This window comes from Typopeltis vanoorti, chromosome 10 (genome assembly GCF_054136105.1).
Source record: "Typopeltis vanoorti isolate ZY-2024b chromosome 10, IOZ_Tvanoo_1.0, whole genome shotgun sequence".
Classification (NCBI taxonomy): Eukaryota; Metazoa; Arthropoda; class Arachnida; order Uropygi; family Thelyphonidae; genus Typopeltis; species Typopeltis vanoorti.
The window spans coordinates 96,921,716-98,075,148 of NC_143558.1; the positions used below are offsets into that span (position 1 = coordinate 96,921,716).

The 1,153,433-nt window shown below is 35.5% G+C and overlaps 7 protein-coding genes and 1 non-coding gene across 13 annotated transcripts; 3 read left to right on the plus strand and 5 right to left on the minus strand.

Annotated features, from left to right (window-relative positions):
* Positions 1 to 5,238: 5,238 nt before the first annotated feature.
* Psn (presenilin) lies at positions 5,239 to 185,324 on the minus strand. Of its 2 annotated transcripts, none has more exons than XM_090398665.1 (10): positions 184,904 to 185,324; positions 161,119 to 161,375; positions 136,562 to 136,703; positions 124,366 to 124,433; positions 102,019 to 102,239; positions 77,743 to 77,841; positions 64,341 to 64,445; positions 39,090 to 39,281; positions 26,884 to 26,996; positions 5,239 to 5,534 (listed from the first exon to the last, which is right to left on the minus strand). In XM_090398665.1, exons 1-10 carry the CDS (start codon positions 185,045 to 185,047, stop codon positions 5,379 to 5,381), a joined length of 1,497 nt encoding a protein of 498 aa, XP_090254791.1. In that variant the 5' UTR covers positions 185,048 to 185,324; the 3' UTR covers positions 5,239 to 5,378. The 2 variants fall into 2 exon arrangements, with proteins under 2 accessions (XP_090254791.1, XP_090254790.1); XM_090398664.1 differs by having other exon boundaries at positions 161,119 to 161,381; positions 184,904 to 185,316.
* A 20,557-nt stretch (positions 185,325 to 205,881) lies between these two features.
* On the plus strand, positions 205,882 to 366,205 carry Polr3F (RNA polymerase III subunit F). Of its 4 annotated transcripts, none has more exons than XM_090398683.1 (11): positions 205,883 to 206,397; positions 224,875 to 224,944; positions 229,922 to 230,039; positions 238,278 to 238,342; positions 258,755 to 258,822; positions 316,056 to 316,168; positions 318,987 to 319,130; positions 326,254 to 326,361; positions 332,192 to 332,377; positions 341,941 to 342,005; positions 366,119 to 366,198. In XM_090398683.1, the coding sequence occupies exons 2-11, from the start codon at positions 224,883 to 224,885 to the stop codon at positions 366,156 to 366,158; spliced, it is 969 nt and encodes a 322-aa protein (XP_090254809.1). In that variant the 5' UTR covers positions 205,883 to 206,397; positions 224,875 to 224,882; the 3' UTR covers positions 366,159 to 366,198. The 4 variants fall into 4 exon arrangements, with proteins under 4 accessions (XP_090254812.1, XP_090254809.1, XP_090254811.1 ...); XM_090398684.1 differs by lacking the exon at positions 366,119 to 366,198 and adding an exon at positions 344,359 to 344,780 and having other exon boundaries at positions 205,884 to 206,397; XM_090398686.1 differs by lacking the exon at positions 326,254 to 326,361 and having other exon boundaries at positions 205,882 to 206,397; positions 366,119 to 366,205.
* Positions 218,900 to 220,991, minus strand: LOC150102615 (histone-lysine N-methyltransferase SETMAR-like). Its single transcript, XM_090398712.1, has 2 exons — positions 220,652 to 220,991; positions 218,900 to 218,979 (listed from the first exon to the last, which is right to left on the minus strand). The coding sequence occupies exons 1-2, from the start codon at positions 220,989 to 220,991 to the stop codon at positions 218,900 to 218,902; spliced, it is 420 nt and encodes a 139-aa protein (XP_090254838.1).
* On the minus strand, positions 354,417 to 589,139 carry LOC150102616 (uncharacterized). Its single transcript, XM_090398679.1, has 17 exons — positions 588,799 to 589,139; positions 565,527 to 565,696; positions 562,598 to 562,668; positions 541,001 to 541,167; positions 525,106 to 525,200; positions 506,805 to 506,914; positions 497,689 to 497,791; positions 479,365 to 479,451; positions 467,557 to 467,647; positions 465,857 to 465,908; positions 444,843 to 444,952; positions 430,827 to 430,996; positions 409,954 to 410,051; positions 391,180 to 391,321; positions 380,891 to 380,974; positions 369,417 to 369,526; positions 354,417 to 354,846 (listed from the first exon to the last, which is right to left on the minus strand). Exons 1-17 carry the CDS (start codon positions 589,124 to 589,126, stop codon positions 354,801 to 354,803), a joined length of 2,034 nt encoding a protein of 677 aa, XP_090254805.1. The 5' UTR covers positions 589,127 to 589,139; the 3' UTR covers positions 354,417 to 354,800.
* Positions 589,140 to 589,368: 229 nt separating this feature from the next.
* LOC150102617 (serine/threonine-protein kinase VRK1-like) lies at positions 589,369 to 844,157 on the plus strand. Of its 2 annotated transcripts, none has more exons than XM_090398681.1 (13): positions 589,369 to 589,505; positions 673,040 to 673,161; positions 690,602 to 690,745; positions 710,403 to 710,458; positions 728,121 to 728,190; positions 739,628 to 739,824; positions 749,398 to 749,496; positions 764,220 to 764,349; positions 784,068 to 784,188; positions 794,032 to 794,090; positions 794,183 to 794,364; positions 807,216 to 807,603; positions 843,336 to 844,157. In XM_090398681.1, exons 2-13 carry the CDS (start codon positions 673,104 to 673,106, stop codon positions 843,422 to 843,424), a joined length of 1,593 nt encoding a protein of 530 aa, XP_090254807.1. In that variant the 5' UTR covers positions 589,369 to 589,505; positions 673,040 to 673,103; the 3' UTR covers positions 843,425 to 844,157. The 2 variants fall into 2 exon arrangements, with proteins under 2 accessions (XP_090254807.1, XP_090254808.1); XM_090398682.1 differs by lacking the exon at positions 843,336 to 844,157 and adding an exon at positions 827,032 to 827,170.
* Positions 844,158 to 907,925: 63,768 nt separating this feature from the next.
* Positions 907,926 to 908,465, minus strand: LOC150102618 (zinc finger BED domain-containing protein 5-like). The gene has a single exon (XM_090398713.1). It carries the CDS (start codon positions 908,463 to 908,465, stop codon positions 907,926 to 907,928), a length of 540 nt encoding a protein of 179 aa, XP_090254839.1.
* Positions 908,466 to 922,439: 13,974 nt separating this feature from the next.
* On the minus strand, positions 922,440 to 1,131,149 carry Ccdc85 (coiled-coil domain-containing protein 85). The gene is made up of 9 exons (XM_090398714.1): positions 1,130,997 to 1,131,149; positions 1,113,255 to 1,113,506; positions 1,107,545 to 1,107,767; positions 1,075,394 to 1,075,461; positions 1,047,089 to 1,047,184; positions 1,022,728 to 1,022,787; positions 993,600 to 993,788; positions 975,572 to 975,673; positions 922,440 to 922,487 (listed from the first exon to the last, which is right to left on the minus strand). Exons 1-9 carry the CDS (start codon positions 1,131,147 to 1,131,149, stop codon positions 922,440 to 922,442), a joined length of 1,191 nt encoding a protein of 396 aa, XP_090254840.1.
* Positions 1,033,242 to 1,033,525, plus strand: LOC150102620 (signal recognition particle RNA). The gene has a single exon (XR_016548968.1).
* Positions 1,131,150 to 1,153,433: the final 22,284 nt, after the last annotated feature.

The window sequence follows — 1,153,433 nt, forward strand, 5'->3', positions numbered from 1 at the left end:
TCATATTATTATCGAACGTTAGCAAATGGAGAAAAACTTTTACGAAGTTATTTAGTTTATTCAGAATCGCGAAATTCGGTTTTCTGTTATTATTGCAAAACATTTGGTAGTCAAAATTCCCAACTTACTAACGAATACGGTTGTACCGATTGACAACATTTGAGTCATACTAAAAATACACGAGACAAGTTACTCTACATAATACAATTTTTATCAAGCCAGTGTATAGCTTTCAGAGGTTCTTCACAAAAACATTTTGAAAATGATAACGGCAGAACACTTGCATCGCATCCAAACATCATAAAATAGAAACATTGCCCATTATTTAGGGGATAAAATACAAAATGAAATCATCCGTATAATTTCTGAAGATATAAAACAAAAAATTTTAGAAATAGTTAGAGGCGAAATATTATTCATCAATTCTTGACACTACTCCGGATATAAGCCACAGAGAACAATTATCTATTATTAGATTTGCTAATCAAAATAAAGATACAAATATAGCAGAAATTCATTAACATTTTTCGGGTTTTCAATCTGTAGAAGATACCACTCGGCAAGGACTATTTCAATTTATAAAAAATTATTTAAAATGATTGAATATTAACATTTCGGATTTACGCAGCCAAGCTTATGATAACGGTTCAAATATGCGAAGCAAACATAATGGACTACAGAAAAAAATCCTTGAAATAAATTCAATGTCTTTTTTTTATTCCGTGTGCTGCTATTTATTAAATTTGGTAGTTAATGATGCAGCTAAGATAGCCTGTAAAACTGTAAATTTTGGGGGGTAATACAGGAATTATATAATTATTTTTCAATATCTGAAGCGTTGGGCTATATTAAAAAAACATTCGTGTTTTAAATTTGAAACCACTTTCTGCTACTAGGTGGGAAAGTAGAGTAGAAACAATAAAGCCACTTAAAAATAATATCAAGGAAATTCACCAGGCTCTTTTTGATATTACGGAAGATGAAACTAAAGATATCGATTCTAGAGTTCAGGCAGACAACTTAATTTCAAAGATTTTTTCGTTTAAGTTTATTTGCTCTGTTCATGTTTGGTACGAAATCTTAAGTCTCGTAAATGTTGCAAGCAAAATAATGCAGAATCCGACATTTGATATACGAAAAATTACAGAAAATCTTGATTATGTTATACAAGAATTAAATACTCGCCGAACAGACCAATATTGTGAAAATATTATTAGAACTGAAAAAGATCTTAATATTGATCCTATTTTTCCAGACATTCGCAAAAGAACATAAACGTTTGGTTACGAAGCATCAGATGAGACAACGCATGATCCTAAACAAAATTTAAAAAATTTTTTTTTCGCGATTTTAGACACAATAACTTCAGTCACGGAAAGATTCATACTCTTAAAACAACATAGCGAGGACTTTAAAGTTATGAGACATTAGCAAATTAAAAGATTGGAGCAATGCAGATTTAATGAAACATTGTAAAGATTTGCACTTAAAACTAAGCGACAATCAAGATTCCGACAATCGCGATATTGATGGCATGACTTGGAGGAATTAAAAACTTTGCAATGTTTTATTAAAAAAGAGTCGGCTCCTCAGGATGTTTTAAATTATATATATATATATATATATATATATATATATATATATATACAGGGTGTTCGGGATAAATTTGACATATTTATAATTAATTATATTTTTCCGTAAGTTACATGTATTAACACACACTTCTCTTCATTTAAAAGTTTGGACCCTTCTTCATTCATATACAAGATGTCAGAAAGGATGGATAGCTGGAACCCACCTGAATCATGGAAGAGAATAACTTGTATCATGATGATTCGTGCCCGCCATCAAAATAAGGATATTACGACTGCTGCCCAATGCTCCCTGAATACAGTAAAAACAATCAGGCATGAACTAGAGACTTGCAATGGTGACTACGAGGATGTAGCAAGAAGAAAGATGCCTAGCAGACGATCTGATTGCGTTCGTACAGCAGAATTCCTCGCAAATCTGCAGGAACAGGTGTTGAAGAACCCTGGCATTGGAATTCGGGCTTTGTTCGTGGAGTTGCTAACTGTAGTCAAGCCCTGGATAACAAGGGTAGCCAATGGTAGGCCGTATGTATGGCAGCAGGATTCGGCCCCTTGCCACACCTCTGGGAAAAGTCAAAAATGGTTGTCTGAAATTTTCTACGACTTCACCAGTCCAAATGTTTGGCCTCCAAACTCCCCAGACCTTAACCCCATGGATTATTTTGTATGGGGCGCAGTTGAAAAAGACACCAATCGCACTTCCAGTAATACAAAAGCCCAGTTAATGGATAAAATTAAAACAGTTTTTGCGGCCCTTCCCAGGGAGACTGTAGCATCAGCTTGTTCGAGGTTCCGAAGCAGAATTGAAGCTGTGATCGATGCTAATGGTGGTTATTTTGAGTAAATCTTGTCGATAGTATTGTAATTAACTCTGCCTGTAATGTTTTTTTGTCAATTCATTAAATTTAATAGATACAAAGAAGATTTTCTTTTTCCTTACGAAACTGTCAAATTTATCCCGAACACCCTGTATATACACGAAAATAAATTAGCCGACACGTTTCCGATTACTGCGATTGTGATGCGTATTTATTTATCATTACCAATATCCGTAGCATCAGGGGAAAGAGGTTTTTCAAAACTTAAACTAATAAAAAATTATTTGCGGTCAACAATGTCTGGAGAGCGTCTAATGGATTTATCAATTATATCAATTGAAAATAATACAGTATTATGGATTCATTAGACATTAAAGATATTATTAAAATTTTGTGGTGGCTTAAGCAAGACGGATAAATATGTAAAATAAATCTACATTTATCTTAATTGTTATATAGTTGAAAGCATATCTCCAAATTATCTTTATGTAATATTTCTTTTTATATTAAAATAAAAGTAATTTTTGTTTATATATATATATATATATATATATATATATATATTCTGTTGTGTTTATCTTTTAACGAATAAACATTTTTGAAATTTTTTATTATTAAAAATTCCTTATTAATGAATTTCAGTGATTACAATGTTCTACTACCGTTAAATAAAATTTATTTTTATGTATGCATATAAACTGTTTTGTACTTTTAACAAAGTAAAATTTTTCGCAAAAATTTTTCATGGGGGCGCTGAAAAAAGTTTTGCACAAGTGCGCCTCCTACCCACGGCGTGGCACTGGACACGGCCATGCACCTATACCAGAGGCGTAGCTAGAGGGGGATAGCACTTTGAACCTTTTTCAACTTTTGTAGTTAATTCTAAAATACAATCTCGAGAACTCATTTCCAAATATTGTAATACTACTGCGAATTTTCCTCATAAATGCTGTAAACGTTGCTAGTTGTGAGAGGAGGTTTTCTAAATAAAATTGATTAAGAATTACCTACATTACTATGAAATTGACTTCGGCAATGTCATCGACGATTTTGCTACCAGAAAAGCAAGAAAAATAACATTTTAGAATGTTGAAATTAAACTTTTACTTCAAAAATAAACAGTGTTTTATTTCCCTACGCGTCGTTTTGACTTTTTGTAGTATTTCTGATGTGTATTGAGAGGGCAGTAAACTCGGGGACCGCCCCGGGCGGAAAACGCTCTAGCTACACCACTGACCTATACATTTTGTATAGTTCAGTGGTAGTGCACCTATATATACAAAAAGTGGTCATGTGCACCTATATACACAAAATATATAGGTGCACATGGCACTTAAAAACATCAGTGTTTTGAGTGCCATACATTTCTTATTCACACATATCACCTTTATGCTAGTAAATATCGGCAAAGGTTGGTCGATTGGTAGAGCCTCTGCTGCTAATGGCTCGTTAAGTAAGTTTGAGCGCAGTTAGTAGTTGGAAGAGAATCAATCGTTCGATGCTGTTGGCACACTCTCCCTCGATGAGTCTTTGCGACTCCCTGGAGGTGTCATATAATAATAATAATACTGGTACATATTTGTTTATATTCAAATACAATGGCTTAACAAAAACACCTTCAAAGATGAAATATGTCAAATCTTGTTATAGATGAGCCTTATCTGATTGAGAACTTGCAATCAATTCTGAAAATTTGAAACACTAACTTTTAACCTTAAGCATCATTGTGTCTCATAAAAATAATAAAAAAAAAAAAAAATCCCATACTTCTCATTAATTTCCCAAAAATCAATTTGTACACAATTATATTCTTATATTTTGTGGAATACAAAATTTATATATTTTTTCTTTATTATTATCTCATAGATAAATACATGATATCCTCATACTCAACAAATTTGTTACACACAGATCATGTTAAATTTCGGATATACAGTTTTTCTACCATTCTAAAGGATGGTAGAGGACTGCTCCTTACCTAGTTGTGTCCAAATTGTAGCAAAAGCCCTTTTGAAACCTTGAGCTATTGAGTCAACACAGATACCGAATAATTAGTCTGACTTTGTATGTGCGTACATTACACAAAGATGATTGCATCTCAATTTTCTATATTACTGTTGCTCAAATATATCACCTCTGATGATGTCTATCTCACACTTGGATGAAGTTGAAAAACGCATCATGGAAAGCCCATACTCATATCTTTCCTCAAACTCATTAAATGATAAAGCACTCTCTCTCTCTCTCTCTCTCGCTTTTGTTTTAAAGTGTCCTTAATAACCACACTTTTACTTAATTTCTTACACTCTTGCATAACTCTTACCTTTACAATTCCCCTGACTTGCTAAGGACACCTCTAAATCCATATTCTACACTGGTAAAAGATTATTATGGAATGAATTAATGCATTCCAATATGATTCTAAATAGTTGTTTCTAACATAATACATGCATAAGTCATATGATACCCACTAACATTACTGAGTATCACATGTTCTAGTCATTCCTTAGCAAGATGAATATAAACTTGGAAAATTACTGAAAAGTGAAATTTATAAAATAGAGTGAACAGACTAAAATTTAGTGACACTATGTTAATACCTCTGCTCCTCTCACTTGTTGCTTCCTGTTTTCTTTTAATTAACTAATGTATTTAAACACTTGGTTTGTAAGTTTTTCACATTTTGTTTCGTGTGGACTAATCAAAAAAGTCCACAAATGTTTTCTCAAACATTTTTGTAACTATATTTTGACTATCTCTATCTGAATTTCATTTTCCTCTGAAATAATGACTTATATACAAAATGCTTGTTTTCATGTTAAGTAAACTGAGAGATTAGGATAATTTATTTTTTTTAAATATACTTTTTTTAAAATACAGCTCTTTGGAAAATACAATAAAATACAAATTACTATCAAGATATTCTTTTGTTCACAAATTTTCCAAATTGTTTGACATTGTTTATAAATTAAATATACACTTGTTCACTAGCTAAGCTGTCTGAAAAAGGCTGAACTAAGGAACTTGTAGTAAAATAGAATATTAAGCCAAAAGTAATTGAGATGGGAAGTGCTGGCAAAGCTTTCTTGAAGATAGCAAGAAGAAGCAGAGTTAAACAAAGTCCCTGTTAATTATATAAAACAAAATATATTGTATAATAAACATTTTTATAAGATATGTGATTATAAAGAACATTTTTAAGTATATGCTTTGAGATCCCAATATTTAAATTAGAAATATTAAGCAAAACTTACCATTTTAGCTGATTAAATTATGGGCAAGCACAAAAGCAATTTGGCACTTCCTGATGCTTGTGATTGATTAACAAACGCTAAGTTAACTTGCATGATATAAATATGACAAAGTACACAAATAACAAAAAAAAAAAGGTATGTTTAATACTTAATTGCTCAGTTTCTGTGAGGCCTTCGAATTCTGAAATAAGCTATGTTATTAGATTATTCTATAGAAGCATGCATTTTATTATAAATATTTACTTGTAGTACTTACTTGTAGAAGCAAGTAATATTAATGTAAGTAACTATGATTAATGAGGATAAAACATCAAGTGAAAAGATTTTCTCTTAAGAAATATGAAGGATGATAGCACACCCATTTCAATGAATGTTGCCAATTAAAAAATGCTAGTTCAGTCTACCATTAAGTAGGTAGTTTCTTTTAAGGAGGAGGAGGCGGTTGCACCTTAAGATTAACATTCATATATTAATAATAAATGACATTAATATACAGGGTGTTTCAAAAAGAATCTATTTCAGATAATTATATTTAATAATGAAAATTACAAAATAAATTTGTAACTGTACCACACTTGTACGTGTGAACTGCCTTGGCTGTTCACATGGTACAAGTAACATTCATTTGTTTCGTGGTTGTAGAAATATACAATTTTCAAATCGGAACATTCTGTTTGAAACATCCTGTATAACAATACAGTATTTTTTTGGAAGGCATATATTCATTTTCCCTTAGCCAAGTCTTCTGTTGGCTATTTAAAATGTTAAATAAAATATTTAATAGCATTTCAAATCAGTTATGCAGTTGATCACGGTTATATTCAAATTTTGTGCAATGTTTTTCAGGTAAATTTTCTGACATTTTTTATACGGAAAACATGTTTGATAATAAGTTATACAGGCTACTGTGTTTCTATAAAGCATTCTGTTCAACTTAAATTTCCAAATAAGCCTACATCTTTTTGTGATAGCTAAAGTAACTTTCACTGATTCCTGCAATTAATTCAACTGATGCAAAAAAGGCCATCACCAGTTGAACACTTCCTTTTGTTGTAAGTTTATTTCTGTCAGTAATTAAATCAAATTAGTTTTTTTTTTTTAAATTACCCACAAAAAAAAAACTTAAAAAAAAATACATATATAACACACACAACCTCAGAAAACAACATAACGATGTTAAAAAAAAAAAAAAAAAAAAAAACAGCACTTTCACATAGGATTTAAAAACATGACATTCAGTGAGTCATCAGTAAACATCAAAAATGTGCAACACAAGCTTTTCTAAGGTTGATATCCTATATCAAAGGTTATCAGACTTAAAGCTTTATACAATTTGCTTTGGCCCAAGATTTCCTTATCTTTATGCTGTCTTCATTTGCTACTCTCCTAATTCTGAGGAATATATAGTAATATACCACCCTTATGATGATCCACTTGTACGATGTTGTTCAATTAAGTCCAATGTATGTTTATATGACACTGCATTCACTCATCATATGACAGTTTTAGTGACATGACTTGAATCAACCGACATGCAGTTTTTGTAAAAATCACTTGTTTATAATATCATTGCATCTTTCTGTATTTTGATGTTTTGTTGTGGCATATAAACTGTTTATTATTGTTGAACTTTGAATGGTCTTGTTACTTCGTTTCAGCAAATCATTCAGATTTCAACAAGCACAACTCAGCAACTGAATATTTAATAGTAGAAAGTGCTTGCATTTAGTCAAAATCAAATAATATTGTGTCAAAGGTGTGAAATTATAAGATAATGAAATATAACACTAAGAATGTATCAGTTTATAAAATTGTAAAGAAGTATAACAGATTGGAATTATATTGTGTTATTTAGATTTTTTTAAATGAATTATAAATCAAAATTTAGTATTATACAGTGCAGCTGAAATTAATTTGAATATTCCACTGAACAAAGTATAAGAGTGGGTCCAAAGGTTTGGTATGCATTAGTGTAAGCACCTGAGGCTGCGTAATACTAGGAACAGGTATGTGTAATAACAGTTCTGTGATTTCTACCACAGAAAAAGTGCTGACGTCATCGGAAATCGAGAATAGCATAGCACCACACAGGAGTCAGGAGGAGATAGGAGGCGCTATGTGATGAATAATATAAGTGATTGCAGGAGGAGGAAGGCTTTTTTTTTTCTGGGATTCGAGGTCGTGAGGAGGTCCAATCGAGGTAGCAGGTTCCAGGCAGAACAGCGAGCAAGGATGCGTGGCAGCGGGAAGTTTGAATCAGGCAGTCCATGAAACTACGAATGGAATTCCAGCACGATGCAGCTAACGTTTTCATTACAAGCGGGTGCTATGTCGTAGATGTTCCCGTAAAGTCCTCAGATGACAAAGGTAGCCATTGAGCGGATAAAGGATAGCCACTTAGCAGGAATTTAACACCGCGCGATCCAAACAAGGAATCGAACCTCGGGTACTTCCACAACAGTATTAACCAGCAGACCCATTCCGTAACCGAGTGAAAATAATGTAAACGTTTGTTATTTATGTTTTGGGAGCCTGTTTACATGAAGAAATTTAGATGCAAGAAGTATGAAATGTCAGGACAATATTAACTAGTGAACTCTTAAGTGATTGTTCCAGTAGGCTATAACCAGATATCGAGATTGTGTAAATGAGTTTAACAGAATTGTAGAGAGAGGAATTATGAGCCATAAATTAATGATAATTTAACTTAGTGTCCCCAGATTTATAGAGGGAATTGATAGATGAGTGATTTGTGTTAATGAAGATTAAGTTTAGCAATTTACTAGATATCAAATTTTGCATGCATTAGGCAGCCTTTGAAAGAATCAAGTTTCCTAACTTGGCTTTTATGTATGATTGTAATCTTAGCAAGAGTGAACTTATATAATTGTATAGTGTATTTAAAGTTGTAAAATAAACATGTATTTTTACCCCAAACTGAGTCTTGCCTGACAAAGAGCATCAACTCACCACTCTAAAATTACGAACTTGTCGCAGGAGGGTAAAGTTAAGTTGAGAGATTTTGCCACGACTGTCTGAAGGAGTTAGCAGGTAGTTATATATTTGGGTTATTGGAATTGTCTCCCTGAATAGTGCATTTTATTATTATAGGGCATAGACTGGTGCAATCATTAAAAAATATAAATGTGTTTATGCCTAAAAAGGAGATAGGACCAAAAATCCAGGCCAGTACTTAGAACAACCGAATACTACGTTTGATAGATACGATTTAAGTGAATTTGCATAAATAACGACACGACATTATAACAACAATAAAATTTTATTTTATTGTTGTTAAAAATGGCATATAAAATTCAAAGTGCTATTATGTTAGTTCCAGTGAAAAGATGTGCAAACCAATTACATTATAAGCTAAGATTAAAATTATTAAATTTTGTGATGGTGTATTGAACACAGAGAAAAGCCAGTTTTAACTTTAGAAGTAATTCTCTTCTAAGTAAGGCATGGAGGATATTTGACAATTTACCTTGTGATGTTCTTTGAGAATGTGCACTTCAATCCACTTTTTTTTCTTCCCTTTTGTTTGCAAAATTGCTTATATGTTCTTTGTTATGGATATCGAAACTTCCCTCAGTTTGAAATACATACATCTTTCCACAAGAACATGAAATCTTGTATATTCCAGGATGTTTATAAAAAACAGAACTGTCTTTAGGGAAACAAAGAAACTTTGTATGGTGTTAACCCATTTGAAGGTTATTCTGATATTGATTAATTTTAATATTTGGCTAAAAATAGCCCTCAAATCTCTCTAATCACTTGCCCATACATGACTCTGTCATGTTATAGGTATTGAGATCTATCATGTGGGGGACTGATATAAAAATTAATATGATGCTTTACTTATCAACAGGAGGATTCTTCTACTTGACTAACTTAAATCACAAACTGCAGGCACTAATTTTTTGCATATCCTATTTACAAACTGGAAAGGCATTAACAGTAAGCCAACAAAATGTCCTCCCTCTCATTCTCTTCATCCATTACCAATAGAACACACTTGTGATTACTTCTCATTCTGACCCTTTAAAGAATCATTCTGTAACTGAAAGAAATTAACTGAGTATGGAATGAGCTTAAGAACATTAAAATTACGTGCCAAAATGCCACACACCAAGATTTGAAGAGTAAAAATTTCAGCAACAGATATTTTGCAATATGATATAAATCATATTGCAGAATATCTGAAAATTTTCTTTTTAATTCAATAATTCTCATTTTCTTGTTGTTTTTGTGTTAAACAATGAAGAGAGTCTCAAAACTGTTTTTTTTACCTCTTGAAAAAAAGCTTCACAAGAAAGTATTAGAGAAGTATAGTTTCAAGAAAACAAAGCTGTGATAAAGGAAAATTATTTGAATACACACATCAAAGCTTATGTAACAAGGCACATTTAAAAATAAGTAACAATTGCTTCTGTGCCTTCAATGTAAGTCATAGTAGTAGATGCATGTGACCTCATAAATAAAAAACAACAGGATCATTAACATCAGTTCTACCAACATGGAAAATAAAGCTTTCCCCTCTTTGGCAATCAATAAAAACAATGTGCAGTGCATATTCTTTCACACCAAGATAATAATTATAGGTCAGAAATGAATTAGGAACAGAGCAAATTATTTATATGGAGAAATCCATGGAAGGTAGTAACATTAGGCAAAACAAATCTCTAAAAGCAATTTCAATAAAACAATTAGCGGTTTTACTGAAAGAAGTAGCAGCACATATTACAAAATATACAAGTAAAGCATTCTTTTAATACAATTTTAGGTTCTAAAAATAAATACTAATTCTGTATGTACACTTAAAAAAAAATAATAAATCAAAATAAAACTAAGATACAAGGAAAGAGAGAACATAAAATTTACTTAGTTTTTCAAAATATCACTATTTGATGAATTGCACAAGGTTTCTCCCAGAAATCAGAATTTCTTACAAATGAACTGTAACTAATATTGGCCACTTGTAGTTGAATGGCATCAATTGCAATCTATACTTTTCTTCAGTTTTTTTTATCTTGCAAGTTGAACAGTCATGATTATAAAAAGAAACAGGACCTGTCCTTGCATAAGATATCCAAAAATGATCAGATTTCCCTTCTTGGACTGACCTAAACCTCTGATCTTTCATGGCACAAACACATTTGAACTATAGCTTCTGCAGCAGCCAAAATACTTGGTGTACTTTTTCACATAAGACACTACTACTTCACACCTACTAACTATACAAATCCCAAATTCACCCAGCCATACAATACTGCTCCCATATTTGGGGTGGTGAATCAAAATCCTCTCTAAGATATTGCTCAATTCTATCCAGAATCGAGAAATTCAGATAATTAATGATTCCTCTCTTTCACATATCCACTTTAATACCTCTCTCAGAGACATTCAGTTTCTGTCTTGTGCCTCCTCTACACATACTTTTATAGACAGTGTTCTGCTGAATTGTGCATATCTTTCATTCAAAATCATAAGAACAAGAGCAATTGCTAACCAACACCCCATTTACAGTCCATCTTGAAACAAAACATCATTGCCCCCCCCTACCTTTCCCAAAGAATACAACCTTCAGATGTAAAAAAAAAAAAAAAAAAAAAAAAAAAAAAAAAAAAAAACTGAACAGATTCCTCCTTTCTTCTTGCCCACACATGGCACTAATAGGTCTAGTGGCCTTTCGTGTGGGGATCAGATATATATATATATATATATATAAAAAAATAAACTAAAATAAGCAAAATTAAAAGATTTTAAGTAATGCAGTACTTCTGCATTACTTCAACACTGGTATCACCTCTGGGTCTGGTTCTCACTGACAAGACCTGAATACAGGTCGAAACCGATCTGGGTAGTGACCCTTCCATTATTGCATAACATTATACATGTCTGCAAGGAGATGTGCTTTGCATTATGGGATACTAAGGTAAGAGATGTGAAGTCATACCACCTTTACGAGTTGCCCCAGTCTTGAAAATACTTCAGGTGCAAACTTTGTTTACTTACACTTGGATAAAGGATTAAACCAAGTATATAATTTCTTGCTGTCTTTAATTTATAAAAGATTTGAACTACTGCAAGTGAAATTTCCTTAAGCAGTTCAGTTGTAATTACCACTCATATACAAATTTAAATAGGATAATCACTACAATGTCATTAGTAAGGTTTTATTATAAAAACTGGCCAATGGTTTATATTGGTCAGTTTCAGAAAGATATTGTACAGAAGTTTTTTCCTTCTGGAAACTCAGGTTTTTCGTCTGGCCCTATCATTCAGATAGGGCCAGACACATGCACTTATAAAATCTAGATAGCAGATAACTCTCAATTGATTCTTGTTAATCAAGACATTAGCTTCTGCACAATCAATAAAGATCTATATTTAGTCTTTCAATTTTTCCAACATAATTTTGTCTATTTCTTCATTCTTATCTATTCTTGGACTGCTAACCTTTAATTACCTCTACATTAGTTTGTGCAGTAGAAGCAGTGCTTTTTTTCTGGCAGTACTGGCACCATTTTTAAGTTTTTAAAAATTTGCGATTTATTGCAGCAAAATGTATTATAAATATTCCGGTAGATGGTACTGTGTTCACGAGTTGAATTTTTAGTTTTGATTACTCATAAGTTGGTACCCTGCTTTCCTGTTTCATAGGTTGGTACGCAACTGGAAACAGGAAGTTGTGTTCACTTCCGATTGCTTCCAATATCAGTTTATCAGTTCTATATTCACTCTGCTATAGGCAGGTGTTCATGTGAATTTTGAATTAATCTAAGTTAATCAGTGCAATCATTGTTCAAAATGAGTAAAATAAAAAGTAGTTACTTTATGCCAATGAGTAAAAAAAAGAAGGCTGAAGAAGCAGAAATTGTTGAATCTACTTGTGATGAATCGACAACTGTAACACAACAACATTGATTGTTATTGTTTGTGTAGTTTTTCCTGAACTTTCGGCTTCTGTGAGTCTTTTCCTAGATTTGATCGAATTATCAGATGTAACTGCTAGAGGAGTTCTAAACTCTTTAATTAATCATCTTGAGTGTTTAGGATTATACTGAAGATTACTTAAAGGAGTATTTATTGTGTGTAACTTGTGACCATGTTGTTTGGTGTGAAAAATGGTGTAAGGAGGCTAATGTAAGAGAAGTTTCCTAGTGTTATTTCTGGCATTGTGCTAGCCATCACCTTGAATTGTCTGTTAGTGACACAGTGAACAATATGGCATGAGTAAATCACTTTAAGAGTTTCATTGACAAACTTTATGTGACTTATCATGCTTCACCTAAGAAGGCTAGGGAACTAAAGGAATGTGCAATGATGCTAGAACTTCAACTTCTTAAAATTGGCAGAATTTTAAGCACTCGCTGGGTTGCATCTAGCTTTTGCACTGTTTCTATAGTGTTGCAAGACTTTGAAGCTCTCATCCATTGCTTTCTGGAGGCAAAAGAAGACAGCAGAAGAAGCAAAACAGATCGCTTTCTTTATGAGAGCCTTTTAAGAAAAATAACTTCATGCGAGTTTATTCTTGATTTGGGTCTTATGTGTGATGCTCTCCAAGAACTTAGTGAAATAAGTCTAGATTTACAAGAGAGAAATATCGACTTGTACAAAGCAGACAGGAAGATAAAGAATACAGTTCACTTTTTTGAAGAAAGAAAACTGAAAATCCTGCGCTACAGTATTTCTCTTCAAAGTCTGAAAAACATGAAGTTTAAAGGGATTGAGCTCCACAAAAATGAAAGACACAGTCCTGCAATAAGTTCATCTGCTTTCTATAAAAGTCTGAAAGAAGCTGTTGGAAAGCATCTGCTTGAAGGAGATGATGCTGATTTGCCTTAATGTGCTAAGATTTTAGATTAAAAGTATTGGCCAGAAAATCCTGGGAAGCATCTGACATTTGGTGAAGCTGAAATTAAAAAGTTAGCATGCAAATTTCACTTAAATGAAAGAGAAGCAGTTCGTGGTTTCTGTGAATATCTTCAAGAAAATAAAGTCGCAGGCATACTACTTCCTCTAAAGCACACTTTGAGCACAATTGCAATATCTTTCAGTGAATGTGAAAGGGGTTTCTCTCAGATGAATCTTATAGTAACTTCATCTAGGTCAGCTCTGCTTGTACAGACAACTTCTGCGCTTATGTTCATCAGGATAGTAGAACCTCCTCTCACTCAATTCAACCTAGCAAATATGTGGACTCATGGCTGCTCCGAGGTGATCATTCTGCAGTTGATACCAAAAGCAAGAAGCGATCTAGAGACGACGAGGGTATATATCAGAGGATATGTTAAAAGTGTGGAATTTGCTGTAATAACATCTTCGTGGTGAGCACCACCACCACCTTCTTTTCCAGAAAAAAGCACTGAGTAGGAGGTATCATCAGGTTATATTCTATCATCAAATGTAAATAAGGCCAGATTGCAATTATGTTTGAAACATTTTATAATTCAAGTAATTCTTGTCTTTGATGGGCATATTTCCTCAAAAGCTTCCAAATTATTACAAATCTAACTTTTCAACTGCAAGAAAAATTTGGATCCACACATGCTCTAAGATAGATGTGCCCTCCAGAAATTTGGTACGAAATTCACAAAATGTTTCTTTCTTTCTTACTATTCCACAGTGACTGTACAGAACCCTGGGGTATTAGCATTGATAAAGAAATCTGATGAAAGATACACCATGATACGCAGTGCACGACTAGAGAGAAAGCATTACAATGAGTAGTATGGAGATCATAAGATAGTAATAATTATCGTTTTTCAGAAAATAATAATGTATACAAAAATATTAATTATAATAACTTTAATACTTTCTTATATTTTAGCAACATTACATTGCCATCATCATGGATCACAAAAACAATGATATATGCATGCAGGCAGTCAGTGGTGCACCTGGTGAGGTGGGGGGCCTTGACCCTGCCCCTCCCCCCCCAAAAAAAGGAAAAGGAAAAACACTATTAAAATTGTCCAAAAATCTTTTCCTAATTAAAATTCATTTTTTTTAAATTTATGTTGTGCCTTTATTTCTATACTATTACTTATGAATTAATGATCATTGCAGATCCTCAGTCATAGGTCCTATGTGATGCATAGTGTGTATTCTCAAATCGCCTACTCAACTCCCCCCCCCCACACACACACACCAAGATTAAATCCTGAGTGCACTACTGCAGGCAGTACACTGTGTTAGCACTTTGATCTAATTTGTATGTGGGTGAATCAATGCCATCCACAATGGGATGTAATGGCACATTTTGTTTACGGATTTTTGGTAGTCTATATATCTGGGAGGGTCTAGAGTTGTATGGTTTTAGTTTGTGACTTCCACAGGACAAGAGGTAACTTGTTTTAGGAGCTTATGGAGTGATCTGATGTGTTTATTGTGGGATCATAGTCTATGTAGGAAGGTATGTAGTGCAAGCTAGAATGTGGAATTCACAATCAAATTAAAACCGTATAACTCTAGTCCCTCCGAGATATATGGACTACCAAAAATCCGCAAACAAAATTTGCCATTACGTCCCATTTTTTCACCTACATACAAATAGCCAGTGTTCACACAATATACTAGCAATACACCTTCACACATAAAATACGCAGCCCACTTTCAAGTCATTATAGAAAACCTCACACTCCAATGACATAATGGTCAGTTTTGACGAGATTCACTCATGTCCCACTCAAATACACTTTAGACCTCATCCAAGTCATATTTTTTTTTCAGATATCTGCCCTGTTTCGGTTCACCATGAACTCAGGCTATTTCGTTTGACAAAGAAAATTCTACAAGCAGATAGAGGGGACATCCATGGGTTTCCCACTTTCTCCATCCCTAGCCAACTTCTTCATGGGGACCTTTGAAGAAAAAGCTTAAACTCTCCCCTACATAAACCCACTGTCTGGCTATGCAATTTAGATGATGTGTTATCCATTTGGTCACATGGCCTGGATATGCTCCTCATTTTCTTAACACAAACAATCAACACTCCAAGATCCAATTTACCTTAGAAAAGGAAAATAACAACACTCTCCCATTCCTAGATGTTCTGATTACACACCAGCTTGATGGATTCCTGGTATTCTCCATCTACAGAAAACCTATGCATACAGATAGATGCATTCACCAGCAGTCACACCAGCACCCCCACCCCTCCCAAGAATATGAGATTATAAAAACTCTATACAACAGAGCAAAATTAATCAGTTCCAATAACTGTGTCCTAACTACTTGACCATATTCTCAACACTTTCTTGGTCAATGGCTACAATTTCCAAAAAATATTAAAACCCTGTAACTGCAACATCCCCTCCCCTCTTCAGAGCAGAGATTACTCAAGATCTATCACCATCCCATATATCTGGGACACATCCAAAAATTAAAAAAAAATCCTAAGAAAATACAACCACTTACAGACCATATAAAAAAATTGGCACCCCTTATCCACTCCACAAAAGACCAGTCACATTCCCTACACCTAGCCAGTTCCTTGCAGTTGCACACTGTCCTACTACAGCCAATGTCAGAATTTCTGAAAACAAGGACTCCATCCCATATCACATGATACATTGGAAGAAGGTTATCTATTACACTGCAGCAAATATAAATATGAGAAGCTATTCATATTAATTTCTTAACACATATAAACAATCAACACTCCAAGATCCAATTTACCTAAGAAAAGGAAAAATAACAGTCTCCCATTCCTAGATGTTCTGATTACACACCAGCTTGATGGATTCCTGGTATTCTCCATCTACAGAAAACCTATGCATACAGATAGATGCATTCACCAGCAGTCACAGCACCCCCTCCCCTTTCCCAACAATATGACATTATAAAAACTCTATACAATAGGGCAAAATTAATCAGTTCCGAAAACTGTGTTCTAACTACTGAACTTGCCTTAAGTTTGAATCAAACCTGAAAAACTTTCCAAACCTCAACAAATTTAGGTGCATGGGACTGCCAAATTTGGGAAGCACTCATCCTCAGATCTTTAGCTCAATGGCCATGGCCACGACCACCCAATCTAGCCCACTAGCATTTAGGACTCTAGGCCCAACTTTGGTTGCCTTTCTTCATCCTCATTTCCTCAGTGTTAGTGCCTACGTACATATATCATTGTTTTTGTAATCCTGATGATGGCAATGCAACGTTGCCAAAACATAAGTATTAATTAAAGTTATTATAATTAATATTTTAGTATACATTATTTCCTGAAAAACAATAGTTATGAGTAATCAACGTACATGCCTATCTAGCAGAATTATATAAGACAGTAACTGAGAAGGCCTCAATGCTAGACGTGATCAAATGCCTTGAGAAATATCAAGAGCAACAAAATGTGTTTCTCCAAATCTTTTCATGGATTGCATCCAAAGGTGGGCAAGGTTAGCTCTTTTGATGAAAGAATACTTATAACCATTAGATAAAAAAAAAGTGGAAATAATATGTTGCAATTCTTTCTGTAATAGCTCAGGAAGGGGCCTAATGAACCAGTGTTTTAATAGTTCCAGCCTTCTGACTGGGATGGTGATGAGATTCAGCATGGATATAATGGCCTGTATGAGTCTTCTTCCTAAAAACTAAGAAATACAGGTTAACATCTGGTTATAATAAATTCAGTTTAATCCTTTATTATTATTATTATTGTTCCGGGCAACTCCAAGGAGTCGACAGACTCATCGAGGGAGGCCCTAACATCATGTCAAGAACAACTATTCGACATACACACAGTATTTATCATACCTTGCCTTGAACTCATTCACGGTCGTAGTACCCACAACAGACTCTGGAAGCTTATTCCACTCATTCACTACTCTCCAAGTAAAAAACCTAGCTCTAACACCCTTGTCAACCACACTCTCGCCAAGCTTCCATTCATGGCCCCTAGTCCTCCCACCACCACCAGTCATATTTTCAAAAATATCTTCTGGATTAATCTTATAGAAACCCTTCAGTAATTTGAATGTCTCAATCATATCACCCCTCCTTCGCCTATCGACCAATTTCTGCAATCCACAAATCTTCAACCTATTCTCATAAGGTTCATTCCACAGACCTGCTATCATCTTGGTCACTCGTCTCTGGATCCTCTCCACTTCTTCCCCATCACGAAGAAACCCTGGTGCCCATAACTGGGTACAGTAGTCCAGATGGAGTCTTATCAAGGCTCGATACAGAGGAACAACAACTTGTTTGTCTCTGCATGTTAAAGTATTTTTCAGAAGCCAAGTGATTTGGTGAGCTGTTTTAGTCACTTTTCCAATGTGCCCCCTAAACTTCAATTCCCTATCCACCAACATTCCCAAATCCCTGGCCTCATCAATCTCCTGGAGTATAGTTCCACCAATGCGATATACTGCTGCTATTCTTTTCACCCCAAAGTGCATAACCTTACACTTTGGCACATTAAATTGACATCCATTTTTCCTAGCCCAGTCCTCCAAACTATCCAAATCATCCTGTAAAATTTTGACATCCTGTGCACTCATAATTGCTCTACCCAACTTTGCATCATCAGCAAACAAGTGAACACTTCCTCTCAAATCCTTTCCTATATCATTGATGAACAAATTGAAAAGCAGTGGTCCAAGAACAGAGCCCTGTGGCACTCCACTAGTCACAAGCCGTCTTTTAGACTCCACTCCTGAATAAACCACTCTCTGGTATCTCTCCTTCAACCACCCTCCTATCCATCTCACCAACCCTATATCTATCCCCATCTGCTCCAGTTTACTGATTAGGGTTCTATGTGGTATCCTATCAAAAGCCTTGGCAAGGTCCAGTAGTATTACTGTAAACCCATTACCCCTATCCAGTTCAGCCGTCACTGTGTTATAAAACGTGAGCAAGTTACTGAGGCATGATCTATCCTTCACAAAACCATGTTGTCCCCCATACAATATCCCATTTTCATCTATCCAATCCTGTATTCTTTTCTTGACTAATTTCTCTAAGACCTTGACAATGATTCCTGATATGCTAATCGGTCGATAATTTACAACAGCAGTCTTGGAACCACCTTTATGCAGCGGAACTATTTTCCCCTCTTTCCACCCCCTCGGGACTAACCCAGACCCGAGACTCAAATTAAACAAAATGGTCAAAGGTACTGACAATTCTTTAGCTGCTTCTCGTACAACACGAGCTGGTATACCATCCAATCCCACAGATGTATTGACATTGAGGTTATGTAATAGACTACTCACCTCTACTTCATTCACCACAATTCCCGTATAATCTACTGGTACATTCATTTCTGCAATGTCACCACCTGGATGATATATTCTTGCAAAGTGCTCACTCAGTAACTCAGTTGATATAATTGAGTTACTGAGTTGCTCACTCAGTAACTCAAATATATCAACTGATTCAGTTACCTCCCTACCATCGGCATTCTTTAAAATCATTCTGCCATGTACATTTTTCCTTTTACTTGCTACATATCTAAAAAACTGTTTAGGATTCTCTTTAGCTTGCATGGCCAATGTTCTTTCGTAATCCTTTTTTGCTTTTCTTACCACACTCGTTACCCTTCTGGCCTGCGCTTTATACCGTTCATGTGCCTGCAGGTCACCTTTCTCCTTAAATTCCCTCCATAGTTGTTTCTTTTTTTGCAGCTCAAGCTTAATGGTGTTATTCATCCATTTAACCCCTAGTTGATTTATTATTCGGACTCTAGGTATGCAGTCAGCCATTGTTTCATGCAAACACTTCTTAACTACCTCCCATGCACTATCGACTTCTAGTTCTTGCAGTTGTACATGCCATGGCACTGAACCAATCAAACTCCTAAGCTTGTCATACTTTCCAGCCTGACAATTCCACATATACCCTGTCTGAATTAAAAATTCTACACCTTTAGCTACCTCCCAAGTCAAGACTCTATGATCACTCTCACCGATTGGTGGCAATGTGGTCATATTTGTTACAGCCAAATCCTCAGATGTAATTACTAGGTCAAGCACTCTCTGACCCCTAGTATTTTCCATTACATGCTGTCGCAGATAGTTATCCCTTAATAACCGCATAAAATCCAATTCCTTCCTCCCGTGTGTCCTCTCCTCACTCCAATCAATGCGACCATAGTTGAAATCTCCCATAATAATCACCCTCCTTCCACTCATTTCTTCTATTTGCTTGTGCATACTGTCACCATCTTTTTCATCACCTGGTCTATAGCAGTACCCAATTGTATGTTTAGTTCTGCTAGCCACAATCCCACACCAAATGGCCTCAAATGTGCTCTTTTCTCTATCCTGCAATTCAACTTCTATTCTCCTTGGCTGCAGCTCATCAGCTATCATCAACAATACTCCTCCCCCCATTTTATTCTCCCTGTCATTCCTGAACACACTATACCCATCACATTCAATCTCACTAGCTATATCATCTACAGTCAGCCATGTTTCACTAATACCAATAACCTGTAGTCTGGAAGTGCCAACCATGGCCAAAAACTCTTCCCTTCTTGTTCCTAATACTCCTAGCATTAGTGTACATGAATTTAAGACCCCCATTAGCCCCAACCATACCTTGATGCCTTATATTAACTATCCCACTCTGATTTGCTGTCCTTATTTGCTCGGGCATATTATATTCATTCTTACATTCAACTGTCTCCCTAAGGACTATATATCTACTCCCCCCCCCTTAATAAATCTAGTTTCCCTGAATTTGCACATCCACCACATTAGCAACACTTTCTCAAGTCTTCTTACACCGTAGCCATTCAAATGCAAGCCATCCATCTTATATAGATCCTTTCGTCCATCAAACTCACTCCACACGTCCACAAATTCCACACCACTCGTCATACATAACCCACGCATAAAGTCATTCGCAATTATGGCCCTCCTTTTAAACATTTCACTGTCATACCGTGGCAAAAGACTAATCATTCTAACTCTCTCACTCTTTTCTTTTGCTACCTCAAACAATTCATTCAGGTCTTCTATCATTTCCATTTTGTCTCCTTTCAAATCATTTGTACCTGCCACAACAATCATTTCTTTCATCCTTTCCTTTTGCTCTCTATGTGTAAGCAAACAAAGTTTGCACCTGAAGTATCTTCAGGACTGAGGCAACTCGTGGTGAAGGTGGACCAAGCTCTCATCACTCCTTGTCTTAGTATCTTCCATAATGCAAAGCACATCTCCTTGCAGACATGTATAATGCTATGTATTAAGGAAAGGGCCCACTACCTAGACCAGTTTCGACCTTTATAGAGGTCTCGTCAGTGGGAGCCAGCAAAGTTAGAAGCAATGGAGAAGTCATATTTACCTATACGAGTCACCAAAAGGTGTCTCACCTTATTATTCAATTACTCTGGATTTAGAGAAAGATGCTGGAAATTTTGTCCCGCTTTGTTAGACTATAATAAATTTAGTTTAATCCTTTATCCAAGTGTAAGCAAACAAAGTTTGCACCTGAAGTATCTTCAGAACTGAGGCAACTCGTGGTAAAGGTGGACCAAGCTAAGGATTAAACTAAATCTATTATAGTCTAACCAAGTGGGAAAAAACTTTCAACATCTTTCTCTAAATCCAGAGTAATTTAATAATAAGGTGAGACACCTTTTGGCAACTCGTATACATACATAACCCACGTATATATGACTTCTCCATTACTTCTACCTTAGTATCACTACCTCTGGGTCTGGCTCCCACTGATGAGACCTCGATAAAGGTCGGAACTGGTCTGGGTAGTGGCCCTTCCCTTAATGCATAGCATTATACATGTCTGCAAGGAGATGTGCTTTGCATTATGGGAGATACTAAGACAAGGAGTGATGAGAGCTTGGTCCACCTTTACCACAAGTTGCCTCAGTCCTGAAGATACTTCAGATGCAAACTTTGTTTTCTTACACTTGGATAAAGGATTAAACTAAATTTATTATAGTCTAACCAAGTGGGAAAAAACTTCTACCATCTGGTTACCGAAGAATTAAAAGATCTAAAAAGGCTAACTGCTTATTTACTTCTTCTAGGGTGAATTGGATCCTTGGATGAAGTGCATTTAATTTAGAGAAAAACTGTTGTAATTCATAAGAAGAGCCATTCCAGATAGCAACAATGTCATCTATATATCTGAACCAATGAGTAGGTCTAGGTGAAATCTCAAAAATACGTTGTTCAAAGTGCTCCATAAAGAAATTGGTGATAGCAGGAGAAATAGAATTGCCCATTGCTTTTTCTTCGATTTGTTGATATAACTTGTTTTTAAAGGAAAAATAACCAGAATGTTATAAAAGCTGAAGAGAAAAAAATTATTAACTACTGAAATGGGTTGGCTAAGAAGAAACTGACTTGGAGTATCTCTGCTGGATAGACTAAGAAATGAAGACATAAGGAAATGACTAAAACAAGAAATAACAATAACAGACAAAATCCAAGAAAGAAGACAGTGATGGTTTGGCCATGTGACCAGAATGGGAACAGGAAGATTACCATCTAAAGCTCTGTATACAACGATGGAAGATAAAAGATCCAAAGGGCGACCAAGAATTAGATGGATAGACAAAATAAAAGGGGATCTGAAAACCAAATCACAAGTGATACCAAACTGGACAGAATTGTTTGGACTCTCCAGGGACAGACAGAGGTGGAAAGAGTTCATTCAGCCTCATTATTATCCATATAGATGATGGAAGAGAAAAGAAGAACCAGAATGTATTACAAAATCAAATATTTTAACGTCTGAAGGAAATTCTTGTTGTTGTAATTCAATGCTGTCAGACAAAGGAACATTAGTAAATAATGAAACATCTAAACTAATCATAATATCCGAAGTGTTCAAATGAAGATCCGAAATTTTATTTCTGAAATCCGAAGTATTTTTTTTTTATACAAGTAGCAGTTCTTCCAGTTGAAGAAGTGAGAAAATTTGATAAAAATTTTGAAATTTCATAAGTGGGACAACCTGGTCTTCATGGAATATCTGATTTATGAACTTAATCTGACAGCACAGAATTACTACAACAAGAATTTCCTTCAGACATTGTTAAAATATTTGATTTTGTAATACATTCTGGTTATTTTTCCTTTAAAAACAAGTTATATCAACAAATCAAAGGAAAAGCAATGGGCAATCGTATTTCTCCTTCTATCGCCAACTTTTTTATAGAGCACTTTGAACAATGTATTTTTGACAACACCTCACCTAGACCTGCTCATTGATTCAGATATGCAGATGATATAGTTGCTATCTGGAATGACTCTCATGAATTACAACAGTTTCATTCTAAGTTAAATGCACTTCATCCAAGGATCTAATTGTGCAAGAGTGGGAAGAGTGAGTTGGTAAGAGATGGATCATTAATCAGTCTGATTGCTCTCCTCTGCATTGAATCAAGCATTTTGAGGGAACTTTTGGGAGCCCACCCCATATGTGAAAGCAGTATTCAATGGCTGGGCAGATTTGTGATTTGTATAAGGTTAACAGTTGTTCAGGGGTGAAGTAACGTCTTGAGCAAAAGAGAAATCCTAGTTTTTTAGAAGCTGAGGATGCAATGGTTGTGATGTGTTTATGCCAGGAGAGACTTGATGTCAGGGTTATTCCAAGAAGAGAAATTTCAAATTGTCTGGAAATTTGGGTGTTGTCAAAAATAATACTGGGAGAAAATGGTTCTTTTTTATCAGAAATAAGACAGTACTGGGTTTTATTAGCATTGAAACTGACTAGGTTATCTGAACCCCATTGGAGGATGGCTTGGAGATCAGACCTGAGGGCAGTGGTGATTGATGTTCTGTAGGTTGAGGTGAGTTGTGTAGAGTTAGGTTTATCAAAAGAAAGGGAGGAGTGCAATGTGTTGTCATCTGCAAAACTGTGTATTGGATTGGAGGTCAGCTGAAGTAAGTCATTGATATATAGCAGGAAGAGGGTTGGTGAGAGGATAGAACCTTTGTGGGAACCCCAGCATTAGTTGAATGGTGAGAGGATAAGGAACCATCCACCACCATACATAGTGTGCATCCAGACAGAAAGCTGGCGATCCAACTACAGAATTCTTGAGACAGACCAAACAATGGCGGCCCTTGTGCCAGACCCGGTCAAACACCTTGGAGATATCGAGTGCAACTGCTTGAGATTAACCAAACTTCTTCATGACATGTGTCCAGAGATGGGTGACATATGTGAGCAGATCTCCTGTTGATCGGCAGCGATGGAATCCATACTGTAGGTCGTTTATCAGGCGGGTGCCTTCAAGGTAGTGTAGGAGTTGGGAATTGATGATTTTTTTCTATTACTTTAGACAGGACTGAGGTGAGTGAGATGGGAAATAGTTGGACAGCAGTGACTTGTCGGCCTTCTTAGGAATGGGTTGAATATAGGTCAATTTCCAGGCTGTGGGATAGATACCAGTGGAATAAGACGGCATATACAGGACTCAGTTCTGGTGCACGAACCTTCAGGACAATTTGAGGAATGCCATCAGGGCCAGGAGACTTTTTTGTGTCTAATTTGAACAGTATTTTACTGATCTCTTTCTGGCAAAAAGGACAGAGTGGGCATTGTATATTGGACATCTGGAATGGTTGGGGGACATTTACCATTGTTCACTATGCATGCATTGGAAGCAAAGCGTGAGGCCAGGAGATTGGCCTCTGTCCAAATGGCAGAGCAATCTGCCGTTTGGACAGGCTGCTAATTTTCTACTTTTTGCTCTTTCAAACTCTGTTTTGGAAGCATTTATTTCGGGCTTGAGCCAGTTATGGTATGTTTAGTTTTTCATTTGAATAGCCTTGGCACATCTTTTGGAAAACCAGGGTTTAGGTAGGAAATGGCAGGTCAGAGTACTGTGAGGAATGCATGTTTCATGCCAGTGAGGATTACTTCAGTTATAAGTTCGGTGCATGTGTTTGGGTTGGAAGGCTGGAAGAAAGAGTCCAACCAAGGGAATGAGGCATACAAGTTGCAGAGGCTGTCCCACTTGGCATTGTTATGATGCCAAACTACTTTTGTATGTGAGTGGCTGTGTAAGCATTATTGTGAGGGGGAGGAGATGAACACTAGATTGTGGTCAGAATTGCCTAGGGGGGCCACTACATTCACTGTGTATTTGGAAAGGTGAGGAAGAGATCTAGGGTGTTTGGCGAGTGGTTCAGGTTACCAGGTATTCTAGTAGGCATCTGAACAAGTTGTAAGGTCATTAGTGATGGCAAATGTTTCAGCATCTGTGCCTTCAAGATCTGTACAGCTGGAGGAGGAAAGCCAGTTAGTATTGTGGACATTAAAATCTCCTAGGAGGATGATTTTGCTGTTGGGAAAGTGAGACTGGAGAAAAATCAATTTTTAAGGAGAGGAAATTAAAGAGATCAGAGTGACTGGTTACATTAGGGGAGCGATAGAAACAGCTATGAATTTGACCAAGTTGGGAAGGGATATTTTCAACCAAAGGTCAAAGTTGGGTGCTATGAGGCAAGGTATGTCAGAGTGAATGTATGCATAGACGCCACTCTTGGGTCAAAAGGAGTTAAAGAGTGTAGTTTGGAAGGTTGAGATGAATAGTGCTGGGAATGGGGGGGGGGGGATGAGATTTGAGTTTCTGCCAGAAAGTGTATGTGGGGTTTGGTAGACTGGTGGTGGACACTAAGGTTGGAGTTTAGTCCACAGATGCTGGTGAAGTGGATATGTAGGGTTTTGTGAGTCATATGCTTGACCGCAAGGGTCTTGCACATTTCCTATGCAGTACCTGCACACTAGTCTCCACGGTGGCTGCTAGTGGCATCACTTGATTTTTGCACCAATTTAACTTTTCTGTAGTCAATGATCCAACTGTTGTCACCATTTTGATGTTTTTTTTTCAAGTTGTCTTTGAAGATGGCATCCTTGTTCCCTTTATGCAAATGTTAGGTCTGGTTGAGCAGGTATGATCGATTGAGGACGTGTCTTTGAACTTGTTGTTGATTGCTGTTATTAGTTTTGATGTGCTTGCTGACGTGTCACTAGTCGTTTTTACGAGGTGTGGAAAGTTCGTTTCGTCCTTTCTTTTATTTATGGGCCCGAAACGATGCCACCTGACAATATTTTTAAAATTGATGTTGCATCTTCGCAAACTTTGTTTGCTCACACTTGGATAATAGGATTAAACTAAATTTATTATTGTTAGGATAAGAATGAAAAGCCACTATTTACATGTACAAGTTTTGCAACTGTGGTAATGTGTTAATTTATCATTACTGGGAACTCACAGGTCCTGTACACACTAGTAAAAACTAATCTAACTATCTGGCTGGCTTGGCCAGCTTAGTGGGAAGATCATCACTCTCTGTGTTCCAATCCCACAGTGAGAGAATTGTTTATGAATGGCTTTAGGTGGTAGGCAACTTCTGTCTTCTGATGTGTGAGACCACCAACAACTTCTTTAATGGAGTCTTGAGGTAGCTTGGAGAAGCACTGTATTTAGTCTCTAGAGCAGAGAACCAGATTATGTTACCTTAGCTACATCCATGGTACTAAACATATGACAGGTTTTCAATTTTTTTGGTGGGAATCATATAAAAACATTTATAGTACAGCTTCAAACGTAACAAATTAACTTTTCATCCTCCTCCTCTTTCACTCTCTGAACAGAGAATGACAGAATGAAAGTTTGATCTGCCTCGCACTATTTCCCCCAGGGACTACAACCTCCAGTTGTTCAAAAAACAGTAACAGGTTCCCTTCCCTCTTTCTTCTTAACCACACATGCCATTGATCTGCTACAGGCTTACCTGCTTGTTAAAAATAGAGTGTTACCATGGTGCAAATTTCCTGTGACGTTTTCTGGTAAGTTTTTAAGTTATCTACTATAAGCTGAAGTTCTCAGTTTGTAACAGTTATTTACAAACTGAAGTATCTTTTCAAAGAGAAAACCAATCAACCACTGTATCACATAGAGTAACCAAAAATGATATATGCAGAAGGTTATAACATTCCATTAGTTCACCTCTGATTGCATCAGAAAAAATACCTAACTATAACACTTAGTTCTAATCGCTAATAATAGACTTACATACAGATATATACGTGAAGGGGTAATTCTTCCAAATTGCAGGATTTAACAGCTATTTGAAACAAACAGAATTAAAATATATAAAGATGATTAAGTTATACCACAATTCATATAATGAAAAATATATAAAGATGATTAAGTTATACCACAATTCATATAATGAACAAAATGTTTAATAAAAAAATTAAATGCAATATACTTACAATAAGAATTGCAACAAAGCAGGCAATTGTTGTATTCCAGTCACCATATGAAGAAGCTTTACCAACAAGTACACTATAGAAGATGAAGTCACCCAGGCCAAGTTTAACTCCTCCTAAAATAAATAAATTTTATTCATTCAAACTTTACTTGACCAAATGATGTCTGAAATACTTGAAACAGTATTACTTCCACATATATTTTCACTTTACAACTTTCTTAAATTTCCCATTTATGTAAAGAAAGTTCAGAGTGAAAGAAATGCCCCCCCCCCCCCAAAAAAAAAAAAAACTTGCTACTACTTGGCAGAAATCTAACTAGTTACTCTAGTTAGATTCTCAAAGTATGGAATCTAACTAGAGTAAGGATTTAGCGAATGAGGCAATCCATTTCAACTCATATACTAATGTGACAATAATCATAGTTTCATTTTAGCTGACAAGAGTGCAACCTTGTAAGGTCATCTGCTGACTCTCCATTCTTCATGAGAGAATAAACCACACTGTGCATAATGATAGGCTCTTTCATACCACTACTGTAATGCACTGGCAACAGACAAATTGTAGCTTATCTGTTAAACTACCCAATTCTTGTATCATTCTGAGTCTCTCATATCAAACTAGCTTTGACTGGTTGTCAAAGCTAGTTTGATATGAAATTTGATAGTTTGACACTCACTGGTTGTTCTAAGACAATGCTGGTACACTTTACCAAACAATGGACCATCATACACTCTTGTGCATGAATCTCCCAGCAGAGTATTTCCATGATACTTGCACAAACAAGACAGCCTTGTACTAGTTATCATAATTATGCTTGATCAATAAAATTATTGCATTAAACTGAATGATGTGTACATTTTAACACTATCCATCAGTATCAGCTTATATGACTTGGAACAGAGATGTGCACACACATGGACCCTGCAGCTTCATATAAAGCAGACTATATATATATAACAAGAATGTGCCTAAGACTGGCCATTCAGTACATATGTCTAATGCTTCATAATAAGAAAAAAGCAGCTATATCGCAGCTGCTTTGTCCTCTTATACAACTTTCATGTAATAAATTAATGAAATTAAACCTTATCTAGTAATTAAAACTACGTTCTTTATGAGCATACTGTAGAGTATCTAATGACTTTTCATATACACATTTTTTTAAATAAAAAAAGTTTTTAATATTAAGCAATCTAAAAAAAAAAAAAGAGTTGGGAAAATTAAATGTATATTTCTTTCCCTATGCTTTAATACTGTCTCCACAAAGAGAATAAAGAATTGTGTTAATAAATCATTCGATACAATGTTCTGACAGTTCTATCACTTTAGTTTATGTTGTAAAGCGCAAAACTTCGACAACAATTTGTAATGGTGATGGAGACAATGATTTTCATAATTCAAGAACTGCACTACATATTGGCCAACAGATAAAGAAACTATCATTATTTTACTTTTAATAGAGTAAAGTTGTGTAATGAAACTGTTCTTATAACTTGAAAGTTTATGTTACGTGTTTCATCTTACTATTAAAGGAGAATAGCATTGAGTCATACTTCCAGTTTGAAGCCAGCAAGCACAAGCACACACAATGAAGCATCGGCACAGCTAACAACTATATGTTTATGTTGCTGGGAAGATTGGAATGAGAATATGGGTTCAGTTTAAAGAGGGGAGATAGAGTTATAGGAAGGGATCTGAATACCTAATAGATTTATCTGAAAGAATTTATTCTTTCAAATGGTATATGACCATCAGAAGATAAAAATCTAGAAGAAGGCCTCTGTTGTTCTTGTTTTAAAAGAATAAGCAGAAGCTCAAGTTTAGAAAGAACAAATTCCAATAGTACTAGTTTTGGTCTAGTATTTGTTTATTTAACTCAATGTTTGTTCCTGTCAACAAATGAAAGTGAAGACAGAAGAACATTTTATTTCAAGCACAGTTGTGTTTTTCTTCTAAATGGTGTTCTTCATGATGATGATGTGTATTACATAATACTGAAGGCAAGAAGAAAACTATTATTCAGACCAAGGAAATGAATTCATGTAATGAAGATTTTTTTAGAGAAGTGCAAATGGTTTACTCTAAATATTTTCTCATCATGGATAACTTTCTGGAGTGGGGTAATTTTGCTGTTAGCAAAGGTCCAACACTCACATCCACAAGTCATTATACTACCTATAATCACCCAATGCAGAATTTTGTTATTTTTTTCTTGGGACCTTATGACTTCATAAAATACCATTCATGGTTCTAATAGTTTCTTGTGCTCTTTGAAAACAGTTAACAGAAAGAAAATTTGGCATGGCAGGGATCTGAATAAATTTATATGTAATAAGAAAAATTAGCTAAAACACTAAATTAAAAGTATATAAGATAGTGTTCACACCAATTTTAATTTATTGATCTGAGCTGAGTGAAAAATATATCAGCTGATCAAAGACTAGAGACCAGAAAAAAAATGAAAATTTTTCCAAAATATGAATCAAGGGAGTGCAGAGGTGGAATCAAGCAGTATCATATTAAAAATATAGATATTAGGGAGGAATTTGACACTGTTAACATTCTTGAATTTAAACTAAACCTACTATTCAAAAAATATATTTCGGTGATTACACCACATTTTTTATTATTCAGTTATACAAAATACTGAAATAATAGTTCCTGACAAGTTTCGTAAATCGTAGGATTTACATCTTCAGGGGGTAAATAGTATAACTTAAAGTTTAAACAAGAGAATTAATAAATACAAATCATAACCATCTGGCTATTCATAAACTCAAATAACAGAATGCAGATATAAAACGTTATTGACGTTGAACAATACTGGATGATGTCATGTGTTCTTGTTCTCGTTCATACAGTCCGAGCTCAGATTGAGGTAGATTTTTTATTAGAGCTGACCACACTTGATGGAGAATTAAAGCTTGATTTTTATTGCATTGGGTTGGGCTTTTTAGCATATTAGCAGCTTCTTTAAATTTTCTTATATAATTGTTGTTTTCTATGTATGACATCGTCGTTTTTTGCCAGAGTACATCATGTCCAGTGGAAGTGGTATGGAAAGCAAGACCCGTTTTTTGTTCTCTTTTATATCGTACGTCTTTTTGGTGTTCAGCCATGTGTATTACTCCAGATCTTCCTGTCTGTCCTACGTAGCAAATCCCGCAAGAGCAATGGATTTTGTAGACTCCTGGTTTTTTAAAAGGATGATGATGAGGTGGTTTTGGTGGATGTAGGAATCTTGAGATTTTTTCCATAGGAAGGAAGGCTACTTTTATGTTGTGTTTGTTCATTAATCTGGCTAGCTTATCTGTAACATTTTTGATATAAGGAAGCGAGATTGCGTTTTTGTAATCCTGTTTTATTGTGTTGTTAGTTGGAGGCATTTTAAGAATTCTCTCGATGGTTTTTGTTTCATATCCATTCTGTTGGAGGATTTGTGTTAAGTATTTTAGTTCTTCATTACATCTTTCTTGTGTGCTGGAGATATTGTATGCTCTATCTCAAAAAGTTTTAATTAAGCTTCTTTTCTGTGAATGATGGTGGTGTGAGGTTGCATTTAGAAATCTTCCAGTATTTTGTCGGCTTCCTATATACTGAGAAGGAGTTTACTTTCTTCATTAACTTCTAATAGAATATCCAGAAAAGGAAGTTTTTTATTTTCTTCTTGTTCTAAAGTGAATTTTATGGTGTTGTGCAAATTGTTGAGATAATCTTTGAAATTGATAAGTTCATCTGTTGTTCCATTGAATATGATGAAAATATCATCCACATAGTGTAGCCATATTTTTGATTTTTTATGGTAATTCTTAAGCGCATTGTTTTCAAATTTTTCCATAAATAGGTTTAATAATACTGGTGATAATGATGAACCCATGGCCAAACCTTCTTTTTGTTCCCAGATTCTGTCTTGATAGGCGAAAAAAGTATTGTTTATACAATGTTTAAAAAGATTTAAGATGTCTGGAGGGAAGAGGTCTTCTAGGAGATTCAAAATTTCTTGTCTCGGGACGTTTGTAAACAAGCTGATAATGTCTAGACTTGCTAAGATGTCTGTTGGACCAATATATATATCTTTCACTTTTTCTATGAAATGTTTACAATTTTTTATGAACGAAGATGTTTTTCCTATATGTTGTGAGATCATGTTGGTGAGGTATTTCGTCAAGTTGGAAGTCAGTGAATCTCTTCCATCTACTATTGGTCTTAAAGGTATATCTGTCTTATGGATCTTTGGAACACCATATATTCTTGATATCAAAGGATGTTTTGATTGTAAATATTTTTTAAGTTCTTCCGTCCAGAGAGGCACTTTTTTATTAGATCATTATACCTACTATTTTTCAGATCTCTTTTCTTGCAATTATAAAAGATACATCAAATTCCTGATATATATCCTCAAGGATATGATAGTACAACATGAAAAATTTACATCATTACTAACTTCCTATCTACAATTTTCCCCCAAATCAGTTTGTTACAACACAAGACTCCAACATTATCAGATCTTATATTTCTATCTTCTAAGGCACTATTTACTGTATCAATCCACCTATATCTTGGTCTTCCTCTGAGTCTTTTTTCTGCCAACCTGAGAGAGAACACGTTTTGCTAATCTTTCCTCTGACATTCTGTTTAAGTGACCATACCACCTGAGATTACCTCTGCTAACACATTCCTGGATGCTGACAATGTCAAGTTCTTTCCTAATATCCTTGATTTTAATATATTGCCATTGATGCCATCTGTTCATGTCCCTAATCTTTCTCAGGACTCTCATATCTGCAGTGTCTAGTCTTTGGTCAAGTGTTTTACTTCTAACCCAATTCACAGATATAAGTTAAAACTGGCATGAATACAATCTTGTATACAGCAAATTTAGTGTTTTGGCTAATTTCTCTCTTATTCCACATAAATTAATTCAGTTGACTGCCTACCATACCAGCTTTGTTGATTCTGTTATCTATTTCCATACTTAGTTTACCATCTTCACTAAAAATCAGGCCTAAGTAGCTGAAATTTTTACTTGTTCTATAGGTTCTCCATTCACAATGCAGTTGATATTTTCATTGCTTCTGCCTATTTTCATTGTCTGTCTTGTTATTGCTGATCTTCATACCATATCTATTACAACAGTTATTCACTTTAGTCAGGGAATCTTGCAGACTTGTAGCAGATTTATTTAGAAGTATAACATCATTTGCATAAAGCAAAGAGCGTTGAGATTAACATCTCTAATTTTGATATCAGGTTTAATACCACTTTCCTTCATAATGTGATCCATATAGATACAGTCAACCCTCCTATAACGCGATTAATTCGTACTGCGTAATATGAAAACCGTGTTATAAGAAACTAAGATTTAACGTGCAAACCAGGTTAATTCGTGCCACGTTATATGGAAACCGCGCTATAAGAAACTCAGAATTAGTACGAATCAGATTGATTTGTACCGCGTTATATGGGAACCGCGTTGAGTGAAACTCGGAAGTAAGTAAAATCACTTGTCAATCAGTCTGATTCGTTCTGCGTTGTATGAAAATTGCATTCTCAGAGCATCAAGTTACGGTGCGTACGGTTGTGGAAAAAATTTTACAAACACAAAAGGCAAGATAATATGTTAAGTACAATAAAATTATCTTTATTGAATCGAAGAGTTCATACAAGGAAATGATAAAAAAAATCAAACTAAACTAAACTAAACTAAAAAACTGTTTTCCAACAAAACCAAGAAAATTATGTAAAATTGCGTAACATAATTTCATGTGTATTGAATGCTTTTAACACTCATCCTCGCTTTCAAATATGAGTGGCCTAACTCTTCGTCTTTTAATGCGCCAAATGTCTTCCTTACTTGACAAATCTTGATGTTGATTTTCAATCGTAGCTTTTTTTTCTAACTGTACTAAAACCTCTCTATACGGAGCTAAGCAGTTTCTAAACTCTCTTTTAAACTTTGCGTGGTGCACCATTGAATGATCAGTTTGAGCGAAATGAAGTTCTAATTCTTTAGCCAAATTTAGCCCTTTTTTTCACATCATATAAATTGAGATTTGGCACCCATTCGTTTTTCATATTTTCGTCTACCAATGCATTTGAGGTAGATGCATCAACTAATTCCATCAATTCTTCCTCATCTAAGGTTTCTTCCTGAAGTAGTTCTTCTACATCTTGATGGTTTAATGCAAATCCTTCGCCGCTTAAACGAGAAGCAATGTTTACTATTTCTGTAACTGGGAGTGAAATATCATTTCTTGCTTGAACCATTTCAGGCAAAAGAGGTTTCCAACATGTATTAAGTGTTGATGGTTTAATTTCCGCGCAAGCTGATGACACGGTTCTAATACAATCTAAAATAGAGAATTCCTTCCACGCTTGAATAAGAGTTTTATTTTCATCATTTTCTAATCTGTCGAAAATGGGGTTGTAGGAGGGTTGACTGTAATGAATAACAGAGGGGATAATGTACATCCTTGTCTGACACCAGATTTAACGTTAAAACATTTTCCTGTACTTCCTTCAATTCTAACTGCTGACTTACAACGCAAGTGAAGACTAAGTATTGCTTGATATAATGCCTCATTGACATCATATAATTGTAGCATTATGAATAGCTTCTCCCTTGGCACCTTGTCATATGCCTTTTTCAGATCTACAAAACCTAAATACAGATCTCTGTTATATTCCCATGATTTCTCAACTATATGTCATAAAGTGAAAATCTGATCCTGACAGCCTCTGTTTGGCCTGAATTCCGTTTGTTCTTCACCAAGCTTCTCTTCCACAATCCTTCTCAACTGTTTCTCAAGTAGTATGTTTCTCATATATCTTACCAGTAACACTCAGTAGAGAAATACATCTGTAATTCTCACATTCACTTTTATTTTCCTTTTTATATATGGGTACTATGAGAGCTCTACTCCAATCCTCTGAAATTCATCCCTCTGTCCAGGCTTTCTCAACTATGTAAGTGCAGCCACTGTAAGACTTTTATACCTCCATACTTAAACATCTCTGCTCGAATATCATCTACTCCTGCTACCTTTCCACATTTCAGGCTTTTGATGGCTTTTTTTACTTCCAGTATGGATATGTATTCTTGACTGCATTCCTGGTCAGTGTTTTTTTTTACCAATGTGCTGTCATCACTGCTTGTTTCATTTAGCAATTTTTCAAAGTGATTACTCCATAAGCCAAGAATATCTTTTTCTCCTGTTTTTATGTCACCTTCATCATCTCTAATTCCTTTTACAGACTCTTTCCTCCATTTCTAAGCTTCTTCAACAACTTCCAGAATATTTTGCCACCTTCTTGATATTTATTTTCTATGTTCTTACCAAAGTCCTCCCATGACTTTTGTTTAGCTAGTTTTACATACTGTTTAGCTTTCTTACATTTGTCTCTGTATTCTCTAAGAGCAGAAGCTGACTTATTTGCCAGGAACTTTTGATATGCTTTCTTCTTTTCTTTCACTGCCTCTTTAATTTCCTGTGTCCACCATGGAGTTCTGATTTTTCTATCCTTGCACATAACCTCACCACATGCCTCTCTGTCTGAATCATTCAGGGTTTTCTTCAAAGTCTGCCACTGAATCTCCAAGGTTTGGTTCCCGTTCTCAAACTCTTTCATTTTTTCTTCATTCATGTTTGTGTATTTTAGTCTACAGTTCACATCTGAGAGCTGCTCAACTTTTATTTGCTTTAAAACTTTCTTACATGTTCTTCTTTTCAATATGAAATTCAATTTTATCCTCCTGAAGACTAAATAATGATCACTTCCAATTTCAAATCCTCTGTACACTCTAGTGTCATGCACAAGGGAGAAAACATCATTATCAACAATAACATAGTCAATGAGACTTTTCTTATTCCTTGCCACTTCTCTCCATGTGAATTTGTGCACATTTTTATGTTGGAACATTGTGTTAGTAATAACCAATTACTAACACAATCAGTCCATGTCCTGAGCAGAAATCCAACAAGTATTTGCCATTATTATTAGCTTTGCTCTTTTCTCCAAATTTTCCCAATATATTTCTGTATGTCTGACAATCATTTCCTACTCTGCTATTTAGATCCCCAACAAGGACCAACTTTTCCTTCTTAATTGTGTCAGTTGCTTTCTCTAAAGCCTAAAAAAATTCCTCCACTTCTACCTTAGAATTATTAGTATTTCTGGTGCGGTAGTGAAGATTTTAGAGAGTAAGAAACTAGTATTGTCTACCCATACAAAATGGGTAGACAATCATTCTATACTCTGCAAGGAACAGCATGGGCTTACTAAAGGAAGGTCATGTTTTAGCAATTTGCTCATATTTTATAACAATGTTACAGCTGAGTTGGATAAAGGAAATGGATACACTATGATAATATTGGATTTTTCTAAGGCATTTGATAAAATACCACTTGATAAGCTGTTGCGTAATGGGATTGGAACATAATCTATTGACCTCGATCAGGGGATGGTTAACAGACAAATATCAAAAAGTGGTATACAGTGGGTATGAATCTGCCAGATTTAAGGTAACCAGTGGTGTACATCAGGGTTCAGTCCATGGGGGGGGGGGGGGGGGGGTAGGTACTGCTGATGATAGCAGATTAAATAAGATTATGATTCAGTCAGGCAGATGGCAGTTCTTTAGTCAATCTGGTGTGAGATTAAGGCCAATAGGACAAAAATATATAACTCGTTGCTGTTATAGGCCATGGGGTATGAAGGATGATATGGAAGACATGCATCAGCAGATTAGTACAACGAGTGCAAGTCGAGGTAATTATTATGGGGGGATTTCAACTTTGGAGACACAGACTGGAAGGATGAATAAACATCAAATTACACGATAACCACAGTAATTAACTTTAATGAAATGAAAGTACACATATTTCTGTACTGAAAATAACAGTACATCATCAGTGCATAGAAACAAGCAAATCAAAGAAACAGGAATACAGGGTACATACAACAACTGGTTTACCAATTAAAAATGGTTGCCACATTCTAGAAATTAATATACTAATAAATAATATTAAAACTATTTTTGATGTTTATATAAAATGAAAATCTCCCATACTTTTGGAGGAGGGGGAGAGAGAGAGAGAGAGAGAGAGAGAGAGAGAGAGACAATCATTCTGATTTAGGTTTGGCCAATGCAAATTGTAAATTAAATTTGGCCAATTTAAATGCCAACAAAAGTTGGTCGATTGGTAGAGCCTCTGCTACTAATGGCTCACACAAAAAGTTAAACAAGTTTGAGCGCGGTTAGTAGTTGGAAGGGGTTCAATCGTTTGATGCTGTTGATGCACTGCTCCCTCAATGAGTCTTTGGGCTCCCTGGAGGTGTTACATAATAATAATAATAATAATAATAAAAAATGGGCTTTGAAACTTTCTTTAAAAAGGCATTCATATTTAAAACTGCTTCTATGGAGAAGATGAGCTTCATCCTACCAGAAACTGTGTTTAGTGTCAATATTATGTTGTTCCAGACCACACTTTTAAAGTTTCATGTATTCAATATAATATTGATGTTCTTCTTTTCTCCACAGAATGACCTATCTGTACAAAGTATTCAAATTACATTCACAAGGTATCTGGTAAACACCAGCCAATGATAGAGTTGATGTAGAAGTTTGGGAGATTCTCATTTTATGTAAACATCAAGAATAGTTTTAATATTATTTATTAATATATTAACTTCTAGCTTGTGTCACACATTTTTACTTGGTAAATTGATTGTTGTATTTACCTTGTATTCCGGTTTCTTTAATTTGCTTCTTTCTATGCACTAATGATGTACTGCTATTTTTAGTACGAAATAATTGTACTTTCATTCCATTAAAGTGAATTACTGTGGTTAGCGTATAATTTGTTGTTTATAGTTATGCCACAGGTACTTTTAAAGATTGGAAGGAGGAATTATCATATGGCAGGAAGGAAATGGAACTTATACACTTACTGAGATATAATTACTGGAAGCAGAATGTGATGGAATGAACTTGGGATATAAGCATGTTGAATCTTGTTATAGGATCAGAAGTGTCAAACTATAGTTTGCCCACAGTTGAGAGAACTGAAGCTGGCAAAGGTGCCAAGAAGCGTCAATTCATGTTGAATGGGGTGGTGAAAAGAATAAGGGATATACGAATTCATCACCAACACATAAAATCACATACTTTATACATGAAATTTTCCAACTGTTATACAAGCAAAATAGTTACCACTTTAAAAACTAGAATGTTTATAAAAGAAAAGCTAATTTTCCAAAATATAATAATAAACACTCATCCCACAAAATGGAGTGATTACCCTATTATCAGAATGGAATTGCCTTCTACCATGTGGTTTTCGACAGAGAACCCTTGACACGCAGAAGTGTTGACGGTTCTCTGTGGTCAAACTACAAAGTGGCATTGCCTCCAATTGGGGAAAGTGATCATGTGGTCTTGACTGAGAAGGTAGCAAAATGGGGAAATTCCAGTTAAGAAGAGGTACATGGAAAGTAATTATGATACACTTATAAGGCAGCTCAAAACAGTACCATGGCATAAAGATTTGCAAGGGAAGGATGTTCACAGTGCATGGGGGATAGTCAAGGGATATGTAAAGGAAGTAATATCACCTATACAATCTAGGTCAGGAGGGTAAATCAAATATGAGTTAGATGGATGAGTAGTATCATTAAGCATGAGCTGCAAAAAAAGAGGAAATGTTGTGGAAGGCTTATAAGGAAAAAGGTATCCAGCTAACTCATGAACAGTATAAGGATCAGGCAAGAAAGGTGATCAGCATGGTAAGGAACTCAAAATAAGATTACAAGAATCTAGCTGAGCAGGCCAAAGGAAATCCCCAAGAGTTCTTTCATTACATGGCAAGTAAGAGGAAGAATAACTATGGAAGGATAACTTTAAGGAGTGGTGATGCCTTTAACTAGGCTGTTTAAGTCTCAGCTCTGGCAAAGTCCCAAGAGAGTGGAAGGAGGGCAAAATAATTTCTTTGCATAAAGTTGGATCTAAATCTGTGATAGCAAATTACATACCAACCAGTATTTCAGGAGAGGAGGTAAAAGTACTGAAAAAGTCATTCAAGAATGAGGGAGAAGAATATGATACTCTATAAGGGACAGCATGGCTTTGTGCCGTGGTAATCTAACTTTTTATAATAATGTGACAGCCGAGTTGGATAAAGGGAATGGCTACACAATGATACTGCTGGATTTTGCAAAATTGTTTGAGGGAATACCACATGGAACTCTATTATGCAAACTGCAACAAATGGGAAAGGATATGGCTCATGGACAGATACCAAAAAAAGTACTATATGGAGGAGCAGAATCCAGGAGAGAAGGCAAGTGACTAGTGGTCTGCTGCAGGACTCTGTGCTTGGACCAATGCTGTTTAATTTGTACATAAATGATACAGGAAATAATTTGAAGGGAGATATTCAGTTGTTTGCTGATGATGCAGAGTTAGGTAGGGTAATAGTTAATCAAGATGATGTAGAAAGTTGCAAGATGAGGGAGCTGCACTTCAGGAAGTTGATTACTATCTACTAACTACTACCCCCCCATGGATTTGGGGTGGGATAGTAATTAGTGGATAGAGTTGCAGTTTAGAGAGCACATTGCTAAAGTAACCAGGCTGGCTTCAGAGAATTACTTGGCTATTGAAAAATACACTACAAACAGAGATAAGGGAGCTATAATTCTTCTGACATGACCACATCTAGATTACTGTGCTCAGGTCTGGTCAGCTGGATTTCTTGGGGATGAGGAAGTGGTGGAGGGGATCTAGAATTGATTAACTAACATGGTATGTTCCCTATGAGAATAGATCAAGATTTTGTTATTGCAAAAGTTGGTTGATAGGTAAAAAAAAAAAAGACAGGATATTATAGAAATATTTAAGTTACTTAAAGGATTTTATAGGATTAATGGAGGGGGAAATGTTTCAACAATTGGCTAGAGAGGACAGAACAAGAGGTCATCCCTGGAAATTGGGTAAGAGTGTGGTTAGTAAGGGCATGAGAACTAGATTTTTTGCTGAGGTGGTGAATGAATGGAATAGGTTGCCTGAGTCAGTTGTAAGTGCTTGTGTGTTAATGATTTCAAAGAAAGGTACAAATAGATAATGCATTGATAGTTTGGGTCATCCACGATGAATCTTAGGACTTATGGAGGTGCCATGCCATAATAATACTAGCACAACTTACTTTCTTCTTCTTCTCCATGTGTATCTGTCTGTGGTGGAGGGGTACGATTTTCACCAATCCTTCTTGTACTGCTCCGCTGCCTACAACTGTGAGAGCCAACTCTTGGATGTCTAGTCTGAATGGTATCACCCTTTCCTAGTCTATCTGGTTCATGTGCTTCGGGTTCGTTTTCTGCATTATTGTAACATGTATCTATGAAAACAATATCTTTTATTTAGTTTATGCTCTTTCTTAAGTCAGAATTTGAAACAATGATGAACTAAGAAGAGTCAAAAAACAACTGTTACAAAATTTTCATTTTTTCCCCCCTCAATGCATTAGAACTCATTGAAATTGAGCAGTAAACAGCACTCATAATAAATTTATGAAATCCACTATTATTCGAGATAAAAAAACAACAACTTAACTTTGAAATTCTACATTTTGACTATTACATTAAGATCATCTTCAGGAATACAGACATGTATATACGCTAGCACTATTGAATGTAATATAATTAGTTTAATCCTTTATCCAAGTGTGAGCAAACAAAGTTTGCACCTGAAAGTATCTTCAGGACTGGGGTAAGGTGGTACAACACCAGGACAACTCGTTGCAAAGGTGGAGCAAGCTACTAACACTCCTATCTCAGTATCTCCTATAATGCAAAACACATCTCCTTGCGGATATGTCTAATGTTATGATACTTTCATATAATGTTTTGATACCTGAAGATACTTTCAGGCGCAAACTTTGTTTGCTCACACTTGGATAAAGGATTAAACTAATTATATTATACTCTAACCAAGTGAAAAATAAACTTTCAACATCTTTCTCTAAATCCAGAGTAATTTATTAAAAAAGGGTGGCACACCATCTGGCAACTCCTATAGGTAGAGATGACCTGCTAATGCTTCTGCCTGGTATCTCCACTCGGGCCTGGCTCCCACTGAAGAGACCTCAATAAAGGTCGAAACTAGTCTGGGTAGTGGCCCTTCCCTTAATGCATAACATTAGACATATCCGCAAGGAGATGTGTTTTGCATTATAGGAGATACTGAGATAGGAGTGTTGTTAGCTTGCTCCACCTTTGCAACGAGTTGCACCACCGTACCCCAGTCCTGAAGATACTTTCAGGCGCAAACTTTGTTTGCTCACACTTGGATAAAGGATTAAACTAATTATATTATACTCTAACCGAGTGAAAAATAAACTTTCAACACTATTGAATGGTGCTAGTTACAGCATTAATCATAACAGATTTATAAACTCAATAGTGGTTGAGTCCATAAATCTAATATAATTACCGCTGTTCACCATTAAATTTTAAAAAAAAAATATTTGAGATAAAAAATTACCTTAAAAAAAAACACATGATTAAAAAAAAAAGAAAAAGAACACTAACATTAGAATTTTATGTTTTGATCATTACATTAAGTTCATCTTCAGAAAATATATACACCACATAAAAGCAACTAACACGGTGCATTGCAATTCAGATAATAAGTGAAACTAACTACGTTACAGCCTTATGTGCCAGTAGGCATGGAAAGATTTGATGATGAACTGGTACATCTAGCCTAGCTTGTGGTAAAAAAAAGTATAAGAGAGGATATGAAAGACTTGATGGAAGAAGTGAGAAAGGATGATGAGAAAGTAAAAATGGTTAGTTTATTGCTGAGATGTGACAGTAATGAATTAAGGAGGGAAATGATAGCAAACAATTTAATACACAGGCTATGTAGGAAAAACAGGTGTGAGTTTTTGAATGTGTGAGACAGGCATTAGAAACAAAGTGGTTGAGGTTGTTGCTTTGATGAATACATTGTGGTCTAAAATTGCTGGCATCAGTGAAACCTGGCACTCAAGTTCGGATGTTGTAACTGGAATCAAGTGCAAAGGATGTAGTATTTATAGAAATAACACAAAAGAAATATGGGAGGACGGGGAGTACTACTAATGATATCAGATGACATGAGTCCAGTGCTTAAGGGTCAAAGCTGTATAACTGAGAGGAGACCTCCACATAGCCTTTAAAGGAATGCGGAGAACCGACTAGGGCTTCTGACCTAATGTCCAATCCTCACCTTCTCGTGGTGCACCCTGTTGGTTATCTACCTGGATACTGAAAGAAATAGGATGGGCTGGCAATTTGGGATTTAGCCAACCAAACTGTATTCTTATTGGCTTAAACTAAAATACAAAATGATGGTACAACATGACAAAATTTCATGCCGCCTGGGGCATTGCCCTTAAACAAGGCCTCCATTGTTTTCACTAGGAAACTAGGGCAAACAATGAAAAGTCAACTACTGGAGCAAATCTGAAAACACACCCCAACTCAATATCACCAGAGTAGAAGATCGGTACTATCAACATAAGAAGCTGAATGGCAAAAAAATGGAGCTAGCTGAGGAATTAGATAAGTACCAGATCGATATAATAGGGGTGACTGCAACAAAAAAGACAAAAACTGGTGAGACCTTTCTGAGCAATAAATACAAAATGTTATATTCAGGCAATGACAATCAAGGAAAAGAAGGAGTAGTCATAGTATTCAACATTAAATACGAGGCTAATCTTCTTGAATGGCAGGCAGTCTCAAGTAGAGTGATATGGGCAAATATCAGAATAGGGAACTGAACAATGAGATTTATTTGTGCCTATGGTCCCACAGAAGGCTCTACTAAGGTAGAAGTAGAGGAATTTTTTGAGGCTCTAGAGAAAGTTACTGACACAATGAAAAAGGAAAAGTTGGTCCTTGTTAGGGATCTAAATAGCAGAGTAGGAAGTGATTGTCAGACATACAAAAATATTTTGGGAAAATTTGGAGAAAAGAGCAAAGCTAATAATAATGGCAAATACCTGTTGGATTTCTGCTCAGGACATGGACTGGTTATTACTAACACAATGTTCCAACATAAAAATGTGCACAAATTCACATGGAGAGAAGAGGCAAGGAATAAGAAAAGTCTCATTGACTATGTTATTGTTGATAGTGATGTTTTCTCCCTGGTGCTGGACACCAGAGTGTACAGAGGATTTGAAATTGGAAGTGATCACTATTTGGTCTTGAGCAGGATAAAAGTGAATTTTATATTGAAAAGAAGAACATGTAAGAAAGTTTAAAAGCAAATAAAAGTTGAGCAGCTCTCAGATGTGATCTGTAGACTAAAATACACCAACATGATTGAAGAAAAAATGAAAGAGTTTGAGAACAGGAACCAAACTTTGGAGATTCAGTGGCAAATCTTTGAAGAAAACCCTGAATGATTCAGACTGAGAGGCATGTGGTGAGGTTGTGTGCAAGGATAGAAAAATCAGAACTCCATGGTGGACACAGGAAATTAAAGAGGCAGTGAAAGAAAAGAAGAAAGCATATCAAAAGTTCCTGGCAAATAAGTCAGCTTGTGCTCTTAGAGAATACAGAGAAAAATGTAAGAAAGCTAAACAGTATGTAAAACTAGCTAAACAAAAGTTATGGGAGGACTTTGGTAAGAACATAGAAAATAAATATCAAGAAGGTGGCAAAATATTCTGGAAGTTGTTGAAGAAGCTTAGAAATGGAGGAAAGAGTCTGTAAAAGGAATCAGAGATGATAAAGGTGGCATGAAAACAGGAGAAAAAGATATCCTTGAAGTATAGAGTAATTACTTCAAAAAATTGCTAAATGAAACAAGCAGTGATAGCACAGTGGTAAAAAAAAATCAACAGGCATACAGTCAGGAAAACATATCCATACTTGAAGTACAAAAAGCCATCAAAGGCTTGAAATGTGGAAAGGCAGCAGGAGTAGATGATATTCAACCAGAAATGCTGAAGTATGGTGGTATAAAAGTCTTACAGTGGCTGCACTGCTTAGTTCAGAAGGCGTGGACAGAGGGATGAATTTCTGATGATTGGAGTAGAGCTCTCATAGTACCCATATATAAAAAGGGAAATAAAGCTGAATGTGAGAATTACAGGGGTATTTCCCTACTGAATGTTCCTAGTAAGATTTATGCTAATACACTTGAGAAACGGTTGACAAGAATTGTGGAAGAAAAGCTTGGTGAAGAACAAGCTGGATTCAGGCCAAATAGAGGGCTGTCAGGATCAGATCTTCACTTTACGACAAACAGTCAAGAAATCATGGGAATATAACAAAGATCTGTATTTGAGTTTTGTCGATCTGGAAAAGGCATATGACAAGGTGCCAAGAGAGAAGCTATTCAATACACTGCAGTTATATGGTGTCAATGGGGCATTATATCAAGCAATACTTAGTCTTTATTTGAGTTGTAAATCAGCAGTAAGAATTGAAGGAAGCACAGGAAGATGGTTTAATGTTAAATCTGGTGTGAGACAAGGATGTACATTATCCCCTCTTTTATTCATTATCTATATGGATCATATTATGAAGGAAAGTGGTATTAAATCTGATATCAAAATTGGAGATGTTAATATCAGCTCTTTGCTTTATGGAGACGATGTTATACTTCTAAATAAATCTGCAACAAGTCTGCAAGATTCCCAGACTAAATTGAATAACTCTTGTAATAGATATGGTATGAAGGTCAGCAATAAAAAGACAAAGACGATGAAAATAGGCAGAATCGTTGTAAATGTCAACTGAGTTGTGAACAGAGAACTTGTATAACAAGTAAAACATTTCAGCTACTTAGGCACGATTTTCACTGAAGATGGTAAATTAAATATGGAAATAGACAACAGAATCAATAAAGCTGGTATGGTAGGAAGTCAACTGAATAAATTCATATTGAATAAGAGAGAAATTAGTTGGAACACTAAATTAGCTGTATACAAGACAGTGATCAAACCAGTTTTAACTTATGGATCTGAGAGCTGGGTCAGAAGTAAAACACTTGACCAAAGACTAGACACTGCAGATATGAGAGTCCAGAGAAAGATTATAGGCGTGAACAGATGGCATCAATGGCAATATTATATTAAAAATGATGATATTAGGAAAGAACTTGACATTGTCAGCATCCAGGAATGCGTTAGCAGAGATAATCTCAGGTGGTATGGTCACTTAAACAGAATGGGTGATGAAAGATTAGCAAAACAAGTGTTCTCTGCCAGGTTGGCAACAAAACGATCCAGAGGAAGACCAAGATATAGGTGGATTGATATGGTACAAAGTGCCTTAGATGACAGAAATATAAGATCTGATAATGTTGGAGTCTTGACAAGTAACAGACTGATTTGGAGGAAAGTTGTAGATAGGGAGTTAGTAATGATGCAAATTTTTCATGTAGTAATATCATATCCTGTACACCCGTAGAGGGTACTTGGCAGGAATTTGATGATGAGGTAAAAAAACATATGAAATAAATAATGATAATAATTTACTATGAACCATTGAGTATATACAAAGTGAATGCTAACCAGATAAAATATATTGCGGGGTGTTGTTATAAACCTGGTGGTTCATTTGCTTAGGATGAAGAAATGCATTATTAAATTACCTAGAATGTTGAAGGAGAATTTACTGAGCTGTTGTACGACAACTTTCTTAAGCAGCAACTCGAGAACAAAGAGGGATAGATTTAATCATAGCCTCAGAAGGTATTTTAGTTAAGGATGCGACTATTTATGGTGCCAGTGATCATGCTTACTAAATGAGAAGTGGCCAAACATACAGATGTTCCAATCAGAGGGCAAGTTATATGCTAAACTACAAATCTGGAAATTATAGTAAAAAAGTTCAGAGAATACTATGTTTGATTCCATGGTATTAGTTGTTGACGGAAAGGATATCCATGAAAAGATACTTAAATGATGCAGTATTGGAATGTGTCCCCAGAGTTCGAAGAACAAACAGAATGGGAGTGAAATGGATATGCAATCTTATTAAAGAAGAGATTCATAAGAAGAAGATGATGTGGAAGGAATATCCTTAGAGGAGTTATGAAATATACAAAGCTTAACCCAGAGCTTTTGTATGGAAAGCTAAGATAGCGTATAAAAAGCAATTGGCTGCACAGGCTAAAGGCAACCCAAAAGAATTTTATCTTTATGCTGCAAGTAGGAAAAACTGAAGGAATAACTTTATTGAATGCAGATAGCCCTAGTATCAGAAGCAGATGAGGTAGTTCAAATAACCATGCTCACTTCACCAAGACCTATCCACTTAGTGTATGTAACATAGTGCACAGTGACACTACACTGTGCACTATGTTACATACTTCCTCCTTCTGCTGGATAAAAATTTGGCAACTGAAACAGATGAGATAACACATGATGGGATAAACCATGGGATATCAGCACAAGTGCTAAAGGAATGTTTCGCCAAACTGGGTAGGCCCTTGATGTGTTTGTATTAGTCTTACCTCAGGAAAGATCCCATAGGAATGGAAATTATGTATGATAATCCCAATGCACAAGGGTGGTGCAAAAGACTGATGTGTCTACCTGCCAACCTATCAGTGTCTATGGAGTAGTAATTGTAAAGATTTTTGAGAAAATGATTAAGAACTCATATACAGAACTGGGTGGAAAAACAAAATATACTTTATAAATAACAGCATGGGTTTACTAAAGAGACGTCATGTCTAAACAATTTGCTCATATTTTATAAATAATGTTATGGATGAGTTGGATAAAAGAAATCAATACACTATGATACTGTTGGACTCTGCTAAGGCATCTGATAGGATACCACATGAAAGGCTATTGCAGAAACTAGAGAATATTTGATGGGAATATAAACCATTAGTGGGTGGCTGACAGACAGGGATCAGAAAGTGGTATATGGAGGATGTGAATCTGCCAGATTTAAGATGTTCCCCAGGGATCAGTCCTTGGACCATTGTTGTTTAATCTATACATTAATGATACTGGAAAGCAGCTGACAGGAGATCATCAGTTGTTTACTGATGATGCAAAGATAGGGAGGGCAATCTTTGCATCATCAATCTTTACCTTAGAGCCTCACCGATAACGTAATCATGTTCACTACACCACTAGGAAATTGCTTGATAATCTCTTGAATAAGGGATAAATTCGGTTTGCAGATAATTTTTGAGTCTGACATTTGCTGAGAAACTTTTCTCTAAAAGAGCATTTTTTTTTTTTTTTTTTTTCCTGTGGGGAAATCAGAAAAAAACAGAGTTGGACTTCCAGCAGAAGTTATGACGAAGAAAAAGAAATTGGGAGAAATCAGCCATGGAGAATAAAAAAGCATTAAAATACTGAAATGAACTGCTAAAAGATTAGTAACTATGCTGATGGCTTAGAGATCATCACTGTGTTACTGGAGAGTGCTCATAGGAATAGGGCAGGACAATGACTACAAAAAGTGGATGCGGTGCTTACTATATTGCAGCTAAGAAAGGTGCTAAATCTCTCAGACCAGATGACATGTTATTATTCCACTCTCAGAAAACCTTCCAGTGGTAATAAAAGACACCACAGAATTACTCTTCATAATATCTCTCGTGAATGTATCGATTATTCCCAAAAAATTCAGCTCCAAATGAAATCTTTCCATTCTATAATTCAGTAAGACAATCATTAAAGAATTTTTGTATATAGTGGAAACTATACTTAAAGAGGTTACAGCAAGAAGGCCCAAAATTCATCAATTGAGAAAAATGGAAGGTCTATCAATGCAACATCAGTAAGCACTATAGAGAATGTTGTTAAAAATTTTCAGAAATTGGTGGAAAAAACTTTTCAGACTAAAATCCAAGAAAGTAACAACATACCGCACAAACTGTAATGGGCCATCTTCCATATGGTTAATGTATTTTAATGTCACTCATACATATGAATAATTTACTACTTGCAACATAATGTAATGTACTGATATTCATAAATTATATTTTTTTGTGCATACAGATATTGTGAATATTTAAAATAAAATATCTGTACAAAGAATGAAATTTAAGTATATATTACTATGTTAAAAAAAAAATATATATATATACACACTGATCATTAGTAAATTTAAAAAAATTCTTAGAAAACGAAGTCAAATGTAAATTAATAGTAGAAATACACAAAGAAAGTACAACAAATTGTACAAGATGATCTGCTACTCAATCAACCTACACATATTCCTGCCACACCTACATGAATCACCTAATCAACATTATCATTAGATAAGTCCCTCCCTAAAGTTATTTAACTAGGCTACCAATGTATAAATAAAACTGGTTATTGGTTAGTTATTTTCATTTCACAAACAATCCCTCAACTCATAAGGTTTATTTTTTTTTTAAATTATGCCCATCAAAAATTTAAGCATGCATGTCTAGAGTTTATAGGATCATGTAATTTGCTCTATCGCAACTTATTGGACACATAGACAATGTTATATCACAACTGTAAATGAATAAATCATATGCCAGTAATGAAAGTATTTCTATTAATGACTTTTCTTTCTTGCCCTTAGATCTGCCATTCTCGCATGGCTCATTAATGTTGATTCCAATATTTATATTACCTTTTAGTAATTCAAATATACGAACAAAATATAGCATTCTCCTTTTTTTTTAATGTCACTCATACATATGAATAATTTACTACTTGCAACATAATGTAATGTACTGATATTCATAAATTATATTTTTTTGTGCATACAGATATTGTGAATATTTAAAATAAAATATCTGTACAAAGAACGAAATTTAAGTACATATTACTATGTTAAAAAAAAAATATATATATATATACTTTTTTTTTAAATATATCCTGAGACAAGCATAACCCTCGATTACTCTCATCTTACCACAAGGTCACCATGAGAGTTTTCACACCCCCACATAACCATGTTAAATTAAATTAGCTTTAAAATTTAGGTTTTTAAATTAAAATCTAGGTCAAACTCAAATTTAGAATTTATACTTACAAATAGAAAATCAGCTGCTATTCAAAACAAATTTCACAACTTTTATTTAAACTTCAAATTAAAGAAATAAAGTACATTGTGTGATATTTATTTGCTTTTTGGTTCTAAGACAACAGTACCAATTTATGTCAGCTGTGAATTGTTGGGTTTGTCCAATCAGGAAGGATACATTCACACCAGCTGTGTATCACTTTTGCCCCATCCCCCAGAGGATGACTACTGTTCATCACTTCTGTTCCCTTTCTCTTTATAATAGGAGCTGACCAAGTTGACTGACTGACTACTGAAGTTTGATTATTTTTGATTTTAATGAAAAAGACTGCACATATTTAGTTTAATATAAAGATTTCAGGTAAGCTGTAGTCTCATTCAGCTGATTCACCCAAACCAGTTGTTAAATTTTGTCAGATTCGTTGAACTGCTTATTGTGGAGACAGAAAATGAAAAAATTAGTTAACTTGTGAACTTGCTAAATGTTTCACAGCATAAGTGAAATAAAAACAATAATAAATTATTATAGGAGTTATGAGCATAATTCAATGAAGGTCAAAAGTAAGAATTTGAAAGTAGTTAGTTGCAACAGAAACCATGATTCCTTTGTCTCAAAACTTTATGCAAAAATGTTATAACAATGAACATTTTATTTTAATATTCTACTGAATTTGAGTAAATTTCATATTTTAATATGAAATTTACACTTTCTTGATGCACATTATACCTGAAATCATATTATGCAAAACCTTTGCTACAAATTTAACATTTTCCCAACAACGAGTTTGCATACATTATTTGATCATCACTAATTGAAATAGTTGAGTGAATCACAGTGATTTTCTTTACGGCATCTTTCTAATTCTCATTTGAGAAGGCCATTTTGGTTTTAGCTGTTTTTGTCAGAAGTATAATAATGAACTGTCAAAGTAGAATATTAAATTTTTTCTTTAATAGTGTTGATCCATCTAAGAGGATTAAAGTTCACTGTGAAACCAATGTTTCTGTTCACCTCTGTTAACAGAAACATTGGTCTCACAGTAAACTTTTAATTCAAATGAGTTTGACTTACTTCCCAGTAACAATGCAGGCGCATCATGAGAAAACTCAAATAATAATTTATTATTATTTAACTCTACTGCTGACCATCGGGTCAGCAGTAGAGTTAAAGAAGAAAGGGAACCCTGCATACTTAAAGCACCAACTAATCTTGTGGTTTGTTCTTTGTCTGTCAACAATTGGTGAGTTTTGACAATGTAAAACAAAAAAAAAAAATTTAATGTTGCATGAATTACTATTATTATTGTGATAATCATTACATGTTGTAAGGGAAATGATGAAAATATAACAATTTACTAGCATGAACACAAGTTAGCAAAAAAATAGAGATAACCAGTTGTTAAATACTTTGAATGCTACTACTGCAAGTGACATTAATTCATGCTAAAACATATAGAAATTTTTGAAATAAATTTATATTTTTTATTTATTAGTGAAATATTTTGAATGATACCAATGCAAGTAAGTGACATTAATTCAAACTAACACAGTTTGAATTAATGTCGCTTGGAATGAAAATCCAGAATTAGAGTTTACACTAATTCTGCATTTTCATTTTAATAATTTAACACACTAGTTCTTATGTCTCTCATTATTGTTAATTTGTGTGCGTTATGTTTCTGCCAATCCTTTATGTTCTGTCATTGATGTATGATCTCTGGCCATTTCTTTTCTTCCATTTCCTATGATTTCTTATGGTCTATTTCTCAATACAGGAAAATCTCGCTTAACGCGATTAATTAATCCACCAATTAATGCGTGATAAGTGAAATCGCGTTAAATGAATACAATAAACAATAGGAATAATTACGAGGTTGGTCTGAAAAGTTCTCGGAATCGACCATGGATGGAAACACTATCAGCAAGATTTTTTTTTCCTAAGTTGGTAGATCTGTCATAAGCATCCATGTGAAATTGCAAGTCATTCTATCAAGTAGTTTGTTTTATACAGCTGTCTGAAGCAAAACTGTTGTATGTATCCCTTGAAATTGATTATCGTGCGATTATAAAATTCTTTGTACCACCAAAAGAAATTCATTCGAAGTTCATAAAAGTTTATGGGCACTGTTCTCCTTCATTTTTGATAATTAAGAAATGGGTTGCAGAGTTTAAACATGGCCATACCAGCCTTGAAGATGATCCACGTGAAGGACATCTAAAAAGTGTAACAACACCAGAAATCATTGATCAAGTGCGCAATATGGTATTGGATGACCTGCGAGTCAAAGTGCATAAAATTGCTAAGACTATAGGCATTTCAAAAGAACGTGTAGGATATTATTTTGCATGAAGAACTGCAAATGAAAAGGGTTGCACAAGATGGGTGCTGTGCTTGCTCACAGCAAATCAAAAATGTACTTGCATGAAAATCTCTGAACAGTGCTTGGAGCATTTTAACAAGAATAAAACTGATTTTGTGCATCAATTTATTACTATGGATGAGACTTGAATTCACCATTACACACCAGAATCCAAAAAGCAGGTTGTTCAGCTCCAAAGAAGACAAAGTCGATTCCATCAGCAGGAAAGGCCATGGCATAGGTGTTTTGGGATGCTTATTTGGGATTGTTTATTAATTATCTTGAAAAGGGCAAAACAATTACCGGAGAATATTATTCTGATCTTTTAACCAGACTAGACGAACAAATTCTTGAGAAAAGACCCAGTTTGCAGAAGATAAAAATCAACTTTCATCAGGACAATACACCTGCCCACAAAGGTGTTTTGGCAATGGGAAAATCAAGAGATCTGCACTATGAATTGTTGGAACATTCAACCTATTTCCCAGATTTGGATTCCTCTGACTTCCATCTATTCCCAAAACTAAAACTCTTCTTCGATGATCAGCATTTTTCTTCAAATCAAGAGGTGATTGCAGCTGTAGAGGGAAATTTTGCAGATCTTACTGAGAACCACTACAGGAACAGGATAATGGCGCTGGAGCATCGCGGAATAAATGTGTTGGTCTTAAAGGAGATTATGTTGAAAAATAATTTTGAAATTATCATCGTCATCATCAAATTCCTGACATGTACCCTCAAGAGGTGTACAGGATATGATAGTACTACATGAAAAATTTACATCATTACTAACTTCTTATCTACAATTTTCCTCTAAATCAGTCTGTTACTTGTCAAGAATCCAACATTATCAGATCTTATATTTCTATCATCTAAGGCACTTTGTACCATATCAATCCACCTATATCTTGGTCTTCCTCTGGGTCGTTTTTCTGCCAACCTGAAAACACTTGTTTTGCTAATCATTCCTCTCCTATTCTGTTTAAGTGACCATACCACTTAAGATTAGCTCTGCTAACACATTACTGGATGCTGACAATGTCAAGTTCTATGTCTAATATCCTCGTTTTAATATGGTATTGCCATTGATGCCATCTGTTCACACCTCTAATCTTTCTCAGGACTCTCATATCTGCGGTCTCTAGTCTTTGGTCAAGTGTTTTACTTCTGACCCAGCTCTCAGATCCATAAGTTAAAACTGGTTTGAACCCTGTCTTGTTTACAGCTAATTTAGTGTTCCAACTAATTTCTCTCTTATTCCACATGAATTTATTCAGTTGACTTCCTACCATACCAGCTTTATTGATTCTGTTGTCTATGTCCATATTTAATTTACCATCTTCACTAAAAATCGTACCTAAGCAGCTGAAATGTTTTAATTGTTCCACAGGTTTTGCGTTCACAGTTGACACATTTTAAACGATTCTACCTATTTTCATTGTCTTTGTCTTTTTATTGCTAACCTTCATACAATATCTATTACAACAGTTATTCAATTTAGTCAGGGAATCTTGCAAACTTGTAGCAGATTTATCGATAAGTATGACATCGTCCGCATAAAGCAAATAGCTGACATTAACATCTCCAGTTTTGATATCATGTCTAATACCACTTTCCTTCATAATGTGATCCATATAGATAATGAATAACAGAGGGGATAATGTACATCCTTGTCTCACACCAGATTTAACATTAAACCATCTTCCTGTACTTCCTTCAATTCTAACTGCTGACTTGACTCGAATAAAGAGTTGCAAGTCATTATATAAAGTATTGCTTGATATAATCCACATTGACACCATATAACTATAGCATATGAATAGCTTCTCTCTTGGCACCTTCTCTTATGCCTTTTCCAGATTGACAAAACTTAAATACAAATCTTTGTTATATTCATATGCTTTCTTAACTATTTGTCGTAAAGTGAAGATCTGATCCCGACAGCCTCTATTTGGCCTGAATCCAGCTTGTTCTTCACCAAGCTTTTCTTCCACAATTCTTCTCAACCGTTTCTCAAGTATACTGGCATAAATCTTGCCTAGAACACTCAATAGGGATATAGCTCTGTAATTCTCACATTCAGTTTTATTTCCCTTCTTACATATGGGTACTATTAGAGCTCTACACCAATCATCAGGAATTCATCCCTCTGTCCAGGCCTTCTGAACTATGCAGTGCAGCCACTGGAAGACTTTTATACCACCATACTTCAGCATTTCTGGTCGAATATCATCTACTCCTGCTGCCTTTCCACATTTCAAGCCTTTGATGGCTTTTTGTACTTCAAGTATGGATATGTATTCCTGACTGTATACCTGATGAGTGTTTTTTACCACTGTGCTATCACTGCTTGTTTCATTTAGCAATTTTTTGAAGTAATTACTCCATATTTCAAGGATATCTTTTTCTCCAGTTTTCATGGCACCTTTATTATCTCTAACTCCTTTTACAACATTTTTTCCTCCATTCCTCAGCTTCTTCAACAACTTCCAGAATATTTTGCCACCTTCTTGATATTTATTTTCTATATTCTTGCCAAAGTCCTCCCATGACTTTTGTTTAGCTAGTTTTACACACTGTTTAGCTTTCTTACATTTGTCTCTGTATTCTCCAAGAGCACAAGCTGACTTATTTGCCAGGAACTTTTGGTATGCTTTCTTCTTTTCCTTCTCTGCGTTTTTAACTTTCTGTGTCCACCATGGAGTTCTGATTTTTCTATTCTTGCAGACAACCTCAACAAATGCCTCTTTGGCTGAATCGATCAGGATTTTCTTCAAAGTTTGCTACAATCTCCAAGGTTTGGTTTCTGTTCTCAAACTCTTTCATTTTTTCTTCAATAATCTTTGTGTATTTTAGTCTACAGCTCACACCTGAGAGCTGCTCAACTTTTATTCGCTTTAAAACTTTTTTACATGTTGTTCTTTTCAATATAAAATTCACTTTTATCCTGCTCAAGACTAAATAGTGATCACTTCCAATTTCAAATCCTCTGTACACTCTGGTGTCCAGCACCAGGGAGAAAACATCACTATCAACAATAACATAGTCAATGAGACTTTTCTTATTCCTTGCCTCTTCTCTCCATGTGAATTTGTGCACATTTTTATGTTGGAACATTGTGTTAGTAATAACCAGTCCATATCCTGACCAGAAATCCAACAGGTATTTGCATTATTATTAGCTATGCTCTTTTCTCCAAATTTTCCCAATATATTTTTGTATGTCTGACAATCACTTCCTATTCTGCTATTTAGATTCCCAATAGGACCAATTTTTCCTTTTTCATTGTGTCAGTAACTTTCTCTAGAGCTTCAAAAAATTCCTCTACTTCTACCTTAGTAGAGCCTTCTATGGGACCATAGGCACAAATAAATCTCATTGTTCAGTTCCCTATTCTGATATTTGCCCATATCACTCTACTTGAGACTGCCTGCCATTCAAGAAGATTAGCCTCGTATTTAATGTTGAATACTATGGTTACTCCTTTTTTTCCTTGATTATCATTGCCTGAATATAACATTTTGTATTTATTGCTCAGAAAGATCTAACCAGTTTTTGTCTTTTTTGTTTCAGTCACCCCATATTATGTCGATCTGGTACTTATCTAATTCCTTTGCTAGTTCCATTTCTTTGTCATTCAAGCTTCATATGTTGATAGTACTGATTTTTAACTCTGGTGATGTTGAGTTGGGGTGAGCTTTCAGATTTGTTCCAGTAGCCTGACTTTTCGTTGTTTGCCCTGGTTCCCTGACGAAAACAATGGGAAATTGTTTAACCGGGCAATGCCCCAGCCGGCATGAAATTTTGTCATGCTGTACCATCATTCTGTATATTGGTTTAAGCCAATAGGAATACAATTTGGTCGGCTAAATCAGAAATGGCCAGCCCATCCTCTTTCGTTCAGTATCCAGGTAGACACCCAACAGGGTGCACCAAGAGAAGGTGAGATTGGACATTAGGTCAGAAACCCTGGTCAGTTCTCCGCATTCCTTTAAAGACTATATGGAGGTCTCCTCTCAGTTATACAGCATTATAAATTCGATTTTTCATTGTTAGGCTGAGAACTTTACAGGCCACCCTCGTATAATTCATCCATTAGTTATTGTAAATTTGATAAAAAAAAGTACAGTATAAGCTATATTAGAGGATAAAATCAAAGTTAATAAAAATCAATTGTTTAAATATTTATTTAATGTCTAAACATTTGATTGAGCTACTTTTAGTAAAAAATTAAGTAAAGATGTTTGAATCGTGCTCGACTTTTTCATCTTGTCATGCAACTTCATGTTGAAGGCTTAATGGATTTTTTACAACACTCAAAAAGAATTAAAATAGAATTTAATGCTTCCTATATTTCGTCCTAGTCACTAGAACATCTACGGGGTTACAAAAACAATTAATGTAACACATACACAAATAACAAACAATACTAAGCCCAACCACGTGGGTGACACTAAAGTCCTATCTAGGTAGAGCGCCCTCTAAGGGCAGTAGTAGGTGGCCTGGAATGTAAGGTGGGAGCTCTGGTGATGAGTGTTTCCCAAATCTTCGGAAGCTTAATGCAACCGTATTTATTGAGATTTGGTTGGTTTTTGAGAGCTGCTGCTGCTTCTAAGAAAAGTCTCTCTTTCTTGAATTTGCTGTGGTGGAGCATGGTGGTTTTCTTCCATGATATCCTGTGGGTGGTGTCCAAAACATGGTCAGCCAAGCCCGAATGGCCATAGTTGTGTTTGAAGATGTAAGACTTGTGTTCCTCTAGATGGATGGATGCTGATCTGCCTGTCTGTCCAAAGTACGCCAGCTTACAGGAACAGGGTACTTTGTAAACTCCAGGCAGAGAGAGAGGAGGGAGCTGATCTTTCGTAGAACGGACAAGGGTAGCAAGTTTGCGGTGGGGCTTATATGCTGTGTGTAGGTTGTACTGTTTTAGTGTCTTGGCTATTTTTTTTTTGGATGTGCTTCAGATGTAGGGTATGGTGATGGCATTTTTAAAATCTTGTTGACGGGGAATGGGGGAGGAGTTGATTATTTTTTTGATACTGTGATCGCTGTAGCCATTGGAGAGGAAAGTGCTGTGTATGTGGTTAAGCTCAGTAGTGAGGGCGGTTCCACTGGAACAAAGATTGTGGGCTCTCTTGGTAAGAGTTTTAATAATGCCACATTGTTGAGAGGGGTGGTGGTGGGAGAGTTTGTGAATGTATCTGCCTGTGTGTGTGGGTTTTCTGTATACGGTGAAAGTGGCAGGCGTGTGGTATCATTAGGCAGGCGTGTGACTAAGGTGTCTAGGAAGGGTAAACAATTGTTCTTTTCCTTTTTCATAGTGAACTGGATTCTTGGATGTAGACTATTGAGATGACTGAGGAAGGAGTCTAACGTGTCTGGGCCATGAGGCCAAATAGAGAACACATCATCTACATATCTTAGCCAGATAGAAGGTTTGAGTGGGGCTGAGTCTATGGCTCGTTTTTCGAAATCTTCCATATAGAAATTGGCAGGGGGGGTGAGAGGGGGGAACCCATGGCAGTTCCCTCTATCTGCTTGTAGATTTTGTAGTTCCAAGAGAAATACCCAGAGTTAATTGCAAAGGAAAAGAGATCTAAGATGTCAGAGGGAAAAACGTTTTCTAAGAGAGATAAGGTGTCAATTAAGGGAATATTGGTAAACAAAGAGGAGATATTAAAGCTTACCGATATGTCTGTCTTATTCAAGGTTAAATTTTCTGTGAGGGCTTTAAAGTGGGTCGAGTTTTTTATATAGGAAGGGGACCTTCCGGTGAGGGGGATCAGAGAGTTGGCCAGCTGTTTAGATAGTCTATAGCAAGGTGCATTGGTGGCATCTACTATAGGCCTGAGTGGGGAATTGGGTTTGTGGATTTTTGGTAAACCGTATATTTGGGGGGGACGGGAGCGGAAAGGTTTAAGTTTTTTTGTGACGTCAGGTGGTCAGGAAGATACTTTTTTGAGTAAGATTTTTAGTTTCTTAACTTGTGTTTTTGTGGGGCAGTGTTCTAGCAGGATGTAGGTAGCGCGATCGCGGAGGATAATGTTCATTTAAGATTGTGTTCACTGGTATTAAGAACGGCTGTGGCATTACCCTTATCCGCTCTGGTGATGACGATACTTTTTTCTTTACGTAGTTTCAGGAGAGCCGTGCGTTGGGCAGCCGTGCATATGATAAATTACTTTTTGGCGGCAAAGAATCGGCGGCTTCTAATCATCCATGGAGAAGAATTAGCATGCAAATCCAAGCAATATGGTAAGTCAAATCTACGACCATCTAGGCAACTAGATAGTCGTAGTTTTGGCGGCGAAGAATGCGTGAGGATGTTGGCTACGTCAAGTCTGATGTTGTTAGCTATCTCTGACGGTAAGCGATCGATTCCCCGTTCGATGTTCACCATTACGTCAAGCACCGGCACTCCATTCGGAGCGACGGCAAAATTACGGCCGAGGCAAAGGGCGCTGATGGCATCGTCGTTGAGCCTTTTGGAAGAGGTTTATTACTGTCTGGAGCGGTTGAATTTGTGGTTTGTTTTTCACAAGGTTGCTATATTTCTTGATGTGTTTATTTTTTATTTTTTGGAATTCTCTCTGTGCGGAAGTTTCCGAAATGCCAGAGAGAATCGACCAAAGTTCAGGGTTAAGAACGGTGGAGAGCTCTGAATGTAAGGAGCCAATGGTGGCGTTCGTCACTGCGAGGGTAGCACATGTAGAGGCGATTTGCTTGCAGAGTAATGCCCGGCTGGCACAGTTATATATATATGAAGTGCTTTTTTGGAATGGAAATTGATCTTCATTTTAAGGCAGTTTGGTATCACTCTTGTATCCCGACATCGTTTTAAAAAGGCCAGACTATTTAGTTGCCTAGATAGTCGTAGTTTTGACTTACCATATTGCTTGGATTTGCGTGCTAATTCTTCTCCATAGATGATTAGAAGCCACCGATTCTTCGCCGCCAAAAAGTAATTTATCATATGCCCAACGCACGGCTCTCCTGAAACTACGTAAAGAAAAAAGTATCGTCATCACCAGAGCGGATAAGGGTAATGCCACAGCCGTTCTTAATACCAGTGAATACAATCTTAAATGAACACTATCCTCCGCGATCGCGCTACCTACATCCCGCTAGAACACGACCCCACAAAAACACAAGTTAAGAAACTAAAAATCTTACTCAAAAAAGTATCTTCCTGGCCACCTGACGTCACGAAAAAACTTAAACCTTTCCGCTCCCGTCCCCCCCAAATATACGGTTTACCAAAAATCCACAAACCCAATTCCCCACTCAGGCCTATAGTAGATGCCACCAATGCACCTTGCTATAGACTATCTAAACAGCTGGCCAACTCTCTGATCCCCCTCACCGGAAGGTCCCCTTCCTATATAAAAAACTCGATCCACTTTAAAGCCCTCACAGAAAATTTAACCTTGAATAAGACAGACATATTGGTAAGCTTTGATATCTCCTCTCTGTTTACCGATATTCCCTTAATTGACACCTTATCTCTCTTAGAAAACGTTTTTCCCTCTGACATCTTAGATCTCTTTTCCTTTGCCATTAACTCTGGGTATTTCTCTTGGAACAACAAAATCTACAAGCAGATAGAGGGAACTGCCATGGGTTCCCCCCTCTCACCCCCCCCCCCCCTTGCCAATTTCTATATGGAAGATTTCGAAAAACGAGCCATAGACTCAGCCCCACTCAAACCTTCTATCTGGCTAAGATATGTAGATGATGTGTTCTCTATTTGGCCTCATGGCCCAGACACGTTAGACTCCTTCCTCAGTCATCTCAATAGTCTACATCCAAGAATCCAGTTCACTATGGAAAAGGAAAAGAACAATTGTTTACCCTTCCTAGACACCTTAGTCACACGCCTGCCTAATGATACACTTTCACCGTATACAGAAAACCCACACACACAGGCAGATACATTCACAAACTCTCCCACCACCACCCCTCTCAACAATATGGCATTATTAAAACTCTTGCCAAGAGAGCCCACAATCTTTGTTCCAGTGGAACCGCCCTCACTACTGAGCTTAACCACATACACAGCACTTTCCTCTCCAATGGCTACAGTGATCACAGTATCAAAAAAATAATCAACTCCTCCCCCATTCCCCGTCAACAAGATTTTAAAAATGCCATCACCATACCCTACATCTGAGGCACATCCAAAAAAAAAATAGCCAAGATACTAAAACAGTACAACCTACACACAGCATATAAGCCCCACCGCAAACTTGCTACCCTTATCCGTTCTACGAAAGATCAGCTCCCTCCTCTCTCTCTGCCTGGAGTTTACAAAGTACCCTGTTCCTGTAAGCTGGCGTACTTTAGACAGACAGGCAGATCAGCATCCATCCGTCTAGAGGAACACAAGTCTTACATCTTCAAACACAACTATGGCCATTCGGGCTTGGCTGACCATGTTTTGGACACCACCCACAGGATATCATGGAAGAAAACCACCATGCTCCACCACAGCAAATTCAAGAAAGAGAGACTTTTCTTAGAAGCAGCAGCAGCTCTCAAAAACCAACCAAATCTCAATAAATACGGTTGCATTAATCTTCCGAAGATTTGGGAAACACTCATCACCAGAACTCCCACCTTACATTCCAGGCCACCTACTACTGCCCTTAGAGGGCGCTCTACCTAGATAGGACTTTAGTGTCACCCACGTGGTTGGGCTTAGTATTGTTTGTTATTTGTGTATGTGTTACATTAATTGTTTTTGTAATCCCCGTAGATGTCCTAGTGACTAGGACGAAATATAGGAAGCATTAAATTCTATTTCAATTCTTTTTGAGTGTTGTAAAAAATCCATTAAGCCTTCAACATGATGTCCTCACAGCACTTAAGCCTCTACACACGTGTCATGCAACTTGTGATAGCTGGCGATCACTTTATCAAGATTTTGGCAGACTTCGAAGTTTCGTTCCATATCAGGATTAGCATCAAACAAAATTTTCTTGGCATACTCAAACCTGATTGAAAACAAGCTCAAGTTCTTTCGCAGTTAGCTTCTTAGTCGTAACATTCTCTTGTTTTTGCACTCCATATCTTCTTCTTCATATGTACGATCTTCTTCTAGTTGAAGGAAATCATTCTCGCTCAACTCTTCTGAATGGGAATCAAGCAAGTTTCTCACATCTTCATTTTCCGGTTCATTAAATCCAAGTTCTTTTCCAATTGTGCTGATTTCTTCAATAATGTTAGATCTTGGATTTTGTGCATGATAAACTAGGATAGGTTTGAATTTAAAGTCGCCTTCTGCATTGCCTCCTAATAAATGCATAAGACAATCTTTAGATACTTTGTATCCTGGTTGAGATGCTTCAGTTTTAGCTATGAAAGTTTTTGTTGGCATACGCTTCCAAAAGAGACCAATTCTGTCGACGGTGAATTTTTGTCAATTATCATAATCACCGTCATAAACAAACACTAAACTTGGCCACAGAATCTTTGTCAGCAGTAGCAGATTCCCTAGTTATTCTTACTCTATGCAGTCCAGTTCGATTTTTAAAATGGTCAAACCATCCAAAACTCGCAGTAAAGCATTCACATACCTCTTGAAATTTGGTCTCTTTCAATGAGTTAAAAACATTGAGAGCTTTTGCCTGAATGTTCCCTGTACTTCTTCTTTGGTTATAATCCTTAATCCAGGGTGATAGAAGATGCTCCAATTTGATCATTAAATGGCTTCTATTTTGGGTGATCTGCACGCTTAAAGAAGCAGTAACAACTTTTCCTTGTTCTTTGTATTTATTCTTTGCTCTTATTTAATATAGTCCAAACTGTAGACTCGCTGTATCCCAGGTCTCGCACCAACATTGTATTACTAGCGCAACTTTCATGTATCTTAATGACTTCTAGCTTGCTTTTCTGCTCACTGCAGATTGGTGACAAAAAATTTCGCATAATGTAAAAAAATTGCATTAACTGATTAATCACTCGCTTAAAGCAGGAAATAGTATCATTTCACTCAATTGCGCTAACTGATTATCACGCATATCGAATTTGCGTTAAGCAAGGTTTTCCTGCATTTTCAATGATTAAATGCTTTCTTTGGGGTTTGTCACTGAAGGTTCAAGGTTTGGTTCTAGTTCACAAACACTTTTTTTTTTCTTGAATAATGTTTTTGTATTTTAGTCTATAGCTTACATCTGAAAGTTGCTCAATTTTGATTCATTTTAGATGTTTCTCATACGCTCTTCTCTTCAATATGAAATTTAATTTTATCTTGCTCAAAACTAAATGATCACTTCCAATTTCAAATCCCATTTCTACTTTTGAGCCCTGAAGCAGTGGGAAAACTTTGCTATTAACAATATAGTCAACGAGACTTATTTTGTGCATCATCTCTATTGGGAGCTCTTAGAGAATACATAGATAAATGTCAGAAAGCAAAGCACCATGTGCTTTGCTTTCTGACATTTCTATACAAAAGTCCTGGGAAGGCTTTGGTAAGAACAGAGAAAATAAATATCAGGAAGGTGGGAAAATATTCTGGAGGCTATTAAAATGCTTAGAAATGGAGAAAAGTACTGCAAAAGGAATCAGAGATGATAAAGGTGACATGAAAACTGAAGATAACAATATTCTAGGTGTCTGGAGTAATTACTTTGAAAGATTGCTAAATGAAAAGAAGTGTCAGCATCGTGTGGTAAAAAACTCAACAGGAATGTAGTCATGAATACATACAATATTTGAGGTAGAGAACGCCATCAAAAACCTGAAATTTGGAAGGTAGACTTGAGTAAATGATATTTGACAAGACATGCTAAAATATGGAGGTATTGAAGTTTTACAACTGCTGCACTGCATAATTCAGAAGGCCTAAAAGATAGTTGAATTCCAGATGACTGGAGTAGAGCTCTCATAGCACTCATCTTTTAAAAGGGAAAGAAAATTAATGTGAGAATTACAGATGTATTTCCTGCTGAATGTTCCTGGTAAGATTTATGCACATACACTTGAGAAATGGCTAAAAATTTGGCTAAATTGTAAAAGAGAAGCTTGGTGAAGACAATCTGAATTCAGGACAAATAGAGGTTGTCAGGATCAGATTTTCACTGTGAGACAGATAGTTGAGAAATCATAGGAATATAACAATGATCTGTATGTTTAATAAAATAAATTAAAGATGCCAAGAAATTATATTCTTGGTTTAATCCTTTATCCAAGTGTAAGCAAACAAAGTTTGCACCTGAAGTAACTTCAGGACTAGGCAACTCATATATAGAAGCTAATGACCACACATCGCTTGCCTTAGTATCCTATAATGCAAAGCATGTTATCTTTACAGACATGTATAATGCTATGCATTATGGAAAGGGCCACTACCCAGACCAATTCGATCTTTATTGAGGTCTCATCAGTGGGAGCCAGTCCCAGAAGTGATACCAAGGTTGAAGTAATACAGAGGGTTATTACACTTATTCTAGGTGTCTGAGTACTTATTTAAGATACTAAAGCAACTGATATGAAGTCATTAGCTTCTATATACAAGTTGTCCAGTCCTGAAGTGACTTCAGGTGCAAACTTCATTTGCATACACTTGGATAAAGGATTAAACTAAGAATATAATTTCTTGGCATCTTTAATTTATAGTTATAACCAAATGGAAAAACTTCCAACAAAGATCTGTATTTAAGTTTTGTTGATCTTTAAAATCTTGTCACATCTTGTGACAAGAGGAAAGCTGTTCAAGAACACTATAATTATATAGTGTAAATGTGACATTATATCAAACAGTACTTAGTCTGTACCTGGGTTGTTAAGTCAACATTAAAAATTGGAGGAATTACAGGAAGATAGTTTGATATGAAATCAGGTGTTAGACAAGGTTATACATCATCTATATGGGTCACATTATGAAGGAATATAGTATTAAACATGATATCAAAAATTCGATATGCTATTCTCAGCTCTTTACTTTATGCAGATGATGCTACATTTCTAAATAAATCTAGTGCAAGTCTCTTCAAGATTTCCTGACCTGGCCAATAATACTGGCAAAGTGACTAAACTGTTGCGATAAATTTGGTATGAAAATCAGGAATAAAAAGAAAGATAATGAAAATAATAAGAAACATTGAACATTAACTAAATTTTGAATGGAGAACCTACAGAAAAAGTAAAACATTTCAGCTATTCAAGCACAATTTTTAGTGAAAATGGCAAATTAAACACACAGAAATAGACACAGAATTAGTACAGCCGGTATGGTAGGAAGTCAACTGAAATAAATTTATATGGAATAAGAGAGAAATTAGACAAAACACTAAACTAGCTGTATACAAGAAAGAGAGAGTGTTCAAATCAATTTTAAATTATCAATCTGAGAGATGAGTTAGAAATAAAACACTTCAAAGACTGGAGATCACATATATAAGCGGTCCGAGAAAGATTAAGGGTGTGAATAGATGGCATGAATGGCAGTATGATATTAAAAAAATGAGGTTATTAGGAAACAACCTGCTATTGTCAGCATCCAGGAATGTGTTAACACACCAATCTCAGGTGTGGTATGGTCACTTAATAGAATGGAAGAGGAATGATTAGCAAAACAAGTTTTCTTAGCAAAGTTGGCAGGTAAAAGATCTAGAGGAAGACAAGATCTAGGTAGGTTGATATAGTAAAAAGTGCCTTAGAAAACAAAAATATAAGAACTGATAATACTGAATATATTACAGAATAATTTAGAGGAAAATTATTGATTAGGAGGTAGAAATTATGCACTTGTACATTTAGTACTCATAATATCCTACGCATCCACTGAGGGTACACAAGGAATCTGATAATGATGACGTGCAGCTCATCATATTCATTATACTCTGCAATCAGCAGCTTATAGAGTGATATTATAAGAATTATCTGTATAGCCTATTGTCTATCCATGGACCATTATCTATATTTCAAAAAAATCTATAGTTATTAATGAAACTTATTAAAGATGTAAACTTGTTGAAACAGAAGCTTAAAGAATAAGTTTAAGGATTTAATCTTTACTCATACAGATAAGCATCCACTTCCTAAGTCTACTAGAAGTTTTCGGTGCTTATTAACAGTTAACTAACTGCCATAATAAATTAGGCTTGGAATCTTATCAATAGTTGGTCACAATGAGAGTTGATTAGACCTGGTCAAAGTTCCATAGCCTGAATGCTTTTCTAAATGGAATTCACTATAGCATAATTTTTACTGTAAATACTTCTATATTTCTTTTGTTCCAGTAAATAAATTCACTCTAGTGAGAATTGACTGTATAGCATGGATTACAAATTACAACTATTTAAGATTTTTTTTAAGTTCAAAGTTAAACGTGATAATTAAATAACTGCTGTGACAAAATCCAATATTGAACTAACAAGTTTATTTTCATAAAGTAAATTTTATTATTTTGTTTGGCCACATGTACTTTGACAGAAGAATCTGACAAAAAATATGATTTTGTGAAGTGCCACTAACACAAATAATACCTCAAAAACAGCACCATTCTTGTTTCAGATTCCACAGTACTTACAGTGATACAAAAAAGATCAGTAATACACTTGCAACTTAAAATAAATCTACAATGTTAAACAGGTCGCTCATTTAAACTACTGAAGGAAAACTGCAAAGCAAAGATTTAAGGAACTGTCTCAAACAATGGGGGTAGCAAGCAGAGGAGGGAGAGAACTTGATTTATGTGTCTACAGTTCTATATGAATCATTTATAAGAGCTCCACAAAAGTTGAACTCTGTGACAACCTTTTTTCAGCATAAAACTATTTCTTACATTTGTAACCAAAGACTTGGATTTGAATGCCACCTAAGATGTGAGGGACCTTTATAAAGGCTTTTTAATTGTAGGTAAGCTAGATGGTTTCATTTAGACATAGAAGTTTTTCTTTCCACAAAACAGGAAAAGTCCAGAATACGTGCAATTAACAGAAATAATACAGTGGCCTCATGGCCTTAGTTGCTTCAGCCGTAATTTGGAATAACCCAACCTTTAAATTTGTAAGTAAGAGGCATTTTCTATATAATCTAAACTCTAATGTGAGATCTTACCTTGAGCAGTGTTATTATCAAAAAATGTATCAAATGGTCTGTTTCCATCAGCTGGCTGAGTAATGTCTTCAGAGTCAGTCATTGTAATGCACCATGTCATAGCAGCTGAAAAGAAAGAAAATAAAGTTGGATTAAAAGCATATAATACTGATTATGAATTTATTAAGATTCACTAATGCTGAACAACAGTTGGGTATGTAGCAAGGCATAAATGTTAACTAATATTCATGCTGTTATGAGTCACACTAATGACTCACAACATACATCACATAAAAACAAAATAAACATGAAATATTAAGCTGCTGATATTTTGCTAAATTTCATGCTAGCATTCTTGAATCACACTCTGTAATTATCAGAGAAAAGAGAAGACAAGGTATTATAATCAATTTTATGAACACTTCAAATTATAATTGGGGGGGGAGAACTAAGGCTGGATGGAAGCTCATGGAGTGAAGGTGGTTGTAAAAAGAGTATCTCCATTTGGGAAAGCTTAATGTAACCATTCTTGTTGAAGTTTGAGGAATTTGTTACTGGTGGTTATGACTTCAAAAAGGTCTCTCACACTTGTAATGGCTTCTGTAGCAAAGTCGTTTTTGTCCATTCAATTCTGTGCGAAAGGTGTGCAACATATGGATTAACTAGTTATGGCTTGCCATGATGATGGTAGCATAGGCATTTATTAGTTCTTCAAGGTAGATAACAGTTCTCTTTAGGTTCATCTAGGTAGATGTTACAAAACAGCTATGAGTTACTATGAATTTGATGTGTAGTTTAAAAATACTGTTGAGATTAATGTTTATGTAGCAGACGCATGCACACACACACATAGATATGAAGGATGGGACTGCTTTGCTATGATCTTGTGCATGGGAGATGTATGATGTTGCGCATAGTATTTTATCTGTTTAATAGTGGTTATAGTCACTCTCTAAAATGGCGTGGCATAGATAGAGTTCTATGACAAATATTGTATTACTAAAAGAAATAATCTTGGCACCATATGTCAGTATTTTGAAGATACTGTATTATTGGGCTGGGCAATAGTGTGATTTTCATATAACTGCTTTCAGGTGTGCACTGGCATTCTATAAACATAAAGTGATAGTGAACCATTTGAAAGATATAATGAATGTGTCTAAGAAAGGCAGACAAAGCAACGATGGTTTTGTTTTGTCTGCAAAAAATAAAAAAATGTGCATGCAAAATATAGGTACCAATGATTTAACTAGCAAGAAATTCAGTATAAGAAAGGCCATGAAAAGGCTGTTGGAAGAAACAAGAGTGAAGAGCGAGAAAGTAAAAATCATTAGTATATTATCTCGGTATGATGGAAATGAATTAAGAAGGACTGTGATGGCAAATGATCCGATGCGTAGGCCGTGTAGAAGGAATGGATGCGAGTTTTAAGATGTGTTGAGTGAGTTATATAAGACCTGAAACAGAGTCAGGAAAATTGAATACTGATGGAGGAATCATGGGAAGCTGTATGTAAGAGCAACAACGTTAGATAACCGTGTTAATAATGGGCATGGTTATTATTACAGAAATTTTTATGAAGAGAGAATGATTCTGTGTTCGTCCAGTTTGGACCTATTAAGCATGTATAATGATGTCTGCATAAGTAAGGAACTAGATAAGAACAGAGATTTGCAAGTTGCCCAACTGTACCATGCAGACCACGGACAAGTGTATATATACAAAAGAGCATACAGGTAATTTATTATGTTTGTACACAAATGCTAGGAGTATCAGAAACAAAAGTTGGGCCTCATATTGTAAAAATAAGAAAGACCTGCCTATCAGAAGCAGCTGCACTAACTGGTATCAAGTACAAAGGTTACAGTATTTTTAGATAGGATAGACAGGATAGGAGAAGAGGGGGACATGCTGCTAATGATATCAGATGACTCGAATCCATTTAGACTTGAGAACTATGAGTGCAATACTAGAACTAATTTTTCATGTGGCAATGAGTTTGAAGCCATATGGCATAAGGTGGAGTCTAATAAGATCAAATACATAGTGGGGTGTTGTTACAGACCTGGTGGATCAGTTACTAGTGACAAAGAAACACATCACCAAATAAATATAATGGGTGCAAAAAAAAGTAACCATAATGGGGAACTTCAATAATCCAAACATTGATAGGATAGCTGTGTAATTGCATGAGAAGAATGAAACTGAATTTATTGAAGTGTTGTGAGACAACTTCCTCAAGTGCCATGTGACAAAAGGAACTCATGGTCAAGGAATGTTAGATCTGATTATAGCATCAGAGGAGGTTTCAGTTACAGGCATAACTATTCTGCCTCTGGTTGGTAACAGTGATCATGCGTTACTCACTTGGGAAGTGGCTAAGTTTATGAATATTCGATTCAGAAAAGCTTACATGTAGCAATGCTGAACTAAAAAGCAGGAAATTATGACCATCTGAGGATTATGCTGGATTCTGTACCATGGTATCAGTTATTGGATGAGAAGGATATCGACAGCGCGTGGAAAGTGTTTAAAAAATACTTAAATGATGCGATATCAGAATGTGTCCCTAGAGTTCACAGAATAAGTAGAGTAAGAATCAAATGGATGTGTAATTAATCTAATTAAATAAGAGTTTCATAAGAAAAAGATGATGTGGAAGAAACATCTTGTACATAAAGATGATGTCAGTTATGATTATTATAACTGGGGTGATCAGGAATGCTGATATGTTGCACTCCTGATCACCCTACCTATCTTTGCATCATCAGCAAATAGTTGTATGCCACATATCAAATCATTCCCAATGTAATTAATGTACAGGTTGAATAACAATGGACCAAGGACTGATCCTTGAGGCACACCACTGGTTACCACGAATCTTGCAGATTCATTACTCCGTATACGACTTTTTTGATATCTGTCAGCCATCCTCTTATCCATATCAATAGTTTATCATCCAATTAATAAATGTAGTCATACACTTTGGTGTGATTAGATATCTAATGTCGTATTATATTGGTGGGATTATGCTTGAAGAAACTGATGAGGATAAGGATCTTGGAATTTTAGTAGACAGGAAGTTGAAAGTTCAAGAGTCATATAGCAAAAATTGTAAATACAACTCAGAGAATAACGGCAATGCTGAAACAAACATTAACTTATAAGTAAGATAAGTTGCTTTGCCTCTTTAGAAGGCCTTCATAAGACCTTCCTTGGGCTGTTGTGCATGGGTCTGGCTCCATGGTGATTCTGATACAGTGGAGAGTGAAAAGGAGAGTATCAAAGATGATATCAGGATTGTGGAATACTAATTATGAAGACAGATTGAGACTTTGTAGGCTGCAAACACTAACAAACAGGAAAAAGAGGAGTGATATGACTGAGACTTACGAAGTTCTGAAAGGGTTATACAGAATTTCAGTAGATGGAATTTTTCATTTTATGGAGGGTGGGGAAAGGATGCAAGCTCACATTTACACAGCATTCTCAGCTTCATGTTCTGAAGCTGAGAATGCTGTCAAGAAGGGGGATTAGGGCTAGAATTTTCTCTCAAAGTAGTGCACAATTGGAATGGATTGCCTTTGGATGTGGTGTGTGCAAGTAGCATGAATGAATTCAACAGGTATGACAGCTGGTGAGAATAGTATGGCCTCTCTCCATGAGTTCCTGACTCCTGGAGGGAGACTCTTAATAATATATCTTCAGACCACTTTCAATCCATGCATCAAATAGGCAAATCCACATCTGTTCTCCTAAGGACAAACTATCCTTTAACACATACAAGAGTGTATAAAGGTCCATCTGTCTGAAAATCAGACTATTTTGGACAGACAGTACTATTATCATCGGCCTGGAGGAACATAAAGATACTCCTTTCCACAGCATTAAATGGAAAATAACTACACTACAAAGCCATTATAAGTTTGAGACATTCTCCATGTCAAGAAGGGGGATTAGGGCTAGAATTTACTAACCTTGAAGCTTTATTTTGTTAAATATGTAGACTTAACGAAAGTGCGTAATGGTCACTAACTGATACTTGCTTGAATTTATTGCATTTTTCTGAATTTCTTTAAACCCCCAATTAAATTATTATTTATTTTCCAATATTTGGACATAAAGATAATGCTATGAAGGAAATAGATAATATAAAAAAGTTTTAATGATGTGACTGAAAATTTAACTGAAACTCAGATTGTTACATATAAATTCTTGTTTTATTATAATAGCAAGACATCTGCTACTTACATAATATGATAGCCATTCAAAAAGATTTTTTTATAAATCTCCAAATTATTTTTCTGCTTTAATATTGGTACATAAATTGACATACTTTGAAAAATTAAACACTGAAATGAAAAATGTTTCGTTTCAGTGTTTAATTTTTCAAATTCTTATTCCATATGTAATTCAATGTCATATTACTTGACCAGAAAATTTCAAGTAAATGTTTCTGTATAATTAATCTGTTCTGTGATCAAGTTTGTTTATTGGGAGGAGGGGGGGGGGAGTGAGAAGGAAGAAAATTTGAGTGCAGTTTTACATTTGTTTACAACTTAATTATTCATTCTCCTTAATCTGATTCGCTGAGAGGCTTCCCAGTAGGTGTATAATTTACTTGAGTTTTTCAAATTAAAATGATTTAAAAGAGCACTGCTATTTTGGATTATAAAACTCATGGAATAGAAACATGATCTAACTAGAGTATTAGCTTATTTTAAGATTTTTGGTGGAGTGTAAAAAGGCTTGTCCATTGATCTGCTTTCCATTATCCACTCAACATTGATTCCTGAAGAGGAAAAGAAGAGAAAGTGAAATTCTTTTCACCTTGCAAAAAGGACATGGTTTTCTGTGCTGCTGTGAGGAATTTAGAATTATTTTTAAGGGGAATATTGAACAACTATAGGCTGATTTTGCAATAGCCTGTTTGTATTTTAGCGATTAATTTTTTTTTTTTATTTGAAAGTGAAATGCACTCAGGTATTATCTTTGTCACCCAAGACCAAAAATCACATGAAGCTGCAGCAGTAGACCTAAAAAAAACTTGCAAAACTTGTATATGACTCCAAATTTTCCAGCTTTGCATCTTTCTTGAGATAGAGCAACTGATAGTAATGGCAATGGAACTGATACCATTCTGTGTCTCTCAATGATGAGTTGCAGCATGATCATTCATAAGACATAAGCAGTTAAAACAGTACAAGAGGAAACAGCTGCAACAATAGTCTGACTCAAGATAATGGCGGCACACAATATACTGTTTAACTAGTGCACGTAATGTGCAGTAGTCAAATATCACCAGCCAAATATACATTAATGAATGGTCCTTTGTGATCCATAAGTTTATATCAGCCATCTTTGCTAAAACGCTGGGGTGGCACCAGTGCGATCATTGTGTCCATTTAGCAAAAACCTATACTTTTTTTCCTTCTTGGAAACAGACATTTCAGGCAGGCACCTTAAATAACTGCACACACACTACAATATTTATTGAATTTTCCTTTCGTGTACATCCCTTCACCCTTCGAGGCATGATTCTCTAGTAGTGTTACAATAATCAGATATTTTTAATATATTCTTCCTTCAACAGGATCACAGTCCATTTACAGTTGAACATATTGGTATGGCCAGCACTTGACATTTCAGTTCATCCCAAAGAATCAGGATTCTGTAGGCACAGTGTTTTTTCACGTTATTTTACTCAACCCATGTTTCATTACTGTGTAAAAAGAGACATGGTTCCGTTCTGCAAAACTGCAAATGCAGGAAGCACTGCATTATTCTGAAATTACATTCATCCCTCCAGGTACTACAACCAAAGGTTGGGTCTATGCCAAGAGGAACACGCCTTACAACTTTGCTATCAAACTTCATAGTTGGGTAGATGTACATGGCAAGTATATAGTGTGCTTCCAGATAGCTATCATCTAATAAGAAAGGCTGTAGCTAAATCCACTGCTCCAAATTCATGATTTTTTTTAATTCACTCTGAATCAGTCATGTTCTTTACACCACTGTAGCTTGCATGGTTGATTTTTGGTTAATGTATAACTACTCTTCCACAGATCTCAAAACTGCAAAACTCGTTTCATAGGGTTCTACCTGAAATTCCTCAAGATTTCTTGAACTCCTTGTTAATCATTTCCTCATTGGCTTGCTGAGATTTCCATAATACTCTTCCAAGCATTTATTGGTCCCTTGGGGATAGTTACCTGAGCTTTTTGGGTGCTGGCACATGTCACATTTCTGACTAATAATATTATCTACAATAACTGATAAGACATCCTAATGGTAATCCAAAAAAAATTCATTCGTATTTTAGAAGTATAAAAATGTATAACTGATCCTAGGAATTCACAACTTATTTTAATGGTATCACAATACCAAACCAACTAAATTATAAAAAAGATGTTTATTAATTGGATTATATTTCACTGGATTTCAAACAGTATCTTCAGAGCATGCTACATGTTAATATGCAACAATAAGTAAGTGAAACAATTCAAACTGTAATGAACAAAAGATCTAAAGTCCTAATTTGGTGCCCTCTAATGTTATAAAAAAAGAAGCATTGTAGCTATGTAGGAGTTGATCTTAAGAAAACTCTTCTAAATCTTTGGCAAATTAATGCAACCAAATTTGTTCAGGTTAGGAGAATGCTTCATAGTCAGGGTTGACTCTAAAACTAATCCTTCTGGCCTGTAATGACTTCTATAAAACACACTGGTTTTCTTCCATCTAATCCTGTCGTTTATTTTTTAACTGTATATATTAGAACACAGAAAAATAAGTAAATAATTAATTTATTAACTTATTGTTGATATTTTGCTGGTGTTATAACCAGCATCTTCAGAGCACAAAAACACAGTTTGTCACAATACACGAGACTATAACAACATGGTGTAATCAACGGACTAGTTAAACAAAATTGTAGCAGCAACACAAAGACTAGAGTCTATTTGGTCACATGGCCCAGAGACATTGGAAACATTCTTAGTGCATTTAAATAGCCAACATCCAAAAATCCACTTTACAATGGAACTGGAAGCTAATAACTGTCTGCCCTTCCTGGATACACTTATCACACATCTTCCAGATGGTTCCTTATCATTTTCAGTTTTTAGAAAACCCACACATACAGGGAGATATTTACACAAATAATCACACCATTACCCTTCTCAACAATATGGCATTTTAAAAACGCTAACCCACAGAGCGAGAGCAATCTGTTCCAATGACAATGCTCTTGCTGCTGAACTGGCTCACTTACGCCACACCTTCTTGGCCAATGGCTATAATCCCCATAAGATAAACAAAATACTAAACGCTCCTAAGAAACCCCTCCCACTATCCACCACAGAGAACTACAACAAAACAGTCACCATCCCATACATTAAAGGCACATCCGAAAAGATTTCTAGAATTCTTAATAAACATGAATTACGCACCACATTCAGACTGTGTAGCAAATTAGCAACCCTTATCCGCTCAACCAAGACAGCATTTCCCCTTTATCACATCCTGGGGGTCTACGAAATACCCTGCTCATGTAATCAAGCCTACTACGGTCAAACAAGAAGAACTGTGAACATCCGCATCAGCGAACACAAAAGATACATCCGGCATTATCACTATGGCAAGTCGGGCCTAGCAGACCATGCTCCTTTTATATATTCCCATCACTAAAAGGTTTCCTACGTTTAGCAATTACATTTCAGGCAAAAAAATTAGTAACAGTTATATTTGAACGACTGACGATAAATTTCATTAGGGTTGTTGACTGGATATTCCTATTTTTAATTGCCTGAGCAATAAATTCTTTCTGTTCGTCCTTGCTTTTCTCTAGGAGCGATTTATGATTTGCCTCATAATGCCGTTTTACTGATGACGTTCTGCACACAACTGTCCCGGAACATACAACACATATTGCTTTATTGTCTTTGTTAATCATACCATACTCTTCAGTCCACCAGCTTTAGAACTCTCTGCTGCTTGACTGTGATAATTTTCGTTTTCTATTTTCGCCAGCCATGTTCAGTAGAACTGTAACAAAATAATTCAAAACTTAAATCAAATGCATTTTTTATAGTTTCCAAAAAATCAGCATTTTATTATATGCCTAAATTAAATTATCTTTATAATTCCCATTTACAGTAGCAAAAACAAAACAGTCCACATACGCAACAATAATGCACTTGCCGCTGCTTATTTCTGCCTACTGGCGGATGCTCAGTGCGAAATGCATAATGAACGCATGTGCGATTAGAAAAGGGAAAAGTCAGGGAATCCTAAGGACCAGTCGTTCTCAAAATCTTTTTCTATACAACTGTATTTTTACTGTATTTATATTTATTCTTACTGTATTAGAGGGCCTAGTCCCAACAAACTTACTCATAAATACTGTTTCCATTTTTTTAAGTTCATACATTAAACAAACATTTAATGTTGGATTTAATATCCACTTAATTTATACAATTCTGTATCGCCAATGTGAAGCCTTTTGGCTATTTATCTTAGTAGATAAGTATTAACTGGTAATTAGCTTACGGAATCAACAACGCATATAAAAGATATTAATTAAAGGCAACTTTAATGAATAACTTCAATATTTCGGCAACGTGACGTTGCCGAAATATTGAATGTCTCTTCAGGAACATAAAAATGTTATGTGCACACAGCCACTAACAAAAGCAAATGAGGAAGAAGGCAAGAAACTAATATTGTTCCTAAAGTCCTGATGGTGCCCTCTGGGGCTAATTTAGTTGTCTTGGCCATTCGGCTGAAGTTCTCATAATGTAAGCCTCCCAAATTTGGGGTAGTTTCATGCACCCAAATTTGTTGAGGTTAGGAACGTTTTTTAGAGCTGATGATGATTCCTTGAATAATCTTTCGTATATAAACTTGCTGCGGTGTATTATTTTTGTTTTCTTCCAACGAATTCTATGGTGGGTATCTAAGGCATGGTCTGCCAGCCCAGAGTGGCTGTACTGGTGAAACATCAGAGTGGCTGTACTGGCAATGTAACATTGCCAAAATATTGAAGTTATTGATTAAAGTTGCCATTAATTAATATCCTTTATATGCATTGTTGATTCCGTAAGCTAATTACCAGTTATGTATGACCAACGTATAAGCCTTGCTACTAGAATTAAATAAGTATTAATAATTAATTATGGAATAATCATAAAGAGTATTAGTACACTTATGTATACGGTGTAGCATGTTGAGAAATATAAAAGTACACATTTAAATTAGTTATCAATCACAGGACTAATGCTACAATATTGTAGTTTCCTCAGGCCAACATCATTAAATTAACTTGTGATAAGTTTCATTGACATATCCCATTCTGATCACCAAAAATTTATAATATTATTCAATATAAAATTGATTATTGTATTATTATTAAATTGTTTTTAATGATGTTGGTTTGAAAAAAAAAAAAAAAAAGGGTAGTGAGAAAAATATTTATGCATCGTAACTCACCATAGAAGTCAGCGGAGTAGGGGAAGCAGCCGAAGGACGTAGACTTGTCAGCGAATGCTTACCATCGAATATAACTCGCATATATCTGGCACCCCTGATTTCACTTTACGAAAAAAGACATTAAAACGTTTTGCATATATACCTCCCACACAAAAACAACACGCCTTCCCCAACAGCCATTATATACTGTAGACGCAAGAAAAAAAAAAATAGTTTTATTGTATCCCTGAATAAGGTACAGAGGCTAACAGATAAGCTTAGGTGTTGATGGTTATTCATGACTTATTTTTCACGGTATTAACAACACCACAAACACTTTTTTCAACAAAGATGTTTTATTAACGCTTATATTTCGCTGATTTTCAACTCAGCATCATCAGAGCACAACACACAAGTAAACGCGACAGTGAGTGAGTGAAACAATATAATTGCAAAAGACAAAAGATCTAAAGTCCTATTTTTGGCGCCCTCTAACGAAAAAAAAAAAAAAAAAAAAAAAAAAAAAAAAAAAGCAGTTACCCAGGAGTTTTTCTTAGGATAACCGTCTCCCAAATTTTTGGCAAATTAATGCAACCATATTTGTTAAGGTTGGGAGAATTCTTCAAAGCCATTGCTGACTCAAAAAATAATCTTTCAGATCAATAACGACTCCTAAATAGCACATTCGTTTTCCTCCATCTAATCCTGTGTGAAGGAGTGTCCAAAGCGTGGTCTGCCAGTCCCGACTTGCCATAGTAATAGTAGCGAATGTATCTTTCATGTTCTTCCAGGCGGATGTTCACTGATCTTCCTGTTTGCCCATAATAGGCCAAGTCACAGTCACATGGAACTTCATAAACTCATTGGTGTGCTAAAGGGTGAAGTTTATCCTTAGGCAAGCGGATCAGAGTTGCCAGCTTGACATGAGGTTTGAAGGGGGTGCGAAGGCCATGTTTCAACAATACTTTGGCTATCTTTTCCGATGTACCTCTGATATAGGGAATAGAAATGGTCGCTGGAACAAGCTTCAACTCAACACCTACAAGATGAAGAATAAACCCAACATCAGAAGAACTGAATATAGGAACCATCAATATAAAGAGTATTAATGGAAAGGAAAACAACTTACAGAAGAATTGGAAAAGTACCATATGGACATAATTGGCATTACTGAGACAAAGAAGACAAAAACAGGTGAGATCTTACTAAAAAAATAAGTTACAGATATTATTTTCAGGCAATAATGATCAAGGAAAGGAAAGAGTAGCGATAGCATTCAATGCCAAACATTAAGATAAACTTCTTGAATGGAAGGCAGTTTCAAATAGAGTTATGTGGACAAACTTTAATATGGACAATGAAACTTGCTTGTGCCTATGGTCTCACAGAAGGTTCTTCCAAGGAAGAAGTGGAGGAATTTTTTTGAGTCATTAGAACAGGCAGCTTGCATGAAAAAAAGGGAAAAAGTGGTCCTTGTTGGAGATCTGAACAGCAGATTACGAAATGAATCCCATCACATTCGCTACTATTACTATGGGAAGTCGGGACTGGCAGACCATGCTTTGGACACGCCTTCAACACAGGATTAGATGGAGGAAAATGAATGTGCTATTTAGGAGTCGTTATAGATCTGAAAGATTATTTTTTGAGTCAGCAATGGCTTTGAAGAATTCTCCCAACCTTAACAAATATGGTTGCATTAATTTGCCAAAAATTTGGGAGACGGTTATCCTAAGAAAAACTCCTGGATAACTGCTGGGTTTTTTTTTCGTTAGAGGGCGCCAAAAATAGGACTTTAGATCTTTTGTCTTTTGCAATTATATTGTTTCACTCACTCACTGTCGCGTTTACTTGTGTATTGTGCTCTGATGATGCCGAGTTGAAAATCAGCGAAATATAAGCGTTAATAAAACATCTTTGTTGAAAAAAAGTGTTTGTGGTGTTGTTAATACCGTGAAAAATAAGTCATGAAGGTACAGAGGCTTTTGCAGTCTGTGTAATATATTTCTCAACAAATAGTGCAATCAGAGACAGCTGGAATAAAAACGGTGCTAACTAATGAATCACATGTACCCCTCTGACAGAAACTACACTGTATAGATGCAAGCAAAACCATATATTGCACCAGAAACACGGTATCTAACTAAAACTCTTGTCTAATTTTTCAATTAGATGAAATAAGTGTTTGTTTGATTACATTTGAAATTCTCGATGTCATTATGACAGATCACAAACGCTTACTTCAAAATAAAATTCTACCACGAATTGAAACATGCCATATAATGCTTGTGTGAGTTCCCCTTCCAAATGCAAACAAGGCAATAAAAATCAACCAAGGATTGAAACTTTGTGTGAGTAGAACCCGCCGGTAACGAGTTCAGTCAGAACGATAAATGATACCCTGTCGTGAATGTCTTAAAACTAAGAAATATATAGTGAATGTTGTTATGACAGATGCTATGGAATTCGGTTGAAGAGAATTAGCATTTCAACTCAAAAATTGTCGGTTCTATTTGTCTTTAAAGGGTCGCGTGATCTTTTGTTAATACCACACCAATAGAATTCATGTCTTCATAGCTGCTCTCTCCTGTAAAACAAAATTTAACTTGTACATATTGTAACAATTAAAAAAAAAAAGGTTGAATAATTATAAGTGTATAAAAGGATACCATATGTACATCGTTGACGTGCCAGCAAAATTCTTGGGCGTGCCATAGGTTCGCCACCCGTGTGCTAGGGGATGCAATTTATACTTAGGAGAGCAGATCAGAGTTGCTAATTTACATGTGGTTTGAAGTTATATTTTATTAGTATTTTGGTTATCTTTTCAGATGTACCACAGAAATAAAGATTAGGAATAGTGGTGTTCTGTTCTGTGTTTGAAGAGGGGAAAGTAAGAGGACCATGTAGTATTTTATCTATTTTGTAGGAGCCGTAGCCATTAGCCAGGAAAGTATGACGAAGATATTTAAATTTGATGGAAAGAGCTGCTTAAGTAGAACAAATAGTTCTATATCTGTGTGCATGTGTTTTTAGAATACCATACTGTTTGACTAGATGATGATGATGTGATTGTTTATGTAGATATTCCCCTCCCCACCCTCTCTCTCTCTGTGTGTGTGTGTGTGTGTGTGCTTTCCCTAAACAGAAAAAGATAGTGAACTATTTGAAAGCCAGATGACTAATGTGTCAAGAAAAAGAAAGAAAAGGAAAACAGTTATTAGATTCTTTTTCTACTGTGAGTGAATTCTGGGGTGTTGGTTGTTTAGGTAAGTAAGTAAAGAATCCAAAGTGCCTTGTCCATGGGGCCAAATGGCAAATCAACAAAACATATGTAGGAGCTTGTATGTAGCTATGTTAAGTATTTTGTTTTTGAAGTGTCAATGCAAAAGTTAGCTGGGGGGGGGGGAGAACTCATAGCAGTACCATTAGTCTGTTTGTAGTTTTCCTTGCCATGTAAAGCAACCTGCATGCATAGTAATTCTGAATAATTCAAAGATATTGGGGGGGGGGGGGATTAGGCTTTATTAAATCAAGAGCATCTATCAGTGGTACATCAATAAATAGACATGACATCGAAACTAACCATTATGTCTGTATTTTTTTAAGGATGTCATTTTTAAATGGACAGAATTTTTTTTATAAAAGTAGAGGAGTTGCTAGTAAGGAGACAGCAGGTCTATTAGATTGATGAACTTGAAATATCTAATATCACACCTGCTATCACAAATTGCCTATACTTGTGAAATATCACAAGTAGAGACAACTTGTGATAGCAGGTGATCCACAAGTTTATTCTGAAACAGGAGTATCCCAATATTCATTTCAATAGTGTATGCATAATAAATTAAATTAATAAAATCAAATATGCTTATATAATTGAAAATTGTTTAAATTTTTTTATGAAATCAAATACAAATTAATAAAATACTTTCACAATTTATATGATACATACATGAATATATAAGAGCTGGAAATATAGGTTCATTTCTTTCTTGTGCTGTCTCAACTAAAATTCTTAATGGACCTTTTGGACATAGCACAGCTATTAAATCTGCAATGTATAAAACAAATGTTTCAAATATCACTGAATAGTAACAAAAGAAACAGTTAAGAATTATATATATCAAGCAGAACAATATTATTATCACACCTCCTAGGAGTTAAGGGCTCATCGAAGGATACCATGCATCACCCATAAAAAATGTCATACCATCTCTAAAACTCATTCACACTAGATGTACTCCCTACTTCAACAAGCAAACTGTTCAACTTCCTCATATTTCTGTGAGAAAAAAAATATAGCTCTTCAAAAATCTAACCTTACCCTCATGTCTTCTCCCTACTTTCCATACAATAAAAAATTTCAACTAATATCCTATAATGCCCTATTAGAAGTTTATAGACTTCTATCATATCACCCCCTCTTTCTCCTGTCTACCATTGTTTGCAGTCCACATATCTCAATCTATCCTCATAATCTACATCCCGATATCATACTTATAACTCTTAATTGCAGAATTTCCACAACTTCTTTATCCTTTCAGAACCCAGAAGACCAAATCTGTGAACAGAAGCACAGATGTGGTCATATCAAGGCCTTGTAAAGAGGCAAAATGACCTCCATATCCTCACATGGCAATGTTCACTTTAACATTGCAATTATCCTCTGCATTGCTATTTTTTTTTACTTTGTAACCTTGAACTTCAACATCCTATCCACCATAACTCCAAAAACTCTAGCCTCATCAATTCTTCAAGCATAATCCCAACAATATAATAAACCATCGAATCTCATTAGTACATAACAGTACACTTACTGACATCAAAATAACAGTCATTGTTTGCTCACACTTTCACCTATTCAAATCACTGCAAATGCTGTATAAGTAGCATCGCTTTTAACCCTGCCTAATCACCCTCAAACAACTGAAGATCTCCTGTCAGGTCCTTCCCAATATCATTAATTTATTTTATTTATTCATATGGAGTTTCCTCCCTATTTCTCCCCCGTCCCTACTAGGGCAAGTTGAGTCCCCCTCATGGGGGTTAAGTATTTATGACTGTAGATCCATGTGTGTTCACGGGGCCGGTTTGCCTGCTTGCAGGATGAAAAACCCCAGATAAAATGGTGGAAAAAACCCTGTTGTCCATGCCCAAGACCGGCTAACTTGGCTATGGCTGAGGAAGATCCTTAAGCTCCTCACATCGTCGACAGGAATCGAACCTAGGACACTCCTTCCCTAGGCATATGGTTGCGAAGTGCATAGCCACTAGGCTAACCGTGTGGACAATATCATTAATATATAGATTAAACAACAATGGTCCAAAGACTGAACAATGGGACACACCACTGATTACCTTAAATCTGGTAGATTTATCCATCCCCCCACCCCCATATATACCACTTTATAATACCACTTTACCAGCGATCCACATATCCAAGTCAACAGCTTATATTCCAATCCCATACTCTCCAGTTTATGCAAGAACCTTTCATATAGAAGCCTATTAAATGCCTTATTTATTTCGTGTGCAAACTACAGAAAACATAATCCTTTCTTTTAGTGTTACACGGTGATCAGCATTCATTTTTGAAATTATGGATTCTACAACCGTGTTAAAATAACTTTTTTTATTATCCAGACATTTCGATCTTCATATCAAGATCATCATCTGGAGCATACATAAATATACAAGACAAGCTGCGTTACATTTCAAACCGTAAGCTAGAGAAACAATGATTTGATCATATGCTACTCACTGGCATGACCTCTAGTGAAATAAATAAATAAAATAAAATACATCAGGCTAGATTTAATTTAAGATTACATGACTAAACATTCTTGCTTACAGATGGTTTTCCTTCCAGTAACAGTGGTGTCCTATTTCTATTATTACAATTGTTATTTTAAAAAATAAAAAAATTATTTATAAATTACAACATGAATAAACATTCTTTTTTATAAATTTTTTCTTTAACAGTGATGTCCTATTTTTTAGTATTAAAGTTATTTTAGATTTAGGATCCTGGATTTTCTACAGTCCTGTTTATAGTTGTTCTTAGAGAGGAAGGATTCATGGAACGAATATATGCCTTCCATATGTATGGAATTTTTAGACTATCATTATTGTTTAGATTGGGGTGGTTGATAATGATCTCACAAGCTTCCTTAAATTTGCGTTCATACCATGTTTTGGTGTGATGAAGACAACTAGTGCTTTTCCAGTCAATTTTATGTAAGGTGTTCAGGACATGATCAGAAAGGCCAGCTTCACCATAATTATTATATTTGATGTGTCGTTTATGTTCTTTTTGTCTGATCGGAATTGGGTGTCCTGTTTCTCTTATGTATGGCATGTTGCAGGTGCAGTAAATACGGTATACTCCAGGGTGGGCCAGAAGAGGGAGTGGGTCTTTGGATGAGTTGAGTAAGCTTTTTAATTTTACAGGAGGTTTAAAGGTGGTTTTGTATTTTTGTAGTACTCTGTTTATTTTGTCTGATGTCCCTTTAATGTAGGGAATGGTTATAGTTTTACTGTAGTCTGGTTTGTCTATGTTTTTTATTGAGGTCTTGTAGAGAATTTTGTTAATAGTATTTTGGCTGTATCAATTTTTTTGAAAAGTATTGCTGATCACTTTAAATTTGTTTTTCAGTGCCTGTTCACTGGAGCAGATCTTCAGAGCCCTGTTTTTAGGGTATTGATGACACCTAGTTTTTGTGTTGGGTGGTGGTAGGAGTTTATGTGTATATATTGGCCAGTATGTGTCAGTTTGCGGTAAACAGTGAAGGAAAGATTGCCCGAGGGAAGACGTGTGACAAATGTATCTAGAAACGGCAATGTGTTATGTTTTTCAATCTCAATTGTGAACTGTATAAGTTTGTGTTGCTTGTTTAGGTGGCTAAGGAATGTGTCTAATGTCTGGCGACCATGAGACCAGATCGCGAAAACATCATCAACGTATCTAAGACAGACTTTGGGTTTTAAAGAGGAGGAACCTAAAGCAAGTTGTTCAAAATGTTCCATATAAAAGTTAGCAATCGGGGGGGGTGATAATGGCGAGCCCATCGCAAAATATGGCAAAACGCTTTCTACCTACAAAAAGAAGGCCCCCAATCTAAACAATAATGATGGTCTAAAAATCCCATACATATGGAAGGCATATACTCGTCCCACGAATCCTTCCTCTCTAAGAACAACTATAAACAGGACTGTAGAAAATCCAGGATCCTAAATCTAAAATATCTTTAATATTAAAAAATAGGACATCACTGTTAAAGAAAAAATCTATAAGAAAGAATGTTTATTCATGTTGTAATTTGTAAATAATTTTTTTTTTTTAAATAACAATTGTAATAATAGAAATAGGACACCACTGTTACTGGAAGGAAAACCATCTGTAAGAAAAAACATTTATTCATGTAATCATAAATTAAATCTAGCCTGATGTAATTTTTTTTTTTTTTTTTTTTTTTTTTCACTAGAGGTCATGCCAGTGAGTAGCATGTGATCAAATCATTGTTTCTCTAGCTTATGGTTTGAAATGTAATACAGCTTGTCTCGTATATTTATGTATGCTCCAGATGATGATCTGGATATGAAGATTGAAACATCAGGATAATAAAAAGAGTTATTTTAACACGGTTGTAAAATCCATAATTTCAAAAATGAATGCTGATCACCGTGTAACACTAAAAGAAAGGATTATGTTTTCTGTAGTTTGCACATGAAATAAATAAGGCATTTTATAGGCTTCTATATGAAAGGTTTTTGCATAAACTGGAGAGTATGGGATTGGAATCCATAATTTCAAAAATGAATACAGAAAACATAAGAGCATACATATAAATGATTAAAAGTATACATTAAAAGACAAAAATGCCACTTGCATAAAATATTAGGCAAAAAACATATGTCAGATTTCACTCTTCCAATGATTAATATACTTGAAAGCTGTTTCATTACACTGCATTAAATCTTCTCAGGTACATAGATATTATTAATGTCTATTGTCCATGCAGTTAGCCTAGTGGCTATGTGCTTCACAACCATATGCCTGGGGAAGGAGTGTCCTAGGTTCGATTCCCATCGACAACGTGAGGAGCTTAAGGATCTTCCTCAGCCATAGCCAAGTTAGCCGGTCTTGGGTTTTTTCCCACCAGTTTATCGGGGGTTTTTCATTCTGTAAGCAGGCAAACTGGCCCTGTTAACACACACGGATCTACAGTCATAAATACTTAACCCCCATGAGGGGCTCAAAATGCCCCAGTAGAGACAGGGGAGAAATAGGGAGGAAACTCCATATGAATGAATAAATAAATAAATGTCTATTGAGCAGCACTGCAGATGATCTATGGTTTGTGTTTCACTACATGAGCAGCTGTCATTGTCTGTGTAGTCCCATCTGGCCATATTCTGCTTTGATCTGCCCATTTCGGAATGAAGTCTATTCAATGTCTTCGTTCTTTGCCAGTCTACCATATTTACTCGAATATAACTTGCCCTCATGTATAACTCGCACCCCCTGATTTTACTTTACAGAAAAAGAAATTAAAAAGTTTCGTACGTCGCACACAAAAAAAAGTTTAAACACTTTGCGTCAGGGTGATAATAACCCGCTCCCCACAGTAAACAACACGCCTTCCCCAGCAGCCACCAAATAGTGCAATTAGAGACAACTGGGATAAAAATGGCACTAACTAATGAAGCACATGTTCCATCCCACATAAATTATGTTGTATAGACACAAGTAGAACCATATGTTACACTGACAAACACAGTATCTAACTAAAAACTATTGTCTCATTTTCGATGTCATTAAGACATCACAAAAAACAGAAGCAGAATGCAAACCACCAGCAATAAAATTCAACCGGGGGGGGGGGGGGGGTTGAAACTTTGTGTGAGTTAGCCCAGTAATGAGAAGTTCTGTTGGAATGATAAATGGGCAAAAAACACCACCCCATCGTGAATGTGTTAAAACTAAGAAATATATAGTAAATGTTGTTATGGTAGTTTCAGATATTATAGAATTCAGTTGATGAGAATTAGCATTTCAACTCAACAGCTGTCAGCTTGCTTTTGTCGTTTGGTAGCACAATCTTTTTTTAATACTGCACCAATCATATGCACGTCTTCATAAGCTGCTCTATCACTACTGGCCATCTCTACTTGTGCAGACCACAGACAAGTGTATATATACAAAAGAGCATACAGGTAATTTATTATGGAAGAGGAAAGATTAGCAAAACATGTTTTCTTAGCAAAGTTGGCAGGTAAAAGATCTAGAGGAAGACAAGATCTAGGTAGGTTGATATAGTAAAAAGTGCCTTAGAAAACAAAAATATAAGAACTGATAATACTGAATATATTACAGAATAATTTAGAGGAAAATTATTTATTAGGAGTTAGAAATTATGCACTTTTACATTTAGTACTCATAATATCCTACGCATCCACTGAGGGTACACAAGGAATCTGATAATGATGACGTGCAGCTCATCATATTCATTATATTCTGCAATCAGCAGCTTATAGAGTGATATTGCAAGAATTATCTGTATAGCCTATTGTCTATCCATGGACCATTATCTATATTTCAAAAAAAATCTATAGTTATTAATGAAACTTATTCAAGATGTAAACTTGTTGAAACAGAAGCTTAAAGAATAAGTTTAAGGATTTAATCTTTACTCATACAGATAAGCATCCACTTCCTAAGTCTACTAGAAGTTTTCAGTGCTTATTAACAGTTAACTAACTGCCATAATAAATTAGGCTTGGAATCTTATCAATAATTGGTCACAATGAGAGTTGATTAGACCTGGTCAAAGTTCCATACCCTGAATGCTTTTCTATATGGAATTCACTATAGCATAATTTTTACTGTAAATACTTCTATATTTCTTTTGTTCCAGTAAATAAATTCACTCTAGTGAGAATTGACTGTATAGCATGGATTACAAATTACAACTATTTAAGATTTTTTTTTAAGTTCAAGGTCAAACGTGATAATTAAATAACTGCTGTGACAAAATCCAATATTGAACTAACAAGTTTATTTTCTTAAAGTAAATTTTATTATTTTGTTTGGCCACATGTGCTTTGTCAGAAGAATCTGACAAAAAATATGATTTTGTGAAGTGCCACTAACACAAATAATACCTCAAAAACAGCACCACTCTTGTTTCAGATTCCACAGTACTTACAGTGATACAAAAAAAGATCAGTAATACCATTGCTGTGTTTCACACTCTGCTTTCAGTTCTCATTAGTCATTCATGAAGAATTGTTCATTACATATCTCAAGTCTTGTAAATTACTGCGAATTTCTGCTAGAAATAATGGGAAAGAACATGATACTATTTGGATAGATGACTTTGACGATGCATACAAGGAAACTGCTCTCAAGGCCGGAAGTAGTTATAGTGAATAAAAGATTCTTGGTAAGTCATACCCATTTTCAGTTTTTTCCTGAAAACTTTAGTTTCCAGAAAATTTCCGTATATATCTCGCATGACAATTTTTTAGCTTTAATTTTGGGGAAAAAATTGTGAGTTAATTTCGATTAAATACAATAGATGTAAGCTGGAAGAAAGAGATTCATTTAAGTTTAGAGCCTCTGGAGACTGTTCTTGCCACATTGTTGCCCTTGTAGCTTTTATGGAATCAACCAACAGTTCCACCGAGTGAATAAAACTTTTCCTTGATCTTAGCCTCCTATGTACTGCAACATGTCCATACAAAGGATGCCATTCATTATTTAGTAGTTGTTTCCGCTCATATCTATTCTGTGTAGTCCTTCTGATGTGAGGAGGTGCAATATCAGACAATTAGTATAAATGGTCAATTAATGTATGCTTAAAGCAGCCAGTAATATACTGATATGTTTCATTAAGAACCTTGTCAATAATTTTGACGTGATGTTCATTCCCAAACAGGGCTAGCATACTCGGCTGCCAAAAAGCAAAGTGTCAGTGCAGAGATGCGCAGTACTTGTGGACTTGCACCCCACCAAGATGAGTTAACTGGTGCAGAATATTATTACTTATTTGAGTTTTAGCTGCTGTCTTCTCTATGGGTCACTTATAATTTAAGGTCTTATCTAGTGTAACAGCTAGGTAAGTTGGATTTGAATAATTGACCAATTTCACACCATTCCATTCTATATTCAGCTCTCTCCTTGCCTCCCTATTATTGAGATGGAAAAAACACATTTGGGTTTTACTGGGATTTGGTTTCAGTTGGTTTTCCTTATAGTAAACTGTAAGGTTTCTAGTTTTTGTGTGAGCTGCTTCTCAATGTTATCCAAGCATTTTGCTTGATAAGCTATTGCCTAGTGATCTGCATATAAGAATGTTCTTGACCATGTGTTGAAGAATGGAAAAAAAAAAAAATATATATATATATATATATATTGAAGAGGAGGGGAGAGAGCACACTTCCTTGAGGTAGACTATTTTTCTGGATATGCCATCTGCTCTTTTTTTCCCTTGAAAATCAACAAAGAATCTCCTGCTAAACAGCACTGACCTAAATACCTGTACTAACTGATAGCTGTTTGTCATGTTATAAATTTTGACTATAAGCTTTCTAAGATTTAGTGTGTGTCATATGCTGCTGTCAAATCTATAAATATGGCTCCTGTTGCTAACCCCCTTTCAAAGCAGTCCTCAATAAACTGTGTTAAGTTTAATACTTGTCCAGTGATCTTCCTAGTCTAAATCCTACCTTCTTTTATCAGCACTTTCTTTTATCTCCTAAGCACAACTTCAGCATTGTGCATAGGAGAGCTATAGGCTTGTAGCTCTTTAGATCCTCAGTAGGTTTCAGGATAGGTATTACTTTCGTTTGCCTCCATATGCTGGGTATTTTAGCAAATTTCCAGCAAAAGTTGAAAAATTCTAATTTCAAATTCCTTAGTATCTCGTTTCTGATATAATCTATACTGGCAGCTTTTCCTGGTTTTAATGGTTTTAGGACATTTTCCTTTTTAGTAAATGGTGCTTCACAAATGAAATTCCAATTACTTAATATTTCACTAATTCATTTAATATGTCAATCAGACACACACACACAACTGTAGGATAAAAGAGATATGGGTAACTGCCACAATTTCTTCATGATGCCACTAGTTAGGACAACGTACTTGCCAATTCATTGATATACAACCTCAAAGAATATTTCAAACAGAACTTTCAATTATATAAAATCTATACCAAAGATTTTACATGCACACATTACTTTCAGCAAAAGAAAGACTTGAAGAGGGAGGGGGGGGGAGGAATACAAAAATTGTATCCACTTTAGTAGACAAACAGTAAAGACTAACAAAGATGATAACCACTATGTAGTTATAGAAGAGACTAATGACGTTTTTTTAAAATATTTCTAATTGTGTGTATCCCACTGTTCAGCATATTGTGCATGTTTGTGCATTCATGTACATATGTTTGGCTAATGATGACTAGGATGTATTCAGACAAGTAGTTGATTCTTGAGTTTATTATTATTATTATCATCATCCTCCTCCTCCTCCTAAAGATCCCGTGAAGTCAAAAACTCATCTATAAGGTCCCTTCGTCATATACATAGCTCATCATACCTTGCCTTAAACACATTCAAATTCTCTGCAGACACAATACATATATGGGCTACTAAGGGGGCTGTTGATGCACAATATATAGCTTCTCACAGTCAAGTCATCCCCACCAGTGGTATAGCCTGTTTCCACAAACGGGGCTCTGGCAACCTGGCGAACATTGCCATCAAAAAAGTATATCTTTCCTAGTTGGAGGAAATGGCAACTAGACGTCTAGGTGGTAATGTCTTTCATCACTCAGTGAAATACCACCATCTTGCTTATCAGAGAATCTGAAGTGGCTGTAGCCATGTTAGGTCACTAGAGCAAAGGTTCTGATTTCTGCCCCCCCCCCCCAACATTCATCCACATGCAGTGAGTGACCCTCAATGACATACAAACTCACTGTATGGGGTCCCAACCCCTCCCCTCCATTTGAGGGTAGAGTACTAAAATGGTTCCATAGGACAGTTGCTGGATAGTACACAGGACCGAACCAGTTACTAACGAATCTAGAGGCTTCCCCGATCAGTGAGTGTCAAATCCTGCAGACACGTATTTTGCTAGTGCAAAATACATGTCTGCTGGAAGAAAACTGGAAGAAAACCAAATATTGTGGCTGCAGGGAGAACTGTTGAGGCCATGTATGGGAAAAAAAAAAAAAAAAAAAATTCCACATCCACTCTGCCAACATCCATGGTCTAAACAGCAATATAAATGATGTGGACCACCATCTACAGTCTAAACCAGAAATACTACAGTATTTACTCAAATATAACTATCCATCATACATATCTCGCACCCCTGATTTTAAATTATGAAAACAGAAATTAAATTGTTTCGCATATACCTCACACAAGAAAAAAGTTTAAAACTTTAAGCAACAGTGAACGTTGTTGTGGCAGTAATAGTAAAAAATCTTTCGGATGTGAAGACCAATATGACCATTATTCCTGGTCTCACACCAAGTCTACAGCCCTTGGTTGTATCAGTCAACAAACCATTCAAGGACTACATATGAAAATTCTACACAGAGTGAATGGCAGCCAGCAGCTATGACCTGACTCTGGGGAAGATTAACAGACCATTAGAACAGTTGTGGAACTGAATTTTGATAGCGTGGGACATGATTTTTGTCGAAATCATGTGCATTTCCAATCTATCTTCTCGTGGAAAGGCTTAGACGTTGGTTATGCATTTTTAACTAAGTAATTTAAGGAAATTACAACATCACTAGGATATACATTAAAATAAATTTTAATATACTTCAATATTTGGGCAACGTCACGTTGCCATTTTCAAGAAACTTAAGAATAAGACACGCGCACGCAGGCACAACAAACAGTAAATGAGGAAGAAGCAGGAAGCTATTATTTCTCCTAAAGTCTTGATGGTGCCCCCTAGCGGGCAATGTTGGTATTGTTGGGCGATTGGGCTGAAGGTCTTCTGATGTAGCTTTCCCAAATTTGAGGCAGTCTCATGCAGCCAAATTTGTTGAGGTTCGGATTGTTTCTTAGGGCTGAAGCTGATTCCATGAAAAGCCTTACATACTTGTATTTACTACGGTGTACTATCGTGACTTTCTTCCACCGTATTCTATGGCAGGTATCCAGATCATGATCATGGTCAGCAAGACCTGAGTGGCTGTACTGGTGAAACCGGATGTAGTCCTTGTGTTCTGAAATTCTGATATTGGCTGTCCTGCCTGTTTGGCCAAAGTAGGACAGCTTACAGCTGCAAGTGACCTGGTATACACCAGGTAGGTCTAGGGAGGGGGGGGGGGGAGGTTGGTCTTTAGTTGAGCGGATAAGGGTTGCCAATTTTTTATATGGTCTGTAACAAGAATTTAAGTCATGTTTTTTTAGGATTTTTGTAATTTTTTCTGAGTTGCTTCGGATATAGGGTATGGTGATAGATTTAGAGTAATCCTTGTTGTGAGGGGAGGGGGGGGGGGGGTGTGTGTGGCTTACTGGTTTCAATATTTTTTGGATTTTTTGGGTGGGGGGAGAGGGGTAGCCATTGGCTGAGAAAGTGTTGAATGTGGTTTAGTTCTGTGGTTAGGGGATTGTCATTTGAACAGATAAGTTTAGCCCTGTTGTGTAGTGTCTTAATGACTCCATATTGTTGCGAGGAGGGGTAGTGGGATTGTTGGTGAATGTATCTGCCTGTATGGGTGGGTTTTCTATAGACTGAGAAAACCAAGGTTCCATCAGGCTTGGTGGGAGACTAGTGTGTCTAAGAAAGGAAGGCAGCTTGTTTTTTTCTTCTTCCAGGGTGAATTTGATTCTGGAGTGTGGTTGTTTATATGTGTTAGGGAGGAGAGGGTGCATCGGAGCCATGTGGTCAAATAGCGAACACATCAACATAGCAAAGCCAAATGATTGGTTTTTGTGGGGCAGAATTTAAGGCTTTCTCTTCAAAAGTCTCCATATAAAAGTTGGCCAAGGGTGGGGAGAATGGAGAACCCAGGCTGTCCCCTCTATTTGTTTGTAGAATTTTCCTCCAAGCAAAATAGCCTGAGTTCATTGTGAACTGAAAAAGGGCTATGATATCAGGAGGAAATTTAGCTTGGGATTAGCTCTAAGGATTCTTTGAGTGGGACATTTTGTGAATAAGGAGGAGACATACAAAACTGACCATTATGTCAGTGTGTTTGAGTGTAAGGTTTTCTATGCTGGCTTTGAAGTGGACTGAGTTTTTTATGTGTGAAGGTGTGTTGCCAGTATAGTGTGAGAGAGCTTTGGCCAAATGTTAAGCTAGTTTGTGTGTGGGGGAATCAATGCCATCCACTATGGGACGTAATGGCATATTTTCCTTATGTATTTTTGGAAGTCCATAAATATGGGGGGGTATGGAGTTAAATGGTTTTAATTTATTAGTGATTTCTACAGGCCAAGAAGTGACCTTCTTAAGGAGCCTGTGGAGTTTTCTATGTGTCAGTTGGTGGGATTGTACTCGATCAGGAGGTAAGTAGCCCGATCTAACAATAAGCTTTCCAGCTTACCTGTGTAATCCTTTTGGTTAAGCAATACTGTGGCGTTCCCTTTATCAGCTTAGGTGATTATTATTTTCTTGTTTTTCTTTAATTCCAGTAGAGATTTAATTTCCTTACTGGGCATGTTGGCTTTTAGTGGTTTAGCTTTGGTCAGAACACAAGCTACATCCAGTTTAATATCGTTGGCGACGTGGTTTGGAAGGTGTCGTATCCGCGTTCAATTCTTATCATAATATCTTCCGTATATTAAAATTTATTTTAATGTATATCCTAGTGACGTTGTAATTTCCTTAAATTACTTAGTTAAAAATGCATAACGACGTCTAAGCTTTTCCACGACAATTATAATAATCTACGGAGATTATATCGCACGTAAAGCACGCCATTATGGTAAAATGAAGTTAAAACTATCAAGACAACTGAATCGTCTTGCCTTCCTGAAACGCTGCCGGGATAACCAGGTAATTCCTAACTGTGTGAAATTCAAGCACCGTTTCTCTTCGCAAAAGGCACTTCGTATTTATAGCCTTGCCAGCCAAGCCTTACTCAGAGAACAAATTGCCATGACTTGCCGTTTCCTGAGTGAAGCTAACTCAGCTATACAGGCACTCGAAGATGACCTTTCAAGCACCTTAAGCCACGAAATTTGGTCTATTTTATACGACATCTCGTGCGCTGAAGCAGAGAAAGAATTTAAAAAAGTATGAGATCAACACATCAAAAAATTTGAAAATTTAAAAAACAACTCTATCTCGAAACCACAACTTCCTACCAAAACGGTAGTCAACCTTTCGTCAATTAATGTAAAACTTGAAGCACTCGACACCCTCACACGTGGCCACAACTTTGCCATTGCGCCCAGAAGAATACCTGCGAAAGATATTATGATAAGAATTGAACACGGGATACGACACCTTCCAAACACGTCGCCAACGATATTAGGCTGGATGTAGCTTGTGTTCTGACCAAAGCTAAACCACCAAAAGCCAACATGCCCAGTAAGGAAATTAAATCTCTACTGGAATTAAAGAAAAACAAGAAAATAATAATCACCAAAGCTGATAAAGGGAACGCCACAGTATTGCTTAACCAAAAGGATTACACAGGTAAGCTGAAAGCTTTATTGTTAGATCGGGCTACTTACCTCCCGATCAAGTACAATCCCCCCAACTCACACATTAGAAAACTCCACAGGCTCCTTAGGAAGGTCACTTCTTGGCCTGTGGAAATCACTAATAAATTATAACCATTTAACTCCATACCCCCCCCCCCCCGTATTTATGGACTCCCAAAAATACATAAGGAAAATATGCCATTATGTCCCATAGTGGATGGCATTGATACCCTCACATACAAACTAGCTTAACATTTGGCTAAAGCTCTCTCACACTATACTGGCAACACACCTTCACACATAAAAAAACTCAACCCACTTCAAAGCCAGCATAGAAAACCTTACACTCAAACACACTGACATAATTGGTCAGTTTTGATGTCTCCTCCTTATTCACAAATGTCCCACTCAAAGAATCCTTAGAGCTAATCCAAGCTAAATTTCCTTCCGATATCACAGCCCTTTATCAGTTCACAATGAACTCAGGCTATTTTGTTTGGCAAGGAAAATTCTACAAACAAATAGAGGAGACAGCCTGGGTTCTCCACTCTCCCCACCCTTGACCAACTTTTATATGAAGACTTTTGAAGAGAAAGCCTTAAATTCTGCCCAACAAAAACCAACCATTTGGCTTTGCTATGTTGATGATGTGTTCGCTATTTGGCCACATGGCTCCGATGCACTCCTCTCTTTCCTAACACATATTAACAACCAATACCCTAGAATCAAATTCACCCTGAAATAAGAAAAAAAAAACAACCGTCTTCCTTTCTTAGACACACTAGTCTCCCGCCAGCCTGATGGAACCTTGGTTTTCTCAGTCTATAGAAAACCCACCCATACAGGCAGATACATTCACCAACAATCCCACCACCCCTCCTCGTAACAATATGGAGTCATTAAGACACTACACAACAGGGCTAAACTTATCTGTTCAAATGACAATGCCCTAACCACAGAACTAAACATATTCTCAACACTTTCTGAGCCAATGGCTACCCCTCCCCCCCCCCAAAAAAATCCAAAAAATATTGAAACCAGTAAGCCACAACCCCCCCCCCCTCCCCTCACAACAAGGATTACTCTAAATCTATCACCATACCCTATATCCGAGGCAACTCAGAAAAAATTACAAAAATCCTAAAAAAACATGACAACTTCTTGTTGCAGACCATATAAAAAATTGGCATCCCTTATCTGCTCTACTAAAGACCCCCCCCCCCCGCCAGACCTACCTGGTGTATACCAGGTCCCTTGCAGCTGTAAGCTGTCCTACTTTGGCCAAACAGGCAGGACAGCCAATATCAGAATTTCAGAACACAAGGACTACATCCGGTTTCACCAGTATACAGCCACTCGGGTCTTGCTGACCATGCGCTCGATACCTGCCATAGAATACAGTGGAAGAAAGCTACGATAGTACACCGTAGTAAATACAAGTATGAAAGGCTTTTCATGGAATCAGCTTCAGCCTTAAGAAACAATCCGAACCTCAACAAATTTGGCTGCATGAGACTGCCTCAAATTTGGTAAACCTATATCAGAAGACCTTCAGCCCAATCACCCAAGAATACCAACATTGCCTGCTGGGGGCACCATCAGGACTTTAGGAGAAATAATAGCTTCCTGCTTCTTCCTCATTTACTGTTTGTTGTGCCTGCCTGCACGTGTCTTGTTCTTAAGTTTCTTGAAAATGGCAACGTGACGTTGCTGAAATATTGAAGTATATTACAATTTATATTAATGTATATCTTAGTGGCGTTGTAATTTCCTTAAATTACTTAGTTAAAAATTCCAATCTATCCAAATAGCATCATCTTTTTCCCAGCCAGGGTATTAGAAATGTTTTTTTTTTTTTTAAACCGACATTTCTAATGCCCTGGATAGGAACAAAGATGATGCTATTTGGATAGACTGAAAATGTACACAGGGAAACTGCTCTCGAGACCAGAAGTAACGATAACAAATTGGTGATTCTTGGTAAGTCATACCCAATTTCAGTTTATTTAAATCATGGTGATCTTATGATTCTGGAATGATAAAAGGACAAGCAATAATGAAACTTTGTTTTCATTTAATTACAGAAGCATTGTTGCTAAAGATTCAAATATATTGTGTGATGGAGAGTGGCTGATTGCATAAATACAGTTCATAATTAAAATTTAAATGCATTATTTATAAAATGAATTTTATAAATAATGCGAGGGATTTTCCCTTCCTCTCCGGTCCGTTAGGATGAATTGAGCCCACTTAATGGGGCATTATGTATATGTATTTTATGACTGTAAATTCATGTCTGTTCATTGGGCCAGTTTTCCTGTTCTAAGGGACGAAACACCTGAGTTTCCAGGTGGGAAACCCTCTATCTACGTATGAGACCAGCTAACTCACCTTTAGTTGAGAGAGACCAGATAAAGGTTCCTCACATTTTGGACAGGAATCAAGTCCAAGTCTTTTCAAAGAAACAGCTTTGACTATACTGACTGACCTGTGGAGGCTCTATGTGAGCAATTAAAATTATAATGAATACTGAGAATTTAATTATAAACGTCGATTTAGATTTTTTTTGAAAAACTTTAGTTTCTGAAAATCCCTGCATATATCTCGCACTAAGATTTTTTAACTTTAATTTTGGGAAAAAAGTTCAAGTCATATTCAAGTAAATATGGTATTCCTATCAGAACCCCAACTGGCAACCTCAAGAAGTCCAGAAGCCCAAACTACACAGCTCTTTCTGCTAGAAGGACATCACTTGTGCTTTCATCAGAACTGACATACTATGTCAGACACTGCACATCCTTGAATCCCCAGTTAGATCTGCTTTACCTCAAAATAGCTCTATCAAATTAATCTGCCATTTTTGTATGCTCTGTTGTTGAAGGTCATAGTGGTTGAAGAGGTCAACCACTATGACCTCTTCAACTCTCTCTCTCTAAAGCTAGACTTTCTGCAGATGAAATACTCCAACAGTGAGGTCATTCTTCTTAGGGACTTCAGTGTCAACAATTCACATTGACTCCCCTTCTCCAGTTTCACTGACCAAACAGACAGGATGCTGAGGTGTTTGCCATCAGCAATGACCTATTTCAGATCATCAATCGCCCTACCAGAATACCTAACAACCCCCCCCCTCTCTAATTTGCCAATACACTTGACCTCTTCATAACAAACACCCCTTCCAGGTGTACTGTGGTTGCTGGTTCTCCTCTTGGTAACTCAGATCACAACCTCATACAAGTCTCTTTTGCCACAGAACCACCTTCATCTGCCAGCTAACAGTTGTGTCCTTTGGCACCACAAGGGTGCCAACTGGAAGGCCCTCCATGACTTCTATTCCTCTTTCCCATTGTCCAACTGCTGCTTCAGTTCTTCTGATCCAAACACCTGCTCAGACAGAATAACAGAAATCATACCCACAGGAATGAATGGCTCAATCCTCAATAACCATTCTTTGTATTCAGGTTATTGAGGATTCTTTTTTGGATTTCTTTTTGTCAGAAGACTATAGGTAATATGAAGGGTCGTGCTAGGTAGTGTGGAGGGAATTTTGCCCAGTGAATTTGAAGAGAAAATGTAATGCCAGTAATTTGGCCTTGTCTTTGGATGAGGTAACTACAATACAATCTGGATGTGAGAGTAGTGGAAACCTGAGTGGGCAGAAGTTGTGCCTAATGGCCTTGGCAAGGGACCAACCAGAAGGAATGCTGCCCGATAGTATCCCACCTATTGGGTTAAAAAATTGTGCCCTGGAATGCCTATCCTGTATCGCCTCTTCAAGTCTTCTTGTAAGGCCACAATGTCTGCTCTACTCCTCATAATTCATCCCAACTTTGCATCATCTGCAAACAACTGAATATTCCCATCCAAATCTTTCCCAATATCATTTACATACAGGTTAAACATCAATGGCCCTAAAATTGACAACTGAGGGACCCTAGTAATGACTCTCTTCCAGGATATTGCTCCCCCATACACAACTTGCTGATGCTCATCACATAGTCAATCTCCAATCCAATGAACTTGTCTAATATCCAACCCCATCTACTCTATTTTGACTATCAACTTATCATGCGGTAATCTATGAAAAGTCTTTGCAAAATCTAAATATACTACTGCGTATCAATTGCCTTTGTCTAATGAGGCCTTCATCTTATTGAAATAAAGATAATACCACCGTTGTCAACCCAATTCTGAATAATGTTCTCAACAGCCTCTCCAACACTTTAACAACAACTGACACATACATAGGCCTATAATTTGAAGCTTGAGTTCTGTCATCTCCTTATGAAGCAGCATAATCTTGCCTTCCTTCCACTCCTTTGGAACTTGACCCAATGTAACACTCATATTATTAAACAACTATGTCAAGGCAGATGTCAACTCTCTGGCACATTCCTTCAAAATACTTGATGATATATCATGAAGTCCCACATCCTTATTAACATCAAGTTTGCTCAATTCCCCATATGCCTCTTGTTCACATAGTCAGTCTCTCCTCTTCATCATCATCTACTGTTCTCAAACTCTCCATGATGTCCTCCACAGCAGTTGTTATCATACCATTGTCGGTGCGGTTAGCCTAGTGGCTTTGCGCTTCACAACCACATGCCTGGGGAAGGAGTGTCCTAGGTTCGATTCCCGTCAACGGCGTGAGGAGCTCAAGGATCTTCCTCAGCCATAGCCAAGTTAGCCGGTCTTGGGCATAGACAGCAGGGTTTTTTTCCGCCAGTTTATCTGGTGTTTTTCATCCCACAAGCAGGCAAACCGGTCTGAGGACACACACGGATTACAGTCAGGAATACTGACCCAGCCATAGGTCTGATTCGTCAGCCTATGCCGGTTCCCGGATAAAATTTGTGGGGTGGGGGACTAGATGGTACCGTGAGCTCCCATAAAAAGAAGGAAGGCTGTATCATCACACGGAATTTATTTATCATACCATTTTCTCCAATCAAAGTCATTCCTGTCATTCTTCCATAATCCTTTTTTTTTTTTTTTTTGATGGCTGCATATCGAAAGAACTCCCTAGGATTTTTTTTTCCTTCATTAGCTAACTGCCGCTCATACTGCACTTTTGCTACCCTTATCAAACGAGTCGACCTTCTTGCTTGTTCATTGTATTCCTTGTGGAAATGATAATTACCATTCATCTTATGCTGCCTCTATAATGCCTTTTTCCTCTGTATCGTATTGCTGTTCATTCATCCATTTCAACATTTCTGATCACTGGAACAACATTTAGACAATGGTTCTACTAGATAGCTTGAATATCAAAGCAGAATTGATCTTCTTTCCACCCAACTCCTCATTCCATGCTACAACTGCATGGAATGAGGAGTTGGAATGCAGTGTTGCTCCTCAGCTTCTAATAATAACCAGCCTTGTAGTTCCATATATACCCTTTCCTCACACTGCTCTGCTGGCAACCATCCCTATAATCACTTCGTGGTCACTCTCACCAACTGGAGGATGATTTGACACTTCATTTATAATAACATCCTCTGATAAGATGATCAAATCCAAGACCTTGAATATTCATGTGCCCTCTGTTACATATTGCCTGAAATAGTTGTCCTCAGAAACTGGAGAAACACATTTTCTTTACTTCCGGCTGCCATCTCATCATCCTACTCTATATTGCCACAATTGAAATCACCCATAATGATCATCCTTTTCTGATCTGTTTGGCTAATTTGATTATATATTTCATGGTTATTACCATGTCTATAGCAACATTCAACTAAGTATTTTATTCTATTCATATTCTATTCCATATTGCCTCAAAAACCAGTGCCACTATTTCCCTCTTACATCTGTACCTTGTATGAACATGACTCTTTTTCTAGCATCAATAGCTAGAAATTTTATCTTTTCTATCATGACAAAATACATCATAATACATTATCAAATCATACCCTTGCATCTATTCCTGTCATGATGTCATTCTCATCCAACCATATATCACTTATTCCAACAATCTTTGGACAAACAAACTCAATCAATGCAACCATTTCATTTGCCTTGTTTCTTATAATTCTAGCATTTGTATACAAATATAACAGCTCATTCCTGGATCTATAACAAGTTTCGCTGATACCACTTATTAGATGCGACTTCTTCTTACTTTCCTTGAGCAATTTTGTTTTCTTCTTATTCATCCCTGAACCTTCTTCAAATCCAACTGTTTCCTAGATTCCAGGTCATTCCCTCCCTTTTGTCTACATAAGCATTCACATCCTCTTGGAACATTAGCCTTTCTAATGTTGTATTCTCCTCTCTGCCCTCTCTCTCTCTATTTCCCTGTTTTCTTTGCACAGAGAAAAATGGGGAGACTCACTTCACTCTTCCTTACTTTCACACTCTTTCACATTTCTTACTTGATCAGATAAGCAGTATCACTGTCTTAGCTGCGGCAACACACTGACATTGCTTATTAGATGCGACTTTTCCATACTTTCCTTGAGCCCTTTCTTTTTCTTTTTATTCATCTCAGAACCTTCTTCAAATCTAACTACCTTTCCTATCACATTATTATCTTTTATCCTTCTCAACAACCTCCTGATATCGAATCTTACATTTTCCTTGTTCCCAGTCAAGTCATTTGTCCCTATTACCACTACTAACTATTTTGTTGCTTACTCCTCATATGCAATGCCTCACTCCATTCATCTTATCTCCAGGAAAACAACCTGTGCATCTTCTCATTTACCACACCTATAATAATCAAATCCCCATACAACAGCACTCGGTCTTTTACCTCTTTCATACTGACATCATTCATTTTCGTCTTCTTCACTCTTCCACACATATCTACAATTCTGTTCATTTTGCTGTGCATCCATCTCATGCCTTATCTTCATCAACTAATCTTTCAAATCAAACTATTGATTGTTTCATTCCACAGATCACTCATTTGCTTTTTTTGAAACTTTTTTACTGCTTTTACAGTGTCCCTTTTTGATATCAGATGAGCACTCATCCTACTTGTGGCATTCTTGTTACTATCACCTTTGGTTACCGATATGTCACCACCCATGAAGTCTGCAATCAGATTACACTTTGCACACACACACTCTCCTTAAACATCCATAATTTATCAACATAATCTAATGAATACATATAGCACGCCTCACATTTCACAAAATTATTAAAATCAAAATCTTATAAGGCAAAGACGTCATCTTTCTTTTGCCAATTACTATACTCTGCTCGAAGTTTAACAATTTTGTAAACAAACTTACACAACCCCACACACTGCAAATGTACAACTTCTATGTCAACTCTTACCCATAAACACAACTTATTTACAATTAATTAGTCAAAAAACTTTATCTGAACTAGGACCCTTCTTTACACAAACCTTCAAGCAAAACATCACGTGTTTAGGATCTAATGCCATTTCCAAAGATCCCCAAATTTTTCTCTCGGTTATGTCATAGCAACAGTATAATAGTTCTGATTTATCACATAACACTTGATGTCTCATTGCCAAAGTGTCTTATGGGTCAACTGAGGAGAGCACATGTGATGACAAAGCTGGGGCCTCACTCCTACAATATTCAATATCTCAGAGACGTTCTTTAATATGTTGCTCAATCAATATTTCTTTCTATCCACAGCAAGATGACCAGCAATCTTACCATAGCCAATAGACACCCAAATATTTAAGTGGGCTCAGTTGAGATTTTGTGGATCGGAGTAGTGATCTCATCTTGATAAAGGGAGTAAATATCGCTTTGATTTTGTTATTTTTTGCCAGCTTTATGGAAATAGAGCTAATATTTTAATTAAAATAATTGTTACCATCTTATTCCAATTGTCTGCCTTATCAACCCCTACTTATATATTCATCAACAGGCAAAATCTACATGCTTATTTTGGCCTATAACTCTCTAAAAAACACATGCTGAAAAAAAAAAAAAACAATATATATATATATATATATATATATGTTAAAGATGCCAAGCTATTTTAAACCTGGTTTTACTCCATTTCCCAAGTAAGCATACAGAAAAATAAGTCAAGTTTGTGCCTGCACTTATTGCAAGTCTAGGTGACCCGCAAAGTAGTGCAAGTCTAGGCAACTTGTGGTAAAGGTGGAATAAGCTCTGATCACTATTCTTAATATTTACCTTAATGCAAAGCCCATCTCCTTGAAGAGATGTATGATGCTATGCATTAAAGGCATAGCTTGGCATCTTTAACATATATTATACCCAAGGTAAAAAACTTTCTACATATATATAGTATTACTTCAAGTATGCAATCTTTTTTTGAACATGTGCATGCAATGTATTTCTAAGAGCTTTTTTCTTTCATATTTAATATTTCTTTCATACTCCTGAAGTAATTATCAGTTTCCATTATCTGATATCCCTTTCCTACACAAATCTTCATACTGGTCATTAGCTGAAGAATTCAGACTGAGGAATTCTCTAATAAGGATCAATGTGCCCTGACACATTAATGATTTGAGAAAGACTTACATAAAGTGAATGTTTTTTGGTGGGGGGGGGGGAGGAAGTGTTAGTGAAATAGACTAGTAATTATAGGTATTATTTCTGGGAAAATTCTCATATTACTCTTCTAAGAAAATATTATTTTTATGCCTATTTAGCCTATTTTTCTTTAGGAGTGCCCCTTGCCCCTTTTATGATAACATTGGCTTTTTACTCAAATTTTAGGGCTTTACCGATGTTTTATATAGGCAGCTATATCATCATCATCAAATTCCTGACATGTATCCTCAAGGGGTGTACAGGATATGATAGTACTAGATGAAAAATTTACATCATTACTAACTTCCTATCTATAATTTTCCTCCAAATCAGTCTGTTACTTGAAAAGACTCCAATATTATCAGATCTTATATTTCTATCGTCTAAGGCACTTTGTTCTGTATCAATCTACCTATATCTCGGTCTTCCTCTGGGTCATTTTCCTGCCAACCTGGCAGAGAATACTTGTTTGGCTAATCTTTCCTCTCCCATTCTGTTTAAGTGACCATACTACGTTAGATTAGCTCTGCTAACGCATTCCTGGATGTGACGATGTTAAGTTCTTTCCTAATATCCTCGTTTTTAATATGATATTGCCATTGATGCCATCTGTTCACGCCACTAATCTTTCTCAGGACTCTCATATCTGCGGTCTCTAGTCTTTGGTCAAGTGTTTTACTTCTGACCCAGCTCTCAGATCCATAAGTTAAAACTGGTTTGAACACTGTCTTGTATACAGCTAATTTAGTGTTCTGACTAAATTTCTCTCTTATTCCATATGAATTTATTCAATTGACTGCCTACCATACTAGCTTTGTTGATTCTGCTGTCTATTTCCATATTTAATTTACTATCTTCACTAAAAATCGTGCCTAAGTAGCTGAAATGTTTTACTTGTTCCACAGATTCTCCGTTCAAAACATAGTTGACATTTTCAACGATTCTACCTATTTTCATTGTCTTTTTTTGCTGACCTTCATACCACTTCTATTACAACAGTTATTCAATTTAGTCACGGAATCTTGCAAACTTGTAGCAGATTTATTTAGATGTATAACATCGTCCGCATAAAGCAAAGAGCTGCATTAACATCTCCAATTCTGATAGTAGGTTTAATACCACTTTCCTTCATAATGTGATCCATATAGATAATGAATAACAGAGGGGATAATGTACATCCTTGTCTCACACCAGATTTAACATTAAACCATCTTCCTGTACTTCCTTCAATTCTAACTGCTGACTTACAACTCAAATAAAGACTAAGTATTGCTTGGTATAATTCCCCATTGACACCATGAATAATATATAGGAGGAATAATTCAGACATACCTTTGTAGGATGTTGCTGGTTGTCTTCTAATTCAGCGGCATCCTAGCGTGTGGTGATATACATCCATCTGCTGTTAAAGGAAGGAAGTATGATTGAAATGAAGGGTTGGAAAATGTGGGGGTAGAGAGATGTGGGAGAATTATTGGTGAGGTAAGGGGTAAGGGAACTTTTTGAAAAACCCTTTTTTTTTCTTTTTTTTTTAATTATTATATTATTAAAGGTGAGCAGAGAATACTTTGGAAGGGTGGGTAAAAATAGAAATTTTTAGGGAAGGATAAGGATATGATGGAATAAAATCAGGGCTGGGAGTAAAGGCGTGTGAGCCGTTTCGACAGTGTGTCATCTTCGGAGCCTGTGGTATCTGTGTTGTTGATACACCAAAGACAAACACCAAGCCAGCATGACAAAGCCTCCACTTCTCCCATGAAACTCCGAAGATAATGCACTGTCAAAAACAGCTCACATTTCCATTACTCCCACCACTGATCTTATCCCATCATATCCTTACCCTTCCCCAAAAATTTCTACAATATTTCACCCCCCCCCCAAAGAATTCTCTGCCCACCTTTAATAATAATAATAAAAAACCCTGGTTTTTCAATAATTCCCTCATGTCTCTCTACCCCTCACATTTTCCAAACCTACCAACTTTCAATAATACTTCCTTCCTTTAAAGCAGATGAATGTATATCGCCACATGCCGAGATGATGCCGAATAAGAAGACAGTCAGCAACATCCTACAAAGGTATGTATGAATTATTCCTCCTATATATTCTTCATATAGCTATCTATATAAAATATCAATAATGCCCTAAAATTTGAGTAAAAAGCCAATGTCATTATAAAAGGGGCATTCCTAAACAAAAATAGACTAAATAGCCATAAAAATAGACTAGTAAGGTTGCTATCCAAATTTAATTTCAATGTTAGTAAAATGAACTATTTTCTTTATATATACAGAAAGTCCTCAACTTCCATAAGTTAATTTGTTCTGAAGATTTCTGTTGAAAGATGAAAATCCACTTAAGTCGAATCTTTCTCAAATATGATGCATTTTTGGCATATGTTGTTTCAAAGGATAATTAAAGCTATAAAAGCCATAAAACTATAATTGTGAGAAAACTAATACAAACAGTATTGCATATTTGTTATGAATATGTAATACCATATGTATTAGTTTAAATGGAAGATATTATGGATCCAGCCACATTTTATAGCCAAATGTAGAAAGAAATTTAAGTTTTTTGTTTGTTTGTTTTTTCAAACCAGAGCGCTTATGAGAATATAACTTTTGGAGTTACCGTGTACATGTCAAGTAGGTTCAAAACAAGGTAACTCCAATGCTGAAAGGTAACTTTCTACATTTGACTATAAATATGGCTAGATCCATAATATCCTCCATTTTAATATTTTACTTATGCCACGGTGAAGCCTTTAGACTCTATGTTTTCGCTATCTATTATGCTCGCAAAGTTGGGCCTGATAGATTGTATTGCTAATCATAAATTAAAGTACCACAACTGCATATCTACGAATCCACGTAACTCAAAGACTTACAGTACTTTGTAATCTGAAAGTGCTAATAATTTTCATGTTATTCTTTTATAAACATTTTTTCAACTTGCTTGAGTTGGTTTTTTAAAAGCCTGTAAAAAATACATACACACACTGTAAGCATCAAAAGAAAAGAAATATACCATTCACATACCCCAAACAGAAATGACTCCAAGAACTACCCACGTTGTCCAATCTGGCAGATATTTGATAAATACAAGTGCCATAAGAGCAGAAACCAATATCAAATATGCTTGTTGAAGAAATAAAGGTCCTTTCCAGTGAATACTGATCATTCCAACTACACCAAAGTTCCACATTATTATGGCTACAGTTATATAATCCATTGGGATATTATATGCACGAAGAACTTCCCTAAAAAAAAATTATAAAAAAATAAAAAACCCTGAATGCCTAGATAATAACTATGTTATATCAAATTCTTTTTTATTAAGGTTACACAGAAGTCAGCATTCAGTGAAGAATTTATGGAGACACAAATACATGGGTTGGAGTAATTACTTTACTTATAATTAAGAAAATAACACTTGACATTTCGACCTCTCTATCGAGGTCAGGAAAATATACATATGCACAGTGCACAAGCTACATGACACTACACAAAAGTAAGATAAATCTACATCTTTGTTTTTCTCCCTAGCCTGACCTCTGGTGGAAAAAAAAAAATTATAATTAAAAAAATAATAATAGATAAAATATATACAAAAAGATAAATTAACAAAATAAAATAAATTTATATACATATCAGTATACCAATATACAGATAATGGGAGGGGAAAGGAAGGGATCCCTCTAAATAAAGTTTTATAGCGGAACTACATTAAACACACCTCTACAGTCCTCTGATACTACGGTTTTCTTCTGCTGGGGTTCTGCCATCATGTTTTGGATGATACATATTGCAGATGGATCCTCCAGATTCTTGGAATTATTAATCTATCATTTCCGTTTAGATTTGGATGATGTTTCAGCATCTCACAAGCTTCCTTGAACTTTCTTTCAAACCAGGTTTTGGTGTGGTGCAGGGAAACTGGAAAAGTACCAAGTCCCTACCCCGCACTAAAACCTGGTTTTGAAAGAAAATTCAAGGAAGCTTGTGAGATGCTGAAACACCATTCGAATCTGAACAAAAAATGATCGATTAATAATTCCAAGAATCTGGAGGACCCATCTGCAATCTATATAGAATCCAGAACAAGATTGCAGAACTCCAAACACAAGAAAACTGTAATATAAGAGGACTGTAGAGATGTGTTTAATGTAATTCCACTATAAAACTATTTTTTATTTATTTAGAGGTTGCTCCCCCCCCTTCTCTATTATCTGTATATTAGTATACTGATATGTATGAACATTTATTTTTTGTTAATTTATATTTTTGTATATATTTTATTATTTATTGATTATTTTTTTTAATTATAATTTTATTTCCACCGGAGGTCAGGTAAATGATTAACAGAGCATTTAGATTTATCTTACATTTGTGTAGCATCATGTAGTTTGTGTTCCGTGCAATGTTTTCTTGACCTCAATGTAGAGGTGGAAACGTCGACTTATTTTCTTAATTATAAGTAATTACTCCAACATGTGTTTATGTCTCCATAAATTCTTCAGTATGTATGTTATATCAAAATTCATAATAAAATAAACTATAAGGCAGACTGTTTAATAAATATGTATACAATGCTATTACAGAGGAAACAAAATACAAACACAAATCAGTATCAAAGTATATATTACAAGAAAAATGTTCACTGCATTTAGAAGATAACAAAGAAAAGTAGTTTTATTAATCACCCAAGAAACACCATGTAGTTCATTTTCACATGACAGTCCAATAATCCAGCATTTATTCAGTCTGAATTTAGGGTTTTCCTGTCTGGTGAGAGTATACCAGAAAAACCACAAATATTTAAAAAAAAAGTGATGTTATCCTAAATAAATGGGACAACAGAGTAAAAAAAAACAAACCATTATAATAAGCCTGATTAAAAAAAACAGTAGGGTTCAAATGACAAAAATGGATACTTCATACTGCTGTGAACAAGATTAGATGTCTGTCTATGGCTAATTCATATGTATCCATATGACAGAGCCCATCAAGCTGGTTAAGCCTCCATAGCGTAATTGGAAGAATAGTGGAACATTGCACCCTTCGATTAGAGAAGACCCGAGTTCAATTCTAGTCATGATGAAAAAATCTTTATATGGACTTTTTCAACTGAAGATGAGTCAGTTGATCTCATACAGAAGTAGCAGGGTTTTTCTCCCTGAAACTTGGGTTTTTTCATCCCATGTACAGACAAATCGGCCATGAGAACACACAATTTACAGACAAAAAAATAGTGGTGGTAATGAGCAGTAATTGGCGTTGATGGTAGTAATAGTGTCGTTGTGTGTATTTGGAGGATTAAGTAATAAAGGAAACGATGAGATATGTGTAATGGGTAGAGTGATCACCACTGATGAGTCCTTAGAGGTATCATGTAATAATAATAATTAAGGGATTTTACCAGATAATAGCAGGATTTAAAAAATAATGGAGGGTAAGATGGGAAGAGCATGAAGCCATCACAGGAGCTGCATAAAAATGTGGTAAAGAAGGATGTGAGAAGTAGATTTTTGTGCATTGTGAATGCAGAGAGTGCAAATGATTTCAAGGTTAAATATGATAGACTTGCTGGTTGAGTAGACCTCCTACAATGAGTCTACTGACTCCATGGAGGCTACTACAATAATAAATAGAAAGGTGATCAGTAGGTTAAGGACCAGTACAAAACACAACTAAGAATGGTGAAGAAGTGAAATCAGATTGAGTTGTTGGCATTGGACAGGTTGACTTGGCAAAAAATTATTTTCATCAGTAAGACAAGGTTGACAGAAAATTATATAGTTACAGGGATAGAATGTAAATGCATTATATTTTCAGGAAGGAAAATACAAGAATAGGATAGCAGGTGGGATATTGCTGATTATAGCTGAAGAACTTCAAAATTATATGTTAAGGAAGATTTTAGGTTTAGAAGAGATGATTCATTTGAGGCTAACTGCTGCAAGATTGATGCCAACAGGACAAACTATACTGTTGGTTGCTGCTATAGACAAGAGTGTCCACAGCAAGATGTGGATCCCATGTAATGGCAGATTAGCACAATGAGTAAAGACCGAGCAATTATCATGGGAGACTTCAACTATGAGAATAGACTGGAGGGAAAGAAAGGGGACATGGCAAGATGGAAGTGGTATTTATACAGTTGTTAAGGGATAACATGTCAAGGAGGGGTTGAGGGGCTTGAGAGTGCTGGATCTGATAACAGCAGCTGAAGATCTACTCATGACAAAGGTAAGCACTCTGCCGCCAATCAGGGAAAGTAACCATGCAGTCTTGATCTACGAGGTTGCTAAATACATGAAACTGTGTCTCAAGAAAGGATTTATGTTCGACAATAAAGCTGGCAATTATGAAAGAATCAGAAGGAATCTTGGAGAAGTGCTATGGCTTGAGAAGATACTAACATTCTTTCCTTGGTGGGGGATTGTTTGAGAGGAGTATCAGGCTACATACCCACAGTCAGGAGGATAAATCAAGTAGGAATTAAGTGGATGCATAGATATAAAGCAAGAAATGGAAAAAAAAAAAAAACTATAGAAGGAACAAAGATAAAGGTGATATGAGCAGTACAAAGTGCAGACAAGAAAGGTAACTAATTAATATGGCATGAAAGGGTAAATCAAATTATGGAAGAACATAAGCTAATCAGTTCAATGTAAGTCCAAAATAATTTTTCCATTATGTAGCAAATAACAAGAAGAACGACTACATCAATGCTGATGGTAGGAGAGTGACAGAGGCGTCAAAGGTGTATGAACCAGGTGAAGATTTTGCAGTTACTGATATGAGAGAGATCAACATCAGAATTAAGGTAGATAAACGGGAGGTGCTCAGCATATTGAAAAATATCAGTGTAAATACAGCAGTAGGACCAGATAGCATGTTAGCCTGTGTGCTAAGTGAATGTGCAAGAGAACTGGCAGTGTCTCTGAAGTCATTCAATCAAGAGAGTTTAAATTACAAGCTAGGAAAGAGGGTAAGATAATCCCATTACATAAAAGTGGCTAAAAGACAGAAGTAGCAAATTACACACTAATTAACATATCTCAGGAGCAGTGGTTAAAGTGTTAGAAAAGCTGGTTAAATGTAAAATTCAGCAGTGGGGTGGATAAGAATATTATACTTCATGGTTAGCAGCATGGCTTTGTAAAAGGCAGGTCCTGCCTTAGTAATTTACTCACATTTTATAATAGTCACAGCAGAAAGATAAAAGAAATTGGCCATACCATGACCATTTGCAAAAGTATCGCGACAGAACACTGCATGAAAACTATTACAAAAGTTGATACAAATGAGAACGAATGTGAAACTGGTAGCATGGATAGGGGATGGCTAACAGACACTCGAGAATGGTATATGGTGGAGTGGAATCTAGGAAAATTAGGGTAAGTAATGGAGTGCCTCAGGATTCCATACTAGGACCACTACTACTCTTTAATTAGTATATTAATGATACAAAACTGGGTAGGGCAATACTATGATAAAGTTGATAAAGATGATGTAAATATCCTGTAGGATGAATAAAATAAATTTGCGTTGTGGGTGAAGGATGATGATTTCCAGTTTAATGTTGCAAAATGTAAGGTTATATGCTTTTAGTTGAAAAGGGTACATAGTGTGTATCATAATGATGATAATGGATTGCTGGAAATGGATTAGGCTAGGGACTTAGGTTAATGAGTTGACATTCAGAGGGCATATTGCAAAAGCTGGTAAAATAGCTCAAATGATTACTTGGATGTTGAGATGTTGAAAAATATACACTAAGAAGTAAAGATAGGGAGGTTATTGTCCCTCTTTATAAAGTTATGATTCACCACATTTTGACTACTCTGCACAGATTTGGTCACCTGGTTTTTTTGGGGGAACAGAACGTGGAGAGGATTCAGAAACAAGTGGCGCGGTTAGCTTAGTGGCTATGCGCTTCGCAACCATATGCCTGGGGAAGGAGTGTCTTAGGGTCGATTCCCGTCGGTGACGTGAGGAGCTGAAGGATCTTCCTCAGCCATAGCCAAGTTAGCCAGTCTTGGGCGTGGACAGCAGGGTTTTTTCCCCAGTTTATTCTGGGGTTTTTCATCCCGCAAAGCAGGCAAACTGGCCTTGAGAACTTAACACTACAGGCCATAGGATACACTGGGGCATAGGGCTGACCACCTTATCCTGTAAACGGAGTGAGGTCCGATGATCAATGGACCCTCGACACCACAAGGTAAAAGAGGGTATAAAGAAGATGAGATGAGATGAGGTGAGGTGGCAAAGCCTGTGACAAGTTTACGTATGTGTTTAAGGTGTATGAGTTACAAAGTTTAGCTGATAGGTGGAAAAGAGGGAACATGACAGAAACTTGTAAACTATTAAAGGGGTTCTATAAGTGATGCAAAAGAAATTTTTCAATACATAATGAACAGAGAGAGAGAACTAGAGGTATTTCCTAAAGTTTTGTAACAGTATGGTTAGTATGGGTGTGTGGACTAATACTGCTTAGAGACTGGTGAATGAGTAGAATGGATTGCCAGAATTAGTTGCGAGTGCCCTGACAGCAAATGAGTTTAAGGAGAAGTGAAATTATACAGAGGATGTGAAATTGAAAGTGATCACCACTTGGTTTTAAGTAGGATAAAAATGAATATTACACTGAAGAGAACTGTAGACCAGTGGTTTTCAAATTTTATCAGACTGAGTCACACTTAGCAATGCAAATTTCTATTGCAGCAAAACTGTGTTCTTAAAGAGAGTGCTGTGAGAGTAATAAAGATAGAGAGAAATGAAAAAATTTTGGAACAAGTTGGTGAAAGTTGCATTAGTTTTTCATAAAGAAAGAAGTTTAAATGTTTTAGATGTTATGTTATGAACTTAACTAGATCAATTGTGAAAGAAATTAAAACAATGCTGGGGAGAGATAAAACTCTCATCATGACCTTGATCTTCTGGCAGGCAGAGAAAATCCTGGCACCCTAATGTCTTATTCAAGTATTAGTAGAGGCATTATACATCACTATATATCTTTCTTAAGTTGTAATCAAATCAGAATTGGAGTGGGGAATAAATTGGAGTGTTTCTTTCAGAATATATTAGAAAACAATAATTAAGGAGAATGCTATATTTGTTTAGCATATTTGAATCACAAAGGTTAAATATGTGAACCAACATTAATGAGCCATGTAAGAATGGCAAATATAAGGGCAAGAGAGAAAGTGTGAATAGAAATACTTTCACTATTGGCAAACAAATTATTAATAAAACAAAATCACTGAATTCTGAGTCAGCTCTTCTGAGTTGATGATTAGTCTTGATGCTGTTTTCTTGAGTACATACATTTGGTAGAAATGATGGAACATCTCAGAGAAGATTTTCCTTTTGCTATAACTGATTTTTTAATTAATCCTGGCTACTGCACTTAACCAATTCTACTAGTAAATAAAAAGCATTTCTATAGGAAGTACTTTTCCACTCGCACTGGTTAATTATGTCATGAAACATTTTGAACAATATCTTCTCCACAACATTAATCCTAGGCCATCAGTGTGATGCAAATATCTCTGCTATATAGAACATTTCAATATCTGAATGTCCAGAATTTATTACTAAGATTAATGTTTGTGGAGAAGATATTGTTCAAAATGTTTCATGACATAATTAACCTGTATAGAACTCATGAAAAGAACTCAATGGAGTGAAAACATACATGAAAAGAATTAAACTGTTTAATGCTTCCAATATGTCATCTCAGGCAAAGAGAGAGAGAGAGAGATCATCATCATTATCGAATTCCTGACATGGTACTCTCAATGGGGTGTACAGGATATTATGATACATGAAAAGATTACATAATTTCCAACTTCAATTCGATAATTTTCCTCCAAATTAATCTGCTATCTGTTGAGACTCCAATATTATCAGATCTTATATTTTTTTCTTCTAAGGCACCTTTTACTGCATCAATCCACTTACATCTTGGTCATCCTCTGTTTTCCTATCATTCTAGCATCAAACACTTGCTTTGTTAATTTTTTCGTCTCCTTTTCTGTTTTTTTTTTTTTAATGACAATACCTCATCATATTCTGAATGACAATACTAAGTTTCTTCCTAATATCTTCATTTTTAATATTCAGGAGTGGCTCATGCATAGGCACTGCAGAACTGCAGCACCCCAATTTTTCTCGATATATAAATATATTTCTTAATTTATTTATATTTGCTTGTAATATTTAATTTTATCATCAACATCCTATACATTTCTCTTATTTGTAAAACAAATAATAAAAATCCAAATTGTAGCACTTAGGAGGGCGAAGGACGCTAATGGCATTGTGTTTTCCACAGTGTCATATTGCTACACACGCAAACATATGCACATCATAGTGAGATGCGAGCTATTAGCATAATGCAGCACTGTCCGTTGCACAGTTCCACTGTTGTTTATATGCAGTTTGCGCCAGTAGTAGAGTGTTCGTAGTGCTTATCATGTTTACTCCATCTATTTAAATATTTGGACATTACAATTAAAGACATAACATTTGTTATAGTAATTTTTTAAGTAATTTTGAATTATACCAAACTGTATAATTTTATTGATAATAAACAATATTTTTTCATGTTTAATTTTATTTTTAATTTTTACCATAATTTTGATATTTTATCCAAACACGTATACACTTATAGTGTGTATGTATATTTCGAAAGTTGCAGCACCTACACGATTTCAAGCCACGAGCCAACACTGTTAATATTCTCATTGATGCCATCTGTTTACTTACCTAATTTTTCTAGGAACCCTCATATCTGCTACTTCCAGTCTTTGATCAACAGCTTTAGTTCTAATCCAGCTCTCAGATCCATAAGTTAAAACTGCTTTGAATGGCGCCCTGTGTGTGCATGCGTGCGCATGTATATATGTATGTACAATTCACCCTTGAAAAATGTGGGGGTTAGGGGCACTAACCCCCTGTGCAGCAAAAATCCACATAACTTTTGACTCCCCCAAAAACTTAACTACTAATAGACTACTGTTGAGTGTAAGCCTAATCTATAACATAAACAGTCAATTTACACATATTTTTTATGATATGCATGTATTATATACTATACTCATACAATCAAGTAAGTTAGAGAAAAGAAAATCATAAAGTGAAAATACATTTATAGTACTCTAACGTATTTATCGATACCGTAAGTTTATGTTGTCTGTTTACAAGATGTTTGTCTGTCAGTACCTACATCAATATTGTCTTATATGATACAAAGCACTGTACATGTTATACATATTACTAACACAAGACATGAAAAATGAAAAGATAATGTGAAAAACAAATTCATATTTATTTACAGGTATAATGATTCATCTGAGCAATAAATACAAAATGTTACATTCGGGAAATGACAATCAAGGAAAAGAAGGAGTAGCCATAGTATTCAACACAAAATACAAGGCTAATCTTCTTGAATGGCAGTCAGTCTCAAGTAGAGTGATGTGGGCAAATATCAGAATGGGGAATTGAACAGTGACTCTTATTTGTGCCTATGGTCCCACACAAGGTTCTACTATGGTAGAAATGGAGGAATTTTTTGATGCTTTAGAAAAAGCAACTGACACAATGAAAAAGGAAAAGTTGGTCCTTGTTAGGGATCTAAATAGCAGAGTAGGAAATGACTGTCAGACATACAAAATATTTTGGGAAAATTTGGAGAAAAGAGCAAAGCTAATAATAATGCAAATACCTGTTGGATTTCTGGTCAGGATATGGACTGGTTATTACTAACACAATGTTCCAACATAAAAATGTGCACAAATTCACATGGAGAGAAGAGGCAAGGAATAAGAAAAGTCTCATTGACTATGTTATTGTTGATAGTGATGTTTTCTCCCTGGTGCTGGACACCAGAGTGTACAGAGGATTTGAAATTGGAAGTGATCACTATTTGGTCTTGAGCAGGATAAAAGTGAATTTTATATTGAAAAGAACAACATGTAAGAAAGTTTTAAAGCGAATAAAAGTTGAGCAGCTCTCAGGTGTGAGCTGTAGACTAAAACACACAAAGATTATTGAAGAAAAAATGAAAGAGTTTGAGAACAGGAACCAAACCTTGGAGACTCAGTGGCAAGCCTTGAAGAAAACTGTGATTGATTCAGCCAGAGAGGCATGTGGTGAGGTTGTCTACAAGGATAGAAAAATCAGAACTCCATGGTGGACACAGGAAATTAAAGAGGCAGTGAAGGAAAAGAAGAAAGCATATCAAAAGTTCCTGGCAAATAAGTCAGCTTCTGCTCTTAGAGAATACAGAGACAAATGTAAGAAAGCGAAACACTGTGTAAAACTAGCTAAACAAAAGTCATGAGAGGACTTTGGCTAGAACATAGAAAATAAATATCAAGAAGGTGGTAAGATATTCTGGAGGTTGTTGAAGAGGATTAGAAATGGAGGAAAGAGTGCTCTAAAAGGACATGAAAACAGGAGAAAAAGATATCCTTGAAGTATGGAGTAATTACTTCGAAAAATTGCTAAATGAAACAAGCAGTGAGAGCACAGTGGTAAAAAACACTCAACAGGCATACAGTCAGGAATACATATCCATACTTGAAGCAAAAATAGCCATCAAAGGCTTGAAATGTGGAAAGGCAGCAGGAGTAGATGATATTTGACCAGAAATGCTGAAGTATGGTGGTATAAAAGTCTTCCAGTGGCTGCACTGCATAGTTCAGAAAGCCTGGACAGAGGGACGAATTTCCGATGATTGGAGTAGAGGTCTAATAGTACCCATATATAAAAAGGGAAATAAAATCGAATGCGAGAATTACAGAGGTATTTCCCTACTGAGTGTTCCTGGCAAGATGTATGCAAGTATACTTGAGAAACGGTTGAGAAGAATTGTGGAAGAAAAGCTTGGTGAAGGACAAGCTGGATTCAAGCCAAATAGAGGCTGTCAGGATCAGATCTTCACTTTACGACAAACAGTTGAGAAAGCAGGGAATATAACAAAGATCTGTATTTAAGTTTTGTCGATTTGGAAAATGCATATGACAAGGTGCCAAGAGAGAGAAGCTATTCAATACACTACAGTTATATGGTGTCAATGGGGAATTATACCAAGCAATACTTAGTCTTTATTTGAGTTGTAAGTCAGCAGTTAGAATTGAAGGAAGTACAGGAAGATGGTTTAATGTTAAATCTGGTGTGAGACAAGGATGTACATTATCCCCTCTGTTAGTCATTATCTATATGGATTACATTATGAAGGAAAGTGGTATTAAACCTACTATCAGAATTGGAGATGTTAATGTCTGCTCTTTGCTTTATGCGGACGATGTTATACTTCTAAATAAATCCACTACAAGTTTCCAAGATTCCCTAACTAAATTGAATAACTGTTGTAATAGATATGGTATGAAGGTCAGCATTAAAAAAACAAAGACAATGAAAATAGGTAGAATTGTTGAAAATGTCAACTGTGTTATGAATGGGGAAACTGTGGAACAAGTAAAACATTTCAGCTACTAAGGCACGATTTTTACTGACGATGGTAAATTAAATATGGAAATAGACAGCAGAATCAACAAAGCTAGTATGGTAGGCAGTCAATTGAATAAATTCATATGGAATAAGAGAGAAATGAATCGGAACACTAAATTAGCTGTATACAAGACAGTGTTCAAACCAGTTTTAACTTATGAATCTGAGAGCTGGGTCAGAAGTAAAACACTTGACCAAAGACTAGAAACCGCAGATATGAGAGTCCTGAGAAAGATTAGAGGCATGAACAGATGGCATCAATGGCAATATCATATTAAAAATGAGGTTATTAGGAAAGAACTTGACATTGTCAGCATTCAGGAATGCCTTAGCAGAGATAATCTCAGGTGGTATGGTCACTTAAACAGAATGGGTGAGGAAAAATTAGCCAAACAAGTATTCTCTGCCAAGTTGACAGGAAAACGACCCAGAGGAAGACCAAGATATAGGTGGATTGATACGGTACAAAGTGCCTTAGACGACAGAAATATAAGATCTGATAATGTTGGAGTCTTGACAAGTAAGAGACTGATTTGGAGGAAAATTGTAGATAGGAAGTTAGTAATGATGTAAATTTTTCATGTAGTACTGATTAATTATATTTAACTAATTACTTAATAAATAAAAGTTATTTTAATGCGGTTATGACTTAATTCTGCATCTTTAAGCTTTCATTTACATTTCTCCCGACTGCGAATGGTACCATGTATGCTGTAAATGTTTATATGCATAAGTTTTGATACATTTTAATATTTTATAATGGATTTGTGTTTATTTTGTGGTATTAATGATTAAATAGACTAGTATCTACATATATTTTATGCATTCATGACGTACCAAACTTTTTAATTTTTTCAATATTTCTAAGCTGTACTTCGTCTACGAGTTTTATCAAATTGTCGCAAATCTCCAAAAAATTTTTCTAATATAGTTATTGAAAAAAAAATCCATGTATAAGTGGACTTGCGCAGTTCAAACTCATGTTGTTCGAGGGTCAACTGTGTGTGTACACATCTAAGTAAGTGTAAAACACCATGAAACAGACCACCCCTATTTCCATAGGGATTGTCTACTTCCATATTTAATTTGACATCTTCGCTAAAAAATTGTGCCTAAAAGATTGAATTATTTTTCTTTGTTCACAGAGGATGAATGCTAATATTTTTAATATTCTTATTTTCACAGTCTGCTTTTTTATTGCTGCTTTTCATGTGAAGTTTGTTACAGCAGTTATTCACTTTCGCTGAAAAATGCTGCAGATTTGTACTGGATTTATTTAAGAATATAACATCATCTGATATATATAATAAAAAGCTAAGATTAGCATCTCCAAATTTGATGTCAGGTTTAACGCCAGTTCCTTTCATAATGTGATTCACATAGATGATAAATAAAAGTGGAGATGTGCACTCATGTCTCACATCTGATTTTACATTAAATCACTCTTTCTGTATCTCCTTCCATTCTAAATGCTCACTTAAAACTTAATGGACTATAATGATCCACTTATCCTACAAAACTCTAGAGTTTTGAACATCTTTTCTCTTGACACCTTGTTACATACCTTATCCAGATCTACAAACACATATCCTTGTTGCATTCCTATGGTTTCTGAACAATTTGTTTTAAAGTGAAGAGGTGATCCTGACAGCCTCCATATGACAACCTCTTCACCAAGTTTCCATTCCATAATTTTTTCCAAGTTTCTTCTCAAGTATTCTTGCAAAAATCTTACCTGGAATACCCATAGAGAAATTCTTCTATTGTTTGATTTTGCTTTTACTGATGGATACTATGACAGCTCTGATCCAATCATCTAGAATTCAATCTTCTAAATTATGCAGTGCAGTTACTGTAAAACATTTCTACCTGCATATCTGGGCATTTTTGGTCAAACATGAACTAATGTATGCTGCTGCATTTCCACGTTTAAGGTTTTGACAACTTTTTTTTGTACATCAAGCATCAATATGTGTTTCTGATTGCATTCTTCTTGAATATTTATTGCTTGTTTTATTTAATAATCTTTCAAAAGTAATTACAGGTATCTAAAATATCTATCTTTAATTTTCATATCACCTTTATTATCCGATTCCTTTTACAATACTCTTTTCTCCATTTCTAATCTTTTCAATAGCCCACAGAACATTTTGCTACCTTCCAGATATTTATCTTTCAAAGTCTTATCAAAATCTTCCCATGACTTATTTAGCTACTTTTACACACCACTTCACTTTCTTATATTTTTCTCTATATTCTCTCATAGCACATGATGTGATTTATTTGATAGTAATTATTACTATTATTACGGGCAACTCCAGGGAGTCATTAGACTCATCGAGGGAGGCCCCAAATCATATTCATCACAACTATTTGACATTCATACAGTATCTATCATACCTCGCCTTAAACTCATTCACTGTCACAGCATCCACCACAGACTCAGGGAGCGCATTCCACTCATTCACTACTCTAAAAGTAAAGAACCCAGCTCTAACACCTTTACTAACCACACTTTTGCCCAGTTTCCATGGATGTCCCCTAGTCCTCCCACAACCAGCCCTGTTCTCAAAAATATCTTCTGAATTAATTTTATAGAAACCCTTCAGTAATTTGAATGTCTCAATCATATCTCCCCTCCTCTGCCTATCAACCAATTTTTGCAACCCACAAATCCTCAACCTGTTCTCATACGGTTCATTCCACAGACCTGCTATCATCTTGGTCACTCGCCTCTGGATCCTCTCCACCTCCTCCCCATCAAGAAGAAACCTAGGTGACCAAATCTGAGCACAGTAGTCTAGATGGGGTCTTATCAAGGCTCGATAGAGAGGAACAATAACCTGCTTGTCTCTGCTTGTCAACGTATTCTTCAGCAACCAAGTGATCTGATGAGCTGTTTTGGTCACTTTTGCAATGTGTCCCCTAAATTTCAATTCCTTATCTACCAACACTCCCAAATCTCGTGCCTCATCAATTTCCTGGAGCAGGGTTCCACCAATGCAGTAAACTGCCGCCAATCTTTTCACCCCAAAATGCATAACCTTACATTTTGCCACATTAAACTGACATCCATTCTCCTTAGCCCAGACCTCCAATCTATCCAAATCATCCTGCAAAATTTTGACGTCATCTGCATTCACTATTGCCCTACCCAAATTCGCATCATCCGCAAACAAATGAACTGTTCCTCTCAGATCATTTCCTATATCATTTATGAACAAATTAAACAGCAGTGGTCCAAGAACAGATCCTTGTGGCACACCACTAGTCACAGGCCGTCTTGTGGACTCTACTCCCGAGTAAACCACTCTCTGATATCTCTCCGTCAACCACCCTCCTATCCATCTCACCAACCCTATGTCCATTCCCATATGCTGCAATTTACTGATTAGAATTCCATGTGGAATCCTGTCAAAGGCCTTGGCAAGGTCCAGTAGAATCACCGTAAACCCATTACCCTTATCCAGTTCAGCCGTCACTGTGTTATAATACGTGAGCAAGTTACTGAGGCATGACCTACCCTTCACAAAACCATGCTGTCCCCGATACAGTATCCCATTTTCTTCTATCCAATCTTGTATTTTCCTCTTGACTATTTTCTCTAAGACCTTGACAATGATTCCTGATATGCTAATCGGTCAGTAATTTACAACAGCAGTCTTGGAACCACCTTTATGCAGTGGAACTATTTTCCCCTCTTTCCACCCGCTCGGGACTAACCCAGACCCGAGACTCAAATTAAACAAAATGGTCAAGGGTACTGACAATTCTTTAGCTGCTTCTCGTACAACATGAGCTGGTATACCATCCAATCCCACAGATGTATTGACATTGAGGTTATGCAATAGACCACTCACCTCCACTTCATTAACCACAATTCCCGTATAATCTACTGGTTTATTCGTTTCTGCAATGTCACCACCTGGATGATATACTTTTGCAAAGTGCTCACTCAGTAACTCAACTATCTCAACTGATTCAGTTACCTCCCTACCATCGGCATTCTTTAAAATCAATCTGCCATGTACATTTTTCCTTTTACTTGCTACATATCTAAAAAACTGTTTAGGATTCTCTTTAGCCTGCATGGCCAATGTTCTTTCGTAATCCTTTTTTGCTTTTCTTACCACACTCGTCACCCTTCTGGCCTGCGCTTTATACCGTTCATGTGCCTGCCGGTCACCCTTCTCCTTAAATTCCCTCCATAGTTGTTTCTTTTTTTGCAACTCAAGCTTAATGGTGTTATTCATCCATTTAACCCCTACTTGATTTATTATTTGGACTCTAGGTATACAGTCAGCCATTGCTTCATGCAAGCACTTCTTAACTACCTCCCATGCACTATCAACTTCTAGTCCTTGCAGTTGTACATGCCATGGCACTGAACCAATCAAACTCCTAAGCTTGTCATACTTTCCAGCCCGATAATTCCACATGTACCCTGTCTTAATTGAAAATTCTACACCTTTAGCCACCTCCCAAGTTAAGACCCTATGATCCTTTTTTTTCCCCTGGACAGCCCATCTGACCAAGTCTGCCATGGAGAGATGACTTTTTTTTTGGTCCTTTCAGGCAATTTCACCATGACTCTCTTACACTGAATCAATGTTTTCTTTAAGGTCTGCCACTAAGTCTCCAAGGTTCGCTTTTTATCTTTAAACTATTTCATCTTTTTTTTATAAATATTTGAGTGTGGAGTTTGCCTCTGAGAGCCTCTTGATTACTTTATAAAACTTTTGTATATATTTTTCTTTTCAGTAAGTCATTTTTATATGGCTCAAAACTAAATAGTGATCACTTCCTATTTCAAATTACCTGTAGAGTCTTGTCCTGAACCAGCATGATGATATCACTATCAACAATAATATAGTCATTAAGACTGTCTTATTTCTTGTCTTCTCTCCATGTGAATATGTGCATATTTTTATGTACATAAAAATATGTGCATATCGTGTCCTGAACAGAAATTCAGCAGGTACTTCAAAATTATTATAAATTAAAAACGAATACCAGATATAGAGAAATGTTTCTCCAAAATTTTGCTCTATGTCTGGTATTCATTTTCCAAATCTTCAACAAAGGGCCAACTTTTCCTTTATATCAGCTTTAATGGCTCAAAAAAAATTGCTCTGCTTCTTCCTTAGTAGCACCTCCTTTTGTTGGACAATAGGCAGAAATAAGTCACACTGTCTGATTCCCCATTCTGATGTTTGCCCACATCACTACTTGATAATGCCTGCCATTCAAGTAGATTATCCTCATGTTTCGTATTGAGTACTGTTGCTACTATTTCCTTTCCCTGATTATTATTTCCTAAATATAACTGTAAATCTCTCATAAGTAACTCATCATGTTCGTTTTTACATGTTTTTCTAAGGAGATTGCACTTAGAGAAACTTCAATTTTGTCTGTAATAATCTTTATTTAGTTATTATATATATTATTAATAATCTTGTATTTGTAATAACTTAACCATGAGCCTTTGTTAAAATAATGTGGTGTATGACATTATGTAATGCTGTTAACCCATGTCCATATGTGGCAATTTCAAAAGATGCGCGAAGGATGTCATGTTTGGATGTCAATACATGACCATATATGGAAGTTTCAAGAGACATGCACATGTGTAAAACGGAAGTCTGGGCCTTTATAAACCGAATCATCGTGAAGGATTTTGTCTTAGGTTTCTCAATCTTCTCTTACCTGGGTCTGCCACCATATGAGGTCCATTGTCAGTAATCAAAACAGAAGCATCGTAAGTCGTAGGTTTCTCAATCTTCTCTTACTTGGGTCTGCTGCCAAGTGAGATCCACTGTCGGTAATCGAAAGAGAAGCATCATAGGTCTGAGAGTTCTCAATCGTCTCCTACCTGGTCGCCACCATGATAAGTATTGTGTCGATCATCGGAACATCTCACTAGGAAAGAGCTGCACATTGCCGCCATGTTAAGGATCCAAAAGGGCATAGAATAATCAATGACTCAGACAAAGAAGAAATTTGGTGGGAGATCAAGAACGAGCCAGCAGAAGGAAAGAAAGACAAAAAGGAGCAATTTGTGTGAACAAAAGATTCATGAAAAAGGCAGTTCTGAACAAGAATTGTAAGTACATACATACTTACAATTCTTGTAATATGTACTATTTCCAGACAAGAATGTACGTCAAGTGTGTCTGCTTACGGGTACAATAAGATTGTGTAAGTTAAGAACTGAAATAAGCTCAATCAAGGTGAGTCAATCACAACTGTGTATAATTAATTCTTGTAAGAGCAAGAAGAGTATTGTACTAGATAATGTATTAATATTGATTTATTATTAAATCACTTAAGGAATTGAACAACGTAGATACGAATATAAATTAAATTACACTTTAATAAATATTTCTGATATTTCGGCAGCGTCACGTTGCCATCTTCAAAAGGAACTTACAAAAAAAGGCACGTGCACGTAGGCACTACAACACAGTAACTGAGAATGAAGCTATTGTTCTCCTAAAATTCCTGATGGTGCACTCTAGTGGGCTAGGTAGGTGTTCTTGGCCGTTAAGCTGAAGGTCTGTTGATGTAAGCCTCCAAAATTTGGGGCAGTCGCATACAACAAAATTTGTTGAGGTTTGGAGAGTTTCTCAGGGCTGAGTCTGATTCCATAAATAGTCTTTCGAATTTGTATTTGTTACGGAGTATTACTGTAGCTTTCTTCCCGTATTCTGTGGCATGTATCCAGAGCATGGTCTGCAAGACCAGAATGGCTGTACTTGTGAAAACGGATGTAGTCCTTGTGTTCAGAAATTCTGATATTCGCTGTCCTGCCTGTTTGGCCAAAGTAAGACAGTTTACAAGCAAGGAAGGAACCTGCTGCAAGGAACCTGGTATACACCAGGTTGGTCTAGGGGAAGTGGTTGGTCTTTAGTGGAGGGGATAAGGGATGCCAATTTTCTATATGGCCTGTAACAGGAGGTCAGGTCATGTTTTTTTAAGATTTTGGTAATTTTTTGATGATGTGTTCACTATTTGACCACACAGCTCTGAAACACTCCTCACCTTCTTAACACACTTAAACAACCAACACCCCTGAATCAACTTCACCCTGGAAAAAGAGGAAAACAACAGCCTCCCTTTCCTAGACACACTAGTCACCCGCCAGCTGATGGAACCTTGGTTTTCTCAGTTTATAGAAAACCCACCCATACAGGCAGATACATTCACCAACAACCCCCCCCCCTCACAACAATATGGTGTGGTGAAAACACTATACAACAGGGCTAAACTAATCTGTTCTAACGACATGGCCCTAAACACTGAACTAAATCACATCCTCAACACTTTCTCAGCCAATGGCTCCCCCCCAAAAAAATCCAAATATTAAAACCTACAAACCACAGCCCTCCTCCCCCCCCCCCCACCTCCACAACAAGGATTACTCTAAATCCATCACCATTCCCTACATCCGAGGCACCTTGGAAAAAATTACTAAAATCTTAAAAAAACATGACCTGACATCCTCTTACAGGCCATACAGAAAATTGGCATCCCTTATCTGCTCCACTAAAGACCAACCACTTCCCCTAGACCTACCTCGTGTATACCAGGTCCCTTGCAGCTGTAAACTGTCTTACTTTGGCCAAACAGGCAGGACAGCAAATATCAGAATTTCTGAACACAAGGACTACATCCGTTTTCACAAGTACAGCCATTCTGGTCTTGCAGACCATGCTCTGGATACATGCCACAGAATATGGTGGAAGAAAGCTACAGTAATACTCCGTAACAAATACAAATTCGAAAGACTATTTATGGAATCAGCCTCAGCCCTAAGACTCTTTAAACCTCAACAAATTTGGTTGTATGCAACTGCCCCAAATTTTGGAGGCTTACATCAGTAGACCTTCAGCCCCAACAGCCAAGAACACCTACCTAGCCCGCTAGAGGGCACCATCGGGACTTTTAGGAGAACAATAGCTTCATCTCTTCATTCTCAGTTACTGTGTTGTAGTGCCTATGTGCATGTGCCTTTTTTTGTAAGTTCCTTTTGAAGATGGCAACGTGACGTTGCCGAAATATTGGAAATATTTATTAAAGTGTAATTTAATTTATATTCGTAGCTACGTTGTTCAATTCCTTAAGTGATTTAATAATGCATAACCAACGTATAAGCCTGTCTACAAGAATTAACATCATCCACGGAGATGCTATCGCACGGAAGGCTCGCCAATACGGTAAAATGAAGTTGAAGTTCTCTAGACAATTAAATCGTCTCACTTTCCTAAAACGCTGTCGGGATAATCAGGTAATCCCAATCTGTGTAAAATTCAAGCACCATTTTGTTTCACAAAAAGCTCTCCATATATATATAACCGTGCCAGTTTCACGAACAAATCACCGCCACGCGGTTTCTCTCAGCGGACATTAACGAAGCTATTCTTGCCTTCGAAGAAGAGCTTTCGTGCACTTTAAATCACAGGCTTTGGTCAATTTTACATGACGTCTCGTGTACCACTGCAGACAAAGAATTTATAAAAGTACGAGACCGACAGATGAAAAAATTCGAAAAATTAAAACAGAATTCTACCGTCAATCCAAAACTTCCTACCAACACCATAAGCAACCTTTCTTCAGTTACCCTGAAGCACTCAACGCGCTTTCACATGACCATCGCCATTGCTCCTAGAAATATAACTGGTGAGGATATTATGATCCAGATCGAACGCAGAATCCGCCACCTTCCACATCAAATCGCCAACAGTGTAAGACTGGATGTAGCTTGTGTCCTCTCCAAAGCAAGACCACCAAACACCAACATAATCAACAAGGAATATAAAGCTCTGCAGGAAATGAGGAATAATAAAGAATTAGTTATCACCAAAGCGGATAAGGGAAATGCAACTGTAGTACTTAACCAAAAGGACTACACAGGTAAGCTTAATGCTCTTCTATTAGAGCAGGCTACTTACCTCCCTATCGAATACAATCCCACCAACTCACAAATTAGGAAACTTCACAGGCTCCTTAAGAAAGTCACTTCTTGGTCTGTAGAAGTTACCAACAGATTAAAGCCGTTTAACTCTATACCCCCCCCCCATATTTATGGACTCCCAAAAATACATAAAGAAAATGTGACATTACGTCCCATAGTAGACGCATTGATTCCCCCACATACAAATTAGCTAAACATTTGGCCAAAGCTCTCTCATACTATACTGGCAACACACCATCACACATAAAAAACTCAACCTACTTCAAAGCCAGCAGAAAAACCTTACATTCCAACATACTGACATAATGGTCAGCTTTGACGTCTCCTCCTTATTCACAAATGCGCCACTCAAGGAAACTTTAGAGCTAATCCAAGCTAAATTTTCTCCTGATATCTCAGCCCTATTTCAGTTCACAATGAACTCAGGCTATTTCATATGGCAGGGAAAATTCTACAAACAAATAGAGGGGAGAGCCATGGGTTCACCACTTTCCCTACCCTTGGCCAATTTCTTTATGGAGACCTTTGAAGAAAAAGCCTTAGCCTCTGCCCCACAAAAACCAACCATATGGCTTCACTACGCTATTTGGCCACATGGCTCTAAAACACTCCTCTCCTTCTTAACACACTTAAACAACCAACACCCCAGAATCAAGTTCACCCTGGAAAAAGAGGAAAACAACAGCCTCCCTTTCCTAGACACACTAGTCACCCGCCAGCCTGATGGAACCTTGGATTTCTCAGTTTATAGAAAACCGACCCATATAGGCACATACATTCACCAACAATTCCCCCCCCCCTCACAACAATATGGAGGGGTGAAAACACTATACAACAGGGCTAAACTAATCTGTTCTAACGACATGGCCCTAAACACTGAACTAAATCACATCCTCAACACTTTCTCAGCCAATGGCTACCCCCCCCCCAAAAAAAAATATTAAAACCTACAAACCACATCCCCCCCCCTTCACAACAAGGATTACTCTAAATCCATCATCATTCCCTAAATCCGAGGCACCTCGGAAAAAATTACCAAAATCTTAAAAAAACATGACCTGACCTCCTGTTACAGGCTATACAGAAAATTGGCATCCCTTATCTGCTCCACTAAAGACCAACCACTTCCCCTAGACCTATCTGGTGTATACCAGGTCCCTTGCAGCTTAAACTGTCTTAGTTTGGCCAATCAGGCAGGACAGCGAATATCAGAATTTCTGAACACAAAGACTACATCCGTTTTCACAAGTACAGCCATTCCGGTCTTGCAGACCATGCTCTGGATACACGCCACAGAATACAGTGTAAGAAAGCTACAGTAACACACCGTAGCAAATACAAATTCGAAAGACTATTTATGGAATCAGCCTCAGACCTAAGAAATTCTCCAAACCTCAACAAATTTGGTTGTATGCGAATGCCCCAAATTTGGGAGGCTTACATCAGCAGACCTTCAGCCCAACGGCCAAGAACACCTACTTAGCCCACTAGAGGGCACCATCAGGACTTTTAGGAGAACAATAGCTTCATCTCTTTATTCTCAGTTACTGTGTTGTAGTGCCTACGTGCACATACCTTTTTTTGTAAGTTCCTTTTGAAGATGGCAACGGCACGTTGCCAAAATATCGGAAATATTCATTAAAGTGTAATTTAATTTATATTCGTATCTACGTTGTTCAATTCCTTAAGTGATTTAATAATGCATATCCAACATATAAGCCTGTCTATGAGAATTAATATTGATTTAAGTTTACTCAAGGTATGCATTATTTACAGTTTGTGTATGCATGACTAGTAGGATATTCTAGATTGTGATTTAACTTTAAGGAAAGAAACATAGAACTAAGTCTGAATCAGGAAGAACTGAAATTGACAAAGACTTAACGTAGATCACACTGCCTAAATATTCCTTTTCGATTTAATTTGTGAACACCATTTTGGACTGATTCTGTCAATGCACTATCCTGAAAATTTCGAACCTGTATAAGTTTAAGTGATCAATAATCAAGCCACGACTAATTAAAAGGTAAAGATTAACATAAGTGGGAAATGCTAACAATATCTGCTTTGCCTTTAGTTTAAAATCTTATAATCTCACACTCAATACATAGTCTAAGTGGCAAAGTCATAAACAAATCTGATAGACTATAAAGTGTGAGAACATAAGATCTAGTAGAAATAAATAAATGGCAACAGTCGATAGTTAAGGCAGTCGACCATTCACGAAGTTTAAGTAAAGAATTAAAGGACAAAACAAGGATAGAGAAATACCGCAGTAACGGAAAAATAACATTCTCATGGTGTTATTTAGAAGAATCTCACCTGTTTTTGTCTTCTTTGTTTCAGTAATATATTCTCAATGTAGTACTTTTCTAATTCTTCAGCTGATTGCACTTCTTTCCCACTGATACTTCTTATGTTGATGGTACTTATCTTCAATTTTGTTGATACTGAGTTTGTTCCAGTAGCTGAATCACTGTTCATTCTAGTTCTGTGATGATCTCAACAAAAGACTTGTTTATCTGCATGATGACCTAGCTGACATGAAATTTCTTTATATTGTACCCATTATTTTTTGTGATTTAACTTGCAAAATATAAATAGGTTGGTTGAATTCTAAACTGTCATCCTATCCCTGTTCATTCAGTATCTAGCCAGATAACTACTAATGGTGGATATTATGTCAGAAGCCCTGGTCAGTTCTCTGCAACCTTTAATAATTGTTATTCCTATAATAAATTATTCCCTACAGGTTCACCATAATAAAAGTTGACTAATAAGAAATTAATTTCAAAAAAAATAATTGCAAACAATAACTCAGCTCTATATAATTAGGGATAACTGAATGCAAAAATTAAGAGAAAAGTACTTCAGAGTTTACTTACCCAAGATAGATATAGGAAAAGAAAAATAACAGCATCAATGAAGATACAATCAGCCATCCATGAATAACCTATTAAAGATAAGTTTTTTTTTTTTCTGCAACTGATGATTACTATTTTAACTTAAATTCTTATAGAATTTATTAATTCTTTCCTGGAAAGAAAACATTTGTATGAAACCAATAACAAAGGAAAATTCTAACTAATTGCTTAACTACAATTGACTTGCACTACACTGAGAAACAAAGTTGTAAGGACAGGAACAATTTATTACAGTGAATTTCCTTCAGAATGGCATTGTGCCACAAATCTTTGTTTGGGAATTTTGGATAGTCTGTTATAACAGTATTTGCTATACTGAGAGTTAAGTGTAAGCAGTCACAAGGAAACACTCATAAATTTCATCTAAAATATTTTCTATTTCACAGTATAAGAATGAGACAATTTTCTATTATGTCTAAAATTTAAAAACAGTGAACACTGTAGCAACAGTCCAATTCAAGAAAGGATGAAAGCATGACTATTTGTGAATATATTAGCACCATGGGTACTCAGGTTGAAGCTTAATAAAAAGGAGAAAATTATTGATATTTTTGTTAAATAGTGTAGTCTTAGGGTGACAACAAATGAAGGCACCTGTTCTCTAAAAATCAGAAGCATGGATAAGTAAAAGGAGTAATTATTAATCTGATGATGTTGATCAGAGAACTGACAATGATTGCTACTCAAGTGTTCTAAGGTTTTGAAATGGTAGCATTGAAGATGCAAATTTAATTTAGATCAGGGGGTCGCCAAACTTCTTTGACCATCGACCCCCTTCAAGAGTTTCTTGACTTTTTATCGACCCCCTCTATTTTACTATTACGTAATTATAATAGGACAAGCAAAAAAAAAAAAGACGCATATGCGAGTTTTTAGATTGTTTATTTTATAGTTACAGTGTTTCTTGTATGTATAATATAGTATATATTATTATATTGGCTTAACATCAAAGGGATACGTTTTTGACGTCCTTATCAACATTGCATATTTGATAGGAAAGATAAATAATATATAAAATATAAAATTTAATTTAGATAACAAAATAACAATAAGACAATCTTCCTATAGGTATATATAAGATGTACAAAACTATCAGCCCTGCTCAACTCTTCAACATATTGAAGTTTAGTTCGTGAATGAATAACGATTGAATTATAATATTTATGTTGATGAATTTTAGAACATTAATGCTCACTTGTATGTCGATGCGCAAAAATGAGACTGGGATCGAATACGTGTAAGTATAAGTATATAAGCAACCACGCACGTTTTGCAATCTCGCTTCCGCTGTGGCGCCGTGCGGGAACCACCGACATCCGTTTATTGATAAATACGTCATTTTGGTCTACATGACTGGCCTCCATAACTATTTTCATGACCTTGCTCCATCTTACATGTCCTATTCATGTCACTGTATTATTTTTGTTTTCTTCCAACGAATTCTATGGTGGGTATCTAAGGCATGGTCTGCCAGCCCAGAGCGGCTGTATTGGTGAAACCGGATGTAGTCTTTGTGTTCTGAAATCCTGATATTTGCTGTTCTGCCTGTTCGGCCAAAGTAGGACAAAGTAGGAAAATGACCACTGTGGTGCTCAATCAAAAGGACTACGAAGGTAAGCTTAATACTTTAGTACTAGACTGTACTACTTACCTCCCTATTGAATATAATCCTACCAGCTCTCAGATTAGAACTCTCCACAGACTCCTTAAGAAAGTCACTTCTTGGCCTGTGGAAGTCACTAACAAACTAAAACCTTATAACTCTAGACCCCCCCACCCCCAATTATATGGACTCCCAAAAATACATAAACAAAATGTGCCATTACGTACCATAGTGGATGGCATTGATTCCCCCACATATAAATTAGCCAAACATTTAGCCAAAACGCTCACACCCTATACTGGCAACACACCATCACACATAAAAAACTCAGCCCACTTTAAAGCCAGTATAGAAAACCTCTGACTCCAACACACTGACATAATGGTCAGTTTTGACGTCTCCTCCTTATTCACTAATGTCCTACTCAAAGAAACTCTAGAGCTTATCCAAGCAAAGTTTTCTCCCGATATCTCAGCCCTATTTCAGTTCACAATGAACTCAGGCTATTTCATTTGGCAAGGAAAGTTCTACAAACAGATAGAGGGGACAGCCATGGATTCACCACTTTCCCCATCCTTGGCCAATTTCTTTATGGAGACCTTTGAAGAGAAAGCCTTAAACTCCGCCCCACAAAAACCCACTATTTGGCTTCATTACGTGGATGATGTGTTTGCTATTTGGCCACATGGCTCAGACACACTCCACTCCTTCCTAACACACTTAAACAACCAACACCCCAGAGTCCAGTTCACCTTAGAAAAAGAGGAAAACAACACCCTCCATAGACACTTTAATCACTCACCAGCTTGATGGTTCTTTGGTTTTCTCTGTTTACAGAAAACCCACCCATACTGGCAGATACATTCACCAGCAATCCCACCACTCCCCCTCACAACAATATGGGGTTATAAAAACACTATATAACAGGGCAAAATTAATCTGCTCAGATGACAAGGCCCTAACTACTGAACTAAACCACATCCTCAACACTTTCTTAGCCAATGGCTGTAACCCCCAAAAAATACTAAAACCAGTAAACCACAACCCCCCCCCTCCACAATAATCCCCTACATCCAGGGCATCTCTGAGAAAATAACCAATATCCTCAAAAAATATGACCTTACTTCTTGTTACAGACCATATAAAAAGTTGGCATCCCTTATCCACTCTACCAAAGACCAACCACTTCCCCTAGACCTACCTGGTGTATACCAGGTCCCTTGCAGCTGCAAATTGTCCTACTTTGGCCAAACAGGCAGAACAGCAAATATCAGGATTTCAGAACACAAAGACTACATCCGGTTTCACCAGTACAGCCGCTCTGGGCTGGCAGACCATGCCTTAGATACCCACCATAGAATTCGTTGGAAGAAAACAAAAATAATACACCGCAGCAAGTTTAAACATGAAATATTATTCAAGGAATCATCAGCAGCTCTAAAAAACTAAAAACTGTTCCTAACCTCAACAAATTTGGGTGCATGAAACTACCCCAAATTTGGGAGACATACATTATGAGAACTTCAGCCTAACTGCCAAGACAACCAAATTAGCCTGCCAGAGGGCACCATTAGGACTTTAGGAACAATATTAGTTTCTTGCTTTCTTCCTCATTTGCTTTTGTTAGTGCCTGCGTGCACATACCATATCTTTATGTTCCTGAAGATGGCAATGTGACATTGCCGAAATATAGAAGTTATTCATCAAAGTTACCTTTATATGCGTTGTTAATTCCGTACTTTATATACTTTATATGCGTTGTTAATTCCGTAAACTAATTACCAGTTATGTATGACCAACGTATAAGCCTTGCTACTAGAACCCTAACAATGTTATATCGACCCCTGGGGGTCAATATCAACCACTGATTTAGATGAATAAATAATGCCTGGAAACAAAATCAATTTAGCAACAAATACTATTTTTCAAAATTAAAATTTATTTTATTAAATTAACATGTAAGCAATTTTTTTTTTTTTTAAATAAATGTTATTGTACTTCCTGGCAGGCTGAGTGAATAGCATAATTGCTCTTCAATTAACAGGCTGTATGTTTTAATTTCACTGACAATATGACTATTTATGAGAGTCTAAGTGGCTGCTGTGTTTCAATGCTTAATGTGAGACACCACTTGGCTTACCAGGGGCCTGAAGTAGTGTAAGAGTTAAATGCTTGGTGTCTAGAACAGCATTTCCTGAATCATCTAGCTATGTCCAACCATGAGTACTAAATGATCTATAGTTCTGCAACATTTTGTGGGTGGGATTTGCACTAAAACTCCTTACCCATTTAAGGATGAAAATGAAAACAAGAAATTATTTTCTTGTTTTCATCAAGAAAATAAGTTTTCACATGAAATATCTTCATAACCAGGATACTTGTTATATTACGTTTGATGCCATATCATTACTTCTACCACTAATCTCCATGGATCTAGCTTCCACTCCACTAAATGAGACCTAAATAAAGGTCAAAACCAGTTTCTGTATTAAGTCACCATAATGCATGACATTATACATTTGAAAATGGGAATATCCTCTGCACTGTGGGATACAGAAAACGTTATGTGAAACAAATTGCTCAGACATCATACATCTGATAAAGGAAGTATGCTTTGTGGGATACAGAAAAAGCTTTGTGAAATGAACTGCTCTGTATACAATCAGCACCATAACTGGGGCTGATTCATGAAGATATTTCTCATGAAGTTTTGTTTATAATTGGGTAAACTGAATATGGAAACAAGAATATAATTCCCCATTCAGCAAAAAATAAATTTCTTACAATTGGTAAAGGACAGTATTGGGATATGCACATGCAGAAAATGCTGATGGCCTATTGTTATGTTCAGAAAATTTACACCCATCACTGAAAAACTAGAACTACAAATCAACTAGAATCAAACTGAATAAAAGTATACAAACTTAACAACCAAGATGAAAATGATCAATTTATTACTGATAAACAGAAATTGAAAAATGCTAATTATTTTAACTATGTAGAAGCACTTTAATTATTATAGATAATACACTTTATATTGCCTCTGAACTTATAGTTCACCTTGCTCCTTTTTATAATCTTTGATATAGAGATAAGCAAAGCTTTTATGTTATGGAGCATCCTAAATTAGATTGTGCATTTTGACTACAATTCTATTTTTTAATTGAACATAAAATAAAAATTTAATGAAGTGATCATATATGTTACTACCTTTGTTATACTTTTAACAGTAATGATCTTTGAAATTTGGAATGGAGACTGCAGATGGTGATGAATGAATATATTAGTGACAGGTAAAATAGTAAGATGGGGGAGCTCCATTGAGTTTTAAATTTTAAATTTCAAGATGTCTTTGCAGTTTGGAGTCACACAGAACCAGAACTCCACTCATTTCTACAAAAAATCACAACTACATCCTCATATTAAGTTCACATTTGAAAAAGAATCATAAAAAAGTAGTTCCTTTCTAGATGTATACATCCAGTGTAAGTAAGATGGATCAATTTCCACTTCTGTCTACCGAAAACCAACTTGTTCAGGTCATTATATCCACAATACATCGTCCACCATCTATCTCAAATATGTGGCATCATAAAATCCAGAGTACACAAGATTTGTTCTTCTGAAGAATCTCTCAACCAAGAACTGAAAATTATAAAAATAAAAAAATAAAAAAAAACTTACTAAATGGATATAATCAAAGAATAATCCAAAAAATAATTAGCCACTCTCCTATATAGCAACAAAGACAACAAGAAGCCCACAGGATTCCTATGTCATATATTAAAAGCATCTCTGAACATGCGGCAGATATTATGAAAACATAGCAACTCATTGTTACCTGTAAACTCATGAACCAAATTCATAATCTGCTACCTTCTCCAAAAGAAACTCTCACCAATGATGCTACCTGGAGTATACCAAGTGTCATGTTCTTACAACTTGTCTTACTATGGACAAATAGGAAGATCTCTGAAAATGACGACCACATCCAGCTTGTCAAACCTCACAAATCTGACCTGGCACAACATGGGATTGAAAACACTAACCACAGGATCCAATGTGGAAAACACCAAGCTGCTACATAGATACATATATAAACATGATATACAAGTGCTGAAGAACTACTTCATAAACCTAGCCTCAATCGTATCATGATCATCCACAGTGATGGCACCAACCTTGCTCCAACATATTTTATTCATGAAGCTGTCCTAAACAATTTCAATGCTGTTCCAGCATTCTGTGAATTTCATTGCCTGAAGAAATGATGACAAGGTTGATATCTCTATGTGCTCTGCGACGAATGATTAGTTGTTTTGGGGAAACAGGATTATCAGGAGTTAGACTTGGCAGATGTTGCAAACCAATCAGTTCACAACAAGTGAATGAAGTTGATACTGCTGTTGTTGAGCAGGCCATGAATAACAGCATTGGTTCCTGCAGTACACATGCTATATCAAGACATATGAATGTGCCCTACACAACTGTCAGGAAAATTCTACAGAAGATTCTGCATTTCTACTCATTCAAGATAAAGATAACCCTGACACAGGAGTTGCACCCACAGGACTTTGAAAGTTGACTGATATTCACTTTAACATTCCTTGCTTGAGTGGAGTCAGACATTGCATGGACATGGATGATTTTGTAGGGAGATGAGGCTCAATGGAGCTGTGAATATCCACAATTGCCAATATGGACTACACACAACCTGCATGCAATCAATAACTTGAATGCAATTCCTTTGCATTCAAGTTATTGTCCAGTGTGGGTTTACAGCTTTGTTTATCACTGGACCATTCTTCTTTGATAGTATTGCGACATGATATACAATTTTGTTGTGCTACAGCAGCAGCAGTGCATGTATTCAATCATTTTCATGCAGGATGGGCCCTCCTCCACAAAATCAGTCGATCCGTAGAGGAGGTTTGTTGATCACAGAAGTCACAGTGATCAGCCATGCATTTCTCACTGCATGGACACTTCGTTCACCTGATCAGACTCCAAGCGACTTCTGGTCTGGGGATTTCTCAAAGACAGGGTTTATCGGGATCATCCTGATAACTTGTCAGTGCTGAAAGACAGCATAACACAGAATGTGCACAACATCAGTCCCCACCAGCTGTGTTCTGCCGTTGAACACACTGTGCAAAGAATGCAGTTTGTGGCATACCAGGAAGGGCAGCATGCTGAACAGAACAGCCTGTGAATGCATAATGGAAATGAATAAAAATATGTTATTTATGCTTGTATCACTTTTCTTCTTACACTCAGAGAAAAATTACTAGATCTACATTTGGTACATCATACAATGGTAAATTTTGGAACTTTCCTTTTTTTTTCTCTATCTCTCAGATATCACTTCCACATGATGCATAATGTATTCCTACAAAGTTTCGCACATTTGGATCACTGGGTGGCACTCCACAAAGGCTTAAATAGGGATACTTTAATTTTGATCAGCCCGCATTTTATGTTTAACTAATTTTAATTATTTTCAGCCCAGTAGTTTTATTCCATGAACACACAACTGTACACAAAGGGATTCCAATTTAACGAATGAGCTCTGTTTCTTTATTCAATTCCGTATTTTTGCTCGCTGTTTGTACTGATGATGTTTTATGATACACAAGACAAAATATTTACATAATAAATTTATTTTTACTGTGGTGTTATTGTATGGTTATGGAAACTCCACAGGTGTCATTATACAAGAAATTCCATAAAAATGTTGGCAATAGTTGGAGAATATGAAATTCTTGTAGCTGTCCCTTCAATCTGTTTTGAAAAGGGAACTATCCCAGATTGAATAACAAAGTCAAAAAGTTTGACTTGGTTATGTTATATGGGATGAATATCCTCCAAAATTATATGATGTGCCTAAGATTTACAAATCTGGTGTGGCTTGTTGTTGATTGCATCTGATGTCCAACTAATAAATTATCAAAATAAGCGTCCACTTTAATGGCTACTTCTGCAGGAAGATCTTCAACTTATACTATAAACACTCTGAGTTTTGAAAACAAGACCTATGATCTTCATCTAAGCCCTTCTGATGTTATGATTAGTTTGAATATTGTGTCATTGTTTAATAACATTCCTTTATCAGATACCATCAAATTACTCCTGTAAGAATTTCCATCTGATATTGCCAAATTTTTTTGACTTTGTTATTCACTCTGGATATTTCAACATTCAAAACATATTTTACTAATAGATCAGAGAGTCAGCTACAAGAAATCCTCTTTCTTCAACTATTGCCAACTTTTTTATCGAATGCTTTAAAATACATCAGCTCTACAATATTTCAACAAGACCTACACATTGGTATAGATATGGTAATGATGGTTTTGCAATTTGGAATGGCTCTTCTTCTCATTAATAGTAATTTCTATTCAAAATAAATGCAGTTCATTCAGAATCCAGTACACCTTAGAAAAAGACAATCAAATAGCATTTTTTGGATCTGTTAAATTTTTTACCAAGTGGACAGCATCTTGCATTTTCAGAAGAAAACTCAGACCACTCCACATGATTCTACATAGAGCAGACCCAGTCAAAAAAATTGGGACTGTGACCTACTCTTTATGTTCTTCAGATGAACTTCTGCAGAAAGAATTGAGAAGAGTTAGGTCAATTTTCTTATCAAATGGTTCCAGTGATGTTTTCATTAATAAGGAATTTAGCAGCTATAGCATTCCTGTCTCTTTTGCTCAAAAGAATATCACTCATTCCTTTCCATTATGTGCAAAGAATCTCAGAACATATTACAAAAATTTTAAAATATCTAAACATTTTCGTGGCTTCTCATCCTGCTGGAAAAATCTCCACCCTTCATCTTGTTAAGGACCAGCTCCTACTCTTGGATTTCCTGGTGTCTACCATGTTCCATGCTCCTGTGGCTTATTTTATTATGGATAAGCTGAAAGATCTGCTTTTATTATTATTATTATTCCTGACACCTCCAAGGAGTCCGAAGACTCATCGCAGGAGGACACCTATGACTGTCTCAACCACTACACCAAACCTCTACTAACAATCAATGCCATCTACCGCCCACCTCCACCACAACTAGTATTCTATGTCTGTAAATTGTGTGTTCTGAAGGGCTGATTTGTCTGTATGCGGGATGAAAAACCTGACTTTCTGGGAGGAAAAACCCTGCTACTTCCGTATGAGATTGGCTAACTCACTTTCGATTAAAAAACGTCCAGATAAAGATTCCTCCCATTGCGACGAGAATCGAACTTAGGCCTATTCCAATCGAAGGGCGCAACGTACCGCCGTTCTTCCAATTGTGCTATGGAGGCGCTATTTTAGTGGTCATGAAGAACATAAATCTTGAATCAAGTCCCATGAGCCTGAACAGTTGGGGCTTGCAAAACATGCCATCTCTAACAGGCAATCCTTCATAAGTGCTGATTTCTTATGGAATTCCTTCTTAAAGAAACTTGTGAAACTATGCAAATTTTAATTTTACACACTGCTTGAAAAGAAGTCAATGGACATCATAGTGTGAGGAACAAAGAACCATGGCACCCACCTTAACAAGATTTAGGAACTCCTTTTGCTGCAATGACAGCAGAAATTCTATGGGGACATACCTTCCACAAGCGTAGAATAGCAATCAATGGGAAGTTTGGACCATTCTTCCTGTAGGCAAGTAAAACTACAAAGAATTCTATGTTCATTCTTTGAGCTCATATTTATATAAATTCCAGAATGTGCATATATCTTATGTATTTAAATAAGAATTTAAAATAAGAAATTGATTTACTAATTGTAATTCTACAGAAAATATGAATGCTAGATTTCCTCAGAGAGAGAGAGATTAACTTAATATATACTGCATTGTATCTGCTGTATACACAGCCATGTCATCCACCTTAATAAGATGTAGGACCATCTTTTGCTGCAATGACTGCAGCAATCCTATGGAGCACACTTTCCACAAGCATACAATAGCAATCAATGGGAATTTAGGACCATTCTTCCTGTAGGCATGTAATGAGGTCCCGGACTGTTGTGGGGCAGACATCGCTTGACCTCATCTAAATGATCCAGTTTATCCCACAGATGTTCAGTAGGGTTGAGATAAGGGCTCTGTGGAGGCCAGTCAAGTGTTGCGACATTCATGTCCACAAACCATTCAGTTACAGCAACAACCTTATGACAGTGCACTGTCTTGCTGAAAGAGACGATGGTCAGTTCCATAGAAATACAAAGCATTGCATTGTCCAGAATGTTCAGATACCTCACAGAGTTATGTTCATGGCACCACAAATGAAGCCAACCAGGAAAAACAGAACTATACCATCACACCATCTCAAATTTCGTAGTTGGGGTTATGCATTCTGCTAAGAGACAATCACCAGACATCTGCCACATCCACATACACACCCATCTATCTGCTCATTAGAGGGTGCAGAATGATTCATCACTCAATAATACAGCTTTCCAAGCTTCCATGTCTCACTGTACATGCTCTTTGCACCACGGAAGACGATGCTACACGTAGATTCAGGTAATGTGGGGTTTACATATTGTGGTCCTACCATGGAAATCCATGTGGGTGATAGGTCATCCACTGTGTTTAGCACTTACAGTTGACTCCCTGTACTTCCATCTCAGTATAGTATCACTGATTGATGACCTGGGATGGTCCAATTTGTAAACAATTTGCAGATCAGATAGGCCTGAAACATGGCATCCTATCACAACATTTCTTTCAAACTCCATCAGTTCCCTTCTCATAGCCATTTGATCTGGACACAGTTGCACTGATTGAGAGGCATCATATGCCTCCAATTTATACAAACGACTCATTACATGGCATGATGCACTTTACCCATTAGGGTATCCATTGACTTCTTTCTAAGCAGTGTGGGTGGGAGTATTCCCCTTCCCCCCAAATAGTTAGGAAAAAATGTTGTCCTTTTTTTAAACTTAGGTTAACATTATATAGTGGCACTTTTTCTGTTAATTGCAATGCTGTTTCATCTCTGTTCTGAAGATGCCTGTGAAGCATAGCCAAATATTTTATGGTATGGTGAAAAAAAAAAAAAGAGTACTGAATTTTGACATCCCCTTTGAGTATACAGACGATGTGATATCTTGTTCGACTGCATGCACATTAACAGAAGAGCTCATGTAGAGTCTATGCGATTACATTTAGTTGTGGCAATGGTGTTGACACTGGAAGTAAAGGCATTTATTGTTGAGCATTATTTTTGTTCATACAGAGTTGGTAGAGCAAGTGGGCCAAACCTACAACATGTCTGCAAAAAAACATTCCATTTTATGCACAGGTATTCCAACAGGATGGAGCAACCTGTCACACATCCCATGGTTCTAGAGCCTATTTATCAGAACAATTCCCTGGGAGGCTCATATTAAGGCTCACAGAATTCCCATACCCTTAACGTTCTCCTGATCTCACATCACTTGATGCCTTTGTTTGGGGTATGTTGAAGGAATGTATATTCCACCATGACTTGCCTTCAAATCTTGGGATAATATTACATGATATATCCAGCATATGTCCCAACTCTTGTTCTCCACCAATATGATAGAGAACCTTAACATGTGCTATGAAAACTGTCTTGAAAGATAAGGTGTCCATTTTGGGCACATAATCTACTATCGCTAATGTTTTATTCAACCAAGATTCTGCCAACAGTTGTGGATGTACATGTCATCACGTGTAAACATATATTCCTTTGTTAATAAACCGGTTTACTCCATAATATATATCGTTGTAGTTATACAATATCTTTTTTTTGTGCGATATTGTACAAAAAATGATAACGATGTTGCACATGAATTTTCAATCATGTATTATTCTTATTAGTATTCCAATTTTAAAATAATCCTTCGTTTTGCAAGACCTTATTATGGATGTAGAATGCCATTCATAATAAATAAATACTTGTGACATCTTGAAACAGGTGCACATATTCTTCAAATTCAACAAAATTAACAGTCAAATATAAATGACATCTCTGATTTCAATTGTAAATAAGAAAATCTTTATTTCCATCCTTTATTTTTCTTTGAAAAATAAACACCAGTCAAAGAACTATGTAATCTGTTGTCATTTAAAGATTCTGAGAACATTCAAAACCAAATATTTAATATGGATATTTCATACAGGACCTTTAAATATTTTCTTTCTTATCAGTATTTTAAACAGATATTGGAAACTTTAGTAAAAAAACTAGAAACATGTACTGAAGAGAGGGAAAAAAGAATAAAACATTTTTAAATCAGCTTTTAATGTTTTTTGCAGTTTTCACTGAGAATATTTTTTTAATATCACATACTAATGCAGTAAAACATTCAGTACATATCATTGCTTAATATCCCATGTGTTAGAAGGAAGGAAAAATATCCTATAACACATTTCCTAAGATTTAAGTTTTTCACTTTTGTGGCTGTACTGTTGAGTAAGCATTTTCTCAGAAATAATATATATATATATATATATATATACACAATAGCCATATTAGAGCAAATAATTATGATCTATGAATAACAGCATATATTACTTACTTTGTAACATCTAAATTTGTAGAGTACGATAAGAAGGATTGTCATACAAACTATAACCCCCATTAAAATGAAAGCATTAGCAAAAGACTGCCATACTTTTGTAGGTGTATCAACTGTCTGATCCGTAAATGGTGTGTAGACTCTGGAAAAGAAAAGAATAATATGTGGATTCTAATCTTAACCTTCATGAGAAATTTATTACCATAGCAAAACTCTTCAGCAGTGCTAAAGAATACTTATGTAGCAGCAATCACTAACAGGCAACACAGCTCTGCAGTTAAATACCTTTTAAATCCTTTTGTTAATTACAACACAACACTAATCTTGTTTCCAGAGAGGAAGTGGCCCAATTCTGAATTTTGTTGTAATTTGTGACTATCCTATAAATTTAAATCATCCTACAAGGGTATCTACATTATAGGATGATTTAAATAAATTGGCATTGTAGGCAAGAGATAATGGTTGTAGCCGAATGTTGCAAAATGTAAGGCTATGCATTTCAGGCTGAAAAGATTGCATGATGTGTATCACATTCATGGTATTGGATTGCAGGAAATTGATTAGGCCAGGGACTTATGAATAAAGATGGACAGAGAGTGGAAGTTAAGAGAGCATACTGCAAAAAGTTGACAAAATAGTTCGAAGAATTACTTATATGTAGATAAACACCCAAGGTGTTTTCCATAAGGCTGAATAATAAACCTATGATTTGGCCACATCTTGACAACTGCACACGTTTGGTCACCTGGGTTTCTTGGGGATAAGGAGATAGAGAGGATTAAGAGATTAGCGACCAAGCTGGTGACAGGTTAATAGGTTGAAGAATGGGTTGCAAAATTTAGTTGACAGGTGGAAAATAAGAGATATAATAGAAATGTATAAGTTAAATGGGTTCTATAACACTGACACAAAAGAAATTTTCCAATACACAATGAACAAAGAGAACTAGACGTTATCCCTGGAGGTTGTGTAAGAATGTGGACTAGATTTTTTGCTTAGAGAGTTGAATGAGTGGAATAAGTTGCCAAATTTGTGAGTGCCCTGACAGTGAATGAGTTTAAAGACAGGTTTGATAACTATTGTGTGCATAAAGGTTACTGTGGATCTCCAGTAATGAGTCATCTGACTCCATGGAGATACCACAACAACAACAACAATAATAATGCACATAGATAAAGCATTTGCATTTATCCCTTTAATCCAATCCATTGTGTATTTCTTGGGCATATATTCAAGTAAAATACAGATCACTAACTATTCATAAATTATATTTTATTGCAATATATATATATATATATATATATGTAGAAGGTATTTTACCTTGGGTATAGTAAATGTTAAAAATACCAAGCAATTTTAAACCTGGTTTTACTCCATTTCCCAAGTAAGCAAACAGACAAACAAGTCAAGTTTGCGCCTGCAAGTGATGCAAGTCTAGCTGATCCTACAGGTAGTGCAAGACCAAGGCAACTCGTGGTAAAGGTGGCATATTGTGTAATGTAAATTGTACATGTAATGTATATCATATTTGAAATATTGATGATATGAAAGATACTAAGAGCTGATGTAATTATTTTTCATGTGATTGTGACTGATGTTAGCACCTACCACTGTTTACACTGTAGCACAAAAATTCCAAAACAAAGTCAATTCTTTCCTTCATAGAACAGATTTGGAACAGGGCAGAAGAAAATATCAAAGTTAAAAGTATAATATTTTAGTGAAGTGATAAGTTATTTACCCCCAAACATTTACTTACTTTGAATGTTTACTAAGCTTTCAGTACCCATGTATCCTTTAAAAAATTTTCTGAATGCTGCTGTATTCCTCCCCCCCCCACCCACAAAGGTAATCTGGGAGAAGTTATATTTCATGCAAACAAAATTATGAAGTTTAAGTGTTTTTAAATAATAAGAAATGGTTTAATGAGATGAAAGTTTCTGTTGAGAAGAAGTTGGTTTGATGAAAGCTAGTTCAATATTTGTTATTTTTCAGCAGTAGATGGGACTCTACACAAAAAAACTTTTTTTTAGGTCCACAAATTTAAACCTTTAATGGAAATAGTTGGAACAATGTGGCTGGCATGCAATCATGCCACCAACAAATATTATCCTAATCAGGGTCGGCGGAAGCGGGCAAGGTTCATAAGTTCATTTTTAAGAAACAAAATTTTTATCATAAAAACAAAAAATTCTTAGAATGATCAATATTAAAATAAATAAGGCAGGATAAACCAAATAATTTTAAAAAATTGTATATTGCCGCCTCTTTGATCAGCAGGCTATTTACAATTTTGCAGCAAGAGCAGGCTAAATGCTCGCCTGCAGAATATCTACCAGTCATATGGTACGCATCTCAGTAGGCTACTGACAGTAGTGCAGTGCAGACTATTATTTTGTCTCTGTGTCGTGTTGTGTAATAATTTCTTGTGGGTATAAAATAGAAATGGAATCAAAAATTTTAAAAAAAATTATCCAGTGCACAAAATCGTAAGCGTCATGCTGCAAAAGAAGCAGATATTAAAAAACAAACTGGGGCTCTTAATAAATTTGTTAAAATATTCTGATGCAGATTTTAACCAACTCGATACATCAGAAATCAGAGTTGAAGAACCGTACACATCATCCAGTTTGCACGAAAGTACTATTGCAACTATTGCACAAGATAACAAGATGTATGATTTAAGTGAAAAACAGTTAGGAGAAGATTTAGTTGTAGTTGACTACGAAACTAACACATTGCTAGTCTCTGTAAATTTAGAAGATCCAGGTGAATGGGGAAATATTGATGAAAAATTACGAGTTGTTTTAATTGAAATGGGGCCTGTTCAAAAGAAAAATATAATATATCCCAGAGATACATATGGTCGTAAATTTGGCGACACGTATTATAATAGAACAATGGAAAACGGGCAGCTCATGCCAAGAACATGGCTCATTTATTCCAAAACTTTAAATTCTGTTTTTTGGTTTTGTTGCAAACTTTTCACATCTACTTAATCAAGTAGTCTTGTAGAAGGTTATAACAATTGGAGAAATGTAAGTACAACTTTGTATAGACATGACACTAGTTTAACTCACATGAAAAATTTCTTAAAATGGAAGGAACTTGATAAAAATTTAATAAACAAAACTACTATTGATTGCCAGACTCAAAGAATGTATGAAATGGAAAAGAAACATTGGACAAGTGTTTTAGAACGCTTGATTAAAATTATAAAATTCCTTGGTAGCCAAAATTTAGCTTTTCATGGATGATCTAATAAATTACATGAAAGGAATAATGGCAATTTTTTAAAATTAGTAGAACTGTTTGCGAAGTTTGATCCCATTATGGAAAAATCATGTTGAAAGGGCCCTACAACGAAACAATAGAGTACACTATTTGAGTAAAGACAGTCAAAATGAAATATTGGAAACTTTAAGTAACGCAATCAGGGATACAATTTTATTATCAATTCGAAAATCTAAATATTATTCCATAATTTTAGACTGCACACCAGATGGAAGTAAAACAGAACAAATTACCATTATTATTCGCTTTGTTTCCTGCGACAATGGAATTATTACTATTATTACGGGCAACTCCAGGGAGTCATTAGACTCATTGAGGGAGGCCCCAAATCATATTCATCACAACTATTCAACATTCATACAGTATCTATCATACCTTGCCTTAAACTCATTCACTGTCACAGCATCCACCACAGGCTCAGGGAGCGCATTCCACTCATTCACTACTCTAAAAGTAAAGAACCCAGCTCTAACATCTTTACTAACCACACTTTTGCCCAGTTTCCATGGATGTCCCCTAGTCCTCCCACAACCAGCCCTGTTCTCAAAAATATCTTCTGAATTAATTTTATAGAAACCCTTCAGTAATTTGAATGTCTCAATCATATCTCCCCTCCTCCACCTATCAACCAATTTTTGCAACCCACAAATCCTCAACCTGTTCTCATGAGGTTCATTCCACAGACCTGCTATCATCTTGGTCACTCGCCTCTGGATCCTCTCCACCTCCTCCCCATCAAGAAGAAACCTAGGTGACCAAATCTGGGCACAGTAGTCGAGATGGGGTCTTATCAAGGCTAGATACAGAGGAACAATAACCTGCTTGTCTCTGCTTGTCAACGTATTCTTCAGTAACCAAGTGATTTGATGAGCTGATTTAGCCACTTTTGCAATGTGTCCCCTAAATTTCAATTCCTTATCCTCCAACACTCCTAAATCTCGTGCCTTATCAATTTCTTGGAGCACAGTTCCACCAATGCAGTAAACTGCCGCCAATCTTTTCACCCCAAAATGCATAACCTTACATTTTGCCACATTAAATTGACATCCATTCTCCTTAGCCCAGACCTCCAACCTATCCAAATCATCCTGCAAAATTTTGACATCATCTGCATTCACTATTGCCCTACCCAACTTTGCATCATCCGTAAACAAATGAACTGTTCCTCTCAGATCCTTTCCTCTATCATTAATGAACAAATTAAACAGCAGTGGTCCAAGAACAGATCTTGTGGCACACCACTAGTCACAGGCCGTCTTGTGGACTCTACTCCTGGGTAAACCACTCTCTGATATCTCTCCGTCAACCACCCTCCTATCCATCTCACCAACCCTATGTCCATCCCCATATGCTGCAATTTACTGATTAGAATTCCATGTGGTATCCTGTCAAAGGCCTAACCAGGTCCAGTAGAATCACTGTAAACCCATTACCCTTATCCAGTTCAGCCGTCACTGTGTTATAATACGTGAGCAAGTTACTGAGGCATGACCTACCCTTCACAAAATCATGCTGTCCCCGATACAGTATCCCATTTTCTTCTATCCAATCTTGTATTTTCCTCTTGACTATTTTCTCTAAGAAATATTTCTGATAATGATTCCTGTTATGCTGATTGGCCGGTAATTTTCAACAGCAGCCTTGGAACCACCTTTGTGCAGCGGAACTATTTTCCTCTCTTTCCACCCCCCCCCTTGGGACTGACCCAGACCCGAGGTTCAAATTAAACAAAATGGTCAGGGGCACTGATAATTCTTTAGCCGCTTCATGTATGACATGAGCTAGTATACCATCCAATCCCACAGATGTATTGACATTGAGGTTCTGTAATAGACTAGTTACCTCTACTTCATTCATCACAATTCCAGTATAAGCTGTTGGTTCTTCCATTCCTGCAAAGTCACCACCTGGATGATATATTCTTGCAAAGTGCTCGCTCAGTAATTCCACAATATCGACTGATTCGGTTACCTCCCTACACTCAGCATTTTTTAAGATCATTCTACCATGAGCATTTTCCTTTTACTTGCAACATATTGAAAAAAACTGTTCGGGATTCTCTTTAGCCTGCATGGCCAATTATCTTTCGTAATCTGCTTTTGCTTTTCTTACCACCCTTGTTACCATCCTGGCCTGAGCTTTATACTGTTCCTGCGCCTGATGGTCACCTTTCTCCTTAAATTCCCTCCATAATTGTTTCTTTTTCTGCAGCTCAAGCTTAATAGTGTTATTCATCCATTTAACCCCTACTTGATTTATTATTCGGACTCTTGGTATACAGTCAACCATTATCTCCTGCAAACAGTTCTTAACCACCTCCCATGCACTATCAACATCCAGCCCTTGCAGTTTTACATGACATGGCACTGAGCCAAGCACACACCTAAGCTTGTCATACTTACCAGCCCGGTAATTCCACATGTACCCTGTCTTAATTGTAAACTCCACTCCTTTAGCCACCTCCCAAGTCATGACCTTATGGTCACTCTCACCAATTGGTGGCAACATGGTCATGTTTGTTACAGCCACATTCTCAGTTGCAATTACCAGGTCCAGCACTCTCTGTCCCCTGGTATTTTCCACTACATGTTGCCGTAGATAGTTGTCCCTTAATAACCGCATAAAATCCAATTCCTTCCTCCCATGTGCCCTCTCCTCTTTCCAGTCAATGTTACCATAATTGAAATCACCCATAATAATTACCCTCCTTCCACTCATTTCTTCTATTTGCCTATGCATACTATCCCCACCATCTATTCCATCACCTGGTCTATAGCAGCACCCAATTGTATATTTTGTTCTGCTAGATTCTATCTTACACCAAACAGCCTCAAATGTGCTCTTTTCTCTATCCTGCAGTTCAACTTCTATACTCCTTGGCTGCAGCTCATCAGCTATCATCAATAACACTCCTTCCCCCTTTTTATTCACCCTGTCACTCCTGAACATGCTATACCTGTCGCATTCAATCCCACTAGTGTTATCCTCTTCTGCCAGCCATGTTTCACTAATACCAACAACCTGTGGCCTGGAAGTGCCAACCATGGCCAAAAACTCTTCCTTCTTGTTCCTAATACTCCTGGCATTAGTGTACATGAATTGCAGAAGCCCATTTGTCCTATCCCTACTTTGATGCCTTATACTAACTATCCCATTCTGATTTGTTGTCCTTCGTACTCGCTCAGGCATAATATACTCATTCATACACTCAACTGCCTCCCTAAAGTCTGCATATCTACCCCCCCCTCTTAATAAATCTAGTTTCCCTGAGTCTGTACATCCACTTCCACATCATTCATCAACACTTTTTCAAGTCTCCGTACACCAACTCCATTCAAATGTAATCCATACATCTTATATAAGTCCTTTCGCCCATCGAACTCATTCCACACATCCACAAATTCCACACCACTCTCCATGCATAACCCACGCATAAAGTCATTGGCAATTATGGCCCTCCTTCTAAACACTTCGCTGTCATACCGCGGTAAGATACTCGCCATCCTAGCTCTCTCACTCTTCTCTTTTGCTACCTCAAATAATTTCCTCACATCCTCTATCATTTCCATTTTGTCCACTATCATTTCCATTTTGTCCTCTTTCAAATCATTTGTTCCTGCCACGATTATCATCTCTTTCATCCTCTGTTTTTGCAGTCGAATAGATTCGCTGACGTCCTTTATGTTCGCACCTGGCTGGTACGACTTCGTTAAACTCTCAACTATTACACCTCTTAATAGCGAATCCGCATACAGCACTCGTTCCTTCATTTTATTGACGTTTACGAACATTCTATTATTTGCCATCACAGACGTTCGCCGGTACGTTCAGCACACATTTTTCCATACACTCCAGTTGCCTTTTAGCTCTGTGTATCGCACCGTTCAAACAGGCAATTTCGCTACTCGCATTTATCTCACCATTTTTATTATCAATCAAATCATCCATTCGTTCTGTATTTCTACCTTCATTTACACTTTCAACGATGCTCTCACACCTATCTGGCACTACCACGCAATTCTCTAGCACACCGCCATTTTCTACATTCCGACTATCGTTAACGATATCACTCTCGCCACACAAAACACGCTCGAAATCCTCATTCTCTTTACACTTTCTGCACATATTAACGCCACTATCAGTTTCTAACCAGACTCCCACCGCTCTTCGCAAGGTATACATCTCAGAGACAGCACATTGCATAAATTCGTTTACATCAAAACTCTTAAACAAACATGGCGACCTGGCCGCCATTTTTTTCTTTATCAGTGCCATATGTACGCTATCTTATCTTAAAATTAATAATTAAAATAACAGAAAACATGCAAAAATTGCACAGACACACCAAGAAACAAAAAACAAACAATACTACTTAAAATTCTAGTAACATTTCTAATGTTAACACAAAATACTACTAATCTTTTCAGGAGCTCTCGACAAGCCGACGATCTAATCAGTGCGACACCAGAATTGTCAAGGTCAGGGAAAACTTTTTAGGTTTTGTAGATATATCAGATTCCACAGGACGTGGTTTATGTGCAACAATAATGGAACAACCGGAAAAATGGAACATTCCCATTGAAGACATGCAAGGTCAAGGGTATGACGATGGGGCAAATATGAAAGGGAAAATATGGGCTCCAAAATTTCCTTTTGAACAAAAATCCTCGAGCTTTTTGCGTGCCATGTGCTGCTCATACTCTAAATTTAATCATTAATAATGCAGCCAAAGTGAATGCAGATACAAATAGTTTCTTTGCAATTATTCAAGAAATATACAATTTCTTTTCATTCTATTACAAATATTGGGCAATTCTTTTGAAGTTCATAAAAAATTTAACATTGAAACAGCCATCAAAAACGCGATGGGAAAGTAAAATTAATGCAATCTGTCTACGATATCAGTTAGGAGAAATTTATGATGCACTTTTTGAAATTTTAAATAATGAAAATTTTAATAAAGAAACTCAGCATGAAGCACAAATTATGTGCTAAAATGAAGGACTACAAATTTATTTGCTCTCTTATAACTTGGCATGATTTACTTAACAGAATAAACCCTGCGAGTAAAATGCTTCAAGACAAAAATATGAACATTACACTTGCTTTAGAATCTATCGAAAACTTAAAAATATTCTTACAAGAGTATCGATCAGATACTCTTGTAAGAATTTTAAAGAAGTCTAAAAAACAGCAAAAGATACTGAGTGAAGAGGTGGATGGAGAACAAGAATTTAAAACTGGTACAGAAGTTCAACGACGAAAGAACACACAACAATTTGACTACGAGCATCACGACGAAATGCCACAATCACCAGAAAATGAATTTAGAGTGAATGTGTTTTATACACTTCTAGACGTCGCAATGTGTTCGTTAATAGAACGTTTTGAACAACTAAAAACATGTTATGATAATTTCAATTTCTTGTATAGATTACTACAAATTAATAAAGAAGATTTACGAATAAATTGTGAAGATTTAGAGATTCTCTTGAAGGATGCCAACAAGACGTAAATGCAATAGAACTATATGACGAGTTATGTGCTTTCCAGGATATTTTTCGGAAGGATAATATAAATATTCAAAACCCTTTCAATATTCTTAATTTTATTGTGTCCAATAATTTATCTTTCCCTAACTTTTCAATTGCTTTAAGAATACTATTAACCTTACCTGTTAGTGTAGCGAGCAGTGAACGTTCCTTTTTCCAAGTTTGAATTGATTAAAACCTACTTAAGAACAAGTATGTCACAAAAAAGGCTGTTAGTTTGCTGTTAATAACTATTGAAAATGATACATGTGCGGAATTAGAGGTTAAGACCATTATTTCTAATTTTGTGAATATGAAATCAAAAACTCTAAAATTTTAATAAAAAAAATTCAAGTATATTTATGTAATTTAATTTATTTTCTGTAATTCTGCAAAGATGTTATTTTTTGAATACTTATATTAAATGTTCTAATTATTTCTGAATTGTTTTCTTGTTTTCTCATCTATCTTGAGTTTCTTTTATTTTCCTCAAAGATACTTCAATTTATAAAAATTATTAAAAAATTTTTATAAGTTACTAAGAATTTAGTAACTTGTAAAATGCAAGAATTTTTTAAACTTTAGTTCAAATAAATATTAACTTTAATTAAAATTCATTTTAATTTTGTTAGCGATTCGGGTCGGTGAGAAGGTTATAATCCCTGTATCATTATATTAAACGATTAAAGTGAATTTTTTGAATATTCGGGTTTTTAACGATTATCCTGCCTAGTCAACACCCCTGGTTCGTTACATTTAGCGAACCCACGTGTGGCTGTTCTGTCAAAATTTATTTAAGAAATTTCAAATAATTTAAATTGTTATTATCGTAAAAGAACCACACACGCCTGGATCGTTACAGGGGAGCTTAGATAGAAATTGCATTAGGGCGGCAAAGACCCTAGCGCTAGTTCTGATCCTAATTGAGATCAACTAACAAACAAATTTGTCTAAAACTTCTTTTAGATTTTTAGTTATTGAAAAATTAATTATAGAATAGATCTGCTTTACTGTGACAATATGGCAACAAAAATCTAAAAGTAAAAAAATAATAATAAAATTTTTTAAAAAAAGTCCCTCGTACTCTAAAGTTTCTTTCCGTATACCCCCAGGGATATGCATACCGCACTTTGGGAAACACTGCTGTAAACAAAGGCAGAGTTTACAGCAGCATCAGCAAGCACAGGAGAGGAATTTCAACAGACAACAGGAGAATGCTAGAAAATATCAGCTAGGCAGCAGATAGAAGTGCAAAAAAAATTCAAAGTTATGAATTTTTAATTTATAATATGGACTGAGACTTTCAATAAAATTAAGGAACAAAACTGAAGTTTTATTAAAAAGTACTTTTAATAAAACTTCAGTTAAAGTACTTAAAGTACTTCTTACTGGATTTTTAGTTTAATTGAAGAAGCAAAGTAACTGTTGATAATTCATCTCAATAGTGACTGGAAGAGAAGAAACAATTTTTAATAGATGTGCCTCTGTTATGCTATAGACCAGGAGTGGCCACAACGTGATTCACGAGTAGCATGTGGCTCGCGTCCACCCGTCAAGCAGCTCTTCACGATCTACCAAGAAAAAATAAACAAAAAGAGAAGAGGAGACAACAAAAAAGAGGAACAAAATAAAAGAGAGAGATAGAGAGAGTTAATAAAAATTACTGCAATAAAAAAGTTTAATTCAAAACACATTAAATGAAGTTTACTTTGAGCAATTAGAATAATTTTAAAGTAGTCGAAACACAATAATTTTAATTACTTATTTACTAGTAGAGGCCTTTCTTGTATCCCTTTTCTTAGTAAGATCCTCAAAATTAGGTATGTAATTAGTCAAAGCTCGTTACAACCTCGCCATGCACACACTCACCGACTCCCATACCATTGCATCGTTTAAAGGTTGCAGCTCTTCTAAGTCTTACCGGAATTATCTTGGCTCCACAAGGATGCATAGTTGGCCACCCCTGCTATAGATTAACGGCCATTTCTTTAATACTGCAAGGAACAATCAACTGTTGAATATGCTCTTCTGGAAGAAAATTGTTCTGGAAGGCAGAACAATTTTCTTCTGTTAAATTCTCTGTTGTTGAAAAAGGAATGGATGACTGGAAAAACTGATAATTCAGTACAACAACTGATAAAATTTATCAGCTCTGCTTAGTTCACTCACATAGAACAAACAATGTTGAAAATGTATTTGAAGTTCTGCTTGAAGTGCAGTTTGATGGATTACAGTGATGTTATTTCTTGACCTCTATGCCTAAATTAGGGTTCGGTTACATTTAACTGAACCCAGTGCAAATCCATCATTTATTGAACGGTTTAACTTGAAAGTGTGAGAATGAATTAATTATCACTTCCATCTGATGACTTCTGTATATATTTACTGAATGGATTTGTATATATATAATATTTATATGTATATAATATTTGACTGATTAAATTTATTATTTGGATATGCCTGACTATTGGATATTTCTGACTTCAGCTTTAGATAAGGTTTCCTTTTATCAAGTTGAACACCTGAGTGAGATGAACAATAGAATTTCCTAAGGATGAATATGGTTAGTGTTTTGGAATTTAAAATAGAAGGGGGAAAATCATTACGCATAAAATGGATACAAAACATCTGTCACAACTAAATAAAGTAAATTTACTTTATTTAGTTATTATAAGTAATTATTTACTTTGTTAAAAACAAATAATTTATTAACTTTGTTTTTAACAAAGTTAATAAATTATTTACTTCATATAAAATGTATTATATTAATGTTAAAATATTTGTGACAGATTTTAATCAATTGGAAGATGAAAGTACTATAACAATGATGTTTTACTTTTCTAATTTTACTGAACTTCAACACATAGTAAAGTTAAGACAGCTGATGACAATGTTTAAATTATACAGAATAGATCTAGTTATCTTTAACACGTGCCTTTAAAAATGTTGATGTCAAATTTGAACACCTTTCTGAATGATATGACACTGAAGTTATACATGATACCATTCTGGTAGAGGATAGAAATTGAACAAATTGTAGTTGAAGATAAATGAATAATGAACAGACAAAATAAATAACTAAATATATATATATATTTTTTTAACATAACATTGCAAATTTTGATGTATCTACTATTTTGGAAAGAAATAAGATCTGAAATTTCCCTGATACCAAGGGCAAAATATATAACACAATTAAAACATACAATAATTACACAGTAATACAAAGTGTAATAAGTTCATTATTTAGCTCATGCATAATGATCAGATAATTATCAGAAACATTACAAATTTGTAATGTGAAGTTATGTTACTATGGCTATGATGAGAGTATTAAATGTTAATTATGTGTGTTCTGGCTAGTCTACCAATTTATGGGATGAAGAAATCTATGGGAGGGTACACACTACTATCCCCATGTGAAACTGGCTAACTTACTAAAAGTTGAAAAGTCATTATAAATATTCCATGCGTTTTGGATGAAATCATGTCTCCAAAAAGAGCATCATTGATATCAACTGAACCTTAGAGTGAATTCAAAGACAAGGTATACACAATGAAGAGAATACCAATTCTCTCCACCCACAAGGAAAAAGAAAAACTCTTTCATCTCCTGACCTTCTGTATATACTTCATTTGTATTGATTATAATAAATTTATGGACAATTACCACTTTGAGCTAAATAACTAATTAATATTAAACTACATTTTCACCTTTATATCAAGGTCTTCATCAGGAATACAAGCATATAAAAAAAAAACATTATTTCTAAAATTTGTATTTAGGAAGATTCTAATTTCTATTAGTCAGTATATTAGAAAAGTTTAATTTTTTTAGAAGCATCTTTTTTTTTTGGGGGGGGGGGGGATGTTAATGATCAAAGCATCCTCCCAATATATAACTGGGAGGAGACCTCCATTATACATGACCTTGCGGACGTATAATGCTATACATGTCTGCAAGGAGATGTATTTACCTAAACGATTTGCTTTTGGCAATTTGTATAGGTAAATATGATTTCTCCATTGCTTTCACCTTGGTATCACCACCTCTGGGTCTGGCTCCCACTGACGAGACCTCAATAAAGGTCGAAATCGGCGTGGGTAGTGGCCCTACCCTTAATGCATAGCATTATACATGTCCTCAAGGAGATGTGCTTTGCATTATGAGAGATACTAAGACAAGGAGTGATGAGAGCTTGGTCCACCTTCACCATGAGTTGCCTCAGTCCTGAAGATACTTCGGGCACAAACTTTGTTTGCTTACACTTGGATAAAGGATTAAACTATATTTATTATAGTCTATATCTTTATTGGAAAAAAACTTCCAATAAAGATAATGATGTTATAGATGTCTGGGGTAATTACTCTGAAAGACTGCTAAATTAAACATGCAGTGTCAGCATGGTGGTAGAAAACTCCCAACAGGAATGCAATCAGGAATACATATCCATACTTGAAGTAGAAAAAGATCATCAAAAACTCGAAATGTAGAAAGGCAGCTGAAATAGATGAAATTCAGCCAGTAATGATCAAATGAGGGTATAAAAGTTTTACAATGGCTGCATTGCATAATTTAAAAGGCCTGGTCAGAAGGTCGAATTCCCGATGATTGGAGCAGAGTTCTCATGGTACCCATCAATAAAAAGGGAAATAAAACTGAATATGAGAAGTATAGAGGTATTTCCCTACTGATTGTTCCTGATAAGACCTTATTCAAGTATACTTGAGAAACAGTTAAGAAAAATTATTGAAGAGAAGCTTGGTGAAGAACAATCTGGATTCAGGCAAATAGAGGTTGTCAGGATTAGATTTTCACTTTTAAGAAAAACAGTTAAGAAACCTTAGGAATATAAGAAGGATTTGTATTTAAGTTTCATTGATCTGGAAAAGTCATATGACAAGGTGCCAAGAAGAAAGCTGTTCAAAATGCTCCAATTATAGTGTAAATAGGACATTATATTAAGCAATACACAGTCTCTATTTGAGTTGTAAATCATCAGTTAGAATTGAAAGAGATACAGGAAGATGGTTTGAGTAAAATCAGGTGTGCGACGAGGGTGCACATTATGTCCACTGTCATTCATTCTTTATCTATATGGATCACATTATGAAGGAAAGTGGTATTAAATCTGATATCAAAATTGGTGATGTTAATCTTAGCTCTTTACTTTATGCACATGATGTTATATTTCTGAATAAATCCAGTACAAGTCAGCAAGATTCTCTGATTAACAAAAGATTCTCTGGTTAATAATGTTGAATTGAATAACTGTTGTAATAAATTTGGTATAAAAATTGCCAATAAAAATGCAAAGACAATGAAAATAAGTAGAAATATTGAAAATATCAACTGTATCCTAGACAATGAAAATAAGTAGAAATATTGAAAATATCAACTGTATCCTGAATGATGAACATATAAAACGAGTAAAACATGCAAGCTATTTAGGCACAATTTTTAGTGACAATGACAGATTAAATATGGAAATAAACAACAGAATTAGTAAAGCTGGTATGGTAGGAAGTCAGCTGAATAAATTTATATGAAATAAGAAAGAAATTAGTCAAAACACTAAATTAGTTGTATACAAGATTGAGTTCAAAACTTATGGATCTGAGAGCTGTGTTAGAAATAAAGCACTTGATCCAAGACTGGAGACCTTTGATATGAGAGTTCTGAGAGAGATTAGTGGGGTGAACAGATGGCATAAATGGCAGTATCATTAAAAATGAAGATATTAGGAAAGAACTTGCCATTGTTAGCATTCAGAAATGTGTTAGAAAAGCTAATCTCAGATGATATGGTCAACACTTAAACAGAATTGGAGAGGAAAGATTAGCAAAACAAGTGTTCTTTGTAAGGTTTGCAGGGAAAAGACCCAGAGGAAGACCAAGATGTAGATGGATTGATACAGTAAAAAGCACTTTGAAAGACAGAAATATAGGATCTGATAATACTGGAATCTTGATAAATAACAGATTAATTTGGAGGAAAATTGTTTATCAGAAGTTAGTAATGCTGCAAATTTTTCACGTAATGCCATCATAATTATCCTGTATACCCCCTGATGGTACATATCAGAAATTTGATGATGAATTGTATTCTTACTGGCTTAATGATGATGCAAAATGTTACAAAATGACAGAATTTCATGCTGGCTTATGGCCCTCACAAGGCCCTCTTTCCTTTTGTCAGGAAACAAGAGCAAATAGCACAAAGTCATTCTACTGTAAAAAATCCTAGAACATATCCCAACTCAACACTAGCAGTATTCAAGGTTCAATATATATATAAAAAGAAGAACTGGATAAGTACCAGGTTAAGAAAATAGATGCGACTGACATAAGACAAAAACAGGTGAGATCTTTCTAAGTAAGAAATACAAAATGTTATATTCAGACAATAACAATCAGGGAAAAGAAGGAATAGCAATAGCATTCTACACTAAATACGAAGATAATTTTTATGAATGGCAGACAATATCGAGTAAAGTGATGTGAGCAATGGGAAACAGCACAATGAGACGTATTTGTGCGTATGGCCCCACTGAAGGAAGAAGAGGAGGAATTTTTCAAGCTATTAGAGAAGGCTGCTAACACACCAAAACTAAAAAAAAAAAAAAAGAGAGAAGTTAGTTCTTCTTGAAGATCTACAGAGAAGAGTAGGAAATGATTACCAGACATACTGAAATGTTTTGGGAAAAATACTTTTGGTTTTATATTGAGAGTGGTCATGTAATTTAGTGCTCTTGCAAAATTAGCAATTTTTATCTGTTTTGTTGCGATTTTTCATCGGAAAATTAGAGTATTATAGTGTATTAGTGTAAATTTTCATGTTTTCAGAGTATTAGCATATTTATAACATTTTTGTAATATTTATTGCGATATTGTTGGCATGGCACCAACACAACGAACAATGGTGGCAAAGACCACGTTGTCCGGCGATTTGAATTTGCAGGATATTATTCAGTGCAGTATTTTCCAAAATGTATGCGTCGAGAAAATTAAAGAATATGTGGAAAGAAATTGAAACAGGAGGGAGAGTATGTATTAAATGTTTTGAAAGTGAGTGTCTGTTAAGTGATGAGAATGCAACAAATACAGATGATAAAACTGAAAAAGATGTTAATAATGTTGAACGTGCAGCTGTGGAAATAGAGAAGAACAATATGGACATTAATAAAAAAATAGTGTGTTTAAATGTTATCCTTTATAGGACAAAGCACGAAATGGAAAAACTGCAGAAGTGGCAAGAGTTAAACAGGGCTAAAAAAAGAAAGAAGCAGGTAATCTGAAAGAATAATAAAGATCGACCGAACAAATAAGAAAAACAAGCTAAGGATAAAATTGCTATGGATTAAAGAAATGGCTACACAATGATTTAGCTGGATTTTGCAAAGGCATTTGCAAAATCCAGCAAATGGGGATGAATATGACACTGGTAAAGTGGCTAAGAGGGGTGGCTGCTGGACAGATATCAAAAACTGGGTTATATGTAGGGGCAGAATAGAGGCGAAAACAGGTGACTAGTGGTGCGCCACAAGGTTCAGTGCTGGAACCATTGCCGTTTAATTTGTACATAAATGATATAGAAAATAACCTGAAAGGAAATATTCAGTTGTTTGCTGATGATGTAAAATTAGGTAAAGTAATAGTTAATCAAGACTATGTGGAGAGGCTTGCAGGAAGATTTAAATAGGCTGTCAGTATGGGCAAAAGTTAATAGGTGTCAGCTTAATGTCGAGAAATGTAAAGTTATGCATTTTGGGATAAATAGATTACAAGCTGTGTATATCACTGATGGCACTGTACTCCAGGAAATAGATGAAGCTAGAGATTTAGGGATGGTGGTAGACAGAGAGTTAAGGTTTAGAGAACATACTGCTAAGGTTGCTAAATTAGCCCATAAGATTACTTGGCTAGTGAAGAACACATTAACAAGTAGAAATAAGGAAGTTGTAATTCCTCTTTATAAGACCTTGATACACCCACATCTGGATTACTGTGCTCAAGTCTGGTGCACTGGGGTTCTCAGGGATGAGGAAACAGTGGACAGGATTCAGAGGCAAGTGACCAAGATGGTAAGTGGCCTGTGGATGGTGAGGATAGATTGATGGCATGGGGATTGCAGAAGTTGGCTGATAGGAGAAAAAGAGAGGATATGACAGAAACATTTAAGTTGCTTAAAGGATTTTATAGGACAGATGCAAGCAAAATGTTTCAGCACTTGGCTAGAGAGACCAGAACAAGGGGTCATCCCTGGAAGTTGAATAAAGGTGGGGTCAACAGGGGTGCGAGGACTAGAATTTTTGCTTGGAGAGTGGTGAATGAGTGGAATGGATTGTGAGTGCTTCGTCTGTTAATGGATTCAAGGAGAGGTACAATAGATTGTCTGGATGGATTGGGTCTCCTGCGATGAGTCTTCAGACTCCATGGAGGTGACTGTATAATAATAATAATAACAAAATTTGGAGAAACGTGTGCAAAGCTAATAATAATGGATTTCTGTTCAGGCCATGGATTAGTTATTACTAACACCATGTCCCAACATAAAAATTTGCACAAAGTCACAAGGATAGAAGATGCAAGAAATAAGAAAAAGTCTCATTGACTATGTTATTGTTGATAGTGATGTTTTCCCACGGGTTGAGAACACATGAGTGTACAGGGAATTTGAAATTTATCATCTTTTAGTTTTGAGTAGGACAAAACTGAATTTCATCCTGAAAAGAATTATGTAAGAAAGTTTTGAAACTAATCAAAGTGAGTAGCAGTTAGAGGTGAATTGTAGACTAAAATGCACAACATTATCCAAGAAAAAATGGAAGCGTTTGAAAACAGGAACCAAACCTTGGAGATTTGGCAGCAAACCTCGAAAAAAACATTAATTCAGTACCAATGCCATTGTTAGCATTCAGGGATGTATTAGCAGAGTTAATCTCACATAGTATGGTCACTTAAACAGAATGGGAGAGGAAAGGTTAGCAAATAAAGTGTCCTTTGCCAGGTTGGCAGGAAAAACATCAACACGTAGATAGATTGATACAGTAAAAAGCACCTTAAAAGACAAACATAATATCTGTTTGTCTTCTGATGACATTGGAATCTTGACAGATAAGATTAATTTAGAGGAAAATTGTTGACCAGAAGTTAGTAATTGTGTAACTTTTTCATCATATACTACTACAATAATATCCTGTATCCCCCATCCCAAGAGTAAGTACATATCAGGAATTGGGTAATGATGCTTCTCTTTTTGTTAAACTGGTTGGCTTTAACTCTGTGGCTTAGTGATTAAGACAAATATTTGAGATTTTTGGAATTACTTTACATCCATCTGATTATTGTTACATTTTATTCACTAAGCTACAGGGTTTTGCATCCAATGAATTCAACAAAATAGGATGCTCAAAATTAAGTTTGTATATAAGCGCGCGCACGCACACACACACACACGGGTACCCAAACATAATCGGAATCTGAACTTGGCGCATGCGCTTTTTCTACTTACTAGTCTGGTAAGTAATGTCATCCCTTGTGAACCAGTTTGTTGTTCTGGCTGCTTTTTTTTATTAATGCTTACAAGCAAGTTTGGGGATTTTGTGATAGCTGACCACAAGGAACAGAGAACGTGCATGATATTTTGTTTTCTTTTGGGTAAAACTGCAGCTGAAACTATTATTATGCTTTGGCAAGCCTTAACGGATGATGCTTTAGGTAAAAACAGAAGTGTATGAGTGGCTTTCCCATTTCAAAAATGGTGACATATCAGGTGAAGACCAACCATGATCTGGCTGACCTTCAACAAGCAGAAATGAGGAAACATTGAAAAGGTTTGCCAGGTAATCAATTAAAATCGTCAAAAGACCTGTGAGCAAGTTTCTCCAGGAAAAAAAAAATCATGTGAATGTTTGCCGCGATTTGAGGGAGCAAGTTCTTAATGACTAGAACTTTCTTTCAAAAGTTGGTCCCAGGATGAGTTTTGATGCTGTGGTAAGGATCCAAAAATAAAACAAGCATCAAGCCAATGGGAACATGCAAATTCACCTAGAAGGCACTTCAAGTTTGATCAAGCATCAAGACAAAGTTGATTTGGGTTTTTTTTTATGTGAATGAAATTGTACACAAAGAATTTTTTCTTCCTGAAGAGACAGTGAACCAACATTTTTATCTGAATATTTTGAGAAGACTGCATAATAGTGTACGACAAAAATGGCCAGAAATGTGAAGTAGCAAAGATTGGTTGCTGCACCACAATGCTCTAGCCCACATGGCTTTATCTGTCCAGCAGTTCTTCATGAAAAACAACATGGTGGTTGTTTCCCCATCCTCCCTACTCACTTGATCTCTCTCTCTCTCTCTCCATGTGACTTTTTATTCCAACAGATAAAGAAAACCAAGAAACGGCAGTGATTCGTTGATGTGGACAAAGTGAAAGAAAAGTCGCTGGAGGCCATAAACAGCATTCCAGATGAACAGTTCCAGAACTGTTTCCAGCATGAAAAAAACATTCGGACAAGTGCATTGACTTACATGGAGAGTAGACTATGGTATTATAAACTTTAATAAAATTTAAAATGTGGGCATGAATATTTGTAAATGTCCTTAGCTAGGAGATGAATTTCAACACTTAGCGTGAGATTACTGCACTGCTTACTGGAGACGTGAAGTGGCTTGAAAAAAAATTCATATTCTAATGTAAGCAATCAGTTAATAATCTAGAACTTTGTTGAAGTACGAAATTAATGTTTTTTTATGTATCTGTTTTTTCTTCTATGCATTTTTATGCACCCAATGAAGTCTTCTAGAAACATGAAACTAGTAGGGCCTTTAAAAATAAATTAGTTATTTTCTATTTTAACATTAGGCTAATATAGTCATATAAGTGATTTTCCTTAAAACATGTACAATAGCCGTGAACATAGATTATATGAAATATCTCTGTATATAAAGCAAAGTCTGTTTTCACTTATAACTTGAGAACGAATTGACCGATTTTGATGATGTCTTCACCAATAGATAGTAGATGTTCCAAATACGGTTTATGTGCATTTTCATTGATGTACACCTCCAGATTATGGAGCAGTGAATAATTTTTTTTTATCTCCCTCCACAGCCCATATTGCACTTTAACAAAATCTGGCCACTATTTTGTGGCCAGATATTGTTAAATTTTTTTAAATATTGTTAAATTCTATTGTTATATATTGTGATATTAAGCTCTTTTGTTATTACCATTAATTATGTTGGTTCATTGCAACATGACTGATCCTCTCTAGCTATGGTCAACTTACAAAAATCATTTTTCGGAAGATATCTTACACCAAGAATGTTCTACTCATTCTTAGGCTCAGTTTAATGAAGCAATAAATAATGAGGCATTACTGAGACTTGAATCAATTGTCAAGTCAATAAGTGATAAAAGCGTTAAAAGATTTTGGTCTTCCGATACCAAACAATCTCTTGCACCCAGATACAGATTTAATCCGGGAAATCTCATAGAATTTCAATGAACTTCAGGATTTGTTAAGTCAACATGAACAATTGCTAACTTCAGATCCAGCTGAAGTTTTTTTCACAATGTTTTAACAAGATGTGAAAATCAATCACGAAAACTGTTTTTCTTCGATGCTCCAGGTGGTACTGGGAAAACATTTTTACTAAATTTGTTATTAGCTAAGTTGAGAAGCCAAGGTAAAATCACTCTGGCTGTGACATCCTCAGGTATAGCATCTACTCTATTGCAAGGTGGTTGAATTGCTCATTCTACTTTTAAAGTACCACTTACAAATGTGACTAATGATACACCTATGTGGAATACATCAAAACAAAGTAATTTGTCAAAATTATTAAAAAAGGTTTCTTTGATTGTTTGGGATGAATGTACAATGTCCAATAAAACATCTGCTGAAACAGTCAACAAAACATTGAGGGATATCAAATGATTGAAGAATGGGTGAAATAAGTGTTTTATTTGCCAGTGATTTTTGACAAACACTGCCTATCATATCCTGTGGAACCAGGGCAGACGAACTGAATACCTGTCTTAAGAAATCGTCACTTATGGCATGATAGAGAAGTTTTCTCTCAAAACTAATATGCGTAATCACCTATATGGAGATTAATGCACATTCCTGCTACTTGAAAATGTTAAAAATTGGCGATGGTGAGGTACAGCAAAGAGACGAAAAAATTATATTAACACACCTAAATATTGGGAAAGTTGTCCAAACTGCAGCCGAACTGTTGTACAGTGTCTAACTATCTATTGAGAACATAACAGATAGGTCACCTCCTTGATTTCAGGGAAAGAGCTATTCCTGCACCTCGAAATGATGCATGTCAATAACGAACGAGTTGGTTCTTAATAGGGTTAATGAATCTGTTAGTGTTTACAAATCAGTAGCTACTCCTGTGGATGTAGATGACACAGTTCATTTTCCCATGGAATTTTTAAATTCGCTTAATCCACCTGGATTGCCTGGTCATGAAATTAAATTGAAAACAGGTGTTCCTATTTTCAATTTACTTGAAAATAGGAACACCTGAAATCTGAAATAGGAACACCTGTGGGGCTCTGAAATCTGCACCCCCCCCCCCCAATTTTTACGATGGAACTAGGCTTCAAGTAAAATCACTGAAACCGAATATGACAGAAGCTGTGATATTTACAGGTCCTGGTATCGAAGAAATTGTTTTCATTCCTCAGATATCCCTCATACCTTCAGACTATCCATTTGCATTCAAACGATTATAATTTCCAATAGGAGTTTGCTTTTGCAATGACAATTAATAAAGCCCAAGGATATGTAGGTTTAAATTTAAGAGGTAAATGTATCAAACATTGGCAGTTATATGTAGCAAGTTCTTGAGTAAGCAGTCCTGAGAATTTAATTATTTTTGTCGAGGATGATGAAACTTCTGTTGTTTACAAAGAAGTGTTATAATGCTCACAATTCTACACCATGATGAAAGCACCAGCACCAAATACATGAGTAAATATCCTGAAGTGAACCGATGGCAGCATAAGTTCACCACAGTGCTGCTCACTATTTAGCCAAATAAGGTCCTTGAAAGTGACTCTAAGCATTTCAAAGGTTTGCATGATTCGTAAAAAATACCATGTACTGTACAGTTATAAAACATAAGTACTTGGATATGAAATCAATCTGAAGTATCTATCCTAAACTGTGAACCTGATTTCAGTTTGTAATTTTTATTATTTATTTATTTTTTTTTAAATAATGAATCAGATTTTTGAAATTAACTTGGGGAAAAAAAAATAAAAATAAAAAAAAAATATATATATATATAAAATATGAGGGGAAGCAGGAAAGAAATCTGTTTTCTTTTTTTAATTCAAGCTTTATACATCACTGAGGAGACAAGCATCTCTAGCTCCACCACAGTAAGCAGCAATGCAATCAATCAAATGAGCACAGTACACAATAAATTCAAAATGTCAGCTACTGCATAAGTGAAGCAGAGAGTGGTGACAGAAGATATGAATTAGGTGAAAATTCATATCCATCTGAAACTTATATGCAGATGATACTGCTGAAGTCAGCAAGCCAGATGCTTTTATAGTGAAACTAAGTTCAGGGACAAGCCTCGAAGCAGCTGGACAGCTATGACAAGTGACAACAAGTAAGTCGCACTGATTTGCTGATCAAGCAGAATCTTCACATCACAACTTGCAAAAACTTTTGGTATTGAAAAACCAAGAGTGATGACCTCGATTACAAGCTTTGCAAACAGTGAGCCTTGAAAATGCCAGGCAACAAACACAAAAAAACCTGGAAAATCATTTGCACAGAACTTCTCTAGCAAAAGAAAATGAAAAGGCTTTCCTGTCATACATAGTCTCAGGTGAAAAATTGGTTCACAATTACCCTGAAACAAACACTATTAACAGAATGGCATTATCTGAATTCACTATGCAAGAAGAAATTCAGAAGACAGCCTTCTGTGGACAGTCAAAGCAGCTATGTTCTGAGACTAAGATTTAGTCTTGCTTGTAAAATTTTTTTGGAGAGAAGCAGCACTACAATCAATTGAAAACAGTATAATCTCTATGATAACACCTGAGCTCACACCAGTTTGTCACAAGCCATGCAATCACATTGGCTGGACTGATATTCCCTACCCAGAGTTCTATAATAAAGTTTAGATCTAGCATCGAAAACTTTACTATAGTTTGTATATTTTATAGATGCTAGATCTAAACTATGTTGTAATTTAGATCTACCATCTAAACTACAACCTACTTCGTCCTCCAAGGATGTATCCTGAGGATGCTAAGAAGTTGCAAAGAGGCCAAATCTGGTGAATATGGAGGATGGTTAAATTTTATGATTGATTTTTAGCCAAGAACTCATGGAAAGCTATAGCAGCATGTTCAGGGGCATTGTCATGATGGATCCAGAAATATAAAAAGATTATAAAAAATATAAAAAGAGTAGAAAGTGAGATGGGGAAAACCAGAGGTCATCCTTGGAAGTTATGTAAGAGTGTGGGAAGAGGACTGTGACGAGTAGATTTTTTGCATGGAGAATTGTCAGTGAATGGAACACATTACCAGAATGTGTTGTTAATGTAAGGAGTATTAAGGAATTTAAGATTCAATATGATAATATGTTGTCAGTTGAATGAACCTCCCATGATGAGTCTGCAACTCCATGGAGGGTAATAATAATATGGGATAATTACAGATGGAGTTATTATCCCATGGTTAATAGCATATATTTTCACAGGCACTTAGATTTCGTGTGTTGTTCTAATTTGTTCATCTCTTTTCATCTGTGTGCATTGATAATGGCTATGAAACTTAGCTGAACATTTCGTAAAAAAGAAATATTTTCCTCATGTAAGTGTTATTATTCCCTAACTATTTTTATCATTATATCATCTGCTTACACCTCTATATTTCATTCCACTTAAGCTTTTGCCTAACTTTGTGCAGAATTTAATGTTAAAACTTGATGCACTGTTCTGGATTTCATTCATAATTTTCCTGCCAAAAGCAACAAACACACACATGCAAACTCTACCATAGTATGTCAACTATTTGCTTGTTTTGATACAACAAAAGGCAATTACATTGACATGCATATCCAAACATGCACAGTTACATGGTTCTTCCTAACTCACCATACATGTGATAGTATGAAGACATTCTGGAATTTTAATTATCACACCTTGTATATTCAAGTTAGCCAGTCCAATACAGAGTCCTTCCCCATCCTCACACCTTGAAAACTCAAGATTTTCATCCCAAAAAGATAGATAAATCATTCAGAAACCACATATGATTAACAGACAAAAATAATGATTGGTATATGATGTGGTGCAGAAGAGAAGTTGTGCACAACAGATCACATAGTGTTGTCGAATGTAGAATAGCGTCCTGTAACAAGTCCTCAAATTCCATGAAAGTTATGTGAATACTAATATGTTTATTTTGGTTACAATGGGTTAATGTTATCCATCCATTATAAAAAATGTTACTGCTAACCTATATTTCCATAGATGAATTCCATACGGATTAAAGTAAGGAGTTAATAAAAATTTTATAATATTAATATTATGAATATAGATGGTTACATATAAATCATTCTCTGTTATAATGAATTTTTCTTTACATTTGTTCTTTAATTAATATACAATATAAATTTAAATAAATTCTGTTGTGTTTTACTAACAGTGATTAAAAAAAAAAAAAGCACTCACAGATAGCTTGTGGTACGGGTATAAAATGTAATAGAGCTTATAGTTGCAACAACCACAAGCATACACAGGGATACTGGAATAAACAACTTAATCACATGCTTTGCTCCATATTTCAACTCTTCTTCTTCTTCCTCATCCCACACTTGCCCTCCTCCTCCTCCTCCTCTGCTTGGCAAATTATCACCTGATTCTCCCTCGGGTGTGGTGTCACTGAGATGACCATCCCTGAACATGACTTCTTGATCCACTGGACCATTCTGTTGCTGTCAAGAAATAAAAAAACACAAGTGTAATACTGTACAGAATTATAGATCACATATTATTTTTATTATTATTATTATTCGTGACACCTCCAAGGAGTCAGAAGACTCATCGCGGGAGGACACCTACTATACAACACTCCGTCTCCACTACTGCATCGACCCTCTACTACTAATCACCTACATCAACGCCATCTACTGCCCACAACCACCACCACCGCTAGTATTTTTGTCTGTAAATTGCGTGTGTTCTAAAGGGCCGATTTGTCTGTATGCAGGATGAAAAACCCGAGTTTCCAGGAGGGAAAAACCCTGCTACCTCCATATGAGATCGGCTAACTCACCTTCAATTGAAAAAGTCCATATAAAGATTCCTCCCGTCATGATGAGAATCGAACTTAGGCCTTTTCTAATCGAAGGGCGCAACGTACTGTGGTTCTTCCAATTGCACTTTATTAAACGAATAAAATTTATGGACCTTAACAAGGAGCCAAATATTCAATTATCTGATTTTAATATTTACTTGCTAATTTAAATTCTAATTACGCATAAACATCCTGTTGACTCATCTATATAACACTGCAGTGGGAGAGGGGCGAGAACTTAAGGAACTCCAACGAAGGCTCTGTCAGACAAAAGCCTGTTGCTGTGGAGAATCAAATATTTTTATTACACCACTAATCCTAAGCTTCTTTCAAATCAAATATGCTAATATTCTCATATCAGTTCCTTAAAACATCACTAGGCATGCTCAGGTGTTCAGATAAGAACAAGAGCATTAGACCAATCTTTTACTCTTTGACTAGGAATGCATTTCACTATTGCTTTTAATGCATTTCAGTGGTCTTTTTCTCACTATCTTAAAGGTCTCCAGTAATGAAGTCCATCTCTGGCAATTATCCCTTGAATGTGTCCTGTCTATTATGGAATTTTGCATATCATTATTATTTAGGACATTCATGGAATCCCGACTCATTAAAGGAAGGTCCTTTGACAATGTGAAATATATCATACCACTTGTTAAACTCATTCACTGTCTGCAGTCTCATCACCCTCTTAGGGAATGTATTCCATGCTCCAACCATTCTATGCCAAATACCTTACTTTTCACTCTACTTGCTACTGCCTTACATATCTTCAAAGGATGGACATTTTGTCTGTGTCACTTCTTGTTCTCTCTCTCACACACACACACACCAACTGAAAAATATCTTCATCTGATAAACACCTCTTAACAGCTTAAATGTCTATATTATCCCTTTGTCTTCTACCCACCAACTTTGCAGAATACATGTCCCTAATCCATCTTTACAACCAACATTCCACTGTCCTGATATTGTTATCCACCTTTGTACACTTGAGACTGTTTTCTTATCTACTTCGAATCTTGATGACTAAACCAGATATGGTCTGATCAGGGCCTTGTTCAATGTCCTCATATTGCAGCAACATTCTGGGTTATCTTTTCTGGCTTTGCAATATTATCCATGAACTTCAAATTTCAATCCACCATCCCTTGCTTCCACCACTCATCTGTGGATAACAAATTCCAAACCTCATACTTGTCTGCATAAAACTGCCATTCCAATTCATTTACACATTTTCTGATTATTCAAGTTTTCCTGAAAAACCACAACATTGACATCAATACTGACAAAACTCTCCCTACTACTATCTTCCTACAACTGCAAATCTACTTAAAATCAAGTAATAATATCAGTGACATAAAGAGTGAACAGTAATGGTTTCTGTATGTGATATTTGTTACATACTCTGTATTATAACATTATATACTCTGTATAATAAACTAGCATTAACTAAGTTATGTGGTGTTCTGCAGGTGTCCATATTACTTACAACACATATCTATACAGTCAGTGGTGAGCTATAATGGGCTGGGGCAAGCCCTTTGTTAAATTTTTCTCAAATTTGAGAGTCCCTTGTTCTTCTTCTTTACTTTTTATTTTTTAAAAAAAAACAATTTTTTGAAATATATTAAGCCACAAACTCGTTCAGTAACCTAACAAAAATTAGTCTATTCGGCAATGTATAGATTATTTGGAATTATTGTTTCAACCCTCTATATGCAATCGTATGATAAAACCACTAGACAATCAGATGTTCGTAAAACTGTCATCAGCGGGTTGTTCCACTGGACATTAGTTCTGTGTTCATCAGTACACTGATGTATAACAGTTGTTTGTGCTTAAAATTTAAAAATAATAATAAATTTAAAAACTGTAGATTCAGCAAATTTTATTTTTATAATTGTAAAAGTATTTTTACCCGTGAAACATGAAAAGACAGTGAAATTGATTATATTAAATTTGTTTGGGAAAAAAAAATGAAAAGTGATTCTGCTGATTCTACTGCTGTTGAAAATGAAGTCAAAGATGAAGTTTGAAGATAATATGCACACTGATTTAATGAATATGCAACAAGTTGGAGGAGAAAAAGAAAATAATTTACCTGATTGCTGGAACGAGAAGTAAGCATCGCATTTCAAAACGCAGTATGTATAAGTGGTTAGAAGTTAAAAATGGTAAATTAGGATGTAGTATTTGCTCAAAATATAAAAATTTAAGTTGAAGGAGAAAAAAGTTGTTTGTCATCAAATGAATGGGTAGAAATGAAAATGGAACTGAATGGAAAGATTACAGACTCAAGAACCGCATCTTTGCGTAAAATGTTATCCAAACATAATGAATCATTTGCTCATAATAAAATCATAAAAATAAATGAAGAATGTTGCAAATCTATAACCAAATTTAATTTACAAACTAAATGAAAAAGAAATTTTGATAACGTCAAAAATGTTTAATTCTGTTTATAGTTTGGTGAAGAGAAATCGACCAATGTCTGATTTGCCAGATTTAATCGAGCTCCAAATTAAAAATGATATTGTTCTAAGATTATCATTGCATTCTAGATTCTCATGAATTAGAATAGTTGAACATATTTCTAAACGAATAAAATTAGAAATATTCTCAAAAATAAATGAAAAAAAATGCGAAATTTCTATAATAGCAGACGAATCGATAATTGTCAATTTGTCTGCTATTATAGAAAAAAAGTGTTTTAGTTATTCACATAAAAGTTGAGCTCACTGAACCATGTATGATTTTTGTAGATCTTGCAGAACTAGAAAATGCCACGGCAGAATGTATACATGCTACTTTAAATTCATATGGATTTTCTGATTTTCCTGTTATCATAAGGTTCATTCCATAGACCTGCTATCATCTTGGTCACTCGCCTCTGGATCCTCTCCACCTCCTCCCCATCAAGAAGAAACCTAGGTGACCAAATCTGGGCACATTAGTCAAGATGAGGTCTTATCAAGGCTCAGTACAGAGGTACAATAACTTACTTGTCTCTGCTCGTCAAAGTATTTTTCAACAACCAAGTGAGTTGATGAGCTGATTTAGCCAGTTTTGCAATGTGCCCCCTAAACTTCATCTCCCTATCCACCAACACTCCCAAGTCCCTGGCCTCATCAATCTCCTGGAGTACAGTTCCACCAATGTGGTGTACTGCTGCTAATCTTTTCACCCCAAAATGCATAACCTTACATGTTATCACATTAAACTGACATCCATTCTCCTCAGCCCACAACTCCAATCTATCCAAGTAGTCCTGCAAGATTTTGACATCTTCTACATTCACTATTGCCCTACCCAACTTTGCATCATCAGCGAACAAATGAACTGTTCCTCTTAGATCCTTCCCTATATCGTTAATGAACAAATTAAACAGCAGTGGTCCAAGAACAGAACCCTGCAGCACACCACTAATCACAGGCCATCTTTTGGACTCTACTCCTGAATGAACTACTCTCTGATATCTCTTCATCAACCACCCACCTATCCATCTCAACAACCCTATATCCATTCCCATATGTTGAAGTTTTCTGATTAGAATTCCACGTGGTATCCTGTCAAATGCCTTAGCCAGGTCCAGCAGTATCACTGTAAACCCATTACCCTTATCCAGTTCAGCCGTCACTGTCTTATAAAACTTGAGCAAGTTACTGAGGCATGATCTACCCTTCACAAAGCCATGCTGTCTCCCCGTACAGTATCTCATTTTCATCAATCCATTCCTGTATTTTTCCCTTGACTACTTTCTCCAAGACCTTGACAATGACTCCTGATCGGTCGGTAATTTGCAACAGTAGTCTTGGATCCACCTTTATGCAGTGGAACTATTTTCCCCTCTTTCCACACCTTCGGGACTAAACCAGACCCAAGACTCAGATTAAACAACATGGTCAAGGGCACTGATAATTCTTTAGCCGCTTCACGTAAGACCTGTGCCAGAATACCATCCAATCCCACAGATGTATTCACATTAAGGTTCTGCAATAGACTATTCACCTCCACTTCATTCATCACAATTCCCAAATAACTAATGGTTCTTTCATTTTTTCAATGTCACCACCTGGATGATATACTCTTGCAAAGTGCTCGCTCAGTAATTCCACTATATCAACTGATTCAGTGACCTCCTTTCCATCGGCATTCCTTACAATCGTTCTGCCGTTTACAGTTTTTTTTTTTTGCTTGCAGCATATTGAAAGAAATTTGGGATTCTCTTTAGCTTGCATAGCTAGTTTCCTTTCATAATCCACTTTTGCTTTTTTTACCACACTCATTACCCTTCTGGCCTGTGCTTTATACCGTTCGTGTGCCTACAGGTCACCTTTCTCTTTAAATTCCCTCCACAGTTGTTTCTTTTGTTGCAGCTCAAGCTTAATAGTGTTATTCATCTATTTAACCCTTACTTGTTTTACTATTCGGACCCTAGGTATACAATCAGCCATAACCTCCTGTAAATGCTCCTTGACCACTTCCCATGCTCTATCGACATCCAGCCCTTGCAGTTTTACATGCCATGGCACTGATCCAAGCAATCTCCTAAGCTTGTCATACTTGCCAGCAAGGTAATTCCACATATACCCTGTCTTAATCGAAAATTTCACACCATTAGCCACCTCCCAGGTCAAGACCTTATGATCACTCTCACCAATAGGTGGCAACATGGTCATATTCATTACAGTCAAATTCTCAGATGCTATTACCAGGTCAAGCACTCTCAAACCCCTAGTATTTTCAATTACATGCTGCCTCAGATAGTTATCCCTTAATAATTGAATAAAATCAATTTCCTTCCTCACGTGTCCTCTCCTCCTTGCAATCAATGTTACCATAATTGAAATCACCCATAATAATTACCCTCCTTCAACTCATTTCATCAATTTGTTTATGCATACTATCTCCACCATCTATTCCATCACCTGGTCTATAGCACCCAACTGTATATTTTGTTCTGCCAGTCCCAATCTCACAACAAAGCCTCAAAATGAGCTCTTTTCACTATCCTGCAATACAACTTCAATTCTCCTTGGCTGTAGTTCATCAGCTATCATCAATAACACTCCTCCCCCCATTTTATTCTCTCTGTCCCTCCTAAACACACTATAACCTACACATTCTATCCCCCTAACTATATCATCTTCTGTCAGCCATGTTTCACTAATGCCAATAACCTGTGGCCAGGAAGAGCCAATCAAGGCCAAAAATTCTTCCTTCTTGTTCCTAATACTCCTGGCATTAGTATACATGAAATGCAGAGGTCCCTTTGTTCCATCCCTATCTTGATGCGTTATTCTAACTATCCCATTCCGATTTCTTGTCCTTAGTACTGGCTCGGGTAGATTATATACATTCTTACACTCAACTGTCTCACTGATGTCTGCATATCCACTTCTCCCCCTCCTTGGTAGTTCTAGTTTCCCTGGTTCTGCACATCCATTTTCACTTCATTCAGCAACACTTTTTCCAGTCTCCGCACACCAAATCCATTCAAATGCAGGCCTTGTATAAATCTTGTATAAATCCTTTCGCCCATCAAACTCATTCCAATTTATTTTGATAAAGGAATATAATTTCTTGGCATCTTTAACTTATAGTATAACCATGTGAAAAACTTTCAACAACTAGCCCTAATCCAGAGTATTTTACTAATAAGGTGCGACACTTTTTGACCACTTGTATATGGGAATTATATGACTTCTGCATTACTTCAAGCTTGGTATCTCTTCTGGGTCGCTCCCACTGATGAGACCTCAAATTTCAAAACCAATCTGGGTTTTGAAATTTGAAAAAAAAGGACCACTGATTGAAATTTGAATCAGTGGCCCTTGGCCATTACCTTATATCCTTATCCACCATCACCTGGGGTGATGGTGGATAAGGATCTGAAATTTAGAGGACATATTGAAGACAACACAATGAATTCTGGCAATGATTAGGAGGGCACTTGTAGAAGTAAGGAGATTCTGGTTTCATTGTAGCCAGATATGGACTAGTGTGCACAGATATAGTCACCTGGTTTTCAAAATGATGAAGAGATGTTGAAGAGGGTCCAGAGGCGATTGACCAAAATAGCTTCTGATGCCTGGAATGTTGAATATGAAGAAATCTGAGACAATGCAGTCTAGTGGATAGGAAGAAGAGGGGTGTTATGATAAGGATGTGCAAGTTAGCAAGGGGTTGTTATAAGATTAGTGTTGGTTTTCCATAAAATTGTGGAAGATTGGGGGAGAACAAGAGGTCCTCCTTGGAAGCTGTATAAGGAGGTCATGAGAAGCAGATTTTTTTGCATGGAAAGTTGTGAATGATTGGAATGCATTGCCTGAGAGCATGGTGTCTGCAGAGAATTTAATGTGTTTAAGGCATGGCATGATGAGCTGTGTGTGTATGAGAAAAGGGATCTCTAAGATGAGTCTGTGACTCCATGAGGTCATAGGATGATAATTATAATAGGTCAATGACACTAAGTTACTTAGCACATTTAAAATATTTTGAAAAGTTTCATCCAGTCTCACCTTACTGATATCTTGAATACTTGGTATTCAAAAATGTTCTCTATATTCACTTATGATCTTCACTCTCTTCCTATTCCTCCAGCAATAAAACCTATTTACCAGGATGAAATACAATAATAAAGTTATCAATAAACAGCTCTAGGTCACACTGATCATTTCTTCCCCCAGTCACATGATGAAAGAACTCTGATTCAGATTAAAGGTCTTTGCAATAGCACTCATTCATATAATGAGATGAGATGAGATGAGAATGGTATTACTCACTTTCCTGGCTTGAGCCTTGTATTCCTCATACTACTGCTCCTGCTACCTCTCTTTTTTGCCTTTTTTCCCATACTATTTTTCATATGCAATTTCAGTTGGACTTCCCTAGTCATCCATTTCACTCAAAATCTCTATTTTTTTCACTCATTTATCAATGCTGCTTAACAAATGTCTTAACTAGCTGCCACAAATTACTCATTTTTCTTCCATCTAAGGTAATAAAATCAACGTAGTTTCTAAAACAATTATAATCATAAGTTTTATAATTCCACAAATTCTTTTTCCTTTATACTTTCACCCCTAAATGGGAAAAAAAAACTTGGGTATCCTTTTTTCAATCAGAAACATTAGTTTCATCTATTGACAATGTACAAATACCAAATCTGCCCAACCTTAGAATACCATACTCAATATTTGGAGTGGTATACTTAAAACATCGCTGAAAATTCTTGAGGCTGTTTGGAAGAAGACAGTTTGGATAATCAATTTCTCTTTCTTTGACACTCTCTCTCTCTCTCTCTCTCTCTCTCTCACTCCAGTCACTGTTTCATAAACAGTCAACTTCTACAGATATTTCCATGGGTGATGTTCAGCAAAACCAACATCCATTATGACCCCATTTCTGCTAAAACTACAATAAAATGAGCAACAGCTGCCCAACATCCTTTTACAGTTGAACTGCTAACACAAAGAACCACAATTCATTTTTTTCAATATCGGTTTTGTTTCTGTGGAACAGCTTTCCCCCCATAACGTATTCTCCAAAAACAACCTCCAACTCATCAAGAACATTGACAGATTACTTTTCTCTTAATCTCTCTCCACACACATGGCATTTATTTGTTACAGGCTTTGCAGCCTCATGTAGGAGTAATACAAAAAAACAAAAGGCATCTCAAGGGGAAGAGAGGGTCCTCAACAGGTTACATAATGCCTACACACCTGTCATACACTTCTCCTTGAAAGCATTCAATGAAAACACACACTATACCTACTGGCAGCTTATACCATTCACTAACCCCATGCCATGTGAAGAACATGTAATCAAATGCTTTCTGATCATATCTTTAGTCAGCTTCCTCAGATGATCTTTGGTTTTCCCTCCCATGATGCAATGCACATATCCTTATGGATATATAATGCTATGCATTATATATCCATGTCCGTAAGGTAGTGGCCCTTCACATAATGCATAGCATTATACATGTCCGTAAGGATATGTGCATTGCATTATGAGATACTAAGGCAATTGATGTAAAGTCATCAGCCTCTACATACAAGTAATCCAGTCATGAAGTTATTTCATGTGCAAACTTTGCTTACACTTGGATAAAGGATGAAACCAAGAATATAATTTCTTGGCATCTTTAATTTATCCCTATGAGGATAGACTAAAGGTTTATAGGTTACAAAAGCCAGCTGATAGGAGGGAAAAGGGAGATAATGGTAGAAATGAAGAAGTTAGTGAGGTAGTAGTTGTATAGGATTCACACTGAAGACTTTTTGATACATGACAGAAAATGACAAAACACAGGTTCATATCTGGAAATTGCATAACAGCAGTTAACAAGGGTGTGAAGACTGGAATCTTTGCTTGGTGGGGAGAGAATGGTCTTTATCAGTAAATGATGTTTGTGATGAGAATAAACACAACAAATAGGTCTTTGAGTCCACAGAGATGTGTAAAAAAAAAAAAAAAAAATCATGCTGACATATATAGAATCTTATATTGATTGAGGTAAGGGACTTTGGGGTAATTGTGGACAGGAAGTTGAAGTTCAGAAGGCATATCACAAAGGCAGCCAAAATAGTACATCAGATTATGTGGTTGTTGAAGAACACACCGACAAGAACAGATAAGGAGGTTATTGTTTCTCTTCATAAGGGTTTATTAAAAAGGTCACATTTGGACTACTGCATGCAGATCAACTCACCTGGATTCCATGGGAATGAAGAAGTGGTGAGAGGATCCAGAGCTAGTGACAAAGGTTATGGCAGGTCTAGGGAATGCTTCCTGTAAGAATAGATTAAAGGTCTGTAGGCTTCAAATACTAGCTGATAGGGAAACAAGAGGAGACATTATAGAAGCATACACAAGTTATTAAAGAGGTTTTGCAGGATTGACACTAGACTTTTTTCAGTACATGACAAGAAGAGAGAGAACCAGGAGTTACCCATTAAACTTACATAAGAGTGGTGGTTAGCAAGGGTGTTAGGACTAGATTTTTTGTTTGGAGGGTGGCGAATGGCAGAATTGGTTGCCAGAGGTGGTTATGAGTGCTTCATCAGCGAATGAAATTAAAGAAAGGTATAAAAAGGTACTGTGTGAATAATTTGTCTTCTGCAATGAGTCTTCTGACTCCATGGAGACACCCATATAATAATAATAATATTTACCAAATTGTGAATTCTATTCCTAAACCAATCTCTTCAATTCTTAAACCATAACTGCAGATTTAGTGCTTGGTCCATAACTGAAAACATCACAGCCTCTTTTGAGTAGTGGCATTGTTTTGCCTCTTCTGGACTGACTTAGGCAATGGACATTTTCATTATGCTTTAATGGCATTACATAATACCAAAACAACTGATAATAAAGATATTTATTAGCTAACTAACATTGATATCTTCGGAGAATGACTACTTATCACTATAAAAAAGCAATGAGTGGAGGAAACTGATACTGTGATGGACAAAAGGCAATGTCCTAAGTTGGTGCCTTCTAAAATTAATTGTATACACAGAAGTTATAATAGTTGTTAGGTTGTAGTTCATCTAAATCGAACATTCCCAAATTTTAGGCAAATTAATGCAACTAAATCTGTTGAGATTAAGAAAACATTTCATTACCATTGCTGACCCTAAAGTCTCTCAAATACATTATACAAGGGTGGTCTGAAAATTTCTTCGCCTCAACCATAGATGGCAACACCATCAGCAAGATTTTTTTTTCTTAGTTGGTACATCTGTCATAAGCATCAATGTGAAATTGCAAGTCGTTCCATCAAGTAGTTTGGTTAATACAACTGTCTAAAGCAAAAGTGTTTGTTGTCTGTATCCCTTGAAATGGATAAAATTGAGTATCGTGCGGTTATAAAATTCTTTCTAAAAGAAGGTTTAATGGCAAAAGAAATTCATTCAAAGTTCATAAAAGTTTATGGGCACTCATCTCCTTCATTTTTGACAATTAAGAAATGAGCTGCCAAGTTTAAACGTGGCCGTACCAGCCTTGAAGATCATCCACTATTTACCAGCTGTGAGATTGGATGGCATACCAGCTTGAGTTTTATGTGAAGCGGCGAGGGAACTGTCAGTGCCCTTAATCATAATGTTTAATCTAAATCTCAGCTCTAGGTTAGTCCCAAGGAAGTGGAAAGAAGGGAAAATAGTTCTATTGCATAAAGGAGGTACCAAGACTGATATAGTAAATTACCTACTGATCAGCATATCAGGAGTTATTGTTCAAAGAATGAAAACAGAAACGTTCAAAGAATGAAAACAGAAAGATTACCAAAACAAGCCTTAAAGTACAAGCCATTAGGAAAAAGAAAACCAGGACGTCCTCTTAAACGATGACTTCTAAGGCCGGAACAGGCCATACTAGACCTAAATCCTCGATACGTATGATGATGATGATGATGCATAGCAAAAGTGGCTAAAACAGCTCATCAGATCACTTGGCTAGTGAAGAATACTTTGACAAGCAGAGATAAGCAGGTTATTGTTCCTCATTATAGAGCCTTGATAAGACCCCATCCTTACTACCGCACGCAAATCTGGGCACCAGGGTTTCTTGGTTGATGAGGAGGAGAGCATCCAGAGGCGAGTGACCAAGATGATCACTTGCCTCTGGATGATAGGCATCAAAGAGCAAATATTATTATTGAGACAAATTACTGAGAGAGTTTTTATAAGATTAATTCAGAGGAAATTTTTCAGAAGGTCTGGTGGTGAGAGAACTAGGGGCCATCCATGAAAACTAAGTAAGAGTGTAGTTAGCAAGGGCGTTAGAACTAGATTTTTTGCTTGGATAGTGGTGAATAAGTGGAATAGGTTGCCAGAGTCTGTTGTGGGTGCCATGTCTGTGAATGGGTTCAAAGCAAAGTATGATAGATACTGCACAAATGTTGGATAGTTCTAGTTATGATGTTTAGGGCCTCCCTCAATGAGTTGAAGGACCCCTTGGAGTTGCTTATAATAATAATAATATTGTTATGCCAGATAACAGTGGTGTGTGTGTTCATTTATGCAAATATCTTCCAGTGTGTGTAGTGGCTTTTTATAAATGGAAAAGTATAGTGAACCATTTGAAAGATATGCGACTAGTATATTAAAAAAAGGGCAGTAGTAATTTGATTTTTTTAATGTGAAGTGTGTTGTTGAGTGATTGATGTTTATATAAGTTAATTGTGGCAACTCTTGTGGTTGCCATTTGGTCACATGGACATTCATCCCCAGCAGCCAGAACACAGATTTGAGAGTAGCTGCATTAAGTGCTTTATTTCAAAATGATCCATAAAATTTTTCCAAAGGAGAGAGAAGGTATTACTGCACTTCCAATAATTTGTAAGAATGGAAAGGGGCAAATCTATATATAAAATACTGAAATGCCCACTTTCCCCTCAATTAATACAAAAGACCAAACTATTATTCCCATTCCATATATTTGAGTACATCTGAAAAATACTAATACTAAATAAATATAACCTTCCCACTGTGTTCACAAACTGCCAACCATAATCTAATCACCAAGGAGAAAACTCATCGCTAACAGCAGTGTATGAAGTACTCTATGATGTCTGTAACTTGGCCAATTAAAGACAGAAAGATATTAACATCTGCCTTAGTCAACATAAGAAATACATTTACTGCTATCATTATGGTATAACAAGACTGGATGACCATGTTTTGGATCACTTCACAAAGAATTAGACAGAAGAAAACTGATATCTGTATATAGGATATTACAAATCAGAATGACTATTTTAAAAGTCAGAAACATTAATGAACACTCTCCTAACCTCAAGAAGATTATCTAAAATTTGAGTGAATTATTTTTTGATGAATGATAGGAACTTCTACTTATACAATTAGAGGTATAATTCTTATATAAATTGGAGCAAAGTGAGATGGGCATGAAGCTGGTGTTACAGATAAAGAAGATGGTATGATCATAACATGCAGAAATGAATCCAAGAGAAAGCAAGTGACTAGTATAGTACCACAGGGATTTGCACTTTTCCCATTTGCACTGGATATTCTTTCTCAAATCATGACTGGTGTTATTAAGGCACATATTAAATATCAGCAGTCATGATTTGAGAAAGAATATCCAGTTGTTTACTCAAGATGCAAAATTAGGTACAGTAATGATTAATAAAGATGTAGACATCCTGTAGGCTGATTTAAAACATACTGATATAATAATGATTGCTTGTTAGTTTAATGGATGCAGTGAAGTGTAAAAGTTATACACTTAGGGATGAAAATACTTATATGCATATTATATTGATGGAAAGAGATTAATAAGGCTAGGGATATGAAGTTCAAGAGCCTATTATAAAAGTCTACTAAACGACATATAGGATCACTTGGACATCAAAGTGTCTCCGTAGTACAACTGGAAGAACAAAGGAATTATTGCACCTGGGTCTTTTTTTTTTCATTCAAAGGGTGCAATAATTCCTTTGTTCTTCCAGTTGTACTACAGAGGCACTTTGATGTCCAAGTGATCCTATGAGTTGTTTTGTTGACTTTTATAACAGGCTCTTGAACTTCATATCCCTAGCCTCACCAATCTCTTTCCATCAATATAATATGCATAAGTATTTTTATATGCATATTATACAAGAGGAATTTTTATATGGGCTTTTTCAAATGAAGGTGAGTTAGCCGATCTCATATGAAGGTAGTAGGGTTTTTCTCTCGCATGCAATTTTACAGACTAAAAATACTATTTTTGGTGGTGGTAGGCAGTAGATAGTTAAGCGTGCAGCTGGAGAATTTAGTGGAAATGCTGAGATGTGTGTAGTGTAGAAGAATAGAATACCTTCCCACAATGAGTCCTTTGACTCCTTGGGAGGTGTCATGTAATAATAAATAATAATAATACATGCTGACAAGAAGAGATAAGCTTATTATTCCTCTTTATAAGGCTTTGATAGCCACATATGGACTACTGTGCACAGATTCAGATGCTGAAGTTTGTTGAGTTTCCTTGGGAAGTGGAAGTATTTTGGAAAGGGCAAAGAGATGAGTTACCAAACCAGTGATTGGATGGTTGAGTGCTTGCTATGAAAAACAGATAGAAGGTTTATGGTTATAAGTTCAATTGATAAGCAGAAAAGAAAGATATAAAAAGATGCTGAAGGTTTTTTTTTTTCATACACAACAGGACAAGAGAACATGGAATCATCCCTGGAGGGTGTTCAAGAGTGTGGTTAATGAGGATCTGAGGAGTTTTTGCATGAAGAATGATTGCCAGAGTTGGTCAAGAATGTTTTATTAGTGATTGCGTTTAAAGAGAGAGATAGTTATTGTGTGAAAGATAGAACTTCCGTGATAGTCTAGTAGGAAACTCTATGGAGGTTTCCATCTAATAACATAATGGTGAAGTGATACATGAGTAGTATAAGAGTGCAAACCAAAAAATTGACAAGCATGGTATAAAAAGAAAACTGGATTATGGAAAAAAAATTAACTAAGTAGAATGGAAAATCCCACAAAACGTTTCCATTACATATCAAGTAAAACACAAAAAAGTTTACTGAACAAAAAACTTTGCAAATGCAGACAGTATGAAGGCAATGCTGGCAAAAGCAATACTTGAATAACTGAACTCTTCTACACAAAGAAATGATATAATATCCAATAAAATCTCTGTGCAAACATGACAGTGAAACTGAATGGAATATGCATATGCAAAGGCAGCTGTTATACATCTGACATAGTTCTTTATTCTGAGTGAAACTTGGGCACAGTGCCAATGGAAGAAGGAAAGAGTCCGAGTTCTACTGCATGAAGATAAAACCATAATTATAAGACATGTAATTTGTTTTGGAACAAATAAGTAACATACCAGTTAATATTCCTGTAGACTTTGCTAAAATCACAGAAAAGTTACAGTCCCAGAATTCAGGAGTAGATGATTAAAGATATGAAACTTGTATACACAGAACACATAGCCTTGATACGGAAGAGTTTATCTTAGTAAGTCGCATATATTTTACAATATGATATTTGTGAGGTTCAAGTATGACAACTGTGTCATACTGAACTTGGAAAATATCTTGAGGCTGTTATAATGTGGGTTAATATAATATAAAAGGTGTTTCAGAATACCATCTGATTATATAAACTAAAAAAAACTCAAAACATACCATGCTAGACCTCCCAGAATTATTATTATTATTATTATTATTACGGGTATCTCCATGGAGTCAGTAGACTCATCGCGGGAGACCCAAACTAGCAAAACAATATCTGTCATATCTCTTCTTGAATTCATTTACAGACGAAGAGCTCACAACTAAGTCAGGCAATGAATTCCACTCATTCACCACCCTCCAGGCAAAAAACCTTGTTCTGACACCTTTGTTAACCACACTCTTCTTTAATTTCCAGAGATGACCTCTTGTTCTTCCATCACTTTCACACAGCTGAAACATTTCCCCTGCATCAATCCTATAAAAACCTTTTAGTAATTTGAATGTTTCTATCATATCCCCTCTTCTTCGCCTATCAACCAATCTCTGCAATCCACAAGCTCTCAATCTATCAATGTAGGGAGCATTTTTTATATCACTCACCAACTTGGTCACTCTTCTCTGAACCCTCTCCACAGCCTCCTCATCTCCAAGGAATCCAGGTGACCAGACCTGAGCACAGTAATCCAAATGTGGAAGTATCAATGCTTTATAAAGGGGAATAATAACCTCTTTATCTCTGGATGTCAGTGTGTTCCTCAACAACCAAGTAATCCTATGTGCAATCTTGGACACCTTAGCAATGTGTCCTCTGAACTTCATCTCCCTATCTACCAATACCCCTAAGTCCCTAGCCTCATCAACCTCTTGGAGTACCTTTCCATCGATGTAGTACACAGCTGGTAATCTTTTAATCCCAAAATGCATGACTTTACACTTTTCCACATTGAACTGACATCCATTTTCTTTTGCCCATTTTACCAGCTTATTTAAATCCTCCTGCAAACTTTCAACATCAGCTTGATTTTTTATTGCACTACACAACTTTGCATCATCAGCAAACAACTGAATATCTCCCTTTAAGCCGTTTCCTATATCATTTATATACAAATTAAACAACATTGGCCCAAGCACAGAGCCTTGAGGCACACCACTGGTCACCTGCCTCATTCTGGACTCGGCTCCTCCATACACCACCTTATGGTATCTCTCCCTGAGCTATTCTCCTATCCATATCACCAATTTAATATCCATTCCCATCTGCTCCAATTTGCGTAACAGTTTACCCAAGTTTACCCAAGAATATACGGTTTACCCAAGCTTCACAAGAACGACGCCCCACTCAGACCTGTCGTTGATTCAATTAGCAGCCCTAAAAGTTATCAAAATTCTTATCCAACCTTCTCCGTCCCCACATAGGCCATTCAACCTCTTCAATAAAAAATTCCACAGAATTTCACGCTAAAATAAAAGCCTTTCAGCTGCTGAAAACTGACGCACTAATCAGCTTCGACATTGTCTCTCTCTTCACCAATATTCCCCATAATGAAACTGTAGACCTGTTAAATCAAAAATTTCCGTCAGATATTGTTGAACTTTTCAAATTTGTTATCACTTCTGGTTACTTCACATAGAAAGGAAAAATCTACAAGCAAGAGGAGGGAACAGCAACGGGGATCCCCCTTGTCACCCAACTTGGTAGACCTGTTTATAGAACATCTTGAAGAAAAAATTCTCACGTTTAAACCCAAACCAAAACTCTGGCTTCGATATGTCGATGATATCTTCGATATTAATATATCGATATCTTGATAACTTGTATACACAGAATGAACACAGAAGTCTGGAGTCATTCTGAACAAGAGCTAATTCAGTGTATAACTGAGAGGAGACCTCCACATAGACTATAAAGGAATGCGGAGAACCGACCAGGGCTTCTGACCTAATGTCCAATCCTCATCTTCTCGTGGTGCACCCTGTTGAGTATCTACTTTGATACTGAACGAATGAGGATGGGCTGGCAATTTGGGATTTAGCCGACCAAATTGTATTCTTATTGGTTAAAAGAAAATAAAAAATGACGGTACAACATGACAAAATTTCATGCCGGCTGGGGCGTCGCCCTGTTAAACAAGGCCCCTGTTGTTTTCGCCAGGGAACCAGGGCAAACAGCGAAAAGTCAGCTACTGGAACAAATCTGAAAACAAACCCCAACTCAACATCACCAGAGTTAAAGATCAGTACTATCAACGTAAGAAGCCTGAATGGCAAAGAAATGGAGCTAGCTGAGGAATTAGATAAGTACCAGATCGACATAATAGGAGTGACTGAAACAAAAAAGACAAAAACTGGTAAGATCTTTCTGAGCAATAAATACAAAATGTTATATTCAGGCAATGACAATCAAGAAAAAGAAGGAGTAGCCATAGTATTCAACACAAAATACAAGGCTAATCTTCTTGAATGGCAGTCAGTCTCAAGTAGAGTAATGTGGGCAAATATGAAAATGGGGAACTGGACAATGAGACTTATTTGTGCCTATGGTCCCACAGAAGGTTCTACTAAGGTAGAAGTGGAGGAATTTTTTGAGGCTTTAGAAAAAGCAACTGACACAATGAAAAACGAAAAGTTGGTCCTTGTTGGGGATCTAAATAGCAGAGTAGGAAATGATTGTGAGACATACAAAAATATTTTGGAAAAATTTGGAGAAAAGAGCAAAGCTAATAATAATGGCAAATATCTGTTGGATTTCTGCTCAGGACATAGACTGGTTATTACTAACACCATGTTCCAACATAAAAATGTGCACAAATTCACATGGAGAGAAGAGGCTAGGAATAAGAAAAGTCTCATTGACTATGTTATTGTTGATGGTGATGTTTTCTCCCTAGTGCAGGACACCAGAGTGTACAGAGGATTTGAAATTCGAAGTGATCACTATTTAGTCTTGAGCAGGATAAAATTGAATTTCAAATCGAAAAAATAACATGTAAGAAAGTTTTAAAGCGAATAAAAGTTGAGCAGTTCTCAGATGTGAACTGTAGACTAAAATACAGAAAGATTATTGAAAAGAAAATGAAAGAGTTTGAGAACAGGAATCAAACCTTGGAGATTCAGTGGCAAACTCTGAAGAAAACATTGATTGATTCTGCCAGAGAGGCATATGGTGAGGTTGTGTATAAGGATAAAAAAATCAGAACTCCCTGGTGGACACAGGAAGTTAAAGAGGCAGTGAAGGAAAAGAAGAAAGCATATCAAAAGTTCCAGGCAAATAAGTCAGCTTTTACTCTTACAGAATACAGAGACAAATGTAAGAAAGCTAAACACTGTGCAAAACTAGCTAAACAAAAGTCATGGGAGGACTTTGGCAAGAATATAGAAAATAAATATCAAGAAGGTGGCAAAATATTCTGGAGGTTGTTGAAGAAGCTTAGGAATGGAGGAAAGAGTGCTGTAAAAAGGAGTTAGAGATGATAAAGGTGACATGAAAACAGGAGAAAAAGACATCCTTTAAGTATGGAGTAATTACTTTGAAAAACTGCTAAATGAAACAAGCAGTAATGACAGCACAGTGATAAAAAACACTGACCAGGCATGCAGTCAGGAATACATATCCATACTTGAAGTAGAAAAAGCCATCAAAGGCTTGAAATGTGGAAAGGCAGCAGGAGTAGATGATATTCGACCAGAAATGCTGAAGTATGGTGGTATAAAAGTCTTCCAGTGGCTGCACTGCATAGTTCAGAAGGCCTGGACAGAGGGATGAATTCCTGATGATTGGAGTAGAGCTCTAATAGTACCCATATATAAGAAGGGAAATAAAACTGAATGTGAGAATTACAGAGCTATATCCCTACTGAAGTGTTCTAGGCAAGATTTATGCCAGTATACTTGAGAAACGGTTGAGAAGAATTGTGGAAGAAAAGCTTGGTGAAGAACAAGCTGGATTCAGGCCAAATACAGGCTGTCAGAATCAGATCTTCACTTTATAACAAATAGTCGAGAAAGCATGGGAATATAACAAAGATCTGTATTTAAATTTTGTCGATTTGGAAAAGGCATATGACAAGGTGCCAAGAGAGAAGCTATTCAATACACTGCAGTTATATGGTGTCAATGGGGCATTATATCAAGCAATACTTAGTCTTTATTTAAGTTGTAAGTCAGCAGTTAGAATTGAAGGAAGTACAGGAAGATGGTTTAATGTTAAATCTGGTGTGAGACAAGGATGTACATTATCCTCTCTGTTATTCATTATCTATATGGATCACATTATGAAGGAAAGTGGTATTAAACCTGATATCAAAATTGGACATGTTAATGTCAGCTCTTTGCTTTATGGGGATGATGTTATACTTCTAAATAAATCCGCTACAAGTCTGCAAGATTCTCTGACTAAATTGAATAGCTGTTGTAATAGATATGGTATGAAGCTCAGCAATAAAAAGACAAAGACAATGAAAATAGGCAGAATCATTGAAAATGTCAATTGTGTTGTGAATGGAGAACCTGTGGAACAAGTAAAACATTTCAGCTACTTAGGCATGATTTTTACTGAAGATGGTAAATTAAATATAGAAATAGACAACAGAATCAGCAAAGCTGGTATGGTAGGAAGTCAACTGAATAAATTCATATTGAATAAGAGAGAAATTAGTTGGAACACTAAATTAGCTGTATACAAGACAGTGATCAAACCAGTTTTAACTTATGGATCTGAGAGCTGGGTCAGAAGTAAAACACTTGACCAAAGACGAGCGACCGCAGATATGAGAGTCCTGAGAAAGATTAGAGGCATGAATAGATGGCATCAATGGCAATATCATATTAAAAATGAGGATATTAGGAAAGAACTTGACATTGTCAGCATCCAGGAATGCGTTAGCAGAGCTAATCTCAGGTGGTATGGTCACTTAAATAGAATGGGAGAGGAAAGATTAGCAAAACAAGTATTCTCTGCCAGGTTGGCAGGAAAACGACCCAGAGGAAGACCAAGATATAGGTGGATTGATACGGTACAAAGTGCCTTAGACGATAGAAATATAAGATCTGATAATGTTGAAGTCTTGACAAGAAACAGACTGATTTGGAGGAAAATTGTAGATAGGAAGTTAGTAATGATGTAATTTTTTCATGTAGTACTGTCATATCCTGTACACCCCTTGAGGGTACATGGCAGGAATTTGATGATGATGATGATAAAATCAACCTTCTTCATCCACACATTCAAATTTACATTAGAAAAAGAATCCCCACAGGGCATCCCCTTTCTAGATTTACATATCCAAAGAAAAGAAGACGGTTCCATCTCCACCTCTGTCTATCGCAAGCTGACATTTTCAGGTCGCTACATTCACCATACTTCTGCTCATCATCTGTCTCAAAAATTTGGCATCATCGTTAAATCATTGGTAACCAGAGCACACATATTTTGCTCCTCCGAGGATTCTCTAAAACAAGAATTGGAAATAATCAAAAACACAGCCACTCTAAATGGATACAATCTCAAAACAACTCAAAAAATCATCAGCAACTTCTCCACGCATCAACCTAGACAAGAACAAGCCCATAGGATTCCCATACCTTATATCAAAGGCATCTCTGAACGGCTCTCGAAAATTATATAGAAATACAATCTTGCTGCCACCTACAAACCCATCAACCAGATCCACAACTTGTTGCCTTCGCCTAAAGACAAACTTTCACCTATTTGGTGTATACGAGGTTTCATGCTCCTGTAAACTCTCTTATTATGGACAGACAGGCAGATCAGTTTTTAAACACATTTCAGAACATCAAGACCATGTCTGCCTCATCAAACCCAAAAATCAAGCCTCACTCAACACAGAGTTAAAAAACCCAAACCACAAGATCCACTGGGAAAAGACAAAACTCCTACACAGATCTTCATATGAATACGAACGCTTATATAAAGAAAGTGCTGAAGCCCTACTTCATAGTCCAAATCTAAACCGCAATGATGTTCTTGCTATCCCTAAAGTATGGGAAATTGTCATACAAAATTGTGTAAAAATAACTTAATCATAATTTAATTTTAATTTAATTTAATTAATTTAATTCAATTTAATTTAATTTAATTTAATTTAATTTAATTAATTTAATTCAATTTAATTTAAGTTCAGGCCGCAAGGCGCCACTGCATACAATTTGGATTCCATTGTACGTACGCACCCTATCCTTGGTGTCATTCCCAGTATTGTTCTACTGTACTGATGATGTCCTAAGATACCTAGGACGAAATATTTACGTAATAAAAAACCTACTACTGTGGTTCATGTGTGTTAAATTTAGTCAGAATACCCATTATGGGGGGGTATGGGGGGGGGGGGGTTAAGGGTAGATCAGGTTTTGATTAGCAACCCATGTCACCAAACATGCAGTCACAATGGTACAGGTTGAAAACATTTCTGGGTCTGTGCTGACATGAGCTCAGCCACTGGTATTGATCAGAACATTAACATCAGCAGGTGGTTTGTGGTGACTAGGGAAAGGATGTTTATGTAATTTTATCATGAATTCAACCACAACAAACTTGACTCATTTTGGCAGCATCCCTCACAATCAACAGTTTGGACACACCCTTAGGTTGAGTTCATCTTGAAACCATAAAAATCCTCTCCCTAGTGATGATTATGCAGTGTCACACTGATGCACATCATATTAATACAAAATGGCAAATTACACGAATGCTGAATATGCCAACACGATGTTAATGTTTGGTGAAGCTCAATGTAAGGGGAGGGCTGTCTGCTCATTGAACACACAGTTTCCCACATTGTCCAACTACATCAAACAGTGGTAGCAGAAAACAGGTTCCTTCAACGCCGACAGGCACTGTGGAGCTCCAAGTACTCGGCATACTTCATATTTTGAGGAGGAACTGCTTTGTTGGGTTGAGGAGAACCTTTCTGTGAATACGCATGGCATTGCACACACCATGGGTGTCCCTCACTCCAGCACCTGGGGGAGTGTGCATGCCAATCAGCTTCACCCGTTCTGGCATCAGAAGGTTCACACACTGGGTTCAACTGATTTTGAACCATAGATTGGGTTCTGTAGGTAGTTCAGCAAACGTGTAGAAAATCCTCAATTTAGAAAACTGGTACTCTTCACCAGTGAAGCTGTATTCACTAGGAAAGGCATGTGGAACTGTGAAAATAATCTCATTTGGTACAGGAACAACCCTCACATCACTCACTGCCATGGATTCCAGATAAGTTTACCATCAATATCTGGCAGGCATCACTGGTGACGACTGGATCAGACCATATCTTCTTCCACCCCCACATGAACACATGAATGGCCCATGTACCTGATGTTCCTGCAAGAGACACAGCCACAGTTGTTGGAAGATGTGCTGTTGCACATTAGGCAACACATGCAGTTTCAACATGATGGTGTGCTACCACACTTTTCACGTGGTCTGATATTAACTCAAACATTTGGTGAGCGATGGATTGCCAGAGGTGGCCGAACAGCATGGCCAGCACATTCACTGGACTTAACTTCATTGAATTATTTTTTGTCTGGGGCCAAATGATGTCGCATGTACCAATCCTATGTGGAGTCAGTAGAAGATTTGTTGGCAAGGATACTGACTACATCAGTTGAGATCCAAATCATACCAGGCATTTTTGAAAGAAGTGCCTCCGTAGAGCAATTCGAAGAACGACGGTACATTGCGCCCTTCGATTGGAATAGGCCTAAGTTCGATTCTCATCACGCTTTTTCAATCGAAGGTGAGTTAGCCGATCTCATATGGAGGTAGCAGGGTTTTTTCTCCCGGAAACTAGGGGTTTTTCATCCTGCATACAGACAAATCGGCCCTTCAGAACACACGCAATTTACAGAGAAAAAATACTAGTTGTGGTGATGGGAGGTAGATGGCATTGATGGAGATGATTGGTAGGAGAGGTTCGGTGTAGTGATGGAGACAGTTGTATAGGTGTCCTCCCGCGATGAGTCTTTGGACTCCTTGGAGGTGTCACGAATAATAATAATAATGAGTGCACCAGAACTTGCTATGCAGATGTAATGTATGATGTGACTTGGTGGTCGCAACTTCAAGCATCTTTTGTAGATGTTTATGAAATTAAAATGTAATTTATCCTGTGTCTGATGTTTATGTTCTTTTGTTTGATGTATACACAAAAGAACATTTTCAACCTGTACCATTGCAATGCTGATCCTGATCCCTACATACCTTAGAAGTATGTAATGGGTATTTTGAAACACCCTGTATAACTTCATGTGGTTTGGAATGGGTAATAAACATGTCACACTGATTCTTATTAATAGCGATTGTGACATACAACACAGAAAAAATAAAGTTGAAACTTGGAGGCTATACAAGGATGTATCACCTCACACCTCCATCCTTTTTGTTGCAATCACCTGGGATACTACTATTTCATTTGTATATTAAGAACACTACCATTAGGGATGATTTAATGGGGAATATACAGATGTTTACTGATTATGCACAGTTAGTATAAGCAATAAAAAATGGCTATGACATAGTATCAGTTCAGGAATGATGAGTAGGAATAAGTGGTGTATATGGTCTTGATCAAAGTGCACTTGAACTACTGTGCAAATGATTGGGCCACATGGGTTTCAGAAACACGCAAAGAAAGACAAATAAGCATTAAATTTTGAATTTAATTTTGGCTAAAGCACATAAGGTTATGAAACTATTGTAGTCTTTGAATTATATATATTCTGCAACTGGTTTGCCTGTTTTGCAAAGTGAAAAATTGTGGCCCCTCCAATGTGATAGGCTCATATCAGGACTACCAAATACTGAACACGCAGATACATTATGATTATTATATGATAGGGAGCATGGTTTGCGATTTGGAAAAAGAGTTGAGAAGTAGTATACTACCATTGAGACTGGTTGAAGGGATTTTACAACATAAATCGAGCCTAGCTCAATGCATAGTATGAAGAGAAAGAACAAGGATACAACTAAAAATTGAGTCAAGCCGTGGTTAAGGAAAGAAAGGAGCATATTTTTTCTGGCATGTTGTCTTATGATTTATTTGACGATGACTGAAGTATGACTGCTACTGGGCTGGGGCATATGTTATGTCAAAGAAGTCCACTGCCGTGCCTGATTAATAATAAATAAATGAAAATCATACCGTAGCCAGATCATGACCTGAATGGCGTATTCTTCTGCAAACTGCAGTCACCACCTGCCTTGGAGGATTGTTACGCGATTCTTCGCAATGCGTGGACATTAGCTTAGTACACTCTGTAGCAGATTCCCCGTCACTTTCATTCATAGAATCAGATGTCACACTAAAGTAACTGTACAGATGAATGTGCTTGCCCAAAAGGCAGTAAAATTTTATCTCAAAACAGAGATAGAGGCCACTCCGATGACTTTTCTTTTATATTACAATCTACATCATACCGCTCGCGGCGCGACTTGACTTAACGCATTCCTTATCCTTTCGAGCAATGCTTATATCTTATTATTATTAAGCCAGCATAACAACACACACACACACAAAAAAACCTTCACACTCTTCTCAAATACTCTACCGAGCAACTTTGAAAATACGACATACCAAAGGTTTCTAGAGTAAAGCTGTCACACGCAACAAAAATATCAAATTAAAATTCAAACTGCTCTTTCCAATTCCAGATGACAGACTCAACCAATAAATGCTACAATAAACTTTCCTACTCAAGATTATAGGTAGACATCTACATTCCTAAAATGGTCTTATAATGTTTCACGTAATCGTACTGTGGAAATGTTTTTATTGATGTTTTTAATTTGTAATTTCTCTGCGAACAGTATTTTTAAAATAAAAGTGTTTTAACAGCATTCGCGCTAACATTAGTAACCCATTGGAAAGGACAAGGTGATATGATGGCTTGATTTGACAAAGCATAAGTTAAGATTTCATCATGACGTGAGGAATATACATAACAGCTTTGGTGAATTATTCGTCCTCGTGGAATCATGGCGTGGTTTTCTACTCTCGTGAAGCAGGGAGAAAGAGAGATTTAAGAAACAAGTTCAATTAACAGACAAAATACATTTGATGTGTGGAAACCCAAGATGATTTGTGGAAAGATATGCATATACCCCCATAATTATAATTGTCCTTTTTAATGTGCATATAATAATCATCTGTAGCGATATATGATTCAATAGTCAAGTGACGCTTCCAGTAAAAGATTATTAATCAATAATCGCACCCAGTGAGCATATTATTACAGCCATATTATAAGAATATTAGCAGTAATATTATTTTGCAGACTTACATGAAGTGACAAGATTCACTGTGAGAAGCCAAATTTCCTACAGACCACAAAGTATATCATCATCAGCAGCTCGTTCAGCATCTGCTTAACGAGGCTCCCTCAACTCCAAATTCTTCCATTTATTCTTATCTTCAGCCTTTCTATGACCTATATTCCGGCCATCTCTTTGATCTCATCCTGTTAACATCTCTTTGGTCTTCCTGTAGCTCTCTTTCCATCTCTGTGATACCATTCTGATATCAGCTTTGTCGATTTTTGAGTGTTACTTCTTGCAATAGGACTTGCCATTCCTTTTGCTATTTGAATCTTTTAATAGCTGCTATATCTCACATCCTAATCTGAGCTCTGATTCAAGTATTGCGCTTTCTATCTGGAACGGTAAGGATCGAGTAATAATCTTTTCAGATATATCTGAAAAGAATCTTTTCAGGTCAATTTTTTAGTCACCATCCAGGTTTCACATCCACATGTCGTGACCACGAGTATCGTTGTCGTCCGGTAGTATCGAATAGTAAGAGGATTAAAGCAGATGAGCAGCTCTTCACCATTTCTCTTTGTCTGTCGCTTCCATCATTCTTAAACCAGTCCATTCCACAATGTCATTAAACCAATCTCTAGTTGGTCTTCCACGTCTTCTCTTCCCCTCAACTTTCCCTTGTAATATAGTTCTTTTCAGATGTTCCAAAGAACCTCTCAGAAGATGTCCTGCAAATCTGGTCTTTCTTTGCATAATATTCTTTAGCAGTGTTCTTTCCATCCCAACTCGTCTTAAAACGTCTTGATTTGATATTCTTTCTGTATAGCTAATCTTTTCCATCTTTCTATAACACCACATTTCCAATGCATTGATTCTTTCCATATCTCACTTTCTGAGTGTCCATGACTCACTTCCATAACTTGCAATACTCCAAACTGTTGCTTTAACTATTCCAATTCTAACGCCGATTTCAGTGTTCTTGTTTATTAAAATTCTCTTCATTTCCATAAATGCCGATTTAGCTTCCTATTCTATTTCTAATGTCCAACTCTGAAGTTCCTTTCTCGGAGATCCAGCTACTTAAATATTGAAATCTTTCCACTTCTAAAATCTTTCCTCCACATCTTATGTTTACATTATCTCCTATTTTTCTATCCATTATCATTATCTTGGTCTTTTTTGTGTTAATTCTTAGTCCATAGTCTTTACAAGAGTTTTCAATTCTTTGAATAATGTGATTGTAATCCATTTTCACTTTCTGCTATCACCACTACATCATCCGCATATCTTAAGTTATTAATGATTCTTCCGTTTATTTTTATTCCTTCTTCTACATCCTCAAGTGCCTCTCTAAACATTTGTTCACTATAAAAGTTAAACAATAATGGCGATAACTTGCATCCTTGTCTGACTCCTCTCTCCACTGGGAATTCTCCTGTTTCCTCTCCATTTACACATACTGACACTATTTGTGACCAATATAATCTCTTTAAAATTTCCAAGTCATAAGAGTCAATATCAGTATTTTCTAGAATGTCAAAAAGCCTTTCATGTTTCACTGTATCAAATGCCTTTTCAAAATCTAGAAATCCCAAAAACAATTTTCCACCATGGTTTAGTGTTTTCTCCCCAGTAAATCGTAGACAAGTTATAGCCTGTCTAGTTCCTCTGTTGGTTCTGAATCCAAACTGTTCCTCATTCATTTCTTTTTCTATTTTATTCCTATTTCTCTCTAAAATTATTTGCACCAGAATATTTGCTGTGTGAGTTATAAGACTTATTGTTCTAAAATTGTTACAGTCTAAAACTCCCATCTTTTTTTTTTTTTTGGAATGGTGATAAAAATTGATCTTCTAAACTCCTCTGGTAATTCTTGTCCTTCATAAATTCCGTTAATAATTTGCCATAACACTTCCAAACCTTTATCACCTATATTCCTTATAAGTTTTATCTGCATACCATCTATTCCAGGCGATTTTCCTTCTTTCAACTTTTGAATTGCTAGATTCAATTTCTCCCTCATGTTGCACAATCTCTGCCCACTATGTTCCACAAGTATACAACTATCAAATATTTTTATTTTCAGGCAGACTGGGATAGGATGTTTCCTTTGAGCGCTTGATGATGTTTTCTAAAGGCTATCCAACCAAGTTGAGTTCCATGTGTAATTTCTTCTTTACAATTACCCTCTACTGTGATCTTTTGTCCTAAGAAAACATAGGAGGTTACCATATCAATTTTCTCGTGTTCTATTTGTAGAGGCTTTTGGTAATGTATTTATCACACATTATTATTGTTTTGTCATTATTTATATTTAATCTTTTCTTTTACCTTTATGAATTCAATTCTGTGTAGCTCAGTGGATGTGTCGTTTGCACACCATGGCGCTTGACGCACAAAAGAAGACTTTGTTTGGAATCTAGTCGTCGAAAAGAGGAAATTTTTCTAAGCTTTTTTCGACAGGTTCCCGAGTTAGTCGATCTCTGGCATGGGCAAGCTTTTTTTTCTCCCGGAAACTCTGGTTTTTCGTCCCGTAAACTCAAAAAATCGACCGTAGAACCCACATCATTTCAGACATTAAATATATTGTGTTAGGGTCAGGAACCACGAAATGGCAGCACTTGTTGAGCCATCTCTCTTCACTGCGTGGCACTTAATTAGTGATAGCCTTGGGCCAGCTATCTCTGATTCGCTGCCAGTGGCGATTGAACTGCCCACTCAGTCTCCAAAATTTAGATAGGGCTAAACAGCCTCGCCTACTCACTATACGGGAATAAAAAGGCGTTAGCTGATTTTTTTTCAGTGATCATTTGTTGCAGTTCTTTTGAAGAGTTCCTTAATATCGTAATTTATTTCTTTCCTATTTATTACAATCCTTGTATTTTTCCAATCCAGGTTTTTAAAAATTTGTTCTAGGGCTGCTACAAATAATTTAGGTGAAATGGCATCTCCCTCTCTAACTTCTTTTTTATAGGAAATTTCATATCTGTTCCTGATTTTAAAGATGCAGTTGAATTTTTAGTGTGTCTACTGCCAACACGGAAACGTTGGCTGTGCACAACGCAACTAAAGGAACTGGGCACGTGCCATTTTGTGGGAAGTGTGCGGTAGTTGTATCAGTATTTGCTGTAAGACTGTGTACTTTCAAGAACGGGAGAGGAGAGACCGTTAACTTCCAATTCCTTGGGAATTGGGGTGTTCATTGTTCAGATGGTTCAGGAACTTCTTTAAAGAATCTGGTTCATGATTCAAAATAAAGAAAACGTCATCAGTATACTATTTCCATAACCTTGGTTTTAATGGTTAAATATAATTTTTTTAGTATAGGCAGAATTCGTAATTCTTTCACAAGAATTCAGAATACTTGGTTTCTGTTCTTAAAGACATTCGCTTTCAAAAATATCTAATTATGGCAAGTTCGATGTTATTTTCCTTTTTAGTAATGTGCCTACAAAAGAGATTTAATAATTTTTTGAAATAAGTTATCAAAAAAGTTATTTAACTCCTGACACCAATTATGTAAAAATTATGGTTAGTTTCTTTTTATAAATAACTATTTACAAACAGAATTGGCTTGGCCATAGGCATCCCATTATCACCTATAGTAGTAAATTATTTTGACAAATCCATGCTACACACAATTTGAAAGCCTTTCATTCTCATCATGTCACTTTAGTGTTCTATCTCCAAGCAGTTTCCCAATATATTTACCACCACTCGATGTAAAGAACTGCTGTGCACTTCGCCACCACTCAGTCGGATGTTTCCACATGCGGTAGCGCTATTTTTTTCCAATCTTGCCATTCAATGTTCTTCGTGCAGTAATGATATCAAGATTATATAAAATTCCTAATACTTCACTTTCATGAAATGTCTATTTCTGGACTTTCTTCCCAATTGTATCCAATGGTTTTCTCACCTACTAAAATGAAATATCCTAAAATAATAACGGGACATTTGGCAGATTTATTCTCCACATACACAGTTGTTGAGTACTTCTCCCACAATTTTTAGTTTCTCCATATAACTCCTACAAAACTGAATACTTCAGACATTCATATTTATTTACTAATTCATCTTTCAGGATAGAGTTCGAGACTGCCATCTGCAAGTGATCTCGAACCAAGTCACAGACCCTGCTAAATTCCCACTTCGCTAAAATGATATTGTCGGAAAAATCATCAATCTCTACTTGTCTATGAGTACCTAATCGTCTCCCTTTCCTTAGCTTAAGTATGTATCTGTATAGAAACCTGCTACGTTAAAACTACATGAATACTCTCACTAACAACAAGTATCATGAGGAGTTCTTTTTTCTATCAGTACAGCACGACTCATTATGGTATGTAAAAATAATGCTTTTCATTTTGCTTTTCAAATAATGTTAGCGAGGAAAGTAACGTGAGCGATATTTATATTCCCATTCCAAAAAAACGGGAGTTTTAGACTGTAACAATTTTAGAACGATAAGTCTTATAACTCACACAGCAAATATTCTGGTGCAAATAATTTTAGAGAGAATTAGGAATAAAATAGAAAAAGAAATGAATGAGGAACAGTTTGGATTCAGAACCAACAGAGAAACTAGACAGGCTATAACTTGTCTACGAATTATTGGGGAGAAAACACTAAACCATGGTGGAAAATTGTTTTGGGGATTTCTAGATTTTGAAAAGGCATTTGATACAGTGAAACATGAAAGGCTTTTTGACATTCTAGAAAATACTGATATTGACTCTTATGACTTGGAAATTTTAAAGAGATTATATTGGTCACAAATAGTATCCGTATGTGTAAATGGAGAGGAAACAGGAGAATTCCCGGTGGAGAGAGGAGTCAGACAAGGATGCAAGTTATCACCATTATTGTTTAACTTTTATAGTGAACAAATGTTTAGAGAGGCACTTGAGGATGTAAAAGAAGGAATAAAAATAAACGGAAGAATCATTAATAACTTAAGATATGCGGATGATGTAGTGGTGATAGCAGAAAGTGAAAATGGATTACAATCACATTATTCAAAGAATTGAAAACTCTTGTAAAGACTATGGACTAAGAATTAACACAAAAAAGACCAAGATAATGATAATGGATAGAAAAATAGGAGATAATGTAAACATAAGATGTGGAGGAAAGATTTTAGAAGTGGAAAGATTTCAATATTTAAGTAGCTGGATCTCCGAGAAAGGAACTTCAGAGTTGGACATTAGAAATAGAATAGGAAGCTAAATCGGCATTTATGGAAATGAAGAGAATTTTAATAAACAAGAACACTAAAATAGGCGTTAGAATTGGAATAGTTAAAGCAACAGTTTGGAGTATTGCAAGTTATGGAAGTGAGTCATGGACACTCAGAAAGAGAGATATGGAAAGAATTAATGCATTGGAAATGTGGTGTTATAGAAAGATGGAAAAGATTAGCTATACAGAAAGAATATCAAATCAAGACGTTTTAAGACGAGTTGGGATGGAAAGAACACTGCTAAAGAATATTATGCAAAGAAAGACCAGATTTGCAGGACATCTTCTGAGAGGTTCTTTGGGACACCTGAAAAGAACTATATTACAAGGGAAAGTTGAGGGGAAGAGAAGACGTGGAAGACCAACTAGAGATTGGTTTAATGACATTGTGGAATGGACTGGTTTAAGAATGATGGAAGCAACAGACAGAGAGAAATGGAGAAGAGCTGCTCATCTGATGTAACCCCCTTTCTAGAGGATGCTACCGGACGACGATGAATAACAAAGGTGAAATCTCCAAGAAACTAATTCTGCTAACTAACACATTATTATTATTATTATTATTATTATTATTATTATTATTATTATTATTATAATTATTATTATTGTTATTATAAATGATACACAATCAAAACAATATTTAAAGAACATTATTTAATTTAAAAAAAAAATATTTAAACAACAATTTGGCTGGTCATACAGAACAATTCAGGTTCTACCCAACTACCCAAGAATCTAAAAATAGTCTGTCAGGTAGCGTCTTAAAATATGGACTGTTCCACGTAATGCTGTTTTATTATTATTATTATTATTATTATTATTATTATTATTATTATTATTATTATTATTATTATTATTATTATTATTATTATTATTATTATTATTATTATCGAAGAATAAAGGACGTCGCCATTTTAAAAGTCGCACTATAGTCAGTAACAGGAAGAAAAGCTAAATGTCACCAAGATAGCTAAGGTCAAGCACAATGACCTGTAACAAGTGCAATAAGCCATTAAGCGATGAAGGACACGGGTCGCATTGTTCCGGATGTAACAAAAAACAAATGTTCGGGATCTCAGAAAGCACGTGGAAAGCAAAAGGAGAGCCGCGAAACGGGCCGAATGGCGATGTCAACAGTGCCGTGAGAAAATGAAGAACAAAGACCAGACACCAAAGAAAACTAACGACGTACATCAAGGTAAGCCGCTTCCTGATCCTAAAATTACAGATTACTTTGATTCATTTAAGCTCATGGTGGAAGACTTGCTAAATACACAAATAGAATAAATGAACAAAAAATTTGAGGAGTATGAACGTTACATACAGTTCAATAACGAGGGCTCTGAAGAAATGTTATTAACCGTGAGAGAAATAAAGACAAAATTAACGGCAGCGATAGAAACGCAAGAAACACGCCAGCGCGAAAATCAAGAATTGCGGAAAGAAGTAAACACACTCAAGTGTCAAATTCCTTCAAATTGAGGGAATAACTAAAGAAAATACAGAAGACTTAAGCAACATAATGAAACTGATCGGAAGCAAAATTGGAATTCAAATCGCAACCACAGATATCACCTCTATTAACCAAGGCCGAGAAATAAACAAAGAGAGTCCGCCACCAATCATCGCTCATTTTAACCAACAGAAGTATGAGAGACTCCATTCTTGCAGCAAGCAAGAAAACAAGGCCCACAACAACGATTCTAACTGATAAGAAACTGAAAAGGAATTACTTCAACATCACCTTTCGAAACAAACACTCCCTTCAACAATTCATACGGTTCTTTTGTGAGATCACATCAGATACCCACGCAACTCAACAACCTACCAAGAAATTTAAAACACATAGATAACTACAGAACATTAAAACACGAACTCTGGAAAATATACCAACAAAGTTAATATACCATTAACACTAATATACACATCACAAATCACCAGCATCCAATGCCAACATCGCATACGTAAACAGTAGCAACAACATAATTAGTGAAGCCTAAATCCCACTCTTTTCACAAAAGCTAACCCAAGCTTCGAAGTAGGTGGGATTATCTCACCTCACTCAACCACACGTAATCCTTATAACCAAAGAAGCACATTATGTAATAAAATAGTTAGTAAAGTATACAACAGTAATGAAGATACTGAATAATATGTGATAATATCATTAATAGAATATTAATATGTAACATGAAAAAATAATGTATTAAATTTATTCTTGTAATCATAAAATTATATAAACAAAAAAAATATTATACAAAAATTCTGAATAATCTTCATTGTTAACGTTAGAAGAACATGTGTTGTAAATACATAATATAGAGGCAAAAAATACTAAAAATACTTAAAAATTTTAGTTGAAATCAATATATAAAATGCAGCACTTACAGCTGAATTTTGTAAAATTATAATTTGCAATGTCACTCAAGATGTCTATCGCATGTGTAAATATTTTAGCAATCAATAAATTACTATTACTATTAAAATTTATTATTATGATTATTCTGTATATTCTATATTCAAAAAGGCTGTGTAATCTTTATTGTTAATATTAGAAGAACATGTGTTGTAAATACATAATATATAGGCAAAAAAGTATTATTAAAAATTTTAATTGCAATCCAATGTAGAAAATGCAGCACTTAGCTGAATTCTGTATAATTATAGGTTGCAATGTCACTCAAGCTGTTTATTGTATGTATAAATATTATAGCAATCAATAAAATAATTTACAAATTACAAAAATTATTATTATTATTCTGTATATTCTGTATTCAGACACTGAGAAGTTCAAGTGGGTGTCACTAAGGAAGACACCTGAATGGAGAGAAAGACGTTAACGAGGAACAAAACCTGAACGAGGAACACACCACACGCACAGAAACAGAAGAAACTCATGTATTAGATCAGTGGATCCTCATAATATCTATAATTTTAAGCCAGTTAGATATATGGAATAAAGAAAACATTCCTGCATCTTATAGATGGGTACAGATTTTTTCTGAAATGAGCGAAAATCGCCTAGACTTTCAAGACTTTTGTAATATTGTAGAGTTTATTTTTTGTCTTCCAGGAAGTACAGCACCTGTTGAGAGAATATTTTCTTTTATGAACAGTATGCTGTCAAAAGAGAAATCTAGATTAAGTGTTGAGACAATGAGGGCTATGTTAGTCGTAAGGCAAAATTGTGTAATGCGAGTGAGAAGTTTTATAATAAGGTGTTGAAAGACCGAAATTTGCTGTGCAAGATCACTTCATCGGAGATATATTCATTGTAGGATCATGGTGCAATAGTCTCCCTCTATGTCTACCTAAATTTTTGTATGGGTTCTGTCACTGAAGAATAATGGTAAGCTCAATATGTTTATCAAATACAACTTTTTTATCGTCTTACTTTTTCATAAATACAGAAAATTATATAATCCCCATTCCGTTTTTGCATCCCAGTGTCCCATTTTTGTCTCAAGGAAATATGGTGAGCTTACCAAGAAACCCACATGACTAGTTCAGAGCACACTAATTCAGAAGTGGTCGTTTCAAGACAATAAAGAGGAATGATAACTTCCTTATCTCTGCTTGTTAATGTTCTTTAATAATCAAGTAGTCCTCTGAAGTATCCTGGTTGCTTTCTCAATACGCCCTCTAAACTTCAACTCTCTATCGACTAGCGTCCACAAATCCCTGGATTCAACTATCTCCTGGAGTACAGTCCATCATTGTATTACACACCTTATAATTTTTGTATCCCAAAATGCAAAACATCGATCATGTTTTGCCCACACTGTCAGTCTATTTTAATTATCCACTGAGCTCTCTATATCAGCTTTGTCAATTATTAACCTATCTAAATTTGCATTATTAACAAACAACTGAATATTTCTCTTCACATTATTTCCTATATAATTTTTGTATAAATTAAACTGCAGTGGTCCAAGTACAGAATCCTGCAGCAAGCTAGTTTTAAGAATTTGGTGTCATAATATGATTTTGCCTTCCTTACCATGTTGGTTACCTTTCTTACCTTTCTTCTGGCTCCTACTCCTGCATATACTGCTTTTATTGGTATCTCTCCATCAGTCACTCTTTTGACCCTATCACCAATTTCATGTCTTTCTTATTTGTATTCAGTTTATGTAACGAAGTTCCATGTGGTATCCTGCCAAAGACCTTTGTAAAATCCAGCAGTTTCATCGTGTAGCCATTCTCTTTCTGCAACTCACCTAGCACTTTATTATACAAACCTTAGTAGTTTACCTAGGCATGAGGGGCCCTTTAAACCAATGCTTCCCCCTCACAGAGTTTCATAGGCTTATCCACCCATCCCTCAATTTTCTTTTTTGACCAACTTTCCAGTACTCTTACCTTCATTTCCTCCAGATACTGATTGGTGAATAATTTGCTACCACAGACTTATATCAACCTCTAAGCAAAAGAAGTATATCAATCTCCTTCCATTCTCTTGAGACTACTTAATGAGCCTAGTCAAAGGTATCTCCATTTCCCTTGCACACACTCTTAAATGCAAGCGGATATCCATTCCAATCGGACAACTGTATTTGCATTCAGATTCTGCCATATACTGAGTACACATATCGGTCCCTGAATTAAAAACTTCGCAAAAATCAGTAGTTATCGTATAGAGTACCAATAACGACCTTCTTCAGTTTAATGCACATAGTTGGGTGAAATATTTCGGTCGGGAACATCCGTTATTAAATGCTTTCGGACAACTGCTGCATATAAGAAGATGTATTTGTATGTACAATTCTTCTCAAACGACTGCGATCTCGTTCCTGACAATGTGTTGGGACCACAGTTACACCTCTTAGACAAGCAATGTGGTTTATTTTTACCATTGATTAAATACCCAAGATATCTAACATTTTGAGAAGAAAGTCGGTTCTGCTGTTCTTAAAATCGTGACTCCAGACAGACGGGCACAAACAATAAACACTTTATCGAACTCCGAAGGTCCTTTGTTTTTTCCCATTGTTATCAACACTACTGCGAATATTGTCAAGCATCAAGTTTAAAGAGTGTCATGTGAAGACCCAAGTTTAAAGAGTGTCATGTGAAGACCCAAGTATAAAAACTTATATTTTGCATAGACGCTATGTAACTGTCGTTTACATACATCTGCATAAAGGTTTCTAATTTAATGGTCGGTATTATCTTGCTCCATCATTGTAGTACACACATTATAATCTTTGTATCAAAACGCAAAACATAATGGATGTTTTGCGTTTTGAGATACAATATCTTCACTTTGAAGATATATCCTTATAAAATGGTCACAGTGTTTCAACAATTTCTTCTGCCAGTGATACATCTCTAAGATCTGCATACATTAAAGTTATCCTTCCATAGCAATTATTCCTTCTACTTAGAACATAACTCTTTGTGGAAAGAAAATCCCCAAACGCTTTGGGATTTCCTTTCGACTGTTCTGCTAATTTGGTCTCATAATATGATTTTGCCTTCCTTACCATGTTGGTTACCTTTCTTACCTGATCATTGTACTATTCATGAGTTAAGCGGTTACCTTTCTCTTTATATATTCCTCTTCGCAGCATTTTCTTCGTTTGCTTCTCACGTTTAATCATACTACTGATCTACCTAACTTCTATTCGATTTACCTCCTTGAACTTTTGTATACAGTTTGATATTGCTTAGTCCAGATAGTCCTTGACTATCCTCCATGCAATATAAATATCCTTCCCTTGCATATCTGCATGCCATGGTACTGCTTCAAGTTGCTGTCTAAGTACATCATAATCACGTAATACATACATACATACATAAACAGTATGTATAAGATGGCACGACGACGACTCACAGATACTCCCGACTGCATCCCAACTCCTATTCGATTACCTCTCCTTAATCCGTGGTAAACAAGGTGGAGTAGGCTTTATCGTTAAATCCACGCTCCCCTAGTTGATCCTTTCTTGCAACATTATATCTGAAGGAACAGACATGTTACTAATAGGATTGGAGAACAAATAACAGGCATTAAATTACAAGTCAACCTACACATTCATTGGTGGGGACTTTAATGCCAAAATGAAATGTGGAAAACAAAACGAAACGTTTATAGGCCCAAATGCTGGGAGAGTGAAATAGAACAGGTTAGAGACTAGTTCATATATATTCATAATGCTGATCCATTTAACTCCTACTGGATTTATTTCCTTGAACTTTGGTATGGAGTTTGATATTCCTTCCTCCAGATAGTTCTTGACTATCCTCAATGCAAGAGAACAACTCTTTCTTACGAATGCTTTTTTCAGCAAACGCCAAGGAAGAGATTAATTTGGCAATTGGCGAATTGAGACACAAAAATGAAATAGACTACATCTTAACAGACTGTAGAAGACTTGATGTTGGTACAATAGACGAAACATATTTCAACACAGATTCTGACCAGAGACTTCTCACAGCCATTATAAGAATAGACACCACAAAAGAGAAGAACATCACAAAAAAAAAACAAAAAAAAAACAGCCTAAACAAATAGTTCCGGACGTACATGGAAGAGACCAAATGGACTATTAAGAACCGCCACAAAGATGATGACTATACTGAATTTATTAATAAATTCAATGAGTACAAAAAAGGCAGAAATTCCTGTGAAATAAACGAAAGCGAACGACTTACACCTCAAACCATAGAAGTAATGAAAAAGAGAAAAGACTAAAGAAATCGCAAGGAAATCTTTTAGAATACAAAATTATTTGTAAGTTACTAAGGAAAAGAAATCCAGAATATTTCAAAGCTTTCAGAATACAAAATTAACAGAATGTGCAGAGGCAAAAACCTGCCTGGAAAAAAAATGCAGAAAGACTTAAATTTAAATAATCAATTCCATCTGTTCTACAGGATCAAAATGAAGAAAGATTGAAATTGTAAAGAATCAGTTCCATCTAATCTACAGGATCAACATGGAGAAAACATGTTAAAAAATAATAATGAATAAGAATTTATCTGAAGAACTGCTGAAACGAAAGAAAGCAGCAAAGAGATCATTCAACAGACTAAAAGACACATTTACTGATCCAAATCTTGACATCTCTTCAGAGCCAAATGCTGAGCAGGGCCGCTCATATTTCATCTGACGGGTAACAGCAACAACCATGCCTCAGTTAGCTTCATGGGCTACAGCATTGCCATTAATCACCCCCTCCCACCTGGGTAGCAACAACAACAACAACAACAGTGCCTCAGTAAATTTCACTGGCTACAGCATTGCTACCCAGCGTCCAACCGGTTTCGACCTACAGGTCACGTCAGTGGAAGCTTGACCCAGAGATGGTGATACCAAGGTTGAAGTAATGCAGAACTTATATTTACCTATACGAGTTGTCACAAGGTGCTTTGAGAGTACCCCCCCCACACACACACCACCACCTGGGTAGCAACAACAACTGTGCCTCAGTAAACCTCATTGGCTACAGCATTGTTATCCAGCGCCCAACCGTCTTCGACCTACAGGTCTCGTCAGTGAAAGCCTGACCCAGAGGTGGTGATACTAAGGTTGAAGGAATGTAGAACTTATATTTACCTATACGAGTTGTTACAAGGTGCTTTGACCTTATTAAATAAAAATCTCAGGATGAGAGAAAGATGTAGAAAGTTTTGTATACCTTTGGTGTACTATACTTTAAAGATAGCAAGAAATTTTATAAACTTAGTTTTAACCACCTAACCGGCCAAGACGTATATATACGTCCAGGTTAACATGTATGTGAAGTGCATATTAAAATTGTGAAATATATGATGGGTACAAAGTGTAGAGGAGTGGTGTAATTTATCCATATTGATGGTGACGTGGTTAATCCTTTTTTACCCAAGTAAGCAAACAAGTAAGCCAAGTTTATATCATCATTATCATTATCATCAGCCATTGTCGATCCACTGCTGGATGAAGGCCTTTCCAAGATTACTCCAAAACTGTCTGTCCATGGCTCTCCTTTTCCATGCCACATAATATCATTAATCCACCGTGATTTAGGTCGGCGGCGTGGACATTTTTCCTCTCGTAGAATCTAATCCAGTATCTAGTGAAACTTAGTGTAGATTTCAATCTCTACCTGTAGCCAATCAGAGATAGCTGTTCCCTGTCTATCACTAATGATAGGCCACCACCAATGAAGAGACCGGCAAACAGATGCTGACAACTCTTGGTAGCTAACTCCAACAGCATGTTACTGTCTGAAAAACGTGGGTTCTAGGGTCGATTTTCTTGAGTTTAAGGGAAGAAAACGCGATTTTCGGGGAGAGATAACCCTCTCGCCGGTGTCAGAGATCGAATAATCCAGCAACTGGTGGAAAAGGGAATGCTTCTGTCATCTTAAATAGATCGGATTACCATAACAAAATTTTGGAACTACTAAACACTGACACTTACTCTGAACTAAATAGTGATCCTACAAAAGAACTACCCAATAGGACAAACAATTTACTGAAAACCACCTCAGAGGTACCAAGAAATATCCGTCTTTCCCTTAGATCAATTCATACTCTAATCCCTAGGTTATATGGACTCCCTAAGATCCATAAATTAAACTCTCCACTAAGACCAATCGTTGAGGGCATAAACTCCTCTACTTACAACCTTTCAAAATACCTCGCATCTTTTTTAAAAAAACCTTTGTGGTACTTCCTTTTTTCATGTAAAAAATTCAGCTGATTTTGTCTCTAAAATAAATGACATCAAACTCAACAGATCAGATTTAATGGCAAGTTTCGATATTCTTTCCCTCTTCACGAATGTACCTACTCAAGAAGTTCTACACCTTCTCCAGAAGAAACTATCCAAAAAAAAAATTTTCTTACTTTCTCACTGTGTGAACTCAGGATACTTCAAACACGATAATAAGATTTATAAACAAAACTCAGGTTTTAGCTATGGGCAGTCCACTCTCTCTGATTCTTGCTGACATATTTCTTAAGGAATTTGAAGGAAAAGCAATTAATTCCTCGACTCTTAAACCTAAAGTATGGTATCGCTATATTGACGATGTATTTCTTCTGGGAACATGGTATCAACAACCTCAACTGTTTTCTTAACCACCTCAACAAGTTTCATCAGAATATCAATTTCACCTGTGAACCGGAATCCGACGACTGCCTTCCCTTTCTGGACTTAAAACTTACGAGATGCGCTGAAAATATCAAAATCTCCATTTTTAGAAAACCCACTCGCACAGACAGATACCTTCATGCTTCTTTCCATCACTACCCTCCACAAACGTTTGGTATTATTTCAACCCTGGCACATCGAGCCAGATCTTTATTAACAGATGAAAACAGAAATTGAATATGATCTCAAATTTCTTAAAAGATCTTTTGTTAAAAATGGATTCTTTCTTAAAAAGATTAAAATTTCTCTCTGCCCACCGCTCAACTGCTTTTGAAGAAATATTCTCCACCAAGAGCTTTTATTTCGTTACCATACATCAGCTCTCTCTCCCCAAAGTAGCCAAAATGCTTCAGAATTTCAACATTAGAACTTGCTTCACTACGTTTCCTAAACTTCGCTCCATACTAAGTAGACCTAAAATGAAACATCTTCCTACTCAATATCCAGGAGTCTACAAGATTTTGTGTGATTGTGGCAAATAATACTATGGCCAGGCAGCTAAATCCATCCTTTTACGAATGGATGAACACCAAAGAGACATTTCCTAAAAGAGAACCAGGGACAGTGCTCTCTCTAGCCACGTTCTCTTCAACGTCAACGCGGATGAACGCTGCGAACAACTCGTAGACTGGCCACAAACTTCTAATATCCATGTGTGCTATAACGAACTTAAAAGAAGAAGAAGAATTGAATCTAGAGAAATATCGCTTCTTTCATTTCATATTAATAACAGCCTTAGCTACAATATTTCTGATTCACATATTGGCACTTTCCAATACTTGCGCACACGTGTCAGCTCACGCACGTAGTCAACTTCAGTTGGAACTCAAGCACGCATTCCTGTTTTTAAATGTACTTGTGTGTTTTACACTATATCTGTTAATGTATTTTATCATGTCTCTGTTTTTTTTTATTTAATCCTTTGCCTATGACACCTGAAGAAGTTGAATTTCAACGAAACTACTCGTATCTTAACATTAAACATTTCTTTCTTGGTATAGAGTCATTTAAATTCATTTTTATATACATTATCTACCGAGTAAATTATGATCAATAATATATATATATATATATATATATTTCAAAAAATAGATTTAATGACTCCAAGACCGAGATAACATATAAAGATTTTAATGATAAATACTACTAGTTTCGGCATATAGCAGCCTTCTTCAGGTATTTATAAAGGAAAGGAATACTAATAAACATTGAATTATTTAAATAAACAAACTGGAAATTACAGGTACAAATTGCCTCACATAATCGATACATAAAAACGTTGTATTTTTCAAGTTGTTCCAACTGGCGTGCCATTGTTTGTTGCAATTGTGCGTGCAAGTTCACGTGAACGCCAATATTGAATAACTGCAGCATGGCTATCTGGGATGTTATAACTTAAATTATTATTTAAGTGGACCGGGTTCAGTAGGATTTCCCGTGATTCTACGATTTTTCTTTCAAACTCATCTTCACAGCGAAAAATATTTTCTGATCTATTCCAGCATACAGAGTGGCTTTGTTGGTCATCATTAGGATTATTTGAAAAAAGAACATGACTGGATAAAGCAGTTGCATGAGATCTTTTGTATGAGATGTCTCTCTTATGCTCTTCTATGCGTTGTTCAATAGATTTGTTAGTTTGACCAAAGTATGGGATATTGCAATCACACCACAATTTATATACTCCAGGGTACTTAAGGTTGTGATGAGTAGGTTTTGGATGGCTGATTAGAGAGCGGATTTTTGGAAGTGTGGTGAAGAAGGTCCTGATATTATATTTTTTAAGGACTTTAGCTATTTTCTTAGAGACTGTGCTAATGTATGGAATAGAGATGCTACCTTTAAAATTAATAGTCTCTGTTGTGCACTGCTTAGGAGGGTTCAGAAGAAATTTCTTAATTGCACGAACTTAAATGCACGAACGCGCGCACGCACGCACACACACACACACACACACACACACACACACACACACACACACACACACACACACACACACACACACACACACACACACACACACACACACACACACACACACACACACACACACACACACACACACACACACACACACACACACACACACACACACACACACACAATGTCTCCGGGAATTAGAAATCCATACTTCTCAAGAAAAGATAGCAACAATATTTTGCCTGTTTACAAGGCCTTGTTAAGCCCTAACTTGGATTATTGTGCACAGGACTGGTCTCCTGGTTTCTGTTGTGATTCTGATTCTGTGGAGAGAGAGAGAGTGCAAAGGAGAATGTTAAAAATGATATTAGAATTGTGGAATACTGATTATGAAGATAGATTGAGAATTTTTAGACTGCAGACACTAGCAAACAGAAGAAAGAGGGGGTGAGGTGATATGATTGAGACTGACAAACTTCTGAAAAGATCATACAGGATCTCAATTGATGGAATTTTTGAATTTATGGAGGGTGAGGAGAGAACAAGAGGACACATCCTTGGAAGCCGAGAATGAATGCCACTAAGAAGGGTGTGAGGGCTAGATTTTTCCCTCATAGGATGGTGCGTTATTAGAATGGATTGCAATTGGATGTTGTGAGTGCAAGCAATGTAATGAATTCAAGCATGAGCATGATAGCTGGTGCATGTAGTATGTGGCCTCCTTTGATGAGTCCCTGATTCACTGGAGGTCTCTAATAATAATAATAATAGTAGTAGTAGTAGTAGTAGTAGTAGTAGTAGTAGTAGTAGTAGTAATAATAACAATAATAATAATAATAATAATAATAATAATAATAATATTCCTGCAGGCTTGTGGAAATGGGGGTATTTTCCATCGCGCTAGCCTGACGATCTGTGGAACTGGCAAGCGAATTTTATCTCCCGAAAATTTCCCGTAAACTCAAGAAAACTGACCATAGAACCTGCACTATTTCAGACAGTAACACTATATAACTTTAGCGTTTCGGATCATGAGATTGTTGCATTCATCTGCCATGCTCCCTTCATCAGATGTCATTTAAAACTAATGATATTCTTGCACCAGGTATATCTTATTGGCTAACGTTGGAGATTATTATTATTATTTGACACTTCTAGGGAGTCCCAAGAGTCATCAAGGGAGGGCACCTACTGTGGAACTCTCCGTGTCCACCACTCAACACAAACCACTCCATCCACACCAACGCCATCTACTGTCCACCATCACCACTATTATTTTTACAGACAATCACAAATATCCATGCCCACGGCGGGATTCGAACCCGCAGCGTTTGGCTGGAGAGCGGACACGCTAACCACTGGCCAACCAGGATGGCTATGACTCCCTCTGAGTCTCCAAAAGTTAGATAGGTCTAAGCTTCGCCTAATTGCTATGTGGTATAAAAGGCGTTATTAGGTTTATTTTGTTTTTTATTTCTATAACAGCGAGTTTGGAAAAAAAAATAAAAAACAAAACAAATCCGATTTCTTTCTCCTTCAATTCTTTCTTTCTTCTTGATAGGTAGAGGAGTAATATCACTAAAGGTGAAGTTTACAGGAGTGTTTCTCTTTTATCCACATCTTGTTTCACCAATTTTCGCATACAGCATAGGTTTTTCAATATCCGTTCATGTGTATGATGAAAACTATAAAAGCACCTGGCATTGATCAAACACATGCAGGATTCTTAAAAGCAGCAAAGGAACAACTTTTAGAACCATTAAAAACATTATTTGAAAGGATCTACAAGAACAAAGCAGTGTCTACTGATTGGACCAAATCAGTCATAATTCCTATATACAAAAAAGGAGATAAAACAGAATGCAATAATTACAGAGGCATTAGCCTCCTCAGTATTCCAACTAAGGTTTTTATGAAAGTACTCCAAAAACAAATGAAGCCATCTATAGAACTGGCACTAGGAGAAGAACAAGCCGGTTTCAGACCAGGGTGAAGCACAATTGATCAACTATTCACCTTAAGACAGCTAATAGAAAAGACACTAGAGTACAACCAAAGTTGCTACATAAATTTCATAGAGTTTCGTCAGGCATTTGATTCAATTCGTAGAAGAGAACTATGGAAAACTATGGAAGAATTTGGAATTCCCAACAAAACCATAAAAATAATAAAGAATCTGTATGAGAAATCTGAAAGTGCTGTACGAATGGAGGACACCTTAACTAACTGGTTCCACACACAGAGAGAGCAGAGTAGACAGGGATGCAATCATGACCAGATCTGTTCAATCTTACACTAGAAGAAGCAACCAATAAAGCCTTAAACAATGAAGACTCTGGAATCAAAATACATGAGAAAAATGTAACACATTTAAAATTTGCAGACGACATTGCATTACTTGCAAGCACAGAAGAAAATCTATGGCGAATTTCTGATAAAATAAAGGAGGAGTGTATAAAATCTGGATTAAACATAAATATAGACAAAACAGAAATTATGCAAATAGGAAAAAAAAGCACCAATCTGAAAATTAAAATTGATAGTAAGATTCTAGAGCAGGTAGAAAACTTCACCTACCTTGGACGAGTTATTGAGTACAATGGTGAAATTATAAAAGATATAAACGGACGAATTAGTCAAGCATCCCAAACTTTTGGACGGCTTAATAAAATATGGAAGTCAAGAGACATCAAAGAAGTAACAAAAGTAAGAATCTATGAAACAATGGTCCTTCCAATACTCCTCTATGGAAGTGAATGTGGAATCTGAAAAAGGCTGAAGAGAAAAAATTATTAGTTACTGAAATGGGTTGGCTAAGAAGATTACTTGGAGTATCTCTGCTGAATCGACTAAGAAACGAAGACACAAGGAAACGACTAAAAGAAGAAATAACAATAATAGACAAAATCCAAGAAAGAAGACTGCAATGGTTTTGCCATGTGACCAGAATGGGAAAAGAAAGACTACCATCTAAAGCCCTGAATACAACGATGGAATGGAAAAGATCCAAAGGACATCCCAGAATTAGACGGATAGACAAAATAAAAGAGGACCTGAAAACCAAATCACAACAAGCGACACCAAACTGGACAGAATTGTTCGGACTCTCCCGGGACAAACAGAAGTGGAAAGAGCTCATTCGGCCTCTTCATCATCTCCATAGATGATGGAAGAGAGAAGAAGAAGAAGAAGAAGTATGATGATATGTATAAAATAATATAATGTGGAGGTTGAAGTTAAAAAAAAAAATAGTGCTCTTAAATATTTTTCTGCCTGTAAATTTTTCCAGGCATCTTTTAAATCGTTGTGGTCGTTAACGTTCTAAAACTCCGCCATTTCATTTGACAAATCTTATAATGCACAGACCTTAAATTCTGATCTTCAGAATATTCACTAGTGGGGTTTGGATAACCTTGTGAACGTCAATGCTCATAAAACACAACTCTGCTTTATATCCCACAAAATATATACTTCGTGTGCCATCTATTCAAATATTTGCGCAGCGTAATTTTTTTGTGTTATCCTGTGAGTGATGTTGAGAGTTGTAAAATCAATTTCAGCCTTTTGACAAGTTATTCGTTTGTTGTTTTTTTTCCCTTCCGTTTTGTTAAACTTGTTTAACATGTTTATATTGTTTATTTGTAAACAATAAAAAAACTATAAATCCATTTATTACGAATTACTGTGCACTTAGCAAAGTATTGGGATATAATCAAGAACCATTATTATCCCCTCCTCTACCCTTTTTTTATTACATAGATGCTTGCTGCTAGCTATTTTATAGTGGTGAACATGGTATGCTCCAATTTTTGGTTTTGGCCATAATCACGATGAGCAGGTTTTGAGGCTGATCACAATATCGTGGCCGCATCCCTGAATTTCATAGGCTGTTGGTTACTATATGTGACACAATCAATTCGGGACGTGTAATATAAGATATGTGCAGCATACCAAGTTGTAAAATTATTACTAGCTTCTGATCAAGGGTTTTCTTCCAAACGAGTCAGGTGTTTGTCAGATCTTAAACTAAGCAAAGGAATTCACTTACAAAAAAAAAAAAAAAAAAAAAAAAGTCGGTATGTATTGGTTTTTAATTCCCCCGGAAAATTGCATTCCAGACAATATCTAACCTTTTCTATGTTACAGCGCAACTAACTGGAATTGGGGATAATCCTTAGTTTTTGAATTAATGATTACAGATTTTTTGGTCAAGTTTCTCTACCATTTTCAGTGCAACAGAATTTAGAGAAAATAATAGTTGAATAATTTTGTTTACAAGAGATCAGTCACATTTAAGTTTTCAAACAACAACAACAAAAAAAAAAATTGAGATCAAGCAGATAGTAAAAAAAGTACCTGATATCAAATTTTCAAAAAAATTAACGGTGATTGATCTATTGTAAAGTTATATGAGTGGGTTAGTGAGTGAAATGCATAGCCCGAGCGTATTTTCAATGTGAACACATTGAATCAGTTTAAGGCACGGTTGGATGAATGTTGCGTGCGATAGTATCTACCTCCTACAATGAGTCCCTGACTTCATGGAGGTCTGATAATAATATCTTACAAAATAAGTGCATGTTGGATTATGCAGTATTACAAGTACAAGGGGAACTTCATCAGTAATGACATTAGAGGTTAATAATAAAAGCAAAGTTCAGACTTTTGTAACAAATCAATAAACTCCTCAGGAAGCATCATTTCTATGCATCCTGAAGAATTACCTTTCTTTATTTCCCATCCTGGATTCCCTGTGGATTGGGTCTTGCTGTTCACACCATTTTTTCCATACACAGTGTTCATTGGGTGATGTGTTATATCAAAGCTGATTTTTAATGGAATTATATAAAATATGATTTTTTTTATTTGTTAGCGAAATTTAAGTGGAGTATTTGAATTTTGGAAAGTTATGCCAGTTAATACTCCTCAATATGCTTTGGATTAATGCTATTGTAGAGATTGAGCTTTGTAGTTTTTATTCTATACGCTAACTACTCTTGCATTGAAAATGATCAGGAAACTGAACATTTTGTAGACACACACACACACACACTCTCTCTCTCTTTAACTACTCTTGCATTGAAAATGATTAAAAAAATAAATAAAATCTGTTTGCTATATAAAGTTAAAAAGTTGAATCCATTATCCTTTATCCAAGTGTACAATGTTTGTATGTGAATTATCTTCACAACTGGTTTACTTGTATATGTATGCTAATGACTTCACATTAGTTGTCTTAGTACCCCATAATGCAAAGCAGACACCCATTCAGATGGTGTATAATGCAATACATTATAGGAAGTACCACTACCCAGACTGGTTTCGACCTTTGAGATCTCATTAGTGGTAGTCAATGGTTATATGCTTTATATTATGGAATGCTAGGCCAGTTGATGCAAAGCAGACACCCTTTCAGGTGTGTGTGTAATGCAGTACATTATAGGAAGTGTCGCTACCCAGACCAGTTTCTACCATTGAGGTCTCATCAGTGGGAGCCAATGGTATATGCTTTATATTATGGTATACTAGGCCAGTTGATGTGAATCATTAGCCATTATATACAAGTAGCCTAGTCATGAAGATACTTCATGCTCAAACATTGTTTGCTTACACTTAGATAAAGGATTAAACCAAGAATATTTCTTGGCATCTTTAATTTATAGTATAACCGAGGGGGAAAACTTTCAGCATCAATCTCTAATCCACAGTATTTTAATAAGTTGTGACACTTTTTGACTACTTATACAGGTAATATATGACTTCTGCATTATTTCATCCATAGTATCTCCTTGATCTAGCTCACACTAAGAGCCAGGCCTTGGTCTGGCTCCCCACTGGTGGTAACTTGCTTCCTGGAGAGTTGAGAGGTTCTGCCCAGTGGCTGGTCTTTGCCTGTCACTGAGTTTCTTCTCCTGGAGCAATTCGATTCATGCCAGGAGTGATGAGTTCAATAGGAATCCTTTAGGGTCACTGAGTGAGATTTAGAGTGATCTTGTACATCACTCAGAGTTTTTGGAGACATATCCCTGCACTTTAACATACCTCAGTAAGGGTTGAAATCAGTCTGGGTAGTGGCCTTCCCATAATGCATTGCATTACACTCATATGAAAGGGTGTGTGTACTTTGCATTATGGGGTACTAAGACAGTTGATGTGAAATCATTAACCTCTATGTACAAGTAGCCCAGTCATGAAGATACTTCATGCACAAACATTGTTTGCTTACATTTGAATAAAAGATTAAACCAATAATGTAATTTCTTGGCATCTTTAATTTGTAGTATAATCAAGTGAAAAAACTTTCAACATCTTAAAGTGTTATGAACACTGTCTTTTAAATTTCTTATTTAGTATTTTGGTCATTTCTCTTATTCAAATGTATAAGATTAAACTGACTTCCCATACCAGCTTTGTTATCTATTGCTATATTTAATTTGCCAACTTTACTAAAAATTGTTCATACATAACTGAAATGTTTCACTTTTTATAAGTCAGGTCTTCTTTTTTAAAGAGATCTGATGACTTATGGTGGTGTTAAGACTCCACTACCCCAAGTCTTTATTAATATAAATTTATGTTTCTTATTTTTTTTTCTTCTCTCCATGTGAATTTATGCACATCTTTATGTTGGAACAGTTTATGAATAATTACTTGTCCATATTATGAACATAAATCAAGTAGGTACACTATTATTATTGACTTTGTATTTCCTGTTGTGCTGCGTAAGTCTTCAAAAAAGAGTCAAGATTTCCATTAGCATGTCAATGTCATCTGTAGGCAAGAGGTTAAGTAGTAAATAAGTATCTTGATGCTTTCCTTGATAGTGTGAAGGAGATATTCCAAGGTGGACAGAATGAAAGTGGAGGAAGTTCAGTATATTTGAATCTGGACAGTAAATGGATGTTGACCAGAAACCAACTACTATTCCTCCATTTTCTTCTGCAGCACAACATTGCCCCTGAAAATACCTCTAGAAGAGATATAAAGCAGATATAGAATGTCTGTTAAAGAAAAGTATTGGATGAATGTGTATAAAGGCAAGGTTATAAATTAACTGGATTCTCCTCTTCTTCAGCTCTTTATTATTCATATCATCCTTTTCTATACATGAAAAAGAGGGATCACATGAATTTCTCTAATCTTATGATAAGTAGAATATTTTTCATGGATTGCTTAACCGACATTTTGGTAAACCATGATTGGGATAGAAATTGAGGGATATTGAGTGGAATGGGAGATGGAGGCCTTTATGAGTTAGAATTATTTTTTTAATAGGATCTCAACATGTGTTTGAATTGAATTGTTAGAACAGAAACAGTACCACCAGGAAAGTGAAAAAAATATCAATTACAGAGGCTATTCCATTTGGTGCTATTATAATGCCAAAGGACAAGACTGAGACTGGTTGGACGAAGAATGCCCTATGTTAAAAGAAACTTGAATGACATTTTGGTCTAAGTCAGAGAAGAGACTTAACTGCTACCATATATTTAGAGGGAAAAAGAAAATAATATGTATCTAAAACTGAGAACTTTTATTGTTAAAAGACCATAAGATTTAATGATTACAAATACAAAGAGCCAACAAGTTTCACTAGCCACTGTCTAGCATTTTCAAGGCTGTACTGGTGTGAAAACAAATGCATCAAGTTACATGAAAACATACACTTTAGTAACTGTTAGGCCATTACATTTGATAATTCGTGTTTGCTGGCATGCATGCGTTCGAATGCTTCAGTCAGAATTAGGTACATGACCACGTGTTGTGTAGTTTTTCGCATATTGTAGTTCTGTTGAGCTGAGAGAACTGATGAGATATTTCCATATGTCTTTAAGAATAGCACTTTGATTTCTATTTAAATTATTGCCTGTGCGTAGCACCACTGTTGCTTCTTTGAAAGTTCTGTGTCTGTAGTCATTCTCGATGTCAGGCATAGAACTGTTTTTCCAATTTATAACGTGATTTGATGTTGAGAAATGATGAGCTAAACCAGATGTGATGATTCTATTGTAATTGACATCCCCCACATGTTCCTTCTGTGTTATTTCAAAACTTCTAGAGGTCTGTCCAATGTAAGAAAGGCCACATGTGCATGGAATTTCATATACTCTAGGAAATTTGAGGAAAGGTACCTCATCTTTGGGAGATCTTAAGACTTGCCTGATCGTTGTAGTTGGTTTAAAAACCACTCTGATGTTATGAGTTTTTAACATTCTTGCCAATTTTGTGGAAACTGAATTAATATATGGAATGACAGCTGTGGACACATATTGGGACTCTGTTCCACATTGTCGGGGGTTGTCTTTAAAAAGCAATTTTTTTAAAATGTTAGAAGAGTATCCTTTCAGAGATAGAATGCTAGCTATTTGTGACAGTTCTCTCTGTACATCTTCTTTCGAAATAGACCTTAAGGACCTTAATGTGTCCACAGCTGTCATTCCATATAAGACAGAGGGACCACGTGGGGGATGTCAATCACAATAGAATCATCACATGTGGTTTAGCTCATCATTTCTCAACATCAAATGACGTTATAGATTGGAAAAACAGTTCTATGCCTTACATCGAGAATGACTACAGACACAACTTTCACAGAAACAGCAGTGGTGCTTGCACAGGCAATTTAAATAGAATCAATTCTTATCAATTCTCTCAGCTCAACAGAACTACAATATGCGAAAAACTACACAACACGTGGTCATGTACCTGAAAGAGAGTGGATCTTCCTCAAAGTAGAAGAAGAGAATAGATAAAGCTAGGAGTTCATGAGAGTGCCACTCCCATTACACTCAAAATGATTGCTCCTTATGGTCCACGAGTCCTTACAGTATATTCGGACCACCCAGCCATAAGTACATATATACACACACTCATACATGGTGGGTTCCCCTATCCACCACCCATGGGAGGCACTCTCTAGGGGTTACAGGCCCCCTCCCCGATACACACATATAACATAACCGAATATAAGGATCATCTACTGTCAGCTACCTGTTACTATGAATATTTAACCAATGTCCTTCACACTTTTACTTTATCGAAGGCATGCACGCCATCAAACACGAATTATCAAATGTAACGGCCTAACAGTTACTAAAGTGTATGTTTTCATGTAACTTGATGCATTTGTTTTCTACACTAGTACAGCCTTGAAAATGCTAGACAGTGGCTAGCGAAACTTGTTGGCTCTTTGTATTTGTAATCATTAAATCTTATGGTCTTTTAACAATAAAAGTTCTCAGTTTTAACAGCTTAGACCAAAAATGAACAGTTTATAATATTTATCTCTTAGGGGTACTGAAGGGATTGTGTAAAAATATTTATGTAGCTCCAAAAAGTCTAAATATTTTTACATAAATTTTACCAAGTTCAAGCCCAGTAAGAATTGTAACTTGTATATAGATGTTTGTTTAAATGTAAATAATCCCAATGGGAATTGTATATGCTCTCTGCCAAATAAGGGAATATTCTAGAAGGTGTAGTATTAAGGCAATACCTCGCCACTAGTAAACAGTATATTTTTAGCTCTTTGTAAAGACGTAAAATTTTGTGTGTGTGTTCTACATGGAAACGCTCAAGGTCAGTGCTAGGTGGACTGACAAAAGCTTCAAACGAATGTCCGCTGCCAGAACGAATAGGATTTAGGGAGTGTTGGAGAAAAACAAAGGAAATGTCACTCTGAGAAAAGGATCAAGGGATTTCACCGAAATGTTTGGGGGGTCACATATCTCCGTGCCAGGATTTGCATGTGACCGAATAAAAGGCGTCGGCGAAAAGATCGCAACATCGGTTCCAGAAATTTTCATCAGCGATCCACAGGTCGTCAGTCAGTCGTCAAGAAGTCGTCGGCAGTTATCCGACAGATGTACGTCATTGGGAACGTGACTACAGGAGAAATCATGCCAGTGATCTAAAAGAAAGATGACAAGGAGCCGATCCGCCAGGCAAAGCAGATATTTGATGACGAATTGATGAGTCTTTGCCAGGAGCTGTTAACCAGAGGGAAGAAATTGCTCCGTTAGTCCAACGCACATGCAAGCATTCCACAAGGCCAATAATCTTCGTCCGAAGTGCGGCGAGTACAGCGTCCCAGAAGCATCAGTAAATCTATCACCAGTGTAAAGAGGGAGAGAAAAACCTGACACGGAAGAAAAGGGAATAGAAGTCCAGTTCGAAGCCAAATGCACAGTGGGTAGCAGCTATAAAGTGAGTTGACCCGTTTGTTCAATTTTCTTGAGCTTTTAAGAGAACTTATTAGTGGACTGTAAAATAGAGGCTGATCTAAATAGGCATATTTAACAGTTGAAGATTATAAAGTAATTAATTGTCAGGAATTTGTAGTTGAATTAAGTCATAGTGTAACTGTTTGCTGAATTGGTGAAACTTACCTATAGAATTTTCCCAGCATAGAAAGGAAGGAGCAATTGTGTGTAAAAAATATTGTTTGTGTTCGATAAATGAGAGTTGACAATTAAGTAATAAGTACCATTGCTCAGCATAAATGATTTATGTTGTCCTAAGAAAATTAGTTAAATATGTGAGTAAAATGCAGGAACTTAACTAATTTATTTATACAGATTTGAATTCAGATGTTTTTTTTCTATTACTGAAAATGCAGTGTAAATTTGTCTCATGTGAATTAAATTTTGTTGTTTAAATATTAAATAAGTGTCGCCTGATTCTTAATTATTTGATGCACTGTTCCGAAAAAATATTAGAGCCTATTAGCGGGAACCCAAGAGAAAGGATAGTAAAGAATAGATAGTAGACCACGACTGCAGATACTAATTAAATTAGGATTATTCTGAGGGTAAATGGAAAACTACTGGACGCATTTTACACTTCTTGTTAATAGAAAATGAACATCAGTGGCGCAGCTTTTAATCAAATAAATTTTCTGGTGTTCGAAGAATAAGAAGGCAAGTGCAGAAGGCAGTTTAGCGTATGGAGATATTAAAGATATACCAGAGAGTGATAAGGAAGAATAGTTAGAAGTACATAACAAAAGTTGCATTAAACATATAAATATATACGAGATTAAAGAGAAATAAGGGAAGCGAATTAATGTATAAGAAAAAAGAGAGATATATAAAAGATATATATACTGTAATAAGAACCATACAGAGATATAAAGAGATAAGATAGAGACATAGGATAAGAGAATAATTAAGTATAAGATAATAAAAGAAAGATATATAAATAAGATATAAATATATAATTAAAGATACAATAAGAAAAAATAAAGCCAGGTAGGATAATAAAGTATATTACCAAAATAAAATAAAATAGCCCCTCCCCCCCGTTTACAATGGCGCAGTTCTGACAGGAATAAACCCTCCTTTTTTATTACAATTGTATTATTTGGTATTCTGGTGGATAAATGAACAGTTTTTGTAAGGTACTTGCTAATAGTATCTATTTTAACATCATTTTCAGGTCGATCATTAGTATTGGAGAAAGGAAGTTAGTTTGAATTGTGAACATTAAGTTCCAAAGAAAATGTCATCACTTTTTCAGAATTGGAATTGCAGAAAACTCAAGCAAAAGGATGCTATAAATATCAGTAAGGAAATTTTGAGGCCTGAAGTGGTGAATGCCATGTTTGGCCTCCAGAGCAGAGGTTCCATTTTCTTCCTCCTCTCTTCTTTATGCAGTGTGAGACATATCCTTCAAGAACATGCCAAACATACTTAGTTTCAAAGCCTCCATTTCAAGGGTATATCAGTAAAAATGGGCTGTGCCATAAGCAAGCCACTACTTGGTATATGGACACAAACCTGGTCGGGAAAAAAACAAATTAAGTCACCCTTCTTGGAAACGTCAATGTTTACAGTACCAGCTGGCCCTCCTCTTTCAACTGCACAGGTCAAGCTAGTAGAGAGGCTGAGACATTTGCAATCACCAGCAATTTGACACAAATTGTTCACATTCCCACCAGAATACCATACAACTCTGACCACTCTCATAACACTCTGAACCTTTTCCTTACTAATGACCCATCTAAGTATGCAGTGAATGTAGTCTGTCCTGTAGACAGCTCAGACAATCTAGTTCAGATCTCTTCCACATACACATCCATGCATTGCATGGCATTACATAAAAGCCAAGCAGAACGGTCTTTGCAATTTTATTCATTTCCTTGGTCAAATTACTGTTTCTGGCCATCCAATCCTAATCTGTGTGCATGCGCTGAATGAATCACTGAAATAATTCTTATTGGCAAGGAAACATTTATTCCCACTCTGCCCTAAATTCCTGCCCACTCTCTAAGCCCTGGTTCTCCCACAGGTGTGTTACGGTGGTGCAAGAGAAGTCAAGCATACCGTAAGTGGCTTATATCCAAAAATCCATTGTCCTATAAATGCAATAAGACCATAACTGAAAAAAAAAAAAAAAAAAAAAGGGAGGGCTATCAACACACAGAAAAGAAAACTAAAAACAGGAAACTTGCATCCTTCCCCAAATGGAAGCTATGCCTTCCGGTCTCTGGCCAAAACTGTTGGCTGAACTGCCCAATGCTATTCCCACTGTTGTTACATCCAGATGATACCCAGGGCATCATCACCCACAGAATAAGTCAATATCCTTAGTTCCCACTTCTCCATTTCATGCATGGCTGATCATGGCAAATGTCCTCCATTCGTTTGAATGCCTTATTTGACGTTCCACCAGAAAGAGATGAGAAAAATCTCATCTGAATTGGATACCAAAGTCTCCTGGTCCTAATAGCATTCCTCCAGTTCTAAAGATCTGTGCTCCATAGTTGATTCCCATCTGTTGTCTTTTTACACTCTTATTCCACTGGTATTTATCCTGCACTCTGGAAATTAGCCCATATGCATCCTATTCCTAAGAAGGGTGACAATTCTTTAACTTCAGTAGTCTGAAGGTAAAGAATTGTCACCCTTCAATATTTACAGTCTCAAATTTCCCTCGCCTCAGTTCATTCTGAAATAGTGGAAAGAAGCATCAACACCCAACTTTTACATTATGTTGAAGGCTCTCAACTAATCAAATGACTAATAGTATGGATTCCGTCATTGCCAATCAACTGGAGATCTTTCCTATGTTACCCATTTCTGAACGAACACACCACGAAAAAATTAGATAAATCTTAAGTGATTACTCGGTATGGTAAAACGTCTATTAAGTAAACTCGCATCTTTTGATCTGCCCCCCCTGACTTCTGCAGTTAAATTGCCATATTTTAGGTGGACAGACACTCACTTTAAGTGTTGGTGCATGGCTCCTTATCTTCAAACTATACAATGCCACAAGGCTGTGTCTTTCAACCAATCTCTTTTGTTTGTAAATAAGTGATCTACCCCTGACAGCCAATCCAGTACACAGTTTTGCTGACAACTTCACATTACACTCCTCCATTTCACTTGACAAACCTTGTAATGCACAGACTGTAAATTCTGATCTTCAGAACATTCACCAGTGGAGTTTGGATAACCTTGTGAACGTCAATGCTCATAAAACACAACTCTGCTTTATTTCCCACATAAAAAATAACAGAAAAAAAAACAACATTTTCTTCAGTCTTACCTTTGGCAATATCCAAATCCTCTATTCAAGATGAGATTAACTTTCTTGAGATAACTCCCTTGCCTACATCTCTCCTGGCACAAACACATTACAAATATTGCCTCCTCTGCATCCAAAAAAAAATTAGCATTTCTCTTTCACTCAAGGCATTTAACTCAAAACATCTCCTGACCTATACAAATCGCAAATTGTCCTAACATTGAATATTGTTCTCTTATCTGGGGTGGTGTCCCTAAAAATACTGGATTCCAGACAGAAAAGAGTAGTTAGATTGATTAATGAGGCCTTCTTACTAATACACTCCATTCACTTTCGTGCAGGCATTCAGTTTCTGCTGCTTGCATCTTCTGTAAATATTTTAATGGCTACAGGTCATCAGAATTAGCATTAATAATTCCCCTTCTTTCTGTCAAACATGTTCAAATGTGTAGTAGTCAATCAACATGTTCTTACAGTTCAACTCCAAACCTATAAAAAGTTTTTTCTTCCTCTTCATTTATCCCTTCCACTACTTCCTTCTGGAACAGTCTCCTGCCATATATTTTCCAGAGTATAATCCACAGCTGTTCAGGTCAGATGTGAACAAGTTCCTTCTTGCTCATCTACGATACTAGTGTACTACAGGTTGAACAGTCTTTCGTGGATGGGTTCTCTGTTAAGAAAAGAAATGTCAGGAAGCTTTCTGGTCAACTGGTATGAAATCCTACTGTAATAACATAATCTGCTAAGTTATGCTTGGAGCTCCCTGTGTGGATGTTATGCCTATAATCTTTTTTCTCTCTTGTCTCCCTGTATGTACTGTCAGTTTACTTTTATCTAACTCTGAACCAAAAATGAAATGTTCAAATAAACAGTGACATAGACTGAAATAAATTGTCCTTAAAAATAATCTGAACAAAAGCCGAATTAAGCGCAATATACAAAACATGCCAGAATCCTTACTTCGTACATCACTTATGTACAGTCATCCAGACCAGACTGCTTACTCCTGACAGAAACTCAAATTGCAGCTATATCAACCATAGTCCAGTCAGTGTCCAAATTGCACACTTCATGATACCTTTTGCCACAAGGGTAGCACAATTGATTTTTGAGAACCAACATTATTAGCCAGAGAATGTCTAATTTAGAATCGCCTGCTTTTCACCTCCTCTGACTCAAAATCTCCTTGCTGCATTATATCTAACAGTCATCTGCTGTCTATTCTGACCTCTTCACTTTGTTATTCATGAAGCTCAACCTGCAATTCGGTTATCTAAATAGTGAACCCATCTTTCTAGGTAATTTGCATCTACAACTCCAACTGGCTCTCCCTTTTTCAACAATATGGGCAAAGCTAGATGAAATACAGGAGTTTTTGCTATAAGCACTGATACTGATCTGATGCAAATTGTGCATCTGCCTATTTGAATTCCTGATATTTCCTTCTATGCCCCCATTCTTCTTCTTTTTTAACTGGTTCTCTTTCCACATACAGTGTAGAGGTGACCTCTCCCCCCTTAGTAATTCACATCACAATCTTGTGCACATTTCCTCTCACATAGAATGCTCTCCTTCCAACCATTCTCAATTATGTGTCTTCTGGCACTACAAAGATACCAAGTGGAACGACCTCCAGAATATTTACTCTTCTATTTCCATTGTCTGAATATTGCTTTCACTCTTCTGACCCAAACATCCACACTGAACAAGCCACAGAAATTATCCTCCCTGACTTGAAGGCTTTCATTCTACCTTAAATCCTCTCAGCCACTTTTCCAGCCCTTGCTCAACAGAAAGTGTACCAAAATAGTTGGAGAAAACTCAGCTTGCCTTCAATGTCATGGCTTGCAAGAACTCCAGTTTCCTACTCAGCCTATGCTGAAGCATGGGGAAAAAAAAAAAAAAAAAACAGCCATCAGTAGAGACAAATCTGACTTCATAAAGGCCAACAGTAGAAAACTTGCCTACTTTCCAAATGGAATTCATGCCTTCTGGTTTCTTGCAAAAGACATCAGACAAAACTTTTGCTCACCACTTCCACCTCTCAGTGGTGCCAGCTGGAAGAAATTCCAGATGGTACCACTGTTACAGCACCTAAAAATAAATCTTACCTCCTAGCATCACTTTTCCTCCAACTCCTGAATAGATGAGACAAAGACAAATTGCCTCTTAATAATCAGAAACTGAGCACCCACTGCATGCCATGTGGTTTTCTTGCAAAAACACATCAGAAGAATACTAAACAACTTGAACACTAAAAGATCTTGTGGTTCTGATGCCATCTTTCCAATTATGCTCAAGAGTTAATACCTGTTCTGTATTGTCTGTACAATCATCTGTACTTAGCTGGCACTTAACCTTATGTACGGAAGCAAGCATATATCCAGTTTATTTCCAAAAAATGAAGATACAGATCTATAATCAAACCACTGGCCAATTGCTCTCACCTCAGCCTTCTCCAGAATAACGGAGAAAGTCATCATCTACTGCTGGACACATTCATGGAAAGGTTTGGAGAAATGTGATGTTATTCTTCATATATCCAGAGTTTTTGATCATGCCTGGCATTGAGGTCTGCTAAGCAAATCACCATTTTTTGATGTGCCTGCTTCCCTCCATAACTGGATAATTAGTTTGCTGTCTTGTCATTTACTGTGTCATGGTGGATGGTTCCCTCTTGGAGAGCCCTGAGGCACTCCAAGGCAGGAGTGCCTCAGGGCTCTGTTCTATTCCTAGGCCTCTTCCTGTGCATACACACTTGCTCTTGTCTTGTACTAATCCTATTCACAGCCTTGCTGATGACATCACACTCCATTCATCCAACTCATATGACAAACCATGCCGTGCCATGCTTAGACATTGCAAGCTTCAGGATCATCTTCAATCAGTGCCTTAAAAACATTGATCTCCATACAATCCTTAGTGGGCTAAGAACAACCCTGTCACCTTCAGTGCCATCAAAATGCAGTCTTGTCTTTTCTCTCACAAATGGGATCTCTCTTTATGTACTGTTGCTCTCAGTAATGCATAGGTCAACAGACAGAATCAGCTTTCTCTTCTTGGACTGATGTTTACTTCTTGCCTCTTTTGACATAAATACATCACATCTGTAGCTTCTTCTACCTCTAAAAATAAATATAAATTATAAAAATAAATATAAATAAAAAAATACTAGGTATACTCTGCTTAAGATGCTTGTTTTTAACCATTCATTTACTGTGTACAAATCTATTCATCTTTAGAATGCTGCTCACATTTTTTTTTATAATGACCACAACTCATGAAAGATCACAAGGTCTATAACACAATTGCCTTGTGGATTTTGGGGGTAGTAGACCTAAAGCCTCTCTAAAAATTCTGAATGTTGTCCAGAGGATGGCATTTGTTTAATGATTTAATGATTCCTATCTTCCTATCATTTGTTTAATGATTCCTATCTCACAGTTGCTCTGTTTTGGCTCTGTGTCTATTCTGCAGGTTCTTCTATGGTTATTACTGCTCCACCAAATTGTAGTCATCATTCCTCCACTTTCTCATGGGCCTGTTAATACAAGAGCAGCAGCTGTCCAGCATCCTATATTTTTGGTACATTGTAAACACACTTAACCTACTTCTCCTCCTCCCTCTTTTACTGCATCTACCTATGTCCTCTGAAAATGTTAGTACACTTCTTCCTTCCACGTGTGAAATACATCACCTGTATTTCACACGTGGCTGATGCGCTTATATGTTCTTCCTCTAATGAGCAGCATTTTTCTTGTGGTTAGAAGTTTCTCTTCTAAACCTTTCTTTGTACAAACATCACATTTCTAACCATTTTTAAAAAAAAAACGCTGTCTTCTTCTATCAGGTCATCCCAAGTAATGTTTTTAGCATCAAGTTTTGAAAGAATATAAAAGATAAACCACTTGCTAATTTAATCAAGTATATTATTATTATGTGACACCTCCAAGGAGTCCAAAGACTCATTGAGGGAGGGCTCCCACTCCACAACTCTCCCTCTCCACCACTCAATCTGCTAACTACAACTAACTGCAACTTTCATAGACAATCACAAACACCCATGCCTATGGGGGGATTCGAACCTGTAGCCTTTTGGCTGGAGAGTGGATATGCTAACCACTCAGCCAACCGGGCTGGCTGATTGATTCTCCATTTGAATCAGTGACGCTCTTCCACTGTTGTGAAAGCTTCATAATGTCATTTCTATAGAATTCAAGAGATTTGGAACGGATTTCAGTGCCTGTAATGTATTGTATTGTTTTTCATTAATGAAATGTTGCAAACTTCGAAATAAGTGGTAATCTGAAGGTGCAAGATCAGGAGAATATGGAGGATGTGGAAGCTTTTCCCAGCTGAGTTCCTCAGTAATGGTACAGGTGATTCTTGCGCCATGAGGCCTTGCACTATCATGGTGAAAAACAACACCCTTTCGATTGACCAGAGAATATCTCTTTTCTTTCGGTTTTCATTCAGTTGATTGATTTGTTCACAGTATACTTTGACTGTAATTGTTTGTGGTTTGGTTTTGTGGCAAGAGTTCAAAGTGTACAATACCAGCCATATTCTGCTAAATGTTTAACAAGATCTTCTGAGGATGAAGGTCTTGTTAACCTTCAACCCTTGAACAAACGCACTGCCTTCAATACTTAACATTCTTGTAAAGTATCCACTTTTCATCAGTGGTGACTACACGACTCAAAAATGGAGATTGAACCTCTCATGAAAGAAGAGCAGTGTAGATGTTGATACACTATCTTTGATTGTTGTTCATCAGTTTGTGAGGAACCCACTTGCCTAGCTTAGACACTATTCCAAGTTCTTGCAAATGACGATGGATGGTCGGTGATGATGAATTAAGATATTTTGCTAAATCTTCAACACTTACATTGCCATTTCTTGCAATAGCGGCTTCCAGCATATCATTATTGAGAGAGACAGGTTCCCCAGAGCGAGGGGAATCTTTCAAGCCCAAAGTCCTTTGTTGAAATTTTTCAAACCATCGCTGGCACTTTTGCACATTCAAAATATTATTGCTATACACCTCTTGCACGTTTTTTACAGTGTTAATAGCATTATTGCATTTTTTGAACTCATTAAGCATGATGTGCCTAATGTGCTCTTCAGCGATCTCCATATTAATAAAGGGCTATTTAAGCAATAACTTAAGTATGATGTTCTTGCAAGTTGGAATTCCTTAGATAAGGCCACTTCAGCTTAGCAGTACTTATAAAGCTTTAAAAATTCATGTTTAGACAAGCTCAGACATGTTTGAACAAGTACAGTATAAAAAAACATTACTTTTGGGATGACTGATACTCAAGAAACTACTGCTCATCTTGAAACAATTCCTAACAAATCTGCCTATCTTTACTGTTCTCACATTTTGGGTGGTACTCTAGAGGCCTCTCTTGAAATGCTTGATGCTGTCCAGAAGAAAAATATGTTTAATTTATGATCCATATCTCAACAGATTCATTCCAGTCACTTTCACATACCCACTTTAATTTATGCTTTGTTTCTACCTTTTGCCTTTTCTTTATCTTTAGGTATTTTCATGGGTTTTTGCTTCACTGCACTGGTCACCACTGTTCCCCCTACTGTTCTTTAAATGTGTAAAAACATGAGTAACTACTGAACATTCATACACATTTCATTTCCAAACTTGTTAAATCTTATTTGTTTTCATTCTGTCCTGTCTACCACAGTACTTTGGAACAAACACCCTTCTCCATACATCATTTTCCATAAGGACAGTGATCTGTAGTTGTTCAAGAAACACATTAATAGATTCCTTCCTTCTCTCTAACTACTTGTCTGCATATTACATGCGTTTTATGCATCTTGCAATCTCTTGTGTGTATAAAAGACATTTTAAATGCATTGATTGAACTGCCTTTGGACTACTGTGCACATATTTCGTTGTCTGGATTTATTTTTCAAAAAAAAAACAGTGAATGTTTAAAAGATGAATAACTAAGATGATTTGAACACTGAATTGTTAACTGTGAGGATAAATTGAGAGTGGAAGGGGGTACTCTGGATTGTAGAGGTTGTCAGATATGCAGAAAAAGCTATAAGATAGACATATTGTTAGTGTAAAGGTTTATAGGAGAGATATAGAGAAATGTTTCAGTACATAGTGACAGCAGAAGGAAGATTATTCCTGGAATTGTAATCAGGTGCTTTGACTTAGGTGGTGGTTAGAATTCATGTTTTATGTTTAATGAAATTAAAACAGCACAAGGAATGAATTTATACAAACAGTTTAATGTTTGTGATATCTGTCATAGTCATCTTAAGGGGGGGGGGGATGTAGCATAAATTGCATTCCATACACATGCACACACAAGCAATACACAGAATAAAGTGAAACTTGTTAGATTAAAGTCTGAGATTCCTAGCTAGAAAATGATGTAACTTGAAATATTTAAGAATTACTGTTTCCCATATATTTTGATGAAATTAGTGAAATACAGAATTCAGGACTAGCTGGTTAGGAATATGATACTCTATAAGGTACAGCATAGTTTTGTAAAGGGAAACCCTTGCCTTAGTAATTTGCTTACTTTTTATAATAAAGGCAGTGCTGTGTCACAAAGCTCAGTACTTAGTCCTCTGTTGTTTAATTTGTACATTAGTGATACAGGAATGATTTGACAGAAAATAGTTGGTTGCTGATGATGCTAAACTAGGAAGAGCGACAGTAAATGAAGGTGATGTAGACATCCTGCAGGATGACTTAAATAAACCAGCAGTATGGGGAAAGCTAAATGGCTGCCAGTTTAATGTGGCCAAGCATGATGTGATGCACTTTGGGAAGAGGAAATCACAAGCTGTGTATTATATTGATGGAACTTAGCTGTAGGAAACTGATGAGGCTGCAGACTTGGGGGAAATTGTGAACAGAGAATGGAAGTTTAGAGGAGATATTTCAAAGGTAGCCAAAACAGCACATCAGATTACGTGGCTGCTGAAGAGCATGTACTAACAAGCAGGGGTAGAGAAGTTATTGTTCCCTCTCTATAAGGTCACATCTAAACTATTGTATGCATATCAGGATAGCCAGATTCTGTGGGAATGAAGTGGTGGAGAGAATCCAGAGGCAAGTGACAAAGATTGTGGCAGGGCTATGGTATGCTCCTTATGAAAATAGATTGAAGGTGTATGGGCTTCAAAAAATAGCTGATAGTGAAAAAGAGGAGACATAATAGAAGCATATAAGTTATTAAAAGGGTTCTATAGGATTGACACAAGAGGTTTTTTAAGTACATGGCAGAAGGGAGAGAATGAGGGCGCACTCATGGAAAATGTATGAGATTGGTTAGTAAGGGTGTTAGGACTAGATTTTTTTTTTGCTTGGAGGGTGGTGAATAGGTTGCCAGAGGTGGTTGTGAGAGCTTCATCATCGAATGAATTTAAGGAAATGTATGACATAATGTGTTAATAACGGATTCCCACAATGAGACTTCTGACTCAATGGATAATAATATATATTTGGGAAGTTTAATCCAGAATACTTATTTAAATTGTAAGTTTTTTTTTTTAATGCTAATGGCTGTAGTAAAGCAGTTTTTCTTCCCATTTGAGTTTATGTTAGGTGTGTAATTGCATGGTCTGTTTGTAGTCATGATTACAGATGTATGTTTTATGTTCTTCCAAGCAGTTTGACTGTTATTCCAGTCTGCCCATGATAAGCCAGCTTACAGGAACTAGGACTGCTGTACATATAGGGATGGAGTTGGTTCTTAGGAGAATGGGTGAGGGTAGTCAGTTTTAAGTAGGGCCAGAAGACAGTGTAGAGAGTGTATTATTTTAAAATTTCTGTAATTTTTACAGAAATAAGGAATGGTGATAACATTACTGTAATCTGTGTGTAGAGAATTTTCTTTTAAAAAGATGCCTGTGAGCTTTCGGGTTTATACAAAACATTATTATTGTTATATGACACCTCCAAGGAGTCCAAGGGCTCATTGTAAGGGCACACTCTCACAACCACCTTTTCCACTGCTTAGTCCTCCATCTACCAAAAGTATATTTTATCTGTGAATTGTGTGTAGTCTCTTAATTGATTTGCATTTAAGTAGGATGAAAAACATGAATTTCTGAGAGTCAATGCCCTTATAACTTCTTATGAGATCAAATAACTAATCTTCCATTAAAGAAGTCCACTTGAAGATTCTCCCATTTGAATGTTGTAATGTCCCATTGTTCTTCTGTGCTATGGAGGTACGATGCAGCTGTTATTTATTAATCTCAAATATTTCACTTTATGTATCATAAAACTTCATCAGTGTGACTTGAAGAAGAATAATAGAAATTTAAATACAAAAGAACAGAAAAGTGTGTGCATTACAATAGGATTATAGTGGATAGGAAGAAAAAGAGTTCATGTGGTTGACATATGCAAGTTAGTATGGAGATTTTACATAATTAATATGAAAGGGATTGCAAAGGTTGGTTGATTGGTAGAGCCTCTGCTACTAATGGCTCACGCAAAAATGTAAGCAAGTTTGAGCGTGATTAATAGTTGGAAGGAGTTCGGTTGTTCGATGCTTTTGGCACACTCTCCCTCGATGAGTCTTTGGACTCCCTGGAGGTGTCAAATAATAACAATAATATACATTGAGTCGAGGGTGAAAGAGAGGATAACAAGAGGCCATCCTTGGAAGTTGAGAAAAGAAGGGAATTAAGAGTAGTTTTTTTATATAGGGGTTCATTGGAATGTGCTTTAGTGTATTGTGATTGAGTTTAGGTTTCAGTATGATTGAGATGTTGCTGGTTGTGTGAGACTTCCTGTGATAAGTCTATTGATACCATGGAGGTTTGATATGAATAATAATAATTAATCCCTCTACTGATAAAATTCCTCCTGAAAATGTCATGCTGGAAATTTTTGCATATTATACAATTATCACTTGTGTAAATCCCAATTCTTGTTTATTTTATTTTTCTTAATTTTATTTTTCATTTCATTTCTTTTATTTTTCTAAATACTAATTTTTTTTGAAATATTTTAGGAAGAAACATGACCAGTGAATCTGTAAAAGTTAGATGTGAGACAGTGGATGCTTTAGATCTTGAGAATAAGTAAGTTATATTACTGTACTTTTTTTAATCTGTTATTTCTGTTTGATAGAATTTCTGTGTGTATTTGTGCATGTACTGTTTTATTTGTGCCATAGTGAGTAATTTAATTCTTCAGAAAATACAAAATCCATGAAATGTACCTTGGGATTTATTTGTGCTTCCATTGAGAAAAGAGACCTGAAACTCCATAACTAATATTCTTTCTTTTAAGGTTACATGGTGGTCAGCATTCATAGTGAAGAATTTATGGAGACACAACACGTGTTAGAATAATTACTTCACTTAACATTAAGCAAGCAACATTCAACGTTTCAACTTCTGTATCGAGATCATCATCGGGAAAACATACATATGTGCAATATACAAGCTACATGTAGCTGCACTATACAAAAGTAAAATGAATCTAAATGTTTGTTAATCATTTATCCTAGCCTGACTATGGTGAGAAGAAAAAAAATGGAACTACATTAAACAATTTCTACAGTCCTTTCTTATTGAGATTTTCTTCTGTCTGGGGTTGTTCTCTTTGCTGTATGGGTTGAAGATAGGTCCTCCACATTCTTGTTAATTAATACATCATTTTTGTTCAGATTTGGATGATGTTTCAGCATTTCACAAGCTTCTTTGAATTTTCTTTTAAACCAGGTTTTAGTGCGGTATAGGAACTTAGTGCATTTTCAGTCAATTCTGTGGCATGTTTGGAGTGCATGATCTGATAGGCCTGTTTTACCATAGTGGAGGTATTTAATGTGGCATTTCTATTTTTTCTGAAATGCCCCTAATGTAGGATTCTTGTAATCTTTTTTGCATTTAATGGCATTTTTATGGAGGATCTTGTGAACTGTTTTTTTTTTTATTGTAGCCATTTTTTTACAAATGTTTGGTTAATGATTTCAAATTCTTGGTTCAGAGCTTGTTCATTGGAGCAAATTGTTAGGGCTCTGTGTTTGAGGATGCTGATGACTCCTAGTTTTTGTGTTGGATGGTGGTATGAATTTTTATATATGTATTGGCTGTGAACACACACTGATTACAGTCATGAATACATCAAGCCATATGCTGGTCCCAAGCCCAGATAAAATGGGAGGGGGGGGGTGCAATGGTGAACTACCCTGTAAAAATCTCATTAGGAATACTTTGTGGGCAATGTCCACAAAGTCACCTATGATCGGAAATAACTGAAAGGGAAAATCAGATCAGATTGACCTTTATGTGTAGATTTGCAGTAGACAGTGAAGGAGATGCTACCTGAGGGAGAATGTGTGACGAGTGTGTCTAGAAAAGAAAGAGAGTTGTTGTTTTTGATTTCGATATTGAATTGGATACATTTGTGTTGTTTGTTCAGGTGGCTTAGCACCTGAACAAACAACACAAATAGCACATAGAGCCCTAATTATTTACTGCAGTGAACAAGCTCTGAACCAAGATTTTGATATCATTAACCAAACATTTGTAAAAAAAATGGCTACAATAAAAAAATAATAATAAAAAAAAACAGTTCATAAGAACCTCCATTAAAATGCCATTAAAAGCAAAAAAGATTACAAGAATCCATAACCATACCCTACATTAGGGGTATTTCAGAAAAAATAGATAGCAGAACACTACTTAAATACAACATCAAGACAACTTTCAAATCCCATGGGAAAATTACAAAATTTACCTAGCTTCTCCGAAGATCCTCTTTCATACCTTACTCATCCAGGGGGTTTCAAAATTCAATGTACCCGTAATGTACCTTACATAGGGAAAACAGGATGCACCATCTCAAATTAACTATTATGTATAAAAAAAGCTATCGTACTTCTCTTTCAACTCATTCACTGTCATTCATCACTCCCAATGTAAAAATAGAGTCTGCACATCCTTATTAACAACACTCTTAGACAACTTTCATGGATGACTCCCAGTTCTCTGTTTGTCAGAATTATTTTATTGAAAAAAATGTTTTTGAAAAATTGAAAAAAAAAAGATCGAAAAACTTTCTTTGCATCAATTTTATAAAACACCTTTAATATCTTGTAAGTTTCTGTCATGTCTCCTTCTTTTCAACCTATCAACTAAACTTTGTAACCAATACTCCTTCAACCTATTCTCATACAGGGCATTTTACATGCCTTTCACCAATAGTCACTTGTCTCTGAATCCTCTCTACCAACTGATTCCCAAGAAACCCATGTGGCCAAATCTGTGCACAGTAGTCAAGATGCAGCCGAATCATAGCTTTATAAAGAGGGATAATAATTTCCATATCTTGAGTTGTTATCATGTTTGTCAACTTCCGAATCATCCTTTGAGCTATTTTACCAACTTTTGCAATATTCCCTCTAATCTTCAACTCTGTCCATTATTATCTCCAAGTCACTAGCCTCATCAATTTCCTTCAATCCAGTAACATCAGTAAACACCATAATCAACCTTTTCAACCTGAGGTTCATAATGCATAACCTTACATTTTGCAACATTAAATTGACAGTCATTATCCTTTGCAAACAATGCTAATTTATTATTCAAATCATCCTGAAGGATATCTACGTCACCTTTATCAACTATTGCTCTCCCCAATTTCGGATCATCAGCAAACAACTGAATACCCCTAACACAACACAACACACACAATTAAATCTTTCTCTATATCATTAATATACAAATTGAAGAGTAATAGTCCTAGTACAGAACACTGAGGTACTCCACTAGTCACCCTCATTCTCCTAGATTCTATTCCACCATATTCATCTTTCTGGCATCTGTCTTTCAACCACTCCTGTCCATGCTGCTGCTACTACTATACCATACTACTTCATGCCATACTCATTTGCTCCAACTTTTGTAATAGTTTTCCATGTGGTATTCTGTCAAATGCCTTTGCAAAGTCCAGCAATATTGTGGTATAGCCTTTTCCTTTATCCAACTTCACTGTCGCTTTATTATAAAATGTGAATAAATTACTCAGACAGGACATACTCTTTACAATGCCATGCTGTCTACCATAGAGTATCCATCCCTATTCACCCACTGTTGAATTTTAACTTTAACCAACTTTTCCAATACTTTAAAAACCACTCCTGATATCTTAATTGGTCTGGAGTGCTTTCTGCTCCTTAGCCTTCCCCCACCCTAATGAGTGTCCCACCTATGAATGGCTGTTAAACTATAGTTCACCAGTACTGTGGGATTTTTGTTATTTTTTATTTATTTATTTTTTGTTTATTTTTTAACATGCATTCATTGCCCATAGTTTCACATGATCTACTTGTACCCTCTTTATTTGGACTTTAATCTGGCCCTTGATAGTAGGCCAAAAATTTTGCTTTCAATAAATATAAGTTGCTTATCTATCTCAGTTTATTCAGTATACTGTAGCAATGAAAACTTGCATGTGGCAATAGAAATGCCATTTCAACACCACATAACACATAAATATGTTATGTGGTGTGGAAATGGCATTCATATACCATCATATCACTGGTTCCATTCCCTCTTAACCCAGTGTTAGTAAGGTGGGGTGTCACAGACCCCAAAGATTTTAAATTGACTATAACTTTTTAACAAAGTGTGTCAGTGAGTCATGCCTCAGTATAGCTTCCTCTCCCATAACCCGCTACTCGACGCCATAGATGACAGGCTATTGCATGCATCAAGTTTAGTGTGCAGATGTGTAAAGCATGCTGGGGTCCACCAGATCCCACCTTACCAAAAGTGTGACTATATTTACTTCCAAAACTTAAGTTGTTTTCATGTATACTCTACTAAAATATTATCGTTGCCACTGTGTCTTCTATATTTTTACATACCAACTATAAGCAAATACGTTTTCGTAAATATTTAGAAGGTATTTTGAGAATAATATCTTTTTTTTTACCAGATGAGTTACGAGCAGGAAGAACAGAGGTTACGTCAACTTATAGATGATGCTTTGACAGACGAGGAGCCATTTAGTGGAGATGATGATGATGATAGTGAAATTGATTTAGAATTAGTCAGTAATCATGAGTCTGATACAGAACAAGACTGAGAGGAAGAATCCACAGAGAATCCATTAATATTGATTAAAAATATATGGATTTCTATAATACACTACATTATTTGGGTAGGTCTGTGGGACCCCACCTCACCATCACTTGGTTAAAGAACATTATTGGCACACTTTTTCTGAAAATGTTGCATAATGTTTCGTTTCAAAAGCTGAACTTTATAGCTTCATTATTCAATGGTGCAGTGTATAATCACATTCTAGCAATATTGTATATACTGCTCTAGGAGTCTGCATTTCTAATTGGACATTCACAAGGATAGGCCTGATTGCTTGACTTCTGAAAGGTTTGACTTAATTCTAACCTACTTTTTGCTTTGGGTGTATAAAAGGCAGAGAAGAAATGGTCAGTGTCAAGCCCTTGCAATGAAGGATCACAAAAAAAATTAGTATGCTATATCTCTTGCATGCCGCACAGAGTGTCAAATGAATTTTAAACACGTGTGCAGCTGTTGGTAGGATTATATCATTTGCATTAAATGGCAGTAAAACTTAAGAGATTCCTTAGTTAATTTTGAAAAACAAACCATTGTAACCTAATGCAGTTAATAATCTTTATCATCATCAAATTCTCAATGTGTAACTTCATTTCATTGCTTGGTTATTTTGGATTTCCAGCGAAAGCAAGTAAAGCTATGAGGCCAGCGTATTATTTCCATAAATTGCATGTTCTTCTGGCCAGTTAGCCTGTTTGGTAAAAGATGACAAAAAACCATTCATTAGATATATAGGTATATGGAATGAAAAATCCTTTAAGTGGGTTTACAGATGAAAACTCTTCATTGGGTATACAAGATACTATGATAGTACTACATAATAAGTTTACATTTTTACATAAATATGCACATCACCTAAAAATTATTTCAATACAATTAGTCAATTTGTTTTGTAAAACAAAATACCATCTTAAACATGATTTAAATACACTTTTTCTCCCCCTCCAGGATTGTAAAGCTTTGTCAGGAAAATTCATCAGGTGTTACAGAAAAAATATTATATGCCGAAATACCTTCATTTGATGCTAAACAGATGGTCACAGCATTAAACAGGCTTTTATCCCAGGTATTTTATCAGTGGAATGTTCATAATCTGTCATTCTTTCTGTTGCAGAATGTGTTGACCATTTATTTTATGTTCCTATTCACTCCCTTCTGTTTTTTTATTTTTAATATATATATATATGTTTTAAACAAGTATCATTCCATATTAGTATTATTTTATTTATTAGTTTTACCCATGTCAACAGGCTTATATTATTACAGTGACATTCTGTGTTGCTGCACACACACAAATCATCTGATTTCATATGTCATTTGAAATACAGTTGATGACAAAAAAATGGAAAATGAAATTTTAGATAGATAGATGGAAACTGGCATGGTGTGTGTTCTATAAATGAACAAAATGTGCAACTTATTATAGTGAATGCTTGTTAACTCATTACTGACAAGTAGTATTTAGTATTTTGCTCTAGTGTTGGTATGGTGTCTGGGGTAGCCTGCCTTCCCACTTCTGTTCACATTTATTGCTTGTTTTGTAGTGGATAATCTACACAAACAGCTCTGTGGTGGTTGGGATAATTCATTATCTCATAAGTGATGTTTCCTCGCATATCATAACAAGGTGTCAGCCATGTTAGGATCTAATGAAAGAGCGGATGATAATAAGAGTAAAAAAAATTTGATCTATTTCCAGACACATTATCATACCTAATCAACAAGCAAATATCATTAGAAAAAATGTTATCCTTCTTTAATAACAACAGCTATATCATGTAGGGATGGTATATTTTGCTAATTATTAATCCATTCTTGTGTTTATTATGTCAAAATCTTCAGCATACAGATACTTTAGTTATCCAGTATGATTTTGTATTCCAAATTGATTGAGAACTTTCATATGCCAGTAAATATGGACATTTGTGAACTGTCTGTTGTGGCTTTGACTTCTATACCTGATGTGGCAGTAATGAGCATGAAAAGAAAGAAAGATTGCACTATAAAAAAATTAAAATGAATAACCTGTTGAGGGAGAACAGTTATTCCCAGTGTGGAGTATCCAATGAGTTTCATTCAGATATACCAAATCTTTATTTATTCATTTTTTTTATTAGATGACATGTATTAAGCAGGCCTAATAAAAGAATTGGAAAGAGATAGGGTTAATTAAACATAATATCCCCCTCCCCTCTTTATCATAATGTAATAGTTTATTTTGGTACTCCATCATGAAATTTACTTTAGCATTATAATTAAATTCACAATTAAATGCCTTTATCTCCACAAAGAGAATAACGAATGTTAATAAATCATTTGTAAAAGGATATAGTGGAATTATTCAATGAGCACTTTATCAGCATATATCACACTGGTGTAAATGATGCTATGCAATATATAGAAGAGAGGCAAGTATTAGGAGAATTGGAAGTGAAAGAATCAGAGGTGTATCAGACGTTGGTTGGGTTAGATATTAATAAGGCTGTGAGACTGGATGACATCTACGTATTCTTAAGGAATGTGCACCTCAGTAGGCAGTGCTATTGACCTGGTTATTTGTTGAAGGTCATGCAGTGGGTAGGGTTCTTAAGGAGTGGAAAGAAGGCAAAATAGTTACACTCCACAAGCATGGTTCTAAGACAGGACCATGTGGAGTGAAGTCTCCAACTATAGGCCAGTCTGTATAACTGCAGTTGTGGTCAAGGTGTTGTATTTCTATGGATTTGTATAGGCATGCATTTGTAAAGGTAAATCATATCCTGTTTTAGTAATTTACTTGCCTTTTATGATAAGGTAACAAGCATGTTATATAAGGGAGAATAGTGATATTCTTGGACTTTGCAAAAGCATTTGATAGATTACTACATGATAAGTTGGCATACAAGCTGGATGGGAATAGATAGTATATTGGTTAGATGGATCAGAGGTTGGCTCTCTAAACAATACCAGCAGGTTGTGTATGATGGAGCAGTGTCTCAAAAAAGGAGGGTAACCAGTAGCATGCCCTAGGGCTCTGTTCTTGAGCCCCTGCTGTTTAACTTGTTTGTAAACAACATATCATGTGGACAGACTGGTGATCTTCAGTTGTTTGTTGATGATGCAAAGTTGGGAAGAATTATAAGTAGCACTGCTGATATTAATTCCAGGAAGATTTGAATAGACTTTTTACTTGGACAAAGGAGTGAGGTTGTAGTTTTAATATCAATAATTGCAAGGTGTTGCATTTTGGAATGCACAAATGTAAGGTTGTGTACTATGTCGATGGTGCCGTACTACAGGAAGTGGATGAGATTAGAGATTTGGGAGTGATGGACAGTATACTGAAGTTTAGAGGGCATATTGCCAGTGTTGCAAAGGGCTGCACATTGTAGTGCTGCTATGATAAGAAGTACTCTAACATGTAAGGATAAGGAAGTGGTTGTGCCACTGTATATGGCACTGGTCAGACTACACTTGGACTATTGTGCTCAGATCTGGTCACCTGGTTTTCAATGTGATGTGGAAACATTTAAGAGGATCCAGAAATGAATGACTAAGACAATGTCAGGACTTTAGAGTGCTGGCTATGGAGAGAGAGAGAGAGAGAGGTTGAAGAAATGTGGATTGCAGAGTTTGATTGATAGGAGGAAAAGAGGTGATATGATAGAGACATTTAAGTTATTAAGAGAATTTTATCTGATTAATCCAGATGAAATTATGAAAAGAGTAGAAGGTGACAGGGAAGAACCAGAGGTCATCCTTGGAAGTTATATAAAAATGGTGAAGAGGGGTGGGAGGAGTAGATTTTTTACATAGAGAATTGTCAGTGAATGGAACGCATACCAGAATGTGTTGTTAATGCAAGGAGTGCTCAGGATTTTAAGATTCTATATGATAAATATGTTGTCAGTTGAATGAACCTCCCACAATGAGTCTGCTGACTTCATAGAGGGTATAATAATAAAATATTTCTCTCCTGCCATGATAAAATAATGGCAGGAGAGACAGACATGTGGAATTGACAATGTTTATAGTTCAAGTGCTGCACTGTATTTTGTTTAATAATGGCAGTTTGGAGTTAGTACACAAATGTATAGATTGAAGAGCAGTGTACAGAGTGAAGAAATATGCCTCAAATATTGTTTTGTTGTAATGGAATATACAATAGTTCAGGATTGGAATGAGTAAGTTCTAGTACTAGTTTTTTCTTACTGTTTGTTTATTTAACCCTGTGTTTGTTGTTTTCAGTGGATGAAATAAAGACAGAACATTTTATCTCATGCAGAAAGTTGAATGTTTCTTCTAAATGGTGTTCTTATAGTGTGTATATTATAAAATACTGAAGATAAAAGAAAACTTTTATTCAGACAAGGACAGGAACTGAATACACATAATGAAGATTTGTTTAGAGAACTGTTAAACAACAATTAGCTCTTTGTAATTTATCTTCATGCTTAACTTTCTGGAGTAAGATCATTTTCCTGAAAATTATTTGTACTCAAAGCTACAGAGGCAGAATGATATTTTTATTTGGAAAGAGTGTTAACTTTGAGTCAGAGTGAAAAGATTCCTTATTGAAACTGATTGTATTAAAATGCAATAGTTGTTAAATCCTGCAGAGATTTACTAAAGAAGTTTGTTTCTTTTGTTTGTTGTTGGATATATATATATAATATTAATTCCTGAATTTAAATTTAAGTGGGTGACTGCAACAGAGAAAGTGTATCTCTTATAATTTTCTTAATGTAAATATTATGCTTGTATAGTATTTAATTTAACATTGTTTTGTTTATATTACAGTTTCTCTTATCTTATTTAAGAGATAAAAATAAGTGAATGTAGTCATCATCATCTGCCATTGTTGATCCACTGCTGGATGAAGGCGTTTCCAAGATTACTCCAAAACTATCTGTCCATGGCTCTCCTTTCCCATGTTACTCTTGCAAATCTGATGATATCATCAATCCACCATGATTTAGGTCAGTGTCGTGGTCGTTTTTCCTCTCGTGGAATCCAATCCAATACTTCTTTTGTCCGTTGTTGATCTTGTAAAGTGAATGTAATATATGAGTTTTAATAGTTTTGAGAAAAATAGAATTGTTTTCAAGGTAGATGAATACATTGGAAAGAAACCAGAAATACTTAAATGATACTCGTGACATGAACCTGACCTATAACCTATTTTATTTATTTTTTTTTAAGTACGGGAAACATATACACACATACATAATATATGTTCACATTTCTCTTCATTTACACCAATCACCTCAAAGGTAGAATGATGAAAAAGAGATGGAGCAGAATATCTCACATTAGGTAGTGAAGAGGCAGTTTACCACAGTAACATTCATGACTGCTATGATCTCATCTCCTGTATGTTTCACTATTATAAATTAGTTCACTTAACTGTTATGGTTCAGTCCGGAAACAGCACCAAAAATGATCCCACTACATGAAAATCCATTAATTAAGAAGAAAATAATGGAAAAAGCATGGCATAATGAGAAGCCTCCAGACAACTTTTCAATAAAAAAACATTTTAGTATCTGCAGGAATCCAAACATGTGTCACATGTTGCAGATACAGTTCACTTTGATAATGTCTTGGATGTTTTTCAGAGGAGGAAAATATGGACATTGTCAATTCACACTTACTTCAAACAGAAAAATCCAAGATTAAAAAAAAAAAGCATGCTTTTACAAAGCCAGACAGATCTTCCAAACAAAAGTAACGTATAAATGGGGTCATTTAGCCTAATAGAAAGATTTTTAGTACCTTGGTTCCCACATCGATACTCTAACTGACATAGTGAAAAGAAAACCCAAAGCTCGTAATTTTTATTAAAGCTTAACTTATATCCGTAAATTCATTCACATCACTATACCAAAATTCATCTTTACAAAGTCACCAGTCAAGTCATATTTACATATGGTTCTCAGCCATGGAACATCATGAGCAGTAAATAGCTTTGGGACAACATGCCTACCTATCAAATTACTTAGTGGTTTCTAGATAAATTTCTGGGGCATTTCCTACCAATGTGTCCTTCTTTTAAACATCTCTAACACTTATATTTTTCCCTTTCATCTAAATTTTGATCTAGAAAATTACCCTTAACCTTTAAAACTTTATTAGATGCTTGATGAACTGAGATTGAATATTCAAAATAGAATTTAAATTTTCATCTTGTGTTTTAGTAACAGTTAAAATTTTATTATCTATTCTTTTTTTAAAATATTTCTAAGCTCTTCAATCTCTTCAGTAAAATGCTTTCTCCATGAAACGTTATTATCTAAACTATCCTGAGAAAGCCTTTTTTGATGTAGTTAATTTTCTTTTATTAGGTTCAAGATTATTCATGTCACCTATGCCTTGAATAGACCTTGGTAAATGAGTATTCAGACCCTGAATTAATGATTCTTCCATGTGAGCATCTGGCAGTACTTTTTCAATACTAGTAACACCAGGTTTATAAACAGCCCTTTTTAGTTTCTTAACCATTCCTAAACTTAAAGAAAAGAGTTTTCTCTCAACATATTCAGAATCAGATTCATCAGTCCTAAAACTGTATAAGAGATTTGTCAATTTATTATAAAATTGATGAACAGAGTCTCTATTGGTTTGAACAGAAGAATGAATTTTCCAAAGACTTAATTCTTTCTTTTTAGAAAATCCATTAAATAAAATAAAATTCTACATAATTAGTTGCTTTTCTGAGTCTCCTAGAGTTTTGAGAAAAATGTTTAGCTTATCCCTTTAGTTTTTGATAAAACTAAGAGTAACTATCTTTTGGACCACCTACCAATCATCTTAACATTTTCAGCAGCCTCAAGAAGAGCTTCTATAGTGTCACTTGAATTAACAGCTGCAAAATTAGTTATAACATGACTTTAAATTTTACATACTTGGAAATTTTTCATCTTCTAAGTTTGAGTGTCCAGTAGCATTAAAAGACTTACGAGTCATTATGTTATTTCTAAAAACTAAGATACATCTAATGACTAAATTTTTATAATTATTACTTTAATTATCTTAGCAATTTTACTCTAATCCTGTCATCGACTGTGACCTTTGCAGAGAGTTAAGTTTCTAGATTTTATCTATTAAATCCTGTCATCGATTGCACCAGTTGTAACAACAGGCATCAGATATACTGAAATCTAAGTGCACTAGTAAGATCCTAGATATGTGTATTGCTATGATAATTCTCTCTCTCTCTCTCTCCCCTGTTCTTAAATATCAATCTTAACTTCCTCAATAATTAAGTAAATTGTGTCATCACGCATATACAGAAATGAAAGCAGTTTAATAATACTAAGAGACATTAAAATAAATATACAATATTCTGAACTTTAACCACAATAGAAACTTATCTGAAACAATCACATCTTACCTAGGTCCAAAATTACTTCAACTAAGAAGAGCATTAAATTTCTTAACTACATCTGGATTTAAGAAAAAAACTTATCTCTTTAGTGAAAATGGTTCCTTATCCTGAAAACCGTTATTCTCTTATAAAAGTCTTGAAAATAACTGTAGATTTCCTGTTCATAGTAAGAGATGCAAAGAAAGTTCAGACTTCAACAATAAAATTCTCAATTTTGAACACTAGTTTCTCCTTTAATGCTTTCTAGGAAAATTACAAAAATCAAACTTTCCAAGAAATTATATTCTTGTTCAATTCTTTATCCAAGTGTATGCAAACAAAGTTTGTGTGTGAAGTATCTTCATGACTAGGCTGCTTGTATATAGAGGCTAATGACTTCACATCAATTGCCTTAGTATCCCATAATTCAAAGCACATTTCCTTTTGGACATGTATAATGCTATAAATTATGGGAAAAGAGTCACTAACCAGACTGGTTTCAACTTTTATTGAGGTCTCATTCATGGGAGCCAGACCCAGAAAAGATATCCTTTCTCTTTTTCTTCTTATAGTAGTTAATCAATCAAAATTAAGTAATTACTTCATACTTATTTGTTTTTTTCATATTACTTATAAGAACAAAACATCATTAAATGATCCTTGAAGGCTTCATACATATGTAGAAATTTAATTTGGAAATGGTAATTTCTTGTAACATTTTGACAGACATATAGTTACTTATCAAAATCTTTTATAATTATTTCATACAGAGCTCTAGGGTGAAGCAGAGTCTCATTGTTTGCATAGAATAATGGACAAATCTTTTAAGCATAAAGGATTGTCCACTTTTCTATTAAAACATAATAACAAGGAGTAGAAACTTTGTACACACATTCTAAAGAAAACTGTACTTTACTCAGGTCATCTCATCTTACTGTATCCTTTCCCCTTTAATGTTTATTGCTCTTTTTAATCTTCATTCAAACACAGTTTTCAATGGTTAACAAAGAATTTATACCGGTTTACCAGTAAACATGCTATAAGTTTGTGCAATTGTATGTCTTATACATTCATTTTATTCCTGAAGGTGGTCAATACAAAGGCTGAAATTCAGAGTGTACTTAATTTTAATAAATTTACATTCTCTCAGATGGTATTCACATCCGTGAAATACTACAGTGAAGTTGAAATCAAAGTTATGTTATAAATAGATATGGCTGATCCTAAATTTCTGATTGCCTATACAGTTAAAGAGCTTCTAGGTGTATTAACGCCTTTTCTGTGACACAGATCCACTTTGATAGCATAAAGCTATGTTTGAATTTCACATGGCTGCAGACATTTTGTGCAATTCTTTTTTGCCTTAGAAGTGGAAGTTTACCTGGATAGTCTGAAAAAATACTAGATGATTATCATTTCATGCTTAATGGGAAGCCTGAAGTGGTATGAAATTGTTTTTGTCCTGAGGCTGCTTTTACAGCTTGTTCTATTCATAATGCCCAATTATAAGTTTTTAATATGTTATATTAGCACATACAGAATGGGTGAGGAAAGATTAGCAAAACAAGTGTTCTCTACCAGGTTGGCAGCAAAACGACCTAGAGGAAGACCAAGATATAGGTGGATTGATATGGTACAAAGTGCCTTAGACGATAGAAATATAAGATCTGATAATGTTGGAGTCTTGACAAGTAACAGACTGATTTGGAGGAAAATTGTAGATAGGAAATCAATAATGATGTAAATTTTTCATGTAGTACTATCATATCCTGTACACCCCTTGAGGGTACATAGCAGGAATTTGATGATGATGATGATGATTAATATTATTTTTATATTTTAAAAAAGTATGAGTATTTTTTTTATATAAAACTACAAAGTATTTCTTACATATTTGTGAGTAATAGCACATTCACAGAAGTTAAGAAATGAATAATCTTTCCTGCTCATCTATTTTAGGGAAAGTTAGAAGTTCTGAAAGGAAAGCAGCTTTTGTATCGATTAAAAGATCCTGAAATAGCAAAGTAAGTAATTGAGATTTTCTATTATGTACTGCCTCTAAGGATACATATGAGGGGGAAGGCTGGAAAGTTCTGATAAACACCTAGAACAAAAATGATGTTAAAGTAACTGATATAATCACAAGAAAGAATATACTGGTAGTAGAGTTATGAAGGTAACTTATGTTCTTATATCCTTGTATGTTCTTTCTTGTGATTATTTCATTTTTGTTCTAAGTATTTATCAGAACTTTCTACTTAGGTTTTCACAGCACTGAAGGGTACTTTGTCCACAAATTGTGGCAGCACAACTTTTAAACAGGAACATCTTGTCTATTCCAAAAATCTTTTAAAATTTTGCTTACTGCTTTTTTATATGTTATGTAAAGCTGATAAAATCATGTATTTCCAATAGGACTTCATGAAAGTATGTAGGACTGAAACCTTTCTTCCTCCTTTGAGAAAGGAAGAAGAAAAGTTTGAATTTCTCACCTCACACAAACACACACAAAAAAAAAAATGCTGAATCTTAATTTAGTGGTTTTTTAAAAAAATAATATTTTGCACTTGTGCATTTCTAATCTTATATATGATCTGTTCAAAAAGTATGAAAGATTTTTGCGGTTGCACAAAAGAACAAGAATTACAGGGTTTATGGAGTTTAATCTCCTTTGAATAGCAAGCCCTTTCAATAGCAGTGTGCTATAGAACTGATGTTAGAAGTGCACTGATGAGAAAAGCTCTTATTAGGGAAACAAGTCAATACAGAATAGATATTTTAGAACTGTAGATGGATGGCAAAACTACTATATTCAAGATCTGATGGAAGAGGAGTGGCACTTATGTTGAGCAAAAAGAGACAAGTAAAAGTTTGTTAAGGTCCTAATTGAATTAATATTGTCTAGATTGTATTCAAGATGTATTAAGTTGACCATCATAGATATATTTTTGCATTAACAAACAATAAGCATCTTGAAAAAAAGAATATATTTAATGATAAAGATATGCACACACACTTCTATAACTTATCAAAAGGTAAGTTATAAAACTGTATAGAAAAAATACAAAAGCATGACATGACATTACCGGTAGCATTTTGTGAAATGAATAATCTTGTAATAGGAGGAAGTTTAAACATAAAGACATACATAAAATGACTCGGATATCAGCAGCTAGTTAAAAACCAAAGCCAAATTAATCATGTCACAATCAAGGGTAACTTTAAGAGCTCACTCTTAGATGTACACATACTGATCACTGAATTAGAAATTATTTAATACCTTGTTGGACCTTCTTTAGTGACTGCCAATACTGATCCTCTTCAATTCCCTGCACATAGTTCAGTGAAATATGGGTTGAGAACGGCCTTCATTAAATGCTTCAGTCAATTGCTACACAGGAAGTTCTGTTTGTCCATACAAGCCTTCTGAGATGATGGCAATCTCGTTCCTGATTGTCCTAAGACAGTCAGGAACGAGATTGCCATCTAAGACAAGCAACATAAGACAAGCAACATAGGTTATTTTTCCACTGATTAAATACCCTGGATATCTCACCTTTTGAGAAACCAGTCAGCTCTGCTGTTTTCAGAATCGTGGCTCCAGCCAGACAGGCACCCACAATAAACCGTTTATTAAACTCTGAAAGATCCTTTGCTTTTTCCATTGTGATCAATACTATTAATGATTACTGACCAACATCATTCTTAAACATTGCCTAGAACACATGGTGATGCATGTAACCAAGTATTTTGCATATGTATACTGTGCGAGTGATGTTTGTGTACATCTTCTACATCTTCATAAAGGTTTCTAATTCAGTGGCCAGTATGTGTATGATCTGATCACTACTTAGTGACAGTCATACTTAAATTAAAGTGGCATAGGAGTAAGAAATTTAAAACTCAATATGGAGAGAGGGTAAGATACATCTAAATTTGAATAAAATAAGCAACATCTTTTCTGTTATGATAAAGAATAGATTTTCAATTTTGGAGAATGAGAAGCTAGAAAGTGAGAAAGATGAAACCCCAGAAGAAAGAAATGATGGGGGGGGGGGATTATGATAGTATGTAATAAAGTGGCAAGAGTCTGTATGGGTACTAAAAAAGGGAAAAACCAACAAATATTGGTTATCAGATGAGAGCTGGAAATTCATAAAAGAAAGGCATAAAATTAAAATGCTTGGGCTCAGAATTAAAGAAATTTATTTGATCAATTATAGGGAGAGACAAAGTAGTTAAAAGATCAGCAAGAAAAGATAAGAGTAATTACTTGGATAGCTTGGTCAGAAAAGAGCAGAAGGCTGCAGCCTTCTGCTCTTTTCTGACCAGGATGCATTGGAAAATTGTATGAGATGACAAGGACAGTATGCTCTAGGAAGCAAGTAAATGCTATAAGGGATAAAAAATAGGTGCTGCTAACTGAAGAGGATAAGATTTTGAACAATGGAGATAAAGAGAGAGAGAGAGAGAGTGTACACTTTGAGATTTTAAATGTAGAAAACAATATGACTAATGTAATAAGTTCAGTAATGAAATAATCTTTTAAGGATTCTAATGTATTATTTAAGGATTTAAATATTACATTAGACCCATTATCTAAAAATGAAATAATGAAAATTCATGTTGGTGAATAACGAAACATGGTTTCATTATTCACCAATGTACCTGTTGAAGAAGTTATCAAGATCATAGAAAATCTCTATCCACATGACACAGCTCAGCTTTTTTGCCATTGCCTCAAATTGAATTATTTCAAAGTGAATAATACAATTTATGAGCAACTTGATGGCTTAACCATGGACAGTCCTATATCACCTCCCTGTGCTGATCTGTTCATGGAAAACCTAGAAGCTGACATCCTTTCCAAAGTAAATTAGTAAATTCAAAGCTGTCGGTTTGGTGGAGATATATAGATGATGTTTTCATAATTTGGAATGGCACAGAAACTACCTTATTTGATTTCCTTACAAAAATAAATTCCTTCCACCAAAAAATAAAGTTCACATTAGAGCTTGAAAAGAATAACCAATTGTCTTTTCTAGATACACTAATAAAGAAACAAGAGAATGGACAAATTCAGCTCACAATCTATCAAAAACCAACAGACACTGGACGTTACCTGCATTTTAGATCGTCTCACCTTATTGCGCAAAATCTCAGCATAATACATATGCTTAAAAATAGAGCGATCAATATTATCTCAGAAGAAAAAGATCTCCTTGATGAACTCACTCTCATATTTCAACACTAGTAAACAACGGTTACCCAAAAATATAATCAAAAAGATTCTTCATAGAAACCCTCCACATCGACAACCTCCTGTCACGCAATATACATCGTCATTCCTTATGCAGTCTCAGTTTCAACAAACATAGCCAAACACCTGAAGTCTTTCAACGTCAGAGTTGCTTTCAAACCTGTCAAAACTATATGCCACATTTTAAGATCTCCTAAGGACATTAATGCCTTCTTCAAATACGCAGGTGTATACAATGTCCCATGTTCCCGTGGATTAAAATACATTGGACAAACATCAAGAAGCCTGGAAATTCGAAAAAAAAACATAGGGGATGTGAACAAAAACAACAGAACAGATACTTCAGGATTAGCCATCACTTCTCGACCTCTAACCACACCATCGATTGAGATAACAGCTCCATGCCTTATATAGAAGATTTTCGATGTAGAAACTTCAAAGAAGCCACAGTTGTACTCCATTCAGGAGAAAATCTAAACAGAAATCAAGGAATGATTCTGAAAGACATCTGGAAAAGCCTAATAAATTCACTCAGCTTACCAGAATTTCATTTCACTAAAAACTATATGATGCGCCCAATAAACAATGACTGAGACACCACACTCCATGCTTATGATGTTACGCGTCAGTTTTAATTTATTTGACTGTGTTACTCCATTCTTCTTTTTTACTAGCAAACGTTAGTGTGTACCATTATACTTGTCCTGAAGAAGCCAGACAGAATAGCTGGTGAAACCTGTTGATAATTTGTGTATATCATTTATTAATATCTGGTCAACGAATAAAACCAAGAAAAAACTCAAGTTTTAATGTTTAAGTGACCAAATACAAAACAAAAATGTACATCCTTGCCTGACACCAGATTTAACATAAAACCATCTTCCTGTATATCCTTCAATTCTAACTGCTGATTTACAACTCAAATAAAGACTAACTTATTAAGTATTGCTTAATATAATGCTCCACTGACACCATACACAACTGTAGCGTTTTGAATAGCTTTTCTCTTGGTATCTTGTCATGTGCCTTTTCCAGATTTACAAAACTTAAATACAGATCTTTGTTATATTCCCATGATTTCTCAACTTTTTGTCGTAATGTGATAATATGATCCTGACAGCCTCTATTTGGCCTGAATCCAGTTTGTTCTTCACCAAGCTTTTCTTCCACAGTCCTTCTCAACCATTTCTCAAGTATACTTGCATAAATCTTACCAGGAACACTCGGTAGGGAAATACTTCTGTAATTCTCACATTCAGTTTTTTATTTTCCTTTTTATATATGGGTACTATAAGAGATCTATTCCAATCATCAGGAATTCGTCCTTCTGTCCAGGCTTTCTGAACTATGCAAGTGCAGCCACTGCAAGACTTTTATACCTCCATACTTGAGCTTTTCTGGCCGAATATCATTTATTCCCGCTCCCTTTTCATATTTCAGGCTTTTGATGGCTTTTTCTACTTCAAATATTTATGTATTCCTGATTGCATACCTGTTGAGTGTTTTTTTACTACTGTGCTGTCACTGATTGTTCATCATCATCAAATTCCTGCCATGTACCCTCAAGGGGTGTACAGGATATGACAGTACTACATGAAAAATTTACATCATTACTAACTTCATATCTACAATTTTCCTCAAATCAGTCTGTTACTTGTCAAGACTCAAACATTATAAGATCTTATATTTCTATCGTCTAAGGCACTTTGTACCGTATCACTCCACCTATATCTTGGTCTTCCTCTGGGTTGTTTTCCCGCCAGCCTGGCAGAGAACACTTGTTTTGTTCTCTGCCAGGCTGGCGGCAAGTAATTCTATTTAAGTGACCATACCACCTGAGATTAGCTCTGCTAATGCATTCCTGGATGCTGAAAATGTCAAGTTCTTTCCTAATATCCTCATTTTTAATATGATATTGCCATTGATGCCATCTGTTCACGCCTCTAATCTTTCTCAGGACTCTCATATCTGCGGTCTCTAGTCTTTGGTCAAGTGTTTTACTTCTGACCCAGCTCTCAGATCCATAAGTTAAAACTGGTTTGAACACTGTCTTGTATACAGCTAATTTAGTGTTCCGACTAATTTCTCTCTGATTCCATATGAATTTATTCAATTGACTTCCCACCATACCAGCTTTGCGGATTCTGTTGTCTATTTCTATATTTAATTTACCATCTTCAGTAAAAATCGTGCCTAAGTAACTGAAATGTTTTACTTGTTCCACAGGTTCTCCATTCACAACACAGTTGACATTTTCAATGATTCTGCCTATTTTCATTGTCTTTGTCTTTTTATTGCTGACCTTCATACCATATCTATTACAAGAGCTATTCAATTTAGTCAGAGAATCTTGCAGACTTGTAGCGGATTTATTTAGAAGTATAACATCATCCGCATAAAGCAAAGAGCTGACATTAACATCTCCAATTTTGATATCAGGTTTAATACCACTTTCCTTCATAATGTGATCCATATAGATAATGAATAACAGAGGGGATAACGTACATTCTTGTCTCACACCAGATTTAACATTAAACCATCTTCCTGTACTTCAATTCTAACTGCTGACTTACAACTCAAATAAAGACTAAGTATTGCTTGATTTAATGCCCCATTGACACCATATAACTGCAGCGTATTGAATAGCTTCTCTCTTGGCACCTTGTCATATGCCTTTTCCAGATCGACAAAACTTAAATACAGCATCTTTGTTATATTCCCATGCTTTCTCGACTATTTGTTGTAAAGTGAAGATCTGATCCTGACAGCCTCTATTTGGCCTGAATCCAGCTTGTTCTTCACCAAGCTTTTCTTCCACAATTCTTCTCAACCGTTTCTCAAGTATACTTGCATAGATCTTGCCAGGAACAGTCAGTAGGGAAATACCTCTGTAATTCTCACATTCAGTTTTATTTCCCTTTTTATATATGGGTACTATGAGAGCTCTACTCCAATCATCGGGAATTCGTCCCTCAGTCCAGGCTTTCTGAACTATGCAGTGCAGCCACTGTAAGACTTTTATACCACCATACTTCAGCATTTCTGGTCGAATATCACCTACTCCTGCTGCCTTTCCACATTTCAAGCCTTTGATGGCTTTTTCTACTTCAAGTATGGATATGTATTCCTGACTGCATGCCTGGTCAGTGTTTTTTATCACTGTGCTGTCGTCACTGCTTGTTTCATTTAGCAGTTTTTCAAAGTAATTGCTCCATACTTCAAGGATATCTTTTTCTCCTGTTTTCATGTCACCTTTATCATCTCTAACTCCTTTTACAGCACTCTTTCCTCCATTCCTAAGCTTCTTCAACAACCTCCAGAATATTTTGCCACCTTCTTGATATTTATTTTCTATATTCTTGCCAAAGTCCTCCCATGACTTTTGTTTAGCTAGTTTTACACACTGTTTAGCTTTCTTACATTTGTCTCTGTATTCTGTAAGAATAAAAGTTGACTTATTTGCCAGGAACTTTTGATATGCTTTCTTCTTTTCCTTCACTGCCTCTTTAACTTCCTGTGTCCACCAGGGAGTTCTGATTTTTTTATCCTTGCACACAACCTCACCACATGCCTCTCTGGCAGAATCAATCAATGTTTTCTTCAGAGTTTGCCACTGAATCTCCAAGGTTTGATTCCTGTTCTCAAACTCTTTCATTTTCTTTTCAATAATCTTTCTGTAGTTCAGTCTACAGTTCACATCTGAGAGCTGCTCAACTTTTATTCGCTTTAAAACTTTCTTACATGTTATTCTTTTCAATATGAAATTCAATTTTATCCTGCTCAAGACTAAATAGTGATCACTTCCAATTTCAAATCCTCTGTACACTCTGGTGTCCTGCACCAGGGAGAAAACATCACTATCAACAATAACATAGTCAATGAGACTTTTCTTATTCCTAGCCTCTTCTCTCCATGTGAATTTGGGCACATTTTTATGTTGGAACATTGTGTTAGTAATAACCAGTCCATGTCCTGAACAGAAATCCAACAGATATTTGCCATTATTATTAGCTTTGCTCTTTTCTCCAAATTTTCCCAAAATATTTTTATATGTCTCACAATCATTTCCTACTCTGTTATTTAGATCCCCAACAAGGACCAACTTTTCCTTTTTCATTGTGTCAGTTGCTTTTTCTAAAGCATCAAAAAATTCTTCCACTTCTACCTTACTAGAACCTTCTGTGGGACCATAGGCACAAATTAGTCTCATTGTCCAGTTCCCCATTCTCATATTTGCCCACATTACTCTACTTGAGACTGACTGCCATTCAAGAAGATTAGCCTCATATTTTGTGTTGTATACTATGGCTACTCCTTCTTTTCCTTGATTGTCATTGCCTGAATATAACATTTTGTATTTATTGCTCAGAAAGATCTCACCAGTTTTGGTCTTTTGTTTCAGTCACCCCTATTATGTCGATCTGGTACTTATCTAATTCCTCAGCTAGCTCCATTTCTTTGCCATTCAGGCTTCTTACGTTGATAGTACCGATCTTTAACTCTGGTGATGTTGAGTTGGGGTGTGTTTTCAGATTTGTTCCAGCGGCTGACTTTTTGTTGTTCGCCCTAGTTCCCTGGCGAAAACAACAGGGGCCCTTGTTTAACTGGGCGACGCCCCAGCCGGCATGAAATTTTGTCATGTTGTACCATCATTTTTTATTTTGGTTTAACCAATAAGAATACAATTTGGTCGGCTAAATCCCAAATTGCCAGCCCATCCTTGTTCGTTCAGTATCAAAGTAGATACCCAACAGGGTGCACCACAAGAAGGTGAGGATTGGACATTAGGTCAGAAGCCCTGGTCGGTTCTCCGCATTCCTTTAAAGGCTATGTGGAGGTCTCCTCTCAGTTATACAGCTTTGACCCTTAAGCACCCCTTATGATACTCAAATGCTGTAATTACAATGACTGATATAGCCATTAATCTGAAAGGCAGCCTTGCCCATGAATATTGTCCATTTTAAGTAAATTTCACTCTTAACATGAAACTGGTGACTTGACTTGTTTTAGACAATAAGTAAGTTAATTTCATTTCTCATTTTGTCATTAGGTGCTTCTGTCCTGCACATACATTAAAATGGCATTGTGCAGCTATAACACACCTGAATTCACCATATCAAAACATACTTTGCCCTCTGGTAAATAATATATAACACTAACCATGTGCTTTCACTGACAGGTGTCTTCAACACTATGCCAAAGTTATGTAGGGGGGGATAAAATTTAGAAAGCTATCAACAAACGCTATTTTGTCTTGATAAAATGCTGGAGGTCTTTGTCAACATCTTTATATACAGCATATACGTATAGACTAACCAAGGTATATAAACAGCTTGCTTGGAAAATGTTTTCTATAACAAAACAGTTAAACAGAATACTATAAACAAAAAGAATTAAGTACAAGAGTAATTACCATTAATCAAGAAAATCTCGCCATTTGCAGAAATGACAAGAGAGAGCAATGGAATAAATCTACATGGTTAAGAACATCTTATCAGTGGCATAATTTAATAACTTTCATAACTAAGTTATAATATGTGACTAGAAACTATCATCAAAGATTGACACGAAATCACTTTTCATATAAATTCTTGCATGGCATATGTTTATTGCAGAGATATGAAATATTGATATAGTTATAAAATTGGGCATAATGAAAACTTCAACTATTTTCACTACCAACTACAACAATCCATCTCTGCTATCCAACTGCTAGCTCTGACACTGGGGTGAATCCAGACCTTATATTTTATAGGTGCTGCAAAAATGAACAAGGTTGCCCCCATGCTGCAAAATATTAAGAAAGCTAAAATTTCAGAAACTGAATTATCAATATAAAAAAAACTCTTACAAATGGAAATCATACTCTGCACCCAGAAAATAATTCTCCCTGCATACAAATTAACAGCCAGTTAGCTTGTTTTCAGGAAAGAAGAAAATCATTACTCCATATGAAACAATAGTATCAATATTATGCTGATCTATAAAACAAGTCTCCACGGTTGGAACTATCTTAGTAGGCATCCTGGATTTGTCAAGGCCTTATTAACCACCCAAAATGGCTAATGCAGTGAGAATTTTCTATAATTAAATTGATTTTTTTATCATTAACATAAAAGTCCATTTCATGGGGGGTAACAATGGCATTTTAGAGAACAAGAGTGCCTACTAATTGAAGAAGGTAAAGATTCTGGCATACATTTAAATGCAAAAAAGACTAAATTTATGAGAATCTCAAAAGAAAATAGATCCGAGCCAGAAATATTCACAAACAATATAAAAATTAAGCATACAACAGAATACAAATATTTAGGAACCTACTTTACTGCAGATAGAAAACAAGATAAAGAAATAAAAAATAAGATATAGATAAAGATGCTTTCTGGAAAAATAAAGATCTGCTCAGAAGGTCTATGGGTTTTCACATATGGAAGTGAGACCTAGGTATTCAAGAGAGTAAGACAACAGATAGTGGCTTTTGAAATGTGGAAGTACAGAAGAGCCCTGAAAATCTCATGGACAGAGCATGTGACAAATGCAGAGGTACTACAGAGAATGAAAACACAGAAATCTTTATTGTAAGAAATGATCTACCATATTTCCCCGAAAATAAGACCTAGCAAGGTTTTTCAGGATGCTCGTAACATAAGCCCTATCCCCAAAATAAGCATCAGTTCAGATCATCAGCCAGATGGACGCATTTCTGATTGTTTTGTTTAGCAATTTTTCAAAGTAATTACTCCATACATCACGGATATCTTTTTCACCAGTTTTCGTGTCACCTTTGTCATCTCTAATTCCTTTTCCAGCACTTTTTTATTCGCTTTAAAACTTTCTTACATGTTCTTCTTTTCAATATTAAATTCAGTTTTATCCAACTCAAGACTAAATGGTGATCACTTGCAATTTCAAATCCTCTGTACACTCTAGTGTCCTGCACCTCTAGTGAGAAAACATCACTATCATCAATAACATAGTCAATGAGACTTTTCTTATTCCTTGCCTTTTCTCTCCATGTGAATTTGTGCTCATTTTTATGTTGGAACATTGTGTTAATAGTAACCAGTCCATGTCCTGAGCAGAAATCCATCAGATATTTGCCATTATTATTAGCTTTGCTTTTTTTCTCCAATTTTTCCCCAAATATTTTTGTATGTCTGACAATCACTCACTGCTATTTAGATCCCCAACAAGGACCAACTTTTCCTTTTTCATTGTGTCAGTTGCTTTCTCTATAGCCTCAAAAAATTCCTCCACATCTACCTTAGTAGAACCTTTTGTGGGACCATAGGCACAAATAAGTCTCATTGTCCAGTTCCCCATTGTGATATCTGCCCACATCACCCTACTTGTTATTGCTTGCCATTCAAGAAGATTAGACTCTTACTTCGTATTTAGTACTATAGCTACACCTTCTTTTCGCTGATTGTCTTGCCTGAACATAACATTTTGTATTTAGTACTCAGAAAAATCTCACCATATTTTGTCTTTTTTGTTTCAGTCACTCCCATTATGTCGATCTGGTACTTATCCAGTTGTTCCTCAGCTAACTCCATTTCTTTGCCATTCAGGCTTCTTATGTTGATAGTACCATCTTGAACTCTGGTGATGTTGAGTTGGGGTGTATTTCAGGATTTGTTTTAGTAGCTGACTTTTCACTGTTCACCCTGGTTCTTTGGCAAAAAGAATGGGGCCTTGTTTAACTGGGTGACTCCTCATCTGGCATGAAATTCTGTCATGTTGTACCATCATTTTATATTTTGGTTTAAGCCAATAAGAATACAGTTTGGTCTGCTAAATCCCAAATTGTCAGCCTATCCTCATTCATTCAGTATCCAGGTAGATACCTAACAGGGTGTACCACGAGAAGGTGACGATTGGGCATTAGGTCAGAAGTCCTGGTCAGTTCTCTGCATTCCTTAAGGGCTATGTGGAGGTCTTTTCTTATTTATACAGCTTTGACCCTTAAGCACTCCTTAAATTAACAGCAAGTTCTATTAAATAACCTACTAAAAACCTTAACTATTTTATCACTTCAGAACAAATTTCCTACTGTATGAAAGTTTCTGAAGACATGTTCAAAACATGTCAGCAACATCGAATTGTCTTTAATACTAAGAATCCTAAATAAATTAAAAAAAAAACATCACTGGGTCTATTTCTATATGAACTGGCAGCAATTAACATTTCATTGAGTTTCAACTGAATTAAACATATACAGATTGACTACTAAAAATTTCACCTATCTCTCTTGGTCTTCCATTTCAATATCCTCATCAATTGAAGACAGAAATTCCACAATTCTTCTCCTGCTGTGTTACTTTCCAACTTTCTGACAGCTGAAGGAACACTTGTGAATGTTTGTTAACATTCTTTTTACTTCTACACATGCTCAGAAATGCAACTGAGCAACTTCTGTTTCACTCCATCATTATTCACTGCCATTACTGCTTTCGATGCTGTTTTTGAAACAATAAAGTTCTTTTAACGGAAAGTTAATTATAATTTCATTATGAAATAAGCAGAATTTATAACAGTTATTCATTTTGAGTTTTCCCTGCGTAGTGTGCACTTGCATTTTATCTCAGTTCTGGAGAAGTTTTTGAATGTTTTTTCTCATTTCTTCAAAAAAATTTGTTTAAACCTCAACAGCAGTTATTCATTCTTAATTCTTTCTTCATAGTCTCTACCGTAGGCAATTCCTAGATTATGTATAATCAGATTAAAGAAATATTCTTGCTTCACTTCAGAATTTTATTGCTGCCTCTAGAATTTCATGTATTAAGAATGATTATTGATATACCTCTGGATAGGTGTTTGATGGAAGGACATTTGCAACTTCCACAGCTGAATGGAGGAGATGGGCTTTAATGCTGCACCATTCAGTTAGCAGAGCTGCATTAAAGGATCTAAGCACATTTCTACCCAACATCACTGGATACGGGATGGGACTTGCCTCCTTCCTGTATTCGAATATATAGATTTAATAAAACAAGAATCATTGATCTGCTAATTTGAGCTCCTACAGCTTGTGGAAGAAGTAATAGCGAGAACTAAAAAGCAGGCTGTCAGAGTATAGAAAATTTGGCTCATATTGTGCAGTGTATTATTATACGCTCATGGAGTACATGTTGGAAGATGAATGCAGTAGTGAGAGTTGTAGAGCAGAGTTTTCCAAACTTTCTCAGTTCACAGTGCCCTTAGTATCTCAGTAATTTTTTATGGTGCCCCAAGGCCAAAAGAAATAACTAACAGTTCTGTTTATTAAATAATTAGGTCCAAACTACTTACTAAGTATTTGTGTCCTAAATAATGTTCATCGCTACATATGGTGAATTTTGGTGCTGAAAGATAAGTTCTTTATTGAAAGTATTTAACAATAATTAACTTGTTTGTTTTGCATAATTATATTTGAGTGTTTAATCTAAGGGTAGTGTGCTTAATTTTGTGATTTTCAAAGCTTTCATTTTTGTGTGTCATGGAACTATGTGTAAAACAATGTTGGGTGATTTCAATGTGATTTTGTTCACTGCAGCATGTGTGAAATGTATGCATTTTGTAGAACAATTGATTTATGGAAGAAGAACGAAACTGGAGAGCAGGTTTGTTGTGTTTTGAGATGAATACCAGAAGTGTGAAGAGAGTAAGAAAAACGGTAGCATTGAGTTGAAAGATTAAATGTGTAAAAATGCAACTGGTGAGGTCGATGTTACAAGTGGTATGAGTGCCTGCAAAAATGAAAGGGTGGGAAATGAAGAGAATGACTAGATGGTAATGGAAAAGATAGCACACTTACGTGGAGTTCTCCACAGAAAAAAACATGAGATTAAGTAGTTGGACAAATGCCTGGCAGATGGTATGATACAGAAGCAAAAGAAGAGGGAGATGCAAGAGGAGAGAAAGCAGAGTTTGAAAGAGCAAAAGCATAAGAATAAGGATCGAATTTTGTATGGTGATTCATTGATAAGAGGAGTACTTGAGGATTTGTTTTCCTGTGTATGTAAGTGTGTATGCAAGAAGATATGAAAGAATTGCTAATACACATAAAAAAGAAGAGTGAGAAATTAAAAGTTGCACGTCTGTTGCTATGGCGTGATAGAACCAACTGAATGAGCTGAGATGGAGAGCTATGATTGCTAATGAGTCAGTGTGCAAACTGTGCAGGACAAATTGTGTGGAGTGAGTTTGATGGATGGATGAAGGAAGGATCTGTATAAGGTGGAAGGGTTGCATTTGAATGAATTTGGGGTCAGGAATCTGAGAAAGTGTTGTCCAGTAAAAGCTTGGAAGTACAGAGTCAGGGAAACTAGAATGTTTGGGAGGCGGGGAGAATGCAGACAAGCATGGGTCTCAGGCAACCTAGAGGCTAGTAAGTGGGAGAGTAATCATGTGATGCTAAATGTAGCACCCCAGGTTCTTAACTTCAGTAGAATAAGCAACACGAGGTATAAGGGAGGTTGTGGAATGAAGGGAGTATTGCAGTTTATGTATACTGCCAGAGATATTTGGAATAAGGGTGAGGAGTTTTTGGCATTGGATAGTTCAACTTGACTAAAAGTTATAGGCACTAGCAAGACTAGGTTGACCATGGATGATATAGTTCTTCATAGAGAACAGGATGGCAAGAGGAGGTTTTGCTAAATAATTGGTTGCTGCTATAATCAGGGGATATAGATGCATATATTGGTAAATTAGCATGATGAGTATAATAAATTTAGTTTAATCCTTTATCCAAGTGTGAGCCAACAAAGTTTGCGCCTGAAAGTATCTTCAGGACTGGGTTAAGGTGGTACACACCAGGGCAACTCGTTGCAAAGGTGGAGCAAGCTACACCTGGTGTGTACCACCTTAACCCAGTCCTGAAGATACTTTCAGGCGCAAACTTTGTTTGCTCACACTTGGATAAAGGATTAAACTAAATTTATTATACTCTAACCAAGTGAAAAATAAACTTTCAATAGCATGATGAGTGTGAAGTAATTATTATGGGGGATTTCAGCTATGGGGATATAAATAGGGAGGAGGAATGGTCAAGCTCAGGAAGGAAATGGAAGTTAATAGGAAGAAAATAATTACCTGAAGTAGCACATAATGGAGGGGACATGAGGTTCGAGAGTGCTGGATCTTGTCATGCCCTCAGAGAACTTAACAGTAACCAATCTAGCTACACTGCCTCTGCTTGAGGAAAGTTATCATGTAGTCTTGAATTGGGAGATTGCCAGACATGCAGAATTTTCTGTTAAGAATGGATATACGTAGAATTACAAAGTAGGTTATTATGACAAGCTGAGGAGTCCGATTTCAGCAGTGCCATGGTATAAGAATTTGGAGGGGAGAGTTGTTAGTGATGCATGGGAAGTGGTTAAGGGAGTCTGAAGAAAGCAGTATCAGAATGTATACCCAGAGACAGAAGAATCAATCAGGTAGGAGTTAAATAGATGAATAGCATCATTAAGCAGGAGTTGCAGACAAAGAAAAAGTTGTGGAGGAATTATATGGAAAAAGGTGATCAGCATGTAGATGAGCAGCACAAGGCAGGCACAGGCAAGAAGGATAACTGATATGGTAAGGAAGGCCAAAGCTAATTATGAGAGAAAGCTAGCTGTTGAGGCCAAAAGAAATCCTAAAGAGTTATTTCACTGTGTGACAAGTAAAAGGAGGAATAACTATGGAAGGATGATTAAAAAAAAAGAAAAAAGCTGATGGTGCAGAGTTAACAGAAATTAACCAAATAGTTGAATTACTAAGTGAGCATTTTGCAAGTGTGTACCATTTAGATGGTGATGTTGCAATGCTGGATGTGACATTGACTGATGGGAGAATAGAGGTTAAAGAAATAGAGATACTTAAAATATTGCAGAACCTCAATGCAAACACAACCATATGATTATATTGCAAGAATCTGCAAGGGAATTATCAGCTCCTCTGATCAAGCTGTTTAATTTAAGCTTCAGTACTAGGAAGGTGCTAATAAAATTGAAAGGGGAAAGATAGTTCCACTGCATAAAGGAGGTTCCAAGATAGAAGTAGCAAATTATAGGCCAGTCAGCATCTCAGGAGTGGTGGTTAAGGTTTGGAGGAATTAGTGAAAAATGGAATTCAGCACTTGGTGGATAAACCAGATAAGAGATCTGGAGGTAAGAAAGCGAGCCAGAGGAGGAGAGATACCTTGATGTATAGGAAGGTTCACATTATTTCTGATTTTATTTATCTCTTTAATGGTAACTTCTTCTCTTCTGTGATGGGGAAAGAACAAGCAACCATGGTAGAGTTGCAGGTCTTAAGCTACCAGAGCCAGGGCTGCTATTCTAAGGGTCGAGACATTACAATCCCAAGTTGTGCCCATGAGTTTGTTTACAATGTTGTTCCTGGAAGATATCTTTTACTTAGTTTTTTCCAAATGTTTTTGGTATGTAAGACTGGTGAAGTGTGCAACCACGGTAGCAAGGGTTATTTTCATGGATTGAAGTACTGTTGCAGAAGTTTATTTTTAGTTTTCTATGAGCCTCATAGTTATTTAGGTGGAAAGCTGAAATGACAGTTTTGCTGGGGTTAGGAAATAGCCCCAGCTTTCAAAGTAGTTTTGCAGTGAGCTGATATCTGTGCTCAGTGTTTTCTCAAGGCCTTGGAGGGTACTGTCTTGGTATGTCATCAGCACGGATAACCTTTCGACTAGCTTTTGGAAGGATGTCAGTTGTGTACAGGTTGAACAGAGTTGGGTAAGGACAGATCCTTGCAGTAATCCATCCTGCAGGATAAATATTCTGCTTTTTTTTTGTGAATTCAGGTGAATCTTCATTTTTTTATTGGAGAGCATTTGTTTTTGTAATTTTAGTTTTTTGGCAGTTGATAGGAATATGATACTTTATAAAGGACAACATGGTTTGTGTGTAGAGTAGGTCTTGCCTTAATTTGCTTACTGTTTTTTTTTAACCAAGTGACAATGGAGCTGGATTGAGGGAAATGTCTACTCAGTGATACTGCTGGACTTTGCAAGGGCAGTTGACAGAATTCCACATAGAACTCTGTTTGATAAATTGGAGCAAATGGAGATGGATATGAATCTGATGATTTGGATTAGAGAGTAGCTGATGGACAGATATCAAAGAGTGGTTTATGGAGGAGTTGAGTCCATGAGAAGGTAAAGGTAGTATACCACAGGTCTCATTACTTTGTCCTCTGTTGTTTAATTTATATATCAGTGCTATAGGCAATGATTTGACAGGAAATATTTAGTTGGTTGCTGATGATGATGCTAAACTGGGAAGAGCAATAGTAAATGAAGGTGATGTAGAGATCCTTATTTAATATAGTCTATTTAAGTCATCCTGCAGGATGCAGGATGACTTAAATAGACTATTAGTATTGGGAAACTTTAATGTGGCCAAGCATAAGGTGATGCACTTTGGAAAGAGAAGATCACAAGCTGTGTACTATATGATGAAACTGAACTGCAGGAATGATTGTGAACAGGAAGTTGAAGTTTGGAGGGCATATTGCAAAGGTAGACAAAACAGCATGTCAGATTACATAGTTGTGGAAGAACATGCTAATGAGCAGGGATAGAAAAATGATTGTTCCTCTTTATAAGACCACATCTGTACTATTGCAATCAGATCTGGACACGCAGATTCCTTGGGATGAAGATCCCCACAGAAGATGTTGGAGAGGATACAGAGATGAGTGACAAAGATTGTGTCAGGGATATGGCATTCTTCTTATGATTATAGATTGAAGGTGTTTGGGCTTCATAAAATATCTGATAGTGAAAAGAGAAGACGTGATAGAAGCATATAAGTTATTAAAAGGATTTTATAGGATTGACACTGAAGATTTTTTTCAGTGCATGGCAGGAAGGGAGAGAATGAGAGGGGACACCCATGGAAATTATGTAAGAGTTTGGTTAGCAAGGTGTTAGGGCTAGATTTTTTGCTTGGAGGGTGGCAAATGAATGGAATGGGCTACCAGAGATGGTTGTGAGTGTTTTGTTATTAAATGAATTTTAGGAGAATAGGTATTGTGTGAGTATTGGATAATAACAGGACTAAATAACAATAATAATCAGGACTCTACAAATATACTTGCTCACTCACCTGCAGCAAATAGGATTTGCTAGCAGGCAAGTAGTTGCACACTGAATAAAATAGAATATTTTTTCTTTAATAAAACAAAAATAACTTCTTCAACCACCATATAGCACTACTAAACATTTTGTTGAATTCCTGTTGACTCAGTGAGACATGACATTAATAAAAGTGGAGCAGTGTGAGATTTTTGGTAAATAAATTTTTTACAAGATTAGTAGATTTTTGCATAGTTTGTCACACTCTGATAATAATAACAATAATAATAATAATACTACTTTGCTGCTGGACTGAGGAACACTGCAGTGCACAGTTAGAAAACCACTGGCTGTAGAGAATAGGTTAAAGAATGAAGGTTGGATAACTGCAGTAGAATGCCACTATCAGACTGAAATAGGATTGAGGAAGCCCGACCTTGTAGTAAAGAGAGAGAGAGAGAGAGAGATGAATTAGTAATTATTGATGTACAGGTTGGAAGTGGCCATTCATTACTTGTCATGATGAGTAAGTTGCCTGTTATGCAAAAAACCAAGACTTAGTATGTCTTCTTCAAGAAGAATACTGCATTGTACCAAACTTTAATAACTCCACATTTCAGCATAATTATGTGTAGTTATTAAGTTTTGTGCTTTCTCCTGCTGACTTTATTTGCATGTCTTACAGTATACTCACTGGTAGCATAGCTAACTTTTTGTGGTTCCTACTCATGAAAGGTTTATTTGTGAACCTATAGTACATTTGTTTTGTGGGTGGGTTAAGGATTTTTTCCCCTATTTTTCTTGATTTTATATATATATATATTTTTTGTACTTCTATTTATTTTTTACATAATCCAGAAGTCTAGAGACCAAACATGGAACATTTTCAAGCCACTTCCGGTAGGCAGCATGGTAATCTCACACAGGATGATGAAATCCGCCTCCCATCTAAAGACATTCACAAACATCCATGTCTATGTTGGGATTCAAATTCACAACCTGTTGGTTGGAGAGCAAATATGCTAACCACTTGGCCAACCAGGCTTGCAAACTTACTAGAGAATGACCTTCTCAATTCCCCAGGTTTAGAGTTGGATAGCACAGGATATTGTTGTTGAGGCTTATGCCTCTTCTTGGATTATCTGTGGGGCCATAGTATGTAGTACTGATTTCAGTATGAAGGTTCCTGATTTACGCTCACACATAGACCCACACTTTAGGTGGGTCTATGTGTGAGCATTCGAAACCGAAAATGCCACAGAATAGGTCCATCAATCCTTATTCTAGGGGTGTCCTGTGTCTGTAGATGCGTGTGTTCACAGGGCCGGTTTGCCTGGTCTGAGAGATGAAAAACCCAAGTTTCTGGGTGAAAAAACCCTCTGCCTTCATATGAGACCAGCTAACTCACCTTTAGTCAAAAGAGACTAGATAAAGGTTTCCCACGTCATGGACAGGAATCGAACCCAGGTCTTTTTGATCAAAGGGCTTTGTCTATACTGACTGTGCTATGGAAGCTCTAGTGTGAAGGTAGAGGGGGGGGGGGGGGGAATTCACACCCCTTCCCAGGTGGGATTTGCATAAAAAACATGCAAAATTGCAAAATGAATCCATTTATTATAATATGTTATAATTTTTTTTGGCAAAGAAGAATGACAATATACAATAACCTTTCTATATAAACAGCACAAAATATAAAAATATTTTTGAGTTGTGGGTTTTAAGAGCCTCAGATCCTCTCATGATGATGAATCATTCCTGATATATGAAAGGTGATGTTATCAGAAGTGGTATTATTCAAAGTTTTTTGTAATAATGTTTCAAAATGCAAAGATCATTAATAATAACTGAATATGTGGAATATGTAATTTGACATACAACTTTTCAAAAAAAAAAAAATCCTTTTCTGTCTGTGGGAACTTAGCTATATAGGCACCATGCCTCTTTATGGTACATCAGGGCAGACTCAGCATAATCTTCTTTATTAATTCACAAGTAAAGTGTATTTAAATAATGGTTGTGTTGGTGCTGATTAATTTATTTTGTAGTTGGTCATTGGTTGAGCAGATAGCATTTTTGCTTTCCAACCAACAGGCTGTGGTATGGATGTTTGTGAATGGTGGCAGACAATTTTCATCTCATGGGCTTGAAAAAAAGATACTGTGTTTGATCTCCAAAGCAGGGGTTTCAGATTATCTAATTTTACTGTCTAAATAGTATTCGGATAGTAAAAAAAAAAAAAAAAAAAAAAGAGAGAGAGAGAGCATTCAACTGTTTCAGCTTTATCAAACTGTCATCAAAGTAGAAAGCTAAGGAAAATTTTTATCTTGCTGAAGGATTTGACTGTCTCCAAAGGCTAAATCTTATTAGCTATAAGGAGCGATCTGAATTGCAGTGAACATGCATAATTATTCACAATATGATCAAATTGATGCAATGTACTAGTAGCCTGATATTAATTTATCTTACCACATGCGAAGATAAATTAATATTGGATGCTTTAGATGTCAAAGTTCTTAAATCTACTGTTATTTATGCTTAAATGTTGAGTATAACAATTTTAGGAATATAAGATTGGTTGCTGTTGTTAGGGAGTGTGATGTATCCGTGAAGCTACTGGAGGAAATCAACAGGATTACTGATTGTTAGCTAGTAGCATTGTAGCTAATATTAAAACTTGAATTATAGGAAACAAATAGATAAACATAATGTGATCTTCTAAAGGAAAGATTCATTATGAAATAAATAGTGATTTCTTGTTACAAAGAATTGAGCTGGCTTAAATTAAGTAATTAAAACATAAAATTAACTTTTCCTTCCAGAATGGGGGAAAAAAAAAATTTAAAATTCTTTTCAGGACACAAATGAAAATTTCATATTTTTAATTTTGATCTAATAAATGATCTCTGCATTAAAATAATTTTTTAAGGATAAAAAAATAATTTTGGGCCATAATGATATTTCTAAGCAGACTCTTTGTAATTATAATGTTTCTGGTTATGATTAATTTTTATATGCAATTTATATGCATTTGGTGACCTCGAGGGGAGGAAAACAGTAATCTGTATGTGAATAAAAACATGTGATTTATACTATATATTCTTTTTCTAAAATTAGAAAGGTGAAAGGTGCTGCTAATGAAGAGAAGCTTGTTTATCAGATCATTGAGGAGGCAGGAAATAAAGGTACATATCAGCATATATATATATACATACACACATACGAGGTGTGACAATTTAATTTCTGGAATGCACCTGTAAAAAACCTACATCAGAACTGTACATTAGTGGCTACTTTTGCCTTTGAAATATTCTCATGTGCATTTATACAATGGTTTAGACAGTGTTCCCATTTTTGGAAACAGGACTGGAACTCTTTTTCTGGAATATTCTTGAGTTCCTTTATCACATTATGCTAGATATCAGTGATGTCAACAAATCTTCTTCCTTTTAGCACAGTCTATAATTTTGGAAACAGTCAGAATCACAGGGAGCTAAGTTGGGTGAATAAGCTGGATGACCTCATTTGGTAATCGATTTTTTTTGGCCAGAAACTCTCTCATTGTGAGAGAGTTTCTGGCCAAAATGACAATGAGAGAGCACTATGGCTTGGTGCATTGTCATGATGGATGATCCACTTGTCAGGGCACAATCAGGTCTTTTTCTCTGAACAGAATCTTGTAATTTCTTCAGCACCTCTAAATAGCATTGCTGGTTGACAGTTTGTCCCTGTTCAATGAATTCATAGTGGACTATCCCCTTGAGATCAAAGAAATACACTAGCATGGTCTTGAACTGCAAACGTGACATGCTTGCTTTTTTTCAGACGTGGCAAACTTGGGGTTTTCCACGGCATGCTCTGGGTGTTTTGCTTCGTGATTGAACTGGAAGCACCAGGTTTTGTCACCTGTAATTACTCTCAAAAACATGTGCTTATTTGCAGAAAGATCAATCGCAACTTAAATCCGCCACTATTTCTGTTCGTCCATCAAGATCCGAGGCACAAACTTTGCAGAAATCTTTTGCATACTCAGTTCTTCAATTAAAATTACCTTGACTGTTTCTCAATTCATTTGCAATTCATCAGCCATTAATTGTACACTTAATTGTCTGTCAGGCTGTACCAAATCTCGCACTCTGTTCACATTTCCGTCATTTTTGTTTTTGGCTGTCCACTTCTGGGATCGTCGTTAACATCTTCTTGCTTGCCTTTGAATATCTTATGCCACTGAAAGACACTTTTTCAGAGCACCACACCATATACCACTTTCCACAGCTCCAAGGTTTCAGTAGCAGTTTTGCTGATTTTCATACAAAATTTGATATTAACATGCTGCTCCAATTTCAGTCACATATTTTTATGCCAAACTTTACTCTCAGATCTCTATTGTTTATGCAATAGTCAACTAGCAAATGGCTCTATAGGCTTGAGGTTTATGCACACATTAGTTAAAACATGTACAAAGACTATTACTCATGTGACTCCAACCAAATCACCACATGGGCAGCACACGGGAATTAAATTGTCACACCTCATATATATATATATGTGTGTGTTTGTATATTAGCATAAATTTCTTTTGAGGTGTCACAGAAGTTTTAACTTTTATTATTTGTAAAAAAGTGTAATTTATTATTATTTATTAAATCCTAGTCATTCGATCACACCAATTGTAAAAGTATCAGCTTTCTATACTGAAATCTAAGCACACAAGTAAGATCCTAGATATATGTATTTTGCTAGGATAATTCTCACTTATTCTCAAAAATCAATCTTAACTTCCTCAATAATTAAGTAAATTGAGTCTTCACATCTCTATTTACAAAAACACAGTTTAATAATACTAAAATACATTAAAAGAAATTTACAATATTCTGAACTTTAACATAGTAGCTCACCTTAAAATCTAAAAAAGATTAATAAATAAATCATATTTTTCTGAACCCATAATATGGGCCCAGAAAGATGTGATTTCTGGACTAGCTTAAAAGAATATGTGATTTTTCTCAAAATCAGATCCACTTCCAATAAAAGTTGAACAAAACAGTTTCTTTATTTCTTCAGTGGAAACAATTTGTGTTCTTGAAAACCACTTTTCTTTTAATCTCGAAAATAACTGCAGATTTCCTATTTGTGGTCAAAGATACAAAAGTTCACACTTGGATAATAAAATCCTCAACTTTGAACACTCTTCAGCATTCCTCCATAAAATGCCTTCCTTCTTCTTAAATCACTTAATAAAATCAACTTGTATCTATTCTCTATAACAGCCATTACATCATTACTATATTAATGGCACCTTTAATATCCAATAGCAGTCTTTCTTTCTGAAAGATTGCTATTAACAGAACTTTTTCTCACCGGTCATTTTAGTAAAATTATGGAGACTACAACTGTGTTAGGAATAATTACTTTAATTTCTGACGTTTCACTGGTTCCAAAAATTCATCCCTATCTCAACATATCTATTTCTCTCTCTCTTTTCACTTGCATATGCTCCAGCATACACAACATTTCTGGTTCTGTTTCAGTTACGAAGTGGGAGAAATTACCATCGTTACATGTTATCTTCATGTCACTTTGCTTTCAATTGCTAAAAACTCACATTTTCATTCAACTAAGTATGTCTTTTTAACTTACATATTTTAAACATAGCTAAACATTAAATTATTATACTTACTTTGGATACATAAAACTACAAGCAAATCTTCTGCTATTTTCACTTCATAAAATGTTAATGCTACACGTAAATGTAATAATGTAAACAATACAACTATGTATGTACATATAAAAACATAAAAACAAGCCATTAATCAGTTCTCACAATATAAATGGTAATTTGAAACAGAATATTAAGTTTTCATTAATTTACATAAAATTCTTTATGCATATGGTGATAGTTTACAATCATATATATATATATATATTTATTTATTATTCAGGCTTCCATGGAGTCAAAAGACTCATCGTGGGAGGTCCTTCCTATAAAACACAAAGTCTATCATACTATTCATTGACCATTCTTGCTCTCACCACTCTATCAGCCAGTGCATTCCTTGGTTCAACCACCCTCTATGCAAAGAAACTACTTCTCACCCTCTTGCTCACAGCTTCCTTTTGCAACTTCCAGGTATGGTCCCCTTGTCATTGCTCCTTCCCACTGTTCCATCAAGCAAAAGAATTCCCCAGTGTCAACCTTGTAACTACCTCTCAACAGTTTAAAAGTCTCAATCATATCACCTCTCCTTCTTTTATCTACCAAACTCTGCAGTCCACATTCCCTCAGCCAATCCTCATAACTAACATTGTCCTGAAACCATATTTATCTGCCTCTGTATTCTTTCCACAGTTTGATCCCCTTCAAAACCTGGGGACCAAATTTGATGACAAGAGTCTAAGTGTGGTGTTATCAGGGTCTTATGTAATGGAACGATAACGCTTTCATCTCTACAGGTCAGTGTCCTTCTCAGTATTGCAGCAATCCTCTGGGTTACCTTCAACACCTTTGCAGTATGTTCCCTGAATTTCAGTTATCTATCAGTCATCACCCCCAGATCTCTTGTCTCCCCTACTTCCTCCAGTACAGCACCTCCAATTGAGTATGCAGCCTCCCATCATGTATCCCAAACTTCAAGACTTTACATTTTGCTGCATTAAACTGACACCTTCATTTGCCCATCTGTCTAACTTATTCAAATCCTCTTGCAGGGCTGCTGCATCTGCACTATTACTTATAACCTTTCCCAGCTTCACATCATCTGCAAACAACTGAATATCCCCCTGCAATATATATATATATATTAAAGATACCAAGAAATTTTATAAACTTGGTTTTAATCCTATTTTCCCAAGTAAGCAAACAAGTAAGTAAGCTAAGTTTGCACATGAAGTATTTTCAGGTCTGAGGCAACTCGTGGTAAAGGTGGACTAAGCTCTGATCACTTGCCTTAGTATCTCCCATAATGCAAAGCACATCTCCTTGCAAGCATGTATGATGCTGTGCATTAAGGGAAGGGCCACTATCCAGACCAGTTTCGACCTTTATTGAGGTGAAAAAGTAAAGGGTTGCTCATCATAGGCCTAGAGTAGTTAGTATAGGGGTGCAAGAGAGCCTGATAGTATTAGGAGAAAAAAAGACATATAGATAGCATGAGAGAGAGAGAGAGAGAGAAAAGGACTCGGCTCTTTTCTATCATATAGCCAAAGGCTATCAGTTTTCCTTTTTTCACCAATCTCATGTAGATGAACAACCAAAAAACCAGTTGCTACTAAAGCGCAAAGATGACAGGTAGTTAGCCCCATCTGTGTTAACTGCCTTGAGTTGGCCTTCTCTGTCTGGGATTGCTCTCCAGTCATTCCTGCAATTGACTATAAGACTACATTGAATTAAGAGGATGGAACTATTTAAAAAACCTCTCACAGCAAGAATACACAGAATTTTTATCTCCCCCTGGTGAATATTGCATAATGTGGGTGGTCTATACCATCTAGTGATAAATTTGATATCTCCTAGAACAGCGCTTCCCAAACTGTGGGCCGTAGGTTTTGTTGAGGGGGGGGGGCGTGAAATAATGAAAACAAATTTAAAATGTTTTAAGACTAAGTAGATTTTTTTTATTTTAAAAGAAACTTATTTAACTTCTATTATTTATTATTTCTTTTTTTGTTATTTTTGATATTTTAATGGAAAAATTCACACATTGGTGTTGGTTCACAAACTTTGCTTCCTGTGTATTTCGGCGCTTAATGAATATTAGTAAATATTGCTTATTCATATGTTTCATTTCAAAGCAGTGGTTAATTGTATTTACTTCGAATGCTCTCCAGGGAAGCTCCAAATCTTCCTGTCCCTTTCATCACGCGTTCGTAATCAGGGACTGTTGATATTGACTTTATACATATCAAAACTCGTTTTATATTATCACTGTCATCCAAGCTAGTTTTCTGTTATCAATAAAAGTTTCGCATATACTTCACAACTGAAAAAAAGCTTAAACAAGCTCATGTGGGGAGATAGTAACTCGCTTGCAGTGGTAAACAACACACCCTCCATAACAGCCACTATACTGCAGAGGCAATAAAAACAAGTACTTTTATTATGCCAGTGAATAAGGTATGAGGAGTCTGTAATATATTTCTCAACAAATAGTGCAATTAGATACAACTGGGATAAAAACACACTAATTAATGAATCACATGTCCCCTCATACAGAAACTATGCTGTATAGACTGAAATAAAACCATATGTTGCATGGGCAAACACAGTATCTAACTAAAAATTATTGTTATTAATTAGATGTGTGTGAGTTCGATTTCCCAAGGCAGCAATAAAATTCAACCGAACGTGTTAAAATTCGTAAAAGTGTTAAAACTAAGTAATATATATATATATATATATAACAAATGTTATGGCAGTTTCACATATGGAATTCGGTTGAAGAGAGTTAGCATTTCAACTCAATTGTCAGCTATGCTTTTATCTTTTGGTTGCGCGATCTTTTGTTAATACCGCACCAATCATATGCACGTTTTAATAACCTGCCTTTGCTGTCTGTTTCGCGTTAGGCTTAATTACCGTAAAGGGAGAAAAGTCACAAAAGAGAAAAATGTTCCTGGTCCGGGGATTCCCTTATTCAGGTAATATTCACTAATTTCATGTTATCAGTCTGTGGTATGCCAGTATCGGTAAGTGGCGATATTATGTGATCTATTCTACGTTAAAAAAATTTAACCCTGAGATGGATAAGTGGCTGATAAAAAAAAATTAAAAAAAAAATCCTGCAAACAATCAGAAGAAGCAGAAACAGACTCAAACAAAAGGACAGTATTTCATATTTTACCAGAACAGCCTGCATCGTCTTCAGAACCAAGCGGTAAGAGGCAAAAAATGTAATATATGCATTCGATTTTTGCAATATTCGCTGTGTATGTTTTGTATTGAATATAAATACAATAAATGTTATAATAATATATCTCTCTATTACGATTTTTTTTCGAGGGGGGGGGGCGTGAAATATTTTAATTTTTGCAAAGGGGGGGGGGGCCCTGACATCCAGAAGTTTGGGAAGCACTGTCCTAGAATGCTTCTTTCTAAATACAAAAAATGTCTGACTGAACAATAAAATTTCCACAGTACAATATTATAAAACATTTGGATGTCATATTGCTGGTTTTCAAATCCACGTTTTTTTTCTAACCTTCCATAAATGGTATGGAAGGTTAGAAAAAATGAATGGTATTCATTAATTATAAAAATCAAAATTCTCTTCCCATTCTGGTCAGGTGGTGAGTATTGTAAAAAAAAATAACCTGTTCTGTTGTAAATAGAGCCATGCCCAACACATTACATAATCTGTTCCAAATACACAGAGCAAGAAGGCAGCTGTGGAATTCATCTTCTACTGTTTTCAATTGGTAACAGATGTCACAGGTTGGATCTCCAGTGTTCAAGTACCTCCATTTGATGGCGTTGACTGGAAGACGACCATATGCAATTCTCCAAGCAAGATCCTTCCTGTTAGGGTACCCTTGGAACTTCATCAAGTTATGAAACAAAATATTGTTGTCAGTACTCAACTGTGGAACTTCGCAGTGAAAGAGATGGAAAGAATGTCAATTCCGGAGTGTTTAGCAGTTTTAGAGTTTAGCGGGAATTGTAAGACAAGAACTACTAAGGTAGTGTATGGAGATAATATCCCAAACCCTCCGGGGAAGATATTCTCAGATGTCCCTTGTCTGAAAACCAGGAGCAATCTCTTGAAAATGGTAACATGGAACGTCAGAACACTCTACGAGGCAGGCAAATTAGACAACCTATTCCAGGAATTAGAAGTGATGAAGGCTGATATTGTAGGTATCAGTGAAGTGAGGTGGACAGATACTGGCATAATAAGAAGAAATAATAGCACTATAATCTGACAGTGACTTACACCTTAACGGAATAGCGCTGTCCTAAGTAATAGAATTGCAAATCTCTACATGGATATTGGCCCATAAATGACAGAATCATACCAGCCAAAATAACTGCACAGCCATTCAATCTGTATATTATCCAAGCATATGCACCAACCCAAGGCCACCCAGATGAAGAGTTGGAACAATTTTATGAAGACATCCAAACTGCAATCTCCAGTGCTAAGTCAGATGATATTATAATGATGGGTGACCTAAATGCAAAAATGGGCTCAGAAAAAATCTCATTTTGCTTGGGAAATCAATTCTGTGAAACCAATGACCTAATAATTGTCAACATACTGTTTAAACATCCTCCCAGAAGACTATATACATGGAAAATCCCTGGGCACATCTATAGAAACCAAATTGACTATATAATAATAAGCAAAAGATTCCAAAATGCAATAACACAAACAAAAACATATCCTGGAGCAGACATAGGATCAGACAACAACCCACTGATTGCAAAAATCATAAGAGAAACTTATAACTCAGACTCACTTAACAACCAAGAAGTTAAAGACTGCTTTATAAAAGAATTCACAAAATCCCTTAACAAGCCTGACACCACAACTCACACAAAAAATAGAACACCAATTGATGAAATTAACATGAACTGGTAAAATTCAAGAATAGCATCAACGAAGCAGCCAAAAATACACTCCCACAATTAAAAAAGAAAAGGAATAAACCTTGGATAAATGAAAAATATATTAATGTTGATGGAAAAAAGTTAGAACAAACCTGAATATAAAAGCATGAATAAAGAAATAAAAAAGAATGCAAGAAAGCCAAAGAGGAATGGATTAAGAATAAATGTATAGATATAGAAAACACAGAAGTAGAGAACTGTATGAAAAGATCAGAGAAATGACAAGCAGAACAAATACAGTAAATCATGCAAGTGTCATTAGAGACTCAAGAGACCATATCCTAATGGATACAAAAGAAATCATGGAAAGATGGATTGAATACACAAGGAAATTATACGAACAACAAAGAAATGATATTCCTGAACAGACTGATTTAGAAGGACCATCCATTTTATTCTGTGAAGTTGAAAATGCCGTCAGAAAACTAAAACCACATAAAGCTGTAGGAATAGATAATATTCTGGCAGAATGGTTGAGGGCTCTCGATGGAGGAGGACTGAAATTTCTAACAAAATTATGCAATAAAATATACGAGACTGGATTTCTACCCAAAGATATTAATTACTCAATTTTCGTTTCAATTCATCCCCCCCCCAAAAAAAAGCTACAAGATGTGAAGAGTTCAGGACAATTAACGTCAGCAGTCAAGTATCAAAAGTCCTCCTGTACGTTATTCTTGAAAGAAATAAAAGAAAAATAAACATTGTTGAAATAAATGATACACAAAGTGGCTTCAAGGAAAATGTAGGTACAAAAGAAGGTATTTTCAATGTCTAGAAAGATATCTAGAAAAACAAAAAAATGTGTACCTCTGCTTCATAGATTACAAAAAAGGCATTCGACAATGTTCAACATTTACAATTAATTGAAATCCTTTCATCAATTTTCAAGTTTCAAAAATAGGCATGGATGGAAAAGACATTAGGCTGACAACTAATCTTTATATATAGAGAGAATTCCCAGTTCAGAAAGGTGTGAGACAAGGCTGTGTCTTTTCTCCAATTCTCCAATTAACCTGTACACAGAAGAAATATTTAATAAAATTAGTAACCTCAAAGGAATCACTCTAGGAGGCAGAAATATTAATAACCTAAGATATGCAGATTGACACAGTTCTCGCTGAAAACAAATGTGACCTCAAGACTTATAGACGAAATCCTCAAGTACAGCGAACAGTATGGCCTCAGTTTCAACTCTAAAAAGACAAAAATCATGATAATTTCAGGAGAAAAGGAAACACCAAAAATATGCATCAATATAAAAGGAAATAAATTAGACATGTACAAACATTCACATACCTTGGACACTTGATCGCAGAGAATGGCAGGACAGAAGATGAAATTAGAAAAAGGATTGAAATTGCAAGGTCAACTTTCAACAATATGAAAAATCTACTGGCATCTAGAGAATTAAATCTGAAAACAAGACTAAGAATCTCCAAATACTACATATGGTCCACATTATTATACAGAGTAGAGAAATGTGGACACTGTGAAGAATTATAAGGATATCATGGAAAGACAAATGAAGAGGTATTAGAGATGGTAGGTGTAAACAGAAGCCTGATGAAAGAAATTAAAAAGAGAAAAGTCAGCTATTTTGGACATATTCTGAGACATAACTGCCTACAAAGGACACTTCTCAAAGGAACTGTTGAGGGAAAGAGAAGGAGAGGAAGACAAAGACGAGTGGATGAAAAATATAGAAGACTGGACCTACCTCTCATATGAGGAATGCAGCAGAGAGGCGCAAATTGACTACCATGGTGGAGGCACATAGTAGTCAATCTCCTGGAGGGAGAAGACATCTACCAGGACAGAGTTTGTAGTATTCAGGTAAAATCTCAGCTTTTGTACCTTTATAATCATTAACTCCAGACAGGGGAAGATGAAAATCCAAGTAGTACCGGAGAAGGTCTGTACATGTGTGATTAGTTTGCAATATTTTATGGATTTTTGAAGCTGTATTGCTTAAATAGCAGAATTTTAAGACTGGAAGTCCAAATCCTCCATGCTTCATTGATAGTTGAAGAAATTCCTTTTTAACTTCTTGGTATCAGCTAGACCAAAAAAATTGCAGAGGTTTACTATATAAATTGCTTTACTTCAGCTTCTGTGATGTCTGTAATATTTATTATGTACAAATGAACAAGAAAGATTATGGTTTTGAGTACTATGTCTTTAGAAGAAAAGGAAAGTGGCCCTATTTTCCAGTCTAATAAACATTTCCAAGTTCTTGTATATAAGTTCTTGGACTGGTAATATTGGATAAGTGGAGAAGGGAATGCCAAGTGTAATGAGGAGGTTCTTTCTTTGGGGTTAGTCCAAAAGCAATGTCTCCAAGATCCCACTTTTCATAAACTTTTAATTTTGTCTTGTCTGCATTAATAAAAAATCCATGGCTTTTGCTGAATTTTTCCAAAATACCAAAAAATAAATATATGGAATTGAAGGTGCTTAAGGGTCAAAGCTATATAACTGAGAGGAGACCTCCACATAGCCTTCAAAGGAATGTGGAGAACTGACCAGGGCTTCTGACTAATGTCCAATCCTCACCTTCTCGTGGTGCACCCTGTTAGGTATCTATCTAGATACTGAACGGATGAGGATGGGCTGGCAATTTGGGATTTAGCCGACCAAATTGTATTCTTTTCTAAATCACTTAGGGAATTGAACAACGTAGATCCGAATATAAATTAAATTATACGTTAATAAATATTTCCGATATTTCGGCAACATCACGTTGTCATTTTCAAAAGGAACTTACAAAAAGGCACGTGCACGCAGGCACTACAACACAGTAACTGAGAATGAAGATATGAAGCTATTGTATTCTAGAAGTCCTGATGATGCCCTCTAATGGGCTAAGTAGGTGTTCTTGGCCGTTGGGCTGAAAGTCTGCTGATGTATGCCTCCCAAATTTGGGGCAGTCACATACACCCAAATTTGTTGAGGTTTGGAGAGTTCCTTAGGGCTGAGAAACTCTCCAAACCTCAACAAATTTGGGTATATGCGACTGCCCCAAATTTGGGAGGCATACATCAGCAGAGACCTTCAGCCCAACGGCCAAGAACACCTACTTAGCCCATTAGAGGGCACCATCAGGACTTCTAGAATACGATAGTTTCATATCTTCATTCTCAGTTACTGTGTTGTAGTGCCTGCGTGCACGTGCCTTTTTGTAAGTTCCTTTTGAAAATGGCAACGTGACGTTGCCAAAATATTGGAAATATTTATTAAAGTATAATTTAATTTATATTTGGATCTACGTTGTTCAATTCCCTAAGTGATTTAGAAATGCATAACCAATGTATAAGCCTGTCTACGAGAATAAAATTGTATTCTTATTGGCTTAAACCAAAATTTCAAATGATGGTACAACATAACAGAATTTCATGCTGGCTGGGGCGTTGCATGGTTAAACAAGGCTCCCATTGTTTTTGCCAGGGAACCAGGACAAACAGCGAAAAGTCAGCTATTGGAACAAATCTGAAATCACACCCCAACTCAACATCACCAGGGTTAAAGATCAGTACTATCAACATAAGAAGCCTGAATGGCAAAGAAATGGAGCTAGCTGAGGAATTAGATAAGTACCAGATCATCATAATAGGGGTGACTGAAAAAAAAGACAACAACCGGCGAGATCTTTTTGAGCAATAAATACAAAATGTTATATTCAGGCAATGACAATCAAAGAAAAGAAGGAGTAGCCATAGTATTCAACACTAAATACAAGACTAATCTTGAATGGTAGGCATTCTCAAGTAGAGTGATGTGGGCAAATATTAGAATGGGGAACTGGACAACGAGACTTATTTGTGCCTATGGTCCCACAGAAGGTTCTACTAAGGTAGAAGTGGAGGAATTTTTTCAGGCTTTAGAGAAAGCAACTGACACAATGAAAAAGGAAAAGTTGGTCCTTGTTGGGGATCTAAATAGCAGAGTAGGAAATGATTGTCAGACATACAAAAATATTTTGGGAAAATTTGGAGAAAAGAGCAAAGCTAAAAATAATGGCAAATACCTGTTGGATTTCTGCTCAGGACATGGACTGGTTATTACTAACACCATGTTCCAACATAAAAATGTGCACAAATTCACATGGAGAGAAGAGGCAAGGAATAAGAAAGGTCTCATTGACTATGTCATTGTTGATAGTGATGTTTTCCCACTGGTGCAGGACACCAGAGTGTACAGAAGATATGAATTGGAAGTGATCACCTTTCTTTTACTGTTGTTAGTGTAGTTTAGGAAGTGATCATCATTTAGTCTTGAGCAGGATAAGATTGAATTTTATATTGAAAAGAAGAACATGTAAGAAAGTTTTAAAGAGAATAAAAGTTGAGCAGCTGTCAGATGTGAACTGTAAACTAAAATACACAAACATTTTTGAAGAAAAAATGAAAGAGCTTGAGAGCAGGAACCAAACCATGGAGATTCAGTGGCAAGCCCTGAAGAAAACACTGATTGATTCAGCCAGAGAGATGTGTGGTGAGATTGTGTGCAGGATAGAAAAATCAGAACTCCATGGTGGACACAGGAAGTTAAAGAGGCAGTGAAGGAAAAGAAGAAAACATATCAGAGGTTACTGGCAAACAAGTCATTCTTGTGCTCTTAGAGAATACAGAGACAAATGTAAGAAAGCTAAACACTGTGTAAAACTGTTGTTTATTTTTTAACGGTATATATTAGAACACAGAAAAATAAGTAAATAATTAATTTATTATTTATTAACTTATAAGTCAAGCCTCCCAAAAATAATATCCCGCATAAGGAAATCATTGCTGGAAAAGAGCTACAGAATAATAGCCAGATTATCATAACAAAAGCAGACAAAGGAAATGCAACCATGGTGATGGACACAAAAGAATATGAAAACGAAATGCACACACTGTTACAAGATCAATCAACACACAAAATTATAGATCGCAATCCCACCTATACACAAAAGAATAAGGCACGTAAATTATTGAAAAAAGTCACTTCCTTACCCAAAGACACAGTAAACAAACTCAAGCCCTTACGCCCAATTGTGGACAGTATAAATAGTCCCACATACCAACTGGCTAGACATTTAGCTAAGCTACTAGCCACCCTCACAAACAATTCTCCTTCCTTTGTCAAAAATTCAGTCCATCTAAAAAGCATCTTACAACACCATACATTAAAAAGCTCAGACTTAATGGTAAGCTTTGATATCACCTCACTATTCACAAATGTACCACTAATAGAAACTCAATCTACTGAAGTCACACTTCCCTCCTGATATATTTGAATTATTCAAATTCACAATACATGCAGGATATTTCATATGGAAAGGGAAAATATTCAAACAAAAAGCCAACTTTTACATAGAAAACCTGTAAAAACTAGCAATCAATACAGCCACTCTCAAACCAACACTTTGGCTATGCTATGTTGACGATATGCTTGCAATTTGGCCACATGGCCCAGAGACATTGAAAACATTCTTCATCATCAAATTCCTGCCATGTACCCTCAAGGGGTGTACAGGATATGATAGTACTACATGAAAAAAATTACATCATTACTACTTTCCTATCTACAATTTTCCTCCAAATCAGTCTGTTACTTGTCAAGACTCCAAAGTTATCAGATCTTATATTTCAATCGTCTAAGGCACTTTGTACGGTATCAATCCACCTATATCTTGGTCTTCCTCTGGATCGTTTTTGCTGCCAACCTGGCAGAGAAAACTTGTTTTGCCAATCTTTCTTCGCCCATTCTGTTTAAGTGACCATACCACCTGAGATTAGCTCTGCTAACGCATTCCTGGATGCTGACAATGTCAAGTTCTTTCCTAATATCCTCGTTTTTAATATGATATTGTCATTGATGCTATTTGTTCATGCCTATAATCTTTCTCAGGACTCTAATATCTGCGGTCTCTAGTCTTTGGTCAAGTGTTTTACTTCTGACCCAGCTCTCAGATCCATAAGTTAAAACTGGTTTGAACACTGTCTTGTATACAGCTAATTTAGTGTTCTGACTAATTTCTCTCTCATTCCATATAAATTTATTCAGTTGAATTCCCACCATACCAGCTTTATTGATTCTGTTGTCTATTTCTATATTTAATTTACCATCTTCACTAATTCAGTGATTCTGCCTATTTTCATTGTCTTTGTCTTTTTAATGCTGACCTTCATACCATATCTATTACAACAGTTATTCAATTTAGTCAGAGCATCTTGCAGACTTGTAGCGGATTTATTTAGAAGTATAACATCATCAGCATAAAGCAAATAGCTGACATTAACATCTCCAATTTTGATATCATATTTAATACCATTTTCCTTCTTAATGTGATCCATATAGATAATGAATAACAGAGGGAATAATGTACATCCTTGTCTCACACCAGATTTAACATTAAACCATCTTTCTGCAGTTCCTTCAATTCTAACTGCTGACTTCCAACTTAAATAAAGACTAAGTATTGCTTGATATAATGTCCCATTGACACCATATAACTGTAGCGTATCGAATAGCTTCTCTCTTAGCACCTTGTCGTGTGCCTTTTCCAAATCGACAAAACTTAAATACAGATCTTTGTTATATTCCCATGCTTTCTCGACTATTTGTCATAAAGTGAAGATCTGATTCTGACAGCCTCTATTTGGCATGAATCCAGCTTGTTCTTCACCAAGCTTTTCTTCAACAATTTTTCTCAACTGTTTCTCAAGTATACTTGCATAGATCTTGCCAGGAACACTCAGTAGGGAAATACCTCTGTAATTCTCACATTCAGTTTTATTTCCCTTTTTATATATGGGTACTATGAGAGTTCCACTCCAATCATCGGGAATTCGTCTCTCTATCCAGGTTTTCTGAACTATGCAGTGCAGCCACTGTAAGACTTTTATACCACCATACATCAGCATTTCTGGTGGAATATCATCTACTCCTGCTCCCTCTCCACATTTCAGGCTTTTTCTACTTCAAGTGTGGATATGTATTCCTGACTGCATGCCTGGTCAGTGTTTTTTACCACTGTGCTGTCATCACTGCTTGTTTCATTTAGCAATTTTTCAAAGTAATTACTCCATACTTCAAGGATATCTTTTTCTCCCATTTTCATGTCACCTTTATCATCTCTAACTCCTTTTACAGCACTCTTTCCTCCATTCTTAAGCTTCTTCAACAACCTCCAGAATATTTTGCCACCTTCTTGATATTTATTTTCTATATTCCTGCCAAAGTACTCCAATGACTTTTCTTTAGCTACAAATGTAAGAAAGCTAAACAGTGTTTAGCTTTCTTACATTTGTCTCTGTATTCTCTAAGAGCACAAGCTGACTTATTTGCCAGGAACTTTTGATATGCTTTCTTCTTTTCCTTCTCTGCATTTTTAACTTCCTGTGTCCACCATGGAGTTCTGATTTTTCTATCCTTGGAGACAACCTCACCACATGCCTCTCTGGCTGAATCAATCAGTGTTTTCTTCAAGGCTTGCCACTGAATCTCCAAGGTTTGATTCCTGTTCTCAAACTCTTTCATTTTTTCTTCAATAATCTTTGTGTATTTTAGTCTACAGTTCACATCTGAGAGCTGCTCAACTTTTATTCGCTTTAAAACTTTCTTACATGTTATTCCTTTCAATATGAAATTCAATTTTATCCTGCTCAAGACTAAATAGTGATCACTTCCAAATTCAAATCTTCTGTACACTCTGGTGTCCTACACCAGGGAGAAAACATCACTATCAACAATAACATAGTCAATGAGACTTTACTTATTCCTTGCCTCTTCTCTCCATGTGAATTTGTGCACATTTTTATGTTGGAACATGGTGTTAGTAATAACCAGTCCATGTCCTGAGCAGAAATCCAATAGGTATTTGCCATTATTATTTGCTTTGCTCTTTTCTCCAAATTTTCCCAAAATATTTTTGTATGTCTGACAATCACTTCCTACTCTGCTATTTGGATCCCCAACAAGGACCAACTTTTCCTTTTTCATTGTGTCAGTTGCTTTCTCTAAAGCCTGAAAAAATTCCTCCACTTCTACCTTAGTAGAACCTTCTGTGGGACCATAAGCACAAATAAGTCTCATTGTCCAGTTCCCCATTCTCATATTTGCCCACATTACTCTACTTGAGACCGCCTGCCATTCAAGAAGATTAGCCTCGTATTTAGTGTTGAATACTATGGCTACTCCTTCTTTTCTTTGATTGTCATTGCCTGAATATAACATTTCCTATTTATTGCTCAGAAAGATCACACTAGTTTTTGTCTTTTTTGTTTCAGTCACCCCCTATTATGTCAATCAGGTACTTATCCAATTCCTCAGCCAGCTCCATTTCTTTGCATTCAGGCTTCTTATGTTGATAGTACCGATCTTTAACTCTAGTAATGTCGAGTTGGGTTAAGTTTTAGGATTTGTTCCAGTAGCTGACTTTTCGCTGTTCGCCCTGGTTCCCTGGCGAAAACAACGGGGGCCTTGTTTAACCGGGTGACGTCCCAGCCGGCATGAAATTTTTTCATGTTGTACCGTCATGTTTTATTTTGGTTTAACCAATAAGAATATAATTTGGTCGGCTAAATCCCAAATTGCCAGCCCATCCTTGTTCGTTCAGTATCCAAGTAGATACCCAACAGGTTGCTGCACCACGAGAAGGTGAGGATTGGGCATTAGGTCAGAAGACCTGGTTGGTTCTACACATTCCTTTAAAGGCTATGTGGAGGTGTCCTCTCAGTTATACAGCTTTGACCCTTAAGCACCCCTTGCACTAATAATGAAAACATTCTTAGCGCATTTAAATAGCCAACATCCAAAAATCCACTTTACAATGAACTGGAAGCTAATAACTGTCTGCCCTTCTTGGATACACTTATCACACGTCTTCCAGATGGTTCCTTATCATTTTCAGTTTTTAGAAAACCCACACATACAGTGAGATATTTACACAAACAATCAAACCCTCACCCTTCTCAAGAATATAGCATTTTAAAAACGTTAACCCACAGAGCGAGAGCAATCTGTTCTAATGACAATATTCTTGCTGCTGAACTGGCTCACTTACACCACACCTTCTTGGCCAATGGCTATAATTCCCTTAAGATAAACCAAATACTAAATGCTCCTATTATAGCAGCAACACAAAGACTAGAGTCCTGATTTTGGCGCCCCGTATCTGGAAAAAAAAACAGTAAAACCCCCGTGAAGGATAAGAATTTGTTGTTTTAAGGATACTTGCGACATAAGACTGAATGATATAATCACGTAATCACAAGAAAGATATTTATTTAACCAAATATTTCGGTCTGGAAATAGCAGACCATCGTCGGTGGTATTACAAGAACAGTTTAAAAAAAAATATACAAGCTAGAATACTAACAATAGATCGTTGAAATTAGAACATGTCGCGTGATGTTATATCACTAAGTATGAAACGAAATATTTTGAAGTAGAAACATGATTGAATTTGCTATAAAAAAAAAAAAAAAAAAAAAAAAAAAAAAAAAAAAAAAAATTAATGAGTAATCTTGATTAGGCTTTCCCAGATTTTTGATATAGATATGCAGTCATTACGATTCAGGTTGGGATGATGGAGCAAGGCCTCCACGCTTTCCTTGAACAAACGTTCGAACCTATAACGGGATCTATGTAAGAGGCGAGTTTTGGACCAAAGGATGCTGTGGTCAGTTTCAATCCCGTGTTGAGCCAAACCAGACTTTTCAGGTTTATTGTGAAGAATGGATGATTGATGTTCTTGGATTCTTTTTTCAAGAGAACGTCCAGTCTGTCCAAAGTAAGAGAGATCACAGTTGCAAGGAATTTGATAAACTCCAGGAAGAGATAAAGTTGAGCGTTTGTCTTTAGGAGAAGGAAAATGAGAAGACAATTTGTTAATAGGAGAATACGTAGCTGTTAAATCATATTTCTTCAAAATTCTTGCGATAGGTTCTGAAATACCGGAGATATAAGGAATAGGTACTCGACGTATTGAATCTTTGTTGTTTTGTGGAGGATTATAAGATGTAAGAAGACGTTGAATACTTTTTTCAGAAAAGCCATTGAGTTTCATGTGTTGCTGGATAGTAGAAAGTTCTTTCTGTAGATAATCAAAAGTAGAACAATTAGTTTTGGCTCTTTTGATGAGACATTTTATAATTCCTGTTTTTTGACATGGATGATGGGCTGATTCTTTCAGAATATAACGACCTGTGAATGTTGGTTTCCTGTATACTGTAGTTGTAAGAATATTTGAAGATGATCGGATGAGGAGAACGTCTAAAAAAGAGGCGAGTTTTGGACCAAAGGATGCTGTGGTCAGTTTCAATCCCGTGTTGAGCCAAACCAGACTTTTCAGGTTTATTCTAATTTCAACGATCTATTGTTAGTATTCTAGCTTGTATATATTTTTTTAAACTGTTCTTGTAATACCACCGACGATGGTCTGCTATTTCCAGACCGAAATATTTGGTTAAATAAATATCTTTCTTGTGATTACGTGATTATATCATTCAGTCTTATGTCGCAAGTATCCTTAAAACAACAAATTCTTATCCTTCACGGGGAAAATGCTACCAAAATAACTGGTAAATTAGGAAAACTTTCAGTTATACAAGGTAGGTTACGAGCAAAGATTAATTTCTTAAAAAAGTGCCGCGACAACAAGATTATTCCCAATTTCGCTAAGATTAAAGAAACAATAAAATCTCCTGGAGCTCATAATATTTACCGGAACACAAGTTTATCTCTAATCCGTAATCAACTTAAAGCTGCTAAACGTGATCTTGCTATTCACAGTCATCAGACTTCTGATTTACGCACCTATATATCCACAAATTTGGATCCACATCTTTCTCACATAGTTCTAAATGTAGCTAAACGTTCTACTCAACGTGCTTATAATAAACTAAGTCAACATCTTAACCGTAAATATGAGGCTCTTTCGTCTAAACAATCCAAGCCATTCATAACTCCAGATAATTGGATTGTAAATATATCCGGACGTCCTTTGACTAAAAGCGAAACCCTCATCCTTTCAAAAGGACATGATTTTTCTATTGTTCCAAATAAAATACCATATCTAGATTTCCTAGTTAACATTGAAAGGAATCTTAATCATCTAACCAGCGATAAAGCTAATGCTCTTCGCCTAGAAGTCGCTTCTTCTCTACTTAAGGCTAAACTTCCTCCTTCTAACATATCTCCTTCTGAAATGAAATCTTTACAGTCCTTGAGAAAAAATAATCACCTCATTATCACTAAAGCTGACAAGGGAAAAGCAACAGTAGTTATGGACTCAGTAAATTACAGAAGAAAACTTTCTCTTTTGCTTCGAGATCGCTCCACATATCAAGAAATTGATTATAATCCAACCAACAGACAACTAAAGAAATTAAATTCTCTCCTTGATGAAGTCATCAGTTTGGATAAAGACACAATTGAAAGACTTAAAACTCATTTTGCAAGACCTCCTAGATTTTATGGCCTTCCAAAAATCCATAAGATTGACTATCCTCTTCGTCCAATAGTAGATTGCATTGATTCTCCTACTTACCGTATAGCCAAATATCTAGCTAAATTACTGAAATCTTACATTGGCAACTCGAGTTCTTTTTTAAAAAACTCCTCAGATTTCTTAGAAAAATTAAAAGATGTCTCCTTACAACCTACAGATCTTATGGTTAGTTTTGATATAGAATCTTTATACACCAATGTACCTCTTAAGGAAACTTTAAAACTACTTGCTGACATCTTTCCTCAAGATATTATAAAACTATTCGATTTCGTTATACATTCTGGTTATTTCATATGTCAAAACAAATTTTATAGCCAAGTAGAAGGAACAGCCATGGGAAGTCCTCTTTCTCCAGCTTTAGCCAACTTTTATTTAGAACATTTAGAAAAAGTCCTCTTCACATCTAGTTTCCCTCTACCATCTTTTTGGGTAAGATATATAGATGACATATTTGCTATTTGGCCTCACAGTAAAAACACTTTATCTTCCTTTTTAAACAGTATTAATTCCTTACATCATCGCATAAAGTTTACTATGGAATTAGAAGAAAACAACCAGTTATCTTTTTTAGACGTTCTCCTCATCCGATCATCTTCAAATATTCTTACAACTACAGTATACAGGAAACCAACATTCACAGGTCGTTATATTCTGAAAGAATCAGCCCATCATCCATGTCAAAAAACAGGAATTATAAAATGTCTCATCAAAAGAGCCAAAACTAATTGTTCTACTTTTGATTATCTACAGAAAGAACTTTCTACTATCCAGCAACACATGAAACTCAATGGCTTTTCTGAAAAAAGTATTCAACGTCTTCTTACATCTTATAATCCTCCACAAAACAACAAAGATTCAATACGTCGAGTACCTATTCCTTATATCTCCGGTATTTCAGAACCTATCGCAAGAATTTTGAAGAAATATGATTTAACAGCTACGTATTCTCCTATTAACAAATTGTCTTCTCATTTTCCTTCTCCTAAAGACAAACGCTCAACTTTATCTCTTCCTGGAGTTTATCAAATTCCTTGCAACTGTGATCTCTCTTACTTTGGACAGACTGGACGTTCTCTTGAAAAAAGAATCCAAGAACATCAATCATCCATTCTTCACAATAAACCTGAAAAGTCTGGTTTGGCTCAACACGGGATTGAAACTGACCACAGCATCCTTTGGTCCAAAACTCGCCTCTTACATAGATCCCGTTATAGGTTCGAACGTTTGTTCAAGGAAAGCGTGGAGGCCTTGCTCCATCATCCCAACCTGAATCGTAATGACTGCATATCTATATCAAAAATCTGGGAAAGCCTAATCAAGATTACTCATTAATTTTTTTTTTTTTTTTTTTTTTTTTTTTATAGCAAATTCAATCATGTTTCTACTTCAAAATATTTCGTTTCATACTTAGTGATATAACATCACGCGACATGTTCTAATTTCAACGATCTATTGTTAGTATTCTAGCTTGTATATTTTTTTTAAACTGTTCTTGTAATACCACCGACGATGGTCTGCTATTTCCAGACCGAAATATTTGGTTAAATAAATATCTTTCTTGTGATTACGTGATTATATCATTCAGTAAAACCCCCTTTTTACACTTTTCAGGGGACTGATGGAAAAAAGGGAAATAGCAGAAAAGTGTAAATAGCAGGAAATGTAAAAAAACATTTAAAAAAGGCTAAAAGATGGCTTACTGCTAGTATGAGTCTACATACTAGATTACAAAATTTAATAAATGAAAATAAATGAATTTACAATGTACTTTCATTTATCTATTTAAAAAAATCTTTAATTGTTGATTTTTTTTTTTTTTTGACTTAGAGCCAGATTGCTTTGCATTGAGTTCAATGCTTGACCTGTTTTTTTTATGCTATCATGTTCAAAGTGGACATGGAGAGTCCAAGATCTTATGCTAAATGCACACGTTCCGGCATGCCAATTTACAGGTCACAGAATTGCCATCTTTTCTTCTACCGAAATACATTTTCTGACTTTTTTCTCCATGTTACTAACATGGATAATCCACCACCGCAACTTTCACACGCTAAATTACCTAGCAGAAATTCTGCAAAATCAATTCGTACTCTGATTGAAAAATCACGGTATCGCTCATTACTACAGTACTGCTACATGCACGCAAGTCACCGTGATGGCGGAAATGAAACTACAGCTGAAAGCATTGCCACCTGAGAACAGAAATGCGTAGATTTCTGCTGAAATCGATTCGAAAATGGGTATTGCCACCGAGAAAAAAAAAACGGAAATCACGGGAAATAATGTCCACGTCAAGTTGTTAATGGCGGGAAAACAATACATCGTGAGAATAGGCCTTAAGACGGGACTAACAGAAAACGACGTAAATTGCGGGAACGTCAAAACGGGGTTTTACTGTATATAGCTATTACATAAGACTAGAGTCCTAAACAGAGAAAAAAACCGGTACTAGTTTTTTCTTAAGATGACTGTCTCCCAGATCCCATACATTAAAGGCACATCTGAAAAGATTTCAAGAATTCTTAATAAACATGAATTACTCACCACATTCAGACCATGGAGCAAATTAGCAACCCTTATCCGCTCACCCAAGGACAGCATTCCCCTTTATCACATCCAGGAGTCTACGAAGTACCCTGCTCATTAATCAAGCCTACTAAGTCAAACAGGAAGACCTGTGAACATCCGCATCAACGAACACAAAAGATACATCCGTCATTATCACTATGGCAAGTTGGGCCTAGCAGACCATATTCTGAATACCCCTGCACACAGGATCAACTGGAGCTCTTACAAGTCGGAGAGATTGTTTTTAGAGGCAACAGAAGCCCCGAAACACACTCCAAATCCCAACAAATATGGCTGTATAAATTTGCCTAAAATCTGGGAGACAGTCATCTTAAGAAAAACTAGTACTGGTTTTTTTCTCTGTTTAGGACTCTAGTCTTATGTGATAGCTGCATTTTTTTTTTTTTTTCAGATAGAGGGCACGAAAATCAGGACTCTAGTCTTTGTGTTGCTGCTACAATTTTGTTTAACTAGTCCGTTGATTATACCATGTTGTTATAGTCTCGCGTATTGTGACGAACTGCGTGTTTGTGCTCTGAAGATGCTGGTTGTAACACCAGGGAAATATCAGCAATAAGTTAATAAATTATTGACTTATATATACCGTTAAAAAATAAACAACATGTACGACGAACACATAAGTCTGTCCACACTGTTTAAAACTGGCTAAACAAAAGTCATGGGAGGACTTTGGTAAGAACAAAAAAAAAATATCAAGAAGGTGGCAAGATATTCTGGAGGTTGTTGAAGAAGCTCAGAAATGGAAGAAAGAGTGCTGTAAAAGGAATTGGAGATGATAAAGGTGACATGAAAACAGGAGAAAAGGATATCCCTGAAGTATGGAGTAATTACTTTGAAAAACTGCTAAATGAAACAAGTAGTGATGACAGCACTGTGGTAAAAAACACTGACCAGGCATGTAGTCAGGAATACATATCCATACTTGAAGTAGAAAAAGCTGAAATGTGGAGAGGCAGCAGGAGTAGATGATATTCGACCAGAAATGCTAAAATATGGTGGTATAAAAGTCTTACAGTGGCTGCACTGCATAGTTGAGAAAGCCTGGATAGAGGGACGAATTCCCGATGATTGGAGTGGATCTCTCATAGTACCCATATATAAAAAGGGAAATAAAACTGAATGTGAGAATTACAGAGGTATTTCCCTACTGAGTGTTCCTGGCAAGATCTATGCAAGTATACTTGAGAAACGTTATGATTAGGAATTATAGACACGTTAACACAAGAATATTTTAATATTTGTCAAATATTTCAGTCTGAAATTAACAGACTATCTTCAGTGGCTACATAGGAACATTTTTAACAAGGTGGAATACCAACAATTGATCATTCAAAATTAGAATGAGTTGCTTGATGTTACATTGCTAAGCAATAAAGAGAGGAAAAATTTCATCAGAGTGATGATTAAATTATAGATATTGATTCACAATTTCATATAAAGTCTCAATTAAAAAAAATTTTAATGTGTTATCCTGATTAAACTTTCCCATATTTTTGATAAGGATATACAGTCATTTCGATTCATGTAAGGCTGTTGAAGTAAGGTCTCAGCACCCTCTTTGAATAGGCATTCAAATATATAGCGACATCTGTGTAGAAGGCGAGTCTTGGACCAGAGGATGTTGTGGTTTGTCTCTATCCCGTGCTGAGCCAATCCAGACTTATCCAGACATCCTCTGGTCCAAGATTTGCCTTCTACACAGATGTTGCTATAAATTTGAACGCCTATTCAAAGAGAGTGCTGAGGCCTTACTTCAACGTCCTAACTTGAATCGAAATGACTGTATATCCTTATCAAAAATATGGGAAAGTTTAATCAGGCTAAAATAAATTTTTTTTTTTTTAAATTGAGACTTTTAATTCCTACATTAGTTTAATGTTGTTTATAAATTAAGATTATTATATGAAATTGTGAATTAATATCTATAATTTAATCATCACTCTGATGAAATTTTTCCTCTCTTTAATGCTTAGCAATGTAACATCACGCGGCTCGTTCTACTTTTGAATAATCATTTGTTGGTATTCCACCTTGTTAAAAACTGTTCCTATGTAGCCACTGAAGATAGTCTGTTAATTTCAGACTGAAATATTTGGCAAATATTAAAATATTCTTGTGTTAACGTGTCTATAATTCCTAATCATAATGTCTCAAGTGTCTCTCAAGAGTAAAATTCTATACATACTTGAGAAACAGTTGACAAGGATTCTGGAAGAGAGGCTTGGTGAAGAACAAGCTGGATTCAGGCCAAATAGAGACTGTCAGGATCAGATTTTCACTTTATGACAGATAGTTGAGAAATCATGGGAATATAACAAAGATCTGTATTTAAGTTTTGTAGATGTGGAAAAGGCATATGACAAGGTGCCAAGAGAGAACCTATTCCAAACGCTACAGTTATGATGTTAATAGGGCATTATATCAAGCAATACTTAGTCTTTATTTGAGTTGTAAATCAGCTGTTAGAATTGAAGGAAGTACAGGAAGATGGTTTAATGTTAAATCTGGTGTGAGACAAGGATCTACATTATCCCCTCTGTTATTCATTATCTATATGGATCACATTATGAAGGAAAGTGGTATTAAACATGATATCAAAATTGGAGGTGTTAATATCAGCTCTTTGCTTTATGTGGATGATGTTATACTTCTTAATAAATCCGCTACATGTCTGCAAGATTCCCTGACTAAATTAAATAACTGTTGTAATAGATATATTATGAAGGTCAGCATTAAAACGACAAAGACAATGAAAACAGGCAGAAGCAATGAAAATATCAACTGCATTGAGAATGGAGAACTTATAGAACAAGTAAAACATTTCAGCTACTTAGGCATGATTTTTAGTGAAGATGGTAAGTTAAATATGGAAATAGACAACAGAATCAACAAAGCTGGTGGCAGGAAGTCAACTGAATAAATTTATATGGAATAAGAGAGAAATTAACCAAAACACTAAATTAGCTGTATACAAGACAGTGTTTAAACCAGTTTAACTTATGGATCCGAGAGCTGGGTTAAGAAGTAAAACACTTGACCAAAGATTAGAGACTGCAGATAGTTCTGAGAAAGATTAGGGGCATGAACAGATGGCTTCAATGGCAATATCATATTAAAAACGAGGATATTGGAAAGAACTTGATATTTTCAGCATCTAGGAATGCATTAGCAGAGCTGATCTCAGGTGGTATGGTCACTTAAGCAGAATGGGAGAGGAAAGATTAGCAAAACAGTGTTCTCTGCCAGTTTGCCAGGAAAAAGACCCAGAGGAAGACCAAGATATAGGTGGATTGTTACAGTAAAAAGTGCCTTAGAAGACAGAAATATAAGACCTGATAATATTGGAGTCTTGACAGTTAACAGACTTATTTTAGAGGAAAATTGTAGATAGAAGTTAGTAATGATGTAAATTTTTTTATGTAGTACTATCATATCGTGTACACCCCTTGAGGTTATATATCAGGAATTTGATGTTGTTGTTGATGATGATATATATGGAATCATCCTTCAAAGTTCTGACTACATCATCTGCATATGCTAATACCTTATTTTCCTTTTTAGTTGAAGTAACTGTTATTCCTCGCACAGCATGTGTATTGACATTGTAAGAAAAGTTCAAGAACAGATGCAACGAGCAGTGGTCTGAGAGGGCAACCTTGCTTGAATCCTTTTTGAATTTTTACTGGGTCTGACAGGAACCCATTAACTAGGAGGCCAGTGGTTGAATTGGCATAGGCTCCTTTGATAACAGATAGCAGTTTTTTACCTACACCAATTTGCTATAGGATGTGGAATAGAAAGGGATGCTGGACATTATCGAATGCTTGAGTAAGGTCTACTGATAGCACTGCCATCGAATACTTTTTCGTGTTAACTAAGCGAATTAGATCACATAGCAGAAATAGATTAAATTCTACTGCTCGACTTGGTACTCCATACACCTGTGTTGGTTTTTAATTATATATTTCATTCCCATTTTGAGCCTGTTATTGATAAATTGGAAAAATATCTTGGAATCAGTATTAGAAATAAGTCTCCAGCTGCTGGTTAAGGTGTGATCTCTATTAGGTTTAGGATTAAGGACAGTATGGCTTTCTATAAAATCACTTGGTATGTGTTCTGACGAGAGAAAGGAATTAAATAGTGTAACTAGAATGGGAAGAATAAAATCCCAGGCCTCACGATAAAGTTCTATCCTTAGACCATCAAGCCTTGGGATTTTCTTGCCTGGCATTCTTTATAGGCTGTGGTATCTTCAGAATGGGGCTGTCAAGCCCATCTTGGATATGAACAGGAAAACCATTAATGTTCCAAGAGTTATAATTTCCAACAGTACTATTGTCTTCAAACAGATTTTTGTAGTGTTTTTGAAAGGAGTCAAGGATGTCTTTAGTGGTGGACATGTCTTCTCCATCAACACAGATTTGAGTGATAGTCCTCTCTTTGCAAAATTTTGTAAATTGTCTATTGAAGAATGCGGCTGAAGGGCTATCTGCTAAGTGCTATTGTATTCTTATCTTAAAATTTCTTTCTTCTACTTGTTTCTGCCTTTCCAGTTCTATCTCTGTGTTAATGTTTCTAATGATGTTGCTGTGTTCTATACCACTGCATTGGTTTGTTACAAACCAGCTTCTCTATACAGATCTTTCAACTTTTTCCTTTTGAGGAAAGCCTGTTCCTTTCCCCATTCCATCATATTCTGCATTACTGCTTGTTTGAATTTTATCCACATATCCCAATTCCAGGTAACATTCCAATTCAAACAGAGGGTCTGGATTTTATTTCCGTTGAAAAGATCAACGGAAAATTTGGTGGAAGTCTCCATGGTCCAGAAGGGATCTCTACTTTTTCCATGCAGTGGAACTTAATTATAACTGGATTATGATCTGACATGTTGATGTCAAGATGTTTTATCTGAATTATCCTATTTATAAGGGAAGAAGAGATATAAAAAAATCGATCAATACGAGTATCAATATCTTGATTCACATAGGTGTATGCCTGGAGATTAGGATTGCAAATCCTCCATATGTCTACTAGTCGAGCATTGTCAAGACATGTTTTTAACTGTGCATATCCCCCTTTTCCACTCCTGGGGTGTCCTCCTATTTTGCCTAATGTGGGGTTTTCAATACAATTCCAGTCTCCAACTGCTATGATGTAGTGGGCACCATATAAATATGGCTCCAATCCTGTTCCATTAGATGGAGCATAAACATTTATAAACCTTATTACACATCTACAGTATTTCCAATCTATTGTCAAGATTCTCCCTTCTGCATCCCTTTGGATATTACAGAATGACCCAAGGGGGGGGGGGAGAATAAGAACTCCTACTCCAGCCCTGTTAAATCTTCCAAAGCTGCAATAAGAAAGAAGTGGATATTTATCTGTTAAACTTTTTATATCTTTATATCTGCAGAAGTATGTTTCTTGGAGAAACAAAAACCTGATTTTATGACGTAGCATAAGTTTCCATATAGTTTCTTGTTTAATTTGCCTATGGAATCCTCATACATTTAATGAGGAAATGCAAAAAAGGAGATGCTATGATTATTGAAGTGTCACTGGTAAGTCTTTAACTTCTAAATTTTGGATGAACCCGATGAGGTCTTCAGTCTGTGAAGAAGCAATTGTGTAACCTGCTTCTTGTAAACTGTTTTCCAGTTTTTTACAGTTGCTTTCCATTACTTCAATTTCATGGCTATCATTTTTGATTTGGAAGCTAGTTATTTTCTTTTAATGTAGATGATAACTGTATTGAGAACACTTTGAATCAGTAAACTTGATTATATTTTCTTTAATTGTATCTCTTGCTTTCTCTTTATTAGCATGAGTTGGTTCTTCATAATCCATAACTCTTGTGAGCTTGAAGAGTTTTCATTTGATGATCCACAGCTTTCTCCATCTTTACATTTTTTATTACTTCTTTTTCTTTTAGTTGTAGTTATTTTTAAAATTTTTTTTTGTTTATCTTAAATTTTTTTTTAAATTCGTATTTCCTTTTTGTTGATCTTGTCTGCATGTCAAGTTCTTTCAGTTGTCTTACTTGCTTTTCTGTTTCTTCTGCAGTTTCTTCTTGAAGAACAGTTGAATGTTTTTGCATTTCATTGTGTACCTGCTCAGTTGTTATTTTAGGTACATTATTGATAATTTCAACTGATGTTCCATCAGTATTTGACTGGAAAAGTTGCTCCTGCAGATCTGGAATTTTGGGACTAGTTTCCGCCTGATTTGGTCTTGCACTTTTTGTGATTTTACCAAGTGTAGTTTGCTTAAAAGCGCCGTCTTTATTAGACTGAATTGGAAGATATGGGAACTCTTCATTATGCCTCTCTGATATATAAGGTGTTCTAATTGGCTCTACAGGAGCTCCCACTCTTTCTGCGAAAGTTATAAAAGGACAGGTGAAGTCTCTTCAGTGGGAGCCAGACCCCTGAGATGGATACCAAAGGTTGAAGTAATGCAGAACTATGTTTACCTGTACCAGTTGCCACAAGGTGCTTTAACCTTAAATAAAAATCTCAGGATGAGAGAAAGATGTAGAAAGTTTTTTACCTTGGGTATACTATATGTTAAAGATACCAAGAAATTTTATAAACTTGGTTTTAATCCTATTTCCCCAAATAAAGAAACAAGCAAGTAAGCTAAGTTTGCACATGAAGTATTTTTTGAGAAATAGGATTAAAACCAAGTTTATAAAATTTCTTTGGATCTTTAACGTATAGTATACCCAAGGTAAAAAAATTTTCTACATCTTTCTCTCATCCTGAGATTTATATTTAAGGTCAAAGCACCTTGTGGCATATGGTATAGGTAAATATAAGCTGCATTACTTCGACCTGTATCCATCTCAGGGTCTGGCTCCTACTGAAGAGACCTCAATAAAGGTCGAAACCAGTCTGGGTAGTGGCCCTTCCCTTAATGCATAGCATCATACATGCCTGTAAGGAGATGTGCTTTGCATTATGGGAGATATTAAGGCAAGTGATCAGAGCTTAGTCCACCTTTATGTCCACTTAGTCCACGAGTTGCCTCAGACCTGAAAATACTTCAGGCGCAAACTTAGCTTATTTGCTTGTTTGCTTACTTGGGAAAATAGGATTAAAACCAAGTTGATAAAATTTCTTTGTATCTTTAACGTATAGTATACCCAAGGTAAAAAACTTTCTGCACACACATATATATACATATATATATATAGAGAGAGAGAGAGAGAGCGAGCTACTATATAATATATATATATATATATATATATAGCTACTGAAATACTTCTTACAAATGGTTATTGAATTTCTGTTTTCTCCAGTAGATAATCATAATTCTTGTGTTTAAGCTTATACATTGATTTTTACTTATAATGATAATTTTAGGAATGGGATGAATGACAGTATCGCTGTGTAATAAATGCAATAATTTAATGTTGACATCTCAAACCTACACATTCTTTCCCAAACATAGATTGCAGTAAATTATTGCTATGCCACACATTCATGGCACTTTTGACAAATTAGCAAAAATTTTGAAGAAATACTATGTGGTTACCACCTTCAGACTATACAAAAAAATCAGCATCCCTTATCCATTTTACCAAAGATAAGTTATGATCTCTAGATTTGTATGTCTACAAGTACCCTGTGGCTGTAATCTGCACCAGCATGCAGATTTTTATATTTCAAACAGACAAAAATTAGCCAACTTCAAAATTTCTTAACAAGATTACATCTACCAACCAGTATGGCCTTTCAGAACTTGCAGACCATGCCTTGATGAACACCGTCTATAAAGTTCATTGGAAGGCCACTTGACAGAAGGAAATACAAGTATGAAAGATTGTTCCTTGAATCCGCATCTGCTCAAAAAAACCAATCGTAAAAATAATTTACTGTAGTCTATGTTTGGGAGAGAATGTGTAGGCTTGAGATGTCAGCATTAAATTATTGCATTTATTACACATCGATACTGTCATTCATCTCATTCTTAAAATTCAATAAATGCATAAATGAATGGATGCATAAAACTGCTAAAGTCTAGAACTCTCATGCTCAGACCATCAGTGCACCATCCAGTGTCCAATCAAGCAAACTAGGGTAGGCAATTTAGAATTTAAAGGCATGCCTTGTTTCTTCATGTTAGTTTCCCTTACTCATGTAGTGCCTGTGTGCACTTGTGTATTGGTAAAATATAGGAAATAATTAAATTATTTTTATTATTTTTCTCTATTGTCAGCTAGAGAAAGTTATGAGTAACTTCTCATCTCAGGAATAGGGTATTGTTTGTACCAACCAAAACATAAGTAGACATATTTAAAAATAATTAAATATGCATATGGGACAAAATTTTATAGTAACTATTTATTATAAAATTTTTGCTGATATTTGTATTCCAATCAACTTTATGAGCAGATTGGAATACAAAATCAAGCATACATAATAGAAAAATTCAACAATAATAGGATTCATAAGAGCGATAACAGTCAGATGATGACAGTGTCTTTACAGGAGCATTGAGAGTCAACGCCGGGCCCTGGGAAAAAGCTCTTAACAGGTCCCCACAATAAATAAACAAATAAAACAATTATTTTTATGCCTTCCTGTTTTATTAATACCAAAAAAAAATTAATAAACAATATCAGACAAGAAAAATCAAAATTGTACACACAAAACCTATATAATTGCAATAATTAATATTTATTTCTTACAAAAAACTTTTGGCAACTTGACTATGTAACAAATAATTGCATTTATATTAGTGCTTTCCTGGCTTTTTTACTTGCAAACATTTGAATAATATGATCAAATTTTAACTGTCTGGCTAACATTTTTTCAGTAGTCAATGTACTTAGACTTTGAGATGATTTTGGCATATAGTAGAACTTAACACATTCTTAATTCTTACAAATACACTGAATGACATTTTGGCTTGGGCCACAGTTATAGGTGTGTGCAAAATATTCTGAGAGCAATGCAAATGTTTCAGTATGTAAGTCCTTTATTTTATTTAATAGCTCAAGGGGTAACAATTGATTCTTACCCCGAAGTAGCTGTGTGTACGGTTTTTAAATGGATTGTTTCATCTGCAATTTCTTTGGAAATATCGCAGTTATATTTGTCACCTATAATTTTAGTGTCCTGTTTTTATGTGTCATCGACTGTTAAGTAATGCCATAAAAATCCAAATGAACTGCGCATTTCATTTACAGCAGTATATTGGAAAGTCAAATTTACAATAATGAAATCTAGAATTTTGTAAAATACACGAATTTTCAAGTGTTCTTCAATATTAATTTCTGAATTATCACTATCCTGAATGTTTTCATCTGTAAATATTTTTCTAAATTTATGTCTTTTAGCAGACAAGCTTGTAGAAGGTATTTCAATTTGAAAATTTTCAGCAACAAATTTGCATTCACTGAAAATATTGGTTCACTTTTCTCTAATATCTTTCATCTCCAGAATGAAGTTTTTGATGTTGGTTTCTTCAATATCAATTGTTGCAGTTATTTCCTATAAAATTTTATTTCTGTAATTTATCACCGCCAATATTTTTTACCACAGATTGGCTAAAATTATGCACTCAAAGGAATTAATGTAAATTAGAATGCCATTTAAATCAGTCCAAATTTCTGCAGTTAAATTTAAAGATAAAATTTTTTCCACTGCTTTTTTTAATCCAGCTAAATTATTTATGAATGGTTTTACTGCATCTATTCTTGCTGACCAACACGTATTAGATAAACTGTGCAGGGAACTTCCAATATTTTGTTTTAAAATATCCCATCTTCGAGAGCTTGAACTAAAAATATTGTACAATTTTTGAATGCTTTCAGAAAAGTAATTGCTCCAATACAAGCTTCAGCAGCTTGTAATGCCACAGAGATTCAGTGAATGACAAGCACAGGGAGAACATATTGCCAAAGAATTTTCTTTTTTTTTCGTAATAAAACTTTGAGCACCTTTAGAAGAGCCACTCATATTGGCTCCATTGTTGTAACCCTGGCTACGCAATCAACTATTGGGATTTTGTGTTCTTCAAAAGTACTTAAGATTAAGTTGGCAATCACTTCTCCCATTTTCTGGTTGCAGTCGACAAATTTCAAAAACTCTTCTTTAATTTCATACTTTCCAGCATCATTCACTTGCAAATAATGCAATACGAAAACCTCTGTTCAATATGAGCTGAATCAGGAGTTATCTACTATTACTGAGTAATACTTTGTTTTTGCTCTTTCCTAGAGAATTGCTTTTACTATGTTTTTTTGTTTTGTCTATAAATTCTTTCTAGTGTTCAGCTGATGGATTGTTTTACATTGTCCAAATGTATTTTTAGTACAGGGTTATAGTGACTCATTAATTCTAAAATTCCCCCAAAAAGTTTCCATTTCCAGGATCACCTAACAAATGTGTTTCACCTCTAAATGCTAAACCTCTTTCTCCTAAAAATAATGTAACATACAAAATTCTGTGTAATATTTGTTTCCATTCGTGTTAGTGATTCTTGACATAATCACGACGATGTGAATTTACATTTGTTGTGTTGCCAAGATTTTTCTCTAAATTTCATCATTGCATGTAGTTTATTTTATGGTTAATATTATTTTAATGTTCAGGAATTTTTTCATATAATTTCTTTCATTTCCGTTTTGTTGAATATCCAGATTTCAAAGCAAAACTGGATGTATGACATGTCGAAGCTTTATTAAAAAGTCTGCAGGGAAAGCAAAATAATGCTTGTTTGCTGTCACTCCAGACGAGCCAATCTTGAGGTATTTATTCACCATTCTTTAAAGTTATTTTAAGAAAATTAATTGGAAATTTATCACTTTAAATTTATTTATTGAAAATTTTCCAAATGACATATACACATGAATGTCATTTGGAAATTCTGTAGGATGTTTTCCTGGACTTAGGCATACCACCTCTTCAACTTGAATTGATGTACAGTATTCCATTTCAATTACACCTATATCATAATTGTTTATTGTTTTTATTAAGTCTGAATGAGTATCGTTCTCTTGCCAAGTCAACTGCTGTTCTGATTCTTTAGTACATTGTTGTTTATTATCTTTACCTTCTTTTGTCCTTCATTTTCCAAATCAAAACATTGTACATTTACTGTTGTACTTATTCTCTCTATAAATCCTAAGTTCTTTATAATTCTTGGATTATTTTTTATTTCTTGTTCTTTCCATAATTTTTCTTCTGATTTGTGATGATAGCTTGTTCATTCTTGAAAATTTAATTCCTAAAAATAAAAAAGTAGAATATACAGAAATCGAATTAACAGTAAAATTACATTTACATAATGAACTTCACCTAATGATCACATATTCTTCATATGTATTTGTTTACAAATGATCTCTTACAAATGAACAGACTATATGCTGACCAAAATTTAAACATACACTTACTGTGAACAACTCCAAGTGCTATGCTGCAGGGGAAAATAGGTAAAGCATTTTGCCGAGTAACCAAGGACACTGTTTATTGCAATCTTTAACACACTAAAAATAGTCAAATAAATGTTGCCGGGTATTTAAAATTATATATTTTGAATTTGCTCAGTAAATTGTCAAACGTTTAAGAATAGTCAAATGTTTTCTTTGAGCAATACTATATTAAAAGATTATATTAATATATTAGTATCGAACTTGGCCAATAGGAATCATAGGCCCAGGGAATCTTATCCCCCCCCCCTTTCCACTTTCTTGATGGACCTTGTGATATATATATATTTATTATTAGAAAGTTAGTTTACTCGGTTTGTTATCATATTGTTAAATATTTAATGACTGAACACCGAGGATTTTAAAAACAAAACTTTAATAGATCACACGACTAGTTTCGTCGGAACGCCGACTTCGTCAGGTGTAACAGCGTAAAAATATATAAACATAGAAAGACCATAAAAAGCATTGCATTTCTAATATAATGGAACATGACAATTAATTGTAAACAAAGTTTAAATGGAAGACTGAGTTCTAGTTGAAACATCATTCACATGCGTGCATGTGAAATCGGGTGTGCGCCAATATTGAATGGCATACAAGTAAGATACTCCTTTAAGACCTATAGTTGAAGGTATCGACTCTCCTACATACAACTTGTCGAAGTATCTCGCTTCTTTGTTGAAATGCCTCACAGGTAAATTTTCTTCTTTCGTTAAAAGCTCAGCAGACTTTGTATCCAAGATGAAAGACGTCAAACTCAACAACTCTTATAATATGGTCAGTTTCGACGTTGTATCTCTTTCTCTTTACTAATGTACCCACTCAAGATGTTCTTGCTCTTTTAAAAAAAACAGTCAATTCGGGCTATTTTAAATTGGAAAGCATGATTTACAAACAAAATACCGGATTAGCCATGGGTAGCCTGTCATCTCTGGTGTTTGCGAACATCTTTCTTGGAGATTTCGAAGAAAAGGCTAATTCTTCTTCTTCGTTGAAACCAAAGATTTGGCTACGATATATAGGTGATGTTTTCCTGATCTGAGAACATGGCTGAGATAACCTTCAAATATTTCTTAATCATCTGAATGGCATACATCCTAACATCAAATTTACCTCAGAGTTAGAAGTGGACAGTTCCCTTTCTTTTTTTAGATATTAAATTAACCAGGACATCTGAAAACATTGAATTCACCATCTTTAGAAAACCTACGCATACCGACAGGTATCTACATTTTATGGTCTTTCTGTGTTTATATATTTTTATGCTGTTACACCTGATGAAGTCTGTGTTCTGATGAAACTAGTTGTGTGATCTATTAAAGCTTTGTTTTTAAAATCCTCGGTGTTCTGTCATTAAATATTTAACAATATATATATATATATATATATATATATATATATATATATATATATATATATATATATATATATAAAATAAATAAATAAATACATAACTTAGGGACCACTATTTCTCATAAAGAACATACATGTGATCCATCATCTTTGTTAGGGTGATATAACAATGCTTTCCAGTTTTCTTTCCTTAAGGAATCTGCTCTTAACTAGTGTTCTTTTCTAAAGCATTATGTGCTAAAAAAAAAAAAAACCATCTGCAAGTTTTCAGACTGTTAAGATTCTTTGTATTGGATGTAATTTTTATATTCTTCACTACAAATCCTATAACACTTGTGCTCCGATAGTTTATCCTACTTTCCTGAAGAACTTCTGTTTTCCTGGAAAACTACCAGGAAAAACCTCTCCTTCAAAATCAAGAAATGAGAAAATGAGAGGATTAAGGAGGATGAGCCATATAGCTGTTTATTATTTTGTTGAAGACTGACTCATTAAAGCTTTTAAACAAGAAGGTGTACTTGCTTTAATTCTTGAAACTTCAAGGAGGTTTCATGAGAGCAACCTCTATAAATGAGATTTTGGATAATGTCCAATTTTTGACAAAGTTGATGGCGAGATTTAGCATGTATATAATGACCTATGTATATGTGTTTACTTTCGAGAATCGAGGTCTCATCTGGTTGAATGAAGAATCAGGAGATCCAAAAAAAGGAAATATGACGATTATTTTTTATTTTCAATATAAGCTGTATTTTTGGGTGGGTAAAAAGTTTATAAGTTAGTTAATTACTATCATCAATTGCATCAGTTGTAGAAATAGGCTGCAAGTAGTATCAGATTTCTATACTGAAATCTAGGCACACAATAAAGATCCTAGATCTATGTATATTGCTATGATAATTCTCTTCCGTTCTTAAAATTCAATCTTAATCTCCAAGAATTACGTATATTGAGTTTTCATGCTTCCATATACAAGACGAAGCAATATCATACATTAATACAAGGAATGTACAATCTGAAGTAAGCTTTAACAGCAGAAAATCATCTTAATATCTGAAAATATAGTTAAATACATTGCATCTTATCTGGGGCCAAAATATATCACTAAAAAGGAAATCTATGTTTCTTAACTGATCTGGGCTAATAGAAATTGAAAGAATTTATTTTTTCTCTTCAGCAGAAACAGATTGTAAACAGCAGAACCAGATGGCAATATGTCTTTTAGGAGACTTCCTGATCAACTGGTATGTAATTACATTGCCAAATGCACTGCCAAGTCATGCCTGGCGATAGGCTGTGTAATGGTATGAAGGAGTGGAGGGGTTATCTAGATCAGTGCTTCCCAAACTTCTGGATGTCAAGGCCCCCTTTGCAAAAATTAAAATATTTCACGGCCCCCCTCGAAAAAAATCGTAATAGAGAGATATATTATTATAATATTTATTGTATATATATTCAATACAAAACATACACAGCGAATATTGCAAAAATCAAATGCATATATTACATTTTTTGCCTCTTACCGTTTGGTTCTGAAGACGATGCGGGCTGTTCTGGTAAAATATGAAATACTGTCCTTTTTTGAGTCTGTTTCTGCTTCTTCTGATTGTTTGTGGGATTTTTTTTTTTAAATTTTTTATCAGCCACTTATCCATCTCCGGGTTAAATTTTTTAACATAGAATAGATCAAATAATAGCACCACTTACCGATACTGGCACACCACAGACTGATAACATGAAATTAGTGAATATTACCTGAATAAGGGAATCCCCAGACCAGGAACATTTTTCTCTTTTGTGACTTTTCTCCCTTTACGGTAATTAAGCCTAATGCGAAACAGACAGCAAAGGCAGGTTATTAAAATGTGCATATGATTGGTGCGGTATTAACAAAAGATCGCGCAACTGAAAGATAAAAGCATAGCTGACAATTGAGTTGAAATGCTAACTCTCTTCAACCGAATTCCATATGTGAAACTGCCATAACATTCATTATATATATATATATATATATATATATATATATATATATATATATATATATATATATATATATATATATATTACTTATAGTTTTAACACTTTTATGAATTTTAACACATTCGGATGAATTTTATTGCTGCCTTGGGAAATCGAACTTGCACACATCTAATTAATAACAATAGTTTTCAGTTAGATACTGTGTTTGCCCATGCAACATATGGTTTTGTTTGTCTATACAGCATAGTTTCTGTATGAGGGGACATGTGATTCATTAATTAGTGTTTTTATCCCAGTTGTCTCTAATTGCACTATTTGTTGAGAAATATATTACACAGACTCCTCATACCTTATTCACTGGCATAATAAAAGTACTTGTTTTTATTGCCTCTGCAGTATAGTGGCTGTTAGGGAGGGCGTGTTGTTTACCACTGCAAGCGAGCTACTATCTCCCCACATGAACTTATTTAAGCTTTTTTTCATGTGTGAAGTATATGCGAAACTTTTATTGGTAACAGAAAACTAGCTCGGATGACAGTGATAATATAAAAAGAGTTTTGATATGTATATAAAGTCAATATCAACAGTTCCTGATTAGGAACGCATGATGAAAGGGACAGGAAGATTTGGAGCTTCCCTGGAGAGCATTCGAAGTAAATACAATTAACCACTGCTTTGAAATGAAACATATAAATAAGCAATATTTACTAATATTCATTAAGCGAAATACGCAGGAAGCAAAGTTTGTGAACCAACACCAATGTGTGAATTTTTCCATTAAAATATAAAAAAAAAAAAAAAAAAGAAATAATAAATAATAAAAGTTAAATACGTTTCTTTTAAAATAAAAAAAATCTACTTAGTCTTAAAACATTTTAAATTTGTTTTCATTATTTCACGGCCCCCCCTCAACAAAACCTATGGCCCCCAAGGGGGCTGCGGCCCACAGTTTGGGAAGCACTGATCTAGATAACCTTGTGTTTTGGAGACTGGATGCTCTCTGTATGGGTGACATGTTCAAGAGTATTTTCTCCCACTGCATATCCCCCTTCTCTCATTCTTTTCATATTTTTTAACATTAAACACACAGAACTAAGCCTAAATAACCAGTGTCTCTGCAGTTAAACTAAAAAATAAACCTTCCTCCAGAATTCAAAAAAAAAAAAAAAAAAAAAAATGTAAACTCAAAAATCACATAAAAAAATCTTTCATATATACTTTATCAACATCTGTGGCATCAACAGTAACTTAAATAGCATACATCGTCATTATCTTCAGTCATCCAAATCTGATTCTGACTGAACCTCAAATTTCTACCAAATCAATCACAGCTCATTTTGACTGTCCAAATTACACCTTGTATGACTCATCTTATGGCAGAGTAAAAGTCATACACCTTGTATGACTTTTACTCTGCCATAAGGGAGGTTCTTATGCTTTTGTGCATGCATTTTGATATTCCCTGCAAAAGGATGCCTAGCCTAGAATCTCACTTGTTTGATCTCCTGTAGCTCAAAATTTCTTGCCACATTTTGTTTCATTTATCTGTTGCCTGTACCATTCTGAAAATCATTCTGACCTCCTTGACTTCCCACCTTCAAAGATTGATTTTGTTCAGTCAAATCAAAATTTCCAAACAGTGAAGTCATCCTTCTTGGTGATTTCAGTGTCTACAGTTCTAAATAGCTCCCTTATTCGAATTTCACTGATCAAATTGGAAGAGAGGCAGAGAGTTTTGCTTAAGCAGTGACTTCAAAAAAAAAAAAAAAAAAAAGATCATTAATCTCCCTATTAAAATTCCCAACAATCTTCTTCACTCACCCAAACACTCTGGATAACTAATTCTCCTTCCACATACTGTTAGAATGATTACTCCTCTTGGTAATTCAGATCACAATCTCATCCAATTTTTGAAGTTTTGTATCTGATGGAACATCCTTCCTATAGCTATCCACAACCTAGAGTGCTCTGGCATTACAAGTTGGAGGACTTATGTGATTTTTACTCCTCCTTTCCATGGTCAGACTAATGTTTTCATTCTTCATATCCAGATACCTGTTGTGATATTGTTAGAGAAATAATCCATATTGGAATAGAAACTTTCATTCCTCACTCTGTTCAAATTTCCCAACTATATCTAAACCACAGTTCTCCAGGAAGTGTGCCAGAGCTGGGGAAGAAAAGCAAACAGCCTTGCACAAGTGGCTTGAGAACCAAAACACCAACTTCCTTCATAGCCTATACAGTTGTCCGCAATACTTGTTAATGTCCTTGCCATTAAAAGGACAAAGTCTGAGTTAAACAAGGATGAATGTAGAAATCTCGCTGCATGTGCCACTATCAGGTGCACCTTCTGGTCCTTTGTCAAAGCTGTTGGGTGCAACTTTTGTCCATCTGTGCTACCTCCTTTTATCTCATCCCATTGGTAGCATTGTAACATTCACCTAAAGGCAAGACTGATGTCTTGGCTTCATTCTTCTCTTCAATTCCTACATAGATGACTATAGCAAATTACCTCCTTCTTTGCCTAGAACACTATCTCATGGCTCCTGTGACCTTCTGCTAGAAAGATATCAGAAGAATTTTCGGATTCCACAAAGGATCGCTAGGCCTGTTGGAATCCTACACATTGTACTCGAGAGAGAGAGAGATGTGCTCATGAACCAACACATGTTCTTCATTGTCTATTCACTAAACTGTACTCAGCTGGCATCCATTCTACGCACAGAAGAAACTCAATATACAACCAGTCCCCCCCCCCTTCAATGAGATAAATGTTTATTATTATTATTATTATTACGCCATCCATGAAGTCGGCAGACTCATTGTGTGAGGTTCATCCAACTAAAACATATTTATCATATAGAATCTTAAAATCCTTAACACTCTTTGCATTTACAACACCTTCTGGTAATGCGTTCCATTCAATGAATTCTCCATGTAAAAAATCTACTCCTCACACCTCTCTTCACCACACTTTTACATAACTTTGAGTTCTCCTCTCACCTTCTACTCTTTTTATAATACTCTCTGGATTAATCTGATAAAATTCTCTCACTAACTTAAATGTTGCTATCATACTATCTCTTTTCCTCCTATCAACCAAACTCTGCAATCCACATTTCTTCAACCTCTCTCCATAGCCAGCACTCCGAAGTCCTGACATTGTCTTTAGCACTCGTCTCTGGACCCTCTCCAGTGTCTCCCCATCACATTGAAAACCAGGTGACCAGATCTGAGCACAATAGTCCAAGTGTGTGGTCTGCCCAGTGCCTTATAAAGTAGCACAACCACTTCCTTATTTCTGCATGTTAGAGTACTTCTTATCATAGCAGCACTATGATGTGCAGCCTTTGCAACACTAGCAATATGCCCTCTAAACTTCAGTCTACTGTCAACTATCACTCCCAAATCTCTAATCTCATCCACATCCTGCAGTAGTACCATTGATATAGTACACAACCTTATATTTCTGCACTCCAAAATGCAACATTTTTGCACTTATTGATATTAAAACTACAACCCACTAATTTGTCCAGACTGGTGATCTGAAGATCACCAATCTGTCCACATGATATGTTGTTTACAAACAAGTTAAACAGCAGAGTCTCAAGAACAGAACCCTAGGGCAAACTACTGGTTACCCTCCTTTTTTGAGATACTTCTCTATCATACACAACCTGCTGTATCATTTAGAGAGCTGATCTCTGATCCATCTAACCAATGTATTATCTATTCCTATCCTCTATAGCTTGTACACCAACTTATCATGTGTTAATCTATCAAATGCTTTTGCAAAATCCAGTATATGACTGTATATAATTCTCTTATCTAACACACTTGTTATCCTATCATAAAATGTAAGTAAATAGCTAAAACAAGACTTACCTTTTACAAATCCATGCTGACTATAGAGAAGAATGCTATATCCATCAACCCAGTCCTGTATTCCATTCCTAACCAGTATCTCTCCAACACCTTGACTGTAACCTCAGTTATACAGACTGGTCCTAGAACCATGCTTGTGGAGTTTAACTATTTTGCCTTCTTTCCACTCCTTAGAAACCCTACCCACTGCAAGACTTTCATTAAATAACCAGTTCAAGGGAATAGCTAGCTGTGGTACATATTCCTTAAGAATATGATATGCCATTCATTACCACAGCCTTATTAACATCTGACTCAATCAACACCTGATACACTTCTGATTCTTTCACTTCTATTTTCCTAATACTTGCCTCCTGTCTATATATTGCACAGCATCATTTATGCCAGTATAATATATGCTGATAAAGTGCTTGTTCAATAACTCCACTATCCTTTGCAATTGTTATTCTGCTGCCATGAATATCCACCATTGCCAACCTGCGATAATTATTCTTTCTCTTGCTTTCCATATAGCAGAAAAATTTCCTTGAGTTATCGTAACAATCCCTCTGTCTTTGAGGCCATTCTACCAGCACTAACATTCTTTATTCTAGCTGCTATACCACACCTCTCTCTTTGGTTTGACCATTCCCGTTTACCTGATTTTGACTCTGATTTCCATTCCTACCTGTCTCATCCTCACCTTTATGCATTTACGTAACCCACTTAGTTGTGCTATCCTGCTTCACAAGTAAACTGATCATTTACTATATTAACTTCTTGACTCTGTGCTTTCTCTGAAAACAGTAGCATTTCTAAATCCCCCCCACCAACTACATTTAAATGCAATCCATCAACTTTAAACCATTCCAGCTTTCTTTCAAATGCATTCCACAGATTTACAAATTGATCCCACTTTGCCTCACACAACTCAGCCATCTTACTATTCATTATCTCTACTCTCTTTCTCAATTCACTGTTATCATATCTTGGCAAACACGCCTACGCTTTTCCAACAACACTATTATTCATTGGCTGCCGCAGTAATTTCCTCAAGTCTCTATCAACATTCTTCCCCCCCCCCCCTCAACTGAGCAATTTATGCCCACGACTACCACTAATTTTGATGCCTGGTCTTTCCTTTTCTGTAACACACTGTAACTTGCTTCATAGTTCCACCAGGAAAGCATGCTTTGTGCACTTTATTAATCATCACACCTCTAATGATCAAGTCCTCATACAATGATATACGACTCTCCTTCGATTCTTTCTTCATACTACTAACTTTCTCCTTCTCATTCTTATTAGCCAATCTCTTCTTTAGATGTTTAATATCCTCTTCCAAATGTTTTATTTAGCTTTTTATTTTCACTAACTCTTGTTTAAGATCTTCTACTAAGGTCCTGACTTTTGCTTACATTTCTGATCGCTGAAATCTATCAAGACACTTCTCACATACATTAATGCTTTCCTTTTTCTCATTTACCCTAACAGTCCACAAATCTCATATTTTTCTGTGCATGCATATAGCAATTTTTACAATGCATTCACTGTGAAAAAATCAATTGCAGAGCTAGATCTTTGTATCAAAGCCTTCTGTGCCACCAATGTGCATTTCTTTATGGATGCCATTTTCAGAAGCAGAAGCAGTATGAACAAACAAGTAGCAAAACACAATATAAACAACAACACTACTGAAGGACACTTGTATCCAAACAGAAAAACTGCAGCACAGTTTGCAATAAAAAGCTATACTGGACACTAATTTAAAAACACTTTTTTTTAGCACAGCTCAAGTCTACTGTTACATTCACTTTTGACACTAACCACCTTCCATTTTGTGTCCATTGTTAGTGTACTGAGGATGCCTTTGATACTAAGGCGAAAATTTGACATCAATTAAAAGTATTTCCACGTAAGTTTAAGTTTCTGTCTTTAATTTTTATTTGAAGATTTGAGATGGCACACAAGAGCACTCAATTTGAATGTTGCAGACACAGTTCATATTGTAACTGAAAAGGAACTAATGTCATATGAAGGTGCTTTCTAAGGACTGATAAAAATTACCATATTTTTCGATAGATAACATGCGCATTATCTATACAAAAAAAGTCTAAATTCGTTAAAAATGAACATGCACAGTATACATTTGAAAGGTATAAGAGGTAAATCAAAATGTAATAACAAAACTAAGGTAGAAGTATTACTTATTATTTATTGAACATTACACTATTCAAATCCAAAAAATTCTTCATCAGACTCAATATTGAAAGAAACAATTGCATTAAAAATTTCGTTTGGTATTTCTTCGGCTTCATAATCATTGTCACCGGACACCACTGCATTCCCTTGTGCTTCAACGAAACCATTTCTAACACAATTTTCACTTACAGCAGCCCAACTTTCTACAATCTACGTAGAAAGTCGTATATCTTTATATGACATTCTTTTCATCTGCCATGTTTTGTTATATTCATGGGTGCCATTCATCATCCATTCTTCCCACTTAGCCTGCAAATTGTCTTTGAATGGTTTATTTACTGCAAGATCAAGGGGTTGGAGTTTTTTGTTAAACCACCTAGAATGATGGCCAATTTGGAATACTTACAATTGTTTTAACTTCTGTTGTCATGTGTGCCCTACATGAATCCAACACTAACAAATATTTTGGGTTGAAAAATGCCATTTTTCTCTTTCGCCACACCTTCTCGAACCAAAATTTCATAACCCCGGAATTTATCCAATCTTTATCATTAGCAGTAACAATAATATCTTTGGAATCACAACCTTTTGGAACAGTCTTTCTTTTGAAAATCACTATCAGTGGCAGTTTGGAACTATCTGCAGTTATGCAGAGAACCACAGTAAAGTTAGACCTTTTGTGCCCTGTTGTAGCAACTGAAACCTCTTTTGCTCCCTTCAGATTCACAGTCCTAGAACTAGGCATGTCAAAACTTATGGGAACCTCATCCATATTTCCAAAGTGACAAGCATCAAAACTACTTTTGCTTCCCAGTCGCACGGCAAATTGTGTCCAACACTAGTGGAGGAGTGCATACTTAAATTGTTTGTCTTCATAAATCCAAAAACTGAAGATGGGTAGGCCTTGAAATCCTTTATATTATTGTTTTGCGCAATTCTTTTCAATTCCTGCAACAAGCACCTTCTAAACTTCATAGCACGTTTCCTCGTATGTAAACATTTCAGGACTGTTTCATCCTTTCGCCATTCACGAACACACTACTTTCTCCAACACTGAACAATCTACCAGCTTCACGATTTCCTTTTTCCTTTGCTACTTCTACCACTTCAAGCTTGAACTGCGCTGTGTAGGATTTTCTCCGAGAAGTACTTCTGTCTTCCATGGGTAATTCAGATCTAATAACAAAATATAAACAAATAATGATTTAGAAAGTTTATTTTTCACTTGGTCAGACTATAATAAATTTAGTTTAATCCTTTATCAAAGTGTGTGCAAACAAAGTTTGCGCCTGAAAGTATCTTCAGGACTGGGGTAAAGTGGTACAAAACCGGGCAACTCCTTGCAAAGGTGGAGCAAGATACCAACACTCCTATCTCAGTATCTCCCATAATGCAAAACACATCTTGCAGATATGTATAATGTTATGCATTAAGGGAAGGGCCACTACCCAGACTAGTTTTGACCTTTATTGAGGTCTAAGTTATTTTTCATAGAATGGGAAAAATATATGAAGAACTAGATGGGACTGTATTGACCTCCCCCTCTTTCACATCCTCTATGCCAATTTCTATATTGAATTTCTGTAAAATTAAGCATTCAGTATAACATAAGGTAGATGATGTATTTGCTGCTTGTCCTCACAGCCTAGACACATTACATATTTAGTGCATTTAAACAGCCATCATCCACAAATACACTTCACTGTAGAAAAAGAAACCAGTGACTGTCTTCTCTTCCTAGGCATACTAGTTACACAACTACCAAATGGTTCATTATCCTTTTCTGTTGATTAGGAACACACAGTGGAAAGTACTTACATAAGTAATCATACTATCAGCCATTCCAAAGTACATCCTCAAAACAGAGAGAGAGAACAAGGACTATTTGTTTAAATTACACAGCCCTTGATACTGAACTCGGGTATCACAGCACTTTTTAGTGAATGGCTACAACTCCTATAAAATAAACAAAATATTTCATACCTCCCTCCCCCAAATTCTGCCTGAAACCAACTACACAAGATCACAACAAAACTCTTCTGATCTCTTACATTCAGGGTGGGTTTGGAAACTTGGAAACAATAGCTAAAGTTCTCCACAAATATAATCTCCATAGGTGACCTATCCAGCTAGGAACCTTCATCCATTCTCCTAAGGATCAGCTTCATCCTTTTGGACGTGCTGAGGTGTACATTGTTCCTTGTGCCTGCAACTTAGCTTACTTTGAACAGCCTGGTAGATATGTTAACATCCATTGTGAAGAACATAAAAACTATATCTGTGATTATTTGTATGGCAAGTCAGGACTAGAAGACTATTCTCTGGATATTCATTCACACCAGAATAAATGGAAGAGTTATGTGCTGCACACAATAGACTATAGATCTGAGAAACTATTTTTAGAATTGGCATCGGCTGCAATGCCTAATCTTGTCAGGTATGCCTGTTAATTTGCCAGAGATCTGGGAAAGAGTTGTTCTAAGACTACATTTAGCCTGACTTCTCTGAATTAATAGTGATTTTCTTCCTTGACTACTTGTATAATAACTAAAACACTTTTTTTGAATGTTAGTCAAGTGAGTTTTAATTTATTGTCCTACATGTTTTGCCGATTTTTGCTATCAGCATCTTCAGGGAATACAATTGGTAAGCTATATGAAGGTAACAGACTAGGTTTTAACTGACAGTTCTAATTCATACAAAATTAGTATTGTGCAAGACAATGCGCGTGTCTTGGGAACATGATTTATTTGTTACGAGACAATGTAATTGGCGTGAAAGTTCATTTCTTTGATGTTTAGTGATCTGATTAAAGCTTTCCAAATTTCCGGTAGGATTAGACCTTGATTCTTATTTAGGTTTCCTGTTGAACAGGCGACCGTAGCAGCCTCCTTGAAGGTTCTGGAATGGTAGTTCTCTTCTATAAAGGGCATATGACTCTTATCCCACTCAGCGAGATAGTTGATAGAGGCAAAGTGGCAAGAAAGGCATGGAATATCTTGTCTATTGTTTCTGACATATCCTATGTGTTCTTTCTGTCTCGTTTCAAAGCTTCTAGAGGTCTGACCAACGTAACTAACACCACAGGAGCAAGGTATATTATATACTCCAGAGTACTTGTAGAATGGATGAGGGTCTTTCGGTGATCTTAAAAATTTCCGAATAGTATTGACTGGCTTGAATGCTACTCTAATATTATGTGCTTTTAGAAGGATAGCCAATTTTTTGGAAATGCTGCTGACAAATGGAATAGTTGTAGTACTGATGTACTGGGTGTCATCACGTCTTTGTGGTATATCCGAAAAGAGGATATTGTTGCAGAGTCTTTTAGGATAACCATTTAAGGATAGCTCTCTGGATATTGTAGTTAATTCTTTTTGTAAGTCATCTTAGTCTGTTATGTAATGTATAGCTCTTTTCTTAAGCATGTGGATAATGCTAAGTTTCTGGGATATATGATGAGACGAGTTGAAAAGGAGGTAATGTCCAGTATTCATAGGTTTTCTATACACAGACAGGTTGATACTGTTATTGGTTTGTTTTTTTTATTAGGATGTCTAGAAATGGAAGTTTCTCATTTTTTTTCAATTTCTAATGTGAATTTGATGGTATGGTGGAAACTATTGATTTGGTTGAGATAATCCATTAGTTCTTCTTTTGTATGATTCCAAATGATAAAGATGTCATCAACATATCTGTACCAAGTTTTCGGTTTTGGGATAATTTGGGATAAGATTTTATCCTCAAGGTCTTCCATGAATTTGAAATTTAATTCATGATGTTGAAAGTTAATTCAGGTGCAAACTTTGTTTGCTCTCACTTGGATAAAGGATTAAACTAAATTTATTATAGTCTAACCAAGTGAAAAATAAACTTTCAACATCTTTCTCTAAATCCAGAGTAATTTAATAAAAAAAAAGGTGGCAAACCTTTTGGCAACTCCTATAGGTAAAGATGACCTTGCTATTGCTTCTGCCTGGTATCTCCAACTCTGGGCCTGGCTCCCACTGAAGAGACCTCAATAAAGGTTGAAACTAGTCTGGGTAGTGGCCAATCCCTTAATGCATAATATTATACATATCTGCAAGGAGATGTGTTTTGCATTATGGGAGATACTGGGATAGGAGTGTTGGTAGCTTGCTCCACCTTTGCTACGAGTTGCCTGGTGTTGTACTACTTACCCAGGTAAGATAGTACAACACCATATTCAGTCCTGAAGATATATTCAGGTGCAAACTTTGTTTGCTCTCACTTGGATAAAGGATTAAACTAAATTTATTACTATGACTGTATGTCTATCAAAAGTATAGATGACTTGGACAAAACTGGTAATGTACCTTGTTTCAAGTATTCACTTGAAAAACCATTCTTGTCTCAGTGCTGAAATAAATGAAGATATCTGCAATGTGGAATTTAGCCAACCAAATTATATTCTATATTGATTGAAACTACATATACAATGTAATGGCATAGCATTACATTAGATATTGCATCATCTAGTTGTACAAAATCTCTGTGGTTTTTGTTAGAGAAGATGAATGTCAACATCACAAACATCAAGTGGAAACAAGATGATATTTTTGTAACAGCAAAATTACAAAAATACTAACTGTGGGTACTGAGTACTAACCTTGAAGATAAACTTCTTGAATGAGAGTCAGTTTCATGTAAAGTGAAGTGTACAAGACTCAAAATGGGAAAATTGGACAGTAAGGTTTATTTGTACCTATTGTCCAACAGAAGGTTCCAGTAAAGAAGCAGGTATTATTTTTTTTAATCATTAAAGAGAGAGCTAATGATATAAAGAAAAAAGGCAAAACATGCCGTTCTTATTGGAAACCTAAATAGCATAGTAGGAAATGAATTTCAAACATACAGGTGTTTGTTTTAATCCTTTATTGTCTCTGTAAAGAGTTTGTTTTACACCGAGTGTTAAGCAATAACACAAGAGTTCATTCCAATTGGTACAATGATTTTCAACCCTATTTCTTTTAGAATCTGGAAAATTATGACTTGATACCAAATAAAAAATATATCCATTTAATGAAACTAAAACATTATATACATTTTTAATAAAATTACATAAATAACTACTAAATTAATTGGATCCAAGGCCTTCTAAAATAAGTCTGCACTTTAGAAATTTTCTTTTCTTAAAAGAACAAATCATTCACTCTCTAACTCTTTCTATAACTGATTTGTTTAACATATACTTAATCATGTCTATCTTACTAAACACTTTGTTTACATAGCAACAAAATGTTCATGAGTTGATTTTCTTGTTATGCCCTTTCATGAAAACATAGAACTACCTCTTCACTTCCATGGGATCCTTTTTTTTTTTAATTTCTATTTTAGCATACAATTTTTTTTAATCATTCTTTCTGTTTCACTGGAACATAAATATTCTTACCTCTCACAGTTCAATTTGATGATGATGATTACCAATTCTTTACAGAAAAAAAAATAGTTCTACTATTTTATAAATTATATATCTAAGGAGAGCTCTTCATGTTAAGCCACTTTACAGTTTCAGATTTTACTAATTCCATCGCTTTTTTCCAGTAGAATAACAAATAGATCCGTTGTCTTAATTCAAAAGACGAAACTTTGTATTCAGCGTTTCCTCGGAACATTGAATTAGAATGTCAACTTCAGATATTTTATTTACTAAACATTTGTTGACAGTCTCAACTCTTCTAGTTTAAAGATTCACAATGCTATGATTCCTTTTTGAAATCTTCTGTTAATATTCTCTCGACTGTCATGTTTTCTTAAAAGCTTCCTGAGAACAAAATTCTCTGGTTGCCGTCCCAATATTTTCATTCTCTCTCTACTTGTTTTCCTCTGTTCCCCATGGATATCGAATGCTCTCTCTCTGTCAGTTGTCAATCACTCATCAAACTCCTCAGTCAGCATGGCCACTCCATGTAAATGGCAAGTGAGAAATTACGTATGATGGCTAATACATTCTTGTTAGCATAAATAGTGTCTTCACAAAGCACAAATGATATCTAAACACTTGACAATTTTAAATTACAATAAAAAAGATTGAAAATAACTTTTTAGTAAGTGCATCAAAATTTTAAATGCTTTACATTTCATTTTGATGATAATAATATCAGTAACAGACACATTGCGAGTGCCAATATACATGTTACGAAACCAAAACTAATAATATACTAACATAGAGAAATAATTGTAAAAAGATTCATAATTATAAATTATGATTATTTTTACACAAAATGGAAAAATTGGATAGCGAGGTTTATTTGTACCTATTGTCCAACAGAAGTTCCAGTAAACAAGCAGGAGAATTTTTTTTAATCATTAAAGAGAGAGAGAGAGCTAATGATATAAAGAAAAAAAAAAGGCAAAACAGGACATTCTTATTGGAACCCTAAATAGCATAGTAGGAAATGAATTCAAACATGCAGGAATATTTTGGGAAAAATTGGCAGAAAGGGTATTAGGGCTAATAATGATGAAAACTGACTTGTTTAGGGCATAGACTAGTTCATACTGATGCTATATTTCAACACAAAACTGCATTAATTCATATAGAGAGATAACATACTCAAATAACAAGGAAGTCTTATTAATTTCATCTTGTTACTATTATTAGTAATGATTTTGAAATTGTAAATAACCACCACCTAAATGAGTAAATGAATGTCCTACTGGAAAGAAAAAAAAATATGTACTAGAAACAAATCAATTTAGCAGTTCTCAAATGCAAACTGTAAACTGATATGTACATTTTTTGGGGGGTGGGGTGAAATAGTTTGAAAACAAGACCCAAATCTTAGAAATCCACTTACAAAATCTGAAGAAAACTTTGATTGACTCAACTATGGAAGTATATTTGTTGTTTGCATGGACAAATTAGAAGCAGAAGTAGACACAGGAAGTTAAAGAAACACTCAACATAAGGATAAGCAAGTAGGAGAAGAAAGTAAAACAAAGTAAATCATATTATGCTCTTAGGGACTATAGAGAACATGTAGGAAAGCTAAGTGATGTCTAAATGAAATAAACAAAAGTTATAGGAAGACTTTAGCAAGAATATAGAAAATAAATATCATGAGGATGGGGACATGTTTTGGAAAGTACTAAGAAAGTTTTAAAAATGGATTTAAAAAAATGGTTGGTCAATTGGTAGAGCCTCTGCTACTAGTGGCTCACGCAAAAAGTTAAGCAAGTTTGATCGTGGTTAGTAGTTGGAAGGGGTTCAATCGTTCGATGCTGTTGGCACACTGTCCCTTGATGAGTCTTTGGACTCCTGGAGGTGTCACAAAATAATAATACCATGAAGGAATTACAGATAATAAATTTGACATAAACATCAGAATGCAAATTGATTCAAACTACAGCTAATACCATTATAACAAACTATTGAATAAGTTAGATAGGTATGGTACTATGCTAAATGAAATTAATTCAGTACAGCAGACCATCTACTTATTCAAACTATTTCTATGGTGCCTATACTTGTTATAGTGAGAGTCAGCTGTATAAGGATATTCTGGATTTTGCACTAATGCAAAAATCATTTAATGAGGTAACAAGTGATGAAAAAGAATTAATAAATATTTAACCTGAAACAGAAATATGGCAGTATAAAAGTTGTGCAATGGCTGTGCTACGTAATTAAGAAGGCTTTGTCAGAAAGTTGAATCCTTCATGTTTGAAGTAAAAACTATCATTTTATCAGTTTATTAAAATAAAAAAAAAGTAAATGTGAAAATTACAAAATTTCTTTTCTGGGAATGATTTGTGCAAGTATATTTAAGAAAAAGGCAAAAAAAATTGTAAAAGAAAAAAATTTGTTAAGTTGGGTTTAGGCTAAATAGGGTTGTCAAGATTAAATTTATACATTACAAGAAATAATTGAGAAATCACAAGAACATAAGGTATATGTAAAGTATCATAGAAAAAACTTAAAACATTAAATCTGTATGGTGTAAGTGCAATAGAACCTTATTATATTATATTTTTATTCTTGTGTGACAGCTCCAGGGGGGGGGGGTATAAGGATTTATCACAGGAGGGCACTCTGTTCCATGTAATCTGTTGTCTTCTACACTGCTTAATCTTCCATCCACACACAATGCTATTATGCATCATCTACTGTCCATTAATAGTAATTTTTTTTGTCTTGTAAGTTTCTAGGGAAAAATCCTACTGCTTCCATATGAGATTGGCTGACTCACCTTTAAGTGAAAATATCCATATAAAGATTTCTTTTGCTACTGCAAGAATCAAATTCATATCTTTTCTAGTTGTAGCATGCTAATGGTTTTATGAAAGAAGGTGATATTAAACCCTTATATCCAAATAGAGGATTTTAAGATATTACTTCAGATATTATTTCATTTATCACCTTTTATTAGTTTTATTCTTAAGATTTTATTACCAGACATTTGTTTTGAGCTACTATTAGGCAAGAACTTGTGATATTAGTGATTTGTAAATCAAAGGCTATATGTAAATCCTAGCAGAATGATGATTAATAGAAAAATGTAGTATATTTCAGCCTCTTGTTGGAATGAAAATTGTAATATATTCCTCAGTGAGATCCTAAGATATTGTATGAACAAATCCAGCTTCTACTGGATTTTTTCCCTTTTCTGATCTAACAAATTTAGAACTTTTCAAAGTTGATATCGAACCTAGTTTTCAATATCAAATTGTCACTTGTAATGCATCATCTTGAACTGATTGGCCAACTTTTATCTGAATTTGTGATGTCATTACTCCTGAAAAATAAGAGAATCAGTGAATATCATCGCAGTTTGATTATACTTTTGTAAATAGTTTCATTTGTATGCATTTTACTTTTCATTTATTTTAATTTGTATTTGTAAATTAAAATTTGACTACAAAATTATCATTATTTGTGTCCTCCAGGGAGTCAAGGACTCATTGAGGGAAGCTATAAATCACCCAAAGCTGTTATGCCTTCTCTTAAATTCATTCACACTAGATGCACTTATTTCCCTCAAAGGTAAACTATTCCACTCACTCTCTGATCTGTGAGAGTGAAACCTAGATCTTAACCCTTTCTTGACTATGAACAAACTTAACTTACATGTATGATCCCATGTCTTGTGAATAGGAGGGGGAGAGGGAATATAATTAAGACATGTAAGTTAGTCAGAGGTTATCAGACCAACATGGAAGAAATTTTTCATAGAATTGAAGGGGAGATACAACAAGAGGCCATCCCTGGAAACTGTATATGGAAAGTGTGAGCAGAGGAGTGAGAAGGTTCTTTATATAGAGAGTGGTTGGTGACTGGAATGCATTGCCTGAGTGTGTTGCAAATGTAGACACATTGAATCAGTTTAAGGCATGATTGGATAAGCTTTGTGTGTGATAGTGTGTACCTTCCATGATAAGTCACTGACTCCATGGAAGCCAGATGTAAATAATAAATAAAATTGTTTAAAATATGTATAGATTTTTATTTAAAATAAGAACCTCTTTCTAGAGTTTTCCAAATCTGGAAAACATTCACACACAAAGCTTATCCAATTAGCTAGATAACACACACAACTACTGTTATGTGTGTTATCTAGCTAAAGAATAGTATAAGTTTAATTAAACTTAATTTTAATAAGTTATTTTTGATGGCAAAAATAAGTTTTTAGGATTAAGAAGAGTTTCTTCTTAACATCTTAAAAACTTGAATAGACACATGTATTTTACAACAAGCCCACACAAAAGTTTAGAAACCTCTAGCAAATTTAGTATTGTGAATGGCTAAAGGTATTTTATCATGCCACTTTAGATCTCCACTAAGCATGAAAACTTTCTTCTCATTTCAAAAGATGCCATGTAAATGCTTCTGTGTCTTTTTTTTCCCCCACTTTTGGAAGATCTCACCTGAAATTTGTTGATCCTTTGTTCTTATTCAATGCTGTCTTGGAGAATAAAATGCAATTTTTATGCTGATATTTTAATATTTTACAAGCCAAATTATTGATAGTTATCTAATCTATGTTATTGTTTTCCTACTTTGTTTTGTGTGCATGTGCACCTATCTCATTATAATCAGTTAGTGTCAAGATGGTAGCAGATCAACAAAAAGCTTAGTCTTTTTTATGGTATGCAAAATTTGAGTTGATTTGCATATATATCTATAAAGAATTTAGTCAGATCTCTCTAACTGATCCCTGGATGAATAATGGTAATATGAAATGGAAAAATGAAATATGAAGTAGTAGTATAATCAATTTAAAGAAACTGGTAATGTTGAGAAGCATACTTTTACAGGTTGCTGAAGAACTGCTTTAGATTTCCATTTCCTGAATAGAATAGTTTGGTAGAAAAGGACTGATTTCCTGACTGTCTCATTCTTCAGATCTCACACCCTTAAGTGAGGTTATGTAAAGAATGACGTTCATAAATCAAAAGTGTATTCATTCACAGATTTAGAAGACAGCGACAGTGTAACTACAGTTATTTCTGAAATGCTGGAGTGTATATTATAAGAGTTGAATTATAGGTTGGATTATGCTTTGATTTAAAAAAAAAATCTGGGACGATTTTTTTTTTTTTAAATCAAAATTTAAACAAAATTTAAACACTGACTGCAAAAGTATTCAAGCTATAGCTTGAAATATTCGTTATTGCTGTATCTTATTTTTTAAAGTAAATACAGACAGGCCCTAAGATACATAAATCTGTACTTATGTAAAAAAAAATTTGCTCAGCCCCACATGCTGCATGTCCGAGTTTCCACATGTCTTTTGTTGTGAATACACCTATATAGTATTGTGTTTACTTTCACGTTTTTGGTGTTTTTTTTTTTTTTGAACATTATTCACAATGGCCCGGTGATAAACATGCTCTGAATCAAAATGTGAACTATCTCACAAATGTACTACAATTGATCTAAAGATGAAATTATGGGTAATAAAAAAATATGAAAGTGGACAAAGCTTATTAGGTATAGCACATGAACTCAGTCTTGCAGTATCAACAGTAATTAATTGAAGCTGCTCAGATCATCTGAGTGTAAAATTGCAGCAGTCATCCCCCATGTCACTTATATGCAGATGATACTGCAATAATAATTTGCTTCTTCTGACCTAGATTAGCAACTGAAAAACTGCAATCTCTGAACTAGAACAGTGGTTCAAGAAAAGGTGAATTGATATAAATTGATATAAAAGGTGAATCGATGTTAATGCTACCTTCTTTTGAATAGTATTATAGTGTTTTCGCAAGAAGATGAGGGAGTGTCTTTGGAGGGTAAAATGGTCATGTTTGGCACCTCATTCCTGGCAACTAGGAGCCAAACACTTACCAGCACAACCAAATAAAGGGCTTCACTTCACAATCCATGTTTATTACATTTCTCTAAAGCAAACAAGGTAATAGAATGATTATGCCTGTTACTCAACTGATGTAACCATCAGTTAAGCACAGAATTCAAGCTTCTTCTATACAAAACAATACTGATCAGTCCATTCCTGGCTTATGGCTGACTCACCTGGAGTCATGGCAGATTCAAATATTATTTGGCTACATATGAGGTGTGGCTATTAAATAACGAGATTGGTTGCAAAAAATATGGTTTATTATTACAATTGTACAACTTAATTGTTATCCCCTTCAACATACTCCCCTCCTCTGTCTATACACCATTGCATACGAATTTTCCATTGTTGGAAGCAGTGCTGCAAGTCATCAGGCGTTATCTGCTTCAGTAGCACTACCGTTTTCTCCTTTACCTCATCCACTGACTGAAAATAGGCTCTCTTCAATGCGGATTTCAACTTTGGAAAAAGGTAAAAGTTGCATTGGGTTAAGTCCGGTGAGTAAGGTGGCTGGTCCAACACTGGGATCTTCTTATCAGCCAGATACTGCTTTACAGACAGTGGACTGGAGTGTTGTCCTGATGGAGAATCCAAGCATTGTTCTTCCACAGATCGGTCCTCTTCTTTCTCACTCATCCTCTCAGCTTGGCCAGAACCTCAAGGTAATAATGTTGGTTAACTGTCTGACCCTCTGGTACCCATTCAACCATTGATGCCGTTGACAAAAAAAAAAACAAACAAAAAAACAATCAGCATTACCTTCAGTTTTGACTTGCTCATTCTTGCTTTTTTTCATTCTTGGCGATGTGGGAGTTTTCCAGTACATTTTCTTCCTGCAACAGTTTCAAACACTTGGTCGGCAATTTCTTCAGTTTTACAAGGAATTTGAGATTAATGTGCTACTTGAGTTTAACGTTAGACATTATTCTGGCAAAGCAACTTCACACATGTTTCTTTTATAACTGCCTACAGACTAACTACGAGCGACAGCAAACAATGCTTATCTCAACTACTTCTAGAACCTTCAAGTTCATTCACGGCACGAGCACATCCCACTGCTACACGTACACGATTCACAGCACACCTTGTCTTGTTATTTAATAGCTACACCTTGTATAGTCCAGAACAAATGTCTACAAAAAGCCTTTAACACACCATGCTTCCTAAGAAATGTACAGCCTCAGCAAGAAGCCAATATATTCGAAATCAAAACTTGCCTGTGTAAATTGGCTGCAAAATTCTTGGCAAATGCCACCATCCACCCTTATCCATTAATCAATAATTAATGGGTTAAGGTGGATTAATTCATTAATTAATCCATGTAGTGTCTTGCTCAGCATAGTCTACAAGATGCAATCATCGCTAAACCATACTGAGCAGATAAATTTTACACTTACTGTCAGTAGCCCACAATGGGTAGTAAGCCAAGGACTGAGTAATATCTCAAGTCCATGCAAACCCCTAGGAACAGATGGCCCAGAACAGGTAAGTTTTTAAAATTCACTGCCAATAGCCCATGATGAATGAGCCAAGAGCTTAATAATTGCCTTAATATAACAATTTCTTTTGCAGATCCAACAAAGGAATAAGGAACTGTGTCTACTCAACCCATACTACCAGAACAGTAGTCATTTGGTACATGGTTGTATTTTGTTTACTGTTATATAAAGCTGGAGTTTTATATAATATTGGTTTTGCCTGTGACTGTGCTGGTTCTTGGCTTGGGTTGGTAAAGCCAAGCCAGCAGTTCTTATTGACCAAGATTCTGAACAGTTCAGGTGTTGAGGTATTTTTTAGATTACTCATGGTTGGTGGAATCCTAAGACACCTTGACACAAGTTGTTTCAAGGATTAAAACTAGTATGGGCAGTGACCCTACCATAATTCATTGCAATATACACATCTAAAAGTGGGTATGCCTGCATTTGAGAGATGTACAGCAAAATCATATTTCCCTTAGCAATGTTGTTAGGAGGCAGAAAGGGAAAAGTGAAAGAGATTATTATTTTGACTGGTACAGGTGATCTGGGAGGTAATGTGCGATATGCAAGAAGATATGAAAAAGTTATTGGTTAGAGTGAGAGTAAAGATTGTGAGACTGCTACCATGCTATGATAAAGCTGACAAGGGTTATAATTGCAAATTAGTTTATGTGTAGGTTGTGAATATGAAATAGTTTAGAGTTTGTGGATGTGCGGAGTGATTTGATGGATGAAAGGACTTATATAAGGCAAATGGTTTGCATTTGAATGGATTCAAAGTTAAGCGTCCTGAGAAAACATTTCAGAAGTGCACAGTCAAGAAAGCTGGAGTATTTGGGAGAAGGAGAGAGAGTTGTAGGTGAGTAAGTGGAAGAATGATCACATGATACTGAATGTAGCTACTCAGTTTCTGAAGTTGAGTGGAATCAACACAAGGTGTGAGAGGTTGTAGGACTAAGGGAAGTACTGCAGTTCATTAATGCTAATACCAGAAGCATTCCATAAGGGAGTGGAAGGTTTTGGCATTGGTTACTTTAGCTTGACCAGAGGTTATAGGCATTAGTGAGACTTGACAGAAAATGATATAATCACAGGGATAGAATGTAAGGCATAATAATATATTGTCAGAAAGGACAGAAGGAACAAGATTGGGAGAGGAGTTTTGCTAATGGTGTTGAAGAACTGATGCCAAACAGTTGGAGGAGCATGGGGTAGATGAAGAATGCAGAACCAGTGCATTTGAAGCTATCTATGTGAGGGAGTCCAACAGGATAAAATATATAGTTGGTTGCTGCTGTAGTAGCCAGAAGATAGAAGAGAAAACGTGGATGGCATGTATTGGCAAATTAACTAATGAATGCAGAATGAATAATTATGGGATACAAATTGGAAGGGGGAAATGATAAAGTTGAAATTTTAAAACACAGAGAAGAAAGGAAATAGAATTTATACAACTTTCATTCTCATTTATTGGTTTACTGGAATGATGATAGCATTCTAGGAATGAACTAAATGTTGCATTAATGACCAATGTTTCATCTCTGTCATAAAGAATTGTAACATACAATACACACAAGTAACACAAAAACAAGAAACAATCAGAATGCCTAAAATCCTCTGAGGGACTTCCACAGGTATATTTCTAGGTATAGGCAGTCACAGTTGTTAGGCAGGATGTCTGAGAATTAGTTTCCCATATTTTGGGGACTTTCATATAACTATTTATTGAGGTTAGGCTGGATTTTAAGGTCTGCTGCTGATTCCAGAAAAAGTCATATTCATATTTACCATGGCAAAGAATAGTAGTTTTTTCCATTTGCTTCCATGTAGAGTGTCCATGGCATGATTCGTAAACTTATATGACCGTAGTTAGGGCGACAAATGTATACCTTACACACCTGACATTGTTTAGGATGCATCATTAGACCATTTGGCATTTAAATTACTGTAATGTTTATTAATTACTTATTAATTATTGTAGGGAAATAGAGTATTGATATTTTTCTTTCTGTGCTGTATCTGTGAAAAAATAAGATTTTTATGTTAGTGAAAATTATTCTTTTGTAGGTATCTGGATAAGGCTCATTAGAGATAAGAGTAATCTGAGTATTACACAAGTTAACAAAATTCTTCGCAACCTTGAAAGCAAGAAAGCTATTAAGGCTGTTAAGTCAGTTGCTGTAAGTTATGAATTTCATTATTTGTAATAATTTTTAGGGACTTTTAAAATCAAAATACCAAATCCTTCTCAGAGTATGTCATATTTTCCAGTGCTTTTTAATTAAAAATTTAGTAGCATGTTGTTTCATAACAGAAAGAGAAAAAAAATTGTTGGTGGCTTATTCTCTCTGAACTGGCACTATCATAACATTTAGCATGAAATAAAAAAAAAAAATTAATTTCAGAAAACTCAGTGAATTATGAATACTACCCTGCTAGCAAATTATGTACACATTCAAAACTAATACCAAAAGGACTTAAACTTAGGTAACTTGCATTGCATTCAAATGGGCAGTCGTACTCTTGCTGTGATTCTAACTTTTTTCCTACTTTTCGTCTACTCCTTTGCATGCAGATTTTCATCCGGTTCTTATATTGATGATCATTATAAATATACTATTATTCTAAACATGCAACATTCAGTATCCCTTTGGCTAGAAAGAGATCAGAGGGATTGTGTCCACATTAGATAGCAAAAAGTCTTCTGGTCTTAATGTAATTTCTCTAGAGTGGGGGTTGTGTATATATATTTTTCTTTCTCCCTTACTCTGAATGGTTTAAACTCTTAAATTCAAACTTTAACTTTGCAATGGTTGGAGAAAAAGGACTTGTATCTCTTCAATGTTATAATGTGCATTCTATTTTGATTAATAGTTAATAAACTTATATAAAATATGACATATGGTATGATGAATTTCATTCCCCAGTGTGCGACTTGCTGGTGAGATGAACTGGCTTGAAAAATTACCACATGGATCTTTAGAGCAGGGTTCTGAATTATTTAATCCTTTTCCCACTGATCTACTAAATGCATGTTAGGTTTAAAACCTTTTTGGGATGCACGTAAAAAATAATTTCCTTAAAATATAAAAAATATCTCTACAATATAAAATATATCTCCCACATTATATATATTCATTTACATAGAGCAGTATTTGTATCATATTCTTTTATTGTGCTCTGTTTATGGTGACTTTTTTTTTTTTAAATTTTAAATTGCACTTTCTAAGTAAAGAAAAAAATAAAAATATAGTTTTTAGTAATAAGCCTTCAGATGTGCTCACTGCAGTCGTACTTTCTTGTGGCCCACCATTTGATTTGTATTCAGCTCCTCTCCATCCCCACCAATCCATCTTACATTGCTTAAACGATATTCATAGTCATGGTGGTCTTATATTCTGTTGGCATTTTTGCACACACATTTATGATTTATCATTTGGATTTTTTCAGAAAGCAGTTGATCATTTGTCATGGGACTGCAGGTTCGAAGAGTGCTACCCATAAATGTTTTCTCTTCTGGCTTTTTTTTTTTTTTTTTTGATAGTTTTACTTGATATTAACAGCTGAATACATTATGAAACTTATGGATACAAATACCTTGTTAGAGTAAAACTTTAGTTTAATATAAACCAAAATATACACTTGATGTTTCGACCTTCACATTAAGGTCATCTTCTGCAGTATATGTATATATACAAAGAAACAAGCTGCACTACAGTCTACATGGCATGCTCAAGTTACTGATTAACCATTAAAACTATTTGTCTGACCTCTGGTATTAAAAAAAACAAAAAAAACTCACTACATCAAAGCTAGAGTCCTGTTATTATTATTATCTATTACGTTACAAAGTTAAATTAAGTGGAGAGTAACATTGTTCATACAGATAATAATAGATAAATAAATAAATAAAAATAAAATTACTTATATAAGTATGCATATCACTTGCAACAACTGGTATGGATAGTGGCCAATAAAAGATGAAAAATTGCTTAGAGTTCTGAAGTCAGGATTTGCTGGAAATTAAGTGTGCTGAATATGTGCCATCCAAATTCTTGGGATTTTATAAGCCCCCATTATTATTAAGATTAGGATGGTTAATCAAAATTTCACAGGCTTCTTTAAATTTCTGTTCATACCAAGTTTTTGTACGATGCAAAGAACAAGTACTTTTCCAATCAATTCAATGTAGGGTGTTAAGAGCGTAATCTGAGAGGCCTGCTTCACCAAAATTATTATATTTAATGTGTCGTTTGTGTTCTTTTTTACGGATAGGGATTGTACATCCAGTTTCCCCAATATAAGGTAAGGGTGCAATAGATGCAATAAACTCCAGGGTGTGCCAATGGGGTGAGAGGATCCTTAGAGGTGTTGAATATGTTTTTTTAATTTTGAAGGTGGTTTAAAAGTGGCATTAAGATTATAATGATGTACGATTCTATTAATTTTTTCTGATAACCCTTTAATGTATGTGAATGTTATGGTTTTACTGTAATCTATATTACTTTTTGATGAAGTTTTATGAAGAATTTTATTAATAGTGTTTTTGCTATATCTGTTATTTATAAATGAATTACTAATAATTTTTAATTCTTGTTCATTAGAGCAAATTGTTATAGCTCTGTTTTTGAGGGTGTTGATTACTCCAAATTTTTGCAAAGGGTGGTGATATGAGTCAGCATGTATATATTGGCTGGTGTGTGTAGGCTTGCGGTAAACAGTGAAAGATAGACTGCCTGAGGGGAGACATGACTAGTGTATCCAGGAACGGGAGTGAGTTCTGATTTAACAGCTGAAATTTTGCAAAATAATAATTATTTGACATGCTTCTTAACTGAGTATTTGAAGTCAGGTTTTCACATTAACTGTCCTGAAGGTTCCATTCTTTGTTACGTAAGTCACATGTCTTTTGTTTATATATGCACATATGTTATTATTATAATTTATTACTGGGATATTTTGTAAAAGCAGATGATTAGTCCTATTTCTTATATATAGGCATCAAAAAAGAAAGTGTATATGTTGTATAACTTGGAACCAGATCGATCTGTGACAGGAGGTTCTTGGTATAGCGATCAAGACTTTGAATCAGAATTTGTAGAAGTCCTAAATCAACAGTGCTACAGATTTCTTCAACAAAAGGTAGAACTGCCATTCAATAATTGATGATTTTGTCGAAAAAAAAATGTTTATATTGTTTATATCAGTGAATATATCAACATGATAATTTTGTATTCTGCAGTTGGAGGAAATTGGTTGAAGTATAGATATACTAGAGTAAATCAAGGAGTATTTATTAAAATAGCATGACAGCAATACACAGTGTCCAGAGGTATCATTTTTAACATAATCTTCCTGGTTTCTGAATATACTTGGTTCAATAATGCTTTTGTATGCATTGAGAAAAAAAAAATCATCTAATTGGCAAGCCATATATTGCTTCCTTCATCATCAGCTGTATCTTATAAAATATATAGGGGAAAACACAAATTAATTGTAATTTTTCTTTTATATGGTTGTGCAATGCTTATATATAGTGTGGTTTACATATTGTGTTAATTTTTAATGAAGTACAATTTAGTCTATCCAAAATAAGAATTATAAATGAATGTTTGTATATGTTTAAATATGTAAGTTTAAAAGACTCACTTATTTCACTAAAAGTGTGAGATTTTACCACAGTAAAGCACTATGAGAATAACACATAATGGCAGCTCCTTTTACTACTTCATGAAAAGAATATGGTATCTAAATAAATGGCTGAAAAGAGAGAGATGCAAAAGTTTTTTTTAGTTATGCTTACAAGGGTAACTAGAAAAATGTGTGTGTGAGAGAAATTAACAGAATTTTGGAACTTGATATGTGTATGTGTGTTTGTATGTATGTATATATATATATATATATATATATATATATATATACAGGGTGTTCGGGATAAATTTGACAGTTTCGTAAGGAAAAAGAAAATCTTCTTTGTATCTATTAAATTTAATGAATTGACAAAAAAACATTACAGGCAGAGTTAATTACAATACTATCAACAAGATTTACTCAAAATAACCACCATTAGCATCGATCACAGCTTCAATTCTGCTTCGGAACCTCGAACAAGCTGATGCTACAGTCTCCCTGGGAAGGGCCGCAAAAACTGTTTTAATTTTATCCATTAACTGGGCTTTTGTATTACTGGAAGTGCGATTGGTGTCTTTTTCAACTGCGCCCCATACAAAATAATCCATGGGGTTAAGGTCTGGGGAGTTTGGAGGCCAAACATTTGGACTGGTGAAGTCGTAGAAATTTTCACACAACCATTTTTGACTTTTCCCAGAGGTGTGGCAAGGGGCCGAATCCTGCTGCCATACATACGGCCTACCATTGGCTACCCTTGTTATCCAGGGCTTGACTACAGTTAGCAACTCCACGAACAAAGCCCGAATTCCAATGCCAGGGTTCTTCAACACCTGTTCCTGCAGATTTGCGAGGAATTCTGCTGTACGAACGCAATCAGATCGTCTGCTAGGGATCTTTCTTCTTGCTACATCCTCGTAGTCACCATTGCAAGTCTCTAGTTCATGCCTGATTGTTTTTACTGTATTCAGGGAGCATTGGGCAGCAGTCGTAATATCCTTATTTTGATGGCGGGCACGAATCATCATGATACAAGTTATTCTCTTCCATGATTCAGGTGGGTTCCAGCTATCCATCCTTTCTGACATCTTGTATATGAATGAAGAAGGGTCCAAACTTTTAAATGAAGAGAAGTGTGTGTTAATACATGTAACTTACGGAAAAATATAATTAATTATAAATATGTCAAATTTATCCCGAACACCCTGTATATGTTAAAGATACCAAGCAATTTTATAAACTTGGTTTTAATCCTTTTTCCCAAGTATGCAAACAGACAGGTAAATTTGCACCTGAAGTATTTTCAGGTCTAAGGCAACTCATGGTAAAGGTGGAGTAAGCTCTGATCACTTTCCTTTGTATCTTCCCTAATGCAAAGTGATCAGAACTTACTCCACCTTTACCACGAGTTACCTCAGACTTGAAAATACTTCGGGTGCAAACTTGACTTACCTGTCTGTTTGCTTACTTGGGAAAAAGGATTAAAACCAAGTTCATAAAATTGCTTGGTATCTTTAACGCATAGTATACCCAAGGTAAAAAAACTTGCTATATATATATATATATATATATATATATGTCAAAGATACCAAGCTATTTTTAAACTTGGTTTTACTCCATTTCCCAAGTAAGCAAATATGTCAAAGATACCAAGCTATTTTTAAACTTGGTTTTACTCCATTTCCCAAGTAAGCAAACAGACAAACACGTCATGTTTGCACCTGCAAGTGTTGCAAGTCTAGCTGATCCTGCACGTAGTGAAAGATATATATATGAAGTTTTTTCATATCACCATAACTTGATATGTACCCTCAAGGCATGAACAGGATACTATGACAGTACTACATGACTAAGTGTACAGTATTACTAATCTCCTATAAACAGTTTTTCTCCAATTAGTCTATTATTTGTCAGCACTTCAATATTGTCATATTTAATATTTCGGTCTTCTAAGCTACTTCTGAATGAATCAATCCACCTAGATTATGGTGTTCTCTGGATCTTTTCTCTGCTGTCTTAGAATCAAATACCAGTTTTGCTGAACTTTCCTCTGTTTAAGTGGAAAAAAGTGGACCATACCACATTAGACTAGCTTTACTCACACATTCTTAAATACTAACATTGTCAAGTTCTTTCCATTTATCTTCATTTTTAACATGAGTCTATCATTGATACTGTCTATTCACTCCCCCATTTTTTTCTTATCTGTGGTTTCTAGTCTTATATCAACTAAACCCACCTCTCAGATCCATAACTTAATACTGGTTTGAATACTGTATTGTATACTGTGTATACTGTTAGTTTAGAGTTTTGGCTAATTTCTCCCTTATTCCGTATAAATTTATTCAATTGCTTTTCCACCATACTAGCTTTGCTTATTCTGTTGTCTAGTCTATATTTGATTTGCCATCTTCACTTAAAATTGGCTAAGCTGAAATATTTTATTTGTTCTATAGGTTCTCTATTAAGAATGCAGTTGAAGTTTTCTGTGTTCTTACCTGTTTTCATAGTTAGTCTTTTTGTTGCTGATTTACATGCCAAATTTGTCATCATCTTCAAATTCCTGCCATGTACCCTCAAGGGGTGTACAGGATAATAGGACTACATGAAAAATTTACATCATTACTAACTTCCTATCTACAATTTTCCTCCAAATCAGTCGGTTACTTGTCAAGACTCCAACATTACCAGATCTTATATTTCTATCGTCTAAGGCACTTTGTACTGTATCAATCCACCTATATCTTGGTCTTCTTCTGGATCATTTTCCTGCCAACCATTCCTCGCCCCTTCTGTTTAAGTGACCATACAACCTGAGATTAGCTCTGCTAACGCATTCCTGTATGCTGACAATGTCAAGTTCTTTCCTAATATTCTCATTTTTAATATGATATTGCCATTGATGCCATCTGTTCACGCCTCTAATCTTTCTCAGGACTCTCGTATCTGCGGTCTCTAGTCTTTGGTCAAGTGTTTTTACTTCTGACCCAGCTCTCAGATCCATAAGTTAAAATTGGTTTGAACACGGTCTTGTATACAGCTAATTTAGTGTTCCGACTAATTTATCTCTTATTCCATATGAATTTATTCAATTGACTTCCTACCATACCAGCTTTGTTGATTCTGTTGTCTATTTCCATATTTAATTTACCAACTTCACTAAAAATCCGGCCTAAGTAGCTGAAATGTTTTACTTGTTCCACAAGTTCTCCGTTCATAACGCAGTTGATTTTCAATGATTCTGCCTATTTTCATTGTTTTTGTCTTTTTTTTTGCTGATCTTCATACTATATCTATTACAACAGTTATTCAATTTAGTCAGAGAATATTGCAGACTTGTAGTGGATTTATTTAGAAGTATAACATCATCCACATAAAGCAAAGAGCTGACATTAACATCTCCAATTTTGATATTATGTTTAATACCACTTTCCTTCATAATGTGATCCATATAGATAATGAATAACAGAGGGGATAATGTACATCCTTGTCTCACACCAGATTTAACATTAAACCATCTTCCCGTACTTCCTTCAATTCTAACTGCTGACTTACAACTCAAATAAAGACCAAGTATTGCTTGATAAAATGCCCCATTGACACCATATAACTGTAGTTTATTGAATAGCTTCTCTCTTGGCACCTTGTCATATGCCTTTTCCAAATAGACAAAACTTAAATACAGATCTTTGTTATATTCCCATGATTTCTCCACTATTTGTCTCTGTATTCTCTAAGAGCACAAGTGGACTTATTTGCCAGGAACTTTTGATATGCTTTCTTCTTTTCCATCTCTGCATTTTTAACTTCCTGTGTCCACCATGGAGTTCCGATTTTTCTATCCTTGCAGACAACCTCACAACATGCCTCTGGCTGAATCAATCAGTGTTTTTTTCAAGGCTTGCCACTGAATCTCCAAGTTTTGGTTCCTGTTCTCAAACTCTTCCATTTTTTCTTCATGAATCTTTGTGTATTTTAGTCTACAGTTCACATCTGAGAGCTGCTCAACTTTTATTCGCTTTAAAACTTTCTTACATATTATTCTTTTCAATATGAAGTTCAATTTTATCCTGCTCAAGACTAAATAGTGATCACTTCCAATTTCAAATCCTTTGTACACTCTGGTGTCCTACACCAGGGAGACAACATCACTGAGACTTTTCTTATTCCTTGCCTCTTCTCTCCATGTGAATTTGTGCACATTTTTATTATTATTCAGGGCTCCATGGAGTCAAAAGGCTCATCATGGGAGGTCCTTTCTAAGAATCACAAAGTCTATCATACCACTTGTTAAATGCATTGACCGTTCTTGCTCTCACTACTCCATCAGGCAATGCATTCCATGGTTCAACCACCTTCCATGCAAAGAAACCACTCCTCACCCTCTTTCTCACAGTTTCCTTTCGTAACTTCCAGGGATGGCCCCTTGTCATGACATGTTATGTTGGAATAAGGTGTTAGTAATAACCAGTCCGTGTCCTGAGCAGAAATCCAGCAGGTATTTGCCATTATTATTAGCTTTGCTCTTTTCTCCAAATTTTCCCAATATATTTTTGTATGTCTGACAATCATTTCTTACTCTGCTATTTAGATCCCCCAACAAGGACCAACTTTTCCTTTTTCATTGTGTCAGTTGCTTTCTCTTAAGCCTGAAAAAATTCCTCCACTTCTACCTTAGTAGAACCTTCTGTGGGACCATAGGCACAAATACGTCTCATTGTCCAGTTCCCCATTCTGATATTTGCCCACATCACTCTACTTGAGACTGCCTGCCATTCAAGAAGATGAGCCTCGTATTTAGTGTTGAATACTATGCTACACCTTCTTTTCGTTGATTGTCTTTGCCTGAATATAACATTTTGTATTTATTGTTCAGAAAAATCTCACCAGGGTTTTGTCTTTTTTGTTTCAGTCACCCCCCCCCCCCCATTATGTCGATCTGGTACTTATCCAGTTCCTCAGCTAACTCCATATCTTTGCCATTCAGGCTTCTTATGTTGATAGTATCTGCTGGACATATCATGTAATTTTATCCCTTAGTTCATCAAGGTTTGAAGGTGTGTCATGGTGGAATGCCTATTCCTTCAACATACCCAAAACAAAGCCATCAAGTGATTCAATATCAGGAGTGTGTGAAGAATATAGGAATTCTGTGAACCTTAATGTGAGACTCCCGGGAAAGTGTTCTGATAAATAATCTCTAGAACACGTGATGTGTGACAGGTTGCTCCATCCTGTTGGAATGCCTGTGCGTGAAATGGAATGCATCTTCTTACATAATGTATCCTATGCAAATCCTGGGTGAATGGAACCAACACATTCTTGATGTAGGGTTACACCTCCCTCTTCAATGAAGTAGGGTCTAATTTTACCATGGCCAGAAACCACACCCCATGCGGTTTCTGGCCATGTGAAGAGAGATCTCTTCACACCTTCTTGCTGTGAAGAAGTTTCTCTTGGACAAATTCAGGTCTCGAGAAACCAAGAAACCTGTAGGTTCATCTGTTTACATGACTGCTTAGATGGAAATGTGTTTCATCTGAGAACCAGACATTATGGAGGAAGGATTGATCTTCATAGGCAGTGGCCAGCACATGTGCACAGTATTCCTAGTGTGGCATAATCTGTAGCTGTTAAAACCTGATCCACTTGAATGATACATGAGAAGATATCCAGAAGTTGCTACAGGTTTAAGAGACTATTTTTGGAATCAGTATCAACTATAAACCCCAACCTTAACAAGTATAGCTGTATTAATTTGCCAAATCTCAGAGACAGTCATTCTGAGATCAAATAGTTTGACTTCTCCAAATTAACTTTATTTTTATCTGGCTTGTAGAAGGCACTGTGTTTGCACCTTAGATTTTCTCAGTTAGAATTTGATTTGTTTCTACAACCTAGTTAAGTGCTGTGTAATTGTCTCAGTTGTAATTGGTGCATCTGAAGATGGTGGATAGAAAACCAGCAAAATATTAGTGGGTTCAATAAATTAATTATATATATTTTTCTCTTGGTTTAGCATTGCGAGGTACAAAGTCAGACAATTTGGCTTGAGAAGATGGAACGAGATGTATTGGAGGAACTTTGCTCCAGGAGATGAAGGTCTGGGAGTATTGGAGTAGCGTGTTTCCTCAGCTGAGGTTCAGGAGACAGAAAAAGATACTCATAAAATTGCATCAATAATTGGGAATATACTGACAGGTTCAGCTAAGGAAGTTCTGTATCCCTACTTGTCTGCTTAGATCTTGATAAGGAAATGCTAGTGAGAATGTGCAGAGATGAGTAATCAAGACTATCTCAATATTCCTGAATGCTGTATTGAGTACAAGGACACATTAAGGAATGTGCTGTATAGTAGATAAGAAGAGGTGATATGAAAGATCATTTCTAGAAATTATAATAGAGCCATATAAGTAAGGATGTGAAAAGATTTTTTTTTTTTTTCATGGTGAGTGATGAATGAGTGGAATGCTTAATTGCTGAATGTTGGCAAGTATGTGCATGTGATCTGTGAGTTAGCCTTCTGTAATGTCTTCTGACTCTCTTCTGAGAGATTCAGAAGACATCACACTCTCATCAGTCATAATACAATACTTTTTTTTTTTTTTTTTTTTTTTTTGGCATTTTTCTGTTTCAGCAACAAAAAGCAAAGGAATCTTCTTCTGATCCTGTCTCTCGGAGAAATGCATCTTATGTATCATCATCAGATATGTCTGAATTCATTAGAAAACTTGGTATTAGTAAGGTAATTAGACTAATATCATAATGCATATTTTTCTGTTCAAAAATATTATATGAAGTTTTCTTTGAAAGACTATAAAACCATATTAATTTTTAATTTTAACACAGAGCCATAGTATAAATAAATATTCTATTTTGTGCTTGTTCTCTTTCACTTTTCTGATTATTGTGATCATCAAATTTTCCTAATGATGCATATTCTATATACAATCTGTGTTTCGCTTACGACATATGCAACTTACAATGGCCATCCCATAACGTATTCACCAAATATCACCTCACTTCTGCAACCCATAAAGCAGCATTATTGCTGTCTTCAGTCCATATTTAAGGAATACTTTTGCTCAAGCATTTGCTGACACTGAAGATCCCTTAGACTAGTTTCTTGCATTGTACAAAGACTCTAGATGCAACATGGAGTGTGGTTGATAGCAGGATATACGAATAGTTTGGAAGAAGGCACTGAAAATGTGTTCATACATTCACAAGAATTCAATAAATTCAAAGCTTTACGAGATACTGTTGCTAGCTAGAAGAAGAGAGAGAAAAAAACAAACCCAGAAGTATTAAGAAGAAGCAGGTCCTCAAAAAGTTTAAAGCAAAAAAATTGGTATCAGTGCCGCTTGCCTTTTTTAATAAGACAGTTTGGTTTTTTGAGGAAATGGACCTCATTGTGGTGAGATTTAGCAAAGCAGACAGAATTTGATTGATGAACTAGATGCATTTGATTGCTACAGAGAAATTTATGCAGAAAAGAAAAGGCAAGTGAAGACTACGTTTGGTGCAATGTACACATTTTTAATGACTCCCACACCATAAGTTATGCATCTGGAGAACCATCCTGAGAGTGCTTTGGTGCAATTCTCGAATTTGAAGAATTACTCTTGGTACATGTGTTTCCAGCTGATTATTTTTATGGTAAGTGCACAGATGCACTGTACATGCATGTTTCATTATTTATTATGATATACAGTAATTTTATATTATAATTTGTACATTCTATTATTTCTTTATAAACAAAGAGTAAAATTAGTTAAAATAAACCTAAACATTTTAGCATTCAGGTTTGTTAAATGCCAATATATTATGATTTATATAGTGATTTCTGACTTCAGCGGGATCATCAGAATGGAACCCTGAGATTAAAGCAGACCTAGACATTTTACCATTCAGATTTCTTAACATATTATGATTCATATAGTGATTTCCAACTTACCACAGGTTTCATCAGAATGGAACCTGTCATAAGTTGAGGACTTGTATTTAGGAAATGTTAATATTTAACTTAATCATAATATGTTATACTCATTTTTTAATGAGTTTATTGATTATGAAAAAGCATTTGACAAAATTAGTAGACAAAAATTGTTTAAAATATTAACCAATTTAAACATACCAAACCAACTTTTACAATCTATTCAAGAAATATATACAGGAAATAAAATAGCAGTTAAATTAGAACACACCTCAGAATGGAAAGATATATCAAGAGGAGTACGACAAGGATGTACCCTCTCACCTCTGCTTTTCAATATACATATAAATGAAATATTAACAATCTGGAAACAGCATAACCCATTTGGTATACAAATGACCCCGCAAATGAAGGTAGATACACTACTGTTTGCAGATGATCAAATAGTATTAGCTACATCAGAAGATGACTTACAAAGATCATTAAATGATATCTCAAAGCAATATAATATGACAATATCCAAAGAAAAAACAAAAATAATGGCATTCAAAGGAGAAAACCCAATAAGAAGTAAAATAGTGATAGATAATAAAATACTAGAACAAGTAAACACTTTCAGATACTTGGGATGTGATCTATCATACGAAGAAGAAAAAGACATAGACACTAAAATATCAAACTTTGTCAAAGTAAATGGCATAATAAATAATATATTTAAGCCATCCCTGGTACAAAAACACACTAGAATCAGAATATATAACGTCTTGTCAAAACCAACTCTACTATACGGAAGCGAAACATGGACCATGAAAAGGAAAGATGAAAAACGAATTCAAACAGCAGAAATGAAGTTCCTCAGAAAAACAGCTGGATATACCAAGTGGGACCACAAAACAAATGAAGAAATCTTACAATCCCTGAAAATAAAACCAATTAATTACTACATAAGACAGTATAAACAAAAATGGCTAGAACATTTACATCGAATGGACAACAGGAGACTACCAAAAATATTATACAGATACAAAATAAGTGGGAAAAAAAGAATCAGAAGACCAAGAAAGAGATGGCATGAGACCGGAACAGGCCACATGGCCTATATTCCATGTTAGGAAGAAGAAGATAAGAAAGAGCTCGGCCAGCTGTCTAATTTTTTTTCATACGCTTGTATTCTGGGTTTGTATTTTGCTCTCCCTACTTTAGATTTAAAAAAAAAAATAAATTACCTTTTTATCCCTTTCCACAGTATACAAAACAAACAAGGTTTTTGCTAACCTCCAGACAAGCAGGATACCGGAGAAAAAACTATATTACTATTGATCACATAATATACACTGGTGTCCAAAATCTAAGGATGAACACTATTTTTGAAGATTACAACCACAAATTCAGATGAATCAGCTTGTGGCAATTTGTGTAACTGATGATTTCGAATAGAAAGTAGTTATATTTTCAAATTGTGTGCAAAGGGGTCATGTGGTAGCACTCAACAGGATAAAGTGCAAAAGGCTGTGCTAATCGAATTGTGTTTGAAGCCAGCTCTTTTCATGAAGGAACAAAGTTGCAAACTTGGATGTCTTATGTTGTCTCAAAGACATCATTATGATGAGTTCATGAAGAATTATTCAAAAGCTTGAAGGCTACAGAATTACTGATATTGCCAGAGAATCTCACATAACATTGTGTCCAGGGCTGGGCAGCATATCAAATCAATGGAATGTGTTCCAGACGTTTGCTGAGAGGTCACCTTAGGTCGCATGAAGACAGATTTTTGGTTATAACAGCAAATGTAATTATCACACCACAGCAGGTCAGCTTGCACGTTGGCTCCATTCAAACACAGGTACACAGGTTTCTGGACAAATTGTGACAAGATGTATGCGACAAGTAGGGTTATACACCACAAGGCCTGTAGTCTACATCTCTTTATCCACAGTTCATCATAGAGCATGTTTTCAGTGGTGTTTAGCCATAAAACTTGGACAAGACACCAATGGGCTAATGTATTCTTTACAGATGAGAGTTATTTTAATCTTTCCTCCAATTCTAGACTACATTTGATCTGCCACTTATTTATTCATGTGAGGTTCTCCCTGTTCCTGCATCGTCCTAAGATTGATCCCTCCTAATGAGAGATTAAGTATGTATTTATGACTGTAGATCCGTGTGTGTGTGTGTGTGTGTGTGTGTTCATGGGCCGTTTTACCTGTTCTGAGGGACAAAAAACTAGAGTTTCTGGGTGAAAACTCTCTACCTTCATATGAGATCAGCTAAACTCGCCTTTAGTCGAAAGAGACAAGATAAAGGTTCTTCACGTCAGGGATGGGAATTGAACCCAGGTCTTTCCGACGAAAGGGCATGAAAGTGGTACTGCATACCATTGCAAGAAAGTTCTTGAAAGGGATAGATATGGCAGTGCTGGAGTCATAGAGGCAATATGCTTAATGGACACAGTGAGCTTCAAGTGCTGGAAAAAGGAACTATGACTATAATAAATTTAGTTTAATCCTTTATCCAAGTGCACCTGAAAATATCTTCAGGACTGAGGTAAGGTGGTACATTCCTTGGCAACTCGTAGCAAAGGTGGACCAAGCTCTCATTGCTCCTTGTCTCAGTATCTCCCATAATGCAAAGCACATCTCCTTGCGGACATGCATTAAGGGAAGGGCCACTACCCATTGGGTAGTGGCCATTCCCTTAATGCATTGGGTGAATGAAATGAAGGGCCACATTGGGTAGTGGCCCTTGCCTTAATGCATGGCAGTATACATGTCCGCAAGGAGATATGCTTTGCATTATGGGAGATACTGAAACAAGGTGTGATGAGGGCTTGGTCCACCTTTGCTACGAGTTGCCAAGGGATGTACTACTTTACCTCAGTCCTGAAGATATTTTCAGGTGCAAACTTTGTTAGCTTACACTTGGATAAAAGATTAAACTAAATTTATTATAGTCTAACCAAGTTCAAAATAAATTTCCAATAAACTTCCAAGAATGATGACTGGTGAATGATATTTTGCAATGAAGTTCTTCAATGTCATGTTCAATTGCTCTGTGGTGCTGTAAGTGAAAAAATTCAATTTTGTTGATGACAGTGCCACACCACATCGTACACGATCACTGGCAATACTTTTAAAGATATTAATGGAATCTGGGGAGCATGCTGGCCACTTAGAGGAAGTTTGTAGCTTTTGCCATAAATGTATTGCAATTTAATTTGTATGAAATTTATAACACATTTTTGTGTAATATAATTTATTAATATGCTGACAAAAAAATTTATGTCAGCATATTAAAAAGTGAAAAAATTTTCATAACTACAAATGTAGTTCATCCTTAGCTTTTGGACACCAGTGTATAATAAGTTAAATCATTGAAAAGATAAATTAATATCAAAAGCCCTTAGGTCTGGCATTTGATTCAATCTGAAGGTTAGCTATTTTAGAAGCTCGAAAAAATCAAGGAATTGATATGCTTATCCATAAATATAGAAATTCGACTGCATCTCTAAAATCAGGAACAAATATGAAATTTTCTATATAAAAAAAAAAGGGAGTTAAATAGGGAGATGCCATTTCACCTGAAATATTTACAACAGCCCTAGAAGAAATTGTAAATTGATGTAGTAACCACAATGTATCACAGATGTTTACCTATTGAAGAAGAAATTATATGTAGAATTCAGCTTGGTTGGATAGCCTTTGGAAAAACCATGAAGCATTCAAAGGAGACAGGATTTATTCAGTATGCCTTAAAAGAAAAATATTCAATAGTTGTATACTTTCAGTCTTGACATGTGGAAGTGAAACGTGGACAAAAAAAATTGACCAGCAAATTGAGATCTACTCAGAGGATAATGGAAAGTTATTGCTTGGTATTACCATTCATTCAAGAAGGAAGCACATTATTTGGGTCATCTCTTTGATCCTGTAGCTCTCTTCCCATCTCTGGGATATCATTCAGATATCAATGTCCATTTCTGAGTGTTACTTCTTGTAGTGTGACACCTGCTCATTGCCATATGGCTGTTACCCACCGCCATATGGCAATGAGCAGGTGTCACACTGCAAGAAGTAACACTCAGAAATGGACATTGATATCTGAATGATATCCCAGAGGTGGGAAGAGAGCTACAAGATCAAAGAAATGTGCAAGGATGAGATTAAAGAAGATATGGCTGGTACTTAGTGGCATAGAAAAGCTCAAAATAGGACTGGAGGACTTTTTTTTTTTTTTTAATTGGGAGTAGGGGGAGCTTTACCCAGCAGTGGACAGAAAATGGCTGATGATTATAGTGACTTTGGGTGAGGCTAAGACAGCCATATGTCTACAGTGCTTTTAACATTAAACTTAACATTTAACATTAAAATAAAGTTATTTTCAATGTTTCACAGTGTACTGGAATGATTGAGAATACTAATTTCAGAATTGTTTTTTGCAGAGTGTTATAACAGTGATATGCTGTATTTACTCAATATAACATACTGTAGATTATCTGTAAATAATATTATTATTGCTTTATATATGCTTAGTAGTGTGTAACTTAGAGAGAGATTCATCTAATTATTGTGTTGTTAATATTACTTGTTAAACTTTGTTTGTTGAAGTTTTATTTCATACCTTTCATTTTTCAAAATAGATATCATTGAGTATAGAAGATATAGAGGACATTTTGGATACTTTAATATTTGATGGTAAAGTTGAAAAAACAGTGGCTAATTGTGCTACATCGGCTAACAAAAAAGGTATGATTAACCTCTATAGAGCTGTTGAACCACTTATTGAAGGTACAGGATTGATGAGCATGCCATGTGCAATGTGTCCAGTAAGTTGTTAATTATTGTTAGATATTACCATTTATGATTTACTTCATAGTTTTTAAATTCTATTAGGCTGGGTTGTATGTCTCAAGACTATTTCTTATGTTAATAACTTATGAATAGGATTAGAAATATGATGGAGAGAAAATTGTTTTCTCCAGATAATTTTAAAACCCTGTAATATCAAAAACAGATACAATCACTGATTCTCATAGTGTGATAATAGCAAATTAACTCAATATTTTCACTTCTATCAGAACTGTATCCTCCCCCCCCCCCACCTGCTCCACTAGTGTTTCAGGAAGTGACTTTGGGAGCAGGCTGTTATACATTTTTTTTTTTTTTAAATGATCATTGTTGTCATGATCCTGCAGTTATATACTACTTATTCAAATAAACAATTGTAAATAAAAGATGGTGATATAAATATGTTGCTTAAAAGGAAATATAAATGTATGCCACAGACCTCATGATCCTTGTTATCAAGGAACATATACTATGATAGTACCACACAATTAAGTTTTATTTATTTCTAGCTTATTCCCAAAAACTTTATTTCCAATTTATCACTTATATGTCTGGTCTCTGGTATGTCAGATTTCGGTCATTTTTCTTGTCATCAAACATCTGTTTTACTAATCCTAATTTTTCCCATTCTATTCAAGTGTCCTTACTATCACACATTCTTGAAAACTAACAATATAAAGTTTGTTTTTCATATCTGTGGTCACTATAGATCAGCGTTTTTTTTTTTTTTTTAAACCTAACCCAACTTTTATCTACAGTAGCAAAGAAATTAATCCGAACAAGCCAATTTTTCATCAAGTTTTTGTTTACTATTTTCGGTTTTGGTTCACTATTTTGGTTGAGTGTTGCATGTTTCAACTGTCTCTATGATGTTTATTAATAGTATTGTGCGTTTTTTAGTAGTGTAAACGAGTTGACATTCATAGTGTTTTATTCATTTTGTGTAGCTGTAAAACGGATACATCTCCAAGAAAGCATTCAAAATACTCTTTCTCAGCACAGGATGATTCAAAGACAAATTGCCAATGAATGAGATGTTTGTTTGGAATACTGTTAATGTGATTTAAACCACATTGACAGGTACCTTTTCTCCTAACAGAAAAGGAAAATATGGGGAAAAAAAAAGTAAAACTATGCTTGCTCAAGATCGTTTACTAGTTAGGAAAAGCAAATGAATCCACGATTGTCTGCTGGAGACTTAAATAGAGACTTCGCAGCTAGTGGGATTAATGTTTCTGACATGACAATCTGATAAAGATTGTTGGAAGCAGGGAGGATTGCCCACAGACCAAAAAGGAAACAACTATTGACAAAGTCCAATTTGCTCACCCAGTGAGCAAAACTACAAAGATTGGACTGTTGAGAAGTGGAAGGTCATATTCTCAGATGAGAGCCATTTCTTTGTTGAAGGAGAGCGAGTACCCTATGTTCATAAATCAGTCACCAAACATCCAGCTAAAAAGATGTTTCAGGTTGTTTTACACGATGGTCCAGGATCACTTGTGCCTGTTGAAGTATGATGAAAAGCGACCAATATATAAAAATATTGGAGAGAAGAGTGGTCCCACAGATCCAGAAAGACAAAGTACTCATCTTCCATCAGGATTGTGCTTCATACCATACTTTAAAAAAAAGTGAAAGAGTTTCTCAGAAATCACATCCAATTGCTTTAGTGATAGGTAACTTTCTGGCATTACCCAATAGAAAATTTCTGGGCCATAATGAAAAATAGACTTGGAAAATTAAATTGTGATACAAAGGATAACTTAATACACTATTATAAAAGTATGGTTTTGAGATGCAGAAATAAGAAAATGTATTTTAAGTTGGTAGAGTCCATGCCTAAATGAATTAATAAACATATTTTTTGGAACAGAGCACAGTATTAGGTAAAGTTGGAGTTTGATTTTTGTACTTATTTTCTTGTGAAACTTGTTTATACTATTTATGTATTTTCATGTTTAATTTTTCATCAAGGCAGCAAAATATGAAAATACATAACTAGTATAAGCAAAATTGGTATGGTGAATGGACAGGTAAATAAACTAGCAATATACAAGACAGTATTTAAATCCAATTTTAACTTATACAGTAGCAAACAAATTAATCCCAACATTCACATTTAAAAAAAAAAATTAACAATTTTTAATTTTAACTTATTTTTGCAAGAAAATAAGTACAAAAATTAAACTCCAACTTTACCTAACAATTTTTAATTTTAACTTATTTTCGCAAGAAAATAAGTACAAAAATTAAACTCCAACTTTACCTAATAATTTTCTGATTTTCATACCAATTATATACCATTTCTGGTATATAATTTGCCACAGCTTCTGTGGCAAATTTGATATGAAAATCTTCTTTTATTACAAGTCCTAAAGACTTCTGTTTGATATCAAGTTTAATGCTACTTTCTTTCATAATGCAAACCATATAGATGATGAATAGTAAGTAATGTAGTCTTGTTTGTCTTATGCATAATTTTACATTTAACTGCTGTTACAATTAGTATAAGATGGTATAATGTTCCATTTATGATAAATGTAATGCCATAGTTTTAGCATGTTTTAAGAGCTTTTCTCTTAGCACTTATCATATGATTTATCCAAATTTCCAAAACTTAAATATAGATCATTAAATTCCCATAATCTCTTTATCTTAAAGTAAAAACATGATCCTTGCAACATATATTTAACCTGAATGAAGTGTATGTTTCGTTTCAAGTATACTTGCATGCTTCAATCGGGTTTCCCTATTGCAAACAGTCAATAGGGAAACACCTGTGTAAATCACATTGTTTTATTTTCTGTTTTATAGATGGGTACTATAAGATCTCTGCTCCACTTAACTACAGTTTGGCTTTCTGAATTATGCAAAGCCACCGTACAACTTTTATACTTCTCTTTTTTGCTGTAATTCTCTCAAAGTACATGCTGACTTATTTACCAGAAACTTTCAATTTTTTCCCCTTGACAGACAACTTCACCACGTAACTCCCTGGATGAATCAAGTGGTGTTATTTTTCAGATTTTGCCACTGGGTATCCAAAGCTTGATTTTTGTTTCGTCTTACATTTTTTAAAAAAACATTTCATGTATTTTTTTTTCCCATATAATTCTCTCAAAGTACATGCTGACTTATTTACCAGAAACTTTCAATTTTTTTGTTTCATAAGACTGCCTTTTTAACTCTGTCCATCAAAGTGAAGCTTTGAATTTTTTCCCCTTGATAGACAACTTCACCACATAACTCCCTGGATGAATCAAGTGGTGTTATTTTTCAGATTTTGCCACTGGCCAAAGCTTGATTTTTGTTTTGTCTTACATTTAAAAAAAAAACATTTCATGTATTTTTCTTTTCCATATAATACTCATTTTAATCCTGCTCAAAACTAAATAATGATTATTTCACTTCCTATTGCAGATATTCTTTTATTCTGAATCACTGTGAAGATGCAATAATAAGAAAAGTCAGTAAGACTACTTATTAACTTTATTTATGCACATCTTTATGTTTGAGAGGTTATTACAAGTCAATATCCTACACATAAATTTAGCAAGTTCTTTAATTATTATTAGTTTTATCCCATGGAGTGTCCTACAATACTGAATGTTTTTTTTTAATGAAAGAAATCATTAAATTGGTAACATAATTACTTACCTTTTCTATATTGGCAGTAAAATCTTCAGTTAGTTTCTTAGAGGTTAAGAATTATCAAAATTGTTATAAAATAAATCAATCATGAATAAGTGTTGATGTTGATAAATAAAAAACGGGTTGGACTAAGAATTATTATTATTTGACACCTCCAGGGAGTCCAAAGACTCATCGAGGGAGATTGGTCCCACTCAAACTTAACTGAGCCATTAGTAGCAGAGGCTCTACCAATCGACCAACCTTTGCCGTACATTAAAAGATCTAAGAACTTGAAAAATGTAATAAAACATATGATTCAAGATGCAATGATAAGGTCTTGATTTACTGTTTCCCTATCTTATATTGAAAGTTTATTTTTCACTTGGTTAGAGTATAATAAAATTAGTTTAATCCTTTATCCAAGTGTGAGCAAACAAAGTTTGCGCCTGAAGTATCTTCAGGACTAGGGTAAGGTGATACAACAACCCAGGGCAACTCGTTGCAAAGGTGGAGAAAGCTACCAATACTCCTATCTCAGTATCTCCTATAATGCAAAACACATCTCCATGCGGATATGTCTAATGTTATGCATTAAGGGAAGGGCCACTACCCAGACTAGTTTCGACCTTTATTGAGGTCTCTTCAGTGGGAGCCAGGCCCTAGTGGAGATACCAGGCAGAAGCATTAGCAGATCATCTCTACCTATAGGAGTTGCCATATGGTGTGCCACCCTTTTTTAATAAATTACTCTGGATTTAGAGAAAGATGTTGAAAGTTTATTTTTCACTTGGTTAGAGTATAATAAAATTAGTTTAATCCTTTATCCAAGTGTGAGCAAACAAAGTTTGCGCCTGAAGTATCTTCAGGACTAGGGTAAGGTGATACAACAACCCAGGGCAACTCGTTGCAAAGGTGGAGAAAGCTACCAATACTCCTATCTCAGTATCTCCTATAATGCAAAACACATCTCCATGCGGATATGTCTAATGTTATGCATTAAGGGAAGGGCCACTACCCAGACTAGTTTCGACCTTTATTGAGGTCTCTTCAGTGGGAGCCAGGCCCTAGTGGAGATACCAGGCAGAAGCATTAGCAGATCATCTCTACCTATAGGAGTTGCCATATGGTGTGCCACCCTTTTTTTAATAAATTACTCTGGATTTAGAGAAAGATGTTGAAAGTTTATTTTTCACTTGGTTAGAGTATAATAAAATTAGTTTAATCCTTTATTCAAGTGTGAAGAATTTGCATTATAGGAGATACTGAGATAGGAGTATTGGTAGTTTCTCCACCTTTGCAACGAGTTGCCCTGGGTTGTTGTATCACCTTACCCTAGTCCTGAAGATACTTCAGGCGCAAACTTTGTTTGCTCACACTTGGATAAAGGATTAAACTAATTTTATTATACTCTAACCAAGTAAAAAATAAACTTTCAACATCTTTCTCTAAATCCAGAGTAATTTATTAAAAAAGGGTGGCACACCATATGGCAACTCCTATAGGTAGAGATGATCTGCTAATGCTTCTGCCTGGTATCTCCACTAGGGCCTGGCTCCCACTGAAGAGACCTCAATAAAGGTCGAAACTAGTCTGGGTAGTGGCCCTTCCCTTAATGCATAACATTAGACATATCCGCATGGAGATGTGTTTTGCATTATAGGAGATACTGAGATAGGAGTATTGGTAGCTTTCTCCACCTATCTTATAGTATATAGTGTGAAGTCTGGCTTTTAGTGCACTGGTCTTGGAGATAAGCTTTAGCATTCATGTACTAAGAAGAGATAAACATCTCTTCTTAGTACATGAATGCAGTTAATGTTCTGAGTGGGGAGCATAAAAAAGTTCTTCCTCCACACATACTCTATCTCTTTGAGATTATGAAGAAGAGAAATGATGTAGTTTTCAACTGAAAATATTCATTTTTATATCTTAAACAAGTTTTGGTGAATTATTTTATAGGCTTCAGTGGTACACATGGCATTGAAAAGATTCTAACCAAATCTTTATCAAATGCCTTTTTTTAACTAATTTAAATGAACAACAGACAGTATTGCAGTTTTCATATAACTAAATATTAAAAATGTATACAAAAGAGAAACTCACAGATGTTATCCTTACTTTCTAGGATTTCATGATGGAGTGGTGTCTGTTCCCATTGCCCATAAAAAAAGGAATGTAATGTGTTCTTCCTTTTTTTTAGTAATACATAAAACAGTAAGCTAAGCTAAATTTCTTCAGTTTTGATATCAGACTTAATGCCACTTACCTTCATAATGTGATCCATATAGATCAGTTTCTCAACCTTCCTTTAGTAATCCACTAAAGGACTTTTTTAAGTCATTTTTTTTCTAATTGTCCCTGAATGAAATTTAAAAGAATAACATGCTTTACACTTACTATTTTTATTCAGTGGGTTTCCTGTGCCAGGTGCATTTAGCTAAATACTCAACATTTGGTTTAATGTTAGATAGCTTAAATCTAATGGCTTCTCTTGAAAATAAGTGAAATCTGTTTCTTTTTAAGATTTAAGTATATATTTCGTATTTTGTTATACATGTCCATTGCATTGCTGGCTGCCATAATTCTTAATATATTTTTGCACCAAAAACTAATTTGTATCCCTTGGAGGAGGGGGGGGGGCATGCCCCATTGAGGAACATTGATATAGATGATCAGTAACAGTGGAGATAATGTGCACTCTTGTCTCACATCTGATTTAACATCAAACCACCTTCCTGTACTTCTTTCAATTCTAATGGCTGATTTTTACAACTCAAATATAGACTACATATTGCTCAGTATAATGTACCATATAAGTAAAGGTAATTCCCGCCTTTACGAATTAATTGGTGCCTGGCGACTGTTCTTAAATTGGGAGTTTATTTACCCTAGAAATAATGCTATAAGCGAGAGTTATGTTCGTAAGAAGGAATATATAAAATGAATATTAAATGATAAGAAAAGACTTGAATGGCCCAAAGATTTACATATTTAAAAAATAACATAGAAAAGACTTTACTGGCCAAAGATTTACATATTTAAAAAAAATAACATAGTCCGCACGGTTAGGCCTAGTGGCTGTGTGCTTCGCAACCATATGCCTGGGGAAGGAGTGTCCTATGTTCTATTCCCTTCGGTGACGTGAGGAACTGAAAGATCTTCCTCAGCCATAGCCAAGTTAGCCGGTCTTGGGTGTGGACAGTAGGGTTTTTCCCACAGTTTATCATCCCGCAAAGCAGGCAAACTGGCCTCGAGAACTCAACACTACAGGACATAAGATTAACCGGGGCGTAGGGCTGACCACCTTATCCTGTGAATGGTTTGAGGTCCGTTGATTAATAAACCCTTGGCACCGCAAGGTAAAAGGAAGATGAAATGTGAATCAGCACTCGTCAACATAGTAGGAGATATATTAGGAAGCTTCAGTGCATCCCCCCCCCCCAAAAAAAGACTGTCTCAAGTGTCATCTGCTTCATTTAAAATACTTGATAGCAAGCAGAAGCATTATTCATTTTATGGAAAAATTTACTAAATCGTTCAAAGTCTGAATCTTGTGATTCAAAGATTGCTTGAGCTTTTTCGAAAAGTTTAAATGCTTCTTGTAGGCCTTTTAAAGTGAAAAACCGAGTTGGAGCTTCATATTCGTTATCATCTTTGATTTTTCTTCTTCATTTCTTTCTTGTTCTTCTAATTCAAGGAGATCATAGGGTGAGACTGAAGCAGCTCATTAACATCACCTTCCAAAACTTCCATTTGCAACTGGTTAGCCATACCTGAGATTGCTCGAGTTTCAGAATTCACAATCTTTGTTGGGTCTTCAAAGCCTTCGAAATTATCATTAAACTGAGAACAAAGTTTATGCCATACTCCTTTAATAGTTTTTTTGGAAACTTTATTCCAGATGCTCTGTGTCTGTCATAAAGAGCTTTAGCAGTGCTACCCACTTGATGGCTGGTAATAATTTGGTATTTTTTCTCTAACGTAATTGCTTTTGTTTCTTTTGCACCATTGCTTCTTTTTGACATTGTGGGAAAAGTGAAGGGGTTATAGTTAAAAAGAAAGAAAATAAAAAAATCAGGTGTAATTGAAGAAAACTATGAATAACACTCGCGTGGCAAGGTTTGTGAGTGACTGAGGCTCATTCTAACTGATCATTACATACTACGTAATTCCCTGTACACGCCCCTAATTGCCTGGGCCGTGCACAATTTAAAATAAAAATTCCGATCCAAAAAATTTGTACAGTGAGAAATACCTGTATATCATTTTGAACAGCTTTCCTTTCTCCATCTACAAAACAAATGCAGATCTTGTTATATTCCCATGATTTCTCAGCCATTTATCATAAATGAAAATCTGACCCTGAACAACCTCTATCAGAACCGAACAGATGTTCTTTTCCATGTTTGCCTTCCTACATTTTTCTTAGCCTTTTCACAAGTATACTTACATAAATTTTATCTTGCCTACTCAATAAAGAAATTCCTCTATAATTCTCACTTTATTTTATTCTATAGATGGGACTACTACTCCTGCTATCTAAATTATGCAGTGTAAACACTATGAAACTTTTATATAATTTTTGACTGATTATATACCATCTACTCCAGCTGCATTTTCGCATGCGAGGTTTTAAATGAATTTTTTTCTCATTGTATTGATATGTACTCCTGACTGCATTTCTCTTGAATATTTTCTGTCACTTCAAGCAAATCAAACAAGAACTCCAGACATCTAGAATATCTATCTTCATTTTTGATATCATCTCTGGTTTTTTACTCTTTCAACCATTTCTTAGTGTTTTGGAATATTTTGCTGCCATCTATATTCTAACCAGTCTTCTCATGACTTGACCCATGCTTTCACACATAACCTTTTATTTTTTTCTCTGTATTTTTTCAGAGAAGATGCTGATTTACTTACTAGGAACTCCCAGATAGACATTTTTCACTTCCATGAGTACCTGTTTAACTTTCTGAGTCCTCCATGGAGTTCTGACTTTTCACTGAAAAAGAAAACCTCATCACATACCTTTCAGGGTTTTCCACTGATCTAATTTTGGTTCTTGTTTTTGAGTTCTTTCATATCTGTATCTCAGTCCATCAGAAAGCTACTCGACTTTTCTTTATAATTTTCTTAAACACTTTTGTTTACAATGAAAATTTATCCTTTTTAGAACTAGTTATCACTTTGTTTCAAATCCTCTGTATACTCTTGTCCTGAACATGAAGATATTGCTATAATCAATGACTCATTTCTTGTGTCTTCTGTGAACTGATACATATGATTAGTTCATATTCTGAACAGAAACCCAGCAGGTACTTAACATTATTATTAGTTTTGCACTTTTCCAGATTTTTCCAAAACATTTCTGTATGCCTTGTATTCATTTCCCACTGGAAATGCATTATTATGTTTAGTGTTGAATTCTACAGCTACTCTCTTTCCTTGATCACTTTTGCCTTAATATAACATCTTGTAATGGATATTTAAAAGAATTTTACCCTGTTTTTGTCTCTTATTTTGTTTCAGTAATACCAATTATGTCAACCTAGTCCTCCTTAGTTCTGCCATTTCCACTTCTGTTTCAATGATGGTGTCAGTCTTGAATTCTGCTGATGATGATGATTAGGGACAAATGCTCTAAACATTTATACCATTTAAGTGTAGTAAATATTGAAACTTGTGATAACACGGCTGTTTTATCATCATGCACTAATTAACTGATTACTTTTTCTTCTCCCTGCCGAAGTGCAGCATCAAATTGCTTTAGGTTTTGCAGCATTGCATGTGTGGGAATAATATTAAAAAAAAAACAACTAAGAATGGTATTCTATATAGATATTGTGACAAAAAAATGCATTTAAACCTATCATTAATAAAATATTTTTATTTTTAATTATAGGTCTTTGATAGCTGTCATGAAGGAGGAGTCATTTCACCTTCTACTTGTGTATACATGAAAGAATGGTTAGAATATTAATGTGTAATATGTTTGTAAATATGATTTTTTGCAGTGAATATTCATTCTATATTATTATTAATAAAGTTTTCAAAACAAACTGCAATTCATTACATAGTATTACTTTCAAACCTCCATGAAATCCAAATACTCACCGCATTAACTTGAATATAACTCGCCGTTACATATATCTTGCATCCCTGATTTTACTTTACAAAAAAAGAAGTTTCACATAATGTGTGTACATGAAAAAAAGTTTAAAACTTTAAGAAATAGATAGTGAATGTTGTTATGACGGTTTCAGATACAGGCAGCCCTCGGTTTACGACGGTTCAATTTACGCCAGATGCCTACGCATGCTTTCTTCCTGTAGTGTGGTCTGACTGAGAAATGATGCTAGCAGGCACTCGAGTGCTTGCTGAGCTACGACGACATATATGTATCAAACCTAGTTTTACTGTTGAATCTACCTAATTGTTCTATTTAATTTTTTTTACATACGTATTTATATTGATAAAGTACGTAATTACATACCATCTGTGATAAAAGAAGTGCAGAAAAGTTAGCAGAACTTGGTGTTAAGAAGGTGTGGAAATCAATCACACTTGAAAAGAAGATGGGCAGACACGTGCTAATGTCTGTAGAAGTATGAACTTACCTCCATCGACTGTTACTACAATTAAAAAATGCAGATAGAATAAACGTCTGTGCAACAATCTACGGCAGTACCAAATGCAAAACATGCAAGTTATAGCAGGGATAAATTCATGAAAAAATGGAAAAATTATCATTATGGTGGATGACTTGAATCATAAAAACATTCTTCTGACATAGGCTGTTATAACTGAAAAAGCAAAAACAATTTTTGAGGATCTTAAAAAGACAGATGGAGGTGAAGAAACATTTTTAGGAAGCAAAGGTTGGTTCATGAGATTTAAGTCTCGAAGTAAGTGGCATAGTGTCAAATTATGTGGTGAGGCGGCAAGTGCAAATGTTGTGGCAGTGGCTGCTTTTCCTAGAATTCAAGACTGTGTAGAACAAGGAAGTTATCCTCCTGATCTCATTTTTAATGTTGATGAGACTTGGCTACTGGAAAAAATTGCCATCATGTACCTTCATTTCCTGTGAAGAACATTCCGCTCCAGGTTTTAAAGCTGCAAAAGATAGACTTACGCTTTTGTTGGGTGCAAATGTCTCCGGAATTTTGAAGCTTAAACCAATGTTGGTGTACCATTCACAGACACCACGTGCCTTCAAGGGTCTAAAAGTCATGCTGCCAGTCTATTGGAAATGAAACAAGAAAGCTTGGATTACACAAGATATTTTTATAGATTGGTACACAAATTATGATTTGCCAGCCAAGGTAAATCATAATTAATAATGCCCTTGGACATCCTCAAAACCTTGCTGAAGTAAGAATACCATCGGATGTCAAGGTTGTTTACATGCCCCCAAACACATCGCTTTTGCAACCGATGGATCAGGGGACTATATCAATCTTCAAAGCCTATTACCTCGGTATAACATTTATGGAAATGGTAAGAGTCTTGGACACCTCAGGAAAAACTATTAAAGACTATTCTATATATATGACTGCCAATAGTCTTTGGCAGTCATTCGATGTTTTGAAGGGCATTAACAATATCAGGGCAGCTTGGAATGAAGTGTCAGCAAAGTGTTTAAAAGGAGCATGGCGAAAACTTCTTCCAGCATTTATGCACAACTTCGAAGAATTAGAGCAAGAAGAGAATGTTATTGAAGACGTTACAGGGATTGGACGATATTACAGCTGAAGATGTGACAGAAGTCTTAGAGAGCAATGATAAACTGCTTTCCAATGAAGACTTAAAAAGAATTAGCCAAACAATTAAGTCAACATCCAAAGGAGGAGAAAGAAAACGAAGAAGGTCCTCTGAGAGATATAAAAACGGCCGATTTACAGCTTATTCTTGCAAGCATAGAGACATTGACTGATGAACTCTGCGAAATGGACCACAATTGGAAACTGAGTGTAATCGCATCTATTCAACCTTACACTGCCTTAAAGAAAGAAAATCTAGGCAGTTAACACTGGATACATTTTTCAAAAAAAAAAAAAAATGCAGGTGATCTGAAACTAGGAACTTCAACATAGAAATATGTAATATCTTTTCGAAGTTTAATTTTTTTTCTTTTTTTTTTTGTATATAATTTTGCTTTCATTATTAATAATTTTATTTTAACAAATACATACGTATGTATTATCAAAGCTTTAGATATAATAATGTTACACATACTTCATGTGTATATTTTTTGACTGCACGGAACATAACTTTATACCTCTCATTAAAAGTGGATTCAGTGTATGCCCGTTTTTTTCAGGAGTGGAAGTGAGGCGTAAATCGAGGGCTGCTGTATTTTGGAATTCAGTTGAAGGGAATCAGCATTTCAACTCAAGAATTGTTGGCTTGCCTTTGTTATTAAGTCGCACTATCTTTTGTTAATACCACACTAATCATATGCATAAAGATGGAAGCAACCAGTAGAGGAAATGTAGGAGTGAGAGAATTGACTTCTACTCTATCTTGGATTCCATGCGAGGGAAGGAGAATTGGATTAAGATTAAGAGACCATCATTAGAACTGCTGTGCAACTGGATTTTGAGAGTATGGGACATGATATTGCTAGAAATAATTAATTTAATTACAGAAGCATTGTTGCAAAAGATTAAAATATATCACGTAAATAACGTTGAATTAAAATTTGAATGTATTCATTTTATAAATGTGAGCAATTATAATGAATAGTGAGCATTTAATTATTGACGACAATTGAAATTTTTGATTTCAATTGTCGACATGATTGAAATTGACGACAATTGAAAAATCCCTGCATATATCTCGCACCACGATTTTTTAACTTTAATTTACGGAGGAAATATAGTACCATACTTTGTTTTGAAAAAGAAAAGTTTCGCATACATGAAAAAAAGTTTAAAACTTTAAGAAATAGATAGTGAATGTTAATACCATAATAATAATATGTTTTGAACACATTCAAGGTTGGAGCACTCACTAGCTAGCTACTCTGACAATGTACTCCACTTGTGCACCACCCACTGAGCAAAAAAAATATCTTTTTTACCTCTTTATTCTTGCATCATTTTTTATCCTATACAATAATTCCCTTGTATCTATTTGATAGACTCCTCTCATCAACTTGTATATCTTAATTATATCATCTTTCCTCCTATCCACCAAGCTTTGAAGACCATATTCCCTCAATCTGTCCTCATACTCAATATTCTAGTCTGGAGACAGTTATTTACATCTGCACTCTTTCCAGTGTTTCCTTATCACACCAATATAGCAGGTAACCGCATCTGTGCACAGAAGTCCAAATAAAACCTAATTAGCACCTTATACAGTGAAACTATCACTTCCTTATCTGTATATGTCAGCATTCTTCATATCATTATAGCAACAATTATTAAACTACCTCAAATAGGTATGGGCAATATATAGGCTCTCACATTCAAGTCATTAGTTTCTGTTCCTTTTCCCACCCCCCTCATGCAGTGAGAGTGATATCCTCAATGACATACCAATTTCACTGTGGGGGACCTGGACCCTGCCCCTCATTCGAAGGTACAGCAGTAAAACGGTTCCACAGACCAGCTGCTGGTTAGTACACGAGACCAAACCAGTTAGTAACAAATTCGAAACTTACCGATAAGCTAGTGTCAAATCCTGCAGCCATGTATTTTGCCCGTTCATGACTGGAGGGAGATCGAATACGGTGACTGCAAGGGGAACTGTTGATGCCACATGTAGACAGGAAACCAAATTCCATCTGTGTGGGTAATAGATTTGCAAGTCTGCCACCTCTCTCTTTATCTCTTCGTCATCAAATACAATCAACCATAACTAACCCAAAGAAAGTGATTTTATTGCAGATCTCAAAAATTCCCCCACAAAATATAGTTTAAAAAAAAAATCCATAACCACTTCACCAATGTTCATGGCCTAAACAGCAGTATAAATAATGTGCACCACCAGTTCATCTAAACCAGAATTACTATTCCTATCAGAACCTCAACTGCCCAAACTACACATTACACAGCTCTTTCTACCACAAGAGCAGCACTTGTGCATTCGTCAGAACTGGCATACCATGTCATCAGCATCAAATTCCTGCCATGTACCCTCAAGGGGTGTACAGGATATGATAGTACATGACAAAAATTACATCATTACTAACTTCCTATCTACAATTTTCCTCCAAATCAGTCTGTTAACTGTCAAGACTCCAGCATTATCTGATCTTATATTTCTGTCGTCTAAGGCACTTTGTACCATATCAATTCACCTATATCTTGGTCTTCCTCTAGGTCGTTTTGCTGCCAACTTGACAGAGAACACTTGTTTTGCTAATCTTTTCTCGCCCATTCTGTTTAAGTGACCATACCACCTCAGATTAGCTCTGCTAACGCATTCCTGCTGACAATGTCAAGTTCTTTCCTAATATCCTCGTTTTTAATATGATATTGCCATTGATGCCATCTGTTCGCACCTATAATCTTTCTCAGGACTCTCATATCTGCAGTCTCTAGTCTTTGGTCAAGTGTTTTACTTCTGACCCAACTCTCAGATCCATAAGTTAAAACTGGTTTGAACACTGTCTTGTATACAGCTAATTTAGTGTTCCGACTAATTTCTCTCTTATTCCATATGAATTTATTCAATTGACTTCCCACAATACTAAATTTGCTGATTCTGTTGTCTATTTCTATATTTAATTTACCATCTTCAGCAAAAATTGTGCTTAAGTAGCTGAAATGTTTTACTTGTTCCACAGGTTCTCCATTCACAACACAGTTGACATTTTCAATGATTCTGCCTATTTTCATTGTCTTTGTCTTTTTATTGCTGACCTTCATACCATATCTATTACAACAGCTATTCAATTTAGTCAGAGAATCTTGCAGACTTGTAGTGGATTTATTTAGAAGTATAACATATAATTTTGATATCATATTTAATACAACTTTCCTTCATAATGTGATCCATATAGATAATGAATAACAGAGGGGATAATGTACATCCTTATCTCACACCAAATTTAACATTAAACCATCTTCCTGTACTTCCTTCAATTCTAACTGCTGACTTACAACTCAAATAAAGACTAAGTATAGCTTGATATAATGCCCCATTGACACCATATAACTGCAGCGTATTCAATAGCTTCTCTCTCTTGGCACCTTGTCATATGCCTTTTCCAAAACGACAAAACTTAAATACAGATCTTTGTTATATTCCCATGCTTTCTCGACTATTTGTCGTAAAGTGAAGATTTGATCCTGACAGCCTCTATTTGGCCTGAATCCAACTTGTTCTGCACCAAGCTTTTCTTCCACAATTCTTCTCAATCGTTTCTCAAGTATACTTGCATAGATCTTGCCAGAAACACTCAGTAGGGAAATACCTCTGTAATTCTCACATTCGGTTTTATTTCCCTTTTTATATATTGGTACTATGAGAGCTCTACTCCAATCATCGGGAATTCGTCCCTCTGTCCAGGCTTTCTGAACTATGCAGTGCAGCCACTGTAAGACTCTTATACCACCATATTTCAACATTTCTGGTCGAATATCATCTACTCCTGCTGCGTTTTCCACATTTCAAGCCTTTGATGGCTTTTTCTACTTCAAGTATGGATATGTATTCCTGACTGCATGCCTGGTCAGTGTTTTTTACCACTGTGCTGTCATCACTGCTTGTTTCATTTAGCAGTTTTTCAAAGTAATTACTCCATACTTCAAGGATATCTTTTTCTCTCGTGTTCATGTTACCTTTATCATCTCTAACTCCTTTTACAGCACTCTTTCCTCCATTCCTACGCTTCTTCAACAACCTCTAGAATATTTTGCCACCTTCTTGATATTTATTTTCTATGTTCTTGCCAAAGTCCTCCCATGACTTTTGTTTAGCTAATTTTATGCAGTGTTTAGCATTCTTGCATTTGTCTCTATATTCTCTAGGAGCACGAGCTGACTTATTTGACAGGAACTTTTGATATGCTTTCTTCTTTTCCTTCACTGCCTCTTTAACTTCCTGTGTCCACTAGGGAGTTCTGATTTTTTTATCCTCGCAGACAACCTCAACCTCACCACATGCTTCTCTGGCTGAATCAATCGATGTTTTCTTCAGAGTTTGCCACTGAATTTCCAAGGTTTGATTCCTGTTCTCAAACTGTTTCATTTTTTCTTCAATAATCTTTGTGTATTTTAGTCTAGTTCACATCTGAGAGCTGCTCAACTTTTATTCACTTTAAAACTTTCTTACATGTCATTCTTTTCAATATGAAATTCAATTTTATCCTGCACCAGAGATAAAACGTCACTATCAACAATGACATAGTCAATGAGACTTTTCTTATTCCTTGCCTCTTCTCTCCATGTGAATTTGTGCACATTTTTATGTTGGAACATGGTGTTAGTAATAACCAGTCCATGTCCTGAGCAGAAATCCAATAGGTATTTGCCATTATTATTTGCTTTGCTCTTTTCTCCAAATTTTCCCAAAATATTTTTGTATGTCTCACAATCATTTCCTACTCTGCTATTTAGATCCCCAACAAGGACCAACTTTTCCTTTTTCATTGTAACAGTTGCTTTTTCTAAAGCCTAAAAAAATTCCTCTACTTCTACCTTAGTAGAACCTTCTGTGGGACCATAGGCACAAATAAGTCTCATTGTCCAGTTCCCCATTCTCATATTTGCCCACATTACTCTGCTTGAGACTGACTGCCATTCAAGAAGATTAGCCTCGTATTTTGTGTTGAATACTATGGCTACTCCTTTTTCTTGATTGTCATTTCCTGAATATAACATTTTGTATTTATTGCTCAGAAAGATCTCACCTGTTTTGGTCTTTTTTGTTTCAGTCACCTCTATTATGTCGATCTGGTACTTATCTAATTCCTCAGCTAGCTCCATTTCTTTGCCGTTCAGGCTTCTTATGTTGATAGTACCGATCTTTAACTCTGGTGATGTTGAGTTGGGGTTTGTTTTCAGATTTGTTCCAGTAGCTGACTTTTCGCCCTGGTTCCCTGGCGAAAACAACGGAGGCCTTGTTTAACCGGGCAATGTCCCAGCCGGCATGAAATTTTTTCATGCTGTACAAACATTTTTTATTTTGGTTTAACCAATAAGAATACAATTTGGTGGGCTAAATCCCAAATTGCCAGCCCATCCTCGTTCGTTCAGTATCCAAGTAGATACCCAACAGGGTGCACCACGAGAAGGTGAGGATTGGACATTAGGCCAGAAGCCCTGGTCGGTTCTCTGCATTCCTTTAAAGGCTATGTTCAGGTCTCCATACCATGTCATAGACTGCAAAACCTTGAATCCCCATTGTTTATCTTTTTAGCTCAAAATTTTTTTACCAAATCAGCCTGCCCTTTTCATGTGCTTTCTAAACTCCTCAATTATCACTCTCGAAAACTCGACTTTCTGTAGTCAAAACACCCTAATAGTGAGGTCATCCTTCTTGGGGACTTTAATGTCCACAACTCATATTGCTCGTTTCACTGATCAAGCAGGCAGGGATGCCGAGGTGTTTGCTATTAATGACCCATCTCAGAATACCCCCCTCAAATTTGCCAACACACTTGACCTCTTCCAATCAAGCTTCCCCTCCAAGTAAACTGTAGTTGTCAGTACACCCCTTTGTACCTCGGATCACAATTTCACACAAGTCTCGTGTCCTTTGGCACTACAAGGGTGCCAAATGGGGAAAGACCTCTATGACTTCTATTCCTCCTTCCCATGGTCCAAGTGCTGTTTCGCTTCTTCTGATCCAAACACTTGCTCAGACTGAATAACAGTAACCATCCTCACAGGACTGAAGACTTTCATCAGAACTCCATGTTCTCAGCCACCATCCAAGCCGTGGTTCTCAAAAAAAAAACGTGTGCTAATACTGTAAAAGAAAAAACTCTGCTTACCACGAATGGTTCAAGACCAAAACTCCAGCTCGCAACGGTTGTAAAAGAATTATTACAAAGTCAGACTTTGATAGGGCTATGTGCTGTAAACTTGCCTCCTACCTAAATGGCAGTCGCTCCTTCTGTTCCTGAGTCAAGACAGATTTCTCTACTCAGACTGACTTGCACCTCCGATCTTTCCTGGCGCAACCATAATTCAACTATGGCTTCTGCAGCTGCCAAAAAACTTGTACTGTTTTTGCGCAAAACTCAGCTGCTAATACAAAATCCAGATCCACCCAACCATGGAATATTGCTCATATGTTTGGGGTGGTACACCAAAATCCTCTCTAAAATCGCTTGATTCTCGAAAGAGGGCAATCTGGCTAATTAATGAACCATCTCTCACAGATGTTCAGTTTCTGTCTTGTGCCTCTTTTAGATACTTTCATGGCTAGTGCTCTGCTGAATTGGCAACTATTATCCACCACTCTCCTCCAAAATCATTAATTCAAGAACCACTGCTAACCAACACACTTTTAGTCCATCTTGAAACTCACCAAACCAACTTCACTGCCTTCTCAGAAGATAACCTTCAGCTGTTCAAGCAAAATGTGAACAGATTCCTCCTTTCTTTCCTCTTGCCCACACACGGCAATAGGTCTCGTGTTGTGGATCAGATGTAAAAAATAATAATTTCTATAACAAGTTAGGCATGAAAGTCAGGAAGGAAAAAAAAAAGGTATAAAAATAGTAAGAACAAGAAAGCACCAACTGCATTCTCAATGAATAACCAACAGAATAACTAAAACATCACCTATGCAGGCACAATATTCAGTGAAAAGGATAAATTAAATATATATAGAGAGAGAGATAATAAAATGAACAAAGTATGGGATGAATAAAGTTATTTATATGGAACAAAAGAGATATTAGTCAAAGTATGAAATAAAGTGTTCCAAGACTAGAGAACATAAATGAAAATTAGGCAAGTGAGCATATGGTATCAATGGCAGAATCATATTTAAAAAAAGTTAAAATTGTTGGCATTAGCAACTATTGTTGTCTAATTTAAGGTTGGATAGGCACTTAAGCAAAATAGGTGAGGGAAGGTTGGCAGGAATGAGGCCCACGATCTAGTTGGATTGATGTAATTAATAGTGCCTTAACAACTGAATGTAAGTTTAGCAGCATTGGAGATCTGTAGAATGAGGCATTAATTTGGAAGAAAATGGTTATAGTAATCATATATTGAGTTTAATGATGTATCATCATCAAATTCCTGATATATATCCTCAAGGGGTGTACAGGATATGATAGTATTACATGAAAAATTTACATCATTACTAACTTCCTATCTACAATTTTCCTCCAAATCAGTCTTGTTACCTGTCTTCTAAGGCACGTTTTACTGTATCAATCCACCTATAACTTGGTCTTCCTCTGAGTCATACCACTTGAGATTAGCTCTGCTAACACATTCCTGGATGCTGAAGTGGCAAGTTCTTTCCTAATATCCTCGTTTTTAATATGTTGCCATTGATGCCATTTGTTCATGCCCCTAATCTTTCTCAGGACTCATATCTGCGGTCTCTAGTCTGTGGTCAAGTTTACTTCTAACCCAGCTCTCAGATATATAAGTTAAAACTGGCTTGAATACTGTCTTATATACAGCTAATTTCTCTCTTATTCCATTGACTGTCTACCATACCAGCTTTGTTGATTCTGTTGTATATTTCCATAATTAATTTACCATCTTCACTAAAAATCAGGCCTAAATAGCTGAAATATTTTACTTGTTCTAGAGGTTCTCGATTCACAATCCAGTTGATATTTTCATTGTCTTTTTAATGCTGACCGTCATACTATATCTACTACAGTGGTTATTCAATTTAGTCAGGGAATATTCCAGAATTGTAGCGGATTTATTTAGGAGTATAACATCATCCGCATAAAGCAAAGAGCTGACATTAACATCTCCAATTTTGATATCAGGTTTAATACCACTTTCCTTCATAATGTGATCCATATATATATATATATATATATAGATAGATAATTAATAACAGAGGGGATAATGTACATCCTTGTCTCACACCAGATTTAACATTAAACCATCTTCCTGTACTTCAATTCTAACTGCTGATTTACAACTCAAAAAGACTAAGTAATGATTGATATAATGCCCTATTAACACCATATAACTGTAGCGTTTGGAATAGGTTCTCTCTTGGCACCTTGTTATATGCCTTTTCCACATCTACAAAACTTAAATACAGATATTTGTTATATTCCAGTGATTTCTCAACTATCTGTCATAAAGTGAAAATCTTATCCTGACAGCTGATCTGTCAGGATCAGGTTTATTTGATGAAAATCTGATCTATTTGGCCTGAATCCAGCTTCTCTTTCACAATCCTTTTGAACCATTTCTCAAGTAAACTTGCATATATCTTACCAGGAACACTCAGTAAAGAAATACCTCTGTAATTCTCACATTGTTTTATTTCCCTTTTGTGATAAAAGTGGTAAAAAAAAAAAAAAAAAAATAGATATGTATTCCTGACTACAGGCCTGGTCAGGAATACATATCTATTTTTTTTTACCACTGAGCTGTCATCACTGCTTGTTTCATTCAGCAATTTTTTGAACTAATTACTCCATACTTCAATGATATTTTTTTCTTTTTTTCATGTCACCTTTATCAGAGTGCTGTAAAAGGAATTAGAGAACCCTTTCATCCATTTCTGAGCTTCTTAAACAACCTCCAGAATATCTTGATATTTATTTTCTATGTTCTTACCAAAGTCTTCCCATGACTTTTGTTTAGCTAATTTTACACAGTGTTTAGCTTTCTTACATTTGTCTCTGTATTATCTAAGAGCACAAGCAGACTTATTTGCCAGGAACTTTTGATATGCTTTCTTCTTTTCCTTCTCTGCGTTTTTAACTTCCTGTGTCCACCATGGAGTTCTGATTTTTCTATCCTTGCAGACAACCTCACTACATGCCTCTCTGGCTGAATCAATCAGTGTTTTCTTCAGGGCTTGCCACTGAATCTCCAAGATTTGGTTCCTGTTCTCAAACTCTTTCATTTTTTCTTCAATCAGGTTTGTGTATTTTAGTCTACAGTTTACATCTGAGGGCTGCTCAACTTTTATTTGCTTGAAAACTTTCTTACATGTTATTCTTTTCAATATGAAATTCAATTTTATCCTGCTCAAGACTAAATAGTGATCACTTCCAATTTCAAATCCCCTGTACACTCTGGTGTCCTGCATCAGGGAGAAAGCATCACTATCAACAATAACATAGTCACTGAGAATTTATACATATTTTTATGTTGAAATGTCGTGTTAGTAATAACCAGTCCATGCCCTGAGCAGAAATCCAACAGGTATTTGCCATTATTATTAGCTTTGCTCTTTTCTCCAAATTTTCGCAATATATTTTTGTATGTCTGACAATCATTTCCTACTCTACTATTTAGATCCCCAACAAGGACCAGCTTTTCTTTTTTTCATTGTGTCAGTTGCTTTCTCTAATGCCTCAAAAAAATTCTCGCACTTCTACCTTAGTGGGACCATAGGCACAGATAAGTCTCATTGTCCAATTCCCCATTCTGATATTTGCCCTCATCACTACTTGAGACTGCTTGCCATTCAAGAAGATTAGCCTCGTATTTAGTATTGAATACTATGGCTACTCCTTCTTTTCCTTGATTGTCATTGCCTGAATATAACATTTTGTATTTATTGCTCAGAAAGATCTCACCAGTTTTTTGTTTCAGTCACCCCTATTATGTTGATCTAGTACTTATGTAATTCCTCGGCTAGCTCCATTTCTTTGCTATTCAGGGTTCTTATGTTGATAGTACCAATTTTGAACTCTGGTGATGTTGAGTTGGGTTTTAGGATTTGTTCCAGTATCTGACTTTTCACTGGCAAAAACAACGGGGGGGGGGGGCTATTTAACTGGGCGACACCCCCAGCTGGCATGAAATTCATGTTGTACTATCATTTTTTATTTTGGTTTAAGTCTGGTCGCCTAAATCCCAAATTGCCAGCCCACCCTCGTTCGTTCAGTATCCAGGTAGATACCTAACAGGGTGCACCACGAGAAGGTAAGCATTAGACATTAGGTCAGAAGCTCTGATTGGTCATCTGCATTCCTTTTAAATGCTATGTTGAGGTCTCCTCTCAGTTATATAACTTTGACCCTTAAGTATCCCGTTTAATGATGTAATACTATGATAATCTGTATATTCATTGTGTACATTGGAAATTGTACCAGAAACATATTGGTAAATTGTAAAACAAAATCTTTAGTCAACTTGGAATATATGTAAATGATATTCAAACAATAGGTGTTCATGAGGTATGTTTTAAATTATAATAGACTATCCAAAAAAAAAAAAAAATTTAAATACCTTTGAAAAATTACACAACAGAAGAAATGAATCGCACTTTATTGAACAAAAAGATTACAACCAAGCATAGTACATTGGAATTCAGTGATAAAACGTTTATATCATTTCAGGTATTATGCTGTTAGAATGTGTTACATTCATTTCTCTCATATATTATACAGACTAGCACAAAGTTCTGACTCTGTGCTGTTTTATTGTAGTCCTTACAAGACTAGTGAAAGCAATTATGAAGTATGTTATAATTATAACTGCATGGATAACAATGATTACTATTACTCTTTCATTATTGATATGGGAAAACATTTCTTAATTAGTGAATATGAAAACTTCACATATTTTATTTAAAATAAAAATACACCTGATAGTAGGACATATACATTTCTTCGGGACTTTACACTAAGTAGAATCAAAATGCAGCAATCTGACTGTTGGCATCCAGCTGAGTAAGGAAACTGAAATTTTAAATAATTATATAGTAATTGTGCTGAGTAAAGAAAAAATGTAAGGTTATAGTGTCTGTAAATTTTATTTTTTAAAAGTTTTGGAAAGAGGGATGTTTTATTATTTCCTTGATTTGTTTTGCCTGTTCATTTGGTTAAGATTCAAATGATATTTGAGATCTTTAACAAATTTGTCATCTTAATTTTATTTAAAATTAGGCAAAATTATTCAGACTCATGCACGTTACTCACAGAGCAAAGAAACTGACTACAGCACAATTGTACTGCTCAAATACTTCATCTGCTATGTTAATAAATATTGCCACTGATTCGCTATAGTTTTGGTCAAATGACCACATAAAGTAAAGAATATTGAAAATTACTTTTTTTCTACTGTTTTGATGAGCCAACAGTCCACTTCATCAGGAACATATTGATGTTACAAGATTTTTTTTATGTAACATCAACAAGAAGTAATGAAAGAAATTAATGAATTAAAAAAACTTAAACTAGATGACGAACGTGTGAAAGTAGGATAAGTTGGTTCTGTAATGTAAGCTCATGTTCATGATGTCAGATTTTTGATGAAGACCAGCATGGGATGTAGTATTAAGCCTTGGTTTTTATTGCAGTGAGTAGGGTTGTGTAGCATTTCATTTCTAAAATGCTGTGTAAGGAAATTCAAGTGAAACCACATTGAAAAATTCACATATTTTATTTATTAAATGTATTAAATTATTATATTAAATTATTATATTAAATGTATTATATTAAATTTATTTATTAAATGAATAGCCTATTAGGTGATCACCCACATCACTATCTTCAGATCTCAGCAATTCACTCAACTCCAGCATGGCACATAGGTAAAATGGAGTTGTTCATTAAAAATAGTTTACATTTTGCTGGAAGAACAGAAGATATGTTAATAAAATCATCAAATATTCTGGCAAGCCTATTCACGAATGTCCCAGGAGAATGAATTAGAAAACTTTTTTTTCAGTTTTGGGATACATACTGGGAACAAACACATCTCACAATAGGCTCCCCCATCTCTGCTGCTGTTGCAGGCTAGCTAATTTACTGGAATCTTTTGAAAAGAAATCCCCTGAAGGATATTAAAAGCCAAAAAATCTGACTTCATTATGTTAATGATATTTTCATCATTTGAGCAGCCACAAACGAGGAAATGGAACATCTCGCAAATTATCTTAATGGCCTACATCCCAATATAAAGTTTACTCTATAACTTTAACTCAAAAACTGCAAGATGTTCGATTTCTTTGACATTCTCCTAGTAGCATCTGAAGATAAAAGACGATTTCTCAGCAGACAGAAGCCTATCAAAACAGGTAAATACCTACATGCTTCCATTTACCATCACTCACATAAGATAAGTATGATGAAAACATTGAGGAAAAGAGCCTAAAACATCTCCAGTACATAGGTAAAAGAAACTAAGAACTTTGTTACCTCTCAAGTAAACCCAATCTCTTAATGGATATAGTAACAAGGCAATTAACCATATTTTAAATACTTTACGCAAGACCAACAAGCAGGAATTCAAAGATGCAATGTCAATCTTTTATTCACTATGGATTTTAACTTTATAAGATATCCAGTTTCTTACAGCCTCCAATATTCCCCTCATCCCCACCTAAAGAAAGTGGGAGATATATAAGATTCACTGTTCTTGTAATATTTGTTATGTTGACCAATTAGGACATGCTGGAGAGATCTATGTCAGAGCATGTTAACAATGTTGAAGAAAATACAAAAGTCTAGATTAGCTTTTCGAATTAGCTATCAGCCATCATACTTGGCCAAAAAAGAGGAAATGTCATATCTAGTAACTATTTTATAAGGAAATTCACATGCCTGTTTTTCAGAGAATATATGGGGAAATAGAACTGTATGTGTGATAATTTTTCCTTAGAAATCCATTGTACAGGGTGTCCAAAAATTCACGCAAGAAGTAATTTTGATAGAAAACACAGGTTTTTAATTAAAAATTGTAATTTCTTATTGATTCATAAAGTATACAGTATAGGGTTATGCATGGAATAGCATATTGGGTAAATGGTCTCAATGGCTTTGCTGGCTTACGCACTCTTTTGTTGAAAATTTCCATGACCGTTTTGCATAAATGTGGCTGAATTTCGTTGATACAGCACTCAATTTCCTCCTTCAAGGTGTGGGTGGTCATGGGCTTATTGGCATAAACCTTAGACTTCAAAAAACCCCAAAGAAAAACATCCAACGGCGTTAAGTCACATGATCTGGGCTGCCAATTCTGATCACCAAAACGGGAAATTACACGACCAGGAAATGACTCATGCAGTAATTGAATTGTTTCTCAGGCTGTATGGCATGTGGCACCATCTTGTTGAAACCACGTCGTCCACATCCATATCTTGCAATTTAGGCACAAAAAACTGGATTATCATGTCGCGATAGCGAGGACCATTAACTGTTATTGCCTTACGAGCCACATTTTTGAAGAAGAATGGACCGATGATGCCTCCAGCCCAAAATCCGCACCAAACAGTGACATGTTGTGGATGCATTTGTTTCTCAACAATCACTCGTAGATTTTCTGAGCCCCAAATGCGACAATTTTGTCGATTAACGAAGCCATCAACATGAAAATGAGCCTCATCGCTGAAGATGATTTTGTTCGAAAAATAAGCATCCACTTGTTGTTGTTGTTCCATAATCCATTCAACGAACTCTCTTCGCTGTGTGTGTGGTCAGTAGGCTTCAGTTCTTGAGTCAATTGAACTTTGTAAGCATAAAGATGCAAATCTTTCGTGAGAATACACTGTAGAGAGCTTCTCGAAATGCCCAATTCAAGACCACGGTGCCGAATTGATGTTCCTGGACTCTCAGCAACACTCTCATGAACTGCTTCGATGTTTTCTGTTGAACGACGGCCAGAGTGTATAAGATCACTAATTGATCCAGTTTCCTTGAATTTTTTAATTAATCTTTTCACAGTTGATGAAGTTAAATCAACTGTGAAAAGTTTATTTAACTTACAAAAATTGCGAACTGTAGCTGCCAAACCTTCATTATTTTTAAAATATTGCTCAACAATGAAAATGCATTGTTCTTTCGTGTAGTGCTTCATTTTTAATAACCCTGAACTGTCAGCTGTCTTTTTTTCCTCGTTGGCAACACTTTACCGCACAAATGGCGCTAAATTTAAATCTTGCGTGAATTTTGTGACACACTTTATAAGAAGAACGTAGAAAAAAAAAATTTTGGTGACTTCTGCAAGGAATTTTAAGGAAGATAAAGAATTTTCCTAAAGTCCTGATGGTGCCCCCTGGCGGGGGCATCAGGACTTTAGGAAAACGCTAGCTTCCTAGCTTCAGTCTCATTTGCTGTTATTAGTACTTGTGTGCACGTGTCTTTGTAGTAAGTTCCCAAGAAGATGGCAATGTGACGTTCGCCGAAATATCGGAAAGTATATATTAAAGTTTATTTAATCTATATTTCTAGTATACGCTGTCAATTCCTTAAATATTAGTTATCATGTTTAACCAGCGTATAAGCATCTCAACAAGAAGAATTTTAAGGAAGAATGTGGGAGTATTTGAAATCAAGGATTTTATTATCCAAGTCTGAACTTTCTTATCTCTTACTGTGAATATGGAATCTGCAGTTACCATGATTTTCCAGAAAACAAATTTTGTTTTTACCAAAGAGTTAAAGTTGTTCATAGAACTTTTAAATTACAGCTGAATTTAAGACAGCTAATGTTCGTTTTAGCTGGCATATTTTGGACCCAGAGAAAAAATGATTTATTTCTCTTCTTTTATTTAATCTACTTTCTTATGCAACCATTGGCAGGATTTAGCACACAACTTAAGATCACTATTTCTGCAAATTCAGATGAATCAGCTTATAGCAAGTAAGTTCAAATTGTGCACAAAAGGAGTCATGTGATAGCACTCAACAGGATAAAAGGTGCATTAAGCGAATTGGGTTTGAAGCTCTTTTCATGAAGGAATAAAGTTGCAAACTTGGATGTCTTGTAATGTCTCAAAGACATCGAGATGATTGTCTTTGAGACATTACTAATTCTTATCCTCATGAAATTGAACGGAAGAATTATTAAAAAGCTTGAAGAAGGCTACAGAATTACTGATATTGCTAGAGCGTTTGTGATTAGGCTATGGGCAACGTTTTAAACCAATGAAACGTGTTTCAGACGTTTGCTAAGAGGTCGCCTTCACTCTACCATGGAGCACGAACACATATTTTTGGTTATAACAGTAAACATAATTGACACAGCACAGCAGGTCAGCTTGCAAGTTGGCTCCACTCATGCAAAGGTATGTGAATATATCAACAAACTGTGACAAGATGTCTGTGAAAAGTAGGCCTATACATCCGAAGGCTGTAGTCTGCATCCCTTTATATGCAGCTCATCATCACAGCACATTTTCAGTGGTGGTGTATCCATAAAAATTGGACAGGACACAAATGAGCTAATGTACTCTTTACAGATAAGCGTTGTTTTTAGTCCTTCCTTTGATTCTAGTTGACACTTGATCTGATGTGAAAGTCGTACAAGAATGTTCTTGAAAGAGATAGATACAGCAGTGCTAGGGTCATGGAGGCATTGTGATTAATGGATAAACTGTATTGGAGAAATTGGTGAGGAATAGAATACAATATTAAGTTGATGGACATAAGATACTCTATGATGGTCAGCATGGGTTTGTGAAGGGCATGTCTTGTTTTAGCAATCTGCTTACATTTTATGATAGATTACCACATTACAAATTTGTGTATAAGCTGCAGAAGATGTGATTGGATAACAGAGAGAGATTAGAAAAATTGATTACTGTTTTTCTGAATGATACCAGAAAGTTTGTGTATGATGGAGCAATGTTTCGGGAAAGGAAGATGACCAGTGGCATGCATCAAGGTTCTGTTCTGGGGACCCTACTGTTTAACTCATTTGCTAATGATATTTTATGTGGATTGACTGGGAATATTCAAATGTTTGCTGATGCGAATTCTTTAGAGGAATATTTGAATAGACTTGGACAGATGAGTGGGGCATAGTTTTAATATTAATGAATGTAAGGTGCTACACTTTGTAGAAATAAGACTACATACTGTATTGGTGGAGTTGTGCTTCAGGATCTTGGGGGTGATGGTAGATAGTGCAGTACACTTTCAAGGGCACACTGCACATCGTGTTGTTGTTGTCTTGTCCTTTGAAGAGTCTTAGATGTTTCCATGTGCTCCTTGAACTGCTTTGGCTATGTCGATGATTTTGTTTGTATAGAGCTGTTGTTCAGGATTAGGATCTATTTCTTCCAAGGCTGCTGTAATTGCTGGACAGGTAAAGATGTGAGTGGATGTCAGTTGTTGCAGTTTCTATATGTTCTCGTATCATCTGCATTGATCTTCATTCCTCTATAATGTCCTGTTTGTAGTCTTGCTATCGTGGTGGAGGTCTTTCTGTCAGCACTGATTTTCGGAATTTGATGTTGCATCACCGATTTCAATGGAATTAGTTTAACTTTTGTTAGTGCATTAGCATCAACAAGAGTTATCGTGTGAGTTTCTTGGTTGAGTTCTTTGGCCTCTTTTGCTAATTTATCAGCTGCTTCATTGTAATCAGTGCCTACACGAACAGGAATCTATTGTAAAATGTAACTTTTTCCTAAACACTTTAGTTGATTTAAGAGTTTATGGGTGTCTTGTTTGAGCTTGGTATTGCCATTTTTGATTGCCTCCATAGCTGATACTAAGGCAGAAGCAATGGAGAGGTTATATCTACTTATACGAGTTGCTAAAAGGTATACCCCCTTATTATTAAATTACTCTGGATTTAGAGAAAGATGTTGGAAGTTTATTTTCCACTTGGTTAGACTATAATAAATTTAGTTTACTTCTTTATCCAAGTGTATTCAAACAAAGCTTGCTGTTTTAAAGAATCCTCGGAGGAGCAAAATCTGTTTGCTCTGGTTACCAATGATTTAATGATGCCAAATTTTACGCCAAAATATAAGACTTTCAACTGCTGAAAACTGACATACTAATTAGCCTCGACATCGTCTCTCTCTTCACCAATATCCCCCATAAAGAAACTGTAGACCTGTTAAATTAAAAATTTCCGTAGGATATCATTGAACTTTTCAAATTTGTTATCACTTCCGGTTACTTCACAGTGAAAGGAAAAATCTACAAGCAACAGGAGGGAACAGCAATGGGGGTCACCCAACTTGGCAGACCAGCTTGCAATAGACAGAGGTGAATGTTGCTACATTCACCATACTTCTGCTCATCATCCCTCTCAAAAATTTGGCATCATTGGTAACCAGAGCGCACAGATTTTACTCCTCCGAGGATTCTCTAAAACAAGAATTGGAAATAATCAAAAATACAGCTACTCTAAATGGATACAATCTCAAAACAACTCAAAAAATCATCAGCGACTTCTCCATCCATCAACCTAGACAAGAACAAGCCCAGTGATTCCCATACCTTATATCAAAGGCATCTCTGAACGGCTCTCGAAAATTATGAAGAAATACAATCTTTCTGCCACCTACAAACCCATCAACCAGATCCACAACTTGTTACTTTCGCCTAAAGACAAACCTTCACCTATGCTACTACCTGGTGTATACGAGGTTCCATGCTCCTATAAACTCTCTTATTATGGACAGACAGGCAGATCAGTTTTTAAACACATTTCAGAACATCACGACCATGTCTGCCTCATCAAACCCAAAAATCAAGCCACACTCAACACAGAGTTAAAAAACCCAAACCACAAGATCCACTGGGAAAAGACAAAACTCCTACACAGATCTTCATATGAATATGAACGCTTATATAAAGAAAGTGCTGAAGCCCTACTTCACAGACCAAATCTAAACCACAATGATGTTCTTGTCATCCCTAAAGTATGGGAAATTGTCATACAAAATTGTGGTAAAAAAACTCAATTTTAATTTAATTCAATTTAAGTTCAGGCTGCAACGCATCACTGCACGCAATTTGGATTCCATTGTACGTACACACCCTATCCTTTGTGTCATTCCTAGTATTGTTCTACTGTACTGATGATGTCCTAAGACACCTAGGACGAAATATTTACGTAATAAAAAAACTTACTACTGTGGTTCATGTGTGTTAAATTTAGTCTAATTAAACAATAACTGACAGTTCCAAAAGGCACCACCTAAACTTATTTTAAAAAATAGATAAATACAGTTAACAAGTTGGGAAAGATTAGCTGATTTAAAAAGTACCATCTCCCACAAAGGGGAAAGGCGAAGGATCCACTTCACTCTAGAAGTGACCAGATGGTAACCTACATTTCTCAGTTTTTATAGGAAGAAGACCCATACAGGCCATTATATTCATGCTGAATCTCATTACCATCCCAGTCAAGGCAAGAACTATTAAATTACTGGTTCATTAGGCCCACTCATTTTGTTCTTCAGATGAACTATTACAGAAACAATTGCAATATATTATTTCCTCTTTTTTTTATCTAATGGCTATAAGAATTCTTTCATCAAAAGAGCTTTGAGTACTTCTGATATATCTTCCTTTTCAAATACAGAAGAAATAATGTGTATTCCTATCCATTATGTGCAAGGCAGTGAACGCATAGCAAAACTTTTAAAACAGGTAGATGGCTGAAGCAGTAGTTCGTTCGAGTGTTCTCGATACTTCGTTATTTTCATATATAAATACAAGATCATCTCATTCACAGTCAGTCGTGAACAGTGTGATATTCGTGTATAAGCGTACGCAGGTTAGCCATAGCCTATTGTGGTTTTATATTGCCAGACTTTTTCATTAGTGTGAGACATATTCAGTGGATAATAACCGTTAATCGCCATTTAGGATCATTTTTTGGGTTCACCTTCCACCACTATGGTATCTACGAGTAAAAAGCGTAAATCAAGTGATTCTTGTTGGGTATTTAATGAAAAGTGGACCCATTTGTACTTTTTTTTGTGCCAATCGACGATAAGCCAGTGTGTTAAATTTGTTATGAGTCAGTGTCAGCATCAAAAGAATACAATATAAAACGACGCTATGAGAGAAAGCATCCATCCAATTTCGATCACCTTCAATGGCGGCTTCGTGTGGACAAATAAAATGCCAGCAGGGTACGCTTTAAAAGGCAGAGGGAAGAGAGCGAAGCATGCATCAAAGTAAGTAATGTAATAGTGAAAAGATTGCTAAAAAATCAAAAGCCTTCTTGGATGGCGAGTTTGTGAAAGAGTGTCTCATTGCTGCTGGGGATATTCTGTGCCCAAATAATAAGGAAGTGTTTAAAAAATCGAGTTTGTCTGGGGTAACTGTAGTACGATGCGTTGAAGAACTTGCCAATGACATTGAAGGAACTTTAAAAAAAAAATGGTCGTCCGAATTTACGTCATATTCACTTGCTTTATGAGAGCACAGATGTGAAGGATACAGCACAACTGGTTATCTTTGTCCCTGGCATTGAACAACAATTCACTATGACAGAAGAACTGCTAGCGCTCATACCTATGAAGAGAACGATGAAAGGCACTGATATTCTTGAAGCTGCCAAGAAAACGCTCCAGTGTTTCAACCTCAAGGATGTGGTAACTGATGGTGCCCCTGCTATGGTTGGAAAGAACGAAGGATTTGTTGCGCTGCTACGGAAAGAACTGGAACTAGAATGAAAAGATTTCATCCATTACCACTGTTTAATCCACCAGGAGAATTTGTGCACGTAAACTATTGGAGATTTGAAAATGCCATGAAAGTTATGTTACCAGTCGTCAACATTATTAGGGCAAGAGGATTGAATCATCGTCAATTCCAAGAGTTTTTGATTCAAGAGTGTGAAGTGGATCACGACGATGTGGTTTATTATAGTGATGTGCGTTGGTTGAGCAGAGGGAAGGTTCTTAAAAGAATCTTTGACTTAAGGAGCAAAATACAGCGGTTCATGCAAACCAAGGGGAATCAGATTGCGGAATTTAACGTCCAAAGTGGATGACAGATTTTGCCTTTGTGGCCAACATCTCGTTGCATATGAATGACCTAAATACGTGGGTACAATCCAAAGATCAACTGGTGCACACTCTGTTTGATTACATCAAAGTTTTTGTGGCCAAGCCCAAACTTTGGGAGGCAGAACTTGCAAAAAAAAGAACTCATTTTCAGTTTCTCGCTGAGTGTAACTGTTCGTCTCTTGATGAATACGCTACAAAATTAGCCATGTTGCAAAGCGAGTTCAAAGAGAGATTTAGTGATTTTCGTAACCTCTCTCTTCTTTGAGAGAAAAATTATTCAAATATTCCCTTGCTTACATTTTACAAAGACTACATTTCTGAGTATGCATTCCCTAATGTTTGCCAACATGCTAAGATGTGTGCTTTGTTAGGTAGCACATACTTATGCGAGCAGTTATTCTCCAGAACGAAATGTGAAGTCCAAGACTCAGATTACGAACCAACATCTCGAGAATACTCTGCGCATAGCAAGTTGCCTATTGACATTGTAAAAATTTGCTGTTTTAAGGATACTTGTGACATAAGACTGAATGATAAATGCACGTAACCACAAGAAAGATATTTATTTAACCAAATATTTTGGTCTGGAAATAGCAGACCATCCTCAGTGGTATTACAAAAACAGTTTAAAAAAAATACCAAGCTAGAATACTAACAATAGATCATTAAAAACAGAACACGCCGCGTGATGTTATATCACTAAGTATGAAACAGAATATTTTGAAGTAGAGACATGATTGAAAAAAATAAAAAATAATTAATGAGTAATCTTGATTAGATTTTCCCAGACTTTTGATATAGATATACAGTCATTACGATTCAGGTTGGGACGATGGAGCAAGGCCTCCACACTTTCCTTGAACAAACGTTCGAACCTATAACGGGATCTATGTAAGAGGCGAGTTCTGGACCAAACGATGCCGTGGTCAGTTTCAATCCCGTGTTGAGCCAATCCAGACTTTTCAGGTTTGTTGTGAAGAATGGAAGATTGATGTTCTTGGATTCTTTTTGGGTAAGATATATAGATGACATCTTTACTATTTGGCCTCACAGCAAAAACTCTTTACCTTCTTTTTTAAACAGTATTAATTCCTTGCATCATCGTATAAAGTTTACTATGGAAATAGAAGAAAACAACCAGTTATCTTTTTTAGATGTTCTCCTCATCCGGTCACCTTCAAACGTTCTTACAACTACAGTATACAGGAAACCAACATTCACAGGTCGTTATATTCTTAAAGAATCAGCCCATCATCCATGTCATAAAACAGGAATTATAAAATGCCTCATCAGAAGAGCCAAAACTAATTGTTCTACTTTTGATTATCTACAGAAAGAACTTTCTACTATCCAACAACACATGAAACTCAATGGCTTTTCTGAAAAAAGTACTCAACATCTTCTCAGTTCGTATAATCCTCCACAAAACAACAAAGTTTCAATACGTTGAGTGCCTATTCCTTATATCTCCGGTATTTCAGAACCTATTGCAAGAATTTTACAGAAATATGATTTAACAACTACGTATTCACCTATTAACAAATTGTCTTCTCATTTTCCTTCTCCTAAAGACAAACGTTCAACTTTATCTCTTCCTGGAGTTTATCAAATTCCTTGCAACTGTGATCTCTCCTATTTTGGACAGACTGGATGTTCTCTTGAAAAAAGAATCCAAGAACATCAATCCTCCATTCTTCACAACAAACCTGAAAAGTCTGGATTGGCTCAACACGGGATTGAAACTGACACACAGCATCTATTGTTCCAGGACTCGCCTCTTACATAGATCCCGTTATAGATTTTCGAATGTTTGTTCAAGGAAAGCATGGAGGCCTTGCTCCATCGTCCCAACCTGAATCGTAATGACTGTATATCTATATAAAAAATCTGGGAAAGTCTAATCAAGATTACTCATTAATTTTTTTTTCCCCAATCATGTCTCTACTTCAAAATATTCCGTTTCATACTTAGTGATATAACATCACGCGGCGTGTTCTATTTTTAACAATCTATTGTTAGTATTCTAGCTTGTATTTTTTTAAAAACTGTTCTTGTAATACCACTGAGGATGGTCTGCTATTTCCAGACCAAAATATTTGGTTAAATAAATATCTTTCTTATGGTTACGTGCATATATCATTCGACATTGTAAAAAATTAATGGTTTTTTAAGTATTGACTGTATTTACTTATCATGAACCCGACTCCTACCTATGCTCTTAAAGCTGAGTTTGTTTATTTTTGTAGGATTTTATGTAAAGTATCAAATGCACAGCGTTCCTTGTGAATCTGGAAAGCATCTTACAATTCTAAATACTGCAGTACAGCTTAGTGGCCTGCGGGCTTCATTGAAATTTTTAATGCGGCCCGCACTGTCTGAAAGGTTGAAGATCCTGGTCTACATCTATCCCCTTTGTGGGAGATAGGAAAGAATAGCTGATTTAAAAAGTACTAACTTTTTAATTGTGTGTGTGTGTGATATATATATATATATATATTTTATTTATCTATTTTTTTTTAAATAAGTTAGGAAATTTAATGACCTTTTTTTTATCTTACATTAGCTACTTAGGTGGTGCCTTTTGGAATTGTCAGTTATTGCTTAATTAGCTTTTTACAAGTACTGAAGATGCCTATGATGCTCAGACGAAAATTCTACTAATAAATAATATTTTATGCGAGTTAATTCCATTATTATAATTTTAATTAATGTGTCTACTCGTGGTATTTTCTTACTGAAACTTCAATTTGCTATCTACTAACACTCCAAGATCCCTAGCCTGATCAGTTCCTTACAGCATAATCCCACCAATATAATATGACACTGGATATCTAACCACGCTAAAGTGCATGACTTGACATTTACTGACATTGAGCTGGCATCCATTTTCCCATGCCCACAATTCCAGCCTATTCAAATCATTCTGCAAGTATTGCATATCAGAAGTATTCCTGATTACCCTACCTATCTTTGCATCATCAGCAAATAGCTGTATGTCACCTGTCAAATCCTTCCTAATATCATTAATGTACAGATTAAATAACAGCGGACCAAGCACCGATCCTTGTGGTACATCACTAGTTACCTTAATTTTCCAGATTCACATCCATCTATACCACTTTTTGATATCTGTCAGTCAGCCATACTCTTAACCATACTAATATTTTATAATCCAAACCCATATTCTCCAATTTATGCAACAGTCTTCCATGGTGCATTCTACCAAAAGCTGTTCATTGCAAAGTAGAGATTCACTGTCAACCCATGTCTGAATGCAAGCCCTAACCAATTTTTCCAAAATCTTCACCACCACTCCTACGATTGATCAGTCAATATTTGGATACATCAGTCTTTGCACCACCCTTGTGCAATGGGATTACCATTCATTCTTTCCATTCCTGCAGAATCTTCCCTTTTCAGCTGAACAATCTTTTAGCACCCGTGCTGATGTCCCATCAGTCCCTATTGCTGAATTCTTATTCAGTTTGTGCAACAGCTCTAACACCTCCACTTCATACACCTGAGTTTCTTCAGAAGAGGTAGAAGTGAACTCAGTGTTGCATACACCAGGTTGATAGCTTTTAGCAAAATGGGCACTCATTAGTTCATTATGCTGATCTTTAGATTCCTTCCTCAGTCACCTCAATAGTCTACATCCAAGAATTCAGTTTACGATGGAAAAGGAAAATAACAATAGTTTACCCTTCCTAGACACCTTAGTAACACTCCTTCCTAATGGTAACCTTTCTTTCTGTGTATATAGAAAACCTACTCATACAGGCAGATGCATTCACAAACTCTCTCACCACCACCCCTCTCAGCAATATGGCATTATTAAAATACTAACCAATAGAGCCCACAATCTTTGTTCCAGTGAAACTGCCCTTTCAACCGAACTCAAACACATACACAATACCTTCCTTTTTTAATGGCTACAGTGACTACAGAATTAAAAAAATAATCAAGTCCTTCCCCATTCCCTGACCATCTCTTAAGAAGGACTTCAGAAATGCCATCACCATACCTTACATCCATGGTACATCAGAAAAAACAGCCAGATCATTAAAAAAAGTACAACCTCCATACAGTTTTTAAGCCCCACCATAAACTTACTACCCTTATCCGTTCCACCAAAGATCAGCTCCCTCCTCTCTCAGTGCCTAGAGTACCTTGTGCCTGTAAACTGGCTTACTTCAGACAGACAGACAGGCAGATCAGCAACCATCCGGTTACTAGAACACAAGTCATACATCTGCAATCACGATTATGGTAAATCAGGCCTTGCAGACCATGTTTGCATACAACCCACAGGATCTCCTGGAAAAAAACCACCATGCTCCACCATAGTAAATTCAAAAAAAGAAAGACTGTTCTTTGAATCTGCATCTGCACTCAGGAATCAACCTAATTTAAACAAATATGGTTGCATTAAACTTCCCAAAATTTGTTAAACATTAATTATCAGAGATCCCTCTTTACATCTTAGGCCACCTGCAAATGCCCATAGAGGGCACACCACCTAGATAGGACTTGAGTTTTTTTTTTTCACATTTAGTTTCACTCACTATTGTATTGTGTGTGTGGTGTTACAAAGTTTTTTTGTAATCCCCAAAGATGTCTCTGTGACAGAGACAAAATATTGGAAGTATTAAAATTAGTTTTAATCCTTTCTCAGTGCTGATAATATTCCATTAAACCTCCAACATGAATTTTTCATATATTCCTCATAAATGTTTGTAAAAATCATCATGTTCTTCTTCATGGGCTTAAACTCAAACAACTGTTAAATTTGCTTTATTTAATTTTAATTACACTTCTAATATTCTTTCATTCCAGTAGGTAGTATAAGTTATTTTTGCTTTATGGATCCAAATTATTTATGTTAGTTTTGCATATATTTACATATATATATATATATATCCACTTTAGTTTTGCATAATATATATATCTACTCCACTATCTATGATATGATAGTTGTTTCTTTTATTCTCTCCCCCCCCCCCCACCCAGTACGAACTGCATTTCTATGTTTTCCTCATTTAGAATGTCATCTTCTTTATGTGCTACGCTTTTAATGTCCATGTGGCACATCACCACGTTTTTCTTTTTCCAATGTTTGTTAACCTTTTCCAATTTGTGGTCTTTCTCATGTTTTGTGTGCAGTTTAGATTTCTTTGAGACTTGAAAGTAATGTGTTTCTCTTGCGAAGTTACTAGCATGACAATAAGTATCCTATTGGTGGAGCTGCCATCTTAGGGCAGCTGGGTTTTCCCCTTTTAATGGATAACAGAAACTACAGCTTCAGAGGAAAGAGTCATCCACTTGCCTTCAAAACGCTCTAATAGTTGGGGGAGGCAATAATAAGTAGGATAGAGTAGAGGAAAGAAGAGTATAAAACCAGTCTATAAATAACATCAACCACGTTGTAGGAAGTATGATTGGCCTCTAAGATATGATCTCAGCCCCTGAGATGATAATTATGATAACTGAATATGCTAATTTCATACTGAAGAATATAAAATAAATAAATATATACTTAATTACCTGGGATTGTGTTGCTCCACTCTTGCTCTTAAAATATTTGGCCCAAGAAAATTGGACAGCTGATTTAAACACTGACTTGCAGCACTTGAGGTAAGTGCATTTTCACAGGTCTGTTTAATATAAAGAAATATTTTATTTAAAAGTATCATATCCATATTTTTTAAAAAAAAGTATGAAGGTATTTCATAAAACCTACTACTTGGATCCTAACCTACCCACAACATAGATGGCCCCAACCAATGCTGATCTGGAGTTAATGTTGAAAAGCTTCGTACGAAACAATGTATTTTGTACTCCACATCAACAATCTAAGCAAAGGTATCATCCAATCCATGACATGACACATTGCCTCATTCGCCTACTGAGTGCTGTCACATCCTTTTTTTTAAAAATTTTACTGTGATTTACAGGGTTAAATGGCAAGTAAAAGACCAAGTGACATGATAAGTGTATCTATTTGTAAACATAATATGATTAAGCTCAAGATGAAATTGAACATCAAGAAGCTGGTCAAGGCTTTGCAAGTCCATCAATTGACTTTAAATTGAAAACACTGAATGATTATGATTTATTTATTTAACATATGTGTAAAAATACAAGAAATTAATGCATTTTCTACAGTTTAGTTAACCAATTGATAGCACTATTTGAGAGTAAGTGCAAGTTCCTGAGGTCTCCAGAGAAGTAGCTTGTGTGGGGTAGTCATAAGTGATATGATGCATAATCTGCTCAGCATCTCACATACACAAAGGGGGTTGACTGTGATATTCCCCAAGTGGGGGAGGACATTTGACATGAAACATTGGAATACCGAAATTCAACTTGGTGACAAGTTTTTATCTTTCTCTCTCTCACACACACACACAGTGAAAGTGCAATTGCAGAAATAGTGAGATGATGATAAGCTCCTCAAATTTGGAGTCATGGACAGAGTACTCTCCTAGATTTCCTAGCTGGGTGCTTTTTATAATATAATGGTAATCCTATACAAAAGCTTTAACAGCTTTACTCCAAGAAAGGTGAGGCTATTCCAAAACACATCAATAGAAAGAGTAAAGAGGAAGAAAAATTTCTTATGTGAGTTTGGAGCTGAAGTGTAAAACAGGTCTGAGCAGTGGGTGCATGTTTTAAGAGAATCAGAGAGGCAGAAGAAATTACATATCCCAATTCTGATGAACAGTAATAACAGAAATATCTATAGAAAATGCACATAGTAACAGCTGAATGTCTGTGTAAAAGTGTGTGCAGAACTGGTAAAGTATGAGTCACTTATCAACCAAATTGTTTTCTTCTGTTCTGTAGTGCCAAGAATGTTTAAGAAACTGTTAGGGACATCACCCCAAGGATGTGAAAGCAAGAAAATGGTTGGATGGATTTTCTAATCTGAATGGAACTGGAAATGGAACAAAATAGAAAATATAATTTTTTGGATGCTCAGGAGGCAGTACTTGTAAGATGTTTAAGCCAAGAAAGAATGAAGATTAGGTTTAGCTCCCTCCATCCCAGAGAGAGAGATCTTATGTTGCCCACAGATTTAGGTGATGTCCAAAAGTAACAATGAAAGATAGTTCTTTTCTGAAAGAATACAAGATTGAGTTGCAAGCATGGAAGTTAACAGGGTTTTCAGAACCCCACTTAATAGTTTGAACATCAGAGCTTACTCTGATCCTGGAAACAAGTGATTCACAAAGTGAAAAGAGTAGCAAATCAGAAGGAGCACCACATACTGTCATCAGCCAAAAATGCAGATTGCATTAGCAGTCAACTGGAGAAGGCTGTTAATATACAGCAAGAAGAGAGCAGGTGAAAGAATGGAGTATTGCAAAGTTTCAGCATTAGTTGCAAAATATGAAGATAAATATTAATCTGCCATCACAAGTATTGTATTGTATGAGAGAGATAGCTCCCATCCTACAGTCTATCTTGTCTTCTGCCAACTGACAAAAGATGGGCTATAGGTTGGGAGCTCACTTAATGGACCTTTGTGATAAAAATGATCACATGCCTTAGAGATACTGAGAGTAAACACTTGAGATTCCTGAAACTTTCACTTGGTATTTGTCCAAAAGTAGATGATATAAGAACTCAACTATATAGTACAAACCTGAAAAAAAGTCACTAGGAGAGGCAACTTTTGGTATTAAGTCTGGACAAGATTCTGACCCATTTCTGTTGGAAAATCAAAGGATATATTGAATGTTGTAAACTCATGGAGGGAGACACTTTACTGAGATCATCAATACAAGAATTGAAGTATGAAATCAAGAGATTGGCCTTTTCTATGGGTAACAATGCAACAGGATTGTTGAAACACAAAAGAGGTGGATGAATACAACAGTGGTTCTGTCAAGGGCCCAGAAACACCTTCAAAATTAGTTATGGATGTGCTGATAATTTAACTTTCAACTATTTTGAAATCTTCTCTTTATATTAAAATTAAACAGAAAAGGAGGACAAAGATTTTGATAAAAGCTAGCCATCTCTTAAAAAACCATGGCATACTTCTTGGAGAAACCATGACTTAGATACATGGTGAGAATTTATAAAGTGAAATGGGAAATTATTGTTGCCATACCTATCAGATACGTCTGAGTGATGTGTTCAGTACAAATGGATCACAAGAATCCAAACAGGAAATGTGTATAAATCAGAAAATGTAGCATGGGTATTCTCCATGGAAGAAGAAATTAACACTGAACTGCAGTCAAATAAATGCCTCAGGGATTAATATCCACAGTATACTTATAAAGGTCACTGATGAGGAAGAAATCAAGAGCATTTGGAGAGTGGTTAGAATTATCTAGTATTCTGGTAGGTATGCAAACAATTTATGTAAGATTGTTGGGAACAGTAAATGTTTCAGCATTTCTACCTACTGGATCATTTCTGTTGGAAAATCAAAGGATATATTGAATGTTGTAAACTCATGGAGGGAGACACTTTACTGCTATATATCTCAGAAAAGTGAGATAAGCAGCAAGTGAGGAACTGGAAGTTAAGATTTTGCTAGGAAATGCTGGTGCGGTTTGGTAAGCTGGAGATAACAATAAACATCTCTGAGACTAGTCACCACATATTTGTGAAATAGATTGGTTGCATTACCTATTTTTCTTAGTTTTAATGGGGTACCTGTGACAAAGTACCTGATCATAAAACAAGTTAGGAACTCCAATAGAACAAAAGTGACAATCCTATAAATTTTGGTTATTTCTGAACCTACTGACAGAATTTTTAAGAAATTTCAACCGATACCCACATTTCCACTCAACAAAATTTCTACTTTCTTGTCAGCTACAAAAGACAAACTGTTACCACTATTTCACTAGCTAGTGTTAAACCAAATTCATGCATAATTTAACACACTTTGGACAAACAGAAGCATCTTGGGGGAGGATTAATGAACATCAATACTAAATTGAGTACCTTAAACCTGAAAAGTCAGGTCTTGTATAATCAAATACCTCAAACACAGCATCCTCTGGAAAACTCACCTTCTCTATAGAAGCAGTTTTAAATATGAATGACTCTTCAAAAAAAAGTCAGAAGTCCTGTTACACTATGTGATTTAAATTATGATGATTGTTCCTCTGTCCTATAAGTTTGGAGATTCTCATCCTATGTATCAAAAATGATTATCTATTTCACACGATCCCAACAAATGCTGCACACTAAATGTGCAGCATTTGTTGTTATAAGTTACCTGATGATTGTGCACCTTGCATTCTGTCTCTATGAATTTTTATTTTATTATTATTATTTTTTTTTAATGTTGCTCCCATACACAAGAGGTTGGTTAATTAACCTATAGTACATTAGTACTATGTATGGGTAGTGGGTTGGGAAAGGAGAAACTAGTTTATATTTGATTTAAAAGCCTATATATTGTATTCCTTGGGAAACTTATAAAGAGGAAGACTGTTCCACAATACAGCAGTAGTATAGTAGGAATGGAGTAGGGAAAGAAACTTGTTCTGTGGATTTCAAGGTGTACTGTGAAGGGATGTTGGGTGGCAGTCGCACATGTTCCAACAGACTTAGTGCTGAGTGAGGGAATTATTGATGCTATTTCATACGAACATTTGCCATGGAAATATTTATAGAATACACATATTGCAGAAATGAAACTGCCTGTGCGAAAGTGGAAGGAGTGAATTGATAAGAGATGGGTTACTAATCAATCTAATTGCCTCCTCTGTATTGAGTCAAGTATTTTGAAGGAGTACTTGATTCAATATCTGGGCAGATTTGTGATTTATATAAAACAGCTGTTCAGAGGTGTAGTAACGTTTTTAGTGAAAGTGGGAGGAGTGAATTGATAAGAGATGGGTTACTAATCAATCTAATTGCCTCCTCTGTATTGAGTCAAGTATTTTGAAGGAGTATTTGATTCAGTATCTGGGCAGATTTGTGATTTATATAAAACAGCTGTTCAGAAGTGTAGTAACGTCTTTAGTGAAAGAGAAATCCTAGTTTTTTAGAAGCTGAGGATGCAATGGTTGTGATGTGTTCATGCCAAGAGATGCTTATTGTCAGGGTGATTCCAAGAAGAGAAATCTCATTTTGTGTGGAAATCTGAGTGTTGTCAAAGGTAATACTGGGAGAAAATGGTTATCTGAACCCCCATTGGAAGATGGCTTGGAGATCAGAATTAAGGGCTGTGGTGGTTGATGTTCTATAGGTTGAGGTGAGTTGTGTAGAGTAAGATTTATCAAATGAAAGGGAAGAGTGCAATGGGCTGTCATCTGCAAAACTCTGTATTGTGTTGGAGATCATTGATATATAGTAGAGGGTTGGTGAGAGAACAGAACCTTGTAGAACTATGGGTTGAATGGTAAGAGGATAAGGAACCATCCACCACTGCACAGTGTGCATCCAGACAGAAAGCTAGCAATCCAACTGCACAATTCCTAGGAGCTTGTTTAGTAAGCCTTTGTGTCAAATCTGGTCAAAAGCTTTAAGATATCAAGTGTAACCACTTGAGATTCACCAACTTCTCCATGGCATTTGTCCAGATGGGTGATATGCGAGTAGATCTGCTGTTGATCGGCAGTGATGGAATCTATACTGGTGGGCAATTATTTGCCGGGTGCCTTCAAATACTGTAGGAGTTGGGAATTGATAGTTCCCTCTATTAGACAGAACTGAAGTGAATGAGAGAGGATAGTAGTTTGACATCCTTCTTGGGAATGGGGTTGAACATCAGCCAATTTTCAGTCTATGGAATAGATACCAGGGGAGGAAGAGAGTATATACAGGAGACATAGGATTGGAGGTGGTTCTGGTGCACTTAATTTCAGAACAATTGGAGGAATGTCATCAGGGACAAGAGAATTTTTTGTGTGTAATTTGGACAATATTTTTCTGATCTCTTTCTGGCAAAAAGATATAGGAGACATTATGCATCTGGAATGGCTGAAGGACATTTACCATGGTTAGTTATGCATGCATTGGGAGCAAAGTGTGAAGCCAGGATATTAAGGTATGATAAGGGTGGGAATGGTGTTAGGCAAAAGTTATGACCAAATTGCCTTGGCAACCAACCAAAAGGCTCAGCTACCATTTGGACAGGCTGCAAGTTTCCTGCTTTCTTTTTCTCTTTCAAACTCAAATGGTATGCTTAATTTTTTTTTTATAATTTTTTTTATTTATACTGCCTTGGCACATCTTCTTGAGAACTAAGTTAGGGGATAGCAGTTCAGATTAGTGTGGGGGAATGTTTCCATGCCAGGAAGGATTATTTCAGTGATATGTTCAGTGCATATGCTTGGGTTGGAAGGGAAAACAACATATAACAATGGAAATGAGGCATAGAAGTCACAGAGGCTGTCCCACTTGGCACTGTTATAAATGCCAAATGACTTGTATGGGAGTGGCTGTGTGTTGTTGCATGGGAGAGGAGACAACATTGTGGTCAGCATTACCTAGGAGGCCCTCTACATTCACTGTGTTTGAAAGGATCACTGATGAGGAAGAGATCTAGGGTATTTGGGAGAGTGGTTAGAGTTATCTGGTATTCTGGTTGGCACATGAACAATTTGTGTAAGTTCATTAATGATGACAAATGTTTCAGCATCTCTGCCTGCTAGATCTGTACAACTGGAGGAAGAGAACAGGGGAAAAGGAATCGCCTTAACTCTACAATGCACAAAACTTGTTGCCAGTTTCAATGAGGTTAAGCACATGTTTAACGTGTCTATTTCCCTTTACTTAACGTTTTTATGCTTGCTGTATGTAAGTGTGTTAAGTTTACATCATTACTAATCTCCTATTAACAATTTCCCTCCAAATTAGTTTGTTACTTGTCAGCACCCCCAATACTGTCAATATTGTGACCATGTCAACTTAGATTAGCTCTGCCCACACATCCTTGAATCCTAATGTCAAGTTCCTTAATATCTTCATTTTTAATATGATTCTGCCACTGACCTGTTCACTCCCCTAATCTTTCTCAGAACTCCCATATCTGTGGTCTCTAATCTTTGACCAAGTAATTACTAAAGGAAGAGCCATAAGGCTTCATTTCATTTCAGTGATGCAAAATTACATAGGGAAAGTGGATACTAGATCCAACATTATTTCAAAGCTGAATGTTTGTAGGACACTTGGACACTGCTAATGTCTTTTAAGTAGCGAAAGCTAAGGCAACTTGGTGATGCTGAGGATTCTATTCTCATAAACTCTTAGGTCAATATGAAATTTCCATAGTTTCTACATACATTCGGCTTTGAAATAATGTTGGATCTAGTATCCACTTTGCCTATGTAATTTTACATAGCTGAAATGAAGCCTTATGGCACTTGCTTCAGTAATTACATTTACACACCAACCGAAAGTTCACTTACGAAAAAAATACATTTCTCTGACATTTCAATTTCCTTAGTACTGAACGAGAGTTTTTGCTCTCTTAAGGTTTCTGCCTGGTCTCTGAAGAGAACCAACAAGTTTGAAACAGCTGCCTGGACAGTGAAACCTTTATCAAAGGCAAATATATGGACGCTTGGGCACCGCTCGTGTCTTTTAAGTAGTGCAAACTAAGGCGACTCGGGGATGCTGTGAATTGTATTCTCATAAGCTCTCAGATCAACTTACAAAACTTTCATAGTTTCTACAAACATTTGGCTTTGAAACAATGTTGGATCTAGTATCCACTTTGCATATGTAACTTTGACCATGTATTTTATTTCTAATCCAATTCTCAGATCCATAACTTAAATCTGATTTGAACTCATTTGAATACTGCTTGAGTGTTTTGGGTAATTTCTCTCTCTTATTCCATATAAATTTTGGTTCCCAACCATATCAGCTTTGCTTGTAAATAGAACAACAAATTAAATTTGTTGTTCTATTTACAAATTTAATTTGACATCTTCACCAAAAACTCTGCCTAAAGAGCTGAAATACTTGTTCTATAGGTTCTCCATTAAGAATGCAGCTAAACTTTCAATGCTTCTGCTAATTTTCACAGTTTTTACACACTAATTTTCAAAATTTGATGCCACTTTCTTTCATAATGTGATCGATATAGATGATGAATAAGAGTGGATATAGTTTTCACCCTTGTGTTACACTCGTGCACACTTCGTAAAACCATCTTCCTACATTTCCTTCAATTCTAATTGCTGACTCACAATTTAAACACAGCTTATGTATTGCTCTATATAATTCCATTCACCCCATATAATTGTAGTATTTTGAAAAGTTTTTCTCACTATCACAACAACAACATGGTCAATGAATTTTTTTTTAATATTTCTTGTGTCTTCTCTTCATGTCGAATTTGTGTTAGAACATGGTATTGGTAATGACTAATCTGTATCCTGAGCAGAAATCCACCAGATACTTACCATTATTATTAGACTTACCCTTTTCTCAAAATTTTCCCCAAATGTTTCTGTATGCCAGTGGGATTCATTTCCTACTCTGCTGTTTAGATATTCAACAAGGATCACTTTTCCATTTTCTTTATGTGCCTATTCTAATGACTTGAAAAATCCCCCCACTTCTTCCTGAGGAGAATCTTCCATTGGACCACAGGTGCTAATAAATTTCATTGCCCATTTTCCCATTTTGAAGTTTACCCAAACAATTCTACTGGAAACTGCCTTCCAATCAAAAAGTTTATTTTCATGCTGCTCCTTCATTGCTGTTGCCATTATTTACTTATTATTTAGTAGGATTTCATTTATTTTTGGGTATCATGTATAGTGTGTACCATTTTGTACTGTACATATGTCAGTATTTCAGAATTAGCTTCTTATGAACTTCCAAACGCATTTATTATCTGCCAGGTCGTTTCTTATCTTCTTTTTTATGTGAATCCTATTAATTAAACATTGTATACCTATGGTACCTAAGTGTTATGAATAACCTAAAAGGATTAAATAATCTAGAAAAATTGTGCTAGAAACCAGACAAAAAATATTTTCAAGCCACTTTAGGCCTTCAGTAAGCAGAGCAGTGGTCCCAGTATAGGACCACTGTTCTGCCTACTTTATGTGGATGATAACATCATCTGCATAAAGCAAAGAGCTGAGATTGACATCCCCAATTTTGATATCATGTTTAATACCACTTTCCTTAATAATGTGATGCAAATAGATAATGAATATCCTTGTCTGACACCAGATTTAACATTAAACCACCTTCCTGTACTTCCTTCAATTCTAACTGCAACTCAAATAAAGACTAAGTATTGCTTGATATAATGTCCCATTGACGCCATACAACTGTAGCGTTTTGAATAACCTCTCTCTCTCTCTCGGCACCTTGTCGTATGCCTTTTCCAGATCTTTGTTATATTCCAGTGGTCTCAACTATTTGTTGAAAAGTGAAATTCTGATCCTGACAGCCTCTATTTGTCCTGAATCTAGATTGTTTTTCACCAAGCTTCTCTTTCACAATCCTTCTCAACCGTTTCTCAAGTATACTTGCATAAATCTTACCAGGAACACTCAGTAAAGAAATACCTCTACTGAGTATTCCTGAATGTGAGAAATAGCAATTCGCACATTCTGTTTACATATGTATGATTATATATTATTCTTTATAAAAGCATGAGACTTTTGCCTCAATAGAAATACATTCATTTCTTTAATAAGAGTTGACTTCTCCTGATAAAAAACATGGCATTATGTTATTCATGCTAAAGTTTGTGTCCACTAAAAAGTATTAGAGCTGACTTTCATTCTTAAAACTCATAAAAGCCAACTATATGGGCTCCTGAGAAGAGTCCATGCCTTTTGAGTAGTGCCAACCAAAGGCAACTCCTAGGCTGAAGGACTAACATTTTACATTCTCAAACTCTTGTAAATTTCAAAATTTTAAGTTTATCTTATCTGGCTATAATATCAATGGATTAATTACCTTGATCACCTTGATGGACCCATGTTTCACTCAAGATTCCTCCATGAGTGCAGGTCACAAAGATGCTGCCTCCAACGTTCTTGAGCCTCTCTCTTCCATGTTATACCCATAGATTTCACTAGTGGATCTTCCATCTTGTAGGTGGTCTTCTTGGTTGCCAGTTGAGTATTCTATATGTCCATCTGTTATCCCTGAGTCTATGTGACCTGCCCATCTCATCTTGCTTTCATATACTGCAGTTACCACATCTTTTATGCCTGATCTCTTTCTTAGTTCCATGTTTCTAACATGTTCCATTCTGCTGATGTTACAAATCCTGCGTTCTATTGCACGCTGAGTTATTCTGAGAGGCTCTTCTTCTTCTCTTGTCGTGTTCCATGTTTCTGATCCATATGTGAGTGATGGTAGAATATCATTATTAAATAGTTTTGCCTTCGGAGAGATGTCAAGATTTGGATCAGTAAGTGTTTCTTTTAGTCTGTTGAATGATAGCCATGCAGCTTTCTTTCTTTTTGCTAGTTCTTCAGATAAATCGTTATTCATTTTTATTGTTTGTCCTATATGGTATGAAGGTCAGCAATAAAAAGACAAAGACAATGAAAATAGGCAGAATCATTGAAAATGTCAACTGTGTTGTGAATGGAGAACCTGTGGAACAAAGTACTTGTATGAGTCAACTTGTTCTATACGGATGTTATCAATACATAGGTGACTGTCACTTGTGTAGATGTTTTTGATCCATTTTGTTTTTTCTAGATTCATTTCTAAGCCTATCTTACTGCTTTTTGTGTGTACTTTTTCACCCATTTCTTCTAGGTCTTTTGGGTTGTGGGATATCAGCTAAATCATTGGCAAACATAAGAATTTGTAGCTTTTCACCATCTATGCTTATTCCTCCCTTTAGGTCTATTTTTTTTCAGAATGTATTCTAAAGTGCTGGTAAATAGATTTGGAGAGATCACATCGCCTTGGCGGACCCCCCCCTCTCTTTATATCTATATTTATAGGTTGATCAAATAGGGTTATTTGTGTGGCCTGATTTTTGTTAATTTCTTTTATTATGTGGATATAAGTAGGATCCACATTTACTTCCAGTAAGGCACTGATGACTACATTGTGTTCTATGGTATCAAATGCTTTTTTTAAAATCAATGAAAAAGAAACATAGAGGGATTCGGTATTCTCTGTATTTTTCTGTTAGTTGTGAAATGACCTGGATTAATAGCATCCTTATATTACTATGTCAGAATGAAGCCTTTTAGGCTCTTTATTTCAATAATTTATCGTTTCCATTTTCATAGGGGCCAAAATAGTACTTTGTTACAGTTAACCTGCTACACTAAATGAACTGTATAACAGTGCTGTGCCTAAGGGGATTTGGTCAGGACTTCTCTGTAATTTGTTAATGGTGTTTGGCATAGTGAAAGCTGATTGCAATAATGCATTCCGTCTTGAAATAAATGCCATTAGCAATTGAATTGGATTTCTGTTTCAAAAAACTATTTATTGTACTGTCTTCCATATGAATTTAATAATTCTAATATATGATTAAAAAAGTGCCTCTAGAGTTATGTGCAAATAACTATTGCAAATCATTCCTTCATTTGCCACCTTTTGAGCAAGATTACTAGCAAAAAAATAAAAAATAAATAAATAAAAACCAGCATCAAAACACATGGCATTGTAATTCAAGCCTTCGTTTACAGTTTGGGTTTAATAAAAACATTATCACTACTGATATAAAATTTATTTCCAAATCTTGTTTCATTAGTTTTGAAATGTGTCATCATATGAAACATACTATTTGGAAATAAATTTTATAGAACAGCTATATCAAATCATTGAGCATTTCTCTTATAAAGAGTATGGAAGTCGAGTAAAAATTGCTTACCCACGCTACCGGCCAGGGCGTATATATACGTCCACATTTCTATGGATGCGAAGTGCATATTAAAATTGTAACACCATTGATATTACATTGAAATTTATGATGGATACGAAGCTTTTGAGGGTGCATATATGATCTTTAATGGCCGGTAAGGTGGTTAAATGTCTCAGCATAATTATGAATTTAGAGTACCTCTGAACACAGTATATATAATAATACTTACCAAACTATAAAAAATTGGATCCAAAAACAGGTATAAATAAGGCTTGAAATTTCTTTTCCCCAAACCTTTGGCAACATTTGGCAGCTGTAAAATAACGTTTTGTAAACTTTTTCATGAACTGAATACCATTTATCTAAAGCGAATCTATTAATGAAATAAAGTGCTGCATGTGTGACATTTCAAGGTGTTTATACAAGACATCAGTATACACCCTCTGTCCAAAAAGAAAGCAAAATTTTGATAGAAAATAAAACACAGGCCAATTATAATTATTCAGATCATTTATTTCAATCAATATACTCTCCCTCAGCTTCGATACAGCATTGATAATTGGCATGGTCAATTAATTCGTTAAATGAGTTTTTTATATTGGTTTTTGGGATACTGTTGAGGGTCATGGTTACTGCCGTTTGAACGCTTTCAATGGTGTTGCATCACTTTCCTTTCATCAGCAGATGAAGTCGGGGGAAAAGAAAGACGTCACAGGATGCCAAATCAGGTGAATATGGTGAGTGAACCAACACACAAACTTGGTTTTTGCTCAAAAACTGTCTCACAATGTTCGAATGATGAGATGGTGCATTATCATGCAAAAGTGACCAGCTGCCTACATCACGATATTCATGCTGTATGCGACGAATTCTCACTATCAATCGCTTCAAAACTTCAAGATAAAACTCACCATTGGAAGTTTGGCCAGGCGGAATGAATTCTTTGTGGATAATGCCCTTGGAATCGTAGAAACAAATCAGCATTGTCTTTACTTTTGACTTCTCCAAGCGATTTTTTTTTCAGATGCCCCTCTTCTGTGGTCTCCATTCAGCACTCTGGTGCTTTGTTTGGGCTCATACTCAAAACACACATTTTACAACAGTAACAATCATTTCAAGGAAGTTTGAGTCCTCATGAGCAGTTTTAATGAATTTTTTGCAGTGTTCAATTCGATACATTTTTTGGTCATCGGTCAACTTGTGGGGAACAAATCGCGAATTCAATTTACGAAGGCCCAAACTCTCAGTCAAAATGTTGTGCACAGTTGATTTTGGAATCCTCAATTCATTTTCAATGAATCTCACAGACGATTTTCGGTTTGCTTTGATGCAATCACGCACGTTTTTGGATGTTAACTTTGCTCAGTCCAGTTTTTGGACGGCCCGACTTTTTATTGTCCTCAAATGTCTCACGACCACTTTGAAATCGTTTAAACTACTTGAGAACGGGATAAGAATTCATCACCGTATGCTTTTTCAAGCATTTGATGCTTTTCGGTAAAACTTTTACCAAGTTTAACACAAAATTCAATCGAAGCTCTGTTTGAAACTCATTTTCTGACCTTTCATTAAAACACACACTGTCACCCTTGGCACTATAACTCTGCTTCTAATGAAACAAATGTCATAAACAGTTGACTAAAAACACTAATGAAGGTTGCTGCTCTCAACAACAAAAAGATACGACAGGTGGCGCCACTAGTTTCTTCTAATTTTAAAAAGTTTGGTTTCTTTTTGGTCAGGGTGTATATACTGGTTTGGGAGATCATTAGTACAGCAAAATCTAATGAGTGCAAAATTATCATGAACCATATAAGCAACTGTTTTAATGTTTTGAGTATTATGGAATCATCTTGACACAAGTTTCTTTTGTTTCTAACTTTTCATACAACAAATGCCATGCCAGTAAACTGAGATGACCTATATTGCATATAATAGTTACATCCAAAAATTAAAGGAAGCTTCTGAAATTTTATAGATCCCACCTGATGCAATAAATCAAGGACTTACATTAAATCAGGTCTGGTCTTCTCACATCAAACACCTAATCCATATACATTAATAGTTTGCTCAGAATTTATCATCATTTAACAAAGCATTCCACAAGAACTGCAAAATGTAGTAAGTAACAAAAGCAGCTTCCCCCCACCCCCCTCCATTCTAGACACCTTTGACATTAATTTAATCAACAGAAGCCTAAGAGATACAATTTATCTAGAAATTCAACAGTACACAATGTTCTCAATAGTTTAATATTTCAGAACTTGTTTTTTTTTTTTTTTTTGACTAGGTAAGCCATGTAACAATTCATTAATAGTGATGTATTGTCTAATATCATATGGAGTGATTTGAAAAATAAAACTTTCTCAAATTTGTTTCCGTCAAATTAACTTCAGTCTGCTGGAATGCTTATACCTTTTTTTTTAAAGTTTATTTTTCACTTGGTTAGACTATAATAAATTTAGTTTAATCCTTTATCCAAGTGTGAGCAAACAAAGTTTGCACCTGAAAGTATCTTCAGGACTGGGGCAAGGTGGTACAACACCGGGCAACTCGTTGCAAAGGTGGAGCAAACTCACAACACTCCTATCTCAGTATATCCTATAGGTGGAGATGACCTTGCTAATGCTTCTGCCTGGTATCTCCACTTGGGCCTGGCTCCCACTGAAGAGACCTCAATAAAGGTCGAAACTAGTCTGGGTAGTGGCCTTCCCCTTAATGCATAACATTATACATATCCACAAGGAGATGTGTTTTGCATTATGGGAGATACTGAGATAGGAGTGTTGTGAGTTTGCTCCACCTTTGCAACGAGTTTCCCGGTGTTGTACCACCTTACCCCAGTCATGAAGATAATTCCAGGTGCAAACTTTGTTTGCTCACACTTGGATAAAGGATTAAACTAAATTTATTATAATGCTTATACCTCAATGTTTCCTCTACTTATGACAAGTGTAATAGGTTGTGATATTATAGACAGTTAAACCGACTAGTTTCGCCACACATGCTAGTCGCTTCTTCTGGGTTAAGATGACAACAACAACAACAACAACAACAAAAAAAAAAAAATACAATAAGAGGTAAACATGAACCATTACACAAAAAAAAAAAAAAAAAAAACATGTGGAGCATGGAAGCTGGCATTGTTCTGTAAGTATTCATGATAGTTGGTAGAAATGTTAACTTTTGAAATAACTTTTCTGTCAACTATCATAAAAAGTCTAATATCTGCGGCAGCTTCCATGCCACACGTGTTTATTTTACTTTTGTGTAACGGTTCCTACATGATGGTTTTAGTTATCTAATGATTCATGTTTACCACTTATTGTATTTTTTTGTTCTTCCTAATCCAGAAGAATCCTAAACCCATTGTCAGTTATCATTTGTCACATTCGTTTTTTTGGTTGAAAAATCATACTCATCATTTCCTCTACTTCCTAAAGCAGCTTTTTAGAATTCTCTTTGGCTCACTTGCAATGATTATTTTTGTATGTTTATGTTATCTCATGCATTTTATGGTATTTGAAAGTAAAAATTTTAAGAACAAGTAGAAATGGTAAGATGAGAGATCAAGAAAAAAACTGAACTGTAAATTGACATACTAGTTTATTTTTTATCACATATGATTCAATTCCATATCTGATTTGCTATGGTCTTTTTCTGAAAAAAATCAGACTCTTTACAAAACTTCTGTAATATTGTTCAATGAATTTCTTTTGGCAGAGCATTGTACCTACAGGATATTGGGTCAGGAGTTTTGTTTGTTAATAAAGTGGTTAGTTATACTGAGCAAGTCAGTTATAGCACTGTATGTTATAAGTGAGATCAGTAATAACGATGTCTATGGAGAACTGTAGTTTTTCATCTAACTCTGTGTGACTATAATTCTGTCAAATTCTAATTTGTAATAATACTATTATTATCCCAAAACAGCTATGGAGTCAAAGTTTCATCGCAAGAGATCCCTTTGTCTCACTCACTCACTCACACACATACACACGTCATCATATCGTGCCTAAATACATTCAAATTCTCTGCAGACATCACATTCTAAAGCAATGCATTCCAATCATTCACAACTCTTGATGCAAAAAAGCCTACTTCTCACCCCCTTACCCACATCCTCCTTATACAGCTTCTAGGTATGACCTCTTGTACTTCTCCCCCCCCCCATGTCTGACCATTTTATGAAAAACCTCTTCAACATTATCCTATAACGCCCACTATTCAACTTGTACATATCTTTCATATATTCCTACTCTCCACAAGACACTGCGAATTGCATCTTCTCAACCTTTCTTCATACTCAACATTTCAGAGACCAGAAACTACCTTAGTTTCTGGATCTCTGAAATCCTACCTTGGCTCTGAATCCTTTTGAAAACCAGGTGACCAAATCTGTGCACAGTAGTTCATATGCAGCATAATCAAGGCCTTATACAGTGGAACCAGAATCTCCTTACATGCCAGTATTTTCTTCATTACTGCCAGAATTTGTAGTGTTATCTTTAGAATTTTAGCAATGTGTCCTCTAAATTTTAGATCCTTTAACTAGCATCACCCCAAGATCTCTTATCCCCCCCTCCAACAACATATTCTCACCAAGAGTGAACTCTACATTCCATCTTTGTTTTTCCAAAGTTTAATACCTTATATTTTGCAACATTCGCTGGCTTCCTCATGCCCATACTCATTCACTCAGTCTATTCAAGTCTTCTTATAAAGCCATAACATCTGCTCTACAACTCACAGTTCTTCTCAACTTTGCATTATCTGCAAACAACTGAATATCCCCATTCAAATCTTTCCCAATATCATTAACATACAAGTTAAATAGAAATGGTCCTAAAACAGACCACTGAAGCATACCACATTTGTTTTTTAGGTTGAAAAATCTACATGCTCATCATTTCCTCTACTTCCTAAAGCTACTTTTTAGAATTCTCTTCGGCTCACTTGAAATGATTATTACAAGTGACTTTCCTCTACTGGGATATTGCTTCCCCATACAACCTGCTGATACTTATCAGATAGTCAATCTCAAATCCAATGCACCAGTCTAATATCTAATCCAAACTCTAGTTTGACGATCAACTTATCAATCTATCAAATTGAGCTTCAGTAACTCAGTCGGTATAGACAAAGAACCTTTGGATAGAAAGACCTGGTTCGATTCCAGTCCATGACCTGAGGAACCTTTATCTGGTCTTTTTTGACTAAAGGTAAGTTAGCCAGTCTCATACAGGATGTAGAGGGTTTTTCCAACCAGAAGCTCAGGTTTTTCGTCCCTCAGAACAGGCAAACCAGCCCCATAAACACATATGGATCTACAGCCATGAATGCAGCTGTTTCATCACTCCTCTGCTGCATCCCCTAAGGGATGCAGTTGAGTAGTGATGAGCCAGCTGCATTAATTCATTGTAAACCCTCATTAGTGGACCCATCCTAAAGGATGGACGAGAAAGGGAGACGCTATCAAAAGCCTTTGCAAAACCTATGTATACTACTGTGTATCCATCTCCCAAGTCCAATACAGCTGTCACCTTATTGTAATAAGCAAGTACTACAATATGTACTCCCTTTAGCAAATCCATGCTGTTTAGCAAAGATAATATCATTACTGTCAACCCAAATCTGGAAACCTGGTTCTCACTACCTCTCCAACACTTTAACCCTAACACCTGACACACAGATTGGTCTATAATTTGATGCTTGAGTTCTGTCACCTCCCTTATGAAATAGTAGAAATCTTCCCTTCCTTCTACTCTTTTGGAACTTGACCTAATGTAAGATATCTTAAACAAATATACCAAGGCAGATGTCAACTCCCTGGTTTATTCACTCAAAATATGTGGTGATATATCATGTAGTAACTCCGCCATAGAATCCTTAGTTGTCTCATGCCAGTCCCAAGCCTGGATAAAGGATGAGGAGGAGAGTTAGTCAGATAAGTGTCGATGCTCTGACTGTAAAGAAAAAATACGATTGTTATCTGATGCCTATACGATCAACAGCTACAACATGCCGGCTCAGACATCACCGGATCAACAAGGTCCACAATCAGGGTTGGATCAAATAGTGGGATACCGAAGGGAAACAGAACTGTTAGTTTCAGTTTTGAATCTAAGAGTGAAAAGAGTAATGAAGGCGATAGAAGATGCAGTTGAAGAAACAGTACCAGAAAAAGAGAAGATCAAGAAGAATTCTGACTGCTTTTTTCACCTCAATATGTAATGAGGTGATAAAAGCAGTCAGAATGGATAAAATAAAATGGTTAGAAGCCCAATGCAACAATATAGAACAGTACTATGGAGAACATAAAACAAGGGAGATATACAAATGATCAGAACATTAATAGAAAGTGGCAACCAAAACAGACCACAATTAAAGATGAAAAAGGCAAAGTATTGATGAATAAAGAAAAAATTGTACAGCAGTGGACAAGATACTGTAGTGAGTTATATGAAGAAAAACTAGATTTAGATAACATTGAGACTGCAGAATTGAAGCAGATATCACCACCAGGTAATGAGCATGATATGGATATTTTAAGAGGAGAGGTAGAAAAGCAATAGGATGGCTAAAACACAACAAGAGTCCTGGTAACGATAACATCACTGGAGAAAATATTCACATAAAAATGATTAATACAAAATGCATATACCTTCGTATATATTTTTATTATTTAAATGTAATATACATAAAGTAATCGAATTTATTATTTACATTACAAATTACAGTAATTGTATTGGGTAGGACGACTTTCATTGTCACTAACGGAATCACTGCTATCTGTTGACTCTTTCTCTTTGTGCAACTTTAACAAGGAACCTATCCAATGACACTTGTTTTTGCCTCCTTTTGAGGATTTCACAGAAATATGACATTGCATCGTCCTTAAACAGATTCATCGCTCGCACTGCTTTTCTACAAAATTTCACACACCTTCCTAATCTCATTTGAAGAAAGAGAGATGTCTCTGTCTTTTTCTCCTCCTCCTCAGATGAGATCGCCTCCATAACCTCTTGCTGTTGCTCACAACGCAGATCCATCAGTTCGTCGGTGGTAAATTCCTGGCCATGTTCCTCCACCAGCTCTTGAATGTCATCCTCATTCACCTCCAGTCCCATGGTCTTCCCCGAGGACACAATTTCATCGACAACTGGCAGCTCCTATTCATGAGCAAACCCCTCGACACAACCAGACCACAGTTTTCTCCAAGCAGAATTAAGGGTTCTCTTGGTGACCCCATCCCAGGCTTTATCAATGATCTTGACGCAGTTTACGATGCAGAAATGATTTTTCCAAAACTCTCGGAGGGTAAGATTAGTTCCTTCGGTCACCTCGAAGCATCACTGAAATAGTGCCTTGGTGTAAAGCTTTTTAAAGTTCGAAATGACCTGATCCATGAGCTGGAGTAATGGAGTAGTGTTGGGAGGAAGGAACTTGACCCTGATGAACTCTAATTCTTCCAGCAAGTCGTCCTCAAGGCCTGGAGGATGAGCAAGAGCGTTATCCATAACCAGCAAGACTTTGAGTGGCAATTTTTTTTCTAAAAGGTATTTCTTCACTGCAGGACTGAAGACCTCGTTAATCCACTCAGTGAACAAGATGCGAGTGACCCAAGCCTTGCTGTTGGACCTCCACATAACGTTTAACTGGCTCTTCTGCACCTTACATTTCTTGAAGTCTTGTGGATTCTCAGAATGATATGCGAGCAGGGGGCTTACCTTTGAAATCACCACTTGCATTAGCACCCAGCAAGAGGGTGAGACGGTCTTTCATGGGCTTGTAACCAAGCATTGCATTCTCTTCTGCTGTAATGTAAGTCCTCTTTGGCATCTTTTTCCAAAAAAAGCCTCGTCTCATTGCAATTATAAACTTGCTGCAGCAGGTAACACTCAGAAACCATGAGCTTCTGGAACTCGGCAACAAACGCCTCAGCTGCCTTTGCGTCCGAACTCGCAGCCTCTCCGTGCCTCACAACACTATGGATGTCACTTCTCCTCTTAAAGTTATCAAACCATACCCTGCTCACCTTGAAGCCTTCTTTGTTTTTTGTAGACGTATCTGGCAGTTTACTTAAGAGGTCGGCATACAAGGCCTTTGCCTTCTCACAGATCAAGTTCTCAGTCACAGTATCCCCCTGCTAGTTGCTTCTCGTTTATCCACACCAAAAGCAACTTTTCTACATCTTCCAGAATACGTGGTCGTTGCTTTGATACTCTCGTGACTCCTTTTGCTACATCTAGTCCCCTTAGTTCTTCTTTAATACTGTGCAAATCGTTGACGTAGACTTCTTATAAAATCTTGCAATGGCAGCCACTTGCATACCTAATTTGTGCTTCCTGATGATTTTCTTCTTAGCTTCCACCATAATCATCTCCTTCTTCTTACCGCCTTCCTTTTCAACCCTTTTCTTCATTGGGCCATTGTCGTAGTACAGTTAATAAAGAACACTTACTACATTTGGACACAAAATAAAAAAATGCTTTACGCACACACACACACACATGGTCACAACGCTAGGACGAATGTTGACAATACGAATGAGGTATGTCGACTGAGACCGAGCATGCGAGACAATTACCCACAATCCCAAGCAGCTTATGATCAAATAACGCTCGGCAGACAAAACGTATAGATAATACTCGTATTGCAAGACCTTGCTCGTTTATCAAGTTAAAATTTATTAAAAATTTTTGCTCGTCTTGCAAAACACTCGCAGACCAAGTTACTTGCAATCCAAGGTACCACTATAATTTACTTATGCTGGGGAGGGGGGGGGGGGACACTTAATCAGTTTAAGAACCACAATTAATGGAAAATCAGTATAAGATGCAATATTAAAGCTAATCATGATGTTTGAATTGTTAAGGGTCTAGTTTTTTTTTTTTTTCATAGTAGTAATAAACAAATTTATAATTCATAAAAGTGGAACAATCATTAGAATAACTGTTGATATCTTTTACAATGCTTCTCCTCCTTTTCTTAGCCTTTTACAGCTTGAAAAACAACTTGCAGCTTTCACAATATCAATCTTGAATATTCTTCACAAATCCTTCCAATGACTTTTTGCTCATAACTTTGTGATGTTTTTCTTTGTATTCTCTAAGGACACTGAATTACTTTCCAGGAACATTGCATATATGATGTTTCCAAAACAGGTTCTCTTTTCCTATCTTTATAAAAAACTTCATTTGCTTCCCTGGCTGAATTAATCTTCTGATTTTACCACTGGGGCACTAATGTTTGATTCCTTTTGTTTTCAGTTCTTTTTGCATATTATAACTACTTTATTTCACTGATCACTTCTCCCCCCCCCCACTGTTAGTATTTCTATATTAGAGCCCACAGCTCACAAGTGAAGTGGCAGCTGCTTGACTGTGACAGCAGTTTTTAAAATTTTGATACATATTTTTCTTTTGTATAATACTCACTTTTATCCTGCTTAAAACTAAATAGTGACTACTACTATTTTTAAAATTATTTATATATATTTGTATCCCAAAGTATTTAGAAGATATCACTACCAATAATAACAGTCAAAAGACTTTTCCCATTTCTTATGTGTTCTTTCCAAGTAAATTTACAAACGTCTTTGTGTTGCAACATGGTTCTAATAAAGACTTGCCACTGTCCTTAACCAAAATCTAGTAGGTACTTTCCATTATTATTAGCACTGTTCTTTTCTTCAAATTTCTCCAAAGCATTTCTACATGTCTGGGATTCATTTCCTTATTATGCTGCTTAGATATACAACAAAAAGCCCTTTTCCTTTTTTCTGTATGTCAGCTGACATAATGACTTGGAAAAATTGCTCTGCTTCTTCCATATAAGAACATTCTGTTGGATCACAAACACAATTCTCATCATCAAATTTCCCATTTTGAAATTTGATCATATCACTATTCTTGAAATTATCTGCAATTAAACATTTATCTTCATGTATAGTTTTGAATACTATAGCTACGCCTTCTCCCTAATTACTATTGCTTGAATATAATACCATAGTCATTATTTAGAAGCATAGAACCACTTTTTGTCTTGTCTCAGTAACACTAACTGTACTATTTTCATTACTCTGAATTATTACATCTCGCCTATATTAAACTAGTCAAATACCTGTTGATTGTAGAAGATAGGTTCACCACTTGGCCAAATCAGAAGTGGAGAGAAGTTCAACCACTACATTCAATATAAATTTCAACAATAATAGAAGTTGATTTACTGAAATAAAACATAGGGCAACATTATTTTGAGAATACCACCAACACCACTGCTTGCTCTTACCACAAAGGCATGAATGTTTGTAAAAGCCTGCTCTGGATGAAATTTTATAGCTCCTTTTTTAATGATTTGGAATTTTTGTAGAACAAAATCTAACTTACTTTACATATCTTCCATATATATGTGTGTATATATATATATATATATTATACTTTACATATTACTTCTTTTTTTAAAAATTTTTTTTCATATCTAGTTATACAACAAAATAAAAAATTCTGAACTGACCTGCTTACATACAGTTTCCAATAAACACACATGATGTGTATAATGCTTGTAGCTGATGGCATTTTTCATAAGAGGAAGAAATGGTGGAATTTTTTGAACCACATCTGGCACTAATGCTAACTCAGCAACCAAATGAATACACCTGTTTTTAAAAAAACAAACTATTTAAGTCTTTCTAGGTAGTCATTACTTAAAATAACAGTTTGTGTGTTTTCACTCTAAGAAAACTGATATCCAATACCATTATATACTGCATGGAAAGAAGTCAATGGATACCATAGTGTGAGGAACAAACAGTTATGGCACCCACCTTAATAAGGAATAGGACATCCTTTTTGCAGCAATAATTGCATCAATCCTACAGGACATACTTTTCACAAGTGTATGATAGTGATCAATGGGAATTTTGGACCATTCTCCCTGGAGGCACGTAATGATGTGCTGGACTGTTGTGGGAATGGACGTCCCTTGACCTCACCTGATGCTCCAGTTCATCTCACAGATGTTCAACAGGGTTGAGATCATGGCTCTGTGGAGACCAATCAAGTGTGGTGACATTCATTTCAACAAACCATGAAGTTACAGCAACCATATAACGTGGTGCATTGCTTTGCTGAAAGAGACTCAGTTCCATAGAAACACGAAACTAGGAAGCATTGCATTATTGTCCAGAATGTTAAGATATCCTCAGAGTTCAATGTTGGTGGTACCACAAACAGTAGTTCGAAGCTAAACCAGGAAAAACAGTACTATACCATCATAGTGCCACCTACGAATTTCATAGTTGGGGTTATACACTCTGGTAAGAGATGTTCACAAAGCATCTGTCACATCCACACCTGCCCATCTGCTTGGCAGAGGGTGTAGCATGATTTGTCGCTCCTTAACACAGCTTTCTAAGCTTCCATGTCCCATCATATACACTGTTTGCACCACTGAAGACGATTCTGCACGTTGGCTTCAGTAATGTGCTGCTTACATTGCAGTCCTACAATAAAAACCATGTTGTGAGCCTCAGTTCTGAATGTTTTAGTGCAGATTCATGTTCTACTCGATCCCAACTCCACATTCAATGTGTTGGCTGAAGAATGGCGGTTTTTACATGTTATCCTTTGTAGCACCCTACAGTCACATTTGGAAAGTGTGTGTGGTGGATCTTCCACTGCAGGTAGCACTTGCAATTGACTCCCTGCACTTCCATCTCAGTATGATATCACTAATTGTTGACCTGGGATGGCATATGCCAACAATTTGCTGAACAGATAAGCCTGCAACATAGCATTCTATCACAATGCCTCTTTCAAACTCCATCAGTTCCCTACTCGCAGCCATTTCATCCTGACACAGTAGCGCTGACTTGGGAGCATCATATTCCTCCAATTTATACCAGCTACAAACATGTGATTCATTACATGGTATGATACATCTTATCCATGGGGATATCTGTCGACTTCTTTCCAAGCAGTGTACATACTCTATGCCTCACCATAATATATCCCAGAATTTACGAACTTAATTCTTTCCCTTGAATGTTCATGAAATATTCAAAAGGTTATATTAGCATCAACTGTTGGCTTGACTCTTTCATATGTAATGCATTATTATTTTTACAACAAAACAAATTATTTCTTCTATTCAATTTTCAAAGGAGTCTTAAGCTGGGAATCTTAAAATGCAATGACTAGAAAAAGAGAAGGTTAAAGCAAAGACTTGCTTTAGTCAGGAAATGTAGTAACAAAGGAAAATTTGGTCAAAAAGCAAAAATATTATTATTATTTATATAGGTACCCATGGAGTCAAGTCTAATTGTGGGAGACCAACTCTATCCATTAACACAATACCTATCATGCATTTCCTTAAACTTGTTTCCTGTTGGTGTGCTCAAACCACCTCCAGCAACCCATTTCACTCACTCACCACTCTCCAAGTAAAGAACTTAGTCTGCACACCCTTACAAACCACACTCTTAGACAACTTCCAAGCATCACCCCTTGTTTTCTTCTTACTCCTCATATTGAAAAATGTCTTTAGTGTCAATCTTATAGGATCCCTTTCAACCAAACTCTGCAACCTTCAATATATCCTCACAGAAAACATTACAGAGACCTGTCACAAGCTTGGCACTTGTCTCTCAATCCTCTCCACGCCCTCCCGGTTCCCTAGAAATGTAGGAAACCAAATCTGTGTATAGTAGTCAAAATGTGGCCAAATAATAGCCTTATAAAGTAGGATACTAACTTCCATGTCTTTACCTGTCAATGTATTCTTCAACATGCAAGTAAACCTTGAGGCTATTTTGTCAACTCTTGTAGTATGACATCTGATTTCAAATCTCTATCAATCACCACCCTCAGATCCCTAGCCTCATCATTCCCTGCAATCTACTAGAATCAATATGATACGATGTATGCAACATTTTCAACGCAAAGTATATAACATTACATTTTGTAACATTAAATTGATAATCATTAGCCTTTGCTCACAATGCAATTTATTTAAATCATCCTGCAGGATATCTACATCACTTATATCTACTATTGCTTCCCATAGTTTTGCATCACCAGCAAACAACTGAATATCCCCTCATAAATTTTTCTCTATATCATTGATATACAAATGAAAGAGAAATAGACCTAGTATAGAACCCCGAGGAACTCCACTTGCCACTCTCATTCTCCTAGATTCCGCTTCACCGTATACTACTCTCTGGTGTATTCATTCCCATTTGCTCCAACTTTTGTAATAGTTTCCCATGTGGTATTCTGTCAAGTGCCTTTGCAAAGTCCAGCAATATCATGTAGCCACTTCCTTTATCCAATTCTGATGTCACCTTATAAGATGTGAATAAGTCACTGAGGCAGGACCCTCCTCCTTTTTTTTACAAAGCCATGCTTCTCCTATTGAGTATCATATTACTCTCCACCCATTACTGAATTTTACTTTTAATCAACTTTTCCAATACTTTAACCACAACTCCAGAAACACTAATTGGTTTAATTTGCAACTTCTGTCTTGGAGCCATCTTTATGTAATAGAACTATATTAATCCTCTTTTTCTCCCATGGAACCTTGCCAGAGCTGAGACTTCAATTAAACAACTTCGTCAGAGGCACTGCCAGTTCACTTGCACATTCTCGTAGCACATCAGCTGCCATTCTGTCTAGGCCCAGTGATATATTCACACTGATATATTTCAATATACTGAGTATCTCCAGTTCATCTATCTCAATTCTCATATCAGTCTCTGTCATATCAGCAACTGCAAAATTGCCCCCTGGATGATATACCCTTGCAGTGATTTTGCAGTTGCTAACGTGACAGAGACTGATGTGAGAATTGAGGTAGATGAACTGGAGATACTCGGTATATTGAAATATATCAGTGTAAATACAGCACTGGGCCTAGACAGAATGTCAGCTCATGTACTACGAGAATGTGTAAGTGAACTGGCAGTGCCTCTGAAGAAGTTGTTTAATTGAAGTCTCAGTTCTGGCAAGGTTTCATGGTCATTAAGTAACTGAACTATTTATTCTGCTCTATCACTTTCCTATCAGCAGCACTGAGTAAAGTTATCTTTCCATAATCATTTTTTATCTTACTTGCTTTATAGCAAAAAAAAACTCTTTTGGATTTATTTTCTCTCAAAATCTGATTTAGACTTTGTTACCATACTTGCTATCTTTATTGCTTGTACTTTATACTGCTCCTTAGCATGCTGATCACCTTATTGTTTATATTTCTTTCTTTCTTTCTTTTTTTTTTTTTGCAGCTCCTGCTTTATATTGCTACTCATCCACTTAATCCTTATTTGGTTTATCCTCCTGATCCTGGGTGTGCACTCTATACCACCTTGCTCAAACAATCCCTGACTGCTTCCCATGCAACTAATGTCATTCATTCCATGTAGCTTCTTATGCCACAGCACTGCTCCAAGTTTGTCATAACTGCCTGTGTTGTACTATCACAAACTCTTTGACTGAAAATTCCGCATGTTTTTAGCAACCTCCCAGGACAAGACTGCATGGTCATTTCAATAGGTCATAGATTTGCTACTAATGTAATTATAGATAGATCTTCTGATTCAATTACCAGATCCAACACACACACTCTCAAATCCCCAGTCCCATCCATCATGTACTGTTTCAGGTAATTATCCCTTAGTACTGTATAAATTCCATTTCACCATGTGCCATTATCTCCTTACAATCTATATCCCCATAGTTGAAGTCTCCCAAGATAATTGCTTAGCCTGCACTCATGGTGCTAATCTGCCAATGAATGTCATCCACATTGCCTTCTAGATCCCCATTTCTATAACAGCAACCAACAATATATTTTGTTCTAATGGCATCAATCTCACACAGACAGTCTCAAATGAACCATTTCCCTTGCTATAATCTTCTTTAACTTCTATTTTTACTGGTTTAAGTTCTTCAGCTATCATTAAGAATACCCCACCCCCCCACTCTATTTCCTCTATCTTCCCTGAAAATACAACATTTGTTTCATTCTATCCCTGTAACTACATCATTCTCTAACAACCAGCTCATTAGTGTCAATAATTTTGGGCCAAGTTGAGCTGATCAGTGCCAGAAATTTGCCACCTTTATTTCTAATACTTCGGACATTCATGTACATGCATTTCGACATCCCATTAGGCCTATAGTTACCCTTACGCAATGTCATTACTTGCCCATTCAGATTTGAAGCCTGGGGACACTGTACCCAGCTCTTCACAATCATTCTGCACTCATACTCATCTATCCCAGAGTTGGCTATTTCCTCACAGTCATTTCTGAACTCACACACATTTGTTCTAGAGGTGATCAGATACATGCTTGATTACTTCCTCCCTAATATCTCTAGTTTTACACTTCCAAACTCTCATTAAACAATACTTTCTCCAAGCATTTAACTCCATCAAGTGCAGTCCATCAAGCATATACAGGTCCTTTCGGCCATCAAATTCACATCTATAAACTGCGCTACACAATCGTCTCATTGACACATTAGCAATCATGGCCTTTCTTCTCAATTCTGTCCTATCATACTGAAGCAGCAGACTAGCAATTTTTACTTTCTTACTCTTCATTTTTGCTCCTTCCAACAATTCTTTCATATTCTTTGTAATTGCATATCTCTTGCCTTTCGAGTTATTTGTGCCTGTCAAAACAATTAACCTTTTCACTTCTTTCTTCTGTGAACTTTCAGCTTCACTAACATGCTCTATCTTTGCACCTGGGAAACAGGCATTCATCACTTTTTCATTAAGTATACCCCTTATCATCGAATCACTATACAATACTTTCTCTTTTCTCCCAATTTATCACACTCTTATGCTTTTCCTTTTCACTCTTTCTTTCTCCCTTCTGATCTACCACACGTTAATAATAGAGTTTGCTATAGTCATAGTACACTGTACTGCCAGAGCATCATATACTATAGATTACTCTACTACCGTGCTAAATACATGAATTTATTATTCACTGAAAGGTATCAACCAGTTGTCTGATATTAGTATGAGGGCGGTCTGAAAAGTTCCCAGCCTAACAATGAAAAAAAACAAACAAATTTATAATGTCAGAATTTTTTTTTTTTAACATAATCTCCCTTAAGACTAATACAATTATTCCAGAGATGCTCCAGCACCATTATCCCGTCCCTGTAGTGGTTCTCAGTAAGATCTGTAAAATACCCCTCTACAGCTGCAATCACCTCTTGATTCAAAGAAAAAATGCTGACCAGCGAGGAAAAGTTTTAGTTTTGGGAAGAGACAGAAGTCAGAGGGAGCCAAATCTGGGGAATAGGGTGGATGTTCCAAGTGCAGATCCCTTAATTTTCCCATAGCCAAAACACCGTTGTGGGCAGGTGCATTTGTCCTGATGAAAGATGAATTTTTTCTTCTACAAACCAGGTCTTTTCTCACAAATTTTTTCATCTACTCTGGGTTAAAAGATTGAAATAATATTCCCCAGTTATTGTTTTACCCCTTTCAAGATAATTAATAAACAAAATACCTTTAGCATCCCAAACACCGATGCCATGACCTTTTCCTCCTGATGGAACAGACTTTTTCTTTTATAGCACTGAACAACCAGCTTCTGTCCACTGTTTCGACAGCTGTTTGGTTTCCGGTGTGTAATGGTGAATCCAAGTCTCATCCATAGTAATAAATCAATGCACAAAATCAGTTTCATTTTTGTTAAAATGCTGTTGGCATTGTTCGGAGATTTTCATGTGAGTGCATTTTTGATCTGCTGTGAGCAAGCGCAGCACCCATCTTTTTCAAAGCTTTTTCATTTGCAATTCTTCATGCAAAATATATCCTACACGTTCTTTTGAAATGTCTATAGTCTTAGCAATTTCGCACACTTTGACTCGCCAGTCATCCAATACCATATCGTGCACTTGATCAATGATTTCTGGTGTTGTTACACTTTTTGGACGTCCTTCACATGTATCATCTTCAAGGTTGGTACGCCATGTTTAAACTCGGCAGCCCATTTCTTAATTGTCAAAAATGAAGGAGAAAAGTGCCCATAAACTTTTATGAACTTCGAATGAATTTCTTTTGGCATTAAACCTTCTTTTAGAAAGAATTTTATAACCACACGATATTCAATTTTATCCATTTAAAGGGATACAGACAATACTTTTGCTTCAGACAGCTGAATAAAACAACTACTTGATAGAATGACTTGTAATTTCAAATGGATGCTTATGACAGATGTACGAACTGAAAAAAAAAAAAAATCTTGCTGGTAGTGTTGTCGTCTATGGTCGAGGCTGAGAACTTTTCAGACCATCCTCGTATACCATGACCAAATTCTGCAAAATAGTACCTATTTGGAGTTTAATCATTACTTAATATCATCAGCTAAAAATTGCATTGTCAAATTATATACAGATTGTACCATCTATGCAACATCTCTGCACTACAACTAATATGGTCCATGATCCCAAACAGAAAGCAACAAGAAAATATCTAGTTAGATGCCAGTAATATTGTTTGAGACTGAGTTTCCTCATGCATTCTGATATTTCAAAATAGAAATATATGAGATGAGGAAGCAAGAATCTTTGAATATATCATGTTACAAATGGTTCAGAAAACTTGGATTAATTGACTATGCAGGTCCTTCTTGAGTCTGATATTTATTAGTTATGTTAACTGGTGTAATATAACATAGGGACAATGGCTGTCCTTGTTAACATAAATGATCAGTAAACCCTTTCATTTGTTCACTGATCTGTTTGTTTATTTACATTTAAATTACCACATATGGGTTCTTCCCATATTAAGTTAGGCTCATACCATGAGTATTATTTAAATATCTTTGGTTTCCTTCCAATATGTTCATCTACTTTTAAAATTATACTAGTTTTCCCCATACATATTATATTCACTTATCTTTAAAATAAGACAAGAGAAATTGTAATGTAAAAAACAAACAAACAAACAACAACAAAAAAAATAGCGTTTATTTAAATAACTATACAAACATAAATATTTTCATTAAGAAAACTATAATAGAAAAACATATTCTCTCTCAGACTCGTCCATTTGAAATTTAAATTCAAACAAACAAACAAACAAAATAAAGGAAACAAATTCCTTGACTAATCCTCTCTAGGATGAAAGAACTGTAGTCTTTACCCTTCTTTCATGCTTACACAGTGATCAGAATACATTTTGGAAGATTATGGAGACAACTACAGCGTTGGAGTAAAACTTTAGTTTAATATCAACCAAAATACACACTCGACGTTTCGACCTTCATATCAAGGTCATCATCTGGAGCATAGACAATATATACAGAGACAAGCTGCACTACAATCTACATGGTTTGCTAAAGTTACTGACCAACCGTTACAACAATTATTGGCCTGACCTCTGGTGAAAAAAAAATAAAATAAAATAAAAATATAAAAACAATAAAAAAATTGTTGTAATGGTTAGTCAGTAACTTTAGCAAACCATGTAGATTGTAGTGCAGCTTGTCTCTGTGTATATATTGTGTATGCTCCAGATGATGATCTTGATATGAAGGTAGAAACGTCGAGCATTTATTTTGGTTTATATTAAACTAAAGTTTTACTCCAACACGATAGTCATCTCCATAATTTTCCAAAATGTAGCTATAGTCATTACTATAGTAAGTAAATGACAAACAAATAAAACATGTTCCTTTAGTAATCCTCTAGGAATGAAACTATTGTATTTTAATACAATTCCAATACAAAATCTATTCACTCTAATTACAAAGTTAACCCTTTACAAAATAAGGAACACATCCTACCTCGTTAACTTGAGTATAAATAATTCTCAGGAACATTACACCTTACTCCAGAAAGTTGAACATATGAAGACAATTAGAGTGAAAACTGTTTGCCCTACAGTTCTCTAAATACAATCTTCATTACATGTATTCATTCTTATCCTTTACTGAATAATAGTCTTCTTCTTGTCTTCAGTATTTTGTAATACACATACTATCACAAAGAACACTATTTAGAAGAAGCACAGAACTTTCTGCTTTTTTTTTTATATTTAATTCCATCTGCTTTTCTTGATTCCATCCATTGACAAAGAGTAGACATACCTTGTGCTGGAACTTGCTTTATCCAAACTTTGGGCTACTGTTATGCCTTAGAACAAAACTATATTCAAGGCCGGCTCCTAAATTATCCTCTCATGGTCGTACATAAATTAAAAGAAATTAATACTTCCGGATAAATCCATGTCTCTGAATATATTCCTATAACCCTCTCTTCTGCCAAAATGACTACCTGTAATACACATATGGGTTATCCACTATTCTTCTCTGTGCATGCATGTGCACCAGCTTCAAACTTAGTACATTGTTAGCTCCATGCATTTGTCATTTTTTCCCATTTTGCAACATTGCTAAAATTAGGAAAACATAACCAAAACTAAGTTTACAAATCATTCTTACATTTTACAAACTGAATTACATAACAAACATCAATTCTTTTTATGGAGAGAAAGACAAATGAATTTAATTATACATTAAATTAAATTCTGTGTAAATGGAGGGGGGAAGTGAAGAAGGAATATGAATTTGATTTACCCTGTTTCTTTACAATTTTTTTTTATTAAGATTATTTACTATATATAAGTCACTTAATAAAAAAAAAAAAAATAAAAACTATGGTGTATATCTGAACGAAAAGAGCCTCCATAGCTCAGTCAGTATAGATGAAATCCTTTTATTGGAAAGACCTGGGTTCGATTCCAGTCAGTGAAGTGAGGAACCATTATCTGGTCTCTTTCAACGAAAAGTGAGTTAGCTGGTCACATATGGAGGTAGAGGGTTTTTCACTGAGAAACTTGGGTTTTTCGTCTCCCAAAACAGGCTAACGGCCCCTGTGAACACACACTTTTATAGACATAGGACACTTCCAGGAATAAGGAGTAACGAACCTATTTCTTAGGATTTCAGTTCCGAATGCCTACACGGTAAGATGTGTAGGTAAGTGTAAATAAGGATAGGATAGGACCTAAATGAAACACATCAGATACTCTATACTTTGCTACAGCTAAGCCAGTGGGGGGGGGAGGGAGTGTCTGGCGTCTGCTTATTGGGACAGGACTAAAGTGGTCTTGCCTCAATAATGGACAAATCTAGACTGGACATGAAAGGTCTCCTTGGATTGTTAAGTGGCAATAGATCAAAAGGAAGATAAGCTATGTTCAAATTGCCAAAAAATTTCAATTTCAGCTTCTACGGATTTGCACAGAGATTGCTAACACATGGATTGTTGCAGCATGCCAAAGAAGACAGATGGAGTGCAATTCTTGGAATTCAAACTACTACATCACTGGCATATGAGACAGCCTTGCTTTGCTTGAAGATCATAGGAATAGCACATCTGTTCTGGCCATAAGTCATCTTTTTCAAGAAAGATTCTAAATCTATAGAAATCTTGAATAAAGAAGGGCTTAAACAACAACCTTACCAAGCTCCTTTATGCATAACAATAGGCTCAGAAATTCACAGAAACAGATGTAGACCTTGGCACAGATGTTCTTGTATAGCATCTTCAAACCAAATCCTACATCAGCCTTCTTGAATATATCACGAGGGAGTCCATGCCTCATACTGTCACAAGCAAGGTACATCAGATGAAAGTTTCATTACTGTATGGCAGAGCAAAACATAAGAAAAATCCCATGTCTGATTTTAATATCTGAGCTTTCTTTTCTATTTTATAAGTGTTGCCAACATATAAAAAGGATACTGGTGCCTTTGTAATTAATTTCTGGGTTATCACTGGATGGTTCATCAGATAATAAAAGTTTATTTAGTAACCTTATTTGGAGGGGGGATGGATTATTAAATAGGATTTGAAGTTTTTCTTTTCTTATAATCAGTTTTGAATATTGAGCAGCTCTCAGATATGAACTATAGAATAAATAACACAAAAATTATTGAAAAAAAAAATGAAAGAGTTCGAGAACAGGAACCAAACCTTGGAGATTCAGTGGCCTTGAAGAAAACCCTGATTGATTGAGCCAGATAGGCATGTGGTGAGGTTGTCTGCAAGGATAGAAAAATCAGAACTCCATGGTGGACACAGGAAGTTAAAGAGACAGTGCCAAAGTCATGGGAGGACTTTGGCAAGAACATAGAAAATAAATATCAAGAAGGTGGTAAGATATTCTGGAGATTGTTGAAGAAGCTTAGGAATGGAGGAAAGAGTGCTGTAACAGGAGTTAGAGATGATAAAGGTGACATGAAAACGGGAGAAAAAGATATCCTTGAAGGATGGAGTAATTACTTCAAAAAATTGCTATATGAAACAAGCAGTGATAGCACAGTGGTAAAAAACACTCAACAGGCATACAGTCAGGAATACATATCCATACTTGAAGCAAAAAAAAAAAGCCACCAAAAGCTTGAAATGTGGAAAGGCAGCAGGAGTAGATGATATTCGACCAGAAATGCTGAAGTATGGTGGTATAAAAGTCTTACAGTGGCTGCACTACATAGTTCAGAATGCCTGGACAGAGGGACGAATTCCCAATGATTGGAGTAGAGCTCTCATAGTACCTATATATAAAAAGAGAAATAAAACTGAATGTGAGAATTACAGAGGAATATCCCTATTGAGTGTTCCTGGCAAGATATATGCAAGTATACTTGAGAAATGGTTGAGAAAAATTGTGGAAGAAAAGCTTGGTGAAGAACAAGCTGGATTAAGGTCAAATACAGACTGTCAGGATCAGATTTCACATTACGACAAATAGTGGAGAAAGTATGGGAATAAATATAACAAAGATCTGTATTTAAGTTTTGTCAATCTGGAAAAGGCATATGACAAGGTGCCAAGAGAAACTATTCAATTTAATACAGTTATATGGTGTCAATGAGGCATTATATCAAGCAATACTTTAGTCTTTATTTGAGTAGTAAGTCAGCAGTTAGAATTGAAGGAAATTGGTTTAATGTTAAATCTGGTGTGAGACAAGGATGTACATTATCCCTTCTGTTGTTCATTATCTATATGGATCACATTATGAAGGAAAGTGGTATTAAACATGATATCAGAATTGGAGATGTTAATGTCAGCTCTTTATACTGAAATTGACAATGTTATACTTCTAAATAAATCCGCTACAAGTTTGCAAGATTCCCTGACTAAATTGAATAACTGTTGTAATAGATATGGTATAAAGGTCAGCAATAAAAAGACAAAGACAATTAAAATAGGTAGGATCGTTGAAAATGTCAACTGTGTTGTGAATGGAGAACCTGTGGAACAAGTAAAACATTTCAGCTACTTAGGCACGATTTTTAGTGAAGATGGTAAATTAAATATGGAAATAGACAACAGAATCAACAAAGCTGGTATGGTAGGAAGTCAATTGAATAAATTCATATGGAATAAGAGAGAAATTAGCCAGAACACTAAATTAGCTGTATACAAGACAGTGTTCAAACCAGTTTTAACTTATGGATCTGAGAGTTGGGTCAGAAGTAAAACACTTGACCAAAGACTAGAGACCGCAGATATGAGAGTCCTGAGAAAGATTAGAGGCATGAACAGATGGCATCAATCGCAATATCATATTAAAAACGAGGATATTAGGAAAGAACTTGACATTGTCAGCATCCAGGAATGTGTTAGCAGAGCTAATCTTGGTATGGTCACTTAAACAGAATTGGGAAGGAAAGATTAGCAAAACAAGTGTTCTCTGCCAGGTTGGCAGAAAAATGACCCAGAGGAAGACCAAGATATAGGTGGATTGATACAGTACAAAGTGCCTTAGATGATAGAAATATAAGATCTGATAATGTTGGGGTCTTGACAAGTAACAGACTGATTTGGAGGAAAATCGTAGATAGGAAGTTAGTAATGATGTAAATTTTTCATGTAGTACTATCATATCCTGTACACGGCAGGAATTTGATGATGATATATTTATTTATTTATTTTTTAATTACAAAGGCGCAGTAACCTTATCACACATTGGCAACACTTAAAAAAAAAACAGCCCAAATATTAAAATCAGTGTCATCAGAACAGCCTTCAAACAAGTTAACTAAATTAGCTGTAAGGAACCTTACTAAGTTTCCTATGTTCCCCTAAAGACAAAAATCCATTTTATAAATATCTTGCAGTATACAAGCTTCTGTGTTCATCTAAACGTCTCCATTTTGACTTATGTAAAAAAGGAACATGTAAGAAATGTTGAAAATAAAAGGGATGAAAAAAAAAAAAGCAATTTTCAGCACATTTCCTCAAAGAACATCACATGGTAAATTGTCAACCATTCCTCCATGCCTTACTTAGAAGAGAAGTACTTCAAGGAGTCTTCGTCTTCACACAAAAGGCACACTAAATAGAAACCATGAATGGATCCTAAATGACATTTAGAAATAATTAATATGTGTAACATTCAAGACTTATGCCAGCAATCAAACATAATTGACACAACAAGGTAGGTACAGAAAACCTACACATACAGGTAGATACATTCACCAACAGTCACCACCCCCTCCCCTTTACAACAATATAAGATTATAAAAACCCTATATAAGAGGGCAAAATTAATCAGTTCAGATAACAATGCCCTAACTACTAAACTTGGCTACAACCCCCCCCCAAAAAAATTAAAACCAGTTAACCCCCCCCCCAGTTCATAGCAAAGATTACTCTAAATCTATCATCATTCTATATATCCAGGGTACATCTGAAAAATTAAGAAAAATCCTAAGAAAATATGACCTCACAACTAGTTACAAACCACATAAGAAACTAGCATCTCTTATCCATTCCACCAAAGACCAGACACTTTCACCAGACCTACCTGGAGTGTACCAGGTCCCTTGCAGTTGTAAACTGTACTACTATGGCCAAACAGCCAATATCAGGATATCCAAACACAAGGACTGCATTCAGTTCCACCAATACAGCCACTCAGGACTTGCTGCCCATGCATTGGACACCCCATCACAGAATACGCTGGAAGAAGGCCACTTTATTGCATTGCCGCAAATACAAGTACAACAGCCTCAGCTCTGAAAAACTTCCCAAACCTGAACAAATTTGGGTGCATGAGACTGCCCCGGGTAGACATTCGTTGTTAGAGGAGTTGAATAAGTTCTTTAGTTATTAAGATTGTACCTGGATAGTATTCTGTTTACTGTTTCTGATATTATTATACATAGTAGTAGTAGTACAAGAGATCTCAAGGAGTTAACAACTCATTGAGAGAGACCAACAAGGGGGACTTAAGAAAAGAGCTTCTCCAGTGTGCTAGTATACTCATGTGACCTCTTTAGGAAATAATGTCCTCTTCAAAAATGAATAGGTAAGTAATCAGAAAGAGTTCCTAAGTTACAGGTATTATGGACTTAATCATTTGCTTGGACTTGTCAAAATGCGATGCCAAATGCAGCAAAGTTTCTATACAAGATGTTTCAGAATACCCATTACAAACTTCTAGGTCATGTGTGTGTGTGTGTGTGTGGGTGGGTGGTGGTGGGGGTTAGGGTAGATCAGGTTTTGATTAGCAACCCATTTTCCACTATTGGAATGGTACAGGTCGAAAACGTTTTGTGTGCACATTACAAAGAACATAAATATCAGACACAGGTAAATTACATGGGTCATCTAAGCCAATCTAATGACATCTGGTAGTATCGGATGTCATGTGAAAAGAATGGTGGTGCACCATTGTGTTGAACCCATGTGTTGCCTAATGTGCAATGGCATATCTTCCAACAACTGTGTCAATGTCTCTTGCAGGAATGTCATGGGACTGTTCAAACAGGGTAGAAGAAGATATCGTCTGATCAGCTCATCACCACATGTTGATGACAAACTTGTTCTGGAATCCATGGCAGTGAGTGATGTGAGAGCTGTCCCCTGGACCAAATATGGCTGTTTTGGCAATTTCACATACCTTCCCTATGAATAAGCTTCACTGACAAAGAGCATCAGTTCTAGAAATTGAGGCTTTTCTAGACAACATTGACTGAACTACCTACAGAACCCAACCTGCAGTATAAATTGGTTGGGCCCACTGCATAAACTTCCTGATACCAGAAGAGATGGAGCTGATCAGAATGCAGAGCAAGCCCAGCACTAGAGTGAGGGACACCAATCGCATGTGCAATACCATGGGTACTCACAGAAGAGTTCTTCTAAACTGATAAAGCACCTCCTCCTCAAAGTTAAAATGTGGAGTCCTTGGAGCTCCACAGTCATGTTTGTTAGCATCAAAAGAACCTGTTTCCTGCAACTGCTGATTCACACTGGCAAACAAGATATGTGATGGAGTTGGACAATGTGGGAAACTATGTACAACTGACGAGCAGCACTTCCAATACACTGAGCCTTGCTGTACATTAACATCATGTTGACATAGTCAGCATTCAATGTAATGTGCATCAATGTGACATTGCATTATCATCACCAGGGAGATGATTTTTATGATTTCAGCAGAGGGGATTATCCAAACTGTTGACTGTGAGAGACTCTACCAAAATGAGACAATCTGCTTGCTGATCATCCATTTGTTCAACATTATTATGTTGCATGATAAAATGCATGATAATGCATTTTTATCATGCAACATAATAATGTTGAACAGTTAATAATGTTGAGTTCATGATAAAAATGCATAAATATCATTTTCCTAGTCACCACAAACCACCCCTGATATTAATGGCCTGATCTATATCATTTTCTATAAACATACAGAAAATGAAATCCAGAGGCTTTCATTTTTCTGTATGTTTACATACACGTTTTTTTTTATTGTCAAATTGACTGCTTTTTTTTATTTCAAAAAAAAAGCAGCCCTAATTTTGGAAATGATTCCTTGGACTGCTGCTTAATTAAAAGTGATCCATGAATGCATTCCAATCCTAGTTTCCATAACCTTAGATATATATAGCTGAATTTTTTAAGTATTAGTTTATGATCTGTTGTAAATGTTTCTGGCAATGGGTGCCATATATTTCTCGGTTACAACCTATATATATATATATAAAAAATGCCAGAAAGCCGCCAACATGAAATAAATTGGACAATAACTTCAAACCTACACATTTGCCATGATGAGTTGGAACACCGCATTGTGGAGTCAAAAGAAATCACCTTGGACCTGCTTCATATGAACAATAATCTCAGCTATAATTTGCCTGACTCTTTCAGCTCTACTATCAGATATTGGAGATCGCGTGGTTCCACATACGCACAAGTGTACAACAATAGAACTTTAACACTGACTATAGCTCAAGTTCATAATAACTGTAATTCACAGTCGAATATTATAACTTTATAATTGTTTGGGCTTTAGAGTGTCTCAATGTTATTTTCAGTGTCTTTTAATATCTTTCTATGTTCTTAATGCCTGATGAAGTCAATCTCGACGAAACATGTTGCGTTTTCAAATAAATCTCATTTTGTTTTAATTCTCGGGTTTTAAGTCAGTTAATATTAAAAATGAATATGTGTGTGTGTGTGTGTGTGTGTGTGTGTGTGTGTGTGTGTGTATTCCTGAGCTTCTACTCGGTTGTAATGGTATATTTTAAAGACTTTAAACCGAGATAAAATATTAAGTTTTAATGAGAATGATACAACTAGTTTCAGTCTTTTACAGCCTTCTTCAGGTATCCACTAAATGTAGAACATAATAATAAAAATTGAACTTACAAAAAACTGAGAATTACAGGCAAAAAATGCAACACATAATTGACACAAAAATGTTGTATTTTTCAAGTTATTCTATCTAATGTGCTATTGTTCGTTGCATGCGTGCTTGAGAGTTCTCATGAACGCCAGTATTGAACAACTGCAGCATGGCTATCAGGGATGTTTTAACTCAAATTGCTGTACAAATGTTCAGGATTAATGAGGATTTCCCTGGATTCCATGATTTTCCTCTCAAACTCATCACTGCAACGAAAAATGTTTTTGGATTTATCCCAGCAACCTGAGTGACTCTGTAGATCATCATGAGGATTGTTTGAGAAAAGAACATGACTGAATAGTGCAGATGCATGTGATCTTTTATAGGAGATGTCTCTCTCTTATGCTCTTCTATATAAAGATTTCAATAGATTTGTTAGTCTGTCCAAAATAAGGAATATTACAATCGCACCATAACTTATATACACCTGGATATTTCAGGTTGTGATGAATAGGCTTCAGATGGCTAGAACGGACTTTAGGGAGTGTAGTGAAAAACGTCCTATGTATTTTTTAAGGACTTTAGCCAATTTATTTAAATATAATTCATCCACAAAATTTGTATACCTACAGAACATTAGTACCATGGGTGGGCTAAGATTTTATTCAGGTATCCCTTGCTTAACACGGGATTTGATTAACGTGGCGAAATTAATTGCGACAATCCCTTTATATACGAGGCAAGAATTTTAATTAACGAAATTTACTTTAAATTTACCAAAATTTCATCAAATATGACATTATTGCTACAACCCATGTACATGGCACATCATTGCAACTTTCAAAGCCTATTTTCTTAAAAAGACCTCAAAGGCAGTAGAAACAACAATGGGAGGAAATGCGATTAGGCTCCTAGAATTTTGGAAAAATTTTAACATTAAATAAGCAATTGAAAACATTCATGACTCGTGGGAGCAAGTATCTTCTAGCTGTGAGAGCTGTTCGGAAAACCCTTTTGAAGAATGTGCTAATGACTTAGGTTTTCAAAATCCTGTGATCAACGTGGTTGAAGAAATCGTTGCAATTGAAGATCTTGGTTTTGATGCAGAAGATGTTAAATTTGAATCCAATAATGAATTATTGGATTCAAATTCAAAATATTTTAATGACAACGATCTTGAAATTGAACAACGCACATATGAAGACAATGAACAAATAGAATGCGAAGATGGTCCCAAAGGAGATAAAAATCAAATCTGGATGGAATATTTCACAGTTTAGAATTGCTTAGACAACAAATAATTGATATGGATCCAGATGTCAATCGAAGAATGCTTGTTTGCCGAGGTCTAGAGAGTCATTTTGCTTGTTACCGTAGAATTTTGCTGATAGGGAAAAAAAAACCAAACTGTCTTGATAACTTTATTTGATAAAAAAATTCAATAACTAATGTAGGTACTAGCATTTATTAAACATTTACTTTACATTCATTTTTTATCTTTCCTATTACCATATAAAACGAATTATTAATATAGTAATCGATCATGGATGAATAATTTTTACCATTGATTATTATATTTGATTAATGCGATTTTGATATACTCAGTAACATTGAGGAATTAATTAATTGCAATAATCAAGGAATACCTGTATATGTATTCCATTTTTTATTTTAAATAATCCAGAAATTCTGGAGACCGAACATTGAACATTTTAATGTTCAATGTTCGGTCAAGCTACTTCAGGCTTCCAATAAGTGGGACAGTAGTGTCACACTGGATAAAGAAATTCACCACCCACCTAAAGACATTCACAAACATCCCATACTCGTAGTAAGATTTGAACCTACAGCCCATTGGAGAAGAGTGGGTATGCTATCTGCTAAGTTGCAACCTCCCCCCATGTCTATTGTGGTGGTGTTATAACAGAATTTCAGTTCTCCAGAATTACCCTGACCATAAATATTATCAGCTACCATAGAATAATAGTAATAAGTTTCTTGCATGCAATTCCAATTTCCAGCTGCAAAAAAATTCCTTCTTCCTTAATCACTTGCCAGACAAAGCACTGTTATTTACAGGTCTTCTGACCTCTCATCTATGGAATCAATAAACAAAAAATAAATGAAATGAAAAAATTAAAAGGAAGTATAACTGCCATTTTGGATATAATGCAAATTTTCTCTTTTGGATCTTCAAAATCAGTTTCTGATGAGATGATAATTTGCTTACAACTCTTTTGGGCTTGAGTATAAACAGAAAAATATGCTCTTAATGAAATCTAATTGTGATACGCTTGATTCTAAATGGCCTGACTACACTCTAGGTAGTCAAAGGAGACTGGCTTTCTTGTTATAATAGAGCATGATGCTTTTCTAGATCTTTCTTCGCTAAATTATAAAATGATGAGTATTCTGTAAAGCATATGCTAATTCAGATGATTTTTTTCACTTCTACAGCAATGTTTTTTCAAGTTGTAGTTTTTCTTCATCTCCTACATAAATGTACATGAAAGTTTTTGCAAAATGTTTACAAAGAGTTAACTGATATGTTCACAATTAAAATAAAAAATAGGTAAAGAGGCTTAAATTCTTAAAAAAAGGTCTACCCATCTGCCAATTCCCAAGGCTCTGATGGTCTACGGAATTTTCGATCGCAGCTACTTCCACGTCCCATTTTGGGAGCAAGCGAACCACAAGAATACATCTGAAAAATCAATAATTGTATTTGTTACAAGCAACCTGCAGTAAATCTTAATATATAAAAGGGAAGCTGAATGAATAAATACTTTCCCATGTAATGTATTTGCATTAGAGCAGTGCTTCCCAAACTATGGGCTGCGGCCCCCTTGGGGGCCATGAAATAATGAAAACAAATTTAAAATATTTTAAGACTAAATATGCCATGTCAAATCTGTATGTAAGATGCTAAAAATGTAATATTTGCATTTGATTTTTGCAATATTCGCTGTGTATGTTTTGTATTGAATATAAATACAATAAATATTACAATAACACGTCTGTATTACGATTTTTTTTTCCGATGGGGCCATGAAATATTTTAATTTTTCCAAAGAGGCCTTTACATTCATAAGTTTGGGAAGCACTGCATTAGAGAACAGGAATGATTTTCATCCTTAATTGATAACATCACATCAGTTTATGGCAATGATATGGAGGACCTTAACTTGTAAGAATAAAGAGGTTCTGGTTCCTTTGTGTAATGCCTTGATCAGACCTTGTATGGATTATTGTGCAAAAATTTAGTCTCCTGGTTTTCATGGTGAAAAGGATATATTGGAAAGGGTCCACAGAAGACTAAGGTTATAACTGGTCTTAGCGATGTGGGATATGAGGACAGATTGAGGGAATGCAGTTTGCAAAGCCTTGTAAAAAGAGGAAGAGAGAAGATATGATTGAGATATTTAAGTTGATAGAAGACTTATCAGGATAATGTGGAAGAAATTTTTTGTAGAATGGGAGAAAGGGGTTGAACAAGGGGACATGCTTGGAAGTTGTATAAGAAGAGTTGAGCAGGTTCTTTGCATGAAGAGTGGTTGGCGAGTGGAATGTATCATATGACATTACAGTGTCATTTGATACATCAAATATACTGAGTGAGTTTAAAGCATGGTTTGATGAACTTTGTGTGTAACAGTATTTGCCTCAAGCGATGAGTTTTTTTGACTCCATGGAAGTCTAAGAGTAATAACAATGTTTCACTGTTAGCAAGTTTGATTTATTATCATTCATATTCCATTTTGCTTCTTTTGCACTTATTATAGGCATAACCATATAATAAGCTCTTTTGGTGTAATTAAACAAACAGCATTCATTATATTAATAAAATGATTATACTAATTAATATACATATTCCATAAATCTAAATTTATGTAATCTAATTACATTATTTTCCATGCTCTGACCTTTATATTAAGGTCATCTTTAAGAATGTATACATATACACACTACATTAAAAACAACTGGGACCATACTGTTCTAGGTAATAGCTAAGACTAATTTAACCTACATAGCTTGACCTCTTATGATGGGAAAAATAAAATAAAAACCAATCAAATTCATTACATCTGCTGATCAGAAATCCATATTTTTGATATTCAATTATTAAACCTCATAATTACTTCTGCCACTTTATATTAGAGCAATCTTTTATGGAAGAATCTTGTGAATTCTTTGCCGGAAGTGAAGTTACTGCATTTTAGCCTTGAGTCCTTGAGAGAGATAATTTTCTCCAATGATAAGGAACTCAAATCAGAACTACAATGGATATCTCATGCATTAAAAATCTTTCTGAAAAAATAGTTGACATTTATAGAAGTACATAATCGAAATGACATTTAAACCTCTTACAAAATTAAAACATTTATTCAGAATATCCAAGGATCTCTCTCCCCATCTCTCCAAAAGAAGTATATGTGAAATTAAATATACATGTAACTTTTCTTGCAGAAATAGATGCATCGTGGATATTAGAAAAGAACACAAACTTTATCCATTTAATTCACCACAGGCCTCTCTGATCATACTCTCTGGAAACATTCGAAAGAACACTGGAAAGGCACACAATTCTTAGATCATAAAATAACATGGTAAGGAAGAAGATATAACAGATTTTTGGTTATAACAGGAAAATATAATTGATGCACCACAGCTGGTCACCTTGCAAATCAGCTCCATTCAAGCACAGGTATGTGGATATCTCGATAAACAGTGGCAGCACATCTGTGACAAGTAGGCCTATACACTCAAAGGCCTGTTGAGTCTCTTTATCCACAGCTCATCGTAGAGCACGTTTTCAGTGGTGCTGTATCCATAAAAATTAGACAAGACACCAATGGGCTAATGTACTCTTTACAGATGAGTTTTAGTTTTTCCTCCAATTCTAGACTATATGCGATTTGGAATGACAGTGATACTTTTTACTATTGTGAGAATGTTCTTGAAAGGGATAGATATGACGGGGCTGGAGTAATGGTGTGGGGAGGCACATGGACATACAGAGTTACAAGTGCTGAAAAAAAGGGATATGACTGGTGAATGATATTGCAACGAAGTTGTTCAACATCATGTTTGATTGTTCCGTGGTGCTGTAGGCAAAGAATTCATTTTTATGGATGACAATGCCAAACCACATTGTACACAAGCAGTGGAGATACTTCTGGTGACTGAGGATATTAATCGAATTGAGTGGTCAGCATGCTCCCCCAGATCTCAACTACACAGAACACATTTGGGACATAATAGGGAGCCGTGTTGCTACTCAAAATTTTCCTCCAGAAAACAAGGCCTTATCCTTGCTCTGAAAGAGGATTGGACCAGTTTGCCTGAAGAACTCCTGAATCACTTGGTGTTAAGCATGGTACAATGTTGTGAGAGCTGTATAGCAGTTCGTGGTGGACATATTCCATAATGAAATGCGTCTCCGCATAATTTTCTCTAAGTACTCAATATTAATTCTTTAACTATGTATGTCCTTAGGAAATTTATGACTTTTGCCAAAAATGTATTGCAATTTAATTTGTATGAAGTTTATAACACATTTTTGTGTAATATAATTTATTAGTATCTGGCAATAAATTTATATCCACATTTGGCTATAGTCATGAAAATTTTTTCATATACAGGTAAAAATGTATTTCATCTTTAACTTTTGGACACCAGTGTAGTAATATAATTTCTTGGCATCTATAATTTACAATAAGTAATAGTTCCTGCTGCCAAGAAATTATACTCTTGGTTTCATCCTTTATCTAAGTGTAAGCAAACAGAGTTTGCACATGAAGTAACTTCAGGAATGGGCTACTTATATATAGGCTAATGACTTCACATTAACTGCATTAGTTTTCCATAATGCATAACATTATACATGCCTGTAAAGATATGTGCATTGTATTATGGGATACTAAGGCAATCGATGTGAAGTCATTAGCCTCTATATACAAGTAGCCCAGTCGTGAAGTGACTATATGCGCAAACTTTGTTTGCTTACACTTAGATAAAAGATGAAATGAAGAATATAATTTCTTGGCATCCGTAATTTATAGTATAACCAGCCTAGCTGACAAAGTGGGTAGTGCACCTGCTCTCCAATCAAGAAGCTATGGGTTTGAATCCTAAAGCATGGATGTTTGTTAAAGCCTTCTCAGACGAGCATGTGTAACTTCTTTATAAGGATTTTTTTTTTTTTTTTTTTTTAAATTTAAAGTGGAGAGGCAGTCATAATTATGTAAAACAATAAATAACAAATATATCACAAACAATAAATAAGATAACAACAGAACATTAGTCAAAATGAGTATGTACTTAACTGAAGTGATACTGAATGATATTACTATGAAGAAATATAAAAATTATATAACTATTACATTTTTTAAAAAATGATTCTTTAGGATATGATCATTTTTATAATTTCTGTTCTAAATTAAGTTTTGCTGGCTCAAGATGTTCTTATCCAGCAACACTTAACATAATGCTTGCAATTTCTGCACATGCAGTTTTATAGACAGACAGACAAAAAAAAAAACCCCTAATACGTGTCTTAATCAACATTTATATGGAATGAAATAGGAAGAAGTTATTTGATTACTTACATATAAAATATCCGGATACACAAAATATTATTTTGAATTACTTTGTAATAACAGTACCATGTGAATTACAAAGCTGATAAGAAAATAAAATGCTAGTATGCTTAAGCAAAGAAAATTCTGCTCCCTTCCCCTGAGAATACTTTCAGCAGATTAGCATATGGATTTTCATTGTATTGTTATATTAAGTTACATTTTAACTGTCTTATTTAGTATGGTAGAAATATATGAAGTGACTTCTGTTATGATTTTTTGGTTTAAATGGACATTATTAAGTTGAAAGATACTAATATTCTTCATGAAATATTAATTCTTCAGTTAGTTATTCTTTAGAATTACGAGCAAAGTAACAAAAGGGTGAGGTTTGTATATCTGTTAAATGAATGTGTTCTTCCAATAATAATCTTATTTTGCAAGAGGAAAACCCTGCCACCTCAAAAACAGACCGGCTAACTCACTCTCAGCTGAAAAGCCTTTTCAGTTTTTCATGTCCTGGAGAGCTTTTTTCAAGTTCTAAACAAGAATCAAATGCAAGTCTTTCAAACCAAAGGGTATGCTGATACTGATTGAGATATCAGTTATTCTAACGTCAGTCTTTTGTTACTTTGCTCATAATTTTGAAGAATTACTAGCTGAAGAATTTTAATCTCCTTCAATTGTATAATGTCCATTTAAACTAAAAATCACAATAACAGTGTATATATTTTTGCCATACTATATAAGACAGTTGAAATATAAATTAATATAATAATACAATGAAAATCCATATGCTAATCTGCTAACCTGAAAGTATTCTAGGGGTGAGTTTTTGCAGATTTTTACTTTGTTATTGTCTTTGTCATCAGGTCTGCGCCATTGTTACGTTTCTACCCTTGCTCATTGTTATATCTTTTATATTTATCCCTTTATATTATTCTTTGCATGATTTACTTTCTTATATATACTTTGGCTTCTATCCGCTATCTTTGACCATGTATCCCTAAGTTGTCCATCTTACTTGAATATGTGATCTTATCGCTTATCTAGCAAATTTCTCAATTTTAGGCCCCCAGAAATACCTGTTCCCTGATCACTATAAGCTATCCTTATTCACTCAGGCAAATTTATTTACTGCACCAGCCTGGACCTTAAGGGTAGAGTTAAACTCAGCCTAAGGATAGTTATAGGGTATCAGGTGCTACTAATATCATTTACTAAAATTCAGAAGCCTTAGGTTTTCTAGTTTATTTGCAGTCGTGCCCCTTTTCTCTCTTAATTGGGATATCCCCACGCACATATATGATCACAGGTTCGTAATTTTATGAAGTGTCAGTCAACATGGTCAAAAATACAAACATGAAAGGTATCAAACAATTTTAATGGATTCATTATTAAATATAATACAGGAACAAAACAATTATTAATACTAAGTTAAACTCTTACTCTCCTCTCACTCTCTCTCGTTCTTAAAAATAAACATTGATTTCTAAATCTTTACAATTCAATTTTCTCAACTTATTTGACATTTTAGTTTACATCTCATTAGGCCAGCTAGGCATTTAGCACATTAATATTTTTCCTCGAGTGGGTCACGACAAAATATCTAATAAACTAACAGTTCTTAAAATTCAGCCCAAAGGTATAGGGTTATTTCAATTTCAAAAATGAAAATTTCACATGAATTTCAATTCTTCACACTTCCTTTTATCACAAACTCAAAATACACTATTTTCCGTACTGTTAGTCAATTTCTCAAAAAGGGCCTAGAACACTGAAAGTACTTATCTACACTGTTTCGATTTCTCTCCGTCCTTCTATCTTTCGGAATTCTGGCTATCTTGATTGTACCGCCACGTGGGATTCACGTGCTCTTCCTGAATTGGGCGCTGTTTCTTTGCTATGGATTTACATCAACGCTTCTTCTCATTGACGGCCTACGTTCAATTTGTCGTGCTCTGTGGCGGTGCCATGCTGGAATTTCTCGAAGGTCAGCTCTTAAAAATAAGAACTGAATCACGATGAACACTTGTAGCACACAGTGAGAATACAGGAACAAACAAAACGGGGGGGGGGGGGGGGGGTTCAATTCGGTGTTGCGGGTTTTATACGCTCCCCAAGAGCGCCACCTTTCTGAGTTTGATTTCTCGTATTGTCCTGCTGATTGGTCCCCGACTGGGTGACCTCACCGATCCTCATACGGGGCTTTCTAATTCCGGGAATGTATGCATCATGAAATTTTCTCAGATGTAACACCCACAGGCACTTATGATGCTCTTGTAGCGTTTGGGCAACCTTTGCACTATCTTGCTGAATAATTTGCATTCTTTTACTTGTAGAACATTACTGAAAATTACTCTTACAATTGCCCCTTTTATTGACTTAGTTACATTTGATATATAGCTTACATTAACTTTATTTTAAACAGTTCTAAATTTAGTTTGCAAGATGTTATTTCCTTCAAAAACATAGTTACACTGTGCTAAATGATAAGTATGCTCAAATTATGGTTAATTTCTGTTAGACTCTGGAATGGTGACGTCATATAGAAAGGTCGCCTGTTTCAGATCTAACAACCTTTGCTTAAGCACATTACTAGACTACTTGTATACAGAGGCTAATGACTTCACATCATTGCCTTAGTTTCCCATAATGCATAGTACATTGCTTTAAGCACATTAAGTTTTGCTGGCTCAAGATGCTCTTATCCAGCAACACTTAATATAATGCTTGCAATTTCTGCACATATGCAGTTTTATAGACAGAAAAAATAAAAAACTTCATGAAATATGGTTCTTGGTACATTCCCCTCCCCGACAAAACCAGTCTTAAACATATTGATTTGTAATTGACAAGGGACTGTTATTATAAAGTAATATTTTGTATCCAGATATTTTATATTTAAGTTATCAGATAACTTCCTCCTTTTTCATTCCATATAAATGTTGATTAAGACAAGTCTTGGAGGGTAAAGTGAACCAAGAACCATATTTCACAAGATTTTTATTTTAATTTTATTTTTTCTGTCTACAAAACTGTGTGTGCAGAAATTGCAAACATTATGTTAAGTGTTGCTAGATAAGAACATCTTGAGCCAGCAAAACCTAATTTAGAAATTATAAAAACAATCCTGTCCTAGAGAATCATTGAGAATCAAAAAAAAAATAAAAATAAAATAATAGTTATAATAATCTTTATATTTCTACACAGTATCACTTCAGTTAAATACATAGCTAATTATGACTGATGTTTTGTTGTTAGTTTATTTATTGTTTGTGATCTATATGAGCAGTTCCAGCCTAATGAAATCATTCTGCAAGTACAGCAATCCCTTGATTAATGCATCTCTGATTACTGCGTTTTCAATTAGTACTTCATTTTTTTCTATACCCAAATTCAATTAATGCAACTATTTTAAAAAATTACTCACCAAGATGAAATAATTTAGTTACCAATTTAAAACATTTCACAAAGTTATTATACAGTACTGCACTACACTATTTCCATGTACACTATGTTCCAAATTTACCGCCAAACTTTATGTTGTCTGCTAATTATGTAGCATTTTGTTGATCATATCTTGTGCCTGCTTTGCAATTGTTTTCCTTACTTTTTTTATTAAAGTATTTTCCCAACCTTTAATTATGAGTAAAAGAATTAGTGAACAAAAAAGTGGAAGTGTGAAAAAGATTCAAAAAGTAATCTCAATGGAAGAAAAACTTGAAATAGAGGAAAAATGAACAAGGTGAGTCCAGAGCAAAAATAGGACAAGAATGGGTGAATCAACTATAAGAGCAATTTTGCAAAGCTGCTGAATACAAAGAGAAAGGCAAGGCAAAGCTTCAAGTTCATCATGCATGCAGACCATTTGAAATCAAAGTATTATAATGATTGAATTAGAGAGACTTCTTTCTAAGTGGATCAAAGATTGTAAACAAAAATGGATCTTGCTAAGCAATGGCCTTATTAAATCAAAAGCACTGTCTCTTTGCAACCTTGAAAGAAAGAGCTATTGTTGGAACGTCCTACCTAACTGACTTCCATTTTTGTTGGTTTATCAATCTTATCTTTACCGCCTTAAATTCCGTTTCTCTTCGTTGTTGATTGATGCTCATCTGAATATAAAGAAATTTATATTATACTGCACCACCCTATATTCAGATTAGTCTAAACAATATAGAGGAATCAACCTTCAACTACATTTATATAATCTTCTTTTACAGGCCAAGGTTACTAATATCATATAAGGCTTCCACAAGGTTTGAATAAATTTTATGAGCAGTGCAACGAAGAAAAATCAATCAAACAAACATTTAATACAGGGTTATAAAACATGTACATTTAAGCATAATTTTCTAAGCAAGATAATCTATTTGAACAATATTCAAAATATCTGTGAGTCACTAGTGGCCACTCTGTTTGGTTTAAAGATTAAAGTTAAATTTTTACAGTTCTTATTCTTCAACATTTAAATACTGTTATCATGATTGAATTAGAGAGACTTCTTTCTTTTATAAGCAATGGCCTTATTAAATCAAAAGTATCGTCTCTTTGCAACCTTGAAAGAAAGAGCTATTGTTGGAATGTCCTACCTAACTGACTGTTCCATTTTTGTTGGTTTATCAATCTTATCTTTACCGCCTTAAACAACTTGTCTCTATTCAATGAGATAATTCAATTCTTTTATACATCAACTTAGTTCAAATATTCATAACAAACATAATACATTAGGCATCGAACATTCAGCTGTCAATTCTATATTCTTCCGAATAATTGAAAATGGTTCACACAGTTCAATGTTCCAGAATTTTACAGTAATTATTATTCTTAAAGTAGAATTCTCTAATTCACTCTTAGTCAACAAACACTTAATTTAATTATGAGGCAGTTATCATTTCAATGGGGAAACACTTTAAAGCTCCATACTTCAGCTATTTTTAGTAGAACGCCACAGTTAATGTTAAGATATATCAGGCGGAACTAATTTATTTCTTCACGCTGAAATATAAAAAGGACTGCTCTTACCGGGTTACACCTTTTACACATTGGATTCACTATAGGCACACTTAAAACTGTAGTTAACTATTACTTTGAAGTAACACTATTCAAATTAAATTTTCGCTATAATAACTGAATTTATAGACACAGAGTTATACAAGTCTTGATGCACTCGTTTTAAGTAATCTACTAATTCCTTATTTTCTCCTATGCATTAAATTCAGCTTTGCGCTATTCTTCCTCAAAACATTTGGAATTCGTTGTAATATTAGGATTCCGTAGAAATATTCCGAATTGCCTATTAATTCCCGACCCTTTCTTAATCGATTTACGGCATTTCCAAATCCCCTTACTGCCACCAGTTAACTCCTTGCTGTCCTGAACGCTTCTTTCTTTACTTTCGTTTTCCAATCAAATATGCTCATTCTTTCCCGCCCAAAATCCAGTTCTAACCAGTTCAGCTTACATCCTACTGGCCTCTCTCCATATACATGGCCGTTCACGTTCTAAGCACGCACTAACTAAAAACAACTCGGTTCTCTGACTGTAACCAATCAAATCACATCAGCAGAATTCCACACATTTACATTCTCTTTCAGCAATAACAAATAAAAAAAAAATAATCTGTAGTTCACATAAAATACATTTAAATATGATAAATACAAATTCTTATAATATATATGCACAGTTTCTTATAATATTAACACAGGAATAAATAAAATAAATTGAATGACAGTTTAACACATAGTCCTTTCATTACTAATACATATCCCAAAATTATATAATTAAACAATAATAAACAAACTCAAAGTAATTATATGAATAATAATTTATAAGCAAGAGACTAACAACAAATGATATTTACAAGTCTTGCTTAAGTTATGGCAAATTATGTTAAATGTGAATGAAATATTATAATTCCCAAATATTTTCATCCACAATTTAACACTATCAATGATGGAAAATAAGAATTCCATGCTAGTGTTGGGGTGGTTTGAGCATTTCAAAAAGAGAAATAGCCCACATAATGTTCGAATCACAGATGAAGCTGCAAGTACAGATAAGAAGCCACAAATTATCCAGATATTTTGAAGAAAATTGTGACCAACAAATATTTAATGTTGATGAAACCAGTCTTTTTTTTTTGAAAGTGAATCAGAGAAATAGGCTGGTTATGAAATCGCAAAGGAGACAGAATGACTCTTCCATTAGGTGGCAATGCCGAAGGTGATCTAAAGTTAAAGCCCATGGTACTTTATAAGGCACAAAATACTAGGACCCTCAAAGGCATTAATCAAGCTTCCATCCCTGTTATTTGGAAAACTAACAAGAAAGCACGGATTACTCAAGCTTTATTCAAAAGATGGTTCACAAGTTATTTTTGTCCAACAGCTGGGAATTTTTGCAAACGAAATAATCTTGATTTTAAAGATCAGCTTATTTTAGACAATGTACCTGGTCACCCTACTTCTCTTAATTCATTCTGTGAGAACATTAAAGTGATATTTTTACTGCTAAATACAACTTCTCTCATACAACCTGTGGACCAGGGGCATTATCACAACTTTTAAGGCATATTACCTGAGAAGAACATTTAAACAGGCAATAGCAACAACATCTGGAGAGAATTCTATGATATTAGTAGAATTCTGGAAGAATTTAATATAAAATCTGCCATTGAAAATATTCATCAATTTTCTTCTTCCTCTTGTGCCTTATCCATCTATTTGGGGTTGGCCTTTTTACATGATGTGACTTTATGCAAGTGATCCCAACTGACTTGTTGCAGAGCCTGACATTGGTAGGGGAGGGAAAAAGGTATTTTTGTCTGTAGAGGTGTGTGTTCAATGGGCCAGGTTGCCTGTTCTGAGGGATGAAAAACCCAAATTTCCACGAGGGAAAATCCTCTACCTCAGTATGAGACCGGCTAACTCACCTTTAGTCTAAAGAGACCAGATAAAGGTTCCTCATGTCACTGACAGGAATCGAACCCAGGTCTTTCCGAACAAAGGGCTTCATCTATATTCACTGAGCTACGGAGGCTGTTGAAAATATTCATCAATCTTGGAATTAAATTACTGCTGGCAATATGCAAGCTGTTTGGAAGCACATTCTTCCACATTGTGCAAATGATTTTAGAGGCTTTCCAAATGAAATGGATAATGTTGTTGAGGAAATTGCCAACATCAGGCATGAACTGGGTTTTGATGAGGTTGACAATGATAACAACCAAGAGTTAATTAAATTTCATTCTGAGGAATTGAGCGATTCCAACCAGCTAAATTCAGATGCACTGCAGGTTGATTCTGAAGAATATGAAGAAAATTTAACCACTGACAGTCAAACTAAAACAGATTTCACAGAAACGATTTTAAAATATTTTTTGTACAACAAAGTTTTTAAGCAGCAACACTTAGAGGCTGAGCCTGGTGAAAAGAGAAGTAATAAAATTTGCAGAAGAGCAGAAAAGGCAATAGGGTCACATACCGTCAGTTGTATGAAAAAAAAAAAGAAACAGAATGCTTGCCAATCTACGTTAGCTCAATTCTCTGTGAATTCTGAATATGTTTTATTGTCTTTCAGCTTCATGGTTTTTTCTTAGCTAGGCCCTGAGACATACCCTAATTCTTTTATAAAAAAAATTAAGGGTCAAAAAAGAAATTTGAGGAACGAATTACACTTTTCCCCATTAGTTATTATATTTGATCAGTGCATTTTCGATTAGTACGCATTAATTGAGGGATTGCTATACTGCATTTCATTATCTTTGCATCATCAGTGGTACACCACTGGTTACCATAAATCATACAGACTCGCACCCCCCCCCCATACCACTTTTTGATATCTGTCAGTCAGCCATGCCATCCTCTTATCCATGCTAATATTTTATAATCCAAACACATATTCTCCAATTCATGCAACAGTCTTCCATGTTGTATTCTGCCAAAAGCCTTAGTAAAATCCAAAAAGTACCATGCTTTTTCCATTCTCCTTGTATAGCTCAATGGTAACATTATTATAGAATGTGAGCAAGTTATTAAAACATGACTTTCCCTTAGTAAACCCATGCTGCTCATTGCAAAGTAGAGATTCTCTGTCAACCCATTTCTCAATGCACGCCCTAACCAATTTTTCCAAAATCTTCAGCACCACTCCTGAGATACTGTTTGGTCGATCATTGGATACACTGGGCTATGCACTGCCCTTTGTGCAATGGGACATTCTTTCCACTCCTGCAGAATCGTTCCCGTTATTAGACTTAAATTATATAGCCTGGTTAAAGGAATAGCTAGTTCTGTAGAACACTCTTTTAGCACCTGTGCTGATATTCCACCAGTCCCTATTGCTGAATTCTTATTCAGTTTGTGCAACAGCTCTAATACCTCCTCCTCCTCATACACCTCAGTTTCTTCATCCAGTGAAGAGGTAACAGTGAGCTCAATGTTGCATACACCAGGTTGAAAGCTTTTAATAAAAATGGGAACTCATTAGTTGAACAACCTTATCTGCATCTGTCACCTTCACACCATCTGTATTTTATCCTGTTCAACACCAAATGGCGATTACTTCCAATTTTAAATCCTCTCTATACTTGTGTCCTGAATCAGAAGATAAACGATGCTGTCAATAATAACATAGTCAATGAGACTTCTCTTATTCCTTGCATCTTCTCTCCATAAGAATTTGTGCACATTTTTATGTTAGAACATGGTATTAGTAATAAGTAGTCCTTGAACTCAGCAGAAATCAAGCAGATACTTAACATTATTATTAGCTTTGCTGTTTTCTTCAAATTTTCCAAAACATTTCTATGTCTTGTAATCATTTCCTACTCTGCTGTTTAGATAAGGACCAACCTTTCCTTTTTCATTGCATCAGCTGACTTTTCTAATACCTTGAAAAATTCCTCCACTTCTTCCTTAGTAGAACCTTCAATGGGATCATAGGCACAAATACATCTCATTGTCCAGTTTTTCATTCTGATATTTTCTCACATCACTCTACTCGATATTGCCTGCAATTCAAGATTATTCACTTTACCGTGCAATACTATAGCTATTCCTTTTTCTTTGGTCTCTTGCACGAATATAACATTTTGTGTTTGTTGCTTAGAAAGATCTCACCTGTTTGTCTTCTTTCTTTCAGTAACACCTAAATGCTCTTTCAGCTTGGAAATATTGGTTCCCAGATACAGATGTTATGTCTGTATTACATATTTATATCACACAATGCAAGTAGGGGGCAGCAAATGTAGATTTTTGCTTACAATAATACAATGAATCAAACTTTTGTTTAAGTTTGAAGGCATTCTTTTCCATGCAGAAAATATCAGTCAGGGGGGCAGAAATAATTTGCTCACGTTTTGCAATGGATTGGTTTTATACCAAAGCATGACCGACATAAGTATAAATGCAAGGAGATCGAAAACTTAATAGTCTCCTTAATTGTAGCATACGTATGCATAATATTTACATCATGGAATCTTTCTAGGAAGGAAGGAAATCTGGAAATGAAGCTTACCTTGTATAAGAGATTGCTTGCCTAATCTGGTGGTTCCACAAATCTTTTCCCATGAAGCATGATAAGGCAAACTTTCAAAGGAACCTGTACATTACAGATAAAGATTAAAAAAACAGTAGATATAAATAGACTTATGGAAAGTAAACAACAGATAATTTGTACTGAAAATAACAGCACATCATCAGTGTAGGAAAGTTTCCTTAGTGGTTGATATACAAATTTAATACAATCAAATGTCAGTACAAGGATAAACTTTCTTCTCTTTCTCTACTCGACATTGACCATGTTCCATATGAATCATTTGCTGTGTTTTAGAAAAACTTGACTCTTAAATGGATGAACGTATAGAGCACCAGTACTATATCCAGTATCACAAGTCTGGGCTCACCGAGCATGGTGTTGACATCAAACACAGAATCCTTTTAAAGGATAAATGCTTAGTTCATATAAAACTCTGAGGACTTCTTTCATCACCTTAATTTAAATTAGAATAATGGCCTTTCATTCCTCAAGTTCAGGAAATTCTCATCCTAAGCAAATATATTAAATTATTAAGAATATTTCAATTATAGGATGTCATCCTTCCATTGCACGATACTTGCCTTCATTCATTTACTGAATGATGTATTCTGCCTGGTTCGAAGTGTCTCCCCTAAAATGAGGACACACCATTATTTTCAGTGTGAAATATCTGTTGTCATTCATTAAATCTATTTATATAACTGTGTTAACATACTTTTAACCTAAATCTATAACGTCACAGGTTTATTAAAATATGTCGAATATAGCTCATATTCAATATATGAGAAAGCAAAATAAAACAATTTGAGTAAACAAATGAATTTAGCTGTGTTCCAGGTAAGATTTATGATAACATGTTCAAGATCGTTCAAGGAAAATTGTTTAAGACAAACTATGGGAAAAACAAGCTGGAGTCAAGTCCAAATGGAATTGTCAGTTTTAAGACCAACAACTGAAATCATGAGAACATAATAAGGATCTAAATTTAAGATTTGCATATCTAGAAAAGAAGACAGATGATGAAATGCTGTTCAAAGTACTATATTTATGTTTCTTTGGAAATCTCAAACAACCTACATTGTAAACCTATGGCACAATTAGTATGGTGGTTTTGGTTGGGTGAGCTGAGATTAGGTTGAATGGATACCTTCCTCTGCTCTCTCTCTCTCTCACACACACACACACACACTTGGATCCCACTATGGCATGCATACCTGCAAAGTCTTTAGGTGATAGATGATTTCTGTTGTCTATCACATGATTCAAGTGGCTTAACAAAGTATCGTGTTTGGTCAATCCTTAGTCCCATGTGTTATTAATGTATGGGGCTGATATATATAAGTACAACTTTTCAAGGGCAAAATCAGACAATCAATAACCAGGATGGTGACAACTGACAATGAAAATCATATCATACCTGAAGACATTCATAAAATATCCATGTCACAGTGGAAGCTGCAATCTGTAAATAAACAGAACAGCAGAGATGGTATCCACTTGGCCAATCAGATCAGCATATAGTGCAAACAGGCTGTTTGCACTATATGCTGTTTACTTGCTTACAAAATACAGAATGTATTTTGTAAGCAAGTAAAGAAAAATGAATGATGTTCAGCAACCAAAAGAAAAACCAAAATATAAGAGCCAATCGTATTAGAGAACTAGCAAATAACAGTTTGATGTCATGTCAGGTATAAGGAAGAGTTATCTACTATACTTGATTTACTACATCTGTATGGTTGATACTAAATGGAAAAGGCTATAACAGACACTTCTGTTACAAAATTTCTTGCTATATTAAAATTACTTGTGGTCTGAGATGATTTGAAAGTAATAATTAAATCTAATATAGGAATTCTCATGTAATTCTCGGGCCAAAAGTAAGTTTGCTATAGTGAGAAATTTTGTAATTTTGTAGTATCTGTTACAGTGAGAGTCAACCATATTAAAATTGAACTCAAACTTCATATATATATTCTTAAGAAGCACATTCTCACAGTATAAACATACAGTAAGAAATGGCTTTTACATAAATATATAGTAAAAATATAGAAGATAAATATCATGAAGGTTGCAAAACATTCTGGAGGCTACTGAAAAAAAAAAAAAAGGTCAGAAATGGATGATAGTACTCTACAAGGAATTAGAGATGATAAAGGTAATACAAACCTCAAAAGCACTGATATATATTCCTGCTGGCATTCCTAATGAATATTTTCACTACTGTTCTATCACATCATTTTCCATTTAGCAGTCTTTCAAAATTACTCCAGGCATCTAGGATATCTTATCTTCAGTTTTCATGTCATATTTATCATCTCTGATTCCTGTTACACTATTCTTTCCTCCATTTCTAATATTTTTCAACAGCATCCAGCAAATTTTGTCACCTTTCTGATATTTATCTTATATATTGTATCCAAGGGTTCCTATGACTTGCTACTGTAATACGCTGCTTTACTTTCTTATATTTTTCTTTGTATTCTCTCAGAGAAAATGTTGATTTACTTACCAAGAACTTTCAGTAGCACTTTCTTCTTTTCCATGTCTATCTCTAGCTTCTTGAATCCACCACAGTTCTGGTTTTTCTATCACTGCAGACAACTTCACCACGTCTCTCTCTCTCTCTCTCTCTCTCTGCCTGAATCAATCTCAATCTTGTTAGTGAGTTTTCAAGGTCTGAGTGTTTTCCAATTCAATTTTTCCCACAAGAATATCTGTATACTTAGGTCTACAGTTTACCTCTGAGAGCTGCTGAACTTTGATTCTTTTCTTACATATTTTTCTTTACAACACAATATTCAATTTTATTCTGCTCAAAATTAAATGGTTATCACTTCCACTTCCCATTTCAAATCTCCTATATACTTGTGTCCTGAATCAGTATGAAAATATTGCTATCCATGATAACAGTCAATAAGACTTTTCTTATTGACTTATACTAAAAGAAGGTTTTTATTGATGACTAGTCCACGTCCTGAACAGAAATATAGCAGGTACTTACCATTATTATTCACTCTTTTCGTTTCCTAAACACTGCTATGTATCTGATATTCATTTCGTAATCTGCTGTTTAGATCTCCAAGCTTTTCCTTTATATCAACTGCTTTCTTTAACAACTAGAAAAATTCCTTCACTTCTTCTTTAATGGAATCTTTGACCAGACCATGGGCACAAATAAGTTTTTTTGTAAAATTCCCTATTTTGATGTTAGCCCATATCACTTGATATTGCTTACCATTCAAGACAATTATTTTTGTGTCTGGTGTTGAAAACTATAACTACTCTTTCCTTTCTCTGATCATCACTACCCAAAATGTAACATCTAGTTATTTAAAATCTTACCTGTTTTTGTCTTCTTTGTTTCAGCTTATGCCAATGTGGTATTTTTCAAAATTCTTCTGCCAGTCCCACTTCTTTTCTGTTGATACTTTTAATGTGTCTGGCAATTTTCATGACTTCTGCTGATGTCAAGTTTGAGTTTGTGTAAGTAGCTAACTTTTTGCTGTTTGTAAGTGGTTCCCTGATAAAAAGAGCTGGAGCTTTGATCAATAAGGTGATGACCCAGATAACATGAATTTTATCTTGTTGCCCCATCAGTGCATTTTGTTATAAGCCAATACAAAATAAAATTCGGGCAGCTAAATTGCAAATTACCAGCCATTCCGATTCATTCAGTTTCCAGATAGATACCTGCTAACGGAGCGCACTGCAAGAAAGTGAGGATTGGACATTAAGTCAGAAGCCATGGTTGTTTCTCTGCATTTCTTGTGTAGTCCACATGTAGATCTCCTCCCAGTTATCCAGCTTTGACTCTTAAGCAATTATCTTAAAATGCACATCGATAGTTATTTCAAATAAATAACTGAACTGATATAAATAATACATAAACTTATTTCAAATAACCTAATCAAAAATTATTTCTTCATGAATTTCCCAAGCATGTTGTGCATTCCCAGTACATCCTAAACATATGCCTTAGCTGCATCAGTCATAACTTCAAAGAAGCCTGAATGGCAAAGAAATGGAGCTAGCTGAGGAATTAGATAAGTACCAGATCGACATAATAGGGGTGACTGAAACAAAAAAGACCAAAACTGGTGAAATCTTTCTGAGCAATAAATACAAAATGTTATATTCAGGCAATGACAATCAACGAAAAGAAGGAGTAGCCATAGTATTCAACACAAAATATGAGGCTAATCTTCTTGAATGACAGTCAGTCTCAAGTAGTGTAATGTGGGCAAATATGAGAATGGGGAACTGGACAATGAGACTTATTTGTGCCTATGGTCCCACAGAAGGTTCTAAAAAGGTAGAAGTGGAGGAATTTTTTGTGGCTTTAGAAAAAGCAACTGACACAATGGAAAAGGAAAAGTTGGTCCTTGTTGGGGATCTAAACAGCAGAGTAGGAAATGATTGTGAGACATACAAAAATATTTTGTGAAAATTTGGAGAAAAGAGCAAAGCTAATAATAATGGCAAATATCTGTTGGATTTCTGCTCAGGACATGGACTGGTTATTACTAACACCACGTTCCAACATAAAAATGTACACAAATTCACATGGAGAGAAGAGGCTAGGAATAAGAAAAGTCTCTTTGACTATGTTATTGTTGATAGTGATGTTTTCTCCCTGGTGCAAGACACCAGAGTGTACAGAGGATTTGAAATTGGAAGTGATCACTATTTAGTCTTGAGCAGGATAAAATTGAATTTCATATTGAAAAAAATGACATGTAAGAAATTTTAAAGCAAATAAAAGTTGAGCAGCTCTCAGATGTGAACTGTAGACTAAAATACACAAATATTATTGAAGAAAAAATGAAAGAGTTTGAGAACAGGAATCAAATCTTGGAGATTCATTGGCAAACTCTGAAGAAAACATTGATTGATTCTGCCAGAGAGGCATGTGATGAGGTTATCTGCAAGAATAAAAAAATCAGAACTCACAGGTGGACACAGGAAGTTAAAGAGGTAGTGAAGGAAAAGAAGAAAGCATATCAAAAGTTCCTGTCAAATAAGTCAGCTTGTGCTCTTAGAGAATACAGAGACAAATGCAAGAATGCTAAACACTGTGTAAAACTAGCTAAACAAAAAGTCATGGGAGGACTTTGGCAAGAATATAGAAAATAAATATCAAGAAGGAGGCAAAATATTCTGGAGGTTGTTGAAGAAGCTTAGAAATGGAGGAAAGAGTGCTGTAAAAGGAGTTAGAGATGATAAAGGTGACATGAAAACGGGAGAAAAAGATATCCTTGAAGTATGGAGTAATTACTTTGAAAAACTGCTAAATGAAACAAGCAGTGATGATAGCACAGTGATAAAAAACACTGACCAGGCATGCAATCAGGAATACATATCCATACTTGAAGTAGAAAAAGCCATCAAAGGCTTGAAATGTGGAAAGGCAGCAAGAGTAGATGATATTCGACCAGAAATGCTGAAGTATAGTGGTGTAAGTCTTACAGTGGCTGCACTGTATAGTTCAGAAAGTCTGGACAGAGGGACGAATTCCCGATGATTGGAGTAGAGCTCTCATAGTACCCATATATAAAAATGGAAATAAAACTGGATGTGAGAATTACAGAGGTATTTCCCTACTAAGTGTTTCTGGCAAGATCTATGCAAGTATACTTGAGAAACGGTTGAGAAGAATTGTGGAAGAAAAGCTTGGTGAAGAACAAACTGGATTCAGGCCAAGTAGAGGCTGTCAGGATCAGATCTTCATTTACGACAAATAGTCGAGAAAGCATGGGAATATAACAAAGATCTGTATTTAAGTTTTGTCGATTTGGAAAAGGCGTATGACAAGGTGCCGAGAGAGAAACTATTCAATACGCTGCAGTTATATGGTGTCAATGGGGCATTATATCAAGCAATACTTAGTCTTTATTTGAGTTGTAAGTCAGCAGTTAGAATTGAAGGAAGTACAGGAAGATGGTTTAATGTTAAATCTGGTGTGAGACAAGGATCTACATTATCCCCTCTGTTATTAATTATCTATATGGATCACATTATGAAGGAAAGTGGTACTAAACATGATATCAAAATTGGAGATGTTAATGTCAGCTCTTTGCTTTATGCAGATGATGTTATATTTCTAAATAAATCTGCTATAAGTCTGCAAGATTCTCTGACTAAATTGAATAGTTGTTGTAATAGATATAGTATGAAGGTCAGCAATAAAAAGACAAAGACAATGAAAACAGGCAGAATCATTGAAAATGTCAACTGTGTTGTAAATGGAGAACCTGTGGAACAAGTAAAACATTTCAGCTACTTAGGTATGATTTTTACTGAAGATGGTAAATTAAATTTAGAAATAGACAACAGAATCAGCAAAGCTTGTATGGTAGGAAGTCAATTGAATAAATTCATATGGAATAAGAGAGAAATTAGCCAGAACACTAAATTAGCTATATACAAGACAGTGTTCAAACCAGTTTTAACTTATGGATCTGAGAACTGGGTCAGAAGTAAAACACTTGACCAAAGACTAGAGACCACAGATATGAGAGTCCTGAGAAAGATTAGAGGTGTGAACAGATGGCATCAATGGCAATATCATATTAAAAACGAGGATATTAGGAAAGAACTTGACATTGTCAGCATCCAGGAATGCGTTAGCAGAGCTAATCTCAGGTGGTATGGTCACTTAAACAGAATGGGCGAGGAAAGATTAGCAAAGCAAGTGTTCTCTGCCAGGTTGGCAGCAAAACGACCCAGAGGAAGACCAAGATATAGGTGGGTTGATGCGGTACAAAGTGCCTTAGATGATAGAAATATAAGATCTGATAATGTTGGCGTCTTGACAAGTAACAGACTAATTTGGAGGAAAATTGTTGATAGGAAGTTAGTAATGATGTAAATTTTTCATGTAGTTCTATCATATCCTGTACACCCCTTGAGGGTACATGGCAGGAATTTGATGATGATGAAATTTACTAAATTCACATTTATTTTGATATGTTTTTTTTAAATGTAAAACAAAATAAAAAGGAACAGACTATCCTCAGTTCTCTTTATTGAAAAAACATCAAGCTAATCTCTGAAGCAGCACTTCAGAGATTAGCTTGATGCCTTATATTATGCCTTTTATTTCAGTATAATGCATGTGTGCTAAAAGGAAGTATAAGGAGTATTTATATAACTTTTATGATTAGATGTCTCAAGCTGAAATAAAAAGAATTTATCATTAATTTACAACAAAAGAAATCATAATAAAGCTTGTGTTTATCTCGTTATCCTATGCATTAACAATAAGTAGGAAACCTAGCCAAAAATAATGCAAATAAATATTTTTTCCTTACAGTTTATTCAAAAATATTATTATTCAATTCAATATAATATTTTACCTGTTTATCCGTATGCAGCTCAATGTCATTGTCACGCAACTTTTTGACAACACTAAATGTTGCAGGACATTTTTCAAGATTTCCATATTTTTCTGATTCAGATGGCTGTTTTTCAACTCCTGTAAGTCCCTCTGTTATCTTTGGTTCAATTACACCAAATGCCTCAGAGCCTAAATATACAATGCACATATATTTTGTAATTAACATTATTCATAATACTAAAAGGATTTCATATGATCTTGAATATAAATCCTGTATGAATCATTTTTAAACACAATCTACAGCTAAATATAAGGTGGTCTATCCTTCCTGAAGAGACTGTGTGATTAGCTTTCATTATCACAAAATTAACTGTGAGAGTAGTAACTCTAAAATGAAATAAACTTATCATGTTAACTTTCATATTATGGTCATCACCATGTGTGTGTGTGTGTGTGTGTGTGTGTGTGTGTGTGTGTGTGTACGCTGTCTGTTTCTTGAATATGCTATTTATATAATATATGAACAATATAAAAGTGGCCAAGAGTGAACGTTTATGTAAATAATTGTGTAGAATATATTTACTATTAGTGCTTACTGTTATTTGACATCAGAAGAGAGCACTTATGAAAAAAGACTGCAGTGGAAAATTATAGACCAATCAGTATCTCAGGAGTGGTGGTATAAGTACTGGAAAAATTGATCAAAGAATTCAAGAATGGGATGGAAGAATATGGTACACTATGAGAGGCAGCATGGATTTCTGAAGGGTTTGTCATACCTTAGTAATTTACTAATTTTTTATAGCAGAGCAACAGCTGAGGTGGATAAAGGAAATAGCTACACGATGATTCTGCAAAGGCATTTTATAGAATACTACATGGAACTTTGTCATATTAGAAAAAGTGGGGATGGATATGATACTGATTATGTGAATAAGAGGGTTGTGGAGAAATACCAAAAAGTGGTATATGGAAAAACAGAATACAGGAGAAAGCAAGTGACTAGTGGTGTGCCACAAAGATTTGTGCTAAGACCACTACCATTTAATTTGTATATAAATGATAAAGGGAATAATCTGAAAGGAAATACTCAGTTGTTTGCTCATGATGCAAAATTAGAATAATAGTTAATCAAGACTATATGGAGAGCTTGCAGGATGATTTAAATAGGCTGTCAGTATAGGCCAAATATAATGGGTATCAGTTTAATGTAGAGAAATGTAAAGTTATACATTTTGGAATAACTTGATTACAAGCTGTGTACCACACTGATGAAACTATACTCCAGGAAATAGATGAAGCTAGAGATTTAGGGATGGTGGTAGACATAGTTGAAGTTTAGAGGGAAAACTGTGAAGGTAGCTCATAAAGATTATTTGGCTATTGAAGAACACACTAACAAGCAAACATAAGGAAGTTGTTATTTTTCTTTATTAGGCTTTGATACATCCACATCTAAATTACTAGGCGATCAGGTCTGGTCTTCTGGATTTCTTGGAGATGAGGAAGTGGTGGAGAGGATTCAGAGACAAGTGACCAAGATGATGAGTGGTCTGGAATTTACCCTATGAGATGGAGTGATGGTATATGGATTGCAGAAGTTAGTTGATAGGAAAAAGGTGGGGATATGATAGAAACATTTAAGTTACTTAAATGGTTTTATAGGACTGATGCAAGGGAAGTGTTTCAGTACTTGGCTAGAGGGTACAGAACAAGAGATCATCACTGGAAGTTGAGTAAAGGTGTGGTCAGTAGGGGTGTGAAGACTAGATTTTTTGCTTTGAGAGTTGTGAATGAATGGGTTAAAGGAGAGATATGATAGTGTATGGATAGTTTGGATCTCCCTTGATGAGTCTTCAAACTCCATGAAGGTGCCCACACAATGGTTAGTGTATCTGCTCTCCAACCAACCAGCTATGGGTTCAAATCCTGCTGTGGATATGGCTGTTGTGTTTGTGGGAGATGAATTTAATTGTCTGGTGTGAGATCACTGCCCTGCTTATTAGAGGCCTGAAGCAGATTGAAAAATTTTCCATGTTTGGTCTCTAGAACAACATTTCTGGACTTTGTAAAAAAATAAATGAAAAATACAAAAAAAATATATAAAATTAAGAAAAAAAAAAAGATGAAAAAATCCAATGCTGTTGTAAAAATGCACATCAAGATGTTTATTTTGGTGGTGTGCTGCTGTGAGTCAATACTGTAAAAAAGTTAACAAGAATTATTTAATTCAGGTGCAGATCAAAATTAAATTTCATTCTATTTAAGTAATGGTACAAACTCTGTAAACAGGAATACTTCATATATATCAAATAATACATCAGATACAATAGGATTAATAACAAAATTTTAAAGAAAATTATTTTAATATAAAACTTTTAAGTCACAGTGATGATAACAAAATACATTTACATCCTTCTTTAAATGTTTTAACAAATTCAGTATTATTTCAATTTTTATCAAAATGGAGTGCAATTAACAACTAATAATGGAATAACTGAAATCAATTAAAATAAAACTAAGTCAGAAAACAGATAATGGAAGGAAGAATTACAAACTGAAACATAATAGACAAAATATGATGTTCTTTTGACAGTGAGTCCTTGGTGATGGTAAAAGGCCATTGATTGCAGATTCAATTTCTGCACAAAGAGTAATTTATCATATAACAAATATTATTCTTTCACGTTTCCTGACTATCATAAGTAATTTTGTAATGACGTCAAGTAACTAACATTAAATATTTTCAAGTCACCTTTATGTAGAATGACAATATTAGTTGAGCAACCTAAAGAAGATCCTTGCATCAGGAAATATCAAAACAGATGTACATTATGATAGAGAACAAGCCAGAGAATGAATGAATATATATACAGGGTGTTCGGGATAAATTTGACAGTTTCGTAAGGAAAAAGAAAATCTTCTTTGTATCTATTAAATTTAATGAATTGACAAAAAAAGATTACAGGCAGAGTTAATTACAATACTATCAACAAGATTTACTCAAAATAACCACCATTAGCATCGATCACAGCTTCAATTCTGCTTCGGAACCTCGAACAAGCTGATGCTACAGTCTCCCTGGGAAGGGCCGCAAAAACTGTTTTAATTTTATCCATTAACTGGGCTTTTGTATTACTGGAAGTGCGATTGGTGTCTTTTTCAACTGCGCCCCATACAAAATAATCCATGGGGTTAAGGTCTGGGGAGTTTGGAGGCCAAACATTTGGACTGGTGAAGTCGTAGAAATTTTCAGACAACCATTTTTGACTTTTCCCAGAGGTGTGGCAAGGGGCCGAATCCTGCTGCCATACATAGGGATACCATTGGCTACCCTTGTTATCCAGGGCTTGACTACAGTTAGCAACTCCACGAACAAAGCCCGAATTCCAATGCCAGGGTTCTTCAACACCTGTTCCTGCAGATTTGCGAGGAATTCTGCTGTACGAACGCAATCAGATCGTCTGCTAGGGATCTTTCTTCTTGCTACATCCTCGTAGTCACCATTGCAAGTCTCTAGTTCATGCCTGATTGTTTTTACTGTATTCAGGGAGCATTGGGCAGCAGTCGTAATATCCTTATTTTGATGGCGGGCACGAATCATCATGATACAAGTTATTCTCTTCCATGATTCAGGTGGGTTCCAGCTATCCATCCTTTCTGACATCTTGTATATGAATGAAGAAGGGTCCAAACTTTTAAATGAAGAGAAGTGTGTGTTAATACATGTAACTTACGGAAAAATATAATTAATTATAAATATGTCAAATTTATCCCGAACACCCTGTATATATATATATATATATATATATATATATATATATATTCAGATATATCAATCTGAGGAGAAGGGGATTCACCATTCTGTCATTACCAAATATTGTTTATAAAGAATGCAAGTTATTTGCTGTACCTGAACAATATACAACAGCACGAGAAATTAAAGAAAAACATATGGGTATAGTAGTTGGGTTAATTTTTCTTCAAGAAATTCAGTATTTTACACTCACAAATAATTCCTTATGTTCAGTTTGCACATAAAAATATATTCATTGTATTGCAAAGAGGTCTTTGATGAGTTTTGGAATTCCTGAAGCTACACAATAATAATAATTATCATCCGATTTCTTATTTTTGCTTGCATGTTAGATATTACTCGTCCATAATTGTCCATTATGGACGAGTAATATTTAAATAACTTTCACGGCTTACACACGCAACAAAAATTATATAAAATTTTTCTCGTAGAAAGGCTTAGACATTGGTTGTACACAGAAGCATAGTGAGGCTATGGTTAATGTGGCCCCGGCCATAGGCGCAAATATTGAGATTTTTAAAGTTTACTTTAAAAATCTCAATTTTAGTTTACTGTACTTACAACATACAATAGAATGTATATATTAAATTAAAAGTTAACATATTTCCAATATTTCGGCAACATCACGTTGCCATCTTCAAAGGAACTTACAATAAAGACGTGCACACAGGCACTAATCACAGTAAATGAGAAACGAAGCAAGGAAGTTATGGTTTTCCTAAAAGTCCTGATGGTGCTGCCTAGCGGGCTATGTAGGTATTCTTGGACATCAGGGTGAAGGTCTCCTGATGTAAGCCTCCCAAATTTGGGGCAGTCTCATGCAACCTAATTTGTTGAGGTTTGGCATGTTCCTTAGGACTGAGGCTGATTCCATTTTAATAGACTTTCAAATTTAAACTTGCTACGGTGTACTATTGTGGCTTTCTTCCACCATATTCTGTGGCGTGTATCCAGAGCATGGTCTACAAGACCAGAATGGCTGTACTGGCGAAACCGGATGTAGTCCTTGTGTTCTGAAATTCTGATATTCGCTGTCCTGCCTGTTTGGCCAAAGTAGGACAACTTACAGCTGCAAGGGACCTAGTATACACCAGGTAGGTCTAGAGAGAGCGGTTGGTCTTTAGTGGAGCGGATAAAAGATACCAATTTTTTATATGGTCTGTAACAAGAGGTCAAGTCATGTTTTTTTAGGATTTTGTAATTTTTTCCAAGGTGCCTCCGACGTAGGGAATGGTGATGGATTTAGAGTAATCCTTGTTGTGTGTGTGTGTGTGTGTAGGGGGGAGGGGGGTTACTGGTTTCAATAATAATGGAATAATAATCACCAAAGCGGATAAAGGAAATGCCACTGTTGTACTCAATCAAACAGACTACACAGGTAAGCTTAATGCTCTATTATAAGATCGGGCTACTTGCATCCCCATTGAATACAATCCCACCAACTCACAAATTAGAAAACTCCGCAGGCTCCTTAAGAAGGTCACTTCTTGGCCTGTGGAAGTTACTAACAAATTAAAACCATATAACTCTATACCCCCCCCCCCCCCGTATTTATGGACTCCCAAAAATACACAAAGAAAATGTGCTATTACGTCCCATAGTGGATGGCATTGATTCCACATACAAATTAGCACAATGAACTCAGGCTATTTCGTTTGGGAGGGAAAATTCCACAAACAATTGAGGGGATAGCCATGGGTTCACCACTCTCCCCACCCCTGGCTAATTTCTTTATGGAGACCCTTGAAGAGAAAGCCTTAAACTCTGCCCCACAAAAACTAACCACATGGCTTCGCTACGTTGATGATGTTTTCACTATTTGGCCACATGGCTCTGATACACTCCTCTCCTTCTTAACACACTTAAACAACCAACACCCCAGAATTAAGTTCACCATGGAAAAAGAGGAAAACAACAGCCCCCTTTCCTAGACACACTAGTCACCTGCCAGCCTAATGGAACCTTGGTTTTCTCAATTTATAGAAAACCCACCCATACAGGCAGATACATTCACCAACAATCCCACCATCCCCCTCTCACAACAATATGGAGTTGTTAAGACACTATACAACAGGGCTAAACTAATCTGTTCAAGTGACAATGCCCTAACCAATGAACTAAATCACATCCTCAACACTTTCTCAGCCAATGGCTACCCCACAAAAAAATATTGAAACCAGTAAACCACAACCCCCCCCTCCCCCTTACAACAAGGTTACTCTAAATCCATCACCATTCCCTACATCCAAGGTACCTCGAAAATTACAAAAATCCTAAAAAAACATGACTTGACCTCTTGTTACAGACCATATAAAAAATTGGCATCCCTTATCCGCTCCACTAAAGACCAACCACTTCCCCTAGACCTACCTGGTGTATACCAGGTCCCTCGCAGCTGTAAGTTGTCCTACTTTGGCCAAACAGGCAGGACAGCGAATATCAGAATTTCAGAACACAAGGACTACATCCGGTTTCACCAGTACAGCCATTCTGGTCTTGTAGACCATGCTCTGGATATACGCCACAGAATACGGTGGAAGAAAGCCACAATAGTACACCGTAGCAAGTTTAAATTTGAAAGTCTATTGAAATGGAATCAGCCTCAGTCCTAAGGAACATGCCAAACCTCAACAAATTAGGTTACATGAGACTGCCCCAAATTTGGAAGGCTTACATCAGGAGACCTTCACCCTGATGTCCAAGAATATCTACATAGCCTGCTAGGCAGCACCATCAAGACTTTTAGGGAAACCATAGCTTCCTCACTTCGTTTCTCATTTACTGTGTTTAGTGCCTACGTGCATGTGTCTTTATTGCAAGTTCCTTTGAAGATGGCAACGTGACGTTGCTGAAATATTGGAAATATATTAATGTTTAATTTAATGTATATTCTATTGTACGTCGTAATTTCCTTAAGTTATATATAAAATTTTATTTAAAAATTCCAATATATCTGTGCAGTTAGCCTAGTGACTGTGCACTTTGCAACCAAATGCCTGGAGAAGGAGTGTCCTCGGTTCAATTCCCATCGGCGACATGAGGAGCTGAAGGATCCTCCTCAGCCATAGCCAAGTTAGCTGGTCTTGGGCGTGGGCAGTAAGGTTTTTTCCCCCAGTTTATCCTGGGATTTTTCATCCCACAAAGCAGGCAAACCGGAATGGAGAACTCAACACTACAGGACATAGGATACACTGGGGCGTAGGGCTGACCACCTTATCCTGTGAATGGTTTGAGGTTCGATGATTAATAAACCCTAGACACCACAAGGTAAAAGAGGGTAAAAAGAAGATGAGATATATTTCATCCAACATTATGAGGACAGTGTCAGGGATATGGACTGTTAACTACATTCAAAAACGAAAGACAATAATGAGTCATAAATCATGCATATATTAGCTTGTCTCAATCACAGCTGAAGTATATGATATTACACTATTAGAGTTCAAAGGAACAATTGTAGTAAGTTGCAGAGATTTAAAAAAAAAAAAAAAAACAGGAATTATTAACGGTGATCACTTCCCAAAACTTGGATATTGGCATGCAGTCTGACTGATTGAGATACAGACAATTTTGTAACATTCCATGTTTCAAGGACAAGACAATCAAATTTGAACTTGCTGGAATGAAGAAGTTTTGTCTAATTTCAAAAAACTCTGTGCCTTGTGTTAATAATGTGAGAAGCAAGGCCATATTCCAAAACTGTAATATATAGTCTTGATGTACTTCAGTTCTAATTAAAGCAGCACGGCCAGGCTATCCAAATTAGCAAAGATGACATGAGAATACTTGATAGCATCTGATAAGAAAAGAGGTGGTATTGTATCCACTGTAGATAGTAAGAAGGAAGACAGTTTCCATGCTGGTTTGGAAGAAGAAGAGTATAGGTTGAATTTACAAATAATCCTTGCTAATTATTCTGAGGTATTCAAATTCTTTTCACATCAGATTGTTGTAGTCTGGTAGAAGAATGATAATTATCAATAATTTTTTGAATGGTAGTTTTGTTGTGTTCATTACATATCAGATTGTTTTTAATTTTATTCAGTTCATCTAACAAAAGGGAATCAGAAAAGCAGGGCATATGAACACTATGTATACGACTCTTGATAACACATTTTCTGTGATGAATGATAGTGGGAGGAAGAGTGAATGTATCTGCTAGTAAAGGGTGACTTCTGATAAAATGAAAATTCGACATGACCTGTGGGGTTACAAAATTATTAAGGTATCCAAAAAGGGTAGTTGGTTATTGGATTCGTGTTCAATAGTGAACTTGATACAGGAGTGCAAAGAGTATTTTCTCTAGGAACTGAAGTAATTCTGACTCAGGGTGGAACCAGACTTGCAAATATATATCAACAAAATGTAACCATATATGAGGCTGAGGAATTATAGTGTCAGAGTTCTTTTTCTAGATGCTCTATAAAATAATTAGCTAAGGCTGGTGAGATAGGACTGTCCATTGCTGTTCATTCTATTTGTTTGAACAACTTCTTAGATCATGCAAAATAGCCTGCACCAATAGTGAATTTAAACTAAAATTAAATTATTGATAATTATCATTCTTCTACTAGACTACAATCTGATGTGAAAAGAATTTCAATGTTCTACCTTAAATGAACTTCAGAACAAATAGCAAGGATTTTTCTTAAATTTAATCTATACTCTTCCTTCAAACTAGCTTGGAAACTGTAACCCCTATCATCAATAAAGGCTACATTACTACCTCTTTCTTTACCAGGTGTCTACCAAGCAAGCTGCTCATGTCATCTTTGCTATTTTGGACAGGCTGACCATTCTGCATTGAGTAGAATTGAAGGACATCAAGGCTATATTACATTTTTGGAATCTGACAAGTTTGGCCTTGCTTCCTATGCTATTGACACTAGGTACAGTGTCAAGACTACTTCATTCCAGCAGGTTCAAATTTGATTGTCTTTTCCTTGAAATATGTGAAACACTACAAAATCACCTGAACCTCAACTGATCATACTGCCACCTCAACAAGAGACAGACTAACTCACCTTCAACTGAAGAACTCTTCAGTTGAAGGTGAGTTAGTCTGTCTATTGCAGATTCAAATTCTGCATAACACAAAATACACTACTTTAATGCATAACAGATAAAAAGCCCTAGGTTTGAATCCTGTTGACAATTCAAACCCAGGTCTTTCCAAATAGATGGTACAGTTGAAATGGACTGAGCTACAGAAGCTCCAAAACAATAATAAAGATCTAAAATATAATAATAGTATAAGAGAACAAAACAGATGATAATTTAATAAGGCAACATCATCATAAGAATAAGTGGGAAAATTTCCAAATAAAAAAAATTGCACAATGAATCTAATCCAAGACCTCAAGAAAATACCAGAAAGAAAAACAGAAATGAAATTTTCTCTGGCTAGAGATAAAAATTAATAAAGAAAAAAAAATAGGAAAAAAAATCATTACTTCACCCACAATGACACTACTGTTACAGCATATAAAGATAAAGCTAAATTCCAAGCATCATTCTTATCTTCTAATTCCTGCACAGATGACCAAGGTAAACTGCATCATACCATATTTGAACAGTTCAGATATGGTTTGATGGCCCATAAGTCATGAATGAGTTTAAAATGTGAATAACTTTTCTTCCTCATCTATGATCTCTTGTGCTTTTAAGCATCAAGATTTTACAAAGAAATTTCCATGCTGCCCTGTCCAAGGCTTGTTTAGTTGCTTCTTTCTGGTTAATTCCCTTCTTTATCAATTTTTTTAAAATTTCCTTTTGTCAACCTTTCGTGGGCCTACCTAAGTTTCTTGTTACTATTTTCTGGCTTTCATATATAGTTTTTGCTATTCTTCCTTCTTCCATTTGAGAAAGATGTCCAAACTACCTCATTTGAACTTGTGTTATGAATTGGTTCAGAGGTGCAACTTGAAGATTGTCTCTTATAGTTTGATTTCTTATTCGATCTAATCTTGTTTTTTTGTGCCACTTTCCTAAGATATTTCATTTCAATTGTTTGTAGTTTATTTAAGTTTCCTGTTGTTAAAAACCAAGACTTACAACTATATGTTAATGTTGGTACAAACATTGAATGGTACACTGCCATTTTGGTATTCTGGGTAACTTCTTACTTATCTGGGAATGGCCTTTCATTGCATAGAATGACTTTATTCCCAGAGTTATCCTGTTGTTAATTTCTATGTCTAGTCTACCATCCCAGGTATTTAAAAGGAGTGGACTTGTTCCAGTTCATGATTCTCCATTTTTATTATGTATTTTGATTGGTTTCTAGATATGATCATTGTTTTAGTTTTATTTATATTTATGGGTCACATTCCTTTTCTTTGTTTCTTCATACCAGATGTCAACGTTATACTGCAAATCTTCAACTGTATTTGCTAGAATAACTACATCATTTGCAAAAGCCATGTGTGAAATCGTGGTTTCTTTCAGTTTCCTGTATTGTAGGTGAAACTTTTTTTTTTGTCTTTGTTTGGCATGCCTTTAAAATTTCATCCATTACTATAATGAAAAGAAGGAGGCCCAGCCTTGGCTCATTCCTACATTTGTTTCAAATTCCTTTGATCTATTATTACAGGTTCTTACATAATTTTCATTACTTTTATAAAGGTTTTGTATGGTCACTATTAAGTTAGCTTGTTTTCTTTAATGTGTGCCACATTAAAGAAAATCTCAATCAAAGGCCTTTTCAAAATGTATAAAAATGGAAAAGAACTACATGAATGCTAAAACATTCATGTAGTTCTTTTCCATATTCTAATGTTTTCTCTGATATTTGTCTAAGACAGAAGATGAGATCTGTGTGCTTCTATTTTCTCAAAAGTCATACTGCATTTCATCCAATGTATCCTCTGTTTGGTTCCTAAGTCTCTGTTCTAAAATATAGATGTACAATTTTCCTGGAACACTTAAAAGCGAAATCTCTCTCTCTATGGTTTCACATTTACGGTTATCCCCTTTCTTAAATATAGAGATTATTATTACTACTTCCTAGTTTTTGGAAATTTTTTTTTTTTTCCATATGACATTAAATAGATGTAATAGAAATTTTATGGCTTTCTTTCCTAAATTCTTTAACATTTCTCTATCAGCAAGCCATGACCAAACAACATAGGTTGCTGATATGCCCCGTTTTATGTTACTTATTGCTGCTGTGAATGACTTTTTTTTGATTACTAATGTTATCATTTTATTTTTTCAGATTTCAGTCATTTTCTAGAATTTAAATATCCAATTTTGTCTCTTTAACAGCATGCACCGGAACTGAAAATTCTGCTCATATTAAATAATTTATTTCCAAAGTAAGTGAATTTTGAATGAAAAAAATAAAGACTGACCATCATTCTCGTTATTTCCTGGAACATATTATCAAAGGATACAGAATACTATGGTCAAAAAAATTAAGTAATCAATTCCACACAAGCTAGTTATGTTTATTAAATAAATATTATGTATGAAAGAAGAGAACAAACAAGCAATACTATATCTGATCTTCAAAATTAGATAGCATTATAACAAATTCACTCACTCAGTATAACAAACTATGAAAGTCCTGACCCAAACTTTACAGACACAATGGATAGCTTGCTGTAGTGAATACCCTAAAGAATATTCACTACAGCAAGTAGTGAATTTAGGATATTCAGTGAAAATCCTGAAGGATATCCACTTTAACAAGTAATTCCGGTGATCCCTGTTACTAAGAAATGAAGAAACAATGAATACACTGGACAGAAGTCAACCGCCACAGGCAAGGCGCATCATGTCATGTAATCATATGTTTGTAGACAGTATAAATTGGAGAAAGATGATGCTCCCAAATCAGTGCAACTGTGTCTGCAAGAAGGGAACTAAAAGAGTTTGAAAGAGGCATTGTGATAGGATGCCATGTTGCAGGCTTATCTGTTAGGAAAATTGTTGACTGGAACAAATGATTTGGAAGGTGAGAAATATGCAATAAGAGAAGATATGAAAGAGTTGTTAGTGGAAGTAAAAATGAAGAGTAATGAAGTAAAGATCAGTCAGCTGTCTTGGTATGATAGGATAGGATAGAACTGAGAAGGGCCATGACTGCCAATGAGAAGATTGTGCAGGAAGAATGGTGTGCAGTTTATTAATATATGGAATGAGTTTGATGGACTGCACTGAATGGTTTTGGAGTTAGATGTTTGGAGAAAGAGTGTCGTTTAGTGAGAATGTGGTAGTGCAAAACTGGGGAAACTAGAGAGGATGAAATCAAGCACACGTCTGGCCACGTGTACACAAATGCAAGAATAAGGGTCAGAAGTTTTTGGGATTGATAAGTTTGACTGATAAGTCAACCAGGTTTTAGTTGTATTTTGGGAAGAATAGAGAGAACAGAACAGAAGATAGACTAATGCTGATGATAGCTGAAGAACTAAATACCATCATATTGATAGTATTGAATTGCAGAAAATTTATGAAGCTAGTGTCTTGGGGATAATGGTGGACAAAGAGTTGAAGATCAGAAGCATATTGCAAAAGTTGGTAAAATAGCTCAAAGGATTACTCAAATGTTGAAAAACATACTAATAAGATAAGTTATTATCCCTCTTTATAAGACTATGACTTGGCAACATCTTGACTACTGTGCACAGATTTGTTCAGCTGGGTTTCTTGGGGAGCAGGAGGTGGTCGAGAGGATTCAGAGAGGAGTGAACAAAGATGGTGACAGGTCTGTGGAATACTCCACATGAGAATTGATCGAAGGTTTATGAGTTACAAAGTTTAGTTGATAGGAAGAAAAGAGGAGACTTGATAAAACTTAAGATATTAAAGGGTTTTATAAAATTAATGTAAGTGGAATTTTTCAATATATGACAAATAGCCAGACTAGATTTTTTGCACAGAAAGTGGCGAGTGAGTGGAATGGATTGCCAGAATTGGTTGCAAGTTCTCTGACGGTGAATGGATTCAAGAAGGAATTGTGTGAATGATAGTTGATTTGGGTCTCCTGCGATGAGTCCTCAGATTCCATGGAGTTGCCATAAAATAATAACAGTAATAGGGCGATTGCAGGTTAACAATCAGTGATACTATAATGAGATGTAAGTGCTTGCTAGGAGTCAACTGCAAGTGCTACCTGCAATGGATTACCCACCACACTCATCAAATGTGATTGTAGGTTGCTACAAAGGATAATATGTGAAACCGACACATTGAATGCAGAGTTCTGGACATCGACTGGAACACAAATCTGCACAAAAACAGAACCGAGGCTCACAACATGGGTTTCCATGGTAGGACTGCAATATGCAGCCCCACATTACCTGAGCCAACATACAGTTTCATCTTCAGTGGTACAAAGAGCATGTAGAGTGGGATGTGGAAGCTTGGAAAGCTGTGTTATGGAGTGACAAATCAGGTAACAGTCTCTACCAAGTAGATGGATGTGTGTGGGTGTGGCAGAGGCCCAGTGAATGTCTCTTAACAGAGTAGATAACCCAAACTATAAATTTCGGAGGTGGCTGTGTGATGATATGGCTGTTTTAACTGGTTTGGCCTTAGACCTCTGTTTGTCATGCAACAAAGACTGAACTGTGAGAGTTATCTGAACATCTTGGACAATGCAATGCTTACTACTTACTTTATGATGTTTCTACAGAAATAACCATAGTCTCTTTCAGCAAAAAATGCACCATGTCATAAGGCTGCTGCTGTAACTGCATGGTTTGTGGATACGAACATCATCACACTTGACCAGCCTCCACAGAGTCCTGATCTCAACATTACTGAACATATGTGGGATGAACCTTAATGTCAGGTGAGGTAAAGGGATGTCTGCACCACAACAGTCCAGGATTTCATTGCATGCCTACAGGGAGAATGGTCCAAAATTCCCATCGATTGCTATTATATGCTTGTGGAAAGTATGCCCCATAGGAATCCTGCAGTCAATGCAGCAAAAGGAAGTCCTACATCTTATTAAGGTGGCCGCCATGGTTGTTTGTTCCTTATGCTATGGTGCATGTTGACTTTTCAAGCAGTGTACACATCTATATAGTCAATTCTCACTACAGAAAATTCTAACTCCTCACTATAACCAATTATCAAAATGTCCTCATCAAAGTACAATAGGTCAAATGATATTCTAAAAGATATTCACTACAACAAACTATTTCTGTGGTCAATATAAGTCCAATAGTGAGTCAACTGTAAAATTGCTTAAAAATACTTTCTTACCATATGCTCTAACTACATTAGCTAATGCTCCTGCAGCACCTTGCCTCACTGAGGGAATACAGTCTTGCAGGTTAATAAAGAACATTGGATACAACTGCTGCATTGTATTTCTAGAACAGAAATAATTTATAAATATTTTAATATTGCAAACATAAGTGAAAAAAAAAATTTCTTAGCATTAAAAATCTTATGGACACAATGAATGGGAAAAGCAACAAGCAGAAACTTGTACAACTTCATGAGTGAAAAATTCTAGCAACCTAGGTGCTAAAAGAACTACTTTCATACTATGTTCAGCTATGGTACCAAGAGGAAAGGCACAGATGAAGGTTATCCCTAGTATAAAAAAGAACTGTTTAAGTTGAGTACTAGTGAGCCTAAGTCACTCTTCCTTATCCTTAATACATTTTTAGTTTTTACATATAAGACATTATTAAACACCAAAGAGCTTATTGTTACCAAAATCTGCAAGTTGTTAAACTATATAGAATAAATTACTCTCAAATTTTATCATTTGGTTAATATTTCCAAAAGAACACAGCAACTAGTCACCATGAATATCTGAATGTCCCATTTTGTGATTTTTAGATAAAAATAAATATTGCCTTTAACTCCTCCTTCTTAAACTATAAAAGCTATCTAAAAAAAAAAAAAAAACAGATTCACATCTTAAAACTATGTCTGAAAAAAGCTCTTCATAAAAATGATTCCTTGGGTTTCTTGAAGGTAAGAATATGCAGCTCACATTAGCTATCTGTGCAGTTTGGTATAAAAAAAAGCTATTGAGAACAAACTTATAAAGCAGCAGCTAAACTGAAACATACAATTCTGTTGACAAATCAGTAGTAATGACAACCTATCATCGTCATTCTGGCAAATTATGTTCACTGTATTGAATTTCTGCTACTACTTCATATAAAAGAACGTTATTAACTAATAACAATAGCTTATGGCACAAGATAACAGTCATCACAATTCACATGCAGGTCAACATTATACCATTCAAAGCCACACCTGGCAGAATAGGACAGCTAGCCATTATTGTCATACTCTATGCTGTCTGTTGTTTCCAGGTGTACTCTGACTGGTCTGCATGTTATGTAGGATGAAAAACTTTGTCACATCCATATGAGACTGATTAACAAACCTTAATAGATGAAACCCCTATAAAGGTTTCTTGCATTAGACAGGATTTTTGAAGTCTTTCCGACCTAAATTTAGGACAAATATCACCAAATCCTTATGCGTGGTTTATGGGATACAGCAGTAGAAAAAATTAATTTAAATAACAAAAATTCATCTCCTCTTCAAGAAAACCACCTGCAATTTTCCAAAGGTACAAGTCCAGGCTGGAGAAATAATCGTTTTAACCGTTAAAACCACTTCATTAAATCAAATTTGATCTGAATATAACAGATCATCAGTGAGCAGACAATTCAACCGGGAGGAATAACAACAATGGATGATTTTAAAGATACAAGCCATGTGTTAGAGTAATACAGTACAATAGACTGCATGGTGTGATACAAAAAATTACTATTTGCAGCTAAGAAGACGACTCTCCCAACTTTTAAGTAAAGAAAATATAATCATTATGGTTCAGGTTAGGGCAATATAGTAGTGCTTTGGTACTTTCTTTGAACAAAACTCAGATTTAAAATGGCAATGGTGTAGTAGTTGGGGTTTAGACCATTGTGGCCAGGGTCAACTCCACTGTGCTTGAATTTTCTGTTTTTCGAAAGTAAAATAGAAGGCAAGAACAAGGAACTTGGTAAACACCTGTGAGGGACAAAGGAGACTGATTATTCTCGATAGAAGATAACCAGGAAGAAAGTTTGTTGACAGGTAAAAAATGTGGACACTAAATTTTATTTCTAGAGAATTTTTGAAATCAGTTAAAGATTCCAGAAGCAAACTGGAACCCTCCATATAAGCTCAGGGTTCTTATGAATAGGCTTATAAGAGTCAATGATAAATTGAATCTCCTGTTAAAAGAAGCCATTCTGCTGCATAATACATTGGATGTTATCAAGTTCTAGATTAAGATTATAAGGGTTGGAGCAAATTACATGTGGCGATATTTGAAACATTATCCTTTCTCAAAAAATGCATGTCAAAAACTTGCCAAACAGAGTTCATACATTTCTCATATTCTTCCAGATCATTGTTAACAGTGTTTCTTGTCTGACAAAAATAGGTTAAGATGCAGAAAGATTATACTCCATAGAGTATATAAACATCTGGATGTGTTAAAGGATGACATCTATCATTAGAAGAACTGACAATGGTTTCTGGTTTAATGCGTGAGAAAATGCACAGACAAACAAGCAATGAAAGCATGTTTTCTGGTTGCAGAGATTTGTAATGTGATAGAGAGTATATAGAACAAGAGAAAGCTTTGATTATTTTGTTCAGAATGAATGAATTATTTGAAAATTGTTAGTCAAAAGAGTCAAGAATGCGAGTGAACTGAGATAGACAGCTATGACTGCAAATTATTCAGTGTACACACCATCTAGAGAAATGGTGTGCAGTATATTGATTGTATAGTGATGGTAGCAAGATTTGTTTTTTTTTTGGGATCACATTTAAATTGAATTGGTGTTAGATGGTTGGAGAAATTATTGTTTAGTGAAAGGGTAGCATAATTAATCAAGGGAAATAGAGGTATCAGGATATGTGCATGAATTTTACAAAGTCATGCTGCCCACTACAGATTGCAACCCCTATCCACCCACTGTTGTTTTATCTTTCACCAACTTTTCCAATATTTTAATAACCACTCCTGATATATGAATACCTTTATGCAATGGTACTATCTTACCCTTTTAACACTCCCTTGGAACCTTGCAAGAAAATTCAGATAGATTTTCATGCCAAATCTGTTGTAACAAATTGCATAACAGGTGTAGCTGCTATACAGTTTAGTTAGAGAATCCTGGAAACTTTCACTGGATATATTTAAAAGATCCTCTGCATAAATCAGAGTTAAGTTTGATATCTCAGATTCTAGTAACAGGTTTAAATGCCACTGTCTTTCATAATACAATCCATATCATATTATGCTCATCTTTACCCTGATTTTACATCAAACCATCTTCCTGTATTTCCTTCAATTCTAACTGCTGACTTACAACTAAAATATATACCATGTACTGCTTTGCATAATGTTCCATTTACTCCATATAACTGTAGTGTTTTGAAAAGCTTTTCTCTAGGCATCTTGTTGTATGCCTTTTCCAGATTTACAAAACTTAAGCCCAGACGCTTGTCATATTCCCATGTTTTTCAACTTCTCTTTTAGCAACTATTGTTCCAACAAACTGTTAGGTCAGGTAGACACTTCCTCGCTGCAGTCCATTTTTAAGTGTAAACCACTGTGAATTACCAAATTTGGTATTCACACAGCTCTTAACATATAAAACATAGATGCCTATTTTTTGAAATGGGTGATGTGCTGAATTTTGCTATATGTAGTGGCCCATGAAGGTAGGTTTATGCTGAATAGAAGTAGTAAGTGTTCCAGAAGTGGCACGAGAAAGGAGGACATCAAGGAAGGCTAATTGTCCATCCTTTTCTTTTTCCATAGTAAAGTTGATGAGTCGGTATAAGCTGTTGATTTTTGTTAAAAAGGGAAGTAGAGATTCTTCTGAGTCTGGCCAGATGGCAAACACATCATTTAAATATTGAACCCAAAATGAAGGTTGGGGTTGTATTGAAGAGATTCTTAGAGCATTTTGAAGAATAAGGATTCTTCAAGATGCTCTAAGTAGAAATTAACAAGTACAGGTGACAAGAGGCTTCCCATGGAAGTTCCTTCAATCTGTTTGTAGAATTAGTTCCTGCAGATGAAACAGTCCAAGTGCAGGACAAAGTCGAACAGTTCAACTATGGAGGAATCTCATCTGATATCAGTTGAATAGTGTCAGCCAGACATACACTAGTAAATAAGAACTGGATATCAAAGCTAATCATGAGGCCTGTAGATTGAAGAGTTAAGTTTTTTATTTTTGTCAAAAAATCTGATGAATTCTTGTGTGGCCAATGCAGGAGCTTAAAAGACAAGCTAGGAATATGGTTAAGCAATAGATGAACTCTATGCAGTCTGCTATGCATCTGAGTGGAACTCCTTCCTCATGTATTTTTAGAAGGCCATGAAAATGGACTCTTACCAAAATGGATCTTCAAATTTTTGATAGTCTTCACCCCAACTAATCACTTTGTTGAGTAAGGAATTAAGTTTGTTAATTTGGCTGTTGGTAGGGTTCTGGGGAAACTCCTGGTAAGTGGACTGATCTTGTAGCAGAAGAAAATTTTTTTTTTGTTATACTCTTTACTTTAGCCATACAAATTTTTGTTGTATGGCTTTACCCTTATCCGAACTTTGTTTGATAAGGGTAAAGCCATGCTTTATTTGAACTTTGAACAGTACTAAGGAGACTTCAGGTTTGAGTTTATTAGTGTTATCACTTGAGTGGTTGGTTAGGTTCCTCTCACTGTCATGTGGGAAATCCAGATATGGAATTCTTTTAGGCACCATAGCAAAATCATGTCCTTTTGGAAGAACTGAAGTTTCTGCAGGAGTCAGGGAATATCCATATTGGCAACACATCTGTTTATTGCTGCTAGGTTTTACCTTGGTTGGTTTTGCTTCAGAGAAAGTGAATCAAGCTTGCAGTCGAGAATAAGCCTGTTTTTATCATAAGATAAAACACACTCATTGAAGAAACTGCCTAGATAGGAACAGCAGTTTTTTTATTTCTGATTTCTTACAATCTAATCACCAAAACAGTGAACCCATCATCTTTCTTCGGGAGTAATGTCCTCAGCTCCAACTGACTCTTTTTTCTTTTCTTTTTTTTAATCAATTCTACATACAAAATTGGAAGAGATACTGAGCTATTGGCTACATGCAATGATCTACCAAACAGAATACTTGAGAATCCTGTCCACTTACCCAACACTTTGGATCTTTGAACTAGTTCTTTCCAGGTATGCGGTTGAGGTAACCTCTTATCTTGATAATATAGATCATATTTCATGCAAGTTTCATTTCTAGTAGAATGCTTTCCTACTAGCCATTTATAACCTTATATTCTTTGACACTGACACTTTTCCTTTCCTTGATTGGACTGCTGTTTCCATTCACTGGATCCAGATACTACTTGTGAATGTGTTACTTCTGTAACAGTTACAACCTGCATTGGATTATCCATAAAGAAATTCTTCATGTATAACTGAGAGGAGACCTCCACATAGCCTTTAAAGGAATGCGGAGAACCGACCAGCACTTCTGACCTAATGTCCAATCCTCACCTTCTCGTGGTGCACCCTGTTGGGTATCTACTTGGATACTGAACGAACGAGGATGGGCTGGCAATTTGGGATTTAGCAGACCAAATTGTAATTCTCATTGGCTTAAACCAAAATAAAAAATGATGGTACAACATGACAGAATTTCACGTGGTATGGTCACTTAAACAGAATGGGCAAGGAAAGATTAGCAAAACAAGTGTTCTCTGCCAGGTTGGCAGCAAAACGACCCAGAGGAAGACCAAGATATAGGTGGATTGATACAGTACAAAGTGCTTTAGATGATAGAAATATAAGATCTGATAATGTTGGAGTCTTGACAAGTAACAGACTGATTTGGAGGAAAATTGTAGATAGGAAATTAATAATGATGTAATTTTTTTCATGTAGTACTATCATATCCTGTACACCCCTTGAGGGTACATGGCAGGAATTTGATGATGAAATTCTTCATGTTGGAATGAAACATTTCATTCCCCACTCTGTTCAAAATTTCTACTCAATATCCCAGCTTTTTTTTTTTTTTCCTGCCAAAAATATGCTAGAAGCAATCCAAGAAAAGCAGCATGTTATAAGTGGACTGAAAAAAATCATTCACAGCATCAGCTGTGAATGAGCAGGAAGCATTTCTGGTATTGAATGCACAGTGCAGACTATGCATTCAATGCCTAATGAAACAAATCAATAACAGGATCAAAACTGAGTTTGAAAGAGTTAAATGCAGAAAATTACTTCCTACACACTACAGCAGTTATGCCTTCTGGACCCCTGCAGCTGTTAGGGGAAATGTGTGTGTGTGTGGGGGGGGGGGGGGAGGTTTGCCCCAAAACAGGTAAAAGTAACTGGTTGGCATTACTCTTCTGATCGAATTCTAACTCCTGAATAAAGCACAACACCGCTCTCTTTACCAGGAAAACTGCAATATACATCGTGTGACCTTCTGGCAAAATGTCATCAGAAGAATCCTGAACAAAATGGCTCTGGCCCAATGATATCCCATGAACAGCACTCCTGACATGATGCATCAGTGCACATTCTTTATCATCTCTACACTATATTACACTCAGCCAGCATCCATCCCACAGTGGAAGCAAACCCAATTACAGCTGATTCAAAAAGGTCAAAACCTACTGCTCAACACATCAGTGCTGTCTAAGTAATGCAAAAATTAATAAAATCAACTTCAACACCTGACAAACAGCAGAAAGTTTTTTTTTTTTTTTCACTCGATTATAAAGTAAATTAAAAATGCCAAGAAATTATATTCGTGTTTAATTTTTTATTCAAGTGAAAGCTAACAAAGTTTGTGCGTGGAGTTTCTTCATGACTAGGATACCTGTATATAGAGACTAATGATTTCACATTAACTTAACTGCTTTCATGCATTTGCACTTTTACTGCAACAGAGTTTTTTACCTCAACATAGACTAGGACAAACAATAATCCCAGATGCAACAGAATCAACATTCTTGGAATTCATATTCGATTAAAAAATGCATTCCTTCCTGAAACATCGTGTGTGAGATGTGTTATAATATACATTCTTCATGCTTCTCAATTCCATCTCTTGCAGTGCAGAATGATTTCCTTAACTTCTGTCATATTTTTCTTTGTGTAAGAAAATATGAAAGATTGCATAACATCCAATAACGCACTATCAAAAGTTTATAGACCTTTTCTCCCACCTACCAGTATCTGTAGTCCACATACCCTCAAACTGTTCTTGTAATTTACATTACATATTACTAATATCATCTTTCTAACTTTCATTTGCATCAGGTGTGGTCATGTTAAGGTCTTCATAAAGAGGCAAAATAACTTCAATATCCTCACATGTCAATGTTTTCTTCAACGTTGCAATTATTCTCTGAGTTGTATTTGCAATTTTTGCTATTGACCCTTGAACTTCAACTTTCTATCTACCATAATTCCAAGATCCGTAGTCTTGTCATTTATTCCAGCATGATTCATCCTGTAAATGCTGTATATCAATAGCATCTGATTGCCCTGTCTATCTTTGCATCAACAAACAAATGAAGATTTCTTGTAAGACCCTTCCCAATATCATTAGTATACATTAAACTACAATGGCACAAAAACTGATCACTTTAAATCTGGAGGATTCACACCTCCCACTTTCTGATACTCATCCACCAGCCATCCACTTATTCAAGCCAACAGTTCACATTCTAATCCCATTTCCTCCAGATTAAGCTACAGCCTTTCATTTGTTATCCTATGAAATACCTTAACAAAGTCCAACAGCATCATAGTGTATTCATTCCCTATATCCAATTCAGCCATACCATTATTAAAGTATGAGCAAATTGCTCAGATATGATTCCGTTAGGTAAGCCCATGCCATTCCTTGCAAAGTATAGCTTGTTTGACCATATTTGCTGAATGCAAGTACTTACTAGCTTCTCTAAAATCTTCACAATCACTCCAGAGATATTGATACATCGATAGTTAGAGACATCAATCTTTGCATCACCCTTGTGCAATGGGATTATCAAACATTTTTTCCATTCTGTAGAACCTTCCTGAGCTAGCGCTCAAATTATACAAACATGCCAAGGACATAGTAGTTCAGCTGAACATTCCTTCAGAATATGTACTGATATTCCATCTGCCTCAATTACCAAATTCTTATTCAGGTTATGCAACAGATCTAGAGCCTCCTCTTCATGCACCTCTATGTCTTCACCCAAAATACAAAATATGTATTTTAGTTTTGCAGATCTGGAAACAGTATATGACAGGGTACCAAGAGAAAAGCTGTTCAAAATGCTACCATTTGAGGTAGATGGAGCATAATACTGAGCATGTTCTATATTTCAGCTATAAGCAGAAGTTAAAAGTGAATGAAGTATTTGAAGGTTGTTTGTTGTAAAATTAGGTGAGACAGGGTGCACTTTATCTTCACTCTTATTCATCATCTATACATATGAGAGAAAGTGGCATAAACTTCATATCAGAATTGAAGACAAACTTAATCTTTTGTTTTATGAAGATAATGTTGCACTCCTAAACAAATCCAGTGCAAGTATCCAGGTTCTTTAACTAAAAGTGAATAACAGGTGTAGAAAATTTGGCATAAAAATTAGCAATACAAACAACCTATAGAACAAGTAAAATATTTCAGCTATTTATGCACAATTTTAAGTGAAAATTACATGAATATGGAAATGAGCAACAGAATGAGCAGAGTTGGTATGAAGCCAGCTGAAAAATGTTTATAAGGGATAAGAAAGTAATTTGATAAAACTCTAAATTACCAGTATATAAGACAGTGTTCAAACCAATTTGAACATATGGAGTTGAGAGAGATGACTTAGAAATAAAAGTTGCTCAAAGACTGCAGAGAACAGATTGAGAGATCTGAGAAAAATTAGGGAAGAGAACAGATAGCATCGATGACATAACAATATGAAAAAAAGGAAGTTATTAGGAAGGAATTTGGCATTATTAACTAGTATCCACATATTCAGAAATTTGTAGGCAGAGCTTAAGGGTCAAAGCTATATAACTGAAAGGAGACCTCCACATAGCCTTTAAAGAAATGTGGAGAACCGATCAGGGCATATGACCTAATGTTCAATCCTCACCTTCTTGTGATGCATCCTGTTAGGTATCTACCCAGATACTGAACAAATGAGGATGGGCTGGCAAATTTGGGATTTAACCGACCAAACTATATTCTTATGGGCTTAAACCAAAATAAAAAACGATGGCACAACATGACAGAATTTCATGCTGGCTGGGGTGTCGCCCAGTTAAACAAGGCCCCAGTTGTTTTTGCCAGGGAACCAGGGCAAACAGCGAAAAGTCAGCTACCGGAACAAATCCTAAAGCCCACCCCAGCTTAACATCAGCAGAGTTCAAGATCGGTATACTATCGACATAAGAAGCCTGAATGGCAAAGAAATGCAGCTAGCTGAGGAATTGGATAAGTTCCAGGTCGACATAATAGGGGTGACTGAAACAAAAAAGGCAAAAACTGGTGAGATCTTTCTCAGCAATAAATACAAAATGTTATATTCAGGCAATGACAATCAAGAAAAAGAAGGAGTACCCATAGTATTCAACACTAAATATGAGACTAATCTTCTTGAATAGCAGGCAGTCTCAAGTAGAGTGATGTGGGCAAATAAGAGAATGAGCAACTGGACAATGAGACTTATTTATGCCTATGGTCCCACAGAAGGTTCTACTAAGGTAGAACAAAAACAATGAAAAAGGAAAAATTGGTCCTTGTTAGGGATCTAAACAGCAGAGTAGGAAACAATTGTCAGACATACAAAAATATATTGGGAAATTTGGAGAAAAGAGCAAAGCAAATAATAATGGCAAATACCTGTTGAATTTCTGCTCAGGACATGGACTAGTTATTACTAACACAATGTTCCAACATAAAAATGTGCACAAATTCACATGGAGAGAAGAGGCAAGGAATAAGGAAAGTATCATTGACTATGTTATTGTTGATAGTGATGTTTTCTCCCTGGTGCAGAATACCAGAGTGATACAGAGGATTTGAAATTGGAAATGAAACCCATTTAGTCTTGAGCAAGATAAAATTGAATTTCATAATGAAAATAAGAACATGTAAGAAAGTTTTAAAATGAATAACAGTTGAGCAGCTCTCATGCGAACTGTAGACTAAAATACACAAATATCATTGAAAAAAATATGAAAGAGTTTGAGAACAGGAACCAAACCTTGGAGATTCAGTGGCAAGCCCTGAAGAAAACACTGATTGATTCAGCCAGAGAGGCACGTGGTGAGGTTGTCTGTAAGGATAGAAATATCAGAACTCCATGGTGGACAGGAAGTGGCAGTGAAAGAAAAGAAGAAAGCATATCAAAAGTTCCTGGCAAATAAGTCAGCTTTTGCTCTTAGAGAATACAGAGACAAATGTAAGAAAGCTAAACACTGTGTAAAACTAGCTAAACAAGTCACGGGAGGGCTTTGGTAAGAACATAGAAAATAAATATCAAGAAGGTGGCAAGATATTCTGGAATTTGTCGAAGAACTTCAGAAATGGAAGAAGGAGTGCTGTAAAAGCAATTAGAGATGATAAAGGGGACATGAAAACTGAAGAAAAAGACATCCTTGAAGTATGGAGTAATTACTTCAAAAAATTGCTAAATGGAACAAGCAGTTTTTTACCATCACAGTGGTAAAAAACACTGACCAGGCATTAAGTCAAGAATACATATCCATACTTGAAGTAGAAAAAGCCATCAAAATCCTGAAATGTGGAGAGGCAGCAGGAGTAGATGATATTCGACCAGAAATGCTCAAGTATGGAAGTATAAAAGTCTTACAGTGGCTGAACTGCATAGTTCAGAAGGCCTGGACATAGGATGAATTCCAGATGATTGGAGTAGAGCTCTCATAGTACCCATATATAAAAAAGGGAAATAAAACCAAATGTGAGAATTACAGATACAGAGGTATTTTTCTACTGAGTGTTCCTGGTAAGATATATGCTATTATACCTGAGAAAGGGTTGAGAAGGATTATGGAAGTAGAAGCTTGGTGAAAAACAAGCTAAATTCAGGCCAAATAGAGGCTGTTAGGATCAGAATTTCAATTTACGACAGATAGTTGAGAAAACATGGGAATATAACAAACATCTGTATTTAAGTTTTGTAGATCTGGAAAAGGCATATGACAAGGTACCGAGAGAGAAGCTATTCGATACGCTACAGTTATGTGGTGTCAATGAGGCATTATATCAAGAAATACTTAGTCTTCATTTGAGTTGTAAGTCAGCAGTTAGAATTGAAGTACAGGAAGATGGTTTAATGTTAAATCTGGTGTGAGACAAGGATGTACATTATCCCCGGTGTTATTCATTACCTATATGGATCACATTATGAAGGAAAGTGGTATTAAACCTGATATCAAAATTGGAGATGTTAATGTCAGCTCTTTGCTTTATGCGGATGATGTTATACTTCTAAATAAATCCGCTACAAGTCTGCAAGATTCTCTGACTAAATTGAATAGCTGTTGTAATAGATATGGTATGAAGGTCAGCAATAAAAAGACAAAGACAATGAAAATAGGCAGAATCATTGAAAATGTCTACTGTGTTGTGAATGGAGAACCTGTGGAACAAGTAAAACATTTCAGCTACTTAGGTACGATTTTTACTGAAGATGGTAAATTAAATTTAGACATAGACAACAGAATCAGCAAAGCTGGTATGGTGGGAAGTCAATTGAATAAATTCATATGGAATAAGAGAGAAATTAGTCAGAACACTAAATTAGCTGTATACAAGACAGTGTTCAAACCAGTTTTAACTTATGGATCTGAGAGCTGGGTCAGAAGTAAAACACTTGACCAAAGACTAGAGACTGCAGATATGAGAGTCCTGAGAAAGATTAGAGGCGTGAACAGATGGCAATGGCAATATCATATTAAAAATGAGCATATTAGGAAAGAACTTGATATTGTCACTAACAAACATTTTTCTCTACCAGGTAACAGACTGACTTGGAGGAAAATTGTAGATAGTCTTTGGTTAAGTGCTTTACTTCTGACCCAGCTCTCAGATCCGTAAGTGAAAACTGGTTTGAACACTGTCTTGTATACAGCTAATTCCACATGAATTTATTCAACTGACTTCCTACCATAATAGCTTTGTTGATTTTGTTGTCTATTTCTATATTTCTATAATTACATCATTACTATTTCTATAGTAATGATGTAATTTTTCATCTATAATAGTACTATCATATTCTGTACACCTCTTGACGGTATATATCAGGAATTTGATGATGATGACATCCTTAAATTAGTTCTGCTCACAAAAAAGATGTTTGATGTCAAGATATCAGGAAAAAAAGATCAAGAACTAGGTGGATAATGGTTAGAAGTGCCCTAGAAGATACAAATATAAAATGTGACATTACTAGAATAGCTGACAAGTGATAGACTATTGGAGGAAAATTGGTAACTGGACATTAGTAATGATATGAGTCATGCAGAACTGTCACATATCAAGTATACCACATGAGTGTTCATATACGAAATTTGATGATGATAGTGTAAAAAAAAAAAAAAAAAAAAAAAGGCTAGTAGTCCACAAAAATATTATAATTTCATAAAGAAAAATACGACAGCATGAAGGACAATTTAAAGGTAAAAAAAAAATTAAGCAATTTGAGAACCTGCAATACTGTTTTAAAAAATTTTGTACTGGACATAAATATTGCCTGGTAGCAACATGATATAAAAATATTACACAAATGGAGAGCCCATTCTTGGATGCAAAATTTTTTTTGTAAAAAAGTAATGGGTAAAATTGATCACTAAAGAAGAATTTCTTTTCAAACCATCAGTTTCATCTCATATACCAAGATGAGAAGATTTCAATAATTTTCTTTTGTGCTGGATGAAAATCATGATGCTACTGCTCAACTTTTAATCTTCAATTCATGATACTGATAGAAATTTTAAAATTTTGGAAGAAATGGATGGTCTTCATAGCTAAAAGGAAGAATTAACAAAGATGAATTTGTTGATGTCTTATAAGAAACTAAAAGTTAAAAAAACTACTACAAATGGAGGTTTGAATGAATGCTCATGAAACATTATCTGCTCGTATTTCATTAAAAATGATAGGATCAAATGATTTTTTTGCTGCATTATTTAACAGCAAAACTGTACAAGAAAATTAAAAAATTTTACTCATTTATAGATGTTATATAGACAAATTTCATCAAATGTAGAGCATGAATCACAAGCAACTTCTGCAGAAACTGGAGTAGAATTATGAAGGTGTTCTTAATTATATCTGGAGATTAAGTGGCTTAGCAAATAAAATCACTTAAGTGATTTCATTTCCCTTAAAAAATGAAATGCATATATTTATATGGAAAAGTATGAAGAAATATCAAAATTGATGGGTCTATCTGAATAGATACACCTACTAGAATTGAAAGATAGAAATAGCACTGACATGAATTAAATCTGAAATTCACAACAAAAGTATACTACTACAGTTTTCATAGATCAAAGCATGTGAAATGGAACTCAAATTACTAAAAAGAAATTTAGAGAGAAAAAAAAAAATTCATAACTTGTCATTTTGTAAACCATATTTGAAAAGGAGATCAAGACTATTATGGCAACCATTTACATATATAAAAAGTAATGAATTACTTCAAAAGTGATTCAACTCTATAAAGTGTTCACCTTAATTATTGAATATGTTCCTGATAATTTACATCTAGAATAATTGATATTCAGACATATTATATATATATATATATATATATATATATATATATATATATGGGTAGGAAGGGAACCATTTTCAGTTACAGAAGCTAAGTGAAATTTTATGTAGTCTAACTTCTACATTTCCTCTTCTAAAGAAATAAGCTGGAATGATACCCTGTGTTTGCAAACATAGTTTTTTTGTGGATAAACATTTTTCAAACATGAATTATATCAAAAACAAATATTCTTCTGTTCTCCAAGGTGGATATTTGCAGATTTCCCAATTTGACCATAATAAGAAAATTTACAAGAACAAAAGATTGCAAATTTATGATTTAACCATTCACAGGCAAGTTTATTGGATTTACCGTTTTGTATTAGTACTACTGGCAGTAAAGTAGATTATATCAAAAACAAATTTCAATTGCAAATGACTGAAGACTAATAATTAGGTTTGATGAAATGAATACAGCACAGAAATAATTAAACATGTTTAATAGTTGTTCCTATATTTCATCTCTGTCACAGACATCAGGTATACAATATTAAAATTGTAATAACACAGATAAAATAAAAAAAATTAAGTGGAAGTACTTGGCACTAGAAGACTATAGTCCTATGAAGGGTGCCCTCTATGGGTGTTGCTGACTAGCCTTAGCTGTTGGGCAGGAGGCATAACAATTAATGCTTCTTTTGGAAGTTTAATTCAACGATATTTATTTATATTAGGCTGGTTTATAAATTTGTTGCCGATTTAAAAAAAAAAATTCAAGTTTGTATTTGCTCCAGTCAAACATAGGAGTAATTTTCCATTTGATTCTGTGCAAGGCAATCAGTTGTAACTGGCCATGAACAGAAGAAAAGCAGTGAATGCTTTTCTTCTGTTTCTCCGATGTGGATGTTGGCAGATGCCCAATTTAACCATAATAAGATAAGTTGCAAGAACAAAGAAATATTGTAAATTCCTGCAATGCAGAGAGGAGGGAGTAAATCCTTAGGAGAGTGGATAAATGCAGCCAGCTTCATATAAGGTTTGAAAGTAGTGCAGAAATTATGTTTCTTTCAAGTTTTTCGGGTTCCCTAAATAATAGGGCAGGGGTGTTCAACACATCGATCGTGATCGACTGGTCGATCGCAGAGCGATTTTTGGTCGATCTCTTGTGTATTCCTCCTTCCTTACAAATTTAATTCAAACTGAAAACATAATATTTTATTTATCATTATTTTGTATTAGTTTTAATTCGCTTTAAGTGTATTGCTATTGTTTATTTATTTTTCGTTAAAATTATCAAATCACTAATTATTAAATATTCCAAAGCACATTACATCGATTTTTTACTTAGGTTAAGTCCCATGTGAATATTGAAAAAAATAAACTTTGTTTGTCTCGGTATAGTTTGTATTAGATGTTTTTGTAAATAACTCTTTTGAAGCTAACTGTATATACTGCTTTACTAAGAATATGTTAGATGTTAAAAACAAAGGCAATGTTTTTGTCACCGAAGCTGTACATGGTGGCATTAGAAAGATTGTTATTGAAACTTGTATGTATTAGAAAGGCTTGCAGGCTCTAAGTGTAAACGTCTCCGAAGTCAGTCAGAAAGAGTTCAAACAACTTTCCAATGGCCAGAAACTTACAATCAAAAGAAAGCGGAGGAGAACAAAAGGTGTGCCGAACTTGAAACGTAAGATGAAAGACTCATACCAATTCTTTGGAGGTTGCCAAACTTCATGTGAGGTCTCAGAGGAGGCCTAATAAAAAGGAACTGAAGCAAGCAGAAAGGGTCCTGGTTCCAGAATTACTGTCAGAGAAGAGGCCGCCTGGTCCACAATTGCTGTCAGAGAGACTGCCCGAATCCAAGTTGCTTGAGAGAAGAGTTTCCAGCTTCCAGAAAGGAGCTTCTCGGTTCGAGACGTCACTAGAGAGAGACTACTTCTAGGCCACAGACAAGGTTTCAAATTGCCAAAAGGAAGAGTTCCAATTACTGGAGAAAAGTTTCCAGGCCAGGTTAATGTCAGACATCACCAGTGTGTTGCGTTTTAATTACAATTTGATGAATCAAACGACTTCACTGATATTGCTCAGTCAATGGCATTTATTCGCATGATATTTCAAGATTATTCAGGTAAAGAACTTTTGAAAATTATACCATTACTGGGAAGGATTAGGGGAGAAGACATTTTTTGGCATTTGATGAATTTGTGAAACAACACAAACTTCCGCCTTTTTAAACTTGTGTCTATTACTACTGATGGTGCCCCTGCAATGATAGGTAATAAATCAGGTTTCATTTCATTATGTAAAAACGGTGACAAATATCCCGAGTTTTTAACGTACCACTGTATTATTCACCAACAAGTACTGTGTAGTAAAAGATTAAACCACAAAAGATGTTTTGGATATTACATTTAAAATTGTAAATTCTGTTCGAGGAAAAGCCCTGCAACGGTGGTTATTTAAATTACAGGCAGATGATGATTAGGGAACTTCTGTTGTACAATAATGTTTGCTGGCTCAGCAGAAGTCAATTTTTAGGAAGATTTCTTGTATTAATTAACGATATAAAAAATTTTCTTGATGAAAAAGGAGATATTTATGCACAATTGAGTGATAAAAGATGGTTGTTATACTTATCATTTTTAGTAGATTTCTGTACGAAATTAAGCAATTTAAATTTAGAGTTACAAGGTAAAGATAAAAATTTAATTGACATGTTAAGTCCAATAAAAACTTTCCAACGATACTTACTTTTATTAAAGAAAAATATAAATGACTGCGAATTTAGACATCTCCCATATTTATTAAAATTTTTTGAACAAAATCAAGAAATGCTTCGCTATGATTTAAAAGAATTTATTCACGAAATAGAATTAGTTGAGGAAGAAATAAATTCAAGATTTAAAGATTTTAATAAAACTGAAATGATTGTATCTTTTATCAATAATTTATTTCAAGAAAACTTGAACATCACAGAAATTTCAAATAAAATTAGTGGGCTGTTTGACATAAACCAAGCTGAAGTAGAACTTGAGAAATTCAGAATAGTTTACATTTAAAATCAATAAACAATGAAGTCATTTGGAAGTATGCACATGAAAAATTCTCAATATTAACTGATATTGTACGAAAAATTCTGCCATGTTTCAGATTGACATACTTGTCAGAATCCACTTTTTCAAATATGAACGTCATAAAAAATCAATTAAGAAACCAAATTACAAATGATCATTTGGATGATTGTCTGCGATTGGCCACTTCTTCATATCAACTTGACTATGAAAATATTGCGAGGTCCAAACAATGCCAAATTTCACTTTTTTTTTTTTTTTTTTTTTTTTTTTTTTTTTTTTAAATCAACCAGCATTTCCTGTAACTTGTGAGTTTCTAATCAATCTGTTGTTTTTTCTAACTTTGGTTTTCCAAAATAGAGAAATAAATATTTTATTCCAATATATTTGTGTTTTTTTTGTTGTATTAAAATAATTAAAAGTGATAAATATATTTTTAAATACACAAATAAAGTTTTTAGTTGTGTATTTTTTTTAATTGTTTATTTGTGCATAATCAGATATCAGGTTTGGGGGAATGTGATCTATATAAGAGAGTAGATTGCCAAATAACTTTTTATAGAAAAGTAGCTAGTGTAGTAAAAAAGGTTGAACACCACTGATATAGGGTATAGTAAGAGAATTGCTATAATCTGCATGTTGAGAGGGAGGTGAGGAATAACCATTTTGTTAATGTTTCTGACATTGTAGCCACTGGACAGGAAGGTATGGGCAAATAGTTCACCTGGATGCCTCTTTCATGAATTTAGACTTCAAGTGTAACTTTTCCCAGTTAATGTTTTGCATGTTATTATAATTTTAATATTGTATCCCTGAAGATGTCTCTGTGACAAAAATGAAATATGGGAATTATTAAACCTCTGTTTAATTATTTCTCTGTGCTGTATTAAACTTAATTACGAGTGTAAACCAGCACCTAGGCTTAATACTTGCCTGACTGATACAATTTCAACACTTCAAATTATTACTACTATCTATGAAGTAGAATTTTGCTAAACTGACAAAAAATAAACAAAATATCAAAGCTCTCATTAATAAATATCATGGAAATTTTTGTTTAGGTTACCATTAATTTATTTCTTTTGTTTGTGTTATACATTAATCAAAGTAGCTTAATATGTGGTATATGTGGTAGAATTTCCATTAATCTATTCGAGTTTTTAAAACAGCATCTTCAAAGAAGTAGAGCCATTTTCTCCAAAAATGGAAGCAAATTAATGGTAGTTATTTTTTAAACAGTTGCAATGCTTTACATATTTTCTTACAATTTTATTATAAATAGATAATTGAAAATGCCAAACCATTGCAATTTACTTTTGTACAAATATTTCTAAAATCTGCAAAATGCATATCTTGGCATCTTTGGGTGACTTGTAATCTATAAATATACAGTGGAACCTCGATTGCCGAACTTAATTCGTTCCCAAAGGCTGTTCGGAAACCGAATTGTTCGAAAACTGAAACCATTTTCCCATAAGAATTAATGTAAAATGGATTAATCCATTCCCGAACCACAGATGATTGTTTATTTAAACCTTTACAACAGTACTTCATGCATAAGATCTTATACAAACATAATGAAAATGTATAAAATCTTACATAAAAAGAATAAACACAATAAATAGATAAAATAAAAACGAAAATTTAACTTCATATATTGAAGAGAGTTGATGGCGTAAGTGGAAGGAGGTGAGTAAGGGAAGTCCCCTTCCATAAAAACATTAGGTTACTGTCCTTCTGGGGTTTTTTCTCTTTCTGTCTCTTGGCACCACTCGACTCTGCTTGAGACACACTAGGCATCTGTCTCACTAAAAGCCTGTCCAATGACATTTGTTTTTGCCTGCGTTTTAAAATGTTTCTGAAGTGAGACATGGCACTGTCATTGAAATGGTTTATGATGCAGTTTGTTACAGCTTTATGGGGGTGATATCTTGCCACAAAACTTTGCACCTCACCCCATTTCGCACGCATTTCTTTGATCAAAGAACTAGGAACATCCTCAATCCCTTCCACTGTGTCTAAAGACATTTCCTTCACCACCATTTTTTCCTGCTCCTTCTGAAGGTGTTCCAGTATTTCCGTGGTGAGTTCATTCCTGTGATCCTCCACATCAGCGTTGTCAACTTCCAAGCCCATGCTTTTGCCCAGAGACACAATATCGACAAGAGAAACATGCTCAGCCTCAATGTCTCTGTCTGCTACACAGTCTGGCCACAATTTTCTCCAGGTCAAGTTCATCGTCCTGTAAGACACTTGCACCCAGGTTTTGTCAAGGATACTTAAGCAATGGAGGATGTTGAAGTGATTTTTCCAGAATTCTCTGAGTGTTAATTCTGTGTCAGAGGTCACTTCAAAACACCTTTGAAACAGTGCTTTGGTGTAGAGTTTCTTAAAGTTCGAAATGACCTGTTAGTCCATAGGCTGAATTAAAGAAGCTGTGTTAGGGGCAGGAACTTCACTGTGATAAAATCAGACTCCTCTACTAACTCGTCCTCCAAGCCTGGAGGGTGAGTAGGAGCATTGTCCATCACAATCTAATTGGCAAATTTTTTACTTCAAAGTATTTTCTCACACTTGGGGTAAAGACTTCATGGATCCACTCAATAAACAATTGCCTGGTTACCCAAGCCATACTATTAGCCCTCCACATAACAGGCAATTTACTTTTCATCACATTATTTTTCTTAAACTCAAGCAATGGCTTGACCTTGAAGTCCCCACTTGCATTTCCACATAGCAAAAGAGTCAGCCTGTTTTTCATTGGCTTGTGTTCTGGCAATGCTTTTTCCTCCTGAGTGATGTAGGTCCTCTTTGACCATTTTTTCCAAAATAGGCCAGTTTCATCACAATTGAACACTTGTTGGGTAAGAAAATCCTCAGCCTTTACATAGTCACTAAATTCTTGCACATATTTTCTCAGCAGCTTTTCGGTTCGAACTCGCAGTCTCCTTCATGCCTAACCACACTATGTATGCCGCTTCTCCTCTTAAATTTCTCGAATCACCCTCTACCAGCTTTGAACACATCATTATCAGCACTCTTATGAGGGTTTTTCTTTAGCAGGTCATCATGTAATTGCCTCGCTTTTTCACAAATCATAGTCTCAGAAACACTATCACCAACTGTTTCTCGTTTATCCAAATCAGCAATTTTCCCACTTCTTCAATCGTCTGCGATGTTTGTTTAGTAAGAACTTTCACTCCTTTTGCAACCTCAGCTCTCTTGATCGCCTCTTTATTTTTGAGTATTTTACATATTGATGATTTCGCCATACTGAACTGCATAGCAAAATTCAAGACACGAATGCCATTTTCAGCTTTGAATATGATTTCTTTTTTCATCTCTAGCGTGGTTCTAACAACTTTTCTTTCCGCTTTGCTGCTATCACTATTCTTCTGCAGCCCCATGGTGGCTTAATTAATAATAATTCATGAAAAAACAACAACAAAACACAAAGAAAATCAAGAAATTTCACTGCAAATTTGAGCAGGTGTCTGCACTGGACGAAGGCTGCAGCTTTCCTGCCTTACAACTCAGCACGTGGAACACGTGGTTGCCGCTTGCCTGTTCGAGAACTGAAATTGTGTTTGGAAACCGGGGCGTTTTTTTGTTCAGAAACCAAATTGTTCGAGAACAGAGGCGTTTGACAACCGAGGTTCCACTGTATAATAATTCAGGTGTGGCTGACTTACTCCAAAGTCTCAATGTGACCAATGTCAATAAAAATTTACCAACCTCTGGTCTAGTTCATAATTTATGACAAGTAAAGTAACATGCATTAATCAACTGTAAGTCTTCTAACTTGTATTCTTGGATAATATCACTGCAGTGCTGCCTGGATTAGGTTAGATTATTTCTACAGCATTGATAAACTACTACAGTTGCCATACTCTTCTCTGTAGATATTGTATGGCAACTGTAGTACCACTGATTTTTAGAATAAAGTAATGATGAGTATATCCAAAATTTTCTTTGTTGTCTAACTCACAAACTGAGAAATTAATGACATCTTCATAGCACAAAGATATAACTAGGAGTGACTACATCATCCAGCATTTAATAACTTTTTTGAAAGTAAAGCAAATTTAATTCCCATTAATCAGGAAAGAAGAGTAGTTTAGCAAGATGTTTGTGACAGTGTAAAATCTAAATGTTCTTATTGCATAAATTTTATTACCTTGTACCCAATTAATTAAACTTGAAATACCTGAAGTATTTATGTGCAACATTTCTGCAATTTTATTACCATATGATGCATCAAACATGATCAAAGCAAATCCAAAAAAAAAATAAATAAAATAAAATAAACTGCAGAGACAATTTTTCACTACTTATATTTAACTCATAATCAGATGAACATTAACTCAAATAACGGACTTATAAACCATTACCTTGATTCTTCAGGGTAACAAAGAATAAATTTTCCACAAGCTAAACAAGCAGCTAGATGAAAGAGATAAAGAAAAAAGAATTGGACAAATTTTTAAATATTGAATGAAATTACATTATTTATTAAAATATATAAATCAGGCTTTTATATAATATTTATATAAAATAAATACATTAGGCTTTTTTTGCCTAATGTCTATCATCATCATCATCCTTATACCCTCTTTTACCTTGCGGTGTCGAGGGTCCATTGATCATTGGACCTCACTCCGTTTACAGGATAAGGTGGTCAGCCTTATACACCGGTGTATCCTATGGCCTGTAGTGCTGAGTTCTCGAGGCCAGTTTGCCTGCTTTGCGGGATGAAAAACCCCAGAATAAACTGGGGAAAAAACCCTGCTGTCCACGCCCAAGACTGGCTAACTTGGCTATGGCTGAGGAAGATCCTTCAGCTCCTCACGTCACCGACGGGAATCGAACCTAGGACACTCCTTCCCCAGGCATCTGGTTGCGAAGCGCATAGCCACTAGGCTAAGTCTATTCCAGCAAAAATCAAAAATTTATTTTCCTTTGCAAGCTGCATTCAACAGTTTTAAATGCGAGTTTAACACTTTTTATTAAAACATTTTGCAAACAGTAAAATACTAATGAAAGCAAATTATATGATTCAGTTTGTTATTTTTGACAAAACAATATTTTAAAAAAATTATTCTCAATTCATATCTAAATAACTGAGTTGTTCATTTTAATTTCAGCACTTAAGGAAAAAAAGTTTTAGAATTTCTCCACGTGGATAGGCTTATGTGTTCGTCAGACATTTTTGTAATAGATTTCACGGTTTGATACACGCTGCAAGTACTATTACTAGCCCCACTGTTACACCAGATTGTGGTTGTTTTGCATTTGTAACAAACTTTGTGTTGTGTGCTCTGAAGATGCTGGATATAATACCAGCAAAATATTAGCTTTTAAGTTAATAAATAGTTATTTTCTTAATCATCTGTGTTCATTTAGAATTTCTCCTCAGTCCTTATGAATAGATAAAACAGGCCATCAATGTGTAATTTCAAGGCTATAAAATGGAACTTCCCTAATTACATGTCTAAACAAGTCTTGAAATCCCAAACTATATTTTTCATATATGCAGATCCATAGTCTGCAATTAAGTTTTGTGCTGTAAAAAAATCTGAAAGTCATCTGCAAAATTTTATTTATCATATAGCAGGCAGTCTACAGATACATAAAGGACTGTTTCATCCTTTTGGCTGATGACACTATATTTTTAAATTTGAAAAAACATTACACTTGAAGGGAGATTGCTCAAACAAGTCCAATAAAAAGAATAACTGAAAAAAAAAAGTAATGTTGTGTTCCTATGTATTAGGAGAGGGAGGGGTAATGGGGCTATGGAGTATTTTATCTATTTTGTAGGGATTGTAGCTATTGGCCAAGAGCATATGGCGCAGAAATATAAGCAGTTAATAAAACATCTTTTGATAAAACTGTTTGGTGTTGTTAATACCGTTAAAAATAAGTAATGAATAACCGTCAACATCTAAGATATCTGTTAGATTGTAAATTGAAATTTTATGTAGGACTATAATAGTATATGTACACTAATTAAGGATGCACAAAAGAAATTTGATGATAATGATAGCTTTGCCCCCCTCCCCATTTTTTTTAATGAAAGGAAGTTACTTACCATCTCTCACTGGCCAGCTATCATCCTGAAAGCATTCTAATAATGTCTGTAACAGATGTGGTACATGTGGGCTCAGTACTTCCTGTTTGATCTGTTAAGCAATTCAAAACATTGTATAGATCTAAGTTTCTGATAGCATTCTACACTAACATTACTCCCTAAAATTTTCTTTAGAAAAATAATTAGGAAAACATTTTCCTTATGTATAAGATTTATGAAACATAGATGCACATGCGCACACACACAAATTCATACATGGAATGAGTTATTAATACTCAATAGTTATACTAAGTGATACACAAAACACGATATTTCAAATATTTTATTACATAATGAAAAAAATGTTAATAACACTTTCATTACCTTTTTTCAGTATCTTTTATTTCTGATAATTCTACAAGTTAAGAAAACAGTAAACCAAAGGAAGAAAAATGTAATTCAACTAGAACATAGCAGAAGCATTAAGTTTTGACGACAGCTTGGCCATAACATATTGTAAACTTATTATATTAGTACTGTGGATGTGCTCAGAACTAGAAATCCAGAAACTCTGGATTTCTATTTCTGAGCATTTCAAATGTGGAAATGCATGTTATTCATTTCTCATTCTTGTTCTGCCTAAGTTATTTCTTATTTTAAATTTATTCTTGTGTTTCCATTGAGTTCCACATCTTTTCAGAAAACAGTAAAACAGATCTCAATCTCAGTGTGGACTTGCAATGCCAGGAGTCTAGCAAATGATCAGAAGAAACTTTATTTCTTCATTTTTTTTTAATACATGTATGTGTGTGTAAAATCGTAACAGTACAACACATAAAAAGGTACTACTGCATACGTACTTGGAACTGTTACTATTGAATTTTTCATTATTTATTTGATACCATTAATTATGGTTTATAAGACAAATCAAAATATTTATATCTAATTTGTATTTTTAAACACCTGGCACAAGCTATACAGAGTTTATATAAAGACAAAATAAAGTTGCAATTAGGTAATAAATTAAAAAAAAAAGACCAAAATTAATCAAGGTATTTATCTCCAACTATATCCAATATACATATTAATCAAGTTATTAAAATATGGAAAATAACAATAAAACAAGGTATCCAGTTGACCAACATAAATGTTTTTAATGTAATGCTGTAAGTAGATGATCAGATAATATTACAAAACGAACTTCAAAAATCAGTTTATGAATTAAATAAAATAAGCCAACAATACAATTTAAAGATTTCACAAAAGAAACCAAAAACCATATCAGTTCAAGGTCGAGATCATATTATCAGATCAAAAACAGTCATAGCAGATAAAATAATAGAACGGGTGATGCAGTTTAATTATTTAGGTTGATTAATAATATATTTAAAAGACAAAGATATAGAGAAAAGATAAAATAAATAAATTTCAGAAAATCAAAAAGAACAATAAGATGAGAAACCCAACTTAAATATTATAAACTAATGGCCACTCCCACTCTACACCCTCTGTCAAAAAAGAAACTGAACTTTTCGAAAATAGAAGAAACTAGTGGTGCCACCTGTTTTATCTTTTTGTTTTTGAAAGCAGCAACCTTCATTAGTGTTGCATCAACTGTTTATGACATCTGTTTCATTAGAAGCCGAGTTATAGTTCCAAGAGTGACAGTGTGTTTTGACGAACAGTCGGAAAATGAGTTTCAAACAGAGAGCTGCGACTGATTTTTGTGTTAAGCTTGATAAAGGTTTTACCGAAACACATCAAATGCTTCAAAAAGTATATGGTGATGAATGCTTATCCCATACCCAAGTTTACAAGTGATTTAAGTGATTTCAAAGGGGTCGTGAGACGCTTGAGGACGACGAAAAGCTGGGCCGTCCAAAAACTGGACTGAGCGAAGTTAACATCCAAAAAGTGCGCGATTTCATCAAAGAAAACCAGAAATCGTCAGTGAGATTGATTGAAGATGAATTGGAGATTCCAAAATCAACTGTGCACAACATTTTGACTGACAGTTTGGGCCTTCGTAAATTGAATTCGCGATTTGTTCCCCACAAGTTGACCGACAACCAAAAAATGTATCGAATTGAACACTGCAAGGACCTCATTAAAACCGCTCATAAGGATTCAAAGTTCCTTGAAACGATCGTTACTGGTGATGAAACGTGGTGTTTTGAGTATGAACCCGTAACAAAGCGCCAGAGTGCTGAGCGGAGACCACCAGAAGAGCAGCATCTGAAAAAAAGTTGCTTGGAGAAGTCAAAAGTAAAGACAATGCTGATTTGTTTCTACGATTCCAAGGGCATTATCTAAAAGGTATTCATTTCGCCAGGCCAAACGGTCAATGGTGAGTTTTATCTTGAAGCGATTGATAGCGAGAATTCGTTGTGTATGGCATGAATATTGTAAAAACAGGTATCACCTTATTATTAAAATACTCTGGATCAAAGATGGTTGTAGAAAGTTTTTTCACTTGGATAAAGGATCATAAAGTAACTTATACATGACAAGAAATTATATTCTTGTTTAATCCTTTATCCAAGTGTAAACAAAGTTTATGCATGAAGTATTTTCGCCACCAGGTTACTTGTATGCAGAGGCCAGTTAACTTCATAAGGTAGTTGACTGAATAGTTCATAGAGGAGTTGGCAGCTGATTTCTTAAGTCATTTCTATTAAGTAGCCTTAACAGCCCCTATATAAACAAGTAGCCTAGCTGTGAAGATACTTCATGTGTAAACTTTGCTTGCTTACACTCAGATAAAGGATTTTAAACAAGAATATAATTGCTTCTCAAGTATAATTTAATCTGTGGGATCATGTGGAATGCAACATTTGCTAGCTGATGGCAGTGCTTTACTCAGCTACTGACCTCTGGACCATTATTCTGTCTAGTTGGTCCAAAATACCTCAGGACATCTTCCAGCTCTAGTGGAGTCAATGATAAGATGGGTGCAATTATCTCGGCCAACGTATACTAGGTAAATAGTCAATGTTTTATCTCATGAGAGTATGTTTCTCATATTGTCTGCTTTTGTATTCCATTCTTTTTCATGGTGGTGTAGTTTTTTTTGTATTTTTTATATCTGGTTTTTGGTAATGCTTTGAATTCTGTTCAATGTAATTCTTTGCTATTTTCTTTGTATACTGATTGTGACCTCATTTACTATATATTCAGTTCACCATCATGAAATTTTACTATTTGTAAACGAGGACCTTAAAATAAGAGATATAGTAGGGAACTTAGGCCAGACTTTTCCATAGTTTGTTATAGTGCATAATTTATGGTGATGTTTGCTATGGCATACATCAGTACAGAATGAGTGATGGTACTCATTCCTTGCTAGCAGAAAAAAATTGAAAATTGAAAGGATATCAAAAGAAAAATGAAAATACTATTTACCGATTGTTACTTCATAATGTGATAATGCTTTTAGAATATGAACAGCACATTAGAACAACTTTTGTGAGGTACTAGAAGGTATGATTACTACTGGCACAGGTGATGAGTTTTTTTGCATTTAGCGTTTTCAAAATTAGACCTAACCTGTTAATGATGGACTTATCAGTGTTCTGGACTTCAGTATAGGCTATGAATGAAGCTGGAGTTTTTTCTCTCAAACCACTTACAATAATTGGTTTTCTTTTCTTGGACCACCCAGACACGTTTTTTTGATGAGCTATAGTTTGGATATAGGATGGGAATTTTCAACAGATTCAGGAATGAAGGCCTTTGTTCCAAGACAAATAATATAACAAGATCACAAGTACCTGGACTACAGATCATAAATCATAGTCTGACCATGCAGACAATGGTTTCCATTACCACAGAAAGGAGGAGTAAAAATCTCTGAGGTCTTCCCACTTGGCATTGTTGTGGCACCAAAGCACAGGAGGTTGTGAATGCACGAGAGAAGGACATTCCACAAGAGATGAAACTTGGATGAGATTGTGATCTGAGTTATCAAGAGGATCAGTCACCTCAAAATTGTACTTAGAAGATCTGCTTAAAAAAGACCCAGAGAATGTAAACAATCATCATCATCAAATTCCTGACATGTATCCTCAACTGCAGATCATAACTCATAGTCTGACCATGCAGACAATGGTTTCCATTACCACAGAAAGGAGGAGTAAAAATCTCTGAGGTCATCCCATTTGGCACTGCTGTGGCGCCAAAGCACAGGAGGTTGTGAATGCACAAGAGGACTCTCCACAAGAGATGTAACTTGGATGAGATTGCGATCTCAGTTATCAAAAGGATCACTAACCTCAAAATTGTATTAGAACTGCTTAAAAAAAGACCCAGAGAATGTAAACAATCATCAAATCCCTGACATGTATCCTCAAAGGGTATATAGTATAAGAGTAATACATGAAAAACTTACATCACCAATAACTTCCAATAACAAGATAAAATCTACAATTTTTCTTCAAATCAATCTGTTACCTTTCAGAATTCCAACATTATCAGATCTTATATTTCTGTTTTCTAGAGCACTTTCTATATCAATCCACTTATTTCTTGGTCTTTCTCTGGATCTTTTCCCTGCCAACCTGACAGAGAACACTTTGCTAATTTTTCTCTCCCATTCTGTCCAAGTGACCATACCACCTGAGATTAGCTCTGCCAACACATTCCTGGATGCTGACAATATCCAGTTCTTTCCTAATATCCTTGTTTTTTTAATATGACATTGCCAATGATGCCATCTGTTCATGTCCCTAATCTTTCTCAGGACTCTCATATATGCAGTCTCTAGTCTTTGGTCAAGTGTTTTATTTCTAACCCAGCTCTCAGAACCATAAGTTAAAATTGGCTTGAACACTATCTTGTATACAGCTAATTTAGTATTTTGACTAATTTTCTCTTATTCCATATAAATTTATTCGGTTGACTTCCTACTATACCAGCTTTATTGATTCTGTTGTCTATTTCCATATTACCATATTCACTAAAAAGCATGCCTAAATAGTTGAAATGTTTTACTTCTTCTATAGGTTCTCCATTCACAATGCAGCTGATATTTTCAATGCTTCTGCCTATTTTCATTGTATTCTTGTTGTTGCTGAAATTCATAACATATCTATTAAAACAGTTATTCAATTTATCCAGGAAATCTTGCAGACTTACACTGGATGTATTTAGAAGTATAACATCATCTGCATAAAGTAAAGAGCTGAGATTAATATCTCCAATTATGATATCAGGTTTAATACCACTTTTCTTCATAATGTGATCCATATAGATAATGAAAAACAGAGGGGATAATGTACATCCTTGCCTGACACTAGATTTAACATTAAACCACCTTCCTGTATTTCCTTCAATTCTAATTGCTGACTCACAACTCTGAAAACAAACTCCAACTCAACATCACCAGAGTTAAAGATCGGTACTATCAACATAAGAAGCCTGAATGGCAAAGAAATGGAGCTAGCTGAGGAATTGGATAAGTACCAGATCGACATAATAGGGGTGACTAAAACAAAAAACAAAAAAAAAAAAGACCAAAACAGGTGAGATCTTTCTGAGCAATAAATACAAAATGTTATATTCAGGAAATGACAATCAAGGAAAAGAAGGAGTAGCCATAGTATTCAACACAAAATACAAGGCTAATCTTCTTGAATGGCAGTCAGTCTCAAGCAGAGTAATGTGGGCAAATATGAGAATGGGGAACTGGACAATGAGACTTATTTGTGCCTATGGTCCCACAGAAGGTTCTACTAAGGTAGAAGTGGAGGAATTTTTTGATGCTTTAGAAAAAGGAACTGACACAATGAAAAAGGAAAAGTTGGTCCTTGTTGGTGATCTGAATAGCAGACTAGGAAATGACTGTGAGACATACAAAAATATTTTGGGAAAATTTGGAGAAAAGAGCAAAGCTAATAATAATGGCAAATACCTGTTGGATTTCTGCTCATTCATCAAATTCCTGCCATGTACCCTCAAGAGGTGTACAGGATATGATAGTACTACATGAAAAAAATTACATCATTACTAACTTCCTATCTACAATTTCCCTCCAAATCAGTCTGTTACTTGTCAAGCCTCCAACATTATCAGATCTTATATTTTTTTGCTAATCTTTCTTCGCCCATTCTGTTTAGGTGACCATACCACCTGAGATTAGCTCTGCTAATGCTTTCCTGGATGTTGACAATGTTAAGTTCTTTCCTAATATCCTCGTTTTTAATATGATATTGCCACTGATGCCATCTGTTCACGCCTATAATCTTTCTCAGGACTCTCATATCTGCGGTCTCTAGTCTTTGGTCAAGTGTTTTACTTCTGACCCAGCTCTCAGATCCATAAGTTAAAACTGGTTTGAACACTGTCTTGTATACAGCTAATTTAGTGTTCCTACTAATTTCTCTCTTATTCCATATGAATTTATTCAATTGACTTCCTACCATACCAGCTTTGCTGATTCTGTTGTCTATTTCTATATTTAATTTACCATCTTCAGTAAAAATCATGCTAAGTAACTGAAATGTTTTACTTGTTCCACAGGTTCTCCATTCACAACACAGTAGACATTTTCAATGACTCTGCCTATTTTCATTGTCTTTGTCTTTTTATTGCTGACCTTCATACCATTTCTATTACAACAGCTATTCAATTTAGTCAGAGAATCTTGCAGACTTGTAGTGGATTTATTTAGAAGTATAACATTATCCGCATAAAGCAAAGAGCTGACATTAACATCTCCAATTTTGATATCATTTTTAATACCACTTTCCTTCATAATGTGATCCATATAGATAATGAATAACAGAGGCGATAATGTACATCCTTGTCTCACACCAGATTTAACGTTAAACCATCTTCCTGTGCTTCCTTCAATTCTAACTGCTGACTTACAACTTAATTAAAGACAAGTATTGCTTGATATAATGCCCTACTGACATCATACAGGTGTAGCATCTTGAATAGTTTCTACTTGGCACCTTGTCATATGCATTTTCCAAATCGATGAAACTTAAATACAGATCTCTGTTATATTCCCATGCTTTCTCGACTATTTGTCGTAAAGTGAAGATCTGATACTGACAGCCTCTATTTGGCCTGAATCCAGCTTGCTCTACACCGAGCTTTTCTTCCACAATTCTTCTCAACCGTTTCTCAAGTATACTTGCATAGATCTTGCCAGGAACACTCAGTAGAGAAATACCTCTGTAATTCTCACATTGTTTTATTTCCCTTTTTATGTATGGGTACTATGAGAGCTCTGCTCCAATCACTTGGAATTCGTCCCTCTGCCCATGCCTTCTGAACTATGCAGTACAAACACTGTACCGCCTACTTGAGCATTTCTGATTGAATATCATCTACTCCAGCCTTTCTATATTTCAGGCTTTTGATACCTTATTCTACTTCAAGTATGGATATGTGTTCCTGATTGCATGTCTGTTGAGTGTTTTGTGTTTAGCTTTCTTACATTTGTCTTCATATTCTCTAAGAGCACAAGCTGACTTATTTGCCAATAACTTTTTGATATGCTTTCTTCTTTTCTTTACTGTCTCTAACTTCCTGTGTCCACTATGGAGTTCTGATTTTTCTCTCCTTGCAGACAACCTCGCCACATGCCTCTCTGGGTGAATCAATCAATCAATGTTTTCTTCAGGATTTGCCACTGAATCTCCAATGTTTGGTTCCTGTTCTGAAACTCTTTCATTTTTTCTTCAATAATCTTTGTGTATTTTAGCCTACAATTCACAGCTGAGAGCTGCTCAACTTTTATTTACCTTAAAACTTTCTTACATGTTCTTCTTTTCAATATGAAATTCAATTTTATCCTGCGCTAGACTAAATTGTGATCACTTCCAATTTCAAAATCACTGTTCACTCCAGTGTCCTGCACATGAGAAAACATCACTATTAACAATAACATTGTCAATGAGACTTTCCTTATTCCTTGTCCCTTCTCTCCATGTGAATTTGTGCATATTTTTATGTTGGAACATGGTGTTAGTAATAACCAGTCCATGTCCTGAGCATAAAAGCAACAGATATTTGCCATTATTATTAGCTTTATTTTTTTTCTCCAAATTTTCCCACAATATTTTTGTGTCTGACAATCATTTCCTACTCCACTTTTTAAATCATCACAAAAGAACCAACTTTTCCTTTTTCATTGTGTCAGTTACTTTCTCTAAGCCTCAAAATATTCCTCTGCTTCTGTCTATAGAACCTTCTTATACCATTGGCACAAATAAATCTCATAGTCCAGTTCCCTGTTATTTGTCCACATCACACTACTTGATATTACCTGCTATTCAAGAAGATTAGCCTCATATTTGGTGTTGAATATTATAGCTACTCCTTTTCCCTGATTGTTATTGTCTGAATATAACATTTTGTATTTATTGCTTAAAAAGATCTCATCAGTTTTTGTCGTTTTTGTTTCAGTCACCCCTATTATATCAATTTTGTACTTATCCAATTCGTCAGCCAGCTCCATTTCTTTGCCATTCAAGCTTCTCAAGTTGATAGTACCAATCATGAACTCTGGTGATGTTGAGTTGGGGTGTTTTTCAGGATTTGTTCAAGTAGCTGATTTTTCCCTGTTTGGCCTGGTTCCCTGGAAAAAACAACAGGGGCCTTGTTTAACGGAGTGATGCACCAGCTGGCATGAAATTCTATCATGTTGTACTATCATTTTATATTGTCGTTTAAGCAAATAAGAATACAATTTGGTCCGCTAAATCCCAAATTGCCAGCTCATCCTTGTTCGTTCAGTATCCAGGTAGATACCTAACAAGGTGCATCACGAGACGGTGAGGATTACACATTAGGTCAAAAACCCTGGTCAGCTCTATGCATTACTTTAAAGGATATGTGGAGGTCTCCTTTCAAGGCAATAATGAAACAATGAACCACTAATTGAAACTTAATAAGTATGCATTTCTTTCTTAAAGAAATGAATATTTCTTTAAGACATTCATTAAAGAAATATTCAATAATAAGTATGCATTTCTTTCTTAAAGAAATAAATACTTGTTAAGTCTTCATCCCAAGAGTTATAGACTTAATTTATATTCACACATACTATACAATACCTGAACATTAATTCACACCAACATCCTATGCAAATATATGCCATAATAAAAACACTATCATATAGAGCTAAAGTATTTGCTCAAATGACATTTAACAACAAAAATATTATAATACTTTTTAATAATTTCTCAAAAAATGGTTACTTAAAAAAATAAGTTGTTAACCCTACCTAACAGAAGGCAAACCAACTAAAAGAGAGCTATCAATTAGATAATTGATAGCTCTCTTTTAGTTGGTTTCTCAAAAATGGTAACATTTCCTTACATTAAAGGAGTATCTGAAAATATTATAAAACATTTGATAAATACTAGTTACAAACTTCCTTTAAGCCAGTATTAAAACCAAATTCCCTCATTTGTTCTCCACAAGAGGAAGTGCATCCATTGTCAGTTTGCAGAGTAATACAGGATACATTGCCGTAAACTTCCATATCATGGACAGTCTGGCAAATCTGCAGTGAAACGGAAAGAATACCAGATTTATATAATTAAGAACCAATATGAACAAAGTGGATAATAAAACCACTTGCTGACATTCCATACATTGTCATTTAAGATTAATAGAATAACCACTAACTTAAACAAGAATGGATGGAAAAAACTTCCAAGCTTCTGAGACAGTAATTCTGCATTTAAATCAACATAAAAAGCTTTCACCATATTATCTTTATCCTTGAAAATGTCTCAGTTCCTGTTATGCAAAATATTAAATTTCTTTTTACTTCTGCACTGAATAAACCATTCATATTTTTTTTTTATTAACATGCACGACTAAAACATAAGTCTAAATAAGTGAATTTTTCCAATGTAATTTGAAGTGTTTACACTATTGCTTGATCTACAGCTGCAATCACCTCTTGATTCAAAGAAAAACGCTGACCAGCGAGGAAGAGTTTTAGTTTTGGGAAGAGATAGACGTCAGAGGGAGCCAAATCTGAGGAATAGGGTAGACGCAACAATTCATAGTGCAGATCCCTTAATTTTCCCATTGCCAAAACACCTTTGTGAGCAGGTGCATTGCCTGATGAAAGATGATTTTTTTCTTCAGCAAACTGGGTCTTTTCTCACGAATTTTTTCCTAGTCTGGTTAAAAGACCGGAATAATATTTCCTGGTTATTGTTTTAAACTTTTCAAGATAATTAATAAACAAAATGCCTTTAGCATCCCAAAACACTGATGCCATGACCCTTCCTGCTGATGGAACCGGCTTTGTCTTCTTTGGCACTGAACAACTGACTTCTGTCCACTGTTTCGACTGCTGTTTGGTTCTGGTGTGTAATGGTGAATCCAAGTCTCATCCATAGTAATAAATCGATGCACAAAATCAGATTCATTCTTGTTAAAACGCTCCAGGCACTGTTCAGAGATATTCATGTGAGTGCATTTTTGATCTGCGGTGAGCAAGCGCAGCACCCATCTTTTTCAAAGCTTTTTCATTTGCAATTCTTCATGCAAAATATATCCTACACGTTCTTTTGAAATGTCTATAGTCTTAGCAATTTCGCACACTTTGACTCGCCAGTCATCCAATACCATATCGTGTACTTGATCAATGATTTCTGGTGTTGTTACACTTTTTAAATGTCCTTCATGTGGATTATCTTCAAGGCTGATATGGCCACGTTTAACTTGGTAGCCCATTTCTTAATTGTCGAAAATGAAGGAGAAGAGTGTCCCTAAACTTTTATGAACTTCGAATGAATTTGTTTTGGCATTAAACCTTCTTTTACAAAGAATTTTACAACTGCACGATACTCAATTTTATCCATTTCAAAGGATACAGACAACACTTTTGCTTCAGACAGCTGTATAAAACAAACTACTTGATAGAAAGACTTGCAAAAACGCTCCAGGCACTGTTCAGAGATATTCATGTGAGTGCATTTTTGATCTGCTGTGAGCAAGCGCAGCACCCATCTTTTTCAAAGCTTTTTCATTTGCAATTCTTCATGCAAAATATATCCTACACGTTCTTTTGAAATGTCTATAGTCTTAGCAATTTCGCACACTTTGACTCGCCAGTCATCCAATACCATATCGTGTACTTGATCAATGATTTCTGGTGTTGTTACACTTTTTAAATGTCCTTCATGTGGATTATCTTCAAGGCTGATATGGCCACGTTTAACTTGGTAGCCCATTTCTTAATTGTCGAAAATGAAGGAGAAGAGTGTCCCTAAACTTTTATGAACTTCGAATGAATTTGTTTTGGCATTAAACCTTCTTTTACAAAGAATTTTACAACCGCACGATACTCAATTTTATCCATTTCAAAGGATACAGACAACACTTTTGCTTCAGACAGCTGTATAAAACAAACTACTTGATAGAAAGACTTGCAATTTCACATGGATGCTTATGACAGATGTACCAACTTAGGGAAAAAAATATTGCCATCTATGGTTGTGGCCAAGAACTTTTTCAGACCACCCTCATAATGCATTCCTATAATATTGAAATATAAGCTAATTATATTGTCATATTTATTTTGTTCCAGCATGTTATTGTGAGTCAATATTGTAGAAAGTTAACATAACTGATGGGATGTATTAATAAATTTACACACACACACTTACACAAAAACAACATAGATTCAGTTAACTTGTGGGCAAGTTTGTTAAACTAAGATTTCAAACTTTTTATATAAGAAAAAATATTGTGTGCGTGTGTGTGTGAGTGAGTGAAAAGGCTCTTTTCTGCAAATGAATTATTTTAATTTTGTTTGCTCACAAAAAAAATAAATTTTTTATAGCAATAACTTACCTTGGAAGCTAATTCAGCTATGCAGGCACATGCAGCTTCCCTAACAGCATGATTGTTAGCTTGTGTCTGAGAGACATAATATTTCACCTTAAACAAAACATTAAATATTCTATTAAAGCTAACCTATTGTTCACATGGTTAGGGATACAAATTTTCACTTGAGCAGAGAACTATTTCTTTACTTATCCCTTATATAAAAATAAAGCGCTACTTCTTTTTCATTTACTAGCACAGAAAAAACTAAAACACAGCCAAATGCATATATTGAAAAACAGATCTTAAAGCTTTTTTGTAGCATAGCAGATAGTACAGGTTGAATCCATTAGTATGCTATTCACTGGATCTGAATAATGATCTTTTACTTATGTAGATTAGTAAAAATATTTATGTAGCTCCAAAAAAGTCTAAATGTTTTTACATAAATTTTACCAAGGTCAAGCCCAGTAAGAATTGTAACTTGTACATAGGTGTTTGTTTAAATGTAAATAATCCCAATGGGAACTGTATATGCTCTCTGCCAAATAAGGGAATATTCTAAAAGGTGTAGTATTAAGGCAATACTTTGCCAATTGTAAACAGTATATTTTTAGCTCTTTGTAAAGACGTCAAATTTTGTGTGTGTTCTACATGGAAATGCTCAAGGCAGTGCTAAGTAGACCGACAAAAGCTTCAAACGAATGTCCGCTGCCAGAACGAATAGAATTTAGGGAGTGTTGGAGAAAAACAAAGGAAGGGTCAGTCTGAAAAAAGGATCAAGGGATTTCACCAAAATGTTCGGGGACCACATATCTCCATGCAAGGATTCACAAGTGACTGAATAAAAGGCATTGGCGAAAAGATCACAACATCGGTTCCAGAATTTTTTTTTTTTTTTTTTTTTTTTTTTTTTTATCAGTGATCCAGAGGTCGTCGAGCAGTCATCAAGAAGTCGTCTGCAGTTATCCATCAGAGATCGGGAACGCGACTTCAGGAGAAATCATGCCAGTGATCTAAAAGAAAGACGACGGGAGCTGATCCGCCAGGCAAAACAGATATTTGATGACGAATTGACAAGTCTTCGCCAGGAGCTGTTAACCAGCGGGAAGAAATTGCTCTGTTGGTCCAACGCACATGCAAGCATTCCACAAGCCGATAATCTTCGTCCGAAGTGCAGCGAGTACAGCATTCCAAAAGCATCAGTAAATCTATCGCCGGCATAAAGAGGGAAAGAAAAACCTGATACGAAAAAAGAAAAGAAAAAAAAAAGGAACAGAGGTCCAGTTCGAAGCCAAGTGCACAGTGGGTAGCAGCAATAAAGTGAGTTGACCCATTTGTTAAATTTTCTTGAGCTTTTAAGAGAACTTTTATTAGTGGACTGTAAAGCAGAGGCTGATCTAAATAGGCCCATTTAACAGTTGAAGTTTATAAAGTAATTAATTGTCAGGAATTTGTAGTTGAAATAAGTCATAGTGTAACTGTTTGCTGAAACATGTTTATAGAATATTCCCAGTATAGAAAGGAAAGAGCAATTGTATGTAAAAGATATTGTCTATGTGTTCGATGAATAAGAGTTAACAATTAAGTAATAAGTATCATTGCTCGGTATAAATGATTTATGTTATATTAAGAAAATTAGTTAAATATGTGATATGATTTGCGTGAGTAAAATGCAGGAACGTAACTAATTTATTTATGCAGATTTGAATTGAGATGTTTTTTTTTTATTACTGAAAATGCAATGTAAATTTTTCTTATGTGAATTAAATTTTGTTGTTTAAATATTGAATAAGTGTCGCCTGATTCTTAATTATTTGATGCACTGTTCCGAAAAAATATCAGAGCCTATTAGCAGGAACCCAAGAGAAAGGATAGTAGACCATGACTGCAGATACTAATTAAATTAGAGATATTCTGAGGGTAAATAGAAAACTACTGGACGCATTTTTACACTTCTTGTTAATAGAAAACGAACATCAGTGGTGCAGCTTTTAAAGAAATAAATTTGCCGGTGTTCGAGATATACAATAAGAAGGCAAGTGCAGAAGGCAGTTTAGCGTAAGGAGATATGTACGAGATTAAAGAGTGATAAGGAAAGCAAATTAATGTATAAGAAAAGAGAGAGATATATAAGAAAGGATAAATAATATAAGATATATATATATATATATATATATATATAATAATAATAATAAAATAAAATAGATAAACCCTCATTTATTACAGCTGATCATACTCGACTTTTTATGTGTTAGCATCTAAGTCTAAAGGAATATCAGGTATAGTTAATGCTTTGATAAATATGACATCATTAAAAAAATATGATCTCACTGGTAACTAGTATTAGCAGTACATTAATTTTTGATGTCATTCTGTACAGTTTAAACAGTGTACTTTGCTCAGACATTCATCAATTGCAAAAGCCACTGGGTGCATATGATAAACATATAAAGGAATGAAAACAGGTCAAGGAATGAATTAAATAACAGTTTAATACTTCCAATATTTCTTCAAGGAAACCATATAAATTGTAATGAAACCTGAACTACATAAAATAAAGTAAACCAGAAGGACTAAAATCCTACAATACTAGCTATATGAGGAGTGCTCTTTATTTGCAATCTCAGGAAGCCTTACTTATTACACAGAAAGATTAACAGTTCCTCTGTATCTTTGAAAGTTTCTCATAACCAAATTAAGTTAGGCTGATTTTAAAGGGAATCTGCAAAGTTCAAAAATAAAATCTCTCACATTTATATTTTTTGCAATGAAGCATGCAAGTTGACTGCAGACTGCATTAAACTGCCTAAAATCCCTAATTAGGGGACTCAACCCATTTAAGGAAAGATGAGAAACGCATGGGTGGGAAATGTTTTGAACCTTGCTTTTGATACTTGGGTGGTGTTGAAACGTGTTTCACGACGGTCCACAGTTGTGGATACATTTATGTTCTCCTAAATGAATGTTAGCCAAACATCCAGTCTACCCACAATAGTCTAACTGGCAAGAACAAAGAACTTTATATACAACAAGAACTGACAGAAAGAGAGAGAGAGGAGTTGGACTTCAGAAAAAAAATGAGTAAAAGTACAATTCAAAAGGAGCACAAAAACTGTATTCTTTAAAGAATAATCTATTTTTTCAGACATATTCCAAATAGATGGTAAATTGATGGTACCTCTGCAATCTAACTAGTCTTGGATTGCATAAGGATTGTGTTTAGTTCATGCTGTTTGTAGCCATTACATAAGCGTATGTGTGCACGCATAAAATAAATAAATGTATACATAAACACACGCACACACACACACACACACACTTAGGCCTGTGTAGCTCAGTGGGAATGCCACTTGCATCCTCCATGATAGGCACCACTCAAAGACAAACTGTTCAAGTCTAGTCACTGACTGGAGGAACTTATCCTAAGGCTTTCTTCGACAGGCTCCTGAATTAGTCGATCTGTGGCAGGGCAAGTGGGTTTTTTTCCTCCCAGAAACTTGGATTTTTCATCCCGAAAACTCAAGAAAATTGACAATAGAACCCACATTATTTCAGACAAAAACATATTCTGCTGGGTTAGGTACCAAAAGATGAAAGCACTTTGTTTGCCAGTCTCTTCATCTATTATCACTTATAATTAATGATAGTCTTGGGCCAACTATCTCTGATTGGCCACAGGTAGATAATGAACTGCCCACTCAGCCTCCAAAAAGCTAGATAGGGTTAAAAAGTCTCATCTACTCCCTATAAGGGAATAAAAGGCATCTGCTGATATACCTGTTTTTTAGCAGACACACACACAAAGTGTGAGATGAATTTCACTGCTTCACTTATTGAAGACCTGAACTGGCTTGAAAAGGTTTCATGTTTGGCCTCAAAAACAGGATTTCCAGACTGTAAAAAATAAATTTCTGAAAATAACAAAAACATAAAAATAATAAAAGAAAGAAAAGGGACAATGAGACTTATTTGTGCTTATGTTCTCACAGAAGATTCTAATAAGGAAGAAGTGGAGGAATTTCTTGAGGCATTAGAGAAGACAGTTGACACAATAAAAAAAGGAAAAGTTGGTCCTTGTTGGAGATCTAAATAGCAGAGTAGGAAATGATTGCCAGACATACAAAAATATATTGGGAAAATTTGGAGAAAAGAGCAAAGCTAATAATAATGGTAAGTACCTGTCAATTTATGCCCAGGACATGGACAGTTATTACTAACATAACTAGTTCAAACATAAAAATGTGCACAATTTCATATGGAGAGAAGATGCAAGAAATAAGAAAAGTCTCATTGACTATGTAATTGTCAACAGTGATGTTTTTCCAATGGTTCAGGACACAAGAGTATATAGAGGATCTGAAATAGGAAGTGATCACCATTTAGTGTTGAGGATAAAATTAAACTTATTGAAATGAAAGATGAGTAAGAAAACTTTGAAACAAATTTAAAAGTTGAACAGCTATCAGATGTAAACTGCAGACATAAATACACAAACATCTGCTTTTTCCCTCTTTTACCTTGTGGTGTCGAGGATTTTTCCATTCATTTAATTGCAACCGTACACAAGGATAAGGTGGTTAGCCATATGCCTGCCAATGTATCCTATGTCTACAGAAGAGTTGAGTTTTCAAGGCTGGTTTGCATGCTTGCGGGATGAAAAACTTCAGATAAACTGGTGAGAAAAACCTTACAGTCCACGCCCAAGACCAGCTGTACTTGGCTATGTTTGAGAAAGATCCTAAGCACCTCGCGTCAGCGACAGGAATCAAACCCAGGACACTCCTTTCCAAGGCATATGGTTGCAAAGTGCATAGCCACTCAGCTAACCGTGCAGACAAACACAAACATTATTCAAGAAAAACTGAAAGAGTATGAAAACAAGAACCAAACCTTGGAGATTCAGTGGCAAACCTTAAAGAAAAAACTTTTATTGATTCAGCCAGAGAGGCATGTGGTGAAGTAATCTGCAAGGATAGAAAATCAGAACTCCACAGTGGACATAGGAAATTACAGAGGTAGTCACTGAAAAGAAAAAAGCATATTGAAAGTTCCTGGCAAGTAAGTCACCTTCTGCTCTTAGGAAATACAGAAAAAATGTAAAAAAAAAATAAAGAATTGCGTAAAATTAACTAAACAAAAGTCATGCGAAGAATTTGGTAATAATACTCCAAAAAAATATAAGGGAAGCAGTAAATATTCTGGAAGCTATTGAAAAAAGCTCAGAAATGGAAGAAAGAGTACTGTGAAAGGAATTAGAGATGATAGAGGGTACATGAAAACTGAGGATAAAGATCTTATTGATGTATGGAGTAATTACTTTGAAAGATTGCTAAATGAAACAAGCATGGTGACAGCATGGTGGTAGAAAACAATCAACAAGAATGCCACATATATATATATACACACACACACACACACACACACACACACACACATAGGTCTGCGCAGTTAGCCTAGTGGCTGTGCGCTTTGCAACCATATGCCTGGGGAAGAAGTGTCCTAGGGTCGATTCCAGTCAACGACGTGAGGAGCTGAAGGATCTTCCTCAGCCATAGCCAAGTCAGCCGGTCTTGGGCGTGGACAGTAGTGTTTTTTCCCCCCAGTTTATCCTGGGGTTTTTCATTCCACAAAACAGGCAAGCCGGCCTTGGGAACTTAACACTGCAGAAATAGAATACACCGGGACGTGGGGTTGACCACCTTATCCTGTAAACGGTTTGAGGACCGATGATTAATAAACCCTACAGAGAAGAAAGATTAATGTATCTGGGCCAAATATTGGAAGAATTAAATATTATTTTTAATCCTTTTTCAGTGCTGTTTCACTCCATTAAACCTCTAACAAATATAACAAATATAATTTTCTTTGTAACCAAGTGAAAAAAACTTTTTATACAAGTGTGAAGACTGTCTACCTAAAAGAATGGTTATGATTAGAAAGATGTGTTATTAGATTGCATAAAAAGCCCAAGCTATTATTATTTTCCATGGTGAACCAGACCATATGTGTTGATTGTTGAGGTGAAGAAGAATGTGTATCTGAAGTGCCTGGGCCCATGAGTTCATATCGAGAACATACCATTAATATACCACCTTAAAGAGACAGAAGGTTCAAGTAAAGCTGTTAAGCATGGCCAGGTGCTGTCACAAGGAAGATGCATGGTAGTACTCTGTGTGTATATATATATATATATATATATTTTTTTTCAAAGTGTAGAAACAACCACCATGGAAGGAAGTGGCAAAATTTTTTTATAATCGATAATTTGTCATTCAGGGTGATGCTAATGAAGAGAAAAGTAATGTCAAAACGGAAAATAATATAATTACTTCTTGAATAGCAGACAATTTCAAGTAGAATGATAAAAAAAAAAAAAAATCAGCTAACGCCTTTTTATTCCTGTATACAGGAATTAGGCAAGGCCATTTAGCCCTATCTAACTTTTGGAGATTGAGTGGGCAGTTCAATCTCCACTGTTACCAATCAGAGACAGATGGCCCAAGGCTATCACTGATTAAGCGGTACGCAGTGAAGAGAGACGGCTCAAATGTGCCGCCATCTCATGGTCCCTAACGCTAACACAATATATTTAATGTCTGAAATAATGTGGGTTCTACGGTCGATTTTCTTGAGTTTACAGGATGAAAAACCCGAGTTTCCGGGAGGAAAAACCTGCTTGCCTGTGCCAGAGATCGACTAACTCGGGAACCGGTCGAAAAAAGGCTTAGAAAAATTTCCTCTAGTCACCGACTAGACTCGAAACCAAGTCTTCCTTCGTGCGGCAAGCGCGGTGGTGTGCAAACGGCACATCCACTGAGCTACACAGGCTCCAAGATGTGAAACTGGACAATCAGACATTAGGCTTATGGTTCCATAGCAGTTTCAACAATTGAAGAAGTAGAGGAGTTTTTCTAGTCTCAATGGAGAAAGCAGCTGACAAAGAAAAATGAAAAGTTTCTTCTTATTATTAGAGATGTCAGCAGGAGAGTATGACATGCACCAAACATGGACATATTTTGGGAAAATTTGGAGAAGAGCACAGAATTTCTTTTCTAAGCAGGAAAAATTAATATCATACATAGTTTTATAAAGAATCAGAGGAAAGTAGCTTTTCAAGCTGAGCTGTACATTCAAATATTATTATTATTACATGACACCTCCAGGGAATCCAAGGACTCATCGAGGGAGGGCACCTGCTCTACAACTCTGTCTCCACCACTCAATCCACCAACTATAACGAACCACAACTACCACCATCTACTGCCCACCACCACCACCACTAGTATTTTCACAGACAATCACAAACATCCATGCCCACAGCAGGACTCGAAACTGCACCCTTTTGGCTGGAGATCGGATACACTAACCAACCACTCAGCCAACCAGGCCAGCAATAATAAATAATAAAAAATTATATAAATATTAATGGAGAAAAAGTAAGTTTGCAAACAAAATCAAATTTTGTGGATTTGGTGGCAAAATCTGAAGAAAACACAGACTTCATTGAACTAGGGAGACATGTGATGAAGTTATACGCAAAGATAGAAAATTTAGAACTACACAGTGGGCTCCAAAAGTTACAGATGCATTCTAGAAAATGAAGAAATAATATCAAAAGTTCCTAGCAAATAAATGAGCAGGTGTCTGAGAAAGTACATAGAAAAATGAAAGACAGTCTGTAAGTAGAAGCCATAGAAAGACAAATATGGAGGTTGCAAAATGTTCTGAAGGCTATTTAAAAAGCTTTGTGTAGAGAAATGAAAACAGGGATGATAATGATGACATAAACCACAACAGTAAAGATATTCTGGATGTATGGACTACTAACTACTGTGAATAATTTAATTGTCAGCAAAGAACAACGACAGTAAATAGACAAGAGGATGTACTTAGGAATACATACTAATACTGAGAAAACCCAGAAACTTGATAATGAAAAGGCAGTTGAAGCAGATGATTTCAATTAAAAATGTTCAAATATGGATGTAGAAAAAGTTTTATTGGTGTCTATACTACATGATTCAGAAGACCATTCAGAAGGTTGAATTCCAAATGAGAGAGGAACTGCTGCAATATCCATCTATAGAAAAAAAAAAGGGAAATAAAACTGAACGTAAGAACTATAAAGGAATTTCTCTACTAAGTGATCCATGAAAGATTTATGCAATCAAAGTAGAGAAAACACTAAGAAAAATTCTGAGAGAGAAATCTGGAGAAAAACAAGCTGAGTGGTGCAGGCCAAACACAAGTGGCAAGATCAGATTTTAACTTCAAGACAAATGGTTGAGAAATTGTGAGAATATAACAACAATCTAAGTTTTGCAGATCTGGAAAAGGCATATGGCTAGGTGCCAAAAGAAAAGCTGTTCAAAACACTACAATTATATCATAGAAATGACATAAAGTTCAATCAATTCATTTAAGTTGTAAGCCAGCAGCTAAAATTGAAGTAAAGGAAATTTGAAATAAAATATTCTCTAACACAAGGTGCACTATTTCCACTATTACTCATCATCTGTAAAAGACATAAAAGTAAGAAATATTAAACCTGACATCAAAATTGGAGATATTTAACTGGGATGTTTTCCAAGATGCAAATGTTATATTCCTAAATAAATCCAGAGCAAGTCTTCAAGATCTTTTAAATAAATTGAGCAATGGCTATAAAAAGTTTAGCACAAAAATCACATTAAATAGACAAACTAAGAAAACATGCACAACACTGAAAAAACATCAACTGCGCATTTTCAATGGAGAATCTGTAAACAAGTAAAATACTCTTCAGCTATTTTAGATACAGTTTTTAGTGATGGTGGCAGACAATACAAATTATTGTCTGCCATCATTTACATAAATTTATGTTGTAATTTCTGGAATAAACTGAATATAGAGAGGAATAAAATTAATTTAATAATTAAATATTTACAACCTGACATTTTACCAGTTCAAACTAGCTTTATTATTGAAGAGGGAAAAAAAAGGGACTCTGGTCATCTGAGATACTTGTTAAAAGGCAACCAGATGGGTCCCTCACGTGTTCATTCCATCAAAAGCCTACACACACACACACACACACACACAGGAAGATACCTGCATGCCATTTCACATCACCATCACGCTCAGAAAATCGGAATTTTCAAAACTTTAGCCTCCACGGCAGAGCAAATTTTATCCTCAAGACAGGTAGCTGTATCTGTTGTCCCAGATACAGTCTATGTACACTTTTTGAACAAAAGGTTTACAACAAACCTCCTACCACCATATTCTTATATCAAAGGTACAACAGATAAACTGGGCTCACTCCTGAAACAACACAAAATCAGAACAGTTGACAAACCTTTGGCCAAAGTCTTCACTTTTCTCAAATATACTACTAGGATCCTCTCTCCTTCCCAGAAGTCTACAGTATACCCCTGTCAATGTGTATACAGAATCCAGTATTTTGGAGAGACAAGATGGACATTTCCAGAAGAAGAGAACATAAAAAAATATATTATGTAAGAAAAACCTGCTACTATAGCTGGAATTAAGATTGGTGGCAGAAAAATAAATAATTTAAGATATGCAGATGATACAACCCTCATAGCAGAAATTAAGGAAGATCTGGAGCAGTTGATTCTATTGGTTCTGAAAGTAACAAAGGCAAGCTTAATTTAAACATCAGCAAAACAAAAGTGATGGCTTCTGTAAATTTAAATGAATTTATAATAAAGAAAGATTTCAGCATATCATAAATGGCTTGGAACCAAAACTCCAGCATCCAACTCAGCCTACAAGGCAGCAAGCAACAAATGTAAAACAACCAGCAAATCTAAAATGCAAAAAAACTTACCTTTTGCTCTCAAATAGCAGTCAAACCCATGCAATCCACGCATGTTTCCACCACTTCTCTAATAACCAGATATTACTATTATAACATCTTTCCCAAGAATAAAGACAAAGTATCCCTGCTTTACCAAGCACTGCTCAATGCATAGCTCCTCTACTCTTCTATCAAACAGACAGACAGACAGAAGAATCCTATGGATACCAACAATTTTATTCCTAAAGGCATCACCCCACAGTTGTACTTAAAACTTATACTCCACAACTAATATCTATTCTGTACCTTCTCCATAATCTTTCATACTCAACTGGCATCTTTATAACATGGAAACAAGCCTATATTCAGTGGTGAGCTATGGAAATTTTAACAAAGGGCTCGTATCATCGAGAGAAAGAGAAAAGAAAAAAAGAAAAAAAAAAGCCGTATTTCACACAAAAACATTTATTAATACAGCTTGTGTACAAATTCCAATCAAAACGTATGAGAGGACAATCAACCTCTAAAGGCTATCATTTTTAAACAAATATTTCATGATCTAAACATGACATATTTGCACACAATCAACTGTGTTAATTTATCTTACATAAGAAAAACATTTTTTAACTATCAAAATATAAATCTTTTATAAACCATTTGATTAGCTACTGGTTTTTACCGTACAATTGGCTACCAGAAGGGAGAAGGGTAAAGTTAGCACATGCGTTTATTTTATTTTCAAACTTGGGTGCATTTGTTATAGAGGAGTTGAAACAACATTTCCAAATAATCTATATACTGCTCAATAGACTAATTTTTGTTACGTTACTGTATGAGTTTGTCGCTTAATATGTTTTAAAAAAAATTTTTTTTTTTTTTTAAATAAAAAAGTAAACAAGAAGAACAAGGGGCTTGTGCAAGCCCTTTATAGCTCACCACTGCCTATATTCAACACATCTCAAAGTAAGGAGAAATAGGCAAATATTGTATCACTGCAGTCAGAATAGTTTCATGGAAAATAATGAAGAAAGTCAATTTTCAACTACTTTATAGAATGGTAAATTTGGTACTATCTTGTAGAGTTTTCTTTTTAGACCCCCTTATAATATCAAAAATTTATCAATAACACCATCATATTTAACAATCGATCAAAGAAGTTAATTACTCCAAACATCTATAATATCTTCAGTTTTCGTGTTGATTCTTTCATCTCTAATTCCTTTTACATTATTCAAATCGGAAAACAAACCCCAACTCAACATCACCAGAGTTAAAGATCGGTACTATCAACATAAGAAGCCTGAATGGCAAAGAAATGGAGCTAGCTAAGGAATTAGATAAGTACCAGATCGACATAATAGGGGTGACTGAAACAAAAAAGACCAAAACTGGTGAGATCTTTCTGAGCAATAAATACAAAATGTTATATTCAGGCAATGACAATCAACGAAAAGAAGGAGTAGCCATAATATTCAACACAAAATACGAGGCTAATCTTCTTGAATGGCAGTCAGTCTCAAGTAGAGTAATGTGGGAAAATATGAGAATGGGGAAGTGGACAATGAGACTTATTTGTGCCTATGGTCCCACAGAAGGTTCTACTAAGGTAGAAGTAGAGGAATTTTTTGACGCTTTAGAAAAAGCAACTGACACAATGAAAAAGGAAAAGTTGGTCCTTGTTGGGTATCTAAATAGCAGAGTAGGAAATGATTGCTAGACATACAAAAATATTTTGAAAAATTTGGAGAAAAGAGCAAAGACAATAATAATGGCAAATACCTCTTGGATTTCTGCTCAGGACATGGACTGGTTATTACTAACAACATGTTCCAACATAAAAATGTGCACAAATTCACATGGAGAGAAGAGGCTAGGAATAAGAAAAGTCTCATTGACTATGTTATTGTTGATAGTGATGTTTTCTCCCTGGTGCAGGACACCAGAGTGTACAGAGGATTTGAAATTGGAAGTGATCACTATTTAGTCTTCAGCAGGATAAAATTGAATTTCATATTGAAAAGAATAACATGTAAGAAAGTTTTAAAGCGAATAAAAGTTGAGCAGCTCTCAGATGTGAACTGTAGACTAAAATACAGAAAGATGATTGAAAAGAAAATGAAAGAGTTTGAGAACAGGAATCAAACCTTGGAGATTCAGTGGCAAACTCTGAAGAAAACATTGATTGATTCTGCCAGAGAGGCATGTGGAGAGGTTGTGTGCAAGGATAAAAAAATCAGAACTCCCTAGTGGACACAGGAAGTTAAAGAGGCAGTGAAGAAAAAGAAGAAAGCATATCAAAAGTTCTGGCAAATAAGTCAGCTTTTACTCTTACAGAATACAGAGACAAATGTAAGAAAGCTAAACAGTGTGTAAAACTAGCTAAACAAAAGTCATGGGAGGACTTTGGCAAGAATATAGAAAATAAATATCAAGAAGGTGGCAAAATATTCTGGAGGTTGTTGAAGAAGCTTAGGAATGGAGGAAAGAGTGCTGTAAAAGGAGTTAGAGATGATAAAGGTGACATGAAAACAGGAGAAAAAGATATCCTTGAAGTATGGAGTCATTACTTTGAAAAACTGCTAAATGAAACAAGCAGTGATGACAGCACAGTGATAAAAAACACTGACCAGGCATGCAGTCAGGAATACATATCCATACTTGAAGTAGAAAAAGCCATCAAAGGCTTGAAATGTGGAAAGGCAGCAGAAGTAGATGATATTCGACCAGAAATGCTGAAGTATGGTGGTATAAGAGTCTTACAGTGGCTGCACTGCATAGTTCAGAAAGCCTGGACAGAGGGAGGAATTCCCAATGATTGGAGTAGAGCTCTCATAGTACCCATATATAAAAAGGGAAATAAAACTGAATGTGAGAATTACAGAGGTATTTCCCTACTGAGTGTTCCTGGCAAGATCTATGCCAGTATACTTGAGAAACGGTTGAGAAGAATTGTGGAAGAAAAGCTTGGTTAAGAACAAGCTGGATTCAGGCCAAACAGAGGCTGTCAAGATCAGATCTTCACTTTACGACAAATAGTCGAGAAAGCATGGGAATATAACAAAGATCTGTATTTAAGCTTTGTCGATTTGGAAAAGGCATATGATAAGGTGCCAAGAGAGAAGCTATTCAATACGCTGCAGTTATATGGTGTCAATGGGGCATTATATCAAGCAATACTTAGTCTTTATTTGAGTTGTAAGTCAGCAGTTAGAATTGAAGTACAGGAAGATGGTTTAATGTTAAATCTGGTGTGAGACAAGGATGTACATTATCCCCTCTGTTATTCATTATCTATATGGATCACATTATGAAGGAAAGTGGTATTAAACCTGATATCAAAATTGGAGATGTTAATGTCAGCTCTTTGCTTTATGCGGATGATGTTATACTTCTAAATAAATCCGCTACAAGTCTGCAAGATTCTCTGACTAAATTGAATAGCTGTTGTAATAGATATGGTATGAAGCTCAGCAATAAAAAGACAAAGACAATGAAAATAGGCAGAATCGTTGAAAATGTCAACTGTGTTGTGAATGGAGAATCTGTGGAACAAGTAAAACATTTCAGCTACTTAGGTACGATTTTTACTGAAGATGGTAAATTAAATTTAGACATAGACAACAGAATCAGCAAAGCTGGTATGGTGGGAAGTCAATTGAATAAATTCATATGGAATAAGAGAGAAATTAGTCAGAACACTAAATTAGCTGTATACAAGACAGTGTTCAAACCAGTTTTAACTTATGGATCTGACAGCTGGGTCAGAAGTAAAACACTTGACCAAAGACTAGAGACTGCAGATATGAGAGTCCTGAGAAAGATTAGAGGCGTGAACAGATGGCATCAATGGCAATATCATATTAAAAACGAGGATATTAGGAAAGAACTTGATATTGTCAGCATCCAGGAATGCGTTAGCAGAGCTAATCTCAGGTGGTATGATCAATTAAACAGAATGGGCGAGGAGAGATTAGCAATACAAGTGTTCTCTGCCAGGTTGGCAGCAAAACGACCCAGAGGAAGACCAAGATATAGGTGGGTTGATATGGTACAAAGTGCCTTAGACGATAGAAATATAAGATCTGATAATGTTGGAGTCTTGACAAGTAACAGACTGATTTGGAGGAAAATTGTAGATAGGAAGTTAGTAATCATGTAATTTTTTCATGTAGTACTGTCATATCCTGTACACCCCTTGAGGGTACATGGCAGGAAGTTGATGATGATGATGATGATATTCTATTTTCCATTTGTAAACTTTTTTTCATAGCATTGAGAACATTTTTCCACCTTCCTGATATTTATCTTCTACATTTTTCCCTAGGTCTTCCTATGATTTTTGTTTAGCTGCTTTGCATACTGCTTCACTTCATAGTTTTCTCTGTATTCTCTCAAGGAACATGCTGATTTATTTGCTATGAATTTTTGATTTGCCTTCTTCTTTTCCACGACTGCCTCTAACTTCCTAACTCCACATTGGAGTACTGATTTTCTTATCCTTGCAAACAACTTCACTACATGCTTCCATGGTTGTATTCAGAGTTTGTCAACAAGACTCCAAGGTTCATCTCTGAAAGCTTACTTTCTTGATGATTTCTTTTACTGTTATTAAAAGAATTAGTGTAAGTGTATTTAAGAAAAGGTTTGATCCCTGATGCTGGTGATGTATGGCCTTCCTCAATGAGTCCACTTATTATCAGACACCTCCAAAGGGTGGACTCATTGAGGAAGGCCATACATCACCAACATCAGGGGTCAAACCTTCTTTTAAATACACTCACACTAGATGAACTCACTTCAACAGATAAACTGCTCTACGAGAGAAAAATCTAGTTCTCGCTCATTTCTTAACTGCATACAAACTGAATTTCCAAGAATGGCCTCGTTTCCTCACTCCCCCTTCCATATAATGAAAAATTTCATCAACCAATATCTTAAAAATTTCATCAACCAATACACCCTTTCAGATGTTTATCGATTTCTATCATATCATCACTTTTTTCCCTATCTACCAGTGTCTGCAGACCATGCACTCTCAGTCTGTCCTTGTAATCTACAGTCCATAATACAGATACACCATCACTAGTCGAGCAAATTTGGTTCTAGAGCATTGCCAGATTAGTCATCTTGATGGGCCGATAGAGGTCACAATGATAATTCAACAGCACATCTCTGACCCATTAAATATATCTATCTCATATCTCTATATTAAATATAAATTAAATGTGAATTAAGTTATTAAATGGAATACATTAGTATAAGTAACACAGTACAAGTGGATATGGACATGCCATCCTTTGCCAGAAAATCAGTGGTATACCAGTATATCATGTTAGCAGCCTTTCCACAGTTTCTTTATTCAATCAGACCCCAGGAAACCAAATTTGTGTACAGTAATCCAGGTGAATGTGTAGCAAGATCTTGTAAAGTTGCAAAATTACTTCTTTATCCTTCCTTACATGTTAATATTTGCTTCAACAGGGCAATTATCATCTGAGTTGTATTTGCAATTTTTGATATGCAACCTTTGAACTTCAAATTCCTATCCATCATCAGTGATGAGTGAGCACAATGAGTGGTCTCTAATAATGAGTGGACTCATTGAGGAAGGCCATACATCACCAACATCAGAAGCCAAAACCTTCTCTTAAATACACTCACAATAATTCTTTTAATAACAATAAAAGAAAGCATCAAGAAAGTAAGCTTTCAGAGATGAACTGTAGAATCATATATAGAAATATTTATTGAAGAAAAAATGAAAGTTTGAAGATAAGAATTGAACCTTGGAGTCTTATTGATAAACTCAGAATACAACCATGGAAGCATGTGGTGAAGTTGTCTGCAAGGATAGGAAAATCACAACTCCACAGTGAATATCTCATTAAGCCAAATTGCACAACTTCATACTTACTAAGAATGAATTAACAGCCACACTTTTGTCTACACTTCCAGTCTATTCAAATAATTCTGTACATGCTATATCAATAGTATCCCTGATTGCCATGCTTAATTTTGTATAATCAGCAAATATTTGAACATCTCCTGTCAGGTCCTTCCCAATAGCATTAATATTGAGAATATAGACTGAACAACAATGGTCCAAAGACTAATCCTTGGGGGTACATAGTGTATCTACTCCCTTTATCCAACTCAGCTGTAAATTATAATATGAACAAATTTCTTAGACATAATCTCCATCCCTTTAGTAAACCCATGCTATTCCTTGCAAAGTATAACTTCTTTGTTCATTCATTTCTGTATGCAAGTTCTTACTAACTTCTCTAAAATCTTCACAATCACTCCAGAGATACTGATAGGTTGAGAGTTTCTATATTTGAGTCTACAATTCACTGCTGAAAGTTGCTTGAGGTCAAAGCTTTCTTTTATTATCATAAGAGACTGACCTCCAAGGGGTCAAGGACTCATGAAAGAGGTGCAAAGACTAATGAGAGATACACCAGTCTTTGACCTACCCTTGTGCAATGGGATTCTCATATATTCTTACCATTCCTGTGAGATGAGCTGAGACTCAAATTATACAAAGATGTCAAGGACCTTGCCAGTTCACCTGAACATTTCTTTAGAATAAGTGTTGTTATTCTATCTGTCTTATGCCAAATTCTTGTCTAGGTTATGCAACAGCTCTAGAATCTCCTGCTCATGTACATATATCTCTTAATTCAATGCAGTGATAGCACTGTGCACAATATTCCATACACTAGAGCTTAGTGAAGTGAGCACTCATTATTAGAACAAGTGCATCTGCTTCTGAGACAAGGGTATACCATGTGCATTAAGTAAAGTTTTTCATTCACAATCATTTTTTTATCTGCAGCATAATGAATTGAGCAGCAGTTATGTGGAGAGTAAGGATGCTGTTCACTTGGCCAATCAAGCCAGCATCACACATGATGCAAAATTCCTGCATTTATTCTTATCAAAATCAATTTTGGATTTTATAAATCAAAATGCTACTATTTTGAATTTTAGTTTATGTAGAAGAGAAAGACTGCAATTACAAATGTGACAGGTTTCATTCACTTCTTGACCACAGGTATACTTTTCCAAGAACCAAGGATTACATAAAGGACAATTTAAAGTAGAATGTAAAAATAAAAAGTTTCATGCTTTGTTTTAGTGATATATTTAGCACAAATATTATGATCAGAAGACTGGAAACAGTCCAAGCAAGGAAAAAAAGCATTAAAAAAAAAAAAAAAAAAAATCTAATTTACAATCATATAATGCCAGATAGTATTATGAGATTGTGTGTGTGTGTTGTTCCATCAGAGAAGCAAAATAAGTACACTATACTAGAAACATCACTGTTGCAGAAGAGATCAAGAGAGTTAGAACAGTGATTAAAGATTATCTGGTATTATGGGAGACAAGTAAACACCGTGTGTGAAATTGTTGGTGAAAGTAAATGCCTTGTCATCTCTACTTACTGAATTTGTGGTAACTGGTAAATAATGTGATATTAGGTAATTTGATGCTAATATAGCTCCATTTTTCTCTCCTATAAAATTATATATAGTGTAAGTGTACTCTGTCTACAGTGAATATACTCACCATAACTGCCTCTCTCCCATACTAAGAATACTAAGGTAAATGAAGTTCTCTGCAAAATATTCAAAATGGAACAAATCCCTTTTCTAAGTATTGTTTACTGAAGGAAAAATTTCAGCCATATTTAAATTATTTGTCAAACAAATCACTTATTTAAGAATGGCATTTGAATATTTTGCAATACATTATGTTTCTATCTGTAATCAAATAAGAAATTCTCTATAGCAAACCTTCCACTTTAAGAAACTATTTTGTTAGTCCCTGCAAGTTTGCTAGCAATGAAGTATTTCAATGACATGAGACATTCATATAAAAGGTATATTTTAAATTGCATTCTTAAATAGTGATGTGATTCACTTTCAGCAGCAATAGTGAATCTATATTATTATTTTTTTTTGGGGGGGGGAGGGTTACTGTAGATTGTTACTTGTTATTTTCATCTCAATTTGCCACTAAAAAATGACCTGATTTAAACAAAAAATTAGAGCTCGCAAATTTAAGTCCAGATCTCAAATTGTCAGCCTGGATAGTGGGTGGAGAGCATCTCCACTCCAACCAAAGCTGCATGCTTAAATTCTAATTTAGCTGGTAGATGATTTAAAAGTTTTGTATTTTAAGTAGTAGCCCAAATTATCTTATCAACTCATCCAATGAAAATGTACTGTAGATGAGATTCACAACAAAAACAGAATATATATATATAGAGGAAGACAACACAAGCAAAACAAAAACAAACATAAGAGATTACCTTCAATATAGCTAACTATTGGGACTAGAGAAACAGAAATAGTCTCTTATAGTGAATTTATTTTAGTATTATGACTAAAAAAGAAATTTGTGATTTGCTATAGTGAAAGTTCAATGAAGGTGCTACATATGTTGTGAAAAACATATCTAAAAATGAAAATCATAATTGGTTTATTTTTCATTATTAAATAAAATTTGTAAATAAAAAATGAATTTTAATTACTTACAAACTCATTACTGTACTTTTGCACTAGTTCTCGACCTTCTGTCTTAGCTACTGCTCTCCAAGTTTCTTGAGAATATATCCTAACTCCATCAGCAACATAATATCTGCAAGAATACAGATTTGGCTAAATAAATGAAAAGAATGCTTAATCTTAATATAAAGTATTGAACTTTTCATGTCACTTGTAATGCTATTAAGCAAAAGACTAATGACCAAAAGTTTTTGCTTGCACATGGTTGTGTTACAGTAGCTCAATGATAAGTTGTAGAGCATGTATCAATGATGGACTAAAGTGCTCAAAAATTTGCATCTCTCTCTCTCTCTGCATTACTCCAACCTGTTGAGAAAACTGTTCAACACAGTGGTTTCACCAACAGGCAAGGTATACCTGATGCTTACATTATTTGTTGGCCAGTGTTTAAATTATTCATGATTAACTAGAATTAACACCAGAAATACAGTGACCATACACTTATGAATTCTGAGAGACTGTTCACAAAAACTATGACAGACAACATCTGCTACATGTTAGTTAATATCACTTTTTTTTTTTTTTTAACATACGAAATTAACGTAATATCCCTTGTATATTTACTGTAAGATTCCCTTATCAAATTGTATGTCTTTATCATATCTGCTCCTCCTCAAATTTACCACTGTTTGCAGATCATATTTTTCAACCTGCTCATCATAATCATAAACAGGTGTACAGGCTATGATAGTACTACATGAAAAAATTACGTCATTACTAACTTCTTATCTACAATTTTCCTCCAAATTAATTTGTTACTTGTCAAGGCTCCAACATTGTCAGATTTTATATTTTTATCTTCTAAGACACTTTTTATCAATCCACCTATATCTTGGTCTTCCTCTGGGTCGTTATCCTGCCAACCTGGCAGAGAACACTTATTTTGCTAATCTGTCCTCTCCCATTCTGTTTAAGTGACCATACCACCTGAGATTAGCTCTGCTAACACATTCCTGGATGCTAACAATGTCAAGTTCTTTCCTAATATCCTCGCTTTTAATATGACATTGCCATTGATACTATCTGTTCATGCCCCTAATCTTTCTGAGGACTCTCATATCTGCGGTCTCTAGTCTTTAGTCAAGTGTTTTACTTCTAACCCAGCTCTCAGATCCATAAGTTAAAATTGGTTTAAACACTGTCTTGTATATACAGCTAATTTAGTGTTTTGGCTAATTTCTCTCTTATTCGATATAAATTTATTCAGTTGAATTCCTACCATACTAGCTTTATTGAGTCTGTTGTCTATTTCCATATTTAACTTACCATCTTCACTAAATATTGTGCCTAAGTAGCTGAAATGTTTTACTTGTTCTATAAGTTCTCCATTTACAATGCAGTTGATATTTTCAATGTTTCTGCTTATTTTCATTGTCTTTGTCTTTTTAATGCTGACCTCATACCATATCTATTACAACAGTTATTCAATTTAGTCAGGGAATCTTGCAGACTTGTAGCGTATTTAGAAGTATAACATCATCTGCATAAAGCAAAGAGCTGAGATTAACACCTCCAGTTTTGATATCAGGTTTAATACCACTTTCCTTCATAATGTGGTCCATATAGATAATGAATAAGAGAGGTGATAATGTACATCCTTGTCTTACGCCAGATTTAACATTAAACCATCTTCCCGTACTTCTAACTTCTTCAATTCTAACTGCTGACTTACAACTCAAATAAAGACTAAGTATTGCTTGATATAATGCCCCGTTAACACCACATAACTGTAGCATTTGGAATAGCTTTTCTCTTGGCACCTTGTCATATGCTTTTTCCAGATCTACAAAACTTAAATAGAGATCTTTGTTATATTCCCATGATTTCTTAACTATCTATCGTAAAGTGAAAATCTGACCCTGACAGCCTTTATTTGGCCTGAATCCAGCTTGTTCTTCACCAATCCTTCTCAACTGTTTCTCAAGTATACTTGTGTATATCTTACCAGGAACACTCGGTAATGAAATGCCTCTGTAATTCTCACATTCAGTTTTATTTCCCTTTTTATATATGGGTACTATAAGAGCTCTACTCTAATCATCTGAAATTTGTCCCTATGTCCAGGCCTTCTGAACTATGCAGTGCAGCCACTGTAAGACTTTTATACCTCCATACTTGAGCATTTCTGGTCGAATAGCATCTACTCCTGCTGCCTTTCCACATATCGGGCTTTTGATAGCCTTTTCTACTTCAAGTATGGATATGTATTCCTGACTGCATGCCTGGTCAGTGTTTTTTTTTTTACCACTGTGCTGTCATCACTGCTTGTTTCATTTAGCAGTTTTTCAAAGTAATTATTCCACATTTCAAGGATATCTTAAATTATGGAGTAATGACTTTGAAAAACTGCTAAATGAAACAGGCAGTGATGATAGCACCATGGAAAAAAAAAACACTAGTCTAATTAAAACATTAATTCTTTTTACTTCATTGTTTGGAAGTTCAATAGTAACAAAATAAAAAATAAGAAAAAAAAATGAATGATATGACATTAATATATCATCACATGAAGAATAAAAATAACTTGAACGAAAAAATTACTCTGTAGAGGACTTGAATCCAGAACAAGTGATTACTCTGCTTCAGCACGTTCACGTAGATTTTGACTCTTAAAAGGTTAGGCTTTACGTATAACACATTATTATTATTACTGCTACTAGGTCTGTCCATATGGGACACCTGTTTGTGGTAGAGACCTCCCTGATGACACAGTTCCTTTTCATTCTTTCTCTTTTTCTTTTGATTTTCTTCACTCCACTTCTCCCGAGTCTTTTTTTTGTACCGTCCTTTCTTCCAGACCACCATTACTATGATCCAATGCCCTGCTGCCATGTTTTCTGTATGATGCTATCCGTGGACATCAGGAAAAGGGGGATCCTGAAGTCTTTCACTACTTTTGGCTTCTGATTAGGCAAGATAGGCAGTCCTGGATGGCCTGGCAAGGATCAGCGGTGTTGCATTAAGTCTTTCATCCCATGATCTGGGTTTGTTCTAGTGCTGGTATTGCATCTTGGGTAGTCCTGGCATTCCACTTCCAATTACAGTCATTGCTTGTCAGTCTATGGGTGTTCACGTGTGGCCTTCTAGTGAGCAGAGAGATCTGGTTCCAAACAAAAAACTGTCAAGTATGAATACCTCATCCTCAAGTGTTTCAGGAGCCCTAACAAGGTCTCAATCAAGTACGATATCATAGATACATCATTTGATAAAAGTAAGAAACAAAAAGATATGCATTATAAAAGTACTAGTGCTTCCGTTCATCCATGCAATAGGTGAAATGACAATAAGAAAATGTCCCTTCTTTATTCAAAATGGTTTAGGAGTGGCAGGATCTCCCAAGACTGTTAAGAAACTATGTTCTGCTGATATTGTAGTAACATTCCATAAAACACTCAGTTCTTGTAGAGGAATGAGATCGGAATGGAATCTCCTTCGTGTTCCTGATGAGGAGATATCTTCAGAGCTTAAAAAGTGGGAGGTGCATCCTGATATTTTTAAGGATAGTCACCTGGTTACGACCAGGAACATCATGCTTACTTTTGATACACCTAAGCCTTCAACATCTGTAAAAGCAGGGTATCTCAACTCTCCGGATTAGGCTTGTCATGTCCAAACTGCCTGTTGTGGCTCTTCCACCTGAGCCCAGTGTAGTAATAATGAGCATGATAACAAATCTTGCTCTGCAAAAAAAGCGAAATGTGTCAACTGTCAATGAGATATTCTAGCTCACTCCTATGCATGGCAGAAATGGAAAGATGAAAAAAAAAAAAAATACAAAAGATTAAGATGGAACAAAATATATCACATCAGAATGCAAAAAGGAAGTTATTGACCACCACACCTGTCCTGAGATCTCTTATGCTGTGAGAAGGTGACAGCTAAGAAGAAAATGTCAACAGTATCTCTATTTCACTATCTGATAATTTTACCAAACCTAAACTTTATGATTGTGAGTGTTTCTCTGTTGAGTGTGTTAATCACATGATCTGCCGTCAAACTCCAGAAACATTTCCAAAAATGGTTCTATTCAATAAGAACCCACTTGTCAAAAATCTTATGCAAGGATATCACTTAAAAATAAACCACCAGGCACTCCCATAGAAAGAATGAATCCACTGAAAGTAAAGTAAACTTGCTAACTGATCCTGACACATCAAATGATATATTTAATTTTTTCTAGAGGAAAAGATGTATACTAGCTATCCATGGGTAAAGGTAGCAAGTTTCCAGTGGAGCTTAAAAGCTGTGTACAGGTTGTATTTTTTTAAAGACCTGGCTATTTTTTCTGATGTACCCTGGACTTAGGGGATGGTGATGCCATTTTGGAAATCCTTCTGAAGGGATGGCTGAGGATTGATTATTTTTTTAATTCTGTAAGCACTGTAGCCATTGGACAGGAGGGTGTTGTGTATGGTTGAGTTCTGTTGAAAGAGAGGTTGCACTGGAACAGATTGTAGGCTCTGTTGGTTAGTTTAATGATGTCATATTGTTGGTTTGGGGAAAGTTTGTGAATGTATATGCCTGTGTGGGTGGATTTTCTGTATACAGTGAAGGAGAGGTTATCATTCAGAAGGCATGTCACTAAGGTGTCTAGGAAGGGTAAACTATTGTTATTTTCCTTTATCATCTTGAACTGGATTCTTGGATGTAGACTATTGAGCTAACAGAAGGAGTTATATAAATAGCTCAGTAAAAAAAAGAAGTCACTTTAATGCTGCTAAATGCAAGAAATTACACTTCTGTTCAACAGTACATTTTGGACTGGGAACTCTGCAGTGTGAATACTGTATTAATGGGAATTTTGCTGCAAGTAGTTAAAGCTAGACACCTTAGGTCAATAACAGTCAGTCATTTAATTTACAGGGACACATTTCTAAAGTGGTTTCCATCATATTAGGTGTCTGTAGTGTTGATGAGATATTCTGACTAGTAAGAATAAGCAAGTTATTTCCACTTAATAAAGGTATGATATGACCGCATCAAAAAGATTCATTGGTGGACAACTAAAACAACAGTGTAATTTTTACCAGTGTTCCAGGTAAGATTTATGTTGGTATACTTCAGAAACGATTGAAGGATTGTGGAAGAAAAGCTTGATGAACTGAATTCAGGCCAAATAGAGGCTGTCAGGATCAAATTTTTACTTTACGACAAATAGTTGACAAGTTGTGGGAATATAACACTGTATTTAAGTTTTGTAGATCTAGAGAAGGCATATGACAAGGTGCCAAGTAGAAACTATTCAAGATGCTACACCTGTATGATGTCAGCAGGGCATTATATCAAGCAATACTTGTCTTTAATTAAGTTGTAAGTCAGCAGTTAGAATTGAAGGAAGCACAGGAAGATGGTTTAACATTAAATCTGGTGTCAGACAAGGATGTACATTATCCCTTCTCTTATTCATTATCTATATGGATCACATTATGAAGGAAAGTGGTATTAAACCTGATATCAAAATTAGAGATGTCAATGTCAGCTCTTTGCTTTATGTGAATGATGTTATACTTCTAAATAAATCCGCTACAAGTCTGCAAGATTCCCTGACTAAATTGAATAACTGATGTAATAGATATGGTATGAAGGTCAGCAATAACATGACAAAGACAATGAAAAGTCTTTGTCATATCTTACACGCCACAGAATACGGTGGAAGAAAGCTACAGTGATACACCGTAGCAAATACAAATTTGAAAGACTCTTTATGGAATCAGCCTCAGCCCTAAGAAATTCTCCAAACCTCAACAAATTTGGTTGTATGTGACTGCCCCAAATTTGGGAGATCTACATCAGCCCAACGGCCAAGAACACCTACTTAGCCCGCTAGAGGGCACCATCTGGACTGTTAGGAGAACAATAGCTTCATCTCTTCATTCCCAGTTTCTGTGTTGTAGTGCCTATGTGTACGTAACTTTTTTTGTAAGTTCCTTTAGAAGATGGCAACGTGACATTGCCGAAATATCGGAAAATATTTATTAAAGTTTAATTTAATTTATATCCTTAACTACGTTGTTCAATTCCTTAAGTGTTTTAATAAAAACAATGAAAAGAGGCAAAACAATTGAAAATATCAACTGCATTCTGAATGGAGAACCTATGGAACAAGTAAAACATTTCAGCTACTTAAGCACGATTTTAATGAAGATGGTAAATTAAATATGGAAGTAGACAACAGTATCAACAAAGCTGAAATGGTGGGAAGTCAACTGAATAAATATATATTGAATAAGAGAGAAAAAGTGGTATTAAAAAGTTATATCGGTTTAACCACAGTTCATTTTAAATATTATTCATTAAACAAACCTAGCCTGAAAATGAGCCAACAGAAACGTAAACGTTCATCTTTTGAAACAGGATTTAAATTGCGTGTCGTGCAGTTTGCAGAAGAACATAACAGTGTTGCTATGAGAGAATTTGGTGTAGTAGAGAGTAATATTAGACTTTGGGGTAAGCAAAAAGAGTCTTGAAAAAATCCCCCAAACGAAACGTGCCTGTCGTGGATATAGCATCCTTTCCAGAACTCGAAGAAGAGCTAAATGAATGGATTTTGACACACTGACAAGATGGCATTATAGTAACAAGACATGCATTTCGTTTTCGAGCTCTACAACTCAAGAATGGTAAATTCAAGGACACACCAGGTATTTCATCTTTTCTTGCTTCGCCTGGGTGGTGCATTAGATTTATGGAATGCAAAGCATTAACATTATGACACCGAACAAAAATTGCGCAGAAGTTACCAAAGCAGCTTGAAGAAAAAATGGAGTCCTTCCATAAATTTATCATAAAATTACAGAAGTGTCATGGATATGAACTTTCCCAGATAGTTGGTGAAAAGAGTGTCCTCATAAAAACAACGGGACATGAATAAATGCATTTTACCATTGTTCTAGCATGCATGGCAGACGGAACCAAATTAAAGCCGACAGTGATATTTAAAAGGAAGACAATTCCAAAGCATATGAAATTTCCACCAGGTGTCTTTGTTTGCACCAATCAGAAAGGTTGGATGGATGAAGGTGTACAATTGTGGCTGGATCAAGTATCGAACATACGTCCAGGTAGCTTGTTACATCAACAAAACATGCTAGTCTAGGATATGTTCCGGGCGCATTTAACGGAGGCAAGCAAGGAGAAAGCATGAGCTACGTATACAGACCTAGCAGTAATACTGGGTGGTCTAACTTCCATTTTGCAGCCACTTGATGTCAGCTTGATTAAGCCATTTAAAGATCACTTTAAACGGCTTCTTTAAATAAAGAAGCTTGGGATTCCATACCATCTGAAATGATTCAATGCTCATTTCTTAAATGTGGAATAAGTAATTCAATGGATGGATCCGAAGATGACGTCATATATGAAAGCAAGGATGATGCACAACAAAATGGAGAGCATAATGACGATGATACAATGCCTACAGATGAATAGATGAATTTATAAATGAAATGTTTGATGACTCAAAAGATGAAGAAGAATTTAGAGGATATTGACATTTTGTTTTAAAATAAATATTTCTTTCATTAATTCGTATTGTTTTATTTATAATGTTAGGGAACAAGATTAACAGATCGCATTTAACGTGGACATGACATTTTAGGGCTAGTTTTCAAACAAAATTTCTAGTTCGCATTATATGCGAAAATATACGGTAATCTTTCCTTACATTATTTTATCTGAATATATATATATTTTAATAAGACAGAAAAGTATTGACCTTTTATAGTTATCTTGCATTTGCTAGTTAGGTGGCACTTTTTAGAGTTGTATGTTAATTGCCATTCTGTGATCTTGTACTGACGATGCCTATGATTCTTAAGCTAAAATTCTATGCTAATAGTTATTTACGTGAGTTTTCCTGTAGTTTTATATTTTTTTTCAACAAATATGAAGCATTTAGTAGAATGGCCACAAACTAAAATGCTCCACATTGATAACCACTTTTACTCAAGAGCATTCAAAGAATCAGCTGAAATTATGAAGTATCCTCTACAGTGCAACAAAAAACAAGGGATGATTTTTACATAAAATCTGGTCCTCCTTAATCCATCAAGACCCACTTGTATCTACCAGTAGTATACAGCAACTAACAAACCAGCAAATGAATACTTTACATAGTTTAAACATTTTCAAATATTCTTCACTAGAAATGAAGTTTAATTTTGGATTATTAGCCAGCAAAGTAAGTGGATCACAAAAAAGCTCTACAATATTTTTAGGATACCAGAAATGAACAGAATGGTCTGTTTCAGCTTTAAGAATTACTGGGTCAACTGCCACCATCAACTCAATTAGTTTCCTGAATATTTTTAATTTAGATGGTCCATGACACAATATTGTCTCAATCTAAACAAATGTAATTACTTTTGATGGGATACAAGTTAAATAATGATCACAGACACAATCTAATGCAGGTCCAATGGGTAGAGTCTCTTCTCTGTAACCTAGTGTCTGTGGATCCAACTATGGCATGATGTTACTGAATGCATTTAAGAAAGTTTTTATGTTTTTAGGTATTTTTACGTTAGGGAGAAATAAATTTGCTTCTTTGCTAAACTGAAGCATCATTATTTTTGACCCAATGCAGTATTTTTTCAGGCCTCCAATAAAAAAGGAGTAAATTTGCTGAACGTTTTTTCACTTAGTTATACTACAAGTTAAAGCTGTCAAGAAATTAAAAATGTGTTTGTTTACACTTGGATAAAGAATGAAGCCAAGAATATAATTTCTTGGCAAAGTGACAATAAATATTAAAAGTATTATCAGAATCATTCAAGAAATTCTAGATGAAACGATGATAAAGAATGAAGCCAAGAATATAATTTCTTGGCAAAGTGACAATAAATATTAAAAGTATTATCAGAATCATTCAAGAAATTCTAGATGAAACGATGAAGACATAATGCAAATGCTTACAGTTCACATAATAAAAATAATTACAAGTGACTTCAAACCTTACAAAGTCTACTGCATTCTCTGATCAAAGCAAAATTGACTATGTATAATCATACATTTCGGAATACAACTGGAGCATATTTTTGTAAGACTCTGCATATTTTATCTGATTAGTCACAATTAGAATTAATAACCTGTTTAAGCACATTTTTGGTAACAATTCTGGAAAAAATGCTTCTTTCTCCACATCTGTTTTGAAGGATAATAGAAACTTTCGAGCTGCTTCAGAGGCTGCAAGCCTAACCTAAAATTATAAAAACAGAATGAACAATTTCTATAATAGTTCAAATAATATAAATGCCTTCAAAATTAAAGATCTACACAACAAGTATAAGGTTAAAAAGAAAAAATATTACATACTTATTCCTAATTTAAATCAAAAATGTATTCAAATGAAGGATTGTCATTCATCCATTAGATATGCTATATTTATGCAATATGTAAATAGAAACTGCTTTAATTTACCAACATATAACTTATCTCAACTCATGTCTTGCTGTTTGAAAATACAAGAAAAATGTAAGGTTATAACTATTTTTTGAAAGATATATTCCTAGAGATATAATTTGTTAGAACTGCATCAAATATATGTTATGAATTGAATGTTCATAACAAGGAAAAATATAAAGAGAATACATAGAATTTGCAAAGGAGGCTTCTTTATGGCAATTATATAAACACAGTTAACTGTTCCATACCTTGTTAAATGATCAAAATTGTCCAAGAGTTTAAAGTAATCTCATTAAATTACTAGTTATGAAATAAAGTGTTAATGAATAAACAAATCCTTCAGAATCCAAATTGTTAATTTGGAATTTGAAGGATCCAAATTGTGTTAAATTTTGCACGATAGATTAGTTAACTTATCGGGCTCGGTTTAACAGGGGTTTCAGGCATATGCATATATAATGAAAAATGCGAAATTAGAATAATAATTAAATGATACTTTATATTCTTGTAAAGTGCATAAAATAATTCCTGTTGAAAGTTGCATGAAAAACTAAAGAGAGAGGATTAAAACAAAATTAGAAAGGTGAATCAGCAAAAGTAAAAGTTCGCAAGGTCTTGCGAACAAAATTAAGCGCCCACATTGGATGTTCAAAGGGAGAGAGGCGAAGTGACGTCATCATACAAAGGGGCAATCACGGAAACTTCAGTGTTTCGTTAGATTGAAACAAAGGATTAGAAAGAAATTTAAGGGGACTGAGGGCTCTCTTTTCGTTTGTCCTTACCCTGCTCGGAAGATCCAGTTCCAATGGTGAAGAGACTAGGTCATACCTGTGGGTTTCCTGCTTCGATGCACGGAAGGACGAGGAGAAGGTAACTACCCAAGGACATGATGGAGAAATCGGCAGTTAATTCCTAGCAACTCGATGGAAAGTTGCAGTTGTGTCAATGGGATATCTCCCCGATATCATCAGACTGTTTCCAGGATAAGACTTGCCGCATGGATGTGAGTTCTCCCTGATAAAGACGAAGTGACCAACCAGTGAGGGTAGAAACAGCCGTCATCATAGGAAGTTTGAGGAAAGGATATTGCCCGCAACCCTCGCTTAGAAGGAGCACCAAACAACTATTGTACCTTGAAGTAAAGAAACAGAGGCAATAAATCCAGACTGAAATACTGTTCATGTGACTAGACTGTGAATGTAAAAGGTACTGCGAGTAGAACACTTTGTTAATGTTTCTTTTTTCTTAGATGTATAAGATTAGTATTACCATGAGTGATTTTGTGCTTACAGAAAGGATTTGGTGTGAATTTCAGTTTAGAGCTGTAGAAACGCAAGAGTAAAATGTTATGATTATGTACAAAGAATGGAAGGAACTAAATTAGATTAGAAATAATAGGACAACTTCTGCTATATTGTAAATTTGTTGAATATCATCCTAAAGTTACATGAGAGCTATGTGTTTAACTATTAAATGTATGTTAAGCTGATTCAGTGTAGTTTGGTCATGAGAAGTAGTTTCCTCCACATGAATGTATTACTTGTAACTGCTTACTAGTTAGCAATAAACTTTTTATTTGATTAATAACTTTGCCTGATCTTTTGCCAATGCACAGTCTCGAAATAATTGCGAATCTGTGCGCAAATTGATAGAATCTCCACGACATGCTGCATGAGTAGATCTAATTTAGCTGTAATTTTGCCTATGTTCCCCTTCCTAAAATTCTCAGACTATATTAATTCAATTAGGTGGCGCAGTCAATAATCAAACAAATCTGTCTAGTTGAGAAGTACAAGAATTTTGGCAAACTGCAAATCACAAATTGAACACAATAGTAACCTTAAGGCCTACTTTGTATGCAGCAGGAACTAGGGACAGAGTTAAGAAAGGACAAAAAAGGGTCAAATGTAAGGTAGGATTTTGGTTTACATTAAACTCAAGTTTTACTCAAACAAGGTAGTTGTCTCCAGAATTTTCCAAAATGTATTCTGATCACCATGTAAGCCTAAAAGAAAGGATTCTCACCATCCATGGAAATGATACCCACAAGCGTTGCAATCGTTTCGGTAGGCTAAAGACACGTATTTCCCTTTTGATCAATCGGCTGGCCTTTTTAAAAACTATGCAGAGACAGCAATCTTATTCCTAACTGCATCAAGCTGAAAAAGAAATTTATGTCCGCTAAAGCACTTCGTATCTATGTTCGCACAGAGAAAGCAATACTTAGAGAACAAATCCAAACAGCCTGCAAAAATCTAGCAATAACTCAAAATTAGGTTTAAAATTGCAATCCAAACTATCGAGTTATATAAACCCAGATATTCTACATGTGCTGGAAAGAATCGCTGACAATTCGGCCAAATATATCCTAGAAAATAATAAAGAAAAACTTAAGGCCAAATTTCACATTTTGAAACAATGGCAAAATGTGACTGCCAATCATACGATAAAAAGCTCCAACATGAACAACAAACAAGTGAGACAAGGAGCAACCAACCACCAGCAAGCAAGTTCATGTAATCAACTTATCCAGCAACACCTTAAATAATGGCCAACTTGCACTACTGGATAAAGGCCTTAACTTCACAACTGCACCGAAAACTGTGAATAAATTGGATTTTATATACTACATAGAAAGAGGCATCAGGTCCCTGCCTACTAATATAGCCGATAAAATTCGATTAGAAACCAGCAATGTTCTGAATAATAAGAAAACTTTGCACAGCAATCTTACAAAAACAGAACTAGCAGCAATCAAGTCATTGAAAACTAATCAAGAAATAATCATAAAGTCAGATAAAGGTAATGCCACTGTTGTCCTTGACAGGTCAACATCCATCCACCAGATAAATCAACTAGTTGCTGATAACAGCACCTATCAGCTGGTAAACTATAACCCAACTAATGGAATAAGGAAAAAAACTGAGAAACTACTTATGTCCATCACTTCTTGGCCGTCAGACATGGTTAAAAAACTTATACCCCTTTACGCCTGCTCTCCCAGAAAATATGGTGTTCCTAAAGTATACAATCAAAACATGCTGCTCTGACCGATAGTTGAAGGAATAGATAGCCCTAATTATGTGGCAAACGTAGTCACCAGGGGGATGGATACCCTTTCAAATTTTCAAAAAATTCGAATCATCAGAATTCAAGGAGAACCAGCCTACCAGTCCAGAACTCGGGGGTTTGGGGGCATAGGCGTTAAAACCCTTTTGAGGGTTTTAACAGGGTGATTGGGTGCTGTAGGCGGCGGCAGGATCACCCTTTCGAGTCTTCAAATTCGAGTCATCAGAATTCAAGGAGAACCAGCCTACCAGTCCGGAACTCGGGGAGGGTTGGGTGCCATAGGCACCAGAATCCCTTTAGAGTCTTCAAAATTCGAGTCATCAGAATTCAAGGAGAACCGGCCTACCAGTCCAGAACTTTGGGGGGGGGGGGGAGAGCCCCCCCCCATATATATATATAAACATGTTGCTCTCCAGACCAATGTAATTTTGTAACCAATAGATAATTATAATAATAGGACTCTAGCATTGATGTAGTCAAGGGTTTTTTTTTTTTTCCACACCAGAAGTCAGGCCAATAGTAGCCCGTATTAATTTTTTAAAAGCTTATTCAAGGGTCTATTTGAGAGTAATTATATTAGAATGATTGACCCTACACTTCAATCCAAGTATACAAACCGGGAAATAACAATAATAATAACACACGACAGATTATAACAGTTGCTTGGATCAACATTGTAATTTATATGAAATCCAAGCAGTAGCCAGGCAATTTGGATTTCATATAAACCTACATAATTCTATGATAGATATTTGATCTTGGCTTCACATACAGTATCTGAATATTTCTCTAGTAAGAATCCACCTTTATAATACCAAGCTAAAGAACAAAAAAGACTTGTCTGAGAAGAGCATTGCAACCCTCAGTATGAGGTTTACTTAATATAACCGCAAGACTTGATTCCTCTGTTGGAAATCTGATTGCTGTCTTTCTTTATAATATATTTTAACACAATCATGCCAGGCAGTGTTTCACATATATTGTGCGTTTGGAGGTAGATTGTATGACCATGTAACATATCCTTTCCACATTAGGCAGGCACATTTTCACATATCCGTCAATACATATAATATAGAAGTTTGACGGGGTTTTTTTGGTAGAATGTTTAAGTAAGATTTATGAACTGCTCATATCTCAACAATAATGTTTTCTTATTTTGAGTTTATATATTTGCTTTTAAAAATCTTATGCATTACATAAACAGATTGTTATCTATGCCAAATGAAGTACACATGGATATCTAGTAATATTTACAGTTTATGATTATACCATCATACATTATACAAAAATATCAAAATAAAACAAATGTAATCACTGAAATCAGTAGTCCACAATGTCATCTTTATGAATATAGAATTGCACCCAAAATTCTAGTATAATGAACTACAGCGAACTATATTTTTTATTATTTTTTTAAATTTAATAAAATATTACTTTAAACACTGTTGCATGCATAATCAAATGTCATCGATCAATTCATTGAACGTGCAATTATTTTTTATACTGGTTATTGAATAATACTGTTTACATAATGCATCATTTCCAGTCTCAGTTCACTCAAGTAAATTTCAAATCAAAAATAAATTAAACAAATAAAAGGAATGACTGTTGGTTTTCCTCAAGTACTTTCTTTTTTTTTATAACATTTATGGAGTTTGGATGTGCAGATGTTGCATAAATCTTCACACTTAGTTATTTCTAAAAACAAGATTACCCTGTTAATCTTTTAGGATTAGCCCGGTATTTCTTGAGATTAAAAAGTTAGACCACTGAAAATTCTCAGGAAAAAAAAAAAAAAAAACTTCCCTTATCAATTATTTTGAAAGAGGCTTTTTGAGTATTTCAGTGTATTTCCTGCTGCAGTAAAACTTTCATTTTGTTTATTATATTTTATTATAGCAAAACAAATTAAAAGTGATGGGGGAGGGATTTATTCACAAATCCTTTCCCTAATTTTCCCCCCTAACGAAAACTCTTTATAAATGAAAGCATGCATAACTAGAGTTTATAAGTTGACATATAATTCATTCACTACCATAGTAATTTATTGCACCATCTACAGGGTGGTTCAAAATTCAATGTACAAACTTTGAGGGGTGGTAGAGACATCAAAATCAACCATATTCACATAGGAAAGCATGACCGGAAACGTCACCCGAAAGTGATAGGTGGTGGTGCTGTTCGCCAGTGCTCCAGGTGAGTAATTGGAGCTTCCTCATTCAAGCTTATGACGTCGTACGAAGAACATGCGTTGTTTAACGAACGCTGAGATGGCAGACATGCACCTCATTTACCATATTATGTATCCAACTACTACTGACCTGTTCAGTTACGCCTAATAAAGTTTTTTTTACACTACTTACTGCCTTGTGTTATTTCTGCATCTTTGTGTCCCAGTTAGTACTTTCCGGTGGCGTTTCCAGTCATGCTTTCCTATGCGAATATTGTTGATTTTGATGTTCTCTACCTCCACTCAAAGCCTGTACGTGGAATTTTGAACCCTCCTGTGTAATACCACATATAATATTGCAATTGTAAATTGATGTAACTATGTTTGCATTCAAGCCTATTCCTTTCCTCATGCCAGATATATGAAATGGTTCACATCTGATTAATGCAGATTGAAATATAATTACCTATACCTTTATAAATTTAGAGATAGTTGCTGGAAGTTTTTCCACTTGGTTATACTATAAATTAAAGATACTAAGAAATTATATAATTGGTTTAATCCTTTATCCAAGTGTAAGCAAACAAAGTTTGCACCTGAAGTATTTTCAGAACTGGGGCAACTCATATATAGAAGCTGATGACTTCATATCACTTGCCTTAGTATCCCATAATGCAAAGCACATATCCTTATGGGAAGGGTCACTACCCAGACTGGTTTTGACCTTTACTGAAATCTCATCAGTGGGCGCCAGAGATGATACTAAGGTTGAAGTAATGCCGAAATCATAATTTCTTATATGAGTAGCCAAAAGGTATCACACCTTATTATTAAAATACTCTAAAAGACCTCAATAAAGGTTGAAATTGGTCTGGGTAGTGACCTTTCCCCATAATGCATAGCATTATACATAACCATAAGGATATGTGCTTTGCATTACAGGATACTAAGGCAAGTGATGTGAAGTCATCAGCTTCTATATATGAGTTGCCCCAGTCCTGAAAATACTTCAGGTGGAAACTTTGTTTGCTTACATTTGGATAAAGGATTAAACCAAGTATATAATTTCTTGGTATCTTTAATTTACTTTATAAATTTCAATTAAATTTATAAAGGCGTAGAATGAAGGTATATAAAATTAAAAATACAAATATAGAATTTCTCTTAATCATTTACTTATAATACGTGAACATACAGGATACAGCCATAGGACATATAGACGAAGACAGAAGAGGAGATGGTGCCATCTGTCTTAATTCACCACCCATTAGACATTCATGGCTCAGACATGAGCAACCCAACGGTCCATTAAGGACTACGGGGGAAGATAGGATATATATATAACCTGAAAGTAAAGTTTTGTTTATTCTACATAGCTTTGGTTTCTCTAAGAAAGCACACGTAATTAATGATTTGATGCATGCTTACCAGGCTGTCTGGCACATGGTGTGAACTTGTTAACAATAACATTATAAAAATGATGCCAAGTTATATGACTACCATATTTTTTAGCACATCTGCCAGTATGTTAATAGAAATTCGAATTTATCTTCAAAGAGCAATCTAGTTATTGTGCTCAACAGTTTTTTTTTCTTTCATACCTGCAAGTTTTTATTTAAAACATCATAACTCTCAAATGTATGCGATTGGCATTCTGAAAGATGTTTTTGGACTATAAATACTATTAATGTTTTTAAGTACTTTGGATATCAATATCTCAAGCAACAATACACACCTAAATAATAAACATTCAAAGGATATTAATTCTGGAATATCTTTGCCATTTTTTATATCAAGTGTAACCAACAGTGCTTGCAAATTATTAATCATTATTAATGCTTTAGATTTATCAATAAAAACCTGAATGAATACAATAAACAGAGAATTCTGAAAAAAACTACAATTGTCTTTTAAAGATTTACAATGTTCTGCATACCCCATATTTGTGTTCTAAAGTAAGGTTTCACCAACTAGATGACCATTTTACTCATAAATGAACTTTCTTTGCTATTTGGTCAATCCTCTTTATATTAGAATATACATTGTGGTAGAATTCTGCTTTTTTTTTTTTGTTAAAAAATATATATAGTAACACCTCACTTCACTGTCAATAGTGACTGTCTTATTTTATATTGAACTGTAAATAGCTGCTGATTTTTAAATTTCAGCATAATTATGGAAGATCCAAACAAACTTGATAAAGTCATCTAGTTAGATTATTATTTGAGAAACTCTAAAACACATTAACCCCAATGTTAAAATCCCTAAAATACACTTAATAAAAGCAATATATTGGTCTCCCACTCATAATCTTTGAATTATAGTAATGATATGCAATACCAAGTCATATCTGAAATGCTTCGGACCACTGTACTTCTAAGATAGCTATCCTTCTTGACTCAAACTTTTGTTTTTGATTTTTCCCTCATCCTGCAAAACAGGATGTTCTGGTCAGAACACACAATTAACAGGCATAATACACAGCCCTCAATTTTATACGCTTTAGCTGCAATCCCAAAAACAATAATGACAAATATCCCTATCCACAGTTTTGCAATTATTCCTGAAAATTATAAGGAATATAGCTGAAAAACACAAGTAGCACATCTATCCTATAATACATTTTCAAACAACCAGCAACACCCACCTCCTCTCTTTTATTCCTTCTGTCTCCATTCTCCAGAACAACCTAGCTCACAGTTTTCCCAACAAAGGTAACCTCCAATTTTAAGAAAAATATTAATAGGTTCCTTCTGGTTCAAGTTTTGCTACTCATAGTCCCAATCTGCTGTAGTTTCTACAATCTCTTGTGAAGAAGGAACTAGCCTGAGAAAAGAAATCCAACTTGGAGATCTCAGTTTTATCAATGGTAAAAAAGAAGGGAAGCAAGATTTATGTGCAAAAATTCAACCAAATTAGATTATAATGATACATGAGAATTGTTGTGGGATGGAGAGGTACCTCTGCAGGTTGCATCAATTAGCAATTTAACCAAATTTCGAATATAGCTGTTTCTAATGTTAACGGTCTTTGACAATTTGATCAAAATGAAGGGGGGGGGGTTGTAAAGGAGGGAAAAATAAAGTAAAATATCACAGACATTGCTACAGGTTATCATCCAACCTACTTTAACAATTTACACTTCAAGTGTTTTACAAACTTCACCTAAAAAAAAAAGTAATATCGCAAAAAATCATCTTATGTACAAACAGTGGAGCAGGAGAGGAGAATTGCACTTTAGAAGTGGCAGTTTTGGTGAGTTGAGCAATATCATAATTAAAAATGCCAGTGAAGCAGATGATTCTGAACTATAGCCTCCTGCTTCCTCTTTTAAATAAGATGTATCTTTATTTTTTTATGAATAAAGTTCTTCTAGTTTATATGGCTGATTAACATCATGACAAACTGACAGAACTAATATAATTTTTTTTTTTTCAAAATAACTTTTTATGATAAGTTCACTATCCCTGTGGTTCTTTAAAACAATCAGAACATCCAGCTCATCACAAAAAAACACTGCCTGCTTTATGCTCAGAGTCAAGATTTTTCTTTACTCTGACCACATGAAGTACAAATTGGTGTATAACTTAAATAGCAACCACCCATCACATTTAAAATACTGCCTGCATGAACTACTGTTAAAAAAAGTTTAAGCCTCTGTTCTATGAGTATGATCACCTGCAGTATAATTTTTTTAATATTATGCAGGTTCCTCCAGTCTAAAACTCACAACGTTGAATGACCATAATAACACCATGTGTCATGAGAACAACCTGGATCTCGCATACCTTCTAACCACATCCTTAATTAGCTTCCAGGAATGACCTGAAGTCCTCCATCTAACATGAGCTGAAAAATCACTTGTTTCTATAAGAATCCATTAGCAATTTGTGTGCTTCTATCATTTCTCCTCTCTCTATACCTAGAACTCTGAAGACCACATTTCCTCAATCTGCATATGCACAATTCCATATGCCAGATTTCACTTTTTACCCTCCATTGGATCGATCTTTGAACTGTCTCGCCCAAGTGACCATATGAACAGTAGTCAATAAGAGGGAAAGTAGCTTCCTTATTCCTGCAAGTAAATATATAAGATATGATGACTAAACCAGCTTAACAATGTGATCTTAAACTCCTATAACCCCAAGGTCTCTAAAGCTTCATAATTTACTTGTGAATTCCCATTAATATGATACTCTACTTTGCTTCATACTTGGCCACAATTAATTGACATTCATTATAATTGGACCACAGAACCAGTATGTTCAAATCAGATTGCAGAGATTCTGAATTTGCTATATCCCTTATCGCCCTACCCAATTTTACTGCATCTTATCATATCATCATGTGAGCAAATAATTGAACATTACATAAAATCTGTGCTTTCATGTAGAAATACGTCAAAAATATCTCTTGAATTCTACTATACAATATAAGCCTTTAACAAAAACTATACTGTCTTCTATAGAAAATACTAATGCAGTCCACCTTTTGATGTGATTCCTAACCAGCATTCCAATACCTTGGTAACCACACCTAATATACTGAATGGTCTATAATTGACTGCATTCTTATATAATGAAATTATGTTGCTTCTATTCAACAGGAATTTTGCTTATGCTCAGATTCAAGTCGAACAACCTGATCAGAGGAAATGTTAATTTTCTTACACATTCCCTCAAGTACTGTGCTGATCCAATTCCACCAGCATCCTAATAAAGTTCTTACAATAGACTCAATATGCTACTAGAAGTCTGCTTAGAATATGAAAGTAATTACTCAAAAACAGCTATTTCTAGTGCATTCAACATTTGCCAATCATATTAACTAAGGCTATTCATCTAAGGCCATTCTTTCTTTTACTTATCATAGATCGAAAAAAATTTTTTCATGAATTTCCTTTTGCTAGTTGAGCTAACTTCATTTCATAGTCTCATTTGAACTTCTTCACCATGGCTGTCACCTACCCAGCTTGCTTTTTATACTATTTTTTAGGCCTGGTCAACTTTCTTTTGATGGTGGCACAACAGCATTTCATATGTTTTATATTTTATATATATAGAAATATTTTATATAATATTTCTTCAAAATATTCATCCATTTAATTCCCATGTGATTTATTCTCTTAACTCTTGGAATACAGTAATATATTCCTTCCTTTTGGCACCCTTTGACTACTCTACCATACAGTTTCTCATGCCAGGGCACTGCCTCAAGTTGCATTCTTAGTTTATTACAATCACTTGCATTACAGTTCTACATGTGTCCCTCCTTAGTCAATACTAAGTTACTCTTGCCAACTAAAGACATAGCAGTAACCTCATTTATTAGAGGGATTCTCAAGAACTTGATTCGGTATTCTTGCATCCCAAGTTCCTTCTCACGTGTTGCCTAATACTCCTGCTCAGCAGTTTTGCAAATGTTATTTCTCTCATTCTGCATGCTCTCTCTTCCCTCCAATTTGAATCCCGACACATAAAATCACCCACAGTAACCCTCCCCAATTGCATCCATGGGATTAATTAATCTGTTTATGCAATTCACAGATTTCTTCAAATAATGACTATGCATTTTGTCCAGTTAACTTAACCTCTATCTCATGAAATGATTATTTCTCACCCACTACCTATGCAAATACAACAATCAACCATCGCCATTTCAGATTTCTATTCTGGTGGATTTAATTAATCCCCATTAGCAATAATCCCCACTCTTCTTATCTTGTCTGTACAGGTCAAATCTCATCAGAATATGCTCTTCTCCCAACCAGGTCTCACTAATGCCAATAACTTCTGTCTCCTTTGCAATTATCAATGCTAAGAACTCATTAACTTTATTCCTGATGCTTTGGACATTAGTGAATATGCATGACATAGATTCTTTAGGAGGACAGATAGTCAATAACTCTTAAAATCTGAGCAGTTCAAATAAACAGAACGCTTTGATTCCTCAATCAAATTCCCAATTCCACTGCCATAAATACCATTTTTCCAGTCTAACAAAACTAGTCAGCAATTCTTAGCTTGTCTCTTTTGAGTTCTCAATCTGTCTTTTTTTTACTCTCATTATCAAGTCACAATTCTGACCTCTCATCTTAATGCACACATCCAGGCTCTCATGCAAAAAACCTGAGACATCCAGTTGCCTCGAATGTTTACATTTGCTTGTTCACCAATCTCTCCAAAGTACCTAACTCCATATCCATCCTGCAAGAGTACAATTCTTTCTGCCATCAAAAAGATGCCATAGATCAACTTAATACAAACCATTTCTATTATAACAGTTTGCTTATTGAATCAACTGCAATCACAGCTTGCTGCCTCAACTCACTCATGAGATACCTTGGCAACAAAGCTTGACTTGTTTGTTCTTTTTTTTGCCTTTTAACATCTCGCATATCTTTCTTCAGACTTTACTTATCACCTTTCAAATCATTCATTCCAATCAGACAATCATTTGTTTTGAATGATCAACCAGCTTGCTTATCTCCAATGATGATTCAAATATCCATACTTGGTAAATATGCTTTTGATACTCATTCTTCTATCATGCTCCAAATTATGGAATCAGCATACTTGACCATACTCCTTTTTCATCCATTTTTGCTACTTCCTTTGTTTCTTGTCACGTTTCATTTCCTTTTATACCTCTTCTGCTACTCAGTTAGCACTGGTTTCGACAATTTCCATTTGGCATTGTGAAGAATTCATCATATCCTCAAAATTTTTACCACTGTGTGTGTGTGTGTGTGATTTTTTTATTTTTTATATTTATGTCTGTACCATTTATGAAAAAATCCAATATCAGAAAATTGATGATAAGATTCATCAACACAGGGAGTACATCAATAGAAAGGAAATAAAACTTGCAGAAGAACCAGAAAAAAATACCACACATACATAAATTATGTTACAGAGAAAAAGAAATCTAAAAGAGTAGATCCTACTAAACAATATGGTGTTATATTTGGACAGTAACAATCAAAGAAAGGAAGAAGCAGCAATAGTATTCGACATCAAACATCAAGATAAACTTCTTCATTGAAAGGCAATTTCAATTAGTTATGAGGGAAAACAACAATGAGATTCATTTGTGTCTATGGTCAGAAAGAAGCCTGATCTTTTAATAAAGAAGTGGTGGAATTTTGAGTTGTTGGAGCAGGTAGTTGACATAGAACATGGAAAAAGTGGTCCTTGTAAGAGTTCTAAACAACAGAGTAAGCAATAAATCATAGCAGGCATACAGAAATTTTGGGAGAATCTGAAGAAAATGGCAAGTCTAATAACAACGGTATCTGCTGGATTTCTGCTCAGGATATTAGTCTTTACTAACACCATGTTCCAACATAAAGATGGGAACAAATTCATGTGGAGAAAAGACAGGATATAAGAAAAGTCACACTGACTATGTTATTGGTGATAGTAATATTTTCAAGATGGTTCAGGATACATGAGTGTACAGATGATTTGAAACTGGAAGTGACCATCATTTAGTGCTAATTATTATCATTATTGCACTGGCACCTCCACAAAGTCTGAAGACCCATCACAGGAGACCCAAACGATCTACACAATCTACCATAGCTCCTTGAACCCATTAGTAGACAAAGCACTCACAACTGACTAGCATTCCATTCCACTCATTCACAACTAACAAAACAAAAAATCTAGTTTTCACAGCCCTACTAACCACACCTTTACTCAACCTCCAGTGATGACCTCTTGTTCTACACTCTCTAGCTAAGTACTGAAACATTTTCCTTGCATCAGTCCTATAAAACCCTTTAAGTGACTTAAATGTTTCTATCAAATCCCCACTTTTTTCCCAACCACCGAGCATGTGGAAGCGCAAATTCAGGAAAAATTTGCACTACAGCATGCTCGGTAAACAAAGCTCTCTCTCTCTCTCTCTAGACACCTAACACCAAAACCATTTAGATGTAGTCCATCAGCAATGTATAAATCCTTCATTCCGTTAAACATGGACCACAGATCCACAAATCATACTTCATTCCTTCTACACAACCTACATATTGATTCATTTGTAAACAAAGCTCTCTCTCTCTCTCTAGACACCTAACACCAAAACCATTTAGATGTAGTCCATCAGCAATGTATAAATCCTTCATTCCGTTAAACATGGACCACAGATCCACAAATCATACTTCATTCCTTCTACACAACCTACATATTGATTCATTTGCTACCAACGTCTTCCTCCTCAGTTCGCCACTATCATAGTGTGGCAGGAAACTTACAATCTTCACCTTCTTGCTTTTCAGTTTTACTTCTTATAAAAATTCCTTTACATCCCCCCCTCATCTCTCAAATGATTTGTGTCAACCAAGACAATTGGTTCTTTTGCCTTACCTTTTTGCATCTGGATGGAGTGACTAATACTGTGAATTTTTGCACAAGGAAAACACGATTTTGATACACTTTCATTAAGTACTCCTTTGATCATGGAGTCTTCATACGTAATTTTCTCCTTAACTTGTTTTTCTCATTTGTTTGCTCGGTCTTTATTATTACTTCAGACCACCTGCTTCTTTCTCTTCTCAGCCCTGTCAATCTTTTGCCACTTCTACAACTTTTCAATTTTGCACTTTATCCTTCACAGGATAAAGTGCAAAATGAAGGATAACATTCAAGTATATGCTAATTCTTTATTTATGTCCATTTCATTATCCTACATTTTCACTGCCACACGTTTGACATTAATTCCAACATTTTCCATCCTACATCGATACTGTCCACTCACCTAACATTTGCTCCATACTCCTCACCTAATAGGCACTTGCTTTTGAAACATTTAATACTCTCTCTCTTCCCAGTTTCAATTACCTTCTGCATATTCTTTAATTTTTCCAATGAATGCATTTCCCATGCACTGCAGAAAATCCAGCAAATTCAAATCAACTGACAAAGTGATCTCTGCAGCCATTGTTCTACCATGCATTGGTGCCATATTGACAATATCATATTTAAACAAAAAACCAAGTTTAATTACAAATTAAATAACTCGGTAAATCTCACGCCCATTTAAAACAAAAATACAATAACTTAGCCTAATATTGTTAAACTAAAATAACAAAATATTACTTATCCTTCAGGATAACCATGCAACACACACACAATACGCCACCTAATAGGAAATTAGGATTTTCCTATTAGGTGGATGAATATCTCATTGAAAAGAACAGTAGGTAAGAATGTTATAAAAAGAACTAAAGTTGAGCAGCTTTTACAGGTAAACTGAAGACTCGACTATACAAACATTACTGAAGAAAAAATGAAACAGCAGCTTGAAAACAAGAGCCAAACCTTGGATTCTCAGTGGCAAACTCTGAAGAAAACATTGATTAATTCATCTAGGGAAGCAAGTGGTGAGGTCATCTATAAGGATACAAAAATAAGAACATCATCACAAATATAAGAAGTTAAAGAAGCAGTCCTGGAAAAGAAGAAAGCATACTGAAAGTTCCTAGCAAATAACCTAAAAGAATACATATAAAAATGCAAAAAAATGGAGGCCACATTTCTATGACAAAAGTCACAAGAAGACTTTCCTAAGAACCACAGTAGGAATAAAGATAATTATCAGGAAGGTGAAAAAACATAATGCAGAACACTGAAAAAGCTTAGAAATGGAGGAAAGAGTACTATAAAAGGAATCAAACATGATAAAGGTAACATGAAAACTGAACATAAGGATGTTCTAGATGCCTGGATTAATTACTTCTAGAATCAGTTAATGAAATAAGCAGTGACCAAATAGTTTTCATGTTCAAAGAGAAAATATCCAACAGGAATTCTTATCAATACTTAAAAAGCAGCTGGAATCAATTACATTCAAACTTGGAGTTATAAAAGATCTGCAGTGACAACACTGCATAATTCAGTTGGCCTGGTCAGGTCAAATTCCATATGATTAGAACAGAGCTCTCATAGTTGTTCCCATCTATAAAAAGGGGGATAAAGCTGAATGTGCAAATTGCAAAGGAATTTCTCTAGAAGATTTATACAAGCATACTTGAGAAAAACAAACTGAGTTGAGGTTGTCAAGAACCGAGTTTCACCTTACAACAAATAATTGAGAAATCACATGGAATATAACAGAGATCTGTATTTAATCTTTGCAGATGTGGGAAAGGAATATGACAAGGTGCTATTACATTTTGAACAAATAAAGCATCATAGAACAGCCATATATAGTCTATATTTAAGATATACGAGGGTGGTCTGAAAGGTTCTCGGCCTAATAATGAAAAAACCAATTTTTAATTTCAAAATTATTTTTATTTTTCAACATAATCTCCCTTAAGACTAATACATTATTCCAGCAATGCTCCAGTGCCATTATCCTGTCCCTGTAGTGGTTTTTAGTAAGATCTGCAAAATCCTCCTCTACAGGCTGCAAATCATCTCTCTTTACTTTACTTCGAATCATCTCTTGATTCGAAGTAAAACACTGACCAGCGAGAAAGAGTTTTAGTTTTTGGAAGAGATAGAAGTCAGAGGGAGCCAAATCTGGAGAATAGGGTGAATGTTCCAACAATTAATAGTGCAGATCCCTTAATTTTCTCATTTCCTAAACACCTTTGTGGGCAGGTGCATTGTCCTGATGAAAGATGATTTTTTTCTTCTGCAAACCGAGTCTTTTCTCACTAATTTTTTCATCTAGTTTGATTAAAAGATCGCAATCATATTCCCCGGTTATTGTTTTACCCTTTTCAAGATAATTAATAAACAAATTCCTTTAGCATCCCAAAACACCGATGCCATAGTAATAAATCAATGCACAAAATCAGATTTATTCTTGTTAAAACACTCCAAGCGCTGTTCAGAGATTTTCATGTGAGTGCGTTTTGATCTGCTGTGAGCAAACGTGGCACCCATCTTGCACAAAGCTTTTTCATTTGTAATTCTTCATGCAAAATATTTCCTACACATTCTTTTGAAATGCTTATAGTCTCAGCAATTTCATGCACTTTGACTTGCCAGTCATCCAAAACCACATTGTGCACTTGATCAATGATTTCTGGTGTTGTTACACTTTTTGGACGTCCTTCACATGGATTATCTTCAAAGCTGGTACGGTCATGTTTAAACTCGGCAGTCAATTTCTTAATTATCGAAAACGAAGGAGAAGAGTGCCCATAAACTTTTATGAACTTTGAATGAATTTCTTTTGGCGGTAAACCTTCTTTTACAAAGAATTTTATAACTGCACGATGCTCAATTTTATCCATACAGACAACACTTTTGCTTCAGACAGCTGTATAAAACAAACTACTTGATAGAACGACTTGCAATTTCACATGGATGTTTATGACAAATGTACCAACTTAGAAAAAAAAAACAAACTTGCTGATAGTGTTGCCATCTATGGTCAAGGCCGAGAACTTTTCAGACCATCCTTGTAGGTCAGCAATTAGAATTGAAGGTAACACAGGAAGTGGTTTGGTGTAAAATCAGGGAGAAGCCAAGGACAGATATATTCTCCACTCTTATTCATCATCTACATGGATTGCATTATGAAAGAAAGTGGCATGAAAATTAGAGATATCAAACTTAGCACTCTGCATTACATAGATGATGTTGTCTAAACACATCTGGTACAAGTCTCCAGGATTCTTCAAGAAACAGAATAACAACTGCAAATTTGGAATGAAAATCAGCAATAAAAAGACCAAATCTATGAAAATGAAAAAAACTGCATTCTCAAAGGAGAACCTATAGAACAAGTACAATATTTCAGCTATTTAGGTACAGTGTATAGTAAAGATAGCAAATTAAATATAGAAATAGCAGAATAAGCAAAGCTGGCATGATGGTGAGTCAGTGGAACCAATTTATATGTAATAATAGAGAAATTAGCCAAAACACTAAATTAGTAGTATACAAGACTGTGTTCTTGTATACTGCTAATTTAAGGAGTTTTAAGTTTTACTGCTAGTTTTATGGATCTGGGAGTTGGATTATTAATAAAGCACTTGATCAAATATTAGAGACCACAGATATGAAAATTCTGAAAAATTAGGCACCTGAACATGTGGCATTAGTGGCACAGTCATATTAAAATGAAGATATTAGAAAGGAACTTCATATTGTGTGAGCAATGCTAATTTATGGTGGCATGGTCATTTAAACAGTATGGGAGAGAAAAGGTTAGCAGAACAGTTATTTGATGACAGGAAAAAGACCCACAGGGAAACCAAGATCTAGATGGACTGATTCAGTTACATTAGAAAATCAAAATATTAGATATGACAATTAGAGTCTAATCTGAAGAAAAATTGTGAATACAAGATTAGTAATAATGTAAACTTAATCATGTAGTACTGTAGCAGTAGCCTTCGCACTCCTTGAGGGTACATATTAGGAAACTGATAATGATGATACATTCAAGCTATATTACAAACAGAAGATAACAGTAATTAGACAGTACCATTAATTAAACACCAAAACACATCTTTTCCAGACACCCAATATGACAATTTGTATGTCCTATAAAGAGGATATTGCTTTCTCTCCTTATGCCATAATAAAATTATTTCTAAATAAAGGATGATAACAGTGAGTGTGTGTGAATTCACAAAAGATAATATTTTGAATAACTTCAGTATCCTTCCTATTAATCTAACATGAAAATTTCTAACTTATGAAAGAAAAATCCCATGTAATAAAATGTACTCACTCATACACATGAATTGTAATATTATGAAGACCACACACACACACCTGACTCCAATTATCACCAAGGCCTTTACCTATAGCACAGCTAACTTGATGACCAAATCGTTCTGCTTGGAATGGATATGGTTCAGAACTGGCATCTTAAAAAAAAAAAAAAAGTAAAGACAAATAAAGAAAGGAAATAAGGGTGTGCATATATACACACACATACATATATTATACATTAATTAAGAAAATATATAGCAGTTTCTTAGTGAATAATAACATCAAAAACAACTATTTTAGTAAATGAGAAAATTTTAAAATGGGAAACGTTAAAATCAACTGACATGTAGTTAAAATCTTTTGGATGTATGGAGGAGGGAAAATGTACACTGGTTTCAATAAATTAAGGAACAAATAGAAAAATTGCAATAATTTCAAGGAAGAAGGGAACATATGAAATTCAGGTACATTACATGAAAAGTAAAGCTCAGACTGGTTATCAACCACAAATGAATGGTGCTGTCTCAGCAATGTGTGCAAATGAGCCATACCATGAAAGCAGGTGTTTTGGAGCTATTTTCCATTTCATGTCAGAAGTGAAAACAAGACATTTCGTGATAACAAAATTCTTGGATATGGCTGCAAGGCATCAGTCACTGATGAACTGGAAATCAAGTGGCGAGCCATTGTAAGACTAGACGCTAGCCCAAGTTAAGCAGAGGTAGCCAGACAGTTGTATGTGAGACATTCTGTGGTTCACAGACTGTGGAACCAATTCCAAAGGTTGCAAACAGCATCCCAGAGACATAGTGAAGGAAGGCCACAGGCTAGAACCACATTGGGTGATGGATATCTCCGAATATCTGCTTGCATAAACAAGAGTGCTACCCAGAAATCAACTATGATCTGACCTCACATCAGCTACAGGACACTGATCTCTGTTTCTGCTGTGCACAGAAGGCTTCATAAAGGTGGTCTGCATGCCCTTATTTTTATGCTGTGGAGAGAATGTTTGAAATGGGTCAAACTCCACATCAATTGGATTGAAAATCAATGGGGTCAGTATTGTTTACAGACAAGTGCTGATTTACTCTACAAAGCAATACCAGTTATGTTCTGATCTGGGGAGAACAAGAGACACATTGCTGTCCCTCTAATATCCCTGAAATGGACATTCATGGGGGGGAGTGGTGTGATGTTTTCAGAAGGCATTTAATTAGATAGATGCACCAACCATAGTGGAACTATAAATATTGCAACTTATAGGAAATATGTCTCTTCTATCACACCCACATACAGACAAACATAGACGGTTAGGATCTCATCTCTATAAGTTGCAGCATTCATCAATCAAAGCTTGTGGACCAATACTTTCAAAGAGCATCATACATATGGACTGGCCAATAAGGTCTCCTGAACTTAATTCTATTAAGCATGTCTGGGATGCCCAAATATTATTACTCTCAACTCCATTTCCAAAAATCTTCCAGGGATTTAGGAGAGCTTGGTAGGAGCAATGGTTACTATTAACAAATGAGCTCCTGGACACCATATAACAAGTATGAAACGCTGTTGTGAGCACTGCATTGCTTGCTGTTTGGGGGGGGGGGGAACTATATAGGTTATTGAGGAACTTTGACAATCTCATTCTTTCTAACCTCTGGATTTTGATCACTGTCTTCATGCACCCAATTATTACTCGATGAAACTATTTATTTACATTTTTTGTGGGTGTTTCTTTCACAGCTCATTTCATGTGATATGAAATGAGATGTGAACACTGTATGATGAATTTTTATGCAATCATACAGTTTTTGAGTTGATTTTTCTTTCTTCCTTAATTTATGGAAACCAGTGTATGCACACATAATTTCATTTGCAGTCATATTTAGAAACACATGATCATCATCATCATCATCAAATTCCTGCCATGTACCCTCAAGGGGTGTACAGGATATGACAGTACTACATGAAAAAATTACATCATTACTAACTTCCTATCTACAATTTTCCTCCAAATCAGTCTGTCACTTGTCAAGACTCCAACATTATCAGATCTTATATTTCTAAGATCTGATTCATGTGTTTCTTAGACGATAGTCTAAGAAACACATGATAGAAATATATTTATTATTATTATCTGAGACCTCCAGGGAGTCAAGGGAGGCTGTAAATTACCCAAACCCAGCTATCATACTTTGTCTTAAATTCATTTACACTAGATGCACTCACTATCCCTAAGGGCAAATTATTCCACTCACTCACTGCTGTCTGAGAGAAAAACCTAGCTCTTACCCCTTTCTTGACTGTTCTCTCCCCGCCTTCCATATAACAAAATATTTCATCGTTTGAAATGCTATAACACCCATTCAAAAGTTTATAGACCTCTATCATATCACCCCCTCTTTCTCCTGTTAACCAGAGTCTGTAATCCACATCTCGCAATCTGTCCTCATAATCTAAATCCCATAATCTGGATATAATCTTTGTAACTCTTCTTTGCACCCTTTCCACAGCTTCTTTATCCTCTTGGAACCCGGGATACCAAATCTGTGCACAGTAATCCAAGTGTGGTCTTATCAAAGCCTTATAAAGAGGCAAAATTACTTCCTTATCCTTACATGTCAAGGTTCGCTTCAGCATAGAAATTATCCTCTGAGTTGTATTTGCAACTTTTGCTATGTGACCTTTGAACTTTAAATTCTTATCCAACAATACAGCAAGATCCCTTGCCTCTCAGTTTCTTGTAGCATAACCCTGCTAATATAATATGTCGCTGGATCTCTAATCACGCCAAAGTGCATAACTTTACACTTACTAACAACTGATAGCCATTTTCGTTTGCCCAGATTTCCAGTCTATTCAAATCATTTTGTAATTGCTGAATATCAGTAGCATCCCTGATTGCCCTGCCTATCTTCGCATCATCAGCAAACAATTGCAAATCTGATGATAGACCCTGCCTGAAGTCATTAATGTATAGATTGAACATTAATGGCCCAAGGACTGAACCCTGTGGTACACCACTGGTTACCTTAAATCTTGCAGATTCACACCCACTGTATACCACTTTTTGCTATCTGTCTGTTAACCATTCCCTGATCCAAGTCAACAGATTATGTTCCAATCCCATATTCTTCAGTTTACGAAACAGCCTCTTGTGTGGTATCCTATTAAACACCTTAGAAAAATCCAACATTCTCATAGTGTATCCATTTCCTTTATCCAACTTGGCCGTAGCATTGTTATAAAATATGAACAAATTGCTAAAACATGACCTTCCTTTAGTAAACCCGTGCTGTTCCCTGCAGAGTATAGAATGATTGTCTACCCATTTCTGTATGCAAGTTCTTACTCTCTAAAATCTTCACTACCACATCAGAAATACTAATAGGTCAATAATAATGTATTTAGATTTTTTTGTCTTTCTTAGTTTGAATTTTCAAAGATAGAGTAGGGTGAACGTCATTTAAATCAGATTTGAATGGTGAGAAGCCAACAGAAACTAATGTATTTAGTTGCTATTTCATGAACTAATGCTAAGCAGTCTGTCAGAGAGGATGTTCATATTCTCATATCATCCTTGGACATTAAGTAAAAATATGGTTTACAAGAAAGAAAGCCTAAAAAAAAAAATTTTTTTTTGGGGGGGGGGGGGGTTGTGGCGAATGAGTTAAATGGGTTGCCAGAATGAGTTTAAGGTAAAGTCACAAGCATTTTATGAATGATCAGGTATTTACCTTGGATCTCCATGGTGCTTGGTAAATAATAACATTTTATACATATTTTATTTATAATGCTTGGAAAATAAAATCAATTCCCTATATGAGAAGCCTAGAGCACAGTGCTGTGCATAGGTATAGACTGAACTTTTATTGAAACACTTTCATTATCTGAGGCTTTAGCAAGGACTGAGAGATAATACCCAGAAATGGCATATTTGAAAATCATTTCTAATACAGTAAAATCTCTCGTAACCAGCACCCAATTAACTGGCAATACCAAAAAAACGCCATTCTGGGCAAACAATGTATGGGGCATGCGACTCCTGAATGTATGCTTCACACAATTGTCCCAGCGGATCATTGGCTAAGAGGGATCGCGTGGGTTGTTTTGTATATTTGCGAAGCCAGAACTTGCGCCAAAAAACTGCATTCGTATATGTATGCTCCTAGCCCAAGTGGTGTTGCTATGGCTACTCCTGCAAAATGTAAGAGAAATGTTCTCACTCTCAAGTTAAAACTTGAATTGCTGGAGAAAATGGAGAGAGGTGTAAGCAGAACGAAATTAACAGATGAATATAAAATTGGAAGTTCAACTTTATACGATATAAAGAAACAAGATGGTCAAACTCCAGAGATTCATGATACAAAAAGAATCTGCAAAAGCTGCAGAAAATCGGAAAACTGCACACCAAACCTGGCGTGAAGAATTAGATCGTGTGTTACACAAGTGGTTTGAAAGAAAAGATCAGAGGGAGCTTGCATTTCTTGATTGATGCTGCAAGAACAAGCGAAGGAATTGCACAGAAAACTGAAGATGAAAGGCGAGTGTGGATTTTCCAATTCAAAGAAAGGCATGAAATCCGTAAGTCAGATATGGCTGATGAACAGAGGAGTGCCAATGAAGTGTCCGCGAACGAGTTTATCGAGCAGTTTCAGAAGATTGGGAAGAAAATAATATAACTGCGGAACAAATATATAATGCTGATGAGACTGGATTGTTATGGAAGTGTCTTCCTATGTCGACTTTGGCTTGTGTGAAGGAAGCTTCACCGAAGGGTTTTAAGCAGAAAAAGGACCGCGTAACTGTGGTGGTATGTGCAAATGCTGTAGGCATACACAAAGTAAGATTGTCAGTGGTAGGCAAGTACCGCAATCCATGGTGCTTTAAACATGTGAAAAATCTACCTATCCATTATCAGGCACAAAAGAACGCATGGATGGAATGTGACATATTGAAAGAATGGCTTCATAATGTATTCATGCACAGTGTCAAGGAGCATTTAAGGGAAAAGGGTTTACCACCAGACAGAAAAGTGATTCTTTTGTTGGATGATTGCTGCACCCATCCCCAAGCTGAAGACTTAAATGTGGAAAACATGTGTGTTATGTTTCTACCGCACTGCGTAACAAGCCTTATCCAACCAATGGACCAAGGAATCATTGAGAATATAAAGATGAACTATCGCTTCCTTTTTATGCGTGGATGCATGAACTTTGAAGGTGACGTCCAATGCAATGTGAACTGTTTTAAGAAACAGTTCAAATTGAACGACCCCATATTCCTTTGTCTCTTGCCTAGAAAAATGCAAGGAACATTAATTCAGTTCACTGTTGGCGTAAATTGTGGCCAACAATCATGTTGAAGATGACAAATCAAGTGAAGAAGATTTTCGTGGTTTTAAAACACGTCCCGTGTACGACATCTTGGATTTAGTAATACATTCGGAGAAGGTTAGTGATAGTGAAGAGCACGTGAAGGCTTGGGTGAATGTAGACTATTCCATTCCAGTCACTCTCTTTCTTGATGATGAGAAAATAATCGAACAAGTACTGGGAAAGGAGAAAGATGAGGAGGAGGATGAAGATAACGGCACGCAGACTAAGAAAGTTATGTGAAAGGAAGCTGACGAAGGATTGCAGACTTCCATAAGATTTGCAAAACAATGTTCATCTATATCAGCACATGATTTATGAAACTTCATTGTATACACAGTGAAGTTTTAAAGCTCCAGCGACAATCTTCTAAGCAGGCAGACATTCGAAGTCATGTTATGTTATGTTATCACACTAAGAAATTCAAAACAACTTTCATGTGATAATACGTACTGCAATTTTTAAAAGCGATTTAAATTTAATTTTGTGAAATATAAAATTATGCGTAAATGTTTTAAAATATTCACACGATTTTTTATGTTATTTATTTAATTATGGCCAGCAGATCAAAAAACATGACCAACGAACTTCGCATGCTGCAATTTCTACAGATGGCATCACAAAACATGAATCATCATCATCATCAAATTCCTGACATGTACACTCAAGGGATGTACAGAACATGACAGTACTACATGAAACACATCATTACTAACTTCCTATCTACAATTTTTCTCGAAATCAGTTTGTTACTTGTCAAGACTCCAACATCATCAGATCTTATATTTCTATCGTGTAGGGCACTTTGTACCGTATTAATCCACCTATATCTTGGTCTTCCTCTGGTTTGTTTTCCTGCCAACTGGCAGAGAACACTTGTTTTGCTAATCTTTCCTCTCCCATTCTGTACAAGTTACCATACCACCTGAGATTAGCTCTGCAAACGCATTCCTGGATGCTGACAGTGTCAAATTCTTTCCTAATATCCTCGTTTTTAATATGATACTGCCATTCATGCAATCTGTTCATGCCCCTAATCTTTCTCAGGACTCGCATATCTGCAGTCTTTAGTCTTTGGTAAAGTGTTTTACTTCTGACCCAGCTCTCAGATCCATAAGTTAAAACTGGTTTGAACACTGTCTTGTATACAGCTAATTTAGGGTTCCGACTAATTTCTTTCTTATTCCATATGAATTTATTCAATTGACTTCCTACCGTACCAGCTTTGTTGATTCTGTTGTCTATTTCCATATTTAAGTTACCATCTTCAGTAATCATGCCTAAATAGCTGAAATGTTTTACTTGTTCCATAGGTTCCCCATTCAAAACACAGTTGACATTTTCAACAATTCTACCTATTTTCATTGTCTTTGTGTTTTTATTGCTGACCTCCATACTATATCTATTACAACAGTTATTCAATTTAGTCAGGGAATATTGCAAACTTGTAGAGGATTTATTTAGAAGTATAACATCATCCACATAAAGCAAAGAGCTGACATTAACATCTCCAATTCTGATATCATGTTTAATACCACTTTCCTTCATAATGCCCTCTGTTATTCATTATCCATATAGATAATGAATAACAGAGGGGATAATATACATCCTTGTCTCACACCAGATTTAACATTAAACCATCTTCCTTCAATTATAACTGCTGACTTGCAACTCAAATAAAGACCAAGTATTGCTTGATATATTTTTCCATTGACACCGTATAACTGAAGTGCATTGAATAGCTTCTCTCTTGACACATTGTGATATGCCTTTTCCAGATAGACAAAACTTAAATACTGATCTTTGTTATATTCCCATGCTTTTTCGACTAGTTGTCGTAAAGTGAAGATTTGATCCTGACAGCCTCTATTTGGCCTGAATCCAGCTTGTTCTTCACCAAGCTTTTCTTCCACAATTCTTCTCAACCGTTTCTCAAGTATACTGGCATAAATCTTGCCCGGAACTCAGTAAGGAAATACCTCTGTAATTCTCACATTCAGTTTTATTTCCCTTTTTATATATGGGTATTATTAGAATTTTACTATAATCATCAGAAATTCGTCTATACTTCAGCATTTCTGGTCAAATATCATCTACTCCTGCTGCCTTTCCACATTTCAAGCCTTGGATAGCTTTTTCTACTTCAAGTATGGATATGTATTCCTGACTGCAAGCCTGTTGAATGTTATTTACTATTGTGCTATAACTTCTTGTTTCATTTAGCAATTTTTTCGAAATAATTACTCCATACTTCAAGGATATCTTTTTCTCCCATTTTCATGTCACCTTTATCTCTAATTCCTTTTACAGTATTCTTTCTTCCATTTCTGAGCTTCTTCAACAATCTCCGGATTATCTTACCACTTCTTGATATTTATCTTCTATGTTCTTGCCAAAGTCCTCCCATGACTTTTGTTTATCTAGTTTTACACAATGTTTAGCATTCTTACATTTGTCTCTGTATTCTCAAAGAGAACAAGCTGTCTTATTTGCCAGGAACTTTTGATATACTCTCTTCTTTTCCTTCCTGTGTCCACCAGCAATTTCTGATTTTTCTATCCTTGCAGACAACCTCACCACATGCCTCTCTGGCTGAATCAATCAGGGTTTTCTTCAAGGTTTGCCACTGAATCTCCAAGGTTTGGTTCTTGTTTTCAAACTCTTTCATTTTTTTTTCTCAATAATCTTTGTATATAAGTTTAAGGGAGATGGTAAACCCCATATTATTCTACAGCCAGGTACAAAACTCTGATCGAAGTCCTAGAGTTTAATGCCGAAAAAACTATCGGCTTTCAATTATTTCAATATTCGAGTATGAAACTCGGATGGATTTCGATCCGAGTTTCGTGCCCAGCTGTAGAATAATGAGATTTACCATCTCCCTTAAACTTATGTCGCCAGTAAAATAGCCTTTTGGCTTATATCATATTAATCTTTGTGTATTTTAGTCTACAGTTCACATCTGAGAGCTGCTCAACTTTTATTCGTTTTAAAACTTTCTTACATGTCATTTTTTACAATATGAAATTCAATTTTATCTTAGTCAAGACTAAATAGTGATTGCTTCCAATTTCAAATCCTCTGTATCACTCTGGTGTTCTGCACCAGGGAGAAAACATCACTATCAACAATAACATAGTCAACGAGACTTTTTTTAATTCCTTGCCTCTTCTCTCCATGTGAATTTGTGCACATTTTTATGTTGGAACATGGTGTTAGTAAAACCAGTCCATGTCCTGAGCAGAAATACAACAGGTATTTGCCATTATTAGCTTTGATCTTTTCTCCAAATTTTCCCAAAACATATTCGTATGTCTGACAATCACTTCCTACTCTGCTATTTAGATCCCCAACAAAGACCAACTTTTCCTTTTTCACTGATATTTTTCCACATCACTCTACTTGACACTGCCTGCCATTCAAGAAGATGAGCCTCGTATTTTGTGTTGAATACTATGGCTACACCTTCTTTTCGTTGATTGCCATTGCCTGAATATAACATTTTGTATTTATTGCTCAGAAAGATCTCACCAGTTTTTGTCTTTTTTGTTTCAGTCAACCCTACTATGTCGATCTTGTTATTATCTAATTCCTGCTAGCTCCATTTCTTGGCCATTCAGGCTTCTTATGTTGATAGTACCAATGTTTAACTCTGGTGATGTTGAGTTGGGGTGTAAGCTTTCAGATTTGTTCCAGTAGTTGACTTTTCACTCTTTGCTCTGGTTCCCTGGCAAAAACAATGGGGGAGGGGCCTTGTTTAACCAGGCGACGCCCCAGCCGTCACGAAATTTTGTTATGTTGTACCATCATTTTATATATTGGTTTAAGCCAATAAGAATACAATGTGGTCAGCTAAATCACAAATTGTCAGTCCATCCTTGTTCATTCAGTATCCAGGTAAACACTCAACAGGGTGCACCACGAGAAAGTGAGGATTGGATATTAGGTCAGAAGCCCTGGTCGGTTCTCTGCATTCCTTTAAAGGCTATGTGGAGGTCTCCTCTCAGTTATACAGCTTTGACCCTTAAGCAGCTCACATAAACAGGTAAGTTCTTGAAATACATATTCAATTATCCGGCAAAATCTCGTATCCAGAATCGGCAAAGTCCCGTTGTTGCCAGTTAAGAGAGGTTCTACTGTACTTACTTCCAAACTTCAGTTACATGAATGTCATATGTTTGGTGTGATAGGGTGGTCTACTGTTGCTCCTTGCCTGTCAAAAACCTAGGAAAGCACTATCACAAATCAGAAGCTCCATGTACTTTCATAAAGAGCTGTAATAAAATATATATACGATGGCCCACACCAGTGATTTCATAAAGGTAATAACTATAACAAAAGCATATAATATATCACAAATGAAATTCCAAGACGCTAAAATTAGAATGTTTAAAAACGGTTTTTTAATGTTTCCTGAACCTCAGGTTTGTGCTGTTAGTTGAAAATAGCCCTGCCTTCTGGTATTTTATTATTATAACTAAGAGAGGAGGTGCTTAAGGGTGAAAGCTATGTAACTGAGAGGAGACCTTCACATAGCGTTCAAAGGAATGCAAAGAACCAACTAGGGCTTCTGACATAATGTCCAATCCTCACCTTCTCGTGGTGCACAATGTTAGGTATCTACCTGAATACAGAATGGATGAGGATGGGTTGGCAATTTGGGAGTTAGCTAACCAAATTGTGTTCATATTGGCTTAAATCAAAATAAAAAATGATGGTACAACATGACAGAATTTCACGCCAGCTGGGGTGTCGCCAGTTAAACAAGACCCACTTTGTTTACGCCAGGGAACCAGGGCAAACGGCGAAAAGTCAGATACTGGAACAAATCATAAAACTTAACCCAACTCAACATTACTAGAGTTCAAGATTGGTACTATCAACATAAGAAGCCTGAATGGCAAAGAAATGGAGCTAGCTGAGGAATTGGATAAGTACCTGACTGACATAATAGGGGTGACTGAAACAAAAAAGACAAAAACTAGTGCAATCTTTCTGAACAATAAATAGAAAATGTTATATTCAGGCAATGACAATCAAAGAAAAGGAGGAGTAGCCATAGTGTTCAACGCTAAATACGAAGCTAATCTTCTTGAATGGCAGGCAGTCTTAAGTAGAGTCATGTGGGCAAATATTAGAATGGGGGGGAACTGAACAATGAGACATTTGTGCCTATTGTTCCACATAGGGTTCTACTAAGGTAGAACTGGAGGAATTTTTTGAGGCTTTAGAGTAAGCAGCAGACACAATGAAAAAGGAAAAGCTGGTCCTTGTTGGGGTTCTAAATAGCAGAATGGGAAATGACTGTCAGGCATACAAAAATATTTTGGGAAAATTTGGACAAAATAGCAAATATCTTTTGGATTTCTGCTCAGGACATGGACTGTTATCACTAACACAATATTCCAACATAAAAATGTGCACAAATTCACATGGAGAGAAGAGGCAAGGAATAAGAAGAGTCTCATTGTCGATAGTGATGTTTTCTAAATGGGAATTTCATTACTGAGTGTTCCTGGTAAAATATATACAAGTATACTTGAGAAATGGTTGAGAAGGATTGTGAAAGAGAAGCTTGGTTAAGAACAAGCTGGATTCAGGCGAAATAGAGGCTGTCAGGATCAGATTTTCATTTTCACTTTACGACAGATAGTTGCAAAATCATAGGAATATAACAAAGATCTGTATTTAAGTTTTGTAGATCTAGAAAAGGCACATGACAAGGTGCCAAGAGAGAAGAGAAGAGAAGCTATTCCAAACGCTACAGTTATATGGTGTTAATGGGGCATTATATCAAGCAATATTTAGTCTTTTAGAATTGAAGAAGTTAGAAGTACGGGAAGATGGGTTAATGTTAAATCTGGTGTCAGACAAGGATGTATATTATCTCCTCTCTTATTCATTATCTATATCGATCCCATTTTGAAGGAAAGTGGTATTAACTGATATCAAAATTGGAGTTGTTAATCTCAGCTCTTTGCTTTATGCGGATGATGTTGTACCTCTAAATAAATCTGTTACAAGTCTGCAAGATTACCTGACTAAATTGAATAACTGTTGTAATAGATATGGTATGAAGGTCAGCATTAAAATGACAAAGACAATTAAAATAGGCAGAAACATTGAAATTATCAACTGCATTGTGAATAGAGAACTTATAAAACAAGTAAAACATTTCAGCTACTTAGGCACGATTTTTAGTGAAGATGGTAAATTAAATATAGAAATAGACAACAGAATCAACAAAGCTGGTATGGTAGAAAGTTAATTGAATAAATGCATATGGAATAAGAGAGAAATGAGTCGAAACACTAAATTAGCTGTATACAAGACAGTGTTCAAACTGGTTTTAACTTATGGATATGAGAGCTGGGTCAGAAGTAAAACACTTGACCAAAGACTAGAGACCACAGACGTGAGAGTCAAGAAAGATTAGAGGCGTGAACAGATGGCATCAATGGCAATATCATATTAAAAACGAGGATATTAGGAAAGAACTTGACATTGTGAGCATCCAGGAATGCGTTAGCAGAGCTAATCTTAGGTGGTATGGTAACTTAAACAGAATGGGGGAGGAAAGATTAGCAAAACAAATGTTCTCTGCCAGGTTGGCAGGCAAACGACCTAGAGAAAGACCAAGATATAGGTGGATTGATAGGTACAAAGTGCCTTAGATGGTAGAAATATAAGATCTGATAATGCTGGAGTCTTGACAAGTAACAGACTGATTTGGAGGAAAATTGTAGATAGGAAGTTAGTAACGATGTAAATTTTGCATGTAGTACTATCATATCCTGTACACCCCTTAAGGGTAAATGGCAGGAATTTGAGGATGAAAAATTTTTTTCACTTTGAAAAAAAAATTCAGGTCAGAAATGGTTAATACTGTTTAGTCAGTTTAACGTTATCAACTCAAAATTAGAATAAAAGTGCGTTAAGTCCTAAATTTGAATTTGACATTAAAAATTTCATTTATACCATGTGTAGAATGTATGCATCGGAAAATGTATTTTTTCCCCATCCTAGCTTATGAGAAAGAAGAAACAGTGCTAAAATTTGACAATGTGTGTTGGTTAGGCAGCTTGAGAAGTCTAAAATGTTGATTGATAGAGCAAATCAGATGACATTTCAGGAAGTGATAAATGCTAAGTGGAATGCATGCACGATGGTTTAGTTAGAATGCAAGATGGAAACAACTATGTGTAAAAGGTGAGAGTGGGAGAAAAGTGATACGAAAAGGGGGAAAAAAAAAAGAAGAGAAGAGTCATAATGCTGGAAATTTAAGCTTGAATGAAGGTTGCACAATATTATGAAAGAGTTAAAATAATATGGAAAATTAAAGGAAGTATGGAATGAAAAACAATGTAGTAACATATGGTAATTCTGCGACCAAGTGTGTGCTTCATAGATGAGATATACAACTGTGTTTCTATGGGGCGATGATTCAAGATAAACATGGAATGAGAGAAAATACGAAAGACTTGAATGTGATGGAAAGGAGTCAAGATTATGACTTTGTTCCCAAAGTATGAAAGCAATGTCTCAATAGATCGCAGTATGGTGGCTGCTCTTCTAAGCACAACACCCAGACCAGTACCTAGGTCGTCTGCAGATAATTTGGTGCCTGCACATCATACCTGCATGGCGTAGGAAGCAGATAGGGCATAGTCTCAACAGCTACCTTGATGCTTCTGTTCTAGTTGCCTCATCGCCAGAGCAATCACACCGTAACAGTACAAAAGCAACTCTGGCTAGCGATGCCTTCCAACGCATGAGGCACGAACGGTATCGTTGCAGTGGCTAGACAGGATTCTGACTTAGAGATGTTCAGTCATAATCCCACAGATTGTAGCCTCGCACTATTGGTCACTCAACCAAGCACACGAACCTGTGGTTCCTCTCGTACTGAGCAGGATTACTATCGCAAAGACAAGTCATCAGTAGGGTAAAACTAACCTGTAATCTTTATTAGCAAGACGAACTCTCCTGGCAATGTACTCCTGTCTCGCATTAAGAACTTAAAGACATTCAGTCCTTAATGTCCCATGGTAAATGAACCTAAAGTCGTTAAGTTCATGCATTTACCACAGTATGATTATTAACCATACTCGCCAGAACAGTCAATACCTGTATTTAGATTTTTGCCAGATTTTCGTACTGTCACTAATGCCAGATCAGCGCCAGCCATGGATTAGGCCACTCGAACCTGTACCTGCAGTACATTTCATTCTCCGTTCCCCAATTTATTGGTCCTTTCCTTAACCTAGCTTATATACTAAATCTATCTTACATCTATAGCTATGAGCTCACCTACTCCTATAGAAGGATGTTATTTCTCACATTTAAATACATTGTTGGTCTCTTCGTATTGTGAAGTCTGCCAACTCAACCCAATGAAACAATAATTGGTAGACTTCTCCGAGAAAGGTTCCCAACAAGTACTGTGCTGGGGCAGGGTGTTGCAAATTATGGAGCACACCTCCGCCTCAAGTCTAATGATGACATTAGACGGCCGAATATCCTGTGACAAGCTCATGTGTGTACGTGCACAGGTGGGATAGCCATTCCCCATGTTAAAGACAGCATGAAGGCCCAATACTTCTTGGATTTCACAACAAAGTCAGACATATCTCTTCCGTATCCTCGAGAGGCCACCCGGTTCTGGTATCACGAGAGTAGTTCACCAAGAATTTCAAAATCTATGCAGTCAGCACTCATCAGGCTTCTTCTGATGCTTTATATTGACAGTACTCGTAGGTAATCTCACGAGCTGAAAAAAGTCTCCATCCAACACATCTACCTCAAGGAGAATCATGTTAATTCCCACCAATTACCTGTGACCTTGATTGATATTCTCTCACTTAAACATTCAGATTGCTGGCCAAAAATTCGCATTGGTAGCAACACCTCTCAAAAACCATCACAATTTGCTTTGTTTTAATTACATAGTCTGATTACCCTGGTCATGCCAGACAGGCCATTTGGCATGCAACGCAGCTGAGGTATGCCATGAGAAGGCAATGATGTTGGTCCAGGCTCAACCGTTCCATCACTGGACAGTTTTTGCCCAGTCCTGGTGAAATGCCATACCTGCTTCGGACCCCAACCCGACTGACCCAGTCCTCAGAGCCAATCCTTGTCCCAAGGTTACGGATCCATTTTGCCGACTTCCCTTACCTACATTATTCTATCGACTAGATCTCACACTCTCCCCCCTCAGATTTTCAAGGGCCGACAAGAGTGCTTCAGACACCGCAAGAGGCACGGTGCACATGTGTAAATGTGTGTGCATCATGTTGATGTATGGTGAAATTTTGATGGTTGAAAAGATGTGAACTTGCAAAATGGACTCCACTTCATGTATTTGGGTGTCAGATGTCTAGAGAAATGATCAATCAGTGAGAGAGTGAATGTGAGAAGTCAAAGAAAACTAGACATGTCTGAGCAGTTGCAAGAAAGCCTGGAGATGTCCATCATATTAAGCATGAAACTATAAATGCAATAACAGAATAAGTGAGACAGAAAACAAGAGTACATTAGAGATGACACTAGTAAATTCACAACCAGTTATGTCAAGAAGGAAAATTGAAAACTGTGGAAATATGGCACGGAATTTCATTCAAGAATCAACTCTGGCTTTCTATTTGATCTGGCCATATTCTAACAGGTCCCAAAGCACTTCCACAGCCTAGTAGTCGGTTTTACACATACACACTGATGCCAGAAACATTAGGAATAAAGGCAAGGTGTCCTTAGCATTAGAGGATGTAGTGAGACTAAAAATTAGTCTTAGTGAGAATGAGTAGGATATTATGGATAGTTAATGGAATGGGTTTAGCTTATATATGGAAGACAGTCAAGATAAGAAGGGTAAAACTGTACTGATAATGAAGATGAATTTAATTCAACCAGAGTAAAAATCTTCAATGGTGATGGTAGTACGAGTGGTACAGATTCAAAGCTGTTTGGTATGAAACAAAGGTTAACAAAACAAAAAATTGAGTGCTCCTACACACTAGGATGATCTAAAGGGGACTGTGTACTACAGTGAGTGATAAATCTGATGGATACAAGGACTATCTTGAGGACAATTTCAACTATGGGGATATAGAGTGTAAAGGAAGAAGCATGTAAGACAAGGAAAAAAGAATTTATTTAATCCCTCAGAGATATCTAAGCATCGCATGATGGAAAAGACTTAAAAAAAAACACAGAATCTCGTAATAACATCTGAGAATATGTCTACAAATGGGATGACCACTATGCTGCCAATCTGGTGAGAATGATCATACATGCTTGGTTTTGGAGGTGACAATGCATGTGAAAAATAAGAAGGGAAAAAGCTAGAAATCATCTACCTGAAAAAAAAAAAGCTCTCTAGGTTCAATTCCATGATAATGAATGATGCAAACTATGCAAAAAAAAAAAAAAAGGCTAATGCGAAATGAATGTTTTCATGATGTCTCAAATATAATATGAGACATCATGAAAACAAATATAATTTCCATACAGGTTTGATATATCTTTTATATGTCCTTTCATACTTCTTGCATTCTCAAAAACATTAATAGACTTACCAGATTCAGGACCGCCACAGCTTACAAGAGATGCAATCACATAGAATCCTGTTTCCCTAACAAATCTATTGGTATGTTTCAAGGCTTCAAATAATAGATCCAACAAAAATTGATCAGTCCAGAAGTGAAAGTGAATTCCACATCCATTTATCATCGACTCCAAAGCTCTAAAAGAAAAAATCCCCCAAATTTCTTGAAATTAACTACAATCATCTATTTTTTTTTTTTTGCTAATTTATAAACATTCATAAATGTACACTATATATTTAGTAGCTAAGAAATGGTGGTTAAGGCATTTGAAAAACTGGTTAAGGGCAGAATTCAGGAAAGAGTAGAAAGGAATATAAATTACTAAGACTAGACCTCCCATGCTATGGAGGTCCCATGCTACACACTATCATAAGGTCAGACTTTGCATATTGGCAGGATTCTACAAGAAAGTCTATTACATAAACTTCAGTAATAAGTGGGAATGGATCAAACTATGATATGAATAAGAGAATGGCCTATGGACAGACCACAGAGTAGTACATGGTAGAAATGAATTGAACACAATGTAGGTAACCAGTAGAATGTCAAAGAGCTCTATACTTGGGATGCTGCTGAGTTCTGCATGAATAATATTGGGAATGATGTGACAGGGGGGAAGATACCTAGGTGTACTGTTCAATTTCTGCATTAATATCAATGGTATTGATTTAAGTGATACCAAGTGTTTACCAATAATGTAGAAGTTCTGTAAGATGATATGAATAGACTGATAGTATTGTCAAAGGATAACAGTTGCTAGTTAAACATCACAAAGAGTAAGGTTATGAACGTTGGACTTAAGAAGAGATTTCAAGCCTGTATGTTGCTGATATGAGTGGACTTCAGGAAACTGAAAGCTAGGATGGAACAAAGAGTGAAGGATAGGGAATTGAAGTTCAGAGAATTACTTGTATATTAAGAAACTCATTGATAAGCAGGGATAAGGGAGTTATCTTTCCTAATAAGTCTTTAATCTAATGTGTACAAAGATTTGATCATCTGTTTCCTGAGGAAACTTGGAAGCGGTGGCGAGGATTCAGGAGAGAATAAACAAAACAGTAACTTTGTCTGTGAAGTGTTTCCCTATGAGGATAAAGTGAAGGTTTGTGGGGTACAGTTTTGTAACAGGCAGAAAAAAAGATATGATAGAAACCAAAAGTTACTGAAAGGATTTTACAAAGTAGATGCTAAAGAAAATTTTCAATATATGAAAAGGCAGGAAAGAAAAAGGAGTCACTAATGCAGACCATGTGTAAGAGTGTGGTGAAAAGGTATGAAGATTTTTGCTTTAAGACAAAGAGTTGAGGATAACTTTCTTCCTCTTTTCCTTTCACAAATCAAGACCACATGAACTGTTTGTCTTAGCCCAGCATTTCATCAGGCCGTCCTTCTTCTTGGACTCTTTGGTTTGAAATTCATTATCTTCCTGGATATTCTTTCATTATTCGTGAGCCTGAACATATGATATTACTAGCAGAGTCGCATTTCAATATGAAAAGGATGGAACTTGACATTGTTTGCATTCAAGAATGTGTGTGCACAAGGCTAATCTAAAGTAGCATAGTCACCTAAACAGAATGGCAGAAGAAAAACAGGTGTTGGATGCCAGAAAAAAAATCCAGACCAAGGTCCAGGTAAACTGATTTAATTAAAAAGTGCCTTATAAGCATGAAATGTTAGATATGATAATACTGGAGTGGATAATATTAAATACTGAAGTGCCAACAAGTAATAGACTAATTTAAAGGAATACTATTGATAAGCCATTAATAACACTATAAACTTAATCCTGTAGTACTGTCATAATAGCCTGAACACTCCTTGAAGGTGTGCTGTTTAAAGATATTAGGAAACTGATGATAGTGTAGTTGTCTTCATTTTGTTTTTTTCATCTAGTCTTATATAAAACCTGCTGTTCTCATATATTTCATTTTTGCTGCAGCAATTCTTTTATCTCCTCTCATGTAATAATATTGGTTAGATATAACATACATTCTTATGTTTCATTTATTATTATTTCGTGACACCTCCAAGAAGTACAAAGACTCATCGAGGGAGGGTACCTACTCTACAACTCTCTACCTCCACCACTTAATCCACACACACACACACTACACCAAACTGTCACTACCATAATCTACACTAGGGTTTCCCAAACTGTGTTCTGCAGAAAATGAATAAGTGTTCCGTGAAAAATCATAAAAATTAATATGAGCCTGAAATGGTTTTAAATGCTGCGACAAGTTCAAACATGTTTGAAAATCAGGTGCTCCTCATTTTGCATGTGGATTGTGCTATTAAGGCCAGCACATGCTGGCCTTGACTCAGCTGCTGGCTGACAGCCACCTCGCAGTTGTCCACACCTCCGAGCATGAGTGAAGTATGGAGGTATCTATCCTAGGAAACGCGGGGTCACAAGCAAGGTCAATGCGATGCACTGTGGCCTGGCACACCTGTAGTGTCACTGTTGCATTTTTGCGATGCGATACAGCCTGCTTTTGCAATAGTGTGCACTTAGCTTTACACTGAATACAAGACCGATGATACTCGACTCTAACCAACATGTTCCATTAAAATTTCAGAATTTCCAAAGTGTTCCATTGTAAGAAAAATTTGGGAAATGCTGATCTACACCAATGCCATCTACTGACCACCACTAATATTTTTTGTCTGTAAAACGTGTCTTCTGAAGGCTGATTTTCTGTATGTGGGATGAAAAACCCAAGTTTCCAGAAGAAAAAACTCTGTATGAGATCGGCTAACTCGCCTTCAACTGAAAAAATCCATATAAAGATTCCTCTTGTCATGACGAGAATCAAACTTAGGCCTTTTCCAACTGAAGGATGTAATGTACCATTGTTCTTCCAATTGCACTACAGAGGCAATTTATTGTTTTATTATTTTTTTATAAACAAAGCTGGAGAAAAACTGCAAAGTATATTCTATTTCATCACAAAAGAAACGAAGAAATTATGAAAGAATTAAACCAAGAATCAGTAAGAGAAAAAACATAAACAAAAATGGATGGAACACGTTCAAAGAATGAAAATAGAAAGATTACCAAAACAAGTCTTAAAGTACAAGCCATTAGGAAAAAGAAACCCAGGATGTCGTCTTAAACAATTCAACAATGACTTCTAAGGACTTGATATGCATGATGATTTTTTTATTTATGCACATTATATTTTTTATAGATAATATTTTTTTTTATTATTCCATTTACATCAGAAAATATCTAATTTTGTTAGGAATGTTTAAATCTTCACTGTAACTTAAAATTACTGACTACTCGTTCAATTATTTCGTTGTCCACAACAATTTTAGTTCTGATGAGCGTTTTCCTTCGAATGGCATTTTTTTTTTTTTTTTTTTTCCCTTTTCTGAGAAATTGACAATATTTTATTGTTCTCTATCCCATCCATACCTTTAGCATAGGTAGAATCTCATGATTTGGTATCAATGCAGCTGGCACACGATTGTTCTGCTGCATTCCCCAAGGACAAGCAAGTATTTATGCCTGTAGAGCTGCATGTTCATGGAGCCAGTCTGCTTGTTTTGAGGGGGGGGGAGGAAAAAAAACCAAGTTTCAAAACACTTGCACAAAACATCAATGGCATGAAAATCAGCAATAAAATGTGGAAGACTATGAAAATAAGTAGAAATGCTGAAAACATCAGCTGTACACTGAATGGAGAACTTCACAAAATAAGCACTGCACTAAACCATTCAAAGGTTAGTTAATTGAAGATTCATTCATTTGAATGTTAGATAATTGGGGGAACATTGCATACTAAATGGAGAACCCAATTTTATAAATGTGACATTTATGAAATGTCATTCTCCAATCAGTAAGCAGTATTGGCAGCTTACTACTGGAAGAAAATGACCATACCAACCCCCAGACACTTTACTACATCGATGAAAACAAACCAAAGTAGTTTTATTGTAACACTAAAAACATACTTAGCCACAGTAAATGTATACTGTATTTAGTGAAAAATAGAGTAATCAGCAGATTCAGTGTAATTAGAAACTAATGGAATGAAAATGACCCTATATAGTAAAAAGTATCTTTTCCCAATAGACACCATAATGCATAATTGTAAATCAAATAAATGAAGTTTTATTGTAGCATTAAAATATGGCCTCACATGAGACAAAACTAGTGCAAAACAGCCTGACATGAAGGTGCTAATACAAACATGAAATTAATTTAAAATTCTAAAAATAGATAAAGTTTTACAGGAAAAACCTTGCTTAACACAATTAATCTTCTTTTTTTGCAGCTTCTCCCACTAAAGTGGGGTCACTGTTGATAATGAGTCTCCTCCACACCTTCCTGTCTTGGGCTGTCACCACATCCAAGTTCTTCATCCTTAAGTCCTCTTCTACCAGCTCCCTCCATCTCTTCTTTGGCCGCCCATGCTTCCGCCTTCCTTGCACATCCATCTGCATGACCCTTCTTCCCACATATTCGTCCTCCCTCCTCATCACATGACCAAACCATCTCAACCTTGCCTCTTGTATTTTCGCTCCTAAGTTCGTAACTTTCACTGTTCCCCTGACAGTCATTTCTCAGACGATCCTTTCTGGTCACTGCACATCCACCTAAGCATTCTCATCTCTACTACTTCCGTCCTGCTGATGTTATTTTTCCTCAGGGCCACAGTTTCTATAGCATATGTCATAGCTGGCCTCACTACTGTCCTATAGATTTTGCTTTTCAGATTGATCGGCACCCTCTTATCGCATAACACTCCAGCCGTCTCCCTCCAGTTCCTCCAACCCGCTTGTATCCTGCATTCCACCTCTTTCTCAGCTCCTCCATCTTCTTCCACTGTTGAACCTAAGTATCTAAAGTGCCTCACCTTCCTGATGACATTTCCTTCCAGCTCCAGGTCTGTCTCCTGGCCGCCGCCCACTGTGCAACACATATACTGTCTTACTTCTGCTCAGTCTCATACCTCTCTCTTCCAGTACTTTTCTCAATCTTTCCAGTTTAGTTGCCGCTTCTTCTCTTGAATCTGCACACAGCAAGATGTCATCTGCATACAACATTGTCCAAGGTGCATCTTCTCTCACCTCCTCTGTTACCACCTCCATCACAATATTAAACAGAAATGGACTTAATGCTGACCCTTGATGCAAGCCAACTGTTACTTGAAAACTTTCTGTCTGTCCCAGACAGGTCCGAACACTTGTCTTCACATTTCTGTACATTTCCTGCACCAACCTGACATATTTCTCCGGAACCTTCTTCTCCCTCAGACTTCTTGCCTTGGCACTCTATCGTATGCTTTCTCCAGATCAATAAATGCCAGATGTAGCTCCCTTCGTTTCTCTCAATACTTTTCCATCATCTGCCATAACCCAAAGATAGCATCTGTTGTTGATCTACCAGACATGAAGCCAAATTGTTCCTTTGCAATCTCCACCTCCTTCCTCAATCTACCATCAAGAACCCTTTCTAGGATTTTCATTGTGTGGGACATCAACTTTATTCCTTTGTAATTTTTACAGTCCTGTGTATCCCCTTTACCCTTGTAGATGGGAACAAGAGTACTCTCCCTCCATTCCTCGGGTATATTTTCCTGTTGGCAAACTTTCGTGAACAGGTCCCACAGCAGGTCAATTCCCTCTTCCCCCAGTGCCTTCCATGCCTCCACTGGAATTCTGCTGGGGCCCACTGATTTTCCATTCCTCATCCTCTTCATGGCCTCCATCACTTCCACTCTACTGTTCTGCACCATCCCCTCAGAAGGCTGCCCATCTTCTCTGTGAGTCCTTGCATTTTCCTCATTCAAAGTATATTTCCCATCTGTTTCTTATGTCCACATCCCTCCATCATACTCTTCCTTCGGCGTCTTTGATCTGCCTTGCATGTAAGATGTCCTTTGCTGCTTTATTTCTACATTTCGCTAGTTGATAAATTTTTCTCTGTCCTTCCTTTGTTTCTAATTGATCATACAGACCTTGATATGCCATGGCCTTCGCCACAACTCTCTTGGCTTCTAGCTTTCTCTCTCTGTCCTCTTCCACTCTTGACTCATCCCACTTCTGCTTTGCCTTCCTCTTAGCTGTCACTGGCACTCGTACATTATTATTCCACCACCAACCCTCCTCCTGCTCTCTAATCTTTCCAGATGTCTCACCAAGCACCTCGATTGCACAGCTCAGGATTACTTTTGAATTATGTTTCCACCAATCTTGTACACTTTCCAGTTCATCCGAAATCCTCTCTAACACCCTCTCCCTAAAATGATTCCTCACACTCTCCTCTTTTAAGCGAAACCACTTAATTGTCTTCATCCCATGGCATCCAGATGTTCTTATCTTCAATCTTATTTTAAACTCTGTGCACAGCAGTCGGTGTTGCTGTGCTACTTGATCTGTTGGAATTACTTTACAATTTGTCACAACCTTAAGATGTTTTCTTCTAGTCAAAATGTAGTCAATTTGTGAACTGTTGTTACCACTCCTAAATGTTATCAAATGTTCTTCCCTCTTGTAGAAAAACGAGTTCACAATTGCCAGATCAAACGCTACTGCAAAGTCCACAACCCTCTCTCCTTCCTGGTTCATCATTCCACTCCGTGGCCACCATACACCCTTTCAGTCTCTATTCTGTCTCCCTATGTGTTCGTTCAAGTCTCCTCCGACAATCACCATCTCATTTTCTTCCAGTTCCCTCATTTCTTCAGCTAACACGTTCCAGAACTCATCTTTCTCCTCTGCTGTACAACCAACTTGTGGGGCATATACACATAATACGACCACCCGCTCTTCTCCAAGACCCAATTTCATTCACATGATCCTGTCGTTCCTTCTACCCACTTCCAGTACTTCACCCTTCATTCTGCCACACACCACAATTCCTACACCATTTCTTCCCTCGTTATTTGCTCCAGAGTAGAACAATTTATATCCATCTCCCAGCTCCTTTGCCTTTCCTCCCTTCCACCTTATCTCCTGCACACATAAAATGTCCAACTTCCTCTTCCTCATCATGTCTGCCACCTCTCTTCCCCTTCCAGTCATGCTTCCAACATTCAGTGTTCCCACTCACAACATCCTCTCCACCTGCTGGGCTCGCTTCTTTAACCGCACCCGCCCTTCATGCGGTAGCCCTCGCCCACTTCTCGCAGCGGTAGGGAAATGTGGCTGCGCATCGCTTAAGGGGTACGCCCTAGCCCTTATATCATTTTCTCTTTGACTCATATCATAGTTTGAGCTGGCATTGAAGTTTTACGACCGGATGCCCTTCCTGACATTCAACCCTTGCCATTTATCTGGGCTTGGGACCGGCACCTATTGAGGCTAGCTTGCCTCCTTCGGTGGTTGCATAAGACGAAATGACTTAGCAAGATAGGAAAGACTCACCCCTAGCCCTCGAATACTCTAATAGCATCAGGGGAAAGGAGCAAGGATTGATTAATTGCTTAACACAATTAATCAATCCATCAATTAATGCGCACTAAGTGAAAAATTCCGAAAAATTGGAACAATTCACTTCTAATATTAATTTTTAAAAAAGGCAATAAGGAAGAAATTAAAAACTACAGACCTATAAGCCTACTCCCCATCATATATAAAGTTTTCACAAAAATTATAAATAGAATAAAATCTAAATTAGAGTGAATGCAATCCTGTGAACAATCTGGATTTTGAAAGAATTACAATATTTTGGACCATATTCACACATTAAGACAGCTCATTGAAAAATCAATTGATTACAATAAACCCTTATGTCTGGCCTATATAGACTAGGAAACATTTGATTCAGTTAAAACATCTGCAACACTAAAAGCACTTGAAACCCAGGGAACTGAGAAACCATATATTGAAACACTAAAACATATTTACAATAACGCAACTTCTGTAATTAAATTACATAAAAACAGTGAAAAGTTCCCAATATAAAAAGGCATCCGGCAAGGCGACACCATATTTCCCAAATTATTTACAGCTGCACTAAAGAAAGTCTTTAGAAGTCTTGATTGGGAAACAAAAGGAATAAACATAAATGGAGAAAGGCTGCATCATCTGAAATTTGCAGATGATATTGTCCTGATAGCAGATAATCTTGAAGAAAGGCTAATCAGCTAAATGAAGCCTCCAAAGAAATTGGATTAAAAATAAATAGAGAAAAAACAAAAATAATGATGAATAAATACATAAACCATAGAACTATCAAAGTTGAAAACCATGAAATAGAACAAGTTACTTCATATGTATATTTGGGCCAATTGTTATCCTTGAAGGAGTGCCAAAGAAAAGAAATTGAACTAAGAATTCACCTTGGATGGATGGCTTTTGGGAAAATGAGAGACATATTCAGAAGTGACATCCCTATGAGTCTAAAAAGGAAAGCTTTCAACCAGTGCATACTTCCTGTCCTAACATATGGAGGAGAAACATGAACTTTAACAGAAGCCCTAAACAAAAAGCTGAGAACAACACAGCATCGCATGGAAAGAAATTTGCTAAAAATAACATTAAGAGATAATACATTAAACAGGCTAAGTGGAGATGGGTTGGCCATATTGCCAGATGCAGTGACAAGAGATGGACTAGAAAAAAAAAAAGAGTGGAGACCAATGGATGGAGCAAGACATATAGGAAGACTGAGAAGAAGGTGGAGAGATGAACTGGAACAAATTGCAGGAGTGAGATGGATGGGAGAGGCAGAAAACCGAGTGATCTGGAAAATCATGGGGGAGACCTTCGTCCAGCAGTGAACAGAAACAGAAGGTTGAAGTAGAAGAAGAAGAAGTGAAATCACATTAAGTGAATACAATAAACAACAGGAATAATCATAATTCATCTATCAGTTAATGTAAATTTGAAAAAAAAAATTACAAGCTATATGAGAGGATAAAATCATAAAAGTTAATAAAAATCAATTGCTTAAATTTTTATTTAATGTCTAAACATTTGATTGAGCTACTTTAAAAAAAATAAAAGTTGTTTTGCAGTTAGCTTGTTAGTTGTAACATTCTCTTCTTGTTCACACTCCTTATCTTCTTCACATGCACCCGGTTCTTCTAGTTGAAGATCATTCTTACTTAACTGTTCTGAATGGGAATTGAGCAAGTTTCTCACATCGTCATTATCCAGTTCATTAAATCCATGTTTTTTTCCAATTGTGCTGATTTCTTCAATAATGTTAGATCTTGGATTTTGCGCACGATAAACTAACAGAGCCTTGAGTTTAATGTTGCCTTCTGCATTGCCTCCTAATAAAAGCGTAAGACGATCTTCCTGGTTGAGATGCTTCCGTTTTAGCTAGGAAAATTTTTGTCAGCACACGCTTCCAAAAGAGACCAGTTTTGTTGACTGTTGAATATTTGACGATCGTAATAATTATCCCTTGCAATTCTTCAGGAAACTTAGCTGCAGAATCTTTATCAGCACTAGCAGATTTCCCAGTTATTTTACATTATGCAGTCCAGCTCAATCTTTAAAATGGTCAAACGATCTTAAACTCACAGTAAAGCTTTCACATTCCTCTTGAAATTTGGTCTCTTTCAATGATGTAAAAATATTGAGAGCTTTTGCCTGAATATTCCTTGTATAAGAGGTATTCCTTTTTGGTTACAATCCTCAATCCAGAGTGAGTGATAGAAGACGGTCCATCTCGACCATTAAATGGCTTTCTATCTGCAAGAAGCAGAAGCTACTTTTCCTTGTGCTTTGTATTCTTTTCTCTACATTTAATATAGTCCGAACTGTAGACTAGCTGTATCCCAGGTCTAGAACAATCATTGTATTGAGAGTGCCACTTTCGTGTCTCTTAATCACGTCCATCTTTTCCTCTAACGTAATTACTTTTCTTCTTTTTTTTTTTATTACTGCCACTTTCTTTATCAGTCTTTCTCTTTTCCATATCAGGGATTAAAGTAAAATGAAGGAAAAGTGATTAAGCAAGAGAACAGAGTTTGCATGTGTGCTTGCGTCAACTGCTGAGTATTGCCAGCCACCACGCTGCCACTCGCTGCAGATTGGTGATAAAAGTTTTCATGTAAAATAAAATTTTGAATAACGTAAAAAGATCGCATTAACTGATTAATCACTCGCTTAAAGCAAGAAATAGTATCATTTCGCTCAATCACACTAAGCGATTATCGTGCATATCGAATTCGCGTTAAGCGAGGTTTTCCTGTATATAGCAAATATCTTAACAACAGACTTTGTGAAAAATGCAAATTTCGTTAAATAATACATTAAAAAAAAAAAAAATTACACACTTCTAAATGTACTGCACCATCCAAGTATGCCACACATCACTGTCAATAAAGGTGCTGGTACCATGTATTTGAACCTTCAGTTATCTGATTGGAAAATTGCTCTCCTGCCATGGATGGATAATTAAGCGATTCCTGCACAATTTTAATGAAGTTTGGAAATTAAATATGGAAGTGGGCTGGCATAGTAGGGAGCCAAATAAACAACTTTATATGAATTAAGAAAGAAATTAGTCAAATCACTGAAGTAGTTGTATATAAGACATATTCAAACCAATTTTTAGTTATGGATTAGAAATAAAACAGTTGACTAAAGACTAAATGTAAGAAATATGAGTTCCAGTTCCAAGAAACGTTAGAATAATCCATAGATGGCATTAATAGCACAAGTATATTAAAAATAAGGACATTAGGAAGCAACTTGACATTGTTGTATTCAAGAATATGTGAGCAGGGCTAATCTGAGCTGGTAAGTAAGAAAAAATGTTAGTAAAAAGATATTTTATGCCAGGCATAAAAATTACCAATAGGAAGATCAAGACTGATGTAGTCAGAAGCACCCTGGAAGACCACATTATAAGATCTGATAATATCAGTCCTAAGAAATAACAGATGAATTTAATTATTAAAACACTTTAGGAATAGAACAACTACGTTGTTCTATTCCTAAAGTGTTTTAATAATTAAATTCATAAAGGATATAAATTACATTAAACTTTAATAAATATTTTCCGATATTTCGGCAACGTCACATTGCCATTTTCTAAAGGAACTTACAAAAAAGTTAAGTGCACGTAGGCACTACAACACAGAAACTGGGAATGAAGAGATGAAGCTATTGTTCTCCTAACAGTCCTGATGGTGCCCTCTAGCAGGCTAAGTAGGTGTTCTTGGCCGTTGGGCTGAAGGTCTGCAGATGTAGGCCTCCAAAATTTGGGGCAGTCGCATACAACCAAATTTGTTGAGGTTTGGAGAATTTCTTAGGGCTGAGGCTGATTCCATAAAGAGTCTTTCAAATTTGTATTTGCTACGGTGTATCACTGTAGCTTTCTTCCACCGTATTCTGTGGCGTGTATCCAGAGCATGGTCCACAAGCCCAGAATGACTGTATTTGTGAAAACGGATGTAGTCCTTGTGTTCCGAAATTCTGATATTCGCTGTCCTACCTGTTTGGCCAAAGTAAGACAGTTTACAACTGCAAGGGACCTGGTAAACACCAGGTAGGTCTAGGGGAAGTGGTTGGTCTTTAGTGGAGCAGATAAAGGATGCTAATTTTCTGTAAGGTTTGTAACAGGAGGTCAGGTCATGTTTTTTTAAGATTTTGGTAATCTTTTCCGAGGTGCCTCGGATGTAGGGAATGGTGATAGATTTAGAGTAATCCTTGTTGTGGGGGGATCTGTGGTTTGTAGGTGCTAATATTTTTTGGATTTTTTTGGGGAGGTAGCCATTCGCTGAGAAAGTGTTGAGGATGTGATTTAGTTCAGTGTTTAGGGCCAAGTCGTTTGAACAGATTAGTTTAGCCCTGTTGTGTAGTGTTTTCACTACTCCATATTGTTGTGGGGGGGGGGGGATTGTTGGTGAATGTATCTAATGAATTTAAGATGAATTACAGATGAATTTAAGCTTAATCATGCAGTACTAATGCAGCATTCTGTACTATGATGCAGTAATATATCAGGAATTCAGTGTTGATTTTGTTAGTTTAAGTGTTTTTAATACTCAGGGTACCTATTAGCATGAATTCTTAAAGATGCTGACAGCTGAAAGAATGAGTTTTGTGTTAGGCATTTCCCAGTGAATGCATTACAAAAGTTGGTTATAGATGCTTCACAAAATGTGAGAGAAAGTGTAATGGACTGTAAAGATGAATCATAACAATACAAACATTAGAATGAATGTGAAATCCAATTACAGATTTTTTATCATTTAAAGAAAGAAGATAACTTTGCCAAGAGTGAGCAAAACACATGCAAAAACTATAGTCTGTTGTTATGAGCCATCCAGTAATTTTCGACTCTTGTGAACAAAGGTTCTCCATTCCAATTGGCCTCTTGTTCTTTCTTTTGGCAAATATAAATTTAAGTTGGTAAATTATTTTATGTTTTCCATCCAACTCCTTTGCAGTCTTCCTCTTCTTCTCATTCCCTCAATCTCCCCCAACATAACTGCCATTTCCAATGCTTCATCTGTTCACATATGCCCAAAGTACATCAACTTCTGTTTAGCAATCATTGGCTCCAAGAAACATTCTATCTTTATATTCTCTATAACCTTCTGATTGGTCATTCTTGCAGTCCATGGGATTCTTAAGTCTCCTCCATGCTCATAATTTAAATGAATCAATTCACTTTCTGCCTTTCTTTTTTAATGATCCAGCTTTCACATCCGTACTGTAAATAACACTGCCTTGACAATTCTAACTTTCATGGTCTTACACCTGTATTTTTAATAATTTTTTTTTCATGACTATCCTTTTAATTTCATCTTCACATTTACCATCACTTCTGATTCTGAGAACCAGTAAATCATAAATGTCAACGATCTCTATTTTATCTCCCTCCAATATAAATTCATCTAATTTGCCAGAGGCCATCACTTTTGTTGTGCTGATGCTTAAATCAAGCCTGGATTTGTTACTGTCTCTTTTAACCAATAGAATAAACCATTCCAGATCTTCCTTAGTTTCTACTATGAGGGTTGTATAATCTGCATATATTAAATTATTTTTCTTCTACCAATCTTAATTCCAGCTGGGTCTTTGTCTAAGTAGCCATTCACATAATAGATTCACTATAAATATAAAAAGATAGGGTCATAGTATACAACCCTGCTGCACTCCTTTTTCCACTCAAACACTGTGTTTCTCCAAAGACTGTTTTTACTGAAGCTTCTTGGTTGTCATACAGTGTTGTGTCCCATTTTATGATTTTATTCTATATAGGAATTTCCTCTTATCTATGTACTACTATTATCTATGCCCGAGATATCACCAAAATTTTTTACTAATACTTAAGTTAATTCTCCCCTTAGTATCCCTAATATTTGTATTATGCTGCGCCTTTTGGGACATTTAGTTTAAGATATTGTATACAAAAACAAGGAGAAATAACTAAATTATGTCTGAAAGTGAAACTATGTTGCAGTCGTGACACTTTATCTCGTTTCTTAACACATTAATTTCCTGCATGATTAGGTTCGTAATTTTTCAAGTGGTGCATTGGACAGCAATTTCAGACAACTGTTTTATCATTGGACAAAAGTTTATTAAATTCCTTAACATGGTACAATTCAAATATTAGTTATTACTCAATTCAATGCTATACTAAATATTTACAAACTGATATTAGCTTATCATAAATAATTAAGCTATGATCCTATAATGGGTATTACGATCATGCCGCCATACACATTCGACACGGACATATAAGATTAATTCACACTATTTAACTATCCAAACTTAAGTAGATTAACTAAACCATTTACTGCACTGACACATAACTATGACATTTAAACTTTCTTATACAATATATTAGACATGCAAAATTCTCAGGACACTTAATTACTCATATAATATTAACATTAGTAAGCTTACTTTCATTATATTCTGTCATATACTAAAGTCCTAGTATTGTTTTCTTGGTCCCTTCAACAGTTCAGTATTAGAATAATGATAACTATTCTAATTTGGTGGAACTGTGCTCCAGGAAATTGATGAGGCACGAGATTTAGGAGTGTTGGTAGATAAGGAATTGAAATTTAGGGGACACATTGCAAAAGTGACCAAAACAGCTCGTCAAATCACTTGGTTGCTGAAGAATACGTTGACAAGCAGAGACAAGCAGGTTATTGTTCCTCTGTATCGAGCCTTGATAAGACCCCATCTAGACTACTGTGCTCAGATTTGGTCACCTAGGTTTCTTCTTGATGGGGAGGAGGTGGAGAGGATCCAGAGGCGAGTGACCAAGATGATAGCAGGTCTGTGGAATGAACCGTATGAGAACAGGTTGAGGATTTGGGGGTTGCAAAAATTGGTTGATAGGCGGAGGAGGGGAGATATGATTGAGACATTCAAATTACTGAAGGGTTTCTATAAAATTAATTCAGAAGATATTTTTGAGAACAGGGCTGGTTGTGGGAGGACAGTGAATGAGTTTAAGGCGAGGTATGATAGATACTGTATGAATGTCAAATAGTTGTGATGAATATGATTTGGGGCCTCCCTCGATGAGTCTAATGACTTCTTGGAGTTGCCCGTAATAATAATAGTAATAACTAATACAGACGAATCTTAGTTAACACGAGATATATTTTACAGTACCTTTCTTTCTTGAATTTTCCATATGGGCCTCTACCTTTTTCTGATCGAACTATCTTGGTATAACCTCTCCGATAATCTGTTTCTCCTACATTCCTTTTGGAATTGAACTATGCTTACGCGGTCTTAACTTCTTGTAACTTAGAACACACTTTGAGTCATCTATATAACGGCTGTACAACTTGCGACGTGGACATCGATTTCTTTACTTCTTTCCCTTTCTCGTAGTTGAACACAAAGAATATGCTTTCTTTTCTTTGACTATATGGCATTCCTCACTTCTTACATAGGAAGTACGGAATCAAAATCCCGCTCACTTTCGTTTCCGTGTTGTGACAACGAAGATATAACCCCTATTTCGCCACCCAGGAAAACACAGTGAAATCCATACAAAAGAGCTCGCGAAGAACTCTCCTGGAACAGAACCAAAACCAAAAGCCCTAAAGAGTCCCTTTTGCAGGGGGGGGGGGTTCTAACCCTTTTATACCCTCTCTCCTAACAGCACCTTCTCTAACTTCTTTTCTCCGCCCCTCCCCTTTTTGACTTGACTTTACCGACCAATTAGGGTGGCGTTTTTCTGCCAAACGTCATTTGATCGGCGATCCCGTAACGAAGTCTCAATCCGGGAATTGACCCTAAGCGATTGTCTGTTGTTTTTCTTGTGCTAGCCTCTAATTTAATCCCCTTTCCAAAAATTTTTCTATGAATTTAATCTCTAGCCTCTCACATACCATTTCTTATGACTAATCCTTTTCTGTCTTACTTAGATAAATTTTCTCTTTTATATCATATTACAACATTAATATATTCTTTCTTTCTTTCTATTTGTTTGTTAGTTCAACAAACACCTTTATATTTTATATATTTTATTGGATGCAAGAATATTTCTTTTTCTTTTAAATAATTCATCTATTATCTTTTATGCAGGTTTTTTTTTTTGTTGTTGTTTATTTTCTTGTTACACCATGATAGCTGAGAATTCTACATTCTTAAGATATCAGGTGTAACAACAGCTCTCTTGTAGTAATGGTACTGAAAGTAAGATGGAAGACTCAGGGCAGAGTTATTCGGAAGTATAGGAGGAAACTGCTTGATTGAGAATAAGAGAAGGGCATGAGGTTTTTTCATCCCGCTTCTTTTGAACATATTTCTTAGCATTAAAAGAGAATTATCATTAGAAACATGATAAACAACAGATGACATAATGTGTTAATATGTTCTGAACAACGAAATAGGCTGTAATTGAGAGAATGAATCAGATTTGGCTAGTACTGACTCTTGACAGTAATGACGTTGAAGCTGAAAAAAAAAAAAAGAGTTAAAAATAATTAGAGAAATCTGCTGCAGAAGATGAAGGATAATGACTGACTGATTTTCCCTTTCAATCGTTTTCTGACCATAGGTGACTTTGTAGGCTTGCCCACAAAGTTTTCCTGGTGATCTTTTTACAGGGTGGTTCACCATTGCTTTACTCAAACCCACAATTTTATCCGTGCTTGGGACTGGCATATGGCTGGGACGTATTCATGATGTAATCCATGGGTGTTCACAGGGCCAATTTGCCTGTTCTGGGGGATGAAAAATCTGAATTTCCAGGTGAAAAAAACCCTTGCCTCTGTATGAAACCGGCTAACTCACCGTTAGTCGAAAGAGACTAGATAAAGGTTCCTCACATCACTGATAGGAATCGAACCCAGGTCTTTCCGACCAAAGGGCCTCGTCTATACTGACTGAGCTACGAAGGCTCTGAAGGATAATAGAGCAGATGAAAAAGATGTATGTTGCCAAGGTATGACAACAGTGAGCTGAAAAGGGGGCCAGGGATGAATGATGCAATGAGAGCTGTGTGAAGTAAAAGATATGCAATTTGTGAATGTATAGAGTGAATATAATGAAAGTCAGAATGGCTTAAAAGGACTAGATTGTTTGTTCGGTTTGTATAATGTGCAAACTAAGTCTACAACCACTATGCACCTATTAACTACATATATATTCTGACATGGCTTGCCTATTTTCTCTCATCTACTAGACTCTGAGATGGCATTCTCTCAATCTTCTCACACCTGAAAGTTTTAGTAAATTTTCTCTGGTCCTTTTCAAAATCTCTTGATCTCCTCAAAACCCAGTGAACAAATTTGCATACAGCAATTCAGATCAAGGCCTTAAAATGTGGCTTCTAAATTTCAGACATTTCCTTGTCTGTCATTACCCCATGTTTCTTATCTTCATCTTCCATCATTACATGGCATCCGCATGGTTAGCCTAGCGGCTGTGTGCTTCGCAACCATATGACTAGGGAAGGAGTGTCCCAGGTTCAATTCCCATCAAAGACGTGAGGAATATGATCTTCCTCAGCCATAGCCAAGTTAGCCTGTCTTGGGCACGGGCAGTAGGGTTTTTCCGCCAATTTATCTGGCGTTTTGCATCCTGCAAGCAGGCAAACTGGCACCATGAACAACACAGATCTAGAGTCATAAATACTTACCCCCCCATGAAGGGGGCTCAACTCGCCCCGATAGGGATGGGGGAGAAAAAGGGAAGAAACTCCATATGAATAAATAAACAAATAAAATCATTACATGCATCCCCACCAACTGTAATATACTGTAACTCTTGACTTTCAAGACTTTAAAACACTGAAATGGTAGCCCATTCATTTTCAACACATACATACAAGTCAATTTAAACTTTCCCGGAAAGCCAACATCCATCTCATAACTCGTAGCTCTTCCCAGCTTTCCAAACCACTGAGAAGAATAGCCGCTGCATATTCATCTAAAATCTTTATATCATCAACATACAAGTTAAACAATAATAGCACTTACTACTGTTAGCTTCTTTTGAACATATTTCTCGATATACAGGTAGATAACACTTAACAGGGTAACACAAAACATTCTCAATTGCCTATCTGACTTACTGATCCATTTCTAACCCCATTAGTACCAACTGATTAATTGGTATATATTATGCCTGGGGAAGGAGTGCCCTAGGTTCGATTCCCGTCGACGACATGAAGAGCTTAAGGATCTTTCTCAGCCATAGCCAAGTTAGCCTGTCTTGGGCGTGGACAGCAGGGTTTTTCATCCCACAAGCAGGCAAACCGGCCCCGTGTACACACAGACTACAGTCAGAGGATATAGTACTTAATCCCTCATTAGGAGGGCTCAACCAATCCTAAAGGGGGGGGGGGGGGTCAAGGAACAGGGAAACCCCACATGAATAAAATAAAAAGTGCCAATATATGCAAAATTTAGATATTACTATATATACATCTTCCTTGTTGAGCAAACCACCACTCTATAATATGAAAGTTAACTGCTAAAAAATAATCAATCCTTAACCAGCCCTTATTAACCCTCAGAGAAATGAAATCCTATTGTTATCTACTCACAGCAGATATGCAGACTACCCTCTAATTTGAAACATTCTTGGTGCCTCTGTATCACAATTTTATCATTTTTCATCTCCTCCTGACAAGCACATCAAGAGCATGATTAATACCCTGTAACATTTTCTTAAAATGTGCACTGATATAGCATAAAACCCTATCCTCCATGTTAATGAGTTTACTTTACTTTAGCTTTATACATAAAACATTCTCTTAATGAAACTGTGAAAATTGTGCTAACCAAGTATATTTATGGCAGTCTTAATGCTTAAAGAATGAATTTTTGATTTTTAAACTATTAAATACTGAAAAAAAAATCAATTTTTTCTGTAGTTGTTGCATGCATGTTCTCCATAGTTTTCCACACAATCAAAAATAGGAATGTCTCCAATTTTGGCATTAAGGTCTCAGAGAACGGATACATAATCATTTTTATCTACCTTGTTCCAGACATCTTGTAGTATATTGTAGAATTCATTACTTTCATCCTCTGCACAAGAACCCTACAGTTATTAATGACCGATCGCAGAAGTTTCTTAAGCCTTGTTTTAGCAAGGAAGGTAAATCTGATGTAATTTATTTCCTGTAGAGCAAAAGAGTGAGCTTGATGTAGCAGAGTCTTAATGCACTTGATTTTTGAAAGGATAATGTTAAAGAGTATGAATGTAAAGTCCAGCAAGTGTTTTCTTGATTCTTAATTCTACGAATGGAGAAATGATGGCTATCAACTGGTTGTTAGCCATCATTTCTCCATTCTTAGAAATTTTCTTCTTTCTTCATTATCTTGTTTTATCTCAGTAGTGAAATGGATGAGATGGTGGTGCTGTTGATCTTCATGATGAAATCTTGAAGTTACATAAGGAAACCATGCAAAACTGCAAGGATGTTCTACATGCCTGTACTAGAAAGTTTAGAAGGATGAAGACAAGAAGATGTTTGAATTATTCCACAAAGTAGTTAGCAAGGGTTGGAGAAAGAGTACTACCCATGGCTATACCCTCAATTTGTTGTAAAGCTTATTTTGAGAAGTGAAGGTGTCAGAATGAATGACAAAGTCAAAGAGGTGAACTATATTTGCAGGAAAGTCTTGCCAGAGGAAGTCCTGTCTTTTATTTAAGGGAGCATCAGTGAATAAAGAAACAATATCTAAGCTGAATAAGAGAACAAAGGGGTGAAAACAAATCTGATATCTTTTCTCTAAAATGAGAACTGTTCTTAATAAATGAAAAGGATTTTTCTGTGAATGCTAAAAGTAATTTAGAAAGTTGTTTTGAATTTTGTAGCAAGGAGAGCCAATGCAGTTTAAGACAGGATGTAATGAAATATTTGCTTTGTGGATCTTAGGAAGTACATGCAACTGAGGAGGATATCCATGACAGGTATTAAGGGGTTTATTTTGGTTTCCTCATCCCAGCAAGCGACACTATCAGTGTGTATATTTTCTTAATTTGGATAGTAGCAGGATCATTAGCAAGTGGATGATACATAGAATAGTCAGCATTAATTGTCAGTTATCTTAATATTCATTCTGATCTTGAACTACTAATGCTTTCACTTTATCAGTCTTAATAATAACAAAACTGATTTTTCTCCTGAGAGAGATAGAGGTCATCATTTCTATATAAGACAAATTCGGATGAAGGAGACTTGGACATGAAAAGAATTTGCACAATTCCAAAATGATCGTGGTTTAGTATATATCTGAAGAAACATTGCATAGCACTTTATCTACTGCCAGGGAAAAATCCATTACAGGAGTGACTGTACCTTCAGACAGATCAATTTTTTTTTTTTTTTTTTTTTTTTTTTTTACAGAGAATACATTAATTCTGTGCTTCACTAGGATCCCAATAGACAAAAAAGAAGACTGATAATTCTAATGAGATGATCAATATTTGTACATGCATTTTCTGCATAGTGACAGACCTTGTCAGCAGGAACAGTAGAACAATGGTATAATACTTCAAACAGATCAAGAGAAAGGGTTGCAAACAATCCATTGTGAACAGACTTAATATCCTTATTTAACAAAGCCAAGCATGTTATGGCCTTGGACAGCCGTAAGATATAATGATCTACTAGCTCATGTATAAATATGATTGGCTATTGGAGACTGAAAGGATTCGTTTACCCTGCAACAGGTAGGTATTATCTGGGCCATTCTAAATTGTTTCAGAAATCTAACCTGGATTGGACATTTAGCACATTTAACTAAGAGTTTAATGAATGGTTATAGTGACTAGAAATTAGCTCTGAAATTATTGTTATTATTTATTTGACACTGCCAGGGAGTCCTAAGACTCATCGAGGGAGGGCATCTACTCTACAGCTCTCTGTCTCCACCATTCAACCTCATCTACTGTCCACCATCACCACTATTATTTTCACAGATAATCACAAACATCCATGCCCACAACGGGATTCAAACGTGCAGTCTTTTGGCTGAAGAGCGGATACGCTAACCACTCGGCCAACCAGGACGGCTAACAGAATCTGCCACTATGCAGAAATTACTTGGCAAATGGCAATGTAAACCAATATAAATAACAATTCACTATGGATTTATTACTTATTGTAAGATTTTTTTATTTAGCACAGAATTTTTGTCCTCGTATCAAAGGCATCTTCCATATGACTTTGAAAATATAAACAAATATTTCCTAAATTATGGGAAATCTTACTTCTCTGTACACGCAATAGTTTATTTAAGTTAATACTCTGTCTCAATTTTGTACAGTAAAGATGCCAATCTATTTCAGACTGTGCCACTAATATCATGTGTGTAGTTCATGAATTTTCAACATTGAGTCTTCTGGTTTCACTTCTACTTGTTTAATTTGAAAATCATAGTGAACATGCCCTTGATACTGTGACAAAAATTCTGTGCTAAATAAAAAAAAAAATAATATTAAATTCATAGTGAGGTGTTATTTCTCTAATTACGGGTTATGTTCTGATTCATCATGTAATAATTGCCAATGTTTAAATTAGTAAATTCTTCAAAGTGCTGTCTCCTATTCTGAAGAACTATACTTTTTTTTTCCCTTTCCAAATGTGCCATTTGAGCATGATTCCTTTATTGTACTGACTCTTGTTACTAAATGATAGCATATTAAACGATAACAATAATAAGATTTCTCATCTATCCCCTCCTAGACACCATAGCTCATCTTAATCCTGTCTAGGATATGAACCTTTATAAAGGCATTTCAACTGAAGGTGAGTTACCTAGTCTCATGATGGTGAGTTTATTTCTCTCAGAAATTTGTTTCCCATCCTACTAAATAGGCAAACTGGCCTGAAAAACAAAACACATATAATTAACAGGTATGATACACTGGCTTGAGGGTTGGTTGCCTTGACTATAATAATTTAAAAAACCCACCACCACAATAGAGATATCTAATCTTAAACAGTTTGAAAAGCATTGATTTATACTACATATTTAGATTACTAATATGGCCACAATGAAAAAAAAAGTTGCTTGTTGCTTTGAATTAATTATGCTTATTTACAAATTTAAGAATTAAAGGCTTTATTTTAATAAAAGCTGCATACTTTAACAAAATTTAAAAAAAAGTTAAATGTTTATAAATGATTAAAATAGGGTTACATACTTCATGCTTGTCTCTAGACATTTCCAGCCTGCAGTGTCATGGAAAATCTGTGCAGCATTTGCACTTGCTCTCTAGAATATATAAATATTATCATAAGAGGTGACTTTATTTTATTGTTAATGAACATAATTAAGATATCAAAAGCAATTAGAATTATTTCTTACCTAACAATCTGATACCACGATAAAACATTTCATGTTATTCTGTAAATATTCATCATCATCAAATTCCTGTCCTGTATCCTCAAGGGATGTACATGATATGATAGTACTACATGAAATATTTACATCATTACTAACTTCCTATCTACAATTTTCCTCCAAATCAGTCTGTTACTTGTCAAGACTCCAACATTATCAGATCTTATTATATTTCTATCGTCTAAGTCACTTTGTACAGTATTACTCCACATATATCTTGGTATTCCTCTGGGTTATTTTCCTGCCAACCTGGCAGAGAACACTTGTTTTGCTACTCTTTCCTCGCCCATTCTGTTTAAGTGACCATACCAAGATTAGCTCTGCTAATGCATTCCTGGATGCTGACAATGTCAAGTTCTTTCCTAATATCCTTGTTTGTAATATGATACTGCCATTGATGCCATCTGTTCATGCCTCTAATCTTTCTCAGGACTCTCGTATCTGCGGTCTCTTGTCTTTGGTCAAGTGTTTTACTTCAAACCCAGCTCTCAGATACATAAGTTAAAACTGATTTTAACACTGTCTCATATACAGCTAATTTAGTGTTCCGACTAATTTATCTCTTATTCCAGATGAATTTATTCAATTGACTTCCTACCATACCCATTCTGTTGTCTATTTCCACATTTAAATTTATCATCTTCACTAAAAATCGTGCATAAGTAGCTGAAATGTTTTATTTATTCCACAGGTTTTCCATTGACATTTTCAATGATTCTGCCTATTTTCATTGTCTTTATCTTTTCATTGCTGACCTTCATACCATATCTATTACAACAGTTATTCAATTTAGTCAGGGAAATTTGCAGACTTGTAGTGGATTTATTTAGAAGTATAACATCATCTGCATAAAGCAAAGAGCTGACATTAACATCTCCAATTTTGATATCAGGTTTAATACCACTTTCCTTCATAATGTAATCAATATAGATCACGAATAACAGAGGGGATAACGTACATCCTTGTCTCGCACCAGATTTAACATCAAACCATCTTCCTGTACTTCCTTTAATTCTAGTAATTGTCCGATTTTAATTATTTAAGTTTTAGTACATTTTTATTTTCAATGAGATAGATATTTTTACTCTGCTCAACACTGAATATTGGTGACTGACTATACTATTTCAAATCTGCTTTTGGGAATGTGCATACCTTATGTATGCTCCATAAAAATATCTGTTTCCCACTGTTTTATTAAATGCTAACTTAGTCAATACACTTCTGGTTCTTTTGCTTCTAGCCTCAGGTTCTCAAAAAATAATAAAAAAAAGTAATACCATTATTTTAAAAGTAAATTAATTTTTTTTTTTAATTTTACTTGGAGACAAAGAGAGATTTGATAGATTAAGAAAAATTATAGTAATAATTAGCATAGCTAATATAAGGAAATGCATACAGTGTATGTATTTTTTCTGTGCAATGCATGTACAAAAAAAAAAAAAAAAAAAAAAAAAAAAAAAAAAAAAAAAAAAATTAAATGTTCATTCCATATAAGTGTTAACATAATTTTGACATACCCTGTATTTTCACACCTGATAATGAAGTAGCACAGAACACTATTACTGTTTTGGGAATCTCACACACATTTGCCATTGCTTGATTAAGTAAAAAGTTCTGCTAAAATAACATTAAAATCTACAAAAAAAAAAAAAAATGTAACAGTACCAATCATAATCCCTTAACAAATTCTTCCAAATATATTCAGATATGTCCATAAGACAAAAAAAATTCCAAAATTTTTATCCTAATTTTAAGAATTTAAATGAAAATACTCATATGGCCATTTCCATTCATTTATTTTGTTTTGGCTGTTACTTAAGATGGAATTTCGATTTTTATTAGTGGAGTGCACACCAATATATGGGTGTGAAGCCATTTGTTTTTTGTTGTGTAGAGAAAGGGAGTTGATGGTTGGTTATTTCCTTTTAATTTAAAATGAAATACATAAATATGATGACTAATTTCAACACTATTTTGTTATTACAACATAACAAAACTTATCATCACACATGTTACTAATTGTAATAATCAATGGGGGAAGCTGTCACATTGATCAGGCTCAGTGAACACACACACAAACAAAAGAGAGAGAGAGAGAGAGAGAAAAGAAATACTACAAGAAAATATTTTTCCATCTTTTGCAGGTAGCTTATATGGAATTCATACTGCCTATACAGAAAATCAAGCCATCAAAGAAAACCATGGATTTGAGAACAGAATGAATACACCTTGTTGGAAAATACAAATCATTTATGAAACAATCATGGCTATTCTGAAACCAGTCTATTGCCTATTAGGCTTACTACCCACTTTTTTTTTTTTTTTTTTTTTTTTTTTTTTAACAGATTTCATTCCTCGCACAGAAAAAAACACCAACCTGAAAATTTGCACTGTACATGCAAAGAAAAAGATACAAATGGACAAAAAAAAAAAATTCTTTACCTGTCATAAAAGAAAAAATAAATTAGATTTTATTATATTTGCAAATGTGATAAAATTTTTGTAATTCGCAAATTTCTTATAGAAAAATGATTCATTGGATAAAGTAAAAAAAAATTAAATAAATAAAATGAAATTTACTCAGAGGAATGTGTTTTCCTAAACAACCATCATTAACACATAATAAAAATTAATTAAAAAATTAAATATTTCTTGAGAGGCTAATTATGTTAATTAAGTAAAACAGTATCAACTGAATTACTACAAGATTTACATTATACAAAACATACCAACGGCAATGTCCCATCCTGCTTTTCACCTGCCTCATCATTTGATTGTATAATGGTGACATCACCTGATTCTCTTTCCAGATTATTCTTAATTAAATCTAAGACAGTGTCTTTGCACTCTTCATAAACTGAAGCTCCTAAAAGATGACAGAGGCTTCCCAATACTTCACCTGAAATAGACATATACAGCATATTAAAACACAAAATTCAATATTTCATTTAAATTTTAAAATTAGAATCTTTATTCAGAAAATACAACCTGCTGATGCCTAAATATTATACAAACATTTAAAAGGATAATAATTCATAAATGTTAAACAAATACCCGTTTATAATGAATTAAATATCTCAAAATATGAAAACTGTCAATATTAAAAAAAAATATAGCATTGTAAAGAATTAAAAACCATTAACAAGGATAACAGCAATCCTTATCTTAGCCCTAATCTCTAATTGCAGCATTAAAATCTTATATACACATTTTAAGGCAAAATAACAAAATTTACTAAGAAGAAGAATCTGGTCTACATGGAAAAGACTTATCTTTCAAAACAATTTTGAGATTGCAGTTTTCCCATTCTAGGTCACCTTAATCTAATGAAAATATTTAATACAAAGAAATGTCACAATATGCCATGGAATTTAAGCATGTTTTGTTCAATAAAGTAATAATAACTGACTTCCAAGATAATCCAATGAGTAAGTCATTGAAATGAACAGAAGTCGAATAATTCTGTACTGGCTCACCAGTCAGCCAAATATGTCACTATCAACAATCTAGCCAGTGTTAACTGATATATTGCCGACCTGGTTGGCGTAACCGCTCTCCAGTCAAAAGGCTGTGGGCTCGAATCCCACCATGGGCATGGATGTTTGTGATGGTCTGTGAAAGTACTAGTAGTGGTGGTCGGTGGTAGATGGTGTTGGTGATGAAGGTAGTTGTGGTTGGTGGATACGGAGAAGTTGTAGAGTAGATGCCCTCCCTGGAGGTATGATGTAATAATAATAATATATCATAGTCGTGTGTTCAATTGTGAACCTGGTCGAGCTATTGTTAATGCTATAGATAATTTTTAACCTCTTTGACTACCAATGTTGAAGTGAGTATGTCAGCTACTTATATATTAGTGTGCTTATCAGTCTACGAGACGAAGAAAAATGCACACATTTTATCAGTGACTCATTTATTATTTATATATGTCTGCTGTTTATTATTTATTTATTAATGACAGATGATCATCTGCACATGTTTTCAGTAACACTTAACAGTAAGTGTTGAATCCCTTCGGCAGTAAAAATCAATTTTTTTTCTGTGCCATTATAAACAAATCTTGAGAGTAAAAGATTCAAAATCAACATAAAAACTATCTCTTAAGTCTAACATAGATTTAACTACACTGGCTGGTTTTCTGAATTCTCACTGGCTCAGAAACATAGACAGGGCCAGACTGAGAAAAACATTTAGGTTACATTTTTAGATTCAATATAAGAAATTACATATTCTGGTAAAATAATTTTAAAAAAATATAATACTTCTTTCTCATCTCTCTAAGTTTTAATATCTACTGATAGTGGTTCAAATTTTGAATATTCCATTAGGTACAAAATAAGCCAATTACCACTATCAGTAAATGGTTATTTCTATTTTACATTACCTTAAAAAAAATACTCGAAATAAAATAAAATGTGTTACAATTAGATGGTTACTATGCCCGATCTATATATCTATCTATTCCCTTCTGCCATATGGCTGGGGAGGGAGTAGCTATATGCTACCATACTAGGGAGATGATTATGAGCAAGGTGATTTCCCCGTTACCTTCCTTGCCATACTATATCTTATATGGCTGTATCCTGTGTGTTTACCAGTTTGCCTGCTTGCAGGATGAAAAACCCCAGATAAACTGGCGGAAAAACCCTGCTGTCCATGCCCAACACCGGCTAACTTGGCTATGGCTGAGGAAGAGCCTTAAGTTCCTCGTGTCGTCGACAAGAATTGAACCTAGGACACTCCTTCCCCAGGCATATAGTTGCGAAGTGCAAAGCCATTAGGCTAACCATGCGGACACTATGCCTGAGGATGTGTTATATATATTTTTATTATCTGTTACTGATCAAATTCCATTTTGATAAAATCAGTTATAATCAACAAAACAGTTTTGTAATAGCTGGCATGTCCTATTAGATACAATAAGCAAGGTAAAAATTTTAAAAATGCAAGAAAGTGACATAATACATGAATTGAATTAGCATTAGATATATAAATAAAAATGGATAAATAAACTTTACTTCTGATTTTTTTAATTAACTAAAAATTCTCATTCATCAGAGATGAGCAGACAGTGCATTTTTCAAGCCCTGGAGATAGATAAAGGAAACATTTATGCTATGATACTGTTGGTATCCTATCAAAGGCAGCTGATAGGTTACCACAAGGCAATCTGTTACATAAACTGAGCAAATGGGAACAGATATGAAGTTAATGACTTGGAAGGTAGCTGACAAACATGTACTGCTAATATCAGATGACTCTGAATCTAGTTAGGGCAGAAAGCTATGACTGCAATACATGACAATTTTCTATGTTGCAGTGAGTTTCCATCTTGTATAAGGCAGAAGTGAAATGGAAGTGCAATCTTTATTATTATTATTTGATAACTTCCATGGAATCCACAGACTCATTGTAGGAGGACCACTCAGCCAGTAACATGTCTATCATAATAAGCTTTGAAGTTATTTACACTACCTGCACTCACAACATACTCAGGCAGTGCATTCCACTCGTTACAACTCTTCGCATTATATCTACTCTTCACTTCCTTCACCACATATCTATACAACTGCCAGAGATGGCCGCTTGTTCTTTCCATCTTAACATCCACTCTTTTTATAATTTCTTCTGTATTAATCTGATAGAAACCCTTAACTAACTTGAAGAGCTCTATCATATCTCTTCTTTCCTTCTATCCACCAAACTCTGTAATCCACATTCACTCAAACGCTATTCACAACCAATACTCCAGAGTCCTGATATCACTTTGCACCCTCCCTAGTGTTTCCACACCACAATGAAAACTAGGTGACCAAATCTGAGCAGAATAGTTCCATATGTGATCTGACCAAAGCCTTATATAGATGCATCACCACCACCTTATCCCTACATGTCAATGTACTTTTTGTCATAGCAGAAATATGATGTGCAGTCTTTGCAACCCATGTAATGTGCCCTCAGAACTTCAGTCCATTGTCCACTGCCATCACTCCAGGATCCCAAATCTCATCCACTTCCTGAAGTACAGCTCAACCAATACAGTATGTAGCCTTATATCTCTGTATCCCAAAGTTTAACACCCTGCATTTATTAACATTAACACTGCAATTCCACTCATTTGTCCAAGATAAAAGTTTATTCAAATCTTCCTATAGAAAATTAACATGAGCACTTCTCCTGATAATTCTACTTAACTTTGCATCATTGGCAAAGATTTGAAGATCGCCAGTCAATCCACATGAAATATCATTAACAAACAAGTTAAACAGTAAGGCTCAAGAACAGAACCTTGAGGCATGCCATCATTCAGAGAGCCAATCTAATTAATAATTCCATCTAACGAATATATACTATAAATTCCTATCCTCTACAGCTTGTACACCAACTTATGTAGTAATCTATCAACTGAATTTGCGAAGTCCAAGAATATCACTATATGATTCTCCCTTATCCAACACAATCATCATCTTACCATAAAACATAAGTAGATTGCTAAAACAAGACCTGCCCTTCACAAACCCATGCTGACCATCAGAGAATTTTATGGTCATCAACCCAATCCTGTATTCTAATTGTAACCAATTTTTCCAACACTGATCACAACCATGCACTGTGAACATCCCTTTGAAGATCTTTACACCATGGTAACGCTTCAAGCAGACTCCTAAGTAATCACCTACGTTTTAGTTACACATGTCCCTTCTTAACTGGAATTTCTGCATTTTGCTGTCTCCCAAGTCAAGACCACCTAATCACTTTCCGCAGTTGGAGGCAATGCAGCCTACTTAGTTATGGAGGTCTTCTGATCCTATAACAAGATCCAATACTCTTGTACCCTGAGTCTGCCTCCATTACATTCTGCTTCAAGTAATTCTCTCTTAATAACTGTATAAATTTTATTTCCTTCCTGCCATGTGATCTTTCCTCTTTCCTATCTATGTCTCCAAAGTTGAAGTCTCTCATAATAATTACTCGACTTGCACTCATACTCATCTGTTGATGCATATCTTCCTCATCTCTGGTATCCCCTGACTTATAGCAACAAGCAAATTTATAATTTGTCCTATTGACCTTAATCTCAACCAAATTAACTCAAAAGAATTGCCATCTGCCCACTTAAATCCTGTTCATGTTGGCTGCAATCCTTCCCATTCTATTCCTGTAACTACTTTATCAGCTGTTAGCTAAGTCTCACTAATCTCTATAATTATGAAGGTATTTTTCTGTAGTGGGAATACTTACTGGGTTTCCTCTACAGTCCCTTTTGGAAACAGGCCACATCATGGTGGTGGTGGTGGTGGTTTGACTTGACAGGGAGGGCTAGCCTCTTCCTGTCTCCCTCATTGATATTTATATGGGAAGGAATGTACTGAGAGAAATGAGGCATAGAGGAGTGCTTGTAAATCATTAACCTGTGTGCATATACGAGGGTGGTCTGAAAACTTCTCAGCCTAACAATGAAAAAACCAATTTACAATTTCAAAATAATTTATTTTTCAACATAATCTCCCTTAAGACTAATACATTTATTGCAGAATATGAACGGGTAAGCATATGGAAGAAAGTATTGAGTTTATTATTTAAAAGGGAGAGGCTATTATTATCAAGAATTCTTTCAATGATTCGACCTCGTCTATTAGTGTTGGCACTACCCCATAGAATATTATGACCATTAAAGTCACACATCAAAAGTATGGGTTCATGCAGTTGTGAGATAAGATTATCGAGATCAATTTCATTTAACTCAGCACTTGGTGGTAAAAAAATTGAACATACTGTAATAAGAAATACCACGGAGAAGTAAATCACTACTGCTTCCAGAGAAGTATTAAGTTTGACCTGATGGAAAGGAATATGACTGCCCACTAGGATCGCTACTCCTCCATGAGCAGGATCACCTCCAGTTTTATCCTTGCATACAACAGTGAAATTCCTAAAGGTAGGATCCTCATTGGGTCTTAAGTATGTTTCCTGTAGACAGAAACAGAAAGGTTTGTGTTTCTGCAACAAAATCTTGATATCATCGATATTCGGGTGAAATCCACAACAGTTCCATTGTACAAATTTTCCTATTGTTTTGGTTTTATAGACTTGTCTGGTTTTTGGGAGGTTGAGGGCTTACCTTTGTCATATTTATATTTATAAATTGTTTTTGCGAAGTATGGATGGTCAGTGTCCATCTCTTCCTCTGGTAGAGTATTCAATACGTCTGGTGTGTTAGGGTCAGTTTAGTTTACTTTCACTGGGTACTGAAGTATCCATTTTTTCTGTGGGAGTATCTGGTAGTTTATCTTTAAGTTATATCTTTGCCATAATATTTTTGACAAGTGGGTTTTCATCGAGTGGGATCATTTTTGGAGTTGTCTCTGGAGTAAGGCCATAGGTCATGTGATTGATGCACTCAACAGAGAAGTACTTATGTTCATAAGGTGCAGGTATGGTGAAATTATCAGATGGTGGAACAGACAAGTTTGAGTTGCTACTGTCACTTTCTTAATTGTTACCTTCTCAGCATAAGAGCATCTCAGAGCAGGTGTGATAGTGGCTAGCTTTCTTTTTGCATCCTAGTATGTTATGTTTTGCTCTGTTTTCATTCTTTGTATTTCTTTTTCATCTTTCCATTTCTGACATGCACAAGAGTAAGCTGGATAATCTCCTTGACAGTTGATACATTTAGCTTTTTTTGTACAGCAAGATTTGTTATCATGCTCTTTATTACCACATCAAGCACAGGTAGTAGAACCATGACAGGCAGTTTGGGCATGTCCACTTCTCTGACATTTAAAGCATCTCAGTGGGTTATGGATGTACATTCTAACAGGACAGCAGAGATACCCTGCTTTTACAGATGTTGGAGGCTTAGGTGTATCAAAAGTAAGGATGATGTTCTTGGTTGGAACTAGGCAACCATCCCTACATATCAGGATGTGCCTCACACCTGTCACTCCTTGTTCTTTAAGTTCTGAACATATTTCCTCATCAGAACCATCAAGGAGATCCCATTCTGATATTGCTCCTTTACAGGAGTTAAGTGCTTTATGAGGTGTTACTGTAATTTCTATTCCACCCATTGTTGTTGCTCTCAGTAATTTCTCAGAATGTTGCTGATACAATGTTTCCATAAGGACATCACCAGAATGCAATTCCTTAACAGTTTTGGGAGTTCCTGCCAGTCCTTCTAAACCTTTTTGAATAAAGAAGGGTGACATTTTGCTTATTGGTTTTTCACCTGTAGCATGAATGATTAAGAATGTTGGTACATTTATGTTAACATCATATGTCTTTTGTTTCTTATTTCTGTTTCCATATGCTGTATCTACAGTATCAGTATTTGGTTGGGACTTTCTTAGGGCCCCTGAAACATGTGAGGATGAAAGATTCGTGCTCAAAAAGTTTTTGGTTTGGTGCCAGAGCTCCCCGCCCACCACGGACACTCACTGCCTGGCAAGCAATGACTGCACTCAGGAGTGGAAAGCCAGGGCTACCCCGGACCATGGGGTGAGAGACTTACTGCAACACCGTTGACCCTTGCAGGCAAGACAACTAACCGTTTGATCCTGGTTGGGCCATCCAGGACCGCCCGTCTTGCCAAAGCAGGGGCAAAAGTAGTGCAAGACTACCAGGATCCCCCCCTTTCCGGATGTCCACGGGTCACACAGCATGGCATTGGATCCCAGTGATGGTGGTCTGGAAAAAAGGATAGTGAAAAAGACTCAGGAGAAGTAGAGCAAAGAATACGGGAAGAAAAGCAAAGAAGAAGAGGAAGAATGAAGAGGGCCAGTACCATCACTGGGAAATCCCTCCACCACGAACAGGTGCCCCAGTAGGGAAGTAGCAACTTCTGATTAAAGAAGGCTAACTATGCTTGAAAAGTCCACTACAGTCTCCAAATAATTTCAGTCACCTTAAAAATGAATGAGCATAACCAAACAAAAATATAAGGAATTGCCTGCCACAATGAATGAATATCAAAGGATTTACTAGATCAAAATCAGAGGTACTAAATAATACTGTCGCCAGGCACAAAGTAGATACTGTTGCTCTACAAGAAACCAATTACATCCCACAAGGAAATATTACCACACCGCTCCTAGTTACATTCTTCTCACTGATAAACCTGATGCAAGACATGGCTTGGCAATCAGAGACTGAAAAATCTTTGGACATTCACAAAGTGACTTTTTTCATTATTGATATCTGGCTGGGCAACTAAAATGTATATAAGCCTCCTCTACTTGACTAGCCAAGCCTTGTGCTTTCTCAGCCAGCCCATCCTAGCATCCTCCTTGGAGATTAACTCGCACAGTACATTATGGGGATACAATAATAATGACAACCCAGACCTTTGATTGACAAACTTGATGTTAGTGAGCAGTCTCCACCTACTCTACAACAGCAAGTAACCTGGAACCATTAATCTGGAAGATGGAGATCAATTACTTTCAAATTACTAACTTAAAAATAATACCACCTTATAATAAAGGGCCAAGAGGCATTTTTTCCAGCGGCATAAATTAAGTAATAAATCCCTCGTTATTTTAAAGCCGGATACGAAACTCGGAGATCAAAATCTAAGAGTTTCATGCTGAAGAACTATCAACAAGTCCAAGTGTGAGTCCACTTGGACTCGCCGATAGTTCTTCGGCATGAAACTCTTAGATTTCGATCTCCGAGTTTTGTATCTGGCTTTAAAATAATGAGGGATTTATTATCACCTTAACTTAATACCACCTTATCCCGGCAAAACTGTTTACTTCTGCTTTCCACTAAATAACCAAAAATCTCATGAAAAAGTAAACTTCTGCAACAGGACTCTAATCCATGACAGTAACACTTGTTACCTTGGTATCACACACACCTGACAATAGTCTAACTTACCGAAAACATTTGAAAAAATCTAAGATAAACATATCTGCCAAGAACAATGTTATAAACAAGCTGACAGGCACAACTTGAGGTTGTAATGCCTCGACTCTTACAATCAGCAGCCTTGGTTCTGGTCTCAGAACCAAGAGTACTGGTACCAGTTTGTAGCCAAAGCCACCACATGACTCTCCTGGACACACAACTTAACATAACAATGAGAACCATCTCTGCTACCTTCCTCTGCCATGGTTATTTATTCCTTCCCACATCACTCTTCCATGCTTCAGAAGAGAAGAAGCTAGCATCAAAGAAATAAAGAAAATCGGAAATAACATGTTCTTAAACATCAAGATATCTCTCCCCTCCAGCTCACTGCCTTACCTTTAAAATCTCCCGTATGGCTTGTGAAAATACCAAATGATGGTCTCCAGGAAAAGTGGAGAAGATTCTGGAACGAACTACCAACAAGTACTTGACAACAGATCCAGCTATCAAACCTCCAGGATTCAATCTACCTCAACACCTCTGGAGCCAACAAAACCATAAGGCCTACTTATTACATCTGTGGGAAAATTCACAGTCACCCCTTTGCATGGGTGGTACTATGCAGACTATTATTTTATGTGCCCTCCCTCAATGAGTCTTCAGAGTCATTGAGGGAGGGCACCTACTCTATGCCTCTGCTCTAGTATTGAGGGAAACTTGTACCATAGTACTATAAATTATCTACACATAATCACAAGGAAAATTATTATTTATTAACCATGTCGCCATCAATATGGATAAAATACATCACTCCTCTACACTTTGTATCCATCATGTATTTCAATGTAATATCAATGGTATTACAATTTTAATATGCACTTTGCATCCATGGTAACCTAAAAGTATATTACCCTAAAAGGTGGTTAAATATACTGCCAAATATTTTAGTTTGAAATTAAAAAACTATCATTAGCGGCTTAAACAACAGTTTTTTTTACAAGGTAGAATGCAAACAATTGATTTATTCAAAATAATATAAGCCACGTAACGTTAGATGACTAATAGCATTATGCTTTCAGGAAAGAAAAGGTTAATCATAAAAGTTAATAATATCATTATATTTACAAAGACAGAAGTTCCTAAGAAACCATTTGGATGCTACAATCTAATGATCTATTTAGTATGATATTATAAATTACGTTTTTGTATTATAATACAAAAAACATAATTTATAATATCATACTAAATAGATCATTAGACAGATGTAGCATCCAGATGGTATCTTAGGAACGTCTGTCTTTGTAAATATCATTATTGGCCTTAAAAAAAAAAAGTGTTATTCGAATCAAACATTCTCAAATTTTTAAGGCATTCAAATTTATACCAACATCTGTGTTGAAGGCAAGTTTTAGACCAGAAAACGTTGTAATCTGCCTCGATTCCATGTTGCGCTAATTCAAACTTATTGAATTTGTCGTGAAGAATATAAGATTGATGTTCGTATATTCTTTTTTCTACTGAACATCCAGTTCAATAGAAAAAAAAAGTAGTAGGAAAGCTGGCAGTCACACAGAACTTGGTATACACCAGGAAGAGACAGTTGAGCGTTCATCTTTAGATGATAGGAAATACATGGATAGTTTATTAATGGGAATATAAGTAGCTACTAAATCACATTTCCTCAGAATACTTGAAACAGGCTCAGAAATGCTGGAAAAAATCTCTGGCATTTCAGTGCCAATAATGATATTTACAAAGACAGAAGTTCCTAAGACACCATCTGGATACTACATCGGCACCACTTAATCCACCAACTAGCGAGTTGCCTATCATCACTTCCTACACCAACGCTATCCACCACTAGTATTTCTGTATGTAAATTACGTCTATTCTCAAGGCCAATTTGCCGGTATGCAGGATGAAAACCAGAGTTCCTTGGAGAAAAAACCCCACTACCTCTGTATGCGATCGGCTAACTCCCCTTCAATTGAAAAAAAACATATAAAGATTCCTCTCATCGTGACAAGAATCGAATGTAGCGCTGTCAATAGTACTACCAGATAGTGCTATCAATTGGTCAACTGAACTGTCAGTCTGTATATAGTTTAGCTCATGAATGTATTGTATTCTCCCCTCCCACAACATACTAAATACATAAATAAAACCATAATTTGAGAAATATCATTGTATCCAATTTCACTAATTTTTTCTAATAAATATCATCATCAAATTCCTGACATGTACCCTCAAGGGTGTACAGGATATGATAGTACAACATGAAAAACTTACATCATTACTAACTTCCAATTTATAATTTTTCTGTTACATCCAAATCAAACTGTTACCTGTCAAGACCCCAGCATTATCAGATCTTATATTTCTGTCTTCTAAGGCACTTTTTACTGCATCAATCCACCTACATCTTGGTCTTTCCCTGGGATCTTTTCCCTACCAACCTGGCAGAGAACACTTGTTTTGCTAAGTGTTTCCTTTCCCAGTCTGTTTAAGTGATCACATAACCTGAGATTAGCTCTGCTAATCTCAGGTTATATGATAAATTATCAACAAACATTCATTTAATTTTGCCTGGACCACTTCTTCCAGTAATGGCCTGATTAGGTTCACAACAATTTTAGAAACATAATGTTTGGCAGATGTCAATGATGATGAGAATGTCATTAGTTGTTGCATAACAATATACTGTAAAAGTTAGACATCCACAGAACATTTTCTGGGGGTTGGGGGGGGGGGGCAAAGCTTGAAGATAAATAATTATCATAGCAACAACTAATGACATTAGTTGTTGTTATGCTTGAAGATAAATAATTATCATAACAACAACTAATGTCATTAGTTGTTGCATAACAATATACTGTAAAAGTTAGACATCCACAGAACATTTTCTGGGGGTTGGGGGGGGGGGGCAAAGCTTGAAGATAAATAATTACATCAATACATTTTATTTAATTAGCCCGTGTAGCTCAGTGGATGTGGCATTTGCACACCACGGCACTTGACCAGAGGAAGGATGACTTTGTTTCAAATCTAGTCGTCGAGGTTAGAGGAAATTTTTCTAAACCTTTTTTTGACTGGTTCCCAAGTAAGTCGATCTCTGGCACGGGCAAGCGGGTTTTTTCCCCAGAAACTCAGGGTTTTCGTCCCATAAACTCAAGAAAATCAAACCGTAGAACCCACATTATTTCAGACATTAAATATATTGTGTTAGGGACCACGAGATGGCAGCACTTGTTGAGCCATCTCTCTTCACTGCATGCCACTTAATTAGTGATAGCCTCGGGCCAGCTATCTCTGATTGGCTGCCAGTGGAGATTGAACTGCCACTCAGTCTCCAAAAGTTAGATAGGGCTAAACGACCTCGCCTACTCCCTATATGGGAATAAAAAGGCATTAGCTGATTTTTTTAATTAAAATAAATTAATAACTAAATAATAAATTAAAAATAAATTAATTCCATATCCTACAGTTTTGTAAATCCTAAAAATTCTTCCCTTATATTTTTATTTTCATCAACAAACCTAATGCCAAGTGAAAGCTGCTCTACCCCAGCAATATCTGCGGTTTCGTCAGCTAACATTGAAAATCCAATAGATTTATTTGCAGCAGATACAATGCTTTGTCATATTTCCATTTCACCAAGTTTTATTAGTTGATATTCAGTTCTTACAGTGGCGTGCCAGCCAATTACAGGAACTTTCAACAAATAATCTTTTAAAATTAAGTCTCCCGCTTCGATCCGAAATTGAAAAAAACCATGTAAATTTCCAGAATCCTTCCTTTCCACCCACCCACCGTAACCGCAAATCATGTGTGGCACAAAATAGAATGGCTGATAAAATAGAACCTAATTTACTTCTATTGGACTATTTTTTTTGTATTGATTTCTTAATTTGACAAATTATAGCTTTTTTTCCTGGAGGTTTGTGGATTGTTATAAAATTCTGTGCATCAATAGCAGCTTCTTTGTGCCATTGATACAACATGCGATTTCTAGCAGCTTGGTTAAAATCTTTATATATTATAAATGCGCCTTGACAGCCACGATGTACTTTTGGTACAAACAAAACGCACTTTTTGTAGTTATGAATAACATAACCATGGTGAGTATTCCTTTAACCAAGCAAATCTAAACTGTCTCTTTCCAGAAGAATCTTTTTTAAAATCATAGTCCTTGTTGAGAACATAAGTATTAGGAAGGATTTCAAATTTTAAAGTTGGTGTTATAGCAAAAACTCCAACATAAGAACCAATATCATATTCTAATAAATTATTTGATGAAAGTGACTCATCAGAATCATGTTGAATAGATATTCCAGGAATCGAATCATCTTGTGTATCCAAAGGCCATGGGCATCTGCAGAAAATTTTCCACAGGTGAGGGGGGGAAGCAAAATTTGGAGACAACTAATTACATCAATAAAATTTTATTTAATTATTTAATTTTTTTTTTGGGGGGGGGGGGTTCTTCACAAGTAGATTATAGAATTACATATACTTACCTTTTAAAAATTATTTTTCTTTTTAAATTTGTTTCACTATAAATTTACAATTCACACTTCACTCTGTGACATACTAGACACAGAGGGCAAACAAACTGGTCGCTGTTCACAACAGTAATGTACATTTTTTTCCACAAATCAGAAAAAGATGAACCAAAAACAGGAACATGTGTTTTATTGCTGCAATAGATGAAACACGTGTTCTATGGTTACAATGCTGAAGGCCGAAACCGGGCAACCTGTAATAAAATTTTAAGATGGACAAAGAGTCCCATGGTCAAGAGTGTAAGGTTGCATATTATCATTTTTCAGGCCCCCACGGAGTCAAGAGACTCATCGTGGGAGGTCCTTCTTAGGAAACACGAAATCTATCATACCACTCCTTTGAACTCATTGACCGTTCTTGCTTTCACCACACTCTCTCTCAGGCAACGCATTCCATGGTTAAACCACCCTCCATCCAAAGAAACCACTACTCACCCTCTTGCTCACAGCTTCCTTTCATAACTTCCAGGAATGGCCCCCTTGTCATTGTTCCTTCCTGCTGATTCACCAAGCAAAAGAACTTCCCAATGTCCACCCTATAACTGTCTCTGAACAGTTCAAAAGTCTCAATCATATCACCTCTCCTTCTTCTACCCACCAAACTCTGTACATCCGATCCTAATAACTAACATTGTACAGTCCTGAAACCATCTTTGTTATCTGCCTCTGTACCCTTTCTATAGAAATATAGAAAGGGTACAGAGGCAGATAAGGGTACAGAAAGAACGATAGTCTAAGTACCTCTGTACTTAGACTATCGTTCTCAGTGTGGTCTGATCAGGGTTTTATAAAATGGAATGATAACTTATCTCTGCAGGTTAGCATCCTTCTCAGTATTGCAGCAATCCACTGGGTTACCTTCACCACCTTTGAAATATGCTCCCTGAATTTCAGTTTTCTATCAATCATCACCCCCAGATCTCTTATCTCCCATACTTCCTCCAGTACAGCTCCTCCAATCGAGTATGCAGCCTCCCATAGATGGATCCCAAACTTCAAGACTAACATTTTGCTACATTACCTGACATCCCCATTCATTTGCCCATCTGTCTAGTTTATTCACATTCTTTTGCAGGGCTGCAACATCTGCACTATTACTGATAATCCTTCCCAGCTTCATATCATCCACAAACAACTGAATATCCCCTTTCTATCTATTGACAATATCATTGATATAAAGGTTGAACAATACAGGCCCCAGTACTGAGCCCTGTGGAACCTCACCTGTAACCTTCTGCTTCCTTGATATTGACACACCATACACAACTCTCTGATACCTATCAGGCAGCCAATCCTGAATCCAGTTGACTAACCTGACATTTAAACCCATGTGCTGCAACTTAAATATGAGCTTATCACGTGGCACCCTGTCAAATGCCTTTGCAAAATCCAAAAAAGTGGCAGTAAATGCCTTTCCATCGTCAACTGCTCGTGACTTTATTATAAAAGTCAATCATATTACTGAAGCATGAGCACCACCTTAACAAATCCATGTTGATTCTCACAGATAACACCCTCATCTGCCCAATGCTGTATATAGTCCCTCACTACTTTCCTCCTAGATTTTAACTACTGATGACACAAAAACTAGCCTATAATTAGACACTTCCAGTCTGCTACCGCCCTTGTGCAATGGCACTATCTTACGTTCCTTCCATTCCTTGCGTACCCTTCCCACAGTCAGACTTTTATTGAAGAGCCAGGTCAATGGAACTGTGAGTTCTTTAGCACACTCTCTCAAACCTCATGATAAAATACCATCCAGTCCCACAGTTTTACTGACATCCAAAGTACTCAGTATTTTGAACACACTCTCCTCTTGCACCTCTAAACCTTTAACCTGCCCTATCCCTCTAGTATTAAAACCTTCTTCTCCAGGATGAAATACTCCAATAAAGTGCTCATTGAACATAGTGGAGTTGTCCTCTGCATCAGTCATTCTATTCCCATTTTTATCTCACAATGTCATTCTTCCATAATTATTTCTCCTCCTACTGGCCACATAGCTAAAAAATTCTCTAGGATTTTCTTTGGATCTTAGTGCCAATCTCTTCTCATATTCCAGTTTTGACTTCCTCACCATATCAGTCACTCTGCTGGCTTGGTCTTATAATTTTTATGCATCTGCCATCCACCACTCTCTCCTTATATCTCTTCCATAATATTCATTAGCAGCAATAGTAAGAATGATTTCTTACTATTGCTGCTAACAAATATTCCTTCAGAATTTCCCAAGCACTAATGATATCCTGGCCTTCCAATTCCACCCTCCATGAAACTGCCCCTAGTTGATATCTAAGACTATTATAATCACCTGCCTTATAATTCTACATACATTCCCTTTTCTTTGATACTCCTGCATGTTTATTAATCTTCATAGTCATGGTCACACCCTCCAACTGATGAGAGAGATATCATCTCACTTATTATCAGCTCCTCTGATGCTATTACCAAATCCAAAACTCTTCAACCTCCTGTTTCCTCTATTATATGTTGCCTAAGACATTTGTCCCTCAAGAATTCTAGAAATTCCATCCCCTTATTACTACATGCATTTTCCTCTTCCTAGTTTATACTGCTGTAGTTAAAATCTCCCATAATAATCATTCTTCTTGCACTTGCCAAGCTCAACTGTCTAAACATCTCCTTCTCCCCACCCTCTGTGCTCCTTGGTTTGTAGCAACACACCACTAAATATCCTGTCTTGGCCACTTCTACCTCACACCATATGCTTTCAAAACCATTAGTGTCACTGCCTTCCAAAGCCTCCACTCTTAGAGGACATAAGTCATCACTTATTATAAGCAGTACTCCACCACCACATTTTCCTTTCCTATACTGCCAAAAAATCTTCTGTCAACCATGTCTCAAAAATCCCAATAACCTTTGGCCAGGCTGATTCTATCAGTGCCACCAATTCATCTCCTTTATTTCAGATACTCCTGGCATTAGTATAAAGCAGTGTTTCTCAACCTTTCTAAGCCCAAGGCCCAGTAAAATGCCTAAAACAATTCTATGGACCACAAAGTTGTGTAATTTTATGTAACTGGAAGTAAACAATTAAAAGTGTATAATTATAATAAAAATTAAACAAAGTTTTAATTTTTATTAAACAAATAATATGATAAAATTATGTTACTACTTACTTTTAATGAGATAGTTGAGCTTCTCGGCCCTTGTAGAGTTGCTGGATATCTGGCTCAATATTGGACAACTTCAGTCGAAGAATCGGCATGCACACACAAAGAAGATTTCTGTATTTTGTTTTCATTTGAAGGAGCAAAGCTCCTTTCTTACAAAGATAGGTTGTAGAAAACTGCATGATGATTTTCAATGCTTCTTCAGATAATTTGGGAAATTCTCTTCTCACTAAAGGGAAGATCCAGAATCCCACTTTCAAAACCCATAACAAAAAAACAGTGAATTGTTAACAACAATTCACTGCTCTTTTTTTGATAACGAAAGGGTCATTCTCGTGACCGTAAGCCTGAAATGCATCGTGAGCCCACAGAAAGTTCTTATAAAAATTATTCGGAAAATATATTTTAAAATTCTGTTTCAGAGTTTTGAGGTGGTCACAAACCCTTTCCAGAAACTCGGAATCAACAAAAATATCATTTTCCACTAAAAAGGATTCCAATGTTGCAAAAGGTGCAAGCTATCTTTTACGTAACTAATCCATAACACCAATTTTTTTTTCTCGAATGCCTTTATTTTCTCGTAAGCATCAAGAACAGTTAAAAATTTCCCTGAAGGTAGAGATTTAGCTCATTTAATTTCAAAAAAAGTCTGAAAGATAGGATAGTGTTGATAACCATACTTCATCAACAAGGGGTGATGCAAAATCAGAATTATGTTTATTTACAAACACTAAAACTTTGTGTCTTGAATGAAATAACCTTTTACCCCTGGAAAGTCAGCAAATTTCAGAACGAAGCAAAAGTTGTATATATTCACTGCCCATTTCATCGCAGAGTACTGAAAATAACCTATTTACGGTCGAGCCTTAATAAAATTAACTAGCTTTACAGTTTTGTATATCATACTTTTAAATTCTGGTGGTATTCCTTTGGAGGCTAAAGCTAATATATGAAACAATGTACCCAATTCGTATCTGGAGCTACTTCCTTGACCATAGAAACAACCCCACTATGCCTGCCTGTAAGGGCACAAGCTCCATCAACAGAAACTCATACATTTTTCCCACTGGATCCCTTTGTGTATCATGTAATTATTAAGAGTGTGAAATATTTCTTCTTCAGTTGTTCGGGATGACAAAGTTCTACAAAACAGAATATTGTCATGAATGTTGTTATCACGTGCATATCTCACGTAGCATATATATTACCTGCACATCATTTGTAACATAGTAGTCTTGCCTATTTGCAACGCATGATAAGGGCTCTTTTAAATTCTTTTGATTAACTTAGATTCTACGTCACCTGCCATATCATTAATTCTGCGATCGACAGTGTCATTTGAAAGAGAAATCAAATCAACATCTTTTAGTAACTTGCAAAACGGTTTTTACCACATCTTTTATAGCTAAAAGTAATAAATTTTTCTCAACAGAATGAGGTTTCCCTGTTTTCACTATGTGCAAATAACAGATAGGATGCTTCCAGTGCCTTGCTGTTAATCAAATCCATAGCCAAAACTATATTTTTCCCATGATAAATGTCCCTAACTGTTGCTAAAAAAATCAATTGGCTTATTTTTCACATCACAATGTTTAGTTTCTAAATGTTGGCAGAGTTTCTCAGGTTTCATGCACTTGTTCGACAACACTTCATAACACAAAATCCATTGAAGTTTCTCTTCACTTTCATCTCCAAACCAAATAAACCCGAATTCCAAATATGAACTATTATTATAATAATTACCTGACACATCAGTTACATTTCTACATCATTCTAGTTACATCATCAGTACAACTACGAACAACAATAGGAACTGAATCCAAAGACTCATCGAGGGAGGGGACCTACTCCACAACTCTGTCTCCACCCTCTACCAACTACAACAAATCGCAACTACCACCACTGGTATTTTCACAGACAATCACAAACATCCATGCCCACGGCAAGATTCGAACTCTCAGCCTTTTGGCTGGAGAGCGGATATGCTAACAACTTGTTTTATATTTCCTACTGCATTTTATCTTTGAACTGCTTGTTTATTCTACTGTAATAGTATCAGCTTTACTCGCTGTTAGAACATGTGTATCACAATTAGGGTTGGAATCACCTGTTTCATTTGTTTTTCTTTTCAAAGTCCTAGTTCTAAGCCACTTTTTCATTATTAAAAAACACTTCCGAAAAATATATAAATACTGGGGTTAACTAGTGACACACTTTGTCCAAGTATCACTTAGCACTTCTGAGGATATACGGAGCCGTGGTTGAAGGAGGAAATCCTTGAATAATAAAAATCAATAAACAACAAGCAATTTGTTGAAATGTGGATAATACATGTTTACTTCAAGTCTGACAAAACTGCAAGGGAAGGCAGAAGCAATAAAACCATATTGTTGTTCACCCCTCTTTTATCACCCGTCATTCCACTGCTACAAATTATTGTAGCGGCAGAATGTTCATGGAATGAACATTCTGCTGGTATTTGTTAGTTCTTTAATAATCCATTTTATTTCAATAATTTTGACTTACTTATTCAATTTTAATTTGTTTTGTTTGGATAATTAAAAATATATGTATTTATTTATTTCATTTAAGTCTGCCTGTGGACCACCTGTCCCATCATTGCAGACCACAGGTTGAGAAACACTTGTATAAAGCATAAAAATGTCACTGCTTCTATACCTATCATTATCTCCTCTAGACCCAAATGGACTCAGTGTTACCTGATGTCGTCCCCCTTTCCCCCCAAACACCCATTCCCACAAGAGGACACTCCTGCTACCATCCACCCTGGGAATTCTAGTTTCCCTGCACTGACACATCGACTCATTCAGAAAACCGCAATCACTCCAGATGCCTTCATCCTTCAAATGCAACAGTCTCTCGCATACAGTTCCCATCCGTCTTCAAATGCCATCCAAGCATCCACATATTCCAATCCTCTCTTCTGACAAATTCTGGCTATTATGCTATTCAGTATTACTGCTTTTCTGCTCAGCTCGTCACTATCATACCCGGGCAACACATTCACAATCTTTCCTCTCTGCGTTTTCTTTTGTACAACCTCAAGCAAGAATCTGACATCTCTCGCCACCCGATTTACATTTCCTCTCAAGATATTCGTGCCCACCATCACAATCATTTCATCCCTCTCAATTGCCATAGCCACACTTTATATGTCAATGACTTTTACAATTATAATTTGTGGAATTTTTTACTCGATCCCAGGGGGAGGGGCAAGTGCCCCGTTTGCCCCCATCCTCTGCAGACGCCCATGCTAGTGGAGATGATCTCTGCACAGGCTGCCAAAATAAGTGCCTCAGGCTGATTTTTCCATTGTGCCATACAAGTTTATCACCCAAATGCCACTAGGGCATTGTGCATTGAAATGTGTGCTGCCCTGCAGTTTATCAGTTTAACAACTGGCTCAAAATTGTTGGAAATTCAACAGTCACTTCAAGCACACCACTGCAGGGAGATGATAACCTGATGTTCGATGCAAGTTTGGCATAGAAACATTTTTTTTGATGTGTTGGAGTTGGCATTACTTAAAAGTGGTAGAAATTAGAGGCATATCAAATTACAGTGCAATTTGTATTTCTTCTGTTGTTAAGATTTTGAAAAAAATTAGTGAAATCTTATATGAAGAATAAACAGATTGCTATTCTCTTGACCCCTGACCACACTCCTTAAAAATTCATGATAATTTCCACATAGATTACTTTCATCTACCACATTGATAATGTGAGATCTCACTAATTTTTTTCAAAACTTTAACACAAAAGAAATAAAAATTGGTCTGTAATTTGATGGCTCCAATTACTACCAATTTTATGTAATGTCTTAGTCTTATCCTTGTCCAACTCCTTCAAGAAAAAATGGACACACAATATTGATTTCATATAGGCCTTACAGTCTCAAATGTGAGAATGATATATATCTATCTTATTCTAAGCCCTTTTTATAAACCATTTATGATTATAGGCCTCACCCATTTGTTTCCATCTTTCTCTGTTGAAGGCTTCCCTACGTCAGCATTCTCCATCTATCTCCACTAGGCCATCCCAGCATTAGTCTTCCTTCATATGGATTTTGCCAGGTGATTATCTTCATCCAACTATCACTTTTCATCGATGCAATATGTCCTGCCCACTTCCATTTCAGTTTTAAAATCTCATCCAATGTCAAACACTTTTGTTTCTTTTATTATATCATCATTCTTTATTTTGTCTTGCAGTGTGATGTTTAGCATAGTTCTCTCTCTCTCTCTCTCCATTCTACACTCAATTTTCGTCATTCTGTTCAGTATTTGTTTGGTTATTGGCCATGTCTCTGATCCATAGATCATAACTGGGATGATACACTGGTTGAAAAGTTCAGATCTAGTTTCTGGTTTTTATTTTATTTTACTGCACAGGAATCTTTTCACTTTGCCAAAAGTCACCTAGTCTAGCTGAATTCTTCTCTTTATTTCTTCATGAATGATTCATTTTGTAATTTAAACGTTCTTCCTAGATATTGCTCTACTTTGTTATTGTCTATTATTATTCACCTTCTATATTTATCACTTTTAGTTTTTTTATAGTTTTAGTATAATTCTACTTTATTTGATACTGCATTAATTCAGTCATTATTTCTTATAGAAAAGAATTTTTTTCAGTTGCCAAAAGCCACCCTGCCTAGCTGAATTCTTCTCTTTATTTCTTCATGAATGTTTCTTTTTCTTAATGTAAAAGTTCTTCCTAAGTGGGGTCAGGCCAAAAAGAGTTTATCAAGATCAGATTTTCACTTTATTATTATTATTATTTGACACCTCCAGCGAGTCCAAGACTCACTGAGGGAGGGCACATGCTCCACAACTGTCTCCCTCAATCCACCAAATGACCACAACTATACCAACGCCATCTACTGCCAGCTACCACCACCACTAGTATTTCCACAGACAATTACAAACATCCACGCCCATGGCAGGATTCGAACCCGCAGCCTTTTGGTTGGAGAACGGATACGCTAACCACTCGGCCAACCATGCCAGCTATAATAAATATGACTTTATGACAAATAGGTTGAGAAATCATGTAAATATGTAAAGGTGCCCAGAGAAAAGCTTTTCAAAACGCTACAATTATATGAGATAAATGAAACATTATATAAAACAACACAAGTTGTCAGTTAGCAGTTAGAATTAAAGGAAATACAAGATGATTTGATGTAGAATAAAGTGTAAGACACATTAATGCACATCATCTCCACACTTTTCATCATCCATATGCACCACATTATGACAGAAATTGGCATATCAAACTTAGCTCTTTGCTTTATGCAGATGATTATTATTCTTATTATTATTAACCTAAGACCTCCTAGAGATGAGTCTTTGACTCATCTCTAGGAGGTCCTTTTGTCATACACACAGCTCATCATACCATGCCTTAAACACACTCAAATTCTCTGCAGACACCATCCTCTCAAGCAAAGCACTCCAATCATTCCCAACTCTGCATGCAAAAAACCCGCTTCTCAAACCCTCCTTATACAGCTTCCAGGGATGACCTCTGGTTCTACCCTGATCTACCCTGTTTTCTGTAAGACCTCTTCAAGATCCGATAATAACCCCTTGCTAACTTGTAGGTCTCTATCATATCACCCTTCTTCCTCATTATCCACTAAATCAGTCATCTTTTGACCCTTTCCAACACTCTTTGTCCTTTTGAAAACCAGGTGACTAAATCTGTGCACAGTAATCCATGTGTAGCCTAATCAGAGCCTTATACAATGGAACAACAATTTTCTTACTTCTACAAGTCGGTGTCCTCTGCATCATTCCCAGAATTCTTTGTATAGTCCTCACAATTTTGTCAATTTGTCCCCTAAATTTCAGATACTTATCCACTATTCACCCCAACTATTACACTCATCATGCAAGTCTCCAGGATTCTTTAACTAAACTGAATAACAGCTATAACAAATTTGGCATGAAAATCAGCATTAAAAAAGACTGAAACTATGAAAATAGGCAAGAAAAAGAACTTCAGCTGCATTCTGAATGGAAGCCTATAGAAAAAGTAAAATATTTCAGCTATTTAGGCACCATTTTTAGTGAAGACAGCAAGTTAAATCTGGAAATAGACAACAGAATAAGCAAAGCTGGTAAGGTGGGTAGTCAGCTGAATAAATTTATATGGAATAAGAGAGAAATTAGCCAAAACACCAAATTAGCAGTATACACATCAGTGTTTGAACAGGTTTTAAGTTATTATCACGTGACACCTTCAGGGAGTCCAAAGGCTCATCAAGGGTGGGCACATACTCTACAACTCTGTGTCTCCACCACTAAATCCACAAACTACAGCGAACCGCAAATACACCAATATCATCATCATCTACACCAACACCACCACTAGTATTTTCACAGACAATCACAAACATTCATGCCCACAGCAGGATTCGAACCTGCAGCCTTTTGGCTGGAGAGCAGATATGCTAACAACTTGGCTAACCAGACTAGCAATGGAGCTGAGAGTTGGGTTAGAAATAAAGCACTTCATCAAAGATTAGAGACCACAAATATGAGGGTTCTGAGTAAAATTAGGGAAGTGAACTGATGGCAGAATAATATTAAAAATGAAGATATTAAAAGGAACGTGACACTGTGGCATTCAGGAATGTGTCAGCAGAGCTAATCTAATCTAAAGCAGCTTAAGTAGAACGAGTGAGCAAAATAGTTGTTTGATGCCAAGATGGCAGGATGGATACCCAGAGGAAGACCAGAGTCTAGGTGGATTGATTCAGTCATAAGCACCTTAGAAGCACGAAATGTTAGATATGACAACATTGGAGTGCTCACAAGTAATAGAATAATTTGGAGGAAAATTGAGATTAATAGTAATGTAAACTTAATCATGTACTGTTGTCAAAAAGCAGGAACATCCCTTATTTCATGCATTACATTTGTTGAAATTATAGTAACTCCAATCACTACTTTTTGAGCATTAGAGGGTTAAAAATGGATGAGAAATCTGAAAAATTAATGGGAAATATGAGAAACTTTACAAAAGCAAGTACAAAAATGACAGTAAGATAGAAGAACTTTTTTTGTTTGTTGAGGTAGGTGATATGGTTCTGAGTGTAGAAACAATGAAGTTTAATTTGCAGTTTGATAAGGACTGTTTTTGACAGCGAGGAACTTCTAACGAGAACGTCTAATGATGATAACGTCGAACTCGCCAACGTCTGACAGATTTCTCTATCAATGTAATAATTTTCTTCTATGAAAACCATAGCCATCCTATTCTATCCACGTAAATACAATAGGTCATGTAAATTCCATGATTTTTGCAAGTTTCAATTTAAAAAAAAAAAAAAAAAACATACTCAGAAAACATAGACCACGTAATTGTAATCCATACACGCATTCTGAAAAATTGTACTTTATATTAAAAATTAATTACCTGATGCCAATCTCACTCTAACTTCTGAATCTGTTAAGAGATGAACAGAAATCCACATCACTTTATTTAGAAATGTATGTGTATCAGACTGTGAGACATCCTGCTTCAAATGTGGTATGAGAGCTTTGGTTCCAAGTAATGCACCATGCTTTGACTCCCATGGAGAATTTCTGTTTTCCAATAAGCTGCATAAACTGTTTTGTATCTCGGAAAACGATCTAATATCTGGAGTGCTCAAATACTTCTGTAGTTCTGATAACCCACGATCACGTTGCAGTTTCAGTGAACTACACAATAATTTCAATATATCTTCTGTCACAGCTGACATTTTCAGAAATGTAATATGTAAGATATCAAAAATATTTCGTTTCACTTGTATAATGGAACTCAAAACTGTTATATTGTTGAAACAGTATGCACTTCTACAAAATCTGAAAGGACACGCTACAATAACTATTCTAAAATAAAAATGCTTTTCAACTACAATGATACCCTCGAAAGCATATTAAGAAATATCCAAAAAGCTGGATTTAAGAAAGCTGATAAAAAAAGTTCAACACTTAGTTAGCAAGCACTACAACTTCTAAATAGTAACTTCGTTTTAATTTGTTCAGTTATTTGACTTTCGGTTTAATAAACTCTGGTTCGAGACTTTCAAGGTTGTTTAAATCAATGGCGGCAGGTAATAATAGGCTGTAAGAGAAAACGTAAGTATTTATTTATTTTACCTTTTAATAACCTTTATTTGTAATAACGCTTGCACCAAATAACGTTTTCAGTATATGGGTAGTATTACTATATTTTATATGAAGCTTTATGCGCTTGTCAAATTTTGGGTGGAATGTGTAATGTTGGCTACCTGCTGTCACGTCGTGAACATTGGCACTCGCCGAAAGCCTGACCCAGCAGTCGCAGTGCTCTGTCCCATTTAAGCCTAACTCCATTTCGCGACTTTTGAAATTTTGTAAACGTAGTGAAACCCCCTCTCAAAAAAAAAGTTAAAAAATGAATAATCATCTAGTGTATATGAAAAATTTAAATTTAGTTCTCAGTATACGCTACCTACTTTCTAAGTCATCGTGAGATCAAAAGTTGCTTGCGTTTAGCAGCTCATGTGAATATTTGTATATTGAAAGAAAAATAATTTTAAAAAGAAATTGGTTTTAATTTCCTCCATGATGGGACAAGAAGAAACAGAATGGTGCACATTAGATGTGACTTGCTGGAAGTGTTTCGAAGCTCGAGTTCTCAAAATATCCTCAAGGCAGTATGTTTGGATGAGATCTCATCACATATTTTACTTGAGGAGATTCCCCCCCCCATTTTTTTTTTTTTTAATCTGAATCCTTCTCACAAAAGGCTTGAAATCGAAATCATACTTAATGCATGGATGGTCTAAGAGAAAAACTGGAAATGTTTCCAAGCCTCCAAGCTGATTTTTCTTTTGCAAGAATTCCTAAAGAGTGGCAAGAAGATAACTAGTAATATTACATAAAAGTGGAGTTAAAATCAAATTTTGAACAAGCATATTATTATTATTATTTGACACCTCCAGGGAGTCCAAAGGCTCATCGATGGAGGGCACCTGCTCTTCAACTCTGTCTCCACCACTCAATCCCCCAACTGACTTAACTACACAGATGCCATCTACCACCGACCACCACCACTAGTATTTCCACAGACAATCACAAACATCCATGCCCACGGTGGGATTCAAACCAGCAGCCTTTTGGCTGGAGAGTGGATACGCTAACCACTTGGCCAGCCAGGCTGGTATATGAATGTCAGTGGTAGTTTAGGTATGAAAAATGATATTTGTGATTAGGGAAGGAAGAGTGATGTCCTGATACATTTTTGGAGGCCTATGATTATCTTGTTTTAGTAATCTAGCTGCATTTTATAAGGTGATGGCATTTGTTGAAATGTCATAGTGAAGCATGTTGTGGAAGGACAAGAAGAAGATGAATACAAGGCTGAAGATGTGGGTATGGCCGAACAGAGCAATGTTATGCCGGTGGCTTAGCTAGAGCTTTTGCCACCCCTCTCAACACACACACCAAAAATGCTACAAAAAGTCAAAACAATGTATTGGGAAATAAATTAAAACACTATGTTTATTTTGAAGTAAAACTTTAACTTCAACATTCAAAAATGTTATTTTTCTTGCTTTTCTGTTAGCAAAATCTTCGATGACAATGGCAAAGTCTATTTCATAGTAATCTAGAAGTAATTCTTAATCTATTTTATTTAGAAAAACTCTTCTCACAACTAGCAACACTTACAGCAATTATGAGGAAAATTCACAGTAGTATTACGATATTTGGAAATGAGTTCTCGAGACTGTATTTTAGAATTAACTGCAAAAGTTCAAAAAGATTGAAAGTGCCACCCCCTCCATGCCCCCCTAGCTATGCCACTGTGTTATGCATAAAGTTGGAGTGATAGGGTTATGAATGGAAGTCATAGTGAAGATCAGAAAAAAGGGAAACATGTTTTTTATATAGTGAAATGGAATAACTATAGAATAACATGTGCCACAGTAAATAACTTTGTTTTATTATGTAAATATTTTGTCTTATGTATCATAAGACATCATCAGTACAACTACGAACAACAATAGGAACTGAATTCAGAAAACAGTAATGCCCATTCTTAAATTGGAATCATGCAATTGGTATGGGAAAAGATGATGGTATGGTAGATGTACAAGACAGTTATTAGTGATAAGATGCATGCTGAATATAAAGTGCAGCTTCGAACGGTGACTAGCATGGTTAAAAAAGAAAAAGTGGAGTGTGAGAAAAGATTGGTTGGTTATCCAAAAATCAAGGGAATTCTTTGCTATATGACAAGCAAGAGGAAGAATAATTATTGAACAGCGACACTGATACAGAAAATCAGAAATGAAGAGCTCAATCAGAAGACACAACCAAAAGACAATCTAATGCAGAAGATTATACAACAGAAGCTGCAATTATTTGGACACGTCTGCAGAATGGGTTTACAGAATTTGCAACACTCTGCACTGGACAAAGAAAAGTGGAAGAAGATAGTGAAGGAGGCATTGGACACCAATAGGCAGTGAGCCCATGGTTCATGCTGCTGATAATTATGGTAGCAGAGTGACCATGATAAGAGATGTATTGGGGTTATTTAATGAGCACTTTATCAGTATATATATCATACTGATGTAAATGATTCTGTGCAACATGTAGAAGGGAGGCATTATAGGGTTGTAGGAATGCATGACATATCGTAGTGTCTTTAAGGAACATGCATGTTAGCCATACCCTTGATATTTAATGAAAAGCTTGTTGTAAGAAAAGTTCCTAAAGAGTGTAAAGAAGGCAAAATAGTACCACTCCACAAGCATGATTCTAGGATGGAAGTTTCCAAACCTGTGATGACCATCATGGATTTTGAATGGATAAGTCTTGTTTTAATAGTCTACTTGCATTTTATGATAAAGTGATGATTATGTGCAGGATAAAGGAAATTCATGCACATTCATTGGGTCTTTGATTTTGCATAGACATTTGATAGATTACTTCAAGATAATATGATATACAACCTGCAGAGGAGGTGAAAGATTGGCTCTCTGAAAGATACCACTAAACTGTGTATGAATGAGTGATGTCTCATTAAAAAAAGGGTGTGGAGACAGTGGCGATCTATGGAAATTTTAACAACAGGCTCGCATCGTCGAGTAAAAAAAAAAAAAAAGAAAAGAAAAGAAAAAGGCCTGACTTTGCAGAGCTTCTGACAGATATGATAATTCTTGTAGGATATCAATCATTAATTCTAGATCTTTTAAAAATTCCAAATTGAGAGGTTGGTTTAAAAAGCTCTTATATTTATTGTTCGATGCAAATTGCTTGCTGGGTAATTTCTCCACACAGCAAGAGCCGTTCGTAAACTGCCAGCTTCCCATTGTGGTCCAAACACACAGCCGATCTTTAAAATTTCGATACCAAGTCTTTTACAATCTTATTTAATTCTCATTGATTTTTTGATTATTGATGATAAAAAGCATATAATGTATCCATAAATATTTCAAAATGATATTTTTTTTAATGTTTTGTATCGAATCGTCTAATGCAAAGTATAAACGATGAGTGCAATGCCAAATCACAACTTTGGGAAATTTTTGTAGAAGTTTGATTGCAACACCTGATTTGTTTCCTAATTTTACACTAGTTCCATCAGAACAAACTGCAATGAAATGATTTTTTCTATAGTTATCAGAAAATCCACATGAATTTAAAGTAGCAATTATAGTAGCATGTGTACCACGATGGTATTTTCTAGTTCTACACAATTATTAAACAAGAAGAACAAGGGGTTCGCAAATTTCAGAAAAATTTAACAAAGGGCTCGTGCGAGCCCCTTATAGCTCACCACTGGGTGGAGAGGTAACATTTGGTGTACTCCAGGGATCTGCTTTTGAGTGCTTACTGGTTAACTTATTAGTTGAGGATATTTGAGGTGGACTGATTGTGGGATCTAAATTTGTTTTGCTGATGATGCACAATTCAGAATTATAAGGAGCATTATTGAAGTTAATCCCATTCAGGAAGATTGAATAGTATTTTTGCTTGGACAAATGAGTGGGATTGTAGTTTTAAATATAGATAAGTGCAAAGTATTATACTTTGGAATTCAGAGCTATAAGGCTGTGTACTGTTGTGGCTGTAGCCATTTTTTAAGAATGTGGAGATTGGAAATCTAGGATGATGGTTCACAGCAGACTGAAAGTTAGAGAGCACATTGTTAATGTTGCAAAGAACTGCATATCACATTGCTGCTGTGATATGGAATACATTGACAAGTAGGGATGAGGAGGTGGTTGTGCTACTCTATAAAGCTTTAGTCAGACCACTCTTGAGCTGTAGTGCTCAGATTTGGTCATCCAGATTTCATTATGTTGTGGAAACATTGGAATGGGTTCAGAGACAAGTGACCAAGACAATATCAGGATTAGAATTGGCTATGGAGAGAGAGGTTAAAGGAATGTAAATTGCAAAATTTTCTGGATAGATAAAATAGAGACATTTTAGTGAGGGGATTTTATCAGTCTAAGACAGAGAATTATAACATGAGTAGAAGGTAAGAGGGGGAAAACAAGAGGCCATCTCTGGGAAGTTGTTGTGTAAAGGTGTGTGTGGAATGCTGGGGGTGCTGGATTTTACAGTTAGATATGATAAATATGTTGTTCATTGAGTGAATCTTCCACATCAAGTCTGCTCTAACGATAATGCGTGATTATCACGCATTATCGTTACAGCAGACTTGTCGTAACCAATTGCTACTTACAAATAGGTATATACCAATTTGTAAATAGCATGTAGGTATACGATCTCCCAGCCAAAAGGCTGCGGGTTCGAATCCCATTGTGGGCATGGATGTTTGTGATTGTCTGTGGAAATACTGGTGGTGGTCGGCGATAGATGCCATTAGTGTAGTTGCGGTCAGTTGGTGGATTGTGAGTGGTGGAGTTGGAGTTGTAGAGCAGATGCCCTCCCTCGATGAGTCTGTGGACTCCCTGGAGGTGACAAATAATAATAATAATAATATGGGTCTCAGTTGGATATTTGAAGATTTGTGTATCAAAAGATACTCAAAGTGAAGAAGGGTAGTAAGTGGGGTACTGCTCTTGGGATGAATATTGAGGATAATTTTGACAGGGACATTTGAGGTTGCAGATTATGCAAAGTTGGAAAGAGTTTTAATGTAAAAACTGCTATAGACATCCTTCACTGGTTGCTGAGTGGAGTGTCAGTTGAATGCCTCAAAATGCAATCTTCCACTCTTTTTTCTATGAATCTGAAAGTAGAGATTTGAACACTACAGTGGTGGACTATAAAGTATGACTATTAAATTATTTAAGGAATTTACAATGTATACTGGAATATTAATTAGAATAACCTTTAATAACTACCTCCTATATTTCGGCAATGTCTCATTGCCATCTTCATGGGAACATACAACTCTGACACATGCATGCAGGCTCTGCAGAAAGAGAGAAAACTACTGTTGTTCCTAAAGGTGTCCACTTTTGGGGGCAGTCTCATGCACCCAAATTTGTTGAGGTTTGGAAAGTTTTTTAGAGCTGAGGCTGATTCCATGAATAATCTTTCATATTTAAATTTGCTGTGGTGTATTAACGTGGCTTTCTTCCACTTATTCTGTAGTGGGTATCCAGAGCATGGTCTGCAAGCCCAGAGTAGCCGTAATAGTGAAATAGTCATGATTTAATAGACACAATTTAATAGTCGTGTTACCAACGTATAAACCAGGGGTCAGCAACCTGCGGCTCTTTGAATGAATAATTGCAGCTCTTTTCGTTATTAAACAATCGATTTTTGAATAATGCAAAATTAATGTTATTTATTAAATTAGAAACTAAAAACCTTAAATTGAGCATTTGCAATAAATTAAGGACATTTTACATTTAATCAAGGAATATTTTACAATTGAAAATAGTCATGCGATGCTGAAAAATTTAATACTTTCATGTTTGAACTCTTTGAAATCATACGCGATAATCCTTCTTTACATTCTATTTACATTTTACAAAAATTCTACTTTATGGTGGATATGACTTCCCATTTAAACGCACTAAATAAGAAACTACAGGGAAAGGGAAATGCAGCAGTTTTGCTTTTAGAAGTGATTTTGTTTGAACAAAAATTGTATTTGTTTGCAACAGACTTAGAAAAGGGCACATTATTACATTTTCCTACGTTGAAGGAATATCAACAATAACAAGCTGATAATAATTCCATAAATTTAACCTTTTTCAAAGAAATTGTGGTAAATATGCGATCAGCATTTAATGGAAGATTTGAGGAATTTAGAAAGAACAAGGCAACTATGTCATTTTTATTGCGACCACTTGAAATTAATCCTGCCGAATTAAATTTTTCACTTTCTGCTGGAATTGATGAGGCTGCATTTCAACTTCAGTTAGAGGACCTGAAAATTGTGGAATTCAAAATTTAGAAATCTTAAAACTGACCTGGAGGAGTTGGAAAGACAAAAATCTACCTTTGCAATACAAAAAATAGTCTGAAATTGAAGATCTAAAAAGCAAGATCAGATTGTATTTGACACTTGGAATTGTTTACCGGACACGTACATTCGGTGCTTTCAAACATACGCATTTGGACTTCTATCGATTTTCGGATTGACATATTTCTGTGGGCAAATATTTTCTAATATGAATTTTATTAAAAGTAAGTTGAGAAACCTACTAAACAACATGAGTCTTTCGTCATGTTTGAAAATGAAAATTATGGCATATTTACCGCATATTGAAAAACTATCCCAAGAAGTTCAATAGCAAAAGTCTCACTAAGAAGATATTTTAAATTAAAAAAAAAAAATTAAAGGTATGTTATTGGATTTTATACATATGTTTTTGTAAGGAGGAACAAATCTTTGTTTTATTATTTAATATTTAAAAATATCATATAATTTCATGTGAGAAGAGGGACAGAACTGCCAACTGACCACCACCTTGTTGTCTGCACTCTACGGCTTCAGAAACCAGATGCTGATATCAACGCTGGTAGGCCTAAGCAGCTCTACCACGTGAAATGGGAGGCATTGGAAAATGAGGCTGTGAGGAAAAATTTTGCAGATGACATTTTCTCCAGGTTCAAAGAGATTCCCAAGCATACTGCAGATGTTGAGGAGGAGTGGAAGCTGTTCAGAACAGCTCTCACTGCCTCTGCACTCTCATGCTGTGGCAGAAAGCAGCTCGGCGTGGCAACGGGCAGTGAGAAAAGGACACCTTGGTGGAACCAAGAAGTCCAAAAAACTGTCTCCGGGCAAAAAAGGAGTCCTACCTAACATGGCTTAGGGTCAGGTCACCTGAGATGCGTTTGCGGTATGCTGAGGCAATAAAGAAAGCAAAGCAGAAGGCTTGGGAATCCTTTGGAGAAAGATTAGACTCATCCTATGCAAATGCAAGCAAAGTATTCTGGCAGACCATCTGCCGCCTTCGAGGGAGGAAATCATACACAGCAAGGGCAATTAAGGCCTCTGATGGTGCACTTTTAACAACCGAGAAGGATATCCTCCACAGTTGGAGGGAATACTTTGAGAGCCTTCTTAACCTGGGTGGCCCAGCAGTTGTGGACATTCAAGAGGTGCAGATCGGGGCAATGACTAGTCTCAGCAGAAGAGGTCCATTTAGCAATAAAATCACTAAAATCGGACAAGGCTGCTAGCGATGATGAAATTAGGAAGAAATGCCAAAAACCTTAAATCGAGACGGTGTTCTCTGGCTGACTCGAGTGTGTCAGGCTGCTTGGATATCTGGGACGAGCACCAAAGCAATGGCAGACAGGCATAATAATACCAGTCTTCAAGAAGGGAGACCAGAAGGATTGCAGTAACTATCATGGCATCTCTCTGCTCAGCCTGCCTGGGAAAGTGTATGCTAGGTTCTTGGAAAGACAGTGCAGGAGCATAGTTGAGTCAAAGTTCCAGAAGAACAATGCAGCTTTTGTCCTGGTAGAAGCACAGCTGACCAAATCTTCACTTTAAGGCAAGTCTTTGAGAAATCTTGGGAATATGCCAAGAATGTCTGCATGTTTTGTGGACTTGGAGAAGATATATGACTGCATTCCTCGGGATAAGCTTTGGCAAGTAGTACAGGAGTATGGAGTAGATGGCCAGCTATTAGCTGCCATCAAGTCCCTGTATAATGCCCAGAGTTTTGTCAAGGTAAACAGCACAAAGTCTGAACCTTTCACAGTCTCTGTTGACCTTCGCCAAGGGTGTGTTCTGTCACCCCTCCTTTTCATAATATTTATGGACTGGATTGATAGGCACAGCCGAGGCAGTGAGTGTATCAGAATTGGAAGATGTCGCATTGGACGTCTGCTTTTTGCAGATGACCTAGTTCTGCTTAGCTCTTCCACAGATAACCTCCAGCGGACCCTGGATAGGTTTGTAGCTGTGTATGCAGACGCCAGAATGAAGATCAGTGTGGCCAAAACTGAAACATTTGTGGTCTCAAGACAACCATCCCAGTGCCCTCTACATGTAAGTGGAGTCCCACTGAGGCAGGTGGAGAAGTTTAAATACCTTGGGTCCATATTCACGAATGATGGAAAATGGGACGTAGAGCTAGATACTCGAATTGGCTTAGCAAGCTCAATATTGCGGGAGCTTGGCCGTTCGGTGGTATTGAAGCGGGAGGTAAGCCAGAAGGCAAAGCTGGGTGTCTTCAATACAATCTATGTCCCCATCCTCACCTATGGTCATGATAGTTGGGTAATGACCGAAAGAATCCGGACACGAATCCAAGCGGCTGAAATGAGGTTCCTTCGAGGGGTTGCAGGGCTGACAAGACTCGACAGAGTCAGAAGCTCTGCAATTTGGGAAACCCTCAATACTCAACTGCTGCTCCTCCGTGTTGAGAGATCACAGTTACATTGGTACGGGCACCTGGTCAGAATGCCACAGGACCATTGGTTGCTCATCGCTGCATCGGCTCCCTAAATTTTTTTTTAACAGATATGATTTTAAAAATCGCTCTTCAAACCAAAAAGGTTTCCAACCCCTGGTATAAACCTATCTACAAGAAGGACTATAAAGTAGGATATAGAGCATGCAAGAGATCTTGGGATGATAGTTGATCATCGTAAGGATCATAGTATGCATTGTGTAGGTAGTTCATTACAGTGCTTCATGTTATAAACAACACCAAGAGAAAAAAATATATAATTAATTTATTGAACTTACTAATATTTTGCTGATTTTCTAATTATTAACTTCAGAGCACAGACTACAACTGTGTCAAACATAGCACTCAAGTTAGTAGTTGTGGAAACAGTTTACATTTCAACTGAAATAAGAGAAGAACAAAGGCCTAATAAGGTACTATCTGTGGAGTAGATAACCATAAAGTTAAATTGGAGAAGTCAAGCTATATTTATTTCTCAGAAATAATGTCTTCTAGATCTTTGACAGAACTATTCAACCATACTTGTTGTGATTCTAAAAATAGTCTCTCATCAGACTTAAGTAACTTCTGTGTAGTAAAAATGTTGTCTTCCATTCTAGTACTGTGTAATTGAGCAACCAGAACATGGTATGCTACTCCTGCCTTATTGTATAGATGATCACAGATATCATTTTTGTGTTCTTCAAAACAGGTGTTAATTGGTCTGTTAGTCAATCCAAAGTAGGCTGAACTACGGCCAAAAGGGACTTTTTACACTCCGGAATGTGCAAGTGGATAAAGTTGATCCATAGGAGAAGGAATGAAGAAAGTTAGCTGAATGAGTGGCTTGAAAGTGGCATGGTGATTTATATTTGTGGAGAACTTTAGCAATCTTTTCTCATGTAACTGAAATCTGATTGCAATTAGATAGTTTTTTTGTGATCTGGTGTGTTGGTTGGAGAAGAGATGGGAGATGTGTGCAGCTTTTTATCAACAGTAATTGCTGTTTATCCTTTGGGAAGGTAATTTGCAGTTCTGATAATTGAAGGGTCGTTATTTTGAAAGTTGGATGATTGGCAGATTACTGTATTTTATAAGGATTGTAGCCATTGGCTAAAAACAAATTGTGAAGTTAATTAAACTTTTGAATGGACTTGGTGTGCGGAGACTGGAAAGAGTGTTGCTGAATGAAGTGAAAATGGATGTGCAAAACCAGGGAAACTAGAACTACCAAGGAGGGGGGGGGGGTGGATATGCAGACATCAGTGAGACAGATGAGTGTAAGAATGTATATAATGTACCTGAGCCAGCACTAAGGACAAAAAATGGGAATGGGTCATTTAGAATAACGCATCAATATAGGGGTGGAACTAAGGGATCACTGCACTTCATGTATACTAATGCCAGGAGTATTAGGAACAAGAAGGAAGAATTTTTGGCCTTGATTGGCTCTTCCTGGGCACAGGTTATTGACGTTAGTGAAACATGGCTGATGGAAGATGATATAGTTAGTGGGATAGAATGTGTCGGTTTTAGTGTGTTTAGGAGGGAGAGAGAGAATAAAATGGGGGGAGGGGTATTATTGATGATAGCTGATGAACTGCAGCCAAGGAGAATTGAAGTTGTATCGCAGGATAGTGAAAGGAGCTCATTTGATGCTATTTGGTGTGAGATTGAGACTGGCAGAATAAAATATACAGTTGGGTGCTGCTATAGACCAGGTGGTGGAATAGATGGTGGAGATAGTATGCATAAACAAATTGATGAAATGAGTGGAAGGAGGGTAATTATTATGGGGGATTTCAACTATGGTAACATTGATTGGAAGGAGGAGAGGACACATGTGAAGAAGGAAAAGGATTTTATTCAATTATTAAGGGATAACTATCTGAGACAGCATGTAATTGAAAATACTAGGGGTGTGAGAGTGCTTGACCTGGTAATAGCATCTGAGAATTTGGCTGTAATGAATATGACCATGTTGCCACCTATTGGTGAGAGTGATCATAAGGTCTTGACCTGGGAGGTAGATAAAGGTGTGGAATTTTCGATTAAGACAGGGTATATGTGGAATTACCGTGCTGGCAAGTATGACAAGCTTAGGAGATTGCTTGGATCAGTGCCATGGCATGTACAACTGCAAGGGCTGGATATCGATAGAGCATGGGAAGTGGTCAGGGAGCATTTACAGGAGGTAATGGCTGATTGTATACCTAGGATCCGAATAGTAAAACAAGTAGGGGTTAAATGGATGAATAACACCATTAAGCTTGAGCTGCAAAAAAAGAAACAACTGTGGAGGGAATTTAAAGAAAGGGATGACCTGCAGGCACACGAACGGTATAAAGTGCAGGCCAGAAAGGTAACGAGTGTGGTAAACAAAGCAAAAGCGGATTATGAAAGGAAACTAGCTATGCAAGCAAAAGAGAATCCCAAACAGTTCTTTCAAATTTACTGCAAACAAGAAAAAAACTGTACACGGCAAAATGATTTTAAGGAATGACGATGGTAAGGAGGTCACTGAATCAGTCGATATAGTGGAGTTACTGAGCGCGCACTTTTCAAAAGCATATCATCCAGGTGGTGGCATTGAAAAAATGAAGGAACCATTAGTTTATACGGGAATAGTGATGAATGAAGTGGAGGTGACTAGTCTATTACAGAACCTTAATGTGAACACATCTGTAGGATTGGATGGTATACCGGCACTGGTCTTGCGTGAAGCGGCTAAAGAATTATCAGTGCCCTTGACCATGTTGTTTAATCTGAGTCTCAGGTCTGGTTTAGTCCTGAAGCTGTGGAAAGAGGGGAAAATAGTTTCACTGCATAAAGAAGGATCCAAGACTACGGTTGCAAATTACCGACCGATCAGCATATCAGGAGTCGTTGTCTTGGAGAAAGTAATCAAGGGAAAAATACAGGAATGGATTGATGAAAATGAGATACTGTACAGGGGACAGAATGGCTATGTGAAGGGTAGATCATGCTTCAGTAACTTGCTCAAGTTTTATGACAAGGTGACCGCTGAACTGGATAAGGGAAATGGGTTTACAGTGATACTGCTGGACCTGGCAAAGGCGTTTGACAGGATAACACATGGAATACTAATCCGTAAACTACAACATATGGGAATGGATATAGGGTTGGTGAGATGGATAGGTGGTTGGTTGATGGAGAGATATCAAAGAGTTTATTCAAGAGTAGAGTCCAAAAGACGGCCTATGACTAGTGGTGTGCCGCAGGGTTCTGTTCTTGGACCACTGCTGTTTAATCTGTTCATTAACGATATAGGGAAGGATCTAAGTGGAACAATTCATTTGTTCGCTGATGATGCAAAGTTGGGTAGGGCAATAGTGAATGCAGAAGATGTCAAAGTCTTGCAGGATGACTTAGATAGATTGGAGGTCTGGGCTAAGGAGAATGGATGTCAATTTAATGTGAAAAAATGTAAGGTTATGCATTTTGAGGTGAAAAGATTAGCAGCAGTATACCACATTGGTGGAACTGTACTCCAAGAGATTGATGAGGCCAGGGACTTGGGAGTGTTGGTGGATAGGGAGATGAAATTTAGGGGGCACATTGCAAAAGTAGCTAAATCAGCTCATCAACTCACTTGGTTGTTGAAAAATACCTTGGCGAGCAGAGACAAGCAAGTTATTGTACCTCTATACCGAGCCTTGATAAGACCTCATCTCGACTACTGTGCCCAGATTTGGTCACCTCGGTTCCTTCTTGATGGGGAGGAGGTGGAGAGGATCCATAGGCGAGTGACTAAGATGATAACAGGTCTATGGAATGAACCATATGAGAACGGGTTGAAGATTTGTGGGTTGCAGAAACTAGTTGATAGGCGGAAAAGGGGAGATACGATTGAGACATTCAAATTGCTAAAGGGATTCTATAGGATTAACTCAGAGGATATTTTTGAGATCAGGACTGGTGGTGGGAGAACTAGGGGACACCTATGGAAGCTGGGCAAGAGTGTGGTTAGCAGTGGTGTTAGAGCTGGGTTCTTTACTTTTAGAGTGGTAAATGAGTGGAATAAGCTGCCTGAATCTGTTGTGGGTGCTATAACGGTGAATGAGTTTAAGGCAAGGTATGATAGATACTGTGAGAATGTAATCGCATAGTTGTGTGGTCATGATGTTTAGGGCCTCCCTCGATGTGTCTAAGGACTCCTGGAGTCGCCCAAAATAATAATAATAATAACCTGTGTTTAAAATCCTGCATCATTAGAACAAAATAGTTCTCCCTTGGTTTCAGAGGATATGTGGGTGGGGTGCTGGTGTAATTGCTTATGTGAATATCTTCATGTATGTCTTTTTTTTTTTTTTTTTAATAAATCGAACAGGATAATTAAGCGTGTGGACAGACTTATGTCTTCGTCGAACATGTTGTTTATTATTTTAACGGTATAATAGAACACAGAAACTAAGTAAATAATTAATTTATTAACTTAATGCTGATATTTCGCTGGTGTTATAACCAGCATCTTCAGAGCTCACTCTTGTTTGTGAGAACCGGTCCTCACTCATTCTACAGATGTGTCCAAATAATTGCAGCTTCCGTTTTATAATCTTCTGCATTAGATTCTGTTTTGGTTGTATCTTCTGATAGAGCTCTTCATTGGTGATTTTCTGTAACCATCCTATTCTTAGAATCTTCCTGTAACAAGTTCTTTCAAATGACAAAATTCTTTTTCTTGATTCCTTATTTATTACCGATGTTTCAGATCCGTACAGTACACCGCTGAAGATGCATGTTTCCAATACTCTTAGTTTTGTTTGCAGACTGATCACTTTACTTTTCCAGATATTATCCATGGCCTTCAGATTTGTTCTTTCCTTTGCAATCCTGATCTTTATTTCTTTTTTATAGTCCAAGTCATATGTCAGTTTACTTCCCAAATATGCGAATTGTTCTACATTTTCTATATCAGTTCCATCCACTTGTATCTTTTGTTTCATGTTCTTCTCACCAAATACCTTCGTCTTTGTTTTTTCAAAGTTCATAACAAGTCCAAATCTCTTCCCTTCCTCATTTAACAGTTTCATTGTTTTTTGTAGTTCTCTTTCATCTTCTTCAATAATAACAATGTCATCTGCAAATCTCAGATTGTTAATTCTCATTCTGTGTACAGATATTCCTTTGGCATCTTCTTTCATTTTATCCATTGCTCTTTCTAAATGTGCGATGAAAATGCTTGGTGATATTGGGTCTCCCTTTCTAGTACCTCTGCTTGTTTTAAACCATTTCCCCAAATCATCACCTATTCTAACTGCTGCAACTGCATTCTGGTAAACATCTTTTATTGGCCTTTATTTCCTATAATGGCTACAATGGCAAAAAGATTAACGAAATAATGTTCCTTCCATCACCTCACATCTCTCTCTCTCAGCATAGCATTATCCCAATGCTCTGACTAGTCTGTATATTGGGGCACCTCAGAAAAAGTAGCCAGTGCTTTCAGTTCTCATTTGAAGCTGCCTGTCCTTAACCACATCTCTTAAGGATGTACTCTCTGTTCTACGTGTTCACAAGGTTCCTTCTGCTTGACCCTTATGGTCAAACTGGGATATTTGCCAGCATCCACCTTGGAGAACACAAAATACGTCTGATGCTACAGTTATGGTCACCAGGTCTTGGAGCCTTTGCGATACTTTACACAGAATCAAATGGGGGGGGGGGGTATTACAATTGTGGACAAACTTCTGTTAGAAGTAAAATAGTTACTAATAATAAAATAATAGAACAGATAAATACTTTCAGTTATTTTGGATGTGAAATATCATATGAAGGCAAAAAAGACATAAAATTAAAAACTTAGAAATTTTTACAGTTCTGTTTAATAAACAAAGAATAAAAACAAGTGAAATGAGATTTATGAGAAGAACTGTAAAATACACATTATTAGACCAAACGAGGAATGAAGACATTTTAAAAGAACTAAAAACAAAATAAATAGAAGAAAAACTAGACAATTATAAACAAAAATGGATAGAACACGTAAACCAAATTGCCAATACCCAATATCCTAAACAAATACTAAAATATAAGCCAACTGGAAAGACAGAATAGACCTCAAAAAAGGATATTGGGTGGCTAATTACGGGTATAGACCATTATGGTCTATACCCGTAATTAGCTTTATGATGATGATGGGTATTATTTATAAAATGCCAGATCACTCTCCCACTTAGTCACCTCAAGGGTGACTAAGTGGGAGAGTGATCACTTGATGCTGATTGCAGCTCTCCAGGTTCTTAACCTTTTAGTGAGATACTCAGCACAAGATGTAAGGGAGGATATAAATAAATAGGGTATTATGTATACTAATGCTAGAAGTATTTGAAAGAAAGGGCATTGGTTAGCTCAGTTTGACCAAAGGTTATAGGCATTAGCAAGACTTGGTTGACTGAGAATGGCAGTGACAGAATGCGAGGTACAGAGTATTTTCAGAGAGGACAAAGGGAAAAGAATGGAACCACGAGTTTTGTAATGATATCAGAGGGATTCACGGAAAATTCATTGCAAGAAAATTAAAATAATTGTAATGATGCAGTATAAAACTCTTGATCAAAGACTGGCGACCACAAATCCTGACAAAGACTAGAGGACTGAACAGATGGCATCAATGACAATATCACATTAAAAATAAGGCTATTACGAAAGAACTTGACGTTGTTAACCTTCAGGAATGTGTTAGCAGACCCCTTTTCTTGGGTGATATGGCCACTTAAAGAGAATGGGAGAGGAGAGATTAGCCAAAATGTTCTTTGCCAAGATGGCAGGAAAAAGACTACGAGGAAGACCCAAGGTGTAGGTGGGTTGATACAATAAAAAAGTGCTTTAGAAGACAGGAATATAAGATCCAATAATATTGGAATGTTGACAGATAACAGGCTAAGCTGGAACAAAATTGTCAATAGGAAGTGAGTAATGATATAATTTTTCATGTAGCACTATCATGAGATCCTGTACCCCCCCCCCGAGGGTATATGTCAATAATTCGATGATGATTGTAATAAAAATAAATTCCATGTGATGATACAGCGTTCCCCCCTTTTTTATGGGAGTTCACGGTACCATCTAGTCCCCCAAAATTTTATCCGGGCTCCGTAACTGGTATGACGAATCAAACTTATGGCTGGGTCAGTATTCCTGACTGTAATCCGTGTGTGTCCTCGGACTGGTTTGCCTGCTTGCGAGATGAAAAACATCAGATAAACTGGCGGGGAAAAACCCTACTGTCCACATCCAAGACCGGCTAACTTGGCTATGGCTGAGGAAGATCCTTGAGCTCCTCATATCATTGACGGGAATGGAACCTAGGACACTCCTTCCACAAGCATATGGTTGCGAAGCGCAAAGCCACTAGGCTAACCGCACAGACATAATTGCAATGAAATGCATGTGAAAAACTAATGCTAAAACAAGACATATTTTAGAAACATTTTCTTTCTTTATTTCTGTGTTATTTAATTAATTATATTTTTTTTTAATGTTTTTTTTTTCTGTATAAAGTGAAATTAAAAATAGGTAGTTTACTAATTAGTGAAATCCCAAATTTGTTATTTCATAAAATATTGATCTTTTTTCTTCTTGCTTAGATACTAATATTAATATTTTACAAAAGTGATGTAGGGAGTAAGAGCACGAAATTAAGAATGTTTATTTACTCTTGTGACCTTTCATTACTTTTTCTGTGCATGTTAAGATGCTTATTCACATTTTGTTTTGTTTTGTTTTTTCTGAACTAAGTTCAGAAGATTAGGTGCTATCATTTATAAGATCTGTTTGTATTTTGGATCTACTGACTTGACTTAAAGTAAAAGGCAGTAGTCAAAAGAATAGTAAAAAGATTTTGAATGCTATTATTGTTTTACAGGGATAGTGTGAGAATATATGTGCATCTCTGAGTAACTGTATTAACTTACAAACTTTTGGAAATTAGCACAAAATTAATTTACACAGTATTTTGAGTAACATGTCTTCCAGAGTGATATATCTTGGAAAGAACCAAAATGTTGAACTTAGAATGTCCTAATGGAGGAAATTCCAGGTGAAACAGTTCACTCTTCAAATCAAGAGGTTGCAAATCCACTACAGTTAATGTCATTCTTATAATTATTTCCAGTTGTTCAGTTGGAAAAAATCATGCACTTTCTTTTGAAAAACTGAACCTGAAAAGAACATTGTAAATAACATTTTGTTATTTATAATGTTCTAAAATGATCATTCAGTGAAAAAGAAAATACTAGAATATTTTTTCTTATTATTATCTAGTATTTTCCTGTACTACAAAGAAGAAATCGCTGCACATTTGAAATAAGTATGTTTATTGCTATGCTAGTTTATTTAACGATATTTATTCATAAAATAGAATAATAAGAAAATAATTAATATTTATTTAACTTATTAGCTGATAATTTGCTGGTATTATATCCAGCATCTTCAGCTATACGAAACGGCAATTTGGTATGACAGTGAGACTACATTAAAAAATTGTAACGGACAAGACATGGAACTTAAGTCCTAATTGGTGCCATCTATTATTGGATAAAGAGAGAGAGGGAGAAAAAGGGGAAAAAAAAGTATTAATTTGATCTTAAAATGACTGTCTCCCAGATTTTTGGTAATTTGATAAAGCCATACTTGTTGAGGTTTGGAATATGTTTTAAAGCTGCTGTTGATTCCAAAAAATAGTCTCTGACTTATGACTTGTTGATCCTGTGTAAAGGAGTATCCAAGGCATGGTCTGTTAGACCTGTATCTTAAAAATCTAATATTTAACAATAATTTTCCCTGCAAGCATTTGACTAAATGGTGATCACTTCTGATAAGACTTTTCTTATTCCTTGCCTCTTCTCGCCATGTGAATTTGTGCACATGTTTATGGTGAAACATTGTGTTAGTAATAACCAGTCCATGTCCTGTGCAGAAATTTAACAGGTCTTTGCCATTACTATTAGCTTTGCTCCTTTCTCCAAATTTTCCCAAAATATTTTTGTATGTCTGACAATCATTTCCTACTCTGCTATATAGATCCCCAACAAGTAATAATGTTTCCTTTTTTATCGTGTCAGTTGCTTTCTCTAAAACCTCGAAAAAAATTCCTCCACTTCTACTTTAGTAGAATCTTCTGTGGGACTGTCCAGTTCTCCATTCTGATATTTGCCCACATCACTCTACTTGATATTGACTGCTATTTGATGTTGAATACTATAGCTACTGCTTCTTTTCTTTGGGGGAAAAAAAAAAATCATGTATTACAATTTCAAGCACAAGGTGAATTAGTTCCTGCTGAAATATCAGTAGATATAAATTTTTCCTTTCAGGGGACACCTATAACTCCTAGAAAGCGCATCCCTAGGTAGCTAATTGGGGAATGCCTCCCAGAAATGGGTAGTAGGAGGGAAATGAAATACCTCCTGCTGGCCAACAGGTATGCAGCTGAGGAATGGCAAGCCGGCTGCATTAATTACCTAAAATCTTTAAAGATGAATCGTCCAGCAAATAGAAGAAGAAATAGTGATACCCCGTATGGGATAGCCGATGCGCCTAACTCAAGCCCACATAGAGTAGGCGAGAAGACTGCTGTGTGGAACTTAAACTGCATATATAATATTTCGACCATCAACATTAGAAAGTTGTACAAACCTGGCAAATTAAAACTGATAGAGAGAGAACTTGAACTGTTTAAATGAGAAATAGTGGGAGTTGCAGAGACCCATTTGACAGGCAAGGAGAAAATCAACATAAAAAATGCAAGCATATTTTACTCAGGAAGGAAAGATAACCATCATAGAGAAGGTGTAGCACTAATCATTAAAAAAGGCTCCTAAACTCAATAGTTGATGTAAGACCAATTTCCTCTAGAATCATCTCAGTAAGATTCAAAGCAAAAGAAAAAGGAATATATATAAAAATAATAGAAGTTTATGACCCAGACCAATCACATGAAGAGGAGGAATATAGCCAATTTCTTGAACAACTGCAAGAAGAAATCAGGCAAACAAGTAAAAGAGATATCCTGATTATTATGGGAGATTATAATGCAAAGATCGGTCAGTACTCTGAAGATAAAGCAGAAGTAATGGGAGAAATTCGGTCATGGAGAGATGAATGAGAGAGGAGAGGACTTGATTAATTTTTGCAAAATAAATCAACTGTTAATCACAAATACCTTATTCTACCACAGGCCACAACACAAATACATCTGGAAATACACCAAACAATGAAATCAAAAACTGTATAGACTATATAATTGTTAATAAGAAGTGGAAACATTTCTTCCAAAATGTTAAAACATTAAAAAAGATTGACATGGATACAGACCATAAACTACTATCAGCTAAACTAAACAAAAACAAAAGATAGACATCTCAAAATTCAGTGATTGCTTGACAAGCTCTAACTATCAGAGAATATTAAATGAAAAATTAAATAATCTTGCTTTAGATAGTCTTGGAAAAAAGATAAAGAAATTAAAGAAATAGCAACAAAACACCTGGGCTACCAGACAAAGATTGGCTTACACCAGAGATTTTGGACTTATGGGAGAAAAAAAAGAATATCCAAAACTAACCTTTCAAAAGAAGATAATAAAAAAAAATAGAATATTATACAAAAATTTTAAAAAAGAAATAGACAAAAAATGCAGAGTAACAAAAATCACATATTTAGAAGAAAAAGCAGGAATATGTGAAGAAGCATACAAAAAACATGACTCCATGACCATTTATGAAATAGTTAAAGAGATAACTAGAACATACTCACCCAGCCCAGTTTCAATATTGCAAAAAGATGAAACCAGAACAAGTAGCTGTGAAACAATAAAAGAAAAATGACTAATCATTTTAAAGAAACATGTGCAGCTGAAGAAAACATTGATCAAGATGCTTTCAACCCAGAAGAGACTTCTGACACAAAAGACATATTAAATGAAGAAATACGTAGAGCAATCAAACAAATGAAAAATAATAAAGCACCAGGCATAGACAACATTCAAAAAGAACTTCTAGAAAAAGGGGGAGAAAGCATAATAAATTACCTAAGGGAACTGTTCAACAAAATACTAAAGAAAGAAAATTTACCAACAGAATGGAGAACAGCCAGATCCTGCACTAACTGTAGACCTATCACCCTTCTAAGCCATTGCTATAAAATATTCATTAGGATTCTTCAAAACAAGTTAAACATTCCTATGAAGAACAGATGGAAGAAGTCAAATGGGATTTAGAAATAACAGAAGCACAATGGATGCAATTTTCACATTAAACAGATTAGCAGATCTTATGAGAGACAAAAATAAAAAAAACTACTGCTGTTTTATCAACTTCAAACAAGCTTTTGACTCAATAAACAGAAGCAAACTCGTTAAAATTCTAGAAAACAGAGGGTTCCTGAGTAAAATATGCTTGCATTTTTTATGTTGATTTTCTCCTTGCCTGTCAAATGGGTCTCTGCAACTCCCACTATTTCTCATTTAAACAGTTCAAGTTCTCTCTCTATCAGTTTTAATTTGCCAGGTTTGTACAACTTTCTAATGTTGATGGTCGAAATATTATATATGCAGTTTAAGTTCCACACAGCAGTCTTCTCGCCTACTCTATGTGGGCTTGAGTTAGGCGCATCGGCTATCCCATACGGGGTATCACTATTTCTTCTTCTATTTGCTGGACGATTCATCTTTAAAGATTTTAGGTAATTAATGCAGCCGGCTTGCCATTCCTCAGCTGCATACCTGTTGGCCAGCAGGAGGTATTTCATTTCCCTCCTACTACCCATTTCTGGGAGGCATTCCCCAATTAGCTACCTAGGGATGCGCTTTCTAGGAGTTATAGGTGTCCCCTGAAAGGAAAAATTTATATCTACTGATATTTCAGCAGGAACTAATTCACCTTGTGCTTGAAATTGTAATACATGATTTTTTTTTTTCCCCCAAAGAAAAGAAGCAGTAGCTATAGTATTCAACATCAAATAGCAGTCAATATCAAGTAGAGTGATGTGGGCAAATATCAGAATGGAGAACTGGACAGTCCCACAGAAGATTCTACTAAAGTAGAAGAGAAAAAAAAGAATATCCAAAACTAACCTTTCAAAAGAAGATAATAAAAAAAAATAGAATATTATACAAAAATTTTAAAAAAGAAATAGACAAAAAATGCAGAGTAACAAAAATCACATATTTAGAAGAAAAAGCAGGAATATGTGAAGAAGCATACAAAAAACATGACTCCATGACCATTTATGAAATAGTTAAAGAGATAACTAGAACATACTCACCCAGCCCAGTTTCAATATTGCAAAAAGATGAAACCAGAACAAGTAGCTGTGAAACAATAAAAGAAAAATGACTAATCATTTTAAAGAAACATGTGCAGCTGAAGAAAACATTGATCAAGATGCTTTCAACCCAGAAGAGACTTCTGACACAAAAGACATATTAAATGAAGAAATACGTAGAGCAATCAAACAAATGAAAAATAATAAAGCACCAGGCATAGACAACATTCAAAAAGAACTTCTAGAAAAAGGGGGAGAAAGCATAATAAATTACCTAAGGGAACTGTTCAACAAAATACTAAAGAAAGAAAATTTACCAACAGAATGGAGAACAGCCAGATCCTGCACTAACTGTAGACCTATCACCCTTCTAAGCCATTGCTATAAAATATTCATTAGGATTCTTCAAAACAAGTTAAACATTCCTATGAAGAACAGATGGAAGAAGTCAAATGGGATTTAGAAATAACAGAAGCACAATGGATGCAATTTTCACATTAAACAGATTAGCAGATCTTATGAGAGACAAAAATAAAAAAAACTACTGCTGTTTTATCAACTTCAAACAAGCTTTTGACTCAATAAACAGAAGCAAACTCGTTAAAATTCTAGAAAACAGAGGGTTCCTGAGTAAAATATGCTTGCATTTTTTATGTTGATTTTCTCCTTGCCTGTCAAATGGGTCTCTGCAACTCCCACTATTTCTCATTTAAACAGTTCAAGTTCTCTCTCTATCAGTTTTAATTTGCCAGGTTTGTACAACTTTCTAATGTTGATGGTCGAAATATTATATATGCAGTTTAAGTTCCACACAGCAGTCTTCTCGCCTACTCTATGTGGGCTTGAGTTAGGCGCATCGGCTATCCCATACGGGGTATCACTATTTCTTCTTCTATTTGCTGGACGATTCATCTTTAAAGATTTTAGGTAATTAATGCAGCCGGCTTGCCATTCCTCAGCTGCATACCTGTTGGCCAGCAGGAGGTATTTCATTTCCCTCCTACTACCCATTTCTGGGAGGCATTCCCCAATTAGCTACCTAGGGATGCGCTTTCTAGGAGTTATAGGTGTCCCCTGAAAGGAAAAATTTATATCTACTGATATTTCAGCAGGAACTAATTCACCTTGTGCTTGAAATTGTAATACATGATTTTTTTTTTTCCCCCAAAGAAAAGAAGCAGTAGCTATAGTATTCAACATCAAATAGCAGTCAATATCAAGTAGAGTGATGTGGGCAAATATCAGAATGGAGAACTGGACAGTCCCACAGAAGATTCTACTAAAGTAGAAGAGAAAAAAAAGAATATCCAAAACTAACCTTTCAAAAGAAGATAATAAAAAAAAATAGAATATTATACAAAAATTTTAAAAAAGAAATAGACAAAAAATGCAGAGTAACAAAAATCACATATTTAGAAGAAAAAGCAGGAATATGTGAAGAAGCATACAAAAAACATGACTCCATGACCATTTATGAAATAGTTAAAGAGATAACTAGAACATACTCACCCAGCCCAGTTTCAATATTGCAAAAAGATGAAACCAGAACAAGTAGCTGTGAAACAATAAAAGAAAAATGACTAATCATTTTAAAGAAACATGTGCAGCTGAAGAAAACATTGATCAAGATGCTTTCAACCCAGAAGAGACTTCTGACACAAAAGACATATTAAATGAAGAAATACGTAGAGCAATCAAACAAATGAAAAATAATAAAGCACCAGGCATAGACAACATTCAAAAAGAACTTCTAGAAAAAGGGGGAGAAAGCATAATAAATTACCTAAGGGAACTGTTCAACAAAATACTAAAGAAAGAAAATTTACCAACAGAATGGAGAACAGCCAGATCCTGCACTAACTGTAGACCTATCACCCTTCTAAGCCATTGCTATAAAATATTCATTAGGATTCTTCAAAACAAGTTAAACATTCCTATGAAGAACAGATGGAAGAAGTCAAATGGGATTTAGAAATAACAGAAGCACAATGGATGCAATTTTCACATTAAACAGATTAGCAGATCTTATGAGAGACAAAAATAAAAAAAACTACTGCTGTTTTATCAACTTCAAACAAGCTTTTGACTCAATAAACAGAAGCAAACTCGTTAAAATTCTAGAAAACAGAGGGTTCGACAAATACGTATTAAATTGTATCAAGAATTACTATTCAGAAACACAAGCAATAGTGAATTACAAAAATATAGAAACAGATCAAAAAGCGATTAAAAAAGGAGTTATGCAAGGCTGCATGTTGTCACCATATTTATTTAACCAGTATCGAAAAAAAGTAGTAGACGAAGGACTACAGCATTTATTGCATAACTATAATTGGAAGAAATATAACACATTTAAAGTATGCTGATGACATAGTTATCACTACAGATAGCCAAGAGAAATTAGAAAATATCCTGACCAAGCTGCATCAAACAAGTAACAAATATGATATGAAAATCAATTTTAGTAAAACAAAACTAATGTTAATAGGAAGAAAAAGGGAAGCAATCCAAATGAAAATAGGAAACAATTTAGAACAAGTAAAGCAGTTCAATTACCTAGGATCAATGATTACTGAAGATCGAGACTATTTCGAAACCATCAAACACAAAGAATCAATAATGGATGGATAACAATGGGCAGACTACAAAAAATATGGAACAATAAAAGATTAAGCAATGAACTCAAATTAAAGATATATAAAACAATGATAATTCCCACAGTACTCTATGTCTCAGAATGCTCAGTCTTAAGAAAAAAAAAAAAGAAATGGATAAACTCAATGCTTTTGAAATGAAATGCCTAAGAAAAATCAATAGAACAGACTGTCCAGAAAGAAAAACAAATGAAAAAGTCGGAGAAGAACTCTCAACTTGAACGACACAATAATTGCAGCACTAAAAAAGAGCCACCTAAGCAGGTTTGGACATGAAACATACTATTAAATGGTAGAATTGAAGGACAGCTCAGCAGAGGAAGACCAAGAAAGAAATGGATTGACAACATTAATGAAAGCACCCACTTAAACTCCATAATAGAACTTCATAAAAAGACAGAAAGAAATGGCAAAAATTCGTCTTTGAAGAACTCAACCCGCCATGAACAGAAGAGAAGAAGATAAATTTTTGATATTAAAAAAAAAGTCTCGCAATTTGACATCATTTGTTTTTCATAAAAACGGAAAATCTTTTTTTCTCAATCTAAAGCGTGACAGTCCATATAATTGTATTTTCCAATTATATGGGCTGTATAACTTCATAATTATTTGAATAAATGTTATTTCGAAGAAAAAAAATTATAAATATTTAACAAATATTTTCACTGCAATATTGTCATTAAAATGAAAGAACATAAATTGTCTTGTTTCATTGTACTGATATTGAAGAATAAAACACAACAAATTTACTACTGCACAATAAATTCATTGCAAAGACTAACTTATTCTGTTTTATATCTAACAGATAAGCTTAGGTGTTGATGGCTATTTATGACTTATTTTTCATGGTATTAACACCACCACAAACACTTTTAACAACAAAGTTGTTTTATTAACGCTTATATTTCGCTGATTTTCAACTCAGCATCATCAGAGCACAACACACATGTAAATGCGACAGTGAGTTGAAAATCAGCGAAATATAAGCGTTAATAAAACATCTTTGTTAATAAAAGTGTTTGTGGTGTTGTTAATACCGTGAAAAATAAGCCATGTTTAAAGACATTTTTTAAAAATTTTATTTTTTAGAATCATTAGATTTAAAAAACCAGAGTAAATAAAATGTGTTTGCATTAATCTCCCTAAGATTAGGGAGATGTTGATACTTTGCTTCCCAGCCAACAGAGGACAGCTTCATACGATTTTGACTTTTACTTTAACTTGACTTTCGTGTGTTATTACAATTTTAATATTGTATCCCTGAAGATGTCTCTGCTCTGCGACAAGACATCTTCATGGGTATACATCCAATCAAGTTTAATCATTTCTCTGTGCTGTATTCATTTCATTCAACCTAATTGTGAGAACTTAGAAATGAATATAGCATTCACACATTATAAGAAAGCTTCTGAAATAATACAGATATAAACACTTTAATATAATAAAAAAAAACCATTTACTGAAATAAGCCTATAATAAAATAATAACACTCTATAAGCCTAAATGAGAAAACAACAATAAGCGTAAAAGGAGGTGAGAACAGAACCCAAAACATCTGAAGTAACAGATGTAATAATCAATCACTGAAGGTTATTATTATAAAAATACTCTAGAGACTAAACTTTTTTTTTTTTCAATTTGCTTATAAATTAAATCTTTCTACATCTATCTCTTATCCAGAGTATTTTAGTATTAAAGTGATACGTATTTCCATTACTTGTATATCGGAAATATGACGTATCTCTTCTATGTCTGGCTCCTACTGACGAGACCTCAATAAAGGTTGAAACAGGTATGGGTAGTGATCCCTCCTAGAATGTACAGCATTATACACATCCAAAACAGCATGTACTTTGAATTATGGGATAATAAGGCAACTGATGTGAAGTCATCAGCCTCCATATACAAGTAGCCTAGATGTGAAGATACTTCACATGCAAACTTTGCTTACCATTGGATAAAGGATTAAACAGGAATATAATTTCTTGGCAATTCTAATACATTCATATATGTAGGCTGTTCAATAAGTAATAAGACTATATTTACATAGAAAACAGATTACCTTTATTCATCATCATTTATATGGTCTTTTTCGAAGTAACTACCGTGAGACGCGATGCATTTGTCCCAACGTTGCGTCTACTTCTTAAACACATGTGAGAGTCCGTTTTTTGTGAGTTCTTTCAAAACCGCCTCCGCAGCCTTTACACATGCTTTGTTGCTTTTGAAATGGCGGCCTCTTAGTGGTTTCTTGAGCTGAGGAAACAGCCAGAAATCGCATGGTGCGAGATCAGGACTGTATGGAGGGTGTGGTAGGATATCTGTGTTGTTCTTCTGCAAAACGTCCACTACACACTCAGCAATATGTGGCTTTGCATTATCGTGGTGCAATAAGAAGCCATTCTTCAGCAATGGATGCTTCCTTTTGACGTGCTTGATGATAATCGCTGCTGTGTTGATCATTGTCTTTGTGATGGACGTTGAAGATCTTCCTTCACGTTCAAGATCTTCGACATTTTGCCTTCCTTCCTTAAAAGTTTTATGCCAGCAAAAAACACTTGCCCTCGACGTTGCTTTATCGTGGAAAGCTTTGCGTATCATGTTAAAAGTATCCGATGCCGAATTTTGCAAACGCACACAAAATTTAATCGCTTAACGCTGTTCCAAGGATGCTTCCATTTCGAAGACTGGTCGCGCCGATGAGCACTTGCGTTTAGTCACATGACACTCTGGCACATCAGCCTGTATAGGCCATCTATCAACCTCTTTTGTTAATACAGACAGCAATATTTCCTTATTCCACAGAAATTAATATTGTGATGAGTGGTTTCGCCACAGTAAAATTAGTCTTATTACTTATTGAACAGCCCACATATATTCTAAATAATACTGGACATAAGAACATTCTTATCTAAGTCCTCCTGTAAATTCAAATGTTTTGGATCTGTTCTCTCCTCTTTTTATGCTTATTACTGTTTTCTCATTTAAGCTTATAGAGGGGTTTCAATAAATTTATAACTATGCAAATGGTTTAAATTATTAAACACAACTTCAATGGTTCCTATATTTTGTCTGTCACAGAGACATCTTCAGGGATACAATATCAAAATTGTATCCCTGGAGAAAGGATAAAACAAGTTTAATTTAATTAATGACCAAGAAAAAAAAAAAAAGCTTTCTACAAATAAAGGTTATCCAACAAAGAAGGAATCCAAATATAAAATAATTTTAGCTTAGGTACCATACTCTTTGCAGATGACTGAATCCCTGCTGCAGAGATGAAACACATAAGAAAAACAGCAGGTTATGTTTAGAGAAAATGAAGACAATCTCCAAAAAGAGATTGTGTATAGACTGAATTTCATAATAATATATGTCAACCTCTCAAAAAAAAAAAAAAAAAAACTATGGTAATCAAAGGAAAAATGCACCTCCAAACTAAAATAGTAATAGCCTACGACATATTAAACAAGAATATGTATACATAATGGATACAACTAAACTGCCATTCAAAAAATCATCAATAATTTTCATGCTTTAACAGGGCTACAATCTGATGGGAAAAGAATTTTAATACCCTACCTTACAAGAACCTTGAACAAATAGCAAAGATTCATTGTAAACTGAATTTATACTGAGGTTGTACAAAAGAAGACACAGAAAGGAAAGATAGTGTGCATGCTGCCTAGGTATGATAGTGATGAGCTTAGCAGAAGAGCAGTAATATTGAATAACATAAGGTGGGGCAGTTTCAAGGAAACTGGGGGTTACAAGTGGGGTCCCACACAGGGACTAGTACTAGGACCTATATTGTTTAACCTTTATATCAATGACATTGCCAGTGGATTGTAAGGGGATATTCAGTTGTTTGCAGATGATGCGAAGGGTTATTAGTAATAGTGCAGATGTGGTAGCCCTGCAAGAGGATTTGAATAAACCAGACAGATGAGCAAATGAATGGGGTTGTCAATTTAATGCAGCAAAATGTAAGGTCTTGAGGTTTGGGACACATCAATGGGATGCTGCATACTCTATTGGAGGAGCATTACTGGAAGAAGTAGGGGAGACGAGATCTGGGGTTGATGATTGACAGAAACCTGAAATTTAGGGGACATATTGCAAAGGTGGTGAAGGTAACACAGAGGATTGCTGCAATAATGAGAAAGACACTGACCTGCAGAGATAAAAGAGTTATCATTCCGTTGTATAAGACTCTGATCAGACCACACTTAGACTATTGTTCTCAGATTTGGTCCCCGGGATTTGAAGAGGATAAATCAACTGTGGAAAGGGTACAAAGGCAGATAAAAAAAGATGGTTTCAGGACTGTATAATGTTAGTTAGGAGGATCGGCTGAGAGAATGTGGACTGCAGAATTTAGTGGATAGGAGGAGGAGGAGAGGTGATATGATTGAGACTTTTAAACTGTTGAGAGGTGGTTATAGGGTTGACACTGGGGAGTTCTTTCACTTGGTTGAACAGCAGGAAGGAGTGATGAAAAGAGGCCATCCCTGGAAGTTATGAAAGGAAACTGTGAGCAAGAGGATGAGGAGTAGTTTCTTTGCATGGAGGGTGGTTGAACCATGAAATGCATTGCCTGATGGAGTGGTGAGAGTCAATGAGTTTAAGGAGTGGTATGATAGACTTCGTGCTTTCTAGGAAGGACCTCCCGCAATGAGTCTTTTGACTCCATGGAGACCTGAATAATAATAATATGCTTCTTTCAAACCAGCTCAAAAACTGTCTTCCTTCCTACCAGCAACAAAGGATAAATTATCACCTCTTTCTTTACTAGGTGTCTATCAAGTACCATGCTCATGTAATCATTGCTGTCTTGAACAGACTAGCCATTCTGCCTTGAATTCGAATTGAAGAACATCAAGAGTATATTACATTTTTGGAATTTGACAAGTCTGGCCTTGCTTCTTATTGCTATTGAAATCTCACAAGACTTTTTTACTCCAGCAAGTTCAAATTTGAACATCTTTTCCATGAAACATGTTAAATGCTAAGAAAAAAAAAGTTAGAGGATTAATTAATGAGAGAGTCCATCACATCTGCTATCCAGGAGGGAGAATGAGTAGGATAATTCAGGAACTGGACATGAGGAAGAAACAAGCAACAGAGTTAGTGGTGTTTGTGGGGACAAATGATCTAAGTGAACATAAGGAGCATGTGAGGGCAAATATCAGGAGGTTATTGAGAAGAGTGAAAGATACCAGTGTAGTGGGAAAGGTTGTAAGTGCATTGCCAAGGTATGGCAATGAGTTGTGACAGAGAGCCAAAATCATGAATGGTAGGCTAGCAGAACTGTGTGAGAAGGGAGTACAATTTGTAAATGTATGGAATGTGTTTAAGGGAAGAATGAAATTATACAGGTGTGATGGACTGCATGTGAATGGCTTTGGAGTGAGTGAGTGCACTGGAGAAAGTGTTCCTGGATAGAAGCTCAGTGTGTGTGTGTGTGTGTGGAAGTACAGTGCATCCAAGAGATCAGAAGCAAGAAATGAAATGAAAAATCAGGAGAGTGGTATTGAAGAGACAGAAGTGCTTCCCAGTGAAAAGAGTAGTATTGTGAGAGATGAAGAGAGAATGGGGAGCCTGGAGGGACAGTGAAACATGACATAGGGAAAGTGGATGTTGAAAGTGGTAGTGAATGTGTGCATGAATATATTGCGATATTGGTGGGGAAGTTGAGACTGGGCAGATATGTGGTAAGTGGTGATAAAGAAATCACAACCAACAAGTGGCTGTGAAATGAATTACTGTGTTTGCTTACAAATCCTAGAAATATCAGAAATAAGGGAGATGAAATGGTTTCACTGATTGAGTTTATTTGCCTCAAAATCGTTGGAATAAGGGAAATATGGTTATGATGAAGATGATATTGTAATGGCAATAAAAATAGAAGGATATAATATTTTTAGCAAGGATAGAAGGACAAGAAGTGAGGAGGGAGTGCTGATAATAACAGGGGAATTATGTCCACATAAGATAGACATGAAAGAGGGAAATAGTGGCAATGGTGAAGAGGAAGTGTGGTGTAATATGCAGGTTGACAGGAAGATATTTAGTTGAATGTTGCCATAGGCCCAGAAATGTGGAGGATGGTAATGAAGAAATATATAAACAAATTGGATAAGTGAACAAAGGAAGAGTAATTATGGGTGATTTTAATTACCCACAATTAAGTGAGCAGGGAGTATTAGAGGGAAGGTAAAATTGTTTCACTGCATAAAGGTGGTAATAAGACTGTAGCTTCAAATTATAGGCCAAATATTATTATTACGTGACACCTCGAAGGAGTCCAAAGACTCATCGAGGAAGGGCACCCACTACACTGCTTCTGTCTACACCACTTAATCCACCAACTACAGCAAACTGCAACCACCATCATCTATGCCCACAGCATGATTTGAAATCACAGCCTTTTGGCTGGGGAGCAGATTCTCTAAACACTTGGCCAACCAGGCTGGCAAAAACTATGCCTGTGCCTGCTGGGGATTGAACCTGGGACCTTCTGCATGTTAGGCAGATGTGATAACCACTATACCACAAGCATCCCAATTATGGTGGTATAGATTGAAGTGAAGAGACAGCATTTGAGAATAAGGAAAATGAATTTGTGTTCTTGAGAGATTATCTCAAGCAGCACGTAAAGGAGGACATGCAAGGGTCAAGAGTTTTAGATCTGATCATTTCATCAGAGGATGTAACTGTGAGTGGGGTTTCACACTTTCCTCCAGTTGGTGAGAGTGATCCCCTGGGGTGTGGCTAGCCATATGTAGACATTTGTGAAGAAAGGTTATATGTGGAATTATAAGGCTGGTGATTGTGACAAGCTTAGGAGACAGCTTGGAGCTATAACATGAAACGGGGAGTTGAGTGGTAAGGAAATAAATGCTGTTTGGGAAATGACAAAGAAATACATAACAGCATCAATATATGAATGTATTCTGAAGGTCAAAAGGCTGAATAAGGTAGGTGTCAAATGGATGAATGAGGAGCTTAAACATGAAATCTGGAAAAAGAAGGTACTTCGGAGGCAGTACAAGATGAATAATTGTAATCAGTTACATGAAGAGTATAAAGAACAAGCCACGAGAGTGACTCAGTAAGGAAAACAAAAGGGTAGTATGAGCAGAAATTGGCAAATCAGGCAAAGAAAAATCCCAGACAGATTTTTAGATATGTGGCAATTAGAAGAATGATCATGGTAAGAGGATGTTAATGGAAGAAAATAGTAGAATGGAAAGTGCTGCAGAAGACATTGTTGAGATATTTAGTGATCAATTATTAAGGGTGTTTCATTCTGATCAGGGTGGAATCATGAGGAACTTAAGATTAGAAGGTGGACAAGAGGATGGCTTAATTGTAGTGAGCAGGGGGTATTTAAGGAAATAAATAACCTTGATGGCAATAAGGCGATAGAATTTGATGACATATCACCTTAAGGAAATGTTCTAAGAGTTGGCAGTAGTCATTGGCATGCCTGTTTAATAAGTCTTAAATCAGGATAGCTTCCAAGAGAGTGGAGGGAGGGTAAAATTGTTTCACCGCATAAAAGTGGTAGTAAGACTGTAGCTTCAAATTATAGGCCAATCTGTATATCTGAAGTTGTGGTGAATGTATTGGAGAGATTGATGAGAAGTAGGATACAGAAATGGGTTGATGACAGTAGTATACTCTGTTACTATCAACATTGGTATTTGAAGGGAGATCATGTTTTACTAACTTACTCATGTACTATAAGAAGGTATCCAATGCCTTGGACAAAGGAGATGCACATACAGTTGTATACCTAGATTTTGCAAAAGCTTTTCGTAGAAGGCCACACAACATAAATAAATTGAAATGGATGGGGTTGGATAACAAACTTCTGAGTTGGTTCAGTGATTGGTATCACATAGGTATCAGAAAGTTGTATATGGCGTCAGTTTCCAGAAAGAGGAAGGTCACTAGTGGTGTACCGCAGTGGTCAGTTTTGGGACCATTGTTGTTCAGTTTGTATGTTAATGATATTGGGATGGTTTTAACTAGTCATATGCAGCTGTTTGCAGATGATGTAAAATTGCGTAGAGCAATACAGAGTGAAGCAGATGCTATGGCCTAACAGGAGGACCCAGAGAAAATTCACAAAGGTGGTCAGTGGTCTTTGGAATATGGAGTACGAGGAGAGATTGAGAGAATGTAAGATACAAAGCCTTGTGAATAAGAGAAAGTGGAGGGGGGGGAGATATGATCGAGACATAAGCTAGTCAGGGATTGAGAAATGAGCTGTTGTGTTTGTATACCAATGCTAGAAGTATTAAGAAACAAGGCAGATGAAATGGTTGCACTAATTGCGTCTATTCACCCAAAGATTGTCAGAATAAGTGAGACATGGTTGGAAGAGGACGACATCCTGACAGGAATAGAGATGGAAGGGTATGATGTGTTTCGTGAGGATAGAGGGGTAAAAAGGGAGGGGGAGTGCTACTGATGATAGAGAAAGAGTTATGTCCATACAAAGTAGACATGCAAGACGGAAATAGTGCCAGTGTTTTGAGGCAGTATGGTGTGAGATAGAGGTGAATGGAATCAAATACTTGGTGGGATGTTGTTATAGACCAGGTAATGTGGATGGTGGTGATAGTGAAATGTATAGTCAAATTAGCCAAGCAAAGAAGAAAAGGGTGATTTTAATTATGGTAATATAGATCGGAATGATGAGATAGCAACTGAAAGTAAAGAAAACGAGTTTCTTGATGAATAACTACCTTAGACAGTATGTAACAGAGGGCACATGAGGATTAAGGGTCTTGGATTTGGTCATCTCATCAGAGGATGTAATTATAAATGAGGTGTCAAATCATCTACCAATTGGTGAGAGTGACCATGAGGTGATTACCTGGGTGGTTGCCAGCAGTGCGAGGACCCATGTGAGAAAAGGATATATGTGGAACTACAAGGGGGGTGATTATGAAGAGATCAGAAGACAGCTTGCAGGTGTAGCATGGAATGAGCAGTTAGCTGGAAAAAGAGATCAATGCAGCTTGGGGAATTTTCAAAAACTATCTAGCAGATGCAATTTCTGAATGTATTCCAAGGGAGAGAAGGTTAAATAAGGTAGGTGTGAGATGGATGAATAAAGAGATTAAGCATGCAATACAAGGAAAAAGGGCATTGTGGAGGCAGCATAAGAGAAGCAGAAGTAACCAATTTCATGAGGTCTACAAAGACCAGGCAAGGAGGGTGACTTGGTTGGTGAGAGTAGCTAAAGAGAGGTATGAACAGCAGTTAGCTAATGAAGCCAAAAAGAATCCTAGGGAGTTCTTTCGATATGTAGCCAGCAAAAGAAAGAATGATTTTGGAAGGATGACATTGATTGAAGAAAATGGTATAAAGACAGCTGTAGCAGAATGTGTGGTGGATGAACAGTTCATAAAGATCTTTCAATCTTACGAATGTAACTTCATGGAGAGATTGAGAGCAGTTGTTGATGGGGAGGAGAGACTGACTGTAAGTGAGCAACAGATGTTTGGGGAGTTGAGTAAACTAGATGTTAATAAGGCTGTGGGACTTGATAATATATCACTGTGTATTCTGAAGGAAAGTGCCAGAAAGTTAACACCTGCCTTGACATATTTTTTTAATACGAGTCTTGCACTTGGTCAAGTTCCTAAGGAGTGGAAGGAGGGCAAGATTGTGCCACTTCATAAAGGAGGTGATCGAACTCAAGCATCAAACTATAGGCCTATCTGTGTGGCAAGTGTTGTGGTTAAGTTGTTAGAGAAGCTTGTGAAAACTAGGATCCAGAATTGGGTTGACAACAATGGTATAATCTTTGATGGACAGCATGGATTTGCTAAAGGGAGGTCATGTTTTAGTAATCTACTTACTTATTACAATAAAGTGACTGCTTCCTTGGACAGAGGAGAAGGATACACAGTAATATACTTGGATTTCGCAAAAGCTTTTGATAGAGTACCTCATGATAAGTTGACAGTCAAACTAGAGCAGATGGGGTTGGATATTAGATTAGTGCATTGGATTGGAGACTGGCTATCTGATAGGTATCAACAAGTTGTGCATGGGGTGCGATATCCAGGAAAAGGAAAGTCACTAGTGGAGTGCCTCAGGGGTCTGTTTTAGGGCCATTACTATTTAACTTGTATATTAATGATATTGGCGAAGATTTGGATGGAGATATTCAGTTGTATGCAGATGATGCAAAGTTGGGACGAACAATAAAGAGTAGTGAAGATGTTGTGGCCTTACAAGAAGACTTGAATAAATTGAGTGGTTGAGCATGGAAATGGGGATGTGAGTCAATGTTGCAAAATGTAAGGTTTTAAAATATGAAAACAAAGATGGGATGCAGAATTTATGCTTGGTGAGAATATATTGTTGGAGGTAGAGGAAATAAGAGATCTGGGAGTGATAGTGGATAAGGATCTAAAATTTAGGGGACACATTGCCAAAATTGTGAAGACAACACAAAGGCTTCTGGGAATGATGTGGAGGACACTGACGTGTAGAAGTAGTCTTATTCCATTGTATAAGGCTTTGATTAGGCCACACATGGACTATTGTGCCCAGGTTTGGTCACTGGGTTTTCAGAAGGATGAAGAGATGTTGGAAAGGGTCCAAAGGCGACCGACTAAGGTAGTTTCTGACCTCTGGAATGTTGAGTATGAGGAAAGATTGAGAAGATGTAATTTGCAGAGTCTGGTGGAGAGGAGGAAGAGGGGGAGATATGATAGAGACCTACAAGTTGGTAAGGGGTTGTTATAAGATCAATGGTGGAGAAGTTCTACAGAGAATAGTGGGAGATCAGGAGAGAACCAGAGGTCATCCCTGGAAACTGTATAAAGAGGGAGTGAGAGGCAGGTTTTTTCCATGCAGAGTTGTGAATGATTGGAATGACTTGCCTGAGAGTGTGGTGTCTGCAAGGAGTTTGAGTGTGTTTAAGGCTCGGTATGATGAGATGTGTGTGATAAAAGGACCTACCAGATGAGTCTTTGACTCCATGAGGTCTTGGGGTAATAATAATATATTTGATCTTGGAATGATTGTCTTCCATATCCTTGGCAAATTAATGCAGCCATGCTTGTTGACATTGGTGAATGCTTCATAGTTATGCTGAATCTAAAAATAGTCCCCCAGACCTCTAGTGACTTCTGTTATTACTTTCTTTTTCTGGCAATGTTCAGGCATATCTGGAACACTGTCTGTAGGCAATTATATTTGTGGAGAACTTGAGCTATATTTTTGAACATACTCTGAATATAAGTGATGGGAATTAGTTTTGCTATGATCTTGTGTGTTGGCTGCAGGAAGAATTAGGAAGTGCATGAAGTATTTTATCTATTTTATATATAGTTGTAGTTATTGGCTTAAAAAGTTGGAAAGGAAACTGAGTTCAGTTTCCAGGGTTGCATAATTGGAACAAATAACTCTCTCTCAGGTGTTCTGCTGGTGGCATACTTTCCTGTATGTGTGTGTTTTCTATAAATGGAAAAAGATAATGAACCATTATTACATGCTACTGACAAAACGATAGTCTTGTAAATAGCATGTCTAGAATAGGGAGAAATTACTTTCTTTTTCTACCGTGCAGTGTATTTTTGGATGTTGGCTGTTAAGATGCACTGAAAATGTATCAATATCTAGGTCATGAAGTCAAATAGAAAGCATACCATCAACATAGCATAATCGAACTATTGATTTAAGTGCAGCTGTGTTGAATGTTTAGTTTTCAATACATTCCACACAGAAATTGGATAGCGGGAAATACATTACAGTCCCATACAGCTGTTTGCATATTTTTGCTCTTGATGAAAAAAAATAATAATAATTCAAAATAAAATAAGTAGTGTATATGAAACATGGAATAATAATGTCAATGGTTCTCTGCCAAATGTATACTGGTAAACAAATAATATCTGTGTTGAGTAAGGTCTGAATGAGTTAGAATTCCGACAGAGACCCTTGATCTTATTAAGCCACATTTTTGAATTATTCAGATTCACCATTTATTCCAGTTATTTTTCATGGTTAGAAAAACCATCCAAGGTACATCCAGAAAGTAAGTTCTGTTCAGAGTTTACTAACAAATAAGATATGGGAGAGGAGTTATGCATGCATGGTAGCACAGAATGACTCATTAGATAGCTGTTAATCATTTACTTTTATCATAGTTAGTGTTTATCTTCTACAAAGAATTAATAATGAGTGCTGTGATAAAAAAAATCCACCTAGTCGAGAGGTTCATGGTGTGATACAGTTTCTGTTGGCAGGAAAACAACAGTGCTGAAGAAAATCACCAACAACTGTATAAGATTTACAGGCCTTACACAATGAGTGACAGTAAAGTTAGGCAATGGTGCTGTTTATTTAAAGAAGGGCACAGTGGCTGGCCAATTGTGGTGACATATGATTCGGTGGAAAGATTGAACATGAAAATTCGTGAGAATCCTTGTTTTAATATTATGAAACTTTCTTTTGAATTCTTGGAAGTTTCACACTCATTCATTCATGAAATTGTGACAGAAAAGCTGGGGAATAAAAAATTGCATGCCAGATAAGTCCCAAAACTGCCGACTGATGTATATAAACAGAAACGAGCGGGATCAGCACAAAAATTTTTGGAATGTTACAAAAATAAAGGAGATGAACTGTTTTCTTGTATTGTGACTGATGACAAAACATCGATTTTATACACAAATGGCCAAAACAACAATCAATGCAGTTCTTGTAGATAAGCTTATACAATGGTAACACATTACTATTAAATTATTTCAGGAAATTACAACACATACTAAATATTAATTAAAAGAAAACTTTAATCAATACTTCCTATTTTCGGCAATGTTACATTGCTATCTTCATGGGAACATAAATGATATGCATACGTAAGCAATAACAAGGAGCAAATGAGGCCGAAGAGAGTAGCTAATGTTGTTCCTAGAGTCCTAAAGGTGCCCTCCCCTAGTGGGCTAAATAAGGTTGTCTTGGCTGTTGGGCTGATGTTCTCATGAAAATATTAAAACCAATTATCCACAACCCTCCCTTTCATAACAAAGATTACACTAAATCTATCACCATTCCTTATATGTGAAGCAGTGGCTCCCATCTCAGCAGTTTGCAGATGAGGAACTGAAGAATAGCATGACTTGGTGACTGAACTCATTGGCAGCACTTTTTTGACGAGTGTATGAAGAAGCTGCTGCTACCAAAAATGGAAAATTATGTATATAGGTATTTTAGCATATTCCGCCTCCCCATTTCTACCTTTTTTTTTTTAAATTCTTGGCAAGAACTTGTACAAACAACTAGATGGCACTGTGATGAGGTGCTCATCTTTCTCTCCAGAAGCCAATTTCAATACAAACAGGTTGATATTTGACTTTATAGCCTGTACACACTGGATACATTTTTAGTGAATTTTAATAGCCAGTCTTCAAAAATAAATTTCACAAGACAAAGAAAGTAACAACTGGTTCCCCCTTTCTAGGCGCACTAGTGAAAAGACTACCTAATTGTTCATTATCCTGTTCCTGTTGTTTATTATTTTAACGGTATAATAGAACACAGAAACTAAGTAAATAATTAATTTATTAACTTAATGCTGATATTTCGCTGGTGTTATAACCAGCATCTTCAGAGCACAAAAACACTGTTTGTCACAATACGCGAGACTATAACAACATGGTGTACTTAAACAAAATTGTAGCAGCAACACAAAGACTAGAGTCCTGATTTTGGCGCCCTCTATCTGAAAAAAAAAAAAAAAGCTATCATATATTACTAGAGTCCTAGAAAAGTGCTAGTTTTTTCTTAATATGACTGTCTCCCAGATCTTCGGCAAGTTAATACATCCATATTTGTTGAGATTTGGAGTGTGTTTTAGGGCTTCTGTTGCCTCTAAGAACAATCTCTCTGATTTATACGGGTTTCTGTGTAGTACTTTTGTGTGTTTTTCCAGTTGATCCTGTGTGCAGGGATATCCAGAGCATGGTCTGCTAGGCCCGACTTCCCATAATGATAATTCCGGACATATCTTTTATGTTCGCTGATGCGGATGTTCACAGTTCTTCCTGTTTGACCGAAGTAGGCTTGATTACATGAGCAGGGTACTTGGTAGACTCCTGGATGTGATAAAGGAGGAATGCTATCCTTGGGTGAGCGGATGAGGGTAGCTAATTTGCTACATGGTCTGAATGTAGTGCGTAGTTTATGTTTATTGAGAATTCCTGAGATCTTTTCGGATGTGCCTTTAATGTAAGGGATAGTGACTGTTTTGTTGTAGTTCTCTGTGGTGGGAGAGGTTTCTTAAGAGTGTTTAGTATTTTGTTTATTTTATGTGGATTGTAGCCGTTGGCCAAGAAGGTGTGGCGTAAGTGAGTCAGTTCAGCAGTAAGAGCCTTGTCATTGGAACAGATTGCTCTCGCTCTATGGGTTAGCGTTTTTAATATGCCATATTGTTAAGAAGGATGATGGTGTGATTGTTTGTGTAAGTATCTACCTGTATGTGTGGGTTTTCTAAAAACTGAAAATGATAAGGAACCATCTGGAAGACGTGTGATAAGTGTATCCAGGAAGGGCAGACAGTTGTTGGCTTCCAGTTCCACAGTAAAGTGGATTTTTGGATGTTGGCTATTTAAATGTGCTAAGAATGTTTTCAATGTCTCTGGGCCATGTGGCCAAATAGCAAGCACATCGTCAACATAGCGTAGCCAAAGTGTTGGTTTGAGAGTGGCTGTATTGATTGCTTGTTTTTCCAGGTGTTCTATGTAAAAGTTGGATGGGGGGGGAGCCCATCGCTGTCCCATCTATTTGTTTGTATATTTTCCCTTTCCATGTGAAATATCCTGCATGTATTGCGAATTTGAATAGTTCAAATATATCAGGGGGGAAGTGTGACTTCAGTAGATTGAGGGTTTCTATTAGTGGTACATTTGTGAATAGTGAAGTGATGTCAAAGCTTACTATTATGTCTGAGCTTTTTATGGTAAGGTGTGGTAAGATGCTTTTTAGGTGTGCTGAATTTTTGACAAAGGAGGGAGAATTGTTTGTGAGAGTGGCTCTCTCACAAACAATGTGAGATGCTGATGATGCTGAGTTGAAAATCAGCGAAATATAAGCGTTAATAAAACAACTTTGTTGTTAAAAGTGTTTGTGGTGTTGTTAATACTGTGAAAAATAAGTCATGAATTATTGTGTTTTATAATTAATATTCTAGTATACATTGTTATTTTGTATACTGGAATAAACAAAATGATAGCTGTTGTTTTCACTTGAAAAGAAATGGGATTTCAGGTTTCAGTCTTTTTCCTGATTGAGACATTTAAGCTTGGGTAGCTAACTGGATAACATCGCTGCTATTTTAAGTGGCTGCTTATTTAGGTGGCAGATGAATTTGGTTCTGAAAATAGCATTGTGCAAGGTCATCACCCAGTTTATTGGAGTCTTGAAAGAACATGTTTAGTCTTATCTCTAGCATTTAATTTTTCAGGAAGTGACAACATATACAAGAATTAGTTTCATCTCGTGCATAATATTGTTATTAATTATGCATTGTAGATTTCCAAACTTTTAGTGGTTTTAGACATAAAAATTAATAAGAAAAAAAAACAAGTGTTTGTACCTAAAAGACATAAGTATCCTGAATGGTTCTCCCTATTTTAATTTCTTCAAAAATGTACTTTTAGTCAACTGAAAGGAGAAATACATTATTCTGTGTGTTATAAAAACTTTAAAAAAAATTCTCTTCAAGAGAAACTGGAATCAGTACAGTCAGGCATCTCTCTCTCTATCTGTATTTGAAGTCCAGAAAATGACTGCATTGATGGCTCTGAAAAGGAACATTTTTGATTTCATACTGTTCAAAATTTATATATGGTATCTTGAACAGTTGTTGGAAGTTTTTACATAGGTGAACTTGGACTTCTGCATTACTTCGACCTTAGTATCACCTCTGGGTCTGGCTCCCACTGAATGAGACCTCAATAAAGGTCGAAACCGGTCTGGGTAGTGACCCTTCCCATAATGCATAGCATTATACATATCTGCAAGGAAATATGCTTTGCATTATGGGATACTAAGGCAAGTGATGTGAAGTCATTAGCTTTTATATATGAGTTGCCCAAGTCCTGAAAATACTTCAGGCACAAAGTTTGTGCCTTAGCAAGTGGAAAAACTTCCAACAACTATCTCTAATCCTGAGTATTTTATTAATAAGGTGTGACACCTTTTGGCTACTCATATATAAAAATATGACTTCTGCAGTACTTAAACCTTAGCATCACCTCTGGATCTTGCGCCCGCTGATGAGACCTTAATAAAGGTCGAAACCAGTCTGGGTAGTGACTCTTCCCATAATGCATAGCATTATATTATACATGTCCGTAATGCTATGGGCTTTGCATTATGGGATACTAAGGCAACTGATGTGAAGTCATTAGCTTCTTTATACAAGTTGCCCCCATCCTGAAAATACTTCAGGCACAAACTTTGTTTGCTTACACTTGGATAAAGGATTAAACCAAGTATATGATTTCTTGGCATCTTTAATTTATTTTTATAGCTTGAACACCCTAAAACAAGGATGAATGAACAAAGCAGTTTTACATTCAGGACACCAGGCTATTCTCCTTTTTTTTTTTTTTAATTAGCTATGGGTAATAAAGGTTAAAGAAAATGGTTGGAGTTACCAGAACTCAGTCTCAGAAGTCTGGAATCATTGTCTGTTCTCCTCCTTCTTGCCGAAGAAAGAGCCTACTCTTTTCTACCGTGTAATCTGGATATGTTATGATAGACTTACATTTTTGTTTGTACAGGAGGAGGAAATTGTTCCATATGATAAAATCCAGTATATGTCCAAACACGTTTTCGTAATATTTATGTTTCCTCATTACAGAGTAAAATAATAACTGCTGATTGCACCTGTCCACTTCATCTATAGTGTCGTATGTGCAGCAGTTTTTTTTTTTTTTTGAAACCATGCTTCTCCATGGATTCTATTGATAAATTGTGCAAGCAAGACAGTGGGAAAACATCATTTTTGTCTTTCCAACTTAGTGCAAAGACTATTCCTCACTAATAAGCTCCCACATTTCTCCCTTCTCTAACTTTTCTGATGCCAAATCTAGTGCATCTCACTCACCTCTTTGTATCTACAGTACCATTATTATCTGTGCAATGCTTTAAAAACCAATCAGCAAATTCATGTTGATCTTTTGCAGTAACCCTTCCCCACAAAAGTGTCTAATAACTGCATTACTACTCGCATCAGTCACGGGGAGATCTCAATATTTATCATGTTTGAGTATACTTGGCTTTCCTGTATAAGGTTTGAAAATCCAATGAAATCCTCTTTGCACTTTACAAAGCACAAAAAAATTTACCATATACTTTGCTTTCCTTTGTGGAATATTCTGCTTATATTTCAGTGCCTTTGAATGGCATAAGGCTTTCATTGATACTGAATCTCTCTCAGGAACGTGTGATATTTTATCAGATAATCATAAATTTTGTTTAATATTGGACTTGGATGCATTGCCTGATCATATTCCTCATCATTCTGAAAATGCAAGTACTTCATGATGAGACTGAATTGTTTTTCAATCTTAACATCACAAAATAGTGGTGTTTTCAGCTTCCATTCTTTAGACTAGTATATTTCAAGAGGGAATTTTTCACAATACTTTGTACAATCAAGAGCACTATAAATGTTAAATAGCACGTTGATATCTTTTGAGTTCTTAAAGTTTCTTGTGAGAATGGGACTGTACTCAACCTGCTGATGTTGTTGGCAAGCATAAAGATTAGTCTGTTTCGCTATGAAGGAAAGAATGTCATAGTCTGGAAATAGACAGAGCATAAAATGTTACTGGATCAGAGTTTTCTATAATTCCTGGTTTACCTATTAATGGAAACCATGGGCAAGCTGGTGTGCATTCAGTGGCGATCACCCATCTTTCCAAACAGACATGTCTAAAATATAGGCATGATCACTATCTTCAGAGCTAGAAAAGTTTTCCCCATCATTGGTAACCACATGAAAAGCGAAGTCTCCAACTTTGCTTTTTTTTTTACTCCAAAGTTACTGCTACTACTTGCTATCTCAAAATGAATTGTGTCTTGGATATGCTTGCTAATATTCACTTCTGCCTGAGTAATAGGCTGTAAGCTAATGGAGATTACTGACCATCTATTCAGATACAGAAGAATACATCCTAGTAGGCACACTAAAAAGTCCTAAGCAATAGCTGAATATCTTGCATGCAAAAATGTCTTCTTTTTTCGTCTTTCTGAGTGATTAGCAGACATTCGAAACATCTTATTCTGATTTTGCTTTTGCACGATGACTGTTTTTTAAATATTAAATTTCTTAATTAAACAATATCATATAATATCCTAATTTAAAATAATGACAACTTAGTTTCTATATTGAAAAATTATCTGCTACAATTACATTGGCCAAATAACAAAAAAGGTTAGCTAATGTTACATTTTTTTTAAAATTTTTTTTGGTGTGTGTGTGTGTGTTGCAGGTGGGGGTAGTTTTAGTTTAGCCATCAAAATCAAAATGCAATTTTAATTCTATTGCGATAAATTTGGAAATGAAATTTCACTTTTGATGCATGCACCTATCATATTTTGAATGATTAATATTATTAAAAAAAAAAACAAAATGAAAGAGTTTGAGAACAGGAACCAAACCTTGGAGATTCAGTGGCAAGCCCTGAAGAAAACATTGATTGATTCAGCCAGAGAGGCATGTGGTGAGGTTGTCTTCAAGGATAGAAAAATCAGAACTCCATGGTGGACACGGGAAGTTAAAGAGGCAGTGAAGGAAAAGAAGAAAGCATATCAAAAGTTACTGGCAAATAAGTCAGCTTGTGCTCTTAGATAATACAGATACAAATGTAAGAAAGCTTAACACTGTAAAACTAGCTAAAAAAAAAGCCATGTGAAGACCTTGGTAAAAACAGAAAATAAATATCAAGAAGGTGGCAAGATATTCTGGAGGTTGTTGAAGAAGCTTAGAAATGGAGGAAAGAGTGCTGTAACAGGAATTAGAGATGATAAAGGTGAAATGAAAACTGGAGAAAAAGATATCCTTTAAGTATGGAGTAATTACTATGAAAAATTGTTGAATGAAACAGAGACAACACAGTGGTAAAAAAAATGCTGACCAGGCATGCAATCAGGAATACATATTCATACTTGAAGTAGAAAATGCCATCAAAAGCCTGAAATGTGAAAAGGCACTGGAGTAGATGATATTCAACCAGAAATGCCCAAGTATGGAGGTATATAAGTCTTGCAGTGGCTGCAGTGCATAGTTCAGAATGCCTGGACAGAGAGATGAATTCCAGATGATTGAAGTAGATCTCTCATAGGTGGTTAGGCTATTTAAGGCATAGCTTAGTCTTACCACATATTATAGCAGCAATCAATTAAATCCAAATCCCTTGAAAACCCAGATTGGCCTTTTCTGCCTTAACAATAAGGAAGTTACAGATTTCTTGGGAAGGCTCTAATTTAGAACATTCCTTGAACTCAATCTACCTCGGTGTGACTCTCGATCGCACCCTTTCATATAAAAGACGCATAGAAAAAACAAAGGTAAAAGTGAATGCAAGAAACAACATACCGAGAAAGCTTACCTCCTCCAAATGGGGTGCAGACCCAACCACACTAAGATCTTCTGCCTTAGCCGTTTGCTATTCTTCTGCTGAATATGCCTGCTCTGTATGTTCCAGATCCTGCCATGCCGAAAAACTTGACCCAGCATTGAATGAAAGCTGCTGCTTAATTACAGAATACCTGAAACCACTACTAAAAGACCTGTATACTTTGGCTGGTATTGCACCCCCTTAAATTTGAAGATCTGTATTCTCAGCTGGTGAAAGAAGCAGACAAATGAATCAACGCTATTCACTATTCGGCCAGACCACAGTACCCCAAAGAAAGACTAAGATCCTGACATAGCTTCCTAGCAACTGTTGAGTTGCTAGGAAGCAGTTAGAAATAAAACAATGATGCACTATACCCTGAGAGTAATACTGGTATTCCAACAGCCGAACATCTTCCACGTGGTACCCACTTGGACTGGAATACTTGGTAAAGCCTCAGCAGACTTCGAATGACAGGATGCTTCAAACAAAACCTTATCAAGGGCTACCTTGCTGGACCAGATAATTGTGAGTGTGTGACAACCCAATCCATGGAACACCTTCTTTCTTGTCCCCTTCTTCAAGCACCTTGCACAAAAGAGGACCCTATATCCTACACAGAAAGAGCAGTTGATTGCACAAGATACTGGAGGAACATCTGACCATATTTATTGTATATAACTTATGTATAGTTTCTTTTTTCTTCATATTTTACTTATTATTCCCTGTATAATTCACCTACCAAATTTAAGCAGTTCTCATTTGTAATGTATTCTAATTAGTTATAAATAATGTTGTACCACTTGTGTTACAACATTATTTACAACTAATTAGAATAAATAACTGCTTAATTAAAATAACTACCTATATACCAAAAAGGCAATAAAACTGAATGTGAGAATTACAGAGGTATATTTCTACTGAGTGTTCCTGGTATACTTGAGAAAGATTGTTGAAGAGAAGCTTGAAGAACAAGCTGGATTAATGCCAGATAGAGGCTTTCAGGATCAGATTTTTACTTTATGACAAATAGTTGAGAAATTGTATGAAAATAACAAAGATCTGTATTTAAGTTTTGTAGACCTGCCAAAGGCATATGACAAGGTGCCAAGAGAAAAGCTATTCAAAACGCTACATTTATATCGTGTTATATCAAGCAATGTTTTGTCTTTATTTGAGTTGTAAGTCAGCAGTTAGAATTGAAGGAAGTACAGGAAGACGGTTTGATATTAAATCTGGTGTCAGACAAAGATGTACCTTATCTCCTCTGTTATTCATTATCTATATGGATTGCATTATGAAGAAAAATGGTATTCAACCTGATATCAAAACTGGAGATGTTAATCTCAGCTCTACACTTTATGCAGATGATGTTATACTTTTAAATAAATCCACTGCAAGTCTTCAAGCTTCCCTGACTAAATTGAATAATTGTTGTAATAGATATGGTATGAAAATCAGCAATAACAAGACAAAAAGACAATGAAAATAGGCAGAAACATTGAAAATATCAATCAACTGCATAATGAATTGAGAACCTATAAAACAAGTACAACATTTCAGCTATTTAAACACATCATCAAATTCCTGCCATGTACCCTCAAGGGGTGTACAGGATATGATAGTACTACATAAAAAATTTACATCATTATTAACTTCCTATCTACAATTTTCCTCCAGATCAGTCTGTTACTTGTCAAGACTCCAATATTATCAGATCTTATATTTCTGTCATCTAAGGCACTTTGTACCATATCAATCCACCTATATCTGGGTCGTTATCCTGCCAACCTTGCAGAGAACACTTGTTTTGCCAATCTTTCCTTGCCCATTCTGTTTAAATGACCATATCACCTGAGATTAGCTCTGCTAACGCATTCCTGGATACCGACAATGTCAAGTTCTTTCCAAATATACTCATTTTTAATACGATATTGCCATTGGTGCCATCTGTTCATGCCTCTCATCTTTCTCAGGATTCTCATATCTGTGATCTCTAGTCTTTGGTCAAGTGTTTTACTTCTGACCTAGCTCTCAGATCCATAAGTTAAAACTGGTTTGAACACTGTCTTGTATATACAGCTAATTTAGTGTTCCGACTAATTTCTCTCTTATTCCATATGAATTTATTCAGTTGACTTCCTACCATACCAGCTTTATTGATTCTGTTGTCTATTTCCATATTTAATTTACCATCTTCATTAAAAATCATGCCTAAGTAGGTGATTTACTTGTTCCACAGGTTCTCCGTTCACAATGCAGTTGACATTTTCAACGATTCTGCTTATTTTCATTGTGTTTGTCTTTTTATTGCTGACCTTCATATCATATCTATTACAACAGTTATTTAATTTAGTCAGGGAATCCTGCAAACTTGTAGCGGATTTATATAGAAGTATAACATCGTCCGCATAAAGCAAAGAGCTGACATTATAGATAATGAATAACAGTGGGGATAATATACATCCTTGTCTGACACCAGATTTAACATTAAACCATCTTTCTGTACTTCCTTCAATTCTTACTGCTGACATACAACTTAAATAAAGACTAAGTATTGCTTGATATAATGCCCCATTGACACCATATAATTGTGTATTGAATAACGTCTCTCTTGGCACCTTGTCATATGCCTTTCCCAGATAGACAAAACTTAAATACAGATCTTTGTTATATTCCCATGATTTCTCAGCTATTTGTTGTAAAGTGAAGATCTGATCCTGACAGCCTGTATTTGGCCTGAATCCATCTTGTTCTTCACCAAGTTTTCTTCCACAATTCTTCTCAACCGTTTCTCAAGTATACTTGCATATATCTTACCAGGAACACTCTGGAAATACCTCTGCAATTCTCACATTCAGTTTTATTTCCCTTTTTATATATGGGTACTATGAGAGCTCTACTCCAGTCATCGGGAATTCATCCCTCTGTTCAGTCCTTCTGAACTATGCAGCGCAGCCACTGCAAGACTTTTATACCACCATACTTCAGCATTTCTGGTCGAATATCATCTACTCCTGCTGCCTTTCCACATTTTAAGCCTTTGATGGCTTTTTCTTCTTCAAGTATGGATATGTATTCCTGACTATATGCCTGTTGAGTATTTTTTACCACTGTGCTATCACTGCTTGTTTCATTTAGCAATTTCTCAAAGTAATTACTCCATACTTCAAGGATATCTTTTTGTCCCGTTTTCATGTCACCTTTATTATCTCTAGCTCCTTTTACAGTACTCTTTCCTCCATTTCTAAGCTACTTCAACAACCTCCAAAATATTTTGCCACCTTCTTGATATTTATTTTCTATGTTCTTGCCAAAGATCTCCCATGATTTTTGTTTAGCTAGTTTTACACAGTATTTAGCTTTCCTACATTTGTCTCTGTATTCTCTAAGATCACAAGCTGACTTATTTGCCAGGAACTTTTGATATGCTTTCTTCTTTTCCTTCACTGCCTCTTTAACTTCCTATGTCCACCATTTAGTTCTGATTTTTCTATCCTTGCAGACAGCCTCTCTCGCTGAATCAATCAAGGTTTTTTTCAAGGCTTGCCACTGAATCTCTAAAGTTTGGTTCCTGTTCTCAAACTCTTTCATTTTTTCTTCAATAATCTTTGTGTATTTTAGTCTACAGTTGACATCTGAGAGCTGCTCAACTTTAATTTGCTTTAAGACTTTCTTACATGTTATTCTTTTCAATATGAAATTCAATTTTATCCTGCTCAAGACTAAATAGTGATCACTTCCAATTTCAAATCCTCTGTACACTCTGGTGTCCTGCACAAGGGAGAAAACATCACTATCAACAATAACATAGTCAATGAGACTTTTCTTATTTCTTGCCTCTTTTCTCCATGTGAATTTGTGGGCATTTTTATGCTGGAACATGGTGTTAGTAATAACCAGTCCATGTCCTGAGCAGAAATCCAAGAGGTATTTGCCATTATTATTGTCTTTGTTCTTTTCTCCAAATTTTTTCAAAATATTTTTGTATGTCTAGCAATCATTTCCTACTCTGCTATTTAGATCCCCAACAAGGACCAACTTTTCCTTTTTCATTGTGTCAGTTGCTTTTTCTAAAGCATCAAAAAATTTCGCCACTTCTACCTTAGTAGAAACTTCTGTGGGGCCATAGGCACAAATAAGTCTCATTGTCCTATTCTCCATTTTGATATTTGCCCACAATTTGTGAAGAATTTTTCAAGCTATGATTATGAATAAGAAATAAACAAATTTAATTGGAATGCATAAGCCTTTTTTTTTTTAAGATTTGGGATTTCATTAACTTATCAAGTTTTGAAAAAAGTAATTATCTTGAATCAAGTTTTTTAAGAAGAAATAAAATGTATTGTTGAGTAAGTAATTAGACACAACCGAATTACACCATGCAATTTCACTATCACTTTCTTTAATATGATTACTCCGATATGCACGTATAGTCTTAGACTATTCTGTAAAACCATAATTGCCTTCAAAATCTGTTTACTGTGCAAGAAATGCGAATTTTGTGCAAAAATATGTGGGTGTCCTATAGTTGAAAGTACATCTTCTAAATTACTGTATAAAGACAACTCTCGAATACTACAGAAAACTCGAAATTATGGATCGTCTTATACGGCGACTATAAAAAGGGAAACGTAATCATCCAATTATTCCATTCTTCTTGCATGTGATCTTTAAATGGTTTTTTTCAAGCAGACGTCAATATAGAAGTTAAACCACCTGGTATAACAGCAATTTTTGTGCTATTTTTTTTTAGAAGATTTTTATTATTCTCAGTTAAATGATTATGAAACATTCCATACTAATAAATTGCGTTTTTCATTATACCACCTGGTCATGTGTTCCACACATTATTTATCCATAATTTCACACCATTTTCATCCATCCATCCCTTTTTTCATGAAAATGTACAAAAACAGCTGAAGGAATTTTTATCTTAGGTTTAGTTTTATGTTTGAAGATGATCATTGGTTTTAACTTGGTTCCATCAGCCAAACATGATAACACAACCTTAAACCTTGTGTTTTCATGGCCTGTACTTTGAACTAGCACACTCTTACTACCTTTAGACTCTACTGTTTTATTGCTTATCATATCAAAGCTCATAGGAGTTTCATCCATATTTCCAATTTGAAAATAGAAATTTATGGAAACTGATAAGTTTGTGGTCAAGATCTGCTGGTAGTTTTTGAGAAATTTTCGTTTTTTGTCATATTACCAGATTTTGTCTGTTCATAAAACAGTTACACCATCCTGAAGTAGCTTGAAATTCTGTCGTTTCATCCGGATTCAATCTTGACCATTTTAGTGCATATGTTCTAATCATATTTCTTGTAACAAGATAACCATTCAGCCTTTGTTCTAATACCCATTCTGCAATGTGATTTTCCAGTTGCAGGCATCGGGTTATCCTCATTCTCATCGCACATTTTTTCTTTGGCAATTTTTTTAAAATATCTTCTTTCTTCCTCCATTCTCTTACCATCTTCTCGGTTATGTCAAACTCTCTTGCAGCAGCACAGTTATTAGTTTGCTTTGCCATTTCAATTACCCTTATTTTAAATCGAGCTTCATACTTTTTTCATTTTGTTGCTGGTTCTATGATTTTAAATAACAATTTTAATAATCCTAAAATTTAAAAAAAAAATGCAAAATTAATAATTAATTAAAATTGGGATAATCACTTTTAATTAGGGTAATTCGCATAAATACTAAATCTATGCTATGCATAGATATAAAAATAACGGATATAACAACAATACCTAACATTTCATTAATACAAGAAAGAAGAAATTGGGGGGATGGAGGTTGTCTTATACAACCGATATAAGTTTTAAACCCAAAATTTAGTCCTCGGCCTATACACCGACATGTACGGTAGTTAAACGGGGGTGGGAATCTCATCTGGATGAGTGTATTAAGTACTTAGAAAAATAATGAAAGGTTACAAAAATTAACATTCTTAAACTTGTTACTCTGCTCTCTAACCATCCTGTCACACTTCTGTAAAATATTATTATTCCATCTACAGACTGTAGCATCTAAGTAAAAAGAAAAAAGATTTGATATTTTAAGAAATAAACAGAATTTAGGGAACTGAGCGATCATAATATTAATTTCATTTATACAGAATAAAAATATATATGTATATAAAAAATGCTAAATGAAATCTAATTCAATTAATAATATAGAAAGAAACTATTTTCTAAAATTTGTCATGTTTTGCACATTAGTTTTTCATATATGTGTCATTACAGTATGATTTAAATTTTCTTCTGAAGAATTGTGTGGATGCATATCAGAAGAATTCATGCCAAAGGGAATAGAGCAGATCAGGAGTACAGGGATGAAAAGGCTACTGCATCTGAATCTGATCAGAGAAAGATACCAACAGGATATTGGTTGCTGATATAAGGCAAGGGAGAATGTTGTTGGCCTGCATCTACATTCGTCCTTATATTCCCTTGGCAAATTAGCACAATAAATGCAGGTCAAATAACTACTAGGGGGATTTCAGCTATAGAGATGTGATTAGGAGGAATGATTATAGGTAGGGAGGAATGAAATATATGCTGTTGCTAAGAGATAATTACATGAGACTGCATGTAATGGAGGAGCACACGATGTTTAACACTACTAGATAGAACTTAGAAGCGAACAATTTAGCCTTCTCTGTCTACTTAGGAAGCAATCATGTGCTCTTGACCTGGGAGATGGGCAGGCATGCAGTTTTCTGTTAAGGAATATATCTCTTCTTCTCTTCCGTCTAAGATGGGTTGAGTTTTCTCTTGAGCAGGATCTTCCGGTCGTCTGTATTCCTTGCTGTTCGAAAAAGTTCCTTATATTTTCTTTATTAATTTCAGCCAGGTAATTCTTGGTCTTCCAGTTCTTCTTTTTTTCAGTTGGAAAAGTATTGATTAGGAAGTCTGTCTGTGTCCATGCATACAGTGTTGCCAAACCATCTCAGTTGTTGTTTTCTAATTTTTTCTATTATTGTCTTTTTATACAATAATTCTTGTCTGACTGTGCTGTTTGTTTTCTTTTGTATCCAACTTGTTCTATTTATTTTTCTTAAGCATTTCATTTCAAATGCTAGCAGTTTTTTCTCCTCTCTTTTCTTAACTGTCCACGCTTCTGATAGATGACTGTTGATATAATTATTGATTCATATAATTTGATTTTGGCTTGCTTAGATATCTTGTTTGTTTTCTAGATTTTCTGTAATTTTCCCATGATGAACCATCCTATCGGTATTCTGTGTTTAATTGTTTTGAGTTCATCTATTGTTTCTTTTAGTTTTGATCCAAGATATATGAAGTTGTCTACTTGTTCTATTTGTTCTCCATTTAGGGTGGCTGAGATGGTAGTTCCGTTCCTCTCTATTTTCATCACTTTTGTATATTTATTGTCATGTCATGTTTCATTTAGCTTGTTTATCAACGTTTGTAGTTCATTTGGGGTTCTTGCAATAAGAACGAAATCATGCGTATAAGGGATATATATACAGAATTATAAACTAGCTGATTATGACAATCTTGAGGAGTCAGCTGGCAGCATCCCCATGGCATAAAAATTTTGTGATAAGAGATGTTGGCATTGCATATGGCCAAGGGTGTTTGAAAGCCCTATCAGATTATATACCCAACGTCATGAATGAATAGCATCGGAGTTGCAAAAAAAGGAAGTTCCGGAAGGAAATATGTATAGAGAAAATTTATCAGCACGCCTATGACTAGTACAAGATATGGGGGGTGGGGAATAACTTGCTTCGTAAGGAAGGCCAAAGCTCATTATGAGAGGAATCTAGCTAATGAGGCCAAAAGAAATGCTAAAGAATTCTTTTACTGTGTGACAAGTAAAAGGAAGATGCCTATGAAATAATTATAAAAATTGCCAATGGTAAGGAAGTAACAGAAGCAAATGAAATAGTTGAATTGCTGATTGATCATTTTGCTAGTATAGTACTAACTAGGTGGTAATATTGCAGCGCCAGGTGTGACATTGACTAATGGGAGTATAGGGGTTCATGAATTGGAGTTGCTTACGGTATTTCAGAAGCTTAATGAGAACATGACTATGGTGTAGGATAGCATATCAGCTCATGTATTATGAGAATGTTTACAAGGGAATTAGCACCTCCTATGACCTGTTTAATTTCAACCTCAGTTCTCAGAAAGCACCAGTGGAGTGGGAAAAGAACAAAATAGTTCCACTGATTATATGTCAGTATCTTGGGAATAATGATTAAGAGTGTAAACAAAATGAAAGAGCGTGTATTGTATGGAGATTCCTTAGTAAGAGGTGTGTTAGTTGAGAGTTTAACAAAATCGTACCAACCCGGTGCGAAAGTTAAGAATGTAAGCGAGTCAATTAGAATGCAAAAGCAGCGGTGAAAGAATTGATAGTGGTAGCAAGTACAAATGATTTGAAAGGAAACAAAAAGGCTATAAGTGAGGATGTGAAGGAATTGCTTGAGGTAGCAAAAGAGAAGAGTGAGAGAGTTGGGATGGTGATTCTGTTGCTGCGGTATGACAGTGAAGAGTATAGAAGGAGGGCCATAATTGCTAATGACTTTATGCGTGAATTATGTTTGATGAGTCGTGTGGAATGAGTTCGATGGGCGAAAGGATTTATATAAGATGGATGATTTACATTTGAATGGATTTGGTGTACAGAGACTTGAAAAGGTGTTATCGAATGTAGTGGAAGTGAATGTGCAGAATCAGGGAAACTAGAGTTATTAGGGGGGGGGTAGATCTGCAGATTTTAGGGAGACAGTTGAGTATGTGAATGTGTGTAATATGCCCAAGCAAGTAGGAAAGACCACGAATCAGAATGGAATAGTTAGTATAAGGCATCAAAATAGGGATGGGACAAATCGGCTTCTGCAATTCATGTATACAAATCCCAGAAGTATTAGGAACAAGAAGGAAGAATTTTTGGCCTTGATTGGCTCTTCGAGACCACAGGTTATTGCATTAGTGAAACATGGCTGACAGAAGATGACACAGCTAGTGGGATTGAATGTGGGGGTATGGTGTGTTCAGGAGCGACAGGGAGAATAAAATGGGGGGAGGAGTGTTATTGATGATAGCTGATGAGCCACAGCCAAGAAGAATAGAAGTGGAACTGCAGGATAGAGAAAAGAGCACATTTGAGGCTATTTGGTGTGAGATTGAAACTAGCAGAACAAAATATACAGTTGGGTGTTGCTATAGACCAGGTGATGGAATAGATGGTGGAGATAGTATGCATAAGCAAATAGAAGAAATGAGTGGAAGGAGGGTAATTATTATGGGAGATTTCAATTATGATAGCATTGATTGGAAGGAGGAGAGGACACATGGGAGGAAGAAATTGGATTTTATGCAGTTATTAAGGGATAACTATCTGCGACAGCATGTAATGGAAAATACTAGGGGTTAGAGAGTGATTGACCTAGTAATTGCATCTGAGACTTTGGCTGTAATGAATATGACCACGTTGCCACCAATTGGTGAGAGTGATCATAGGGTCTTGACTTGGGAGGTGGCTAAAGGTGTGGAATATACAATTAAGACAGGATACATGTGGAATTATCAGGCTGGTAAGTATGACAAGCTTAGGAGATTGATTGGTTCGGTGCCATGGCATGTACAACTGCAAGGGCTAGAAGTTGATAGTGCATGGGAGGCGGTTAAGAAGTGTTTGCATGAAGCAATGGCTGACTGTATACCTAGAGTCCGAATAATAAATCAAGTAGGGGTTAAATGGATGAATAACACCATTAAGCTTGAGCTGTAAAAAAAAAAAAAAAAAAAAGAAACAACTGTGGAGGGAATTTAAGGAGAAAGGTGACCACCAGGCACATGAACGGTATAAAGCGCAGGCCAGAAGGGTAACGAGTGTGGTAAGAAAAGCAAGAAAGGATTACGAAAGAACATTGGCCATGCAGGCTAAAGAGAATCCTAAAGTTTTTTTGATATGTTACAAGTAAAAGAAAAAATGTATATGGCAGAATGATTTTGAAGAATGCCGATGGTAGGAAGGTACCAAATCAGTTGATATAATTGAATTACTGAGCGAGCACTTTGCAAGAATATATCTTCCAGGTGGTGACATTGCAGAAATGAATGAACCAATAGATTATACAGGAATTGTGGTGAATGAAGTGGAGGTGAGTAGTCTATTGCAAAACCTCAATGTCAATACATCTGTGGGATTGGATGGTATACCAGCACCTTTGACCATTTTGTTTAATTTGAGTCTCGAGGGGGTGGAAAGAGGAGAAAATGGTTCCACTGCATAAAGGAGGTTCCAAGACTGCTGTTGTAAATTACCGACCGATTAGCATATCAGGAATCGTTGTGAAGGTCTTGGAGAAATTAGTCAAGAGAAGAATACAGGATTGGATAGATGAAAATGGGATACTGTATGGGGGACAACATGGTTTTATGAAGGGTAGATCATGCTTCAGTGACTTGCTCACGTTTCATAACACAGTGACAGCTGAACTGGATAAGGGTAATGGGTTTACAGTGATTCTACTGGACCTTGCCAAGGCCTTTGACAGGATACCACATGGAACTCTAATCAGTAAACTGGAGCAGATGGGGATGGATAGGAGAGTGGTTGATGGAGAGATACCAGGGTTCTGTTCTTGGACCACTACTTTTATTCATTATATTCATTTTATTCAATGAATAACACAATTTATTCATTAATGATATAGGAAAGGATCTGAGAGGAAGTGTTCACTTGTTTGCTGATGATGCGAAGTTGGGTAGAGCAATTGTGAGTGCACGGGATGTCAAAATTTTGCAGGATGATTTGGATAGTTTGGAGGACTGGGCTTGGGAAAATGGATGTCAATTTAATGTGGCAAAGTGTAAGGTTATGCATTTTTGGGTGAAAAGTTTATCAGCAGTATACCACATTGGTGGAACTGTACTCCAGGAGATTGATGAGGCCAGGGACTTGGGAGTGTTGGTGGATAGGGAGATGAAGTTTAGGGGGCACATTGCAAAAGCAGCTAAATCAGCTCATCAACTCACTTGATTGTTGAAAAATACTTTGATGAGCAGAGACAAACAAGTTATTGTTCCTCTATATCGAGCCTTGATAAGACCCCATCTAGACTACTGTGCCCAGATATGGTTGCCAGGGTTTCTTCTTAATGGGGAGGAGGTAGAGAGGATCCAGAGACGAGTGACCAAGATGATAGCAGGTCTGTGTAATGAACCTTATGAGAACAGGTTGAAGATTTGTGGGTTGCAAAAATTGGTTGATAGGTGGAAAAGGGGTGATATGATTGTGACATTCAAATTACTGAAGGGTTTCTGTAAGATTAATCCAGAAGATATTTTTGAGAATAGGACTGGTGGTGGAAGGATTAGGGGCCATACATGGAAGCTGGGCAAGAATGTGGTTAGCAGGGGTGTTAGAGCTAGGTTTTTTACTTGGAGAGTGGTGAATGATTGGGATAAGCTGCCAGTCTGTTGTGAGTGCTATGACCGTGAATGAGTTTAAGGCGAGGTATGATAGATACTGTGTGAATGTCGGATAGTTGTTCTTGCTATGATGTTAGGGCCTCCCTCGATGAGTCTGTCGACTCATTGGAGTTGCCCGAAATAATAATATTGGAGAAGTTGGTAAAAGACAGAATTACAGAGACTGAACTACAATTGGCTTTACTTTTTCAGTTGCAGATTTAGCAGGTAGAGATGTGAAGGCTTTTGCTATCACCAGGAACTTTGTATAAATTGTTCACATACCTACCAGAAAGTCAAATAAACCTAACTACTAATGAATGTCTGAGATTTTAGTCATTACTGTTCACATTTCATTGGGATGGTCACTGTATATCTACAGTCAGGAGGGTAAATCAAGTAGAAGTTAGATGAATGAGTAGTATCATTAAGCATGAGCTTGAAGAAAAGAAAATGTTGTAGAGGGTACATAAAGAAAAAGGTGACCCACTTGGTCTTATTCTTCTTTCTTTTCTAGTAATAGTCCTAGTGGCCTGTTACAGGCTCTTCCCATCTTTTTAAATGCCTTCCTCAATTCCTTCTCCCTTGAGGTTGATCTCTCCCTCTGGGGGGAGTCTTCCTTCACTCGTTCTTTCTGTATGTTTGTTGCCATTTCTCTCTCTATAAAGATCGATAGTCTAAAACAGATATCACCTCAAGTTCCTTTAAGATATTACTGTTTCTTTTGATGTCTAGTCTATTATATCCAGATGCTCTGCTCCTGTATATCATTTCAGAGCTTATCGGTCTTTTTCTATCTGCTTGAGTTATGGCCAAACTTCTGAACCATATGGTAAGATAGGTCTTACCATTGAGTATGGATTCTTATTCTTGTTTTCTTGCTTATTAAATTTGGATTGAATATCTGATAAATAGTTTTTGTTATTCCTATGTAATTGGTTATTTTATGTTGCATGTCTTTCTTTTATAAGATAAGTGGTAGCTTAGATATTTGAATGTATTAACCTATTCTGAATACCATCGCTGAATTGTGCTTCTAATTGGATCTCAGCCTTTAAATGTCATGACTTTCATTTTCGAAGTAGAGATTTCCATATTGTGTCTTTTTGCTATTTCATTTAATAAAAATGCTGCTTGCTCTAGAGAATCTTCGTTACCTTCAATTAGAACCTTATTGTTGGCAAATAAAATTGTATTGATGTTGTGTAATAATTTATGTGAATTCCAAAACTAATTGTTTCCTTCCACTCTCTTATAACATTATTAATATAGATATTAAAGAACAGTGGCAACAGACTGCATCCTTGTCAAACACTGGCATTTATGTTCTGCGATTCAAATCTTTATTTTAATTTGGTTATTTTTATATATGCCGTATATATATTGAAAATTGCTTTAAATAACTGGTTAGGAATGTTTTCAGCTCTTAAAATTTCCAGGCTTATTACGATTGACTTTATATCAAAAGCCTTTTTATAATCGATGAATAATATATTGGTTCCTAAATTGAATTTTCTTCTTTTTTCTATCAGGAGATTGAGAGTGAAAAAAACCATCGGTGCAGGATCTGCCTCTACAGAAACCGTTTTTTTCCTCTACAAAAATATTTTCATAATATTTGATTAATTTAGTGTTTAAGAGGCTTGAATATATTTTATATCCAGTGTTTAAAAGGCTAATGACTATAGTTTTGTCATTCATTAATATTGCCTTTTTTGAAGATAGGGATGATCATAGCATTTTGCCAGTTTTCTGGTGGTAATTGACCATTTAGGATCTTATTCATGAATTTTAGCAGTTTGTATCTGAAGTCATTCCCAGAGCATTGGAAAAGTTCCATATTGATACCATCTTCTCCTGGGCTTCTATGGTTTTTACATTGTTTAAGTGTTGACTAAATCTTCCAGAGTTTTGCAGATTTTGCATTCTGAGAAAGGGTCGTCATCAATTGTTCATAATTCTTTATAGTATTTAAGCCAGTCCACCAAAGGTCTGTTATTGATCTTGATCAATTCTCTGTATTATTCATGTCTCTTGTAAATTTATGTTTGTGTTTGAGCTTTATCAATATTGTTTTCTAAATTGGTAACGAAATTGTTCCATTGAACTCTGTCTTTGATATTTATCTCTTTTTGCTGTTGCTCTTTTGTGTTTATATTCAATTTCATCTTCTATTTTGCTTGTGCTTAACCATTTTTTATAGGCCTTCTGTTTTTTCATCTATGATTTTCCTGATTTCTGAGTCCCAGCTACGAAGACCGTTTTTTATTTTCCATTGTTTTTTCATTGCCAAGATTTCTCAGGCCGAATCTCCTAAAATATTGCAGAATGAGTCCACTCTTCATTAATAGATTCATCTGAGAATAGTTGCTGTAATTTTTCATTTATTTTTTGCTGATATAGTTTTCTTTTATCAGAATCGGATAATGAGCTGACTTTGAACCTAAGTTCTTGGTTGTCTAATGGATAGTGGTACTTTATCCATCTTGGAGGGAACCGTATTGATGTCACACATAAATAATGATCTGATTCAATTCCTGAACCTCGGAAGACTAACATCAAGAATGAATCTACCTATTTTATTATTTGCTATTGTATAGTCTATAATAGATTTCGATCCTCTTGTACATGTGAATTTATTAATATCTTGTTTGAACATTGTATTCATTATTCTTAGATTGTTGTAGATACCAAAATAAATCACTTGGCAATATTTCATATTGCCTACGTGAGCATTTAAATCACCCTCGCAGTAATAACATGTCATTGTTTATTTTTTTCTTTTATATTTTAGAGTTGGTTATAGAAATCAGAGCTTTCTTCTTCTTCTCCTCCTTCCTGTGGAGTGTATAATCCCAGACCTGTGATATCTCCTCTATTAAGTTTCATTCTGAGTTGTAATATTCTTTTGTTCCAGTATTTATAGTTATTGATGTTGTCTTTGAGGGATTTGTGAATCATGATTGATACTCCGCTCTCGCTCTCTGGTCCTCTTGTACTCCACTATAGATATGTATGTAGTTATTGGTTTCTTTAGTTCCCTGATTTTCTTCTTTGTTTCAGTCAATACTGTAATTTTGATTTTCTTTTGATATAGAATTTCATCTGTTTGGTTTTCTTTGTGTTATCTCACAATGAAAACCAAATCTTACATTCCAGGTAGCAAAATGAGTGATAATCTTTTTCCATTCAGTACCTCTTTTATCTGGAGGAAAAATGACTATGGAAGGATAACTTAAATGAGTTTAGATGGTAGAGAGGTGATGACAGAGGCATATCAAATTGTTGAGCTACTGAATAGTCACTTTGCAAGAGTATATCATGCAAATAAAGATTGTTATGGCAGAGGTGACAGTCTGATGTGAGAACAGAGGATGGTGAATTGGAAGTACTTAGGATATTACAGATTCTGAATGCAAATACAGCTGTGGGACTGGATAGGATATCAGCTTGCATTTTATGAGAATATGCAAGCAAACTGGGCATTTAATTTAAGTCTCAGCCCTGGCAAACTCTGAATTAAAGCATTGGTCTAATTATTGACAATGCTGTGCTGCTTCTCATAGAGAAGCAGCACAGCATTTTGAAGGGTCAGTCATGCCTTAATAATCTTTTTATAATAAAGTGACAGCTGACTTAGATAAAGGGAATGGTACTACTAGAATTTGAAAAGGCATTTGATTGGATACCACATGGAACTTTTTTTATGCAAACTACAACTAATGGGCATGGATATGAATCTGGTGATATGGATAAAAGGCTGGCTGATGAAGATACCTAGTCATAAATACTATTATAGCTTGATCAACACATACAAGCCACATATATAATGTGCATATAGTAGCACTGAATGTTCAAAATGTCCTTCGCTCATCATTGCCTTCACGTATACCCGAAGTCTGTGTGGCCACATATATATGGCAGCAAGCACAACATCCAGTGGAAACACTGCCACTACTTGCATCAAATCCACCTTCAGGCTGGCGATGCTGCAGTCTTGTTTCTTGCAAGTTACTCTCTCAAGCTCCAGTCACAGTTTGAAGTCAAATGAATTCAGCTCTGAACTTCCAGACGGCCAATCAGATGGTCGGCACATTCCCCTTCCAACCACTGTTGTATGGTCCTTGCCTTGTGCACAGGGGGTTGAGTCCTGGTGGAAGGTCCGCTGCCTACCATGAAACAAGATACTGTTCAGGGGTCATACCACAGGTTCCAGCACAGTGTCTCGATGCACTTTTGCAGAGGTTTTGATCCCTTTCTCACAAAAATGCAATGTGGATATCCCTGATACATCATTCCCCGCCAAACCATCACTGACGCAGGGTGATGACCTCTCTGAATCCTGAGTATCATTGCATGTGCTGTGCGACCATTTGGGGCACATATACCGTATCATTTTGGCAGTTAAACAACTCTTCAATGGTGAAAATCTTCTCATCTGTGAAGATGATGTCTCTGTGTCTGTTGTTCACCTACCACTGGAGAAGTGCCGTGGATTTTATCACCCTCTGCCGCATAAGTTTTGGTGTTAGGAACTGTCCAGTTGAACGACGACAGACTCTCAATCCCAGGTCGTTAGTTACTACAACTGACATCGTTTTCTGCGAAATGACATCTCTCTGTCTCTCTTGCGACATCACTTTCTGCATACTCACAAGCTGTTGTGTTCTAACACAGCACGGTCAACCAGTTCTTTGGCAGTCAGTTACATCTTCTGTATCGTTGTAATGATACAGAAGATTTGTGTATTGGTTATTAGTCACACTACACAAACATCCTAGTGATGCTGAGCATATTTAGTGTGTTGACCATATTTAACAGGTGTCTGCAATCCAATCTTGTGAGGTGCTATTAAAGCTACGCAGCTCTCATTCTCCTCATTGCATGCGAATCCATGCAGCTAGATGGTGATATGTAGTCGGGTACATTTGCCTCTCTCTGTCTTGCATTACTGATAAACATGCAAATGCTGCCTGCACACAGCACCACTAACAGAACTGAACATGCATAATTCTGTGGGCAGCATTGGGCTGTGTGAAAGTTGTAACATTATTTATAGCAAGACTATAAATGGATGAGCAGGATCCGGGAGAAGGCAGGTGATGAGTGGTGTGGGCTATAAGCTCTGTACTTTGTACATAAATGATGAAAATAATTTGAAGAAGATATTCATTTGTTTGCTGATGATTCAAAGCTGAGTAGGATAGTAATTATGGTTAATCATGGTGATGTAGAGAGCTTTTAGGATTATTTAAATAGTATGGGCAGAACATAATGTCAATTTAATGTGGAAAAGTATAAAGTTATGCATTTTGGTACAGTGTGGTACACATTGCGGGAACTATACTCTATGAAATTGATGAGGCTAGGGATTTGAGGGTTGTAGTAGATACAGAGTTGAAGTTTAGAGGACATACTGATAAAATAGCTAGGACCACATCAGAATTACTGTGCTCTGGTCATTCACCCGTGTTGCTTTGGAATTAGGAAGTAGTGGTGATGGACCAAGATTGTGAGTGGTCTGTGTAATGCTTTCTATGAGGATAGATTGAGGGTTTGGGAGTTGCAAAGATTGGTTGATAGGCAAAAAATAGAGAGATGATAGAAACATTTAAGTTATTTAAAGGATTTTATAAGACTGCTGCAGGAGAAATGTTTCATCACTTGGTATAGAGGGCAGAACAAGAGGTCATATCTGGAAGTTGGATAAAAGAATGTGGTTAACAAGGGCTTGATTTTTCGTTTGGAGTGTTGTGAATGAATTAGTTTTGAGTGCTTTGTCTGTTAATGGTTTCGAGGAGAGGTATGATATTGTGTTCATAGCGTGGGTCTTCCACAATTATTATTGCATATACACCTCTGCAGAGGTGTGTGCGCAATAATAATTATATTGACAATCTTTTGTTATAAAAATCATATGTAAAACGAATAGAAATTTTATTACTTGCTCACTGTTAAACTAGTTTCACATGCCATTTCTTCCAAGTAATTTTCTAAAAAATAAAAAGGGTAAACCAGAGAATTATATCACATGTCCCCAGCATTCACAAGTTGCATTACTTGAGAATTAATGTAACTCGTATATGCCTGGGAGTGTATTCCCAGAAGCACTCTGGTCAACTTAAATTACGAAACTTAGTTTCTACATTCGACTTTGAAATAATGCTGGGTGTAATATCCACTTTGCTTATATAATTTTGCATCAGCGAAATGAAGTGTTTTGGCTCTTTATTTTAGTAAACATAATGATGTAAGTACTGACTGTTACTGTTGTTATAAAACAACAGTAACAGTTGATTCCTCTTTGCTCATCATCAAAATCTCTGGTATGTACCTTTTAAAGGGTATGGAATAGTATGATAGTACTGCATAAAAACTTGACACTATTACTGAATTCCTGTTAATTTTCCTCAAAGTTTAGTCTTTTCTAAGGACGCTAATATTTTTAGAATTTATCTTTCATTCTTCTAAGATACTTGTAACTGCATCAATCCACCTGTATCTTGCTCGTCCTCTTAAAGGCTTTTTCCTGACATTATCAACTTTGTGAAACTTTATTATTACATCACACCTCCTAGGAGTCTGACTCATCATGGGAGGACACTCTACTCCCTCCACTACAAACACCTCGTCATCTCCCTCTATTACTTGTTAACCTCTTCTGTCTTATTTTGTTAAGTTATCATACTATGAGGGCTGTTCAATAAGTAATAAGGCAAATTTTACTATCGTGAAACCACTCATCACAATATTAATTTCTGTGGGATAAAAAAAATGTTGCTGTCTATATTAACAAAAGAGGTTGATAGATGGCATATACGGGCTGATGTGCCAGAGTGTCTACGAGCAGCGACCAGTGTTGTCGAAATGGAAGCGTCCTTGGGACAGCGTTATGCAATTAAATTTTGTGTGCGTTTGCAAAAATCGGCATCGGACACTTTTAACATGATACACGAAGCTTTCCATGATGAAGCAATGTCGAGGGCAAGTGTTTTTCGCTGGCATAAAACTTTTAAGGAAGGAAGGCAAAATATGGAAGATCTTGAACGTGAAGGAAGACCTTCAACGTCCATCACAGAGACAATGATCAACACAGCACCAATTATCATAAAGGAGGATCACAGAATTACAGTATGCCAGCTGCATGTTGTCCTGAATATTTCTGTGGGAAGTGTTCACTCAATCATGGCTGAACATTTGGGACTGAAACGTGTTTGCGCCCGATGGATTCCCAAACTCTTGACACCAGAGCAAACTGCAGCATCTAGTGGATGTGTGCACAGAATGGAAAGAAAGACTTGAACAAGAAGACGACAACTTCTTAAAACGAATCATTACAGCAGATGAAGCTTGGTTGTATCACTATGACCCTACAATGAAACAACAAAGCAGTGAATGGAAGCATCCATCTTCGCCTACCCCCAAGAAAGCAAAAACTGTAAAATCGGCTGGTAAAGTTATGACCATAATGTTTTTTTGACTACGAAGGCATTGTTTACCAACACGCTGTAGAACCCGGGAATACTGTAAACGGCTCATACTATGCTGATGTTTTAAGGACAATGGTACAGCACGTCCAAAGGAAGCATCCATTGCTGAAGAATGGCTTCTTATTGCACCGCGATAATGCGAGGCCACATATTGCTGGTTGTGTAGTGGACGTTTTGCAGAAGAACAACATAGATATCCTACCACACCCTCCATACAGTCCTGATCTCGCACCGTGCGATTTCTGGCTGTTTCCTCAGCTCAAGAAGCCACTAAGAGGCCGCCATTTCAAAAGCAACAAAGCATGTGTAAAAGCTGCAGAGGCAGTTTTGAAAGAACTCTCAAAAAACGGACTTTCACATGTGTTTAAGAAGTGGACGCAATGTTGGGACAAATGCATCGCGTCTCACGGTAGTTACTTCGAAAAAGACAATGTAAATGATGACGATTAATGGTAATCTGTTTTCTGTATAAATGTAGTCTTATAACTTATTGAACAGCCTCCGTATACGAGATTATTTCTATACATACCAGAGGTCATACATAATTGGTAATTAGCTTACGGAATTAACAAGGCATATAAAGGATATTAATTAAATGCAACTTTAATGAATAACCTCAATATTTCGGCAACATCAAGTTGCCATCTTCAGGAACATAAAAATATGGTATGTGCACGCAGGCACTAACAAAAGCAAATGAGGAAGAAGCAAGAAACTAATATTGTTCCTAAAGTCCTAATGGTGCCCTCTATGAGGTTAATTTGGTTGTCTTGGCTCTTGGGCTGAAGTTCTCATAATGTAAGTCTCCCAAATTTGGAGTAGTTTCATGCACCCAAATTTGTTGAGGTTTGGAACGTTTTTTAGAGCTGCTGATGATTCCTTGAATAATCTTTCATACTTAAACTTGCTGCAGTGTATTATTTTTGTTTTCTTCCAACGAATTCTATGGTGAGTATCTAAGGCATGGTCTGCCAGCCCAGAGTGGCTGTACTGGTGAAACCGGATATAGCCTTTGTGTTCTGAAATGCTGATATTTGCTGTCCTGACTGTTTGGCTAAAGTAGGATGATTTCCAGTTGCAAGAGACCTGGTATACACCAGATAGGTCTAGGGGAAGTTGTTGGTCTTTGGTAGAGTGGATAAGGGATGCCAACTTTTTATCTGGTCTATAACAAGAAGTCAGGTCATATTTTTTGAGAATATTGGTTATTTTCTCAGAGGTGCCCTGGATGTAGGGGATGGTGATAGATTTGGTGTAATCTTTATTCTGGAGGGGGGTTGTGGGTTACTGGTTTTAGTATTTTTTGGGGGTTATAGCCATTGGCTAAGAAAGTGTTGAGGATGTGGTTTAGTTTGGTGGCTAGGGCATCGTCATCTGAGCAGATTAATTTTGTCCTGTTATATAGTGTTTTTATAACCTCGTATTGTTGTGGTGGGGGCAGAGGGGAATTGCTGATGAATGTATCTGCCTGTATGGGTGGGTTTTCTGTAAACAGAGAAAAACCAAAGATCAAGCTGGTGAGTGATTAAAGTGTCTAGGAAGAGGAGGGTGTTGTTTTCCTCTTTTTCCAACGTGAACTGAACTCTGGGGTGTTGGTTGTTTAAGTGTGTTAGAAGGAGTGGAGTGTATCTGAGTCATGTGGCCAAATAGCGAACACATCATCCACGTATCGAAGCCAAATAGTGGGTTTTTGTGGGGTAGAGAAAGCCTTAAACCCTAAATTGTGATCTCCAAACTATTCTTCAGTGGAATTCTGATAATCTTGTTTTAAATATTATTATTAGTATTATCAACATTTGACCTCCATGAAGTCAGAGACTCATCGTGAGAGGTACTCACTATTGTATGCAGTGCTCATCTAACCGCGTCTTAAACTGATCCTCCTGTTCTACTCCCCTCTCCCATTCTATGAAAAATGTCTACCTGATAACAACCCTTGACCAGTTTATGTCTCAGTCATATCCCCCCCCCCCTCTTCCTCCTATTCACGAAGCTCTGCTACTTACATTCTCTCAATCTATCCTTGTACTCCACATTGCAAAAACCACTGACTACCTTTGTGAATCTTCTCTGTACCCTTTCCAACATATCCTCATCACCATATTAGTAAAACTCAGCATGTCTTATTTTCCACAGCATATAAAATAAATAAAACCTACATATTCCTCCAGTTTTTTAACAATGCCTACATCTGGTTAAGATAAAAGTTCCCTTGGAGTACCTCTGACCCCTATTCTTTTTTGTTATATATGCATGTTAAAAATATTGCCTTCTCTATTGCTTATGGCATTAGTTTACCTCTGATCACATTAACTCCATGAGTTACTAATCTCTCTAGTCACTGAATGTTGTTCTTTTCACATTTGCAATGGTGTTTACATGTTACAAAAAAAAAAGGAATTGGATTGATTAATGACTTTTTGCTGCTTGTCATTCAGAATTCAACTCCATTCTTAATTTGTGAAAACATGCATCTGCTGCTCAACCCTCTCCTTGGCAGTTCAGCTGCAGAATGCATTATATAATGTTCTTCATTAATTACTTCTACTGCTGTCTTTTGAACAGTCTCTCCTCTTAAATATATCGTAAAAGGTGCAGTCTATAGTAATTCAATAATAAGTGTTTTCATTCTCCCCAACTTTCTGCTTAACCATTTACTAATTGAATGTAGCTTTAACATCTTGTGTGTGAGATTACCATTCAAAAAAGAAAAAAGTTTGTTCTGACTGAAATTTAATTTATTAATTTTAATTAGTATATTTATACAACTATAAGATAATGAATTGGAATTAGTGATATCTAAACTATTTGACTCTGATAACTGTCTCCTCTCAGTGGGTTAGCATGCAGCTGATTCCTGGTATAGTGAAATGTATCTTTACAGTCAGTTAACTGTATCCTCAGATAGACCAGCAAATAGATTTCCTAACATGATTGAATAATTGAGAGATTACTATACATATCATAAATGCATTTAATTCATACCCTTTTGATTATCATGTTAAAAAATAATCATAAGCAGTCTAGATTTGTGTTGATGTTATAGTCCCTCATCTACAAGCATTTCTACCCCCTCTCTCTCTCTCTCTTTCTCTCTTTAAATCTGATATTAAATGCCTTCCACTCAACTTCTACAATTCACATATAAAGGATATCTCACAATCTAGAAATTGTTTCTGTAGTATGACCACTTCATAACCATGTCTGCAAAAACTGACATGTGCTCAAGCAGTTTTTAACTAGAGAAATATCCAAACTTATTTCCTCCACCTCCAAGCATAAATAATACAACCCATCTTTTTTCCCAAATTTTAAAACTTTACATTTTGCAACAGTGAACTGGCATCCTCATTCCCATGCCTGTTCTCTCAATCTATTCAACTCTTCTTGTAAGGCCACATCATCCACAAACAACTGAACATCCCCATCTAAATATTTGCCAATATCATTAACATGCATGTTAAACAGCAATGGTCCTAAAACAGACCCCTGAGGCACACCAGAACTGACTTTCCTCTTCTGGGATATTGACCCTCTTTCCCCATACACAACTTGCTGATACCTATCACATAGCCAGTCTCCGATCAGTGTGCTGATCTAATATCCAACCCCATCCACTCTAGTTCGACTTTCAACTTATCATGTAGTAATCTATCTAAAGCCTTTGCAAAATCTATTACATATCCCTCTCGTCTGCCCAATGAAGCAGTCATCTTATTGTAATAAGTAAGTAGATTACTAAAACTTCTGACCCAGCTCTCAGATCCATAAGTTAAAATTGGCTTGTATACAAAAGTGTTCAAGCCAATTTTAACTTATGGATCTGAGAATTGAGTCAGAAGTGAAACACTTGACTAAAGACTAGAGACCGCAGATATGAGAGTCCTGAAATAGATTAGAGAAATGAACAGATAGCATCAATGGCAATATCATATTAAAAATGTGGATATTAGGAAAGAACTTGACATTGTCAGCATCCAGGAATGCGTTAGCAGAGCTAATCTCAGGTGGTATGGTCATTTAAACAGAATGGGCGAGGAAAGATTGGCAAAACAAGTATTCTCTGCCAGGTTGGCAGGAAAACGACCCAGAGGAAGACCAAGATATAAGTGGATTGATATGGTAAAAAGTGCATTTGAAGATAGAAATATAAGATCTGATAGTGTTCGAGTCTTGACAAGTAACAGACTGATTTGGAGGAAAATTGTAGATAGGAAGTTAGTAATGATGTAAATTTTCATGTAGTACTAATCATATCCTGTACACCCCCTTTGAGGGTACATGGCAGGAATTTGATAATGTTGATTACTATAACATGACCTCCCTTTAGCAAATCGATGCTGTCTATCAATGATAATGCCATTGTTGTCAACCAAATTCCTCATCCTAGTTCTCAACAGCTCCTTCAGCATCTTAACCATAGCATCTGACACACAAGTCTATAATTTGATTCTTGAGTTCTATCACTGCCCTTATAAAGCAGCACAATCTTGACTTCTTTGGAACTCCACTCACTGTCAAGGCAGATGCCAACTCCTTGTCACATTCCTTCAAAATACATGGTGATATATTATCAAGTCTCACAGCCTTATTGAGTAATTCTGAAGATGTAGTAGATTTACTTCGGTCTAACATCTGTATAAAGTAAGAAGCTGAGATGAACATCTCCAACTTTCACATCAGATTTGCTTCCACTTTCATTCAAAATATGATCCACATAGATGGCAACAGTGGAGATAGTATGCACGCTTACCTCACACACATCAAAACCATCTTCGTGCATCTCCTTCAGTTATTATAACTGCTGATTTTGGAACACAAATACATGAGGTGTCCCATTTACACTATGTCATATGCCTCTTCATATGATTTCTTAGCTGTTTATTATGAAGTGAAAATGTGATCCTCAAAACCCCTTGGCCTCGACCCAGCTTGTTCTATTTCAACAGTTTTCCTTAGTATTTTTTCAAGTATGCTTATATAATTCTCACTTGCAACATTCATTAGGGAAATTCCTCTGTAATTCTTATATGGTTTTTATTTCCTTTTTTTATATGTAAATACTATGAGAGCTCTTCTATACTTATTAATTTGACCTTCAAAAAGTAGTATATGTAGGGGCAGAATCAATGCAAAAACATGAATGAAATAGGAAATAATCTGAAAGGAAATATTTGCTTACACTTGGATATAGGATTAAACCAAGTATGTAATTTCTTGGTATCTTTAATAAATAGATTACAAGCAGTGTATCATATTGATGGCACTGTATTCAAGGAAATAGATGAAGCTAGAGATTTAGGAGTGGTGGTAGATAGAGAGTTAAAGTTTAGAGGACATATTGCTAAGATTGTCCATAAGATTACTTAAGTATTGAAGAATACATTAACAAATAGAGATAAAGCAGTTGTTATTCCTCTTTATAATACCTTGATACATCCACGTCTGGATTAATGTACTCAGGTCTGGTCTCATGGGTTTCTTGGGGATGGGAAAGCAGTGGAGAAGATTCAGAGATGAGTAACCAAGATGATGAGTGGTCTGTGGAATGTTCCCTATGAAGATAGGTTGAGAGTGTGTAGATTGTGTGTAGGTTAGTTGATCGGAGGAAAAGAGGAGATATAATATAAAAACCTTTAAGTTGCTTAAAGGTTTTTATAGGATTGATGCAGGGGAAATGTATCAGCACTTGGCTGTAAGGACCAGAACAAGGGGTCATCTCTGGAAATCGAATAAAGGTGTGGTTAGTAGGGATGTGAGGAGTAATTTTTTTTTGCTTGGAGAGTTGTGAATGAGTGGAATAGGTTGCTAGAATCAGTTGTGAGCACTTTGTCTGTTAATGGGTTTGAGGAGAGGTATGATAGATTTTGTGGATAGTTTGGATCTTCTGCTATGAGTCTTTGGAGTCCATGGAGATACCTGTAAAATGATTATAATTATTATAAAAATGTTGTACTTGTTTCACAGGTTTCCATTCAGGATACTGTTAAACTTTTCAGTTAACACATCCTGCAGACTTGTACTGGATTTATTTAAGAGCATAACATCATCTTCAGAAAGTAAATAGCTGAGATTAACATCTCCAATTGATATCAGGTATAATGCCACTTTCCATCATAATATGATCCACAGAGATAATTATTAACAGTTCAAATAATATGCACCCTTATTTAACATCTTCGTATACCTCCTTCAATTCTAACTTCTGACTTGCAACTCAGATATAGGCTGCTTGAAGTAATGTACTGTTTACACCATATAACTGTAGTATTTTGAATAGCTTTTCACTTAGCACCTTGTTTTATGCATTTTCTACAAAATTTAATACAGATCCTTATATTCCAATGATTTCTCACTTATTTGTCTTAGAGTGAAAATCTGTTCACAATTTTTCTTAGTCTCTTAAGTTTACCACGAGCAGTCAGTAAAAAAATTCCTCTTTAATTCTTACATTCAGTTTTATTTCTCTTTTTATAGATGGGTACTATGAGTGTTCTACTCCAATCATCTGAAATTTTACCCTGTGATTAGGCCGTCCTTATTTGAGCATTTCTGGTCTAATATAATCTACCCAGTTGACTTTCTACATTTCCAGTTTTTGATGGATTTTTTTACCTGCCTCAAGTATTGATAATGTATTATACTCTTGATTGTATTCCTATTGAGTGTTTCCTACATCTGTGCCATTATTTTCAATTTAGCAATCTTTCAAAATAATTGCTCCATACATGTAGAATATCTTCAGTATTCATTTGATTTTTATCATCATTGATTCCTTTTCCAGTATTTCCACCATTTGAATGCTTTTTCAATACTCTGGAATATTTTGTCACTTTCCTGATATTTATTTTTTGTATTCTTACCAAAGTCTTGACATGGCTTTTGTATTGCTGCTTTTATGTATTACTAACTTTACTAGTAACTTTCAGTTCTTCTTTCTTTTACTGCCTCTATAATTTCCTCATTCCACCATGGAGTTCTGACTTTCCTATCTTTTTTATATAACCTCACCATATGCCTTTCTGGCTGTAATGACTAATCCATATCTTGAACAGAAATCCAATGGATACCTTACCATTAGTTTTTGCTGTTTTCTTAAGCTTTTGTCAAGACATTTTATGTATATTTGGTAATCATTTCCACTCTGCTGTTTATGTCTCCAAGGAGTAACTTTTCATTTTTTCTTTGTGTCAGCTGCCTTCTCTAATTCCATGAAAAATTTCTCCACTTCTTTCTTATTAGAGTATTCTGTGGAACTTAAATCTAATATCATATTCATTGATATTATACTCATTTTTATGGAGATGTTTATATTGCTTAATAAATCCTGTACATGTCTTCTGGACTCCTTAGCTAAACTCCATAACTGCTATAATAAATTAGCATTAAATAGCAATGAATAAAGTAAATAAACATCAGTATCAGGGATTGGTTAAGGACCAAAGCAGATAACTAAGAGGAACTTGCCTGTAGTTGAGTTGAAGTTTGTTCTAGTAGCATACTTTTCACTGTTCAGCTTGATTCCTTAATGAAAATAGCATGCATGTTTAACTGGATTGATACTTCAGCTGGAATGAAATTCTGTCCATATGTACTATCATGTGATATTGGTTTAAGCCAATAGGAATACAATTTGGTCAGCTAAATCTCAGATGGCCAGCCTATTCTTGTGTGTTCAGTATGGGGTCTATACCCTGAGGTAAGAGAGTGCACATTAATTCAGAAGCCCTAATTGGTTGTATGCATTCTTTAAAAGGCTATTTCTTATTTCTCCTTCCAGTGATCCCACAGACTCCCCCCCCCCCCCCCCAATGTGCTTGATACCTTGTAGCATTGTTGGATTCTGAATATATATATAGAGATTTGAGTAATTAATATTTACTTCAGAATCCAACATGATCTTCCATCACATAAGCTAGACTTGTAATTATTATTTAATGTAAATCACTTGTTTATAAATTAATACTCATGTAACTACCTTTTAGTTCAATTAATAATTAATTATTTAATCAAGGATATATAATAATAGTAAAAAGACTCTGTATTAAAATATTATTAAGTTTATTTTATTTATTGCTATGTTAATATTATAAGAATTTGTATTCAACATTTTAACTGCATATTAATTGAAATGTAAATATTCCCTATTTGTTCCTGTATGTAGAGGTATAACGTTGTGCAATGCCTCAGTTTTATTATATTTTGTTTTAGTTGTCATGGAGACGTATGTAACATAGAAGAACTTCTGACTAGTCTAGAAGGAGCAAAATACTTTTCGAAATTAGACCTGAACTCTGGCTATTTCCAGATACCTCTTAGAAAGGAGGACAGACAATTTTTTGCCTTCACCACTCGATGGCAAAAATACCAACTCTGTCGGCTTCCTCAAGGGGCCAGGAATTCGGCTATGAGTTTTCAGTGTCTGATGAACACTGTACTCTCAGACATGTTGGGAAAGGGAGTCATATGTTTCCAAGATGACCTATTGATTTACACCCCAGACCTAACTTCACATATGGAAATCTTAGATAATGTAAACTGAACTTGTCACATCTATTGTTGAAGTGCTCAAAATGTAATCTGTTCATGAAGAAGGTTGAATACCTAGGACATGTTGTCAGTGAGGCTGGAATAATCCCCACTCAAGAAAACATTTCTGCCATTCTAAGGGCGAAAATACCCACCTCTGTGAGACAAGTACGAAGGTACTTAGGAATGGTGAACTTCTATAGAAAATTTATTCCCAATTGTTCTCAAATAATGGAACCCATAATCAAATTAACTAAAAAAAGGGAAAGGAACAAGAATCTGCCTATAAATTCCTCAATTTGGCATTAACCAGATCTCCTGTCCTCACTCATCCCACACTTGGAAAACCTTCCTATCTTGCAGCAGATGCCTCAAATGACACCATTGCAGCTGTAATAGAACAAAAGAAGGAAGAAGAAATTAGACCCATTGCATACTTGAGTAGAAACTATCTGCATCAGAAAAAAATTACTCAGTTATTGAAAAAGAAGCACTAGTTATTGTGCATGCCTTAAGGAAATTCAGATACATGTTACGAGGACAAGAAATTTTTTTAAGATCTGACCGTAAACCCCTAACCTTCTTATCCACAATGAAGGATAAAAACCAAAGGATTATTCGATGGGCCTTAGAATTACAAGCGTTCCAAATACAAATATGCTATATTCCTGGAAAACTTAATGTAGTTGCTGACTACTTATCCAGGGCCTTAGATGATAAAGTAGATGAAAGTACCAGTGCAAAAGAAAAGTAATGAACTTGATAGCCAAGGCAAATGAGAGAGAAGAAAACATAGGAAAACCCCCACACCTTCAGAATTGGAGCAAATTCTCCATTATAGATGCACAAAAATTAGACCCAACATGGGGGAGAATATATCAACGAATCAAAAGGGGGGGGGGGAGAATCTTGGAGGAACACTCCTTTCTGCATTCTTTAATTTTGGATGATGATGATGGCATCCTAATAGCAAAACATGATATCACTGGAAATTGGAAAAACAAAATAGTAGTTCCTGCTGTCATGATTCCTTGGGTGTTGTATTCCTTTCATGATGCTGACCTAGCAGGACACCGAGGGTTTTTTCGGACATGGGGGGGGGGGGAATAAGAAACAGATATGTGTGGAAAGGGATGAGACGAGACGTTGAAAATTATGTGTTTTCATGTCATCTATGTTAAAGAAAATCAAGTTACGGAGGAAAGGCTCCTTTCCAACCTTTCCCTATCCCTAGTTGCCCTTTTCAAGCTATAGCCATGGACATTATAGGTCTGCTCCCTATTACTTCTAAGGGAAACAAGTATATACTTGTTGTGATAGATATATTCTCTAGGTTTCCAGAAGCCACAGCTATGAAGAATCAAACTGCACAAACAGTGGCTGACAAGTTGTTTAAGATGATCATTTCAAGATATGGAACCCCGCAAACACTTCTCACTGATCAAGGTTCAAACTTTACAGCTGAAGTTATGCTCCAATTATGTAAATTATTGAAGATAAAAAAGCTTTTCACTACTCCCTATCACCCCCAAGGAAATGGAATGTGTGAGAGGATGAATCGTACCCTGAAACAAACCCTATCCAAACTTGCAGATAATAACTTATATAATTGGGATAATTTCCTTCCACACACCCTTTTTGCCTGTAGAACAGCCCTGCATGCTGCTATAAAAGAAGCCCCTGCTGTAGTTTTATATGGTTTTGAACCACTGTTTCCCAGTGATTTCAAGGACTCGCATGCAAACTCAGGATTCCCAGACATTGATGAGTACCTTAACAATATAATCTCTGAAAACAAAGTTGCATATGATCTAGTAGCAGAAGCCAGTCAAAACAGCTCACAAAAGGCTAGAGCCTATGCAAATAAATTGAGAAATTACAAGGAATTAAAACCTGGAAACTTAGTACTTTTACGACAGGAGCCTAGTAACAAGAAAACAGGGAAGTTTGGAAAATGTGCAACGGGACCTTATGAAATTGTTGAAAAGATATCTCCTGTCAACTTTCAAATAAGAGAATCAACGGGATTGAAAAGAACTCTAACCTTCCACTCAGACCGATTGAAATTGTTCAAGAAGAGACCTGACCAATTGGTCTGCCTAGGGGATTCATTAGAGGCAATATGGGGAAAAAGAAAAAATTACCATGGAAAAAGTAACTACAGAAAGAACACAAATAATGCAAAACAACCAAAACACAATAATGTCAATGGAGAAAATGAATTTAATTCTGAAGATAGTCCCATACTACAGGTATAGAAGACATGCTGACTTGGATAATCAAAGTAATAAGAATTCTAATGAAAAAGTGAATGAGAATAAATGCACAAGTCATGATAAGGAACCAAGTTTAATCAAACTAGGTACTACTTAAGAACTCGGAAAGGAACTAAGAAATCTGATTCCTCCACAAAAAGGGCTTGTATGAAAAATTTTTCAGAGGAAGAGTAAGCCTTTGTTGGATTCTGAATATATAGATATTTGAGTAATTAATATTTACTTCAGAATCCAACATGATCTTCCATCACATAAGCTATACTTGTAATTATCATTTAATGTAAATCACTTGTTTATAAATTAATACTCATGTAACTACCTTTTAGTTCTATTAATAATTAATTAATCAATGATATATAATAATAGTGAAAAGACTCTGTATTAAAATATAAAATATTATTAAGTTTATTTTATTTATTGCTATGTTAATATTATAAGAATTTGTATTCAACATTTTAACTGTATATTAATTGAAATGTAAATATTCCTTATTTGTTCCTGTATGTAGAGGTATAACGTTGTGCAATGCCTCAGTTTTATTATATTTTGTTTTAGTTGTCATGGAGACGTATGTAAGATAGCAAGCACAAGTTTAGAACAGAGCGTGGCAGATCAGTATTGAAGGGCTGGAAAAGGATTTTAGTAGAAATAGAGCACGAGAATAATTTCGGCGGGAAGAAGGAATATATATATATATATATAAATAAGTGAAGAGCAGACAAAACGATTCATTCAGGGGAATCAGAGTGAGATGACAGCGAGTCGGCGAGTCAGTCTAGTAGCTCACTAAGGTTTATTTGTCATTCCTCAACTTACTAGTAACTCGCTCCTCGACTAGTAGATTGACTGGATGACTAGTGATAATTTTGTTGGGATTTTGACTCAGGACCGACCTTTCAGGAACACACAGAAACTTGAAGAATAGCACGGAGTAACTAAGAGAATAAGTAGATACAGCAAGGTTAAATTTAAACGATAGCTGTGCTAAGAGATATAGTGCCTAAAAGATTAATTAAATGCTGGAAGAATAGGCAACTGTGCATAAAAACTTCAAGTTAAAGAATTACTGCGTGTTACCTTAATTCATGAGTTATTGGTAGAATACTGAATTGAACAAGTGATGTCAAAGATAGTACAAGCGTTTTGCTCCAAGCAAGAACCTTTAACTATGTGAATTGCGACCATTAATTTATTCAGTTATTACTAAGAGGATTTGTTTTTAATGAGTGCTGTTAATTATTTTAAGTGATTACAGTTATAAAAGGTGTCTGTATATAAGTAGATGAACAAGGAAATTTACCGGTAAGAATTAACCAACTTTGTTACTCCTATGCGGAGATACGTGTGTGTGTGTTTCTTCCTAAAATATCCCTACATTGACAGTAACTTTTGCAGAGAATAGCTGGAGTGTGGATTTAAGAGGATATACTTGTGAAGAAGTGTTGCCGCCCTTATATTGTATTTGAAACTTAAGTAACTATAAGATATTAATGTAGTTGGTTACTAAGGAACTTATGACATTGAACTTTTTTAAAATGGTCCATTTAATTTTGTGAAAGCTGTATTTCAGACAACAGATTAACCATTGCCTGAAATTATATGATTATATTACCAGATGAGCTAAAATGTTTGTAATACCTTATTCAGTGATTTAAACTAAAGTGTATAATTTGTAAGCCTATATTAAATGTTTGTTTTGTTGATCTAAAGTTGTACTTTGCCCGAATCTTTTTTACTGCACCGTTCATAAAATAATCGAACCAAAGCGGGTGAATTAAATAAGTTAAGTAAACTCTGCCTGTATACATAATAACAACACATAAAAGGGAAATAGTTGAGAGTTGGTTTTACTTTAATTCTTGGACTAATTTAGATATAGAGTGGCGCAGTCAATAAATATAAATTTTCTCTATATTTGGATTAGAAATCAACTAGAAACTTATTTTTTTTTGTTTAAGAACATCGTAGTGACAAATTGACGGATCCAAAGTATAGGTTAAGATGAAATAGGATCCAACAGCATATCTGAGCAGCCAGGACCCTAAACTTTACTTTGCATTACAAAAAGAAGACAATAACTCAGTCTTGCCAAATAGGAAATGTACACACTTATACTTCCACCACAAGTTATCTTTCTTGCTGAACAGTATGATATTACTTAAAGTTACAACATACATTATATATTAATTAGGAAAACTTAATTAATATTTCCAATATTTTGGCAAAGTCAAATTGCCATCATCATCAGAGAACATTGAACAAACTGGTGTGTATGTACCCATGCACTACATAAGCTTAGTATGACCAAAGCGGAACAACAAATGCAAGTCTAATTGCCATCATCCTAAATAGTGCCCCCTAGTGTTATGGGATGGGAAATTTAATTTTGCCAAAATATTGGAAAAATTATTTTTTTTTTTTTTCGAATTAATGTATAATGTACATTGTAACTGCAACTAATATCGTTGTGAATAACCAACTGTATGGTAGTTTAAAAATGTTAAAAATGTGAACACACATCAAAAAAGTGTTTCCATTTTTACTAAGCCATATATTGTTATTATTATTCTCATAATAAACATTGTAGGTTCAACAGACTCATCATGAGAGGTCTGATTTAGTGAGAAACATCAGTCTTGTTATACCTTATACATATTCACTGTGTATAAAGCTACTCACCCTCTCCCCCCTTTACAACTTTCATGGAAGGGCTTTTACTCTCATCAACTTATACGGATGGTCTCTTTTCCTATAAGCTCCAATTTATATATCGTAATCTCTTCTCATAATCAACAGACTACTGAAATTGCCTTAGTCACCTAAATTTGACCTATCTGTTGTCCATCCCAATCTCCTAGCTTCTATTCCCTTTGGGGTAATCTGTTAAATGTCATTGTGAAGTCAAAGAATATCACCACATGAGTTCCCCTTGACCAACACATTATTATTAAATTCTGTTAAATTGCTGAAGCAAGTCCATGCTGATCATCATAGTCATTCATCTCTCACTTAATTCCGATATTCTCTCTAGTGTCTCTAATAACTGCAACTGTTGATCTACGTGCTGTTCTATAATAGGAAACTTTCTTTCTAGCACTCTTTTCATGCAGCAGTAGCAGCACTGTCTTGCCTTGATTAGAGTCCTTAGGATCCTTGCTATTCCAAAACTCTCATTAAACAACAATCATGGCCATACACAAGTTCTTTTGCACATTTAGAATAAAACTATGTGGTAATATGCCATATATTCAACATCCTAGCTGACTCAATACCTAATATATCTCTGGTTCTTTCATTTCTAGTTCCTCTAGTATTTGCATAATATTCATACCAGTATGATATTGACAAAGTGCTCATTTAATAACTGCACTATATTGTTTTCCATGTGAGTTTGTTATTAGTACTATTCACCTATCTCACTCTGTTATAACAGTTTTTTCCCTTGCTTGCCAAAATGTGGGAGAATGCCCTCAAAAGTGACAAGCATGGTAAAGAAAGTTTCTCATGCTTTACCTTCATTTTATGTTCCTAATGCATCTGACCACTACCAATTGTGTAATATCACTCCATTACATCTTTTCCCACATTGGTTGCCTAATTTTACTGTTCATCTGTTTCACTCCTACTCTATTTATTTGCCTAACTCTTGATACACAGCATTAATCTGCATTGTCAGATTTATGATATCCTATTCCCATACTCTGCCAACCTCATTTCTCCCACAGCTTATCACCATATAGTATTCATATTAGTTCACCATGGAGTTTTGTTTTATCGCATGCCTCAAGTGGAGGTTTAAGAAGTGCTGATGATGAAGTGTGCCCTCCCGTGATAAGTCCGTGGAATCCTTGAAGGTATTATAACAATACCGTCAGTTATATAACAATGTTCCATCCTGCCTGAGCAAATAATAACTGTGCTCAGGCTGGATAGAATATAATTTAAACTAGTATTTTGGATTTCTACTCAAATTGGTTGTCATCTCACTTTTAGCTTAAAATGGACCACTTTTGTGGGGCCAAATTATCCAAAATTATTTGTAATAGTAAAAAGGTACACATTATAGATAACAAATACATATGACATATTAACAAAAATTGCTAGATTCAGGTTTGACTTGTGTGTGTGTGTGCATGCTGATGAATATCATTATATATGAGAGTGTTTATTGCAAGATGCGCTTTTATATTGATCGTCTTGGATATTGTCAAACTTATGTGTAATAAATAGATTTAATTCTTTTTTCTTAGATTGTATGGGACTTTCTCTTTTTTTTTCACGTGCCACATTGTCATCGCCAAAATCCTAGCTGTTTATAAGGATACTGAATTTTTAGAAAACAAACTAGGACGTAACGGTGGTTGTTCTGACATTGACCACTGTATATCGCATAGTGGTCAATGTCATAGTGTTCTGACATTGACCACTATGAGATATACAGAAAATTTTGTTCTGCAAATGTTGAAATATTGTTTGTGTTCATTGCCAGGTTGTATTTTCATAATAAAACTGAATTATGAAATATGGTCATTTAGATATTTGTGAGCATGTAAAATAGAGAAATCATAAAATAGTGCATCTGATAAAACATCTGATAAATGGAGTTGAAGGAATTGCTTGCTGAGTACTTCAAGGGAAAAAAAAAAAATCTATATATATATATATATAGAGAGAGAGAGAGAGAGAGAGAGAGAGAATCTTCATAATCAGAAGTACAATATGTCATTAAATTCAGTTTTGTACTTAAATTTTTCCCATAGTGAATACTTTCATAGAAATCTATAATGAAGAAGCAGTATTAATGGTTGGTAGGGTCAGGGATGTGTGCCAGTTTCTAACAGTTGGCAGATATGAGAGCCAAGTTGAATATTACTTTTAGTTTATTAATGCATTTTTAAATTAGTCCACATTTCATTCTTAATTCACTTAAAATTCATTTGAGTAGTTAGATAAGTTTTGAGGTCATGTTGAAACTCTGGTTAAAATGTCTGCATTATTTACCCATTTTTGTGCATGTTACAAGATAAAAATCCTTTTAGGTCATTTAGCAACTGTGAATGAGATGTATAGATTTATGTTGCCCCTGCACAATAATAGTGTTACCCTGTCAGGATGAATTTAATAAAATTTGGAATCATTACTAATATTTGTTGAGGTATTTCAAATTTGGTATAAATTGAACCATTTTTTAGTCACTCCCATCCACAAAAGGTTGTAGACTTATAATGAATTTTAGTTTCATGGATGGACTAAATATTAGATAATGTGGGAATCCTGCTTTATGCACACTAATCATGGAACTTTTTTCAAGTCATTTCAGATCTCGTCATCACAGAAGCAGTTTTCACCAAATAATGAAAATCATCTACACCTTAATGACATTTTATTATTATTATTATTATTATTATTATTTTGACACCTCCAGGGAGTCCAAAGACTCATCGAGGGAGAGTGTGCCGACAGCATCGAACGATTGGCCCCCTTCCAACTACTAACCGTGCTCAAACTTACTTAACTGAGCCATTAGTAGCAGAGGCTCTACCAATGAAGATATTGTTAGATTTATAAATAAATGAATGAATAAATGAAGATATTGTTAGATTTATTTACAAACCGCACACACCATAGTGAGATTTAAATCCAACCTATTGGTTGGAGAGAGTAAAGACACTCACTCTTGGCCAACTAGCAATCAAAATTATGTTATAAATGACAGTAAGATTATTATGATATAATTATGAATTCTGCTGTGTTAGGAGTAATAATCTTGAATTTCATATTAGGGTCATCATCTGGAGTGTACACACACATACAAAGACATGCTATGTTACAATTTAAACACTATACCAAAGTATCATAATTTTGTTAGCCATTACTCTACTGCCCTAATGAATACTGATTATTGTGTAACATTTAAAAAAAAGGATAGTTAGATAACAGGAAGGAGACCTCCACATATCCTTTTAAAGAATGTGTGAAACTGATCAGAGCTTCTGGTTTAATGTCCAGTCCTTAAGCTGTAGTGCAACCTATTATAGGTAGTTACCTGGATACTGAACAAATGAGGATGGCCTAGTAATTTGGAATCTTATTGGCTTTAACCAGTATACCACAGTGGTACATGATCGTTTCATGCCTGCTGCTGAGGCTTCACCTTGTTAATCCTTCCCCCTTGTTTCTACCACAGCAGAGGATTTCTTGGATGCTGAAGAACACATTGACAAGTAATGATAAGGATGTTATTATCCCTCTTTATATGGTTATGATCTGACCACTTGTTGCCTACTTTGAACAGATTTGGTCACTGACTCTTCTTGGGAATCGTGAGGTGGAGAGGATACAGAGGTAAGTGACCAAGTCTGTGGAATATTCACTATTAGAATAATTGAGGGAAAGGAAAATAATGAGAAAAATTTATGGACCAATTAAAGATAAGGATGACAATTGGAAAATAAGAACAAATAGTGAAATTAGCAAATTAATAAATGAAGATATTGTTAGATTTATTAAGGCACAAAGAATTGCATAGATAGGCCATTTAAAAAGGATGGAAGAAAGTAGAGGAGTTAAAAATATATATAAATTGAAAATAATTGGACAGAGAAGAAGAAGTGGTTAGATGAGGTTGAGAAAGACCTTGGAATTCTTAAAATTAAGATTTGGAAAAATACTACTCTGAATAGAGTAGAATAGAAAAATATTGTGAAGCAAGCCAAAACCTATAAAGGGTTGTAGAGCTAAAAGAGGAAGAAGAGGAATTTGAGAGTGTGTGGGTTGCAGAGTTTAGCTGACAGAGGAGAGGGGGATATGATAGAAACTTTTAAGTTACTAAAGGGATATTATAAGATTGACACAAAAGAAATTTTTCAGTACATGGGGAGTAAGGAGAAAACAAGAGATCACAGTTGGAAGTATTCTAAGTAGGAATGTGCAAACTAAGTTCTTTACTTGGACAGTGGTGAACAAGTGGAATGGATTGCCAGAGCTGGTTGTAAGTCTCCCAACAGTGAATAGGTTTAAGGAGATGTATGATAGGCTGTGTTAATGGATAGAGTGGATCTCCTACAATGAGTCTTTTCACTCCATGGAGTGCCCATATAAATAATTATTATTATGGCAATCTAACAAATTAAGATTATCTGACAACAGTTTATGATCAATTTTCTTTCAAATCTCATTTGAATAATTTTTACGTTTTGATCTTCTAATCACCTGGTTGTTTATATCTTTGTTATTTTTTTATTGCCATTTTTGCTTCATACTCTTGCTTTGCTAATCTTTCATGTTTATTTTTTTGAAGTGGCCATTCTATCTTAGATTTTAGTCCTCCTAATACTTCTTGAATATTAATGTCCATTTCCACTCTCTTTTTTGCTCAGCCATGCTCACTTTATCTTGACTCTATGCATCCTCAGTTTTATTATACAGAAGTTGCCCCAAATGCAACCTATCTGTCCTAAATAATTTTAACTTCCCTTCAACTAACCCAACTCAGGCATCAATGTTATTAATTATATCTGCTCTCCTTCTCAACTTACTATTGTGGACCAAGGACTGATCCTTGTGGTACACCACTGATTACCTTATCTTGCAGACTCCCATATTTCTCCAATTTATTTAGTAGGCTTTCATTATGTATTCTGTCAGAAGCCTTAACAAATTCCAAAAATATCATAATGTATCCATTCCCCTTGTCTAACTCAACATTATTATAGGATGTGAGCAAGTTGCTAAAACATCACCTTCCTTTAGTAAATCCATGCTGTTCATTGCAGAGTAGAGAATATCTACTGTGCAATGAACAGAAGAGATTCTCTGCCAACCCATTTCTGAATGTAAGCCCTAACCAACTTTTTGGAAATCTTCACCATCACTCCTGAGATACTGATTGGTGGATAGTTGGATACATCGGTCTTTGCACCACCATTGTCCAATGGGATTACCATAAATTCTTTCCACTCCTGCAGAAACTTCTCTGTTTTGAGACTCAAATTATAGCCTGGTTAAAGGAGTAACCAGTTCAGCTGAACACTCTTTTAGCACCTGTGCTAATATCCCATTAGTATCTGTTGCTGAATTCTTATTCAGTTTGTGCAACAGCTCTAATACCATCTCTTCATATATCTGAGTTTCTTTATCCAGTGAAAAGGTAGCAGTGAACTTGCTGCATACACCAAGTTGATAGCTTTTAGTAAAGTGGGCATCCCTTAGTTGAACAACCTCTTCTGCATCTGTCACCCTCAAACCATCTGCATTCAGTAGAGTTATTCTTTCATATTCATTCTTCCTTTTACTTGCAGCAATCAATATAATTCTTGTGGGTTATCTTTAGCTTGCAGAACCAGATTCTTTTCATAACCAGACTTTGCTTTCCATACCATAGTTGTGACTATTCTAGCCTGCTGCTTATAATTTTCATGATGCACATCATCCTTATGCACACGGTATTCCTTCCACATCATCCTTTTCTTACGAATCTCTTGCTTAATAAGATTTTACATTCATTTGACTCCTGCCCTATTTATTCTTCGAACTCATGGGAGATATTCTGATATTGCATCATTTAAGTACCTTTTAAATGTTTCCCATGCAATGTCAATGTTCTTCTCATTCAGCAACCAATACCATTGCACTGAACTCAGTATACTCCTCAATTGGTCATAATTTCCGGCTTTGTAGTTTGGCATATAACCTTTATTGAATGAAACATTCAGAAACTTACTCACTTGGAAAGTGAGTACTGCATGACTGTCACTGACCAGAGGCAGAATAGTTACGTCTTTAACTGAAATGTCCTCTGACACTATAATTAAATCTAACACTCTTTAATCTCAAGTTCCTGCTGTCACATATTGCTTGAGGAAGTTGTCTCACGAGAGCTAGATAAATTCAGTTTATTCTTCTCATGGGGTATTACTGCTACCCAATCAATATTTGGGTAATTAAAGTCTTATTATGATCACTCTAATAAAATAATTTTGGATATCTGACTCTTCTCTAAACAAATACCTCTACAACTTGCTGATTTTGCCCACACGGCATAGGCTAAAAAAGTAACTAATTAGAGTCTATTAAGTTGGAACAGTTTAGAGTAATATTGGAGTGGGGACATTATTAAATAAAATAAGTCATATAATTCATTTTTATGATACATTCCAAAAATTGACTGTAAATTAGAAAACCTTAAAGGAAAAATTTCGTGAACTCAGGTAATAATAGGCTTTTACACTCCATTATGATTGATGTGCATGCTCACATATGCACTGCATAGAGGGAACATTGTCTCTTATAAGCAAATCTGATGTGAAAGTAAAAGTTTTTTTTTTTTTTTTAGAGTTATGTAATCTTTATACTAGAACCTTGAAAGAAATAATTTTATCTCCCCTTCAGAGTCCTTCCAGTTTTTACCTCTTGTCATATAAGATTGGCATATCATCATCTTAGAAAGCATTCCTTTCTTCATAAGGAAAATGCTCCTCAATCCACAGTAACTCCATTAGCATACCCATTGGCTGAAAATATTTTGGTTTGAATTTCATCTAAAACGCAAGGAACATTGAAGAGAACTTTTCAGCTGAAGGTGAGTTCAGTCAGTCATATATGGAAGGTTTAACTTTACTCTTTTCTCTGACAATTTAGTTGCCTATCCCCCCTTAAACTGATAATAAACCAACCAGATAACACATCGTTTAACAAATATACTATAACTACCTCATAGCCTTCAATTGCTTTGGCATACTTTTAAGCATAATTTCCAAAATCAGTGTTGGAGGCATGCACTTACCATCTGTAATAACATTCTTCCATTGTTCAACATGTACCTTTTATGTATTCTGTTATTGGATATGAAGTTAACAGAAAATGACTGCATTGCTCATGTGAAGTAAGTAACCGAGTTTGTGTTTTTGCTCGCCTGTTTTGCCTTGCAGTTTAGTCAGATCTAGTCCATCACACTCATTGCACTAATATCTCTTGATTACTTTATCCTTCTTCTTATCAACATTAGATATTGTCAGCCTAAGCTGACATCATCTTTTTTTTTTGCCTACTAATGATATTTGCAACCTTTTTTCACTTAAATGCTTGATGTACCAAGAATTTTGCATCATAGAAATGTATTGTCCTCTCTTGAGCCATGCTGGGATTTAATTCTGCACCCAAGCATAGTGTAGTGGCCTCTTTATATATATATAATAAGAGGACAGCTCAGAATAAACCTGCTTAATTTTTGTATATAGTCATCTATGCTTTATGCATTGTTTGGTATATATTCAGGTGTGTGTGCTCCCTTTCTCCCATCCAATACATGTTATGTTTAATTTGACATTTAGACATTTATTGGTGAATATTCTGTGCTATATATTATTTTTTTAAAAAAAAACTAATTCCTGATTATGGGGATTTTTTAATAGGATTCTCACTAACTCATGGGGAAGTTACGGCTTTAAACATTAATCTTCACTGATCATTTTCATTATGCCTAAGAGAAAACAAAAAGAATCTGAAGGTGAAAACCCAAAGAAGAAGAAAAAAGGTAATGTTGATATAACTTGAAAAGCACCTAAAATTAAAATGGTAACAAATTTTTGTATCGCAGATATTAAAAATCAGGTTTTTTTTTTTTTAAATGCAGGGTGTCACAAAAGTAACATGTCGATTCCAGTTGCTTATAACACAAAAGTGAGAAAGGGTACAACAGATTATTTTAATTGTGGAGATTAGATTTGATTGTCCCCATTTGCAAAAATTACTTCGATCATCTTGCTCATCTAGAATTTTTCTGTGCGTCACTTAAAGCACAGTGCTTTCAATGCTGTCTCAAGCATATTTGGAATTATATCTAATGCACCTCAGATATATATCTTCCCTAAGATCTTTGTTCATCATTTATTTGTATATTCTTGAAAATCCTGTAGCAAACCTAGTGCTAATTCAGTCTCTTTATATATCTACAGTCATATCTATCTGGCTTGAAAAAGTATCTTAAATATATTATTCTATTCCAGTAGTGATTGCACAAATGCTCCAGGCACAATAATGTGGTCCATTCACATCATGCTTAGTTTTTGTCATCTTCAAAATATAAATCATGGATCAATCTGGCATAATCCTTCACTAAACAGTAATTTATTGTTTATGCATGGATAGACCACTTATGCCATTCCCACTCACGAAAGGTTGTAAGTCTATAATATATCAGTACCGTGAGCAGATTAATTTTTTTTTTTCTATTTTTTATTTTATAATTTTTTAAAATTTTAATCTTTTTTTTTTTTTTTTTTTTTTACATGTCCAGAAACCCTGCTCTAGAGACTAAACATGGAATTTTTTCAATCCACTTCAGGCCTTTAATAAGCAGGATGATGGTCTCATATCAGGCAGTGAAATCCATCTAACTAAAGATAATCACAAACATCCACAGCATGATTCGAACCCATGACCTGTTAGAGTAGGTACACTAACCACTCAGCCAACTAGTCCAGCACATGATGTACATTGGAAATGAGTTTTTATATATTTGTTATCACAAGTTTTGTGTGGAAGTCATTAACAGTATCTATTAAACTGAAAAATCGATTGATGGTCTGTTTGGCTAACAAGTCCTCAAACTTCGGTTCCTAGATTGCTTGTGTCTTAAATTTTTGTATCCTTGAGAAAATGTTGTTGCGACTATTTTAATATTTGATATTCCATGGTAAAATGTTGCACTTACTTATTCATTCATTCATTTCGTATGGTGATTCAATGGCCGTGAGCCACTTTTACGTGAAGGTACAGCACCACCTCAATCCCTCCCTATTTTTATCCGGGCTCGGGACTGGCATAGCTGACAGTTCAGACCTATGGCTGGAAGAATTGTCTTATTATGACTCTGTAACTGATAGTTATCTTCATTTTTTCTGTTTTTCACATGGAACATGTATATTTTGTTTTTCATTTATTTTAGATACTTCCATGTGCCTAAACTTTAAGTTCTGTCTAATTTTCACTGAAGTACTCAAACAAATGCTAAAGTTCGGTCCTCTTGCACAGTTGAATTTTCATTTTGAAAGTGTGCTTCAATAATTGCAGCATCCTCTTGATTTTGTTCTGTTTATTTTTTATTAGATTTCCATGAACAGAACATCAGTGGATGGTGGGGGGGGAAATATGACAAATAATCACAAGTACTTAGGAGTGCCCTTTGTTTATATATCAAAAAATCTAACTGAAACTGAAATATCAAAAAAATGTTATATCTAGCAGAGTAAGTCAATATCATGATTCCATTGCCTTTCACGGTTTTTAAGTTAGGAGTTGGTGCATAGGCCTGTATCCAGTTAGTGTGGAGACGATTGCAGCAATGGTTTATTATTGTTTGGCTGAACATTGCAACAGCTCAAGTCAGGTTGATAGTGTTAAGATCATTGTGAGGAAATTTTCATTCATCAAGTGAATATGTATCAAGAAACTTTTATTTCCTCGTTTGTTTCATAATGTCCACCAATCTGTATGATTCATTTTTCATTAAATTATTCAATTCAGTCATTTATTCTTCATTCCTCACAGTTGAAAGATATCTAGAACACTTTTTCATTGAAATCTTATTGATTTTTACTCAAAACATGTCTGGATGCACAATAACAACACACTGGCTTTGCTGACCCAAATATGAACCAATACAATGAGATGTAACTGTATCCACATAAGCAGCAACTTGTTCAGTTGAAATTCCTCACAGTTGAAAGATATCTAGAACACTTTTTCATTGAAATCTTATTGAGTTTTACTCAAAACATGTCTGGATGCACAATAACAACACACTGGCTTTGCTGACCCAAATATGAACCAATACAATGAGATGTAACTGTATCCACATAAGCAGCAACTTGTTCAGCTGCATCACTACATCACCATACAGTGTGGCTTATCAGAGAAAGGATAGTTGCAATACATCAGACATGATACATGGAGTCTCCAATCTGTGCTTTAAGGTTGGATTTCTCAGCTCAAACTTTCCTAACTCTGGTGTTATTTTCTTGGCAAACTGCAGTCTTCGTAATTTTTGGAGCATCCCTTTTCCAACTTTGTTCACCAAATTGGAAGAGTTGTATATTCTCTCACAGGAGTACCTTATGATCCTAACATGCTCTCCTAATATCCTTGATCATTTCCTTAGGAATATTGCAGCACAATTGGAAGAACAACAGGATGTTGTGTCCCCTTCAGTTGAAAAAGACTCGAGTTGAATTCTCATCATAATGAAAGAATTCGTTCTGTGCTTTTTTTTTGAAAAATGGAAGGTGAGTTAGCCATTTTCATGCAGAAGTATCATGGTTTTTTTCTCCTGGAAACTTGGGTTTTTCACCCCACATACAGGCAAATTGGCCATTAGAATACATGCAATTTACAGACAATAAAATATTGATGGTAGGCAGTAGATGGCATTTTGTTTATGGTGGTAGTGTTGTTGCATGTTGGTGGAGTGGTGTGCCCTCCCATGATGATTCCCTGGACTCCATGGAAGTAGCACTTAATAGTAATTCTTTCAGCTGTACTGGAATAATAAATTCAGCAGATGGTTAGCCTGCCAGCATACCAGACTTTTTAAGTTACATACAGCAGACTAGAAATTTACTGTGTCAAAACTTCAAAACAACATTTGTTACATGATTTATCTTATCATTAGTTAAGACAATATACAATCTTAGAAATTGAGGCTAATAGAATAAGATCAATTCAGATAGGATATGCTGAGATAATGAGGACAAAACATCTGGAAAAGAAAGCACAAACATAGTTTATCATTGTTTATACCGATTATCATTTCTTTCACTACTTGAAAGAAATGATAATCAGTACTGAAGGAGTAGCAATAACTTTTAGAAAATAAGTAGTTAACATAATCTTTATTTCAGATCAAGCATGCAAAAATGAAAAACATGATCAATTTTTGGAGCATTTACAATATAGATAGGTACTTCAATTAATATTTTAAAAAAAAAAAATCTTGCTGGTGGTTATTTCATTTTGAATTAACAAAAATTGGTCTGTATTGAGAAGAGAAATATAACAGTGAACAACAAATTAAAACTTTTTTTAAACTGAAATTAGAAGATTTTAATGTGTTTCAGGGTCTTGAATTCAATCTGAAAATTTCATCATGTAGGAGTTTTTAATTAACACACACACACAAATATGTGTGTGCATGCATGCATTCCATAGGTTTTGGGGATATTTATTATAATTATGTGTTCCACCATGCGTGATCATGAATTTAAATTGTTGCATATTGGCCCATTTGTAGCTGCTGGGGCTCTCAAAAGAATATATCAGTAACTAGAAAAGGAATGGAGACATGAGAAATACTATAACACTAACTCATTTCTGTATACAATTTTGCATTTCATTTTTTAATTAAATTTATGTTGCATTTGACATAAATGAGGTAGTGAAATAAGCATGAACTACTTTTGCGATGTGTGGTTTGTTTACAAGTGTTAAGCAGCAATATAATATCGCAAAGACTGCATAGTTTTATTACCTGAAATAGGAGACAACATTAAAAGTGGACTCTTCATTATTACTGCTTTTTTTTGTGTCTTTGATGAGAATGAACCAAAAGATTATAAAATTGCTACCTCAATTTAACTAATGTATCTGAATTTTCTGTTAAAAAACGTTTGATGTTATATGCAACTTTGAATCCACCATAAGAACGTTGCTTCTCTCTTTATATCTCCTATCACCTGCTTTATCATTGTTGCCAGATATTGCAGCATTGAAAGATAATGCACTTTCTCCTTGGTGTAGATAAGATGTCATCGTCAGACAAAAGCCTTTAAAATTGTAAAAAATCCCTGTTGGGATTGAACAGATGAAATTCAACAGTTCTGTTAGTAATTTGAATTTATCTAAAGAATAGTGTGAAATGCTTAGATCTGATCTTCAACAGTGGATCTTATCAAGATAAAAGAAACCATACAACAATTGAAAGCAAATAATAAAAGGATGATGTCAGAAATTAGGCAATATCAGGAAGAGAAAAGAATATCAAAAACAAATTCAGTTATAATAGAAAAATTTAAATTAAATATGCACTTTTTTTTTTCCTTTTAAGGTTACACAGTGATCAGCATTCAAGAATTTATGGACATAGAAACTCACATGGTGGAGTAATTACTTTACTTCTAATTATTATTATTATAAGGGCACCTCCGTGGAATCCAAAGAATCATTGTGGGAGACGACCCAATCCATCATAACTCTTCTTGAACCCATTAAGACAAAGCACTCACACTAACTCTGGCAACCCATTCCACCCATTCACATCTCTCCAATCAAAAAATGTAGTTCTCAAACCACTACTAACCACACATTTATTCAACTTCCAGGGATTGACCCACTTGTTCTTGTTCCTATAGCCAAGTGCTGAAATATATTCCCTGCATCAGTCCTATAAGAAAACCTTTAAGCAACTTGAACGTTTCTATCATATCTCCTCTTTTCCTTCGATCAACTAATTTCTGCAATCCATGCTTCTTCAACCTATCTTCATAGGGAACATTCCACAGACCACTCACCATCTTTGTTGCTCATCTCTGAATCTTCTCCACCATTTCCCCCATCCCCAAGAAACCCATGAGACCAGACCTGAGCACATTAATTCAGACATTGATGTATCAAGGCATTATAAAAAGGAATAACAACTTCCTTATTTCTGTTTGTTAGTGTGTTCTTCAATAGCCAAGTAATCTTATGGGCTACATTAGCACTATGTCCTCTAAACTTTAACTCTCTGTCTACCACTACCCCTAAATCTCTAGCTTGATCCATTTCCTGGTGTACAGTGCCATCAATATGATACTGTATGCCCACAGTTGTGAGACACTTCTGCGCATATCAAAAGAAGGAGAATCCATTCCGATATTAGGGTAATCACTGTGTTTCGTGGGATGAATGTTTATTATTATACATCAGAAAATTAGCTTTTCTTTTATGAAAATTCTAGTTCTTAAAGTATAACTATTTTGTTTGTACAACAGTTATGTATAAAGCGCGTGATTTCGCGTGTTGGTGACCAATTCGTACATCCTTTATTTCTTTTTTCCCTTCAGCATGAATTGACTATTCTTGGCACATTTCAGTTCTATGAAGTGTGGGCGTACAATACACAGCTTATATATTTTTCCCAAAATGCATAACTTTACATTTCTCCACATTAAACTGACCCCCGTTATCTTTTGCCCATACTGACAGCCTAATTAAATCATCCTGCAAAGTTTCCACATTGCCTTGTTTACCCCCCCCCCCCAACCGGCCATGGCATCTATAGATCCAGCTAAATCTGGATACAATCTGTAAACCATGGATAAGATTGAATAACATTGAATAACATGGATAAGAAGTACCATTTGGTCTCACTATTTCATTTCGGTAGGGAGGTTAATTAACTCTTACATTCTACTTAATTTCGCATCATCAATGAATAACTAAATATTTCCTTTCAGGTTGTTATATTTCCTATATCATGTATGAATTAAATTTAAATAGCAATGGTCCCACCACTGAACCTTGCTGCACACCACTAATCACCTGTTTTTGCTTCAGTTCTTCCCTTCCAAATACCACTTTTTTTATAGCTGTCCAGCAGTTATCCTCTTATCAATTTAACTAGTGTCATGTCCATCTCCATTTGTTCTAATTTGCATAACAGAGTTCCATGTGGTAATCTCAAATTCATTGGCAATATAATCATATGGTCATTTTCTTTATCCAACTCAGCTGTTGCTCTATTATAAAAAGTTAGTAAATTACTAAGGCATGACCAACCCTTCACAGAGCTATGTTGACCCTGATACACTATCATATTTTTATCTACCCATTCTTGAATTCTCTTTTTGACCAATTTTCTAGTACTTTATCACCATGCCTGAGATACTGATTGGCTTGTAATTTGCTACTGCAGTTTTAGAACCTCCCTTATGCAAGGGAATTATTCAGCCTTCTTTCCACTCCCTTTGAACTCTACCAGAGGATGAGGCTCAATAGATCACAGTGTGTGCCTGCTCTTTTAAGCACGTCACCCAGACCAGTACTTAGGTGTTCTGCAGATGATTTGGTGTCTGAATGTTGTGGCATAGGAAGCTACGGCTGTCACGATGCTTCCGTTTTAGTTGCTTCATTGCCAGAGCGATAGCACCGTAACAGTACGAAAGCAATCTGGCTAGCACTGCCTTTCAATGTGCGAGGCATGAATGATATCATTGCAGTGACTAAACAGGATTCTGGCTTAGAGACTTCCAGTCATAATCCCAGGGATGATAGCTTTGCACCACTGACTTGGTACATGTTCTTGGTTACTCGACCAAAAACACATACCAAGTGTCTGAACTGTGGTTCCCCTCATACTGATCAGGATTACTATCGCAATGACTAGTCATCGGCAAGTTTTGAACTCTCTTGGCACTTGCAGAATGGGCAATTTGCTATCATCTCACTCAAAGAACCTAATAACGTTCAGTTCTTATTAAGTGGTATATGAACCTTATGGCATTCAGTCATCATCCCACGTTTCGAACCTAAAGACGTTCAGTTGGAGATCTACATGAAGAATGACATAGCCATGCATCTAGCCAACTATGACCTCTGTTATTATTATTTTCAATGATAAAGGCAGTGATTTAGGCCAGCACCCTGCTAACGCCAGTTCAGGGCTGCTGAGGATTCGGCCAGTTAAACTCGCACCTCAGCTGTATCACTTATACTTTGACCAAGCACATGCAGAGGCGTAGCTAGGAGGGGGAAGTCCGCCCCTTTTTTTGAACTTTTGCAGTTAATTCTAAAATACAGTCTCAAGAACTCATTTCCAAATATTATAATACTACTGCGAATTTTCCTCATAATTGCTGTAAGTGTTGTGAGTTTTTCTAAATAAAATTGATTAAGAAATATCATCATTGATTTTGCTAACAGGAAAGCTAGATAAATAACATTTTAGAATGTTGAAATTAAAGTTTTACTTAAAAAATAAACATAGTGTTCTAATTTATTTCCGTATTTGTTGTTTTGACTTCTTGTAGTATTTTTCGTGTGTATTGAGAGGGGGGCAAACTCAGGGACCGCCCCGGGCGGCAAACGCTTTAGCTACACCACTGAGCACGTGACTTCTTTTCTCCAATCTTAACCTATCTTAAGTACTACCTTAAATATATCTTATTTATAGCTGCTAAATTCCCAACTAGCCCTATTTGGGAACTTCAAATATATTTTGATTTATCTCACAGAGTAATTCATTTGGGGACCAGGTTCATCCCATCAATTCCTTCAATCAGTCTAATGAGATATCCATTGCTAGACAGTCAGACAAGAGGGTTCCCAACAATTGCTATGCTGGGATAGGATGTTGGATTGAATAGAGTACACCACCTCCTCGAATAGCTAATGATGGTTGCTAGTCAAATTTCCTACAAAAGCTCAGAACATAGGTGTTCATGTGGGGTGACAAGTTCCCACATTTCTAAGAGCAGCATTCTCTCTACAACTGACTCCTAATGAGCGTTCCGGACCTGGTCTTCCACTAGGGTTTTCAAACACGGACTTGAAGAACTGACTGGACTAGGATTCTAAACAAGATGTCTACTTCAAAGAGAGTCATGTTTACTCTGCTTATACCCCCTAAACTTGATTGATATTCTTTCACTTAAACATTCAAAACACTGGCCAGAAAGCACATTGGCAGCATCGCCTCTCAAGCAACCATCAAATTGCTTTGTTTTAATTAGACAGTTGGATTCCCCTGGTCCGTGCCAGTTTTGAGTCGGCTGTTAGTTGCCGGTCAAAGTGGTCGTGCGAGATGTGCCATCTGGCACAGCTGAGGCATTCAACAAGAATGCCCCGGTGCTATCCTGGGCTCAACCATTCCATCACTGGACAGTTCTGCCCAATCCTCAGAGCAAATCCTTCTCCTGAAGTTACGGATCCATCTTGCCAACTTCCCTTACCTACGTTACTCTATAACGATTAGTGGCTATTCACCTTGAATACCTGCTGCAGATATGAGTATGGTCCTGCACAAAAATCGCACTCTCTGCCTCGGATTTTGAAGGGCCAACAGGAACACTCTGGACACCGCAGAAATGTGGTGATTTATGAGAATAGCATCCCTTTCTCTGGACAAACCGATTCCAGGGAGCCAATCTCTTATAAAGAAAAGACAACTCTCCCCGAGACTCCTGTCAACTTCTTAGAGTTCAGTTGCATTACCGCACTTGGCCCCAGAGGGGCCGATCTCCATGTCCAGGAATATTAACCTGATTCCCTTTTGGTCTACTGGTGGGACCAGCTTTTTTTTCTTGCAACATCCTGCTTTAGAACAGATTTTTCATATCCCTTAGGACCGATTGACCCATGTTCAACTGCTGTTCACATGGAATCCTTTTCCACCTCATTCCTCTAGGTTCTCACTTGATTATTTGCTACTACCATCAAGATCTGTGGCTCCAGGTGGGCTTACACCTAGCACCTTCCATGCATGCTGCTGTGACCCTACTACTCACTGCTGCCTAAGAGTCAAGCTTATCTGTGGTGGGGACCAAGTACCAGCTTGACACAGGAGTGCCATCCATTTTCAGAACTAGTTGCTTCGGTAGGCGAGTTGTTACACACTCCTTAGTGGATTCTGACTTTTGGGAGTAATTGACTCTCCTTAAGCCCTGGTTCAGTCAGTTCAAGCCTGTGTTTGAAAAACTAGGTCCAGCGATAAAGCTCATTAGGACTTTATCACTGCCCTTATGACCTAAAATAATAGTAACAGAGGTAATAGTTGGCTAGATGCATAGCCATGTCATGCTTCACATACATCTCCAACTGAATGTCTTTAGGTTCTTTGAGCAAGGTGATAGCAAATTGCCCATTTAGCCAGTGTCAAGAGAGTTCAGTCTGATGGTTAGTCGTTCTGATAGTAATCTTGCTCAGTACAAGAGGAACCACAGGTTCTCACAATTTGTACATGTGCTTGATCGAGTGACCAGTGATGCGAAGCTACCATCCGTGGGATTATGACTGAATGCCTCTAAGTCGGAATCCTGTCTAGCCACTGCATTGATACCGTTTATGCCTCGCACGTTGAAAAGTAGTGATAGCCGTAGTTGCTTTTTTACTTTTATATGTCAGCTGCTTCCTATGCTGCACTATTCAGGTGAGATGTGTGGGCATCAAATCATCTGCAGATGATCTGGGTACTGGTCTGGGTGTCGTGCTTAAAAGAGCAGCCACCATAGCTTAATCAGAGGCTTAATCATTGCCTATTCTCTGGCACATTCTCACAAAACCCTAGCTGATATCCCACAGCAGTATTTACACTGAGATTCTACAGTATCCTAAGAACCTCCAATTTCTCCACCTATGTTCCACATTAGTGTTTGTCACATAGGTTAAAACAGTAACCTCACTTCGGATGATAAACCCCTTGCAAAGTGGTCACTCAGTAACTTAGCTATTTTATCTGCTTTTGTCTCCTTATGACCATCATCACTCATTAAGGTTAGTCTTCCATAGTCATTCTTCCTCTTACTTGCCACATAATGAAAGAACTCTTTGGGATTTCCTTTGGCCTGCTTGTCTAGATTCTACTCATAATATGATTTTGTCTTCCTTGCCATGCTGGTCACCTTTCTTGCCTGAGCCTTGTATTGTTCATGAGTTTGCTAGTTACTTTTCTCTTTATATATACCCTCCACAGTATTTTCTTCTGCAGCTCGTGCTTAATGATATTACTCATCCATCTCACTCGTATCTGATTAACCCTCCTCAACTATCTCCCATGTACAGCAAACATCCTCTCCCTGCAATGTTTTATGTCATGGTACAGATTTAAGCTTCTTCCTAAGCTTGATAGAATATTCCTCATGTTTTACAATCTCCCAAGTCAAGACTGAATGGTCACTTTTACCAGTCACAGCCAATGTCTTCACATTCGTTATGGATAGCTCTCCTGATCCTGTGACCAGTTCCAATACTCTCTCATCCCTAGTCTCCTCCGCCGCATGCTTCCATAAGTAATTATCTCTTAGCAGGTTTATAAATTCTATTTCCTTCCTGCCAAGTGATCTTTCTTCCATCAAGTCTATATCTGCATAATTGAAGTCCCTCAAAATAATCACTAGACCTGCACTCATTGTACTAATTTTGAAAGACAGGCAATGCATTTCTTCCAAATCATCTGTGGAACTCCCTGGCCTATAGCATTCTATATTTTATCTTACTGGCCTTAATCTCACACAAGACTGCTTCAAATGGACAGCCACCCTCCCACCTATATCCTATTCTTTTTGGCTGTGATTCATCCGCTATCATCAGCAGTACCCTTTCCCCATCTCTTCTCTATCTTCCCCGAAAATACTAAACCCTTTGCATTCTATTCATGTAATTATATCATCATTTGGCCAAGTCTCACTAATGCCTATAATGTTTGGTGAGGGTTGCACTAACCAATTCCAAAAACTCCTCCCTCTTGCTCCTGATACCTCTGGTATTAGTATATAGAAACTGCAGCATCCCTTTAGGTCCCAACACACATTTACTTCCTGAATTGACTACCCTATTCAATATTTTTGCTTGAGAGACTAGATTCCTTCCTTGATTATTCTTGCAGTCACTTGCTTCATGGGTGACTTCACCCAAACTCACTTGCTTCCACCCTAATTGCTTAAGTTTTCCTGAATTTGTGCTTCAGTATGCTCTGTGAACAAAGCTCTCTCTCTCTCTATGTAGACACCTAAAATCAAAACTATTTTGATGCAGTCCATCAGTATTGTACAAATCCTTCTTTCTGTACAATCTACGTATAGCCTCATTGGCTATCAACATCCTTCATCTCCTCAGTTCGCCTCTATCATAATGTGATAAGAGACTTACAGTGTTTGCCTTTTCGCTCTTCAGTTTTGCCTCTTCCAACAGCTCCTTTAATTATGAAAGTAACACTTGACATTTCAACCTCTGTATCAAGGTCATCAAGAAAACATATATATGCAGGATACAAGCTACATGACACTACACAAAAGTAAGATAAATCTAAATGCTTTGTTAACTGTTTACCCTAACCTGACCTCTGGTAAAAAAGAAATAAATAAAAAATGATACATAAAGATAAATTAATAAATAAAATTTTTATGCAATATACAGATTATAAAAAAAATCTAAATAAAAAAAAAATAAGGTTTTATAGTGGAACTACATTAAACACATCTCTACAGTCCTCTTATATTAAGATGTTCTTGTGTTGGGGGTTCTGCCATTATGTTCTGGATGCTATATACATTGCAGATAGGTCCTCCAGATTCCTGGAATTACTACGTCATCATTCTTGTTTAGATTAGTATGATATTTCAGTATCTCAAGCTTCCTTGAACTGTCTTTCAAACCAGGTTTTGGTGCAGTGTAGGGACTTAGTGCCTTTCCAGTTATTCTGTGAGATGTTTCAAGTGCAAGGTCTGACCGGTCTCTTTTACCATAATTCCACATTTGAGGAATTTAATATGGTGTGTTTATCTTTTCTTATTGGGATGATGCACCGTGTTTCTTCTATATAGGGTAGACTGCAGGCGCACTGAATTTTGTAAACCCCTTGGTGGGTAAGGAGGGAGGGGGATAAATGTAATAGAATGGAGATTCAAAAGTTGGCATTGTTCATGAAGGTGCAGAAGTGTCATGCGTGATACTGCTGAAAAATAGAAAAATGAAGTATAGTGGAAAGAAACTGATGACTAAGCAAGCAAAGAAAAATAGACTTTTTATGGTGATTCAGTGATCAAAGGAGTCCTTAATGAGAGCATGAATAAATCTTGATTTCTAAGTGTGCACATTAATAATAATAATAGGGTTTCCAGAATGCAAAGAGGTGAAGTGAAAGATTTTGTTCAGCAGCAACTTGAAAAGCAAGAAGTGTAATATAGAAGAAGATATGAGTTATTGGAAGAAACAAAAAAGAGGTGTGAAGCAAAGCCTGTGAGTCTGAGAGTGGAAGAAAGGAAAACTAGAGCTTTTAGATGCGTATATGCATTCATCCATAAGGTAAGTGAAAGAATCTCCAAAAAATTGGAAATCTAATCTATCAAGTGACAAAATTGAATGGTAGTCATATCAGGTTTAAGGCAATACTGGAATGTATGTGTACTAATCCCCAGAAGCATTAGGAATAAGAGGTAGAATTTTTTTATGGCATTGCTTGATGCATGTACCCAAAAATTATAGATACTAGTAAGGCTTCATTGAGAGAGGATGGTGTTGTTACAAGGATTAGAATATAAAGGCTATAGTGTTTTGAGGGAGCATCGAGAGAATACGATAGGACAATAGGTATGATTGATGATAATGGATAAACTGCAGTCCAAAAAAAAGGTCAGCAAGATACAGATATGGAAGGCAGTGAATTTAAGGTAGTTGTGTGAGATGGAGGCTAACAGGACAAAATATAGAGTTGATTGCTGCTGTAAGCCAGAGTGAGATGTGTAAGGGAAGATGTGGATGACATGCATGGAAAAAATAGCAAGATCAGTGTAGGTAGAATAATCATTATGGGGGATACTTCAGTTGGAGGAATATAAGTTAGAAAGAAAGAATGCATGGCAGAAAGGAAATGGATTTATACATCTTCTAAGAGATTACATGAAACAGCATGTGATGGAGGGGACTCAGGATTAGTCCATAATCAAGGTAGCCATATTGCCTCCAACAGGAGAGAGTGTTCATGCAGTCTTGACCAGGAGTAGTGCCAAATGTGGAATTTTCAATTAAGAAGGGATATATTTGGGAGTACAGAGTAGGTAATTATAATAAGCATAGCAGGCAACTTGAAGTAGAGCATGGGAGATGGTCAAAAGGTGTCTGAAGGAAATAATATCAGACTTATTATTATTATTACAGCGACTCCAGGGAGTCCCTAAACTCATCGAGGGAGGCCCCTAAACATAATGTCCACACAACTATACAACATTCTCACAGTATCTATCATACCTTGAACTCACTCGCCATCATAGCATCCACAACAGACTGTGGCAGCTTATTCCACTCATTTACCACTCGAAAAGTAAAGAACCCAGCTCTAACACCCTTGCTAACCACACTCTTGCCCAGCTTCCATAGGTGTCCCCTAGTTCTCCCACCACCAGTCCTGTTCTCAAAAATATCCTCTGAATTAATCCTATAGAAACTCTTTAGCAATTTGAATGTCTCAATCATATCTCCCCTTTTCTGCCTATCAACTAATTTCTGCAACCCACAAATCTTCAACCTGTTTTCATAAGGTTCATTCCATAGACCTGCTATCATCTTGGTCACCCGCCTCTGGATCCTCTCCACCTCCTCCTCATCAAGAAGAAACCTAGGTGACCAAATCTGGGCACAGTAGTCGAGATGAGGTCTTATCAAGGTTCGGTACAGAGGAACAATAACTTGCTTGTCTTTGCTCGTGAAAGTGATTTTCAACAATCAAGTGAGTTGATGAGCTGATTTAGCTGCTTTTGCAATGTGCCCCCTAAACTTCATCTCCCTATCCACCAACACTCCCAAGTCCCTGGCTTCATCAATCTCCTGGAGTGCAGTTTCACCAATATGGTATACTGCTGCTAATCTTTTCACCCCAAAATGCATAACCTTACATTTTGTCACATTAAATTGACATCCATTCTCCTTAGCCCAGAACTCCAATCTATCCAAGTCGTCCTGAAAGATTTTGGCATCTTCTGCATTCACTATTGCCCTACCCAACTTTGCATCATCTGTGAACAAACGAACAGTTCCTCTTAGATCCTTCCCTATATCGTTAATGAACAAATTAAACAGCAGTGGTCCAAGAACAGAACCCTGCAGCACACCACTGGTCACAGGCCGTCTTTGGGACTCTACTCCTGAATAAACTACTCTCTGATATCTCTCCATCAACCACCCACCTATCCATCTCACCAACCCTATATCCATTCCCATATGTTGTAGTTTACAGATTAGAATTCCATGTGGTATCCTGTCAAATGCCTTAGCCAAGTCCAGCAGTATCACTGTAAACCCATTACCCTTATCCAGTTCAGCTGTCACTGTGTTATAAAACTTGAGCAAGTTACTGAGGCATGACCTACCCTTCACGGTGCCATGCTGTCCCCCGTACAGTATCTCATTTTCATCATCATGACCTTATATACCCAAGGTCAGAATAATCAGGTAGGAATTAGATGGATCAGTAGTATTATTAAACAGGAGCTGCAGAAAGATAGAAAAGAAAAAAATTTTGTGGAGGGTATATAAGGAGAAAGGTGATCAGCAATCTCATAAGCAGTAACAGAAGAGTGACAGTGACAATCTCATAAAGCACAGACAAGAAGAGTGACATGTATAGTAAAAAAGGCAAGATCAAACGATGAGAAGAAATTGCTGAACATACCGGATATCCCAAATAGTTCTTTTGCTGTATAGTGAGTAAAAGGAAGAATGACATGGAAGTATATCTTTAATGAGTGTCAGTGGTAGGGATGCGACAGAAGTAGAAAAATAGTTGTGTACTGAGTGATCACTCTACAAGAGTAATCACTGTTTAACATCCAGGTGAAGATACTGCGATGTCAAATGTATGATATAAAGCAACTGATATAAAAGTAGATGAACTGGACATACTTAAGATCTCAGTGTGAATATGGCCATGGGATTAGATAGAATGTCAGTCCTTGTATTATGAGTATATGCAAAGAAATTGGTATTGTCTCTGACTAGGCTGTTTAACATCAGCTGTATTAAGGTCCTAAAGAAGTGGAAGGAGGGAATTAGGTTTTTCCTGTTGCATAAAGGAACTCCAAGACAGAGGTAGTGAATTACAAATAAGTTAAATATGTAAGAAAAGTTGGCGAGGGGCAAATATCTAGAAGAGGGGTGGATAAGAATGATACCACATAGGGAATAGCATGGATTTGTGAAGGGCAGGTTATGCCACAGTAATTCACTCACCTTTTATAAAAATTGACAGCTGAATTGAACAAAGGGAATGCCTACACAGTGATGCAATATTCCATTACACAAATTGAAACAAATGAGGTGGACAGATTTGCAGATAGGTGATACAGATACAGGGGTGGCTAATGGAGAGATACGAAAGAATAGTATATGGAGGAGATGAAGTTTAGAGAAGGCATGCAATGTAATGGGCAGCACAGAGCACTGGTGCTGTTTAATTGTGCATTAACAGTATAGGAATGGTTGGAAGGGATATATTCATTTGTTTGCTGATGATGCAAAATTGGGTAGTGTAATAAGTGATTGGTTAAAATATGCTTACAGAATGGACAGAGAATGGTGAATGCCAATTTAATATTGAAAAGGTGAAGTTAGGCATTTTGTGTGTTATGTTGATGGAAGCCAAGATTTGGGAATGTGGAGGAATAGGACTTTCAAGTTCAGAGATAAATTGTAAACATGGCTGAAGTAGCTCATGGAACTACTTGGTTATTGAAGAACATGCTAATAAGTAGGGATATCTATTTCACATGAGGATTGCTGTTCCTGTCTAGGCACCTGGTTTGCTTGTGAATAAGGGCATGGTGAAGAGGATCCAGATACAAGTGACCAGAATGGTAAGTGGTCTGTGGAATGCACCCTACATGGATAGGTGTGAGTTTGCAAGTTGCAGAAGTTGGTTGATAAACAGGAAAGAGGATATGGTGGAAACATAAGTTACTAACAAGATTTTTATAGGATTGATGCAGAGAAAATTATTCAATGCTGGACTGGAGCAGGGAGAGAACAAGGGACCATTCCTGTAAATTGAGTAAGATTTCTTAGCAAGGATATCAGCAACTAAATTTTTTACTTGGAGAATGGTGAAAGAGTTGGATGGGTTTCCAGAATCTGTAGTGACTGAGTTCTTAGTAAATGTGTTCAAGATGTATGATAGGTATTGTGTGGGTAGAGGTAATGTGGGCTTCCCACAATGAGTCTTCAGACTCCATGGATATTATTACATGACACCTCCAAGGAGTCTAAAGACTCATCGAGGGAGGGCACGCACACTCCACAGCTCTGTCTCTACCACTTAATCCACCAACTACAGCAAACTGCAACTACCATCATTACCTACACCAATGCCATCTACTTACCACCACCACTAGTATATTTTGTCTATAAATTGAGTATGTTCTCAAGGTAGTGGTCCCTGGAGCAGTTAAAAACATTGGGATTAAACACTACACTGCACATTAATATATGTATTAACAGTAAATTAGATCATGAGACAACACTTCAGGCTCTTAAAGGATGATCTTTTTCAGGTATTTTTTTTTTAAAGTAAGAGTTCAAAGAGTTCCTCATGCATCTTATAAAGTACAGTTTGTGAAACGGGCATGTGAAAGAACCAGTGACCTTATGATGATATCTGTGAATGGATCCCCTTCTTCATTTCATGGTTTCATCTCCTGCCTATTGAAAAAATGCATATGCTCATGAAAATTTTGGTCGTCCATCTCTTAAACCTTGGCCCATTCATAGTGCTGTACGACAAGTTCTTATGTTGTTCTGTGCAAAATTTACATTATGTCAATTCTTGTTGTTTGAGTGCTTTTTCTTTTGTGTCTTATTATATGACTTACTGAAGGATAAAGGTTAAAAAAACTATTAGAATTGGTTTATGTTAACATGATATCAAAGCTGTAGCTAAATTATAACTCACCATTGCCTACTACAATTGTGACTTGTATTCTGTTTCTTTGTCTCCACTGAAAACAGTCAGTAAGTGTTCACTATCACTAAATATAAGTAAAACACTGCAATCTAGATTTAAAATTGGGTGGGGGGGGGGTATATACACATTGTTTCAGATTTTGTTAGGGCATAGAAAATAAGCATTAAATACTTTGAAATGCTGAACCAAATGTTGCTATGCACATGAAAAAAATTCAGCAGTTTGTGAATATAATCAATTTTTTGAAAATTTTACTTTATCTTGTTTTATTTTATAGGCAATAAGCAACCAAGAATTGCTGCGAATGGTCACAGACTTCCTGATCCTCTTCCATCTGGTGAAATTTTAAGAGATGTAATGAAACATAGTTGGAGATTAGGAAAATCTATTGGATTGGGTGGTTTTGGAGAGATTTATTTGGGTAAGAAAAAGTGTAATATATTTATGTTAAAATGTTTTTGCAGTATAGTTTACAATTCCAAGTATCATACTGGTTAAATGTGCAAATTTTTCATTGCATAGCACTTAAGTTATTACATACAATTCTCACTATAGTGAATTGGCAATGATGACCAAACTAAAGAAATGGGGGGGGGGGTGTGATGTGGTATTCTGTATGTGCTGTAGAACTTTGGTTATAGTTGAAAAATTCACTATAGTAGCATTTGTTGTTGTAGTGAGGTTGACTGTTCATCAAGCAGTCACAAACAAATGAGTATGCATCTTCCAAAATATCTTTGAGATGCCTGTGTGTAACTTCTTTTAATGTTGGTGCACTATAATAAGCATGCTTGACAGCTCAGGGATCTAATTCCAATGGTATGGAGATAAACATTACTTAGAAATCTTTCTTCTTCGATTCCAGCCATTGAGATCGTCTATTGTGCTCTGTCTGGTATATCTCGCTTTTTGTCGTGTAGGGTGGCAAAGTCAAGGGCCCTACCAGGATACAACATTCAGCAGTATTGCCTTTGAGTTCATAGGAATAGTCAAGCTTCTCCACTATAAGATAGCAATCATCATCTTCTATTCATTGGACATCAACAGATGCCGTATGGTCACTCAGATGCTCTGTGATGTGCCACACCAGCCCTCTCCATGTGGTCGTGTTGTATGCTTTTCTAGAGGCTTCAGCACTCTGAAGATCAGTTACCCAGGCACATCATCCATCCATCTCATTGATGGTCTACCCCTTCCTCTTTTTCCAGGAACATTGCCATCTATTACTGTTTTGAAAAGTTCTTCTTCCATTCTTTCAATATGTCCAAAGTATTTGATCAATATCCTTCAGGCACCTTAAAGTTCTGCCAATCCTTTTATATAGCATCCATATCCTTTCAGTATATGATATCCTCAACACCCTTTTGTAACCCCACATTTCAAAATCAGCTATCCTTTTCCTATCAGACGTCTTTAGGTTCCGAGTCTCACATCCATAAGTCGCTTTGGAAAAACAGTTGCATCCACAATCCTCAAGTTTGTTCCTTTGAAGATAGATCCATCCTTCCAGATTTTAGATTAATTTCTGATTGTTTTAGCCATTCCTAATCTTCTTCTGGCGTCCTGAACAGTAGTTCTTCGCATTAATAATGGATCTCAAGTACTCAAACTTGCTGACTTCAATCCTTCTCCATTAAGGTACACTTGTTTCTCAATTCAATTCTCAGAACAATGGACTTCAGGATTAAGCTGAAGTCCATTGTTCTTGTTGATCTCCTTATCTTTCAAGAATTTGACCTAGTTCTTCCTTATTGTCACTGTATCATCAGCATACCTCAGATTACTGATCAATCTACTACTTGTCCTAATTCCCGTCTTAAGCTCATCCATTACCACATGCATAATGTATTCAGTATAGATGATAAACAGACGAGGAGAATGTAGCAGTCCTTGCATAACTCCTTTTCTAATCTGAAACTGATCAGTTAATCCAGCACCTCTTCTTACCGTGGTTTCTTACCCTGGTTGATAGCTGATTGTACAAGTTAGCTATCAACCTGATAGTGTGTTGAGGAAAACTCATTATTTTCATCACGTCCCACTGTTTCACATGCTGAACAGTCAAAAGCTTTAGAATAGTCTATGAATAGTCAGTTACTGTAATTTATCTTACAGTAACTGACTATTCAAAGTAAAGAATATTGCAAAATTATTTTGATAACATCCTAGCAAATTGCTAATATGATACTAAAAATAAAGTAATCTCTGAACGTTGTAATTATGGAAGAATTTCTGTATTAAGTATATTCTGCATGAGATATTTTCAAGAAAGCTTGAAATAAAGCTAAGAAAATTTAAGATGAACTTGGAAGGATATATCATAATGAACTGTTGTGAAGAGTGTTTTGGACTGTGTAAATGTATTTGTCTAGGCCAGGGGTCAGCAACCTTTTCAGACTCACCGGCCATATTGAACTTTTATTTTTAATAATCAGGCCGCAAGTGTAGCACGAACAACGGATTCATTATGAATACTTTGCATCTTAAATAAGTTTTGCTGAGCAATCAAAGAAGCTTGTTATTTATTAATTTGATTTTTTCTAAGTTCACAGTTCAAATCCTTGTATTAGCATTCGTGTTCATTCTCGTAATGACGTCTGATATTATATTCTTTCATTACAGCAACACTTATTTTTTCATAACGACATCGTTAAACCTTCTTTCTTCATCTGTAATTTTACCAGTTTTTAAATTATTTTTAACAATTATATATCTGAAAATAATAGTTGATGTTATTGAATTATATTAAAAGATGTACCCGGGAATGACGGCACTGCAAAAGTGTGCCAAAATATCAGTTATCGTTGGATGAAGTCGCATTTGTTATCTCTACTCATGATGACTCACATGATTAACTTGCGCCAAGTTGCAAGACGATATCACGAAGTATAGGTATAAAATTATTTTTAATTTTATTATTCATATAAATTGTATTATTTAAATAATTCAACAAACAGGCCACATGCCATGTAAGTATGGTCAACCTTTTATGGGCCGCCAAAAATGCACGTTTGGGCACATGCAGCCTGCAGGCCGCCGGTTGCCGACCCCTGCTCTAGGCCAGGGGACTAAATCACAAATACATAATCTGTGTGCCATAACCATACTGGTTGAGTATGCCATTGGAGAGATTTGTTCTCTGGATGTTTTATATAAAAATCAGCTAGAGGAGTACAGAGAAGAGAGGGGGGGGGGAGAACCCATTACAGTCCAAACTAGTTGTTGTACAGGGTAGACAATAAGTCAAAACAGGGTTTAAACATTTAAAAAAGTTATTGAATGTTTAATTTAATAACTTTTTTAATTTATTAATTATATTTATTCTTTTTTTTTTTTTTTTTTTTTGTTATAATGAAATGCAGAACTGGAGCTTTTTTATTAGTTATGAAAAACCACATCATGTAAAAGCCTACCATTTTCGGCTTTCCAAAGACAGGCCTCTTCTATGGCCTGTTCCACGACACCTGTTAATGTTTCTGATTGTAGCACCCTAATTTTTACACAAATGTTCTTCTTCAGTTGTTAGAAGTTCGAAGCCATCAGAACTTGAGAATGTGATGGTTAATAATTGCAGATCTTTGCAAAATTATTTGCTCAATTTTCAGCACTTATTTTCAAAATAAAATTGCACAGTTTGTTCATTGTGAGGTATGAACTTGTATTCTGTGTATGCTTGCCTTCATGAGATTATCTTGTAAATATGCTAGAAATGCTTCTTTTTCTTTTGTGCCAATAGTTTTACTTCCTCTGATTACAAGCAATCCATCTCTTTCTATTATTTCTAACTATTGTCTGTCTCTCTTTCTCCCTTCCCCCACCCCATAAAGTTTTATATGCTGCTTGTTAACTGTTATTTTGAAAGATTTCATGGTTTTGATTGTGCCCTGTTTTCATTAAAACTTCTTAAACTGTTCTTGTATTCTTCATTGATATAGTATTATAATACTTTCTTCCTGTAGCAGTTCTACCTTAATTTTTTTCTCTTTATTCTTATTAATCTGTGTTATTATTTTTATTTTTTAATGCAATCTTAATTATCTGATAAGTGTTGCATGATCATTTCTTATACTAGCTCATGTTAGAACGTGGATACCAAGCAATTAATTCTGCATGCCTAATATTTCTCTTTGTTACTATATAGTCTATTCTGATAAGTTTTCTGAACTATTTCTTCACTTGTTATTTTATTATTTTCTTTACATTGGGAGAATATGTTATTTATTCACATCTCATTAATCTTTAGCATATTCCTAGTATTATCTGGTTCCCAGTTTGTGCATTTAAATTTCCAGTTATAATAATAATTTGTGTTATTTTATTTTATTGAGTTTCTTGAGCCGGTGCAAGATAAAAATGTAGTCAAATTTACTGCAGTTCTGTACAGACAATGAGATGTAATAAATAACACATTCTCCCAATGTAAAGAAAATCATAAAATAACAAGTGAAGAAATACTTCAGAAAGTTTGTAGAATGTATTAATTTCTCTTTCTGGTTTACCTCACTACTGGGCAATAAACACTTATAAAATTTGTTCTATTTCTTTTCATTTTTAATTGCATATGAGTATTTCTTTCTAATTTTCAGTTACATTCTTTTATAGCAGTGTTTCTCAAAGTGTGGTACGCGTACCTCCGGGGGTACGCGAAAGATTGTTAGTGGATATGTGGCAATTTTCGGCTATGCATAATTAAAGGAGTCATTATATTTTTCAACAAACAGTGCAGTTAGAGACAATCCGGATAAAATGGCACTAACTAATGAATCACATCCCCTCTCCAACAGAAACTGTTGTCTAGAACAAGCAAAACCATATGTTGCCGGTGGAACATATGGTTTTGCTTGACACCACACCCGTCGTAACGTGTTAAAACTAAGAAATATATAGTGAATGTGTTTCCGATAACATGGAATTCGGTTGAAGGGAATTAGCGTTTCAACTCAACTGTTGAAATGCTAATTTGTCTTTGGTTCGTGTGATCTTATACTGCACCAATCATATGCAGTTCTTCGCTGCTCTACATATCTCAAGTCTTGTAAATTACTGGTAATTTTTGCTTTAAATAATGGGAAAGAAGATGACGCTATTTGGATAGATGACTTTGACGATGCACACAAAGAAACTGTTCTCGGTGCCAAAAGTAGTGATAGCGAGTAGGAGCTTCTTGGTAAGTCACACCATTTTCAGTTTTTTTTCTGAAAACTTTAGTTTCCGAAAACTCCCGCACGTATCTTGCAACACGATTTTTTAAGCTTTAATTTTGGGAAAAAAGTTGGAGTTATATTCGAGTAAATACAGTTTTTTTTTTTTTTTAGCTTTCAGATTCTTACGTATCGATCATTGGTTAAAGATTGGATTTATAAAACCCCCAAAAGAGAGCAATATAGCAAATACAAGTAGTTGTAAGCAACAAGAAAACATTGATATTGCATCTGGATCAAATGAAATTGATATGAGTGTGTCGTCTGACATTTCTAGAGAATCAAAATTTAAAAATAAATCATTTTTTGTTTACATGAAATTCAAATAAAATAGATATTTAATTTTAATTAATATTTTTTAATTAATTAATTTGGGGGTACTTGGTAATAATGAAAATTTAAGAAGGGGATACGCAGATATCTGAAGTTTGAGAAACACTGTTTTATAGTAATGTAGTATTATTGCTATCTTTGCTTAAGCCCTTTCTTCTTCACTTACTCTACTGTATACTGTTACATAATTTTGGGTTTTATACATTTCTTCTTCTGCATTCCAAGTTGCTATACTTAACTCATATAATAAATTAAAGATACCTAGAAATTATATTCTTGGTTTAATCCTTTATCCAAGTGTAAGCAAACAAAGTTTGCACCTGAAGCATTTTCAGGACTGGGGCAACTGTATATAAAAGCTAAAGACTTCACATCACTTGCCTTAGTATCCCATAATGCAAAGCACATATCCTTATGGATATGCACAATGCTGTGCATTGTGGGAAAGATTACTACCCAGACCGGTTTCAACCGTTATTGAGGTCTCATTAGTGAGAGCCAGACCCAGAGGTGATACCATGGTTGAAGTAATGTAGAAGTCATTCTTTCATATGACTGTTTTCCTTCAAATTTAATTTATTACTTGTCACCACTGCAATACTGTCATTTCTAACATTTCATGCTTCTGAGATACTTACAAAAATCAATTCACCTTGGAAGCATGAAATGTTAGAGATGATAGTATTGCAGTACTGACAAGTAATAAACTAATTTGGAGGGAAATTGTTGATAAGAGATTAAAAATAATGTAAACTTAAGCATGTAGTGCCATCATAATAGTCTGAACACGCTTTGAGAGAGCATATCAGAAAAGTGATGATGATGATAACACATGGGGGAGAGAAAGAGAGAGAGAGAGGGTTTTTTTCCTGCCATCTTGGCATCCTTGCTAACCATTCTTCACCCATTCTATTTAAGTGGTCAGATCACCTTAGATAAGCTATGTTCTCTCACATCTTGAATACTGACAATATCTTCATTTTTCTTATGATTCTGTAATTGATGCCATCTGTTCATTCCCCTAATTTTCCCTCAGAACTCTCATATCTATGGTCTCTAATCTTTGATCAAGCGATTTATTTCTAACCCACCTCTCAGATCCATTACTTATCTGGTTTGAAAACTGTCTTGTGTATGCTAGTGTGGCATTTTAGCTAATTTCTCTTTTATTCCATATAAATTCAGCTGGCTCACTACAATAATGGCTTTGCTTATTCTGTTGTCTATTTCCAAATTTAATTTGCCATCTTCACTAAAAACTGTGCCTAAATAGCTATAATATTTTACTTGTTTTATAGTTTCTCCATTCAGAATGCAGTTGAAATTTTCTGTGTTACTTCCTATTTTCATAAATTTGGTCTTTTTATTGCTGATTTTCATGCCAATTTGTTACATCGGTTGATGTATTTAGGGCTGACCCATCTGTGCGTGAAAAATGTAACATGCATCTTACTATTTGTCATATTCTGGTGGAGTGCCAGCACTTTACAAGGAATGAGAAAGGAATGAATTTTTTACTTGTTTTTTGTACATTCATGTTATTTATCTTTGATTATTTGTGTACTGCTATAACCATTGCTATGGCACATAATGACCTTTGCTGTTATTTGGCCAATATACCATAAATCATCCACCTTCTTGATATTTAATTTCTACATTCACACGTTCATTCAGTTCGGCTCATCAAATTTGTGCAAAGATGTTTACATGTATAAGGCACTAGAGAAGAATAGAGATCTGAAAGTTGTCCAACTGTGTCATGCAGACTGTAGACAGGACTATACAAAAGAACATGTAGATAGATTATTATGTCTATACATGAATGCTAGGAGTATCAGAAATAAAGGGGGATAGAGTTTGTTACCTAAGTCAAAGGAAGGATAGGATTGGAGGTGAGGAGGGGGGGGGGTGCTGCTAATGATATCTGATGACTTGAATGCAGTTAGTGTTGAGACCTATGATTGTGGTGTTGGATTCTGATTATGTAGAGATTAGAGTAATTATTATTTGCTTCAGAATCCAACATGATCTTCCATCACAAAGGCTAGACTTGTAAATGTTATTTAATGTATATAACTTATTTTAAAACTTAATATTCATATAACTACCTTAATTTTGTCAAATATTTAATTGTTTAATCAAAGGAATGTGTTAATGATAATAAGATTCTGTATTAAATATTAATAAGTTATTTTATTTATCGTTATATCAATATTATAAGAACTTGTATTTGTAATTTAACTACGCATTTATTGAAATGCAAATATTCTATTTATTCTTGTTTGTGAAAGTTTAACGTTATGTAATAACCGAATGTAGTTGTATAGCCTAATGTAACATTCGCGAGAATGTTTACGTTTATCGGTTGTCATAGAGACGCGTGAAATAAATGAGCGTGAGTGGAACAGAGCATGGACTAAATAAAGAGGAGAAAATATATACGTAGTAGGGGAGTCGGAACGGAATTTTTTTTTTAACTAAAAGGTAGCAAGGAGATAAACTAGAGAAGTAGAAGTAAATAAAAGGTTCTTAAAGCTGAGTGGATATTTTTTTATAAGTGAGCAAGGACGAAACGAGCTTTATAGTTAGCTGAAAGTATAATCAGCAGTAATAATGAAAAGGAAATTAATACTACAATCGGATAAAATAAAAAGCTGGATGTTTAAGGAAGAATTCTGAATGAACCCGGCTATTCTAGAATTGTGGCTTATTTCCGATTTGCCCTAAAACGAACCTCACGGTGTTTAATTAGTTTATGAGTGGTAACAACGATAGTTGAAGTACCCTGTAATTTATGTCTAGAATTCTGAAGTGCGTTTGATAGTGCTTTAAGTATAACCGTGGATAAGTCTTGTAGATGTGTTTTTATTAAGTAAGATAAATAAGTTCCAAAGGTTTGCTCACAACATAATTGATATATTAGGAACTATTTCCGGTAAGGTTTATCATAGTGTATTATTTCTATGCTTGAAGAATTGTGTGTTAATTACGCTATGCTTAACGCTACTTTAACTGTGGAAACTCTTTGTGAATGAGAGTTGGAGATAAGAATTGTTTGAAAGATATTTTCAGCTATTAGTGCTTGTAATATTTTGAACTTATAGCATGACTGAGAATTGTGAAAACTGACGAGATTGGATGTTCTATTATATTAATTTATGTGTAGAAACTTTGTAACCCAGAAGCTGAGAAAGTACATGTGAAGACTTGGAAGATTGTGCTATTGAGATTATCTAAACTTGATGTTTGACTAGTTTCTAGTATATAGAAATTAGAAGTAAAATTTATATATGTGTTTATTTATGTATATGACCTATATTAAATGTTTCATTGGTTAATCTAACTATTGTATTTGCCTGAATTTCTTATTACTGCACCGTTCACAAAAATTCGAATCTAGCGGTAATCCCAGAAAGAAAATAAAAACTTCGGCCTGATTGAATGAAAGGACTGCTAACTAACTTTGAATTGATCATACTGTTTCATATAGACTTATCTAAGGATAGAATGGTGCAGTATAATAGAAATTTCTCTACCCTTGGATTAGTGATCAATTTACAATTAGTTGTGTTTATTTAGGTGAAAGTGACTTGTAACAAGATGGCGGATTAAAACACAACATGAAAATAGAACGACACGACAGTGGTACTAGTAACAGTATTTCATGTGACATTGAATTTGAAGCCATCCAGCATGAGGTGAAATCTAACAAGATCAATTATATAGTGGGGTGTTGTTATAGACCTGGTGGATCGATTGATAGTGATGAAGAAATGCATCACCAAATATAGATGGGTGGGAAAAGGATAACCATAATGGGAGACTTTAATTATCCAAATATTGAATGGGTAGCAGTAAAATCTCAGGAGAAAAGTGAAACTGAATTTATTGAGCTGTTGCGAGACAACTTCCTCAAGCAGCATGCCACAGAAGAAACCCGAGATCAAAGAGCGTTAGATTTGATTATAGTGTCAAAGGGTGTTTCACTTAAAGATGCAAGTATTCTGCCTCTGGCTGGTGACAGTGATCATGTGGTACTTACTTGGGAAGAGACTAAGTTTATGAATGTTCCATTCAGAAAAGGTTACATGCTGAACTACAATGCAGGAAATTATGACAAACTGAGAAGTATACTAAGTTCACTGGAATGGGATTGGTTGATGGATGGGAAGAATATCGACAGTATTTAAACAATACTTAAATGATGTGATATCAGAGTGTGTCTCGAGAGTTCAAAGAATAAATAGGGCAGAAGTCAAATGGATATGTAATCTTATTAAGCCAGAGATTCATAAGAAAGGATGACGTGGAAGGAATACCATGGATGATGTTTGTTATGAAAATTATAAGCAGTAAGCTAGAATAGTCATAACTGCTATGCAGAAAGCTAACTTTGAGTATGAAAAGAAACTGGCTCTGCAAGCTAAAGACAACCCACAAGTAAGTATTCTATCAATATGCTGCAAGTAAAAGAAAGAATGATTACACAGGCCTACAAAATTCAAGTCTTGAAAAGTTGTCTGGAAACTAATAAGTGTTTCTGATTTCAAATATCTCTTCCATTTTTCTCTATCATGTAAGGATTTTTCACAAAATGGATCTCAATATTACAGTAAAATAGCTTTAAAATGCATTATATTAAGTAAAAAAAGTATTTTAAATTTTCTGTAAACATTTTTGGAATGAAAGTATTGAAAAAAAAAATTTTTAATTAAAGATTAATCTTTAGTACATAGTTTATATTTCATTGTGGTGTCTTTTTCTTTCAAAGCTTCTTTTTAAATTTTTCTGTGAACTTTTTTTCCCGGGTCGTCTCTGTGCAACATCCAGCAATAGACTGCCATCATGTTGACATTCCACCTGCCCTGATACCTCTTTCCATCACCTTGATGTCTTGGTGGAATCGCTCTACTTGCCCTTTTCTGACAGTTCCCAGTTTCTCAGGAAAGTAGTCTAAATGGGAGTTAAGAAAGTGCACTTTTAAGCTCATGGAGCATCCCAAATCCTTGAATTTTTGTAGCATGTCTTCCACAATCATTTTATAGTTGGGATCCTTGTGATTTCCTAAAAATTTGGTCACCACCTCTTTCAAAGCTTTCCACGTTTCTTTTTCAACAGTTGCCATTTTTTCTTCAAACAGTTTAGTTTTCATAAGTTTCCTGATGTCCAGACTGATAAAATTACCTTCTTTCAATTTTGCTGTAGATAATCCCAGAAATTTTGCACAGATGTATTTAAAACACTCTCCTTCTTTTGACAAAGCCTTGACAAATTGCTTCATCAATCCCAGCTTTATGTGAAGCAGTGGTAAAAGGATTTTTTCCCGAGCAATCAAAGTTTCGTGTAACACATTTTTACTTCCAAGTTCTAATGTGAACTCTTTCTGGCCATTCCTTCTTGATCCAATGTTGCTCTCGATCTCGGCTGTCCCACTCGCACAAAAAGCACGAGTATTTGGTGTATCCTCTTTGCTGTCCCAAAATCATGGATATGATCACCACAAACTGTCCATCCATGATCATTGTACTTAAGTTTGCTGAGAATGAAGGCTAAAAACATTAAAAAAACTGCAAACACATTAAAATTCACACTAACTTAGAAAATACGCCACCTTTCAGAAATATGATAACCTTAATAGTCAATGACTAAAGTTCAACTTAAAGAATCGCAAAAGAAAATGCGTCTTTGACAACAGGACAGTGAATCAGATTCAAAGTAGCCACCTGCACTTTCAACGGCATTCCTCCCTCCCTCTCCTTCTTAAGAATGAGAAGTTTCGTGGAAATTTCTTTATTTACCATAAAAAGGCACTTATACAACTAATTAGCTGTAAATAAAGGAGAATGAAAATAAATACCAATGTGCTGAGTTTAAATCCAAATACTACTAATAAAAATCATAAAATTAGAAATTGGGTAAAATTAGTGGGTGATGGAATTTTTTTACTATTTTTTCTGAACTCAGCACCTAAAAATCTATAAGAATCAATTATACCTCTCAGACAACTTTTTCATCACAGGCCTGTGTTATGAAAGAATTACTCTTCTGAATGCAGTTGGTGTGAGGGCTACAGATGCAGAAGGAATTGTTCAACTAATGAGTGCTTAATTTGCTAAAAGTTCTTGTAACAAGGCTTATACGTTGCTCATACATAACTGGTAATTGACTTAAGGAATTTACAACACATAAAACGCATATTAATTAAAGGAAACTTTAATGAATACCTTCTAGAAGGTATTTATTAAAGTTTCCTTTAATTAATATCTGTTTTATGCATTGTAAATTCCTTATGTCAATTACCAGTTGCTAAAAGTTATCATACTGGGTATGCAACATTGAGTTTACTGCTACCTCTTCACTGAATGAAGAAACCTAGGTGTATGAAGAGGAAGTATTAGAGCTATTGCACAAACTGAATAGGCAGTAGGGACTGATGGGATATCAGCATGGCTGCTAAAAGAGTGTTCAGCTGAATTGCCTATTCCTTTGACCAGACTATATAATTTGATCTCAGAACAGGGAAAATTCTGCAGGAATGGAAAGAATGTATGAAAATCCCATTACACAAGGGTGGTGTGAAGACCAATGTATCCAGCTGTCAACCAATCAGTATCTCAGGAGTGGTGGTGAAGATTTTGGAAAAATTTGTTAAGGATCGCATTCAGAAATGGGTTGACATTTCTGTAAATACTGGATAGTGATTTCTACTGTGAATTTGTGAATTAATAAGGGAAGGTTATGTTTTAGCAACTTGCTCACCTTCTATAATAATATTATCATTGAACTAGACAAGGGGAATGGATACACAATGATACTTTTGGATTTAGCTAAGGCTTTTCACAGAGTACAGCATGGAAGACTGTTACATAAATTGGAGAATATGGGTTTGAATTATAAAATCTTAATGTGGATAAGAGGATCACTGATTGACAGATATCAAAAAGTGGTATACTGAAGGATGTGAGTCTGCAAGATTTAAGGGAACCAGTGATCCTACCACAAGGATCAGTCCTTAGTCTAGTGATAAGAATTTGACAAGTGACATACAGCTATTTGCTGATCATACAAAGGTAGGTAGGGTAATCAGAAATGCTGCTGACATATTGATTTGAATAGGCTAGAATTGTGGGCATATAAATGCAAAGTCGTGCACTTTGGCATGATGAGATATCCAATGTCATTTTATATTGGTGGGATTATGTTAGAAGAAACTGATCAGGCTAGGGATCTTGGTATGTTAGTAGATATCAAGTTGAAGTTGATTGCAGATACAACTCAAAAGATAATTGCAATGCTGAAATGAACTTTCAAATGTAAAGATAAGGATGTCATTTTTCTTCTTCACAAGGCCTTGATAAGACTTCACTGGGACTATTGTGTGCAGATCTGGTCTCCTGATTTCTTTTGTGCTGATACAGTGGAGAGAGTGTGCAAAGTAGAGTTAAAAATTATATCAAGATTGTGGAATACTGATTATGAAGACAGGATTAGAATTTGTAGACTAGCAAATAAGGAGAAAGAAGGGGTGATATGATTGAAACTTACAAACTTCTGAAAGGGTCACAGCAACTCTGTCCAGGAGTCCATATTCACCTTTTATTAGTGCTTGAGGTGGGTTTCACTGGCTGTTGATGGAATTTTTCATTTTATGGAGGGTGGGGAAATGACAAGAGGGCATCCTTGGAAGCTGAGAATGAATGGTGCTAAGAAAAGATGGTGCATAATTGGATTGCCATTGGACATTGATTATGTATGCAGTGTGAATTAATTCAAGAACAAATATGTTCGATGGTCCCTGACTTCTTGGAGATCTCTCTTAATAATATTCTTACCGAAGTCTTCCCATGTTGTTTTGTTTAGCTACTTTTATGCATAGCTTAGCTTTCTTAACTCTATTCTTTTAAGTCATTACTTATTTGATAGAGACTTTCAGTATGCTTTTTTTATCTGACAAGGACTGCTTCTTTAACTTCTCATGTCCACCATTGCATTCTTATTTTTCTCTCCTTGCAGACAATTTCACCACATGCATCCCAGCTGAATCAATGTTTTTTTGAGCTTGCCACTAAGACTCCAAGATTTTGTTCTCGTTTTCAAACTGCTTCATTCTTTCTTCAATTGTGTTTGTATAGTTGAGTCTACATTTACCTGTAAAAGCTGCTCAAATTTAATTATTTTTAAAACTTTAATACATACTGATTTTTTTCAATGTGATATTCATTTTTATCCCGCTTGGAACTAAGTGATGGTCACTTCCAATTTCAAATCCCTGTACACTCTTGTATCCTGAACCAACATGAAAATATCACTACTATATAGTGAGTGAGACAGATTGTTGTTAACTGGGTTATGTGAAATGCCTTGAATAGAGAATACGATGAAACTCTAACAGCTGTATGATCTTGGATTTTGCACACAAGATATGTTTACTGGCACATATACAACAGCATGAATGGGCGGGGGAACAATAAAACTAAATGAAGAAGCCTTGACTGTTGGATTAAGAATAAATACCATATTTTTCCATGTATAAGACTTTCCTTTTTTCTAAAATTTTTAGACCAAAAATATTGGGGGTCGTCTTATACTTGGGCGGGAATCAGTTGAGAGACCCTCGGTTGCCATGGCAAAATTGCTGGTGCCTTGTCTCAAAGAACAGGCTTCTGCCAGTCACTAGCCTTTGTTAACTCTCTGTCAATCGACGTCATTAATGGCTGATTCTGAATAAACCAATCAGAACTCTGAAAGCATTCATACATCTGCAACTTGTTGGCAGGGTAAGTTAATGCATTAACAATATTTTGAGCACTAGCCCATAAAAATGTCCAAAAATAAAAAACGATTGTCATATTCTTCAAAATTCAAGTTAAAATCATCAATTACAAAAGAACATGGAAATAAAACATCAGAGACAGTTTGGACCTCCTTCCACTGAGTGTATGATTAGACAGTGGAGAAAACACAGGAAGAACAACTACTCAAGATGCCAAAAAAGAAGAGGGCCTTAAGAGGAAAACCAGCAAAATGGCCAAACTTGGAGCAGAGGCTTAAGACTTGGATTATGGAGCAGTGCCAGAATGGGATATGTGTGTCAACCAAGCTATATGCATTCAAGAGAAATGAACAATGCTCATTTCTCTTGCAAAAAGAGAAATGAACATTGTTTATATCACAGGAAAGGCAAAATGATGCTTCAGCTTCATGAGAACATGAACAAAGTTAGCCCAGAAAATTCCACCAGCTTATGAGGATAAAATCCAACAGTTTTACTCCTATGTCATAAAACTTCGATAAAAATATGCTTTTGAACCAAGTCAGATTGCAAACATGGATGAGGTACCTCTCAATTTTGATGTGCCTTCCAGCAGAACTGTTGATATGAAAGGGGTCAAAAACAAGTGGTCATGAAAAGACACACTAAACTGCTGTCCTTTCATGCTGTGCAGATGGTACCAAACTGCCTCCTATGCTCATTTTTAAGAGGAAAACGTATCCTAAAGAGAGCATATCACCTTGCATTCTTGTCCATGTTCATGAGAACGGCTGGATGAATGAATGAAGATATCATTAGCCAAAGGCTAATGATATCTTCATTCAGAAGACCTGGAGAACTCTCAAAGAGGTCAACTCTGCTCGTGTTTGATCAGTTCCGAGCACATTTTAGAGAAAGGACAGAAAGGGTTGCAGCAGATTTGTGAACACAACTAGCAGTTATTCCTGGGGGACTTGCAGGTTAGCTGCAACCACTAGATATTTTTATCAACAAGCCCTTCAAAGCTCTGATGAAAGAAGAATGGAATAAATGGATGCAAAAAGCAGTTAATAACTTGACACTGACAGGAAGAGTGAAAATAACCAAACATTACTGAGGTATGCAAATGAGTCCTAAAAACTCATGGAATGGAATCAAGCAAGAGGGTTGTGAAGTCCTTCAGGAAATCTGCATCAGCAGTGCCATGGGTGGAACTGAGAATGATCTCATATATATAGACAGTGACTAAGAAGACAATTGTGATGCAGTAGAGGTTGAAGAAAGTGATATGTCTTGAACTAATAGTGATGAAGAAAATGATATGCCTGGAACTGAGAGTGATGCATAATTTCTTAGTATGTATCTTAACAATATTACTTAATTACTAAATATACTTTGAATATTTAAAAAAATATCAAATGTGTTCTGTTTTGTGTTTAAAATATTGATTTCTTAATTTTGGATTCGAAAAAGTAGGGTTTATCTTATCCATGGTGGCGTCTTATACACGGAAAAATATGGTAATTAAAAAAAAAATTTTTTTTTAATCAGCTAACACCTTTTATTCCCATATAGGGAGTAGGTGTGGTCATTTTAGCCCTGTCTAACTTTTAGAGACTGAGTGGGCAGCTCAATCTCCAAATTATATTCTTGATTTCATCCTTTATCTTCACTTCACTTACACTTCATCCAGGTGTAAGCAAATGAAGTTTCCACATGAAATCACTTCATGACTACTGAGCTATTTGTGCATAGACGCTAATGACCTCGCATCAATTGCATTGCATTATGGGATACCAAGGCAATTAATGTGAAGTCATTAACCTCTATATACAAATGTCCAGTCGTGAAGTGACTTCACGTGCAAACGTTGTTTGCTTACACTTGGATAAAGTATGAAATCAAGAATATAATTTTTGGCATCTTTAATTTATATTAAAGTATGGTGGTACAAAAGTCTTATAGTGGCTGCACTGCATAGTTCAGAAGGTATGGATAGAGGGATGAATTCCAAATGATTGGAGTATAACTCTCATAACATCCATATATAAAAAGGGAAATAAAACTGAAAGTGAGAATTACACGGGTATTTCTCTACTGAGTGTTCCTGGTAAGATTTATGGCAGTATTCTTGAGAAACAGTTGAGAAGGATTGTGGAAGAGAAGCTTGGATAAGAACAAGCTGGATTCAGGCCAAATTGAGGCTGTCAGGATCAGATTTTCACTTTACGACAAATTGTTGAGAAATCATGGGAATATAACAAACATCTGTATTTAAGTTTTGTAGATCTGGAAAAGGCATTACTAGGTGCCAAGAGAGAGAAGCTATTCAAAACGCCAGAGTTGTATGGTGTCAGCGGAACATTATATCTAACAATACTTAGTCTTTATTTGAGTTGTAAGTCAGCAGTTAGAATTGAAGGAAGTACAGGAAGATGGTTTAATGTTAAATCTGGTGTCAGACAAGGATGTACATTATACCATCTATTATTCATTATCTATATGGGTTATGAAGGAAAGTGGTATTAAACCTGATATCAAAATTGGAGATGTTAATGTCGGCGCTTTGCTTTATGTGGATGATGTTATACTTCTAAATAAATCCGCTACAAGTCTGCAAGGTTCCCTGACTAAATTGAATAACTTTTGTAATAGATATGGTATGAATGTCAGCAATAACAAGACAAAGACAATGAAAATAAGCAGAATCGTTGAAAATGTCAACTGCGTTGTGAATGGAGAACCTGTGGAACAAGTAAAACATTTCAGCTACTCAGGCATAATTTTTAGTGAAGATGGTAAATTAAATGTGGAAATAGACAACAAAATCAACAAAGTTGGTATGGTAGGAAGTCAACTGAATAAATTTATATGGAATAAGAGAGAAATTAGCCAAAACACTAAATTAGCTGTATGCAAGACAGTGTTCAAACCAATTTTAACTTATGGATCTGAGAGCTGGGTTAGAAGTAAAACACTTGACCAAAGACTAGAGACCACAGATATGAGAATCCTGGGAAAGATTAGGGGCATGAACAGATGGCATCAATAGTAATATCATATTAAAAACGAGGATATTAGGAAAGAACTTGACATTGTTATCAGGAATGTGTTAGCAGAGCTAATCTCAGGTGGTCTGGTTACTTAAACAGAATGGGAGAGGAAAGATTATCAAAACTAGTGTTCTCTGCCAGGTTGGCAGGAAAATGACCCAGAGGAAGACCAAGGTATAGGTGGATTGATACGTTAAAAAAGTGTCTTAGAAGATAGATATATAAGATCTGATAATGTTGGAGTCTTGACAGGTAATAGATTGATTTGGAAGAAAATTGTAGATAGGAAGTTAGTAATTGTGTAAATTTTTCATGTAGTGCTATGATATCCTGCTTAGGGTACGTCGGAAATTTGATGATGTAATGAAAATTAATTGCTTTGAATTTTAGAACAAAAGTAAAAAGAAAAATTACTCAATATCATCTTCCAAAACTTTAAAAATACTGTGACAACAATAAAATTTGGAGCAGTTTGAAACTTCTGAAATATCAATGGAGAGAGGTGTCATGCAATGATGTCTGCTTTCAGAATATTTATTTAACCTGTTCCTGGAAGAACTAGTCTGTTCCAGTAAACATAGGAATAACTGTGAATGGACAAAATTTATATCATAAAATATGCAGATGATATAGCATTATTTACAGATAATAAAGAAAACTTGAAATATGCACTTGATCTAAATGCAATAAAGACTGTGCATTGAAGGTAATTTTTTGTAAATGGTGCAAAAGGCAACTATGATAAAGAGCTTAATTTAGATGCAGAATGAAATAAACTGCAACAGGTTAAAAAAAATTCAGTTACTTAGGCATATTGATCATAGACAGACTAAATTATGAAGCAACTATTGAACACAGAATAAATCTAGGTTGGGCTACTATGACCACACTTACAAAGATATAGAAAAATGCACATCTCTCCAGGGAACTTAATATCAAAGTATATGTTCAGTGGTACTACCCACAGTTCTTTATGATTATCAAACATAAGTAAGAAAAAAGATTGACAGGTTTTGAAAACGAGCATTTGAGAAAAATAAATAAAACATCATGAACTGAAATGAAAACCAATCAAGAGATTAGAGAAGAATTTCAACTATAATATTTCAGTAATAAAAAGATTCAGAGGAAAAGAGTTGGTGATATGTACAGAATGCCTTTACAGGTTTTCTCATATTCTCTTAAATGGAATGGAATTTAAGAGAATATGAGAATTTTTTTCCATTCCAAATATTAGATTTGGAATGGGAAAAAAGGCCACTGGGAAAAATATTGATAGAAAACATCAAGAGTGTAAGCAGTCTGAACTCTTACAGAAGTTTAAACAACTTGACTGCTGATACATTAGTGAATAAATTAATCTGAATACTCATATTTTAACGAAAAATTTTAATTTCACAAGAAAATAAAAATGCAAAAATTAAACTTCAACTTTACCTAATAATTTAGGCATGGACTCCACCAATGTAGAATTCATTTTTCTTATTTCTGCATCTTAAAACCATACTTTTATAATGTGGATTGTATTAAATTATCCTTTGTATCACAATTTAATTCTCCAAGTCTGTTTTTACACTATGGCTCACAAATTTTCTTTTGGATTAATGTCAGGCAAGTTACCCCATTGAAGCAATTTGATGTTGTGATTTTTGATGAACTCTTTCACTTTTTTTTTTGAAGTATGGCATGGAGAGAGATCCTGTTCGAAGATGAGTTCTTGGTCTTTCTGGATCTGTGGGACCACTCTTTTCCCTATTATTTTAATGCATTGGTCACTTTTCATCATACCATCAATAGGCACAAGTGATCCTGGATCGTCATGTCTAAAAGAACTCCAGGACAGTTCTTTAGCTGGATGTTTAGGAGCTTGTTGAAAGTGGGCAGGAGAAGTCTTCTCAGCCACTGATTTGCAAACATAAGGTACTTGCTCTCCTTGAACCAAGAAATGCTCTCAACAGTCCAATCTTGGTACTATTTTGTCAACAGTGTTTCTTTTTTCATATGTGGGCAGTCCTCCCTGCTTCCAACAATCTTTGATGGACTGTCATGTCAGAAACATTAATCCCACTAGCTGCCAAGTCTCTATTTAAGTCTGCTGTAAACAATCTTGAATAAGTGGTTTTCCTTTTTCATCCACATTTTCCTTTTCTGTCAGGAAAAAAGGTACCTGTCTCCCTAAGCCTCTTTAAAATCACATTAGCAGTATCCAAATCACCACACTTATGGACAGTTTATATTTGAATCATGAATGCATGCTGCAAAAGAATACTTATTTTTGAATGCTTTCTTGGAGAGATATTCATTTTATAACCACACAAAATGAATAAAATGCTATGAATGTCAATTTGTTTACATTGTTAAAAATGCATAACACTATTAATAAACATTGTAGAGACAGTTAAAGCATGCAGCACTCAACCAAAATAGTGAACTAAGAACAAACCAAAATTATTGTGAATCAAAACAAAAACCAAATGAGAAACTTGACAAAAATTTGGCTTCTTCAGATAAATTTGTTTGCTATTGAAGATTGAACTGGAAAGCTATTGTTCATTATAGTCTAAACTACCAGTCTGCCTCAACTACCTTTAGCAGATGAGGAAGATGATGATAAATATCAATTTATTGCCGTATTTATGTTCATTCATTATTAACTGTATAATGTTTAATCATTATGGAGCTTATCTTTGTCAATGACTTTTTAAGATATTGCAGGAACTTAAAAATATTTTCTTCTAGCATCAGATGAAGTAACTAGGCCAGTTGGAATAGATGCACAGTATGTGATAAAAGTGGTAAGTGCAAATTTTTGTTGTTTCTTAGCAGTCGAAATAATCAATTAATTAATGTTTAGTATAAGTGCATAATAATCCTTCTTTTATAAAGGATTATAGTTTTAATAGATTAATCAGAATAGCATAATTTGTATAACTGAAATTTATTAGTTTGAAGTCTCTTTTTTTTTTTTTTTTTTTTTTTTTTTTTTTTTTTTTTTTTTAGCTATGTTTATTTTTGCGGCAGTCTTCTCTGATACTTTGTTTCTCATGTTTGAAAATCTACTTAAATTTGATTATTCCTTATATATATGAAACTGGATATGCATCTTTCAGCCATAATGGAATGGTTGGTGGATCATATCTGGTTTCATTAAAATAACTTCTTGTTGAATAACTTAATGACATGAGTTATTATTTTGTGTTCTTGTTATAAAAAATCTTGAAACAGTTATTCATAATTGCACATCACTTTCATTTGTAATTTGAGATTATAGGAAATTGTGAAACAGATGTATGTAAAATAGTACGTGTGAACTCCTTTGCCTTGTAGCAGAACTAAGGCTAATTATAAAATTCATATAAGAGGGCATGAATATTTCAATCAAAGCAAAATTATCCCCCATCAAATGTGATACTGTAATTTTCTTTTTCTTCTGTGATAGGGATCAACCTAAGTTCTGCAGCAAGTGACTTAATTTTACCTTGATTCTTTCTTCACTTGCACTTTCTCATGTAAAACGTAAGTGCTGGAGTAGCTGTAATATGTACATTTAGGAGCTCCTTGTTTTTTGCTTGTTCTTCAGAGCTGTAAAATAGCTTTCACATGCTTTACTTGGTTTTGCTAGGTGTAGTCCTGCTTTCCAAATTCTGAAATCCTATTGTTTTATGGTTATACTAAAGACAAATCTTCTCATCCTCAAGAGCTCACTTTAGTGAGTACGGGAGTGGTGAACCCGAGGTACCTGATGCTGGACTGTGCCTTACTTCATGTAATATACATCTGTATATTATCTGTAGACCAGGCCCTACTCTTCTTTCTTTCTTGTTGTTCCTCCTGCTACTTCCCCCCAATGCTATTAGAGTAGTCGAGGACTAGGAGTGAATCTTTCCTATTTTACTATTTTTTTTTTTTTATCTCACTCAGTGGGAGTCTGCTTTCCTGCCCAGAAGACAAGTTCGAAGGCATTAAGGTGGCATGTTATAGGATGGATTTAATTGGAAATGACTTGTCTAATGGACATGGACTTCTCTTTGAAAAATTAAAAAATAGCTATTTGGAATGTCTGTGCACACTCAAAATTGATGAGCTAAACAGGGAACTAAAAAAATAGAAACATTGATACAGCAGCAATTACTGAGAGAAAAAAGGAATCTCAAATTCTGGAAGATTATGTTATGATCTTCTCCGAAGTTCCAGAAGACAAATGGGCTTCATCTGGGGTTGCAATTTGGATTAATAAAAAAAAAATGGAAAAAACAAAATCTTGAATTATACTTGGGTATCAGGCAGAATGAAAATTATGAATCAAACATTCAGTATTTTTTTAATTTATGCACCAGTAGATGGAAAAGAGGAAGAGACATGGGACTTTTATGGAAAACTTCAGGAATATATTGATTAAACAAATAAAAAATGAAGCAACAATCTCAATGGGAGATTTTAATGCTAGAGTGGGAAGTAACCCAATAACAGGATGCATTGGAACTGAGGGAGAATCAGTAACAATGGAATTTTATTAAGGGACTTCTGCATATTTAACAATCTAAAAATCAGCAATTCTTTCTTCAGGCATAAAAATATACATAAGTTCACATGGGAAGTAAGATGAACTAAATGAATAATAGATTACGTTATTATTAACAACAAACTAATAATATCATGGATACAAGGGATTTTAGAGGGAGCAAAATTGATAGTGATCACATGTTAGATGAAAGACATACTATATGTACTCCAAAAGAAAAAAAAAAGATAAAGAACCAACAGCTAATAAACAGTTTAAAATTCACCTCCTATAACAGGAGAGTGTTAGAAACTTATATAAAAGCAGAATAAGAGATAAAATAAAACCAACCACAAACAATATTGAAACTAACTGGAAAAATATAAAGGAAACCATACTAAAAGCAGCAGAAGAAAGCTTAAGATACAAATCTATCTGCAGAGCAAAAACACTGCTGACTATATACAATATAAGAAACTAAGATAATATACAGAAAGCTTTCTTCGAGAAGTATACGCAGAGAAGGTTGGAGTAAATATGTTAAATCATTAGAGCATGATATCACTGGACCACAAAGAACAGATTTTAAAATTTTCAGGGAACTACAAACAACAGAAAATTATTAATTAAGAAATAATCTAATTTCCAGAGAGGATTGGATAGAACACTATGAAAAGCGAGAAATAGAAAACAATGACAAAACTCACAAAACTAAAGATATCAATATACAGGAAAGTAAAGAAGAAATAGTAATGGAAGATTTTAAAAAAAATTTAAAAAATCAAGAAATAGAAAAAAGCCTGGGCCTAGATGGAATATGCAGACAATAGCTTAAAAGAAAACCTACTTAAACTCTTCAATAATATCTGGAAATATCAAAATATTCAAAAAAAAATGGGAAACTGGAGTGGTAATAAATGTCCACAAAAAAGGTCCCACGGACAAATGTGGAAATTACAGAGGCATTAATCTTTTAATACAGTATCTAAACTACAGGGTGTTCGGGATAAATTTGACATATTTATAATTAATTATATTTTTCCGTAAGTTACATGTATTAACACACACTTCTCTTCATTTAAAAGTTTGGACCCTTCTTCATTCATATACAAGATGTGAGAAAGGATGGATAGCTGGAACCCACCTGAATCATGGAAGAGAATAACTTGTATCATGATGATTCGTGCCCGCCATCAAAATAAGGATATTACGACTGCTGCCCAATGCTCCCTGAATACAGTAAAAACAATCAGACATGAACTAGAGACTTGCAATGGTGACTACGAGGATGTAGCAAGAAGAAAGATCCCTAGCAGACGATCTGATTGCGTTCGTACAGCAGAATTCCTCGCAAATCTGCAGGAACAGGTGTTGAAGAACCCTGGCATTGGAATTCGGGCTTTGTTCGTGGAGTTGCTAACTGTAGTCAAGCCTTGGATAACAAGGGTAGCCAATGGTAGGCCGTATGTATGGCAGCAGGATTCGGCCCCTTGCCACACCTCTGGGAAAAGTCAAAAATGGTTGTCTGAAAATTTCTACGACTTCACCAGTCCAAATGTTTGGCCTCCAAACTCCCCAGACCTTAACCCCATGGATTATTTTGTATGGGGCGCAGTTGAAAAAGACACCAATCGCACTTCCAGTAATACAAAAGCCCAGTTAATGGATAAAATTAAAACAGTTTTTGCGGCCCTTCCCAGGGAGACTGTAGCATCAGCTTGTTCGAGGTTCCGAAGCAGAATTGAAGCTGTGATCGATGCTAATGGTGGTTATTTTGAGTAAATCTTGTTGATAGTATTGTAATTAACTCTGCCTGTAATGTTTTTTTGTCAATTCATTAAATTTAATAGATACAAAGAAGATTTTCTTTTTCCTTACGAAACTGTCAAATTTATCCCGAACACCCTGTATATGCAAATATCTTAAAGAGCAGACTAATTAAATATATAGAAAATTATTCAGGAGAACAGTGTGGTTTTAGAAGAGGCAGAGGATGCACAAATGCCTCTTTCACAATGCAGCAGATCATAGAAAAAAGAAAGAAATTTAACCTGCCCACTTCTATTAATTGACTACAAACCAGCCTATGATAACTTGAACAGAAATCTACTCTGGAAAATATTACAAGATAAAATACCTCCTCAACTAATTGAAGCAATAAAATGTCTGTACAGAGAAACAAATTTGCAGATGGAACATTATCAAACCTATAACCATAAATAAAGGAGTGAGACATGGTTGTGGCTTATCCCTGATTCTATTCAACATTTACATAAACAGAATTCTAAAAGAGTGGAAAACAACTGTTAAAGATGGAATTAAACTAACAAATAATATACAACTAAATACAGTACTTGATGCAGATGATCAAGTACTAATTTCAAATTCAGAAGATAAACACTAAATTGCAACTAGCCATCTTAATAAAATAGCAAAAAATTTTTAATTTAAATCTCTGAAACAAAAGCTATGGCAATGTGTGGAAATACCATTCAAAACTTCATAATTATGCTTACCAATAAAATAATAGATCAAGTTACGGAATTCAAATATAGTCATCCCTCGACTTATGTCCGTTCAAAGATATGTCCATGATCCTAAATAAAGGAATAACATTTTTGACTATACTTTGAAAATTCTTTGAAAAAGACACAAGTGGGCGTAAAGTAAAAAGTTTCTATTTATTAACAATGCACCATGTGTAGTGGCCACAGTGCATTCAGCGGCAATCGGCACTGAATGTCTTCAACAGTTCTTCTGTTGATTTTGTGTTTGAGAAATAGGTTATTTGTGCATTTATTGTTAAATATTTGCGATATTTTATGCAACATTGCCCTACATGCCCAATCAAAAAACCTAGTGAAGAATCAGAAATAGGGGAGCAATTGATCTTGAAATGAAGTTGCAAGTTAAAAAGCAACATGAAGCTGGTAAGCCTCTCAATGTGACTGCACATGATTTCAGATGGTCTCATTCTGCAGTGATGACCATTTTGAAAAATAAGGATAAAATCGTAGAGGCTGAGAAAGGATCTGCTTCCATTAAATCGGCGATAGTGACGAAGCAATGACAAGGTTCTATTGGTGATATGAAAAGCTACTTGCATCGTGGATAGAGGATCTGAACCAAAAGCGCTTAGTACTATGACTGTAGCTGCTACAGTACTAAGTCTCTTCAACATGTTGAAGGAGAAAGCAGGGCCCGATTACGGCTACAAATTCAACGTTTCTTCCAGTTGACTCATGATATTTAAGCAGCATTTTGCGCTGCATAATGTGAAAAATGTATAGTGAATCTGCAAGTGCCGTTGAGAAGGCTGCCAAGGAGTTTATGGAGAAATTGGATAAAATTATTATGGAGGAAAATTATTTGTCACAGCAAATATTTAATATGGATAAGACTCCTTGTTTTGGAAAAAAATGCCCAAACAAACATTCATCCAAAAAAAAAAAAAAATCTAAAATCTATACCTGGTTTCAAAGCTTTTAAAGACTATATTACGATTCTGTTAGGGGAGGATAATGTGGCTGGATATAAACTGAAACCATTTGTGATATCGCAGAGTGAGAATCCATGAGCCTTCAAAAACATTAGGAAGCATACTCTTCCAGTTCATTATCGGAGCAATAAGAAGTCGTGGATGGCTCAAAAATTGTTTGAGGATGCCTTAATTGACTGTCATGCAAGTGAAATGGAAAACTGTTGTGTGAAAGAAAATGTAGCATTTAAGATTTTAATTCTAGATAATGCTCCAGTCATCCATCTTATATCTGTATCTTCACATTTCAAGGTCATGTTTCTCCCTCCAAACACTACTTCATTGATCCAACTGATGGATAAGGGAGTTCTTACAGTGTTTAAGGCTTATTATTTATGGAGCACTTTTTCACAAGCCATTTCTGCCACTGAAGGAAATGACTAGACTCTCATGCAATTCTGGAAAGTATTCGATATTTATCATGCTATTTAAAAATATTGCTGTGGCTTGGGACGAAGTGACCTCTGAATGTATGAGTAGCATATGTAAAAAGACATTAAGTGCCCGTGAAGAATTGGTCGAACTGGAGGAACAACATGTTGTAGAAGAGACAGAACGAGAAACAAGAAGAGGTAGTTGAACAATTCACAGTGAAGGGTCTTGCTGAAATGTTCTCTGCAGTTGGTGATGTTTTCATTGGGATCCGTGTCTTCGGACATGGACCCCAATGTAGAACGCTACTTATTAGTAGAAACAAAAGTACATGGTGCGTTTGCTTGCTATAAACAAATGTATGATGAAAAGAAGAAGAGGAATGAGCAAAGCACAGTGGGCATTTTCATCAAAAAAATAAAGGTTATACCAGAAGAGTCGCAGCCTGGTACTTCCCATAGGGAATGTAATGAAAATGTGATCGGTGTCGACTTACGTCCTGCTGGATGGAACAGAACCCGGGCATAAGTCGAGAGATGACTGTACTTGGGAAATATAATCTTGCAGTTCAATACTGATTCACAATTGGAAGAAAAACTACAAATTTATAACAGAATGAATGGCATAATTAAAAGAAATTTAGGAAAACAAGTGACTAAAGAAACTCAGTTAAGATTACATAATATGACTTCTAAAACATCTCTCAAATTTAGAAGTGAAACTTGGATTCTAAAACAAAGAAACAGACAAAGATTAGAAGCAGCAAAGATGAAGTTTCTAACCTCTCCTGGGACTCACTAGATCAGATTTAAAATTAAAAAAAAAAAAAACAGAAATAAGAGAACGATTACATACAAAAGACATCATACAAGAAATAGAAGAATATCAGCAAAATTGGCTACATCACACAGAAAGAATGAATAATAATAGGATTCCTAAACTAGCACTAGAATATAAACCTACAGGAAGAAGAGACTGTGGACATCCAGGATTAAGTTGGAAAGATCAACCTCATCTGCAGAGTAGGAACAAGACTTCAGACGATGCCTAAAGACAAATGTCCTGATCCACTAATTTCATCCTTTTCATGATCTGAGACTACTTATAAAATACAAGTAGCAGTAGCACACGTCTTAAATTAATATGAAAATGAACTGAAACATGGAAAATATTTAATTACATTTTGAAGAGTAATCTTATAATGCAATTAAAACATCTGTGTAGGCATAATTTTTAGTGACAATGGAATATTAGATATGGAAATAAATAACACAATAAGCAGTGTTATTATGGTGGAAAATTGAATAAATTTATGTGGAATAAGAGAGAAATCCGCTAATAAAACACCAGTCTCGTGTTGGTTACTGGCAGTCACTTAAAAATTAATATAATTGTCTTCCAAAAACTATCTGGATTTGACCTGCCCAGGAATATATCGACAACGGCTAATTAGGATTCATACAGGCCATGGTGTATGTCGAGACTTACTTTCAAAGTGGGGTAAGATACCAAATCCCCACTGTCCCTGCAGAGCCAAGACCCAAACCATTTACCATATAGTACAGGAATGCAAGCTGACAGCATATCCAGGTGACTTTAAGGATATCTTTGACCTATCCCCAGAGGCGATCAACTGGATCAATAAACCTAAATGTTAAAATATGACTAATCTTCTGTCTGATGCTTGTCATAAATTTCATATTTGTATTTGCCTGAATGTAGATTTTTTTTTTTAATCATATGTATCTTATCTATACTCATGTGTATTATATCTTATTGTCTTTTAACGATGTGTACAAGCCATATGATAAATAAATAAGCGGATTAGGCTGATGTGTGAGCATCCATAGGAGTGGTATGTTTTTTCAGGAAGCATGGATTTCTGATGAGCATTGTGGCATTTTATATAATTTCTAAATACAGAGATCCTGTAGGCATTTGGGGCCTTCCTCCATTATGATGAATCAAAACATGTCTTCATATGTTGAGATTATCCTTAAAGTGCTTCTTTCCTCATATTCTTGTATTTTGTCTCTCCTTCAACTCCAAGAAGAAAACCTATTTTGGAAGGAATCTAACATACAGTGACATGACCAATGCAGAAAAAAAAAATCACAGTGTGGTGGATAATCATTGCCTTGATACACATTGCAGTTATCCTCAATCAGAATGGTGTTTAATGCACCTGTTTTTCCTCTAAAATCAGGATTCTTTGAAGACAACTTTGATGGTGTTTTTCCAGTTGTTGTTTTTTTTTAACACTAGTGTAGTCGTGTAGACATTGCTCATACTTGTTTTAACTTATGAATCTGAAAGTTGGGTTAAAAATAAAACACTTAAAACCTATATGCTATGGATGAGAGTTCTGAGGAAATTGAATACACAATGAATGATACCTAATGAACTTATGGGATGTGTGAAAAAATCTAAAGTGGCATGGTTGTATAAACAGAATAGAATAACAAGTTTTTGTTGCCAGAGACAGTAGGAAAAATAGCTTGAGTAAAGCTAAGGTCTGTGTGGACTGTCAGTTGCATATTAGAATTACAGTGTGGGAAAGCCAACAAATAAGATTATTTTGGAAGAAAATTGTGAATAGAAAGGTAGTGATCACATAAATTTAATTTTGTAGTACGTCATAGCATTGATACTATCCCCCTTGAGGATAATGTCAAGAAGTGAAGACTCTAAGTTTATTTGATGTGATCATTAATGATGTCACTCTATATAACATGAATGCTGTTAGAAAATGACTACTTAATGTCATCTATTGTGTATCTTCCAACTGCAACATCTGATGTATGGGTAAAGAGCATTGTGGCATGGTCGAAAAGAAATAGACAAAGGGTAAAAATATATATATATATATATATATATATATAAGGATGCAGAAACATGCAAGGATAATATTTGTACTTATTTCTGCATCAGGTGATGTAAGAAGTGACATGTTATTTCTTTCTACATAGATTTTTGGTATATATACATTAAGAGAGGCATCTGTTTGTAGTTTTTTAATTATAAGATCTTTTTTTTTTTGTTTCTTAAAAAATAAAAAATGTTCTAGTCTCAATGCAGTGTCATGAATCCATTAATTAACATATTGTTCACATGTTAACAACAATTTGATTGGTTTTCAATTTTCATCTTCTAATATTGGGTTAAAAATAAAAGAAGTGTTCCACTTACAGGGATTCCTCCATTTTTCTGCATATTCCATGAAAGCTCATCCTGACTTACTAGCCAGGATTAGTTTCTTTTCTTGATTGGCTTCTTTATGTATCTACCATGGGGTTCTTATTTTTATATTTTTGCATATACGAGGGTGGTCTGAAAAGTTCTTGGCCGCGACCGTAGATGGCAACACTGTCGTCAAGATTTTTTTTTCTAAGTGCATACATTTATCATAAATTATCCATGTGAAATTGCAAGTCATACTATCAAGTAGTTTGTTTTATACACTGTCTGAAGCAAAAGTGTTGTCTGTATCCCCTTGAAATGGGTAAAATTCAGTATTGTGTAAATTCAGTATTGAGTAAGGTTTAATGCCAAAAGAAATTCATTCAAAATTCAAGAAAGTTTATGGGCAGTCTTCTTCGTTTTCGACAATTAAGAAATTGTCGAAAACAAAGCTGCCAAATTTAAACGTGGCCATACCAGCCTTTAAGATGATCCACATGATGGATGTCCAAAACGTGTAACAACACAAGAAATCATTGATCAACTTCACGATATGGTATTGGATGCCTGGCAAGTCAAAGTGCATGAAATTGCTGAGACTATAGGCATTCCAAAAGAACGTGTAGGATATATTTTGCATGAAGACTTGCAAATGAAAAAGCTTTCACAAGATAGGTTCCTTGCTTACTCACAGCAGATCAAAAATGCACTTGCACGAAAATCTCTGAACAATGCTTGGAGCGTTTTAACAAGAATAAAACTGATTTTGTGCGTTGATTTATTACTATGGATGAGACTTGAGTTCACCATTACACCAGAATCCAAACAGTAGTCAAAACAGTCGAGAGAAGCTGGTTGTTCAGCGCCAAAGAAGACTAAGTCAGTTCCATCAGCAGGAAAGGTCATAGCATCGGTGTTTTGGATGCTAAAGGCAATTTGTTTATTAATTGTGGGTCAAAGCTGTACAACTGAGAGAAGACCTCCACATAGCCTTTAAAGGAATGCAGAGAACCAACCAGGGCTTCTGACCTAATGTCCAATCCTGACCTTCTCGAGGTGCACCCTGTTGGGTATCTACTTGGATACTGAACGAACGAGAACGGGCTGGCAATTTCGGATTGAGCTGACCAAATTGTATTCTTATTGGCTTAAACCAATATACAAAATTATAGTACAACATGACAAAATTTTATGCCGGCTGGGGCATCACCCAGTTAAACAAGGCCCCCGTTATTTTCGCCAGGAAATCAGGGCAAACAGCGAAAAGTCAGCTACTGGAACAAATCTGAAAGCACACCCCAACTCAACATCACCAGAGTTAGAGATCAGTAGTATCAACATAAGAAGCCTGAATGGCAAAGAAATGGATCTAGCTGAGGAATTAGATGAGTACCAGATCGACATAATACGGGTGACTGAAACAAAAAAGACAAAAACTGGTGAGATCTTTCTGAGCAATAAATACAAAATGTTATATTCAGGCAATGACAATCAAGGAAAAGGAGTAGCCATAGTATTCAACACAAAATACGAGGCTAATCTTCTTGAATGGCAGGCAGTCTCAAGTAGAATGATGTGGGCAAATATCAGAATGGGGAATTGGGCAATGATATTTATTTGTGCCTAAGGTCCCACAGAAGGTTCTACTAAGGTAGAAGTGGAGGAATTTTTTGATGCTTTAGAGAAAGCAACTGACACAATGAAAAAGGAAAAGTTGGTCCTTGTTGGGGATCTAAATAGCAGAGTAGGAAATGATTGTGAGACATACAAAAATATTTTGGGAAAATTTGGAGAAAAGGGCAAAGCTAATAATATTGGCAAATACCTGTTGGATTTCTGCTCGGGACATGGACTCGTTATTACTAACTTACTAACACAATGTTCCAACATAAAAATGTGCACTAATTCACATGGAGAGAAGAGGCAAGGAATAAGAAAAGTCTCATTGACTATGTTATTGTTGATAGTGATGCTTGTCCATTGGTACAGTACACCAGAGTGTACAGAGGATTTGAAATTGGAAGTGATCACTATTTAGTCTTGAGCAGGATAAAATTGAATTTCGTATTGAAAAGAATAACATGTAAGAAAGTTTTAAAGCGAATAAAAGTTGAGCAGCTTTCAGATGTGAACTGTAGACTAAAATACACAAACATTATTGAAGAAAAAATGAAACAGTTTGAGAACAGGGACCAAACCTTGGAGATTCAGTGGCAAGCCTTGAAGAAAACCCTGATTGATTCAGCCAGAGAGGCATGTGATGAGGTTGTCTGCAAGGATAGAAAAATTAGAACTCCATGGTGGACACAGGAAGTTAAAGAGGCAGTGCAGGAAAAGAAGAAAGCATATCAAACGTTCCTGGCAAATAAGTCAGCTTGTGCATTGAGAGAATACAGAGACAAAACAAATGTAACAAAGCTAAACAAAAGTTATGGGAGGACTTTGCCAAGAACATAGCAAATAAATATCAAAAGGTGGTTAGATATTCTGGAGGTTGTTGAAGAAGTTTAGAAATGGAGGAAAGAGTGCTGTAAAAGGAGTTAGAGATGATAAAGGTTACATGAAAACAGGAGAAAAAGGTATCCTTGACGTATGGAGTAATTACTTCGAAAAATTGCTAAATGAAACAACCAGTGATAGCACAGTATTAAAAAAACATTTAATAGGCGTAGAGTCAGGAATACATATCCATACTTGAAGTAGAAAAAGCTATCAAAATCCTGAAATGTGGAAAGGCAGCAGGAGTAGATGATATTCGACTAGAAATGCTGAAGTTTGGTGTTATAAAAGTCTTACAATGGCTGCACTGCATAGTTCAGAATGCCTGGACAGAGGGACAAATTCCTGATGATTGGAGTAGAGCTCTAATAGTACCCATATATAAAAAAAGGATATAAAACTGAATGTGAGAATTACAGAGATATTTCCCTACTGAATGTTCGTGGCAAGATTTATGCAAGTGTACTTGAGAAACTATTGAGAAGAATTGTGAAAGAAAAGCTTGGTGAAGAACAAGCTGGATTCAGGCCAAATACAGGCTGTCAGGATCAGATCTTCACTTTACAACAAATAGCTGAGAAATCATGAGAATATAACAAAGATCTGTATTTAAGTTTTGGCTATCTGGGAAAGGCATTTGACAAGGTGCCAAAAGAGAAGCTATTCAATACGCTATAGTTATATGGTGTCAATGGGGCATTATATCAAGCAATACTTAGTCTTTGTTTGAGTTGTAAGTCAGCAGTTAGAATTGAAGGAAGTACAGGAGGATGGTTTAATGTTAAATCTGGTGTGAGAGAAGGATGTACATTATCCCCTTTGTTATTCATTATCTATATGGATCACATTATGAAGGAGAGTGGTATTAAACGTGATATCAGAATTGGAGATGTTAATGTGAGCTCTTTGCTTTATGCGGACGATGTTATACTTCTATATAAATCCGCTACAAGTTTGCAAGATTCCCTGACTAAATTGAATAACTGTTGTAATAGATATGGTATGAAGGTCAGCAATAAAAAGACAAAGACAATGAAAATAAGCAGAATTGTTGAAAATGTCAACTGCGTTGTGAATGAAGAACCTGTGGAACAAGTAAAACATTTCAGCTATTCAGGCACGATTTTTAGTGAAGATAGTAAATTAAATATGGAAATAGACAACAGAATCAACAAAGCTGGTATGGTAGCAAGTCAATTGAATAAATTCATATGGAATAAGAGAGAAATTATTCAGAACCTTAAATTAGCTGTATACAAGACAGTGTTCAAACCAGTTTTAACTTATGGATCTAAGAACTGGGTCAGAAGTAAAATACTTGACCAAAGACTAGACACTGCAGATATGAGAGTCTTGAGAAAGATTAGAGGCATGAACAGATGGCATCAATAGCAATATGTGATATTAAAAATGAGGATATTAGGAAAGAACTTGACATTGTCAGTATCCAGGAATGTGTTAGCAGGGCTAATCTGAGGTGGTATGGTCACTTGAACAGAATGGGCAAGGAAAGATTAGCAAAACAAGTGTTCTCTGCCAGGTTGGCAGGAAAACAACCCAGAGGGAGACCAAGATATAGGTGGATTGATACAGTACAAAGTGCCTTAGACGATAGAAATATAAGATCTGATAATGTTGGAGTCTTGACAAGTAACAGACTGATTTTGAGGAAAATTGTAGATAGGAACTTAGTAATGATGTAAATTTTTCATGTAGTGCTATGACATCCTGTATACCTCTTGAGGGTAGATGTCAGGAATTTGATGATGATAATTATCTTGAAAAGGGTAAAACAATAACCGGGGATATATTATTCTGATCTTTTAACCAGACTAGACAAAAAAATTCATGAGAAAAGACCTGGTTTGCAGAAGAAAAAAAAAACAGTGCACCTGCCCACAAAGTTATTTTGGCAACTGGAAAATGAAGGGATCTGCACTATGAATTGTTGAGGGAGCCAAATCCTATTCTCCGGATTTGGCTCCCTCTGACTTTTTATCAACATCAGTAGTGGCCACTTTCTAATTGAAATCTGTTGGATACTTTTTTGTATCTTGGATCACTCTGAAGTCATCACTGTCAACAATAACAGTGAAGTAGACTTTTATTGTTGAGAGTCAAAGATGTTGGAACATGGAGAAAAGAATGTACAATCCATGTCTTGGACAAAGATCTTGCCGATACAATAATTATAATTTTTACTCTCTTCTCCAAATTTTCCCAAAACACTTCTATATGTCTTGGATTGAATTCCTACTCTACTGTTTAGTTCTTTATAAGAATTTGCTTTTTCTTTTTTGCAGCTACCCTCTCTAGTGACTTGAATAACTTATCCTTTATGTGTTTATAGGTACAAATAAGTCTCATTGTCCAGTTTGTCATTTTAAATATGCTTACATAAATCCACATAAAATTGATTTATCTTCCTTTTGGGCTTTGAATACTATAGCCACTCCCTTCCTTTTCCCTGATCTGTGTTGATTGCATAAATAACCTTATTCAGAAAGCCAGTTGGGCCTTCCTGGTATTTCTTTGATTGCTCTCATTTAATTTCCATTTATGCCTTTTACATTGATGAATCATTTCTTCAGCTCTGTTGAGTTTGATCCATTAGTTGTGTTTTCACTGTTCATCTTGGTTTTATCTGATGATGGAAAGAAAAAAGGGGAAAAAAAACAGTTGCTTATCTAACCAGGCAGTATGCAACTTAGCCTTCACTGTTATACCCTCATAATGTTTATCTGTTTTTCAGCCATTATATTGGATTCCTAGAGCTAGAGGCATATCATTAAAGGTTTTGATTGGACATTTGTTGAAATCCCTGTAGTTTTACACATTTCTTATAGGTTGCATGAAGGTCCTCTCTTCCCTCGGTTATCTAGCCTCTACCATAAATAATGATAATAATAGTAGGATATAATAATTGTAATATATACTTTTAAAATTAAATATGCCTTTTGCAGAGCATGCTTGTCCAAAACTGTGGTTATACTTAGCTCTCAGTGGCTTCCCGAGCATTCGTCATGAGAAGCGTAATGCGAAAGCATGGGATTTAGATGCATTTTACAGAGGACATGTTGTAGGTGCCTGACTGATGGGTTACTCAATCTCCGAAATTGTCAACGAACTTGGATTTTCTTGTATAACAGTTTCAAGAGTTCCAGGAATATGAAAATGCTGGCAAAAAAACAAGCACCAGACAAACTTCAATGGGCAACCAGCCTTGAATGATCATGGGCTTCGGTGTCTGACTCCTATTGTATGAACTGATAGGGGCCAGACATTCTCTCAAATCATCTCCCATCTGAGCGAGGGTCCAGCCAGAAAGTCAGTGCAAGGGCTGTGCAATGTTCACTTCACCATTTCGGCTTCGGCAGCAGCTGACCTACAAGAATCCCACTTCTAATGGTACAACACCAGGCTTTTAATGCCTTGCCTCACCTAAAGAACATGAAAACTGGGCAATTGAAAATTGGTGATGTGTAGCTTGGGATGATGAATCGTGATTTAAACTTCATAGCACCGATAGGAGACTGAGAATATGTCATCAACCCCCATGAAACCATGAATTCTGCATGTCAGCTCAGAACTGTACAAGCTGGTGGTAGCTCAGTGATGACCTGGGATGTCTTTGGGACCTTTGATACATGTACCAATGACTCCAAATGCATCCCAGCATGTGGAACTCATGGCCAACCATTTACATCCATCATGCATCCCAGTTGAGATGGCATCTACCAGCAGGACAAGTGTTCATCTCACTGGTCCATGCAGGCTAATGCTTGGTTCCAGGAGCATTCTGTTGACTTTGAAATAATGAAGCGGCCACCTAGAAGCCCTGATTTAAATTCCATCGAAAATTTTTGGGATACTGCTGAGCAGTGTTCAGGCCTGTGTCCTATCACTGCCGAACTTGAGCGAATTGTGGACAGCTCTGGAGGATGTGTGGCGTCCTTGCCTCATTGTATAGTGACCATTATCATGGCCAGATGGGGATCTAACACATTACTAGGTAGCTATCCCTAATTCAGTGGCACTTCAGTGTATTAGGTGAGTGTCCAGGTATTTGCCAGCTGTTTGCTGAGTGGTTAATATATCTGCTGTCCAATGAACAAATGGGCATGGATGTGGTAGGAATGAATTTTGAAGCCTAGTGTGAGACAGCCACTCTTTACTGAAGGCCTGAAATGGCTGGAAAGAGTTCATGTTTGGCTTCTAGAGATTATCTAATCTTTAGCCTCACTTACTATACTAATATTAATATGCTTTAAGCTACGACATTTTGTTGGCATGATCCACATTCGAAAAAAAAAAAAGTTAGAACTTGTTACTCATTCCATTTGTCTACTACATAAGCATAAATGAATCAAACTGGCTACTCTAACTCACAGTTTTGCTACTGATGTTATAACATTATCAGTGTAATTTGCAACAGTATAATAATGAGAGCCATGTTAGTTTGTAACAAGATATAACATATATCATATCATTTTATCCAGTCAAAATCATCATGTACTTAGGCTTAAGTGCTGAGCGATACTCATGTTAGAAGCTTAGTGGAAATAAATAAATATTTATTTCCACAAAGTGAAGCCTGCCCTGGATTAAAACTAGTATTTAATGTTTTCAGCATTTTGTCTCAGTCACAGAGATGTCTTCAGAAAGTAAATATAATAAAACTCAGTAGACACAAGTCTAGAGTCCTAACTGGATAAGGTACACTCTGTGAGCATGTGCCAAAAATCTCAGGTGTAACATGAGATCCCTAAGGATTAATATTTCCCATAGTTTGGGAAGTTTAACACATCGTTATTTATTTAGATTGGCTTTTCAGGCCAGCTGCACATTCTAAAAAAACAAAAAAGTCTTCTAAACTTGTAGATGTAGGTTTCAGTGGTTAAGCAGTTCTGTAGGTAGTTTTCGGTATTGAGATCACATATTAATATAAAGAGTTTATTAAAAATAAACAATTAAAAAACCCAACAAGTTTCGTTCGTCGTAAGACTTACATCATCAGGGGTAATGGTATATAAAAGTTTAACACAACAAAAGCTTATTGACAATTAATTACACCTATTAGATGTTTTTTATAACATAACTGTTAAATAATTGAGAAACCAGATTTCAAGCAATATATTCATTACTGTATGAGTGTTGGAACATTGCTAGTTGTTGCCATGTTCTGTGGCTTACAGGTGCTATATCTGAGGTCCGAGGCAGTTAAATTTTTTGATGAAGGCAGATCACACTTGATGTAAAATCAAGCCTTGATTGTTATTAGACTGTATAGGGATCCTAAGCATTTGTGCAACTTCTTTAAATTTTCTTGTGAAACAGTTATTAGCAATATATGACATGTTTGTCTGTTGCTTGCCAGAGTACTTGATGGCCAGTAGTGGCTGTGTGGAATGCTAAGCCTGATTTGTGCTCCCTTCTTTTTCTCTACATGTTCACACATTCTAAAAAAAAAAATCTAAACTTGCTGTAATGAAGCATAGTTTTTTTCCATTTGATTATGTGTGTAATATCCAAATATGGTCTGCCAGACTTTGACTGATTGTAGTCAAGATTGCAGATATATTTTTAATCTTCTTCTTTCCACCTGGTTAGTTACGATCTTCCAGTCTCTCCATAGTACACCAAATTGCAGGAACAAGGAATTATATACACCAAGAACTGAGAGGGAGGAAGGAGTTGATCCTTAGGGGGGGAATGGGCAAGACGATTTCAGACTACTCTTGCCCATTTAATACTACACAGAATCAAATGGGAGAAAATCCCCATACTTCATTGCAGCAAGTTTAAAAGTGAAAGACTTTTCTTAATCTGTAATTGCCTGAAAAATCAGCCTAATCTGAATAAATACTGGATGCAGTTAAACTTCCCAAAATATGGGAAATTGATTCTTAGGAATTCCCAGTTACAGCTGAGGCTTCTAACTGGCAAAAAAATAATAAAAGGTGCCCTACTTAGTACTCTGGGCATGTATCAGCTGAATTTTGCTTTGTTTTGTATATATGTTAGTTTTATATTGTACTTCCTGAAGATTTCTCTGTGATTAAGACAAAACAGTGGAAGCATTAAACATTGTTTTTAATATTTTCCCAGTGCTGGGAAAATATTAAAAACTTCGCTCCATTAAGCCTCTAATGTGAACGAAATATTCCAATATTTCGTTCATATTCATGTCCAATATTCATGTATTCCAATATCCCCCCCACCATCCATATTAATTGAGAATAAAAATACACAGGAGATGTAAGTTGTGAACATTGTGCACTTGCACATATATAAACATTTACATATTTACATGTTAATATGTATGTTCATATTTTTGTTTTTAACTTTTAATATAACTCCCTTCTAGGAAGACCACAGCAATGGACCACTGTTTGCAGAAATGCATTTTTATCATCGTGTTGGAAAAGCTGAATTCAGTAAGTCAATCTGATTTGTGGTTTGTGTATACATATGATGTCTTTGTGTATGCAGAAATATTTTTTACTTTATTCAAACTAGATTTTGTAATCTGTATGAGGTTTGATATCTCTGAGCAAAGGATATATCTATTATAATTTGATTCCCGTATTTCAAAAAAGAAAAAAAAATGTTTAAAATGAACTCTTCAATGGAACAGTGACAAGTAAAAATGATTGGATCAGCTTAAAGTTGTGGAGTGGGGAAGATGTACTCTTTTTAGATTGTCTATTTGTTGTTGTCTACTGTATTTTAATATTTACTTTTTGTTTTTCCTTCTGTTGTGTATGCTTATCAAAATAGATATACGAAAAAAAGTATTTAATCTTTTACTAACCAATTGCTAATTCTTTTTCTATGAGTTTAATTTTTTTTTTTTTTAATTCTTCTAAATTGATCATATGAAAAAATATTAGTGTATATATAATTTTTGAAGGTAACTTAAATTTAATAAAAATCGTTTTTCTTAATTATTATTAAATGAGTTATAATAGTATTTGGTTTCAAAATTTATTCATATTCACATATTTTCTCCCTTGTAATTTTTTGTAACATTAATTCCTTGTTGTCTCTCATTAATATAAATATGCAATAGAAAAACTGTCTGATTTTTTTCACACTTGAACCATACAAATGCTATCACTTGTCATTATTGCATTGTTTTCTGGACCTAGTTGTCAATCATCCATCTGCATGAAGAATACTGGTCATCATATGAAATTCTAATCACTCATAATTTACCATTCATCATTTTACAATTTTAAATAGATTTTAATGCCATATACTGAATTGCAGTTTATTCTACTTTACTTAATTTATGCATTCGTAAATAAATTAATGATGCCAAGAAATTATATTCCTGGTTTAATCCTTTATCCAAGTGTAAGCAAACAAAGTATGTGTGAAGTATCTTCAAGACTGGACTACTTGTATATAGAAGCTAATGACCTCACTTCAGTCACCTTAGTATTCCATAATGCAAAACACATACCCTTTTAGATGTTTATAATTCTATGTAGTATGGGAAGGGCCACTACCCAGACTGGTTTTGACCTTTATTTAAGTATGTTAAAGTGTAGAGATATCGCTCCAAAAACTGAGTGATCTACAAGAACACTAACTAAACTCATCACTCCTGACCGGAATGACTTCAGGACAGGAAACTTAGCAGTGGCTCCACTCAGTGACAGGCAAAAACTTTATACCGAGCAGGTCCTGCTACCCTGCAGGAAACACGCAAACCCAAATATATACATTATAAAATGTCATCAGTGGGAGCCAGACCCAGAAGAGATGCCAAGGTTGGAGTAATGCAGAAGTCATATGTTTCCCACATAGTAATCAAAAGGTTTCACACCTTATTATTAAAATACTCTGGATTAGCGGTAGGTGTCGAAAGTTTTTTCACATGGTTATATACTATAAAGTAAAAATGAATAAAAACCAAGAAATTATATTCTTGGTTTTTATTCATTTATCCAAGTGTAAGCAAACAAAGCTTGTGCGTGAAGTCACTTCACGATTGGGCTACTTGTATATAGAGGCTAATGACTTCACATCGATTGCCTTAGTATCCAATTATGCAAGGCACACACACCCTCTCGGATGTGTATAATGCCATGTATTATGGGAAGTTCGACTACCCTGACCGTCAGAAGTCATATATTTTCCATTTGCACATTCCTATTTACAAAGTTTTTATGTTCATGATTATTTATTATCACCAACTTTAAATGGAAGTAGCAATGAGGCCAGTGTGTCTACTCACTAATTATAATTTCTCTCTCAAGGCTCAATAGTGAGATTTGGTGTTGCCTCCTTATTTGCTGAAAAATGTTTTCCTCCTGATATTATTGATATCTTTAATTTTTCCACCCATAACAGTTACTTCTCTTGGAAGGACACCTTATATCAACAGAAGGTACAACCATGGATTCTCTCCCCCCCCCCCCCCACACACACTTCTCTTCTGGCCAGTTTCAATATAAAGCACTTTGAAAAAACATGCTCTTGATACTGCCAGTCTCAAACATTTTATTTTGTTAAGATATATTGATGATGTGTTCTCTATTTGGCAACATGGCTCAGGCAAATTAGATGCATTCCTTCTCTATTTCAACAGTTCACTATAGAAAAAGAAAATAACAGCTTACTTTTTTAGTTACTGGAGTACATCTGTCCAGTGACACCCTTTCTTTTTCAGTTTACAGAAAACCCATCTACACAGGTAGATACATATCAGGAATTTGATGATGGTGATGCTGATCATTCTCAACAATGTGGTGTCATCAAAACCATTGTCAACTGAGCCTCCAACTTCTGTTCCATCCTAGCTTCCCTTAGCAGAACTTGCCTCTATTTGCCAGACCTTCCTATCCAATGGTTACAATTTTAAAAAGATAAACAAATTAGCTGTTTCTCACATCTCTTTCAACATACAGACTACATTGATGCTATTACTATTCCCAATGTCTGGAGCACCTTGGAAAAAATAGAAATGAAAGTTGTGCACAGATTATATTTATTTCTATTTTTTCCAAGGTTTGAAAATCTTATTTGAAAATGACTACCCTTATACACTCTCCTAAGAATTCATACCCTCGCCTCTGCATTCTAGGTATTTATAAGGTTCATTGTTCTTGCAACTTATCTTCTTATGGTCAGATTAGGAGATTTGCCAACATCAACTTTGGAGAACACAAGAAATACATTCACTGTCACAATTGTGGTCAATTAGGTCTGGCTGACCATGCCTTGGATACTTTGCACAGAATCAAATGGAAAAAAAATACTATGCTTTGCTGTAGCAAATACAAACTTAACCGAATAAGAAACTCAAAGAGTGGAATCAGAGTTTCATGCCGAATATAGTAAACTATAAAAGTATCGGCAATTACTAGCGTGAGCTAATGCAAGTAGTCCTAGTACGTAGTACAATCTTGGGCAATTCGCAGCAAAGGTGGTAAAGTTCTGATCGCTATTCTTGGTATTTTCCATAATGTAAAAACACATTTCCTAGGAAATGTATGCTGTCGCCGAAATGAAGCCTATTGGCTCTTTATATTTAAGTAAACAAACTTAACTTTTTTTTAATCAGCAGATTTAAACAGCCAACCTAACCTAAATAAATATATGTTAAATCCAAGATTTGGGAAACTTTATTTTTTAGGCTCCCACCCATAGAGAGGGTGTGTCTCGTAGGTCTTTAAGCGTAAAATAGTCTAATTTCTTCCATGTGTTATTACAATTTTAAGATTATATTCCTTTCGTCTCCGTGACAGAGACGAAATATCAGAACAATTAAACCTGTGGGGTATCCAAACTATAGAATAACACATATGCCACAGTAAATAACTCTTCTTTTTTTTTTATTATGTAAATATCTCGTCTTACATATAAGACATCATCAACACAACTAACAAACAATAGGAATTGAATGTGCAAACAGTAGTGCAAATGCTTAAATTGGAATCACTCTACATATTCAGTCAAGTGTTTATTGATACATATACATATCCATCTTCTGTTCTGTATACATAGAGGATTCCAATTTAAGCATGTGCACTACAGTTTTTTTAATTCAATTCCTATTGTTGTTCATTAGTTGTACTGATGATGTCTTATGATACGTGAGATAAAATATTTATATAATAAAAGTTATTTAGTGTGGCATACATGTTATTCTTTAGTTACTGTTGTATAATTATTTCTTTGTGCTATATTCATTCCATGAAATTCAATAATGAATGAATATTTTAAAAATCTTGAGCACCTCTCTCTCTGTAGTGTACCTTTATATCAACTGAAGGTGAGCTAGTCTCATACAAAAGTAATAAGGTCCCCCCTTCCTGGAAACTTTGGTTCTCCATCCCACTGCAAATACAGATCAAGTTCACTGAGTGGATAATTTTACCACTAACCAACTGACTATAGCTTCAAATCCAAGTGTGCTGTATGTCAATTTTTTTTTTTTTTTTTGTTCCCAATTAGCTAACTAGCACTTTCCAAACAAATTCCTAAATTATCTACCAGTAATCATAAATTGCTGTTAATCCAATCTGTATAAAGGAAAGCACATGCATGAGAGAGAGGGAGAGAGAGATTAATATATCAGATATCTTAATTGATGTCATTGACCTATAGTGAAACTCGGTGAACTAACTTTTTTTAATAATCCAGAAATGACTACTCTAGAGATCAAGCCTTGAACTTTTTTCAGAACTCTATAAGTGGGGTGGTGGTTTCACACCAGAATATGAAATTCATCTCCCAACTGTAAAGACAATCTCAAAAATCCATGCCTGTAGTGGGATTCAAACCTGCATCCTTCCTGCTGGTTGGAGGAATGGGTATGCTAACTACTCAGCCTGGTTAGCTGAGTTATGTAAAAGGCAATACATCAACAATTATGCATGCATTCGACAACATGTATAATTATGATGTTTTACTGGAAACTCTAATAGTTTTTTGCTTTTGAATGATATAGTTAATATGATCTGTATATTTCACATCTTTTGACGGTTTTTTATGTTATCATTGGTCTAGGACAGGGGTGGGCAACCTTTTCAGACTCACGGGCCGCAAGTGTAGCACGAACAACGGATTCATCATGAATACTTTGCATGTTAAATATGTTTTGCTGAACAGTCAAAGAAGCTTCTAATTTATTAATTTGATTTTTTCAAAGTTCACAGTTCAAATCCTTGTATTGGCTTTCATGTTGATTCTCGTAATGACGTCTGATATTATATTCTTTCATAACAGCAACATTAAACCTTCTTCCTTCAACTGTAATTTTACATTTTCTTGAACACATTTTTGAAATTATTTTTAACAACTATATATCTGCAAATAATAGTTGATGTTATTGAATTACATTAAAAGACGGACCAGGGAACACGACTGCAAAAGTGCGACAAAATCTCGGTTGTCGTCGGATGAAGTCGCATTTGTTATCCCCACTCATGATGACTCAAATGGTTGACTCGTGCCAAGTTGCATGACGATATCACGAAGTATAGGTATAAAATTATTTTTCATTTATTATTCATATTATAAGTATTATTTGAATAATTCAACATAAACACCACATGCCATGTAAGTATGATCAACCTTTTATGGGCGGCCAAAAATGCACGTTTTGGCCGCCAGTTGCTGACCCCTGGTCTAGGAAGTAGGCAACAAAATCTGCAGTGGCTTTGTACAAAAAAACAATAAATTAAATCAATATTATATTGTAATGCCATGTGCTTAGGGAGAGGCATATGGTGAGGTTGTCTACAAGGATAGAAAAATCAGAACTCCATGGTGGACACAGGAAGTTAAAGAGGCAGTGAAGGAAAAGAAGAAAGCTTATCAAACGTTCCTGGCAAATAAGTTAGCTTCTGCTCTGAGAGAATACAGAGACAAATGTAAGAAAGCTAAAGACTGTGTAAAACTAGCTAAATAAGTCATGGGAGGACTTTGGCAAGAAAATAACAAATAAATTCTATAATATAAGCACGTAAACACAAGAAAGATATTTAATTAGCCAAATATTTCGGTCTGAAAATTGCAGACCATCTTCAGTGGCACTACAAGAACCATTTTAAAAAATACAAGGTGGAATACTAACAATAGATCATTTAAAAATAGAACAAACTGCATGATGTTATATCACTAAGTATTAAAGGGAATATTTTTAAGTAGAGACATGATTGAAATAAAGATATTAATTAATAATTTCAATAATTTTAAATAACAAAATTAATATGAATTAATGAGTTATCCTGATTAGACATTCCCAGATTTTTGATACAGATTTACAGTCATTCCGATTCAGGTTAGGACGATGGAGTAAGGCCTTTATGCTTTCTTTGAATAAATGTTCAAATTTATAGCAAGATCTATGTAAGAGGCGAGTTTTTGACCAAAGGATGTTGTGGTTAGTTTCTATCCCGTGCTGAGCCAAACCAGATTTTTCGAATTTGTTGTGATGAATGGAGGATTGATGTTCTTGGATTCTTTTTCTTTTTCTAGAGAGCGTCCAGTTTGTCCAAAATAGGAGAGATCACAGTTGCAGGGAATTTGATAAACTCCAGGAAGAGACATAGTTGAGCGTTTGTCTTTAGGAGAAGGAAAATGGAAAGATAATTTATTAATAGGTGAATAAATAGCTGTTAACTCATATTTCTTCGGAATTCTTGAGATAAGTTCTGAAATCCCGGAGATGTATGGAATTGGAACTCGACGTATTGAATCTTTGTTGTTTAGTGGTGGATTATACGAATCGAGAAGATGTTGTGTACTCTTTTCGGAAAAGCCATTGAGTTTCATGTGCTGTTGGATAGTAGAAAGTTCTTTCTGTAGAAAATAAGAAGTAGAACAATTAGTTTTGGCTCTTCTCATTAGACATTTTATGATTCCTGTTTTTTGACAAGGATGATGGGCCATTTCTTTAAGAATATAACGACCTGTGAATGTTGATTTTTTGTAAACTGCAGTTGTAAGAGTATTTGAAGGTGACCGGATGAGGAGAACATCTAAAAATGATAACTGTTTTTTTTTTTTTTTTTTTTTTTTTTTCCATTTCCATAGTAAACTTTATACGATGATATTGTTTAAAAAAGAAGGTAAGGAGTCTTTGTTGTGAGGCCATACAGTAAATATGTCGTCTATATATCTTACCCAAAAAGATTCTTGAGGAAAAATAGATGAGAAGAGGACTTTTTCTAGATGTTCTAAATAAAAGTTGACTAAAGCATGAGAGAGAGGACTTCCCATGGCCGTTCCTTCTACTTCACTGTAAAATTTGTTTTGACATAAGAAATATCCAGAGTGTATTATGAAATCGGATAGTTTTATAATGTCTTCTGGAAAGATGTCAGCCAGTAATTTTAAAGTCTCCTTGAGAGGTACATTTGTATATAAATATTCTATATTAAAACTCACCATAAGATCTGTCGGTTGCAATGAGATATTTTTCAATTTTTCTAAGAAATCTGAGGAGTTTTTAAGAAAGGAACTAGAGTTGTCTATGTGAGATTTCAATAATTTAGCTAGATATTTGGCTATACGGTACGTAGAAGAATCAATACAATCTACTATTGGACGAAGAGGAAAGTCAATCTTATGTATTTTAGGAAGACCATAAAATCTAGGAGGTCTTGCAAAAATGAGTTTTAAGTCTTTCAATTGTATTTCTATCTAAACTGATGACTTCATCTAGGAGAGAATTTAATTTCTTTAGGTGTCTGTTGGTTAGATCATAATCAAGTTCTTGGTATGTGGAGCAATATCGAAGTAAAAGAGAAAGTTTTCTTCTGGAATTTGCAGAGTCCATAACTACTGTTGCTTTCCCCTTGTCAGCTTTGATGATAATGAGGTGATTGTTTTTTCTCAAGGACTGTAAAGATTTCATTTCAGAAAGAGATATGTTGGAAGGAGGAAGTTTGGCCTTAAGTGGAGAAGAAGCCACTTCTAGGCAAAGAGCATTGGCTTTATCACTAGTTAGATGACTGAGGTTCCGTTCAATGTTAACTAGGAAATCTAGATATGATATTTTATTAGGAATAATAGAAAAATCATGTCCTTTTGAAAGGACTTCCCATGGCTGTTCGCTATTAGTTAGAGGATGTCCGGATATATTGACAGTCCAATTATCTGTCAATGAGGCATTATATCAAGCAATACTTAGTCTTTATTTGAGTTGTAAGTCAGCAGTTAGAATTGAAGGAAGTACAGGAAGATGGTTTAATGTTAAATCTGGTGTGAGACAAGGATGTTCATTATCCCCTCTGTTATTCATTATCTATATAGATCACATTATGAAGGAAAGTGGTATTAAACATGATATCAGAATTGGAGATGTTAATGTCAGCTCTTTGCTTTATGCAGACGATGTTATATTTCTAAATAAATCCACTACAAGTCTGCAAGATTCCCTGACTAAATTGAATAACTGTTCTAATAGATATGGTATGAAGGTCAGCAATAAAAAGACAAAGACAATGAAAATAGGCAGAATTGTTGAAAATGGCAACTGCATTGTGAATGGAGAACCTGTGGAACAAGTAAAACATTTCAGCTACTTAGACAAGATTTTTAATGAAAATGGTAAATTAAATATGGAAATAGACAATAGAATCAACAAAGCTGGTATGGTAGGAAGTCAATTGAATAAATTCATATGGAATAAGAGAGAAATTAGTCGGAACACTAAATTAGCTGTATACAAGAGTGTTCAAACCAATTTTAACTTGTGGATCTTAGAGCTGGGTCAGAAGTAAAACACTTGACCAAAGACTAGAGACCGCAGACATGAGAGTCTGCGGTCTCTAGTGCCACCACTGCTTCTGTTCATCTGTCAAGATCTAATCTTGATTTCTAAACATAGTGGTTTAGAAATCACAGAAATCTTTTGCATACCCAATTCTTCTGTTAAAATTAACCTGACTGTTTCTTGATTCATTTGCAATTTATCAGCCATTAATTGCACACTTAATCGTCTGTCAGACCATACCAAATCTATTACTTAAGCCTATTTTTGCGTTCATCATTTTGTTTTTGGCTCCCCACTTCATTTTAAGTTATGCTTTTTTTTTTTTTTTTTTTTTTTTTTTTTTTTTTTTTTTTTTTTAAATCTACAGCGAGCACTAAAGCTGGACGTCATTAAGAAACATGAAAGCGGCACTAGTAATACAATGACTATGCAAGACCTGCGATACAGTGAGTCTACAGTGTGGATTATATTAAATAAGACCAAAGAGTAAACGAAAAAACGAGGAAAAATTGCTACTACTTCTTTAAGCCTGCAGAATAGAAGCCATTTAATGATCAAGGTGGAGTGTCTTCTCTCACTCTGGATTGAGGGTTATAACCAAAAAAATTCCTCTTAGTACAGGGAATATTCAGGCAAAAAGCGATTCAATTTCATGTGAAAGATTTACAGCGAGTTTAGGATTGCTTGACCATTCTAAAAAATCGAGCTGTACTGCATAACATAAGAATATCTGGAGGAATCTGGTAGTGCCGAAAAAGATTCTATAGCCAAGTTTATTGAAGAATCGCAAAGGATAATTCAGGAGGGTGATTATGATGATTAGCAAATTTTTTAATGTGGACGAAACTGGTCTCTTTTAGAAAGTTATGTCAACAAAAACTTTCCTACCTAAAACTGAAGCATCTAAACCAGTATACAAGGTACCTAAAGATCATCTTATGCTTTTATTAGGAGGCAATGCAGAAGGTGACTTTTAACTCAAGCCTATTTTATACACCCTCTGTCCAAAAAGAAACTGAACTTTTCGAAAATAGAAGAAACTAGCAGTGCCACCTTTTGTATCTTTTTGTTGTCGAAAACGGAAACCTTCATTAGTGTTGTGTCAACCGTTTATGACATTTGTTTCATTAGTAGCCGAGTTATAGTGACAATGTGTTTTGATGAACGGTCGGGAAAATGAGTTTCAAACAGAAAGCTGCGATTAACTTTTGTGTTAAACTTTGTAAAAGTTTTACCGAAACACATCAAATGCTTCAAAAAAGCATACAATGATTAATGCTTATCTCGTACTCTAGTTTGCGAGTGGTTTGAGCGATTTCAAAGTGGTCATGAGACGCTTGAGGATGACGAGCCAGGCCATCCAAAAACTGGACTGAGCAAAGTTAACATCCAAAAAGTGCATGGTTTCATTAAAAAACACACAAAATCGTCCGTGAGATTGATTGAAGATGAATTGGAGATTACAAAATCAACTGTGCACAAAAGTTTGGGCCTTCATAAATTGAATTCGCAATTTGTACCCCACAAGTTGACCGATGACCAAAAAATGTATCGAATTGAACACTGCAAGAACCTCATTAAAACCACTTGTAAGGACGCAAACATCCTTGAAACAGTCGTTAATGGTGATGAAACGTGGTGCTTTGAGTATGAGCCCGAAACAAACTGCCAGAGTGCTAAGTGGAGACCACCTTTTGCCTTCTCCATCTTCATCAGTTGGAGAAGGCAAAAGTAAAGACAATGCTGATTTATTTCTACGATTCCAAGGGTATTATCCACAGAGAATTCATCGTGTACTGCATGAATATCGTGATGCAGGCAGCTGGTCACTTTTGCACGATAATGCACCATCTCATCATTCGAACATTGTGAGATAGTTTTTGAGCAAAAACCAAGTTTGTGTGTTGGATCACTCATCGTATTCACCTGATTTAGCACCCTATGACTTCTTTCTCTTCCCCCGACTCATTTGACGATGAAAGGAAAGCGATATGACACCATTAAATACGTTTTCATGCAGCGCTAACCACGACCCTCAACAGTATCCCAAAAACCGATATAAAAAAAATCATTTAACGAATTAATTGACCATGTCAAACACTGTATCGAAGCTGAGGGAGAGTATATTGATTGAAATAAATGATTTAAATAATTATAATTGGCCTGTTTTATTTACCATGAAAAGTTTTTTTTTGGACAGAGGATGTAAGTTAGTTTATCATGCACATAATGCAAGATCTAACATTATTGAAGAAATCAGCACAACTGGAAAAGAACTTGGATTTAATGAACTGTATAATGAAGGTGAGAGAAACTTGCTCGATTCCCATACAGAACATTTAAGCAAGAATGATCTCCTTCAACTAGAACAGCGTGCATATGAAGAAGAAGATAAGGAGTGTGAACAAAAAGAGAATGTTACAGTTAAGAAGCTAACTGCAAAAGAATTTGAGCTAGCAGCATGCTAAGAAAATTTTGTTTGATGCTGATCGTGATATGGAACGAAGCTTCAAAGTCCGCCAAAATCTTGATAAAGCTATCGCAAATTGCATGACAAGATGAAAAATTCGACCACTATACAAACATCTTTACTTAAGTTTTTTTTGTAAAAAAAGTAGCTCAATCATATGTTTATACATTAAATAAAAATTTAAGCAATTCATTTTTATTAACTGTGATGATTTTATCCTCTAAATATTGCTTATGCTGTAATTTTTTTCCAAATTGATGCTAACTGATGGATTAATTAATCACATTAAGCAAGGTTTACCTGTATTTGAATGTTAATATAATATAAAATTTTTATTTACCCATATAATACATTTGTCAATGAGTACTTCTTCGTGACCTGCAAATCATTACCTGCTTTGAGATATACCATTTCATCTGTATGAATCATATGATTTAGTAAATTTTAATTTAAAAAAAAAAAAATGACTGTTTCGGCCACTTTCTGATTGTTTTTTCAGGTAGAGAAGAGATGGAAAAATGCCAGTTGAAGTTCATAAAATTGCATATTTATTTTATCATTTTATGTGTTTGTTTATTTTTTTATTTTTATATTATCACTGTATGTATTTGTAATTTTGTTTTTAAATTTATACAAATATGGTTTATTTATTATTTTTTATTTCTAGTTGAGGAGTGGATGCAGAAGAAGAAACTAGATTATTTAGGAATGCCAAAATTCATTGGTTCAGGATCACATGAGTATAAGGGCGTGAAGTATCGTTTTATGGTCATGGAAAGATTTGGTGAAGATTTACAGAAACTTCTTGAAAAAAATAATAGAGTGTTTTCTCTTAAAACTGTATACACTCTAGGAGTTAAAATTGTGAGTTGTGTTTCTTTGTATGTATGTGCTCAGATTTATAATTATCATCATCATCAAATTCCAGCCATGTACCCTAAAGGGATGTACAGGATATAATAGTACTACATGAAAAATTTACATCATTACTAACTTTCTATCTATAATTTTCTTCCAAATCAGCCTGTTACTTGTCAAGACTCCAACATTATCAGATCTTATATTTCTATCATCTAAGGCACTTTGTACTGTATCAATCCACCTATATTTTGGTCTTCCTCTGGGGCATTTTCCTGCCAACCTGGCAGAGAACACTTGTTTTGCTAATCTTTCCTCACCCATTATGTTTATGTAACCATACCACCTGAGATTAGCTCTGCTAATGCATTGGATTCCTACAATGTCAATTTCTTTCCTAATACCCTCATTTTTAATATCATATTGCAATTGATGCCATCTGTTCATGCCCCTAATCTTTCTCAGGACTCATATTTGCAGTCTATAGTCTTTGGTCAAGTGTTTTACTTCTAACCCAGCTGTCAGATCTATAAGTTAAAACTGGGTTGAACACTGTCTATACAGTTAATTTAGTGTTCCGATTAATTTCTCTCTTATTCCATATGAATTTATTCAATTGACTTCCTACCCATACCAACTTTGTTGATTCTGCTGTCTATTTCCATATTTAATTTACCATCTTTACTAAAAATCATACCTGAGTAGTTGAAATGTTTTACTTGGCCACAGGTTCTCCATTCACAATGCAGTTGACATTTTCAACAATTCTGCCTATTTTCATTGTCTTTGTCTTTTTATTGCTGACCTTCATACCATATCTATTACAACAGTTATTCAATTTAGTCAGGGAATCTTGCAGACTTGTAGCAGATTTATTTAGAAGTATAACATCATCTGCATAAAGCAAAGAGCTGACATTATAGATAATGAATAACAGTGGGGATAATATACATCCTTGTCTGACACCAGATTTAACATTAAACCATCTTTCTGTACTTCCTTCAATTCTTACTGTGACGTACAACTTAAATAAAGACTAAGTATTGCTTGATATAATGCCCCATTGACACCATATAATTGTAGTATTGAATAACTTCTCTCTTGGCACCTTGTCATATGCCTTTCCCAGATAGACAAAACTTAAATACAGATCTTTGTTATATTCCCATGATTTCTCAGCTATTTGTTGTAAAGTGAAGATCTGATCCTGACAGCCTCTATTTGGCCTGAATCCAGCTTGTTCTTCACCAAGTTTTCTTCCACAATTCTTCTCAACCGTTTCTCAAGTATACTTGCATAAATCTTACCAGGCACACTCAGTAGGGAAATACCTCAGTAATTCTCACATTCAGTTTTATTTCTCTTTTTATATATGGGTACTATGAGAGCTCTACTTTAATCATCGGGAATTCATCCCTCTGTCCAGGACTTCTGAATTATGCAGTGAAGCCACTGTAAGAATTTTATATTACCATACTTCAGCATTTCTGGTCGAATATCATCTACTCCTGCTGCCTTTCCACATTTCAAGCCTTTGATAGCTTTTTCTACTTCAAGTATGGATATGTATTCCTGACTGTATACCTATTGAGCGTTTTTTTACCTCGTATCTCTAGCGCCCTCTTTCACTCAAAACTTTCTACCCGACTCCTGATTCATTCCTATCTTCCGTACGATTGCCGCGTCTTCCCGGAAAAAAGATTGTGCTTGTGCCGTTCGCACGTAAGCAAATTGCCGTGGGCTACAATTTATCCGAGGTTGTCGTTAATGGACTTTGATCCTTCTTTATTATGCTCTAACATATATGTTATAGAGAAACTTCTTACATTATAATCCTTTTATAATAAAAATGACCTTTTTTTCACTTTTAATTAATATTACAAAAAATTTGTATTAGTACAATTCTTTAAACAAAATTGGTATCTTCACTTATTTACAAGCATTTCCCCTTTTAGTTTTTTTCATTTTCTTGTTAAATTCTGAATGAGATATTTCTTAGTAAAAATATTTTCATTCAAAATTCAACAGCACCCCATTTATAATTAATTATTATTATTATTATACTGGCACTTCCATGGAGTCCGAAGACCCAGTCTATCCACACAATCTATCATACCTCTCGTTGAACCCATTAACAGAAAAAGCACTCACAACTGACTGTGGCAACCCGTTCCACCCTTGACCACTCTCAAAGCAAAAAATTTAGTCCTCACATCCCCTACTGACCACTACTTTATTCAACTTCCAGAAATGATTCCTAGTTCTGGTCGCCCTAGCCCAGTGGTTCTCAAAGGGCGCACTGGTGTGCCCTCGAAGATTTCCGGGTGCACCCTGTGGTATTCCAGATATAGTTATAGTTACTCTATTATACCTTTTCATTACGGATATAACGCTCTTTTTGTAAACACATCATTATTATGTTAATTAACAGTGGTTTTTCTTGCAAAGAGAACAAGAATATGGTTTATTCTTGTTGTGTATATTACTTATTTTAAAAGTGTTGGAAGTGGATGTTATGTGCATATTACTTATTTTCAGATAAATACACCCAAATAAAATGAATAGATTTCTCAAAAAGAGGCATGATATTGAAGAATCGGATTCTGGAAGTGAGCAAAAGTTAAGTGCAAGTAAGAAAGCAAAATCGTGGCCTACTCGTAAATATAATGAAAGTTATTTAAGCTTTGGTTTATCTTGGACTGGAAGTGAAGATCATCCTTTGCCGCTATTTTTAGTATGTGGATGTGAAATGGCAAATGAATCATTGCTTCCTAGTAAATTGAGTAAACATTTTAAAACTATACACTCTGATTTACAAGATAAATCTGTAAGTTTTTTCAAGAGATTGTCTGAACAGCAAACAAAAGCGGCAAATTCTTTTAAAAGTATAATGACTGTTTCTGATAAAGCTCAAATCGCTTCTTATCAAATCTCAGAACTGATTGCAAAAAATGAAAGATCATACTTTAGGTGAGTCACTTATTTTGCCTGCATGCAAAAAAATGGTCATGACAATGCTAGAAAATGAAGCAGCAATGAAAATAAGCAAGATTCCTCTGTCCAACGATACAGTTCACAGGCGTATTATAGAAATGTCTTCTGATATCGAGAAAAATGTATGCAGTAATAAACTTCAGTATTTAAATTTTGCATTGCAAGTTGATGAGTCAACAGACATTACCAACAAGGCGCAACTCTTAGCATTCGTCCTTTTTATTAATGAAGATCAAATAGTAAATCGGTTTCTTTTTTGCAAAGAATTAAGAGTGTCTACAAAAGGTGAGGACGTTTTTAACATTTTGAATAGCTATCTTGGTAAATGGCAGTTAACATGGAAGTCGTGTGTAGACATTTGTACAGATGAAGTCCCTTCCATGGTAGGCTGTGTTAAGAGCCTTACATCTTTTGTAAAAAAACAAAATGAGAATGTTATCGTAACTCACTGCTTTCTTCATAGGGAAGCCTTGATGGCAAAAACATTGGGAGAAAAATTAAGAGAAGTTTTAGATCAAGTTGTTCAGATGGCAAACTTTATTAAAACAAGACCTGTCAAATCGCGTTTATTCTAAAAAGCTTTGTATATGGATATCGATATGGATTCACAACACAGATGGCTGCTTTTACACACTGAGGTGAGGTGGCTGTCAAGGGAGAAAGTACTTACCTGTGTGCACGAGCTACAACAAGAACCTCTTGCATTTTTTGAAGAGTTGAAACAATTACATTTTTGTAACCTCCTTCGGTGCGAATTTTGGATTGCCAGGTTACAGTATTTGGCCGATATATTTCAGTAGCTCAATATTTTGAATACTAGCATGCAAGGGAAAGAAGAAAATATTCTCACATCCACTGACATAATGAAAGCGTTCCAGAGAAAACTACAGATTTGGAAAAGAAAAGCTGTTGAAGGTAATTTGGAAATGTTTCTATTGGTAAGTAACACTTGCATAAATGAAACACTTCCAATAATAGTTGAACATTTAACAAGTTTAGAAGAAAAATTGAGTTCTTATTTTCCATCACTTAACACTGAACAATACGATTGGATTAGAAACCCATTTTTGGAAACTTCAAGTGATTTTGGTTTAACATTAACAGAAGAAGAAGAACTGGCAGCTATATCCACTGATCATGGATTGATGATTAAACATAAGGAATTGTCTCTTGAAGCCTTTTGGATTTCTATGAAAGAAGAATATGTGTCAATATCTAAAAAAAGCTTTGAACATTTTACTACAATTTTTAACATGATATTTATGTGAATTAGGATTTTCTACCCTCACCACAATTAAGTGTAAAAAGAGAGGAACTCTTCAATGTATTGACGAGGAAATGAGAGTTTGCCTTTCAAATATATGCCCAAACATTGAAGCAATCGCTAGGACACATCAGGCTCATGTTTCTCATAAACACAAGAATGAATAAACTTAAGGTATGTTTCATTTTATTATTTTTTTTCTGTAATATTTGACTTAATTATTATAACATATTTCTCAGAAATGTGTATATAGTGCGCCTACAATTATTTGTAGGATTTTAAATGCACCCTGACTTCGAAAAGTTTGAGAACCACTGTTCTAGCCAAATGCTGAAATATTTCATCTGCATCTATCCTATAAAACCCTTTAAGCAACTTAAATGTTTTTATCATATCCCCTCTTTCTTTGTTATCAACCAACTTCTGCAATCCACACACCTTAATCTATCCTTATGGGGCACATTTAACAGGCCACTCCCCTCTGAATCCTCTCCACTGCTTCCACATCCCAAAGAAACCAAGTGGACCAGACTTGAGCACAGTAATCCAGTGAGTGTATCAAGGCTTTATAAAGAGGAATAAACTTCCTTATCTCTACTGGTTAATGTGTTCTTTACTAGCCAAGTAATCTTATGTGCAATCTTAGCAATGTGTCTTCTAAACTTTAACTCTTTGTCTACCACCATCCCTAAATCTCTAGCTTCATCTATTTGCTGGAATACAGTAGCATCAGTGTGATAAACGACTTGTAATCTGCTTATCCCAAAATGTATAACTTTATATTTCTCGACATTAAAATGGCACCAATTAACTTTTGCCCATACTGACAATCCATTTAATTCATCCTCCACATCGCCTTGATTAACTATTACTCTACCTAATGTTGCATAATTAGCAAACAACTGAATATTTCCTTTCAGGTTATTTCCTTTATCATTTATGTACAAATTAAACAGCAATGGTCTGAGTACTGAATCTTGTGGCACACCACTAGTCACCTGCTTTCGCCTCGATTCTTCCCCTCCATATACCACTTTTTGATATCTGTCCAGCAGCAGCCATCCTTATATTCACTGTCATATCCATCCCCATTTGTTCTAATTTTCATAACAGTATTCCATGTGGTATTCTGTTAAATGCCTGTACAACATCATCACGTAGCCATTTCCTTTATCCAACTCAACTGTTACTCTGTTATAAAAAGTTAGTAAATTACTAAGACATGACTGACCCTCATCCAAAATTATATTTTATCTACCCATTCTTGAATTCTCTTTTTTACTAATTTTTTTAGTACTTTTACCACCATGCTTGAGATACTGATTGGTCTATTATTTGCCACAGAACCTCCCTTATGCAAAGGAATAATTTTGCCCTCTTTCCACTTCTTTGGAACTCTACCAGAGCTAAGACTTAAATTAAACAGCTTAGTCAAAGGCATTGCCAGTTCTCTTGCACATTCTCACAGAACCCTAGTTGATATCCCATCTAATCCCACATCTGTATTTACATTGAGATTCTGCAATGTCCTAAGAAATTCCAATTCATCCACCTCTGTTCCCACATTAGTGTCTGTCACATAGGTTAAAGCAGTAATCTCACTAGGAAGATATATGTTTGCAAAGTGGTCACTCGTTAACTCAGCTATTTTATCTGCTTCGGTCTCCTCATGACCATCATCACTCATTAATGTTAATCTTCCATAGTCATTCTTCCTCTTACTTGCCACATAACAAAATAAGTCTTTGGGATTTCCTTTGGCCTGCTTGGCTAAATTCTTCTAATAATCTGATTTGCCTTCCTTGCCATGGTGTGGTCACTTTTTTGAGCCTCGTGCTGTTCATGACTTTGCTGGTCACCTTTCTCTTTATATACCTTCCACAGCATTTTTCTTCTTCTGCAGCTTGTGCTTAATGATATTATTCATTCATCTCCTACCTGATTAACCCTCCTTATGCTAGGTATAAAATTTAATACTGTCTCCTCTAGATGACCCTTAACTATATCCCATGCACTACTAACATCCTTACACTGCAGTGTTTTATGCCATGGTACAGATTTAAGATTCTTCCTAAGCATGTCATAATCACCTGCCTTGTAGTTCCAAAAATATTCCTTCTTGATAGAATATTCCTCATGTTTTACGATTTCCCTAAGTCAAAACTGCATGGTCACTTTCGCCAATTGGAGGCAGTGTTGCCACCTTGGTTATGGATGGCTCTTCTGATCCTATAACCAGGTTCAATACTTTCCCACCCCTAGTCCCTTCCATCACATGCTGCTTTAAGTAATTATCTCTCAACAGGTATATAAATTCTCTTTCCTTTCTGCATTGTGATCTTTCTTCCTTCCAGTCTATGTCTCCATAGTTGAAGTCCCCATAATAATCACTCGACCTGTGTTCATTGTACTAATTTAGCAATGGATGTCTTCCAGATCATCTGTGAAACTCCCTAGCCTATAGTAACAACCAATTGCATAATTTGTCTTACGTCTTAATCTCACACCAGATTCATCAAATGAACAGCCACCCTCCCACCTGTCTCCTATTCTTTTTGGTTGCAATTCGACTACTATCATCAGCAGTACACCTCCCCCATCCTATCTTCCCTGAAAATGCTAAATCCTTCACATTCAGTCCCTCTAACTACAAACTGCTGTTAACCAAGTCTCACTAATGCCTATAACTTTTGGTGCGGTTGTACTAATCAATGGCAAAAACTCATTCGTCTTGTTTCTAATACTTCTAGCATTAGTATATAGAAACGGCAACATCCCTTTATTCCCCCCACCCACCTTTACTTCTGAATTGACTACCCTATTCAATATTTTTCCTTGAGAGACTAAATTCCTCACTAGGTCATTCTCACACTCACTCTCTTCATGGATACCTTCACACAAACTCACTTGTTCCACTCTAATTGCTTAAGTTTCCTTGGATTTGCACGTCAGCATGCTCTGTAAACGAAGCTCTCTCCCTCTCCAGACACCTAACACCAGAACCATTCAGATGTAGTCCATCTGCATTGTACAAATCCTTCTTTCCATCAGAGACCACAGATCCACAAATTCTACATCATTCTTTTGCACACTCTACGTGTAGCCTCATTGGCTATCAATGTCCTCCTCAGTTTGTCTCTATCATAGCATTACAATCTTCACCTATCATTTTGGTGAAGGTGAAGATTGTAACTCACAGATGAGATATTTCTAAATAATGATGTATAAAATTTATATAAGTAGCAGAGATCAAAAAAGGAGGAAATGTTTATAACATTTAACATTACAGAAGAAGGTAAACCTTTTTGAATAGATGATGGTTTCAAAGTAGAATAATGTCAAAACATTTGAAAATGGTTATGTGAATGCTGTTCAGTTAAAGAAGAAATAAACACTAAACAATAATCTTAATTGCTCAAAGGACTAATGCCATCCACAATATATTTACAAAGAATTGTTGGCAAGAAAGAAATTTGGAATATTTGGAGGGTGGTTAGCAATGTTCCCTCTAAGTTGCACACATGCATTGCTATGCAATAGCCTTTGCACACTTGCACAGAATAGATGGCAAAGATGATGCACTTAATTACTACGCCATCGAAAGATAGCAAGGAAATCAAAAATATGTTACACACTTTTTCAAAAATCACTTCCCAATAACCCTTTAATGTATAGGATAGCAATAGTTTTACTGTAATCTACGTTATCTGCATTTTCAGGTGTAGAATTTTATTGATAGTATTTTAGCTTTAGCCTTTGTTTATAAATTCATTGCTAATAATTTGTAACTCTTGCTTAAGAACTCATATATCTTTTATTTTTTGAGTGTTAATGTCTATTATGCTAGTCATCCTATTATAAAATGTAACTAAATTACTAAACCTCGACCCCCCCCCCCAACAAACTTATGCTGCTCTCTCAAAATTCCATCTCCTTCCATTCTCATCACTCCATGTTTGTATTCTCTCTCTCTAACCAGCATCTCTCATTCCTTTACCAGTACACTTGGTATACACAGTGGCCTATAGTTTGACATTACTGACTTGGATTCAATGACCTTATGCAGTGGCATTATTTTTCCTTCTTTCCACTCTTCTGAGACTATCCCTGTTGTCGAACTTCTGTTGAACAACCAAGTCACAGGTACATCCACCTTTTTTGCACATTCCCTTAATATATGTAGTGATATTCCATCCAATCCCACACCCTTATTAACATCAAGGTTACTTAATTTTTAAACACTTACCATTCTTATCCTATGAGTTGTTTGTCCTCCTTTCTATTGCTATTCGATGCTACTCTTAGCCCCCCCCCCCCTACATGAAATACACTAACAAAATACTCATTAAATATCTCTATGATACGTTTAGCAGATGTGACTCTTATTCCATCTGCATCAACTAAAGTCAGCCTTCCATATTTGCCCTTTCTTCTCCTAGCAATGTAATTATAGAATTCTGTAGGGTTTTGCTTTGCTGCTTCAGCCACTCTCTTTTCATGTGCCAATTTCTCTTTCCTTGCTACACTTGTCACAATCCTAGCTTGCATCTTATACTCCTCATGCTGCTGATGGGTTCCTCCATAACATCCTCTTTTTCAGAAGTTCCTGCATAATTCCATGATTCATCCATTTCATTTCTACTTTATTCATCCTCCAAACCTGGGAATACATTCTAACATTGCCCTAAGTAATTTATTCAGACCACATCCCAGTCACTACTGATTTTTCTCTCTTTCAACTGATCAAGCTACTGCATATCACCAATCTAATTTATTGTAGTCCCCCTTTGTACTTCCTTACATATCTCTTGTTCCACGAAGCTCGTACCTGGCTAGCCATTCTCCATGTCATAACCACATTTTATAATTTGTCTACAATTAATCCCTTGTTGCTTTTTTTGTGGTCACATAAAATTAGTTAATTTTTTTTTAACACAGTTCATAATTTGAATGAAATAAGTTTAATTTTTAAATATGTAATAATGTTTTGCGATTTTATATCATGAACAAAGTTGCTATTTTGTTCATTATATAGAAATTCAATTAAATAGGAATTTTTAAATGCATAATATTTAAAAATAACATTATATTGAATATGAACAAATTCATATTTGTTTCATTTTTATATCAGGAAAACAGATAATTCAGAAAATCTTTTTTTAAAAACAAGAGTTCCACTTCAGATTAATATCATATTAAAACTCTGTACTGAGATTTATTGTGTTACTAACAATTTGATTCTAAAAGAATGAATACTTCCTATATATATCTTTATGATAAGATATACAGGAAGTATGCATTAATGTAAAAAATCTTTTCAGTTGGATATTTTGGAATACATTCATCATTTTGGCTATATTCATGCTGATGTTAAGGCATCAAATTTGTTGTCTGGATATGGAAAAGGAAAGCAAAATCAGGTAATTTAAGATATTTTCATTCTTGCTTTAGTATGTCTCCTAAATTCAAGTTTTTTTTTTTTTAATGTTTGTGCACATGTTTCTAAAAGAGGTCTTTAAAAAAAAATACTTTTATTTTATTTGCATTTTTTTTTTTTTTTTGCACTAATGTTTTCCTTTAGTTCACTAAAGGAAAACATTAAACTCAACAATACAAATAAAGAAAAGTTTTTTTTTATTATTATAGTGGTGAAAGTATTAAGTTAGCTTTGAAAAAATAAACTACAAAATGCTGTTTAGAAAAAAAAAAACTGCCACAAATGTACATTTGTCATGAACACCATAGTAAAATATTTATCCTATTCAGGACTTTTTGATGAAGTGTAGTATATTATTTCAACCATTTTATTCCTCTGATTTGTGTACACCCAGAGGTTTTTTTTTTTTTTCCCTTGTTATTGAATTTAGCTTGAGAAAAGGAAGGAATTTAATAAGACATTTAAAAAAAAATGTGCAATTAAAGATCGTCCCTTTTAAAAAATATTCCAAGAATGCTGGAGTATTCTTTAAAATAAATGAGTAATTTATATGGAAAATAGTTCAGGGAAAATTTTTCTCAGACATAATACCTGCAAAAAATAAAATAGATACTTAAATCTGTGGACATTGAGAACAAAATTTTCATATTGTTTCGTAACTGTATCACTGAACTTTCTCTTTTCTAGATTTTCAACCAAAAATGGTAGTAGTAGCAGAAATCACACCATTTCTAAGATTCTGTAATAAGTTTATTTTATACAAATATTCCATTCAGGTCATTAAAAATGATTGAATAATTCATGACAGGAAATACGAATAGGAAATTTACATGCCATTGTTGCCTGTGTTTATCTTTATACTGAAACTACAGGTAAATAATATCAGTCATGTATTAGCGAACGTTTGCACATAGAGAAATTATTTCATTTCGGATTGCTTATCCATAAATACAAACATTTGTCAGAATATAATTCCTTGAGTTTTTAACTATGGATTGTAAAATCTTCAAATTATATCAATACTGATATCAGTATTATCTAATACGGTATTGTGACATCAGTTAATGATATCACAAGACTGAATTAGGAAATATGCTGTGAATTTATTAAGTCTTTACTGGATTTAGCCTCTCATCTTCGATGCATAAAAGCACTTGTCAGAAACAATGAGGCACTACTACCAAGTCTGACAGCCATTGGAAATTGCAATGAAAAAAGCAAGTGCTTTCTCTGGAATAGAAATACCTATATCTATAAGGCTGAAGGTTTCTTTAGAATTAGTCTCCCAGATTTTCAGCAAATTAAGGTAACCATACTTGTGAGATAGAGTGCTTTGTTACTGCTCCTAAGTCCAAAAATGTCCTTTCGGATAAATAAAGCCCTTCTGTGTAGTATTGTTGTTTTTCTTCCTTCTGATCCTATGTGTGGAAGATGTTAAAAGAATGGCCAGACCTGGCTCACCATAATAATGGTCTAACCATGAAGAAATGTTAGCATATGTCTTGAAGAACATAAAAAATATACACACGAAAAAGTAGGCTAACTTATAGAACACGTATTACTTCAAGTGGCATTTGTCTATTACTCAAATGACGAAGTTAGTCATTAGAGTAACAAATAAAATTTGCTACTTTTCTGTATTAACTTATTTATTAAAAATATGTGTTGACCCACTTTTAAACCACACTTTCCTTGATTTAAAAGTGATGTGATTATATTTATATATATCTCTTTGGCTTATCTTTTTCAGAATATCCCATGGATGTGGAACAGCAATAATTTTGCTCTGATCCTGTGTGTCATGGGAGATGAGGAGATTATAGAATTTTATCTATTTTACAGATACTGTACGCATTGATAGGTACAGATACAGATGACCCTCACTATAACCTACCAAACAAATCCTAACCAAATCCATATAGGCACAGTAACATTCTACTGAAAATTCATTATAACAAACCATAGTCCCATAGTTCTGCATAGTGAGTTAGTCAGCTGTATTTAGTTTAGTTCAGTGGAAAGTGCTTAAGGATACTCTGTTATTGGCTAGGTATATATGTGAATAATTTATATAAGGATCTACCTTTGTGCATGTATGTAAAGTTTTACAATTAAAACAAAAAATTATAATGAACTGTTTGAAATACTTATAGTTAAGAGGGTAAAATTTTTTTCCTTGCTTTTTATTATAGTGAAGCATGTTTTTGCAGTCTGCTTAAATCTACTAAAAAAAAAGTATCGAATTAGTTGAGTCTGGATCATGATCGCAAATAACAAACATGACATCAACATAGCATATATAGACTATAAGTTTTAGTATATGTGGCTGTGGTTTCTAAATATTTAGCATAAAAATTGTCCAAAGGGATAGGACCAAAGATAATACTATCTAATTCTTTGAATATTTCATTTCTTCTTATGAATGCTGATATATACATTAACAGTGAATTTCAACAGCTTAAAAGGCTCTGGGAAAAGAAAGATGTGATCGATACTGTAGTAGTAATAATGCAAAATTACAATCTTACGGAACCCTTTTCCTAACAGAAAATTCAGATTTTCTCCTTTCATCTGAAGGTGGCATTTTTGCATATGTTTTCTTTTGTGTTGACCCACTATGATGTGTCAAAGTGTTTAAAACTTTAAAAATCTCTTCTTTTCAATCTTTTATGGCTAAAAATAGCTATGCCTCATTTTATCCAGTTAATTTGCTGTCTCTGTTATTCTCCTAATGCCTCCATCCATTTTATTGGAAGAACATTTCAGTTTTCTTTCTTTAAATGCTGATTTTCATCAGTCCATTCATGGCTTTTCTTTATCAATTGCAGTGATCCAGCAGATAAAAAAAGCTGAGCCATTTGCTGTTTATCACTGATCTCACACTTATCAGATAACTTGAATCAGTCTCTGACTGTGGAATCACGTGTATCACAGTAAAAATTAAGTTTATTATACAGATATTTCATCTTGTGTATTGTAAGACATCATCAGTACAAACAGTGAACAACAATAAGAAATTTGAATAAAGAACAGTGCAGTGCATGCATTAAATTGGAATCCCTCTATGTATACAGTCATGTATTCATAGGTTAAAACTACTGGGCTGAAAATAAAATTAAAATAGTTGAGTTAAAAACTAGATTACAGATTTGTTTAATGCAGTTTAGGATGACACAATTTAGGAATAGTAAGGTAGATTGAGGTTAGGTCAATGAAATAGAGCTTCTCCACTTTCTTTGTATAAACATTCATGGTTATATATATTGATCTGTGTAGTAGCTTGGTGTTTTCAATCCTATGTTGTGCCAGGCTAGATTTGTGAGGTTTGATAAGCTGGATGTGGTCTTTATGTTCAAAGATACATTTATTGGCAGATCTTCCTGTTTGTCCATAGCAAGACAAGTTGCACAAACATGATACTTTGTATATGCCGGATAGCATCAGTGAAGAGAGTTTCTTCTTTTGGAGAAGGTAGCAGGTTATGAATTTGATTGATGGGTTTATGGATAGCAATGAGTTTATATTTTTTTTCATAGAGACATCTTTAATACATTCGCTGCCAACTACGAGTATACTCGTAGTTGGTATATGAGCTTCACAAGCCAACTACGAATATACTCGTATGACACTTACTGCCAGCAATGAGATCACTAGTACTGACCTTGAAGAAGTGAAAGTGCTTGGCGTGTGGAGCGTAGCAGGAAAGTGTGTATACTTGTAGTTGGTATATGAGCCTCACAAGCCAACTACGAATATACTCATACCAACCTTGAAGAAGTGAAATTGCTTGGCTTTTGGTATCAAACTATGCCCGAGGAGCGTGGTAGCGAACGTGTTAATATATGATATAGTATAGGAGTCCTATGGGCTTCTTCTTGTCTGGGTTGCTGTACAGGAGAGTTGCTAATTATTTTCTGAGTTATTCTTGGATTATAACCACTTAGTAAGACTGTTTGTTTGATAGTTTCCAGTTCCTGTTCTAGAGATTCTTCAGAGAAGCAAATTTTGTGTGCTCTTGATGCTAGGGATTTTATGATGTCATATATTTTAGATGGATGATGGTGGCTGATGTATAGTGGATATAGTGACATGTAAAAGTTGGTTTTAGGTAGAAATCAAAATGGATCCATCTTAGTTATGTTAGATGTGTATATCTAGAAAGGAAATACCTTTTGATGATTCTTTTTGTAGTGTAAACTCAATATGAGGATGTAGGGTGTTACTTTTTTTATAGAAATGTTCTGATTCTGTGTGCTTCTTTCTTCTAGGTGTTCAAGATAAAAGTTGGTAGGGTAAGTTATAGGGATGAGCTCATTGCAGTTCCTTCCACTTGTTTGTATATTTTATATTTCCACATGAAGTAACCAGATGTAATTTTAAATTTGATTACGTCCACTCCATCACTTGATCACTCCATCACCTAACTTAGCCAACTATTATCTTGAACACCTGGAAGAAAGAATCTTCTCTCTGAACCCAAAACCTACAGTTTAACTGTGGTTTTGGGTCTCATTGAGCCATCTTTGCAGTTTGGAGTCGCACCGAATTGCAATCATTTCTAAAAAAAAAATAAATGAATAAATAAAATAATCAATGCTGCACCTCCTTGTATTAAGTTCCAACTAGAAAAAGAATCATCAAAAGGTATTTCCTTTCTAGATGCACACATCCATTTTGACTTATACCAAAAAACCAACTTGTACAGGTTGCTAACTGGAAACTATCTAACAATCCTTGCTAAATGGTAAACATATTTGCCCTTTATACCAATTATATCCTTTATGCCTTTAATATACTTTTCAGAGAATTTAAAACTTGAGAAGTTCTTTTTAATCTTTAATGATTAAAAATATCATTGCCTCCATCCATTCTGAATTTTCTTTGAAAGATGCTAATTTAAAGTTTATAATACATACTTTAGTCTCTTTCAAAGTACTCTCCATGTGAGTCAGTGCACTTGTCCCAATGTTTTTTCCACTGCTGGAAACAGTTCTGGAATACTGTTTATAGCCTCCAGTGAGTTTTCTTTCACTTCTTCCACATCAGTGAATCGCTGCTCTTTAATGGTTTTCTTTATCCGTGGGGGTAAAAAAAAAAAGTCACATGGAGAGAGGGAGAAAGAGAGATTGGGTGAGGAACAACCGACATATTGTTTTTTGTCAAGAACTTTTCATTTGCAAAAATTCGCTGGCACGAACTCCATGACAAATTTGTCTCTTCAGAAGCTTGCTCATTGGTCTGTCAACAATCTTCATTGATTGCCTGGCAAACTTTTTCAATGTTTTAATCATTTCTGCTTGCCGAAGGTTGGCCAGATCATGGTTTCAACTGGGGACTTATCAGTTGAAGACTGATATGTCCCCATTTTTGAAATGAGAAAACCATTAGTAACCCTGCATTTTACCTAAAGTGTCATCCTTAAAGGCTTGCTGAAGCATAACAATAGTCTCAGCTGCAGTTTTACCCAAAAGGAAAACAAAATTTCATGCATACTCTGTTCCTTGTGGTCAGCCATTACAAAATCTACGAACTTGCTTGTAAGCCCCAACAAAAAAGCAGCCAGAACAACAAACCAGTTCACATAGGATGATGCCGTTTGCCAGACTGGCATGGAAAACTGCGCACTCAGGATGCCTAGCAGCAGCAGCAGGCAGCATCTTTAACTAGAAAATGTGTTTGCTTTAAGTTCAGATTCTGGTTATTTTGGGGTAACCCCCCCCCCCCCTTCATATATCAGTGAGCTTTTTCCAGTTGACAGTAATTCTGGTCCATAATTTTGCTGATGACTTTATACTGCATTTTTCTTTCTCGTTTGACAAATCTTTCATTTTCATTGCATTTCATTGCAAACAATTAAAAATATCTACTTCTACAACTTTAAACCATTCTTTATTGAAATTGCCATTGTTAATTTCAGTACTAGCAATACTCAGTCCTGTTTTATTTCTCACAAAAAATAATCCTTCTAGTCTTACTTTTGAAAACATCCATATCTCTGGATAAAATGCAGTTTCTCTGCTTGGGATAATACTAGTCTCATTCTAAAGATAAACTTAGGACAAATATTGCTGCCTCAGTATTCACTAAAGTATGCTTTTTATTTGTCCATGAGGTTAGCCTACTTTGTGCTTCGCAACCATATGCCTGGGGAAGGAGTGTCCTAGGTTCGATTCCTGTCAGAGACGTGAGGAGCTGAAGGATCTTCCTCAGCCATAGCCAAGTTAGCCGGTCTTGGGCGCAGGTAGTAGGGTTTTTCCTGCCAGTTTATCTGGTGTTTTTCATCCCGCAAGCAGGCAAACCGGCCCCGTGAACACACAGGGATACAGCCAAGAATACCTTGAGGCATAGGAGTGACCATTCTATCCTCGTATTTCGGTTATGAAATCCAAGCATGCTTGGAAGGCTGTGGGCCTTAAAGGCCTGTTAAAGCCATTGGGATAGATGCTTTTTATTTTAAGGGGATTACTTTACCTCTGAAGAACTACTCGCCCTGTACAAATCCATTCAGCCATTGATTTTGTTCTCACATTTGGAGTGATGCACCTAAGATCTCACTAAAAAATAAAAACTTGAGTCAGTATAGAAGATAACAGTTAAGTTGATTAATGCCTTGGCTGATCAGTTATCTCTTTTACATAGATGTTCATTTTCTGCCTCTTGCATTTTCTCCAAATATGAAACAGAAATATCTTTTGGCATTTTTGATTCCTCATAAAGGAGTTATAAAACTTGAAGATAACAGTGTTTTGGATATTTAGATTAATTACTTTGAAAAATGATTTAAGTGATGTAACCTGACAGAACTGTAAGGGAGAAATGTTCTCACACAATGAGAGAGAGAGATTGTAGAATTCAGAGCTAAATAACTGGGAGAGACCTCCACATGGCCTGTAAGGAATGCTGCAAAGAACTGATCATGGCTTCTAACCCAATGTCCAGATCACTTTCCTGTATACTCTGTTATTAGATATGTCTGAATAATGAATAAAAGAAGTTATTCTAACAATTTGGACTTAGCGGAATAAACTGCTTAAACCTCACACAGAGATTTGATGATATATCATGATCAAATGTCATGCCTAATGCAGTGTTGGTGTTAAAAGACTGTGCTTTTATTAGGGAACTAGAGTAAAGAATGAAAAAGCACTACTGTAACAATCTCAAACTCAGTACAGTTATAGGCACTGTCACTATAGAAACATATTGAAAAATTATTTTTGTGAATCCCTCCCACAAAATATTGCAAGCTTATTGTAAAACTTTGGTACATTCCTGTCACTGACTTATTGTGATTTCCAATCACGAAAGATTTGTAAACCTATAATGCATTAGTACCATAGGTGAGCTAAGGATTTTTTTTGTCTGTTTTTATTTTATATATATATAGAGAGAGAGAGTCAGGATTAGATTTTTCACTTGGAGACATATTGTTGAGAAATGATGGGGATATAATAACGTTCTGTATTTAAATTTTGTAGATCTTGAGAAGACATGTGACCTTATCACGTCTTTTCTAACCTAAGAAAAAGACTATTCAATGCTATAATTATGGTGTAAATGGGATGTTATATTGAGCAGCCTATATCAAAGTTGCAAGTCATCAGAATAACAGTGAATATAGAGACTGTGAATATAGGCAAGGACATTGAAAAATATCAACATCATCTTGAATGGAGAATGTGTGTGTGTGTGTAAAATATTTTGTCAATTAGGTATAATTTTTTTATCTAAGTTTTGAGAAGAATTAGGGGAGTGAAGAAATGGCAGAATTATATTTAAAAAATGAAGATATTATGAAGGAACTTGACATTGTTAGCATTCAAGAATTTGTGAATGGGCTAATCTCAGGTGGCGTGATTACTTAACATAATGGTAGAGGATAGATTATGAATGCATAGGAGGAGACACTGTTACAATTGTCTCCTCCTATGCATTCATATATACTAAGCCATATACTGATTCAGTGATAAATTTCTTTACATTATGACATTTCATTTGCAAACTTTATCATACATAAATAAAAATCAAATTAACGCTTTAATTGATTCTTATGATAACACACAACATTAAAAAAAGAAAGGAGGGGGAACTATTGTAATTATAACTGATTAAATCAGATAATTTTATACTGTAACATAGTACCATGTGTGGCTTTAAATAATCCAGGAACTTTAAAGACCAAACGTGTTAATTTTTCAAGCCACCACAGGCCTCTAAATAAGCTGGATAGTCTCAAATACACTAGATAATGAAAACTTGAAGACTTGCACAAATATTCATGCCACAGCAGTATTTGAATCCTAAGCCTGTTGGTTGGAGAGCAGATATGTATCCATTCAATGGAGTTAGCATAGGAATTACAGAAACACCATGATTGCTGTTATGATTGGTACAATACCAGTTGGTGTTATTCACATAATCAATGTTACCATGATAAAGACTAAAGCCAGTACTTCTAAATAAGATGTTTTATTTGGGTAATTGTAATCATAAGATGGAAGGAATAGTTTGGCTCAGTACTTAATATGAAGAATAAACTTATTGAAAGGAAAGCAGTAGAGCGATGTAGGGAAATCCAATTTCAAAATTTGAAATTGAATAATGTTGTTTATTTGTGCATATATCATCTATTCCAGATAGCCAAAATAAAGTATCTTATGACCAGAAATGCTTAGATGTGTGGGCATGAAAGTTTTTCATTGACAAAACTGCATAATTCAGATTATCAAATTCTGGATGATTGGAATTGGGCTTTCATAGTACCCATCTGTAAAAAAAAAAAAAAGTAATTTTTTCAGAATTATATTTTCCTTCAGTGTGATTCCAGGTAAGATTTCTGCAAACATACTTTACGGCTAAGAAAAAATTGTGAAAGAGAAACTAGGGTTAAGAGAAGAGAGCTAAAGAACCAGAGTTCAGGTCAAATGGCAGACCACTAATGAACTGGCAGAATGCTGTTTACCTTTCCTATTCAGTGCTAATCCTTCCTTTTTGTATTATTTTTCTATATATACAGTAAAACCCCTTTTTTATACTTTTCAGGGGACTGATGGAAAAAAGTGTAGATAGCAGGAAATGTAAAAAAACATTAATTTAAGGATACTTGTGACATAAGACTGAATGATAAATGCACGTAAACACAAGAAAGATATTTAATTAACCAAATATTTTGGTCTGGAAATAGCAGACCATCCTCAGTGGTATTACAAGAACAGTTTTAAAAAATACAAGCTAGAATATTAACAATAGATCGTTTAAAATAGATATATTTGAAATATTTGGTTAATTAAATATCTTTCTTGTGTTTACATGCATTTATCATTCAAAAAAACATTTTTAAAAGAAGGCTAAAAGATGACTTACTGCTAGTAAGTCATCTTTTAGCCTTTTTTGTAAGTAATTGTAACAGTGTCTCGATTACAAAATTTAATAACCGAAAATAAATGAATTTACAATTACTTACATTTATCTATTTAAAAAAATATTTAATTGTTGATTGTTTTTGCTTTTCGTTCCTTTTGACATAGCACCAGGTTGCTTTGCGTTGAATTCAGTACTATCGTGTTCAAAGTGGACATGGAGAGTCCAAGATCTTTTGCTAAATGCACACGTGTTCCATCATGCCAATCTACACATCACAGAATTGCCATCTTTTCTTCTACCCAAATACATTTCTGTCTTTTTTCTCCATGTTACTAACATGGATAATCCACCACCGCAACTTGAAAGCAACTTTCAAGTTGCGGTGAATTCTGCAATATCAATTCTTACTGTGATTGAAAAATCGCGGTATCGCTCATCACTACATTACTGCTGCAAGTGTGCAAGTCACCGTGATGGCAGAAACGAAACTACAGCCGAAAGCAATGCCATCTAGGAACAGAAATGCACAGATTTCTGCAGAAATAGATTCGAAAATCAGTATTGCCACCCGAGAAAAAAACCGCAAATCATGGGAAATAATGCCCGCATCAAGTTGTTAATGGTGGGAAAGCAATGTATTGTAAGAATAGACCTTAAGACGGGACCAACGGAAAATGACGTAAATTGCGAGAATAAAAATGGGGTTTTACTGTATGTATGTATATATATCCTGAACACTTAAACAACAATTTGAGTTACAACATCCCTGATAGCCATACTGCAGTTGTTCAATACTGGCGTTCACGAGAGCCTACAAGCACGCACGCACGCAATAAACAATGGCATGTTGGATAGAACAACTTGAAAAAATATGTTTTTTATATGTCAGTTATGTATTGCTTTTTTACCTGTGATTCTCAGTTTTTTAGAAACTTCAATTTTTATTATTATTTTCTGCCTTTAGTGGATACCTGATGAAGGCTGTAAAAAGCTGAAATTAGTTCTATCGTTCTAATTAAAACTTAATATTTTATCTCGGTTTAAAGTCATTAAATCTCTATTTTAAAAAAAAAAATATATATATATATATGTGTGTGTGTGTGTAATGATCCCACACATGCAAGGTCATAAGACCAATAACACAGCTGTGCCATGTATGGATAAGTGATAAGGAGAAAGAGGGAGCCTATTGTTGGTATGTTTCTCAAAGAATTGGATATTTGGCAGGAAAAACAGTATGGGGGAAGATTGTTTTGAAGAATAGATGTGGTGTAGAGGAAAGATAATGAGACGTTTGTTTGGATGTTGACCAGTGGCTGCTTTAGTTCTTGTATGATTAGGAGAAAGTGAAGGAATGGTAGTGGTTCAGTGGGGTGTGTTCATGAAAACCTATAGAAAAGTCATATTGCAGAACCAGATTGCCTAAGGGAAAGTGACAGAAGGGAGTCTGTGAGAGAGAGGGGAGGAGTCACCTATTAAGTAGACCTCTGTCTTCTATATATCATCAAGAATTAGGAAGTTTTTGGGGTGCTTTTCCCCCCCCCCCCCCTCAATATTCCAAGGTTGGTTGGATCTGAGACTTGTAAACTGTAAGGAGATGAATTTTAAGTCATAACTGACTTAAAATTCACCTGGGTTGTCTTCATCCCATCCTGTTCGAGAATGATTAAGAGATCAATATTTAAGTCAGTTATGAAAGATCTTGAGGATTTAACCATTTGGGTATAGGTTTCCTTGAATAAAGAGCAAAACAACGAATAGCATTTGGAAGTCAAAGAGAGAGCGGAGGAGGAGATTATTGATGTAATGCAGAAAATGAGAGTGTGAGAGTAATAGAACCTTGGGGTACTCCAGCATGGATAGAAATCTGATGAGAGGAAGCCATTCACAATGACACACGAGGAATGACTTGGGAGGTAACTGAAATCCAATCACAAAGCACAGGAGGCCTTGTTGCCAGACACAATCAAATGCCTTTGAAATATTGGGAGCAACCACGTAGATTTCTCCAAATGTTTCCATGGTCTCTGTCCAAAGGTAAGTAAGGTTGGGGGGGGGGGATCTGCTATAGAATGAGAATGGCAGATGGTGGTCTAATCTAACCTCTCCTTGATAGGTGGTAAAAAAAGAAAAGTTTCTGCGTATGAAAATTCTTATCACATCAGATTGTAGTCTTGATGAGAGGTGATTACTGTTGATAATTTTCTAGATGGTAGTTTTGTTATAACTGTTATTCACTAAAGTGATTTTATTTTATTTAATTATTCAGATAGAAGGGAATCAGAAGAGCAGATTGCGTGAGCTCTTTGCACAAAATTTGATAATACCTGTCCTTTGTGGTGGATGTTGGTTGGATGTATCTGCCATTGAAGAAAGGCTTTTTAATGAACAGAAAATTTAATACTGCCTGTAGAAGTATGGATTATTAAAATATCCAAAATGGGAAAACTGTTGTTGAATTCATGTTCAGCAGTGAATTTGATACTAGAGTACAAGGATTTTTTTATCCAAAAATTGTAGTAATTCTGTCTCTGAAACCGAACAGAAAAGATATCATCCACAAATTGAAGCAAAGCTAAAGGTGATGAGATAGGTCTATCCATAGCTGTGTACTCAGGGAAATTGGCTTGTAAGAATTGAAGAGTTTCCTGAAGCAGTATGTTGATTAATAGGGAAACTATGTCAAAGGAAACCATTATTTTATCATCTAGCAGGCACAGATCTTCAGTTTTTTATCTTTGAAGTCAGTGTTGTTTTTAATATGAGATCTAATATAGTCAGTGAGTTTTGAACAAGATTAGAAAGATACTTGGCAAGATGGTAAGTGGGAGAGCAGATACAATCAACTGTAGGCATAATGGATAACCTTCTTTTTGAACTTTGAGAAGACCATAGGTATGAAGGATGAGCATTTTGAATCCACAGTTTCTTAGCATCGGTAACATCCCATGAATATATGTGAGTTTATTTGGCTTTATGTTGGATATCTGCTGATTACACTGTAGGTCGATCTATTCCTCAAGTAAGATATTAAGTTTATGATTATACTCTGTAGTATCCATTAGAAGTTGCATTATCTTTAGCAGCCTTTGTGTTGATAGTAAATGTGTTGTGGCACAAAGAGCTTGCAATTCTAAGAAGGGTATATTCAAAGGAGTGGGTTTTGTTTTGTGTCCAATCTGGGCAATTTTAAACCATAATTTGTTTGCTTCATCAACTTATGTTTCTGATGCCTTTTTTTTTTCCACACCTACCATAATATCCAAGTAAGGTATTCATCTAGGGTAGGGTTTCTCAAATTTTGAGGTACAGACAGAATCCTGGAAAGGTCTGAAGAACATTTTACTTATACATTGTTTTGATAAATCCATTCTCATTGAACTACTGAGCATATTTTTGCTAAGGCAAAATTTTGTTAATCAAAAACTTAATGAATTCTGATGTCCCAAATGGTTGCTTACCCAGTTTTGGCAAGTGATGCCCTTTTAGTCTTAATCCCATTTTCTACAACCCATCTATGCTAATTTGTTTAGTTTCATTTGAACATTTTTTTTTTTTATAACTTTATAAAAAATAAAGTTCATTGTATTGTTTTTATTGTTCATTTTAGTGTTTGGATTTTTAAGAGATGTGTATACATTAAGGTTACACTGAAGGGAGGTGTGATGGCAAAAGGTTTGAGAATGCTGATCTAGGGGATAAGGCAAAATCCGAACCTTCTTAATAAAACATTTAACATATGTCTTTGTGACAAGTGTGGGAAATCAGTAGTGAGTATGCCTAGAAAATAGCATGTTACAAAAAATATAGGTTATATAAATAATCTAAAATGTCATTTTTAATGTACAATTTTTTAAACTAGGCTGCTCCATGCATTCTAGTGAGGAGTCTGTTCTCATAATTAATGAATGAATGACAGAAAATGCCACTAACACTACCCATCACACACACACACACACACACCATTCAGTGATGCTTTAAATTACTTATATTTAAGAAATAAGGTAGAAAGGATGACTCCATTTTGCTTATCTCCTTTACATTCTGCTTTTTCTTCCCCAATTGTGTAATGCAACATTTTGATGCTCTGCCCACTGTTCAAGCTTGTGTCACATTAATAGATTCTCATGTTTTTATATTGGTGATTAAAACTAATTTTGAGTTCCTTTCATCTATTCATCTTAATGCAGGGGTCTCAAACTCAAACGTAGCAAAGGGCCAGTCAATTAGATGTATATCAGATGTAGGTCGTATTCAATATTATTCTGTGAACCAAAACATAAATTAAAGAAAAAAGAAAGGCTCTAACAAAGGTCCTTTTGTTGCTGGGCGTTTGCATTGTAGCAATAAATAATAAAGTAAAGAATTGTAGTAATAAGTTTTACTTTTGTTTAAAGCTGTCATAAAACATTTAGAAGTTTGAATTTTTTTTTTCTGTTTTAATCCCGCAGAATGTTAAAAACATTGATTTTTAGAATAGAAATCATTAAGGTTGCGGGCCAGATACAGCCTGTGTGCCGCCAGTTTGCAACCAGTTTTGCTTAGCAGTTAAACAATACCATATCCATGATTAAACAAAGATACATTTCAGAAAAATGCCATATCTCATTACATAGTGGAATGCAGTGTTTCTATAAATCATATCCAATTAAATTTTAATTTTACTTTGTCACTGTTCCTGTTCACATTCATTCCTATAAATGTGAATAATACTGATTAACATACCAAGACTCATCTAATTATGATTCATTGTGGTGCTGGGACTTGATAATATCCAAGCAAGCAGAATTGTCAGACATAAATCAACTGAAGTTCTTTTAAAAGTTGATATATAGCATGTTTGTTATTTATCTGATTTAAAATATAAAAAATAGTCCTTTTTGATTTCCACTGCTTAAATTCTGTGTAAAACATTCCATGTGATGTTGATAAATAGCATTTTAAAACATGTTTAAGAGGTTACCAGACAAATATTTAAAAAAAAAAAAAAAATCCAATTCGTGGAGCATATAAATTCAGTATGCAATGTTACACGATATTCACAGATTCTTGAAAACAAAATCTATTTGTCCAATCAATATCCCTGGTGACAAAGGCCACCAAGAAACATCCTCATCCTACTGGGAATAGAATTTCCTTGGTGGCTTTCTTGCCTCTAGCATTAAAAAACGATGTGAAATGGCTTGCAAGAATGGTGGTTTTGTACCATAGATTAAGAATAAGTGCACAGAAAATATCTTTTCATTTTATAATAATATATTTTATGTCACCAGGAATTTAAACTTGCCTTTAACATTTATCATTAAAACATTCTTATCATAATGATCTTGTACATATTTTTAGGTTCATCTTGTCGATTTTGGTCTTGCCTGTAGATATATTACAGATGGAAAGCATAAAGAATTTAAAGAAGATTTACGAAAAGCTCATGATGGAACTATTGAATTTACTAGTAGAGATGCCCACATAGGCGGTATGTAAAAGAATCATGAATATTAATTTGTAAAATTTCGCTTTCATTTCATTCCAAGATGTGTCCCTCTGTATCAGAAGTTTCCAAATTTGTTTTGTTGTCATTCCCTCCTTTAAGACAAGTTATCAGTATTTTGGCAGCATGAATGATGTTAGTGAGATTTCATCTGAAATAATTTCCGAAAAAAAAAAAAAATAATAATAATGGGGGGGGGGGGGGCAGTATCTGCTGAGCACAACTTTGGGCTTTCTTTGGAAAAAAGAAAGTCATGAGCTTTGGTAGGATGGTGAAAGTTTGGCACATTAGGTCAGCTACTAATACGTTGAGGCATATTACACACACACACGCACCAAGGTGCTTCCTCATCACAAGTCAGATATCTGAAAGTACATAACATTGGCAGCGTATTCTTATGTCGTTGATTTTTTTTTTTTGTTTATATTTTATTAATTTGTTACTTGTTTGAATTCTTTCAAAATTAAATCCTTTCTTATTTAATACTCCAATTAGAATCTTATCTGCTGCACCTATGTTATGACTTGCGTGGCCTCTCCTTCAATCGAAAACGTGTGCAAATCCTTCAAACAAAGAGAAGTGTCTCAGGATAGAGCCAAATTCTTCCTGATTCAGAATCTGAAGTCGAATCCTTTTTTGGAATTAAGAAAATTTATTTGTTTTGCTGCGCCATCTTAATTCCTATACAAGAAAATTAATCTTGTGAGAGAGTTGACTTACAGACTATCACAAAATTCAAAATCTTACAATATAAATAAATTCTTACTATACTTATTTCTGACTAGATTGCAGTCGTAGCCTGTTCTTGTCTTAAACTCCCACGCTTCAACTTATTCAGGTTCTAAATTTAAGCAAGAGGTGCATTGACTTGAAATATCAGACACATATTTTTGGTAAATAAAACAGGAATGCTTATTCTCACTAAGACATGATACATGTTAATCAAACTTAATGCTAGGTCCCAAAATTGCAATACTACACAAGCAGACGAAGTCTATTTTACAATCAGCATATCATGTTGAAAGACATTAGCAGAGACAAGCAATCGTATTCCCATTCACTTAACACAACTTCACAGATTATTATCTTTCTCTCCTCTTAGATGTTAAAATACGACACTCTAGATTAGACTATTAACAATATCTGGAACAACTTACTTCTAGAACTAACACAATTCCTTACTGGAGGATTGATCTCTAAAGTCCTATGATATATCAACAGGTCCGATTAATAGAAATTTAGTACTTTCATTCACAGTGGTCTAAGAATAAAATACAAGGATATAAAAGCTTAACATTACCGACCGGCTTAGACATTCAAGAGATTCTTCTTTATCTGATCCTATTTCACTTTCTTTGATTAGGTGCCTTGCTTGTCGTGAGATCGATCGTCCTCCGTTTCGACTTTCCTGTGAATACGGTCACGATGCACTTAAACCTCTCGTGCTCGGAACTTTTCTAACGGAGCAGTATGGCTGGAGCTCCGCGCACTTTGCCATTCATTGGTTATCTCTTTGCATTAAAGAAAATGCTTGGACGGAACCGCTACTAGACCATATCATCGCCGCTGACCACTTTCGCCCACTCTGACCCACACTTGAACACGAACAAAAAAAAAAAAAACTAGAAAGAGAGCTCTGCTCGTGTCGGCACTTCCTTTTATACTCCCCGCATCTCTCTCCCTATTATGTCACCGCATGTCGACGTCACCTAAGTCTTTTCCACACAGCACCTTCTCTGTTCGATGACGTCCCCTTGTGGGTATAATGCACGTGTCCCAACTTTGCACAGCGACCACCTGGCGTTATGTTTACTATTCGATTACATTTGTCTATACTTTGCTCTGACTTTCGTAATACAACATAATCTAAACAATGTTTTGTTTCCTGCCCGCTGTTTATAGGACCATTTATGAAATAATACATTGAAAAATACCAAAATTCTTATTAGCATATTTACAATTACTATTCTTGCTTATTTACAAGCATTTTTTCTTTTGAAATTTTCGACTCAGTTAAATCCTGAATGAAATGCTCAAGAATAAATTCAGCCTTTCATTCCAGATTTAACATAGGTTTCCCCTTCCACAAAAAAAAAATTGATGGAAAATTTTTTTTCTTTAAGTCTACTCTACACGATCGCTAGAGAGAATTTAGACTTCAGCTTATACTCTCGCCTTCCCCAAACTTCTCTCAATCCTAAATTGTATCTCATTTTAAACTGAACTTTATCCTCCTGACTATACTTGATTTTATTGCTACCATCTACAGGGTTGGATCTAATCATTTCTCCGTTAAATTTATTCACAAGGTTTTGTACAATTGTTAGTAGGTGTGCAGCCTTAATACCAAGAGCTAAATCCCAACACAACAGACCGCTTATAGCCTTCCTAAGCATAAAAAGAAAACAGAGGAAGTTTGCATAATCATGTTGACGCTGAGTTTGTACCTCAACTTCTTGTCTTCTGTGCCTGATTCTCCTCGGTCTGTTATGAAAACTTTTAGATCCTTTTATTATTCGGGTGACCTTCTAACTGTTGTTCTGCATCACCTTGGTCAATTACCAACTTAACGCTTGATATTTGGGATGTCTCATATTGATCATTCTCATTGGAGATAAAAGCCTTTTCAGAATTAATCTGATTGTTAGTGGAACCCTCACTAGTTCCGTTATTCTGCACTACGTTACTTTCACATTGTATTCCTTCTCCATGTGAGTCTTCATTTTTATCTCTGCAATGAAAATTTTGACTCCTACCAAATCGTTTTCTTCCTATAAGAAATATCTCATTTCGTGAGTAGGCACATGAAAATTTGCATTTTTCTAGAAAGTCATTTCCAAAAATTACATGAATATGTGGGTGAGATGTCCTAGGTAGGACCAACAACTCATGCCTAACACACATATTAAACTCCGGTAAATATACCTTCAAGAATACTGATTTTGACACACGGACAGTAGACGTCGACACTCCGGATAACCATATAGGCCTTCTAAAATAAAAGATGTTATGCCTCACATGGGGCCTTATCCTCTCAAAATAATCCGCTGTAATAATAGAGGCCTGGGAACCTGTGTCTATAAGTGATTTACGGTGCTTACCACAGGTAATTCCCTTTACTGTCAACTCTGGGGACTAGTAGTGTTTCCTCTGACACTCTTTCCAAGCTCTGTTTGCATACATGTGGGAATTTGATCTCCCATCATAACCTCTGCTGGATCTTCGCTTGCTATTGAGGCAATTACAAGCAAAATGGCCAGGCTTGCTGCAACTGAAGCGTCTAGGAGGTTCCCTTCTGTCTTGTCCTTCTCTTGTCTCAAAGAAGGGATTGATGTATTTTGAGACTTCACCTCAGCCAGTTTCTTCATTACTGTGTCCAACCGGTCAAGCAGGGGTTGTTGCAGTTTCTCAACTTCTAACCTTACTATCTCAGCAGTTCGAATGACTTGAGGGACGGGGAGTTTAGAGGTTTTTGTGGATACTACTGCCAACTGGGTTAAAACAGCGTCAAGGCGATCTATGACTGGTTGTTGTAAGCGTTCGACCTCTCTCTGAACTATCGATTGGTCCTCTTTTATATCCAATACTCCACTTGTTATTTAATTCATGTTGACGGAATCAGTTCTATCTCCCTCACGTCTATCTAAATTCTTATGCTTCTCCGTTTTCTCGTGAGATTCTTTCTCTGGCTTGGAGTTATTATTAGAATTCCCTTCCTTATTAATTAGGTTTATACAGCCAGTAGCAGATGCAGGACCAAGGTCGCCAAGCATTTGCTCTTTATCTCTCACTGCATTTAAGCACTCCTCTAAGTTAATTACTTTCTTTTTGTAGGCTGTTTCTCTGAGCTCTTGCTTCACTCCCAGCCTGAATTGGTGAAAGATCACCCATTCCAAGTGAGGCTCAATAACCTGTGATAAAAGTCAGTCACGTTCTCTCAGTCATTTTGCGCCATTCTCTGTAATTTCCATAAGTTTAGACCAATGCTTCTTAACCTAGAAAGCTGAGAGATGAGGACTTCCTTGAATTTTGCATAGTCTAGTTTTTCCTTAAGTATGGGGGAAGAATAGAGGAAATTCTTAACCTTCCCCACCAACTTACAATGCAACAAGATCAAAAGTTGGAAGTCTGTCCACCTCCCTGCCTTCCTCGACATAGCTGAAAAAGCTTAGAACGTCGTCATTTTCTTCTCCAGAAAACTGCGGAATAACATGTTGAGGGTTGATGGTCCTAAAAAACTCATCATCATTCATGCCTGAACTTGATGGCTGATTCATACTTGTATGAATCATCATCATCATCATGCATATCAAGGATTTAGGCCTATCATGGCCTGTTCCGGCCTTAGAAGTCATCGTTTAAGAGGACGTCCTGGTTTTCTTTTTCCTAATGGCTTGTACTTTAAGGCTTGTTTTGGTAATCTTTCTGTTTTCATTCTTTGAACGTGTTCCATCCATTTATGTTTATATTTTTTAATTTTTTCTATTACTGGTTCTTGGTTTAATTCTTTCATAATTTCTTCATTTCTTTTGTGATCAAATAGGGTATACTTTGCAGTTTTTCTCATAAATTTCATTTCTGCTGTTGTTAATCTTTGTTTGTCTTTTTGTTTTATTGTCCAGATTTCGCTTCCATACATTAAGACCGGCAAGGCTAATGTATTGTATACTTTTAGTCTGGTTTGTTTTTGAACTAGGTTTGGTTTAAATATAGAGTTAATTACACCTGTTATTTTTAAATATTTTGCAATTTTTACATTTATATCTTTTTCATTTTCATATGTGATCATACATCCTAGGTAGTTAAATGAATTCACCTGTTCTAAGATCTTGTTATCTATTACTATTTTAGTTCTTGCTAGATCTTGTCCTTTAAAGGCCACAGTTTTTGATTTTTCTGTTGATATTATCATACCATAATCTTTGGATATCTCATTTAGATCTAAAATAGCTTTCTGTAGCTTATCTTCAGAATTTGTAATTATTATTTGGTCGTCGGCAAAGAGGAGAGTGTTTAAGTTTACTGTGTAGAAGAAAGTTTAATTTCTTGATGTAAATTTTTATTCCATTTTATTATTATTTCATTTAAGTAGATATTAAAAAGAGTTGCTGAGAGGGGACATCCCTGTCGGACCCCTTGGTTTATCTCTCTCGTATATGATAGCTCGTGATTTAATCTTATTTGTATTTGATTATTTTCATATATACTTGTGATAGCTTCTAGGATATTATTTGGTATTTGTCTTTCTTTTAATATGTTAAATAATATGTTTCTTTTAACTTTGTCAAATGCTTTTTCAAAGTCAATAAATGCAATATGTCTTTCTAAATTGTATTCTCAACTTTTCTCATCTTAATTTTAGGCAAGAGGCTGGGTCTATACATGATCGTCCTTTTCTAAATCCATTCTGTACTTCTAAAATAAAGTTTTTGGAATATTTCATTAGTTTGCTATTTAAGATTCTGCTATATATTTTGTAACAGGAATTTAGTATACTGATACCTGTATAGTTTTTAGGGTCATCTCTATTACCTTTTTTAAAGATAGGAATCACAATTGCTTTTTTCCATTTTATTGGGGGGATACCAGTTGAGTAAATTTTATTTAAAAATAATAAGAGTCTTTCTTTGAATCTAGTTCCTGCATATTTATATAGTTCTGAACCTAGTTTATCTTCTCCAGGTGATTTTCCATTTCTTGTTTCTTTCAGGCTGATTTCTAATTCTTCTTTAGTTATTTCCTTTTCATTTTCATTAATTGTTTGCCAATTGTCTTTTTTAAAATATTTGTCTGTCCACAATTCTGTGTAGTAATTTAGAAATTCTTCTAATTTCAATTCGGTGTTTAATTTTATGTTTTTTTTTGGTATCTGCATTTAAGTGTTTCAAAATTTTATATACATTGGGTCTTATTTTATATAAATCATGTTCTAAATTACAAACAATAAGCCATTCTATTTCTATTTCTTCATTTTGTTTTATTTTATCTAGATATTGGCTAATTCTTTGTTCATATAGCCATTGTACATTTGTGTCATTCAGTAGTCTAGTTTTATAAACACATGTTTCAATTTTTCTTTCTGTTCTTGTTACTTGTAGCCATTTAAGTGGTAATATTAATTTTATTTTAACAAGGAAGTGGTCACTGTTTATTTCATATCCTCTGTGAACTCTAACATCTAGTGAACATTTTGATGTCTTTTCATTTAATATGAAGTAATCTAATATTGATTTCCATCCTCTTACTGCCCAAGTATTATGTATGTCTTTATGTTTATAGAAGGAAGTCATTATTTTTAGGTTATTATAAATTACAAAGTCAATCAATTTTTTACCATTCCTGTTTAGAGTAGTTACCATTCATGTTCTCCATGTATTCCTATATTATTATTAATTTTCGTGTTTCCAATTCTTGCATTTAAGTCTCCTGCCAGTTATTGTTAAATAGCCTCTATCTATTTTTATTCTAGCTTCTATTATTATTTTATTCCATAATTTATAATGTTTTAACTGTTTTGAAAGGGAGTTATGAATCCAAATCATGACTCCTGCTTGTGCTCTTTGGTCTCTGTCAACTCCACTGTATATGACATTAAAATTTTCAGTTCTCATGGTTCCTTTTAATTTCTTTTTTGTTTCAGTGATTACTGCTATTTTAAAATTTCTTTCATTTAATAATTCATCTAATTCTATTTCTTTATATGCTATTCCTCTTACTTTCCAGTTTGCTATGTGTATTATATTTTGTCGTTTCCATTTTTGTTTTACCTTTTCCATTCCAGGGTCGTTTCCTATAGATTCAATCCGATTATCTTTATCTGTCAGCTTACTAGTAGAATTATGTTCTCCATGTCAGGGGACTAGCCTGACAATGGAATAGTTCAGTGGTAGGGCTGCTAAAGGCTTCTGAACTAGCCTTCTTCCGAATTTAAACCCATAGGAGGAATAGGGTATATTGAAGGGGGAAAGAGTAGATTATAGAGGAATTATAGTAAGATTTATAGAGAGGGCATAGTTGTAAGGCCAGAAATGAAAAGACCCCGTGGCCCTCGAGTACTCTAATAGCATAGGGATCATAAAATAAGAAGAGTTGGCTGATAAGGCCTTATAGGAAAGATTAAAGTAAGTGGATCTTCCTCAGAGTAGTAGAAGGAGAGGATAGATCCAGCTAAGGGTCCATGAGAGTGCCGCTTCCCTTACAATCAAGATGATGGCCCTGTTGGTCCACGAGTCCTTATTCAGTATATTCGGACCCTCCCACCATATATACACACACATGCATGCACACACACACACATGGTGGGCTCCCCTATCCGTCACCCAGGGGACATGCTCTCTAGGGGTTACAGGGTCCCCGTATATACTTGTATATATAGGCTTACAAAATTACTATCTTAATTTTACACACAATATTGCTAAATTAATTCCTGCACCAAATCATCTGTTTTCAAGCCAAAACCATCTCACATTGATCTACTAACTTAATTTACTTGTTGTTTAATTCAGTAAATCAACATCCTGTCGACTGCTGCGCCATTGTTACGTCGTTGATTTTTTTGTTTATATTTCATTAATTTGTTACTTGTTTAAATTCTTTCAAAATTAAATCCTTTCTTATTTAATACTCCAATTAGAATCTTATCTGCTGCACCTATGTTATGACTTGCGTGGCCTCTCCTTCAGTCGAAAACGTGTGCAAATCTTTCGAACAAAGAGAAGTGCCTCAGGATAGAGCCAAATTCTTCTTGATTGAGAATCAGAAGTCAAATCCTTTTCGAAATTGAGAAAATTTATTTGTTTTGCTGTGCCATTTTAATTTGTATACAAGAAAATTAATCTTGTCAGAGAGTTGACTTACAGACTATCACGAATTTAAAATCTAACAATATAAATAAATTCTTACTATACTTATTTCAGACTAACTAGATTGCAGTCGTAGCCTGTTCTTATCTTAAACTCCCGCGCTTCAACTTATTCAGGTTCTAAATTTAAGCAAGAGGTGCATTGACTTGAAATATCAGACACATATTTTTGGTAAATAAAACAGGAATGTTTATTCTCACTAAGACATGATACATGTTAATCAAACTAAATGCTAGGTCCCAAAATTGCAATACTACACAAGCAGACGAAGTCTATTTTACAATCAACATATCATGTTGAAAAACATTAGCAGAGACAAGCATCTTATTCCCATTCACTTGACACAACTTCGTAGATTATTATCTTTCTCTCCTCTTAGATGTTAAAATACAACACTATAGATTAGACTATTAACAATATCTGGAACAATTTACTTCTAACACAATTCCTTACTGGAGGATTAATCTCTAAAGTCCTATGATATATCAACAGGTCCGATTAATAGAAATTTAGTACTGTCATTCACAGTGGTCTAAGAATACAATACAAGGATATAAAAGCTTAACATTACCGACCGGATTAGACATTCAAGAGATTCTTCTTTATCTGATCCTATTTCACTTTCTTTGAGTAGGTGCCTTGCTTGTCTTGAGATCGATCGTCCTCAATTTCGACTTTCCTGTGAATGCAGTCACGATTCACTTAAACTTCTCGTGCTCGGAACTCTTCTAATGGAGCGGTGCAGCTGGAACTCCATGAACTTTGGTGTTCGTTGGTTATCTCTTTGCATTGAAGATAAAAAAAAGGCACGGACGGAACTGCTACTAGACCATATTGTCACCGCTGACCACTTTTGCCTACGCTCGAACACAAAAAAAAAAAAAAAAAAAAAAACCTAGAGATTGAGCTCTGCTCGTGCCACCACTTCCTTTTATACTCCCTGCATCTCTCTCCCTATTATGTCACCGCATGTCGACGTCACCTAGGCCTTTTCCACACAGCACCTTCTCTGTTCGATAACATCCCCACGTGGGTATAATGCACGTCTCAACTTTGCACAGCGACCGCCTGGCATTGTGTTTACTATTCGATTACATTTATCTATACTTTGCTCTGACTTTCGTAATACAACATAATCTAAACAATGTTTTGTTTCCTGCCCGCTGTTTATAGGACCATTTATGAAATAATACACAGAAAAATGCCAAAATATTATTAGCATATTTACAATTACTATTCTTGCCTATTTACAAGTATTTTTTCTTTTGAAATTTTGCAACTCAGTTAAATCCTGAATGAAATGCTCAAGAATAAATTAAGCCCTTCATTCCAGATTTAGCAGTATGATATTGTCTTTGAAGTTAATATAAAAGCAGAGTAGAACAGATTAATTAGAACGTTTGCCGGCTTAGCTGGCTGAGTGGTCAGCATACCTGCTCTCCAACCAACAGATCACGGGTTCTAATCCTGCCATGAGCATGGATGTTTGTGATTTTCCTTAGGTGAGTAAACTGCAAACCTCCAACATGCAGACCACCACTTTGCATATTGGAGGCCTGAGGTGGCTTGAAAAAGTTTGTGTTTGGTCTCTAGAGCAGGGTTTCGGAACTGTAAAAAATAAATTTAAAAAATATATAAAATTGTTAAAAATTGTGGGGGGTTCTTAGCCTGCCACAGTACAAATGTATTATAGGTTTGCTAATAACCTTTCATATTTTCATCATCATCAAATTCCTGCCATGTACCCTCAAGGGGGTGTACAGGATATGATAGTGCTACATGAAAAATTACATGATTACTAACTTCCTATCTACAATTTTGCTCCAAATCAGTCTGTCACCTGTCAAGTCTAACATTATCAGATCTTATATTTCTGTCTTCTAAGGCACTTTTTACTGTATCAATCCACCTATATCTTGGTCTTCCTCTGGGTTTTTTTTCCTGCCAACCTGGCAGAGAACACTTCTTTTGCTAATCTTTCTTCTCCCATTCTGTTTAAGTGACCATACCACCTTAGATTAGCTCTACTAATGCATTCCTGGATACTGACAATGTCCAGTTCTTTCCTAATATATACTCGTTTTTATTATGATATTGCCATTAATGCCATCTGTTCACACCCCTAATCTTTCTCAGGACTCTCATATCTGTGCTCTCTAGGTTTTGGTCAAGTGATTTATATCTAACCCATCTCTCAGATCCTGGTTTGAAAATTGGTTTGAACACTGCCTTGTATAGAGCTAATTTAGTGTGTTGACCAATTTCTCTCATTACATATGAATTTATTCAATTGACTTCCTACCATACCAGCTTTGTTGATTCTGTTGTCTATTTCCATATTTAATTTACCATCTTCACTAAAATCATGTCTAAGTAGCTGAAATGTTTTACTTGTTCTATAAGTTCTCCATTGACAATGCAGTCGATATTTTCAATGCTTCTGTCTATTTTCATTGTCTTCGTCTTGTTATTGCTGACCTTCATACCATATCTATTATACATACACACTCTTTAAACTCTTTTCAGATGAAAAGCAGTATGTTCATTCTGATATACCAGAATCAGAGTTTCCAACTTAGCATCTTTTTTTATCTGAAAATCTGTCTCTCACACACACATCCCATATCCATATAACTCCAACTTGCTCTCCCACCATAACAACTTTGCTTTTCCTGTTTTAGTATTTAAGTTGCCATTCTCACTAAAACTTATGTGTGAAACTGAAATATTTTACTTTTTCTTCTTTTTTTTTAATACACCCGTGAGAATATAGTTAATGTTTTTCATGTTCCTCTTTATTTTCATAATATTTGTCTTTTTTTTTTATTGCTTATTTTCATACAGATGTTACAGCAGTTATTTACTTGAAAAGACATAAAGAAATTCGATTGAATTTATTTTATTTTTAGTTTTTTTTTTACATAATCCAAAAACCAAACGTAACTTTTCAAGCAACTTCAGGTCTCTATTAAATGAAGTAGTAGTAGTAGTATCATGCTAGATGAGAAAATTTATCTCCTACCTAAGAAAATTCACAAACATCTTGGCCCACTACAGGATTTGAACCTGTAGCCTATTCACTTGCTCACCTAAATGTAATCTGGCATTTAGGAATATAACATGTTCATAAAATAAAGTACTGAATATAATATCTACAACTTGTTGGCTATATATTACTCTATCTCTGCATAATTTCCTATGTACATCATATAAATATCATTGTGATTTTTGAAAATTTTTCTTCTTGTACCCTATCATACCCTTTTAATGGATTTGCAAAATTTACATATAGATCCCTGTTATATTCTTACATTCCTTGAATATTTGTCAGAAATTGAATATCTGGTCTTGACAACCATTGATCTCATTCCATCTTGTTCTTCTCCCAAAGTTTCTTGGCCTCTTCAAGAAGCTAAGAAAAATTCTATGCTTCTGGAATCTTACTTGGGAACACTAAGTAGTGGAATATCTCTGTGATTCTCGCATTTAGTTTTCTCATTTTGTAGATGGATACTATGATGCCCACTTCAGCCATCCAAAATTCTACCTTCTCAACAGACTTTCTGTATTCAGTGTAGCCAGTAAACATTTTTTATACTTTTATATTTGAGCATTTCTTCAAATATCATCTACTAAGTTGCTAATGATCAAAGCAGAAATCTCCACATAGCCTCTTAAGGAATGCAGAGAACCATGGCTTCTGACTTAATGTTCAATCAATCACCTTCTCACGGTGCATCCCATTACTAGGTCTATCTACCTGAATAATGAACAAATAATTTGGGATATATAGTTGAATAAACTGTGTTCTGTATTGGTTTTAACCAAAAATGATACTTCAGCATGATCAAATGTCATGCAAGCATAGTCATTGCCTGGTTAAACAAGCTTTGATTCTAATCAAAGGTTAGTCTGGACTTGCTTCTCATGCCATTGGTACTAGACACAGAGTTCTTTGGAACCAGACCAAGATTCTTTATTCCAGTAGATTCAAATTTGGCAGTCTTTTCCTTGAAAGATGTGAAATACTACAAAAGCATCCAGACCTTTATCACTCTGATTGTATGACAGTTTCAAAGTTTTGGTAAGTGATTACGATTTAACTGTTCATATTTGTAGTTTGTTTAAATATAATTGCAGAAACTGTTACAGTTGTTCCTTTGAATTCTAATAATGCATTCCTGTCAACAGAGTTGTAAGCATATGCTATATGACTCATTCTAACTAATTTTAAAGAAAATTATGATAAGCACTAAACCTTGGATAGTCCCTGGCTGACTCTGAAGGAAACATTGATTAACCAAGGAGGTGAAATTTTCTACAAGGATAAAAAAAAAATAAATCAGAACTCTGGACTCTTCAGCACATCCATCAACAGGAATGAAGGCTCTTTGCTTAACATCATGAAGAAATATCTTTTGCATATGCATTACCTTTGTGGAATATTCTAAGAAATATGGCAGCTATAGTAATAGGTCGGTATTGAGACAGATAATAGCATTTGATTTTTTTAGGGATGAAAAAATGGTCTTTGACTTTTTAACCAATGGAGGAAAATGATCAATAAACAAGAATAGGTTCAACATGTCCTGTAGGATCTTAAGAGGAATATTCTTCAACTTAATTGCAGTAACACCATCAGGAGCAGAAGAATTTTTCAGAAAGGCAGCTTTAATTTCTGATTAATTTATCATATAATAAACACAATCTGAATGCAGTGGAGAACAATCAACGCTATTAGACTGAAATATGGGGTATTGAAGCTGTGAATACTTGGTTCCAAAATGCTGCAAAATCTGAAAACCAGTCAGAAGATGATTAACTTTTCCTTCCAATATTAATCTTGCCAACACACCTCTATTTTGCCTATACATATCCTGCTTACGATAATATTTCTCTTCTCCTTTTACAAGAGGACATCTCACTGCTATCCATAAGGATTAACCTGCCGAGTACCTGCTGGACCCCCCCCCCCCTTTTTTTTTTTTTTTTTTTTTGACAAAAGACTTGTTTAATATAATTATTTACAAGAAGAACAACAAAATTTTGATTAAACAATCATCATCAAAATCCTGCTATGTACCCTCAAGGGGTGTACAGGATATGATAGTACTACATGAAAAATTTACATCATTACTAACTTCCTATCTACAATTTTCCTCCATATCAGTCTGTTACTTGTCAAGACTCTAACATTACCAGATCTTATATTTCTATCATCTAATGCACTTTGTACCATATCAATCCACCTATATCTTGGTCTTTCTCTGGGTCGTTTTCCTGCCAATTTGGCAGAGAAAACTTGTTTTGCTAATCTTTCCTCGCCCATTCTGTTTAAGTGACCATAACCATACCACCTGAGATTAGCTCTGCTAACGCATTCCTGGATGCTGACAATGTCAAGTTCTTTCCTAATATTCTTGTTTTTAATATGATATTGCCATTGATGCCATCTGCTCACACCTCTAATCTTTTTCAGAACTCTCATATCTGCGGTCTCTAGCCTTTGGTCAAGTGTTTTACTTCTGACCCAGCTCACAGATCCATAAGTTAAAACTGGTTTGAACACTGTCTTGTATACAGCTAATTTAGTGTTCCGATTTATTCAATTGACTTCCCACCATACCAGCTTTGTTGATTCTGTTGTCTATTTCCATATTTAATTTACCATCTTCACTAAAAATTGTGCATAAGTAGCTGAAATGCTTTACTTGTTCCACAGGTTCTCCATTCACAACACAGTTGACATTTTCAGTAATTCTGCCTATTTTCATTGTCTTTATCTTTTTATTCCTGACCTTCATACCATATCTATTACCACAGTTATTCTTAGTCAGAGAATCTTGCAGACTTGTAGTGGATTTATTTAGAAGTATAACATCGTCTGCATAAAGCAAAGAACTGACATTAACATCTCCAATTTTGATATCATGTTTAATACCAGTTTCCTTCATAATGTGATCCATATAGATAATGAATAACAGAGGGGATAATGTACATCCTTGTTTCACACCAGATTTAACATTAAACCATCTTCCTGTACTTCCTTCAATTCTGACTGCTGACTTACAACTCAAATAAAGACTAAGTATTGCTTGATATAATGCCCCATTGATACCATATAACTGTAGCGTATTGAATGGCTTCTTCCTTGGCACCTTGTCATATGCCTTTTCCAAATCGACAAAACTTAAATACAGATCTTTGTTATATTCCCATGATTTCTCCACTTTTTGTTGTAAAGTGAAGATCTGATCCTGACAACCTCTATTTGTTCTGAATCCAGCTTATTCTTCACCAAGCTTTTCTTCCACACTTCTTCTCAACTGTTTCTCAAGTATACTTGTATATATCTTACCAGGAACACTCAATAGGGATATACCTCTGTAATTCTCACATTCAGTTTTATTTCCCTTTTTATATATGGGTACTATGAGAGCTCTATCCAATCATTGGGAATTCATCCCTCTGTCCTGGCATTCTGAACTATGCAATGCAGCCATTGGAAGACTTTTATACCACCATACTTCAGCATTTCTGGTCGAATATCATCTACTCCTGCTGCCTATCCACATTTCAAGCCTTTGATGGCTTTTTCTACTTCAAGTATGGATATGTATTCCTGACTGCATACCTGGTCAGTGTTTTTTATCACTGTGTTGTCATCACTGCTTGTTTCATTTTCAAAGTAATTATTCCATACTTCAAGGATATCTTTTCTCCCGTTTTCATTTCACCTTTATCATCTCTAACTCCTTTTACAGCACTCTTTCCTCCATTTTTAAGCTTCTTCAACAATCTCCAGAATATCTTACCACCTTCTTGATATTTATTTTCTATGTTCTTGCCAAAGTCCTCCCATGACTTTTGTTTAGCTAATTTTACACACTGTTTAGTTGTCTTACATTTGTCTCTGTATTCTCTAAGAGCACAAGCTGACTTATTTGACAGGAACTTTTGATATGCTTTCTTCTTTTCCTTCACTGCCTCTTTAACTCCCCGTGTCCACAATGGAGTTCTAATTTTTCTAGCCTTGCAGACAACTTCACCACATGTCTCTCTAGCTGAATCAATCAGGGTTTTCTTCAAGGCTTGCCACTGAATCTCCAAGATTTGGTTTCTGTTCTTAAAACTCTTTCATTTTTCCTTCAATAATCTTTGTGTATTTTAGTCTACAGTTCACATCTGAAAGCTGCTCAACTTTTATTCGCTTTAAAACTTTCTTACATGTCATTCTTTTCAATATGAAATTCAATTTTATCCTGCTCAAGACTAAATAGTGATCACTTCCAATTTCAAATCCTCTGTACACTCTGGTGTCCTGCACCAGGGAGAGAACATCACTATCAACAATAACATAGTCAATGAGACTTTTCTTATTCTTTGCCTCTTCTCTCCATGTGAATTTGTGCACATTTTTATGTTGGAACATGGTGTTAGTAATAACCAGTCCATGTCCTGAGCAGAAATCGAACAGGTATTTGTCATTATTATTAGATTTGCTCTTTTCTCCAAATTTTCCCAAAATATTTTTGTATGTCTGACAATCATTTCCTACTCTGCTATTTAGATCCCCAACAAGGACCAACTTTTCCTTTTTTATTGTGTCAGTAGCTTTCTTTAGACCATCAAAAAATTCCTCCACTTCTACCCTAGTAGAACCTTCTGTGGGACCATAGGCACAAATAAGTCTCATTGTCCAGTTCCCCCATTCTGATATTTTCTCACATCACTCTACTTGACACTGCCTGCCATTCAAGAAGATGAGCCTCGTATTTTGTGTTGAATACTATGGCTACACCTTCTTTTCGTTGATTGTCATTGCCTGAATATTACATTTTGTATTTATTGCTCAGAAAGATCTCACCAGTTTTTGTCTTTTTTGTTTCAGTCACCCCTATTATGTTGATCTGGTACTTATCTAATTCCTCCGCTAGCTCCATTTTTTTGCCATTCGGGCTTCTTATGTTGATAGTACCGATCTTTAGATCTAGTGATGTTGAATTGGGGTGTGTCTTCAGATTTGTTCCAGTAGCTGGATTTTTGCTGTTCGCCCTGGTTCCCTGGCAAAAGCTTTAGAATTAATATCCTTATGGACTGAAACAAATAAGATTCTAAAGAAGTTTAATTTAAAGAATATGTATTTATAGAGATTAGTTTTGGTTCATTACTAAATTGATAAATAAATCATTTAACATTATCTTAACTAATGATCTATAACTTTCTGGTTATCTGTGTGATTTAATTGCATTGATGGATCTATAAGGTAGAACAGATGAAAGAGCCGTATTGATGTTTCGCTCACCTGTAGTAGTAGTAGTAGTAGTAGGTCAACTTCCCCTTGAAGCAAGAACTTACTGCTCTCTGGAGTCTGTCTTCACCTTGGCCTACAGAGATAAGAGCATTAGCCTTGGTTGGATGTTGAGATGATTGATGAACACCCAGGCCTCAAATAGAGGAGAAAGAACAAGAGCAGTAAGAATATGGAAATGGACCTTGGTCACATTTCCGTATTCTAACAATGGTGTTTTCTGCAATATTACCTAATACAGGAAAGTTTCTTTTTAATACTTGTTTCCAGTGCAGTGAGCAATAAACCAGTCAGGGTGCTAACCGTGATAGGAGGAAATAGTATGTACAATTGACTGGACGAAGCCAGACCATGAGAGGGTGATACTCTGAATTTGTTTATCGTCAAGGATGGTATGAAGCAACTTTTTGGCCAAAATCAACAGTCGACACCTAAGAACACAATTTACCACAGGCTTGGTTCTCTCTTAATCCTGAATATCAAACTTGCACACGTGTCAGAAAAATTAAGATCTCTATTTACAGAAAATCCACACACACCAACAGATACTTTCATGTGCAATCTCTTCATTACCCATACCAAAAGCTTGGTACTGTTTCTACATTAGAAACAGTATTAACAACCTTACATTAGCACATAGGGTGCTTAAGGATCAGAGCTGTATAACTGAGAGGAGACCTCCACATAGCCTTTAAAGGAATGCAGAGAACTGACCAGGGCTTCTGACCTAATGTCCAATCCGCACTTTTTGGTGCACCGTGTTGGGTATCTACCTGGATACTGAACGAACGAGAATGGGCTGCCAATTTGGGATTTAGCCGACCAAATTGTATTCTTATTGGCTTAAACCAATATACAAATGATGGTACAACATGACAAACTTTCATGCCGGCTGGGGCCTCGCCCAGTTAAACAAGGCCCCCATTGTTTTCTCCAGGCCGAACAGTGAAAAGTCAGCTACTGGGACAAATCTGAAAGCACACCACAACTCAACATCACCAGAGTTAAAGATCGGCACTATCAACATAAGAACCCTGAATGGCAAAGAAATGGAACTGGCTGAGGAATTAGTTAAGTACCAGATCGACATAATAGGGGTGACTGAAACAAAAAAACTGGTGAGATCTATCTGAGCAATAAATACAAGATGTTATATTCAGGCAATGACAATAATGGAAAGATTAGCAAAACAAGTGTTCTCTGCCAGGTTGGCAGGAAAACGACCCAGAGGAAGACCAAGATATAGGTGGATTGATACGGTACAAAGTGCCTTAGACGATAGAAATATAAGATCTGATAATATTGGAGTCTTGACAAGTAACAGACTGATCTGGAGGAAAATTGTAGATAGGAAGTTAGTAATGATGTAAATTTTTCATATAGTACTATCATATCCTGTACACCCCTTGCGGGTAAAAACCAGGAATTTGATGATGATGATGACATTAGCACATTGCTAAATGTGCTCACTCCCCTCCTCAGTGATCATCATTATCCATCCCAAAAGCTTGGTATTATTTCTACATTAGATAAACGTGCTTGCTTCCTCCTCAGTGAAGAAAAAGAATCGCCAAAGAACTGAAGTTTCTTTTAACAGTTCCTTTCAGAAGAATAGTTATCATAAGCAGACTATTAATAAGCTCCTCTTTAATCTACCTGTTCACCATATTGAAGATAATGATGTAAAAGGTTTTATATCTCATCTGTCTATCAGCTCCTTTTCACCAAAGTTAGCCAAATTCTCAAAAAATATAAAATCCACACATCTCTCACTCCTATAACCAAATTCTGTTCCTTTCTTCTTTTTATTGATCAAATGGAAAAATCCATTTAACTACTTAGAGGAGCGTCTGGGAAAGACATATATTGTAGAACTAGAGCCACTGCTCTTTCTAATTACGTTCTTAATTTTGTTAACCCTGATGAAGAAGATTCTGTAATTCACCCTGTGATCTGGAATAAATCAGAAAACATTTTCAGTATCTATGATGAGCTGAGAGAAGAATTGTTGAATCAGAAATTGTCCTCAATCCGGTCCACCTTAATACTAACCTGAGCTTTAATCTCTGATTGTTACTCCCCAGCCATCCAGTATTGGTGTATGCAAGATCATACCCACCTGAACATGCTCAACAATACTTTGGGGTCCAGAACACCTTCAAATATCAGCAATCCGTTTATAAACTTAACATAAAACAGAAACATAATTTTTGTTTCTGTTTTATGTTAAGTAATAATTTATGTTTCTAATCTCATGTTTAGCACCCGATGAAGTCTTCTAGGAAGACAAAACTAGTCGTGCATTCAAAATAATAAATAGTTTTTTCTATTTTGTTATCCTTCATCTTTTAGTCATTTGAGTTTCTTTATTACACACGTGCACACACATACAATACTTTAAATATTTGTTTTTCCTTCCATTTTCTTTCCATTTCAATCATCTCATATGAACAATGTTACACTACCTTTTTTCCCCTTTTTGTCTAAAACAGTTTTTTCCCAAAGTGTGATATGTGTAGGATACATGAAAGGTCTTTAGGTGGTATACAACACTTTTTGTTAAAAATTTTTATTTTATGTTATTTATTTATTTTTAATAATATTCTTATTAAAATTCTTATTTTAATATTCTTTCTATATCACTGCCTTTTTTTCTTTTTTTTTTATAAGTGTTTTCTAAAAGTGGTATGTGTAGTGTGCATGAAAGGTCTTAGGTGATACAACACTTTTTGTTAAAATTTTTGATTATTTTTTATATAAATATATTTTCCCTGTATTGTCACAGATAAATGTAGTTCTATTCTGTATTTTTCAATAATTAAAAAATCTAAAGGAATTAGTTAAAGAAGTGTCTCTTGGCATGTATTAACTGACCTAAATTAAGGCCATGTCAGGTTGATGCCAGGATTGCATCCCGGCCTTGTGATTCGAACTGTTTGCATTAAAAGTTTAAATTCACATTGTTTGAACTCTGGAAAATTTCTGAATCATTTGTATCTTAAATTGTAACAGTCCTCAATAATGGTTACACCACCCATGCATATTTAATCATGTGTGTCACAAGTCGTCTCCTTGATGTGGAGCATCATTTGTATTAAAAATAACAAATGTAGAACCAGATTTCAGAAAACTATGTTCTTTCCAGCAGAAACTATTTCATTAATTTTTCACTGTTTCTACTATATGTACATTGGATTCCTATAACTAAAAATGTATTTAATAATTAAAAAAATGGTTTCACTTGTGTGTAATTTATTATAATGAAAACATTAAAAAAAATACTTTTCTAATTATTTGGGTTTGAATGAAATATATTGTCTCCCAAATTGTCTTTGCCTGTTAGAGGTATGGCGGTGTTACTTAAATTTTAAAAGGGTGTTGGGAAACACTGGTCTAAAACATGACATATGTAAAGGGTCACGTTTGAGGGATATGGATCACAGCTGCAGTTGGAATTCAAAATCCAGATTTAATGGATTTGAGTCAAGAAAGAAACTGAACTTTATGCTACTTTTTTTTTAATCGTACAGCACATTCAAGACGAGGAGATTTGGAAATATTAGGTTATAACATGCTTCAATGGCTTTGTGGGCGTTTGCCATGGGAAGACTATCTCAAAGATCCAGAAAAGGTCAGCCAACTAAAGAATATGTAAGTAAAGTTTCAAGTTAATTAGTAAATTAATTTTGCCATTATATGAAATGGATACCTTTTTTCCAAATAAGAATTCTGTTTTTTTTTTTTTTTTTTTTTTTTTTTGTTTTAAGAAGAGAGCCTAGGGACAGCTTAATTTGATTTCATTAATTTTAGTATTAAGACTCTTATTTCAGATGATCTGCCAGAACACATGGTTTCTTTAAAATTAACACAAATGAAACAATACTCACATCTGGCTGTATCCTAAAACAGGTGGTAAACTAGTTGCCGAGATCTTTGTTAGTTTACTACTGGTCTGAAGGGTAAAGTAAGTGGAAAATACCTGTGTATGTATGGTATGTGTGGGTGCACGCATGTACACACAACAGAAAACCCTTCACTTCTTGACAAAGGTATTGTTTTAAATTTATGTTAGAATAAATACCACAACCAGCATCAGAAAGGATAATAAAAACTGAAATTCTAAATACAGTAATACCCTGCCTTAAAATGCTTCACTTTACAACGATCCAATCATAATGCTTTTCACTTATTACCAGTCTCCATTTATAAGATGTTGTAAGGTTTAGGACATAATGTTGCCATGAGTCAAAACACATGCAATATTCATGAACTCAATTTATTTTTATATCATTGCTCACTACATCTATGTGTTTTGCTTTGAAATATAAACTATTTATAACTATTATTTATTTGCTATTATTGTTGCCTTGGTTAATATATTGGGACCTCATATTGCAGGCACGAGCGAGACCTGGCTATTAGAAGTTGACGTACTAACTGGTATCGAGTGCAAAGGGTACAGTATTTTTAGGAAGAATACACAGGATAGAGAGAAGGGGGTGCTGCTGCTAATGATATCAGATGACTTGAATCCAATTAGAGATGAGACCTATGATTGCAATACTAATAACATTTTTCATGTGGCAGTCAGTTTGAAACCATCTAGTGTGAGGTAGAGTCTAACAAGATTAAATACATAGTGGGGGTGTTACAGACCTAGTGGATTGGTTGCAAGTGACAAAGAAATGTACAACCAAATAAATACAATAGGTGCAAAAAGAGTAATCATAATTGAGGATGTTAATTATCCAAACATTGATTGGGTAGCTATGAAATCTCATGAGAAGAATGAAACTGAATTTATTGAGCTGTTGCAAGACTTCCTTAAGCAGCATGTGACAGATTAAACTTGAGGTCAAAGAGTATTAGATTTTATTACAGTGTCAGAGAGTGTTTCAGTTAAACGTAATTATTCTACTTCCAGATGGTGACAGTGAACATGTGGTACTCACTTGGGAAATGCCTAAGTTTATGAATGCTCCATTCAGAAAAGGTTACATGTTGAACTACAAAGCAGGAAATTATGATCACCTGAGGAGTATGCTGGATTCTGCACCATGTTATCAGTTGCTAGATGGGAAGGATATCAAAAGCGCGTGGGAAGTGTTTAAAAATTACTTAAATGATGCAATATCAGAACGTGTCCCTAGAGTTCAATGAATAAATAGTCAGAGTGTAATCTAATTAAGCAAGAGATTCGTAAGAAAAAGATGATGTGGAAGGAATACCATGTGCATAAGAATGGTGCCAGTTATGATCTTCAGGCCAAAACACAACTGTTGTATGGGAAGCTGTCTGAGTATGAAAAGAAACTGGCTGTGGAAGTTAAAGACAACCCAAAAGAATTCTGTTGTTATGCTGCAAGTAAAAGAAAGAATGAATTTGAAAGAATAGGTCTATTGAATGCAGATGGTATGCAGAAGTGATTGTTCAACTAATTAGTATCCGTTTTGCTAAAAGCTATCAGCCTGGTATTTGCAACATTGAACTCTCCACTACCTCCTCACTGTATGAGGACGAAGTTCTAGAGCTGTTACACAAACTGATGGGATATAATCACTGATGCTAAAAGAGTGTTCAGCTGAACTAACTATTTCTCTGACCAGGATATATAATTAGAATCACAGAAGAAAAGACTTTGGAAAGGAGTGGAAAGAATATAAGATAATTCTATTGCACAAGGGTGGAGCAAACACCTATGTATCCAACTGTCAACCAATCAGTATCTCAGAAGTGATGGTGGTAATGATTTTGTAAAAGTTGGTTAGGGCTCCAATTGAGAAATGGGTTAACAGAGAATCTGTACTTTGCAATGAATGGCATGGGATTACTTATGTGGTCATGCTTTAGCAACTTGCTCACATTCTATAATAATGTTACCACTGGGTTAGACAAAGAAGAATAGATACACCATGATACTTTTGGATTTTGTTAAGGCTTTTGACAGAATACACCATTGAAGACTGCTGCATAAATTGGTGAATGTGGGATTGGATCATAAACTATTGACATGGATAACAGGATGGCTGACTGATAGATATCAAAAAGTTGTATATGGGGGTGTGAGTCTGCACAATTTAAGGTAACCAGTGGTGTATCACTGGGGGTGCTTAAGGGTCAAAGCTGTATAACTGAGAGGAGACCTCCACATAGCCTTTAAAGGAATGCGGAGAACCAACCAGGGCTTCTGACCTAATGTCCAATCCTCACCTTCTCATGGTGCACCCTGTTGGGTATCTACTTGGATACTGAACGAACAAGGATGGGCTGGCAATTTGGGATTTAGCCGACCAAATTGTATTCTTATTGGTTAAACCAAAATAAAAAATGATGGTACAACATGACAAAATTTCATGCCGGCTGGGGCGTTGCCCGGTTAAACAAGGCCCCCCGTTGTTTTCGCCAGGGAACCAGGGCGAACAGCGAAAAGTCAGCTACTGGAACAAATCTGAAAACAAACCCCAACTCAACATCACCATAGTTAAAGATTGGTACTATCAATGTAAGAAGCCTGAATGGCAAAGAAATGGAGCTAGCTGAGGAATTAGATAAGTACCAGATCAACATAATAGGGGTGACTGAAACAAAAAAAAGACAAAAACTGGTGAGATCTTTCTGAGCAATAAATACAAAATGTTATATTCCGGCAATGACAATCAAGGAAAAGAAGGAGTAGCCATAGTATTCAACACAAAATATGTGGCTAATCTTCTTGAATGGCAGTCAGTCTCAAGTAGAGTGATGTGGACAAATATGAGAATGGGGAACTGGACAATAAGACATTTGTACCTATGGTCCCACAGAAGGTTCTACTAAGGTAGAAGTTGAGGAATTTTTTGAGGCTTTAGAAAAAGCAACTGGCACAATGAAAAAGGAAAAGTTGGTCCTTGTTGGGGATCTAAATAGCAGAGTAGGAAATGATTGTGAGATATACAAAAATATTTTGGGAAAATTTGGAGAAAAGAGCAAAGCTAATAATAATGACAAATATCTGTTGAATTTCTGCTCAGGACATGGACTGGTTATTATTAACATCGTGTTCCAACATAAAAATGTGCACAAATTCACATGAAGAGAGGAGGCTAGGAATAAATAAAGTCTCATTGACTATGTTATTGTTGATAGTGATGTTTTCTCCCTGGTGCAGGACACCAGAGTGTACAGAGGATTTGAAATTGGAAGTGATCACCATTTAGTCTTGAGGAGGATAAAATTGAATTTCATATTGAAAATAATCACATGTAAGAAAGTTTTAAAGCGAATAAAAGTTGAGCAGCTTTCAGATGTGAACTGTAGACTAAAATACACAAAGGTTATTGAAGAAAAAATGAAAGAGTTTGAGAACAGCAACCAAACCTTGGAGATTCAGTGGCAAACTCTGAAGAAAACATTGATTGATTCTGTCAGAGAGGCATGTGGTGAGGTTGTCTGCAAATATAAAAAAATCAGAACTCCCTGGTGTACACAGGAAGTTAAAGAGGCAGTAAAGGAAAAGAAGAAAGCATATCAAAAGTTCCTGTCAAATAAGTCATCTTGTGCTCTTAGAGAATATAGAGACAAATGCAAGAATGCTAAACACTGTGTAAAACTAGCTAAACAAAAGTCATGGGAGGACTTTGGCAAGAATATATAAAATAAATATCAAGAAGATGGTAAGATATTCTGGAGATTGTTGAAGAAGCTTAAAAATGGAGGAAAGAGTGCTGTAAAAGGAGTTAGAGATGATAAAGGTGACATGAAAACAGGAGAAAAAGATATCCTTGAAGTATGGAGTAATTACTTTGAAAAACTGCTAAATAAAACAGCAGTGATGACAGCACATTGGTAAAAAGCCAATGGTCATCACTGCTGTCAACCTGAAAGTAGAAAAAGCCATCAAAGGCTTGAAATGTGGAAAGGCAGCAGGAGAATGATATTCGACCAGAAATGCTGAAGTATGGTGGTATAAGAGTCTTACAGTGGCTGCACTGCATAGTCTAGAAAACCTGGACAGATTGATGAATTCCCGATGATTGGAGTAGAGCTCTCATAGTACCCATATATAAAAAGGGAAATAAAACTGAATGTGAGAATTACAGAGGTATTTCCCTGCTGAGTGTTCCTACCAAGATCTATGCAAGTATACTTGAGAAACGGTTGAGAAGAATTGTGGAAGAAAAGCTTGGTGAAGAATAAGCTGGATTCAGGCCAAACAGAGGCTGTCAGGATCAGCTCTTCACTTTACGACAAATAATCAAGAAAGCATGGGAATATAATAAAGGTCTGTATTTAAGTTTTGTCGATTTGGAAAAGGCATATGACAAGGTGCCAAGAGAGAAGCTATTCAATACGCTGCAGTTATATGGTGTCAATGGGGCATTATATCGAGCAATACTTAGTCTTTATTTGAGTTGTAAGTCAGCAGTTAGAATAGAAGGAAGTACAGGAAGATGGTTTAATGTTAAATCTGGTGTGAGACAAGGATGTACATTATCCCCTCTGTTATTCATTATCTATATGGATCACATTATGAAGGAAACTGGTATTAAACATGATATCAAAATTGGAGATGTTAATGTCAGCTCTTTGCTTTATGCGGATGATGTTATACTTCTAAATAAATCTGCTACAAGTCTGCAAGATTCTCTAATTAAATTGAATTGCTGTTGTAATAAATATGGTATGAAAGTCAGCAATAAAAAGACAAAGAAAATGAAAATTGGCAAAATTATTGAAAATGTCAACTGTGTTGTGAATTGAGAACCTGTGGAACAAGTAAAACATTTCAGCTACTTGGGCACGATTTTACTAAAGATGGTAAATTTAATATTGAAATAGACAACAGAATCAGCAAAGCTGGTATGGTGGGAAGTCAATTGAATAAATTCATATGGAATAAGAGAGAAATTAGTCAGAACACTAAATTGGCTGTATACAAGACAGTGTTCAAACTTATTGAACCAGTTTTAACTTATTGATCCGAGAGCTGGGTCAGAAGTAAAACACTTGACCAAAGACTAGAGACCGCAGATATGAGAGTCCTGAGAAAGATTATAGGCGTGAACAGATAGCATCAATGGCAATATCATATTAAAAACGAGGATATTAGGAAAGAATTTGACATTGTCAGCATCCAGGAATGTGTTAGCAGAGCTAATCTCAGGTGGTATGGTCACTTAAACAGAATGGGCGAGGAAAGATTAGCAAAACAAGTGTTCTCTGCCAGGTTGGCAGTAAAACGACCCAGGGGAAGACCAAGATGTAGGTGGATTGATACGGTACAAAGTGCCTTAGACGATAGAAATATAAGATCTGATAATGTTGGAGTCCTGACAATTAACAGACTGATTTGGAGGAAAATTGTAGATAGGAAGTTAGTAATGATATAATTTTTTCATGTAGTACTATCATATTCTGTACACCCCTTGAGGGTACATGGCAGGAATTTGATGATGATGATGATGAGTGGTGTATCACAAGAATGTATAACTGAGAGGCGACTCCACACAGCCTTTAAAGGAATGCAGGGAACCGACCAGAGCTTCTGACCTAATGCCGAATTCTCACTTTTTCGTGGTATACCTTGTTAGGTATCTATCTGGATGCTGAACAAATGAGGATGGACTGGCAATTTGGGATTTAGCTGACCGAATTGTATTCTTATTGGCTTAAACCACAAATAAAATGATTACAACATACAAAATTTCATGCCAGCTGGGGCATTGTCCGGTTAAACAATGCCACCGTTATTATTGCCATGGAACCAGGACAAACAGCAAAATCGGTACTATCAACATAAAAAGGCTGAATGGCAAAGAAATGGAGCTAGCTAATGAATTGTAAAAGTAGTGGATCGACATAATAAGGGTGAGTGAAACAAAAAAGACAAAAACTGGTGAGATCATTCTAAGCAATAAATACAAAATGCTATATTCAGGCAATAACAATGGGGAAAAGGAGTAACTATAGTGTTCAACACTAAACAAGAAACTAATCTTCTTGAATGGCAGTCAATATGAAGTACAGTCATGTGGGCAAATATAAAAACGGAGAACTGGACAAGAGATTTATTTGTGCCTATGGTCTCACAGAAAACTCTACTAAGGTAGAAGTGGAGGAATTTTTTGAGGCTTTGGAAAAAGCAGCTGACACAATGAAAAAAGAAAAGTTGGTTCTTGTTGGGGATCTAAATAGCAGAGTAGGAAATGATTGTCAGACATAGAGTAACATTTTGGGAAAATTTGGAGAAAAGAGAAAAGCTAATAATAATGGCAAATGCCTGTTGGATTTCTGTCAGAACATGGACTAGTTATTACTAACACAGTGTTCCAACATAAAAATGTCCATAAATTCACATGGAGGGAAGAGGCAACGAATAAGAAAAGTCTCGTTGACTACGTTATTGTTGATAGTGATGTGTTTTCACTGGTACAGGACACTAGAATGCACAGAGGATTTGCAATTGGAAGTGATCACCGTGTAGTCTTGAGCAGGATAAAATTGAATTTCATATTAAGAACATGTAAGAAAGTTTTAAAATGAATAAAAGTTTAGCCTCAGATTTAAACTGCAGACTAAAATACACAAACATTATTCAAGAAAAAAAATGAAAGTGTTTGAGAACAGGAACCAAACCTTGGAGACTCAGCGGCAAGCCCTGAAGAAAACATTGATTGATTCAGCCAGAGAGGCATGTGGTTGTCTGCAAGGATAGAAAAATCAGAAGTTTGTGGTGCATGCAGGAATTAAAGAAGCAATGAAGGAAAATAAGAAAGTTAAACACTGTGTGAAACTTGCTAAACAAAAGTCATGGGAAGACTTTGGTAAGAAAATGGAAAATAAATATCAGGAAGGTGGCAAAATATTCTGGAGACTGTTGAAAAAAAAGCTCAGAAATGGAGTTAAGAATACTGTAAAAGGAATTAGAGATGATAAAGGTGACATTAAAGCCAGTGAAAATGATAGCTTTATGTATGGAATAATTATTTCCAAAAATTAATTTTACCACTGTGACAGCACAGTGGTAAAAAAACACCCAACAGGCATGCGGTCAGGAATACATATCCATACTTGTAGTAGAAAATATCATCAAAAGCCTGAAATGTGGAAAGGCAGCTAGAGTACATGATATTTGACCAGAAATGCTTAAGTAATGAGATATAAAAGTCTTGCAGCTTCCTCGCTCTTCTTTTGATAATTATGGTTTCACACCAACAGAGTTCACTTGTGAAAATACAAGTGAACTCTGTTGGTAAAATACAAATGGGGTTTCTGCCCTCTGGTTTGTACCTAGTCTCTGATGAGAACAAACAGTTTGAAGCAGATTTGTCAGGCTAGTGCACTAATAAAAGGCAAATATACAGACACCTGAGTAGATGTCTTAAGTACACTTAAGTAGTGCGAGCTAAGGCAGCACTGATGCTGAGAATTGTATTCTCATATGCTCTCGTTGATTTTTAACTTTCGAAGTTTCTCTCTTTATTTAGCTATGAAATAAGAATGAATCTTTAATATTCCCTATTTCTATTTATTTTACATCACTGTAACAAAGCTCTTGGCTCTTCTTTTTATAAATAAATTACATTTTTTATATAAAATTTGTAGGAATACTTTGAATTTATGTAACATTCACGTAACATGAATGACACTAAAATCTTATTCGTGTTAAGTGAATGTTAAATAAATTCCAAACGGCATGTTTTCTTTAGAAAATATCTTGTTTGGAATTTAAGGAAAGGAATGTTGCTTCAAAATTCGGTCTTGATAGCTCATTTGGCAAAAACTGCTACTTGTGTATTGCAGAGATTATGGATTCAGATCCTGCATAAGTTTATAAGACTTATCTTTTTTAAGGGAAAAAATTGTCCTATAGTGCTTTACCCTTATGAATCCTTTATTTCAAATTTAAGAACATAACTTGAAAGTTTCATTTTCTAGTTTCATATAAAATATAGTAATAATAAACAAACAAAAATCCTGCTGAAATGAACAGACTTCATACATAAAATATAGCAACAACATGTATAACATTTGCAATTTAGTTCATCTGTAAAGACAAAGATAGAATATCCAGTTCATAAGCTATTCCTGTGATCATCGCAGCATAAAATTATTTTAAAATATCTCATATATCGAGTAAAAAGTTACACCATGAATAAGACATTTAAAACCTGCAAAAATTATACACAAAGTATAATTTTTATCCTTTTTAAGCAATAAGGTTATATAGTTCAACTAATGTTAAGTGACTTATTTAGATGAAATATGTGTTGGTATATTGGTTGTATCTCTAATACATCATTTTCAATAATCATGCTTTTAAAAGAATTCAGATGTATATAAATTCCGGCAACTGAACTGATGAAGGAAGCATTAGTATTATATATATATATATGACATGTGTAAAGAAAAAGACACACACAAGGTTATGGTCATTTTGCCTAGATGAGAGCTAATGTCAACTGTATTTAGAGTGAGAGCTGGTTATGAAAAGGTGTGCAGTGTTGGAAGAATGATGGGGATTATCTGAAATCTTCCTTACATCATTACTAAAAGCAAACAATTTGGCTTCTCTTTCATCTTGGCCATTCCAATTAGAGAAGTGGAATCAGTCGAAATTTTGGATGTTGAAATCTCCAAGGAAGATTGTTTCACTGTTTGTGATTAGACTGTGATTAACTTTCAGAAATAGGTAATTAGGAGAGAGGTAAAGACAGCAAATGAAATCAACGAAATAAGAGCAGATTGTATAAAGGAGATTCCTGGTCTGATAATCTTGGGCATGATATATTAGAATTGACAGAAACACATCTTCCACGCTTATAGAATGTATCATATATATGAGATATTGTGGAAAATTTATGCGAGATAAATAAGTTGATAAAGTCTAAGCAAATGTTTTTACAACAGTGTTTTGTTGTTGTTGTTTTTTATCTATTTTATTTTTTGAATGTTTTTTCTGTGGGAGATTTTTTATGCTGTCTTTCTTTCATGCTAGAATATTTGGACAATTTAGGCCTCAATCCATGTATGGTATTGAAAGTTCCACCTGCAAGCTGCTATTTTGGGGATCCTTCCAGACACAACCTGGCAGAGTAAACAGTAGTAGAATAGCACGTAGAACCACATATTTGGTTCCATGTACTATTCGGTGGCTTGCTTGTGGAAACCACTTTATTGCTGGATGTCAAATGGTGGTAGTGCTTACTCCCAAGTTCACTGTTAAAGTATGTAGAGTATTCACATCAGGACCATCACCCACATTTCATGTAAGAAGAAAAGGAGTGAACAGAAATTGGAGTCCTTACTCTAAAGAGGAAAAACTTCATGCTGCCATTCAACAAGGCATTAGTGTCTCACCAGGTGATGAAAGTCATCTACCTTGTGGAAGTTTCAGGCAGATAGACAAATTACATAATTTAATTTCTGCACCCTTGTCTATAAAAACCTAAGTACTAGCTTATTATACTGTGTAAATTTTATATATAAAATTTTAATATGCTCTTTGTTTTCCAGGTATATGTCAAATATTGCCCTTCTAATGGGAAAATGTTTTCCTTCAAAGCAGTTTCCAGGTGAGCATTAGTATGTTATCTATTGATTAAGCATTTAGCTATAACTATCCATTTGTTTCACCTTTTTATTTCTTTTATTGATTATCTTATAGTGGGTATATCTCGTTATCTGAAGTTTGTTAGTGAACTGGGTTTTGATGAGGAACCAGACTATAACAAGCTTCGTCATATTTTAAAATCATCACTAAAAGAAGCTGGCTACAAAGATGATGGCAAACTTGTATACACAAACCAAGGAAGTTCCTGCCGTGTGAAAAGCTCATTACCTAGTAAGGTATGTAATAATAATTCATTAGCATTTAAAAAAAAAAAAAAAGTGAGAGAATTCTTTAGTTTTCATTTATTATATTATATAATTTTTGTCATTTAGAATTATAAAGATTTCTTTTTGCTGTTAAATGGATCATTCAGTGTCAGTCCCATGAAAGTCACGCAGTTCAGATGCTATTACTAGGTTGTTGTTGTTTCGAACTGGTCTTTTATTTGTTATTAGATCCCTTATTTAAAATGTGTGATTTCAAAAAAAAAAAATAATAAAAATTGAAATGCATGATTCAACTAAATTTAAATAGTATATTAGGTCCCTAATATAATTGAAAAAGCATTTGAAATGCATCACTACACTATCTTTACAGTTTGATTTTATATATATATGCATTGAGATTCATTTACTCGGTTGTTAAGCATATTTTTTAAAAGAATTGAATGACATAAACTGAGAGAAAAGGAAAAAAGGTTTAATAGTATCACACGACTAGTTTTGGCTTTTTACAGCCTTCTTCAGGTGTTTTTATAAAAAAAAGAAAAAACATTAAACATTGAAGATAAAAACTGTGAACAGTACAGGAAAGTCACTATACATATTTAACGTGAAAACGTTGTAGTTAACGTATTCAAAGCTGTTCCTTCGTTGGCCATATTGTTGGGTGAGTGTGTGCATATAGCATCTCGTGAGTTCCAGTATTTGATCACAGCAGAATGACAGTCTGGGAGGTTGTAACTTAAATTATTATTTAAATGTACAGGGTTGAGGATGATTTCTCTAGATTCTACAATTTTTCTCTCCAATTTGTCATGACAATAGAAAATGTTGTTAGATCTATCCCAAAGGATTGTATGACTATGGTTTTCATCATCAGAATTGACCGAAAAAAGGATATGGCTGGATTAAGCACTGGCATGTGTTCTCTTGTAAGCGATGTCCCTCCTGTGCTCCTCCATATGCAGTTCAATAGACTTTTCCATCTGGCCAAAGTATGGAATGTCGCAGTCACACCGAGATATTTTAGATTGTGATGGCTAGGCTTTGGACGGCTCACTAGAGAACGGATCTTAGAAAGCAGAGTAAATAAAGTTTTAATATTATATTTTTTGAGAACCTTGGCTAATTTTTGAGAGACTGAGCTTATGTATGTTATAGATATATTGCCTTTAACATTATTCATTTCTTCAATATGGCGATTAGGAGGATTAAAAAGGTATTTTTTAGTAATTTTTTGAGAATAACAATTCAGTCTGAAAGGAGATCTAAAAAAATTGATTTCTTTACGAAGTTCATCTGGGTCGTCAAGAAGAGAGCGAGCTCTATGTCCAAAAGTAGAAATAATTCCCAGTTTCTGATGAGAGAAATGATGGGACTGACTGTGGAGATATCTATTGGTGTGTGTAGGTTTTCTATACATTGAAATTTTAGGTTTTTCAGAAGAACAGGTCAGTTTTATCCAGATGTATAGCGACTTTCCTGTGCTGTTCACAGTTTTTATCTTCAATGTTTAAAGTTTTTTTTCTTTTTTTATAAAAACACCTGAAGAAGGCTGTAAAAAGCCGAAACTAGTCGTGTGATACTATTAAACCTTTTTCCTTTTCTCTCGGTTTATGTCATCTTTTTCACTTTAAATATTGTTTTGCCATTGATATACTAACTTCACCATCCCTCCCTATAATTTTTGTTATCAGAACTGCCGTATTTGTGGTCTTCAGTCTTTGTTCAGTTACTTGTTTCTACTGTCTGTAATTTAGCTAGTTTTGTTGGAGGTGAGGAAATGAAAGAAGGGGTAATATGATATGAAATTAATTTTGGCTTAAATTCACATCAAAATGTTTTTTTATGCTACCTTAAGCTTGGAAATAGTTGTTCATAAACTTAAGATAGGAATATTCTAGAGGTCTGAAGTAATTACTATGAATGAAAACAAGTGGTAGAACAGTTGTAGAAAAGATGCAGGGAAAAAAGCTATCAGAAACATGAAATGTGGAAAGTTAGCTGGAGTGTATTTGAAAAAATGTATGAAATGCAGCATTATAAAAGTTTTTCTCTGACTATATAATTCAGAAAGCCAGATCAGGTGATCAAATCCCAAAATAATTGCAGTAAAGTTCTCTTTTAACCATTTTATAATATAAATAGATAGTATAATTTGATAGTAAAACTGTTAGATTATTGTTCGTGTTAACTATTTAATTCCCGCTTTTTTCTATATCCAAAATTTTATGTTAATAGTCAGTTGTAGAAAGCAAGTTAACTATAATTATGTGCAATGTTTGAAAAATGCACTCATCTACTCATTCATGATGAGTGAAAATTTTTAGTTATGAATAAAAAAAAAAAATCAGAAAGTATCAAGTTGATTGTCTGTTCTATTTACATAATGCTAATTTTGTTTTATTTCATAAATGGTTTTTTTGTATACTTCCTATTTATCACATCTATTGGGTAATGATGATGTTTAGAAATACCTGTTTTGTTCAGTTATCAATGATTTCATTGTAACAAAGTACAAGTGAGAGGATAGGATTGGATACTCATGCATCATTTTATCTTATAAAGCACTAAGTCATACCACGATATAATAACTCTGAAATGGCAACATAAAATAGATACACAGCAGACAATGGTAATTAGCTTACTTCTTAGCCAGTGATGGAATGTGCAGAATTTGTTCATTGATAGTGGAGATTAAAACTTGGAAAGTTGAGAAAGAAGTATTTCTCATAGATAACACATTTATGTACATTAGCTATGCCATAAATAAAACATCTGTTTACGTCATTAATGCAAGCAGGGACGGCTCGTCTATAGGGGCTGGGCCCCACCTATATTTCTATAAGTAGCCCAATAATTGCAGTTTTAAAAAATATGTTTCTTGTAATTATTATTTTTTGATCTATTTCCAACACGTTTTATTGATTAATAAAAAAAAATACTGTAGTATTTTGCGGCAATATTGTATAATGAGACTTAGTACGGTCTCTGTGGCCAGCCATGGTTGGCCCTATTTTATACGTGTAGAACACAGGGCATGTATGAGCACGTACACTAGCAATTGTTTACGTATTTGTTACCGGATGCAATGCTTATCTTGGAGCCACTTTAGTCTGGCCCAGTCACTGTGTTGCACGTACGTACATAGCACGCGATTCTTTGATTGTGAACCATGTGCACTAGCAATCGTGTTTGTTTACCGGGCACAACGCTTATTTTGGGGCCCGTTTAGTCTGGCCCAATCACTGCGTTTGTACGTAAATGGCGTGAAATTCTTTCATTGTCTTATTATTTATTCTCATTGTTGATCTGTTTTATTGTTTAATAAAAAAAATTACTGTAGAGTTTTGTGGCAATATTGTATAATATTGCCACAAATATTGTGGCAATATTGTAAAATATTGCCACGTATAAAATAGGGCCAGCCGTGGCTGGCCCTATTTTATACGTGTAGAACACAGGGCATGTATGAGGTACGTGCAGTAGCGATCATGTTTGTTTACCAGGCGCAACGCTTATCTTGGGGCCCGTTTAGTCTAGCCCAATCACTGTGTTTGTACGTAAATAGCGTGCGATTCTTTCATTGTCTTATTATTTATACTCGTTGTTGTTCTGTTGTATTGTTTTTAGTGTGTTTAATTATTGTTGTCGTTTTTTGTTATAATTTATTTTAAAGTTTAAATTTTTATTATGTAGTACTGTCATATCCTGTACACCCCTTGAGGGTACATTGCAGGAATTTGATGATGATGATGATGATGAATTTTTATTATGTCCATAAACAATATATTTTAACTATATACAAAATCGATAGTTTATTGGAAAAATGTTTCTCGTTTTTCCAATTTTAAAAAAATTAATAGCTCAATGCATCACTGGAGTCTGACTAAACATTATTATAATAGAAATAATAACTATAAATCAATAATAGAACTACTATATAAATATAAAAAAAAATTGTTTTTGACCCCTGGCCTCACCTGTTTCTTTTGTCACCATCTGCCACTGAATGCAAGTGATAAATTTGGAATAGTTTTTGCAAAACTTTTCATAGAAATCGTTGGAAGTTTTTTCAAGTGAAAAAACTTCCAACAGTTGAAACTTTTTTATACTATAAATTAAAGATGCCAAGAAATTATATTCTTGGTTTAATCCTTTATCCAAGTGTAAGCAAATAAAGTTTGCACCTGAAGTATTTTCAAGACTGGGGCAACTCGTATGAAGAAGCTAATGACTACGCATCACTTGCCTTAGTATCCCATAATGCAAAACACATATCCTTACGGACATGTATAATGCTATGCATTATGGGAAGGGCCACTACTCAGACCAGTTTTGATCTTTATTGAGGTGAAAAAGTAAAGGGTTGCTCATCATAGGCCTAGAGTAGTTAGTATAGGGGTGCAAGAGAGCCTGGTAGTATTAGGAGAAAGAAAAGACAAATAGATAGTGTGAGAGATAGAGAAAAGGCCTCAGCCCTTTTATATCATCATATAGCCAAATGCTATCAGTTTTCCTTTTTCATCAATCTCATATAGATGAACAACCAAAAGACCAATCGAAACTAAAGCACAAAGATGACTGATACCCAGGTGGTTAGCCCCATCTGGGTTAACTGCCTTGAGTTGGCCTTCTCTGCATGAGATTGCTCTCCAGTCAGCCCTGCAATTGACTATAAGACCACATTGAATTAAGAGGATCGAACTATTTAAAAACTCATAGCAAGAATAGACAGAATTTTATCTCTCTCTCTCTCTCTCTCTCTAGTGAATATTGCATAATGTGAGTGGTCTACATCATCTACAGTAGTCATAAATTAGATATCTCCTAGAATGCTTCTTTCTAAATACAAAAATCGCCTGACTGAACAATAAAATTTCCACAAGACAATATAAAGCATTTGGATGTCATATTGAAGGTTTTCAAATCCATGTTTCTTTCTAACCTTCCATAAATGGTATTTTAATTCATTAATTATAAAAATCAAAATTCTCTTCCCATTGCTGACAGGTGATGGGTATTACCAAAAAAAAAAAAAAAAAAACCTGTTTTGTTGTGAGTAATGGAATGCCCAACACATTACATAAGCTGTTCCAAATACGCAGGGCAGCTATAGAATGTATGTTCTACTGTTTTCAATCGGTAACAGATGTCACAGATTGGATCTCCAATTAAAGTACCTCCAAGCAAGATCCCTCCTGTTAGGGTGCCCTTGGAACTTCAAGTTATGAAACAAAATATTGTTGATTCATAACTTGTCCCTATAGATGAATTCTTATTCAATTTTTGCAACAGCTCTAATACCTAATTCTCATACATCTGAGTTTCTTCATCCAGTGAAGAGGTAGCGGTGAGCTCAATGTTGTGCATACCAGGTTGATAGCTTTTACCGAAATGGGCATTCATTAGTTGAACAACCTCTTCTGCATCTGCAACCTCACGCTATCTGCATTTAGAAGAGTTATTCTTTCTTTTACTTGCAGCATATCAATAGAATTCTTGTGGGTTGTCTTTAGCACGCAGAGCCAGTTTCTTTTCACACTCAGACTTTGCTTTCTATACCATAGTTGTGACTATTCTAGCCTGCTGCTTATAATTTTCATAATGCACACGGTATTCCTTCCACATCATCCTTTTCTTACGAATCTCTTGCTTAATAAGATTACTCATCCATTTGACTCCTACCCTATTTATTCTTCGAACTCTCGGGACACACTCTGATATTGCATCATTAAAGTGTTGTTTAAATGTTTCCCATGCACTGTCAATATTCTTTCCATCCAGCAACCGAACCCATTCCAGTGAACTCAGTATACTCCTCAGTTTGTCATTATTTCCTGCTTTGTAGTTCAGCATCTAACTTTTTCTGAATGGAACATTCATAAACTTACCACTTCCCAAGTGAGTACTGCATGATCACTATCACCAACCGGAAGCAGAATAGTTATGTCTTTAACCAAAATGCCCTCTGACACTGTAATCAAATCTAACACTCTTTGACCTAGAGTTCCTTGTGTCACATGCTGCTTGAGGAAGTTGTCCCAACAGCTCAATAAATGCATTTTCATTCTTCTCATAAGATTCTACTGCTACCCAATCAATATTTGTATAATTAAAGTCTCCCATTATGATTACTCTTATTGCTCTTATCTTCTATTTGATGATGCATTTCTTCATCACTAGCAACCGATCCACCAGGTCTATAACAACACCCCTCTATGTAATTGATCTTGTTAGATTCTACCTTACACCAGATGACTTCAAAGTCATTGCCACATGAAATACTGGTGGTAGTAGTAGTAGTAGTACTACAATCCATTTTGTCCATTAGTTGACCTGTAGAGAGCAAAATACTGAACATAAGTGAAGGTGAATGTCTAAGTTGGTGTCCCAACCATCTCGGTTGGCTTTTTTTGAATTTGTTCTGTTGGGGATCTTTGCTGGCTTTCTTCAGTAATGACAGTATTAGGAATGTATCATATCTTGCCTTATATATCCTATCCTAGCATTGTTCAAAGGCCTGCTTTACTTACTTCAGAATATTGGACACTTAGTAGTCTCTTAAAAAGAATATAATTGTATTCACTCAACAGTGGGGAGTTATGAATGACATTTTTTGCCTTTCCTTACAATTTTGTGCAAACAGTCAATAATGACTGTGTACTTGTCCATTTTTCATAATCTCTAACATTTTCTACTTGTTCAAAGAATAATTCTGCTGAATCAATTCAACAATAAATGCCAGAATTATAAAGATTGGGTTAACTAATTTATTAGCTCATCTTTCACACATGATAACTGTTACCATCAGCATTTATTGTAAACTTCTGAAAATAATAGCTTAATGTATAACATTATTTTTTGCTCAGAAGTATGTACTGCCTTAGTCATTGTTGCTTCTCTAATAAGAATAATAATACAGGCAGTCCCCGGGTTACAAACAAGATACATTCCTGAGAACATCTTTAAGCTGGATTTGTACGTAACTCGGATCCCTGATGAACAGGCCATGAAAAAAAGAAAGAAAAAAAAAATCAGCTGACACCTTTTTGTTGCCATATAGGGAGTATCCTCATTCATCATTTCATCTACTCGAACCAATTCTTTTAAATTGAAAGCTATCAGATCAGTATTATTCACCTGAAATAAGAAAAGTTAATAAATTCTCATTGACACTTAATAGAAATATTTTAACAAATTTTTCTTTCTTGTTTTTATATATTTGTGTCATGCTAGTGACACCAATGTGTAAAAACCATATAAAAGCGAAAACAGAATCTTTTTTCCAAAGGATTCTGTTTAGGCTTATATGTTGATTCTCCAGCATCATATATTTTTTAAGAAAATTATTTATTAACATATTGGTTAATAAATAAACTTATTTACTTACTATCCTATATTTTGCTGAAGACCAATCGGCATCATCAGGGAAAATATACTCGTATTAGACTTGTGCACACAGCCAACTTCAGTAACAAAGATGAAGAAACTGGAGAGATACAGGAGACCTAGAGTCCTACAATTATGCCCCCTATTGGCTTCGATTGAAGGTTGTTCTTGATTGTTAGGTTGACTATCTGAGGATGAGGATTTTTCCATATGAGGAGAGTTTTACTTAGGTTGGAGTAGTTGGTAAGGGCTGCATCTGATTCCAATAAAAGTCTCTCAAACTTGAATTTACTTTGGTGGAGTAAGGTGGCTTTTTTTCAAAGGATTCTGTGCAAAGTCTCCAGGGCATGCTATCTGCTAATCCTGAGCAGCCGTAGTGGTGAAATCGGATGTAATTTTGGTGCTCTGTTATTCAGATGTTGGCTGTTCTTCCTGTTTGTCCATAATAAGAAAAGTTGCAGGGTACCAGGTAAATCCAGAGGTTTTAGCTGCTCTTTGGGGGGGGGGGGGGGGTTGATGAGGGCTGCTAGCATTTTGTGTGGTTTATAAATTCGTTTAATGGGAAGCAATTTAGGGCATTCTTTTTGAGTGTCTCCATGAAAAAGTTAGCTGGTAGAGTCCATGGCTGTACCCTCCATTGGTTTGTAGAATTTTCCTTGCAATTTGGCCATGTGGCTCGGACACACCTTACACACACTTTCCTTTCCCATTTGAACATCCAATGATCCAATTCATATAGAAAGAGAAAGTAGCAATAGTCTACCCTTCCTAGACATCCTAGTTACAAGAAAACCAAATGGATCCCTGACCTTCAAAGTTTATAGAAAACCTACACACACACACACAGGTAAAGTCTACAGAACCCTCCCCCCCCCCTTCCAAACATAGATTACAGCAAATCTATCGCCATCCCCCTGTATCTGTGGCATCTCAGAAAAGGTGGCCAAGATATTAAAAAAGCACAATCTTGAGACCATTTATAAACCACAAAAAAAAAACTCTGTGTGCTAAGGCTTAAGTGCTGTGAGGTCATGTTCGAGGTTTAATGGAATATATTCAGCACTGAGAAAGGATTAAATACTGGAAGCATTAAAATTAATGCTTCCAGTATTTTGTCTCAGCTACCGACGCATCTTCAGGAATTACAAATAACTTTTGTAACGACATACTCAAATACAATAGAATACTAAGTGAAATTTTGGTAAGTTTTATGCAACCGTATTTATTTAAATTTGGTTGATTTCTGAGTGCCACTGCAGATTCTAAAAAAGAAAGACTGCTTTTAGAATCCACCCTCAGAAAATTACAGAACGAAAAAAAGTATCGTCATCACCAGAGCGAATAAGGATAATGCCACAGAATATAATTGAAAAATGAAGATTATTCTCAGAGATCGGACTACCTACGTCCCCCTCTAGAACACAATCCCACAAAAACTAAAATTAAAAAACTTACTAAAAAAAGTATCCTCCTCCTGGCCACCTGACATTACAAAAAAACTCAAACCTTTCAGTTCTCATTCCCCCCCCCCCCCCCACACACACACACAAATATACCGTTTACTGAAAATCCACAAACATAATTTCCCCCTAAGACCTATAGTAGATATCACTGATGCACCTTGCCACAAACTGTCAAAGCAGCTGGCTAACTCTCTGACTTCCCCTTCACTGGTCTTACCATATCCTATGTAAAAAAAACTATACCCACTCTCAAACCTTAACTGAAAATCTAACTTTAAATAATACAGACATATTGGTAAGCTTTGACATCACCTCATTGTTTACCAATATTCCCCTAAATTACACCTTAACACTCTTAAAAAACGTCTTTCCTTTTGATATCTTAAAGCTCTTTTCCTTTGCCATCAATTCTGGTTATTTTTCTTGGAAGAACAAAATTTACAAACAGATAGAGGGAACTGCTATGGGTTCCACCCACCCCCACCCTTTTTTTTTTTTTTTTTTTTTTTTTTTTTTTTTTTTTTTTTTTTTTTCAATTTGTGCATGGAAAATTTTGAAAAACAAGCCATAGACTCATTCCTTTCTCAAACCTTCTATCTGGCTAAGATATGTAGATCATGTGTTCTCTATTTGGCCTCATCGCTCAGACACCTCAATAGCCTACATCCTAGAATCCAGTTTATGATGGAAAAGGAAAATAGCGTATTTTTTGATAGATAATGCACATGTTATCTATACAAAAAAGTTTAAATTCGTTAAAAATGAACATGCGCAGTATACATTTCAGAGGTAAATCAAATGTAATAACAAAACTAAGGTAGAAGTATTACTTAATATTTATTGAACATTACACTATTCAAATCCAAAAAATTCTTCATCAGACTCAATATTGAAAGAATCAATTCATTTCGCTAAAAATTTCGTTTTAACGCAATTTAACGGTATTTCTTCAGCTTCATAATCATTGTCACTGGACACCACCGTATTCCCATGAAACCATTTCTAACACAGTTTTCACTGACAGCAGCCCAACTTTCTACAATCCACGTAACTATATCTTTATATGACGTTCTTTTCATCTGCCCTGTTTTGTTATATTCATGGATGCCATTCATCATCCAGTCTTCCCGCTTAGCCCGCAAATTGTCTTTGAATGGTTTATTTACTGCAAAATCAAGGGGTTGGAGTTTTTTTGTTAAACCACCTGGAATGGCGGTCAATTTGGAATACTTACAATTGTTTTAATTTCTGCTGTCGTGTGTGCCCTACATGAATCCAACACTAACAAATATTTTGGGTTGAAAAATGCCATTTTTCTCTTTCGCCACACATTCTCCAATCAAAATTTCATAACCTTGGAATTTATCCAATCTTTATCATTAGCAGTAACAATAATATCTTTTGAACAGTCTTTCTTTTGAAAATCACCATCAGTGGCAGTTTGGAACCATCTGCAGTTATGCAGAGAACCACAGTAAAGTTAGACCTTTCGTGCCCTGTTGTAGCAACTGAAACCTCTTTTGCTCCTTTCAGATTCACAGTCCTAGAACTAGGCATGTCAAAACTTACGGGAACCTCATCCATATTCCCAAAGTGACAAGCATCAACCCCAGGCAAGTTTTCTCTCAGAAACAAATGAAATTTAGCTACTTTTCCTTCCCAGTCGCACGCCAAATTTTGTCCAACACTAGTGGAGGGGCGCACACTTAAATTATTTCTCTTCATAAATCCAAAAACCCAAGATGGGTAAGCCTTAAAATCCTTTATATTATCATTTTGCACAATTCTTTTTGATTCCTGCAACACATAGACAGTAGATATTCTCATACCTTTAGCTCTTTCACTAACAACCCAATCAAACAGTTTTTTTTCTATGGTTGGCCACAAGCACCTTCTAAACCTCATAGCATGTTTCCTTGTATGTAAACATTTCAGGACTGTTTCATCCTTTTGCCATTCACAAACACTACTTTCGCAACCAGGCATATGGTTGCGAAGTGCATAACCACTAGGCTAACCGCGCGGACTACAGTGCTCCCCAATAATGTGAAAATTGTAAAATTTCTGATTTAAAAATTCGATCACTGCTACTAGCAACACACGTGCTTTTAAAGAATTCCTCCATCCTCTGTCTGTACTTCCTAACTCTACCACTAGTTGGTGCATGCATATTATCTATACATCAAAAGGGGGTGATGAAAATGTTGGGGTGCGCGTTATCTATTGAAAAATACAGTAACAATAGTTTACCCTTCCTGGACACCTTAGTAACATGCCTTCCTAATGGTAACCTTTCCTTCTCTATATATAGAAAACCTACTCACACAGGCAAATGCATTCACAAACCCTCCCACCACCACCACCACCCCTCTCAACAACATGGCATTATTAAAACTAACCAATGGAACCCACAAGCTTTGTTCCAGTGGAACCTTCCTTTCAACCAAACTCAACCACATACACAACACATTCCTTTCCAATAGCTACAGCGATTCCAGAATAAAAAAGTAATCAGTTCCTACCCCATTCCCTCCACCATCTCTTCAGAAGGACTTCAAGAATGCCATCGCCATACCCTACATTCATGGCACATAGAAAAAATAGCTAGGTCCAGGTCCTCAAAAAATTACAACCTCCACATAGCTTTTAAACCACACTGGAAACTTGCTTTCCTTATCCATTCTACCAAAAATCATCTCTCTCCTCTCTCATTGCCTGGAGTGTATAAAGTACCCTGTTCCTGCAAACTGGCTTACTTCAGACAGGCAGATCAGTGAACATCTGCTTAGAAGAACACAGATCATACATCTGCAATCATGTCTATGCTCAATCGGGCCCTTGCATGTTTTGGATACAACCCAGAGGATATCCTGGTGAAAAACCATCATGATCCACCACTGTAAATTCAAAAAAGAGGGTGCATGGAGGGCGCACCACCTAGATAGGACTTTCAGATCTAATAAGATCTGAAAGTCCTATCAGATCTTATTAGAGTCATCCTGTTTCACTTTGTATTGTATTGTATTTGAGTGTGTTGTTACAAAAGTTATTTGTAATCCCTGAAGATGTCTCAGTGACTGGGACAAAATATTGGAAACATTAAAATTAGTTTTAATTCTTTCCCAGTGCTGAAAATATTCCATTAAACCTCCAATATGACGCACAAAAAGCTAGAGCTGTTATCTGCTCCCCCAAAGACCAGCTACAACCTCTGGAGAGTTTACCAGGTACCCTGCAGCTGCAACCTGTCTTATTATGGACAAACAGGCAGGACAGCCAACATCTGTATAACAGAGTACCAAGATTACATCAGATTTCATCACTATGGCCGCTCAGGATTAGCAGACAATGATGCCTTCGATATTTGGCACAGAATCCATTGGAGAAAAGCCACCTTACTCCACTGAAGTAAATTAAAGTTCAAGAAACTTTTTTTGGAATTGGCTGTCAGCTCTTACCAACTACCCCCAACCTAAACAAATATGGCTGCATCAGACTCCCCCCTCAAATGGGAAACCCTCATCAACCCCTATTCAGTTGGCCCAAGAACTCCCAACTGAAGCCAGTAGTTGGCATAATCATTGGACTCTAGGTCTCCTGTATCTCTCTCTCTCTCAAAGGTTTCTTCATCTTTGTTTCTGAATTTTGCCTGCATGTGTCTAATACAAGTGTTTTTCCCTGATAATGCCAATTTGACCTCAGCAAAACATAGGATAGTAAGTAAATAAGTTTATTTATTAACCAATACATTGTTAATTTCCTTAAAAAATATATTAGGCCAGATTGGTGTCATGGTTGCAGGTGATGTTGCTGAAATAAATTTTCTACAGGTAAAATATGTTTTTTTTACCAACAAAATCTACAATATGTACCATTTTGGAAAACAAATTTTCAAGCATACTGGAGTGAACTTATGTTGTTTATGTAAAATAAGCTTAATTGTATTCTTATATTCATTTACAGAAAGTGTTACTAAAATGATTATTTATTTGTTTATTTTATTTTTATCAGAATTTGAAAAGACTTATCTGCAAAACTAGTGCAAGTGTTAAAGGGAAAAAAGTGTTGCAAAAAATGCCTTCTGCCGATGCTGGAACAGCATCACCACGTCTTAAAGTGAGGAGAGTAGCATCTGCAGCACCTGGACTGCTTTCGGCTAAATCTAAAGACTCTATTAGTGAGCCACATGATAGTTCATTAGACAATCCTACTCCTGCCATGTTGAAAGTTATGCAAAGGAGACTTGAACTACAGCAGCAGCAACAGCAACAAGACCTAACAAAGACCAAAATGTCTAATGAAAAGAACATTATAAAAGAAAATGTAAAAGGCCGAACAAAATCCATGCTTCAGACATCTTGTTCTTTATCTAGAAAACCACAATCTTCAAAATATAAAAGTAAGGTATATTTTTGCTTGTTCCTTTAAAATAAATATGTATAAGCATGTGTAAAAGTAATAATTAGTTAATTAATATTCTTTAAAAAGTTTCTGAGCATTCACCAGTTGAATCTAAAAAAAAATATTTAAATTGTTTGGTTATTGAATAATGCTTCAGTTTCTTTCAGTCTGGATTAGATTTCTTGAACAGTCATTATACCTAAGAAATGAACCTTTCATAGTTTCAGTAGAAATTATGAAAGAATCTTCTGAAAATCACTAAAAATTCCTTATAAATGATATTTATCTGATAAATTACCATACAGTATATTGCCAATGAAACCTATGATGCCAGTTAAAATTATATCTCAGAGATAAAAAGAACAAATTATCAAATATCACTATATGCTTAAACACATTTTAATTAAAGTACAATTTAAACTCCATTTCACTGTTTCAAAATACAGTCCTTTTTTCTTCCTTGCAAAAAGCAAGATGAGATCTCTCTTCAGCTAATATTTATTTCTAGCATTTTATTATTATTATTATTATGTAACACCTCATTTCTTGGACAAACCCATTACATCCACAGTCTCAAAAAAAAAAAAAAAAAAAAACCCTGGTGTTTTTTTCACTCAAGGTATCTTACTATCCAAGATGACAATGTCTGTACAAATATTAAATCTGTCCATCCTTAGAGTGCTACCTTCAGATTTTGGATAATGCAACAAGAAAACCTCACTAAAACTCAAGAGGATATATCAGCTAACTGATTACTCTCTCTCTCTCAGATAGAGAAACTCACTGTTCACTATCTGACAAATTACCTATTTCTGCTTTGTTTTTTGAGTATTTATTTCCATGGATACTGTATCAGCAAGTTCTCTGATCATTTCTTTCTGCCCTCCTCTAAGCCTATGAGTATTTATTTCCATGGATACTGTTCAGCGAGTTCTCTGATCATTTCCTTCTGCCTTCCTCTAAGCCTATAACACAAGTAGCAGCTGTTCAATCCATTCCTAGTCCATTGCAAACATAGAAGTTGCTTCTCACTTTCTTTTATACCATTTTGCTCTTCTCTGCATTACTAGGTTTCATTCGTTTTAACCAGTGTCACACACAACAGTGTACTGTAAGATTTATGACTGTGTAAGAGTGATATATGTGCATACCCACACATAACAGATGGGTGTTTTAAACTTAGTATTTAATGACAAAGACTAAATTACAGTGGCAGTGTATTTTGCCAGTAAGTATATATGTCCATCATCATCAGAGCTTAAAATAGCTATTTACATTGAGAAAATTGCTAAATTTCATACATTAATTAACCTTGAAGAAACATTTACAGTTCAGTCCTTGACTTTAAGCCATCATTCTTTTAAAATTCCATGCATTATATCACTCATGGATGCTAACGGTGCTTGTAGTTGCATGATGGTTGAAAGTGTTAGTGATACTGTTAGAATGCAAAGACAGGAAGTGAAAAAGTTGGTTGTTTGGGCAACACGAGTATGGAATGGGAAAAGATATGAAAGAGTTGAAATAGTTACTAGGAAAAAAAAGTGAAAGAGTGATAGATATAAGTATACATATATCCTGAAGAATTTGAAATATGATCACCATTTAACTAAGGATTAAAATTAATATCATATTAAAAAGAAACATAATTGTGGAGACACACTACCATGTTTAAGAATTAACTTTAATTAAAATTAAGGATTTTTATTTTATTTAGATTTTAGTCATTGCATAGAGAGAGGCATTAAATCCCTTCCTGCCAATATAGTAGAGAAAATACAGTTAGAAATCATCACATTTAAAGCACACACAATCTTACAAAAGAAGAAATAGTAGCCATACCATCACTTAAAAGGAATCAAGATATAATAAGGTAATTCTACTGTCATTCTTAACCCAACAGCATACCTAGAAAAGTTAACCATTTGATATTTGGCACTAACACATACCAGTCAGTTAACTATTACTCAACAGAACACAGAATTGCTTAAGTCAGTAACTACATGGCTGACAAAAGTAGTTAAAAAGTTGATTCTGTGCTATGCCTGCTCCCCCAGAATTTATGACCTTGCAAAAATACATAAAAATAACATATGACTTTCGCTGATACTGGAAGGAGTCAACACCTTTATCACCTAGCCAAGAAAATAGCATCAGCATTTAAGGAATTAGTATGTCATTCCCCTCTTATAAAAAATGCACAGCACCTTTATAAAATTAAAAACATTAGTCAACAATGAAGATTTATTAGTAAGCTTTGACATTACTGCCCTTTTCACAAATGTCCCAATCACCGATACAGTTCTTCTCTTATATGACAGATTTCCTCCTGACATCATAGACCTCTTTTCCCATATCCTTCAGTCCACTTATTTCATGTTGCAAAACCATATCTGCCTACAAAAAAAGTTACAGCCATGGGCTTTCCACTTTTGCCTCCCATAGCTAACTTTTATATGAAACATTTGAAATGTTCCGTATAAAAAAACAGCTAAATGGCAGTTTCCTCAGCCACCTAAACAAGCAACGCAGATGTATTCAATTCACCACTGAAGCTACCTTTTCTCGATACTTATGTGTCTTCCTTCAGGCCGTCTATCTTCCACTGCCTACCAAAAAGCAACACACACACACAGGTCATTCAATACACAGAGACTCATACCATCACCACCACCACCCTACAGAGAAACTAGGTGTTATTAGCATTCTAAAAAACAGAGCCTTCACAATTTACTCTGATGAGCAGGCTCTGAAAAATGAATTTGAAATAATAGGAAAAATGATTACAACCAAAAATTGCTATCCCCTACACACGCATACACACATGAATTATCCAAAAGAATGGACAATACACTACAAAAATACAACACTGAGGCCACATTTAAACCACTAATGAAAATAAAAATTATAGGCAAATATCCACTAATGTGAACAAATATCAGAATGGGGACTGGACAATGAGACTTATTTGTGCCTATGGTCCCTCAGGAGGCTCTACTGAGGTAGAAGCTGAGGAATTTTTTGAGGCTTTAGAGAAAGCGACTAACACAATGAAAAGGAAACGTTGTTCCTTGTTGGAGATCTAAATTGCAGAGTAAGAAATTATTGTCAGGCATAGAGAAATGTTTTGGGAAAATTTGAAGGAAAGAACAAAGCTAATAATAATGGCAAATACCTGTTGGATTTCTGGTCAGGACATGGACTGGTTATTACTAACACAATCTTCCAACATAAAAATGTGCACAAATTCAGATGGAGAGAAGAGGCAAGGAATAAGAAAAGTCTCATTGACTATGTTATTATTGATAGTGATTTTTTCTCCCTGCTGCAGGACACTGAACTGTATAGAGGATTTGAAATTGGAAGTGATCTCCATTTAGTCTTGAGATGGATAATATTGAAAAGAAGAACATGTAAGAAATTTTTAAAGCGAATAAAAGTAGAGCAGTTCTCAGATGTGAACTGTAGACTCAAATACACACACACACACACACACACACTATTGAAGAAAAAATGAAAGAGCTTAAGAACAGCAACCAAACCTTGGAGATTCAGTGGCAAGCCCTGAAGAAAACATTGATTCAGCCAGAGAGACATGTGATGAGGTTTTGTTGTTGTTGTCATCTTGTCCTTTGAAGAGTCTTAGATATTTCCATGCACTCCTTGAACTGCTTTGGCAATGATTTTGTTCATATAGAGCTGTTGTTCGGGATTAGGGTCTATTTCTTGCAAGGCTGCTGTAATTGCTGGACAGGTAAAAATGTGAGTGGGTGTCAGTTCAGTATTAGGGCAGTTATTGCAGTTTCTATATGTTCTCGTATCATCCATATTGATCTTCATTCCTCTAATATGTCCTGTTCGGAGTCTTGCTATCATGGTGGAGGTCTTTCTGTCAACATTGATTTCAGGAATTTGGTGGTGTATCCCTGATTTTAGTGGAATCAGCAAGAATTATCAAGCCAGTTTCTTGGTTGAGTTCTCTGGCTTCTTTTGCTAATTTATCAACTTCCTCATTGTAATCATTGTCTACATGAGCAGGAATCCATTGTAAAATGCAACGTTTTTCCAAACACTTTAGTTGGTTTAAGAGTTTATGGATGTCTTGTGTGAGCTTGGTATTGCCATTTTTGATTGCCTCCATAGCTGATCTTGAATCACTGTAAATTATAATTCCCTCTGATTGTTGAGATGATGATCATTTTAAATAACCTTTGAATGATTTATTTCTTGCATACCATTTATTCGCTGGTAAAATTGGAAGTAGTTCTCCCAGATGCAACTTTTTTCGAAAGTTTTTCACCTTTCGGGAGTAGGAGAGCCCCTCCGTTAATCATGATGGTGTTATACCAATGGATCTGACAATCCATCGGTATACCAAATAACTTGTTTGGAGGATGAAAGAAGGTTAATAGTATTTAGGCCTTTTTCTTTGAGGTTTTTTTTTTTTTTTTTTTTTTTTTTTTTTTTTTTTGTACAGGATTTGGTAAGGTTTAGATTTATGGAGGTATTTGTAGGTAAAGGACTGGAAAATAGAGGTTCTTTACTTATGTGGGCATTTAGATGATCAAGACCTATTTCCTTCCTTATAGTGTCATCATATTATAAAGTTGATGATCTGTGAAGTCTGCATTTTTGATTCAAATGTTCATAAGTTTTTAGGGAGATATAATTGGTAACTTCTGATATTATTAATGAACTTTATGGTGGTAAATTCCCGTCTGTCCTCCAGCAGGTCAAGCCACATTCCTGTTGGGCTCTGATGTTGTTAGTGGATGAGACTGCACCAATGATAATCATGGACACTTTTGCTTGTACTTTGTCTAATTTCTTCTTCACCGATGAAGCCGAAGGCTACCAGATAGGTACTGCATTCCATTACCTTATTAGTGTAGTGTAAGTAGTTTTGAGAATTTTTGGCTTTGCACCCCAATTTGTTCCGCAAAGCATTTTCAATATGTTTAGTTTTTTGAGAGCCCTGTTGGAAGTGTCAGAGATGTGTTGAGCAAAACATAATTCCTGATCAAGCATAATACCAAGGTATTTTGGATTTGCGACTTTTTCAATTAGCCTATTGTTGATCATGACTTTGAGATTGTAGGAATGCCTATTTTTCCTATCTGTACTTAAAGATGCTTAGTTTTGTTTTATTTGGGTTGATTTTGAGTTTAAGTTCACCTGACCATTTTTCTAATCCTCTCATGGATTTGTTTAGAATCTCTTCCGATTCTTTAAGTTTATCACTAGTGTGCCAGATGGCTATATCGTCTGCTTTGTGTCTTCTGTAAGGTGGATGAATGTTACATTGACATATAAAAGGAATAGTAAGGGACTGAGTACTGAGCACTGGGGAACAACACGAGCCCAGGTTCTCCACTCTTTAGATATTGCTGCATTGATTCTAACCTTGATCTTTCTTCCTCTCATGAAATCAGCGATTCAGATTAAAGCATTTCTTCTAATTCCAATATCATGTACTATTTGTATTAATTTTTTGATCGAAACATGATCAAAAGCAGAAGTCATATCAAGGAAGTGCCGCCCGGGGGATTCACCCTGGGCGGCACTTTTTTGAGGGTTTCACATGAGACTACTTTATTTGTCAATGATTCTTTTATTTATGTTAACTTAGTACTTTTTATTATTTAATTAATAATTAGTTTTTAATAACTATACTTACAACTAAATTAAATAAAATATAAATATAACAAACCAATCACATATCCCTATCATACTATAATCCAAATTCTTAAAAATAAAACAATAAAATGCATGGCAAGGCGATTGCTTTATTGGTTTATTGCTTATACTGTGGCGGCTGCTTCTCAGCAGCTGGCACCACACAGTCAATACGCATTTGCAAACCAATCACATATCCCTATCATACTATAATCCAAATTCTTAAAAATAAAACAATAAAATGCATGGCAAGGCAATTGCTTTATTGGTTTATTGCTTATACTGTGGCGGCTGCTTCTCAGCAGCTGGCACCACACAGTCAGTACGCATTTGCAAAAACATATTGTTTTTTTTTATTTCTTCTTCTAATTTTGCATATAACTAAGGCCATCGACAGGATTTTAGGGCCCGGTAATATAATATCTGTGGTTCCCTATCATATTAGGGTTTTTGCTTAACCCTTTTGATGCATTTATGCAGTGTATAAAAATTAACAAACATGATTTTATTTTTACTCTAAAAATGCTAAAATGTCTGATTCATCATTAGTTGTTTTTAATCTGTTATTACACATTTATATCATTTGGCTCGTTATCGAAACTGTTGAAAACATATTTATTATATTCTTTATGTATGGTTAGTCTACAGCAGGGGTGGACAACTCTTGGCATGCCAGTGACTTTTCAGCATGTAACCCAGGGCTCATCTTAAAAAATAATTAAATAAAAAAATACATTTCAAACATCTTCGCTGACTTGTATATTTTAAATTACTATAATACAAATTTATTAAGTACGGCAATACCAAATAAAAACGCAATAAATAAGCAAACCCTACCAAATGTTTTAGTAATAATAAGTAATAAGAAAATTAGAAACAAACATCCTATTTCCAAGCCATCTATATCTCCACGATATACTGATGTACAAGTTTCATCCAGTTCAGTTGTTGCATCATTCGTCAGGCATCCAAGCGTGGCATGACTCCTTTACCATCATTTGATATATCTTTTCATGTTTTGTAAAGAACATTTCCCTTTTCTAAAGCCTGTATATGTGGATTTGGATTTTATTAAATCGTAAATCATTAAAATATTAATTGGAAGTATTTATTGCCAGTTAATATGTTTAACTTATTAGATATAAAAGCAAATTTGCTTTACATTGCCATAAACATACCGTATTTACTCAAATATAATTCAAATTTTTTTCCCCCAAAATTAAAGCTAAAAATCGTGGTGCGAGATATATGTAGAGATTTTCGTAAACTAACGTTTTCAGTTTTTTTCGTAAAATTCGCGCATATATCTTGCACCACAATTGCAATTGCTATTTCCTGCCTTGAGCAGTTTCCTTGTGTGCATCCTACCCAAATAGCACCATCTTCTTTCCCATTATTTCAGGCAAAAATTACCAATAATTTACAACACTTGAGATACTTAATGAACAATCCTTCACGAATGACTAATGAACAGACAGCTATGGTACTAGGCCAGTTAAGATATGACGACTATGAAGATGTGCATATGACTGGTGCGGTATTAATAAAAGATCACACGAGTCAAAGATAAAAGCCAGCAGACAAGTTTTGAATTGAAATTCTAATTCTCTTCAATGAAATTCAATATCTGAAAGTATTGAATTTGGTGCTCAATCCCACACATCTAGTTTTTAGTGTTTGCTGGTGCGGCATATGGTTTTTTTGCTTGAGTATAAATAGCATAGTTTCTGTAGGAAAGGGACATGTGATTCATTAGTTAGTGCCATTTTTATCCCAGTTATCTCTAATTGCACTATTTGTTGAAAAATATAATACACAGACTGCAAATGTCTGTACCTTATTCAGTGATACAATAAAACGACCTGCTTTTACTTGTGTCTGCAGACACTATTGGCTACTGGGGAGGGAGCGTGGTTTGCTACAGGAAGCAAGTCACTATCGCCCTGACGTGAACACGATTAAACTTTATTTTTTCCTGCGCGAGGTATACGTGAAATTTTTCAGTTTCTTTTTTCGCAAAGTAAAATCAGGTGCACGAGTTATACGAGAAGGTGAGTTATATTCCAGTAAATACGGTAAGTTATTTTTAAAGCTATGTGAAATGTTTTATCAATATTCAGGATTATGAAGTGTTATCTGCACGTGATTAGATTGCTTGCATACCCTTCTCTTTCATTTACATGTGTAGGTCATCTTATAATTGTACAAATTTTTGGTTTGCTTAAACTTGCTTGGTATATTCAGAGAGTGATTTTAATGAGATTGAGTCCAAATTATAATTTTTGTCAGTGTCTATATGTCTCTGTCCATTTTTACACCCCATAATCCGATATTCATTAATGTTAAGAGCTGTATGAATAAAGCAATTATTTAATTGCTTTCTTATATATATATATATATTTATTTATTTATTTATTTGCTTTCTGCTCTTTACAGATTGAGCAGAATGTCACAACCACTATCAAAGAAACATAGACATTCAAATGAAAAGGATATTAGACAATTTATAGAATAATGGACTGAAAAATCTGGCATGATTAAGAAAGATAATAAAGCATCATGCATTTTATGTTCCGAATCAGTTGTTTGTAAGACTTTTTCTGTAAAGAGATATTTTGAAACTTTTCAGAATAAATTAAGTAACAAAAGTGAGCAAGACAAAAAAATAGTCCAATACTTGGATGAAATTTATTTCAGGTAAGCCTAGTTCCAACTTAGTTGCTGTTAGTTTTTGAGGTTTCAAATGTTACTACCCAACGTGGAAAACCACTCAGTGATAGAGAGTATACTAGGGAAGCATTGCTAGAATGTGCTACGTTTTTGACAATCTTTCAGAAAAGGTAAAAATTATTCGACGCATTAAAGAATTGTCTCAGTAGAAAAACGATTAAGAATAGAATACTTAAGTTTGAAAGGAATACAGCAGAGCAATTAACAAAGGATTTGGCTTCATGTAAGTTCTTTTCTGTTTGTGTTGATGAGAGCACAGACATTACGTCATCAGCTAGGCTGGCAATCTTTGTTCGATTTTGTAGGGATGACAACGTATGCAAAAAGATGATTAACCTTGTAACGCTACCTGAACGTACGTGCGGTTGAAATATGTAAAGCAGTTAAGAACGAATTATTTATTTGGTAAATTGATATTTCAAAAGTGATATTTCAAATGATATATGAAATTGATATTTCATCACAACATATGGTGCACCCAGCATGATTGGTAAGGAAGCAGAATTTATAAATCTGTTTGCAAAACCATGTTGGTCATCCACTAATAGTTTTTCATTGCATCCTACATGAGGAGAATTTATGTGCAAACGCTGGCCTAAAGGAACTTCAAGAAGTGATGCAAACAGTAACAAAGGTTGATAATGACATTTCTGCACTTGCTTTGAAAAAAATACAATTTCAGAATCTATTGAATGAAGTGGATTCGACTAAGCCAATAATGTTTGTTTGCTTAGTCGAGGTCTTGTTCAGAAACGATTTGTTGAATGTCTGGATGAGATAAATCTCTTTTGATTAATCAACAAATGTCTTATAAAGAAATGTATGACATTGTGTGGGTTTGTAAACTCATGTTTATTACAGATTTTTGCGAACATTTAAATGAACTTGAACCTGAAACTACAGGACATGAAAACATCTTCAAATAAACTTGCAGATGTTTTCGTGGATAAATATGGATGATTTTGAAATGCAGTTCATTGATTTTCAAAGTAGCACAATTTGGAGGCAGAAATATGTTGACCTCAGAGTTGACTTGGAAAATATTGAAAAGGAGTGATTAGAGACGGGAGTAACAGAGAGAAGTGCGGAAAAAGAGGTACTAAGAACTTGGAATGCTATTCCCGAAACTTTTGTATGTTTAAAAACCCTTGCAACAGCATTATTATCCATTTTTGCATCTACATATTCTTGTGAATCATTGTTCTCGGTGATGAACTTTGTTAAGTCTCGTAACAGGAGTAGGTAGCCTTACAGATGAAACTAGTAGCACATGCATATCTCTAAAGGTTACAAAATATAAACCTGATATAAATTAATTGTCATTAATGATGTAGCAGCAGCAAAAGTCTTATTGATACTAAATAAATAAAATGTCAACTATTTTTCTTTAGTTTTGATTTGATGGTTTTTGCTAAAAATGGTAAATATTAACTCTGTTTAATATATTATGTAGGTAAAATAACAATTTATTTTGTTTGTAATTTTTATGTATTACTCATAAGGGATTAAGAAGTAATACAATTATATCTTTAATTTTATTTTCTTTTATTGTGCTTTAGTCAAGTAAAACGATTGAGATTGTGCACTGCAATATATTGGGAAAATTTGAATAAACTTATCTCTAATTGATCTTTATAAAAAAAAAAAAAATCAGAATTATTGTTTACTCTTTTGCTGATGTTAAAAATTGTGGCTTTATATGGCAGCTAGAATTACACTTAAATGCAAATAAAAAAATATTCACGCTATCAACAGGGTAGAAGGACTTTAAGTAAAAATTCCATCACTAATTTTTATATTCATTCAATCGTTACAATATTCTTTGATTTTACCATTCTAGTGTGATTTTTGATTATTTGAAAAGGTCTTCCCAATACTTAAAAGACACAAATAATGATATATTTCCCAAAATTTTGGTTGACACATGAAAAAATTTTGCATCAAAGATTTGCCAATTTTGGCATGCACATGTTACCCATCCCTGGTCTAGATTTAAACAAATCTATCATACTGCTGTGCATTTGGGAGTATACGGCGATCAGGGAGCTGCGGAGAAAACGCCAGCCAGCCAGTCTTACCAGCAGTGACGGTGACTAAGCCTCAGATTGTCAAAAATGCTATGCTTTTTGACTTTGTAACTTCCTATCTGCAATTTTCCTCCAAATCAGTGTGTTACTTGATACTTGTCGAGACTCCAACATTATCAGATCTTATATTTCTATCATCTAAGGCACGTTGTACCATATCAATCCATCTATATCTTGGTCTTCCTCTGGGTCGTTTTCCTGCCAACCTGGAGGAGAACACTTGTTTTGCTAATCTTTCCTCGCCCATTCTGTTTAAGTGATGATACCACCTGAGATTAGCTCTGCTAATGCATTCCTGGATGCTGACAATGTCAAGTTCTTTCCTAATATCCTCGTTTTTAATATGATATTGCCATTGATACCTTCTGTTCACCCCTCTATTCTTTCTCAGGACTCTCATATCTGCAGTCTGTAGTCTTTGGTTAAGTGTTTTACTTCTGACCCAGCTCTCAGATTCATAAGTTAAAACTGGTTTCAACACTGTCTTGTATACAGGTAATTTAGTGTTCCGACTAATTTCTCTCTTATTCCATATGAATTTATTCAGTTGACTTCCTACCATACCAGCTTTGTTGATTCTGTTGTCTATTTCCATATTTAATTTACCATCTTCACTAAAAATCGTGCCTGAGTAGCTGAAATGTTTTACTTGTTCCACAGGTTCTTCATTCACAACGCAGTTGACAACGATTCTGCCTATTTTCATTGTCATTGTCTTTTAATGCTGACTTTCATACCCAACAGTTATTCAATTTAGTCAGGGAATCTTGCATATTTATTTAGAAGTATAACATCGTCTGCATAAAGCAAAGAGCTGACATGAACATCTCCAATTTTGATATCATGTTTAATACCACTTTCCTTCATAATGTGATCCATATAGATAATGAATAACAGAGGGGATAATGTACATCTTTGTCTCACACCAGATTTAACATTAAACCATCTTCCTGTACTTCCTTCAATCCTAGCTGCTTATTTTCAACTCAAATAAAGACTAAGTATTGCTTGATATAATGCCCCATTGACACCATATAACTGTAGCACACCGAACAGCTTCTCTCATATGGCCTGAATCCAGCTTGTTCTTTACCAAGCTTTTCTTCCATAATTTTTCTATTGAACTGTTATTATTTAAATGTTGATTTAGAATGATTTCTTTGAATTTGATTTCTGGGGTCTTCAAAAGAATAGTAAGCCCTCCACTAGTTCTTCTCTCTCTATCTTTCCTAAGAGTTGTGTATTATTTGATACTGAAGTTCAGATTTTTGTTTAGTTTTGTTTCGTGTAGACAAGCAATATGGATATTGTTTTCATAAAGTATGTATTTAAGTTTATCGATTTTTCTCTGAGTACCATTGGTATTGAATTGCAAAATGTTAATATGAGTCCTCGTAGCATATTTCCCATCGGGAGCCTGCACTGCAGCCCCGGACGCTGTAGCATTGGTTGATTTCTTTCTGTGACTCTTCATTGGAAAATTGGATGCTGTTGTTGCGTTAATAACATTGAGATCGGAACATAAAAAATTTGGTCAAAAGCTTCAAGGGTGTGTGTGTGGTCGGATTCCCCCCCCCCCCCCATGAAAACAAGAGAGGCATGTGGTGAGGTTTTGTCTGCAAGGATAGAAAAATCAGAACTCCATGGTGGACACAGGAAGTTAAAGAGACAGTGAAGCAAAAGAATAAAGCATATCAAAAGTTCCTGACAAACAAGTCAGCTTGTGCTCTTAGAGAAACAGAGAGAAATGTAAGAAAGCTAAACATTTTGTAAAACTAGCTAAACAAAAGTCATGGGAAGAGTTTGGTAAGAACATAGAAAGTAACTATTAGGAAGGTGGCAGAATATTCAGGAGGCTGTTGAAAAAGCTCAGTAATTGAGGAAAGAGTGCTGTAAAAGGAGATGATAAAGGTGACGTGAAAACTGGAGAAAAGGATATCCTTGATGTATGGAGAAATTACTTCGAAAAATTGCTAAATGAAACATGCAGCAACAGAACAGTGGTAAAAATCACTCAATAGGCATGCAATCAGGAATACATATCCATACTTGAAGTAGAAAATGCCATCAAAAGCCTGAAATGTTGAAAAGCAGCTGGAGTAGATGATATTCAATCAGAAATGCTCAAGTATGGAGGTATTAACATCAGTGGCTGCACTGCATAGTTCAGAAGGCCTGGACAGAGGGACAAATTCCAGATGATTGAAGTAGAACTCTCATAGTACCCATATATAAAAAGTGAGAATTGCAGAGGTATTTCCCTACTGAGTGTTCCTGGTAAGATTTATGCAAGTATACTTGAGAAACGGTTGAGAAGGATTGCGGAACTTGGTGAAGAACATGCTGGTTTCAGGCCAAATAGAGGCTATCAGGAACAGATTTTCACTTTACAACAAATAGTTGAGAAGTCATGGGAATATAACAAACATCTGTATTTAAGTTTTGTAGATCTGGAAAAAGCATACGACCAGGTGCCAAGAGAAAAGCTATGCACTTGAAGCCTGCCATCAGATTAATCAGAAAGGTGTCTAAGCGCTACAATTATGTGGTGTCAGTAGGGCATTATATCAAGCAATACTTAGTCTTTATTTGAGTTGCAAGTTAGCAGTTAGAACTGAAGGAAGTACAGGATGGTTTGATTGTTAAAGCTGGTGTCAGACAAGGATGTACTTTATCCTCTCTGTTATTTATTATCTATATGGAGCAGATTATGAAGGAAAGTGGTATTAAACCTAAAATCAAAATTGGAGGTGTTAATCTCAGCTCCTTACTTTATGCAGATAATGTTGTACTTTTGCAGACTTGTACTGGATTTATTTAAGATTGCGTAACTAAATTGAATAACTGTTGTAATAAATTTGGTATGAAAATCTGCTAGACAATGAAAATAGGCAGAAACGTTGAAAAAAGCAACTGCATCGTGAATGGAGAACCTATAGAACAAGTAAAACATTTCAGCTTCTTAGGCACGATTTTTAGTGAAGATGGTAAATTGAATATGGAAATAGAGAACAGAATCAACAAAGCTGGTATGGTAGGAAGTCAACTGAATAAATTTGTATGGAATAAGAGAGAAATTAGTCAAAATGCTGAAGTAGCTATATACAAGACAGTGTTCAAGCCAGTTTTAACTTATGGATCTGAGAGCTGGGTTAGAAATAAAACACTTCACCAAAGACTAGAGATCACATATATGAGAGTCCTGAGAAAGATTAGGGGTATGAACAGATGATATCAATGGCAATATCATATTAAAAATGGTGATATTAGGAAAGAACTTGATATTGTTAACATCCAGGAATGTGTTAGTAGAGCTAATCTCAGGTGGTATCATCACTTAAACAGAATGGGAGAGGAAAGATTAGTAAAACAAGTGTCCTCTGCTGAATTGGCAGGAAAAAGACCTAGAGGAAGACCAAGATATAGGTGGATTGATGCAGTAAGAAGTACCTTAGAAGACAGAAATATAAGATCTGATAATGTTGGAGTGTTGACTGATAAGCTTGATTTGGAGGAAAATTGTTCATAGAAAGTTAGTAATGGTGTAAATTTTTCATGTAGTACTATAATAATAATCTGTATCCCCCTTGAGTTTACATGTCAGGAATTTGATGATGAAAAAAAAAAAATGTATATTAAGGTCTAAAAATCCCCTTCCTTCCCTTGACTACCTAGGTGTATGTCAGTTTGTCTCACCTATATACCCTTCATAAGTAAAACCGTCAGTACAATCCCAAAACTGAAAGCAGAACATAAACAACACATCGAGTACCTCCGTCGTGGAGGAGCAGGTGTTTCTGACTATGCACTTGAAGCCTTGCATCAGATTAACCAGAAAGGTGGCTAGTCATTACATTACACCAAAATATGATATAAATGTAAATTCAAGGTGGCTTATGAAATGCTTATCAACCAACCAAAGCCACAAAAATTATGGTCTGAAATTCCCATGGATTTGGATGGCTCACCTATGACCCACATAACATCTGGAAAATTGAGAATAACCTCCATGGTGAATACCAAAAGAAAAGAAATTTAACTTATTAACGACACAGTAATTCTCAGGCAGTAAACAGGATTTTTAAGTAATGGAACCATAAGAAATGAATTACTGTCGATGTTGTTTTACTAAGATCACCTCAAGGGCTCACTTTAGTGAGTACAGGCATGGAAAAACCTGAGGTACCAGATGCTGGACCATGTCTTTCTTCATGTAATATACATCTGTTATATTATTCCGTAGACTGGGCCCTCCCTTTCTTTCTTTGCTTCTTTCTCCCCTCCTTGCTCCTTCCCCCTGATGCTATTAGAGTATTCGAGGGCTAGGAGTGAATCTTTCCTATCTTGCTAAGTCATTTCGTCTTATGCAGCCACCGAAGAAGGCAAGCTAGCCTCAATAGGTGCCAGTCCCAAGCCCAGATAAATGGCGAGGATTGGTTTCAGGAAGGGCATCTGGTCGTAAAACTTCACTGCCAGCTCTAGCTATGATATGAGTCAAAGAGAAAATGATATAAGGGCTAGGGCGTACCCCTTAAGCGACGTGCAGCCACATCGCCCTACAGCTGCGAGAAGTGGACGAGGGCTACCGCATCAAGGGCGGGTGCGGTTAAAGAAGCGAGCCCAACAGGTGGAGAGGATGTTGCGAGTGGGAACACTGAATGTTGGAAGCATGACTGGAAGGAGAAGAGAGGTGGCAGACATGATGAGGAAGAGGAAGTTGGACATTTTGTGTGTGCAGGAGACAAGATGGAAGGGGGGAAAGGCAAAGAAACTGGGAGATGGATATAAATTGTTCTACTCTGGAGCGAATAACGAGGGAAGAAATGGTGTAGGAATTGTGGTGTGTGGCAGAATGAAGGGCGAAGTACTGGAAGTGGGTAGAAGGAACGACAGGATCATGCGGGTGGTCGTATTGTGTGTATATGCCCTGCAAGTTGGCTGTACAGCAGAGGAGAAAGATGAGTTCTGGAACGTGTTAGATGAAGAAATGAGGGAACTGGAAGAAAACGAGATGGTGATTGTTGGAGGAGACTTGAACGGACACATAGGGAGACAGAATAGAGACTGAAAGGGTGTATGGTGGCCACGGAGTGTGAATGATGAACCAGGAAGGAGAGAGGGTTGTGGACTTTGCAGTAGCGTTTGATCTGTCAATCGTGACCTCGTTTTTCTACAAGAGGGAAGAACATTTGATAACATTTAGGAGCGGTAACAACAGTTCACAAATTGACTACATTTTGACTAGAAGAACGCATCTTAAGGTTGTGACGAATTGTAAAGTAATTCCAGCAGATCAAGTGGCACAGCAACACCAACTGCTGTGTGCAGACTTTAAAATAAGATTGAAGATAAGAACATCTGGAAGCCATGGAATGAAGAAAATTAAGTGGTTTTTTAAAAGAAGAGAGTGTGAGGAATCGTTTTAGGGAGAGGGTGTTAGAGAGGATTTCGGATGGACTGGAAAGTATACAAGATTGGTAGAAACATAATTCAAAAGTAATCCTGAGCTGTGCAATCGAGGTGATTGGTGAGACATCTGGAAAGATTAGAGAGCAGAAGGAGGGTTGGTGGTGGAATAATAATGTACAAGTGGCAGTGATAGCTAAGAGGAAGGCAAATCAGAAGTGGGATGAGCCAAGAGTGGAAGAGGACAGAGAGGTGTACAGAGAGAGAAAGAAAGAAGCCAAGAGAGTTGTGGCACAGGCGAAGGCCATGGCATATCAAGATCTGTATGATCAATTAGAAACAAAGGAAGGACTGAGAAAAATTTACCAACTAGTGAAATGTAGATATAAAGCAGCAAAGGACATCTTACATGTGAGGCAGATCAAAGACGCTGAAGGAAGAGTATTATGGAGGGATGTGGACATAAGAAACAGATGGAAAATATACTTTGAATGAGGAAAATGCAAGGACTCACAGAGAAGATGGGCAGCCTTCTGAGGGGATGGTGCAGAACATCAGTAGAGTGGAAGTGACAGAGGTCATGAAGAGGATGAGGAATGGAAAATCGGTGGGCCCCGACAGGATTCCAGTGGAGGCATGGAAGGCACTTGTGGAAGAGGGAATTGACCTGCTGTGGGACCTGTTCGTGAAAGTTTGCCAACAGGAAAATATACTCGAGGAATGGAGGGAGAGTACTCTTGTCCCATCTACAAGTGTAAAGGGGATGCACAAGACTAAAAATTACAGAGGAATAAAGTTGATGTCCCACACAATGAAAATTCTAGAAAGGGTTCTTGATGGAAGATTGAGGAAGGAGGTGGAGATTGCAAAGGAACAATTTGGCTTCATGCTTGGTATACGGCAGATGATGGAAAAGTTTTGAGAGAAACAAAGGGAGCTACATATGGCATTTATTGATCTGGAGAAAGCATACAATAGAGTGCGAAGGCAAGAAGTCTGGAGGTGTCTGAGGGAGAAGAAGGTTCCGTAGAAATATGATAGGTTAGTGCGGGAGATGTACAGAAATGTGAAGACAAGTGTTCGAACCTGTCTGGGACAGACAGAAAGTTTTCAAGTAACATTTTGCTTGCATCAAGGATCAGCATTAAGTCCGTTTCTGTTTAACATTGTGATGGAGGAGGTGAGAGAAGATGCACCTTGGACAATGTTGTGTGCAGATGACATCTTGCTGTGTGCAGATTCAAGAGAAGAAGTGGGAACTAAACTGGAAAGATGGAGAAAAGTACTAGAAGAGAGAGGTATGAGACTGAGCAAAAGTAAGAGTATATGTGTTGCACAGTGGGCAGCGGCCAGGAGACAGATCTGGAGCTGGAAGGAAATGTCATCAGGAAGGTGAAGGACTTTAGATACTTAGGTTCAACAGTGGAAGAAGATGGAGGAGCTGAGAAGGAAGTGGGATGCAGGATTCAAGCGGATTGGAGGGAGATGGCTGGAGTGTTATGCGATAAGAGGGTGTCGATCAATCTGAAAGGCAAAATCTATAGGACAGTAGTGAGGCCAGCTATGACGTATGCTATAGAAACTGTGGCCCTGAGGAAAAATAACATCAGCAGGATGGAAGTAGCAAAGATCAGAATGCTTAGGTGGATGTGCGGTGTGACCAGAAAGGATCGTCTGAGAAATGACTATGTGAGGGGAACAGTGAAAGTTTCGAACTTAGGAGCGAAGATACAGGAGGCAAGGATGAGATGGTTTGGTCATGTGATGAGGAGGGAGGATGAATATGTGGGAAGAAGGGTCATGCAGATGGGTGTGCAAGGAAGGAGGAAGCATGGCCGGCCAAAAAAGAGATGGAGGGAGCTGGTAGAAGAGGACTTGAGGATGAAAAACTTGGATGTGGTAACCTCCACCTCCTCCTGTCTTGGGCTGTCACCACATCCAAGTTTTTCATCCTCAAGTGACCCCACTTAAGTGGGAGAAGCTGCAAAAGAAGAAGAAGTTGTTTTATTAAGATAATTATGTTTTGTTTTGTTTTTTTTCCACCAGAGGTCAGGCTGTGGTCAAAGGTTGAACAAGCAGTTAGACTCATCCCCCCCCCATTATTTTCACCTTCACATAAAGGTCTAAATTTCAAATTTTATTTTAATTTTAATTAAAGTAAGTTCTTAAAACAAGGTAGTGTTTCTTCATAATTATAATAACTGCTTATCACCCTATAAACCTGAAAGAAAGATTGAACATATGTGTTTGTTCCACTTGATGATCAAAAATACAGAAGGTACTTACCATTATTGTTAGCTCTGCTTTTTTTCCCGTTTTTCTTTCCCAAAACATTTCTATATATGTATTATTCATTTCCGACTTTGCTGCCTAGATATCCAACAGAACTAGCCTTTCCTCTTTTTTTTTTCTGTGTCAGCTACTCACTCTGACTTCAAAAGGTCCTTGATTTTTCCCTACTGTAACTTTCTTCAGGATGATTAGCACAAATAAAGATTTTAAAATTTCTCTCTTCCTGTGAAATAATGTTTTCTTCCATCAGAATCTTTTGTATATCAAATCCAACTTGCACAACTCTGAAGTATTGTGTAAGTTGGATTCGAACATAGAGCATTTACAACATGTTTTATTCTTGGTGATATAAGAACTTGTTGTTGACATGATAACATTACATCTATTATCATCATCAAAACATTGTAATCTGTTTTTATTATCTTGAGATGGATAAAAGCATAACTGTTGAAAATGTATACATTTTTATAGTATTTTTGTTCATTCATTCATTCGAATACCAACATGTGATGTTGGCATTGACATAGTTGTGCAAGCAGTTGTTTCATCATTCAGACAACTCATCCCTTCGAGCCTTGATTTCATTTAGTCCTCAATTGCAAGCAACACCTTGCTCTTGATTAGTCTGCATCTGGAACTAACAAAGTAGAAACATATCACAATTTCTGTATTATTTTCAGTCTGTTAATGTGAATTCTACACAATAGGTTGCAAGCATATATGTGTTAGTACTACCTGAGGGTTGGCTAATGATTAGATACTCTGGAAACTAAATATGAAAGTTTTCCAAGCCTTTTGGCTTCCAATAAACAGAACTGTAGCCTTACTGCAATGAAATTCATCTCCAATCTCAAGATATTCACAAACATCCATGCTGCAGTTGGATTTGAACATGACTTGTTGGTTGGAGAGTGGATATGCTATATACTCAGCTAACCAGGGCATTGTGATTAATACAGTGGCATTAAGAGATGAGCCTCTTCATCCCATCCTTGTAAAAATGTTTTCATAGTGTGAGGGTAGGCTGTAAACAGTAATCGATCGTTACCATGGCAACATTTTATTAATAATCCACAATACTCGCATCATATTCCATAAATGGTGATTGATTTATTAATAACAGCTGTATTATCCAGAGTTTTTGACCATATATGTGCTTTAGTGTATTACTTAATATATGTTGTAAATACCATGTCAAGTGCAAAATGTCAATTTCTAGTGACTCATTCTTTCAGGCCTTTGTTTTCGTCTTCCAAGTACAAGCAATGCCTTTGTTCCTAACTGTCTGTTATCTGGAAGTGTATAATGAAATAGAAACACTTCACAATTTCTATTTATTATTTTTATTAAAAATAAAAACATTTAAAAATGTGATGCTGATTTCCTAATTTTGCTGTTTTGTTATGATTTTCTGTGTTAGTGTGTTATTTTTAATTAATACAATATATTGTGAGAAATATATATTTTAAATACTGCATGATATATTTGTCTGGTGTTATTACTACCAAGCAATTAAATTCCACGTTTCTGCATAATGATTGTTCTTCTGCTGCCGCCTCTATGAAATATTTTAATTCCACCTTTGACATATTTTAAAAGCAATAATAACTAGATTCAACCATTAGGCAGTTCAGTTAACATAGAAGAGCATCAAAATAGATGAAAGGACATACTCCACTACACAAGAAAGGAATGATTCATAGTTATTGGAAGCAGAAATTTGGTCTAAGTAAACAGAACTGTAGCCTCACTGCAATGAAATTCATCTCCAATCTCAAGTTATTCCCAAACATCCATGCTGCAGTTGGATTTGAACATGACTTGGTTGGAGAGTGGATATGCTATATCCACTCTAATTAATTTAATTAAAATAATTAATTTTCTAATTTGAAATAGGCAAATAAAACTTAAAAAATTAAATTATTGTAAATGGCAGGAGTAAATGAGAAATTCTCAGGTGCAATGTATAATTTTTTATAATTAAGCAAAATTAATTAGGGATGGATTCCATCACTATACAAAAATATTTCATCCATGTTTATCTCCTTTGTCTCAATAATAGAAGGAATTCCTCTGCTAGTAGTAGGGTGTAACACCACTGTAAAGACATTGAAGCTTCATATTGTGATGTGCCCATCTTAATTTCAGGGGATGCTATCCCATTAACCAATTCTACCATTAATTGTTCCCTAACAAAAAAAAACAGGAACTCATATAACCAGATGATTTCTAGCCATCATAATGTATGTGTAATTTAACCCAATATGATTTGGTCAATTTTGACAGATGAGATGAATCCATCTCATCTGTCAGCCTGGGTCATGATAAGTTTATTCTAATTCCATAACATGACAAATTAGTACATAAATCAGTATAATTAAATAAATAATGAATAATATAGATTTATTACTTAGGTGAGCCCTTATTTAGCATAGAATTCTCACCCTAATGTCTAGAAAAGTGGAAGACTCGAAAGAAAATGCATATGCCACTCATACATGATATAGAGTGACATGCTCTAAAATACATTAGTCCAAACTGTGCAAATTTAAACAAAAGAAAAAGTATCAATTAATTAAATAAAAAAAACAACTATTGACTATGGGAATATGTGTGGAGAACTATTTCCCATAATAGGGGTAATTTCAGACCATCATTTCTGTTCAGATTCAGATGAGGAAGCAAGGTTTCACTACTTTTTTGAAAACTTTTATCTCTTTTTCCAAAGGACTCAATGTTTGAATGAGATGGCATGTCCTGCATGGAAGTGAATGTATTCAAGGTGTTCATTATAACTAACAGCTTCAGATCTACTACCTCAGCCAAAATGTGATAACCTGCACTAGCATGGAATTTGAAAGACTCCAGGGTATGTTAAATGTTGAAGTGCATCTTTTGCTAGCAGAAATCTTGTTAATGGGGCGAAAGAACTCCTGTAGGTCAACTGACCTAAGCAGTTTGGCAATTCTTTCAGAGACATCTTTAACATAAGAAATGGAAACATGATGGACTTCTTTGGAGGTAACAAGGAAACCCTATAGCTATTAATGACTTTGTCCACGTAAGATTTGTTGAAGCCATTAGCAGTTGAGGTGGACCTGATATAATTTATATTTTCAGACAGTAATGCTTCAGTAGAGCACAAAGAATGAGCTCAATGTACTAGTGTTTTAATGGTGCTAGATTTTTGACAAATACGATAATGCAAAAGAACATGAATCTGGTTATGGGTGTTCTTTCTAAAAACAGAGAAGTGAAGACTACCATCTGGTTGAATAAGAAGATGGAGGTCTAGAAAGACAATTCAGTTATCATTTTGTGTCTACTTTACGTGTGAATTGGATTGAATGGTGGACTCTGTTGATCTTTGTGATGAAATTGATATTCTGCAAGAGAACCATGTCAACTAAACTCATGTCAAATCCAAGGTTGTCATGAACACTCCTGTACAGCAAAGAGAGTTTGATTGTTAATGCTACTTTGATTATAAGGCATTATTAAATGCCCAACAATTATGTAATAAAATAAAAAATTTAATGTAAACCACTAATATCTCATAATGGGTATCTCATATCATCATCAGAGTGAAAACACACAAGAACTGAAGAATATGAAGCAAGAAAGAACTGAACGAAGGTTGCAGGAAACAAAATATTTCTGTTTTGCTGCTCTATGGCCAGTCATATGGTATTATTAGGATCCTGTGGGAACTGAGGATGCAGTTGTAGACACAATTGTAAACAGACATAGTCTAAAGGCCAAAGGAGGACTGAGTTCATTATATGATGTAAAAGTGTATATCACAGAACAGGTTTAACAAGGAAATTACTAAATTTCTAATATTAAATTAAGATATTTGCATCTAGAATTGCATATAGAGACTATATGCAAGAAAAATGATTATCCACATATAGAAGTCTATAACATGACAAATGAATCAATCAAGAAATATGTAAAGAATAATATATATAACAAAGTGGGGGGGGGCGCTTTGTGCAAGCATTGAAGCATAAAACAGTAGTTATTGTTTCTCAGAATTTAGAAATTTTAGACCATCATTCTGATTAAGATTGGGGCGATTCTGAAGAGATTCATAACACTCTTTGAAGAGTCTTTCAAATTTGAAAGAATTTTTGTGTTGTCCCATGTGATCCTGTGTCTAGCAGAATCTCCATATTCTGCAAGACAAAGATCTGCATCACAGTTTTATAAATCTAGAAAAGATATATGACAAGGTATCAGGAAAAAAGCTATTCGAAAAACATTGCAGTTGTATGGCGTAAATTGGACATTATGTCAATGTACCTCTCTCCCAAAACTCGGCGATGTTCAATTTCACTTTAAATCTAATTGAGTGACCCTAAAATGTCACTACTAAACTCATCACTCCTGACTTGAATCAATACAGGCTAGAAAACTCAACAGTGGCCTCACTCAGTGACAAGCAAAAACCTCCAACCGAGCAGATCCCTTAATCTCTACTCCCCAGGATCAGTAGAAGCCATAACTAGAAGAGATACCAAGGTTAGCCGTTTTGGCAGGGTAGATTGATTGCACCTATGGTCCTTTATCCTTCTGTTAGATTTGCAACAAAATTTCTGGATTAAGGAATATTTTTGAGCACTTGGCTCACCCAATGGGCTACCAGTGAATTTTTTTTTTCTCTCTTGAAACTTCTTCAGTATGATTTTTTGGATGTTTGTCTTGAGATATTTGTTTTAGTCTACCACAGGCTAGGAATATTATTGAGCATTTGGCTTGCCCGTTTTGGGCTTCTGGCAGTGGATTTTTAAAAACTTACCTGTTCAATATGGTTTGGAGACATTAGTGTTTTGCAGGATCGTGTTGACTGTAGTCTATCGCTTGGTGGATTACTGGGTTTGGTTAGAGTGGATAACAGCATTTGCAAAGGATTTTGCAGTCTTTTTGTATAGGAATATTTTGATCTAAGGAATGGCTTCATGGTGAAGCCATATGTTTCTTACCAACCATGGTGCATTAAATGCTATTCATAAACATTGTATTGGATTGTCTGTAGTTTGCTAATATTTGAATCCACTGTGTGACTCCATGTGGGTGAATCATGCATCAGGGCTGGCCTACATTGTTTATTTGCTCGGAACATATGGCTAACTTTAATAGGGTTTTAGTTTGTGGTTTTGTAGGTCTCTTGTCACTTCCTCAGTGGTGACGAATTATGTAATACCATTTAGTACCATCTTAAAGTTTTTTAGCAAATGTGTGGTATTGGATGTTTTATCATATTAAAAGTTTAGCAAGTGTGACTATCTCTGGCTGTATTCGTACCCTCTTGTTCATGTTCCTGGGTTTCGTAAAATTTATTTTACTGTTTTTGTGAGGGCGGTGGACACTTCTGTTTGGTGAACCTTGGCTCACAGGTTAACAGGAGGAACTCTTTCTTTATATTGATTCATTTCTACTTCCATGGGGTTGCAGTTTCATTTGATGTTGGTTCTTTGTGTCATTTTTTCCTCCTGAATTTGCAGAATAATGTCTTGTTCCTCACCTGTTTCCTGGGTTAAATATGACTCAGATTACGAGTAGAGTTTTGGACTGTGGTCTATTTATGCCTGTAATGGTTGTTGGCCTTCAAAAACTTCTGAATTGTCAAATGCATGCTTGAACTCTAGGCTTTCCCACTGGGGATCACCCATTTAAAGATTGTAAAGCAATCCTAAAATCCAAGTTTAACAGATGGGTAAAAAAAAAGAAAAGAAATAAAAGAAGACAGAGAAGTGGAATAAATCTAGTAACTAGCAGTACTTAACCTCTAGAGAAGCCTTGAACCCAAAGTCACTAAAAGTAAAATGAATAACTTTCAGTGAGTCACCTCAAGCAATTAGCTACCAAGGTAGGATTAACAGAAGTCATATTTCCCATATACGAGAAGTAAAAAGGTATACCACCTTATTATTAAAATTCTCTGGATTAGAGAAAGATGTGAAAGGTTTTTTTTTCAAAGATTGCAAATTAAATTAAGCTTGCCATGAAATTATATTCTTGTTTTATCCTTGATTCCAGTTGCAAGTAAACAAGATTTATACATGAAGTATGTTCATAACTAAGCTACTTGTATATAGAGACTAATAACTTGACATCAATTGCCTGATTAAAGCTTGTATTTTTGATATAGTTAATCCATGTGATCATTTGGGTGGTTAATTCAACCCTAGTATCTCTTCTAGGTGTGGCTCCCACTGATAAGACCTCAATAAAGGTTGAAACTGGTCTAGGTTAGTGACCCTTCCCATAATGCATGGTATTATACACATCCAAAAGGATGTGTGCTTTGCATTTTGGGATGCTAAGGACGCAATTAATAAATAGTTTTAGTGGGGCATGTATGAGACATGTTTAAAAACTTTCATGGCTTACATGTAAAATATATATATATACAGGGTGTTCGGGATAAATTTGACATATTTATAATTAATTATATTTTTCCGTAAGTTACATGTATTAACACACACTTCTCTTCATTTAAAAGTTTGGACCCTTCTTCATTCATATACAAGATGTCAGAAAGGATGGATAGCTGGAACCCACCTGAATCATGGAAGAGAATAACTTGTATCATGATGATTCGTGCCCGCCATCAAAATAAGGATATTACGACTGCTGCCCAATGCTCCCTGAATACAGTAAAAACAATCAGGCATGAACTAGAGACTTGCAATGGTGACTACGAGGATGTAGCAAGAAGAAAGATCCCTAGCAGACGATCTGATTGCGTTCGTACAGCAGAATTCCTCGCAAATCTGCAGGAACAGGTGTTGAAGAACCCTGGCATTGGAATTCGGGCTTTGTTCGTGGAGTTGCTAACTGTAGTCAAGCCCTGGATAACAAGGGTAGCCAATGGTAGGCCGTATGTATGGCAGCAGGATTCGGCCCCTTGCCACACCTCTGGGAAAAGTCAAAAATGGTTGTCTGAAAATTTCTACGACTTCACCAGTCCAAATGTTTGGCCTCCAAACTCCCCAGACCTTAACCCCATGGATTATTTTGTATGGGGCGCAGTTGAAAAAGACACCAATCGCACTTCCAGTAATACAAAAGCCCAGTTAATGGATAAAATTAAAACAGTTTTTGCGGCCCTTCCCAGGGAGACTGTAGCATCAGCTTGTTCGAGGTTCCGAAGCAGAATTGAAGCTGTGATCGATGCTAATGGTGGTTATTTTGAGTAAATCTTGTTGATAGTATTGTAATTAACTCTGCCTGTAATGTTTTTTTGTCAATTCATTAAATTTAATAGATACAAAGAAGACTTTCTTTTTCCTTACGAAACTGTCAAATTTATCCCGAACACCCTGTATGTGTATATATATATATATATATATAGAATTTTATTCAAAACTCCAATATATTTTCCAATGTTATGTGGATATCATCAGGGAGACATGCTGCTAATTATATTCTCAAAACATGAATCACAAGAATGGGTCATAAGAAACATGAAACACAAGCTAGTATGCACATGCTTTGACTCATGATTCATGTTTTGACTATAGTTACCAGTCTGTTTCTCTGATAATGTGCACAAAACATTGGATGAAATATATTGCAGTTTTTGAATAAAATTCTCTATATATATTATACCGGCCTGGTTGGCCAAGTGGTTAGCGTATCCGCTGTCCAGCTAAAAGGCTGCGGGTTCGAATCCTGCCAATGGTGTAGATGATGAAGGTAGTTGTGGTTGGTGGAGACAGAGTTGTAGAGTTGGTGCCCTCTCTCAATGAGTTTTTGGACTCCCTGGAGGTGTTACGTAATATAATAATATATCTTTTTTACATGTGTAAGCCATGAAAGTTTTTAAGGCAACTGATGTGATGTCATCAGTCTCTATGTACAAGTAGCTTAATCATGAAGATACTTAGCATGTGCAAACCTAGTTTGCTTACACTTGGATAAAGGATAAAAAATATAATTTCTTAGCAAGTTTAATTTAATTTGCAACCAAGTGAAACTTTCTACAAATTTTCAAACCAATTTTAACTTCTAAATCTAAGAATTGGGTTAATAATAAAATAATTAAAGACCAGAAAACACACATGTAAGAGGTCTGCTAAAAATTAGATATGTGAACATATGGCATCAATGGAAGAATCAGGAATAAATATGTTAGAAAGGAACTTGACATTGTTAGCATTCAATAATATGTGAGCAGAGTTAATCTAAGGTGGTATGGCTATGTAAACAGAACTGAAGAGGAAAAGCTAGCAAAATAGGTGTTTGATGACAGGAAAAAAATCTTGAGGAAGATCAGGATTTATATGGAATGATTCATTTGGTAATGATCTGGTCAGGATCTTACACCTTGGAAGACCAAGGTGTAAGATCCTGACAGTATTAAAGCACATAAATAAAATGTTCCAGATTACTTAAAGAACCTATCTAGATCACTGTTGGAGAAGGGGAGGGGGGGGGATTTGCCAACTACATAGTTCACTGCACTACACAGCAGTTGATTGCACCTGCTGAAATTGGCATGTGGTTAGTAGAAGAAAATTTTGCCACTTCAGTTTTAATATACATACAGTATTATGTTATTCATTTATCTCAGATTCAGTCTCCATTAGCTTCCCAACAAACAAAATCATAAGAAAATTATGATATTAGTTTTATACTTTTGATGGTGGTTATTTCTTTCATGAGCATTATAGAACACTATCTCAAGGGCATTATACCCTTGTGGATTCTGTCTTCAATGGTATATTTGCTTTGTTTCTTTGCATTGCAAACAAAAGTCATTTCTTTTTGTCCGTAAAAGAAAAATTTGCAGGTTTGATTCTAGTTACCATCTGGGGGGGAAATGTTTTGTTGACTTTTCTGTATCCATCACTTAGACACATTGCTTTGTAATATCACATAACAGACTGCTTTTTACCATCACAACTATTCTAAGTCAAATTAACTCTTGATTTTACAAATTTGTGATGGTTTTGTTTCATAATAATTATTAAACTGTTGCACCTTGAAAGTCACAGAAGGCTGCGTACAAAATTTTCAAAATGTGAAAAACTAAAACTGTTCAAAAACTAATTAGCAAATAATACATGATACTTGCTATATATATACACTATTATCTTCTCTTCTTCTTCTGCAGCTTCTCCCACTTAAGTGGGGTCACTGTTGATGATGAGCCTCCCACACTTCCTCCTTCCTTGCACATCCATCTGCATGACCCTTCTTCCCGCATATTTGTCCTCCCTCCTCATCACATGACCAAACCATCTCAACTTTGCCTCCTGTAAACCTGAGAGCAACCTTTGATTCTTAATTTTTTCATATGGTGTATTGGGTGGAGGCAGAATAAACAAGGGCTCTTTTACCTTTATTGTGGTTCACTGCAATACTTGTGGTTTGGTCTCTGCGTACTCTGAGTTTTATCCCAGCAATGTAATACAGTACTTGAAATAAGACAATTCTCCCACCATTTCATTTGTACATCTCTGGAATTTCTTTAAACTAGGGAACTGACAGTTAAAATAACTTTCTCTTATTTAGTCATTGCTATAAATCACTAACTCTGATAATAATTCAGTGAAAAGATATGTTTTACAAGCAATGTAATACAGTACTTGAAATAAGACAATTCTCCCACCATTTCATTTGTACATCTCTGGAATTTCTTTAAACTAGGGAACTGACAGTTAAAATAACTTTCTCTTATTTAGTCATTGCTATAAATCACTAACTCTGATAATAATTCAGTGAAAAGATATGTTTAACTGTTAATGTTGCACAAATGATTAATTTACTGAATTGACATTTGCAAGTTTCCAAAGCAGCAAAATGTATTTTAAATAACCAGAATAAACAAGAACTTTAAGAGTAGTGTATTTGCAACCCCCCCCCCCCCCGCAACACACACACACATTAACATTTTGCTATTAAGCACGCAGAACAAATGAGATCACTTTGAGTCGATCATTGGTATGGTTTCAACAGTTAAGGTGATAGTAGGTGTAATAATCAATATTTAAATAAACAGAAAGGAATAGAATATATCTCCTTTAGAATATGCATGTTATTAGAAGACAGAAATATCCCATTTTTCTCACTACTGCTTGCATGATTAAAATGTAACTTATAAGTATTACAGAATTATATTTTAAAAGAGGAAAAAAATTAACTACCTTTATTAATAAATATACTAATGTGAAAATGAATTATTGGCTCTAGGTTGTACTGAAATCTATAAACTGATGATTATGTCTAGTCCTGCGAAACTTAGATTTGTATATTTGCTTTGAGAGATTTGATGCAAATTTTTAAAATCAGTTTTTCTGTATTCTTTCTGCAAGAATTCAATGCAGCAGCAACCAAAGCTATTCATTCTTCTAAAATGCCTTCATATTGATAAATTATGGAGACTACAATGGTATTAAGAATAATTACTTTGATTTCCTGATGTTATAACCTTCATATTAAGGTCATCATCTGAAGTAACACACACACAAGCTACATTACATTTCAAACAGTATGCCAAAGTGACAATGATATTATCAACCGTATTTCTATTGGCCTTGCCTCTAATGGGGGGGGGCTGCATCAATGCTATATCCTATTTATAACATGGTCAGAGAACAAACTCATATTAATACTTTTAATACAGCAATAGTGGTCACCTAATCAGTAATTTAATGTAAGTGTTTGTTATATTAAAGCTATGATCCTGGATTACTACTTAAGTTACAATTTATAATGAACTCTTAGGACAAAAGGTTATGTGGGTAGAATATGTGCCATTCATGTTCTAGAGTTTTTTAGACCACCATTATTAATGTAGGGTGGTTGATTAGAATTAGAATAAATATTAAGGTCATAAAATGTTTTGGCAGTTCTCCTTTGTTATAAATTAAATTTATTATTTTGGTTATTTCTTCAGTTCCTTTCTTCTGAAGTTGTTTCAGAAATTCTGCAGGTATTTCATCTATTCCTTCTGCCTTTCCACATTTTAGTTCTTTAATGGCCATTTCTACTTCTGTCTTCAAAATCTCTGGGCCTAGATCATCTTCATTTACCTTCTTTATATCTTCTAATGGCAGCTGTTTTCCTTGTCATATGGAAGGAATACATTGAAGATCTATACGAGATCTTCAATGTATTCCTTCCATTTCATTAGGATTTTATCTTCTTCAGTTATGATTTCTCCATTCTTATTTTCTATGCCTCAAGCTCGAATTCCATTTCTCTTGTGATTCATGCTTCTTGCTTTTTCATATAAAAGATCATAACTTCCCACTCTCTCATAATTTTCCATTTCTTCACATTGTTTTTTAAGCCAATCTTCTCTACTTCTTTCTGCTTCCCTTCTCAATTTGTCATTCCAGGTTCTATATTGTATTTTCCCTTCTGGGGTGTCTTTATTTTTCCATTTTCTTCGTTCTTCCATTAGAGAAATCATCTCATTAGTTATCCAAGTTTTTTTTTTATTCTTTTAGCTCTTATATATCCAATTTCTTCTTCTGCAGTCTTCTTTATTTTCTCTTTAACTTGTTCCCATTTCTTTTCTGGATCTTCAGTTTTGACAAAACTTGTTTCTGCTAATTCTTTCTCCTATCTATTTCCAAATTCCATGGTATTTTTTAACTTCTCTAAGTTCCAGTTTTTCCTTTTCATACTTCTTTTATTTTCTTTAGTTTCACATTTATTTCTATGAATAGTGGGTTGTGGTCAGAGTAAATATCGGCTTCAGGATATTTATACCTATACCAAAGAAAAGTAATGCAGTGAACTGCAAGGATTTTAGAACAATAAGCCTCATTTCCCATACATCAAAAATACTTATGAGAATCTTAACACGAAGAATTGCATCTAAAGTGGAAAAATTTCTTGGAGAAGTTCAGTTTGGTTTCAGGAAGGATAGGGAAACAAGAGATGCGATTAGACTGTTAAGATTAGTAAGTGAAAGAAGTCTGGAAGTGAATAAAGACATTAATATCTGTTATATAGATTTTGAAAAAGCTTTTGACTTTGTAAAATGGGATAAGATGATGGAAGTAGTGGAAAAGATTGGTATAGATTGGAAAGACAGAAGGCTAATTATTTCACTACATATAGGACAAACTGCCATGTGAAAGACATATATGGTACAACAGAACCAGGTATCATTGGACGAGGAGTAAGGCAAGGCTGTTCTCTGTCACCAATCTTGTTTAACATGTATTCTGAAGCAATGTTAAGAGAAGCACTGGAGAATTCGGAAGAAGGAATAAAGATTGTGGAGGTAGACAGATATTTGCAATAAGATATGCAGATGACAAGGCATTACTATGAAATACTGAAACAGGGCTACATCTGTTGAACAGATTATGTACTAGTAATGAAAATAGCAAGGAAAGAGGCAAATATGGATATCAGAATAAATGGGGAAAATTGAATCAAGTGAAGACATTTAAATATCTAGGAAGTGTGATTAGCAGTGATGGAAGATGTAAAAGTGACATAAAAGCAAGAATTGCAATTTGATGAGATGCCGTTAATAGAAAATGGAATTTATTCAGAAGTAAAATGAATAGAAACCTAAAGAAAAGACTAGCAAAATGTTATGTGTGGAGTGTTGCCCTCTACAGCTGAAACTTGGACATTGAAGAAAGAAGAAAGTAAGATTTTGGAAAGCTTTGAGATGTGGATTTGGAGAAGGATGGAGAAAATCAAATGGACAGATAAAATAACTAATGAAGAGGTCTTACAAAGAGTAGAAGAAGAAAATAAGGAGGATGAAAAGAAGCAAGGGAAACTGGATCGGACATATTCTGAGAGGGAATGAAATCATCAGAGATGCCATCGAAGAAAAAATAGACGGAAAAAGACCCAGAGGAAGAGTAAGGAAAACAATGCTAGATGACATGCTGAATGGAGACAGGTACACAACCTTGAAAGAGAAGGCTCAGAACAGAAGAGAGTGGAAGGAAAGTTTCTGCTACTAAAAGAATAACCTGTTCAATTGCAGAATACTCAAGAAGAAGAGAAGAAGATTAGAATTTCACAGGCCTCTTTGATTTGTGCTCATACCATGCTTAGTGCAATGTTATGAACATGTGCCTTACTAATCTATTCTATGTATTCAGGGCATGATCAGAAAAGTCAGGTAGTTATTAATGATTTTTGATAGGAATTGTGCATCCAGTTTCACCTATATAAGGAAAATTACAGGTGCACTGAATATGGTATAATCCAGGGTGGGTCTGGGGAAGAGGTAGATCCTTGGAGGAATTGAATAAGTTCTTTAATTTTGCAGGAGGTTTAAAGGTGATATTAAGGTTGTATTTCTGTAATATTCTGTTTATATGATGTCCCTTTAAATACAGAATGGCTACAGTTTTATTCTAATCTAGTTTATTTTTATTATTAGGTGGAGTCTTGTGAAGAATTTTGTTGTAGTCAATTTTTAATGAAGGTATTGCTGATAACTTTTAATTCATGCACAAGTACTTACTCATTGGAGCAAGTCTTTAAAGCCATGTTTTTTAGTGTATTAATTGCAACTTGTTTATTGTGTGTATATATATATATATATATATATTGGCCAGTATGTGTAGGCGTACAGTAAACAGTGAAAGAAAGACTGCTGGAAGGATAATGTGCAGCAAATGTATCTAGAAATTGTAGTGTGTTTTGACTTTAAATTTCAGTTGTGAATTGTATTGCATTTGTGTTCTTTGTTTAGGTTACTGAGGAATGTGTCTAATAAAAGTTAGTGATGGGGGGGGGGGGTAGCAGCAAGCAAGCAAGCCCTTGGCTGTATTCACTCCAGATGATGATGACCTTAATATGAAAGTCGAAATTTCATGAAATTAAAGTAATTATTCTTAACACAATAGTCTTCATAATTTATCGATATGAATTCTGATCACTATGTAAAATTAAAGGAAAGGATTCTCATAATTCATGGAGATTTAATGCACAAGCAGTGCAATCACTACGGTAAGCTAAAGATTTTTTTTGATTTTTTTTTTTTAATGTGTCATGAGAACAACATTTACTAGAACTTGACAGCTAGAGATGAGTCAGCCAGTGTCATACAGAGGGAGTAGAAATTTTCCTCTGGACATCATGCTTGTAGCATTGGATGAGCTCAAGACAGGAATTAAGATAGCTGGTAGATTGATCAGTAATGAGGTATTCTGATGATACAGTACTCTTCTGTATTGACAAGGAAGAACTAGTACAAATTATTGACAAAGTTAACGAGATTAGTAAGAATAGAGAATTTCAGCTTGATCCTAGCAAGTCAAAAGAAATACAGAGGGGAAACTCCTGAGAACCAAGTGTATCGTAATGAAGGAAGAATTGAAGTCAGCAAGTACCTGGGATCCATTATTAATGTGAAGAATTGCTGTTCAGAAGAAGGTTAAGAACGGCTAAAACAACAGAGACTTGTATAAAATCTGGAAGGATGGCTTTACCTTCACAGGAAAAAAGTTGAGGATTTTGGATGCAACTCTTTTTCCAACAGTGAGTTATGGATTTGAGACTTGGAACCTAAAGAAGTCTGATAGGAAAGGGATAGCTGCTTTTGAGATGTGGTGCTACAGAAGGCTGTTGAGGATATCATATACTGAAAGGTAGAGAAATGGATGGGTGCCAGAAAGGATTGGTAGAGTTTTAAGGCTCCTTAAGGATATGACAGAAGAAAGTTGAAATACTTTGGACACATTGAAAGGATGGTAGGAGGACTTCTCAGAACAGTAATAGAAGGTAAAGTTCCTGGATAAAGAGGAAGGGATAGACCATCAATGAGGTGGATGGGTGGTGTGTTTAGAGTGACTGATTTTCAGATAGTTGAAGTCCCCAGAAAAGCATACAACATGATCACATGGTGTGGCATATCATGGAGCTTCTGAGTGACAATACAGCATCTGTTGATATCAAGTGAACAGATGGATGGTTTGTTTTTTAAATCTGCTTTGGTAAAGCATAGTAGTTTTTTTTTCCATTTCATTCTGTGCAATGTGTCTAAGGCATAGCCAGCCAGAACTGACTGACCATGGTGTCAAAATTGTACAAGTGAGAAAGGAACACTCACCAAGTTTGTTTAAATAAAATTCCAGATGAAACTTGTAGAGTCTCTGGAATGTTTCAACAACTCAAACCTTGCATATTTCCACATTTTGATTTTTTACTGCTGTTTGAAACTAGAGAGGTCCTGTGTGGACATCTTCAAGCCAGATGTTAGCAGATCTCCCAGTTTGTCCATAATGTAATAAATTGCTGGAAGGGATGTTGTACATACCTGGAACAGAAAGTGGGGGGGGGTACCTTAGAGTGGATAAAGGAAGCCTACATTACATGAAATCTTGAAAGCATTGCAAAGATTATATTTCTTGAAAATTCTGGCTATTTTATCTGAGCTCCCCCTGAATATAGGGAATAGTAAGTAGCATTACATATCTGTGTGTTGAGAGGGATGTGAGGAACAATTACAGGTATCCCTTGATTAACGCGATTAATTAATCCCTCTATGTTACCACATATGTTAAAATCGTGTTAATCAAATATAATAATGGTAAAAATTACAATTCATCCATGATCGATTACTGTATTAATGATTAGTTTTATATGGTACTCTTTTAGGAAAGATAAAAAATGAATGCAAAGTAAATGCTTGTATCTACATTAGTTACTGCAATTGTTTACCAAAAAAAAAGTTATCAAGAGTCGTTTGAACGGTTTTAGTTTTTTCTTATCAGCATAAATTTTATGATAACAAGCAAAATGACTCTCTAGACCTTGGCAAAAATAAGCATTCTTCAATTAACATCTGGATCCATATCCATTACTTGCTGCTTAAGCGATTCTGAACTGCCAAACATTCCATCCAGTTCTTTGACTGTTATCTCCTTTGAAACCTCATCTTCACATTCCATTTGTTCGTTATCTTCATATGCGCGTTGTTCAATTTTAAGAAGATAGTTGTCACTGAAATCTTTTCAGTTTGAATCCAATAATTCTTTAACATCTTCTGCATCAACAATATCAAAACCAAAGTCTTCACCAACAATTGCAATGATTTCTTCAAACCACATTGTTCACAGGATTTTGAAAACTACCTAAATCATTAGCACATTCTGGCAAAAGGTTTTTCCAAACAGCTCTCATGCAGCTAGAAGACACTTGCTCCCACGAGTCATGAATGTTTATCAATTGCGTGTTTAATGTTAACATTTTTCCAAAATTCTTGGAGTGTAATCGCATTTTCTCCCATTGTTGTTTCTATCCTTCGGAATGTCTTTTTAAGAAAATAGGCTTTGAGCCTTACAATGACACCCATGTCCATGGGTTGTAGTAATAATGTCGTATTTGGTAGAAAAAAAAAATAAAACTTTCACATTCTCACACAGATCATTACGAGAATTTGGATGGAATTCTTTGTTGAATGAAAAAATTTACGAAGAACATGATTTGTAAATACAGCAGAACAATTGAGCTTGTAATCCGCCCAATCTTAACTCTTAATGGGAGAAATTACGTTATCATCCTCGCAACTTTTTTTTCCCTCCCTCTCAGCCAGGAAACACTCCGCGAGCCTTGCATGTTTTTGTGTGATGAATTTAAAGGCACGTTAATTAAAACTCTTGCTGCGTATATAAAGGGATGTCGCAATTAATTTTGCTGCATTAATCAAATCCTGTGTTAAGCAAGGGATACCTGTATTTTTTTTATTTTTTTTTTATTTATTATTATTGTAACCATTGGATAAGAGAGTGCAGCAAATAAAGGCAAGTTCATCTGTGAAGGAAACCTGGTTGGAGATTCTGTTAACAAATATTTTTATAATATCATATTGTAGCTGGGGGGGGGGGGTGATGAGAAAGTGTATATACACATCTATTAGTGTGTGAGGTGTTCTGTTAACTGAGTAAGAAAGATTGCCATTGGGAAGATGTGTGATTAGTGTCTAAAAAAGACAGGCTATTGTTTATTATTTCTGTGGTGAACTGAATTCTGAAGCCTGTCAAGGAAGGAGGAGAGAAGGGTCTAACATGTCTTAGTCATATGACTAAATGTTGAGCAACATTGATGCTAGTTGGTGTTCTCCAGATACCTTAGCTGCATAGAAGGTTAGAGAACAGTAGTATCAAGAGTGTTTTACAAAATATTCCATATAGAAAATGGCTAGGGAGACAATGGATGAGGAAGCTATGTATGGTGTTTTTCCACATGAGGTAATTGATATGGATACTAGAATTTAAGAGATCTGATGTTTGGTTGGGGGGGGGGGAATATTATTGTGTATTAACCCTAAACTGCATAGGTTTGAATGCATTTTTATGGAAAAACAAGAATTTCCTTATGGAAAGATCACATATTGCATGTGACATAAATACCATTTGAAGAACTCATTTTTTTTTTATATATAATTATTTAGAAAAATATTAAGTAGGCCACATATCACCATCATCATTATGAACTGAATCACAAAGATAACTTAATTTTGGATCAGCATGACATTACAGTATCTAATAACGTATGTAGTTAGTTATCAAAGTATATTTTTGAAACTCTTTTACAGAGACAAGTGTCAGAACAAGAAGACATCTAGCATCTGTATCAACAAATACATCACAAACTATTGGGAATTCGTGTGGCCCAGAACTTTAAATCATTCCGCAAATGGATTTTTATGAAATATATTGAATCATTAATGTTCTTTCTGTTTCTATGTGATGTACCACTGGTTATGTTTCAGCATTACTGGTGTATAATGATATTGATACTGTCCCAGAGTCGCAAAAAAATAAATAAATGAAAGGACCGAGTAATAATTTGGTATGTTAAAATGAATTTTTTTTTTTTTATCTTTTTTTATCATCTTGTGACTGATGAACAGTAGTGCTTATGGTTTGCAAGCTTCAGTGTACATCAGAAGTTTTCTATCATTTCCTTTTGCTCTTTCATTATTTCACTTACATGTAATTTATGCTGCACAAGTAGGACTCAAGCACATTATGGGAGCCATCATTTCAAGGAGTGTAAAGTCATCTTTTTTTCCTTTTTTTTTTTTTTTTTTTTTTTTTATCATAAATACTGTGATTTTATTAGGAAAATAATTGTAACATGACTTTGTAAACAAACTGTGTTAAGTTGCTGGAATGTTTTGTGTTAAATGATAATATTTTTGCATAAACTCCTATTTAAAAATACCTCTGTGAGAATTATGTTTTTAAAAAAAAATGGGAATCTGTATGATTAGCATCTAGAATTTACTTTTTGTTTAATTAAACAGCAGTGTTAAGCACTCCTTTATGTAAATATTTCACTCTAAAGTGTGCATTTTTTGTGTGTATGCGTGCGCGTGTGTTTGTTTGCCTTTGTTGTCTTTTTAACTAAGAATATCCCATCTGTTGAAAATAAAAAAAAAATAATAATAATAAATAAGTTGTGTGAAATTTTCTGGTAGTATGTATGTGCCTTAAAACTTTAACAGTTTGTGGATACTTCAAAATGAATTGCTTAACACACTTTAAATGGTGATCATCAGATGGATGGATGTTGAGCAAAAAAACTACTACTCATCCATCATTCATTCATATTCCAGTTATAAATACATGAACTAGCTTCTTTTTAATTCTATCTATAACATGTAGAATTGAAATATGTACATAAATTAGCCCACCACATATTCACTGTTTTTCAGCTCATTCAACTAATGGGTGAATAAGAATGCTAGTGAGTTTTATTCAGACTGAAAATTCTAAAGCAGCAATTTAAAATTAGTCAGCAAAACTTCAGCCATCATGGTCTGTGTTCTGACTGTTCAATTTATTGTGAACCCTTTCCACTCAGTGCTGTTTAGAGTAGACCATCATTTCTTTCAGTATCTTCCATTCACAATATTCTACTTAAATCCTCTTCTGTTGATATTCTCTCCTTCCTTGATTTCTTGGTTTCCTTCAGTCACATATATCTTTTATTTTTAATTCCCTAAATTCTTCTTCACATTTGATTTTTCTCCATCCTTTTAAAGTGATCACTCCATTGCAGAATTATTCTCTGTACTTTTCCTTCCTGGCAAACAATATCAAGTACAGTGATGTGGACAAATATCAGAATGGGGAACTGGACAGTAAGACTTATTTGTGTCTATGATCCCACAGAAGGCTGTACTAAGGTAGAAGTGGAGGAATTTTTAGAGGCTTTAGAGAAAGCAACTGACACAATGAAAAAGGAAAAGTTGGTCCTTGTTGGGGATCTAAAAAGCAGAGTAAGAAATGATTGTCAAACATACAAAAATATTTTGGAAAAATTTGGAGAAAAGAGCAAAGCTAATAATAATAGCAAATACTTGTTGGATTTCTGCTCAGGACATGGATTGGTTATTACCAATACCATGTTCCAACATAAAAATGTGCACAAATTCACATGGAGAGAAGAAGCAAGGAATAAGAAAAGTCTCGTTGACTACGATATTGTTGATAGTGATGTTTTCTCCCAGGATCCTCTGTACACTCTGGTGCAGGACACCAGAGTGTACAGAGGATTTGAAATTGGAAGTGATTGTATTTAATCTTGAGCAGGATAAAATTGAATTCAATATTAAAAAGAATAACATGTAAGAAAGTTTTAAAGTGAATAAAAGTTGAGCAGCTCTCAGAAAATACACAAACATTATTGAATAAAAAAAATGAAAGTGTTTCAGATCAGGAACCAAACCTTGGAGGTTCAGGGGCAAATCCTGAAGAAAACATTGGTTGATTCAACCAGAGAGACATGTGGTGAGGTTATCTGCAAGGATAGAAAAATCAGAACTCCATGGTGGACACAGGAAGTTAAAGAAGCAGTGAAGGAAAAGAAGAAAGCATATCAAAATTTACTGAAAAATAAGTCAGCTTGTGCTCTTAGAGAATACAGAAATAAATGTAAGAAAGCTTAACACTGTGTAAAACTAGCTAAACAAAAGTCATGGGAAGACTGGTAAAAACAGAAAATAAATATCAAGAAGGTGCAAAATATTCTGGAGGCTGTTGAAAAACCTCAGAAATGAAGGAAAGAGTGCTGTAAAAGAAATTAGAGATGATAAAGATGAAAAACTGGTGAAAAAGATATTCTTGATGTATGAAGTAATTACTTTGAAAAACACTGAACAGGCATGCAATCGGGAATACATATCCATACTTGAAGTAGAAAAAGCCATCAAAAGCCTGAAATGTGGAAAGGCAGCGCAAGTACAGTGACTGCACTGCATAGTTCAGAAGGCCTGGACAGAGGGTCAAATTCCAGGGGATTGGAGCAAAGCTCTCATTGTACCTATCTATAAAAAGGGAAATAAAAGAATGTGAGAATTACAGGTATTTCCCTACTGAGTGTTCATGGTAATATTTATGCAGAACAAGCTGGATTCAGGCCAAATAAAGGCTGTTGGGATCAGATTTTCACTTTATGACAAATAGTCGCGAAATCATGTGAATATAACAGATATCTGTATTTAAGTTTTGTAGTCCTCCAAAAGTCATATGACAAGGTATCAAGAGAAAAGCTATTCAAAATGCTATAGTTATATGGTTGTCAGTGGGGCATTATAACAAGTAGTACTTATTTAAATTAAGGGGATATTAAATCCCACATTGTTTTAAAACTGAATAAGAAACTCAAAATTGGAATCAGAGCGTTTCATGCCGAATATAGTAAACTATAAAGTATCGGTGATCACTAGCGTGAGCTAATGCAAGTGACCCTAGTACGTAGTACAATACCGGACAACTCGCAGCAAAGGCGGTAAAGTTCTGATCGCTATTCTTAGGTATTTTCCATAATGTAAAAACACATTTCCTAGGAAATGTATGCTGTTATTACATTATGGTGGGAGGTCACTACCCAGACCAGCTTCAGCCTTTTTTGAGGCTTCATCAGTGAGTAGCTAGACCAAATTAATACCAAAGTGTATAGCGAAAAGAACTTATATACTCTGCTATACGAGTTTCCAAACAAGTGCAACGATTAAGTTACTTAAATATAAAGAGCTAATAAGCTTCATTTCGGCGATATAAACCTATTATTTAAATTAAGGGGATATTAAATCCCACATTGTTTTAAAACCGAATAAGAAACTCAAAGATTGGAATCAGAGAGTTTCATGCCGAATATAGTAAACTATAAAGTATCGCCAATCACTAGCGTGAGCTAATGCAAGTGACCCTAGTACGTAGTACAATACCGGACAGTATCCCCTTAATTTAAATAATTTTATATCGCCGAAATGAAGCTTATTAGCTCTTTATATTTAAGCAGTACTTAGTTTTTTAGTTGTAAGTCAGCAGTTGGAATTGAAAGAAGTACAGGAAGATGGTTTAATGTTAAATCTGGTGTCAGACAAGAATGTACATTATACCATCTGTTATTTATTATCTATATGGATTACATTATGAAGGAAAATGGTATTAAACCTGATATCAAAATTGGAGATGTTAATGTCAGTTCTTTGCTTTATGCAGACGATGTTATACCTCTAAATAAATCCGGTACAAGTCTGCAAGATTCCCTGACTAAATTGAATAACTGTTGTAATAGATATGGTATGAAGGTCAACATTAAAAAGACAAAGACAATGAAAATGGTAGAACTGTTGAAAATGTCAACTGTGTTGTGAATTGAGAACCTGTGGAACAAGTAAAACATTTCAGCTACTTAGGCACGATTTTTAGTGAAGATGGTAAACTAAATATAGAAATAGACAACAGAATTAACAAAGCTGGTATGATAGGAAGTCAATTGAATAAATTCATGTGGAATAAGAGAGAAATTAGTCGGAACACTAAATTAGCTGTATACAAGACAGTGTTCAAACCAGTTTTAACTTAATGGATATGAGAGCTGGGTCAGAAGTAAAACACTTACCAAAGACTAGAGAGCGCAGATATGAGAGTTCTGAGAAAGATTAGATGCGTGAACAGATGGCATCAATAGCAATATCATATTAAAAACGAGGATATTAAGAAAGAACTTGACATGGTCAGCATCCAGGAATGCGTTAGCAGAGCTAATCTCAGGTGGTATGGTCACTTAAACAGAATGGGCGAGGAAAGATTAGCTGAACAAGTGTTCTCTGCCAGGTTGACATAAAAAAGACCCAGAGGAAGACCAAGATATAGGCAGATTGATACAGTAAAAAGTGCCTTAGAAGATAGAAATATAAGATCATGATGTTGGAGTCTTGACAGGTAATAGATTGATTTGGAGGAATATTGTAGATTGGATGTTAGTAATGATGTAAGTTTTCATGTAGTACTATCATGTCCTGTGCACCCCTTGAGGATACATGTCGGGTATTTGATGATGACTTTTTTCTGGCTAACTTCCATTCCTGGTTTGTTTCATTCCACATGTTATGCTGTTTTTAATTTTTCCTTTTTCACATTGTAATTATAGAAAAAGTAGTAGTGAAAACACACTTCTTTAATATACACTGCATGCCGTGATTAACTTAAGTCAGTGTGACTTACCAAAATTTAGTTCTTACACAACTTAAGAGTTTGCATATTTGCATTTGAAAATCATTTCTCTTTCAATGTGAACTAGAGCATTTTGAGAGCCTCCATAACTCAGTACTGAGTTATGGATGCTCTCAAAACTCAGTACATTAGTACTCAATTTTCTCTGTCTAGGATTGAGAAGAACTGTTATAGACTTTTTGCCTGAAGGAGATTTAGCTAGTTTTATATATAAGAGTGTTTTATTATCCCAGAAACTCGATAACCAACCAGAAATTACCCTGCTATGTTAGGCAAAGCAAACTATGTAGATAGAATGAAATTCTCATCATAACTTTAAATTAGACTTGTGCGAAGCCAACTTATGTCATAGAGCCTATTATGTTAAGGAGGAGTTAAGGCAAACTTTTTGAAGATATAGAAGTTTTCGTTAATCATTTATCAGTTTTATTTTTCTTCCTACTCATCAGATTTTTAGAAGCTCCTTAAAATTGTATATCATCCATTTTTAATTTTTTAATATGTCGTGTTAGTTTCTTTGTTTGCTCTTCTTCTAGTTGATTCATGAAGTCTTGCTTTATTGTGTTGTATATCTTATATCTGTTTATGTCTTCATAAAGTTTTCCTGTGATTTATTTCTTGGAGTGTTTGTTTAGATGTCATCTGGTCACATATCTTTTTTTTTTTTTTTTTTTTTTTTTGTATTTTCTTTAATTTTCTGTACATTTCCATTTATTTTTTTCTAGTAATTAAAAGAGTACCCTTTTAAATTTATTCCACTCCATTTCCACATTATTTATTTCCATTTCAAGTTCACTTTATTTTATAAGATGATAATATAAGATTAATGCAACTGTTTTGTGGGTCCTGTAATTTCCTTATTTTTATTTTTTATCTTTAATTTTTCTAATAGAAAAATTTTTTAAATGAATGCTGATCACCGTGTAACCCTAAAAGAAAGGATAAATACAAACCCAGTTGATAGTCATTTGTCATCTAGGTAAGTAGATGACTATCGCCTGGTGAGATACAACCACACGGCTTACTGGAGGTCTGAAGTGGCAAATATGTTTGGCCTCCAGACCAGTGGTTTCTGTTCTCCCCATCCCCTTTCTCCATGCATTGTTAGTGATACCCCTCGAGGGCATGCCAAACATGCTTAGGGAAACCCTAAAACATCTCTATTTCAAAGGTATGTCAGTTAAAACAGTGCTGCCACAGGCTGGCAAGCATATAGTTCATGGACCCAAAACCTGTCAATAACAAGTCAGGAAGCTTCCTCGTAAACATGGTGCATAATCCCACTGTCACATACTCTTCCAGATTGTGACAGAGAGAGTCTGAGTAGTATATAAGAAGCATTGTCGAGGCCACACATGGCAAAGAAACTAGTCACTCTCTGTATGGATGTCATGTCCAAGAATTGAACTCTTCTCACTGCACATCCCTACTCTATCTTTTCATCTAATAAATTAACTTACAGCTTACTATCACTTACAGTTAATGAGAAGATATTTTACTCTTGAGCTACAACCATCGCTGTCCAAATTATGCACTTTACAATTCCTTTTGCCACAAGGGTTGCACTTGTGCCTTGTAAGAGTTGACATTGCTTGCCAAAGAATGGTTAATTTAGAATCCCCTGCTTTGACATTCTCTGGCTGAAGGCCTCTTTACCATTTGTAATAACATACCTATGCTGCATTTATCAGTTTCCGAACTCTGATAGCCATTCAGACACCTCTTTACTTTCCTTTTTATGAAGCTCAACCATCTGCAATCCAGCTATCTAAATAGTGAGGTTTTCCTCCTTGGTGACCTCACTGTCCACAATTCCAACTGCTTCCTCTTTTCTAATACCACCAGCCAAGCTAGATGAGAGGCTGAAGTCTTTGCTATAAGCAGTGAGACTTAAGCAAATTATACATCTACTTACATGAATTCTTGATGAACCTCTTCACTTTCCCAATACTCTTAATTTGCTTTCAATCGTTTCTTCTTCCAGATACACCACAGAGGTCACTCTCTCTCTCTCCCTCCATGGCAACTCAGACAACAATCTGGTGCAAGTCTCCTCTTCTTTGTGCAAGCACTTTTCCTCAAACCACTTCCAGTTGCATGCTCTAGCACTACAAAAGTGTCCAGTGGGATGACCTCCAGAATTTCTACTCCTCCTGCTCATCTGGCCTTAAACACCTGCTCCAAATTCATGGAAATTATCTTCACTGCCTCAAAGGCCTTCATTTCCCATTCTTTCCAAAATCATCAACTTTCCATGCTATGGTTTAATAGAAAGTGTATCAACGCAGTTGAAAAAATAAATAAAAATTCAGCTTACTACATGTGGCTCCCATCTAAAACTCTAGCTTCATACTCAGTCTATGCCAAAGCATGCAACAAATGCAAAACAGTCATCAGTACATCTAAATCTGATAGGAGAAAATTCACTTTCTGTCCAAATGGAAGCTGATCCTTTGTAAAGCCATCAGACACAACTTCTGCTCATCTGTACTTCCACCTCTCTCCCATCGTGGTGTCATCACCCAAATATAAGCAGACCTCATAGCATCGCTCTTTTCCTTAAGTTCCTGCATAAATGACGAAGACAAATCACCTCGTATAATGGAATCTGAACACTGTATCCCTCCTGCAGTTTTTTGGCAAAAACATCAGAAAATTACTAACTTGGATACCAAAAAAAGTCTTATGGTCCTGATAGCATCTCTCCAATTGTTCTCAAATATTGTGCTCCAGAGCTAACACCTGTCCTGTATCATTCTCTGTAATCTTTTATACTTAGATGGTACTTAAACCGTAATGTATTGGATGCAATACATTACGGTTTAAGTACCACTAATAAAGTTTCCAATACACCGTACCATTGCATACTATCTCAAAAAAAAAAAAAAAAGCACTGGATAAAGTCTACCATCAAACTACTGACCAATTGCCATCAACTCAGTCCTGTTGAAAATGATGGAGAAACATCAATAGCCAACTTCTTCATTGCCTATTGGCCTCTCAGTTAATCAGCAACCACTAGTATGGGTTCCACCATTCAAGATCCACAACTGACCTCTTAGAGCCTACATCCCACCACTGGACATGTGGCATAGGAAGGTTAGTGAAACTTGTGCTGTTGCTCTTGACATTTCCAGAGCTTTTGACCGTGTCTGCCATCAAGACCCACTAGATAAATTGCCATCCTTTTGTCTACCTAACACCCTCTGTAATTGAATTGCCAGCTTTCTCCCATTGGTGTGTTCTTCTCTTTGAGCTTCGCCATCAATGCAGGAGTGCCTCGGACTCTCTCTTATCACATACTCTCTTTCTCCTGTACATTAATTTCCTACTCTTTGTCACTGCTAATCCTATTCACAGCTTTGAAGATGATAATACTCTTTGGACAAACAATGCAATGCTCAGGCATCCCATGCCTCAAAATCATCTACACCCAGTGCCTTAAACATCGATTTACATACCATCCTTGAAATGGGTAAAATACACGTCACATCAATAACTTTCTTGGCATCCAAAAAACTAGGCATTCTCTTTTGTTCAGGTTGCCATTTTATCTACCCACCTCTTAACTCTGTACAAATCCTAACTCAGCCCATCATTAGAATGCTGCTCACATGTTTAGAGTTGGAGTGGTGCACCTAAAATTTCCCTAAATATTCTTGCCAATGTCCAGAAGAGAGCAGTTCAGCTCATAGTTGATCCCTCTCTTACAAATTCACTTCAACCCTTTATCTCACACACATCTACAGGGTGGCTCAAAATTCCACGTACAAACTTTGATGGAAGTAGAGAACATCAAAGTCAACCATATTCACATAGGAATGCATGACTGGAAAGGCCACCCGAAAGTGATAGGTGGCGCTGTTCGCCAGCACTCCAGGTGAGCAATTGGGGCTTCCTCATTCAAGCTTTCGACGTCATACAAAGAACATACATCATTTTGCGAACGCTGAGATGGCAGACATGCACCTCGTTTACAGGTTAGCTGACGGTAATGGACAAGCTGCTCTACGAATGTATCGCGAAAGGTATCCAAACAGACGTGCTGCATCACAAAATGTTTACATATTTGCATCAGAATTTGTGTGACTGGATCATTCAGGGATCGCAGGAATGATAGTGGGCGGCCATGATCGACCAAAATCCCGCCATGGAAGAGGAGGTGTTGCATGTGATGGACGATAATCCAGAGACAAGCTCACGTGGTACCTGTGCTATAGGAGTATCTCGATCCAGTGTATTGCACATTTTGCACTCTGAGTCATCACGTCCATTTCATCTGCAACGAGTTCAGTTACTGATGGCCAAAGATTATCCTCGACGTATGGAATTCACACAGTGGTTTCTGCAGAAAAGTGCCCTACACCTGGATTTTCCAACTTGTGTTTTGTTCATGGATGAAGCTTCGTTTACCCGCAAAGGGATCTTCAATCACCACAATGTTCATGTGTGGGCCCGTGAGAACTCGCACATTGTGCGATCATATGCTGCATAACAACGCTAAGCCATTAATGGGCCACTAAGGGCAGGTATCGTCGCTGACTGTTTAGTCGTCCCATACCTGTTACCACCCCCAACTGGACTCCCAGAAGTATCGGACTTTTTGGAAGAAGTTCTGCCAGATTTACTGAACAATGTTCCAATGACAGTATGCATCAGCAGATATGGTTCCAACATGACGGGCTCCAGTTTTGGCTGGAGCAGTTATTTCTTTCTGTGGGGGGAGACCTTTAAAGTGATGGTGTACGAAATGCCTTGCCTCTGACATGGACCTCATGGCAAGAATTGCCATCGCCACTGCTAATATCCAGGAAACTCCAGGTATTTTTGAAAATGTACGGCAGTCAATGCATTGTCGGTGTCAGGCATGCATCACTGCTAATGGTCGTAACTTTGAGCACCTGATGTGAAACTATATTATGTATCCAACTACTATTGAACTGTTCAGTTATGCCTAATAAAGTTTTTTACACTACTTACTTACTGCCTTGCGTTATTTCTGTATCTTTGTGTCCCTGTTAGTGGGAAGAAGAAATTTCCAGAAGATAGCATTTCTGGTCATGCTTTCCTATGTGAATATGGTTGATTTTGATTAACTCTACCCCCCCCCCCCACCCTCAAAGTTTGTACGTGGAATTTTGAACCACCCTGTATATATCTTTATCTATATACACACACACTAATGAAATGGTTCATCAATGTGTCTTTTCTGCAGGTACTTCAATAGTCATTGCTCCATTGAACTGGCAACCATAATTCTTCCATTCTCTGTTGTACCTGTTAATACAATTACAGCAGCTGGCCATCATCCCCTTTCAGTGCAACTGCAAACATACAGAACCTACTTCTCTCACTCTTTTATTCCATCTGACTCTGCAACAGTCTTCATGAAGTATTCCTAAACAACTAGAAAATGCAACTTTCAAAATAAAAACTCAAACTTTGCAGTTTGACAGGTTTAAGATCCTTTCAACTTTTATAGCATTTCAAGAAGCTTCTTCCTGAAAAGAATTTCTTCCTTCTCTTTACCCATGGCCATATAGGGCTTGTGATCGCTCATGTCTGGGAGTGGGGTCATAAATGATAAATAAAATAAACTTAATGGCATAATTCTAAGCCATTAAGTTTATTTCATGTTGAAAGTAACTTTTGTGTCTTTTTTTCTAGTTACTTTCAAAAATCATATAATCAGCCATTATTTTTCTGTTGATCAACTTTGAGGAGCTTAAGGATCTTCCTCAGCCATAGCCAAGTTACACGGTCTTGTGGACAACAGGGTTTTTTCCCACCAGTTTATCTGGGATTTTTCATCCCACAAGCAGGCAAACTGGCCCCATGAACATACAGTCTACAGTCATATGATAATAGTACTTAATCCCTCATTAGGAGGGCTCAATCAATCCTAAGGGGCAGTTGAGGAACGGGGGGGAGGGGAAGACCACATACGAATAAATAAAATCTTGATCAATCACCCAACTGTGTCTTGTTATTTGAGGAAATGCTAGAAGCATGGAAGTAAGGATATTACTTTACCTTGGCACATGCCACTCTTTCTTCAAAAACATTTAAATGTTTCAAGTTGTACTTTGCCTGTGTAACTCATATAACCATTGAGATTGCCTTTTTTTTATGCTCTTAAGGCTTTTTAATTATTATTATTAATAGAGAATTCCAGGGAGTCAGGGACTCATCGAGGGAGGCCACATACTACACACTGGCTATCATACTTATTGTTGAATTCATTTGCACTGCTTGCACTCACAACATTCAATGGCAATCCATTCCAATCATGCACCATCCTATGAAAGAAAAATTTAGCCCTCATCCCCTTATTGGCAGCATTCATTCTAATCTTTCAAAGGATGCCCTCTTGTCCTTTCCCCACCCGCCATCAATTGAAATCCTGTATAACCCTTTCAGAAGTTTGTGAGTCTCAATCATATCACTCCTCTTTCTCCTGTTTGCTAGTGTCTGCAGTTTACAATTCTCAATCTGTCTTAATAATCAGTATTCCATAATCCTGATATGATTTTTAACATTATCCTTTGCGCTCTCTTCAATATATCAGAATCACAATGGAAACAAGGAGACTAGGCCTTGTAAAGAGGCAAAATGACATCCTTATCTTTTGAGTTGTATTTGCAATCTTTGCTACATCTATCTATCCCAATGGCTTTAACAGGCTTTTAAGGCCCACAACCGTCCAAGCATGCTTGGATTTCGTAACCGAAATACGAGGGTAGAATGGTCACTCCTATGCCTCAAGGTATTCTTGGCTGTATCCCTGTGTGTTAACGGGGCCAGTTTGCCTGCTTGCGGGATGAAAAAACACCAGATAAACTGGCGGAAAAAACCCTACTGCCCACGCCCAAGACCGGCTAACTTGGCTATGGCTGAGGAAGATCCTTCAGCTCCTCACATCTCTGACAGGAATCGAACCTAGGACACTCCTTCCCCAGGCATATGGTTGCAAAGCGCTAAGCCACTAAGCTAGCCGCGCGGACAATCTTTGCTACATGGCCCCCTGAAATTCAACTTCCTATCTACTAACACTCCAAGATCCCTATCCTCATCAGTTTTTTCAAGCATAATCCCACCAGTATAATATGACATTAGATATCTAATCATGCCGAAGTGAATGACTTTACATTTACTGACGTCTGTTTTCCCCATGCCCATAATTCCAGCCTATTCAAATCATTCAGCACATACTGCATATCAGCAGCATTCCTGATTACCCTACCCATCTTCACATCATCAGCAAATAGCTGTATGTCGCTTGTCAAATCCTTCCCAATATCGTTACATTACAGATTGAATAACAGTGAACCAAGCACTGAACCTTGTAGTACACCACTTGTTACCTTAAATCTTGCAGGCTCACATCCCCTCTCAGCCATCCTCTTATCCATGCTAATATTCTATAATCCAAACCCATATTCTCCAATTTATGCAACAGTCTATCATGCTGTATTCTGTCAAAAGTATGATGTATCCATTCCCCTTGTCTAGTTCAATGGTAACATTGTTATAGAATGTGAGCAAGTTGCTAAAACATGACTTTCCCTTAGTAAACCTATGTTGCTCATTGCAAAATAGAGATTCACTGTCAACCCATTTCTGAATGCAAGCCCTAACCAATTTTTTCAAAATCTTCACCACCACTGAAGACATACTGAATGGTTGATAGTTGGATACGTCGGTCTTTGCACTACCCTTGTGCAATGGGATTACCATACATTCTTTCTACCCCTGAGGAATTTTTCCCGTTCTGAGACTCGAATTATATATAGCCTGATCAAAGGAATAGCCAGTTCGGCTGAACATTCTTTTAGCACCCATTCTGATATTCCATCAGTTCCTATTGCTGAATTCTTATTCAGTTTATGTAACAGCTATAATAATTCCTCCTCATACACCTGAGTTTCTTCATCCAGTGAATAGGTAGCTACAGTTAAACAAACTCTTCTGTACCTGTCACCCTCACACCATCTGCATTCAGCAGATTTATTCTGTCATATTGATTCTATCCTTTACTTGCAGCATATTGATAGAATTCTTGTGAGTTGTCTTTAACTTGTGGAGCCAATTATACTCAGACTTAGCTTTCCGTCTAATAATTGTGAGTATTCTAGCCTGCTGCTTATAACTTTCATAATGGATGTCATCCTTTTGCACACGGTATTTTTTCCACATCATCCTTTTCTTACGAATCTCTTGCTTAATAAGATTACACATCCATTTGACTCCTACCTTATTCATTCTTCTAACTCTTGGGACGCATTCTGATATTGCATCATTTAAGTATTGTTTAAACGCTTCCCATACATTGTTGATATTCTTTCCATCCATCAGCTGATCCCATTCCACTGAACTCAGTATACTTGTTGGTGGGTAATAATTTCCCGCTTTGTAATTCAGCATGTAACGTTTTCTGAATGGAACATCCATAAACTTGGTCACTTCCCAAGTGAGTATCGCATGATCACTGTCACCAACCAGAAGCAGAATAGTTACGTCTTTAACTGAAATGCCTTCTGACACTATAATCAAATCTAACACTTTTTTGACCTTGAGTTCCTTCTGTTACATGCTTGAGGAAGTTGTCCCGTAAGAGCTAAATAAATGCTTTTTTATTATTCTCATGAGATTCTACTGCTACCCAATCAATATTTGGATAATTAAAGTCTCCCATTATGATTACTCTTATTGCGCTCATCTTTGCTATTTGATGATGCATTTCTTCATCACTGGCAAACTGATCCACCAGGTCTATAACAACACCCCCCCCCCTCTATGTAATTAATCTTTTTAGATTCCACCTCACACCAGATGGCTTCAAACTCACTGCCACATGAAAAATTGTTACTAGTATGCAGTCATAGATCTCACCTCTAACTAGATTCATGACATTTGCAGCACACACACACACACCCTCCCCTTCTTCTATTATGTCTATCCTTCCTAAAAATATTGTACCCTTGACACTCGATACCAGTTAGTATGTCTGATTCTGATAGCCAGGTCTCACTAATGCCTAAAATCTGAGGTCCAAACATATTGACAACAAACTCTATCCCCTTGTTTCTGATACTCCTAGCATTTATGTACAGACATAATAATCTACCTGCATGTTCTTTTGTATACTCTTGTCTGCAGTTTGCATGACACAGTTTTACAACACTTGTAGATCTATTCTTCTCTAGTGCCTTATACATATAGACATCTTTGCACATGTTTGATGGATCCGAACCAGACGAACACAACATTGAAATCGTTCTCTCCTCGTCAACATTTCCACGACAAAACGCATTCCTGTCATTAACACAGTTATATTGTCGTGACATTCTATTTTCATGTTATGTTCTAAATCTGCCATCTTGGTTCAAGTCACTCTTATCAATATAACAACTAATTGCAAATTGATCACCGATCCAAAAGTAGAGAAATTTATAATTATACTGCGCCACCCAATTTTTTTAGATTAGTCTATATAAAATAGTAGGATCAATTCTTAATTAAGTTAGCAGTCTCTTCATTTATTTAGGCCGAATTATTTACTATTCCACTTGGGGTTCCTGCAAGATTCGAATATTTATGAATGGTGCAATAAAAGGGAATTCAGGCAAACACAATATTTAGATTAACAAAATAAAATATTTAATATATGATATATATAACAAATACAAGAATTCTGCTTTAAAAACGAAACAATACAATCAACTTAATACAACTTGCTAAGTCACTCATGCCAATTCAATGTTCTAAACTTTCACATACAATTCACAGCTTCAAAATCACAAGCTTTCTTAACTCAAGTTAATAAAACAAAACTTCTTATTTAATCAGTCTCCACATATCTATCAGCTGTACTTAATGTTTAAATTCACAGGAAGCACTAATCAAGGTAGACAATATTCCAAGCAATCTTATTTCGGACTTTGAACTTCGAAGATATGTTAATGTTAGAATAAACAAACAAGTATGACTACTCTTACCAGATACAATCTTCAATACATCTATTAATTGTGAGCACACTTATGAATTAACTTATTTACGTTAGCGGAACATATAAAATTCTCCAACGATCTAACTGAACTACTGTTAATTGCGCTTCACTACTCAAAAAAAAAAAAACACATCAATAAGGCACTGATATCTTTCCTTGTTTACTTTTCTGAAACTAGTTAATTTCAATATAATTCTCCTCAGGGCAACATAGAATTAAGACATAATCCTAGACTAACTAACTAATCAGAATTTTCCATTGAATGTCCAGTTCTTTATTTATCCGGATACGGCATTAATTTTCCTTTACAACACAGCTGACTTCACTTGCAGCTAAGTAAATGATTCACTATGTTTTGGCTCACTTCTAAACACTATTCTTATGAATTTCTGCCCTAGAGAACTTATAATTTTCTTCCACTTCTTTTGCTTGTATCCTACCTTCCTTCCCGCTCCGCAAAAACTCCCTCTCCCTTCTAATTCAAAATCTTCTCTCTATATATTATATATAAATATCTTTCCTCTCCTTTCAGTCTGAAGGTCACGCTCTATTCGACTCGTGCTTGTTTATTTCATGCGTCTCCATGACAACAAATAAACGCAAACATTTCGCTAATGTAATACAATGCTCTACTACATGAGTGATTACATAACGTTAATTTTTCACAAATAAGAATAAACAGAATATTTGAGCTACTTAATCAGCTTTTTCATTACGTATAGAATTAATTATAATAATACTTTCCGTTACATCATATATATATTTTAGTTATTATAAATTCTGCACATATTATTGCTTAACAAATTAATAGTAGGTTAAGTTTAGAATAAATATTTAAATAATAATCCTAAATTTTCCTTTTTTGGAAAATATATTGGAGTTTTGAATAAAATTCTATATATATATATATATATATATATATATATATATATATACACATACAGGGTGTTCGGGATAAATTTGACAGTTTCGTAAGGAAAAAGAAAGTCTTCTTTGTATCTATTAAATTTAATGAATTGACAAAAAAACATTACAGGCAGAGTTAATTACAATACTATCAACAAGATTTACACAAAATAACCACCATTAGCATCGATCACAGCTTCAATTCTGCTTCGGAACCTCGAACAAGCTGATGCTACAGTCTCCCTGGGAAGGGCCGCAAAAACTGTTTTAATTTTATCCATTAACTGGGCTTTTGTATTACTGGAAGTGCGATTGGTGTCTTTTTCAACTGCGCCCCATACAAAATAATCCATGGGGTTAAGGTCTGGGGAGTTTGGAGGCCAAACATTTGGACTGGTGAAGTCGTAGAAATTTTCAGACAACCATTTTTGACTTTTCCCAGAGGTGTGGCAAGGGGCCGAATCCTGCTGCTTGACTACAGTTAGCAACTCCACGAACAAAGCCCGAATTCCAATGCCAGGGTTCTTCAACACCTGTTCCTGCAGATTTGCGAAGAATTCTGCTGTACGAACGCAATCAGATCGTCTGCTACGGATCTTTCTTCTTGCTACATCCTCGTAGTCACCATTGCAAGTCTCTAGTTCATGCCTGATTGTTTTTACTGTATTCAGGGAGCATTGGGCAGCAGTCGTAATATCCTTATTTTGATGGCGGGCACGAATCATCATGATACAAGTTATTCTCTTCCATGATTCAGGTGGGTTCCAGCTATCCATCCTTTCTGACATCTTGTATATGAATGAAGAAGGGTCCAAACTTTTAAATGAAGAGAAGTGTGTGTTAATACATGTAACTTACGGAAAAATATAATTAATTATAAATATGTCAAATTTATCCCGAACACCCTGTATATGTATATATATATATATATATATATATATATATATATATATATATATATATATATATATATATATATATATATATATATATAATAGCTTGGTATCTTTAACGTATATTATACCCAAGGTAAAAACTTTCTACAACTATCTCTCATCCTGAGATTTTTATTTAATAAGGTCAAAGCACCTTATGGCAACTTGTTTAGGTAAAATTGAGCTCCGTATTACTTAAACCTTGGTATTTCTAAGCCTGGCTCCCACTGATGAGACCTCAATAAAGGTCGAAACCGGTCTGGGTAGTGGCCCTTGCCTTTAATGCATAGCAACATACATCTCCACAAGAAGATGTGCTTTGCATTAGGGGTAAATACTACGAATAGTGATCAGAGCTTATTCCACCTTTACCATGAGTTGCCTCAGACTTGCACTACGTGCAGGTGCAAACTTGACTTACTTGTCTGTTTGCTTACTTCGGAAATAGGATTAAAACCGAGTTTATATATATATAAAATAGTTTGGTATCTTTAACATATAACATATATATATGTATACTACTTGTTTGCAGAATTATAACTCCCTCCCGACGAAAGTATAAACAATTCCAAAAAATCAGCAAATTTTTCCTGAGCTAGATCTTAGAATAATGACAGTTCTAGAAACACGAAATATTTGCAGACGTTGAGTATGGGAATGTTATTACCTTAAACTGGTGATGTGGATAAGAATATAGCTCATGGACAGATACCAAAAAGTGATGTGCGGATGAGCAGTCCAGGATGAAACAGGTGACCAATGGTATGCCACAAAGTTCTATTTGGACCGTTATTGTTTAATTTGTACGTAAATGATATAGGAAATGACGTGATGGGAAATAATCAGTTGTTTGCTGATGATGCAAAGTTGGGTTGTGCAATAATTTGAATAAGCAATATGGGCAAAAGATAATGGACATCAGTTAAATGTGGAAAAGTGTGAAGTTATACATTTTGAGATTAGTACTCCAAGCGATTGATGAAGCTAGGAACTCGGGAGGGGGTGAATGGAGTGTTGAAATTCAAAGGGCATATTGTTAAGGTGTCCAAGACACGATATCTCATAGGATTACTTCGTTTTTGAAGAACACAAACATGCAGAAATAAAGAAACTCCTCTTTATAAAGAGTTGATACATCCACATCTGGATTACTGTGCTCAGGTCTGGTTGCCTGGATTCCTTGGAGATGAGGAAGTGGTGGAAATGATTCAGAGGTGAGTGACCAAGTTGGTGAGTTGTGTTGGTGTGCAAGGAATGCTCCCTGCATTTGAAAGATTGAGAGTTTGTGGTTTACAGAAGTTGGTTGATAGTCAGAGAAGAGGGGATATAATAGAAACTTGATGCAAGGGAAACATTTCAGCAGTGGGATAGTGGTGAAAGAACAAAAGGTCATCTCGGAAAAATAAATAAGAGTAGTTAATAAGAGTCTGAGGACTAGATTTTTCGCTTGGAGAGTGGTGAATGAATGGAATGGGTTGCCTGACTGAGTTGTGAGTGCTTTGTCTGTCAATGAGTTCAAGAAGAGGTATGAAAGATATTACATGGATAGTTTAGGTCTCTCACGATAAGTCTACTAACTCCATGGAGATGTCTGTATAGTAAAAAGAAACATCCAATAAATTAAGCGGATGTTAAAAAATAATATTCCTGTAAAATTGCTAGCGGAGATAATTCCTATGTAGGTTACTGTGTGAGTGTGGGGAAGATAAGGATGCCAAAATAAATGTGCCTTGGCTGGATTTTCCATGTTACTGTATACAAGCTTATTGCCCAAATGCTGGCAGCCATTGTGTACTAAAGTGCATACCACTGTAGAGTTCATAGCCAATGTCCATTTAACATCCAGGTCTCAAAACTAAAAATTTACAGCCTGCCCCAGCACATAACTGGGCTTATATTAATGACCATGGCTTCCTCCAAACTCAACAGTAAAATACTTGCTGTTTTTTTGATCAATTAAAGTAAAAGATAAGAAGTGTAATTTCCATACTTTAAAACCGCACTCTTTTAGGTGTTCAATGGCCATAAAATCCTGTAGAAGAGCTGCAGAAATATAAATATGCTGTTCGACTTAATGAAAAACCTGGAGCATGCTTCAGGATTAACCTGGAGTTAATTCTGTATTTTTGAACTCATTTTTTCTCGTTGTATGTTATATTACTACCAAATTCCCACCCATAGTCTCTTGAGAAAAAAAAAAAAGAATATGGGACCAATTGCACTTTTACTAGTTGCCTATCATTATGCCCCTGTTAAAAAATACAGAAACTAATTGAATGCTTTCTAGTTGCATTTATCTGTAAATGCGTCTCCTTATGCCCTTGCATAAAATTCCGAAATAATTGCACTTTTTCTTATTTCGATTTCAACTTCCGCACTCTGCGATTCCTACGGCCTTGGTTCTACCTGTTTAACCGTGAATGAACCACACGTGACGTGCGAGTGAAAACAACATAACTAGTAAATAGATTGAGATGGGTGTGGAGTAAAGGAGAGAGATAAAGATATATAGTGATAAGGGAGAATTTTTGGAACGAGTGATAAAAAGTGCCGTTAGTAGTGGTTCTTTCAGAAAGAACATGTTTTAAAAGTTATTTAGCTGATATGTTACAAAAGTAACTGGAATAACAGTTGTGGAAGAAATTTACAGGAACTTCGAAACCGGATAAAAGAAGTTTCCCATCTAGGAAGAGAGATGTTCATCAGATATTGAAGGATAAATGACTAATATATTTTATAATTTTGATCAGACCAAATTGTATAATCTATCTTTTAGAATTCCAATATGTTCTAATATTTTTTATGGAATAGGAAGTATGGGGGGATTAAGAATGACAAAGTATGAGAATGACAGAAGTGAATATGTGCATGGAATAAATAGTGCAGAAATAGATACACACATATTGCTGAGTGATATACTAAAGAATGTGAGAGAGGTTCAGGGACAAAAACAAGCATCAGTGGGAGTAAACGATGTCAAGTTAAGAAGCAAAAAAGATGTTGTGCTGTATGGGAATTCTATAATTAAGGGTGTGAAGGATGGTAGAGTAATTAAAGCGTGTTATCCAGGGTCAAAGATTAAGGATATAACTAGGGCTGTGAAATTGCAGAAAGATAGAGTGAGTGAGATTATTGCAGTTATAGGGACGAATGATCTACGTAGCGAAAGATTTTCTGTAAGACGGGATTTGAAGAATTTAATGATTGCAATGAATGCAAAGAGTGAGAGTGGAAAGATCATGAGTGTGCTACCACGATTTGATTGTGATGAAATGAACAAAAGAGCAATTATAATAAATGGAATGGTGTCCAGATTGTGTAAAAGGTTTTGCAAAGAAATGAAACTGAATATTCATTTTATGAATGTCTGGGATGAGTTTGATAAAAGGAAGGAGTATTTTAAGAGAGATGGTTTGCACTTAAATGGATTAGGAGCTTGGCATTTAGAACATTTATTGATAAAGGACAGAGTAAAGGGTCATAAACAGGGAAATGGGATTTGCTAGGGAGGCAGGTGATTGAGTTAGCTGTAAATAGTACTAAGGTCATTAATCGTTGTGAAACTGGGATTAATTGTTCGCAGAATGTTAACAGTATACAGAGTGGGGTAATTCGCACACAGGGATATTATGGGAGGAAGGGAGTATTGCAGTTTATGTATACCAATGCTCGAAGTATTAGGAATAAGTGTGAAGAATTTTTGTCATTACTGAGTACAACATGGCCAAAAATTATAGGAATTAGCGAAACTTGGTTAACCAAGAATGATATAGTTATTGGGATTGAATGTAAGGGGTACAGTATTTTCAGGCAGGACAGAGATGACAGAATGGGAGGAGGGGTTTTATTAATGATAGACGAAACATTAAAGCCAAAAAAGATAGAAGTACCTCACTGTGACAGGTATGTAGAGGGCAGTTCATTAGAGGCTGTTTGGTGTGAGATAGAGATTAACAAGGCGAAATATGTAATTGGTTGTTGCTATAATCCAAGGGGAATAAGGGAGAATGTAGATAGCATGTATTGGCAAATTAGCACGATGAGTAAAGGTCAAGTAATTATTATGGGGGATGGAAGGAATGGTCACAAGGAACAAAGGAAATGGAGTTTATACAGTTAAGAGATAATTATCTGAGACAGCATGTGATGGAAGGGACAAGAGATTCTAGAGTGTTAGATCTGGTCATAACATCGGAGAATGTTATAACATCGGATGAATTTCCCCACTTGGGGAAAGCGATCATGTGGTCTTGACCTGGGAGATTGAAAGACGTACTGAATATTCTCTTAAGAATGGGTATATGTGGAATTACAAGGCTTGTGATTATGGCAAGCTGAGAAGTCAGCTTTCAGCTGTATTATGGCATGAGAAATTCAAGGGGAGAGATGTTGATGATGCGTGGGAGATTCTCAAGGAGTATTTGAAGAAAGCTGTATCAGACTGTATTCCCAGAGTCAGAAGGAGAAATCAAATAGGAGTAAAATGGATGACTAATACTATTAAACAAGAGTTGCAGATAAAGAAAAGGTTGTGGAAGACATAAAGTAAAAGGTGATGAGCGTTCCAATGAGCAATATAAGGTACAGGCAAAGAGAGTAACCTGTATGGTGAGGAAAACCAAAGCTAATTATGAGAGGGAGCTAGCTGATGAATCCAAAAGAAACCCTAAAGAGTTCTTTCGCTATGTGGCTAGTAAAAGGAAGAATATCCATGGAAAGATTACTTTAAAAAGTGTTGATGGTAAGGAAATTACTTAAGCTAATCAAATAGTTGAGTTGCTTAGTGATCATTTCGCAAAAGTGTACCATCTTCGTAGTGATAGTGCAGTGTCAGATGTGCCATTGACTGATGAGAGTATAGAGATAGATGAAATTGAGGTGCTTAATATATTAAAGAATATTAATGCTAACACTGCCATTGGGTTAGATGGCATATCGGCCCATGTGTTACGAGAATGTGCAAGAGAATTAGCAACTCCTCTAACCAGGATGTTTAATTTAAGTCTCAGTTCTGGTAAAGTGCCAATAGAGTGGAAAGAGGGGAAAATAGTTCCATTGCACAAGGGAGGCTCTAAGACTGATGTTGCAAATTATAGACCAATCAGTATATCTGGAGTGGTGGTTAAGATTTTGGAGAAATTAGTTAAAATTAGAATTCAGGACTGGGTGGACAGCAATATGATACTTTATAAGGGGCAACATGGTTTTGTGAAGGGTAGTTCTTGCCTAAGTAATTTTCTTACGTTCTATAATAAAGTAACAGTGGAGTTGGATAAAGGAAATCCTTATTCAGTGATACTGCTTGACTTTGCAAAGGCTTTTGACAGGATTCCACATGGAACTCTGTTACATAAATTAGAGCAAATGGGTTTGGATCCGAAGATGGTGATTTGGATTAAAGGATGGCTGGTGGACAGATATCAAAGAGTGGTTTACGGAGGAGCTGAGTCCAGGAAAAGGCAAATGACTAGTGATGTACCTCAGGGCTCAGTTCTTGATCCTCTATTGTTTAATTTGTACATCAATGATATTGGAAATACCTTGAATGGAAATATCCACTTGTTTGCTGATGATGCAAAATTGAGAAGAGCGATAATCAATTCAAATGATGTGGATATTTTACAGGATGACTTAAATAGGCTGATGCTATGGACTGAGGTAAATGTCTGTCAGTTCAACGTGGCTAAGTGTAAGGTGATGCACTTCGGGAGGATGACATCGCATGCTGTTTACTATATTAACGGAACTGAACTGCAGGAAGTTGATGAGACAAGAGACTTGGGAATTATTGTGAACAGAGAACTTAAGTTTAAATGGCATACTGCTAAGATTGCCAAAACATCACATCAAATTACATGGTTGTTGAGGAATACACTAACAAGCAGGGATAGGGAAGTTATTGTTCCACTCTATAAGGCATTAATAAGGCCGCATTTGGACTATTGTGCACAGATCTGGTCGCCAGGATTTTTTGGTGATGCGGGAGTGGTAGAGAGGATTCAGAGGCGGGTTACAAAGATTGTTGCAGGTCTGTGGGATGTTCCCTATGAGGATAGATTGATGATCTGTGGGCTCCAAAAACTAGCTGATAGACGTAGGAGAGGAGATATGATAGAGGTATTTAAATTGTTAAAGGGATTTTACAGGATTGATACTGATGATATTCTTAAGACCAATGCAGGATGTGAGAGAACGAGGGGCCATCCCTGGAGATTGTGTAAGAGTGTGGTTAACAAGAGTGTTAGGACTAGATTTTTTACTTGGAGGGTTGTGAATGGGTGGAATGCTTTGCCAGAACTGGTTGTGAATGCTTCAACTGTGAATGAATTTAAGGAGAGGTATGACAGGTATTGTGTAAATAATGGTTAGTGTGTCAATGTCGGGTCTCCCGCGATGAGTCTTTTGACTCCATGGAGACACCGTTAAAATAATAATAATAATAATAATGATATTCTGTTTTGGAGAATAGATACTTGACTTTTAAGTGTCAGACAGATTTTTTCCTTGGAAGTGTTCTATATAGGAAGAGGAGAAATGTGAATTTTGAAGAAGAAACATTGTGAGATTTTTATGGAAGAATGCTAAAGAGTATTCTAAATCAAGGATTTTATTATCCTACTGTGAAAACTTTCTTATTTCTATGAATAGGAAATCTACAGTTATTTTTGAGATTTTGTAAAAAAAAATGGTTTTCAAGATAGGAACGTTCTGCTAAAGAAATAAACTGCTTTGTTAAAATTTTATTGGAAGAGCTGAGTTAGAAACAGATGTTCTTTTTAGTAGGCATAATTTTGAGCCCAGATAATACTTGATTTGTTATCTTTTCTGATTTTGAAACGAGTTTCTGTTGGCGAAGTATAGTTTAGATTATTGTATATACTTTTATATAAATGTGCGTTTAATACTATATTAAGATAATGACAGTTCTAGAAACAACCCGAAACGCTGCACTTCATTTAGCTGAAGTGTAAACATTTTAGCAAAAGTCACAATGTGTTATCAATATGAAACAGGCATTAAGAGGTCACGTGAAAATGTCCGCCGAAATCTTGATAAAGCGATCGTCAGCTATCGCAAATTGCATAACAAGATGAAAAAGCCCAGCATGATTCAAACAATCAGCTAACGCCTTTTTATTCACGTATATACAGGGAGTAGGCGAGGCCGTTTTAAGCCCTGTCTAACTTTTTGAAGACTGAGTGGGCAGTTCAATCCCCACTGTTTTCCGCTTGATTAGGTTCGTCCGTTTTTTTTTTTTCAAGTGGTGCATTAGGCAGCAATTTCAGACAACTGTATTATTAATGAACAAAAGTTTATTTAAGATCTCAAGCATGGTACAATTCAATTTCTGTTATATAAAACACAATTCAATATTAAGGATAAAATTACAAATTACACAAGCAAGATACAAGTGTTAAGGCAAAAATCCTATATGGGAATTTGCGGTCATGCTGTCATAACGGACTTTACACATATAATCATGGAACAAATTAACATTTTACTTAACTCTATACTAGTCAGAATGCTCTATATTACTATAATATAATACCATGGACATTAATGTTTATATTCGGTTTACCTTATCTAACTTACAAAACAAAATAATATATGTTAAACTATCCTTTCGCTATGCCCATACATATATTTGAACTGTAAGACACTCATATGAAATACCATGCACTTCATAAATCTCTAGCACATGAATGCTTATCAAATAATATAAACTAGTTTACTCTCACTCCACAAATCAGAATTTGTACTAAAGTCCTAGTATATCTTCGACTGTCCAGTAATTAATAATGATTGCAACTATATGCGATTTCAATTGATACAAGATTTTTACATTTCTTTATCTTTTTTATCTTTCTAGGACGAGCCCTGGTTTTCACGATCTATACCTTTCATGCTTAAATAAAGGACATACACAGGATCTTCTATTCTATCACTATGGAACTCATCACATGGGCACGGACTTCTGTATGGATTTGCTTTCCCTCGATAAGAGTATTGGATGATGAGATACATAGACAATTTCTTCCTTCGTGTGACTATACGGCGTTCCTTGTCTCTTGCAATAGGAATACGGGATCGAATTCCTGCACACCTTGTTTCCTTGTTGAGTCGGCCGTAGATAACTCCTACGCCGTCACTCAGGAAAACCCGTGCTACCTATGCGAAAATTCGAAGAAAACCTGAGGAAAAGAAGCTTTGTGTGTGTGTGTGGGGGGGGTTCTAACCCTTTTATCTGCATGGCTCCTATCCTCACCTTCTTTAATTTATTTTCTTCCCCTTATTGGAGTCGATCTCACTCACCAATTAAAGTCGTGTTTTTCTGCCCATAACATGCTACGGTTCCTTGCACGCAACTCACACGTGATGACGTCTCACTTCGGGAATTGACCCCGAGCGATCGTCAATTGTTTTAAGCTAGCCTCTATACTAAATTAGTCCCCTTATTAGAATTTACTTGAATATTTTAATCTCATTTTTTCGACTGTTAAACTAGCCTCTCACTTACAAATTCTTATCTCTAATCTTCTTTGTTTTATTTAACCTATCCTTTTCATACCCTTTTTTTTTGTAATAAGATTCCTTTTTTGATTATTTAGTTAAACAAACAATTTCTGCTATATTTATTTTACTTGGATGCAAGCATATTTTCTGTCTTTAAATATTTTGTATGAGCTACTCACATAAAAAAAAAATCAGCTAACGCCTTTTTATTCCCGTAAACGGGAGTAGGCGAGGCCATTAGCCCTATCTAACTTTTGGAGACTGAGTGGGCAGTTCAATCTCCACTGCTACCAATCAGAGATAGATGGCCCAAGGCTATCACTAATTAAGCAGTACACAGTGAAGAGAGACGGCTCAAATGTGCCGCCATCTCGTGGTCCCTAACACAATATATTTAATGTCTGAAATAATGTGGGTTCTACGGTCGATTTTCTTGAGTTTCCGGGACGAAAAACCCCCTTGCCCGTGCCAGAGATCGACTAACTCGGGAACCGGTCGAAAAAAAGGCTTAGAAAAATTTCCTCTAGTCGGCTACTAGACTCGAAACCAAGTCTTCCTTCGTGCGGCCAAGCGCCGTGGTATGCAAACGCCACATCCACTGAGCTACACAGGCTCGGCTACTCACATAGGATTTTATATTTTTATTTTCTTGTTACACCATGGTAACTGAAATTTTTACATTCTTGGTTATCAGGGTGTAACACCACTGAGCTACACAGACAGTAGCTCAATCGAGTGTTTAGAGATTAAATAAAAATTTAAGGAATTAATTTTTATTAACGTTGATTTTATTCACAAGAGCTTGCCTAGCGGTCGATGGATGTGGTGTTTGTACACCATAGCGCTTGGTACCGCACGAAGGAAGACTTGCTTTCGAATCTAGTCGGCGACTAGAGGAAATTTTTCTGAATCCTTTTTCGACCGGTTCCCTAATTAGTCGAAAACGGGCAAGTGGGTTTTTCTCCTGGAAACTCGGGTTCTTTGTTCCATAAACTCAAGAAAATCAACCGTAGAACCCACATTATTTCAGACGTTAAATATATTATGTTATGGTTTGGTACCATGAGATGACGACACTTGTTGAGCCATCTCTCCTCACTGCATGCCGCTTAATTAGTGATAGCCTTAGGTAAGTTATCTCTGGTTGGGTACTGGTGGAGATTGAACTGTCCATTCAGTATCCAAAAGTTCGATAGGGCTAAGATGCGTCGCCTACTCCTTATATTGGAATAAAAAGGCATTTTTTATTCCCATATAGGGCTCATTTTTTATTTTATCCTCTAATATAGCCTACACTAATTTTTTTTACCAAATTTACTCTAACTGATGGATGAATTATAATTATTCCTATTGTTTATTGTATTTGCTCAATGCGATTTCGCTAGCGCGCATTCATTTATGGATTACTTAATTACATTAAGCAAGGTTTTCCTGTAACTGAAAACTGTTCGTAATCAATTCAATATCCCATTAGAAAAGATCGTTGGTATAACAACAGATGGAGATCGAGCAATGTCTAGTATGAATGTTGGTCTGTCGGGATTATTATCCAGACAAAAATATTAAACAGAACGCGAAATAATTATTTCTCACTGCATTTTGCACGAAGTAAATTTGAGTACAAAAGTTGTGGAAATGTCCAATATTGTTCCGCCGATCTTTAAAATTGTAAATTTTATTAGATCTCAAGCACTTAAGCATGGCGAATTTAAGGAGTTTTTGAGAGATAGTGAATGCGAATCTGGCGATATCCTTTTAGCACCAAGGTTCAATGGTTAAGTCGCGGCACAATTCTTAAGCGTTTGTACGATTTGAAGAGCGACATTCAGTTATTCTTGGAGATAAAAGACAACCCGTTTCCAGAATTTAATAACGAGGACTGGATGTGCGACTTTGCATTTTGTGTTGATATTACTCAACATTTGAACAAATTAAATATAAATCTTCAAGGACAGAACAAATTTATTAATGAAATGTTCGATAAAATAAAAGCCTTTGAAAATAAACTAAAAATTTAGAATCGGCAACTAGAATCTAATAATATGGCTCATTTTTCAATTTTGAGAAATGAAAATCCACCTGAAACGAAAAAAACAATATATATGCAGAGAAAACACAGAGACCACAAGAAGAATTCAAAATCTTAAGGAAAATTAAACTAATTTTGATATTTTCTCATCCTTTAATATAGACGTTGAAAATAAGTTAGTCTTATTAACTTTTATAAGAGTTACTTCCAACTGATAAATTTCCATTGCTTACTACCCATTCCAGGCAAATAATGAGTTTATTTGGTAGTACTTATGTGTGATCAATTCTTTTCGAAAATGAAAATTGTAAAAAATGATCGTTGAAATCCCCTTGATGACGAACAACTAAAAATTGTATTAGTCACAATTTCAAACATACCTCCCAATATTGAAAAGGTTGTTGATGAGAAACAGAGCCAAATATCTCATTAAATTTCAGCAGTTATTTAATTTTTTTTATTAAAAAAATTATGTACGTATACCAGTGTATATATTGAACGTATTACTAATAAAAAAGTAGATCAAATTAAAAAAAAAAACTTTTCAGTGTAAATCTATGTCGAAAATAACAAAATCGATCCCATAAATTAATTTTTTTTATTAATAAAGTACCCTCGATGAGTCTATGGACTCCCTGGAGGTGTCAAATAATAATAGTAATATTTAATTGTTATTCGTTGCGGCCAGTATGGAATATTTCGTTTTCAATCGTGGCTCACTGAATAACAAAGGTTACTCATCGCTGAAATAGATGATGAATAAGAGTGGAAATAGCGTGCGCCATCCCCTTACATCAGATTTCATAAACCATCTCCTTGTACTTTCTTCCATACCAGCAGGTAATTTACAACTTGCTTTGCAACTTGTTGTAAATCGGCTCTGCATATCTAGTTGGACAGGGCTGGCAGAAGCGGGCATGCAGAGTATGCGGGCGCCGGTCATTAGTTCATTTTTAAAAAGAAAAAACTTTTTATCATAAAAACAAAAAATTCTTAGAATGATCAATATTAAAACAAATAAGACCGGATACACCGAAGAAAAATTAAGAAAAATTGTATATTGCCGCCTCTTTGATCAGCCGGCTGTTTATAATTTTGTAGCAAGAGCAGACTAATGCTTGCCTAGAGAATGTTGTGTCTACTGCAGTCTATCTAAAGTTAAATGGTGAATAGTTTTTATGTGCAGAAACGAATTTTCATACAAAACATTTATTGCTAGTTAACCAGTCATATGGTATGCACCTCAGTAGGCTACTGACTGTAGCGCAGTGTGGACTATTATTTTGTCTCTGTGTCGCGTTGTGTAATAATTTCTTGTGAGTATAAAATAGAAATCAAAATCAACTAACGCCTTTTATTCCCTAATAGGGAGTAGGCGAGGCCTTTATACCCTATCTAGCTTTTGGAGATTGAGTGGGCAGCTCAAAGAGGTTTTATAGGATTGATACTAATGACTTTTTTCTGTACAGTGCAAGAAAGGAGAGAATGAGGGATCATCCTTGGAAATTGTGTAAGGGTATGGTTAACAAAGGCAACTGAACTAGATTTTTTTTTTTTTTTTTTTTTTTTTTGCTTGGAGGGTGGTAAATGTGGAATGCATTGCCAGAGGTGGTTGTGAGTGCTATCGATCTAGTAGCATATTGATCTGTGAATGAGTTTAAGGAGACTTATGATAGTTATTGTATGAATAATGGTTAGTGTGTCCATGTAGGGTCTCCTGTGATGAGTCTTCCGACTACATGGAGATACCATAATAATAATAATGCACCCATACTTGTTATGGTTGGGGGAGAGTACTTCATAGCAGATGTTGATACTAAAAATAGCCTCAGACCTATAGTGACTTCTGTGTAATACTTATGTCTTCCTCCATTTAATCCTATGTGAAGGAGTATCCAGAGAATTTAGAATTACAAAATCTATAAAATGAGAAAGTTTGAGAAGTCATTGGTGTAGCCAAAAGTACAAGTAAACACAAACATATCTTAAATATTCTAGACCATCATCGAAAGGAATGTAGCACCATCTAATGATATGAATTACCTTGAGCTAGTAGTTCATGTGGTGTCTGACTAATGTCAAGTATTGCTGTATCTTTTGAAAATTTAAGATCCCACATCATCCTTTTTATTATTATTATTATTTCAGGCGACTCCAGGAGTCCTTAGACTCATCGAGGGAGGCCCTAAACATCATGTCCACACAACTATGCGATTACATTCTCACAGTATCTATCATACCTTGTCTTGAACTCATTCACCATCATCGCACCCACAACAGACTTTGGCAGCTTATTCCACTCATTTAATACTCTAAAAGTAAAAACCCAGCTCTAACACCCCTGCTAACCACACTCTTGCCCAGCTTCCATAGGTGTCCCCTAGTTCTCCCACCACCAGTCCTGATCTCAAAAATATCCTCCGAATTAATCCTATAGAATCCCTTTAGCAATTTGAATGTCTCAATCATATCTCCCCTCCTCCGCCTATCAACTAGTTTCTGCAACCCACAAATCTTCAACCTGTTCTCATATGGTTCATTCCATAGACCTGTTATCATCTTAGTCACTCGCCTCTGCATCCTCTCCACCTCCTCCCCATCAAGAAGGAACCGAGGTGACCAAATCTGGGCACAGTAGTTGAGATGAGGTCTTATCAAGGCTCGGTACAGAGGTACAATAACTTGCTTGTCTCTGCTCGTCAAGGTATTTTTCAACAACCAAGTGAGTTGATGAGCTGATTTAGCTACTTTTGCAATGTGCCCCCTAAACTTCATCTCCCTATCCACCAACACTCCCAAGTCCCTGGCCTCATCAATCTCTTGGAGTACAGTTCCACCAATGTGGTATACTGCTGCTAATCTTTTCACCCCAAAATGCATAACCTTACATTTTGTCACATTAAATTGACATCCATTCTCCTTAGCCTAGAACTCCAATCTATCTAAGTCATCCTGCAAGACTTTGACATCTTCTGCATTCACTATTGCCCTACCCAACTTTGCATCAACAGCAAACAAATGAATTGTTCCACTTAGATCATTCCCTATATCGTTAATGAACAGATTAAACAGCAGTGGTCCAAGAACAGAACCCTGCGGCACACCACTAGTCACAGGCCGTCTTTTGGACTCTACTCCTGAATAAACTACTCTTTGATATCTCTCCATCAGCCAACCACCTCTCCATCTCACCAATCCTATATCCATTCCCATATGTTGTAGTTCACGGATTAGTATTCCATGTGGTATCCTGTCAAATGCCTTAGCCAGGTCCAGCAGTATCACTGTAAACCCATTTCCCTTATCCAGTTCAGCCGTCACCTTGTTATAAAACTTGAGCAAGTTACTGAAGCATGATCTACCCTTCACAAAGCCATGCTGTCCCCTGTACAGTATCTCGTTTTCATCAATCCATTCCTGTATTTTTCCCTTGACTACTTTTTCTAAGACCTTGACAATGACTCCTGATATGCTGATCAGTCGGTAATTTGCAACCATAGTCTTGGATCCTCCTTTATGCAGTGAAACTATTTTCCCCTCTTTCCACACCTTCGGGACTAAACCAGACCTGAGACTCAGATTAAACAACATGGTCAAGGGCACTGATAATTCTTTAGCCGCTTCACGCAAGACCCGTGCTGGTATACCATCCAATCCCACAGATGTGTTCACATTAAGGTTCTGTAATAGACTAGTCACCTCCACTTCATTCATCACTATTCCCGTATAAACTAATGGTTCCTTCATTTTTTCAATGTCACCACCTGGATGATATGCTTTTGCAAAGTGCGCGCTCAGTAACTCCACTATATCGACTGATTCAGTGACCTCCTTACCATCGTCATTCCTTAAAATCATTTTGCCGTGTACAGTTTTTTTCTTGCTTGCAGCATATTGAAAGAACTGTTTGGGATTTTCTTTTGCTTGCAAAGCTAGTTTCCTTTCATAATCCGCTTTTGCTTTTTTTACCACACTCGTTACCTTTCTGGCCTGCACTTTATACCGTTCGTGTGCCTGCAGGTCATCCCTTTCTTTATATTCCCTCCACAGTTGTTTCTTTTTTTGCAGCTCAAGCTTAATGGTGTTATTCATCCATTTAACCCCTACTTGTTTTACTATTCGGACCCTAGGTATACAATCAGCCATTACCTCCTGTAAATGCTCCTTGACCACTTCCCATGCTCTATTGACGTCCAGCCCTTGCAGTTGTACATGCCATGGCACTGATCCAAGCAATCTCCTAAGCTTGTCATACTTGCCAGCACGGTAATTCCACATATACCCTGTCTTAATCGAAAATTCCACACCTTTAGCCACTTCCCGGGTCAAGACCTTATGATCACTCTCACCAATAGGTGGCAACATGGTCATATTCATTACCAAATTCTCAGATGCTATTACCAGGTCAAGCACTCTCACACCCCTAGTATTTTCAATTACATGCTGTCTCAGATAGTTATCCCTTAATAATTGAATAAAATCCTTTTCCTTCCTCACATGTGTCCTCTCCTCCTTCCAATCGATGTTACCATAGTTGAAATCCCCCATAATAATTACCCTCCTTCCACTCATTTCATCAATTTCCCTATGCATACTATCAAATGAGCATCAAATGAGCTCCTTTCACTATCCTGTAATACAACTTCAATTCTCCTTGGCTGCAGTTCATCAGCTATCATCAATAATACCCCTCCCCCCATTTTATTCTCTCTGTCCCTCCTAAACACACTATAACCTACACATTCTATCCCACTAACTATATCTTCTTCCGTCAGCCATGGTTCACTAATGCCAATAACCTGTGGCCAGGAAGAGCCAATCAAGGCCAAAAATTCTTCCTTCTTGTTCCTAATACTCCTGGCATTAGTATACATGAAATGCAGTGATCCCTTAGTCCCATACCTATATTGATGCGTTATTCTAAATGACCCATTCCCATTTTTTTTCCTTAGTGCTGGCTCGGGTACATTATATACATTCTTACACTCATCTGTCTCACTGATGTCTGCATATCCATTCCCCCCCCCCTCCTTGGTAGTTCTAGTTTCCCTGGTTTTGCACATCCATTTTCACTTCATTCAGCAACACTCTTTCCAGTCTCCGCACACCAAGTCCATTCAAATGCAGGCCATCCATCTCGTATAAGTCCTTTCGCCCTTCAAACTCATTCCACATGACCACGAATGTGAATCCTTGTGAGTTTATTTTGGTGCACAGTTTAGGAACCACTAATCTAGATATTTCTGAAGTTAATTCATACTCAATATCCTCATTAGTTCCCAAAATGGTATGATTCTGTTCATTAGGGCAAGCCTCTTTGTTCACAATTTTATTAGCATTCCTCTTTGTTGCTGCTTAATTGTTTTTGTGAGGTTTTAATGGCATTTTATATACTTTAATATTATAGTATTTCAACAAAATATCAGAAAATATATCAAAAATATGAAAATGGAAAATAATGGGCAATGATGAAATTTATACCAAAATTATAAATAGTGGCAGAGCCAGGATTGAAGTAATGCTGAAATAACAAAAAAAAAAAAAAAAAAAAAAAAAAAAAAACGAAGCACCAAAAAATGTGAAACTATAGAACAATAGCATTAATCTCAAATGAAAGTAAACTTGTACTCTATATTACTATTCTTACAGTAACCTCCATGGAGTCAATAAATTCATCATGAGAGGCCCACTCAACCAGCAACATGTTTATCATATTGAAGTTTAAAATTATTTACATTCCACTCACCAAAAACTTTCCAAGTAAAAAAATCTACTTTTCATACCCTTCATGTCATCTCTTATACAGCTTCCAGGGATGGCCTCTCAATTTTTCCCATCTTAATGTCCACTTTTTTTTATAATTCCTTCTGTAGTAATCTGATAAAATCTCTTAACCAATTTAAAGGTTTCTATTATATCTCCTCTTATCCATTAAACTCTGTAATCCACATTCCCTCAAATGCTCTGCATAACAAACACTACAAAGTCCTGATATCACTTTTGTCATTCGTCTTTGGATCCTCTCTAGTATTCCAACATCACAATGAAAACTAGGTAATCAAATCTGAGCACAATAATCCATGTTTTTTTTTTTTTATTTCGTATGATGATACAATGGCCATGGGCCCCTTTTACGGAGAGGTATGGCACCATTGCAATCCCCCCCCCCCCTCTATTTTTATCTAGGCTTGGAACTAATCCATGTGTGTTCATGGAGCCGGTTTGCCTGTTCTGGGGGATGAAAAATTCGAGTTTCCAGGTGAAGAAACTCTCTACCAGTATGAGACTGGCTGGCTAACTCACCTTTCATCAAAAGAGACCAGATAAAGATTTCTCACATCACAGATGGGAATTGAACCCAGGTCTTTCTTTATACCAACCGAGCTACAGAGGCTCAATCGTAGTTTTTATCATAGCAGCAATATGATGTGCAGTCTTTGTAACTCTTGCAACGTGCCCTTGGAACTTTAGTTCAATGTCTACCACCACCATCCCAAGATCCTGAATCTCATACACTTCCTGAAGCACAGCTCCACCAATACAGTACATAGCTGTACTCTATTGTACAGTATATAATACAGTACTCTGCATCATTAACAAACACCAATCAATCCACATGACATGAAATATCATTAACACATAAGTTAAACAGTTGGGGCCAAAGAGGAGAACCTCAAGGCACACCACTGGTCACCTACCTTTTCTGAGACACTGCTCCATCATACACAACTTGCCAATCTTACATCATACACAACTTCAGAAAGCCAATCTTCAATCCATCTAACCAATCAATCCCATCTTCTGCAGCTTATACACTGATCTCTCATGTGGTAATCTATCAAATGCCTTTGCGAAGTCTAAGAAAAAAATCATTGTATATGAATCTCCCTTAACCAACACATCACCTTATCATAAAACGTATACAGATCGCTAATACCTGGCCTTCACAAACCCATGCCGACCATCAGAGAATCTTATGTCTATCAATCAAATCAAAATCAATGCAATCCTGTATTCTATTCCTAATCAAATACGCCAATCCTTTGACCACATCTGCAGATATTAGACCAGTCTATAATTGGAAACTTCTGTCCTAGATTCATGCTTGTAGAGAGATATTATTTTACCTTCTTTTGACTCCTTAGGAACCTTCTCCACTGCAAGACTTTATGCTCTCTAATTTTACTAGTATTTAAAGTGATTTTTAACCAATTTTACATCCTAGAGGATAGTGCAGTAATACATATAAAGGAAATGAAGAACTCAAGATCAACTGTAAGCACCATGAGCTTTTCAGCAAAAAATGATATATTCTACTTTAGTATTGGTCAAACAAGTGCCTTTGCACTACATATAGATATGCCTGTACCATGAAGCAAAGATGGCACCAAAGCCGAGTGTTGACAAAGTGCCACAAATCTCACTAACTTTGACAGACAAGCTTAGCTTAATAAGTGCCATTTATAGCTGTAAGATGGATGATGGTTTATGGTTTTAATGGCAAAAGGATAGCAAAGTCATACCATGCCATATCAAAAGGTTATAGCAGTGCACAAGGTAAGACAATCACAACCCTCCATGTCTGTAGTGGAATTTGAGTCCATGACCTATGGGTTGGAGAGCAGTATGCTCAAGACTTGACCAAATAGGCTGGCTGCAAGATGGAGATTATAGACAAAAAAAAAGAGCCTTCAGTGTGATTTTTGCTGCCAGTCGATGCACACTAATTGCCCAAAGATTGATGAATTGGCAGTAAAACACCTGATCAAGCTCACACCATTCTTATGACCCCTGTGCCTCCCCCTCCATTAAACAGTTTCTCAATCTCAGAAAGCACATGGACAGTCTAGAGTAGGGTTTCCCAAAGCAGGCTCCATAACTAAAATTTTAGGGTTCTGTGAATCTTGTTGACAAACATTCACTTATTTTTTTTTTTTAATTAATGAATCAATGATATCATGCTACAAGTTACATCCATCATACCAGACTTTGAAACACACTGAAGTTTTTCAAAGTCTGGTAGGGTGGGCATAACTTGTAGCATCTTATCATTTAAAAACAATTCACCATATCATTCAAAACAACTGCACTGTAGTCATTAAAATGAACTCAAATTTTTTAAATTTATGAAGCACTAAATTATATAATGGTGAGTGTTTGATTTCTTCCTTTTCATTTTTATTTTAAAGATTGAGTTGTGAGGGCTCCACAAAAACATTTGCTTGCTTTAGGTCTCCACTTCAGCAAGAAATTTGGGAAACCCTGGTCTAGAGCAGTACTTATTATGCTTGATAATACTTTGTGGTGCATTAATTTTGCACTAGAATAAAACTCATGATAAAAGTTTAATGGAGTGAAACAGCACTAGGAAATTATTAAAAATAGTATTTAGTGGTGTTCCAATGTTTCATCTCAGTTACAGAGACATCATTAGGGAGTACAAAATGAGACTTAACACACAGAGAAAGGCAGCACAAAACTAACTGAAACATGTGGATGAAAGACTAGAGTCCTAACTATATGGACACTTGTCCATAAAGGTTTCTCCTCTCTTTCCACTCTCTGGACTGACTCTAGGTTCTGCAACTGATATTAAAAAACTTTTTTTTTATTAAATAAAATTATATATATCATATTCATAACTTATTTTAACAGTGTTAACAACACCAAATGAACTATTTTATAAAAAAAAAGATGTTAACTGGCTTATATTTCCTGAATTTCAAATCAGCATCTTCAGAGCACCAAGCAATATGTTATAGTTTATGCACAATGAGTAAGTGAAATAATTAAAATTGTAACAGACAAAAGTTTTAAGTCCTAATTTGCTGCCCTCTAATGTTGTAATAAAAGAAGTATTACAGCTATGTAGGAGTTGATCTTAAGATAACAGTCTCCCAAATTTTTGGCAAATTAATGCAACCATTCAGGTCAAGAGAATTCTTCTTAGCCATGGGCTGACTCGGAAAAGATGGCCAAAGTACTAATAAAACATGCCTTCGCACCACATTTGAGTCACATGTTAAATTATCAACTCCAAGCTGCTCTCTTAAGGATAAACTTTATTCTCTGGCATGTCCTGAAGTGTATGAAGTTCTCTGTGACTGTGAGTTGGCCTGCTATGGGCAGACAGGAATATCTGTTAACATCTGACTTAGAGAACATAAATATTACATTCTCTATTATTATTATGGCAAATTAGTACTGGCAAACCATGCTTTGGACACCCCTTCACAGGATTAGATGGAAGAAAACTAATGTGCTATTTAGAAGTCATTACAGATCAGAAAGATTATTTTTAAAGTGAGCCATGGCTATGAAGAATTCTACTAACCTGAACAAATATGGTCGCATTTCATTTCCAAAAAATTTGGGAGACTGTCATCTTAAGATCAACTCTCATATAGCTGTCATACTTCTTTTTTTTTTTTTTTACATTAGAGGGTGCCTTTAGATTTTTTTTACTGTTACAATTTGAGCTGTTTCACTTACTTATTGTCATGCAAAAACTTTAACATGTTACTTTGTGCTCTGAGAATGCTGATCTGAAATTCAGCAAAATATATGCTAATTAATAATTTTTTTTTGTAAAATAGTTCATTTGGCATTGCTAATACCATTAAAATAAGTTACGTATAACAGTCAACACCTAAGCTAATCTGTTAGATTATATATCATAACTCCCCCCCCCCCAGTTTTTTTTACAACTTGCTTTGACAAGTTTCATGAAAACCATTAGCACATAAAATTGAAACATACTATTTGATTTTTAAGACCATGGATTTAATAAACATTTATACAAATCGTCTACTAGTTTCGCTAGCTGTAACTGTCTAGCTTTCTCAAGACGAGAAAGGTTATGCTAGTATTAAATGCAAACAACAAAAGAATGAAGTAACGGTTTAAAAACAGACAAATTGGAGAGCATGCGTGACATCACATGCATAAAGCGTGAAGACTTAGTTATTGTTATTAAGTCACATTTTATAATTTTTCGCGTAATTTAGTTTCGTTAAACTTAATGAATTTAACAGATTTTTCCACGTCTTTAAATATTATTCAATTGAGATTATTTCCTACTTCGTAGGATTACTGCAGCTTCTTTAAAGGTTCTACATCTAAAATTCTGTTCGATATATAAGGTAAGTCCACATGTACATGGTAAGCTATAAACACCTATGTCTTTGTAGAAAGTGACACTATCCTTAGTGGATCTTAATAACTGTCTTGTAGTTGTGGTAGGTTTAAAAACAACTCTGATATTAAAAGGTCTCATGATTCTTGCTATTTTGGTGGAGACTGATCCAGCATAGGGTATGACGATGGATGATATGTACTGGGTCATCCGAGGTTGTTTCTATAGAGAATTTTGTTGATTATATTTTGAGGAGAACCATTTTGTGATAGAGTTTTTGATATAAGGGAAAGCTCAGCAAGTACGTCTTTTTCTTCTGTGATGATATTTTTGGCTCTGTTTTTTAGCATATGTATAATGCTCAGTTTCTGTGCATAGTGATGATTGGATGTACAATGGAGATAACGTCTAGTATCTGTAGGTTTACGATATACTGTAAGTTTGATATTTCCATTATCTTGTTTTTTTACTAGTACATCTAAAAAGGGTAATTGATGATTGTTTTCCAATTATAATGTGAATTTAATTTTATGATGGAAGGAGTTAATTTTTTGGAGGAACTCATGTAAGGTATCTTCCTTATCTTTCCAGATAATGAACACATCGTCAACATATCTCCACCAGACTGATGGTTTTGGATTTATTTTTGCTAGGATGTCATTTTCAAATTTTTCCATGAACAGGTCTGCACATGGTGGTGACAGGGGACTGCCCATGGCTAAGCCTTCTAGTTGCTGGTATACTAAGTTGTTAACTTTAAAGTAGTTGGACTTAGACATTGGCAGAATAGTTGTGTAATATCATTTGGAAGGAGATCTTTTATAATCTTAATGACTTCTTCAATTGGTATGTTTTTGTGAACAAAGAGACCACATCCAGACTTGCCAATAAGTCTGTGTTGGATATATTAATATTTTTAAGTTTTTCAACAAAGTGTTGAGAATTCCTTATGTACGAAGCTGATTTCCTTATCTTCTCTTTTAATAGGTTAGCGAGGTGTTTGGCTAGTAGGTATATGGGAGAGTATCTGCCATCTACTTGCTGAGCTTTCCCTTATATCAAAAACTCTATCACAAAATGGTTATCCTCAAAATATAATCAGCAAAATTCTCTATAGAAACAACCTCCAGCAACAACCTCGGATGACCCAGTATGTATCATCCATCGTCATACCCTACGCTGGATCAGTCTCCACCAAAATAGCAAGAATCATGAGACCTTTTAACATCAGAGTTGTTTTTAAACCTACCACAACTACAAGAGAGTTATTAAGATCAACTAAGGATAGTGTCGCTTTCTACGAATACGCATGTGTTTATAGCATACCATGTACATGTGGGCTTACCTACATAGGCCAAACTTCAAAAAGCCTAGAAATTCGAAAGAAGGAACATGTCGGAGATGTCAATCATAATAGAACAGACACCTCAGGGTTAGCACATCATTTCTCAACTTCAAACTATTCAACAGATTGGAACAACAGTTCCATGCTATATATCGAAGAGGATTTTAGATGTAGAACCTTTAAAGAAGCTGCAGTAGTCCTACAAATAGGAAATAATCTCAATAGAAACCAGGGAATAACATTAAAAGACATGTGGAAAAATCTTTTAAATTCATTAAGTTTAACGGAACTAAATTATGCAAAAAATTATAAAACGCGACCGTTAGCATATATGTTGTACCATTCTTTCTGCATCAATTATGTCTCACTCTGAATAGCACAAATGATGTGATTCAGATCCTTCTCTGAAATACCTTATGAAAATTAGTGGGAAATTTTTTTTTTTTTTTTTTTTTTTCACTGAATGATTTAAATAAAGTACTAACTTCACAATAAATCCTGTGCTAACTAAATTATTAGTAATGCAATTTGAATATGAAAAAAAAAATACTATCAATGAAAATAAATTTTAATCAAACAAGAATTTGTTTTTATTGAATAATATATTCTACAGTATTCCATGGTTTTCAAATAATTCATCAGGCAATAAAAAGTTGCTGAATTATAAAGTAGGTAAAGTCTTTATTTCTTTATGGGAAGTTTTGTACAGTTTCATGCCTCTAAATGATCAATATTTAAATAGTAATTTAATGGAACATTGAATAAATGCAGTTAAAAAAATATATTCATATCCTACCTGGTTATGTACAAAAAAAAAAACACAGACAACAAATTTGTTATGATGAAAGCTGTAGGAGTGGTTCATTAATTCCAGAATGATAATTGTTTAGTTATGATTCAACATGAATATAATCTACTTACCCATGTCTGTAAAATTAGACTGCCAATCATATGTGCACAACATGTTACTGCAAAACTGTACAACTTTCATTATCATTATAAACACTTGAAATGTTGATGAAGATGTGCAGAAATAGTCTCGAACATAAATGCAGTTCCTATTACTTGAATATTTTTAGTACAGATGCAAAACAGTGGACACCAATCAATGGTATTGGCAAACTTTTCTTTTCTTTTCATGAACTTATATACTATAGTAATATGACTCATAATAGTCAATATTCTGATCATCGTATAATTGAGGTTCAAAATCAATCATATGATTTTTACTCGGTTCTCAATGATAATCTTTGTTTATTCCAACATCTTCATTTGACATCATACTTCATACCTGCTACAATAGAAAAATACCTCAAAACTGCAGTTAATTTCACAACATTGTTAGCCCATCATGATGGATGCAGCTGTACCTACTACACCCCTCAAGATTAAATACATGAACATAAGGGAACTGGTGGGAGTCAACTATTGTTTATTTTTAGCAAAAGAAACCAACATTTAATCATATCTTTAACAATCCTTTGAGTTTGAGAGCCATCTTATGTGGTTGTTCTTCTGGCAAATAAAGTTAACATTATTTAATATTCAAGAATGTATAAACAGAGTAAGATGGTATGATCACTTAAACAAAACAGATGATGAAATATTGGAAAAACAAGTGTCTGGAGTAAAAGTGGTAGGGAAAAAGACCAAGATAAAGAAAAAGGCATCTCCAAGATATCAAATCAGAGATCTGATTTCATCAGCTGGCAACCAGTCATGAAATCTTAATCGCGTTAGCTATTATAATATAAGGTATATTTGAAGGTGTGTTTAGAAAACAATTATAAAGATGAAAATAAGGATCATCAACACTAGATCAGCTTTATCTAGTATAAAAATTCTGAATTATAAACCACTGGCTCAGATGGAAAAACAGTAAAATTGTATATACAGACTATTTGAAATAGTAACTTTTTTTTTTAAATGAATCAGCAAAGAGTGATGAAAAATGGAACGATGATTCAAAATAAATCATCATTCCATTTTGAATTTATAACGATTGCCAACTAAGAAACTCTGCAAAAGATGCATACTATTCTTTTCACTATTTCATTTCAAATACAATGAGCTTGTATTCATATTCCTTTTTGTGTGTGTTAATTCGAGATTATGGCAGAGAAGTTCTAGTAAAATGTCAGTGCTATTTTAAAAATAATTTTTGAACTTGTTTCTTTACATATGCGTAATTAATCATGGATGCTCTAACGTGCAAGTTTCTCTGAGACAACAGCTGCAACATCTCATATGGAAACTCAAAATTCTCATATTTCTATGTTAGTTTGCACTGATTACACACACACACACACACACACACACACACACACACACACACACACACACACACTATTGTGTTCATCTTACAAAAAACTTCTCTCAAGTAAAACAACATGAATTAAAAGCTCTGTCAAGCAAATATTCATCACACAAAACCGTTTACAATAATATAAAATTCTTAAAGCATAACAATGTTTTTTTTTTAATAGCCTCTTCATGCATTCAGGAAGGCAGTAATATACCGTATAACATTCCTGGTCTGCACATGAAGACTATTTCATATTTTAAAACTGAAAGAGATGTTTCTCAAAATGCTGCCAGCTGGGAATAAAAAAATCTTGCAAACACATGTAAGTAGAGTATATGCAATGTGAAGAACCACAACTGAAGATCATCATTATAATTAGATATGTACTAAAACATCTCTGGAAATTTACTTAAGGGATTTAACATGCACATGCATGACTACATCATAAGTAAGACAACAGATTTATAACAATCAAAATTATTAACATATATATACACAGCTGTCAAAAAAAAAAAAAAAAACTTTAAAATGAAGTCCTCTGTCATGTAAATAAATTTGAAATGTCAACATAAAAACACAAACTTATAAATAGAACATAATTTACAGTACATTCAAGTCATTTGTACATTCCAACTCTGGAAGAAATATGTAACAGAGTAAGTGATAATAAATGATTAACTTAAACTATGATTATATTTAATAGAACAAACAGAAATTTATTCAATAACTGATAATTAGTCACGTTTTTTTCATTTGTCTCATAATTTTATATGCACATACATATAAAATTAACCATTAAGTGAATAAAACAAAACTTCATAAAAATAGTATACCTGATTATTAAAAACTGAACAGAAGTCAAAATTAATTCATATTAAGTACTAATTTATTATTTTGTTATTGGATTAAAAGTTCATTACAAATTTATAAACAGTGATGAAGAATGAAAAACTATTCTTTTAACTGAAATTTAGACTAAAGGATATTAATATTTAGTATTATTTTAAGATTTTGTGTATATAATAAGATACTATAGAACATATTCAAAACATAAATGTTCCTGAGATATATTGCAACATATTCAAATAAACATTTTTTACAAATACTATTAACAATACACAAGATATCTCTTTCCTCTTGTTCCCTCTCAAATAGACATCCTCATTAAATCTTTCAGGTTTAACTTTGCTATAATCAAATGATGGTTTATTATCTTAAGAGACTTTAGTTAATGTCTATAAAGAAATACAGATGGTTGGAAAATAAAATACTTTTATTATTATTTATTTATTTATTATGGAATATTATCGGTATATACATCACTATGTAATATTAAAAAAATATAATTGATACTAAGTATCAACAAAATAAGAACTGTTTTAAGTCCTTATAATATAATACAATGTTTACAAGAAAATATATATTTATACAGATGGTTTCTCATAATCTGATCTCTTAGAATCAAACAAACAAACAAACATAATCTACAACTTACAATACAATCGATGTACATATTTCTAAGAAAATGGAAGACAATTATAATAATTATTACTCATTGGGCCTTATTTTTTTGTACTTAATATAGACAGTCAAAATAAGTTTTTGTACTTTAAATTAAACCAATAATTTTAAAAATTATTTGTACATGCACATATTAACTGCTAAGTGGACATTTTCTTCAAATTTCTGTGTGAGATGTGACAATAATACAAAGCTATCTGTTGATATGATAATCAGACATTCGTCATTAATAAAAAAAATTCAGCTGATTAAAAATTATCAAAAGAATTTTTTTCATTACCAAAGTAAATAATTTAATACTATTTAAATACCAGGACTGATGTGTTATATAAATCAATAAAAGACATTGCAGGTGGGGGAGAAGTACACAGTAACTGAGCATGAAAAGATACAATACTTAGTCAAAAACAAATGTTGCCCAAGATGATAAGCTTCTGATATTAACAAAAAACCTGTAAATATATTAGTTGACATGGCTGTGAGCTATTCTGTAAATTAATAGAGCTATATTTATTCCCCATTATGAGAAAGTGAAAACAGTGACACACAGAATATACAAATTGGATGAGAAATATTTAAGAAAGGCTGTTCTATTATTTTTTTGACAAAGTGCTCCACTTGTCTTAACATTTTGTCATGTTACTTTCATTTTTTGATACAAGACTGTACTTCATGTCAATCTATAACAAGGGTGATTATAATAGTCTTATCAACTTGGGGAAGTTCCATGGAGGGAGGAATTGGAAGGGCGAGATATCATTAGTGCTTGGGGTATTGCGAAGGAATATTTGTTAGCAGCAATAGTAAGCTGTATTCCACGAGTGAAGAAGAGGACACCATTTGGTGTAAAGTGGATGACAAACAATATCAAACAGGAACTGCAGGTGAGAAAGAGGTTATGGAAGAGATATAAGGAGAGTGGTGGAGGACAGATGCATGAAGATTATAAGACTCAAGCCAGGAGAGTGACTCTTATGGTAAGGAAGGCAAAACTGGAATATGAGAAGAAAATCCTAGGGAATTTTTTTAGCTATGTGGCCAGTAGGAGGAGAAATGATTGTGAAGGAATGACAATGTGGTTTAAAAATGGGAATAGAGTGATTCAGGCAGAGGACATAGTGGAATTGTTCAGTGAACACTTTATTGGAGTACTTCATCCTGGAGAAGTAGGTTTTAATACTAGAGGGTTAGGATATGTTCAAGGTTTAGAGGTGCCAGAGGAGAGTGTGTTTCAAAAGCTGTGAGACTGTATGGAATTTCACCACAGATTTTGAGAGAATGTGCTAAAGAACTGATAGCTCCATTGATCTGGCTTTTCAATGAAAGTCATGTTACAGGAAAGGTAAGATAGTGCCATTACATAAGGGTGGTAGTAGACTGGGAGTGTCAAATTATAGACCAGTTTGTGTTTCATCAGTAGATGTTAAGACCTTGAAGAAATTAGTGAGGGACAATATACAGCATTAGGCAGATGACAGTAATATTATCTGTGAGAGTCAACTTGGATTTGTTAAGGTGCACTCTTGCTTTAATAATATGATTGCCTTTTATAATAACATGACAAGAACGGTTGATGAGGGAAAGGCATGACCTGCCATTTTTTTGGATTTTTGCAAAGGAATTTGACAGGGTTCCCCATCATAAGCTGATATTTAAGTTGCAGCACATGGGTTTAGATGTCAGGTTAATCAACTGGATTCGGGATTGGCTATCTGATAGGTATCAAAGAATTGTGTATGGTGAAGCAATATCAAGGAGGCAGAAGGTTACAAGTAGGGTCCTACAGGGCCCAGAACCGGGAACTGTATTGTTTAACCATTATATCAATGACATTTTCAGTGGATTGCAAGGGGATATTCAGTTGTTTGCAGATGACGTGAAGCTCGTTAGTGTTATTTGTAATGGTGCAAGTGTGGAAGCCCTGCAAGAGGATTTGAATAAACTGGAAAGATGGGCAAATGAATGGTGGTTCAGTTTAATGCAGCTTGGGATACATCGATGGGAGGCATACTCTGTTGGGGGGGGGGGCTGTACTGCAGGAAGTAGGGGAGACGAGATCTGGGAGTGATGATTGATAGAAACCTGAAATTCAGAGATCATATTTGGCTCTCAAATTTGGTCCCTTTGGTAAATAGAAGAAGGAAAGGTGATATGATTAAGACTTTTAAACTGTTAAGAGGTAGTTACAAAGGTTGACAACTGGAGAGTTCTTTCGTTTGGTGGAAAGGGGGGGGGGGAAGGAGCAAGGGCAAGGGGACCATCCCTAAAAGTTACAAAAAGGAAGCTGTGAGCAAGAAGAGGAGTGGTTTCTTTGCATGGAGGGTGATTGAACTGTGGAATGCATTGCCTGATAGAATGGTGAGAGCACAAACAGTAATGGTCAATGAGTTCATGGAGTGGCATGATAGACTGTGTTTTCTAGGAAGGCCCTCCAACGATGAGTCTTTTGACTCATGGATGCCTGAATAATAATCTGCTGGTATGTACAATTACATGATAATCAAAATGTGTATTAAGTGCAACAAAATTCTTAAGAATATGACAACTTACACCATAATTTATCTTGTCAACAATCTAACATACATCAGGAATTTAAATGCAAAAATTCATCACAGCAGAAAGATTAAACATAACAGTGTAGATATCACAGCTTGCTTACATTGCAACTATAGTTCAAGACAAAGGCTAATGAATAGTGTTTAGTAAATGAAGATTTTTGAAGTTCATTTACAAGATTCTGTGAACTCGTAGAGCCAAACTGCATTATATCTCTGAATACAAGAAAACAATTTCATTTGCAGTGAACTTAGTCAGGTGTGACATCATTTTCAATATATCATTGCTGTTTTTTTTTTTTCATGTTCATGGTATTCAATGCATGTGTCCATTATCATCTCCAAGATATAGTCAACTATGTTTTCTTCAAGTAAATTATATCATTATGAAAAACAGGCAAGTCAATGGGCAACTGAAAGGTCATCTTTGAACAGCATGATAGTTCAGGTGTGCTAACTAATATGCAATACTGCATATTAGTGTGCTAACTATGCTCAGGAGATTTAGTTTACACACACACACACCACATTTATAAAACATAACTTGCACTTCTTGACTATCAAAACAACTGTTCTATCTTACATTAATAAAATCCACACTGGATATAGCATATTTCATCAAATTCAATAGTTAAAATGCAAAATTCGCAAATATACAGACAGTTCCTATTTTACGAGGTTTTTTTTCTTTTTTTGCAAGTATTAAGTATGAAGAAAATTGAAAATATGACCATCAATTTAAATAAATAAATGTTAAACATTCATAAATACAGCATTTCAAACCACACATAGCTATGTATTACAGTACTACTATGGGTTTGTTTGTTTGTTTCAGGTAGACAAGAGCATCTCGCTGACTCACACTTAACGTAAAGCACTGACCATGCTGATGTTAAAAAGTGTGGTTGTGTTGGTCTTAATTTTCGCCTGTCTTATTTCAAATTTATCTCCCTTATTAATACTGTACAAAATAGTACAGACAGTGATGTTAAAAACGAAACAGCAAAGAGGAATAACACTGGAAACAAAAAATTAGATCATAAGCAAACACATGGCCGGAATGACTATTAAAGATCTTTGTGCAAAATATTATCCAAGCACTTCAACTGTGTGTGTGTGTGTGTGTGTGTGTGTGTGTGTGTGTGTGTGTGTGTGTGTGTGAGAGAGAGAGAGAGAGAGAGAGAGAGAGAGAGAGAGAGAGAGAGAGAGAGAGAGAGAGAGAGAGAGAGAGAGCACTATCTTGAAAGAGGAGTCACTAGTGGTGTGCTGCAATGGTCAGTTTTCAGACCATTGCTATTTAATTTGTATATTAATGACATCAGGATTGCAAGGTATACACTTGGCAGGAAAATTCTGGAGCAAGTTGAGGGGATAAGAGACCTTGCAGTGGTGGTGGACAAGGATCTGGAGTTCAGTGGTCGTACTGCACAAGTTGTGAAGACATCACATCAGATTATGTCAATGATGCAGAAGACCTTAACTTGTAGAAATAAAGAGATTTTGGTTCCATTGTATAAGGCCTTAATCTCATATGGATTAATGTGTAGCGATTTTGTCTCCTGGTTTTCGTAGTCATAAGGATATATTGGAGAGGATCCGGAGAAGACTAAAATCATAACTAATCTTTGGGATAAGATGATAGATTGAGGGAATGCAGTTTGCAAAGCCATGCAAATAAAAGGAAGAGAGGGGATATGATTGAGGCATTTAAGTTAGTAAAGGATTGTTACCAGGATAATGTGAAAGAAATTTTTCATAGAATGGGAAAAGAGAGTAGAACAATAGGAGATACCTGGAAGATGTATAAGGAGGGTGTGAGCAGGGGCATAAGGATCAGGTAGTTTGCATGTAGAGTGGTTGGTGACTGAAATGCATTGCATTGCCTGACACTGAATGAGTTTAAAGCACAGTTTGATGGGTTTTGTGTGTAACTGTTTGCTGCCCTTGATGAGTCTTGACTCCATGGAAGCCTGGTGTTAATAATAACACATACAATTGGCTGTATATGACTATAATATGTTAAAAATATAGCCTGTCATGCAAACTAACAAAGGTTAAGTGCTTTTTTTTCTACATCATGGATAATACTATGATATCAACATCCACACTTTTAATTTATTTAGTTAATTTATTAAATGTTTTATAAAGTGGTGTTGACTTATATGTTGTTTATAAAATAATTAATCAATTTAATGTCTTATGTTCTAAATAATGTACACTTTATTTAAACACCTTTATATGTTTCATATTACATTATTACAACTATATAATTACATCATCAATTTGCATTTATCAGTAACTAAGTATCATGTATGTATAATTGGAATTACTGAAACAAAGAAGTGAAAAACAGATGAGATCTTACTAAATAATAAGTATAGGCATTATTTCAAGCAATAATGATCAAGGAAAGGAAGGAGTAGCAATAGCATTCAACACCAAATGAAGATGAACTTCTAGATTGGAAGGAAGTTTCAAGTAGAGTTATGTGGGCAAACTTCAAAATGTGGGAAATGAACAATGAAACTTATTTGTGCCTATGGTCCCAGAAGGTTCTCCTAAAGAAGAAGTGGAACAATTTTTTGCATCATCTCTTCTAACAAAGAAAATGGAAAAGGTTTAGATCTCCTTGTTGGAGATCTAAACAGCAGAATAGGAAATGAATCCTACCAGACATACAGAAACATTTGAAGAAAAGGGGAAAGTCTAATAATAATGGAAAGTATCTGCTGGATTTCTGTTCAGGATACAGACTAGTCATTATAACATCATGTTCCAACATAAAGATTTGCACAAGTTCATGTGGAGAGAAGACACAAGAAATAGGAAAAGCCTCATTGACTATACAGTAATCCCCACTAATCCATGGTTTCAGTTGCCAGTGGTCAACCCTGGTCCAAAAATAAATGGAAAATTCCAGAAATAAAGAATTCATACATTTTAAATTGCACACCATTCTGAGTAGCCTGATGAAATCTTGTGGCATCCCACCTGGGATCCGAATCATCCCTTTGTCCAGCATATCCATGCTGCCCTTTAGTCACTTAGTAGCCGTCTCAGTTATCAAAAAGTAACAAGTAACCCGTATTTCACTTAATAATGGCCCCAAAGAGTGGTGATGCTGGCAATTCAGATATGCCAAAGAAAAGCTTTGACATATCTGAATTTAAGCTGTAAAGAGCTTCCTTTAAGTCAAAAGGTGAAAGTTCTCGCCTTCATAAGGAAAGAAAAGAAATCGTATGCTGAGGTTGCTAAGATTCCATTCACATAACTTTTATTATAGTATATTGTTAGAATTGTTCTATTTTCTTATTAGTTATTGTTGTTAATCTCTTAATATGTCTAATTTATAAATTAAACTTTATCATGGGTTTCATATGTTCCAAGACTGCTGAGCATCTTGGAACATATCCTCTGCAGATAAGGGGGGGGGGGAAACTACTGTACTATTGTGGATGATAATAAGTGATATCGTCATGTTAGTTCAGGATGCACTCTTGTATTGTGAACCAGCATGAAGATGATCTGAAACTCGAAGTTACCATTACTTAGTTTAAAATTGGATAAAAATGAATATCACTCTGAAAATAACAATATGCAAGAAAGTTTTAAAAAGAATTAAAGCTGAGTATTTTTACACATAATCTGCAGACTCCGCTATACTAATATTATTGAATAAAAAACAAAAAGATTGTAAACAAGTGCCAAACCTTGGTGCCTCTATGGCAAGCTCTGAAGAAAACATGGATTGATTCAACTAGAAAGGCATATGAAGTCGTCTGCAAGGATAAAAAAAAAAAAAAAGAGCACCATGGTGGACACAAGAAGTTAAAGAAGCAGTTGTAGAAAAGAAGAAAGCATACTGATACACAAATGCACACCATCTCCACTCTTATTTATCATTTATAATAGATCACATTATAAAAGTAAGTGGCATTAAACCTGATATCACAATCAGAGAGGTCAAACTAAGCTGTTTGCTTTATGCAGAAGTTGTACTCCCACCAGGATATTATAGGTGCCAAAGAGGAAGAAATACTTAACGTTTTTTGAAGTGATTTTTTTATTGGAGGGAGGGGATAGGGGCACCAACTAAAGTTTTGCACACAGGTGCCAGACACTACTGGATATAGGAGTGCCAACTAAATTTTGCACACAGGCGCCGGACACTACTGGCCCGCCCCTGATTTCCAGGCACAGTTTTTAGTGAAGATGGCAAATTAAATTTGGAATTAGACAACAAAATAAAAAGCTGGTATGGTTGGGAGCTTTATAAAGTAAAGATACCAAGAAATTATATACTTGGTTTAATCCTTTATCCAAGTGTAAGCAAACGAGTTTGCGCCTGATCTATTTTCAGGACTGGAGCAAATCGTATAAAGAAGTTCATGACTTCTTTATGAGCAAACTTGTTTTCTTACACTTGGATAAAGGATTAAACCAAGTATATAATTTCTTGTATCTTTAATTTATAGTATAACCAGGTTGGGAACTAGTTGAATAAATTTATATGGAATAAGAGAGATATTAGTCTAACCACAAAACTAGCAGAATATAAAAGTGTTGAAATCAATTTTTAGATATGACAATATTGAAGTGCTGACAATAGACTAATTTGGAGGAAAATTGTTGATAGGAGATTATTAATAATGTAAACTTAATTGTGTAGTGCTGTCAATGGCCTGAACACCCCTTGAGGATACACATCAAAAAATGATAATTATGTCTACCATTAAAGCTTTATTAATTTTCTGATAAATCCAGTGTGCACAGTGATTCATTTAATGAACCTTGAGCCCATTCTGTAAACTAGCTTTTTATAAACAAGCTTACCAAATCTTCCAAGAGCTTTCCAGTATTCTTCACTGCAGAGGTTAGCAATTAAATGTTTTAAGGAAATATGTGTGTATCACCTTCAAACTATTTCGAAATCTTCCTTTAACCTTTAATTTTCTTTCCTTTAATCCTCCTATAATGTGGGCTCCAAGAAGCGTCTGCAGATATAAGGTCATCGTTCAAGTAACAGCCTCTTTCTCTTGCCTGGTTTTTACTGAGTATCTTGTTCTTAAGTGTTATTTTGAACAGGTGAGGTGTTCTGCTGAGAGTTGAATGTCCTCAGAATAACAAGACCACATGAAATTATTGGAATCTGTTAAGTTAGATTCCAAGAATCTCATGTACTCCAGACGTGACTCTTCCTAAAAAAACACATGAAACTGAGATACTGTTCAAATTTCAACCACTCCAACTGAATGTCTATGTTCAATTAAATTATTACAGTTTTTTTATGGACAATTTCTAATATTGTTGTATCAAATAAATGTACTCACCACTGTTTCTTCTGAATTCTAAATGGTGTTCTTCTGTTCACTCAGCTGTGATCAAGACTTGAATGGTAAATACATGCTAAGCGACATGTCAAGATTGAATATTGTTTTATCAATCTCTTCTATTTTCCATAATGATGCCCTTGTAACAAGGATGAAATATAGAGCAGTAAATAAATGTATACAACATATGTTCCCTCAGAATAGTTATTCCTTGTGTTATTTATGCTCTGAAAATCTGAGCCCAATCAGACAAAAAATGAAGGAAATTTAACTGGAGAGGGATATGTCTTCTTGTAGACACCTCTATAAGGTATGAATAATGAAATCTGGAATACAGCTGTTTTAACTATTAATTAAAGCTTCTAAAATTCAGCCCAATCAGGTGTTTAATATTGTTCAATATTAAAAACTAGAGAAATTTAGCAAAGATGACTAAAATGAAAGGAGAAAAGAAACTGGGGGGGGGGCACACACAACTATATCTGCAGAAGCTTTTTAGAGCCTGCATTATTCAACAATTTCCAACAAAATTTATAATACAGCTCTGTTATTTAAGGTCATGAAACTCAGCCTAACCACTAAAATTGGGGAGGAGATGATGTGGAAAGGGGGGGTACCTTTCTTAGATACTTGTATAGGTTACATATTCAACTATTTTTTAATCAAATTTGAAATATAGTTTGTTTCATAAAATGCTTAAGGTTCCCTAGCAATTTCAGCACAAGAGGACCTCAACAGAAGGTGAGGTTGTAATAATGAGAGAGAGAGAGAGAGAAAAGAAAAGAAAATGTTGCAAACATACCAACTAGGGAATACAGCATTCAACCTGTTATTTACTGAATGTTTTACAAAAATCATCTAAAAAAATTCTGATAAAAAATACAAGTAAATGTAACAAGTAATGAGTTAACAGAAGGTTAGCTATTACTCCACTATGCTATATAGCAGAGTGCACCAACAGTGGTGTGGCTATTTTAATTGATAATAAATGGAAAAATAGAATACAAAAGTACAATTTTGTAAATGATCAAATTACCTTGATGGACCTGTGATTTCAGTCAGAATTTCTCCATGACTGTTAAGATTCTAGTGGTAAGACTTATACGTTGGTTAGACATAACTGGTAATTAATTTACGGAATTAACAACGCATATAAAGTAAATTAATTAAAGATAACTTTAATGAATTTTAGACTGTTAAGAGTCCAGCTCCATAAAGAGTCAAAAAAAAAAAAGAAGTTAAAACAGTTAAATTAAAAAAAAAAAACAGAAACTATTTAAACATCATACGAGTATATGCCCCTTGAAGAAGGTAGGAAAGAGGATTTCGAACAATTTTATGAGGAACTACAAAAACAGTTAAATAAATTTAATAAAAATGACTATACAGGGTGTTTCAAAAAGAATGACCCGATTTCAAATAATTATATTTAATAATAAAAATGTGGTACAGTTACAAAATAAATTACCAAGTATGAAGTAAGGCCTAAAGTTTCACTCAGCGTCATATCAAACTATGGGCCAAGGCCATTCACATGGTACAAGTCGCATTCATTTGTGGTTTGTGGTTGCAGAGATATACAATTTTCAAAATGGGACATTCTTTTTGAAACATCCTGTATATTAATAGCAGGAGATATTAGAGTTGGAAATAATTCAATCCCAAATGCCTTAGAAAAATATGGAGAAATTTGTGCGAATAACAATGGTCAAGAAAGAACTTTTTCAATAATTTTAGAACCAATACTTAAAAAAAAAAAAAAAAAAAAAAAAAAAAAATATATATATATATATATATATATATATATATATGTTCATTTTTTAAATTAACTGACTTAAACCCGAGAATTATAACACAATGACATTTATTTGAAAAAAACGCAACATGTTTCGTCAAAAATGACTTCTTCAGGCGATAAGAACATAGAAAGACAATAAAAGACACTTAAATTAACATTGACACACTCTAAAGCTATACAACTATAAAGCCATAATATTCGACTGTAAATTACAGTTATGAGCTTGAACTACAGTCCGAGTTAAAGTTCCATTGTTGTACACCTGTGCGTGTGTGGAATCACGCGATCTCCAGTATCTAATAGTAGAGTTGAAAGAGTCTGCCAAATTATAGCTAAGATTATTATTCAAATGAAAAGGGTCTAAGGTGATTTCCCTTGACTCTACAATGCGGCGCTCTATTTCATCATGGCTGATGTGTAGGTTTGAAGTCAATGTCCAATCTATTTCATGTTGGTGGCCTTCGTTGTTCGTGTTTATTGAAAGCAGGACATGGCCCGACAGAGCTGTAGCTCTGGTTCTCTTATAGGCAATGTCTCTCTGATGCTCTTCGAGACGTAGTAAGATAGATTTTTCTGTCTGTCCATAGTAAGGTTTTCCGCATTCACAAGTGACCTTGTATACACCTGGGAATTGTAGAAGGTTGTGAGGTTGTTTATAGTTGTTGAAGCGTGATCTTTTTAAAGGGTCTAAGGTGATTTCAAGGGAAATCACCTTAGACCCTTTTCATTTGAATAATAATCTTAGCTATAATTTGGCAGACTCTTTCAACTCTACTATTAGATACTGGAGATCGCGTGATTCCACACACGCACAGGTGTACAACAATGGAACTTTAACTCGGACTGTAGTTCAAGCTCATAACTGTAATTTACAGTCGAATATTATGGCTTTATAGTTGTATAGCTTTAGAGTGTGTCAATGTTAATTTAAGTGTCTTTTATTGTCTTTCTATGTTCTTATCGCCTGAAGAAGTCATTTTTGACGAAACATGTTGCGTTTTTTTCAAATAAATGTCATTGTGTTATAATTCTCGGGTTTAAGTCAGTTAATTTAAAAAATGAACATATCCCAACCCCGAGTTAATAGTACGTTTCATATATATATATATATATATATATATATATATAAATAAATACATGTGTTAAGGCTTAAGTGCTATGAAGAATTCATGTTGGAGATTTAATAGAATATTATCAGCACTGAGAAAGGATTAAAACAAATTTTAAGCTTCAAATATTTCGTCTCAGTCACAGAGACATCTTCAGGGATTACAAAATACTTTTTGTAACAACACACACAAATACAATACAACAGTGAGTGAAACTAAAATCCTATCTAGGTGGTGCGCCCTCTATGGGCGTTTGAAGGTGGCCTAGGATGTAAAGAGGGATCTCTGATAATTAATCCCAAATTTTGGGAAGTTTTAATATGTTATTAAATTTGGGTCACGCCCAAATTTAATAACAGAAAATAATAATAAAGAAATCAGTACTGATATAGAACCAATAAAATTGGAAGAACTAAAAGCAGCAATAAAGGTATTAAAAAATAGAAAATCAAACTGGATTAGATGGCATAAATATAGAGCTTTTGAAATATGGTGGAGAATATTTATATCACAGATTCTTAAAATAAATAACTGTTGGACGAAATGTGAGGTTCCATCAGATTGGTTAAAAGCTAAGGTAAGGAGACAGAGATGACTGTGGAAGTTACAGAGAAATAAGTTTATTAAATACAGGTTACAAAATTTACAGTAAAATCCTGAATAAAAGACTTAGAAATATTGCAAACAATTAGCTCACAGAAGAACAAAACAGTTTCAGATATGGAAGATCATGTATAGACAATATTTATGTGTTAAAACAAATTATTGAAAAAAGATGAGAACCTATTAGAGATTCATATGGCCTTTATAGATTAGGAGCAAGCTTTTGATAAAATACACATAGAAAAACTATTAAATACAATGAAAAAAAAAATATCCATTACATTTGATACAAGCTATACAAAGTTTATATAAAGATACAAAAATACAGTTACAATTAGGTAATAAATTAACAGAAGAGACCGAAATAAATCAAGGTGTCAGTCAGGGATGTAGCTTATCTCCAACTCTAATCAATATATATATGGATAACAACAAATAAATAATGTATCCAGTTAATAACCAGAAGAACTGTTATCAATATAATGCTGTATGCAGATGATTATATTATATTACAAGACAATGAAGATGACCTTCAAAAAAACCAGTTTATGAACTAAATAACCAACAGTACAATTTAAAAATTTCACAAAAGTAGACAAAAGTCATGGCATTTAAAATTCAAGATCATGTTAGATCAAAAATAGTTATAGAAAATAAAATATAGAACAGATGACAAGTTCAATCATTTAGGCTGCATAACATAACTAAAAGATAAAGACAGAAATGAAAAAAATAAAGAAATTTCAGAAAATCTTGGAACAGTTAAAAGGACAATGAATAAAAAAAAACAAGATGAGAAACTCAACTAAAATTTTATAAAGTAGTGGCCACTCCGACTCTGCTATATGGTTCAGAAACCGACACATACTGATAGGTACCTTCATGCTGATTCACACAATTTTCCTCCACAGAAGTTGTGTATCATCTCCACTCTAAGTCACTGAGCTAGGTGTGTTTGGATGAAGAGGAATGAACTTAAACATCTTCAAGTTACATTTAAACTTAATGGATACTTACTCTAAGAATACTATAGACAGATTACTGTTCAACCCTCATCCATGACAATATGAAGACACCACTATTTCTAAGGCCAGCATTTCTTTGCCATATATATCAATCCTTTATCTCCAAAATTGGCTAAAATTCTGAAGAAATATAATATCAAGACATTCTTCACAACCCCACCTAAACTTCGTTCCATCTTAAGTTGCCCTAAAACTAAACACAATAATCATAAATATCCTGGTGTTTATAAGATACTTTGTAACTGTGGTAAGCCATGCTTCAGACAAAACAGAAATCTATCAAACCCTGTTTACAGGAGCACCAGAGAGACATTACCTAACAGAACTTGGGCCAGTGCCTTGTCCAGTCATGTGTTATTTTCAGCAAACTTAAATGATGCAGTTTTCCACATCAGATACTTTGGGATGAAACTGTCAACATACACCGATGTATGATGAGTTAAAGAGAAGAATTTAAGTTTTAAGAGATAGTTATCAATTCCCATCCATATTAATAGCAACCTAAGCTACAGCCTACCAGACTCACAGCTCCACAATTCAATATTGGTGCTCTCGAGACCTTATACATGCACATGTACATAATAATATAGTCAGAGTTCATTCTTCTATTTAAACTCTAGTGTTTATTCTTTTCAGTGTTAAATACGTTAATCTATGTTTTAAAAAAACCAATTCCTTTAGCTTGTTTACTGGTATTTATATGTTTATCTCACACCTGATGAAGTCTGGGTTTAGACGAAACCGAGTAAATCTTCAATCAAACATATATATATATCAAGAGGTATTTTAGAAGTTGTGCTATATAAGAGCTATTTCTTCTGCTGCTGAATGAACTTCCAAGTCAGCAGTAAAAGGGGTGTGTGCTTGATTTCAAGAAGTATATAATTTGGAAGTTTTGCATTTCAGATGCTTACGGTTTTTACTACTGTTATTCTTTTGTTTACAAGTTATGTTTTCAAATGCGTTATGCAAACATTCATAATAAAAGTAGCTGTGAATTCTCTGATGGTCATTAACTAAAAAAAGTTCATTTTTTTTAGAAATGGCAAAGTTAATAATTTAGGATTAAAGAAATTATTCCTTATAAACAATACATTTCTTGTATTTTAACCACATTTTCATAACTTTTCATTATACAAAGTACACAATAAATGCTAAAAATGCATATGCCACTTGGAAATTGCCTCTCCCCAATTATTACTGGATATATCAAAAGTTAAACCATACCAGAATGCACAACCACACTATTTACTTATATTACAGCTGTCCTGTTGTATAAGAGCAATAGCAAGTCCTCTAGAAGGGAGACAGGAGAGAGAATTTCCAGCTTTTATGTGGGTCCATCTTCAAGTTTCCTCCATACTACCTAAAAGATAGTTTATTATTATTATTAAAAAAACTTCATAAGATGGTCTGGTTGGCCAATGTATACATCCCTGTATAAGTTGGCCATTTATGGTTCCATGTACTATAAATGTCCATCTTGTACAGGATTAGAGAAACTAGTCTATTCATCTACAATTGGTATTATTATAAAAAAAAAAAAAAGTGTGTGTGCACGTGTGCATTCAGTCCATGACTAATGATGGGGTTCTGGCTGACATCCCTGTGAAGTCATCAGCCTCTATATACAAGCAGCCCAGTCGTGAAGTTACTTCACATGCAAACTTTGTTTGCTTACACTTTCATAGGATGAAACCAAGAATATAATTTCCTGGCATCTTTAATTTATACACAGTTTAGTGTTGACATGCCAGTTCGAAATCACTAAATAATTGCGCCTCTGTAGCGCAATTGGAAGAACGACGGTACATTGCGCCCTTCGATTGGAATAGGCCTAAGTTCGATTCTCGTCGCGACGGGAGGAATCTTTATCTGGTCGATTTCAATCGAAGGTGAGTTAGCCGATCTCATACGGAGGTAGCAGGGTTTTTTCTCCCGGAAACTCGGGTTTTTCATCCCGCATACAGACAAATCGGCCCTTCAGAACACACGCAATTTACAGACAAAAATTACTAGTTGTGGTGGTGTTGGAGGTGGGCGGTAGATGGCGTTGATGGAGATGATTCGTAGTAGAGGTTAGGTGTAGAGACAGTTGTAGGTATCCTCCCGCGATGAGTCTTTGGACTCCTTGGAGGTATCAGGAATAATAATAATAATAAAAAAATAAACCATAAGAATGATGTAAACTAGCATGCCAATACTAAACTGTGTATAAATTAAAGATGCCAGAAAATTATATTCTTGGTTTCATCCTATGAAAGTGTAAGCAAACAAAGTTTGCATGTGAAGTAACTTCACGACTGGGCTACTTGTATATAGAGGCTGATGACTTCACATCAATTGCTTTAGTATCCATAATGTAATGTACATATCCTTAGGGACATGTATAATGCCACGCATTATGGGAAGGGCCACTACCCAGACCAGTTTCGACTTTTACTGAGGTCTCATCAGTAGGAGCCAGACCCAGAAGTGATTCCAAGGGTGAAGTAATGCAGAATTCATATTTCCACATACGAGTTCAAAAGGTGTTGCACCTTATTATACTAAAGTACTCTGGATTATTGATAGATGTTGAACGTTTTTCATTTAATTATACTATAAATTAAATATGCCAAGAAATTATATTCTTGGTTTCATCCTTTATCTAAGTGTAAGCAAACAAAGTTCGTGTGTGAAGTAATTTTGTTTGCTCACACTTGGATAAAGGATGAAACCAATAATATAATTTCTTGGCATCTTTAATTTATAGTATAACGAAGTTAAAAAAACTTTCATCATCTTTGTCTAATCTTGAATATTTCGGTATAATAAGGTGTGACACCTTTTGAATACCTGTATATGGAAATATGACTTCTGCATCACTTTAGCCTTGCTATCACTTCTGGGTCTGGCCCACACTGATGAGACCTCAACACTTGTATAGATAGTGACTCTTCCCACGATGCATAGCATTATAGATGTCTGTAAGGATATGTGCATTGCATTATGGGATACTAAGGAAATTGATGTGAAGTCATCAGCCTCAATATACAAGCAGCCCAGTTGTGAAGTTAGTTCATGCACAAACTTTGTTTGCTTACACTTGGATAAAGGATGAAACCAAGAATATAATTTCTTGGCATCTTTAATTTATAGTATAACCAAGTGAAAAAAACTTTCAACAACTAAACTTTGTAGTGTTTTGTTGTTATATTTTTAACTAATTTTATTCTTTATTTATAGTGATCAAACACTACAAATTACTGCACAAATTAATAAATAATAATAAGCACAGAGTGCTTTTGGGCAAGTAAAATAATCAGCTGGAAATGCATAGAGAAAGCATACATCTTCAAAGCTGCTACATTAAACTCGCCTAGAAATAACATTCTTGTTTAATCCTTTATCCAAGCATAAATGAACAAAGTTTGCACATGAATATGACTAGGCTACTTTTATACAGGCTGATGATTTCATATCAATTGCCTTAGTATCCCATCATGCAAAGCCCTACCCAGACCAGTTTCATCCTTTGAGGATTTCATTGTTTCAATATCCTCAGGATTCCAGAAACCAGTCAGTGACTGAAAAAGGCTACTCTTTCACCTAATTCAAAAAAACTTACAAAATGTCTCAGCTACTCCTGAAACCCTGAGCCAAACCACAGCTCCACTCAGCCATTGGCAAGTTCACCACCACACCAATCTTCAGCTCTACACATTAGCAGACAAAAACCCATTATCAGCCAAGTATTGACTCTGAATGGCAGCAAACTAGTCTGTAGCCAGTGAAGGCCAACTGCTCCACCAGAGAATGGGAGGGTTTCCCCTCCAGGGCAGTTTCCAGATGAACATATACATCTCATTGGGAGCCAGACCTAGAAGAGATAACAAGGTTGAATTAATGTAGAAGTCATGAATTTCTCATATACAAGTGGTAGAAGGATGTAGCACTTTATGATTATTAAAATACTCTAAATCAGACATGCTTAGCCATCTCCCTTGCTGATCAAGATTGCACAATCACTCTGTCTCTCTTTCCCCTCCGCTCATTTTGAGTTAGTACAGCAACTTTGGTTATAGACAAATCCTCTGATGATGTTGCCAGATCATGCAATCATATCACAGATCTCTACTACATGATGTTTTAAGTAATGCTTTCTAAATATCTGTAATAAATTCTGTTCTCTTCCCCTTCCAATCCATGTTTCCCACTGATAAAATTCTCCCCCAATTTATATTTCACTTTGTGCTGTCTGAGTTAAATGCTGATCTGTGCCATTTATATCTTCCTTTACAGGATTAGTAAAGGACTAGCCTAATCAGCAAGTGAACAAATTTTTGTCTCACTGGCTTCATTTCACACCAGATAGCCTCAAATATGATTTTGTCACTACAAATAGTTCAAGTGAAACCCCATTTTCAGTTACCACAAAATTTAAGAGAGCAATCTCATTTAATTCATTAAATTCCATTTTGCCAGTGGAAAATTATTAATATCAGTTTGAGTCATTCTGCAAAATCATGCCTAGGAAAATGCTATGATTGGGGGGAGGGGGGGGGATTGACACCATGTGGATGTCTTATACTCTACAACCTTATCCTAAAATTTTATTAAATTCCATATTGAAAAATATACAACTTCAACATGTTTGGACTGATTGCATCCCCTTTAAAAAAGTCTGAATGAAACTAAAGTTTGAATTGTTTTACAAATTTATGTATAGTTTTCAAATAAAATAATAAATTTCAATAAAATTCATCCAGAACTGAAATTCTAGAATCAACTTTATGAATTCTGTTTGTGTATTGGGTGGGTAGGCACACCTCAAACAAAGGCATGTTTCCACTGATTCCAAAACTATATATTATTATTATTTTTATTATTATTATTACGGGTATCTCCATGGAGTCAGTAGACTCATCGCGGGAGACCCAAACTAGCAAAACAATATCTGTCATATCTCTTCTTGAATTCATTTACAGATGAAGAGCTCACAACAAAGTCAGGCAATGAATTCCACTCATTCACCACCCTCCAGGCAAAAAACCTTGTTCTGACACCTTTGTTAACCACACTCTTCTTTAATTTCCAGAGATAACCTCTTGTTCTTCCATATATATCACACAGCTGAAACATTTCCCCTGCATCAATCCTATAAAAACCTTTTAGTAATTTGAATGTTTCTATCATATCCCCTCTTCTTCGCCTATCAACCAATCTCTGCAATCCACAAGCTCTCAATCTATCAATGTAGGGAGCATTTTTTATATCACTCACCAACTTGGTCACTCTTCTCTGAACCCTCTCCACAGCCTCCTCATCTCCAAGGAATCCAGGTGACCAGACCTGAGCACAGTAATCCAAATGTGGAAGTATCAATGCTTTATAAAGGGGAATAATAACCTCTTTATCTCTGGATGTCAGTGTGTTCCTCAACAACCAAGTAATCCTATGTGCAATCTTGGACACCTTAGCAATGTGTCCTCTGAACTTCATCTCCTTATCTACCAATACCCCTAAGTCCCTAGCCTCATCAATCTCTTGGAGTACCTTTCCATCTATGTAGTACACAGCTGGTAATCTTTTAATCCCAAAATGCAAGACTTTACACTTTTCCACATTGAACTGACATCCATTTTCCTTTGCCCATTTTACCAGCCTATTTAAATCCTCCTGCAAACTTTCAACATCAGCTTGATTTTTTATTGCACTACACAACTTTGCATCATCAGCAAACAACTGAACATCTCCCTTTAAGCCGTTTCCTATATCATTTATATACAAATTAAACAACATTGGCCCAAGCACAGAGCCCTGTGGCACACCACTGGTCACCTGCCTCATTCTGGACTCGGCTCCTCCATACACCACCTTATGGTATCTCTCCCTGAGCCATTCTCCTATCCATATCACCAATTTAATATCCATTCCCATCTGCTCCAATTTGCGTAACAGTGTTCTATGGGGTATCCTGTCAAAAGCCTTAGCAAAATCCAGAAGTACCACTGTGTAGCCAGTTCCTTTGTCCAACTCTGATGTTATTCTATTATGGATAGTTAGTAGTAGAAACAAATCTGTTTGTTTAAGGATATATTAGAAACCAATAGTTAAAGGAAATTCTATATTTAGTTGGAATGTTATATGAACCAGCAATAATGAGACATGAATGATTGGTGTTGGATCCTACTTCTTCTCAATCTATACTTTGGATCTGATATATAGTTATTACGATGTTCTTAACTAATTGATAAGTTATAAGTTGATTTCTAATTCAAATATAAAGAAAATTTATATTTAAAGACTGCACCACTTTATATCTGAATTAGTTCAAGAATTGAAGATAAACCAACTCTCAACTACCCTTCCTTTATATGTCGTTATTATATATACTGGCCGAGTATATTTAACTTACTTAATTTACCCGCTTTGGTTCGAATATTTTAAGAATGGTGCAGTAAAAGAGATTCAGGCAAAATACATCTTTTGATTAACAAAAACAAACATTTAATTTTAAAATCACAAATTTTACACTTAACTTCAAATCAGTAATTATGATATCACAAACATTTTAACTCCTCAGATAAATTCAATCATACAACTCATACAATGGTAAATCTGTTATCTTTACAATACAGTCCTCTCACAGTTCCTTAAGTTCCAAATACAACAAAAATTGCAGTAACACCCACAAACAAACACTTTTAAATTTACACTTCAGCTAATTTCCGCAATAGTTACTGTTAGTATAGGGAAATTCTAGGATGAAACTCACACACTTCTCTGTATAGAATTATTAAAGGTTGGAATAATCTTACCGTTGATCTTTTTTCTTCATCTACTTATACGTAAACACTTTTTATAACTGTAAACACTTAAACAGTATATGGCACTCATTAAATAAATCTTCTAAGCAATAACTGAATTAATCATCGGTCACTATATACATAAACAAACGTTCTTGCACGAAGCACTACTGATCACTCATGAATTTAAAGTAACACAATAATTCCTTAACTTAAGATTTTATATGCACAGTTGTTTCATTCCTCCGGTTCAATTAACTCTTTAGGCACTATAATTCTAAACACAGCTAACGGTAAACTTCAACTTTACAGCCTCTACTATTCTCTCGTTACTCCGTGCTATGCTTAAAGATTCCGTGTGTCCTTGAAAGGTCGGCCCTGAAATTAAATCTCAACTCTAGTATCGCTATTCATTCAGTAGTCACTCAGCTGTCTTTCGTAGATATAATTGTTATTCTACAACTTATTAGCTAACTGCTTCTCGACTGCTGGACTTTTAATTAGCTGCTTGAGTGTCTTGCCAACTAGCTATTATCACACTCTGATTCCGAATGCCAAATTAGAATATCCTCCGATTCCAACCGAATGCCAATCCTCTCTCTCTCTCTAATCCATCTCTCTCTATTCTATATTTTCAGCGTTCTTCCTTTTTATATCCATTCTTCACGTCTAAATTGTTCTCGTGATCTCTTTTTACTAAAACTCTTTTCAAATAACCTTCTCCTCATGTTCTGTTCCAAACTCGCACTCACTTACTTACATACGTCTCCATGACAACCAAACAAAATATAATAAAATTGAGCTATTGCATAACGTTAAACTTCTACGAACAGGAATAAATAGAGAATATTTACATTTCACTTAATGTGCAGTTAAATTATCAAATACAAATTCTTATAATATTAACATAACAATAATTAAAATAAACTTAATAATATTTAAATACAGAGTTTAATACTATTATTATATATCTTTGATTAATTAATTATTATTAGAACTTCAAGGAAAAACACATGAATAATAAATCTTAAGCAAGGGACTAACACATAAAATATAAACAAGTCTTGCTTAGTATATGGCAGATTATGTTAAATGTGAATGAAGAACAAAAACATACGAAATAATTTTATTCACAGTTTAACATTGGCACATTCAAGGAGAGAAAGAATAGGCATAAATAGAAATACATTCAGCTGTAGTGTATCAAATAAGTTAGTGGAGTGACATGAATTACATGTCATCCTATAATCTCTAGACAATATGCATGTTTGCATTTATGATGGGCATAATTTTTTTTTTTTTTTTCAAAAAGAAATCTTGTGAGAGTGAGTGTTGTGAAAGAACCAACTAATAACACACAGCACCTGGATATATTTGAAATTTAGTAAATGACTATAGAAGAAGGGCATATCCATCAAATTAATAATGTATGATCAGATAATTCATCTGGGCATAGCATGAATTACATGTATGATGATATAGTGCTATCATCAACCAATCTGAATATGCTAATCAAGTATTTGGGCTTAGGCACTAGTTTACACTCATGATATAGTTTAATGGAATAATCACAGCACAAAGAGAAATGATTAAACAGCATGTTTAATCATTTCAATATTTTGTCTCTATCAGAGAGATATATTCAAGAATCCAATGATAAAATTGTAATCAAAATCATGCAATCATACCACAGAACTCATACTTACAAAAACATGCAAGAAACAATAAGTGGAAGAAATGAAATTAGAATAAATGAAGACTAAAGTCATATGAGGGGCATCCTTTATGGGTGCAGATGGCTAGCCTTAGATGTTGGGTAAGAATCCTAAAAATTAAAGTTTCCCAAAACATGACGGGCACCATCCATTTTTTCGAGCAAATTTTTTGAATTCTTTTGTCAAATGAATACATACAAAATTTACATTACAATTAAATGTTTTGTTACTTAAAAGTTTACATTATATTAAATTTTAAATATATATATATGTAAGTTAGTGTGAAATATGCCATTACATTTCATTGGCCAGTGCTTCATAATTAGGAGAATATGATGATATTCCAGTTCTTAAACAATCATCAAGATTCTCATCAGTGAGTCATGATCTGTATTTTGATTTTATGATATTCATGGTTGAAAACAATGATTCGCAAAGGTATGTGGAACTGAAAAACGATTTTATCTTGTATGCTGCTCTTTTTAAGAATGGAAACTTTTTTCTATCCACTAGATTCCAGAAGTTTTCATCTGCTATATGGGATTTTATTTTGATTTTATGATATTCATGGTTGAAAACAATGATTCGCAAAGGTATGTGGAACTGAAAAACGATTTTATCTTGTATGCTGCTCTTTTTAAGAATGGAAACTTTTTTCTATCCACTAGATTCCAGAAGTTTTCATCTGCTATATGGGATTTTAGCATAATGTCATTCTGAAGATCCAAAATGTCTAGCTCCAGTTTTTCAGCATTTACTTGAATAAGCTTTGCAATGCATGCAGCTATTTTCCATTATATTTATCTTTAAATTTGCAATTCCAAATTTAAAGAATTCAATTTTTCCATGATGTCTGTGAGAAAACATAAATCCAACTTCCAGCAAAAGTCATTTACTTCATCAAAATTTTCATTTTTGACGTGAAGATATTTTTTTATTTCTTTAATTAAGCTTAAAAATCTTGTAAGAACTTTACCTTTACTGAGCCAACGTACTTCAGTATGCAAGATGAGATCAGGTTCTTTATCTTCAATGTCTTGCAATAGAGCCTTGAAAAGTTGGGGCTGCTCGAATGGAGTTGATTATTTTTGTAACAACTTTCATAACATGTCCAAAGGGCAGTATTTTACTGCTTCCTGGAGGATAATACAGTGGTAGGACAAAGTTTGGAAATAAATGATCTTTCTTGCAGAGTGCAATAAATCCATTGATATTGCCAACCATTGCTGGTGCTCCATCAGTAGTTATCGCAGACAGCTTGTGCAAAGGCATATCTGTCGACTTGGCATATATTCTGAATGTATTATAAATATATTCGCCTGTTGTTCGTCCTTTCGTGGGTAATATTTTCAGTAGATCTTCTTTTACAGTGAAGTTACCAAATACCATTCTCACCATAACTGCTAACTGTGCTGTATCTGATACATCTGTTGACCCATGAAATTGTAAAAAGAACCAGTTACATATTTCCAAGTCGCTTTTTAACTGAGTCTTTATGTCCATTGAAATTACATGTATTCTTCTTGTGACGGTGTTATTCGACAATTGTAAATCTTGTATTGCTGACATAATCTCACGTTTGTTAGTGAATCCCTCAAATAAACAATCTGCACCAGTCAAAAATGCTTCTTTTAACAACTCGCCATCGCAGAACAGTTTTTTCTTCTATGCAAGCATGTGAGAAATTTTTAAAGAAGCAATGGTGGCATTTTTAGATGTTACCACACATCTAGTGAAAACCGACTGTTGGACAGACAGGTTCGATTTTAGTTGATTTATTTTTTTCATTCTTATTTCAGATTTAAGTGGATAATTCGTATTAAAAGTGGCATGCATTGTCTGAAAGTGACGTTCAACATTATGTTTTTTCGGAATTGCAACGCTACTGTTGCACAACAAACAAACACAATTATCTTTAAAATTAACAAAACAATATGTTTCCTCCCAGTCAGTGTTAAAATTATAGGTTCATTGTCTTTTACTTGATTCACTCATTTTAGGATTAAAAATCCAAACATTTCAAAAATTTAAGTACAAGACACCGTTAAAATTATGCGCATATAACTAGCAACAGATAATGAACAACTTTGAATGCACGTCTACTTTACATTGTATGCGTTTAATACTCGTCATGTGTCATTAACACATTCATCATATAACATGCCATGAATTTTTGCATGATGTGCACGTGATTATTTCGAACTATACGGCACACGGTTGAACAGTGGCGGGCATACACAAATTGATCGATGGGTGCCATGGTGCCTGCGGGCATAAGGTTGGGAACGCCTGCTCTAGAAAATCAATCCATACCAAGTGAATATGTGGAACTGTTAAAAGAAATATACAAAATGGAACAGCAACTATAAGACAACAAATAGAAAGCAACAGGATCTCTATACAAATGGGGATAAGATAGAGATTCTATATCTCCTAAAATTTTTACAGCAGCACTTCAGGAGACGATTCAAAAAATTAACTGGAGTTCCAAAGGCATGACAACAAAAAGTGAAAAATTAACCAATTTAAGATACACAAATGACATTGTATTAACTTCAGAATCAGCATAAAACCTACAGGAAATGATAAATATGCTGAACATAGAAAGCAAGAAGATAGGTCTTAAAATAAATAGAGGAAAAAACAAGTCATGTTCAATAGGTACTTAAGAGCAAAAAAATAAACCTTGATGATGATAAGCCAATAGAAATAGTATCCTCTTATGTGTACTTGGGGCAATTTTTTTACGTTGAAAATGGATTACAGAGCGAAATTAAAAGAATAGAGTAAGCCTGAATTTGGGAAACTAAACTACATCTTCAAAAATAACTTGCCCATTTCCCTGAAATACTGGAGAGAATCATCCTATCTTGTGTCCTTTTTTCATTAATTACTTTGTTAATTATGCTCTCTACGTTATGTTCGCCCTATGGTGTCACGTGGTGCTGTCTAAGTACAAAGGAATTGCCTCGGGGTTGAGCCAAATCCAACTGCAACAAAGCTTCTGAGGTTCTTCTTCTCTTAAGGTCCTAAGACATTTATTTGTTAACGTTGCACCACTTAGGACAAATAGTTTAAAAGAGGAAATCTTAAACAAGAAGAGGATACTCAGATATACCTCAATGACTAACAACTTTGCAATCGTGACCATAAATTCACTACTTAAATCTCCCGTCTAGGTTCGTATATTTAACAAGCGGTGCATCGGATAGTACATACAGACAACTGAATTAGAAGAAGCAAAAGGTTTAATCAACATACTAACATTTTTACAGTACATGGAAATTTGGTAAAATTCAATTCAATACTACAAAATATTGTTCAAATATTATCAGCATATGTGAGCATTAAGTCACGTAACTCATATAGGATTGACAATTGTACTGCTCCAAACTATATCACACATAATTTCTCCGAATTCCTCCCTAATAAAATCTAATTAACATGCATCAGCTCCATATAGATACACATTCTTAGTTTAACACTCTTAAATTTACACTCATTTCCTTTCACAGTTTATAATATGCTACAGTCCTATTCCATCTCTGTTTAAGTCCTCAGATCTTGAATTATATATCATTCATTCACATTAATTAACAAGAAAATTTCACGATACTGTTTTACAGTGGGTTCCTGTGCTTGTTCTTTTCTTTACTCATCTCTGGATCCTCGAAATGATTTCTTCTTGCTGGGGAAAGTATCTGGGATTTCTTGATTATGTATAGGCCTACTCGTTTCCAGTAGGTCATGCCCTTTTTTCAGGGAGATATTTGGGGTAAAGTAACTCCTTCGACATGAAGCATTCTACATAGACTCCGAGCTTTTCCGCAGATTACCTTGTCTCATCCGGAATAATGTTATTCTCCTTGGGTTTGCAATACATAACCTTTCCTATAGATACGTGGCGCTTTCCGTTCTCTTCTGCCGGGAATCGGGGCAGAGATTCCCCTCCCGTTCTGGAACCGTACCTCCACTCGCGAAGTCCACACACTGACCTTCTTCTCGTAACCTTCTCCCCCCCGACGCATAGACAGCGCTCAACGTGGTGTCTTTTGGTGGTGGCTTTCTTCCTGTTTTGCTTATTCATTGTGTGCTGTGTGAACACGATATGCTTTTAATCCTGTGCTTTGGCCTTGGATTAAGCCCTAATTCTCGCTAACAAAATGCGAGTCATTTAGCCATGCTTTGTCTGTCTATTTAAATTTTAGGAATATTATACTATTTCAATTATACATTAACGTTCTTTTCCTAGAAAATTCACAGCCAAATTCAACTAGCTCAAGTATCCTATTTATATAATGGGATAACAATCTTTTCTTATTAATTTTCACAATTATTTTCTCTTTGCTTAAAATATCCTAATTTTGTTCACATATATAATTCGCACACTTTGATGCAAGCAAATTTCTTTTATAGGTAATTTGGTCATTGCTTGTTAAGTTATGAAGGAATAAATTCTCTTAAGAACTTTATTAATCACAATTTAATACCTAGGAATAAAAAGAGGAAGGAATGGATCAGATCACAGACAAAAGTCTTGGATGCAACAGAAATTGTAAAAGCATCCAAATGGAGATGGGTAGGACATCTGGCTCAAGGAACGGACAATAGATGGACCAGAAAAGTAATGGAATGCATACCAACCGGAAAGAGAAGACAAGGATATCCAAAAACAAGATGGACAGATGAAAAAGAAAAACTGGCTGGCAGAAGCAGAAGCTGGGAAAATTGGAAGATCAGGGGAAAGCCTTTAAGCAGTGGATCGAAAATGGCTAAGAAAGAAGAAGAGATGATAAGTTGAAAAAAAGGAACCTTGTAAAGACCTTGAATAGAGAGGGGAGGAAGTAGAACCTTAGGAGAGCAGAAAAAGGAAGTCATCTTCAAATGAGGTTTGAAAGCTGTGCAGAGTTTATACAGTAGTGAAGAAATTAATCCAAACAAGCAGAATTTTCATCAGGTTTTTGGTTTTAGTTCACTATTTTGGTTGATTGCTGTATGTTCTGTCTCTACTAAGTCTATTAATAGCGTCGTGCATTTTTAATAGTGTAAACAACTTGACATTCATAGTGTTTTATTCCTTTTATGTAGGTATAAAATGGATATGTCCCACAGAAATAAATATATGTACTCTTTCTCAGCACATATCCATGACTCAAAGACAAATTCCCAATGAGCGTGGTTGGTTTGGGTACTGTTAATGTGATTTTAAAGAGGTTAGGTTTAGGAAGACAGGTAACTTTTCATCTGATAGAAAAGGTAAAGTACACTTATTCAAGATCATTTACTAGTTAGGAAAAGCAAAATGAATCCACGATTGTCTGCTGTAGACTTAAATAGAGACTTAGCAGCTAGATTAATGTTTCTGACACAAAGTCTGTCGAAGATTGTTGGAAGCAGGGAGGACTGCCCACAGACCAAAAAAGAAACAACTGTTGATGAAGGCTATGCAGAAAAGAGGCTCCAATGGGCAAAAGTGTACAAAGATTGACTATTGAGAAGTCGAAGAATCTTATTCTCAGATGAGAGCCATTTCTTTGTCCAAGGAGTGAGTACCCTTTGTTCACAAGTCAGCGACTGGGAGGACTTCTCCTACTCACCTTCAACAAGCTCCTAAACACCCAGATAAAAAAAAAATGTTCTAGGATTGTTTTATACATGATGGTTCAGGATCACCTGAGCCTGTTGACAGTATGATGAAAAGTGACCAATTCATAAAAATATTGGAGAAAAAAGTAGTCCCACAGATTCAGAAAGACAAAGAACTCACCTTCAACAGAATCTCGTTCCATGCCACACTTCAAAAAAGTGACTCAGGTAACTCTCCTGACATTAACCTAATAGAAAATTTTTAGGTCACAGTGAAAAAGAGACTTAGAAAATTAAATGTGATACAAAGGGTAACTTAATACAATCTATTATAACTTATTAGGAACAGAGGAGCACATATAAATTATTAGATAAATTTGGAGCTTAATTTTTATACTAATTTTCTTGAAAAATTAAAATTTTTATTTAAAATGTCAGTGTTTGGATTAATTTATTCGCTAATGTATTTCTTTAAATTTCTGGCCAGTTTTTTTGAAGTACCCCAGATATAGGGAATAGTAATGACATTACTGTAGTCTTCATGTTGAGAGGGATATGAGGAGGGCAGATAATTTGTAGATCTTTTTGACATTGTAACCATTGGAAGGTTTGGCAAATAAAGGTGAATTCTGCAGTAAGGGAGGCTTGAGTGGAACAGAGGTTGAAAAGGCTCTGCTAATAGGAGTTTTGATGATCTAAGATGTGTGGGCAGATGTGTGATTAGAGTATTCAAAAAAGGCAAGCTACTGTCTTTTTCAATAGTGAACTAGATTCTAGGGTACTGACTGTTGAGGTAGAGTAGGAAAAAGTCTAATGTGTCTGAGCTATGTTGCCAAACAGAGAATACATCAATATATCTTATATCAATATAAAATAGAAAGTTTGAGACTAGCGGTATCAAGAGCATGTTTTTCAAAATGCTCCATACAGAAATTGGCTGGGGGGGGGGGAGAAGCCCATGGAAGTATCTTCTGTTTATATAAACCCTTCAAAGAAGTAACCAGTATTATTATTTGTCCCCTCCAGGGAGTCCAAAGACTCACTGGGGGAGGGCACCTACTCTATAACTATGCCTATGAGGGAAAGCATTTTTCAGTAAATTTACAATGTCAGAAAGAGGAATATTTGTGAATAAGGAAGTGACATCAAAGCTCACCATGATATCATTATTATTTAAAACTAAATTTTGGATTAAGATTTAGAAATGTGCGGCCAATAAGTGGAATTAAAGATTTAGCTAACTGGATAGTTTAAAGGAGGTGGAGTTAGTAGCATCTATTATGGGACGAAGAGGGTAATAAGGTTTATGAATTTTTGGCAATCCGTATAACTAAGGGAGAAGGGACTAAAAGGTTTGAGTTTTAACAACTTCAGGAGGCCAAGATGTGAAAATATTTAGAAGCCTTTTTAATATTTTTGTTATTTTTCTTGGTAGGATCATAATCTAACAGTTTATTAATGGTGCAGTCTCTGAGCAGAACATTCATTTATCGATTATAATCACTGCAAGTGAGGACAACAAATAGCATCATCTTTGATAAATATGGTCATATTAAACTTCCCAAGATTTGGGAAACTAATCCTTTTGACTCATCACAGAAGGTCTATTCTCTCTCTCATGCCAAAAGATTGAGATATGTCTTGAACCCATTCAGTTTCCAAACTCACCACAGTTTCAGGCAATGCATTCCACTCACCAATCACTCTCCATGCATGTCATTCACATCTTCCTGTGCATGGATGGGCTCAGGTTCTACCCTTGCCTCCCTGTACTCTATAAAATATCTTCTCCATGTTTATTAACAATCCCTCACCAAGTTATAGGTCTCAATCATATCCTCTTGTATCTCACATTCCATAGACCTAACATTAACTTAGTCAACGTTCATTGGATCTTCTCCAACACATCCTCATCCTCCTGAAAATTAGATAACCAAATATGTGCACAGTAGTCCCTATGTTGCCTGATCAAAGTCTTATACAGGAGAACCATAATCTCTTTGCTTCTACTTGTCAATGTTCTCCTTATTACTGCCATAATCTGTTGGGATGTTCTTACAGTTTTAGAATTGTGACCCATAAACTTCAAGTCTCAGTCCACCAACACTCCCAGATCTCTCATCTCCTCCGCCTTCTTCAAAATTTCTCCATTAATTGTATACTCTGCATCCCAACTGTGCCTACCAAATTTCAAGACCATGCAGCACTTTGCAACATTAAACTGACAGCTCCAATTCTTTGCCCACTCACACAGTCTGTCCAGATCCTCCTCCAAGGCCACAACATCTGCACTACTTCTGATAGCCATTCCCAACTTTGCAAGCTGCATATCTTCAAGTTAAGCCACTCCCAATATCATTAACATACAAGTTAAAATAATAATGGTCCCAAAACATCTGATCCCTGTGGCATTCCACTAGTGACCTCCCTCTATTGGGATACCACTCATCCATATACAACCTGCTGATGATACCCATTTGACAGCTAATCAGTTATCCAACTTACTATTTGTTATCTAATCCCATCTGTTTCAGTTTAGCTACTAGTTTGTCATGTGGCAGTCTATCAAATGCCTTTGAAAAATCCAAGTAAACCACTATATGTGTGCATCTCCTTTATCCAGTGAATTTGTCACTTTGTTGTAATATGTAAGCAGATAAGCATGACCCTGCCCCCAACAAATCAATGTTGATCATCATAAAGACTACTGCTATAATCAACCCACTTCTGAATCCTAGTCCTCACTAACTTCTCTAATACTGTAACAATAATCCCAGAATTGTTACAGTATTAGAGAAGTTAGTGAGGACTAGGATTCAGAAGTGGGTTGATTGGACTATAATTTGTAGCCTTAGTCTTATCTCTCCCCTTCCTCTTGAAGAGGAACAATTTTCCCCACCTTCCATTCCTTTGGGACTTTCTCTGTTACAAGACTCATGTTAAATAGTTGTGTCAAAGGTGCCATTAATTTCATAGATCATTCCCTCAAGACACATGGTGATATACTGTCAAATCCTATTGCCTTATTAATATCAAGTTGATTTAATTCCTCATATGCTTCCTGCACATATGCCATCAGTCCCTCCTTCGATATATCTTCTACACTCCAGCTTCTCTGGAGTGTAATTCGATGAAATACACTAATAAACTGATCACAGAATAATTCAACAATATCCTCTGCATTAGTTAACAGTCTGCCAGTGTCAACTAGCATCATACTTCCATAGTTATTTTTCCTTCTACTATGCCACATATTGAAAGAGCTCAATAAGATTTTTCTTAGCTTGATTGCTAATTTCTTCTCATACTGCATTTTTGCTGCCTTTACCAACCAAGTTACATTCCTGGCCTGCTCTTTGTACTCCTCATTCATCTTGTGTTGCTCCACAGTGCAGTCTTCTTCTGGATTTCACACTGAATCCCTTCATTCATCCATTTTACTCCTACGTTGTTTAGCCTTAGTGTATACCTTTGGAATACACTAACACACTGCTGCTGTTAAACAGCTCTTGATCAATGCCCATGCAGCATCTATATTCTTCTGACTCAACTCCTCTTTCCATGTTATAGCACCCAGTTGTCTCCTGAGCTTTCCATAATCACCAGCCTTGTAGTTCCACATACATCCCTTCTTTATAGAGGTTTTCATGTGACTGGCTGCGACCCAGGTGATCACTTCATGGTCACTCTCTTTCTCCTACCGGGGGAAGATTAGACAACACTCCATTCACAATGACATCCTCTGATGATGTAACCAGATCTAAGACTTAATCCTCGTGTGACCTCTATTACGTACTGCCTAAGATTGCTGTCTCTTAAGAACTCGGGAAAATTCATTCTCCATATTCCCTGTTGTTATCTCTTCATTCAAATCAATATTGCCATAGTTGAAATCACCCATAATGATTACCCTTTGCTTGCCATCTAAGCCAAATTGTCTATACATTTCTTTGTCTCCACCTTCCACATTCCCTGGCCTATAGCAACACCCTGCCAAATATCTCATTCTCTCAACTTTGCACCATACTGATTCAAAACCAGTGCCACTTTTTTCTCCTTGTATCTCAACGTTGTGTGGTCATAATTCTCATGCTATCATCAACAGCACTCCTCATCCATGCTTGCCTTTCCTTATCTTCACGAAAAGGATCACATCCCTCCATTTCTATTCCTGTTAAGAAGTCATTCTCATCCAAATGTGTTTCATTTATTCCAGCTGCTTTCAGACACACAAATCAATCAATGAAACAATTTCATCTCCCTTATTTATGACATTCCTGGCATTCGTAAATAAACATAACAATTCATTCCTTACTCATTAATCAGTCCTACTTATGCTGTCCCCCCCCCCCCAACCTGTGACTTCTCTCCTGCTCCTGTCTGCTCCACATAGTCTACCAGATGCAACTCCCTTCCATGTTTTCTTGGGCTTTCCATTCCTATGCTCACCATCCACTTATGTGCATTTGTTACCACTTTGAGAATCCTCTCCCTTTACATCAGGTCCTCCTGACCTCCTTTCCCTGTTCAACTTGCTTTCCTGTTCTCGCATTCCTTTCTCCATTCACAACCACACTAGTCCCACCTAGTCCACTCTCCTGCTCATTCACATCATCTTTGATTTTCACTCCTACTTTGTTTGCATCACTCAATACACTTCCTTTCCGAACGACTCATTCCAAAACCAAGGAGTCCATCGCTGTTATCAGTTCCAATTGTCCCTCAAACTCTCATACACAAACTGCACTCCTATATATTTCTGCTAACATTCCATTTAATATCTTTCCTCTCTGCCACAACTCATCACTGTCATACCTGGGCAACACACAAATTATTCTTCCTACTACATTGTTGTCTTTCACTTTCCTCAATAATCTGCTAACATCCAATCGCACATTCTTCCCAATGTGAGAAAGAAAAGAGATCCGACTTTTAATCAGAGTTTTCTGGACAATAGGATAATGATTTCTTTTCAAACATTTTCCCTTTTTCACATCACACTACTTCAGGGAACTCTTCGATTCTTCCAAAATGGTTTCTCTGAGGATATTGTTAACGTGTTTAAATTACTATCAATGCAGAATACTTTATATGGCAGAATAAATTGTACAAGCACAATCCTGCTCTCCAGCTTTGGCTAATTATTTTATAGAACATCTGGAAAGTCAACTGTTCTGTGCCATTTCTTCTCAACCTTGTTTCTGGCTTCACTTCATCAATGATATCTGCAGCTTAGTTTCACTCAGAAGCAGAATTACAACAATTTCTGGATAAAATTAACTCCATGTATTCCTAAATCAGGTTCACTATTGAATGTGAATCTGGCGCAGTCTCCTTTCCTGGATACTTTAATAATCCATACTTCTGACAGTATTCAATTTTCTGTTTACAGAAAACCTTCATCACTGGAAGATATATCAATCTTTACACCATCATATATCACAGAAGATAGATATTATCAAAATCTTATATAAAGAACTCAGGCTGTCTGTTGTTCTGATTTCTTTCTGTTGAAAGAATTATATAAAATTAAAATAACCAAACTACCATCCAGAAAATTGACAGATCTTTCAACCAGACTACAATGTAATGTAAGAGGAGTTTCCATATCCTTCCTTAGAGGAACATTGGAACAAATAGCATGGGTTCTTAACTAGTATAACCTATGCACTACCTTCAAACCACCTTTGAAACTCTTTTCTACCAACTATTAAAGATAAATTATCATCTCTTTCCTCGCCTTGTGTCTATCAAGTGCCCTGTTTATGATGACCATTATTTTGGATAGATAGGCTGTTCTGCTGAGTCCAAGAAAAGCAGGACTGCAGCAAATTCTTAGAATCTGAAAAGTCTGGCCTTTTTTGCCATGCTATTTATTGTCACCAGACACAGAGTGCTTCAGATTAAAATTTGATTGTCTGTATTTTGAAACTTGTGAAACTTTATGACATAATCTGTCCTTAACAGTTCTGATTTCATGGCAGTCTCAAAATTATGGGAAATAAGCACAATTAACTGTTGATATTATATATATATATATATATATATATATATATATATTTAAATATGAATGACTAGAAACCGAGAAAAATGAAAACAAAGTTTATTAGCACAACTAGTTTCAGCTTGTATCAGCATTCTTCAGGTGCACATTAAAAAAGAAATAACCAGTAAAACACAGAGGAAATAAATGTTTAAGTCTGTGAATTCAAAACTGTTCTCTCATTGGCTTCATTGTTGGGAGTATGCATGTGTATAGCATCTCGTGAACGCCACTATTTGATTATAGCACAATGAAAGGTTGTAACTCAGGTTGTTGAGATGTAGAGGGTTGAGAATGATTTCTTTTGAATCTATTATCTTTCTTTCTAATTCATCGTGGCAATTCATTATTAGACTTGTCCCATAGGACAGTATGGCTAAGGTTTTCTTCATTAGAATTAGCTGAGAACAGAACATGACTAGACAAAGCACAGGCTCACATTCTCCTGTAACTGATGTCTCTCTTATGTTCTATGCGTAACTCAATTGATTTCTCTGTTTGGTCAAAGTATGGTATATCACAGTTGCACCAAATCTGGTAAACACTGGGATATTTAGAGGATTTTTCTCGGTTTCTAGTCATTCAATTTTTTTTTTAAAATGTATATCAACCAAGTAAATCAATCTTCCTACACACACACACATACACACACACACACACACACACACACATATATATATATATATATATATATATACATACATATTTTTTTTTCTTTCCCTGTAATAAGTTATGCAACCTTGCATTTGAATTAAAAAAACATAACTGTTTGACTGTGAACTCTAATAGTGCATTCTTCTGTCAACTCAGCTGTGATGGAGGCACAAATAAGTAAGCACATGTTACATGACTCATGTTTTGAACACTGCCAACAGATCTTTTCTTCTCTTCCTGGTGGCACCCTTGTAAGGTATTATTGTTATTATTACGTGAAACTTCCAAGGAGTTCAGACTCATCGAGGGAAGGCACCTACTCTATAACTCTCCATCTCCACCACTCGATCCACCAACTACAGCGAACCGTATCATCTACACCAATGCCATCTACTGCTCAGCACTACCATTTTCACAGACAATCACAAACATCCATGACCACGTCAGGATTTGAACCAGCAGTCTTTTGACTGGAGAGCGAATATGCTAACCACTCGGCCAACCACACTGGCAATAGGTATCAATAGGGTGTTAAGTAAATTCTATTTTTCTGCACACATTAGCCATGATAAAAATATAACCTGTCCACTACATGTTCGTTTAAACTATTTAATACTTGATCTCAACCAGAAAAAGCAAGTATGAGATGAATCAGAATGCAAAATCAGAGCATGGCCAAAGCACTCTTCATCAATGGAAGTTATGAGTGCTTTAAGGATTAATGATACAGAATACCACCAACTTTCCACTTGAAATTAGTAGACAGTCTTCTACGACAGTTATTATACCAAATGATGGGACAACAGATTATTAATTTGTCATTAATAATCTAGTTCTAATCACCATATGAGCCGAAAGTTGAGAATTATCGGTACAGTTAAGCAGGAGGCAAAGCCCACGTCTTTGGACACAACCCTATGAGAAAAAACTGTTCAGGTTTAAGAACGCATACAGCCACAATGGATGCACATGCAAACATATGAATAGCATACTACTGCATCATCAGTAGATGGACAAGAATACAGATTTCAAGTAGTCTATTCATGGGAAATCTTTAAAATAACTTTAATGTTCTGAACTTGTTTTTGCTGTGCTTGAAGAAATCTTAATTTCCATCAGATTAACTTATTTGCTTATGCTGTATGTCAGATTGCTTTGTTATCATGGGGTCATGTAAAGTATTACATCTGTATGTAGGTGGGTGGATCAAGAAGTGGACAGCTAGAGATGTTGCATCTATAGTAAAAGGTTAAACCATCATTACCACAATTAGGTTTATAAGAAACCAGGACTCTTGGTTTTAAAAGGTGATAGGATCTGATATATAAAAAGAAGATGGGATAGTCATAAAAAATTTATAATGGTTACACTGCATAATTTGGGATTGAAAAAAAAAAAGCTGAATATCAAAATGTTAAAGTCCACTCTCATTTTATCAAGTTATAAAAGGGAAATAAAGCTGAATATTATAGAAGTATCTCCTTACTGAGTTTTAGCTAGATTCTTCTCCAGTAAAGATTTATATAAACATACTTGAGAAGAGATCAAGAAAAATCATTCAAAATAAAATATGGTGCCAAGAGAAGAAATGTCCCAAACATTTAAACTACATCATGTCAAAGGATGATCAAATGTTGTGAAAATCTATCGTTTTTTTTTTTTTTTTTTTTTTTTTTTATCATCACTATCTATTCTATACATCAAATATAAGAGACAGTTTTGTGAGCAAATTGATAATATGAATCATTTAATGGTTAAGTTATTTGTTTTTTTGTAATTTATTTATTTTTATCAGAGTGTGTGGCAAAATTATCTAATTCATGTAAATTTGGGAGACTGTAACCAAAGTCAGAAACATCTGCAAAATGGAAGGCAAGAATGCTACTAACAAAAAGACAATATTTGAATGACTGATTCAAAAAGTTCCAGACTGACCTGGAACTTTTTGAATCAGTTCTTAGGAGCACTCACAACTAAATCGGAAATGTTGCAATGAGCCATAAAAGCTGATCTACGGGCACTTTCTGATTATGAGCCAAGCTTAATACTCCAAGGGAAACTGTGCATGTCATTAATATTGTCAACACCACTATCTATTATCCTTATCTTGCTGGTGCTGACGATTCTGTTGTTAACATCATCAACACCAGCAAGACAAAGATAATAGATAGCAGAAAAGTTTTTAATAAAAACTGATACCAGGAAAAAAGTTAGCATCACTGATATCCATTGAAAAATGCTCATTTGAGTACAAATAATTGATAAAATGAGTCGTTTCCTGCAATAAAAGAGAACCTACTTTAATGATTTCATCGATTTCAGCACAAAATCGATGGATGAAGGCATAGCAGTACTTTAATCCTAATAAGCAGGTTGGATACAAGTTGTGTGTGTTGGATGGAAACCTGAGGACTCAATTTTGATCTAGTTCAAGAAGGGCACATCATTGCCAGCCTCTGTTTTTAACAATTAGAATGAGTGCATGGATCTGCAATCACTACTCAGATGGCCCAACTGAGAATACTTCTGAAACAAGGCAATGCAAACTTCACACAAAAGTTGAAATATAACAAAAAGGTGCTGGTGATTAGGCTTCTGATCCCTCATTCAGAACATGGACTAGACCTGATGCTGCATGATCATCACTTGTTCTCATCAACGGTGATTTCACCATTCCTAAGAAGACTGAAAAGGCAAGAATTTTTCACTGCCAAGGACACAGCCTGGTATATTGTTAGAGGGATTAAGCTACTCACAGAGATGAATCAAGATGATATAAAGGCTTATAATTTACTGAATAAATGTTCTTCAGCAGTAATTATGAAGATTTAAAATCATGATGTCAAAAATACCAAACATTTGGGATCACCTAGTAAATATATAGTACTATATATAAATTATGCATAACTTGTAGGTCTGTAGTTAAATGAAATAACATTCATGAAGAAAATCTTGATTTAAAATTAGAGCTGTAGAATCTCCACTCTATTTATAATCTAGATATATTTTATGCAAATCCTATACATTTAATACTATGAATTAGGTAATATGGACCCCTGCTACAGAAAATCAGACTTAGTACTTTTCAAGCTGCCTCAGGTCTCAAAATAAGGGTAGTGATAGTCCACACAGGGTGATAAAACCCACTTCCCCAGAGACTTTCATGAACATCCACATTACAGTGGGATCTGAACTGATAGTTGCTTGATGAGAGAGAGAGAGAGAGAGGAGGGAGGGAGAAATCACCTAGATTGGCTGGATCACACTGTTAAAGAAAATGATACACTTATGTCAAAACATGATATTCTCTGTAAGAAATAATTCAATTAAGTGAATGAAAAATTTAACTGATGTTTCATAAATCAGGAAGATGGAAGTTAGTAGTAACTAATACTTAAAAAAAAAATTTGTAAATATTAAAATCATCAATTCTCACAATAGCAACCTTGCAATAACAGTAAGGATCATAAGAAAAGTTTCTTATAGTGGATAGTTTGCTATAGTGAATTTCTTTTAGCATAGCATTATACATATATGACATTAGTGAGAACTTTTTCATAGTTTGTTATAGTGAGAGTTGACTGTATTTGATAAAACAGTTTAAAATAATAACACAGGCATAATGACGCCCCTGCCTCCTTTGCTCTTGCTTTTGAATAGGACAGACTGAAACAAGTATCTACGTGCACACAAAACCCAAATGTGAAATATTAATGTACTTATGTAATTGTGATCAGTTCTACAGAGAGTATCTAAAATAGATACAGAATGAGGCAGAAAAACAATGGAAACTGATGTACAATTAGTTTCAATAAAAGGAGTATCTTAAAATAAAGGACTCCCAGAAACAAACTTCAGAAGCTGTCTTAAGCGCCAAAGGAATTCAGTATATGCATGCTTGAAGTTTAATTCATTATGTGACAACTTACCCTTCGAAATGATAGTCATACCAGTAAAGGAATGATAGGGCACATGTACATTCTTTTTAAAAGGAAGATGAGATAATTTTCCATTGTATGTACCTATGTAATTGTGATAGGTTCCACAGAGAGTATCTAAAATAGATATGAGATACAGAATGAATACAAAGAAAAGAGCTTAAGAGGCTTCATCTCAGAACTGATATTAAAAAAAAAAAGGATCGAAGTAACCAACAGCTTATAGGAATACAACCTTTAGTATAAGAGTTGCCTTGATATTACACTACTTAATGAAGCATACCTATATATTTGTTTCTCCTTCCCCCTCCCAGTGCTTTAAAGGTTTCAATGGGTGACAGTTGTTTTAAAATGCTAATTTTTATCAGAGACCAAACCAAAACCCTTTTAACTACCATGGAATCTCAAGTTTGAAAGTTGTAATTTTTCCAAGTGAACTCCTGATTGGTAGATAAATCATGAAAGAAAACACAGCCTAAAAGATTCATTTCTTCATAAAGACTCCCCAGTAGAATTTATCATCTTATGCAATGCACTACAGCAACTCTTATGATAAAGGTTATTATCTCATGAGCATACACTATGTCACTATTGAAACTTAATAGATCTAAAACTACAACTTGAGCTACAAAATATTATTCTCTTTTTTTTTTATTTTCAATGCAAAGATGAAAAATCCTTTGGGGTCCTCTTTCTTCACATTCATTATTTACAATACACATCAAGTTTTCAATTACGAAATACAGGCAAACCTCTACTTGCAGGATATAAACAATTTGCATTTATGAACATTGTACAAACTAACAAACTGCGATCCATAATTCATTTCAAGAAGACAGAATTCTTCACTTATGCATTTTATGATGCATGAAGCTTATGGATATTTTGTGGTGTGCAACAGAAAATGTTCATTACAATAATTCTTTCCCATTTCTGTGCCAATTTAAATATTCTTCAGTTGAACATATTCCACACCTTTCCTTTAATGTTACACAGTGATCAACATTCATATCGATAAATTATGGAGACCACAACCATTAAGAATAATTACTTTAATTTCCCAACATTCTGATCTTCATATTAAGGTCATCATCTGAAGTACGCACACACATACATATAGGAGGGGAGGGGCTGGAAAGTTCTAATAAACATCAAGAACAAAAATGATATTAAAGCAACTGATATAACTGCAAGAAAGAACATAGGAGGATATATGAATATAAGAACATAAGCTACCTTCTTAACTCAGATGATATAATCACGTAATCACAAGAAAGATATTTATTTAACCAAATATTTCAGTCTGGAAATAGCAGACCATCGTCAGTGGTATTACAAGAACAGTTTAAAAAATACAAGCTAGAATACTAACAATAGATCGTTAAAATTAGAACACACCGCGTGATGTTATATCACTAAGTATGAACTGGAATATTTTGAAGTAGAAACATGATTGAATTTGCTATTAAAAAAAAAAAAATTAATTAATGAGTAATCTTGATTAGACTCCCAGATTTTTGATATAGATATACAGTCATTACGATTCAGGTTGGGGCGATGGAGCAAGGCCTCCACGCTTTCCTTGAACAAACGTTCGAACCTATAATGGGATCTATGTAAGAGGCGAGTCCTGGACCAAAGGATGCTGTGGTCAGTTTCAATCCAGTGTTGAGCCAATCCCAACTTTTCAGGTTTGTTGTGAAGAATGGATGATTGATATTCTTGGATTCTTTTTTCAAGAGAACATCCAGTCTGTCCAAAATAAGAGAGATCACAGTTGCACGGAATTTGATAAACTCCAGGAAGAGATCAAGTTGAGTGTTTGTCTTTAGGAGAAGGAAAATGAGAAGACAATTTGTTAATAGGTGAATAGGTAGTTGTTAAATCATATTTCTTTAAAATTCTTGCGATAGGTTCTGAAATACCAGAGATATAAGGAATAGGCACTCGACGTATTGAAACTTTGTTTTTTTGTGCTATTTCCAGAGCGAAATATTTGGTTAAATAAATATCTTTCTTGTGATTACGTGATTATATCATTCAGTCTTATGTCGCAAGTATCCTTGAAATAACAAACCTTCTTAACTCTGCTACTAGTATATTTTTTCTTGTAGTTATATCAGTTGCTTTAATATCATTTTTGTTTTAGGTGTTCATCAGAACTTTCCAGCCCCCCCACCCACACACACACAGACAAGTATGTGTGTGTGTGTGTGTGTATATATATATATATATATATATATATATATATATAAACCATGCAACGCTTTGTAACCATAATTAAGGACATACAATAAAAATGATTTATTAAACAATAATAGATTTAGTTTAATCCTTTGTCCCAGTGAGAGCAAACAAAGTTTGCGCCTGAAAATATCTTCAGGACTAAATATAGTGTTGTACTATCTTATCCAGTAAGTAGTGCAACACCAAGGCAACTCGTGGCAAAGGTGGAGCAAGCTACCAGGCACTTCTAACCCAGTATCTCCCATAATGCAAAACACATTTCCTATGTGGATATGTATACTGTTATGCATTAAAGGGATTGGCCATCTACCCAGACTAGTTTCGACCTTTATTGAGGTCTCTTCAGTGGGAGCCAGGCCCAGAGCTGGAGATACCAGGCAGAAGCAGTAGCAAGTCATCTGTGCCTATGGGAGTTGCCAAAAGGTTTATCACCTTTTTTGATAAACCTTTTGGCAACTCCCATAGGCACAGATGACTTGCTACTGCTTCTGCCTGGTATCTCCAGCTCTGGGCCTGGCTCCCACTGAAGAGACCTCAATAAAGGTCGAAACTAGTCTGGGTAGATGGCCAATCCCTTTAATGCATAACAGTATACATATCCACATAGGAAATGTGTTTTGCATTATGGGAGATACTGGGTTAGAAGTGCCTGGTAGCTTGCTCCACCTTTGCCACGAGTTGCCTTGGTGTTGCACTACTTACTGGATAAGATAGTACAACACTATATTTAGTCCTGAAGATATTTTCAGGCGCAAACTTTGTTTGCTCTCACTGGGACAAAGGATTAAACTAAATCTATTATAGTCTAACCTAGTGATAAATAAATTTTCAACAGATTTATTAAACAGTTTTGATGCCTATGCCCTTTTCACAAATGTCCCAATTAATGACATGATTCTTCTTTTACAGGACAAATTCTCACTAGATATTATGGTGCTCTTTTCCATGTACTACATTCTGGTTATTTTGTGTGGCAGAATACATTTTATCTGCAAAAAAGAAGGCACAACCATGTGTTCATCATTACCCCCCCCCCCCCCAATTGCTAACTTTCATATGGATGCTTTTGAGCGACATACTACTCTTGATTCCTTTACTTAAAAATCCAAAGTTTGGCTTAGGTATGTTGACAATTTTTCATTATCTGGCCCCATGGCCACCAGTCTTTAGACACCTTCCTCAGTAATCCAAACAAACAACACAAATGCATACAACTCACAAGTGAAATTGAAAGTCAGAATGCACTTCAATTTCTGGATATACTTGTCACACATCTTCTTTCTGACAGTCTTTCCTTCAATGTTTACCGTAATACACATGCTGGCCAATATATACATAAAACTCTTAGCGCAACCCAACACAAAAACTAGGCATCATTAACACACTGGTAAACAGAGCTTAGAGATTTGCTACAATGAGCAAGCACTTAATCATGAATTAAAAGTTATCAGCAATACCTTCCTAAAAAATAGCTACAGCAAAAATACTATCAACAAAATTCTTCACAAGACTGCATCTAATAATAAAAATAAACTAGGTTACATTAAAACTGTAGCCATTCCATAGGTTAAAGGGATATCAGATAAAATAAACAAAATACTACAGAAATACCACCTTTAAACCTCCTGCAAAATTAAAGAACTTATTCAATTCCTCCAAGGATCCACTTCCTTCCCTGGCCCCAACGCTGGAATATACTGTATTCAGTGTACCTCTAATTTGCCTTATACAGGTGAAACTGGATACACAATTCCTATCCAAAAAAAAAGGAACATAAACAACACATTAAATTTAATAATGATGGTAAATCTTGCCTTTCTGATTATGCCCTGAATACTTCACATAGAATTGACTGGAAAGGTATCCGTTCATTAAATCACTAAAACATGGTATGAGTGCAAATTTAAAGAGGCCTGTGAAATTCTAATCAACCACCTTTATGTTAACAATAATGATGGTCTAAAAATCCCAAGAATGAGGCTCATGCATAGGCACTGTGGAACTGCAGCATCCCCAATTTTTTTCGATATATAAATATATTTATTAATATTTGCTTGTAATATTTAATTTTATCATAAACAATCCTATACAATTCTCTTATTTTGTATAACAAACAATAAAAATCCATCTTGTAGCACTTAGGAGGGCGAAGTGCGCTAGCAGCACTGTGTTTACCACAGTGTCATATTGCTATGTGCTCAAGCATATGCACATCATAGTAAAATACGAGCTATTAGCGTAATGTGGCACTGTCCGTCGTGCAGCTCCACTGTAGTTTATATGCAGTTTGTGCCAGTAGTAGAGTATTCGTAGTGCTTATTGTGTTTACTCCGTCTCTTTAAATATTTGGATATTACAATTAAAGGGTTTAATTGTAATGTCCAAAAATTGTAAATCCATTCCTTTAATTACAATTAAAGGAATGGATTTTATTTATACCAAACTGCATAATTTTATCGATAATAAACAATATTGAATTATACCAAATAACAAACAGTTTTGAATAACACCAAACTGTATAATTTTATCGATAATAAACAATATTTTTTCATGTTTAAATTTTTATCATAATTTTGATATTTTATGCAAACACATATACACTGTACTTACAGTGTGTATGTATATTACACACTGTAAGTACAGTGTGTATGTATATTGTATGTGTATATAAGTTGCAGCACCCCCACGATTTCAAGCAACGAGCAGCCACTGTATTCTACCCACATAACCTGTTGTTCTAAGAGTTCAATATAAATTATAATCAGGACTAGTAATCCAGGATCTTAGCCTTGATATAACAAACTCTTCTTCTTCTCTCTTCCATCATCTATGTGGATGATGATGAGGCCAAATGAACTCTTTCCACTTCTGTCTGTCCCGGGAGAGTCCGAACAATTCTGTCCAGTTTGGTGTCGCTTGTTGTGATTTGGTTTTCAGGTCCTCTTTTATTTTGTCTATCCATCTAATTCTGGGCAGTCCTTTGGATCGTTTACCTTCCATCGTTGTATTCAGGGCTTTAGAAGGTAGTCTTTCTGTTCCCATTCTGGTCACATGGCCAAACCATAAGTCTTCTTTCTTGGATTTTGTCTATTATTGTTATTTCTGGTTTTAGTCATTTCCTTATGTCTTCGTTTCTTAGTCGATCCAGCAGAGATACTCCAAGTAATCTTCTTAGTCAATCCATTTCAGTAACTAATAATTTTTTCTCTTCAGCCTTTTTGAGATTCCAGCATTCACTTACATAGAGGAGTATTGGGAGGACCATTGTTTCATAGATTCTTACTTTTGTTACTTGTTTGATGTCTCTTGACTTCCATATTTTATTAAGTCGTCCAAAAGTTTGGGATGCTTGACTGATTCGTCTGTTTATATCTTTTATTAATTTCACCATTATACTCAATAACTCCTCCAAGGTAGGTGAAGTTTTCTACCTGCTCTAGATTCTTACTATCAATTTCAATTTTCAGATTGGTGCTTCTTTTTCCTAGTTGCATAATTTTTGTTTTGTCTATATTTATGTTTAATCCAGATTTTATACACTCCTCCTTTATTTTATCAGAAATTTGCTGTAGACTTTCTTTTGTGCTTACAAGTAATGCAATGTTGAAATGTGACAAATTTAAAATTCTGCAAATTTTAAATTTGTCACATTTTTCCCATATATTTTGATTCCGGAGTCTTCATTGTTTAAGGCCTTATTGGTTGCTTCTTCCAGTGTAAGATTGACCAGGTCTGGTGGCAGAGTGGAGTAAGACAGATCCCTGTCTTACCCCACTCTCTGTGTGGAACCAGTTAGTTAAGGTGTCCCCCATTCGTACTGCACTTTCAGATTTCTCATACAGAATCTTTATTATTCTTATGGTTTTGTTGGGAATTCCAAATTCTTCCATAGTTTTCCATAATTCTCTTCTACGGATTGAATCAAAATGCCTGACGAAAGTCTATGAAATTTATGTAGCAACTTTGGTTGTACTCTAGTGTCTTTTCTATTAGTTGTCTTAAGGTGATAGTTGATCAACTGTGCTGCGCCCTGGTCTGAAACTGGCCTGTTCTTCTCCTAGTGCCAGTTCTATATATATGGCTTAATTTGTTTTTGGAGTACTTTTGTAAAAACCTTACTTGGAATACTGAGGAGGCTAATGCCTCTGTAATTATTGCATTATGCTGTTTTATCTCCTTTTTTGTATATAGGAGTTATGACTGATTTGGTCCAATCAGTAGGCACTGCTTCGTTTTTGTAGATCCTTTCAAATAATGTTTTTAATGGTTCCAAAAGTTGTTCCTTTCCTGCTTTTAAGAATTCTGCATGTATTTGATCAACCAGGTGATTTCCTAGTTTTGTTTTTCTATGCTGTGTGATATTATTTCTTTGGTAAAGATATTTGTTTCCTCTTCCATTTCAGTGGCTGGAATCATAATATCCTGGGAGCCGTTTTTATTATATAAATCTTTGAGGTATTTTTCCCATCGGGCCATTTTTTTTGTTTTACTTCAATTAGTTGTCCCTCTTTGTTTCTGATCATTATAATGTTTGTTGTCCATGTCTTACTAATTTGGTCTATTTGTTTATATAATCCATGAAGATTATTTTCTTTTGATAGCTTCTCTGCCATTTTGCATTTTTCTTCTAACCAGTTATTCTTGTCTCTTTTAACTAGTTTTCTAATTTCTTTGGTTAATCTATTATATTCATTTCTGTTATAGTTCTGTTTTAGCCTCATGCATTTCCTTTGATCGCTTAACCTTTTTACTTCATTTGAGATCGAATCCTTTTTACTTTCTCTTTCTGTGTAACCTATTGTTTTTCTGCCAAATTTAATATTATTTCCTTTAATTTGCACCAATGTTCTTCGATGTTTATATTCTGTTTTGGTAGTTCCTTCAGGTTTTTATCTAGTTGATATTTTCTTAGAATATTGTTGTCTTGTAGTTTTTTTTTTTTTTACATTCAGTCTCCTTTTGACTCTAAAATGCTTCCAGATTTTAACTTTATTCTTAGGTTTGCTAGCTTATAGTCTGATCCACAATCTGCAGTGGATCAGACCATAAGCTAGCAAAGTTTAGGATACTTGATTTCCATCTTTGGTTTACAATAATATAGTCTATCATATTCTTGGTTTGTCTGTCTAGTGATATCCATGTCCATTTTCTTTGGGGTTTTGAATGTTTAAAGAGAGTGTTGGTTATTGTTAGTCTATTATTTGAGCAGAAGTTTAGCAGTCTTTTGCCATGTTCATTGCTTCCTCCATACCCAAACTTTCCGATTACTCTTGGCCAGGTATCCCAGTCCTACTTTTGCATTTAAGTCCCCCATTACAATTAGGAGATCTTGACTTGATGTCTGCTGTACTGCTTTTTGCAACTCCTCAATGTCTTCTGATGATGATGATGTCGAAGTTGGTGAGTATACTTGAATAATAGTTAGTGATCCGACTGATGTTTTAAATCTTGCTTTAATTATCCTAGGTGAGATAGGATTGTAGGACAATAGAGAGTTTTGAGCCTTTGGTTTTAATATAAGTGCTACTCCTTCTTGGTGTTTGTTGTCCTCCCCGCCTGAAGTTAAGATTTTGTACTGTCCATGGTGGAATTCTCCTTTTCCAGTCCATCTGGTTTCGCAGAGTCCAATCACTTCCCATCGGTAGTTGTCTAATTCATGCAGTAGTATTTCCAATGCTCCTTCCTCTGGTGAAGAGTTCTTACATAGCATAGCTTACACAACAGCATATTTTTCGCCTTCACTATCTTGGTTCCCTAATAGTGGGCATGACCCTTGTTTGACCGGGCGACGGTTGAGTTGGCATGTATCTTTAGGTTGGTAAGAGTTCATTCGGTTTCAGTGGTTAAGTTTTCATCTAGTGTCAACCACCACTCCTTGATCTGAATTCAGCCGCTTTTTTTAGTAGATAGTGGAAACTAGTTTGAGAGGAAAGAGTCACCCCCTTGCCCTCGAGTTGCTCTAATAGCACTGAGGGAGAAGAAGTAAGAGAAAGAGAAGAGTAGAAGACCAGTCTCCAGATATGATATACCAAGTGTATATTGTATGAAGTAAGATCAGGTCTATCTTGGGTATCTCGGGTTTGCCATGCCCGTACTCACCAATGTGACCCCCTGAGATGATATAACAAACACTTATGTAAAATTATTGATTAAGCCACCACTATTGCTGTATTAAAAGTATTAATAAGAATTTATTTTCCAACCAAGTTATAAATACAATATAGCTTTGATGTAGGTCCCCCCCAACACACACACACTTCTTGAGGCCAGGCCAGTAAAAGTATGGTCGATCGTATCATTGTCACTTTGGCATACTATTTGAAATGTAATTGCTTGTGTGTGTACACATATATATACATACTGTACATATATATATATATATATATATATATATATATATATGAGTATACTCCAGATGATGACATTAATATGAAGGTCAAACCATAGGGAAATTAAAGTAATTATTCTTAATAATCTTCATAATATTCCACACCTTGATGTTGTGTGCAACATCAAGGTGTTAAAATTATAACACCTTGTTATAATTAGTATTATAGAATTACTATTCTATATATATATATATATATATATATATATATATATATATATATATATATATATATATATATATATATATATATAGAATAGTAATTCTATAATACTTCTATAATACTTCTTACTATTTTGTTTTACGCTGTTGAAATATGGAAAACAAACATAAAACAGTGATTAAGAAAATTTTAAGACTGGAAGGAAAAAAGTCAACTGACTTCCTGCTACAACAGAAACTAAAATAGGCATAATTAAGCATTCTGAAAATGGCAAATTGCTTAATTCAGCTGGGCATGTTTATACTGCCAGTCATCCTAAGTTGAGGCAATTTTAAAAGACAAAATTAATTATACTCACAATGCAAGCTCTGTTTAGTCTGTAGTTATGATTGTACAGGCACCTCCATGGAGTCCAAAGATTTATCATGGGAAATCCAAACTGTCCACAGAATCTATTATACCCCTCTCCTTGAACCCATTAACAGACAAAGTGCTCACAACTGACTGTGACAACCTATTCCAATCATTCACAACTCTCCAAACAAAAAATCTAGTCCTCACATCCCTACTAACCGCTAACCACACATTTATTCAACTTCCAGGGATGACCTCTTGTTTTGACCTCCCTCTAACCAAGTGCTGAAACATTTCCCCTGTATCAATCCTTTAACACCCTTTAAGTAACTTAAATGTTTTTATCTTATCCCTCTTTTTCTCATATCAACCAACTTCTGCAGTCCCCACACTCTCAATCTATCCTCATAGGGAACATTCCACAGACCACTCACCATCCTGGTTGATTGCCTCATCTTCTACACCACTTCCTGATCACCAAGAAACCAGACCCAAGCAACAGTGATCCAGATGTGGACGTATCAAGGCCTTATAAAGTGGAATAACAACTTCCTTATCTCTACTTGTTAGAGTGTTCTTCAATAGCCAATTAATCTTATTGAGCTACTTTAGTAATCTTAGCAATATGTCCTCTAAACTTGAACTCTGTCTACCACCATCCCTAAATCTCTAGCTTCATCTAATTTCTGAAATACAGTTCCATCACTGTGGTATACAGCTTATAATCTATTTCCCCAAAATGCATAACTTTAGATTTCTCCACAACCGACAGCCTATTTAAATCATCCTGCAAATTCCCCACATTGCTTAACTAATATTCTACCTAATTTCGCATCATAAGCAAATAACTGAATATTTAATTCAGTCATTTCCTTTTAGTTATTTCTAAAAAAATGTAATATCATCATTGTAAAAGAAATGGAACGCTATTTAACAATTTGGAATCAGGATCAGAAAAGAAAAACTCACTACAACAGCATGAATTGAGAAATGGTCTCCTACCAATAAATGAATCCTCCTATCCTATCCTTCTCATCTGTCCTAAGATGGGTTGAATCCCCTCCTAATGAGGGGTTACTGGCGTATTAATGCAGCCGGTTCACCACTCATCTGCTGCATCCCCTAAGGGCAATATTCATGATTGTAATCCATGTAATCCCCCAAGATAAACTGTGGGGAAAACCCTGCTGTCAATGCCCAAGACCAGCTAACTTGGCTATGGCTGAGGAAGATTCTTAAGCTCCTCTCATCGTCGAATGGAATCGAACCCAGGACACTTCTTCCCCAGGCATATGGTTGCGAAGAACAAATGAATGGAGAAGTAAAAAAAAAGTGAAAAAAATCTTTTCAAATTATGTATTTTTATAATAAACTTTCTTAGAATAAATTAGTTATTTTGGATTATTCATTTTTTACCATTTTTGTATTAAGAGAATTGATTTCAGAAATTCCTTAACAAATTAACACATCTTGTAAAAAAAAAAAAAAAAGTTGAACTTACCAACATATAACCACATTTCCGAGAACACATTAGGTTCGTAAGTTGGGGTTCACCTATATATTACTTTAACACTTTGAGTCCTATTGATGTAAATAGTGCCGTCAACAGGGTGTAGCACAGAGGCAGTCTGCCTCACGGCACAGCTTAATAAGGGTGCTCGTTCAGCCATATTGGGGGTAGGTGCCATCGCTACGCTACCAATAATTCCTGTTAGCCTAGCAAATGAAGCAAGAAGTTTTTCCAAGCTTAAACTGATTAAAAATTATTTGCAAACAGCAATGACCCAAGAAAGATTGGTTGGTCTAGCAACTATATCGAGGCAGACATAGCTTATAATTTAAATTTAGAATAGCTTATATAAACAAAATAGCAATTGGAGATTTTCTTATATTTTTGTCTTATAATCCATCAGAGGCGATATTTAATTCTTTGGCTCAGGGTGATCTAATCTGGCGACAGCCCTGGATGTAAATATTCATTGATAAGACTATGAGTCCCAGTAGGTCTAGGACTCAAAGTGTTAAAACATGAAATTCCATCATAAAAACATGTTTTTCCCATAAAGGTTTTTTCTGGTCTCTGATGAAAACCAACGGTTTACAACAGCTGTCCAAAATGAAAGCACTGATAAAAGATGAACACAGTAAATGAGCTTGAGGTAGAGATCATAGTCTTTTAATTAGTTGTAATATGATAATATATTCCTTCAATTTTCAAACCTTTCATGTTTTAAACTTGGCTATAAAACAATAATATTATTTTTTCTTTTAATCGTGCATTTTAAAATGCACTCTTAAGAAAAAATTCATTTAAAAAAAGTTTCAATTTATTTGCTAGTGAAAATTCGAAATAAAAAGTTTAATGTCTGAAAGCGAATGGAAAAGTGACAGAGTATATCTGGAATAGAAAGGAACTCTGCATCTTCATCAAACATATTGCCAGCAAAGGTTGGTCGATTGGTAGAGCCTCTGCTACTAATGGCTCATAAAAAGTTAAGCAAGTTTGAGAGCGGTTAGTAGTTGCAAGGGGAACAATCGTTTCATGCTGTTGGCACACTCTCCCTCGATGAGTTCAACGTATCAATTATTAACAAAATCTGAACATTAATAACAATATATAAATGCTAAAACATTCCTAAATACAGCATTTCAAAACCATGCATGTAGCTTTTCAGGAAGACAAAAGTGTCTCACTGACTCAAATAATATAAAGCAGTTATGTGAATCACTTTTCAGCCAAATAGACCAAGCATTATTTCAACATTTAAAGCACATTATCTTCAGGAGACATTTGATATGCTAATTAATGCAACATATAATAATGGAGGTCCAACTATTAAAGAATACTGAAAACAATTCCATATTTTAGATACAATCAAAATAATAAAATGAGTCTGGGTTAAATTACAGAGAAAAACATGAAGGGTGTTTGGAAATAACTCTGTCCTCAGTTTAATGATAATTTTGAACAATTTCAAGAACCAGCAGAAATTGTACAAAATGAAACAGAAGCAGTCGTTAATACTGCTAACCAGTTTCTTTAAGTTCTACAACTGACATCACTGATCTGCTTCTAGTATACATGGAGAGTTCAAAAATGAAGACCTTGAAATGGCAAAAGGTAAAGAAGCTGAGAAGAAGATTTAACAGCTGAAGCTCATGTTCGTTGCTTCATTCAAAGGGGTTTGACAATGCCTTTCAACATGCAAAAAAGTAAGATTTTCAAGTCACAAGGTTCAAATTTCGAGCATATTACTAAAATTGCTACAGATTTAAAACATGCTTATGCATACTATTGTGAAATTTATACAGAAAAAAGAAGACTGACTTGGAAACAACTCTTATAATTTGTTTGATTTGAAAGGCAATGTTTTAATTTCTTTGGATAAATAAATCATTGTTCAAGCATAAGCTATTGTTTTGTTGACCTTTATTTAACATTAAATCTATGGGAAATAAATTCCGCTTGACAAGTTTTCACTTAAGTGCAATGCTAGGAATGAATTAAAATAATAAAGCCGGGAAGTATTTGTAATTTTAAATAAAAAATTTGTCCTGAATAAAGGCATGCATTCTGTTCCCCTCACACCCACTTTGAGGACATTTTTAGAAGAGATTTGCACAAAGTTCAATTAAACATAAATGCAATTGTTTTATGTCAATAAAATAAATGAAGTAATTAAATGCAATTTTTTAATTAAACAGGCTATCGACATATGAAAATCAGTGGCATACTAAATATTCTAAAAAACAGACAAAAGTAACCAAGATATTTAAGTAGGAAGTACAAATAATGAATGTCATCAATGACAACAGTACTCAGAAGTAAGCAATTATAAGTGTTTGTTTCATCATCATTATCACCTAATTACAGCAGTAGGTAGGTGCCAATCCCATCTCTTTGTCTTCTTGCAAATCTCCCTCCTCTTCCAGGGATATATTGAAGAATCAGACAAGGTATCCTAGTCCTGTCTATTCTGTTTACATGTAATGTTCTATTTTTCTCCTGCAAAACTGATTCAATTTCGCAGGAGAAATTTTGCAGGCTCAAACTGAACCACAATTATTGCCATGACAAAAATGCACCCTCCACTGAAAATACCAGCAAACTTTGTAACCATATTGTGTTGGCAATGAACAACTTGACAGATGCCAAAAATGAAAAAAAATGTATAAGCGACTATGGAAGAAATTTTTCATAGAATGGGACAAGAGACCATCCCTGAAAACCATATAAGGAAGATGAGCAAAGGAGTGAGGAGCTGGTTCTTTGCATAGAGAGTAGTTAATGAATAGAATGCATTGACAAGAGTGTTGTGAATGTGAACATGCTGAATGACTTTAAAGCACAGTTTGATGAACTCTGTGTGCAACAGTGCATATCTCTCATGATAAGCTTTTTGACTCCATGTAGGTCTGATGTTAATAATCATAATAATAAAAAGTACAATGCAATCATTCTAAATTCCACACAGAAATTGACAAGGTGCTAAAGGATGATATCACCAACCTAGCTTAAAATTGAGATTTCAATCCAGAAAAATTACCAGGTGCCCCCACTTAGGTCATGAAAAAAAAAGAAAAGGAGGAAAAGAGTTCCCATGACTGATAAAAGTGACCTGTAACACTCTGGTGAGCATATCAGAATTAACAGCAAATGTAAACAACAGCCTCAAAGCACTTCTCCCTAATCACATGTATGAGCCTGACCTAACCTTATCTTCAGTCAGTGAGAACAGAGTTGTCAACTATGCTGACAATCCGAAGAAAAATGTCAAAGCAGTGATGAATCGTGGATCATCAATATTAATATTATTATGTGACACTGCCAGGGAGTCCAAAGACTCATCAAGGGAGAGTGTGCCAACGCATCGAATGACTGATCTCCTCCCAACTACTAACCGTGCTCAAACTTGCTCAACTTTTTGCATGAGCCATTAGTAGCAGAGGCTCTGCCAATCGACCAGCCTTTGCTGGCAAAATAATTAATGCCAGCAGCACCCAAGGTTCCCCGGTTTCACCCTCCCAAGTATTAACTGGGCTCAGGTTTGCTTAACTTCAGTGACCAGACGAGAATTTGTTTAACTTCAGTGATCTGGCTGCTGGTGAGAAAATCAAGGGCTACCAATAAGGAAATCAAAGGCTACCCTACCATCTTATCAACCAGAGTACAAATACTGCATAGCAAACTTGCATGACCCCCCTCCTGTGATCAACAACAAAGCCACAGAGCCTTCCCAATTTACTATACAAAGATATGTACCCTCAGTTCCAACGTCAAGGGTCCACTTCCATCTTTGTAGACTGATGGAAGTGGACACTTCCATCAGTCTACAAAGATGGAAGATGGAGTCTACAAAACCACACTTAATTTTTCTGACAAACTCCGGAAAATCAAATAATGGTAAACTGCCTTTTGTAAACACTTCATTTACACATCATGATCAGACCACACTTAGACTATTGTTCTCAAATTTGGTCATCAGGATTTGCAGGAGATAAATTAACTGTGGAAAGGGTACAGAGGCAGATAACAAAGATGGTTTCAGGACTGTACAATGTTACTTATGAGAATTGGCAGAGGGAATGTGGACTGCAGAGTTTGGTAGAAGAAGGAGAGGTGATATGATTGAGACTTAAAGTGTTGAGAGGTAGTTACAGGGTTAACACTGGGAAGTTCTTTCGCTTGGTGGAACAGCAGGAATGAGCGTTGACAAAGGGCCATCCCTGGAAGTTACAAAAGGAAGCTGTGAGCAAGAGGGGGGGGGAGTGGTTTCTTTGTGTGGAGGGTGGTTGAACCATGGAATGCATTGCCTGATAGACTGGTGAGAGCAAGAACGGTCAATAAGGTCAAGGAGTGGCATGATAGACTTTGAGTTTCCTAGGAAGGACTTCCTACAATGAGTCTTTTGGCTCCATGGAGGTCTAAATAATAATAACTCAAATCTCAGCTTCTTCAAGCACTACTGATTTCAACTTTCACAAGTACACTCTTAGACTCCCTCTGACTCAAGAGTGATATTTATAAACATGTTTGCTGATATACCATGCCAAAGAGCATTTAACCTGGAATCACTCAATTATTATCTTCTTTGGCTGAAAATCTCTCTGCCCATTGTCAAATTCATATGCTCTACTGCTCCTAATCACCATTCATTCTGAAATTTTGGACTTACTCTCCTTAGATGTCAATTTTCTTCAATTCACCTTTCCTAACAGTGAGATTATCTTCCTCAGAGATTTTAATATCTATAACATCAACTGGCTTTCTTCTCCAACTGCACACACTAAGTAAGCAGAGAAGCTGAAATGTTTGCTATTACCAATGACCTTACACAAATTGTTTACATACACCTACCAGAATATCAAATAATTCAAATCACTCTCCAAACACCTGTGACCTTCAAAGTACAATGTGAAGGCAGTATTCAGACCACAACCTAGTGCTCATCTCTTATCCCACTGAGCAGCACACATGCATCTGCACCCAACTCAAAGTTATCTGGCATTATAGGAATGTCAGGTGAGATGACCTTCATGCCTCATTCTATTGGTAGATTATAGTTTTCAGCCTTCTGACCAAATCATATGCACTGAACATAGAACACATCACTGAAGTAATCCTCACTGGAATGGAAACAAATATTTCTTATTCCACACTAAATTCCCATCCCTTTACTAAACCAAGGCTATTATAGAAATGGAAAATCAAGAATATTGCAACTGGCTATGATCAAGTACTCCATCTTCCCTTACTGTTTACATTAAAGTCCAAAACAGCAACACGAAAACCATCAATGTCTCGAAAACTGGTTTCAAAAGAGCCAAAAGCAGGAAACTTGAGTCTTGGTCAAATGGTAATAGTGCTATCTTTTGATCCCTTGGCAAAATAATCAGCCACAGCTTTTGTTTAATACTGCTACCAACCCGATTGTACATAGATTGTGTTATGGCATTGACATCCACAGAAAACACTAATCTTCTGGATTCGTAATTTACCACAAATGCATGTATAGCTGATTTGGTAAATATCTCCAACCTCAACCTTTCCAAATGTCACACTCAATGCACCCCCCCTCTGATCTTCCACCAAAAAGTGATCAAGAAAATTGTCTAAATCTGACACTAAAAAGTCTCCCAGTCCTAATGGCATTCTCCTAATTCTCCTGAAGATTTGCACTTCAGAGCTGACTCTTGTTTCATGTTACCTTTTTATGGTCTCTTATTCCACTAGTATCAACCCTAAATTCTGGAAATTAATTTATGTACAACCTATCCGTATGCCCAATCTCTCTCTCTCTCTTACCTCAATTCACTTCCAAGTAATGGTAAGAACCATAAATGCCTAACTCCTATGCCAACTCTTGGAAGGCACTCAGCCTTCATGAGTTGGCATACTAACTATGATGAATAATGGCCGGTATGGATTCCACGACTGTTCATCAGAGGATCCTCTCACCTACCCTGGAAAGGTTTGGTGAATTCCAAGTGGAGCAATTAATATATCGCAGGATGATGACCAAGTCTGCATAAGATTCTATTATGGAGCTCCTATCAATTTGGTGTATTCCGTGACTTCTACAACTGGGTTGCTGGCTTTCTGTCTGGATGCACACTGTGTATAATGGTGGATAATTCCCTATCTTTTAACTATGCAGCTAATCGTTCTGTTCTCTCACCCACTTTCTATATATATATATATATATATATATATATATATATTAGGGTTACCAAGTAATTTTATAAACTTGGTTATTTTACTCCTAATCCCAAGTAAGCAAACAGTTAAGTTTGCGCCTGAACATAGTTCAAGTCTAAAGGTGGTGCAACACCAGGGCAACTCATTGTAAAGGTGGGTAAATTCACATTGATTCCTAAAATTAAACACAATATACTAATGCTTATTTAAAACTTATTTACACACACACACACACACACACACACATACACATCGGGAGTGAATATTCAGGGTGTACTAGGTGTGTAGTACACATCCATGGAACAGCAATATCACCGATACTATATTTTTGCATTTATTCCATTAAAGACTCCTTGGCTTCACATTGATTCCTAAAATTAAACACAATATACTAATGTTTCATGAAGAGGACACGTTGACATATAAACATTGCATCACATTCATGTTAATAGCCCAAGTGTACGGTCACAAATACATACACCTTTGAGCCATTTGAACAGCCATACAGATGGTGCAGTGGGTCAAACTGTTAGCATTCCAGTGGTTTTAAACTGTCCAGAAGGCAAGGCAAGGTGAATACTGAGACAATAGCACCCTGAAATCAGTGGCTGTGATGGGTTATTGTATTAGCCAGTCCAACTGAACATTGTCATTTGTCATGAGTTGATGTTTTTGTTTTCTGAGTTTCATCTGTTTTACATGCGTGAAGTGTGAACTGAAGTGTTTAGAATATCAATATAGACAAGTAATTTTCTATAAATAAACTTTTTGCCCATATTTACAATGGGAAACAGTGTTGACATTTTACTGAAAGTCCTGTTTTCTGCCAGAGATTTTACAGATTATATGAATACAGTCAAAGGAGGTTGGAACTTGTGCATAAATAAATAAGTAAAACGAGTTATTTCAGCCTTTCTTTGGAATCCGGAAATTATTTTTCCGAAGTGATTACCTTTTTCCAGTTTCTGTTCATATTATATGGCTGTATTTAAAAATTGTATCAAAATTCAAACTATCCATATTTCACTCTAGCATTTGCCAATGATAATCTAATCTCACCATGAAGCATAAACTCTTTGTGCTTCTCATAGAAGCGGTGCATGTGAAGCATAGCTGTTGTTCGTTTGACCTTTATGCTTTCCATATTCAAAATTATATTCATTGATAAATTAAAGTATTCAAAGTTAACCTACAATTAACTGCATTGGACCAATTAAGATGAATGCTGATGAACTATGCACTCTTAAAACTTTCTTACATCAATAAAAATGCAATCATATGGTCAAATTAATGTGAATTTTGTACCATGGGTTGCATAAGCCACAGGACAGCACACAACACTATATATATATGTATATATATATACACACACACACACACACACACATATATATCAATGACCTGCTCCAGTTAACCACAAATCCAATACAGTTTCAATGGCAACAGTACACCATATTCCTCCTTCTGACTTGATCCACCATGTGCTAATACAAACTTACACAGCAATGATCTCTCTGCTACCTCTAACTCTGATCTTCAATCTATTCTTCAATGGGAATTTGATTTGATAACTGTCAATTTCAATGCTAGCAAAACACAGTTCAGCCTTATTTCCCACAAAAAATAACCATGTTCTTACTTCTAATTTTTTAGGAAATGACAACGTAAACTATATTATAAATTATAAAAACTTTAATTAATAACTACCTATATTTCGGCAATGTTACATTGCCATCTTCAGGGATCACAAAACAATGATATGTGCATGCAGGCACTAACGCTAAGCAAATGAGGCTGAAGAAAGCCAACTGAAGTCAATCCTAGAGTCCTAAAGATGCCCACTAGGAGGCTGAATTGGGTTGTCTTGGTCCTTAGAATATAAGCTTCCAAATTTGGGGCAGTCTTGTGAACCCAAATCTGATGAGGTTTGGGAAGTTTTTCAGAGCTGAAGTTGATTCAAGGAATAATCTTTCATACTGGCTGCAGTGAAATAAAGTGGCTTTCTTTCAGAGTATTCTGTGGTGGGTGTCCAATGCATGTTCAGGACTTGCTGAACATGCATTGGATGTTCAGCAAGTCCTGAATGGCTGTATTATTGGTGAAACCAGATGTAGTCCTTGTGTTTGGATATCCTGATATTGGCTGTCCTGCCTTTTTTGGCCATAATAGGACAGTTTACAACTGCAAGGGACCTGGTATACTCCAGTACACCAAAGACCAGCCACTTTTCCCAGATATATCTAGGAGAAGTAGCTGGTCTTTGATGGAGCAGATAAGAGATGCCAATTTCTTATGTGGTTTGTAACTAGTTGTGAGGTCATATTTTCTTAGTTTTTTTTTTAAGTTTTTTGGATGTACTCCAGATATAAGGAATAGTGATAAATTTAGAGTAATCTCTGTTATGAAAAAAGGGGGGGGGATTAACTGGTTTTAATATTTTTTGGAGGTTGTAGCCATTGGCTAAGAAGGTGTTAAGGATATGGTTAAATTCAGTAGGTAGGGCATTGTTATCTGAACTGATTCATTTTTCCCTGCTATATAGGGTTTTTATAATCCCATATTGTTGGGGGGAGGCAAGTTTATGTATCTACCTGTATGTGTAGGTTTTCTGTAAACAGAGAAAGCCAGGGATCCATCAAGCTGGCTTGTAATCAGAGTGTCTAGGAAAGGGAGACTGTTGTTGTTTTCCTTTTCCAAGGTAAACTGGATCCTGTGGTGTTGACTGTTTAAGTGTGTTGAGAAATAGTGGAATGTATCCATGCCAAGCGGCCAAATAGCAAACAGATCATCCACATAGTGAAGCCAAACAGTGGGTTTATGTGGGGCAGAGTTTAAGGCTTTTTTCTTCAAAGGTCTCCGCAAAGAAGTTGGCCAGGAGAGAGAGAATGTGAAGAACCCATGGCTGTCCCCTCTATCTGTTTGTAGAATTTTCCTTGCCAAATGAAATAGTCTGAGTTCATGGTGAACTGAAATGCAGTTGAGATATCAGGATGAAATTTGGCTTGGATGAGGTCTAAGTTATCTTTGAGTGTGGACATTGGTGATTAAGGAGGAGACATCAAAACTGACCATTATGTTAGTGTGTTGAAATGAGAGGTTTTCTATACTGGCTTTAAAGTGGGCTGAGTTTTTTTTATGTGTGAAGGTGCATTGCCAGTATATTGTGTGAACACTTTGGCTAAGTGTTTGGGTAATTTGTATGTGGGGGAATCAATGCCATCCACAATGGGACATAATAGTACATCTTGCTTATGGATTTTTAGTAGTCCATATATTTAGGGGGGGGTAGAGTTAAAAGGTTTTAGTTCTGTTAGGCACTTCCACAGGCCAAGAGATGGCCTTCTTAAAGAGTCTATGGAGTGTTATGATTTGGGAGAAGATGAGATCATATTCTATACAGAGGTAAGTAGAGTGATCTAAAAGTAAAGAAGCAAGCTTACCTGTGTAGTCTGTTTGGTTTAGAACCACAGTGGCATTTCCTTTATCTGCTTTAGAAATTATTATTTTGCTGTTGTTTTTCATTTCTCACAGAGCATCAAATTCTTTTTTTGATATGTTGCTTTTTAGTGGTCTGGCTTGGGTAAGAACACCGACTACATCCAGTCTGATATTATTCGCAATACGAGGATGGTCTGAAAAGTTCTCGGCCTTGACCACAGATGGCAACACTATTGGCACGATTTTTTTTTTCTAAGTTGGTACATCTGTCATAAGCATTGATGTGAAATTCCACATCATTCTATCAAGTAGTTTGTTTTATACAGCTGTCTGAAGCAAAAGTGTTATCTGTATTCCTTGAAATGGATAAAATTGAGTATCGTGCAGTTATAAAATTCTTCATAAAAAACGGTTTAACGACAAAAGAAATTCATTCGAAGTTCATAAATGTTTATGGGCACTCTTCTCCTTCATTTTCGACAATTAAGAAATGGGCTGCTGAGTTTAAACACAGCCGTACCAGTCTTGAAGATGATCCATGTGAAGGACGTCCAAAAAGTGTAACACCAGAAATCATTGATCAAGTGCATGATATTCTATTGGATGACCGGCGAGTCAAAGTGCGTGAAATTGCTGAGACTATAGGCATTTCAAAAGAATGTGTAGGATATATTTTGCATGAAGAATTGCATATGAAAAAGTTTGAGCAAGATGGGTGCCATACTTGCTCACAGCAGATCAAAAATGCACTCGCATGAAAATCTCTGAACAGCGCTTGGAGTGTTTTAACAAGAATAAAACCAATTTTGTGCGTTGATTTATTACTATGGATGAGACTTGGATTCACCATTACACACCAGAATCCAAACAGCAGTCAAAACAGTGGACAGAAGCCGGTTGTTCAGTGCCAAAGAAGACAAAGTCGGTTCCATCAGCAGGAAAGGTCATGGCATCGGTGTTTTGGGATGCTAAAAGGTATTATGTTTACTAATTATCTTGAAAAGAGAAAAACATAAACTGGGAATATTATTCCAATCTTTTAACCAGACTAGATGAAAAAATTCGTGAGAAAAGACTCGGTTTGCAGAAGAAAAACATCATCTTTCATCAGGACAATGCACCTGTCCACAAAAGTGTTTTGCCAATGGGAAAATTAAGAGATCTGCACTATGAATTGTTGGAACATCCACCCTACTCCCCAGATTTGGCTCCTTCTGACTTCTATCTCTTCCCAAAACTAAAACTCTTCTTCACTGGTTAGTGTTTTTGTTCGAATCAAGAGGTGATTGCAGCTGTAGAGGGGCATTTTGCAGATCTTACTGAGAACCACTACAGGGACGGGATAACAGTGCTGGAATAAATGTATTAGTGTTAAGGGAGATTATATTGAAAAATAAAAATAATTTTGAAATTATAAACTCGTTTTTTCATTGTTAGGCCGAGAACTTTTCAGACCACCCTTGTATGATTGGGAAGCTTGCAGATACTTTGTTCTACCTGTATCATTATTTCTTCAGAAGGGATCTTTTTCGGTTCTACAGCAAAGTTGTGGCCCCACTCAAGTGCACTGATTGCTTCAGGGTAAGGGATGACAGATTTATTACTCTGTTGAAAGGTAGTTGAGGTTTAAAAGCTGAGTTCCTTTTTAAAGTTTCAAATTTTTTAGTGTGCCGGCATTGTATTCTTTGAAATTCTTTTTCTGCTGAAGCGTTCGAGACATTGGTAAGGATTGTCCAAAGGTCGATGTTCAGCATAGTGGCAAGCTCCTCCTCTAGCAAATGAATACTAGAGGAGGACTGCCTATATTTCGGAAATGTTACAGCGCCATCTTCAGGGATCACAAAACAACGATATGTGCACACAGACAGAGCTTTGCCTCCAAAGAGATGTTAACTCTGTACAAATCTTAAATCCGTCCATCTATGGCACATTGATCACACATTTTGGGCAGTGTCTCCAAGAGCTTCCTAAAAATACTGGGCTCAATACAGAAGAGAGCAATCAGACTTGATTAATGATCCATCTCTTACCAATTCACATTACCCACTTTTGCAGAGGCATTCAGTTTCTGCAGCATTCATCTTCTATAAATATTTTAATGGTAAATGTTTATCAGCATTACCATCAAGAATTCCCCCTCCCCTACCAAATGGACCAAAATGCACAGAGCTGCTACAAACATCCTTCACATTCAACTCTAAACCCAAGAAGTTTTTCCATCCACCTTTTACTGCTGCACTCTGGTACAGCTACCCACATGTTTCCCAAGGAATATAATGCACAGGACTTCAAATCTAATGAACAAGTTCCTCTTTTCTGAAATCTATAAATCCAACCATAGTACTAATGTACTATATGTTGATCAACCAACCTCCTATGTGTGGAACCAACATAAAAAAATAATAATAAAATAAAATAAAAATTTCATTTCAACTGATGTTGTTCAGTTGAACTGAAATGAAATAAACTGTTGTTCATCTTGCTTTCTGATGGTCCAGACTTCATACCCATACATAAGTCTTGCCTCTGTCTTTTATGCCTTATTACTGGTGGGCCTCTGTACTTTTGTTGGATTAAATACTTGATTATCATAAATATTAATAAATAGCAAGTGATAGCATGCTTCCATTCTACCCCCATTTTTTTTTTTTTATGTGATGCTATGCCATTCAATCATTTTAGGTATTTAAATTTTATGATTTTATTGTATTTCAAAATTATTTCATTCTTAGTTTTAGCTTTAATTGCAATCTTATTTTATTTCATAACCACCATTCAGGTGACACTCCAGAATGGCCTCAGCTCTGAAAATGGGATAAACATTCTTTGTTCTACTTCCACTATGTGGTTATTATTATCGATAGACCTCAATGGAGTCAAGAGACTCATTGTGAGAGGCCCTCTCGTGTACATAGCTCATCATACCATGACTTAAATGCACTCACCACACTCTCAGGCAAATGCATCCCAATCACCAACCACTCTCCATGCAAAAAAATTTACTCCTCACCCACTTGCTCATAACCATCCTCTCGTTCTCTCCATCTCCAGATATTCTATGAAAAATCTCATCCACATTAATCTGGTAATTATCCCTTACCAACTTATGTCTTGGTCATGTCTCTGCTCTTCCTTCTATCCACTAGGCTCAGTAATTTGCATTCTCTCAATCTGTCTTCATATTCCACATTCCACAGACCAGAAACCAACTTAATGAATCACCTCTGAACCTTCTCCAACATCTCATCATCCTTTTGAAAACCTGGCAACCAAATCTGTGCACAGTAATCCATATTTGGGTGGATCAAAGCCTTCAATGGAATCAAAACATCCTTACTTCTACACGTCAGTGTTCTCTGCATCATTCCCACAATCCACTGTGTTGTTCTCACAATTTTACAAAAATGCCCACAAAATTTCAAGTCTTGATCCACCATAACCCCAAAATCTTTCTTCTCCTCCACCTTCTCTAAAATATCCCCACTAATCTTATACTCTGTATCCCATCTTTGCTTCACAAATTTTAAAACCTTACACTTTGCAATATTAAACCGACATCCCTACACATTCACCCATCTGGGCAGTCTATTTAGATCGTCTTGCAAAGCTACAACATCTGTTCTGCTTCTCATAATGTTCCCCAACTTTGTATCAACTGCAAACAATGGTATATCACCATTTAAACCCTTTTCAATGTCATTTACATACAAATTAAAGAACAATAGTCCAAAATAGACCCTTGGCGCATGCTACTAGTGACTTTCACCTTATAGGATATCACTCCCCTATACATAACCTGCCGATACCTATCAGACAGCAAATCTCCAATCCGGTGCACTAATCTACTATCCAACCTCATCTTTTCCAATTTAACTACTAGTTTGTGATGCAGAAATCTATCGAGTGTCTTTGCAAAATCTAAATATATTACTGTATATCCATCCCACTTTTCCAATGTATTCATTACCTTGTTATAACAAGTCAGCAGATTGCTAAAACATTATCTTCCTTTAACAAATCCATACTATCTATTAAAGAGAATTGTACTGCTTTCAACCAGTTCTGGATCTTGTCCTCACCAGTTTCTCCAACACCTTGACCACAACTCCACACAAGCAGCTCCACCTATAATTCAAAGCCTTAGTTATCACTCCTTTTATGAAGCAGAACAATTTTGCCATCATTCCACTCCTTTGGAACCTCTGCTAGTCTAGGGACATATGTTAAAAATGTAAGCTGTTGTTAACCGTGAAGAAAGATTGAGAAGATGCAACTTGCAGAGTCTGGTGGACAGGAAGAAGAGGGGAGATATGATAGAGACCTACAAGTTATTAAGGGGTTGTTATAGGATCAATGCTAGAGAAGTTCTACAGAAAATAGTGGGAGATCGGGGAACAGAGGTCATCCCTGGAAACTGTATAAAGAGGGTGTGAGTACTGGAGTGAGAGGCGGGTTTTTTTGTGGAGAGTTGTAAATGATTGGAATGCCTTGCTTGAGAGTGTGATGTCTGCAAGGAGTTTGAGTGTGTGTGTGTGTGTGTGTGTGTGTGTGTGTGTGTGTGTGTGTGTGTGTGTGTGTGTGTGTGTGTGTGTGATAAAAGGACCTCCCAGATGAGTCTTTGACTCCATGAGGTCTTGGGATAATAATAATAATAATAATAACTCCCTGGAATATTCCCTCAAGACGTGATATACCATCAAGTTCCATGGCCTTGTTGACATTATGTTTACTCAATTCCTCATATACCTCCTGCTCATTCACCATCATTGGTTGCTCCTCCATTCCCACTGCTCTCAAGTTCTGCATTATGTTACAATCACAAGCAGTTCAATACTTTAATGAACTGCTTATTAAACACTTCTACTATATCCTCCTCACTGTTTATCATTCTTCCATTATCATTGACCAGAAGGTGCAGCCACGGGCTCTCCATTATCACCCCCCCCCTGCTAACTTTTACAAGGAACATTTTGAGCAACATGCTCTAGATTCCTCTCCTTTAAAACCCAGTTAGGCTTAGATACATTGAAGATGTCTTCACTATCTGGCCCCATGGCCGCCAGACATTAGACACTTTCCTCAGCCACCTAAACAAACAACACAAATGCATACAATTCACAATTGAGATTGAAAAGCAGAATACACTTCCGTTTCTAGATACACTCGTCATACGTCTTCCTTCTGGCAGTCTCGTTCACTGTTTACCTGAAACTGACAGATACTGGTCAATATATACACAAAAACTAGAGGTCATTAATATACTAAAAAACAGGGCTTTGAAGATTTGCTCCAATGAACCAGCACTTAAAGATTAATTTAAAGTTATCTGCAATATCTTACTAAAAAATGGTTACAGCCCAAATACTATCAAAAAAATTCTGTACAAGACCTCGCTTAAAAACAAAAATAAACAAGACTACAATAAAACTGTAACCATTCCACATATTAAAAGTGATATCAGACAAAAATACAACCTTAAAGCCACCTTTAAGCCTCCTACTACAAAATTAAAGAACTTACTCAACTCATCCAAGGATCCCGTCCTTCTGCTGGCCCACTCTGGAGTATACCGTATTCATTGCACCTGTAATTTGCCCTATATAGGGCAAACAGGACGCACAATTCCTATCAGAAAAAAAAGGAACATAAACGACACATTAAATATAATAATTATGGTCAAGCTGGTTTCTCTGATCATGCCAAGAACACTTTATATAGAACTGACTGGAAAAGCACCTGTTGTTTACATCACACCAAAACATGGTATGAACATAAATCTAAGGTGGCCTGTGAGATTCTTATCAATCACTCTAATCTTAACAATTCGAATTCTAATCTTAACATATTCAACCTACTCAACCTTTCTCCCTAAGAGTTAATTATAAATAAGACCATAGGTAATCCAGTAATCCTAAATCTAATATAACAATTGCCATGTTAAATTAGGACATAATTTTTACTGTAACAAAACTATCTATATGAAAGAATGTTTCTCTGATGTTGTCTTAAATAGAATATAGCTTTGATGTAGTTAATTTATTTTATTTCATTTATTTATTGTAATTGTATTTTATTTTCACTAGAGGTCAAGTCAGTAGAATAACCGTTGATCAAATCATTGTCTACAACACGGTTGTAGAGTCCATAATTTGTGTAAAATGAATGCTGATCACCGTGTAACACTAAAGGAAAGGATATCAATGACCAGTATCATCCTCCCATAATCATTCTTTCTGCTACTGGCCACATATCAGAAAAACTCCCTAGGACAGTGGTGTTCAACCTTTTTTCTATAAAAGTTTTCTTTTATAGAAAAAAACTTTTTTCTATAAAAGTTATTCGGCAATCTACTCTCTTATATAGATCATGTTCCCCCAACCTGATATCTGATTATGCACACTAAAAACTGTATTTGTGTGTTTAAAAATTTATTTATCACTTTTAATTATTTTAATACAACAAAATAAAAATATTGGAATAAAATATTTATTTCTCTATTTTGGAAAACCAAAGTTAGAAAAAACAACAGATTGATTACAAACCTACAAGTTACAGGAAATGCTGGTTGATTAAAAAAAAAGTTAATGTGAAATTTGGCATTGTTTGGACCTCACAATATTTATTTTCATAGTCAAGTTCATATGAAGAAGTGGTCAATCGCAGACAATCATCTAAATGATCATTTGTAATTTGGTTTCTTAATTGACTTTTTATGACGGTCGTATTTGAATAAGCGGATTCTGACAAGCATGTCGATCCGAAACACGACAGAATTTTTCGCACAACATCAGTTAATATTGGGAATTTTTCATGTGCATACTTCCAAATGACTTCAGTGTTTATTGATTTTAGATGTAAACTGTTCTGAATGTTTATTATCTCAAGTTCTACGTCAGCTTGGTTTATATCAAACAGCCCACTAATTTTCTTTGAAATTTCTGTGATGTTCATGTTTTCTTGAAATGGATTATTGATAAAAGATACAATCATTTCAGTTTTATTAAAATCTTTAAATCTTGAATTTATTTCTTCCTCAACTAATTCTATTTCACGAATAAATTCTTTTAAATCATAGCGAAGCATTTCTTGATTTCGTTCAAAAATTTTTAATAAATATAGGAGATGTCTAATTTGCGGTCATTTATATTTTTCTTTAATAAAAGTAAGTATTGTTGGAAAGTTTTTATTGAACTTAACATGTCAATTAAATTTTTATCTCTACCTTGTAACTCTAAATTTAAATTGCTTAATTTCGTACAGAAATCTACTAAAAATGATAAGTGTAACAACCATATTTTATCACTCAATTGTGGATAAATATCTCCTTTTTCATCGAGAAAATTTTTATAGCGTTAATTAATACAAGAAATCTTTCTAAAAATTGACTTCTGCTGAGCCAGTGAACATTATTTACAACAGAAGTTCCTTATCATCATCATCTGCCTGTAATTTAAATAACCGCCTTTGCAGGGTTTTTCCTCGAACAGAATTTACAATTTTAAATGTAATATCCAAAACATCTTTTGTGGTTTAATCTTTTACTACACAGTACTTGTTGGTGAATAATACAGTGGCACACATAATGAAATGAAGTCTGATTTATTACCTATCACTGCAGGAGCACCATCAGTAGTAATAGACACAAGTTTAAAAAGCCAAAGTTTGTGTTGTTTCACAAATTCATCAAATGCAGAAAAAATGTCTTCTTCCCTAGTCCTTCCCAATAATGATATAATTTTTAAAAGTTCTTCTTTACTTGAATAATCTTGAAATACCATGTGAATAAATACCATTAACTGAGCAATATCAGTGAAGTCGTTTGATTCATCAAATTGTAATGAAAACAACACACTGGTGAATGTCTGACATTAACCTGGCCTGGAAACTTTTCTCTGGCAATTGGAACTCTTCCTTTTGGCAATTTGAAACCTTGTCTGCGGCCTAGAAGTAGTCTCTCTCTAGCGACGTCTCGAACCGAGAAGCTCCTTTCTGGAAGCTGGAAACTCCTCTCTCAAGCAACGTGGATCCGGGCAGTCTCTCTGACGGCGACTCTGGACCAGAGGCCTCCTCTCTGACAGCAATTCTGGAACCAGGATCCCTTCTGCTTGCTTCAGTCCCTTTTTATTAGGCCTCCTCTGAGACCTCGCATGAAGTTTGGCAACCCCCAAAGAATCGGTATGAGTCTTTCATCTTAAGTTTCAAGTTCGACATGCCTTTTGTTCTCCTCCGCTTTCTGTTGATTGTAAGTTGCCAGCCATCAGAAAGTTGTTTGAACTCTTTCTGACTGACTTCGGAGATGTTTACACTTAGAGCCTGCAAGCCTTTCTCATACATACAAGTTTCAAAAACAATCTTTCTAATGCCATCATGTACAGCTTCGGCGACAAAAACATTGCCTTTGTTTTTAACACTCTAACATATTCTTATTAAAGCAGTATATACAGTTAGCTTCTAAAGAGTTATTTACATAAACATCTAATACAAACTATACCGAGACAAGCAAAGTTTATTTTTTTCAATATTCACATGGGACTTAACCTAAGTAAAAAATCAATGTAATGTGCTTTGGAATATTTAATATTTAAGCTACAATCGAGTTTTGACACTTTGCTTATAATCGTATTCACTCGGGCTCGCTGTTTGACTTCCACTGATCCCAATTAATTCATTTACCCGGACTTATAAGAAAATTACTGATTTGACAATTTTAATGAAAAATAAATAAACAATAGCAATACACTTAAAGCAAATTAAAAATAATACAAAATAATGATAAATAAAATATTATGTTTTCAGTTTTTATTAAATTTGTAAGTAAGGAGGAATACACAAGAGATCGACCAAAAATCGCTCCGCGATCGACGGGTTGAACACCCCTGCCCTAGGATTTCTTATAGTATCAGTTACTAACTGCTTCTCATACTGCACTTTTGTTACCCTTACTAAGTAAGTTGCCTTATTATTTGTACTCCTCATGTAACTGATTATCTCCACTCAACTTGTGCCACCTCCACAATGCCTTTTTTTTCCAGTTGCATGCTTAGTCAATTCATTTTATACCTATGTTATTTAATCTCCTGAGCTTTGGAATACACTTAGCCATTACCTCTGCTAGATAATTCCTGAGTAAAGACCAAGCAGCATTGATTTCCTTCTTATACAATTCCTCATTCCATGATATCACTGCAAACTGCCTCATTAGCTTGCCATAATCACCTGCCCTATACTTCTACATATTACCCTTTCTCACAATAGTCCTGATATGGCTGCCCACTAGTCATATCAGCCAACCCAGTTTCTTTCACTTTCACCAACTGGAGGAAGATGCAACATTTCATTTACAACATCATCAACAATCCAAGACCTTCGATCCACATGTGGCCTCTGTTATGTAGTGCTTAAGGTAGTTATCCCCTAAAAACTCCAGAAATTCGTTGCCTTTGGTTCTTGATGCTGTTTCCTTCATTCCAGTCTATATTACCATAATTGAAATTGCCCATAACAATCACCCTTTTCTTATTAGTCAGACCAATTTGTCTAAACATTTCCTTCTCACTGCCTTCCACGTTACCAGGTCTATAGCAACACTCTACTAAACATTTCATCCTGTTCCACCTCCACTTCACACCATACTGTTTCAAAACCACTGTTAGTATTTGCTCCTTGCATCTCCTGCCTATATGAGCTCAACTCCTCTACCATCATCAATAACATTCCTCTTCATTTTTTTGCTTTGTCTTCACAAAAGCCTACATGTCACCATGTCAATTCCTGTTAGAATGTCATCCTCATTCAGCCATACCAACTCACTTATGTCTCACTTATACCAACAATTTTTGGCCGAATGAACTTTATGAATGCTACAAATTCATTCCCCTTGTTTCAAATACTTTTAGAATTTGTAAACATACAGATTAGCTCATTTCTGTTTCTATAACAAGTCCCACTAAACCCTACTTCTTAGCCTCTACCCCCACCCAGACATAAATGTCACCACCACATCCTTGACCATCTTGATACTTTCTTGTGCACTCACACATCTACTCCTGAAACCATTGTTACACTTTTCACACAGTGTCCCCTGTCCACCTGACCTTCCCTACCCCCATTTCCCTGTCCACTGTTTGCATTCTCTCTCTCATTCTCTTCACTAGTGCCACTCATCTCTCCATTCACAAACTTGCCTACCTTACTCTCTTGCTCTTCTACAACACCTCTTTCTTCCTCAGGTCTTATGTTCACTTCAGCCATTCTCTTGCAGCAAGTCTCTCCAACTGACTCACACCAAATTCATTTGAATGTAGGCCATCTATTTTATACGGTTCTATCCACCCCTCAAACTCATCCCACACATTCCCAAATGAACTCTTTTCTTCTCATATGCATACTCAACTATGCCAGCATATCATTCAAAATGCAAAGGCAAAAGCAGATTATGAAAGAAAGTTAGCAATACAGGCTAAAGAGAATCCCAAACAGTTTTTCCAATATGCCACAAGTAAAAGGAAAATTTGTATATGGCAGAATGATTTTAAGGAATGCCGATGGTAGGGAGGTAATTGAATTAGTCAAAATAGTAGAATTACTAAGTGAACACTTTGCAAGAGTATATCCTTTAGGTAGTGATATTACAGGAATAAGAGAGCCAAAGGCTTCTAAAGGAACTGAGGTAAATTAAATGGAAGTGCATTGCATATTACAGAACCTTAAGGCGAATACAGTTGTGGGATTGGATGGTATACCAGCTGGAGTTTAACGTGAGGATGCTAGGGCATTGACAATGTCCTTGACCATATTGTTTAATCTAAGTCTCAGCTCTAGGTTAGTCCCAAGGGGGAGGAAAGAAAGAAAACTGGTTCCATTGCATAAAGGAGACTCGAAGACTCCATGAGAGCCTTTGGCTCTCTCATTCCTGCAATATCACTACCTGAATGCTATACTTATGCAAAGTGTTCGCTTGGTAATTCTACTATTTTGACTGATGTAACAAATTACCGACCAATCAGCATATCAGAAGTTGTTGTCAAAGTATTGGAGAAGTTGGTCAAGAACAAAATACAGGAATGGATAGATGGAAATGGGATACTATATGGAGAGCAGCATGGTTTTGTGAAGGGGTAGGTCATGCCTCAGTAACTTGCTCACGTTTTATAATACAATAACAGATGAGTTGGATAAAGGTAATCAGTTTACAGTGATGATTCTGATGGATTTTCCAAAGGCCTTTGACAGGATACCACATGGAATTCTAATCAGTAAACTGCAGCACATGGGGGATGGATACAGAATTGGTGAAATGGAGAGGAGGGTGGTTGATGGAGAGATATCAGATATCTACTTCTGTTAATTCAGGAGGACAGTCCAAAAGAAGGTCTGTGACTAGTGGCGTGCTGAAGGATTCTGTTCTTGGACTGCTACTGTTCATGAAAAGAACAAAAATATTAACAATATAGGAAAGGATCTGAGAGGAACGAACTGTTCAGGTATTAGCTGATGATGCAAAGTTGGGTAAAGCAATAGTTAACACAGATGATGTCAAAATATTGCAGGATGATTTTGGTAGATTGGCAGACTGGGAAAAGGAGAATGGATATCAGTGTTTAATTTGACAAAGTGTAAGGTTATGTGTTTTGGGGGTGAAAAGATTACCAGCTTTATACCACATTGATGGAAATGTACTCCAGGAAATTGATGAAGCCAGAGGCTTGGGATTGTTAGTGGATAGGGATTTTAAAGTTTTCTTTTTTTGGGAGGGGGGGCACATAGCAAACGTGACAAACTACTCATCAGATCACTTGGCTACTGAAGAATATTTTGATGAGCAGAGACAAGTAGGTTATTATTTCTCATTATCGAGCCTTGATAAGACCCCATCTTGACTACTGCACACAAATCTGGATGCCAGGGTTTCTTAGTGATAAGGAGGAGGTGGAGAGATCAGAAGCAAGTGACTAAGATGGTAGCAGGTCTATGGAATGAACTTTACGAGAACAGGTTAAAGATTTGTGGGTTACAGAAATTGGTTGATAGGCAGAAAAGGGACAGTATGATTGAGAACATACAAATTACTGAAGACATCATGTTGGAGGCTTAATAGATTGTATTAATGGTAAAGTGGTAAAAAAACTAATGGTAAAATGGTAAAAAAACTAATGTAACATATAAACAAATACCACATAATACTAAGCCAACCACATGGGTGACTCTATAGTCCTATCTAGTTGGAGCGCCCTCTATTGGTAGTTGTAGGTGGCCTAGAATGCAAGGTGGGATCTCTGATGATTAGTGTTTCCCAAATCTTAGGAAGCTTAATGCAACCATATTTATTTAGATTTGGTTGATTTCTGAGAGCTGCTGCTGATTCTAAAAATAGTCTCTCTTTTTTGAATTTACTGTGGTGGAGCATGATGGTTTTTTCCCAAGAATCCTGTGGGTTGTATCCAAGACATGGTCAGCCAGGCCTGACTGACCATAGTCATGGTTGCAGATGTATGACTTGTGTTCCTCTAAGTGGATGGTTACTGATCTGCCTGTTTGTCCAAAGTATGCCAGTTTACAGGAACAGGGTACTTTATAAACTCCAGGCACTGAGAGAGGAGGGAGCTGATCTTTTGTAGAACGGATAAGGGTAGCAAGTTTGAGGTGGGGCTTAAATGCTGTTGTACTTTTGTAAATGTTGTACTTTTTTAAAATCTTGGCTATTTTTTCCAATGTGCCATGGATGTAGAGTATGGTGATGGTGTTTCTAAACTCTCTCTGAAGAGATGGCTGGGGGATGGGGAGGAACTGATTATTTTTTTTAATCCTATGATTGCTGTAGCCATTGGAGAGGGAGGTGTTGTGTATGTGGTCGAGCTCAGTTGTAAGGGCGGTCTCACTGGAACAAAGATTGTGGGCTCTCTTGGTCAGAGTTTTAATAATGCCTTATTGTTGAGCGGGGTGGTGTTGGAGAGTTTGTGAATGTATCTGCCTGTGTGTGTAAGTTTTCTATATACAGTAAAGGAAAGTGTACCATTAAGAAGACGTGTAACTGAGGTGTCTAGGAAGGGTAAACTATTGTTCTTTTCCTTTTCCATCATAAACTGGATTCTTGGATGTAGGCTAGTGAGGTGAGTGAGGAAGGAGTCTAATGTGTCTGGGCCATGAGGCCAAATAGAGAACACATCATCTACATATCTTAGCCAGATAGAAGGGTTTGAGAGGGGCTGTCTATGGCTCGTTTTTCAAAATTTTCCATATAAAAATTGGAATTGGGGGGGGGGGGGGGGCAGAAACCCATGGCAGTTCCCTCTATCTGCTTGTAGATTTTGTTCTTCCAAAAAAAATAACCAGAATTGATGGCAAAGGAAAAGAGATGTAAGATGTCAGAAGGAAAAACGTTTTCAAAGAGAGTTAAAATATCAATTAAGGGAATATTGGTAAACAGTGAGGAAATGTCAAAGTTTACCAATATGTCTGTGTTATTTAAGGTTAGATTTTCTATTAGGGGTTTTAAAATGGGTAGAGTTTTTATATAGGATGTGGAAAGTCCAGTGCAGGGGGGTCAGAGAATTAGACAGCTGTTTTGACAGTTTGTAGCAAAGTGCGTTAGTGGCATCTACTATAGGTCTTAGTGAGGAATTAGGTTTATGGATTTTTGATAAACCGTATATGTGAGAGGGGAGGGGGGAACAGAAAGGTTTGAGTTTTTTCATAATGTCCGGAAGTCAGGAAGATACTTTTTTAAGTAAGTTTTTTAATTTTTTTAACTTGTGTTTTTGTGGGATCATGTTCTAGTTGGATGTAGGGAAAGCGATCTCGGAGGATAATTTCCAGTTTTCAATTGTATTCCATGGCATTACCCTTATCCGCTCTGGTGATGACGATACTTTTGTCTTTCCGTAATTTCCTGAGAGCAGTGCGTTGGCCGGACGATAAATTACTTTTTGGAGGCGAAGACTGAGCAAGGATGTTGGCAACGTCAAGTCTGATGTTACTTGCTATCTCCGGCACTAAGCGACACATCCCGTGTTTCATATTATACATTACATCTAGCACCGGCACTTCTTTTGATGCGACCGCAAAGTTGTGGCCGAGGCTTAGGGCACTGATGGCATCATCGTTGTGCCTTTTGGAAGATAGATTAACTACTGTCTGGAGCAGTTGTGGTTTGGATTTACACAGGTTGCTATACTTTTTGATATGTTTATTTTTTGGAATTCTTTGTGTGGAAGCTTCTGAGATGCTAGAGAGATCTGCAACCATGACTATGGTCAGTCAGGCCCGGCTGACCATGTCTTGGATACAACCCACAGGATCGCTTGAAAAAAAAAAAAACACCATGCTCCACCATAGTAAATTCAAAAAAGAGAGACTATTTTTAGAATCAGCAGCAGCTCTCAGAAATCAGCCAAATCTAAATAAATAAATCTTAGGAAGCTTAATGCAATTAAGCTTCCTAAGATTTGGGAAACACTAACCATCAGAGATTCCACCTTACATTCCAGGCCACCTACAACCGTCCATAGAGGGCACTCCACCTAGATAGGACAACTAGAGTCGCCCACATGTTTGGCTTAGTATTGTGTGGTATTTGTGTATATGTTACATTAGTTTTTTTGTAATCCCTGAAGAAGTCTCAGTGACAAGCGAAATATAGGAAGTATTAAATTCTGTTTTAATCCTTTGAGTGCTATATACAATCCATTAAGCCTCCAAAATGATGTCCTCACAGCACTTAAGCCTCAACACACAAATTACTGAGGGATTTTTTTACAAGATTAATTCAGAGGAAATTTTTCAGAACAGGTGTGTTGGTGGAAGAACTAGGGACCATCCAATGAATCTGAGTAGCAAGTGTGTTAGAACAAGTTTTTTTTTCTTTGGATAGTAGTGAATGAGTGAAGTAGGTTGCCAGAGTCTCTTGTGGGTGCCATGACTGTGAATGTGTCCAAAGCAAAAAGTATGATAGATACTGTGCAAATGTTGGATAGTTCTGGACATGATGTTTAATGCCACCCTCGATGAGTCTAATGACCCCTTGGATAGTAATATTATCTGCTCACCTTCTCAACTCATCATTATCATACCTGGGCAACATGCTGACTACATTATCTACCACGCTGTTGTCTTTCACTCTCATTAACAGCCTCATATTCCCCTTATGTTCTTCTTGTTACCAGTCAAATCATTTGTGCCAACTACCACTACCAACTCATTTGTTTGTGTACTCCTCTTATCCAATGCTTCAACCATCCTGCTCATTCTACCTCCCAGAAAACAGACCTTGTGCACCTTTTCACGCACCACACATCTTATCATTGAATCTCGTACATTGACACTTTCAAATCGTTTTTCTTTTCCTTTTCTTTCAAAATTTTCATTTCATTCTTCCTCACATATGCTGATGCACTGATGATGGCTCGTTAATGTCTAGCCAAAATATTTGCAATAATAAAAATCATTATTTATTCTAGTATGTTCATCTAATAATTGTTACTATGTCAAAAATGCCAAAACTTGTTTGCAATGTCCAGCAGCATCATGGGGTAACATTCCCTTTATCAAATTCCACTGTAATTTTGTTATAAAATGTAAATAAATTACTGTGGCAGAACCTACTTTTACAAAACCATGATGCCCACTGTATAACATCATATTCCTCTTCACCCGTTTCTGAATTTTACCTTTACCCAATTTTTCCAATTCCTTAATTATTACTGCTGAGATATTAATCATTCTGAAATTTGCTACTTCTCTCTTGGAGCCACCATTATGTAATGGAACCATCTTATCCTCTATCCAAAGCCTTGGAACTATACCTGAGCTGAGACTTAGATTAAGTACATTGTCAAGTATGATAATCATTGCTTAACATACTAGTCACTCTTCTTGTCTGCGTTTGTATTGCTGATGAGTATGCCAATCACCTTTTTGTTTAATATTCCCTCCACAATGTTCCCCCCCCCCCCCTGCATGTCCACTCCTGCTTTATATTGCTGCTCATCCATTTAATCCCTACTCAATTTATCCTCCTGACCCTGAGTATGCAGTCCAATATTGGCTCTCTCAAACAATCCCTGACAACCTTCTTATGCATTACTGACATTCTTTTCTTGTAGCAGCTTTTTATGTCATACACTGCTCCAAGTCACCACCTAAGTTTGTCATAATCACCAGCTTTGTAGTTTCACAAAAAACCTTTCTTGACAGAGAATTCCACATGCTTAGCAACCTTCCAGAACAAGGCTGCATAGTCACTTTCCTAAATCAGAGAAGAATTGCAACTGTGGTTATGGATAGATCTTCTGATGCTATTATCATATCCAACGCTCTCAAACCAATAGTCTCTTCAATCACATGCTGTTTCAGGTAATTCTCCCTCAGTAACTGTATAAATTTCATGTCTTGTCCTAATTGAAGTTCCCCATGATAATTGCTCAGCCTATACTCATTGTGCCAATCAGCCAATACATGCCATCCAAATCTTCCAGTGGACCACCAGCTCTACAGCAGCAACCAACAATATATTTTGTCTTATTGGCCTCTATCTCATACCACATAGCCTTAAATGGACCATCTCCCTCAGATGCAAATCATCTCTAAAGTCTATTTTTGTTGGTTGAAGTTCTTCAGTTATTATTTATAATACCCCTTTTCCTAGCCCATTTCCTCTATCTTCTCTGAAAATACATCCCTTACATTCTACTCCCATAATTAGATCATTCTCCTTACCATAGGTTTGCTGATACTGATAATTTATGGCCAAGTCAAACTGACCAATACCAAAAAACTCCTCTCCTTTATTTTTGATACTTCTTTCATTTGTATACCTGCATTTCAACACCCCCCTTGCATAATGCCATTACCAACACATTCAGATTCGAAGCTTGGGAAAACTGCATCCAGCTGTTCATGGTTACTTTTCCCAACTTCCAACCTCTCATTTAAAAATAAATATCTAACTCCAAAACCATCCAAATGCAGCCCATCAGGCATACACAAGTCCTTGAGTCCATCAAATTCACTCCATACATCTATAAACTGCACACCATTTCTCCTGCACAATCTTCTCATTGACTCATTAGCAATCATGGTTCTTCTCAATTCTGTCCTATTATATCAAGGTAGCAGACTTACAATATTTACTTTCTCACTCTTCTTTTTCACTTATTTCAACAACTCTTTCATATCCTCTCTCATTACATATTTCTCGCCTTTCAAATTATCTCTACATGCCAAAACAACCAACTCTTTCACTTCTCCCTTCTGCAAACTAACAGCTTTACTAGCATCCCTGGATCTCTGCACATCAGAAAAATGCTTTCATCACTTTCTTGATAAGATACACCTCTTACCATTGAATCTCCATACAATATTTTCTACTTACTCCCAAAATTTTGCACTTTTATACTTTTCCCATTCACTTTTTCTTTCATTCTCCCTCCTGCTGTACACATACCCATCATTTGTCCAGTCGCTCAAGTTCATATTTCACAGTCCTTCATGTTCTGTGAAAGACCCACATTCTCTACAACATTTTGACTATCCTGCCTTACATCGTTATATTAGTTAGTTTTCTACACAACTTGGATCTCTTGCATTGATTCGCAAAACATTTCCAACACACTCAATCTCCACTCCCACTCATGTACGACAAACCATTCACTCTTGGCAGTGAATATATTGAACATATCAAATCCTTAATATGGAAATTATTAAATATCGATGTATTGGCTGCCATTTTTCTCATACACACTGGCGCCATGCAGAACACTTTTTAAACAATATCAACAACAATTTTAAACAAATATACTCAACTACACAGTCTAAAATAAAGAAAATACCACCAATAATGATTAGTGATATTGCAAATATATTTAAACAACATATGCACAAGATGACACTAGCACCCCAATTCACATAACTGAGATTCATTCTGAACACCATTCTCATATTGTATGCGTTCCCTGATGATGGCAATTTGACAATGATTTTTTTGAAAGCAACGATTTTTTAAATAATTAAAGTCAGCAAAGATTATTTTCTTCCTACTTCAGGTGAATATTGAAATAATTACAAGAATAATTCATATCTTACTGTAACAGTTGCAAGTCACAGAGGCTAACAGATTAATATTTCATAACTGTTTAGATGATTTGTAATGAGAAAGTAGGGAGATGACCTGAAACTTGAAAGTACTGCATCACTGTATTTTTTTTAAGGAAATTACAACAGACTAATTATTATAATATATTAAATTAATATTTCTGATATTTTAGAAAAGTCAAATTGCCATCATCAGGGAACACATACAATATGATATGTGCACAAGGATAAATGAAAAGCTGAAGTATGGCAACCAAAGTTGAGTCTCAAATTATAAATAGTGGCCCTAGTAGGATGAAGGGGTTGAAGTTAAAGGGAAATGAGTGCTTTCCAAATTTGGGACAGTTTCATGCAACCAAACTTGCTGAGGTTTCAGTAGTTTCTTAAGGCTTAGGCAAATTCTAGAAATAATCTCTTGTACAGTAAAACCCCGAAGTTACGTGGTAGGTGGGACCAACAAAAAGTGCGTAAGTCGAATTCGCATAACTCTGGGTGTAATTTTGCATGTAATTTATATATACAAACATACAATTGGGACCAAAGGTTTACAAAAACACCTATATTTTTTAAGAAATATAATCATAATTTTAGTTTTTTGTACATAAAAAAAGAAAGTTATTTCGATGTCAATGGTTTCATAAAATCTAATAGATTCGTCTCACAGCATAATGTCTTTTTCTTGTCACGCAAAATTTCTTCATAGCAAGCTAACGATTTATTCCGTGCCTTGTGGGTACAATTTGTTCCTCATTAGAATCTATGTCCTCCAAAATCTGTAAACCTTTCTTTTATGATTGTTCTTACTGTGGATTCCTGTAGATCGAACTTCTTTGCTAGTGCACAAATTTTCATTCCGCCTTCAAAATCCTTAATAATGTTGAGTTTTGTTTCCAAAGTCAATGTTTTTCTTTTCTTGCTAGCTGTAGAAGAATCGGACTTGCTTCTTTTGGATGACATTATTATTTTTTATGTGATAAAATTTTTATCAAAAACATAACATTAAACAATCGCAAGATGTGTAGACTATAAAAATCATGTATGAATGGAGACCACGCAAAACAAGTTAGTGCTTGTTCACAGCATGTGTGACACCAGCGAATGCGGCCGGCGCCTGAAAGATACGACTAGTGTTGAGGCATGAAGCGGGATGGGAATACGTACATATAAGAAACCGCGTAACTCCGGATTCACATAAGTAATTCGGGGTATGACTGTACTTATATTTGCTGTGGTGCTATAGAGTGGCTTTCTTTCAGCTTATCTTGTGGTGAGTGTTCAAAGGATGATCAGCAAGTCCTGGGTATCTGTAGTAGTGGAACCAGATATAGTCCTTGTGTTTGGTAATTCTGATATTGGCTGTCCTGCCTATTTGGCCATAATAGGACAATTTGCAACTGGTAGTTGCAAATCTAGGAGTCGTGGCTGGTCAGCAGATAAGGGATGCCAATTTCCTATGTGATCTGTAAATGGCTGTAATGTAATTTTTTTTTTTTTTTTGATGTACCCTGGATATATGGAATCGTGACAGATTTGGTGTAGTGTAGTCTGTTCTGGAGGGAAGGCTGGGGGTAATATTTTTTGAATGGGTGGGATTAACTAAAAAGGTGTTGAAAATGTGGTTAAGTTCAGTAGTGAAGGCACAGTTATCAGGAATGATTATTTTTACCCTGTTATATATCACTTTTATAATCCCATATAGCTGGGGGAAAAGGTAATGCAACTGTTGATGAATGTATCTTCCAGTGTGTGCATGTGTGTGTGTGTGGGGGGGGGGGGGGGCTCTCTAGAGTGGAATACAAGGGATTCATAATTAGGCTGGTGTGTAATGTGTAATAAAAGTGTCCAGGAAGGGGAGGTTGTTATTGTTTTCCTTTTTAAGGTGAACTGGATCCTGGGATGTTAGTAGCTTAGATATGCTAAGAAAATGTTGAGAGCATCATGGACATGTGGCCAAATGGAGGACACATCATCTATGTTATGTAGCCAAACAATGGATTTACATGTGGAGTCCCATGAAATAGTTAGCCAGGAGGAGAATCCAGAATGCACTGCTGTCCCCACTGTTTGTAGAATTTTCCTTGCCAAATGAAACAGTCAGTGTTCATAGTGAACTTAAACATGGCTGAGATATCAGGAGAATATTTAGCTTGAATGAAGTCTAAGGTACCTTTAAGTGGAACTTTGGTGAACAAAGAAGAGACACATCAAAACTGACCATTATATCAATGTGTTTGAGTGTGAAGTTTTCTTTACTTGATTTAAAGTGGGCATTTTATGTGTGAAGGGTTTTTGCCAGTATATTAAGAGAACACTTTGGCTAAATGTTTGGCTAATTTGTATGTTGGTGAATCAATGACATTCACAACAGGGCATAAGAATGGCACATTATTATGCACTGTTTTGTTTTGGAGTGGGATGGAGTCTCAAATTGTATGTTTTCAGTTTGTTTTTAATTTTAACTGGCCAGGAGATGACTGCTTTAAGGAGAGCCAACATATAAGCCTATCTACCAGGATTACTATTATCTACGGAGATTCAAAAGCAAGCAAAACCAGTAGTACTTGCTGGCTTTGCTTGCATTTTAATCTCCGTGGATTATAGTAAATCTAGTAGATAGGCTTATACACCCTCTGTCCAAAAAGAAACCGAACATTTCGAAAATAGAAGAAACTAGTGGCGCCTCCTGTCGTATCTTTTTGTTGTTGAAAGCGGCAATCTTCATTAGTGTTGTGTCAACCGTTTATGACATTTGTTTCATTAGAAGCCAAGTTATAGTGCAAAGAGTGACAGTGGGTTTTGATGAACAGTCAGTCGTCACAATATTCAAGCTGTAAGAGACAAATTCTCGCTATCAATCACTTCAAAACTTGGAGATAAAACTCACCATTGACCATTTGACCAGGCGGAATGAATCTTTGTGGATAATGCCCTTGGAATCGTCGAAACAAATCAGATTTTTCGAATGCCCCTCTTCTGGTGGTTTCTACTCAACACTCTGGCGCTTTGTTTCGGCCTCATACTCAAAACACAACATTTTGTCACCAGTAACAATCATTTCAAGGAAGTTTGAGTCCTTACTAGCAGTTTTAATGAGGTCCTTGCAGTGTTCAATTCGATACATTTTTTGGTCATTGGTCAACTTGTGGATTGCAAATTCAATTTACGAAGGCCTAAACTCTTGGTCAAAATGTTGTGCACAGTTGATTTTGGAATCCCCAATTCATCTCCAATTAATCTGATGGACATTTTTGGTTTCTTTGATGAAATCACGCATTTTTTGGATGTTCACTTCGTTCAGTCCAGTTTTTGGAAGGCCCGGCTTTTCGTCGTCCTCAAGCATCTCACAACCACTTTGAAATCGCTTAAACCACTCGTAAACTTGAGTACAGGATAAGCATTCATCACCATATGCTTTTTGAAGCATTCTGTTAAAACTTTTACCAAGTTTAACACAAAAGTCAATTGCAGCTCTCTGTTTGAAACTCATTTTCCGACCGTTCATCAAAACACACTGTCACTCTTGGCACTATAACTCGGCTTCTAATGAAACAAATGCCATAAACAGTTGACACAACACTAATGAAGGTTACCGATTTCAACAACAAAAAGATACAACAGGTAACACCACTAGTTTCTTCTATTTTCAAAAAATTCGGTTTCTTTTTGAACAGAGGGTGTATGTTGGCTCTCCTTAAAGCAGTCACCTCCTGGCCAGTTGAAATTAAAAACAAACTGAAACCATATGATTTGAGACCCCATCCCACTTCTGGATATATATGGGTATATTCAAACATGGGAATGATACAGAGAACATGGTTATATGAATATGGTTATAGTCAAACATGGGAATGATACGGAGAACACTGACATGCAGAAAGATGTTTTGATTCCATTGTACAAGACTTTGATCAGGCTACATATGGATTATTGTGTGCAGATTTTGTCAAAAGTTTTCAAAAGGATGATGAGATGCTGGAGAGGGTCCAGAGACAATTGACTAAGTTGGTATCTAGTTTCTGGAATGTGTAATATGAGGACAGATTGAGAGAGTGCGAACTACAGAGCCTAGTGAATAGAAGGAAAAGGGAGACATGTTTGAGCTGTATAAGTTGGTAAGGGGTAATTACTAGATTAGAGTGGATGAGAATTTTCATAGAATATCTGGAGAGTGTGGTGAGTGCAGGGAAAGTGGAAGCATTTAAGTTGAGGTATGATGAGCTGTGCATGTGAGAGTGGGACCTCCCATAATGAGTCTCTTGACTCCATGGAGGTCTGTTGATAATAGTAATAATTTATCTAAAAACCTCATACTCCAACACACAGCCTTCCCTTCCTAGACACTGATTAAACACCAGACTAATGGATCCTTGGCATTTTCAGTCTAGAGAAAACTCCCACACACTGGGTGATACATTCACATCACCCCACCCCTCCCCATCCCAGCAATACGGGATTATTAAAACCCTATATAATAGGGCAAAATTAATCAGTTTTGATAACAGTGCCCTCACTACTGAACTTGACCACATTCTCAACACCTTCTTAGCTAATGACTGCAATCTCCACCAAATCCCCCCCCCCCCCAAAAAAAAAATATTAAGACCACAAATATCACACAAACCTTTTCCACTCCAGAACAGTGTGTGTGTGTGTGTGTATGAGGGGTGGGGTATATTTTTAATTACTTCCTCACACCCTGAGTAGTTTAACTCTTAATTCAAAACAAAAGGAAAACACTGAAACTAAATTCCTAATTAACTTTGCATACAAGTTCGATTAAAGATCTATTTAAATATCTTATCTTCAAAACTGACCCAATCACCATTTACCATTACGAGGTTGAGTCATCAAATACTTTATATATATATTAAAAAAAAAAGAACATCAACATATGCAACATCAAATTTACACTTAACTGCACAAATGCCAAGATATTCTTCAAATTACAACTTTAAAACAACATGGAAAAATACTTTATCTGCACAATTTCCTTTCAAATTTCCTAATCTAACAGTTATCATATATTGGTAAAACTTTTGGCATTCATTCTCTTGCTTCTTACAAAAACTTTTATACCTTCTTGAATTCGTACAGGAGAAAAACTAACACAAACTGCACTTTATATAATAACAACATAAGTCAATCAAATTCTTCTTGCATCCTAAAATCATAGAATACTGAAGAAAACCTATCAAGGAACTAGAGCAGTGTTTCTCAAAGTGGGGCAATTAGAAAATGTACATGTACATATTTATATCATACTTTTTCAGAACTTGGCTGACTATTATGCTGGATGGGGGGGGGCATCAAAATCTTTGAGAGGTTAGGGTGGGGCATAAAGATCTTTCAGACATTGAGGTGGGGTACGATCCAAAAAACGTTGAGAAACACTGAACTAGAGGAAGATCAAGGTCTAATAGGCGGATTGATTCAGTCAGAAGTGCTTTAGATGAAAAAAAAACTTCCAATAACTATCTCTAATCCAGGGTATTTTAATAATAAGGTGTCACACCTTTTGGCTACTTGTATATGGAAATATGACTTCTGCATTACTTCAACCTTGCTTTCACCTCTGGGTCTGGCTTCCACTGATGAGACCTCAATAAAGGTTGAAATCGGTCTGGGTAGTGATCCCTCCCATAATGCATAGCTTTATACATGTCCATAAGGATATGTGCTTTGCATTATGGGATACTAAGGCAAGTGACGCAAAGTCATTAGCCTCTCTCTCTATATATATATATGAGTTGCCCTGTCCTGAAAATACTTCAGGTGCAAACTATGTTTGCTTACGCTTGGATAAAGGATTAATAAAGAATATAATATCTTGGAATCTTTAATTTATCATCACAAAATGTTCTTAAAATACACTCGTGAGTCCAAATATTATGACTATCTATCTAGTAGCGTGCGGGGCCTCCTTTGGCCAAGATAAATGCCTGCACACATCTTGGTATTGACTCCAGTGACCACAGAAGGTGTCCTGATGTATACTAAACCAACTAGACAAAATAATATTCCAGAAGTGAATGAGTGAGGCACTGATAATAACTGGTGGATGCTGTATTCTACATGATCCCATAAATTGTTCGATGAGATTCAAATCAGGAGAATTAGGGAGTCATGGGAGCACACAGAATACTCAGATATGCTCTTCAAACCATGCTTGCAAAATGTGAGCTTTGCTAACATAAACTCATCTTGCTAGATGAGTTTGGATCTCTCAGACCACATTACCTCTACATAAGGCAATACCTATTCCAAAACAATCCCCAGGTAAGAATTAGCAGTCCGGATGTGTTCAGTGGGGTGAGAGACCCAGTAATGTCCTTGAGCACAATCCCTATAACAGGATACTACCATGAATGGCCCATTTCCAGCCAGCTATATGGTTGGCCAGAAACAGGCTAAGTGGTTGGTTATAATATTTTTTGCACATGAGTGTGCATCAATGCCAAACAAAATGCAAGAAGAAGGAAGAATGTAAATACATTAAAACACCTAGTAAAAATTATAACTGTAAGTGGGCTCAGACTATTTAAAGCCAACATTTTAAATATAAATGAATTTATTATCAAAAATATAACAAAACCTCATCTTATTCAAGATAATTGGAATTTATCAAAATAGAGCAAAACATACTAAAAAGTATCATCCCCTTTCTTGAAAGATTAACCCAAAATAGATTATGTTTTGATTTATGATATTCTTTTCATTAAAAATAATTTGCATCAGTTCTGTTATTTATTTGTTCTTTTAGTTTGAGTCTTGCATTTTTTTTAATTTAACGTTTAAAGCTAAGTTTCCGTCTACTCTGTTTAAAAACAACAAAGCAAATAATGCAGGTTTGCAGCAGCATCGATGGGCATGCGACGATGCAGCAGCATAGGATGCCCATTTTGATTGGGTGTGTTGCTGTGTGGGTTATGCAACCAGTGCTACAAAATTCACGTCAATTTGACCATATGATTACATTTTTATCGATGTATGAAAGTTTTGAGAGTGCATAGCTTAATTGGTCCAATGCAATTAATTGTAGGATAACTTTGAATACTTTAATTTATCAATTAATTGTAACCAAATCTGCACAGAGTGGGGGAACAATCTGTTTGTTTTAGGATTTATTAGAAAACAACAATGAAGGAGAATGCTCTAATTGGTTGGTATATATGAATTACTCAAAGATGAAAATATGTGAACCATCATTTATAAGACACGTGAGAATGGGAAATGAAAGGAAAGAATAAGTGTGAGTAGAAATACCTTCTCCCGTAAGTTGCTGGGTAGAGCGAATAGCATGTGATCCTATAAAGTCTAGACATGAATAAGTAAATTTATGATGGCATAATTTAAAAATTGTAGATAGGAAGTTAGTAATGATGTAAATTTTTCATGTAGTACTATCATATCCTGTACACTCCTTGAGGGTACATGTCAGGAATTTGATGATGATGATGATGATGATAATTTAAAAAAAAAAAAAAAAGGACGAAGAGAGGAAAAGAGATTTGTTTGCAAAGTATAAATAACTAACCAATAATAAACAGCCACTAATACATTTAGTAGTGCAGTTAAAAACTATAGGGAGAGGCTAATCCAATGAACGAATACATGTGGTTTGATGGAGCAGCAAATCATCTCGTAAAATTTGATGTGCATGTTATGCGTATTTCTCTGGTTTATGTATATTTTGCCCCATTTTCTAAGAATTTTCTTTTGTTTACTAAGACTCAGTATAGGTTTTATGCAATAATAGGATACATAATATCCGATCATTATTGGAATTATCCACACTTTCAGGAATCCTACATTCATTAATATTATTTTTTTTTTTATTTTAGTGTCAGCAGCTCTTTTGTCTTATCAATCTCACATATCCTGGTATTTTCTTGTAGATCAACAACTTCTTATAATACACAGAGGTATTCGTTTTTATTCAGGAATAGATTCATTTTTACTGTCTGTTGTTTCCAAAGACTAGAATAAAAATATCCCTATACTGTTAATAAACTTTCCAACTTCAACAGATGCTATACTGCACAAGCAAGAAAAACAATTAGCTTTCTTTAATCACTAAATACAGTAAACAGACATTTAACATCTATGTACTATATTTAGTAATAATTAGTGTAAGACAACTCAAATGCCACACTTAATGGAAAAACACTCTGCTCCCACACGCTATGATGTGCATGCGAACAGAACAGATTTATTGTAGCACTAAACATAACACGTAATTAAATACATTTGTTCTAACATCTGATTTCAAATTTTCAGTTCCAGAAAATATGTGTAATAGCTGTTTGCAATACAGCCATTGGATATAGAAAGTGCTCAATTTACGAAAAGAAAAATGAACATATATATACAGCTTGAAATCAGTTTGAATTGCATTTGAGATATTCGATATCATCCAGACACTTAACAAATGTTAATTTTAGAAATAAAATTTTAAAACAGAAGTTGGACTAACATGCCATATAAGCTTTGTGAAAATGTGACCTCTCGATGCGGAAGCAGCATACATGTGCTAAAAGTTAGTACCTCCCAGGGAATAAAGGAATGACAGACACCCAGTTGTAAATGTGATAACGTGTTAATATAATTTTAAATATGGAAAGCATCAAGGTCAAATGAATAATAGCTATGCTTCACACATGCCATTTTTCTGAGAAACAAAAGGTTTATGCTTCTTGGTGAGATTAGATTATCATTGGCAAATACTAGAGTGAGACAAGGATAATTTGAATTTTGATACGATTTTTAAATACAGCCATATATAATTCACATAGAAATCGGAAAAAGTAATCACTTGGGAAATTATAATTTTAATCCCCAGACTGAATCAAAGAAAGGCTGAAATAACTAGTTTTACTTACTTTATTTATACACAAGTTCCAATCTTCTGTTTTTCTTTAGAATTTGTGTTAACACATCATAAAATGAAGGTTTTTCCTTCAGATGTCTTTTCAACAGCGATTAAGCACAGCCTTTCCTGTGTTTGTGTTCCTCTATAACATGTATATATTCTTTTCATAGCCAAAAAGAACGCTTGACTGCAGCAGTATAGCTCGGAATCGGCATGACAAGTTCTGCTAACTTATAAATTTCCTTGAATGCAACCTGAAGTTAATTTTCTTGCATGAATTTTAATAGGTGATGCACTGAAAATTCTTCAGAAGAAAATAGAACTTTTAGTTCATTTTTCAAGCGAATGTAGTCAAAAAGTGGCCAAGAGAAATCCTTTAAGTTTCCTAAAATACCATCAGGAAACATCTCTGATCATATCTTTCATTACAAAGGAGTTGAAAAAATTCAAGTTTTGAAAGTGAAGAGTATCTTTCTTCCATCTCCAGGCACATGCAGTCAACTATTCACTGGTATAATTGAAGGTACATGCTCCCCCCCCCCCTTCCAATCCTTTCATCTTGACTCAACAACTGTATGCTTCTCCTTTGATACAACAAATGAGAAATTCTGAGAAAGAGTGCCTTGCTTTCGATTCTCGTCACTGAAGTGAGGAGCTAAGGATCTTTCTCAGACATAGCTAGCCAAGTTAGCCAGTCTTGGGTGTGGAATGTAGGGTTTTCTCCCAGTTTATCTGGGTTTTTTCCTACCGTAAGCAGGCAAACCAGTCTTAAGAACACAATGCTTCACAAACAATTACACATGGTTGAGTGTGAGGATAACGACCCCACCTCGTAATGAGCTATGAAACCCAAAAATGGGAGGCCAAGGCCCTACATAGGGCTGTAGTGCCAAAGAAGAAGAAGAAAATCTGAATTGGAACAACTGTCTCTCTTATTCTTATTTTATATAATCATCAAAAATAGTATTATTTTTGATGATTATATAAAATTTTTTGATGATTATATAGTATTATATAAATAATAATATTATTTATTAATATTAATTTCTAGCATGTGGCAACAGTTTTTAATTGGTAAACCACTGGCTTCTGTATGTACTTTGTATTCCCATTTCTTTGATTTGCTTGTTTCTATGCACTGATGATGTACTGTTATTTTCAATAAGAAATATCTGTACTTTCATTTCATTAAAGTTAATTATTGTGGTTATTATGTAATTTATTGTTTATAGTCATGCCACAGGTACCTTTAAATATTAGGTTAAACATTGTGCTTTTAATTAAAATAATTGTTCATTTTATTCCAGTGTTCTGTCTCTGATTTACATAGTCCTTATAGAAAAGTATGGGGAAGACCATTCTTTGGAACAGAAATAGATGGATGGAATGAAAGAGAACGATGAGAAGTTAGTTTGATAAATCTGAAGTTGATGCATATTGGGGTTGACTAGCAGACAAACGTTTAGAGCAAAGTGGAGGAATGGTGGTGGCCAGTTTGGTGGAGCAACACCCATGAAAATATCTACAGAAAAGACTAACCTATCAGATATTGAATGGAAAGAGTCTGTAAAAATGAATAACTCATCTTGTTGTAATACTATATTAAAAATGATGTACTATAAAAGGATTCAATTATCTAATGCCTTTTTATTCCCTAAATGAGTAGTAGTAGTAGTAGGGACTGATGAAGACAATCAACCTCTAATGGCAATCGTTTTTAAACAAATATTTCATGATCTAAACATGAAATATTTGCACACAATCAACTGTGTTAATTTATCTTACTTAAGAAAAACATTTTTTAACTATCAAAATATAATAAGAATGAAATCTTATATAATCTTTTATAAAACATTTGATTGGCTACTGGTTTTGCCATATGATTGGCTACCAGAAGGGAGAAGGGTAAAGATTGCGCATGCGTTTATATTATTTTCAAACTTGGGCACATTCATTACAGAGGAGTTGAAACAATAATTCCAAATAATCTATACACTGCTGAATAGACTAATTTTTGTGCCGTATGAGATTGTCGCTTAATATGTTTCAAAAAAAATTTTTTTTTTGAAAAAATAAAAAAGTAAACAAGAAGAGCAAGGGGCTCGAAAATTTGAGAAAAATTTAGCAAAGGTCTCACACGAGCCTTATGACAGACAAATGCTACATTCTCATGTTTCCTAACCCTAACTGGTATTACCATCTGAAATAGTACAAATTCTATCACAGGTTTTTCTGCGTCACAGGATAAAGAAAACATTTTTTAGGAGGAAAAAATCCTACATGTAATTAATCTTTAAATTAAATTAAGAATTGGTCATCACTTAAACAAAATCAGAGAGGAAAAATTAGCAAATAAATGTTTGAATTTTTTTTTTTTTAAATATTTATCTAGCTCTCGTTCGTATTGATGACAGAATTGAACAATAACAATAAAGAATGAAAGGAGTGGCTTTTTTTTTTTTTTTGAAATATCATAGTCTGATATGTTGTTATACTATCATTATAAAGATATTAGATTTTAATTATTTAATTATTTTGATAATTATCTATCCTGTCGGCTACACCATTTTGTTATAAAGAAATTTGATCTCTGTTACCAATTGTTATAAAGAGGGGGATTATTTATGAAATTTATTTATTATCAGTCCTCATTTGTTATGAGATTTTCATTTATATGCACAAGGATTCAATTCCGATTGGTGCAATGACCTTTTACTATTTCTTTTAGAATCCGAAAAATCACTGACTCAAGACCAAATACAAAATATACACATTTAATAAAACAAAAACAATATTATACGCTTCAAATAAAATTACACAACTAACTACAAAATTAACTGGATCCAAGACCTTTTAAGATAAACTTACACTTTAGAGATCACCCATTCTCTGACTCATTCTATTACTGGTTTGTTTAACATATACTTAATCATGTCTACTAGACTCAACACCTTGTTTACACAATAAAATGTTCATAGTCAGTTTCTTTGTTAAGGCCTTTTTCCAAAGATATAAGATTCTCTTCTTCTTTTTTCACAGAATCCTTTCTCATCACCCTTATATAGCACACATTATTCCTCCTGACTCTGAAGTAAGATATTCTGAATTCACCGAAGTATGAGGTCTGATAAGGTCTTACCTCATGCAATTCAATTGCAAGAGTTCAATTGCATAATGCAGTTCATGCCTTACCGAAGTATAAGGTTTTACCTCATGCAGTTCAATCTTGTTAAATTTTGTATCAGCAAAAAAGGTTTCTTCTATTGCTTTATCTAAGTTGCTGAATTATGTCTCCTTTTCCAGTAGAAATAACAGATAGATTTGGCATCCTTAAAACAGTGGAAATTTTCAATCAGCATTTCCTCAAACATTCCTATAGAATGTCAATCGCAATATTTTCTTTCAGCTGTCAATCACCCATCAAACTCCTCAGCGAGCATGCACACTCCATGAAAGTGGCAAGCAAGAAGTTATGTATAATGGCTGAGGTGTTATCTCCGTTAGCATTACGAGAATGTCTTTACAAAAGACAGCACTTAATAATTTTAAACCACAATAAAATTTCTGAAAGTAACACAACTGTCCAAATCCAGTAAGTAAATAAATTTTTTTTTTAATGCTTCACACTTCATTTTGACAAAATAACATCAATAACGCGCACATCGCAAGTGCCGACAATACGTATTATGAAACCAAAACTAATAATGTACTAACATAAACAATTTGTAAAAATATTAATAATTTTAAATTATGACTATTTTTACACTATCACTATATACTATATATAGCTGGCCTGGTCGGCCGAGTGGTGGAGATGGGGAGTTGTAGAGTAGGTTCCCTCCCTCGATGAGTCTTTGGACTCTCTGGAGGTGTTATGTAATAATAATTATATCTAGGGCTTGGAAAGCATGGCAATCTACTCATCAGTAATGAGTGAGAAGCTTTACTTGATGAGTTATCAGAAGAGCAGCAGAATTTCAATTTAACCATCAGTTTTATTGTTATTAGTGCGAAGAGAAAATATCTTTTCCCTGGAAATTTCAAAATTTGGATATCAAGCAATTCCTTACTTTTAGAATATTTTAGAATAACCTAAAAGGACTTAGAGTTCTTTAATAAGTTTTGTTGAAGTATTGCACTTCGAAAATTGAACTCTTTCCACTCAAAGCCACATAGATTAACATGGCAGTCTAGGGATGATCTAAAAAATTTAGTTTTTAGGTTGCTCTGAAATATACCATGATATACAAATTTTGAATTTCCAGGCCAGAAAAATTATTATTTATTTATTTATTATTATTATTTTTTTAATATGATTCTCTGGCATGTTTTATTACAGTTTTTTTGTATTTGTATCTTATTAAGACAATTGGAAAATGCCAGTCATTACAAATGAATGCTTTTTCAATGATTATCACTAATTTTGTCAATAATGGAATGAGTATCCCATCCAAGCACTGAGGCATGTCACAGTCTAACCAGCCAACTGTGAAAGAGCAACCTAACATACGTGTAATGGACAGCATTAATTGGTATATTTCATAACTGCTGATGGAATATGCATAAGTTAAACCATTAGTGTATAAGAAAACTTGGAAAGTTGAGAAAAAAGTATTAGACTTCTTTTCCTAAATGATATAATTTCTTTATATTTCTAAAAACTCAAGCTTAATGTGTTTTGACTTTTTTTCACTTACCACTGGCTTCACGAGAAATAACTGAGAAAATCTACTACTGCTATTGGCATTTTGAGTTACTTGTTTTTTGCACAGTCACGTATCACTAATAAATTGCCAGTTTTTTTTTTTCTTCATTTCTCACAGACTGATAAATACACTAATATATAAGTAATTAACATGTTTACTTCAATGCTCATAGCTACACAGAAATAAACATTAGTCATGCCATTAATAAAATCTTATAAACTGACTATGTCCAGGAACATGTGACTAAGGAGAGAGGTTAAAGAAATGTAAATTGCAGTCTAGTGGAGAGGAGGAAAACAGGTAATATGATAGAAACGTTTAAGTTAGTAAGAGGAATTTATCAGATTAATGCAGAGGGGATTACCATTTTGAAAATATTAGACTGTGATATTTCCAAAAACAGACTATGTTCTAACTGGCAGAGGCTCAGTGATTTCAAAAAGTTGTGCATGCCTGTCTTATAAAATATTGTAGTATACTATAGAAGTGTTACAGATACTTACATTACACATTTCCCTCACCAGTGCTTTTTCTCCTTCTGCAAGTTCTTCGGATTCAATGTCACTCTCACTTGGTTTTTCTAATTGTTCATGAACCTCTAGAACCTAAATTCATATTACACTGAAAGTTAATGATGTAATTTTTTTTTCTTGTTTGAGTAATATATATTATAATAAATTTAGTTTAATCCTTTATCCAAGTGTGAGCAAACAAAGTTTGCGCCTGAAAGTATCTTCAGGACTGGGGTAAGGTGGTACAACACCAGGGCAACTCGTTGCAAAGGTGGAGCAAGCTACCAACACTCCTGTCTCAGTATCTCCTATAATGCAAAACATACTGAGACAGGAGTGTTGGTATCTTGCTCCACCTTTGCAACGAGTTGCCCTGGTGTTGTACCACCTTACCCCAGTCCTGAAGATACTTTCAGGCACAAACTTTGTTTGCTCACACTTGGATAAAGGATTAAACTAAATTTATTATACTCTAACCAAGTGAAGAATAAACTTTCAACAGTAATATATATTATTGTAGCACATGAGAAATTAAACATTACATTAAGTAATGTTTAATTTCTTGTAAACATTTAATGTAATATATAATATAATACTTTGTGCACAAAATAATAGTGCCTTTTCTTTGAATAACAAGAGCAGCTAACTTCAATACAAACTGCTATAAAATATCCATTCCAATAAAAAGCACACTACTGGATACCTTTCAAACTCTTACTGGAATCTCTTTGATAGTGCAGGTGATGGCGTTAGAAAAGTCAGGGTAAAAAAGAAACCCGATGGCTTTTCTTCTTTTTTTTTTTTTTTTTTTTTGAAAACGGGCATACTTATGAGGAAGGCTCTTTAAGAGAAAAGGGGTAGACAGAATAAAGAGGAGAGGCAGGTTCGATGTGTCTACAGTTAGACGACTGAACAAGGATGTGTTGCAGCAGCTAACAATTTTTACAGGCCCAGTAAAAAAGCATGGAGGCTATTCCTGTGCAGCAGTGTCCATATCAGGATCTGTAGAAAAGACAAAGCTAAAAGAAACATTTTGTCAGCTAGTGATTAAAGTCAGTAAAAGAGGTATTATCTATTAGCTGAATTATTCTGAACAGCATCAAGAATTTTTGGGAGGTTTTGCATGCATCAGCTAATAAAACATTTGAACAGTATTCTAAATATGGGTGGAATTACATTTTGCACAAAGTTATTACTTGGATAGACAAAATGTATATATAATGTACAGTCAGGTCTCTTTTTATGCAGTAGATATGTTCCACAGAAAACCACATATAAAAAATCGCACAAAAAAGGCCTAACTTACGTTGAAAAATTAGGGATACATTCCATAATTTTCTAAAACTGCATAAAACTGAAGCAATGAATTAAAATAAACCTAAAATCACATAAAAAAAGTTTATGAAAATTCAGGAAAATAAGAATGCCCAAGTTTGTTTAAAAGCTTTATTCATTTAATTTTATTGAAAAGTAACAATTTTTTTTTTTTACATTTTGTCATCAGTCGCTATTACACAATATTTGGCAACGTTTGCGAACTAATGCGAAATCACTTTCATCACCAGAAGAGATAGTCAGCGCATCAAATCTGTATGGTAAAGGCAATGGTTCTTTACAAACAGAATTAGCTTCACCCTTGTTCAGTGCTGATTTTTTTCTTCTGACAACATAATCAGTGATTAAACTTTGTGATGATGATTTTACTAATTTTTTATACAGCTCACGATATCCAGACATACAGTTCTTCAGCTCACACTGTAATTTAAATGCTCCTTCAAAATTTGTGTCATTAACAAGAAAATGATTTTCCAATTTATTGCACAGTTCAAGACCTTCTCGAATTATATCTGCAGTGAGGGGGACAGGTTTTTCTTCAACTTCACCATCATTTTCTGGATCTCTGACAATATTTAAAGTTAATCAATATCCAATAATATCATCATTACTTAAGGCATTATCCACAAGCAATTCATCTACATCATTCTCGCTAACTGTATCAAAACTTCTCCATCAATTTCCTGTGCCAAAGTAATGATATTAGCTGATAATGTAGATGTTTGCATAGCTGCACTGTTTGCAACACATCCAGGCCAAGCTGCTTTCCAGCAGGCATTTAAAGTTCGTGGTCTTATTTCAGTGATAGCAGATGCAAAATGATTTAAGCAGTCCAAAATAGAAAATTTTCCAAACGTCAGTTACTGTTAATGATTCATTTTCTAGTTCATCCAATATAAATTGAAAAGTATGCTTAAAGTAATATTTTTTAAAAGTAGCAATTATGACTTGATCTAATGGCTGAATAATGCTTGTTGTATTGGGTGTAAAAAACACTACCTGCACATTTGGATGTTCTAAATGCAGATGACTTGGTGCAATGTCAACAATTAATAAAACTTTAAAATCGAGAGCTTTTTGCTTCATATATGTTTCCACTTCTGGTACAAAGCAATTATTGAACCATTCAATAAATACAGCAGTTGTTACCCAGGCCTTTGTATTAGCCATTAAATGTACCCGCAGCTGTTTTAGATCTTTGCCTTTTAGAACATGTGGTCTTAGAAATCGATTTACTAGGAGGGGTTTCAACATTCGATCTCCTGATGCATTGCTACAAAGTAACGTTACTCGATCTTTGCTTGCTTTAAACCCACTTGCTTTTTTCTCAGACTTTGCAATGTAAGTTTGACTAGGCATTTTCTTCCAAAACAATCCTGTTTCGTCAGCGTTAAACACTTGATCGGGACAATATCTACCATCTTCAATAATTTTGGCTCACTTCTCTTGAAAATTTTTGGCTGCTTCTTCATCTTCTGCTACAACCTTGCCTGTAATCTTCACGTTATGAAGTGCATTCCTTTTTAAAAACCTGGTTAACCATCCTTTGCTAGCCGAAAATTCTTTATTTCGACTAGCAAAGAACTAAGTTTTGCCTGGGAAGCAAAAGTAGACAGATCCAATTGCTTCATCTGTTCATAAAACTGAAGAGCTTTTTGTTTAATTAAATAACCACTTATAGGAATTCTTCTTTGAGTTAATTCTTCAATCCAAATTACAAACGCTCGTTCTGTTTTTTCTAATAAAGCATCTCTTGAGTACGATAATAATTTGGTACTTAGTTTTGTGCCAGAAATGACAGATTTTCTTATTGTGACTTCATTCTTTCTAATTGCTCTTATAGTAGATTCATCTAAATTAAAATGTTTACCAATCACTGTAGATCTCTCTCCTTTTGCTAAGCAATCTAAAATTGCAATTTTCATTTCTTTTTTTCGATAATGAAAAGACAAACACTTACTCACATGCAAAATTAAACTTCACAGACACTCACTGCTTACGTGTTACTCACGTTACGCCAGAACGTGCTGTAACACACTCCTCATTATGTACAACGGCACATAAGTTTTGAAGTTATGCAGTGCATAACTTCAAATCCACATAAAAAGATATATATACTTTTTCACCTAGAACAGAAATTTAGATGCTGAGGAAGCTATTCATGTAATGTGTTTAAGCTAAGAAAGCTAGGGATAAATATCAGTCCAAGGAGAAAGAGAGCTAATCCTGTCTGGTGATTTATGTATAACTGAAGTTAAGGGAATGTAAATTGAGGTTATTTTGCAGAAAGAAGGGGTTGTGTTTTGGTAACCAGGTTTTTCTTACTGCATTGAAGAATGGTATGGAGATTGGCATTTAAGGTACTGATTGTAGAAGATCCTGAAAACAGGTTTGTGCACTGCATGGTTTGTTGAATGAGTAAGAAAAATGAACTGTACCATCAATAGCAAAACGGTGGAAGGATTACTGGTCACAGAAGATAATGTATAGCAGAAAAAGAAGAAACCATCCACTAGTGATATGCAGTGAACAATCAGAGAAAAAGCTTTCATTTCAGTAAAATTATGGAGACTACAACTGTGTTAGAAATAATTACTTTAATTTCCCAACGTTTCAACCTTCATATTAAAGTTGTCATCTGGAGTACACACACCACACACCACACACACACACACACAAAAAGAAAAGATATATTACATTTCAAACAGTATGCCAAAGTGACAATGAGTTGCTGTTATTCTACTAGCTAATTCTATTCAAAGCCAATTCTGTTTGTTACATTATCAGAGAACAAATTCATATAGATTGTTTTAATACACCAAAAGTGGTGGCCTAATTTATAAATTAACATGAATTAATTGAATAAATTAACATGAATGTTGTTAAGAGTTAAGATCCTAAATACAGTCCTAATTATAATTAAGTCTTAGACTAAGGTAGAATATATGCCACCCATATTCTTGGAATATTTATAACACCATTATTGTTAAGATTAGGGAGATTGATAAGAATTTCACAGGCCTCCTTAAATTTATGCTCATACCACATTTTGATGTGATGTAAACAACAGGTGCCTTTCCAATCAATTTTCTGTCGAGTATTCAGGGCATGATCAGAAATGTCAGATTTACCACAGTTATTAAATTTAATGTATTCATTTATGTTCCTTTTTTGGATAGGAATTGTGCATCCTGTTTCACTTATATAGAGCAAATTACAGGTGCAATGAATACGGTATACTCTAATATAACAACACTCATATTAAAATATGGATTAGGCCTCCACTTTTGATGTATTAAAACTATCTGTATGAATTTGTTCTCTGATGATGTTATAAATAAAATATAGTTTTGATGTAGTATTTTTTTTTTCACTAGAGGTCAAAAGAATAATGGTTGATCAAATCATTGTCACTTTAGCATGCTGTTTGAAATGAAATATAGCTTGTCTTTGTATATATGTGTATACTCCGACCATGATCTTAATATGATGGTCGAAATGTCGGGCAATTAAAGTAATTATTCCTAACAAGGTTGTAGTCTCCATAATTTTACTTAAATGAATAATGAATGCTGATCACAGTGTAACACTAAAGGAAAGGAAAAGAGAAAAAGCTACCTACTCAAATGGATAAGGTAGAAAGTAGATCAAAGGACAGTCTACCTTCTAATTTTTTTTTTTTTTTTAAATCGAGCAGGCCTAGACATGATCAAATGCTCTACAAATGTCATGGGCAACAGCATATATTTCCAAATTATTCCATGGCATGTGTCCAGTAATGGTGATAATGATATCTCCTGTGAATGTAGAATCAATAACAGTGGTCAATGATTAAATGGTAGGCCTCCTTTTATGGCAACCTTTTATCTGTGGACGCACATATGAGAAAAAGTTGAATTTAATAAATTGAATAAATTTGAGTGTCACCAGGTGGCGAAGAGACAGCTTTGTTCGTTGAGATTGCTGTGAAAAGATAAGTTTAAAATTTAAAATTGTGCATGGTATTAGTGATAATTATATTTTAAATATTGTTATACAATATTTATCATTGGAAGGTGGTGTTCAGTGTAGTTATAATTCTGTATTTATATAAATGTTTTTGTGTTTCTTCTGTGCAGTTTTGAGAGTGAATAAAATGGCAGTGAAACATAAGAAGACATGAAAGACGAATGCAAGTGGCATGGATTTTTCGAAAATGGTGCGATGCCATAAATGCAGTATGTATGCTTGGAGAGAAATTGAAAATATTTATGTGGAAAGGAAAAATAGGAAAGATGAGAGTTTAGCATACTTAAGTATTATGAGATATCATTGAATGTAAGCGATAGTGGGCAAAAGATCGTGGAAGTAGCTGCAAGAGTAAGTGGAGTTGATGGTAAGGCTGGGTGCATGAGTGGAAATGGTAAGACAGTGAGAGAAAATGGCAATGAGTTAGCATTAATGATTGGTAAGACCATGTGCATAGATGGCAGTGGGTTAGCAGTGCTAAGAGAGCCAGTGGCAAGTTAGCAGTGATGAGCAGTAAGACAGGGGATGTTGAAAGTAATGAAAATGTGATTTGTATAAATGAAACTGAAAAACTAATTGAAGATATGAAAGCAGAGTTGGTAAGGACGAGGCAAGAGATTAAACATATAAGGAATGAACCGAGGAGAATTGCGTATTTGCATAGGAATGTGAGAAAGAATGGAAAGAAAGATTTGAAAGGAATGTTGAATGATTTGAGAGTGGCAATGTATGAAGATTCCATAATAAGAGGTGTGAGTGAATGAAAAGGTGCCCACGTCTGTTTTCCAGGAGGCAGAATGAGCAGGTTGATTTAAAGCATTAGATAAGAAGAGTACACAAGCAAAAGAGTTGGTAGGGGTAGTTGGCTTGAATGATTTGACTAGTAAAAACGAACAATGTAAGGAGGGTTGCCATGAAGCTGTTAAAGAGAATGAAAGAAAACGGGAAGAAAACAGTGTTGCAGGTCAGATAGTGTGTTGCCCAGGTATGATGATGATTATTATTATTTTATTATTATTAACATTTGACCTCCATGGAGTCAGAGACTCATCGTAGGAGGTACACACTATTGCACACAATGCTCATCCAAAACTTACCCAAAATATTACACTGATTCAATGTACCTACACCCACAATATACTCAGGCAATGCATTCCACTCACCAACCACTCTCTATGCAGAGAACCTTCTGCTCACACCCTCCTTATACAGTTTCCAGCGAGGGCCTCTTGTTCTATCCCCATCTCCCATTCTATGAAAAATCTCTTCCATGTCAACCTGATAACAACCTCTGACTAGCTTATGTCTCAATCATATCCCCCCCCCCACTTCCTCCTATTCACGAGGCTCTGCAACTTACATTCTCTCAATATATCCTCGTACTCCATATTCCAAAGACCAATGACCACCTTTGTGAATTTTCTCTGGATCCTTTCCAACATATCCTTGTTACCATGAAAACTCAGTGACCAAATCTGTGAACAATAATCCATATGAAGCCTGATCAAAGCCTTATACAATGGCATCATAACCTTTCTATTTCTGCATATCAGGGTCCTCCGCATTGTTGTCATTATCCAATGTGATGACTTCACAACTTGTGCAATGTGGCTCCTAAATTTCAGGTCCTTGTCCACCATCACTCCTAGATCTCTCATCTCCTCCACTTCCATTCAAGTTTCCCCACCAAGTGTATACTTTGCATCCCATCGTTAATTACCAAATCTCAAACCCTACACTTGGCAACACTGAACTGACAGTTCTACTTACCTGCCCATTCATGCAATCTATTCGAGTCCTCTTGTAATTGCTCTCCCCAGTTTTGCATCAGCTGTATATCACTAGTTAAACCAATCCCAATATCATTAACATACAAACTGAACAACAATGAGCCCAAAACTGACCCCTGTAGCACACCACTAGTCACCTTTCTCATTCGGAATACTGCACCCACATATACAACTTTCTGATACCTATCCAACAGCCAGTCACTGATCCATCTCAGAAGTCTGTTATCCAATCCCATATGTTTTCAATTTATTTAAGAGCTTGCCGTATGGCAGTCTATCAAAAGCCTTTGCAAAATCGAAGTACACCACTGTATATGCATCTCTCCTGTCCAAGGTATTTGTCACCTTGTTATAATACATAAGTTAGTGAAACATGATCTCCCCTTAACAAACCCATGCTGATAACCACAGAGAACACTGCTGTTATCAACCTATTTCTGTATCCTACTTCTCACCAATCTCTCCAATACCTTTCCACAACTCCAGATATACAGACCAGCCTATAATTTGAAGCTACGGCCTTCTCACCATCATTATGCAATGGAACAATTTTACCCTCCTTCCACTCCCTTGGAACCTGTGCTGTTGTAAGACTTTTATTAAACAGGCCATGCCAATGCTACTGCCAATTCCCTAGAATTCCCTTAAGATGTGTGGTGATATATCATCAAATCCTATTGCCTTATTGACACCAAGGTTATTTATTTTCTCAAATACCTCCTGCTCACTCACAATTACGTCATCTCCTCCCATGTCCTCTATACTTAATTTCCTCATGATTTCATCCCGATCAGGATGAAGCACCATTATCAACTGATCACTGAATATCTCAACAATGTCTTCTGCAGGCAGTTACCATCCTACCACTTTCATCCATTAACTTCATCTCACCATGATCATTCTTCCTTCTACTTGCCACATATCTAAAAAACTCTAGGATTTTTTTTTGCCTGATTTGCCAATTTCTGTTCATACTCTACTTTTGTTTTCCTTACTAACGAGTCACTCTCCTGGCTTGTTCTTTATAGTCCTCATGTGACTGATTATTATCATTATTCATCTTGTACTTCCTCCAAAGTACTTCCTTTTTCCATTTTTATAGCGCCTCCGTAGCGCAATTGGAAGAATGACGGTACATTGCGCCCTTCAATTGGAATAGGCCTAAGTTCGATTCTCGTCGCGACAGGAGGAATCTTTATCTGGACGATTTCAATCAAAAGGTGAGTTAGCCAATCTCATACGGAGGTAGCAAGGTTTTTTCGCCCGGAAACTCGGGTTTTTCATCCCGCATACAGACAAATCGACCCTTCAGAACACACGCAATTTACAGACATAGAATACCAGTTGTGGTGGAGGTGGGCAGTAGATGGCATTGATTGAGACGATTCGCAGAGGTTCGGTGTAGCGGGTGAGAGTGTTGTATCAGTTGAGACAGTTGTAGGTGTCCTCCTGCGATGAGTCTTCGGACTCCTTGGAGGTGTCAGGAATAATAATAATTTCATGCTTAAGCTCCACATTCATCCATTTTACACCTACCTTATTCAGCCTTTTGGCCTTCAGAATACATTCACACATTGATGCTGTTATGAATTTCTTTGTCAGTTCCTATGCAGCATTTATTTCCTTACCACTCAACTCCTTGTTCCATTTTATAGCTCCAAACCATTTACTAAGCTTGTAATAATCACCAGCCTTATAATTCCACGTATATCCTTTCCTCACAAGAGTCTGCATATGACTAGCTACAACACAGGTGATTACTTCATAATCACTTTCACCAACTGAAGGAAAGTGTGAAACCCCTCTTGCAAATATATCCTCTGATGAAATGATCAGATCTGGAACTCTCGATCCTCATGTGCCCTCCTTTACGTGCTGCCTAAGACAGTTATCTCTCAAGAACTCGAGAAATTCACTTTCCTTATTCCGAAATGCTATCTCTTCATTCCAATCTATACTGCCATAATTAAATTACCATAATAATTACGCTTCCTTTGAATGATGAGTTGAGAGGGTGAGCGAAGATTATGAATAGTATGCTAGAAAAGTTGTGTGAGGAGTTCATTTTGTTAATGGGCTACATTTGAATGGGTTTGGTGTGAGTCAGCTGGAGAAACTGCTGCTGCAAGAGAGAGAATGACTGAGGTGAATGTAAGACTGGAGGATTCAAGAGGTGAAGAGCAAAGAGAGAGAGAGAGGAAACACAGAGTGGATAGAGAAATGGGGGACAATATGTGAAAAGTGTAAATGATGGTTTCAGGAGTAGATGTATGAGTGTGCAAGAAAGAATTAAGGCAATCAAGGATGTGGGGGTGACATTTAGGTGTGGGGAAGGTGGTAATATCAGTGATGATAGACAGGAACATATAAGTGAGAGTGTAGAGAGTCATTTCCAAGAAGAGGGGTTAGTAGGACTTTTTATAGAAACAGAACTGAGCTATTGTGCATGTTTATAAATGCAAGAAGTATTTGAAACAAAGGGAGGGGATGAAATTGTAGCAATCACAGGGTTCATTCAACAGAAATTGTTGGTATGAGTGAGACATGGTTGAACAAGGATGACATTCAGACAGGAATAGAGATGGATGGATGGATGGATGGATGTGTAGTCTTTTGTGAATTCAGACAAAGCAAAAAGGAGGAGTATTTTTGGTGATGGCATAGGAGTTGTGCCCATCTAGAGTGGAGAAGCAAGGAGCAAATACTGACAGTGGTTTTGAAGCAGTACAGGGAGGAAGTGGACAGGATGAAATTTAGTAGGGTGTTACTACAGGCCTACTAATGTGAAGGCAGTAAGAAGGAAATGCTATACAAATCGATCCAGCTAATAAGAAAAGGGTGATCATTATGGGCAATTTCAATTATGATAATATAGACTTCAATGAAGAGATGGCATCAGGAATCAAAGGGAATAAATTTCTTGAGCTTTTAAGGGATGACTACCTTAAGCAATATGTAACAGAAGCCACACATGGATCGAGGATGTTAGATTTCATTATCTCATCAGAATATATTGTTATAAATGAAGTGTCACATCATCCTCCAGTTGGTAAAAGTAACCATGAAGTGATCACGTGGGTAGTTGTCAGCCATATCAGGACTTCTGTGAGAAAGAATGTAGAACTATAAGGCAGGTGATTATGGAAAACTCAGGTGACAGCTTGCAGTGATATCATGGAATGAGGAATTGCATCGGAAAGATATCGATGCTGCTTGGTCTTTACTCAGGAATTATCTGGCAGAGGCAATGATAGAGTGTATTTCAATGGTCAGGAGATTCAATAATGTGTAAAATGGATGATTGAAGAGGTGAAGCATGCAATCTAGAAGAAAAAGGCATTGTGGAGGTGGCATACGATGAATGGAGATAATCAGTTACACGAGAACAAAGAGCAAGCAATCAATGCGACTCAGTAAGGATAGAAAAAGTGCAGTATGATGAGTAGCAGCTAGAAATTCATGCTAAAAGAAATCCTAGGGAGATTTTATGATATCTGGTCAGTATAAGGAAGAATGATTATGGGAGGATGACGTTGGTAAATGATAATGGAAGAATAATAAACACTGAGGAGTCGAGGTGTTTAATGAACCATTCATCAAAGTATTCCATCCTTGTGATTGTAACATAATGCAAAACTTAGAGCAATGGGAATGGGGGAGGAGTCACCATGTGAGTGAGCAGGAGTTATATGAGGAATTGAGTAAACTTGATGTCAACAAGGACATGAGACTTGATGGTATATTACCACATGTTTTGAGGGAATGTTCCACGGAGTTAACTGCTTTTTAGATTTTTAACATGAGTCTTAGATTGGCCCAGGTTCCAAAGGAATGGAAAGATGGCCAAATTGTTCTGCTTCATAAAATGGGTGATAAGACCAAAGCTTCAAATTATAAGCCAATCTGCTCGTCTGGAGTTGTGGTCAAGGTGTTGGGGAAACTAGTGAGGACAGCAGTAGAATTCACTATAATGGATAAGATGAGTTTGCTAAAGCAAGATCATGTTTAGGCAATCTGCTTACTTATTATAACAAGGTGTAATGGACAGGATTGGTTTGCTAAAGGAAGATCCTGTTTTAGCAATCTGCTGAATTGTTATAACAAGGTAACAAATACATTGAACAAGGGGGATGCATATATACAGTAGTATATTTAGATTTTGCAAATTTCCACATGAAAAACTACTAGTTAAATTGTAATGGGATTGGATAGTAGATTAGTGCGTTGAATTGGAGATTGGCTGTCTGATGGGATCAAGGTTGTGTATGGGGGGGTGGGGAGTGATAGCTAGCAAAGGTTGGTTCAACTGGTAGAGCTACTGCTACTAATGGCTTACAAAAAGTTAAGCAAGTTTGAGCATGGTTAGTAGTTGGAAGGGATCAATCATTCGATGCTGTTGGCAGACTCTCCCTCAACGAGTCTTTGGACTCCCTGGAGGTGTCACATAAAAATAATAATAATCTTAGAAGATAAGTCACTAGTGGAATGGCCCAGTGGGACTGTTTGGTGCCATTGTTGTTTAATTTGTATATAAATGACATTGGAAAAGGCTTGAATGGTGATATACAGTTGTTTGCAGATGACGCAAAGTTGCATAGAGCTATGAGAAGAAGAGCAGATGTTGCAGCTTTGCAAGAGGACTTAAATAGACTATATCTGAATGGGTGAGTGTGTGTGTGTGTGTGGATATCAGTTTAATGTTGCAAAGTGTAAGGTTTTAAAATTTGGGAAGCAAAGATGGGATATAGAGTGCAGGATTGGTAATGATATTTTAGAGGAGGTGAAGGAGATGAAAGATTTAGGGTTATGGTAGATAGGGACTTTAAATTTTGTGAACAGTCTGCTAAAATTGTGAGGACAACACAGTGGATTGTGGGAATGATGTGTAGAAGTAGGGATGTTTTGATTCCATTGTACAAGACTGATCAGGCCGTATAATGGATTACTACTGTGCGCAGATTTGGTCACCAGGTTTTTAAAAGGATGATGATATGTTGGAGAGGGTCCAAAGATAACTGACTAAGTTGGTTTCTTGTCTCTGGAATATGTGTATGGAATATGAAGACAGATGGAGAGAATGCAAATTACAGAGCCTAGTGGAAAGAAGGAAGAGGGGGAAATATGATCAAGATGCATAAGTTGGTAAGGGATATTTACCAGATTAGCAAGGATGAAATTTTTCATAGAATTTTGGAGAGAACGAGCGGCCATCTCTGGAAGCTGTATAATGTGTATGTATGAGCAAGGGGATGAGGGCAATGTTCCCTCTAATTTTTTGCTGTGAGTGTGCACAGAAATTTACATGTGTGCAAAATTTGCCTTCTTTTGAAAAGTATGTGCGCACCCATACGAGTCACCATACTGATCATTTAAGCAAAAAAGTTAAAAGATTTTTTAGTTCACTCTTTACCTTCTGTGTTGGGACATCAGCCAGGTCACCCCAACTCCCCCGCTGTATTCCCACACACAGCAGTAGCCTCCCCAGTAAACAGTCGGAAATCATGATTCACAAGCCTTGGGCAGGACTCGATCCGGGGACTTCGTGCATGCGAGGCCAACACAATACCGACTGTACTAGATAGGATTCTAAGTGTGTGTATTATTACCATCACCAAGTAAGTTGTGTGACATCAATCACAGAGCTAACATAAATATTTTATATGTATTGAATATTGATCTGATTAGAAGTAAGAAATAAAGTAAAAAAAAAAGATAACACTAGTGACTGATTGCCTTTAATTAAATTTTCTAACTTTGCAAATAACTCTAAACATACATAATAAAATATTCCCATTACTAATTCTCACCTTGTTAAACATTCATAATAAGTCCGTTACTAATTCTCATCTTGTTTAGTTCTAGCTTCTATCTCTTTATTTTTTCTCTCTTCTGTCTTTGGCATTCACCCACTCTTTATAAGCACTATCTAAATTAATTGAATTTCCATATAATTAGTAATTTTTCACTCTCATTAGCATATCCAAATGACATTCTCCTAAACGGTTTCTAAGTTGGTTTTTTATTTGATTCATTAGACTAAAATCTCGCTCACAGTCTGCACTAGATGCAAGGAAGGTTCCTCCAATATCCATCAACTTTGCCAAATCACAAAACTGCTCATTTTGAAGAGCAAATACAACATTTGTGTAAAATTTGATATCATTTTGCATTTAATTTTTTCTTGTACAGAAAATTTGAAATCATTAAACTGACTAATTATTTCTGTAGTATCATCCAGAAAATCATGATATTTAAGACAAAGGGCATTAACATGTTCACTACCATCTCCTCTATTTCACATTGTGATTTCTCACATTGAGAAATCACAATGTGAAATAGAGGAGATATCAAACACTGACCATTCTTGTATCTCATTCTCAGGGAATCTGTCCTCTAAATGTGCACATAAACAATTTATAAAATTTAACAGGGGCCTAGTATCTAGGGTTCAGTCTCTTCTTGTTTAAGTAAAGCATTTACTCTGTCACTCCAGCAAGCGTCACCTTCTAAATACTGATTCCTGATTTTGTTAATCTTCCCTCTGGCAAAATGATGACTGTTCTAGTGGTGTAAGGTTACTCCTTTGTAAGTTTTGCACAGGGAGGACATTTCTTCAAAAACATCACTTAAAACATTAACAGCTACTTTGACTGTTCACGTTAGTTAATTTATTGTGACAATAATTAACCAAGGGATCATTTGATTTGATTTTTTCAAAATATGTGATCGGTCCCTCATAGTTTCTTATTATTGCCTGTAATGCAAAATGTCTGGATAGCCACTGCACTTCACTGAGTGGTCTGAAGGCAATAGCTTCATTTTCAGACGCCTCGACAATTTCTTTAAATTCATGTCTTTTCACTGTGGAATGAGAAAAGAGTGTGTACACTGTTCTCATTAATGTATCAATATCTCTGATTAGTTTAATTTCCTTCCATGTATCACAGATCCCCAGATCCTCACAGTGAGCTACACAGTGTTGCTGGACAAGATGTGGAACTTCTAATTTAAGTTTTACAACGACACCATTAACTTTGCCCAGCATCACTGCAGCTCCATCAGAGGTAAACATCACCATTTTTTGGAGATCAAGTTTCTTTTCTTGATAAAACTGTTTAATAGCTAACACAATGGAGGAGGCATCACATGCCTGCAACTGAATTATTCCGCCAAAATATGTTTTATATTCATTACAATCTTTAGGTCTAAACTTAAAATAGAGAATGAGACATTTGTTAACAGTTATATCAGTGCTTTCATCAATGGTTAAGGTGTGGAAATTTGTAGATGCAATTTGCTCAAACATGTCATTTTCAACAATTAAATTGATTGTTTCCAGAAATTCAAACGCATAATTTTTGCTTCGCCAGCTGTCTGGGAGTTGAACATACTTTTCCATATGTTCATTAATATGTTGAACTGGAAGTAAAGAGTTATTCATCTTAACAACTAATAAGACACTGTCAATAAGAACTTTAATCTGTTCTGGGTTTGATCGTTTTCTCTCTTGGTCATCTGAACTTTCACGTAGCATACGCAGTACTCCTGTAGCTGGCAATGAACAATTTTGTTTCCTAAGTTTGTGTACACCATCCAGATGTATTTTACTTGTCAAATGGCGTTTCAAAAAGTCCAACTTCCAAGTGACATCAAACTTTTTCCCATTAGCAAAATCTCCAGCAACCTTTGCATCGCGACAATAAATACAAACAACACCAATTGTAGCATCATACATAAATATTTCACGCAGCTGAATGTTTATCAACGTATGAGCTTTTGGCGTAGCAGTTTTCACTATTTCATCCAGCCATTCACTTTTAAAGCAGCTAGCAGTTCTTTTCATTTCACACCTTTTGTTTCCTTTGAATTTGACATGGTGCATCAGTTTTTTGCAATTTTTATTTATTTTTATTGTTTTTATAAATTTACAAATGTACACTATTCACTGAATAACTTGGCAAGGCAAAAGCTGAACCAACACTAAACATTGCCGAGGGCAACACAAGAGCTAAAAGATATGCCTAGAGGCTAGATTTAATTAACTTGGTTGTATCTCGATGCGTGTACATGAATGTTATTATTTAGTCTACTATTTTAAATTTCCTTTTAAAAATTAGAGAATTTTGAAATGCTACAATATTTTTAATTGTACTCTAATTTAAGTTTTTAAAAGTATTTAATTATTTTTATTAAAATTATGAAACCATTGTTTTAATTCATCATGATCTTGAACTAATTTGATCAGCCAATCATGTTTGGGAATTTTCCATAAGTCAGGGCTGAGATGTAAACAAACTGTGCACCATTCTATATGCTACTTAAAAATTACACATTTAAGCCACACCTCTTTCACTTTGGCATCAAATCACTAGCCTCAAATAGGGTTAATGTTAATAATTTATAAGTTTTGTGCAACTTCGAGAATGTAATAAAAAATGTGAGGTTATAGGCTTGAGTGTTACCGAGTTACAGTATTTTTTAAAGAATTTATAAGTTAATGTTTAGGTGGAACTTCTTTAATTAATAAATTTTAATTTCATCTTGAAAATCTAGTGCGTGCATATTTTTTGCTTTGTGCGCTAGTTGTAATACGTGTGCGCGTGCACACATGCGCACAGCTTAGAGGAAACATTGGGTGAGGGGTAGGTTTTTTTTACATGGAGAATGGTGGGTGATTGGAATGCATTGCCTGAGAGTGTGGTGAGAGCAGGACTAGTGAATGCATTTAAGTTGAGGTACAGTGAGTTGTGCATGTAAGACTGGGACCTCCCACAAGAGTCTCTTAACTCCATGGATGATGATAATAATAATAGCCTTTGCAAGGGATCAGAAAGCCATTTGGATAGGAGGGTAAGTGTTAACTCTTTTTGATGATTTTTGCATTTGTTGCTTCGATATTGGTTGAGTATGAAGCTGAAGTTCTTGTTGCAAGTTACCTGCAATGTGCTGATTTTTTTTTTGGTTTTCCTTAAACTGCTTTGGTATTTTTCTCTTGAACTTCCTGTTGTTAAACCATGGCTTGGAAAGTGAATAGGTTGTTATATGGGATTATGGCTGAGGTGACTAAAGAGGTGACTGAGGCAACATTGACATAATAGGCCAGTGTATTATGTCTTTAGTTTTGTGTGTGTTGCTCAGGCTAATTTGCCTATTTGATAGATGGAAAAATGGATAGAGATTCTGGATGGAGTGGAGAATGAAGGTTGTAATACTAGCATGAATAATTTCTGTAACTTGCTAAGCGGAAGTGCATAGATGAAGAGAGTGCAAGGTGTATCTGAACACAGAAAGAAAGAGAAGTTACATTTGGCACCCTTGTAGTGCCAAAGGACACAAGGTAAGTTTGGAGAGAATGTTGCGTGGGAGAAGAATTCTGCACAACGTTATAGTCTAGTTACTGACAGGAGAGACAAGCTCTGTGGTATACCAAGAAAGAGAACTAGTTTAGAAAAGATCAAAGAAATTTTGCAGAATGAAGAGGATTATCAGGATAGGCATATAATTTGCATTAAAACATGTTTCTCCATTTCTTCCAGCTTGTCAGTGGAATTGGAAAAGAGAAGTCAATTGGAATTATGGACATTAAGGTCATTTAAACTACTTCAGCCCTCCATAAACAGCAGCAGTTCATAGAGGACAATGGAAGTCATCCATCTAGAAGTAGTATGTTATTATAATATATAACAAATTATATAACCTTCAGCCATTCAAAAAGAATATCAATAGTTCCTTCTCTCCCAGTCACTGCATAGACATAGCATTAACATGTTATCAATTTTGAAGTTGCTTCTTTGTGTGTGTGGGACTGACATTAAAAAAAACCATATTCTTGTTTTCATCAGTATTATACCCAAGCATAAAGAAAGAGCAGTCAGAATTCATGGCAAGTGTGCTATTCTATAATGAAAGCAGCTGTTCAGTATGTAATACCTGTCCATTAAAACTGAAAAATTTCTACCATAATGGTAGATAAAATGCACACATAAAAGCTAAATCTGTAAATACTTAAGAAACTCATCAGTGGAAAAAAACTGCATAAGACATACACAAAAAAGCAAAGTCATGAATGCAATTTCATATAAACAATAATATACACTGAAGTTCACTATCCTTATAGAACTATTGAAAAGAGGACTAGACTAATTGCATAAAATGTCCATTACTTGCAACATACACATTAGCATGTATCTCTATGCTGTAAGAGTACTAATATCAGATACTATAAAAATACAGGCAAACCTTAACTTACAAACATAATGCATTCTTGGAAGTGTGCATGTAAGTTGAATGGTCATTTTGAATTTATTTTTTTTCACAAGATATGTTGTTAAAGTTTTAATGTCTTTACAAAATAAATTATCTTAACACAATGATAGTAAAAAATTAAAAAATTTTATTCTAATTAATTAAACATGATGCCGTTCTTGGTTATTTCATGAAAGGAAATAAAGTATAATCTACATAATACATGTGGACAGATTTATGTGTCAGCAATAAGATCTTATCATTTCTGTTTCTATCTTATCTATTAACTTATCAGCAATAAGTTAATAAATTTATTATTTACTTATTTTTCTGTGTTCTAATATATACCTTTAAAAAATAAACAACATCTACATAATAACTGTTATTACACCACCAATATAAAGTTATTAATATGAATTAGTTAATAAAAACGTATTATATACTTCTGCAATGAGTTTATTGTAAAAATACATAATTTGAAAATAATTAAATGTTTTCATCCCCCCCCCCCCACTTCTTTGTAGCTGACCAGCTCTACCACCTTTGCAGTGCAGAAAAGCAATACTGATTCCATTGATACTTGAAATATGTTCATTGAACATTTCAATTTTTTGAACAAGTATGGATTGAACAGAGAATACGCTGCAAGTATAATCACAAATTTTTTGTTTGCAACTACAGCTGTTAAGACAGTTGATGTTAAAAACATGACCAGCTGAATCAAATGATTCACCATTTTCAAATCCCTTAATTATGTCCAGTTTAGCTTCTACTGAAATTAATCTAGTTTTTTTGGTCACTTTTACAATTACTACATTACTGTTTGTTTTCTATATTTCAGGGGTAATAAAAATACAACATTATATTTACATATACTATTCTTTTTTTTAATACCCTTGAAATATACACTATTAACTTGTGGAATATGTTCAGCAGCTGAAGAATATCAAATATGGCACAGAAATATCAGTGAACTTCAAGTAACAAAATATTTGCAAATGTGGAGTTTTATTTTCACTAAATGAATATGGGTTGCAATTTATCAGTCTGCACAATGTTTGTAAATATGACTGTTCACATCTTGAAATTTCATAAATGCAGGTTCACCTGTACTAAAGTCAGGAATGAAAAGTATATATATATTTTGAATGACATATGTGCACTGGCTCATTCCCACCTGTAGCACTGCTATAGCAGCCAATCAATACATACTGTCATTTAATCACAATACAATGCATACTCCATCACTTCTATCTACATTATTAAAATACTGGAATGATTGCAGTCGTATGCACAGTAGCACTATTATTATCATTTAATTGATTCTGGCATACTTTACTTACATACTTGATATTATTATCAAGTATGTAAGTACTTGATAATGCAGTACAGTATTCCATACTTATAAACCATACTTGACTTACAAGAATAAAGAAATAAAAAAACAAACTGAAAGGTGTCATTAAAAACATGTTTCATACCAAAAGCAAGTACAGACGATTAAACAAAGAAGCCATTTTATTAATAAATGATACACTGAAAACAAGACCTTGGAACAACTATCACAACAAAAAAAATCTCTTAATATATTTTAAACATGACTAAAACAATGAATTTCACTGACAGTATGTGTGTGTTGCAAAACTTCATGGCACTTGCATTTGCAAGAAATAACATCAAATCACTATAAACTGATGGTCTGACTAAACAGTGTGAACACTAAAAAACACTATTTATGATGAAACAGGATAATCACACTTTTTTTGCCATAATGGTCTGGATGAGGATAAGTGAGGCAGCAATGGCAAGTAGGAAACAAAAGCCCTAGTAATAGTAGCAATAACATAGGAGAGAGAGAGAGAGCTATTTTATTTATTTTATTTTTGCATGAACATTTTGTGATTAAAGGACAATGTATAACATTAGCCAGACAATCACTGTTATTAATAAGTGAGGGTTAAAGCAGCAAGTCACTGCTATTAGTTATCTTTCACCAAAGCAAGAACATCATTTTGCTGATTTGCAAATGAACATACAGCATCTAGAGTTTTGCTTGTGTGCGCACACAGGTAAGATGGTTGGTTGAAATTACAGCTGAAGCAAGTATATATTTGGGAAGGTATATTTTGTCTGTTAAATGAATGTGTTCTCCAGCCTATGTGTCTCCTGTCATTATTTTTATTACTTTGTTACTATTACATGACATCTTCAAGAAGTACAACGACTCATTGCAGGAATGCCTACCTAACTATTATTCATGATTATTATGCCCATCACTCTTCTGGTTAAACTCATTTACTGCTAAAGCACCTCACACCTGCCTACCTCTGGTATTTCTATCAGATTGAAAGTTCAATGGAAAAAGTCTATGTTACATCAAAGCGGTTTCTTGTTAGAAACATTGCAGATGGAAAAGTGTGAAGTTCTTATTTATCAAGCAAATCTAAATAGGAATGAACTTAAAACTTTCTGTTTTGGGAAATCATCTTGTTTAAACACTTCTCACTACTGTGCACAGTTTTTTTTTTTTTTTGCTCCAATAGTAATTTCAGTTTTTCTTCGGATTCTAATGGTTTAAAGACTCCTGCTGCATTCAACATCAGACAGGCTAATATGCACTGTTACTATTATTAATTTTTATTGCTTTATTTTCTCTTTCAAGGGTATTAATGCAAGAGTGAGGGGGAAGGGGGGGCAGAGTGTGTTAAAAGAGTTGATTGTTTCAGCAGGTATGAACAATTTGAAAGGTAAGAAACAAAAAATGAGAGAGAAAGAGAAAATCAAAATAATAACTATTTATTTGAGTATTGAACATTACAGTATACACAGAGACTTCAAGAGAGAATTAAAAGTATGAGAGAAAAAAATAACAATTTTTTCACTCAGTTATAATTTAAAAAAGCCAAGAAATCATATTCTTGTTCAATCTGTTATCCCTGCTCTTCTGTTAAATCTGTTATTCAGATTTAAAACTGCTTCTATAGAGAAGATGAGCTTCATCCCACAAACTACAGTGTTTAATGTCAATACTATGCTGATATTCGTTAATTCTTTTTTCCACAGAATGCCCTGTCTACTCAAAGTATGTTAAATTACATTCACAAGGGATCTGGTAAACACATAAAGATAGAGGTTACAGTATCTTTTGTAGATGGTAACAGATAAGAAATTTTCTTGATAAGAAAATATGAAATTAAGGTGATACATCTTTAAAATTCTAGAAATCGGTTCAGAGATGCCATACATATGAGGGATTTGAATCTTGTGGTCTGTTGAAGAATCCTTAGGTGTGGTAACATAGAAGTCAATTATCTGTCTTTGATGAGGGTTGTAACCATCAAAATTACATGCTTCTCACTGTAATCCCAGCGAGAAGTTCATATAAGCTTGAGGAGTACACATCATGCGCTCTATTAATTAACGACTTGATAACACAGTTTTTTGAGAGGTGGTGTGATAAACAGAATTTTGATGAATGTGTCTGCCAGTAAAGGTAAGTTTCCAATAAATGCTGCCTGACAAAGTACCAGAGGCTGTGTAAGTAAGAAGGATGTTCAGGAATGGTAAACTAACAGCATTTTCTTTTTTCCATGGTGAACTGAATGCATGAGAATGCAGAACCTTAATGTGAACATTAGTGAAACATGGCTGATGGAAGATGATATAGTTAGTGGGATAGAATGTGTAGGTTATAGTAGTATTTAGGAGGGACAGAGAGAATAAAATGAGAGGAGTAGTGTCATAGATGATAGTTGATGAACTGCAGCCAAGGAGAATTGAAGCTGTATTGCAGGATAGCGAAAAGAGCTCATTTGAGGCTATTTGGTGTGAGATTGCGACTAGCAGAACAAAATATACAGTTGGGTGCTGCTATAGACCAGGTGATGGAATAGATGCATAAACAAATTGATGAAATGAGTGGAAGGAGGGTAATTATTATGGGGGATTTCAACTATGGTAACATTGATTGGAAGGAGGAGAGGACACATGTGAGGAAGGAAAAGGATTTTATTCAATTATTAAGGGATAACTATCTGAGACAGCATGTAATTGAAAATACTAGGGGTGTGAGAGTGCTTGACCTGGTAATAGCATCTGAGAATTTGACTGTAATGAATATGACCATGTTGCCACCTATTGGTGAGACTGATCATAAGGTCTTGACCTGGGAGGTGGCTAAAGGTGTGGAATTTTCGATTAAGACAGGGTATATGTGGAATTACCGTGCTGGCAAGTATGACAAGCTTAGGAGATTGCTTGGATCAGTGCCATGGCATGTACAACTGCAAGGGCTGGACGTCGATAGAGCATGGGAAGTGGTCAAGGAGCATTTACAGGAGGTAATGGCTGATTGTATACCTAGGGTCCGAATAGTAAAACAAGTAGGGGTTAAATGGATGAATAACACCATTAAGCTTGAGCTGCAAAAAAAGAAACAACTGTGGAGGGAATTTAAAGAGAAAGGTGACCTGCAGGCACACAAACGGTATAAAGCGCAGGTCAGAAGGGTAACGAGTGTGGTAAGAAAAGCAAAAGCGGATTATGAAAGGAAACTAGCTATGTAAGCTAAAGAGAATCCCAAATAGTTCTTTAAATATGCTGCAAGCAAAAAAAACTGTACACGGCAGAATGATTTTAAGGAATGGCGATGGTAAGGAGGTTACTGAATCAGTCGATATAGTGGAATTACTGAGTGAGCGCTTTGCAAGAGTATATCATCCAGGTGGTGACACTGAAAGAATGAAGGAACCATTAGTTTATATAGGAATTATGATGAATGAAGTGGAAGTGAATAGTCTATTACAGAACCTGAATGTGAATACATATGTGGGATTGGATGGTATAGCAGCACGGGTCTTACGTGAAGCAGCTAAATAATTATCGGTGCCCTTGACCATGTTGTTTAATCTGAGTCTCAGGTCTGGTTTAGTCCCGAAGGTGTGGAAAGAGGGGAAAATAGTTCCACTGCATAAAGGAGGATCCAAGACTACTGTTGCAAATTACTGACAGATCAGCATATCGGGAGTTGTTGTCATGATCTTGGAGAAAGTAGTCGAGGGAAAAATACAGGAATGGATTGATGAAAATGAGATACTGTACGGGGGACAGCATGGCTTTGTGAAGGGTAGATCATGCCTCAGTAACTTGCTCAAATTTTATAACACAGTGACCTGAACTGGATAAGGGTAATGGGTTTACAGTGATACTGCTGGACCTGGCTAAGGCCTTTGACAGGATACCACATGGAATTCTAATCCGTAAACTATAACATATGGGAATGGATATAGGGTTGGTGAATCAGTGGATAGGTGGGTGGTTGATGGAGAGATATCAGAGAGTAGGTTATTCAGGAGTAGAATCCAAAAGACGGCCTGTGATTAGTGGTGTGCCTCAGGGTTCTGTTCTTGGACCACTGCTGTTTAATTTGTTCATTAATGATATAGGAAAGGATCTAAGAGGAACGGTTCATTTGTTCGCTGATGATGCAAAGTGGGGTAGGGCAATAGTGAATGCAGATGTCAAAATCTTGCAGGATGATTTGGATAGATTGGAGTTCTGGGCTAAGGAGAATGGATGTCAATTTAATGTGACAAAATGTAAGGTTATGCATTTTGGGGTGAAAAGATTAGCAGCAGTATACCACATTGGTGGAACTGTACTCCAGGAAATTGATGAGGCCAGGGACTAAGGGAGTGTTTGTGGATAGGGAGATGAAGTTTAGGGGAAACACTGCAAAAGTGGCTAAATCAGCTCATCAAATCACTTGGTTGCTGAAAAATACTTTGACGAGTAGAGACAAGCAAGTTATTGTTCCTCTGTATCGAGCCTTGATAAGACCTCATCTCGACTACTGTGCCCAGATTTGGTCACCTTGGTTCCTTCTTGATGGGGAGGAGGTGGAGAGGATCCAGAGGCGAGTGACCAAGATGATAACAGGTCTATGGAATGAACCATATGAGAACAGGTTGAAGATTTGTGGGTTGCAGAAACTAGTTGATAGGCGGACGAGGGGAGATATGATTGAGACATTCAAATTGCTAAAGGGATTCTATAGGATTAATTCAGAGGATATTTTTGAGATCAGGACTGGTGGTGGGAGAACTAGGGGACATCTATGGAAGCTGGGCAAGAGTGTGGTTAGCAAGGTTGTCAGAGCTGGATTTTTTACTTTTCGAGTGGTAAATGAGTGGAATAAGCTGCCAGAGTCTGTTGTGGGTGCTATGACAGTGAATGAGTTCAAGGCAAGATATCATAGATACTGTGAGAATGTCGAATAGTTGTGTGGACATGATGTTTAGGGCCTCCCTCGATGGGTCTAAGGACTCCCTGGAGTTGCCTGTAATAATAGTAATAATGAGTGAAGGCTATTCATCAGATGTAGGAAAGTGGCAAGTTCATTTTTAAAATGAGGCCAAACAGCAAAAACATCAATGACATAATAAAACCAAAGATAGGGATGAGATTGAATGGATGAGAATATAGTATCTTCCAGTTTTGTTAAAAAATAGTTTGCCAAAGATGGAGAAAGAGGATTACCCATGTCTGTGCCTTAAATCTGTTTACAGATCCTGTTTTTATTGTGAAATATCCTGATTGTATAAAAAATTCAAAAATCTTCATCAGGAGAGAAGTCATGCTGATAAATAGGGAAACAATGTCGAAGTTGACTAACCTATCTGAATCTGGTATTTGAATAGCCTTGATTTTTTCAAGAAAATGTGTGGAATTCTTGATAAATGATCTGTATTGTCCAATATGGGGCAGTTAATAAGCATGAAAGAAATTTAGCAATTTTATTTGCAGGAGAATTTTTTTGTATTGAATTGATTGAATTTTTGGTATATCATATAATAGAGTAGTTCTTCCAAAATGTGTGCATAACTTATACAAAGTATTTTGATCCCAGCTGACAACTTGATCAAGGAGCTTGTTTAATTTTTTATTCTGTGTTTTTTGCTGTTTGGCCTCATTCTGGCCCCGGAAAAAGAAAATGCTGGTAGTTTACCATTCTTGGACATCCTTCTTACTTGCAATATCTCTGGTACTTCGTCAACCAGTGTTTATTGGAAATCTACCATTACTGGCAGATACATTCATCAAAGTCTGCTCATCACACCTCTCAAAAAGTTGGTATTATCAAGTCTTTAATTAAGAGTGCACATAATGTGTGCTTATCTCCTTTCAGCTTACAACAAGAACTTCTCACTATCAAAATTTTAATGGAATTAAATGGTTATAATGCTCATCAAGTCAAACAGATAATTGACTAATATGTTCCAAAACCTAAGGATTCTTCAAACAACTACAGAGTTCCAAATCCCTTATATTTCTGGTATCTCTGAACCTACTGGTAGAATTTTGAAGGAGTATCACTTTATTCGAGGTATGCAGATGATACCACCTTACTAGCAGAATGCAAAGATTTGAAGGAACTTATTATGAAAGTTAAAGAAGAAAGTGCTAAATATGGTCTTAAACTTAACCTCAAAAAGACAAAAGTTATGGCAACATGTGAACTTAATGATTTTGAAGAATATGGGGAGAAAATGGAAGCAGTTAACAATTTTGTGTTCCTAGGATCCCGAATTGATAAAGATGGTTATTGTACTGAAGAAGTTAGAAGAAGATTATTACTCGGAAAAAAAAAGCAATGACAAATTTAAGCAAGATCTTTAAAGATAAAGATATTAGCCTCACAACAAAAATCAGAATCATGAAAGCAATGGTATTCCCTGTGGTGCTGTATGGATGTGAAAGTTGAACCCTGTGAAAGAAGGAAGATAGATGCATTTGAATTATGGGTTTGGAGATGCTTACTAAGAATACCATGGACCGCAAAACCAAACCAATAAATCAGTGATAGACAGAATAAAACCAGATTGCTCCCTTGAAGCTATGATCATCAAACAAAAATTGTCATACTTCAGACATATTATGCGAGCAAATGACAGTCTGGAGAAGATGATGATGCTTGCTAAAGTTGATGGAAGCAGGAGAAGAGAAAGACCCAAGAATTAGATGGGTGGATGGAGTTAAAGAAGCAACTGGAGTGCGCTTGAAAGACATGGTCAGGGACAGATCGGAATGGAGAGTATGTTTGTGAAGTCGCCAGGAGTTGGAAAAACGACTCGATGGATCATAACAACAAAAATCACTTTATTCCCACATATTTTCCTATCAACAAATTTCTGGTAAAAAACAAAAAATCTTCAAAAATCAGATATGATTTCTTGGCTTTTTTAATTTTAAAATAAGAAACAGTTTAAAGGATTATAATTAGAAAATACACTAAAAATGATAACATGGGTATAAGAATAAAAGAGTGCAAAAAAATCTTTTGAACAAAAAATCTGTTGCCATCTACAAAAGACAAACTGCCACCTCTATCTTTAGTTGGTATTCACCAGATCCATTGTAAATGTAATATCTGACATACTTTGGGCACACAGGCCAGTCTGTGAAAAAAAAGGTAATACTATATTGAATATGTGAAATAGCAAAAGTGTTGTCTGGCACAGTAGTATTGATACTAAATACAGTATTCTGTGGGATGAAGCTTGTCTTCTCTATACAAGTAGTTTTAAATATGAACACCTTTTTTGAATAAAGTGGTAAAGCCCTTAAGTCAGCCGAACCTGAATCAGAATGATTGTCATCCACCAAAAGTTTTGACGATTCTCATTTTATGTAAACATCAAAAATAGTTTAATATTATTTATTAATATTAATTTCTAGCACATGGTAACCATTTCTAAGTGGCAAACTGATTATTGTATTTACCTTGTATTCCTGTTCTTTGATTTGCTTGTTGTTTCTACACACTGATAATGTACTGTTATTTTCATTACAAAATAGCTGTACGTTCAATAAAGTTTATTACTGTAGTTATCGTGTAATTTTATCATTTTATAACTATGCCATCTTCAAAAATCAGATATAATTTCTTGGCTTTTTTAATTTTAAAATAAGAAACAGTTTAAAGGATTACAATTAAAAAATACACTAAAAATGATAACATGGGTATAAGAATAAAAGAGTGCAAAAAATAAGTGATATTAAAATATTTTAATAATCATTGTGTTGTATTGTGACATATCATCTGCAGAAAACATCCGACTAAAAATTATAGAAATTGGCAGAGTTAACATCTTCTGTGCAGGAACATAGAGGTAAATGACCTGGAAGTTTTTTAAGTGAATCAACTTGTAAAGCATAGTTTCTACCTCTTTTTAGTTTTCTCTGCAATCTGAGAGCAGCAAATTTAATCTTTTAGTTCTTCCATATTTGTGAAAAAGTGTAATATCGTCCGATTTTGTTCTGGATTGCATTCGCCCACACACACTTTTATAACATTATACCCAAAACGTGTGATATAAAAACTTAACTGCCAAATCATAACTTATTACTTAAATAGTTGGTTATAAGTGCATTTAACTGAGAGCTGGTTTCTGGTGCGGGATTAGTATATCGTTTCTTGCAAATAATTGTCAACCTGCACTCAAATTCACACCATAAATTATACCTAACAAGATTACAATTTCTTGTTTTAATCCTTATTCTACCCAAGCATAAGACACGAAAGATTGTATGTGATATATCTTAATGATTATGCCTTATATACACATGTAGAGAGAGCGAAGCTAACTTCATATCAAGCTTTTTTTTTTTTTTTTGTATCCTATAAAGTACACTCCCTTCTCAAGCATATATAATGCTGTGTGGTGAGAGTTAGTTATCACCTAGGCAAATTTCAACCTTTATTGAAGTGGACAATGTGTTCAAACCTGCCACGAGGATTGCAAAAACTATCAGAGTTCAATAAATCTCTATCAGCATTTGAAAATATCCCAAGTGATCTTTTCAGATCACTCCATGTTTTACCGAGATTACGCTGAGATGTTACTGGATCTCTTCGGTTCTACTGGCAGACAACACTGCGTTGAACTTTGTTCTCCTCACTAGTACACAGGATCCTGCTCTTTCTATCTTCAATGTGAGCTAGACTTGTGAAGATAAAGTAGTGGTGTATCACCATGTTATTACAATAATCTGGATTAGAAATACTTGCAGAAAGTTACCCCCCACCCCATCCTAATTTTTTTTTCCCTAGAATGAGCAAACAAAATTTTATGCATGGAGCATCTTCAAATTCAAAACTGTGCTGCTTTTATACAAAAAGTAGTTTGTATCATATAAAGTTGCTCCTTGTATCTTATCAGAGAGAGCAAATTCCCTTCATTGGACATGTAACCATACATTAGTATAAAGATCCTACCCAAACTGATTTTATATTTTATTGAGATCTCATCGGTGAGAACTGGACATGGGGAGGTATGAGAGCTAACTTACTGGCTGATTTCATATATCCATAAATAAGTAAATAAAACCTCAATAGAGGTTGAAACCAATCTGGGCAGTGATTCTTACCATAATGAATGGCATTAAACATACCTTAGAAAGAACTGCTGTGTATTTATAAAATAACAGGACAACTCCATATGAAATCAACTGCTCTCTAAATAAAGAAATCTAGCTGTAAAGATACTTCATATACAAAAGAAGTTTTCATTTGAAAAGAAGAATATAATTTTTTATCAAGTATAAGAAATTATACTTGATAATTTCTCCCATCCCTAAATAAATAGCTAGCTGTCTAATAAGTTGTTTGTAAATGAATTGTTTTAATAACAATCACAGACGCCTATGAATTCTAGAATTTCTACAGAAAAACTGCTAAACATATGATTTGATATGCTTGGTTGCATGATGAACTTATCAGGTATCCAGTAATATTAAATGATAATATGACTGACAAGTAAGTCAGCAATGAGGCAGTCTAAACAGAGAGAATCAACTCTTACCATAAGCAAACACCATTATAACAAACTTGTAACCATAATAAACTACAACAAGAAGTCCCGATCAAAGCATGACAAGTATGTGTTGCTAAAAAAAACTCATAACAAATTATTCTTGTGGTGGTCTCTATGTTTACTATAGCGAAAGCTGACAATACCACGATAAGGACATTTGTGCGTGTGTGCGTGTGTGTGCGCGTGCGTGTGTGCACGTTTTCCAGTTTCACAAATTTTGAACTGTTAGTGATAATTCACATTTAGATCAGTCTGATACTTGAGGCCGCCTGTCTCTTCTGTCAACAAAGTTTAACATTCCTTCCGATGATTCCACACACAAATTACAAGACTTACACTGATTACTATTCTTACTATATATTATTATTATTACAATATACCTGCACGGTGTCCAAAGACTCCATAAGTACCCTCATGGGAAGGCACTCTACTCATTGTCTCCACTACTTAATCCTCTATCTACACACAATGGCACTAACACCACCACCATCAATACACAATGCCACCTACTGCCCACCATAACCAACAGTAATTTTTATCTGTAAATTCATGTGTTCTCTTGAAGCATTTGCCTGTACAATATGAGATAGGAAAAAAAAAGTTTCTGGGAGAAATAAACCCTGCTAATATGAGGTCGGCTATCTCACTTTCAATAGAAAAATCCCATATTCCTCTTATGACAAAAGAGCTGAGGAGTTTTCCAATGGTTAGATGCAATGACTCACTGTTCTTCCAGTTATGCTAGGGAGAACATAAATACGTTGCCTAAGAGATGGCCTACCACGATATATATACAATGTGCATACCCTGTATACTGTCAGGAATTTTTAAGATATAAGCATTTTTTTTTTATTGTATCCTAAAAATGAAAAGCAATTATAGATGGTGATCTCTAACTGTTTTTCATTAGAACCAGCCAGAATCTGTAATTCTCCACTCTCTTCTAATTCTTAAGACACTAAGAATGGTTTCACACTTACATTCAAAACTTGAAATTTTTCTTCCTCTTCTTTCATTTCCTCTAATATTGTCCTTCATACCCTCTCCCTTCTTTGCACATGTTTCCTTAAAAATACAATCTGAGAGCTTTCAAATCTAACATTAAATGTCTTGTCTCTCTTAGCTTTTTGCCCTTCTAGGATATATTATCAATTACAAGAATGATTAAGTAAAAAAAATAAATCAGAAAAAAAAGTAAATCAAGCTAACACGAATGCAAGATTTCCAACAACTAGGTTTATTCTTCTCTATAGAGAAAGAGATTAGCAGAATATTTAAAGAACTCCTGAGGATGCCAACAAATAACAGAAATAGTGGCATGAATATTCAATATTTGAAATGCTGTCAATGACTTCAAAGAGCAGCAACAACAATGGACTTATTTCATAATTTGAAATATTACCAGAGATCTTTAGGGAGGTAGGAATTCATAGAGTAAGGCCACACATTACCCACACCAGTTTTTTTTTATTGTATTCAAAAAAAATATGAATTCATTCACACTACCTACACTCTCCAACTCCAAATGCAGGACACCCCACTGCTCTATGAGAGAAAAATCTACTGTTCATTCCTTTCTTGGCTGCATTAATTTTCAACCTCCATGGATGCTCTCTGAACCCTCTCATCACCCTCCAAGAAATTATGAATAATCATGTTATTGGAAATAACATCAATCACTTCAAAAGCAGTGGTAACAATTGATTCATTATAAACTCATTATTTCCATCTATAACGAATTCATGCTTACTGCCATATATTTTGTTTTTAAATATTCTAATAGTGATTTGACAAAAAACTTAATACCAAAAAAATTTACGCTTCCAGTAATTGCAAGAATGCTGGGAACCTACTCCATGGGGGTTTTTCATCAGAAGACTATGTATTTAGCTGTCCTGGTTGGCTGAGTGGATAGCGTATCTGCTCTCCGGCCAAAAGGCTGCAGGTTCGAATCCCGCCATAAGCATGTATGTTTGTGATTGTCTGTGGAAATACCAGTGGTGGTCGGCAGTAGATGGCATGAATGGTGAAGACGGAGTTGTAGAGCAGGAGCCCTCCCTCGATGAGTCCTTGGACTCCCTGGAGGGGTAAAATAATAATAATAATAATAATTTATATAGTGGCTTAAATCACAATATGCAGGCTGGGGCTTGGCGTGTTAAACAGGGCCCCCCCGACATTGTTTTTGCAAGGGAACCAGGGGGAACAGCGAAAAGTCAGCTACTGGAATAAATCCTGAAACACACTCCAACTCAACATCACCAGAGTTCAAGATCGGTACTATCAACATAAGAAGCCTAAATCGCAAAGAAATGGAGCTGGCTGAAGAAGTGGATAAGTAACAGATCCACATAATAGGAGTGAATAAAACAAAAAAGAAAAACCGGCAAGATCTTTCTGAGCAATAAATACAAAATGTTATATTCAGGCAATAACAATCAAGGAAAAGGAGAAGCCATAGTATTCAACTATAAATATGAGGCTAATCCTCTTGAATGGCAGGCAATATCAAGTAGTGATGTGGGCAAAATATCAAAATGGAGAACTGGTCAATGAGACTTATTTGTGCCTATGGTCCCACAGAAGGCACCACTAAGGTAGAAGTGGAGGAATTTTTTTTTAAGGCTTTAGAGAAAGCAACTAACACAATGAAAAAAGAAAAGCTGGTCCTTGTTGGGAATCTAAATAGCAGAATAGGAAATAATTGTCAGACATAGAGAAATGCTTATGGAAAATTTGGAGAAAAGAGAAAAGCTAATAATAATGGCAAATGCTTGTTGGATTTCTGCTCACAACATGGACTGGTTATTATTAACACAATGTTCCAACATAAAAAAAGTCCAAAATTTTATGTAGAGGTTGTCAGAATCAGATTTTCACTTTAAGACAAATAGTTGAGAAATCATGGGGATATAACAAAAATCTGTATTTAAGTTTTGTAGATCTAGAAAAGACATATGACAAGGTGCCAAGAGAAAAGCTATTCAAAATGCTACAGTTGTGTGGTGTCGGTAGGGCATTATATCAAAACAATGCTTGGTCTTTGAGTTGTAAGTCGTCAGTTAGAAATGAAGGAAGTACAGGATGGTTTGATGTTAAATCTAGTGTCAGACAAGGATGTACTTTATCCCCTCTGTTATTCATTATCTATATGGATCACATTATGAAGGAAAGTGGTATTAAACCTAATATCAAAATTGGATATGTTAATCTCTACTCTTTACTTTATGCTGATGATGTTATACTTCTAAATAAATCTGGTACAAGTCCGCAAGATTCCCTGACTAAATTGAATAACTGTTGTAATAGATATGGTATGAAGGTCAGCAATAACAAGTCAAAGAAAATAGGCATTAGCATTGAAAATATCACTGCATTGTGAATGGAGAACCTATAGAACAAGTAAAACATTTCAGCTACTTAAATTAAGGGGATATTAAATCCCACATAGTTTTAAAACCGAATAAGAAACTCAAAGATCGGAATCAGAGAGTTTCTTGCCGAATATAGTAAACTATAAAGTATCGGCGACACTAGCGTTAGCCAATGCAAGTGATCCTAGTACGTAGTACAATACCGGGGCAACTCGTTGCAAAGGTGGAGGAAAGCGACCTCCCTCCATAATGTAATAACAGCATACATTTCCTAGGAAATGTGTTTTTACATTATGGAAAATACCTAAGAATAGCGATCTGAACTTTCCTCCACCTTTGCAACGAGTTGCCCCGGTATTGTACTACATACTAGGATCACTTGTATTGGCTAACGCTAGTGTCGCCGATACTTTATAGTTTACTATATTCGGCAAGAAACTCTCTGATTCCGATCTTTGAGTTTCTTATTCAGTTTTAAAACTATGTGGGATTTAATATCCCCTTAATTTAAGTAATGTTTTCATTGCCGAAATGAAGCTTATTAGCTCTTTATACTTAAGTAACTTAATGGTTGCACCTGTTTGGAAAACTCGTTCACAGAGTACATAAGTTCTTTTCGCTATACACTTTGGTATTAGGTCTAGCTGCTCACTGATGAAGCCTCAAAAAAGGCTGAAACCGGCCTGGGTAGCGACCTCCCTCCATAATGTAATAACAGCATACATTTCCTAGGAAATGTGTTTTTACATTATGGAAAATACCTAAGAATAGCGATCTGAACTTTCCTCCACCTTTGCAACGAGTTGCCCCGGTATTGTACTACGTACTAGGATCACTTGCATTGGCTAACGCTGGTGTCGCCGATATTTTATAGTTTACTATATTCGGCAAAAAACTCTCTGATTCCGATCTTTGAGTTTCTTATTCAGTTTTAAAACTATGTGGGATTTAATATCCCCTTAATTTAAGTAATGTTTTCATTGCCGAAATGAAGCTTATTAGCTCTTTATACTTAAGCATTTCAGCTACTTTTTTAGAGTAACGATTTTTAGTGAAGATGGTAAATTAAATATGGAAATAGACAACAGAATCAACAAAGCTGGTATGGTAGGAAGTCAATTGAATAAATTTATATGGAATAAGAGAGAAATTAGTCAAAACACTAAATTAGCTGTATGCAAGACAGTGTTCAAACCAATTTTAACTTATGGATCTGAGAACTGGATTAGAAGTAAAACACTTGACCAAAGACTAGAGACTGCAAATATGAGAGTCCTGAAAAAGATTAGGGGCATGAACAGATGGCATCAATGGCAATATCATATTAAAAATGAGGATATTAGGAAAGAACTTGACCTTGTCCGCATTGTATGCTCAGTAATCATACCACCTGAGATTAGCAGAGCTAATCTCAGGTGGTATGGTTACTTAAACATAATGGGTGAGGAAAGATTAGTAAATCAAGTGTTCTCTGCCAGGTTGGCAGGAAAATGACCCAGAGGGAGACGAAGATATAGGTGGAGTGATACAGTACAAAGTGCCTTAGACGATAGAAATATAAGATCTGATAATGTTGGAGTCTTGACAAGTAACAGGCTGATTTGAAGAAAAATTGAAGATAAGAAGTTAGTAATGATGTAAGTTTTTCATGTAGTACTATCATATCCTGTACACCCCTTGAGGATACGTCAGGAATTTGATGAAGATGACTATGTACAGCCAACAGCTTTAATCTCAATACTTATTTGATCACACCTTACATAAGTAATATATAACTCCCACCCTCAAAAAAATTATACTATAAAAAGTGAGCAAAACATTAAGAAAGCAGTATGCTTGTTACAATTTAGAAGCAGCTTCTTTACTGACATTTTTTAAAATTACTGTGTTGTATTATTCAAATTTAACAGGGGAATTTATATATTCAACAATAAAAACAATAACATCACGTCAAGCAGCTCTGTATTTCTCTGCAAAGCACTTATCTTTTTAGAGGAAGTAGGTAACCATCAAAAATTAACTGGTTCATATCAGATAAATGAAGTTTGAAGTGATGTTTTCAACATTTTACTTAATTCTCCCTCCTTCACAATCCAATCCCACCATCCATTTTGGTCTAAATCATGAAACGAATTGAAAAATGCAACCTGCAGAGGTGTTGCAGAGAACTTCAATCAAGTATATCAGGCTGAATTTATTAAGAACAGCTTTAGCAATGTAAGAAGCAGCTGTTTTTCCAAATATGTTTGAAATTAGTGGAATGATGCAACTGTGGAATATCTGAAGAGGAAGAATAGTAAGAAGAAAAAGAATTGGGGCAGAGGGGGGATTAGTTCTTTTCAAATTTTTTTAAATTATTTTTTACAATTGGATTTTACACCTCAAATATGGAAGAAGTTCTGTTGAATACTACTGTCAAAAAAAGTGACAATAATATTCTAATAAGAAATAGCGCTACAACTTTTGGATCTAATGTTTCTTATAATAACAACTGTCAGTGACTCACTACAACTTAGCAACATTGGCTCAACTCTTGATAAGCATATGATACCACACACTAAGTGCTTCCAAATCATTTCTTGTATGTAATCACAATGAGTGTACATAAGGTTTTTTTATTATTATTATTATTATTATTATTATTGTTCCGGGAAACTCCAAGGAGTCAACAAACTCATCGAGGGAGGCCCTAACATCATGTCTGGAACAACTATTCAACATTCACACAGTATCTATCATATCTTGCCTTGAACTCATTCACGGTTGTAGCACCCACAACAGACTCTGGAAGCTTATTCCACTCATTCACCACTCTCCAAGTAAAAAACCTAACTCTAACACCCTTGTCAACCACGCTCTTGCCCAGCTTCCATGCCTGGCCCTAGTCCTCCCACCATCAGTCATATTTTCAAAAATATCTTCTGGATCAATCTTATAAAAACCCTTCAGTAATTTGAATGTCTCAATCATATCACCCCTCCTTCGCCTATCGTCCAATTTCTGCAACCCACAAATCCTCAACCTATTCTCATAAGGTTCATTCCATAGTCCTGCTATCATCTTGGTCACTCGTCTCTGGATCCTCTCCACTTCCTCCCCATCACGAAGAAACCCTGGTGCCCATAACTGGGCACAGAAGTCCAGATGGGGTCTTATCAAGGCTCGATACAGAGGAACAACAACTTGTTTGTCTCTGTATGTTAAAGTATTTTTCATAAGCCAAGTGATTTGGTGAGCTGTTTTAGTCACTTTTGCAATGTGCCCCCTAAACTTCAACTCCCTATCCACCAGCACTCCCAAATCCCTGGCCTCATCAATCTCCTGGAGTACGGTTCCACCAATGCGATATACTGGTGCTGTTCTTTTCACCCCCAAAGTGCATAACCTTACACTTTGCCACATTAAACTGACATCCATTTTTCCTAGCCCAGTCCTCCAAACTATCCAAATCATCCTGTAAAATTTTGACATCCTGTGCACTCACAATTGCTCTACCCAACTTTGCATCATCAGCAAACAAGTGAACCCCTATCCAGTTCAGCCGTTACTGTGTTATAAAACGTGAGCAAGTTACTGAGGCATGACCTACCCTTCACAAAACCATGTTGTCCCCCATACAATATCCCATTTTCATCTATCCAATCCTGTATTCTTTTCTCGACTAATTTCTCTAAGACCTTGACAATGATTCCTGATATGCTAATCGGTCGGTAATTTACAACAGCAGTCTTGGAACCACCTTTATGCAGTGGAACTATTTTCCCCTCCTTCAGGTCCGGGTTAGTCCCGGACTAACCCGGACCCGAGATTCAAATTAAACAAAATGGTCAAGGGTACTGACAATTCTTTAGCTGCTTCTCGTACTACACGAGCTGGTATACCATCCAATCCCACAGATGTATTGACATTGAGGTTATGCAATAGACTACTCACCTCCACTTCATTCACCACAATTCTCGTATAATCTACTGGTTTATTCGCTTCTGTAATGTCACCACCTGGATGATATATTCTTGCAAAGTGCTCACTCAGTAACTCAGCTATCTCAACTGATTCAGTTACCTCCCTACCATCGGCATTCTTTAAAATCATTATGCCATGTACATTTTTCCTTTTACTTGCTACATATCTAAAAAACTGTTTAGGATTCTCTTTAGCCTGCATGGCCAATGTTCTTTCGTAATCCTTTTTTGCTTTTCTTACCACACTCGTCACCCTTCTGGCCTGTGCTTTATACCGTTCATGTGCCTGCCGGTCACCTTTCTCCTTAAGTTCCCTCCATAGTTGTTTCTTTTTTTGCAGCTCAAGCTTAATGGTGTTATTTATCCATTTAACCCCTACTTGATTTATTATTCGGACTCTAGGTATACAGTCAGCCATTGCTTCATGCAAGCACTTCCTAACTACCTCCCATGCGCTATCAACTTCTAGTCCTTGCAGTTGTACATGCCATGGCACTGAGCCAATCAAATTCCTAAGCTTGTCATACTTTCCCGCCCGATAATTCCACATGTACCCTGTCTTAATTGAAAATTCTACACCTTTAGACACCTCCCAAGTCAAGACTCTATGATCACTCTCACCGATTGGTGACAATGTGGTCATATTTGTTACAGCCAAATCCTCAGATGTAATTACTAGGTCAAGCACTCTCTGACCCCTAGTATTTTCCATTACATGCTGTCGCAGATAGTTATCCCTTAATAACCGCATAAAATCCAATTCCTTCCTCCCGTGTGTCCTCTCCTCACTCCAATCAATGCGACCATAGTTGAAATCTCCCATAATAATCACCCTCCTTCCACTCATTCTTCTATTTGCTTGTGCATACTGTCACCACCATCTTTTCCATCACCTGGTCTATAGCAGCACCCAATTGTATATTTAGTTCTGCTAGCCACAATCTCACACCAAATGGCCTCAAATGTGCTCTTTTCTCTATCCTGCAATTCAACTTCTATTCTCCTTGGCTGTAGCTCATCAGCTATCATCAACAATACTCCTCTCCCCATTTTATTCTCTCTGTCATTCCTGAACACACTATACCCATCACATTCAATCCCACTAGCTATATCATCTACAGTCAGCCATGTTTCACTAATACCAATAACATGTGGTCTGGAAGTGCCAACCATGGCCAAAAACTCTTCCTTCTTGTTCCTAATACTCCTAGTATTAGTGTACATGAATTTAAGACCCCCATTAGCCCAGTTCAACAGTTAAAATTTCAGTACTAGTTTTCATGACAATTTTCTCCAAACTGATTGTATATGTCAGTCCTCTATTCTATTTTCAGCCACCAGTTCCGATCCACAGATTAGTAATAAAAAGTCCCCCTCGTCTCTTCAAAACACAATCTACACATAAAAATTTATGTGTAGATAGAGTGTTTACTCTACACATATAAATTTACCATATAAATTAAGGATTTTAAGATTAATGTGTTGTTAGTTGAATGAACCTCTAATGATGAGGCTGCTGACTCCATGGAGGGTGTAATAAAAATAATAATATACAAAATGTGCTGTATAAGCCTAAAATTACATGTCTACAAAATTCAAATCATCGGCGAAGCTACTTTTCAGGTTACTGATCACGCCAATCATGATAACTGCAGAATTTAGAAATCAGAAAATCTGAAGAAGCTTTGTAATAAGTATGAGACATGCTGAGGATGAACATGCAATGTAAACTACTGCATAATAACATGGTATGACTAATCAAAAGGAAGAGCAATATGGCTTTTTTTTTTTTTTCTGGTGATGTAAATTATATAGAAATAGTGGGTATTAATGTTCCAACATTATTTCAAATCCAAATGTATGTACACAGTTTTGCCACAAATACTGTTACAACTTTTGTACATCCTTGCGCTACCCACAGAATTGCACTAGTTCGGTTCCATGGCACCATGCACAACCAACATTTGTGTTTATCAGTGTCTAGCTATATGGGTTAACATGCAGTGGGGGAGATTATAAGAGCCATGTACCTGTAATAGCACTTCACAAGGTTGAAATGCAGTCACCTGTTATTTTCAACATGCTAAAATCGCTCAGAATCTGTAGGATGTTTGTGTATCAGGCTATTAACTGTTATAATGATACAGGAAATGTATCTGACCATCAAATAACGGGCAGACCACACTGCGTTAGGATGCAAAGACCTGTAAGGGCTATGAAGGCACGCCTCCACTGTAATCCTGTGAGAAGGCAAAAAGTGATATTGCAAGAAATAAACATTTTGCAGAGAACAATGTCAAGTGTACTAATTGATGACTTAGAGCAGGGTTTCTCAAACTTTTTCTACGATGGAACACTTCCCAATTCCTGAAATTTTCACAGAACACCTTGGTTATTTTGTAATGTATTAATTAATAATTAGTTGGTAATTTAGCTGAATTTTATTGATTAATTGATAATTAATTAAACATCAATTAATTCATCATTAAATAATTTGTGCTGATTTTCATTGACATATCCTATTCTGATGACCAAAAATTTACATAATAATAAGTACTTACGAGTGAATGCAAACTTTTTCTCCTGTGTGCTGCTAGTTTTCTCCTCCTTTTGTACATCCTGGAGATCTTTGTAGGCTTGAGGTGGATGACTCACTATCTGTTCTGTCACAAATATCTTCCATAAGAGATTTCTTAATACTAAAATTAAACAAAGTGCCTTGTCTCTTATTCATATTAGAATTTAAATCTGTACTCCTATCACTTTTAAAAAAAAATCACGGCACTCCGGTTTCAGAACAAGCACTTATACACTGCAATACGAACTTGCGAAGAAAGTATTCGGTATTACTAGATTTGAGAAACGGATACAGACTACCTTGATCTTCAATTTTAGTGGAAAATTTTTTTTATACTTCCTTGCTGATTGGTCACTGACATTTGCAACATAGATGTTATTTCGTTCGGTTTTGAGAACAGGTTTGAAAGGTTTCAATGTGTGAAAATTAACAATACACAGATGTTATTAGGCATTCTGGGTCTAAGCTTTTCGATATACTCACGAATATTATTCTCCTCAGAATATTTCTATTATAAAATATTTATTAATAAAAAATGCTTAGAAAACTAAAATGACAAATTCTGGAACTTCTTACGGAACACCTATTCACCTTCCGCGGAACACTAGTGTTCCATAGAACATAGTTTGAGAAACCCTGACTTAGAGTAAGAGTCTATCACCATTCTACTGGACACTTCCTAACACTACAACTTATGTGACAGAAGGTGGTAAAATCAAGGACACTTCTCCAGCAGTACACAAACAACAGACGCTGAGATATTCTCTTCATACATGAACGATTTTCACCAATGAAGAGTTGTTTAACTGCTAAAATGATCTGATATATGTCCCAGATGATTACACACATGTGGCACCCAGGATTCAGAGAGATCATCACCCTGCATCAGATGGTTTAGTGGTGTGTGTGTGGGGGGGGGGGGGAGTGATGTATCAAGGGATGCATTTCTGCAAGAAAGAGGTCAAAACCTCCACCAAAGTGTATCGTAACACACCACGCTGGAACCTGTGGTATGGTCCCTGAAAAACAACTCATTTCACAGTAAGCAGTGGACCTTCCAATGGGACTCAACCCCTAAAAACAAGGTGAGGACCACACAACAGTGGTTGGAGGAAAATGTACCCAACTACATATCACCATCTGATTGGCTGGAAGTCCCGATCTGAATCGGCTGAACTTTAAATTGTGGTCAGAGCTTGAGAGAGATAGTAGCCTGCAAAAAACGACACTTCAGCACTGCCAGCTGAAGATGGATTTGGAGCGAACAGTGGCAGTATTTCTGTTGGATGTTGTGTGTGTGCCACCATTGATGTGGGGTCTCACAGACTTTCAGCATGCATGAAGGCAAAAGGGGGGGCCTTTCAGACATTGAGTGCTGCTATATGCATGTTATATATGAGGTTTGTGTGTGTGTGTGCTGAAAGCTGTAAATGATTTACTGATGGATTAAAGGTTTGTGCTGTTCAAGTTGTAACAGTATTTATGGATAGACTAGGTAGAAACCTCAAAAGTTTTGAAATTTTGACCAGACAGCTTATGAGAATACAATCCTCAGTATCAGAGTTGCCTTAGCTTGCACTACTTAAGACATGAGTGCTACTGAAGTGTCTGTATATTGGTCTTTTATCAGTGCATTTGATAAAGGTTCATTGGCCTGAGAGCTGTTTTGAACTGGTTGGCTCTCTTCTAAAAACCAGACAGAAACCTTAAGAGAGCAAGAATTCTCATTCAATACCAAAGAAATCCAATCTCAAAAAGTTGCATTTTTCATAAGTGTAACAGAAATTATCAAAAGAAATGAAATTTTGGTCAAAATTTCAAAACTTTTTCATGTAGTACTATCATATCCTGTACACCCCTTGAGGGTATATATCAGGAATTTGATGATAATTTCAAAACTTTCCAAGTTTCTACATATATTCAGCTTTGAAAGAATGTTGGATCTTTAATATCCACGATTCTGTATAATTTACATTGCCACAATGAAGCCGTTTGGTTCTTTCTTTTGATAATTACTATTACACACTGACCAAGAATTCACTCATGAAAAATTCACCTCTCTGACATCAGATTTCCTTGGTAGTGAATGAGCTCTTGTCCTCTTAAGGTTTTTGCCTAGTCTCTGAAAGAAACAGCAGGCCTGCATGCTGTTTTGGAGATCCAGTTTTGGAGCTATTTGAGAGAGAGAGAGAGTGATCTTTTAGGTCACTCATGAGTTAATGGAAGTTGGCAATTTGAACAAACTGAAGTGTCTGGTCTCTGAAGAGAACCAACCAACCAACCTTTTATCAAATGCATTAATAAAAGGTGATTATACAGATGTTTCCAGCACTCATGTTTTAAGTAGTGCAAGCTAAGGCAACTCCAATACCAAGGATTGCATTCTCATAAGCTCTCTGGTCAAAATTTCAAAAGTTTCGAAGTTTCTACATAAATTTGGCTATGAAGTAATGTTGGATCTATAATATCCACTATTTCTAGGTAGGAGATACATTTATTTGGATGTGTCAGAAGAGTTTTAATCATCTAAACTGAAGATATTAAAAGAGAAAATGAAACTGCAATTGTCAAATGGCACTTCCAAATTTTAGTCTTTTGATAAATTTCCTACATGACAAATTAGATATTTTTGTCACTTTTTTTTTAATGTGGTTTCCATCCACAAAATGCTTCTATGCCAATAAATACATTTGTACCATGAGCAGGTTAATGATTTTTCCATTTTTTTTATTACTTTTATTTTATTTTATTATTATTTTTTTTTGTATTTTTTTCCAAAGTCCAGTTATAGATACATAAGCAGAGCAGTGATCTCAAAAGGTAATGAAATTCATCTCCCACATGGAAGTAAATGAAAACCACCATCTACAGTAAGAATATTCATGACTTGCCACTATAAGAATGAGAATATCGTAAAATGTTATATCAGGTAACCAAAAATGTTTGTGTGGTTTTGCATAATAAAAATTAAATAACTGCAGAAATTTTCATAAAATGTTTTATTCATTAAAATAAGCACCTTCAACAATCTACAACTCTTTCCTAATGAGATAAAAGTTTGTAAATTTCGCTTTTATAAATATTTTGTCTTTAGAAGTAATAAATCTAGCAACCTCCGCTTCAATCTCTGTATTATGCGAAACTTCTATTTCGCATGTGATTGTCTATCAAAAAAAAAAAAAAAGGTGATAATCGCTTGGAGAAATGTCAGGAGAATATGGAGGATGAGGAAGTATTTCCCATCCTAAAGCATAAATCTTATCACAGGCAAGTTTTGCAATATGAGGTTTTGCATTGTCCTATAAGAATAGCACTTTTTTCCGATTAACTAGTCCTGGGTGTTTCTGAAGTAAAGCATTCGGCACATGCTTAAGTTGCATTGAGTAGATCTCAGTCATAATTGTTTGTCCTGCAGTGAGAAACTCTTAGTGGACAATACCAGCTCCAGTCCACCACAAATAAAGTAAAGCTTCTGGGGAGGAAGTGGTGCATTTAAAGTGTGCAGTACTGGATCATTTGATGACAACCAATGATAAGTTCACTTCCCATTAGAGAACAAGATCAATTTTTCATCACAAGTGAGCAAGTAATCTAAAAACAGCTAGTTTTTATGATGTGAAAGAAGTGAAGAACAAATTGATAGCCTTTGAAGTTTATTGTCATCTGATAATGCATATGGGACCGATTTGCTTAGCTTCCTTGATTTTCCCAGTTGAGGCAATTGTGAACAAATTGTTTCATCATTTATGTTAAATATTTGTGAAAGTTTTTGACATGTTAACCTTCAATTATTTTCGACAGCAGCACATAATTCTTCATCATTAATAATGGAGGATCTTCCTGAACATGGTGCATCCTCAAGTGATTCATCACTAGAAAGAATTTTTAAATCATTTCTGCACAGCACATTCTGCTACTACATTTTTTTCCAAATGCCACACATATCTTATGGGACTCTTCTGAAGCCTTTAAACTGAGTAGAAAATTCATAAAGCAAACAAGCCTGAAAAACAAGCCATGTTCAACTGACATTTTAAAAAGGTTCAATGTGAATGATGTGAAAGAAGTGAAGAACAAATTGATGGCCTTTGAAGTTTATTGTCATCTGATAATGCATACGGGACCCAATCCAAGTTAGAGTACACGACTGACTGATGTATATCTGTGCCTTATGATGCACATAAAAAATTACACTCTGCAAACCACTATAAAATAAAACAAGTCATTGCAGCAAACTCTACCAAAAACCAAAAACCTTTTTTTGGTTACCTGATATCTATGGAGATCAATGTAACAACAATTCAGGCACAGTTGAATGGAGATGTAGTGTAACTTGGATATTTGTAGAAGTACAAATGAGACCTATTATGGAGTGATAGAGTTTTTATATTTTTTTCTAACAATGAAAACAATCGTTTTTTAATTTAAAGAGTTATTAAGAGTTCGAAACTGCAGATTCTTCAATGATTCTATATAATGTATAAGCACAACTGTACCTTTGGGCCGATCAAAGGGCCATTAGTTAAATAAATGCACTAGTAATGATATGCAAATATAGGCTCTAGTAATGAAACAGAAGTAATACATTGTACAGCAGAACACACCTTGCTCATTTGTAGTCAAATTGTCATGAGTAATTTAGTAATTTGGAATTTGTTGGAATTACAGCAGATAGGACTAATGCACAAAGATTATTTTATTATTTTATTATTATTCAGGCCTCTATGGAGTCAAAAGACTCATCGTGGGAGGTCCTTCCTAAGAACACAGAGTCTGTCAAGACTCATCGAGGGGGAGGTCCCCCTCCTAAGAAACACAAAGTCTATCATACCACTCTTAAACTCTATGACCGTTCTCGCTCTCACCACTCCATCAGGCAATGCATTCCATGGTTCAACCACCCTCCATGCAAAGAAACCACTCCTCACCCTCTTGCTCACAGTTTCCTTCCGTAACTTCCAGGGATGGCCTCTTGTCATCACTCCTTCCCGCTGTTCAACCAAGCAAAAGAACTCCCCAGTGTCAACCTTGTAACCACCTCTCAACAGTTTAAAAGTCTCAATCATATCACCTCTCCTTCTTCTATCCACCAAACTCTGCAGTCCACATTCCCTCAGCCGATCCTCATAACCAAAATTGTACAGTCCTGAAACCATCTTTGTAACCTTTCCACAGTTAATTTATCCCCTTCAAATCCTGGGAACCAAATCTGAGAACAATAGTCTAAGTGTGGTCTGATCAGAGACTTATACAATGGAATGATAACCGTTTTATCTCTGCAGGTCAGTGTCCTTCTCATAATTGCAGCAATCCTCTGTGTTACCTTCACCACCTTTACAATATGTCCCCTAAATTTCAGGTTTCTATCAATCATCAACCCCAGATCTCTTGTCTCCCCTACTTCCTCCAGTATAACTCCTCCCATAGAGTATGCAGTATCCCATCGATGTTTCCCAAACCTCAAGACCTTACATCTTGCTGCATTAAACTGACACCCCCATTCATTTGCCCATCTATCTAGCTTATTCAAATCCTCTTGCAGGGCTACCACATCTGCACTATTACTAATAATCCTTCCCAGCTTCACATCATCCGCAAACAACTGAATATCCCCTTGCAATTCACTGGCAATGTCATTGATATAAAGGTTAAACAATATAGGTCTTAGTACTGAGCCCTGTGGGACCCCACTTGTAACCCTCTGCCTCCTTGAAACTGCTCCACCATACACAACTCTCTGATACCTATCAGACAGCCAATCCTGAATCCAGTTGACCAATCTGACATCCAGACCCACGTGCTGCAACTTAAATATCAGCTTATCATGTGGCACCCTGTCAAATGCCTTTGCTAAGTCTAAGAAAATTGCAGTATATGCCTTTCCCCTCATCTAATGTTCTTGTAACTTTATTATAAAAGGCTAGCATATTGCTAAAACAAGAGCGCCCTTTCACAAATCCATGTTGACTATCACAGATAACATTACTCTCATTTGCCCAATGCTGTATACGGTCCCTCACTACTTTCTCCAAGATCTTAACTACTGATGACACACAAACTGGCCTATAATTAGACACTTCCAGTCTCTTACCACCCTTATGCAATGGCACTATCTTACCTTCCTTCCATTCCCTGGGCACCTTTGCCGAAGCCAGACTTTCATTGAAAAGCCAGGTTAAAGGCACTGTCAGTTCCCTAGCACATTCTCTCAAAACTCGTGGTGAAATACTAACCAGTCCCAAAGCTTTACTGACATCCAGAGTACTCAGTATCTGAAACACACTCTCCTCCTGTACCTCTAAACCTCAAACTTGCCCTATCCCTCTAGCATTAAAACTGACTCCTCTAGGATGAAATACTCCAATAAAGTGTTCATTACACAATTCCACTATGTCCTCTGCATCAGTCACTCTATTCCCATTTTTTATCCCACAATATCATTCTTCCACAGTCATTTCTCCTCTTACTGGCCACATAGCTAAAAAATTCCCTAGGATTTTCTTTGGATCTTAGGGCCAATCTCCTCTCATATTCCAGTTTCGCTTTCCTTACCACACTAGTCACTCTTCTGGTCTGTGTCTTATATTCTTCATGCATCTTCTCTTCACCTGTCTCCTTATATCTCTTCCATAGCCTCTTTTTCGCATGCAATTCCTGTTTAATATTGTTTGTCATCCACTTTACTCCAAATTGTGTCCTCTTTTTCACTCGTGGTATACAACTTACCATTGCTGCTAACAAATATTCTTCCACAATTTCCCACGCACTAATGATATTCTGGCTTTCCAATTCCTCCCTCCATGAAACTTCCCGAAGTTGACATCTAAGACTATTATAATCACCTGCTTTATAATTCCACATAAGTTCCCATCTCTTTGATACTCCTGCATGTCTATTCATTTTCCAAGTCAAAACCATATGGTCACTCTCTCCAACTGGTGGGAGAGATGTCATCTCAGTTACTTCTGATGCTATAACCAAATCCAAAACTCTTGAACCTCTTGTTCCCTCTGTTACATGTTGCCTAAGACATTTGTCCCTCAAGAATTCTAGAAATTCCATTCCCTTATTGCTACATGCATCTTCCTCTCTCCAATTTATACTACTGTAGTTAAAATCTCCCATAACAATCATTATTCTTGCACTTGCCAAACTTAGCTGTCTAAACATCTCCTGGTCCCCATCCTCTGTGCTCCTGGGTCTGTAGCAATACCCCACTAAATATCCTGTCTTGCCCACCTCTACCTCACACCATATGCTCTCAAAATCATTTGTCTCACTGACTTCCAAAGCCTCCACTCTTAGAGGACATAGGTCATCACTTATCATAAGCAGTACCCCACCACCACGCTTTCCCTTCCTATCCTGCTGAAAAATGTTGTACCCAGCGACTTCTATTCCTGTTATTATATCCTCTTCTGTCAACCACATCTCAGATAATACATTACATTAAGTGTTCTCTAGCTTATCTCTGCTTTAGGGGGAAAAATCCAGGTTTCCAAAAAAAAAACACTGCTCTCTCTCTTCTGCCTCCATACATAACTAACTGAAGGGCATAAATCATTCTTCTGACTGCACAACACTGCCAAGGAGAGAGTTTTATTTTCTTTTTAAGTATTCAAAGTTTATTCACTAAATTTATCTTTAGAGATAAAATTACAAGGGATGAGGTGAACACAAGCTGAAAATAAATCTAGTAAAGTATTGGTCTAGTAAAGAAATCAAAAGTTGATAATTTTGCAGGTCTCTCACTCAGGATAATAATGCATAGAAATCAATGCTGCACAGAATTGATGAAAAGTTTATTATTCTTGAGAGACACTTGTGACATAATTAGGAATTATAGACACATTACAAGAATATTTTAATATTTGCCAAATATTTCAGTCTGAAACTAACAGACTGTCTTCAGTGGCTACATAGGAAACAGTTTTTAACAAGGTAGAATACCAACAATTGATCATTTAAAAGTAGAAAGAGCCGTGTGATGTTACATTGCTAAGCATTAAAGAGAGGAAAAATTTCATCAGAGTGATTATGAAACTAACAGACTATCTTCAGTGGCTACATAGGAACAGTTTTTAACAAGGTGCAATGCCGACAATTGATCATTCAAAAGTAGAAGAAGCCACATGATGAAATTGTGAATTAATACCTATAATTTAGTCATTACTCTGGTTAAAAACCACTCCTATATGGCCAGAGAAGATAGTCTGTTAGTTTCAGACTGAAATATTTGGCAAATATTAAAATATTCTTGTGGTAATGTGTCTATAATTCAGAAAGGTTTATTAGCTATGCAAGTAACTTGCACCAGAAGCATTCTTGTGATAAAAACAGGAAGAATGTTGAGCTTAAGGATTGAGAGCCCCACAAACTTCAATCACTGACAGAGAAGAGCTATGAAATGATGAATCTTGTATAAACTTAATGTGTAAATGCATATTAACAGTAAATCAGTCTAAGGAAATTTAGCAGTGCTTGCTTCTGGCATGGAAAGGATACTCCACCCCACCCACCCATCCCAAATCCTAGAACAGAATTTTACTGTGAGGAAAACTAAAACTAAGGTCAACTGCACATGTTTCCTGATGCAAATCAGACCAGCTAATGTAACTTCAGATGAAAATCATTTACATAAGTTCCCATATCCTACACTATTTGAATCCAATTCTTTCTCATGAAAAGACATTCTTACTGTGATATAGAGGAAATATAGATATAGAGGATATACAATGAAAATTTCCTCTGGAGGATGTAATAGCTTTCCCATGCATTCCTAAAGCTCATGGTAGACAGGAGCTTTATGCTGATTAGCTATTAATATATTACATTTTGCAAATAATCTTTATTTCTATGCATTCTCATTTACTGCAAGACTGGTTGAGATGATAAGACTTTCTTGTTGTAATTACTAAGTAGTTGATATACTGATTTTCTGATATTCTGTTTAAAGAATTAACCTTTTTATTAGCAATTACCTTCATTGCATGAACAACAGCTTCAGGCTTAGAAACAGCAGAACTGATATCTCCATCACCCTGAAAGAAAGGATACTGATTCACTTTATATCTTAATTCTACATTAATGTTTTATAACTATGATAGGAATAATCAACTGTGTGTGCATGCATGTGTGTGAAAGAGAGAGGGAAAGAAAGAAAGAACTTACTCTAATTCTAGGCTAAGTTTTTTTTTTGGTTGTTTTTTAAATTTTAATGATCAAAAAATTACATTTTCATAGAATTTGGAAATGGACTTTGAACTCTTACAGATAACATATATACTGTATATATGCTATCTGTAATGAGAAAGCATATATACTGTATAATAAATATAAACTCTCTGTATATAAAGAAGGTTTTATGACTTTACTCCACATACTGTTTTTAATTGCCTCCAAAAATACAACAGGATAAATATAAGTAATACGAAAAACACATATATCAATCTTCTATACAGTCCTGCACTGCCATCTTGAATTTTTATCTAATGATATGTACTAGTTCCTACATGTTTACTACAATGGCCAGAAACAGTCAAGTTGTTTTAACCATAATATATGGTGAACATGAAACCTAATTTGTGCTATCCTCCTTTCTGGCTAAGGATAAGAAGTATAAAAACAGACATAGTCATAGATTAGTTAGCAAACATTGATTTTTTTTTTTTTTTTTGGAACATGGCTGGTTTCAAACAATTCAAAAGGTCGACTATGATATGTTGAAATCTCTATGATTTCTGGATTGTACAAGCAGCATTTCAGAATCACCCCTCTTTAATCCCATACAGTAATATCTTTCCAACTAATGTCTGGATATAAACTTTCTTCACTCAACAAGAGTTGTGCAGCACCACTTTCAATGCTATTTCTATGGATTGAATTTCTTCACCCATTCAGGCTTTCCTTTTACTTCTGCATGTTTTACCATACTGAACTGACATCCTACATGGGTATAATACAATGCCAAAATCTCAAACTAGTTATAAAAAAAAACACGTGAAAATAATTATTTTTGCACTTTTAGAATCATCTTAATTACCTCATCAGGAGATAATTGTGCTAATCAATTATTCTGGATCTGCATGTGCATACACACATGCACACCCACAGATCATATATAAAAATATGTAAGTCACAATCAGAGCAAGTATGTAAGAGTATGTTATGACTGCATGCACGCTTGCATATATTAGGAAAAGCAGTTCATAAGATGTCAATGTATAATAATGAAACATTATTATATATTGATTGGGGGATTCAAATCTGACAGTGCACATCGAAATTATTAGTGCTGCTGGTAAGAGCTTCAACTTCTTACAATAGCATAAGAAATACATATGCTATCATCATTATGTCAAGTCAGAGGTCCAAAACCTTTCATAGAAAATTAAATGAAAGAAAACAATTGCAGAAAATTGATAATGAGTATTATACATAAGTCACAAACATGAAAAACTATTTATGTAGTTTTTCATGTTATAGTGTCAGCAAAATTTGGATTGTTCAGCCAAATGACCACAGGCTACCAACGTATCTAGTCCTAGAGAGTCAATACTAGGACTCCAGTTCTCTTTTTTTCAAAATATACGTTGTTTCCACTAGTTATTACCTGATTATCATGGCAAGTGCTTTTATGTTTTAAGATGTTTAATAAATCAGTAGCTAAATACATAGTTAATACTGTTTTAAGGATAGGATGAAGAGCAGTAAAACAGAACTACTGAAATACATTAAAAGAAATGAAGTTGAGCTATAGCAGTTCTATGAATTCCTAATTAAAGGCAAAAGTATTTAAGGGTGAAAGGAATGGCAAAATGTATTTCATTTACATAATTTTATTCTGCAATCTTTTTGGAAAAAAAAAAAAAAAAGCAAACAGAATTTAATAAATTTCAAGTAAACATTTACCAGATAAAATAACCTAATTCTGGTAGTAAGGCTTATGTTGGTTATTCACAGGGGTTGAAATAAATATCCAAAAGAACAAATCCTTTTTGATCCTCAGACAATTATTCCAGAATGGAGAATTTTTTTTGTAAACATTTTTATCCTACTGAAACAATTGATGGTTTACGGTTCTAGGTGATTCAGCTTTAAGGATTTAATCTGGAGGAGGCAATAAAAGCAATATAAAGACAAAAACAATGAAAATAGGCAGAATCGTTGAAAATGTCAACTGCATTGTGAACAAGCAAAACATTTCACCTACTTAGGTACGATTTTTTAGTGAAGATGGTAAATTAAATATGGAAATAGACAACAAAACCAATAAAGCTGGTATAGTAGGAAGTCGATTGAATAAATTCATATGGAATAAGAGAGAAATTAGTCGGAACACTAAATTAGCTGTATACAAGACAGTGTTCAAACCAGTTTTAACTTATGGATCTGAGAGCAGGGTCAGAAGTAAAACACTTGACCAAAGACTAGAGACCACAGATATGAGAATCCTGAGAAAGATTAGAGGCGTGAACAGATGGCATCAATGGCAATATCATATTAAAAACGAAGATATTAGGAAAGAACTTCACATTGTCAGCATCCAGGAATGTGTTAGCAGAGCTAATCTCAGGTGGTATGGTCATTTAAACAGAATGGGCAAGGAAAGATTGGCAAAACAAGTGTTCTCTGCCAGGATGGCAGGAAAACGACCCAGAGGAAGACCAAGATATAGGTGGAGTGATATGGTACAAAGTGCCTTAGATGACAGAAATAGAAGATCTGATAATATTGGAGTTTTGACAAGTATATGACTGATCTGGAGGAAAATTGTAGATAGGAAGTTAGTAATGATGTAAATTTTTCATGTAGTACTATCATATCCTGTACACCCCCTTAAGGGTACATTGCAGGAATTTGATGATGATGAACTCAGTTTCGTAGCTGTGTCTCAGAGCAAGCACCACTAAAATCAAGAAACATACTTCCTGGTAATACAGCTCTAACTTTAAATGCAGATATTAGACTAAACTGTATACAGTATATTATTATGTTTCTAGTCCGTTTATCTTAAAGTCTGTTGTTGATGGCAGAACAAAAGAAGAAAACATTCTATAATGTTATTTTTATGGCTATTTAGCCTATTATTTGTTTAGGAGTGCCCCTTTTTATAAGGTCATTGGCTTTTTACTCAATTTTAGGACATTACTGATGTTTCATATAGACAGATATATTAAGAATATATAGGAGAAATAATTTGGACATAGCTTTGTAGGATGTATATCTATTATTATGGCCTTGTCGATTTGTGGAGTATGTTTCTGTTTTACAAGATTACAAGAAAACAAAACAATTTAGATATACAAGAAAATGAAACAATGCTTAGAATATCGGAAACGATAGCCATAAAACATGACAAAAACTCAATAAACGTCCACCAGCCCTACATAATCTCTTAGAGTTGGAAGCTCCATAACATAAAAATTAGATTTCATTTTTGAAATTATGGATTCTACCGCATTAAAATAATTCTTTTTATAAGGGATAAAAAAAAGAGTTATTTTAACACGTTTATTGAATCCATAATTTCAAAAATGAATGTTATTCACTGTGTAACACTAAAAGAAAGGATAAATATTAGATCATGATCTGACCAATAGGAAACAACACAGATACACCAAGCCGGCATGACATAGTCTCCACTTCTCCTACAAACTCCAAAGACAACACACTGTCGAAATGGCTTACACCCCATTACTCTGACCCTTGATCTTATCACATCACATCCTTCCCCTTCCCCAAAAATTTCTATTTTCATCCCCCCTCCCAAAGTATTCTCATCAGCCCACCTTTAATAATATAAAAAAAAAACAGGTTTTTCAAAAGTTTACATACCCCTTGTCTCACCAGTAATTCTCTCACATCTCTCTATCCCCACATTTTCCAACCCCCCCCCCCCTTCCTTTCAATCATACTTCCTTTAACAGCAGATGAATGTATATCGTCACATGCTGGGATGCTGCTGAATAAGAAGACAGTCAGCAACATCCTACAAAGCTATGTCTGAATTATTCCTCCTATATATTTTTAATATATCTGTCTATATAAAACATCAGTAATGCCCTAAAATTTGAGTAAAAGCCAATGACATTATAAAAAGGGCACTCCTAAACAAAAATAGGCTAAATAGCCATAGAAATAATTTTTTCTCAGAGGAGTAACATGGGAATTTTCCCAGAAATAATACCTATTCTATAATGTAATGCATGATTTTTTTTATCATAAAAAAAAAAAAGTCATCAGTGGGAATATTCAAAATTATAACAAAACAATTCAAACAGATATATTTTTGTAATCACAAATCTGCTAACTGCCAGGAAAAAGTTAATTATTAATTAAGTTTGCCTAATTACTCTGCTGAAAGTGCAATTTTGTTCACAAAGAATTTTATTCCAGATAATCATGATAAACTGTTCCTATCAAACAACTGAGGATAGTCTGTTAGTTCTAGACTAATATATTTGACAAGCATTAAAATATTCTGTTAACGTATTTATAATTCTTAATTTAATGTCACAAGTGTCCCTCAAGAATAGAATCATGAAACAATTATTTGTTTGGCCCAAATTAATCACGTCTAAGTTTTAAAAACTTCACTATTTATTTTTTTGTATATCATTTGAATATAGCATCAAGATGTATTTAAGAATATATCTTTAAGATATGCTCCTAAAAATGGATACAATCTTAAGCAGACCATTACATATTCCAGGCATATACAGCAACAAAATGACTACAAAGTGCCATTTTCTCACCCTACATAAAAATGTCACATATAAAATGGCAAAAATATTCAAGCAATATAGCTTAAAAGTTGTCTTCATGCCACTATAAAAAAAGTGTCTATGATGTTAAGATCACCAAAACGACCTCATTTTCTTCTTAAATGACCAGGAGCATACAAAATTTTTGTACATGCGATATCTGTTATGACAGCTGGATTAATCTGGAGAAATCTGCTTCAAAAAACATATCGAAAATGTGGACAAGAAATGGGCTTATCAGTCAGGACCAGTGCAGGATTTAAGTATAAGCTAAAAAAGCTACAGCTTAGGGCCTCACAATCTGCCTCAAATAAAAAAAACAAAAAAATATAAAAATTGATAAAAAAATATTCGTTGAAAAATCACTCAAATGAAGTCAGACATATCACAATGATAATTTCTAAATAATTTTAAATATACAAAATATAACATTAAAATAATTTTGGTGCATTGTAAAAGTGATTGAGATATTTTGTCTTCTTTTTTTTTTTGAGCCTTATTTGTCGTTTTTAAAACCCTTTAATTATTATATTTAAAATCACAGAAATAATTATTATATAATTATTTCTGTGATTTTGTAAATGCATACTTTATTATTTTTTTAATAAAATAGTAATAAAGTATGCTCCATAATGACAATATATTTTCATATATTAAAAAGGTGTATATATTTTAAATTTTTCTGAGACCAGCTGATGTAATTTAAAACAGTAGGGAGCCTCTGGGTTTTGTATAGCTTAGGGCATCAGCAAGTCTAAATCCGGCCCTGGACAGGATTAGCATTTCACACTACAAAAAAACACGAAGCACTTCGCAACTCACAAAAATGTCATACATAGAATTCAATAACTATGTTCACAGATTTAAAGACACTAGCAAAATAATACAATGTCAACCCAATGTAATAAAAAACCAAGGCCTCATCTCAAACTAACTTTGGTGAGCATATATCAAAGACCTCTGTATTAATAAAGTTGGTTATGAGAGAAGTAAAGCAGCACACTGCAACAATGAGCCACGTGTCTGACATCAATCTCGATGCTGTATTCAACATCTGGTTTATGTTCATCTGATGTATAACTGTTATTAATTTACAAATATCAGTTAATGTATTTTTTTATTATTATTATTTGCATTTAATCTGAAGATGTATACATGACATAATGTAGGAAACTACAATTTCAAAAAGCTGCACGTGGTTCTTGCCTGACAAAAAAATAATTATGGACATTTCAAGCCATGGAAAAGTCGAAGTTCACTTTTTATTCATTGCTTATTCATAATCCTATTTAAAAATAACTTCACAGAACGAATGCCTAATTTCTGCGTTTACATGGTTTTTCACTATGGAAAACCAAATATATCTGTAGACAGCATGGCAGCATAATAAAATTTAGAGTGTTAGAATTTTAAGGTCTCCTTATCATTTTGCTGCAGTTTTATAATTTCAAATCAGATCAGTGATGATGCATGCATATGACTGCTGCCTCTCCATGAGAGGCTGAACAGGGTATTGTGTAAACATGCTTATACTTTTTCACATTTGTGTTTCCATACTTATAAGAGTAAAGGTTCCATTACATATCAGTTATGATCTTATGAATGGTCACACCACATTTGGTAATTAATTTATATCTAGTCTGAAAAGCATAATGACAGACAGTTAAGTGTGTATACATTCTTTAAGAATAATGAATTCTGCAACCTTTTTTTGACTGCAAAAGTGAAATGTGTTTTACTATTTGTCTTATATTGATTACTATAATAGTAATCATTCATCAAAGTAATATGAAAACAGGTATTATAATGTTAATACTTGCTACTTCTGTAGCAATTTTTACTACTCCTACCAGTACTAATGGCATTTTAATGTGATAATTTACTAGGATATGTAATGTTTTGCTGAAATGTCTAAATGTAACCAAGCAGATAAATAAAATTTGTCTCTTTCAAGATACTTCCAAAATCATCCTAAAGTACACTTTTAATAATTTATAGTAACTACAATACTTCATAATTCAGCACTAGGAAAAAGTTGGTAGAAGTGCTATGAAACTGAAAATTAAAATTGTAACCAGCATAAACACAAAATGAAACTTACACATAATTTTTATTAAGTAAAGTTTCAAAATTAAGAATTAAGTATATTTAAGATGATCATTCTTATGAACATTTTTTTATTTCAGTTAAGCAACAGGTTCTCAAAAGGTTTAGAAACCTATTTCAAAAAAAGATAAATATCATTATTTAATAAATAAATATTATCTGCTTCCAAGTTCACAAATAACACTGGAAATTATATCTTTTCTTTTCTTCTGAACTTTGAATAAAAAAATGTGTAATATTGTGATCACTTCTGGAAATACAAATAGTTGCCCTTTTCTTTTATATGGCTATTACACGTTTGTGAGCATAGTTTATTAATAAGAATAAATAATATATACAAAAAAGTGAAATCAATGATTGGGGGGGGGGACAACAAAGAAAGGAAAGGAAAGTCATCTGAACTGTGCTTTGTAATGTGAAATATTAGCTTATTAAAATTAATATAGAATGTTTGCATGATCAAATGAATGTATTCGTATGATTATGAAAATGCAAAGGAAACTATAATTCACTTATATATTTGGTTAAGAAATATATATTATTCAGCTTTTATAAACATTTGTCAACTACACAAATAAATTAGGGTGACAAAGTGAATTGTTGATAATTGCCATTTGTGCACCATGAAGTAAGAGCGAACTAAAGCAAACTTTGGTTTGCTGTTACTTCCCAAAATGTGCAATGAAGCAATATGTTTTTGGCACCTCAGTTTCTTTTATGTGCATAATTTGTTTGATGATATAAGCATTTAGTTAATTTTAGAGAACTAATTTCATATTTCAAACAATAATACAGTTCACGCACCTTTCTTTTCTCATAGTATTCATCTATTAAAAGAGAAATAAAACTGAATATATGAATTTCAGTGACATTTCTCTCATTTTACCAGCGTTCCAGATAAAATTTTTATTTATACAAGCATATTTGAGAAGAGGCTAAGAAAAATTGTGGAAGAGAAACTTGGAGAAAAACAAGCTTCGTTTCAGTGAAACAGAGGTTGTCAGGATCAGATTTACACTTCATGACAAATAGTGGGAATGTACAGAAAATCTATACTTAAGTTTTTGTAGCTCTGGAAAAAAGTGGATGAAAGGTATCAAAAGATTTCAAAACACTCAAGTTAGGAGGGTGATCTGAAAAGTTCTCGGCCTTGACCATAAATGGCAACACTATCAGCACGATTTTTTTTTCAAAGTTGGTACATCTGTCATAAGCATCCATGTGAAATTGCAAGACATTCTATTAAGTAGTTTGTTTTATGCATCTGTCTAAAGCAAAAGTGTTGTGTGTATCAATTGAAATGGATAAAATTGAGTATCGTGCAGTTATAAAATTCTTTGTAAAACAAGGTTTAACTCCAAAAGAAATTTATTCGAAGTTCATACAAGCTTATGGGCACTCTTCTCCTTCGTTTTTGACAATTAAGAAATGGGCTGCCAAGTTTAAACGTGGCAGTACCAGCCTTGAAGATAATCCACATGAAGGACGTCCAAAAATTGTAACAACACCAGAAATCATTGATCAAGTGAACAAATATGGTACTGGATGACCACTGAGTCAAAGTGAGTGAAACTGCTGAGACAATAGGCATTTAAAAAGAACATGTAGAATATATTTTGCATGAAGAATTGCAAATGAAAAAGCTTTGCAAGATGGATGCCGCACTTGCTCAGATCAAAAACAAACTTGCATGAAAATCTCTAACAGTGCTTGGAGCATTTTAACAAGAATAAAACAGATTTTGTGCATCGATTTATTACTACAAATGAGACTTGGATTCACCATCACACACTAGAATCCAAACAGCAGTCAAAACAGTGGAGAGAAGCCGGTTGTTCAGCGCCAATGAAGACAAAGTCGGTTCCATCAGTAGGAAAGGTCATGGCACCAGTGTTTTGGGATGCTAAAGGCATTTTGTTTATTAATTATCTTTAAAAGGGTTAAACAATAACTGGGGAATATTATTCCAATCTTTTAACCAGACTAGACAAAAAAAATTCATGAGAAAAGACCGGTTTGAAGAAGAAAAAAATCATCTTTCATCAGGACAATGCACCTGCCCACAAAGCTGTTTTGGCAATGGGAAAATTAAGGGATCCGCACTATGAATTGTTGGAACATCCACCCTATTCTCCAGATTTGGCTCCCTCTGACTGCTATCTCTTCCCAAAACTAAAACTTTTCCTCGCTGGTCAGCATTTTTCTTCAAATCAAGAGGTTTGCAGCTGAATTCGATTATGTTGAAAATTAAAATTTTCAACATAATAAAAATTTTTATAATTTTGAAATTATAAATTCGTTTTTTCATTGTTAGGCCGAGAACTTTTCAGACCACCCTCATATATGTGATAAATGGAACATTGCACAGAGCAAGTATAGTCTAAACATATGCACAAAATTGTCACACCAGAGACAATTTGGTGTATATGTTTCATGTATTTAGTCTACTGGCAACTGTGCACTTGAGGGATGTGTCACCACTTCACTGGTGTTGTCGGCATACTTTGACCATACATTGTTTTCTTATGTTTAAAAATTTTGCCCCAAAATGAGTAATCCAAATAAAAAAACAATGAACCTATAAATTCAAAAATGATTGGGAAGAAGATTATTGTTTTATCCAGAGCAAAGAGATATGTTTTTGCTTATTGTGTGATGATTTAATTTAGTTGTCTGATAAATGTTACATGTGTATTTATCCTACTTTCATTGTTAATTAATTTGTTAATTGTTATCATTTGATGTGATAAGCAAGTATAAATTTTCATAGAAAAAGATATTAGTGCCCGCCACTCTCTTCCTTCGAATATGCCTTCGACTGCAACCAGTTTGAGAACCCCCTGTTGTAAGCAATTAAAATTCAAAGATTTACAGGAAGCTAGTTTAATGAAAATCCGGTAAAAGACATAGGTGTACAGGCAAACCTTTATTCAGAATAAAATAATAATCCTCCATCCAGTTGTCTTGAAATTGACGATTCTCTGCATCTACTTTTCTTTTTTTTTTTTGCAATAACCCTTGAATTGTCCCAAATTTATAAGCGATATTCAGAACTGTCTTCTACACCGCAGGCACTGAAGAGAACACAACATCAACGCAGGCACTGAATAGAACAGAACACAACATCAACGCAGGCACTGAATAGAACAGAACACAACATCAATGCAGGCACCGAACAGAACATAACATCAATGCAGGCACTGAACAAAGCACAACACCAACGCAAGTACCGAACTGACACGTTGTAACACGTTCACACACGCTACTAGTCAAAGTGAGAAAGAGACCTTGGTTGGAGAAAACATGGTGTGTTTTGCGCAAGTCATATGACATTCAGCTTAATGTGAGTTAGTAGAACGCACCATGTTTTCTCCCAACATGAATCAGAAAAACTTCACTGAAATAGATTAGGGCTGGATCAAAAGAAGTAGAGGGCCGGGGGGGTTGCCCATATGTGATCTATACTATCACATTATGAAAGAAAGTGGCATTAAGCCTGACATATCAGAATCATAGATATCAAACTTTAGTCTTTGCTTTATGCAGATGATGATGTCTTAAATAAATCCAGTGCAAGTCTTCAAGATTCTTTAACTAAATTGAATAACAGCTGTCATAAATCTGGGAGTCATGGCAGTCTCTTGTAATCCAGCTGCTTGGGCTGGTGGATGGTTTGAGAAATGGAGGTCTGTTTTGCAAAGTTCCTAGGTTGATCGGATGTCCGTACTAAGCACGCCATCAATATGGTCATTCTGAGGGAGCTCAGAGCCCCAAGGTTGCCTAACGAGAAGCAAATCGGCCCAGGGCAGAAATGCAGCAGGCAAAAGCTTCTGCGTCGTGCAGTAGTGGGATCGTGTGTGTGAATAGGCATTGAGAAATAGCCAGGACAACATAACCAAACCCAGTTCTTGAATGTGCAAAGGAAGTGTCAATGTCTCTTACCTGGTTATTTAACTTAACTTAAGTTTGAACTTGGTTAAGGAGTGGAAGGAAGGCAAAGTGGTTCCTTTGCATAAAGGTGGCTCTAAGACTGCTGTAGTTAATTACAAACCAATCACCATCTTGGGAGTGGTGGTAAAAGTATTGGAAAAGTTGGTTAAAGACAGAATTCAAGGATGGGTGGATCAGAATATGATACTCTATAGGGGCCAACATGGTTTTGTTAAAGGCCGATCCTGCCTTAGTAATTTATTAACTTTTTATAATAGAATGACATCTGAGTTGCACAAGGGAAATGGCTACACAGTGATACTCCTGGATTTTGCTAAGGCTTTTCACAGGGTACCCCATGGAATACTGTTGCGCAAATTAAAGCAGATGGGGATGGATACTAAACTGGTGATATGGATAAGAGAATGGCTCAGAGAGAGAGATACCAGAAAGTGGTGTATGGAGAAGCAGAGTCCAGTATGAGGCAGGTGACCAGTGGTGTATCTCAGGGCTCTGTCCTTGGGCCGTTATTGTTTAATTTGTACATAAACATTATAGGAAATGGCTTGAAGAGAGAGATATCGAGTTGTTTGTTGATGATACAAAGTTGGGTAGTGCAATAAAAAATCAAGCTAATGTTGAGAGTTTAAAGATGATTTAAATAAGCTGGCAAAATGGGCAAAATGTCAGTTCAATGTGGAAAAGTGTAAAGTTATGCATTTTGGGATTAAAAGATTACCAACTGTGAACTACACTGATGGAACAGTACTCCAAGAGATTGATGTGGCTAGGGACTTGGGGATGTTGGTGGATAGGGAGATGAAGTTCAGAGGGCACATTGCTAAGGTGTCCAAGATTGCACATAGGATTACTTGGTTATTGAAGCACACACTAACATTCAAAGATAAAGAGATTATTATTCCCCTTTATAAGGCATTGATACTTACACATTTGGATTACTGTGCTCAAGTCTGGTCACCTGGATTCCTTGGAGATGAGGAGATTGTGGAGAGGGTTCAGAGGAGAGTGACTAGGTTGGTGAATGATGTAAACAATGCTCCCTACATTGATAGAATGAGAGCTTGTGGACTGCAGAGGTTGGTTGATAGGCAGAGAAGAGGGGATATGATAGAAGCATTTAAATTACTAAAAGATTTTTTATAAGACTGATGCTGGGGAAATATTTCAGCTGTGTAATAGTGATGGAAGAACAAGAGGTCATCCCTGGAAATTAAGGAAAAGTGTGGTTAACAAGACTGTGAGAACTAGATTTTTCGCCTGGAGGGTGGTGAATGAGTGGAATGCATTGCCCAACTCAGTTGTGAGTTCATCTGTAAATGAATTCCAGAAGAGGTATGATAGATATTGTTTTGATAGTTTAAGTCTCCTGCAATGAGTCTACTGACTCCATGGAGATACCTGTAATAATAATAATAATAATAAAAGATCGTCAATAAAAAGACAGACTATGAACATAGACCTGAACTTTGAAAAACTGAAATGCATTCTCAACAGGGAACCTACAGAATGAGCAAAATATTCCAGCTATTTAGGAACAGTCTGTAGTGAAGATCTCAAATTAAATATGGAAATTGATAACAGACAACAGAGTGGGGAGAAGCTAGTATGGTATGGGCACAGATGAATAAATTTATATAGAATAAGATAGAAAGTAGCTAAAACACTAAACTAGCAACATAGTGCGTTCAAAGCAATTTTAACTTGCACATCTGAAACTTGGGTTAAAAAAGGTTGATCAAAGACAAAAGACCACAAATATGAGAAAAATTAGGGGAGTGAACAGATGGCATCAATGGCAGAATTATTAAAAATGAAGATATAAAGGAGGATGATAATGTTAGCATGGAGGAACGTGTGAGCAGAGCAGGCTTATTTAATGGCAAAACAGGTTGTTTAATGGTAAGATGGCAGGAAAGAGACCCAAAGGAAGACCAAGATCTAGACAGATTTATGTAGCCAGTAGTTACTAGTGATAATGTTGATAAAACATTAGTAGTAATGTTTTATCAACATTACTACTAATCATGTAGTACTGTCACAGTACTCTCTACACCCTTGAGGATAAGTATCAGGAAATTGATGTAATAAACTAAAATTTTGATCTTGACAGCCTTGTTTTAACCTGAATCTTGCTTGTTCATCTTCTTCAACAATTTTTCTTACTATCTTCTCAAGTACACTTGCCGAAATCTTACCTGAAACGCATTCATCTGTACTTCACACACTGAGTTTTGTTTTGCTTTATTTTTTTATAAATGGGTGCTATGATAGTTCTACTTCAATCGTCCAGAATTTGACCTTCGTGAGGCACTGCAATCAAGGCATATTTCTGAAATATGCACTATTAGTAACCATTGCAAAACTTTTACATCTCTCCATTTGAGAATTTTGAGTCCAATTCCAACTATTTAATAGGTGCTTTTGACAACTCAGGTTGCTGATGGTTTTTTGTCTCATAAGTACTATTATCTGCTTCTGACTGAATTCTTGAATGTTCTCTATTGCTGCTTCTTTCATTTAAGAATCTTTCAAAAATAATTAGTTCAGACATCCAGAATATCTCTATCTTCAATTATTATGACAGCTCTATCATCTCCGATTTCTATCCTCTCTTTCTAAGCCTCTTCAATAGCTTCCTGAACATTGTTACCTTCACCTTCATATTTATCTTCTATATGCTTACCAGTTTAATTGTGACTTCTGTTTAGCTACTTTTACAATATGCAGAGTGGCTATAATTAAACTTCCCCTTTTCAGAGCCTTATGTAGCTCAATCTAACAACCAGAATGTCACCAAATTTGGTAGGTGAGACTAATCAAGACATGGGAAGAAGAATTCCAAAAAAAAAAAAAAAAAAAAGTTCCAAAAGTTACCAACAGGGGGACTGTGGTGTTATTGTAGACCAGGAAGTCTAAAATTTGCATAAAACAAAGTTAAACACCAGTTTTGCTGGCATAGTAAGAACTATACAGTAAAGGGAAAGCTTCACAAGTGCATTCCTACTGACAGTCGTGTTTAACATGCACCTCACTTTACCTTATTATGCAAAACTTGTAAAGTTATTTTACCTTAATGAGTGCAATGCATCAGCTGCTCTTCATGAATTTACAACTGGCCAGAACTTGCTCAAAGATTCTCTGTCAGCAAACATAGTTAGAGTGATGATTCTTAAGTCTGAAGAAACAGAATCTTTGAAAGTTCGACCTGGCAGAAGATGGAAACCAGTGCCACCACAGGTAATTGAAGTGGCCAACAGATTACACAAAAATGTTGCTGGTACTAGCAGTGTCCATGAAGTAGCACAACAATTGGTATGTCTTATTCTGCAGTAAGGAAAGTTTTGTGCAAAATCATTACATTTCATTTGAGGACATTGCTCAAGTTCAGCAAAATACAGCAGCTGCTACATGATTATGATAATCCACTGACACTTGCTCTGATGTTTCTTGTCAGATGGGAAGTAAATGAAGCTTAGTCTTTGAAAATTCTGTGGGGAGATGAGGCACATTCTTATCTGAACAGGACTGTAAATACCCCAAATTGTCAAATTTGGCTTCCGAATCACCATATGCACTCCAGGAAATCCCATTACATTCACTGAAAATTACCATTTGGTGTGGCTTCATGGCAGATTTTATAACAGGGTATTCTTTTTATGAGGACATCATTCCAGCAGGACCAGTAACTTGTTCGATTACAGCACAGAAATACTGTGATATATTGAACAGTTTAATTTCGCAACTTCAGCAACAATGATGTTTGGACAAGACCATTTTAATGCAAGAGGGAGCACTTCCCCACATTGCACGAACGGTAACAGCATTACCTCATAGAAGAAAGAATGATTAGTCGTCACTTCTTTCCAGTTGCACGGTCGCCTCGCTCCCCTAATATTACTCCATGCAATTCAATTTAGAAATTATGGACTTTACAACCGTGTTATAAATAACTATTTTAATTTCCCGACATTTCGAACTTCATATTAAGGTCATAATCTGGAGTATATACAAATATACAAGGACAAGCTGAGTTACATTTCACACAGTATGCTAAAGAAACAATGATTTGATCAACAGTTATTCTACTGGCATGACCTCTAGTGAAAATATAATATATATATATATATATATAAAAAAAAAAACAGATAAAATTGAAAAATTAATTAATTATTTAGAAACTACATCAAAGCTAAATTCGATTTAAGATAACATAAGAGAAACATTCTTTCATACAGATAGTTTTCTTACAGTAACAATGATGTCCTATATTTAACATGACAATTGTTATATTAGATTTAAGATTCTGGATTATCTACAGTAATGTTTATAGTTAACTCTTAGGGAGAAAGGTTCTGTGGGTAGAATATGTGCCTTCCATATGTTTGGGATTTTTAGAACATCATTATTGTTCAGATTAGGGTGGTTGATAAGAATCTCACAGGCTTCCTTAAATTTACGTTCATACCATGTTTTGGTGTGATGTAAATAACTGGTGCTTTTCCAGTCAATTCTATGCAAGATGTTCAGATCATGATCAGAAAGCCCAACTTCACCATAGGTATTATATTTAATGTGTCGTTTATGTTCCTTTTGTCTGATAGGAATTGTGCATCCCATTTCCCCTATATATGGCAGATTACAGGTGCAATAAATACGGTCTACTCCAGGATGGGCCAGTGGAGGAAGTGGGTCTTTGGATGAGTTGAGTAAGCTTTTTAATTTTGCAAGAGGTTTAAAGGTGGCTTTGAGGTTGTATTTCTGTAGTATTCTGTTTATTTTATCTGATGTCCCTTTAATGTAAGGAATGGTTATAGTTTTATTGTAGTCTGATTTATCTTTGTTTTTTATTGAGGTCTTGTCGAGAATTTTGTTAATAGTGTTTTGGCTGTAACCATTTTTTCGAAAAGTATTGCTGATAACTTTAAATATCTCTAAGCGCTTGTTCATTGGAGCAAATCTTCAAAGCCCTGTTTTTTAGAGTATTAATGACACCTAGTTTTTGTGTTGGGTGGTGGTAGGAGTTTATGTGTATATATTGGCCAGTATGTGTTGGTTTCCAGTAAACAGTGAACGAAAGACTGCCAGAAAGAAGACGTGTGACAAGTGTATCTAGAAACAGAGGTGTGTTCTGCTTTTCAATCTCAATTGTGAACTGTATGCATTTGTGTTGTTTGTTTAGGTAGCTAAGGAAAATGTCTAGTGTCCGGGGGTCAGATCGTGAAAACATCGTCAATATATCTAAGTCAGACTTTGGGTTTTAAAGGGAGGAATTTAGAGCATGTTGCTCAAAACATTCCATATAAAAGTTAGCAATGGAGGGGGGGGGGAGATAATGCCGAGCCCATGGCTGTGCCTTCTTTTTTTAGATAGAAAGCATTTTGTCATACAAAATAACCAGAACATAATGCATGTGCAAAGAGCACCGTGATATCTGGAGGGAATTTGTCCTGTAAAAGGATTGTGGCATTGATTGGGACATTCGTAAATAGGACAGACATCAAAACTGTCTAATACATCACCTTTTTCTAATGTAATGTCTTTGATTATGTTTATGAAGTGTTGTATGTTTCTGATATGACCTTAATATGAAGGTCAAAACGTCGGGAAATTAAAATAGTTATTTATAACATGGTTGTAAAGTCCATAATTTCTAAAATGAATGCTGATCATCGTGTAACATTAAAAGAAAGGATTACTCCATGCAATTTTTGGTTGTGGGATTACCTAAGGTCAACATTTATCTTGGCAGTGTCTCGAAATTGGCAACCTTAAAGGACAACGTATCACAGACTGTGACGAACATTCCTTCAGACACGTTATGGTCTGCTGTTGAGAATCTGTGTACAGTATGCAATTTCTGATCCACAAGAATGGTGGCCATATTGAACCAGGTCCTCTTTTGCATGGGTGAACTCTATATTCTTGAGTTATGCAACAGGTTTTTGACAACACATATTCTCCAGCAACTATAATACTGTAATTACTGTGCTAAATTAAATCGATATTAAATGTTTTATTGCTGTGTTATCATAAGTAACGCATAAAAGTAATCTTTCATTTCAGTTTAGTCTTTGTTATTCATTTGTCTGTCCATTTTAATGCCTTTTTTTTTTTTTTTTTTCACTATACAGCACCATATTCCTCCATTGGCAACCTTTCGAACTAATTTTTTTTTTCACAGAATCTATCTTCCCATGTCTTGATTAGTCTCTGTACCAAATTTGGTACAGAGACTAATTCTAACAACATTCTAACAACATTTCAGTTGTTAGACTGAGCTACATAAGGCTCTGAATAAAAGAAATTTTATGGCGTGGACCAACAGTGACTGAGCTATCAGGGCATGGGGGAGCAGAAGTGGCAACTCTGTCTCACTTAAAACCTCACAAAGCCCAATGACAACTCGGTGACATGGTGAGTAGTGCCGCCATTAAATAAGTACCTACTGGGGTCACCGCCCCTGACATTGGGAAGCAGCATTGTCAGTACTGATACAAGGTTGAAGCCAAATGATGACGGAAAAGCTTGTGATCAGAGATTTGCAGATGGCAATATGATTATATTGTGTACGTCTGTAATACTGCAGAGCAGAAAGCAAATGGAGAAACTACTGCTCTACCTTATCTCCAGAACAACCACCATGGCGAGTAAACCCTTACAATTGGCCCCAAGTTCCTGGCGTCCCTTAAATGGGACAGGGGTGCGAAGAATCTCCGGGCTCAAAATGGTGTCCACTTTTAAAATTGCAACTTGGAATGTCAGAACTCTGTATGAAGCTGGCAAATTAAGAAATGCCACAAGAGAAATGAAGAGGCTGGGCATCCGGATTTTGGGAATTTGCGAGACAAGATGGCCAGGATCTGGAAAGTGTCAACAAGATAATATGACAATGTATTACTCTGGGAATGATGAGAACAAACATTGACATGGTGTAGCTGTAATAGTAGATGAAGAAATTAATAAATCAGTAATAAATTGGATTCCATTTTCTGAAAGGATAATTCTGTTACAACTTAAGGGAAACCCCGTTACGTTAACATAAATATCATCCAAGCTTATGCACCCACAGCTGACAAAAGTGAAGAAGATGTTGAAGAGTTTTATGAACACCTAAAAGAGATTAAAAACCTAACAAAGAAACATGATATAAACATAGTGATGGGTGACTTCAATGCAAAAGTGGGAAGAGGGGGTGATGGAGAAATTGTTGGCAAACATGGCTTAGGCACCAGAAATGACAGAGGAGATCGCCTAGTCCAATTCTGTCAGGAAGAAGATCTAACAATAGCAAATACCTGGTTTAAACTTCCACCCAGAAGACTGTACACTTGGAAATCGCCTCAAGATAACCAACATAATATTGTCAGAAATCAAATTGATTATATACTGATAAATAAAAGATTCCACAGTAGTATAAAGAGTGCAAAGACTTACCCTGGAGCAGATATCTCATCAGACCACAATCCCATAGTTGCGGAAGTACGTCTAGATTAAAATCAGCTAAAAAATCACAAAAGAAGAAAAAGAAAATTGATGTAGAAAAACTGAAAGACCCGAACATAAATAAAAGTGCCAAGACACAGCTTAACCTGCGATTACAACAGATTAACATAGAAGAAAATAAAAGTGTGGAATCTCTTTGGAATAGCTTAAAGAATGCCATCGTAACAACAAGTATTGAAGAAGTAGGTTATGTGAATAATATAAAACAACAGGAATGGATGACAGATGAGATTCTTTCTCTTATTGATACAAGAAGAATGTATAAAAACAAAGACCTAGCCAGGTATACAGAAACACATAACATCATCAAGAAAAAAATAAAAGCCAAGGAAAACTGGATGAAAAATTTATGTACTGAAATTGAACTGCTTCAGAAACAACATGATAATTTCAATCTGTATAAGAAAATCAACAAAATTTCCGGAAAACTGAGGAAAAAGCAAATAGTGTCTCTAAGAGACGAAAATGGAAAAATAGTTCTAGAAGAAGAGAATAAAGCACAGATTTGGATAAAATATGTAACAGAACTTTTCAATGATACTAGACAGAAGCCTATAAATATAAAAGATAACATTCAAGGACCAGCAATCATGAAATGCGAAATAGAGAATGCTATACAAACAAGTAAAACAGGAAAAGCCAGTGGACCAGATGGTGTGCAAACAGAATTTTTAAAATTAATCGAACCAGATAACATCAAACTTCTTGAAAAACTATTTAATAAAATATATGAAAGTGATGAATTTCCATCAGATTGGCTCAAATCTAAATTTATCACTATCCCAAAGAAACCCAAAGCGAATTCCTGTGGTGACTTCCGACTTATTAGTCTAATGAGCCAAATCTTAAAAATATTTTTGAAAGTAATTCAGAATTGCATTTATAGAAAAAGTGAAGAAACTCTAAGTGAAACACAATTCGGCTTTCGGAATGGTTTTGGTACTAGAGAGGCCCTTTTCTGTACCCAAATATTGATACAAAAATGCATAGAAAAACAGAAATCTGTCTTTATGTGTTTCATAGATTTTGAAAAAGCATTCGACAAAGTCAGACACACCAACTTAATAGAAATCCTTCAACAAATAAGGCTAGACGAACAAGACATAAGACTAATAACAAATCTGTATTGGAATCAGTCAGCTACCGTTCAATTAGACAACATTACCACCAGTGATATTAACATCAAAAGAGGAGTGAGACAAAGATGTGTGCTCTCACCACTCCTGTTCAACATATATGCAGAGGTAATCTTTAAAAAAGCATTGGAAGAATGTCCAGAGGGAATCACAATAAATGGAAAGATTGTTAACAACCTACGATATGCAGATGACACCGTGCTAATTGCAGATAACATTATGGATCTCCAAAAACTCGCTGACAGAGTATACATAGAAAGCCAAAGAATGGGAATAAATATAAACATCGACAAGACAAAATACATGATCATCAGCAAACATCCAGCCTCATCAATGAAACTGACACTCAATGGGAAAAATATTGATCAAGTGTCAAGATATAAATATCTTGGTTGCTGGATTAATGAACGGTGGGATCCAGAAATAGATATAAAGACAAGGATTGAAGTTGCACGGCAGTCCTTCATGAAAATGAGAACACTATTCTGCAATAAAGACCTAAACATGGAAGTCAGATGCCGAATGCTGAAATGCTACGTGTGGTCTATTCTGCTCTATGGAGTTGAAACATGAACATTGAAGGCGACAACCATCAAGAAAATCGAAGCCTTTGAGATGTGGCTATACAGAAGAATGCTAAAGATATCATGGACAGAAAAAATTACCAATGAAGATGTCTTAAAATCCATTGGCAAAGCTAAACATCTTGTACAAATAATCAAGAAACGAAAAACATCATATCTTGGACACATCATGAGAAACAGCAAATACTAACTTCTACAAACTATTTTGGTAGGAAGAATTGATGGCAAAGGAACTAGAGGAAGAAAAAGAATATCATGGTTTGACAACATCAAGACGTGGACAGGAAAGAGCAGTGCACAACTGCTCAGATTAGCACAAGAGCGCAGTTTGTTCGCCAAGATGGTCGCTGACCTTCGATAGAAGATAGCACAATAAGAAGAAGATGGCCACCCTGTATCTTAGATTTCTTACTCTATATTAACTGAGAGCATATGATAACTGACTTGCTAAGAACTTTCTTCTTTTCCAGAACAGCCTCTTCTTTTTGAGTCCATATAATAAAATTCTGACGTTTCAATCTTTTCCAACAACCTCTCTATATACCTGTGACTGAATCATTAAGGATTTTCTTCAGATTTTGCCAATATGTCTCTGTTTGTTTGTTTTTTTCAAATCACTTTTATTTACATTAATATCAGTATATCTGAATCTACAGTTCACCTCCTCAGAAAGCCACTTAACTTTGATTATATTTTAAAACTTTTGTGCATATTTTTCTTCAGTTATATTGTTTTATCTGACTCAAAACTAAATGGTGATCACTTCCTATCTCAAAATCCACTGTTTTGTGTTCATGTATCTTGATCTAGTATAATCACAATCCACAATAACACTGTCAATAAGATTTTCCTTACTTCTTGTGTGTTCTTTTCATGTGAATTTCTGCAATAGTTATTATTATTAATACTTGACACCTCCAGGAAGTCTAAGACTCGTCAAGGGAGGGCACCTACTCTGCAGCTGCCTGTCTCCACCACTCAAATCCACCAACGAACTGCAACTACACCAACACCATCTACCACCCATCACCACTACTAGCATTTTCACAGAAAATCCCAAACATCCATGTCCACGGTGGGATTTGAACCCGCAGCCTTTTAGCAGGAGAGCGGATACACTAACCACTTAGACAACCAGGCCAGCAGACTTATGGTGTTGGTAATTACATTTTCCTTGCAAATGACTTGAAAAATTCCTCTACTTCTTCAGAAGTAGAAGAATTTTTCCTCTTGCCCATATCATTCCACTTAAAACTGTCTGCAATTACAGAAGTTTATCACTTAACATTTAGTACTGACTGCTATAGCTACTCCTTCCCTTGCCTTATCACAATTCCCTGAATATCTTTTTTATGTCTGGTATTAGTCTGCTAATACCAGACATAGATTAAGCCAATAGATACAATTTGGTTGGCTAAGTACAAACTACCATCCTCATTCCCTAAGTGGATATCTATGAATGGGGCATACCACAAGAGGTAAGGATTGGATATTGGATGGGAAGTTCTGACAATGTCATATTCCTTACAGATTATGTGGAGGTTTCTGCTTAGTTATCTGTCTTTGACCATTAAGCAACCCTTTTTATTTGGTCTTATTAACATGTTCGCTGCCAACTACGAGTATACTTGTAGTTCGTATATGAGCTTCACAAGCCAACTACGTATATCGATTTACCGACCTCCTATGCCAAACACGAGTAAACCCTTAGTATAATTACCTTAATTTGGCCCCTTGGATTCTGAATAAAGCAGAGAGCACATCTGGGGGCTTGGTAGAAGGGAAATAATTTCAACTAAAATATAGTATATTATACATATGCCTCAGAAGCCAACTACGAATATACTCATATATCGATTACCAACCTCCTATGCCAAGCGCGAGTTAATCCGTAGTATAACACGTAATTTATAAATCAATTTAAAACTAATCAATAAAAATAATAAAATGACATCAATAAAATAAAAATCGATTTATTGAAATTATAAATGATACACTTTAAAACAATTTTCCACGCACGATGGTGGTTTTTTTTCTGGCAAACAGGCCAATAATAACGTGTTTCACGTTGTTGTTTGTTTCGTGTACATACTCGGCATGGCTTTGTCGGCAATTATTTTTTTCTGTAGGTGGTAAAATTTCCAAATAATGAAGATCCCGAATCCTGCTGATAATCTGTGATGCTGTAAGCTCACCCATTCCAACAAAAATTGAGATAAATTGATCTCTAAATTTTAACGCAATCATTGCATTTCCAGTAATTATATTATAAAATTTATGCGCATTTTGAATGTATATATCAAAAAAGCGTATTGTCAATTTCTTTGGCCATCTAATTGTCTTTTAAGGGGGAATAGTAAGAAAGCATTTGATCAGAAAGATCGATGCCTGACATACCCAAATTATAGTCCTTAACGATATTTGGTTTTAATTTTTAATTGAATTTTACCATTCTGATTTTTTGCATCAACCATTTCAAATTTGTGCATATTTGAAATGGAAAGCACTTCCTTCCATTTGCAATGATGAATTCGTTAAATTCATCATTGCTCATATTAGTGCAAGCTTCTAATTCTTTATCAGTAAGTTTTCTTTTACTGGTCATAGCAAAACTGCAGGTTTTTAGAGCAGATGCAATAAACACATTCGTCAGCGCATGTAATATATGGGTGGGGGGTGATACAAGATTACTCATAGTTGGTGTATGAAACAAAATTCTGTCTGATAAGCTGGCTACGAGATTACTCGTAGTGACCTTGAAGACACGAAAGCGCTTGGTGTGCGGGAACAAACTATGCCCAAGGAGCGTGGCAGCGAATGTGTTAAATACTTGATTTTAGATTCCAGAAAGTAAACTGTCATTAAATAAGAACAGGAGACAGTACATCTAGTAAAAACACTTCTATTAAAGAGAAGGATCTTTCAAGGACCAAATGTATCTTTTCTGTGTGAGAGGTATGAGAACAAGAACATTTTTAAATATGTAGAAACTTCCATCTCTTGATCACCCTTCATAATAAATTATTACATGAAGCTAAAGCATTTTTAACACACTACCCTTATTAAGATACTTTGTAAAAGTAGCATAATGATACTAAAATAAGAATTCTCACACATTGGGGAGGTAAGCTCTAACAGTAGAAAATTCATCAGTGCATTCAATTCAAGGTAATCGAGGTAATTAGGAACTTGTTCCTCAGTATTACAACATACTTTTGGGCACGCCTGAAGATTTAAATGTTCCATCTAAAGAGAGATCCTCTCTAAAATGGTTACTAATTCACCATATGTATAACCTCGGACTGGACTGCTTAGGGAAAGAAAGGATATGCTCAGAGACTTATTTCATCCATCCACACACAAACATATAAACTATTCATTACAGTGATAACATTTTTCTGCCATAGTATACATAGACAGAAGGAAAAACAGCTTCAAAGATTTAATACTGCCTAATTAAAGACACAAACTAAGAAAATTTCAAAGGACTTAGCTAAAGATGTTTCAACATTTAAGTCTAAATGAAAATCAAAACATTAAAAAAAAAAAAAAAAAGGGAGGAGGGCAGAATTAGAGGTACTAAAAATCTTTTAAATTCTTATTTTTCTGATCTTTCTTTTCTTATATCTAATAGTCAAAATTTTCTGATCATATATATAATAAAGAAAAAACTTGGAATTTTTAGAATTTCAAACTAAGAAAATTTCAAAGGACTTAGCTAAAGATGTTTCAACATTTAAGTCTAAATGAAAATCAAAACATTAAAAAAAAAAAAAAAAAAGGGAGGAGGGCAGAATTAGAGGTACTAAAAATCTTTTAAATTCTTATTTTTCTGATCTTTCTTTTCTTATATCTAATAGTCAAAATTTTCTGATCATATATATAATAAAGAAAAAACTTGGAATTTTTAGAATGATTGAACATTATCAAAAACTCTATTAAAAATATCTAATTTTGAAATGCGATATACTGAGATGTTTGTTATATAAAGTGGGATGTTCATATATATATAGGCTTTGCTTTCCAAAGCAAATGATATTACTTAAAAATGCAGCCTGGTTATAAAAAACAAAAGTTTAACACTTTGATGGCTTTTCATGTTGAGTCTAATTTATATTAAAAAATAAAATTAAAACCTATATGCCAACTAATTATTTTTTCTCTATGTTAAATTTCAAACTGAATTAATACAACTTCATTTCTATTGAAACAAAAGATAAAAAAAGGTAAAAAATAAAATAAACAATAAAAAAGTTCTTATGAATTTGAATCATAAAATAATAACTACGCACTAACCTGGGAACCACATCCATCAGTGTATTTATGGCTGGTCCAAGTATCACAATTTCCAAAATGAGAATGTTTCCTATCAATTTTTTCTCCTTCAGTTTTCTGAAACAGTAAAACATAAATATAGTAAGAAAATTCTAAACTCTATTCAATATAAAACATCACAAGTCAGCATGACTGGAGATATACTATTCACATTTTGATAAATATTATCAAAACTAAATTGAATATGGTCTTTTTTTTTTTAATTAACTCTTGTGTTAAGTGTGTTGTACAAGTTTTTGTAACTATACAATAATTTACAACAATTTTTAACTTTATAGAGCATCTTCAATTTCTAATGCATCTTCAGAAAAATTGTATAACTATACTAGATATCAGATGAACGACCCCTGTGTTTTGTGTAAGAAAAGTGATGAATGTTTCCTCTAAGATCAATGTTTTTTGCATAACAGTTAGCAGCAGATTCCCAAAAAAGAACGGACATGCTGAAAAATTACATCCATCCTAATTACAAAAGAACTCCACCCCCCCACCCCACACATACAAATACTGGTAATTTCTGGTAAGAAATTACCAGAATTTGAATTTCATATGTTAAAATAAAAAATAGTAAGACTACTTTGACAGATTAACTTACAAATCTCTTTCGATCCAGTTTGCAAACTTAATACCTTCTTTATCTCACCTAAAGACAAGTATCCTCCTCTTTCTTATCCTGGAGTTTACAGAATCTCCTGCTATTAAAGCTTATGTTATTATAGAGAGACTGGTCACTGTGCACAAATTCGTCATGAAGTACATCAGGAATATATTTCACTTAAAGAACTCAACAAATCCGGTTTAGCAAGCCACACACATTATCTACAAAATGGAATTCATTGGAACAAAACCAAAGTGTTACACAAAAGTTATCTGCTCCTGGAAAGATTGTTCAAGGAAAGATGTGAAGCACACATTCACAACTCAAACCTGAACAAACGACTGCCTAAAACTTTCTCAATTTTGGGAAGTTATACTGACTAATACTCAACATTTGTGTGTTCCTTAATTTGTAATTAATTTTTGTTTATATTTAAAAATAATTTATTAACTAAATTATTTTATTGTAATTTATTTTCGATATCTATTAATGCAGATGGAGCTATTCTCCTGCAGCTGATAGGGCACATAATATCATGCACTTTCAATTGAATTGTTGTTCTCACTTTTGTGCTTTCCTATAATTATATTGATAATGGCTATGAAACTTAGCCAAAAATTTTACAAATAAAGGTATTTAAATTAAATGTAAGTGATTCTGGTAATAATATTTTATGGCCAAAAATACCATGTAATGTGAGATTGCTGTAATTCTCCAACCATGTCAGAGTGAAACTATGTTGTAGAATTACCTTGTTATATGGAGTGGCCTGTATTTGCTAATAAAAAGATATAAATACATTAATGTGAAAAAGATGTAGTAGGTCATCAATGATGACCTGTTTCATCTATTCCTCATTAAAAGGATACAGATTGTTGGAAAAGAAATAGGAAAAAAAGTCTGATAACTCTGGAGATGTAGTTACTAAGAAGAATAATAAAAACTGGCTGGTTAGAAAAGGTTTCAAAAGAAGAGAAGTTTACTGAATGAGATTGTGAAGAGGAAAACAAAACTGTGCGATGACGACCTATTCCCAAATACAGAGGAATGAAAGAGATGGATGAGAAGTGGTTCATTTCCCCCACCCCCCCTCCCATGTTTGCAGCTGGACAGTGAATATATGTTGATCAGCAGTTGCTCATGTGTTTAAGACTTAAGGAAAATTAGAAGAATGGCAGCAGCTAGTTCAGTGGTGCAGCATCCATGAAAATATCTCTAAAAGATGCATAAAGCAGAAACAATATGTGCATAAGATGGTGAATGGGTTGAGTCCAAGAAAAAAGGAGTTGCCAATTAAGCATATTATCATCTGGACAGCTTTAAGTATTTTACAAACAGTATGTCATTCCATATATGAAAACAATATTCTAGGATAGTGTTTGCAAAATGTGGTATGCATACTCCCAAGTTGATGCAAAATGTTTTCAGAGGATCTTTTGTGGGGGCTCTGTAACCTCTACCAGAGCACATCCCTCTGGGTGGCGAATAGGGGAGCCCATCAGATATGGTGGAGTGGTCTGAGTATATTGAATAAGGATTCGTGGACCAACAGGACCATAAAGGGCAATCATCTTGATTGTAAGGGAAGTGGCACTACCATGGTCTCCTAGCTGGATCCATCCTCTTCTTCGAGGAAGATCCACTCACTTTAATCTTTACTCTATAAGGCCTTATCAGTCAACTCTTCTTATTTTATGATCCTTATGCTGTTAGAGTGCTCGAGGGGTAGATATAGGTCAGAAATGGCCTATATCTATGTCCCCTCTATAATTTACTCTTTCCCCTTCAGTATACCCTATTCCTCCTATGGGTTTAAATTTGGAAGAAGGCTAGTTCAGAAACCTTAAGGTAGCAGCTACACCACTGGATTATCCATCACCAGGATAGTCACCTGACATGGAGAACATTAATCTACTTTCAAGCCAACAGAGAAAGGTAATCGAAATGAATCTATGGAAAACGACCTTGGAATGGAAAAGGTAAAATGAAAATGACAAAATATAATACATATAGCCGGCACCGGCGCCTAGTATTTTTCTTGTGTGTGATTAATGTTTGGCACATTTCCAAAAAAGTTTTTTTTGAATAAAATGTGAATAAAACAAACAGGAAATGAAAAACAGATGAAAACCGCTTTACAATGTTACCTATGGATTAATCCTGCTTATACAATTTTTTTTTTACATGGAACTCAACAATTAATTATAAGTTGATTTATGATACATCAAAAAATAAAGAAGAACTATTTTAGGCATATTTTCGTAAATTTTAATCAAAAATTACAGTGATATAATCAGGTTCAGGATACAATTTCAGAATTTATTTGTTGTTTTCCGGGAAGATCTGAAGGGGCCCAAACAGAAGACAACATACATTCATAATTATATGTACCATTCTGTGCAATTCATTGTTCGTTTAAACTCTTATCTCATATTTTTTGACATCTTTTAGACGCCTTTTCTTCTACTGCACCTGTGTATATTGCACACGGCCAGCCGGGCCTGCATATAGCAAATTGGAATGTAAGAGAAATAGCATATAAAGAAGTAGAATTAGATCGAATAATAAGGAAAGAAAATTTTAAATAGCAGTAATCACTGAACTTGGATTTGTAATTCCTTTTCAAAACAGTTAAAATATTATAAATTGTAGAATGAACGAATAATAGAAGCCAGAATAAAAATAGATTGAGGTTATTTAACAATAATTGGTTTATATGACCTAGAAAAAGGAAGAGAAGATGATAACATTGAATTTTATAATCATTTACAAATTATATATAAAAAGATAAATTAAAATGATTATGTAATATTAGCAGAAGGCTTAAATGCAAGAATTGGAAACATGAAAATTAATAATAATATAGGAATATATGGAGAACATACTCTAAACAGGAATTGTAAAAAATTGATTGACATTGTAGTTTATAATAATCTTAAAATAATGAATTCTTTCTATAAACATAAAGACATGCATATACTTTGGCAGCAAGAGGATGGAAATCAATATTAGATTACTTTATCTTAAATGAAAAGACATCGAAGTTCTCTTCAGATGTTAGAGTTCACAGAGGATATGAAGTAAGTAGTGACTACTTCCTCTTTAAAATAAAATTAAGATTACCACCTAAATGGCTACAAATAACAAGAACAGAAAGAAATTTTAAAACATTTGTTTATAAAACTAGATTATTAAATGACACAAATATACAATGGCTATATGAACAAAGAGTTAAGCAATATTTAAATAAAATAAAATGAAATGAAGAAATGGAAATAGAATGGCTTAATATAAAAATGATACTAAATACAGCAGCAAGTGAAAGCTTAGGAAACACCAAAAAATTCAATAAAAAAAAAAACTGAAGATATGGGACGATGCAATCAAAGAAATAATCAAAATGAAAAAAGAAGCATATCATAAATGGTTAAGCAGTAAAAGATTAGAAGATCAAATAGAATATAAAAGAATAAGAGCCATAGCTAAAAGAGAAGTTGGAAAAAGAGAGAATCGTGGAACAAATTTGTTTCTAATTTAGAACATGATTTGTATAAGAAGATTTTGAAAGATTTAAGTACAGATACTAAAAAAAACATAAAATTAAACACCAAATTGAAATTAAAGAATTTCTAAATTTCTATACAGAACTGTGGACAGATAAATATTTTAAAAAAGATAACTGGCAAACATTTAATTAAAATGAAATAACTAAAGAAGTTTAGAAATCAGCCTGAAAGAAACAAGAAATAGAAAATCACCTGGAGAAGATAAGTTCAGTTCAGAATTATATAAATATGCAGGAATAAGGTTCAAAGAAAGACTCCTATTATTTTTAAGTAAAATCTCTTCAACAAGTAACCCACCAATAGAATGGAAAAAAGCAATTGTGATCCCTGTCTTTAAAAAAGGTAGTAGAGATGATCCTAAAAATTATAGAGGTATAAGTATTCTAAATTCCTGTTACAAAATATGTAGCAGAATTTTAAATAACAAACTAATAAAATTTTCTGAAAACTTTATTTTGGAAGTACAGAAAGGATTTAGAAAAGGACAATCAAGTATAGACCTAGCCTTTTGCCTAAATTTAATAATACAGAAAAGAAGAGAATACAATTTAGAAACACATATTACATTTATTGACTTTGAAAAAGCATTTGACAAAGTTAAAAGAAGCATTTTATTTAACATATTAAAAGAAAGATAAATATCAAATAATATTCTAAATGTTATCATAAGTATATATGAAAATAATCAAATTTTATATATGAAAAGATTAAATTATGAACTATCATGTACGAGAGAGAAAAACCAAGGGGTCCAATTTTAATATTTATTTAAATGAAATCAAATCAAATTAAAATAAGAATGAAATCAAAATCAAAATATCAAAATGAAAAAAAAAAAAAAGACAGTATACCCAAAAATAATTGAAATAAGCGAAACTTGGTTGTCTGAGGAGGATGTGATGTCAGGAATAGAATTAGAAAGATATATAATTTTCCAGAAGGATAGAAACGTGAAAAGAGGAGGAGGGAGTACTGTTAATGATTGCAGAGGAATTGTGTCCAAAGTGTGGAAGTTGATAGTGCATGCACAGATTTTGAATCTGTGTGGTGCGAAGTTGAAATAAACAGGTAAGTATATCTGATAGGATGATGTTATAGGCCATCATCATCATCATCATGACTACAGGATTCTGATTACAGGAACATACAGACTGGAAGGAGGAGATAGTGTATGGGAACAAGGAGAGCAAGTTTGAGGAATTTCTGAGAGATAAGTAACTTAAGCAGCATGTAATTGAAGCAACTAGAGGCTTTAATGTTAATATTTGGATTTGGTGATAACTTCACAAGATGTAGTTGTTAATGAAGTGTTGACACTGCCGCTGGTTGGCAAGAGTGATCATGAGGTACTTGTTTGCAAAGTGATGAAACAAGAAAAGGTCACTTGTATCCAAAAATGGATACATGTGGAAGTATAAAGCAGGTGATTATAGGAAGCTCTGTAGTCAGTTAGCATCAGTACATTACATAGATGAGCTGAGCAGAAAAGATGTTGACAATGCATGGAAACTCACAAGGCAGTATCTGACAAAAGCAATGTATGACTGCATACCAAGGATTCAGCAAGTAAATAGAGTAGGAGTGAAATAGGTGAACAGTGAAATTAAGCAGGCTGTGCTGGAAAAGAAAATGTTATGGAGGAGGTACAAGGCAGTTGGTGGTGATCGGACCCATGAAGAGTATAAAGTGCAGGCTGGAAAGGTGACGAGTATGGTAAAGAAAGAAAAGGTACAGTACAAGAGGAGATTGGGTAGTCAGGTCAAGTTTAACTCAAGGGAATTTTTCTGCTATATGACAAGCAAGAGGAAGAATAATTATAGCGAATTAACACTGGTGGATAGTCATGGCAGCAGACTAACAGCTGCAAAAGATATAGTGGAATTAGTGAATGAGTACTTTATCAGCATATATCATACTGGTGTAAATGATCCGGTGCAATATATAGAAGAGAGGCAAGTATTAGGAGAATTGGAAGTCAAAGAAACAGCTATAGCAGATGTTGGTTGGGTTAGATGTGAATAAGGTTGTGGGAATGGATGACATATCACCACCATATTCTTAAGGAATGTGCATCACAGTTGACTATGCCTCTGACCTGGTTATTTAATGAAAGTTGCAGTGGGTAGGGTTCCTAATGAATGGAAAGAAGGCAAAATAGTATAGTACCACTCCACAAGCATGGTTCTAAGACAGAAGTCTCCAACTATAGGCCAGCCTGCATAACAGGGATTGTGGTCAAGGTGTTGGAGAGATTGGTAAGGAATAGAATACAGGATTAGTTTGATGGACAAAGCATTCTTTATGATGGTCAGCATGGATATGTTAAGGGTAGGTCCTGTTTTAGTAATTTACTTATATTTTATGATAAAGTGACAACAAGGTGGAGACATTGGAGAGGGTACAGAGATGAATGACCAAGACAATATTGGGACTTTGGAATGCTGGCTATAGAAAGAGGTTGAAGAAATATGGATTGCAGAGTTTAGTGGATAGGTGGAAGAGAGGTGATATGATAGAGACATTTAAGTTAGTGAGAGGATTTTATCAGATTAATTCAGAGGGGATTATAAAACAAGTAGTAGTGAAAGGAGAAGAACTAGAGGTCATTCCTGGAAGTAGCATAAAAGAGTGGTGAAGAGAGGTGTGAGGAGCTGATTTTTTACTAGGAGAATTGTCAGTGAATGGAATGCATCACCAAATTGTGCTGTTAATTCAAGGAGTGTTAAGGATTTTAAGATTCCATATGATAAATGTGTTGTCAGTTGAATGAACCTCCCACGATGAGTCTGCCGACTCCATAAAGGGTGTAAAATTATAATAATAAATAATAATAAAATGGAATAAAAATTTCCATCAAGGTATTAAACTTTCCCCTACTGTAAACTTAAACACTCTCCTTTTTGCTGATGACCAAATAATAATTATAAATTCTGAAGATAACCTACAGAGAGATATTTTAAATTTAAATGAGATAGCCAAAGATTATGGAATGATAATTATCAACAGAAAAATCAAAAACGATGGCCTTTAAAGCACAAGATCTAGTAAGAATTAAAATAATAATAGATAAGATTTTAGAACAGGTGAATTCATTTAACTACCTAGGATGTATGATTACATATGAAAATTAAAATGATATAAACCTAAAAATTGCAAAATATTTAAAAATAACAGGTGTAATTAACTCTATATTTAAACCTAGTTCAAAAACAAACCAGATTAAAAGTATATAATACTTACCCCTACCAGTCCTATTGTATTGAAGTGAAATCTGGACAATAAAACAGAAAGACAAACAAAGATTAATAACAGCTGAAATGAAGTTTGAGGAAAAACTGCAAAGTATACTCTATTCGATCACAAAAAAAAAAAAAAAAAAAAAAAAACATGAAAGAATTAAACCAGGAATCAGTAATAGAAAAAATTTAAAAAATATAAACATAAATGGATGGAACACGTTGAAAGAATGAAAACAGAAATATTACCAAAACAAGCCATAAATTACAAACCACTAGGAAAAAGAAAACCAGGATGTCCACTTAAGAGATTCAACGATGACTTCTGTTACTGTGAAAGACCGAAATTAGAGAATGTAGATTTCTCCAGTGAATGTCGACACATACCAAATATGTCGGTGAAAGACCGACGTATTTGGTTATATTATTATACATTCGAACCATCACCGGTATATGTCGACAAGCACAGATAAGCTCTGATGGGGGTCAAAATGACAAGCCGAGAACCTAACCTAACCTACCACGTCTTCATATCAAGCCCTGACTGAAACAACATGAGTTTATTTCTATAAAAAGAGTGGCCACGAAAGAGAATCTTCTACTGCAAGCAACAAAAAGGTTATGAACCTCAAAAAGAAAATTTCCTCCTGCTCAAATTGGTGATACCGTACGAATACAAGTCCCTGATGTTGACCGTGGTCGTACAGATGCCCGAAATGTGCTGGCCGTTGTTGTTGGAATAGAAGACTCCGACTTTTATAAATTAGCAAACAAAAATGGTACCCTCAAGCAGCTTTATACCCATAATCAGTTCGTAATTTGTAAAGAAAAGTTACTTTCCACAGATGAGATTTCTTCTCAAAAAATGTTGCTGAGAGAAGCAGCTGCAACTAATTCGAGAAGTGGAGGGCAAGGCTATACACGCTGTAATTGCAAAAAGAAGTGTTCCACGACTAAATGCAGCTGTAAAAGCAAAACTTTCTTCTATTTTGACATATATCATAATATTATTTTTCCTATTTTGACATAAATCATATATTAAAAAGTTGCATTTTTGTCTTAACGTAATAAAAATATTTTTATTCAACATTCACCATCAGTGCATGCTAAATGTCGACATTTGCCGGTGTAAGTGAGAAATAATGATATTTAGCAAATATTTCGTACATACACCAAGCGACTATGTGAATGCTGACATTCACCAGAGAATATCGACATTTGTCAGATATCGGTCTTTCACAGTAACACTTCTAAGGCCAGAAAAGGCCACTCTAGGCCTAAATCCTTGACAAGCATGATGATGATGTCTTCAGGGGATAGTGCAAGCCACTGTTTTTCAGCTTTGATTATTATTATTTACTTTTATATCACTGTCATTGTATTGTTGTAGATAAGTGAGGGTTTATTTTATAATTAATTTTTTTAACAACTAAAAAATCTACACGGAGTTTTGAACAAAGTCTGTCTCTTGGCATGTATTGACTGACCTCCAATTACGGCTGTGTCTGGTTGACAGCATGATCTCATTACAACAATGTGGTTTGAAGTGTTTGCATTCAAAGTTTAAATTCAAATAGTTTTAACCATGTGATCCTAACTCTGTGCTAATTCATTTGAGTAAGATTTTTTTTGTTACTGAAACTTTAAAGTTCAGAACTTCTGTTTCTACTCTATGTATACTGGATTCTTATAATTACAAAAAAAAAAAAAAAAAAATGTATAATTAAAAAAAATTGTTTCACATGTTTGTAATTTACTATTAATGCAAATGTTAAAAAATAAATACCTTTACAATTATCCATGTTTGAATGAAATATAACTTCTCCAAAAACGCCTTTTCCTGAGAGGGATATGTCAGTGTAAATAAAACTGTAAAAGAGGGTATGCAGGTAATGAAAGTTTGGAAAATGCTGTTTTAGGATATGGCAGATTATGGATTTATATGTTGTTAGAGGCTGTAGAGCAGGTGAAAAGTAATGCACTGACAGAATCAGAGGATAGTATGTGGGAAAGTCTAGAAGAATTCAAGTAGCTAGTGGAGTGCATCAAGATTCTGTACTGAGACCATTTCTGTTCAATTTATATATTAAGGATATATGAAATGATTTGGGGGGGGGGGATATTCAGTTGTTTGCTGATGATGCTAAGCTGAAGAAGGTAATAGTTGATAAGGGTGATGTATATATTTTGCAACATGATTTAAATAGATTAGCAATGTGAAAAAAAGATAATGATTGTCAATTTAATGTTGCAAAATGTAAGGTTATAGTTATGCACTTTGGCATGAAGAAATTACATGCTATGTATTACATTGATGGCATTAAATTGCAGAAAATTTATGAAGCTAAGGATCTGCATATTATGGTGGACAATGTTCAAGTTCAGTGGGCTTATTGCAAAAGTTGGCAAAATAGCTCATAGGATCACTTGGATGTTGAAGAACACACCGACAAGTAAAGACAGAGGTTATTTTACTTCTTTATATGACTATAATTCGGCCACATCTTGACTACTGTGCTCAGATTTGGTCACATGGATTTTTTGGAGATCAGGGGGTAGTGGAAAGAATCCAGAGATGAGTGACCAAACAGATGACAGGTCTGTGGACTGTATCCTATAAGGACAAACTCAAAGTGTGTGGGTTGTAAAGTCTCGTTGACAGACAGGAAAAAGGGAATAATAGAGACTTTTAAGTTACTAAAGGAATTCTCTAAGATTGACACAAAAGAGATATTACGCTACATGATGAGTAAAGAGAGAGGATTAGGGATCAACAGAGGAAGTTTTGTAGGAGTTGTGATTAGTAAGGATGTGTGGGCTAGATTTTTTTTGTTTGGGGAGTGGTGAATGATTGGAATGGATTGCCAGAGGAAGTTGTGAGTGCCCTAACAGTGAATGAGTTTAAGACAAGGTACAATAGATGTTATGTGTTGTATGAATATTCAGTTAGTGCGAGTCTCTTGTGATGAGTCTTCTGACTCCATGGCAATACCCATAACAACAATAATAATATAATAAATACTCAGTTTTTCTGGAAACCAGGGAAGGAGGCTAAAGATGTTATTATTATTATTATTATTTGACACCTCCAGGGAGTCCAAGACTCATGAGGGAGGGCACCTGCTCTACACTTCTCCATCTCCACTACTCAACCTAATCCATCAACCGCATCATCCACATCAACGCCATCTATTGTTCACCACCACCACTAGTATTTTCACAGACAATCACAAACATCCATGCCCACAGCAGGATTAGAACCCGCAGCGTTTTGGCTGGAGAGTGGATAAGATAACCACTCAGCCAACCAGGCAGGCTAATCATATGATTATGACAAGCAAAGTTAGATTTGTCAATAAGTCCAAGAAGAGATATCTGATCTTGCATGGAGAGCTCTTCTTGGATCACTGAAGCCTCTAACCTGTCCTATCATAAACACTTGACATCAACTCCCCCACCCCTCCACTGCATGGAGAGGTATAAACGTCCTCCCTCACCTTTGATAATACCCAGATCTTGAATGGAGATATGGATATTATTGAAGGTGTACTGTGATATTTCTTGCGTGAAATAAAGCAGGATTGTGTTTCATCACCATGGAAGTTGACAAGATTGTTTTATCACCTTGTAGAAATATGGCAAGAAGATCAGAGTTTAAGCACTGATTGTGGCAGATCTTGTAGCCTGAGATATACGAGCACTGCAAACTTTGTCAAAAAAAGGAATGGAGCACACTGGCAAAACTATGGATAGAATTTGAGATTAGTAATAGGTCATTTATGAAGAGGAGAAAGGGCATGGGTGAAAGTTAAGAATTCAATGTACTCTGTGCTGGTAAAGAATTCTGAAGCCATCCAACCATGACATAGCAAATGATCAGGGAGGAAACTGGCAATCCAATTATAAAGGATTGGTAGACAATATGATGATAATTTGGTAAATAATGACAGCCACAATCGAATGCCATGGAAATGTCTTGAATAACCACACAAAACTTTCCATAGATGAATGATATTGGCAAGGATATACTTGGAACTATATCATAATACTGTACACAACGAAAGTGTGGCTATTCTCTTATGCGTTCATGCCAGTGAGTACCCCCACTGATTTAAAGCATCAGCTGCTCAATGTCTGGTAATATTTGCTGATTAGCACTTGAAACTATGTGTAATAGACATTTATTTAGCTTGAGTATTTTTGTGTGTAGATATTCTTTCAGTTTTAATTTTAAAAATCATGTTATTTTATCTATTTACTTATTTTATTATTATTAACATTTATTTATTTACTTAAATAAAAGAGCCAATAAGCTTCACTTTGGCGATGTAACATTATTTAAATTAAGGGGATATTAAATCCCACATTATTTCAAAGCCGAATAAGAAACTCAAAGATCGAAATCAAAGAGTTTCATGCCGAATATAGTAAACTATAAAAATTTCAGCGGATTGTAGCATAAGTTAAAGCACATAGTTCAACACTAGGGCAACTCGTTGCAAAGGTGGGTAAAGTTCTGATCACTATTCTTAATATTACCCATAATGTAAAACACATCGCCTAGGAGATGTGTTTTACATTATGGTGGAAGGTCACTACCCAGACCAGTTTCGACCTTTATTGAGGTCTCATCAGTGAGTAGGTAGACCAGGTAATACTGAGGTTATAGCGAAAAGAACTTTGCTATACGAATTGTCAAAAAAGGTGCATCCATAAATTACTTAAATAAAACAGCCAATAGGCATTACTTCGGCAATGTAGCATTATTTAAATTAAAGGGATATTAAATCCCACATTATTTCAAAGCCGAATAAGAAACTCACAGATCGAAATCAAAGAGTTTCATGCTGAATATAGTAAACTATAAAAATTTCGACGGATTGTAGCATAAGCTAAAGCACATAGTTCAACACTAGGGCAACTCATTGCAAAGGTGGGTAAAGTTCTGATCACTATTCTTAGTATTATCCATAACGTAAAACACATCTCCTAGGAGATGTATGATGTTATACATTATGGTGGAAGGTCACTACTCAGACCAGTCTCAACCTATGTATAGGTGAAGTGGGCTCTAAAAATTAGGCAATCCTGAAAGATCGCCCATCTCAGCATTGTTCCACTCAGTGCTCACCCTATCACTGAGAAGAACTTCTTAACATAGGCTCTACCCAGCTGCAGGCTAATCCCCACCACCAAGTAGAGCCATAATCTCAGCAGTAGCCCCCCCCACTCAGAGACAAGCAAAAACCTATCTCCAAGCAGAGCCTCTCAAAAACCAAGCCAAACCCCCACCGGTTTCAACCTTTATTGAGGTCTCATCGGTGAGTAGGTAGACCAGGTAATGCTGAGGTTATAGCGAAAAGAACTTATATACTTTGCTATACGAGTTGACAAAAAAAGGTGCACCCATAAATTACTTAAATAAAACAGCCAATAGGCATTACTTCGGCAATGTAGCATTATTTAAATTAAAGGGATATTAAATCACACATTATTTCAAACTCAAAGATCAGAATCAAGGAGTTTCATGCCAAATATAGTAAACTATAAAAATTTCGGTGGATTGTAGCGTAAGCTAAAGAACATAGTTCAACGCTAGGGCAACTTGTTGCAAAGGTGGGTAAAGTTCTGATCACTATTCATAGTATTACCCATAATGTAAAACACATTATGTTTTAATGTGGGATTTAATATCCCACATTAAAATGTGGGAATTAATGTAGGATTTAATATCCCCTTAATTTAAATAATGCTACATCGCCGAAGTAATGCCTATTGCTGTTTTATTTAAGTAATTTATGGGTGTACCTTTTTTGACAACTCGTATAGCAAAGTATATAAGTTCTTTTCGCTATAACCTTAGTATTACCTGGTATACCTACTCACTGATGAGACCTCAATAAAGGTCGAAACCGGTCTGGGTAGTGACCTTCCACCATAATGTATGACATCATACATTTCTCCTAGGAGATGTGTTTTACATTATGCCCCCCCCCCCCCCCCCCGAGTTCCAGACTGGTAGGCCAGTTCTCCTTGAATTCTGGTGACTCGAATTCTGAAGACTCAACACTCAGGGTAGCCCCTGAGTTTCAAAACGTTTCAAAAAACGTGACATAAAAAGGCTTATCATTTTATATATGTATATATATATAGAGAGAGAGAGAGAAAGAGAGAGAGAGAGATATGAGTCTACTTTCATAGTATGACAGGAATGAACTGAGAAGAGTGGCCATGATTGAATGCATCAATGAGAAGACTGCATAGCAGGAATGATGTGCAGTTTATAGATGTCAGAAGGGAATTTAGTGGATCAAGGGACTTGTACGCACCTGATAGACCAGATTTGGATGGTTTCAGCATTAGATGTCTGAAGAAAGTTTGTTCATTGAGAGGCTGGAAGTGCAAAATCAGAAAAACTAGAGGAGATAGGGACAAATGCAGGTCTGATCACCTGGAACAAAAGAGTGTGAGTACAGAAATGATCATTAAATTTTGAGTGCAGTTTCCCAGATTTTGAATCTGAATGGGTTAGCAATTGCATTGTGCAAAGGTAACTGTGGGTTCAAGGAGATGTTGAAAAGCACGTATACGAATACCATAAGCATCAGAAATAAAGGAGAGAAGATTTTGGAACTGGGCAGCTCAACTTGGCTGAAAATTATTGCCATCAGTGAGATTTAGCTGATAGAAGATGTAGTTATAGGGATAAGACAGGAGGAAGAGTATTACTGAAGATAGCTGAAGAACTAAAATCAGCAAAAGTTGAGGAGTTTAGGACTGAGGGAGATGGTCCATTGGAGTCATTTGGTTTGAGAAAGTGGCTAACAACACAAAATATATTGTTGGTTATTGATACAGGTTAGTGGATGCATACAATGGCTGCGGGGTGCCCTGCTGAGGGACTCATTAACAAGAATACAGACCAAGCAATTATTACAGAGGACTTCAACTATGTGGACATAGAAGGGAAGAATCTTGGATAACAAGGGTGACTAGTTGTATAAATTTTTTTTCACTTAATTACAAAGTATTTATATTTGACAAGAAATAATATTCTTTCTTGATCCTTTATCCTAATGTATGCAAATTTGTGTGTGAAGCATCTTCATGACAATAATACGATTCTACCATTATATACAACTACTTGTATATAGAAGCTGTTGACTTCACATCAATTGCCTTAACATCCATAATGCAAGAACATTATGGGAAGGGCTAGTACTAAGACCAATTTTGCCTGATCTGGGTTGTGGTATTAAATAATGAACGGCATTGAAATGGGAAATTTTTCAGTATATCACTAATGGTGGAAGAACCAGAGGTCATCCCTGAAAATTGAGCAAGAGTATAATTAGGAAGGGTAAGGAGTATATTTTTTGCTTGAGGAGTAGGAAATGAGTTGCCAGTCAGTTGTGAGTTCTCTGCTGATAAATGAGTTCAAAGTGGAGTAAGATAGGTAATGTACAAATGTTGGTTAGTGATTTTTGAAAATGTTTAAGAACTCCCTGGATTAGTCTATGAACTCCATGGAGATTCCCATGTAATAATATTAAAAAGTATCATGGTGTACCCATTTCCTTTATCTGATTCAAATGTTACTTTATTATTGAAAGTGACAGCTGAGACATTATTTAAAATGCTTAAGATTTAAGATTTGAATGTTTAAGATGTAAGGTGAGACCTCTGACAATTATTTCCCAAATTTTGGGGAAGTTTTATACACACAAAGCCAAGCCACATATCATGATCCAGAAGTATACATCCAAAGTTCCAGAGGATATTATTATAGCATTATTAACTATGCATTATTCTTAACTTTCTATCAACAAATATTACATCTAATATTTTGGTCTAAGTCATTACTAATCTTTCTCAATTTGGGCCTTTTCCCAGCCCATTCTGACATCAAATACTTGTTCTGCCTGCCCATTCTGTTCAAGTATCCCTATCACCTTAAATTAGCCCTGTGCACACAAATTCATTTCTAATAATTAATTTTAATACGATTCTACCATTAATTCCATCTGTACACTGATAATTTTTCCAAGAATTTGCATATCTGTGGTCTCCAGTCTTTCTTCGACTGTTTTATTTCTACTTAATCCTCAGATCCATAAGTTAAAGTTGGTTTGAATAGTGTCTTCCTCACTAATTATGATTAAAGAGCAAAAATATTTTACTTGTTTTATGGGTGTCTCTATTGAGAATGCAGTTTATGTTTTCCATATTCCTGCCTATTTTCAGTTTTATACTGCTGATTTTCACATCACACTTGCACAGTTATTCAATTTAATTGAGTTAAAGATTCATAGAGCATACCAGCGCATCTTAATGATGAATAACTAGAGATAGCGAGCACTCATTTGTCACACTTGATTTTACACCATATCATTATCATATAACTTTAAAGATACATATATCTCTCTGCACAATGCCCCATTTGTGCTACTGTGTTTTATAAAGCTTTTCCTTGGCAGGCTTATCATATGCCTTTTGCAGAATGACAAAACTTAAACACTAATCCTTGTTATAATCCCATGATTTTAAGGCTTATATCAAAGTAAAAATATGCTGCTGACAGCCCTTATTTTTTCTGAACTTAGCTTGTTCTTCCAATTTCTCTTTGGGGAACACTTGTTAGGGAAAGAGCTACTGCTCTTTCGAGTGTTCCAGGTAAGATTCATAAAGTACATACTTGGAGAAGAGGCTAGAAAAAATTGAGAGAAATTGCTTCAATTTTTAAATCTTACATTGTTTTACTTACCCTTTTTTTGATGGGTATTTTTTATACTAATTCCATACATAAGAAGTTAAAGGCCTTCTTAGTACATTCCTGCCAGGTGTGAGGTGCAGGTGAGGACTGAGTTGCAGACTGTAGTTGTTTGGGAATATTTCTTGCAAAAAGCTGTTTAGAGAACAGAGATAGATGGAATAAAAGAGAAGTACATTCAGTGTGTTTGCAGATACACAGTGAAGGGATACGAAGCAGCTGCTACTCTTGTATTAACAGGTGCAACAGAAAGTGAGATATAATGATAGATGCCAGTTCAGTGGAGCAATGACAATTAAAGTAGCTCTAGAATAGACACATGCTGAAACATTGCATCTATGAGATAGAGGTGAAAGTGAATCTGTAAGAAGGATCATTCATGGGCAGAATTGCTTTCCTCTGGACAGCGTCAAGAAGTTTTAGGTGCACCACTACCCCCAAATATGTGAGCAGAATTCTAAGAATGGGTGGATTTGGATGCTGAGGAAGCTACTGATACGATGTGCTTATGCCTGGAGAGAGATTGGAGGTAAAGTTTAAGTCCAAGCAGAGAGATCTGATCATGTCTGGTGATTTGTGTATTACTGATGATAATGGTTGATGAGCTGAGATCTTTTTTGTGAGGTAGCACTGAAGGTGACTAGATTGTCCTTGCCCTGAAGAATAGCATGTAGATGTTAAAGGCACTGGTTGTAGATGATCTTGATGCCATGTGTTAAAGCTTAGGTGCTGGGAAGACATCATGTTGGAGGTTTAATGGAATATTTACAGCACTAGGAAAGGATGAAAAACTAATTTTAATGCTTCCAATATTTCACCTCAGTCACTGAGACATCTTCAGGAATTACAGATGACTTTTGTAACACACACACACACACAAAAAGACAACACAATACAAAACGAAACATGTGGGTGACATTCTCAAGTCCTATCTAGGTAGTGCACCCTCTATGGGCATTTGTAGGCGGCCTAGGATGAAAAGTGGGATCACTGACAACTTTTTTCCCAAATTTTGGGAAGTTTTATGCATTTATTTATTTAATATGGATGCATAAACCTACAAACACCCACATAGAGCGCACCACATAGATAGGACTTTAGAGTCACCCATGTGTTTCATTTAGCATTGTGTTGTATTTGTGTGTTACAAAAGTTATTTGTAATCCCTGAAGATGTTTCAGTGTGAATGAGATGAAATATTAGAAGCATTAAAATTAGTTTTTAATTCCTTCCTAGTGCTGTAAATATTCCATTAAATCCTCCAACATGAGATCTTGACGCCTGGAATGTCTATACACTGCACAGTTTGTAAAATGAGTAGGATGAATGGAGAGTACTATTGTCTGCAAAGCTATGAATATGAGTGGTGATTGAGAGTAGGTCATTTATGTACAGGAGAATGAGTAGGTGATAGGACGGAGTTTTGTGGTACTCCTGCATTAGTGGTAAAGCTCAAAGAGAGGGAACCATCCACCATGACACATAATGAATGACTAAAGAGGAAGCTGATAACACAATTAGAGAGAGTGGTGGGTAGACCAAAGGATGGCAATTCATTTAGCAGATCTTGATGCAAGACTTGGTCAAAGCTCTGGAAATGATGAAGGCAAGAGCACAAGTTTCTCCAAACCTCTCCATAGACGTGTCCAGTGGTAAGTGATGTAAACTAGGAGGTCAGCTATGGATCTTGAATGGCAGAATCCATACTGGTAGCGACTGATTAAGTGGTGGGCCTGTAGGTAATGGAGAAGTTGGCTATTGATGACTTTCCGCATTATTTTTGGAAAGGACTGAGGCAATGGCAATTGATCAGTAGTTTGATGGTAGACCTCTATATCTCTTCTTTTGAACAAGATGGATGTGATTGCTTCAACATGTTGGGATAATTACCAGTTAAGTATAAAAAATATTGTAGTGATTATAGAAGTCTAGTGTTAGGTGTGGAGAACAATGTTTGAGAACAACTAGATTTGTAGAAATGTCATCAGGACCAGAAGACTTTTTACTGTCCAAGTTATTCAGTAATTTTCAGATGTATTTTTGTCAAAAAAATTCAGGAGGCATATGGTGCTCAGATTCCAATATGGTAGCAGGCATGCCTTGGTCATTAATGCAGGAGTTCAAGGAAAAGGGTGATGTTAGGTCTGCTTTATCTTTGGTGAAGTAATAGAGTGGTGTCATTGGATGAGAGAGAGAGAGAGAGGTGGAAGTAAGCAGAAGCTGCATTCGATAGCTTTAGCAAGAGACCAGACAGCTCACTTCCATTTAGACAGGAGGCAAGTTTTCTGCTGTTGTCCTTTATGAAAGCAGATTTACATCTGCTGATGACTGTTTTCCAGTTGTTTAGTATAGACAGAATATGAAGCTGGGAATCTTGATGGGAGCCACCTGTGATAAGCAGAATTTTTTCTTCAACTACTTTGATATACTCACTATTGATGTAATCAGGACATAGAAAGCAAATGAGGATTTTGAGTTGAATGAAGGATGAAGACTTTCATGCCAGTGAGGGTAATTTGACTTGTTCAGAGCAGGTGTTCTGGAAGTCATCCCATTTGATAACTTTGTAGTGCCAGAGAATGCAAGATTGGGAGTGATTTGAGGAAGGGCATCTCCAAGTTAAACATAAGAAGCTAATGAAAAAAAAGCTACTTTTATACATACCTTTTTATAAATACATATTAAATTTCAATATGGTTTTTTTCCCCCTGGACTGCTTCTATGACGTTCTGATTTTTCTATCCTTGCAAACAAGTTCACCACGTCTTCCTCTCGAATCAATGTTTTCCCCAGATTTTTCCACTAGATGTTCAAAATTTGGTTTTTGTTTTCACTCATTTTTTCTCTGATAATATTTATATATTTGTGCCTACAGTTTACCTCTGAAAGCTGCTCACTTTTGTGATCCTCTTTAAAATATTTTTACATCTCTTCTTTTCAACAGTATTCAATTTTATGTGGCTCAAAGCTAAATGGCAATCACATACTATTTCAAATCCCTGTATACTCTTGTACCTTGAACCAGCATGAAAATATCATTGCTATCAACAATCAATAAGAATTTTCTTTGTCTTACATGTTCTCTCCATGTGAATTTAAGTGCAGCATTATGTTGGAGTATTATGATAATAATGACAAGCCCATGTCATGAACAAGAATCCAGCAGGCACTTACCATTATTATTTGCCTTGATCTTTTCTCCAAATTTTCTTAGAACATTTCTGCATGTCTCGTATTCACTGTCTTCTCCACTCTTAAAATCTCAGTCAAGAACCTGTTTATGTCAACTGCCCTCTCTAATGAAATCAAAAAATTCCTCCACTTCTTTCTGTGCTACCACTATGCTTGATGAAGATATAGAGGTGCATGAGAAGTAGGTTCAAGAAATGTTGCATAAACTGGATAAGAATTTAGCACCAGGAATAGTTGGGATGTTAAGCACATATGATAAAAGAATGTTCAGCCAAACTGGTTAGGCTGCTGTATAATTTGAGTCTCACCTCAGGAAAGATCCCACAGGAATGCATGATACTGCCACTGTACAAGGATCTTGTACAAACTAATGTGTGTAACTATTGACTGATCAGTATATCTAAGTGGTGGTGGTGGTGAGAATTTTAGAGAAGTTGATAGGAACTCACATAGAGAAATGGATTAATAAAACCTATACTTCATAAGGAACAGCATGGGTTTAAGTTGGCTGAAAGTGGTATAAAGGAGTGACAGTTCGCCAGATTTAAGGTGACCAGTAGGGTAAGGACAGTCCTTGGACTACTGTTGTTCAATCTATACATTAATGATATTGGGAAGGATCTAACAAGAAATGTTCAATTGTCTGCTGACAATGAAAGATAGGAAGGGAAATTAGAGATGCTACTGATATATAGTACTTACAGAATGATCTGAATAGGCTGGAAGAGTATGCAAATAATAATTGCTATCAATTCAGTGTTAGTAAGTATAAGGTAATGCACTTTGGCATGATGAGATTTCCAACAGCATATTATACTGGTAGGATTAAGCTTGGAGATAACTCATGAGACTAGGAATCTAGGTGGATAGGAAGTTAAAGTTCAAAGGTCACATATCAAAAATTACAAATACAACTCAGAGGATAATTGTGATACTGAAATGAATATTGACATGTAAAGAGAAGGAAGTTATTAATATGACAATACCTGGATTACTGTGTGCAGATTTGGTCTCCTGGGATCTGTTAGTTAGTTATTCACATGTAATGTCAACTGACGCCATATGATCACTACTAACTCATAGGGTTTTGGGAGTGAAGACCTGCTACAAGAAGTGGTAAGATCAAAGTTACCTTTTCCACACACCTGGGTTCTGAAAGGATAAAATTGTGGAATGGGTGAAAAAGAGAGTTACAAAGATGACACTGGGATTACGGAATGTAGATTATGAGGACAGAATGAGAATGGCCTGCAGACACTAGTAAACACTGGTTGGTGGGTATCAGTGTAAGGTATGTGGTTAAGAGAGGGGGGTCAGGGCTAGATTATTCTCTCAAAGAGCAGTGAGTGGAACAGTTTGCCTGTTGAACCAGTGAGTTCATCTAGTGTGAATGAGTTTAAGAGAAGGTATGACAGCTGGTATGGGTGATGTATGTCTCGTTTGATAAGTCCTTGACTCTCTGGAAGTAACTAATAATAATATAGTTACTCCTTCCTTTACTTGATCACTATTAAGTATAACATCTTATAGTTATTATTTAAACAGTATTTCATATGCTCACTGCATGTGGCTCACAAGCCGTTTGCCCACCCCTGGTCAATACTTTGCTACCTGCCTTCAATTATGTAACAATAACTAGGTTGCCCTCTTTCCACAACTTTGGAAGGTTGCTGAAGCTGAGGCTGAAAGTAGAAAACCTAGTCAGAAGCAATACTAAGTTTCTGACACATTTTCACACATTGACACAGGATATGTCCTGTGTGTTATGAAAATGTCCTGCATTCGAACTGAGATTTTGTAATATGCTAAATGCCTCCAGTTTATCTGTCTGTGTTCTCACATTTGTTAAATCTATCACTGCATTCCTGTATTTACTCGAATAATACTTGCCCTCGCATATATCTCACACCCCTGATTTTACTTCACAAAAAAAGAAATTAAAGTTCGCATATACCTCACACACAAAAAGAGTTGAAAACTTTAAGAAATAGATAGTGAATATTGCTATGACAGTTTCAGATATTTTGAAATTCGGTTGAAGAGAATCAGCATTTCAACTCAACAATTATCACCTTGCTTTTGTCTCAATGAGTCATGTGATCTTTTGTTAATCTCACATCAATCATATGCACATCTTGATAGCTGCGCTATCTCTACCAACCTATCATTGCTGTCTGTTTCGTGCTCTGCTTTCACTTCTCATTAGTCATTCGTGAAAGATTGTTCATAACATATCTCAAGTTTGCAAATTGTAATTTTTCCTATAAAAGAATAAAATATCCATCCCATTCCCATCTTCACTTGCATGTTAGGCTCAATAGCCTATCACAGGCAAGTGGTTCAGCTTCTTTGAAACCAATTAATGCTCTGATAGGATAATTAATCCTATCTTCATCATGCATCTTGAATGCATTCTTCAGGCTGGTTTGTCCCTGTTTTGTGGATTGAATAACTTTCACACCCATGCATGACACTGGCTTTGGTATTTTAGAAACTTGAGAATTTTGATTTAAGCCAGTAAAGTAAAATATTTCTCCAATTACTGTAATATTAATAGCAAAACATAATGAAACACTCAATTATTATCTCAGTTGGTGACTTGCATATGTATTAGCTGAAGACATTGGTAAGAACATAGAAAATAAATATCAAGAAGGTGGCAAGATATCGTGGAGGTTGTTGAAGAAACTCAGCAATGGAGGAAAGAGTTCTGTTAAAGGAATTAGAGATGATAAAGTTGACATGAAAACTGGAAAAAAAAGATATCTTTGAAGTTTGGAGTAATTACTTCGAAAAATTGCTAAATAAAACAATGATTGACAGCACAGTGGTAAAAAAACACTGACCAGGCATGCAATCAGGAATACATATCCATACTTGAAGTAGAAAAAGCCATCAAAAGGCTGAAATGTGGAAAGGCAGCTGAAGTAGATGATATTCGACCAGAAATGCTCAAGTATGGAGTTATAAAAGTCTTGCAGTGGCTGCACTGAATAGATAAGGCCTGGACAGAGGGATGAATTCCAGATGATTTGAGTAGATCTCCCATAGTACCCATATATATAAAATGGGAAATAAACCAATGTGAGAATTACAGAGGTATTTCTCTACTGAGTGTTCCTGGTAAGATTTATGCAAGTATACTTGAGAAACGGTTGAGGAGGATTGTGGAAGAGAAGCTTGTGATGAACAAGCGGGATTCAGGACAAATAGAGGCTGTCAGGATCAGATTTTCACTTTCTAGCAAATAGCCTACAATCCTATTTTTTAATAAATGTAATTAATTTTTACTTCATCACAAAAAAATGGCACACAATTTCAGCTACATGTCTCTTGTTACTGACCAATTGAAGGAAGCTTTATACATGTGGCATGAATAGAGAAAATATTGGAGTTGCTAGTTTGATGAAAATAGATGGAATCAAATCTCATATGTTATATTACATTGTATATTAACAATTTATCAAAACGGGTTATATCAATATTAAAAATGTATTAACATGGGTCTTAGGTGCAATTGCTGAATACAATGGACAAAGATAGCAAAAATAATTTAATTATGAATGAAACTGTGGTCTTATGCATAGAAAATTCAAAAAGGCATTTTAAATAAACTTGTTGCTGAATATAATGACTTCTTTCTGCACAACTGAATCTTGGTTTAGTGATGGAAAATGTTTAGAGAGATTTTTCAAACTTCAGAAAGAATTTTATCTCTTTTTATTGCATTTTAAATAAACTTGTTGCTGAATATAATGACTTCTTTCTGCACAATTGAATCTTGGTTTAGTGCTGGAAAATGTTTAGTGAGATTTTTCAAACTTCAGAAAGAATTTTTTATCTCTTTTTATTGAAAGGAATAAAATATGATACTAATCCAAATACAAGTTTCAGTGATGTTGCTTTCCTCAGCTCACTAGCTTTCGTAACTGATATCATGCAGCATTCAAATGCTGCATGATATCAGTTAGGAAAGCTGACATTGTCAGCTTTCCTAACATTTAACAAGCTAACATTGTTAAAATCAAATCTAGAAAGAAAGAGTTTGTCTCATTTTGAATGCTACAATAAGTTTTTTGATGAAATGACAATACTTGGTGAAATGATACATTTTAAAGTATCTGTTCCTGGGCTCAGCACTCTTATTAAGAATTTTCATGACAGGTATAAACAATTTAATGAACTCAAACCAAGCAATTGTAAGTTCAGCAATCCAGTGAACGTATATATACTGAAAGCACAAATCCCATTTAAAAGAAAATTAATTTAAGATTAATTTATTAGAGCATGATCAGAGACTGGAGCAGAACTGAGATTTTCTTCCACTGAGAAATAAGTAAACATAAGAGATTCGGAATTAAAAATTATTTCAATATTTGGAAGTACTTATATATGTGAGAAGCCATTTTTCTGACATGAAATACATAAAGTTGAAACATGGGAATTGTGTAGCATTTGAATGACTATTCTTGATCAGTTACTTCAACTTTCAACAATGAGCATCAAAAAGTAGACATGCAACAACTTTTAGTGGATTTTATCATCCACAGTCATGCCATTAACTGTAAGTTTTCCTTTAAGTTTTAAATTTCAGTTTTTCTAATATTCTAAATAAAAGCACTTAAAGGTTTGATAAATTAAGCAAGATATTTTTATATTTACATTATCTTTATATATTCCTCTCTTCTCCCTTCTATGTGTTAGGCCTACTGGCCTGTTACAGAGCTATCTCCAGCCCTTCTAAGTCATACCTCTCATGAGGTTAAGGTGACTAGCTCTATGCCTCCTGGTATATTCTATGGCTGTAGCTGCCATAGAATATACCGGGGCCAGTTTGCCTGCTTTAGGGAGGAAAAACCCCAGATAAACTGGGGGGAAAACCCTGCTCTCCATGCCCAAGACCGGCTAACTTGGCTATGACATAGAAAGATCCTTTATCTCCTCAGATCAGCGAGGAGAATCGAACTGAGAACACTCCTTTCCCAGGAATATGGTTGTGAAGCGCATAGCCACTAGGATAACTGCGCAGACTATCTTTATACATACATATATATATATACATACATATATATATATACATACATACATACATATATATATATATATATATATATATATATATATATCGCCCTTCCATCTAACTCTTAAAACCTTGGGGTCCAATGGCTCAAAATGTTGGACAGCACTGATATATGATATAGAATATGTTTGTATAATTCAGATGTACAGTGGTTATAAATGCAATATGAGGTTCAGTCATGAAGAGGAGACCAGATCTGGATGTCTTAGGTGGTGATCTAAATCATTTATATTTGTGTTTATGCTGACATGTTGGAAACAAATGTGAACTATTATTATTATTATTATTATTTTTTTTTTTTTTGGTAGGGATCTTTTATATGGTAGTTGGTCAACTGGCAGCAAAAGCATTAATTCAATAAAAAGCCTACTCATAAAATATCATTATAAATTTCTGCATAACAGGAAAATTCAGTACCTGATATTGCAATCTCTTCTCTTCTTCTAGATGTTGTAATCTTTTCTCTAGATTTCTTATATATTGCAATACTTGCTCTGTAAATATGATCCCATTTAAGTGAAAAATTTTAAATCAAAAAATGAATATAACAATTAAGCAATGGTTTACTAAAATTTCAAAAACATTAGAACTTAGAAAATATAAAAAGAAAAATTATAAACATCAGTTCATTCCATTGTCTTTCCTAATTCTTGTTACTATATTTTTCTCAGAAGCCAGAGTTATTTCTTAGGGAAATATAAAGACTTCCTCGATATGCATTTTTACATAAGCAGGCATTTACATGAAGGGAAAAAAAAAGCCTGCAAATTATTTTAGAATAACTATTTTTTTTTCAGATCAGAAAATGTGGTCCATGCCTGTTCATAAATCACCTCTGCATCTCTTTCACATCTTTTTGCAAACCATTTCAGTAGTTTCTTTATAAGAAGCAGTTCATTTCTTCTCTATCTTAACTATTTTGTGCATTCTTTGCCAGTCCTTACTAATGATATTCACAGTTGACCATGATACATGTTTACTGGTATTCTGTAAGTGACCTCTTGACTGAGGGTTTCAGGCAGACCATGTGAACACAGAATGTTTTATTGTATCTCCCTTTCACTTTGTCACCACCCACATGCTATATAATAAGATATATCATATGGGTAGAACCAAAGCGAAAAAAGAGGTGCAATGAAACATTCTGTGGTCACGTGTTGTGAGTGATGATAAACCAGATTTGTTCTCTAACTGGAAACAAAAACAAATATCTAATACATAATATGCAAAAAGTGAGTTAAAATCTGGTGATGTTAAAAAATATGCTGAGTGCACATCTGTCTTTAATATTTATTTCATGGTGTTATGTCTTGTAGGTTTAGTGATTTTCTCTACTTATGGGTATATACCTGTCACCAACAGGCATTATCAGTTTCACCCATTTGAAATGAAAGAAAAAAAGTATGCACCTCAAAAGGATCACATTCAAATGGATTTGATGGGTGAATTTTGCTTAACGAGTTAAGCAAAAGATTCCACCATAGCTGTGATATCACAGCAATGTTAGCAATGTTAATGGAACAGTAGGAGGTATCATGTTAAGCTAAGGCCCATTGTATATGGAATGAGAGAAAAATTAGCAAAGGCATAAAAACATCAGACCAGCTGGATTGATACAGCAAGTAATTTTAGAAGACCAAAATGCAAGCTTGACAACTGAGGACCTGGACCAAAAAAAATTTTGACAGAAAGCTAGTGCAAACAGTGCAGTATGATACTATGATAATACATAGTCTTTATGTACCATGACTTCTATCAATGAGTAATAGACGTATTTGCTAATTATTTTTTTAATACATATATACTCTGCTGACAATGAGCAATAGTCTTAAGTAGAATGCAACAATGAAATGACTATCTGCTTTGGATGTGCATTTAGTTTTTATTCTGTGGTATGAATAGAGCTGCTACCTGTTAAGGATGAAATTCCAAAAGATAATAAGAGTAAATTATGTTTCGTAAAAGAGTAACTTTTCTGTCAATTTTTTTTTTTGAAGCACACAATTTATTACTTTACTATGCAGTTACTGATAAAAAGAGAGCAACACATCTCTTAAAAAGCAATCACAATAAAAAAAATAAATAATGAATGTTGCTCCACCACCATGATCATGCAATTTAAGCTTAGGTGGTTTCATCTCATAATTAGGTTTAATGGAATGAAAACAGCACAAAGAAATCATTAAACACAGATATAAAGTTCCAGTATTTTGTCTCTGTCACTTTGAGTTTTTGAGACTAACATCTTCCACTTATTGTGTAAAATTACAATTTTTATATTATATCCCAGATGTCTCGGTGATAGATGAAATACTGGAACTATTATACCTGTGTTTAATGATTTCTTTGTACTGTTTTCATTCCATTAAACTTAACAATGAGCATTAAAATCATCAATTTCCTGATATGTACCCTCAAGGGGTACAAGATACTAAGACAGTGCTACACATTATTACTAATCTCCTCAAAAATTTTCACCTAAATTAGTCTATCACTTCTTGCCACTCCAGTATTGTTCAAATCTTGTATTTTTCCTTTCAGGGCATTTCTGACTGCATCAATCCACCTAGATCATGGTCTTCCTCAGCATTATTTCCTGCCATTTTAGCATCAAACACCTGCTTTGCTAATCTTTCTTCTCTCATTTTCTGTAAGTGACCATAGCATTGTAGATCAGCTCTGTTTGCAAATTCTTGAATGCTACAATATGAGGTTCCATTCTAATATTTTTAATTTTTCTCTGAACTCTCATACTTGTGGTCTCTAGCCTTTGGTCAACTGTTAACTTCTAACCCAACTCTCAAATTCATAAGTTACAATTTCTTTGAACAGTCTTATAACACTGCTAATTTAGTGTTTGGGCTAACTTCTCTTATTCCCTACCATATTAGCTTTGTTCTATTGTCTATTTCCATATTTAAGCTATTTGAGCACAATAGCTTAAATATGGAAATTTAATCCATTTGACCTTCTGATCAAGCCTTCTGAATTAAGTAATGTAGTCACCATAAAACTTTCCCACTTCTATATTTGAGTATTTCTAGTTGAATATTATTTACTAGCTGCTTTCACACATTTCAGGCTTTTTTCCTACCTCATACACTGATGTGTATGTACACTTGAAAACCATAAGTTTTTTTTATTTTTATGCTCATAACGATAATGAATGGTCAAAATGAGGGTATTAAAAACTTATATGAAAGTGATATAAATCAAGTGGATATTAATTCCAGCATTATTTCAAAGCCAAATGTAGAAACTATGAAAGTTTCATACGAAATTTGACCAGAGAGCTTACGGGAATATACTCACTAGCATTAAGAGTCACCATAGCACAGACCTTATAAAAAACATGATCACTTGGCCAAGCATCCATATATTCGCCTTTTATTGGTCCATTTTGATAAGGTTTCACTAGTCTGACAGCTGTTTAGAACTAGCTGGTTCTTCTCAGAGACCAGGCAGAAACCTTAAGAGAGCAAACACTCTCGTTCAGTACTGCTTGGTCTATGAGGAAAACCAACCAGTTCGAAACAGCTGTCAGGCCAGTCAAATAACTAAAAGAAGCTGATAAAAAGTAATAGACTTTATAGAACAGTAAGCAATTACTCTGTAAGATCAGAATGCACTTAAATCTGAAACCAAAATGTTAACAAATGAGAAGATGAAAGGAAGCTATTCATATATTTTAGCACCTTCAATACATGTCAGCAATGATTCTCGATTTCCAAAACATCGAATTAGACAAAACTTCAGCAAATGGATTTATAAAAACCAAAATTAAAAATGTCAATAAGACCTTTGTAATCACACAAAAACATCACGATGAATTTGTAATCAGAATTAACTGTTTTATCTCCTGCTGATGCTAGCACAGCAACTATGATTTGAGCTATAAAAATAATAAAGTAAAAATTAATTCAAAATAACTAATTTTATTAATATTTCAAAATAGCACACACTGCAGCAAAATGTGAATACCGACAATAGCTGTGGTGGTGGTTAGTATGAATTATTGGTTTCTTAAGGAATGTGACTTTATGTAATATTTTTTTTTGAAAACATGTGTAATTAAAATAGTTACAATTTGGATCCATATTTCTGCAGTTGAATCTCACTATAACAAAACTGTAGGAATTGTAAATAACTTGCTATAGTAGTTGGCTATAGGAAATTTTCTCTGGACTAACATTATGTCTACAGGACTTTTCAGTTTGCTGTAATGATGAATTTGTTATAATAGCATCTGATATAATGAAAGTGTCCGCACGGTTAGCCTAGTGGCTTTGCACTTCGCAACCATATGCCTGGGGAAGGAGTGTCCTAGGTTCGATTCCCGTCCACGACGTGAGGAGCTTAAGGATCTTCCTCAGCCATAGCTAAGTTAGCCAGTCTTGGGCGTCGGCAGCAGGGTTTTTTCCACCAGTTTATCTGGGGTTTTTCATCCCACAAGTAGGCAAACCAGCCCCGTGAACACACAGGTTATAGTCATAAATACTTACGGCAAGGAAGGCAATGGGAAACCACCTTGCTCATAATCATCTATCCCTAGAATGGTAGCATATAGCTACCCTCCCCCGGCCGTATGGCAGATGGGAACCAGAAGAAGAAGATAATGAAAATAGACCATATTGACATATTTCACTATAATAAGACTATTTAACTCTAAAGCTGTACACATTTGCACAACAAACCATTAAGGGATGTGAACTAATTAATTCTACATGTTTCAAACAGTAACAATGGTATTTATATTTCTAGGTAAAAATTTCTTTGAAATTTTTACCTTCATATTAAATAAACATTGGTCAATTTGCTAATTATTTTTTGTTTTTATATTCTTTCTTTTACCATACTATTTGAAAAATATCTATTACTTATAATTTTTTAAAACTTTCAGATGCATTTTGAAAACAGCATGTAAGCATCTATTAGATTGATTTTGTCCACTTGTATGCATATAATTATGACTATACACTGTATTATGACTAGAATGTGCAGGGAGAGGGATGGAGTTTGTGGATGTGTGAGAAAAATATGAGGAGAAAAGGGAATTACATGACAAAAGAGGATTGCATTACAGCAAGAATGCGAAGGTTTGCAGTGATTCCTGTTGGGTGAGGGAAAGGAGATTGATTCAGGGAGAGTTATGGTAAAAGTGTAACTAGTTAGAATATTACAGAGAATGTTAAGCAAAAAAGATATGACTGCAGAGATGACAATGATTCAAAGAGAACCAAAAATCAATGCTTAGATGAGCGAAATGGCAAAGAACGTGGATCAGATAAGGCTAAAGATGGTCAAATAAACTTTGGTAGATAATTGTTTAGCACATATAAGTCTGAAGATAGAGGGGGGGGGTTAATATTTATTTATATATGCAATAAGTATCATGAATAAAGAATCTGTAGCTAAAGTCATTTCAACCATGATTGATTACAGGCAGAAGTGAGAGTGTCTGAATGAAAAGAATAAGTTGACAGGAATAGAATTAGAGGATTTAGTATTTTGGGCAAGGAGAATAAAAAAGAACTAAAAATTAGGGAAAAGGAGTATTCTTAATGAGAATAGATGCATTGTGTTTTCTTAGAGTTCATTATTATTATTATTACGGGTATCTCCATGGAGTCAGCAGACTCATCGCGGGAGACCCAAACTAGCAAAACAATATCTGTCATATCTCTTCTTGAATTCATTTACAGACGAAGAGCTCACAACTAAGTCAGGCAATGAATTCCACTCATTCACCACCCTCCAGGCAAAAAACCTTGTTCTGACACCTTTGTTAACCACACTCTTCTTTAATTTCCAGAGATGACCTCTTGTTCTTCCATATATATCACACAGCTGAAACATTTCCCATGCATCAATCCTATAAAAACCTTTTAGTAATTTGAATGTTTCTATCATATCCCCTCTTCTTCTCCTATCAACCAATCTCTGCAATCCACAAGCTCTCAATCTATCAATGTAGGGAGCATTTTTTATATCACTCACCAACTTGGTCACTCTTCTCTGAACCCTCTCCACAGCCTCCTCATCTCCAAGGAATCCAGGTGACCAGACCTGAGCACAGTAATCTAAATGTGGACGTATCAATGCTTTGTAAAGGGGAATAATAACCTCTTTATCTCTGGATGTCAGTGTGTTCCTCAACAACCAAGTAATCCTATGTGCAATCTTGGACACCTTAGCAATGTGTCATCTAAGACAATGCTGACAATTTTTTTGAAGACGTATGGCATGAAACTGTAGTGAACAGGATACAGTATATGGTGGGCTGTTGCTAAGGCATGGCTATGCAGATAGAGATAGGTTTAGCATGTAAAGTAGGAATGGTGAGTTTCTGCAGTTGCTCAGTGAGCATTATATAGTACAGCATATTATGGAGGGAACAAGAGACATTTATCTTTGATAAAGTGTGAAGGATGTGATAATAAATGAGATATCTATGCCATCTCCTGTGGGTGGGTGAAGTTATCATATATTTGACATAAGAGGTGACCAGACAAATGCATTCTCCAGAGATATGAGAGATAAGTGGAAAACTGATTATGACAGATTATAAAAAGTTAAGGGGGCAGCTGAAGGTATGCCATGAGTGACTATGTGGGAAGCAGATTCAAAGCACCTGAGGGGGGTTAAGCTCAAGATCATTTTTGAAATCATCCATGTCAGACTGCAGTAGAACTAAAGTTAGAAAGATAAAAGAGTAGGCATAAAACTGATGAATAATAAGATCAGAGGAAGAAGATGAATAAGCAGAAAAACAGTTAAAAGTATAAATCATAGGCAAAGAAAGTCACAGGTGTGGCAAGGAAGGATAAAATGAATATGAAAAGAACCTGACAGAATGGGTAATGCCAAGATGTTTTTTTTTTTTTTCAGTTTTGTGGCCACAAAATGAAGAGTGAATGTAGGGGGAGGGGAATAAAAAAATATGATTACTGGAGAGGATGCTAGGGTAACAGCAGCAAACAACATGGTGGAAATGCTTAATGAATATTCTGTCAGTGTATTTGTTGAGAGAACAGTGGCAATAGCCCCAAAAAGAAAAATTGAAAGTTAATAAACACGACGTTTGAGATGTCAAGAAAACTTGATTCTAATAAGATTATATAACTAAACAGGATATTGCCATGTATCTTAAGGATATGTGCGCAGGGAGACTAACAACATTCACTTGGATGTTCAATGAGTGTTCCAACAGGGAGAATTCCTGAGAAGTGTCACTGTATGAAAGGTGATCCAAAACAACCACACTGATCAACCAGTTAGTGTTAACTAGATTAAATATCTAGAAAGAATGGCATTACTAATTACTGTAACAAGGGGTAGTGAGTTATAGGACTATACTTGATAACAGTTTGACAACATCAGCCAAAAGTGATGCATATACAGCAATTTTTCTGAATTTTGAAAAGAGTGGTAGGTTGGTTGGTTGGTTGGTTGTTTTGGATTGGTGGCTGAAGCAACTCAAGATATGAGGCCAGTGTGTGAATGAAAGACTCGCATTTCCAGGAGGAAAAACCTTTACACTTCCATACAAGTTTCCAAATGTATGTGAAAGAACACCACAGGGAAAATTAGCAAAACTGAGGAAAATGGGAGTACATTGGCACTGGTGGCTTGAGTATAGGTATGGATGGTCAAAAGATATGTGTGAGTTGGTATAGGGAAATAACATCTCAAAGCTGGGAGGCAAGAGCCACATATCTTTCTGTCTGTCCATAGTAAGCCAAGTCAAAGTCACATGTAACTTCATGCACTCCAGGATATGCTAAGGGATCGAAGTTATCCTTACAAGAGCAGATTTGAGTTGCTTCAGCCACCAATCCAAAACAACCAACCAACCAACCAACCAACCTACCACTCTTTTCAAAATTCAGAAAAATTGCTGTATATGCATCACTTTTGGCTGATGTTGTCAAACTGTTATCAAGTATAGTCCTATAACTCACTACCCCTTGTTACAGTAATTAGTAATGCCATTCTTTCTAGATATTTAATCTAGTTAACACTAACTGGTTGATTAGTGTGGTTGTTTTGGATCACCTTTCATACAGTGACACTTCTCAGGAATTCTCCCTGTTGGAACACTCATTGAACATCCAAGTGAATGTTGTTAGTCTCCCTGCGCACATATCCTTAAGATACATGGCAATATCCTGTTTAGTTATATAATCTTATTAGAATCAAGTTTTCTTGACATCTCAAACGTCATGTTTATTAACTTTCAATTTTTCTTTTTGGGGCTATTGCCACTGTTCTCTCAACAAATACACTGACAGAATATTCATTAAGCATTTCCACCATTGTGTGAATTTCAGGCCAGTGTGTGAATGAAAGACTCGCATTTCCAGGAGGAAAAACCTTTACACTTCCATACAAGTTTCCAAATGTATGTGAAAGAACACCACAGGGAAAATTAGCAAAACTGAGGAAAATGGGAGTACATTGGCACTGGTGGCTTGAGTATAGGTATGGATGGTCAAAAGATATGTGTGAGTTGGTATAGGGAAATAACATCTCAAAGCTGGGAGGCAAGAGCCACATATCTTTCTGTCTGTCCATAGTAAGCCAAGTCAAAGTCACATGTAACTTCATGCACTCCAGGATATGCTAAGGGATCGAAGTTATCCTTACAAGAGCAGATTTGTAATTTAACATGAGGGTTTGAATGTAGTGTGAAGGTTATATTTAATTAGTACTTTGGCTATATTTTCCGATGTATCTCAGACATAGGGAATAGGAATAGCGGGGTTTTGTTCTTGTGTGTGTGAAGAGGGGGAATAAGAGAGCCATGTAGGTATTTCATATATTTTGTAAGAGCTGTGGCTGCTGGCCAGGAAAGTATTGCAAAGATATTTAAATTTGGTAGAAAGAGTTGCATTATCAGAACAAATGGCCATAACTCTGTATGAAGTGTTTTAGAATGCCATACTGTTGGGCTGGATGATGATGCGATTGTTTATGTAGATATCTTCTTGTATTTTCTATAAATGAATCTGAAAAGATAACCAAAGCACTAATAAAATATAACCTTCATACTACATGTTAAATTAGCAACTCTGATCTGCTCTTAAAGGATAAACTAAGTATGAAGTTCCATGTGACTTGGCAAACCATGGACAGACAGAAAGATCTGTTACCATCTGACTTAGAGAACTTAAAAATTACATTCTCCACCATTATTAGGGCAAATTGTACACTGCTTGAAAATTGTACTCCCATGGGCAAGATGCATTGTACCATGTAACAAGTCATGTTTGTAGCCGGTAGAAATTGGAGGAATACAATGTGTCCAAGTCAGTGCAACTGTGTCCGAATGAAATGGTTGTGAGAAGGGAACTAACAGATTTATTTTGAAATAGGTATTGTGATAGGATACCATGTTGCAGAACTATCTGTTAGGAAAATTGTTGACTAACTGGGCCATCCCGTGTCAACAATCAGTGATACCATACTGAAATGGGATGGCAGAGACTCAACTGCAAGTGCTACCTGCAGTGGACAACATCACCGAACGTGACCATGGGGTGCTACAAAGGATAATATGTAAAAACTGCCATTCATCGGCTAACAGGTTGAATGCAGAGTTCCAGGTATCGACTGCAATGCAGATTTTCATTGCAGTCGAACATCACAAAAACATTCAGAACCAAAGCTCACAACATGGGTTTCCATGGTAGGACCATAAAATGCAAGTCCAACATTATCCGAACCAGCATGCAGTGTCGTCTTCAGTGGTGCAAAGAGCATGTATGTGGGATGGAAGCTTGGACAGCTGTGTTATGGAGTGACAAATCATGCTACACCCTCTACCAAGCAGATGGATGAGTGTGGATGTGGCAGATGCTCAGTGAACATCTCTTACCAGAGTGCATAACCCTAACTATGAAATTCAGAGGTGGCAGTATAGTCATGTTTTTCCTGGTTTGACCTCAAACCTGTTTGTCATGCCATAAACATTGAACTCTGAGAGATATCCAAACATTCTGGACAATGCAATACTCCCTACTTTGTGGTGTTTCTATGGAACTGACCATTGTCTCTTTCAGCAAGACAATACACTGTATCATAAGGCTGATGCTGTAACTGCATGGTTGTGGACATGAACACCACCACAACATTACTGGCCCCCACAGAGTCCTGATCTCAATCCTACTGAAGATCTGTGGGACATCCACTCCACAACTCTAGGACCTCATTACATACCTATTCCCATTGATCACTATCATACTTGGAAAGTATGTCCCATAGGATTGCCACAGTCATCTCAGCAAAAGGAGGCTCTACATCTTATTAAGGTAGGCACAATGGCTGTTTGTTCCTCACGCTATGGTGTCTGTTGACTTCTTTCCAAACAGTGTATTTACTGATGGGTGAGTTTAGTGCTCCTACGTAAACAAATTGCTGCTACTTGCATAGCTTACCAAGTTAAGCAGCACTATAACTGCTGTACATGAAGAGCTATTTAATGTTTTGAATCCTGAACTGTGGACTGTCCTATAGGACATCTCTGAAGTTTTGGGAAAAAAATTCACAAAAGTTAAAATCAGGAACGTCAAGAAATTTGGAAACCTAGAACAGCACCAACCTATTATGCTCCAATCACAACTTCAACGAGATCATGTGGTCATAAATTTATCGTCACAGGTATTCACAGAAGAAGCTGAGAATGTTCTCAGTTGTCACCATAGCTTTGCTGTTATGCCTGAGCAAATTCCCAAACTAGAAATTACAATAAACATAGAAAAGTTTATCTACAATCTTCCACCTTCAATAGCCAATAATGTGCTTTAAGACACAGCTAGCATCCTAAACAAATCTAAACCACCAAAAAGTAATATACCACAAAATGAAATAGCTGCTTTAGAAAAAAAGTTATGTAAGAATAAAAATATTGTAATTACTAAAGCAAACAAGGCTAATGCCAGAGTTATCATGAATGAAGAGGATTACTACAAAAAAACTCAGGATCTCCTAAGTAACAGTTCTACCTACCAAATTATTGATCGACCACACTATGCCTCAAAAGAAAGCAGTCCATAAATTATTGAAAAAACAAAAAAGTGACATCTTAGTACAAAGAAATCAACAAAATAAAATCTGTTCATGTTAAACTACCCCATTTTCATGGGGTACCTAAACTCTGCAAATCTAACATTCCCTTGCAGTTCTACTTATAAACTTGCTCAATAGTTAAGTTGCTTTCCCCTTTACTGACAACTCCTCTACTTTTATAAAAAATTCTGTCCATTTCAAATCGCTAGTTAATAATCACATGCTTAAAATTACAGACATAACGGTTAGTTTTGATGTCATGTCTTTATTTACTAATGTACCACCACCAGACACTCTTGAATTAATAGTATAATTTCCCCCTTGATATCTTCGAATTATTCAAATTTACTATGCATGCAGGTTACTTTACATGGAAAGGAAAAAAACTACAGACTAATGGCACTGCTATGGTTCCCCCCCAGCTAACTTTTTTTATTATTATTACGTGATACCTCCAGGGAGTCCAAAGGCTCATCAAGGGAAGGCACCTGCTCTACAGCTCTCTGTCTACAGCTACAACTAATTGCAACTACACCAACGCCATTTACCTCCCACCACCACCACCACCACCACCACTGGTATTTCCACAGACAATCACAGACATACATACCCATGGCGGGATTCGAACCCACAGCCTTTTGGCTGGAGAGTGGATACATCAACCACGCAGCCAACCAGACTGGCATGGAATACTTTGAAAACAAAATACTTACCACAGCTACATACAAGCACTTAGCGTGGTTACACTTTGTCAACAATGTACAGTCGGGTCTCTTTTTATGCAGTAGATACGTTCCACAGAAAACCGCATATAAAAAATCGCACAAAAAAGACCTAACTTACGTTGGAAAATTAGGGATATGCTCCATAATTTTTTAAAACTCTATAAAAAAAGTTTATAAAAATTCAGGGAAATAAGAATGCCTAAGTTTGTTTTAAAGCTTTATGAAAAGTAAAAATTTTTTTTACATTTTTTCATCAGAATTATTGTCGCTATTAGACAATATTCGGCAACGTTTGTGAACTGGTGAGAAATCACTTTCATCACCAGAAGAAATAGTCAGTGCATCAGATCTGTATGGTAAAGGCAATGGTTCTTCACAAACAGAATTAACTTCACCGTTGTTCCGTGCTGATTTTTTTTTCTTCTGACAATGAATCAGTGATTAAACTTTGCAATGATGATTTTACTAATTTTTATACAGCTTGCGATATCCAGACATACAGTTCTTCAGCTCAGGTTTGAATTTAAAGGCTTGTTCAGAATTTGTGTCATTAACAAGAAAATGATTTTCCAATTTATTGGACAGTTCAAGATCTTGAATTATATTTGCAGGGAGGGAGACAGGTTTTTCTTCCGCTTCACTATCGTTTCCTGGATCTTCGACGATATCTAAAGTTAATCGATATCCAATAATATCATTGTCACTTAAGGCATTATTCACAAGCAATTCGTCTACATCATTCTAGCTAAATGTATCAAAACTTTCACCACCAATTTCATGTGCCAAAGTAATGATTTCAGTTTATAATGTAGATGTTTGAATGGTTACACTTTTTGCAACACATCCAGGCCAAGCTGCTTTCCAGCAGGCATTTAAAGTTTGTGGTCTTATTTCACTGAAAGCAGATGCAAAATGATTTAAGCAGTCCGAAATAGAAAATTTTTTTCCGAACATCAGTTACTGTTAATGATTCATTTTCTACTTTATCCAATATAAATTGAAAAGTGTGCTTAACGTAATATTTTTTAAAAGTAGCAATTATGCCTTGATCTAATGGCTGATTAATGCTTGTTGCATTGGATGTAAAAAACACTACCTGCATATTTGGATGTTCTAAATGCGGATGACTTGGTGATTGTCAACAATTAATAAAACTTTAAAATCCAGAGCTTTTTGCTTCATTTATGTTTCCACTTCTGGTACAAAGCAATTATTGAACCATTCAGTAAATACAGCAGTTGTTACCCAGGCCTTTGTATTAGCCATCCAATGTACCGGCAGCTCTTTTAGATCTTTGCTTTTTAGAGCACGGGGTCTTAGAGATCTATTTACTAGGAGAGGGTTTCAACATTCAACCCCTTAATGTATTGCTATAAAGTAACAATGCTACTTGATCTTTGCTTGCTTTAAACTCACTTGCTTTTTTCTCATAGTTTGCAATGTAAGTTCGACTAGGCATTTTCTACCAAAATAAAAATCCTGTTTCGTCACCATTAAACACTTGATCAAAACAATATCCACCATCTTCAATAATTCTGGCTAACTTCTCTTGAAAATTTTCGGCTGCTTCTTCATCTGCTGCTGCAACCTCACCTATAATCTTCACATCATGAAGTGCATTGCTTTTTAAAAACCTGGTCAGCCATTCTTTGCTAGCCAAAAATTCTTTATCAGCCTGGGAATGGAAGTAGATGGCTCCAATTGTTTCATCTGTTCATAAAACCGAAGAGCTTTTTGTTTAATTAAATAACCACTTATAGGAATTCTTCTTTGAGTTAATTCTTCAATCCAAATTACGAACGCTCGTTCCTTTTTTTCTAATAAAGCGTCTCTTGAGTATAATGATAATTTATCACTTAGTTTTGTGCCCAAAAATGACAGATTTTCTTATTGCAAATTCATTCTTTTTAATTGCTCTTATAGTAGGTTCGCCTAAATTAAAATGCTTACCAATCGCCATAGAGCCCTCTCCTTTTGCTAAGCGATCTAAAATTGCAATTTTCATTTCCAAAGAAAAGCAATTTCTTTGGTGCTTTTTTTTTTTTTCCTCCATTGGCCTAAATTAAATCTTTAAAATAAAAATTAGCATAATTTAGACTTACAGTGATGAAAAGACAAATACTTACTCACATGAAAAATTAAACTTCACGATCACTCACTGCTTATGCATTACTCACGTTATGCCAGAATGTGCTGTAACACGCTGTTCATTATGTACAACAGTACATAAGTTTTGAATTTATGCAATGCATAACTTCAAAACCGCATAATAAAAAAGATGCTCATAAAAAGAGACCCGAGTGTATTTTCCATATGGCCTCATGGACAAGAAACCTTGGATTCTTTTGTTACTTACCTAAACAGCCAACATCCCAGATTCACTTCACAGTAGAAAAAGAACTGTTGTCTTATCTTGGCACATTTCTGGCTTTCTAACGGTTCACTATCTTTTTTTTTTTTTTCATTTATAGAAAGTCAACACATACACATAGAAAGATATCTACATCAACAATCCCATCATCATCCAGCCCAACAGTATGGTATTTTAAAAAACACTTACACACAGAGGTAGGGCTATTTGTTCTACTGATGCAGCTCTTTCTACCGAACTTAAATATCTTCACCCTACTTTCCTGGCCAATGGCTACAGCTCCTACAAAAATAGATAAACTACTACATGGCCCTCTTACTTCTCCCTCCTCAAACACACAAGAACAAAACACCACTATTCCTATTCCCTATTTCCGAAGTATATCTGAAAAGATAACCATAGTACTAATAAAATATAAACTTTGCACCACATTCAAACCATACTAAATTAGCAACTCTAATCCACTCTCTTAAGGATAAACTCTATCCCCTGACATATCCTGCAGTGTATGAAGTTCCATGTGACTGTGACTTAGCCTACTATGGACAGACAGGAAATCTATTAACATTTGCTTGGAGAACATAAAAAATACATTCACTACCATTATTATAGCAAGTCTAGACTGGAGACTATGCTCTGGACGGTCTCTCATATAGGATTAGATGGAAGAAAATCAATGTGCTTTATAGACGTTGTTACAGGTCAGAAAGGTTATTTTTTAGAGTCAGCCATGGCTATGAAACATTTTCCTAACCTTAACAAGTATGGTTGTATTATTTGAAAAAATATTGTGAGAGTGTTAACTGAAACACATATAATGTGCTCTGAAGACACTGGTTTGAAATCCAGCAAAATATAAGCCAGTTAATAAACATCTTTTTTTATATATAATTTATAGTTGGTTTGGTGTTGTGATAGGTGTTAAAATTTGTTATGAAGATTGAGTCAAGTTGCCAAATATACTTCTTTTCTGGGGCATTTGGATCATTTTTATTTTTTTAATGAAAAATTAATTTTGCACATTTCAAGTTTACAGACAGTGAAGCAGTTGCATCCTGTAATAATGTAAAAATATTTATATAGCTCCAAAAAGTCTAAATATTTTTACATAAATTTTACCAAGGTCATAAATTTTGTGTGTGTTCTACATGAAGACGCTCAAGCCCAGTAAGAGTTTGTAATTTGTACATAGATGTTTGTTTAAATGTAAATAATCCCAATGGGAATTGTATATGCTCTCTGCCAAATAAGGGAATATTCTAGAAGGTGTAGTATTAAGGCAATACCTTGCCACTAGTAAACAGTATATTTTTAGCTCTTTGTAAAGACATCAAATTTTGTGTGTGTTCTACATGAAGATGCTCAAGGTCAGTGCTAGGTGGATCGACAAAAGGTTCAAACGAATGTCCGTTGTCAGAACGAATAGGATTTAGGGAGTGCTGGAGAAAAACAAAGGAAGGGTCAGTCTGAGAAAAGGATCAAGGGATTTCACTGAAATGTTCAGGGGTCACATATCTCCATGCAAGGATTTGCAAGTGACCAAATAAAAGGCGTTGGCGAAAAGATCGCAACATCGGTTCCAGAAATTTTCATCAGTGATCCAGAGGTCATCGGCAGTTATCCGTCAGATGTACGTCATCGGGAACGCGACTTCAGGAGAAATCATGCCAGTGATCTAAAAGAAAGATGACGAGGAGCTGATCTGCCAGGCAAAGCAGATATTTGATGACGAATTGACGAGTCTTCACCGGAGCTGTTAACCAGAGGGAAGAAATTGCTCTGTTAGTCAAACGCACATGCAAGCATTCCACAAGCCTTCTTCGTCAAACAATCTTCGTCCGAAGTGCGGCGAGTACAGCGCCCCAGAAGTGTCAATAAATCTATTGCTGACATAAAGAGGGAGAGAAAAACCTGACACGGAAGAAAAAGGGAACAGAAGTCCAGTTCGAAGCCAAGTGCACAGTGGGTAACAGCTATAAAGTGAGTTGACCCGTTTGTTCAATTTTCTTGAGCTTTTAAGAGAACTTTTATTAGTGGACTGTAAAGCAGAGGCTGATCTAAATAGGCATATTTAACAGTTGAAGAATATAAAGTAATTAATTGTCAGGAATTTGTAGTTGAATTAAGTCATAGTGTAACTGTTTGCTGAATTGGTGAAACTTGCCTATAGAATATTCCCAACATAGAAAGAAAAGAGCAATTGTGTGTAAAAGATATTGTTTATGTGTTCAATGAATAAGAGTTAACAATTAAGTAATAAGTACGATTTCTCGGTATAAATGATTTATGTTATATTAAGAAAATTAGTTAACTATGTGATATGATTTGTGTGAGTAAAATGCAGGAATTTAACTAATTTATTTATGCAGATTTGAATTGAGATGTATTTTTTTCCTATTACTAAAAATGCAATGTAAATTTGTCTTATGTGAATTAAATTTTGTTGTTTAAATATTAAATAAGTGTCGCCTGATTCTTAATTATTTGATGCACTGTTCCGAAAAAATATTAGAGCCTATTAGCGGAACTCAGGAGAAAGGATAGTAAAGGATAGATAGTAGACCACGACTGCAGATACTAATTAAATTAGGGATATGCTGAGGATAAATGGAAAACTACTGGCATTTTACACTTCTTGTTAATAGAAAATGAACATCAGTGGCGCAGCTTTTAATCAAATAAATTTTCTGGTGTTCGAAAAATAAGAAGGCAAGTGCAGAAGGCAGTTTAGCGTAAGGAGATATTAAAGATATACCCAAGAGCGATAAGGAAGAATAGTTAGAAGTACATAACAAAAGTTGCATTGAATATAAATATATACAGAGATATAAAGAGATAAGATAGAGACTTAAAGAAAATAGATAGGATAAAGAGAATAAATAAAGTATATAAGATAATAAAAGAAAGATATAAAAATAAGATATATATAAATAAATAAAATAAATACTCTCCCCCCCATTTAGAATGGTGCAGTTCCGACAGGATTAAACACACCATATATTTGCAATGGCAGCGCCGACAGGATTACCCCCCCTATTGATTACAATAACATGTATCATAATGCTATTAATTATAACAGTTGAACCTAAAACTATTTTCAGCATATGGATAGAAAGAATTTCGTTTTGGATAAAGTTGCTATTAAAATGGTGAAATCAAACTGACATAAAAATTTTAATAGTGATTTTAAATACAAAAGTTCATTAAATTTCATCAAGCCAGAGAGGAATTATCATTCTGAATCACTTTGCCAATAAAAATGAGCTGATACATGTCAAAAAACTTTCATTAACCAGTCTTGAAATTTGACATTATTACTGCATAACAACATAGACACTGTGTTAGCAAACTTTTATAAATGTTCACTTACAATACTGTAGCATCAAATCAATACAGTTTAAAATTGCTCGAGTGGAATTTTCAACTGTCAATATTTCCATCATTTTCACAAGAACTATTAGATCTATGATAAATTTACATTATTCAAAGATCTCTTATCAAATGGCAGGACTTTCTTAATTGATATGATATTAATATCATATCAATTAAGAATTACCATAACACCTACAGTTAAAATCATTTTGACAAATTAATTAATCCATCCTATCAGAGGAATACACACACACACACAGGTGTAACAAATTCCTTGGAATGGTCTCATACTACCATGTATGGTGAATCAGGCAGAACCATGCAACTGTGATGTTTGGACATGTCTATGCTACTGCCTTGAATAGCATCAAAACAATCAAGCTAGCAGTGGGCAAGCTGTGGTAGAATTGCATGATTTGCATGTGCATTGTTGCTTTTTGCAGAAAAACAAGTGAATTCAGAACAGTGCAAAGGTTTTTTTTAAGTTTTTTTTGCCAAGTTAGGCAAAAATACAAGCGAATGTCTAGACGTTGTGAGTGGTTTATGGTAATGATTCCATGAAAAAAAGTCTAGTGTATATGAGGCATAAGAGATTTAAAGAGTGATGGGAAAACATGAAATGATGAAAGAAATGGGTAACCACAAACTCATCAACATGTGAAAATGTAGAAAGGGTGTGGCAATTAGTTTGGTCTGAGAGACGATTAAGTGTACAGTTAATGACAGAAGAATGAAATTTAGGGACGATTTAGGAATGAAAAAAAATCCTGCAAAGATAGTTCTGCAAATTTTGAGTCAACATCAAAAGCAGAGGCAGCTTGGTGTTCATTCTGACCTTTCTTCACAACTGGCTGTTTTTGATATGTACATGGAATTTGGAACAAAATTTGGAATATAAGTAGTTAGAGAAACAAAGGATAAATATTTACAATAAATAACAAATAGAAATAAACTTGCAAACAATTAACACTTCTTAAAATTTCAGAAGATGGGAAATATTTAAGGATATATTTCACTTAAGGTTAAGTGAAAATATTCAAAAAGTTAAAATATTTTGTTAATGATTTTAATTAATCAAAATTTCTCACCAGCCATACTAACCCTTAATTGTTAAGCAACTTTCCAAAATCAACAACAAAAACTAAGCCAACACATACTGCTGCAACAAGAAGGGTATGCTAATGAAAATGAATTAATATTTAGAATAGCATTATTGGAGCGATATGTATCTTTGATATGCGATATACTAGACATGAAATGTCTAGTATATCGCATTCAGTGAATTACATTTAAATATTCTATTGAAAACATAGCCTGTGTAACTCAGTGGATGAGGTGTTTGCACACCACAATGCTTGACCACATGAAGGAAGACATCATCATCGTCATCAAATTCCTGACATGTACCCTCAAGGGGTGTACAGGATATGATAGTACTACATGAAAAAATTACATCATTACTAACTTCCTATCTACAATTTTTCTTCAAATCAATCTGTTACCTGTCAAGACTCCAACATTATCATTATCAGATCTTAATATTTCTATCTTCTAAGGCACATTTACTGTATCAATCCACCTATATCGTCTATATCTTGGTCTTCCTCTGGGTCTTTTCACTGCCAACCTGGCAGAGAACATTTCTTTTGTTAATCTTTCCTCTCCCATTTCGTTTAAGTGATCATATCACCTCAGATTACCTCTGTTAACGCATTCCTGGATGCTGACAATGTCAAGTTCTTTCCAAATATCCTCGTTTTTAATATGATATTACCATTGATGCCATCTGTTCACTCCCCTAATCTTTCTCAGGAATCTCATATCTGCTGTCTCTAGTCTTTGGTCAAGGGTTTTTACTTCTGACCTAGCTCTCAGATCCATAGGTTAAAACTGATTTGAACACTTTATTGTATACAGCTAATTTAGTGTTTTGACTAATTTCTTTCTTATTAAATATAAATTTATTTAGTTGGCTTCCTACCAAACCAACTATGTTGATTCTGTTGTCTATTTCCATATTTAATTTACCATCTTCACTAAAAATCATACACTAAAAAAGTAGCTGAAATGTTTTACTTGTTCTATAGGTTCTCCATTCACAATGCAGTTAATATTTTCAATGCTTCTGCTAATTTTCGTTGTCTTTGTCTTGTTATTCCTGACTTTTATACCATATCTATTACAACAGTTATTCAATTTAGTCAGGAAATTTTGCAGACTTGGAGCGGATTTATTTAGAAGTATAACATCATCTGCATAAAGCAAAGAGCTGACTTTAACATCTCCAATTTTGATATCAGGTTTAATACCACTTTCTTTCATAATGTGATCCATAAAGATAATGAATAACAGAATGGACAATGTACATCCTTGTCTGACACCAGAATTAACATTAAACCATTTCCCTGTACTTCCTTCAATCCTAACTGCTGACTTACTGTACAACTCAAATAAAGACTAAGTATTGCTCGATATAATGACCAACTGACACCATACAACTGTAGTGTTTTAAATAGCTTCTCTCTTGGCACCTTGTCACATGCCTTTTCCAGATCTACAAAACTTAAATACAGATCTTTGTTATATTCCCATGTAATTCTCACATTCAGTTTTATTTCCCTTTTTATATATTGGTACTATGAGAGCTCTGTTCCAATCATTTGAAATTTGTTCCTCTGTCCAGGCCTTCTGAACTATTATTATTATTATTTCGGGCGACTCCAGGAGTCCTTAGACTCATCGAGGGAGGCCCTAAACATCATGTCCACACAACTATATGACATTCTCATAGTATCTATCATACCTTGCCTTGAACTCACTCACTGTCATAGCACCCACAACAGACTGGCAGCTTATTCCACTCATTTACCACTCTAAAAGTAAAGAACCCAGCTCTAACACCTTTGCTAACCTCACTCTTGCCCAGCTTCCATAGATGTCCCCTAGTTCTCCCACCACCAGTCCTGATCTCAAAAATATCCTCTGAATTAATCCTATAGAAACCCTTTAGCACTTTGAATGTCTCAATCATATCTCCCCTTTTCTGCCTATCGACTAATTTCTGCAACCCACAAATCTTCAACCTGTTCTCATAAGGTTCATTCCATAGACGTGCTATCATCTTGGTCACTTGCCTCTGGATCCTCTCCACCTCCTCCCCATCAATAAGAAACCTAAGGGACCAAATCTGGGCACAGTAGTCAATATGAGGTCTTATCAAGGCTCGGTACAGAGGTACAATAACATGCTTGTCTCTGCTCGTCAAAGTATTTTTCAACAACCAAGTGAGTTGATGAGCTGATTTAGCCACTTTTGCAATGTGCCCCCTAAACTTCATCTCCCTATCCACAAACACTCCCAAGTCCCTGGCCTCATCAATCTTCTGGAATACAGTTCCACCAATGTGGTATACTGCTGCTAATCTTTTCACCCCAAAATTCATAAACTTACATTTTGTCACATTAAATTGACATCCATTCTCCTTAGCCCAGAACTCCAATCTATCTAAGTCATCCTGCAAGACTTTGACATCTTCTGCATTCACTATTGCCCTACCCAACTTTGCATCATCAGTGAACAAATGAATTGTTCCACTTAGATCCTTCCCTATATCGTTAATGAACAGATTAAACAGCAGTGGTCCAAGAACAGAACCCTGCGGCACACCACTAGTCACAGGCCATCTTTTGGACTCTACTCCTGAATAAACTACTCTTTGATATCTCTCCATCAACCAACCACCTATCCATCTCACCAACCCCATATCCATTCCCATATGTTGTAGTTTACGGATTAGTATTCCATGTGGTATCCTGTCAAACGCCTTTGCCAGGTCCAGCAGTATCACTGTAAACCCATTTCCCTTATCCAGTTCAGCTGTCACCTTGTTATAAAACTTGAGCAAGTTACTGCAGCATGATCTACCCTTCACAAAGCCATGCTGTCCCCTATACAGTATCTTGTTTTCATCAATCCATTCCTGTATTTTTCCCTTGACTACTTTCTCTAAGACCTTGACAACGACTCCTGATATGCTGATCGGTCGGTAATTTGCAACCATAGTCTTGGATCCTCCTTTATGCAGTGAAACTATTTTCCCCTCTTTCCACACTTTCGGGACTAAACCAGACCTGAGACTCAGATTAAACAACATGGTCAAGGGCACTAATAATTCTTTAGCCGCTTCACGCAAGACCTGTGCCGGTATACCATCCAATCCCACAGATGTGTTCATATTAAGGTTCTGTAATAGACTAGTCACCTCCACTTCATTCATCACTATTCCCATATAAACTAATGGTTCCTTCATTTTTTCAATGTCACCACCTGGATGATATGCTTTTGCAAAGTGCGCGCTCAGTAACTCCACTATATCGACTGATTCAGTGACCTCCTTACCATCGTCATTCCTTAAAATCATTTTGCCGTGTACAGTTTTTTTCTTGCTTGTAGCATATTGAAAGAACTGTTTGGGATTCTCTTTTGCTTGCAAAGCTAGTTTCCTTTCATAATCCGCTTTTGCTTTTTTTACCACACTCGTTACCTTTCTGGCCTGCACTTTATACCGTTCGTGTGCCTGCAGGTCACCCCTTTCTTTAAATTCCCTCCACAGTTGTTTCTTTTTTTGCAGCTCAAGCTTAATGGTGTTATTCATCCATTTAACCCCTACTTGTTTTACTATTCGGACCCTAGGTATACAATCAGCCATTACCTCCTGTAAATGCTCCTTGACCACTTCCCATGCTCTATCGACGTCCAGCCCTTGCAGTTGTACATGCCATGGCACTGATCCAAGCAATCTCCTACGCTTGTCATACTTGCCAGCACGGTAATTCCACATATACCCTGTCTTAATCGAAAATTCCACACCTTTAGCCACCTCCCAGGTCAAGACCTTATGATCAGTCTCACCAATAGGTGGCAACATGGTCATATTCATTACAGTCAAATTCTCAGATGCTAATACCAGGTCAAGCACTCTCACACCCCTAGTATTTTCAATTACATGCTGTCTCAGATAGTTATCCCTTAATAATTGAATAAAATCCTTTTCCTTCCTCACATGTGTCCTCTCCTCCTTCCAATCAATGTTACCATAGTTGAAATCCCCCATAATAATTACCCTCCTTCCACTCATTTCATCAATTTCCCTATGCATACTATCTCCACCATCTATTCCATCACCTGGTCTATAGCAGCACCCAACTGTATATTTTATTCTGCCAGTCTCAATCTCACACCAAATAGCCTCAAATGAGCTCCTTTCACTATCCTGCGATACAACTTCAATTCTCCTTGGCTGCAGTTCATCAGCTATCATCAATAATACCCCTCCCCCATTTTATTCTCTCTGTCTCTCCTAAACACACTATAACCTACACATTCTATCCCACTAACTATATCTTCTTCCGTCAGCCATGTTTCACTAATACCAACAACCTGTGGCCAGGAAGAGCCAATCAAGGCCAAAAATTCTTCCTTCTTGTTCCTAATACTCCTGGCATTAGTATACATGAAATGCAGTGATCCCTTAGTCCCACCCCTATACTGATGCTTTATTCTAAGACCCATTCCCATTTTTTGTCCTTAGTGCTGGCTCGGGTACATTATATACATTCTTACACTCATCTGTCTCACTGATGTCTGCATATCCATTCCCCCCCCCTCTCCTTGGTAGTTCTAGTTTCCCTGGTTTTGTACATCCATTTTCACTTCATTCAGCAACACTCTTTCCAGTCTCTGCACACCAAGTCCATTCAAATGCAGGCCATCCATCTTGTATAAGTCCTTTCGCCCTTCAAACTCATTCCACACGTCCACGAATTCCACACCACACCGTCTGCATAACCTACGCATAATGTCATTTGCGATTATGGCCCTCCTCCTAAACTCCTCTCTGTCATACCGCGGCAACAGACTAACCATTCTAACTCTGTCACTCTTTTCTTTCGCTACCTTTAACAATACTTTCAAGTCATCTCTCATAAAAAATTTATCACCTTTCAATTCATTCGTACCCGCCACAATTATTAATTCTTTCACCCTCTGTTTTTGCACTCTAATCCCGGTAAGTACGATTTAGTTACACTGCCATCTATCACCCCTCTTAATAACGAGTCACCATACAACACTCTTTCCTTCATTTCAGAAACTCTCTCATTCTTGCATTGTTTTTTTACGTTAGCCGAATCACTCTGAAAAGAGTTTTGCAGGTGCTCTAATTGCCGCTGCGCATTTTGTATCACTGCGCACAACCTAGCGATCTCACTTCCTACAAATAATTCCTCATTATTTTTATCATTTAAACCAATTTCTCTCTCAGTATGGTTGCTTTCACTCTTTCTTAGATCACCGCTCTCATTGCCATCTTGTACATCACAATTCTCTATCAAGCCACTATTTTCACTCACATTCTGGCAAGTCTGGCTTTCTTCAACCATAACTATCTCACTACCTGACACATACTTCAACTCCTCACTTTGCTTACACTTTCTGCACATTCTCCCACCACTATCACTTTCAATCCAAATTCCAGCCTCATTCAGGAATGCATACATCCCACACACATCACATTGGACAAACTCTCTCACATTATAGTTTTTGAACAATGCCGTCGTATTTTTGGACACCATTACCTTACGTCGCATTGGCGCCATATTCAAATCTATGAAACGTAACTTTATATACTAAATTAAATAACGTAATTCACACCAAAATCCCACAGACACAACAAGCTACCAAAATTAGGCAATATTACCTTATGATTTTAACCTATATTCTAATTTTTACTCAAAATTGTACTTAGCTTTCGGGAGCTCTCTGAAAACACAACCATCCGTCTGGCCCTCTCAACTATGCAGTGCAGTCACTGTAAGACTTTTATACCTCCATACTTGAGCATTTCTGGTTGAATATCATCTACTCCTGCTGCCTTTCAGGCTTTTGATGGCTTTTTCTACTTCAAGTATGGTTATGTATTCCTGACTGCATGCCTGTTGAGTGCTTTTTACCACTGTGCTGTTATCACTGCTTGTTTCATTTAGCAATTTTTCAAAATAATTACTCCATACTTCAAGGATATCTATTTCTCCCATTTTCATGTCACCTTTATCATCTCTAATTCCTTTCACAGTACTCTTAACTCCATTTCTGAGTTCTTCAACAACCTCCAGAATATCTTGCCACCTTCTTGATATTTATTTTCTATATTCTTACCAAAGTCTTCCTAAGTCTTTTGTTTAGCTTTCTTACATTTGTCTCTATTTCCTCTAAGAGCACAATCTGAGTTATTTGCCAGGAACTTTTGATATGCTTTCTTCTTTTCTTTCACTGCCTCTTTAACTTCCTGTGTCCACCATGGAGTTCTGATTTTTGTATCCTTACAGATAACCTCACCACATGCCTCTCTGGCTGAATCAATCAGCCAGAGAGGTGTTTTCTTCAGGGCTTGCCACTGAATCTGGTTCCTGTTCTCAAACTCTTTCATTTTTTCTTGAATGATATTTGTGTATTTTAGTCTACAGTTCACATCTGAGAGCTGTTCAACTTTTATTCGCTTTAAAACTTTCTTACATGTTCTTCTTTTCAATATGAAATTCAATTTTATCCTGCTCAAGACTAAATGGTGAACACTTCCAATTTCAAATCCCCTGTACACCTGGTGTCCTGCACCAGGGAGAAAATATCACTATCAACAATAACAACATAGTCAATGAGACTTTTCCTATTCCTTGCGTCTTCTCCATGTGAATTTGTGCACATTTTTATGTTGGAACATCGTGTTAGTTATAACTAGTCCATGTCCTAAGCAGAAATCCAACAGGTATTTGCCATTATTATTAGCTTTGCTCTTTTCTCCAAATTTTCCCAGTATATTTTTGTATGACAATCATTTCCTACTCTGCTATTTAGATCCTCAACAAGGACCAACTTTTCCTTTTTCATTGTGTCAGTTGCTTTCTCTAAAGCATCAAAAAATTCCTCCACTTCTACCTTAGTAGAACTTTCTGTGGGACCATAGGCACAAATATGTCTCATTGTCTAGTTCCCCATTCTGATATTTGCCCACATCACTCTACTTGAGAGTGCCTGCCATTCAAGATTAGCCTCGTATTTAATGTTGATTACTATGGCTACTCATTCTTTTCCTTGATTGTCATTGCCTGAATATAACATTTTGTATTTATTGCTCAGAAAGATCTCACCAGTTTTTGCCTTTTTTATTTCAGTTACCCCTATTATGTCGATCTGATACTTATCCAATTCCTCAGCTAGCTCCATTTCTTTGCCATTCAGGCTTCTTATGTTGACAGTACCAATCTTGAACTCTGGTGATGTTGAGTTTGGGTGCGTTTTAGGATTTGTTCCAGTAGCTGACTTTTCGCTGTTTGCCCTGGTTCCCTGACGAAAACAACAGGGCCTTGTTTAACCAGGCGACGCATCAGCCGGCATGAAATTCTGTCATGTTGTACCATCATTCTATATTTTGGTTTAAGTCAATAAGAATTTGGTCGTCTAAATCCCAAATTGCCAGCCCATCCTCTGTCGTTCAGTATCTATGTAGATACCCAACAGGGTGCACCATGAGAAGGTGAGGATTGGACATTAGGTCAGAAGCCCTGGTCAGTCTCCTCTCAGTTATACAGCTTTGACCCTTAAGCATCCCATGAAGGTAGACTTGGTTTCAAATCTAGTCAGCCACTAGAGGAAATTTTTCTAAGGCTTTTTTTCGACTGGTTCCCAAGTTAGTTGATGTCTGGAACGGGCAAGCGGATTTTTTCTCCAAGAAACTCAGGGTTTTTTGTCCTGGAAACTCAAGAAAAATCAACCATAGAACCCACTATTTCAGACATTAAATATATTTTGTTAGGGTTAGGAACCACGAGATAGCAGCATTTGTTGAGCCATCTCTTCACTGTGTGCCACTGAATTAGTGATAGCCTTGGGCCAGCAATCTCTAGATTGGCTACCAGTGGAGATTGAACTGCCCACTCTATCTCCAAAAGTTATATAGGGATAAAACAGCCTTGCCTACTCCCTATATGGGAATAAAAGGCATTAGCTGATTCTACTGAAAACAGATTAAAGTATAGTTAACCATTACATAGTTAATTACAGAGATATTGCAATAGTGTTATTATAAATTACTAATATCTTATTAGTATACGTTATATAGTATCATAATTTTAATTTTTATAAAATTAAAATCATAATTTGATGGCAGAAAAGAATATATAAGAGGGATGACCTGCACTTGAATGGAGTTTGCATCAGAAATCTGTAAAAATTAGCTATTGCAGTGAGATCTAATACAGAAAATCATGGACACTAGATCTTCATGGGAGGAATGTGAGAATGTGTGTATAAGTTTAGCTATGGTATGCAGACATGATAATGATATGAATGTCATTGAGCATGATTATGTATCTGGCAAATTGGTGGAAATGTATACATAGGGTTTGGACCTTTTGAGTGTATCTAGGGAGGGGGAAAAGAGAGAATGTTGTCTAAGGACAACATTCAAGCAGAGTGTAGATAAAGGGACAAACAGACTGTAGATAATGTATGAGAAAAAAAAAAAAACAGGGTGGTAATTTGTTATGGCCAAATCCATAACTGGGATCAAGTGTAAAGGTATAGTACATTTAGGAATACCTCAAATATCAGATGACTTGAGTCCAGTTAGGGTACAAATGCATTAAAGCAATAACAGTAATAATGTTCCATGTAGCAATGAGTTTGAGGCTATCTGGTGTGAAGTGGAGGAGACTAAATGGATGAAATATATGGTGAAGTGTTGCTATAGACCTGGCAATTTAGTTGCTGGGGATGATGAAATACATTGCCAAATTATCCTAATTGGTACTAATTAAGTAATCATCATGGGTTACCTTAAATTATCCAAACACTGATTGGATAGAAGAGTAATCTCATGACAATGAATTGGGAATTGAGCTGTTGTGAGAATGGGACAACTTTCTCAAGCAGCATGTGAAAGAATGAATTAGAGGTCAAAGAGTGTTAGATTTGAATTCATGTGTAGAGGCTTAAGTGCAGTGAGGACAACATGTTGGAGGCTTAATGGATTTTTTGCAACACTCAAAAAGGATTAAAATAGAATTTAATACTTCCTATATTTCGTTCTAGTCACTAGGATATCTATGGGAATTACAAAAACAACTAATGTAACAAGCACACAAATATCATACAATACTCAGCCCAACCACGTGGGTGACACTAAAGTCCTATCTAGGTGGAGCACCCTCTAAGGGCGGTGGTAGGTGGCCCGGAATGTAAGGTGGGACCTCTGGTGACGAGTATTTCCCAAATCTTCGGAAGCTTAATGCAACCATGTTTATTAAAATTTGGTTGGTTTCTGAGAGCTGCTTCTAATAAAAGTCTCTCTTTCTTGAATTTGCTGTGGTGGAGCATGGTGGTTTTCTTCCATGATACCCAGTGGGTGGTGTCCAAAACATGGTCAAAAACCTCGGCCGTAATTTTGCCGTCGCTCCGAAGGAAGTGCCGGTGCTTGATGTAATGGTTAACATTGAACGGGGGATTGGTTGCTTACGTAGTATATGGTGTATGTGAATCTATCAGATTTAAGGTGATCAGTGGTGTACCCCAGGGATCAGTCCTTAGACCAATGGTGTTCAATCTAAACATTAATCATATTGGGAAGGATCTGACAGGAGATGTTCAACTGCAATGATAATACAAAGATAGGCAGGGCAATCAGAAATGCTACTGATATCCAGGACTTACAAATGATTTGAATAGGCTGGAAATGTGCACAAATGATAATAGCTATCAATTCAATTTTGGCAAGCATAAAGTTATACACTTTGGCATGATGAGATTTTCAATAGCATATTATGGGTGGGTTATGCTACAAGAAACTGATGAGGGTAGGAATCTTAACATTATGGTGTATAGAAATTTGAATTTCAAAGGTCACATATCAAAAATTGCAAATGCAACTCAGAGGATAATTAATGTTGAAACAAACATTGATATGTAAGGATAAGGAAGTCATTTTGCCACCTTATAAGGCTTTAATAAGACCACATCTGGATTACTGTACATAGTTTTGGTCTCCTGGGTTGGTCTAGATAAAGAAGGCTGTGGAAAAGGTGGAAAGAAGAGTTACAAAGATTATATTGGGATTATGGAATGTAGATTAGAGATAGATTGAGAGGATGAGGACTGCACACTCCAGTTAACAGCAGAAAGAGGGGTGATATGATTAAGTTCTAATAAACTTCTGAATGGGTATTACAGGATATTGCATGATTAAATTTTTCATCATATGGAAGGTGAGGAACATGGGAGAATCCATGGAAGTTACATTTGTTTGTGGTTAAGAAAGAAAGAACAAGATTTTTCTCTCACAGAGCAATGAGTAAACAAAGCGGAACAGTTTGCCTGTTGAAGGTGGTGAGTGCATTAATTTGAATGAATTTAACAGAAAGTATGATGACAGCTGGGTTGGGTGATGTACAGTCTCCCTCAATGAGTCCTTGACTCCCTGGAGGGCTTAGATAATAATAATAATTTAAAACTGCTGAGGTTAGAAATCTTGGAGTTTTAATAGACAGGAAGTTGAAGTTTAAGGACTATAGCAAAGATTGCAAATACAACTCAGAGATAACTGCAATGCTGAAACGAACATTAACATGCTAGGATAAGGAAGTCATTTTTGCCTCTTTACAAGGCCTTGCCTGGTATATCTGGCATGCCTGTTTCTATACGACCTTACCTGGACTACTGTGTATAGTCTCTGAGGTGATATAGATATAGTAAAGAAAGGGCAAAAGAGTGTTAAAAACGATACTGGGAAACGTAGATTATGTGAAGAGATCGAGAATTTTTGAACTGCAGATGCTAGCAAACAAGAAAAAAAGGGGCAATATGCTATAAACTTCAAAAAAAAGTCATACACGATGCTAGTAGATGGAATGTTTCATTTTATGGAGAGCAGGAGAATGAATGCAGTAAAGAAAGGAATGAGAACTAGATTTTTTTTTTCTCAGAGTAGTATGTGACTAGAATGACTTGCCTTTGGAGATGGTGAGCGAAGGTAGCATAAACAAATTCAAAAATTGTAGTGACAGCTGGTGTGGGTAACATGGCCTATCTCAATGAGTCCTGACTCCCTGGAGGTTTCTGGTAACAAGAATAATAATTACTCCAAACATCTTTATCTTCAGTTTTTATGTCACTCCAATCATGTCTAGCATTTCTACCATTTCTAAGCTTTTATCAAAACCTCCTGAACATTTTGACACTTTCATGATAATTATTCTCTAGTATGTGATTAATATTGTGTAACTAGTTTCTTATCAGTAACTTTCTTCCAAATTTGATTATTATTTGTCAGGTCTCTGATTTCATGAAATCTCATGTGATGACACTAAAAAGTTCATGCAGTGAAGGAAAATACAGAAACTTCACCTTCTAATCTAATTGGGAAAAAATAAACCTCCTGACAACCAACAACCATTTCCCAAATTAGATACAAGTTTACAAATAATGTTCTTAAAAAGTCTCAAATTTTAGGAAAAAAAAAGTCTGCTGCTGCTCAATGTATGCAGAAAAACTGCTCAATGAATCAATGAGGTGTATAAGGTTCAAAACTGTATAACTGGAAGGAGACCAACTGGAGCTTCTGACCTAATGTCCAATTCTCACCTTCTTGTGGTGCACCCTGTTGGGTATCTACGTAGATAGCGAACAAACAAGGATGGGGTGGGAATTTGGGATCTGGCTGACCAAATTGCCTTCTTACTGAATTAAACCACAAGTGAAATGATGGTACAACATGACAGATTTTCATGCCAGCTAGGATGTCGTTGGGTTAAACAAGGCCTCTTTGCTCAGGAAACCAGGGCAAACAGCAAAAAGTCAGCTACTGGAACAAATCCCAACTCAACATCAGAAAGATTGGTACTATTAACATGTGCATCAATGGAAAGGAAATGGAACTAGCAGAAGAGCTGGATAAGTACCAGATTGGCATAAGAGAGGTGATTGAGACAAAAAGGACAAAAACCGGTGAGATCTTTCTAAGCAATACATACAAAATGTTATATTCAGGCAATAACAATCAAGGAAAAGAAGGAGTAGCTATAGTGTTCAACACTAAATAAGAAGCTAATCTTCTTGAATGGCAGGCAATATGAAGTACAGTGATGCGGGCAAATATCAGAATAGGGAACTAGACAATGTGACTTATTTGTGCCTATGATCCCACAGATCTACTAAGGTAGAAATGGAGGAATTTTTTGGAGAAAGCAACTGACACAATGAAAAGAAAACGTTGGTCCTTGCTGGAGATCTAAATTGCAGAGTAGGAAATGATTGTCAGATGTAGAGAAATATTTTGGGAAATTTGGAGAAAAGAACAAAGCTAATAATAATGGAAAATACCTGTTGTGTTTCTGCTCAAGACATGGACTGGTTATTACTAACACAATGTTACAACATAAAAATGTGCATAAATTCTTATGGAGAGAAGATGTAAGAAATAAGAAAAGTCTCATTGGCTATATTGTAGTTGATAGTGATGTTTTTCCACTGGTTAAAGACACAAGAGCAAACAAAGGATCTGAACTAGAAAGTGATCACTATTTAGTTTTGAGTAGGATAAAATTGAATTTCACGTTGAAAAGAAGAGTGCGTAAGAAAGTTTTAAAATAAATCAAGGTTGAGCAGCTTTCAAATACACGAACATCATTGAAGTAAAAATAAAAGAATTTGAAAACAAGAACCAAACTCTGGAACAATAGCAAATCCTGAAGAGAACATTGATTGATTCAGCCAGAGAGGCATGTGGTGAGGTTGTCTGCGAGGAGAGAAAAATTAGAACTCCATGGTAAACTCAGAAAGTTAAAGGGGGCAGTGAAGGAAAAGAAGAAAGCATATAGAAAGTTCCTGGTAAGTAAGTCAGCTCGTGCTCTTAGAGAATAAAGAGAAAAATGTAAGAAAGTGAAGCACTTTGTAAAACTAGCTAAACAAAAGTAAGAATATTTCTATATTCTTACCACAAGTCTTTGGTGGTAAGAATATAGAAAATAAATATCAGGAAGGTGGGGAATATTCTGGCCATTAAAAAAGCTTAGAAACAGAGGAAAAAGTACTGTAAAAGGAATGAGAGGTGATAAAGGTGACATGAAAATTGAAAATAATGTTTGGAGTAATTACTTTAAATGACTGCTAAATGAAACAAGCAGTGTCAGCATGACGGTAGAAAATTCAGAATAGGGATGTAGTCAGGGATACATATCCTACTTGAAGCAGAAAAAGTCATAAAAACCTGAAATGTGGAAATGCAGCTGGAGTAGATGAAATTCGACCAGAAATGTTCAAATATGGAGGTATAAAAGTTTTACAGTGGCTGCATTGTATAATTCAGAAGGCCTGGTGAGAGGGTCAAATCTATATGATTGGAGCAGAGCTCTCACTGTACCCATCTCAATAAAACTGAATGTGAGAATTACACAGGGTATTTCCCTACTGAATGTTCATGGTAAGATTTATTCAAGTATACTTGAGAAACAGCTAAGAAAAATTGTGGAAGGGAAATTTGGTGAAGAACAAGCTGGATTCAGGTAGAGATTGTTGGAATCAGATTTTCACTTTAAGATAAATAATTGAGATCTTGGGAATATAACAAGGATTTATATTTCATTCCTTTGGAATGGAATATAAAGCTTTGTTATATTCCCAAATTTTGACTTTCCTCTTGGCACCTTGTGCCAAGAGGAAAGCTGTTCAAAACGCTATAGTTATATGGTGTAAATGGGACATTATATAAGCAATATAGTCTCTATTTAAACTGTAAATAAATCAGCAGTTAGAATTGAAGGAACAGATAAAATCAGGTGTGTGACAAGGGTGCGCATTATGTCCACTGTTATTCATTATCTATATGGATCACATTGTGAAGGAAAGTGGTATTAAATCTGATATCAAAATTAGTGATGTTAATCTTAGCTCGTTACTTTATGCAGATGATGTTATACTTCTAAATAAATCCAGCACATGTATAAGATTCCCTGACTAAATTAAATAACTGCTATGATAAATTAGGTATGAAAATCAGCAATAAAAAGACAAAGCCAATGAAGATAGGCAGAAACACTGAAAACATCCAACAGCATCCTGAATGGTGCACCTATAGAACAAATAAAACATTTCAGCTATTTAGGCACAATATTTAGTCATCATCATCATCATGCATATCAAGGATTTAGGCATAGCATGGCTAAACCCTTGTAATGGTTTTCTTTTTCCTAATGGCTTGTATTTTAAGGCTTGTTTTGGTAATCTTTCTGTTTTCATTTTTTGAACGTGTTCCATCCATTTATGTTTATATTTTTTAATTTTTTTCTAATACTGGTTCTTGGTTTAATGTTTTCATAATTTCTTCATTTCTTTTGTGATCAAATAGGGTATACTTTGCAGTTTTTTCTCATAAACTTCATTTCTGCTGTTGTTAATCTTTGTTTGTCTTTTTGTTTTATTGTCCAGATTTCGCTTCCATACATTAAGACTGGTAGGGCTAATGTATTGTATACTTTTAGTCTGGTTTGCTTTTGAACTAGGTTTGATCTAAATATAGAGTTAATTACACCTGTTATTTTTAAATATTTTGCAATTTTTACGTTTATATCTTTTTCATTTTCATATGTGATCGTACATCCTAGGTAGTTAAATGAATTCACCTGTTCTAAGATCTTGTCTTCTGATTATCTATTACTATTTTAATTCTTGCTGGATCTTGTCCTTTAAAGGCCATAGTTTTTGAGTTTTCTGTTGACATTATCATACCATAATCTTTGGATATCTCATTTAGATCTAAAATAGCTTTCTGTAAGTTATCTTCAGAATTTGTAATTATTATTTGGTCGTCTGCAAAGAGGAGAGTGTTTAAGTTAACTGTAGGTGAAAGTTTAATTCCTTGATGTAAATTTTTACTCCATTTTATTATTATTTCATTTAAGTAGATATTAAAAAGAGTTGCAGAGAGGGGACATCCCTGTCGGACCCCTTGGTTTATCTCTCTTGTATATGATAGCTCATGATTTAATCTTATTTGTATTTGATTATTTTCATATATACTTGTGACAGCTTTTAGGATATTATTTGGTATTTGTCTTTCTTTTAATATGTTAAATAATATGTTTCTTTTAACTTTGTCAAATGCTTTTTCAAAGTCAATAAATGCAATATGTGTTTCTAAATTATATTCTCTTCTTTTCTCTATTATTAATTTTAGGCAAAATGCCAGGTCTATACATGATTGTCCTTTTCTAAATCCATTCTGTACTTCTAAAATAAAGTTTTCGGAATATTTCATTAGTTTGCTATTTAAGATTCTGCTATATATTTTGTAACAGGAATTTAGTATACTGATACCTCTATAGTTTTTAGGGTCATCTCTATTACCTTTTTTAAAGATAGGAATCACAATTGCTTTTTTCCATTTTATTGGGGGGATACCAGTTGAGTAAATTTTATTTAAAAATAATAAGAGTCTTTCTTTGAATCTAGTTCCTGCATATTTATATAGTTCTGAACCTAGTTTATCTTCTTCAGGTTCAATATTTAGTGAAGTTGGTAAATTAAATATGGAAATAGATAATCATCTATTCAAATGCTCTTTAGAATTTTAATTTCTCTGGTCTTCAGTTCTTGAGGAATAGCTTTATTTCAAACATGGCATTGTGATCCATATGGTTTGTACACAGCCTGATATATACTGTTGGCATGTTGCTGTAGCTGATTTCTCTCTTGGTCGACATGCATTTATCCAACTGGCTGTCCAGTATACTGGCCTTATGCTATTATTTCTATCATTATTGTGCTTAAGGTAAAAACATGTTCTGTTCTCTAGTTTGACTCCAATTTGCTGGCCTGGTTGACCAAGTGGTTAGCATATCCACTCTCCAGCCGAAAGGCTGCAGGTTCGAATCCCGCCGTGGGCATGGATGTTTGTGATTGTCTCTTAAATAGTAGTAGTGGTGGTGGTCAGCAGTAGATGGTGTGGGTGTAGATGATGAAGGTAGTTGCGATTGGTGGATTGAGAGATGGAGAGCTGTAGAGTAGGCACCCTCCCTTGATGAGTCCTTGGACTCTCTGGAAGTGTTACATAATAATAATAATTTTCATAGTTTTTTTTTTCTAATGCTGATTTTTACAGAATTTGTCACAGAAATTATTTTATTTGGCAAAAGACGTGAAAACTTGCAGGAACTTGTTATATAAGAGGATAACATCAGCTGCATAGAGAAAGAACTAAATTTAATACAGTATATGTATTTGAATATAAGCCTTAATATCCCTTCCATTAATAATGTAGCCCACATAGATTATAAATGATAGAGTATAACATGCAACCCTCTCTTCTTGTACATAACTCAATTCAAACTTCTGATTCATTATTCATTTACTATTTATGTGTGTTGCTTTGTATACATTTCATTTATACCATATAGATGTAATGTTCATAAGAGAGTTTCTCCTTGGTACCTTATCATATATTTTTTTTTTTTTCTCAAGATAAACTGAAGCAGAGATACTTAGCACGTTTCCATGATTTCTTAACTAATCTAATCATCCTAAGGAAAAAAGTGGCTTCGGCAACCTTTATTTGACTAAAACCAGGCATATTATTCACCGAGTTTTCCCATTCAATAATTTTTCCTAAATGTTGTATACATGAATCATACCTGAGAAAAGTCAGTAGGGAAAATGGGCCTATAAACCTAAATGACGGAAGACAGAAAGGGTTCCATCATTTAGGTTTCCAACAGAAACCTGATAGTTTCTATTGCAGTGGTTACTGATGATGATATAACAATAGAAATACAAACAAGGGCATGCTTCACTGGAAATTCAAATCAAAAAGCTACCTCTGTTTGTAATAGCCTTCCTCACTGTCTTTTCCAAAGGCTACAAGTTTCAATTGATCAAATAACATGTCAACTGGTTCCTCTTTCCTTCTTGTCCATACATGATAGTGATGTGCTGCAGGTTTTGCAACCTTTCATGTGTGGATCAGTCACAAAGATTGTAAAATATGTTTTTAGAAGCTTAATCTCTGAGTCTGGGAACCTGTTTGTAGCTGCTTCCCCCTCTCCCCTTTGCATGTTCCGGCACTCGATATTTTAATAATTTTTTATCTTGTGCCATTTAGCTTATGCAGAGGTGATATATTTTTTTTCTTTTTCTTCTGCACTCTGTAGCCTATCAAATAAGTAAATTTTTGATCTTGACAGTTACCAATGAACCACTAGAAAGAATAATCCTTTCTATAAACTTGCAGAATGCCATGAAATATGTATGGATCAGAAGTTAGATAATTTGTAGTACTTTTTCACTAAAGATGAATTTGGAAAAAATGATGCAATAATTATAATAATAAAAAACATATTTACCATTAATTACGGATCGGTGTCTATAAATAGCCTCATCAACAGCAAGTACTCTCTGTGAAGATGATGGGTATGGAGTATGATTCATTGGTGCTAATAAGCTAAGCTCCTCATTATTTGTCGAAGAACTACTACCATCACCATCATCACGCCTGATATGCAGAGGGCCACCACATTGATTACAACTTCCTCTTGCCCTTTCCTCATCTAAATACAGACATAATTCCTATAAAATACATAAAATGTAATGAATAACAACATACAGATAAATTTACCTACTTGAAAATGCTAGTTTTGAAGTTTCCTGTTATGATAGGCATATCACACAATAGTCACTATTCAAGTCTTTAAAATTTCTTGATTTTTGTTTTTGTAATGTATCAAACGTGTATGTAAAATTCAATAGCAAGTATGAATTCAATAAATTCTTTAGAGAATAGTCCATGCTCTTGGCCAAAAATTTCTGCAGCTGAAAAAAAATGTCTTAAATAACCACGCACACACACATGCCCATAAAACGATATATACACACACATACACACACACACATATATATATATATATATATATATAAATGAGGATGCCCCTCTGGCAATTTGTACACTTTTGGCTGAGTTTAAAGAATTGGCTCACTAAAGATTTGACCTTCAAATGCAAATGTTTGCAATGTTTGATACCTTTGCAATGATTAATACCTTAAACTGTAATCTCCTTGCCAAAACAACTTCAATGGGACAAGGACAACCTTGCACACTTCAGTGCTACAAAAACTTATTACTCTGTCTAATTTCTCTCAAGAAAGATCTCACGTCATTTCCTGTGACATTCAATAATATCCAGATATCCAAATATGATCAGAATTCCCTTCTTGAGATAAAACTCCAGTCATTCCCAACAAAAATATATCTAAGCCTTCTACAGGTGACAAGGAGCTGTACTTTTTCACTCAAAGCACAACTTCTCGCTTGTACAACCACTAACATCATAAATCCCAAATCCTCTCTGAGATTATTTGATGTTATTCAGAAGACTGCAAACCACTTAAATATGATCTGTTTCTGCCTTGCTTTTTTTTTATGGTTCTTTCATAGACAATGCTCTGCTGAACTGGCCATCACCATGCTTCCACTTTCTTTAGAAACTGTAAAGAACAAGAGAAACTGCTAGTCAACACTCATTTACAGTCCAACTTTAAACTTACTGAACCAACTTCTCTTCCTACTCTTTGATAACAGCTACCTCTGTTTGGAATAGCCTTTCTCACTTTCTTTCTCAAAGGCTACAAGTTTCAATTGATCAAATAACATGTCAACTGTTCGTGTGTAGAGGCTTAAGTGCTGTGAGGACATCATGTTGGAGGCTTAATGGATTTTTTACAACACTCAAAAAGAATTAAAATAGAATTTAATACTTCCTATATTTCGTCCTAGTCACCCTTCCTAGACACTTTAGTCACACGCCTGCCTAATGATACACTTGCCTTCACTGTATACAGAAAACCCACACACACACAGGCAGATACATTCACAAACTCTCCCACCACCACCACCCCTCACAACAATATGGCATCATCAAAACTCTTACTAAGAGAGCCCACAATCTTTATTCCAGTGGAACCACCCTTACTACTGAGCTTAACCACATACACAACACTTTCCTCTCCAATGGCTACAGCGAACACAGTATCAAAAAAATAATCAGTTCCTCCCCATTCCCCGTCCTTCTCGTCAACAAGATTTTAAAAATGCCATCACCATACCCTACATCCGTGGCACATCTGAAAAAATAGCCAAGATACTAAAAAAGTACAACCTACACACAGCATATAAGCCCTACCGCAAACTTGCTACCCTTATCTCTTCTACGAAAGATCAACTCCCTCCTCTCTCGCTGCCTGGAGTTTACAAAGTACCCTGTTCCTGTAAGCTGGCGTACTCTGGACAGACAGGCAGATCAGCATCCATTAGCCTGGAGGAACACAAGTCTTACATATGTAAACATAACTATGGCCATTCAGGCTTGGCTGACCATGTTTTGGACACCACCCACAGAGTATCATGAAAGAAAACCACCATGCTTCACCACAGCAAATTCAAGAAAGAGAGACTTTTCTTAGCAGCAGCAGCTCTCAGAAACCAACCAAATCTTAATAAATACGGTTGCATTAAGTTTCCGAAGATTTGGGAAACACTCATCACCAGAGGTCCCACCTTACATTCCAGGCAACCTACTACCGCCCTTAGAGGGCGCTCCACCTAGATAGGACTTTAGTGTCACCCACGTGGTTGGGCTTAGTATTGTAAGATTTGTGTGTGCATGTTACATTAATTGTTTTTGTAATCCCCGTAGATGTCCTAGTGGCTAGGACGAAATATAGGAAGTATTAAATTCTATTTTAATTCTTTTTGAGTGTTGTAAAAAATCCATTAAGCTTCCAACAACATGTCAATTGGTTCCTCTTTCCTTCTTGTCCATACATGACAGCGATGTATTGCAGGTCTTGCAACCTTTCATGTGTGGGTCAGTCACAAAGATTGTAAAATATGAACTATTTAGGCATAATTTTTTAGTGAAGATGACAAATTAAATATGGAAACAGTCAATAAGAGAAGCAAAACTGGTATGGTGGGGAGCCAGATGAATAATTTTATACTGAATAAGGGAAAGATTAATCAAAACACTAAACTAGCTATATAAAAGACAGGATTCAAACTAATTTTAACTTGCAGATTGAGACTTGTGTTAAAACTAAACAGCTGAACAAAGATGCTACCACAGACATCAGCATTTGAGAAAAATTAGGAGTAAACACATGGCATCAATGGCAGAATCATATTAAAAATGAAGATATTAGGAAGGAACTTGTCATTGTTAACATCAAGGAATGTGATAGCAGAACTAACTATGATAATATGTTTAAAAAGAATGGATAAGGAAAAGTGAGCAAAACAGATGTTGGATGACAGGATGGCAAAAAGATCCAGAAAAAGACTAAGATCTAGGCTACTGATGTAGCTAAAAGTGATTTAGGAGATTGAAATAATATAAGATCTCTAATATTGTTGGAGTCCTACTAAATAACAGACTAAAGAATAAAATGTTGACAGGAAGTTAGTAATAATGTTAACTTATATTAACAACATGATATTCTGTATCTCCCTCCCTCTCCTCGAAGATATATAATCAGGAATGTAATGATGATAATGCTGAGATTACCTGAACGTATGTTTGAAGCTAGGATGGCAAGAAAAAGTCAAAGGTTAAGACAAAGATCTAGGTGGACTGATGCATCTAGTAGCTCAGACCAAAATCCAAGATCTTATAATTCTGGAGACCTAATAAACCACAAAATAATATAGAAGAAAATTGTTCAGATGACTAGTAATAATGAAAATTTAATTATATTGGACTATCATAGTATCCTGAATACAATAAAGGCACCTACCAGGAAATGATGAGAACAACTTATGTGGATTAGGTCTATTCTATTCTATCCATATTTCAACACATATTGCAGTCTACAATGTATATATGTAATAAGAATACTTAAAAAAAATCAAAATTGGCTCGAATAATGCACACACGAAAGCTACTGAAGTCTGAAGTGAAGGAAGTATGACATCTTCATATCTCAACTTAATGAGAAAGGCTATAACTTGACACTTTTGAAAAGTCATAGCCTCAAGTCAGTTTACTTACATGACAACCTGTTCGAGAGTTAAAAGCTTTAATGTACATTTTTAACATGAGTCTTAGATTTGCCCAAGTTCCAAAGGAGTGGAAAGAGGGCAAAATTGTTCTTCTGCTTCATAAAGGGGGATGATAAGACTAAGGCTTTGAATTACAGGCCTGCCTGTTTGTCTGGAGTTGTGATAAAAGTGTTATAGAGGCTAGTGAGGACTAGTATTCAGAACTCTTTGACAACAACATTCTCTTTTATGGACAGAATGGGTTTGCGAAAGGAAGATCATGTTTTAGCAACCTACTTACTTGCTATAACAAGGTAAACAAATATGCACTGAAAACAAAGGGTATGCATACACAGTGGTATATTTGGATTTTGCTAAAGCCTTTGATAAACTGCCATGTGGCAAGCTGGTAATTAAACTGGAACAGATGGGTTTGGATAGTGGGTTAGTACACTGGATTGGAGATTGGCTGTCTAATAGGTATCAGCAAGTGGTGTATGGGAGAGTGATATCCCAGAAGAGGAAAGTCGCTAGTGATGAGCTCCTAAGAGTCTGTTTTTGGGGCCATTGCAGTTTAATTTGTATATAAATAATATTGGGAATGGCTTGAATGGTTATATACAATTGTTTGCAGAAACTATGAGGTGAAGAATGGAATAAAATGGAACTTGCTAGTGGGCTTGATAGACTTTGTGAATGGGAGAATGAATGGGGCTACCAGTTCATCATAGCAAGTGTAAGGTTTTAAAGTTCAGGAAAGCCAGATGAGATGTGGACTATAAGATTGGTGAGGACATCTTAGAGGAGGTGAAGGAGATAGAGATCTGGGGATGTTGGTGGCAACATCCCCAGTTGCCATAATGTTTGCCAACACCATTGCCAAACATTATGGGAACGATGCAGAGAACACTGACATGTAGGAATAACAATGCTATGATTCCACTGAAGGCTTTGATTAGACCACATATGGATTATTGTGCACAGATTTGGTCACCAGGTTTTCAAAGGATGAAGAAATGTTGGAAAGAGTTCAGAGATGATTGACTACAGTGGTTTCTGGAATGCTGAGTATGAAGACAGACTGAAGAAATGCAAATTGCAGTCTAGTGGGTAGAAGGAAGAGTAGCAACATGATTGAGACATAGAAGTTGCTAAGGGGTTATTACTGGATTAATGTAGATCATGTTTTACATAGAATTGGTGGAGATAGAGAACAAGAGGCAACCTGTGGAAGCTGTATAAGGAGAATATCAGCAAAGGGGTGAGGAGTTTGTTTTATGCATAAAGAACTGTCAGTAGTTGGAATGCATGGCCTGGAAGTGCGGTGGCTGTGAAGAGAGTGAATGCATTTGAGTCATGGTATGATGAGCTGTGTGTGTGTGATGGAGGACCTCCGAGCGAGTCATTTGACTGTGTCTGAAGATTATGATAATAATTAACAATAATAAGAATACTAATAAAGTATGAAAGACAGTAAGCAAAATACTGTCAGAGAATATCAGCAGTTCATTACAAAAAAGGAAGGTGTTTTAACTACTCTTCCCACAAAAGCGAGACAGAGAGGGAGGCCGGTCACAAAAAATGGATTTCTCAACCTCATCCAATTGGCTCCAAAACTTCATGGAGAATCAAAGCATGAAGCAAGGTAAATCAGACAGTGCATGAACCTTCAAATGGTAGTTGAATGGAAAGCTAATACAGGATTTTAGTTTAGGCCTTGTATATTCAATGCACAAAATAATATATGTAAGCACAGTGATAGAGATAATTTTGATTATTTGTCCCAGCAAACTTTTGCTATAATGAACTTTTTTTTCTTGGTTTCTTTGAGTTTGCTACAGCTCAAATTGGCTGTACATATAGCTTCAAAACACTGTAAAAGAAGTGAGGCTGATAGATCTACAATAGTGTTTTATATATAAAAATCCAACAGGCAATCTGGCTGAAAACATTAACCTATTCTTTACTTAACCACTATTTCAAGTAAAAGCCATCTACATTTCAAAATTATATTTAATAAATACCTTCAATTCCAAATTATCACGAATCATTTCCTGCTGCTTGTTTTCGAGTTCTTGTAGTTTGACTTGATAAGCTGAAACCTCCTGGCGCATTACGCTTGCAGTGTAACGACCAAATCGTTGCCACTCCCTAGCCAGTTTACGTCCCTTTTGTCGATCATCATCAAGGAAGCAACAAAGATCTCTCAACTCTTGATTGTCATCTTGTAGTCTTTGATTTACTTCTTTTAATCCCCGAATTTCCAGAAGATGAACCTGAAACAATAGAAGATTTCTAAAACAAAATGGCAGTGCCTTTTAAATTACAATTTACACTTAAATAGATAAAATACAAACCCTTCCTTAACACATTCACAATGGATCAACAATGATGGACTGGAAAGTAATGAAGAGGGATGAAGCACATTATATAATCTGTCTGAAGAACCAAAACCCATAGTGACTCAGTTTCTGCTTTGTGAAACAATTTCATCACTCTGTCTAAAAGACAAACTGAAATTGATAGGACAAGTGCAGAAGTTCCCCCAGCCAATCCTACATGAAATTTATATAGCAGAAATAGTGCTTTCAAATATCCATCTTCTCATTGATATCTCAAGCTCAAACAGTCTGTCATAAATAGATGATTAGCTCTGCATAAATCTAATGCTTATGATCGAACAGTTAACTATTTAAGTAGCTCTGTCATATTAATCATTTCTACAAGTTCGTTCTCTGGCCAGTTTGCTTGTCTTATGAAATGAAAAACCTAAGATTCCAAAAGGAAAAATACTAATCCTTGCTTAATCCCACAATTCCCATATGAGACCAGCTAACTCATCTTCAACTGAAGAGCCCTCGTAAAAATTCTCTCATCTTAAATGTGATTCACACCTCATTCCAACAACTTTGAGCACCGCTGCTATGCATGTTTTGTCCACTTCTACCGATGTCTTTATATAAAACTGCACAAGATCTTCACAGATTATAAAAACACACATGATATCTGCAGATGACCTAATAGGTATTATGATGCACAGACATTTAAGTAAGTATTTGTGAACAGAACCTTGTGAACAGAAAGAGAGGAGATATGACTGATACATAAGTTAGTGAGGAAGTTTGTTATCAAATTAATGTGGAGAAGATTTTTTGTAAAAGTAGAGGGAGGCAAGGGTAGAACTAGAGGCCATCCCTGGAAGCTGTATAAGATGGGTGTGAGCAAGGAAGTGAGAAGCAGGTTCTTTGCAAGCTGACTGGTGAGTGGAAAGTGTGGTATGTGTGGTATTATCTTACTCCATGGAAGTCAGATAATAATAATTAAAAGAACAGATTACTTTCATTAGGAAACTATTCAGTGCACAAAAATCTGGTGAGTGGAATGCATTGCCTGAAAGTGCGTCTGTGCAGAAACTGTGAATTGGTTTAAGGCACAGTGTAAAATCTCTCATGATATGAAACTTTTCATGTTTGCTTTTACATTTTTGGGGGGGAGGGAAGAATTGCACTTAAAGAAATGTCAATTTTTTCTGTAATTAATCTTGTATTTGTAATAATTTAATCATGGGCCTTTGTTAAAATAATGTGGCACATGTCGTCATTATTTAATGCTGTTAACTCATGTTCGTATATGGCAATTTCAAAAGATGCAAAGTATGACATCATCATATCCGAATGTGAAATACATGACCATATATGGAAGTTTCGAGAGACACGGGCATGTGTACAACAGAAGTCCAGGCCTTTATAAGGTGAGACATAGAGAAGGACTTGGTCTTAGGGTTTTCACCTTCTCTTACCTGAGTCCGCTGCTACGTGAGGTCCACTGTCAGTAATCGAAGGAGAAGCGTTGTAGGTTTTTGAGTCTTCTACCTGTGTCAGCTGCCACGTGAGGTCTAATGTTGGGAATCTAAAGGAAAGAGCTGCACATTGCAGCCATGTTAAGAGTCCTACCATCATCATCATTCAAGTGCCATCTCCTATCTAGGAGGCTGACTACCATGATTTGACTCATGGTTAACTATGGGCATTACGACATGTTGCGAGGACCCTATCTCTTCCTCTTATTGTTGTAAGTATTCATGGATGTAAATTTGTGTGTGTGTGTTCACGAAGCCAGTTTGCATGTTCTGGGAGACGAAAAACAAGAGTTTATGAGTAAAAAAAACCTCCTACCTCTGTATGAGACCAGCTAACTCACCTTTAGTCGAAAGAGATGAGATAAAGGTTCCTCATGTCATGGAGAGGAATCGAACCCAGGTCTTTCCAACCAAAGGGCTTCATCCATGCTGATTGAGCTACAGAGGCTCTTAAGGATCCTATAGGGCATGAAATAATCAACAACTTGGGCAAAGAAGAAATTTGGCAGGAAATCAAGAATGAGCCAGCAGGAGGAAAGAAAGATAAGAGGGAGCACTTATGTGTGAACAAAAGATTCATGTAAAAGGCAATCAAGTAAAAGAATGTACATCAAGTGTATCTGTTTATGGATACAATAAGATAATGTAAATGGATATTGAGATAAGCTTACTCAAGGTTTGCTTTATTGTCAGTTTGTGTAGATATGACTGGCAGGATATTCTAGGTTGTGATTTAGCTTTAAAGGAAGTAAATTAGGACTAAGTTTGAATTAGGAAGAATTAAAAATGATAAAGAATTGTAATGCAACTGTATATATACGTATATGTGAATCAAACTGTAAATATTCCTTTTTGATTTAATTAAATGGTTTGTGAACAACACACTGGACTGATTCTGTCAATGCACTATCCTGAAAATTTCGAACCTGCATAAGATAAAGTTTAAGTAATCGATAATCAAGCCATGACTAGTTAAAGATAAAGATTAATATAAGCAGGGAATGTTAACAATATCTGCTTTGTATTTAGTTAAAAATCTTATAATCTCACACTCAATACATAGTCTAACTGACGCAGTCATAAAACAAATAAATTTTTTAGACTATAGAGCATGAGAACATAAAGATCTAGTAGAAATAAATAAATGGCGGCAGTCGACCGTTTATGACATCTCACAAAGTAATAAGAAAAGAACAAAAAAAAGACAAAACAGGGTTGAGAAATATGTAATAGAAAATACAGAACATTATAACAACAGTACAATGATCTTTTTAATGAGAATGTTAATTAATGATTCAGTACACAAAATTTTCCTTTTCAAAACACACCAATATCTGCTTTGTCTTTAGTTAAAAATCTTATAATCTCGCACTCAATACATAGTCTAAGTGGTGCAGTCGTAAAACAAATAATATACACAAATTAATCACTTAATAAAAATAGCACAAGATAAATGAACAAATGCTACAACCAGCACCCAAAGAAGGCATCCCTTCTTAGGAGTTCAGGCTTTTAGTCTAATTCTTCCACTTATTTTTTGTGTAGTTTATGTGCATTATTGTAGTTCTTATACAGTCTTTCAGATGTTTCTTTGACAAAGATGAAATACTGGAACCATTAAACCATAATATAAGATATATTTCTCTCTGGGCCTATCTTACAGTTTGTAGAAGGCAAGTAGCTATTCAGGTAAAAGACAGCACCTGGAGCTAAAGAGACCTCAGGTGTTTGAATAGCTACTTGCCTTCTTATTGACGTTTTCAGTTGAATGCGAACTAGTCAGTTTCTTACAGAGGCAAGAGGTTTAACCCCCCCCCCCTCCAGCAACTCAGGTTTTTCATCCCACATACAAACAAATTAGCCAGAGAGCATGCACACACACACATACACAAAATGTAGTTGTCAGTAGATGACACAGTGCACATGATAGATTATGTAGCTGACAGATGTTTATGGGATGTTGTGTAGCACGAAGAGGCTTCCTGCAATTATACCTGGGACTCCAGGAGGTGCAATGCAATAATAATAATTAAAGACCTGGTTGAGATCACATATAAGATAAAGTAACAAGGATTTTTTATGTTGAAAATAATAGTTTAAAACTGGATTTTGGAGGAACTGAAAATCAGGTTGTTTATCTTTTTTCGGTTTACAGAATTCTATGGAAATCAACATTTTATCAAAGATATATCTCTTTCATACTATGAAATAAAGAGGAAAGCAAACAGAAGAGAAGAATGGAAGGAAATGTTGCTGAGCTACCAGTCATAAGACTGATGCAATAGAAGAAGAATATCTCTGAAATGTTACCAATTAATAATGGTAATGTATTGGTAATGAGAATGATGGGGGAAGGCAATGCAAGGTCATCAGTAAAACTATGTATTAAACTTGTAAATGATGAAAAACTGAATACAAACAGATGGAAGAAATGAAAGAACAGAACCTTGTAGAACTCCAGCATTACAGAAGTGGGAAGATTAAAAAAAACCTTCAGATACAATAACTAACAAGAAAGGAAATTGTTTCAATTACAAAATGCAGAATGAAGGAAGCCCACAAAAATAGCATGATTAAGGAGAATTTTGTTTCAAATTCAATTAATTGTATTGGAAATATGAATACTACTTCTCTCCAACAACCAGAGTTTTATTTAAATATAGGCTGCTAGAGCACTGCAGTCCAGAAATGGATGACAAGCATCTTCTATGGAACAGCTGTAGACAGAATGTATACTAGTGATTGATGATCACACAAGAAGTTGATGTTAATGAATTTTTCTATTTTGGAAGAGACTAAGGTGAAAATGATTCAGTAGTAGGATGATATAAAATAGTCCTGTCCCTCCTTTTTTTTAAAAAAAAAAAAAATTTAAATAGGCTGCTAACGAATTTTTCCACTATTTCAGAAAAGACAAAGTTGGAAATAATGATTCAGTAATAGGATGATATAAAATGGTTTCTTTTTTTTCTTTTCTTTTTTTTATTTAAACGAACTAAATGTGAGATAATTTTAAGTCTGCAGAAAATATACCAGAAGTTTAAAAAGCTTATATAAAATAGAAAAGATCTGATGAAGGACTTCAGGACAACTAAAGGGATACTTTTTTTTAACAGCCAGGTTATCTTACACTTTGTAAACTATTTTAGATACATTAGTGTGAAGTATTTGTTATTTGGGGAGGAGATTTCCCTTGGTCATTTACAGAGCAGTTTAAGAAGTATGATGCCATCAAGATCAATTTTGTCTTTTTGTACAAGAGATTGTACAAATAAGAATAATTTTAGTAATGTGATAATGGACAATGCCTACATAACTGGGTTTAATTCCCACTGATAAGATGCTTATAGGTCTTTTCGAATGAAGACCAATTAGCCAGCCATATAGAGGATGGCAGGATTCTCATCCAATCACACAAAATTTCATAACAGTGTTTCAAAGTATAAACAACACCAGAAGAAAAAACAATAATTAATTTACTGAACTTACTAATATTTCACTGGTTTTCCAACCTCCCATCAACTTCTGCAGTGGGACACACATTATGTGTGAAGGTGGATGGTTCTTTACCATTCAGCTAATGCCAGAGTTCCACAAGGTTCTGTTATCTCACCAACCCTCTTCCTTCTATATATCAATGACCTACATTAGTTGACATCCAACACAATACACAGTTTTTCTGATGACAATACATTGCATTCCTCTCTTTCATTTGATAAACTTTACTATACACAGCTCACTTCAACCTACAGAACATCAAACACCACTGCCCCTCAATTTTGATGTCCAAGCAATGGGATTCGGATAACCTCGTCAATTTCAATGCTAGTAAAACCCAGTTCTGGTTTATTTCTCACAAAAAAGAACCACTTTCTTCCAGTATTATTTTGGACAATTTCTAGACAAGATGAGATTTTGCTTCTTGGAATTACCCTGACATCAAGCCTCTCCTAGGATAACCACATTACAACATTGCATAATCAGCTTCTAAAAAACTAGGATTCTTCTTTTGCTCAAGACCTTATTTCACCTCTGAACAGCTGTTAACCTTATACAAATCACAAATTTGCCCAAGCTATTGAATACTGCTCTCATATTTGGAGTGGGGCCAAGAGCTCCCTCAAAATGCTTGCCTCAATACAGAGGAGGGCAATTACATTGAATAATGGACCCATCTCTTACCAACTCACTCCTTCCACTTTCACACAGACGTTTAGTTTCTGCAATATATGTATTCTATAAATATTTCCATGACAAATGTTCATCTGAAATAGCATCAATAATTCCCTCACTTAGTACTAAGCCCATTGGAACATGTGCTGCTGCCCAACATTCCTTCGTAGTACACCTTGAAACCTACAGAACAAGTTTCTTTTCCTCCTCCTTCATCCCTGCTGCTGCTGTATTGTGGAACAGTCTTCCCCCTGATGTGTTTCCCAAGGAATACAATATACAGGCTTTTAAATCAAATATAAATAAGTTTCTCCTTTCCCAGCCCACTACCCATGAGCAGTAGGTTGATCAACCAACTGCTTGTGAATGGACTCAACTTTAAAAACAGAATCATCCAAACACAAATTACAACTGTGGTAAAAACAATCCAAACTGTAACTGAAAAGGAAATAATGTCCTAACAAGGCACCCTCTAGAGGAAAGATAACATAGTTAATTCAGAGAAGTCAAGCTAAATGTGGTCTTAGAATGACTATCTTCAGATCTTTATCGTTAATAAATTAATGCAGCCATATTGTTTAGCCATAATCCTAAATGAAGAAATATCCAGAACATGGTTCTGCCAGTTTGGATATACCACACAGATGATCACAAATGTTTTTGTGATCTTCAAAGCAGACATTAACAGATCTACCAGTCAGTCCAACAAAGACTAAGTGGAAGACACACAGAAATGTATACATTCCAGTGTGCAAGAGGATGAGGTTGATCCTTGGAAGAATGTACGAAAGTAGCTAGTTGAATGTGTAATTTAGAAGTGGCATAGAAATTATATCTGCAGCAAATTTCAGCTATCTTTTCAGATATACTCTGCATATAAGGGATAGAATAGTTTTGCTCTGATCTTGTGTGTTGTTGCACAAGGAATGGGGGAGCATGCAGTATTTTGTCTATTTTTAGGGGTTGTAGCTTGATAAAAAAAAAAAAAAAAAAAAAAAAAAAAAGGTGTTGCAAAAGTACTTTAGTTTAAGGGGTGTATCATTTAAAGAAATAGCTCTGTGTGCAAGTGTTATTAGGATATCATACTGTCAGAATGGGCAGTGGTATGATTACTTATGTATCTTTCCATATGTGTGGGTTTTATATAAACAGAAAAGGATAGTGAAATATTTGTTTGTTGCGTCACTGTTGTGACTAGTAAGCGGAAAGAGCTAATTTTTTTTCAATGTAGAGTGCATTTTGGATGCTGGCTGTTTAAATATACTAAAAATATCTAACGTGTCTAGACCATATGGCCAAATAGCAAACATCATTTTGCATAGCATAGCTGAACTATTGATTTGTGGGGTTGTGTTGAGTGCTTGGTTTTTCCAGAAATTCTATTCAGAAATTGGCTAGTGGTGGGAAAGAGGAAAATTCACTGTAGTCCCATCTTGCTATCTGAAATTTTTCCTTTATATGAAAAATAACTTGAATAATTGAATCTGAATAATTCAAAAACATATGAGTGGAAATGTGGCTTAATAAGAGCAATGGTCTCAGTCAAATCTTATCCCAAAAGATTCAGAACTTCGTTGATACACAATGAAATCTGAATCTTTCACAATAAGATTTTTTCTTAAATGAACAGAATTTTTAATAAATAAGGAAGAATTATCTATGCAATTTGGATAAATGTTCAGCATGTTTATAAGTAGGGCTGTCTATGCTGTCAACTACTGGATGAAGAGGGTATTAGGTTTGGGATCCCATATATCTGGTCTGGTTTGAGATGGTAAGGTTTTAGCTTTTTTGGAAATTTCCATATGCTAAGATGTAACTTTTTTTTTTAATTTATATGTTTTTTTTCCCTCTAGAGATTTCGTAAGATCCCAATCTATAATCTGGCATGTAGAAGAGTCTTCAAGATTGCTGAATTTCAGCTGCATTATTCTTATCAGCTTTAGTTATATCATCCTATCTATCATAGTTACATGGTGATCAACATTTATTTAAAAAAAAAAATAATAGAAACAACTATTCTGTTATAGTAAAACTTCAGTTTAATATAAATTAAATAATAATCACTTAACATTTTGACCTTCGTATGAAGGTTATCACATTTAGAACAATGGTTCCCAAACTTATTTGGCTTACTTCCCCCTTTTTCAAAAAATATTTATTCAGCACCATCCCCTGGAAACTACTTTCTAAGATCTGACCAGATCTACCCAATATGTATAAAAGAAAATCGTATGAAAATCGGATTAGCAGTTCTCGAGTTTTAAGCGAATAAACAGATAGATACAGGAATAAATTTGCATTTGATTATGCATCTAGTAGATATTTTTGAAGTTTGAAAATAAGACACCTTGGAACTGAAATTTTAAAACTATTTATTGAAATCAACAAAAGAAACATAAATTGCACGTAAACATAGGACAAGTTGGATCTGAAAATTTAATAACACTATTAAAATTAAGAAAACAAGCATAAATTGAATATATGTAAAAATCACATAAAATAGTAAATAACATCAGTAATATTAAAAACAGTCCTAATCAGAAGGATGAGCCTGGTGTGCTGCTACCAATTTATTGATATTTGGCTCTATATTTGTAAGCAGCATTCTTAAATCGCTGTGATCAGCTATTTGCAGTCGGTTTCTATTTTTTAGTTAAAAGATTTGTGACTGCACTGCACCCATGTTCCACTAAATATGTTGATGGAAATGCGATTAAAAACTTTTTTACTACAACCCACAATCCAGGATAAAGTATGGGCATCTGCTTTTGCAACCAGAACTTTCAATTCCTCATTTGTTGTTACTTCTATCAGTTCTTCTTATAATTAAGATTCTTCTGTGTTTGTACTTGAAAATGGATTCAAAACCCAATCAGGCATTTTTATTTCAAGAATATCTTTAAATCATTGGTGGAAATCACAATGGAGAGCGTCCAAGTGCTGACAATAGCTGAGCACGTTTTCATCATATTTTTCCACTGTTGATAGATTTGGAAACTGGCTGAATTCTCCTCATCCTAAGTTTCGTTTGTACGACATGTTTTGACACAAACACAGAAATAACTTTTGTTTTTATTAAATTCAGCTCATCTCCTTGGAGCTGTAGATTTGTCTCATTAAATTTGTTAAACAAGTCAGTCAAATAAGCTATGTCACTTTTGAAATTAATCAAGCTGGCATGTAAAGAATCATCTCTGTTTTCTAAAAACTGTAGCACTGAGTCAAAGAATTTATAAAATCGATTCAAACAGGCACTCTTTGATAGCCAACAAACTTCTGTGTGGAGCAACAAGTGATTGAATTCTTCATCATTTTCAATACAAAGTTGTCCAAACAATCTGTCAGATTGTTTGGACAATCTGACAGATTCAAAAGTCAATCATTCAAATGAATGACTTTCGATTCTGTTGAACTGCTGTAATTACATAATGTAATGACCTATGTAGGCAATCACTAATGTGTTTGGCAACTAAATGTTAATGATGAATCGCACAGCGTATAGTGAATACATTTGGCACCACCTCTTTGAAATATGCAATAAAACTGCGATAGTGCCCTACCATCACTGGAGCACCATTGGTAGCAACTGACAAGATATTATTCAGAGGGATTTCTTTTTCTTAAAAATAAAACTCTTCCAATGCATGAAATATCAATTCTCCTTTAGTGTTAACAAATAATAATTCTTGGCAAATTTTTTTCTTCTTTTTATGTATTATTATTATTATTATTACGTGACACCTCCAGGAAGTCCAAAGGCTCATCGAGGGAGAACTGCTAAAAGTAAGGCTTCATTTCCTGGTAAAGTAGACTCATCAAGTTGTACAAAAAGTTGGATTGTTTTTAAATACTCACATAATGAATCTTCAACATCCTGGGCCATTTCATCAATGCTTTGTTGCACTGTATTATTGCTCAAAGGAATTTTCTTGATAATAAGAGTCTGGCTTGTGCAGTACAGTGCATATGACTTCACTAACAGCTGGTAGGATTAGTTCTTCACCAACATTATGCAGTTTTCCTGATTTAGCATTCAATAAGGAAATGTTGTAAAGAGGCATGCAACCCATCTTCATCTAGTTTGGATGCTGCTGAAAACATACCTGCCAGTGTTGGTTTGTTTCAAAAATTTTTCTTTGTAAGTGCTTGAAAATATGATAAATCCTTATCTTTTTATTTTTAATCAGCATGAACTTTTGTCAAATGTTCTTCTAGTCTTGAAGGCTTCACAGATTCATCTGAAAAAACTTTTTGGGAAATCAGGCACATTGGTAATGTTTTGCTTGTAGGCAATTGAATAAAGCCATATCTCAAATATTCAATATTATATTGTCTACATTTCTTCTTGGGTTCAGCCATGATATTATCTGTATAAAAAAAAAGTTAAATTTACAAAATTGCTAGAATGCAATTTCTCACGTACCTAAACCAAATTATTTTTAGGTATTAAAATACTCACATGAAACCTGCTGTTTTATTGGAACAACAATAATTTGCTTTGTGTGTAATCCATGTAAGTAAGGTACTGACTAGGTATCGAATATGCACTAAACTTTTTATGCACTACATCAAATTGCTAACTGCTTGTCACACAATTCAGAAAATCTAAAACTGATTTCATAAATCTTAAGTATTTATAGTATTATACAGTGAACAAGTCATAACATGCATATATTCCTGCCGATGCATACTGGAGTTGTAAAATCCCGATGAATTGAAAGCGTGAAGCTGCCAACACTTTGCTTGTTAAGACCTGTTGTTGTCGGAACTTCAATGCCAATCGGCTGTAACTTGCATTTCGTACGTTTCCTTGGAAAATAAACCATTATGACCCTTACTTACGTTATACAACAGTTATCATCAAAATTTTTGATGATAAATTTTTTTCAGCACCTAATTTTTGTCTTTTATGCTTTCACCGTCCCCTTACTTCAATTCAACATCTCCTTTTGCATCCCCACCCACCCCCGAGATCATTCCAGCATCAACAAGAGGGTGGTACTACCCACTTTGGGAACCACTGATTTCAAATATACAACACATATACAAAGAAATAAGCTGCATTCTAGTCAACATGCTATGCTAAAGTCATACTATTTCGGTCAACTGTTAATACTAAAAACTGACCTCTGGCAAAAAAAAAAAAAAAAAAAAAATCATACAAATATAACCAATCTGGATATCTCTTCCCTAGTATATCACTCTAAGAGCAGCCAACTACAAACAAAATGAGATTAGGAGCGACCACATTGATCACATGGCTGTTACAAGTAACAGCCATGTGATCAACAAAAGGCATAAACTTTGCAATAGCACCTACAACTGTTAATAAACTGGATTAAAGATGCTAAGAAATCATATTCTTGGTTTCATTCTTTATCCAAGTAAGCAAAAAAAGTTTGTGCACGAAGTAATTTCGTGACTGGGTTACTTGTACATAGAGGTTAATGACTTCCCATCAATTGCCTTAGTATCCCATAATGTAATGCACATATCCTTACAGACATGTATAATGCTATGAATTATGAAAAGGACCACTACCCAGATCAGTTTCGATCTTTATTGAGGTCTCATCAGTGGGAGCAAGGTGTGACAGTGACACTGTTTGACTACTTCCGCATTACTTCATCCTTTGTGTCACTTCTATGTCTGGCTCCCACTGATGAGACCTCAACGATTTTCATGCGAGTGCATTTTTGTTCTGCTGTGAGCAAGCGTGGCACCCATCTTGTGAAAAGCTTTTCCATATGCAATTCTTCATGCAAAATATATCCTACACGTTCTTTTGAAATGCCTATAGTCTCAGCAATTTTATGCACTTTGACTCGCAGGTCATCCAGTACCATATCGTGCACTTGATCAATGAATTCTGGTGTTGTTATACTTTTTGGATGTCCTTCACGTGGATCATCCTCAAGACAGGTACTGCCACGTTTAAACTCAGCAACCCTTTTCTTAATTGTCGAAAATGAAGGAGAAGAGTTCCCATAAACTTTTATGAACTTCGAATGAATTTCTTTTGGAGTGAAACCCTCTTTTACAAAGAATTCCATAACTGCATGATACTCAATTTTATACATTTCAAGGTATACAGACAACACTTTTGCTTAAGACAGCTGTATAAAACAAACTACTTGATAGAATGACTTGCAATTTCACATGGATGCTTATGACAGATGTACCAACGTAGAAAAAAAAAATCGTGCCAATAGTGTTGCCATCTATAGTCGAGGCCAGGAATTTTTCAGCCCACCCATGTATTTCTCTGTTATTTACAACACAAAATATTTACCTCTATTTTGAAGAACAGATTAAACCCATTTATGGAGAAGATAAGTGGTGTCTACCAAAGAGGTTTCAGAAAAGACAACTCCACAATTGATCCGATACATATAGTTAAACAATCATTAGAGAAATTTTGGTAAATTGATATTAATATTAATAAGATTTTTGTTGTTATATCCAAGAAGCATATGACAGCATTAATAGAGGAAACTTGTATAAGATGATACACTTAGGAATAATACCAAATAAGCTAGTTAGTTTAACAACAGAAAATGCAAAAGCACAGATTAAAATACAAAATAATTTAACAGATCCCTTTCCGATAACTTAAATTAGCATATCAGTGCAGATTGTATATATATGCAGATGATATTAACATCATGTCAAAAACCAAACAGAAAGCAGAAGAAATGTATTTGGAACTATAACATCATGTCAAGAACCAAAAAGAAAACAGAAGAAATGTATTTGGAACTAGAAAAATTAACATAAGAGATAAGGCTAAAAACCAAAATTATGATTAATAGCAGGCAGAATAAATTAACAGATACAAGTTGAAAACTGAGAACCTTGAAAAATGGAACAAGTTAAATATTTAGGAATAATGATCATTAGCCAACAAAGCGAGATGGTGGAAGTGCAAAATCAAATAGATAATCAGGCTTTCTATTCTCTCTCATGTGTACTCGGTTCAAAAGATATTCATCGGAAGACTAAAGTAAAAATATATAAATTGATGTCATCCAATTGTTACCCAGGGATATGAACCTGGATATTTATGGCAATTGTGAAGAATTTGATTTCAGCTTTTGAAAGAAAAACCTGAAAAAAATATTTGGATCAGTAAATGACAATGGTCTCTGGAGTATTAGATAAACCATGAGTTATATCTACTTTATAAAGAATTCACAATATCTAGTATAATAACTAAGATGAAAAGCCAAACAGCTATTTTTCTGGAGAGGTTGATAAGTTAAGGGGATAAAAATCCCTTATTGTTTTTCAGCCAGTAAGCGAAACTAAGATCGAAAACTACGATCTGAACGTTTCATGCCGACGAACTGTTGGCGGATCCAAGCATAAGTGACCACTTGGTAGTGCCACACCAAGGCAACTCATTGCAAAGGTGGAGCAAGTTCCCTCACTATTCTTGATATTTTCTCATAATGTAAAAACACACAGCTCCTAGGAGATGTAGTACTGCTTTACATTATGAGGAGAGGTCACTACCCAGACCGGCTTCAACTTTTTTTGAGGTCTCATCAGTGAGTAGCTAGACCTAGAATATCAGAGTTTAAGTGAAAAGAACTTACATACTTTCGCTATACGAATGCCAGAAAGGTGTGTCACTATATTATATTATAACGTATTATAACTAAAATGAAAGCCAAACGGCTATTTTTCTGGCGAGGTTGATAAGTTAAGGGGATAAAAATGGGATAAGTGACCACTTGGTGTGGCACTACCAAGTGGTCACTTACGCTTGGATCTGCCGACAGTTCGTCGGCATGAAACGTTCAGATCGTAGTTTTCGACCTTAGTTTCGCTTACTGGCTGAAAAACAATAAGGGATTTTTATCCCCTTAACTTATCAACCTCGCCAGAAAAATAGCCGTTTGGCTTTTCATCTTAGTTATAATACGTTATAATATAGTGACATACCTTTCTGGCATTCGTATAGCAAAAGTATGTAAGTTCTTTTCACTTAAACTCTGATATTCTAGGTCTAGCTACTCACTGATGAGACCTCAAAAAAGGTTGAAACCAGACTGGGTAGTGACCTCTCCTCATAATGTAAAGCAGTACTACATCTCCTAGGAGCTGTGTGTTTTTACATTATGAGAAAATATCAAGAATAGTGAGGGAACTTGCTCCACCTTTGCAATGAGTTGCCTTGGTGTGGCACTACCAAGTGGTCACTTACGCTTGGATCCGCCGACAGTTTGTCGGCATGAAACGTTCAGATCGTAGTTTTCGATCTTAGTTTCGCTTACTGTCTGAAAAACAATAAGGGATTTTTATCCCCTTAACTTAATATCTAGTATACTTAAGTTCAGAAAAGTTGCAGTGAGAAGTACATGTTTTTCGTATGGAAATTACAATATTCTTAAGAAGACAATAAACAGTAAAATTCTTGGTAAAAGACCAAAAGGAAAAAAAATAGAACAAGATGAATAGGCACAATCAGTCAAGTTAACATTATATTACAATGTTCAAATTGGAGAAGTCAAGTTTTGAACATACAGGTTTGGAGGCAACAAATTCAGGAGGCCAAGGCTCAATTCTGTAGAGGAAGGAGAAGAATAAGAAAGAAAATGAAGTGTATGAAAAACAGCATTCAGAAAAATTATGACTGTTAAGAATGAATTGCAAATATATGCACCTTGAATGATTTAAAAAAGTATAGTTTAAACAAATTAATTGTAAATTTGCATGACTCATCATGCCTATTAAGCAATTAACAGGAAATGAAAATGTGCTAAGAACGGGGTATTTCTTTTAGTATATAAATGGCAGAAATTGGCAGTATGCACTGCCTCAATTTGTGAATTACTGAAATTTTAGAAAGGAAGAACAGCCAGATTTTTAACATGCACTATGAAATTTATTCATGTAATACAGAACACAAATGAAAAAAAAACCAACCATCCATATAAATGCTTATAATCTTTGCTTTACAATGTCAGAATAAATGTCCATTATCTATATTTTATAGTTGACCAACAGCAAACAAGAGAGCTGCACTATAAAACTGTAAATTGATAAAAAGAAGAATAAACATTGATATCACATAACTAAGCAACTGCAAGCCAGAATCACCACTATATAACTATGGCATGCATGATAATATAAAGTATCAGCTTTACAAATATTAATTGTAAAAATTTATTTTATTATTAACAACCATATATGCATTACTTTTTATTTAAAATTACATAATTTTTAAGTCTTTAAGGGATGGGTGGGGGTTAAATAATAAATTTCGGTGTGATCGCAAAGGAAGACACCCATGTTTTGTGGAAAAATGCAATTTCAGGAGGTTGAAACTTTAAAGGATTAGTGTTTTGAAGATCAGATAAATAGTAGATTACTCTATATCTGAGCAAATCATATTATTTTACACCACAAACATTATTTTGAATTTAGGTTAAGGAGATAATAAATCCCTCATTATTTCAAAGCCGAATACGAAACTTGGAGATCGAAATCTAAGAGTTTCATGCCGAAGAACTTCCGGCGAGTCCAAGCGCAAGTCCACACCTGGTAGTACAACACTAGGGCAACTCAGAGCAAAGGTGGAGCAAGCTTCAATCACTATCCTTAATATTTTCTCATAATGTAAAACGCAGCTCCTAGGAGATGTATTACTCTTTTACATTATGAGGTAAGGTCACTACCCAGACCAGTTTCAACCTTTTGTATAGATGAAGCGGGCTCTAAAAATAAGACAATCCCGAAAGATCGCCAAACTCAGCGTTGTTCCACTCAATGACAGGCTCACCCCATCACCGAGAAGAACTTCTCAGCATTGGCTCTACCCAGTGGCAGGCTCACCCCACCACCAAGCAGAGCCATAATCTCAGCAGTGGCCCCAATCAGAGATAGGCAAAAACCTACCTCCAAGCAGAGCCTCTCAAAGCCAGATCTGCCCTGAACCGGTTTCAACCTTTATTGAGATCTCATCAATGAGTAGGTAGACCTGGATAATGCCAAGGTTTAAGTGAACCAAACTTACATACTTTTACAATACAAATTGCCAGAAAGGTGTACCCATATATTCTTACTACAATTAAGAGCCAAGAGGCTATTTTTTTTGGCGACATAAATCAAGTTAAGGGGATAATAAATCCCTCATTATTTCAAAGCCGAATACGAAACTCAAAGATCAAAATCTAAGAGTTTCATGCCGAAGAACTTGCAGCAAGTCCAAGCGTAAGTCACTATTTTGAAATATTTTTTCCAGATTAGTGTTAAATTTGAAAACTGAAATTTCATTCTTATAATATTAACTGATGTATGAAAATATAGCAAAACGTACAGTAAGGTCACTCAATTAAAAAAATTTCAGAACACAAGGACCACATCCGTTTTCATCAGTACAGCCACTCTGGTCTTGCAGACCATGCTCTGGATACTCGCTACAGAATACGGTAGAAGAAAGCCACACTAATACACCGTAGTAAATTCAAATTTGAAAGGCTATTCATGGAATCAGCCTCAGCCCTAAGAAACATGCCAAACCTCAACAAATTTGGTTGCATGAGACTGCCCCAAATTTGGGAGACTTACATCATAAGACCTTCAGCCGAGAATACGTACATAGCCCACTAGGGGGCACCATCAGGACTTTTAGGAGAAACAACAGCTTCCTGCTTCGTTCTCAGTTACTATGTGTAGTGCCTGCATGCACGTGTCTTTATTTTAAGTTCCTGTGAAAATGGCAACGTGACATTGCTAAAATATTGGAATATAGATTAAAGTTTAATTTTAATTTATATCATTTGTATGTTGTAAATTCCTTAAGTAATTTAATAAGCAAGTTAAATAATGTTGATTACTGTGATGGAAACCAACAATGCATGATGTGTTTTGAAAAGCTTACCTATTTAAAGGCTATCTATTAGCTCCATGGTGCAAGATGAGACATTAAAACCTCAAACAATAAGGATAGCTTTTCTCAAAATAAAAATAAAAAATAAATAAATAATAAATCAAATAAATAAATTATAATAATCAAAATAAATTATGTTTAAACAATAGATACAATTATACATTTTTCTGAACAACTACCAATCAAAGGCAGAACAAAATAAGGAGGACTGAAGGTTCGGTGAACATCGTGTAATTCACTCCGCATTAGTAAATGTTTACAAGCTAATCTATCTCTTTTGTGAGAAGAATGAGCATATAAACAATCCAAGACAATAAAAAAAAGTGTTTCATAACAGCATTCTTGTATAATGATATCATTTTGAACTCCCATTTTTGGCTTATTCAATATGAAACAATTCATATAAATAAATTTTGTTTCTTTTCAAACAATTTTACTAAATGTTGTCATTAAAAGTGATCTCATTTACACCAAAATTGAAAGGCCTCAAATTTTAATAAAATCCATTTAGCTAGGTCACAATTACTTTGTATCATTTGCCAAATTTTCAAACTAAAAATGGTCTCATTTAAACCAAAATTGAGATGGCTCAACAAAATCCAGTAAAATCTCAAATAGACAGGAGCAAAGAAAATTGAACTTGTTGAATTTGTTTTGTCTGGAAACAGACAAAACAAATCTAACACAGCATTAAAAATAATAATAACCAATTCATGTGTATAACCCCATCATGTGTATAACCAATTCATGAAAATGATATACATTGAAACAGCACAATCACAAATTAGCAAAAATATTTAAAATATGAACTTTAGATTCAAAGCTACAACTTACTTGCATTCTTCTATTTACTTCTTTCATTAGGGCACCATGATCCATCATAAGTTTAAGATTCTCTGCTTCAGTCCGCCTTAAACGCCTGACTAATTCTTGTGGTGGTAACCTAAGTAACTCTTCATCATTAGGCCTGGATGGAGGTGCTGCCATGATTTCTTCTCATAAAGACTATTAAGTGGCATGATCTATTATCGTTGGCTAAAAATGGGCTTATTCCTAACTACATACCTGCTAATGATTAAAAAAAAAAGGAAAACCATTAACATTTCTAAGATCAAAGAATTTAATTATATATAGTTTGGATAATATAATGTATTACATTATAAATACATGTGGGCATAACAAAACCAAAACATTTAATGATACTTAAAAACTCAAAACATATTTCTGGAGTGAACCATTATAGCAAACTAATTCAAGGAAGATTATTTAACAATTAGCTGTCTTAAGAAGGTACCATACAAAAAAATAAAAAAGGGAAACAAAACAAAAAAAATTACATTCGTTTAGGATAAGAATCTCTAACTTCTGACACAGATAAGCCATCATTCTGATTTAAATTAGGATGATGTTACAAGAGCTCTCTTGAACAAACTTTCACACAAAACTTTTACAGATAAGCTATGTTCCTTTCTATGTTCTGTGTCATGGCATTCTGGACTTCTATACTAGACTTCTGAGATTCATTATAAACTTACTATTCCTCATCTCCACAGAAGTCAGGTTTCCCAAAATAAGAAAGAGTCCCACAGTACATAATAAACTCAGTGAAGTCATAGGCAAAAGCATATCCAGACAGGCAGGCAAAAAACAACAACATTTTCTTTGTCACAGGATATAAATGTGGAGGCCAGATGAAATATTCTCAAAATGTTTTGATCTACAGAAACATAAGTGCATATTTTTATTGTGTTTCTCAACACTGCCTATTGATAATTTTTAGTTATTAATACTTTAGTACAATAAGTTACCTCAAGTTCCCCACCCCTTCATGTATGCACTGTTTTAATTTTTCTGTTATGATTGCCTGTGCCTGTATTCCAAGTTATTCATATTAAGAATGTTCTTGATGCTTGGAAGAAAATTTTATAATAAACAATTTGTCAAGTAATTCATCCATTGTTTAGTATTTATATTAAAACTTCACTGGTAAAAACATCTGGAATTTTTTCTTAAGTATTCAGGTTTTTAATCCAACAGTTCAGGAAAAGTGACCATACCTCACAATAATTTTAACGGAACCTGTTACATAGTAATCTAGAGAGAAAACAGATTTGACACAGTAAATAGCTTTAATGAAATTTGTACAAATATTTCATAAAACTAACAGCACATCATCAGTGTGGAAGAAACAAGCAATTCAAAAAGACAGAATACAAGGCAAATACAACTACAACAACAACAACGATTAACAGCAAGTGCCACACACTAGAAGGATAACATCAAATATATAATAAATCACTTCTGACATCTATACAGAATGAGAAACTCTTCAAAAACTTTCAGAAGAGAAAGAAAGAGAGGCAGTCATTCTATTTAAGTTCAGCTGATGTAATGGAGCTTCAGAACTTTCACCATAGAAGAAGTTTCAAGCTGTACATATTTAAAACGGCTTCTATGGTGAAAGCAAGCTTGATTCTAGTGGATTCTGTCTTTGGTCTCAATAGTATGTTGTGCAAGATCAGACTTGACGTTTAAAATATTCAGTAAAGTAATTATGTTCACTAATCATTTTTTCATAGAATGTCCTGTCTTCCAAAGTATGTTAGATTACATTCACAAAGAATCTGATAAAAACCAGCTAGAAACAGAGGCAAAAAGTCTGTTTTTTGAAGTTTGTAAAAGATTAGAAATTTTGCTGTTAGGAAAATATATTATTATTATTACACCCCCATGGAGTCAGAAGAACTCATTGTGAGGTTCATTTAACTGACAACATATTTAAATTACTGAATCTTAAAATCCTTAACACTCCCTGCATTAACAACATATTCCAGTAATCCATTTTATTCATTCTCAATTCCCCATGTAAAATCTCCACTCCTCACACCTCTTCACCACACTCTTATATAACTTCCAGGGATGGCCTCTGGTTCTTTCTATTCTTTTTATAATCCCTTCACTAACTTCAATATCTCTATTATTTCAACTCTTTTCATCCAATCCACCCAACCCTGCAGATATATTATTATTATTTGACACCTCCAGGGAGTCCAAAGGCTCATCGAGGAAAGTGTGCCAACAGCATCAAACGATTGAACCCCTTCCAAGTACTAACTGCACTCAAACTTGCTTAACTTTTTGCAAGCCATTAGTAGCAGAGGCTCTACCAATTGACCAACCTTTGCTATATATATATATATATAGCCAACATTTCAGAGTCCTGATATTGTTCTAGTCACCTGTCTCTGGATTTTCTCCAATGTTTCATATCACAATGAAAACCGGTGACCATATCTGAGCACAATAGTCCAAGTGGTCTAACCATAGTGTACATCTAATCATAGCAACACCATGATGTGCAGTCTTTGCAACACTTGCAATATGCTCTCTAAATTTCAGTATCATGTCAACCATCACTCCCAAATCTCGAATCTCATCCACTTCCTGCAGTACAGTGCCATTAAAATAGTACACAGCCTTATATTTCTACAATCCAAAATGCAACACCTTGCACTTATTAATATTAAAACTACAACCCCTCCCCCCCCCACTCCTTTGTCCAATCATATCAAGTCTATTCAAATCTTCCTGAAGAGAATTAACATCAGCAGCGTTACTTATAATTCTCCATAACTCTGCATCATCAGCAAACAATTGAAGGTCCCAGTCAGTCCACATGATATATCATTTACAAATAAGTTAAACAGCAGGGGCCAAAGAACAGAACCTTGGGACATGTCCCTGGTTACCCTCCATTTTCTGATCACTGCTCCATTACATATAACTTGCTGGTATCGTTCAGAAAGCCAATCAGCAATCCATCTAACCAATATTGAAAGTTGAAACCAATATACTATCTATTCTAATCCTCTGCGGGTTGTACACAACTTATCACATGGTAATCTATCCAATACTTTTGCAAAGACCAAGAAATCACTATATATGATTCTCCTTTATCTAACACGCTCATTACATTATCATAAAATGCAAGTAAATTGCTAAAACAAGTACAAGCAGGTAAATTGCTATAACAAGGTATCAAGTGAAACTTCTTCAAGATTCTATTAGTATAAATTAAAGATGCCAAGAAATTATTTTCTTGGTTTCATCCTTTATCCAAATAAAGCAAACAGAGTTTGCAAGTGAAGTAACTTCACAACTGGGCTACTTGTATATAGAGGGTAATGACTTCACATCAGTTGCCTTAGTATCCCATAATGCAATGTCATATCCTTACAGATATGTATAGTGCAGTGCATTATGGGTAGGACCACTATACTCCCTCAATAGTTATTGAGGGAGTCATTAGTAGGAGCCAGACCCAGAAGTGATACCAAGGTTGAAGTAATACAGAAGTCATATTTCCATGTATAAGTAGTCAAACGGTGTCACACCTTATTATTAAAATACTCTGGGTTAGAGAGAGATGCTGAAAGTTTTTTCACTTGATTATACTATAAATTAAAGATGCCCATATTTGGTCCATTCAAAAAAAGAGAGCAAAGTATGCTATTTAACTATTGAACCAGTCCCCCTCACTCCTATTTAAAATAATGGTAGTTATTAACCACCAACTTTTTTACCAACTGAAACTCCACTAATTCATGACAACCACCAGTACAGATTCTGCTACTGGCTCCCCAACAGATCTTGCCTGCATCATCCACCCATCTCCAACTACATCCCATGGAAATATTCAAAAAAATTTGTACTGTATGCACTTGACATTTCCAAAGAATCTAATAGGGTCTATAATGGAGTGCTGTTTATCAAACTGAAAAAGTTTGTAACTGTCAATTATAAAGTCAGTTTTCCTCTTTAGTCACTCATTGCATATAATGGCAAAAGGCTTTCTCTCTTCAGATTTCTCGACACATGCAGGAGTGCTCCAGGGCTCTATTTGATCATTTACTACTTTCTCTCTCTCCTATACATAAGTAACCTCTCACTGACTTTGAACCTTATTCATAGTTCTACTGATGACAATTTTCTCTTCTTTCTACTTGTTTGGCAAACCTTGTAGAGCTCAAACATCCTAAGCATCTTCTACAACCAGTATTTTAAACACATCTACATAATATTTTTCAATGGGGGTGATGACTGTTGTCACTACCCAAGTGACAATAATACTCAACTAGCCAAACAAGATCAGAGTCCAGATCGATCTCTGTTCTTGTACTGACATTTACATATATCACATCGGTAGCTTCCACAACCTCAAAAACTTAGTACTCATTTCTGCTCAAGGCATTACTTTTTGCCTGTCCTGCTAGTAATTCTATACAAATCCAAAGTCTGCTTGCCCTTAGATTACTACTCTCACATTTTGGATGGTATACCAAAAACCTTTCTTAAATTCTTGATGAGGACCAAAAGAGGGTAACCTGGCTAATGGTGATCTCTCAACCAAAGAGTCTGTTTTTCTGCTCTTATGCATTCCCCCCCCCCCACCCCCCCCCCCCCCCACCCCCCCCCCCCCCCACCCCCCCCCCCCCCCACCCCCCCCCCCCCCCACCCCCCCCCCCCCCCACCCCCCCCCCCCCCCACCCCCCCCCCCCCCCACCCCCCCCCCCCCCCACCCCCCCCCCCCCCCACCCCCCCCCCCCCCCACCCCCCCCCCCCCCCACCCCCCCCCCCCCCCACCCCCCCCCCCCCCCACCCCCCCCCCCCCCCACCCCCCCCCCCCCCCACCCCCCCCCCCCCCCACCCCCCCCCCCCCCCACCCCCCCCCCCCCCCACCCCCCCCCCCCCCCACCCCCCCCCCCCCCCACCCCCCCCCCCCCCCACCCCCCCCCCCCCCCACCCCCCCCCCCCCCCACCCCCCCCCCCCCCCACCCCCCCCCCCCCCCACCCCCCCCCCCCCCCACCCCCCCCCCCCCCCACCCCCCCCCCCCCCCACCCCCCCCCCCCCCCACCCCCCCCCCCCCCCACCCCCCCAAAGCCTCTCAACAAGAATAAGAGGTATCAAGAGAAAGAAAATCAAATTGGCAGAACTAGAGAGGAACTATATGGACATAAGTGGTGTTACTGGGACAAAGAAAGCTAAAACTGGTGAAATCTTGCTAGATAATAAATATAGCATATTATATTTGGGCACCAGTGGTCAGAGAAAGGAAGCAGTAGCAACAGCACTCAACACCAGACACGAAGATGAACTTAATTGGCAGACATTTCAAGTGGAGTTATGATGTGGGCTAATTTCAAAAATGGAGAACTGGACAATGAAAGTAATTTGCACTTATGGTACTACAGAAGATTCTCCTAAGGAAGAAGTAAAAGAATTTTTTGAATCATTAGAGAAGGCATCTGACAAAGAAATCAGAAAAGCTAGTGCTTATTAAAGATCTAAACGGCAGTGAAAAATGAATCCCAGACACATGCATATGTTTGGGGAAAATTTGCATCAAAGGATAAAGTTAATAATGATGGTAAGGGCCCATCAGATTTCTGTTCTGACCAGTCCATGTCCAAAACAGAACAGATTTCTGTTCTGGACATGGATTGGTCATTGCTAACACCATGTTTCAACATACAGATATGCACAAATTTGCATAGAGAAGAGACAATAAAAAAATTCTTCTTGACTATATTATCACTGACAGTGATATCTTCACACTGGTTCAAGATACAAGAGTGTACAGGAAACATGAAATAAAACTGGAAGTGATTACTTTTTAAGCAGGATAAAAATGAATATAATATCAAAAAGAAAAACATGTAAGAAAGTTTTAAACAGAATCAATGTTGAGCAGCTAAACAGATGAACTGTAGATTCAACTATGCAAATATTATTCAAGAATAAATGAAAAGATTCAAAAACAAGAACCAAACTTTGGCATCTCAATGGCAAGTAAGTTCACAGATGCTTTAAAAGAATACATAGAAAAATGTAAGAAAACTAATGTAAAGAAAAATGTAGAAAACAATGTGTAAAAGTAGTTACACAAAAGTCACAGGAAGACTGTGGTTAAGAATACGGAAGATAATTATTGGAAAGGTGGCAAAATATTCTGGAGGCTATTGTAGAGAAAGCTTAGAAATAGAGGTAAGAGAACAGTAAAAGGAATAGTAGAGATAAAGGATACATGAAACTGCAGGTAAAGATATCCTATATGTTTTTTGTAATTATTTTGAAAGACTCAACTGAAACAAGAAGTGACAGAACAGTGGTAGAAAATATTCAAGAGGAATGCAATTGGGACAACACTTGAGATAGAAAAAAGCCATTAAAAACCTGAAGTGTGGAAAGCCAGATGGAGTAGATGATATTCAACAAATGCTCAGATATCAATGTATAAAAGTTTTACAGTGGCCATACTGCATAATTTGTATAGACTGGTCAGAATGGTCAAATTCCAAATGATTGGAGTAGAGCTCATGGTAGCCATCTACAAACAGGGAAATAAAACAATGTGAGAATCATAGAGGAATTTTTCTACTAAGTGTTCCGAGTAAGATTTATGCAAGCATAACTGAGAAGAGGCTAAGAAAGATTGTGGAAGGGCAAGTTAGAGAAGAGCAACCTGTGCTTAGACCAAATAGGGGTTGCATGATCAAATTTTTACTTTACAAGAAATAGTTGAAAAGTCATGGGATGCAATAATGATCTGCATTTAAGTTTTATACATTTCAATAAAGCATGTAACAAGCACAAGAGAAAAACTGTTCAGACAAATGGAAACATTACACAAAGCAATGCATAGTCTATGTATAAGTTCTAACTCAGCAGTTAGAATTGAAGGAAATACATGAAAAAGATTTAATGTGAAATCAGGTGTAAGACAAGGATACACACGTTATCTCCATTCTTATACATCATATATATGGATCACATTATGAAAAAAAGTGGCATAAAACCTAATATTAAATGTCAAGTTATAAAACATAGGCCTACCCTCTGCTTTATGCAAAGGATGTACTCCTAAATAAATCAAGTGCAAGTCTCCCAGATGCTTTAATTAAACTGAATAACAGCTGTAACAAATTTGGCATGAAAATCAGCAATACAAGGACAAAAAAACAATGAATACAGGTAATAACATGGAAAACTTCAACTACATTCTCAACGGAGAACTTATAGAAGCTGTAAAATATTTTAGCTATTTAGGCACAATCTTTAGTGAAGATGGCAAATTAAATATGGAAATAGACAAATGAACAAAGTTGGTCCTGTGGGGAAGCCAGCTGAGTGAATTTGTACGGAATAAGAGAGAAATCAACCACAACACTAAATTAACTATACACAAGACAGTGTTCAAGCAATTCTAACTTAACTTATGGATGTGATGGTAAGGTTAGAAATAAAGAGAACTGCAGACCAGAGATATGAGAGTTGTCAAATTTTTTTTTTTTTTTTTTTTTTTTTTTGAAGGGGAGAGGGATCTAGATAGCATCAATGGCAAAGTCATTAAAAATGAAGATATCAGGAAAGAACTTGAAATTGTTACCATTCAAGAATATTGTGTGCTTTGCTAATCTAGGGTAGGTATGGTGATGTGAAGATGGAATGAAAGAGAAACAGTTTGCAAAACAGGTATTTGGTAGAAAGATGGTAAGAAAAAGACTCAGAGGAAGACCAAGATAAGCTGCTACAGGTTGCCATGTGCTTATTGTTAGTAAATGGCTCTGGAAAAGATAAGTGCTATATACTTGGCAATACTGCTTGCATTTTAGTACACTATTGTTTATTTTTGACAGCTCAGTATGTATGTGTGATTATTAGCCTTTTGGATGTTACTGACACCTTATTTTTTTATTGAATTTCTGAATCATGCCTTGAATGAAATACAACGACAGCGTACACAAGGTCATCTTTTTGAGTAGCTCGAAAATAAAATGCTGATACTGATGTAAACTTTTCAAAAATGGCCTGATGTCATGAGTGCAGCAAATATGCATTTCAAAATGTGAAAGATGTGCTTATGGAGAGACTGAACAGGAAATGAGAGAGGTATGGATTTGTGGAAGTGCAATATTTTGTTAGATTACAAGTGAGTGAATGTGAAACAATGTGAAGGATTAAATTTAGCATAAATGAAAGAAACAGAAATGAAACAAAAGCTAATGATACTGGGGAAGCAAATGCAAGAATGAAGAAGTGAAAGTAACTGATATGGGAACAAAAACAAGTACGCATGATGAAACAGAAGTAAGGTGTGGCAGAACAAGAGGTAGCGAGACTATAGGAGTGACAGAGAATGAAGTTACTAGAATGCAAGATTTGAAGAAAGTTATTCAAAATGAAAAATGAAATGAGGAATAAGTAGAGTGATATTAGAAGTTTAGTGGAAAAAACAAACGAAAGGGTGCAAAATAACAGAATGAAAGAAAAAAGACAAAAACAGGCAAATGATTCGAGAATGGCAGCGTATGGAGATTCTTTTGTTAGAGGGTTGGTTAATGAGAGAGTCCATAAGGTCTGCTATCCAGGATGGAGAATAAGCAAGATAATTCATGTTTTGGGCATGAGGAGAAAACGAGCAAGAGAGCTAGTGGTGGTTGTGGGAATAAATAACTTAAGTGGACATAAGGAGAATGTAAGGATGGATATAAGGAGGTTGAGGAGAGTGAAAGATAACAGTATAGTGGAAAAGATTGTCAGTGTGTTGCTGAGGTTGACAATCATGAGTTGAGATGGAGAGAGAATCGTGAACAGCATGCTGGCAGAACTGTGTGGGAAGGAAGTGCAGTTTGCAGATATATGACATATATTTGAGAAAAGCATATAATTATACAGATGTCACATTGAATGGCTTTGGAGTGAGTGAACTGGAGAAAAACAAGAGATCAGAAGTAAGAGGTGAAGTGAAGGATTGGGGGGAAATATGGAAGAGACTGAAGTGCTTGGTAATGGAAACAGTAGTAGTGTGAGAGATGAAGAGAGATGGGAATGCAAGAGGAACAGGAAAACAGCAGGAGCCCAGGTGGATAGAGAGAGAGGGCATCATAGGGAGAGTGGAAGTTGGAAGTAGTTGTGAATGTATATATGCATGGGGATGATCAGCTTAAAAATGGAATAGATTGGGATGTGAGCGAGATAGTTGAGACCTAAAAATGAACTGCTGTGTTTATTTCAAATGCCAGGAGTATCAGAAATAAGGGAGATGAAATGATTTCACTGACTGAATTTATATGCCCCGAAATAGTTAGAATGAGTGAAACATGGTTGAATGAAGATAATATCCTAATGGGAATAGAAATGGAAGGGTACAATGTCTTTTGCAATGATAGAAAGGATAACAAGGGGGGAAGTGCTTCTGCTGATGATAGCAGGGAAATTATGTTCAGATAAGATAGATATAAATGAAGGAAGTGGTGGCAATGGTTTTAAAGCAGTGTGGTGTAAGGTGGAGGTGGACAAGAAGACATTTATATTTGCTATCGGCCAGGGAATGTGGAGGGTGGAGTTAAAGCAATGCATAAGCAACTTGGGTTGGTAAACAAGGAAGGGTGATTATTATGGGAGATTTGAATTACAGCAGTATACACTGGAGAGATAGCATCCGGGAATAAGGAAAATGGATTTCTCGAGTTCTTGAGAAACAATTATCTCAGGCAGTATGTAAAGGAGGATATGCAAGGATCAAGAGTTTTAAATCTGATCATTAAATCAGAATATATAATTGTGAGTGGGATCTTGCACTTCCCTCCAGTTGGTGAAAGCGATCATGAAGTGATCACTCGGGTTGTGACTAACTATATGAAGACTTCTGTGAGGAAAGGATATATGTGGAAGCACAAGACTGGTGATTATGACAAGCTTAGGAGCCAGCTTGGAGCTACAGTATGGAATCAAAAGTTGAGCAGTAAGGACATAAAAGCTACTTGGGAACTGACAAAAAAAAAAAAAAAAATACATAGCAGCATGAACATGTGAATGTATTCTGAAGGTCAAAAGGCTGAATAGGGTTGATGTAAAATGGATGAATGAGGATGAACATCTGGAAGAAGTCACTTTGGAGGCAAAACAAGATAAATAATGGTAATAATCAGTTACACGAAAAGTATAAAAAGCAGGCTAGGAGAGTGACTGAGTTGATAGGGACACCAAAAGTGCAATACAAGCAGAAATTAGCAAATTAGGCCAAGGAAAACCCTCATGAGTTTTTTCAATATGTGACAAGTAGAAAGAAAAATAATAACGGTAAAATGATGCTAATGGATGAAAGTGGGAGATTTGTAACTGCTACAGAGAACATAGTGGAGGTATTCAGTAAGCAGTTCATCAGGGTATTTCATCCTCAGTGCAAAATCAGAAGCTCAAGTATAGAGAATGAAATGAGAAAAGACTTAATGGTGAGCAAGCAGGAGGTATATGAAAAGTTACGTAAGCTAAATGTCAACAAGGCAAGGCAATAGGATTTGATGACATATCACCACGTGTCTTAAGGGAATGTTCCAGGGAGTTGGCATCGGTCTTGGTACTCCAAGGCCGATGCCGAGATGTTGCAAGACTCTGTTTAACAAGAGTCTTGCAACAACACAAATTTCAAAGGAGTGGAAGTAAGGCAAAATTGTTTGACTTCACAAAAGTGGTGATAAGGCTAAGGCAACAATTATAGGTAGATCTGTATATCTGGATTTTGTAGTTAAGGTATTGGAGAAGTTGGTGAGAGAGAGAGAGAAGATACAAAAGTGGGTTGATAACAGTGATATTATTAGTGCTTGTCAACATGAGTTTATTAGAGGGAGCTCACGTTTTACCAACCTGTTTATGCACTATAACAAGGTGACGAATGTATTGGACAAGGGAGATGCATGATCAGTGGTATACTTAGATTTTGCAAAGGCTTTTGATAGACTCCCATACAACAAGCTGTTAAATAAGCTGAAACAGATGGAATTGAATAACAGACTAATAAATTGGATAGGTGACTGGCTATTAGATAGGTATCAGCAAGTTGTGTATGCATGGGCACTATCTCGAAAGAGGAAAGTCACTTGTAGTGTGCCACAGGGGTCTGTTTAGGGATCACTGTTATTTAATTTGTACATTAATGATATTGGGATGGATTTGACTGGTGATATACAACTGTTTGCATGTGATGCATAACTGGAGAAAGTGATGAGGAATGACCAATGTTGTGGCTTTTATAGGAGGACCTCAAAAGATTGTATAAGTGGGTAACAGTATGGAACTGTCAATTCAGTGTTGAAAAGTGTAACCTTCACATGTGGTAGGCAACAATGGGATGCAAAGTATACACTTGGCAGAGATTATTGTGCACTTCCTCAAATGAATTATTGTGCACAGATTTGGTCCCCTGGTTTTCATGGTGATGAGGATATGTTAGAAAGGGTCCAGAGAAGACTGACTAAGATTGTAACTGGTCTTTAGGATGTGGGATATGAAGAAAGATTGAGAGAATGTAATTTGCAAAGCCATGTGAATAGGAGGAAGAGATGGGATATGATAGAGGCATTTAAGTTAGTAAAGGGCTGTTACCAGGTTAATGTGGAAGAAATTTTTCAAAGAAATGGAGAAATGGGTAGAACAAGGTGACATACCTAGAAACTGTATTAGGATGATGGAAGCAGATTCTTTTGCATGGAGGGCAGTTGGTGAGTGGAATGCACTGCTGGCATTGTGGTGAATGCAGATACTGGGAATGAGTTTAAAGCAAGGTCTGATGTGCTTTGTGTTGTTTTAGTAACAGTGTTTGCCTCCTACGATGAGTCTTTTGGCTTCATGAAGGTTTGGTATTGATAATACAGGTGAATTGATAGAGTCAGAAGTACCTTAGAAGTCTGAAATATAAGATCTGATAATATTGGAATGATGACTAGTGAACAGACTAATTTAGAAGAAAATTGTTGACATGACACAGTAATATTGTCACAGTATCCTGTACACCCTTTGAGAGTACATATCAGGAAATTGATCATAATGATTGTTCTTTGTTCAGTCTATGCTTATTTTTTTTTTCATAGGATGAAAAACAGAGTGAGCCTCTGTAACTCAGTCAGTCAGTATAGCCAATGCTCTTTGGTTATTACAAAGATCCTTGTTTGAATCCTATCTATGATATAAAGAATCTTTATGATGGCTTTTCAAGTGAAGGTGATTTCATGGTGTTATGATAGTAATAATGAAAATAAAACTTCTATTATTACCAACTCCCTGTCAATTATTTTCTTCCAAATTCATCTGCTATTTTTCAGGTCTCCAACCTTCTTCGGTCTCATTTTCCAGGTCCATGCACTACACTGTTCAACTATTTGATTTGAGACCTATAAATAAAGATCATTGTTATATTTCCATGATTTCTTGTTTATTTAATTTAAAGTAAAAATCTGGTCCTGGCAACCCCTATTTGACCTGAACTTAGCTTTCTTTGGGATGAAAAAAATAAAAAAATAAAAATTAAAAAAAGCGAAAGTTTCTCTTCAATATATTTTTTTAGTTTATTTTGAAATATGATTGCATACATCTTACATGGAATACTGAGGAGGAATTCTTCTGCAATTCCCATTCTGCTTTAACTCTCTTCTTTTATTTAAAGATGGAAATTATTTTGGATTCTACTTCAATTATCCAGAATTCAACCTTCTGAATAATGCAGTGTAACTATGGTAAAACTGTTACTGTTCCCACATATGCGAGTCTTCCTGATTGAATATAACTTATTCGAATTGCTTTTAGGTTCTTGATGATTTTTTATACCTCAAGCATTGTTTTAGTGTTATTATTCCTTCATATTTAAGCTTTCCTGGAAATTCCATCTCCTCAACCTGGCTTTCCATATTTCAGGTTTCAAAATATTTCAGGATAGCACAGAGCCCTGAGGGAATCCTAGCACTGATAAAAAAATCCAAAGAGAGAAAATCAACTACCATGGCATGCAGTCAGAATAAGAAAGGAAACTGACAACTCAACTCAACTGCAAAAGACTGAAGGCAGATTATAAAATGTTAGCTAAGCAAAGAGGCCTCTTTGCTATACCTAATCAAATGCTCTGAAAACACCAAGTAAGTTTTTCAGCTTGTGTCAAAGGATGGATAAGACTAGCTAAGATCTGCTGTGGAATAAGAAATACTGGCAATCACTAATGAACTAATGGGCCACCAAGCAGTGAAAAACTTGACTGATGATAAGATCCATGGTTTTCAAGAGGAAATGAGGTGAGGGTAATGGAATGAAAATTTCATGACTGACTTTTATCTTCCTTCTTAGGGATGGGCTGGATATAAATTCCTTAGAGTATGACAACAAGAATAGGCAATATAAGATGGAGTGCAAATTTGGATAACATAACTAAGGAGGTATCATCAGGAACAGGTGACTCATATATATAGACTAGTGAGAATTTTCTGATGAAAAATCATAGGAGGCTTATGATGGACTATTCGTGATATAGTAGAAAACTATTTTCCTTGTCTATACAAGAGAAGAAGATATATGGAAATATAAATGATATAACAAAAATATAACAAGAGTCAACCTTATTTTTATGTTATGTTACCATGGTGCTATAGAGATGTGAGAAATGAAAGCACAGAAAGGTAGAAGCTGTCAAATTGTCTTAGAAAGGGACCAGAAGACTAAATTGCATTTGAGCAGAAAGCAGGATTTTTACATCTGGCATTTTCAAAGTTTGCTTATGGTTTGGAAGTGAGCAATTTTAGATGTGGCGAGGTTTATTTTTATCATGGCACACTAGTGGAAAACACAGTCTTGGATAATGGTCAGGAGATAAAGGTTCACAGTCTAGCAAAATTTATTTCTATTATTCAGTCAGAGTATATGTTTAGATCAGGAATGCAGAAAAAGCAAGAAAACTGAAGTAGAGACATAGAAATCATACCATCTCATTTGGTACAATTGTACTGCTAAAGAACACAAGGTTAGGTAGGCTGGGCAGAGGTCAACCTGCAGAACAGAAAATGTGAACAGTACATAAATAGGGAACACTGCTTAAGAAAAGGTGATGGATATTGGGTGAATGATGAAGATTATCTGGCATCCTATTATCAGATGGACAATTTAAGTTACAATTGCATCTCTTCTAGCTTGATCTGTGCAGTTAGAGAAAAAAAAAGGTGAAGGAAGTTTGAATTATGATCACTAAAATGTTCAATGAAGATAATTATTACCTCAGACGAGGTAATAATTATCTTCATTGATTAATAATTATTACCTCATACCTACCTCAGACAGTATGTAACAGAGGGCACATGAGGATTGAGGGTCTTGGATTTGATCATCTCATCAGAGGATGTAATTATAAATGAGGTGTCCAATCACCCTCCAATTGGTGAGGGTGACCATGAAGTGATAACCTGGGTGGTTGCCAGCAGTGTGAGGACCTCTGTGAGAAAAGGGCATATGTGGAACTACAAGGGTGGTGATTATGAAGAGCTCAGGAGACAGCTTGCAGATGTAGCACAGAATGAGGAGTTAGCTGGAAAAGAGATCAATGTAGCTTGGGGGGATATTCAAAACTATCTAGTAGAAGCAATGTCTAAATGTATTCCAAGGATCAAAAGGTTAAATAAGGTAGGTGTGAAATGGATGAATGAAGAGATTAAGCATGTGATACAGAGAAAAAGGGCATTATAAAGGTAGCATAAAAGAAGTGGTAATAACCATTTCCATGAGGATTACAAAGACCAGGCATGGTAAGGGTAGCAAAAAGTGAGGTATGAGCAGCAGTTAGCTAATAAAGCCAAAAAGAATCCTAGGGAGTTCTTTTGATATGCAGCTAGCAAAAAAAAGAATGATTATGGAAGGATGACATTGATTGGAGAAAGTGGTATAAGGACAACTGTTGCAGAAAATATAGTGGAGATACTTAACAAGTAGTTCATAAGGGTTTTTCATTCTTGTGAATGTGACTTCATAGAGAGATTGAGAGCATGATGGGGAAGAGAGATTGACTGCGAGTGAGCAAACTTGATTTTAATAAAGCTGTGGGACTTGATAATTTATCATCACATATTCTGAAGGAATGTGCCAGGGAGTTGACATCTGCCTTGACATATTTTTTTAATATGAGTCTCGCACTGGGTCAAGTTCCAAAGGAGTGAAAGGAGGGCAAGATTGTGCTGCTTCATAAGGGAGGTGATAGAGCTCAAGCATCCAATTAGAGGCCTATCTGTGTGTCAGGTGTTGAGGTTAATTTGTTGGAGAAGCTGGTGAGAACTAGGATCCAGAATTGGGTTGACAACAATGGTATTATCTTTGATGGACAGCATGGATTTGCTAAAGGGAGGATTAATCATGTTTTAGCAATCTACTTACTTATTACAATACAGTGATGGCTTCCTTGGACAGAGGAGAGGGATAGAGTAATATACTTAGATTTTGCAAAGGCTTTTGACAGATTACCACATGATAAGTTGATAGTCAAACTAGAATGGATGGGGTTGGATATCAGATTAGTGCATTGGATTGGAGACTGGCTATCTGATAGGTATCAGCAAGTTGTGTGTGGGGGAGAGCAATATCCCGGAAGAGGAAAGTCACTAGCGGTGTACCTTGGGGGTCTGTTTTAGGGCCATTACTGTTTAGCTTGTATGTTAATGATATTGGTGAAGATTTGGATGAGATATTCAGTTGTTTGCAGATGATGCAAAGTTGGGACGAACTATGAAGAGTGGAGAAGATGTTGTGGCCTTACAAGAAGACTTGAATAAATTGAGTGAATGGGCACGGGAATGGGGATGAAAGTTCAATGTTGCAAAATGTAAGGTTTTAAAATTTGAGAAACAAAGATGGGATGCAGAATTTATGCTTGGTGGAGATATATTGGTGGAGGTGGAGGAAATAAGAGATCTTGGGAGTGATAGTGGATAAGGAGCTGAAATTTAGGGGACACATTGCCAAAATTGTGAGGACAACACAAAGACCTGGGAATGATGCAGATGATACTTGCAGAAGTAGGGAGATTCTTGTTCCATTTTACAAGGCTGATTATTCCACACATGGACTACTGTGCACAGATTTGGTCACCTGGTTTTCAAAAAGATGAAGAAAAGTTTGAAAGGGGCCAGAGGAGACTGACTAAGGTAGTTTCTGATTTCTGGAATGTCAAATATGAGGAAAGGTTGGGAAGATGAAATTTACAGTCTAGTGGGTAGGAGGAAGAGGGTTGATATGATAGAGACCTAAAATTATTAAGGGGTTGTTATAGGATCAATGTTGGAGAGGTTCTACAGAAAACAGTGGGAGATGAGATCAGGGGAGAACTGGGGGGGGGGTCATCCCTGGAAGCTGTATAAGGAAGGTATGAGTAAGGTAGTGAGAAGCAAGTTTTTTTGCATGAAGAGTTGTGAATGATTGAAATAGCTTGCCTGAGTGTGTGGTGTCTGCAGAGAATTTAAGTGTGTTCAAGGTGGGGTATGATGAGCTGTGTGTGTATGATAAAAGGACCTCCTAGATGAGTCTTTGACTCAATAGGGTCTTGGGGTAATAATAATAATAATTACTGCTTAGGTAATTAGACTACAGAAAATCAATCTTCAATCATAAAAGATGTAAAAGTATTTATAAAGAGTGCAAAGACAGCAGATGAAGGCAACAAAATTTTGAGTCTCAACAAAATAGATGAGTTTTTGATTACGTGGGGTCTTGGGGTAATAACAATAATAATTACTGCTTAGGTAATTAGACTATACAAAATCAACCTTCAGTCATAAAAGATGTAAAAGTATTGAGAGAGAGAGAGAGTAAAGACAGCAGACGAAGAGAGAAGAGAGTAAAATTTTGAGATATAGCAGATCATACAGAAGGCATGCTAAGTAATCTCTGGCACAGATTATTAGATCTGACACAAATGCACATCTGACAGATGTGCATTTGTGAATCTCACACAAATGGAATATCCAAACTGCATTCTATGTGATTATAAAAGAGAGTTGGAAGTTGAGGAGGGTAGCTGTTCAGATGTAAGGTCCTGTGAGAAATACCAGATTACATTTTGATGGATAGTGCACATTATTTACATTTGAATTAAGATCAAGTTAATATTGTGGATGCTTTTTTGTTGTTGTTGTTGTTGCATAGATTTTTGTAAGGACATTTTATTGTAATTTCTATTTTTATTGTTGTTTTTTTCTGAATTTTTGTGGGAGATTTTTTCCTTAACTTCAGTGTATTTTTGCTAGTATTTTCATAACTAGTACAATCAGAAATTCAGAACAGGAGGATGCAATGTGAGAATGAAAAACTGATGAACATGGCTCCTGCATTATGGTGTTCAATCTCCTATTCACATATGATATACTTTGACTTCCTCCAGACACTATTACTAGTCAGTCTCCTCCTGATGCAAATCAATTTCATGTACTATCTAGTGGCCAGTGGAACCTCTTCATTGCTGTATCCTCCAAATGAAATACTGGATCCACACTTAAACATGGTGTGCTGACCATATTCAAGAAGGGATACCTGAACAAAAACTGTGAATAGAGTGAGAGTGGAGCCAGAAACTAAAGATCCAAATCTAGATAGCAAACACAGGTAACCATTTCAAGTCTCCAATAAGTGAGGTAGTGGCAGTATTTCATTGGGCAATGAGTCACCAAAAGGCTAGTTGACATCCCCCCCTTCAATTAGCAAAAATATGCTTATAAGGCAGTAGTACTTAACTGACTGTCCCTCTCTTGAATATTTTCTATCACTGCTTATCTCTTTCAATAATTTTTCAAAGTAATAATCAGACATCTGGAATATTCTTATTTTCAGTTTTTTTATATCACCTTAATATTTCATATTCCTTTTACAGTGCTCCCCCCCCCTACAGCCACTTTCTAAGCTTTTCTATAGCCTCCAGAACATTTTTCCACTTTCACCATACTTTCTATATATATTCTTACTATGAAATTTTTCTCTGTATTCTTTTTAAACATATGCTGACGTACTTGACATGAACTTTCAATATGATTTCTTTTCCTTCTTTGCCAAGACTTCAAGACCCCCTCCTTAACTTGTTGAGTCCACTATGAATTTCTGATATTTCCATCCTTACAAATAAAATCAGTAGATTTTTTCCCAGCTAAATCAATCAATTATTCAGATTTACAATAGGACTCCTAAGGTTTGTTTATTATTTTCAACTTTTGTATATGTTTTTCTTTTCAGTATGATGCTCATATTTATCTTGCTTAAAACTAGATGAAAATCACTTCATCTTTCAAATCCCCTTACTCTGGTGTCTTTTCTCTTTTCTCCTGAACCAGCATAAAGATTTCAATATTAACAATTACATAAATCAGTAAATCTTTTCTTATTTTTTGTATGTTTGCCTCACATGAATTTATGCACTCTTAATGTTGGAGCATGGTGTTAGTAATGACTAGCTAAATAAAAAAATGAATCCTCTAATGCCTTTTTTATTCTCCAAAGGGAATATACAGAGCTATTTTTAATTTCAACTAACTTTTAGAAATTGCTGGGCAGCTAGTTCTCTTGGCTATCAATAATAACTGACTGGTCAATGATTTTCTGAACTGGTATGTTACTGTCTGAAATAGGGCAAGTTCTACTGTTAGTTGTTCAAAGTTGAAGAAAAATGAGCTTCAGAAGGAAAGGAAAAACCTGCTTCCCTTCACCAGAATTCAATTAATTTGGGAACAAGATGAAAAAGGCTTAGAAAAAGTTTCTCTAGCTGGTGACTCAAATCAAACCTATAACTGTCTTTCTTCTGCTAGTCTAGCATTATGAATGTTGCCACAAGAGTACACAGATACCTACAGTGTAAGTGTTCTGAATTGAAATTCACTAGGTATTATTATTACCTTTCCTATTATTAGCTTTGCTCTTTTCTCCAAATTCTGGAAAAAACATTTCTGCACCTTGGATTCATTTTCCTACTCTGCTCTTTAATTCTTCACCAAACATTCCTTTTTCTTGTCAAGATCTGCCTACCCTAATAACTCAAAAAACTCCCTTCTTCCTTGCTAGAACCTTCTGTGCGACAACAGGAACAAACAAAAAACTCATTGCCTAACTTCCAATTTTGAAATATGTTTACATCATTCTACTTGAAAATACCATTAACCTCCCTACCAGCTAGGACGTCTATAGACGTCCAACTAAATCCGGATATGATTCAGCCCACCTGTTTAAAGAACCTGGATAAGAAGTGCAATTTGACTGTCATGTCCATTAGAAGGTGTGATAAACCTTCACACTGAATAGAACGGTTAATCGGATTATCTCCCGTTCATAGCTGCCTCTCAGTTGCCTATAACAAGAAACAGACTTTCTTGTTACATGCTGGTGAACTGGATTTTAGTTATATATGATAAACTAAAAATAGAGAAATTATTTATATTTTTGTTTTCTCTTTTTATTGTAGAATACAATTTTAATTTCTGGACAAAATAAAGGTCTTGCATAATTTCTTCACTTAAATATTGCCTTACCTTGGAGAACCAATTTAATTTTTTATTTTTTTGCGCTAATTTTTTTCTAATCGCTTAGTAGACAAAATATTTTTCTTTGTTCTGAAAGAAATTAATTCACGATAATTATTTGAAATATTCTTTTAAAAAATGAAAAGAAAACTGGCTGCCGACGTTCCAGTTTATATTATTTTTATTTTTGTACAAAACCTTCGAAATCGAATAATACTTAACAGATTTCCTTTAGAGAATAACATGAAATTCTTTAATCATATTACTAAATTTTTTCTTCATGTTGTATAGTAATCTGTACTTTCACTTTCTTGGTCTCCTTTTATAATTGATCATTACAAAATGAAATTAACAGTTATGATTTAAATTTATATTTTCCGCATAATTCAGATATTTTATTCTCTAATTTTTAAAGTAAGCGATACATTTGCTTATTTTTATCATTCAAAATATGTATATCAAATGTGAAATTTCATTTCCATATTTTTACAATAGAATTGAACTTTATTTCGCCTCTGATAGTTTAACCCCCCCCCCGTTGCATTACTATCACACACCCGAAAACTGTTATGAAACATAGGTACAGTTTTTTATTTAATTCGTTATTTTTCTCTAGTAATTGTTCCACATAACTTTAATTTTTCGATACTGAAACTATGTGGTGATTATTATAAATTAGCAAATTATAAATCAGACAATATACATATTTCCTGATTATTATAAATCAGGAAATTATGTGATATTCGGATATAGATGAAATTAATATTTAAAATCACTGTCATCCTTCAAATGCAATATCAGAATAAAAAAAGTGGAAAACCCGAAGTTTCGAAATACATATCGAAAGCCTGCTCTCGAAATGTATTGGTCTACAGACTGGATTCTGAACACGCCAATGTTTCGTGATGTTATGACTGAAAAACAATTCAGTCTCATCATGAAGTATTTGCATTTTCAGAATAATGAGGAATACGATCAGGCAACACATCCTTGCCCAGTCCTCAACAAAATTTATGATTTTCTGATGAAAATCCGTCAAAAATGTAGATCACTCTACATTCCTGAGAGAGACTTGAGTATCGATGAAAGCCTTATGCCATTCAAAGGTGGCATACATATACTGAAATATAAGCAGTATATTCCTAAAAAGAAAGCGAAGTATGGAGTAAAATATTTTATGCTTTGCGAATCGGAAAGTGGATATCTTTGGGATTTCAAACTTATACGGGATAGCAAACTGTAATCGAGCACGATAAATATTCGGATCTCCACTTTTCGATGCGTGCAGTAATGCAGTTACTAGACCCTTTACTGGGGAAAGGTTACTGCATTATAATGGATAATTACTATATATGTGTCCTGAACTCGCTGATTTGCTTTTACAGCATCGCACAGATAGTTATGGTACTGTAAATGCAAAAAGGCGAGATATGCCTCCAGATCTGGCTTCAGGAAAGCTATCGAAGGGGGAAATCTGAACTTATCAGTGAGGGAAAGTCTTTGCACTACGTTGGAAAGCCAAAAAAGATGTTTTTCTGCTATCTTCCCTGCACAATCCATCAACGGAATCCGTGGAGAAGCATGGTTTGAAGAAAGAAAAACCCATTGCTGTGTGTGCATACAACGACACTATGGGTTGAGTCGACAGGTGCAATCAGCAGCTATCATTCTACTCCGTAATGAGGAAACAGCATAAAAAATATTACAAAAAAGTGTTTGGACATGTTATTTGAATTTTGAAGTGTTTGGATTTTGTTATTTGGAACAGTTTTCCTCCTGTACAAGAAAAAATGTTTGTCTACCATAACATATCTAGAATACAGAATAGAAATTGCGAAAGCATTGCTGCATGCACATGCACCTTCTTCAACAAGCAGAAAAACAGGAAATCCTGCCAGACATCTGAGGTTGAACGCTGCTAACTCCAACCATTATCCCGAAAATCTACCACCAACCGCTAATAAAAAAAAAAACCTGCACGCAAATATTATGTATGTAATAAAAAAAATATCAGAAAGGAAACAAAAAATCTGGTGCCCTGAGTGTAAAACTGCTTTGTGTGTTTACCCTTGCTTCAAGGTGTTCCACGCTGTTCAAGAATTTTAAATTCTGAACAGTATGAAATAAAAAATGTTTCTTTTCAGGGCCATCAAAACAGTCCTTTTCAGGACTACAAATATTGATAGAGGGATACCCGAATGCACTGTTTCTTTTTCATCTTGAAGGCTAATTTTTAAGTTCTTTTTATGACACAGAGAAACTGGAAAGAGTATTCCAGGTAAAGTATTTCATCAAAACAATAAAAAATAATGAAATAAAATCTACCCTATATATATATAAAATGATAAGCCTTTTTATGTCATGTTTATCGAAACGTTTTAAAACTCAGGGGCTACCATGAATGTCGAGTCTTCAAAATTCGAGTCATCAGAATTCAGGGGCGGAACCCACTTTCGAGTTATCACAATTGAAGGAGAATTGGTCTACCATACCGGAACACGGGGGGTTGGGCATAGCCCCCTAGTTAACAAATGAAATATATAAATAATAACGGGAACATTTTCACCTTGCCAACACTCAACATTGATGTGATATGGGTTCCAAATTTCTTGTTTTGGAGATATATATATATATGTATATACAGGGTGTTCGGGATAAATTTGACAGTTTCGTAAGGAAAAAGAAAATCTTCTTTGTATCTATTAAATTTAATGAATTGACAAAAAAACATTACAGACAGAGTTAATTACAATACTATCAACAAGATTTACTCAAAATAACCACCATTAGCATCGATCACAGCTTCAATTCTGCTTCGGAACCTCGAACAAGCTGATGCTACAGTCTCCCTGGGAAGGGCCGCAAAAACTGTTTTAATTTTATCCATTAACTGGGCTTTTGTATTACTGGAAG

Excerpts from the sequence above, each read along its gene's own strand:
- Psn (XM_090398664.1), bottom strand. The coding sequence starts at position 185,047 with ATGAATGAAAGTGACGGGGAATCTGCTACAGAGTGTACTAAGCTAATG. Across the intron at positions 102,240-124,365 it reads TTTTCCTATATCTATCTTGG|GGAAGTTCTTCGTGCATATA; the intron begins GTAAGTAAACTC and ends ATTTTTTTTTAG. Across the intron at positions 26,997-39,089 it reads ACATGGAGAAGAAGAAGAAA|GAGGAGTTAAACTTGGCCTG; the intron begins GTAAGTTGTGCT and ends TATTTATTTTAG.
- LOC150102615 (XM_090398712.1), bottom strand. The coding sequence starts at position 220,991 with ATGGAGATCGCTGAAGAGCACATTAGGCACATCATGCTTAATGAGTTC. Across the intron at positions 218,980-220,651 it reads TGGAATAGTGTCTAAGCTAG|AGGTAGAAGAAGCTACAGAT; the intron begins GCAAGTGGGTTC and ends ATTTATTTTTAG.
- Polr3F (XM_090398683.1), top strand. The coding sequence starts at position 224,883 with ATGACCAGTGAATCTGTAAAAGTTAGATGTGAGACAGTGGATGCTTTA. Across the intron at positions 230,040-238,277 it reads TAAACAGGCTTTTATCCCAG|GGAAAGTTAGAAGTTCTGAA; the intron begins GTATTTTATCAG and ends CATCTATTTTAG. Across the intron at positions 342,006-366,118 it reads TGTGTATACATGAAAGAATG|GATTTTATGTAAAGTATCAA; the intron begins GTTAGAATATTA and ends TTATTTTTGTAG.
- LOC150102616 (XM_090398679.1), bottom strand. The coding sequence starts at position 589,126 with ATGTCAGCTGTGACAGAAGATATATTGAAATTATTGTGTAGTTCACTG. Across the intron at positions 541,168-562,597 it reads TGTCTAGAGACAAGCATGAA|AGCTTTGGAGTCGATGATAA; the intron begins GTATGTAACCCT and ends TTTTTCTTTTAG. Across the intron at positions 444,953-465,856 it reads TGTTACCCTGAAGAATCAAG|AAATACAATGCAGCAGTTGT; the intron begins GTAATGGTTTAT and ends TTTCTGTTCTAG.
- LOC150102617 (XM_090398681.1), top strand. The coding sequence starts at position 673,104 with ATGCCTAAGAGAAAACAAAAAGAATCTGAAGGTGAAAACCCAAAGAAG. Across the intron at positions 739,825-749,397 it reads ACACTCTAGGAGTTAAAATT|TTGGATATTTTGGAATACAT; the intron begins GTGAGTTGTGTT and ends AAATCTTTTCAG. Across the intron at positions 784,189-794,031 it reads GTCAGCCAACTAAAGAATAT|GTATATGTCAAATATTGCCC; the intron begins GTAAGTAAAGTT and ends TTTGTTTTCCAG.
- LOC150102618 (XM_090398713.1), bottom strand. The coding sequence starts at position 908,465 with ATGTCAGCAATACAAGATTTACAATTGTCGAATAACACCGTCACAAGA.
- Ccdc85 (XM_090398714.1), bottom strand. The coding sequence starts at position 1,131,149 with ATGGCAGCACCTCCATCCAGGCCTAATGATGAAGAGTTACTTAGGTTA. Across the intron at positions 1,107,768-1,113,254 it reads GTGATAATTTGGAATTGAAG|GAATTATGTCTGTATTTAGA; the intron begins GTATTTATTAAA and ends TGTATTTTATAG. Across the intron at positions 1,047,185-1,075,393 it reads ATTCTGATTACAAATTCATC|AAAACTGAAGGAGAAAAAAT; the intron begins GTGATGTTTTTG and ends TTACTGTTTCAG.